The sequence below is a fragment of the Bemisia tabaci genome, unplaced genomic scaffold (assembly GCF_918797505.1).
Source record: "Bemisia tabaci unplaced genomic scaffold, PGI_BMITA_v3".
NCBI lineage: Eukaryota > Metazoa > Arthropoda > Insecta > Hemiptera > Aleyrodidae > Bemisia > Bemisia tabaci.
In genome coordinates this window covers 68,992-928,413 of record NW_027311734.1, presented here as the reverse complement: position 1 = coordinate 928,413, position 859,422 = coordinate 68,992, and the positions used below count along the sequence as shown (strand labels likewise).

The following is an 859,422-nucleotide window of genomic DNA, read 5'->3' as shown; positions in this document are numbered from 1 at the left end:
GCCGTGGAAAAACAAGGCACCTCCGCTTTTTATGAAAATTCTGTTGTCGTTCAGCAGACTATCTAAAAGGTTCTTTGAAATTTTCATGTTGGGCACTTGATGGACAGTAGCTGTGTGTCAAAACTTACCACAAAATTAAACAAAATGATATCTGCTAGATTAAACATTTAATTTTTTTTTGTTTTTTGAGGAGAGTTTAGATTTTTTAAATCTTACTTTCGTCAGATAATAGCTTTCACTCCCTTAAAAATGTTTTACAAACCATTGCCGAAGATCTCAGGCATGGTGCTGAAAACCAGGGGCTTGTTTTAGCCAGGGCGGGTTTCAGACTTCGATGGGGTCGGGTGTCAGACACAGACGGATTGGGTAATGAGGAAACTCAGTTTCGATAAATATGAATAAGACAACCCCCCCCCCCCCCCCCCAAAAAAAAAAAAAAATTGGTGCCCGACATTCCTCTTGTATAAAAAATGAATGTTGAAATGAGAAAAAAACAGTCATTAACATGCCTCTTAAACGTTATCGCTTAGCAATAGAAAAAGTGTTGCAACCCAGAGAGCAAATCCAAAGTTAATGTTAGTGTCTGGCTTCTTTTTAATTTTTTAACTTTTCTCAGCTTTCCTGGTATTAATTTAATGCTTCTCACGTCGTCGTTTCCCACACGATAAAACGTAACTACATTTCAATGATTCAATGTTACCAAACTTCTTCTCAGAAATCGTATTCTTACCGGGAGAATCTGTAGTTCTTTCTAATTGACAACTCCCCCGATTTTTCCTCTCATCTCATGCTCTCATGTCTCTCTCGGACAAATATTGCACAAACATTACACAAGTACATTCTTGTAAATAATTAATTGTTTGAGTCGATTTTCCAACCTTCGAATGGAGTTACGTTCTTTCGTACGAGTGACCGCGGCATGAAGTTGCGTAGAATAACGGAAGTTACCCAGCTTATTCTTACGTAAGAACTGCTTTGATTGCTCTTCTTTGTAGAGCCTTTAAAACAAAGAAACGTTTGTGCAATGGAAAAATGAAATTAAGTTAGGTATGTTTGCACCTATTTGTAGAACCATATATTTTCCTGGTATGATTTTATAACCTTATGATCGGTACCTACCTAATTTAAAGAGATTTCGTTCCGACTTAGTTTTGTTCCAATCGAACGATCCAGATCTTGCACAAGTATTCAGAAGTGTCTGCCTCCGTTCAAACTACTTAAGTGCGAGGCAGCACTGAATAATTCCTTAAACCTCGGAACACGTTTTACAACTCATGTTACAACAAGAATGTTTAATTCAGTTTCATATCCTGGCGCTAGTTGATATTTCCGGTGTGCTCAAACTTTACCGCCCCTTAGGGACAAATAATTTTAATTTTTTTCAGCACTCAATCCATCGGTTGAGCAACATACCGGAATGAGCAAAAGAAACGCTCGGCACGCCTTAGCTTTTTCAACTACAAAGTTAAAATGTTCCGGTTTCGACTGCTGCCAATGCTGACCCAATCATCGAGGAGGATAACTTTTTGGAGGCTCACGACCCACCAACCCTCCCCCCCCCCCCCCTCCAGGGCACTATGGTCTGAGAGTGCTAAATTAAAGCTAAAAACCGGAATTAATTAAAATATCATGAAATTTTGGTTACCTATTTATTTGGGTCGGAGAATTTTAATTTAACCCTAGTGTTACAAAATTCTAAAATCTCAGATAGCGACAGACCTTTAGAACCTAAAAGTTGAACTATAATTCCGATACTGTATTGAATGACAGTTCAATGTTATGAAATTCGCCTAGCCATAGTTTTGAGTCAGCTTCGCAAAAATTACGAGTCTGCCAGGGTAAAAGCATCATAATTGCATACTTATCCCAAAAATAGTGAAGAAATCATTGAAATTGAACAAAGTTAGCACCTTATTTTCTAGTCCATTGGCCTTGACTGGAGCATAATTTCAAAAGGACCGCATACTGAATATGGTGGCAATGTTGCGAAAGTAATACAGGGTGATCCAAAAGTCCCTTCCACCCCCTCTAACTTTTTACCTAATTGAGGTAAAGATTTGAAACTTGGGGGATATTCCAAGGTCAAAGGGAGCTACTTTTTGGCCCCCCTAAAATTTTCAGGGGGGTCCCCTTGGGGGGGGGGGGGCAACGGCCCCCAACTTTTAATTTTCAAATGGGAAGACCCCCTTTGTGATAGCTCGTTCGAAAGAGCATAAAAAAAGAAAACTTTTCGCGCAAACCCGAAGTCAACAGCTCAAAACGTTTCAAAATGGCGGCCGGTCAAAGTTCAAAATGGCCGAAAATTCACACCGGTTATTTGTCGATGGATTTGCGCGAAAATCGGTATGTAGGGGTATTTTGACACGAGAAAAACGAATTTGACGTTAGATTTTCAAAAAAACCGAAAGTTCCAAAATGGCCGCCGGTTAAAGTTCAAAATGACCAAAAATTGATTTTTTCAGAAATCTAAGTTCAAATTTGTTTATCTTATGCCAAAATACTCTCAAATTCCATGTTTTAGGCAAATCCATCAGAAAAAAAAACCGAGGTGAAAATTTTCGGCCATTTTAAACTTTAACCGGCGGCCACTTTGGAACTTTCGGTTTTTTTGAAAATTTAACGTCAAATTCGTTTTTCTCGTGTCAAAATACCCGTACACACCGATTTTCGCGCAAATCCATCGACAAATAACCGGTGTGAATTTTCGGCCATTTTGAACTTTGACCGGCCGCCATTTTGAAACGTTTTGAGCTATTGACTTCGGGTTTGCGCAAAAAGTTTTCTTTTTTTATGCTCTTTCGAACGAGCTATCACAAAGGGGGTCTTCCCATTTGAAAATTAAAAGTTGGGGGCCGTTGCCCCCCCCCAAGGGGACCCCCCTGAAAATTTTAGGGGGGCCAAAAAGTAGCTCCCTTTGACCTTGGAATATCCCCCAAGTTTCAAATCTTTACCTCAATTAGGTAAAAAGTTAGAGGGGGTGGAAGGGACTTTTGGATCACCCTGTATAAAGAAAGACAAGGAAAAGGGGAAGGAGGAGTATGAGGCCTGTAGATTGTCCCCTCCGTAACAAAAATTTTCATTCCCAGTGATTTTTTTTTCATAATGTACTCTTTGATTGCCTGATCCTGCTACGAAACGCTTCGGGGTTCATACTATATGCTGTTGTTAAAAATAACCTCCACATTCTTGTACTCCTTGAAAGCAGTCAGCCATTTTGCGCTATTTTTTATCGTAACAAGTATTACGAAGATTTTAGGTGGAATGATAAACGTAAACTATTCCATGAAATAAAAGCAAGGCAACGGAATTTTACACCTTTAGTAGTCTTCTTAGCTTCCACATTACCACGCGCCCGGACAAAATTTCCCCTCCATTTCAAAAGCGATTTTTTTTTCATGGCAAATAACGAAATAAAGAGTTTTAGTGCGTATTGTAATTGAATTGATCCAAACGCAAATGAAACCTGCGTCTCACGATGCACCTGTGTTTGGAAAGCGGTTGCAGCTCTCGAAATGCTGTCCTCCCAGCATAGGAATGCTACCTTAGGTTAATTTTATCTTATCAGTTGCATTCATTCAAAGAGCTCACAGGGTATCACTTTAAACTTATTTTACTATCAGCGTAGTACGAGATAATAGTTTCGATCATGTGGAATGGTTGCAAACGTCTGAAAAGGCTTCAAACGTGTGGAAAAGTCTAAATAGTAGAAATTCTCCGAAATTGTGAAATAAAATAGAAATCGGCTAAGGTCATGAAAACGTGGAGGGGCCCTAGAATGGAGAAAAGACCAGAAAATGTGGAAAAGTCAAAAAAATGTGGCAAAACTATGAGGTTGAGAGAAAAAATAGAAAATACCTGAAGAAGACCAAATTCTGAAAATGAGTTGAAAACGTCATAATTTTCAACGGTATCCTTCAACGTCAGTAGCCAGTAGCCTCTTCTCTCAACTATCGATGTTTTTCGGTCAGTGAGAAAATTATGGAAAGGTTTTTACAATTTCAAGCTGAAATCTGTATTAATTTAGATGCGAATTTTCTACGGATTTCACCGTTTTTTGCCCTTTTCATTCAGTGCAGGTCAGCCAACTGGATGGAACTCACGGCTTTTAGTTGTAACTACAGTTTAACTTGTAGTGCGAAATTCGATCTGCAGTGTTCGTGACACGTCTCTCCTGAGCAAAGCTTGATCAACAACAGTGTGAGTGGCAGTGATTCTTCCGAAAACTCGCGAGTGGTCTCCTCTGGATTATTTTGCAGCACCAGTGGATTTTACTTCTCATGGCTTCTTCAATGAAATGGATTATACTGACAGGTCTGAATGGATGTGCACTCATCATCAGATCATCAAATAACGGGATAAGTTTCTATCTTTCTTTCCAACTCCCCCCCCCCTACCAAATATAAAGAAGAACAAAATCATCACTGATCTTTGAAATGCCTTTGAAATTGAAGGCATGAAATTGGGGTATTTTTGAGTAAAAGAGGGAGGAAAACGAGTGAGTGAGAGACATGTAACTTCACGAGTAGTACAGGAATGAGCAGATAAACTTGATATGCATCCGAGTGACACGAGAGAGTTTAATGAAAACAAGGTAGATCCCTGTGCAAAGCAAATTAGTCATAGAGAGGAGAGTGACTGTAAAGTTAAATTGAGAAAATTGAGAGGAGTTACTGATGGAGTCGTAGGGGCCTTTCCAATTCAGGTCTCCCCAGAGAACCTTGAAAGATTTCTGAAACTGTTAAAGCCTAGAGTTGGATAAGATTCCGTAGTAGGCAGGTGGGCAAGGAGATATTTGCAGTGTTGCCTGATGAATATTTCCTCTATTTTCTTTTGTTCCAAAATTGAATCGACTTCTGTGTGAGTAAAGTTGGAAGGAAGTTAGTACCTGCAAGAATGAATTTGGTCACAAATATCAGAGATCAAGTCGTGTGTGCATTGTGCCTTGTTGAGAAGAAAGGGGAGTTGTGCAACGAATTCAATCTTTAGATTGACCACGAGTATTTCGCATACATTTATGAATAGTCCGTATTACCAAACATTAATTAATAGTGTTTATTACCAAGTTGGGAAGTGACCCTCTATGATCTACATATTTGATTAATTTAGATGCCAATTTTCTACGGATTTCACCGCTTTTTGCCCTTTTCTTTCTGTGCAGGTCAGCTAACTGGATGGAGCTCACGGCGTTTAGTGGTAGTCATAGTTTATTTTGTAGTGCGAAATGCGATCTGCAGTGTTCGTGACGCGTCTCTCCTATTTTGTTAGTTGCTTAAGAGCAAAGCTCGTTCAACCACAGTGTGAGTGGTAGTGATTCTTCCGGAAACTCGCGAGTGGTCTCTCCTGGATTATTTAGCAGCACCGATGGATTAATCTTCTCATGGCTTCCTCGAGGAATTGGATTATACTGGCAGGGCTGAATGGATGTGCACTCATCATCAGATCATCAAATAATTGGATACGTTTCTGTCTGAGGTAGCAAGTGGTCTCTCGCAAGTGGTCTCTTCTGGATTATTTTGCAGCACCCGTGGATTAAATATCTCATGGCTTCCTAAACGAATTGGATTATACTGGCAGGGCTGAATGGATGTGCACTCATCATCGGATCATCAAATAATGGGATAAGTTTCTTTTTTATTTCCAACTCCCTTCCCCCCCCCCCCCCGTCATCAAACAAAAAAAGGGATAAAATTATCACTGATCTTGGAAATGCCTTTGAAATTGAAGGCATGAAATTGGGGTATTTTCGAGTCAAAGAGGGAGGAAACGAGTGAGTGAGAGACATGTAACTTCACGAGTAGTACAGGAATGAGCAGATAAACTTGATATGCATCCGAGTGACACGAGAGAGTTTAATGAAAACAAGGTAGATCCCTGTGCAAAGCAAATTAGTCATAGAGAGGAGAGTGACTGTAAAGTTAAATTGAGAAAATTGAGAGGAGTTACTGATGGAGTCGTAGGGGCCTTTTAAATTCAGGTCTCCCCAGAGAACCTTGAAAGATTTCTGAAACTGTTAAAGCCTAGAGTTGGATAAGATTCCGTAGTAGGCAGGTGGGCAAGGAGATATTTGCAGTGTTGCCTGATTAATATTTCCTCTATTTTCTTTTGTTCCAAAATTGAATCGACTTCTGTGTGAGTAAAGTTGGAAGAAAGTTAGTACCTGCAAGAATGAATTTGGTCACAAATATCAGAGATCAAGTCGTGTGTGCATTGTGCCTTGTTGAGAAGAAAGGGGAGTTGTGCAACGAATTCAATCTTTAGATTGACCACGAGTATTTTGCATACATTTATTAATAGTCCGTATTACCAAACATTAATTAATAGTGTTTATTACCAAGTTGGGAAGTGACCCTCTATGATCTACATATTTGATTAATTTAGATGCCAATTTTCTACGGATTTCACCGCTTTTTTGCCCTTTTCTTTCTGTGCAGGTCAGCTAACTGGATGGAGCTCACGGCTTTTAGTGGTAGTCATAGTTTGATTTGTAGTGCGAAATGCGATCTGCAGTGTTCGTGACGCGTCTCTCCTATTTTGTTAGTTGCTTAAGAGCAAAGCTCGTTCAACCACAGTGCGAGTGGTAGTGATTCTTCCGAAAACTCGCGAGTGGTCTCTCCTGGATTATTTAGCAGCACCGATGGATTAATCTTCTCATGGCTTCCTCGAGGAATTGGATTATACTGGCAGGGCTGAATGGATGTGCACTCATCATCAGATCATCAAATAATTGGATACGTTTCTGTCTGAGGTAGCAAGTGGTCTCTCGCAAGTGGTCTCTTCTGGATTATTTTGCAGCACCCGTGGATTAAATATCTCATGGCTTCCTAAACGAATTGGATTATACTGGCAGGGCTGAATGGATGTGCACTCATCATCGGATCATCAAATAATGGGATAAGTTTCTGTCTTTATTTCCAACTCCCTTCCCCCCCCCCCCCCCCCGTCATCAAACAAAAAAAGGGATAAAGTCATCACTGATCTTGGAAATGCCTTTGAAATTGAAGGCATGAAATTGGGGTATTTTCGAGTAAGAGAGGGAGGAAACGAGTGAGTGAGAGACATGTAACGTCACGAGTAGTACAGGAATGAGCAGATAAACTTGATATGCATCCGAGTGACACGAGAGAGTTTAATGAAAACAAGGTAGATCCCTGTGCAAAGCAAATTAGTCATAGAGAGCAGAGTGACTGTAAAGTTAAATTGAGAAAATTGAGAGGAGTTACTGATGGAGTCGTAGGGGCCTTTTAAATTCAGGTCTCCCCAGAGAACCTTGAAAGATTTCTGAAACTGTTAAAGCCTAGAGTTGGATAAGATTCCGTAGTAGGCAGGTGGGCAAGGAGATATTTGCAGTGTTGCCTGATGAATATTTCCTCTATTTTCTTTTGTTCCAAAATTGAATCGACTTCTGTGTGAGTAAAGTTGGAAGAAAGTTAGTACCTGCAAGAATGAATTTGGTCACAAATATCAGAGATCAAGTCGTGTGTGCATTGTGCCTTGTTGAGAAGAAAGGGGAGTTGTGCAACGAATCCAATCTTTAGATTGACCACGAGTATTTCGCATACATTTATTAATAGTCCGTATTACCAAACATTAATTAATAGTGTTTATTACCAAGTTGGGAAGTGACCCTCTATGATCTACATATTTGATTATTTTAGATGCCAATTTTCTACGGATTTCACCGCTTTTTGCCCTTTTCTTTCTGTGCAGGTCAGCTAACTGGATGGAGCTCACGGCTTTTAGTGGTAGTCATAGTTTGATTTGTAGTGCGAAATGCGATCTGCAGTGTTCGTGACGCGTCTCTCCTATTTTGTTAGTTGCTTAAGAGCAAAGCTCGTTCAACCACAGTGCGAGTGGTAGTGATTCTTCCGAAAACTCGCGAGTGGTCTCTCCTGGATTATTTAGCAGCACCGATGGATTAATCTTCTCATGGCTTCCTCGAGGAATTGGATTATACTGGCAGGGCTGAATGGATGTGCACTCATCATCAGATCATCAAATAATTGGATACGTTTCTGTCTGAGGTAGCAAGTGGTCTCTCGCAAGTGGTCTCTTCTGGATTATTTTGCAGCACCCGTGGATTAAATATCTCATGGCTTCCTAAACGAATTGGATTATACTGGCAGGGCTGAATGGATGTGCACTCATCATCGGATCATCAAATAATGGGATAAGTTTCTGTCTTTATTTCCAACTCCTTCCCCCCCCCCCCCCCCCGTCATCAAACAAAAAAAGGGATAAAGTCATCACTGATCTTGGAAATGCCTTTGAAATTGAAGGCATGAAATTGGGGTATTTTTGAGTCAAAGAGGGAGGAAACGAGTGAGTGAGAGACATGTAACTTCACGAGTAGTACAGGAATGAGCAGATAAACTTGATATGCATCCGAGTGACACGAGAGAGTTTAATGAAAACAAGGTAGATCCCTGTGCAAAGCAAATTAGTCATAGAGAGCAGAGTGACTGTAAAGTTAAATTGAGAAAATTGAGAGGAGTTACTGATGGAGTCGTAGGGGCCTTTTAAATTCAGGTCTCCCCAGAGAACCTTGAAAGATTTCTGAAACTGTTAAAGCCTAGAGTTGGATAAGATTCCGTAGTAGGCAGGTGGGCAAGGAGATATTTGCAGTGTTGCCTGATTAATATTTCCTCTATTTTCTTTTGTTCCAAAATTGAATCGACTTCTGTGTGAGTAAAGTTGGAAGAAAGTTAGTACCTGCAAGAATGAATTTGGTCACAAATATCAGAGATCAAGTCGTGTGTGCATTGTGCCTTGTTGAGAAGAAAGGGGAGTTGTGCAACGAATCCAATCTTTAGATTGACCACGAGTATTTCGCATACATTTATTAATAGTCCGTATTACCAAACATTAATTAATAGTGTTTATTACCAAGTTGGGAAGTGACCCTCTATGATCTACATATTTGATTATTTTAGATGCCAATTTTCTACGGATTTCACCGCTTTTTGCCCTTTTCTTTCTGTGCAGGTCAGCTAACTGGATGGAGCTCACGGCTTTTAGTGGTAGTCATAGTTTGATTTGTAGTGCGAAATGCGATCTGCAGTGTTCGTGACGCGTCTCTCCTATTTTGTTAGTTGCTTAAGAGCAAAGCTCGTTCAACCACAGTGCGAGTGGTAGTGATTCTTCCGAAAACTCGCGAGTGGTCTCTCCTGGATTATTTAGCAGCACCGATGGATTAATCTTCTCATGGCTTCCTCGAGGAATTGGATTATACTGGCAGGGCTGAATGGATGTGCACTCATCATCAGATCATCAAATAATTGGATACGTTTCTGTCTGAGGTAGCAAGTGGTCTCTCGCAAGTGGTCTCTTCTGGATTATTTTGCAGCACCCGTGGATTAAATATCTCATGGCTTCCTAAACGAATTGGATTATACTGGCAGGGCTGAATGGATGTGCACTCATCATCGGATCATCAAATAATGGGATAAGTTTCTGTCTTTATTTCCAACTCCTCTCCCCCCCCCCCCCCCCGTCATCAAACAAAAAAAGGGATAAAGTCATCACTGATCTTGGAAATGCCTTTGAAATTGAAGGCATGAAATTGGGGTATTTTTGAGTCAAAGAGGGAGGAAACGAGTGAGTGAGAGACATGTAACTTCACGAGTAGTACAGGAATGAGCAGATAAACTTGATATGCATCCGAGTGACACGAGAGAGTTTAATGAAAACAAGGTAGATCCCTGTGCAAAGCAAATTAGTCATAGAGAGCAGAGTGACTGTAAAGTTAAATTGAGAAAATTGAGAGGAGTTACTGATGGAGTCGTAGGGGCCTTTTAAATTCAGGTCTCCCCAGAGAACCTTGAAAGATTTCTGAAACTGTTAAAGCCTAGAGTTGGATAAGATTCCGTAGTAGGCAGGTGGGCAAGGAGATATTTGCAGTGTTGCCTGATTAATATTTCCTCTATTTTCTTTTGTTCTAAAATTGAATCGACTTCTGTGTGAGTAAAGTTGGAAGAAAATTAGTACTTGCAAGAATGAATTTGGTCACAAATATCAGAGATCAAGCCGTGTGTGCATTGTGCCTTGTTGAGAAGAAAGGGGAGTTGTGCAACGAATCCAATCTTTAGATTGACCACGAGTATTTTGCATACATTTATTAATAGTCCGTATTACCAAACATTATTTTATAGTGTTTATTACCAAGTTGGGAAGTGACCCTCTATGATCTGCATACTTGATTAATTTAGATACCAATTTTCTACGGATTTCACCCCTTTTTGCCCTTTTTTTCTGTGCAGGTCAGCTAACTCGATGGAGCTCACGGCTTTCAGTGGTAGTCATAGTTTAACTTGTAGTACGAAATTCGATCTGCAGTGTTCGTGACGCGTCTCTCCTATTTTGTGAGTTGCTTAAGAGCAAAGCTCGTTCAACAACAGTGTGAGTGGTAGTGATTCTTCCGAAAACTCGCGAGTGGTCTCTCCTGGATTATTTAGCAGCACCGATGGATTAATCTTCTCATGGCTTCCTCGAGGAATTGGATTATACTGGCAGGGCTGAATGGATGTGCACTCATCATCAGATCATCAAAGAATTGGATACGTTTGTGTCTGAGGTAGCAAGTGGTCTCTCGCAAGTGGTCTCTTCTGGATTATTTTGCAGCACCAGTGGATTAAATTTCTAATGGCTTCCTAAACGAATTGGATTATACTGGCAGGGCTGAATGGATGTGCACTCGTCATCGGATCATCAAATAATGGGATAAGTTTCTGTCTTTATTTCCAACTCCTCCCCCCCCCCCCCCCCCCGGTCATCAAACAAAAAAAGGGATAAAATTGTCACCGATCTTGGAAATGCCTTTGAAATTGAAGGCATGAAATTGGGGTATTTTTGAGTAAAAGAGGGAGGAAACGAGTGAGTGAGAGACATGTAACTTCACGAGTAGTACAGGAATGAGCAGATAAACTTGATATGCCTCCGAGTGACACGAGAGAGTTTAATGAAAACAAGGTAGATCCCTGTGCAAAGCAAATTAGTCATAGAGAGCAGAGTGACTGTAAAGTTAAATTGAGAAAATTGAGAGGAGTTACTGATGGAGTCGTAGGGGCCTTTTAAATTCATGTCTCCCCAGAGAACCTTGAAAGATTTCTGAAACTGTTGAAGCCTAGAGTTGGATAAGATTCCGTAGTAGGCAGGTGGGCAAGGAGATATTTGCAGTGTTGCCTGATTAACATTTCCTCCATTTTCTTTTGTTCCAAAATTGAATCGACTTCTGTGTGAGTAAAGTTGGAAGAAAATTAGTACCTGCAAGAATGAATTTGGTCACAAATATCAGGGATCAAGTCGTGTGTGCATTGTGCCTTGTTGAGAAGAAAGGGGAGTTGTGCAACGAAGTCAAACTTTCGATTGACCATGAATATTTTGCATACATTTATTAATTAGTCCGTATTACCAAACATTAATTATGAGTGTTTATTACCAAGTTGGGAAGTGACCCTTTATGATCTACATATTTGATTAATTTAGATGCCAATTTTCTCCTGCTTTCATCGTTTTTTGCCCTTTTTTTCTGTGCAGGTCAGCTAACTTGATGGAGCTCACGGCTTTTAGTGGTAGTCATAGTTTATTTTGTAGTGCGAAATTCGATCTGCAGTGTTCGTGACGCGTCTCTCCTATTTTGTTAGTTGCTTAAGAGCAAAGCTCGTTCAACCACAGTGTGAGTGGTAGTGATTCTTCCGAAAACTCGCGAGTGGTCTCTCCTGGATTATTTAGCAGCACCAGTGGATTAATCTTCTCATGGCTTCCTCGAGGAATTGGATTATACTGGCAGGGCTGAATGGATGTGCACTCATCATCAGATCATCAAAGAATTGGATACGTTTGTGTCTGAGGTAGCAAGTGGTCTCTCGCAAGTGGTCTCTTCTGGATTATTTTGCAGCACCAGTGGATTAAATTTCTAATGGCTTCCTAAACGAATTGGATTATACTGGCAGGGCTGAATGGATGTGCACTCGTCATCGGATCATCAAATAATGGGATAAGTTTCCGTCTTTATTTCCAACTCCTTCCCCCCCCCCCACCCCCCCGGTCATCAAACAAAAAAAGGGATAAAATTGTCACCGATCTTGGAAATGCCTTTGAAATTGAAGGCATGAAATTGGGGTATTTTTGAGTAAAAGAGGGAGGAAACGAGTGAGTGAGAGACATGTAACTTCACGAGTAGTACAGGAATGAGCAGATAAACTTGATATGCCTCCGAGTGACACGAGAGAGTTTAATGGAAACAAGGTAGATCCCTGTGCAAAGCAAATTAGTCATAGAGAGCAGAGTGACTGTAAAGTTAAATTGAGAAAATTGAGAGGAGTTACTGATGGAGTCGTAGGGGCCTTTTAAATTCATGTCTCCCCAGAGAACCTTGAAAGATTTCTGAAACTGTTGAAGCCTAGAGTTGGATAAGATTCCGTAGTAGGCAGGTGGGCAAGGAGATATTTGCAGTGTTGCCTGATTAACATTTCCTCTATTTTCTTTCGTTCCAAAATTGAATCGACTTCTGTGTGAGTAAAGTTGAAAGAAAATTAGTACCTGCAAGAATGAATTTGGTCACAAATATCAGAGATCAAGTCGTGTGTGCATTGTGCCTTGTTGAGAAGAAAGGGGAGTTGTGCAACGAAGTCAAACTTTCGATTGACCATGAATATTTTGCATACATTTATTAATTAGTCCGTATTACCAAACATTAATTATGAGTGTACATTTCCAAGTTGGGAAGTGACCCTTTATGATCTACATATTTGATTAATTTAGATGCCAATTTTCTCCTGCTTTCATCGTTTTTTGCCCTTTTTTTCTGTGCAGGTCAGCTAACTTGATGGAGCTCACGGCTTTTAGTGGTAGTCATAGTTTATTTTGTAGTGCGAAATTCGATCTGCAGTGTTCGTGACGCGTCTCTCCTATTTTGTTAGTTGCTTAAGAGCAAAGCTCGTTCAACCACAGTGTGAGTGGTAGTGATTCTTCCGAAAACTCGCGAGTGGTCTCTCCTGGATTATTTAGCAGCACCAGTGGATTAATCTTCTCATGGCTTCCTCGAGGAATTGGATTATACTGGCAGGGCTGAATGGATGTGCACTCATCATCAGATCATCAAAGAATTGGATACGTTTGTGTCTGAGGTAGCAAGTGGTCTCTCGCAAGTGGTCTCTTCTGGATTATTTTGCAGCACCAGTGGATTAAATTTCTAATGGCTTCCTAAACGAATTGGATTATACTGGCAGGGCTGAATGGATGTGCACTCGTCATCGGATCATCAAATAATGGGATAAGTTTCCGTCTTTATTTCCAACTCCTCCCCCCCCCCCACCCCCCGGTCATCAAACAAAAAAAGGGATAAAATTGTCACCGATCTTGGAAATGCCTTTGAAATTGAAGGCATGAAATTGGGGTATTTTTGAGTAAAAGAGGGAGGAAACGAGTGAGTGAGAGACATGTAACTTCACGAGTAGTACAGGAATGAGCAGATAAACTTGATATGCCTCCGAGTGACACGAGAGAGTTTAATGGAAACAAGGTAGATCCCTGTGCAAAGCAAATTAGTCATAGAGAGCAGAGTGACTGTGAAGTTAAAGTGAGAAAATTGAGAGGAGTTACTGATGGAGTCGTAGGGGCCTTTTAAATTCATGTCTTCCCAGAGAACCTCGAAAGATTTCTGAAACTGTTAAAGCCTAGAGTTGGATAAGATTCCGCAGTAGAAAATGTGACCTGATACTTTTTGATTGTCAGTTGTCGTTAACTCCTTTGCAGGTGGGCAAGGAGATACTTGCAGTGTTGCTTGATTAATATTTCCTCTATTTTCTTTTGTTCCAAAATGGAATCGACTACTGGTTGGGAAGAAAGTTGGGAGAAAGTTAGTACTTGCAAGAATGAATTTGTTTACAAATATCAGAGATCAAGTCGTGTGTGCATTGTGCATTGTTGAGAAGAAAGGGGAGTTGTGCAAGGAATTTAAACTTTAGATTGACCATGAATATTTTGCATACATTTATTAGTAGTATCTATTACCAAACATTAATTAATGGTCTTTATACCAAGTTGGGAAGTGACCCTCAATGATCTACATATTTGATATTTTTAGATGCCAATTTTCTCCGGATTACATCGTTTTTGCCCTTTTTTATTGAGCACTGATTTTGCATTTTTTAAAAGCTACATACAGTATTATCTTGTTATAAAGACAGGGTTGTTTGGTTCCCTCTCAAAAGACAGGGAACCAAAAGTAGAATGTTGTTTCGGAGAAAGTGGTATCTCAAGCAAATCTTTAATGAACAATGGCCGTCAGGGAGTTGAAAAAAATGAAAGTTATTTTCGGGAGAATGTAATTTTGCGGAAGATTTTAAGGAGGTATGACTGTAAATACAAAAATCAGAATTTAACTCAAAAATTCTGTGACAAACACCTGTCAGCACTAATTGTCAGTGTTTATTACAATCTTTAACCAGTCAAATCTGTTGAACATAAACGGATCTTTGGCCAATGCAATTTAAAAAAAAAAAGTGGTAACCGACTCCAAATTATTCTATAGTCATTTTTAACTCCGGTGATTCCGGTAGCATTCTATGTCTGAGCAAAGTTTGATTCTTGTTCTTTAAGTACTTCATTGTTTCTACTCCACCATCACCGTTTCAAAATCATAGGTATTAAATCTTTCAAAAATTAAAATTTCAATCTATGGAAATGGTGTTCTAGGTTGGAACGTGAGACCGACTTTATTTCTATTTTCACTACTCTTTTTTTCATGCTCTCTCTTAACAGCATATCACTTGATGGTGGTCATGAACCAGGAAAGAGGGTGATAAAAGAAAGTGAAAATTACATTTTTACGATCAGGGTTCCTTTCTATTCATCACTGATTTAAGATGATGATTGGAACTCATTAAACGAACTAGATTCACTGCACAGGTTTGACTGGTCACCATTTAAGACGAATGTCTAGAACTAAGCTAAAATTCGGGCTCATATGTAATATGTAAGTTAATTACATAGTTTTATTCTTTTCAATGATATATTGCAAAGAGAGGTCGCCATTTACTGGGGCCTAATCAAGTTGCATGGAAGAGTCCTTAAAACTTGAACTTCGTGTGAAACAAAAATTCTCATTTCAAAGAGAATAAAATCCTTATGAGCAAAGTTTTCCCTCTTAAAAATATACTGTCAGATGTACGTATCACCACAGTCTACTAAGAAGACATTCTGCAGATGTGTCTCATTGGAAGGGTATTAAGTAATAGCGGAAACTTCAATTTTTAAGGCCTCTAAAATTTGTTCGTAAAATATATGTTTTTAGAACTATTAAAGGTCCTCGATGTTGATTTTAGAAAGCCACCGTAATATTTGAATGAATCTCTGCTCCATGTTACTTAAAACATGAGGGTAGGTTTTAGGAAGTTGAAAGAAAGTAACCCTGCAATACTTACTAAGTAGTCATCAATAACAGTAAGTATTATTTGTTTTTCGAAATGCATAACTTCTGGAGGGCAACCAGGCTTACTTTTCTCGTAAACTTCCGTAGCACGAATGTTCCAGTTTCAGCTAAAATTCTCGAGAAAAATTAAAAAAACGCGCGTTTTAGATTTTCCCGAACAGCCTTGCAATGGCAAAACAACAGTGCTCTTTGCGTGAAGATTTTAAGTGTATCATCCCCACGACATTAAGTCCGTGGCCTCAATTCATTGGGCTAATGAAAAAAAGACGTAAAAATTAGAGGTCTACTGTATAATTTGAATCCTCGGAACTCTAGATTTTTCCGATGAAACAGTGAGGAAACGAAAACTATGGTTTCAGAAAAAATTTGGCATCTCTGCCGTAAGTTTGTTTACTTTCCGCCCGTTTCCGCTGTCGCCGAGTCTGATTGTTTCCGTTTCCGGCTCGCACCGGAAATGGCATTAACCTGAAAAGAGAAGTCTTCAAAACGGAGGTAACTTGCGTGTTCAGCGTAGCGTGTTGATCTTGAGTGCTTATCACTTTCACTCACATGAGAAGAAGTAAGAACTCTTTTATCAAAAGCGATCGTGCATCATCTGGTTCCTACACCCAACAGCTCTTTTAACTTTTCGGCAGTACCAGGTGTTAAGGACTATTAGAATAGTCCAACATTATAATAGTACAACATTATAATGTTGAACTGTAGTTATCGATCAATAATCATCAATTTAAATTAATAAATCCCTAAATCAACTCACAGCCTGCGATTCTCCCACGAGCCGTCATGTTTAAAAGTGCCATTTTGTTCACATTTTTGGCAAACAAGGGGCTTGGAATGGCTTATTTCAGTGATTAACTTCATTGGCGCTCTAGTACTTTGAGTCTCTAGTATTGTACCCACTTTACGGTTAATTTAGGCAATCATGACTTCAGCTCCCTCATTTCTAAGATTCTATGTGCTGTACCTACTTACCTATTATGTCGGACGAATGGTTGAGCTTTTGAAACATAATGATCACTCAGTGACTTTAGAGTATTCAGAAGTAAATATTCATCACATTGAATTATAATCCTACCAGATATCAGATCGCTATTCAAGCATACCTATATCAATCCAGCAATCAATACTCATTGAAAACACATCGGAAATCCCCATATTGACTGTGTAAGTTGGCAATCGCGTAACTCGATTTGCGACGTCGCAGACTCCCTGTCATACCTACTTTTTTTTTTAAACGGAAAACCACTCAAAGGCACTTCTTTAAAACTGCCATGATTTTTCTTCTCTGTGCGAAGAAAATTCTGCAAGAACTTCAAGGAATGATGTCAATTTGTTCGCCTTAAAAAAATAACATACCCTAGTAGCAATGGCTCTTAAAACAAATTCTACCTAAAGATGTCGAAAAAAAATGTAAAAAACTTGTAAATTTCAAGAGTTCGTAAATTTTAAGTAAGAAAAACTCTTAAATTACTCGTTTTAGGAAATCCTTTTGGGGAATTTTTTCCCCCTCGTTTTTGCACGCAGGAAGTTCATTAAAGAAAAAAACTACGTAAATTTTGCTTAACATTTATGTAAGAAAAATTACTTAAAATTTTTCTTCAATTATAAGTAAAAAAAGTCCCTGAAAGGGTTTCCTGATACGAATATTTCAAGAGTTCTTTTACGTAATTTTCAAGTGGTTTTGAAGTAAATTTCAAGTTCTCCAAAAATTTACAAGTTTTTTACAACTTTTCTCAATATCCACTGCTATTAGGGTAGAGGCAGAGATTTTCAGACACTGCAAACGAGATCTGTGATCGTGGACTCATGCCGTCGATATGTATTTTAAAATCTTAAGCTTTAATTACTGCTACATAGAGTCGTAATGTCAATGGGAGAGCTAGCGCCATGTTCTACTCGACGAGTTCCGAGCCCGGTGTGCGCCGAGTTCGGGTCACTTTTTCGATACATGTTCGATCCAAAATGGCGGTGCGGAATACGTGGTGATCCCTATCTTCTTTGTTTACATCGGATGGCCGGGTACCCGTGTATCGCAAGCAATCGATTATGTATCGAAAAAGTGACCCGGCGTCACACAGGAATCTCGGAATTCAGGACCTGGAAAATGCTTATAAGTGGCGCCAGCTCACCCACTTAAATTACGACTCTATGTACTCTATGGCGAAAATTTAAAATAGGGGACATTTCAGGGAGTAACAAGTAAAAAAATCAAGTTCATCGTTTCCTGTGGAAGTTGTGTTTTCTCAATTTTGGACAGTATCTGGGATCTAAATACGTATTTTATGGTCCCAATTTTTTCGGAATTTTTTTTTTTTTTTACTCAGTTTTCCCAATTCAAATTTCAGCTATTGGTGACGGTCGTGAGTTTCGAAACAAAAACGCAACACCTGCCACCATCTTTGGAAAACGGAGCTTAGCTATCTAGCTTGACTAACATCCTTTAACGAATGCCATGCATGATTTCAACATACCTAAATCTTTTCAAAATAAAAAAGAACGAGCATGACGGTCGTAAGCTCCCAAGTGAACAGAATTATTACTTAGCAATAGCCGACGTGTTGTCGCGCTTCACCAAAAACTTCAATCTGGTAAAGATAAATACTACCTCCCACTTCAAGGCATCCTCGGGCATCATCGACGCCGACCAAATTACGTTTGCGCTACTTATACGCTTTTAAGTATGAGTATTCATCTCCAGAATCTAGCTGTGACGGTCGTGAGAATACTTTTTCGAACCCTCTTATCCGCTTGTGCAGGGCCGGATTTAGGGGGTGGCCACATGGGCCACGGCCCATGGCGGCAAATTTAGGGGGCAGCAAATGTTGTACCTATTTCTTTCAAATGCAGGTGTCAAGAAAAAAAATCTGATGCAGAAAAAAAATGACAAATGAGAAAAAGCGAAAAAATCTCTCATTTCTTGTGCGTTAAAGTATATTGTAATTTCTAATTTGTTCGTCTTTCGGTGATACAAGAGACAGCGCCTTTCATTAGTCTAACTGAGAAAGAAACCAAACACGCAATTTGGCTTGGAGTGGCGCGGCGCAGAGAGCAATGATGACGAGAACTTGAGATGGAAAGGAGAAGCCCTATCGGCGCACCGGTCAGCAGTATTTGGCGCACATATTAGCGCCTACAAGACTCCATGAATACTTTACGCATTGCATCAAACGTAGTGCGAGCAGCAGCGGTTGGCGTGAAACTCATAGTGCTTACAAGACTGCATGAATACTTCACGCATTGCGTCAAAAACAGTGCGGTCACTCGGTCAACAGCGGTCAGCGTGAAACGCACAGCGCCTACAAGACTGTGCCACTACTTTACGCATTGCGCCAAACACAGTGCGGTTGGCGCGGTGGCGGAAATTAAGATCATTAGATCACATTTCATGTTTATTCTTATTCATAATTTTTTCGTTAATGAAATGTATCGTCCACACAGAGATAGGTCTACGGAATTTAATTTTTGCGCAAAGTTCCGTGAAATTTTGCTTGTGTTTACAGGGCTTTCACAAAAAATGTGCCCAATGCGAGTAAACGCGTCTCATGTACCCCTCCTCCTCCGGCACGTTCACTTGATGGTTTGTATGGCTGTTTCAAAACGAATGAGAAGGGGCGGCAAAGGCAAATCCTGCCCTGCGCTTGTGAACGAATTATAATGTGGAATTTTTATCCTCTATTTATTGTTTTACAATGGAGGAACATATTTAAATATTTAATGATGTGTAAGTTCTTGAGGAACGTTTTACGCTTTGAGTTGTATCATCGCAAACTAGGAACATGGTGTAGGAACGCGTGACGGTTGCGTGAGTTCGGCACTATTCAAAGGATACGTTTTTTCTTTTTTTTCTTTTTTAATGTATTTTCCGAAGGAAATGCACTATTTTTCATCTTTTTCTTCCTTTTTTTTAACTATATATTTATTATTTATATTTTATTAGGATATTAGGCAATTTTTTAATGTCATGTTTTAGAAAAACAAATTTTCCTCGGATTTAGGCCAAAAAATTAGAAGTAGAACAAATTTATATGCTAATAAAATACCAGGGACAAGAATGTCCGCTTTTCAAATTTTTGCTCACGTATTATTTTTAAAAAATTAAAACTGACACTTAATTATTAATAATAATTATTCAGGAGTCACGCATGGCTGGAGAAAATTAGTAGTCAACTTGCGGAAGTGTTAGTTTTTAGGAAAAGTTAAAGTTCTTTAAAAAGTAAATAATTAAATAAATAAAATATGAGCGAGGACCGACAACGTCGCAATCGAAGTTCGTGTTGATATCGACTAGTTCGATACGATAGGAACCGATTGGGACGATTGTATTGGATTCGATCCGACTATCAGCTGTAAATAAATCGATCCATCGATTTGACATCGATTTCTTATCAATACTGTTTTCGTCTACCTCCACCCTCATGGTGAAGTTCTCGTTATGGTGATAAAGTATTGGATTCCTCAGTGATTGTCCATTAAGTATTGTTTCAATCATTCTTGTGCTTTTATCTTTCGATTTTTAGAGTCTTAATCCGCCCATGTTTCAAGATTATGTTCAACCGCCTCTTTTTGAGTCAATTGTGCAATTTAAGGTTATGTTTACAAACGAACAGAAGCAAAGTTTCACTTCAAAATATCACTCCTCTCCTTCTAAATCGTTCTCTCCAAACCTCTGCTATTTCACTCCATGGAGAATATGAATATGAAGACCCTAAATCCGAAGAAGACGTTGTAAACATTACATATATTACCAAGGATGGTAACAGAGTTAAAGTTCGGGGCAAAGTTGGTGACAACGTCCTCTATCTAGCACATCGCTATGGCGTTGAAATGGAAGGTGCCTGCGAAGCATCTCTAGCTTGCACTACCTGTCATTGCTATGTGATTGGAGACTATCTGGCTAAGCTACCGGAGGCAACCGAAAAAGAAGAGGATTTACTTGATTTAGCTCCTTTTTTGAAAGAAAATTCAAGGTTAGGTTGTCAAATCATCCTTACCAAGGACTTGGAAGGGATAGAACTCCAATTACCATCTGTTACTCGAAACTTTTACGTTGATGGTCACAAGCCCAAGCCTCATTAAGTAAGCACTGGCTGTAGAGACTTCCGTCCGATATTTATAGATTCTAAAACTTCAGCGCTTAAAATATTCATAGTGCGAATTTGACAGCATGTAAATCTTCTTTTGCAAGTCTAAGCTGTGATCCACAAAGCCAACCTTTTTGTTAGTAATCTCAAGTTGTAAGAGCTCCAATCTAAAAATGAGCTTAATCGAAAATGCTGTTGCTGCCTCTACAAAGGCTGTGGAATGTGATCGCTTAGGAAACACGGAAGGTGCGTGCTATTATTATCGGGAAGCAGCTCGGCTGTTGATGCTTGCAAGTCAAGAAAATGCTGGAAATGAGGCAGCTGCTGGATGGAAAGTGAAGGCACTGGAGTATGCTGAGAGAGCTGAAAGTCTTCGTTTAAAAAGTAATTTTCTTTTCCTTGCCTTAGATTTTCATGAGCAACCTTTGCTCCCTTCAGATACCGATTTTGCTGACCGCTGTTCATGAGAAAGGAGTGCAAACGATTTTTTTCCTTTTTAATTCTGTTTCATTCTAAGATAACTTACCTACTATTTTTTCAAATCTGATAAGTTTTTACAATAAAAATAAATATAACTATTATCAGAAAAAAAACACTGTAATGTGTGGCCCAAACTACTTTTAACAAGGTGGTAAAACAGTGCTGGGTCCACACTATTTTGCGGGAAAAGCTAGGCCAGAAAGTTCAACAATTTTTGAACTTTCTAGTTTTGAGATAGAACATTCCATAAAACGAAAGCTGAACAAATACATTGTTTCTACCTTCAAGAAATGTACTTATCTTAAGGACAGTTCGCAAAATCTTAATTTGATTTCTGGGGTGTTTACCCAGCACACCAATCTACTACCCTTTAAACCATAGGATTCATTCAATGCAACAGAAGAAAAATGTTAAAGACATGAAGTCTTCAAGGGAGGTTGATGGTATATTGAGCTAGTTTCAGCCTGACTCATCCATAAATGCTCATTTTGATTTTTATAACATCAAAATAGGTTTGCTTCAACGAATCAAATGACTTTCATCAGATGAATACCTATAGTTACATCACCACGTTTCTTTCATTTCAGATTTAAATGAAAAAGGCAATCTCCGTCCCAACCGCAATAAAGGATCTCTGGACGTGGAACGTTGTCATTTTCTTATCAGCCAAGCATTGGATGCAGATGAGGCTGGTGCGAAAGACGTCGCTGTTAGCCTTTATACGCAGGCAGTCGAGCTTGGTTTATCAGCTGTAAGAATTGACGTATACCACTGAATTTATTTAGAAAAAAGATAAAAATTTCATTTTTAAGTAAGGAAGAAAAAAGTACCCTTTACTTAAGTGAATGTATGTAAAATTAATGTGTCCAAATGACAGCAAAGGAAACAAGTATCAATCCGGAGCAAGAGAAGATTTTTTTGTATATATATTTTCAATGATATCTAGAATTTTGGTGTGAGTAAATGATGATTCTATCCTCTGAACATGAACAGTGAAACATCGCTGATTTTATTTTGAACTATGACTTTTAATTTTTATAAATAAAGTTAAGATGTCTTGATGGCAGAGCAACAAAATGTGTCTCAAAACAGAATCCCACTCTACCCGCGATCATTGAATGCAGGACTATATTCAAACTCTTTATTTGTATATGATAAAAAAAAACTGCTTGTCCAATTAAATGAAACATAAGGAACAAAGTAGTTGGGATGTTCAGAATGGAAATAAAATGTTAAAAATGCTGATGAGTCAGGAAAAAGTTACTTTATGTTCAAATATTTTTCGGAGCGATTTTCCGCTCAAGTATTGAAAGTGAAAGGATTTTGACGAAGGCCTTAGAAGAAATAAGGTAGCTAATAAGTATGGTACTTACCAAAATTAACTAACAGTAAGTCCAAAGCTTTTGTGCTGTTGCACATCATCAGGGAAAGGACTTAGTTAATTTTGGTATGTACCATGGTTATTAACTACCTTATCTCTCCTGAGGCCTTGGTCAAAATCCTTCCAATTTCATTTAAAATGGCCTTATCAAACATAAATCTTAACAATCAAGTATTGAGTTTAAACATTACAAAAAAGGCTAAAATTCACTTGTGAGGATAATTTAACTTTCAATTGCCCACGCATTTTTGGCTGGTGACCCATCAATGGTGCAACTGCTAGCCGAAAACTTTCACTTAATTTTTTCTTTCAGTGTCATAAATAATCCAACCTATGCAACTTTTTCAGAAAAAAGGAATCTTAGATCAAGATACTATCAACAAGCTCACTTCTTTAGCACGGCAAGCTCTGGAGAGAGCAGAGGAGCTCAAAGGCATTTCAAATCTACCTGTTGTCAAGGAGACACCTAACGCCACCACCAGTTCTTCTCAGCCTCCAAAAGGTTCTCAACTTAAATTTGATCATGCATTTGAGGTCGATGGGTCAGTTGTGGTAGTCAGAGTATAGTCTTTTGATGACTTGTAGCTATGGAATAGTGAAGTAAAGATTCATTCAAATGCCATGTTTTGGCGATAAATAAGATGCAACCTGTTGGAAGCAAGATATTGGCGGTGTAAGTCAGCAATCACATAACTCGGTTTGCAACGTCGCAGACTTGCTATCATACTTAATTTTTTAAACGGGATACGACTCAACAGCAATTCTTTAAAACTGCTGTGATTTTTCCTCTCTGTACGAAGAAAATTCTTCAAAAACTTCAAGGAATGATGTCAGTTTGTTTTCCTTTAAAAAAATAACATCGGAGTCGGAGATTTTCAGACACTGCTAACAGGACATGTGATTGCCGACTTACACCGTTGATATGGGGACTTCTACAGATTGGTAAAACAAGTTAAGATGCTTCCAGAAGCCTAGTTTTTCCAAGTAGATATTAATGGAGGTATCGCTTTACTTAATGTATTGATGAAGCAGGTTGTTTTCAGAGTAAGCTCCACGTGTTGCTTCTCTATGTTAATGTCTACCATAGTTTTTTCTTCATTTTAATGTAATAATGTTAGGTGCAATAAGGTTGCTCAGACGGAGTTTTCATGAAAGCAACCAAATTGATTTTCCAAAAAATTTTTAGAATACTTTTAATCAAATTTTAACACCCTTCAAAATCTCTACGTGCACTTTCCCTTTATTTAATCTTTACTTTGCATTGTTTTCAGTTGTGAATAATAAACCAGAACTCCACCGAGGCAGTAGTGGTCATCTGAAAGTTGTAGGTTCTGACGCTTACACAGAGGAAGAGAAAAAGGTACTTCTGGCCACATCTTTTATCAATCGAAATGAGTTTGTGCCTTTCATGAAAGCTGACCTCGGTGAAAGGTTTGTTCATTTTTTTTTTTTTTAAATGCAATAAGCTTGCTCAGTAATTTTTCAATCCTTGGATTTTTGAAAAGTAGTGCACTTACTTCACACGCATCCGATATCAGTGCAGGGTTGCTTAGACGGTCAATTGCAGCAGAAGGCTTGTGCTGTTGAAAGTGTGCCTGCCGTAGGAGGGATGTTATTAATTGGCATCCTAGTTCTCTGGGCAACATGCATTTAAACTGGAGTTACAAATGACCAGCTTTGAACTGATTTTTCATGGGCTAATATTGCTCATAAAAATTAAAATCGTCATTATATGCACTAAATGCACTCTCTCTGTCTCAAAAATACAAAAGTTACAAATTACTAGGAAAGTTCATTTTTTAGTCTGTCTCATTCTCTATGAGGATTTTATGTGTGCCACAAAGAACACTGGACTTTTTCACAGCTAACAGTTTGCAAAGTTTCCACCCCTCCATAAGACTCAGTGTGATGAACTGAGTTAAACGACAATTCACTTTTTTGAAATATTCTTTTTGGACTTTGAATGTTTGAGTTTATTTACCACTAGTTACATTCAAAACAATTCTTAATCAGGTAATTTGTCTCCAAAATGCAACTTAGGCGTTTCTATTAAACTCAGTATTTTTAAAATGAAGGCATCATTTTGTAAAGTCTAGGGATTTCTGAACTGCTGTGTTCAATATTTTGGATTTACCACCGGGAAAACATTTTATCAATTTTGATTTTTTGAAAGTAGCGTTGATAATTTCTTCAACCTGTTAAACGCACGCTGCTCTAACAACTATGCTTGACTTTCTCTTAGATTCCAGTACGCCATTCCATTCACAGACAAAGATGGTTTACTTGAATTGTCACCAAAACAGAAAAGAGATTTTGATCGCTGGGCTCGACCTAATGAGTTCTGTTCTGATCCCAAGATGGTAAGCGGTTCGCAAGTGGACTGCTTTAGTATCAAGCAAACTGTAAGTGAAAATATCTCATCAGTCAATTAGCACATTCGAAGGAAACTGAGATGAACTAAGTGATGTTTTTTTCTGAGTATATTGTATTTGAAGGAGACGGTTTATTGTGCCAAGTGCCTTAGAGTGTTCTTCGTTCTTTCAAATGTAGCAAGAATATTTATATAGCAGCTATGGAATGAAATAAGCTCTCAGTCTTTCTCTCCTATGACCATACTAGCTTGAATTGGCAAATTCTCACCGTCAAACAGGATGTGAAGTTGATGGTGTTGCGAAACTATTTCGCATATCCTTCACAAATTACTATCAGCAGGAGTCTGTTATTTACAAAAGTTATTTTTACGTCAATTTTTTCAAAGAAAATAATCCAACTAAGCCTCAGAATGGCCTGTAAAAGATATTTTCTTTCACACAATTGTTAATTAAGGTAGTTGCTTACTTCATTGGACCTTAAAATATGTATTGAAATAGTCCATATGGTTTATATTTTATTAAAAGTTTACACAAAAATCATTTATGCTCTCAATGCCTTTTTTTCTCTAGGTTGTGTCTGACTGTTCTTTTGTTGCTTCACTTGCTGTCAGTGCTTTGTATGAAACTAAGTTTGGCAGACGGTTGATCACTTCCATCATTTATCCAAGGAACCGAAACAAAGAGCCCATGTATAATCCTTTCGGTGAGTATTTTAGTCGTTGAATTTGAAATAAATTGTATAATGTTAATATTTTGTAATAGTTTGAGTTTTAAAACATCTGAAAATTTTCTGTGAAACATTTTCTGCACATATTAAATCTTCAAGTAAATCTTCATGAAATTTTTAAAAATATCCTTGCAAAAGTAGCGCTGGAAACAATGAAAAATTGCGCAAGACACATACTCAGCAAACAGGGAGATTTGTAATTCTCCAAGTTTAGTCATTATGTACTACATTTCAGTGTATCAGTAAATTGCATAATTTCCTTGATTCAATTTTTTTCTAGTCCTTCAAAAGTTTGCGAGTCAAAACTGGAAGAATAATCACATTTCACAGTGCTGTATTCTTTCCCCCTCACTATCAGGCTTATCTCAGCATTTAATTTAATGCATTTTCTTTTTCATCAATAGGCAAATACATGGTGAAGCTTCACATTAATGGCATTCCACGAAAAGTCATCATTGATGATATGTTACCTGTTGGCAGACACCATGAAATGCTATGCTCCTACTCCACAAAACGTGATGAGCTTTGGATTTCTTTATTAGAGAAAGCGTATATGAAAGTCATGGGTGGATATGATTTTCCGGGTTCAAATAGTGTAAGTAGAAATATCAATCTGCTCAGGCTTGTACTTTTTATGCCAAAACATCACTATTTGTCTTTCTTCTTGTCTGAATTATTTTTACTCATCATAACATTTGCCTACCACTTCTTGCTCAGACAAACCTTGAACAATCATTGTCTTGTTTAATTTTTCAGTTGTGGGCACAAAAAAGATTTAAAACAGATTGTATTCTATACATCAAGTGGGTGAGATTGTATCGATATCGATTGGTTCAAAACATAAACATAGCCTCAAACGTCAATTGAGTAATCTGACGGAACGGGATTTTTGTGATAGATTTTTGATTTGTATGAGTACTTATTGGCCAAGAGTAATACAATTGCTTCGAAATTTCTCATTTTCAGCTTTTCTGACAAATATTCTACAATTTTGGTTTGAGGTTATGTTTTATTGTTTTGAACCAAATGATACATCAAATCACTATTGAATATGATCCTCAGATCCACAGTTTTTTGTTTTGTTTTGGTACTTACACTCTTTCGGAAGTTTGACATCCAAAAAAAAAATAAGAACTTCATTTTTGGCTCTTTTTGTGCAAAATATAGCGATATCATAGATTTTCCTCTACATCTTTTGGGTGCAAGTTTGCAAAATTGTCATGCAACAAAACAAAAGTTAGGGAATGAAGGTTTTTGAAAAACCACCAAGTTTGAAATTTTAGATATTTTCACAGTTTCCTTGAAGAAAAAAATCCTGCTTCTCTTTATTTTCTTTAAAATATTTAGTTTCTTTAATTAGGCGTTCATATTTTGCAGAACATAGATTTGCACGCCCTGACAGGCTGGATCCCTGAAAGAGCTGCAATTCGTCCTAACGAGCAAGACTTTAATGCTGATGCTCTCTTTAACACCCTCCTCACTCGGTTACACAAAGGAGATGTGCTTGTCACTGTTGCCACAGGAGAGCTATCACCAGCAGAGGAAGAAAGGACGGGACTTGTATCCACCCACGCTTATGCTGTTCTTGATGTTAGGAAAATAAAAGTATGTATTGTGAGCTATCTAGTGAATTTAAACCTGTCTCTAGCAAGTTGCAAAATGTAGTTGGTCCATTGTTTCTTCCTCTTTTTCTTTTGACTAAGGCATGATCCCTGTTCGGCTAGCCGTTTCGTTTGTGGTATCAGGCAAATATAAAAGGAAGGACATAGATAAGAATTCATAAAACTGACAAAAGTTGATACTAATTTATGTATATATAGCAACAGACAGTCGTCAAAACTTTTAAAAAAAAAAATACCTATAATCATCATTGCACCATTGCAGTATTTGTAGCCTCAAGTCTTCAAATATTTCAAAAGGAACTCAAAGTTTCTTTTCTGTCTTGTATTTTTGTAAAGTTTATACCATTCAAAGATCTGTGTGCCTCTCGACAATGATATTCTTGCATTTTCCATACTTATTGCCAAGGTCGTACTTAGTTGTACCAAGCCAAAATCACATTTTGGCAATACATACACAGTGTTCAAGGTCATTTCCTTATGTATCGTATGGAGACACGAAAATACGCAAGTTACTCAGGCAAAAGTGGAACATATTCTGTTTCTAATTGCATCATTGAATTAGGGAAGAAATAGGCGTAACAATAAACAACATCCAATGAACAATTATCAATTTGGTACCCCATTTCATTACGCGGCAAAGTTGTCATAAAACTTTGATGAGACCACTTTTAAAAAACATGGAATTCAAAATGGATAATGTAAATCTTGGTTTGGTCTGTAATTTTCAGAATGTACGACTACTTCAGTTGAAAAATCCATGGTCTCATGTTCGATGGCGAGGAAATTATTCAGAATTGGACGTGATTCACTGGGAGCCACTCAAAGATGTCCTAGGATTTGATCCCACCAGTGCAGCAATGTATGACAATGGCGTATTTTGGATTGACTATGAAAGCATTCTCAAGTTCTTTGATGTGTTTTACATGAACTGGAATCCGCAAATTTTCCAGTATACGTTCTGCATTCATCAGTAAGTAAAACAGTACTACCTTACTAAGATGAAAGGGAAAACGAAGGTTCAAAAAAAGAAAAATCTTCTTGAATATGTCAATACCTAATTTCTTTTCACTAATTTTGAAACTTTCGAGTCTTTGAAAGTACCCAATTTTTAGTCGTTCGAAATTCTATTTTAACCTTAAGCCTAGACGTATCTCGTTGTATTCGGAAAATTTGAAGGCATTCTTATGTCGACATTTTTTGTGCAGATCGTGGTCTGCTGGAGTTGGTCCCATCAAAGATGCATATAATATAGGAGAAAATCCTCAGTTCTGCCTTGAAATTAACGAGCCTGGTAGTGGTGCAATTTGGATGCTGTTAACGAGACATATAACGGAGCTAGAGGATTTTAGGGAGAACCAAGAATTCATCACTCTCTTAGTCTATAAGAATGATGGCAAGAGAGTCTATTATCCAAGTAAGTATTACCAATCATTTCATAGTCAGGATGCTGAACTAACGTACAGGGTACAAAAATTCGAAACTGCAGAACAAGTGATTACCCTTATTTCATAAACGTTCGAATATTTAAATTGCTTGTGACTCAGATTTAAATTTTCCAAACCCAAATCGTTGTAATGATTTAAGAGTGAAACAAAATGGTCCTAGTAATTTCGACCTCATCATGTTCAATAATCATCTCTGATAGTTTTTAGGCATTCTTAGAGAGAGTAAGAACATTTTCTAAAAAGTTGAGGTCTTAGTGATCTAAAAAAAAAACAAAAAACAAACTTGATGTTAAGTAAATTTTGCAGCAAAGTAGAAATAAAACTGCAATTTTATGCTCTGCATTATTATTCCAAACTATTTTAAGCTGTAAGATAATCAATTTAGCCATTGTCTCCAGGGTCATTCCATTGTAACGGGTGTGACAACAATTTAACTTTAAACAAGAATTTGAACTCTTTCTTGGGGTTTAATTAAAAAATTATTTGCAGTAGCAGAAAGAACTTTTTTTATAGATCATTTTAGTTTATCAGAAATTGTTTTTACTTTGTTCCATTCCTCAGGAAAAAATTAAAAGTCTGCGTAACTGGCGTGACCGATTTTGGAAGTGAGTTTTTCCTCAGTGAGTGTAAAGTGGAAACTCAGCGAATTTTATGAATTTAAAAATCTGATTAAATTATATGATGAAGCCAAGGGTTTTTGCTTCATCTACCGATGATCCGTTTTCGATTATCTTTTTTTCTTTCCTTGAAAAATGGGAGAGTTTGCGTAACGGGTGTGACGTAACGGGTGTGACAGATTGTCTCTCTGAGGTCCATCATTTCTGAGAGAGTTTAAAAGTTAAAAAACTTACTTTTCTTCTCATACTCTTATTGCAGGCAATCCTAAGCAGTAAATCAATCAGCAATTTGACGCATTTTAATGTAGAACATGCCAAAACTACATTTTTCTACAAGGTGGCCCAGACCTACCGTTTGCGTTACGGGTGTGACGTAACGGGTGTGACAGATTGTCTCTCTGAGGTCCATCATTTCTGAGAGAAATTAAAAGTTAAAAAACTTACTTTTCTTTTCATACTCTTATTGCAGGCAATCCTAAGCAGTAAATCAATCAGCAATTTGACGCATTTTAATGTAGAACATGCCAAAACTACATTTTTCTACAGGGTGGCCCAGACCTACCGTCCCAGGGCTTTTCTTCGGGTAGCCCAGGATTCCCCTTTCGTCCCCGCGGTCCTGGACCTCGCATGATCCAAATTAACCAAAAAAAAATCCTGGTACGGTAGGTCTAGGCCTATAGTAAAGTGAACATGTTTCAATCCAATCGGAGAGAGTTCAACGAGTTCTATTTGAAGTCCTTTTGAGATAGGTGTATTCACTTTAAATACTGAAATATGGCAAAAAAGTTGGCTATCTCTCTCTTATTAGATGTATACATACCTCTAATTGTGCATATGAGTGTATTTCTTGTGATAACCATAGAAAAAATGGTGAGAAAGTGAGGCAACATCTGCATAATTGAAGCCTCTTCTCATTGGTCACACCCGTAACGTGTCACACCCGTTACGCAGTTTTGCCTATCAATTGTTGAAATAAAAATTTGGAAAAAATACTCCAAAGCTGTACTTGACGACGTACGGAAAAAATTAGCATCTCAAAATAACATGAATTAAAATAGCTACATTAAAAAACCCATGTTTTGCGTAACGGGTGTGACAGTCAGTACACTAAGTTTTAAAAGTTACATATAATACACAGTTATTACTTTTAAAAATTGAAACTTTGCAGGAGCACATTGAATCAGTTTCTTGACAACTGCAAACATAAACTGAAACTTGGTTTTGGCGGGAACATCAGAAAATATTGCTACCAAACTGTCACTCTTTTTACAGTAGGATGAAGCTAACCAATGGGGTTACAAAACACGTGAAAATTGCGAGAAAAAAAACAAAATGGATGTAAACCCCTTATACTTCCAAAAACTAGGAGTATTAAGGAGTCCAAAAATAAATATTGTTGGGTCATTTGGAGGGGGGAAAAAAAATACCCCCCGGACTACCTAGGCATGGAATGACCCTCCAGCAATTTATTTTTTTTTACTCAACGAATCTATTTGATCATATGCATTTGTATTGATGTGACTATCTCAGAGGGAAAAGGATCTCATTACAAGTCACAATGTGCTGGGTTACATTTGCTTGGAAGAACCCATTAAGGCTTTAAACAGTGCATCCATGATTCAGAATTTTTGCATAATTTTCATATAGACCATGGAAGTCTCTCGAATGAGCGTTTCCTTTGAAAAACCATTTTTTTATTAATTGCATACATCACATTTAGAAGTAACTGTTTCATGTATGCTTTGTGTTCAAAAGCAAGTTGACAAAGCATTCGCAGAAAAAGAATTAATCACATCTGGCGCTCCAGGATACTTTTTATCCATCACCAAGCTGGTCTTACAATTAGCTTATTAAATGTGATGCTTATATCTATTTTTCTATTTTTTCAGATGATCCTCCACCCTACATTGATGGAGTGCGCATCAACAGTCCACATTATCTTTGCAAAATAATACTCACAGATTCCAGTCCCAAACGGTTCACTCTTGCAGTTTCTCAGTATAAGAAAATGAATACCATTTACTACACTCTAAGAGCATATGGCACACGACCTTTCTCCCTTAACAAACTTCAAAATGTATACAAAGTCGTTCAGGAGGTAAGAATTTTTTTCTCAATCACTGCCTTTACACCTTGTGCGTGTTTTATTGAAATTTGATACTTGGTGCTCAACTCAGATCAATCGACTCTATAGAAAGTGCGACTAATTCTGTTAGCAGATGCTAGCAGTGCTACTAGAGCAAGGCCATGGAAAACTACTCATTTTCCTTGGATAAATTGCTTTGCATGCTGTTCCCGGAAAAATTGGCCGTAGTAATCATTGATTTGTTTATACATTCCGTCACTAAAAAGAAATTACCCCAAATGTTGAGTATTTAATGTTTAATACATTTTTCTCCTTAGGTTACCGATCAGTGGAAAGGTGATTCTGCTGGTGGCTGCCGTAATCATCCGTCAACATACCCAAATAACCCTTGTTACCAATTAACAGTGGAATCAATTCACAATAATAACTCCCTCGGGATTGAAGTCAAAGGCCCTAAGCAATACCAAATGGGCATTGAAATCCTAACAGTTAAACTGGAGGATCCCAGCGCAACTGCTCATTTTATTTCAAAATCCTCTGGACCTTACAGGTGAGGCAGATTCATGATGCTACACTCTATATCTGAAGCTTTGATCTAAAATATTGTTACAAAATTGTCATTGGTAAGGATACCAGGGGTAAATTACGTGGCAATCTTATACCTCGTTCCTAATGTACTCCCCAATTTCCGGAATCTTGCAGCTCTAGTCATATCTAACGGCTCACAATTTTTTCCTAAATTTTCACAGAATCCATACAAGGCTTATCTAGAAGGCTGATAGTTCTAGTTTTTACAAAAAATATTTTCTGAACAAAGATTAAGAATTAAACATTTAATGATTTCCTGGCTTGGTTCTTTGGCGGTAAAACGTGTCATATTTGGCTTTTTGGGTATGGCAGGGATGAATCCTAGTTGTACCAGTGTAGTGAAATTCTGCTCCTAGTTTTCTTACTCATTTTTACCCCATAGAAGTAACGTAACAAGTTTTTCTCAAGAGACTGAGAAATCAAGAATTTTTGCCTCTCATCGATGCCATTTAAAGCTTAATTTTCGAAAAGTAAAGACTTTTACTTTAAAAAGCTACAGTTTGTAAAGGCATCTATCAAATATAAACTGCTCTCTTGCTCTATTTTTTTTTATAAATATGAGGTGTGAACAATTCAAGTTTCAGCTGCAATTCAATTTTATTTCATTTTGTTATCTTTTTCAGATCTGGTTTTGTTGTGTTAGAACTAGAAGATTTGCAACCAGGCACTTACAATATAATAGCTTCAACTTATCTTCCAAATCAGGAAGGGCCCTTCTTTTTGAAAGTGAAATCTTCATGTTCCATAGCATTAAAAAAAATTAAGTAAGTAGTGATCTAAATGTTTACTAATAGTGTTAAGAAAAAAGCTCGCCTCTCTCTAATCATTGTTATAAGAAGTTACATTTATTTTTACCTTTGTTACTAATAAAGCACCACAAATTGTTACGTCTTCTTTTGCTGATTTCTCCCACCAAGAGTTCATTGGAACCAGTGACTAAAAGGGTTTAAACATAGGTGACAGCCATGGAAAAAAGGACTGTAGTACCACAAAACTCGAAATTAAATCATAAGCACTTTTAAAATAAAGATCATTTTTCAAACGTACTGTCACAGAAAACTTCAAAAAGCACTGAACCAAACAGGATTTTTTAAGGCATAGAAATAAAAGCAACGATAACATTGCATTAAAATTTATTTGTTTCCTTACTCTGTTTGCACAGTATCTAAAGGAGGATAAGGGTCTAAAAAAAAAAAATTAAAAATCAATTTATGAAAATAAATATTTAATTTTGGCATATTTTTCTAATCACAATGCATTCCATCGTCACCGGATGAGTAGGAAAAAAGAAGATGATTTTGCATTTTCTTTTAAATCCATCAAGTATTTTGTATAAAAGAAACATTAAAGTTATCGTATGCTCTCTAAATTCATAATTATAAGAATCACAGTCAACCTTGGTCAAGTATTTACCTACAGAAATGTTTACACAATATCTAATAAACTGTTTAAGTGCGGTCACACTGGCCTCACAAGAAAGCTTAACTTCTATCTAATAGTCTCATTGGTCCACGGAAAATAAATTCTGTAAGACACAAATATTTCATAAACCCTTTTAACGGAATGCATTAAATGAACTGCTCCGAACTTAATGGAGCAAAAAAATAAAAAAGGAAAGAAATATTAAATCAATAACATAATGACGCTAGATTTCCTTAGCTCATCCTTTGTGATGAACCCTTCTCTTTACTAATGTATTCATCAATTATTCACTACCTTGTCCTAGAACTAGGATTTTACTAAATTTACAACTGCAATGCAATCATCCAAACGCCATATCTTAACCTATCAGCAGTTAATACTTTTGGTTCAATGAAATCTGGAATGAAGTCAAAGGAATGTATTTAAAGTGTCTTTAAAAATTTTTCGCAGCAATGGTCTGCAAAGCAGGAATTGGTGATATTTAACCCTTGAATTTGTGTCAGTAGATAGGAAAATGGCCTACAAGTGCAGCTTTTCCATTGTTTAGCTTAATTTACACATATCAGAAAGGGCTCTTATAGTTTCACCAACAATGCATATTATCCACATTATTAGTGGGGGATAGTGTAAGGTACAAAAATTTTAGGTGGAAGTGGTGCCTAGCTGAGTTTCTGGTCCTCTTTCAGGAGGTCCCTTGAATTTTTTACTATTTGTTATAGGTGAAAATGAAAAAGCTATTGAGGCCTTCATTTCGAAAAAAGTAAAGATTGCCCCTTTTGTTGTCCTCTTGTTGGTCGGTGGTTAGAACATTTATTGTGTTCTCACATTGGGACATCATTAAGTAAGACAGATGTAACTACAAAGTGAATGTTAAAGAAATGCATACCTATTAAACTTATATGACAAGCTATACATCTTTTTCAAAATAACCTTTGTAAGTAGATCCTCTCTGCTTAATGACGTCTGTTTATGATCATCACCTCAATCATACCAAGGGAGCACAGGTAGAGAAACACAGGTCTGTACGAGTATGCTCTGTTTTCTAAGAAATAATACCACTTTCGTTCAATTTCAAAACTCTCCAAATGTAGTTGAATAATAGTATATCACTACTATCTTCTCTTAGTATGAAGCCAATGGATGATAAATCTTTTGGTCCATAACTTGAGCGTCATCCCATGGAATTTCATTTTAGGAATACAGTAGAGGTGTTCTCTTTATCTATCTGAAACCTAATTGTCGCCAAGTCTTATGTGCTTAAAATACTATGCAGCTGGAATTGTTTCCCAGGCTACAATTTGTAACTTTGACCGTAATAAACGCTCAGCATTTTAAAACCAAGGAGCTAATTTTGTCAGTGGTCAAGAGTGATTGCTAAGCTATCAGTTGAGTAAAAAAATTAAAATTTGAGAGTATGAATTGCAGAACGGTATTCATCGGGATATTTGTACTTATTCAGGAGTTGACTCAGGTTGAGTTCCTCTTTTGCACTATCATTTTATTAAGTTCTTAAAAACAGCTTGAAGGTGAGTGTATCGTAAAAACGTAATAGCACACAGAAGAACATAAAGTAACAACAACGTAAAACAACGGCTGAGTTTCCTTTACACTGAGCGTGAGCAGATGACCGACCTGCTTACATGTATTTGAGTAAAAATTTGACTACCCAATGATACCCATCTGTAAAGTCTAACAAGTCTATTTAATCGGTATATTTTCTTTCGCCTTATTGCTGTTGTTATCCTCGTTCTCCTCTGCTTCCTCTGGCAAGGACTTGATCACTATCTGTGGCTGAATCTTGCACTCTATTAAAGTAGATAGCTCTTTTATGTTGTCGTGAATGTGATCATCTCTATAATCCATTTGACTTCCAGGATCCAGTCGTGGTTTGAAGGAGTTTGCTAGTTTCTGCAACATTGAAAAAATGTCAAAACTCATCCTTACTGTGAAAGTCAAAGTTAGCGTATTCTTCACAGAATAATGTGTTTGTAGTTTTTGTGATGGAACAATTTTCTACATCATGAAGGGAGTGGGGGTTGAGGATATGTTCAATAAAAAATGAGGAATAGGGTGTCCTCTCCTCAAAAGTTGACTGCAAGTAACATTTACCAAATGCATCCGTAATGAAGTCCATTTCTTCTTTCTCTCCTTTCTGTTACTCTCAATTCTTTCTTCATTGTATTATTATTTTCTTATCAGGGTGTGTACTTTACATTTCAAGCCACAAAATTGTTCATGTTTGGTGAATGAGAGATCTTAAAACTGTGAGCCGATTGTTGAAACTACTTTTCGCCATGTCGAGAGAGTAAGACAGGACAAAGCCATATCTGTACCATTTATTAATCAATTGTCAATATCTTGTGCTGACATGAGGTTCAACAATGAACCCAATATGGTAGGTGTCATGATGAAATTCTAATACTTACTTCTCTCCAAGAAGCACCTTCCATTTTGATGACTGTATAAATGGCTATGATGGGGACGCATGATAAAGGAATAAAAGCAATGAGCCATCCAAGGTATTCAGCCCAGAATGGATAGCGATAAGTTGCATTATTGTATGAGGGACTCTCATAGTCCAAGAAACTGAAGGTCCATACACCCTGAAAAATACAGAAGTTAAATGAAATTTAAATTGAAAATCAGTAGTAATAAAATTGCAGACTCTCCTAAAGATTATTTGAAGTTTAAATTTCACCTCCAGCAAAAAATAAAATTTCTTCCTGTCCAACCAACCATCTTCACAAGACTTATGCTAAGCCTGCCTATCAAATCGCATTTTGTATTTGCATTCTTGATAGACTTAAAAGTTATTTCTGTTGAAGACTGAATTCATGATAGCAGTCTCCTATAAACCCTTGCTTGAAAAGGTACGATTGCAGTGTGGAAAGTGCAAATTACTGAGAAAGTAATAGGATTCATAATGTGAAAGGGAAAGGAAGTGTTTCACTCACCAGCAAGAAAACAGGCGTGACAAGCCACCAGCATGTAGTAAAAAAGTTTCCTGGTCGCTTTCCTGTCATGTGGACGATGTCCCTAGCAAGGCGATTGGCACCGTAGAACCAAGACACTGCAACTAGCTCTATCAAAGCAATGCTCAACACTGTCACAGATGCTGCAAAGTGATCCATCAGTTGAAGGAAATACATTCCACCCTGCAACATCACCAAAACACAATATTGATTTCTGACTTCTCATAATATGAGGAAAAATTAACACAATGTTCCAAACATTTTTTATCTTGGTTTCCCTGCCATTCTCAGATGTTCTGTTTTTTATATAAAAAAAAATTAAATTTCATTACCTGAGTCACATAAATCAGACCAAATGCAAAGGAACTTGTACAGACAACAAGGGCCAAAATCTCATGACAGACTAATTTTCTCTTGATCCAGTTAGGGAAGCCATCCTGCACTGAAGTCACAACAACCTCCACAATGGCAAACTGTAAAAAATAGAAATTAAGTAAATTAAATGGTGGCAGTAAAAAGATAATGTCTGGACGTTTTTGAATGATTATGGCATTGTTAAATTTTTTAGCACCTTTCTCGTTTCGAGTCAAAGTGTTCTTTAAACAACACGAATGAGATAAATAAGGAGGCAGTCAAACACTCCCATGCCACTATTCCCAAATATCTGTTTTAAAACAATAGAATCTACCTGAATAACCTCATGGTTATTACGGAAATGTTTCTCTTCCAAAGAAACATGTCCTTTGATGATGATTTTTCTTAAAAACTGTGCTTTCACAGATAAGGAAAGACGGAGAAATCTTGAACAATCTTCAATTTATTGTGAGGAAGGTTTATCAGAATACTTCGTCATTTTCGTAATTTTCGCCAAGGTTGTAATTGATGTCTAAAATGTTGATTTTTACTGCTCTGAGTTGCCTTCGGTTTTGGTTATCAGTCAGTCATTCATCATGATAACAAGGTGTACTTACTTGACTATTAAGGCCTATACACAGGAGAGTGAAGAAAAATAGTACCGCCCAGAAGTTGGAGTAAGGCATTTTGGACAGTGCTTGTGGATATACGACAAATATTAATCCAGGATCTGAAATAGAAAGAATGAGTAAGATTCATGCAAGAAATATATTTTACTCTTAACTAAAGTAATGGAATTTACATCTCACCGTCAGATTTGCCCATTCTTATTCGAAGTTATTCTTGGGTTTTTTTTAATCTTTACCATCTTTGCTTATTTTTCAGTTAGCAACAACCTTTTTTTTTGTAATTATGAGGGTATTAAATGAACTATTAGTCTGAAAATTTCTTTCCACGGGTTTTTTTTTTTTTTTTTTTTTTTTTTTTTTTACCTAACAGGAAGGGTGAAATTGTAAGATGAAATACTTTAATTTTAAACCTACTTTTGATGTCAATAAGAACATGCTCTGCCAAGTATGAATGAGTGTGGATGTCACTCAATAAAAATTAAATTTTTCTCGGAAGCGCAGCTTTTTGAGTGATTTACTTAAACAATCAACTTTTGCAGGCTGTAAACTACTTTTGTAAGCTTTAAACACAGTCATTAGCTTTTTTTGAATCATGAATTGAAAGTAGAAGCACAGTCTCACCATCTGCAATAACATCATCGATCGAGGTGTTTTGTTCAGCAGCAATGTTACCAATAGTGACAAAGGCAAAAGCACCAACAAGGATACTGGCCAGAGTGTTGATCACAGAGACGGTGATTGTGTCACGGAAGATCTGGTTTCCATAGCGGTTATAACTCGCCAACGATATTACAGACCCGAAAGCTATTCCAATGGAATTGAAAGTTTGTGCTGCTGCATAGATCCACACCTATATCAATGAACAAAAGAAACTTCGATTCAAAATTTCTAATATATTATGAGACCAAGTACAGACAAAGACATTGTACTAAAGTTGGCGTATGAAAATTGTTAGTCAAGAGAAAAGGCAAACACGTCAGGAAGCGTTTTTCAAAAAAAAAATCTCACTAAAAAATCAATTTTTGAAGAATTCGACATCAAGATTTTAAATTGAACTATTGTTGTGAAGTAATTTAAATCACTGGAGTGTTCATGAAAATTGTTCACTCAGTAGCACTATTTTTTCTTTCTTTTTTACTAGGACGACCAATAATGAAAACTTTCGTTTCCTATTTCCGTTAGTCTAACTTGCTCGTGACATATATTAAATGAATAATTATTAAAGTAACTAAAAACACGACAGTTCTTTTGAAGCAGCCCCCAGTTTCTTATTTAATTTTTCATGTAGTTCGAATCTTCGACTCTAATGTGGGATTTTAGACTGACAGCTATGCGGGCCGATTAATGAAATTGATAGACAAAGCTATAGACATAGGAGACAAGAGGGCTAGGAAGGGATCCTATTGGTAGAAGCGGGTGCTTGGAATGGACGAAGAAGGTAAATAATAGACTCTTTACCGGCAACCCACGAGAGACACCGTATATAGTTAGTCTCTCATTTCCTCCCTTAGTCCATAGCAACCACCTACTTCAACCAAGAGAATCGCTCTATACTCCTTTGTCTATGTCTCTTTGTCTATCACTTCGTCTATCAATTTCAATGAGCAACTCGGTGATCAAATAATTTGACAAGTGGAAAATTTAATTGGCCAGACCTTGGCATCGGCGAGGAGCTCCCACTGGGGGAGGAAGAGGTAGTTGAGCCCGAGGTCAGCGCCCTTCAGGGTGAGGGAGTATCCGAAGAAGATGGCGATGAGGAGGTAGGGGAGGGTGGCCGTGATGTAGCGGACTCGGCCGGAAGAGCGGACACTTTTCCAGACGGCGAAGTAGACGAGGATCCAGGCGGCCAGCAGACACGCCACCAGCTCCCACCGCAGCACCCCCACCGCCTCGATACCCGAACTCAGCTGGAGCACCTTGTTGCTGCAATCGAGACAAATGATTCCTTGGTTAATATTCTATCTCTAAGAAGGGACTTTCAATCGGATCCCGTTTAACAGAAAGGAGCCAAGCCACATCAGCTACTGTCACTTTTAATAGGGCATTTTCATTTTTCACATGAAAACAGTTTTGTGAATTTTCGTGGAAAATTCAGTTAATTGTCTTCATAGTACGGCGCAAGTTCCTTAAAATTTCCTTAAAATAAATTTTCAGGTTTAAAATTTCCTAAAAAATACAGAACACAAAAGTTCTCTCGTAATATCTTAAATTTCCCAGTTAAATTTGGCAATAGCTGATGTGGCTTGGTTCGTTTCCGTTATACGCGGTCCAATTGAGGTGGATCAACATCCATTTCCATTCAGTGTGCGCAAAGATTCAATCATAGTACAGGTTGTTTTTATTGTTTCATCTTAAATTTTTTCCTTGCGATAGGGCTTTGGCCTTAGAGCATCAGCTCAAACAACCAAGCAAAATGAGAACTGCTCAACTCCGCCCGTTTGAATAATAGTGCCGAACACATGCGATGCGGTCAGCGTTAGCGCATATTAGCGCCTACAAGACTGTGGGAATACTTCACGCATTGCGCCAAACAGCGCGGTCGGCTCGATCCACCTGAGAGACCTATTAGTGCCTACAAGACCGCGTGAATACTTCACGCATTGCGCCTGATACAGCACGATTGGCTCGGTCGGCTTGAGACGCATATCAGCGCCCACAAGACTGTAGGAATACTTCACGCATTGCGTGAAACGGTGCGGTCGGCGTGGAACGCATATTAGCACCTACAAGTCTGTATACGAACTTTACGCATAGCGCCTGCACCAAGGTGCGCGCTTTATCGTTGAATGTTCGTAATTTATCGGTGTTAGACCTACCGCACGCGGTGTGCACTATTTTTGACCAGTGTACAAACTAATAAAATTTAAAAAAATGAATATTTAGTGTTAAAAATAGTGGCGTTTCTTCTCCTGCAAATAAGGGAACCTCGTCTTCATATCTATCACCAGCATAGCTTTACTCTTTGCTGTTCAATTTGAGGTGAGTGCGTAAAAATCTAACTATCTGCTATGACAACTATCGGCTACAACGACAGAAAAAGGTCAGCCCCTTCAAGGTCGTTATATTCGATTTCCACTGTAAATCACTTGAGGCCTCCGCGAGAAAATAAGCTGATCAAGAGACGGCCGTATAAGGACGGCGCCAATGGACCACTAGACAAGGTACGAATTTAAGGACTCTGATACATGTTTCTTAACCAGAATGTCACTCAGAACAGAACACGATTCTTGCATCGAAAATTACCGAAATAATTTCCTATCCAAGATATTAACGTTTTTATTTTATATTCGTTACAGGAAATTCGAATTGTCCGATCACACGAAACTCGATTAGTCGACGTGAGTCCAATCTCGACTACAACGGTTTCGGCAGGCTTCTCAATCCAGCTCTATTCATTTCCCTTCCCGTGTTGTTCAGACTATAAAAAAACTTGCTACAGCTGAGCCAAAGCGTCAAAATTGAGGTCGCCAGATTTTTATATCGCTGAGAGTGCGGTTATGTTTTGTGTGCAATTTGACTCACCATTGAGTTTTCATGAGTGGGAGGTTTGAATTCACGCGTGAAGAAACATTAAACAAATTGGTTAGAAGTTAATTTCAGCAATTTTCGTTGCGCGAATCGTGTTTTACGTAAAATTTTGGTTGAGAAAAATGTATTGAGTGTTTAACTTAGCACCTTGTCTAGTGTTCCATTCCCACTTAAAGGAAATTTCCTAAAGGTATGTAGAGTACTGTTTCCGTGGTTTTCGAGGATGGCTAGCTTTTACGGGGAAGGGTGACGTCGATGACGTGGGCAAAAGTCACCGGGGACATGCCGTGACGCGGTGACATGTGGGCCTGAATCAGAGTATGACTCTAAATATGCGAGGTGGCGTATGCAAGATGCATAATGAGGGGTTTTCACACATCGCACCTAGTCCCATAAATAATTCCCGCGGTATCAGCGGCACCGGCTGGATGTTAATTATTAATCTTCCGTCGCGTAATTTATGTAACCGCGGATGAAGGGCAAAAATGCGAGCATGATCCCGATAGGAGGGGCGGCCGCGGGACGGATCCGTACCAGGAAATACGAGAGCTCCTTGCCGTGACCACCTCTGGAGGCACGTCTATGGATTTTGCAAGGGGTCTTCCTGCCGAAAGGTCTTAAAGGATTTTCTCCTGCTCAGTTGCTGAAATATCGGATTTCTAGCGTGTGGCACGATACGGATCGAGCTGCTGTACGATAAAGGTCAATCTTATTATGAGACATCTTTCGGCGGAAAAGGTCGGGAGTCACCGTAATGGGGGTGGCAAAGCAATGAAAACAATAGGCAGAGGTCCTCATGGTACTTTTAAATCGCCGCAGCCACATTTTAGAAGGGCGATAACGTTGAAATACATTTGGACAGTCAAAGGATACTTCGGATAATTGACTATGTTACGAAGACAGAAATCAGCAGTTTATTACAGTGGTGCAATGGGCGACGCTGGAATTAAGTTGAGGTGTATGAGAAATAAGCGAAGCACCCGCAGTTTGTATCGCATGCAACGAACACGAAGTGAATTTCAGTATAACGCTTGAATGCAACTATTCGAGCTCCTTGGATGCCCGTGTTGCTTGCGCACGGATTGAAGGCGTTTTGACACTCCAGGCACTGAAACTGCTTCACTCATAGCGGCAGTGAGCTGTAAATGCGATGATCTAAAATGACGGAGTGCCCTGAATTCTTTTGTTCGTATCACGAAGACATCTCCTAGAAGGGACAAATACATTTGTGGCTGCCCACAGATATGGGACATAAGTATCCGTGGCGCTTTAGTATTGATATCGTGATATGCTGGGCATCATTTATAGATCCACTATCCGTGCGTAAGAGATGTGTTTGTAGTACAAACGAATTTCGACGGTGTAAGTCGGCAATCACATAACTCGGTTTGCGACGTCGCAGACCTCCTGTCATACTTTATTTTTTAAACGGAAAACTGCTCGACTCCGCCCGTATGAATACTACTGCCAAACATATGCAATGCGGTCGGCGTAAAACGCATCTTAGCGCCTACAAGACTGTGGGAATACTTCACGCATTGCGCCAAAGAGCACGGTCGGCTCGATCCGCTTAAGATACCAATCAGCGCCTACAAGACCGCGTGAATACTTCACGCGTTGCGCCTAATAGGTACAGTACGATCGGCAGCGAAGATATTTCTGCAAAAACTTCAAGGAATAATGTCAATTCGTTCTCCTTAAAAAAAAAAGAAAGAGGCGGAGATTTTCAGACACCGCAAACGAGTTATGTGATTGCCGGCTTACACCGTCGATTTGTAGTATATAAACGGAGAATATCGGTCCCTGTCAACTCTCTAGTTTGTGAAACTGGTGTAAGCCGAATTTCATATTTAAGAAACTGCACTATATGCGGTCGCAAAAATGGAGATGTTGCATGCGTGAGGAATTTGCGATTTGACTGTTGATTCTTATGTAAAAGTTCGCGAGAAACACGATGGTGCCACTGGTTTTCTCTGAAATTAACTCCCAAGCTCAAAAAAAGCTCTCAAGTTGAGGCCAAAATGGAGGGGATATCCCACGCTATCCTGAGAGTCCACCTCTACATCAAAACAAACTCTCCATACATAGATAGGGAGCAAATACATTAGCAGGGTCACCACTTTATTTGGGGACTCCAAAACTGAAAACACGGCAACCCTGCTAATGTATTTGCTCCCTATCTTCGCATGGAGAGTTTGTTTTGATGTAGAGGTGGACTCTCAGGGTAGGGCGGGATATCCCCTCCATTTTGGCCTCACTTTGAGAGCTTTTTTTGAGCTTGGGAGAAGATTTCAGAGAAAACCAATGGCACCATCGTGTTTCTCGCAAACTTTTACGTAAGAATCAACAATCAAATTGCAAATTCCTCACACATGCAACATCTCCATTGGTGTGAGCCGAATTTCATTTTTAAGAAACTGCACTATATGCGGTCGCAAAAATTCCCCTATTACACAAGGACAATGTCCAATCCTTGCGGGACAAATGTCTCCCCTCCCCGCGTCCCCCGGCGCGTGGCCACCGGTTTCAATGTCACGGGAAGGCGCGGTGCGGGCGCGATCCTATCGATTCGTCGTGTCACCTGTTGCGTGCGCTTGTCATCAGCTTTGTTGCAACTGGTGCTTTTGTGGCCGGCGTTATTGCAATTACACGATCGGTGTATCGATCACTCGAGCATTTGTCGCGGGCCGATTGAGCTATTGTCACACTCGATCGGCATTGTGTCCGCTGCCGCTGACCAGGAGAGTAGGAAATGGACGCGAAGAAAAGATCGTTTTAGCATTTGACACGCTCTCAACGGTCCGGCTATCTCACATGTCTGAGATTATTTCGCGCTGAGGAGGAACGTCTTAGTAGAGATTGAATGTTGTCCACATTCCCCGATGATTTATTTAGTTTAGAGACAACTTTGTAAGTAATTCTCCTCGATGATTTCCGGTCTATAGATCGTATTCGATACATCAAACGGGTGAGACTGTATCGATATCGATTGGTTCAAAACATAAACATAGCCTCAAAAGTAAATTCAGAAATCTGAGGGAACGGGTCTTCTGTAACAGATTTTTTATTCTTCTGAGTATCAAATGCCAATGTAATGTGAAATTGTTAGGAATTTTCTCATGCACCTTTTCCAACTCAAATCCTTTTAGTTTGGTTTGAGGTTATGTTCTATTGTTTTGAACCAAACGATACATCGAACCGGTATCGAATACGGTCTATGATAGACAGTCACAAATCGTCACCTCCCGGCCGAAGTATCACAAGCGCCATGCGACGTTTCAAAATTTCTGCCACCATTTGATTTTTTTACAGGTTGTTTTGGTTGTATTTGTTTGAAAATTTCACTGAATTTTTTCGGCAGCACAAAGAAAATTTAGTGAACTTTTCGGACAGCTTCGGCCAACAATTTCTCTGTATTAAATGAAATGGCGGCGGACATTTTGAAACGTCGCATGACGCTTGTGATACTTCAGCCGGAAGGTGAAAAAATTACTTTCGTCGAGAATCTCCGAAAAGAAAATTTAGCAACGTGTACACATGGTTGTTTTTTCTCAGCACTTGTACCTATATAAATGGGTTCCTCCGTGCGAAGAAAAAGTTTTGCTTTCTTTCTATATTGATAAAGATAAAAGAGGGTGCTCCAGTTCCAGTTGTGTAAAGACACAAACGGGGGAAAAATCGCTGAAAATTTTTTATAACGGAGTTCATGGATAATTATTTTAGTTGAAAATTAAGCCATGAGTTATAACATCAAATTTTCATAGTGACCGATTGAGATGCAAGCATGTAGAATAAAGCCATCGAATTATTATTTCGTTTCATCCTTCCTGCGTGTTAGGATAATTTTGCCCACCTTTGCTCTGAAATTGAGGGAAGGTTCACCTTCTTTGCTTCCTTCCGCAGGCAACCTCTTGTCTCAACATGAGAAAAGAGTTTTATTCGACAGTTCATCCATTTATTAGAGAACGGTTGCGATTTTCAAGAATATTTAATTGGAATTTGAAGAATGATTTAAACTTTTTCGATGTGAAACGAGCAGTCGTTGATTTAAAAAAGAGAGTTGTTATAGATGAAATTTTGAAACTTCGCAATGCAGTTGTCAAACCCTCTAGCTCTAGGCTCTGATCCCTTCAAATCTCTCTAGGTCCACGAGAGAAATAAATGAGAACCTTTAATGATTTTTCTTTCTTTCATTCATAGCTTTCAGAAACATTATGATTGGCAACTGAAGTTGAACCCCGCAGTCATAACTCTGAGCTTATGTCTCATAATTACCAATAACAATCACTAGTAATAAACACATAAATCAAGAATTGTAATTAAATCCACATTCGCGGTGTCATCATAAACCGCGCGTGCACCCATCGGCGAATGTGGGCCGTTTATTTATGGGTCTTCCTACTGATCGCATTTATGTTAGAAACAACGCACATGGATGAGATCGAGAGGAACTATGAAGCACGCGATCCTATGCGCATAGTTTATTCTTTTGATTTAATGCGTTTTCACGTAATGCCTTTCAGCATAAATACGTCCTACAGATCCGTTTGCAAAGGATTCCGCGGCGAGTTTCCACACCTTTCCGCATTTGAATATCGTCCAAGCCGCAATTCCACGAAGGGATCCACAAATCAGGGAGTGTGGAATGGTGCCACAGTCGCCGACTGCCCCCAAGTACCACTCGATACCACACGCAGCGTCCTGGTTTATCAACTTCCTGGTTCTCATCTACAGGGTGTCTACAAGTCCGGAAATAGTACCGATTTTTTAAGTGCGGTCCGGAAGTACTGAAAAAGTGCGGAAATTCCGCAAAAAGGTCCGGAAATTTTTTTAATTTGTTGTCATTTTTGTCGCAATTTCAAATTTTTGAAATGTTTTTAATTTCGTCAAATGGAGGTACTGAAAAAGTACGGAATTTTTCTGTTGGAGGAGGCACTGAATTTCTTGAGAATGTACTGAAAAAGTACTGTAAAAGTACTTATTTTTGACCTGCCTGTTTTAGTAGACACCCTGTTGCTGGAGAGGAGCCTTGTGTGACCATAATGACTCGAGTGTCGAAAATGATGGAACGACGCGAATAAGTAAAAAGCGGTCAACGAATTTTTCTGACCGAGAATTTTTCACCCGGAATCGAAACGATTTGAGGCTCATATGAGGGGCTTGGAAGACAAGGGGCACAAGTGCAGATTTTGAAAAAATTGAGGTAGGTATTTATGATTTCAAGTAACTACTCTTGTTGAAACTTCTGATGAAAATTCGCTCCCGAATTCCAATTTTTAAGCTTCAAAATGTCAGTTTGGACTCTCTTTTCGCCATGAGGATCCTTTGTAATTTTGAAACTTCAAAGACGTACTATTTCTCGAAACGGCAAAAACTGCACTTAGGTATGCGCCTTGATCTCCAAGCTCCTCATATCGTCGTTCCTCTGACGCAAGGGCGTATCTCGATTTCCACGTGAGCCCTGGAGAGCATGGAGTTATATGGAAAACAGGGCTCACGTAGGAATTGAGATACGCCCTTACGTCAGAGGAACGACGATATAATCATTTAAATGCGCTCTAGGGAGAAATCCTGAGCGTATCTAACTCCTAGATTATGAAAAGTGTATTTGATTTGAGATTTACAGAAATTAGCTTGAAAATCAGTCGTTTCCCCTAAAAAATAATTAAAAAAGTTAGGCGTTGGTTACTTCGTCAGAAATGCTCGTCAAACTGCGTGTCTCATCTGACAAACAGACGACCATTACCACGTCATTCATTAGTCGTCGGTCAGCATTGGGTGCAGATTAGTGCTGCTCCCTGAAAGTATCTTTTAGACGGCGTGAATCTGCCTCCAGAAGTGGATCCAGCAAAGTGGCAACACCGTATTTCCTCCATTTAAACCTATGTTAAATGATCGATTCTTGTCGGAGCACCCGCCCCCTCCAAGAATCGATACATTTTCATAGGTTTAAACGGAGGAACCCCGGTGTTGCCAATTTGCTAGATCTGCCGATGTCTGCCTCTGGGCATACTCCAGAGTAAAATTAGGTAACTTACTTGAAGAACTCTTCACCGGGGGACTGTGAGAATTTTGGCTGAGGATTCGAGCCATTGTTGAGCTTCATGAGATCCGGCGACCAGCAGTTAGGGGTGTTCCACTTGTTGCCGCAGTGACTCCACGGTGGTAGACTACGGAACGCCGTGAAGAAGTAGTAGATGGAGTAAGCTATGATGACACTGTAGTACGAGGACATGAAGAATGACAATATTACACTCGAGAGACCAGCTCCTGCAAATAATAAAATTGAAAAATATGAAAATCAATCTCAAAATAAAATTGATCAATATTTGTTGATTTCTTCGTGCCAAGAAGAATTATAGTTCTTTAGAGGAAAAGTGATACAATCAGGTGCACAGCCATGACATCCCTGCTTGTGATGGTGGCCCAGTTGAAATTTCTCTTTTTTCTAATTTCTCCTTCCCCTACACCTGTCTCTCCTCTTTTACCCTTCTTGAGAATTTGAGGATTATATGCGGAAAAGTGAGGTAAGACCAAGTACCGTTACCGTACAGGGTGATCCCAAAAGTCTCGCACCCGTCTGTAGCCCCTAAGGTTCTCGCCCCTTTTCAGAGTGATCCCCTTAGAATTTTGGAGGTGCCTAAAGTAGTTTCTTTTCATCTAGGAGCACTCACAAAATTTCCCGTGTCAACCTTAATTCGTTCAAAAGTTACAGGAGTGATGCTTGGTGCTGGTGGAGCCGGACTTTTAGCTCACCCTGTACGTTTGCCCAATCTGGACTGAGCAAAGTAAATAGAGTCTTGGTAAAGTTTACCATATTGGATGGTGAGTTTTAATTTTCATTTTGGTAAATCCTCCCGGTATTTCGAGTGCCCTACTGCCCTCGTCCAGAAGTCCTCTACTGTTCAAAATCAAGTAAACTTATGGCGAAACCTGTTACACTTTTCTCAGTCTGATTCTGATTTGGGGACTGATATGAGAAAAAGAAGGGTCACCCATGAACATACCCTTCATCCCAAGTAGCAGAGGTTGCAACAACTTGCAACAAAATCGTTTGATTCTTGCAACTAATAGATTGATGTGCAGATTGCCTACTCTATCCCCCGAAGGAGCTATCATTGTCGGAACTAGTTGCAATTAAGTTGAAACGTGTTTCAACTTGAAAGTATTGCTGGTTGCCTATCTTTAGATTTTAAACAACTTTGGTGCAGCAATTTTGCAATCTCAGCGGGTTGCAACTTTGTCTTCCGATCAGATCGTCGAAAATCTGCACTTATCGACCAAAAGTTGACCGAAAGTTGCGACTTTGTTGCAACTAATACCAACATTGTTTCAACATATTGCAACTTTTACATTGAAAAATGCTACTTGGGATAGAATCTGACACAACATCAGAGCGGAAGACATCGTAATCTGAGCGGGCGCGGGGCGCAAGTCAATTGACTCTGAGACGCGCTCATATACGAATCAAACACGCGGTGAATTTTAAAAGGTGCTAATAGGTATGCTCCAGACGTCCATTTATATTGTCGTCGCTAATGAGAGTGAGTTCTCGTCACGAAGGATCTGTATCTGTATCGGATATTGTGCTGGACGTGACCTGACGCGACGCGACGTGGCCGGCTATTTGCATGGCAATCTAATCAGGAGCATCCGACCAGTGTTTTAATTAGCGCTTGCTCGCTCTATTTGTTCGCGCTTTTGCATGGGCGTTTCCGAAAATGATTTGCAGGGCTCTGCAAAACCTTCTGCAATTATTTCCATGACGATTAGCAGATTCGACTAGAGTCCCTTTATACCCAGAGTTACGACAACTCACTTTTGGTTGGGCCAGGGTTGGGCTGAAAGTGGCCTAAAAAAAAATCCAATTCTGATTGGTTCTCGCTCATGGAGGCCGAAACGAATGCACCAAGATGGCGGTACCTCGTATGTGAACAAGAATAATGAAAATATTACCTAATTGTGGTTTATCAAGAGTAAATTGTTATTCCCATCGGTCCAAAATGAAAATAGATTAAGAAATTATTCACAAACCAATCTCATTTTCTTTTTAATTGATCAATTTGTTGATGTTGTTGTTTCTGTGTGACAGACATCGCAGGATTCCTGATCCTTATCCCCCAATATCGTTCGTTTGGGTGCACTCGTTTCGGCCTCCATGGCCAGCCAAGGCCGGCTGTCAGTCAGCTGATAATCGAGTTGTCGTAACTCTGGGTATAAAGGGACTCTAGATTCGACCTAAGCAGGGAAACTCTGTACATACAAAGCTGCGGAAAACAGTTCTGTAGGACATTCTCAGTCATCGACCCTCTCTTCTTGAGATGTTGGCGTAAGATATTTGATAGTGCATAACAGCCCATACATTTTTTCTAATTTTGCTAAATTCGTTTCGCTCCTTCAATTTTTTATTTTTTCCGCCTTTGCTGCTCTGACATAGTTTGGGATGCAGGGAAAAACTTACAAAGAAACCTCATACAAGGTGTCTGAGGGCGACGGGTGTGTTACTGGGTGCTCAATGTTTGTTTTTATATCAGCAAGAGAAAATAGATCCTTAAAAATTCGATGATCAAGGCTTTACAAGAATGACTTGAAATTGAAGTTTTTTGCGCATTTATCAACAAAATTACGAAAGCGCTGACGAGTTTTTATTTTCGCTTATTCTGTGACATCCACGTGAAGCTTCTTACCTTTGAAAAATGGACATAGTTTTGACAAGGCTCCAATAGGACCCCTTTTGGTGAACTGGCCAATGGCTAGTTCCATGTACATTAATGGCACTCCACACAAAAGCTGCATGATGAAGTATGGAACTAAAAACACTCCTGAAACATACAGAAACAAAAATCACAAATTAATTTCACGACTTTCATTCACTTGAGCTTTACACTTGAGATTTACTTTCAAGCTGAGAGAGGATTTCTTCATCCCAAATTAATGGGAAAATCCTTATACTTAAAACAAGACCAAAAAGCAGTTCTTTAATACCTCTTTATTCAGAGAAATTTAAGGCAACTTCCAATTTTGGGACCATGTCAGGTGAATTGAACGGCAGACTGTTTTAGGTCGTTTCAAGACGCTCCTACCTTCAAACTTCCCTCAGTTGAAATCGCCGCCAAACGAGTAGGGATTTTAATGCATGCATTGTTGTAGGTATAAGCACGCTGCATGAGAGTGGACGCAATATAAGTTTAAAAGTAAAAATCATCCAAGTATTACAAAGTGCACTTTGTTCATACCTTTTTAATCTCATCTTTTGATTTATTGAATCCTGAACTAGGTATAAGGCGTTAAGCTATAACTTTTCGGTCAATCCCATAGTTACTTTCTCGCTCACTTCACCGTAGTCTTAAATCCTGACGGCGGAGGAAAGCGGGGGAGGGCGTTAATTTTTGATCATCCGAGGTTTGTTCAATAAGTGGTTGGGAGTTAGGAACTATAGGGAGATTCAATTGCCACAACACTCGAGTGTCTTCATTCGCAATTCGCGACACCCAGCGAAGGTCATAGGTCTCAAGTTGACGCAAAGGTCAGAGCATTCTGTGCTCCGCTCTGGGCCATGCACACACACACGCACAACGTTGCCGGCTGGAAACCATAACTTACCACTCTCAAGCTTGCTAGAAAGGCGTTAATTAATTCCTTTAATAGCATGGCGTGAGAGGAGTATATAACACTGGAGAAAAAAACACATTAGATCTAGAGTCCAGACTCTTAAAAACATCGACAAGAAAAAATACTCTTGATTCAATCGGATTTTTGCTTAAATCAAGAACCAAGCTCTAATTGAGCGGATTTCCTTTTGATTTAAGCAAAAATCTGATTGAATCAAGAGTATTTTTTCTTGTCGATGTTTTCAAGAGTCTGGACTCTAGATCCAATGAGTTTTTTTTTTTTTTTGCCAGTGTATAAGTAGATACACTTCACTCTCGACCATTCTGTCGTCTCGAGTGTCGTTTTAGCTAAAAAATGAAAGCCAAAAATACATATTTTGCAAGATACTGATACTGCACTTCAGACCTAACTCGATTTGCGATTTTTTCGCCCGAGTTAAAAGGCGTAAACTCCGTCAAGTTTCGATAGGTTGCACAGGGGCTAGACGCTTCCCACCCCGCCCGCCCGCCGTGTCTGGTAGTCGGTAATGCTCAGAAAAAACGTCGTATGAACATGCGAGCGTAGGCAAATAGTTCCTCATTACATAAGGTTTTTTTCGAATCACTCAAGACTTTCCACCGAGTATATTTTCGGAAATTTTTTCGCGACGTTTAATCCAGGCTACTTGAAAATTTCAACGAAATATAATGCAAAAAATCCTCAGAAATCGGTTATGACACCGAGGTGAATTTAGCAACTTTCAAGTGCTCATACGTTGTTTCTCCTTAGCGTCGCAGAGGATGCAAGCCATTAGTAGACCGCGAAACCGTATTGTCTCCTGCACTGCACGGATGGCGCGACGCGACGGGTCCCTCGTGTTACACCCCCTCCCCCCTCCACCTCGCCGTTCCTACAATCCTAATCGCCCCACTTGCATTACGTGCAATCAGTCTAATAGCTACTTCGTGCCTTTTTATTATACCCTGCGCAGCTAATTTCAACGACTTGGCGTCTTTTCCTCTTTTGCCACTCGTTCCGTCGCCTCACTTATAAAATAGCGTAAGTGAGTTTTTAAATAACCCGCAAACCGCAAGGAAAGACGTGTAATGAGGCTCTATTAGCAGTATTGTTACGAGTTTTTTATAAGGAGAGCGATGATGTGCAACACTCTCCGATTTTAAGCACCTTTAAACTCGTTCTCGCTGCTTTACCTGGGAAGCGTGAACTTTTACACCTGTGACGTCACTTTGGGGAAAGGAGGGGAGGCCTCCTCTTTTTTCAATTGGCAATTTTCAGTAAGATCCACAACTGGTTCGTATCTTAACCTCTAATCCTAGCGGTAAATTGCGTGTGCGTCGCAATCAGTATAATAGGAATATTAACGCTTAAAGGATATTGCCCTCTGTCAGGGGTATCTGGTTGATAAATTGGGGAATTCAGTCGGTAAATTGAGGATTCTAATCACATTCATAAGCATGTCAAAATAGATAGACGCGTCTCGTGTAATTATAACTATATCGCTAAAGGGGTCATTCTTAAATTACGCAACGCCAGATATATCGGAGGAGTACTTGATGCCTCCGTGCCCTCTTAACAATCCGTAATACTGCTCTGATGAGCCCTCACATTGAAAACTAAAATAAACCGTTTATTTTCAAAATCACGTAAGCGCCAAAATTGGTACCTCACGCATTCCGGGGAGTTCAAATAGTTGTATCATTGCGCCGTAAGAATGTGATGGAAGATTACAATTGCAATAGCCTCCATGCACGCTGGGCTTGTCGATTTCCTTTGATATTTTTGCAGTGGTGAATGCATATAGCTGAAGTGCGCCTCAGCTAGAATTGTATATAGCAAATGGGTAATTTTTATAGGAGGATTATAAATAAACAAGTGGTTAAAAATGAAAACAAAATAATATGAACAATGCAAAACGATATTCCGGATATCGGAACTTTGGCTGTTTTGAAAACGCCTTCAAATGCGGCGTGATACCTCACGCATTCCGGGGAGTTCAAATAGTTGTATCATTGCGCCGTAAGAATATGACAGATGATTAAAATGGAAATAGCCTTCATACACGCTGGGCTTGTCCGTAAAGGGAATAGATTCCGCTTTGCATTCATATCCCTCGGGATTCTCGGATGCTATATGAAGTTCGTCACAGAATTTCACTCCAAATTTTTTAATTTACAGTGTAATTTATGAGAGCAAATCGATGCGTCCTCGACTGACATTTGCTGGAGCCGTAAGACCCGAGTCTGTTAGAGTAGGTCTAAAAGGAAATTTCTTCGATACCTTGACCGTTTTACTCAGCAAATTTTTGAGGAATTAGCAAGAGAAAAAGAAGGGAAAAACTCCTAATTAACTGGACTGCCCCTGCGGAAACCAATTGTACCTATTTTTACCCGAAACAATGAAGATGTTGCATGTGTGAGGAATTCACGATTTGACTGTTGATTCTTATGTAAAAGTTCGCGAGAAACACGATGGTGCCACTGGTTTTCTCTGAATCCACTCCCAAGCTCAAAAAAAGCTCTCAAGTTGAGGCCAAAATGGAGGGGATATCCCACGCTACCCTGAGAGTCCACCTCTACATCAAAACAAAATCTCCATGCAAAGATAGGGAGCAAATACATTAGCAGTGATGCCGTGTTCTCAGTTTTAGAGTCTCCAAATAAAGAGGCAGCCTTGTCAATGTATTTGCTCCCTATTTTTGCATGGAGAGTTTGTTTTGATGTAGAGGTGGACTCTCAGGATAGCGTGGGATATTCCCTCATTTTGGCCTCAACTTGAGAGCTTTTTTTGAGCTTGGGAGTCGATTTCAGAGAAAACTAGTGGCACCATAGTGTTCCTCGCGAACTTTTACATAAGAATTAATAGTCAAATCTCAAATACCTCACACATGCAACATCTCCATTTCACTCCAATTTTTTTAAATTACGGTGTAATTTATGAGAGCAAATCAATGCGTCCTCGACTGACATTTGCTGGAGCCGTAAGACCCGAGTCTGTTAGAGTAGGTCTAAGTGGAAATTTCTTCGATACCTTGACCGTTTCACTCGGCAAATTTTTGAAGAATTCGCAAGAGAAAAAGAAGGGAAAAACTCCCAATTAACTGGACTGCCCCCGCGGAAACCAATTGCACCTATTTTTACCCGAAACAATGAAGGCGAGCCCGGAGTTTGCATATCCTCCGGTGAGTTTGCAACGGATTAATTGGGTAAAACTGGCGGAGGAAGGGCTGGAAGAAGGGAGCACTTAACCTCCATGATTTCTGCATGTAGCCTGTGGATAATTGACCGGGATTACTTTGCAGGGTCGAAACGCTCATGCTGCAACTATTTCAATGACTCAATTTAGGTTTCCCTTGAATATAAATCCCAAGGTCAGGGGGAACCCGGTGGCACACGGCTCAGCTCTGGCGAGGAAATTGAAAATGACACCAGAGAGGACAAAAGAATATCAAAAAGGCAATTTTTCCATCACACGATGCCTTTTTTTTTTTTTTTTTTTTTTTTTTTTTTAATTTTGAATGATTCTCTTCTCTTTTTGAATATTGATGGGACTTTTTTGCCGCTCACTGTGCGGTATGCTTGTGGCTTGAAGAATCTCTTGGGGTGATCTTAACTATCTACACTGGGAAAAAAACACATAGGATCTAGAATCCAGACTCTTGAAAACATAGAAAAGAAAAAATACTCTTGATTCGATCGGATTTTTGCTTGAATCAAAACGAAATCCGCTTTAATTAAGAGGCTTGATTTTTATTTAAGCTAGATTCTGATTGAATCAAGAGTACTTTTTTTTGTCGATGTTTTTAAGAGTCTGGACTCTAGATCCAATGTGTTTTTTTTTTTTTCTTTTTTTTTTCCAGTGTAATACTCAACCAGAACCATTTCTGACACACGTTTCCTGAGTTTGAGAGAAAAAGTCATTCGCAGAACCAGAATGCTGTTCTTATTTCGCATTCAAGTTTCTCCAGTTAACCCGATCGTCAATTCCTATGGAGCCAACCGTCATTATTTTTGTTTTTTATAAGACAACCGTCAACAAGTCTAACTGGACAAAAAGTCAGCGTACGCCGTACGGGGAAGTCAACCACGGTTCAGAGTTTCTCGCGAGCCGATCTCTTTTCTCAGATCTCCATAAGGTACGTTTTAAACTGTGCATTTTTAGGAGGCAAATCTGGTATCGCATTTAAACATTGAGCCCACGCTGTATAATTTTACGCGCCTTTTAAGAGACAGAAGATTTGTCATGTCGATTCTTGTGCATACTTTCAATACTAAACCGATGACAGCTAATCCTCGGTCGCGCTCTAAAAGCTCGTAAACTTATTTGGCGTTGATTCTAATAGGTATTTAATGGATTGGGAGATAGGATTAGAAAATAAGCACCAAAATAACCGATCCTTCCTGGAACACGGTGAACACGTGTTGAATTCAGAAAATTAACTCATTAGTGAGAAATTCACGATGTTTGTGTCTATCGATTCAAACTTGCCCAAAAATTAAAATTTCAACTTGATGTTCGCTTTTCCGCGGGTAAGAATTTTGCGTTTGCCGATTCTAAAAGGTGCTGCGAACGCTTGTGTCTCGCTTTGGAGTGAATTATCGTAATTTCCTATTGAATGGAATCCCAGATAAAAACCAATAAGTGAAAGAAGGCCGTATGAGCCTCCAGGCGTTGTCAAACAGGGCCGGATTTACCTACTTGCCGCCCATGGGCCGCTTATATTTTGCCGCCCCCTTCTCATTCGTTTTTAAACATCAATAAAAACCATCAAAGGAACGTGCCGAAGGCGGAGGGGTGCTTAAGACGCGTTTACTCTTGTTGGGCGAATTTTTTGCGAAAGCCTTGTCAACACTACTAGCAAAAGTTCACGGAACTTTGCTCTATAGTTAAGCTCCGTAAACCTATCTCTGTGTGGACAAGGCCTTCCATTTATAAGAAATGAACGAAAAATTATGAAAGAACAAACATAAATGAGGTTTAATGATTTTAAATTCCGCCGCCGCGCCGCGCTGACCGCACTATATTTAGCGCGATGCGTGACGTATTCCTGCAGTCTTGTAGGCGCTACGCGTTTTACGCCGCGCCGACCGCTGCTGAACGCACTGTGTTTGACGCAATGCGCGAAGTATTCATTCAGTCTTGTAGGCGCTAATATGTGTTACATGCCGACCGCGCGCCGAGGGCTTCTCCTTTTCATCTCAAGTCCTCGTCATTGCTCTCTGCGCCGCGCCGCTCCAGGACGAATTGCGTGTTTGACTTCTCTCTCATAACTTGACTAATTAAAGGTGATGTCTCTTGTATCACCGAAAGAAGACAAAATTAGAAATTACTATACTCTCAAGAAATGAGCGATTTTGTCGCCTTTTCTCGCTTGTAATTTTTATTCTGAATCCGATTCTTGTTTTTATACCTACATTTGAAAAAATTGCAAAATTTGCCGCCATGGGCCGCGGCCCATGTGGCCACCCCCTAAATCCGGTCCTGTTGTCAAATTTCCTTTGATACAACAAGAGTTTCCTGGTAAACTTATGAATATTTTCTTTCCAAATTTTCAGATACTTTTGCTCGCAATTTCACCTAAAGTTCCTGAAAATTTCAAGGAAATATATTCATAACTTTCCTCAAAAATGGACATTTTATCGAAGGAAATTTGGCAACTCTCGAATGTTCATACGGCGTTCTTCCTTAACACGGCAGTATACAGGTAATAGGTGCATAGTAATGCCATTTTAGTGGACCATTGACAAGAGTTAAAACTTTTTTTCGTTCGTAGCTTGAAAATTCACGATCCTCAGAAATCCTTCACTGAGAAGGTACCAAACCGGCGGGCGTTTATAACCTGGAGAAAGACAGTAAATTTCAAAGCGAGCTCATGCATTCGGCGAGCCTCAACCTGACTTTGTAGTCACAAGTCGGTACTCCCATCTCGACGCTTGAGACGTTAGATTTATCGAAGTCATGTCCATTCAGCTGTCTAGGCTCCGAGCTGTTCGACGTTGCCGGATGGAGGACAAAATCACTGTAGGATTCTAGAGTTTTTCATTCGTCTACGCCAAGATTTTTGGGGAGAATGCGATCTGACATCCATGCCTTTAAGATTAAGGGAGAAAGTCCCCGCAATAAAACCGTGCGAAAGTTTCCCTTTTTAAGGTATTAGATTCAAAGAAGTGCCTACGACCACGAAACAGGCGAGCTTTTTAAGAGTTATAAGATACCTAACTAGCATCCGAATTTCAAGGATGAAGAGTTCGAATGTCAAAATGGAATTGGATCGTCACTAAACAGGGTACGGAATTATGCACTGCGACATAGATTTTCTCATCCTCGTGGAATACGGTGGGCACATTACGAATTTTCAAAATTAACTCATAAAAATAAGAGAAAAGTATTTCGTGTACATCAGTTTGAACTTCCCTTTCACAACAAAAGTCTACTCTTGTGAAAATCGAGCGCTGAGCTGCTGTCAGTGAATTTTGAGATGGAAGCATTCTTTCAGCGAGCTGAATTTTTCTTGACGAATCGCAAATGCTCTAAAATAAAGGAGAGAAGCATTTTTTAATTTTTTTGGGATAGGAAGACTTCGTCCATTCGTAGGCTCTACGACCCCCCCCCCCCCCCAAAAAAAAGAGAAAAACCTTAACAACAGAACCACCGCATTACACAACAAAGGGAGATAGGCTCAATAGTATCTTGGCAGATAATCGCTATTTGGCAGTAGAGAAGGCGCTTGGATGCAACTATTCGTGATCAAGGGTTATGAGTGTTGCGCGTTTAAAAATATGAAGGCGCTCTGCCTTTTTCTGCCGGAGTTTGGAGCGCCGCGTCAAGCGTCACTGATACTACGCGGTGATGATATCGCTATGACGTGTAAAGAACATTTTGACACATTGAATTGTTGTACCATAAGAGAGGAACGCCGTAGTGGTGTGAGTATTCAAATGTTGCCAAATTTTCTCTGATACCAATACGTCTTCAAGAAAATCATAAATTTTCCAGAAAAATCGTGTTTTATCAGAAAAAAGGCTAAGTCCGAGGTTCATGTGGCGTTTTTCCCAGCACAGTACCGAGCGTCACCGACCCAGTGGAAAACCACTGAGGCACCTAATAAAAATTCTATGCCTACATCATGAATCTTTGCTCCAAATTATTCATAAAATGTGAAGAAAGTAATCGTAATTTAAATTAATAGAAACCAAGTTTATAACTTGATACTTCTGCACTCTCACTATCCTCTCTCTGAGTTCACTTCGAAAAGGCATGAGTCAAACATCCTTTGCGGTTAGAATATTTCATGCTCTCGTTGCTGTATTTGGCAACGCCGTGGAATCTACCTAGTTGGAGCATGATGAGGCTGATTTACGAGATGAAAAGGTTTCGTTGGTCGCGCGAAGCGCAATGACCCATGTGAGACGCATCTCCGCTTAATAAAAATGTTTTCACTGTGTAGGGCTTGACAGTACAATTTTATGGGTTCACGAAAAGGCCCATGACCCTTTCGATGTCCCTCCCTCAAATGAAATTTCTTTCGTGCATAGCTAAGTTTATTTGTCAGCCACGTTCGTCGGAGATAGCCAGAATGGTGTACGAGAGTGGTATAAGATGGAAATTTTTTTTCCAGGGAAGGGGAATTTCAATGCAAAAATACACGAATCGAGAATTTTTGCCAATTTTTGGCTGAAAAAAGTTATGACTTTGGGGCAAAGAAGTTGGGTGAGGAGGACATCACGCTCTCATTATTACAGTACCCATTTAGGGAGAGTTCGCGGACGTGTCAAAATAAGCCCCAAAAGGCAGCCAGCTTTCTGACACAAAAAATGTCACTGCCGATCTTCAGATTCCATTATCAAACCAAGATAACCAATTATCGAGATGTGTGTGATCCTGTGATCTCCGTGTACGTACGGGTACTCTAGCTCTGATATACGAGACCAAAGATTGGTCTCTTATCCCTAAAAGTAGAGGACGCTTCTCTGTTCGGGTATTTTCTCCTCGGGACAACATTTTGGAAATATGCTCTTGCAGGTTTGACTGATTGCAGACTGATTTAGTGGCAACATCATTCGATATAATGTCGAACCCTTAGTTCAAATGTAAACAAACATAGATCCCTGTTTCTGATTCGCGCCCTTTGCGCCATGGTGGTAAAGTTTGGGCAAAGTGCGTCCAAGTGTTTCTTACAATCGAAATTTCTCGAATTTGATAAGTATTACCGGTCAATGACTTCAATGTAATACATTAATAAATTAACTCACGAAGAATTCGTACATGAGGTTATGTTAGTTTATTTTGGTTTGAACCAAGAGTTCGATATTATATCGAATGACGTGGCCACTAAGTCAGTCCATTTGATGAGATGGTTATGGAAAAGTGGAGCTAGACTCACCGCCGCCGCTCTTGTAGCAGAGATAGGGGAACCTCCAGAGGCTGCCGAGACCGACGGAGTAGCCGACGCATGCCAGAATAAATTGGAGTTTGGTGGCCCAGTGCTCCCTCTTACGGGGCCGCGGCTTGTAGTGCATCCCTGAGTCGGAACAGGAGCGCGAGTAGCTCGAGGACGAAGAGTACTCATCTTCGCTCAGGAACCTGCAATCAAACACGCAAAAAAAAAAATTATTCTCGGACATTTTTATAGACACCTCGAATGACCTGGCTACACGCTCTTTCCGTCCAATTCCGATCAAAATGATGACCAAGATGGCGGTCGAGAGTTATCTAGGTTGATGAGTAAAATTAATGAAAACAGCGTGTTGATTGAAATAAGCATGAAATAAGCACGGTTGTGTGGAAATCAGATGAAGGATGAGCTTTACAGTTCAATCATCTACCATCAAAGTTTTGCAGGCCGCAGAAATTTGATGGTAGATGGTGCGCACCAGTCACCATTTGATCGGAAATTGATGGAAATTTGATCGTGTAACCAGCACATTACTCTCATTCTAATCGATCAGTGTTGCTTTGGTCTCAGAATTGAGTTGTGATGCTTGCTTCTTGCATCGGCTAAAAATAACAAGATCCATGATCCATCCGAACAGCGACTTTCTAAGTTCAGTATTGACCGCAGTATCGCGCCTTAAAAAAATCATCTCATGACGTCATCCATCACGACAATCACACACTTCATTTCCTCCACATTGGTTTCATCAGTCAGAGAGGCACACGTTGGCACTGGTTACCCAACGTGAAACTCGGATGATAGGAGGGTAGAGGAAACCAAAGGTAAGATTGTCGTGGTGAATAACGTCATGAATATTTTTCAAAATGCGATGCCTCGGTTAATATTGAACGTGGAAAGTTGCTCTTTGGACATATCTTATTATATTTCATGAATCTACAAAGATCAAACGTCAAAACACGATTCCATGACCAGCGAAAACAACCCATTCATAAACCGAAGCCGTCAAATTTTCTATAAAACGTGTTTTATTCATAAACTTGAAAATTTGTGATTCTTCTAATCAATTGTATTACTCTTTTACTATTGAGCACCATGCGAGTCTTGACTGATTTGTCGGAATAAATCTGTGGGTCATGTTTAATCGAATGGTGAGACTGTGCACGCAAGATTATAATTAGTCGAAACGCATTGGCACTTAAGGCGACGCAGCGCCATAGCGGTAAAAGGAACAATCGCTCATGTTCTTGCGCGGCGTGGCAGAACGAAAGAGTTCACAGTGATAAAATCGCACTTTTACTTTAAACGAGTACCCAATGTTTCTAATGCCTTCACATTTTCAAGGTATCCGCGCCGCGCTGACTCGCCTGGCCTTACGGACGATGCGGACCAACAATGGTTGCTCTCAAACGGCTCGCCATGGCCGTTGAAATGTTTGCCCCCGATAAATATTAACCGAGAGTTAATCTAGGGCTTATAGCTAATCGAGAATAAAAAGTACGCTTTCGTTATCCCGTGCCGTGCGATAGCCTTTGAAGTATCCAAAATGAAAACTTTTAACTCCTCGAATTTTGATTTCATTAACTTCCGAACCAATGATTTACCCAATTTTGAAGTTGAATTCACGGCTAGAAAGTATAAATTCATGTTTATTTTATTTTTATTCGATGGGATCCAACCTTAAATTAAAATTTGCTGGCACGCGCAGCTGACCGGTATCGGCTAATACTTATCTATTTGGAATAATTAAGAAAAGTGATTTTATCTTAATTGGATGCGAGTAAGCATCAAACTGAGCATATCCAATCAAAACTCTTAGGAAAGAGACCCTTGGACAATGGATTGGCTGGCATTGAGGGCACCCTATCAGCCCACGACTGACTGCAGACGATGACTTGGTGGTGATGTTTCCTGACTAAAAAAGGAAACCATTGACAAAAGAAGAGGGTATTAAAACAAACAAAAAAAAACCCATTTTCTCCGACTTATTCTAAAAAGAACAAGGAATAGAATAAGAAAATAAATAATAACAACATGAGATTACAAACATAACTATTGTGCCCTTCATTTTAGTGGTGGGCCAGAACACATCCAGGCCTTTTACAATCCACCAATATTTTTTTTCGGTGATTTCCTCAGAGTAAAAGCCAAGTGATTTCTGATTTTGTCGTCTTTCGGTGATACGAGAGACAACACCTTTAATTAGTCGAGTTAAGAGAGAAACCAAACACGCAATTTGACCTGGAACGGAGCGGCGCAGCGGTCGGCATGAAACGTATAGCGCCTACAAGACTGCATGAATACTTCACGCGTTGCGTCAAACACACTGCGGTCGGCTTGAAACGCATAGCGCCTACAAGACTGCATGAATACTTCACGCATTGCGCCAAACAGTGTGGTCAGCAGCGGTCGGCGTGAAACGCATAGCGCCTACAAGACCTCATGAATACTTCACGCATTGCTCCAACACAGTGCGGTTGGTGCGGCGGCGGCGGAAGGTAAAATTATTAACCACATTTATGTTTGTTCTTTCATACTTTGTTCGTTGGTTTTTTTTTGTTTTTTTTTTTAAATGGAGGGCCTTGTCCAAAGAGGGATGGTTTTACGGAACTGAACTTTTGTCAGTGTTGACAGGGCTTTCACAAAAAATGTGCCCAACACAAGTAAACGCGTCTCGTACACCCCCACCCCCCCCCCCCACCGGCACGTTCACTTGATGGTTTTCGTAGATCGTGTTTGACAGATCACACAGGTGAGATTATATTGATATCGATTGATTCAATATGGAACCACAGCCTCAAAAGTCAATTTAGGAATCTGAGGTAGCGGATCTTATGTGATCGAATTATTATTCTCTCGAGTACCAAGGGGCAATGAAAAGTGAAATTGTGAGGAATTTTCTCATTTTCAGCTTTTCCAAATTAAATCCTAAAATTTTTGTTTGAGGTTATAACCGAAAAAAGAGTGATGACTGTTACTCCCTCATACAAATTGTCCATAAGGAAGTGTTAATCCCCGAGAGTAAAAGCTCCCACCTGTCGCCAAGAGGCCAGTGGAAGATCTCTTGTCTCTGTTCGTAACCCCGCGTTTTTTTCTGCGAGTGACTTACAACTACAATAAACTTAAGAATAACGTGGACGCTTTGCAGGACTCACGCCTCAGCTGATGCATCAACTATCTACAAAACGAGTCACTTCACTGGTGCCCCTCCCCCTCCTCCACCGTAGCAATGTGACGCGAGGCCTTAACATTAAGCCATTACACCGGTGAATCCGCCAACATGAGCACGGCTTGACTTGCATTTTAACTCGGGCAAGTTAAGTCGACGTGATATTTAGTCACCACGCCGACCGCTCGTCTCATCCTCAATGGAACTTGTGTTGAGGTGCAACGTGAACGAGATGCTACCGCACTGGAAAAAAAAATACATTGGATCTAGAGTCTAGACTCTTAAAAACATCGACAAGAAAAAGTACTCTTGATTCAATCAGAATCTAGCTTAAATCAAGAACCGAGCCTCTTAATTTAAGCGGATTTCGTTTTGATTCAATCAAAAATCCGATTGAATCAAGAGTATTTTTTCTTGTCAATGTTTTCAAGAGTCTGGACTCTAGATCCAATGTGTTTTTCTTTCCAGTGCGCTTCCTTCCCGTTTTAAAATTTTTCGACGGCGGAGGTCACTGGGCAAGTAAGTCCGAGGATGATTTCAGTATGATAGGTGAGTTTTTACTTTAAAATCTCCATGGGAACACATTTTTCTTGTAGACTCTGATGGGATTCTGGTTGTTTTGATAAGAAGCCCTTTGGGGCTGTGGAAATTCCTGTTGACTCGAACAAAAATCCAACGAGGAAAATATCAACGAGACGTCCTGTAGGAACTCGGGGAAATTTTTCTCCGCGTTCAAGCAGATTTTGATTTCAGGGCTGACGGAAAGTTCAAATTTACGAGCATGAAATGTACAGATTTCTCATTCACGAGTTGGAATTAGAAATTGTTGATAGATACGCCGTGATCTACGGGAGTATCAATGAAAATATGTGTGCTCTATTTCTTCGTCTGGTTTTCCATAGTAAGTAATGTCTGCATGCTATGACATGGACAGGGTGGTTTATCGCCTTCAAATCATGAGATAGGCAAATACGGCATCACAGGAGTTAAAATAGTGGTATCGGTTATGCGAATGTCTCAGGATCAAGGCCGGATTTCCTAAAAAGCATACAGTCTACAGCAGTAAAATTTTGAAAAGACTGTTTTGTTTTTAAGGAAACTTTTGAGTCCCCTCAAATTCACCTGCTTGTAATTAAAATAAGGACTGAATTACGGATTGTAAAAAAATCGATTACAGGCGGCAAATACGGAATCTGGCCCTGATCACATTAAAGAGTCACCAGGGAATTTTAAAACTTTCATGATCCCAAATTTTGCGAATTGGCTGGTTTTGCTAAAAAGAAGGAATATTCGCAAAATTTTGCTGAGACATGCTCGATTTAGGACCCAACATACGAGACCATTGATTGCCGTTTCCATGTGTTAAGTGACTTCAGGAGGCTGCGGTGCGAAAGGCGAAAGGTAGTGAGAATGATTCCCATTGGGTCCTCGAGAAAGAAGGTACCCTGACAGGTTCAGGTATGACGTCATCGCGGGGACCACCGCGGCTTCGGAGAAGGATGGATGGGAACTTGTTGGATTAGGCCGGCGTTTAATGAAATACGACGCAGTAAACGGGAAGAATCGATGATTTCTCGTGGTCCATAGATGGAGAACATCCTCGATCTCCTATAACCCCCCCCCCCCCTCTATGCTCCCCGTCCCCGTCTTCCTATTCGCACACTCATCGCACAGACGACAGGACCCTTTAAAACTGGAATCTGAGGAGCAAGAAGTTCGTCGTGAGGTTTTCTCCATATCCGGATCAGTAAACATTACGATTCACTGTGTGGCGTGATGCAATACCACTGTGATGAGTTAAAACCGCAGATTCGCACGAGGGACCTATTAGAGATATGTGGTTCTTTGTTACGAGGGCAGTATACTGAATTTGTTTGCAAACGAGTGAAATCTGCAGGCGCCGATGAAAGTTTAAGTTCTGAGAAACGGTTTGCGGTTGGTGGCGTTACAAAGTAATTTACGACTCATGGAATCTCCCAAAAAAGCTGCATCTAAGGCCATCTCATGTGGTGTGCGAGACTCCCCTCACATAGACCGTCACACGCGTGTTCTTATACCTATGCACTCACGGATAAAATATTGACTATGTGTTAAATATGTATTTTACAGCGCAATAATTCCCATAATTCTTGGTGATTTTTAGGCAGTACCAATTAAATTTTAAGCCCCATTCACACGGTTCAACTGTTCATATTATGATACTGTTACTTAAATGTAATTCACAAAAATAGGACCGAGAATATGTTAAGTTTGCGATGAAAAGTACTTTCTTTGGAGCATGCCTACATGCAACTTTAAAGATAACAAATCTAATTCCAAAGGTTGATACTTCTCACGAAACACGTGCTCTATTTTTGAATTGAAACTTCACACAAATGAGCGGCCAAGATAAATTCGTTTGAACTTTTCGAGTGCACGGAAGTACCTCTGAAAATAGGCGATGAGCAAAAATTCAAGCATATTTCAAGCACCTTGCCGAAAACCATCGTATCTCAAGGCTTTGTATCAAAACTTTAGAATCAAGTACTCCCAAACACATTTTCAAGGCCGCATGAACAAATAAAGTTCAAAGTTTTCATATTATTCAGAGATGGAAGTCACATAAATCTCAATCACATTGCAGGCCATGGAGGGCTTAGCTCCTTCTGACTCAGGTTGTACCAGGGTTTAACAACCAGGTTGACCCAGTGGCAGACGACTCTCTGAGTATTAAATTTTCGGCAACCAATCCTAGCGAAGTTGACGCCATAGGAAGTCCAAACAGATACTCTTTGTAAGAATACTTTTTCTTTCACTACTCTCCAGCAAGTTCTGAATTCTTTTTTTAAATTAGAGAAATGTTCATTTAAATAAAAAATAATGTTTAAGCATAAGCATTCAATTTAAATCAATCTTTTTAAATACTTTTAAAAAATCAATTTTTTTAAATATTTTTAACAAATCAACTTTTCAATATTTTTAAAAAATAAAGGTTCTCAATATTCTTAAAAATAAAGGTTCTCAATATTCTTTAAAAAAGGTTTTCAATATTTTTAAAAAATCAAGTTTTTCCATATTTTTGAAAAAATGAGTTTCTCTTTAATTTTCTTGGGTCTATACTTCGAAGATAACTGACTACCCCTGTCGTACTGAAATCCCTGCCTGGTCGACTGTGCGGCGAGAACTGAATTGCTTTATACTTTTTTTGGGTCTATACTTTGCAGACAAATAACAACCCCTGTCACACTGAAATCCTTGCCTGGTCGATTGTGCGGCGGGAAGTTGGGTTAGCTGGAAGTGGGCAAGCATAACGAGGAACGATAAGTCGCGAATTTTCAGCTTCTTTTAATTAGCTCGTAATCGGCATTACATGCGCCGCTCGCTCGTCGAGCTCGAGAAAGTGCAGGGAGAGGATTTCAATAAAATTGCTGCCTGCACTTCTCGGATAATTTACCCACTCGAAACCTGTTCGCTCTATTTAGAGCAAGATCATAGTCATACGAGCAATTATCATGATTGACGCCTGGTCTTCCGTCAATCAATTTCATTATTTCGCGAATGGAATGTTCCTGGATTCATCCTCTGGCGGAAACCTAAAAAGCTCCTGGAGTGGTTTTGGTGAAACAAAGTCTTAGAACATATGAATGACTTGGAGGACAAGGCGCATAAGTGCAGTTTTTGCTATTTCGAGAAATACGTGTTTGACGTTTCGAAATTACATCGATCCTTGTGGTGGAAAGAAAGTTCAAACTGACTTTTTGATGCTCAAAATTTGGAATTTGGAAGCGAATTTTTCACAGAATATGCATTAAGACTAGTTTGCCTTGAAATAATAATATCTCAATTTTTTCAGAAACGGCACTTTTGTGCCTTGTCTTCCAAGCCCCTCATATGGTCTACAGATTGACAATGGAAAACTTGTATACGCTATTTCTCTGTAGATATGTTCTTTTGATTAAAATGTATACTCAGGCGCATACCGATAGCCAACAGTGGCGTGGCGTGCTTTGCGATATATCGATTGTTATGCCATTTAAACCTATGGAAAAGGATCGATAAACAGGATGTTCGCAGCGTACACCTTAATAATCGATTCTTTACCATAGGTTTGAATGGCATAACAATCGATTTATCGCAAAGCTCGCCACGCCACCGATAGCTGAAGTCCGGAACCACGTATCTCCATTGTGATTTTTCAATATTAATGCTCCTATTTTATTTTTCCCAGGAAAAACAAGCTATCCATTTCTTTAGCCTGAAATTAATACCCAATATTCTGCTACTGGAGAAAAAAATTCAGGAAATTTTCAAGAAAATACGGCGACTTGTTTTAAAAAAAATAAAAAAAATAAAATAAACATGAATAAATAAATTATGACAGGAAGTTTGCTACGTTACAAACGGAGATACGTGGTCTCGCATTCATTGGCGGATCCAGCAAATTGGCAACACTGTTTTTCTCCATTTAAACCTATTTAAATGTATCGATTCTTGGAGGGGTCAGTTGTCCCGACAAGAATCGATTATTTAACATAGGTTTAAATGGAGGTGATCCGTTGTTCCCAAATTGCCGGATCCGCCCCTGCTCGCATCTTGGCCATCGATTTGTTTCTTTTGAGGGATGTTCTGAGGTATCACGTCAGACACTTCTCCCGTATACCTTCCTGCTTTCAATGTGTAGAACGCGCTTGTAAGGCAAGTTTAAACTTTCGCTTTTTAGTTAATGTCGTAACGCTACACTGGGCAGAGCCCCCTTTTGAATATCGGTCTCTTTTCTTTTGTCCAGTGATATCACCTAAAATTGTGTGCTTCTAATTGTAGCGCTCCCCGCCACAATCCAAGAGAAATGATAAAATAAATTCGATTGTTATGTAAATCATAGCCTCTATTTCCTTTCCTAAATGTCTAACGCAAAATCCAACGTCCTGCCTTTTGATTGAATACCATACTTATTATTGATACTTGAAAATTGCCAACAAAAAAAATGTTCCGGCTATTAAAATCTTGTGTATATGAATCCATGATAATTTGGTTTTACTAGTTGTACGATGAGGCTCTTTGAAAAATGTTTACTTGACCACTGACAAGAATGCGTTCGGACTTACGTGCATGTCGTGTGATACATTGTCCTTTCAACGTGTTGTCGATAAAAGGCTGCTAAAAATTACTGTTTGTGCAACGTATCGAAGTGGGCGGGACAGCGAAGTGACACATCAGCTCCAGCTTCCACGCGATTAATCACTATTATTAATTAATTAATTCCAATTTATGTTTTCTTGTAATTATCATAATCTTGTCTTCACCTCCCTTCTTTTGATGAGGAATGTGAAATACATAAACTTCTGCCTGTTGACATTAGGTGTAAGATATGAAGGTTGAGGTAAAAACTAACGCAAACACTGATGAATTGATGAATCTAGTGCATACAATAATAGAACATGGGAAAATATATTGTCATTCGGCAGTCTGGGTCTGGTATTTGAGAAACAACTTTGCGGGAGCTCTGTATTGTCGTTTTTTATGTCACTCCACAAAAGAATTAGAAATTATCTCTCCATTGGAATTAACTTTCAAATTTTAAAAGTTTAAGAGATACATCGACATCCACAGAAAACGTCTATCGAAAGTCCATTTTAATGAATTGATGGAATCTTTTTATTTACAAAATAAATCGAGAATATGATTAGAAAGCGATTATTTTTGTTGAAAAAAAATTCCATTCAAACAGATGAAAACAATCATTTCGCAAAAAGAAAAAAATGTGAAACATATTCTAGGAGAACCAACAAAAAACCTCCTAAAATTACAACTAGAAACATGAACTAAACCTTGAGTTGCGACTAATGCCGACACAAACTAAATTTTTCATTCATTTTCTCTAGCTTTAGAAAATTTAAGACTTGGAAAAACATTTTTGTGCAGTTTTTAAGAATACGTTCTGCATATATGTATGCTTGAAACAAGGTCAAAACATACCATGGCTAAGTGTCAGTAGAATGTATCTTCCCATAAACATTTGAAAATGACATTTTTAATTCAATTTCTACCTTTATGAATATTTTTAACGACGCCATTGGTTCTTGATATGTTTTAAACACATATAATTTTACTATATACTGAAAAAAAGTGCTGCCCTACTCATTAATAGAGGAGGAGGAACAATAATAATATTTTACCTAGGTATAGTTTTCAATACTTGCATTATTACTTGTCGCGAATGAAATTATTTTCTGAGTATACGATGATGATACTGTCATAACTGCACGCGAACCGATCAAATTGCATATCGTGTTAAATGAAGGGACTCCTTCGACCTTGAATGGGCAGCTCGGAAAGTTGTGCAGCTGTCACCTCATTTTCATAAGCACATTTTATCCACTCATCAAAATTTGTGTGTAAAACAGGAAGTCCAGAAGAAAAACTTTAACTTTCTCTCAACTGCTCTGTTGAATCTTAGGACCTACAACATGAATGATTCAACAATTCTTTCAAGATCAAAAAATTGGCGACAGAACACATCCTCAGGTCAATGACATCGTACACGTGACCTCAGGTGGGAAGGTACGTTGGTCAGTATGTGGCGACATTTTCGCGCCATGGCGTTAAAAGACTGGACACATGCGGGTGATTATCACGTCTTTTTATTGCATGAATCCCTGTGCCGCTCACACTGGATCGAAAGCACGTATTGGCCATGACTCTTTGAAAATTTAATGCCCTTTTGACGCTCATGATTGTAAATAAAACGTTAACGACACACATGAAGGCGTTAAGCACCAATTTTATGCGTCTTTCCCGGGCTTGAGGTAAATGTGAAAGGTGAGTGCGTTTTCCTTTTAGAACGTTCATTCTTGCTAATTATCAATTAAAAAGGATGAGCTATAGAACTACGAAGTAGCTGGCGCTATGCTTGTATAGGGGACATGAAGGAATTTGCCCTAAGTTCTTTTGCAAGTCTTTGGGATAATATGAGTGCAAGGCCCTCTGAAAACACCTTTTACTTTTCCAGCATTAAGCATCCTGAGCCCTCTGATAGCGTCAAGAACGTTGTAAAAATGTTGGAACAAACAATAGAGGATGACAAAACTTGTGAGTAGGTATAAAGAATGTAATTTAACTGCAGTTTACTTCATAATGCGATGCTAGTCGGCATGTTTCAAAACTGAAAAGGCAGAACTTTTCTGAGAGACGCTTATCATCCATACAGCACTAATTGGAATATGTGTAAAAAATTAATTTGCATAATCGACACTACAATCACTTTAGCAATTATTCGCGGGGCGGCATGTTCCTCTTCATAGAACTGATAAAAAAGTAACAGTTTTCGGAAGAATCACCAGGTTATCATGTTGCATAAAAAAAACCATTTGCTTCTGCAGAAGTGAGATTGGCTGAAATCTCATGCAATATTAATTACCTATTGTACCACATTATTTTGTTTTATCCTATCCCCTACTTCATCGTTAAAGTGATAGTTTTACTTAAGCAACGGGCACATTTTTTTTTCATATTTATTTGCTTTGAGAGAGAACAAAATTTCATTTGCTCTTAAATTGACCTAAATGGGCAAAAAAGTCAATTTCAACATGCAAAAGGCTTGGAGTAAATTGATTCTCACAGCTTTTCTCAAATAACGCTTCTGTGGTAGTCATGTAGTAGCTGTTACCCCTGAGTCATAAGTCATGTAATAATGGGTATTTTAGGAAAAATAAAACAACGACTTGCAGTTTAAGTATCTTATTTCATTATTTTCTTTTAGCAACCTTGGTAAAACTCGAGGTAAGAGGATCCGCGCGCCAACGGTTCTTTCCAAAGTTGCCAACTTTCGGCAGCGCATGGAAATTTATCGGCAGAATAAAATATAAAACGAGAATATCTGGCAAACTGTGACAACCTCGTATCCCACCAAAAAGCACGAAGCTTGTCGGGCCAATTCAGCCCGGAAAAGATTGTAATGAGCGGAAAAATTGCTGAAACGCTACCTATTGAGTGGAGACACGGTGGGAGCGAAATTAGCCGTTTTCCCCCACTCTGACATTCTCACTGCTTCTTTAAGAGGGCCTCATTACTACGTCGTAAGTGGGATGAACTCAGTCTTCCATTCATTTTTCGCCTATTTACTTTTCCATGTTTGATATCCTACACTAAAACAAAAATTACGGGCTATGTAGACATACCGTTCGTTCCGAGCTCAGAAGCTGAAAGTACCGGATGCTGGAGGCGAAGCTTCGATTGCTCCGAGTGCTAGCCCGAAACTTTCGGCTTCTGAGCCCGGAACGGACGGTATGTCTATATATAGTCCATAAGGACGGCTTCCACGGCCGGAGTTCTTTTTTTCAGCGCAGTTTGTTACAGCAAGACCAAAAACTTAGTTCGAAATCACTCTGACACTCTTGTTCTCAAAGTTTTAAAGATAATGAAAGGCTTCCCTATAATTTTCTCCTGAATTTCGTCCGAGATTTCTGATGTATAACTGATTTTTGAACTCCAGATATTTTTAGAGATGTCTCCTCATGTTCCAGGTCTAATTCAAGCGAGTTCCCAGGCCTTTCCATGCTTTCTAAGTTTTCTAGGTATGCCTGTAGGGAATTTTTCATAATGATGAAAATCACTCCAACTTCTCACCGTTTGAAGTATCAAGGGGTTAAATTAAATCAGCTTTTTAACAGCTTAATCCGACGAACGGAAGTAGGAGTACCGTAAAGGGTAAAACTTGGCCCCATTCTAGGGTCAAAATCCTAGATACCTGAGACGCTATGGAATACCTCCCAGTTCACAGGTCCGGGGGCATCCCCAGGAAACTGTTCAAATTTTAAATCTATTTGGGCACATTTCGAGGCTTCCGTGAAGGAGATTTTTGATCAATTTCTGCAGAACAATTACGCTTTTTTTACTTTCAGCTCAAAATACTTTCGAATTGTTGCATTGAAAACATCTGGAAATTTGTTGAAATTTTAACTCTATTTGGACGCATTTTGAGGCTTCCGTGATGAAAATTTTAGAAAATACTAACCGAATGGAGACGGTGTTTTCGTTTAAGACTCTAAATTAAAGAGATAATCATCCTAGATGAAGGTTTTTTCCCATCATCTGGAACTGGTGAGGGAGTCAGATGAAACTATTTTCAATTCTAAGGGGGCCAGGCCCCCTGCCCCCTCCTGCTTCGTTCGCCCATCATGAGTAACGGCATTCCTCTATTCAGAAAAATTCTAATATCTACACAGGAATATGGCAAAGCGTTGGGTCTCAATCAAAAGGTCTTGATTTCTCATGAAGAGGTCCGTTGTTTTCTCTGGAAACTTGGCTGCCGAGCGCCTCATTTCGGCCGTGATCGAGAAAATTGGTCGTTGAGATTCACTTGAAAAGAACTCGGACGAAGCGAATCGGTTACGTTCGGTTACATCACTGCGCATGCGCGAGAGAACTGCGCTCAGGAAATGCGAGAATAACACTCATATTAAAGTTTCTTCTCGCTCTTCATCTGAGTTATTGATCACTTGAAATGAAATACATACAGCAAGTGCTAAAAATCCTATCTGTGCTGTGTGAAGTTCTCTTGTCGAGGGTCCTAAGAGTATGATTTGTGGAATCAAAAAATCATATCACTCAGTACCTACTTAATCAACGTTTTTTCAAAATAACTCGATTTATCAGATGTAAAATATTACGTGTGGACGGTGAAACAACCAGCGCACGTATCTCGTTTGCGGTGGTCAAAAATCTCCGCTCACATTTTATTCATTTGAGGGGAACACATCAATATCAACCCTTGAAATTTTCACGGGGTTTTCTTCACACAAAGAGGAAAAATCGTAGAAGTTTTGAAGAAATGAGGTTGATTAGTTTTCCATTTAAAAAATAGAACAACGACAACGTCGCAAACCCAGATACGTTGTTTAGTAGTTTCACTGTCGAGGTGTAGTTAATTCGCTTGTAGTTTGAAGTTATAGTCCCAGTAATTTTGTTAAAACTGTGGAAAAGTTGTTGTAAACATGTTCTTTGTTTGCATGTTTGAAAAGAAAAACAATTTTCTTTAAACATTTGTCTGTCTGCGTATGCATTTAAAACATACATTTAACACAATTTCTTGCGACCTGTGTTGTGCGTCGCTTCGAGGATTTTATTCAGACACATTCCTGTTTTCTTGAATTAGGGTTCCACTAATGTCCTAGGTTTAATAATAATAACAGCAAAATAAAAAAAAAAAAAAAAAAAAAAAAAAAAAACGAAATAACAAGAACTGAACTTTTAAATATTTGCAGTCACAACATTTAAAACTTTGCTCTCGAGCAAGAAAGTTTATTTATCTAAGTTTATTTATTTTTAATTTACTTTTAAACAAGTTTTTCGTAAATGTGATCAAAATTGTATTTAATTCGAAAAGGTGAATTCGAACCATTCTAATGCACATTTCATCTTCCATTTAAAACGTATTTAGATCAGTTGGGAACTTAAATGCACTTAAGAGCGGACCTGTAGCTTTAAATATGCAACTGCACTGAAAGCTGAATCTGTAGCTCAACTCAGCGCACTTACATACCTCGCATCGTAAAGTCGACCGCCTTTTCGACCCAATTCCATGTGGCTGTTTTATCAGTGAGCCACTTAATAAAGTCGGGTTGACGTCAAGGAAATGCACTAAACGTGCCGTTACTGTATAAATGACCTACGTTTTCGAGTTAGGAGCCAAAGTTTATCGTACCCCAGCGGCGAAAATACGTGGAGTCTGTAGAATTTTGGGCGCAATCGGACCACGTGCACGTGTTTAGGGAAATAGAGAAAGAAGAAAGGAAAAGAACAAGGAAAAATGAATACAATGGATTAGTCGACTCTACCTCTAATCACGCAGTGTAATTTGACGCTCTTTTTACGGAATGACATGCAGCTAATAATAAGAGAGTTATGGCTCTGTATTCAACGCGTAGATGCAACTATTCGTGCTCATGGATCGCGTGTATTGCATACGGAAACAATTGAAGGCGCACTAGTTTCCCTTTCGTCCTCGCTATGAGCACATAATTTGGAAATGCACTTTTTGTTCACCGTTTTTAATTGTTGCGAATGGTTTGCAATGGCCTATTGAGATTTCTTTTTAGCCCCTCAAAAAATGTTTCAATAATTTAAAAAAAAAGAGTTTACTTTTTCTCGGTATCGGAGGTAAATAAGGCTGCTACACGGAGGGAATCGGAAACGACAAATATCCTATGCTTAAAAGAGTGAGTTCCCTATTGAAACTATTCGAAGGAAGCTATGGGCAGATTTCAAAGAAAAACTCTAGCACTATGAAAATAAGAAAAATGAATATGAATATAATACACAAATTGTGACCAGCTTATGCTGTCAATGACTCATCTATGTTTGTTAGCCTTGGTTATCAGTTTTCTTGTGTGTTTTTAGTTGACTAATCTGGAGTGATAACGGTCTTATTAATTTAAGCTCCGGAAAAATATTCTAGTAAATTATTCAAGAAAACCTACTGTGTTTCAAAAGTTTCGATTTGCGTTACGCTAAACTCTATAGAACTGTTACTTCCTCCTATGTTAAACAAGATAATTAGTTTGATTTTATATTATTAAAAAAATGATTGACTGAGAGCAAATTGTTTACTTGATCGATAAACAATTATCAGACATTGATTTCTGTTGAATAAACATTATCTCATTCGCTTATCATGAATTGTATACTTTCTGGCCTTGTAACTCTTGACCTGAGAATCAATAGACCTGCGCAGCCACTGATCATTATTTTCACTATCTAATTAATGGATCAGCACTCAAGTTCAGAAAAAGCAAAAACAGTTGAGTACATCAACAATTAATTTTGCAATTTCATCACTTTCATCAAAAATATGAGAGTGGGTATATTTCACAATGATAGGCGAATCTCACGATTGTTACTTCACGAAGTTTGCCGGATTTGCCATTGGGCTACTACACAAGCAGTAATCTGAGGGCGCAACATTCTAAGGGGCGCAAAATGAAATTATTCATAGTCACCTCCTTTTTTTATTAGTCAGGAAGTAAAGCTACGCGGGAAGTGTTTAGACGTAAAACTTCGATCGTTCACTGAATTCAGAGATGGGCCCATTGACATTTTTCAAATTGGCCTAGTTTAGGACTAACGTCAATGCTTACGAATATTAAGGCCAGAGTTTTGACAGGTTAAATTGTAGACAAACGCCTCCCCTCCTATCTCTTTCTAACGTCCACCAGTCGCAGTCCCCTGGTCGGAAATGAGTGAATTGCGATTAAAATAATTTGAAGCGTCATCACGGAACTAAACTTGCGTACGCATTTTTATATTACGCATTGCGTTATTGAACGCACCACTCATTGTGCTCGTTTAAATAACAACGTTGAAAGAGGAACACCATTTCAGTTTACTGAATCTGAAATCATCTTTCATACTGTCAGAACATTATTGTCGGGCCTCTCGTGATTGAACTCGCCATTCAACGTCAGATTTATCAGTCCTTTGTGATGTTTGATGGAAGAGGTTAGAAACTTTTGGATTTATAGCTTTGTTGGTCGAGAGCCTTGTTGAAGTAAACCGACAAATCGGTAATCGACTAGTGTTAAAAGTGCAATAGCTTAAAAAGAGTTCGAGACAACTTCACTCTCAAAATTTCGTACATTCGAGTCTAGAGTAAAGTTTGAACATTGATCTTGTGAAAGCGACAAGCAAGGGTCAACAAAAAAGGCCATAATTCAAGTATTAATAGTCTTCTTTTTGAAAAAAAATGGGGAAAAAGTTAAAAAATGGACCAACTTAAGAGGGGGTACGGACCACCCATGCTCTTCAACGTGTGCGATACGACAAAAGTGTCAAAGTAAACACTCCACCAATGCTGTCCTATCTCAATACAATGACACTTATTTAAATAACACTCATTTAGCCACCCATAGCGTTGTCATATTCATACTCGCACGGAAGAAAAACGCGGAATATTGTAGATCCGTGTTAGAAGAACCTCATCATTCCGACTTTAAACTGTATTCTACTCCGGGCGGAATGCGCAAAGTGGCGTTTTTAGGTTTGTGAGTTACCACCTTAACTTTTTCTTTATATCGTTTACAATTTTTTTGGTAGTAAGATCACCTGTGTTACAGAGGTCATATCTTGACAGTTGAATCCTATAATTGACAAAAAAAAGTTATGTTGCATCCAAGCGACAATTCGATTTAGTCCATACTCGCGAGATCGCACCGTTGTAACGACAGATCGCTCTCCGCTCGCGCTATTCTTAGGGTGTCAGACACGTATCCTAGACCCCTTCCTCTAAGTGGCTGACCTCGAATACGGACCTGAAGCGTTTTGTGGGTTTCACAACATCGAATCGTCGTTCTTATTCTTATGGATGTATGAATACGTACATTACTGACTAAGTTTACCAATACTATTTTTTAAAACTGCCTGCGGAGAAGTTCCGAAAATTTCTTGAAAGGTGGCACCTCTGTCTGGACCAAATTTCGGTGACAGGAACTGCGCCACACGTCTGCGTCCGGAAGCAAAGTTTTCGAACGCTGTGCCGCATCCGGACTTCGAATAATTTGCCGCTGATGCTGGAAAAGCATAATACCACATTTGCTTATGCACTTCAGAATGCTCTGGCATTAACGTCATGCAGAGCTCACGAAATTGTTGCTCTAGCGACTAGATAGAGAGATCCACGACTGATTCTATCAAATCTGACAATCCCGCCAAACTGCCAGAGGCGTTCAGCTAAGGGGCTCTCGCTACCCACAAGTTCAGTCGGCGGCTGGAGCTAGCTCCTCACTGACCGATTTACATTGGACCAATTTTAAAATTAAGCACGTGCGCTCCAATTCAACGACAATAGAGTGCATCTGTGTTCAAGCAGCCTAGTTCCAGGAATTTATTTTTACAGGGTTTTTAAACGAATTGAATTGCACTGCGAACGAACAGTGGTCAAAAGTTCTTCAGAGGGGCGGTACTAGTTTTATACTGCAGAAACTGGCGGTGAAAATAAAAGAAAATTTTAAAAATAGCTACGTTTTGAGTACAAAAAAAAAACTGCAATTAAGTGACCGTGTACGAGAAATAATGAGCTTTTGTAGACTGGCGGGTTCATCCCTAAAAGACCCCGTGTTGACAATTTTTCTGCGAGTGAACGTACCTATTTCTGAAATTTTTGGAGATGGGACATCGTCGTATTGAATACGGTTCAATTTCACAGCTCTGGAGCCGAATTTTGTCGGCACTTTCATACGGAGATGCAACACCGTCGATGAAGTCCAAACCGTACCGACGAGACAGCCGATCAGAGTGCTAAGCCGGAGTTAGGCGCAGTCTAGACTCATCCTAAGTATATTAATACGGCGGTGGAAGGACTGACAAAATTCGACTCCTGGGCCCAATTTTGTTGGTTTGCGGTTTGGACTTCATCTAAGGAATTGAATCTCCGTGTAAAAGGGCCGAAAAATTCGGCCCCTGAGCTGTGAAATTGAATTGCTCAATACGACAATGACCCAAGACTCATCTCCGAAAATTTCAAAAATACGTTCAATCGCAGAGAAATTGCTAACACTGGGTCTTCACAGGTTGAACCCGTCGGACTCCGAGAGCTTTTTTCGTGTAAGTTTTTGAATGAAGAGTCAATTCAGGTCAGGATTCTATTTTAAAGCTCAGGGACCGAAGTTGTCGACACTTCTACCTGCGGGCCGATTATTGAAATTGATAGACAAGGCGATAGACAAAGAAGACATAAGGAGTATGGAGCTATCCTATTGGTTGAAATGGGTGGTTCCTATAGACAAAGGGGTAAAATGATGGACTAACTATCGGGGTTATCGTGGGATGTCGTTACATTAGTCTATTACCTACCTCCTTTGCCCATTGCAACCACCCGCTTCCACCAATAGGATCCCTCCATACCTCTTTTGTCTTCTTTGTCTATAGCTTTGTCTATCAATTTTAATAATCGTCCCGCTGGGGATGCAACATTGTAAATTGAGTCCAAACCGCACCAACGGGGCCGATCAGAGGCGCTAAGCCGGAATTGGGCGCAGTCTAGACTCGTCCTAAGCGTATGTAAGTACCGGTGGAAGGACCGACAAAATTTGGTCCCTGTACGTCCCGGCGGGACGCGACGTGATGACGTGAACCTAAACCCGACGAAGTCGACGCGACGGGCGATGGCGATTGAGGCGGCTGGATTTGATAAAGTACTTGGCGGTTTTCAACGCTCCCAAGTCCATTAGAGAGTGGCCCGGGCGGCGGGTGTCCGTCGGGCGGTTAAACGGTTTCACCTCTGCTCCGGCCAGTGTCACCGGGCATCAATCTTGGGACCCCCCGCGACAAATTTTATTACACGTGACAAATAAGTCACCAGTGGAAGGGTAGGTGCGCAACATACGGTATCTCTAGACTCTGCATGTTGGGCCAGCGTAGAGTTTGAAAACTTTGGAAGGTGTCATCATGACGGAACATAAAATCAGTTGTCTCTGAGGGCTACCGTCTATTCTAAATTGATTCTAAACCGTACATGCGTAGAGTCGATCGATAATCTTCATTTTAGATGCGCAGAAACCAGGCTGCGTTTTGTCAGGAGATTAGCGGTGGATTATTCTAGATCTTCTATTTATTATGACGTCATGTGGTCGAACGATCCTCACAAATGTCCCACAAAATGTCATGTTACCGAGGAAGTGTTACCAGCTTGGAGAATCGGCGATAGATAAACGCTCTAACGCCGAACCAATTAAGCATGAAATTACAAACCGGCTACTGACAAACTTTTGACAGGTGATATTTCTGACCTCCGCGTATTAAAACTATACTTGAATGACTTCATCTACCTTGATTCTTAAAATTAAAAAAAACTTAATTTTTGTCGTTTGAACCAGTAGAGGTGGGGGAGGGGACATCTGCCATAAAATTTGGAGCCATCTACCTTTTAGTTTTCGCAAAATTTTGACAACACCCTGCTGTGACTTACACCCTTCTTAAAGCGTCCAGCCCACCAACAAACTGGGGCCTTAAAATTGGCACTAATACTTTAATTTCTCGGCCATTTCTGCGCAAAATTCATTGATAATTTCAAAATCTGATCTTTAATATGTCTCAAACGCATCGTTTACCTTACCTCCAAATATCTTCGGGCCGACGATCTTTGAAAGGCAACAGTCAACAATCCCATCAATGAGCCTCTTTGAAGTTCATAGTTTGTCGGTGGGCTGGATGCTTATGTCGTACTCTTTACATTTTTTTACCGTAAGAAGAAGGAAGAAACAAGAAAGAGAGAAAGAAAGACAGAGAAAAAAGTAACCAAGAAAGTAAAGATTTTCGGTGCAAATCTGACAGAAATCACACAGCTGGTTTCAGTTTTTTTGAACGGTGTTTTTAAGCTCGTCACTCGTGTTTTTGAGCCTTGGGCATAGTGGCGAAAAAAATTCGCGGGAAACCCAAGCAGAGAGGATTAACGGCGATCGGCTCTAAATTTGTGGGGCAGCGGGGGACGCGGGGTGGAACGGGGTAATAAAATGACACTTAGTCGACGATCGGTGATATTATGGACCGGTCGCGCCTCGCGAAATCCCCGCGGAGTGCACTCACCGATCAACACTCACCTCTCACCATCGGCATCAGCTCATTCAGCGCAGCAATAACGGTTTTACCGTCGTCGATGGGATTTTTATCGCGATTGCACTGCGGGACGATGATGAAAAACACCGCCAAGTTGCTGAGTGTCGGAAAAAATGTTTCCGTTTCAAAAAATGTGTTCCGGAAAAAAGACTTCGTAATTCTGAGGGAAATATCCGGAATGGAGTTCTTGCATGAGTCAAGGGTTTGCGGTTCAAGTATTTCTTCACAAAAAAAAACTCCGGCCGTGGAAGCCGTGCTAACGGGCTGCATAGACATACCGTCCGCGTTCCGGACTCGGAGGCCGAAAGTTCCGGGTGTAGCACCCGGAGCAGTTGATGGTACGGCTCTAATGGTCGGAAAAAATGTTTCCGTTTCAAAAAATGTGTTCCTGAAAAAAGACTTAGTAATTCCAAGGGAAAGATCCGGTATGGAGTTCGTGCATGAGTCAAGGATTTGCGGTTCAAGTATTTCTTCACTGAAAGAAAAACTCCGGTCGTGGAAGCCGTACTAAAGGGCTGCATAGACATACCGTCCGCGTTCCAGACTCGGAGGCCGAAAGTTCCGGGTGTAGCATCCGGAGCAGTTGAGGTACGGCTCTAGCACCCGGAGCTTTTGGCCTCTGAGCCCGGAACGGACGGTATGTCTATATAGCCCGTGCTTTTTTTGAGCTTTCATATGTAAAATTTTGCGAGAAGCACGGTGGTGCCACCGACTTTTTCTGAAATCGACTCCCAAGCTTGAAATAAGAATTACCGTGGCTCCAACTTTGGAGTCCCTAAACAAATTGGCAACCCTGCTAATCTATTTGCTCCCCATCTGTTCATGGAGAGTTTGACTAGATATACATGGAGGTGGACTCTCAACTTGGCGTGGGATATTCCCTTCTGGCCTGAACTTTGAGAGCTTTTTTTGAGCTTGGAATTTGATTTTAGAGAAAACCCATGGAACCACCAAGTTTCTTGCGAAATTTTTCATTAAAAGAAGAACTTACATCGAAAAACTCGTAACACATGTAAGAACCCCATTGACGACAGAAGTAGACTGACCTCTGAATCAACCGTGTAATAATCAACGAAGATTAAAGCAGCTGGCAGGATTATAGCCAGGGCTTATGGTAAAAGGGATTTTCGATTATCCTAGGTATCCCTTCCTTTGAACGGACAGTTCCAAAATATTCATCTCTCGCTTAAAAAAAGTGATGATGTCCCGAAAAATTTACCTCTTAAAAAGAGAATGGTATGACTCTCATTGCAGTGCACCTATCCTCTTAATGGTTACAAGTACAACCCAAAAAGTTCTCAACATGATTGGGAGATGGCAACGTCGAATGCGTGATTCTGAGAACCGCACAGTGCCTTTAATGCAGACCATAGGCTGAAGCATATTCGCTAATCGGCTGTCTTGTATGAGTATCATAAAAAATGGAGAGAAAAGAAAGCTATTCAACGAAAAAAGAGGAGGGGATCGATTCGATCTGAGCGCGAAAAAAAAATTAAAATGTACAGTATCGATTGAGGCTGAGCAAGCGGTTGTAAATAGACGTATTAATGGAGTCCGCTTTTAAAAGCGCAAAAATGCTCCAGGTTTTATCGGCCGCTTCTCTCTTTGGCACTGCTCTCAAATTGCACGAAATACCAAACATTTTTAGCGTAAGGTTCGCGCACGCAAAATATGATGCGTTTAAAAATTTGGCGACTCCGAGGCCAATCCTCCCGCCAATACTGGCCTCTTTGTCAGGACCAGTGCATGCCGAGGGCCTAATTGAAGTGGGAGTGGTGGTGGGAAGGTATAGATTCTGCAATTTAACTGCAGACGATGGGTGAGATGATGGGGCTCAGCGAGGTTGCCAGAAACAAAAGTGTGTGGCAAAATTTGAAAATTGCATTTTTTCTGATATGCACAGGCCTGCTGCTCCTAATAGACACTTAGATAGACTTTTTGAAGGAAAAGACGCCCAAAAATGAAGATGAGCACGGCAAAATAAGTTCTGGAACCCATTCTTTAGCAGAGCTGGCCTTACCGCTCATACAGGTGCACCAGACGCGCGTTTAGGGGCTGGCATCACAAGGGTTTTCTCCCTTCCCCTCCGTACAAACTCTTTAATTTTCTTTCGACCATGGGAGTTCCTCTTGTTCCTCATAGTTGAGGCTTATAATTGAGTCTGTATTAGGCCCTGCCCCATTCTTCCCCCTGTAATATTGCCAAGAAAACTCGTCAGATTGCGTTTACGAGAGGTTGAAATTTCGAACTCTATCGAAGCAGACCACGATTTTTTTTAACTTTTCCACAATTTTATCAAACCCAGCAATTTAGGAATACCAATTTTTCCACAGTGCAATTTCAGAGCGATAAGCTGGAAAATATCCCGCAAAGAGTATAAAATACGAAAAGAAATCACCACTCCCCTCTGAACGTACAGCTTGGACGTTTGGTAAATTTTCCTGCTTTTTCCTTTACCAATCGTGACATCTAGAAGTGATACCACTAGGTATTCGGCCACGGGATGGCTCGGGTTGCCTACATGAAAATTGAAGGAAATACGACAGAGGGATAGTCGACGCTCTGGAAACAGCGCTTTTCTGCTTTCATCCTCGAGCGATCGTGATATTTGAGAGTGATACCACTATTCGATCACACGGGAGCTCGGGTTGCCTACACTCAAAACTGAAGGCAAACTGACTGTGAGGTGCGCTCTGTCCGTCGCGGTACGTTTATACACTGAGGTTACGTTTTTTTATAACTCTCTCTGGACACATCTAATTGCTGATTGCTGAACTTATTTCCCGGGTTATTCGGTCTTTTTCTCAAAATGCATGCATCTATATTTTGTAAAGAGGAGGATTGGTGCGTCTTACCAGCAAGCTGAGAAAAGTAAAAAACGAGGGAGCCTTGACAGTTCACTTACCTGCAACAAAATAAGAAAATAGATAAACACCCAAAAAAACAAGCAAACAGAAGATATCGTATAGAACCAAAATGAAATCAACATACCTGCTTACCTACGTATTAATAATCAAACGCGCAGTCACAATTTGTAGCGAGAATGATTAGAGCACATTTTACTGTTTAAAGGCAATGGTTCTCCAAAAAGATGAGAGTCAATCATTTAGGATGGGAAAACCGATACTTTGAGCTTAATTTTCTTTTTTCTTTTTAACAATTCAAAAATTCACTTGAAAGTGAATATTTTGTTGCCCAAGTTTTGTTTTTAACATGCGATGAAAAATCTTAAATTACTTTCCAATCTTAAATTAAGGCTCCCCACGGCACGTTCAGAAAACACCTCTCTTTGAACTCTACTGTCGTCAAAAATGACGAGAGGATAATGAAGAGACGCCTTGATGGAAAATTCTGCCATGCTAAAGAAAAAAACGTCTTATGCAAAGTTAAACTTTGCCAAATCATCTCCCGATAAAATATTTATTTATGGACTGAAGTTATGAATATTTGGTCCTGAAAATTTTCAGATACCATAGATTTAATTACGAATACAAATATTTGAAAACTGCGGGAAACTATTCAGGAGTTTCCTAAAAAAATTGTAGTTTATCAAAGAGAATTTCGCGACATCTGAAAGCTCATACGGAATCCTTCCTCAAAGCACGGGTGAATTAAGGCACTGTTAGCTCGGATTCCACCGGTTGCGTCACTGACTGGAGCCAATTGACGATAAGGCGAATCCCTCGTAAATATTGTGCCAAGCCACATTTGCATACTCATGAGCCCAATTAGCGCCCTGACGTGACGAAAATCCGCATCCTCATCGTTTCCTCTCGATTCGCCGGATTCCCGCCTTGCTAATCGCCTCTCCCGTCGGATTTCGGCGACTCCGAACAGGCGATACTCGATGGCTTTGCGATATATTGATTGATCTGCCATTTAAACGTATGAAAAAGGATCGATAAACAGCGAACTCCTTAAAAATCGATTCTTTACCATAGATTCAAATGGGGCGATATCGATTATCGATCGTTCACGCCTCACCACTGGCTTTGAGTCCCCTTGACGAGAAGAGCTCGTTCAGCTCGTGCATGGCTTGCTCTAGGAATGTCGATAATAACTCAGCAGGAAATTAGATTCAACGAAAAGACTAGACTGGAGATTAATTCACCGAATAGGTCAAAACTAGGAGACTTGATAGACACATTCGCGAGTAAATGCTTTGGAGACACCTCATCCCCGGAAGATGATTGAATGTGTTTTATGTTTAAGCCTTTGGCGACTGTCTGTTAAAATACGGATTAATTTTATTTTATCAAGTTTAATACGGGTGTGGGTTTGGTAAGGTGATGGAGGCTTAAAAAAGGTTTATGCCTTCGTCATTGATAGAAGAAGAGGGGAAGAAAAATTAATAAAACGAGAAAGAAGAGGAAGAAGAAGATAATGATAAAACTTCTGTCACAATGGACTGCGTTACGGTGTTCAATATTGGCGGTGCTCTTAGGTTCATGTGACCACAAATTCAGGTTTGATAATGGTCCCCTCGGTTTATGCATCCGAAATGTTTCTGCGATTTGGTTGGTGTAGCCAAAATTTCATACGGAATGCGGTTGCATGAACCGAACTGTAGAGATACCTCGGGTGCGTAAATTGAGGATACGGTTACATTCGAACTATTTTTGAAAAGTTGCGACCAAAATTTTAGACCATTTTTTTTTCAAAAACTTTCTAAAAAATTGATGTGCAGGAGCTTGATGACAATTTTTAGGGTACTTCATCACATTTTGAGGAGCTCGAGTAGGTATGAACCAGTACGTAAAAATTCCACTATTCAACGAATGATTTCAGTGCATTAAGGTATACTTCCGAGGAGCTTTTGGCTACACAAGAAAGTAGTCCAACTTTAAAATTTGAAGTACTCATATACAGCAAGGGTGCACTTTTCACCCAAAAACGAAAAAATGTTTGGATCCAGTAAAGTCACAAAAAAGTGAATAGTCGATTCGGCTCTGGCTGCCTGACACCCTGGACTACCTTGACTTTGGAGCCTCGAATGTTTCGAAGTGCGGCACTGGCTCCCGCAGCAAAATGACGTTAAAAAGAGTAATGGTGACCTGTTGTCATATTTCATGACTTGTCTGATCTGTTGGGAGACTTTTGGTCAGTTTGACGACGCCGCCGTCTTATCAACGGTCCGGCAACGTCACAACCTTCGGTCGAAATAAATTCAACGTCCGTGTCGGAGTGCTCCGTGTGTCGTTCAACTTCCGTCCTTCCGGCACTACCGCCCGCGCCCGCCCGTGGTCCGATAAAAATTTCTTCTCTCACTCGCGAACAGCATTTATCGAAAGGGAACTGAGAACGTGGACTAATTTCGTCGTTTCTCTCACGAAAAAAACGTAACTAAATTTCAATGTTGCCAAGTTTTCGCCCACAAATTGCATTTTTAAGGAGAGAATCTTGGGCATATTAAACTGAAAATTTCGTTGATTTTTCCGCCGATCTCATGCGGAAGTCACAAACATTTTGGACAATAATGGCACAGGTACATTCTTGTGAATAATTGAATTGGTTGGGTGAAGTTTGTCGTTTCTCTCAAGAAAGAACGTAACTGCTTTTCAATGTTGCCTTAAGTTTTCTCCCAAAAATTGGATTTTTACCCAGAGAATCTTGGTCCTTTAAAACTGAAATTTCGCCGATTTTTCCTCCGATCTCACACGAAGGTCAACAAAAATTTTGGATAAAAACGGCATAGATTCATTCTTTTAAAAAATTGAATTGTTTGAGTCGATTTTGCAACCTTGGAATAAAATTACGTTCCTTCGCCCAAGGAACGACGATTTGTGACCACTCACTCTCACGAGAAAAAAGAAACTTAGCACACAATAAATTACAATTGAAGTTTTATATAAAATATAAATATAAATAAAAATATAAAAAGTAAATATCAATTTAGATGTGATTTCCTCTCATCATATTCCAATAATTTAAGCTCAGGACCAAATAATTGAAAGGCATCCTAAAAAAAAAACTGAAAAAGATGTCATATTACGTTGAACTTATTGTCGTACAATATTTTTCATAAAAAAAAATTGAGCACTAGAATGAATTTTCACTTTATTATTCAATATCACGTGATGAAGTTTTTTTTCTTAGACTTACAAAAATGTGTTTAACCACGTCCATTCATGATTCCTTTCAATTCAATGGCAGTTCACAAAATTGGAACATGGTTGGAGGGATCGTGCTATTGAAATACGTCGTGAATAGAGCCTTATTATTTTATTTATTTATTTTTTTTTTTTGAATCAACATTACCATTGATGAGCGGTTTTCCTCGAAGCGTGCAACAGTGTTTCAGCTTGATGTGAAAAATTAGATCAAGTAAGAGGAGTGAAAAACTGAAATTCAAAGGCATGAATACAGATATTTATATTCTAATTCAAATGAGCTTACCTAGAGTTAAATGCTATCGTTATGATCAAGGTCAAAATAGTGCGTGACGCAATTGAATTGGTGGAGGTTAAAACCCATCTTGTCCCTTATCTACTGGGATCTAGAATGAAGGCATTATTGTGAAGTTCAGGGCTCATCTATAATCGAACATATTTGGTTTCAAGATCCACCTATTCAATTGGATCGTTTACCGTGAGAGCCTTCACTACACGAATGCATTTATCGGTTTATGAATGAAAAATGAGGATAACCTTTGCCTTTTCTTTTTATAGTTCGACTTCTCTTACGTCTCTAACTTTTTTGTATGGTACACACCGATGTGCGTTTCAGCACGAGCATTCGTCCATATTTTCAACTCCTTATCTTTTAAAAACTACGTGAGGTCTATAATTTGTAGCTTTTTCTCGCTCTCTTCTCCTCGTTTGTTTGTTTTTTGTTCAGGAAGTTGCTCAAAGCACGTTTAAAAATAAAACTGAAAGTATACTGATAGTCAGGTTGGAGGCATGTAAAATGATAAAATGATACGTAGTGATAAAAAAAAAAAATCAAGGAAAAGCAGAGAAAAGTAAAAATGTGATTTAGAAGCCTCTGACGTGAAGTAAATTTATCAAGTCCGGGAAGCCCTCATCAATTATGACACAAACTACGCAGAAAATAATTTTGAGTACTTATGTACGAAAAATATTTTCTAAAGGCAAATAGTAACAATCAAATGGTGAGCGTGAGAAATTCAGCCTAAATTCATGTCGAAAAAATTGTTCAAAAAGGGCTTGAATCGTCCTTCGGGAATCGAATATTTACAGGCAAGAAACAACTCAAATGAATATTACAATACTTTGTCGATTTAAAGCAGCACAAATATGATAATGAATGTCACTTCGGAATTTTAAGTTAAGTTGACATCTTTTTTAAAATGTCTATTACAACTGCAGAGGCGATTGAAAAGCATCAATGACTTTCCATTACCCCCAAAAATTCACATTCTTTCCACCTACAACCAGCATTATTTCCGCATGTCAATGCTACATTCACTAGCTACCTGCGATTTGAATCCTTTTTTGATGGCTCACATGATTTCATCCCTGGATACTGCGATTGAACAATCCTTCTTCTGCTACTTGGTCTATTGGTGTCTCCACTTTCACAGCGATATGCAAATCGGTGCTTTGAAAGTGAAGCAAATTTTGAGAATTATTCAAGAAATTTTAAACAGCAAGAGTTTATTGAGCGGCAACTAGGAAACATCCTTCCATTGCGCACAGGTCTATTGTTTTCCGCATTGAGTAAACAATACTGGTGCCAGGTAGGTCAGGCAAAGAAGGCCAAACCACCGACGATTGCAGCCGTGCGAAGAGGTATGAGTCTAATCACGTGCTGACTTCTTCCGAAAAAAAAGTTCTAGTCGGAACGAAATACCAAAATTTTTCCGGGTAGCTGGAATGCAATATAGATCACGAGATGGTCCATGCGCAATATTAAATAAAGAACCATTCTTGAAACCGCATTACGGACGGAGGAAAGAAGAAGGCAAGCCGCTTGCACTTGGCGATTATTCATGACGAAATTGACTTAAACTACATACAAAATGCTTTAAAAACTCTGGGGAGGGCCCCCGGACCCCTCTTACGCCTCTTGTCGTTCGAGGTGTCCGTATCCGTCTATGCAGTGACACAAAGAGAGGAAGTATAAAGTAAGACAGAAGAAATCCTTGTAAATTTAGATTTATACGAGATAATTTGGATTTTAATATGTAATTTTTGAGAGGGGAGAATTACCTCACATAATTGTATTCAAATACGAAGACTAAAAATTAATGCTTTGCCATTATCAGCTTCTTCAATGAAGGAAAAAACTCATCCCTCAAAAAGATCATCACACCGCTCTCTGACATGTTGATACTATAAAGAGGATAAATAAAATAATGAGACAGACGGTTTGATAAACGTATCATTATCAACAAAATGAGCCACGAGCCAACATACTCGGTGACACCTTTCTATACATGAACAACTTTTCATGTTTGAAATACGGTTCGTTGTTTCTGTCTCGCGCTAAATTTCCTTTTTTTTTTTTTTTTTTTTTTTTTTTTTTTGATTAATGCACTACCTACATGACCATATTATGAAAATAATATCTATATAATATATAATAAATAATATATATAAATAATATAATATTTGGTAGATTACACTATATTGGAAGTTTGATTCAAACCTAGACAACCGATGGCTGAAATCGGCTTAATACAGTAATTCCAACGTGCATATCAATTACACAATTGAATAAGGCGTGAAAGTTATGATAGAACAATAATAAATCGTTCCCGTAAAATCTAATCCACTTCAGGTAAATGCAAAAATTACATTTTTTTAAATGCGATTACGAATGAAAAAGATTCAACATTAAAGCTGTTCCCTAATAAATGAAGGGGTGTTTGATATTCTTGTTGCGTAGACAAATTATCAAACATCAATTATAATACAAGTTCTATAAATTTGAATTGCATTCAAAATTTAGCGGGCGTCTAGTATCTTCTTCGCGGAAGAAACGAGATTTTTCGAAGCAACGTAAACAAAACAGGTGTGCAAATCCATAAGTAATTTAAAATCCTAGGCGGGAAGTAGTTGGTTTAATGACCAGCTTTGTGTGTATTATCGTGGCATTATTGATGAGTTGCAGCCCGTGCTACCGTACCAGGTGAAAACGCCGTGCAAATATTCGGACGTTGCAAGATTACTCCTAATAAAAACAAACTTTCTTCATAATTTATGATTTTTTTTCAATTTTCCTCAGAATTTGAACCAACAATTGATTAAATATGTGGTAAATACAAAAAAAAAATTATTTTAAGTGCCTCCGACAATAATTATGATTTTTCAAAGGAGATTTGGCAACGATCAAATGTTCAAACGTTGTTTTCACTTAACACGACACAGCAGAGTACCTGAGCCGAGCATCTATCGAGTGTCCATGGCTGAGAAAATCTCACGGAAATCTGCACCATGGCGTTGAGACGCAAAAAATCGCGCAGCAGTCGCATTCCTTTCACCAGTTCCCGTTTGGATGAGATAACAGCAAGCGACACGCCTTCATTTTTCCGGATAGGCCAAATACGTTCCCACGCGTTCAAATAGTTGTATTTCCGCTGACAATGATACATTTATGATGATCGAGGGGAATCTTCTCTGACTAAAGTATTTCATTGCTACCTTCATTTGTTTTAAGAAATCACTATTTCTGGCTAACTCATTAAAGCATATGAAAACGAATTGCACAAACTTTGACTAAAAATGAGCCTGGAATCGTGGTTTCTTACAGGAAGATGTAGTCCGATGCAACACAACTTTCAACCCACATAAGCTCTAAAAAAGTCCAATTACTAACTCTAAAACCTTCAAAATGGTTGAGACGCTGATATTTTTGGTCTACTTTCACTGACTCTTTCTTAGGGAAAAAAACACAGAAAAATACGGATGGTTGAAGCTTAGATTGGCAAAACCGCAAAAAATAATATCTGTCCAACCCCCTACTTCCTACATCCAATATCATCCTCGATATCGCTCCTCGTAAAACCGCGGTAGCACAAAACACGGTTTCATCCACTTTGGATTAATCAATTAGTGATGTACACATTGCTCGACTGAAAACACCGATGAAACCAAAGTGGAAAAAACCAGGATATACCACAGCGCAGTTGATGACGTCATACACCGTGTTTTTTAAGCAGGGCCATATCTCCACTAATATCGGACGCGGAAACTTTCCGTTGGGACGGACTTAATTATTTTTTGCCGATATATAACCTTAAAATAATCAAAACATGATTCTATGACCAGCGCAACTGTTGCGCTGGTCACAGAATTCTGTTTTGATCATTCGAACGTATTTCTGCCAAACGGAACTATGTGCATTAAGACATGAGCCCTGAGACCCATGAAAATATAAACATGACAGGGCTTACGTCATAATGCACATAATTCCGTTTGGCAGAAATTCGTCCATTTCAGGTGCGCAACACTGACCCATTTTACAAATCTAAAGCCTCCGCTTCATCCCGGCGGGAATTTGTTTTTTATTCGAAAAAGTTGGGATGACGTCATTTACACTGCGGAACGATGGGAGAGCAGAAGCGCAGAAGGAGTGTGTCGGAGGGCCTAAAATGCGAATCCGAGTGTAATTATTTGCACTGCTATTATACGGAGACGCGGCCTTGGCAATGCCATTATCTTGCTCTGATTACACGCTGCGCCACCACACGCGGATCACACTTTAAATGTCATGGCGTGCGCCGGACCACGCCGCCCCGGACAGGGACTCCCCGTGATGGACAGGGGCCACGCACTTCCAGGGTCCCCGGGCCCCACGCCCCCCGGGCTACCCGTAACTACCTGTTTCCCCGATCCTGCGTAGTGCTCTGATACCATGTCCAGGAAGAACGGTCTATGGGTGCTTGAGCATTGACATATTTGAATCAGTGAGAACGGAAACACACCAACTCGGAAAAATGAAAATTATCAAGTCACACACAAAACTGCACAGCGGACCGATTATTGAAAATTTAAAGCAGCCCGATAAGACATCGAATTTTGATATATTGCATGGTTAAGATAGGGCTTTGTCTTGTCGTGTCAAGCCGACATTGTTTCAATAATCGGGCCGCTGGAGGTGAAGAAGTTAGTTTAAAAAGAAGATTTTTGCTGCCGAATGACAAGCACTTATGGACACTTTAAAGGTCCAAGTTGGAACAGATGCGCTAACTGCAATGATCTTCATGTAAATTAACTGTCTTTAATGGAAATTGAGCATTTTCGAGTTACCGAGTTGGTGTGCTTTCGTTCTCACTGATTCATTTACTAGGGGAGAAAATGTATTTTTCAGAAAAGTTGGATAATTTCCCTCAAAATTTTCTACTCGATTAAATTGGGCGTATTTATGCTAAAAGGGAGGAGAGAATAGTGAAAAAGAAGGGGTATGCACGTTAGTTGAGGGCCGTAAGAATGAATGGGAATTATGGAGTACCAGTGACGTCAGTGTTATCGACGGGGACGACAAGATTGCCGGTGGGGCACTTTAACTCATGGAACCTGTCCACAACGTTCTTGTCACATGCCCACGGTTCATGAGTTAGCATTTTTCCCGCATCGTTCCATTTGATTTAATGTAAATTCCCACTTTTCCATTTTGCCAAAAGGAATCATGCCCACCTTTACATCGTCTGTTACGCAGCTCAAACGAGCATATCCTATCTTGCCTATCCGTCTTTTGTTCCTTCTAGCATAAATACGTCCAATTGTGAGTGAAATCCTTGGAAAATTCGAAGAAAAATAAAATTAAATTCCACAGAAAATTCAAATTTTATCAGAAGAAATTGGGCAACTTCTGAGTGTTCATACTGCATTTTTCCGACGGATAGCAATATTGCAATCAATTCGGACTATACATGCTACCGGAAACACGAATGTGCGGAGCGTGATTTCTCGGGGAGGTTGAATGGAGTGTTCATTTCCGTGTTTTGCAGGCTGTAAGCTTTTGCTGCCGACGAAGCGCATGTAGGTATCTTTGCAAAATCTTGCCCACGAAAAGAGAAACGGAGTCGAAGTGTTATTTTTTTACTAATTAATAAGCTTCAAGCATCAGAACTTTATCTAATTAGTGGAACCGACCTATTCATTTTTAAGGCGAGATGAGAGATAACATTACACCCGTCAGAGTCTTGAAGGAAATGGATTGATTTAGCCTTTAATCCTTTGATTCCTGTGGAGCTTACAGCCATTGCATAAGGGCAGGGGGTAGAAGGTAGATATAGCCATGCTCCAAGCCACCAAATGTTTATGGATTTAGTAAAAGAGTTCAAACAGTTTCGGCGAGCCATATGGTCAGTTGCAAAACAATGCTTTGAATCTGGAACCTATTATTGACCTACTGTCCATCGCGGCGAGTACGGACAAATTTTGATACAATACTCAGACCTGTTGGCTGAAAAAAGGGCAGACTGAAGTTGTGATAGAATTCATTTTGCTATAGCCTTTACCGTTTAAAAGAAAAGAAGACTGTAAAATCGCATGAAAGGTAATTACATCAGTCACTAAACCGGAAATGGATGCCAACACCTTTTTTTCCCATAATTTTTTTATGGTGCTTAGCATTCAGACTGAGATGTTGACCATTTGTTAGACCCTTTTCAATGACATCACGAACAGTGAGTTAAAATACCCTAGTATTTTATCCTCAGCGCGACTGAGCATGACGTAATGGTCATACTTTCGCTTGATCGGCGCTGGTATTCCCAAGCACTAATCTGTGCATTGCGGACTTCTCTCCTCCGATATAATTTTTTCATATAGTTTTTGTCACGGACAGAAAGCTCCAGTGAGTATGACTGTAGTAGTGAAAATGGCGCAGAGCAGAGTTCTGAATTTTTAACTTTTCTTTGCATTCATAGGTCGGATTTGGCATTGTGTTACATAGGCTATAGCCTGGGAGGGCCGCAATATTCTGAGGGGCGGAAATTTTTGGAGAGTTCTAGTAAGTACCTACACATCGAAGCCCTACTGGTCGAAGAAGGGGGAGGACTGTTCCCCAAACATCTCCCTCACACGACGGCACCTACTTTTAGGAGCGCCATACAAATTTCAGCCTAGGGATGCTAAAATGTAAATCCGGCCCTTTTTGAATTTCAAATTTCGCTTGGGAAAGTGTCCCCGTTGTTTTTGAATGAGAATATATAATTGGATTGCATTTTGCAAAAAGGAACCACTAGTATTGCAATGATGCTAAGATTGTGCAATTTCATCCTCTGCAATAAAATTGCGGAAATTGTGAAAAACTATGTAATTTAGATGATAATTTTTGTCTTAAGTTTACAGTTTTTAGCGAGTAAAATAGAAACTATTAAGGGATAATCGGGTTTTTCCTCCAAGACAAAAGAAGTTGCACAATCTTAGCAACATTGCAATGCTAGTGGTTCCTTTTTGTAAAATGCAACCCAATTGGCGTTCGAGCAGATTTTTCTCATCTTCCTGACCTAGTCATAACTTTTAGGTGGTCAGAGGCGAAGTATTTTAAGGACCTCGCGACTTATGCTCTTTATGATGACCTCTTTAGGTCAGCCTCTTCATTGATGATCATAAATGAGGAGCTTGCAGGACAAGGCGCATAAGTGCATTTTTCCAAAAAATTGAGATATTAATGATTTTAAGTGAAACTTGTCTTAATACACATTTTGTGAAAAATTCGCTCCCAAATTCCAATTTTTAAGCGGCATCAAGTCAGTTTAACTTTCTTTCCGTCATAAGTATCAAAGTAATTTCGAAAATTCAAACACGTATTTCTCGAAATAGCAAAAACTGCACTTATGCGCCTTGTCCTCCAAGCCCCTTAAATGATGTTACACTTTTACTTTTACCAGGAAGGCTTGAAGAAATATTTCGTCTTTGGCCATCGCCTATCCTTGTCTCTGAGCGCAGAAATGATCCAGAGGAAAGAAAAAGTGAGTTGGAGGGAAGATCATTGACAGTGACACGCCGGTAAAGAGCTGGAAAAACTTTCTCGGCACTTGCGTGGTGCATTCCTGTCATGCCGCTCATGCCTGCGTGACAGGACAGGGCGGTCTCCTCTCTATTGGGCTTTCCTTTTCGCCGAGTGAGTTGAGTTATACACCATCACTTTTAATTTTCACGATACATTAGAAAAATGTCGGCGTCGGAATAACTGGGTTGGATTAACTGCGGATCAGGCTGCATTAATCACTGCACAGCTGTGCTTGGCATTCCCAGACGACAGCCGATGAGGTGGTTCCTCCCCTGCCAAGTTGTCGTCTAGCCTTCCACCTCCATCATCATATCCCATCTAATTTTTTTCCAACATATTTTTCCCTACACAGAAAGTAAACTCAACACAAAAGTTTGGAACAAGGTGGAGAAATGGTGCTGGGTCCACACCATTTCATGGGGAAACCAAGCTAAGTTTCGCACTGGTGCGCATTAGAGTTAAAAAAAAAGAAGAAATTTGACTCTAATTATAATTTGTGGAACTTCTTGGCTTTGTTTTCCCCGCGAAATGGTGTGGACCCAGCACCATTTCTCCACCTTGTCACATACAGTTCGGGCCACTTCTTAGTGTTTTTTTTTTCACACAAAAGTTTGGTTATCACGGGAAGGTAAACACAAAATAACCCGAGCCTTAGGTTGCCCTGGGGTTTCCTAGTCTCTCGGTTTTTTCCTGGCTTGGATTCATCGCAGACCGCACCAGAATCGACACAAAATTTGAGTTGGTTTGTGTTTCACTTCCTATATTAATCAAAAGTAAAGCAAAAACAAAACTACTTTTTTTAGTGTAACCTGCTACTATGAGGTTCTCAGAGTATACATTTTTTGTATTTTGAGTATGAATCAATATTGAAATAATTCTCAGTTCTATATTTTTCACGTTCTTAGTTTTGGGGAAATTCAACAGATATTGAAATTTAGATACATTTTTGACAATTTCCTGAGGACTCAGGTTTACACTTTTTCTACATACTAGCAACGAAATTCAGTAAGCCTTCCTCCCACCCCGAAATGCTTCACAAAGTTCCTGCTCGCGGTGGCACACAGGCATAGCCAAGAGAGTTTAGAGGGTCTGACTGCATCTTGACGAGAAACAGCTTCCAAATATGTTTCATTTTTCATGATTCATTTACCTTTGAAATACCCTAAAGAAACATTTTCGACCACAGGCCCCCTGAAATAATATTTTTGAACAGAAAACCCCCATGAAATATCTCGACCACAAATCCCCCAGCATTTTAAAATTTCTGACTTCGTCATTGGTGGAAGACTCCCTGTAAAAAGGAACAAGGCTCGTTCATAATTAGATCCTAATTTGACCATACCCTAGGGTAATCAGAGTTCAATCATAAACGAACTTCAGCTCAATTTAACGAAATAAGTTTACAGAATGCGTTAACCACATGCCACATAAATTAAATTATCGAAAATTTTAAGCATCCATAGCCGTCTTTTAGCGTGTAGGACAGGAGGTCGAAAATCGATTAAGCGGTGCAGCGGAAAGAAAAACACATTGGATCTAGAGTCCAGACTATTGAAAACATTGACAAGAAAAAATACTCTTGATTCAATCGGATTTTTGCTTGAAACAAAACGAAATCCGCTTAAATTAAGAGGCTTGGTTCTTGATTTCAGCTAGATTCTGATTGAATCAAGAGTACTTTTTCTTCTCGATGTTTTTAAGAGTCTGGACTCTAGATCCAATGTGTTTTTTTTCCAGTGTGTGGTAATGACGGTTAATACGGCAACGTTGTGTTCTAGAGTACGGGCGTAATTTGCGTTCGCTGATCGCGGTGCAGTGCACTCGGTTTGGCGCGTGGCGCGCCGTGCCGGGCGCGGGCAAAGCTACTCACTCACTTCCCAGGAAAGTTGCCCCCTCTCATTCCTCCGGTAACCTTAAAGGTAGCGTATCTTTATAGATTGAGTATAGACATCTTGCCTCAAGCGAGAAAAAAACACTGAGAAACGTGGCCCGAACTGTATGAAACAAGATGGTAAAACAGTGCTAGGTCCACGTTATTTTGCGGGGAAAACGAGGCTAAAAAGTTCAAACATTTCAATTTGAGTCAAAAATTTAGGCTGAAATGAGTACCAGCACAAGACTGAGGGAGGAGAGTGTTCGGCAACATTTTGACTCTAATTGACATTTTGGAACTTTTTGGCCTTGTTTTCCTCGTAAAATAGTTTGAACCCAGCGTTATTTTACCATCTTGTTACATTTTGCCTCATATATCAGACTTTTAGCCTGAAAAAAAAATAAGTTACTGGCTTTATAGACATACCGTCCGCTCCGGACTGTATAGACACACCTTCCGTTCCGGGCTGTATAGACACACCTTCCGTTCCGGGCTGTATAGACACACCGTCCGTTCGGGCTGTATATAGACATACCGTCCGTTCCGGCTGTATAGACACACCGTCCGTTCCGGGCTCAGAGACCGAAACTTCCGGGTGCTGGAGCCGTAGCTTCGATTGCTCCGGGTGCCTCGCCAGGCATGTGGACGGTATGTCCATATAGCCCGTGAGTACGGCTTCTATGTCCGGGGTTTTTTTTTTCAGTGTATAAGATCCAAACAAATGGCGACAACTTTGGATGGGAGGGAGCTCGTTGTCATCTTTTGACGGTTATCGGGGAGCTTGTTTTCATCTTTTGACGGTTATCACCTGCCGCACTTGTTGTCGACCTTGCCATTTCCCTAAAAAAGTTTCTCGGATATTATGCATACTGTTGTTTTCTAAACTGAGTAAATGTGACCAATTACATAACGTTTTTGGATCCGGACTAAAAGATTCAAAATATTCGAGCTGATACTCGTATCACATTTCAAGCAAAATCTTGATGCTTCAGAACTCAAGGTTACAATGTAAGTCTAACGGCATAAAATGAGTTATTTCGGGTATCGGAAGAGTAGTTGTTTTACTCGTAACTCCTCCACGAGTTGCTGCGAGAGACTAAAAAAAACTGTACCTACTTCCTAATATACAAAAATACACGTCTTGCACAACAGGTTTTGTCTTTTTGTGACGCGCGGAGGATCCTGACCTGGAGGTCATCCGGATGACCCGTTGGCGATTGACCTCTCGTGCTCGCGACGCGGCGATAGGCTATCAGGCCATTGTTTTTGTTTTGAAAGAAGAAAAGGAAAGGAAAAAGGCCGGAATACCATATCGTGCACTGGGCTATTGAAACATTTCTTCTGGCTGCGGCGAATATTTTAAGAGTTCCCCTTGTTTCACTATGCCAGCTAAATAATAACTCGACAAAGCACATGTCACTGGCATTTAACAATTTTAGGCGAATAGCCATGTGCCTAGGCAAATAGCTAATAGCAATCATGCCAATTTGCCCAGGCAGATGACTATTTGCCTAGGCAGTTTGCTGTTTGCCTAGGCAACTTGCTATTTGCCTAGGCGGCTTGCTATTTGCCTACGCTGCCACAAGGACGCCGCTTTTTGCTTCTTATTCGCCTAAAATTGTTAAATGCCTGCGACATACACACTGAACTATAATCATCATCAATGGGCCATTACATAATTTTTATGAGACTAATTATCCATCAGCTGTCACTTTCAGAAGCAATTCACTACAACATAATTACATAAAAAATGACTATTTATACTTCATGTGCTAATGAATAAAATGAGAATGCCAGTAAGAGGAGACAACCCGGGTGTAATTTTCGAAACGCTCAGGATTCAGAGAGCAAAAAAAGTATGTTTTTTCTGAAATTCTTGGGAAATCAACCGTTGGTTGGCAATGGTCTCATGTGGACTTGTGGAAGTGGAAACCACGATAAAGACGGAAAAAATTAAATTTATAACCCGACCAGAGTTTACCGGGGCCTTGAAAACACTCCAAAGTGCCAGCAAACTGTTTGTATCGACGCTTTATCTCGTGAAACATTTAATCCGTGAAAAAACAAGGCTTCATACGACTAGGCGTTACTGTCAGAAATGTACGATAGATTATGCTACTTGCTAACGCTTGTAAGTACACAAATGCATTAGAACTTCCCACCTATATTTGTTTTAGACACTGCTGTGTGCTCGTATTAGCTTCCGTTTATCGCCGATTACGATAAGTTCCAAACGAGCTTCTTTCGGTCCAATTCCGAAACTTGGTACCTAAATTGAGAGGTAATACCGGTGGTTCTTCTCATTTTCTGAATGATCAGATCTGAGTGTCCAATGTGGGTTTGTTTCAAAATTATATTATGTTTGTGACGGTAATAAGATCGGATACTAAGTCGTCACAGACACCCGAAGTGTACCTAGATTTTGAATCCAGAAAGAGAGAACAAAATGTAAGACGTGATAAAACTTTTTTTATTTAGGTGTAACTGTATTCTATGATTCTAGTGGATTTTTCGGGGATTTCTCTTGTGCAATTTTTGTAGATTGATCTTTGAGAGCAAACTATCGGGGCGTAATGTAACAGGCAAGATTTTAGCTCCGGCTTGATTATATGAAGAAAAAAGCCATAAATCCACCCAAGATAATCATGAAGAGAAAAACCAACGAAGAACTTCTCCTCGAAAACTGTACAGGTGGATACAAGAAACAAATGGATCAGTTGCGCTGGTCACATAATCGTGTTTTGATACTTGACTCTCGTGGATTAGCTAAAAATAATAAGCTTTGCCCTAACAGCAACTCTCTACGTTCAACATTAACCAAGATATCGCGCCTTAAAAAATTCGTCTAATGACATCATCCAACGCGGTAGTAGACCCTTGGTTTCTTCCACCTTGCTTTCAACAGTCAACGTAACACAACTTTTCACTGGTTGCTGAACGCGAAACTTGGATAAAAGGTGGAGGAAACCCATCACTACCGCGGTGGATGACGTCATAAACCGAATATTTCAAATCGCGATATCTCCGTCAAGATTGAACGTGAAAAATTTCTGTTTGGACAGATCTTGTTACTTTTAGCTGATCTACAAGAATCAGACATCAAAACACGATTATGTGACCAACGCATCCGACCCATTAAAGTTCTTCCCCTGTAAATAAAAGGAAGAGGAGAGAAAAAATTTGGGCTCTGTATCCGAAGTGCATCAGGACAGATCGCCTTCTTCATCATCGGACATCGAACGGGAGATTCACTTTCCTTTTTCCAGACGAAAATAGTTTGCACAATATCGCGGAAAATTGAGTAAAACACTTGAGACCTTTATAATTATTAGCAGAAATGACTCACCCAAATCATATTAATGGAAGCGAAATAGATCCATCGTGTAGTTTCAAAGGGATTCATTATCACGCGAAAGGTCACTACACTTTATTCCCGTAAGAGGGTCACTCGCATTTTGATACCAGAGCAAGGCGGAAATGTCACCTCACTGTGTCACAACTAATCTAAATTTATTCAAAAACAAAAAATGTGTCGATTTTACGGTTACGGCGCGCACTGAAAGCGATGAACCTGGCTCTACGACCGGGTTTAGCGGGGGTTTGCGGTCTTACGCAAGATTCGAGGTGAGTAAAATTGCGAAAAATTTCAGGCGGGGGACGACACGGGAGCAAGACACGGCAGCTTTGGGAGGAGACCGTTTCAGAAATGAAATACGACCCACTTGAAAACGAAAACATGACTTGTGCTTCAGAGATTTCTCAAACGCTCGGAATCTTTTATCGGTAAGTAAGTACAGCTTATCCGACCGACCTCGATCATGGTACTGGTGAGCATCGATGTGTTGGTGAGAGTCGATGGGCGCCCCTCAGACTGAGCGAGTGTGTGCATGGTGATAAAATACAGAGGCACTTACAGCTAAAAGGATATTTTAATTGTAGCAATGATGGCGATTCTTGGGCTGAAAATCTACTCTCTATAATCGATTAAATTTAAGGATGGTGCACGGTACCGCCGAATAATCACTTCGTAGATTTAAAGATCAGGTCCATCGATCTTCAAGTAGATCAAACCAACGATTCTGATCTTCCTCGCTGATATAGTTCAAAATTAGCCAACAAGAGTATGCCTAAATTGTTATGTGGTGATTCTGAATAACTGATTCGAGATCGTCACGTGACTATCTAGAAAAACTCATTTACTGGCTTGAATTGGACCGATTTTTGACCATTTTCAATTGCTCTCTCACTAAGTGGCAAAAAAAAGTAGACTTTATCCTAAATGAAATGATACCATTCAAAATTTCCCTCGTGAGGATAAATTGTATTTCTGCTAACCATTTTTTACGAGCAGAATTCTTCCCTTACTTAAACCTGGTTCTTTCCCGCTGATTTCAACCCGAACTCAATTTCACGAGCTATGAAATTGTATTTTTTCACTGTTACATGCGTTGTGGAACGGATTCTGTAAGTCCTGTCCAGATATATCGACCCAGTTTGGAGCATCCGCAGAAACGACAAGAAAAAAACCCGAATTCGACGCCAGCTCATCGTTTTACGGTGGAAATTTTTCCTAGCGCAGCCTCCGGCCGCATTGGGGGAAAATGTGCGAGTCAGAGGAACTTGATTCTCAGAATCGTGGCCTGCAATTAATGAAATTTGACCACGAACACCTCTCTAATCTTCGTAGTTGGCCTGCCGTTGCCATCGAATCGCGGCTGAATTGTATACAACGCGTTGCCGTACGGAACAATCCACTTAGATTTTGAGTATTTTAACTTCGCACTTAAATTGCGTGTCAATGGTGTGCGAAACCACGTATCTCCTTTTGCGAAGTTGCAAACTTCTCATCATAATTTACGTTCTCTTTGGGAAGCTGGTAAACTTGATTTTTTGAGAACTCCTTTGATTTTTCTTCTCTGTTAGCAGAATAATTTGTGGAAATTTCAAGGTATAAAGTTGGCTTGCTTCTCTTCGAAAAAATTAAATAGGAGAGGACATATTGAAACACCGCAATTGAGATACGTGGTTCCGCACTTTGCCCGTCGATATCGATGGGAAAGTCATAAAACATGCGACTCGACTGCGACGTAAATAATCAACGCGTGAACATTTGCCGGAACGAGACGAAAGTGACGAAGGGGCTGCGCGCAACTATTCGTGTTCCCAAGCCGCTCATATTGCCAACACGGTTATTGAAGGCGAACTCGACTGGATAAGAGACACACTGTGAGGAGAGTAATCAATGTATGTTCCTTGTGTTTCTCTTCTGACGTCTTTCCATTGTGTCTTATTTTTACCATTTACAATGACCCTCGGGATTTTATATTTTTTGCATTTCTGTACACTTTGATGTTTTCACAACAGAAAAATAAGGTTAAAGTAGACAGAGTATAGTGGAAGGTTATGGGGCACGATTGTTTACCTAGCCACTCACGATCAGCTACAAAACTTTATGGCAGATGCTTAAAGTTGCGGATGAAAAAGGCTTACATGCTCGCCCAGTGGTTACTTAATTAGATAGACAGATTTTGATACGAAAGAATACAAATTTGGTTAATGCTCGAGTGCGAGATTAGAGAGCAATGCGCAATGTAGTCTTTTTTTTGAAATGGTGGAGAAAGTGGCGGTATGTGGGCAGAGAAAGGTTAGCGAGCGCTTCAAGTCAGATACAGGGCATTTTTATTGACCGGTTCACCTATTAGCTCGATTCAGAAGACGAATATTTCGGCCAAGGCGCAGGTATTAAAAATATTTTGCGCAGCAAAATGTATACCACTTATTTAAAAAAATATCACTTTCGGTGTATGTACGAGTTAGATCTGTGTGTCCAGTAGCGGTAAAATAGGACGTTTCAATTTGAGAAAGACTTCCCCCCTCCCCCCACCACTCTTACATGGAGAAAATTTCTATATGTGCGATAGACGCGAGTCGCTATTGCAAATTCTAGCAAAGAATGTGGTGAACATGTAACATGCTGGAAGCTAACAGACTTTTCTAAGAAGAGCTAAGTTTCCGAGAAGTAATGCTAATTGGTTACTTCGACAACGACTCTACTTTGAAGAGTCAATCGCCCATATTTACTTCATAAAAACAGCAAAGACTTTCATCTCTTGACGAGTTTTCGTGTCCTTCTTTACTTTTTTTCCTCGCAGAGTGAAAGAAAAACATGGTTATGCTACAGTTACACGGTCGTACTGTCACATCGGGATCTACGGCAGTAGAATCGTACATTTTGGTGACTGCAATGATGAGACAGAGAAAATCATGTCCACCGCGATGTTACTGTGAGTGCAGTAAAACCGCCACTGTCCCCTATTGAACCATACCAACAAATGGGGAATCGAGTACCTTAACATTTCTGCATAGCTTCAATTCTATCTCTCCACCCTGTCACCCTTCTTCAGCAACCAATCAACTTAACAAAATTCACGTGGATTCCCTGTAACATTACGACCGTGAAACCGTGCAATAACCATGCTCTTTAGTCTTCATGGAAAGTTGGGTCATTTCTGGACCGCGAGTTTCCTTTAAATGACATAGGCGGAGGCGGATCCACACATCTCAAACGGAAAAGGGGGGTGAGAGGGCCTTTCCCGGAATATTGTTGAATTTTTGAAGCCTCTAATACGCAGTTTCAGTCAATATCGTCATAAATTTTAACAAATATATAAGCGTTTTTCTTTTTCTTTCCTCTGTTTCTCCCTTCTTTCTCCCTCCTCTTCTCATGCTTCATTTTTTCGGGTGAAGGGGGGCAGCGTACGCCCCATACGCCCCCCTCTTTGGATCCGTCTTTTTAACATGACAACCGTTTCATATCCCTCCCAAAGTATCTTCGACCGCACTGAAAAAAAAGTTGCGAGCTATTCGGACATACCGTTCGTTCCGGGCTCAGCGGCCGAAACTTCTAGGGGCAGGAGCCGTAGGTGCTTCGATCGCTGCAGGTCTACGCCAGGAACTTTCGGCCTCTGAACGCGGACGGTATGTCTGTATAGCCCTTGATAGAGTCCCTTTATAGAGAGAGTTGAGACAACGCAGCTTATGGATGTCACAAGCGGGAATTAAGATGACACAAATCGGACGTTTTTTGTAATCTTTGATCAACCCATTCCCGAATTCCCATTTCCGTTCCCTCTCTCATTCCATTTGTTCCTTGCCGTACGCCCAATTCCCGGTCCATTCCAGTTTATAATCTTTGCAGTTGGTGAAAATTTAATCTCTTTCCCGTTTGTGACACTGTGAAGGCGTAAAATACGAGAACCAATCAGAGAAGGATTCGCATTGTCTGTACTCTCAGTCAGTATAAAGGGACTCTAGCCCGTGAGTACGGCTTCCACAACCGGAGTTTTGTTTTCAATCATAGAGTACATAGAGTCGTAATGTAAATGGGAGAGCTGGCGCCATGTTCTGCTCAACGAGACTCGAGCCCGGTGTGCGCCGAGTTCGGGTCACTTTTTTGATACATGTTCGATCCAAAATGGCGGTTTGGAATACGTGGTGATTCCTATCTTCTTTGTTTACATCGGATGGCCGGGTACCCGTGTATCGCAAACAATCGATTATGTATCGAAAAAGTGACCCGGCGTCACACAGGAGTCTCGGAATTCGGGACTTGGAAAATGCTTAAAAGTGGCGCCAGCTCACCCGCTTACATCACCACTCTATGTACTCTATGTTCTCAATGCATAGAAACTGAGGAGTACTTACATGCTTGGGTCTGCGATGTTGAGGAGCTCCGAGGGGGAGGTGGGGACCTTGCGGATGGTCATCTTCTTGCCGTCGGTGGAGCCCATGCCGATGGAGGCCAGGGACCGCACCGAGACGACCTGCGAGAGGGGTCGCAGGAGGTTCGAGTTGGGCGAGTCCCCGAAAGCGAACGACGCCAGACTCGGCGACGTCGGGATGACCAGGTGCTGCTCCTCGCTGACCGGCACCCTCAGCGACCGCAGACTCGCCGCCCCGGACGCCGCCCGCGGCACCACCAGACTGTCCAGCGACGGCTTCCATGTCCCGCTCCCGCTTCCACTGCTACCCGTACTTCCGGCACCCTTCTCGCTCTTCCGCTTCCTATGGTGCTGGTGGTGGTGGTGATGGTGGTGATGCTCCTTGTCCAGAGGCACGATGATGATCTTCTGCTGCTGGCTCCCGGGCTTGGAGTTGTTCCCGTTGAGGAGGAGTTTCCGGGTCTCCTCCTGGACGCGCTCGTTTTCCAGAACGCGCTGAGCCATTCTGGCCCGGCTGCCGGGGCTCGAACCCGAGACCTCTGTAATGTGCACCGGGTGGTTGATCTTGTTCTCCGCCAACTTCTGGCTCACGATCCGCGGTACCGGCCCCCCGCTGGGCAGCAGCTTGGCCTTCACGCTGCTGATGTTGTTGTTGTTATTATATTTATGAGAGACATGGCAACGTCTAGATATTCGACGGAGACATTATTGCGCGGAAGTTCGATTTGAGCGGGGTGTCGGCGACTTTGTGAGTGTTGCTTTTGAGAGGGGCAATGAAACTACCGAGTATTTACGAATCTCACGATAATAACAATCGAGGATAAGGTGGCTGAAACGCGTCAATCGTTGAACCTTATCACCCTGGAGACCGGTTTAAGCTCAATTTTGTTGAGTATTTTACGGTTGATCGTTTTTTAATCGGCGGACTTTCCGCTCGAAAGTGCAGACCGGATGATTTATAATTTTAAAAGATAATGGAATGCAAGGGAATTAAGAGGCTCGAGTGTCTATAAATTATTTTCGCCGACCAAAGGAAGTTATTTACGCGGTTGGAGATGATTGCCTTCCGTCTGCCTGCAGACCTTGCACTGTAATGGAGTTCCTAGCGATACCGGAACCAACTTGAGCATTTGAAGATATAGGATCAAAATGCGAGGAGAGGGGCCAAGAATCCAAGATAGGAAGTCTCAAAAGATTACCTGCTGTCAATTAATTTTGCTAAAAAAAAGAGGGGGAACCGTTGTCGAAAGGATAGAATGACTAAAAAACACACTACTGACCGAAAGAGAGTAACAGTCCTGGTTCAAAACACACAAAAAACGAGGACACGGAATGGATAATAGTGGACACAATTTAACGCTACGCTATCGAACCTAAAATTTAGATATCACAGTCGAAGTACAGCCTTGGATTTCCTTCTCCTCACACCGAGAAAAATGACTTTTGAGGATCGAATCACCGGGATCGTTCCGAGTTGGGCAACCTGTTGCCGTTGGGATGATGAGTCGGGCAACCAGTTGCTGTTGGGTTAGGAAGTCGAGCAACTAATCGTTGCGGGCCGGTAGTATCAAACGAGTTGTCTTCCTTTTCAATTACTGTCACAATCCGAACCGGAGTCAGCACGCTCGCACACAACACAAACAACAGACGCGAACACCATTTCCCGCACCGAAAAATCTAGAAAACAATCGGGGAATTCAGCTAAAAAACGACGATTAAGCGAAACACCGTCGGGCGCCGGTCGTCAAAAGTCCTTTTGGAACTTGTACTCGATTTTCGAGATCTTGGTGGACGAGAGCCGGTGGCGGTGATGGACAAACACCATGATGCAGGAGACTACACCTCGCGCGTTTCGAATACGACTAGCGACTAAGCCAGCCGAGAAAAAATACTCAAGTTGTACGTTGTAGCATGTGTTAGCTCATCCGCGGGGCAGAGGGCCCCCCCTCCGTGGGGCAGCCCCCCCCCTCCCTCCACGGCGGCGCGACGCGACGAGGCCCGACTCCCACTCTGCCTGCCAGTAAATGGTACATGCAAATAGCGTCTCGCTGCCGCGCGCCGCGCGCCCGGCCGAGCCGCGCGTCATACCTGCGCGCCGCGCGTTAGGCTGATTGCTACCGCTACCGTCGTGCCCCCGACCAGCCCCCTCCCCCCCGCCCCACGCGACGCTTACCCGTATCAATGTTTTGTGATATTCGATACTCTCTTTTCAATGCTCGACAGGTCTTTTACGGTAGGCCTCGGTCTTGGTGTTTTTCAGCCTCTAGCGGGTTTTTTTTTCTTTCTTTTTTTTCGTTTTTGATTTACGGGTGGGGGTGGGGGGTTGGGGAGCCCCTCGACGCGGGAAACAATGGGCTGTGAAATGAGCTACACTCCTACGTCGCTGTTGCCTCGAGGGCGCCGAAAAAGTTAGAATCGTGAGATATAGATCGATGGAGAAATCGCCGCTCGACTCGGGAGAGTGGCCGTGCAGGGCGGTGGCGCGGTGTTCGAAAATATCAAGCGTAATTGGAGGTAACTGTACCGAAAGGGCGCGGTAGCGGTTAATTGTTTTCAGCGAGTTTAAAAGCGCGAAATACGCCGAAAAAAATCTGCCTGCGAATTCTGCTGGTTTGGCCAAACGTAACTCCGAAAAATTTGAAAAATTTGATTACTGTTGCATCCTTGTTATTCGCAGATGACTTCCTGCACCATCAAAACTCTTGCAGCCCCTGAAAAACTGAATCTGATGCTTAAAAACTAGGCTTTCTGGGTATATGACTCGTAATATTTCGAGGAAAAATCAGAATGTTCATATGTATTTATCAATCAAGATGAACACACACATTATACTCGTCACTCCACGTAGCAAATTTGACAATCCTCTATGCTCTTACGACGTTCTGCCTTAGCGCCTCGCTGTAAGCGCTGAGAGAAGCCGAATGGTTTAGCACGAGCTCAGTTTCCACCGTGCTGAATAAGAACGCCCTATGAACATTCTGTCATTGCCAAATCTCCTCTGATGAAACATGCGTTTTCTGTATAACTTCTAGATCTTTCTATTGGATTTCTATAGAGGGGTTCACAGGCAATTTGATCTGGTATGCTCTTAAAAAGTTCCAAAAAGAAATACTCATAATTATTCACAAAAGTGAATATGTTATCGAGGGAAATTTTGATATCGTTTTATTGCTCTCAGGACTTTCTTCGTTACCACGACAGCCTGTGCATGCGAAATGCCAGTGGATGACTGAATGACAAGCCTGGCTTTTGAGTGGAGGTGCGAATACACCGTGTTGCAGAAAAGAGCAGTAACTCCATTCGGACGTGAGCCACAGTTAGCATGACCTATTATACGCTTCGAGGTTCACGCCCAAATGGAGGTACAGCACTCTTTCTTAACAAGGCGAAATACACCAACCTCTCCGTTAATGACCTACGATACATCAGCCGGTGTGGTGTGCTGCCGCTCTAAGGAAAAACGCCGTATGAGCATTCGAGAGTTGCCAAATTGCCCCGGATAAAATATGTGTTCTTGGGACCAATTAGACGTATTTTGACTTGAAATTTTCAGACATTTTAGACGAAATTGTGAACAAAATTGTCTGGGAAAATTTAAGAAAAAAATTCACGATTTTCCCAGTAAATTAAGGTTTTATTGAAGGAAATTTGGCAGCGTCTGAAGGTTCATATGGCGTTCTTCCTTAGCACGGCGTGTGGTGATGCCTCAGAGCAGCGGCAGAACAAAGAAGCAACGGAATCGGGACTTAGAGAGCCGGCCAAATTGATTCCTCACACCTCATCAACCCAAAAAGGAGCCGGGAGTGGCACACCTCCCCCCCCCCCTCGCACCAATCGGGGCTCAGGCTCAGCGCAGCAGTGCGGGCGCTTTTGAGATGGGATGCTTAGACTGGAGGTGGTGGGGGGGGGGGCTGGAGCACCTTCGTCGGGATAGAACAGCTCTGCCGCGGTAAGAAAGAACGCCGTACATGTAAACATCGAATTTTGCCAAATTAACCCTTAGAAAATATTAATTGTTGAGAGGAGTTAGGATTTTTTTCCCTCAAATGTTCCGACGCTTCAGATCAATTACGCACAAAATTCTTTGAAACTGTGGAAAGAAAATACCAACTTTTCCGAAAATTCATTATTCGTGAGAGGAAGTTTAGCAACGTCTTGGGGCTGATACGACGTTTTTCCTTGACACGGCAGATTAGCTAAGGAGGAGCGCTGTTAGACCCTTCGAACGTTGCCAAAATTTCTGTTTCATCGTCGAAAAATTTTGCTTCGCGGCGAATAATTGGGACTTGATCGGTTCTTGGTTGATTTCTGAAGAGAGATTCAAAATGCGCTCGACCGTTTTCTTGTCAGAGCAAAAAAGCTGGTCTTTGGGTTCCCACTTAGATAGTGTTGGGCCGAAGGATTTAGCGGAAAAAAATTTGCCTCGCCAAAATAAGAAGCGTTTAATTTCTTTTTTCCCTACACATATACCTAGAGTCGCTTTATACCCAGAGTTACGACATCTCACTATTGGTTGGGCTGAAAGTGGCCTAAAAAAATCCAATTCTGATTTGTTCTCGCTCATGGAGTCACAAATGAGTGCACCAAGATGGCGGTACCTCGAATGTGCGAACAAAAGTAATGAAAATATAATTAAATTGTGGTTTATCAAGAGTAAATTGTTATTTCCATCGCACCAAAATGAAAATAGATTATGAAATTATCCACTAATCAATCTAATTTTATTTTGTTGCAATTTCTTTGGTTAGATTTTGACCAGTTTTGTTGATGTTGTTGTTTTTGGATGACAGACATCGCAGGATCCCTTATCCTTATCCTTCAATATCGTTCGTCTGGGTGCGCACTTTTGTGACACCATGGCCAGCCCAGGCCAGCTGATAATCGAGATGATTTAACTCTGGGTATAAAGGGACTCTATATATACCCGAAGAGAAAAACAAAATCCGTTCAGTCTGCGTGCCCCACTCTTAATTGAGCATGGAAAATTACTGGGGTATAGGTGAAACAGTTGGGTGATAATATCAAAACATGGAAATATTTTTGGGAATTCTTCGCGATCTGTAACTACATAGAAAATTGCAACTTTAACTAATGCAATTACTTTTCATTTGCTCTCTTCATCATAGAAAAGAAGCATACAAAATGTATAAGGAAACAGAATGTCTGATGCTAAGACGGAGACGGAGACTTTTCTGTCATTTCAGTGGTTGTTACACCTCACTAAACAAACACAACCTCTGTCACAAGAAGCCTTATTGATGTCGTTACTTCCTTTCGAAAGTATATGGTAGTTACGTAGCTTTAATGGAAATCAATCCCAAGACGAATAATACATTTATAGTGATATCCCTCAGTCTGTTGAAAAAAATCTACTTCGTACCCGTACGGTATTTTAATGCGCAGTGCCGAATTTTGGAATATTTTACCCTGATGCGAGATAGACTCAAGGACCGCGTAAGGGGAGGTTTGAGGGACACCCTAAAGCTAATACTAAGTCAAACAATGTTTTTAAAAATTTAGGGCCCCTCTCTTGGCATTAGTAAATGTAGTACTTCTCATCACTTTTTTCGGTAGAGAGAAAATGGAAAATTGAAAGAAAGAAAAATTTACAAAATCTCTCGTACTTTTCTGCCAGCAGTGATTCTTCCTACATCCTTACATTTCAATGGTCGAATTTGAGAGAATTTAAAATAATTATCACCTCTATGTTTCTAAAATTGCATCCACCATGTTGCCTACTAACGACTGAGTCAACTAGCTCATCAGAATAAATGTCTCCAATACTAAAAATTAGAACGAAGTGAGAATTACCGACTCAACTGTAAAGATTCGTACTTACGCAAAAGGATACTTTTCAGATTGCGACTATGAAATATGACCAATAAATTTCGAACGTTACCTCAACTTATGATGCTAGAGAAAAATCAAATGGATTACATTTTGCAATAAGGAACCACTATTTCTGGCTCTTCTATAAAAGCACATATCTGCATAGGGAAACCGATGGCATGTATGTTGTTTTTAAAATGGGCCAAAAATAGTGGTTCCTTTTTGCAAAATGTAATCCAAATGAGGCCCGACATTGAGGTTGATATCTGCCTAAGGTCTATCGAATAGATAACTATTCGCGCTCCGAGGTAGGTTTGTTGCCTATGCAACAAAATTGAAGGCGTACTTTAAATGGAAGAAACCTACCAATGCGTTTATCGGAGCAATCAAATTGCCTCCATTTAAACCTATGCTAGATAATCAACTCTTGTCATCTTGTCGGAGCACCTGGCCCCTCCAAGAATCGATACATTTCCATATAGCACTGGGGGGAAAAAAACACATTAGATCTAGAGTTCAGACTCTTGAAAACATTGACAAGAAAAAATACTCTTGATTCAATTAGATTTTGGCTTAGATCAAAAGGAAATCCGCTCAAATTAAGAGGCTTGGTTCTTAATTTAAGCAAAAATCCGATTGAATCAAGAGTATTTTTTCTTGTCGATGTTTCTAAAATTCCGGACTCTGGATTCAATGTGTTTTTTGTTCCAGTGAGGTTTAAATGGAGAAAAGACAATGTTAGCGATTCGTTGGATCCGCCAATGCAGACCTCCACGATTAGGTTTTGTAAAAAGGATTGAAATTATGTTTCCTTATTTACACTTCGACCAGAAATATCCATGCGTCTTGTTTTGTAATTTTTCTCGCGATGCACAACTATTTTGACTCAAGTAAATGGCCTCCGCTCACATCTGCGATGCTTCACCTTGCCGAGATATTCGGTGGAGCTAACCTAATTTTAATGGTATGTGCAAGGTGGCGTTGAGAAGTGTCATTTTCATCGCACGAAGTTCAATGCAAAGACAATCGGAATTAAGGTTATGGATGTCAGGAACAGTTACTTCGTCGCCTACCTGACATGAGGGCGTAACTACACTCTGCGATGAACCCTGTCCTCCATACTACTCAATGCTTTTCCGGGCTCATCTCATTGTGCAGTTACGCTCTTATGTCAGCCAAGCGACGACTTGTCGCGGAGACTTTGCATTGATCGCGATTTCGGCGGCTTAATCCGACAGTCGTGTTTCATTTACGGGCATCTAATCCGCCAAGTCACCGTTGCAAAATTTTAGCGTGAATATGCAATGCACTGCTCTCGGTGAAAACCAGGACGGAATCACTTACATGCATCATTTCTCCCGAACGGAACCTTCGATCTGTCTCAGGGTTACGAATTTGTGGGGCATGGAAGTTGAGTCCTTTGCAACTTGACGTCTTATGTAACCGTAGGGGTAGATTTTTAAGTACGTCTACACGGAGATTAAAATGGACTACGTTTTGCAATTTGGAACTATAATTTCTAGCTCCGTTAAAAAACAACGTGCGTGTCATTAGTTTCCCTATGCACAAAAGTGTTTTTCCAGAAGAGCCAGAATTTATAGTTCCAAATTACAAACTGCAGTCCAAATAAGGGTCTCCTACGGTGCTTTACACAGAAATCTATGCACGCCGTAGAATCGTGAATTCAGTAAGTATACTGTTGAGCATAGAATCATTGCCACATTCATGCAGTATCATTACAGTGGATGTGATGATATATTACTGTACTCATCATTAAAAGTACCGAAATCCGCAATGCTAGTACCATGAATTCCCAAGCGACCGTGTAATTAGGATAACCGTACTTTTTTCCTCCTGTATCTTTTCTTTCGTGGAAATTATCAAAGCAGGAAAAAATAGAACTGAGCGTTGATTCGGAGTCGTATAGAGGGGTTTTGTTATCATGACGTGTACATTTTTGAAACTTCATTTTTAAACCGTCCACATTAAATAATTACAAACATAAAAATATTAATAATTAAAGCCAATTCGTTAACTCTTCGTCAAAAGTCATAATATGGTATCAGCAGTAAAAATTACAATCAGTTTTATATTTCACCATCTTCTTTTTTGTGTATGTATGAGAAAGTGCGATGAAGACTCAAAATTGTAGATTTCTGAAAGATTTTCTGAAAAGATTTCCTAAAAGACGTCTCAGTATTCCATGCCGGTTTGAATTGGAGTGAGGAGCAACCTGACCGGCCAGCCAGCTCACGCTCTGAGAACAGTTAGCCTGCAAATCCTCAATATGCAACTTATTGTGCACAGAAAACGTACATAAATACCTTCAGTGTCTACTGTCTCCACCGTATTTTGCACCTCTCATCTTTTGGAAAGAAGAAGATCAATAGTCCTTCTTTGGTGATGACTTAAAAAATGCATACTGATTGGTTTGCCCGACAAGAAAGACCTACATTGACTAACTTCGTGGCTAAATTTATGAGCAAGTACTCAATACAACCAAATATAGAAAATATCAGGGTAGATACATTAAAGAATCCAAAATCGTCGTGTTCCCTAATTTCACAGACGTTTTAAATGTACATACACTGAAAAAAAAAAAACACATTGGATCTAGAGTCCAGACTCTTAGAAACATTGACAAGAAAAAATACTCTTAATTCGATCAGATTTAAGCTTAAATCAAGAACCAAGCCTCTTAATTTAAGCGGATTTCCTTTTGACTCAAGCTTAAATCTGATTGAATCAAGAGTCCTTTTTCTTGTCAATGTTTTCAAGAGTCTGGACTCTAGATCCAATGTGTTTTTTTCCAGTGTACGCAGTAATATTTGTATTCGATAAGTTCGTCTCAAAGAAACTTTCTCTCTCCAAAAATGAAAAAGGCTTAAGGGAAAGTTTTGTAACATGGAGGTATACGTGATTTTGCAGATCGATGGTGAAACTGCCGAAATACGTGGCGTTAAAGATTGCAGACTTCCTTTCTTTACATTACTTTATACTTTATATTTTCTACAAGGAAAACTAATGAACGTCATATTCAGAAAATTCCAGTGATTTTTGTTCTCTTTATAAGGAATAGTCTGTGAAAATGTAAAGCCATATTAGTTTCGCCAACCCTCAAAAAATTAAATAGAAGCGGAAATTTCGAAACATCGCAAATGAGATGTTTCACCGTCGAATATAGTTTTACCACCATTGTACACGTAGAGACTCTATACTTACTCTACCGCACGAGGAAGGCTATTTCCATTTAAATCTTCCGTCACATTCTTACGGCGCAATGATAGAACTATTTGAACTCTCCGGAATGCGTGAGGTATCACGCCGCATTTGAAGGCGTTTTCAAAACAGCCAAGTTCCGTTATTGGAATAATCGTTTTGCATACTTCATATTATGTTGTTTCCATTTCTAACCACTTGTTTAATTATAATCCTCCTTTGAAAACCACCCATTTGCTAAATACAATTCTAGCTGGAGTGCACTTCAGCTATGCATTCACCACCGCAAAAATTTCAGAGGAAATCGACAAGCCCAGCGTGCATGAAGGCAGGCCCGCCACAAGGGGAGGATACTGGGCCCCTGGTACCGGGGTCCTGGCCCCGGAGGGGGCCCGTGTTACCCGTGAGAAACCACTGCGAATTCACATGCAACCCTTGTTTCGTAAGACAAAGTGAAAAATTTACCCTAAAAATTTGCAAAAGGTGAATAGATTTTCAGAAACACGCTGGGGCACTGTAGAATTCTTCTTAAATTTTCAAAGAAGAGTACTTCTTGGAAAATTTCTATCTATTTTCATGATTTTCAGTACAGAGGGATATTTTTAGTAACTGCGTTTCATTTTCTTCCGTCTCAGATGCTTAGAGTCTCCAGTCTGGGCATCCTCGACTTCAATGGCTCATGGCTCAACTCCCTTGCCATAGACAAACGAAGGGGGAGTCCTGGGGGGCCTGCCCTCTTAGAACTGAAAATAGTATCGTATGCCCCCCCCCCCCATAAAAAAATAAAACTTTTCCAGATGTTTTGAATGCAACAATTCGCAAGTACTTTGTGCTGAAAGTAGAAAAAAGAAACATAATTATTCCGCAGAAATTGATGGAAAAATTCTATATGGAAGCTTCAAAATGCGTCCGAGTAGTCGTATAAATTCTAAAATTTCTCGGTGGATGCCACTCGGACCGACATAAGCAGCGCGACCTAATGCCCTCCCTGTTATCCGGGTAAGCTCTGGTCATCTATTTCAGCTAACAGTCTGCTCTGGAAAACCGGCTTCCATCGCCTCTCACTGCATTGGCCGAAGACACACACCTCTTGGCGTCCAATTGGAGCTGACCCGATCGCATCTGGCTGACATTTTTTTGCGGACTCTCTGAATGTCTGTTAACTAACTAAAAAATTCAGGTTTCAGACTCTTCTCCTATTTGAAAAATAACCCATTAGCGAATTCAGTTAGAAAACTCGTATGAAATTGTACCTTAGTTGCCGACATTTTTACGTACTTCCGCACTATGCAGGTGTACATCCGTCACCCTATATATTTTTTCACGAGGAATCTATTTTTAATATCAAAATTTCGATTTGTCTAAGGCTGTATCGATAAATCAAAATTTCTTGGGATATACATTCAAAAATCGCTTCTTTGGACAAAATATCGCAAAAATCGATCTTAGAATTCGATATATCGCTTTTTTGACCCTAAAAATCGATTCTCCGACTCAAATTACCTGTACTAACGTATATGGTACGTATCAGTTCTGTCTTTTCAGTCGCTCAGAAGTTATCCTGGAAAAAAAAAAACACGGTAAAATCGAGAATTTGAGATTTTGAAAATTCGAGCCCCATCTTTTCGATGAAAGCGTTGTCCTATTGAGCCGGGATTTTTTCCTCGGCCATTTGATGCCAAAAGGCACCTTTTTTTCACTAGGCGTCATCGAATTTCGAAAAAAATGTTTTTTCGAAATTTTTTCGCTCCACCCTAAGCCCCCTCCCGCCCCCAAAAAAATTTGGGACTCAATTTCCTTCAAAGATCTTTCAGAGAAAATTTTGTATCTCTATATCCGTGATCCAAAATTAATTCATGCAAAAGAGGGTTAAGCTTGAAAGCAAGCGGGCTGCAGATGAGTCCCCGTCCAATCCACGTCCGTACCTATTCCACTATAGGGACGACGCATACCAAAAGATGAGCAGAGTCTACCCGGATAACAGAGGTCGCATTCGGTCGCGCCGCTTTTTCGCGAGCCGCGGCTCTCGTTTACAACAACCGCGTAAGTCCATACGGTATGCACGAGGGATAGACCTTCAACGGCGCGCTCGTTTCCTATCACGCGAAGTTTTTCTTCGACCATACATGCCGTGAAAACAGAGACTGGAATGAGAGGTATGCGGCTGTGTTCAACCGGTGACGTCACAGCACATCTGAGCCTGGTTGCCATGCAGTCACTCAAATGCAAAGTTGGTAATCTCCATTGCAATTTTTGCCATTTAAAAGTAGGGACTGATTGATATTTTTGGCTCAGCTGAGAAAGAACGTAGATGCCATTAGTCTCCTTATGCACATAAGAGTTTTTACGGATGATCCAGAAATACCATCTCTGTCGGTAGCCGTTGAAGTCATTCAGGTCACGTGGAAAGACGGAGGGAGGGTGGATGGGGCTTTGAAACTTGCACGAAGTTTCAGTACAGAAACACATAAAAGAGCCGTGGGGTTGAACAAAAAGACCACAGACCACATAATGAAGAGGGTTCGGCCAGATAAATTCGCTGATTTTTTCAGGGATGACAGAGGACGGACAGAGAGTTCAGCGTCACGGGCAATTATTTTTTATGGAGCGGGGGAGGGTTTGCACTCTAAATGGCGGAGAAACCCCGTTTTGATAATGCCAAAATGCACTGGTAAAAAAAAAAACTCTTGGTTTAAGAGTGCAATTTCTTGTCGCCGGATTTAAGAGTCTGGACTCTTGTTTCAAGCGGATTTTGAATTGACTCAATGCAAAATCCGCTTGAAACAAGAGTTCAAGATTCTTAAATCCGGCGACAAGAAACTGCACTCTTAAGTCAATGCACCGCGGCATTGGTCCAAGAGGTTTTTTTACCAGTGTGGCATCAGTTTGAATGATATTTTTGACGGGCTCTGTAATGACGTATCCAAGCGGGGGAAACGGCGTTCTCTGATTGGCTTTAGGTTTTGCCTTGCTACGCTCAACTGTCGGTTTTTGATTGGTCAGATTTTGAGCAGCTTTTTCTTCCCTCTGAAGTGCGCTTCTGAACTTTTTGGTTTTTTTCATAGAATTTTACCAAGGAACATCTGCATTATAACCCCGTAAAACTTCCTTGCCAAAACTCCATTCCCATTTTTATTCCTGAATCTTGACTTTACCCAAAAAACATCTAGTCTCTAAATTAAACTGGCCCTTCGGTTTTTGCCTAATGCATCATGGGTATGGTCGATTTATTTCAAATGTTAACAATTTGGTAGATTATGTTGGGAAAATCGAAATTCCGGTCAGTCAATAGGTCAGTAGATTAATCTACAGGCTGATCTACCAGTCTGCAAATCATTGAAGAATGCTCGTGCCAAAAATCATCTTCCAAAAACTAAAATCGAAGAAAAAGTACTATTTCCAATTAACCATCTGTATTGATCGATACATTTTGAAATTGTTTGAAAAATGAAAACAGTTCTTTTGACTTTTGTTTCAAGTCTTTGGAATATGATTTTCGGCACGAAAATTATTCAATGATACTGAAATTTCGATTTTCCCAAATAATTCACTGAAAAGTTAAAATTCAATGTATCTACCGTGCCCATAATGCATCGCAGAAAAGCTGTAGATCCACTTTAATCTCGGCAACCGGGTGCTGAGATCATGAGTCAGCTCGCGAGGCGACCTGCTGCGTATCCGTGCACTCCTGGGACCCGCGGTCTCCCAACTGAGTCCGTGACCGTCGGGGAAGCCGGCACTTTCGGAGACCATCAGAGCCCACCGCAACTTTCTTGACGAGCGCCGTGTTTTTTGTATCGCTCCCCCTTCCCTCCTCCCCCTTGCGGACTCCGGATCCACCGGCAGTTCCGGAGAAGGACGGAATTTCCATCCGCCGCTTCTATCCTGGCTCTGTCTTACCATCAACCGAGCACACGGGAACGAATTTACGAGATTGCTCCCAACGGAACATCACCATCATCCAGATTTTCAACTAATTTTTGATCAATTAATTAATTAGCTGCATTAAGGTAAGACCATTGATTTTAGGTCAGCAAATTAGGGGGGAGCGACGACGTCATTGGCTAATGATGAGCTATAAAGGGACTGGACTAAATATTTAACCAAAGAAGTCTGAACATTCATAAACATTTGATACGATGAACATGCGAAAAGGGAAAACTATGCTTGATGCAGAGTAGGAGAAAACTGGGTCAAGCGCGGGGGCAGGGGATCAGGGCAGCCGAGAAGTGGGGACCATGGGGGGGGGGGGGCATGAGGGAGGGGCAATGAGGGAGGAGGCTGCATCGTAAGTAGAGGACCCCCTCCTTAAAATCTGGAATTTTCCTCCGTTTAAAGGAATTTTCTTCGTTTTCAAAGTGTGTCTTACCTTTGAACGCCCCCCCTCCCCATCCTACCACCCTTTCCGCATGCACTATCCAAAATTGTATGCTTCGTCGCTAGTGACACTAGTTCCAAGACTTGAGGAGGTACCGATGAGTAGGTAGCAAATATATGTCTTAGCACACCTGCATCTTGCACTTTGTGCTTATCTTGAGCACAAATTGCATCTTGCACTTTGTGCTTATCTTGAGCACAAAGTGCAAGATGCAGGTGTGCTAAGACATATATTTGGTACCTACTCCGATGATGGAAGTTGAAAATCTAAGGGGGTGATTTTTTTGGAGGGATCGAGGTCTCGTCGTCAATTTCGATATCTGAGGACCACGTTTGAAATCACAGAAACAACGGAGCTACCTCGAGTAATCTTTGGAGTGACTTCGTAGTAATTTTATTATGATGAGGAGGCGGCATCAAGCATGATAGCATGTAACAAGCCGATGATGAAAGGCAATGATCACTGATCAGTCAAGATTCTTCAATAATATCTGTAGAATTCAACATTGCCCACTAACTAACTATCTTTACAGAGTCTACGGCGGCGGATAACTCGTGCTACCATCCCGAGACTAGTAATTACACTTATGGTCCAGTAATGAATGTGATGATTTTTTTCCCCGCTTTGTTGAGGGTCTAATAAATATGTAGAGTGTAACATAATGAGACGATAAAATGAAAGTCTCTTTCCGTGTGTACGATATTGCGGAAGGTGGACCGTAAGAACTGCACTAATTAAATTTTGCGTAACAGAATATCGGTCACGTGTGAAATGCATCAATTTCGAAGCCTTCGATTCGCCTTCAAACAGTGCCATTACAAGAATGGAGGACAGGTATGTATTGGAAATTGTATCTGTGGTGGTATGAAGGCGCACTATAGCTCAATCAGGAGCGTACCGGACTACCGCGGCCGAACTGCAAAACGTTAAACTTCCTCCATAATGCCCATAGTGGTTAAGAATCTACTGACTTTGAGAGTGAATCTCTTAGCTATCCCTCAAGCTCCAGCTGATCAGTTTTGGTAAATTTAATTATACGCTTGGGAAAAAGAAAATAGAGGAGAAAAACGAAGGAAAGATAGAAAAAACAAAAATATTCTCGATTATCGTCTGTGATTAAGACCAAGTGATGACCAGCAAATGTCGAGAGTAATCGAAACTCAGCGATACTGTAAACTTTTGCGCCTTGAAAAATAAGTAAAGTACCATGATAAAAATTTAAAAAATGACTGTATGAAAGACTGTATTTTTTTTTTAAAAAAAAAGGAAAAAAAAAACAGAATCAGGCACCACTAAGTATTTGAGAGGAATCAAAATACATTTCAAGGGATAGTGCCATGTTTCTGGACTTCTGGAGGAGCCAATTTGATCCACGAATGAGCCAACTGAAGATCAGTTAGACTTAACTAGAATAATATTAGTAAACACAAAAAAGAGACTTGGCCTTGTCCCGTCTATCATTACATTAAAAAAAAAAAAAAAAAAAAAAAAAAAAAAAACTTTACTCCTTGAGGCCTATCCTGAGCGTAATGAAAAAAAGCAATGACTTCCTCCGGGAGAAAATCGCAATTAAAAAATAGAAATAAAAAGTGGTCGTGCCATGTGCTAACTCGCGGGGTAAAATCGCCGAGACGTTTTTGTCTTCAAATCTCGTTCTTTTTTTCTGCATGTTGTTAGTGCTGAAGGAACGTCTCGAGAGATCCCTTTTCTTTTTGGTACCAGGTTTTTCCGCGCTTCCAAGAGGCGGAAGTCAAGCGCCCCGCTACGCACAGTGGATCAATTCAATAGGAGAGGTCGGCCAAATTTGGAAAATTTAAAGCTTATAACTCCGTTCATACAAAACTTTGAGGGTTTAAAAGTGGTTCCATTGGTTTCCTCGTAAAATTTTCTTTCAGAAACACCCTTTAAAATTTTGTGACGAAAGAAACATCAAAATTTGCAATTTAAGTTAAAAATTTCATGTCCGACCTCTCCAAGTGACTCGATCCACTATGCGACGCTGAAAATCGAAGGCCGTGAACTCGTCCACCAAAATTGATAGAGGTGGCGTCGCATCGTGAACACCGAATGGACCTTGAGGATGGCAGCTTGAGATCTATCAGATGGTAGCAGCGTTGCCATAATCCTTGTCAAAACATTGCAACCACATGATTATACTAGTACTTATTGTTATAAAATATAGACGTTTTGGCAACTTGGAGCATCGCAGCACGTTCTAAATTCCCTGCATTGTGCCGCTCGCGGCTATCTTAGAGGCTATGAAAAGTACAAATAGACCGCGCGCGGAGGAAAAGAGGTGTCGGTATAAAATCAATAAAATGGTATAAAAAAATTTTTATACACCGGGAGTGAGGGAAGGGGGGTTATAAATCATTACTGAGGAGGTATGAGGGATAAAATCTTATTTACAGCCCCCCCCCCCTCATTCGAGCATGGATTACCCATTTGAGTATGAGTCCGGAGTCCCCCTTCAATGACCATTTTCCTCTAAGCATTGCGGCAATGGAGTGTATGCGATTGTAAATGTAAATAGTAATAAATTAATAGAGGTATAAAGATGCTTCCTTAATTCCTTCCGCGCCACAATCGCGATGGTATAGTATTTAGCATCACCAGCGATATAAAAACCACCATGGTCGGACGGTGTGACCTACTTTCTGAATAGGAATTAATGTTGACGAGATGCGTGAGGAAAAAACAAAATCATGATCTAATAAATATTTTAGAAAAAGATTGGAGTCCATTCTGCTTTTCAAACCGCAAATTAACTTTTAATATATTTTTGCAATACATTTTTCGTCTTTGTTAAAAATTAAATTGAAATGAATTTTTCCACAGATGAAATTATTCCCATAACTATATGTGTGTGTGAGGACTGTTCAGCAAAACAGAAGAAACATTTGAGAAAGTAAAAAAAAAGTTATATGAAGAAGAAAGAAAATAATTAGCAGACATAATAGCTCCTTGATAAGAAAGGCTGTCTAACGGTTTGAATGTCATTCCACTTCCTGACTTGGGTAACGTATCGGTGAACTTGAAAATTTAAGATATGAAATAAAAGCGGAAATAAGAATAAGTTACGAAACAAGGTGTGATGCGAGAAGGATCAGGAGACACTATACATGAATATTTTTTCTAATTTCTAAGTACAGAAGGTGAATGATTAAAAAAAAAAAATAAATAAATAAAATAAATGAATGAAGCGCCAATGCGCCATGCGGCACGCGCTTAACGGCAAACAGCAGCTCCTTCCCCCGTTAATATAAAATCAATTCATCATCTCAAGCGGCAAAACAAGAGAGCCGCAGTGACGAATCAAGGTACAGCATCGCTATGAGAGGAAGAAAGATGGCGCGAGGGAATTTCGTGTTGAAGAGAAAGAGAAGAACGTAGCGACGGCAGCCAATCGCGGTACAAGAGAGCGAGCACCAATGAACGAAGCTGCGGATGGAGTGAGAGAGAGTCCTGGAGGAACATCGCCGTGAGAGGAAGGAAGATGGCGCGAGGGCATTTTATGTCGAAGAAAAAGAGATAAATGTAGATACGGCAGCCAATTGCAAAGTACGAGAGAGCGAGCACCAATGAGCAAAGCTGCGGATAGAGTGAGAAAGAGTCCCGGAGAAACATCACCTTAGAGGAAGGAAGATAGCGCGAGGGCATTTTATGTTGAAGAGAAAGAGATAAACGTAGATACGGCAGCCAATCGCAAAGTACGAGAGAGCGAACACCAATGAGCAAAGCTGCGGATGGAGTGAGAAAGAGTCCCGGAGGATGAGAGGGGGAGACTTAGAGCGGGAAGCCGGGAGGGTACCTGGCGTTGAGCGCTACTCGGGCGAGCGACCTGCTGCCCGTTCCTGATATCCTAATACGAAGACCGCCAAATAATGTAAGAGAAAGCGCAGTCGGCCATGAGAGTTCAACGTCGCCGTTGCCCCGTTCGCCTCTCGGCCACGGTCGCCCGACTCGTTTCCATTAGCCGTCTATGACTGTCTCCGGTGGTTTATGGGCTCGTGGAGCCGGCCACTCGGAATTTCGGTTTTTTTAGCGGTGCGGCGAGCCCCAGGGCGATCCTGATTGTGGCCGCGACGGCCATGACCGTGTCGGCTTGTTTGCTATCCGAATCTGATAATCCTCGACCGATCGCCGAATGATTTCATAGTATAGTGGGTATTGCGTTGTATTTGTGGAATTTGCTTTTTCGGAACTGATATTTTTTTCACCGACGGAGGGGTGGGGGGGGGGGGGGGGGGAGGCCTTTGCCTTGAATATCCGCTTAATTCACAGGTGTAGGAATAAGTTGACGGGAATAGTGTTTTGAACCGGCTCAGAAAAGGTTTGAGATGACTAAATGAATTCGGTTCGGTTTGTGTTCAAATTCATGACCGATTTTGGTTTTCGGTTTGATTCCGGTTGGCTAGCGGTTTTTTAGTTTTTCGTAAAATTCAGGTTCAAACAGATAAGAGGCAAAATTTTGCACTGATATTGAATTTTGAAAACAGAAATTATGCTTTCTTGTCTTCAGATTTAATTCATATGATAAAATTAAAAATGAAAAAATTGATAAAATGTTTTTATTTTTATTTTATTTTTTTTTTTGTTGGTAATGAAGGTCAAAAATAATACAAGACATGTCCAGGCACTTTGTGCGGTACGGACATGTGCTAAGAATTTCGGAGGTAAGGTTGCCCATACAAGTTTTGGATTGGCTAGTCCGTCGAATAGGGGCAAAGGGGACGTCCAATGAAAAGTTGACAGCTTGGTGATTGGGCCGTAGGGCGTCGACGACGGGATAATACGATGTCAGTTGCCCAATAACCTTTGGCTAGAAAGAAACAAGTGGCGTTTGGTTGTCGCAGAGCGCCAAAGTGCGCTATGGGAGCGATATGTATACGTATGCATTTTCTTTTGCTATTTTTTTTACGAGGCAGACAAAAAAACCACACTGACCTCCGACGCCAACGATCGGTTAAACGGTTTAGTGTAAAACCAAAATATAAATCGTAATCGTAAGAAAATGTATCTACGCACAAAAATTCAGCGATCTAGTGGAAGGAGGGGAGGAGGGACTGAAATTATTATGTAGATAGAGACCTTTATCTTTAACGGATCTGAAAAGCGAATGCGGCGCCAGTCCCTCCGGCCGGGCCTCCTTGTTTGTCCGGAAAATTGAAAAAGGCTCAAAGCGTCTGGATCCACCCTTGACCTTCATTTTATCCCCTCTCGCTGCTTTATTCAAGGTCTCCGGCATAAAATCATCAAAGGATATTACGGATAGGAAGAATGAACTGTGCGAGCTTTTCAGTCTGCGTAGTAACCTCGGAATGGTTGAAGCTTTACGTAGCTAATACATCAATACGTAAAAATAATATATTAAAAAAAAAATTGAGAAAATTACCAGTGATTAAAAATTTCCACGATTATGTTGAAAAAATATGTAGGTAAAGATTTTTAGATATATCTAATGTTTGAACAGTTGCCTTTTTAACTCGTATCAAGGCCTCTCTCATGGGATTTGGACATAGAAAGTTGAAAATTGTCCTCTTTTTACGTGAATATCAATTAATAAAAAACAATCTTTTCTCAAAACGAACGTGAAAAAAATCATACCTTTTCATTGCTCATTTTGACGAGGAGAAAATCAAATTATCTGACACTCGTTGTATAAAAGTTACCATTTGTTTAATGATTCAAAATTTCTAGTCATCTAAGTGCTGGCCCAGGTTGCTATTATTAGTTAAAAAATGGATTTAAATATAGTTTTCTAACTTTAAAGGTCATGACAATGGCAATAGTACCGAAAAGCCTCGACCAAAAATTATAATAAAACCGTAAGTTACTTCTTGCACATTTTTTAGCACCATGGCTGCATACCTACCTGTAAAGAGTCAAAATTAATCAGATTTGTCAGGTTTTAAAGACTTTTGAAAGTGCATGAAGTATTCAAAAAACTTGCATCCATTACACCCAGAGACACATTGCTGCCGTCTCCTCTCAAAAAAATCTATACTGTAAAGCCTAATGTGGGATTTTTCAGATCAATTTAGTGGTTGATTTTAGCATTTTGCACTTGGATTTATGTTCGGCTTTGGTTTTTGGGGATTTAAAGAATAATATTGGACGTATTTCATCTGCTGAACGGAACCAGAGGCAGGTGGCAAAGAAGGGTTATGCTCGTTAGTCGAGGACCGTAAGAATGTATGGGAATTATGATGCGCATGTGACGTCAGCTGTGACGACGCCCAGCATCGCGGTCTTTTACTCATGAACCCTGTCCACAACACTTTTAATCCCATCCCACGGCTCATGAGTGCCGCATGCAGTTGGCGCTTAGTTCCGTTTGATTAATAATGTAAGATCCCGCTTTTCCATTTCCCCAAAGGGCATCACGCCCACTTTTACATTGTTTCTTATCCAGCTTTTTAGAGCACACCCCATTTTTCCCATTCGTTCATAGTTCCGTTAATCAAAAAATACGTTCATTTTTGGGAAGAAACAACTGAACTTCATTTTGCAATTTGGAACTACAATTATTGGGTTAGTTTAGTAACAACTTATGTCCCATTAGTTTCCGCATGTACATGTGTGTTTTTACAGATGAGTCAGAAATTCTCGTTCCGAATTGCAAAATGTATCGTCCATTTGAAATGTGCATGTCTTCAAGCGTAACGGATCCGTTTCACCCCCAAATTCTGAGGAAAACTTGTGTTTTTTATGAGATTTGTTCAACATCTCAATGTCTGATCACTGCATGTATACATTCACTTAAAAAAAATATTATATAAATAAATTGCCTCTGACATAAGAAAGCCATCCGAGCACCTTGTTCGAATGGCTGGACTGCAAAAACCTCTGAACGAAGGAAACCCCTCAGTGACCTTAGCCCAGTTACGTGATCTCAGGATGTTCGCAGAAAGTTTTTGCCCACCTCGCTGCTCCATGCCGTCATAAGTTACATCAGCCTGCGCATATGCGTTTAGTGCTTTTTCTTCCGACCCAGGGGCATACCTTCGTGCTAATAAAGAACACCGTATATGCCTTCAGCCGTTGCCCAGTTTTGTTCAATAAAATACTAATTTTCTGGCAAACTTATATATATTTCCCACGAATTTTTAATAGAATTTTATGAGCAATTTAATCTAGTACATCTGCAAAGTTGAAGGGAAAATATGTATAAGTCTAATCATAAATAAATGTTTTATGGGGGAAAATTTGGCAGCATTCGAATGTTCATGGGCGTTTTCCGTCGGAATTTTACAGCACAATTTTTTACCGTCATTTATTATGTCCTCTTTTTCTCATTTGCCTTCATCTCTGATCAGCGAGAAGAGAAGTTCATTGACAAAGTTGCTGGAACCGAGTTATGCCGAGTTTTAAATTCCTCTTTCCGCAACTTCGTGACGAAAAGGCGTAACTGCAGCTTCCTAACAGCTCAGGAAAACATATTGAATTGAACGGACAAAACAGCCCGTCTCTTTACGTCCTTTTGCGTCCTCCGTCAGCGGAGCGATGAAGAGTCTTCGTCAAGTCCTCAATGAACACCGAAAAAAACGGACTCACGTAATAATCAGTCTGCCTTTAACTGAGCCGCCCCTACCACGTAACGATGACGGCACCGTTAGACTTTGACGTCATACAATAAAAGAGAGAGAGAGAAAAAAACTTCTCCCGCCTTTTGTTTTTGTCGCAGGATTCTTACGCAACGGCCGAAAGAGACGTGCTCGTTTTCCTGCGGGGGATAGATTGTTTTGATACGGTGTTTGTCGAAGTTTTATTTCAATTTGGTGACTGGTTTTTTTTCTGATTCTATACATAGTCCGTGTTTTTTTTTTGTGACGGATAGCTCCAGGCCTTTAGACGTAAGTTTCGTCTGAGCTATACAGTTCTGGAAGCCGTTACGATTCTCCTGGTCCAATTTGTAAACTTTTCGCGAATGCGCCGTGTGGATCTTTTTTATCGAAGTATGTCAACGAGGTTTCTAGATTTTGAGATCTGAAGCTACGAGACACCGCATCTCGATTGCGGTGTTGAAAATTTTCGGTCTTTCTCTGTTTTTATTAATAGGAAAATAATAAATTCTAAACATTTAATGAATATTTGTGAAAAGAAGAAGAAGAAAAACAATCATGGTGAGCTGTCCTCCTCCTCCTTTGCCCTATCTTCGACGTCATCCTCTACTTCCTCTTCTTTTTCTCCAAGAAAAGACGAATTATATTTCTCAAGTCTGGAGGGACATGTAAAGGACATCACCTTTGATTTTAGGTAGACCCTGCCTGGATAAGCGCATAGTTTCTCTAGGGCTGGTATTTATCTATTCAAAATCTAGGTGATATCATCCAAGGACCCTGCTCCAGGTCTTTTTTTCTGTATTCCTCTTCAGGTTTGACTGGACACTATAATCTGGTACCTGTGTGGTTTTGAAGAAAGCAGGGCCAGATCAAGGGGGTGCCCACATGGGCCGCGGCCCATGGCGGCAAAATGTAGGGGGCGGCAAATTTTGCAATCTTTTTGAATGTAGGTATCAAAAAGAAGAGAGAAAAAAATCGGATGCAGAAAATAAATTACAAACGAGAAAAGACGACAAAATCTCTCATATCCTCAGAGTAACAGTATAGTAATTTCTAATTTTGTCGTCTCTCGGTGATACATGAGACAACACCTTCAATTAGTCGAGTTAAGAGAGAAACCAAACACGCAATTTGACCTGGAACGGAGCGAGCGGCGCGGCGCGGCGGTCAGCATGAAACGCATAGCGCCTGCAAGACTGCATGAATACTTCACGCATTGCGTCAAACACACTGCGGTTAGCAGCAGTCGGCTGGAAACGCATAGCGCCTGCGAGACTGCATGAATACTTCACGCATTGCGCCAAACAGTGTGGTCAGCAGCGGTCGGCGTGAAACGCATAGCGCCTACAAGACTGCATGAATACTTCAGGCATTGCGCCAACACAGTGCGGTCGGCGCGGCGGTGGAAGTTAAAATTTTTAACCACATTTATGTTCGGTCTTTCATAATTTTTTCGTTTGTTTTTTATAAATGGAAGGCCTTGTCCAAACAGGGATGGGTATACGGAACTGAACTTTTGTTAGTGTTGACAGGGCATTCACAAAAAAATTACCCAACACGAGTAAACGCGTCTCATACACCCCTTCCCCACCGGCACATTCACTTGATGGTTTTCATAGATCGTATTCGACAGATCACACAGTTGAGATTATATTGATATCGATTGGTTCAATATGTAACCACAGCCTCAAAAGTCAATTTAGAAATCTGAGGTAACGGGTATTATGTGATTAAATTTTTACTCTCTGGCAATGAAAAGTGAAATTGTTAGGAATTTTCTCATTTTCAGCTTTTCCAAATTAAATCATAGAATTTTTATTCGAGGTTATGTTCCATTGTTTTGAACCAAACGATACATCGAACCACTGTCGAATACAATCTATTGATGTTTCAAAACAAATGAGAAGGGGGCGGACAAATACGGGCGGCCCATGGGCGGCAAGTGAGTAAATCCGGCCCTGACTGAAAGAGGGTAGTTTAACTGGAAAGTAAAAAAAGACGGGAAAACTACGACGTCAGGATAGGTCTGTAGAAATTGGAGAATGATAGTATACCAATGGGCGACATCATGTGGTCATAAGTATATCGGCTGACGTCTTAAGGGTACACGGAAAAAGCAACTTAGTGCTGAGCTCTAACTGTTAAGATCAAATGGAGCCAGCTAATATGGCAGTAGTGCTGAGCCCCACAACTTAAGGGTCCAGCCCCACAGCCTGAAGGTCTCAGCACCACTACATTGAATGGCTCCACGTGACTTAATCAGTGAGGGCTCAGCACTAAACTAAGCTATTTCCCCGTATACTTTCCTTTAAACATGAGAAACCGACTCCAAAAGAGGGCCGAGAACATTACGGCCCGATTTTAAGATTCAATCTCGCGAATCCGTAACTTACGGTATTCATACGGAAAATACGGTATCATCAAGACATTATAAAGGTTTGTCACGGACTCTAGTCTAGAGTACCTTTATAGACAGAGTATGGCCATTTCTGTGCCGGTTTCTCATTGGTCGCGTGAAAATAGGCTGACACGATGTTCCTACGGTCGTAAATAAACAAACAAGCAAGTTTGAGGATGTGCACATCTCACATCCTCCTGTGATAAAGGCGAAGGCCATTTTACCGTGTTTTCATGTGTGAATCGTAGATATGCTAGTTTAAATTGTTAGTGTCGTATAATTGACATTTTATCAAATTTTAGCTTCTAATCAGCGTAACGGTGAGTCGCCATCTTGTTTGTTTATTTACGGCCGTAAGGGCCAGGGACGAGTTCTATAGGACGCCGTTCTGTTGTGAGCGGGTGATTGCAGCGCATTCTCGCGTAGGACCCTAGTCAACTCAGAGGATCCTTCCCTCCGAACCTCGACTCATCCATCGCCCGCTCCAAAAGTGAGGTTAAGCCGAAGATTGAAAAATAACACATAAGGCGGCTGAATTCTTGAAAAATAAGTATATTTTTGGCGTTTTTCGACCCCTTTCGACACGGAAGGGTCCGCCGCAGTATTATGTAGGGCGAAAAATTCGATTTTTTGCAGTTATACGCGATCCTACGGATTTTAATGAAGTCCAACAACTGATAACAGCAGTGAGTTGCGAGGGTCCTACGCGAGATAGCAGCACTAGTACCTGCTCACGAATTTTTACATTGGCTCTTACGGGAGTCCAGGGTCCTATAGAACTGGTCCCTGTAAGGGCGTAAGAGCATCATGAAGCCTAAAAAATCGTTGACCAATCAAAAAGCGGCACAGTTATCCTGTAGTAGAAAGATACATATGGCCATGCTCTGTCTAAGAAGGAACACTAACGGACTCTGGCCATTCAACTTTTTAAACTTCTTAATTAGCTTTGTTTTTCCCGCGAAAAGGTGTGGACCCAGCACCATTTCTCCACCTTGTTACATACAGTTCGGGCCACCTCTTAATGTTTTTTACACTAAGTCATAAACCGTAATCTCCACGTAAAAGAACTCAATTCGCAAGTTCGCGAAGCTGCGAGGGCGCTGAATCCGGCAAATTGCGAATGCGTCAGCGATGACGGATGGCGGCGCGCTCTGGCGCAGAGCGGGTTGAGTGACAGCGCATCCCCTCTACCTGGCGCTTGAGACTTGAACTATATCGACAGGGGCAGGGGCATCGGGCAGGACCGGGGGGGGGGGGGGGGAGCGGCGGCGGGGCGCAACCGTTATCTAATGTATATTTTTTTAAGCGGGTCAAGTGCTCGCCGCTGCCGATTCAGGTTCACTTGAAGTTCGCGCGCCAAGCTCGAGCCATCGTCCGGCTCTGCGCATGAGCCACATGCTCGCTCGAATTCGCGACGACCGCATGTATGTGACAGCCGTGTGACAGCCCGCCAGTGTAGACATACCCATGTGACAGTCGTCGATTTTTGTGCCCCGAGTGTGGAAAGCACTGTATACGTAGTTGTTTTTGCGCTGGATTTTTTTTATGGTGTTTTGTGCGCGATTTTTTTGAACTTTCAGCCGAGCTGAAATTTTTAGTCTCCCCCTTTCCCTCGCCTGCACCGCGGTGAGGTGAGTCGGGCGAAGAGAGTGCGTTCAGTGTTGGTTTCAAGTGCTGTGTGTGTTGTTCTCGACGAAGGAGTTAAAATTAGACAGCAAGCTGATTTCGTCACAGGAATATCCGACTCCCGGCACCGTAAGTTTCTCCTCACTGATGTGTTTATGTGAAAGTAGTTTTTTTGGCGCCTGCATGCGAGCGCTGCATTTTCAGCCGGGAGCGCTAATTTTGGAAAAATTTACTCGCGCTTTGCTAGGAAAAGAGCGTGATTTTATTTTCATGTGGACTGTCAACGGAATGAGGATATGCATATGACAGCCCACATTTCAAGAGTCATGTAAAACCTTTTGTTGGCAGATCTACCATACTCGCTGTGGGCTTCAACTGCTTTTACCACCTCAAGCCAAACATCATCTTGTCAAAACAAAATTGTATGCGTTATTTTTGGAGATTTTAGAGCTTCTTTCGAAAACTTTGATGGCACGAATAAAGTCTTCGATTTTAATGGGACATTTTGTTACGAAAATTTTTAAATTCTGGTCAAAATTTCACAAGTACTCAGAGTGTCTGTCAAAATTTGGGTGGACCGCAAGGAGGCGTGATAGAACAGGGCTTTATTCCTTCCGATTGATCAAAGTTGATCTCTTTTTCTTTCTTTTTTGAACCTGGGATACTGCACATAGGGGAACTAGATTCAAATCCTCGCTGTTTTGATGTAAAGTCTAACATTTTTACTTTTTCGCCATCGAGCTTTTGAACTTGAAAGGTTCGACTTTGCATTTCGTTAATTGTATACCGCATTAGATACACGTACGAGACTCGCATTATTTGACTTCTTGAAAATAACTCATTATCTAGCATCTCGGTGTCTGAAACATAGTTATAAGCTGGTTCACGGTGGCCCGCAAATAATCATTCCATACATATTGACCTTTATGTTAAGGAAAATTCGGTAGAACCAAAATTACGTGTCATTTTAAGAGAAATGAAGACATTATGCCATTTCAACTTCCAAATCAGTGATTTTCCCTGTTGATTTGCTGAAGAGTCCGCATTGCGTCAGTCGCTGCTTTTCCTGTGAAGTAAAAATGCTCTGCCGGCCTGAAACCATAATTCAATGTCGATGTTTTGAAGTGCCTAAGTGCTAATTTAAAAACTAAAAGCACGCATAATCAAGTAAGTATAGTGTGTTTTGCAACTTAATCACTGCTGTAAGTGATTAACGTGCCTTAATACTTTCGGGCATATTTTTAAAAGCCATACTTAAAGGTTGATGCTAATTTTAGCATTACAAAGATTTTTAGTAACTACTTACGTCTTCTAGCATCTTCCGTATTTATTGAAAAAATATAAAATCTTGAAATGGTGCTGTTGGCTTACGTCGATTTATAGTGGCCCGAGCATTAATCATCTGTTTTTGTCGCTCAATATCAACATAGTGGTGTGGCGTGCTTTGCCATGTATCAACTGATCTTCCTTCAAACCTATGGAAAAAGATCGATTAACAGGGTGTTTACACGTGGGTGTGTGAACACATTAATTGTCGATTCTTTACCATAGCTTCCATTACATGGGGAAATATCGATATTCGATCATTCACGCCTCGCCACTGAATATCAAACATATGGACCCAGTGTTGCAATATCGATCCATCGTAACCACTTTTGTAAAAGAGCCAACTTGTGTAGAAATATCAATCAAAGATATGTCGTTCCTAAAGTAAATCATGTAGATTCATTTCTGTTGAATTTGGTTCGTATTATGATGCACTTCATTCGATTATGCAATATAATGATACTCACACCACTAACGAACGTGACGGTGAACACAGACGACAGATTTGGATGTCGTCCGTATGCTATAATGGAGGCAGCTGCTCTAGAGTGCACCCACACTCCCACACAGGGATGAAGAAACTCGGGGTCATTCAACCATCCGCCCTCACCCTCTCCAGGGGTCGTTGTTTCATGCACTTCGTGATGCGCCTCCAATCTCCACCAGTCACAACTTTAGCGATTTGATTAGGTCATGCAACCGTTGGATTGAGACGTGACGTCACTGTGCGATTCCGTGTCGGAGCTGCGGGCTGATTATCGAAATTGATAGACAAAGCCATAAACAAAGAAGAATAAGGGAAAATGGAGCTACATTTTGGTTAAAACGGGTGGCCGTTAAAATTAAGGGGGAAAAGATGTAGGTACTAACTTTAAGGGTCTTTCATGGGTTGCCGTTATTTAGTCCATCACTGAAAACTCCTCTATGTATTATTGCAACCACCTGCTTCTACCAATAGGATCGCTCTATTTCCCCTTCGTCGATCGCTTTGTCTATCGCTTTCAATAATCAGCCTGCTGACATTGCCTTCAGCAAATCGGATCCGAACAGTATAACACAACGAAGGCTACAGTCGAGGAATGTGAATCTCCATTCGCACCGTTTGAAAATCTCTGATTATAGTTTATTTTTACACAAGGGAACTAACTGCGTTGGCAGTCAAGCCAGCCTCTCAAAATGAGCGGACGCAATCACCGGATATCCAAGATGCTATTTTACCATTTTATTTTTTCGGTGTTATGGCCCAGAACCATAAAGGCAAAGGTGCGGAGAGGCCACCAGGAAAGCTTAAACTACACGATCGATCAAAAGAGCGGCGCACACTTTTCCTATGCTGCCGCGCAGCCACATGTTGCACAATTTAAAATTTAATTGTTGCAAAATTGTTGCATTCGAATGTTGCAAAATTTACTCTCAGAAAATATGTATTTTTGAAGAAAGTTAAGAATATTTTTCCTTCAAATTTTCAGACTTCGTGGATCAAATCACGAACGAAATCCCCTGAAAAATCGGAAGAGATATATTAACAAATCTCTCTAAAAATTTCGATTTGTCGGTGGGAATTTGGCAACGCCTGATGGTCCATATGGCGTTCTTCCTTAGCACTACATTTTAGTTAAAGGTTTACGGTGGCAAACTCTCTCTGTGAAGGCGCACCAGCAAAATTTGAGCCGGTGCTGGACGCGGCCAAGCGGCGCATGTTTCACGATACATCAGTGGCGTGGCGTGACTTGCGATGTATCGATTGGTGTGCCATTTAAACCTATGGTAAAGAATCGATTATTAAAGTGTTCGCAGCGAACACCCTGTTGATCGATTCTTTTCCATAGGTTCAAATGGCATAACAATCGATAAATCGAAAAGCACGCCACGCCACTGCGATACATTGTGAACCACGCGCCAAGCGTGGATATTCATAGAAGCGTCTCGGAGTAAATCACAAGTCCACGAGTCATGCTCCCTCGGAGCAGTCATGCGGGCCTCGCTATTTATTGCAAGCTCGTTTGTTGACAAACAGACTCCTCGTGACATTTAATTGAAGCTTCGGGGAGATGTTTCACCAATAAAGAGACATGCCTTTCCATGTAGATCGAACTTAATGAAATGCGACGGGCTTGACTAGGGCGGGCGGTCCCTAACTCGACGGTTTTTAAGCGCAACATCGCTGCATGAGTCGATACGATAGAGAGTAGTTTGGGTCAAAAATAAGGTTAATTTTAATGCAATTTTAGCAGAAAAGTAGAATCTCTGAGAAAGGGAGCAACAATTTGCGAAGTTGCGTTTCAGCGAGGTACAGTTTTCAAAAAATGTCTGAAATTGTACTTGAGGGGCTTGAAGGAAAAGGTGCTTAAGTGTAGTTTTTGCTGCTTCGAGAAAAACGCTTTTGAAATTTATAAAATTCTAAATTATTTGAAGCCTCATGGCAGAGAGAAAGATGAAACTCACATTTTGATGCTTAAAACTAGAATTTTACCAGTGAATTTTTCACAGACTTTATTTCAAACCATAGATTTAGTTGAAATCGCACTAATATCTCAATTTCTTCGAAAACTGCTCTTATTTGCATTGTCCTTCAAGCCCCTTTGCAAAACCTGAGCGAAACTTTCTATCGCATGATCGCTTTCTACTGATATCTGTATCCATGGTGTCTATAGGATACTTTCTTTTACTGAGCAAGGACTGCTGGCTTGAGTTCAACAATTTCTGTGAAACAGGTTCAAATATTAAATATTCAAAAATAATGCGAAAGTTAATAATTTTCTAAACTTCAGGTAAATGGTAGGCTGCAGACCTTCCAAATCTCTCCTAAATTATACCTGTTTCTCTTTTACTACTCCATTGCGACGGCCTCAGGTAAAAATAATGACTTTCTAAAATTTTATGGCAATTAATGCTCCACTAAAAGAACTCCGCTATGGAATCAAAGTGATAAGAATCAGTTAAAGGGCTATCACAAAAATTGAGCTAAGCGCGATGAAGATGATCGTCTTAAAAATTGAATCTTGAGACAAGACTGTCACAGAAATTGACTTTTGCCAATACTTGAAAGATGGAGAAAGGCTAAAAATATAAATTCTTCAACCCTTTTCCCTTAAAATGGTATAGTTCACCTTCCACCCTCCACAATCATTGAACCCTGATAGGCTAATCATAATTTTTTTTCCACACGGGGGAAATCAATCAAAATCACCCATTTTCCTATCGGCAACGATGGCTACACTGCCATGCTAAGAAAGAACGCCGTATGAACATTCGAGAGTTGCCAAACTTCCTTCGATAAAACGTTTATTTTTGAGGAAAGTTATTAATATTTTTCCTTGGAATTTTCAGAGACTTTGGGTGAAATTGCGAACAAAATTAGCTGAAAAATTGGAAGGAAAATATTCAAAAGTTCACCAGGAAATTTGTGTTTTATCATAGGTAATTTGGCAACGCGTGAAGGTTCATACGGCGTTTTTCCTTAGCACGGCAGTACAGTAATGGGCTGGTTGCTGTCATTTTGTTAAGTGCAAGGATCGCGGAATACGGTTCCCATCGAAATGCGAGCGATGACAAATGATGAGAGTGGCTGTGCTGTGCAGTGAATAACTGAATAAATTCAACGCTCAATGCAACCACTGGCGGCACGAGTTGTTTCTCTCCTCGTTCAGCAGATTTATGCGCTGGCTCAGCAAAATGTTCCGCTCGGACTGAATTTCCCTCCAAGTACGAAAAATGAATACGTGCTCAACGAGAGGCTTAAAACATGCCACCAGTGAAGAAATCCTCGAGCAAAAATCTCAAAATTAATGTTGCGAAAATTCTTCGAGTTTTCCGAGGAAATAGCGTGATTTTCTGGGTTCCTTTCGATTTCCTAAGGGAATTTTCGGAGGGGAGGGAAATTAAAACGATTAGAGTCAGAGGTGCGTAATTATACAGCACAGTGTTGCAAAATTCCGCCAGCCAATTTATTTTCCCGAGAGCAAATGTGAATTATCTACAAAAGTGGATGATTAAGCCATTAGTATATGTAGATTTCCTTAAAACATTCCTTAAAACATCCTTAAAACAATAATTATTCCAATACAGTGGCGTGGCGTGAATTGCGATGTAGGATCGATACACAGGGTGTTCGTAGCGAACACCTTAATAATCGATTCTTTATCATAGGTTTAAATGGTATAACAATCGATACATCGCAATTCACGCCACGCCACTGCAATATAAATAGCAATCCGCATCTACCCACTTAGTCGTTCAGCTTATTAAATAGTGCAAAAGATGCAACTTGCGATCCTCCGAAAATGTATCTCGGACTGAATTTTAACATTTTTTCCTTAGAATTTTCCTAATGATATCAGGTGAATTCCACAACATTTTCAATATGAAACATGCAAGCGCTGCCACGGACGAAGAAATGATTTGGCAAGTAAAACTTTGAAACGGTGCAGTGCAGTTAAGACCCTCTGGTCCCTTCATTTAGGCTCATTAATGATTTCAAGTAAAACTAGTCTTAATGTATATTCTGTGAAAAATTCGCTCCCAAATTTCATTTGTAGGCATCAACAAGTCAGTTCGAACTTTCTTTCCGCCGTACGAATCCATAATTTCGAAACTTTAAACACATTTTTCTCGAAATAGAAAAAACTTCATTTATGCGCCTTGTCCTCCAAGCCCTTCATTTATTCTTAATTGTTAAGGCACCAAAGGTCGCGATGTATGAGAGGGTCAGAAATTATTATACGCTCCGAAAAGTTCCTTTTTTTGTTGGTAGTGTTGTACAGCATGTTCTTTTTATGTACTCTTGACAAGAGATGAGCTTTTAGCGCGTTCATCTGAAAATATCTCACGATTGATTCTTCAAATCAACGAACGTATGTTTCAGATATCCAAATATATGCAGCCTGATGGTGCTACATTGATTAGGTGGCACGGAATATATGTCAAATACAAACGAGAAGTTCCTCGTGCTCTTTTCATATTGACGTGAAGGCAAACACTAAGATGATGCGCAAATTAAGGCACTTAAACAAAACTTTTGTTAAAGTAACGAAATTATGAACCATCAAGGTCATTCCGTCTGATTAATTCAATCCAAAACGTGTGAACCAGGTTTGAAAAACCGTAGAGGTACGCAGTATTTTAAAAGATCGAGAGGTCTATTTGAGACTTTGAGACTGGATGAAATTTCTCGAATGAGAAGTGGATGGAGAAGCTCAAACTACTCATCACTGACTAGAATACTTTAAAGTATGCTGCGGCTGTAGCAAAATTAAAATGTCGGAGGCATTGCGTCTTAAAAATGGAACAATAATTTTTACAGGCTCCTGCCGCTAGAAATTAATTAAGTAGGTATACGTGCTGCGAAACTCGTTTAGCCAAAGTATGTGAGCGTCCATTGTCTCGGAATCGACAGAGGTGCGAAAAACTGCGCTCAAATTTTTGCAGCCAGACCAGCTCAAATTAGAAGCAATCGGTGTATTTTCTAGTGCGTGAGAATATTTTGCCATTTCTGCCTAGAGTGAACTGAACAAAAGATAGTTTGGTCTGCGTATTAATACACGTCAGCTAATTTGAGTCATTTTTGCACCGTTTCGCAGAATCACTACCGCGGAGGTATATCTGTTGAAGCAAGCTCATGAATTTCAGATTTTTGCAATCTCTTTTTTTCCGGGTCCGTCTCAGAAAACTGCACACTGGGAAAGAAAATCATCTCCGAATATTAACTTTTTCCGGAAAAAGTCACGTATGGTGTAAATATTTCCATTTTTATTAAAAAAAAAGAAAAGAAAAACCGGTTTTCCAAGCGAAAGCTGAAAAGTTCGCTCCTGGTTTTCGTTGGTACCAGTATTCAAATGAGACCGCCTGACTTTATTGTTTAAAACGGTCTGAAATTTCCCCGTCTATGTACAAAAATAGTATTTTAGGGAACTCAAATGCCAATGACCTCCTTCAGTATAATTTGTTTTCACCTGACCTGATGGTAGCGTATAATCCATGAACCAGAAAAGAACTGGCTCAGTCAAACAAAATGCATCAATCGATACAAGCTCAGACTGCAGTTTTATTGCCGTATCCCTCTGACCTTTAGCTATATATCACAACAAACTTGGCCGAATTAATCTTACGTGCAAAAAGTTGGCGACCAGTGGCATGACGTTCTTTGCGATGTATAGATTGATCTGTCATTTAAACCTATGGGAAAGGATCGATAAACAGGGTGTTCGCAACACACTCCTTAATAATCGATTCTTTACCGTAGCTTCAAATGGGAAAATATCGATAATCGATCATTCACGTTTCCTTACTGTTGGCGATAATGCTTGTGTTTCCCTCTTCTCAAGTGCATTAAAAACTCGTTTGGTTTAAATAGTACATTCATGAAGATCGCATAAATTTAACAATTACGGTCTGACCGGACTAGATTTTGTTCTTGTTCCGATATCCGCTTGAATTCCCCAAATAAACTCATACCTAAGTGCAAAAAAAATTCAACTCGTGTTGGTACAAAGGCTGTGAGAGATTCCATCGCTGCCAATTTGTTGCCAAGAATTGATTATTTAGCATAGGTTTAAATGGAGGAAATCCGGTGTTTCCATATTGCTGGATCCGCCTTTGTCCTTCTTCCTTCTGCTTCTCCTTCTTTCTCGTCTCATTTTCCTCAACATTCCTCCTTTTTCATCATCATTATTATTATTATCCCCCTTTCTTATCGTCCGACTTGAGCTTAGCCGTGTCTGCATAGTACAGCTAGTCCTTGTTATGGTAACCCCTCTTTCCTATCGGAAGCTATGCCGAAAATTCCCAATTATAGGGATGCAATATAATAATTTAATCACAGCGGAAGCTTTTCGGAGCCGAGAGCAGGTTAACAGCAGCTTTGACTTTCCGCCATCCATACCGACGCGCGGGATTCAAATGAGCTTAATTGTTTTTCCACTCCACCGAGCAAAATGACAATTTAAATTATGATTCATTGGCCGAATGAAGCGTTGATCCACAGCGTTGGCGTCGAAGTCCGACGAAACAGAGTCGCGAGGAATCGAACGGGACGTGGCAGGGATATTGCGCTCATTGTAGCAAGTGAGCCTCCTCACCCTGACAACTAATTTTTCATACAGATGGACGTGCCTTCAATCTATCAACTCGGTTATGAAGGATCCCAGGTGCACGCGCCGATAAAATGAAGAGGAAGAATAAAAAAGAGGATAAGAACAAGGAGAGACAGGAAAGAGAGGTAAACAAGCACGAGACTGAGAGGAAAATTTGTTCAGTCGATATACCTCTAGGCTTTAACAAGCTAGAATGATTAGGACCTTTAAAACACTTCATTGACGCAACTATTCGCGCTCTGGGGTTGCGCGTGTTGCGCACTGAAAAAATCAAGGCGCTCCAGTTTTCCATTCCTCTTCGCTATGCTTGCAGCCTCTTTTATCCGTTAAGCAGCTTGTATAATGGCGCTCTGAAGACACTTTTTAGATATTACCCGATAATTTTCCAGAGTAGAATATACCAAATGGAATGAAATTCTACTTTTGAAAATGAAAAAAAAAATTAAATTATGTTTTATTACTGAAACGCATAATTGTACTGCATTTTGCAATTTGGAGCTATAAATTCTGGCTCATCTGAAAAAACACTTATGTGCGGAGGGAAACTAATGGGACATGCGTTGTTTTTAAACCGGGCCGGAATTCATAGTTCCTAATTGCAAAATGTAGTCCAATTGTCTTCTATTCGATGCATTTATTTCTTCACAAAGACTCGTAAAACATTTTCTATATCAAAGTTAAGTGTCAGCTAATCGCTAAATCAGTCTTCGAAAACACTTTCCGAGGAGCAGGCTCCCAGTCAGGGGCACCTTGAAACCGTTTTATCGACGTTTCTCTATTCGAGTTTTAAGTGTTGCATATACTCGAGCATGCTTGAGTTTTTTCTAGTTTATTGACGGAGAAAGTTGTGGAAAGTTTGCATGTATGCCTAACTTCCTTAGTTTCTTGATAGAGCGGCTATCTTCCTGCTTCTCTGAAGGGCCTACTCAAAGGGTGAACACTTCATGTTATATACCGACCTCAACATTTGCAGAGCTCATGAGATCAAGTTCGTGTAAACAAACCTCTCAGAGAAAGGTTTTTATTCTACTTCTGTCGGGTGCTTTCATACACGTGCGACGCATATAATTAACTCAATTTATTTAATTTTATTTTAACTATCTTTCCGCATAAATATAGATCGCATAATACTAAATCAATACTAACCTTTAAAGAACGGAAAAGCATACGGCCACTAGAGAAAAATGAATGAATAATAATAAAATGGGGAAAAAATTAGGCGGAATGCCGGACCTGGAGATTGGCACCTTTCGGCCAAAGTATCACAAGCGCCATGCGACGTTTATAAATGTCCGCCGCCATTTTATTTTTTTACAGAGAAATTGTTCAACGAAGCTGTCCAAAAATTTCACTGAGTTTTCTTTGTGCTGCCGATAAAATTCAGTGAAATTTTCACAAAGATTCAACCAACAATTTCTTTAAAAGAAAATAAAATGGTGGCGGAAATTTTCAAACGTCCCAGCGCTTGTGATACTTCGGCCGGAGGTTGACGAGATGTTACTCTGAGGAGGCTTCTATCGTTAATATATTTAAACATTTTAATGATGTGAATGAAATTGCGTTGCTAAATGTTGGTAAAAATGTTGTTGATTCTATTGACACCCCGCGAAAATGTCGTTGTCGGGTGAATAGAAAGTTCATAATATGCAGCGTTAGCGATTTCCTAGCACTTTGATCCACCACTCCGGCTTATCGCCGTTATCAGAGTGACCTCGCTAACTTCGCTTTTTCGCTATTTTGTCACTCTCAGCATAGTATTGTTTAACAAAAATAAAGATATAGGACAAAAATAAAACAACCAATGGCGCAATTTTCAAACTAGTATTATTATATCCGAGGCGGTGGCATTTTTATCGTTCAGAAATAACTTCGCTTTGACGTACGAAAGTGCTGAACAAAAGACGCAGTTTAGCAATTAGTTAGTTTGTGCTCCGCGGGCTTGGTGTTTTAGCTGACTTAGTGCTGTGTTTATCCGTATTCTGTGCGCTGAGAGGGTATCACTATTTTAGTGCTAAAAGAATTGTATTGTTAAGTTATAACGCATTTACATTGAGTAACAAATACCGAAGTCATCACAGGTAGGCATGAGTAAACTTTCCTTTGCAAAATCAGCCTGCTCGATCTCAAAAAGAATTCTTCGTTTTGAATGAAGTCTAATGCGTAGTTTTTGGATATACATATAGACTATAATCTAAGGAGGCAATTTTTTCTTTTCTTTCCCTTCACTTTTCAGCTCGCGGAGTTCTCTCGTTTACTCTACATATTCTGAAACGATTTTGTTTGGTTATTATTACTATTTGAGCATCTCGGAATTGAGCCTCTGCTATGTAAACATTCTTGGATGTGAACTGTATTTTCTCTGAAAAAATCTAACCTGTTCTCGATATTCCTCAGCTCTAAAATTTCCTACTTTTTAAAGCCAGGTGTAGTCGTTAGAAGTGAATATTGGTTTTGCCTCCGAGCATTCGTAGTGTTTGATAACACTGATGTTATCTTTCGTTCGTTATGATAAAGAGTAATCATAGGGCTTAACCGATTAGTATAATGTCGAATGTGTGAGAATTCTCTTGATTTCCCTTGTTGTGCCTTTCGGTGCGACCATAAGCCATTATTTTTCCATTAAAAAACAATTTAAATCAATCCATTTGAATGAGTTACATCACTCCCTTACTCATGTAGCTGAAGACGATTATGTCTTTCAGAACGTTGACTTCGCCAAGCAATTTTGAAGTAGTTCGATTTCTTTCCAGCAGTTTCGATCTATCTTTCATTGACAACAGAAGCTACATAGTTGTTTCAAGTAGGTATCCATTGAGACAATTTCAAACGCATTGCGGTTTCTTATATTTTGAGTGTTGATAAACAATTTATCGATGCTTTTTTTTTTTCAAAACAAAAACAGTGAACTTCAAAAATAAAATGGGAGCATGTCTTGCGTTAGTTTAAGTAGATGCGTCGTGGTTATGAATAGGTATAGTTCCCTTTTTCGCCTCATCAAGCGTAGGGTGCTCCCTGATGATAAAAACTATGAGTATGGCCACAAACTATGATTTTTAAAATTTTTATCAAACACGCATTCTATTTTACTGTCACAATACTGCTAAAAATACAATTAAAATATAAATAGCACTACTTAGTACTTAATTTTGGGAAAAGGACGTATCCGCCAAAATTTTAAAATATTTTGTTTCTTGCTCGATTTTTCTTGGCCTGTTCGTGTGGTCGTGATCTTTACATGGATGGTTGTAGAACATTAGCTAATTTTTCCGCACACAATCATGAAGAAACGTCGGAGAAATCAAGTTTTTCTCGAAACTTGACTTTCGGCGGTCACGCCCCTCTTCAAATTGACAGCATTTTGCAATTGGAAACCACAATATCTGGCTCAGTTTAGAAACGACACAATTTCCATTAGATTTCCTATCCTAATGGATATGAGTGTTTCACGGATGGATGGGCTGGAAATTATAGCTCCTAATTCCAAAATCTAGTTCAAATAACCCGTTCAATTGCAACTACTATCGTCTTCCCATTCACACCGGTCACACGAAATTCCCCTATATTTTCAACTTTCATCGCTCCCAAGTTGAGTGGGAGGACTGACGACACACATGCACAGACGTGAAGAATCTGAGATGCTACTGTTCTCACATCCTCATTAGCATCACTCCAGAGTCTAGAGGAGGACGAGGCGATCCAAGTAGACGTAGACAGTGAGCAGACGAGCAGTTCGTTGTCGGTTTGCGTTCTGAGATCTGCCAAGCTTGAAGGCCGATCAGGAGATACTCGAGAAAGATCTGATTGTATCACTGATTAGGCTAATTGCATCCACTCTTTCGCGAGCTTTTCATTCCGTTGCTCTTCAGGATACCAAGGAAGGTGAGGTCCTGAGGATATAGCTTCTAGATGGTGAACTGAGAAAGGAAAATCGTTTGCTCGTTTATTGATAAATTAATACGCTCAGAAAAATTACCATGGCAGGGGTGTTATATATGAACTCATAATTAATGGTCGTCATAACCAATCATATTGGTATTTTTATAAAGGCGCTTCCATGGGCGGATCCGAAAACTTCGCACGGAAGGGGGGGGGGAGGTGGTCTGGGGTCTCGGAAATTTTTCAAAATTTTAAAGCATCAAACGTGCAATTTAAGTCAATTTTGTTAGGAATAATTACCGTTAAGCGTGTTTCTTTCTTCTTTCCTCCGTTCTAATTCCCTCTTTATTTCCTCCCCTTTTTCTCTCCTTTTTCTGAGCGTACACCCCCTACCTATGCCCTCCCTCCCTGAAGCCGTCTATGGACGCCTGTAATTATAGGTGTCGTAGCTTTCACGCTGCAGCGCTGCACCAACGATTGCAAATAAAATATCGGTAAAAGGGTTATGAATTCAAATTTCCAAAATTGGTAGAGAGCTGCTTCCTTATTTACTGTGAGTATGAGTTATTTAAGTCACTCATTTCAATGATCGTAATTTATGTGCAGTCTTTCACTTTTTATAGCTAACCAGAAATGCTCACGAGGTGGAGAAATTAAAAGAAATACTTATATAATTATCTTTTTATAATCACGATCCTCATAATTTATTCAAAATTTGTCTTGTGCGGTTATTTTCAAAATATAGAGCTTTATTTATATGTCTCAGCGTTGAGTATTTTCATATTATCTTGATGATCTACACACAATTGGAAAAAAAAGAATGTAACGGAATTTGCATGAAGTATGTCACGAAATTTACGTGAGAATTGTTTCGAATTTCTCAGAAGTAAATATGATTATATTTGAATAGATATGAGCCGGGGAAAAGTGCCTATAAGTGTCAGTTTCTAAAGCATATAAATATCTGTAGAGTGGCCACTTGGTGGTCATTTGAAAGAACGGAAGAATTCCTATACTCGACGGCCAATGCTGTCCTAGTTGCCGAAATATTTTAAAATAAAATATGCCGAGGCTCAGCGAAATTTTTATTATTGTCTTTTGTCGTGGAAAAAAGATAAGATAAGATGAACCTACTTTACTCAGAAAAAATTTCCGGGCCACTAGACTAACGTGCCATGGAAAAAAGCCGTAAGAGCATTTGAAAGTTGCCACATTATTAGGATGAAGTCCAAATTTTCTAGAAAAAAATCTGTGAGTATAGGTACATCTGCATTGATTCCTTAAAGAAAAAAAATACTCATTCATCCTCAAAAATAAATATTTAATCGGGGTGAATTTGGCAACATCCGTATTACCATACGGCGTTCTTCCTTAGCACGACAGTAGAACACTCATTGTCAGTGTCACCCTTGTGATGTCTTTATAACTCGAGGAAAACCTTGTGGTTTCCGCTTACCGTTTGAATTTTTATCCGCAGACCACGAAGTTTTTGGTTACCCGGACTATAAATAAAATCGAATAGCAAAACATAGTTGTTGACACCGTGTCCTCGAAATCCAGTTCTCATTTTCGGCCAGGCAAGGTCTGCTGTATCGCATTTCTGAAGTGTTTGCAGGCTCCGCGTTGAAGCTATGTGTGAATAACAGGCTCGAATGATTTAAATCTTATTGCGGCCGGCTGATTTTGTCATTGACCATTTAAGGAAACTCCACTTGCGCCTTTTAAAAAGAGGGTCTCAGGTGTAAAACCGTACCGTAAGATCCACGTTTTGTTGAAGCACAAAGATACTTGCTCTCCGTGAGCACTGTTATGGCGATCCGTCGAGGTTGTGGTTTTCTGACGTGTCTTTGTCTTTAAGACCAACAAATGAAAGCAGCACGGAGGGGCACACCTCATGGAAACTCCAATCTGTGGTTTAATTAAAATTGTTTGGAAGGAAGTTACCGGAAAAATAGTCACTCGCCTGATTTCTGGTCCTCAAGCGTCACGGTCTGATAATCAGGCTGAACTACTGTACGAGCGTGGTTCGATTTCCCAAATGCGATTAGAATTTAGTCGACTAGAATCGATTTTTTTTTTTTGTTTTTTTTTTCCAACAAATGGAAAGAAATTCGACCAATAGTGGAAGGAAAACAAAAATTATTGATAATTAATCATATAATTACCGTAAATATCGATGGCCAAAGTGCAAAACCGCGTGTCCCTGTTTGCGACGTCGCATACGTCCTGTCATAATTTATTTCTTCTTTGGAAAATTGGTCAACTTAAATTCTTGAAAATTTCTTTGATTTTTCTTTTCTATTAGTAGAATATTTCGTATACATTTCCAGCTATATGTATAGTTTGCCTTCTCTGTTTTCTTCTGTTGTTTTAAAAAATTAAATATGAACAAGGAAAAAATAGGAATAAAATTGAATAGGATAAATTAAATAAAAAGATAAATAGTACAAAATAAATTAAATAGGAGATGGATTTCTGGAGAAGGTCAGCAGGAATTTCTAGGAGAGATCGGGTCCGTAATGATAGAGTGCGTCAGATAATGGAAGTCGAAAATGACATCGTGTTCGACGTCATGACCAAACAACTTGTTTGGTATGGTCATGTCAATAGGATGACGGAAGAGAGGCTGCCAAAAAAGATGCTTGATTGGGTTCCTCCTGAGGAACCCAATCAAGCCTCCCAGGGGAGGAGGCGCAGGGGACGCCCAGTGAGAGGTTGGCGACAGGGGGTGCTAAATGAGATGAGAGATTGTCAACTCCCTGATGACCTGTGGGAAGACCGAGCTTTGTGGCGATTAGGCGTCGTAAAGCACCAAAGAGCGCTGTGAAAGCGACTCATGTATGTACAGGGTGTACCAAAAGTCCGTCCCACCCCTGCTAACTTTTGAACGAATTGAGCTAGGGTAATGAAATTTTGGGAATGTTCCTATCTCAAAGGGGGCCATCTTTTCGGGCGGTCAAAATTTTGGTTCCCCCTCAGGGGGGGCGCGGGGGGCCCCCAACTTTTTTTTTTCAAATAGCAACCCCTATCTTGTGATACATCTTTCAAAAGAGCATAAAAAACTAAGAATTTTGGCGCAAACCGCAGATCAATATCTTAATTTTTGACCGAGTTATGATAGGTCAAAGGTCAAATTTGACCTATTTTCAAAAACTCATAACTCCGGTTCAAATTATCGTAAAGAAAAAAATAAAACGGGAAAATCTACCAAATTGTGTCCGCTTTTAAGTAAAAATTGCAGAAATCACATCGCTGTAATTTTAAGGGGGGGCTCGGACCCCCAAATACGTCAAATCAAAGGTCATTCAATTTTCCCGCGAAAAAAGGCAATTTCCCCTAGATTTGCCTCCACATTATCTCAGTAAGGTCAAAATTAGTTCAACATTACGTTGGCAAGTCCCCAAATTTCGGGAAAAGTTAAAAAAAAACGAAATTTAAACGGTCAAATTTAATCACCTTAAATTTCGTTTTTTTTAACTTTTCCCGAAATTTGGGGACTTGCCAACGTAATGTTGAACTAATTTTGACCTTACTGAGATAATGTGGAGGCAAATCTAGGGGAAATTGCCTTTTTTCGCGGGAAAATTGAATGACCTTTGATTTGACGTATTTGGGGGTCCGAGCCCCCCCTTAAAATTACAGCGATGTGATTTCTGCAATTTTTACTTAAAAGCGGACACAATTTGGTAGATTTTCCCGTTTTATTTTTTTCTTTACGATAATTTGAACCGGAGTTATGAGTTTTTGAAAATAGGTCAAATTTGACCTTTGACCTATCATAACTCGGTCAAAAATTAAGATATTGATCTGCGGTTTGCGCCAAAATTCTTAGTTTTTTATGCTCTTTTGAAAGATATATCACAAGATAGGGGTTGCTATTTGAAAAAAAAAAGTTGGGGGCCCCCCGCGCCCCCCCTGAGGAGGAACCAAAATTTTGACCGCCCGAAAAGATGGCCCCCTTTGAGATAGGAACATTCCCAAAATTTCATTACCCTAGCTCAATTCGTTCAAAAGTTAGCAGGGGTGGGACGGACTTTTGGTACACCCTGTATGTAAATAGGAACAGAGATTTTGAAACACCGCAATGAAGATACGTGGTTTTGCCTTTTAGCTATCGATATGCTGCGCTAAAATGATCAATTTTGCTCTTCGAACACGCGAGGAAAAAAATAATGATAAGTTTAGTTTTATTCTATTCTATTAATACAATGTTTGGTGTGGAAAAGGAAAAGGAGGGCCAAGTAGACACATCTCGAAATATGAATTCACCCAAACATACAGGATGGTCCAAAAGGCCCGCACGACTTCTAAATAGGGATTGCATGCAAGCCTTCTCAGGCGGTGGTTCCTAAAACCTTTTGGGAGTTCCCAAAAGTAACTATAGTTTTCTTTGACCTTCAAGCGCTCACACAATTTCAAGTCTCCATCTCCATTTCCTTAAAAATTACAGGGGTAGTGCATAGTGCTGAGTGCTGATGGTGCCAGACTTTTGGATCACCCTATATAAATATGTGACTGCCACGGGAGTAAAAGCCTTAGTCCAAGGCGACAAAATCGTCAACATACAGTGCGATTTTTGCTGAATCGAATCGAGAAACTGGATTTTAAATTTCCGATGTAAAACTCTATTGTGTCCTGAAGAATGACTTATTGCGAACGGTTCAATATATTTTTATGCCAAACAGAGGGCGCAAAGTAGCATTTTAATCCAGCAGCAGAATCCGGCAAGTAGAATTTTAAATAGATTTTCCTCGAAATTCCGTCCTGAGAACAGTGAGCTCTAGAATAACCGTGATTTGATTTGACATTTTAGGTGTTTTTTATTCCATGATGTTTGTAGAACAACAGTCCATTCTCTGGTTCAATAGCACTCTTGAGAATTTGTTCAATGGACTGAAGTCCCTTTTCCTCGTCACGTATGAATAATTCTGAATATTATATAAAAAGCTGAATAAATTAGACTCAGGCTTAGCTCTATTTTAGCAGGTCTAGTTTGTATTCGAACGGTACAAAAGTCGGAAATGTCAAAGACCGTCTGAGACAGGCGCCGCGCCATGACGTCATACTGTGCTGGATTCAAAAGTGCGGCTTCTGACTCCTAGACCTGCGTAGCCGTGAAAAGATGCTTTTGTGTAACCCGATAACGTTGACTGTACCTACAAGGTGATAATATAGGCGCGGAAAATTAGGATTTTGATGACCAACAGACAACGTTCTGGTCGCTTACCTTCAAACCCCAACTCTTGACCATAACCGCAAAGCATCTCGCAGTGCCAGTGCGGCAAATCCTACGGTGTTGTGACATGCCGTCCTCTCCAGGATGAAGGAACGTAACTTCATTTCGAATTGTAAAATGAACCTAAACAATGCAATTTTTTACAAGAAAATAACTGTGCAATTACCGTCTAAAAATTTGCTGATTTTTTAATGTGGTCAGCTTAAAAATCAGTGAACTTTTCTGTTCGAATCGCCCGGCAGGTTCCTGTTAAATATTAAATTTACAAGTGGAAAGGTTGCTAAGTTCAAATGTAGTTAAGCTCTTTTGTCTGCAAAACAAGAATGTGTGAAGCGTTTTGCGGTTTCTCGCGTGAGATTTAGAAGTCGTTTTATCGGGACCAGAGATATCTTTCACCTTTCGTCGTTTTTCCATTATTTTAGTGAAAAATGTATAATTTATTTCTATAACGCCAGTTTAGTTTCTAAAATACGTGGAGGCTACGTTGAGGAATATTTGATAAAAGTTGTAGATAATTTTTTGCAGCCGATTCACACGCTCCAGGCATCGTCAATTTTTCACCGATCGTACTCCAAATAACCGGCAGGTGGTTTGAGAAATACTCCACGTTCGATGCGTACATTACAGGACTGTTGTGTAAACTTTCGATGTAACGAAACGAGTAAGATGAATGAATACGTAATCAGCAGGACTGCAAAAAGTGACCTTGCGTAGCTTATAAAATCGCAAACACGCACTGATGACCGTTGACTCAGATTCCTCCTACTAGCTCCTTCTAGTCCATTGATCGTGAGCCAGAGTCGCGTGTATCTCGATTCCCGTTGCGATGTCAGGACGTTTTCACACGATCAAAACGGGAGCTGAACATGACGCAATGCCTTTTCTGGTCATTTCATTGGCCAAAAGTGCAAGTTCGCATGATCGATTACCCATTTCGAAGATATTAGTCCTGGTTACACTCTCAATATTTCTGTCAGTATCTCAATTCTCAATCGTCATCACGCAGTTAACGTAACCCGGAAGTGACGTGACCTTTGGGCGCCACCAGAAAAGTTGAGACCGTGCGTGGTCGCTCAATACCAATTGACCCTCCCTCCCTCCCCGGATAAATGGACCCATGTCCCCCTCCTCCTGAAATTTTTCCAGCCACGATTACGGTACACCTGACTATCTCTGTCAATATATTTAGCGGGCCACGAGAATAATGATAATTAGTAGAATTTCTTCTCTACCGAACAGAATATATACCGTATTTTACCTCTTTAAGGGAACGAATCAACAATATAATTCCCAATTGATGTTATACTCGCAACAAGAATCTATTTTCTCACCAAAATTAGACAGAACTAAACACTGACAAAAGTCTTTATCGTGTATTTCATGCAATTAGCCATGACAGTTACTCGGAGAATAATGTCAATCGGTGCGTTTGAAATCTTATCTCTTCAATTACATTTTGCAAGCTTTTTGAATAACCGTTAACTTGGAAGGGAAAACCAAAATTGAAAAAGATATCATCAAAACTTCGGTGAGTTTATTCTTAAAGAATTCATTCATATGCAACACAATATTCAAGTCATGCGCACCCTGGTGATTACAAAATGCATGCGAATAAACTTGTTTTAATGAGTAATGTTAAACACCGCACGGTTTAAATTTAACCGCGGTCATGATAAGTCTCTGAACGGAATCTAGTGATTCCGTTTAGCAATTAAATGAAGCACTTGAAACGGCAATATTAAAAATACCGTATTTATAAAAAAAATTGTTTGACTGTTGCACGTCCTCTTGATCAATTCAGTCACTGTAGGTGGGTTTTAATACTCTTCAGAATCAATATCATCGAGGAGACTTAATTAAGGACATTCAACCAAACCTCGGTGGAAATAGCATTTAAAGCTTAATAAAGATCATGCGGAGTCGAATGCGTGGTAACTCTGTCACTAATTATACGAATATTGAAAGGATCTGAAATTACGCTGGAGGGAGGGTATTACTTTTCTCCCGGTTACACTTCAAGATTTTCCTTCAAATTGAGAATTATGCAATTTATACGGCTTCAGAGGCAAAATAGTTGCATGTTCGGATCTTACAGAGATTATACGAGCGGCATGAAGTAGAAAGGGTGCATAAGGTATTCTTTATGGGACTGTTGTACATACGCGTTTTTGCGAGACTCTCTCTGGTGATAGATCTAAATATTTGTCTCTGTGACGTTCAAATATTTCATACACTGCACTTTTTTTTTTTGTTTCAAAGGTTTTTGAGTGAATCAATATTCCATAGACACATTAAACAAAGTCAATATTTAGCGCGCGGTGTTTTGCGCCCTCAAGAGTGACTTAAAAATAATCCAACCGTTACCAAATAACCCAACTGTTACCCAAACTAAAGTTCATAGTTTTTACGACCAAAAACTTTGGTTACCTGGACCAAAAGTTTTCCACATGAACCGAAATTATTTCTTTTTTACACTGGGCTGATTTTCATAAGTTTCTGGCCCCCAGTAAGGCAATCTGTAAAATATCCATGTAATCTATTAGCTATCAGCAAAGTCTCAAATTATCGCTCAGATTTAGAGTTTGGGCCGCTTGACGAGGGAGGTTCCCCAATTCCAATAACTCAGGAATCATAACTCCAGAATAATTACGGTCCAAGGTCGGGCGATAAAGCGTCATCGCTCTCTTTCCAGTCGATGAGCGGATTTGCCATGGCAGAAATTATTGTATTACGTCCTTTTTACGTAAGCGCCGTAATAGCGCGTTGAGAACTGATTCGGTAGTAGCGGCTCGCGCGCGGTCGGAGACTCGAGAAGGAAACGAAGAGGAAATCAGGAGCGTGATGCTCCGCGACGTGAGGTCTCTTGCTCTTCAATCATCTATCTTCGTCTTCGGATACTGGTCACTCGCCACTCGCGACCTTTCAATCAGATCATAACAGCCGGTTGCCGAATGGACCTCCAAACATCGAGACATGTTTTATCACCAAAAATGCACTTAGAATATGTTAAACACACAAAATGTACTCGAAATCAATACATCAGAGAGAAATGAGCCTTTATTGTTCCCAATCGATTGTATCAAATTGGAACCAAACATAAAACTTATTTTCATGCTTTCAATGAAAATTGGACGTATCTCTGCCAAACGGAACTATGTGCATTAAGGCATGAGCCCTGAGACCCATAAGAATATGTGCATAACAGGGCTCACGTCATAATGCACATAGTTCCGTTTGATAGAAATACGTCCAATTAGTCGATACCTGTCGAAGAGGTGATAGCAAACTGTGTTCAGTGACGGATCCGGAGGTAGCTTGAAGGGGGAAGGGGGCATTGGGCAATGCAAGGGTAGGTCTGACTCAAGAGGAATTTCGTCCTTAAGAAGGGGGGTTTGCTGGGCCTGGCCGCCTGAAAATCATGAAAAAAGGATTCCTCTCAGTCGACTTTAGAGAAGATTTAGCTTATTTTTGACAAATTTGAGTGTTCAAAACTGATAAACTCAAATTCCGTTAGGTCTGAAATCATAAACGTGAATTTTAATGGGAAAAAAAAAAAAAAAAAAAAAATCACTAAATGGAGCCCGAATTTTTGTGGCCCGTAAATTTTTAGCAATGCAACTTTTACTCTCCCTTTCTCAATTTTATTCATCTTTTTCCCTATCTTATGTTTTCCTTCTATTTTCGGCCGGTGGAACCCGCGGCCCGCTACTGACCATGTTACGCAAGACAATCAGCTGCAGCTAAAAAACTGTTCGAACGTAAATTGCCTCCGGATCCGCCGTAAAACGCATACAAATGTACCTACTCAAAACGAGAACCTTCTCCTTGCTTACGGAAAAACGTCCCCACCTTACGATTCCGTAACCGTAACAATCAGGTGTCACCAGGAGGTTTCGCTCTCGACGCCCTCGATCATAACTGCGATGACGTCAAACTGGAACGTGGTACTTGGACGTGGGCGCGGCAACGGCGGCGTCGCGTCGTCCGCACGCGTCTCGGCTTCCATTCACCGGGCGTCGTCGTCGGTCGTCGTTCATTCATTATGCACCCGTTCATTCATCGGGGTTCACTCTTGTTTTGCATCCATTTAACCTCCATCTCGGGTGCCCTCCGCCCCAAGATGGAGACGCCGCATGACGTGACGTGACGCCGCCTCAGATTAAAAACCGATTCCGCACATTCAAATTCAATTCCCGGTCCCCGCCGCACAGTGGATCGAGTCAATAGGAGAGGTCGGACAAAATTTGGAAACTTTAAACGCTTATAACTCCTTTTGTACAGAATTTTGAGGTTCTAAAATTGGCTCCTTTGGTTTCCTCATAAAATTTTCTTCAAGAGGCACCCCTTAAAATTTAAAATGTGATGAAATAAACATGAAAATTTGCAGTTTTAGTCAACATTTTCATGTCCGACGTCTCTAATTGACTCGATCCACTGTGCGCCGATGCGGTGCTCTGATGACATGGATCGGCGCGTCCTTCGCCGCGCTTCCCGCTGTCGATGCCGGCCCATCTCCATTCCACCGTCAACAACCATCTGTGGATCTGTTTTTTTAAAATCGAGGTCCCTGGAGCCGAATTTTATTGGTCCTTCCATCGTACTCAAATATACTTTTGCCGACTTCACACGCTGAAAATGGAGATCACCGATGCACCGTTGAGTGGTGCCCTGAAAAGTGGGCCACAACATGCAATTTTCAGCGATCAACGAGATCGGGACTAATCAGCCATCATTTCACTTCTGTCCATAAAATGACGGCCTGAGTTTTCATTTAGATTTATGTAAACAATCGATTTTTGATGAGACAGCTTGCCTCACCTAAAAAGGCCTGGATACACGCTAAAATTTCCATCAATTTCCGATCAAATGGCAACTGGTGCGCACCATCTACCATCAAATTTTTGCGGCCTGCAAAAATTAGATGGTAGATAAAGGAACTGTGGGTCTCATCCTTCGTCTTATTTCCACGCAACCCTGCTTACTTCATGCTTATTTCAATTAACACACTGTTTTAATTAATTTTATTTCTAACTCCCGACCGCCATTTTTGTCATCATTTCGATCGGAAATTGACGGAAATTCGAGCGTGTATCCAGGCCTTTAGTGGATTTAAATAGAGGATTAACAGTGTTGCCAACTGCTTTCAAGACTTGACACTGCCCCTGGATCATAATCAGAGAAGAGATAGAAAAGTACATTTGCTGCAGGGATGATTTTTAAGAGAATTGAGATTAATCGTGGCTCTTTTTCTTCTTTTTTCTTCGAATCCAGTGTTAGAATTTCTATAGTGAGAAAAATAAAAGAAACCCGAGAAATTTTGAAGCCCCGCGCGAGTGCGTACTTTTTGTGCCCCTCACGACGACGGTTCTATTACGGGTGTGTGTGTGTGTGTTCATTGATGATTCCACACGAGGGGAAAAAACATTTTTTTGGGGGTGTGTCCTTGGCCGTTTGATAGCCGCAAGCTCTGATAGGGGCACCGGCACCCTCCCTCAAAGCTCGGCGGCCGTATTTCGGGCCATTGTCCACGGCGATTAGCGGTCGGGAAATGTCTGCATTGTTTAAACTCACTGGCTTGCGCTTCGGTTCAAATTGATTCCGCGTCACTGTTCTCCGGAGTGGCGCCGATTCCCCATCCCGAGGGATCCTCCTTCCGAATCATTTCGCATGACGACCGCTCGACTTCTGAAAGTTGGCAACGTAGTATTTCCTCCTCGGTGAGCTTTTGGGAAACATAAATTGACATTTTCACCGCAAACTGACCGTGCTCTCCTGTCCTCTTCACGGTTCCCTCCTTCACGCGACCCTGCCTTTTTTCTGCCTTCGGCACTACTTCAGAGGTGATAGGTCAAAATGTCCAAAAAAAAAAAATATCCAAAAGTCAAAATGTCCAAACCCTGAATGCTCAAAAATCTAAAATAGGCCAAATGTCCAGTTATCAGTAATGCCCAGCAGACAAATAAGTCCAAAAGTAGGCAAATGTCCAAATGTGAGATTAGGCATTGGTTGAGTTGTCATTGGAGTTTCGGGTGCAGGTTTGCAAGCTGTTTGTGAATGCAGCCATAGAAACAGATGCGTCGGATAATGGAGAGATGCAGGTTAGGGAAAAATGGTGAGAAAATTTTTCATGAGAGCAGGCAAATTCTTACTTTTAAAAATGCATTAATGATTTATTTTCCAAATTTTAAGTAATATTGACAAACATAACAAACATGGCTAATATTACCCCGCTTCATAAAAAGCAAAAAAAAGAGAAGTTATTCTTGTCCATAACAACAAACAGTTAGTACCTATATAATTACTCTTTCCATATTTGGACATTCGCCTACTTTTGGACTTATTTGTCTGCTGGACATTACTGATATTTGGCCTTTTTAAATTTTTAGGCATTCAGGGTTTGGGCATTTTGACTTTTGGACATTTTTTCTTGGACATTTTGACCTATTACCCGCCAATTCTCCATCCCGAGGGATCTTCCTTCCGAATCATTTCGTATGACGAGCGCTCGACTTCTGAGAGTTGGCAACGTGGTATTTCCTCTTCGGTGAGCTTTTGGGAAACATAACAGTGGCGTGGCGTGAATTGCGATGTATCGATTGTCATGCCATTTGAACCTATGGTAAAGAATCGATTATTAAGGTGTTCGCCGCGAACACCCTGTTTCATCGATCTTTTTCCATAGGTTTAAATGTTACAACAATCGATATATCGCAAAGCACGCCACACCACTGAAACATAAATTGAAATTTTCACCGCAAACTGACCGTGCTCTCCTGTCCTCTTCACGGTTCCCTCCTACCCACGACCCTGCCTTTTTTCTGCCCTCGGGACTCGCGGTGTTTGTATCTTTACCGAGCTTGTCATTTGGAGAGAACGTTTCTGTCACTATGTTGTCTCCAAATTCTAGGTGGCGGTAGCCACCCAGGCCCAATCCTAAAAAACTCCCCCTAAAAATTTAAAAAAAAAAAAAAAAAAAAAAAAAAAAAATCTGACAACGACGGGTGGCTGCTGCCTAACTAGATATACAGGAAACATCTCAATCGGGCTTTTCTGCGCGGTTTGCGGCCCATTTAGCTCTCCTGCTAATTATGTCGTAAAGTAAAGCCCAAAAACCCTATAATATTTGGGTAGAGTATGCTCAGCTCTACATGTAATGCCCACCCTTTTTAAATTTAGTTAAATATTAAAAAAGTTATTAAGCTTTAACGACAAATTTTGGACTCACAAAACCGGCTATGAAAAAGACCGCGAAACGCTCGCCCGCCCGGGATTTAGTTTAACGACCTACAGGTATAACCGTAGAAAAAAACCCTATACAACTATAGATATTCTGAATCAGCGTTTAATGAACTACAAATGCATTTTTTTATGTTTGATATTGTGGAGATATAAGCTAGAACGACCTATAATTAGGTCATTTATTGATGTTTTCAAATCGATCTGTCGTCACGGCTGCGGAGGTAAGGGCGGCATAAAACCCATTAAACTAGGTATAATTTTAATCTGTAGACTCCGAGGATTCCACTTCCGAAAAGTTTGCAGACTTATATTGTCGTAGAAAAGAGAATTAATCGAAAGAAGTAGGGTCCCTAATTCTTCAAAAAAATTTGAATTTGAAAACAACTCGTAGAACCGCGCGATGGATGGTGAGCGCCGACTCCAGAAGCTAAATTTCAGGTTACATTTCTGCTGTTATGACTTAAAATATTTTAAATTTTAACATTAAGAATAAGATAGATTAATCGATGCGTGTTTCTATTTTATCAAAGCCGAAGATAACTGGATCCATTTCTATATAATCCTTTTATGATTCCCGCACCCTTGATAAATTTAGTTGCCACAGTAAGTACTCGGATCAACCTGCCATTTCTTCCCAGCGGCCCTGATCTAGTGATCTTTTCAAGTAATTGTTCATGAATGATTGATGATATCCCACTACAGTGAGTCCGAGATACTATTTCTCGTTAATAAGATTCAGCAACTTTTCACCAGAAAATCATCCTTTCCCTCAATACGATGATGTGTGTCTGGGATCTCAATCGGTGGGAATGAATCTGCGTTTCCACTTTCTACTAAAATTTTGCTAGCAGCCAGGCAGCCTACCTCCTCCGGAGTTGATGTGTGTTTTCTCAGTGTATCATGCAACTGGTGCCTAAAGCCTGTATGTTTTCATAGACTTGTGATGCTTTATATTGGAAAATTGGTTAACGCATTCACCGCCAGTCTTGGTTATGTGTCTACTTAAAGAAGCTACGCAGCACTGAATGAAACCGCTTCAATGAAATCAACTCAATGTCACAACATCCAAGATACTTGACTTCAAGCATTAGCTGTTAATTTGATTATTATCAAGTCTCCTTGATTCTGGGTCAGAAGTTGATTGAATCATCAAAGCCTGTGTTCGGATAAAATTCTTCAAATCAAGGTCTTTCATATTGACCTGCACAGAAGGTATGTATCTATATGCTACTATTTCATTGGTTTGATAAAATTGAAATGCTATAACTAATGCAGGATATCCTTGATGATAACCTCTCTATACATCGGCTAAAATTTGCAGTACCTGGAGACGTAAACTTGCCGTCACTGCTTACCACATATAGGAGATAATACAGAGCAGCTGTTCGATATAATACATCAGTGCCGCCTGACCTCTAGATTATCTGAGTCCTCGCCTGACAAATTTACCCACTATGAGAGTGCGACAGAAAATTAGCTGGTTCATTTAGCACGGAAAATGGATACAGGAATTAATTCTCTGGCACACCCTGAAAGTGAGTTAAAACTCATTAGATGTGGACTTTGGGTAGCCAGAACTGGCAGAATAATGAAAGCTATCGATTGAGACTGAGGCGACTAAAAATATTAGTTGTGATAAATATTTTGGGCTGCAACAGTATATCAACAGAGCATCTTCTTTGACGGAAAGTGGGCATTGAATGCCCGAGTTGAGAAATCTCTCATAAATACCTGCTTACTTTACCTGCCACTGTATTGATGTGAGAGTTACCTTAATCGGATGGTTGCAGAATCTCCCTGGCAATTCCCAGCATAGATATGATGGTGCTCCACATAATTAACTTACCGGCAGAATCATTCGCTCGATAGAATCGTATGAGAGGGATCACATAGCATAGGATATAAAATTAAGCCTTGAATATAGGTGATGTTTATACTTTAACCTCTGGTTCTCGGTCTACGGTACGAAAGGGACGGACTAATACAGAAGAACCATACATGACAAGTGGCTCCTAAGTTGTCATTTATTTGAGTCCTTAGCTGAAAAGTTCATGCCTGAAGGTGTGACAGAAAATGGACTGTTTTTTTCCATCCTTGAAAGTAAAACAAAGAATCAAAATTGTACTCTCCGTTTTACCCTTATAGTGCGTTGAAACTCAATCGCAGCCGACTCTGCATGACCAGAATTGGCAGATACAGACTCATAAAAATGAAATGTTATTGAAAGGAAAACCAAAAATTAAAGTGGTATTCTCTGTTGTACCCTGATAACGCACTGAAACTCAATCGCTGTTGACTCTGTATGACCAGCATTGGCAGATAAAGGCTCCTGAAAATGAAATGTTATCAAACTGTTTCATTACAGTTCAGAAGATTCATGCTATTGAGATCGAAATTTCAGTTGTGGTAACTGTAATTTTTGCTTGCGGAAGCATCAACTTTTACTGTTTATCTTTTCCAATGACGAGTGAACTGGTCACATTTCTCAAGATACAGAATGCCATAGCTTTAGAGACATCTCTCATAAAACTAAAAATATTGATAAATACTTACTTTGCTTACTGTCTTTATGAGACGGTATCACGCGTTTGCAATGTTATTACTGATGATGAAATTGGAGCTCGGAGAAATTGCGATTCGAATGGTCAAAGGACCTGGCAGGCATAACTAGGTATAAGCAGCGTAAATGATAGAGGTCCTGCACTGAGCTGCAGAATTTAGCTTGCATTCTATCATTAGTTCCAAGAATCCAAAAAAAAAATGTTGGATAATGTAAGACATAAAAGGTATCCCTTAACACAGGTGATGCCTCTAATGTAAATCCTGGTTTTGTGCCTACTGTACACAGGAGATGGAACATTACATAGAAGTCCTATATTAAGAGCAGCTCTGAAGTTGTTGATTATCAGGGTTCTTGCCTGACACATTCACCCACTTTGAAGGTGTGACAGTAAATAGACTGGTTAATTTTATCATTGAAAATAAACCCATTATTAGTTAAACTGGCACTCTCCCTTTCACCCTGTTGCGCGTTTAAAGTCAATGTGTCTTTGTGGACTCTAGTTGACCAGAATGGCCAAATGGAGAATCATAATGATGAAAGCTATAAAAGGATTTCATTGCAGCAGGCCGATTATTGAAAGTTTGAAGCAGTCTGATAAGAGATCGAAATGCGATATATTGCACGGTTAAGATAGGGCTGTCTTGCCTTGTCGTACTGACATAGTTTCAATAATCAGCATGCAGTTGAGAAAATTTATGTCATCACAACTAAAGTTTATTGTATACCATCTCCTTATGAACGGAAAGATTTAACGCAAGTACCAAGATGATTTCATATGATGTCTGGATAGGAATGCACATAGTAAACAAGTAAGTAGCAACTTTTCGTTTCAGGCACATTGTGCCCAAGCATTGTGCCCTCAGTAATCAGAGAATCATAAAAGAAAACTCACTCACAACGAAAAAGGTACCTAGAGAGAGAAGGAATCATGCAAAATCAAGAATGGTCACATTTGGAAGTATTATTCCTCGGGGCAGCATAAAATTGAAAATGTTTCGTGCGTACAATGAGAAAACCATTCAAGAAGTTATATTGTTATTAATTTCAGAAATAATATGACATAGAAAAAGAGACAGGAGCCAGGAGAAATTGAAATTGCAATGCTATTTTGCTCAAACCCGATTCAAAATTTCCAAACGAAACAATAACATAATTATCATAACCTCTCTATGCACTATCTATGGCTTAGACTGCGCATTAGGAAATTTCGGCGAGACTAGAGTCCCTTCAGGCGGGACGATAGGCAACTCAGCAACACCCAGCAAGTCCGAGACCGAGACAATGGAAATGCCTGTCATGCCAGTGCCGTTGCCTGATACGGGTACTTTTCGTTCGTATATCCGGATGTATCCACTAAGCGGAAGGCGCGTCTTTACCCTGATTTACCCCGCTAGCTGTCTTACCTACCGCGCGACCTAGATTGCGTTATAAGTCAATGCGCTTTACTGTAGTTTCTATCGTTCGTAGCCAATGAGAATTAGGCATTACGTCAAGTGACCCAACTTTGTCACGATTTCAATACTGACCTGCGGTTTTTTTTCTGTGACGTACAGGGTGTGCCAAAAATATGGATCCTTCCTTACTGATGTCTCGAGAACGATTACAGATTATTGACATGCGGTTTGAACGAAATTCCTTAAAAAAAGGTGGGCCGCTTTCGAGGGGGGGGGGGGGGGGGGGTCGTTTCCTCTCTGCCTCGCGCCCGCGGGAACAACTTTTAAATTTAAAATGGGAACTCTCTTTGCCTGATACTTCGTAGAAGTCATACCAAAAATACGTGATATCCTTCCAAAAAAACAAAAATATGATTTTTGTACAAAATTTCGGCCCAATCCAAAAAATGTCACTAATTACCAAAAACAAAAAAAAAAACAAAAAAAAACCAGGCACCCAAAAAATATGATGGCAGTACCGTTTGGATTCATCATATAAAAGGAAATGATATCAAAACGGCCCAATTTTCTCTTTCATGCCCATGCAATATACCAAACACCCCAACTTTTTTCACAAAAAAAAAAAAAAAATAAATAAATAAATACCTATAAGGTATGATGACCTGAACACGTTTATTGGATCCATCGCTTTAAAGGAGTATGATATCAAATCGGCCCAACTTCTCTGAAATATGCCCATCTCGGATCAATAATTTTTTTGAGACCTTCCGACTCATCGCTGAGGAGACACTGATCATTACTTGACCCTTAGTATATGTCCTTGTTTAGATGTCAAAGAGTTCCTTATGAGAACTGTAATGAATTTTTTTTCTTTGAAGAGATAAAATCAAAAAATCGTCATAAAATTGAAAAAAAAATTCGAAGAAAAAAAAAGGAATGGGCCGGCCGGCACGTACAAAAAAAAGGGGGGAAATGTAGATACATTGGTATGCCCCAACATTTTGGCATGGGTGACCGACCCGGTCTTGCCAACATCCATGAAGTTGCTAAGAAAGAAGCATTGTAAGTAGGAGGCACATAATATTCGCAATAATACGCCAAGGTTCAGTAGTTTGTAAGGCCTTCTATCAGAAACAAACAAAGAATATGGCATTGCTTGAAAGTTGTTAAGTTGTTCACTCATGTGTGAATATCTTTCAGTCTATCTTTCAATGACGATTTCAAGAAGGACTGATCCTCCTTTTGACGATGATACTTGTTCATGTATATGTGAAAGAGAGACGATAATCACCCTATATTATCTACCACTTGTATGTACGGCCGGCCGGCCCATTCCTTTTTTTTTCTTCGAATTTTTTTTTCAATTTTATGACGATTTTTTGATTTTATCTCTTCAAAGAAAAAAAATTCATTACAGTTCTCATAAGGAACTCTTTGACATCTAAACAAGGACATATACTAAGGGTCAAGTAATGATCAGTGTCTCCTCAGCGATGAGTCGGAAGGTCTCAAAAAAATTATTGATCCGAGATGGGCATATTTCAGAGAAGTTGGGCCGATTTGATATCATACTCCTTTAAAGCGATGGATCCAATAAACGTGTTCAGGTCATCATACCTTATAGGTATTTATTTATTTATTTTTTTTTTTTTTGTGAAAAAAGTTGGGGTGTTTGGTATATTGCATGGGCATGAAAGAGAAAATTGGGCCGTTTTGATATCATTTCCTTTTATATGATGAATCCAAACGGTACTGCCATCATATTTTTTGGGTGCCTGGTTTTTTTTTTGTTTTTTTTTTGTTTTTGGTAATTAGTGACATTTTTTGGATTGGGCCGAAATTTTGTACAAAAATCATATTTTTGTTTTTTTATTGTTTCTTTCAACCACCCCTTCTTCATCTTTTTCTTTCCTTCACGAGTCACGAGCCTCCTTTAATCCTAGAAATAAAAAAAAAATCTTAAGAAGGCTGCTCCTAGCATCATGCATATAAGCTCTCTACCTCTCCAATTTTTCCTTTTTTCAGAATTCTTCTGAAGTTTACTTGATCTAATTCCGTGAGTTTTGCGGATATCGACGCGAAATAACCCCTAGATCAGCCGTCTTCTCCGAGTTTTGAATTAACATTTAGGTTTTCACTACAGGTGATGAAACCGTGAGTTCTTCCTGTTGGCACTTAAAATTTACATTGTTTTCAATAGTTCGCTCAGACGATCTACTGAGCTAATTTGAGAATTTTTATGGCTATTAGAGAGTAAAAACCTCTAGACGAGCCCGCTTTCTTTAAATTTCTGGAATATGATCGAAAATGCTTCTTCCGGGGGATGGGCTGCGTAGCGACCAGAGAGCGTACACAAGCAATGATCGCAAGCACGTTTCCCAGAAGCTTTACGGAACATTACTCCACGTCAGGGAGCGGAGAGAAGCAAATGAAGGGATTGTATCCAATAATGTAGATTCGCTGCTATTTTTGTCGTTCACTGCCCTCGGAAATGCGAAGACGACCCCAGAATATTCGCGTGCGAGACAGACTGCAGACTGTTGAGAGGGTATTCCTGCTCTCTGAGGGGGGAGGGGGGGGGGGGGTTGTGGGGCTCTGACTCGAGGACGATCTATTTGCACCGAGGACTGCATCGCTCAAGTCGCGAGCGAGGCTCGAGACGACGGCGACGCGACGCCGAGCGAAGGGGAGGGTCAGTGACATCGCTTCTGGTGAGGTGGCTGCGATGGAATGGAAGTACGACTTAGCGCACTGTAAGTGTATTCGTCGTTGCCGACGTATGCTGCGTAGAAAAAATTAAAAAAAATTGAAAAAAATAATGATACAGTAACAGCTTTGGGAACTGTTCGCGAGTCACCTGAAATAACCCTCTCCGACACTCCACCCTGGTAGCAATTTCTGCTAGAACTTTAAACAGACAACTCTTAAAAAAGTATATCAATACTCGTACTTATGCTTTAGAGATTTTTTAATATGTTTTAAAGTGAAATTTAACTTTAAAAAAGTTGAAAAACTCTTAAATATCTACTGAAGTTTCCTAACATTTTCAAATGCTGTAAAACACCTAATGATAATTTGTTCAAAGACTTTTTGAGAGGAGTTTACTAGGCAAATGTGGGAAAAAAAGTTTACGCCTTCAACAGTTCTGTTAAAAGTTTTTGATATGCTCTTCATGGCGGGCTCATTGTTACTAGAGTAAAGTTTCGTTTTTCACTCTACAATACAGGTTTACCTGGTCAAATTCCATGTTTTTTGGCCATTGAACAAGAATAATCTCATATTAAAAGCCATCTGTCCTTAAATTTTCGAATTTCAACCCAGCTTTGCTATTGCCACGATTCACTGAAGACGCGTAGTGCCCATTAGGGGTTGAACTTCGTAACGGTCAGGGGAGGTTCCTTGTAGCTCCTCGCTCTTCTCATGCAGCTTTTAAAGCCTCAGATCTCATCAAAGAGACCTAAAATAGGCTGGAAATTTCCCACTGTAATGCGCATTTTGGGTAAATATGAGCACGAAATCCTTATTACTTAATCTTGTAATGAAATATACAATTTTTGGATTGATTTCAACCTTAAAAAATCTCCCACACCTCTTGTTGGCAACAAGGCTACGCGAAACGGATGCGACGCTGCGCGTACAGTAGCTGCGTTCTCTAGCGTTTCATTGTCAGTGTGAAATTGAGTAATCTGAACTGGGATGAGTTCTATCAGGACACCATTGCCGACTCTTTAAAAAAATCTACCAGAATTCATTTTAAAGCTAGGACCACACATCCCCCAGTTTGCAACGCTGTTCAGAACTGGGAGCATCACAAATGTTAAGAGCCTCAGAGTTATGATTGCCTTCAGAATAGTTAAGCAGCGCGTCAAACCGCGCACGATCCCCCTCCGGTCCTAAATGGAAGACAATCCTTCGTTCCTCTCACGAAAGAACGTAAGTACATTTCCATGTTGCCAGATTTTTCCGCGCAAAGTGCGTTGAATTTGAATCGGTGGAGAATTTCGACAGTTTTTCACTGAAATTTTCACTAATTTTTCCTCTGATCTTACGCAAAAATTAAACACATTTTCGACGAGCATTATGTGGTTTTATTCTCGTAGAAAATTGAATTTTTGGTGTCAATTTTGCAACCTTGGAATGGAGTTACGTTCCTTCGTGCGGGAAACGACGAATCGTTTATCACGTCGACGAGACAACGCTGGATTTGATTAGATTCAGCAGGGCCCGAAACGAATGGGAAAATTCGAATTGAAATTTGCGCGGGCCTGATAAGGGGGGGGGGGGGGCTCCTGATTTAGTGCTCGTCATGGAGGGCTAATGGCGCCCGACGAATAGGAATAATGCACCCTTGGAAATGAGTCGAGCAAGTCAATCAAACACAGCGGGATACGAGGCATCCAATTTGAGCGGTTTTTTGACCGCTTTAAGGGCCCCTTCGTTTTCGGACACACGCGCGCGCAGCTTTCGTAGACCGGGCTGGACTAGCTGTAAATTAAAGTTGTCTCAGCGGGAGTTGCATTCTGTTTTTTTTTTACAGTTTCCATCCGCGATGTCACTGTCGTTTCTGAAGTTTTTTGAGCCTCCAGTGTTGGTAATGGGTGGCATGGCCCTTCGGGACTAGCTCATTGGACGAAAAGCTTTAGTTTTACCACTTTCATAGGTTTTATAGTTTCTGATTAAGGTTACGAATTGATTTATTCAGAGGCCAGGAAGAGCAAGCAATCATTTTTCTAAATTTTTTTCAGCATCGTGGGAAATGAGTTTTGACTGTAGATACTGCCCAATGACCCATAAAACCCAAATCCCCTCTCATCCTCCTCTCTCGTTCTCTTAGAATTTTAGCTATAAATTCTTTAATTTAAACACGGAAACATTTTGGGTCTCTTGTTTATTACCTTCTCCATGTTTACGAACTATTTTTTCAAAATGTTCTCTTTAGATCGCCTGTATTTTTGTGTGCACGTATCGCTAAAATTCTCAGCTGAAAAGGTCGTCATGACATGCAATGGGTTAGCATCGCGAATGATGCAATGAATGAAGAATGATATGATACTGAATGATGATATGATGTCCGTGTCTAAGAAGTGCCAGACTCATAATCCCTTTTACCTGGTGCAAAATCGATTTTGGCGTTTCGTGAGAGAGATTTAAGGGGCACCCTAAAGCTGATAGAGGGACCCGGAGGCGGATCCACACAATTGTTTATACGTGTTAGCATTAGTTACTTTAGTTCTTACTTTCTCTCCTTATATTTACTAAAAATTAAAATAATATTGAAGGAAGAGTAACCACCTACGGTTCATTAAAAACACCCAAGGGGCTATGGAGCAGGGCCGGATTTACCTACTTGCCACCCATGGGCCGCCTCTATTTTGCCGCCCCCTTCTAATTCGTTTTGAAACATCAATAAAAACCATTGAACGTGGAGGGAGCGTGCTGTTTACTCGTGTTGGACACATTTTTTGCGAAAGCCCTGTCAACACTACTAGCAAAATTTAAGTTCCGTAAACTTATCCCTGTGTGAACAAGGCCTTCCATTTATAGGAAATGAACGTAAAAACTATACAAGAACAAACATAAATATGGTTTAATATTTTTAACTTTCGCCGCCGCCGCGCTGACCGCGACGTGATTAGCGCAATGCGAGAGGTATTCCTTCAGTCTTGTAGGCGCTATGCGTTTCACGCTGACCGCACTGTTTTTGACGCAATGCGTGAAGTATTCATGCAGCCTTGTAGGCGCTATGCGTTTCACGTCGACCGCTGCTGACCGTACTGTGTTTGACGCAATGCGTGAAGTATCCATGCGGTCTTGTAGGTGCTAATATGTGTTACAAGCCGATCGCCGCGCTGAGGGCTTCCTCCTTTTCATCTCAAGTCCTCGTCATCATTGCTCTCTGCGCCCCGCCACTCCATGCCAAGTTGCGTGTTTGGTTTCTCTCTTAACCCGACTAATTAAAGGTGCTGTCCCTTGCATCACCGAAAGACGACAAAATTAGAAATTACTATGCTCTCATGAAATGAGAGCTTTTGCCGCCTTTTCTCATTTGTAATTTTTTCTCTGAATCCGATTTTCTTTTTATATCTACATTAAAAAAATTGCAAAATTTGCCGCAATGGGCCCATGTGGGCCCCTCCTTAAATCCGGCCCTGCTATGGAGTGAGGCTTGGGCGGTTGAGTGTTCTTGGTTTTACGTTTACGCTGTCCCATCTCCTTGTCCCAATTTTGTATGTGTTCTTATCGAACATATTTTTATCAACCCCACACTTCATACCGCAAATGGGCCTCTTTTCAAAAGCCTTAATGTAGAGCCACACAATTGGTTAGTGCTTAACTGCAAGATGCAATTGTTACTCATTCATCAATACTGTTCTCAAAGTGCGTTTAAAGAAGGGGTAGTTAAATAGTCCAACCCCTACAAACTACCAAATTCGGAGCCAATGTCGCGACGCCAAGCTCGGAGCCCTCAAAACAGCCCCTATCTACCCATGACCGGCCGACAAAAAAGGGTCGGTTTTTTGCCCGAAACTGACCCATTTAACAGGCGATCGGCCGGGGCAACGGGGGGGATGGCCGGGTCAGGTCGGGGCCGGGGGCACGGCGTGCCCTGCGCGACGCAGCGTTTCGGCGGCGGTGCGCAGGCGCGGCGGCGCGCGTCGCGACGCCGAGAAGAGGACACTTCAGTGTTCCTGCCTCGTCTCGCGGCTCCTCGACGCGTCCTGCTCTGTGTCCTGTGTCCGTGTCCGTGTTTGTGGGGTGTCCGTCATGTGCTCGGGTGCGGGGGTTGAGTTGTCCTGTTGAGTGATGCCGCTCCGGGGGTGCCTTCTCCGATCCAAGCGTTGACGGCGGGGCCTAGGCACGTGCTGCTTGGCGTCGTCAGGGCTCCAGACAGACAGGTGAGTTCCGCTAATAGAAGAGGAGGAAGCAAGTGAGAGAAATTTTTTTTTAAAACAAGTGTTTTACCTACTTTTGGACTGAGTTTATCAGAGAGGAACCGACCCATATTTTCGAAAAAATTGAGTTGAGAATCTTTTAAGTTCCACTAGCCGTAAATTTTCTCCTGCAAAAAAACTGAAAGTCTAACAACGAAAATTCTTTTGTGAAAAGAATGGTTTATTTTTTACATAACTTACTGTGGGTTGGGTCCTTTCTGATGAACCCTGTCCATTTTTAACGAGACAATAGGCAAATATCTGCGATCGAATATGATAGATGAAACGGAGATAGCTTTGATTTAATCCCTTGACAGCCAGTTCGTATCCATCTCCAATCTGTCCATAGACTTCTCGCCGTAAATTCAGCAATGACTCGTTTATACTGAAACAGAAATTATACATTTTGATGCAGTGATATGCTTGTGGTTGCGACGATATCCTCCCAATAGCAAAAACTGGAATCCTTGCGGCTTTTACCGTGGTTAAGGTGAAGGCTACCATGCGTCTGTTTATCTTCACGCAGTAGTATCTTTTTCAAAAATGATATGACATTTTGTGGAATTTACCACGTTTTTTTTTGGGGGGGGGAGGGGGTGGAGAGTTCCCATATTTTTTCCGGTTTTGCAACCGTTGCCTAAAAAGCAAGGAACAACAATTATCTGACATCGATCAATGTCAGCTGTTCCGTTTGCTAAGTTGATATATTTATATGTGTTGACGACATCTCATTTAAAAAAGCATATGATATCCGATCTCGAAATTTCGTCTTTTGGATGGAGAGAAATTGTTTGGAGTCAGGAAAAGGACGGGGACCCTGAAGTAGAAACTTGAATTGTTCTGTGCAGCTAAGAAATTGATCGGGGATCAGAAAAATCTATCTTAGTTTCAGATACAAAACACTCTCGTATCCATATCTCAAAAGCAGCGGGTTAAAATTTGAAGCATTGATTTTCCTCATCTATGATTTTATAAGCTTTTTTTTTTTAAAGGAAGAAACCCTTTTCAAAGACTGGCCCCAGTGCCGTCGATCGACAATTTGCATTTATCCGCGAATCCCCAGTTTTTTTTCTCTTGAACTTTGAATCGGCCCGAAGTAGTAAATACTTGAAATTTTTTAATGTTCTTTGTGCTATAAATGATGCAAGATTAGTCCTCTTCTTGGGAGGCATAGTCACCATATTTTTCCCCCCTTCTTAGGAGCCTTTTTGCCTAACTCTCACCAGAAATTATGTATTAAACCTCAATTTTCGCTGTCGTAACAACAATTTGATTTTTTCTTGGGTCGTAAAGCCCTCGTGTATTATGCTCAACTTATCAGTTCATGTGGGTATCACAAGAAAGCTCATGTCCATGAACTCGACTCCTCAATATCGCACTCGCGAGTAATGACAGCAGTATACTCCTAAAACACCTATCTCTATGAGAATATCAATAGCAGATAGATCATTTCATGAACAAACCAAAAAAAGTGCATCCTCTCAACTGAACTCGGTTCAACTGAGAGGATCCGTGAGAAACACGTAAGAAAAATCACGCGCGAGAAGAACTTTGCCCCTCCCCCTCTGCTTTCCACTCCCGTGGTACTCAACAGCTGTTTTTCGAGCTTGAAAACGAGCTTGAGTTTACTTCAATACGAGTCAATAATCCCTGGCTGTCTGGGTTTGAGGCGCAAGAAGAATGCAAACTTCTTCAAGTTACTTTGAAACTCCAAGTTCTAATCCGATCAGTTCCCTGCGAGAGCTTCTGCTCGAACAGATTAGTTCTTGAATCAATTATCTCAGGTAATCCAGAGGGAAATAATCAAGAGTGAATGAAAATCAATCTTCAACTTATTGCAACGTCCGACAAGAATTCTGAAAAATTAGTTAGAGACTTTTCCCTTTAATCAACGGATTTCGATTAAGGGCACGATGCTCTGTTCCGGCATAGTTTTTCAATGACGTCTCGTTACCGACTTCTGTACTAAATAAATTATATCGAAGCGATTTTCGAATTTCGAGGTATGAGCCTGTGGTAGAGTTTCGTCCAAATTAGAGATCCACGTTATTCGGGGAAAGGTAAGGCTCTCAACGAGGTCAGGATTCCGAAAACTGCACGGAGAAATTCTAGAAATGATATTAAAAGACTAATTCGTGACACAGTTGACCAGTTGCGTATCTGCAAATGATGCACGAAGTTGATTAATCTTTACCGTGTCGCAAAATCTTCATTCAGCTTTTTGCATGATCCTTATTGGCAACTCGTCTAATCACGCGTGTGCTGTGGCTTCAATCCGGGAAAATTCGTTGCTGGAAAATGAAGAACGAGAGGGTGGGGAAGGGTCGCATTCCTCGGTAAAAAAATCGCTCGATAAGTGGACGCCGTGCGATGCGAAAGCGAAAATGTGAGAAAACTCAGCGAAAGCGGCTGGCAAACGTGACATGCATCCAACCAGATAAAACTATGCACGTAAATTAGAAACTACATTGCGAATTTCCGATCATCCACTTTAATATATAGGAAATACCATTCAATATTATTTTTCTGACATAAAAAAAGACCAAACAGAAAAAGTAGGTAAGTAAATAAAAAAAACTCAGGTCAACTCAGTCATTGTAAACAAGTTCAACACAAAACGAGAGATTTACCTTACGAAATCTCTTCTGTTCCGTTTTTATTCCTTACTCCTATTTTCGAGAAAAATCTACGCAGCTTTAAATATTATTTTATCGAAAAGTACACCGTTTGTCTCGCGACCGCACTGTTAGAAATAATGTTTTGTTCCCATATCGAATAGGAGGTTGCTTCAACTTTGACTCTACTCCCAAATCAAAGACCTCATCTCAATTTATTTAAATATAATTTACTTTACATGACTCAAATTGGCTCTATTTTCCATTTATTCCCCATAATTTGGCGTCTCACTTGACTCGATTTATTTTCAATATGGGAACATAACATTATTATTTTTTACACGCTCAAGTTGAAATCGGTTTTTTGTTAGAGCGGGAAATACAAATTGTCATAACTAAACGCTCTCATCGCACTGATGAATTGAAGTTGAAGATTTTCAGTGTGTCAATTTTAATGAAATTACATGCATCGTGGTGTTCGATTTTTTACCTCGTCCGTTGTTCTATCAACACCCCGTTCACTGTTCAGTGATCCATTCCGCTGCAATGCAAATGACACCCACGATTCAGCACATCGAGGGATGCGCGATAGGAAACTGGGTTTAGTGCATACCTCGGCTGACCGCTGCGGTCATCAAAATGGAAAAGAGCACGGCCTCATTATCTCTCCACTGAAATACGAACATAACACCATTTCACGTGAACCCCGTAAAGTATAGAGTTTTACTAAAGACAGGGCTCGAATCGGAAGAGTAGGTACGCTTTTATATCAGATAGCCCCGGATAAAATTGCGCCCTTTTTTATGCCTCGCAGTCACAAACTTCCCGTAAGCCTCGGGGGCTTTCATTCGATGATAACCGAAGCTCCCCGGCTTCAAGTACCTCGTAAAGGGATGACATTTTAAGTTGGTCGCAAACTCGACGGGTGGGGAGCGCCCGGTTGTGTGAGGACATTTAATCACGCAGTATTAATCTCGCCCTGACATAAACCCGCGCCGATAAGGAGCCTTGTTTCTCGACGGCTTCGAAGCGACCGTTCGAGATTCATCTCAAAGGCCAGCATCCGTGCACCTTGTCACGGCAACATCTCCCGAGATCAAAAGAACGCCCCATTTGCGAGGGAGCCTTAATTCAGGAGAATGGGGGATCTTCTCCGTGCTGATCTCCCTCCGGAGGAAAACCCTAATAGCAGAGCCAAGTTTTATACCTCTACCAATAACGAGGCGTGGATTATCGACCATCGATATTACACCATTTAAATCTTTGAGAAAGGATCGATTGTTAGGGCGTCCAATGCGAACACCCTGATAATCGATCCTCTCGCATACACAGAGAGAAAAATCAACACAAAAGTTTGGTTAATGTCAGAAGTAAAACACAAAATAACACGAGCCTTCGGTTGACTCAGGGGTTTCCCAGTCTCACCATTGTTTTCTGCGCTAAAATCATTGCAAATTGTACCAAAATCAACGAAAATTTGGATTGATTTGTGTTTCACTTCCCAATCAAAAGTAACACAAGAATACATATCTTTCTATCAGTGTCGGTTCAAAGAGCAGAATAATGGATATATCGCAAAGCACGCCACGCCACTGACCTTTACAAAACGTAAAAATTATATATTTTTCGTGTAAATGACGTTTCGTGTAGTAGCATTTACTTTTAACACTTATGCATAGGAATTATGTACGAAGCTTATGGGTATTTTGTATGAAAATGAAAATGAGATTCATGCTTCATTGCTGCCATATTTGTCAGAAAATGTAAAAATTATACGAACATGACTATTTAGAATAAAATCAAAATCTCTTACCCATAAGATACTATAATTCTAAATATAATTTGTAGGTATATGGATCTCGCATTTTTATTACAGTGGCCCGTGCACGATCCCTGGTAGTCTCAGTTTTTCCTGCGTGGTCCTAAGTTTAAATGAATTTGCTAAACGGTTGTTGAACCAAACACGCGTTTCCCGCCTCTTTTCCGTAAAATAAATTTTTCCGAGGAGGATGGAATCGTTAGCATCGAAGTTCTACTCTGCAAAGATATTTTACAGGTCACCGCGCCGCAGATCTCCGACAAAGAACTCCCAACAACGTCAACAATCGCGGGGACATGGTCCCCCAGTTCGCGGCATCATTCTAGGGGCACCTTTCCAATCGTGATTTCACCGATTTCCTTTTCTCCACGACTTGGATGCTGCGAACGCAATTTCCTCTCCTCATTTCCTCCCCCTTCTCCCTCTCGTCTTCTCTAGATGAGAGCGGGAATCGATGCGATAATTAACTAGTTCTCACCTCCTTGATTCATCCCTCGATCTCCGATTGAAATATCGATCGATCGATCGCTGGAGCCTGCACGAAGAAAAAATCGACCCAGATACCTCGGCAATGGTTCTTGGTCGATGAGATATCTTCAATGGTTGATACTCATCACGATTCCAATCTGCTGATCCAGTGATCTCGAAAATAGATAGATATCTGGGGACTTTGCGGCGCCGCTTATTTTAGGTTGATGCTCTGATTCCGCTGCATCAGTTATCGACGGATCTTAATTCTCTCATTGCGACGTTGGTTGGCGTTAGAATAGAGAAATACCACTCGAAAGTACATCATCATTAGTGTTGGGGATTTCATCGAAAAATCAATTAATTTTTATCAATCCGATTTTCTTCGAGGATCCGATTTCAGCGATTTAAATCTTAAAAAAAAGGATTTGATAAATTAGAAATTACAAAGGCTCAAAATTCGTTCTCAACAAAAATCCAAATGCAATCCGCTAAGTCCGCTGAATTTTTGGTCCAAAAATCGGCTCATGTGCCGATTGGATACAAACCACTCGTGAAAATCGGGATTTTCGACTTTTAGGAAAAAATCAATTTACACGATTAATGGAACCCGATGAAATCGATACAATTTAATCGATTTTTTCGGTTGAAAATCCCCGATTGATTTACACGATTAATCGAACCCAATAAAATTGATCCGATTAAATCGATCTTTCCTAAAAATCTTAAATTTCCTAAATCCTAATCCTACTCCTAATCTTAAAAATCCTAAATTTCGATTTTTGCGTAAAAATCGCCAACCCTGTCAACACCGCAAGACAAACCATCTCTCCAGCCGCGCGTCAGTTGCACGCCGTGTCGCATCTCGGAGTTTCCTTCCAACCGCCCCCCCCCCCCCCACCAACCACCACAACCATCGCACCGAGGAAACAGTCCGAATTCGTCGTCGCCGGAATCGCGGATCGGCTTTTTAATTAAAACAAAACCGGGCGAATCTGGGATGAGGGCTGGATCGGACCCGGGGAGGGGGGAGGGGGTGAGAAAGGGGGCGGACACGGAAAAGCAGGTCCCGAACGATTTATGCAAGGCGGCCGGGACGGGTCGCTGCGACTTTCCCGCGGACGCCATGCGCGTTCGCGCGTTTTCGCGGATGCAGATGAAGATCCTGACACTCGGCCAAGTCCTAAATTCACACTACTCAGCCCCGTTCTTTTCTTGCCTTGCACTTCGTTTCTAGAAGGAAGCCGGAGCGATAAGTTGATTAAGACTAAGAGTCGCTTCGCGTTCAAAGTCGTTCAAAAATCAAGATGGGCACATCGGGAAAGTCTGAAATTTACTCCAAGCTTCACAATCTTATTAAGAAATTTGCTTATTGCATAGCCTCTCTATTCAACACTGAAAGAAAACTCCGGCCGTGGAAGTCGTTCTTACGGGAAATATAGACATACCGTCCGCGTTCCGGGCTCAGACGCCGAAAGTACACTGAAAAAAAATCTCTGTGTATTTACTAAGAAAAGGGTAAAATTACCAAGAATTCAGGTTCTATTTGATCCACTGTTTTTTTCAGGTAAGAATTACCACTTTTCAATTGGTAATTCAGAATTCTCGGTAATTTTGCCATTTTATCTCGGTAATTCTACCACAGTCGATAAAAAATATTGGTGTTTTTACAAAGCTCCAGTAAAATTACCGAGGAAGTTCAATAATTTTACCGAGATTTCTCGGTAGTAACTTACCAATTCCATAAATGGTAATTTTACCAAGAAAAAACTGGGATCGAAATGACGAACCCTCGAAAACCGAGATTTTTTTCAGGTAAGTTGATTAGACTAGAGTCGCTTCGGTCAAGTCGTTCAAAATCAGATGGGCATCGGAAAGTCTGAAACACTCAAGCTCAAATCTTTTAGAATTTGCTCATTGCATAGCCTACGTATTCAACACTGAAAGGAAACTCCGGCCGTGGAAGCCGTTATTACGGGAAATATAGACATACCGTCCGCGTTCCGGGCTCAGAGGCCGAAAGTAGCACTTGGAGCAGTCGAAGCTACGGCTCCAGCACCCGGAACTTTCGGCCTATGAGTCCGGAACGGACGGTATGTCTATATAGCCCGTAATTTTTTTTGATGAAAAAATATATCTTTCTCCCACTTTCTGTCTCTTCAAAAAGTATATTACAGCAATGACATAACTCAATATAAGATAAGTGAAACTCGAAACGGCGTAAAATTTTCGCGCAAATAATGAAATAAGAGGTGAAGTCTTATATTTTTCCAATGCGCTCATCGTGATTTGTAATCCAGTCCCCATCACGTCACTTTTTGCACTTAAAAGGTTAGAAAAGACCCATTTTTGAGGTATCGATGAAGGAACGAAGCCGGGTGTCGCTAAGCAAATGAGATCTTTCCTTTAAAGGGAGTCCAGCAAAATAAGCTTTGTGAAATTGTCTCCTGCGTCACTGTTAGCAAGAGCGTCAGGGTCTAATTCCCTCGAGATGGAAGTTGGCTTCTGGCTAGAAAACCGGATCATGGAACATAGGAGTCACCCACCCTGTCTGGGAAATGTCACATTGTTACTGGCACTACCAGTTTGAAAATCCAGCTGCTTTTTAAGAGCAAAACAAGGTCACCGCCCCGCGCGCCGTGCACTGTGCCTGCACGCACTGCTCACTGCATCGTCTGGGTAAAGCTCAACCCCATCGTTGTCTTTTCCTCTAAAATTGTACCAAAGGAATGTCTGCTTGAGTTACAACGAATGAGGCAAAAATAAAAACTACTGCACTCATACAGGATTAACTTCGGGTTACTGGCTGTTTTGGAGACAGTAATTCTTTGAATACACAACATTTAAATAGGATCTAGCCAAAAATGAAGCTATTTGCGATGATCAGTTGAAAAATAAAATCAAAGTCTTTCATTTCTTCATTTCTTTAAAAGTTCATACCTTTTATCACCTACACAGTTGATGCGATCCATGAAAAATGAAATTTGAACTGAATATCGTAAAAGCGTATATGTATTTTCCGTGCAATGAGTATTTTTAATCGTGAAATTTGAGTTGTAATACAAAGTTTCAAGAAAAAAATATATATTACACAGTCCTCGCTCTACACGACCATCACTTGAGCCTGACAGCTGTCCAAGAGTTTAACGACATTTTGCAATTAGGAACTACAATTTCTAGCCCATGCGTAAAAACACGTACGTGCATAAGGAAACCAATGGTCATGGCTCCTAATTGCAAAATATAATCCAGGTATTAATCAGTGCGGACTCGATAAAATCTCAAGCTCATCGATGAAATCGATGCATTTTGTTCAATCAAAATTTAAAGCGTGGGTTTTAATCTAGTAAAAAGGCCTTACGAGGCGAGTAAAGGTGCGGCGTAAATTACCCACACCCGGAAATTCGATGGACGTCAACCCCGGACTAATTCAGGCACTTAAAAAAGAGGGTGAGTCGGGGGAAAAATCACATAAATTTTCCCGCGGGTCGCAAATTGCAGCTTTCCGCCTCTCACACGGTCAATTATTCACCGTATGTACTTTATGATTCGTCGAACGGCTCGGCGGGTCCTCAACCTGTGACATTGGGACTTTTTCATCATGAATTTTCCACAACCTGCCGGCCGCCGGGAATTTCCTCGTATGAGTTAAAAATGAAACTTACCATCAATTCATGTCTGTCAGTCGCACTGCGTTGCGACCATGCCGTGCCACACCATCGTCAGGGGCTAATTGAGCCGTTTATTTCCTAAAAAAGCCCAAACAAGAAAAGTTTTCAAGCCCTGGTTTTCCGTGCTTATCACAAGTTTTAGAGCTCATGAGTTTTCCGTAGGCGGACCTTTTCGAATATAAGCGGTTGAATTGACGTTCGTGCCGATTTGTGGACTTGATCGATGGTTAAAATTGGACAGCGTTCGTCGGAATAGGACTATCCAATTTTGGACATGAGCTTCAGCATTGCTGTTATTTAATGCGTTGGAGGGTCAATACAAATATATAGACGTCCCCCTTTTGAATAACGCTATCGAAATTAGTCACCAAGTGCTCGCATTTTCCGCTTCTTCCGTGATGTGAGAATGTCGTGTCCGTAAAAGCTCTGCTAGCGCCAGTTTGGTGAGCAAAATAAAATACCTGGAATACTTAAAGGAGAAAAATGGTATTAATATCTAAATATGAACGCTGGAACGTATAAATGTTGGTGTCCTATTGATGACCGTTCATGTTGAGGTGAACTTTAGTTAAAGACTAAATACGCTTGTGAGGACCTTTCCGACCAAACAGCTTATACCCAAGTCAACGTTGCTACGATTGTGCAACTTTTCATTTCTTTTACAAGTATCCGAAATCACCAACATTGTCAATTCCTCTGCTGCCAAATTTTTTATTTGCATTTTTTATTCCATTTGTCTCATTCTTTTGTATTTTTTCTGTTGCAGGTAAGTTTTCTATATCGCTGCTATAGTATCAAAATCCAGATCACTGCGTTGCTGCGCTGTGTTTTGATGTCATAAACTATTCTTGAAAAACAAACAAACGTGAGTACGCAAAAAATGTGAAGAAAACAAAACTCACGTGGGGCGTTGAAGAGGTATCAAATTGTTAAATTATATAAAACTTCGTTGTTCTTTGTTTTCTTCATGCGATAGATTTTAAAATTAAATTTGTGCGCAGTTGCTCACTCAATTTTTTTTAAATTATTTATAAACGGCTTACCAGGTTTTTTAGTCGTCCTAGGAAATTTTTTTGTCCAGTTTTTCTGCTGGATTAGTATTGTCAGAATTTGTCTGATTAATTTGATTTGAGCGTAAACTTAAATTTACCTGACCGTTGATCTGTTTACTTCATTCACCTCATTGTGCGCACACTGGAAAAAAAAATACATTGGATCTAAATTCCAGACTCTTGAAAACATTGACAAGAAAAAATACTCTTGATTCAATCAGATTTTTGCTTGAATCAAAACAAAAACTGCTTAAATTAAGAGGCTTGGTTCTTGATTTAAGCTAGATTCTGATTGAATCAAGAGTACTTTTTCTTGTCGTTGTTTTAAGAGTGTAGACTCTAGATCCAACGTGTTTTTTTTTTTTCCTAGTGCATCTCCGCCGGGAATCATGTTAGCGGTGCAGCGGTCACAGAACTAGCGGCTTAAGTCGAAATTGTTCATGTTAAGTGCGGAGAATCGGATATGACGAATTGCCGCTTCAAGTCGAATTTTTTTCGGTCCCTACGAAATTTAACTTAGCGAGCTTTTTCTGCATCAAAGAGCCCTTGAAATGACCAACCTCTAGTGTGGATCCAGTGCTCAATGTCCGGCCTTCGGTGTACCGTTCCTGGTCGCCTCCTTCAATTCGTGACATGGCGTGCCCCTGCGAATCGAATGTCCAGTCATTGTCCGATCGTAGAACTGGACACGCTAAAATAATGGAAATTGGCCTCTCGCCGGGTCCAGCCCCCGGGCGAACGCTGGCCCCGTGGCCGAATCAATCGAGTCGATTCCGCTGAGTTGTGGGTCCATCACATTGTGTGGTCGAGTTTGAATATCCTTGAATGGCGCTCGTAACATTTCGGTTAACTTGTTCGTGGCTTAATTGTGATTGACACGTTGGCAGCTTTGATAATTGCCAATGTTGGCTTAAATTCCACTGTGGGAGGGCTTTGAAATTTGAGCGAATTCGTTTGCGAAAAATTGCTTTTACCCATTGGACGTTTTTAAACATCGATGGGAAATTTTCATCGGCACCGCTGTAATGTAAAATTCCTCCGAAACTCTCAAATTTTCAATCGAGAAATTTACTCGGTCAACTTGACAAAATTATTATTCTCATTATATTTATTTTTCTCATCAGTCAGTTCCCGTTCCCAATAATTTCCGTATAAATCTACTTTCTTGGAAAGCTCTGACCGAGAAACTTACGCACGTACAACTTGTATGTATATTCCAGGAGAATCACAATTGACACACTCCCAGACGAAATAGAGAGCAAGATGCTGCTCTTTTAATTCGGAATTTTACCACCCGCACTCCCGCAAACTTCCGTCTACGATGTCGGATGTCATGTTTGTTTTATCCGAAATCCAAGCATAGTGCTACACTGAAAAGACGTACATTAACTAAAATTTAATAATTCCAAGCAATAAATAAACTACAGATCGCCTTGACATTACGTTGCAGCATTGGAATTAATATCAATCAGGTGCCGCATAATCCGCAGAATACACGCAAAAAAATAGTCGTTGCTGATGACAGAGCCTTCTGTTCACAGGGCTTCTGCACTTTCTTCGTCATATTTACAGAACTTTTCTGTTGTGAGAACAGACCATCGGTCGTGAGAACAGAGTACTTTATCGTCATAACAGAAACTTCTGTAGCTGTAAAACAGAAAGTTCAGGAACCCTATAAACAGAAATATTTTATTCAGTGATAGTGTGTAAAACCTTCAAATTCTACGCACTTTGCAGGCCTCTCCACAATTCCACAGCCGAGTGAAGGTGTACGTCTTGGGTGCAACTTTCTTGAGGACCCGTCACAATGGTTTGCCAGGAGGAAGGAGGAGGAAGATGGTGGGTGGGAGGGGTAGGGGGGTGTTTGGGAAGCTGGATATCGGGGACCGGTCGGGAGTTGAGTGAACGAGCGCCCAGGAGCACGTGCGTGAGTGGTGCATACACGTGTGGCGCGCACTTGGAGGGCCTCGCCCGGTTCCCGATCCCGGATTCCCGTTTGCGTCTCGGTGACAAAGCCCGGATTCGCTTTCAAGACGAGGACTTTGAACTTTCGGAGGGCACCCTCTCCCGTTCTCTCTCTCGCGGAGTTGTCGTTTACACGAGCGGGGTTCATCCCTTCCTGGAATGGACCGCGCTCAGCTGAGCAGCACCAAGATCGGACCGGGAAAATGTGGCTTGAAATTCGTCATTTTCCGCATGAAAGAACGTAACCAAAATTCAATATTGCCAAATTTCCCCTCGAAAATTGCATTTTTGCCGGGAGAATCTTGGACTTTTCTAACTGAAAATGTCTCTGATTTTTCTTCTAATTTTATACAAAAATAAAAAAAATATACATACATTTCAATATTGCCAAATTTCCGCTCGCGAATTGCGTTTTTACCGGGAGAATCTTGGACTTTTCTAATTGAAAATGTCTCTGATTTTTGTTTTAATCTCATATGAGAATAAAATAAAAGGAAAATAAAATAAAATATAGTAATACAAAAATTGACGAAAAGCACATAGGTACATTCTTGTAAAAAAAGACTTTGTCGAAGTCAACTTTGCAATCTTGGAATGAAGTTGCGTTCCTTTGTACGAAAAACCACGAATTTTAATCCTCTATAAGTTAAAGACTTTAGGACTATTGTCATATCAAAAATATTCTCTATCTCTATCTCGAATTTGGGACGTGAGATTAATTTTCAAATTTTCCCATCAACTTTGAATGATTGCAAAATTAGGAACGGTCTTTGACAAGAACGGAAAATGACTTGTCAACCATTTAGCACTTTCTCGGTGATTCTTTAACTCTTCCTTGTTGATCGGAAATGAGTCTTGATTAATTGCCTATTGTTAGAGAGGTTATGTTGGATCTGGCCTTGCACATAAATCTCACACACACTCACGTGAAGTGTAAGCGTTTTGTGCTAGGAGCTTGAGAATAACTCGAGAGTTAAATTAACTGTCATATCATTGTTACCAGATGCTGGAATTTCCACTCAATTTTAAGGTATGACGTGTCTGACAGCTCACAAGGCTCTATTTGGGTGCGTCTTCAAAATACAGGTTTTCTCATAGATCCGGGCCCATCCTATGCTTTTTCAGGAGGCAAAGAGGAATCACCAATCGCAATTAGTTAGTGGATTTGTAGTTGAGTGTGGAATCAACTTCAAGAGATCCAACATTTTGAGTCACAAATTGTTTGGGAAAAGCACTAGACCTAAAATTTAGAGAGTTTTACCAAAATTGCTGCTTGCATTTATCAAATTCGAAGAATAAGCCTAACGAAGTGCACTGTTTCTGCTTTCAATTATTTCAAACTGCAATTTTGACAAAACTCAAATTTCAAATGAAACACCCCTTGTGAGCCCTCACCAAGGATACCAAGGGTTTTTAGATGATAAAACCGGGATTCCGGGAAGTCGATTACTCTCTAATCCCCCCCCCCCTTCTGGAGAGCCATATTTTGAAAAATGTGCAATTTTGGGTGTATGCTATCGAATCAAATCATTTACCATACATTCTATTTTTTACGGGGAAAATATCCGATAAATTCGACGGGAAATCTTGATTTTAGGCGCCTTCTATGCAGCCGCCGAAAAGGGACCTCGGGATAAACTAACACTCTAAAATGTATATTCTGTGAAGTTAATTATCCAACCATCCTCCAAGTTCTCGATTTTATGTGTAAACATAAACCGAGAAAAGAGGCCCGGCCGTAAATATTTCAATAAAGCACCGAGTTGCAAAGTTTCAAACCCGTTTGATGTCGAACTCGCGGGGTTTCTCGGTGGATTTTAAGGAAGCGCACGCCCTGGACCTCTCCCTGTGTTCCACCACCCTTATTCCGCTCGAGTTGCGGGAACTTGCATAACTATAATTGCACTCTTTGTCGCGCTCTTGAGTCCGGGGCGTGCCGTTATTATGCAAAGCTTGAACTTAACAGATTCAATCTGCATACAATGCAGGATCCGAATAGGATTGTCGCATCAAACTCCTCGGCTGCATCAGGTGGAGCCGTTCATACACCCACAGACCGGTCGTTACGTTGATTGCCAGTGGCGTGGCGTGCTTTGCGATATATCGATTGATCTTCCATTTAAACCCATGGAAAAGTATCGATAAACAGGGTGTTCGCAGCGAACACCTTAATAATCGATTATTTACCACAGCTTCAAATGGGGAAATATCGATACATCGAAAAGCACGCCACGCCACTGTTGATTGCGCCTCTCATATCGGAAAAGGCGATCGAGATCTTGAACGGATTTCGATCGCTGAAAAGTGCCTGACTTGCACGGCTTCGATGCATCATCCAAAATTATCTATTTAGGAAAAGTTTTGCAAGCTCTACTCTTGCTTTTCCCAGAATTAAACTCACCTGAAGTGCACTCTCATATGTATCGAATCCCACGGGAAGGGGAAAAAATCAACCTAAATATGAAAAAAATGAGTAAAATAATAATAATTATAATAATTTTTTTATGAAAAGTATCGTTAATTTAAAAGCAAGTTTATACGAATTATAAATATTGGAAAAATTTATAAAAAATAGAAAAAATTAAAAAAAAATTCATGAAGTGAAGTCAGGAAAACGAACTTTCAATCATGCTTTAAATATTAAAAAAATATTTGTGCACGTTAATTTTTGCGCAAAGAAAAGTAAGATACTGGTCAAGTTCATAATCACTCACAACATATTTATTTTTGAAAAAAAAACGTGCACATGTGACACCTCAAGACGCGGTTTTACGATCAAAATTTTGGAATCAAAGTTTTGGCATATTCACGCAGACGGAATTTTGGCGGTTAAAATGAGCATAAGGTTAGGGGGGGATCCTAATTTTAACAAAATTATGGCGTTCTTCAAATCTTTTATTTAAGATCTTCCAAAACGAAAATTTTGAGATAGGGCCATGTCAAAACTTTTCATCTGGAAAAGAATAGATTGAACGATAAGTGTTCGATGCCTGCATCGAAAAATATATACCTATTCCATTCGTATACTATAGAAAACGTAAATAGCCTAGATGCTGATCGTCGTTAACTAAAACTAACTAACTAACTAAAATGGAAGCAACAGAATCGTGCAACTTTGAACTTTAACTACCAAGCTATGACGTAAGCAGACTGTCTGAAAACGCACTCTCTTTTTTAGAAATAGTTCAGGGCCTCCTTTTTTATGCTTTTTTGAACTCAATATAGAACACGTCAATCATGACGTCAGATCTCCATTTTTAATCAGACAGGTAAGTAAAGATATTTCAGCAAGTGCCGAACTCGTTCAGTCCCTTCAAGAGGCCAATCGAAAGGGCAAGCTTCTCAACGGTCTGATACGAAAATAAAGCTACGAGCCGTCGAGAAAACAGCTCTATTCAAACACGAAAATAACGCGGGATCCCCTTTGTGTGAAACGGCGCACAGTGGATGAAATCAATCAGAGATTTCGGACCTGAAATGTTTAACTAAAACCGCAAATTTTTATGTTTAATTCGTCACATTTTAAATTTTAAGGGATGCATCTAGAAGAAAATTTCACGAGGAGAGCAATGGAACCACTTTTAAAACCTTACAAATTTGTATGAGCGGAGTTATGAGCTTTTAAAGTTTCCAAATTTTGTCCGACCTCCATGATTGATTCGATCCATTGTGCGGCGAGTGATTTCCAGCCCCCACACGCAGTGGCGGATAATTGCTCCCCGCGGTAAGAAAGTTAAGCCGTCCGCGTCCCCGGCAGGCACTTCAAGGATAATGTGGGCTGAATTTAAGGCCGCCGAAAAAGTCGATGATTGGCACACGGCACACGCTGCGATGATGCGGCCCCTGCGCGTGGAATCCTTCCACGTCCAATTCCAAGCGACAAAGCTGAGGCCCCCGACCTTTGGCAAGGTCGCTCCCAATTTTGGACCCCCCCCCTCCACCCTCCCCCCCCTCGTCGGAGGCCACCCAAAAGTTCATTGTCCGACTCAGCTTTTGAAATGGTGGTAGTCAACGCCATGGAACATTGACCGCGGAGCAGATTGATTTGGTTATAGAATGGGGACACTTTGTATGCAAAAGAACATTGCCGATGCTCACAAATTGGCAGCACTATTATTCCCTTTTAAATTCGTATGATTCGTACTCGATGGGCGAAGAAAGCACCTCTCAAAAATTAAATAAAGAAATAGTCACGAGTACGCTGAGTACGTACTTTTTGTGTTTCTCGCGACGGGTCTAAACTATATTTGTATCACTTTTCTAGAATGGTCCAAATGCGGTCCTCAGAAAAGAAATTGTGCGATTTAAAAGTATTTTGATATTTCGTTTTATTTCCACAAAAAGTTGTTGGGCCTCACTTAAAAAACGTATTTACCGTCCAAAGATTATACCTTTCAATCAATTATACGTCATGCGATGCATACAATACACTCGTTTCAAGCAAAAAGAAATGGATTAGAGAGGATTCAGCACGTCTCATTTTAGGGCATGCAATGATACAATAACATTATGCCCTTTCTGAGCATTTTGACCGACGCGATAATATTCAGGAGACCTGAATGCAACTATTTGTACTCAGTGCTTTGTTGCCTGTGTTGCGCACAGGAAAAATGAAGGCGCCCCAATTTTAGTTGTCCTCTCAAGTATTTGCGCGGTATCCTATCTGACAACTCCCTTCGATGATATCGCTAATGATTTTAACATCCTCATCGGTACTCTTTGTTTTATCGAATTGAGCCTAAAAATTATAACAATGAAGTATTACATTGTGTTCCATCGAGGTGTTTCTATCAAATTTCCGTGATTCTCGAGGCGAACTCACGCACATATGCCGATGCGAGTGGAGGTATGTTTATAATAAAGCGGGCGGTGGCCATGACGACGACACCGATGACCGAGGATCGATTCCCTGTGCCGGCATGCACCCGCACCCATCTTTAATTTCCGGGGTGGGAGGAGGGTGCCTCGCGGTTGCATGCGAAAAAACAAGCCAACAGGGGCCTCGGGTTTGAAGCAAGGATTGCGTGAGCGCTTTTGGGTGGCGTTTACACGTTCCCTAGAGCCAAGTTCCACCGTCGATTACCAAGAATGGTATAGAATTTCTCATTTTGTTCAAGAGAGCTCTAAGAAAAAATTATGTTTCTCCACTATTCTGCCATAAAATACGTGAACGAATGACAGTTTTTTTTACATTTAACGATTTTTTACATTCGGCGAATTTTCACTGCAGCTGCACATGGCTCCGTTTTCTATTTATCGCTAACCTTCATTACAAAAACACGAAATTTCCTTGAGCTGCGTTACGGTCACAATATCCGATTTTCCATGTTGGTAATGATGCTGATCAAGCATATGGACAACTAACTGTGCGCCTTTCTTGTCCTGCTGAGATCGACATTTTCAGGCGTTTTTACCCCGAAAAATGTGTGGAACTTGAATGTCCTGATATCAGTAACTCAATTTCAAGTATTGGGTTCGCGGAAGGTCAAATATTACATATGCAGATCCATTGGGGGCATGGGATCGCAGGGGGCCAGCCCCCCCCCCCCCCCGTTTGCCTGGAAAAGGGGAGGAAGGAACGGAGGGAATATAATGGAAGGACGTTTATATTCGGTAATTTTTGCATCACAAAATTGACTCAAACCGTAAATTAGATGCTTTAAAATTTGCAACATTTGCCGCGGGAGGCCTCCTGGACTTCCTTCTCGCCGCCTCCCCTAGGGCTGGATCCTTTTATGACATATGATCTCAAAAAGTTGAAGGAAGGAAAACAGCTAATTATCTTTAAGGGGGCTTAATGCCCACGCCCAGTGGCGTGGCGTGAATTGCGATGTATCGATTGTTCTGCCATTTCAACCTATGGAAAAGAATCGATTATGAAGGTGTTCGCTGCGAACACCCTTCCCATAGGTTTAAATGACAGATCAATCGATATATCGCAAAGCACGCCACGCCACTGCTAATGCCCACGCCCACACTACTAAGGTCCTTCGTTGAAAATAAATAAATCTTCAAAAATTCGGAGCGGAATTAAGTTGTTTCCTCAATGAGAAGATCGCAGCTGCACATCCGAAAACGACGAAAGAGAGCGAACTAGTTCCTGAGTGGGTGATGAACGCGATCAGTTTATCAGCCGGCCCGGGCGGTGGTGGTTAGCGCCTGGATCGGGAACGATTTGCGGTGGCTGATCGTCATTAAAAAGCGCACTTATGCGACAACATGATCACGGCTTCGAAACTCGATGATCTTGACCCACTCCACGGCGTCGCCGCCGCCGCACCGCCATTGTTGCCTCTCTCACAATCAGTTCGAATTCTCATACACGAAAAAAAAAAAATCTCGGCTCATGTGGAACATAGAAATTTTTAGGCTTGGAAACCGAATTTTAGTTCAGGTTATCGCAATTCTCTCTGGTCACACTGAGGACTGTGTTCATGGTTTCGAACAGCGCTCCTTCCGCAAGAACAGCGAAATGGGCGACTCATTTTTTCACCTTTTTTTGTCTGGTTGAAAATGAATTTGTCATATATTTCGGGACGTTCCGGGTTTTTTATTTATCTTTCGTGTTATTGGCTAGCCGTTTCCCACATTTAGCTGTTATTTTATTATGTGCTTTGGCTGATGAAAATGCTCTTCATCCTTTCCTTAAGGAGGCCCTATATAGTTTAAATTGTGATTCAGAGAGGCTAAAAAAATTCTATAACGTTGCTATCATAATAATATGAGTAATTTTCATTAACTTCGAGTTTTCAACATCATTAAGGCCTAGCAAATATACCCTTACCAGGGAACCAGGGACCGAATTGATTTTTCACCACAAAATGTACAGAAAACAAAGGTAAAAATTGTATTATTTAATATCAGCAAAGAGGACGTGGACCGGACCTTCCTCAAAATTTGCCAGACCCGCAATACTACCCCTGCATTTTGTGTTTTTTGCATAAAGTATCATTGCAATTCCCAGTTAGTATCAATTTTTGAATTCAACTCGAAGTTGGTACAATCTGTCTTTTTTTGATGCGTTTATTCATTGTTGAGGGCTTCCTTAATCATAATAAATAAACCAAATAGAGTCTCTTTAAGGAAAGAAGCTGTTAAAGGAACGACTATGAATACAATTGAATACAGCCTCATGCAAGACTTGTATTCTTCACCGAGGACTTCAAGAACCTAGAGACACCGTTAGTTTATGGTTTAGAGCAGCACAGCGGAAAGCTGGCATGGTTAAAAGCCGCTGCCGCCGTTTAGTGCCCTATGCCCTAGTAAGCTCGAGATCTCGGAGATCTGTCTGTGTAGACTTAGGTTGGTGCTGGGATGGCTAATTCCATTAAAACCAGCTGATCGAAGAGTTAGTCCACGTGTGATGGATTTATTGCCGCAAGTGACAACAATGCCCTCGACACAGCTTTTAACTGCTTCTGATTACTCACTGATCTTGAGACAACCAGACGTGATAATCGTATCGTAAGGTTGCATTTAAAATTAATTCTGTTTGAATACAAAATGCGGCATGTAAACAGCAAAATTTACAACACGCACGCGCAGTTTTAGAATTCGGCGTGCGAGTGCCCCTCTGTTATAATCAGTCGTAGTTGCATTATTATAACCAGTTATTATCTCCGGAAGTGTGCTTCGCACAAGGGCGTTGTGGGATTAAAGAAGTTGTGATGGTAGAAATCTCCAATTTAAGTAAACATAGAGAGGTTTTTATTTCTTCATGTATCTATTAAGTGCGCGTGTTAAAAGGTGCGCTATTTTTGTATTTGTTTGGTATTCTGAATGAGGCTTATCGTCAACGGAAGAATATTTTAACCCCTATCGACTTTAATGTCTTTATAGAGACAAGACAAAAGAGATTTACTTACTTTTACAGCGGTTCATGTTTATACAGAAAGTAAAAATTTCAAGGTCTTTGCAAGATAAAGAAAATAGAAAATAAAGGCAATTTTCAGAATATTCAAAATGGATAAATATCGAAATTTGTTTTAAAAAATAGTGGCATGGCGTAGTAATCGAAAGTCTGAAATTTTTCAACAATTTAAATCCATACACTTTTTTTCATTTATTGTTTTGTTTTGTTTTGTTTTTTTAAATTTGACCAATTGGGTCTGCAAAATTACTGAGAAAGCGACCTATCCCAAAGTGAAGCCTCCGTGGGTCATATTTCAAAAATTTAAAGAGAACTTGCATTTAGAGGTCCTTTCGATGAAGAAAAAAATATAGGAATCGGTCGAGTAAATCTCTAGAACGAACTCTGACAGACAGTACTGCATCACGTGACATTACTAAAATCTGAGGCATATTCTAAAAGTTTAAAGAAAGAGGACTGACATAGAGGTAGCCTTCAGCTAGCGAGGAAGGTCATGGGAATCGACACAGTAGATCACTAGAACGAACTAAGTTCGAAACAAATAACAAAAAGACCTGAACTTATGCAACTTTTCAGAATTTGACAATTAAAAAGGTGAACGAATCATGGAAGTATTGAATCACCTCATGTTGCGTAAATTCTAAAAAATTCTAACACTAACCGACAAGAGGTTTGTGCGCAACCTTCAGGTTACGCACACACTACACTCAAGTTCAGTTAGATCGTGTTTAATAATCAAAATCGTCAATATGTTTACGATCCCTGATCCGGTCGGATTTCGCTTTTGCCCCACGGCTACTGCGTGACTATGGATAGTTACGTATTTTAATCCTTTTATTTTCGATTCCTAACGAGGCGCGCCATCGTTCTTCATCGCGATACGTCACGACGCGAGCGACGTTCTCTTAAGCTAAGTTTTTACGGTTTTGTTTTCTTTCGCGTGAATTTATTTCTTTATTTACTCTCGATTTTCCGGCAGCGAATCGATGGCGCATCTGGAGCAGGAACGAAATCCAGACTCGGGCTTGCGTAACGTGCTCGTCCCCGTGGAAGGAAACCTGGTCGGGTTTTGCGCAACGGCGCGCAAGTGCGTTGCTGAACTTTAGCCGTGGCCTTCAGGGACGTGAACGGATTAAGAGGGGCAGGTTATGGCTCCGCGTCACGTTTCTGCCAAGATCGATAAACAAGCGTGTGACTTTAAAAGCTGCCCATTAAAGGAACCATCCCTTTTCCCGAAGCTTTTAAGCGGCCTATTCAGGGTCGTCGATTCCACAAAAAATTGTTAATCGCAGCATCTGAAGCTACCCGCAAGTAGCAGCGATCGCGATAAGTTGAGATTTGATCGGAGAATACATCGCGATTTTATCGACATCGATTTATTGCAATATTATCGAACAAAAAATCGTGATAAATTGAGGTCGAATTTCGATTTTGCGAACGCGATTTTGTAGAGATAAAATTGAGACAAGATTGAGAATAATCGCTCAGATTTTGATGATCCTAGCGAATGTATTACCAAAAAATCTTTAAAAAATCTTAAATTAATTTCAAAATGCGATTTTTCTGTTAAAAAATGCTATTTGGGATTAAGAAGGTGCCGTCTATGAATAATGGGACGGCATTACTCACAGATGGAGGTAAAATGTGAAAGCGCGTTGTTTCCGAAGGGAAATCAATAGCAAGTATCTATGACCAAAGAGCGAAACCACGAATCTCCGCCTGCGACTTTGCAGACTTCCCGCATCAATCTCTCTTTTTTCAGAAAATTTGTCAACGAAATTTCTTAAAAAGTCCATGATGTTTCCCCTCTCAGTTCGTTGAATATTCCCTGTACATTTTAAGCTGTAAAGTTGACTTGTTTCTCTTCCAAAAAATAAACTTTTTCTATAATGATGGGGAAACCATAGTTCCTTATTGCATGATTTCGTCCGATTTCGACCTCCATTCTTGTTAACCAAATTTTCCGAGAAATTCACGGGGTAAATTTCCCCCCAAGCATTTTAAAGCGAAATTATTTGGTTTACACGCATTAAGAAGTAGGTCGCGCGATGTGCGCATTACCAAACAACCCATGACATTTTGAATCCTCCCTCAACACTTTCTCGCTGATTCGCAACGCAAATGTCCCAGAAAGTCTGACATCGCTGGCCGATAAGCACCTAAAAGGAAACGCGGAGAGTTTATCCTTGGCAGCGAACGGAACCCGGAGGTCACGGCCAAGGCGAAAAAGTCCCTTGTTTTACTCTTCGTTGCGCCGCTCGAAAAAGATTTACTTATCGGGTGTCGGAATAACGCGATCGATGCGTATAAAGTCGTCGTTAGGATTTCCCAAAGGCGGGACCCATAAGTTATTTACATTATTATCTGGCAGAGCGCGCGTCCCCGAGGAGGGATATTTGAATATATTGTTGTTTGTCGTTCCTTATACATATTGATTCGTTATTGCCTCGCGTTTGCGTCTTTGTCTTACGCCTCGCGCGACGCTTACGGAGAGTGGATTGATGAATACTTCCCTTTTGAACGTTTCAAAGCTTATTTCCCTGGTATGTTACACCTAATTTGTATAAAGCTTTGGAGGTTCGTGTTATGGTAATCGATAATCTGGATAGCAAGTATCGCAGATTCTTGTTCTAATACTTCTAATCAGAATGGACCACTAGACAAGGTACGAATTTAAGCAATCTGATACATGTATCTTAACCAGAATTTCACGTAGAACACGATTCGTACAACGAAAATTACTGAAACCAACTCCTAACGAGGATATGAACGATTTTATTTCACATTGGTTACGAGGAATTTGAACTGCCCGCTCACAAGAAACTCAAAGCTCTAAGTGAGTCAAATCGCGCACTACAAAGGTTTCAGCAAGCTCCTCAATCGAACAATGTTCATTTCCCACCATGTGTTGTTCAAACTATAAGCTATTTGTAATAGCTGAGCCAAAGCGTCTAGATTGAGGTTGCCAGATTTTTATATCGCAGAAACTGTCATGATAACGTTTAGTGCGCGATGTGAGTCACGTAGAGCATTGAGTTTTCATGAGCGGGTAGTTTGAATTGACGCATCAAGAATCATTAAATATCTTCGCAAGGAGTTGATATCGGTAACTTTCGTTGTGATCATCGTGTTTTACATGAAATTTTGGTTAAGAAACATGTGTCAGAATGTTGAAATTCGTACCTGTCTAGTGGTCCATTAGAACAATACTTCCGGAAGAACGAAGTTTTGGAGGAATCTGTGTTTTCCAAAGATCACACCTATAGGAAATAAATATTAATCCATTATATGTACCACGTGCAGCAGATAGGAACTTGGTCACATCGGCTATTGTCAAATTCAACTGGGCATTTCAATTTTTTACAAGAGAAAATTTTTGCGGATTTCATTAAAATTTTCAAGGAATTCGCTTCGTACAATGCAAAAAATCCACTGAAATTTGGACAAAAATCCACACGACCGAATTCATGTAGAAAATCAAATTTAGTTAATTTTAAGTTTAATATTTCTAGCACTCGGCTACCAACCCAAACTCATACCAATTTTTTTATACCCACATTTAAAAACATCGCAAAATTTGCCTCCCCCTAAATTTGCCGCCATGGACCGCGGCCCATGTGGCCACCCCCTTAGTCCGGTCCTGTAAATGGGTTCGTCAGACAGTCTCAAACCCTCCTCTATCCAAGCACCTGACGTAATTTACGGACGGCCGCTGAATGTACCGGGAGACTAACTGTACGGAACGTGGGAGGTTATTTAGAACGAGGTTCATGACAAGTGAGCTTTCAGGCACGGAGGGAGAGAGCCATTCAGATCCTCCTTTGGAGATGCAAAGACCCGAAACCAGTGACAGCCGGTCAAAGATGCTTCTCGTGGATTGCATTGCATTCCATCTCCAAGTATTTCCAACTCCTGTAGAGATCCCGTGTGCGCTTACCGTCTTGAATTTGGGCGAAGGGGTGGACGAGGGACCAGGGACCTACTTCCCGGAGAACCAATTTGACGTGAACGGCTCCGCATGGAGCAGGGGAGAAGATTCGCATTTAATGGAGGCAGCTCACGCTAAGTGAATAATTAATTAGGACTCCAGAGTGACGGTTGAGTGTTGAGCGGTAAGCCAGTTACCGATGCTAACTATGTCCGCAACAGCATTGCCGCTGATTCTGGAATATTTGAATTATGTCCCTTAAGTCATCGCCACTGGGTTGTTCAGAAATTTACATTTTGCCTTGAGTACAATGCCGAGAAAATTTCAAAAACCGAAAAAAACTCGTAAAATAATTGAAGTCATGAAGTAGGACAACTGTATAGTCCGGGTCATTGCAATCAACGTTAAGAGCGCGTTAAGGGCGTCAACACGACCATCGGATCCAGGTGCTGCCTCAAGTGTTTCGGCTATGAAAATCAGTCTAAAAAGAGGGATTTGAATCGAATTCAATCTGACTGACTTAATGGTAATAGATGGATGGCATCGTGATAAGCCTATCTTAATATTCTTGAAATTTTGTTTTGGGTTTGCAGCTTATTTTTCTCCTGGTTTACCAATTTCCCATTGTATCGATATTTCACCCGGGATAATACACGTATGATGGTATTCGTGTCCATAGTTTGCTCTAAAAAGTAAAAATTGATTCTTTTAACCAATATAGTTTTGAGTTTCTCTTCAAATTCCCCATTAACGCAGTTGAGGTTCTTGTCGATTTTTTCCAAATGACTGCTTTAGCGGCGGAAAATATCTTTACACGTGCAAAATTCGGATTTAGCATCCAAAAATACACTCAACAGGAAGTTTTACCGAAAATTTCCCCCAAGAAATGCTCTATTGCCTGGACTAATTCTTTTATCCCCAATTTTGATTTTCTTATCTCATTTAAGTTGCAAATTTTTTTTTTTTTTTTTTTTTTTTTTTTTTTTTTTTTTTTATATATATATACATATATTTATTCTTGTTTCTTGTTTAGAAAAATTCGACGCATTTGTAGAAGCCATGTGCAAGCCAAAAAACAAATAAAGATATATTATTATTATTATTATCTGCAGGAACCAATATCCGTTATCAACGTAATTCTGATATCCCTGCCATCCATACACGGAATTATTAATTTCCCTGGTATGCGCTATTAATTAAAGAAATCGCGTTCATTTCGCGGTCGATCCGGCAAGGGTGGACGTCAGCATCCGTCGCAGCGTAAGAAGAACCGTAACGTCAGCGGAGCGGCGGTGGCCGGGCCGGAGGAAATTAGAACGGCATTTCCACATCCACGTCCACTTCCACGACCGCAACCGCATTTCCGCCGCCGCGCCGTGAATATGCACGGCAAATGTCGACGTTGAGTCCACGTCCGTCCCCGTCGAGGAATGACCGACGCCGACAGGTCTGACAGACCGAGCGTCTCGCCGCCAGACTTGAGTCATTCCGTCTGACAATGGATTCCGTGCCGACTCACTCGCGAAAAATCCAAGTCCCTCGTGTGAACTAGAGTATCTTCATGGAGGTCACGGGAGGACCCAATTCTGATTGTCTTAGCAATCTCAGGCTTCATGGAGCTCTTAGGAAATAAGACAAATGACCTGCGGGCTGATTATTGAAATTGATAGACAAAGCTATAGATAAAGGAGACAAAGGCGATATGAAGAGATCCTATTGGTGGATGCGGGTGGTTGCAATGGACAAAAGAGGTAGGTAATAGACTAACTAACGGCAATCCGCGAGAGAACCGACAGTTAGTCTATAATTTTCTCCCTTTGTCTATCGGAACCACCCATTTCAACCAATGGGATGGCTCCATACTCCCTATGTCTTCTTTGTCTATTGCTTTGTCCATCAATTTCAATAATCAGTCCGCAGGGGCGGATCCAGCAATTTGGCAACACCGGATTTCCTCCATTTAAACACAGGCTGAAAAATCGATTCTTGTCGGAGCAACTGCCACCCCCCCCCCCCAAGAATCGATTCATTTCCATAGGTTTAAATGGAAAAAAGACAATGTTGTAAATCTGCTGGATCCGCCAATACAAATGACAGAAGTTGTATGCAGACTATTAAGGAGGAAACAGAGCATAAGGTTTTATTTGCTTTTGTCACCGCGACCTTTTCTCAAATTAATTTCCAACTCCGACTTTTCATTAAGATTGGCAACAAGCTCAGTTGGTGATGGCCTTCGACGCGGGACAAAAAATCCAAATCTTAAAACCTGGAAATTTTGATGGTAACCCAGAACTCCTAAAAGAGTTTATTTTTGAGGGCTCAGCTTCACCCTTTCGATGAAGCGCGAAATCTCTTCTAGACGTTCCATATTTGCTCATTTGGACCGCTCATTTCTTCCGGAGAAGCTGTTCGTGAATTTCCTCACTGCATGCATAACATTCAACTTATCGGTACTTCGAAATTTGAGTATTAAACTCACCCTCCACCTCTATAAATATTTTGAAAAATAGCAAAAACAAGTGATGGTAGACTTGATATTCATGAGAGAGATAGCTTGTAAAATCCTCACAAAAATCTCCACAAGACGCGACATAGTTTTGGATTCACCGAATCAAACTTGTATTGCTCGAGCATGTCGCAATCCTAAGAAGATTCTGATTCAAGGATATTGCAAAAGCGGGGCATTTTGTTGACGAACAAAATAGTGACAAAACCGTGAATGCAAAATTTCAGTTGCATCCGTCGTGAGGAGAAATTATCATATTTGAACGGAGCGTTAGTCATATCCTCCGCAAACGGGGCCAGGTGAGATGCAAGGGGGAAAAAGTCAATGTCGCCAAATCGCTCTAATTTAAACTGAGGCAAATCGATGACTCATTCAAAACCATTCATGAACTGCTGTTACCAGTGAAGTTGCCTTTGGATGACTGATAAAACCACTATTTCACCTCCTATGCGCCCGCTCTTGCCTACCTTAAGAATTGAAGGCGAATCCATCGTAAACAGTCTGAGTGAACTTCCCCGCTGTGCCTATAGCTACGACAAGTGCTCTAATAACCTCTTCGTCTGAACGTATTTCTTCATGCCCTTCTTCTTTGCGAGATTAAAGTTAAAATCGAAAGGCAGGTAGAATTCACTGATTAGGCTTATCATTAATATTTTACTTCGAAAAAGTTGGAAGACATAAATTCTTTGAAAACTCCAAAAGTTTAGGGATTTAGTCAGCTCCATGTTAAAATGATGCCTTCAATAGGGTTAAAAAGGCGTGGAGAATATTTGATGATTAGGGACCATTATTTTTATGTAAGAATATGGCGGAAGGTATATACCTTTTTAATCAACAATTCAAACTGACGATTTTTTCAACCAATCCCCAAGGAGCTGTGATCGCGATAAATAGCGATTTTATCGGTTGGTTATCGCGATTATATCGGAGGCAATAAAATGAGATATTATTGCATTAAAAATTACGATATATGGCAACTACGTAAATCGCTGCACATCGCAATTTTCGGTTCGATTAAATCGCGATCCATTTTCGTCGATAAAATCGAGATCAAATCTCGTCATTCATCGCGATTTTTATTTCGAAAATATCACGATAAACTGTCGGGTGATAAAATCGCGATTTTATCCCGATAAGATCGAGGATAATCGCTCAGATGTTGACGATCCTAGTGATTTTATTGCTGATAAAACTGCAATATATCCCGATTTTTCTGTTGAAAAATGCTACTAGGGTCGTTTTACGCGATTGCTTGACAACTTTCCGCGGTAAAAAATGCATCGTTCCTCCCTCAATCTGACAATCCCGAAAAGGATTAGTTCGTCTCGGACTTAATCTTAAGTCGGGCATTATCCGCGCATGCGTCAAACTTCCGTATCCTGTCCCTTGTGACGCAGGCCTTGTTGCCACTCCGCGGGGAATTCCCTTATTTCATCATTCCGAGCGGATGCGGATCCTGGAATCGGAATCCAACCTGACATCGATGAGCTGGAGCCGGATTCAGCGCTCGTCAAGCTAGAAAGTTTCCCGAGTTTTTGTCCGGCCTTAACACCTATCGCGTTCGCTAACGGGAATGCGTGGTTCAGTTTGTGTATCGGACGTGTGGAGGAGGTGTCGGAGTGTTAAATGTGCGTGTGGCCTGGAAAAAGTTTCGTCGGTAAAAGAGTGAGTGGTGTACCAGCACTGAGGTGGATTTTTATTCGACCTCGCTACGAATAGTGAACAATTACCAATTAATGAGGATCGATACCGATAGTAAACAAGCATTGCTATATTGATCTTATTTTGCTGAAATGTTGATCTCGCGCTTTTAATTTTACTCCATAAATGAACCGGTTTTGATACATTCAGCCGGCTATTTTTTAAAAATATTTTTTAGAAACCCTAGCTATTTAGCTTCAGCCTTAATTGAAAATCAAAGCTGAGAATTTCTGTATGCGAAAATTCAGCCTTAGATTTGACAAATGATATGCAATGTTTCGCGTTCGGATGATTTCGGCCTGAAATAAGGGTATCCGATAGAGATTTTTCGGAAATGACTAACTAGAATGTAAAATGATTAATGAAGTATCATAGATGTTCTGACAATATGTGTGGCAAGTTATATTGTGCATCCATGCCAAGTGAACTGGGAACAAATTCACATCAGCTGAGCCCTCCAGTTTGAACCACTTTGAAATCCAGCAGGTATGATATTTCAACTGAGAATTTTGTTTGATACAACCTAGTTTTTTACTGTTTAACCCCTTCCATCAAAATTATTTGTGGTTACGAGCATAATTTTCCTCAGTTGTGGCTAGCAGCCGCCCGCCAATCTGAGATCGCACTTGAAACTTCATGTTAAAATTCACGTAAATTTCATGAAAAATAGTCTGAAATTTAACCGTGAAATTTCAAAATCCTATTTTTCATGAAAATTTCCATCTCAGCCGCCAATAATGTGATCGGTCCCTAAAAATGAGCTGAATCAGCCAATCAGAAAGCTTAATTGAAGAGATATATTATTCGCAACTTATTTAAAGCCGGATGACAAAGTTTTTGACGCCCCCTTCTCTAGAATGAACATAGATGCTTGATGGCATCATGCAATTTTCACAAACCTCGAAAAAATTTGCAACTCTTACGGTTGGCTTGAAAGGTAAGAAAAGAGGCTTGGCGCAGAGGAGTTGAGAGCTATTCATGATTATAATTAACTGGTTTTCCTCAGAATTTGATGTTAAAAAGTGCTTTTGTTCTCTCAGTCAATGAGTGATACATTTCGCCTCAACAATTGGGTCAACCTCAGTCTTTTCTTTCAACTGCAACCTTTATAATTGCATTCTCCCCCAATTTAGATAATATGAACGAGCGTAATAAAAACTCGAAGTATCACACGGTTAATTGGGAATTATAATTACCTCATTTTTTACGAACGTTTCAATTATCAAGAGGGGTACCGGGACAAGAATCTCCTGACCTTTCGCTCATTAATTCTGAAGTTCAACAATGAGTTAGGTTCTTTCAACCTCATTTACTGGATTGTTGATACAATTAATTAGCTAACCATCCAATGGTCTAAAATTCAAATCCCCTCCAGGTGATTTTAAAGGAATTGTAATCTCGGGTTGGCTTCGTACATCGATTGATAAACTCGAAGTCGCGATCTTTATTGCAATATTACACGATATCTGTCCTTATTTTTTTCTCTTTCATTGAAGCGCCTAGACGGCTTTAAAAGTTCATAAAATAGTCTTCAAGCAGCGCAAAAAAAAAATCACAGAAATCAAGGAATTAAGTCAATCAGCTTTCCAAGGAATAAATAAAGATACGATAATAATACACAAATTAACTCAATACAATTTTACCGAATCTAACTCCTCTCTAAAAATGGGTTACCAAGGCTAAATGAACACACTGCCAGTTATAGTCCGTCCTTTCGGCCCCACTGTCAACCAAGACTTAAAAAGGGGGGGGGGGGGCGCAGTTGTGACCTAGGTTAGGGGCGTTTGCTTTTAAAGGTATCAGCAATAATTCGAATTCTGTTTGAGCCGTTGACATATTGTATCTTTACCATTCCCGCTGGTCAATATCAGGTATTACCCGGCGAGAATTTAAATAATTCGCATGAACAAGGATAAAAAAATATAATTGAAGCTGCGTTGCTTAAGCATGGACGAAGCTCACATGTGGCTACGCATCATTGAGCTCGCGAGTAGCCTGCCTCGGTGCACACGTGCAATTTCATAAAACGTGACATCTTCTTGGCTTCGCGCCAAATTTATCTTTAACTCTCGCTTTTTACGCGATCTACGGAGCTCTGTAAATCTGCTAATTATGGCCCATTTCACCACTAACATTTCTAAGAAAGCCGAGCTATTTTGTTTTTCACATAGAAAAGCTTTAGATGTACTTAGAATATTTTTTTTTAAAAAAAATACAAAAGTGCTACCATATAATATGTTCTTTTATTGCATTTGCTGATTATTTCAATTATCTAGTTCAAACTAGATAAATTTTCGCATTTTCGCAAACGCATTTTCGCAGATCAGGCGTTTCTCCGCCCATTTAAACCAATGTAATTTTGCCCCTTAGTTTTGATCCCTTTGAGCATCAGCTAAAAAAGCTGCAAATTGGCTAAAATTTAATACAGCCTATTATTTTCATAGATATCATCGATTGCAACCCGGACCTCGTCGAACCCCGGACCGACATGACGAAATTAAGCCGCACCCTAGGAACGGCCCCTCCCGTAATTATTGAAACAAGTAAACATCTTTGACACTATTCGGCATTTGGGACCAAAAACCCAACGAAATCGAACGAATCTAAAGAAATCTAATACATTTGAAGTAACTACACTTTACATTTTCGCGGCAGTTTGGCATTGGAGTCTCCTTCTCACGTGAAACAACCACGTTGGCGACCGTGCTCTGGGCGTGCGTAACGCTGTGTCTCAGCGGGAAAATCAGCCAAGTACCAACACTGCGGCACAGTGCGTCAAAAGCCTCATTAGACTCATTTTGATCTCACTTCATAATTGCGAATGCCTCACAATTAGTCGGATCAGAAGTGCAAATGAGCAGTTGGATTTACCGTAAGGAGGAAACCTGAATCTTATCGCTTTAAAGCAAAAGAGGTAAATTAAAATCTAATGAAAGGGAGATCCTTACTGTCCTACTCTGCCACGGAAGAATCGTATTTGGAAGTTGCCTAGGATCTCTCAATAGAGTACGATTTTCAGAAAAATTCGTGATTTATTGTCTTTCAACTTCTCTGAGAATTTTATTCGCGATTAAATCCAGTGCACCTGAATATTTCAAAGAAATCTATTTTGAATGAACTTTTGAATGCTCATATTCATATTGCATTCTTAAGATAAAAATACTTGCTGGGGTCCTAAAATTTAGGTTGCGAACGGCTCTAGTAAATTTTGCACTATAGAAAGCGTGAAGGTGCAACATTATCTTCCTATTCTGTAATTTCGTTCCTAGTTTTTTTGAAGGGGAGGGAAGGTGGAGGAATAACGATGCCCCTGATCAAAATAAGAACGCGTACTTTGGTATGCTAAACACAACAGAATCAATAAACAGTGTTTACTCCATACAACATTTTTTAATCGATAAACTTAAAAATACCACAAATCCGGTTTGATTTGACATTTTCGGGTGCTTCTCAGTCTCGGGATGTTTATAGAAGACTTAACTCTGATCCGTTATTAGCGGCTTAATTTTAAGTTTTCCGGCATCAAAAGCATCTTTTTCCGTGGATGGTCAAATCAAAATTTTTCATTCCCAGTCTCTCTGACGCAGAATACATTTAAATGAAGTGCACTTTCCTGTTTAATAGGCTGTTGGATGCGACCTTATTTCCATTCATAAAATCGAAAGTCAAACGCGATCAATTTTTCCACGCACGAATACCCTCCTTCACACACGCGGAGGAAGAGTAAACGAGGCCGCGGAGCAGTGTTGAAGAAAAACGTCGTATGAGGACTCGGGCGTTGAAAAATTTCCTCGAATATAATATGCTTTTTCTGGAAAACTTACGCGCTTTATTCTTCAAATTTCACAGAATATTTAAACCAAATTTGAACGTAGCGTTCCTGCGTAAATTTTCAAGAAAAAATATTAATTTTTTCCCTCGAAAATAAATGTTTTATCGGGGGCGATTGGGAAACATCCCATTTCTTCATAGGGCGTTTTTACTCAGTGTGGCGGAGTGGTAAAAGCTGATCACTTCGGGTTTTACGCACGTGGGAAAACCGAATAGAACGGAGAAGCGATGGAAGTGGGGTCGGTGTGTACATCATGCATCACATTGATTGACACGTCCGTAAACACGTAAAAAAGTGAGTCACTCGCGAAATGGGCCACCAGCTCGAATCACGCCCGCCCAGAAAAGGCGTTTATCTCCAGTTTTTTCTTTTTTTTATAAAAAAGTGCATGTGTCGTTATTATCGATTCGTCACTAATCCTTAGGGATCATGGATTGGTCGCCAGATTTCGAGCAGTGCGGATTTAGCACTTTTGAGTTTGAAGTTGAGAAAAAGTAGGGGGTTTCCTGGCACGAGCTGGCAAATCAGCACTCAATTGCAGTTTATGTTACTGACTTTAGTGATAATACTGAAATTTGCCTCTAAGAGGGAACATATTAGGCTCGTACGTTTTTTAAAGTGGCAACCCTGATTTTGAACATTTTGATAAATGATTCTATAGGGCTCTTAAGCGAAAAAGAAGTGTAAAAATACAGTAATTTGACGACTCTCGCAAATTAGCCACACTGTTTTTTCTCCATTTACATTCATTATAAATGATCGATTCTTGATTAGATTGCTAGCTTAGCCTAAAATCGATGGGTATCAATTGTTTTTCATACGTTTAAAAGGACGAAGCTCAGTGTGGCCATTCTTCAAGAATCGCCACCAAATTGTTACTGAGGGGCTGTAAATTTTAGTTTTTTGGATATGAATTCTGAGCTCAAATCGAAGAATCGGGGTGGGGGGGGGAGAGCTTTGATTTAAGTTTAATAATAGGACTGAGTCCTGCACACTACGTTTCATAGGGAGAAATGGTGAAAGGATGTAATCAAAAATATTTAGACAGAGGCAGAACGGACAATAAAAATGAAAACAATCGCAGTCCATCGTCTATCACAGGTGCGAGATATCTCAGCAAAGTTGTTATTTATTTTCGCAAATGTGAATTTATTTAAGAAGCGCTTATCGATAAAACCATTATAGGTTGAAACGAAGGAACGAAAATAAAACGATAAAATAGATCATGATGGTCAGAAAAAAATTACTCGTCGATGATTTTCACTCGTCCGCGGCTAGAAATAGGAAATATCTCTGAGAGTGGCATCATCGTGGGCGATGTTTTTATGTCTATTCCTCGGCGGGCTCTCTTGCTGAGCCTAATTTAAATACTTCTGGGCAGTTTCGCTATGCCCGAGAGCTTCAAAGAATTTTGTGGAAAATCCTGACAGCATGAAGAATGTGCGCAGGAATATAGCAGCCGCAATGACGAGAGGGGTGGGGAAGAGGGAGGTTGTTTGCGGTGAACTTCATTAGCGCGAGATTGTGCAGTATTTTTCAAATAAGTCGGCATTGTTTTTAAACATTTTTAGATTTACCGTGATTTCGAATTGAATCAACTTACTTTTGCAGCGTTCGACGTCATTTCTGACTTAAAAGCCTCAAGCTTTTTACTTGAAAGGGCCATACTGCGCGATTCCTCCCATCATAAGACTTAATGAGTGATGAATAGCTATTTCTTGTCTTTTTTAAATTAAAAGAGGTGACCTCTCCTGTGGGAGGTGATTAAAAGTTTTATTTAAAATATTGAACAGAAAGCTGTTCTTGTTATATCCTACTTTAAGAGAAGGAACACGTGCATTACGTGTATTCAGCTTTAATCTATCGGTGCGTTAACGTTAAAGGGAAATGAACTTAGAGTCACAGAATCGTGTTTTGTTGGCTGAAAATGCAGAGAGAATAATAATAACGTGAACCTAAGTTGTTTCAAAAGCACTGATCACTAATTTCTTTAGAGGTCGAACCAAAGCATGTAATTAAAATTCTGTTTTTGGGACGCTAAGTGCGTGCATGCTAACTTTTGCACTGCGAAGCCTAGGATTTTCGTCATTTCTTCATAGAGAAAATTCTCAGAAAATCACGAGTTCCAGAGAGTACTTACTGCTAATACTTCTCTCGGATTTTGAGCCCTTTTTCGGTATAGAAAGAATTTCAGAGAATCGCAAGCTCCATTGAGAAAAGTGACTGTTAATAATGAGTGTTATCGATATGCGTTGATTTTTCGAGAACTTTGTACCAAGAAGCGGCGAGGCATATGGTTACCCCTCAACCACGTCCGTCCTCCAAATTGCCAATTACACTCAAGATTTCACAGAAAAAAATAGGATTGTATATCTCCTGTACCTTACTTTTACTCCAAATCTCACACTTCGCCGCTAATTTTAGAACTTTAAAGAGGCTCAAAGGCTAATCGTTTCAATGCGGTCTAAAGGAGTTAAGAAAGGGGAAATCTATAAGTGAACCCATATGTTTACGAAGGAATCATGTCAACAAATTTTTTAAAAAAAAATGTCGAGAATTGTCATTCTAATATATGCGACTTTTTTAAAATAAAATTTTAGCTGTCATTGCTACTAGGACCCCTTGAGACTTAACGTGGTGAGCGGATGACTACTTTGACACCGAATACGTGTTGGATTTTCTGGAGACATTGAAAGACTTGTACCCTAATTCACCGAGCAGATGAGTGATGAGAATAAGTATTACGCATAAGTCGTTGACTCGGGTCCGAATTTCCGCCTGGTCGCCGCCGCGTGAGAAGCCTCATTAGCACGAACTTGACATGACTATGTCACCTTGAGTGCCTACTTAGGATGCTGAGATGCCGCGGGTAGTGAAATGACAGAACTGTCATTCGAAAAGAGTTTCGAATTTAGAACAAAAGTGACACCGACGGCGTTTGGGATGATTCATAACTGGAACGACATAAGTTAGGAAGGACGTGAACGTAATATTTATCTCATAGCAATTACGAGCTTCTTTGATAAGCTGTTTGAACGTGGCCATGCCTGTTAGAAGTACAACTTACATTTAGATGAACCAATTGAGTATACGAAGCGGCATTAATAAAATAAAGATTTCGATCTCATATGAAATATGAGCAATTGTAGTTTCCAGATCTCGATCGGGACCTCATGACAAACTTTCCATTGCGTACATTCTCTCCCCTTTTTTAAAAAAAAAATTTTAACGAAAACAACCGGCAACGGATTCAAAATCATTGCTTTTCTATGGGGAAGTGGTTAACCCTGCTATCAACTCTTGGAAGCGAATGTTTTTAAATGCGATTTTTGTCAAGGTGGGTTGGAAAATTTGTTTTTTTGTGCTGCGTTATTGCAGTTTTACGTCAAGTTGCAGCATACCGTCTAAAGCAAGAAAATCATAATTTCACTTCAAATCTACATTAGTCTCCCATACACATACTGCTCCTATACACAAAACTTTGATCCATGCCATGCTTTTTCCTTAGCTTGAATTTACGATAGTATGTCACAGGTCACTTTGAAAACTTAAATTATTAATGCTCATTGGTTCTCTTTTAACAGAACGTTTTTGGGGGAGAAACTCTAGGATATGTAGACTTTAGGGTGGAATTGTGGCGTTTTTGCTTTGATGGCACCGTTGCAATCCGACGATTTGAACCCAGAACTTTGTAGAAGAATACTTTAAATGACCTATCTTTCCATTCTTTAAACTGCTAACTTCAAAGCATTTTAAGTACACGATTCGGTGGGAAATTTTTGGATTTTACCGTGCCGAACCTCTGTTAAATATACCAACAGTGGCAAGAACCAGTCAATTTTTAGTTTTTTGACACTGTGGCCCTTGCCCCCTCGTGGTTGCATCCGTTGGTCCATGGAGAATATTTTGAGGCCGAACCCAGGAAAATTTAAATATGATCGATGAATTTTGATCCAACTCAAAGATTTATGGCGTCACGCTCTAATGAACAGGCGGTTTCCAAGTCCACATGCCAGTGGAAATGAAATGCTTTATTTAATTTAGTTATTAATTATCTCCGAAAAGTTGACTAGTTCTAGGATTGACCTGACCCGACGCTTGGAGCGTTCGTGGAAAAGACCGAAGCCGCAAACAAGTCTAGTGGGACCTTGGCGGGCCGAAAGGAAATTAAAAGCAGGAAACCTTCCTTAATTACGCGGTATTGGACTCGCAAAGTTTAATCCCAGACCACCGTGGACCGCGCAAGTTTGGGGAGGGGGGTTGGGAGGCGGTGGCTGCCAATGCCCCTCATGGACCGAATGAAATGTACAGCGTCTGATAGCTACTAACTACCAGTAATGCAATTAAAACCTGAGTCGTTAATTTCGGACGGACTTGAGACACGGATATCTTGTCTTTCTCAATCCGCTTTATCTTACTTTAGTGAGGAAACTTCGTCAATGGTCTTAAAATGCGAGAGAATTTACGTTCACAGAATATATGATATCGAATATCTTCTAAAAAAAAGAGGCGTTTGACCTACACACTTTGGGTCCCACACCTCTGTGAGGTACTAACTTGATTGGTTCTGAAATTATAGTTGAACTTCATTCCTTCAGCCAAGAGAATTAGTCATGGATCTCTAACCCATTGACTACTTTCTGACTACGCCACCCTCGGAATATTTGTGGATATTTATTCATATTAAGAATCTAACATTAGCAGGTAAAAATTACCGGTATCGCTGTAAAAACTAAAATTTCAAAAATGTCAAAACAAATAGCTTATTCTGCACACTTTTCGGTGTCATGTATGGTCCAGAGTAGTGAGTTATAGTAATCGAGGACAAAAAATTCAAGGGCAAAAAAGTTTACGTCTAAAAATAGGGGTGGTTGCCCCATGCGTTTTAGATCTCTCTTTCAATATTCATTTTGATCATTTTTAAAGCTTTTTTTTTGACAAATGTAATACATTTTTGAGACCTTGGAAAATTTACCCTCCTGCTAAGAAATTTTGTCTCCTCCTCCTAAAAATTCGCTTAAAAAAGATATAATTTCAAGCAGGGATGGTCATGCTCGATTATGAAATTGTATGATGATTTTCGATATTACGATTATCTCAGTTAGCATGCCCTTTAGATATTCGTGATCTTCGTGTGTCCAGGACGGGTTCAAACTAGAAAAGCTCTCTTTTGGCAAACGCTAGAGCACCAGGTCGCGTAGCACGGACACCGTGAGCCTCTCCTGAAACGCAGTCTGGCCCACGCTCAGGACCGTAATGTCTTCCTTAGCTGACTAATAAGGTCGTTAACTCCAATTGATTTACAAGCGTTATTTGAACAACCGCCTCCTCTGGCCCCGAGCCCCCCGACCCCGCGGGCCTTTCAGGGCATCTCTTTTATAAATACACCGTTTTTAATGAACTCGAGCAGCGCTCTCCTAGAGGGCCGGTGACTCCTCAAGTTCGTTTCCGTAATGGTGTCAGCGCCGCCGCGCCGCATCGAACATTAACCTGATTCCTTCTCGGCCTTTTTTCATTTGGTTATTTGGGTTGTTGACATGCGTCAGTTCAACTCGGTGATTTGTCAAACGTATTGATTACCTCGATTATCGTGTTCTCGAGGAAGGAACGGTGGCTCACAGTGTCACTTTAGACGCCACAGCCATCGTCTGTATTTTTCTTCGCTCTACAAAGCAACAAGCGTCTCTGTGGGGTCAAATGTTCAGGATGATCCATCAAGCTGTGGAAAAACGCCGAATGAGAAAATAAATTTTTTCAAATTCTCACTCGTAAACTATTAATTTTTGAGAAAAGTTTTGAATATTTTTCCATTTAACTTTCACAGAAACTAGATTCAACTGCGACAGAAATTCTCTGAATTTTTTTAATTATGATGTTGAATGGACCGCGTTACTCAGAAATGAACTAAACCACATCAGCCATTGCCGAATTTAATGAGCAATTGTATATTTTATATATGAAAATTGCTCTACAAATTTTTGTGCAAATTTCAGTGAATTTTCTGCATAGTACGAAGCAAATTCCTTAAAATTTTCAAAGGAATCCCCAAACGCTCTCTTGTAAAAAAAATTAAATTGCCCACTCAAATTTGGCAATAGCTGATGTGGCTTGGTTCCTTTTTGCTAAACGCGGTCCAAATAAGATTTTAAAGTCTGAAAAGTTCGAAGTAAGCTCTCCGAGCCCTTCTTTGACAAGTCTGAATGAAAGATTATATTAAAATGAGAATGCAATGAATAAGGAGCTATGAAGAAAATGAGAAATGATGTTAGCAAGACAAAGCCGTAATAAGTAAAAAATTGTTGATCAAGATTCTTACCTTCCCCGGCAGAAACTTCAAAGCTATACTTAAAGTTTCATTTTATCCATATTTAATAAAAAAAAAGGTTCCGTAATTTTCACCAGTGAAGTTCACGGGCAAAGCAAACCCTATGAACATTTTGAAACATTACCTTCCGAATGACCCGTCAAGTGCGGTTGCGCCACCCAGAATTCATTATCATCTATTTCAGTTTGCAGTATTGCGCAACAATCAACGGTTACAGTTATTTGCTTCGTAAGGTGCGCTGAATGAAAGCCCGACTGAAACGTTTGGATTATGCATGTATCGAAGTGTGCATAAACTCAGTTGATTATTGTTACACTTGAAGATTATAGCATCCACTTTAAGGAAGAACTTTAGTTTTGTGTTGTTTTTTCTGCTCTCCTAACCCTTGAGTCGTTATCTGTGCAGACCAAGTTCTCTGGATTTGACAACTCAGTGTTCGTTGCTCGTTGCCAATGTTTGGACGGTACCCGAGTCGCTAATTATCAAAGCAGATTTTGCTAACGTGTATTGTCTTCGCAAAATTACCTTGTTTGTAGTTTCGTTTAAAATCCCCCTGAAACTATAAATAGCTTGAGATAGCCCGTTAAGTTTAAAATTGAACCACATCAATTGGAAATTCCGATTTATCTCGACAGTTGAAAGTGCTTTGTCTTGGAAATGGTGGCTGTTAACAACTTTTTTAGTTTCTACGACACCAGTGTTAGTATTTGATTCCGTCTTGGTTTTTACATTTTTTTTTTACCAATTTGTAATTGCCTCTGTTCGTTAGAAGTAAATTCAAGCTTCATCGTTTGATCAAATGAAATTCACTGTCAAAAGCGCGGGGAGATTGTATGATGAGCGGTATGTTTTAAACTCGTAAAGTTTGTTTTTGCCTAAAGAAACTGTCAACATAATCTGTTTGATACGTTCGGTAAGGGTCGATTGACCGTTTTATAAGTGAGATCTGCAAGGCAGACAAGAATAAATCAAGATTTCCAATTCCATCGATCAAGTTCAACAGCTCTTCGAACCTATTTTTCACCTTTTCAAGCAAAGTTTGGCAATGTATTCATAGTCGTATTCCTTGGGTAGCTCATCCCTTAGGTGGGCCTCATAAGGTTTACATCGTGATTATGAAAGGTTAAAGAGGTCCTTCATAAAAAAGATAAGCACGAGCTTGAAATTCAACACAGCAGTCAGCACCCTTAGAAGTAAATTCTCTCAAGAAGCTACGACATTATGACACTTCTAATACGACCGAAGCATGGAGCAAGATGGTTGTATGTTTCTCGAACAGACAACTATTCGCGCTCCACTGTGAGCGTGTTGCCTATCCAGATAATTTGAAGGCGAACTTCAAGTGAACAATATCATCTTAATGTTTCGCTCATGGTGTCCTTCATCAAACCATGTACTTTATGTTTCTCAAATAGATAATTATTCGTGGTCTCCGTAAGTTTGTTGCGTATTCGGAAATATGACTATGAGTACGGCCCTGGAGTAGATTTCCTGCCTCGCCCTCAGGGATCCTTCATTTGATCGAATAATGAATTCAGAGTCTATAAAAAGAAAGGAAGTGAGACGTCACAACGTTAATCACCAAGGTGTAAATGTCTACGTCATTTTCAATCTCACCGATGACAGTTTCGTAACAAGCACTTCAGCCGGAGAGGGTGGGCCACCTCGAGCCGTTCGCTCGGCCTCGCAGAATGAACACTTCTCTCAACGGACTGACGGTGCATCTTGGATTTTGCGGGGAAAGTTCGATTTTTTATTATTTATTGATATATTTTGCTAACTCTTATCGTGTGCAACATTGGTGCAAGTTCTGATTAAAATCTTGAGTGCAACGACTTAGTTGAGGAGGGCTCCTCTGAAATTCTCCGGACCGAAGCGTTTGAGTTGAATTATTGTTGCTGACGGTCTTTTCGGACGTTCAGCGAAGACTATCTGACTATTGATAGTTGGGAGTATCTCTGTGTGCGTGAAGTTTCGATTTTGTCAAAACTGTACTCTTGGTATAGGAGAGCTATCCGCTGTTCGAGATAAATGTCGTTGAACCCCCCAGAGACTTCTACAGAAGATAGCTTTGAGTTCTCAGTGGTAATGAATCTTTGTAATGCTTTAATCTTTATGAAGCTTTTTAACGTTTAACGTTTGTCTGAGCGATCTAGCTATCTCATTGAAACATTTTATATTCTTGTACAAAGTTTACTGAAAATATCAACACCCACAGTATTTCAATTTTCCTCTTCTTCCCCTTCCTTTTCCTCTTTATCTCATTCTTCTTCTTCACTTTTTTCTTCATCATCTTTTTCATCTCCTTCATCATCTTTGCTTCACTTCATTCCTCTTATTTTGTGTCTCCTCCTTTTCAATTTTATTTGTCTTCTCTCTCCTCTCCTTTCTCATTCTCCTTCAATTCCCTCTCTTCCCTCATCTTGTTCCTTGCTTTATCCTTATTCTACTTATTCTTCTTTCCCTCTCTTTTGATTTTTATTCCTCTACCTATCAGCACTTTCCACCATTTTTCCTATTCTCTCACATTACCTCCCACGCTTCTTTCTCTTGTTATTCTTCGTTCTTATCTGAATGTTTGAGAGAGACACGTTTTTACCACTTTAACGTATGCGATATAATCCTCGTGCCGAAAATGTGTTTGCTTCGCTTGTCTGAAATCGCTCTACAGTTAAGATACAAGGTGCTTGAATAAGAAAGTTTAGCACAACTACTTGGCTAACAATTATCTAAAACATTAAGTATCTACGTGAAAAATTGCAAGCCTCAAGCACCCGTATCGTGAGTGATTTGATATAGACGGTCGGCGCCATTCGTTGGCATTCTACAAAAATATTGATATTTTATTCCAGAACCATGAATTAATTCCATCCAATACATTCAAGCACTCTTTGGATTATCTGGTGATTGTCACTAGGAGACAAAATTTGTCATTTAACATCGACAACAAAATTAAGTGTGCCAAACACGACCGAAATCATACGGGCGCACTATTACTGTTCTCTAATCTGCGAAACCATAACCTTCTGGAAACCTCGCACTTGTGCATTTCGGATTGTGTTCCATCCTTTTACTCTTTTGTCGGTTTTTTTTTTTATACATCTTCTGCTAAACGGAACCAAATTCAGCAGTTTTTTTGACAACCTGTCATCTGCCGCACTCTGTGCATGAATATCCTGCACATAAGATGCTCCGTCATATCATGAACGATATGGTCTGTTGGGCATCCATGATCTCCCCATTCCCCATTCTGAGCGCGATCCCGCCCAATTTTAAATTGCTCCAAATGCTGCCGCTAAATGAATCGATTCTTCTGAAACAGACACAACGTAATGACTGGTTTGGTTAACGCTATTCGATTGAACATGTTCAGGGAAGTGCCCAAGTCTAAAAATAAAATGCAGAAAACGAAAAATCGAACTCAGCCGAAAATTTTTCATTGAATGGAAAAAATTTTTAGCACATGCCATTCAATTACCAAGCAGAGTCCTGGTATCCAAAAATACGAAAATCTCGGGTCCTTTAATAGTGCACTATCAGCGCATTTCAAACGTGAAGTCGGACACTTTCCGGAACAAGAATTTGTGCCCGCATAATATTTTAAGAGTAACTAGCAATGCACAACGCCTGAGGCGTGAGGCACTTCAGGGGGTTGGACCGCAAAGCGGTCAGACGGCGCAGCCTACCAGCCAATGTAAAGCGAAGACGGAGTATAAAAAAAATGAAAAATAATAAAAGATGCGTATGGTCCTATGTCTGGAGTAAAATGGAATTTTCTTTTTTTCCGAGTTGCGAACTTACCGAAGCATATGTAGGATATTCAACTGTCTCTGATTATGTCGTTAACTCTGTGTTCCTGCTTGGTTGAGGTTAACTAATTGTTTTTTGTTTTTGTTGACAGATGGTGCTGGTGGAGCAGTCGCAGCGTCCGTACCGGTTCGGGATGACCCTACTGTGCGTGGGCGCCCTGTTTAACTGGCTGGGGGTGGCCGACTCATACTCGGACCCCGTGCCGGCCATCAGGTACATCGGCGTCGGGCTCATCGCAGCCGGGGCCATCCTCATCTGCCTGGCCATGTGCTTCTGGATGAAGAGCGTTCGTCCTGCCACCGTCAATATCGATAGTGTAAGTCAAATCTACTTCAAAGCCCAGGTACACCTGTAAGTTACAAGCACTTCTTGAAAGTGAAACACCAATAGGCAAGGAGGATTTCGATAACTCGATGTTGAGCGATCGAAATCCTGGTCCCTTATTGGTGTTTCACTTTCAAGAAGCGCTTGTGACTCACACGTGTATCAGATACCCACGATAATTTAATAAGTTGAGGTTTTAGCACTCTGAAGAGGGATTTGAGAATCGATCAATCAATTGATTATTTCTAGATTTTCGGACATTTCTCAAGAGTTTTTGAGTATCAAATCACGCTGTGGGCCCTGTGTCGTAAGGGCGAATCTCAGTTTCTACGTGGGCTCTGCTCTCCATATAGCTCAATCGGCTCGCATGGAAATAGAGTTACGCCCTTACGTTAGAGGTACGACGATTTGTGCACACACTTTGACCGAAGAGACATTTTGAGGTTGCTTTGAAAATACATTCCGAGTGAACATCGCAAAAAGACAAAACGATATTTACTCAGGATGTATTCTCGGGGCTATTTCAAAAATTTCTTTGGTGAATTTTTTTTGATGTGCAAATACCTGATGGGACTATCGCGCGATATGATGCGTGGGGAAAAACAATTTCTTTTAAGAAATGTCTAAAAATCTGAGGAATAATATATTGATAGATCGACTATTGGATCGTTAATCGTTCTCTAAAGTGTTAGATAACCAACCCTAAAAATACCTTACTTGAAAAGAACAGAGACATGTGTAATCTCAGAAGGGGGAAAAGCTCCTATAGGGCGTGGGAACTCAAATTGCTCAGTGCCGCGAAAAAGCCGGTTTGCGGTGAAAAATGTCGATTTTCAGTTTTCGATTCTAAACTTCTTTTCTACTTCTAATTTTTTCTAATTCTGAACACCGCACAGAGAAATTGATGACTAAAGTGGAAAACTACGTATCTTAATTGCGGTGTTTCAAAATCTCTCCTCTCGTTTTATTTTTTCAAAGAAAAACAAGTCAACCATATTCTTGGAAATTTTTACGAAGTATTCTGCGAATAAACAAGAAAAAGCAGGTAGTTTGTTTAGAAATTAAGTTGACTAGCTTTTCAATAAAGAATGGAATTTGATAGAAATTCTGCAACGTTGCAAACGGTGATACGTGGTTTCGCATTTTGGTCATCAAAATGTAACCAGGTGAGACAAAAGTTAAGTTGAGAGATTAATGCTGTTTTTCGCAAAATGATGATTGATGAACAACGTGTTGAGCATGGTCTCCTCAAATCCTAAGAGTAAAGTGGATTCTCAATAGTAATTTGTTAAAGTATGAGATGCTTGCCCATCACGGGGAACAAGAATGGAAATCTTTTAATAATGCCGTACAGATATACATCACGGGTATTTAGATATTTTTCCTGTTCATGAACTTCAAAGCTCTGAGAACCTTGATTATTATCTCCGCTCACATAAATTATCTCGCAGCAGTGTCACTGCACTTCAACGAGGAAAATAAACCCGTGCGCTGCAGTTTATTTTCGCATTTTCCTGCAAAAATAATCATAATAATTTACTTTCATCATACACGAGTGAGAGTTAAAAAAACGTACAAATAGTGGCACCTTTTCCCCTATTTTTACTCTATCGCTGATATAACGTATGAAAAGTCCGGACGCGGAATCTTATTTCCAGGTCCCGATTACGTCGTATCAATGATCGAATATAGGAAATAGGGAAAGCCATGCCATGACCTTAAGGCTCAAGCTGAAAGCGAGGTGGGCAAATTAGCAACCGGAAGAAATCCTCTTCTTCCGTCATAGAAATTCCGAATAAACTTCCATGAACTTTCAAGATTAATACAAATATTTGATCAAAGTTAACGGTAACAAAATCGAGAGTGAATGATGAGTGTGTTTTGGATAAGCGCAAGACCAATCCGTAACAGTTGAATAACTCTTCCATTGAATTTAATGCGATTTAAAAGTAAAAATACATGGTTTTTCCGCGTGAAATATCGGTCCGTAACATACAGGTCCACTTCCCTATTGTTCTCTGCTCTTTAATTAGCTCTATTGTCTCATAATTCCACGGGCCTCCATTGAAGATTTTTTACTCTACATATAACGTGAGTTGAGAAAAAAGTGATAGGCGGTTTGAAAATACTCCTGCGTATTATACAAATATAGATTTAAGTTGCAAAATAGCTTCTTTTTTACGTTAATATTGGGTATCTAAATTTAAAATTGAATGTATACCCCAAAAAGATTATGTACGTATCTCCGTGCGTCATTTTTGCGTTCCTTAAAGCCACAATGTTTTGGAAGCGACACACTTTTATGAAGTACTGTGATTCTTTTAATTATATACCGGAACATCTGCCATCTCTATCATTCAGTGCTGGTTGAATAACTGAGGATAGTAAAAATTCTCTGATGGTATGTTTAGTTCAATGTCCGTTATATGTGTAAATTCTCCCCCCCCCCCCTCTCCCGTGTAGAAAAAACGTACGTCCGTAACTAGCTTTCAGAGCTATTTTTTATCCATTTCATTCCTTTCCCAGTGTTAAATAAACTAGTTAACTTCGCAGATTTTTTTGCGATGGTGAGTAAGTCGTTCTTTTCAAGCAGCATTGCAATTTATTTAGGCACTTGTTTTCATTTCGCTAAATTCGGTCCGTACATGTTTCCAATGCAAAACGAAGGTGAAAGTTGCGTAAGTTCAAAAATACGATTGTGAATGGACCATTTTAGATTAATAGTTTTTAGGAATATTGAACGACTTGTGTATCGGTGCCTCTTTTAAAGCCATTTAATGGTTCGCAAAAATCGCCCACACATTAATCAAGGCGCACCAATAAAGTTGGTCCAAGGGCAAATCCATTCAATCAAGTTATGTCTATTTTATGGCACGTAATGACAAAATGATTAAAATCCTGCACCCTGAGGTAAATGAATTTTATGACACCAGTACATTTAACGGAAAGGCACTAAACCGTTACACCGTATAAGGCACTAAAATTTGGCAGCTCCACTTGCGACAAACGTCTTAAATCGGGCTTAGTTCTGAGGTAGATCGCAAATAGGCAACCAATTAAACTTTTTAAGAGAGTGGCGAGGCGATCTTGTAACGATCACAAAGTAGACAATTTCAAGTTACTATGCAGTGACAGTTTGAGAGCCGCACTAAAAACTGTGTGGTTGTACGGGGCACCATATAAAAAGGGCGCTAAAAATGGCCTATCGCCATCCGCTCAGGCGAGACAGTTCATTTATCCAACATTGTCACAATATTGCCAATTGGTTCATGTATGTCGTATGACATTTTTGCTAAATAAAAAAATGTATATAAATATTCTTTGATGAAGTATTGTTTAATATTTAGATATATTCTCAACATTAGTTTAATATTTAAAAAAAATATTTTCATCTAAATCTTGAATGAACATTAAAATAATGTTTCTTAAAATATCAAATAATACTCGTAAAATATTGAACAAATATTACTGACGATATACTAAATAAAAGTTTAAAAAATACTGAAAACCTACTCAATAAAAACCATCCCAATGAATCAATGTAATACCTTTCAGTAAGCCAGTAAAGTCAAGACTCTTAGGCTAAAGTTATCCTGAAATTGCTCGCGAGTAATTTCTTTTTCACGGGAATCGCTCATTGTACTTTCTCCTTTCTGCTCATCAAAACACAGTGAGCTTTATTCGCGACTTGCACTATATTGCTGCGCGCACTAATCGCGCCACGCATTGAGCGCGGGTGCATGGGAAGCCAAAACGCCTTCATTTCGTTCAATATGCAACACGGACATCCATCGAGCACGAATAGTTGTATCCAGGGGCTACTTACGATGCTGCGTCGCATCGCTGCGTCCGCTCGCAAAGACATAATTGTGGTGGATTAAACACAGAGTCCTGTCTAGTTTCATGAATGATAGAAAGTGAACTTCTTTTTCTTCTTTACTTTAAATGCGGAAACTTGGTCCCGCGGTATTTTTTCAGCGTAACAGCAATTAATTTTTATCAATTAGTTTTAAAATTCTCAATACAAAAAAAAAAAAAAAACCGTAAATAATCAACAAATTTTACTTTGACTATGAAAAAGGGACGTTTTCATTTCATGTTGGGCAAGACAATCGTGTGTGTCATCTTCTGCATGCATTGCTTAGTCACGTTTTCAACAAATACCAAAAAATAATGTAAGTTATACGGCAGAGAATGGCACCATTTTGCTCGAGACGCCGGTTAGTACAGATCTCTCGCGAGATATTGTGGACTTACTGCTGTTTTGTTGAAAATGATGTCAATGTTTGCACACCAGTGGCAATTTTTGAGCGTTGAAAACACGGTTTTTCCTCCATTTACATGTGTATGAAACATTCCATTCTCGGTGAGGCTGCTTGCCTCACCTAAAATCCATATTTTTGTTGGATTTAAATGGAGGAAAAATCGTGTTGCCAACGTGTAAAATTGCCACTGTTGCACACTCAAAGCTCTTCCCACAAGCTTCGAAAGGCGAAAATTGCTGTTTAAAAGGAGGCATTCAGTTCATTTATAGGTTGGGTTTTACAGATAACTCGATTTTAAATATTTGGTCTTTACTGCTCTTTACAAGAGTTCAGAGGCCCATCCTTTAGCAGCTATACTGATCAACCCCCGTCCCGCTCCTGGTGTGATGGGACAAGGGGCATTCAAATCAAGTTCTCTCATTGCCAAATTTTGTTCCTGTGGGAATGAACAAACACTAATCCGAATATTCATTTTGTTACAGGAGGCGGGTATGCACGTAGAGTCGCTCGAAGGTCCAGACCTCTCGCTCGAGAAGCCGCCAGATTACGCCACGGTCGTGGACGTTCCCCCGTGCTACGAGGACGCCATCAAGCTGAACCCTGCGGCCCTCCTTCCCCTGCAGAACTACACGTTCATCGACAAGTGCGTGAGCTCCAAGGAGGACACCGCGCGGGTCAACATCGCCGACCCGAGCCACGACCCGAAGAAGACCGGCGACAAACCCAGCGAAGACACCGTCGCTCCGAACAACAGCAACAACAACACGCTGAGCAGGGTGCTCCGCAAGAGCATCCGCGGGATCCGGAAGCAACTCGGTTCGGCGCCAGAGTGCAGCAGCGTCGAGGCGCCCACCACGAGCCGCTCCTACAACGTCGTCGCCGTCGTCCCTTCGAAACTCGCCCCCGTCCACAAGACCACTGCCACGGACGTCCACCAGGGCCCGATGGGCGACCCCCCGGCCTACGAGGAGACGGTCGCCATCAGCAACTGCCAGAAGGACGCCGCGCCAACCTTGGAGGCCTCGACCTCCGTAGACATCAGCTCGTCGTCGACCTCCGTAGACGTTAGTTCCAAACCCTGCCGCGTGTCGGAAGACGGCGCTGCGGTCGGGGGAGTGGAGCTTCCTGAATCGCCGACCCCCGAGATCGGGGTGATCAGTAATAAGGTCAATGACATTATCTCCAGCGCCCAGTGTGAGGCCCAGAGGAACTCTAGTTTAGCCTACGTGGATCCGTCGAGGAATCGTTAACTCCCGGGTTTCGCCGAGTGGGAAACTCGGGTTGTTGGAGGTCCTCGTTCGGACGCGGATGCTTAGCTCCTGAATCGCCGTTTTATGGTGAAATTCGATCAAGTTCCTGGATTTATTAAGTCAAGTTGGCACCGGTTCATCGGTATGGTCAACCGTGCTCGGTTCTCAGAGAGCCGGGTTGAATCCACAGAGCATAGTCAGCTCTTGAAATAATTTATCGTGGGGTTGCGTCGCCGTTAGGGGGTGTACACCCTATTTTTCGATGCGAACAACTTCATGCTGGGCGGATATTTTTTCCTCTTTTCGCTGAAGTTATTTGGAAGAGAAAAGGGAAGATGTAGTTGTCACCTCCTTCCCAGCTTCCGCCTGTAAAGAAATGCACAAATGGAGGAAATCTTAAAAGGAGACAAAAATGCATAATGTCTTGCAGAATGTTTCGTTCTCTGTTTTCCTATGTTTCACGCCAGAAAGTGAAACTTCGTTGGATTTTATGATGCATTTATCAAGTGGTGTCAAATAGGTAAGCCACTGCACAAAATTTTATTCGTTTACCGCCATGAATCGTTGAATCTATGTATGTTCCGATCTCTAAAAACATTTGCTCGTGACGTATAGGAGAATTTTGTTTAATAAATGTGATAGTATGGAGAAATGTTATACTTCTTTGGGAAAGGGAGGCTGCAAACTTCGATGTGTTTGTAAAACTAAAATTTTAGATTTAAATATTTTAAAAACCTGAGCCTCCCATGCACCAGCCCCACTCGACATAATACTGAGTGCACCACTACCAGATGAGATCGTAGAGAATCGAGAGGAAACATTCACATAACATGCCAAGAAATGTCACATTCTGCATTTTCCACTATCTTCTGTGTATTTTCATTTTTTGACGCTCACCAGATATGATTCTAAGTAACATTCAAATTGGATAAGCTGTCATTGTTCAATTGAGATTATCACACAAAATATTTGAAGTATTGCCTTTATTGTTTATTTTCTATTGTAATTTATTCTGCATTTATAATCTTCCAACTAGGAGCAAACAAGCAGTGCTCAAATATACTTTTTCCAGCTATCGCCTCAAGAATACTGAACATATGATTTTTGCTCTACTCAGTGGGAAACCACCATAATTTAATTCCATTAATGTAAAATGGCTTTTCTGTCATTATTTGCCTGATACTACTTTATTGTCAATTTCCAGCAAAAATGCATTTTAAAAAGAGAAGCTATTCAAAAAGATACAGAAATTTAAAAAGGATAATCTAGGAAGTATTGCACTACCCTAATTAAAACACTTCTTTCCGTGCATATTTTTTAACTTATTAGATTGTGTTTAAAGCTGAAAATTCTCAGTTGTATTCTTTACATAATTAGGTAACTTTAAAGAAGATAATTCGATTTAAGACTCATCGATAACCGAGAGAAATTTTGATAATTTGTACGTCATACTAATCTTGTAATGCTCTTCCTTGTCATTCAGTTGTTGTATATGTTGCTGATTTGTTTAATTTATTAATTAATCAATCAATTGATTATTTAATTAAGTACGAATTAATTAGCATTTTTATCGTTCTGTTAAAACTTTGAGACTCCTCAAGACTTGCGTGCAAGAGTGTCATTAGTTGCAAGTCTCATTTCATGTGTGAGCTCACTTTTAACCAGTGGCGTGGCGTGCTTTGCGATATATCGATTGATCGGCCATTTAAACCTATGGAAAAGTATCGATAAACAGGGTGTTCGCAGCGAACATCTTAAAAATCGATTATTTACCACAGCTTCAAATGGGGAAATATCGATAGATCGCAAAGCACGCCACGCCACTGCTTTTAACATGCTTCATCAAGCAGGAAAGTATTCGCAATTTTCATCTCAGGGTAATCAATTCCGCGCTAATTAGTAACATTGCCACTCCAAGTGACTTACAATCGAATGTTGTAAAATTCTAGTTTATAAAACATCTAGTCTCGTGTTTTGATTTGAAAATTCAGATTATAGGTGTATAATTTAGTTTACGTTACGTTTAAAAAAACCAACAAACTTTATGATGCCATCGTACCATGTTTCTATTACTCTAGCAAGCTCATGCGCTAGAGATAAATGAGCACTTCTCCGGTTAGAAACTACACTAATTGTACAGTCAATATCAGTATTTTTGTAAAAGACAGTTGTCGATCAGTGGCGAGGCGGAAATGATCGATTATCGATATGCCCGTATTGAAGCTATGGTAAAGAATCGATTATTAAGGTGTTCGCTGCAAACACCCTATTTATCGATCCTTTTACATAGGTTTAAATGGCAGATCAATCGATATATCGTAAAGCACGCCACGCCACTGTCATCGATGACGTGAAAAACTTTTTATTCGCGCCACGCAGAGAGGATTTTATTCGTTTCGACTATATTAATCGCCAATCTCGTTACATATCACTATTTTTTTAGCGTTTGAAGCACAAATAGCTTTTTCAATCCGTCGATTGCACATTGAGTCAAATCGTGGATATTCGGACGACAACATCTGTTATCAAATTCAATTATCCTTCACCCCTCGAGCCAGAGACTGCAGTGCAAAATGAATCGGTCGCTTCGGTCAATGCCAGGCGAAGCGTCCAAACCTCGTAGCTAAATCTATTATCCACGCTGCTGATCCACTTAATGAGCCTAACGCTATTTCTCACTACGCGGCAACGTAACGTCAACCGCGCTACGTTACGCCATCTGCTGTACCGCGGCTTCTCTCAGGATCCGAACACAACCGGAGGCTCCTTAAAGCGGTCGTCAGAAACCATCCACCCTCGCGGATCTAATTAGATAACTCTATCCTAAGCAACAACGCCGTATGAACATCCGTGCGTTGCCAAATTTTTTCCGATAAAATGGGAATTGTCTCGAAGACTTTAAAATTTTTTCCTCTAAATTTTCAAGGAATTTTACTCTTAAGTAATTTGTTTCATTGTTCCTAAAATTCTAAAGGAAAAAAATTCTTAGCTTTTCTCTGAAATACATACTTTATCTGGGTAAATTAGGCAACATCCGAAAGTCCATACGGCGTTGTTTCTCGGCGCGGCAGCCCTGTCGATTATTCGCAATGCCCAATTAAGTATAAATAATTTAAACGACTACCCCTAAGATATTTTGTTGAGTGTTTGGGTACGATTGGATATACGCTCAGGAAACGTGACGAGTTCGGCTTCCTTATTTGGGACCATTATATAATTTTCCATCAATGTGTCGTTTAATTTCATCTCGGCTCGTGTATGGAACTCCTCTCGTTTAATTTGCAGGAAATTCAAAGTACACCCTCGGTAAACCATCACCCTTTGTCAAGCGGTTTTACCTCTTAAAAATGTTTCCTTTTAAATCTCCAAATGCCGATGCAGATTATTTTACGTGATTATATTGTCTTTAATCGCTGTTTTATCTCTACGAAAGAGTATGTTTTGAATTAAATGAACTTAATCGAAACAAAATCTCCGGGGGCAGGCTGATGCTTGAGCTGCACTGGAAAAAAAGTCCCTTGGATCTAGAGTCCAGACTCTTAAAAACATTGACAAGAAAAAAAACTCTTGATTCAATCGGAATTTTTGCTTGAATCAAAAGGAGATCTGCCTGAATCAAGAGGCTCGGCTCTTCGATGCAAGAAAACATCGGATCGAACCAAGAGTATTTTCTCTTGTTAATATATTATTAAGAGATCCAAGCTACTTTTTTTTTCCAGTGCGCGTAAAACTATTTTTAATGGCCAGAAATACAGACAAATAAATAATAAACGTGACTTACAGCCATCAGCATAGTTCTAGACTCCTTCTAAGACGCGTGAAAAACTTGTTAACTTAAAAGAATTATCCTTTAACAGGATTTAAGCCCTCACACTGCATTTATTACACCTCGAGATCAAGGACCGTTGATCATACTTGATATTATCTAAAAATCGCATATGGGATTTAAATTTGCGTTGGAGCAGCACGCACCTTTCCCCTCATCCAAATGGTTGTATTTATGGTAAAAGGAACTATGTTCTGCGCAAACCCTGTACACATAGTCCCTTTTAGCACAAATAACATCCAAATTCATTGCAGCTAGTAAACGATCCATCTCGTTAGAGGTAATTACGTGGAATATTTCTCGGCTATGCTTGAGAGTTAACGTCTGAAGTCGATTTGGATGGCAAAAACGTTGCCATATTTCAAATGAAAGTAAATTTAACTGCACGATGTAAAACTGAACCATGTGTTAAACGGCAACGAGGGTTGGCAAAGTTTTCCGACACCCGCGTGTCACATCCTCCAGAAATCCAACTTTGATTAAATTTAATTTAAGTTTCCGCAATATTCGCCGATTTCGGCTCAGACCGGCAAGCGCTTCAATTTCTGGCGTTAATCGCCCGATTAATCTACTTTGTCGGGTTAAACCGCGTAAGTCTAACTAAAACCCAACACGAATACGTGGTTTTTGCCTAGCAAGTACTTTTTTGATGCGTAATCGCGTTCGAAAGTTTATCTTCATAAAAACTAACATTCCATGTTATACAAATAGGTACACACGGCGTTCACTTTTTATCCAACCGGTTGCTCACTCTCTGAGGGGAAAAAACTCGAATTAGGTCATCGCACTCGAAAAATTACCTGCTACTGTGAGAAATATTGCCTAAGTTTTACACAGAAAAAGTTTAATAGCAAAAACAAACGATTTTAAAGCACAACCAGAAAAATTATATCACGACAACTATACATATCGTGGTTACAGTTAACATTTTCTACGGCATTGCGTATAGATCACCTCCATATTTCAACAAGAGTGTCTCTCAGCGCGCCAAGAAACTTTGGAAGTTACCGTTTTTCTTGCGACACTGAATCTAATTTCTTTAACGCATTTCTCAATTGTTTTTTTCCGGTTCGTGCAAAAATAATTATTGCTGCCCGTTTACATTGAGCTTCATTGGTTTAACTTTTGAAAAACGACTACGAATAAGACAAAATTACTGTTAAATTTTCACATACAGAATATCTACTTTTGAAAATACAAAATTTCGTAGGTATTTAACCCGAACTCGGATAGGTCTAATTTCTCTCTCACGCTGCGCGAAAAAATAAACGGAAGAGAAAAACCTCAAGTGAATAATCTCCCGATTATATGGACCGCGTTTAACAGAAAGGAACCAAGCCACATCGGCTGTTGCCACATTTAACTGAAGTATTTAATCTTCTACAAGAGAACATTTGTGCGAATTTTTTTGAAAATTTTAGGGGATTTGCCTAGTAACATGCAGAAAATTCACTGAAATTTTTAAACAAATCCGCTTCACCGTTATCATGTAATAAATTAAATTGCCCAGCTAAATTTGGCAATAGCTGATGTGGCTTGGTGCCTTTCTGCTTAACGCGGTCCATATGTAACTCGGTCAAAAAAATCCGGCCGCAAACCAAAATATGAACCACTAGTTTCGTTGCAATGTTCAATTTCGTAAATTGGGCTCTGGAAAAGAGGGGTACACATCGACTCTTGTTGCAATTAAACTCAGCATTTCAAAACACCACTCACGACATCCACTAACTGCTCGCCGAGGTTCTCGCGTGTGCGCCAAATATATAGACCGCGCTTACTTCGATGCTTAATTAACACGCTAGGAATGCTCACGAACGAAGAGGAAATTTCTTAAGATTAAAGTAAACACAGGAACTATCCAACTAAAAAAGGCAAAAATTCAGCTCATTTTTTTTTTACCTCAATTTAAACCGTGGATATTTATTATGCGATAATTGTTCATATTTCATTGTAAATCAGAGGAAATACGAGGGCTATTATATACAAGGGCGCCAAAAAATTATACTGTACCATATCGACAGTGCAACTGGAGAAACATTATTGACATGTCCATATTTCAAAATCTCCACTCATACCTCATTTTTCCGAGAGAATTATTGCTTACTATTTTTTCGTACAATTTTCAGAGAATATTTTTGACAAAGCGGAGAAATGTCATGCGGAATCTCGCGCTATAATGATTTTCGGTTTTCCCTGAGAATTTTTTATGGATGATAGTTCCGCGACTTTGCAAACGGCGATGTATGTTTTCCCGTTTTACCATCGATTCGATACATGGCTCGCTTATCTTATGAAAAGTGTCCTGCGTCATTGTCGACGCGTCTCGCTCTCTTATGATTCGCAACAAGCAGTTGTAAACAAAGCTTTTCAAAGTTTTGCTCCCAATGTATTTGTCATCTAGGAACTTAAGTTTCAACCTACAAGATCTCAACATAAAAATTCCAAGTGCTCGATTACTCGTTATACGCAGGGTTTTCTCAAGCACTTCATCGTGTCGATTCCGAATAGGTGCAAAGCCACTCTGATAAAATCTGCTCAGAAAACACTGCATGTCCAGGCCGTAATAGAAAGTTCTCATACTCTATCTGAAGTCTACCTTAGTAATAGTTATAATCATGACCCTCTTCTGGTCAAATTTTCTTAAAGTTCATTTGGTAATTAAACGCAAATAAATTAAATCGCTCCTTTCGACAGAGTAACTCCTACAAGAAAAACAATCTCAAATGCACGTCCTTTTTGTGTCATCACCTGCTGGTTCAGGAAAAACATATTGCGTCCAATTGAAATCTTAAGCTACATGAAATATTCTTGGATATGCTCCATTTTTCCTCACTGTGAATTTTGAACGAAATATTCATGTAAGAATAACTGTATGATTATTTTCACAAAATTAAAGAATGAAAATTTTGTTCCCTAAACCAAAACGATAAAATTACCAAAAAAGGAAAAAAATGAAATTTTCTGACTGTGCGTAATATTCCACCGAGAGTTTTTGTATTTGCAAAACTTATTGTCAGGATCAATTATTGAATTTGTCTTTTTTTCTTTAATGATGGCTGGTCCTGTCAATTTATTACGTGAGTCCCATCTCCAAAATTTTCGGTTTGTAGTTTATGAAAATAAAGCCGTCCACGGAAAGGTCAACCAAATACATGTAAATAGACATGGCCTGACTGTGAACGATACAAGACTGATAATCGTAATACTTACCGCACTAAAGATTATGTATATAGTCATTAATGTACATAAGTTTAACCGTGTTATGTTTTAAGGTTGTATTATTTTGTAAAAAAAAAGTCCTGAATAAATTGAGTGAATTGTGTTCCGTTTAAGTTTGCCTTATTTTCTAAGTATGACTGTGTAATCCCTTTATCTGTGCAACATAAAAAGCATCTTAAATGCATGATGAACACCTCAACGAGGCCAAATTTGCCGCACAACATGATGTACCCTGGTAAAAATTGGCGATAAGAGCTGCGTTTCAAAATACCATAGGAATTCTTATAGCCGGCTAAAGAAGGCTACAGAAAATCATATAGCTGGCTGTAGAATGCGGAGAAAATCATACGGCCGGGCTATACGAAGCGATAAAAAATTAAGCAGCCGGGCTATAGTTCCAATAGCCGGGCTTTACACTTTATCGCCTGGCTGTTGCTTTTTCGCCATCGATTATAAAAGGCTATAAGAAATCGTGTAGAAATTCGTGTGCTTTGGAAATCATTAAGTTTGATACGGAACCACCTTAATATTTACAAAACACACGTTGTATTTTCCTTTAATACATATTTTTTTTTCATCAATTAAAACGAGAATAATCCATACAGGATGTGCAAAAATTTCAAAATCATGAGTTGAATAACGCTGGCTCCGCCAGATTAAATATTAGAGCCTAACACAAAGCGGAGCAGCGGCGACGCACTGGCGCCTACAAACCTAACGGGGATACTTCACGCATTGCGCAACGCGTGAAGTATCCCTGTTAGGTTTGTAGGCGCCAATGCGCGTTTCGCGCTGGCTGCCCGAGTGGCGAGTGCCCGCCTGCCGCACCGCAGCGTGCCACGGCGCTTGAAGCAACTATTTCACACCAGAGGTATTGCACAGTATCATGCGAGACTGACGGCGCTCTAATATATGAGGAATGGCAGGCATCCACGCATCCATCAAAAGTACGGAGCTTTCCTCGCTAAATAAATCAAGATACTACGGCCCAAAAAGAGAGCAGTGGTCCAAAAACTCACAAAGTCCTAACATCCGTAATTAGTGACGTTTAGCATACACTTTATCGCCTGACTGTGAGTTGCTTAGTTCGACTATAAAAGGCTATAAGAAATTGTGTAGCCAGCTATAGAAGCTATTGGAAATCTTACAGCCGGCCGTAGGTCTATGATATTTTGGAACACAGATTCTACTGCCAATTTTTACCAGGGTACAAAAAAGACTGATTTCAAGAACCGAGACGCATAATAGGCACAATTCTTCGGGAGAAGTCAAATTATTACAATTACTGTATTACGCCCCCCTTTCTCCCCCCAAAAATCTGAATGTTTTCTGCTAATGCAAAGAGGCACACAGGAACCCTTTTTTGGTCCATATCACCGTTTAGAGTAAGGTCAAACATCCCATGGAGCCCTTGAACTTTTGAGCTTAATTTTTATAATTTCGACTTTAGCTATTACTATAATTTATTAACCACACCAAAAAAGCATATTATATTTTGCCGCAGGCATTGATCATAATTTTTCTCTGATCCAATAAATATTTGTTAAATATTTAAGTATAAAAAAATTTAGAGAAAAGCGACTTTAAAATAATGATCCTTGATTGAGGAAATATAACTAAACGACACCTCTTAAGTATCAATTTTGTGCAGACGTACTTTCCACCAGACAGCTTGTGGGATGCCAGGTACCTTCATGTCAAAGTAAATTTCCTCATCATACCAGAACCGAAAATGACCCAAGTAAAATAGCAACTTTTAAAGGAAGGAGTCAAAATTGAAAGTTTCATAAAGACTAATGATCATATAATTTTATGGTTACTTGAATCCGGTAGAATCAGAAATTGATATTAGCTGTAAAGTGGACACCAATATTTTTTTGAATAAAAGATTATAAAAAGCACCAAAGCACTTATCTGCATTGGAAAACTAATTTCACGTGCTTTGTTTGTAAAATGAACCAAGGATATGTAGTTCTTTCTTGCATAGAAGAGAACCTAACAGACAACAAACAGCGAGAGGGGCTTAACAGCATCGTTACTTATTCTTACTACATTTTGACAACTTTTTTTTTATTCCTAAGTATAGGTGTATGTTCAAAATCGAACATGTTCTAAAAAAATTTCTTTAGAATTTACGACCGTCCAAAGGTCGAAATGAACAAATTGTCAAATAAAATTTTGCGACGCAGTTAAGCCACCCTCTCCGCACTTTACCCTTCTGTATAGCAACTGTCCAGTCTCTAGTCAGTCACATATGACTCAAAACCTCACTCATTTACTTACAAAGTAACTCTAGGAAGTTAGTAATGACAATCATTCAGCTGTGCAGTGTAATATCAATGTTTTACGTTTATCAATGTCATTAAAATAGAAATTGATAATGGAAAAACAAAATTGGAAGCTTGACGTTCTTGCACACCCGAGAAAACGATCAAAATGATTAACAAGTGACGAGGTTCGATGGTGCTATCTGACAATGAGTCGTGCTACTTTTATATGCATTGTCTATATACACTTTTTACGTACATATACGACCGTTAAAAATCTTAAGAGTTGAGACTCAGGAGAGAATGTAGAAAAAGGTTCGTATATTTTCGAGTATAGTGATAGGTTCTTTTTCGGTCGGATGATACACCAACTTACCTCCCCCCTCTTCTTAAACGTGTTGCGGTTTTCGGTTGTTTCAAGTGTCTTGATCAAATGTGAATGTGAATAAGTTCTCTAATATTGCATCGTCTAAAGAAGTGAGGCTAGTTGGGTCTGAACATTTGATCCCGCATACAATGAAAAATTGGCCCCTAAGCAGCTTTGTCATTTTTCGTCAAGTTTCAGCATGGTGAGAAGGGTGCGACCTACATTTGAAATATCCTCCTATGAGGATCCTATTTGATCACAGATCCTCTCTGATGACACTACTGCAGATGATAATGGATCGAGAAATACAATTTCGTATCGGCCTTCTTGATTATGCTATGCGGATGTAACATTTGGCTTTTTCTATAAAGTTGATTGTGATGTAATCAACAAAACGTACCTGCCAACAGATTTTGTGTTAGCTGTTTGCACCCCCTATTTTACAGTTCTCCGCAAAATAATTCCCTTGTTTAACCAAATAAATATTTCTAGTTATGATTCAGAGGACGTTTCAAAGCATATGCTTGATTTCCTGCATATGCTTATTGTCTCAGACGTTTAGTATTATTTTTGCCAAAAAGGCACAGAAAAAAATGACCCTATTATCAGAGGAACCAGAACTCCGCAGTGAATTCTCTAAATTTGCTCATGACCATCCATTTGAGGTTTGTAAATGCATTTCATCAGATAAGTATTTTTTTCAACTGCTGAGTGTGCAGATTCTATTTGCAAACGATGTATAATCGATAATCCTCACGTAGCAATTAGTTCGATTAGTTTATATGATTGAATGGGATTACACCAGTCTCAGCGCAGTGTATATAAAATTTTTGGGGTGTAAGAACCCCTGAGAGATTTGAGGTAGCTATTCCAACGATAAAATATGCGCAATTGCCTACTTGACGTTTTGAAGGAGAATTAAACCTGCGTGTATTTCGTGCGCATGTCTACAAACAGCTACAGTTTTTAGCCTGCACTCCTGCAGTCTCAGACATGAAGACGTAATGGTTTCACCCCAGTCTGCATCTTTGAAAACGTATGGAAGAATAATAGGTACCTAAAGCAGGGACTAAATTGCAATTTTAAAAGGCTCATCCCAATGGCTTTCACCAAACTCTTATCAGATTTTACTTTTACAAAAAGAGCAAGTATTTTTCAATTTTCTAACCAAATCGTTTCTCATTTCTCCTCTTTCTTGCTTTATTCGGTGAATAGATCAAACATGGCAATAATGGATTAAAATTTTCGAACAACTTTGCGTCTGATAGCAAAATTAAAATACCAAATGTTCCTAGGAAAACTGAAAATCCATCACTCATACCGCCAGGTAAGTACTTACTTTTATCTTTATCTCGCATCACACCTCTATTGTAAATACTAAAAAGGAGAGGGGGGTAAAAATTAACTGAAAATGTACATATGAGTACTTGGCAAAATAAATTTTGGTGAGTTCTATTGTATTTCAGCTGATAGCTACATAGATTATAGTCAGCCAATCACGAATAGTCTTGTTGTCCCACTATCAGTGACGTCGGCAAGGCTATACAGGGTGATCCAGGGTTGAACGGCCAGACTGCAGGAGAAGAAACATCCCCAAACCCCTTTTTTAAATTGAGATTTCGATATGTTTTATTAATTTATGAATTCAGGGCATAAAAATGAGATTAGGCTCCAAACCGTTGCCAAAATTCAGGAAAAACGATTTATTTTCCGATTTTTTTTTTGGGGGGGGGGGGCTAGCTCCAACATGGGACACTTTCAGAAAAAACTTTATACGACAAAAAAGCCTTATTTTGACCCATAAATCACGCTCCTGCAGTCTGGCCGTTTAACCCTGGATCACCCAGTATAAGCATGTGCTGCCTATTTTTCGAGGTCTTTTTTGGATCTCAGACCTGTGACTCACGTTACTCTCATTTTGGTCTTCTTCACCCCAGACCCGTGTTCCCTCTCAAAAATCTGACAATTGTGCAACTCTTTATGATATTCTGTGGTCTGTGCTCTCTTACTTCAATATACATTCTCCGTTTCCAAATCTTTTTACTTACTTATCTACTCGCTCTCCCACAACTCAGCTCTCCCGTTCAAATTCTTTCATTCTTTATCTATTTCTATTAATTTCCATACTTAACTACTGACAGGATACCTTATAATGCGCGAATGGTAAAGTATCTCTTTGTGACACGTCATTATTTAAATATTCTTGTCCTTTACGTTCATTTACAGACGTATGGTCCAGCATAGTATCCTCGCGAGATGATTTGAGAAAAGATGTCATAACCTTCCCTGAAGAACACCCTTATGAGCCGTGGTACTTGCTGCAGGAGGAGCCTGAAGCACCGCGGAAATCACGCCGTCAAAGAGCTCGAGAGCGGGATGGGCTCCGACGACACCCACCACCGCGAACGAAGGACTCGGGACGACGCAGAAAACCGAGGGGAAGACCTGGAAAACGAGCACGGCAGCGTGGAGAATTTGGGAACGATGACTTGCGACGATCTCGGAACCAGAAGGAGGTACCACGGGGGCCTTGGGAACGTGGAAGGGATGGACGAGGATCACGAAGCCGAGAAGACGATCCACGGCGATCGTGGAGCCAGAGGGACGAACCACGGCAACCATGGAGCAGGAGAGATGAACCACGGCAACCATGGAGTCCGAGGGATGAACCACAGCAACCGTGGGACCGCAGGGATGAACCACGGCAACCATGGAGCCAGAGAGACGAACCACGGCAACCATGGAACCGGAGGGACGAACCACGGCAACCATGGAGCAGTAGAGATGAACCACGGCAACCATGGAGCAGGAGGGATGAACCACAGCAACCATGGAACCGGAGGAACGAACCGCGACAACCATGGAGCGGGAGGGATGAACCACAACGACCGTGGGACCACAGGGATGAACCACAACGAATGCCGGGTCGAACGGGACAAGCACAACGATCATGGGGCCGGCGAGAAGAACCACGGCAACCATGGAGCAGAGAGGATGAACCACAGCGACCGAGGAGCCAGAGGGATAGACCAGAGCGGCCGTGGGACCGGGGGAACGAAGAACAACGATCATGGGACCGCAGGAGATACGTACAGCGACCATGGGATCAAAAAGACATTAAGAGAGCACGAAAACTGGCGAAGAGGAGAATCAGAAATGGGTTGCGACAAAGATTGGCTCAGGAGAGGAGAGCAGAGAAACTGAAGAAGGAGGGGGTTAGCGAGGCAAGCCCTTCGCGGAAAAGCGAGGGCCAGGAACCTAAGTCCACGCTGGCGTGGAGGACCACGAACCGAGAGACGCGGGTGGAGAGGAAGACGACGCGGGTGGAGAGGGCGACGACGCGGGTGGAGAGGACGACGACGCAGTATCCACGAACCCGTAAAGATGACATATCACAGCGGCCGATGGAATGGCGGGAACAAGGACCGTGGACACCGGAGGCATGGACGCGCAACACTTGGCCCTGGGATGGCTGGACGAAAAAACCAAAACGTACCATCATGACGCGCGCCTCTACACCTCATCTGAATACGGCCGCGTCCCAGCCCTGAATCACCATTCTTCCCTTAGGTATACTAAAGATTGGGATTAATGTCTCGACTGTGAGAAAGTTTAGAGCGGAAATTGTATCCGCGAAAGTTTGCGTAGTCGCATCGCTCCGTGAGCGGGGAACATTAAGAACGCCTCCATTTTTGCGTCTGCAGCACGCATGGCTACTGAGCAGGTTTAGTTGCAGCAAGGCGTTTCGATTTTTTCGATCAACAATGATGGGGTTTCACACCTGCTGGCTGATAGTGAGATAAATATAATAGCTACCAATAAATCATTAGATGTCGTTACATCGTTATTATCGTTATCGTTAGTTGAATAACGCTTTGATGACCTCCTAGGCACATTAAAATTAGGACGAGAGGAAGAAAGTGTTCTTTTCCTTTGACGTCTGTCAGGGCCGGATTTGGCGGATTTACCTACTTGCCGCCCATGAGCCGCCTATATTTTGCCGCCCCCTTCTCATTCGTTTGGAAACATCAATAAAAACCACCAAGTGAACGTGCCAGCGGAGGTGGGGTGCATAAGACGCGTTTACTCGTGTTGGACACATTTTTTGGGAAAGCCCTGTCAACACTACTAGCAAGAATTCACCGAACTTTGCGCGAACGTTAAGTTTCGTAAACCTATCTCTGCGTGGACAAGGCCTTCCATTCATAAGAAATGAACGAAAAAATTATGAAAGAACAAACATAAATGTGGTTTAATGATTTTAACTTCCGCCGCCGCGCCGCGCAAACCGCACCGTGTTTGACGCAATGCGTGAAGTATTCACGCAGTCTTGTAGGCGCTATGCGTTTCACGCTGACCGCACTGTGTTTGACGCAATGCGTGAAGTTCTCACGCAGTCCTGTAGGCGCTATGCGTTTCACGCTGACCGCACTGTGTTAGGCGCAATGCGTGAAGTATTCGTGCATTCTTGTAGGCATGTAGGCGCTAATATGTGTTACATGCCAACCGCCGCGCCGAGGGCTTCTCGCTTCTCCTTTTCATCTCAAGTCCTCGTCATCATTTCTCTCTCAGTCGCTCCGTTCCTTGCCGAATTGCGTATTTGGTCTCTCTCTTAACTCGACTAATTAAAGGTGCTGTCTCTTGTATCACCGAAAGACGACAAAATTACAAATTACTATACTCTCAGGAAATGAGAGATTTTGTTTGTAATTTTTTTCTAAATCCGATTTTTTTTTATACCTACATTTAAAAAAATTGCAAAATTTTCCGCCTCCTAGATTTGCCGCCATGGGCCGCGGCCCATGTGGCCACCCCCTTAATCCGGCCCTGACGTCTGTTTCTCTCCTCATAAGAGACGGATCATTGCTCTTCATTTTTAACAGGTCGCAAGGAAGTGCGGAATGAAACGATGTTCAATTGGACGGCATTTTACAATTAGGAGCTACAATTTCTGACATATGTTAGAAACAGGATTTGTACCATAAGTTTCCCTTTGCAGGCTGGTGTTTTAATGGATGAGCCTGAAATTGTAGTCCCTAATTGTAAAATGTTGTCCAATTACACATGTACATTATTTAGCTCACAATTAACGAGCGGGCATCAAACGAGAAACGACATTGATGGTCAAAGTAATCATAACGTTTTGATGTAACTAAATCGTCACCTTCCAGGCAAAGTATCACAAGCGCCATGCGACGTTTAAAAATTTCCGCCGCCATTTTATTTTTTTACAGAAAAATTGTTCAACGAAGCTGTCCGAAAATTTCACTGAATTTTCTTTGTGCTGCGGATAAAATTTAGTGAAATTTCCAAACAGATTCAACCAACAATTTCTCAGTAAAGAAATAAAATGGCGGCGGAAATTTTTAAACGTCGCATGGCGCTTGTGATACTTTGCCTGGAAGGTGACGAAATCTGCCCAGAAGTTGTGTGTGTGGCGGATGCAAAAATGAAAGCGTTGTGTCTAAACTGAGCCAGAAACTTTATTTCCTAATGTAAAATGTAGTTCAAATATTATATATATAACAAGGCTGTGATATTTCCTGGGAATCTCTTTTCAGGCAACTTTAATAATTATTATGTTATAATGATTCTAGATATTTTTGTCATTAAATCAGTATGTTTGATTAAAACTAACACCACACATCTGTAGATAGGTAGCATTCCCGAATTAATATTTTTCAGAATGTAAGAAAAGAGAGAGAGAGTAAATATAGAGGAATTAAAACTTATGGTAGAGTGACTGTTCATTGTTCATTTCCTAATCTTCCGTCTTTTCTTAATTTTCATTGATTTTAGAGCTTTCTTCATGACTTTATGATAGCACTGAACCGTCTATCAAGAGGCAAAGTAAAGTACACAGTCCTGTTAAACTCTATTTTGAGTCTTTATTTAGTTAAAATCGGCAAAAAATAAGTTTGAGACATAGTAATTAACAACCACGTATTTTTTAATTAAGTGTTGGACCAGGACCATAGTTCTATAAGTCAAGTTCTAATCAGTTATAGCAGGTAGAAATTTTAATTCAAAAAACGTAAATACCTCCGTTATGCTTACCACCCTCATGATTTTAACTCCAATTGATCCAGATTTGTTGATTATTTAAATCTAAATAGTTCCTCGGTCCCCGGTTTCTCGGTCATCTCTCCTAACGGACGAGAATATTATTCAAAATGATAGTCTTAAACAACATACTATCCTTGATATCTTAAAGAAATAGTTTCCCTTCTACCTTCCAAAGATGAGGAATGAAAATAGTTTTTTCGCTCTCTTGAAAAATCGCAACGATACCTCATTGGCAACCCACAGAGGGGATCATTGCGAGTTCACGCGTCGCGCCATCGCGCCTTCAACTTTGCAGACGCAACACGGACATCCGTCAAGCACGAATAGTTGTATCTCTGCGCCGGCATCAGCGCTCGCCCTTTCCGTTGCTCTATTTCCATGTTTTGTGAGTTCCGTTTGTCTTATTAAAATTGTAATGGCGCTTCAAACGATTACGTATAAGCAATACAGCATACAGATAGGAGAGGCATAATTTGGCCTTGTTTTTTAGTTTTTCTTCCGAATCAGAGCGACACCTACATTACTAGCAGCACATGATCGAGCATCGCGAGTTTATGCCTCGAACCTTGCGCCTTCAATTTTGAAGATGCAACACGGCCATCCATCATCAAGTACGAATAATTAGTTTTATCTCCCCGCTGTCATCAATACGCGTTGAAGTGTCTTCAATTTTTGAAATTTAAGAAATGTTAAGGTAAGTTTGCCAATAATGAAAGAAACAAATATTGAGCTTTTAGCCGATTTTCCCTTTAATAATATGCAAATTCGGGCCATGCTTCGCAAACAAAGTGCAAGAGAATGTTTATTTAAAAATTACCTTAACGTGGTAAAATTTGGTTAATTTTTAAATGAATATTCTCTTGTACACGGTTTTTTTTTTTTAAGTATGGCAGCCTGAGTTTACATATTATTCAGGACAAAATCGGCTAAGAGCTCAATATTTGTTTCTTTCAATATAAGTAACCGAAAACCCAATAATTTTGTTTGCTCATAATATGCTATGCTGTATTCAAATCAATATCACTTGAAGAGGAAGAAGAAGAAGAAGAAGAAGAAGAAGAAGAAGAAGAAGAAGAAGAAGAAGAAGAAGAAGAAGAAGAAGAGAAGAAGAAGAAGAAGAAGAAGAAGAAGAAGAGTACCTGATGAAGGAACCAAAATTTTCAAAGGTCCCTCTAACGCCCTGCAAGGCGCTCAACTAAGAGTTGGTATTTTGGCGAGAATAATGTCATATCAGGGAATTTCCTTTTTTACGACTACCCCTAGCATCTCTCAGGTAGTCGGGTCAAATTGAACCGAATCTCATCTGGGGAAGCTGCATAATATCACATAATATGACACGTAAGAGAGGTGAATGCACTAGGCCATTACCAAAAAAGGGGACGATTTCATAAAAAGTATTTCCTACTCTCAACGCAGAAATGAAATGGATAATACTTCAAATTGAGGGTTAATTCGACCCGACTTGGGACTTCGCGTGTGAAAGAAAGTCTTGGGCTTCTAAGGGTTAAAACATTTTTGTTATGGCGAGATAAGCTTTGTCGCAAATGCACAAATATCCGATCACTGCAATTTAGGAAATTTTATCGAGGATTAGCATTTACCAATTGACAGAACACTATGACTTTACATTTTAATCATTTCCGGTGAAAAGTCTCTCTGATAGACCTACAATCAAATTCCTCTCCCGCAAAATTATATTTGGCGCCATGAAAAATTAGGTAGGTATACGAACGGTAATGCCAACAATGGCAGCACGGCAACTACATTCATTTTTCTTTTTAGACCTCATTTATTGACAAATAAAAATCACATAATCAGTTTTCCGCAAAAAAAATAATGAAAGCAATACTTTAGTCTAAAGATTCAAGGCTTCACGCGAAGAACCTCAAAAAAAGAAATTGTGGTCACCTGAAAAATTGCAGTCTTGTTAAGATGGTACAGCTGATGAATTATTCAACATAACCTGTTAAGTCACTATTATTGTTTTGGGTTTTTTCGTCCTCGTCTCATGTTGTTTTGAGATCTAAAGACTTCAAAAACTCCTCAATATTTCTCAGTTTTAATCAAATTTCTCGTACTTAAGATTGTTAAATAGTCAATGCTTTAATATTTTGTTCATATGTTTTTTGTGAGTCCTCTGTGGGAGTTTCACAACTTGTGATCTCCAGCATGGCAACTTGATCTCTTCTCATCTTTCACTAGTCAGTGCATCTGTTTTTTGAGTAGGTAATCAACAATCTAACTTTATTTGCGTACTATAAAGTCCTCCATTTTTCTTTAATTTTGCAGCAAGTAACTGATATAGTCAATTCGTCCCACATGCCCGTCTTGTAGTTTGTCTTGCAACCTTGATCAATGAAAGAGGAGCATGGTTACGACCTCGCAAGCTGTTACCTAATAGAGCGTTAATTTAAATTAACCCATCAACCACTTCTTTACCAGGGAAAATGAGAATCCTACTATTTGAATGACTTATTTGTGTCCAGCAAATCGTAACTCTACGGAAGGATTTCAAAAGTTATTTTAGTCGCATGAATCATCGATTGCCACGAATCATCAGTTCTGTTGGTGCACACTTGAAGTCAGCAGAATCATTCATTTTCCAACACTAGAAATTTGTAAAAGATCAGTTTTTCTAATATTAAATGTATTTGGTCTTTATGTTGGGCATTTAAAAAGTTATGCTTTAGTGGAATTACTTAATATCTCATACTTTCTGTTAAGAAAGTTAAGATCTACATTCTCCATCATCAAATCAATTTCAATGCCACACAACTCTATCAGCATTAAGCAGTACTCAATTTCTGTAGTGTTGACTAGCTGCGTTGTCAAAGTAGACTGTTTGGAAAATTGGAAACAGAATTACCCGATTCCGTAAGGTCAATTTTGTTGGACTCCGTCAGAGTTACCTGATGGCTTGTTTGTCTACGCACCAAAGCCTAAAGTTTCTACCAAACCCTCAACAAACTCAGGGGGTCAATGGGACTGTTGGGTTGTGTTTGGAAACTGAAGAATCGAACGGAATCGGACAAGTTTACTTCCACAACGCACTGTAAGTCTACTGTCCCAAGGAAAACACTTATTGGGCTCTAATTTCAACTTCAGAATCGTTTCAACATCAAGTACATACATTAAAGGAAGGATGTCATGCCCTTTGTTAAGAAAAGTGTGCCATCAACCTGCACTCTGACTTAAAACTGTGCATTTTAAGGTTTCAGAATGACACAACTATGACGGTCGCTAAGTCAAGATAATTTGAACTGATTGGCTGAGAAGTTTAGGGAGAAAGAGTTTTGTAACTAGTCCCATTTTTAACCGCCAGGGGCTGGTGTTGCTTTCATGCATTCACCAGTCCTGGCAATCCCTAATAGTTAAATTAAACCAGCAAATTCATTTTCAGCCTGAATTCAGTTTTGTTTCCTAGAATCAAATTATTTTCCCCCTGTCAGTGTTGGGTGCGATCATCAATTTTCATGAAACCTATCAACACTTAATTCCCTTAAACCATGTATTCGTTTTTCAGTCTTCAACTTAAGCAGTTCTTCCCGTTTTTCAGATGAAGTAAAATGGATGTTTTGAATAAATTTTGCTCAACGGTCAGCAGCACTGTTTCTCAGTTATCAGCGGCTTTACCTGGGAATCCAGTCACTAGAGAATTTGAAGCCACAGAGCATATTGCCAGTGTTGGTCAAGGTAATTGCTTCTTGCTATATTTTCAAATCATTTTGTTTTTATTTACACTTCCACTCACTCTTGTTAAATTTTTTTTTTTGAAGATAGATGCACCAATGTTTTCCATTTTATTAGAGGAGAAAGAATTTTTTTTTTTCAAAGCCTGAAGAGATTTCAAAGAGAGGAATAATTTTTCGCAAAGTCCTCTAAGAAATAAAATGAGAATATTTTTTGAAAACCAATGGAAACTCTTATCCAATCAAATGCATCATTATTTGAAATAAAAACTGAAAATTCTCAATCATCAACCTTTTGAGTGGGATGCAGACAAATCTGAGTTTTTAACTAACAATTGTAGTGTTTATTCCAGCAATATTTGAACTCAAAACTATTTGTTTTAGCAAATTGCAGGTAAGTAACCAAAAGAACAAGATTTAGTTTTGGAGAAACTGCCTCCTCTAACCATTTTGTGGTTTTCAAAATCCACTAAGAGTGGAAAACTGTATTCGTTCGAGACCTTGAATAGACTGTTAGGACTTCATTATAACTTAAGTACAACAGAATTCTTCTTATCAATTCAAATTGAAGTTAACTGTTTTTTAACTGTTTTTACGTCGTAAGGGATCAACTATAGGAAAACCAGTTTGTCAATGCCTCTCGAGGTTTAATCTCGCAGTATCCAGAATTTTTTGCAATTTCTCTTACGTTAGCACAAGATCAATTCTGTTAATTTGCTCCCATGTTCTGTATCATGCAATTTCACTTACCTATCAACTAAACTTATTTTCTTTTTTTTGAAGGTCTCCTGTGGAAAGTTTACAGTGGCTACAAGAAATCTACCAGGCAGGAAGTTTCAATTCTAGTTTTGGAAAAGAAGCAGCTAGAAAGATGGCAGCGAAACGAGAGAGAAATTATTTTAGAAACTCTGAGAAGAGGCATTGCACAACTAACGCGGTTGAGGCATCCTCAAGTTTTGGTTGTATGTCATGCTCTTGAAGAGTCTCGGTAAGATGGTTTTTCTGTATGATTGCAGTGGTATTTTTAGGTGTTGAGGTTAAAGCATTAAAAATGTACATTACAAAGTGTTGCCTTCAATGGATGAATATCAGACCTCTAAATTCTATGTTTGATACTACTTACCTATACTTATTTTTATTTCCATGCAAGCCCTTGATTTTGAAATTATAAAATACCTTAACAATGAATCAACTTGCAGTAGCCCAAAAAGTTTGCACTGGTTTGTATTTTGTGCCAGGTGAAATAAGATAACTCTGCATGATATTTTGGGAAACTCAGTCCTCATGAGTAATTGTATTGTGTTCCTATCAATGATGGAAGAAGAAAAATTATTTATATTAATTGTGGCTTAGTAAAATTTTGGCATACAATGCATAGATTTTTCTTTAGATTAAAGAAGGTAGATTATGCAGAATTTGTCAGATCAAACATGATTCTCCTGCATTAGTTTTAAATTTGGTAAGAGTTTGGAACACTATCAACCAAGTTACGTTTTTCTCTTGTTTCACGGTTTTTATTCCTAAATAAATTATTTACCGCAGGTACATTTATTTTCATGAAAATGATGCACCTTCAAGAGTTTTTCGCCGGCACAAATTCAACTTGAAATCACTCTTTCATCAATTTTAATTATGAGCCAATCTAAATTGCAGTTTTACCCCTTTAGAAAATATCTGATTACTCACCTAGGAAACACTGTATTACTAACAATTTCGTATTTTTTGTCCAGGGACAGTTTAGCTTTTGCCACCGAACCCATTCTTGCCAGTTTAGCAAATGTGTTGGGTGTCCATGAAAATATGCCAACACCACTACCAGCGCAGTTGAAAAATTATAAGTTACTGGAAATTGAGGTCAAATATGGTTTACTACAGGTACGACCCTCCTTTATTCTTAGCAGTCATTGCTGTGCTTTGAAGCTCAATGTTTACTGTTGAATCATGAGCTTCATCCATGTTTTGAATTAGCCTCTCTTTAAGCATGAATTATGTGGATTCTACTGAAATCAGCTTGACTGCTCTTAATAATGCATTATTCTCTCTCGTTTCATTTTATTTAAATGGAAAACTAATCTACTCAAAACCCTTAAGTATCCTGTGAAATTGCGCTGAATCATGAAGAATATCTTCGCAAAATTCCAAGTTTCAGTGTTGCTTACTTTTCTGCTCCAAAAATAAAACATCAGAGAATTTTTTTATTTATATACCACTGCTCACAGAAAATAGACCTTGGTTTGTGAAGATAAACTTTTTAAGAGAGCGATGATTGTCCAATAGGATTGAATTTTGATCTTTCAACAGAATAAAATCTCTTGTGTCCTGAGAATAAGTCGCGGGTGGCCTAATTCTTTTTTTTTTGCCTCTGAAGTATATAAATGCTTCTATTAGTATCTATTCAGTGCCTTGAGCGTGGAAAATTAGCTTCAATAGCTTTTTCTTAAAACTACATTTTTTTAATCGATAACTTCAAATTGCCAGTTTGTGGACCAAGGTCTATCTCCTTGAAGACAGTCACATCCTTTTTAAATTGCCTGAAATTTGCTATCAAACTACAGGCAAATTAACTGATTAAATGATTTTTCAACCTTGTCCAAAACATGTCGTCCCTTTCTAAAATATAAATCAGAGTAGGGAATACAACATACAGTAGTCATTTTAATGCCAATGTGGCTGGATTTCATCGAACATGATAAAATTGTTGAAAAAATAATTTAGCTACAAGCCAAAAATAAATTAAACAAATAATATTTCAAACTACATAGAGATGAGAAATAATAAAAAACTTTTGTTGTAATTAAAAACGTTGTGTTTCCTGTAAGTTTTTTATTATTTCTCATCTCTATGTAGTTTGAAATATTATTTGTTTAATTTATTTTTGGCTTGTAGCTCAATTATTATTTCAATAATTTCATCATACAGAAGTCATTGTAAAGGAGATTTCAATAAATTTCAGGATGTACATATGTAAATAAAAAGTTTGTTTTTAACTTAATTTTTAAGTTTAGTAAGTTAGAGAAGTAATATCAACCTCTCTTGTATTGTCTTTTAAATATCAATTTTCAATAATTATTTTTTGATGTTCCAGATTGGAGAAGGACTTGCCTTCCTACATAATGATGCTAAATTACTGCACCGCAATATATGCCCAGAAAATATCATAATTAATCAACAAGGAGCTTGGAAATTATTTGGTTTTGAATTTTGTGCTCCTAACTCTAGTGACAAGCATGTAAGTACATTCTGTTTCTCAGCATCGATTTCATTCTGCAGTAAAAAATTATTTTTGTCATTGCAAATGAGACTCCATTGCCTTATTTCAACTTCAGTATATTTCTCATTATTAATTTCTATCCTTTTGAAAAATTGTTTCCTTCAATGTTTTTTTTTGTTTTCATTTGTAGGATATGGCGTGTGCCTTTCGCAGTGATTTACCACCAATTGCCTCACCCAACATTGATTACATTGCGCCAGAGTGTGTGACATCAGAGACGCAATCATCCGCCAGCGATGTTTTTTCTTTGGGTATTCTAACGTATGCAGTACACAATGATGGCCGCCCCCTATTTTCACCATCTGACATTCATGGCTATCGAAGAAACATGTCTGAGGTGATTTTAGTTCAATCATTGAATTAACAAATTCTGTCTCATCTTTACTTAAGTAAAAAATGAAACCAAGCATGGATGAGCAAAATTTTGTAAAATAAAAAAATTTGATCGGAAGAGCTGCAAGTTTCAATCCTACTATTCCAGTGTCCAAAGCTCTGAGTTTTGTTTAAGAAAAGATGCTCTAATTTTAAAACCAAGCAACCCATTCAGATAATTTTGGTCCCATGTTGCAAAAAAATTGCGTATGATGCATGTTTCTTTTTTCTTTGCAGAAATCAATGTAAAACCTGTACAGCTATGAATATAGCAAGGTCAAAAACCTCCTTTTAACCCTCAGTGCCTGTTCCCCCCCCCCCCCCCCTCAATCACAAATAATATTTAGTTGTTGACAATAAAAATATAGGTAAACTTACTTTTCATCAGTTTAAACTTATTTCACTGATCGATACTAACAATTTTATTTTCAGCTCAAGAGCCTGCCATCATCCAAACTCATCAATATACCCCCAGGTCTCCGAGATGTGGTCAAATTGATGCTTAGCACAACACCAGAGTTGCGACCTGAAATTCATGACTTTATCAAAGTAAGAAATATTCGAATACCATAACAGTTAACGTATAATGACGTAATGGTTTATTTAAAAGCAAATTACTTAATTGATGATCTGCTAATTGAAGCCTCTTGATTCTCTGATAATTCTGATACATGGCTCATGGCTAAATTTCTCCAGGGCATCAAGTTATGGTCAATGTTTCGAAGCCGCATCTTTGTGAGAAAAAAATCACTCATAAATTCAGCAGATACTAGGTCGCTTACCAGCACAATATCTGGAAAAATGATCGTTGATCCGTATGATCCTCTTGCATCCCTGAATATTATAAGCTCTGAAAGTCACAGCATTACAACCATACAGTATTATTTCAGCATTACTTTTCTCATTGGCATCCCTTATTTTCCTAGTATCTGCCATGACTTCTTTTCTGTACAGGTTGACTTTTTTGAAGACGTTGGTGTGAAAACTCTGAATTATTTGGACTCACTTTTCCAATGGGACAATCTTCAAAAATCTCAGTTTTATAAAGGTCTTCCGCAAGTTATTGAAAAATTACCTCACAGAGTGTGTATTTACAGGTCAGTAAGAATGAACCAAACTGTCTTTAGAACCTCATCCTAAAAAATTTATTTTTGTTAACTGTCAAAAGACCTAATATTTATCTTTTAGATTTTAAACTATTACCGAGGACAATAATAAAATAAATGAATAAAATCCTCTTCTAAAGGATTGATACACAGCCTTTAGCTTACTAGATGAGAATCATGTCCGCTGCACCAAGAGGTAGCTAAGGCAAGTGAAAAAAATTGATGCAGTATAAACAAAGCGTAAAGGTGCTGTGCAATTCCTAAGCTTAATATTTGGCATGCCCTGAAGCGATGACTCAAGTCTTCCAAGTATACTCATTAAGGTGTAAGGAATCATGGTTTTTCAGGGGTCTAGAAATTTCTTTGTTTTCACATAAATAAAGTTTACTTTAATAAAAATACCCTGTTAGTGAAAAGGTATAGTGCGTTAGAAAGACCCGACTTTGCCAAAAAAGCAATGTGTTCATTGCGTGGTTTCTTCACTGTCACTAACATGCAAGTCAGTCTCTTTCACTAAAATCAAAGGTGCCTCCTGCTAGCAGAGAACTGAAAATAAAATTTTAAAAATGATTGAAAAAAAAAGAAAGAAACCTTGACTGCTTTTACTAAACATTTCTTGTTCTATACTGGTTTCATAAAAAAGCATGGGATCACGATCCTGCAATCTAGAATTTTCTGGACTCTTAGAAGTATTTACTACAAAAGTAGACTACATCATCTGTGTTTTCGGCAATGGTCATGAGATTTTAAAATTCTCCCTCTGAGTAAATCTATTTGTTTTACTGATCTATATCAGTCAACAGAACACTATTTTTTCTTATTCCATGCAGCTGATCTGACCGATTATCAAGGTCTACTTGTGAGACTTCATTTCACACAAATGAATCCTGATCAATGCAAGACTTTCAGTCATTTTAATGATATTTTATAAGATTCTTGTTTGATTTTGGAACAGTACTCTCATTCTTTCTTTTTTTAACTCTTTTCTTTTTTTTCTCCCTTTGTATAATCATTTACAGAATAGTGCCCTGTCTAGTTAAAGAATTTGTTAACCCTACAATGGTTCCATTTGTTCTACCCAATGTCCTATCAATCGCAGAATCAAGTACAAAGGAAGAATTTGTCCACCATATCCTCCCGCACTTGAAACCAGTCATGAAATTGCAGGAACCAATTCAAGTAAGAAACTTTCTCATATAACGCACCTTCAATAGAAAGTATGAATATGTTGCTACTCAATAATAACTCTATGGATTTACCCTTTGTGCCCAGTGTTGGTGCCAGCGCAACATTGTAATGATGATTTCAAACTGAAATAGTGATAAGAATCTTTAGTAGCAGCTTTTTCCCATAATAACACTAATTTAATTTAAAGTAAAAGGAGCAATGAAAGGAGGAGGATGAGCTGGCGAGTACAAAGGCTCAAAGTTTACAATAGCGGCTGGTGAGTATTTTTACTGAGTAGGCACTCCTAGAAGGGGCCTGGACTGAAGTTCCTTGGGGAGGGGGGGGGTCCTGTTACGGTCAAATCCAGGGGAAGAGGTAAGATGTAGGTGGAGAATGAAACGGCCGAAAATCCAAGTTCCACATGTCGATGTAAGAGTAAGTGCAGTGGATGAGCAAAAGGAGGTGGCTGGACACCTCAGGCTTGTTCCATGTGTTAGTAGATGGACTGCTGTATCAGAGTTCTCCTCTCTCCTGTCTTGTGCGTCGTCTTTCTATTGCCAAGTCCTACAGAACAAAGGCTCCAAAGCAAAGCTTCAAGCTCAAGACAAAGTTGCTTCATTCCTTTCTACTCATGCCGAAGCAATGCAAGCTTCACGCTGCACCGCAAATTTTTTTGACTTCTTCTCCTCGTGCTTTTGCTATTAATTGCAGCTATCTATGAACTATTATTAATTAATTTTATCTTTTGTTATTATTGTGATGTTCCAATATTTATTTTATTAATGATTTATTTGTCCTTTGTCTCCTTGTAAGGCACTGCCCATGTCCACTCAAAAGGCTCTGCCTTTCATGTCTTTGAGCCCTTCCTCCATCGAACCGCACCTGAAAGTTTACAGGGGAAGACAATGATGATGATGAGGGGTCATAAAAAAGCAAAGGTCCTCTTTTATTCGTCACTCCCATTTTCCCCCTAGGGGCTCCTTCTTTTTAAATATTTAAATTTTGGTTACCATTTTTTTTGTTTCTTTTCTTTTCAGACACTATTGATTTTCATGCAGAAAATGGAATTGCTTTTGAATTTGACACCAGCAGATGAAATTAAGTCAGATGTGTTACCAATGCTTTATCGAGCTTTAGAGTCGGATGTACAGCAGATACAAGAGCTGTGTCTTGCAGCCCTACCGACTTTTGCTAGTCTCATCGATTATCCTTCAATGAAAAATGCCCTTTTACCTAGAATTAAAAGGCTGTGTGTGTCTACATCGTATATTTCCGTAAGTAATTTTTTGTGACGAACATCAGAATTTTTTTCTCTTTTGATTATTGAGCTCCTCCTCTCCAGTGTGACATATGGTAGAAAAGAGGAAGGATAAGTAAGTCATTTTAGGTAGGGATACCATCAGTTTTGATTCAATTTTTGTCTTAACATAATTTTGTCAATTAATTTGAAGAACTCTCGAAAATCAAAGACAAAGAGAATGTTAATCTCTGTGGAGGAATAGTGTACCTTCTTTTTACTACCTTGTATCATTCCATCAACATAGTAAAACTTTGACAAAAAGCATGGAAGCACAGCAGTAACAAACAAGTACACTCAACACGTCAACATAAACAAAAACATAAGTATACTTGTGGCACATGAAGTGCGCAGACTGGTGGACACTTTACTCAGTCATGGTATTGAAAGGGTTAGCATCCAAACAGAAACTTCTCTCCATTATTTTTTTCATTTCTGCAGTCGGCAATTTAAGTTTTCAAATTTCTCTGTTTGTTTCTCAGGTTCGCGTCAACTGTCTTGTCTGTCTTGGAAAACTGTTAGAGTTCCTAGACAAATGGCTCGTTCTTGACGAAGTACTTCCTTTCCTACCACAGATTCCATCTCGAGAACCAGCAGTTCTTATGGGCATTTTAGGTAAGTCATTCACCTTTTCCTGAACTGCTTCTTTTGTTTGGGCCCCGTTCACGTATTTGCTCCCTATCTGTGCACGGAGAGTTTGACTGGATTGGTGGCACTGTAGAAGCAGGCTCAGACTGTAATATAGGCAATCCCTTCCTTTAGGCCTTCAACTTTGAGAGTTTTTTTGAGCTTGGGTGTTTGTCTCATAAGAAACCAGTGGTATCATCTTTCTCGCAAAACTTTAATTGAGAAAAAGTACTTAAATAGCAAATCTTCTTGGCATGCAAGATTTCCTCTCCATCAATTGTAACCATCCAAGGAAAAGAGAACCTATTGTCAGAAAACTCCAAATAGAGGTATGACACTCCTGCATACATGATTAACAAAACTTTTGACATAAACTACTTGCAAAAATCTCATACCATCGACATAAACTTAGCCAGATCGCTCACAACTTACTGAAAGAGATACCATTGAGTGTTCCCATCAGAAAGACTAATTCCAAATTTCTAACCTAGGTTGAAAACAAATTGCTGTCTCTGAAAATTTGCCTTCATATCTCAAGGTACCTTTTTTTAACGGGCAGTCACACTTGATAACAAATTTTATCCTCTGATCCTAATTGGTTGAAAGATATCACTCGCACCTTGTGTAACTGCACTGTTTTTTTACCCTGCTGTATCAATGCACTTCTTATTGCTGTGCGTGCTGCTTGTTGCTTGCTACCTTGCGTGCTACTATTCTTACATTTGGCTCAGCTTTTTTTAATTCAGTTTCTTCCGCTGTGGTTACTTTTGTGGTCCTACTACCCTAGTGTTTTTCGCTGTATTGTCGCTGTACATAGACCTTACTTGCAGTTCATAAGTATGCTTGTATTGTGCTGAAGTGTTGTAATTTTTGAGAGAATCGCCAATGAACAAGCACTTGACACAACTTTCAACCCTTTGGCAATGCCTGCTCACTTAATCCATCAGCATATTCCCACTAATTTTTTGCACCTTGACCAGGTAAGCTATGTTTTTTCTTGTAAATTTTGAAGCTTTGAACTTAGTATTATCATTTTGTCATCAGTGGCATGGCGGACTGTGCAATGTATTGATTGATCTGCCATTCAAACCTATAGAAAAGGATCAATAAACAGGGTGTACGCAATGAACACCTTAATAATCGATTCTTTACCATAGCTCTAAATGAGGAAATATCAATAATCGATCATTTACGCTTCGCCACTGGTTGTTGTTCACTCTGTTTTTTTCATTTTTTTGCTTGCTTTTCTTTCTGGATATTTCTAGCTCTTCCATTAAGTGCTAGCATTTATACACGCATTTATACAAGCATTTATACACGCATTTATTTAAAAATATTTTATAGAATGTTGAAAAATCAGAAATTATGATTTGTGTAGTATCAAAAATTTAGTCGTTAATGGGTTCTTTCAGAATGTTAATCTATTTAACCCCTGATTTTTGGTAGAGGCTTAAATAAGAGCCTTCAGAATTCTCCATTGATATTGAAGTTTTTTAGTAATTCCTTAACGCTACAAAAAATAATTGTTTGCTACAAATGGAAATAATCAAACAATTTTTGTGGTGCAAGTAATATTTCTCTCTTTTTCTTTTCTTTCTAGGTATCTACAAACTAGTTCTAAATCACAAAAAAATGACAGTTTCTAAGGAAGTAATGGCAACAAAAATCATTCCCTTTTTAATGCCCCTCAGTATTGAGAATTCCTTGACCTTAAATCAATTTAACGCTTTAATCTCTATCATAAAAGAGATGGTAAATAGGGTGGAAGCCGAGCACCGTGTGAAATTAGAACAGTTGAATTCAATCCAAAGCCAGCAGTCGTAAGTATCTCGATTTATTTTAATCAATACTTTCAAAGAAGATAAAGTTTCTTTTGGGTGTAAAGTTTTTGCCGAGGCAAGAAAAACTCATACATAATTACGGTCCGTAACAATAAAATTGCCAGCAGAAAAGATGGCATTTTCTCAATATATTTTATAAATGGACAAAGGCGGTGCCAATGTTTGCTCTATAATCCTAAATTGTTTTCACAATTGAGTAAATTATACAATTAAACATGTTGAATTTTGTTTGTTTTAAGAATTAACTAGGTAAACTGTACAGCAAAGAAAAAGACAAACATATAGCTTTTAAGTAAGAAATACCACTGTCTTTTTGTTGTCCATGTCTACTCAATGTTCGGTTTCCTCATCATTGAAAAGTACATCATTATTCTAATGATTATGATATTTCAATGTATGTATTTTACAATATTGCAGTGAAATGAATCCACTATTTTCACTTTAGTCTATGTGGTAACTTATTCTTCATATCTCTCTTGTTTCAGAGCAATGAATCCCTCCTCCAAAGCATCACAGAATGTCTCATCTGCTGAGCCTTTTTCCCTGGAACAAATTTTAGGAATGAATGGAAATCAACAAAAATCCGATGACAATAAATTTAAAAGTAACACCAGTGAAACCCTAACGTTTCAAGATAAACAAAGGTAAATGAAGGTTTTCTCTTCGTTTTTAACGATTTCATTAGGTTTCTGTTTTATTATGATGAATAATATGGAAGTTTTTTCAGCACTAAATCATCATGCTCCCTCATTCTTAGAATCTTCATGATGTTGTCATCACAACTTGTCATCACAACATGTCAACTTTATCTTATGTAATGCTGTGTGTTGTTGATCTATATTATAACAAACTTTCAAAATCTCCTCTCAAAACTACCCTGGAGCTAATCTATAGCATTTCTCAAAAATGTCCAATTTTTCTTTTGAAAATTTCTGAAAAACTTTGCAGGAGATGGCAAGTGAATTAAGTCCTGAAGAATAAATTACTTCAACCTGAAGAGGAAAATTCCTTCCACCTATGAAGTCATCTTCCCACAGCAAGCTCCTATTTCTCATATCCACAAAGTTAATTAACATTGCTCTTGATTTTTCTATTTCAGACTCGTGCAACAGCAGGATGTTCAGAAGAGGTTACAAAGTGAACCGGTTCTAAGCCCGACTCCAGCACCACAGAAAGCACCCCCTCAAGTCAGAGATTTGACTGCTAGTTTAATAGAAAACAATTTATCCCAAATGTCTTTTTCTCAACATTCCAACCCTCCCCAATCCAATTTTCCCTCAAATCAAAGTACAATGAATCTGGGTTCAACAGGCTTTAGTTCTTTCTCTCAGACACCGGCGTTGCTTCCTGCAACACAACCAGCATTCATGTCTTCGCAAATGAGACCACAAGCTACCACCTCTCAGTTCCCATCCTTACCAAATCTACCCCAAAACAACCTTAGTCAACCTGGCTTTAATTTCATGTCCATGAATGCAACGGCCCAGTCTCCCCTAAATTCTTCAATGATTTCACCCATGAATACATTCCCATCCATTAAGTCAACTCCATCTATGTCTATGAATAATGCTTTCCTAAATAACTCCATGAATTCGCAGCCTACTAAACCATTGTCCTCCTCTGAAATTGACGATTTTTTGAGTTAACCATCACTTGATCTATTTATTTCTAGTTGATTTGCACAGCTTTTGCTTATTTTTTTTTTTAGTATTGTATTATTCTCAGACTAATGTTCATGAAGCTTGTCAGTTTTTGTTTTTTTTTTCAATGTTTTTGTGATCTTTTCTAATTTTGCTGTGAATCTGTCAGCAAACTCATCAGTTTTAAGTGGACATGCATTTTTAACAAATCATTGTGTTCTTCCTTGTATGCTCGGATACAGACTATGCCATCACGACTATCCTTGCAAAATTCAAGAGAGCATGTGTTATGAGCTCTTTAGTAAAATTGTATAAAGTTCAAAACTGTCTGTATTTTCTCCCATGTGGCTGTGTTGAGGTCATGTACGTAAACAAAACTGAAAAAAGTTTGAAGTAACACAAGATATCACATTCATTTTATGTACTTAAAAACATTTTCAGGTCTTCAGCTTGCAAACATAGAAGGTTAATTTTTTTCATAGAAAAAAGAGACTTCACTAACAGAAGTGAGAGCTTTATGAGGACCTATACCCAAGTTGTTCCTTTTGAGATTGGCTATTTTTACACCCCTTTTTTCCAAATCCATGACTTTTTAACTAATTTAAAATTTGAGGGCTGAGTTATGTCAATGTGATTTTCATTACAATGTAAATGGTAGAACCTAAATTAGTAGCTCTATGTAGAGAAGTAAACTCCGTTTTAGTTAAACAAATTTATTTTTTAACAATCGAGCTCCCCAAAATATCAACCATCTGCAGACATAAACAGTTTTTTTTTTTTTTTTTTTTTTTTTTTTTTTTTTTTTTTTTTTTTTTTTTTTTTTTTTTTTTTTTTTTTACCCATATTTGCTTCAATGAAACAGACATAGCCAGAGGTTGCATTTCTGTTGGTGTGGTCTATTTATTCAATATTTTTTTACTATTCAAAAGCAGTCCTTATTACAAATTTGTTTCAGCCTGAAAGATAATATCATAGCAACTGCTTAGTTCCTCTAGAGCATATCTCGAGTTTTATGTCTAAAGAATATTCTCAGGATCTGGAAATTCCTCTGTTCGTGGTCAGAATTCTTGCATAAGCTGTAATTTTAAGCTTTCCTAAAATTGTCTGCTTTTTCGTCAGTATACGTTTCCTTTTTGCCAAAAGGCAATTAACATCCTAAAAGATTTCTAATCATCGGGACCCTTTTAATTTATCTCTGATGGCTTTTGTACTTTTTTTTTTATTTATTTATTCAATTTATCTTAAGTGTCTTTGTAATTTTACAATCCTGTTATTCCAATCACTGAATACCATTCCAATAAATAACCACTGTTATCCATGTCAAGCCTTTTTTATGATAGTGTAAGTTCCTTCCTCTCCGTAAGTGGGGTCTGTTAGTAGCACAGTGAATACATGTTGACCCTCACCTTTTTCAGAACTTATTAAAAACCTGATTCTCACCTAGGCCCTTTTTTAATTACAACTTCCATGCTCAATTAAAATTTTCTCGGTTTACAACACATACGCGGAATATCCGTAGGCATGAGGAAACAGCCCTGAGAGATCTTCTTTCACAGAACACCGCTGGAGAAACCGCATATCTGCCGCGATATTGAGATGATGAAAGCTTAAAGGTACGGCAATTAAGGCGCGGAATGCCGCCGCGGAATCGTACGCGGCGGACGGAAGGGAAATCTGTTACACGCGTTTCAATGGGAGCGGCAACTAAGGAGCGGAGCGACGCCGCGGCGTCCGCGGCGTCACGGCGCTCCGATCTGTCGAGAACAGATCGGAGCGGAATCCCTCGGAGATTCCGCCTCGTCCGCCGAGGTTTTCGATGATTTTTCATGTCTATGTGCCGAAACGTGGATCGCGGTGGAGAAACCAATGGAAAATTGCGGGCCATCATGACTTATTGGATTCATGAAAGAAAACATTTTTTTAGCACGATATCAACGCATGGCAATCCTACCTCGTACCAGGTGCAAATAATACCACACAATTGGTAAAAGAAACATGACACCTTTTTTCCAGGAAATAAATCTATAAAAACAAAACGGAATAACTATTTTATGGCTTTTTGGCATCTGAAAAATTTATTTATACGTTGCTATATATCTATAGAGAAACCTCTTTTTTTGAACATCATGGCTGAAAGTAAAAAAATTGGTGTCTTTGCTTGCAATGTTGCAACTCTCTGCTCAAGCTTCATTCGTTAATTTGAAACTATTGATAGGGAGCTTATCTTGAACTTTTTGTAAACATTTTATTGCTGTATGTTGGAGTTTTTTGCCAACGTGCGTCAAAAATTGTTTTGCTCATTCAAAAATACTTTTAGAAATTTTGCAAAGGGATATTTTGACTGGTTTTCTCGTAAAAAATATTAGAGCTTTTGAAACGTGGTGAATGTTCATTGTAGCAAGGCACAACACACCTACAGTCGTGAGTTATCATCGGATACTGAGGACGAGACTGCCGACGGACGCGGCGGAATTTTGGAGGCGATTCCGCTGCTTAGTTGCCGGGCACGGCGGAGCGGAAACAAACTCGACGCCTCGCTCGCTCGGGTCGTCCGCCGCGTCAGATCCCGCGGCGGCATTCCGCGTCAGATCCCGCGGCGGCATTCCGCGTCTTAATTGCCGTACCTTAATATCCCACTTTTTTACAAAACCACTGGAAAAATCGCGTATTTGCCGCGATACTGAGATGAAAATCATGAATAATTTCTTCATTTTTTACAAAACCACAGGATGAATCGCGGTCTTTTTTAATGTTCAAAGAAATTTGCATACTCATGTTCTATGAATCAACACTGGTCAAAGCGGACACCAAACGCGCAACTATTCGAACTCCGGAGTAGTCATGTGGTATCATGCGAAATTGAAGGAAAATCGTAGCTTTCCGCCTGCCTCAAATTACTAATGTTCGTGAACGTGGGTATTATGCTCGCATCATTGAATGTGGAAATCAAGCGCGCAGCTATTCAAAGCCCAGAGTAGTCATGTGGTATCACGCGCAATTGAAAGAAAATCATAGCTTTTCGCCTGCCTCAAATTACTGAAGTTCATGAATCTTGGTATTATGCTACCGTTGTCAGATGTGGAAATCAAACGCGCAACTTTTTGAATTCGGAGTAAATATGTGTTATCACGCGAGAGTAAAGGCAAATCTTGCCTTTTCGCCTGTTTCAAATCAATGACGTTACTGAATGCCACGGCATTCATGGAAAAATGCTCGATGACTTAGGTTTTCACAAAACCGCTGGAAAATCGCGTATTCCCCGCGGCGTTGCGATAAATATCGCATGTAATTTCTTATTTTCTTACAATACACTGGAAAAAAAACACATTGGATCTAGAGTCCAGACTCTTGAAAACATGGACAAGAAAAAATACTCCTGATTCAATCAGATTTATGCTTAAATCAAAAGGAAATCCGCTCAAATTAAGAGGTTTGGTTCTTGATTTAAGCAAAAATACAATTGAATAATCAAGAGTATTTTTTCTTGTCGATGTTTTTAAGAGTCTGGATTCTAGATCCAATGTGTGTTTTTTTTTCCAGTGTACCACTGAAATAATTGCGAATTTCTTAATGTCCACGGAAAGTTGCATAAAAAAGTCAACGAATCAACCCTGATCCAAGCGGACACCAAGAGCGGAACTATTCGAACTCCAGAGTAGTCATACATTATCACGGTTGAGCATAGGATAGAATTTCAAAAGCCGCCGCCCACCCGCGGCGCGCTATGGTCCAAAACTCAAGAATTGGAAGAAATAAGTTGGACAATGACTGAAAGATCACGAAAGTTGCGTATCTGATGTTTTTTGAGTCGCTAATTTCGAATTTGATGTCAAATTGCCCACATTTTAACACCCTGACCTGTTAATTGTTGGCAAGTTCATGGCACGCTGCGGCGCGGCGCGACGTACTGCCAGCTCAAAACGTGCACTGACGCCTACAAACCTAAGGGAATACTCCAAGCATTGCGTAATGTGTGAAGTAGCCCCTTAGGTTTGTAGGCGTCAGAGCGCGTTTCGCGCTGACAGCATGCCGCGGCGCCCCCGACGACGCGACGGGCGTGTGGTGAACGATTTCTTGCGGGAAGAGCTCCCTGGCGGAGAAACGCGTCCATCGTGTAGTTTTTTTTCTTCTTCTTTTTTAATTGTCGACTTTTAAAATTACACACTGGTCGTGTTAAGTGAACTCTCAACGTCAGACGAAGTGGAATAATGAAAAGCAGGTCGTCCGCCATGCGCGCTGCGGACGGCGCAGGGCGGCTCATGAAATTCTTCTCTGTGCTCTGTCGATAGTATCACGCAAAATTGAAGGAAAATCATAACTTTTCGCCTGCCTCAAATTACTGACGTACATCCACGTAGATACCCAGGGAGAATTTCAACACAAAAGTTTTGTCAATACGGGATTTAAAACACAGAATAACCCTGGACTTCGGTTGATAATTTCAAGAGAAAATGCCAACTAGTTTTCTTAAAGAGATTTATAGGAATACCAAAGTCGGAATCGGAGGAATGCACTTCCCCAGTCTCTTTATCGTTTTCTGCGATGTATTCGCCGCAAACTGTACCAAAATCAACACAAAAGTTGTGGTGGTTTCTGTTTTACTTCCTACAGTAACCAAAAGTAACACGAGTATATTATTGAGGTGACGCTATTACTTTTTAACGACTCAACGCTAGGACGCTGTGTTTTACGCGATTTTGAAGCTACCTGGGTTGTGCGGTTCTTGCGATATTTTGTGTGACTTTCGAACGACTCAACGCTAGAACGCTGTGTTTTACGCGATTTTGAAGCTACCTGGGTTGTACGGTTCTTGTGATATTTTGTGTGACTTTCTAACAACTCAACTCTAGGACGCTGTGTTTTACTCGATTTTGAAGCTTCCCGGGTGGTGCGAAGACGGTAATCCCGTTGTGCGGTTCGCGCGATATTTTGTGTGACTCCTGAACGACTCGCGATTCATAACTAAAGTGAATAACTATATTCGTATATATATTCGTTACATATATAATAACGTTATTCAACAACGCGTATTCATAACTTTCCTCAAAAATGAATATTTTATCGAAGGAAATTTGGCAACTATCGAATGTTCATACGGCGTTTTTCCTTAGCACGGCAGCATGGCCGACCAATCACGCTCCGCTTTTTAACCTGTGTTATCTATGTCAACCCGACCAGGTGTAGCGCTTGTTGAGCGAGACGAATCGGAAGGCGCAACATACATCGGGATCTCGGATGCGCGCACCTCTGGTCAGGAGCGGGCCCCATTTGACCGCGAGTCGCGACAGGACTGAGCGGGGCGCCGCGCCGCGGCCGCGTCGCGCCGGGGGTGTCACTAAACTCGTGGGATCACGCAGCTCGCGGCCCAAGTTCGCCTCAGTCTCACCGCGCTCGGCACCTCGGCACACCGTTCGCTCCCTCGTCTTTTCCGTCTACGAAAATATCGCGCCTCCCTCGCCGAAACCGCGTGTCGGCTCCCGCCAGTAGTTTTTATACGTTTTTCCGCGGAATTTATAAAAATTTTCATTTTGGATTGTGAGTCATTGAATATTCTCTGGTTTTTAATTTTTTTCGAAAATTTGTGTACTTACGTCGGTGTTATTTGTAAATGTTCTACCGAAACTACCTTTTCGCAATTTTGTGTGACAGTTCAGTGTTTTATTAAGTGGTGAATTAGGTGTACTTCGTATTAAGTACAAGAGACCATCGAAGTGGATGGAGATAGTTTCTTTTTTGTGCAATTTATTGGTCGTTTACATAATAGTTTATAAATAGTGTTAGTGCTGGAAATTCTTTACTCAGCTAGAGAGCTTTTGGTGTACAGTTTTAGTCCATGGAAGTACAGTTCATCGCAAGGATTTAACTGGTAGGCTAATTTCTACTCCTTACTCACGAATTGTCTTCGGGAAGGGGGGGGGGGGGGTGTCGCACGAAAATTTGCGAGTTCTTTAAAAGTTTAGATGCTTACACTATGATATGACGCTGTAACAACCACAAGTCAAGGCGTTTGATTAGAAAAACTGCATTTTTTGTCGATTATTTTGTGCAAAAACTAATCTTTAGTGTACAATGTAATAAAATTGAATACTTAATTAACTTTATTCTTTCGCATTCATCCTCAAGTCGATGTATTGGTACGTCATTAGGATCCCTTTAAATTTTCAAGTTTGAACGTCTCAAAATCACAAGAATGTAACTTCACTCTCCCATATCAATTTGTAATACCTCTCAATGGACCACTGAGCAGTAAGAAGACAGTAGAGTGTCCCATGCACTTTAGAGGATTTTTTGCTTTATTCGAAGAGACGTACTCAAAAGTTTCCATTTGTTTAGAAAAAAATCACAAAAAAGAGTCAGGGCTGTAGCTCAACTGAAAGTGTCACTGCCCAAAGGCACTAGTAAATAAGTATTTACACATTTTACATTACACATTTTCCCAAAAATAATTTTAGAAATCATGTCGCTTCAATGCGTTTTACGTGGGTTTTTCCATAGTATTGCCAAGTACAACTGCGCAATCTGTACTTCAACCTAGTCGTTTATTCGACCCCCCGATAATTTTTACTCCCTGTGAGAAACCACCTTAGCACCTCGTAAAACACCTCCCCAGAACCACTAACTCCGCCCTCCAGTCGCTTCGCATGATTCATAATCCTGAAGGATCAATGAACTGTTACGATGGGACCCCCAATTCTATTTATCTTTTTATCGTTACCGCTGGCCTGGCGCCTCGCCCCCCTCCTTGGACTCGAGAGAGGGTGTCAAGAGTTTCCGAATAGATCCCAATTACTGGATTCGAGATTAAAAATAGCTGGCCGGAGCACATCATGATACATCTCCGTCCATTTTTGGAATTAATGTAGGCATGACAAGATGTCGAAACGCGATATGGGCCGCGTTACCTTAAGCAGAAAGGAATCAAGCCACATCAGCTATTGCCAACTTTAATTGGGCAATTCAATTTTTTACACGAAAACAATTGTGCGGATTTTTGTGCAAATTTCAGTCAATTTTCTGCATAGTACGAAGGAAATTCCTCAAAATTGTCAAGGAAATCCGCCCAAACGTTGTCTCATGTAAAAAATTAAATTGCCCAGTTAAATCTGACAATTGCTGATGTATCTTAGTTCCTTCCTGCTAAACGCGGTCCATATATGGTTAGTATAGAGTTCTATATTGTCTCGTCATATTGACATAATTTCAATAATTAGCCCTCATTGCTGGCAGTAGTTGGGCAATTCCATTTTCCTTCTTTTTATCGTACAATAAATGCATTTTACATCAAGCTCCGGAATTCTCTGGAGGTTTCGTCTTGGTTTGTTTCATCTGTCATCAATTCAGGCCGTGTAATTCATGAAATTTGATCATCTTCGCAGTACAGACCTGTTTTAGAAATGTACATGGGGCTCAAAAGTATTTCTCTCGGAACGTGAAACGATGCGACGAGTAATCGAAGTGAAGGTTCGGAACTCGAAGAAAACACGCAACTAGGAGATTCGGGCGTGAAAACTCAATTCAAACCTCGATTTCAAATTCACTGAAGCCGTTAGTCATCGCTAAAAACGGTGTCAAATGAGTGAACTCATCGATGTATCAATTTATGGATGATTTCATACCGAATTTTCCGCTGCTATGCCTGATGATCTTGTAAGATCAACGGACTGTTACGAATACGATGGAACCCTCAATGGAGTAATTCGACCCTCCTCGGCAAAAAGAAACCAAGTATTTTGGAAAACGAAAGGTGTGCTTTTTAGTTGCTGGTATGGATTCAGGATGCATCACTATGCAATTGCCATTTTGTTGTTGGTTCCTTTCTCTAAATTAATTTTACCGATTTTGGAAATCTGCGCTCTGTGTAAAACTGCACAATTGGACTGCGTAAGTGGCCCGCGTTTAGCAGAGAGGAAGTAAGCCACATCAGCTATTGGCAAATTGAACTGGACAGTTTGATTTTTTACAAGAGAACGATGGTGTGGATTCCTTTGAAAATTTTAAGGGACTTGCCTCGCACTATGCAGAAAATTCACTGAAATTTGCACAAAAATCCGCACAACCGTTCTTATGGAAACAAATTGATTTCCCAATTAAATGGCAATGGCTGATGTGGCTTGGTTCCTTTCTGCTTAACGCGGTCCAGTTAGTTCTTTTCTCTGTATTGATTACAGCAATCAACAACGACCAAAAAAATTGCAACATTTCTGATTCTCTTGGACAGAAATATACGAACAAAGCTGCACAGTTTAAAATTAAAGCATTAAATTAAGAGGTTTATTGAAATTTATAGGTTTATTGAATGTCCAGAGAATGGCAGGAGACAGGTTGCCGAAGAAGGTCCTTGATTGGGTTCCTCCTGGGAGAAGACGCAGAGGGCGCCCAATGAAAGGTTGGAGGGAGGGGATTGAAGCGGATATGTTAAGGTGCTCATTGCCCCAAGATTCATGGTTTGAAAGAAAGCAGTGGAGGTTAGGAGTCGTAGAGCGCGAGGGAGTGCTGTAAAGCGACTTATATGTATGTATGTATGTATGTATGTTGAAATTAAAATTTTAAGGGGGGAGGGAGGACTGTGATTGTGAAAAATAAAAAAGCACCTATCTCTAAAGCGAACAGACCCCATGCCTCCTTCAAAATTTGTTCCTCTCTACTTCTCTGTATCCAATACTATTTATCATGCAATCGTTACCGCTGGCGCCGGGCCGCGCTCGGACTCGCGAGATGGCGTCGGGGTTTCCGAAAGGATCCCAATTACCGGATTTCGGATTCGAGGTTAAAATTAGTCGTCGGCGGCCGGTGAAACGCACGCGAGAGGAGTGAGCGAAACTCCACCATGCATCGCACCACCGTCATCGCCGGCACAGGCGTGGACGCCACGTGGAGTTAAAAATAAGCTCGCGGCTCGCCTAGACTCCCGTCCTAAGGAAAAACATCCTATGAACTTTTGAGAGTTGCCAAATTCCCTTTGATGAATTATGAATTTCTAGGGAAATCTAGAGTCCCTTTATACTGAGAGTCAAGACAACACCCCCTCATGGAGTCACAAACGGGAATAAAGATTACAGAAATTGAACGTTTTTCGTAATCTTTGATCGACCCATTCTCAAATTCCTTTCTCCGTCCCTTCTCTCATTTCGTTTGAACCTTGCCGAACCCTTAATTCCTTGGTCCGTTCCAGATTATAATCTTTGCAATCGGTGAAAATGTAATCTTTATTCCCGTTTGTGACACTGTGAAGGCCTAAAATACGGGAACCAATCAGAAATGGATTCACATTGTCTTGACTCTCAGTATAAAGGGACTCTAGGGAAATCCTTCGGTAATTTTTTTTTAAATTTTCCGAGAATTTTATCCCTAGTCAGATGTAAACAATCTGAAAATGTCTAGAGAAAATATCCATAACTCTTCTTAAATAAACATTTCATTGGAGGAAATTTGACAACTCTCGACTGTCTGTACGACGTTTTTCCGTAGCACGGCAGTTGACGTCCGTCGGCCGATCGGCGTCGGGTCCTTCCCACCGCATCGCCGCAATACCATGGTCGTTGATGATTTTCTAGTCTAAGGTGAGGGACATGTGATTGTCCACAAGAAGAGGAGTATGGGAGATCGGGGAAATGTCCCTGGGAAGAGGAGGAGTTTCGATGGGAAATCAGGGAATTTACAGTGATCGCGGCTTCCTCCTTCCGATGAGCCGGAAAAAAATTCAAGATTTGAACCGATACGTTGTTTCTTCGAAAGCTGTGCGATTTCCTCTTCGAAAAGTCATCAATCGAAAAAGAATGGAACCTCCGTTTCAACAAGCCGCAAGCCGTGATGTAAATAACGATGCTGAGAGGCAACTATTCGTGCTCAGCGGATGTCCGTATTGCATAGGCAAAAAATTGAAGGCGCTTGTTCACGTTCACAGGGATATGCGCTGTCCGGTGTTTGTTACTTCAAATCGCTATACCCAGTTGATCGAAACGCCCGATGAAACTGTTCGCGCTTGTGAAAAAAAAGAACTAATACGACCAAAAAGTATAAAACTAAAAATATCTCAATAGTGACTGCTTTCGTTCTGAGGCACTTGTTTTCTGTTTTCTCATCAAAGATCGTATACTTTTTCATAGTTCATGAAATTGGAGTATATTATTGTGTTTTCCCCAAGAGGCATGTGAGTTTTCTCGCTTTATTCCTACACTGAATTTATAGCAAAAATCCCTTTCCTGAAAAAGTTTACTCCGGGAATGATGGAATTATTTCCTGCGGAACATCAAAAATGTAAAGAACAAGCCTCGAACAGCTTTTTCCGCGGAACAAAATAGACGGATTGAAAGCCGCGGAAAGAATTGATACGGAACGCAAGGGCTGAGCAACGCGAGGAGGGCGCGAACAGAAAACAGAACGCAGGGAGAACAACCGAGTCGAGTCGGCGAACTCCAATTTTAAACTGGCGCTTAAAGTTAACGGCGGTTTACAGGGTATTCACTCGCAATCGTTGCGTCGTTTGCTTAACTCCACGCCGCAGGGCCCGAGCTTCGTACCCCTTCACCCCCCTACGGAAAAGAACCCGGGGGGGGGGGGGGTGCTGGGATCGGGGACTCAACAACTTGACTTCTCTCGACTTTAGAACCCTATCAACCGGGACCGTCGAGGCAGACGGCCCGTGTTCGCTTGTGGTGCGTGTTTTCTGATGAAATGTCGCTCCTCTGACGCATGGGCGTATCTCGATTTACGCATGAGCCCCGGAGAGCATTGAGCTATACGGAGAACAGGGCTCATGAGGAAATCGAGATGTGTTCTTAAGTCAGAGGAGCGACGAAAAGTGAGCCGAGGCTGTATAATGTTTTTTATTCATTTTTCTCTCATTCGGAGGTGCGCATACTTCTCGAAAAATAGCCAAAATCAACAAAGGCGTATATCCGTTAGTGGCGTCGTATTTTTCGCTCAATATTTTTTTTTTTTTTTTTTTGAAGGACCGACCTATTATTTTTCCTGTATAGTTTTTTTTTTTTTTTTTAATTAGCACAAGTTAATTAACAATGTACTATTAAAACACTTATAGACATATTAAATGTCTTTAAAAGCCTATATAAACTGCAAGTGGAACTTAGCTATAATACACAATTTTCAACATTAAAAAAATCATACTACCTCTGCTTCCTGTATCGATGTTATTTTATGGGATTTTTTTTACGTACGACAAGTTAACAGCGAAAATCGCGAGTTGAAATTTTGTTGAAGGAAAAATTGAAGGAAATTTTGTAACACAACACTGGAGTCTTTTGACTCACTTCTGGTCACTTTTTGACTTCAAGCCATCAAAATTTACAACGCAGAGTGATCTGAAAAGAGCAGAAAAAGTATGATGCATTCTCTCGAATGAAAGAAAATGAGTTTTGTCAACCTTTGCCGGGGAAAACAGTTTCCAACTCATCCGCCAAGATGGACCAACGACCTCACAAAGCAAGTGCCTATCCATAGGCCGAGGAGGCGCAGAAAAGTAACGGATCAATGTAATACAGCGTCAATTGGCTGCTTGGGAGCGCATATTAGGAGAACAATAATTTTATTCAGCTCCAAGACACTGCAGCGGGATTTCGCACTCGGTTGCCAATCGCCCTCGAAACTTAATTTCGTCTTGAGTTCCTTCATATTGGCGTCGGAGTGCCCGGAAGTTTGGCATCAACGCAAGGCGGTCGAAGACTCGACTTATCCAGAATGTTATTGTATTCGGTGAATCGGAAAAGTGCTATGATAGTGCCGCCGAGCCGGGAGATGCCTTGCTTGTTCAGCTTTGAACTTCTCGCGCAGCAAAAGCTCCACCACCATCGCCGATGCCATGTATTGTGCGATTTATCTCAGTGGTGCTGTTTTCCGATATTTGCCGTCTTTTTGACCCGTCCAGACGGTCCAACATCGTCGTCATGGTTTGTTGAACTATGCTATTCTTAGACCTTTTTTGTCTGTTTGTAGTATTAGCACTGTCGTGCTGAAGAAAAGCGTCTAATGAACTTTCGCACGTTGCCAAATTCCTCCTGATTACAGATTTATTTTTGATGAAAGCTATGAATTTTTTGCGTTGATATTTTCAGACACTCCAGATTAAAGTCGGAAATGTTGGGGTTTGTGTATTTTTTTCGTTCAATTTTCAAATACCTACTTACTGTCGCAACTTAATCTAAAGTTTTGAAAATTTCAAGGAAAAATATCCATAACTTTCCGCAAAAATAAATGTTCCGACCAAATCCTCTGCTGCGACTTACTGTCGCGTCGTCACTGAGAGTGCATGAATAGAGTCAGCGCCTTCATTTTTTAGCGTATACTCGACGCATTGCATCAAAGCTCGAATAGTTGCATCCAAATGTTGTTAAATCTATAACGAATTGACGCATATAGCAACACGGCAGAGCTCATCCCGTACATGCGCACATCACGTATATGGACCAGGGCCGGATTTAGGGGGTGGCCACATAGGCCGCGGCCCATGGCGGCAACTTTAGGGGGCGGCAAATGTTGCAATTTTTTCAAACGTAGGTATCAAAAACAAAAATGGATTCAGAAAAAAAATTACAAACGTGGAAAGCTACAAAATCTCTCATTTTCTGAAAGTATAGTAATTTCTAATTTGTTCGTCTTTCGGGGATGCAATAAGGGATAGAGCCTTTAGTCTAGTTTAGTCTAGTTGAGAGAGGAACCAAACACGCAAATTGACCTGGAGCGGCGCGGCACAGAGAGAAATGATGACGAGGACTTGAGATGAAAAGAAGAAGCCCTCGGCGCGTCGGTCAGCATGAAACACATATTAGCGCCTACAAAACTCCACGAATACTTCACGCATTGCGTCAAACGGAGTGAGGCAAGTGCGATCAGCAGCGTTTGGCGTGAAACTTATGGTGCCTACAAGACTGTATGAATACTTCACACATTGCGCCAAATACAATGCGGTTTGCGCGGTGGCAGAAATTAAAATTATTTAACCACATTCATGTTTTTTCGTTCATTTCTAATAAATGAAAGGCCTTGTCCCACAGAAATAGGTTTACGGAACTTACTTTTCGCGCAAAGTTCCGTGAAGTTCTGCTAGTGTTGACACGGCTTTCACAAAAAATGTGCCCAACACAAGTAAACGCGTCTTATACACTTCTCCGCCTCCGGCCTATTTAGTCCAGGCGCCTGGTAAGTCTACCTGGAATTTCGGGTACACAGCGATTTTTTTGGCCTACTTTATGTTTTTTGGGTCGCTGAATCCGAATCTGAAGTTTCCGCACGCGTATCTGGTGAGCATTTTCCGCTATTTTGAAAAAATGGCCTAAAAAGGCCTTTTTTTGCGGTTTTTTTGATATAGCGGCTACGGATGAGGAAAAGTCCCGGATTTAGCTAATGTTTTGAATAGCTGACATAATTTGGAAGAAAATGGTGTATACATATGTTAGGTTTGCTTAAAAATTGAGGAAGATACAGCATCGTGAACATCGCGCCTATTCACGTTTTCGCGGCGCACCCGTCAACGCGCGATCCGGCTCGCCGCGGTCAGCCAAGTTCCGAAGCGTTCTAAAGTTCCGAAATCCGAGGTTCCTCAATTTTTGAGCAAACCTAGCATATTCATATACCATTTTCTTCCAAATTTTGTCAGCTATTCAAAACATTAGCTAAATCCGGGACTTTTCCTCATCCGTAGCCGCTATATCAAAAAAACCGCAAAAAAAGGCCTTTTTAGGCCATTTTTTCAAAATAGCGGAAAATGCTCACCAGATACGCGTGCGGAAACTTCAGATTCGGATTCAGCGACCCAAAAAACATAGAGTAAGCCAAAAAAATCGCTGTGTACCCAAAATTCCAGGTAGCCTCATTTTTAGCTACCAGGCGCCTGGACTAATTCACTTTCTGGTTGTATCGATGTTTTAAAACGAATGAGAAGGGGCGGCAAAATATAGGCGGCCCATGGGCGGCAAGTAGGTAAATTTGGCCCTGATGAGTACGGATAGTTTTTTTTGCCCTCAATATTTTACTTAGGCAGTACGAACATCCATTGAGCGTGAATATTGGCATTCAGGCATTACTATTTATACTTCGTGGTTTGAGGCATGTTGAAACCGAAATTTCATTGACTGAGATTAATCGAAAAAGCCTTGATGCCACGGACGTCTTAACAATGCAGAGCACCTGTGTTTTCCTCTCGTTTAAGCCTTACGGTGGTAATGTTAAAACACGACTCAATTGATTTCTTTTTCAAGAAAAAAATCGCGCAGATTTGGAAATTCAACGCATCTGTTAAAATTGTGAATTTTTCCGTACTACCAGGATTTGTCTCGTCATATCGTTCAAGTTATAGGCGGATCCGGGAGGGCATGAAGGGGGGGGGGTCGCCCTCCCCGTTCGCCCGAAAAAAAGAGAAAGAAAAAGACAATAAGGAAGGAAGGAACGGAGGAAATAAGAAGGAAAGTCGCTTACATTGGGTAATTATTCATAATAAAATTGACTCAATTCAAAATTTTTCTATGAGAGCCCCGGATCCCCTTATGCCCCCCCCCCTTCGAGGTGTCTGGATCCGCCTATAGTTCGGTATCCATTGATATGGAGCCCTAGGCTGAAATAAACAAACAGAATAAGCCTCTATCGCACTCCCTAAAATTTACCGTGAAAGTGAATTTCATTTGAGACGTATGCTATCACCGTCACGGTCGGGAAGTGAAACTACTGCATTTCCTGGATGGCAAGAAGTTAATAATAGGAGGGTGCGGGGCGACAGTCGCTTTAATAGTGTCATAAACGCGCACCCCGTTCCGGGTAACGCATGCCAATCACATATCAGCAAGGGGTAGATAATTTCCCAAGATAAGGTTTCCCTTGCTCCGTGATTCCATTTGGCGACAGTGGCGCCCCATTTGTTAAATGGCTCCTTTTCCGGCTGTTTTCTCCGGTTGGGAGGGCAAGGTCTAAACTGGTCCTTCTTATTACCCGGTGTTTCCACTCTTTATAACCCACGTTTTCACCTATTTACCGGGGTTGTTCCTATCACTGTCAACATTGAAACGCCACTTTATATGGGAGCGTTCATAAACTGCGTCACGCATATTCCCTTCGGTGACATTTTTTGGCGCTTGCGTCGGAATGTGTCCGTGTTGGCGTGTAACTTATAGAGCTCCTCCCCTCCCCCCTCCAAAAAAAAGAGAAAAAATTGGTCGCACAGGGTAGGAAGACACACCAAATGTAGTCTATTGCAATCTTACATTAGAAGTTCAGGCATGCGTGACGGTACGTGACAGCCAAGCCACAGAGCGCCTAAGTTTGCAAATTTTAGCTTAACTCAATTAGCTCAATTTGATAAGACATTTCCTGTCGTCATCTTTATCAGGATGGGCGGGTTAGGCCGATTGCAGTCTGCAGTGTAGGCTAATTACGTCTTTCCGCCGGAAAAGAAAAGGCCTCCCTCAGGAAAAGTCACACCATTGAATTTCCTTTTATTTAATACATCACAAAAAAGCAGGCCTCCGCACAGTGGATCGAGTGAATTAGAAAGGTCGCACTTGAAATTTTTGACTAAAACTGTAAACTTTGATGTTTATTTCGTCACATTCTAAATTTCAACGGGTGATTATAGAAGAAAATTTCACTAGGAAACCAATGGAACCACTTATTAGAACCTCAAAGTTTTGTATAAACGGAGTTATAAGCTAGTCCAAATTTTGTTTGATCTCTCTTATTGACTCGATCCCTGTGCTCCGCTCCCCCGAACGAAAAATCCTCGCATATCGGACCCTCTAATATTTATGAAGGCGACTCAAGAGTCTGCGAGAAAGTAGAGTGAATAGTATTTTGAATGAAACGTCAGGTAGAGAAAGTGTCCCCGACTTCCTCAGCTGAAAAGATCAGAGCTCGGCGAAAAAAAGGGGAAGATGTGATATCCTGAGTCCTGGACCGAAGTCGCGACGCGTCGCGTTGACTCGCAATCTCAAGTGTGGCATTAAGTTGGCTTTGTAATGCCATCATTCATCACCGTGTGTTGTGCTTTCCATGAACCGAAAACCTAGGCAACGTTGTCACGTATTTAAAGTTCGATCCGGAAACCGAAAACTTCTCAAGGAATAAAAAGAGTCAGGAGTTATTAAGTCTCAACTGTTAGATGATTTGGAAATTTCCAATTGATTGTGGTATAGTGCCCCAATAAATTAGGTTACTAACCAAAATGTTACTGTGCTGCCCTAAATTGAGTTGCGATACTACCACAATTAATTGGAAATGTCCATCCAACAAATTGGGGGTACCACAATTTTGAGGGATACCCCCTAACTCTTTTTTTCCGTGCTAGAAGCCGGGTTCTATCGACTAATTCCACATAGTGACTTTCGGAGAAAAACATTGATGATTTATTACAATGATATAATCGACAAGTAGTCTTATCGAGAGTCTGTTTTGCAGACGAGGTCCATTGAAAAGTTTTTCAACCGCTCAATGGATCATTATCAGTCAAAATATAAAAATTAACCTTACCTTATGCAGTGATACCATTAGACAATTTTTGACATCAAATATCATACCTACACTTTTTTCAATGAAACTCAGCTCGTATATCAAATTTTTAAACAGAACAACCCATAAAGATCGAGGAAAGATATCTGATATTCGCGTGTTTCGGTCAACGATTGTAACAGTTAAGTTTTGGACTAGCCTCAAGAGATCAATTCAAAAATCGAGAGTATAATGGGAACCTCTGCCATTGCAATAAATTAAAACTGCTGGACGCATTTTCGTTTCATTATGTACATCATGTTCAATCGCATTCGCCGTATCTAACACGCCTCCATACTTTTAAATAGGCAACTTCATGACCTCAGAGTTTAAATAGTTGCATACATGGAATGCAACCTGGTTTGCAATTGCAATTGACGTACATTTTTTTGAACAGCTGATGAAACTTTAATACGACTCGATCAATGCACCTTATTTTTTAGAAACTTGGATTGACTTTTCAATAAAAAAAAAAGAAATGTAAGGATTACCTCTAGCACCTTAATTTCCTGCCCTATGATCTATGGTAAAACCGTATGAGATGAAACATTCTCAATGTTTCGACCATTACGCATCGTCCAACGGGCGTAATTAATTTTTCACAAGCCTCGGAAGGTGACATTTTCAATATTCATGAGCAAATAAAGTGAAATTTAAATATTGTAATTGCACTGACCGTCGGCGACTTGCTCACCTTCATTTTCGTGTCGCTGGCTCTGGCTGCACCTCTCTAAAATTTCCCAAGTTAAGGGGCAACTTGGCGGCTTGGTGTATGACTTCCAAGTGACGCACGATGATGGAGGCAAACAAATCATGCGGGTGGTTCACTTGATGAACTTCCAGCTCCAGCGCTCCTGGCTCAAATTTTCCTCCCCCTTTGCTGCAGGGGATTTTTGTCCTTTTTCTCAGTGTTTGTCCTCATAAAAGTTTGAGGTGTATGAGAAAGCTTCGCCGGAGGCAGCTTGTATTCACAGACGCAACATCACCGAAAAAACTTCATTCTAACTTTTAGCAGTTTTGTGCATTTCCTCTTACTTCGGTCCCGCAATTTAATAGGTACTATACGGTTAATCCATCTTAGTTAATTTTGAAAAAATAGATAAAAGGAGGAAATTCTTGCAACAGGGGAAAATTGTGATTCAACTAATTATTTTAAAGGTAAATTTTGTAAGAAACCTGATCCGAGAGGAAAATTTGCTCTGACTCCAGCCATTGGTCAAATGTTTGCCTAATTTGACGTACGAATCGTTGATATTGAATTATCAGTCCCCTTCTTGGAGAGACCTTACTAGTCACTACCCACAAATGTTGTAAAATACGATACGGGTAAAAATAAATCATGCTATTTCTGTCAGGTTTTTTTCGGCAAGTTGTCTGTAATTTTAAAATTTAATTCGTTTTTTCCTACGAATGAGATCTGAAAAATGAGCTATTAGCGTTGCCATGCTTATTTCTGGGACGCTGTTACGATAAAATATTTAGTGATCGCCGTAAAAAATGAAAAATTTGGGATTATTAGAGTAACGTTGATTCAAGGACGGCGTCGTGTTTTTTTATTCATCCATGTTTTTATGTTTCTCCCTCGTGGTTTATGTCCACCTCGCACTTTAATGAGAGCTACCGAAATAATTCAATGCTTTCTGAGATGTTAGATTTCATTCGTCGTAGGTAATAAAAATGTCGGCAACCATTGACAGATGGGATGCATCTTCATTTTTATTATGATCAGGGAGTCTAAAAAATTAGATGCATGTGTCCCTTGGGACTTTTTTACTGGATGCTCATAAGAGCAGGCGCACAGTCGGACGTTGTTCGGCGGTTGGTATGTGTATCTTAAGAGGCAAGAGCTTAATTGAAATTTCAGTAATCAGAAATTCCTGAATTTCTCCTCGTTTAGCCATTTATTTTCTGTTTTTAGCCCTTTTATTTGCAATTTAAAAATAACTCCTGTGGTGAAATGACATATTTTCCGTTTCAATCTATCCAAAATACGTTCCTGTGGCAGTAAACTGATTGATCGCGGTCTGTTCTACTGCCATGCTGAGAGAAAACGCAGCTCTAACATTTGAACTTTGCCATTTCCGACGATAAATAATTCAATGTAGAGGAAAGTTACGGAAATTTTTCCCCAAGGAGCCACTCAGGAGAATTGGCCAAACATGCAATTTCGTAAGAGACCAATGCTAGAAGCACACAAGCTGAATGCATTTTATTGAACTAAATCAGGAAGAAAAATTTATGAATACTCAATCTAAAATTGTTCGCAAAGTGTACTAAGAAAATTCGTGTTTAGTTCGTGGAATTTTGGCGAGGTCTAAATTTTCATATGGCGTTTTTCCCAATACTCGCACAGTTATAGGTGTAGTCAAGATAATAATATTATCACACTGTTTGCTTTTCCCGCATAAAGTGCAGTAGCGATAATGAATTCAGTATCATGTCAAAACTATAATTTGGGAAATTCTGCTTGAGGCTCCTGTTTATATTTGTGAGGAGTTGCAAGAAAGAGTGCACACAGTTATCGGCTAGTGTTTAATCACTCCCAGCGTGAAAATACTTTGATCCGGAATAGAAAAAAAGTTTACACAGTGTGTTAAATCTGTTTACTTTCCTCTTGAATTTATTATTCATGCTCTCGTACTACTTGTTTATCCAAGCCACGGTGGTGTGTTTTCACTTCTTCTGGGGGTACCGTGTTCCTTACTTGGGCACGGTCAAAACTGCTTCGTCATGAGTACCCGTGGCAATCTTGGCTGATCAGTGCTTCCTTATACTTTAAATATTATTTCATGGAAAGCTTTCTCACGCCATGCGCCATACCATGCTCTAGCCACTTATTTCCATCTTTAGCATACGCATATTCATCACTTTTATTATTTTCCTCAAAGTCTTAAAGGTGCAAAAATAATTAGCCAGAAAAACTGGACTGTGCGGTGTTTTTATTTTAAACCCTCTCTTGTGATACTTTAGTTTTGCTTAATCATGTCCGTATGCACCATTGTTTATTTTATCACCAATAGAAAATACTCGTATGAACTTCAACGTTCCCTCATGTTAGCTTCATGGTCGGTCATAGCAGTCATCATGAGTCTCGCACTCGGATGATGGTACTAATTGAGAGGCTTCCTCCCTTCGGATAACACGAGGCCAACATTTTCGTACGTCGATAAGCGGGGGCAAATGGCGTATGATTGGATTACCGGCAGAAAATTCGAAAGCACCGCTCGGCCTCGCCGGATGAGGATTGAGGGTGTATCGTAATTTGCGTAACTCGCGTCCTTCTTTGACCTGGTTGCCAATTCCCGGCAAAAATTACGTCCTTCACGCATGCGACCGGGATAATCGATTTCGCCAAGTATATTTCTCAATGCAAAGTTTTGCGAATAACGTACGATTTTTCTAAAAAAAAATCAATTCCCAAGCTCAAAAAAACTGCTTCATTACTTTACTGCTAGGTAATAACACAGCACACCAAAAAGTGTTGAGCATTATTAAGTGATTCTTGTATCCTTTTTAGTTCTGAGTTTATAAATCATCGTTCCTCTGACGTAAAGGCGGATCCCAATTTTCACATGAGCTTTGTTTTCCGTAGAACTCTATGCTTTCGCAGCTCATGTAAAAATAAAGGTACGCCCTTATGTCATGAAAGTGACGATATGATCGTGGTTCTCTCCTACTTTCAACAGTTTTCCTCCAAGAGGGGTTTTGTAAGAAAAACAATGGATTTTTCAGAAAATCCGCGCAGGCGGCAGAGTATAAACAAGGATAATAGGTATGCCATGTACAGATTTTGGTTTAATGCTAGATTTGACCCTCGTTGATCTAGGTCTCTAAGTGAAAGTGAAATTTGAACAATGGGGGGGGGGGGGGGTACTTTTTTATGAATTGAATTAGGAAATTTTTTGACGTGTTCAACGTACTTTAACAGGAGAATACGTAAATTTCAGTCCTTGTTCTTGAAACCTGTCCAGCGATCGATCAAATCAAATCCATAGCGACCCTAGCTCTTAAAAACTTGGCAAGTGAGGGCGGGAGTTTCCATTTTCCACGCGTGGTTTGGCACGGTGGACTGACGGCAGCGCGGCGTGCGGTCGGGATTACGGCAATACGGCAAGGATGGTGGCCCGGACAGTCCAAAATCCTATTCGAAAACGACCCCCCCCCCCCCCACCACCACCACCACCACCACCACCACCATTACCCATACGAAGATTCCAGAAGTCTATCGATCCTGATTCCAATACAATTAAATCGGTCGATTTGTTTGTAACCAACCCACCAAGCCCATTTTCTGATGACCTTTGAAGCCCATTAAAATACTCACGTGCCAGAGACCATAAGAAAATAGCCACGTTCGTTTTCAATATCGATCTGTGCCATCGTTTTCCCGGACACTTGGAGCGAGGAATACATGCCGAAAGTGTTGAGTGTCGTTCGCAGAATCCGCCAACTTTGACGGAGCTCCGTCCATCGCTGATTGCTGGAATTCGGCGGTCACCTTTCGATCACCGCATTGCATTCGCAGAAGGAATATTTTTTTAAAAAAAATCACTGTACTCATGTCTTGTGTATAATGTTCGCTCGACCGTGAGATGCATTTAATCGGAAACTCTCTCACACACGGTGCTTCCTTGAAAACGTGGGTATTTTTTGCTGGAATAAGGAGCGTCGCTAAAAAATCTTCAATCTTCATTCCGCTGTTTCAAGATTTAGTGAATATTTTAAAATGGCTTTGCCCAGGAAAATTGATGGAACTTGAAAGTAATTTTTGTAGAAATTATCTACAGCGTTTTTTGGTGAATTTATGATAAGCCACCCGCAAGAAAGCGCACTCATGCAGAAGTTTATGCAAGAGGTACATGACTCGGAGAAAACTAACAAAACACGTACTTCGATCGTAGTTTTTCAAAATTTCTTCGAATACTCAAAGCTCTTACCGGGTGACAAGCCGTAACAGTTATACGAACTTGCCCGGTAGATCTTTTTAACGAGCACTGGAAAAAAAAGTCTCTTGGGTCTAGAGTCTAGACTCTTCAAAATTTTGACAAGAAAAAATATTCTTTATTCAATCGGATTTTTGCTTGAATCGCATCGTAGTTTAAGCAGATTTCCTTTTGATTCAAGCAAAAATTCAATTGAATCAAGAGTGTTATTTTTTGTCAAAGTTTTTAAGAGTGTGGCCTCTGGATCTAAGAGAATACCTTTTCCAGTGACGGCAAAAAATGAAAGTATGGAAAGTTAGAGAGTTTATACATCTGATTACGTGATATTTTTGCATGAAAGTGATTATTATTATTATTAAAAAAAAAGAAAAAAAAAAAAAAAAAGATACAACGAAATTTCACACAACAATGGTTACTACCCCCATTCAGCGGCAGTAAAATATGACACAAACCCCACAACCTTGAAACGGAGAAAATAATGGACATTATCATGGCCTTACCGCAGCTCTCGACTCCTCAACAACTTGGGGCAGCCATGAAGAGGAGAAGACACGTTTCCGAAGTGGCCAATTCAATTACACTTGCACAAATAATGCACATTGTGCATCTGAACGGAAGCGCCTCTCCGGCCACCGCAACTTTCGGGTCGCGCAGGGGGGGGGGGGGGGGGGTTACAGAAGTCCCAAGTAGGCTCGCCTAACCACCCAAACTAACCCCACCCTCTCAACCATCCCGCGGGCCTGGGCGTCTCGCCGCGGCTATAGGCGCACCCTTCACCCTGCGCCAGGGTTGCCGGACGTATTAAAAATAAATCCCATCATCATGAATATGTATATTCGGGTTGACTCGAGGGCGGCAACGCACAGCTCCTTGAATTCTCATTCCTCATTCCACCATCCTCCCACATATTGCCCACCGCCGCGACGTAATACATGTTTTATGGGCGCCGCGACCTCCGCCACCCCTCCGCCACGCGCCTCCCCTTTTCGCCACCGCGGAGAGGGGGTGGGCCCCTCCCGCACCCGAGGTATGCGTCATGATTCCAATTGTTCTTGTTGATTGCGATTATCTGTGCCGTGTTTTTATGTGTCACTACGCGATCTCACTTTGATTAAAAAGATAACTCAACCGGAGCATATTTATGCATAAATTTCGGAACGGAGGGGTTGGAAGTGCTGCCCGCGGTTAAGGGAGAAACGGCGTATGGACATTTGAATGCTGCCAAATTTCTCCCAGTAAAACCTTGATTTCAGAGAATACTCTTGTATACTTAGCGTATATGTGTAAACTGTTTTTTTACATTGCATCATTTATTTTTTTTTAACATTCTTTTAAATATTTTTTCTTTCAAAAATGAAGATTTTTGCCTTGTAGAGCGTTAAAACTCTTTGTGTTTTCCCTTGCATTGATTATAATATACTCTCAAAATATGAATCGTAATTTTGCGTGGTTTGGGTATGGTAAACATAAGAAAAAACTGGGAGGTTCTGCTCAACATAAAAATTCTTCATCTGGTCAAATCCAGGCCAGATATAATTATCAAAATTACCCTAGCTACATTTAATGTTACCGAATTTCCTGCCTTTTTTATTTTTTACAAAAAGAGAAATGACACACTGCTCTGAATGTTTGTCAAAATTTTTTGTACGTACGGAAAATTCACAGAAAGATGCATGGCATTTCTTTGCCCAGTTTTCCTGTAAAAAATAAAGAAAATTGAGAAAATTAGGCAATATTTGATGCAATTAGGCTTATTTTCATGAATATCATCAAATATTTGAAAAATATCCAGAAAATCCCATATTATTTCAAAGGAAATTTGGCAACGCCAGAATGTTCTTACGTCGTTCTTCCCGAGCACGGAAGAGTGGGTCCATCCCCTCTGGTATGAATTAAGGGCGCGGGAAGGGCTGCGCGGCGGCGCGGATGACTTTATAACCTTTAAACGAAGGGGGAGGGGGATTACACTTGTTGTATCAACGTTGACGTGAGTAAATTCCGAGGGTAGCACCCCCGAGTCGCTAGTATTTATCGGCCATAAAGGCGGTCCCCGGGGACTCCGCAATTTTCGATGGTAATTCAGCGCGCCGGCCTCCTCCACGCGTCGTTGCTCTCCCAGGCAATCAGTGAATGAACTTAAGAAAAAAATAATTATAAAGAAATGTTCGACGCGGGAAAGAAAACTAATTAAAGTCGGTCACCGCTCCGGAAGATGTTTCGTCCTACCATTGATCTCCTTCGATGCTGCGTGGGTGAATGCGAAACAGGTAGTCGTATAGTGTTCGAGATATCGCAAGCACGCACGCCTGGGTGATGGCGTGTGTTTGATCGATCATCTCAACGAACTGGGTACGATTAGAGTCCCTCTATACTGAGAGTAAAGACAATACGAATCCATTTCTGATTGGTTCCCGTATTTTAGGCCTCCATAGTGTCACAAACGGGATTACAGATTATATGTTCACCAATTGCAAAGATTATAAACTGGAATGGACTAGGGAATTCGGGTCGTGGCAATTTGTTAAGTAAATTTAGTCTCGTGACACCAGAAATTCGGACTCAAAATTCGATAAAAATGACAATTAGCATGAGAAAATGGAAATAATCGATGGGACATGTCGTTCATGACACAAAATATGGCGTCAATTTGTGTCCATCGGATCACCTTAACCCTTCGAATAGGTAACTACTGCTGCACGGACTTTTTTTTTTTTTTTTTTTTTTTTGCCAACTTCGAAAATTGAAGGCAAAATAGGTATGCGTGCCACCACCGAATCCTTTTTGGGTTAATCTTGCTTCCATTTTTTCCAGTCAAAGAACGTCATTAATCGAGTAAATGTGTGAAATGACACTGAAGCAACTTTCGCGCTTATGTCGCAGGGCAAATACATGAACCCAGGCACTAATGAAAGAAATGAGCAATATTGCAGCCCAGCACGACAGGCCTTGCTTAAAGACATCATTAAAGCCGACTTGATCTGCTGAAAGATAGTTAGCCGTCAATCTTATAATCATTTGGAAGCGATGGGGGGTGCGATTAACGAAATCCTCCCTTGTGCTCCCAGCTCTGTTATTTTTAGAAAGGGCTCTAGAATAGAATTCTCTGTGGAACTTTACGAGAACGGCTAAGGCAACAGATTTACGCATCCCACGATCCCGATAAAATGAGCCCTCAATGTGGATACGATAACCGACGAAATAGTTTTAGGGTCCTAATTAAAGAGTAGTCGAAAATAAAATTGAAGTAAACCTTTATCCTTTCATTCTCCTTCAATAGAGAAGAGTGACTACATCGAAGCAGAATTATTCTTTAAATTTCTACCAAGAGAAAATTTTTCTTGAAGTAAGTAGGAAAGATGCTATTATCAAGAAAAAAGTAGCTCATATCATGGAGAGATTTTCCTAATTCAATAGGCAATTATATTCTTATTCAAAAAGAAATCTTGACAGCAAATGCAAACAATTTTCTCGTATTATGACATCTCAAATTTTCATCTATTTTTGGAGTTATTCTTTGGCGATCAACTGGCACAATTTTTGTCAGTTACACGCAATCTATATAATTTTTTTTTCTCGCAGGCTGGTCACCCTTAATTTTACTATTTTCTCAATGCTTTTCTTGACGATACAAGGAAAATTTTTCCTTTAGAATTCAGTAAATTTTCCGCTCTGACTCGCAAGCAAATGTAAAAATCCATCCGGTTGATTATAATTATTTTGGCGCGAGGAGTATACTGATGTATGGTCTGTTCACAACTTCTATCGAACAATTTCCACGCTTTTGCATCGTAAACTTTAGATTTGGTGCTTTAGAGGTTAAACTAAGAACATTTCATTTGTAACTAAAATTGCATGGGCAACTCCTGTGTCTGTGCTTCAACTGATGAAGGAAGTGCACGTTTCAATAAACGTAACTTGAACCATTTTCTAATAAATCCTTGATGATTGACAGCAGAGGACCGACTTTTCATGAACTACGCTAAGTTCAAGTAATGCATCCGAAAAAGTTTTGTGGACCCTCGCAACTGTATTTTCCAAGTTTCCATACTGCACAATTCGATATGCAATACTTTTTAAGGGCAGTGAACTCTTAGTTCGAAACAAGTCCCATCGTGGAGCTTAATAATATTAGCCCGCGGCAAAGAAAAAAACATGAATGAAGATAATGGAAATACTATGGAAAATACAATTAAAAAATAAAGAAAGGAATTATTCCCCGCTCCTACCGGTTTATTTCTCAGAGAGACAGTGGAAACAGGAGGAGAGAATGATCCAGGCTTTAGCGCCGAGAGTATCAGAAACTGGGAGGAGAGGAGGGGGGAGGAAAATAAGAGAGGAGAGAAAGTAAATTTCAATTAGAAATTACGGTGGGTCTAGCCGAGTTGTATTACATGCACATTTTTCAGGCCGCAATGAATTATTTCCCGACGAGAGAGGGGCTATAATTCATAGCGCCGGAAAAGGGATGCGGGACCCCGGTTGCCACCCTTAGGAGAGCGTTCGCCATTCAGGATCTGGATTTAGATTATCCCGGGATGATAGTCGGGAGAGGGATGGAGTTGTCGATACGAAATCTAGGGAGGAGATAAGATGGATATTTTTTATCTCGCACAATTCGGGAAAGTTTTAATGTTTCCCAAAAGAACGTGCAGCTTTTTTTATTTAGGTATATGATCATTATTTTAGTTTTTAAATGTATCTATATTTGCCCTTTGAATCCCTCGATATCAATTTCAATAATTCCTTTTTTTTCAGGCACGTAAATTGTACTCAGTATAATTTACCTACTGTGTAAAAATAAACTGTACTCTGTACTCGATGTGTGTATTTTCCGAAGGAAATACAATATTTTTTCATTTATATCATCATTATTTTTATTTTTGAAATTTACCCAGACTTACCGCTCAATCCCTTATTATCAACTTTAATGCAGTTGTTTCTTTCGTTTTTTTCCAGGTACGTAAACTTTACTTTGTCCAGCATGACTTTAAGGGATTTTCCGGCCCTGAATCCTGAATGTAAAGCTTCGTGAGTATTATTCAGTTTCCGCAGATTTGTGCACTTTTCTTTATTATAACCTTATTCTGAAAAGTTCAGCGATAAATCTTCACCATGATGACAGTATTTTCGTATGGAAAAATGGCGATTATGTAGTCTTCGCTTGTGTGCGCAAAGAATATTGAGTCGGTGTGGAGATGACGGATGTGAGAAAAACATGGGCCCCGAAAGTTTAGCCGAAAGAATAGCCCAGACTGGATTCAATTTAATTTCTTGGGCAAGCACCTTGAGCCGCCATCTTTTTTTCCGCCTCCACGATTGAGGTTGCCAAGAGTTTTAATGTAAAACTAATTTTAATATTGTGTGTACCACAATTACTGATTAAGTCTCTGACATAAGCTTATGCTGGGCCTAAATTATCTCCACCTAAAAATTGACCATTTCAACCGTGCATATTTTTTGATGGACATCATGACTAGCAAAGAATATGGCTCAATATTTGGTTCTCATTTTTTTCCCGCGTCCCTTTCTATTTCCTCGCTTTTCACCCTCGCCATATTCTCTCTTCAGTTCTACCCCAATCTTGTCGATGTCTCCTTTTTTTATTTTTCAATTTCGCGGAGCCGTATTACTTTCACGTTATCTAGGAAAAACAACGCCTCCTTACGCGCCCTCCGAACGGCGTGTGCCTGCATAATCCAGTTACCGTCCAGGTTCCGCCCCCGAGGCCTTTTCTTTTCACCCCTAATTTTAATTTGCCATCATTTAGCGACGAAGTGTGTTGCGTTTCCGCCCCCGATAGCGTCTCATATTCCTGGTTTTTAATTTGACCCGAGGCACAGGTATTATGCCGGTGGAGCGAAGGGGTGTATTTATTCCGCGGCAAAGTCCGTCCGTAGGGAGATGATGTAGTAGCGTTGCCAATGATTTGCAGCCGGGTAAAATACCGCGTTTTGCCGCCAGACTGAGGCATTGTTGCCACACGCGGAGAGGCAAAACTAACACGAGAAAAATTAAATACCTTTTTCCCGGAGAGAACATACCGAAATATCAGTCCATCAAACAATTTTATCATTGCAAAAGTAATGCTATAATTTTATAATTGCCTCGTGTAATAAGTTGCTTCCTTGACGAATAAATTAATTCACTTAAAGAAACGAGAAAATACAAAAACATCTGTTTCCGTGCAATCTTGATTTCGATTTCTCTGTGTGCATACTTGCTCAGAAATCTGGATCGATCTCCATCCATCAAATAAGTTTAAAACACTAACATTCTGCGATAAATATCTGATTCAGGGCACTTTTACTCATCGCATCGATTCAAATATTATTCGTGAGAAAATAACCGCTTTAAAGCACTAAAAGCACCGGCAAGTTATCTAAACTGTAAATACAGATGTCATGATTTTATAAAGATTCACTATGTAGTAACTAGTAAGTATTTTAAAGTGTATATTTGAGTGTATGTGATCTCATCATTGTGGCAGTATTCTTGTAAGACCTTCATCAGATAGGGTAGATCACTCACCGATCATTGGTTTTAGTCCAAAAAGGTCTGCGGCTGCCGGCTAAAAACTGCTCACTCCTTCATATCGAAGGTTATGCAATTTTACCCCCTCTGGAGTTGAAATATTTGTATCATGCGCCAGGTCAACGGGCGAAGCGTTTGACGAGAGTAGATTAAGCACGGTGTTAGCAATGCCATCATCTATTTCTAAACCGTGCACGTGCTTTCATATTTTCAATACCAGTCACAGAACATTAGATTTTCAGTTACCTTTTGGGGTTTCTTTTTTCAACTGAACACATACTTTTTTTTTAGAAGACCTGCAAGACTATTTCCTAAATCGTGCCAATTTTTAAGCGTTGTTTCTAATTAAAAGTCTACATGATTGTCATTACAAGAATCCCTTCAGAAAAACAGGAATTCCGATTATCGAAAACAAATCCGACAAGGAATTTTAAACAAAATTATTTGTCTTCTTTCAGCGAAACACGATGGGAATTACTTAAAGTTAATTCTTGATCACCTCTAAGGAGAATGTTAGATCGCCATTTTGCGTCGCGCCTGTTCGCCATGGACGTGAAAATTCTTGAGGTCGTGATCGCTGTTAATTTGAAAACCAGAACTCCGAAAGGGTCCGGGAATTTGAAGAAGCCCGGTCGGGCGGTCCCTCACCACACACAGCTCACGGTTACATTCTGCCGTGCTAAGGAGAAACGTCGTATGAGCTTTTAGGCGTAGCCAAATTTCCTTTGACAAATCACGAATTTTCGGAACAATTTGTGAATATTTTTCTTCCGATTTTTCCGAGAATTTTGTTCGTAATTTGATCTAAAATTTGTGAAAATTTCAAGGAAACATATTCATAAGTTTCTTCAAAAATAGATATTTTCCAAGAGGAAATTTGGCAACGTCCGAATGATCATACGGCGTTCTTCCTCAGCGCGGCAGTACATTAGCGAGGATCCTAATTCTCCTCGCAATCATTCAAACTGTCGCAATAACGCGTGTGCGAGGACAACGTCGCAAAGCTCGAAAAGCCGACAGCTTTTGCGCCTCTTGTTTAGTCGGCAGCCTTTACTCGGCGCACAGTGGAACAAGTCAATAGGAGAGGTCGATCAAAATTTGGGAATTCTAAACGCTTATAACTCGGTCTCTACAAACTTTAATGTTCCAAAAGTGGTTCCATTGCGGTTTTCGCGTGAAATTTGCTTGCAGAAACACCCCTCAAAATTTAAAATGTGACGAATCAAACATCAAAATTTGTAGTTTTCGTCAAAAATGGAGATATTGCATGTGAGAGGAATTTGCGATTTGACTGTTGATTCATCTGTAAAAGTTCGCGAGAAACACGATGGTGCCACTGGTTTTCTCGGAAATCAACTCCCAAGCTCAAAAAAAGCTTTCAAGTTGAGGCCAAAATGGAGGGAATATCCCACCCTACCCTGAGAGTCCACATCTACATCAAGACAAACTCTCCATGCACAGATAGGGAGCAAATACATTGACAGGGCTGCCACTTTATTTGGGGACTCCAAAACTGAAAACACGGCATCACTGCTAATGTATTTGCTCCCTATCTTTGCATGGAGAGTTTGTTTTGATGTAGAGGTGGACTCTCAGGGTAGGGTGGGATATCCCCTCCATTTTGGCCTCAACTTGAGAGCTTTTTTTGAGCTTGGGAGTTGATTTTAGAGAAAACCAGGGGCACCATCGTGTTTCTCGCGAACTTTTACGTAAGAATCATTAGTCAAATCGCAAATTCCTCACACATGCAACATCTTAATTGTATGCCCGATCTCTATGATTGACGCGATCCCTTGTGCGGCGAGAGGGGCGTTCATCAGGACGCTTCTCTCGTTTAGTCCGACTCGGACTACGTGACTCGCCTATGCGATCCCTAGGGACTCGTTCCCCCCGATTTCCCCCCTCTGTCCGCCGCGGTGTTTTTCGGCCGCTCTTCCTTCTGTGATTTCGGTCGCAGGCGCCAATGAGCAGGTATTTGATTTGAAGTCGGGTCCCTCGGGACGAGGAAGTGGAGTTTTCGGGAAGCTCGCGGCTAGTTCGGGTGCGGCGCTCGTTATACAGACCCCGTTTTCGATTCGGTGAAATTTTAACCGATCCGGAGAGTTAATTTTTCAGTGTTGACTTTTCAGTTGTGTAACAAAGAAAATTGGACGTATTTCTATCAAACGGACCTAAGCGCCATAGGGTGAGGAAGGTAGAGGGGGGCTTGGATTGGCGGCGAAATCGGGCGTCCGGCTGATTCCGTCCTATACTCGCAATGCTTTTTATCGATGCGATTAATCGATATACCGCAAAGCATGCCTCGCCACTGGCTCGCATGCTTTTTGAGGCAACTAGGTGCCCAGAAAAAATATGAGATCTTAAATTAGAATTATCTTCTAAGGGAGTTACTAATTTCTTTGAATTTCCACCAAATTTCTTGTGCTTATTCCTCTACCCGTACAGGAGCACTGTATGACAATTTTACGCAATAATGTTGGATGACACCATGGAAATAGTAAAACATGATCGAAAGTTTATAATGAGATATATGTTTTTCTGGATGCGTCATGCTATATTTTACCCTAGCGCAACTTAAAAGCCTCTGAATCGCAAAAATATGATCGGCAACTTTGACGTGCGTCTAAGTTCTGATCCGTACTTATTTTAGTCTTCAATGACGCAAGTTATGTACGTGCCAGTAGGTAATTACATTTTTTGAAGCAAAAATATTGAAGTGCCAATTTTTTCCACAGCCTGCGGTCGCGGTCGCCTGATCTCGGGGTTTTTCAGCCTCACCGACCGACGATAGCTTTTTCGTGTTTTTAACGATTACATCATGGCGCGAATGAACCTTATTCGCCGCAAATCTATTTCGCACGCTACATTTGTTGCGGCCTAACCAGCGCAAAATTGACTTCGAAGTAAAGCTTTGCCTGTGCACCTCGTCGTCGAATCGAACATGACAATATGATTTTGCAGGGCATTGCCAATGAAAAATCAATTTTAGTGGCCAAATATGGCAATTCCTCGCTCCTCTGAGCGTGTGATCTTGGTTTTTCTCGGGAACGGGAGACCGGGATCGGGAGCATGCCGCGATTGAGACTCTCTTTGCCAAATTGTGCTTAAAAATAGGAATTTTTTGCACTTTTAACGTCTTTGGGAAGGGGCGCCTTCCGAAGTTAAACGTCAAACTACTTAAGGAGAGCGCTCATTGCGTCAGGGTGTAGAATTTGCCAAAGAAGGAAACGGTTTTTCTTAATTTTTTTTCTTCTTCTTTTTCTCTTCCTATTTTTTTTCCTCCTCTACTAGGATTAAATGGCCTCTTATGTTGAGGCACTTACTACCTACCTTTCCTTCTCCCTTTCTTCTTTTTTTCAGTAGGTAGTTTCAACGAAAAATGAGATTTTGACCTACGTGCGAAGTGAGGAAATGTTCCCAAGTTGAGTAGACTTTGCACTGGAAAAAAAAAAAAAAAAAACACATTGGATCTAGAGTCCAGACTCTTAAAAACATCGACAAGAAAAAGTACTCTTGATTCAATCAGAATCTACCTTAAATCAAGAACCAAGCCTCTTAATTTAAGCTGATTTCGTTTTGATTCAAGCAAAAATCCGATTGAATCAAGAGTATTTTTTTTCTTGTCAATATTTTAAAGAGTCTGGACTCTAGATCCAATGTGTTTTTTTTCCCAGTGTAAGGCTTGAGATTGCGACTGAGTTTTATTCCGAAAGGCTTTGTGCATCCTTGTATTGCGTAATGGTCTAATGGAGGTGAGCATAGACTACGTTTGCAATACGGCACATAATGAAAAGGAAATAGTGAGGGCCAGACATTTATCAATTCGAATGATAAAATGACATAATTTTTCGGGAAAACAAATCTTAGGCCCCATTACGTTACAAACTCCACACATTTTGGGAATAAGAGGCCCTCGCGGCGTCGCTTAATCCCTAAAGGGATCCAAGATTTGATCATAAATCCAATGCAGGAGAGATGGGCATTTTGGACAGGCTCGCTGTCTTCAAAGTTTCGGATCATGAGGTAGGTTTTTATCCCAGCCAATAGCAACTTCGCAGTTCAAACAATAGTAACACCGTCGAGTAGTTATTATGATAATGAAGGACTTAATGCAGAGAGGGCCTTTATTGGTTGCGGTGCCTCAGACTCAGGGCCAACGTTTCATTCATTATAATTAGTTCTACTGTATGGAATTAGTTGCAACTGTTATTAAATTTTCATGATTTTTACAGTCCTAAAAACGATAACTTTCTAATAATTCACCCCACAGTATCCTCTCCGAATTATCAATTACACTGAAAAAAAAGTTACTGCTTATATAGACGTACCGTCCGCTCCGGGCTCAGAGGCCGAAAGTTCCGGGTGCTGGAGCCGTACCTTCGATTGCTTCGGGTGCTACACGCCCGGAACTTTGGTCTCTGGGCCCGGACCCGGAACGCAGACGGTACGTCTATATAGCCCGTAAGTACGCTGGAGTTTTTTTTTTTTTTTTTTTTTTTCAGTGTACACAGTACACTGGGAAAAAAAAACACATTGGATCTAGAGTCCAGACTCTTGAAAACATTGACAAGAAAAAGTACTCTTGATTCAATCAGAATCTAGCTTAAATCAAGAACCAAGCCTCTTAATTTGAGCGGATTTCCTTTTGATTTAAGCTTAAATCTGATTGAATCAAGAGTCCTTTTTCTTGTCAATGTTTTCAAGAGCGTGGACTCTAGATCCAATGTGTTTTTTTTTTTTTTTTTTTTTTTTTTTTTTTTTTTTTTTTTTTTTCCAGTGTAGCAGTAGAGATTTTGGAACACCTCAAGGAAGATATGCCTTTTCTGCACCCAACGCCTCGATGGCACCCTTCTAAATTTGAGTCTTCGAGTGTAATTGCAACGCTGGTGGGACGACGGGATCTGCGGGTTCGGCGGCTAATTTTGCCCGCTTTCAAATCGGATTAGGCCCTGCATTCCCTGCAACGCTACGGAGCCGATGCCGGGGATAGCTGTGTAATGAGGAAAGGCCCCCGAGGGCGAAGGGAGGGCGGGTGCGAACCCAGGACCGGGAGAGTCGCGGGGTCTCATCGAAACGTGCTGTCGCGAGCCCGGATCGAATTGATCAAGTGATTCGCTTTTTCAGCGCTGCCATTCAATCCGAATTCATTTTAATCAAAGATTTTGACCCTTCCTTAGTTCATTCAAAACCTCAAACTTAGAATTTATAACGTCCTTTTTTTTTTTGTTCACTAGAAAAAAAACACGTTGGATCTAGAGTCCAGACTCTTGAAAACATTGACAAGAAAAAATACTCTTGATTCAATAAGATTTTTGCTTAAATAAAGAAAAAATCGGCTCAAATTAAGAGGCTTGGTTCTTGATTTAAGCAAAAATCCGATTGAATCAAGAGTATTTTTTCTTGTCGATGTTTTTAAGAGTCTGGACTCCAGATCCAATGTGTTTTTTTTCCCAGTGTTTTTATTTTTAAGCGAGGAAAAAAAACACCCAGAAACGCGGTTCTGTAACAAAGTGGTAAAATAATGCTAGGCCTACACTACTTTGAGCGGCAAACAAGGCTAAAAAGTTCGAAAATTTCAATTAGAGTCAAAAAATTATATTTGAGTAATTTATTAAACCACTTATTTTTATCCCTCCTCCTTATCAGACCTCTCTCTTCCTCTCCTCCCTTCCACAATGACAGCGTATTGAAATCAAATACCCATCCTGCCATGAACACTGAGATCCCTTAGAATATACATGACATGTCTCATGTCATAATGGATACAGCACCTTTGATCTAAATTCGTCAAATTTATACCATTCTCGGATATTTTCATCAGTTTTTTCTGCCTCCTTCTGGCTGATGACGTCATTGTGACACTATCGGGGATGTCGGCGAGCAGCTCTTTGATGACGTCAGTGTGGCACCTCCTTTATTTTTATCATAAAAATAAAGGATCCTTTTAGAATCTGTAGTTATACAGATTCTTCAAATAGGATCAAATGTATTTTCTCCTGGGAGAACATGCTCAATGTACAGATATAGGGAAAACTCTACAACCTAATTGAAGCGAAAAAGATTCGAACATGCAGGGTAAATATTGCAACCATCTTAAGTAGACTTATCCCTCCGTACTAAAAAGCTCAGCGCAATGAAGCTAATTGGTAATCTGTAAACTCTTCCAAACTGATGTTAGGATTTTCACGTACTCAAATAAGTAAAAAACAGCCACACGGAAAAGGACTTAGAATTTTAACTTAATATATTAAAATTGCATTTGAACCTATGATTCATTTTCTAGACAGGTGAAAGTCTATGCGAGGAAAAAATGGGCGCAGTTAGCGAATGACTTTAATTTCGACCGCATTGCTTAAAAAACAATTAACTTTTTTATTTGAATATGAAAAACTTCATCGTTTGAGAAAATAGAGACTTGCGTGCGTTGTAAGTTTGCTTTTCTCTCGTAATACAGTCCATTTCATGCAGCAGAAATCTAGTTCAACGCGCAGGAAAAGGCAGCAGTTTTAAATAAAGGCCGCGCTTCAAAAACCCCTCCGCATATGTTTCCATTCGTAATAACATTTCGCGCGTTGAAATATTCACCGTTCGTTCCTTGATTTCGCCAATTGATGCCGGCAGATGAAAGGGCAAAACACCTGAAACGGACTTTGTTATACGCCAGCGCAGCTTTAAAAGGCCTCACAATCATTTTGTAATCACTCCGTCGGCGGAGGGTCTCTGTGCCCCGAGGTGGGGGGAGGGCAAAAAGACGGGGGGGGGGGGCTCGGGTCGGAGGGGGCTCTGCAGAAACTCGGCGGGATAAAGGGATAATTATATTACACAAACGCGGGCTAATTAAAAGGGCTTGAGCTCTCGCAAACCTGTGAGTGAGACTCGGGATGAAGGGGGGGGGGGGATTATGATGGGTGCTCTGAAGTCGGGGGCGTAGGGGGGTCGTCGGGTGAAATGTGTGCGGTTTCTGAGGCCGCGGAAATTGCTGAACAAAACGAATGGATTGCGTCAAATGAACACCGTGTCCTCGAGAATCCCTTCTCTCTCACTCGTTTTTCTCCTCAAGTTCGTTTTCTTCCATGTCCACAACTGATTTTGTTCCTTCTTAGATTTTATTTAATTTTCCGTCTCTACATAGAATTTTCATTTTTGCGAGTAAAATCTGGTGTTTCGAGAGGTGGTGACTGCTCATCATCCACGATCACGTGTCAGGCTGCGAGACAATTCAGCAGAATTGAATGGAAATTTAGTAAAAATTTGATGAAGATTTTATCGAGAGTTAACAATTTCATCAAAAGTTGAAAAAAATGAAGCAACATTTAACTGTAATTTGAGCAACATACAACACAAATTTGATTACAATTTGACCAAAATTCAAGTAAAATTTAACTGAAATATACATCAAAATTTTACCAGAACTCAGTCGTAATGAAGCAAAAATTTGATTTATCTAATTCGGTTGGATTTCACGTGAATCATCGTGAAATGATAAAAAACAAAAATATCACAAGACAAAAGTTTAAACACAGCACGACTGGCAGTTCATCAAACTTTAAAAAAGCTATCAATTTCAGCATTACGAGACAAATTTTGTTAAAAATAAAATAAAATTTAGAAATGAAAAAAAGACAAAATTTAATACAAAAATTTGAAGCGATCAAACAAATTGAAAATGAAATCGGAGTTGCTCGGCCGAGGAGGATTTTATCATAAAATTTCGAGCTGTCCAGAATCTTAAGCGGTTGCACAACTATATTTCCAACCCACTCTTCATTAACTGGAAAGGAAGGAGCGGCGTTCCAGTGGCGTTGCGTGCTTTGCGATATATCGATTGATCTGCCGTTTAAACCAATGGAAAAGAATCGATAAACAGGGTGTTCGTAACGAACACCTTGATAATCGATTCTTTACTATAGCTTCAAATGGGGAAATATCGATAATCGATTGTTCACGCCACGCCACTGCGGCGTTCAGCTCACCCAGGATCATCTCCCTGAGCGTGAGCGCGCCCTGAATGTCTCTCGAGTCAGGAAACCCGTTCTCCCGGAGCCCTACTTTAGACTCGAGACATTAAGCCGTGTGTAAACAATGCCCCCCAAGAAATTATACTAACAAAAAAAGAGTATTGTTCTAATCAAGCTCGGCTGTGAAAAAATTGAATCCATGAGTCACGCGAGAGACACACACCCACGTAATTGTATTCATCCGCGGCCTCTCACATGCAAGTGAGTACTCACTCATTGTGAGCCGTTCATTCACGTGGACATGAGAATGAGAAGCGATGATGATTAAGCCTACCCCCCGACGCCCCCCGGCGGCGCCCCTTTCGCGACCGCATGGTGCGAGACGCGAGATGATCAGAAGTCTAGTTCGGTGCTGGGCACCCATCGACCGTGACATTGGCCGGCTGGCCCGAACTGATTCTGATTCATAAAGAGCGGATATGCCACGTTGAAGCGATATTTTAGATTGTCCAGAGCTCTCGTAGCCTTCATTCGGTTGACAATCGCCGCGCATCGTGCCGTACGCGCAATGCTTGAAGTATTCCCACAGTCTTGTAGGCGCCAAGTGATCCCTGCCGACCGCACTGTGTTTGGCGCAATGCGTGAAGTATTCCTCCAGCCTGGTAGGCGCTAATATGTGTTCCATGTCTTAAGATATCTCTCGACGGTCTGAATTAAACACAGCCGCAATAGGTCAAATCGTCACCTTCCGGCTAAAGTATCAGCAGCGCCATGCGACGTTTCAAAATTTTCTCTGCCATTTTATTTGTTTTACAGAGATTGTTGGTTGGATCTGTTTGAAAATTTCACTGAATTTTATCGGCAGCACAAAGAAAATTCAGTGAAATTTTCAAACAGATCCAACCAAAAATTCTCTGTAAAAAAAAAAAATAAAATGGTGGCGGACATTTTGAAACGTCGCATAGCGCTTGTGATACTTTGGCAGGAAGGTGACGAAATATTGATCATGTTTCACGAAAGTATTTTTTGATTGGCTAATTTCAAACTGAGAAAATGGGTTTGATCATGTGAACTGTAATAATTAAATTGTTGAATATTGGCTACTGTAGTAGATTTTTTGGTATACTTAGTCGTACACAGTCGGTTCTGATGACGGCACTTTTGGTTGTGGTAATCGCTCTTTCGGTCTTGGTAAAAGCGACGTTTTATGCAAATGTATATAGTCCAATTCATGTTGAAGAAAAGTGTCTGTGTTATACTTTGCTCCGCTTCTGTCACTGATGAAGTCAAGGCGGACTAAACCACGGTAAGCACTGACACGGCTGATACGGTGGATGACGTGATCTTCCGTACTTTTCAAATTGTGATAACTCTTTACACTTTGGAGAAAGAACTTGAAACTGACAGATCTCACCTCTGTTTGCTTCTCATAATATTTAACGTCAAACACGATTCTGTATCTTATTGGCAACTGAACTAGTTTGAAAAGCAAAGAACGGTGTTGAAATGTATTTTTTTTCATGCAGCTTATGACAATGATCGGATTAGAAAGGAAAATATGTAAATTTAGGAAATACGTCTTTCGGATGAAATCCCCGACTTGAAAACGATTCGCAATTTGGCAAATATGCCATAAGCGTTTTGCAGTCGGTTGGCCCGTCAGTTTTGATGCCCGCTTCTTCTCTCGCGCGGTACGTCAGGTATGACTATTTAGTTAAAACCTTGAAACCTTGTGCGTTTCTAAAATTATAATCCACGTATGTGCACGGGATTTTTTTTGTCTGTGGTCACAAGAGTAAAAAAAAGTAATAAAAACGTCAAATGTATCGACGCCGAGTTTGGAGAGCCCGCGAATTTCATCACGGTCCTTCTCTCCATGAAAAATTATTTACGCTCAAAGTAGCTCGTAATGTGACGTGAAAATGTTTACGATGACAGCTGAAGTGTATTAGCTTGGGAGGCAACTAATAATTCTGTGGGGATGAGTCTCGCCTCCTTGTTATTATCGAGAAGAGCTGTGTAATGGCTGAAAATCCGTTGCGATGTTGTCAACTTTTGGTGAACTATCTGCCGTATAGCGGGAAAATGCACATCAAGCCACGGAAAATCTGTCCTTCATCAACCTATCTGCTTGAGGTGTACACTATGGAAAAACTTCGCTGGAAAATTGTATCCACTCCTCGGAGTATAACTTGTGACAGTTGTCCGAAGATTAGCGTTGCAAAACATGTACCTCAATTTGTTGCGTTGCAGATTTCTTTATTTATATTTATTCGTAAAAAATGAAACGAAAATTATTTTTTTGAATTTTTACCGTTTTTTCTTCATTCTGTGCCGAATTTCTGTTTGAATTCGAACAAAAATGTGTATTCGATCCTGTTTTTGAAAAAAAATGAAGCAACAGTAAAAATGTTGAAACTTTGCAATTATTGAGGAACATATTTTGGAACTTTCTCCATCGAATAAATAGTTCCATATTTGTTGGTTACGCTTATCGGAAAACTTTTGTAGTTAAACACTCAAATTATTCGCGGAAAAAAAAATCATCGACGTCACGAAATTAAAAATTACTGAAACCCAAAAAATGTAACTCCTTGAGGAGAGATGGACATTTGGAGACACGTTCCTGTTCCAATAGGACAGCATGAATGTTTTTTTGTGATGCATAGTCGTAAGTTAGGGTATATCCCTAGTCATATTCTTAAATTTCCTGTAAGCGAGAAAATACTTCCTGATAGCATATTTGTACACGGGGGTTAATGCCTAGTCTGTTTGGCAAACATGGTCACATTTCGTGCCTTCCCGTTTTAATATTGACGCCGGACACGAACAAAATAGCGTGTTTGGTGGCACTTATGGTCCTGAGGAATCCGATTCAACAGGTTGTTCTTCTGGTATTCAAGAGCTTTTTATCAGGTGAGCAAAGGTTGTGGTTGATACCTACCATTCTCATGTTACCCAGTCGTTTTGTTTTCAGTTTTTGTGAAAACCGCAGCTACTGTCCTTCGTTGTTCGTGGTCTCAATTTTTATGCCAAGGTCCAGCCTTACCGCAACTTCCGCGCGAATTGTGATCTTCCTGCAGGAAGAAGAATTAACATCGGAAGTTCCACTCTCTTGTTTTTCGCAAACACAAAGAGAAAACTCAACGCAAAAGATTTGTCACTGCGGGAAGGAAAACACAACTTAACCCTTACTTAACAACCCCCACCCCCCCCCCAACCCAACTTAAACAAGAGAGCAACCAGAGGCTATAGCCTCTGGCCTCTCTCTTGTTTTCTGCGCTAAACTCACCGCAAACTGTCCCAAAATCAACACAATATTTGGGCTGTTTTGTGTTTCACTTCCTGTATCAACCAGAAGTAACACAAGGACACAAATATTTTTCTCAGTGTATTTTTCATGTATTAATGTACAAGGATTTCAGTCTATCTTTCTTTCCTCTATTCTCGTTTGTGTCGGTATCATCCAATGCCTTCTAAAATAAACATAATATAGTTTGGAATAGGTGTAGGTCTATTTAGCTTGTGCCAGGGTTGCAATTTTTCATGAAAAGTAAAATCTTCAAATTTCAGAAAAAATTGACGATTTTTTCCGAAATTAAATGAAAGGCGACTGGTCTATGCTTTTCGGTGTTCGTTAGTGCGTGCTGCATACTCACACGGAGAAAAAAAACCTCGTGCGTGGGACCCGAAGTTTAGGACATATGGATCTCTGAAGTTTTTGGATTGAGCATCTGAACTCTTTAGGTCTAGCTGTCGAGGTTCGGATCACACATCTGAAACTTCAGTTCTTACATCTGAAGTACTTCGATGTGAGAACCGAAGTTTTTCGGATATGAGAACCGAAGTTTTTCGGATGTGAAAACCGAAGTACTTCAGATGTAAGAACTGAAGTTTCAGATATGTGATCCTAACCTCAGCAGCTGGACCTAAAGAGTTCAGATGCTCAATCCGAAAACTTCAGAGATCCTATATGACCTAAACTTCGGGTCCCACGCACGAAGTTTTTTTCTCCGTGCACTACTCAGCCCTGAAACGTGTTTCATATTTCTCACAACTTTGTGAAATTCCATGAAATATCTCACGGAAATTTTCAATATTTCGTTTTTTTTTCTTCATTTCACCCGTGCAACCCTGCTCGTGGCTGCTAGGTAGGTTCGCACACTGTCATTCCTCAGGACTAGGAACTGGTGTGCATAACCTAACTGGATGCAGATTTGATGCTGGATGGGTTTTCTATGGAGGATCTGCCGCATGCGGAGAGGTTCCCGTGTGCGTTGAACCGGTTTAATCATCGATCCGCGGTCCCGCTATTCGATCCTGGTCGCAGGGCCCCGGCACCGGCCCCGGCCACAACCGCGACTCCTCCCCCGCGAGGTCCCTGTCCGCGGATCCCTCTCAGCCGTGTACAGGAATCAGCTGACCGAACCCAACTCACACCGGCTATTAACTCGCGCCAACCCCGTAATTATCACCGACCAAGTTGCCGAATCAGCCTCTTGTGTTCAACCAGATGAACATGGGAAAAAAGTTTCAGAGGTTATCCCCTGAAATTGTGGTACCACCCCACAATGGAAAAAAAACACATTGGATCTAGAAAGCCATTGAGTGCAGTTGATCATTTGCCATTTGTGTGCCATCTGTTAAATTTTATTCAACAATATTTATTTATCGCTGTTAAATATAAATTCAAAAATAGTATTTGAAATTTGTTTAAACTCATAATATCAAGTCAACACATAATTTTTTAAAATGAAGTGGATTACATTTAAATTAATTTAATAGAGTAACTCAGTAAACAAAGTTTAAAAAAGAATTTAGAAGATTGACTCTTGAAAACATTGACAAGAAAAAATACTCTTGATTCAATCGGAGTTTTGCTTGAACCAAAACGAAATCCGCTTCAATTAAGAGGCTTGGTTCTTGATTTAAGCTAGATTCTGATTGAATCAAGAGTACTTTTTCTTGTCGATGTTTTTAAGAGTCTGGACTCTAGATCCAATGTGTTTTTTTTTCCAGTGCAATTCGTTGGATGGTATGGACATTTCCAATTAATTGTGATAGTACCGTAACTCAAGTAGGCGCCAAGTTGTTATAGAACCTTTTGATAAATATGACCGATAAAGTTAATAAAATAAGTGATACCAATTAGGAGTGGTACCACAATATTTAAGTCAGCAACTTAATTCATTGGGGTACCACTAAAATTAATTGGGGGCAATACCGCATTTCTCGCAATTAAGCGAATAGCGCAATTGAAGGCGCAAGAAGAATGTGCAAACCTTCCATACCCTTCGCTTGTCAACTTTGCTTCCTCTAAATTTTCCGTCAGATAAAGATGCGGATTCGAACGCTGCCTTTTCTTTTTCACTGGGACATGAAACATAGAAATGAAGTGACCGTGAAAAAATTTCAATTCTGGTCATCGATGGTCGTCGACAGAGACAATAAATAGAAACCTTCTCACGGCGACAATGGACCACTTCTCTCATCATCGAACCCTTGAGGTTATACCTCCTTTTTTGCCATTAGAGCGACGCTCCTAAACTCTTTAAAGAAAGAAAATATGAATAATTGAGACTCGAGGAACTACCGACTGGTCGGGTATTTTTGTCGATTTTTGTCAGGAAACTCGGCAACTCTGAAGCACATTTTTGTCTATAAATATTCTGTTCGTATCCTGACAATGAGTACCCGGGTATCAGACTGTGCAAAATTTATTATATTCACCTTCCAAAACTGTATCTTTCGATGAGCTGTACACTTTACCAAGAATTTGAATCCTTGAATTTACAAGTGATTGTAATAAATTAATCCTCAAATTAATGTGTTTGGAGCATTGGAGGAACACAATACAGCATGAAGGTTTTTTTTCGGCATGGTTGCCTTTTTACTTTTTTTGGTTTCTTTGTCTGTTGTTCACTCTTTGATTATTGATATGAAACCTAATTAATAGCACAAAAATCGAGATTCCTTCAAGTTCTGAGAGTCCACGTCAAATAAGTGTACGCTCTTTCAGACCGAAACAGAGGATCCGCCATCTTGATTCTTGCATTTACTTCACACGTAAAAGTTAGAGTACCTATATTGAGAGAGTATGGCCACTGGGCCCCATGGAGAGGCTTAGGACCCAAAAAATGGCGGTGCTTTGTTTTGGTTTTTGTGGATGAGAGGGGGGTCATTGCCAACTTTTGACCGTTATCACCAACCGCACTTGCTGCCAACCTCATTACATCTAAGATAATTTTTCTCAAGAATTGCACACGATTAGCCTTAAAAATATGTAAAGAAGTCGCAATAGTGCATTTGGGTAAATTTCTCGTTACGATAAGCAAAGAGAACTAAATTTTGAGTCATTTTGCATTACATTAATTTATGGCGTCCACCATTTTTGGGTCCTAAGGGCTCCATTCAGCCTAAGATGGCTGAGCCAATCAGAGGTGGTAACACCAGTGGCCATACTCTCTCAATATAGGTACTCTACGTAAGAACATCGTGTCAGCCTATTTTCTCGCGACCAATGAAAAACCAGCAGAGAAATGGCCATACTCGGTCTATAAAGGTACTGTAGTTTAGTCTTGCTTTTGACTTGATTTCGATACCATCAAATGGAATTAATGCCTAGATTCACCTCAAGTGTGTTAGCGCACTGCAGATATTTATGTTTACCTCTCAGTCGTTTGCTTATGCTTGCCATTTCCCGGGTGGCGGGTGGTGTGACTGTGACATACTGCACCCCGTCTGGCTTTTGTGCGAGCGCGGCAGGTTTATCCCCTTTGCTGACAGCAAGCACCCGCACCGCGGTTTTACGGTCCATGCGCTGCATTCTTAAAATGCTCACTCCTTCAAATGGAACTTGATCCCGGAATATTCCAAGGATTTCTTTCTTTATTTATTCCTGGATGGCTCTCGCATCAGCTGTTATGCAGTCCGAGTTCCCTTACTCCATTTAAAGATCCGTACTATTGTACCTGCACGTAGAGGGTGGTTTTTCCCCGCTTACCCCAGATGGATAAAGAATTCAGATTTTACTGTAATGAATCCCGAACTTGTTCGAATATATAACGGGTTTTCATCACTTTATCTACATGAGTGGAGAACCGATGTCGAATCCGGAATTTTATCGAATGTTCGAATGTCTGGTCAGTTGGTTGGCTTACACATGTTTAAGTAGATGCATCGTCCTTTTTCTCACGATAGAACGTAACTCCATTTCAATGTTGCCAAATTTCCCCGCGCAAATTGCCTTTTAACCAGGAGAGGTTTGGGAATTTCTAGTTGGAAATCCACTGATTTCGTGCAAAAATCAGACAAATTTTCAACAAAAACTGCGTAGGTGCACTTTTGGGGGAAAAAACCCTGAATTTGCAACCTTTGAATAAAGTTACGTTCCTTCGTCCGGAGACGAATATGCGAAGCTTTTGAAGTTAAAATAATTAAAACTAAAAGCCATCACGCAGAGATAAGGGAAAAGGAGCGTTCCTACTCGACTGGTGGTGTGTTTTGGTTATTTTTGCCGTGTGTGATTATATCCTCACTTTCTTAATCGAAAATTTGAAAATTTCTTTGAAAAAAGAGAAAAAGAAGAAATTGCCCTTTATCTTTCAACCTTTGCTTGACTAAAACGCCTGACTCGTTCCTTTTCGACGAAATCGGCAATTTCGAACAACAGCTAAAACGATTGGCGAGATGCAAGAAGGTCATAAAAATTGAGTGGCTGGTACACGTCTAGCATTTGCAAGCTGGCCTTGAGTCGCTGTAGGTACTGCTCCATTATTATTATTTTCAGTCAATCCGTGTATGCAGATTCCATTGCCCGAGGGGGCTGTTCCTAAATCGATTCGTCTTCTCCGAGACTGGTAACATGCGGGTATTTGTTCTAAATGCTCATACTTTTTCTTCTTTTTCCCTCGGTCTGACGATCTTTTTTTAAATAATTTCATACTGCTGCAAGAGGTATTTAGATTTATTGAACTTGATTAGTGTCAGAAGAGAGATATTCTAAGAAGTGCTACGGAACACGTAGACAAATTTTGACGGAGCGATTCCTTCCCTCTTCTTATTCTCCCCCCCCCCTTCTGTTCCTCCTCCTCCTTCGTTGGTGGCCATTCTCCTCGTCGAATCAATACAAAACCGCAGCATTTTAATAGTTTTTGCTCTTTATCAATAACGATACCATCAATTAAAATCCTCTCCGAGCTGGAAAAATTCATTTCAAGTTCCATTTTTTCTTTCATCATCATGTTTCCTTTTGTTGGGGATAGCTATGCGCGACAACCTTTGCAAGACCTTCGAAATTTTTGAGTAAACAGGTGGTTTTAACATGTATGTGAAGCTTAATATTTCATACTACGACTACAGTTTCTCTCCTGTATAAATATTTACCACTATGTGGACAGATATGCCAGGTGCCTTGGCTCTCAGAGGGCGCCGCGCCGTCTTAATTGGTCAGCCCTTACTTACTTACTTACTTACTTATTTACTTACTTATTCACTTACCTACTTACTGGTTTAATTTTCCATCATGTATCCATTATCTGCATTTTAAAAAGCAAAGGAAATTTTATTCGTGAAAAAGTTTTGGAGAGCAGGTGTTTTAAAGTTCTAATTCCAGCGGGGCCTTGTTCATATTTGCACTTGCAACAAAAATGCCTGATCAACCAGTTATTTCTGGCTTAGAAGTCAGAGAGTTCCACAGTACAACACGTTCTTAACACGCCAATTTTAACTCAACTATGAGGTGATACAGAAATGTTTGTATAAGTCAGGAAATTTTAAAATTTAAGGAAATTTGTCGCCACCTCGTTTCAGCATTAAAGGAATCACCATGCAGGCCTGTAACCCTGGATAAAAAGTGGAATCCTCCGTTAATTTTAGACCTGTTTGCAAGTAATTCACATCCTGAGACGTGGAGATCGTGTTAATCTTGTCTCGGTGGGGCAGTGGCTGTGTAACATATAACACATGCAGATGTATGTTCGCAAATGTGACGTTACGATAATGAGCCTATGGAGCTGTAATTGCTCTGCTGCAAGAACATTTACGCTGTCACCGGTGTAAATGGAGGCTAATAGGCTCTTATTATTATGTGAGCGCCTATTCATGTGTTATACTGGCTGATGAAGTCCTAGCTTAATTTCAGTTTTCTTCTATTTTTGTCATCTCCTGGCTCGAGTAGCCTGTCAAACGTCATTTTAAAAGAAAAACAGAAAAGGGAACAGAACAGAAAACAAATCCATGTTCCATTAAAAATTGGGATTCCTAATTGCCGTGCATTCGTCATGATACCATTTGGGTATCAGCAGCATTTATAATCAGTAGTAATCAAATCAGCTTCGTGAAAACTGGGTTGTCGGTCGAGCAACACGTCATTAACCTTAATTTAATTGACTCAGAAACTGTTTCGCGCTCTTTGCTAGCGTGATTGAAACAATCATCGAAAAGGGAATTCTCGAATCGACGGGCTCACCGCGATTACCTAACCTCAACTAGATTATGAGTCCGTCATAAACTCATTGGCGACCTCCAAGTCAGCTGTTGATGAAATATGCGCACTTTCTTCTCCCTCGTGCAATATTTCACTCCGCAAAAGGACATGACAAAAGCTCACTGCAACTGGGACTCCATTCCGAGATGCCAATTTTTCTGTGTCTGCTGGCATCTATTAGTTCGTCCATTACCATGTCCGGAGCGGTATTCTCAAAATTTTATTTACCATGACTTGTTTTATTGGGACACAAAAAGATCCGAATGCGGCTAGCGAGATTGGGGTCGAGTCAATTGGCAATATTTAACGCGAATTGAATGATGACCTTCGAATAGTCAAGCATCATCAGTCGTAACCATCTATTTACACGTAATGAACAATTCCTTTGCATTTGAGCCGCTTTGTTTGAAAACGACTCAACTCCAAAAAAGGGGGGGGGGGTCGAGTACATAAAGTGAGAAAAACTGATTTGATGTGATTCTTATCAATTAAATGTCAATAACTTCTTGTTATTGTTTAGCTGTCCCAATGAAACCAACAGGCACATGTTCGGAGGTTTTCACTTTCTTTGGTCTTGAGAATTTAAGTGATTGAAAACTTTACTGCCGTGTTATGGAAGAACGCCGTAAGAGCATTCGGACGTCGCCAAATTTTCCCCGACAAAATATCTATTTTCAAAGAAAGTCACGAATATTTTTCTTTGAAATTTTTGGATAATTCAGCTTTAATTGCGGATGAACTTCCGTCCAAATTTGAAACATAAATATTCGCAAACTTCTCTAAAAATGTGTGCTCTATTCGAGAAAATTCTTTAACCGCTGCAGGAGGCTCATATACGGCGATCTTCCTCAGCAGCGTAGTACAGACATAGAGGGTCGCTTCCAAATAGGACAAAATTTGCTAACGATAAATTTTCAGGAAATCCAAAACATTTAAAAAAAAAATGAAAGATGAGTTAAGTCTGCTAAACATTTTTCTGCAATGAATAACAATTCTGAAATTTTTGGAGTTAGTTCGTTTTTTGCCTAAGAGATTCAATTATATTTAATTGTTGTATGGTCCATCGTGGAAAAGTGACAACGTGATATCCGAAGCACTTTTGCTTTCGGGTTTTTGTCGTCTCGCGCGGTCTTGTGTTTCAAGCTTAACTCACTGTGACAGAATGAAACGTTTACCGCAGTCTAGCGCGGGTTATGTTTTCATTATGCGTTCGTTCTCCCCGCTTTTTTTCTTGAGGACGGTCGGGGAAGCAGGTATTAAATTTCAACAACCTTTGCTTTTCCCCCGCACTTTTTATTCATTTCTTTACCAGCTCTTTTCTTTTATTCTCGCCGATAGAGAAAGTACTGTGTAGGTCTCGCAGCTCAGAGTTTATATTGTCCCCCGAGGTATGTGTATTTCACATGACTGATTTGTTGCCCCTTAAAATGAAGCTCGCCATCCAATGAATTTTCTATATCTTGCCGCAATTGATTTTTAGTTAAATTTTAATGGCAGAGTTTGGAATAAACTACGCATTTCAATAGCAGTGTTTTAAATTGAATTTCCTGCAAAAGAAACTCGGTAACTTCTCATTTGAAATTTCTATAAATTAAAATAACTCAATGACATTTGCGAGCAATTTTGCCGATAAGCTCATGAACTTGAATTTTGATTTTTAAGGAGTTTACACTTTTGTGCATTGACCTAAGGAAAAATCTATTTGTGCAGCTTTCATTTTGCAATAATCTGTGAGGAGCCACCATTTTTTGCTCTCCGTTAAAAACTTCTCCCTTCTTAAGGAAACAAATGGCGCATGCGTTGTTCCTTAGATGAGTCCGAACAAGTGGCTCATTCTTAAGTTTTTCTAGTGTTTGTATAGGGAAAACCATCAGGAGTGACATTGCTACTCAGATTTTGACCCCGTTCTCTGAATCTTATCAGCTTTGAAAATTTACTGGTCAAAATAAACGATTTTCATTTGTATATTTGTACTTTCAGGTATCTTGAATTCAATTATTTGCTACGATCACGAAAGAAAACATGAAAAACACATATTATATGTGCGGGTGCACAAAGTTGCGGCAATCTTCACTCGTATCACATCTGAACTTTATCCGCACGAGGTCAAGGAAGCGAAGTGTTTATTCGGCGCAGCGCGGGAACATGAAAGAAAATGCAGATGATTCGAAATAAAAACGCCATCATTTCTAATCTTAGATCAGTGATTAATGATAAAGATGGCGCAGGCCGAGGGTTCGAAGATTGGCCAAGCGTTGCCAAATCCATCCCAAAGACTTCACAACCGTCGTAGAAATTTGTAAAATTATGAATCCCTCTGGCAACATTGAAAACCTCACATTGCTGTACCGAGAGGAATGCCCTCGGAAAAACGTACAAGTGTCGAAAAATGGATTAATGGATTAGGGCGGGGGAGCGGAACAGGGGTGGAACATGTGGACATCCGATCGGGCATACCGGTAGAGGAAATGAGCAAAAATGGGGGTGGAGGGGAATAACTTAGGGGTGCGCCCCTTCGCCCCCTGTTGCACTCAGCGCGTGATTAATTAATGCATAGCATACGACCCCACGTTGCCAAATTTACATGCGAATCGGTACGAGTAAAAAACGGATTAGTTAGCCGAATTATTGGTCGATTTGACTATTGTACGGGCGGCATGCGGGCTTCGGGGTGTCGAAACATCGTGTAAACAAAAAGGGTGTTGATAACTTTTGTAACAGATACGCTAATTAAATCGGTGGTGAGCGTCTTGCGTAAAAAATAGCAAACAAACCTTTCGACTCATGCAGCCACTGTATTTACATTACACAGGGTGCCCGGAAGATTGATTTGTATTTCGAACGAGTGTTTGAACTTTCTCTGCAACATTTATCGAACGTACACTGTACAGCTAAACTTATTGAAGTGGAATGACGTCATCGGCTTTTTACAACTGATTTTAGAATATGTGGACTTGTTCAAATTATCTTTAATTCCACATCTTAATATTTTTATTAAACTATATTTAAATTTGAATGATAATCATTTTTGGGTTAATTAAGGAACGCATACAGAAGCTGAATTATATTTACCGAAAGCGTCTTATGTCTAATGAATGCAGCAAGAAGTCAGAGAGAAAAAAACTCCTTCTCAAACTTTCAAGGCAGCACTCTTCTTAGTTCTGGATTTGACAGAGAATTTTAACATCAATTTTTTGAAGAAAGTTCATTAATGAAAAACGAGGGAAACGTTGCACTTTTTCCACGCTGTTATATAGATGCAATGCCCTTTCTTATTTGGGTGTCAAAGAGCAAAACAACTTAAAGACTCATCGTCTCTCTGAAAATTTCATTTTCAAAGTATTCTATTTTTGGGATGCGGTATCGGGAATATGAACGAATATCGCAGCGCTATTTTGTATCAAAATTTTTGATAGGGTTAGGTCTTGAAGATATACACAGAGAGACAAATTAACTCAAAAGTTTGGTAAATACGGGAAGTAAAACACGAAATAACCCTAGCCTTCATTTGGTTGACAATCGCCGCGCATCGTGCCGTACGCGCAATGCTTGAAGTATTCACACAGTCTTGTAGGCGCCAAGTGATCCCTGCCGACCGCACTGTGTTTGGCGCAATGCGTGAAGTATTCCTACTGTCTTGTAGGCGCTAATACGCCTTTCAAGCTGATTGCACTGTGCTTAGAGTGATTGTTCAAACTCAGGGAATCTAAGCTGCGTAGTCGAGTGAGACATAAGTTCAATTTGGAGGTCAACGCTATTTTTCGCCTAATGTTGGTTATTGAGCAAAGAATAAAATAAAATTCGCACAGTGAAATCCGATGAATGTCTGAGGGGAGGGGGGCACTTTCTGGCGAGTTTTTGCAATTAAGTCTAGGATTGCTAATCCAATCGCTCAACTCTTCAGTCATCAGTCATCATCAGGCGAACATGAGCGTTGAATGTCGGTTCTACATTATTGACTGTGCGGGGTCTGCAAAATTTATTCTCTCTGCCCGGTCTCATCGAAATTTGCCTCATTTACGTCGCAATCGGAGGAATGGATTTTCTCAGTCCCTCCATCGTTTTCTGCGCTAAATTCACCGCAAACTGTACCAAAATCAACACAAAATGTATGTCGGTTTGTGTTTCCTATCCTATAAAGTAACACAGGAACACAAATATTTTTATCAATGTAATTTTCTTTTTCATGGCGGACGATTGCGGTAATAGTCCCTAAACCTCAGCATTCGCAACTTGAATATTGGTTGCCCAAGAATGAGAATATTTTATTACACTCTGAATAGGATTCTTTTATCTGCGACAAGAAAGCCGAGCACAGCTTTTGCCATTTGAAGAACACCCTGTGACCTGCTGATCCAAAAGGTAGCAAAGGAGTTGGGCAGCGACTACTGATTGAGCGCGAACACGTGTAATGGTGCCTCGTCTGGGCCAGACCATGCACAATAATTTTTATTGCCTTGACGTATCTCGTATCACGGAGAGCTTTCCGCACCCTCCCCTCCCCCTCCTCCGGCCATTTTTAAACATGCAAGTTTACGACCCTGTGTACGGAGAACAAACACCGCTGCAACGTGCACCGCTCCAGCATCGTCGTAAATTCGTCCGTGTGTAATCCGGAAATAGGTACTTCCACCTTTCATGGATCCTGGAAACCCAGAGACAGAAACGGATTCCCCCTTGAAGCGAATTTTGTTTTGAAGCTCCGGACTTAGGGGTTCTGCGCCGCTTTGTCTCATCGATTATCCAGCCAGATTCAATATTTAGTCGGAATATTGATGAAATTGAATGGTCATAGAACTTGGTATAAAATTGAGGAATGTAATAGCACGAACTAAAAGTTTGGTTCGGCGAACTTTTGAGCAGTGTTCTCCGACGAGCTGTGTTTGACAGGTTTCTCCCAACGGAGCGGAAAAGCCTTAATGCCCTCTCAGCTTGTTATTTTGGTGGAGCAAGTTAAGCAACACATTGCTCAGGTATATTTAATGTTGTGGAGTCGGTGCACAGGGCGATTTGCTCTTGCTTTGCAGCCCTTCATAGCTTTATCTTTCATGGGAAGCAGTTGTTGATTTTCTCAATTTATTTCAGTTCAGATATCACTTAGCTGCGATAACATCAGAACTAAATTGAATTATATTTTGGTTTTTCTATTCGTTTCTTACAGATTAAGCACTTAATCGTCGTGATCAATCAACTGAATTTGCATTGTACCTAAATAACATCAGGGTATAGTTCTGCGCGCAAGGAGAGTGTTTCCGGCGATCAGTTGATGTAAAGGGAAACGCTGTACACTTTCACGCTAAATCATAGAACGTTTTCGGCGATCAGCCGCTGTAACCGAAAAAGCTGAAGGGTGCCGGTAAAAGTCTCTTCACTTTTGATCGTGCATCTTTCTTCCTTCAAACATTTGCGTAAAAATGTCTCCCTAACGTTTTTAGTTCAACATTCCAAGCTTTATCGAGTTGGCAAGTGGCAACGTTTGTGAGAGGCGAGACAGTGGACGTGACGTTTTTGGGATTGACTACTCGATATACTCACTTAGTTGCTCCAGTTTTGTCTCCTCTTTATCTGCCTCTCTTTCTTTGTTTTATTTCCTTAATTGTTTTTCCCAGACTTTGTTTTAAGTCTCAGTTTTAGACTTCCGTCCCGGCCAACGGCGGCGTCTTTTCCGTCAAACTTGTTTTGTTCAATGCAGCGTCGCCATGAACATTTTCCGGCGGAACCTCACTTTAATTAAGCTTCCATTTTACTGTTCGTTTTCGAGGGATAATACGATTGAATAAGCGCGAGACAAGCTGCCAATTTGTCCGCATTTATTCGTATCTATCTTGTATTTGGACGCGTCTGTTGGATTTATAAAAAATGAGTCTACACAAATTAAATTGTAAGACATTAAGAAGAATGCATAATTTGCAGTACTTTAAGACTAGCAAAATAAAATTGTATACAGTGTATGCCTTTTTATAGGTAGAAAACAGTTTTTTTATGGGGGAGTTTTGAACATTTTTCTCCCTATGTTTCCAATAAAGGATTCACTCACAAATGTATCTGAATTATCTCAAAATTTCAAGGGAAAATATTTAGTTATCATTACTTTTCCTCAAAAACAAATATTTTATCCGAAAAAATGTGTCAGCATTTGAATGTTCATTCGGTGTTCCCTCAGCATGACAGAATATGTGTCAATCCTATAAGAAGTGCGCGATGGATGTGGATGTGCGACATGGCGTAAGTCATCGTTGCGAGCGAAAAAATAACCTGTGCGCCTTCACTATTTCGTATATGCAACACAGACATCCGCGGAGCAGCAATAGTTGCTGCACGGAGGTGTTGTCATTCATGTCGCAGCCCCATTTTTCGTAAATGCCATCTGTCCAATCTTAATTTTAATATGAAAATAGTGGAGTTCGTAGCTTGCATACCCTCTTTCGTGTCGATCTCTTTCTCCTTCTTTCCTAAATTTCAGGCAGAAAACATCGCACGCATTCACCTGAGTACCCATTGAGATGGGCGCCAGAGCCAGACCAACACAACGTTTTCTTCCCTATATCGCGGTATCCCTTAGACTCCCTCCTTTTCCCGGCTGTGGTAACCCCGGCAACGATGCAACGAGATTAAAGTCTGGACGCAGTGGGAAACTGGCGGTAGCTCGGCGACAGGCGTCTTGCAGTTTTCGCGATGCTGCAACATCTACAACTCATTCGATGCTTAAGCCCCGGTCTTCCGTCTTCCGTGCTTCAAAGCTCCCCGCCGAATGCGTCTTGTGAGGTCTTGTCCGCCACGCGACTCGACGCGACGTCCGTCCGTCTTGTACCGCGCCTCCCTGTCACGTCATACAGTGGCTCACATTTCTACAAATCTAGCCAGCGGATCTGTAAATAGGCTCACATCAAGGGGTATATCAATCAATGGCCGAGGTGGGAAACCACGAATTTCCGTTTGCGACGTTGTAGACTGCCACGTCAAGTTTTATTTTTTCTACAGGAAACTAATCAACTTGTTCTCTTAAAAACTTTCTTGATTTTTCTTCTCTGTTAGCAGAATATTCCGCGGAAATTTCAAGCTGTGTAGTTGATTTGTTTCTCTACGCAAAAATAAAATAGGATCAGAGATTTTAAAACATGGCCATGGAAATACGTGGTTTTCCACTTTCGCCTCGATATTCACTGAAAAAAAAGTTACGGGCTATACAGACGTACCGTCCGTTCCGGGCTCAGAGATCGAAAGTTCCGGATGCTGGAGCAGTATAACTTCAACTTTTCTAGGTACTGCACCGGGAAATTTCGGCTTCTCAGCTCGGAACGCAGGCGGTCTGTCCATATAGCCCGTAAGTACGGCTTCCACCGTTCCACGGCCGGAGTTTTTTTTTTTTCTTTCTTTCTTTTTTTTTCTTTTTGCGTGTACGATAGGAGTGGACGACGGCTACAGAGGTTTAAGGTGATTCGATGGACGCCATATTTTGTGTCAGAACGGCATGCGATATATCGCATCAATTTGTTCCATATTTTCAGCTACTCGTCATTTTTCTCCTATTTTGAGATCGCACTTCTGTTGTCAGGAGTCTAAAGCACTCACTTACCAATTTTAACAAAGAAATTCAACTTAATAAAGGCGTGGTTTTTTCAGAGAGAAAACATCGCATTCGATACTGATATCGAAACTGCACTCGAATGCGATATTTTCTCTCTGAAAAAACCACGCCTTTATTACGTTGAATTTCTTTGTTAAAATTGGTAAGTGAGTGCTTTAGACTCCTGACAACAAAATTGCGATCTCAAAATAGGAGAAAAATGACGAGTAGCTGAAAATATGGAACCAATTGATGCGATATATCGCATGCCGTTCTGACACAAAATATGGCGTCATCGAATCACCTTAAGGGCGACCTTTCTCCAATAAGTATCTTTCTGCATCGGGCTCCAACAAACAAACAAAAAAAACAAAACAAAACAAAAAAATCCGGAAAAGGCGTTGGTAAAGGCTAAGTTTTTAAAATGGCCGCGTAGATTGCCTCCTGAAAAGGTTGAAGAAAAGGCGTGAGGAAGAGAAGAAAAGGAAGTGAAATATGAAGGAAAAACTCGAAAGAAAAAGACGAGGCAAAAGAAGCCTTTCCTCTTCGTTCTCTTCCTTTTTTTTTATATTTCTCTTTATTCTCTTCTCTTTCTTTATCCGAGTCGATCAGATTAGAGTCAATAACTTACGCTTGTGCCCACCGTGCGTCAAGCTAACAAGCTCATTAAAAGTCGAATCATCTCTTCAAGGGACACGAACTCATTTATCGATACTTGCGAACATCTAATTAACTTCTCACGAGTTACGAGATTTTTATTGCCACTTGTTCGATTGAGCACTCGTGTTTTAATTATAATTCTTTGACCGGTTAGCTCATGCACGCCCACGCTCCGTCTGTTTACCTTTGGTAGCAATGTACACTCACTCTTTATGTCTGAGCTTTAATAAGGTTCTCAGATGTGTAACAAATGACCAATAAAGCTGATCTTTAGATCGGCAGCCAGTGGATTTTTGTGGCATAGTTGCGTAATTTGATAGTTGGAGTTTATGAATGAGCACCCAAGCATAGAAGATCCATCCAGATGTGAAGTGTTGACAAAAGTACACCCTTTATATCAGTGTTGAATCAGTGTTGATGCGTAAAAAATCAGGACATAATATGTTTTTTTATCGTATCATCGATTAGAAAAACCTTAATATGGCAAAAATTAAGCGGTAATCTTGAAATTCGGACATAGACATGGGGGCCATCCATCGATTTTTCCAAATTGCAATATATCTCTTATAATATTGGACGTAGTTACTTGTAAACTTGCAACCCTATGACAAGAAAAAAAAACCCACTTAAACCTGATCCTGGACATTGTAACTAATATTTCTGTTCATTTTTGTGTTTCAGGTATGTTGACTCAAGTCTTTTTCAAAGTTCCTAATCGAATCCTGAAGTAAGTGTCTTCATACTTTCAAAATTATTAAAAGAGCTTTCCCTTATTATACTTTTCTTCGGAAAACAACATGAAAAACGGGAATGGGAAATGAAATTCGCCTTAAACCTACTGAAATCCTTTGAAATGGAAAATCTACTTTTGATTTACTTATGCAGCTATTCTTTTGCAAATTTTGATGGCTGCATGAAGTAAAAAAAATGCGTACCTTAATGTTTCAAAATCTTTGATCGTGTTCTATTCTTATAAAGAAGACTAACACTGTTAGAAAACTAAGCACAATATATTCGTAAAATTTCTAGTAAATTCACCCGAGTAATTGAAGAAAATCTAACGTCGTTATCTAAGATCTGCATTTTTCGACCTCAGACATCAATGTATCCCAGTGGCGTGGCGTGCTTTGGGATCTATCTATATTTCCCCATGAAACTGTGATAAATAATCGATTATTAAGGCGATAACCCTTTTGCTGAATGCGCTTCATTTTGAAAACATTTATATTTTTAAAACGTGACAAATATTTGTAAAACCTTTTCCAAGCGACATTAATCTCAATGAGCCGCAGTTGTGCCGATAGAAACTGCAAAAATGAAGTGAAAGAGGGGAAAAAACCAAGAGGAACGCAATCTTTAGTTTTAACCCATTTGTACATCGATCTTTTAGAGTGAAATACGTCAGATTTTGAGCGTATGGTTGCGCGTACACCTCGCTGCAGCACAATAAAAGCACAAAATGTAAAAGAAAAAATTAAAGTGCTTTGAAAATAATTAAACTTGACACGGAACCACCAATATTTAAAAAAACACACATTTTACTATTATTCTCCTTTGATAAATTGATACATATGTTTTTCCCATCAATTTAAATGAGAATAATAAATGCAGAGTGTGCAAACATTTCAAAATCATAAGTTCAAAAACACCTGACTTTGCGAGTGTAAAAACTAAAGCCTAACAGAGCGGAGCGGCGTGCTGCCAGCGCGAGAGGCTCACTGGCGCTTACAAACCTAAATGGATACTTCACGCATCGCACAATGCTTGAAGTATCCACTTAGGTTTGTAGGCGCCAATGCGCGTTTCGCGCTGGCCGCCCGCCCGCCGTGCGGCGGCGCACGGTGGAGCGAAGCATAGGAATGGCCGGTCATCGCCTTGCTCCCCAACTTGTTTCGACTATTCCACTCGTTCCAAGGGTCATTTCGTGATGAAACTTTGGCATCTAATGGTATTTCGATCGCAGAATCATTTTTGACCTTACTTTACTTGATTTATTGACGGAAATACATAATTTTGGGGGTTCTTTCTAACTTTCAGTAGAAACGTGAAAAGATAAGTTACTCAAAGATAAATTTTACTCGTTCCTGTGGGCATATCGTGTTGAAACTTCACAGGCTTGTGGCATTTTGATCGTAGAATTCATTTCTGACCTTACTTTTCTTGATATGTTAACGCACATGCACGATTTTTGGGGGTTTTTAAACTTTCGGCGGAAACATAAAAAGATAATTTGCTCAAAGATAAATTTTACTCATTCTTGTCGGAATTTCGTGTTGAAACTTGTTGCAATCATGGTATTTTGAACGTAGAATTCATTTTTGACATTAGAATTGCTTGTGTGTCGACGTAATTACACTACTTTGGTTTTTTTTTAAACTTCTGGTAGAAAAGAAAAGTTACTCGAAGGTAGAATTAACTCGTTCTGGTAAAAAATACGTGTTGAATCGTTGATGCACGATCATACTTTCATCTTAGAACCAATTTTTGAGCTTACTTTTGTTGTATTTTCACATGCATACGTGCTTTTGAAGGATTTTATTCAAAAATCGATCGTAATACACAAAGAAAATTTACGCAGAGATTTTATCTGTTCCGATTGACATTTCATGTTGCACCTATTGATTTCCTGTGATATTTTCATTGAGGAATAAAAATTTGATGTGACTTATATTTCAATTGCTCGATCGAAAGACAAAAGGAAGCTATTTTTATCGATACTATGTGATCTCTCAATGTAATGAATGCTCATATTTCTATATCCATTATGAAAAAAAATATCGTATTACCGTTATCCTCTGAGACCAATGAAAAATTCTTGTTTTATACGATTCCAAGAAACAATTTTGAACCTATGATCTAAAATATTTATAGAAAGATATCAATGTACAAGGGGTTTTTTTTTTTTTTTTGTTCTTTGTTTTGCTGAAGACTTTATATACAAATTTAAGTTTATACATAGCCATTGCAGGGCACAAAACCTATAAACGAAACTTAAAATTAAACGATCAACACTGTCAACGAGATTAAATTGCACGGTAAATCGGTCCATCTCATATCACGAATCACGATATCTCAGAATCAGTCGGGACACTTCCAACGCTTCGTATAGGTTTTTATCTATACCACGCCTGAAGCGCCAAGCGCTTCGGGAGGTTAGGCTGCGAAGTGGTCAGGGGGTGTAACCCTTACTATGATGAATAATTAATTCAAAGGTATTGATAGAACATTCAACATTTTTATTTTCTCCTTAAAATGCCAAACAATCATATAAGATAAAAACAAAAACAGCTCTGTTTCCCCGCCTCGATCGCGAGTTCCCGAACCTCTCAAATGATGAATTTTGGCCCAAAAATGGGCAAAAGTAAGGTCAAAATTGAATTCTACGATGAAAATACTGTAAGTATATCAAGTTTTAAAATGAAAATCCGACTAAGTGCATTAAGACGCCAAGATAATCCAGCAAGATGTAGAGAAACAGCGAATTCCGTCCTCACTTTTTCGGACAAAAATCGATGTAACTCTCAAAGTGGCAGCTGGTGGCAGCCAAATACGACGGATTCCTCATCCTGAGGGATCACTGGAACACGCCTTATGCATGATTGGACGGCGAAATGCGGCGAAATTTTTATAAGTCTATTCAAACTTTTATTTTCTTATTTTCGGAGGGGTCATCTTTGATCAGACATTACAACGTATAGAATTGAGTAAATTTAACTTTTTAATAGTGAAATATGTTCTTCATACACTCTAGAATAAGATCCAAGCATTCATATTTGTGTCAATTGTTGCCACTCGAAGAGGCAGGTATGGAAACCGACCTTAGAAAACAGAGCGAAATCGGCCGTTACAGAAAATGTCAACTTCGGGAGTCCAGGGGGCAAAAGCATTTGACAAAATCATCAAACCAACACTAGATTCATATAATATGGATCCTTAGGAACACATTCCATCACATCTTTATGCAAAACATGAGAACACCCCATGTCCGAGGTTTTACCCATTTCGTCCCACTGTGCGCGCCTGAAGCAACTATTTTACAACAGAGGTGTTGCACAGTATTAAACGAAATTGAACGTATCAAGAATGACGGGCATCCTTTAATAAAGTACAGATCTTTCCTCGCAAAATAAATCAAGATTCACCCATCGATACTTTTCCGTAGGTTTAAATGACCGATCAAATGACCAATCGATAGATCGAAAAGCACGCCACGGCATTAATGTATCCCCGTTCTTTTAGGTCCTTCCCAATAAGTTTAGCCCACCGACGATTTTTCCCTGCTCCTGCGTTCATTTCCGCAGTCAGAATCCGCCCACCTGACGAGGAGACTTAGGTATCGCTTTAAAAATTGAAAACTCAGTCAAGGAAGCGAGCTCGAGTTAATGTGCAGGCTCATTCGAGAAAAGCGTCTGCATTTCAAATCAACATCCAAACACACATCGCGTCGCACCGCGCCGCTTGCCAGCAAAACGATCTTTACCCCGCCAAGCGAAACCACTCAACTCCAACGAAAGCCTCGCACAGTTACGTGGTTGTTTCTCGCGTCGTTTGCCAGCGAAACGATCTTTACCACGCTAAGTAAAACCACTCAACTCTAACGAAAGCCCCGCACAATGGAGATGTTGCATGTGTGAGGAATTTGCAATTTGACAAATGATTCTTATGTAAAAGTTTGCGAGAAACACGATGGTGCTACTGGTTTTCTCTGAAATCAACTCCCAAGCTCAAAAAAAGCTCTCAAGTTGAGACCAAAATGGAGGAGATATCCCACGCCATCCTGAGAGTCCACCTCTACATCAAGACAAACTCTCCATGCAAAGATAGGGAGCAAATACTTTAGCAGTGATGCCGTGTTTTCAGTTTTGGAGTCCCTAAATAAAGTGGCAGCCCTGTCAATGTATTTGCTCCCTATCTTTGCATGGAGAGTTTGTCTTGATGTAGAGGTGGACTCTCAGGATAGCGTGGGATATCCCCTCCATTTTGGCCTCAACTTGAGAGCTTTTTTTGAGCTTGGGAGTTGATTTCAGAGAAAACCAGTGGCACCATCGTGTTTCTCGCGAACTTTTACGCAAGAATCAACAGTCAAATCGCAAATTCCTCACACATGCAACATCTCCATTACGTGGTTTTTTCTCGCGTCGTTCGCCAGCAAAACGGTCTTTACCCTGCTTAGTAAAACCACTCAACTCCAACGAAATGCTCGTGCACTTAGGTGGTTGTTTCTCGGGAGGACGGATCCGTAAATAGACCTCCCGAGGGCCCCGAGTAACGGTCGAAGGAGGAAATCCAAGGTGGATCCGGAGCCGAAGCGGTTAATCTATTAAACATGAATCAAGATGCGTCAAAAGTTTGAGCGAGCGTATTTTCGGAACAGCGGGACGGCATGGCATCGCGATCTCCAGCTTGTCAAAGTCGATAATTAAGCACTCAAGGGGCAAGATAAATAAGGAGGGAAACGCCGAGTGCTCCGAAGCTGCCAGCTCAGCCGGCTCTTAAATTTCCCTACCAGGCACTTGGGTAACTGCTGCTTAAGTTAATTGACGTAATTAAAGCCTGGACATACCCTAAATTTATCCAGCAATGGACGTCGTGATGGTAATTATCAAGGCATACTTGCTGGGTACAAATAGTGAAGAAAATGACTCGGAAAAAATTAAATTACTGATTTAACAATTCCTTTGGAAAAAAAAGTGACTGCAACCTTTCAACGTAGATTTTACAACAAAAAAATGCTACTTTAACCACTAGTGTAAGCTAAATTAACCACGGGGGTGATAAAAGTAGCATTTTTGTGTTGTAAAATCTACATTGAAACATTGCAGTCACTTTTTTCAGCAATTGAGTTGTTAAATCATCAATTACATTTTTTTCATATACCTAGGTGTACAAAATAAGCAAGAAAATAACGCTCAGCTTTATTAGTTTACTTTAACATAAACAATGATTAAGTGATTTGATGTTGCATCTGAGCTGCTTGGACCTTTCTGCATTTATCACGTGCATGTCTTCACTAGTTCACTGGTTATGTGATAAAGCCCTGTATAATAAGGATATCAAAGTTTTACACTCTTTTTTTAATATGCTGTGAGTAACACAATTTAAACACTGAATCTCAGCTGAAGGTATCGGTCGTTAGCCAATTTTGAAAATACGAGTTCTTGCTAATGGAAAATGACTCAGAAGTAATTGTGGTAAAATCGTGATTCACAAATTTTTTGCGTCAGAAACTTACGTATCATCAAACTTCTGTTTCAATAAGTACAGTATGGTAGAAGCTCATTTGATACAAAGTGTCATTCCAGTTATTCCATACAACTCCACGAAAAACTTAAATTGAACAATGATGTAAATTACAATAAAGATTTTCACCAGTTTTCGCATCTTGCACCATCATTGCGCGGTCACTCTGAAAAGTCATTGTATGGCGCTGATTTTTTTCCCGCGTGGAAATTTTGAATTGATCCAGAAAACTTTTCACGAAGCAGTATAATATATTGCCCTGCGTGAAATTCAACGGTGCCACTTACAATACAGCACTTAATCCGCCGGTTCGTATTTTAGTGCATTGAATCGCTTATATACGTTTGATCGGTGAAAACACCGTGAACAATATGAACAGGGAGTATCACCAGTTCAATAACACATTTTTTAGCATGTCGCCATGCCGCCGTGTTTTACGGGCGGGCTCGTTTTATTTTTCAATAAGCTCACTTTGATTTATGGGCGCCCCGACGCGCGCCAGTTGATAAATTATGCAACCCCTGGGTACAAATAGTGAAGAAAATGACTCGGAAAAAATTAAATTACTGATTTAACAATTCCTTTGGAAAAAAAAGTGACTGCAACCTTTCAACGTAGATTTTACAACAAAAAAATGCTACTTTAACCACTAGTGTAAGCTAAATTAACCACGGGGGTGATAAAAGTAGCATTTTTGTGTTGTAAAATCTACATTGAAACATTGCAGTCACTTTTTTCAGCAATTGAGTTGTTAAATCAACAATTACATTTTTTTCATATACCTAGGTGTACAAAATAAGCAAGAAAATAACGCTCAGCTTTATTAGTTTACTTTAACATAAACAATGATTAAGTGATTTGATGTTGCATCTGAGCTGCTTGGACCTTTCTGCATTTATCACGTGCATGTCTTCACTAGTTCACTGGTTATGTGATAAAGCCCTGTATAATAAGGATATCAAAGTTTTACACTCTTTTTTTAATATGCTGTGAGTAACACAATTTAACACTGAATCTCAGCTGAAGGTATCGGTCGTTAGCCAATTTTGAAAATACGAGTTCTTGCTAATGGAAAATGACTCAGAAGTAATTGTGGTAAAATCGTGATTCACAAATTTTTTGCGTCAGAAACTTACGTATCATCAAACTTCTGTTTCAATAAGTACAGTATGGTAGAAGCTCATTTGATACAAAGTGTCATTCCAGTTATTCCATACAACTCCACGAAAAACTTAAATTGAACAATGATGTAAATTACAATAAAGATTTTCACCAGTTTTCGCATCTTGCACCATCATTGCGCGGTCACTCTGAAAAGTCATTGTATGGCGCTGATTTTTTTCCCGCGTGGAAATTTTGAATTGATCCAGAAAACTTTTCACGAAGCAGTATAATATATTGCCCTGCGTGAAATTCAACGGTGCCACTTACAATACAGCACTTAATCCGCCGGTTCGTATTTTAGTGCATTGAATCGCTTATATACGTTTGATCGGTGAAAACACCGTGAACAATATGAACAGGGAGTACTATCACCAGTTCAATAACACATTTTTTAGCATGTCGCCATGCCGCCGTGTTTTACGGGCGGGCTCGTTTTATTTTTCAATAAGCTCACTTTGATTTATGGGCGCCCCGACGCGCGCCAGTTGATAAATTATGCAACCCGCGACGCAAGTGCAAGCCGGTGTTGTCAAACCTACCGCTAATTCGATTCATCCACGGCTTTTCATTGAGGCTTTATTGTCGGCAGTTAAAGACTAAAAAAGGGTGAATTATCGTCTTCTTCTTTTCTTCTTCTTCCTTCCTTCTTCCTCCTCTTCCTCTTCCTCCTTCTTTGTCCTGTTCTTTTTCTTCTGAAAATGTACATATATTTAGAAGTAATCAATATATGTACATATCAATGTTAAAATTAATATAAAAATTATACTTAAACACATAATATATGTTTGTGCAATTTACAGTTACAGTAACTGTGCAGATTAGGGAATAAACTTGTAATACTAAAAATGGATTAAAATACTTTTCCCCGAATAAAGCATTATGTTCGAATAATTTACAATAAAATCTCGCCTAACTGTTTTAAAGAACAAAACGGAAATTTTTATTTGCGAAAATGTAAGTCCGTTTCATTGTTTCAATATTGCCGCAGACATCTCATTTATTTCAGAACAGGACCAGAGACAAACTTCTCTGAAAATTGGACTGAATTTAGTTGATCGCAAGGAACATAATTTTCCATTTCTCCCCAAGGAATGTGTCAGTTGCTCTTCCGCTCCAAGACGTACTGAACAGATTTACCCAACAACAGTCTATCTTCACCAGAAATTGCCTAATTTCCTTCAATATTTTTTCTTGAAACATAAAAAACTACGCAAATTCTGCCTTTGTTTCTGTGTAAATCCCCAGTACTCTAGAAAAATTCAGAGCTTAAGCGCAAGTATTAGTTTTAAAGTGTAACTCTGCTCTGTTTTTCCACGAAAAAATAAAAAATGGAACAACATTCGGCAACGAGAAATGCAGTTAGGGTGAAAGTAGTTAAATTTTCTTGGAACCCTAAAATTTTGCAATGGATTTACGTCCAAGTGCATAAAAATCAATGTTTAAATCCTATGCGAAAATTTTTTAACCAGGGTTACATGTAATAAGTATAATTAAGGGATAAACTTTTCGTCGCTGGAAAGTAGGCAATTAACTCAGCCCAAGGAGTTAGCCGACCTCTTGCCCTCTTGTTTAAATGTATTTTCCGTTTTTTATTTGGAGGACAATGCCCGTCTATACAGTAAGGTAAATCTGACAACCTTGAGATACTCTTACTTTTTTTCCAACTCAACGCTATGACTGCTGAACTCATGCACATGACCGTGTAATTTATGTTTCAAATCTCTGTCGATACGTTTTGATTCTAAGCGCGAGCACTAGGTTTTTGTGCTCGCCATGCAAACGATCGGATAAAAAGACTTGGTTCCACGAAACATAAATCAAAGGTCTCGTCGCTCAAGTCAATCAGAATCGGGTTTTTTCTCGCTCGTTGTTCTTGTGATTGATTTATTTATCCATAACTATGTAGTAATGTGCTAATGGGCTTCATTACGCCCACTGTGAACTTCGAAGTCGGAATGAAAATTAATTATAAAAAATAAATAGAATGCATCGTTGATTGCATTAACTCAAATGCAAGGTGAAAACAATTTTGTCCATAATAAGCAAGTCAGTACATTAGATTAGCGTGAGAAAGCTTTAGCGTTGTATACTCGCGTCGAGAAATGTTAATAATACCAATCATATACCCACGTAGGAAACACTCTTTAATACCTGTATTAGTAATTTTAATCGTTTGCTTTTATCCATTAAACATGTATACAAGATGCACGTTTGCGTCTTTCAAGTAGAAAGGAAGTGTATGAATTTTTCAAGCTACAATTTCAGGGAATTTGAGATACTTTTTGAATCTTTGAGTATATGAGACCCGTCTTAAATCAAAATTCGTAAAATATTAGAAGAACCTGATTTTGGGTCTCTCAACTCGAAAATCATTTCATGAGCCAACATGTCATGGTGTCGTTATTTTTTAACCTCAAATCCTTTGTTTCTCAAAATCATAAAATATTTTCAACATAACGCTCTATATACATTACGCGGTCACTCTAGAAATAGGGTTACATTTTTGTAGGCATACAGTGAGAAATGAAACAAAACTGTACCAATCTTTATCTTATTTTATTTTGTTATAGTTGCATAAAGTAATGAGAGATATTTTGTGTGATAAATCTTTGCGCTTTCAAAAGAATTTATCGTTCCAATATGTTTAGTTTTCTTCTTTGAAAAAATGAAAGCAAAACCGGAAATTTTAAAACTTTCCTATTAAAATACTTCTTCTCTTTTTTCACCATCGATATGGCCTTTTTACATCTTTCGCACCGTTTCTAGCTTATACAAGTATTTTGATTCAAGCTCAGCTTTTCGCTCAATTCGAGCATTTTCCCGTCATTTCGCTTTAATATTCAGCAATCTCTCACATTTATCGTCTGGCTGATGTTTGTAATGATAGTGTGATGCTCTGATGCCTAATTTTTCATAATTTTAATTTTTGTCCTTCGTCGAAATCCTTCATGATGAAGTAAACAAACATTTAAAATAAATTCTATGCTTATTGCATGTTCAGTAATATATTTCTAACTTTTATGTTTTAAAACTTTCTCACGTGGGGCTCACCGATTTTGATTAATTGGTCAGAGAATGTAAGAACAACCAATAAAAAAAGATAAATTTTCCAAAAAGTAAGTTTGTATAATCCAACATTACCCTAGTTTTATATACTTCACTATAAAATGAAGAAAAAGTTGATCATTCCGGTGCCCAGGAAAATAAATATGCTCTACATACAGCCTACATGGATTGCATTTTGCAAAAAGGAACCAGGAGCATTGCGATGCTGCTAAGGTTGTGCAATTTCACCCATTGCAATATAACGATTTATATCCTGAAATAATGTGAAATTTACATGGTAATTTTTGTCTTTTTACGATTTTTAGCGAGTTAAATAGAAACTGTTTAGAGATATTCAGGTATAGTCCAGGCGCCTGGTAAGTCTACCTGGAATTTCGGGTACACAGCGATTTTTTTGGCCTACTTTATGTTTTTTGGGTCGCTGAATCCGAATCTGAAGTTTCCGCACGCATATCTGGTGAGCATTTTCCGCTATTTTAAACAAATGGCCTAAAAAGGCCTTTTTTTGCGGTTTTTTTTTATATAGCGGCTACGGATGAGGAAAAGTCCCGGATTTAGCTAATGTTTTGAATAGCTGACATAATTTGGAAGAAAATGGTGTATACATATGTTAGGTTTGCTTAAAAATTGAGGAAGATACAGCATCGTGAACATCGCGCCTATTCACGTTTTCGCGGCGCACCCGTCAACGCGCGATCCGGCTCGCCGCGGTCAGCCAAGTTCCGAAGCGTTCTAAAGTTCCGAAATCCGAGGTTCCTCAATTTTTGAGCAAACCTAGCATATTCATATACCATTTTCTTCCAAATTTTGTCAGCTATTCAAAACATTAGCTAAATCCGGGACTTTTCCTCATCCGTAGCCGCTATATCAAAAAAACCGCAAAAAAAGGCCTTTTTAGGCCATTTTTTCAAAATAGCGGAAAATGCTCACCAGATACGCGTGCGGAAACTTCAGATTCGGATTCAGCGACCCAAAAAACATAGAGTAAGCCAAAAAAATCGCTGTGTACCCAAAATTCCAGGTAGCCTCATTTTTAGCTACCAGGCGCCTGGACTAGTATTCCTTCCAAGACAAAAGAAGCTGCACAATCTTAGCAATATTGTAATCCTGGTTCCTTTTTGCAAAATGCAATCCACATACGGCAGGCTACCCCACTGCAAAGTAACCATTCTTTTTGAACTTTAAAAAGGAAGTGAACATAGCCACTCCCTCAGAAAAAAAAACCCACGGCAAGACTGCAACCACTTGCCAAATGGTGCTCGTAAATCACGAATTCATCACCGTCTGGAAAAATGAACTTTCCGGTCCGTCCACCTGGCAATAATGGAAAGCTCGCACGGGTGAGTGGTTAAAGTTTCAAGTGTCACGCTGCAGCGACCGAGTATTGGATGACTCAGAGTCACACACTCACGGGGAACGGGGTCTCGAGTCTGAGGGGGCGGGGGAGGACCGAGGCAAAGCCAAGAAAGTAATTAAAGTGCCAAGAACTTTGAGCGTTTAATTCATTTACATGTTAAAGTGAAAAATGGCGGAGCCCGCTTTGATCCCGTTCGAGAGGTGGTGTGAAAAAATTACGCCGCAGGGATAATTACTTTCGACTCGCGGTGCGAGGGACTCGTACGAGGGTTTTCCATCCCTTGCCATGATTTTCGAGGAAAATCTGAGTTTTTGGATTGTCGTCCCCCTATAAGGATCATTCTCATAATGCTGTTTTCCTTTTTTGTTGTTGTTTTTTTTTTCTTTCTTTCTTTTTCGTTCACTGAAAGTTCATCATAACTGCTGATAAAATTTGATGGGTTTTGACAGTATATGAACAACACCATATTAATCATGAAACTAGAAAATGTTCACGAGTTTTGGATCCTAACCTTTCGCCAAAATTCAGAAAAGCCGATGATTTTCCCAAAGAGGGATTGTACACCTGTACAGTCTCGTCAAAAAGTTCGTCCCAAAACCAAGTTTTTCCATCTTAAAATCCTAGATCCTAGAAACCGCCTGAAATCCCCCTTTAACTTGAACTTCTGTCATTTTTAAGGCCACATATGCATGAATGAAACGCTAAGAATAATGGAGAGCAGAAAGTTTGCGCAAATTTCGGATTTCAACCTTTTCGCCAAAATTCAGAAAAACCATGATTTTCACATAAATCTGCGTGAGATTGTGTAACTCCAACCCAGGGGCACCCCTGAAAAAACTTTGTAGAGGAAAAAAGTCTATTTTGTCCTAGAGAAATCCATCTTTCCACCAAACCATCCATACATTTAGTGCTAACCCATATTTCTGACAATTTAACCCTAGGACACCCTGAATTGATTCTCGGGTGAAAACGGCTTTCACTTTCTTCATGAGTCACAATGTGAGGGAAACCTGCTCACAAACCCTTCCCCTAAACCAGAGTCTTATTAAGAGCGACCATTGTCTCGCGATGAACTTTCCCTCCCCCTCAGTCGCTTGGACACGCCTAAGCAGGGACGGGGAGCAGAAGCCAATGCTAATCTAGATCTCGGTAACGGCAAGGCCAGATCTTTTAATTGGAAGAAATAGAGCTGTCAGACGATTCAGGAGTCAATGACGGGGAAGCTCCAAGCCCGAAAGCCGTCGACGTCTGTCCGTTTCAATCCGCGCGCGCATTATCCTGCGGCGACCCCTGCATCGGGAAGATCCCTTAAGCCACGTTAAGGCGTCGTCGACGAGCGAATTTCACAGTGTGAAGATCCCCAAGAAACCCCGGAGGATAGGAATAAGAGCCTCGCTGTCGGATTGTGAAAATTGATCATGAATTTCCCAGTGATCGATCACCTTTTTGATTGCTGTCACGGCACCCTTCTCGACATATTTACTCGAAGTATTGGAGATACGAATAAAAGTACAGGAGAGATATTAAGTGGGAAACAAGGCTGAAAATGAAAAAGTAAAGCACCTGGAACGGATCGACTGACCATTAGGCCATTATCAGTCACCAATTGGACAAAGAAACAAACGGTTTTAAAATATTAATATCAAAAATTCTTTTCTCTGATCACTGGTCGCACAGACTTTGCATTAATTTTTAAAAAAAAAAATTCTATGTATCTAATTAAGAGTGGCTGAGAGTGTCCCGAGATCGACAGAAAAATTTCGGTCGCGATAATTTGTATCTTTAGTGCTGTTTTTAAAATTACTTTATCTTCCGATTTGCAACAGTCCTTCGGGACTTACTGTTGGAGTTATTTCAAAGTATACTTTCGGTCAAATCTTGTAACACCTGACGCATATTAGTTTGATGTGCATATCCGGAATTTTTCAAGAAATGGGTCGCAAAATACAGAAAAAAATTATTTAATCGGTCTAGTATCAAGTCAAACCAGAAACTGTCTTAGAACCACCTTAAACTCCCTGAAAAAGAGATCCTCAACCGAAACAGCTCAACTTTCAAATAATTTAGGAAATAAATACCAAAAATCCATTTTTCTTGAGCTCCTTCCCCCAAGTCCAATTTTTACATGACCTTGAAAATCTGGTGTTTCGAAACTTCCTCCTTTCCCTTCGTGTAAAAAAAGGGGCTAAATAATTCTTCCCACTTTTTCTACTGATTTGACAACAGTGTGGCATACCAATGAGACGTGCGCGACCCCGTACGCGAACGACGCGGGTGCCGGCTAAAGAGGCTAGTTGTAAGCGCCACCTCGAGCCTCCACCCCAGCCCCAGGGCCATCCCCTCAACTCGGCCGCACCCCACGCTCCACGCCGACACCTTGGCACTCAGCATCTTCGGAAGCCCCCGTCGGTGAATCACTGAGCCACCCCCACCCCACCCTCGCAGCACCGCGTAATTGAACCAATAACTCGGATATTTACACAAGGGATGAAGGAATCGGCCAGGGGTGACGGCGACGGAATGGGCCAGGGGTGACGGAATGAGGCCGCCAAGGATAGGGGCGGGCCTCCGGGCCGAGAGGGTTGTTTGCTGCATTCATTATCGGCGCGTCGATACGCCCCGAAATTGCGTCCTCCTCGAGGAGCCCTCGAAAAATTATCATATCAAAAAGTAAATATTTACATCTTAATGAAAATCTAGGAGGTGCTCCTTTGTGCAAAGGAAAAAACGCCGTATGAGTCTCCGGTCGTTGCCAAATTTCATTCAAAAAAATTCGAAATTCCTGAAAAATTATGAATGTTTTTCTTCCAATTTTTCAGAGAATTTCATTCGCACTTTGATCCAAAGTATCTGAAAATTTCAAAGGAAAATATTCTTGACTTTACTGAAAAATACAAGTGTATAGGGGGAAATTTGGCAACATTTGAATATTCTTACGACGTTTATCCTTAGCATGGGAGCACGCCTGTTGCCTCCGCGAGATGGGATTTTTGATACCGGCCGCGACACCTATTAATATTTTCATTAGAACAATTTAAAGAAGCCTCTTATGTCTTCTGAACGCCCTTCTTCCCACTCACCGACACCCTCTGTCTATCTGTCTTTTTTCGACCCTTTTTTTTGAGCCCTCTTCGTTGTGGCGCGCCAGTGGGTGGAGTGCGTGAATGTGTTAGGTAGCATGAAAAAAATCTGAAGCGTGCTTCGAGTCTTTCGGTGTCATCCTCCTTCCCCCATTTGACTTTTTTTTACATTCAAGTGACAATTATTCACAGACGAGCCTCCTATGCCCATATGTCTATCATTGCAGCATGCGTTCGAGTTGCAGTTAACTTCATAACATCTGATAATAAGGGGCAGATAATGGGAACCCTTCTATGGATAAGTAATAATTGCCTCATCGTATTTTACTATTTTAACAAAGGACGCACTAAAAATCTCCCCTCAAAATGTCCGCTAACAATAACTATATTTTATTTAGTGCCAATAGATAGGAAGTTTGAAACGTTGCAAACCGAGATACCTTTTTTCATTCTAGTTTCAAAAATTGATGTTTTTCTACTTCAAATATATCGGTTTACATGATTAAAGTTTTGTTTCTTTTTTTTTTACAGATGCTGCTGAAAAACGTTGATCAGAGGTAAGATTTTTAACCTGATTGATAAGAACACTTACTTATGATTTCTTTTAAAAATATTTTTAAGTGGGTTCCTAAGGAAGTAACATTTTTAAAAGAAAAATAACGTTTAAACGAGACACGGCATCGATCCTCTGGCGTAGGAACGTAACTGTATTTTCAAGCAAGCCACGAGAAGCGTGGAGTTATACTTTACTCTAAACACAGTGTTAGCCATTGGCCAGTAAAAAAAATGGGTGGTCCATAGTTATAAAATTACATTTTTTGAAAAAATTCATATTCATGGTCATGTGTAATTTTCTCTCCTTGTTTGCACGAAATAAACTTTTTTAATATTGTACAGACCCCTAGTATAAACTTAATTATAAGCTAGGGCGCTGTGCAAAAGTCTGAAATTGGTGTTTAGTAAGTTTGCTTTGTAAATCGCTACAAAATCTCATGTAAAGCAGCTTAATAATCTGTAGATAGTTGATTTACAAAGAAAAAAAAGCCTATCTACTTTTTTTCTTTGTATGCGAGAGCATGCGATCCTTGAGTGTGCTCAATTGACCGTGATTGGACAAAAAATTCATTAGACTAATCCGTTTGTTTTTGCATTGATCTCAGACGAAGCTTTCTAATGACTCTTTTGCCGGGGCAAAAGCACCACTTGCTTTCAGCTTAATTTCCAAGTGCTTTCACGCTCTTTTCTCCCCGAGGTAGAAGTAATTGAGGGGTCGAGCCGCTAATTTTAGACTTGAAAGAAGCGTCCAAATGCGGAACTGCGTTTGTTTATCCGCAATGAATGGTGCGTGGTGTCTGTACCTTGACTGCTGCATCGCAAATGGTTTTGCGGCCTGGAGAAGCGGAAGTTGCTAGCATAGGTGCAAGAAGGAGAGATTTTCTGTGTTTTCATCTCTGAGTAAATAGCGCAATTAAAGATCTTCTTTTATGTCTCGGCCGTGCTAATTTGGAATTCGTCATCCTGTGTCGCGGAAGTCATTACACGAGTCGAATACTGCCGTGCTAAGGAAAAACGCCGTATGAACCTTCAGGCGTTGCCACTTTTCTTTGGTTAATCACGAATTCTCGGGAAAATTTTTAAATATTTTTCTTCCTATTATTCATATAATTTTGTTCGCAATTTCACCTGAAGTCTTTGAAACTTCCAATAAAAAATATTCATAGCTTTCCTTAAAAATGAACATTTTATCGAAGGAAATTTGGCAACACTCGCATGTTCATACGGCGTTTTTCCTTCATGCGGCAGAATACCCCGGAGCTCTTTGTTCACGCGCTTGCAGTCGGTCTATTTTACAAGCAAATCGGTCGAAATTGAGACCGAACAAGTCCATTTTTCTGGAAAACTGAACTCTCCAGGAATGCTCATGCTCTGGAGCTCATCAGATGCTTGACATGTGCGGTTTTATACGTTTGCCAATTTGAGTAAGGAGAGATTTGTCGGTGACACACGGCAGCGCAGGCAGCGTTCGGTCGTCTGAGAAAAGTCATGAAGATTGAAACTCGAGAATTTTATTTTTCGTCAGTGAAAATGTGCCGCACCAGTCATTCAATGCCTCTGAGGCTGCAGTATAGTTTACGCTTAAACAACAGTTTCTGGTCAAAATTAAAAGGGTATCTGAAAAAATGGAGAATATTCCAGGATTCTATAATTTATAAATTTCAATCATGAATGAAAAATTATAGACACCCAATGTCGCAATCCGTAGTGAAAACTTTGAACTTTCATAAAGTGATTCGTTTAACCGAGATTAGTTTTATAACACTTTCCTTTGACATCAGCGGCATGTACCTATCCTATGCGCTGCCTCTCTGTCGCTTTTTTGAAAATCGAAGTTCCGTTCTTTCTTCCTCAGAGTGACGAAAAGAATCGGCTCGAATGATCAAAACTGGTTTGAGAACCCGGGGAGCTTTTATACTTATGCTTAATGTAAATTGTATATTGTCCATTTTACTCGTGTATTAGCTTTCATGCATGCCATCAAACTTAAGTACACGGGAGTGGAGCAGCTGTCTGCGGATGTGTTTCCAAAAATTAATTATTGCTCATTAATCAATGTATCATTACCGGCGCGCAAAAACCCCGGCTCATTTTTCCCGACTCGGAACATGCCCCTCACCTACGTTTCAAAACGGCTTTATGCATGTCTAGTCCGGCTATTTTTAAGCGCGCCGCCGCCGCCGCCGCCACTACGCGCAGACAGTTGCAGATCTTACTTTGTCGGCCAGAAGTCAGTGAACTACCCCTGGAGCCCCTAAACCGAATGAAACCTATTATGTAAAAATGACGGGTCTGCATCATATTTTAAATAGAACGTTTGTCATTTTCACTCGGAAGGCTTCAAAATACATGGATAAGAAGGAATGGTGGTGGGGTTTGGACTGTCTGTAGCTACATATCCTCGCTAGGAAATCTAGTAGAAATAAGAATAGAGATAGTCTAGTAGTAAGTATTATTGAAATTGATAGACAAAGAGATCGGCAATGAAGATAATCTGAAAGTAAAGCGATCCTACCGGTAGAAGCGGGTGGTTGCAATGGACAGACGTCTTTAAATCAAAAGGAACTATATACATCGTGACATGAGCCTTATCATGCACGTATTCTTATGTGTATTAGGGATCATGTCAGAATGGATTTAGTTCCTCTTGATTTAAATACGTCCAAATGATGGTCTCGGATTCTGAGCTGTATTTTCACCCACATCGCAACAGTGCTGACATAGTGCATTGATTTTTACTCTTTACAGACCGAAATAACCAATTTACACACCAAACAATTTCTTTCAATATAATTAAAGGCATCTCTGATTTTTGTATGATGAGAGAGGCATAATGACCAACATTCTGCGGTAAAGTCATAAAAAGAGTCTAAATAACTCCTTTGTTTCACAGAACTAATGTGGAGACGGAGATATGTCCTGTCGTCCGATGAGCAAAATCCGTCCAGCCAGCAAATGAGAGAGAAAGTTTAAATCTATTTTTAATTGCGTCTCCTTTCATTAGGCAAATTGAAGCGCCTACGCCACAGTGGGAAAAAACAGCCAATCCAGCGCAGAAAAGTCTTGACGCTCGGAGTGTTCACTTTCCCATTGGATTTTCACACTTAGTTGGTCCTATATATCATACCTAAGCATCAAAGAAAGCATAATGCGCGATTTTTCGTAAATTTCAGAGGTATCGAGCTAAATTTAGTCGGCAAATTAGCTGTAATTCACATTCCTAGAGACTGTGCTTTGGTTTGTGGTTCCTGATCGGTCAGTGGAGTTAAAATAAAATATTTCTTGCTTTTTATGTTGTTCCTGGTTACTTCCTACACTATGAAGTATACTAGTCGTATTCCCCCCCTTTTTTTGGGAATGGTTTGCGTGCTCAATAATTTTCCATAACTTTTCAGCTCCTCAAAATTTGAAAAATATGAAGTATTGTACATGCGCATTTTGTTAATAAATATAGTACGAGAGAAACAACTAAAAAGTAAAAATTTGCACGGATAAAATATAAAACATCGATACTGGCGAGGATCGAACCCGGACTAGAAAGATTATCAACGAAGCACGCTGTCCACTAGGCTATCGCTGATAGGTTAGTTAGGAGCAGAAATAGCTGTAATATAAAAGTGCGTTGGGGGAGTTGCGCGCGCAGCGCTCTGCGCACGCACTCTCCCTACGCTACGCAGCGATTCAACGCTAGGCTGCTAGTCAAAACGACAGTTACAATCAATCTGAGCACACGTTTCGACTCAGTTTTGATCAAATATCTCTGAAAGGCTGGGAAAGGCTGGTTTCAACCAAAGATTTTTGTGATCTTGATAGTATAACGAGTAACTGGATATAAATATCTCCTTGGATATCCTTGGATATTGTAAGATGCAGTCTTTAGAAGTTTGAATTTCTGACTATTTCAGAGGCTAACTTTCAAAAATTGCTGTAAGTCATAGAAGTATGTAAAAAAGAAAAAAATGGTATCCTTACGTTTAGGTGAGCAAGCCTTTGTTGAAAAAAATTTAAAAGTCATTAATGACACACTTAGAAGAACACACGAGGCTACTGAATGTAACCACTCTGAGGCGGTCCTCAACCAGCTCCGCGCTAACCGGTGCATTTCTTATTATTATCGCAGATAAGATCGATCTTATGAAGTATAACTTGGCTGATTCTTGATCAGTAGATCCTAGGGAACACATACATACCAATTTTTGCCATTTTCATTGATGCTGATTTTCCGACTTTTTCGGCGCTAGATCGGCTGTTTTTCCCACTGTGACGCCCCCTTGTTTGAAAATAACTGTTCCCGGAACAACTGATCGACATCGAGAGAGGGCAGGAGAGGTTATTAATTCAAACGAAAGTTTGTCCGTTTGTTTGTCTCTTTGACTCTATAATGATCGCAGGAATGAGCGTTTTTCTATAGGTCTACTGTGGGTGGTGTTTTACACTATAGGACCGGGTTTTACTTTTTTTTATGAACTCTGCCGTTCGAGAAGTCTTACGAGTCTCAAAGCTCAAGGGAGAAAAAACATTCACCCTTTTGGAAGTTTATTAGTCCAATTCATCGCTTTCATATCTTTGTCGCGGTTTATTTAAACAGTCGTAAAATAAAAAAATGACAGACTGACCCGTGTAGAATTGAGTTCCTAGCGATGCCACAATCGAACCAAATTTTTCCCAAGGGAACTACTATCTTTGGCTAATTTTGGAAACAACGTATTTGTGTCATTAGTTTTCCTAATTAGATGGTTGCTTTTACCTATGAGCTAGAAATTTTAGTTCCGAATTGCACACTGTAACCCGAGTATAGGTTTCGTCCGAATATTTTGGCCTCTAAAATTGCACCAGCACGCAGGACTTTTCAGAGCACATTCATGTGCTGGCGGAATCAGCTAGTTGATCTCAGGTCGAATGCATCCATCCAAATTACTTGCATAAATCAAAAATGTATGTATGTATGAGCCGCTTTTACGGCGCGCTAGGGCGCTCTGCGACGCCTATTCTCCACAGGAATCTGTCATGGTAGAGATCCTCCGGAAGCTGGCATCTCTCCATCTCTTCATGGATGCCCTCTACCCACCGTTTGGCTGGACGCCCTCTCCGTCGCCTACCTGGGGGGACCCACTCCAACACCTTCTTCGGCAACCTGGAATCAAAAATAAAAAGTAAAAATAGTTTAAAACAGTAAGGAAAATCCATAAAACATGTTCTGGTTCGCTCAACGGTTAGGAGACGATAGAATGGCGAGAAATAATCCGAAGAAAATAAAGACAGAGAAAAAATGGGAGACAAATTTCAGTTTTTCACGCTTCGACAAATCTGTTCACCAGTGCGGTACACATGCATCGCATGGTCGGACGGCACTTTTTAGGCCATTCAAGTGGCGTCGTCGTGCCGTGCTGGCCACGAACGTGAGGTCCCCAACGCCTCCGAACGCCTTTCGTTTTCTTACCGCGGCGCCTCTATTCGACCCTTGTATACCACCTCCACCCCACCCATGTTAATATTACAGCCGCGACTCCGTGCAGAGTCACCCCCTCCCCACCGCGGGCTCAAAAAAATTACACGAGCTACTGCTACCGCGTGTGCGGGCGGGCGCAGTTGCCCTGACACCAGATGTAACCGATTATGAACATAATCTGTACGTGCTCCAAGAACTAATGAATTCATGGCCCACGCGTTTTGATGGTTGTGGTTACGCCTTATTTTATTTTACAATTGTTTTTGGTTATGTTACGGTAACATGAGAAAGATGCAGTACCATTTTTGCGTGTCAAACCTTACGAGCTCCCGAATGTAAAGTCGTGCAATTTACAGATGGTGCACTGGAAAAAAAAGAATCTTAAATTTGCCGCCAAGAAGTATTTCTTCTTAAATGAAGAATTTTGCTGGTTAATATAAGCTACTTTTTTGCTTAACCCAAGCATTATTTTTCTTGAATCAAGAAAAAGTCAGCTTAAAGCAAAACAAAGAAAATTCTTGGCGGCAAATTCAAGAATTATCATGCTTGATCCAAGCTACTTTTTTTCAGTGTGTGGTTTTATTGTTGGAAATGAGTAGGTGTGGGTTGGAGACCGAAAAAAAGACTAAAAAAATTTATTTTCACTCGTCCTGCAGGGCGCGCATTTACTCTGCGTTGATTTATACCGACTTGAATGATGGAACGACGAAAGCACAAAGCGTGATACAACTAAAACAACTTCTGCGTAGCTCAAATTACATAACCACCAAATTGAAGGAGCATAGCAAGTAATCTGCGTTACCACAATATTACTCTCGTCGTTACCTCTACCGCAGTTGACAAAATCTGAATTCCGCTACTCAAGTTTTGCACGGCCACTGATCATCCTTCAGTTTCTGATAGGTTCGTGTATATTTAAATTTCTCTGTTCAAAAAGGACCCAACGCGGGTTTTTTCGAGTTCTTTTTTTGCGTGGAAACTCTCACTTCTGGCCGTCACGCAATTTCGTCTCTTGCAATTTTTTCCCCGAGATTGGTCGTTTTCGAACCGAGAAATTCCATTTTGGTCGTAATTTGTCTCTATGCTACTCCACTCGAATGCATCACGTCTCATAGTCAGGGTAAGTTTTTTCCCATTCGTCCAAATTTTTTGAGGATTTCTGCAAAGAGGACAAACCATGCTTTCCTATTTCCTTCACTATTACGAAATCTTCGCTGTAAAGAATAAAATGAAGATTTCCCCCCGATCAGTGGAATGCATTTTTTTGTTGAATCGTCGCATTCTGTATAAACAATTCCACCCCAATGCACATTTACTTCGATGTTCTCTTGCGAGTCGAAATATTGTTGAAATAATGATATCGGTGTATAAACAAAAAAGTGGGTTCGAGTTAGTTCCGGAGCTGTAACACGCGAGGCATGAGCGCAAGTTTTGTTTCGAATGGGGTAACAAGAGTCACGTAAAATCAAAGGCTTAAGCCGTCACGGGTGGAGCTGCAGGGGAAACCGCCCTCACCTCTTAACCTCCGCTAAGCCGGCCTGGTGGACACACGGTTATATACCCCGAAGATCTCGTGCTTTCATTTTCATTTCAAGGAAGCCGAGTCGGGAGTCAGTTTTATGCGCGTGTTCACGCATCAAATTACCCCGTAATTGCTCATTTCTTCGCCTTCTGCAGCGCTGGCCTTTTTTTTCTGCGCGCACACCGCGCCGCACAGTGGGAACTGGATCAATTGCCCTGGAAAAAATAGAATTAAATGTAGCTTGTAGCATTCCATTTACTCTGAGACTTCAGTTTTAACGTCTGAACCTCTCAGTAAGGAATACTAAAGCTTTTGGGGGTCATAGTTCTCAAAGTTTGGAGGAGTTGCTGGAGAATTCCTTTCCATGTAGGTGATAATCTATGACCGGACGTGCTTCAGTTTTTTACCAACAGCCGAAAAAAATCTCCTGGATCTAGAGTCTAAACTCTTAAAAAATTTGACACGATTAAACACTTTTGATTCACTCGGATTTTCGCTTGAATCGAGAGCCAAGCCTCTTAATTTACGCAGATTTACTTTTCATTCAAGCAAAAATTCGATTGAATCAAGAGTATTTTTTCTTGTCAAATCCTCTAAAGTCTGGATTCAAGAGAATTTTTTTCTAGTGTATAGCTAGCCTTCATTGCAACAAGACGGTATACTTTGTCTGGTCACGATGCGGCTGTTACGTTCGATTTTCCATGTTGACCAGCATTAATGACCGGACCACCTACCGAGGTAGTCTCAAAAGTGCATGAGGTTAGAAATTGACAAAAATCGATTCCATTTCATCGAAGAACGCAGGAAGTACAGCTTTGCGGAATTACGTGGACCTATTGCTGTTTTTTCGGAAAGGACGTTCATTTTCGAATACTCACTGCTTTCTCATAGCCTTCGTTTATTTTCGCAAATAAGGCTAATTTTGCGAAACATAACTACGCAAGCATGTAGAACATAGCGCGTACTGAGGTCTTGCTGAACATAAGTAGGCCCTTTTTGACATTGTTAAAGTTCAAATTCGTCGACTTCCAATGATCCGAACTGTTTTTATGAGACTGCTAAATGTTAATTAACAATTTTACATATGTAGAAGAGAGGATTTGACTGATAAAATTTCCAACTCGAACGCTAGATAGGTTCATTTTCTCAAGACTATATATTTTTGCATTTATCGCTTTCTTCGGTAACAAGGCGGCATGGATGGTTGGAAAACGCCGGCAGCGGTTCCATTTTGCGGCGCTAGTCGTGCGTAACAGGGGTTTTACCTTTTCCGACCTGTCAGTTGCATCACTTCTCCGTTTTCTGCCTTCGAGCTTTCGACCGTATAGTTACCCCGTTTACCTTTCCTGTCCTGTGCTCCCGTGATAAGGGAAAATGTCGTATGAGCTTCCAGACTTCGCCTAATTTACTCTGATAAAACACGGATTTAAAAGAAAAACATACGATTATTTTTCCTCGAATTTTTCAGACAATACCTCCCTAAATCAATCCTATCATACCTGAAAATTTGGAAGAATAATATTCCTACACTTCTTCGAAAATAAATATTTTATCGGAAGAAATTTGACAACGTTTGAATGTTCACACGGTGTTTTTCCTTACCGTGGCAGTATACACGGTGCTTTCATAACCGAGGGTGGAAAATTATAAACGGTGTATTTTAGTTTTTCCTAACTTTCAGGGCCTTTTCAATGGCGGTTTTGCATTTCGTGTCCTACGAAGTTCAACGGAACTCGCAGCAAGTGACATTGGCATTGAATTAATGAACTTTCAAGTCTCGCGGAAACTTTTATCCACGCTCAAAAGTTTTACCATACGCTGCGCTTTTTCGATTGATATCGTTGAAACAAGTTACATAAGTCTCGATTACAGTCTGTTTATTATTTGTAAGGAGGCGTTTAAAGTTAGAAGTGTGACACTCAGAATTATTTAGAGTTGCAAATGCTGAATTCGTAGCGTTTGATTTAATCTAATAGGAATTTATAAATTTCACTCCGTTATTTTAGAGTTTCTCTACTATGCGTATTATTATTTCAACCATATGCAATGAATGTTGTGAAAGTATATAATTAACTTTTTACAAAAATCGGGACCATGGCAAATGAATAGAGCTGTGCGTTAATTTGTCACCGTCTGTAGAATATATTTTCATCATTTATGCATCCTCGCCAAAATTACGTATACATCTACCTCGGTACATTTTGAATTTACAATCAACGAAAATCAATCATAGCTACCATATTGAAGGTCATGAAGTATCGTTGGAGTTTTCAAATCTCATGCAGGTGGACTTCTTTTGCGCGGTGATGTAGTTTTCATTATTCAATCATTCGAAAAGTCTATTTGAGCCAAGACTTTAGGAACAACCCCTCCATTCGATCAAGGCTGAGTCATTTCTTTTCAATATATAGTCCTCCATGTATGATACCTCTTAAACGAAAAAATCCCCCGAATTACCGTCTTAACTCTAATCTTAAAAAGAGATCAGTGCTCGAAATAGAGAGCTCATTCTCAAAGCTTCCGATTTGAATTGTTTCCCTTAAAGTATAAAAATCTCATCCGCCAGGCGCAAAAACTTGGGGTTATAAGGTCCACCAGAGCTTTCAGTCCAGGCAATTGAACTTTTTGGTCGTAGAGACCGAACTTCAATGCAGATAGTCTAAGTTCCTGCAGGTTGCAAAAGTCTCCGATCTCTTTGTAAAGTCTTCCTTCTTTTTGAATGGTACACTGGAAAAAAACACATAGAGTCCAGATTCTTAAAAACATCGAAAAGAACAAGTACTCTTAATTCAATCAGATTTAAGCTTAAACCAAGAACCAAGCCTCCTAATTTAAGCGGATTTCGTTTTGATTCAAGCAAAAATCCGATCGAATCAAGAGTATTTTTTCTTGTCCATGTTTTCAAGAGTCTGGACTCCAGATCCAATATGGTTTTTTTTTTCCAGTGTACAGGATGAGAAGACGTTTAACGTTGTAGCAGGTTATTCTCGTTTTTCTTCGTAATCCCGGCAACGGGGGTTGATAATGAGGTGAGGAGAAACCGGGGGAGGTCTAATCGGAACGGAAAGGAAAAGAAGCTACACTCTCGGAAGGGATATCTCTCGCGGAGTCTGGGACAGGGATATGCTGCGGGTGGTGGGCCCGCGGAAGGAAGGCGTGCGTGCGAGTTGCGGGACCCTCCTCGGTGCATCGAGCCCTGCGCCCTGCGATATTAGGCGTGCAATCAAAAGAACTAGGAAACTAGATTAGGTACATCCAGAGGAACAGTCGGATCCTCCCCCCGACCCCCGGGTCCGGGTTCCCCGACGCGACTTCCCGTGCGGCAATTGAATTGCGGCCGCGAACCCGCCTTGTTGCCGCTTTTGCATACCCCACCAAATCAAGGCGAATTTGCTTTCTTTAAGATTAGAGCCCCTTTATACGAAGAGTAATGGCCATTCGAATCCATTTCTGAATGGTTCGATTTTGGTAAAAATTCGATCACATAAGACCCGTTACCTCAGATTTCTAAACTGACTTTAGAGGCTTTGGTTACATATTGAACCAATCGATATCAATATAATCTCACCTGTGTGATCTGTCGAATACGATCTATGAAAACCATCAAGTGAATGTAACGGTGGGGGAGGGGTGTATAAGACGCGTTTACTCGTGTTGGGCACATTTTTTTGAAAAAGCCCTGTCAACACTAACAAAAGTTCAGTTCCGTAAACCTATCCCTGTTTGGACAAGGCCTTCCATTTGTAAAAAAGAACGAAAAAATTATGAATGAACAAACATAAATGTGGTTAAAAATTTTAACTTCCATCACCGCGCCGACCGCACTGTTGGAGTAATGCGTGAAGTATTCATGCAGTCTAGTAGGCGCTATGCGTTTCACGCCGACCGCTGCTGAACACACTGTTTGGCGCAATGCGTCAATGCGTGAAGTATTCATGTAGTCTTGTAGGCGCTGTGCGTTTCAAGCCGACTGCGCTGCTGGCTGCAGTGTGTTTGACGCAATGCGTGAAGTATTAATGCAGTCTTGTAGGCGCTATGCGTTTCATGCCGACCGCCGCGCCGTCGCGCCGCTCCGTTCCAGGTCAAATTGCGTGTTTGGGTTCTCTCTTAACTCGACTAATTAAAGGTGTTGTCTCTTGTATCACCAAAAGACGACAAAGTTAGAAATCACTTTACTTTCACTCTCAGGATATGAGAGATTTTGTCGCCTTTTCTCGTTTGTAATTTATTTTCTGAAACCGATTGTTTTCTCTCATTTTTTGATACCTACACTCAAAAAGATTGCAAAATTTGCCACCCTCTAAATTTTGCCGCCATGGGCCGGGGCCCATGTGGCCACCCCCTGAATCCGGCCCTGGCTTGTCCTATTTTTTGCCATCTAAGTATAATCCTGCAAGTAAGATCATAGCTGATCCATTTGGCCATTTTAGAGATTAACATTTCTTCACAAACACGTAAATTCATCAAACGACAGTGCAGGAAGTAAATAACGGTAAGAAGTGCTCGCTTATCAAAATTACAGCAGCAAATTATCAGTCCTTGCTTTTAGGGATCAACATTGAATTTTTCTCTCCAAAGTCACTTTAGGAGCATGATGCAATATACATAGGTGAAATTCTTTGTAGACCAAATTTCATCATCATTGAACTTAAGGAGCACTCAATCTCGCTTCTTGCACTTCAGTCCCTGGAAAATTGAGTGTATATTTGTATTTACTTATTGTACGAACTTGAGTTCTACAAGTGTCAATCATAGATCCCCGAGGATCAAGGAATCAGTGATTCGCAGCCCCCCCCCCCCCCGAGCATTCGATTACGTAAGAGTGTAAATAGATTGTAATTAGAGTGTAATTAGATTTGGATTACTAAGATTTTTATTTCTAATATCTTATTTTATTCTATTTATTTTTTATTAAAATTTTAAGTTAAGTTAAACTAATAATTTTCAAAATTATAATTAAACCTACTAGTTTAAATTTTAATAAAGAAGTACAAACTTATAATTAAATTTACAATTTAACCCTTTTATCAGGCACTTTATTTTAATCCGCTTGTCGCAGCTTATTCTCACTCATACATTTTATTTCAAGCCTATTGCGATGTTTCAACACATGCAGTTCAGGGAACATATGAATTTTTTATTAGCCTTTTTCTTGCACAAGCCGGCAACAGTGGCGGGGTTTCCCTTTCGTCGGTATGCGCCCGCCAACGCTCGGAAAAATCCTAGCCCGGAGGCAAAAACGCGCGATGACTCACTATCACGTCGTCCCCATGGCAACGCAACACATTAAGGGAGGTTCGTCAGGGGGTGGTTGAACTTTCACTATTCCTCCCGCGCCGTCCACCAACCCCCGTCCCGCCCCGCGCGCGTGTAACGGACTTTCCATTTCTTTTCTCTTTTTATTTCGTCTCCTCTTTTTACCCTGCGACCCCATCCCCACTCGGCACTACACATTTTGTTTTTGTTACGCTATCGAAAGCACTTAAGTAAGTACCTGTTGCTTTTATTACGTAACGTGGGTGATGATGGCTCGGTGCAGAGGGTTGCGATCCGTGGGGTAGATAACGCCGAATTAGTCACTCTTTTCTTCCTTCCGCAGTGACCCCCTTCGCGGAGTGTCATAACAGTAACACCATCATAAATCGCTTGCCGACACCCTGGAAACACGTGCCAACCCTAGGGTTGTCGACGGAACGTCTTGTATTTAACCGAATGTTTTGTATCAGCTGTTTGTTTCCGGAGGGGCCTCGGCCTAGGTTTTTCATCCCCTACGCTTTTTACCATAAATTGGATTGCATTCGGCAATGAGGAACTGCAATTTCTGGCTCACAATAAAAACACCTAACTGCGTAGGGAAATTAACGGCACATACTTTGTTCATTAAGTGAGCCAGAAATTGTAGTTCCTGATTGCAAAATAGGGGTTCATTAAGGGGGCAAAATAGGGGTGGTCGAGCGCGTCGCGGCAGATTCTGTATCTTATCTGCCGCACCTTAAGTAAAGCCACACAAAATTTTCAATCATTTTCACAGAGTCAAATATTGGATCTTGATAAAAGAGCAAATGTAAAATTTTCCCGCTCAATTTCACTTATAAAAAAAAATTAAAAAACGACCATGTAGCAAAAATGAAACGTTTGCAATGTTGTATCACTTACAATTTCAATCAAGTGAATTATTCAAGGGGCTGTTCCACGCTTCTATAGTGTGATACGTAGTCTTGGACATACTTTAACCTTTTTCAAATTTCGAATTCTTTTTATTCGTCGCCCTAAGCTCTTTTAAGATGATTATTACTAACAGTGAAACTGCAGAAATTCATAATTATCTTGGTTTGCGACGCTACAGAATTCTTGCGATAGTTAATTTTTTAGATGAAAAAAACTTAACGTTATTTATTGAAGACTTCCTTGGTTTTACTCGCCAAGTAAAGAGCATTCCGTGAAAATTTCGCGCAGTAATGTTGGTTGGTCCTGCTTCGATACAATGAAACGAGAGCAGAGATTTGGAAACATCGCAAGTACGAGGTATCCGTTTTTACAGTCTACCGTCGATATTCAAAATGAATAAACAGCCCTAAAAAAAACCCTAGAAACATCCAACGTCCCTCTATAAATCTTATTCTTCTCCGAAAATATGCGACGTAACTACCCGAGATTTGTGCAGGGCGCGTTTCCGTAATGCAAACTGGATTTGAAAAAAGTTCATTTCATGCGTGTGATACGCTCAGAGGTCTGCTCTCTTCAACGTCAGTCTATGCATGAATGAACTCACGATATTCTGAGGGCAAGGGCACTCGCTCAGCCATCGTAACTTCAACACTGTTAAATTGAATGGGGCCGCGTGCCCCCGAGATCAATCGTTTGATATTGAATTGAACGGATTTATTGCTCATGCTTGGTTGTCTTTTGATAAATTATTTCTGTTATCTCGCATGATAACATTTTTTCTTCCGTTCTCTCGCATAAGCCGTTGATCTCCTCTTCCTTCTCAATCTCGGATAGAAAGCAATTACTTTTGTACTTTTACTTTTGCCTTTACTTTTACTACTTGTGTAGTACTTTTTGTGATTTTGAAATTCTTCAATGGCAGCATGTTTAACAATGAGCACCCTACAGCCTTCTATGCTCTACTTGCGAGTTTATCGAGCTCCACTATCAGTCTAGGCGGCGCGGGCCTTTTGTTGGACTACAAAGAATGGACCTGTTCAAAGTTCCTTCATTTCGGAGGGTATGCAATTTGATCTCCGGAGAGTTAAAATAGTTGCTCAAGATAAAATCGGTCATCTTATGATCGAACTTTTTGCCCCTGTAACACGGTAGTATACTGCCGTTCTGAGGGAAAATGTATGAACATTTAAGAATTGCCAAAATTCCTCCGATAAAATGGCTATATTTAAGGCAATTTATAAATATTTTTCCTTGATTTTTCGGAACTTTAGGTAAAATCGCTTATGAAATTATCCGAAAAATTGAAAGGAAAATGTTCGCAAATTCACAATTATTTCGTGTTTTATCAAAGAAAATTTGGAAACGCCTGGAGGTTCATACGGCATTTTCCTCTAGTACGGCAGTATACGTCACAATCAATGGCTCCTCCGAAAAAGATAATCCTCACTAAAAAGAGCTCATCGGCTCATACTTTTAACACCTGTTAAAATATCAGAGGATTAGACCCAGCTCTACCAGGCTAATGGAAAACGCCGTATGAATATTCGAGAGTTGCCACATTTCCCGGATAAAACACGTATTTTTGAGGTATGTTACGCTCATTTTTCCTTGAAATTTTTGGACATTTTAAATTAAATTGTGTATACATACTTGTCTTAAAATTTTAAAGCAAAATATCCAACAGTTTCCTAGAAAATTCGTATTCTATCGGAGTAAATTTGGCAACGCCTGAAGGCTCATACGACGTTTTTCCTTAGCACGGCAGACTTGGCCCAGACTAATCCCGAACCCAAACACCTAATTCCTCATGCGGGCTTCTGGCGGTAAGCGGTCCACCTGATCTCGGTAATTTCGTGGCAGCAAACAAGGGTGAGAAGCGGGAATTAATTGGGTTCGGAGTCCCGGGCCGGCTGAAAGAAGTGTAATGCACCGTGCACGAGGCGACACACAGTGGATCGAGTCAATTAGAGAGGTCGGACATGAAATTTTTGACTAAAATTGCAAATTTTTATGTTTATATCGCCACATTTGAAACTCTAAGGGGTGCTTTTTGAGGAAAATTTCACGAGAAAACTAATAGAATCACTTTCAGTACTTTAAAGTTTTGTATAAATGGAGTTAAAAGCGTTTAAAATTTCCAAATTATGTCCGACCTCTCCTAATGGCTCGATCCATTGTGCGACGGCGACTGGAGTGAGAACTTGAAATCAGGCGTGAAAAGAAAGAGGGAAGGAAGTGGCAGTCGCGGCGACCGGCGACGGCGGCAACCTGTCTTAAGTCCTTTCAGCTTTCAGTCCTTCGGCAGGGACCCCGTCAGGACCCTGTCAGGGCGGGGCTCCGGTCCCACCTTAACGAGCCGGGACGCGAGGGAGGGTCGAGGGTGCATTCTCAATGATCCTTCACACTTTCACCGTCGGGGACCTCACCGCCTCCTCCCGGGACATAATCACATCTTAATGAGATCTGATTCATTCTTTATTATGTTTGAATATTCAACGTGATTTATTGGGCGAGCTCTTGTTAAAACCGATCTCCGCCCGCCCTCGGGAGTTTTGATCCGCTCGCCCCCGAAAAAGTGAACGGGGAGTTTTTCAAAATTCTGAATAATTTATAGAAGGAAGGGTTTAGTTTTGCCCGTGTTTGAAAGCACCTGACGTTTCCTTTGCCACCAAATGGCTGAAGGGGCAGGTGGACTAGTCTGAGTCAGATAAGCAACAGATGAGCAACTACACTCGGTGATAAGAGGATTGCCTATTATTTTGCGATCAAGTGGACTACATTTTGCTATTAAGAACTACAATATCTGGCTCATACGTAAAAACACTTGTATGCAGAAAGAAACTAATAGTTCATACGTTTTTCTAAACTGAACCGGGAATCGTAGTTCCTAATTGCAGAATGTAGTCCAAATAAACCCATTACTACCAACTAAAAGCAAATCATGTTTGCAGTCTCCAGCAAACTGTTCAAAACTCCTTCATCTTCACCATGCAAGGTGTGACTAGAGAAGATTTCAGTGTTGTGATCGGTTGAAACTGTTGTCACTCAGGAATTGTTGTCAGTCCAGGACGGAGGAGGAGGGGGGGGGGCGTGTGTAGGGAGCGAGACTTCTATCGTATGTAGCCACTCAATATACCATTAGACCCCCGTAATAGGTAAATGGATTTTTGGCCTTTGGCCTGCTCATTGTGAGCTTTTTTAAGTGTCAAGTAGAAAGTACACCAAAACACGCATGCGAGATTGTGAAATTTTCTCGGCTACGCTTATGCAACTGGCAGCTTGAAGAGGTTACACCACGCTTTAAAACCAAAATTGATGAATCAATACTTCCTTCATCGGCGAGTGCTCATCGTGACGTCACGATTGCAACAATCCCTAGCATTATATCGGAGGCCGTAAGGGAGCCCGATGATTAGCGGGGTCCAGGCCCGCCGGGACCCGGGAACCGCGGAAGAGTTTATGGCGGATCGTGTGGTGGCCGGGAAGTAATAAATCCCTTGTTCCGAACGTATAATCCTCATAACTCGCCCCGCTCCTCCGTTTCCAAATCGCGCCAAAAATCGCCTCCTCCCGTGATTTCTCGCGGGAAAACTCGGATTTCAACGCACGATCTTGGGACCCGCCGCCGTGGAGATTATGTTTCCATCCCGTCAAACTTGTTTGCCCTATCATCGCGCTACACTTGTTGGCGCGGGTTTAATTTGTTCCGCTTTGCCGCCGTTTTCAACGCCGGTTGCCTACCCAACTTTGATTCCTACCGGAAAATCCGGGAAATTTAATCCAATCGGGTCACCACGTGCGTGTGGCCCGCTTGACTGCTGTTGCCGCGGAGTGCCTGTTGAAGCAAAGTTCGGTCGTATCGTCGCTCCTCTGGCGCAAGGGCGTCATTCGATTGCCGGATGAGCCCTAGAAAGCATAGATTTATACTAGGGGGCTACGCCCCCTGGCCGCTACGCGGCCCAACCCCCTGAAGGCGCTCCGCGCCATCAAGGCGCTTCGCGGCCCTATTTTTACCCTCCTATCAGTGTTAGTTTTATTTTTCCCCTAAACAATTACGATATGAGGTATACTTTAATTTTAAACTTTACTTAAAATTACTTTAAAATTAAAAGGACGCGTTTTGGAATGACTGATTGATGAAATATTGCAGTAAAACAATGAACAATGATAGTCAGGTAATAATTAAAGTTTCATGAGTCGGGGATCGAACCTACACCGAATTCAAAGTGGACGCATTCGACGTCTTAGACGACTCGGTCACCGCTCGACGTGAGGGTTTGGATGCGAATCTTGTGTAGATAAGTGTAGAGCTGATGCGCAGGCTACACAGCTACTGCGCAACCTCCTCGACCACTGCGCATCCTCCCGCGCATAGCGGTAGCAGTACCGGAGCATTCTATAAACTCACTCACTTTTATAACGTGATTTTAAAAAAAACCTGGGTCCTTTTTCCAAAATCTGATTACAGCGGGCTCATCTAGGGCCTATTACCTGTCGATTTACGCAAAAATCATGGAAATCGGCCCGGTAGAACGCTCAAACGAACTATGACAAAAAGTATAAATTTACATTGTTTAAATGGGAGAATTCGCAACTTTACCACGTAATATAAAAAAACCTGGGCCATATTTTGAAAATCTGAAAAAAGTTGGCTTATTTAGAGACAATTGCCCGTCGATAACCGCAAAAATCATGAAAATCGGCCCGGTAGAACGCTGGAACTAAGCGTTACCAGTTTCGCAAAATTAGGAGGTCTTGGAGCTTATAGTATAGATATAGTATAGATGTAGAATAGGGCTCACGTGGAAATTGAGATACGCTTTTACGTCAGAGGGGCGACGATATTAATCATATGCCGTGTTGCATATTCCAACATTTCCAACTTCCAGGTCTCGTAACATGATTTGCACCCTTAACCGAACTGTGAAAAGATGTAAGTTTGATGGAAGCACCGTTACTAAAAGAAAACGGAAATCCGGGTACATGACCCGAAAGTATGATTTGGACAGCATTTTGCAATTTCGAACTGTAAATTCTGGCCCTTCTGGAAAAACACTTTTGTGCATAGGGAAATTAATGGCACATACGTTGTTTTTAAACCGGGCTAGAATTGATAGTTCCAAATTGCAGAACGTAGTCCATTTAAAAAGTCGGTCATCACAGCCGATGTAAAGCACCGTTGTACACGATTCTTAAGACGAGCTTTGTTCCGGGTTTGTTTTGCACGATTCAAAGGATTTCCAGAGCTTTAAAAGTGTAGAAGATTATTATTCATGAACGGAAAAAACGAAGAAAATTAAGGGAGCGTTCATGGAAGTTGTCCCGTTTTCAAGCTGAAAGTCAGCTACTCTAATCAAAATTTTCCTTAAAAATACCGCTAAAACTAAGAGTGACGCAATTTTGCGTGTATTTTACGTTGCTTTGGTGTGTTGTATCCTTAACGTAGGAGCATTAAATTGTATCTATAATATCTGACATCTGACCTGTCACGTGTAAGGAAGGAAAATTCAGTACGCGCAAACATTTTCATAGGAAAGCATCCCGACCTTGTCGACAATTTCAAATTTTTTGTGTTCTACTTGTGTACTTTAGTCAACAAATAGAATACAATATAATATCATTGAGGACAATTTTCTATACTGTCTAAACAAATTTGGAACCATATAATGCAGTCATTTGAGGTGAAATCAAGTTCAATTCCTCTTTTGAGGTGTATTCCTCTCAATTCGACTTTGAATATGTCCTTTTTCTTAGCTCGTACGTCGCATCTGACAGTTATTGTAAGGCCAAATGCGTAGCAAATAAGCATTTGGCTAGCTTATTTTATTGTCCGGCCGTGAGTCCTGTAATATTATTCTCCCCGCAGAAAGCCATCCGTTACTCCTAACAAGAACGAGGGTTCAGCACGCAAAGAGTGCGAGCTTTCCAGGATAAAACGGACCGAGTTTTGCAGTAAGAAACCAAATATATTCTTGCATGAGCCCTCAAAACGATGTAGTCTTTTGCTGCGCAAGGTTTACGAGATACTTCACCTGGTCCGTCATTGAAAACACCGTCCAAATGATATTAGGTCAACGAGTCGTGTGCTGCATCCAACAGTGATGCCGTTACCTATCCTCTCTCGCTGAGCTGTCGGTTTGAATGGGAAGAGATGAAGATGGGTCAACTATAAGTGTCATAAAACTGTTTTCTGATGGTTGGATCTTACATCGACTCTTGAAGACAAAAACCCTTTTAAAATGTCCACTTGTTAACTGCAATCAAATCAGTGTTTTTTTTCTTGCGGTGGATGACGTCAATCATTAATTTTAGTTCAAAACTTATTTTTTTTATTTTTTTATTTTTTCTTTATGATAGATGGTTCTAGCTAAAAATCCCTGTGCATTAAATCAGTATCAACTTTTCGTCCAATGCAGATGAAATCCTCACTAGATTTTGATCAAAGTCACAGTTGTTTCTCACTAAAAACAATCAACATCACAAACGCTGCTCAGCCGACATCTTTCTCTCCCATCCTCTCATTCAGTTAAGTTGAATAAATGGAAGTTTACTGTTTGCTGAGTAAGGAACTTTGTCACATGACAGTGGGTGTGTTAAATTATACTCGAAGAGTTGTGAAACCAAGGTGATTCATTCGTATCGAATTAGGTCTTTTTCGCAGTGTACTTTTTGAAGCGAGAGGTTCAAAAGTGCAAACTTCTTACGCGACTTGTGAAGCTTTGGTTCGATTGCAAACCATTCGCTCATCGCAATTTGTGAGGTATTTTCTGAAAAAACAAAAACAATATTTTTTCCGCTTCAGCTCAAGTTGACTGCAGACTCATTTGCCTACGGTCAATTTGAACCAATGGACAACAGCGCCTCGTATGCCGGCCGGTCTAACCGTAAAATCACATCTGCGAACCGGCCAAGTGTGCAGTCAAGTCGACGCGACGGTTGAGGGCGGGCAAGAGCCCGTAGAGTGAATAACAATGGGGGGCAACATTTCTCCGATCTTGAAATGACGCAATAATTTCATAAATGCAACAATAGTCGCGGCGCATGCATTAGAGCTGCACCTACTCCGAACAGTACGAGCTGTCTGTCTGGACAGTCATAGTTCTTGCGGTAAAGATTTCGCTGGACTTAAGTACATCTTGTCTGTATTCGCTTGTCTTGAAGCCGTGCGCTTGAGGGCTTGTCGACCCTGTCGTATTTCGGGTACTTCCATTGTTGCTGTGCGTATGAATTTCAGTGTATTTGCATTGATAAAAGAATCATACAATTCTCATCCTGTGAGAATATAAGGCAGAGAAATCGTGCGTTATTCCCATCATTATTGGCGTGTAACGCAATCGATGTTGGGTCGATATCCTGGGAGATCGAGTGTGAGAACTAGCACAGCAGTCAATCTTATACCTGCATCCACGAAATGGGCTGAACTTTTCCGAGAAGATACCCAACAATTGCAGTATTTTTTTGAGGAAGTAGCCAGTGGTTTCTTAAGCATGGAATTTTTTTTTACCATGCGGGCGAGAAACACATTTGAGAAGAGTTGGGTTTGGGCGAAGAAACCACTGGCTGATTCCTCAAAAAAACACTGCAATTATTGTAATTGATAGCCAAAAAATCTTCGAATATACCCAGCTGTGTACAAAATGATGTGCATATAAGGAATTTTTGAAACTTCAACAATGGGCCTGTTGCAAACTTTTGCTAGAGCAAAAATAAGAGTTGTTTCTTATAGATAATGCCTCGAAAATCACGATGAGCGCATCAGCAAAGTCTGAAATGCACTCATAACTTCACAGTCTGCGTAAGAAATTTGCGGTTTTTTGAGCTTCCCGCTTCAAAAACGATACTACGGCACAGGTGAACATTTTGTAAGAGGAGTCGTTCCATCGTCGGCAATAATCATCATGGCCGACGCCAATCCGCCAAAACACGTTTGATGGGACGAGATAACACCTGAACTGGATTAGACCAGATAACAATCGGTGTGTTAACGTTCATATTTTCCACGCCCGAATTGATTGACCTTGAACTCTCCTCGAATTACGCGCGGAACTGCGCGCAAGCGTCGGCCATGATGAATATCGCCGACGATGGAGCGACTCCTCTAACAAAATGTTCACCTGTGCCGTAGTATCGTTTTTGAAGCGGGAAGCTTAAAAAAACGCAAATTTCTTACGCAGATTGTGAAGTTATGAGTGCATTTCAGACTTTGCCGATGCGCTCATCGTGATTTTTGAGGCATTATCTACAAGAAACAACTCTTATTTTTGCTCTAGCAAAAGTTTGCAACAGGTCCATTATCAACCCGTCGTTAAAATTGACTTTTTGTACCAGTTTTAAAAATCCATTTGAAGTTTAAGATTGGGTGAAGAGCTACAGATTGTTTCAATACTGGTATTCAGACCTTTTTTAACAATTTTTAAGACTTCTTTGATTTAGAAATTCGATCAGACTCCATATCTTTCCACTAACATATCAATTCATTATATGATCAGAGAATATTCTTAGGACCTCTAACCTGAGGTCCCGAATATCAACCATGATGGATCACACTTCGAGGCCTATATGATTTTGACTTCGATGAACCTCACTCACGGGTGTACCCAGCATTATGTGATGTCGCAGGTCACACCCGATCAGCCCGTGCGCGAGTGACAGTCGTAACCGGTGACAGGTGACAGGAGATAAGGGACCCTCTCAACCCCTAGATTTCCTCGACACGACACAAAGTAAGAACCTCTTTGACGAGGTGATCGTAGTTCATCCCTAAGGTTACTCTCAATTCTCCTGTCGCCATTGAGACTCAGCCAGACGCGTGGAGACTTAGTTCAAAAAATACGAATTATTTAAATAAAGCTTCAAGAAAATTATGGAAATAGTTACTACGTCGATTTTTTAAAAAATCTGGTTCGGCTTGACTGTATTTTGCGCCGCAGAATTGCCGCTAAGTTTTTATTTTTCTTCAAACAGAATATTAAGTACAATTTGGCATTAAAATTTTGTAAGTATATATTCCCTATTGTCTTGAAAATTTTTGCAGATATCTTCAACACAACATGTCGATTTCTTAATAGTCATATTTATATTATACAAAATCGTGAAATATTGTGAACGGCAGGGAATTTTTGACAAACCTTTTATAATTATCAGTGATTTGTACATGCTTGGTACTTGAGATTTGACAAACAGGGCTGTGCCCTAGCTGTTAAAAGGAAGAGAATCTGATAGAAGAAGACGCAAAGTTATAGACGAAGGTACAATAAAAAAAAAAATTCTGAACAATTTGGCAACGTCGTTTTCTCCTCTTCGCGCCTTGAACCTTCGTCGTCTTGTCGTCTACGTGTCTCACCGAGACTGATGTATGCGCCGCGCCGCAGGTCCTGAGATCGAATATTTTAGATTATCATAACAATACTCAATTAATAATTCATAGAACCGATACAGATTCGATTTTTGACCCATAAATCACACTTACTTTAATCTCCCTGTAGCTGCCTTCCGGAACTCCTGGAAACCCCGGTCCAGGTCCACCCCCAACGACGCTTGCAGTGCCTTGTTATGTACATTAATCGGGAGCTTAAGCACTTGACCTGCCCTCGATTTACGATGAATTGGCCGTCGTAGCCGCGGATTGAGGGGAAAAACAGCGCTAGATTTGAAATTCGGAAAAGTTCACGGGCAATGTCCTGTGGATATAAGTGGACTACACTTAATTGCAATTAGGAACCATAGTTCCAGGCTCAGTATAAAAACAACTTTTGTACCATTAGTTTTTCTATGCACGTGAGTGTTTTTACGGATGAGCTAGACATTGTAGTTCCTAATAATTGCAAAATGTAGTCCTAATGATCAGACTGCTGGTGCGTGTTCTAAGGGTCAAAATAGAAAATAATGTAAGCGTATCAATTCGCCTTGTCGGCCATTCGGCCTTGTTTTCTATGTGCTGCTTTTTAAGTATTCCAGGGCTTATGACGCTCATAAAGTCTACATTCCGATTAGTAATGAATTGAGGCTCGTACACGCAGCATACCACCGAATGCAGTCGTTACAATGTTGACCAATTTAATATATCATGTTTTCCAGACTTCCTGGAACCTCTTTTTGATGTTAAATGAATTACATTTCGCGATTAGGAACTAAAATTTCTGTCTCTTTTTAGAAGCAATGGATATGCCAATAGTTTCCATATACAAATAAGTGCTTTTATTGACAAACTAGATATTTTAGTCCCGTATTGCAAAATGTTGTTTAAGTAGCTCTTGCCTCGACAAGAGTGATCACCTTGTAATATTTTAAAGATAGCGCAACTTTGTCACTTTTTTAAAGTAAGAAAGGATAAAAAATAAGTCTGTTTTCCCATTATAAATTCTAAGAAATAAAGCGAGGTTGGAGATTAAATTTTTTAAATAAAATACGCATTCCACTTTTCGTGAAAAGTGGAAAAAGTTACACGATTGCACTGCTAATAGATGTAGCTGCCTCTCTTTTCGACCGAACAACACCACGCTCTGAATTAATTAGCAGGTACCCGGGTACCCCGATGTCGACGCATGTATTAATTCGTCTCACGGCCTTGTTCTCTACGTGCCGCTCCTGAAGTATTCCAGAGCCCGTGACGTCATAAAGTCTAAATTCTGATCGGTAGCTGAAAGCGAGAGCGAAGTAACAATTTTTCGAGTCCAGGTGGGGGCACGGAGACTGAATATTTGATGGCCTTGCGCTTCCGTGGGCGGCTATTCAAAAGTAATTGAATTCAAAATGTACCGGCCTAACCAACTAACGTGCAAGTCTCGTCGTTTGGGGTTGCTGCTCCGAGCTTTTCTTTCCTCTCCATCCTCCTTACTTCGTTTCCTCTTTCTTGCCTCTTTTTATTCTCGGGCCATTGTCGCATGGGACATTTCGAGTTGTCCTTTGTGAGTGTTTAATAATGTATTGTCCTGAACTTCTGATCATGCTCGGAATATCAAGTCATTTATTGGAGAGGGTTGCACGTCCTCGGCTTGTACCGAATTTTTAGTTTCCGATCTTTTTGTTCAAGTTCAGTTTGCGGTGCGTTCCTTCACGCTTAGGGTGTCCAGGCTTGGGACCGTCAAAAATTGTCAAGGCGTTAAATCGCCAAATCTTCAGGCGTGAGATTATGAGAAAGTCGAATAGCTCTGTTCGGCCAAAGATCGATTTGACTATTATTGTCAAATGTTACGACAAGGAAAGATTGGACTATACATGTTGCAATTAGGAACTAAGATTTATGGCTCACAAAAATAAAGCGTATGGGAGGCAATTAAACGGTAATATACAACTCGACAAAATGGTTTTTTTTTTCTCAGTGTGTAGGAAACTTTTGGGATTTATCCTTACAAATTAAATCAGTCGCAGAAATGCGGATGTAAGTTGCATTATTAGAATGCGTCTGTCTTATCTCACACAGGTATTTTAAGGTTTTTGATAAGTTTACATACCAAAAGTGGGAAACCTTTTTTTAAAATTTGAATGCCAACGAGGATCATGAATTCAGACGAAAATACGTGACCGACAAATCTAATGCCTCGATACGTCTATGAAATAAACATAAAATTGAATCACAGTATAGAATTTTAAGTTTGCAATGTCTGCATGAAAAGTGCCTAAAGCGAAGTTTTCATATTATAAATGGGTCTTCTGGTGCATGACATTATGTCCTCTACAAATGACGCAACGGGAGCTTCCACAGCAGTCCCTGAAATGGCTCAATCAAATCCTAACATTCTGTGACGTCATTATCAGTTGAAATGGATTGGAAATTCTGAATAACTAAATTTTAAATGCACCCCGGAAGGGAGCTTTAGGAACTGCAGACACTCTAGTTAGGGTGCTTCGTCCTGAGTAAAAAGCTTTGTCATGTTTTTAATTTTGCCGCCGGAAAGGTCTAATGCTCCCTTCCTGAAGAAGAGTCAAGGCGGGGCTCGGACAGAATAATAATGAGCTTTGTTTTAACACACGTAAAGTTTTCAAGAGGCTTGATTGCCTTTGATTCGCATTTTCTCTTGTACAAGTCGAAGCATTGTTGATGAAGATACAAAACTGCAGAACTTCAGCAAAATCATGAGGAATTTTTGACATCACATTGAAGTTTCTATTCGAACAAGCAATTTTGTCGATTACATAGTAATATTTTGGAAACCACAAATTATTTTGAAGGAAATTTTCCTCTTGAAGTTGAGAATCGAGTAAAAAAAAATAAGCATTATTGCCTCAATTTGCAACGTTGCAATAAGTGACTCTCCGTATCATTTTTTCATGTGGACAACTAATCATTATCCATTATCGTTTCTCGAAACTTCCTGATATTATTTTGCATCCTCTCAAGAATTGTGTGCCATTCCGCGCACTCAGTCGGTTTTTCGTCACAATAAAATTTCTCCTCGCAAGTGCAACAATAAACTCTTCAGGAAATCGTTTGTTCTCTTCCTTGTTGCAAAATCAAATGTGAAAAAAAATGTCAAAATTGTAATCAAATTTTATAAACAATGCAAATTCATCCTTGAACTTTACGCAAAAGCAAAGAGTTGAAACCTTTCAATTGTTATCTTGACAATGGTGGAAGCTTTTACTTTCAGGACCTCAACATTCAACCGTCGGCTTATCATATAGGTGGGTGCTTAACAAAGTGTTGAGTATTTCATTCAGTGAGCAAATCAAAGTTTGGTGAACTTGTTTGGCTCATTATGTCATCCGAAGCTCATCACCCACCAGTAGATGGGATGAATGTTGCAGCCGTATAATTGGACTACATTTTTCAATCAGGAACTACAATTTCTGGCTCATTCGTAAAAACATGAATGTGCCTTGAGGAACTAATGATACATACGCTACTCATAAACCGAGCCAGAAAGTGTACTTCCTAATTGCAAAATGTATCTCAATAGTCCATAAGGCAATGTTGAATCCCCGAGAGTAAAATTTTCCACCTGTCGCAAGAGGTTAGTGTAGAGCCTCTTTGTCCTAGACTCAACGTTACAGTTTCAAGAGGATGATGTTCCTCATATGATGCGGGCATTTGGCGTAGCCGCCGGGATATCACGATCCAACCTCGATGTTCTTGAATTCCTCCGTATTTAAAGGGAGGCTGGGTTATTTGCCCATCTTTTCCGACCTGGACCGAGGGCGGAGCACATTACCACACGAGGGAGGGGGGGGGGGGGGATCAACCGCCGTGGCTGTGCCGGAGGAAAAAAGGATGAGTTACAACTGACGCCAGAGAACATGAACTTGCGACTCGATGTGCTAATCTGCAGCAATTACCGACCACTGGAACGCTCCCGGTAAATTGCACGTATTACAATGCACGTTGCCGCGTTTAGGGTCGGGAAAAATCCGAGTATGGAAAAATCACCGGAGGATTCCAATATTCTATCGCGCGCAGGTTTAATGGAGATGTTGCATGTGTGAGGGATTTGCGATTTGACTGTTGTTTCTTATGTAAAAGTTCGCGAGAAACACGATGGTGCCACTGGTTTTCTCTGAAATCATCTCCCAAGCTCAAAAAAAGCTATCAAAGTGAGGCCAAAATGGAGGATATATCCTGCCCTACCCTGAGAGTCCACGTCTACATCAAGACGAACTCTCCATGCAAAGATAGGGAGCAAATACATCGACAGGGCTGCCACTTCATTTGGGGACTCCAAAACTGAAAACACGGCATCACTGCTAATGTATTTGCACCCTATCTTTGCATGGAGAGTTTGTTTTGATGTAGAGGTGGACTCTCAGGGTAGGGTGGGATATCCCCTCCATTTTGGCCTCACTTTGAGAGCTTTTTTTGAGCTTGGGAGATGATTTCAGAGAAAACCAGTGGCACCATCGTGTTTCTCGCGAACTTTTACATAAGAATTAACAGTCAAATCGCATATCCCTCACACATGTAACATCTCCATTACCATCGAAAGGAAATTTTTCTTTGTCGCAAAAGGATAGAAAAAATAAAATGTTCAAGATATTTTCTAATTCATTTTACAGCTTTTGGCTGTGGCAGTGGAAATGTTATATTTTTCGGTTTTTACAAAGATGGAAGAAATCACAGGATCTCAGAAGCATTTACGTGGTCTTGGTCTCTTTTTCTGTTATTTCTCTTCTTTTCATATCTTTATCATCCTTTAACATAATGGTGTGCGCTATTTCTGCGCTTGATAATTTTTTTAGTTCACAGTTCCATAATCGGTATCAACAATTATTTGGGATACAAAATCATAATAAATCAAAGGAAAAACAAAATCAAGGTGTCTGCACGGAAAAAAAGTGATAGGGGTTATTCTCTAAATTTATGGTACTGCTCCAATTTTTTGGATGATATGGGCAGGGCATTTCTAATTAACTGTGGTATTACCGCAACTCAATTGAACTAGTATACCGCAACATTTGGGCTAATAACTTATTTTATTTGGGTACCACCACAATTAATTAGAAATGCCCCCGTCATCTAACAACCCCCACCTCTTGTTTTCCGTGTGTCCACGTCTCTAGCTCAGAGGGTTTGATTTTTGGACGCAACGGACAAAAGAGAAATATTGGATCTCCGGAATTGAGAGGCAGTTTTTTGTAGCTACATTGCTACCTTCGAGACAGCCGGTATGTAAGTCTACCAAAGCTTTATTTTCTAGCGTTTTTCGCGGAAAAATCGGTATCGAGACAGCAGCCACTTGAGAACTTTTTCCTCGTCGTCATTACGTCTGCGTCAGGCGTACGTCACGTTAAGCCCAGTCGGAATCTCGTCAAAATGGACGGCTAGCGTCGTGCGTGGGACTCAACGGATCGTAAATCAACGAGACTCATCACCGATGCTAAGTAAGAACCGCATAAGTAATGTGGAATCCTTTGTAAACATACGCGGCACTCGCGGAACATGTCGCAAGTGGCCGGTGGCATGCGGGTTGTCGCGTGGTTTATCGCACTCCGGATGACAACGCTCGTTGAACAACGTGACGAAGACGATTGGAAGAGGACAGCATTCCCAGAAGCGGCGAAGATGCACGTCGACGTGTCCTTTGGAGTTATCCCGCGAAGAACTGTCACCGAAGCCCAGATGAGAGAACTTATCTTATTTTGATTCCCCGAGACAAATAGTCTGAACGCAAACTTTAGACATGGGAATAAAGTAAGCACACAATTTCTACAACACGTGTTTCCTCTACAAATTATCATGCATACACGGTGGATTTTCAAATTTTACGCATGAAAGCCAAAAATCAGTGCTTCCTGTATTCGTTGATTAGAATCATTCGCTTTGCCAAAAAACGAGGTCCTCTTGCATCAAATTGGTACCTGAGCTTACTAATGGTTATCTTAACGATGCATTATTTTCGGGCTGTGCTACATTTTTTTCTTGACAACTTAAAAAATCCAGTATTTCAAAGTAGGAAAGAATTTTGTGTAAAATTCAGCATCACTGATTTGTTAAATATATATTTCGGCGGATAAATAACAAATAAAGTATCGTGTGTCGTGCGATCACTCATAACCAGTTTAATTTGTTGAAAAAGTTCAAATTTAATTAATAAGTGCGTGAAACACCTGTTTGTATTTACGTACTATCAGAAAAATCAAAATTTCATCCACGAGAACACCAGAATAAACGTAGGTTAATTGGAAGCAAATTCATCACGACGAGGCAATTTGATGAAGAAACATCGTAAATACTTCAGCTATCCCCAGTCAAAACTAATTGTCCTCATAGGACGAATTTTGTGTCCTCGAATCGTACTCAAGGACGAAATATTCGCCGAAGGAACAAAAATCGTCTCTCCGAGGATAATTTATTTTCACGAGGGTATGCTCTGTTTCTATTCGCTTACCGAATGACACTTAGCATTTCCAACTTGGTATTAACTCACTTCAAACCAGCATGTTAGTGAGGGAAATCTGTTTTAGAGTGTAAGTTGACCTTACCGCCCCCCCTCGCCGTGAGGGTGAATGTCCGTAGCCAACATCCAGTCCACGTATCCCTTGCACTTTTTGTCGGAGAGGAGGAGAAAATACAGCCGAGAATTTTCCCGACGCCCGATTTACATTTGCGTGTCGGAGAAAGTGAACCCTTATCACTTGCTAATTATACCGTTAGATTTTCCCCTCGATATATCCGCTCGCTGGTGTCGCGCTGGTCCTGATGTTTCACTTGCAGGGACATATTAATCCCCCGGGACGCCGGGCATGGAGCAGTTAATTGTTGTGACAAGTCGAGAGAATAACACAAATAAATTCACTTACTCTCAACTGATCCGCCGGTTGCCAAATCTTTTATTCAAATAAATAAAGGGTTGAACACGCAAAAAAGTGGTCGGTGCCGATGACAGAACCTTCAGTTCACAGGGCTCCTGCACTTTCTGCGCTTTACTCATTGAACTTTTCTTTTGTGAAAACAGAGCTTCGGTTCTTATCATAGAGTGCTCTGTCCTCCAAACGGGATCTTCCCCGAACATTCCGTAGCTGTGACAAAGTAAGTGCAGGAGTCATATGAACAGAACTATTTTTTCAGTGATGATGTAGGCTCTTTTAACGGCTTTTCCGAAAAAAGGAACAGTATATGCAATGAATAAGCCTTTCAGCCTTTTGGTTTGAGAGAACCTTATCACGGACAAAAGAATCGCTGCTCTTACCATGCTTATGGTAGATTCCAGGTCCCACCTATTTTTCTGGTCACTGGTACATAATGTTACCCTCGTTGGACCATCCTCGATGTCGGTAACAGTATAGCATTGTTACAGGGACCAACTCATTATTACCACAAAAGTAGCATGGTAAGTACGCTAGGAAGGAAAGTGGGCCCTGAAATCTACCACGAGCATCGTAAGGGCAACGATATTTTTCTTCTCCATGATGTGCACATTATTTTTGACGACAGAGTCGTTTTCTCGTTAATCGTTAAAATGTATAGCGTATCATAAAAAAAAAGCAATTCCATAATATTCGCGTGTCCAATAATATCGGGAAAAAATCTCTATTTTGGGTCTAGCCTCTCTTTCAACTATAAAATTCCTATTAGGTCAACATACGAAATTTTTTTATCGTTTAAAGCACTACTTAACTTTGAAATATTAAATTGCTTGTGATTTTAAGACAAAGGGTACAAGGATTTATTGCTTTAAATTGACATTTCATATTTTTATTACTCTCTGAATATCCATTCCAGGAACTTCATTTACAAATCAAAAGCTATTTCGGTCCGTATTATATATGGGTGGAATTAGCGTTCCTTAGTGTTTTTAAATCGCAAAGTTGGTCATTCTGAGCAATAAAGTCACGAAAAAACGGGACATTTAAACAGCGGTATATCGTTCGATGTGGAAACCCAGCGTTACAACCCTTTTTTCCGCAATCTCCCTTTTTGTCCGTGTCGTTTTTCTCTTACCACTGCAGCGCCACACCATCGTCCCCCGTGGGAATTTCCCATTCACTGATGAGGCATTAAGCGACAAATCTACGTAATTAACGAATGCCGCGTTGATTGTGGTAAAAACTGATTTGAGGGGCTTGCGGAAATGGCGTTTAAATTATGACGATTGTCGAGTGTACGGTCAGAGAAAAATCCTCCCAACATCGAAATTAATTGAAACTGTGGAGAAGTCTCACTCGCAAATTTTCGAATCAAAATTGACTTCGATCTGTCATTTCATCGTCTTGAATTGGAGATGATGACAACCCTGGAAGTGATTGATTTTTTATCGTTCTTCAAAACAAAATGATGATCCAATTTCAGGGGAAAGCTCCTAATCTTCATAATGAAAAATTTGAAAACCTCTTGGGATGTAAAGTCAACAACAGATTAAGTTGAATCAGCATTGCGGATCTTAACATTTTTACCTCCGGTAATTATGATGATCAGCACTAGGATGTTAAGTCACCAACTTCATTTTTCTTTTATTTAATGAAAGAGCCATTTTTTGTGAGGAAAAACAGGTACTTTTCAATGAAACAGTCGCCAATTTTCATGAAAATTTCCTTACCATGGTATTTTTTCTTTTTTTATATAATAATAAATTAATCACTGATCCCCTCTTTGCCGTAATTTCATACTTTTCATCTCGCATAGTATGTAAGTTTATGCAGAAAAGAATCTAAGGCCTATTGATCGCCCTGAAAAATTGATTAAGGACTGTCGTCACGCACATTGAAAAATCCCCGCACAAGACCTAATTTGATTCAAAATATCAACTCCCTATACGAAAAATTGTGTCGCTGAAACAAATCAAATCCCCCTAAACTCCCTGAAGGATCTCCATTCTGACTAATGATGTAAAATCCAAATCTAAGATGACAGATTTTCATTTATATTTTGTTTCCCCCCACCCCCCCCCCCCCATCTTATATACAATTTACTATAATGAGTATATATGTTAACCTTCATGAATTTTTTGCCTTTATCTCCGAGAAAAAGTAACCGCAATCTGGCTTTATACATTCAAAAAAAAACCGAGTCTTTCGACCTGGCGACGATATGAAAATCGGGGGGAAATAGGAATAGTTTGATTAAAGCGTCTAAAAAAGCAGCAAAATGTCAGAAACATTTTCTTTCAAACCACCGGCACTTATTATTCGTTTGACTTTTACAATGAGATGATCTACAAAGCTTATACAAATCGAAAGCACGCGATTATTGCCTCCCTCGACTCTTTCACCAGGCATCTCTTGGAAATCTTCAACTTAATCTTTAAACATTTCCTCATCGGTCCTAGCCACGGCTCGGCGTAAACCGGCCGTTTTTAAGTTACTCCGGCGTTGAATAATTGAAGCAATCATAAGTCTGTTAATCCTCCGGCCGCAAGAGGGCCGGCTTTTAATTTTACATGCAGGGTTTCCCGGCTGTGTTTTTTACAGCTGTTTTTTTAATTCACAGATCCTGAAGGGAACATTAAGCCGGCCGGGGACAACCGCCAATGGGTTTTTTAAACGGCCAATTCGTGCTGGTGTACCTATCCCATACAAACATAATTATGATTTTCCCAACGAATAATGAACAGCCAAAATATACCGTCGCATCCCCTTCCTGCTGTTAAAACTTTCTTTCCGGAAAGTGCGGGAGGAAAGGATGCATGTCTTGCACCCCTCCTTGATTGTTCCGAGTAAAAATCTCGGACCAGCCTCCACGACTTTTTTGTTTCCCTTACCAATCGTGGGGGATTTTTCCGCCCCATTGAGCACGTTTTAAATTGGGAAGGAAGTATACCATTCTCCTCATGTTTGGCACCTGTAAAGGTCGAAATTTTAAAGAGCTTTACGTAGGTTAACCTTTTCCCAAAATATTATGAATTAATTAACCGCTATGGCCTCCCAAAATTAAAGACATTTATAATTTCATAACTTAAGATTTTAGGTTAAGACAACCATTGTGAGAGGACGAATTTAAGAATAATTAGGAATTCAACCGCGACTATGCTACGAAAAATTCCGGTCAATCTAACGATCAACCTGTTGTGTATCGGGTTGCAACACGAAACCACCCTGGCTATGCAAAAAAATATAAATACAATTATGTAATTGATGAATACCGTATGACGCTTTGATAAAGTGAGTCACATCCTCAACCCATTCATCCTTCATGTAGTCCAAGCAGGACATACATGCGCACCCTATTGAGTTTAAATTGTAGGTACTCACCCACCATTAGACCCAAAATTTCGATGTGATCGCTTATCAATGAATCGTCATTTGTCACTCTCTAGCCAAATCATCCTCCTCTATTTGAACATAGGATTTTTTGCCACTTACGTGTTAAGGCAAATTTATTATAGTAGATGTATCTGACATGTGTACTACCCAAATATTGTAATTTTATGCGTTTTTTTAAGCGTCATAGTCCCGTTATATGTTCAATTCCTGCAATAAATTATTATAATGGCCATGGGTTCATTTCTTTTTTATCCAGGAGTTCCTGTTCGACGCCCAACAAAAGCTGTGGAAAACCGGAAGATGTCGCCCGACTTCCTATATTACTTATCAAATTAACAATAATGAAATCATTTATCTACCGTCACAAGGTGCACGGATGCACGTGGCAATTAATAATGTGTTGTTTTCAAGCGTTTTATTCATTTTATAGTCCCAAATAGAACCAGCATCCAGAGCTACCTCCTCATATTCTAAATTCATACCTTTTGGTTGGAAAGTTTAATTTTGGACACAAGTGCAATTAAATTTTTTACTTTTATAACTCAATAATATAATAATCATAGATATATTCTATCCGCAACGCGTGCCGACCTGAAATATCAGTAATCCGAAAGCAAATTTTGACGCATTGACGTTGCTCAAGGTTTTGCGAACCAATGGTCTGCCTGTAAAAGAGGGACCAAGGACTTTGGCAAACAGCTCTGAAACTCAACCATAAACACTAACCTCAGCCAGTAACTACAAGGCATTTATCAAGGTAAGGTTTCATATTTTTGTAATAATAAATTTATATTTTATAGTGCAGGAAGAATTTTTTTTTTTCGGGTAATAAATTGCCTTACGCGACATCATAATCAATTACAATTTCATACCAATCTGCCGTCACAGTTCTTCGTCCCCCGGCACGTAGAAACTTAACTCACATCCACCCAAGGTTGCCAAAATTGATCCCAGCAATGGAAAAATTAATTTTACAAAAAATGTACGGTTTAATTTTTGTCCAAAAATCTTCGTACTGAATTTTTAAATGGAAATCATGAAGATAAATCAGTGAAATTATTGCGTTACAATACTCAAAGATTTATCCTGGATAGTATAAAAATATACAAGGAAGCAAAACTGGCCCCATTGAAATGGAGTTTACGTTCTTATCTTTAGGGAAACGACGACGGAATTGTGTGGTTTTAAAAAACGATAATTGCCTAAAAAACATCCCAGCAAATACGATGTAATTACCTTGTAAGAACCTAGAAAATGAACAGTTTTCTTGCTCCTCATCAAGAAAAGAGAAGTTGGAAGAGATACTCATGCCACACTCTCCTCAAGAAGAACTTTCGAGATTAAAAGTTCGGCGAAGACTCAAGTACGCAGCACCCACTATGAGTGAGATACTCAGATGACGTTTGAGGTGCGAATGAAAGAGATATTCCTGGTCAGTCCTGACAGATATTCATTTCCGTAATGACCGTCTTGACATAATCAGTGAAGAACTCATGCTTGCCAGTTGCCACAATCATGTGTATAGACAGCTGAACGGACCGATTTAATGGGTCGTCGAGTTCCTAGTACTCCACGTCATTACGCTGATTAATCGGGGGAGCTTTTAGTCTTCGAGTCTCAATGTCCAAGTATTTAATACTTATAGAATGAAATGCATCATGAGCGCACGGATAGATTATGGACAATCTAACTAGCAAACCATGCCACTGGCCATCGTTACTTATTTCCCACTGGTTAAGTTACTTCGCCTTTTGAAATAAACGCAAAAGTGTTAATGATAATTGGGAGGGGGAGTTCTGCGATGGGAGCACCTGAAATGAAAGGGGGAACCCAGATGATGGGGAAAAACCTGGTCAGCCATAGAATTAATAGGTTATATCGGGCATCTATAATTTACTACTTAAAATCTACAAATAGTTCAGTAAATTAAAGTCTCTCGATCATTTCTACAGAGGAATTTGTTAAAATTAAGGTGCGCATTCATATTTGCAGCAGTATGGAGGACCTTCGGCGTGTAATCACGTAGAAAAAAAAGGTTCTATACTAACGGAGTACAAAACTGCAGAATGGAAACTTTGAATGGAAAAAAATGTTAATCACTCACCGTCCAAAAAGCTTAAAAAATAATATAGGCTCATCCCGACATGTAAGGGCAATGTATTACATTCATATTTCGGACTTTCAATATTCAACACGACTTTTCTAACTTCATCCAGACAATACACTCCCCTTTAGTTCCATTTTTTTCTTCTTCAAACGTTAATTACATATGAAAATGATGATGATGGCACGATGACAGTTCCCCAGTCTCAATATCACTTCTCTCTATTTGACCAAGAAATCATAATATTTTAATGCACGATCATTTCTCGTAAAGTAGACAACCTGGGCGGCGGAAAGCAATTGCCATTCATCGGCAATACGGCTACTGGACGGTGGATCCCGTAACAGCACCCAGATATCCTGTCATTCAGAGAGCGAGGTTAGCGTCGGGAGGAAGACAGAATCTAAAACGAGGAGTAAAAAATGCCATGAAAAACCCGGGTTTATAAAGTCTCAACGACGACGTCTCCGAAGGTGTTCCCGTGCCCATAAACCAGTTCCGATCATAACTCACCGAGTTTACCGGTGGCTTATTCGTGGCACCGGGACTAGCGAGAACCGAGATCGACTCATCGAGAGAGAGGTCCAAGCCTCTAATAAACATTTGGAGATCGGACTCGGCATTGTAGCCTCACTGATAACAAATTTGAATGTCATTATCACACACAGTAAAACAGACGTTCTTCACTGTGGATATTTTCAGTGTGCGAAGAAAATCAATGTTTGCTTTCTTTGGCCCGGGGGGACATATTGCTACAAATAGGTTTATGAGGCAGAAAAGGGGGAACTCTCCCTCATTTGGGTGGGAATTTTATAGGAGCCAGTGCTTTATCTTGAAGCTGTCGACTAGGAGAACAAGATTTACATATGTTATACCTTGATATATGAAGTAAAATTCAAACGGCGAGAATTTTTAAAATCAATCAGGTGCCCATGAGCGACATGATTTATAACTCTAAAAAAAAAATCAAGGACAGACAGAAACCAAGGAAACCTATACTCATTACATAGTTTGTAAGCGGCGTTTGCGCCAATGACCGAAGGAAGGAAATATTATTTACACACATGGAGCACGGAGAAAAAAATAGGTCAGTCGACACAACAACCATCAGCGGCTGGTTTATTGTCGGACTACCCTCATATTTGTCCGGTGAAAGGTGGGATTTTTTAAACCATTTCCTATATAAGATGAAGTAAGAAATCTTATGGCGTGATAATTACCATCTTTGGGCACTAAAATCCTCAGAAGAACAAGGAGACCCTCGGGCACTCCTAGAAACCTGTTTCCTGTACTCCCGCGAGAGCCGGGTTTCATTCTGAGTAGCGACGAAAAAATAGAGAACATTTCGACCAGGAGTTTAAGGCCTTGAAAAACTGTCAATAGCCATACAATACCTTCTCGACAATAGAATAATACATAGATAGGAATTCTAATCGATAAGAGTTAAATAATAAATTCAATTTTGCTTGTATTTTATCCAGAAAGTTAGAAAAAATTAGAATGACCAATAGAATTACATTTAGATTCCATTCAAAGCTCGAGACGTCACAATCAATGTGTCGTTAATACAGACGTCACAAACTAGACAAACTACGTCAGAGTAACTATAGATTCCCGAGTTACCAGATATAAGCCCCCAATTAAAATTATTATATTATGAGTCGAAATATGTTAAAAAAGGCACCATCATACTCATTAACAATCTCAATGCCAGATTGCCCGAGTGTGTCCGATGGCACTCGTTACTATCATAGTAGGACAAGATGCTGTTGTTCCAATCTGCTGTAGCTAACGGACCTGGAAAGACCGCGTCGGTTTGAAAGTTCGAGAGTTGCCCACATTCCCTCCCAAATAAATACATGAACATATCGTTGAGGCATAGTCTTTGAATAGTTTATCCGTTGAAAATATTCAAAATATTGTAGATTAAAGTGTCGAAACAAAATTGATCGAGAAAGTGTTTTGGAAAAGACAATATTCCCCAATAAATCTAGGTATAAATCAATGACATATTTCTATGTAAGGCAAATATGGCGATCATCATAAGGCACTATACGACGTTTTTCCTAGCAAGGCAAAAATTGCGGAGGGAGGCCAGCCTCACGGACCGGACCTTAAGAAGTACGGACCCACAAATTAATTAGTCACATAAAACGAATGAGAGATAGTAAACTGTTATAAGCAGATCCTCCCTAAAAAATCAGGGAGGCCAAGGCAGACGGAATCTATCGAAGCAGATTAAAACGAGATGTAGGGGTTTGATGAGAAAACAACTTGTTGTTCAACTGGTCACAGCTCGTACCAGGGCGACTCAGACGAGTTATTGGCCCGCGGATATATAAACCCCGTGAGGGACAAACGCCTTTCCGACCACTTATTGGAGCTCGTTAAGATTTTTATGAGACTACTAATGGGATTTGATTTGTCACACGGCCCAGGTGCGCGGAGAGTCACATTTTCCCAAATCGCCCGCGGAAAATGTGACGACGTTTAATTTTCTTACACTTAACTCAATAGGGATATGACCTTAGATTTATTTTGCAATAAATAATCAGTCCAATTGATACGGGAAGCTACAATACAGAAATTCCTGGAGTTTTATTTGTCGTCATGTTTTCCGCAACTGGGCGAGGCTTGGAATTATCGATTATCGATATTTCCCCATTTGAAGGCTGTAGAGATGAACGAGTCGAGTTTAAAAGGTGTCCGTCTGCGACACACACCCTGTTTATTGATCCTTATCCCCATAGGTGTAAATAGAGATCGAATCGATTAAATCGCAAAGCACGCCTCTGGTTTTCCCACTCACACCCGCGGCGTGTCTCTCAAATCCCAATCGCTAATACGAGTGGACAAATATCTACACAAGCTATAATTGGCGATTTATATGTGATCCTGCAGTCGTATGAGGTTCATACCTCGGTATAACGTTACAACCTTTATCCTTGCTGAAATTATAATCTCTGCTTGCCTTCTTTGGTCAAATTTAAGTGTAAAATCCCCAGCCACTCTAAGTTGACCACCAAAAGTTTATAGGTAAGAGGCTACGTCCTCATAACCACTTCCGGTGGGCGTGGCGTTGGCTACGATATATATATCGAAATTTACCCCATTATGAAGCTATGGAAAAGAACATCGATTACTAAAGAGATGTTCGCTGCGAACACCCCTGATAATCTGATCCTTATACACAAGCTATTAAAGGGGGGGAATCAATCCGACTTATATCGCAAAGCATAGCCCACGCCACTCGGTATTATACTGCGATGGTTGCAAATCACGGCACACAAACAGGACTGTGGGGGACCAGGCCTTTCCATTGCCAAGAAATTTACACGGAAAATATGCAAGAATTAAACATAAATGTGGTTTTAATAATATTTTAACATCTGCCGCCAGCGCGCGCGCCGCGCCTGCGCTGACCCGCAACTGCGTGTTAGGCGCAATGCCGTGAAGGTACTTCCTACAGTCTCGGAGGCGCTATGCGTTTCACGCCGACTGTTTGTTCGGACGCGACAGTGTTTCGACGCACATGTGTTGAAGTATTCATAAAGTCTTGAAGGCGCTATGCGTATACACGCCGACCGGTTGCTGCACTCGCACTGGTGTTAGGACACATTGCGTGACAGTATTCATGCAGTCTTGTGGGCGCTCGGTTGTTCCCTGCCTGACCGCCGCGCCGAGGGGCTTCTCCTATTCAATCTCAAGTCCTCGTCATCATTGCGCCCACTGCCGCCGCGACCGCTATAGGCCAAATTGCGGTGTTTGGTTACTCCTCTTTGTATCACCGAAAGACAACAAAATAGAAAATTACTATACTCTCAAGGAAATTGAGAGATTTTGGTCGCCATTTCTCGTTTATGTAATATTTTTTTATCGGGAACATCCCGATTCATTTATTTATATCTACCATTTAAAAAAGCTTGCAGAAAATTTGCAAACCTGGGCCGCGGCCCATTGTGGCCACGCAACCCCTAAATCCGTCCTGGTTCTTTACTACCCGTGGAATCCCGTGTGTAGAGTCCCTTTATACCCAGAGTTAAGACATCTCGATTATCAGCTGACTGGCAAGCCGGCCTAGGCTGGCCATGGAGGCCCGACGAAACGCGTGCACCTAAACGAAACGATATTGAGGTGATAAGGATCAGCGAATCCTGCGATGTCTGTCACACCAAAAACAAAACATCAACCAAATTGATCAATTTTTAAAACGGAAAAAATTAGATTGGTTTGTGAATAATTTCTTAATCTATATTCATTTTAGACCGATGGAAATAACAAATTTACTCGTGATAAACCACAATCAATGTAATAATTTTCATTATTCTTGTTCACACTTCGAGGGTACCGCCTTTGGTGCACTCGTTTCGGCCTCATGAGCGAGAGAACCAATCCAGAATTGGATTTTTTTTTAGGCCACTTTCAGCGAACCAAAGTGAGTCTGTCATAACTCTGGGTAATAAAGGGACTCTACCGTGTGATATTACAACGCGATAATCGTATTAGATTACTAAGTCTTTTTTCTGATAGTTACCAACATTACGGATCCAAAGTCCCAATCGAAAGTTGAAAGGGAAACTGATGTAGGGAACTGAATCCTGATAATGCACTTCTCTAGCTCCTATGGTCCAACATTTGATCCAAGCAACCAAGCTTTAGGAAAAAATCGTGTAACTACCTGATAAATCATGTTTTCTCACCACACCCCGGTCGTGGAAAATCCTTTTCAATTGTTTTATTTCCTGTATCGGCTAATACGTTATCATATCTTTTGCACTTTTCAATAATTTCAAACCTGACCGCAAAAATATTATCCCCTCGCAGTTATTGTAATGCTAACCATGTGTTAATTAAATTGCGGTGGACTCCCCGATTGTTATGAAGTTCGACGGAATAGTTCACGGGCGTGTATTGCAGGGACACCAACAACAAACACTCTCCCCCCTTTGACCCCCCATTAATCGAAGGAGGACTTGCAAGGATCAAGGGGTCATTTGCGGGCGACCAAAAGTGGCGTAGGCTTCAAAACAGCACGTACGACGTAATTATGCTCGAAGGGGGGTTGAGAGGGGACCGCAGTTTTGAGATTTCAGAGCAGTCCATGGAATTTATCCCTCTCCCGCTTGCAAGCACAGTCGAGCAGCGGGCCACAAAAGGCCCTCGCACCTGTGTTGGAATATTTCCTGTCGCTGGGGGGGGCGATTTTAGGAAGACAAATGATTTATTTATACAACTGGTGGCCCTGTACGAAAGCTAGATTTGCGCAGGAGGGTGCAAGCACTTCAACCTTATTTGCCGCCGATAGGTGTCATTGAAATGCTATAACAATGATACGTTATTTATTCAATTCTTATATTATTTTTACCTTAATCCGTATAATTCAATCTGAAATTTACCAAAAATTGCGATTTAAAAAAATGACTTACAAATATGAATACACTTTTAATTATGGGGCCGCCATAGAATCCAAAAAACTTTAGTACAGGTTTTCATATGGAAAAATGTCTGAGGAATTGATGGATTGTAAAGCTCAAAAAAGTTAGATGATGGAAGTTTTGTTTTCCCAACGATCCTCACCATCGGTACTGTCTACGGCATCACTCTACCTCAAAAGAGCATTAATAAAAAAATTTGCTGTTGGTTTACAAGAATTATGTTTTTCTGATTTCTCCACAACACTTTTTTACAGAGTAGAATTACAAAAATCTTGATTGATAAGTTGAAAAAAATTCGATTTCATTGCTTTCACAAATTGTTACCGTCTCAAAGATGCATAAAATTGACCATCAGTGAAATGGTAACAAAGAATTCAAAAGCTGGATACAAAACCATGATGGAGGCTTTTACCATTGATCCACAAAAAATCTTTGAATGTTTTAATGCTAGTATGAATATCATTTCTTTGGTTGAATTTCGATTGAAAAGCAAGTTGAAATCGGGAGGATTCTAGCAACGAGAAAAATGTGTACCTTTTTACCTTATCGATATATTTTCATATAGTCATTTTTGATGTCATATTCTAATACGATTATAAAATTAAAAAAAACAAGCTTATCTTTTTCCAGAACATTATATTACGATAATTCGAAATAAGATTTTTAATTTAACGGGAGTATGGCTTGATTTTTGCCTCTATGACGTCTTACGTGCTTTTACACCAAGTGGTGTTTTTTTGTTGCAATGTTAACTCCCCTCTGTAAAGACAGAGGGAAAATTTAATAAGCTAAATCCAACAACATATACAGTAATGTTTCGATTTCCCCGCAGAAGAGGAGTAGTTTCAAACTTCGATAAGAGTAATGCGTTTTCTTCCATAAGAAGTAGCCGAAAAATAGAGATTCAGAAATAGTTTCCCCAAAAATTTCCCAAGCGGCGCGTGATTGACAAAGAATCCAAAGGTAGGGGGGGTCAGCGTGAAATAAACCCCCCGAAAGTGACGGAGCGAGTGGACAGAGAGAAAACGGAAGACACCTGACGTACTAATCAATCCCTATTTTTCTCGGGCAACACTCAGAATGTGCATCCAGGGCACGCATCGACAATTAAAGCGAGCCCTTTGAACTTTGCACAATCCCCGGGAGTTAATCCACACTAATGTGAATAGATTGTTGGCCGCAGAAACTATCTCGAATTTAATCTAATTTACCCCGCCTTTTCCTTAACTGGAGCGCGCCGCGGCAGGCAGGGAGGAGGGGGGCGGGGGCGGCACCACGAATGTGTGATGGCTAACATGCGCTCTCCAAAACAGCTTCTGCAACGCGCACGCTGAAACCGCCCTCTTTAAATATTTACTAATTCACTACAGCTCCGACCTTGAGCAGCGTTGTCCTTCTGTGCAACAGCGGTCAACAAAGACGCTAAGAACGGATTCATTCATAAAAAATTAGAAAAAAAACGCGGAACTACACATCAGATGCTAGGCGTGAATGATCGATTATGGATATTGTCCTCCCATTGAAGCTGTGGTATAGACGTCGATTATTAAGGTGCTCGTTGCGAACACCCTGTCTGTCGATTCTTTTATATACGTTTTAAATGGCAAAACAATCGATGTAATAGCAAGCACGTCAACGCCACTGCTGATCAGGGGTAGATTCTGAACAAATAGCGATGCTACATAAGCCAATAAAGCCGCTTTTATAAGCGCAGACCTCGACGCTCTGCGACCCCAATCGCCATGTGCTCACCTATTATCCTCCTAAAGATCATCTTGGCAATTGGCCACCTTCTGATCTCCTCCTTCCACCCCTTGTCGACCGACCACAGGACGACTACGCCGTCGTCTTCCGGGAACCATAACTTCCGGGGATTCAACTATGGCGATGATTCCCGAGCATGACCCTAGTTATATTTTCTCTATCATTTCGGTTACACCCGAGAAAGCTCAGAAATTTCCGGGCCACAGTAGAATAGGTTTCGCTTATATGTCGTATATAAAAGGCGGATACGGCGTTACACCGAAAAAAATCTCCGGAAAAACTCCCATATTCAGAGATCATCAAGAAAAATCCTCAAGCATTATCCATGGTTCTAAAGTTTACTGAAGTCGGAAGCATGGGCTCCCGATTTTCTTCATCAAGCTTGCACAAAAAATCCGGAAAATTGAGACCAGAACATTCCAAGCTCTAAAAAAAAATCGATTATTCCGGCAAAGTCTACTTACGAATCGAGAAAAACACAGTAAAGTTTATTAGAATCAATGCTATAAAACTTCCGGCGGGCTGAATAATTGAAACGATAGACAAAGCAATGACCAAAGAAGATGGAAGGTAAAATAAAGCGAATCCCACAGGTTGAGAAGGCGGGTGGTTGTCATTGTTTTAAGGACTAAGGACGAAAATGATGGACTAACTAATATACACGGGGAAACAAAACACTATTCTGGATCTAGAGTCCAGACTCTATAAAAACATCAACCAGTAAAAAAGTACACTTGATTCAATCCGAAACTACTTAAATCAAGAACCAACCCTCTTACTTTCAAGCGGATTTCGTTTGATATTCAAGTAGCAAAAATCCGATTGAAATCAAGAGAATTTTTTCTTGTCAATGTTATCGAGAGACTGGACTCAAGTTCCAAAGTGTTTTTTTCCTTCAATGTGTAATGGTAGTCTCGTGGGTTGCCGTTAGTTTTGTCTATCTTAATCTTCCCCCTCCTTTGATCCATTGCAACAACCCACTTCCACCCAGTATGGCTCGTCAACCCGTTTCCTCTTTGTCATTTTTGTCTATCGCTTTGTCAATTAGTAATCAGTCCCCAGGAATGAACGCTCATATATATTAGAGGCCAACACCGCTCCTGTTGACCAGTATAACCATAGCTCACTGTCCTATATTATCACATGAATTTGGCAGGAGTGCACTCCAGCCAGCGAGAAACAGACTTGTTCAAACGGCGGAGCAGAACTGAGTTAAAATTTAATAAAGGCGGAGGAGCCATTAGAGTGCTAGATTCAGGAGGGCTCACCTGGCTCGCTATCTCTTAAAATGAGTGCATGAGGTATTCCCCGGCGAGAACATACCCGGCCGGAAAGTTTCGACCGCGCGAATTTCCCTCGCGGAACGAACCCGGTGCCGAATCAAGGTAACGACGCGCTGCTATGAGTGTGTCGATGCGGAGACCCCCAATCACACCGCGCCAAACCCGGTGATGACGTTTCTTGAGCTGATATTTGATTCTCCAAGAGAGCCAAGAACAGAAGAAAAACAAGGTGGTGGGGGAGGACGGGAACAAGGCTAAAATACGCAATTAAAAAAACCCGAGACATTTCGACTCAAAACTGAGTCATTTTTCAGTCGGTAAACACATAAAAAATTTTTTAAAAAAAAGAAGATGAAAACCTGAGCCCTACATGGTGGGTTAGGTGGTGCCGGATCTAAGAAACATGATAACCACTGAGCGATGTAATTAAATCACCGTGATTGGTTATCATTTTTTTCTCGAGATCCCGGCACCACCATGTAGGGCATCAGGTGTTTTTACATCGTTTTTGAGTAAATTTTTATTGTAACATTTCCGACTGAGAAAATGACTCCAGTTTTGAGTCGAACGTCTCGGTTTTTATAAATTATGTATTTTTAGCCTTGTTTTACCTCCCGTATCTCGCCCTTTGTTTTTTCTTACTGTTATATAGCCATAGTCTCGGGCTGCTCTATAAAAATTGGAAATCCTAGAAATCGATTCGAATCAACCAGTGATAATGAAAGAATCGAGCTCTTATTCAATCGTACAAAACGATTCCCACCTTTTTCGATTCTTTTCAATCTTGATTTCCCAAGGCTAAGGGATCGATACTGGGCAAAAGGATTCGACTTGCGATCTAGTTGTGTGGCTTAAATGTGGAAGTCATCGGCCCAATGCCTGAATTTTGCGCGTGTCGCACAAAATTCAGCAACGATTCTCAGCGACCATCGGATAATGTCGTATTTGTCTAAACTATTCGAATATATTTGATACCCATTTGGATGAAAGTAACTCGAATTTGTGAAATTTCAGCTGTTGAGCGATGACTATTAACTTCCAAATTCAGCGTGTGATTGCGGCATCAGAATCCCTTTCATCTCTACCACGCAAGGTGCGACTAGAAAAGATTTCAGTACTATAATTGGTTGAAACGGTTGTCACTCCTCACAATCAGGAATTGTTGTCAGCCGAGGGGGGGGGGGGGTGTCTAGGGAGCCCCTGAGAAGCCTGTATCGTATGTAGCCACTCAATACCATTATACTCCCGTAAAAGGCAAATCTTTGGCCTTTGGCCTGCTCATTGTGAACTTTTTGAAGAGTTAAGCAGAAAGTACACCATAACACGCATGCCAAATTGTGAAATTTCCCGGCTACGCTTATGCAAGTGGCAGTTTGAAGAGGTCACACCACGGTTTAAAAGCCAAAATTGATAAATCAATACTTCCTTCATCGGCGAGTGCTCATCGTGACGTCACGATTGCAACAATCTCTAGCATTATATCGGAGGCCGTAAGGGAGCCCGATGATTAGCGGGGTCCAGGCCCGCCGGGACCCGGGAACCGCGGAAGAGTTTATGGCGGATCGTGTGGTGGCCGGGAAGTAATAAATCCCTTGTTCCGAACGTATAATCCTCATAACTCGCCCGCTCCTCCGTTACCAAATCGCGCCAAAAATCGCCTCCTCCCGTGATTTCTCACGGGAAAACTCGGATTTCCGCGCACGATCTTGGGACCCGCCGCCGTGGAGATTATGTTTCCATCCCGTCAAACTTGTTTGCCCTATCATCGCGCTACACTTGTTGGCGCGGCTTTAATTTGTTCCGCTTTGCCGCCGTTTTCAACGCCGGTTGCCTACCCAACTTTGATTCCTACCGGAAAATCCGGGAAATTTAATCCATTCGGGTCACCACGTGCGTGTGGCCCGCTTGACTGCTGTTGCCGTAGAGTGCCTGTTGAAGCAAAGTTCGGTCGTATCGTCGCTCCTCTGGCGCAAGGGCGTAATTCGATTGCCGTGTGAGCCCCAGAAAGTATAGATTTATATGTAGAATAGGGCTCACGTGGAAATTGAGATACGCTTTTACGTCAGAGGGGCGACGATATTAACCATATGCCGTGTTGCATATTCCAACATTTCCAACTTCCAGATCTCGAAACATGATTTGCACCCTTAACCGAACTGTGAAAAGATGTAAGTTTGATGGAAGCACCGTCACTCAAAGAAAACGGAAATCCGGGTACATGACCCGAAAGTATGATCTGGACAGCATTTTGCAATTTGGAACTATAAATTCCGGTTCTTCTGGAAAAACACTTATGTGCATAGGGAAATTAATGGCACATACGTTGTTTTTAAACCGGGCTAGAATTTATAGTTCCAAATTGCAAAAGGTAGTCCATTTAATAAGTCGGCTATCGCAGCCGATGTAAAGCACCGTTGTACACGATTCTTAAGACGAGCTTTGTTCCGGGTTTGTTTTGCACGATTCAAAGGATTTCCAGAGCTTTGAAAGTGTAGAAGATTATTATTCATGAACGGAAAAAACGAAGAAAATTAAGGGAGCGTTCATGGAAGTTGTCCCTTTTTCAAGCTGAAAGTCAGCCACTCTATTCAAAAGTTCCCTTAAAAATAACGCTAAAACTAAGAGTGACGCAATTAGTATGCATTTTACGTTGCTTTGGTGTATTGTATCTTTAACGTAGGAGCATTCAACTGTATCCAATATCTAACCAAATCACGTGTAAGGAAGGGGAATTAAGTACGCGCGAACATTTTCGTAGGAAAGCATCCCGACCTTGTCGACAATTTCAAATTTTTTGTGCTCTACTTGTGTACTTTAGTCAACAAATAGAACACAAGATAGATATCATCGAGGACAATTTTCTATAGTACCCAAGAAATTTGAACCTTAATGCCATCATTGGAGGTCAAATTAAGTTCAATTCCTCTTTCGAGGTGTATTCCTCTCAATACGACTTCGAATGTCCTTTTTTTAGCTCGTATGTAGCATCTGACAGTTATTGTTAACCCAAATGCGTAGCAAATGAGCATTTGGCTAGCTTATTTTATTGTCCGACCGTGAGTCCTGTAATATTATTCTCCCTGCAAAAAGCCATCCGTTACTCCTAACAAGAACGAGGGTTCAGCACGCAAAGAGTGCGAGCTTTCCAGGATAAAACGGACCGAGTTTTGCAGTAAGAAACCAAATATATTCTTGCATGAGCCCTCAAAACGATGTAGTCTTTTGCTGCGCAAGGTTTACGAGATACTTCACCTGGTCCGTCATTGAAAACACCGTCCAAATGATATTAGGTCAACGAGTCGTGTGCTGCATCCAGCAGTGATGCCGTTACCTATCTTCTCTCGCTGAGCTGTCGGTTTGAATGGGAAGAGATGAAGATGGGTCAACTATAAGTGTCATAAAACTGTTTTCTGATGGTTGGATCTTACATCGACTCTTGAAGACAAAAACCCTTTTAAAATGTCTACTTGTTATCTGCAATCAAATCAGTGTTTTTTTTCTTGCGGTGGATGACGTCAATCATTAATTTTAGTTTAAAACTTATTTTTTTTCTTTTTTTATTCTTTTATTTTTTCTTTATGATAGATGGTTCTAGCTAAAAATCCCTGTGCATTAAATCAGTATCAACTTTTCGTCCAATGCAGATGAAATCCTCACTAGATTTTGATCAAAGTCACAGTTGTTTCTCACTAAAAACAATCAACATCACAAACGCTGCTCAGCCGACATCTTTCTCTCCCATCTTCTCATTCAGTTAAGTTGAATAAATGGATGTTTATTGTTTGCTGAGTAAGGAACTTTGTCACATGACAGTGGGTGTATTAAATTATACTCGAAGAGTTGTGAAACCAAGGTGATTCATTCGTATCGAATTAGGTCTTTTTCGCAGTGTACTTTTTGAAGCGAGAGGTTCAAAAGTGCAAACTTCTTACGCTGCTTGTGAAGCTTTGGTTCGATTGCAAACCATTCGCTCATCGCAATTTGTGAGGTATTTTCTGAAATAAACAAAAACAATATTTTTTCCGCTTCAGCTCAAGTTGACTGCAGACTCATTTGCCTACGGTCAATTTGAACCAATGGACAACAGCGCCTCGTATGCCGGCCGGTCTAACCGTAAAATCACATCTGCGAACCGGCCAAGTGTGCAGTCAAGTCGACGCGACGGTTGAGGGCGGGCAAGAGTCCGTAGAGCGAATAACAATGGGGGGCAACATTTCTCCGATCTTGAAATGACGCAATAATTTCATAGATGCAACAATAGTCGCGGCGCATGCATTAGAGCTGCACCTACTCCGAACAGTACGAGCTGTCTGTCTGGACAGTCATAGTTCTTGCGGTAAAGATTTCGCTGGACTTAAGTACATCTTGTCTGTATTCGCTTGTCTTGAAGCAGTGTGCTTGAGGGCCTGTCGTATTTAGGGTGTTTCCATTGTTGCTGTGCGTATGGATTTCAGTGTATTTTCTTGGATATAAGAATTATACATTTCTCATCCGGTGGGAATATAATTCAGAGAAACTGTGTTATTCCCATCATTATTGGCATGTAATGTAATCGATGTTGGGTCGATGTCTTGGGAGATTAAGTGTGCGAACTAGTACGGCAGTTCATCTTATATTTGCATGGATCACATTTTTCCAAGAACATATCCAACTTTGTCTGAGATTATGCGCATTCCAAGACTTTTTGAAATTTCAAATTTTATCAACCAGTCGTAAAAATCGACTCGTTCGTAGTTCAATAAATCCCTTGGAAAAAAAATTTAGGGGGTAAGTCCAAACTTTGATATTTCCGATTAATCGTGGTAGTACCCCAATAAAGTAGGTTACTAACCCATATGTTAAGGTACTACCCAATCTTGAGTTGCAGGATTTTCAACCTTAAAAGGAAATACCCATATCATTCAACAAATTGGGTTATTACCACCAGTTGAGGGGTAACCCCTAACTTTTTTTTTCTGACGCCACTTGAAGTTTAAAGATTGGGCCATAGGGGGCTACAGTCGGTTTCAATACTGGTATTCCGACCGAAATTCCTAAACAATTTTTGACACTTCCTTGATTTAGAAGCTGGATCAGACTCCATATCTTTCCATTAACATATCAATTCATTATATGATCAGAGAATATTCTTAGGACCTCTAACCTGAGGTCCCGAATAGCAACCATGATGGATCGCACTTCGAAGCTTATACATGATTTTGACTTCGATGAACCTCGCTCACTGGTGTACCCAGCATTATGTGATGTCGCAGGTCACACCCGATCAGCCCGTGCGCGAGTGACAGTCGTAACCGGTGACAGGTGACAGGAGATAAGGGACCCTCCCAACCCCTTGATTTCCTCGACACGACACAAAGTAAGAACCTCTTTGACGAGGTGATTGTAGTTCATCCCTAAGGTTACTCTCAATTCTCCTGTCGCCATTGACATTCAGCCAGACGCGTGGAGACTTAGTTCAGAAAATACGAATTATTTAAATCAAGCTTCAAGAAAGTTATGGAAATAGTCACCACGTCGATTTTTTTCAAAATCTGAATCGGCTTGACTGTATTTTGCGCCGCAGATTTGCCGCTAATTTTTGATTTTTCTTCAAACAGAATACTAAGTACAATTTGGCATTAAAATGTTGTAAGTATATTCCCTATTGTCTTGAAAAATTTTGCAGAAATCTTCAACACAACATGTCGATTTCTTAATAGTCATATTTATATTAGACAAAATCGTAAAATATTGTGAACGGCAGGGAATTTTTGATAAACCTTTTATAATTATCAGTGATTTGTACATGCTTGGTACTTGAGATGTGACAAACAGGGCTGTGCCCTAGCTGTTAAAACGAGGATAATCTGATAGAAGAAGACGCAAAGTTATAGACGTAGGTACAATCAAAAAACAAAATTCTGAACAATTTGGCAACGTCGTTTCTCCTCTTCGCGCCTTGAACCTTCGTCGTTTTGTCGTCTACGTGTCTCACCGAGACTGATGTATGCGCCGCGCCGCAGGTCCTGAGATCGAATATTTTAGATTATCATAACAATACTCAATTAATAATTCATAGAACCGATACAGATTCGATTTTTGACCCATAAATCACACTAACTTTAATCTCCCCGTAGCTGCCTTCCGGAACTCCTGGAAACCCCGGTCCAGGTCCACCCCCAACGACGCTTGCAGTGCCTTGTCATGTACATTAATCGGGAGCTTAAGCACTTGACCTGCCCTCGATTTACGATGAATTGGCCGTCGTAGCCGCGGATTGAGGGGAAAAACAGCGCTCGATTTGAAATTCGGAAAAGTTCACTGGCAATGTCCTGTGGATATAAGTGGACTACACTTAATTGCAATTAGGAACCATAGTTCCAGGCTCAGTATAAAAACAACTTTTGTACCATTAGTTTTTCTATGCACGTAAGTGTTTTTACGCATGAGCTAGAAATTGTAGTTCCTAATAATTGCAAAGTGTAGTCCTAATGATCAGACTGCTGGTGCGTGTTCTAAGGGTCAAAATAGAAAATAATATAAGCGTATCAATTCGCCTTGTCGGCCAATCGGCCTTGTTTTCTGTGTGCTGCTTTCTAAGTATTCCAGGGCTTATGCGCCACCGCCCAAAAGCGCAACCGCGTCGACTAAAAGCGCAAACGGGAAGTTGAGGGAGTCACCCCAAATGCGCAAATACTCAAATTAAGGACGGAACGGAAAAAATAAGTGATTAATAATAAGTTTGGCAACGTCTCACCTTAAAGATTGGTTAATGGACAGCCAAAAATTTGCATCCAGCTTCTCTGGTTTCGGGTGTGATAAACACTGGAGTTCCATGCAACGTTGTCACATTGCAATCATTTGCATTTGCAGATTTCTAGCATTGATTAATTCGCTTTGAAGAGCACCTACTTGCGCAAACGACTCCCGACTTCCACCACCCCAAAAGCGCAAAAGGAAAATTTGCGCTTTTGGAAACTTACCGGCTTATGACGCTCATAAAGTCTATATCGACGGTGAAACTACCAAACCACGTATCTCGGTTTGCGACGTCGCAGACTTCCTGTCATACTTTATTTTTTAAATGAAAAACTACTTAACATCCAGTCTTGAAAATTTCTGTGATTTTTCCTCTTTGTGCGGAGAAAATTCCGTGAAAATTTCAAAGAATGCTATTTATTTGGTCTATTTCAAAAAAATAAAATGTGAGCGTAGATTTTTAAACACCGCAAACGAGATACGTGGTTTGGTAGTTTCACCGTCGATATTCCGATTAGTAATGAATTGAGGCTCGTACACGCAGTATACCACCGAATGCAGTCGTTACAATGTTGACCAATTTAGTATATCATGTTTTCCAGACTTCCTTGAACCTCTTTTTGATGTTAAATGAATTACATTTCGCGATAAGGAACTACAATTTCTGTCTCTTTTTAGAAGCAATGCATATGCCAATAGTTTCCATATGCAAATAAGTGCTTTTATCGGCAAACTACATATTTTAGTACCGTATTGCAAAATGTTGTTCAAGTAGTTCTTGCTTCGACAAGAGTGATCACTTTATAATATTTTAAAGATAGCGCAACTTTGTCCCTTTTTTAAAGTAAGAAAGGATAAAAAATAAGTCCGTTTTCCCATTATAAACTCTAAGAAATAAAGCGAGGTTGGAGTTTAAATTGTTTAAATAAAATACGCATTCCACTTTTCGTGAAAAGTGGAAAAAAGTTACATGATTGCACTGCTAATAGATGTAGCTGCCTCTCTTTTCGACCGAACAACACCACGCTCTGAATTAATTAGCAGGTACCCGAGCACCCCGATGTCGACGCATGTATTAATTCGTCTCACGGCCTTGTTCTCTACGTGCCGCTCCTGAAGTATTCCAGAGCCCGTGACGTCATAAAGTCTAAATTCTGATCGGTAGCTGAAAGCGAGAGCGACGTAACAATTTTTCGAGTCCAGGTGGGGGCACGGAGACTGAATATTTGATGGCCTTGCGTTCCGTGGGCGGCTATTCAAAAGTAATTGAATTCAAAATGTACCGGCCTAACCAACTAACGTGCAAGTCTCGTCGTTTGGGGTTGCTGCTCGGAGCTTTTCTTTCCTCTCCATCCTCCTCACTTCGTTTCCTCTTTCTTGCCTCTTTTTATTCTTGGGCCATTGTCGCATGGGACATTTCGAGTTGTCCTTTGTGAGTGTTTAATAATGTATTGTCCTGAACTTCTGATCATGCTCGGAATATCAAGTCATTTATTGGAGAGGGTTGCACGTCTTCGGCTCGTACCGAATTTTTAGTTCCCGATCTTTTTGTTCAAGTTCGGTTTGCGGTGCGTTCCTTCACGCTTGGAGTGTCCAGCGGGCTGATTATTGAAATCGATAGACAAAGCGATAGACAAAGAGAACATAGGGAGTATGTAGCGATCCTATTGGTTGAGATGGGTGGTTCTTAGAGACTAAGGGAGAAAATGATGGACTGACTAAAGGGTCTCTCGTCGGTTGCCGTTAGTCAGCCTATTAACTACCTCCTTCGTCCATCGCAGTCACCCGATTCCACCAATAGGACACTTCCATATCCCTTTTGTCTTCTTTGTCTATAGCTTTGTCTATCAATTTCAATAATCAGCCCGCAGGCTTGAGATCGTCAAACTTTGTCAAGGCGTCAAATCGCTAAATCTGCAGGCGTGAGATTGTGAGAAAGTCGCAGTAGCTCTGTTCGGCCAAAAGTTGATTTGACTTTTACGCGCAACTGTCATGATAAGGAAAATCGCACTTGTCGCAAAAAAAGCGTGGTAGGAAATTAAACGGTTACAAGACAACTGAAAATATTTCATGATCACAAGTTATTTCAACTGAAATGTTACCCGGCATTCCGTAGTTTCTTTAACACGAAACGGTTTTTTCTCAGTCCAAGTAGATATTACTAAGAAAACGGCGTCCCTGTCATATTGAAACGTTTTTTTTTTCTCAGTGTTAAGAAACTTTTGGTATTCACCCTTGCGAATTAAAGCAGTCGCAGCAATGCAGGTTTAAGTTTCTCACACAAGTTTACCAACGTTTTCGATAAGTTTACGCACTTAAAGTGGCAAACCTTTCCAAAATTCGAATTTAAACGTTAGTCAAAAGGGTCATGAATTCAAACAGAAATACGCGACTGACAAATCTAATTCCTTAACACGTCCGTGAAGTACGCATAATATTTTATCACAGTATAGAATTCCAAGTTTGCAATGTCTTCATGAAAAGTGTCTGAAGCGAAGTTGTATTATAAATGGGTCCTCTGGTGCATAAAATGATGCCCTCGTCCCTTACAAATGACGCAACGGGAGCTTCCATAGCTTTCCCTGAAATGGCTCAATCAAATACGAACATTCTGTGACGTCATTATCAGTTGAAATGGATTGGAAATTCTGAATAACTAAATTTTAAATGCACCTCGGATGGGAGCTTTAGGAACTGCAGACACTCTAGTTAGGGTGCGTCATCCTGAGTAAAAAGCTTTGTCATGTTTTTAATTTTGCCGCCGGAAAGGTTTAATGCTCCCTTCCTGAAGAAGAGTCAAGGCGGGGCTCGGACAGAATAATAATGAGATTTGTTTTAACACACGTAAAGTTTTCAAGAGGCTTGATTGCCTTTGATTCGCATTTTCTCTTGTACAAGTCGAAGCATTGTTGATGAAGATACAAAACTGCAGAACTTCAGCAAAATCATGAGGAACTTTTGACATCACATTGAAAGTTTCTATTTGAACAAGCAATTTTGTCGGTTACATAGTAATATTTTGGAAACCACAAATGATTTTGAAGGAAATTTTCCTCTTGAAGCTAAGAATCGAGTAAAAAAAATAAGCATTATATCTTCAATTTGCAACGTTGCAATAAGTGACTTTCCATATCATTTTTTCATGTGGGACAACTAATCATCATCCATTATCGTTTCTCGAAACTTCCTGACATTATTTTGCATCCTCTCAAGAATTGTGTGCTATTCCGCGCACTCAGTCGGTTTTTCGTCACAAACAAATCTCTCCTCGTTAATGCAACAATAAACTGCTCAGGAAATCGTTTGTTTCCTTCCTTGTTGCAAAATCAAATTTAAAAAAAAGTGTCAAAATTTTAATCAAATTTTATAAGCAATGAAATTCCATCCTTGAACTTTACGCAAAGGCAAAGAGATGAAACCTTTCAATTGTTATCTTGACAATGGTGGAAGCTTTTACTTTCAGGACCTCAACATTCAACCGTCGGCTTATCATAAAGGTGGGTGTTTAACAAATTGTTGAGTATTTCATTCACTGAGCGAATCAAAGTTTAGTGAACTTGTTTGGCTCATTATGTCATCCGAAGCTCATCACCCCCAGTAGATAGGATGAATGTTGCAGCCGTATAATTGGACTACATTTTGCCATCAGGAACTACAATTTCTGGCTCATTCGTGAAAACGTAAATGTGCCTTGAGGAACTAATGATACATACGCTACTCGTAAACCGAGCCAGAAAGTGTACTTCCTTGCAAAATGTATCTCAATAGTCTATAAGGCAATGTTGAATGTTTAATATAAAATGGTAATGTAAATGGTAAATTTTTCCACCTGTCGCTAGAGGTTAGTGTAGAGCCTCTTTGTCCTAGACTCAACGTTAGAGTTTCAAGAGGATGAAGTTCCTCATATGATGCGGGCATTTGGCGTAGCCGCCGGGATATCACGATCAAACCTCGATGTTCTTGAATTCCTCCGTATTTAAAGGGAGGCTGGGTTATTTGCCCATCTTTTCCGACCTGGACCGAGGGCGGAGCACATTACCACACGAGGGGGGGGGGGGATCAACCGCCGTGGCTGTGCCGGAGGAAAAAAGGATGAGTTACAACTGACGCCAGAGAACATGAACTTGCGACTCGATGTGCTAATCTGCAGCAATTACCGACCACTGGAACGCTCCCGGTAAATTGCACGTATTACAATGCGCGTTGCCGCGTTTAGGGTTGGGAAAAATCCGAGTATGGAAAAATCACCGGAGGATTCTAATATTCTATCGCACGCAGGGAATTTAATTACCATACATACATACGCTTGACAGCACTCCCTCGCGCTCTACGACTCCTAACCCCCACTGCTCTCTTTCAAACCACAAATCTTGGTGCATTGAACACCTTAACATCTTCGCTTCAATCTCCTCCCTCCAACCTTTCATTGGGCGCCCTCTGCGTCTTCTCCCTGGGTTCCTCCTGGGAGGGGAGGGGGGAGAAATTTAATTACCATCGAAAGGAAATTTGTCTTTGTCGCAAAAGGATAGAAAAAGTAAAATGTTCGAGATATTTTCTAATTCATTTTACAGCTTTTGACTGTGGCAGTGGAAATTTCATATTTTTCGGTTTTTACAAAGATGGAAGAAATCACAGGATCTCAGAAGCATTTACGTGATCTTGGTCTCTTTTGCGGTTATTTCTCTTCATTTCATATCTTTATCATCCTTCAACATAATGGTGTGCGCTTACTCTGCGCTTGATAATTTTTTTAGTTCACAGTTCCATCATCCGTATCAAAAATTATTTAGGAATACAAAGTACATGTTAATCTGTCAATACAAAATCATTATTTTAAAAAAAAGGAAGAAAAAATTATGGTATCTGCACGGTAAATTTGTTTAACGTTTACCCGCTAAAATTGTGGTACTACCCCAATTTTTTGAATGATATGAGCGGGGATTTCTAATTAATTGTGGTAGTACCGCAACATATGGGCTAGTAACTTATTTCATCGGGGTACTACCGCAATTAATTCGAACTGCCCATATCATCCAACAACCCCCATCTCTTGTTTTCCGTGTGTCCACGTCTCTAGCTCAGAGGGTTTGCTTTTTGGACGCAACGGACAAAAAAGAAATATTGGATCCCTGGAATTGAGAGGCAATTTTTTGACGCTACCTTCGAGACAGCCGGTATGTAAGTCTAACAAAGCTTTATTTTCTAGCGTTTTTCGCGGAAAAATCGGTATCGAGACAGCAGCCACTTGAGAACTTTTTCATCGTCGTCGTTACGTCTGCGTCAGGCGTACGTCACGTTAAGCCCAGTCGGAATCTCGTCAAAATGGACGGCTAGCGTCGTGCGTGGGACTCAACGGATCGTAAATCAACGAGACTCATCACCGATGCTTAACAAGAACCGCATAAGTGATGTGGAATCCTTTGTAAACATACGCGGTACTCGCGGAACATGTCGCGAGTGGCCGGTGGCATGCGGGTTGTCACGTGGTTTATCGCACTCCGGATGACAACGCTCGTTGAACAACGTGACGAAGACGATTGGAAGAGGACAGCATTCCCAGAAGCGGCGAAGATGCACGTCGACGTGTCCTTTGGAGTTATCCCGCGAAGAACTGTCACCGAAGCCCAGATGAGAGAACTTATCTTATTTTGATACCTCGAGACAAATAGACTGAACACAAACTTTAGACATGAGAATAAAGTAAGCGCACAATTTCTACAACACGTGTTTCCTCTACAAATTTTTATGCATACAACGGTGGATTTTCAAATTTTACTCATGAAAGCCAAAAATCAGTGCTTCCTGTATTCGTTGATTTGAATCTTTCGTTTGCCAAAAAACCGAGGTCTTCTTGCATCAAATTGGTACCCGAGCTTACTAATGGTTATCTTAACGATGCATCATTTTTGGGCTGTGCTAAATTTTTTTCTTGACAACTTAAAAAATCCAGTATTTCAAAGTAGGAAAGAATTTTGTGTAAAATTCAGCATCACTTATTTGTTAAATGATATATTTTGGCGGATACATTACAAATAAGTATCGTGTGTCATGTGATCACGCATAACCAGTTCAATTTGTTGAAAAAGTTGTAATTTAATTAATGAGTGTGAAACACCTGTTTGTATTTACACACTATCAGAAAAATCAAAATGTCATCCATGAGAACACCAGAATAAACGTATAGGTCAATTGGAAGCAAATTCATCACGACGAGGCAATTTGATGAAGAAACATCGTAAATACTTCAGCTATCCCCAGTCAAAACTAATTGTCCTCATAGGACGAATTTTGTGTCCTCGAATCGTACTCAAGGACGAAATATTCGCCGAAGAACAAAAATCTCTCTCCGAGGATAATTTATTTTCACGAGGGTATGCTCTGTTTCTATTCGCGTACCCAATGACACTTAGCATTTCCAACTTGGTATTAACTCACTTCAAACCAGCATGTTAGTGAGGGAAATCTGTTTTAGAGTGTATGTTGACCTTACCGCCCCCCCTCGCCGTGAGGGTGAATGTCCGTAGCCAACATCCAGTCCACGTATCCCTTGCACTTTTTGTCGGAGAGGAGGAGAAAATACAGCCGAGAATTTTCCCGACGCCCGATTTACATTTGCGTGTCGGAGAAAGTGAACCCTTATCACTTGCTAATTATACCGTTAGATTTTCCCCTCGATATATCCGCTCGCTGGTGTCGCGCTGGTCCTGATGTTTCACTTGCAGGGACATATTAATCCCCCGGGACGCCGGGCATGGAGCAGTTAATTGTTGTGACAAGTCGAGAGAATAACACAAATAAATTCACTTACTCTCAACTGATCCGCCGGTTGCCAAATCTTTTATTCAAATAAAACAAAGGGTTGAACACGCAAAAAAGTGGTCGGTGCCGATGACAGAACCTTCAGTTCACAGGGCTCCTGCACTTTCTTCGCTTTACTCATTGAACTTTTCTTTTGTGAAAACAGAGCTTCGGTTCTTATCATAGAGTGCTCTGTCCTCCAAACGGGATCTTCCCCGAAGATTCCGTTGCTGTGACAAAGTAAGTGCAGGAGTCATATGAACAGAACTATTTTTTCAGTGATGATGTAGGCTCTTTTAACGGCTTTTCCGAAAAAAGGAACAGTATATGCAATGAATAAGCCTTTCAGCCTTTTGGTTTGAGAGAATCTTATCACGGACAAAAGAATCGCTGCTCTTACCATGCTTATGGTAGATTCCAGGTCCCACCTATTTTTCTGGTCACTGGTACATAATGTTACCTTCGTTGGACCATCCTCGGTGTCGGTAACAGTATAGCATTGTTACAGGGACCAACTCATTATTACCACAAAAGTAGCATGGTAAGTACGCTAGGAAGGAAAGTGGGCCCTGAAATCTACCACGAGCATCGTAAGGGCAACGATATTTTTCTTCTCCATGATGTGCACATTATTTTTGACGACAGAGTCGTTTTCTCGTTAATCGTTAAAATGTATAGCGTATCATAAAAAAAAGCAATTCCATAATATTCGCGTGTCCAATAATATCGGGAAAAATCTCTATTTTGGGTCTAGCCTCTCTTTCAACTATAAAATTCCTATTAGGTCAACATACGAAATTTTTTTATCGTTTAAAGCACTACTTAACTTTGAAATATTAAATTGCTTGTGATTTTAAGACAAAGGGTACAAGGATTTATTGCTTTAAATTGACATTTCATATTTTTATTACTCTCTGAATATCCATTCCAGGAACTTCATTTACAAATCAAAAGCTATTTCGGTCGTATTATATATGGGTGGAATTAGCGTTCCTTAGTGTTTTTAAATCGCAAAGTTGGTCATTCTGAGCAATAAAGTCACGAAAAACGGGACATTTAAACAGCGGTATATCGTTCGATGTGGAAACCCAGCGTTACAACCCTTTTTTCCGCAATCTCCCTTTTTGTCCGTGTCGTTTTTCTCTTACCACTGCAGCGCCACACCATCGTCCCCCGTGGAATTTCCATGCATTTATCTTGCCTCCTCATTTTTCTCACTGATGAGGCATTAAGCGACAAATCTACGTAATTAACGAATGCCGCGTTGATTGTGGTAAAAACTGATTTGAGGGGCTTGCGGAAATGGCGTTTAAATTATGACGATTGTCGAGTGTACGGTCAGAGAAAAATCCTCCCAACATCGAAATTAATTGAAACTGTGGAGAAGTCTCACTCGCAAATTTTCGAATCAAAATTGACTTCGATCTGTCATTTCATCGTCTTGAATTGGAGGTGATGACAACCCTGGAAGTGATTGATTTTTTATCGTTCTTCAACAAAATTGATGATCCAATTTCAGGGGAAAGCTCCTATCTTCATAATGAAAAATTTGAAAACCTCTTGGGATGTAAAGTCAACAACAGATTAAGTTGAATCAGCATTTGCGGATCTTAACATTTTTACCTCCGGTATTATGATGATCAGCACTAGGATGTTAAGTCACCAACTTCATTTTTCTTTTTATTTAATGAAAGAGCCATTTTTTTGTGAGGAAAAACAGGTCTTTTCAATGAAACAGTCGCCAATTTTCATGAAAATTTCCTTACCATGGTATTTTTTCTTTATTTATATAATAATAAATTAATCACTGATCCCCCTCTTTGCCGTAATTTCATACTTTTCATCTCGCATAGTATGTAAGTTTATGCAGAAAAGAACTAAGGCCCTATTGATCGCCCTGAAAAATTGATTAAGGACTGTCGTCAAGCACATTGAAAATTCCCCGCACAAGTCCAATTTGATCAAATTCACTCCTATACGAATAATTTTGTCGCTGAAACAATCAAACCCTAAACTCCCTGAAGATTCCTTTCTGTCTATGATGTAAAATCCAAATCTAGATGCAGTTTTCATTTATATTTTGTCCCCCCCCCCCATCTATATACATTTTACATAATGAGTATTTATGTTAACCTCATGAATTTTTTGCTTTATCTCCGAGAAAAGTAACCGCAATCTGGCTTTATACTTCAAACCGAGTCTTTCGTCTGCGCGATATGAAATCGGGGGAAATAATTTGTTTTAAAAGTTAAAAAGCCGCATGCAGAAACATTTTCTTTCAAACAACAGCACTTATTATTCGTTTGACTTTTAAATGAGATGATCTCAAAGCTTATAAAAATCGAAGCACGCGATTATTTCCTCCCTCGACTCTTTTCACCAGCATCTTTGAAATCTTCATCTTATTCTTTAAACATTTCCCATCGGTCCTAGCCACGGCTCGGCGTAAACAGGCGTTTTTAAGTTAATACGGGTGAATAATGAAGCATAATAAGCTGTTATCCTCGGCGCAAGAGGGCCCGCTTTTATTTTACTGCAGGGTTTCCCGGCTGTTTTTTTACGCTGTTTTTAATTCACTCTGAGGGTACATTAACCGCCGGGGACACCGCAATGGTTTTTAAACGGCCAATTTCGTGTACCTCCCATCAACTTAATTATGATTTTACCAACGTTAATGAACGCCAAAATTACCTCGCTCCCCTTCCTGCTGTTAAAACTTTCTTCCGGAAAGTGCGGGAGAAAGGAGCTTTCTTGCACCCCTCTTGATTGTTCCGAGTAAAAATCTCGGACCGCCTCCACGACTTTTTTGTTCCCTTTCCAATCGTGGGGGATTTTTCCGCCCCATTGAGACGTTTAAATTGGGAAGTATACCATTCTCCTCATGTTTGCACCTGTAAAGGTCGAAATTTTAAAGAGCTTTACGTAGGTAACCTTTTCCCAAAATTATTATGAATTATTAACCGCTATGGCCTCCAAAATTAAGACATTTGAATTTCATAACTTAAGATTTTTGTTAAGACAACATTTGAGGACGAATTTAAGAATAATTAGAATTCATCCGAACTACGAAAAATTCCGGTCATTCTAACGATCATCCTGTTGTGTATCGGTGCAACACGAATCCACCCTGGCTATGCAAAAAAATATAAATAAAATTATGTAATTGATGAACCGTTGCGCTTTGATAAAGTGAGTCACATCCTAAACCCATTCATCCTTCATGTAGTCAAGCAGGCAACATGCGCACCTATGAGTTTAAATTGTGGTATCACCACCATTAGACCAAAATTCGTTGATCGCTTATCAATGATCGTCATTGTCTCTCTACCAAATCATCCTCCTCTATTTGAACATAGGATTTTTTGCCACTTACGTGTTAGCAATTTTTATATGATGTATCTGACTGTGTACTACCCAAATATGTAATTTTATGCGTTTTTTATGCGTCATAGTCCCGTTTAGTTCAATCCTGCAATAAATTTTAATGCCTTGGGTTCATTTCTTTTTTTCCAGGAGTTCCTGTTCGACGCCAAAAGCTGTGGAAACCGGAGTTGCCCGTCTTCCTTTTTACTTCAAATTAAAAATAATAAATCATTTATCTACCTCACAAGGTGCTCGGATGCACGTGCAATTATAATGTGTTGTTCAAGTGTTTTTTTCATTTTAGTCAATTAAACAAGCATCCAGAGCTACCTCTCATATTCTAAATTCATACCTTTTGGTGGAAGTTAATTTTGTAACAAGTGCAATTATATTTTTACTTTTTTAACTCAATAAAAATAATCATAGATATATTCTTCCGCATCGCGTGCCGACTGAAATATCAGTAATCCGATAGCAAATTTTGACATGAGTGCTCAAGTTTGAACCATGGCTGCCTGTATAAGAGGACCAAGGACTTTGGCAAACAGCTCTGAACTCAACCATAAAACTAACTCAGCCAGTAACTACAAAGCATTTATCAAGGTAAGGTTTCATATTTTTGTATTTAAATTTATATTTATAGCTGTAGAATTTTTTTTTTCGGGTAATAATTGCCTTCGCGACATCATAATCAATACATTCATACAATCTGCCGTCACAGTTCTTCGTCCCCCGGACGTAAGAACTTAACTCCACTCCAAGGTTGCCAAATTGATCCCAGCAATGGAATTATTTTACAAAAATGTACCGGTTTAATTTTTGTCCAAAATTTTCTGATTTTTTAATGAAATCTGAAGATAAATCAGTGAAATTTTTAGTTCAATACTCAAAATTTTCCTGGTTAGTATAAAATATACAAGGAGCAATCTGGCACCATTGAAATTGAGTTACGTTCTTTCTTTAGGGAAACGACGAATTGTGTGGTTTAAACGATAATTGCTAAAAAAATCCCAGCAAATTGATGTAATTACCTTGTAAGAACCTAGAAATGACAGTTTTCTTGCTCTCATCAAGAAAGAGAAGTTGGAAGAGATACTCATCCACACTCTTCTCAAGAGAACTTTCGAGATTAAAAGTTCGCGAGACTCAAGTACGAGCACTCACTTTGAGTGAATTACTCTGATGACGTTGTGGTGCGAATGAAAGAGATATTCCTGGTCAGTCCTGACAGATATTCATTTCCGTAATGACCGTCTTGACTAATAGTGAAGAACTCTGCTTGCCAGTTGCCACAATCATGTGTATAGACAGCTGAAGGACGATTTTATTGTCGTCGTTCAGTATCACGTCATTTCGCTGATTAATCGGGGGCTTTTAGTCTTCGAGTCTCAATGTCCAAGTTTTATACTTATAGAATGATTGCATCATGAGCGCACGGATGATTTGAAATCTGCAATCCATGCACTGGCATAGTTACTTATTTCCACTGGTTATTACTTCGCTTTTTGAAATAACGCATAGTGTTATGATAATTGGGAGGGGAGTCTGAGTGGGGAGCACCTGAATGAAAGGGGAACCAGATGATGGGAAAAACTGGTCAGCAAGAATTATAGGTATTTCGGCATATTTTTTACTTAAAATCTTCAAATAGTTAGTAATTAAAATCTCTCGATCATTTCTACAGAGAATTTGTAAAATTAAGGTGCGCATTAATATTTGCTGCAGTATGAGACTTCGGCGTGTAATAACGTAGAAAAAAAGGTTCTATAAGGAGACATAACTGCAGATGGACTTTGAAAAAATGTTAATACTCACGTCCAAAATGCTTAAAAATAATATAGGCTCATCCCGACATGTAAGGGAAATGATTACATTTTTTGGACTTCAATATCAACGACTTTTCTAACTTCATCCAGAAATTCTCTCCCCTTAGTTCCATTTTTTTCTTCTTCAATCGTTTATTACATATGAAAGTATGATGGCACGATGACTGTTCCCCAGTTTCAATATCACTTCTCTCTTTTGACCAAGAATTCATAATATTTTAATGCACGATCTTTTCTCGTAAATTAGACAACCTGGCGCGGAAAGCAATTTCCTTTCATCGATACGGCACGGACGTGGATCCGTAAAGCACCAGATATCCTGTCATCAGAGAGCGAGTTAGCGTCGGAGAGACAGATCTAAACGAGGAGTAAAAATGCCATGAAAAACCCGGTTTAAAGTCTCAACGCGACGTCTCCGAAGGTGTCCCGTGCCCATTAACCAGTTCCGATCATAACTCACCGTTCCGGTGGCTTTTCGTGGCACCGGGACTAGGAGAACCGAGTTCGACTCATCGAGAGAGGTCAAGCCTCTAATAAAATTTGGATCGACTCGCATTGTTGCCTCACTGAAAAAATTTGATTCATTATACAACAGTAAAAACAGTTTTCTCTGTGATTTTTCAGTGTGCGGAAGAAATCAATTGTTGCTTCTTTGGCGGTACTTATTGCACTAATAGGTTATGAGTCAGAAAGGGGGAACTCTCCCTCTTTGGTGGGAATTTTGGAGCCAGTGATTTTCTTGAAGCTGTCGACTAGTAGAACAAGATTTCATTTGTTTACCTTGATATTTGAAGTAAAATTCAAACGCGAGAATTTTAAAATCATCTGGTGCCCATGTGGACATGATTTATAACTTAAAAAGCAAGACAGAAAACAAAGAAACTATACCATTACATAGTTGTGGGCGTTTGCCATGACGAAGGAAGGAATTTTTTACACAAGGAGCACGGAAAAAAATATGGTAGTCGACACAACCATCAGCGGCTGGTTTTGTCGACTACCCTATTTTTTCCGTGAAGGGGGATTTTAAACCATTTCCTATTAAGATGAGTAAGAATTGCGTGATAATTACCATTTTTGGCAATAAATCTCAGAACATGGAGACCCTCGGCCTCCTGAAACCTGTTCCTGTACTCCCGGAGAGCAGGGTTTCTTCTGAGAGCGACGAAAAATAGAGAAATTTCGACGAGTTTAAGGCCTTGAAAAACTGTCAATAGCCATAAAATCCTTCTCACAATAGATATAATAGATAGAATTCTATCGATAAGAGTTAAAATAAATTCTATTTTGCTTGTTTTTATTCCAAAAGTAGAAAAATTAGAATGACAATGATTTATTTGATCCTTTCAAGCTCGAGAAGTCAAATCATTGTGTTGTAATAAGACGTCACAAATAGACAACTAGTCAGTAACTTAGTTCCGTGATAAGATATTATCCACCTTTTAAATTTTTATGAGCCTTTGTTAAAAATGCAAAATCATATCATTAAAATCTCATGCCAGATGCCAGAGTGTGTCCGATGGCACTGTTAATATAATTGTTGGACTAGATGCTGTGTTCCATTCTGCTGTACTAAACGGAAGAACGCCGTTTGAAAGTTCGAGAGTTGCCACATTTCCTCAAATAAATAATGTATTCGTGAGGAAAGCTTTGAATAGTTTTCCTTGAAATTTTCAAATATTGTAGATTAAATTGTGAACAAAATTGTCTGAAAGTTTTGGAAAGAAATATTCCCAATTATCTAGGTATAAATCTGACTTTTATGTAGGAAATATGGCGACATCATAAGGCTCTTACGACGTTTTTCCTTAGCAAGGCAAAATTGCGGAGGAGGCAGCCTCAAGGAACGTCTTAAAGTTCGGACCCAAATTAGTCAATAAAACGAATGAAGATAGTAAACTGTTATAGCAGATCCTCCCTAATACAGGGAGGCCAAGGCAGACGAATCTATCGAAGCAGTTAAACGAAGTAGGGTTTGATGACATCTTGTTGTTCAACTTCACAGCTCGACCGGGCGACAACGAGTTATTGGCCGCGATATAAACCCCTGATGGGAAATCGCTTTCCGACCACTTATTGGAGCTCGTAAGATTTTTATGAGACTCTAATGGGATTTGATTTGTCACACGGCCTAGGTGCGGGAGAGTCTCATTTTCATCGCCCGCGGAAAATGTGACGACGTTAATTTTCTTACACTTAACTCATAGGGAATGACTTGATTTATTTTGCATAAATAATCAGTCCATTTGACGGGAAGCTACAATCAGAAATTCATGGAGTTTTATTTGTCGTCAGTTTTCCGCACTGGCGAGGCTTGAATTATCGATTATCGATATTTCCCCATTTGAAGCTGTAGTGAAGAATCGAGTTTAAAGGTGTCCGTTGCGAACACCCTGTTTATTGATCCTTTCCCATAGGTGTAAATAGGAGATCAATCGATAAATCGCAAAGCACGCCTCTGGTTTTCCACCACTCCGCGGCGTCTCTCAAATCCCAATCGCTAATACGAGTGGAAATATCTCACAAGCTATAATTGGCGATTTATATGTGATCCTGCAGTCGTATGAGGTTCATACCTCGGTTATTCGTTACACCTTTTCTTGCTGAAATTATTATTCTGCTGCCTTCTTTGTCAATTTAAGTGTAAAATCACCGCCATCAATTTGACCACCAAAAGTTTATAGGTAAGAGGCTACGTCCTCTTAACCACTTCCGGTGGCGTGGCGTGCTTCGATATATATCGATATTTACCCATTTGAAGCTATGGTAAAGAATCGATTACTAAGGTGTTCGCTGCGAACACCCTGATAATCGATCCTTATACACAGCTTTAAATGGGAGATCAATCGATATATCGCAAAGCATGCCACGCCACTGGTATTATATGCGTTGTGCAAACACGAGCACACAAACAGACTGTGGGGACAAGGCCTTCCATTGCCAAGAAATTAACGGAAAATTATGAAAGAATTAACATAAATGTGGTTTTATAATTTTAACTTCTGCCGCCGCGCCGCGCCGCGCCGCGCTGACCGCACTGTGTTTAGCGCAATGCGTGAAGTATTCCTACAGTCTCGGAGGCGCTATGCGTTTCACGCCGACTGTTGTTGGACGCACTGTGTTTGACGCAATGTGTGAAGTATTCATAAAGTCTTGAAGGCGCTATGCGTTTCACGCCGACCGTTGCTGACCGCACTGTGTTAGACACATTGCGTGAAGTATTCATGCAGTCTTGTGGGCGCTCGGTGTTCCATGCCGACCGCCGCGCCGAGGGCTTCTCCTTTTCATCTCAAGTCCTCGTCATCATTGCGCACTGCGCCGCGCCGCTATAGGCCAAATTGCGTGTTTGGTTTCTCTCTTTGTATCACCGAAAGACAACAAATTAGAAATTACTATACTCTCAGGAAATGAGAGATTTTGTCGCCTTTTCTCGTTTGTAATTTTTTTTCGGAATCCGATTCTTTTTTATATCTACATTTAAAAAGATTGCAAAATTTGCAAACCTGGGCCGCGGCCCATGTGGCCACCGCAACCCCCTAAATCCGTCCCTGGTTCTACTACCGTGGAATCCCGTGTGATATTACAACCGCGTAATCGTAGAATAACTAAGCTTTTTTCTGATGTTACAACATTACGGATCCAGTCCCATCGAAAGTTGAAGGGAACTGAATCCTGATAATGCACTTCTCTAGCTCCATGTCAACATTTGATCCAAGCACCAAGCTTTAGGAAAAATTGTGTACTACTGATAATTGTTTTCTCACCCCGCGTGAAAATCATTTTCAATTGTTTTATTTCCTGTATGGCTAATTCGTTTCATATCTTTGAACTTTTCAATAATTTCAAACCTGACCGCAAAAATATTATCCCTCGCAGTTTTGTATGCTAACCATGTTAATTAAATTGCGGTGGACCCCGATTGTTATGAAGTTCGACGGAATGTTCACGGCGTGTATTGCAGGGACACAACAACAATACTCTCCCCTTTTCCCCCAATTAATCGAGGGGCTTGCAAGGATCAAGGGGTCATTTGCGCGACCAAAAGTGCGTGGCTTCAAACAGCTCGTCGACGTAATTGCTCGAAGGGGTGAGAGGGACGCAGTTTTGATTTCTGCAGTCCTGGAATTTCTCCCTCTCTCGCTGCAGCAAGTCGAGGCGGCCACAAAAGGCCTCCACCTGTTTGAATATTTAATGTCGCTGGGGGCGATTTAGGAGAAATTGTTATTTTAAACTGGTGGCCCTGTTCGAAGCTATTTTGCGAGGAGGGTGCAAGCACTTCAACCTATTTGCCGCCATGGTGTCATTGAAATGTATAACAATGATACGTTATTTTCAATTCTTATATATTTTTACTTAATCGTATAATTCAATCTGATATTTACCAAAAATTGGATTTAAAAAAATGACTTACAAATATGAATACACTTTTATTATGGGGCCCCATAGAATCCAAAAACTTAGTACAGTTTTATTGAAAAATGTCTGAGAATTGATGGATGTAAAGCTCAAAAAAGTTAGATGATGAAGTTTTGTTTCCAAACATCCTCACCATCGGACTGTCTAAGGGCATCACTCTACCTCAAAAGAGCATTATTAAAAAAATTTGCTGTTGTTTACAAGAATTATGTTTTTCTGATTTCTCACAACACTTTTTACAGAGAGATTACAAAAATCTTGATTGATAAGTTGAAAAATTCGATTTCTTGCTTTCACAAATGTTACCTTCAAAGATGCATAAAATTGACCATCAGGAAATGGTATCAAGAATTCAAAAGCTGGATACAAACATGTTGGAGGCTTTTACCATTGTTCCTAAAAATCTTTGAATGTTTTAATGCTAGTATGAATTCATTTCTTTTGTTGATTTCGATTGATATGCAAGTTGAAATCGGGAGATTCTAGCAAGAGAAAATGTGTACCTTTTACCTTTCGATTTTTTTTGTCATTTTTGAGTCATATTCTATTACGATTATAAAATTAAAAATAACAAGCTTCTTTTTCAGACATATATACGATAATTCGAAATAAGATTTAACGGAGTTGGCTTGATTTTTGCCTCTATGACGTCTTACGTGCTTTTACTTCAAGTGGTGTTTTTTTGTTGCATGTAACTCCCATCTGTATGACAGAGGGAAAATTAATAAGCTAAATCCACAACTATACAGTAATGTTCGATTTCCCCGCAGAAGAGGAGTAGTTCAATCTTCTTAGAGAGCGTTTTCTTCCATAAGAAGTAGCCGAAAAATAGAGATTCAGAATAGTTTCCCAAAATTTCCCAAGCGGCGGTGACAAAGAATCCAAAGGTAGGGGGCAGCGGAAATAAACCCCCCGAAAGTACGGAGCGAGTGACAGAGAGAAAACGGAAGACACATGACGTACTAATCAATCCCTTTTTTCTCGCAACCTCGAATGGCTCCAGGGCACGCATCGTCAATTAAAGCGAGCCCTTTGAACTTTGCACTATCCCCGGGAGTTAATCACACTAATGTGAATAGATTGTTGGCCGCAGAAACTATCTCGAATTTATCTAATTTACCCGCCTTTTCCTAATGGGGCGCGCCTCGGCGGGCGAGGGTGGAGGGGGGCGGGGGCGGGCACCACATGTGTGAGGGCTAAATGCGCTCTCAAAACCGCTTTGCAACGCGCACGCGAAACCGCCCTCTTTAAATATTTACTAATCAACTACAGCTCCGACTTGAGCAGCGTTGTCCTTCTGTGCAATAGCGGTCAACAAAGAAGCTTAAGAATGGATTCATACATAAAAAATTTGAAAAAAAAGGAACCGCTCATCAGTGGTGAGGCGTGAATGATCGATTATCGATATTTCCCCCATTTGAGGCTGTGGTTAAGAATTGATTATTAAGGTGTTCGTTGCGAACACTCTGGCCATCGATTCTTTTACGTAGGTTTAAATGGCAGATCAATCGATATAAAGCAAAGCACGCCACGCCACTGCTGATCATGGGTAGATATAACTATAGTGATCAGGGTGTCTACAAGTCCGGAAGTACTGAAAAAGTGCGCAAATTCCGCAAAAGGTCCGGAATTTTTTTCATTTTTTGGTCATTTTTTGTTTTAATTTGAGCAAAAAATTGAAATTTTTCGAATTCTGTCAACTGGCGGTACTAAAAAAGCACTGAATTTTTTTCTATTGAAGAAGTTTTGCATTTTTTGGGAATGTACTAAAAAAGTCGCTAGGAGTCGTAGAGCGCGAGGAAGTGCTGTAAAGCGACTTATATGTATGTACTAAAAAAGTACTTTAAAAGTACTGATTTTTGGCCCGCCTGTTTTATTAGACACCCTAATCGATTCCGAACATGAACCTTGTTTTTCTCGATCTGTTTGGTTTCACTGAGAAAATTCAGAATTTTTCTGGCGCAGTAGAATAAGTTACGCTTTGTCGTATATACATAGGTGGACTAGGCCGCTTCACCAGAAAAATACCTCCAGAAAAACTCCTACATTCAGTATCAGCAGGAAAAATCTCAAGCATTCCATGGGTCCATAGTTACTGAATTGGAGCGTGGCTCCTGATTCTCCACCAACATTTCTGGAAAATTGGCCAGAAAATTCCAAGCTCTGAAAAAATTCAGATTATTCCGGGCAAAGTCTTACGGGTCGAGAAAAACAAAAGTAGATATTAAAATCAATGCTATATAACTTCCCGGCGGGTTGATTATTGAAACTGATAGACAAAGCGATGGACAACGAAGATGAAAGGAAAATAAAGCGATCCTATACAGATTAAAGCGGGTGGTTGTTATAGACTAAGGGTGAAAATGATGGACTAACTACATAAAGGTATCTCGAGGGTTGTCGTTAGTTTGTCTATCACTCGCCTCCTTTGTCCATTGCAACAACTCACTTCCACCAGTATGATCGCTCCGTTTCCTCTTTGTCATTTTTGTCTATAGCTTTGTATATCAATAATCAGTCCCCAGAATGAACGCTCTATTTTTGGAGCAGACCGGCTCCTGTTGACCAGTGTAACCATCGCTCATGTCCTATATTTCACATGAGATTTGGCAGGAGTGCACTCCAGCCAGCGAGAAAAGAGCTTGTTCAAACGGCGGAGCAGAATCTGAGTTTAAATTTAATAAGCGGAGGAGCCATTAGAGGCTAGATTAAGGAGGGCTCCTGGCTCGCTTCTCTGAAATGAGTGCATGGAGGTTTCCCCGGCGAGAAAACCCGGCCGGAAAGTTTCCCGGCGCGAATTTCCCTCGGCTAACGAACCCGGTGCCGAATCAAGGAACGACCGCTGCCTCGTGTCGATGCGGAGACCACCAATCGCCGCGTCACTGGTGATGGCGTTTCTTGAGCTGATATTTGATTCTCTAGAAATCCTATAATCGATTCGAATTGACCAGTGATAATAAAGAATAGATCACTTGATTGATCGCGTAACGATTCCCATCTTTCCCACCGAACTTAAACCAAGAAATTAGCGAACACTGGGAAAAAAACACATTGGATCTAGAGTCCAAACTCTTAAAAACATCGACAAGCAAAAATACTCTAGATTTAACCAGATTTAAGCTTAAATCAAGAACCAAGCCTCTTAATTTGAGCGGATTTCCTTTTGATTTAAGCTTAAATCTGATTGAATCAAGAGTATTTTTTCTTGTCATGTTTTCAAGAGTCTGGACTCTAGATCCAATGTGGTTTTTTTTCCAGTGAACCGTATGTGCCCAAATTCTTATACGACGATCCGATCCACTCTTCGACGTCGAGAAGAAATGGGACGAGATCAGATCTTTCATATGAGCAAAATTTAAAATTCAAATGTAAAAATGGGACAGTCGTGCTGTTCACTGAATTGTGTTTTGATGCTTGATTCTTATATGTAGATTAGCTAAAAATATTAAGATCGTCCAAATCGCAACGTTCCACGTTCAATACTAACCGAGATATCGCCCTTTGTAAATTTGGGTTTTTGACGTCATCCACCGCGGTAGTGACACCCTTGGTTTCTTCCACTTTGCTTTCATCCGCGTTTCACGTAGAGTAACCAGTGCTAATGTAAGTGTCTCCCTGACTGATAAACCAAGGTGGAAGAAACCAAGGGTGTCACTACCGCGGTGGATGACGTCAAAAACCCGACTTTTCAAAGGGCGATATCTCGTTTAATATTGAACGTAGAAAGTTGCGGTTTGGACAGATCTTAATATTTTCAGCTAATCTACTAGAATCAAGCATTAAAACACAATTCTGTGACCAGCACAACTGGCCCATTGGGGTGATACGGAGCCAATTCTTTTCGACCTGACTCTGAGCAATAAGAATCGATCCAGTTAAAAGATCGACTTGCGATCTAATTGATCGTTTGACTAAAAGAATCGCCACCACAACCCCTGAGGTACCTGGTGCCTCGCACGCGGTTTTTTTATTGTGTCGTAAATTCTTAAATAATTTGAGGTTATAAAGCTCCGAGTTACTCGTAAAACAAAGGTAAATAGGGAAGAGGAGTTAAAAGAGCTGACACGTCTGATTTAATGTTTTCATACCCGGCCGGCCGGCGTGAGCACGGTAATATTTAACTCGATCGGAATTAGCAGCGGGAAGAAATCAATTCATACCACCACCGTTGTCGAATTTTCACGCCTCCTCTGTTTTATTCCAAGCTGGGAATTTTTTCTTAGTAGAGAATAGGTGACCCTCAGCGTCTTTTTTATTCCTGAAATCGATCAAAAAATTTAAATTCGCTAAGTTTACAAGTGCAAAATTTTACTTTTTAATGTGCACAATTACGTAAAGACGCTGGCTCGGTTTTAAAGTGTTACAAATGGACTATATTTTGCAATTAGGAACTACAAATTGTGGCTTGGAGGAACAGCATATGTACCACTAGTTTCCCTATGTGCATAAGTGTTTTTACGGACGAACAAGACATTACATTACTTTTACTGCGCAGGAAAATTAGCATGCAGTCCTTGCAAGACATTTTTTTGAGATTTTGCACTGGCTGGTTTTCTTGTTGGAGAGTGAAATATGCAAATAGAATTTGGCAACCACTAATAAGGGAGTTCTGTTTCGTCTGACGAACTGTATTTGGACGTATTTATGCTAAAAGGAACTATGTGAATAGGGTTTGTGTGTAACATAGTTCCTTTTATCATGATTATGTCCATTTTTGATGTCGGAGAGGGCTGACCTCAGCGACGATTTATGTATAACCTTTGGGATTATGAAAGAGTACCTGAGCGGTAGGGCGGTTCGTAAAATTTTTAGGACACAGGTTTGGAGATTATCGAAGAACGTATGACTGATTTGTTAAGAAATGGAGCATTTCTGAGGGCTAAAAGAATACGCATAATTAAATGACGTAATTGCGTTATAAAAGAGTTGGAATACGTTCAGATGATCTATGGAGATTACATATTTGCACATGGGTTACTGATCTTTACATCTAAGATAAATATATTGTGTCAAAGTTCCCGGGGAAAAACAGCCTTGGACCTCACCAGCAGAAATTTCAGTTATTAAGTCGAGCGATGTTTTTGAGTTGGGTCGAGAGGACAGAGTTTGAGATTTAGACGGCAAAGCTCTTGCTACTGCCTTGACTGTAATGTTGCGACCAGTTCAGTTCATTGGCGAGCCAAAATCGGGGTCAATTTGCATCACACTCGAGCAATTTCGTGCCTTGAGCATGGCCAATTCGAATTTTTTTAGTTTTTCTTGGATCTACATGTTTTTACTGCAAACTTCAAACCACCATAACTCCTGTCAGGTTGGGCATGTTTCAGCGTTTTTTATGTCACAAAATATTCTTAGAGCTCATCTCTATGCTTATGTACCAAAATCTTCATATTCATTTAGTTTATATACCGCCAAGGCTCCGTTTTCTGTGGATGATTACACATGTGCAAGGGATATCCCTTAAGTTTCATCAGATGTAATGTGCAAGATCTAAGATGTTGCGTTAAATAGTAATAATTTTTCAAAATAATCTCCTCCCTAGAACATTCAGACTAAGGAATGTCCAAAGAATCCAAAATAATTCCTTTCGTCCAAAGAATTTATGTACTAAAAAATCATTCAGGCCCTTTACCTGGTTAATTATTTGATGCATAATAACAAAAACCAAGAAACACAGTTTCTGGTGACCTATGATCATTACAAAATTTTGTCTACTCTATTTGTCAAATTAATTTTTACGGAATAAACGTTTTTCATTGTGATAAAAGTTTCGGACATTTTTAATACTCGATCAGAAAATTCGCTACTTTCTGCAGCAGTCAGTCAACCGTGAAAAAACGCTCCACCTAAACGGTCAGAGTGTAACTATAGGTACCACAAAACCCTCTTAGCAACCCGCAAAGCTTCTTTGCCAGCCCATTCGCAGCCCACCAAGCTCCAATACCCTTTTCCTTTCGATAATCCGCTTACATGGTCTGTGGAATTGGTCAGACAGTGGTGGCTCTTTCGTCCGTCCGGCCGGACCACGAGATCCCTTGAAATGGACCTTGATTGATGCTGGAAATTAATTCTATGCACTCATGCTTGAAATGTAAAATCTTCGCAGGAAGGTGCTTGTTGTTCTTGAATGAAAATAGAGTCAGGGATCCATCACTCGGTTTACATACATCCATAAAAGCCGCTTTCATAGCACTCTCTAGCGCTCTGCGAGATCTATCCGCCAAAAGCCCTTTATCTCCCCAACGCCCTTTAGGGAGTTTGCACTCCCTCATTTGCTCTAAAACCCCCTGTCACCCTTATTTTACTGGGCGTCCCCTTCGTTTCCCCTGAGGAGGAACTCAATCAAGCATCTTCCTTCTTGGCAGCCTTTCTCTCATCATCCTGTACCAGACAATCTGTTTGGTTATGACGTCCAATACGACTGCAGACGGCAAATTGTATCAAGATACTTCCCCCGCTCCCCATACTAAAATAATATTTATCGAGCAATTACTTATTTTCATAAGTTTAGAGTTGGCATCAAAAATCACCAAAAAATATTGAAATTCCCGACAATTTGTCCACAGGGAGACTCAAAATCTTTGAGCTCCTGTTTTGCTCAGCACAACATGACGAAAACTAAGGAGATTTAACTGACCATGAACTTATAACGAAAGTAAACAATTTACTCACTCCAAAAGTATGAAAGTGACAAAGGAAAAATTGAAAACATGTGTATCTAGACAAGGCTAAAAGAAAAACTCTTATGTAAAAATGCAGCTACGCTTTGCGCCCGTCACAGGCTAATTTTCAGCTTAAGGAATTGATAAAAAATTATATGGCGATCTGATTCTACCGGATGTGTATTTGAAATTTTAACCTTATTTACCCATGTTTCTATTATTTTCCTTTCATCGAAATTTTACCTTTCCAGTTACACAAGAATGTGTCAAAATTTTTAGTGATCATTTAAGGATAATATTCTAAACCATTTTTGTGCTTCTAAGCCGTGGTTTTACTTCCAATAGCTGCGTTATGGCCCACGGTAACGCTCCAAAAATAAAAAAATATCCCTCCTTATTTAAAACAAATCGTAGACAGCTCCGTAAAATCGGGGACAAGAAAAGTGGCGACCAGGTTGCGTTTCGTCGAGAGTTATAAGCTCACCAAGTCGCCATCCATCATCCATGCACTATTGAGCTTTAGCCCAATATGTCGCCACCCCACCCGATAAGCAGCCAGACTTGGGGTCACTCCTCTCTTTGCCGTGTGTTGTAGAAACGCAGGATGAGCCTCCAAATGTTGCCAAATTTCCGTTGTTTGAACACGAATTTCCAAGGAAACTTTTGGATTTTTCCCCCCAATTTTCTATATAATTTTGGATGTGATTTGATCTAAAGCTTTTAAAAGTTTCAAAGGGAAAAAGTCGTAAATTTTCTCAAAAATAAATATTTTTCGGGTGAAATTTTGCAACATCCGAATGCTCTTACGGTGTTCCTCCTTTCCAAGGCAGTCTTCGTCGCGCAGTGAAGCTCGAGATTTTCGCGCGACAATATCGGAAAAGAAAGTAACTTTACAACCTTTCGACCCTCCCATCCGATGCGAGAACTTCCAACCGAGCACCTTCCCGCCCTCTCTATTTTCTCCTTCTCCCTCTTCTTCCAATCTCTCTGGCTTATTCGTCGTTTTTTACGTTTTTTGGACCTCTTGGCGCTCTCCGTTATTCTAGGATTGTGAGAAGTTCAGACTCGATGATCTCCTCCACATTTGTAAAACTTTTTATGTGTTTTTCCTCCACGGTTTAGGATTAACCCTCTGCTTTTCTATTGTTCGAAGATTTATGCACTTCCGTGTTCTGAGTTTACGAATCTCGAGGTTTGCTAAATATTTGTTCTTGAAAAAGAGGCTGTATACACAATAAAAAATTCTACTCGTCACAGCGAAAAGGTTGATTCCGTGGTAGTCTTTTGTTGCGTCGAGTAAGGAGGCACCAAGGTATCGAACTAATTGTTTTTTTAGGGAAAAACCCAAATGTGTCGGGGAAGAAAACGGGTTCACCTAAATTGAATGTCTAAAACCACAATGTGATTGGTGTTTTTCAAAAACCTCCTTAGGAAAATCCAAAATAAGAAGGTGGAAGCGTCCGAAAGCAAAAATTCACCGTTTGACTGAGATAGTCGAATCCCATGTTTCGCTTTGTGTGGTGTTCGGTTTCTTTTCTGCTTAAATTTAAGAGTCACCCGAAATGTGCCGCAGCTAAAATCGTTCTAATATGTGCTTCTCGATTATCCGTACCATTCTTTAGCTAAAATACGTATAAAATGATACCAGTGCTACAGAAATATTTGTTCGAAATCTGGATGTTACTTGCCTCTGCTGTACATCCATTTGAATAAACAGGTGCTGCGTTATTTCCACTCAAATTGAACTCAAGATCTTCGGGGCACTGACAAATAATCGAATTAGCGGGCGCCGTGAATCGTTGAATCGTTGAATCGTTATCCACTGATCCTGGGCCTCGATCGTTGAATCGTTATCGAATGAGTCTGATCGATAACTTCCTATTTTCACATGCTATATATCGATCGAGATCATTTGATAACGATTTAACAATCGAATCGCTGGTTGATACATCCCTAGCTATCTTAACAGTGTTATTTATCGATGAAGGTCGTTGGATAGCGATTCAACAATCCAGGTGCTGGAATTATATCACTCAAACGCCAGACAGTGTTGAGGTACGCCGCGAATTGGACTCAAATCAGTGTCGCGAACAAGTCGATACACTCAGGCCCAACCTCACGCGCGCGTAAAAAAAGAGGGAGGCGCTAGTAATGACGTAAGCACAACCCAACATTTGCTCAAGGAGTATGTCGCATGAATTTTAAGAGCAGTAAAAAAAGCCAGCTCAAATCCGTGATCGTTTGGAGCCGAGCCAAGAGCGCCCGTCGGAACTTTCCGAAAGCTCGGAGGAGGGAATAAAACGTGTAGGACAGGTGTGCTTCGGATAAATCGGAGGGTTGTTTTCAAATAAAATCCCCGGTGAAGTGGCGGCGGGGAAAAGGGGGGGGGGGTCCGTTTACTCTAAGTTCGAACAAACAAGACTCAGCCGCATGAGACTGTAATCAAGATCCCCCGCCCCCCGTTTCCTCCTAAAGCTCGTCCCCCCCTCCACCCCCGCTTCCGCGGTGTCAATCCTGACCGAGACGGCGCACAGTGGATCGAGTCAATTAGAGATGTCGGACATGAAATTTTTTACTAAAAATGCAAATTTTTATGTTTATTTCGTCACTTTTTAAACTTTAAGGGGTGGTTCTTAAAGAAAATTTCACGAAGGAACGAATGGTTCCACTTTTAGAACTTCAAAGTTTTATATAAACGGAGTTATAAGCGTTTAAAGTTTCCAAATTTTGTCGGACGTCTCCTATTGACTCGACCCCGTGTGCGGCGGCGTCTTCGGCACCCGACTTCCGTCCGGAAACGTCGTGAAAGGAGCCCGGGGAGACGCGCTTTCAACCTGTCGCGAAACACCTCGGAACCGAGCTTGCGGCTTTTGTGAGGACGGCGCATCGATTGCACCGGGACACGTGTGCACTTCCCCCGACTGACGTTGAGAGCTGTCGCCGAAATGGAGGGAAAAGAATTCTGTTGTTAAAGGATATTTTCCGCGGTTTCCGTCGAAAAATGTCACCGAGGTTTTTCGATGGGTATCTTGTGGAATACACTGTCGGACTGAGGTCAGTCCCATTTTTCCGGTGTAAAATGGTCCGATGGTGATGTAAGTGATGATGGTTTTTGCGCTGCTTTGCCACAAACAGGAGTATATCCGTCGCAGGCAACTAGTCAAATCAGGCATTTTACAAAATGCGTGGCCAGATAGTCAAAAGCTAACGGTTTACGAAATTTTGTAAATTTATGGCGAAGAGCTCACGAGCTTTCAATATTTTGGAAAAAATTGCTCATCAAATCTACGAACTTTCCTTGTACCTAAAATTGTGTTACTCTTCAAATGCTCCTCAAATGTTTAAATGTTACAATTTTGAAAAGTCTGTGTTTTATGGCATGCTGGAAAGTTAAGATAGATGTTCGTTCAGAAATTGAACCTCGTTTAAAATAGTATGCTATCATGCCTATGTTTACAGAGATTTCTCTCCTACATGATTGATGAATTAATTTTTCTACGAGCCTTATATGAACACTGACTGCCCTCTAAGAAGAGCATTTACCACTTTCTTGTGAGGTGACTTCAAAAGGTTGAATAGAACTATGATTTCCGTCAAGAAAACAATATGAAACGGGAAAAAATACTAGTTTTGTTCTTATTAATTTTGAATCGCTTTTCAAAAGCTTCCTGTCTTGAAGCTCTTCTTCCCTGATCCCTGATCAGGTCTGTATTAGAAACTTTACTGGTTTAAAATGATTATCTCTTTCAAACGTGTCACGGGGAAAATTATTATATTTTGTCTCAAATTTTATGTCACCTCCTACCAATGTTGGAAGAAAAACAAGATCACACGCATCAGAAACCACGGAGCTCGGGAGCTCAAGCGGGAGGGAGCAAGCGTCAGATACCGGCCGGCCGGAGCGAACGAGTACTTCGGGAGTTTAAAACGCCTTCAATTCGGAGGTTATACTTTCTAGCCTACACCGGAGTGTGTTTAGTTGCATGTTCATCCGTGTTACCTATCTACTTTCGGATCGGTGCGGTGCCGTAAAGTGATAGCGCAAAACACCGTCAAATTTATTTTGATTATGCCCATTTTTTTTATTATACTTCGTTAATGTAACGTGCCCAAATACTTACCGATATTTTCAGGAACATCAGCTACTATATACTGCTATCTTTAAGTTCTCGTTTATTTCCTTTTCATGATGAAAAATAAACAGACATCATCAAGAATCAATTTTCACAAAAAGATTAGCATTCAAGGGAAAATTAAATAAAGTTCATAAAAAATCATTATTAAGTCTGAAAACCTCAGTTGAACCTGAAACTTCTAGATCCTTCTTCAGAAGTTCAGTTTTTAACAAGCATAAAACCAAATATCATCGACCAGGGCCGTCTTGTAAGCGGTTGCAGTCAGTGATGCGTCGAACGATTTCAACCTTTCGAAAGTCCTTTCGTCGGAGCAATCAGCCACCTTGAACTTTCATCGCCTTCGAGATAAAGAACTTGAACTTTCCTTTTCAACGAAAGCTCTTTTTTGCGCTACACAGTGAGCGCGACGAATAGAAAAAGTCGTTTAACTGAAAGGTCTCCTGAATAAATTGTGAAACTTTTAAGACGCGTTCCACGGGCGCGGAAAAGTTACGTTGTAAATTTTCCGTCGCGAGCAGATTACCTCACCGTAGCGAATGGTGACATGATGAGGGGCGGGCGGGGAAAGGGGCAGAGGGAAGGAACAGTTGTTTCCCAGACAAAAGAACGTAACTGCAGCCCAACATTGCCAAATTTCCCTTTGCAAAATGATGTTTTTACCGCGAAATTATCAGGCGTTCCTAACTGAAAATTTATCCGAATGTTCCTCTGATTATAATCAGAAATCAGTTGAGGTTTAAACAGAGATCGCACAGTTATACTACCGTAGAAAATTTGTTTTTTGGGGCAATTTTGCAACCTGGAAATGGAGTTACGTCCTTTCGACGGGGGAACGAATTACCTTCGGTAAGGTGAGAGCGAGTAAGGCGGTGCGAGCCGAAAATAATCATATTCAGTTCGTTCGCGTAAAGCGTGTCTCGCAATAAAAAATACCTGATCTTTAAAGTTGCCGACTTGGGAAAACTAATGTACAACTTTGAGTATTTCGGTTTCACGCTCCTGTATTTTTCGGATTCCGTTTCGGGGAGCCGAGCCGGCCGCTCACCTTTCGCGTAATCCTTTTTTCCGCCCGCCTGCTCGCGCTTGTAATAAACCTTTACTCGCGATTCGCCGCGCGTTGCTCGCGCGTCAATTTCACTCGTTATGGGGTGAATAATGCACAGAGTGATTCAATTTTAGCTTTTCTCATTGCTGGAAATCTCAATTTAATGTATCTTCCCTCGTCTGAATATTACATCTCTATGGCTAAGATCGAAAAATGAGTACTTTTGTCGCGGCGTTTTAAAATCTCCAATTATGTGTGTATTTTCTAGAAAACAAGAGGGAAATGAAGAATCACCTTGAAATTTTTTTGTCGTTGCTTTTGAATGTGAATGAAGAAAATTTACAAATAACTTCCAAGAAAACTTTTGGTTACCTACTTCTGTGTTAAAAAAAAAGTGAAAATGTATAATATTTCAAAGGTACGCAGTACGCACGTACTTTTAGACTTCGGCTGTATATTAAGTCAACATTGGAGATCAACTATTTTTAAAGCCATTCGAGAAATGTAAAATACTATCATACCTGTATATAATGTTACATTCCCTAATAGCACGGCAACGCATAAAGAATGTTTTTTTTTTTTTTAATTATCTCTAAAAACAGTAAAACTTTTAAGATATTTAGACATCCTTATGTTTTATAAAAAAAATATCAAAACAGAATGAAAGAAAAAAACATCCTCAATACATACACATTTGTGATCGGAACTCTTTGTCAAGCTATCCGACAAGTGCAGTGAAAATTCTATCGTATCTGTCATATTCCCTAATATAGCACAATGAAGCATAAAATATGTCCTTCAAATGTGTACCTATGAAAATATTCTGAGAATTTTGCATACATATATTTTATTTTCCTTTTTTTTTAAAGAAGTAAAAAATACCCTGTATACGTACATGCGTGCGAAAACATATAAGTCTTTAACTCGATAAATTGCTTCCTTGCCGGCTTCCTCATCCTCCGCGCCACTTTGGGTAGTATTATGGGGAAGCTTTAGCGTTTAGTTATAATTTATTTTATTCATTAATTATTCTTAGTTCTAAACTCCTGGAAAAGGCAGACGGCTCTTTTCGCGAATCCCATCTCTCGAGAGTCGTTCGCTCTCCTTGCCTCTCTGGCAACTGTTAATAAATTGGATGTAATTAAAATCAATAAAGCAAACCCTCCAGATACACCGTCTTTTAACTCTCGCTTTCTTTCGCTTTTTAATGATCCACTACTGGAGGCGGCTCGACTTTTGCAATTAATCTGTGTCTTTTTTTTCGCAAGAACTCAGCTCGCTCTGTTCAAGTGCGCCGTAGTTAATACTCTTATGACTCCTTCCACCCACGATATTTTTATACCTCCTACTTTTATATTTGGACGTGTTTCTACCAAACGGAACTGTGTGCATTAAGACATGAGCCATGAGACTCTTAAGAATATATGCATAACAGGGCTCACGTCATAGTGCACATAGTTCCCTATTGAAATACGTCCATTTAATGTATTTACCCATTATTTTGTTGTAATTACAAAATTCATTATCTAATCTTTAAATTTCTTGTTTATTTTGGTTCTAGACTTACTCAAAATGGGTGAACCATTATTTGGAAAAAGCACGAAGCAAAAAATTAATACAAGACCTCCAGGCCGATCTCACAGATGGGGTTTTATTAGCTGATGTCATCGAGGCAGTCAGTAAGTATCTTTCTTTTATTGTTCTTTACAAATAATTTTAATCATACTTTACTGATTCCGAGTAATCGGGGTAACATTTATTTGAGCACCTGATTTTTTTTTCAAATATCTTTGAAAATTGTGCTTTTAAGTAAAGGGAAACCTTTTCGTTCCGGTCGGCGTTCCGCACTGAAAAAAAAATCTCGGTGTATTTACTAAGAAAAGGGTAAAATTACCAAGAATTCAGGGTTCTATTTGATCCCAGTTTTTTCTTGGTAAAATTAACATTTATGGAATTGATAATTTTACCGAGAAATCTCGATAAAATTATTGACTTTCTCGGTGATTTTACTGGACCCTGGTAAAAACGCCAATATTTTTTATCGACTGTGGTAGAATTACCGAGATAAAGTGGCAAAGTTACCGGGAATTGATTACCAATAAAAGTGGTATTCTTACCTGAAAAAAAAACCGTAAAAATACCGGTTTTTAGGTAAGCTTACTGGTAAAAGTACCAATAATTGGTAAAAAAAAGTGGGATGGTAAAGGTACCAACGGACCTCGGTAAAAACGCCGAGAATTTTTTTTCAGTGCGATTGATAGTTTTAGACTTTTTCACGTTCCTCTTCAATATTTGCTAAAAACGCGCATAGAAGTCGAGCCGGAATAATTTCATGATAGTATGAGCAAATTTTTTCAAACACCAGCATTTACCAACCAACCCTTGAGATCCATGGTTTGGTAGTTTTTCACCATCGATATGCAATCTGTCTTCATTTTTTTGGCAAATCTAGGAAAAAACGTGTTTATCTCATTTAAATTGTTTCACAATGCATATGCATGTTCCTGCCTACTCTTTCAACTCGGTTTTTTTTGGTATTCTCATTCATGTTTTACCAACAAATATCTCTACATAAAATGTGTAGACACATTTTTGATAGATAGTTTGAGAAAATTGATGCATTAAGCATATAGTTGATTTCCTGCCATTGAAGTAAAACATAATGCACATTTGCAACGTCGAAACCGTCGAGTTAGGTATTTTTTCTACCTCCAACTACTAAACCCATTAACTAAACGTGCCGGACTGTAAGTTGCGATTAGCTTTCGTTCCTGTTTGCAGTATAGGTTTGGATGGCCTGAAAAGCTCCAACCGGCGCACAGTGGATCGAGTCGATCAGAGAGACCGGACTTGAAATGTTTGACTAAAACTGCAAATTTTGATGTTTATTTCGTCATATTTTAAATTTTGGGGAGTACTCCTAGCAGAACATTTCTCGAGGAAACCAATGGAGCCATTTTTAAAATCACAAAATTTTGATTTAAGGGAGTTATACGCTTTTAAAATTTCCAAATGTTGTCCGAATTCTCCCGTTGACTCGATCCAATGCGCGACGGGGCACATCGGTCTAGAATAGCGTTATCTGAGGAATAATTCATTTTTCAGTGGAATAAAAAGGGATCGACCGTCGGAAATTTAATGGACACAATTCCTACGAAATGCTTTATTGGTGGGTTCCTTATCCCATCGTACAAACAGTGAACAGAAGGGATACCTGTAAAATATATTGGCACAACCAGCTTGGCACAGTGGCGTGCGGTGGGTTTAGTGACAGGGCAAGCTCTAGCGTTCGCCATCCGGGGGGGGGGGGGGGGTGGTTAACGTAGTCTCTTTCCCCTCCTCAGGGAGCCCCCCTAGAAAATTGTTAAAATTTTACGGTATTTGCTCTATTTTTCGGATGAAATCTGATGGAATGTCTTGAAAAACTGTGGTTTTATTACTTTCTCTCTTACTTATGATTTCGTTTACTCAACTTGTTTCGATTGTTATTGAGCATTAGAGGTCGGCTCCATGCTCTTAACTCCTAATTTTGCCACTTATTTGAGGTATTGTAGTCTTTATTCTACATTATTTAGAATTTTTTGAGTTTAAAATTGGAAATTAGAAAAATAAGTTAGAAAATTAGAATTTTCTGCGTTTAAAACAAGATTGAGAATTTTCTAATTTATCACTAATCAGATCAAGTGAGCGAAATTTTATAGAATTTAAGGGCATTTGCTTCGAAGGAGCAATTACAACCGCGACGGAAAGAGGGAGCAAGATAGCGCATCGCGCATCGGAGGCAGAAGCAGCGCGCTGCGGTGACGGGCCAAGAGATGGCCAAGAGAAGCGAGCTGCGATCGCGCAGCGAAGGGCTCGGACTCGGAACGTACCGCTCTACCCGCCCGCCTTGATTCCGCCGCCGAGCAGGGGCTCTCCGCTCAGCTGATCGCAAGCGATTCTCCAGCGCATGAGTCGGCCCCTGTTCCGGCCGCGCAGCGCGCTGCGCCAGCGCCACCTCCATCCGCTCTCTATACGTATTTCTGTCTCTCTCTCTTTCTGTTTTCAATGCAATTTACATACTGAACACCTTTTATAAATTAGATTTACTAAAATGTAAAACATGGATGTAATAGGTGTAATTTTCTTCTTTCTTTTGAAATCTTTGGGCAAGCAGTGCTTGCCTTGCTTATCCGCACCGCACGCCACTGGCTTGGCAGCAATTTTGTCAGGTAATTTATAATCGTGCAGGCCTTCTCGAGGGGATATTTAGAGCCGAACTTCCGTTCTCTACGTGTCGGGAGATGGCCAGACGTTCTGTTGCCATCCTGGAAGAGGGTATTTCTAGTCCAATAAATATATACACCCTTTGGATTTTACTCACTATTTTATAAATTAAACGCACTACAAAAAATAATTGGCCTGTTGCACACGACAGATAAAGGCATGATTTTTTGAAGGTATAACCACCGCAGAATTACGATAAGAAATTCAGTAAAATATGTGATTGAAATCAATTCATTTTGCCTCACGTCATATAGCTTTGTCATGATAATGTCATAAATTCATGCTCATAACGTTCAAAATCACCATTAAGATTTTTTTGGCGTAAAGTATCCTGTATCGTAAAATTCAGTCATGTAAGACAAGAACTAACAATTGGACGCATTTGTACATTGAAGTACATCCGCATCCGGAGTTCTAAATAAGGACATAATTCCATAAGTGTAGATTTCTGAATGCTAACAAATGTTAGGTAGGAACGCATATACGGGATTGGAGAGTGCAAGGAACGTGAAGCAAATTAGGAACAGTCTCAAAAATGACTTAATACTCTGTTAAAAGCCCTCTTTTGTCAAATTTTCTTAATTTTCTTAAATCTTCATTAGAGAAGATCTCATTCTACAAATCTCAATACATGAGAGCTTGGGGGAAACTCTTTTTCTCCTTCAGGCTGAGTCATGTTTTTGTACATCGATGACCAAAGTGCAAAACCGCGTATCTTCTTTGTGGTGTTTTCAGTTCTCCGCTCCTATTTCTATTTTTGTAGAGACAAGCCAATATTATAACTCGGAATTTATACGGAATATTTCTCTAACAGAGAAAAAAATCAAAGGCGGACATTTCAAGGAACTACGTCAAATACTTTTCCAAAGAACAAATGAAGTAAGACAGGAAGTCTGCAGCGTCGCGAACGAGGATATGTGGTTTCCACTGGAAAAAAAAAACACATTGGATCTAGAGTCCAGACTCTTAAAAACATCGACAAGAAATAGTTCTCTTGATTCAATCAGAATCTAGCTCAAATCAAGAACCAAGCCTCTTAATTTAAACGGATTTCGTTTTGATTCAAGCAAAAATTCGATTGAATCAAGAGTATTTTTTCTCGTCAATGTTTTCAAGAGTCTGGACTCTAGATTCAATGTGTTTTTTTCCAGTGTCGCGTTTTGGCCACCGATTTACAGCTGCGTCCTTCGTTCATAGTACCTAGGCATTGCTTAAGGACAAATGGTCTGCTAAGACAAATTTTGTCCGAACTGGAACTAGTCCTCAAATTTTCCAACGTAGATAGCATTATTTTAAGTAAATGCGCCCTTTTTTAATTTGTTGGTCTTTTTATTTATTTTTTTCCGCGGTGCAATTCCTAAAAAATGCGGCAGCCGCGCGGAAACGGTGTCGTAAAGCACGTGGAGTCGGTTCACTGACACCTCTATAGACTTAGAGTCCATATTTCACGGTGGAACTTTAAGGAACTGGATAATGATATCATTTTATCAAGGGAGGAAGTCGGGGATCGGGGCGCTACCCTCGCCTCGGACGGAGGGGGTGGAACGCGCGGAATGCGCGCTTGCACGTCCCACTTGCCGAGCGACTGAAATTAGCGATCGCTCAGCGTGGGTGGTCATAATTTTAAGAAAAAACCGACGGAAAACGTTATGTATCGTGTAATTTGTGAATGCAACGATGAATGTATCGATTTTGAAAGTAGGAGAAAGCACGTGCCTCTATTTGCGACTTTTGCAACACTGAAAAAAAGTTACGGGTTGTATAGACGTCATGGCCGGATTAAAGGGGTGGCCACATGGGCCACGGACCATGGCGGCAAATCTAAGGGGCGGCAAAAATTTGCAATTTTTTAAAGTGTAGGACTGTAGGTATATAAAAAAAAAAAAAAAAATAAAAAATAAAAAAAAAAAAAAATCGGATTTATGAAAACGAGATAAACGAGAAAAGGCGTCAAAATCTCTCTTTTCCTGAGAGTATAGTAATTTATAATTTTGTCGTCTCTTAGTGATACAAGAGACAGCACCCTCAATAAGTCGAGTTACGAGAGAAACCAAACGTGCAATGTGGCCTAGAACGGCGCGACTTGTAGAGAAATGATAACGAGGACTTGAGATGAAAAGGAGAAGCCCTCGGTGCGGCGATCGGCATGTAACACATATTAGCGCATACAAGACTGCACGAATACTTCCCGTATTGCATCAAACGCAGTGCGGTCATTGCGGTCAGCGTGAAACGGATAGCGCCTACAAGAATGCGTGAATACTTCACGCATTGCGCCAAACACAGTGTGGTCAGCAAGAAACGCATTGCGCCAAACACAATGTGGTCAGCAAGAAACGCATAGCGCCTACAAGACTGCGTGAATACTTCACGCATTGCGTCCAACACAGTGCGGTCTGCGCGGCGCGGCGGCGAAAGTTAAAATCATACGATATGTTACATTGTAAGAAAAAAATTGTCACTCGTCTTCGCTTAAGTGGGTGTTTTTGTCGTTGTGCTAACGAATTTATTTTTTCATCCTATGATATGCAGGCTGATCATTTTCGTTTATCATTCAATGAAGTGATAAAGTTGCATGCCGATAACCTCGCCCTGGTCAAAAGTATATACTGATGCAATTAAAAATTCGAAACAAATAATTTAATTTATGCATAAATTACATTTAAATCAAACAAGTCTGCTCTCTTATTGTTTATATCGCACAAACTATTCTGTGATGTCAGGGAAAATATTTAAATGTTTGTATTGTTCCGTCTTTTTATTTTACCTCGAAGCCTGGAGATCCTTCCGAACTTAAATCCAAGTTTGGCATCCTTCTCTTGCCGCAGATTGGGTCCTCGAATAATTTTCTTTTGTCGCCAATTCGTAACTGTCATCAAATGACATGCAAAGCGAATGACGAGAAGCGTGCCGATCACGTAGTTTGTCCCGTTAAGGAGGAAGCGCTGCTTCGCCACCGGATATGGTAACAGAAACAATCAGTTGAAGGTGTGAATAATTTTTATTAGTCATCATTGTGTGGTCACATACGTCTCATTGCCAATTTCTGAGCAAGAAACAAAAGTATATCTTGACCTTTACTTACTTGCATTTTTTCTGTTTTCTTTTTTACAGCCAGCCATAAGGTCCCAAACATCAATAGAAAACCCAAGACAGCAACTCAAATGGTGAGTTTTGATGTTTATCATAATTTATTTACAGCCAGTCAAAAGATTATGGCTCTAAATTTTGAAAAAAACAAGTTTTCAATATTTTGCAGCATATGAAGAAAGGCTTTTTGCGGAAAAATGTGCTACATTTAAGTTGCCTTCAGCAGTAGATACGAGATTAGTAATACATATTTTTTGCGGCAAAGCACCTGAATTTTAAATGACAACAACACGCGCTAGTGTGGCCCATCTGTAACAATTTCATCCATTAAATGAGAGGTAGTTTCTTCTTTACACTGAGAGCAACTATTCTAACGTTCCGGGCGTGCAAATTGCATACGTTCAAAGACGAAGGCATTTTGACGGTATTGCCGTTTGAAAACAAAAACAAACAAACAGTGGATGACGTTATCGAGCACAGTAGCGGGAATTCCGTCACTTAGACTATGTAAATTATACACTTCCAACAATAAGCTTAAAAATGCTCAATTAATTTCCGGATGAAAATAATCATGAAAAAGGTATTAAGATAGGCTTAATTTTACAAGGTTGAAAAAATCCATCATCATCATTTTTAGGTCAATTGTACCTAGATATAAAATTTTGGCCAATTTTCTAGCTAAATTTTTCTTGTTTATAGTCAAGCTTGATAGAATAAAACATTTTTGATTTTTGGAAATTTTGCAACGCCGCTTGTGGTCGGTCTGCTTTTGATTAAAACCATCCAATTAGCCCAGGTAAGCGAGGATTTTTCCTCCTGGGTGCAGTGAGATTCTACCCGGTCGGCAACGACTCTTCCCACGTTTAAACGGGCTTGGCTCCAGATGAACACGGCGCAGCGCGCGGCGTCTCGAATTGGGGAGCGGGTCATCAAACTTTAAATTTTGCATTTTTATGACCTATGTACCTATTCCCCGTCGCTTCGTACTTCCGGCTTCGTCGCGTCGCAGTCGCGTCGGGCGAGGTGAGATGAGGCACATGCCGCCGTGTTGAGGAAAAAGGCCGTATGAACCTTCGTCCGTTGCCACATTTTCTTTGATTCAAAACGAATCTTAAGAAAAACTCGTGAAAATTTTCCGTACAATTTTTTGGAGAATTTTCTTCGTAATTAAATCTAAATTGTCTGAGATTTTCAAGAGAAAATATTCATAACTAGGGTGCACTGGAAAAAAAAAACACATCGGATCTAGAGTCCAGACTCTTAAAAACATTGACAAGAAAAAATACTCTGGATTCAATCAGATTTAAGCTTAAAGCAAGAACCAAGCCTCTTAATTTGAGCGGATTTCCTTTTGATTTAAGCTTAAATCTGATTGAATCAAAAGTTCTTTTTCTTGTCAATGTTTTCAAAAGTCTGGACTCTAGATCCATTGTTTTTTTTTTTTTTTTTTTTTTTTTTTTTTTTTTTTTTTCCCAGTATGTCTACCGGTCCCCGAAAGTCACCAATGTTCCCGATTATCCCCGAGTTTGGAAGGGTGTTCCCGATATCTCCGAAAGTCCCCAATTTTCTTGTTCAGGTTCCCAAAGAATGACAAACATCGTCCTAAACACCGGCATTTTCAAATTCTCCCACCAGCCGCGGCGCTCAGCGGCGCGGTATGACCAGGAATAATGTAGTATTTCTTGGTTTTTCGTATGTTTTCATCGGTTCAACATGACCTGTAAAATTAGTCGTATAAAATACGCATTTTAAAGCTCTGACTAGCTCCCTTTCTCTTACTATTTCGGGACAAAAGTCCCCGATTTTCTTGAAAATACACCCCTAAAAGTCCGCAATTTTGGTTTTTTATAACTGGTAGACACCCTAATAACTCTCCTCAAATATGAGTATTTCATCGGAGGAAATTTGGCAACTCTCGAATGTACATACGGAGTTTTTCCGTAGCACAACAGCATGCTGCCCGGATACGTGAGCGACTCCCGTGCTTCCACGTTGTCGCGACCGGGAGAAACAACTCGGTCGTTAAGGTTTGCCGCGCTGAGGAAGAACGTCGTATAAGCCTTCAAAAGTTGCCATATTTCCTTTAACGAATAAAGGAATTTTCTGGGAAAATTTTAAATGTTTCTCTTCAAATTCTTTAAAAATTTTGTTCGCAATTTAGCCTAGAACATCTGAAAATTTCAAGGAAAAACATGCATGACGTTCTTAAAAAATACGTGTTTCATACGGGGAAATTTGGCAACTCTCGAGTGTTCATACGGCGTTCTTTCTCACTACGGCAGAGTTACGCCCCGTCCAGCGGGACTTCCGGCGGATTTTCCTCCGAGTGTGACAACGTCTGGTTAAATTTATTTTCAGCACGTTTCCGACTGCGATTTAAACGAATTTTTATTTTTCGGGCTCAAATGAATTTCCCTCGCCCCCTCTCCAGGCTGATAGTCATTCTTCCGTAGCAGAGGAATGACTGAATTAAATTGTTGCACTTTTTTATCCCCATAAACGTCTCTCTGTGCACGGGCTTATGATTTCAGACGGCTTTGGGTTTTAACAAGCCTAGCATATCGTATTCAAATCCTAAAGGATGAAATCCATGTCGATGGTAAAATCGCAGAAATGCGTATCTCGTTTTGCGGCGTTGCAAACTTCCTGTCATGTAAAAATAAAAAAATAAAAAAAATAAAAAAAAAAAAAATAAATAAATATTTTACATCGGAAACGTCATTCCTTAAAAACTTGTGATTTTCCTTCGCTACAAGGGAATATTCAATGAAAATTTAAAGCCATGATGTTAGTCCGGTCCATTGGCGGATCCAGCCAATTGGCAACATTGTCCTTTTTCCATTTAAACCTATAGAAATGTATCGATTCTTGAAGAGGCCAGGTCCTCCGACAAGAATCGAGTATTTAGCATAGGTTTAAATGGACGAAATCCGGTGTTGCCAAATTGCTGGATCCGCCTCTGGCCCGGTCTTCTTTTAAAAAAATAAAATGGGAGCGGAGATTTTGAAACACTGCAACCGAGATGCGCATTTTTGCAGTTTCACCGTTGATTTGTGATTCTGTTGGTCGTCTATAAGGAAAAAAATATGACGAATCCCACGGCGGGCTGATTATTGAAATTGATAGACAAAACGGTAGACGAAGAACACATAGGGAGTATGAAGCGATCCTATTGATTGAAAAGGGTGATTCCCATAGACTAAGGGAGAAAATGTTGGACTTATAGGGTCCCTCGTGGGTTGCCGTTAGTTAGTCTTTTACATGCCTCCTTTGTTCATTGCAACTACCCGCTGCCACCAATAGGGTCCCTCCACATCCCTCTTGTCATCTTTGTCTATATCTTTGTCTATCAATTTTAATTATCGGCCCGGAGGATCGGAAGATTGTTCCGTGTGAAAGCCACTTAGGAGTGACCATTATACTTCATTGGTGGGCAAGATCAACGACCAGTGCCATTATATTTCACCCTGTCCACTAAAAAGATCCCACCTGCAGATGACACTACAAAATCGTAATTTTTGACTCCTGAACTCATCATGAGCATCAAATAATGTTCTTACGTTTCCATTGTGGGCGGATGAAACTCTGATAGATTGTACTTTCCATCGTTTTATGGACGATACATATTATGTCCCCACAAATCGATTCGAAGCAATGCTTCGTTCCGATCGATGTCGCCTAGCCTGAAGCGCCGGCTAGACCGCAATGATATCGAGATCAAAACATATCGTCTGGAGGCGCCGCCGTGTATTTGTGGCAGCATCAAATGCGAGGTTGCTAAATTTCTCAATTTCCCATTAAAAATCACAAATTGAAGGTTTGAAAATCTAAGTACCGAAAAATTTTGAACCCAAGCGCCCAAATACTTTTAAAGACCCTAAGGCCCAATAGTTGGCACCGCTTGTATATTACTGTTCTCCTCACTTCAATTTCAACTATCCATCAATTATTAAACTGATAAGTCTGGCAACGCTGCCCAAATGAAATTAATCTGCCTCCGAGCGCAGGCATTGCACCACGCGTTGCTGCGACTGTTTATTCTAGCTTTGGTCCTGTGCTGCAAGATTTTAAGGAAATCAGAAATTCTCCCCCAACCACCCTCCGCGAATGCACTACCCGGTTCTGTTACGATATGTTGATATTTGAGGCTCTTTGCAACCGCGCGTAACATCTAAACTTGTGGGGTTTTATCCACCATGACCAAAACCCATGGGTATCGGGCACTGCCCCCTCATCTCGGCTCAATGTTGACAATTTTACTAATATAACAAAATATTTAATATAGTATTAGTTTTTATTTTTTCGTCTAGAAAATGACATACGAACATACAAAATTGGCATATAACCTTTTTTTCAAAAATCAACTTACATCATTACACGTCTATACGATAGTTAAATTAACCAGCAGTCTAGGAAACTCCAAACTGGAAAATAAGTCGGAGCACCTCAAGATATTACGTCGGTAGAAACTACCAAATATTCTTTTGATTTCGAGAAAAATAATCTTGAACTTTTTTTTAGCAATTTTTATGGAAGCCTCAGACTTGAAACAATGAATGTCAAGCTTTATACTATTAAATGACAAAATTAACTGTAATGTTAAATTTTCCCATAAAGTATCCACTGAAGTGAGTCTTACTCGTATAATGATCAGTTTCTCCGTGTTGAAAGAAACATCTCGCTCAACTGTTTGTCAGTAATACCTTTCATTTTCCGGAAAAAGGCATTTTTACGAAATTTTGTATGTAGTGCTACTTTAAGTAAAATAATCATCGTCGCGATGAAGAGGTAGTGTTCAAATCTTGTTAGGTATGTTCCCGCTTCCCTCCAACGAGAAGAGTATCAGGTGTTGATAAAACGAACGTGACGGAAAAGATTATTCTTGTCAAGGAAAAATTGAACTTCATTCAGAACTTTTCTTAAATCCAATTTTATGTACCTTCAAACACGGATCATTGAATATTAAGTCAATTTGTCTTCTTGGAAGTTCTCATGCAGCATGTACCTTCTGGGAGTAGAGGGTACGGCGAGTTATAAAACTCTCGAGTGGGAATAACAGTAAGTTGATTCGTTCCTCATGAGCTCTCTTGAGAATTGAACCGTGCAGGGGTTACAATTTACTTCTCGCTGAAAAATAGCTTTTTCTAAAAAAATGGACACGCAACCGCTTTATTTGAACTGAACATCGGTATCATAACAAGGATCGAGAATACGTCTGACTGACAACTTTAACCATATCAAATGGACTCTATTTGCAGAGGCTGCTTTTATTGCCAGAACTGCCACTGTGCTCCAAAGTATTGAACCTGAAATACAAGGAGCATAAAATTTCCAAAATTGGTCTGAAAAATAATAATTTAAATCGAACTTAATAAAACGAATTAATTCGCAAAAGCCACACTAAATAAAAGCTAAGATAAAAAACTCTCTCTTAAATGCTAGAGGAGCTCAATCAATTCAAAGAAACGGACCCTTTATAGTGCATAGGTGGTTTTCTTTCAGATGTCCAATTGGTAAAATCTATTCAGAGAAAAAGTAACTGCATAGTGATATGCATAGTCCAAGCCAATAACAAGTGCACCTCTTGTTTGTCACAAAACTTAGTTCCCTTTTATTAAACTCAATCCACATGTATGTATAACTAGCTCGGGTTGTCCGCTTTCTGGACCCAAGTTCAGCCGGAGTTCGAGGCAGTAGTTCACCACGCCTCCTAAATTGGAAACCTTTGACACTTCGGTCTCAAATGATAATCATGCCTTTGACGATTAGTAGAGCTAATTACATCCCTGAAATTTTGGATTTGAAATTGAAATGGATTTTGAGAATTTTTGATCGTCGCAATACAGCTCGCAGCGCCGTGGCTGAAGCGGTGCGGTGAGTGCCTGGAGGGTCAAAACGCCTTCACTTACGTGCGTATGCAACATGAACATCCACAGAGCCCGAATAGTTGTATCTAGGCGTTGGAGTAAAATACGTTTAGTTTCATCTTATTTGACATTAGCTAAAGACGTTTTGCTTGTTTTTCTGACAACCCAACTTAATTCCAGCTATGCTTATTGTGCTGATGGAGTAATCTGTCACTCATGTTTCTCACGGCATCGTCAATTTGTGGAAAATTGACTCGGTATTTTGAATTATTACGACTTTGCCCTCATAAAATGTGGGCTGCGGCCCTCACACTCGCTGACCTATGATCGAACGACGAGTGTAGAAGAGTTTTTTCATGTACGCTTAGGAAAAATTTTTCAAGCGCGCATCCCAACTTTGTTTTGGGTTTAAAAAGAGGCCAGTCAGAAATGCACATCAACCTACTCCCAGTACAAAAGCAATCCATGAAACCTAAGAGACCTGAATCAATCAGAAAAGGATCCTCAAGGGTCGATAATCTTACTATAAGGGCACTCTTGTATCAGTGGGAATAGTAACATGAGCGTTCCATGCCAAGTCAGTTCCAAGTTATAATCCGTATGAATGTTACTGGCAAACCCCGATTTTCAGGCAAAACTAGTTTTACCCTGGTAATTCCAGGTTCGCCAAAGAGGTCATCGGGCAAACCTAGGATTGCCCGAAAATTTTAGGCAAACCTACGTTTGCCAAGGTAAAACCCGGTTTGTCTGAAAATCGGGATTTACCGGTAACATGAACATTTATTCTGTACTCAACAATGAGGTTAGCTTTTTAGCGGTGGAAGTTATAGGTCATAATCGCGATTTTTCCATGTGCAATAACTCGAAGACTGTATCGAGTTCAGGGGAAACGATCAACTGCTTGTCCCCTAGAATTTGGCTGATACAAGTTTCGCTCCTGTCCGGTAATGTACCGCTGTGAGGAATAACGTCGTATGTACATTCAGAGGTTCCCAAAATTCTTAATTTTTTTAAAAAAAAAAGTAGGGATATTTTTATTAAATTTTCTGGCATTTGGATCAAACTATGTATGGGCCTGTAGAAAATTAAAAGAGAACAATTTATAAATTATCGAGAACATTTGAAATTTATTAGAGTAAATGTGGCAACGTCTCAAGGTTCATACATCGTTTTTTCCTAGCACAGTAGCGTAGCAGGGCCGTGTGAATGAACTGCTCCTCATATAAAAATGGATAGCGGTACGGAAGGATGAATGAGCTTTTCCCACATGATGGTCACGGATAAGCACAACATACTTCTCCGCCTGGGGATACATTTGTTTACGTGAGCTTCGATAAAGTTTTAGATTCCATGCGTTACTCTTGTTTACTAATCGGCTCCGTGCTGATGCACAATGTGCTGCGGACTGTTTTTTGTAGAACTTGGTTAAACTTCCGGTTCTAATGATGATCGCTTGTGGATCAGCTGTCAAAAATGTTTCACGGCCTAAAATGCATTCATCTTGAAATGCTATTGGTTATGATTCACAGGATCAAATTTACTTTCAAGTTTAGGGTTACTTGCTGCCCTCTGGAAATCTATGTCAAAATCTGGCAATCCTGGAACCTGCGTCGAAAACACGCAAAACCAGGTTGATCTTCAAAATTTCACTGTCTGCCCTAGAATTTGACAAACTGTCTGATTTGACCATTAACATGTGACATATGTGGATTGCATTTTGCAAAAAGGAACCACTAGCATTCCAGTATTGCAAGGATTTTGCAGCTTACATTCTCTGCAAATAAATACTGAAATAATGCGAACATTTACAATTAAAAATTTAATTTTCGTCTTAATTCATAGTAAATTGGGAGTAAAGATTAAACTTGTTTCGATTATCAGTTTATATATTTCCAAGGTAAACAAAGTTGCACAATCTTAGCAACATTGGAATGCTAGTGGTTCCTTTTTGCAAAATGCAATCCATGTATCTTGCTCCTTAAAACCTCTCATCGCGCATCATTACTGACTCCTAGTTTTTGCTAATTTTGCATCAGTTGATTTTGTCCGTACGACGTGCGTAATGAACCCTCGCACTCTCAAACGCACGGCAACGTCGGGAAATCGTCGCCGGCGAAGTGGCGTCACGTCAATGACGTTGACGTTGATTTCGAGAAATCCAGGCGGCGCTAACCGCCCGGGAACGCGAACGGGGATGAAGCGAAATCGACTGAGTGACACGCTAACAAGTTCCTCCTGTATTCCGCATTATCCTTCATGTCGAAACACACCAGAAATAATTAAAACAGACAGCTCCCGTTACCCCCCTCCTCCTCCCCCTCGCAACCTCCCGCGGGCCCCCTCCGATTTCGAAGAAAACTGTCGCGTCGTGAAAAATGATGATCGAGTCCGATAAACGGGACGCTCTCCTCGTTCCGCGAAAGAAAGTTTCTTCAGATTTCGGAGGTTTGAGCCACCGTCAGATGCCGGCGCCATTTGTTTAGCATTAATTTTTTAAGAAATTTCAATTTCCTTCGCTCTGTCCGCTGTTTTCGCCTCCGCTCCCCTCTTGCCACCCCTTTTCTTTCTTCAGCTCCCCTTCACCCCCGACTCATAAAACTGCCGGGTTTTTCTGGAATTTTTCCAAATTTTTAAAAGCTTACTGGAATTTTTGACAATTCTAAAAATTTGTGCGGTATTTGCGGATGTTTCCAAAAAAATTTCGGATTATCATATTTACCTTCTATACTTGTAAAATGGACCAGTCTCTTTGGAAATACACTGTGTATTATTCTACGAGAATCGATCGCAGGAAAGGAAAATACGCTGAGTTGTGTTTATTGTGTTTGCATTAAGAACTAACATTTTTTAACGGTGTGGATTTTCGTGATTTAATCATGTTCACCGTCATATTTTACAAGGATAGCAAACAATGTTCTTTCATTAAATTTTCAAATAGAAAAAAATGAAAGCATCATTACCACGGTCATCACTCATTGGTATCTAGATTAGATTGAATAGCTCCTCTGTCAATGATTTTGAAGTTTGAATTTGTGTAGCCAAACGCATAGCCAACCCTACCTTCGTATGTTCGGTTTGTATGGTGAATAGATTAGATGTGGATGGAGTTGTCGACACAGTGTGCTTATTTTCCCGTGCGGAGCAGTAGAATTCTCAAAATTTTGAAAAGGCTGAAAAGGCCGAAAAAGCATCCTATGCGGAAGAGGAAGAAGGAGGGATTAGTCTGTAATACAAAAATGTGACATACCCACCGTTAGTTGTGGACGCGCCGGGAAGTTGTTAGCTCTTGGTCCTGTTGCCAAATGGAATTGCTCGAGGTAAATTTTCAAAATGCTCCTTGGCAGCTCCTGTAAAAAAGTCATCCTAATGTTTCCGAGTTTCTCCGCTGGTAGGTCTATTAAACGTGATAGAAAGAACTAAGAGATCAAGAAGGTGGCATGTCAAGTACCAACATCATTGCACAGCCTCTTCTGAGATACAATCAGGGATGCCCCTCTATATTTGAAGCAGTTTCAAGAAAAATTGGTTTACACTTCAGTTTCTACGCTTCATAATGATGAAAACATCGCCTTTAAAATGAAAAAGGTGGATTAATGTCAGCACCGACGCCAGTTCCTTCCATCATACTCTCATCAATCACTATGAATACTTACGATTTCCACTTTTTTCTTCACGTGCATTATCGTTGAGATGAAGTCGGCTAAACCCATATTATGTATATCAGTTATCGAAGATAATACCGCCAACCATATGTTTCAAAAAGTTACTAATTATTCGATAATATTGGTTGTATCAACTTCGCTATCATCATGTCATATAGTGCTTAAAGATCTCCGAATTCCGAAGTATTCGCACTCTTAGTCGCGAAGATCAACTGCACCAAATTTCATAGATTATTAGCGTGGAATAATCCTTAGATGAGCCCCCGAAATTTAAATTTCCGAAGTATGACTCAGGTTTTTTTTTTCATCGCAGTGCGATCCTCTAAGAGCACGAAGCGCACTGGGGGGCTGGGTCCCTAAGCGGTGAAGGAGCGACATCTCTAAATTGACTTATCTTTGAACAAAAGATTTATCGAAATTTGATTAGCCATGTCTCCACAGGATGTTTCATGGGTTTTGTCCCAAGTTCGAATTGCAGGAATGAAACTTTTAGGCTTTTTCCCCGCTAAACAAACCAACCAAATTTCTTCCTTTCATCTCTAAATCGCTCTTTGGACTCATCAAGAACCCCCTTTGGTGTTGTTATTAGTATTGACGAACTCAATATTTTTCCCAACTTCTCAAGTGAGATTTTTCGACTCCGGGACGGGACTTATGAAACGTCCCGTGGAGACAAGGCCTTTATAGATGTATTTAACTCAAAAGGAACTATGCCCATTTTGACATGATACCTGGGATTCATAAGAATACCTCCATGGCAGGCCTTCTGTCACAAAAAGTTCTTTTTGATTTAAATGCGTCCATATATGACCTGACTGACTGGTCAACTCGATAGTATTACTTTGAGCGACAAAATCATTTGAGAATATAGTTATTGTATTCTAGAAATTAGGGGTACTTCCCACCGAAAGAAAAACACCTGAAAAGTTGATTCACGAGGTGAAGTAATTTCTCTTGGCAGTCCGACAACGGCGAAGTTTTGTATTCCCAATCCGTCGCGTAGTCTGCCTCAATCATTCTACCCCCGAGTCTCCGGAAAGCTCCCCATCAGGTGGGGTAAATCGAGGGGTGGGTTGGATGGGGGGCGCATAGGCAGCGGTCTTGCACTAAAATTTATGGGACGTCTTATTTCAACCGCAGAGAGAAGCCTCCTCCCGGCTCGGCCTCTCTCCTCTCGTCCCTGCGATTAATAAAAGATGAGTAAAAAACGGAGGAGAAGAGAAAGACGGAGACAGAGAGAAACGCGGATACGAAGGAGGGAGGCTTTTCCGAACCGAGAGGGCTTTTTGTCGAACCCCCCGATCGTGATCATTGGCGACTTTTACAAGTTATTCTTGGTCCTTTTCATACTCTTGAGCTTTATTTTGTTCGGCGCGCCTCGGTGCTCCGGAGCTTTCGTCTGGAATTTATTGCTTGTCGCCGAAGTTGTCGCTAATTTCGCGGTGTAATACCTGTTGGCGTGCAGCTTTTTCATCCGAGCTCCGCTGGCTTTGGAAGAGGGGAGGTAAATGAACGGGGTCCTTTTAGAGGGAAACGAAGGCTTAGAATTGAATGAGAGACATCATTCAATGATAGAGGGGGTTGACAATCATGTTGCGTTAAACTTTGAAGGTTATTTTTGGTAAACTTTCAGCTGAAAGAGCCTTGCACAAAAAGGGCTAAAATTCGCCCGTTTTCGGGCCCTCGAAATTGGGGTCGGTGTGAGGTATTTTTTCATCTATAGGGTGACCCTTTACACATAGTAAAATTTCAGATTGAGTATACGCACCGTTTTTGAAATATGGGGGGGCAAAGTCCCCGATTTTTACTCATATTTGCAGGTATTTTATAGTCGAACTTCGGCTGCTACAAGGTACCGGACGTAGATATTGAAGCGCGGTTTGCGGTGATTTGTCAAGCTATTTCTGGATTATTTTTTCACATCTTTTACAAACCCGCAAATGGTTTTTCGGGGGGGGGGGGGGGGAGCTTTATTCATATTATCATGACCGTTCGTATACGTCTTACTGGCATTAATTGCTTCGTTCTCGACTCCTCTCCACGCCGTAATCATGATGGTATTTTCTGTTAGGAATCTTTCTTCTTCTTTATATTTGACCAATTCTAATGTTGTCTCCCCCTTTTTCCCTTTTTAAACCCCCCCCCCCCCCAATTCTAAACACTCCCTCTCAAGTGTATATTCCTGTGCGGCAGATATGAAGGTGTTATTTGTGGGGAATTATTTTCTGTCTTTATGGTTGATAAACTTTGACCCCACCTATTTCCTCCTTCCCCCCTTTACCCCTGTTTCACCCCCCCCCCATTTCCACCGTACCTTACTCGAAGTTGTCTGCTCCCTCTGCAGCAGAAATGAGGATGTTTCCGGTAACTATTACACTATCCGATAACTATTATACTCTCACAAAAAAAAGTATTCAAGCATGTAAAAAAGAGAAAAGAGGGGGGGGGCAGTGGAAAGAGGGAATAAGGTAGGAAATATGAACTAGTGAGGGGGGATGGGAAAGAGAAAAAAGGGTGGGGGGTGTCTCCCTTGTATTGAGTTTAAAAAAGTAAAAAATTCTTCGCTGGAAACATCCTCATTTCTGCTGCGGAGGGAGCAGACAACTTCGAGTAAGGTACGGTGGAAATTGGGGGGGGGGTGAAACAGGGGTAAAGGGGGGAAGGAGGAAATAGGTGGGGTCAAAGTTTATGAACCATAAAGACAGAAAAATAATTCCCCACAAATAACACCTTCATATCTGCCGCACAGGAATATACACTTGAGAGGGAGTGTTTAGAATTGGGGGGGGGGGGGAGGTTAAAAAGGGAGAAAGGGGGAGACAACATTAGAATTGGTCAAATATAAAGAAGAAGAAAGATTCCTAACAGAAAATACCATCATGATTACGGCGTGGAGAGGAGTCGAGAACGAAGCAATTAATGCCAGTAAGACGTATACGAACGGTCATGATAATATGAATAAAGCTCCCCCCCCCCCCCCCCCCGAAAAACCATTTGCGGGTTTGTAAAAGATGTGAAAAAATAATCCAGAAATAGCTTGACAAATCACCGCAAACCGCGCTTCAATATCTACATCCGGTACCTTGTAGCAGCCGAAGTTCGACTATAAAATACCTGCAAATATGAGTAAAAATCGGGGACTTTGCCCCCCCATATCTCAAAAACGGTGCGTATACTCAATCTGAAATTTTATTATGTGTAAAGGGTCACCCTATAGATGAAAAAAAACCTCACACCGACCCCAATTTCGAGGGCCCAAAAACGGGCGAATTTGTGCATGGCTCTTTCCTATTGTGGCATCGACAAACTTTCATAGCATGTGAGGAGTGAGGTCCTATACACGCTCCAAGAAGAAAATTCTTTTTTTCATAATTTAATTTTTAACCTTTTCGACTACTGGTTTCAAAAACGATACTATAGCAAAGGTGATCATTTCGTAAGAGGTTCGTTCCATCCAACCCTTACGCACTAGGATGCCACACAATATTCACATAGCTGGCACTTCCGCGCGCAAATCGCGAGGACTATGATATTTATCAACGTAAGGAAAATGTAAATATGAACATGTTGGATGATAAAATTCCGTCTCCTCACTCGTGTTTCGGCGAATTGGCGTCGGCCATGTTGAATATTGCGCAACATTCTAGTGCGCAAGGGTTGGATGGAACAACCCCTCATACGAAACGTTCACCTAAAAGCGGGAAGCTTAAGAAAATGCATATTTTTCACGCATATTGTAATGTTAGAAATGTATTTTAGACTTTCTCGATGCGCTCATCGTGATTTTTGAGCAATTTTTTACAATAACACTGAAAAAAAATTCTCGGCGTTTTTACCAGGGTCCGTTGGTACCTTTACCATCTCACTTTTTTTACCAATTATTGGTAATTTTACCAAGACAGACAGGTAAGCTTACCTAAAAACCGGTATTTTTACTGTTTTTTTCAGGTAAGAATACCACTTTTATTGGTAATCAATTCCCGGTAACTTTGCCATTTTATCTCGGTAAGTCTACCACAGTCGATTAAAAAATATTGACGTTTTTACCAAGGTCCAGTAAAATTACCGAGAAAGCTCAATAATTTTACCAAGATTTCTCGGTAAAATTACCAATTCCATAAATGGTAATTTTACCAAGAAAAAACTGGGATCAAATAGAACCCTGAATTATTGGTAATGCCCTTTTCTTAGTAAATACACCGAGATTTCTTTTTCAGTGGACCAGTTCTTCGTTTCGCTCTAATTGAAGTTTGCAACTGGCCCATTACGCCCACGCCCATGCCGGTGTGCTGAGTTTCCTCAATAAAAGAATCGACTTAGAGTCATTTCGCCTCCAAGGAAGAGGTGACAAAACGTATGAAAAGACCAATGCTCCGATTGGAGCGAAGGACCGCGTTACGCGCTGGGCGCTGTGTGGGGGCACGAAGACCGGTGGGCGCCCGGGCCCCGGAGGAGCGCTTTAATTTTCATTGATCCGCTCGGGAATGCAGTTATGGTCCCCATTCATGGACACATCGGTGTCGTGAGATTCGCGGTCGTCATCTCGACGCTTCCCGGAACGCATACAAAGAGTGTAATCAGGTCGGACTATTACTTTTCCCCGAGATATGTCTCACTCACAATGGTCGCTCAAGCTCGCATTGTGCAGACTAAAGTGCATACTTCACGCACGATGCGACGATATTTTGTGACTCCAGGCGCCGGTCCTCGTCATCTTCGCTGGTTTATTTCTTTTGAGGATGCTTCAGGAGCGCTAAATAGTGCCGGGCTCTTGCATTGTAGTTGTGGTGGACCGATTAAGCAGCGCGTCAACGAGGTTATTAGAAAGGGAACGTAGGAGTTGAAACCTTGCCCCCGCATGGAGGGTCCGATTTTATCGAGAGAGCTAACCTCAATACAAAATATTAACGAAAATTCCTCTGAGGACCAGACTCCTGTGTTACCGAAGATATATAGGAACGGAGGCAATTATGATTTATACTCATCAATCAGGAACTACAATTCTTGGTCCAGTATAGAAACGGAGAGTGTGGATTCGATCGACATGAATCGATCGAAAAATAAAAACGTGAATCGATTGACGTGAACCAATCGACACCGATTCGAACGACAACTCCGCGATTCGATCGACAAAGCCGTGAATTGATCGTCAAAAACAACCCGTGAATCTATCAAATTTTGTCGATCGAATCAACACCGGTTTTTTAATGATTTGTGGATCGAATCGGTGTCGATCGATTCCATGTCCTTCTTCAGAAACAACGTATGCACCAGTAGGATCTTTATGCAGATAGATATCTTATGCAGATACTTATAGTTCCTAATTGCAAAATGTAGCCCAAATGAAGTTTTGAGGAAATGGACCAGGTAGCGATCAAGCGTATTTTATCGAACGAATCCTCCGTTCTACGTAAAATTGTTATTCTCGTCGAAAAGGCTCAAATGATGATAAGTAAAAACTTTTAGGTACTATATTACCACCCGGTTATAAGAATTTGATGAGCGAGGTTTTCTTCTGCAATTGTCTCTGTACAAAACTTTAATTGTGAGATTCCCCAAATAAGTGAAGTTGCTTTCTTCACGATGCTGGCCGAGATACCATTGTCGCTCGGAATTCTGAACGGCAACTTGTCTTTTTGTCTTTAGCCAAGTTTTGCAGTATAGCGCACTCATAAAGCAGCCAAATCTCTTTCCTTCTTTTGTACCGCACCGATTTTGAGTTTTCTCCTCTTGAGTTCAAATACCCGCCTTTGTTTTGCCTGAATCATAAATCTTCTAAGCAAAATCTAATTGTCCTCTTTATTTTGCCGCATAACTTTATTTGCATTCTTTTCTTCTCCGATTAAATCTTTACCGTAAACATCGTAAAGCACTATTACTGTATTCATTGTCTAATGATATTATACGCGTTGACAGATGCTCCTTCTTCACTAAATGCAATTTTTGAGCAGGACGCCGCAGTTTCTCTGAAGTATTATACGGCCATGCTAAGGAAAAACGTCGCATAAACTTTCGAGAGGCGCCAAATTTCCTTCGATAAAATATTTATTTTTGAGGAAAGTTATGAAAAATATTCCTTGAAATTTCCAGGAACTTCAGGTGAACTTACGTACAAAATTATCTGAAAAATTATAAGAAAAATATTTACAAATTTTCTCGGAAATTTTTGATTTACCAGAGGAAATTTGGCAAGGCCTGAAGGTTCATACGGATTTTTTCATTAGCACGGCAGCATAGGTAGACCTCATTACTGATTTTTTCTGTAGACTGGTAGTTACTCATAGTACATCAAAGAAATTGTTCCTTTAAAATCTTGACTACCCCGCACATTCGTCACAATGAAAATTGGACCGTTTGGAGGGATGAACATTTTTCAGTGGTAACAGAGCAATAAGACTGGGTGCTCATGCCATTAATCTGAAAAGAAGAACGTGAGAGAGGCTTTATTCAAATATTCGGATGTAAGGAGGAGATTTTCTTAATGCCTCCGATGTTAAGGAGAAGGGTTTCAGGAACACTCGGCTGATAAGAACCCACGATTTGCGGAAGTATAATAGAGGGGAACCACGATTCTAACAGAAGATTAATGCATTTTCATCGCCCTGGGGGCGTTTAAAAATATGGAACTTTTTATTGGGTACTAAACGTCCAATTTTTAAATCATCAGACCCTTATTTTTTCAATTACTTTCATTATTATTCGTTTTATACGCACAGAGGAAATGATTTTATGAATGGAATGAGGGACTGTGATAATTTCTAAAAAAAAGTTTTGTTAGAGTTTTCTTTTTCTTTTGGCTGCTCATCTCAGTTTTGAAGAAACATATTTTACATGGTCAGATTCCATCAAATAATGTACCAAAAAATGAGATTGTTCTTCCCAAAGAAAAACAATGCTCATGATCTTGTAAAGTTCATGGATAAAATATCTAGCAATCGACTAGAAATCTCAAACTGCGAAGTAGCCTACGGGTTAAATCTCGTCGTTTCAAAATACGTCCTCTTAAGATTTATTTTAATAAAAAAATGTGCGACATATTGGGGTTACCCACACACTGCTGATATTGCAGTAGAATTTATCTTTAGACCCGCATTTTGCAGTTACAGGAAATACAATTTCTGACTCACCCGTATAAACGTTTATGTGCATACGTAAAATAATGATAATCAGGGCTGGATTAAGGGGGTGCAAATTTTGCGATTTTTTTAAGTAAAGGTATAAAGCAAATCGGATTCAGAAAAAAATACAAACAAGAAAAGCCGACAAAATCTTTCATTTCCTGAGAGTACAGTAATTTCGCATTGCGTCAAACACAGTGCGTTCAGCACCGCTCGACGTGATACGCAATGCGCCTACAAGACTGCAGGAATACTTCACGCATTTCGTCAAAAACAGTGCGGTCAGCAGCGGTCGACGCGAAACGCATAGCGCCTACAAGACTGTAGAAATACTTCACGCATTGCGCAAAACGCAGTTAAAATTATTAAACCATATTTATGTTAGTTCTTTCATAATTTTTTCGTTCATTTCTTATAGATGGAGGGCCTTGTCCACACAGAGATAGGTTTACGGAATTTAACTTTCGCGCAAAGTTCCGTGAAATTTTGCTGGTAGTGTTGACATAGGGCTTTCGCAAAAAATGTATTCAACACGAGTAAACGCGTCTTATGCACCCTTCCCCCGCTGGCACGTTCAATTGATGGTTTTTATTGATGTCTCAAAAGGAATGAGAAGGGGGCGGCAAAATACAGGCGGCCCATGGGTGGCAAGTAGGTGAATCCGGCTCTGATGATAATACGTAATACGGTTTAATTCATGTGTTTTTTTTAGCCTTGACCCTGTACTTTGTGTTCATTGTACGTAGATAATGATAAATACGTAGTTTCTAAACCGAACTAGAAATTTTAGTTCCTATTCAAAACGTAGTTCAATTGGAAATGGCATCATAATTGTTTTGCGCACTCACTGATTTTTCGCACCTCTAGTTTTTTCCCGGAAGTGTGAATTTCGCTTTTTGAACGGAACCATTCTGTCCATTTAAATTAAAGAGGTTTTTTTCCTTTTTTTCTTCTTCTTCTTCTTTTCGCTTTCAATCTCGACGGCTCTCTTTGGTAAATACGGCCGTGCAGTCGAGAAGTCCGTTAGCGTGAGAGTTTTCGCAAAAACGCTAACGCAACGAGCTCTTCACTGGCCGCTCGTCGATAAACAAGCGCGCGTAAGCGAAGAAATACGGCCGCGTTTATTAATGAACCACCGCGGGAACCTTCGACAAACACAAAAAGTACATTACGAGTAACAAAATGCTCGCGAGTTATATCAAAGGGAAAAGGCTGCGGGAGCGGCGAGCCCCACGCAATAATCAAGATGTATGTGCAGCACGTTTTTCTGCCTCTGCCGTTGAACGACCGACCGCCATCGAGCCCGCTGCACTCAGCGATAAGTTCGCAAAAGTTCCCTGTTAGCTCGGAGTAAACTCAAATAAATACCAACGGATGAAGGAATAAATGCGGCTCGTCGACTCTATAACGCGGTGAAAAACTCTGGGATTATTACTGATGAAGAGTGTAAGAGGGTGCCGTTCATAAATACGTAACGCTAAATTTCGGATTTCCGATATCCCTTCCCCCTCCCTCCTCATCGAAAAGCTTTTGTGACGTAGGTCTGTAACACGTTATCGTTTATCCTTTAACATGTAAAAGCAAAACGCCGTAACGCTGTCCTCGATCCCTCTCCCCCCTATCTAGATTTTTATGTATTTTATAAAAATTCCGCATTATGCATCTGGAGGCCCAATTCATAATCGGCCCTTGAGATGAAACTACCCTTATGTATACCTTTACAATGTGAATCAATAGGAAGTATTTGAATCAGTAAAATTACAGGGTAATTTTCTAATCGATTTTGTATTTTTTTAGTGCAAAAGTAAAAACTGTTTCCATTCAATTTGTATTGTTAGTGAACTATAACTGATGGATAGGAATCTTCAACTTTGACAGAATCTGAAGGTAGATTCGGGTAAAAATAAGGAAAACAGTCGGTAATTTTACAATGTTCTCGGTAGTTTTACAAGCCTTCTCCACCAAATGCATGCAGCAAAATTTAAGAGGATGCGATGAATTTAGCGACACGTGTTGATTCCGGGAATGTTCAGTGCGATAGGTTACTACCAGAAACATTAAGTCATTTTGCCTCTTTTTTCTAAGTAAATGAGATTACCTCCCGCAACCCCCTTGCCCTTGGGGGGCGTAAGGAGGGCCCGGGCCCTACACTCCCCTCCTGGATCCCCCTATGTCTATCGTGCGACGCGTTTTTGGCAAACATTCGAATGTATAGTTTCAATTTGCTTGAAAGTCTATTGTTTCTACTCACTAACAGCTATTATTTATTATTTATTAATGAGCTTAATACCTCGTACGGTTTCACCTAAAGTGTGCCAAATTATGTAAAAGTCTAAACGAACTTGAGAGCTCATATGCACGCCGTACGAAAGCTCGACAGTTTGAACGGTAGCTCCCCCAAAGTTTTCTCCATTCTTCATTGAGGTGTCAGGTGGGGTCCCCGGAGAGAATAATAATACAGCAAATTGCGTGAATAATTCACAGCCGTATATTAAATTATGGACTCCGCTTTACTCCCTTCGATATCGCACCCCCCTCTTTACCCCCTTTTGATGTCTTGCTTCCACCTAGAGCTGGATATGTGTTGCGAGCTTTTAACACGCATTTGACGAACCTCATAGTTTCCAATTTCTTGAGTGCCTTTACCTTGAAAGTTTTGAAATTCTGCAGGGCTGAGTAGAATATACTTATGTTTGCTTGAAGTTTTGGACAATTTTGATGCACGCCGGTCGGATAATGAGCTTTCAATTAAAGTTGATCAAATTTTTTATCCGACTGAAATCCTTTTAAAAGTTATTCGAGACAAACATGTACTGATTGTTTTTTAATTTAAATAATTCATTTTCATTGAAACTCTCGCAGTAATTGTTGAATTTTAATTATTTTCGAATGTAGATAGTTTTTGTCTCTAATGTACCTATAGTTTTAACATTTTTTATACTTCGTGATTCACGGACGGAATCATATGGTACTAGTGATCATTAACTTCAATTCGGTTGACTTTTTTGCAAGTGTCAATGTTCATCGAGAAAAGACGCCAGTCTACGAACACTTAAAATCGAGTTACTGACACCAGAGCTTACAAAGTATATTGTTGTGCAAACACTTGCCTCGGCGTGGCTTTGCATTTCCACCAACCTTTTAAACATAATTGTAGCTCTTTTTTCACGTGAAAAGATTGCTAGTCGATTCAAAACCAATAAAACTATGTATATGAGGACTTATATGTAACAATGGCGGATATGAAATTTACCTTTTTGAAACACGCTCAAAAAACTGTTTCGGCATCGAGAAAATCTTGAGAAAATACTTGTGATGTTATCTTCGGGATCTGTACATTACGCTAGAGGCAAACATATTAAATTTTTGTGTGACCAAAACAGTTTTTCAAGCGTGTTTCGAAAAGGTAATTTTTTACATCCGCTATTGTTACAGATAAGGCCTCATATGGAGACTGAGGTTTTCCTTACAGTTCGTAACATACTCAGTGAAAAAAGAGGTGCGATCTACTTTTGCATGCTGATAAATAAATCTGAAATTGAAGTTTAAAATCAAATTCAACGTTTATCTGATTGGTCAATTTGCTTTTTATGTTGACAGTGTGAAAACATCCAGGCGTGCCTGTGCTTCCTGGAGCAGCTTGGGATAGCGCTGGATGGCATCAACGTTCGGGAGGTGCGAGAGGGAAACCTTAAAGCTATTCTGGGCCTCATTTTCGGTCTGTCCGTTCACAAGCAGCGTCAGAAGCAACAGCAGCAGCAACAGTCGCCACAGCACCAACAAACTCCACCGCCGGTCCAGCATGTCGCCGTCGAGAGGGACAAAGCCCAAAGGCACTCCGCATCTGGTCAAGAATCCGGTCTCACAAAGTGAGTCTATTATCAGATCTGGGATTTTAAGGGTCAGACAATCAAACTTTTAAAAAACTTTGAAAATGAAAAAGTTTGATGACTAAAGCTCGCCAACTACTGACGAAACTCGGGCAGGCCGCTGATATTTTTAGGTTCCGGAGGGTTGTGACTCGAAGTATTGTCAATGATCATCTTTCTGACTTTATGGGAGCGCGACATCTTTAAAATCAACGATTTTTGTAATCTGCCACCACTCAATTTCCTCTCAGTTTGCTCACAGTTTGATCGTCGGACCGAACTTTTATATGTACATTCACGCCTCTAACTATTCGGCGAAAAAACACCCAAGTTTCCAGGATTGATCAAGTAATAATGGGTATGTGTACAATTTATGGTTTATACTACAAAAAATTGCGGTGGAACTACGAATTTTTACTAGTGGCGTCACCTTCCTGCCCTTTTTTTTATCTTTTTGCAAGAAAATCGGTCGTAAAATTGTGTACGATTTTGCTCAGACCACCACAGAATATTCCCGGAAAATCTATTAGTTAGTAAGCTTTCGAAAATGTAAAGTGAAATTGGACACTCTGGAACATCGCATATATGATTTATGTGCGTACATTTTCATTTTATTAATTTATCGATAAAATTACTATAAATATTTAGAGGGATGAAAGTAGTTTGATCAACCTAACCCGTCTAAAAGTTGTATAAATCAACGGAGAACTACTAAAATAATAACATTTCGACCCCCAACGGAAAAGTTCAAATAATTTTGGCCTTTCCATTCTAATTAAACTCTCGTTAAAACGCTATATGTGCCGGTTGTTAATACTTAGCTGTCATAACCGCCCCTCTTACAACTGCTTGAGCGTCATCGTGACGATTGAATTATCGATCAGGATCCGCCCTAATTGATACACGGCACACGAGTCGAACCGGGGAGGAAGTTGACACTTCCCCGTTTCGGCCAACACTTTCGAAATTAAGGCTCAATGAAAACCAAATTAAAGTGCGTCGGGGAAGGAGGCTCGGGCCGCGACACGGATCAATTTTCAGAGGGCGGTGGTGTCGTCATCGGTGCATCTCTGGTGTAATATGAGAACGAGAGTCTCCTTGGCGATGCGTGCACTGGTGCGCGATCGACTTAAAAATTGGTCATTTCCTCGAACGGAGCGATGGTCGAGAGAAAAGATTTTTCTGGAATTTTGCAACGAAGAATTTTCGAGGTCTGAGAAAAAAATATCAGTCGCGTGTGATTCATGAGCTGTCGCATGAATCAGAAATTGGTTTTCATCGATAACGTGTTCAGTAATGAACTCTCGTGTATACACAAAAAAATTGCAGGATTCGAGTCATTGGAGCATGACCTAAAGACATATGTCCGTTGGATTTTTAAGGCCACCTCCTCCTGTCGTGGCCCTCTAGTTTCACTGTTTTTCATGACTACGACGAAGTGGGCGGTGGGATAAATGGGTTGGAGCGCGGGGGGGGGGGGGGGGGGGGTTCCAGCGCGCTTAACAGTTTCTTTCACATTTTTTAGCGCACTTGAACAGTCTCCCTCACATTTTTCAGCGCGTTTGAACAGTTTTCCTCATATTTCGTCGCTCCTCTGATGCAAGGGCGTATCTCGATTTCCACATGTACCTCGGAAAGCATAGACTTATATGAAAAACAGACCCCACGTAGAAATTGAAGTACGTCCCTGCGTCAGAGGAGCGGGGATTTTTCAGCGCGCTTGAACAGTTTCCTTCATACTTTTCGGCAGGCTTGAAATTTCTTTGCAAATTAAGCAGTACGCTCAACATTTTCCTTCACTGAAAGTAAGGCGCACTCAAAAATCATAAATTGTACCAAATAATGTTACAAATTACCGAAATATTAATGTAGTTATAACAAACCAAACAAACCCCTCCTTGTGGCCTTCAAAGTTTAAAAAAGAAACCTTTTTCGCGGCCTTTTCATTTTAAAAACCCCATTTTCGTGGCCCTCACATTTTAAAGACCCGGCCTTCACACTTAACCACCCTCTTTAGCAGCCTCCGCATTTCACAAATTCCTTTTCGGCTGCCCCTCATATTTTTATCGCTACCGACTGCGAAAAGAATGGTCGTTCGATGGCGGGAACTTTCGAAAAAACCCTCAATACTCGGGACGGCGACGCAACAGAGGCGCGGGCAGAGCTCTGGCTGCGTGCTCTATGAAAAGCGGAGGCATGCTTAATAGAGCTCTAAGTGTAGTGACCCTCATATTATGTAGATGGAGACGCTCAGCTGTTTTATATCCGAGAGGGGAGAGGGTCCAGATAGGGTTGCGTCGCCTTGGCGAGGGGAAGCTCTCGAGAAGGGAAGCAGCGTACTCTCCTCCAGGCTCTGTACTTACGCCTCTTTCATGCTCGCCGACCTCCAGTCAGTCATGTTTTGCCATGGGCAATTCCAGCAGTTCTCGTCCGAAAAAAAGTAAAAGTTATCCCAATACCCCCGAAGCTCGGAGGTGAGATTTTGTCTATCGTATCTTGTACTTGTCTATAATTGCCTCGACCTTTGCACCTCGTAGAAAACGTCCAAATAAGCTCAAGTTTTAAGAAAAATCTGCTTTGTTGACATTTTATTGCGGGCTTTGTTCAGTGAAAAGTTCCTGTTTATATGTGGTGGAGAGTGTCCGGAACGAGCTTTTAAGCTTTTTTATTGCTCTGATTTTGTGATCCGGTTATTGTCTGTGTTTTTTTTGCTGTTGTCGTTCGTTTTTATTCGTATTTGTGATAATCTGTGGCTTTGTTATGATTGTATTGTGTATATATCAATTTTAGATAATGGTGTCCATTGAATCTGGCCCGTGGTCTATGGTCAACCAGTAATAGAATCACTGAAGTCGCCGTTTAGGATCTGAAAGCTAGTTTGTTTACGGCGAAAGCTCTTTCTTACACGTGTAGTAGTTTGTTATGATGCACGTTGGTAATTGAAGAGGCGCACGTAGAGCAGAGGTGTGTCGGAGTGTGCCCTCTCTAACTGATCAATTTGCATGTGTTTATTTGTTCATCGTATTTTCGGTATGTGTCCGAGAAAGTTGCATGTCATAAGGTTCTAAAAAATTAATACCCTTAGGTCCATTAATACCTTGCGATGCGCCTTGACTGTTCATAATAGGCAAAGCTTTATGTGGTAACTAAATGGAGTTATAGGTTATGTTTTCACGGAACCCACACTGTGCATGAAATCTACTAGAATTTCAGCTCATGAGCGTTTCACTAAAGGTTGAATTTTTTACTCAAGTTTTTGATCAAAGTAAGATACTCTGAATGCATTCATTTTCCGAGTAAATCCTTGAATTCCATTATCGGAATTAATTAGATGTAATTCGTGAAGATATTGCGCGGATGACAATTAATTATTACTCAAGACTCATCATGGGAAATATTTTCCTTCTCAGAGCATGTCTCCTTCAAAAATATGTTACAATTAACTTAATAAGACGTGCAAAAATTTAAATTCGATCCAGTTTGGCATGTACCTAATTCATAAAATCGGCGTGGATACCTGTTATTAAAAGTGATTCCAATCTTAACTTACCATGCATTTTTAGGTATACCACACACCACGGTTGCAAGTAAGAAGGTAACCAGTAAATCTATAGAATAAAAGTAGTGAAAGGCCGTTCATTAATTATGTTGGTTACTTTGAGAACTGTCAGACGTTAGTCTCGAATCCCAAAGCGCCGCCTAGAAAAGAATGTCCTACAGGTTAAGGAACCCGAGTTTTTCGAAAAACCATGAGGGAAGTGTACATTTTACTTCCTTGTTCCTTCCTCTCTTTTGCTCCTTAAATTTCAGAACCGTAAGCGTTTTCGTTTCCAGCCTCGCGAAAAGCTCGGTATAACCGCTTCTGTTTTCTTTAAACACTTGCTAAGTAACTTTAGGCCCCCTTTTTTAAAGCACCTAATGTTCAAAAACTCATACATGTAATAATGTACAATGAGGCTAAAAACGACGTTGTCCCAGAGTCTGATGAAGGATCAAAACGTTGAACCTCTTTTGCTCGATGCGAATATAAACCATCAGACTTTGTCATGTTTCCGCTGATACAGTACGAATTTCAGGGGAAAAGGAATTTTTTTTTCTGTCAATTTCTTAAAGAAAATATCCAACTTGATCGGAAGTATCTGAAAAGATATTTGATTGGGTTCTTCCTGGGAGGAGATGAAGGGGTTGCTCAGTGAAAGGGTGGCAACAGGGGGTTTTAAACGAAATAAGGGAGTGCCAACTCCCTGACGAGTTGTGGGAGGACCGAGTTTTGTTAGGCATCGCAGAGCGCCAGACAACGCTATGAAAGCGACTCACACGTAGGTATCTGAATGAAGGTGTTGCATGTGTGAGGGATTTGCGATTTGACAGTTGATTCTAATGTAAAAGTTCGCGAGAAACACGATGGTGCCTCCGGTTTTCTCTAAAATTAACTCCCAAGCTCAAAAAAAGCTCTCAAGTTGAGGTCAAAATGGAGGGGATATCCCACGCTATCCTGAGAGTCCACCTCTACATCAAGACAAACTCTCCATGCAAAGATAGGGAGCAAATACATTAACAGGGCTGCCTATTTATTTGGGGACTCTAAAACTGAGAACACACCACTGCTAATGTATTTGCTCCCTATCTTTGCATGGAGAGTTCGCCTTGATGTAAAGGTGGACTCTCAGGATAGCGTGGGACATCCCCTCCATTTTGGCCTCTAATTGAGAGTTTTTTTTGAGCTTGGGAGTTGATTTCAGAGAAAACCAGTGGCACCATCGTGTTTCTCGCGAACTTTTACGTAAGAATCTACAGTCAAATCGCAAATTCCGCACACATGCAACAACTCCATTGAAAGGTAAAATGCTTTTAATTTCCCCCAAAAATAGATTTTTGTAACGCGGGAACTTTGTCAACGTTTAAATTCCCATACAGTACTCTTCCCCAGCATGGTGGTGTGAGCTTGTTTCTTTTCGCGTAGCTCGATTCAATTATACCGGCGTGTCAGATTGCGTGACGATGGCTAATAAAGTGCGTTCGTGCGTTCCCTTCCTCCGCGATGCATTCCTTCTCAAAAGCCGAGCCGCAACCAACGTGCGAAGAGCATCCAGAGAACAGAAAGCTTTGTAGAAAATTGCGCTTTCTACTTTGATCCGACGGGTGCGACGTCGACGTCCCCTCGTTTGGAAGTGCCGTTTACGCTGAGCAGAATTTATCGTTCGCGCGTAGTCATTACGTTCGATAGGGGTTTCAACCCTGAACTTTCCCAGGGACCCGAAACAAAGGCAAGAAATAAAGAAACTGTACGGTGCGGTTTGGGAGAGGAAAAACGCAGTCTTGTTCGTGATTCTCCGACCGTAACCCCATATAGGGTGTGATTCTCGATTTAAGAGAAATTCTCGCGACGTAGACCTAAAAACGTAACTTTTTTTTTAGATGAGCATCAGCTCCCATTTAACTTAATGTTTTTCAGAGTTCACGTTGGGGTGAAGCTGCGTTATTTTGTTAGTCGAAACGGGGAATTGGGGGCTTCTGAGTCGCGCGTGCCTCCTCGTGTCTCGACACGGGCTATCTTTTCACTCAAGGCGGTTAAGCCTCCAGAGACTCACATGTTATTTCGAGATTACTTCTCATCTTGCCACGAAGGAGCGTCTCTCCTCCACGCGCGAGAGATCGTAAATTTTGGTTCCGTCGCGAAGGAAACTATCAAGTTAACAGAAAGTACGCTCATCTTTGTCGTGTTAAGGAGGAAGCGAACTGGTGTGACTACAAGGTTAGAATTTGAATTTTGGCATCCTGCCTCACAGGAGAACGTTTCGGTACAAAAAACGCCCACAGCTATAAACTGCATCTGTGATATGATGATTTAAAGTAATATATTTAGAGAGATACCAAACATCAAGTATAGAACTAGAGAAAAACCTCTATGCATCAATAGTTTGCTGCGTCCGGAGACTGCGTCTCAAACCATCAACAAATCTTTATCGGTAGAAGAAGAGTTCTTCCTGCATTCAGAATAAAATCGCTTGAATCAACCGCGTTTCTGGTAAATTTAAGCGATCTCTCATAGATTCAGGCATCTTTTCCTCTTAACTTATCACTGATAAAAAAAGTAGCTCGGATCAAGCATGATGATTCTTGAATTTGCCGCCAAGAATTTGTTTTATCTTGCTTTAAGCTGACTTTTTCTTGATACAAGAAAAATAATGTTTGGGTTAAGCAAAAAAGTAGCTTATATTAACCAGAAAAATTCTTGATTTAAGAAGAAATACTTGTTGGCGGCAAATTTAAGATTCTTTTTTTTTCAGTGATTGGTGACAAATTCAAGAATTTTTCTGCTGAAGCAAAGGTCTCTTTCTTTGCTGGTAGTGCCTTGCAATCACCTAATTACTTCAAACTCCATCCTGACAGTGGTATAACACCTCCAATTTTTCTATTAAAGTGTCAATAATTCATCGTAACTACATTTCAATGTTGCCAAATTTCCCCCAGCATGTTTCATTTTTACCAGGAGAATCTTGTGTATTCCTAACTGAAAATTTCTCTGATTTTCTTCAGATCTCATGCAAAAATCAGAAAAATTTTGAACAAGACTTGCGCAGGTATATTGTTGTAAAAAATTGAATAATTGTTTAAGACAATTTTGCAACCTTGGAGTAGGGTTACGTTACTTCGTTCCGAGAACGACGAATGGACAGTGAAGGAGTAACATGAAAATCACACTCACTCCCAGATTTTTCGGGGACAGCAGTTGTCTCTATTATGAATTCAGAGAGCGGCATTGGAATTTGAAGTGGTGGATGTAAGCAAGCTTAAACGACACTGGAAAAAAAAACACATTGGATCTAGAGTCCAGACTCTTGAAAAACATCGACAAGAAAAAGTACTCTTGATTCAATCAGATTCTAGCTTAAATCAAAAACCAAGCCGCTCAAATTAAGCGGATTTCGTTTTGATTCAAGCAAAAATCCGATTGAATCAAGAGTATTTTTTCGTGTCGATGTTTTCAAGAGTCTGGACTCTAGATCCAATGTGTTTTTTTTCGAGTGGACATGTTTTTTACCACAAAACAATCCCAGAAATTAAAACTACACATACAGCATAAGTCGCTCTAAAGCGCACTCTGCGTTCGGGACACCCAAACGCCACGTAAGCCTATCTTCCCAGAGGTTAGCAGGCAACTAACACCGCAACATCTCTTCGTCATTAAAAACTTTAAAGTTTAAGTCATGAATTTCATTTTCTTTCAGGCTTCCAAGTCCGTTCTACAACCACACGAACGACCCTGGATCGGGTTCCGGGAGTGGGATCCCTACCCCGGCGAGCACTGGCGCCAGGCCGAGCGCCATCGAACGCTTCAACGGACTCAACACCGGTGAGTAGAGAGCTTTTCATTGGCTTAATCGAATTAACTCCACTATTGTTTAGTAACGCGGGTCATGCTAATCGCCCCTCGCCATCGCTTTGGCTCAAAAGCTCGGCTAATAGCTCCACTCACCAAGCAATAAATATGCACCCCGGTAGTCTATGTCATCGGAGTATCGATAACGATAATTCAGAGCTTTGTGTCCGAAGGTAATATATTCCACAGACTGTGCACTAACAATCAAAGCAGATTAATCCTGTAATCGCGGGTGAGACAAAGGTTAAGTTCGGGGATCAACGCTACTTTTTGCTTGATGATGATGATGAGAGCAACTTGTTGGAAGTGTAATTCAGGTAATACCGATGACTCATGAAACATGAACGTCGAGGAAAATACTTTGCTTGACGAGTTTCTACCACTATACCACTACTACAACTACTACCACTACTACAACAACTACTACAACAACTACTACTACTACTACTACTACTACTACTGCTACTACTACTGCTACAACCACTGCTACTGCTACTACGACTACTACTACTGACTACTACTACTACTACTACTACTACTACTACTACTACTAACTACTACTACTACTACTACCACTACTACATACCACCACTACTACTACCACTATCACTACTAATACCTCCACTACTACTACTACTACTACCACTACTAATACTACTACTACCACTATCACTACCACTGCCACTACCAATACCACCACCAATACGAGTAATGGTCTATTTGCTGAGTTTCCAAATTACATTAATTTTCCCGATCTGCATATTAAAGTCGCGCGAAAATTTCGTAACGTCGCGATTATTGAGGAACATGCATGCTTCGGAATTCAGCGGGCTGAAAATTGAAATTGATAGACAAAGCTATAGACACAGAAGACATAAGGAACTTGGAGTGATCTTATCGACTGAAACGAGTAGTTGTCATAGACTAAGGGGGGAAATGATGAACTCACTAGAGTCTCGGCTCTCGTGGGTTGCCGTTCTTAGTCTATTATTTACCCCTCGTCCATTGCAACTACCCACCCGCTTCCCCCAATAGGATCACTTTAGTTCCAGTAGCGTCTTCTTTGTCTACAGCTTTGTCTATCAATTTCAATAATCAGCCCGCCGTCATTAAAGAGTCGTTACGTTACGCGCGATTGTGTCGGCGCGAAGATCTCCGCAGGATCGTCGGGAGAGCTCCGATAATTTATAGTCGCCAACATTGCACGTTGTTCGTCTTCGAGCGGAATGTTAAAAATGAAGAGAGGAAAACTCGTAAAAAAGCGGAATGAAAATATTATACCGTCTTCATGTACGCAAAGACCCCTCTGCAGCTCAAGAAAGCGGCTGCATCGCTCAAAATGAAAACGAGTAATTTATGATTTAATGTTGCACGATAGAATTGCAAGCGCCTCGGAGTAGGGATAAGAAAAGACGAGGTTGACAGGTGGACGATGACTGTGTATTATCGTGAAATTATAATTGAAGAATTGATTGAATGAACAAACTAGGAGCACAATGGTATATGACTCGTTTTTATACCTAATTGATCACTCAACTGAATCAGAAAAATTGCTTACATTTTGTCGGATAATAATTCTTACACAGGCGAGTTTTACCAACTTGAAAATTGAAAGCATCATGAAACACACAAGAAACGATTTACAGATTAACCTTCCTCCCGAATCTGAGCGGCACTACATTGGCAGCACACGCCTCATCGGAGCATTGCGAGTTCACGCCTCGCGCCATCGCGCCTTCAATTTTGCAGACGCAAGACGGACATCCGTCAAGCACGAATAGTTGTATCTCTGCGCCGTCGTCAACGCACGTTCTTTCCCTTGCTCTATTTCCAACGGAGCCAGTCGATTCTTCGCACACCGACCAACTTGGTATGCGACATCAACTGTATGGGTGTTTCATACAAACTAGAGATGGATTACATCCATTTTACAATACAGTACTATAATTTTAGGCTCATTTTTGAGACAACATATGTGCCCGTACCGTCTCTATGCAGATGTGTAATGATATGGAATGAGCTAGAAATATAAATTCCCTATTGCAAAATTTAGCTCAGTTGTTATGTGGGTTGGTGAATAGAAACTTGTCAGTGTAAAAAAATCAATTTTATTAATATAGAGAACCAAACAGGGGTGCGTAAGAAAACGACCTATGCGCTAAGTAAATTTTAAACCGTGGCGAAGAGAGTTTCCTCATTACAGCGTAATTTTTCTGGTTGGCGCAGCTAAAACAAAACAAAAAGTTGCAATGAGGAAACATTTTTGTTTGAAATATAATTATGTATGAGCGATATGATATTCTATACAGACCTGTATTTGCACATCGCCGTATTTACCGACACATTTAAGTGTTTTTGTTACCACCATTAAGCCACTGTTTTGCCATAAACGATAGACACAGTGGCTCACTTGGCGAATGAAGCTCCGTGAAATTTCGGACCCGTGTTGAGGGATCAGAAAACCCCATAAGTGATGAAGAAACCAGGTCTGTCGAACCATTTCACGTCACAAGTATGGCGAACCCGTTACCGCGTGAAAACGACCGTTTTGAATGGGTCGGTTCCAAAAACAGCTTTTTCTGAGTGTGAGAGGTCATTTCAAGGTTTTTTAGTAGCGCCATCGTTCTTTTCGTGAAATTTGCCATAAGAATCAGGCAGCAATTCGCAAATCCCCGCACCTTGCAACAGGCCCATTACATGCAAATGTATGGACTTTTTTATTTCTGGAAGCTGGAAATGAGATTAACTGGCTTGGATAGATCAAAAAAATAGATGACAGGGAATGCCGACACCCCAGCGGGCTGATTGTTGAAATTGATAGACAAAGGGATAGACAAAGACGACATGAGGAGTATGGAGCGATCATATTGGTTAAAATGGTTGGTTCCTATGGACTTAGGGAGAAAAGGTGGTCTAATTATAGGATCTCTCGTGGGTTGTCGTTAGTCAGTATATTATCTACCTTATTTGTCCATTGCAACCACCAATAGGATCCCGCCATATCCCTTTTGTCTATAGCTTTGTCTATAAATTTCAACAATCAGCCCGCTACTAAGACCTCTCTACAGTATTTAAAAAACATATACGGCCCTCTTCTGAAGTACCCATAAAGGAGACCATAGAAATATCCCGTGAAAAATATCATGAAATGGGAAATCATGCGGCCTCATTGCGTTCATGCAGCGATGCTGCCACTGTGTAATGAGGGAACCGCAAGCGGCGCAAGTGGCGCGATCTGTCGACCGCCGCGAAATTACATTCGCACCTCGACAAGTCGTCGTCTGGTCCTTCTTTTTAAACGAGGTGAAAGCTCTTGCTCTTAATGAACTCGGAAAATTCGCAAAACTCGTGGGTTAATTGTTTGAGAGAGCGTTTCTCTCACCAGTTTGGTTTTTTGTCGAGTACAGGGCTGAGGCAGTGTCCTTGGAAAAGCCGTTCGCGGAGAACAATTTTTTTCGGGCAAAAATCACTTATATACCCGATCATGCTCCGTTGTTTGTGGGTTGCAGTGGCTGCGAATCCAAAGGTACTCAGCAGAACCGTCAGTGATCGAACTAACCGCCTCCCCCCCCTAGACGGACGATACGCTTGACTTGTTGAGCACCAAAGGGCAGTCGCTGTTTCCCATTTTGGTAAGGATTTTGGTAAAGATGGATGTTACTTTTTTTTTTTTTTTTTTTTTCTTTTTTTTTCCAGCAACACGAGTATTTTTAAGCTTGATGAAAAATTGTCCAAGATACGGTTTCCTTGGTTAAGATAAATCCATTTGTGCGGGGTATCAAATAGATTGTTTAATCCAGACCGAAAATACGAGCCACTGAAAATTGCTGAAACACGCATTTCCAAAAGCTGCGGAGAGAGTAAATTTTAACTACAGTCTTAAAGAATTTTGAAACGCCCGAGTATACGAAAAGCCGCCCAACAGCATCCTTCAACACGATCCGAGCGCTCGGCTTACAACGCTTTAAGACACGCTTCTCGTGGAAAATGAGCCGTAACATTACTCACACGTGTTACGAGGCGGTAAATAAATCAATGAGATTGCCTTATGGTGGATTAATAAAGTTTTAGTATTTGTTATCATCAAATGTAGAACTTAGCTCGAGGTGTGGCAACGAGTTTCCTCCTTTTTTTCTGCTGCTTTTCTTTTAACGTCTTCGGGAGATGTGGGTTACAGCACGGCTGTTTTCCCTCTATCTGCTTTACAAGGGAAATTTGCATGAATTAGGTTTAAAAAAGGGAGCTGTAAATCTACTCGTACCTTCAGAGGAGTCGGTAGAGAGAGACAGGGATCTAATTCTGGCATCGTTTCTCTCTCTTCCTCTCACCGGTTTTGTTTCATTCCATGCATTATCCACTCGCCAGAGCGCGGTTGGATTTAAATAAAATATGTCTAGTCGACCGGAGAAACGATAAACAAAATGAAAATGAAATCGCCTCCGTTTTTATGTAAATTGATTGTTGTCGGTGTTCTCGCGCGCATTTTGCACCGGTAACGATTCGAATCTGGTTAATCCTGATCTTCTGACACCTACTTACTTTTGACGGCTCTATTTTAAAGCGTATGTTGCGCTCATCTTTGTTTGCTTAAGATGTAAGAATCTGCGGCATCAAAGCGAAAATATAAAGTCCCACCCCCCTCGTATTCACTAAACACTAGAAGGGGGGAAAAAAAAATGGATCTAGGTCCAGACTCTTAAAAACATCGACAAGAAAAAATGAACCGAGCCTCTTAATTTGAGCGGGTTTTCTTTTGATTTAAGCTTAAATCTGCTTGAATCAAGAGTCCTTTTTCTTGTCAATGTTTTCAAGAATCTGGACTCTAGATCCACTGTGTTTTTTTTCCAGTGAACAGGAAGCGCAAATAGATTTTATCTCCTATTAACTGTCAATATTCAGTAAAAAAAATAATCAGAAGCCATTTATTCAAATAGAATATCCAGATTTTGATAAAGAAGCTTATAAAACATAGAAACTTAGAACCCAGCCTTTTTCTGCCCATCTTCACATCATAATTCACGCAAGAAGTATAGGTAAATACTCACAGAAGGCACTTGAGTCAAAACTCAAAGATATGATGACGAGGGTTAAGCGCGTATTTAATTATTAGTGTTTCATTGCCTCTTCGAATCGAAATATTTTTTTTTCAAGTAATGTAAAATCTTTACGAGGCTATGAGAGGGTGATACTAAATAGGTTTGAAAAATATCCTGATTTTTTTTCCATTTAATATTTCAAGCCGAATAATTGAATGTTTATATACATAGTTATAAAAGAACTTTTAAGAGCAGGTCCCGCTGTGGAGAGACTTCAACGCTTGTCGAGCAACAGTACCGTACTCCTTCATTATTTAGGTACACGGAGAAAATTATTTGTGTTCTTGTGTTACTTTTGGTTACCATAGGAATCGAAACACAAACCAACACAATTTTTTTTTTTGATTTTGATACAGTTTGCGATTAATTTAGCGCGGAAAACAATGGAGAGACTGGGCTCGTATCCTCGTTGATACAAAACGTAAAAGTTTAAATAAAATAAAAAAAAGCTCCTTTGGTTTTTGTAAAATTTCTTCCGAGATGCACCCCTTCCTTAAAATTTAATGTATAACGAAATAAATTTCAAAATTTGCGGTTTTAGCAAAAATTTCTTGTTCGACCTTTCCCAATGGCTCGTGCTTTGGTGCATCGTCTTACCGCAGCGGGGCCATCTTGACTATTTTCGCGACGCGGAAAACAATGGAAAGACAGGGCTTATATCTTCGTTGATACAAAACGTAAAAGTTTAAAAAAAAGCTCCATTGTTTTTTGAAAATTTCTTCCAAGATGCACCCCTTCTTTAAAACTCAATATAAAATAAATAAATTTCAAAATTTGCGGTTTCAGCAAAAATTTAATGTTCGACCTTTCCCAATGGCTCGTTCTTTGGTGCATCGTCTTACCGCAGCGGGGCAATCTCGACTGTTTTCTCGCGGTTATACTGCCATGCTAAGGAAGAACGCCGTATGAACATTCGAGAGTTGCCAAATTTCCCTTGATAAATCGTATATGTTTGACGCATTTTAAGCATATTTTCCCTTGACATTTTCAGATATTTTAGATTAAATTGCGTACAAAATTGTCTGAAAATTTTGATTAAAAGTAGTCACAATTTTTCCTGTTAATTCTGTTTTTATCGACGGAAACTTGACAACGTTCGAAGGCTCATACGGCGTTTTTCCTTAGCACGGGAGTATAGGTGGCTGCGAGGCGAGTGAGGCTCATTGTCACACACGCCTCGACTCCGGAGAAGCGACGCGACGCGACGATATTTATGCTAACGACTTTGTGAGCCTCCGTAACCGCAGACGACGCTACCCGCAACGGCGACCGGCGACCGTGGCGTTGTCCTGCAAACTGGAAACATCTCGCGCCTCCCGATCGATTTTATGCAAATTCCCAATTACTCAAACACTCGCAGCACCTATGCTCCTCTAACCTCCGGCCCACCCAAAACTAGGCACCATTTTTCTTCGCGCTCAATGGCTCTCCCACCGTTGCCATGTATTCCTAGAAATGAACATGGATACACTGGAAAAAAAACACATTGGATCTAGAGTCCAGACTCTTGAAAACATCGACAAGAAAAAATACTCTTGATTCAATCGGATTTTTGCTTGAATCGAAACGAAATCCGCTTAAAATAGGAGGCTTGGTTCTTGATTTAAGCTAGATTCTGATTGAATCAAGAGTACTTTTTCTTGTCGATGTTTTTAAGAGTCTGGACTCTAGATTCAATGTGTTTTTTTTTCCAGTGTACAAATTTTTACGAAGCAGCCCGAGACGATGGTAATAGGAGGAAAAACAAGGGGGAAAAACAGGAAAGAAGACTAAAATACAACGCTGAAAACCCGAGACGTTCCGACTCAAAACGAGTCCTTTTCAGTCGGAAAATAAATTAAAAATTTAAAAATATCGAAGAAAAAATCTGAGACCTACATGTAGGTGGCCAAGATCCGAGAAAAAAACCTAAACAGAGAAACCTACCTTAGAACCTAACTTAAACCTAAACCTAAAAAATAAGTATATTGATCAGTATCCTAACCAGATACAAAATTGACTGCGTTCAGCAAATATAGGATCTAACATTTTTTGTCCTTCTTAAAATCGCACTAACTTGTTTGAAAGTTAATAATATATTTGTTGTTTTTGAGGCAAGAAAATGAAAAATTTCTCTTCGCGTGTCTCGCGTAAAATGCTGTCCAAATATCTTGAGCCGGCGCAGCTAGAAGGCATTGGTGTAAATAAAAAGGTTGGGGGGCCTCCCCCCCCCCCCCCCCGAAATTTCCTCAACCGCTCCCAAGAGATGTGAGGGATCCGAAGAAATTCTGTAGACTGGCAGGATAGTAACTAATTCTGCTCAGCCCACAAGCACCGCAGATTTTAAGGATTATCATTCATCATAATCTATGACACAAAAAATCCACTGAGGCAAATGTCAACATAAAATATTTAAAATAGAAAAGCTGATCAGGACCAATTTTGACTGAATTCCAGTTTTTAATTTTTCCCCAAAAAATCTTTGTAAGAGCGTAGGTATTCCAGAAGGTCAGTATCGTCGTCTTCTTTACGGTTGAATCGATGCCCTCTCTAGTCCGTTTGAAATTTTACCGTGGATTATTTTTAAATTTAACTTTCAATTTCAATACCTGCCAGTGAATTCAAAAACTAACTTTGCCAGGAAATAGGAGATTCAAAAAAAAAAAAAAAAAAAAAAAAAAAAAAGGACAATGTCCCTACCTACACAATACCCCGCATACAACGATGTGTGTCCAACAAGTGCAGCGTAGATAAATTTAACAGAAGTTTGGCAACCGCAATTAAATCTTGTCAAGTATGTTGCGAATTGCAAAGACACTCGTTGAATGCATATTTTATGTGGTTTCTAAGAAGATGCTTCGACGAGCCGTGCAGTGTGCATGCAGCTAATGAAAAATCAACACGTACAGCTTCATTAGAAGAGGTGACGGAGGGCGTATTTTTTCACAATCGTTTACGGGTTTATTTTATGGGTGGGGGTAAGAGAGGAATAAATACAATATTTTTATTTTTTTCCAAAGGGGGAAAAATGTAGTTGTATCGTGTTTGTATGCAGTCTCCTGGCATTATCCATAAGTTTTATTGGCTCAGCAGAATTGCGTAAATTTTAATGTCGGATAATAATTATTCAGGCTAGTTTCACCCAATTGATAATTGAATGCATCATGAAACTCACGAGGAGGGATTTGGTTTTCAACGTTTTTGTACATTTACACGCACACATAAACGACTCGTTGAAGAAGATGATATTCGTATGAGACATTTTGCCTTTTATCTGAGAAAACTCATCAATAATGAAAGGACCCACTTGCGCATTCCGGTCTTAAAGCGCTCGTCCGAATAGATAATAGATCCACCTTCCTTTCAAGCTCATGACATTACGCGAAGATTCATACACTGTAATCGTACAATGTTTGGAAGCAAACAATTTCGCAAACTGACTAACTCTCCTCCCGAATTCGAGCGACATTTCATTGGCGGCATAGAGCGGTAATCATTGCGAGTTCACGCCTCGCGCCATCGCGCCTTCAATTCTGCAGACGCAACACGGACATCCATCAAGCTCGAATAGTTGTATCTCTGCGCCGTCATCAACTCGCAGTCTTTTCCTTACTCCATTTCATCGGGTGTTGGTGCCGTTCGTCTTATTTTTAGTGGTGCTCAAAGGGCTACTTGAGCAACACAGCCGAGAGGGTAGGATAGACGTGATCGGGCCTCGTTTTTTTACCTTTTCTCCCAAATTTGAGCGACACGTCATTGACAGCGTAGAGCAAAGCATTGCGGGTTCACGCTTCGCGCCATCGCGCCTGCAATTCTGCAGACGCAACACGGACATCCATCAAACACGAATAGTTGTATCTCTGCGCCGTCATTCACGCGCGTTCTTTCTCATGCTCTACAGTGGCGTAACGGGCGCCCCCGCAGACCCTGCTATGCAGGGGGGCCCTGGCGCCTAGGGGGCCCTCGGCCGCCGTAATTTTTTCTCTCTCTCTCTTTGATGCTCAGCTTTGGTGTCAAACTTTGGGCCTTTACTTATCGAGATGGGGTTTCTTCCTTTGATTTTTATTGTTAGCTCGGGGTTTTTCATACTTTTCTTGGACTGTTCCTAACTTTTTGTTTGCTGGAGGGCCCCTGCCTTCCCATGTCCACTCAATGATTCCTAAATAATTTTCTCTTCTTTCGTCAATTTTCGTATTTCGGGTTTTGGGAGGCCCAAGAATCTAAAAACCTTGGGGGCCCTTTGATTCATGGGCCTGGGCCTGGGCTGAGCCCCCGCCTTCCTTTAGATCATTGATCCTTTAGGGGCTCCATTTAATCGGGTACTTTTACGTTTTTATTTTTTTTTAAACTTTATTTATTTGCGCAAACATGCAAGTGAATCAAATTCCACCTCAGAACATAACGTAAAAGTAGGCTAAATCCTGCACATACCATACCTAAAGGTAAAAAGATATAAGCTACTGCCATTTTGATTTTTTGGTGGTTAAGGCTGATTTTCTCAAAAATTTTCGTGCTGCGGGCCTAGACCATACGAGAAAAAACAGGAAGGGGTGAGGAAGGGAGAGGGGGGATACTTTTGGAATTTTATCGACATGGGAGGCTCCTAGAAAAAATTTTGCAGGGGGGCCCAGCGGAAGTCCGTTACGCCACTGATGCTCTATTTCAATGTTGCGTTGATTCCGTTTGTCTTATTTTTAGTGGTGCTTCAAAGACTGCGTGAGCAACACAGCCGATAATATGAGAGACGTAATCGGACCTTATTTTTTAATTTTATTAAATTAACTTTTACAGCTCCGAAGTGCTCGGAAGTGATTCATAACTAGACAAGTTCTGAAAAATGTTTCTTGGGTGTCCCGTGGCAAAGAGAGCATAGTTCCCTCACTTAAAAAAAGTCTCCATGAATCAAGAGCCCAGACTTTTGAAAAATTTGACAAGAAAAAATATTCTTGATTCGATCGGATTTTTGCTTGAATCAAGAGTCATGCCTCTTAATTCAAGCAGATTTCCTTTTGATTCCAACGAAAATCCAATCGAATGAAAAGTATTTTTCCGTGTCACATTTTCTAAGAGTCTGGACTTTAGATCCAAGAGACTTTTTGTTCCCGTGTCCTTTATGGAAGATTCCGCCAGCCAATGAGAAAGCTCAAATTTCAGCTCATTGGCGATTATGAAACGACGCAACAGAGATACGCGCTTTTTGACTCCAGCTGTCGCTTTAAAATTGGCACTGAACTTTACCTAGTAATCGCAAAAATCCTTAGATTTTTCGTTTGAACTGACCTATCCCTTTCTCAGCCGTAAACGCCTAACCTACTATTTTAAATTATAATGAATTATATTCTCGTGATTCAGTGACCTCTGTGAAACTCCCACAAGTTGATCTGTAACGTTCACACAGTAAACGTGAGACGGAGAAGTTCTCTGCTAAACGTGCGCCACCGCACTCTGTTCCCCCTCCCCCCCCCCTTTACCTCACAATTTCCTGAATGAACTTTCATACCTGGCTTGGACGCATTGCTATGCCATGTGCAGTCGTAATGTGCGTGACGCTTCTGCTCACCCAGTGCCTGTGAACTTGGGAGGCAGTCTCAGTTCAAATCAGGAAACCGGTTCGCGGCATAAAAATCACAAAGCCGTTATCGAAGAATCGACCAATAGGAAACGAGAGCCCCCCACTTTTTTCCCGCTCCCGACAACGGCCCAACGAACGAGCGAGGGGCTCGCATTCCTGAATTCGTCGGTTTGTTTACAACTTGTGCCTTCTCTTATCAGGAGTTGGAGACATATTTTAGTGTTCCTTATCGTGTTTCTTATGGTTTTTGACAGTGCAATACTTCATGTTGCTTCCGCAATTTTTATGTTATACTTGTTTTTTATTCGTGTTGACTATCGGTGACGTTAATTATTGCAGAATTGTGGCTGGAATATCATGACCGGCAACACCCGGAGAGGTTAAAGTTCTTGTTATTTTATTTGAATACAATTTGAATTAGCATCCCATAATCTGTCCTGTACAATTTTGATAACAATCGTCTTAGCGTAAAGTGGAATTTAACATGTAAGGTTCATTCTGAGGTTTGCCTGATATCCTCAGACATAAGTTTGCATGAGGATGTTTCAAACTACCAGCCAAAATTGAGGGGCTGAACTTTTGGGCTTTAGGGAATGAGTTTAATGTCAATACTGTTAGCAGCCTGTGAATTACAGTACTGATTGCGTTACAGGATATTGGCAATAGTCAGTGGCTGAGACAATAAATTAAATAAATGGATTCTTCATGGGAATGGACCTGAAATCTCTAACACTGCTTTCTTGATTTTAGTTTTATCAAATTGTTTTCAGAGCGTACTCTTGATGTACTATATTACTCTTTATCTCTAATTCTAAAGACCCAGAGATTGTTGAAGTAATTAGTATTCTTTCTGTGTGCCTGGTTCTAGAATAAATGAGGTACAACTGTCTGAAATAGCATTAAAAGTCCGCTAGCTATCGATACATTACTAGCTGAGGTCAATAATCATGTATCTTGGTGCGGGATATGACAGACATCTTGTCTCACTTCATTTCCTAATTTGAAAACTTATTGACGAAGAAACACCTTAAAATGTTTGTACGTAACCGTTCTTTTCTGTTTGAAAACAATTTATTTAGTAAAGATTTCAAGCATCATGGATAGCATGCTTTTCCTTGAAGTAATAATTTAAGGGTAATAGTTTTGGAACTCCAAATTCAAGTTTCAGGGTCCGAATTTTATGGTCATCAATGGCTCTACCATAACCATTGCACATAGGTCTGCATGGTCAAAGGATCTTGCTGCGGCTTGTTGACAAATAAGCCGATTTTCTTCGGAGTATACCAATCTATTCTTTTCAATATTCAGATGTATGCACTCTGAAAAAATCATGCTGATTTTCTTTCAAATTGTCTCAACCATTGTATCAATCTAATGTGGTGATTTTGTCTGTTGCAGCTGTGACTCCATTGAAGTCTGCATCAACTAATAGCTCTCGATCGACGAGCCCTTCTCACTCCTTTATTCCAGCACCGAGAGTCTCTGCTCGCAGTTCTCTGAATGAAAAGCAACTCACTGGGTAAATTTTTAGAATTTATATTTTGCAGCAATCCAAATGTACGTGTTACCTACATAAATATTACTGACGTGTTACTCAAGTCATCGAGATGAATCGTTAGCAATTCCGTAGAAAAGTGTTTACACCTAGCAATGAATTAGAGTAAAATGTATAGCGAGCCCTACAGCTCAATTTTTGGAGAAAATTACACCTCAAACATCTTACTGGCATATTCAAACTAAACAGTAATAATTATCATTCGTTATTTTACCTTGGTGTAGCTCATCATCATTATGAGAGCAATATATTTAATGATAATCCTTCATCACAAAAGGGGCCAGATTGATTGGTACACTATTAACAAATATGTCGAAGTGAGTATTCATTGATTTTAGGGAGGGAGAAGGATTTAAATTTTTTATTGAAATGAATAACTTCAGAAGAGTTCATAATCACCAATTTCTGAACAGAACTCATGTCAAATTAGTACTTATTCCTAAGTAAAAAAATAAATTAGGATCAGAAAGCCCATTGTAATAAAATTGTATCTGTATAGAGAACTTGCAGGAATCAGCCTGTTTTCACTCAAAGAAGTTTATTTATCATCCCAATTTTAAAAGATGAAAACTCTAAATGAACAGCATAAATTATTAAGAAAGCAGCTCAGTCAAATTTTCATTATTTTGAGGAAAATAAGTTGAAAGTCAGTAAATTCCATGGGTGCTCGTATTCAAATAAACTAAAAACTGGAATATTGAAAGGGGGAAAAAAGAAAGAAAAAAAAAAAACACGAGGTAGAATTCTACCTTTTAATTAGGTATACCTCAAGGTGAGTTTTAATGTAAATAACACATATCTATCTCCTTTTTTTCTAAAAATGTCTCCTCCATCCGGGATAACCATAAATTAATCAATTCGTCCCGTAATAATAGTAGCCAAGCTTGAATATAAACTTATTCACCTGCATGACCTGACAGAATTGTAGTCAAAGATTTTAATTATTTTTTAGATGCTAGTACTGTTCTCTAGGGGAAGTGTTTCACTGCAGCTCTTTCTTACAAAATCTATATGTATTTTTGTTAATTATTGAGTGTTTAGCTGTACCCCTTAGGTTGTATGAGTAATAAATTTTCTTCTCAGTGGAACAGGAAAGAGAATTTTAGTCATTGGATTTATAAAGTTGCATGAACATTTAAATGCAGTATCTGCTGCAGAACTGTAGCATTAGAAATTTTTCAGCACTTAGTTTAAAGGATTTAAAAAAAAATTTATCCGGTACCTTTTTCTGAGAGAAAAGACAAATGAAGACTTCATTCTTGATCATTAGATCCATACAGAGCAAGTGTCAATACCTGAAGTGGGTAGACCTTAACAGAAATGCACTAAGTCGCATTTTAGAAAAGAGAGTTTGAAGTAGTTTTGAATTCAATTAGTTGTACTTTGTGTCCTATTAAAAACTCGAAGTCAAGAAAAATGATTTTCAACATGAAAACATTCATTGAACTTAGTCTTGAAGATCAAGTCTTATGGAGGAATGAAACTTCAACCTCTTTTTCTAGCTTCAAACTTGATTGATTTGATGCACTTCTGCTATTCTCAGCCCAACTATCCTCTAAATGTTTCCTTATATTTTAGTCCAAAATATAGGTACTTCTGTTTATGTAGCATTTTTCTCCTTCACAGTGGTCATTGTTATTTTTTCATTTTTTAGGAATGTTTTTTCTCATTTTATTTTTTGTTAAATTTTAATTTATTATGTCCTGGCAGTAGTGGAGTTCCTCGGAGCAGTAATGTTCCCACACGTGTTAGTTTGGCAAGCCCCTATAATCCTGCAAATACCAAATCATCCATCATCTTTACACCCAAAGAGAAACCAAAATCAAGTGAGTCTTGGTACACATTTTTAATATGTTGCTTTTACGATTTTTGTTGAGCGTAAGTTTAAATGAGCACAGGAAGCTTAAGTATTTCAAATTAATTCCCGTTTTACCTGTTAACTGTTTTTGAGCAAACTATAATTGCATGGGATAAAGCACAGCATAAGCAAATCTTTCAGGGTCCCCAACATCAGATTATAGGTCGCATCTGTTCTTAGCTTCGTCAGAAAATTATTTGGCAGCATTATTTTTATTACCATTGAGCCAAGTTTGATCATGTAATTAATACCTCTAGTGTCATGTATACTTAATAGTTTTGTTTAATTGTTATTGTAGCTTGGTAATGCCATCCTACTCTTTTAGGCAAGTGCACCATGCTGATCTAGCAACCACTGGCTCAAAGCCAAAATATTCTGAGAGCTACGGGAATTTTTAAGATTAACCATTCAAATAAATTTCCTGTGCATGGGCATGGCACTTGCTAATGATTTAGAATTCATAATTCATTTTATAATATTTCATGCTCCATCTTTATTCATGATAGTTCATAGCTGGCATAATGATTCAACCTGTTAGTCCAATTTATTTTTGAAATTAGTCCATTTTTTTTTTTTTTGATTATCAAATGTTTATAGTTTGACAGTTTTCTTTGGCTTGAAAATATCTAAGAGCTTAGTTGCCCTAATCACAGAAGTGTTTGTAGATAGTTAAAAGTTTTTGAATAGCCAAAAAAACGATAAGATTTGCTCAATGACCTCACACAAACGTATTCTTATTGACCAAAATATTGCTCGGAAGGGAACACTGTAATGATAGTTATACGCTGTAGCAATGCAGACCATATTTCTTCCATCTTGGATTGGTACATTAGTGATGTCCAAAATTGGCATCGGTTGAAACACACCACTGATTTAATTAAGGTACTCAGAAGAAAGCATGGTACCTATGCATTATCACTGCTGATGAAGTCAATTTTGATGGGTTCTTTTGGAGGGCCATTTTTCCATTAATATTGAACCTAAAAAACTAGGTTGGATTTTATTATATTTTTGTAAATCTTTAAATTTTGATCATGACCAGCTGACACATGATAAAAATATGAAAGCCTAAATTATTAGCCCTGAGTTTGGCATGTTAGTCTAAACTTTTTAATTTTTTGCAACAAAGTGTAATGAGAAGGAGACTCTCTACCTTGTTGAAGCCTTTTTTAAAGAATGAATGTTAGATATAAAGTTATATTACTCTCAGTTTTCTCTTGAATAATATTTTTTATTTTTCTCCTTGTTTCAGGTATCGGTAGTACCAAAAGAACATCTAGTTCGAGTGGATTCAGTTCAGCCAGATCGGAAAGAAGTGATTCCTCAAATAGCCTGTATAATGATCCTAAGCAAACGTTAGTATTTGTAACTGTCAAATTCTCATTTAAAGAACGCCAAAGTAATCCTGCTCAGTTCCAGTAAAAAATTTGCAGCAAGCTTAGCATTTGAACTTGTGTGACCATTATTGCATTGTTAAAAGCAAAGTCTTCGTAGCAATGTCTTCAAAGGGTCTTCTGAGCTCGAGAGGGTTTGCCCTGTAAATAGCTGAGTTCCAAAGTTTTTGGTACCAACATATCGATGTGCACGATAAAATCTCCCAAAAAATTTTATCTGCTGAGAATTAAAGCTCCATTTTCTGGAGCCTTCCCAAATATGTCTGAACCATTTTGTTACCGGCCACCTAAAAGCTATTAAGCTTTACTTCAGCTTATAAAAAGTCTGCAATGTTTATGGCTGGTTTGTAAAAGTCTGTAAAGTCCAGACATGGGGGTGTAATTTTCTACATCCTGGCAGTTGAAAATTGCAATGTTTTGTCATTATCTAATAAGCCTATAAAGAACGAAAAATAACTGTCCGTTCAGTCAATTTCTTGAGAGTTTTATCTCCATAGGAATTACTAATAGGTACATTGACCACAATATGGCTTGGCAATAGTTCATAAGCTTTTAATTTTATGTCAAAATGGAGTAGACACCCTGGGTAAATGTGTTACCAAGTCCAAAGCAATTCAATTCATTATTTTGTTAAAAGTGAGAGCATGCAGTATACAAATCATTAAAATTTAAATGCAGGTTGAATGCAACTGTTTGTAGTAACAGCAAGGGTTTAGCATCTCAGGATAATGTGTCCATAGTTGGCGGGCAAGCTTTCTTGCGTGCCATAGCAGTGTTCCCAGTCCTGGTATGATTTCTGTAATCTCTCTAAAGCTTAAGAGCAGAAAATTAATCTGTTCTGTGCTGAGATTTGGAATAATGAGTCACACAACTTGTCCACAGTTGTCTTCCTAATTGGTTGTAACTATTGTTGCATCAAACAGGATATCTCTATAAATAAAAATTGAGATCGAATCAGCATTTCTCCCCTTGCGTATAAAATCCAAAGTTTATGCTTAATTTAAGGCACATTGACAGAATTACTAGCAATATCATAAATGACTCACTCTGGAGTCTCAGAAATTTCACGTTCAGTCAGTTTGTTTTAATGCATCATTCAAGTGTATTGGATGAACAGAATCTAGGATTATTATCCTTATTTGTTGTGATGATAACCTGTGGCAGAAAATTTAATGCTAAAGTGCAAAACATCAAGGCAGTTGCAAAAGAAGTACAAGTTTTGCACTTGTAGTGCTGACAAGTTATGTCATGTAAATGGCAGCAAAAGCTGTAGGGCAGGAATTTTCAGCAGCATTGCAGTGTGTTGATAAGCAGCATGAGATTTAAGGTAAAGTTTTAACACAGTGTCGCTGCCACCATCTTACCTTATTGAATTTGCGTTTTGTAAACCTCTCCAAGCATTTCGGTCACAAAGCATCTTGGACGCCAGCACAAAAACAACCTTATTTTTCCACAAGGACGATTTTTAAAATATTTCAGCTGATTCATCATTTTCCTCTCGTCAAAATATATTGGAAATAACTGATATGAAGCCCACGACTCGTGAGCTTAAAGGGCTCACTAATTGGTTTACTTTTCAACATTTTGGTACGTTCTTGGGAGGGATCTACTCCAAGAAACGCTTTGTAAATTTTATTGAAAGTTTTGACCAAGAAGTCCTATCAGTTCATTCTGCCGGACATTGATATTGAAATTTGGTAACTACACTTAGAAACAATATTTCAATAGATTACTTAATTTTTTTCAGGACTCTTGAGAAGAAAATTCCATCCTCAACAGATTCAGCACTGCGGAAAAAGCTTATCAAGACTGGTGAATCTAAAATAGCAACAAAAGCTAATTGTAAAGTTCAACAAATTAGACCTTTAAGCAAAGCTGCCTTAGATAAACAAAACGAGCTTACAAACTCCATAACTTCTGAGGTAACATATTGTTTTCTTCTATGAACTTCTTTTATCGTTTTTTTAATGGTCTGAGATTCTTTACAGGAAACCTTTACGTATTTTCAGAACGGGATAATTAGATTGTTCTACCTCAAAAATGTATGATTCAACTCAAAGCATCATTGTTAATCATGGCATTATGTGAAGTATCATTCAAATTGAGTGTGGTTGCGTGTCTTCTCCCAAGACATGGCTATGCCACTATAAAACGTTTATGGAACAGATCGTACAGGCACACAGTAGTGGTACTATTTTTCTAGTCAGTTTGGTACTGAATCTCTGTTTATTCTCAGCAGATGAAGCTATGTATCAGTCAGGTTACTTGATAATCAAAGCTACCAATCTTTAACAAATGAAGATTTTATTATGTTCTCACTAGGGGTCCGCGAAGCTTCGCTTCGCTTAGCAATTTCCGAAGCAACTGCGAAGTGAAGCAAACAAAAAAAAACCCCTTCAAATACGCTGGATGCAACCCGCGGAATTTCGTTGCGGTTACTCCAGCGAGTCTCGACTCAGCGTGGGGCGGTGGTAAACTTCATTGAACACTGGAAATAAGTGGAGAATACATTCATTAAATATTCCCCTCTTCCCTTAAATTTTAAGAATGAATTTTTATTGAGATGCCATATTTTTTTTTTTATGATTGTTTGGCAAAAAAGGGAAAAAAAATTATCAGCATCATGATGTTTATAAGGTGACTTACAATTTGTTGTGATGAAGTGATTAAAGAACAATATAATCAATTGTAAAAAAAAGACCTCCAGAACAAGGATCGAACTTTAAACCTCCGGTATCGAAGGCGAGTGCGCTACCGCTAGGCCAGCCAGCTCATGTGTTTGGAGTGGCACTTGGATCATATTGAAAGGTGTGCGCACAGTAGGCTCAACATTAGCGCGTTGCTGACACGAAAAAACGGCAACTTCCAAAATTCATAACTCAAAAATTGCTGGTCATTGGCGCAAAAAAAAAAAAAAAAAAAATACGGGTTCTTATATTTCCCTATTCTATCTCTCTGCCAAATATGAACCTGATCTGAGGGGGACAATCGTTAGCCTCCCCCTGTAAGAAGCAATGGAGTCATGCAATTGGTCAGATCAGTCAGTCATCTTCTTTGTTTCGCCCATGTTCAATGAAATCGATGACAAGCTATCGGCATCTCAAGAGGTGACTTTAGATTTTTGTCGATTCCTCTCAACATAGGTATGATAAAGAGAACAACCAACGAACTTCAGCAATCATATAACTCCATCCAACTGTAGTCTTTTTTAGTTCAGTCTAAAGACAGCCTGCCGCTCATATTGTTGAAATCAATTCTTCTCTCTGGACAGTTGTTTTTTTATTACTTGCACTACTACCTTATCGTTAGAGAACGTTAAAAATCCATCAAAATATTATTTGTAGTACTCTTATGAGCTATTCTTGAACTCATCATAAAGAACTTATTACCATTTATAAGATGAAGAAGTTTTATCATCATTTTGACTTAAATTCTGGATCAGTCAGAAGCCTGTTAGAAATCACGATAGGCTGTTTCAAATACCTAAGTTTATTCCTTTCATCTGCCTGTGCAGATACTGTAACTGCTGTATGCGCAAGCAGATGGGAAGGGTAAACTTATTTGAAGTAGAGCCTGCATTAGTCATTTCCTTTCCATATAATATTGACCAGCTGAAAAATTAGGAGATCCACCATTTTTCCCACTTTTTTCTTAATTCAGGTTTCTTAAGAAATGTTGATCACAAATCCGTTTCTTGGGCAATGATTCTACCAAACAAGAAACAATACTTGACCAAGTTTCAGATACCTTTAGTGAGTAAAGTGCCGATTTTCGAAAATTGTGCTCTGGCGGGCTGCGCCATGTACGAATCAATCACATATTTTAGAGAGGAATGATGGCTCAGATATAATCATCGAAATGACCGAGGCTACCAATTATTAAATGAATTGAGATGGGAAAGGAGCCAATTGGCATTTTAAATAAAATTAATCTATTAATATCACAGTATAGCCATTTTTTGCCTCATTCAGTGTAACATTCTGTTATGTCTGTTTCTATCATGGAAATGTCAGTTCAGCATGCAGTTCTCACTATTTCTTTAAATGCTCCCTAAAGACGCTGAGTGGCAACTCTAAGTGATTTATGCTATTTATGATTATTGAAGAACAAAATATAAATATACACTTTTAAATTTATCTGTTTGGACTTGTTTCTCGAACTCAAGCCACTGTCAATTTGTCCATCTGTGTCTTGGCGCCAAAAAATTTAGTATATATATCTTTGAAGTAATTTTTTGTCACTTTTCTTCTCTTTGAAAGGTTTTTAAAAAATCTCACTATCTCATTCCACTGCTCTTATTTTTGCAGACAAGTGATGAGTCAAGACTTAGCATTGGCGGTGGCAGCAGCATACCAAAACCACTAGCAGCAGTTAAAGGAACAAGCAAGCCGACTCATTGTGTGTCCCCCATGCCTGTTCTAGAGCAAACCACTATCGTCATTGAAAATGATGAAAGCATCAAGAAAAAAGAAGATGACGATGAAAAGAAAGCGAAAGAAGAAATAAAAGAAACTGAGAAGGTAATATTTGGTGTGGGATGTCCATTTGATAGTGTAAAGTATAAAAGATCCAAAATAAAACAGAAAAATACTGGAGTTGGGTAGGGTATCCAGCGATGATGCGGATTGCCGGATACAATTTTCTACGGGTATCCGTATCTGGCCAGATAATCACCAAAAGCACCAAAAATTTCGAGAGATTTTTTCATTTCTCGGCGCACTTTGAGTAGTCAGTGTAATTGTTAAACTTGTTATCCCCAGAATTAAGGACATTTCCTGCACATTTACACGATTGCAATGTGATCTTAATTTGAAAGTCCGTGTGTTCCACTTTCAAAGACGAAGATTTAGGTGGAAGAGAAAAAAAAACAATGCCACCAACATGTGCTTAAGTTCCCTGTTGGTAACGTTTTTACTCTGAGTATAACTCCGCAATTATTAGAATGTCGCAGTACGCAGCTTCTTACTGCAGCATCAAAACGCTGTTTTCCACTATTGTCTTGTTTAGGCACACTTCTAATAATATCTCTCTTTCTGCACAGCAGATTCATCTGGCCCATCACACCATGGAGCCAATGAAAGCCATGCTGCTTATCTGCCAGGTCTTTTTTTTTATAGTATTAGTTTTAGCGGGCCGACTCATAGCATATCATTGAAAAATATGGAGGTTGCCGTTGCGAAGGCATATACTTCGTAGGTGACGGTCTTGATGGTGCAATACACAGTGTGCCTCTTGTCCCCAGCGCAAAATTAGGAGATTTTTTTCAAGTGAAAAAGCACTATCCGGATCCAGTATTATCTGGTTCTGGCCGGATACCTTGGCGAATTATCCGGTATCCGGCTCTGGCCGGATAAAAAAAATTTATATCCGAATCCAGTACGTGGAAAATCCATTTTGGCCCAACTCTAGAAAATATTTTGAAAAAACTGTTATCAATTGTAAATTTGCTATGCCCCCAATTTTGATGATTTTGATTGTAAGCTTGTGTAAAACATAAAGGAAAATTAACCGGAAAAATTCATTATTTTAAGAAATATGACAAACATGGTGACACGGTGGAATCTTGATATGTTGGGCAAGCTTAGGACAGGCACTTTTGTTCGACTTGAGCAAAGTTCCAAATTATGCTGACTTTGGCACTCGTTGGACCTTTTTCAAAAGAAAAATTTGTCCAAAGCTGAAACATGGGAAATACATCCTGAATTATGTATTTGAGCTGTAATTCTGTGATCTTTATTGATCGCACTAATCAGTGAGTTTTCTCGGAAATTTTGGAGCCAAATCATCCACTTGTAGAAGCTGTAAAGAAAGGCCGTCATTTTGGTAACAGTGCATTTTATTTTTAGTGATAATGATGCCAGACACCCAGGAAATGAACTCAGAGTACAAGCCTGCTGAATCAATCTTTGTTAAAGAAAAACTGGCAAAAAAATGGAGAATTTCCTAAATTTGATTATAAGCCTGACTTCATTGATACATTGGCTTGGTTACAAAAATACGTTACCAGAATGAAAGAAAGCAAAGTCTAGATCAGCAATCTGTACGCTGCAATAGGGTCTTTAGTGGCAGTCACATGCAGAGAGTGTTATATGTCCATGATCATTGTGCGCGCAAGCATGGAAAAATTGCACCAAAGGAAAGAGCAAAACTGGGTTAGGCCACTGGAGAAATACCCCTCTTTTGTTGGAGTGCAACTGGCAATATTGCACCTGAAAGTTAGGAAACCAATCAAACCAAGCTTTTTTTGCTGAGCTGACATGCAATCTGTAGTAATAGGTGCAAAAATCTACTTTTTTGCTTTTGAAGGGCAGTTAAAACTCCAAGGCTTGCTCTAAGTGATTCGCACAAAATACATCGCTGCAAAGCAAATGAATGAAATCGGTTCGCTGTATGAAAGCAGCCAATCTAGAGTAATTTCTATGATAATTTACTTTTTCTTTCAGATTGTACCACCAACTGTAAACAACCACACTAAACAAGTTTCTGTGGATGAGGAAGACTGTTTATCAAACATCAAGCCAATGCAACCAATGAGAGGCTATCCCAAGCAAAACGGCATGTTGCAGCGGGCTCACTTATCCACAGAACAACTAGGTAAATTATAAATTATTTTATGCGGCTATGTGAACAGATTATTTTCAAGTAATGAACCTGCCTCATGAGATGATTCTCTTCAACTCAAGGAAACACCTCCTACAAGCACTTGCTTTGAGTGGTAAAAAAAAACTAAAAAGTTTACTCGAGTCAAATCGTGCTCATAAGCTTTATGATGAATTTTTAAAACTTCTGATGCATCAAATTAATTTAAGATTGAGCTTCTAGCAAGCTCACTTTTTGAATTACAGAACTAGTTCAAGTACTTTTTGGACACCCAATGTATATTTGGCGCTGCACACATTTTTACTCCACAGGGTGGTTCATTCAATGCACCCTACACGGTAGTGGTAGTAGAAGTGGTTCCAAACACATATATATGATTCCAGAGTCGGAGCCTTTCTCCTGAGGGAGAAGCTTTTACCTGCGAGAGATGATTCTATGTTAGACTGCACTTTTTAAGACCTCTTTGTGTTGCACCTCTTGCATTAATTTTGTCATCGGACGACTCAACAGCCGTCTGTCAAGCCATCAGTAGCTTGAATCAATGATTGTGGTAGATGCTGCTGAAGGCATGAATGTCAGAGCATTGTCATGCCATCCATAGAGTTAGATTCTTGTTGTTACAATCTCCCAGGAATAGGTGATGTTGGCAGTCGCGCATACTATGCGTGACCCAAGATTTAATCACATACTCAGTTAATATATTGTAGACTGACTACTACTGGATAGACATGTTGCCTGGTCCTTGCCCCTCCCTGGTGCTGTAGAGGAACAGGTAGGCTATTTGAGTGACATGGTCACCTTGAACCCCTATAACAGAATTGGAAGTGTCTCTAAAAATCCGGGGCCTCAGTGATGGCCCTATGCTGCCTTGACCACGATACCAACAAAACTAACATGACTGACAAAATTAACTTAAAGAACAACTTTAGAATATGGTTGCCTTTTTCCGTCTGAAGATTAGAGAAGGATTCATATTAATAGTTCAGGTACTTCTTTGGTTGAGTATAAAAGTTAGTTGCAATTTGAAAACTAAAGTAAACATCTAAGCTGAAACACTTCACCCAGAGATTCAGTCTGGAACAAACCAACATCTTAAATCTACAAATATGTATGTCTTTACAAATAAACAAATGTATAGATTGCTCTTTTAAAATTCTTCTTTGTGCAAGTAATACTGAAGAATCCATACAAAATTTTAAAGCAGGTACTAGAGTGACGCACACGGTGATTGAAATTTCTCGGTATGAATGAGTAAGAAAACTTTACTCGTACCTAACGTTCACACAACTACTAATACAAAACACTATCAATAGATCAAACAAAAATATAAGAAGAAACTAGTTATTAATACAGTTAAATTTTTACTAAGCAAAAAACCTAAAAATTCTGTTGTATGCAATGTAGAAACCCATCAGAACAAAAAATAACAACTGTAACCAATGAGCAAAAATGACTTTACAGAATATGATCATCAATTGAGCTATCAAAATGCTTGCTTGATCCCTGCAAGTAGAACCATTAATTTTTGTAGGTTGTGGGTGCTGCCATGTCCTGATTTGAATCTCTCATTAAAGTATTTTGGCTGCAAGACCTTGTGTTTCTCCTTTATTTTCAGCGGCAAAAAGATAAACAAATGTAAAGTGACTTCAAATTAAAGAGCAAAATATTGAATTACTGTATGCATATTCATTTTCATTTTCAGCAATGCATCATCAGTCAATGGGGATGCAGTCTCAAAACTACATGAGGCACCTAGAAAACAGCAGGACAAGGTTGAACTCTGACCACTCGGGTATGAATGGTAAGCTAAGCCAACATGACTGTTTTTTTGCTCGATTGTGTTGCTCAACTTTCAGCTCTGCGGCTGATTATTGAAATTGATAGACAAAGCTATAGACAAAGAAGACATAGGGAGTATGGAGCGATCCTATTGGTTGAAACGGGTGGTTCCTATAGACAAAGGGAGAAAATGATAGACTAACTGTCGGGTCTCTCGTGGGTTGCCGTTAGTTAGTCGATTACCTACCTCCTTTGTCCATTGCAACCACCCGCTTCCACCATTAGGATCTCTCCATATCTCTTTTGTCTCCTTTGTCTATGGCTTTGTCTATCAATTCCAATAATCGGCCCGCTGTTCTTGCAACTTCCCTCTACTTATTACTCCTCTTACCACTTATCCATTTAAGGCTAGAACTCCGTAACTTTTTCCTACATTTTCAATTTTTCCTCTCATAAATGTTCCTAACTTACAGGAAAATCAACAAGTATTCATCCTCTTTTTTCAAAATTACCGTGCGGCATTTTTAGAATTTAAATGGAAAGAAATGAAGCTTGAATATTCGTAGATTTTCCTGTAATCCTCAGAGCATTTTTTTCGGAAAAAGAGTTTAGAAAAAAGTGCTTTAAATTCATATCACAACTTCCTCGCTTTAGATAGCAGAATTGTTTTGAATTAAACATAGAATTCAGGGTTCTAGATTACAATAAATCAGTAAATCATTAGATAATTATCCTAATTATAAATATTTGATTATCATTAGATATTATTGCTCTCTTAATTTTTTCAAAAAGGTTTAAAAGCAAACAGTCAGAACGGATTTAGTTTAAACAAATTTTATTTTTGAAAATCAAAGGCTTTAAGACCTTTAAAGGTCTTCAATCAAGTATAACTGGAAATCTGCAATGTCGCAAACAGAGACACATAGTTTCCTGCTGCGACCAACACCATACTGGGCAAATGATAATGGTCCACCATACAAGGTACGAATGTAAGTATTATGATACATGTTTCTAAACCAGAATTTTACGTATAACAAGATTTTAGTATTGAAAATTACTAAAATCAACTCATAACTAAGATATTAATGTTTTTATTTTATATCGGTCATGGGAAATTTGAATCGCCCGGTCACAAGAAACACAATACTTTACGTGAGTTAAATTGCGCACCTCAACAACAGTGGCAGGCTTTTTAATCAAATAATGTTCCTTTTCCATGTTGTGTCGTGCAAAGTGTCAACAACATTCAACAGTTAAGCCAAAGCACTGAAATTGAGGTTGCCATCTTTTCATACCAAGGAGACTTTTGCGGCAACGTCTCATCGCATGATTTGACTTGCGTAGACCCTTGTGTTTTCATGAGTGGGAGGTTCAAATTTACAATTCAAGAAACATTAAATATCTTGGTTAGGAGTATATTTCAATCATTTCCATTGCACGAATAGTGCTTTACATGAAATTTCGTTTAGGATACATGCATCAGAATGCTTAACTTCGAACCTTCTCTATTGATCCATTGGAAAACAAATTTTGTTATATAGAGCTGTCTGTTGTTTAGTCCTTCTGAGCTAGACAGCTTAAATTTTTTTTCAATTTTCTAGGAGTAATAAATTCAGCAGCGTTACTGGTGCATACCAAATATTAATTCCACCAATAACTTTGTCTCTTTATTCATATTTAATCAGCTTGATCTAAGTCAGCCTTTATATCTGTTCCAAGGTTACCTCTCTGACGGTGAAATCCTTCAAAACGGGTCAAGTTCAAGATCAGTGTCAGATTTCTGTGATGGCTATATGTCAGAGGGAACAGCAATTTATGGTTCTTCTCCCAATCACCAAAGGTAAGGAGAACTTCTCATTTTACACTGTCATTGTAGTTTGGTTTTCTCTGCACATATTTACAGTCAAAACCCTGAAAGGAAAAATGATCCTCTGAAAAACTTTTGATGATTAAAAAAGAATGAACATATTCAAGGAATTTTCCTGTTAGTATGAATATGACTCTCATTTGCATTATATTTAAGTTTGGTAATTTTTTTCCCTCTTTATCATCTTTGATTTGCTTGTTGGTTTAATGGAAATTTGTGAAATCCATCATACCATCAAATGGAAATTTTGATTTCTTTTTTGAAACTGAAGGTGAACTCCATATTAAATCGGTTCAATCAGTGGCAACGAAATTAATCAATGCTTTGCTGTGTCTAAATTACTGCTTATACAAAAATATCGTTATTGGATCCGTATAAATGATGAAAAACTGAAGTTCTCTGTGCACTTATAGACTAAACGTAATTCTGTATTCTTACTGTGTAGGGATCACCTGACTTTTTCTAGTTACTGGTTTAATGATAGCCATCATCATATAACAACCTGGCACCATTAGCAACATCTAGCAACATTAAATTTAATATTGACAATGCACTTTTTCCCCCTAAAAATGCATTAGAAGAAAGATTTTGACCAACAATGAAGAAAAACTTCATCAAAAACTCCTAGGTGGCTACATTTCACCTTCATGGCCTTGACCTGGTCAAATTTTAAGCAGATGATATGATCATGGTCTCAATGGATAGCTTAGAATTTGGTCTTCAAAATTAAACATGAAACTAAGATTATGTCGCTAAAATTATTAGTTTTGAAATGGCAGCGTCAGTCTCAGTTTCTTAGGAGTTGATTGTTGACAAGACCTGAGGCTCTGTAGTGTTTCTTGCTCCCATTCATGAAGGAACAGTAGGTTGAATCGCAAATCGCCCGTTTTTGTAGAGACTCTATTGTAAATTGACAATTTTAGTGATATGAAAGGGACCAATAATCCTGTAGAAAATTTTCCAGGAAAAAGGATTGGGTGATATCTGTCAGAAAATTAGGTGGAGTTTTGATTTGTTGTGGTTGAATTGCTTGCAACAGCTTAGCAGGGATGTCCATTGATCTTCTACATTATTTTTCACATATTTTCTTGAATTATCCAAAAAATATAGTTTCTCTTCAACTTGCTCTGAAAGGTACTGAAGTCAGGGGGAAAAAATCCTGAACTTTCCGTAAGTTTCCTCAGTGACAACAAATTATTGAATTTTTTCCTCAACAATTCACAAAAAAAGTAATTTCTACAGATTCTTTTATCTTCAAATTCATGCAGTAGAACTCAGGTTATCTGCGATAAGGGGCCGGAGGCGCCACAAGTTATGAATCGCTGAGTGTATGTCATTGCTCCGCCAGTAGTACAGTAGTTAGCACCTTTGACCGTGTGACCTGAGTTTAGACTGCTTGGCAAATTGAGAGAACCAGCTGCTGGAAGATGAAGACGGAATGACTTTTTATGACTGTCATCATTCATTTGACCACCTCTTTCACTCTTTTCCATCCATGAAAACAAAATATCAGTGCTCCAGACAACCGCGGATAATGTAACCATAGATAACCAGGGTTCTACCGTCATACCTTTGAAAAATTAAAAGCTTCTAAAATCCTCGTTCTGGAAACTTAATGAGGATAGAAAACTCTATCATGAAGAAAAGTGCAGTCAATGCTATTACTTCTCTTGATGTTTCTCCTCAACAAAGACTTTTCCAAGTTTCCTCTAACATTCTCCTGTTTTCCTAACTTTTCCGTTCGTCTCTTATCTAGTTCTTTGTTTTTCTGGACTTTTTCCAGTCTCTTGGATTTTCCTTTGTTCTATTTTTTCAATTCATTTTTATCGAAACACTGATAAATTAATTCGGATAACTGGAATTGGATTTGGATAAGCGGGAATTTTGAAACGTAGGATGTGTAAAGTTGTAGAAATTAGTGATACTCGATGAAAAATGAATAAACTGAGCATATAGGCTGTCTGCCAGGCTGAGAAACTGAAAAGTTGTCGAAGAAAACTGAGAGATGTCAGATTAGCCTGGTGAAACCAAAGTAAATAAGGGTGAACAGGGAAATTTCAGAGAATTAATTTCAGAGAATTTTCCAAGACAGACCAGAATTTTTTCCTCATAGTAAAATCTCTACTCTGAGTTTATGGACATTGGAACAAAGACTCCTAGAAAATTCTAACTTTTCAGAACAAAAGTAAGAACTTGGAGATATAATGAATGGAGGAAATCGTCAGAAATCTTCACCAATCTAGATTGTTGATGAGTGAAATCACCATTGAGTACCGATTTACACGCAGTTTCGTCTCCAAATGTTGCCTTGATGCTAAGAAATCTCTGTATTTTCTCCAACTGTGGGGATTGTTACCCTGAGAATGAGCTATCTTGGTAAATTCTTTGGAAGGCTAAACCGTCTATTGTGCCCCAAAAAATTTCTGCTCAATCCTGTATGACCGCGTATAGTGTCAGCGGCATAGGCGATAAGCTCACAAGTATACCCTATCGAATTGCCTCAACATCATCGAACTTGTCAAGATTAGCACTGCAAAAAAGTGGTTGCATGGATAACGGCATCATACTTTTCTCAAACTTTTTGGGCCTGGAATGTTGAGGCTGAGCTGTCCTGCAAAAATATGGTACACCATTAAGAAGCCCTATTTTGCCCCAAAGAATATCTACATAATCATGTATGACCTGTAAGCTTTACCCTCCACCCTCCCCAATATAGCTTTTTCATTCCATGTTACCGCAACCAGGACCGGATTAAGGGGGTGGCCACATGGGCCGCGGCCCATGGCAGCAAATCTAGGGGCTGCAAATTTTGCAATTTTTTTAAATGTAGGTATAAAAAAAATCGGATTTCGAAAAAAAAAATTACAAACGAGAAAAGACTACAAAATCTCTCATTTCCTGAGAGTAAAGTAATTTCTAATTTTGTCGTCTTTCAGTGATACAAGAGACAGCACCTTTAATTAGTCGAGTTAAGAGAGAAACCAAACACACAATTTGGCCTGGAATGGCGCGACTTAAGGAGAAATGATGACGAGGACTTGAGACGAAAAGGAGAAGCCCTCGGCGCGGCAATCGGCATGTAACACACATTAGCGCCTACAAGACTGCACGAATACTTCACGCATTGCATCAAACAGTGCGGATATTGTGGTCAGCGTGAAACGGATAGCGCCTACAAGAATGCATGAATACTTCACGCATTGCGCCAAACACAGTGCGAGTGTCAGCGTGAAACGGATAGCGCCTACAAGATTGCGTGAATACTTCACGCATTGCGCCAAACACAGTGCGGTTATTGTGGTCAGCGTGAAACGGATAGCGCCTACAAGATTGCAATACTTCACGCATTGCGCCAAACACGGTGCGGTCGGCGCGGCGGCGAAAGTTAAAATCATTAAACCAAATTTTGTGTTTGTTCTTTCATAATTTTTTCGATCATCTCTTATGAATGGAAGGCCTTGTCCATTAGAGATAGGTTTACGAAACTTGACTTTCGCGCAAAGTTCCGTGACCTTTTGCTAGTAGTGTTGACAGGGCTTTCTCAAAAATTGTGTTCAACACGAGTAAACGCGTCTTATGCACCCCTCCCCCGCTGGCACGTTCACGTGATGGTTTTTATTGATGTCTCAAAACGAATGAGAAGGGGGCGGCAAAATACAGGCGGCCCATGGGCGGCAAGTAGGAAAATCTGGCCCTGACCCCAACATGTTGCTATGACATCCTCGACATTGTCTGTATCAGAACTACATGAGAGAGTTGTTTTGTAGATGACATCATCGTACTTCTCTTAAACTTTGGGGGTCTGTAGCTCTGAGGCCAAGCTGTCCTGGAGAACAATTTTGGACAGGTTCTTTACCCAGAGAATTTCTACTCAATTTTGTATGATCTTGTATGAGCGCCCCCCCCCCCCCTACTCACCCCAATACTACTTATTGTTAGTCGCCCTATATTACTGCCGTGCTAAGGACGAACGCCGTAGGAGCCATCAGGCGTTGCAAATTTCCCTCGAAATGTCACACATTTTCAGGAAATTTTATAAATATCTCTATTCCGATTTTTCAGAAGATCTCATTCGTAATTTGACTTAAAAAGTCTAAAAATTGAAAGGAAAAATAAATTTCATTTTGCAAAAAGGAACCAGGAGCATTGCAATGTTGCAAAGATTGTGCAACTTCATCCTTTGCAATAAAAGCACCGAAATCGTGCAAAAATATGAAACTAATATGGTTACTGTTGTCTTAAATTTCTAGTTTTTGGGGTGTAAAATAGAAACTGTTTACTGAATATCAGGTTTTTCCTCCAAGACGAAAGAAGTTGCACAATCTTAGCGACATTGCAATGCTCTTGGTTCCTTTTTGCAAAATGCAATCCAAATATTCCTATCTCTCCTCGAAAATAAATATATTCTGAGAGAAAATATGGCAACGTTCGAATGCTCATGCGGCGTTTTTACTTAGCACGGCGGACTACCCCACCATTTTGCTCTGTCATCATCGAGGCTGTCAAAATCAGAACTGTAAGTTAGAGTCGTGGCGCGGATGACGTCATCGTGAAAACAAACGATGACGCAGAGGGTTGAATGATCGCGGGTGCAGAAGTGGTGTTTCGCTTCCGGGTGTGGGTCGGTCGCGGCGCGTGGAACCGGAGAGGGATCCCTCGACTTATTGTCAAAGCCCGTCGCTTACGTCGCTATCCTCTCTACTCCGGTTCGTGAGGGTCGCCGCCCCGGCCGGGAATCCAAAGCGGGGTCCCGAAGCGAGCTCGCGCGCCAGTTTTCCCGGCGAAATTTCAGCGTCGCGAAAGTACCTCTCAAGTCCCAAGATGTCTAGTTTTGTATAAAATCGTGTGAAATTCCGCACAAAATCGTTGAAACAGAGGCACTGGGCTCTTTTTCAATTTCTATGTACCATTTTGCAACGAAATGGAGATGTTGCATGTGTGAGGAATTTGCGATTTGACTGTTGATTCTTATGTAAAAGTTGGCGAGAAACACGATGGTGCCACTGGTTTTCTCTGAAATCAACTCTCAAGTTAAAAAAAAGCTCTCAAGTTGAGGCCAAAATGGAGGGGATATTCCACGCTATCCTGAGAGTCCACCTCTACATCAAGACGAACTCTCCATGCGAAGATAGGGAGCAAATACATTGACAGGGCTGCCACTTTATTTGGGGATTCTAAGACTGAAAACACGGCATCACTGCTAATGTATTTGCTCCCTATCTTTGCATGGAGAGTTCGTCTTGATGTAGAGGTGGACTCTTAGGATAGCGTAGGATATCCCCTCCATTTTGGCTTCAACTTGAGAGCTTTTTGAGCTTGGGAGTTGATTTCAGAGAAAACCAGTGGCACTATCGTGTATCTCGCGAACTATCACATAAGAATCAACAGTCAAATCGCAAATTCCTCACACATGCAACATCTCCATTCATATTACGCGCTCGTTTTGTCCTATGGTGTGACAGCGGCTTAAAAATGCTTCCTCGCCTTACCTGGATTTATGATTTTCTATTCTACCTAATTTTTCTAACTAGGTGGTCCTTAGGTAGTTAAAGGAATTGTATTTCAACCTTGTGTTTTAAAATGTCACTGCGCAAGGGAATTAGCGATTCTTCTAAGGTGCTGGTGCAACATCCCTCTCAGCTGTTGCTGAATCTCGGGAGCGTTTCGGTTCGTGTTTTTACTGCAAATTAAGGTCAATAAGGCATTAGGTCGATCGGGGTGCGGAAGGTGAGAGCTGTCAGTCGGCGCGGCGGTTAATGAGGGTTGCTGCAAGGGCTGCTTGCACTTGAGAGCAGTCGTGCAGAAGGAGGTCCCCCAGGGAGGGGGGCGGGGGTGAGGGGTTTGTTCTGCAGAACTGGAATGCATCTCGAATGAAGTGTGGGTGGGTGGTTGTCTCGCAGCATTGCTTCGTCGTCGGAGAAACTTGAGATTTCGACACGTGTGAGGGATGGACGGCACGAGAAACGGCGGCCCTGCTCTTCTCAGGGACGAGGATTAATTAGGCACGAGGAAAGCTGTGTTTTTTTCGCTCGTGACGAAAAATAACGACGCGTCGACAGCCGGGAAAACAGTTGTCGAGCTGAAGATCCTACTGTTTTTTTTTTTAATTGGCCGAAATAATTGTGGAACTCCTTCGTTGTTTTTTATTTTGACCGTTGGAAAGACCTGTTCAGCTATTGGTTGCCATGGGTGAGTTGCGCTGGTCACAGAATTGAGTTTCAATGCTTGATTCTTGCAGATTAGCTAAAAATAATAAGATCTGTCCAAACAGAAACTCTCTACGTTCAATATGAATGGAGATATCACGCTTTGAGAAATTCGGTTTTTGACGTCATCCACCTCGGTAGTAACACCCTTTGGTTTCTTTCACCTTGGTTTCATCAATCAGTGTGACGCACATTTCCACTGGTTACTTGGTTACTCAACGTGAAACTCGGATAACGTTTTAGCTGACGTTACAGGCGGGTACAATTTCATTCCTGAACGGCATTGTACAGAACTTTCTGCATTTCCCATTGCGATTTTCTAACAGGAGGATTTCGTCCAGTGCGGTATTGGTCGCGTTTCTGAATGGGGACTTAGTAGTTTTCATATCCAATGGAGAGAAATCACACACAAAATTCAGTGAAAATTAAATTGATGAGCAGCAGCACAACAATTTAGTATAAAATATTTCTTGCAGATAATCTGGATAGCCAATTGACGTCCATGCAGTCGAGACAAGTCCTTTTTTCTGAGTTCCATGTTCGACATTTAACAAATGATTCCCAGTTTTCGATACTGGAGAAATGTAGCCGGAGTCTGTCTCTCCCCTCGCCTCGTTGGGTGCGATTTGCTCATCCCAGACATTTGGTCTGGTTTCTGTCAAGTCAGAAGATGAAAGACTTCGCCTCTTCAAAACTATTCCTGCGAAACATTCCTGGTAGACCAACTCACGAATCCCTCTTTTACCTCGAGATAACTTATTCTCCACTCCAGATGTTCAGAATAAAAGCTTCCTCGTTAAAATATTGCAACCCTCCCAGTCTCCTTGGTTTGTTATTGACTCTTTTCATTGATTAAGGGCCGACGTCAGCAACGTCATTCTTTTGGCTTTCGATTTTTCGATGTTCCATGATGAACATAAGCGTAAACCATACGTCCAAATTTTATTTTGAATATTCATGAATTTACGTATTTTATTAAGAATTTTCCCCTTCTAAATCAGTCATCAATTGAGGGGCTCGGAGGACAAGGTGCATAAGTGCAGTTTTTGCTATTTCGAGAAATACGCGTTTGAAGTTTCGAAATTACATGGATCCTTAAGGGCGGAAAGAAAGTTCAAACTGACCTTTTGATGCAAAACTGAGAGCGAATTGTTCACAGGGAATGCATTAAGACTAGTTTTACTTGAAATCATTAATACCTCAATTTTTTTCAAAAACTGCACTTATGCGCCTTGTCCTCCAAGCCCCTCAATTCATGATGTATTAAACGAACACTGGAAAAAAAAAAGAAACACATTGGATCTTGAGTCCAAACTCTTATGAACACGACAAGAAAAAATACTCTTGATTCAATCAGAATCTAGCTTGGATCAAGAACCAAGCCTCTTAATTTAAGCGGATTTCGTTTTGATTCAAGCAAAAATCCGATTGAATCAAGAGTGTTTTTTCTTGTCAATGTTTCAAGAGTCTGGACTTTAGATCCAAAATGTTTTTTTTCCAGTGTAACAAATACCAATTGCGAGTAATGTATTAGATTACCCTGGCCTCAATACGATGAGGTCATGTTTTCTTCTGATGAGGCCATCTTGAGTGCATGAAAAGCGGGATACTATCTCGATTTTTATTATGAAATTAGGCAACTTTGCCGCGAGGGCGGTCGTTAAATGAAAGGGGTCGCGATGAGTAACCCCGCATGGTCGCAGGTGAACCGTTAATTAAGACGAATGACTTCCGCGGGTGGCGAACCCTGTACCCTCTTGTTCATTCTTCGGCGGTCAACCCTTCTTTTTGGCCCTTGTCATCACACGGCGTGACTTGATGCAGTTACGTGTTAATTTCGTGAAATGTGCGGAATCCCAGTTGGGAGAACTCCTAATCAGCTCCTGTCGCGTGATTGAGACGTAAGCGACGTACACGGAAAAAAAAAGAATTGCTGATTCAGCAATTCAATTGCTAAAAACAGTGAGTGCAATGTTTCAACGCAGATTTTACAACAAAAAAATGCTACTTTAACCACCCCCGTGGTTAAATTAGTTTACAATGTGGTTAAAGTAGCAGTTTTTTGTTGTAAAATGCGTTGAAGCATTGCACTCACTGTTTTTAGCAATTGAATTGCTGAATCAGCAATTCTTTTTTTTCCGTGTATTTTGCCGTACTCAGGAGAAACGCCTTATCAGTGGCTAAGGATCAAAACTTCCAAAGTGACTATTTTGGCGAAAATGAGTTAGCGCCATTTTTGTATTCCAAACTGTAAACTATGCAAGCTGATGGTTTTAGTTTTTTTCCAATGACTCATGAAAGCCCTGAATAACGTCCCGATGTATTAAAAAAATTGCAAACCTAAATTCACACTTACAAAAATGGCGAAGTTCTTTCTTCGTCTTGTAAACTTGTCCGTTGTGAGACAAGCAGTATTGTTCCATAGACAGCTTTATGAACATTTGAGTGCTGCTCCTCAAATAAAATATTTATTTTTAAGTTCGATGAGGAATGTTTTTCTTTGAAATTTTCGGATACTTTACATCAAACTGCGTATAAAATTCACTGAAAAATCGAAAGAAAAATATTTACAAGTTTCCCAAAAAATTCGTGTCTTATCAAACAAAATTTGACAACTTTCGAAGGTTCACACGCCTGACTTCCTGTAGTGGCACAGCAACCCGCGATAAAGTCGTGGCAATTGGGGGCTATAACATGTTGATTTGTAAAAATTGTGAATAGTTATATTTTAGGGCGATTTTTAAACACTTTGACGGTGACAGTGTAATTCCAACTTTGCACTTTGGTAAAATTGTTCCCTGCGAAGTTGCCAATTACGCCAAAAATGGTAAAAAATTTCCGCTACTGTAAATTGCAATACCTTTTTCCAGTAAAGCGCTCGGTACGTTTCGGATTTCCTTCCCACTCGACAAACGAGGAAAAAACGAAGCAATCCGACAACCCTGCCGGTCGAAAATTTTCAAATATCACCCGAAAATTCACTTTAAAGAAGGCGACGACGAGACATATTTTTTTTAACGCATATAATATGCGGTTAGTCTCAGATCGGACGTAATAACATTGTTGGGAGCTTTGACACCAAATTCAATTTCGGCGTACGAAAGGGGATGAATTAGTACCCCCGGGCGGTTTCCAATTCGATTCCAACATCAGCTCCGGTCGCAAATCGAAGGGCGCAGGGGAGGCAAAGCTTTTGATCTCGCTCCCTCCCGACCGTTCGTCTCGCCGAGATTCGGACGAAAAGGAATCAAGTGCATGGAAATGTCTATAAAATCACTTAGTTGTATATGGAAATCAACGGAAGATATATTGTTACCGAATTAAACCCAAGAAGTTGCTTCCTTTCTGTTAAACTCAGTTCGTGGACCCGGGTGCACAGGTGACGGGCCCGGGGAGCAAGGTGACGGAGGGTGCAGGATAAAGAGCTCGACGTTTACGCCTTTTCGAAGAGCCGTTTATTTCAAAAAGGACCGAAGTGCCAAAAATTCTTGGTCTCCGGAAATCGAGGGCGTTTCAGGATGACAAAGTTCGGTGTGTGGGCTCTTTTAAAAATAAACGGTTCCATTGTGATGTTGATATTGTTGCTACGGGATCGCGGGGGATGAAAGGGTGAAAGATTGGAGCCCCGCGGGCCGTGTCTTGACTTGACCTTGCTTTGTAAGGGTTGGGAATTTAACACGATTCAAATCTATTTGAAAGAGATCGAGGAATCTGACCGCTTCGCGTTTCACCCCTTGACTGGCGTTCTTAGGTTTGAAAAGACAGTTTTGTGACAATAATAGGTCAAAATTATTAATTAAAACTTAGGAGATATTGGGTTTATCTTGAGATTATCATAAGACCTGCCGATGGTCCAAAAATCGTGGAAATCGATGTGATGAGCCATTAATTACCGGTGATGGATAATGTAAAATTGACTATCTGGAGAGATTAAAATAACGATAAATAAACACGAATTACGCATCTGGCACAGATAATTCGTGAAAATACCATTTTTCTCTCAATCCCTTGCTATTTTTAAAAATATTTATTCTGAAAATCGACAAAATTGCTCTGAATGAATGAAAATAAAATATCAGGAATCCTACACACAAACGTTGTCGATGAAATTTGAAAATTTGAAAATTTTTAAAATTGCTCAGTAGTAATTCCTAGGAACACCCACCTATCAAAACGTATGAATATCTGGTGATCAGCTCAACCTCTGACCCTCGGGTTAGTGTACAAAGATCCAACAAATGTTGAAACGTAACTGAAAATTGAAGGTATATATTTCCGACAGGTAACGATGTATTAATGAAAAAATTTGATTTTTTCCTCATCAAATTTGTGATGAAACGCTTTTTCGTCTTTAGTATTTTGACAAAATCCATCGAAAATAATTAATCAATTTTACGACTTAAATTTTGATCACTCAAAAGTTTCGCTCGTCCACGCAGTGATGAAAACTTAATTTATATAACCAATGAACTATGAAAATTTCGTAATCCTTTCGCAAAATCTGATGCTGTTACCCACAAAGCTTTTGAAACTCTCGAACAGACCAGGGCGTTGATTTGATTTACACCCTGAGGCCGCTGCGTCAAAATTAATCCTATTTAATGAATTCAGTGTAGTCAGTCGTCACAAAACTCTTGTCTGGGAGCTTTCCAATAGGTTCGAAGCAACCCTCTGTTTTCCTTACTTCTGGTTGTAAATTAGGATTCAATTAGATTATTGTTCGGTTAAGAGTTGAATCCGACGTAGGCAGGTATCTAATATTCATGGCGTTTTCGGTTAAATGAATTCAAATGAGTTTCTGCGTTCGAAGCTTTTATTTACTCTGGGCTCGAATACAAAGCTTTGGGATCGGCCTAGGTCTGTTTCTGCCCCGAATTTCAATCGAGCCTCCTGTCTTCAATCGATGGTTGTTGCGCCTTTACAACATCCTTTTTGAAGCTGTGCTTTTTAGGCAAATGATGATGTAATAGGCGTGGAAGATAGCAGAAATCATCGCAAATTATATTCGTTTTTAAACGGTCGACCACGTGGAAATCCAAGATTCTGTCAATATTATACAATATTCTCTTTCTCTTTCAACTGAAATTTATCGTTCCGGGCTCAACGGCCGAAAGGTTCGGATGCTGAAGCCGTAGCTTCGACTGCTCCGAGGTTCAGTGACCGGAGCAACAGGTGCTACACCCGGAACTTTCGGCCTCTGAGCCCGAAACGGACAGTATGTCTATACAAGTCAGCCTGTAAGTACAAGTTTCACACCCGGAGTTTTTCCTTCTTTTTTTTTCAGTGTAGAATAGAGGTACGTATAGTTTTGTCCCTCTGATAACAGTCTGCGAAACCATTTTTTCGTCCCATCGATCCGGTTAACTCTTGAGAGTTTAGTTTTCACGGATCGTCAAATTCTTCTTTGTTCTGTTCATTTTTCTCTGTGCTTCCGCGGACCAATTGCGGGTAATCCCTTCAGTTCCGCCGCAAACTTCACTTACAGGCAAAAGATGGCGCTCGAGAAGGTGGGCTCAAGACAGATTAGCGCTAATTCGATGTTGGAAAGCCGCGGCATCGCGCTCGCATGATGCCCCCGCCGCAAGGGATGAAGGGCGGAAGTCCCCCGGGGTTTGGCAAGATGCGGTTTCCCTGTCTGAAAGGAGCGAGCCAGGGAGCCGCCCATTCCACGCGTCACATCTTATTCACAATCGGGAACCCCGTTGTTTGCGACGAGATTGCAATTAAATAAAGCCACGAGATAAACCATTTTACCTGAAGGAGTCCATGTCATTTTTTTGATTCGCTGGCTCCTTGTGTTTGTCCAAGGCCAATTTTGACGGATCAGGCATTTTGGCAGATTTCTTGGCGAATCGTCAATTATCTTGTTTGAATTTGAAATTCCTGAAGGTGGTACAAGCATTGTCTGTGGAGTTCTGAAATTCTACCGCTTGAATAAACATTAATCTCAACATTTTGCAATTTTTCACAAATTACATGGTATTTTGCTTTTAGCCAAATTTTTCACCAATAAGCTTCGGCATAATACCGTAATTTACGGTAGAATGTCCATAAAACCCACAACATCAAAATCTTCTGATGAGCTTGGAAATGGATTTTTGAGTCTGAATGGACTGAATTCTTTGCCGTTTGGACGCCCTTATTCTCATAGAGCAAAATTATCTATTTTTTGTGGAGTTAATCCCTATTCATCACTCATCTTAATCAGACTAAAATAGGCTCCGAAGTGAAATGTACTTTAGATTTCTTATCTAGATCGCATATTTTGTCTCTTCCTCTTCTTCTTTTCCTCTTGTTTTAAAGAATGTTCAAATTCCCAGTATCCATTTTAGTTCTCTTTCATGCACTGAGAAAGATCTCCCATCGGATCATTATGGTTTCTGTTAAACGTGCCGCAACAGGAATTTTTCTTTGTTATAACAGAAAAGTTCCTCGTCTTTGACGGTATTCTTTTTACCTCAAAATGAAGTCCTGTCGCAGTAAATAATTTTCCAGTCCATTCAACGAGAATTCCCGACGCGGCATATTTAACAAGAACATTTTACTCAGTGCAGGTTTATAGTGCGCTCGGAAAATTTGATGAGTCAGTATTACGCTCAACACAAGAGTTAAGTTAAAAAGCTTGTTCCATCTGGAGGATAATATAGGGGCTGGGGAGGGGGCGCTGGAGTCTTGTTTATTCTCGGCGTGTCTTTTCTGCGGGCGGGCAACGGCACCCTCGCGAGCGCGTAAACTAATTTGCAGGCGCAGGAACTTGATAAATCCTCTTGTGTCTGGCCATTCATAAATCCCGCTTCCGGGCCCGCCGAGCCGCGAACAAGATGACTAATGAAGTCAGAAAATCAATTCAATCGACTCACTCGCGGCCCTCGCAGTAGCGACTCGCGATTCGCGAATGTGTCCAAGCATCACCAAGTCGACGCGACGTCACGGCAGGAGTTAGTGACTCGTCCGACGTTACGCTGCCGTGCCGAGGAAAAACGACGTATGACGTCAGGTCTTACCAATTTTCCTGAGGTGAGAATATTTATTTTTGAGAAAAACTATGATTATTTTCTCTTGAACTTTTTAGATAAAGTAGGCAATTTGTTTTAATTGTGAATACCTACAATTTATCGAAAACTTCACAAAAGTTGTTGCAAGTTTACCAGAAAATCCGTATATGATGGTGATCGTCATCACCAGATGTGATCTCTGATGTGTCCCGAACAATCGGTTACCTTGCTGGAGAGGCTAACAGTCAATATTTTGATCGTGTGATACGGCGTGGGCTGAAAAATGGAGGGAACAAGAAACTAAACAGAATTCTGCCAAAAAAAACTCTACCAAAAATCAAAATTATTTAATTTGACAGGAAAATAACGATTCCGGAATTTGCAATCGTGACATGACCACGCCTAAATGAAGCGCAGAACGGAATCATTTTAATTCCTTTTTTTTTACTTTAAACTGACAGGAACCAAGTATTATGTGTAATCGCCTTTATGGGGAATTGTCAGTCACACTTGTCATAAAATAGTATTTTCATAGTTAAAACTTCCGCTGAATGCTGCCCAAAGTATGGTTTGGTAACCTGGGCGTTTGAAGCAAAGGAGGTTGGCACCAAACGAGTCCAGTTGATATTATTCTACTTTCATGCTTCGTTGATGAGCACCCCTAGATAGTCACTAAAGCTCGTCAGCCATGCACAGTAATCTCAAGAGACTGCAAGGTGTGTTTAAAAATGCACCTGGAATCACCTGGGATCTACCGGTCATAATGCGAAACCGCAGAACAGGTGTTCCTTTTACCCCCACGCTACCCTGCACCGGTGCTGAACAGGGTGCTCTGGAAGCATACTGACCAACTGGAGCCCAGCAACCGTTACTCACGCCTTGATTTCCTACACCGCAAATTCTCGTGTTTTTTTTGTTTTTTTCCCCAATTTTTTCTCTACCAAAACTATTATCTGTTTCTATAACTGTGGACTTCTTGAAAAAGGGCAGCATCTGATACCGTTAAAAACTCATTGTAGCGGTGTTTTGACTTTCAGAAAACATTTGCGGAAAATCTTAAGACAAAGTTGCTGTCGATCTGGAAATCCTGGTAATCAGCATTGTAAGGAATTTCTTGAAAACTTGAAGAAATGAGGAAAAATAATGCCAAGTTTTAAGGAATTCTAGGTGTAGGTTTTTCTTTTAGCTCAAGCAACAAAAAAAATTAATTAATTTACTTTTTTTTGCTTCGGACAGTCAGAAACTCATAAACTGTAGTTTTTTTTTTATATATTTTGTAAATACAACAGAACTACAAAAGTATTAACCGTTTTTACGTTATTGATAAAATTAAGAGAAATTAAAATATGAGCTGGTGAGTCGGTTTACTCTAAACTGTAGTAACGTATGTTTATTTTAGGAAGATATATCCAAACACATTAGCCATTTACCAAAGTTTAGCAAGTTGTCCAAGTTGTAGTAGCAGTTCACTATCATCTTCAAGAAATACCTTAACATAGCAGGCCATTTATGCCTTTGGTCAAAATTAACAGTTTGAGAGACGATAAATTCGATAAGTACAGTACGAACATTAGGAATCGTTCAAAATTACATGAAAAAATCTTATGTTTTCTCTAAACTGGTGTAATGACGATTTCCAAACCGAATTCCATGTTATTTTCAGAAATTTCATAAGTATGTTTGAAGCGAAAAATTTAACGAGGTTTCAGCTGAAATCTGTCGCCAAATTATGAGATTTTCATCCCACCCGTTCTCTTAGGGGCAGTCAGAAAGTTAGAAAACGGTAAGGTGTTTACTGTCAGCTACCAGGTAACCCCAGGGGGGCACCTTTCGGGGTCACCCTGTCGCCCGGGCTCGAAATCCCTGGGGCGCGCGCATTGTGCTCTCGTTTTTTAATCACCTCGACGGCCGGCCGCCGATCCGCAGCCCGACCACTCCATATGCTCTAGTCGTGAATAGCGAATCGCATACCTTCGCAGTCAGTAGCCGAACCGCAAAAACCGCCTAACTACCCATAGCTCCAATTTCAAGTTGCGAGGTTTAAGCTTACGGGGTCACGAGTGTGTGTGGGTGCGTGGCTGTGAGCGAGTGCGAGTCAGAGTCCCGTGCACCCTCCAGACATCAGATCGATTCATTGCGCGCGTCGAAGGGAGGGATGAAGGGGAGGCCCGCCCCCTCCCCTCCCGCGCCGCCCGCCCGCGTCGGCGGTCCTACCCCTACACGAGTCGGTAGTATCAGATGATTCCTCGACAAATCAACCGACGTTTTTCTTCCTTTTTTTAACGCGCTTTTGTTTGTTTTGCCCCCCGTTTTTGCAGCGCTGAAAGTTCACCGCGGATTTGGATATAGGGTGTTTTAGTCGGATCCGCGGCTGTTTTATGGTATCGGAAGTGTGGTTTAGTAGTTTAACCTCATTGTCGTTTGGACGTCGTGCTTAACGGAGTTATCAGTTGGTGCAATTTTAAGTCCGGTCGAAGCGTTTTTATGTGGTCGCAGCTATTGTCAGAAAAGTGACAACTTTGAAGTGTGCCGATAAAGTTTGTGGTTAACCTCAATTATCTCGGTATCTTCGGTCATCACCCTCGGACAGTTTTAAGGTCTCCTCATATCCTTCCATTCCGTAAGTCTGTTTTCATTTGTAAAAACTTTAAAAAAAATATGAAAAAAAATAATGATAATTCGGTCCTCACTGCATTCTTATGCACTCTAAGTCCTCTCCTATTTCTCTCCAACTAAGTAACTCTACATTGGTCTGCTCCCCCTATTTATTGTAGGAAATGAAACCCAGTAACTGGTTTTGGTGACTATTCTAAACTTTGCAAGCGTGTGTATTTTCGAGGTTCCCTCCCTCACTTTTTCTATGGAACCTGTTCTAACATGAGGCACAGATCCATTGGCATCTGTACGCAGTAACCAGAGTACGTACCGTAAACAAATCAGGACATGACCCGTTCAAGTATATAGTCTGCAAAAATGAAAAATATCAGCCAAAATTATTGAAGTTTTAGGATATTTCACTACAGTTTATCAATGAATCATTTGGGTCAGTTTTTGAAACTCACTGGAATTCTGAATTATGTCAGAATCTTCCATTCGCAAGGGTAGGTCCACTCTGCAACGCTAACCCCCACCCCCTCCTCCAAAAAGCTCGTGGATTTCGAGACGAACGCGATCAAACATATGTAAGAAGGTAATATATTCATTTTGCATGACATGTCTCAGAAATATGAGGAAGTTCTAGTTACCTTTCAACCAATGTCAAAGTGGGTTTGTGAAAATTTGCTTTCAAAAAATGGCTCAGGCCACACGAAGCACGAGTTGAAGCTCTTCCATTCATTTTGGTTTAGAAGCTTAAGCAAAGAGGCCAGGGGGTCTGGACCCCCTTTTCCTCGCATGATTGAAACTTGTTCCCAGAAAGAGGTCATTTCCACCCATTTTAAGAATTTCAGACCTCTAAGCGACCAACCGTAAATTTTTGGCCATGCCTCCCACTAAGTACAAATTCTCAGCCTCTGAACCCGAAAATGGAATATTCAGATGCTTCTTGTATTTTGGCTGTGTTTTTATAAAGATTAAAGCTGACTGTGGAATGATGTGCGCACAAGTCCAAAAGATTCGATTTTGATTTTAAAGAAGATGATCGAAATTGAATTGTTCCTTTTTCCAATCAATTTATTTCATACAATCAATAAGAATAGGCAGTTAATTTTACTCTTCGTCAGTCCACTTTGAGCAATAAAATTGGGTCATAAAATTACTCTGGATCTAAGTCGTTTCGACAAAAAAAAATTACTTCAATTTTAGTCAATACTTGGCCCTACTCGTTAGAATTTACTCTCAGAAAATTTTGGTGGTAGCGTTGGTACATAATCGCAATCTAACGTAAATTTTCACCGAGTTGTTGCTGCGGAATAACACAGCAAGCTTTTGTTGCTAACTAAATCAATACAAACCAACACAGATTAATAGAGAGCACACTGATGTAGCTATTTCTGTCATCAATTCTTCGAGTTTTAACAGAATTCGGTCGTCCTCCGGGAAAAATTGTGTTAATCTTAGAACTCAAATGGCATATGAACACATGTTTCGTACTTTTATAAAATTTGGATTCCTGAGAGCGCCTTTTGCGTATAGTCCTGCAGTATTCTCCGTTTTCCTTTTCACCATCATTACACATTTTCAGCGGTGACAACTGAAACGATACGCAATTCACGAAACGAGAAACTGATTCACGCCGCTTCGGTGGATTTATCTCCGTTGGACTAATAAGAACGTTTAATAAATGGACGTATCTCTGCCAAACAGAACTAAGTGCATTGAGACATGAGCCCTGAGACCCGTAAGAATATATGCATAACAGGGTTCACATCATCATGCACATAGTTCCGTTTGGCAGGAATACGTCAAAATATTCGTTGCACCGGAATTCTCGAAGGGACGATTGGAATTCTCGCTGTTCCAAAGGAATTCTTGATGTCTCAAAGAAATTCTCGTCGTCGTGGAGAGAATTCCGTTTTTCTCAAAGGGGATCTCGCTGTTTTCTCTAAGAGAATTTCAGCGCGGAAAGTATGCATCGAACATTCCTATCAATCTAAACAAAAATGCTCCTCCTTGCTCATGAAACTTTTTTCAACATTGACCTCGATAAAAATAAATTTCGGTCATTGTTTGTTGGGATGCCAGGCCATCTTGTTCGTTTCACGGTTCAGAAAAGTGGTTCAAACTCACGGATTGTCGAATCAGAAGTGTGCGAATTCATGGCAATAATGGTTTAACAACCGTGTGCGACTTCATAGACTTTATTCTTCGTCTTCTGCCTCTTCTTTTTCTCCCTCTTCCGATTTCCACTTCACCCATGTCGCACTTATATGATATCATAATAATCAAATATACCCATAGATAGAACAAGAAGAGGAAGGAGAAATGGAGGAAGGGAGAGGAAGAAACAGAATGAAGAAAAATGATTTTTTCTTTTTCCGTTCTCTTCTTTCTCTTTCTTCTACCTTTTCTTGCTTTTCATTTCCTCCATTCCTTCTTTCTTTGTTCTTTATCTTCTTCGCCTTCTGCCTCTTCTTTTCCCCTCTTCCGATTTCCACCTCACCCATGTCGCAGGAGTTCTAGCAGGGTGTCTTCCGTCAGGAAAAAAACCCGGAAAATATTAAGAAATTCGAAGATTTCAGGAAAGATCAGGAGAATATCAGAAATTTGGGTCATTGATCAGGAAATTATGAGTGCCTCAAGCAGTTTTCGAGCATTTTTCCAACTTTTGATTCATTTCATTAATCATGTTGATTTTGTAAATCAAACGAGTGTCAATTTATTCGCGCATAAAATCAGGAAATCTCGTCTAAAGTATCAAGAAAAAAACCACAACTAAATTTCAGTAGAGAACCTGTCTACGATCTGAGTCCATCAGACTCTGAAACTATCCATCGCCGCAGATTCACAAACCGGCAGCCTCAGCCACAAACATCCACAAAGATCAGGGAGCACCTGGCTGAGTTACCTCGGGGGAAAGTTAGCCGAATTAGGGATTCAATTTGCGTTGCGCGGCAAGTTAAATAAGAGGGAAGGAAAAAGTTGGGCAGAAGTACGGAAGTTTCGCTGGAAGTGCCCATCTTCCGCGTGCGCGTCTCGCTCCCGTCCCGTCCGGGTGACGTGCTGCTCTCTTCGTCGTCGCCGTCGGGTCTCCCTTCAAAACTGAATTATAGTTGTTAGTGTTGTCGTCAACACCTTCTCTCGACTCTTCACCGAGCCCCCGGGTCTCACGCAGGTTTGCCAACCGCACCGATGAATTTCCCAGTGGGTTTACTGCGAAACTAAAGACAGAGTGATGGGACAAAAGTAGTTGAAACAAGACGACAGTTCCAACGTCTTAACGTTGGAGAGCGTTCACCGTAGCACCTCGTCAATATAGACGCTATTAGTGGCGACGTCATCATAGGGATCTCCATTATATCGAATTGGATCCAAACAATAACATTGGCATAACCTCTTTCAATGCTACCATGCGAAAAATCGATATATATCGCTTTTCTGTGACGTTGCACAATAGCGTCTATGTAGAAGTGGTTTTGCGCGGACGGAGAGAGCGCTGCAAGACGCTGTTGAACTAAACGTGGAGCGTAGCCTAGGAAACATACATATATACAAGAATCATAGAGTAAAATATAGGGGTCATTAGTAAAATGGTACTTTGTACCCAAAAATTTTTCTAGAACTACCTACCACGACAAAAAATTTGAACGATTCTTCAATCAACTCAGCTGGATTGTTGCGCGGAAGCTGACGTCAAGGGGCGATCTTAGGGAAGCGCAGCTTTCTAGTGCATTTGGCGCGTGGCGCCCGGTGAAGTTTGTCCACTGGATGCGAAGTGGGAGAAACTTCAACACTCCCATACGAGGAATCTTAATTGTATTACTCCACCGGGAAGTTAATGAAAACGTTCCCGGGGCCCAAACAAAGGCTTGGTTGTGCGGCCAGTCGTAGCGCAGGATCCTTGTCAAAACATCTCGCCGAGGGAACGAAACAATTCCGCGCGGAACACTTAATCTCGGCGAATTCCGCAACAACAACTCGCGCGCGCACTCGTGTGGAGGGCCCTGTAGTTTGCGCTCGTCTTGAAAATGTTTTTGATGATAATGAGGCGAGATGCCGGCCCGCGCCCGCCTGGAGAGCGCTTCTGTGTGAACGGTGCGTTGCACTTGTTGCGGGTACCGTAAGCGCTCTCCTATCGCCCCCATCCCTTGCTCCAGTGCTGCTGCACAACGAGATAAACGTTGTGTGAGCGGGGTGTCTACAAGTCCGGAATTTCTGGAAAGTCCGGAAATAGTACTGATTTTTTAAGGGCGGTCCGGAAGTACTGAAAAAGTGCGGAAATTCCGCAAAAAGGTCCGGAATTTTTTTATTTTTTGTCATTTTTGTCGCAGTTTCTAATTTTTGAAATTTTTCGAATTTCGTCAAATGGAGGTACTGAAAAAGTACGGAATTTTTCTGTTGGAGGAGGTACTGAATTTCTTGATAAGGTACTGAAAAAGTACTTATTTTCGATCGGCCTGTTTTAGTAGACACCCTGGTGAGCATTCAAACGTCGTCGTATACTCCCGATAGAGAATCTATTCTCGAGGAGAATTATGAATGTTCGCCAAAAATAACCGGGTGAAATCCGGAGTCAACAGGTGGTTGCCTCCTTTAAGGGCTGGAGGAGGAGGCGAGGCGGAGGTAGGGATGAAAAAAGTGATTAGATATAGAAATCAAATTTTCCTGAAAATGATGAAATTCTACAATAACCTTTTTTTGCGGATTTTCTGTAGGGAGAAAAAGAGGTACATACCTAATTCGAATACGGTTCACGAATATTTGTGTACTCTCTATCAATTAGTTTTAACTCCAATTTCTCATTCCGTAAACTGTATAATACATAAAAAAAACTTTTTTGCGGAGTTTCTGTGGGGAAATAAAGAAGGGACATACCTAATTCAAATACGGTTCACGAATATTTTTAGTTTTAACTCCAATTTTTATTTCGATAAATTGTATAATTAATAATGTGCTGAGACTTTAATATCTGTAAAAAACGGTCGTAAGCCGCTTGGAGCTGCTAGTCCACAATGCAAAGTGATCAGAAATAGGACCAAGTTTAGCAGCTAGGGACCCAGCCAGATTAAGTCAGAATTGAGCAGAAGAGGTTAGAAGTTTATCCGACGAAGTATGAAGACTTATAATATGAAACGTAAAGTTTGACGTCTATGTTCACCTTAAAAATATTTTTGGCGAAAAGCTACGAACAATAAATCTCCAAACTACTCTCAACATCTCACCTCTGCCCTCACCCTTTTCCCTTGATTCTTTTTGCGGATTTTGGTGAAATTACAGTTAATATATCGCTATTCTGTGGAAAATGGGGATTAAAATTTGAAAATTCTGTCTACAGCTGGACTAATGACTAAATTTGGCATTGATTTCTATACTGTCGAGTAATTTCTACGGTCTGATCGTAGATTTGAATAAAATGCTAGCTCAGAATCAAGGGTCGCCTTTTGTCGAGAGAAAAATTCTCCGGAGATACTGCAATCTCAACTCAAGTTAATCAGTTTCCTCTCATCGTACAGTTTAATTTAAACGGTTGTTCTCGACGTTTTAATCTCGCCGAATATTTCCCCTTCCTTCTCCGATTCCTTCCGTCGGGCAGTTTTTCTCGCGTCAGAAGTCGTGGCGTGGCGTGCTTTGCGATTTATCGATTGATCTGCTATTTAAACCCACGGAAAAGAATCGATAAACAGGGTGTTCGGGTCGAACATCGTAATAATCGATTCTTTACCATAGCTTCAAATGGAAAAGTATCGATAATCGATCATTCACGCCCCGCCACTGGTCCGAAGGAGAAAAATCCGAGCTTCTCCGCTTGAATATTCGGCCCAGTAAGTTTTTCATTTTCCGGACGTCAAGGAGATCGAAGTTTCATCGCCAGCTCATTTATCCCTCCCCCCGCTAGGGCACTCAACTGCTGGATGGAGAAATTCCCTGCTAAACTTTAAATGGAATACTTGTCGGGCGGGTTGCAGGATCGCGGCGTGAAGGGGCTCCAACGCATCTCCAAGACGTCACGTCGGGATCAAACTATTAACCTGAAAGCTCCCATATGGCGCCCCCGTTCCAGGGTCGTCAAGTCTCTGGTGCGACTTGAATAGGTTGCGCAAGAGATCGGAGTGAACGAAATGAACAACGAACTATGTCGCTTGGGTAACGACAACCCGTAAGAAAATGACAACCCTTAAAACTGGATGTAAACGGAAGTACAAGTTTTCCTCCTGTTTTGGCAGTTTTCCTCCTCACAAATAATTAAACCTCGGCGCATATGGAACATCAAGGACTTCGATCCAGGTATAATCGAAGTTGTCGATCATAGAAACCGGACTTCGATCCAGGTATAATTGAAGTTGTCGATCTTATAAACCGAACTTCGATCCAGGTAATTGAAGTTAGCGAACACAGAAACCGAACTTCGGTCCAGGTAATTGATGTTTGCGAACATAGAAACCGAACTTCGGTCCACGTAACTGAAATGTTTCGTAGCCCGCAGACTTGGGTTACCAGAATCGAAGTTTTGAATCTATGAATGAAATCTTCGATTGCCTTGGGCGAGAATGGAGCTCTTGCTTATGCGGGAGTTTGCGATTTAATTAAGTTCTTTTTCACTAGTAAAATTTGCAAGAAACACGATGGTGCCACTGTTTTCTCCGAAACGAACTCCAAAGCTCAGAAAAAGCTCGAAAAGTTAAGGTCGTAATGGAGAGGATACCCCTTGCTATCCTAAGAGTCCACCTCTATATCTATACTCAAACTCTCTGTGCAACGATAGGGAGCGTTTCGGACAACAAATTTTGTCTGAAAACTTTTTCCTATAACATTGTCTTTTTAAAAATCTGGCATTTGTTCAATTCTCAGGGAAGTCCGCCAAAATATGTCATGGAAATGTCAGGAAATTTAATTTTCCAAATTCTGCGGCAACCCTATCGTGTTTCTCGCAACATTTTACGTAGGCATTAGAACTTAAATCGCAAATTCCTGACACATGCAAGAGCTCCTTTCCAGTTTTCCACACGAACTGAAGTTCTTTCCGCTGTGCACCAGTTTTCCACCGCTGAGTCCAAGCCGCAAAACGGGAAACCTTGGCTCTCGCGTCCCGGCCGCGTAAGGGCTCTAACACTTCTGATCCCTCGAGAAAGTTGGGAGACTTGGGAGAGGGCTCGAATCGTTTTCGTTGTCTACCCTCGGAACCCCTGTTCCGAGCCCCACGCTCTCTCTGCGCGTCTTGAGATCGGCATCCTACGCCCTGTTTAGCTAAAACCACGTATCTTCGTTGTATTTCCATTGTAGTTCAGTGGTTCTTACTGGTTACTACTCTGACATAAGGGCGTATCTTAATCTCCACGTGAGCCCTATTCTTCGTATAACTCCATGCTTTTTAGGGCTTATGTGGAAATCGAGATGCGCCCTTACGTCAGAGGAGCGAAAACGAGGCATCGTCGGACGAGCCGTTGAATAGCACGTTGCGTCGAGCCCTATCATTCAGGTTGCAGTCGAGGTTTGAAATTGTAAGGTGGGAAATCTTCATTAAACCGGAAAAAATAGGATATTTAAGATAAAGAGATTAGGCAGGCTGCCTCACCTAGAATCAATGTTTATAATGGATTTAAATAAAGGACAAAGAATGTTCGTATGTGAACAACTCACAATCAGTTTCTATAAGGTTGGAAAAACCCTTTGAAGTCAAGAAGTTTCACCGAACCCTTAAATGTGAAGGGAAAGGGGGTAACCTCATTGAGAAACTTCGAAATCTTAACCTTAAATTCCGTTTACCACGCAATTCTCCGAAATCAACATTTTATTAATTAATGTCAAGTATTTTATGATCAAAGCATGTAAATAAATTAAAAAATAATAGGGAAAAAGAGTGAAAAATGTATTTCTGCAAATGTCCGTCCATTCTAAGAGTTATGAATACGACCATAAAGAGAAGCCTCTTCCCTGAGGCTCTCAAATTTCGCATTTTCTCAATCGTAGTTTTCGTTGGAACTTCAGGATTACTAAAGAGCAAATAATTAGACACTTTAATCATACTTTAAAGCATATTTTTACTCGAAGTTACTCATTAAAATCGGTAAGCACCGTCACAATATTAAGCGGTCTAATGTGGTTCCCTTAATCCGTAAAAAAATCGAGAAAGAACTTTTTTCACGTGTTTTATACGTCCTATTATAACAAAAGTGGTTCACGACTTGAAAATTGATCTCGTACAAGTCTTACCGCATCACTGACCATAATTCGTGCGCTCAGAGAGCCAAAGATCCTGGGGTAAGTGCAAGTACAAATAATGGGTGGGGAGGGGGCGGTAGGCGAGACACAACGCGACGCTGGACCTGCAATTGCAGATATTAAATGGTGCATTCGGACACTAACACCACACTGCAGATTCACAGACCCGTGCAGCTCGGGCTGTGTAAAAGCGCTTTCATCTGCAAATTGGCGATGATATTACGTTCACCGTAATACTGTTATCGCGTCGCCGTCCATCCTTTTTTAGTCGAGTTTTGTTTCTCAACTCTGACTCACTCAAAATAGTGGAAATGATGGAGTATATTGTCATGTACACCGACCAACAAGTTTTAGAAGTTCGGGAAAACCTGGAAATGTAAAAACAATTACTCAAACGTGAAAGTAAAAAAAAGTTAAGAAATTTGGTCGAATAATTAAAATCAAACAGATAGCTCCAATCATAATAATGCGATCGATTGCCTTAGCTGATAAATTAGCTAAGCAATAAATCTGTTTCGTATCTTGAAGTTCTTTCATATTTAACACCCTTAGCAATTTAGGGAACAGTCATAAAATATTTTGTTCAAAAATCTTGAACTGTCAGGAAATGAAATGTAAGGAAACATGTCTCCTGACACATGAGTTCTGCGGTCACAACAGTCTAAATGGTCAGATTGGTCATACCTTAACATTTCTACTATGTTACGTAATATTAAGCTGGAACTCTAAGGAAAGGAGGTGGCAAAGAACCCCTAATAATGCCTCAAATAACCCCCACAAAAAATTAAAAATACTTAAAAATGATTTCTAACTGCCAAGCCCGCCGAGGCCATTGAGACAATGTTGAGTCCCGAAAACCAGTTTCTCCTCACGTGTGATGGCAAGACAGAAGCCCTCTTTTTACATTTTCATCACGAGCATGTATGCATAGAACTGGAATAGTTGCGTCCTTGCAAAGAGTCTCCGTCAATGGGGGCGATTTTGCACGGTATGCCGCGGCGCTTTTCATTATGAGCATGCGGAAATGTAGTGCGCCTTCAACTTTTCGCGTATGCAACGAGGACATCCGTAACGCTCGAATAGTTGTATCCAATCGTTATCGTTGACGCGCGGAAGGCGCTTTGAATTTTCAATGTGCGGAAACTTGCCGTGCTATCGAAGAGAGCAAAACAACCAAAAACGAATTTCCTACAAAATTTGACTCTTCTTATGCAATTTAAAAAAAAAATTACCGGATAAAAAAGAAAAATGTATAGAGGCAAGAAAGCAGTGAGTGCGCGAACATTGGCTCAATTAAATTAACCTAACGAAATCTCTTACTTACTGCTGTTTTGAGTAAAATGATACCCTTTTCGACCAAGTTCTAATCTTAAAATTTTATCACTGTTTGTTTAAAGCGTAATGTTCCGAGCATACAGATGGTACCTTATATTGCCGTCTTCCCTAACATGAAATTAATATTAACGCTCTCATGTAGCTGGAGGCAAAATTTGTCGTTTTCTTAGTGATCCCAACAGTTTTAGGAGTCTTTTGGATCTTTATTGACAATATCTAAAAAAACTGAGTATTCGCTAACGAATCTCGCTGTCTTTTAGTTTCAATCGAAAGTATAATTCAAAGATTGGCAAGACTCAACGTATGATCGAGGGTGAATTCGCCAAGATCAATGGAACAGAAAGTCAACAGAATAAAATCATCCGCTCAGTTTACTCGAACAAAAAGCAAACAGAACATTCGGAAAAGGGGGCAGCAAAGTAAACACACCGTTCCTTTTCCCCGTTTCACAGACTTTGTGAGGCATTTCCTTATCATCAGCTATTAATTCGTGTTATTCCGCTCCTGGGGTATAAAAACTGTGTGCGGGGCTTTGAGGGAATGAAGATTTTAGACATTAGAGGGTGCTCCAAAAAAATTTTACTTCATTTGAGGCTGCACCACGTTTGCGTTCTCTCCATAGTGCATCCTCGACACAGGGAAAACTATTACCATTACGAAATCTAACCAGTGGGTTGATTATTGAATTTCGTAGACAAAGCGATAGACAAAGGAGACATAGGGAGTATGGAGAATTTCCATTGACTAAAACTTATGGTTCTTACAGACCAAGGGGGAAAATGATGGACTAACCAAAGGGTCTCTTGTCGTTTGCTGTTAGTCTATTACGTACCACCTTTGTCTATTTCAACCACCCGCGTCCACCAATAGGGTCCCTCCAAATACCTTTTGTCTTCTTTATCTATAGCTTTGTCTATAGATTTCAATGATCAGCCGCAGGTGGGAAATGCCATAACGAACACATGCACAAATCAAGGCTACCACAGTCAGGAAATACCGGAAAATTTCAAGGAATTCTAAATAGTCAGGGAAAACCTGGAAATGTCAGAGTAAATACGAAAATGTCAGGGAAAAATCGTTGAACTACCTTTCTTTGCTTTCTCGAGTAGGTTTGACGTTTCGAACATCAAATTTTGCCTGAAAACTGTTTCTAACTATGTCTTTTTAACAATCTCGCATTTGTTCAGTCGTCAGGGAAATTCACCAAAATATATCAAGGAAATCAGGGAAATGTCAGGGAATATAATTTTCTAAATTCTGCGGCAACCCTGACAAATGCGATCTCCGCTTTGCACGTTAAAACGACAAACCTGTAGGAATAATGGCGACCCTAAAGACGACGAAAATGAAGGTGCAAGTTTTCCTCCCGATTCGGTCGTTTTCCCCCCAGTTTTCCGTCGCTCCAACCGAGCCGTGAAACGGGAGACTCTGGCTCCCGGCAGCGCGAGGGCTCTAATATTTATGATCTTCCGAGAAACTCGGAGAGAGGGTTCGAATCGTTTTCGTTTTCTTCCCTCGAAATCTTCGCCCCGAACCCTGCGTTCACTGCATCTCCAGATCGCCACCCGCCCTGCCGTCTCAGCAGAAAGCTCGTATCTACGCTGGGTTCTCCGGCGGACTCACGTGGTTCTTGCTTAGCAGGCAGCGCCGGGGGAGCGTTTGAGCAGCGTGTTGCGTCGAATTCGACTCTCGCAAACTCCGGTTATCGGCCATTGGCGGATCCAGCAATTTGGCAACATTGTATTTGCTCCATTTAAACCTATGGAAATGTATCGATTCTTGGAGGGGCCAGGTGCTCTGACAAGATTCGATCTTTTAGCATAGCTTTAAATGGAGAAAATCCGGTGTTGCCAATTTGCTGGATCCGCCTGTTACCGGCCTCTATCCGGTCAAGGTTTTAAATTGAGATTTTTTGTGCAGAACCCGCGTTTGAGTTTTTTAGCACCGTCTTTCAAACTGTGCAATTTTTTAATTGTATATTGTATTGTTTCGAGTTCGGGGCCAAGATTGTCGGATTGAACTGAAATTTACGCCCTCAGTTGCGGCAAATAAGTTAAACAAGTTCGGTGGTAACTTTCACTGCATACACCAATGAATAAAGAAACTCAGATTCTAATTTTTTGACGTGTGGAGGGTAGTATAGTTATAAGAACAGATAGGGAGGGATTTAAAACATGGGTAAACAAAGGCTAAAACGTTAAAAACACACTAAAAGGTAGGTCTTTTCGAGCTGTTTCCAGCCTATTTTCAGTTGCAAAAAACACGAAAAATGGAAAAAAAATTGAGTGGCGACCTGACCCTAGCCGTTATCGCGCGAGCACTCAACTCAAGCACGTCGCCACTCATTTTTTTTTTTTCATTTGTTGTGTTTTTTGCAGTCGAAAATGAGCTTGGTAACAGCTGAAAACGTCCTGCCTTTTAGTGTTTTTTAATGTTCTAGCCTTGTTTACCCATGTTTTAAATCCCTTCCTATTTGTTCGTATATTCAGGCTATGTTTCCTTGTGCTTTACAGTTATAAGTAGATCTCAAAATTTAAAGTATATTTGGCTGATTTCATTTATCCTTATCTCAATGTCAGAGTGTAATATTCGCTCGCAACGGTATACTGTGAATCAGAGGCGGATTCAGCAATTTGGCAACACCGGATTCCCTTCATTTAAACCTATATTAAATAATCGATTCTTGTTGGAGCACCTGGCCCCTTCAAGAATCGATATATTTCCATAGGTTTAGATGGAGAAAAAACAATGTTGCCAGATTGCTTGATCCGCCTAATGTATGAAGATCCGCGGTTTGGCAACCGTGTAACGCATGTGTTCATCCTCGTTTTGTTCTTGCCTGGCAGCTGACAATTTGTAGATAGGGACCGGTCGTGTCTATTAATCGTGTGTACTTCTCCAGGGGCGTTTAAACGCATAATCACTCCTTTTCACCCTTTTTATGACTCACGTGCTTATCGTGCTGCAGATGAGGGTGTGTGTGCCAGCCATGCTCAGAACGCAACGTAACGCACCCACCCTCCTCCGCGTGAGAGTTATGAATGAAATTTGACTCATTTTGTCCTCGATTAAGAGACGTGAAAGTTATTAAGGATGCACTTATGGTTTATCCTCAGATCCGTTTTATCTGTGGAAACGGCTTATTTTTGCTATTCTCGCCGCATTCAGGGTTGCCGGAATGCGGTTGCCTAGAAAACCGGGAAAATCAGGGAAAGTCAGGGAATTTGTGGGAAAAGTCAGGGAGTTTGTGGGAAAAGTCAGGGGATTTGTGGAAAAAGTCAGGGGATATGTGGGAAAAGTCAGAGGATTTGTGGAAAAAGTCAGGGAACTTCTAACGCACCTACTTATCACTGATCTTCCAACGGTTCAGCTCTCTGATACTTTTGACGGCTTGTCATCTTTCAACCAGCCACTGAATGCCTTTTTCCACAATCCGACCTCTGAACAAGGTTTTGTTCAAAGTTTAGCGAAATTCAGCGTGTATAAAAGCAAAAAAAAAAAAAAATAGGTGGAAATTTTGTTTGAAGTAAGGGAAAGTTAGGGAATTTGGATTTGAAGAAATTATGGCAACCCCACACATTATGCAAAAATTATCATCGTCGACCGCCGAAAGCGCTTTAAAATGTTTAAATTTTGGACTCTATTTCTTGTAGAGGCTTTGTCTGTTTTTTTTAATAGGAAGAAATAATGCATAAGCACGGAAATTTTTATATCGAATTTAAGACAAGTGTTTTTCTACTTTCACCACCATATGATTTTCATTCCTATAAAATTTGCACCATTAGTATTAGTATTGTTGAACTCGAAGATTTTCACTTAATCAAACCTAATATGTGATTTTTTTTATGTTCTCAGAAACGGGGCTTACAGTCAACCTGGAAAAGACAGTAAACCTCAACCAGTGCAACGGATATTGGTCAAACCAAAGTCCAAAAAATTGTAAGTTTCATCAGCATTTTACCCGTTTTAAAATAATCTTTCTCAAACAGGTTTTCAAGAATACCAATTCATTTGATCAGAATAGAGTAGTAAAGGTACTATGCAAGGAGAATCTTCTCGAGAATCAGAACAAGAAGATGAAAAGGGAAACTATAAATATTAAAATCCTCTGCTTACTTTTTTTCCCCCTGCATCAGCTATCAAAGCTTTTTTTAGGTAAATCATGACTAGGAATTCCTTAGGCAGTGTCCTCTAAAAAAAGTGGGTACCAAGAAGAGAATGTTCAACTTCCATATTATGAGCGGATTATCTGCATTTTAGGGGAAAGAAAAACTTTGATTAAATGCTCTGAGAAAGATTGAAAAGTGAAGTTTATCAGTCAAGTTAAAGGAAAGAAAAAAAAACAGAGGAAAAAATTCTTCCAAGTAATACCGTCGGGAAAAGAGGAAAATAAAATCCGAGGACAAAGAAATGAATTCCTCCTTTTTGTGATGAGGTACTTTCATCTATTCGCTCTGTCTTTGATGCTTTAACTCTTTAAGGGAAACTTTTTGTATGGAATTCTTCTCAAATTATCTCTTAATTGTCTTCATTTTTCCCTGCCGTGAGTCTCCTCATTGTTTTTTCCCCCTTCTGCGTTTTTTTTTTTTTTTGAAGCACTCACCTTTATTCTAATCTTTGCCGGAATCATTTTTGATTAGTAATTGGTAACTATTGTGGCCAAGGTTGGGGTGATTTTTTTCCTGTCATGAAAATTCTTCTATCAAAATTCGGAAATTACACTAACGATGCATTTGAAGGGATAGAACTGCAAAGTCACAAGTTAAGACGTGTTTTTATTTCATGAGATAAGATTGATGCTCCGCAGCCAGTGACAAGATACACAATAATGAAGCAAATTACACAGCGGGTAATAAGGCTAATTTTCAAGTAAATATCACCAAAACGTCTCGGCTGAAAATTCAACCCTCCTCAGTTGGATAAAACTGTAAAAAATTATAAAACTCAATAAACGTAGTACTTGGCTGTACTTTTCAAAGCGAGATTTTCAAGCGTTTCGATAACAACATTGTTCTCGCTTTGGAAGGTACAGCCAAGCACTACATTTTTAGAGTTTTACAATTTTTCACTATTTTATCCAAGTGAGGAAGGCTGATTGTGAGTTTTCAGCTTTAACGTTATGGTGATATTTACTCGAGAATTCGCCTTGTTACCTGCTGTGTGATTTGTTTTATTATTTTCATTTAATTTTGATCACGTACATGAACACAGCTTTGTTTGAAGTATATCTTTTTTTGGCCTCTTCCACACGAGCGAAGTTTGGGGGAAGTAGTTCCACAAAGGGGGAAGAGGGGTTTGTGGAACAAGTTTTAGGCAAGGTATAACAAGTGCTCGGGACAAACTTGCCCAAAATTCCTCGAAAAGCGCTTGTGTGGACAAGGCCTCAGGTCTCTGTTCAAGTTAAGGGTTTGTGTTATGGCCTTGCATTTTTTTCATTTTTTCAATGTATTTTCTGTTCTCAGGAATGACGACCAATCTAAAAATGGAGAGAGTAGGTCTTCTCCATCCACACTCAATACCAAAGAAAATCATGTTAAGGTATGATTTCGTCCTCCTTAATCACCTCTTTTTTCTCCCCTTTCTCCAACTCCCCCCCCCCCCATCCTCTTCAGTCTCTTTTTCTCTCATTAGCTCCTATGTTAAATAATTACCTATGGACTACAATTTTCAAGGAGGAACTGCAAATTGTGGCTTAGTTGAGAAACACCGTATGTATCATTAGTTTTCCCATGCACATAACTGTTTTTTATGGATGAGCTAAATATTGTAGTTCTTTATTGCAAAATGCGGTCCATATGTACCTATTAGGTATAAACTTTTCACTTATCTAGAATTTAGATTTGAAACGGAAGACCGTTAAGTCAGAATATTCAAGGCATTTATCGGTTCTAAAGAGTTGAACATTTTCTTGGCTTTTATTGCTCAACGATGTTCAGTGCTGTAACAGCAGTTTTTCTAAGTCAAAATTTTACCTTTGAGGTGTAGATGCACCTAGATAAGTAATTTCCCGAGAAAAATGAAGCAGTTGTTTTGAAAGATCCTAAAGGGTCTTGGGTCTCATAAAGTAGTGTATACAACTGGCTATAGCCAGTTAAAGTTATAGTCTAGTCATATAAAGTTTCAACTCCGACCAGTGTCAAGTTTTTTGCTGGATCTTGAATTTAAAATGAAGTATACAGATATGTATAATGTATATGTATATTTAAAGTGAAATATACAGATATGTAAATCAAATTTTTTTGTAAATATTTCTCAGATATTAGTCGGAGAGCAAGTAATCTCATCAATGGATTATCGAGGAACTAATGGTGGAGAGCCTTCACCCGCTATAATCTATCGCTCTGGGAGGAGTCATGTTAAAAAATCGGATAGCAGCCAACAAACTGAAACGAGCGCATTCCCTGCCAAGCAGTGGAATTCAGATTCTTCCAGGACACCAGAAAAGCGAATCGTATCCCAGAGAAAGTTAGATAAAAAGTCATCAGGTATGTTTTTGATTCAATGCAAAACTTGAATTCAAGTAGGAAACCATTTGGACCAAGTTTAATAGAAACGTAACAAGTCGCATCAAGTTTGAACCATTTACAAAGATTGTTCTTACAGTGATCAAATCTAATGAAAGACTTCCTATGAGATTATGAAAACAGTCCTCTCTTTTACAATTTGGGTTGCATTATTGTCTTCAAATAGTAATTTCTATAATTTCTTTTCCAAAGACCAAAAATCCCTGCAAATTTTGATCGTATTCCTCAAAATGCAAATGAAAGATTCAGTTCGAGAGAACATGAATTAATCCTTTTTCGAGAATTTTTAGAAAGAAAACTTGCAAAGTGTGTTTGAAATCAATCAAAGTGCACATGCTAAGTTTTAGGACCTTAAAATATTGGCTTTTCATTCAGGGGGAAAAAAATTGGCATCCATAACTGGGTGATTAAAAACTTCGTTGAAAATTTTTGGATGTGGCGTGGAAAATCTTGACTTATCCGTGTGTATATTAGTAACTATGGGGTTTAATGTTTGCAATTCAACAAATGTCATTTTGAAAAAAGCTGTTCGAAGTTCAATCTGCCGCCTGACAGCGGCTTGTTTTCTATTGAAAACTCAAACCCTGATTTTTTTACCTAATATAAGAATAACTAAAAATATTTCTTCCATACACTAAGACTCTTTTTCCAAAGGAGGCTTTCAGAAAAAGGAATTTATTCGACAAGGATTTTAAAGAGGGAGATGTTTGGAGTTAATTTGGTGATAGGAATAAAATCTTCCAAAATTGATCTCCATCATGAATCAAAAGATTTGAGAGTCATACTCATAGTCCAGTAGCCTCAAAGCCAAGATGCAAGAGAGTCATGGATGAGAAGCATAGGTCCCGTACACTTTGTAAAATCAAGTTTATTCAGTTGCTTGTCATGAATGTGTATTTTTTTCTTTCAGATTCTCATTCAAGAGAAGAATTAACGTGTATAGAATATTGTAATGGTGATAGAAAATTAAATCTAAGGGACAGTAAGAACAAAGTACGCGGAGTGCCTCCCAGTTTTGGCTATACAAAACGACCAACAAATGGTGATGGAGGTAAAGGTGAAACTCGAACAGCACAAGTCTCCGCAGTGCCTCGCACCAAGGTATACTACTTCACGCTAAATTCTACCATGCTTTTTAAAATGTTTGAAGTCTCAGCCGTATTTGTCAGAATTAATTATGACCAGCAAGTAACCAATATGAATACTTTATTACATCAGCTTTTCTTTGAGTGGAAAATATTACGCTCCAGCAGCCCATAAGTTTAGTCCCTAACTAAAAGGAATGTGGCTTGTTCAATTAATAAAATAAACTTATTTGCACCACTTGTTTCTTGAACAAGAGAAAACTTGTCATTACAGGTAATTTTTAAAGATTAAATTGTTTCATTAACTCATCCTCTTTTTTTTTTTTTTTTTTTTTTTTTTTTTTTTTTTAGAAATTGATGCAAACTTAATCAAAAGGATATTTAAACTTTGCACAATCGATTGTTGAATCGGTGACACTCATTTTTTTACATACCTAATTTTGACTTTCTCATAACTGATCTTGTTGCTAAATGACTTTCTAGGTTAAAGTCTCAGGTGGCACACAGACGGAATCCATCAACAACTCTCAGAATGTTCGAGATAGAATTAGCACTTTTCCTCGCACCAGTTATTCATCCCATGTTCCTGGTAAGAATAATTCTCTTATTTTTTTTTTCAAGATATAATTTGCAAGTGGGAAAATGGAGAAAGCTGTGGAAAGTTGAGGAGATGAAATTGGCCAAAGAGAAGTTAGGGAGAGGAAACTTTTATCGGAGAGTAGAGGGTTGCAAAATTCTGCGTATTTTTTGCGTAACTTTAAGGTGCTTTGATACTGATTACAGCAGTAATCTTTCCTGGTCTATAGTAAATTTCTTTGTCAGAAATTCGAACCCCCATTGATTCATACCAGTACTTGGCACTGAGCTGTGTTTATTTTTCAAAAAGGGCAGGAAGAATCTGGAAAAGTCAGAGGGACGAAAAATTCAAGGTCAGGGAAAACCTAGAAAATTAGGGAGAAGAGGAAGAAAATGTTGTTAGACACCCTGTGATTTTCTTTGAAGATTATGGTAAAGTATCAGGTTTGAAATATCAGTTACTTTTTTTTCTTGCAAAACTTTTAAACATGTTTTTGTTTTGTGCAACATTTTGCATCCTAAGAGGGTAAAATATAGCGAAAATTTGTATCCATCCAATATGCTGTTGTGTATTATTTATGGAGTCTGTGAGATTACATTAGATTTCAAATCAGGGAGACAAACGCCTAGAACTGGGAAAATTTACGGAGTCTACTAGGACTGGTTTTTTAAGCTTATTCAGCAAAATCTGTTCTTCCTCTGAATGTTTTATACATCCCATCAATTTGTGTTCAAAGAGGAAAATAATTTATTTCAGTCAGTTGTGCCCAGTTCATCCTGCCTTTGGTATCTGAACGATTCACATTGAATTACAAAACTAGTGACTTATTCATAAGCTGTATCAAAACGTCTCTAATGGATGCTCAATTTTCCAACGCAGAACTTCCTGTCCGCTTTTTGAATAAAGTTTCAAAGGCTAAGGCTGTCTGTCTTGTTTGAAATCAATTTATAGCTCCTCCCTTTAAGAAAAATCTGAAGAGAGAAATTAATCAAGAGTAGATTCCCAAAGAGTAGAGCCTCCTCAGAATGTTTCTCTCATTATTATATCAAGAGATATTTGTTTTCATCCTAAATTTCAGTCTTTGTTACTTAAATATCTCAATAGATATGTTTGTTCTTTTAAATAACATTTATTTATTGTTTCAGGTGACCTAAGCGAAGCAGAATCCTTACCTGCCTCTCAATCACATCATAGAGTTAGTTTAGCCAGACTGAGTAGAAGCAATAGTATAAGGTATGCATTTTACTATCAAGTATTTTAAATTTTGGAATCTTTGATTAATGTTTTTCTCCCATGGGATTCAAAAAGTATTGGTTAAAAATCAGCATCAAGTGGATGAATATGCCAAACTGTTCCTACTGGTGTTCAGGTCCACCTTCGTTGTTGCAAAACTATTCCTCTCATATTTTCCATATTGCCTCCAGGTATTCAAAAATAATGTTAATATCATCAAATCAATCACCCTTCAAATTTCAATAGGTCGAAGTAAACTATCTCATCAATCATGGTTTATATGCAGTGATCGAAACTCACAGGCGCCAACGCGCCAAATGCACCCAACAAATTGGCCATGGCGCCTAAGAAATGAAGGCTCTGCGCCAATGTGGCCCCTAAAAATCTGGATTATCACAGGAAGTCACAAAAAGAAAGAAAAACAATTATATTTGAATTGAAAAAAACTCAGAATTTTCAGCACTACAAGTGAGAGCTTGCTTTTTCTATTCTTGACGATTTCATTCTTAGTGCGCTTTTGTCTTCCCCAAGTGACAGCTACTCACTAGTTCTGTTACGAAAACATCTTGCGTCTAACTTTCCACTAAACGCGCCGTAATATATAGGCAGAAAGTCAATTTGGCCCCCAAGAAATCTTCAATGGCACCTAAAAATTGGGCCTGATGCGCCACTTGGCTCCTAAAACTCTAAGGTGGGTTTCGAACACTGTACATGTGCCAAAATAAAAACACGGCAGATTAAAAGATTTTATGTACATCCAATTTTCTGTCTTAATAAAAAGTAAAGCAAAGTTGTGAAAGCAAGTTTCATGGAGCATTGTTGTTACCTCATTTGTCATCATCATCATCATCGTCCTGGCCTGCCAGATAGTCCACGGACATCTCAGATGCCTTTGCTAACAGCCTAAAAATTCAAATATCACTTCACAATGTCAAGTTAAAATTTTTTGCCAATGAACTTGTAAAGCTTTAATCAGCAAACCGTACACAACTAAGAAAAGCAAAATTAATGTCTAGGGTCTGATGTTGTAGGAGCTAATGAATCACAAGTGAGCAATAAACTTAAGTGATTCGGTCATTCTACCTATTCCTATGAATTCAGCAAGGAGTCAGATAAATCTGTGAATAGAATGAATTAAAAATGTGTGAAGCTTAAAGCATCTCAAAAAGCAAGTATGAAAAAGAGAAAAAATAAGCTCACAGACACAACGTCTCTTATTTTTCTTATTTTACAAACTACATAGTTTTTGGTTTGCCTTTCTGCATCTTGGTATTAGCACGAGGTTTCTCTGACAATTTTCTGAATTAACCTGAGATTGATATGTCTTATTGCATTCTCAGGTCTTTTATCTCTTCATTTGCATCCGTCTCATTCTATCTGCATTATGTGGATTTTGAGTTGTATGCAATGATGACACCCTTTGAGACATGAAAATATGTACCTTTCTTAAAAATTGGGGAAAAAACAGGAACTTTATTTTAAATAAAAGAACAGGAATGTCACAGCATCTAAAATACGCCGTAATTACAAATTCGTAGTTTGACTCTCATCATTGTTTATTTTAGCTACCTACGAGACCGGACTTTCCCCAGGTATATTTTCCAGAAACTACCAAAATATTCGTATTACTGCTGATTATCATTTGGATGGTTTCATTGCATATTTTTTTTTGCATTTTAACCTTGTGCTTCCCTTCACCCATCACCAAAAGCAAGCAAGAATATATTTTTTTTTTTTTTACATATTTCTTAAATAATCACCATGCTTCAATCATTTACTTTTGATGTCTTTTTATTTTGCAGCAATAGCAGCTTTTTTAGCTTTTCAGAAAATTATGTACGCCAATTTTTGTTGATTATTACAATTAATTAATTTTTCAGATCACAGCTCCTGAATTTCAGTTCATTTGGTTTTTTTTAATCTTGTATTTTAGCCTCTTGCTTTTCAAATTTTGCTTCGTCACTGATTGTCTGACGAGCTTTCTTCACGTTTTTCTGTCCTATTATTTTATAATTTCTCAGTCATCAACGTAGGATACTTGTTCACACCATCACGTCTAAACCTTTGATTATATGCATAGCTCATTCTCATTGTTCAGTAAAGTATTTGTCATGCTTGGCGATAGTAAAATTTGTAAATAATTTATAAGCGGTATACTAATTTAAATCTTTACTGTTGGTGATATTTTTTGAGAATTGCATAAACATATAGGTTTTGACTTGACTAAAATTGTGTCATGTTATAACGACCAGGGACAGATTGGCCCAGGGGGCAGGGGGCGTTTGCTCCTTTAACTTTGGCAATAATAAGGGCCACAGGCCCCTTTTGCCAGATTTTTTAGCTCTGTTTGGCACATTTTAAATTGTCTCGCAGAGCCTCCAGGATCTCTTGAACCTTCCCTCCTTCTATTTATTTTGTCCATAATCCTCTGTTTGGCAAGCCTCACTCCTTAGAAAACTTGGAGCCATCCGCCTATGACCCGGAAACCCCCTCTCTGAAGTCGGATGAATAACTCAGAATGACATCGTTTTACTGGCTGTAGTATGGCACTAAAAGTTTTTCTTCATAATTAAAAAGCATTAAAATTTCATTCGACTTTTTTCACCCACAAATATGTAGAAAGTCTAGTGAGTGCTGTAATATCAAACATTCAACATGTTAAAAAATTATTTTGGTCATTTGACCATGATCTTTCGCATTCATCATTAGTCCTCCCAATCTTGAGATATGACTCTTGAGTATATCTGTCATAGAAATCTATTCTCGGAAAAAGCTTGCTATTCGCCATTTACCTATGTAAGAGTAAAGACCTCATAGGGGTCCAATGCAACTTGGATATTTTTTTTGAGACCGACTCAATTCTTTTCAGTAGACTCTTTCACAAATTTATTTGAACCTTAAGCTGGGTGTGCTTATATTTCGGGGATGATATGATATACTCGTGGCTTGCCTCATAATTTTTCAAGGAAATCTTAATCACCTTTCCTTCCGGTTGCAGTCGTCTTGGTGCAGTAAGAAATTCCATTAGATGTAAGAAATTTGAGGACACTATGCTCGTTGAAAGATTTTTCACTTGTCGATAGTTGGAAAATCATTGAAATCAGCATGGAAAATTTGTAGACAAAAGAAAATTTGAGGAATTAAAGAGGTTATAAAAGTGAAGCAGGATTTCAGCTTGTTCATGTAGTTTATAGATGAGCAAGAAGACAATTCGGAAGGCCTATATAGTTTAACATTTTTTTATTGCATTGTATTGTTTCAGATCAACAAAATCAGAAAAAGTCTATCCGTCAATGCTTCAGCGTTCTGAGGAGTTAGAATCTTATTACAACATCCCCTATAACTTAAACCACTCATCACAGCCGACAAGTCCAACACCTAGTCAAATGTCCCAAGGAACGATTTCAAGAATGTACTATCAAATGTGGCCAGGAGGAGGGGGATCTATGTGGAGCGCCCGCAACATGGGCCTCCTGTCCAAAGTTGGAAGCAAAGAAGATGACGTTCACGGATCAGCGGTCAGTCTTTATAGTACGCCCAGAAGAGAAACAAGGACTTGAAGTTAGGAAACTCCGGAGGCAGCTAGCAGATGCTCATGACAAAGTACACACGCTAACCACCCAACTTTCTACAAATGTGAGTTTTTCTTTCATTCCATCTGCATGCATATATTGTTTTTTCCTCAGGCAAAATTTACTTTCCTTTATGATGTGGATTTTGTGTCGGATGTTCGGTATTATTTAGCAGCAGATGATATGCGTATGACAATTTACTTATTCTGATGAAACTGTTCAAATACTTAAATCAGAGACAGCAAGTATAACGCTTTCTGCAACTGAAGTATCAGTTGAGAACCTGCGACCAATGCAAGCTCATGTCTCTAATGGGTCACCATTTCACCAGCAGTCAATTTTTTTTTTTTCATCCCCCAAAAACATTTTAAAAAGGATGCATAAAAAGTGTTGGTATCTCTGTTCTAACAAAAAGGCTAAGACTGAAATTGAACGAAAGACTGGGTTTTATTTTATTTTCAAATTATTGCTTTCAGGTTGTGAACAAAAAGAGCGTGCTTTTTGCTATCGGCTTGCCATATAAGACGGATATTGCCCGTCTGTAGATCCCTGCAGCTCTAAGAAATTATCTTTTCAGTGCTGATTTTCTTGAAATTGGCACTTGGAAAGTTCAGGCTTTTAAGTCCATTGTGCTCTGAAAGTCGTAAAGAAAGTTAAATAAATAATAATCAAATTCAATCACAGCCCAATTTCATCATGATCAGCGTATACTTCTCACTTTTGTTTGTCTCTGTGTGTGGTGAATGTTCTTAGAAAATGTGAGGCAATGAAATTATGTAACTCATTTGCCTCCAAAAAAATGAAGAAGGGTTAGGTAAAGGGTTTTGATAAATCTCACATGGACCGTGTTTAGCAGAAAAGAACCAAGCTGCATCAGCTTTTGCCAAATTTAACCTGGCAATTTAACTTTTTACAAGAGAACGTTTGTGCGGATTTCTTTGAAAATTTTAAGGAACTTGCTTTGTGTGCGGTAAGAAATCCACTGAAATCAGCAAAAAAATTGGCATGACCGTTTTCATGTAAAAAATCAAATTGCTCAATTAAATCCAACGAAAGCTGAATTGCTTGGTTCCTTTCGTCTTAGCGACGTATATATGTGCATCTGTAGTTTCATCATTGATTTATCCTTGTCTCCAATAAATTAAAGTGTTTACCCCACACTCTTCAACTCCAAAAACTACTAGAAAGTATAAATGCTTCTTTGAGGAAGTGGAAGGAGAGCTAAGTAAGAAAATTGAAAGATTCCATAAAGAGATTTTACCCTGACTCTTTAAAACTTGCTAAGTTTCGGTGGCATAGGGTCCCTCGAAGTCGAAGTTCAATTTTCGAGCGTGGCATTGAGCGGACGGACACTCGGTTACGAACGCGACAATTCAAATTCCTTAAAGTTTCGCGGCTTCGCTACTGATTTTTTATTGGCTCTTGAATTTGTTGAGCGCTCGTCTTCTTGTGTTGGTCGGTGCTTTTCGGCAGCGGCTACGGTAATTTTGAGGTTATGTTGATGTTGACTCTCGAGCCGAGCCAATTCTAGTCAATTCTATCGATTTTACGGAAATTTTCTTTAATAAATTTAGTATAATTGCTGCAGTTATTCAGTTAGTGTAGTGGTTCGATCCTTTCACGGCAATATCTGCCGTTGTAATAAATCGGTTGTTTCGGTGATTACGAAGTGCCTCACGGAATTTGAGTGAACAGATCTTGATTGAGACACTGACTTCATTGATAAGAAGTTTCGGACTCATTTTTCCATTCCTGTCCGACAGTGTTATACTTACGATCTTACGTCACTAGGAGTTTTGTGACTGTGCATCAATTGGAGAAACATTCAAATTTCAAAGTCAACGTTTCATTAGTGACGGACTGGATGCTATGAATTCATGCTTAAAGTATGTCATCTTTGTCTCCCTAGTCCCCCTTCAAATGTGATACATTTATATTACCGTCTCCCTTCTGTCAAAAAATTACTGCACACAAGTTTATCTATTTGCTCTTTTTTCGATCCAACCATGGGAGACGAAAAATTTTCACGCCTGAAAACCCCCAGAAAATCTCCACAGGATACGAAGGAGTATTCAGCTATTCAGTTACCGAATGGACTAACAGCTTTAATTGTGAGTGATGTGAAAAATCTCATATCATTGGATGATGCTCAGAAGATCTCGGAAAATGAATCCAAAGACCACTCAGTCTGTTCCTCCGTTAGTGGCGATGAGGAAGAAGAGGAAGAAGATGATGCTGTAGAGGGCAAGTCTGGTGAACGCTTTGCAGCTGTCGCTCTAACTATTGGTGTCGGAAGTTTCAGTGACCCTCCTGATATTCCTGGTTTAGCTCATTTTCTGGAACATATGATCTTTATGGGGACGGAGAAGTACCCTGGAGAAAATGAATTTGATTCTTTCCTACATACCAAAGGTGGATACAGTAATGCGTCAACAGATTGTGAAGAAACAACCTTTTATTTTGAATGCCAAGAGATCTACCTAGAAAAAGCTTTAGATTATTTTTCAAACTATTTTGTTTGTCCGCTTTTAAAACAAGAGGCCATGACTCGTGAGCGGGAAGCTGTTGATTCTGAATTCCAGATCACTGTTTCTGAAGATCATTCCCGTTTTCAACAAGTTTTTGGTAGTTTGGCTGCTCCAGACAATCCAGCGGGGAAATTTATGTGGGGAAATCAGAAAACTCTGAAAGATGATGTGTCAGATGATGATCTTCATGCAGCAACTGTGGAATTTTATAAACGACATTACTCAGCACATCGCATGAAGTTAGCTATACAAGCTCGTTTGCCATCCAGCTTACTGGAGTCATGGGTTGTTCAGTTTTTTTCTGCCGTTCCAACAAACAACCTCCCTGCAGACTCATTTCCAATGAAGGGCCTTCCTTTTGAACATGATAAATTTCACAAAGTTTACACAGTTCAATCTACAAAGGATGTAACATTATTGCAAGTCGGATGGATTTTACCTCCTGATATGAATTATTACAAAGAAAAGCCTCTAGCGTATCTGTCATGGATTATTGGGCACGAAGGAGTTAACAGTCTAATGGCTTTCTTAAGATCCAAAAACTGGGCCCTGGCCTTGTGCGCTGGTGTTGAAAATGATCAATTCAACGATAATTCTCTTTTCACGTATTTTGAAATAACTGTTAAATTGTCAGAGCAAGGTGTTTCTGCCATGAAAGACGTTTTAGGTGCCATTTTTAGCCATGTCAGATCCCTCCAAGAGCTAGGTCCATGCAATAGAATATACGATGAAATCAAAGCCTTAGCAGATATTGATTTTCGGTTTCAAGAGGAAGATGATGTAGCAAGTTATGTTGAATCTTTATCTCAAGATATGTTGCTATACCCTCCCGAGGACTTCATCAGTGGACCAGACTTATATGAGAAGTATGATCCTGATTTAATTAAATCTTATTTGGATCAAATGATACCGGAAAATGCAATTATTTTTATAAGGTCAAAGGATGAAGTGAAACCTCTAGATCTAGAAGAATTCTGGTTCAAAACTAAATATCGAGTTGATGATTTTAGCTCTGAATTATTGGAGCATGTGAAGAGTTTCAAGTTGCCAAAATCTGTAACCATCCCTCCTCCTAACAACTTTATTCCTTCCAACTTTGACCTCTTGCCATCCCCTAAGAGTGCTAACCCTTTCCCTGTGAAAATTGACAGCCCTTCAGATCATTTTGAAATCTGGTACAAGCAAGATGTTGAATTCAAAATGCCAACTACCATTATCTGTATTCATTTCCTATCAAATTTTGTAACTGCCTCTCCCAGAAACGAAACAATGTGGGATGTGTTCTTGAATGTTTTTGAACAAATTTTGACCCCGCATGTGTATCCAGCCAAAATGTGTAGCACAGGACACCGAATTTACAAAACTGAAAGAGGTTTCGCCCTTGAACTAGAAGGCTACCATGACAAAATTCATTTAGTTCTCGAATTAATTTTAGATCAAATGAAAAACTCCCATGATCACATTGCTCTTGATTTATTTGAAAATATTAAAAAAGAGGTCGGCAAGGGGTACAGAAACAAACTGAAAAGCTCAAAAACAGTAGAAAAAGCATTACGATTCTCAGCACTCTGGAGAGATTCCTCTTTTGATGTAGATAGAATTGCAGAGTTGTCGAACATTAGTTACAATGATTTATTAAACTTTTCCAGAACACTCTTGCAAGAATTGAAAGCACAGTGCCTGTTTCAAGGAAATATTTCAGAAATCCAAGCTAGAGATACGTGTGTGAAAATCCAATCCATTTTTCAGTTTGATGAATTGCCCAAAGAGAAAATTCCATCCTTAACTCTCTGTGAGCTGCCTGTCGGTCAAAATATGTGCAGTGTCCAGTCTTTTGATAAAAATGATGTCAATTGTCTAACCTCTGAATATTTTCAATGTGGAGTATTTGATCTGAAATCATCATGTATAATTCAGTTCTTTGATATGATTTTTGAAGAGCCACTCTTTGATACTTTGAGGACTAAAGAACAATTAGGGTATGATATTTCATGCTGCTACAAGGATACCCTTGGTGTCCTGGGATTCTCAGTTACTCTTATCTCTGCATTAGATAAATTTGAGCCTCATTTTGTTGAAAGTAAGCTGAGCTCATTCATTGAAAATTTTGGCGAGGAGTTGAAATCTATCTCAGAAGAGGCATTTCAGGAATCGCAAGATTCCTTAATTAAGGACAAAATGCGAGTATTCAATTGTCTAAGAGATGAAGTGAAGTTTCATTTTGATGAAATCAAAAGCCAAGACTTTTTTTTCAAACGGCACCTAAAAGAGGCAAAGCAAATAAAGGAATTAAAATTGAGCGATCTCACAGAATGGTATGAAAAATATATCCAAGCAGATACTAATATGCTGCGGAAACTTGTCATTCAGGTTGTTGGGCACAAGCCAGACTCGAATCGACCATCTAGTCCAATTAATAATACAGCCCCTTTAAATTATTTGTACATTGTTAATCCTAGTGCCACGTGTAATTATAAAATCATTAATGATATCAAAGAATTCAATAGATCTTTGGCATTTTTAAGGAAGGCGTAGGAAAAGTACTAATCCCAGATTTTTTTTTGCAGTGGTGTGAAATTATGTTATTTCTTCTAGTGAATCTATGCATTTAATTCATATGAGAAAGACCCCATCCTCAGCTGAAACTGCTGTCTATTTTGTATCTAAATAGCACTCTTTTTATTTTTCTGAAAACGCTCGAAAAAAATTATCTAACTGGAATGAAATCAGTATTGTGACCAAATAAAAAGTTGTTTCAATTAGCAGTATAAACAAAAGCAGCTGATTTTTACAAGTAGGTATGCCATAGCAGTCACCCCATCATCACAGGTGAAAATTACATGAAAAAGTGATCTCTCGCTTTTTTTACGCACATATATCTAGTCATCAAGTTTGATTGCTGGTCAGAACTTTTTCCAATGCTCAAAACCTAGTGCACTGCAAAGGATTCAGTTATGTTTTAATTTTTTTTTTCTTCAAATGTCGAAATCTAATAGCATCTTATGTTTACCATTTCAAATTTTGATCGTTCAAGAATTTGATTGTTATTTTTACTCGATTCTGTTCCTCTTGCCCATTCATAAAAAAGCTCTTTTTCACCTCATAAACATTTTTTAAAAATCCAAGTACTTTTTTTGTTATTATTCCAACTGTGTTCATTAAATTTGAATATGTAAAGTATATTGGGCTTGGAACTATTTTAATGCTTATTGAAAACAAAATAGCCTACAGTGGTTAGTTGAGAAAATTGTCATAGACTCCTCCCCTTCCCTCCCATATTTCAATTCAGACATTTGAATCGCCATGTTGCGATAACCCCTCCTGCCCTCCCCCCCCCCCTCTCCAATGAATTTTTATGGGAAGCCTATAAATCCAAAGCTATCTCTTATTTTGATTCAAAGGTGCTTCAGATATGATGCGAAAATCGTATAAATGATCTCAGTTTTTTCATTAAAAACGTTTCGTTTTTTGAGTCATGGTGTCCTGAAAAAACCCGGAATTCATTAGTGAATGAAAATTTTCAGGGAAGATCAGAGATAAGCTACAGATTCTATTACAAAAACTATCTTCTTCTACCTACCGCTTGGATATCATTTTAAGGTATATGTATGTGGATTGCATTTTGCGGAAAGGAACCAAGAGCATTCCAGTGTTGCTAGGATTGTGCAATTTACATTCTTTGCAATAAGATCACTGAAATCATACAACAAATTAAAGTTACCAAGGTAGTTTTCCTCTTGAATTTATATTTCATTGGGAGTATAGACGCAACTTGTTTCGAGGATCAGTTTTCAATTGCAAAGTAGAAAAAGTTGCACAATCTTAGCAACATTTGTTAATGCTCTTGGTTCCCGTTTGCAAAATGCAATCCACGTTATCTTACGCATTTTGTTGTTCAGCCGCCATTATTAATCCCTTGAGTCATCAAATCGTCCGAATAATAGAGATGGACGCAGCTCACATTTCAGGAGGGGAAGGGAGAACATAATATAATTTTGACTAATATATTTAAGTACCAGACTTAATTGTACTAGTTCCGCAATCGCACCTATAGGAAATTATTTACGTGTATTTAGGCTTGTGATACTACAGATTTCCTGTCGCATTTCATTTTTTTGAAAGACCAATGGTTATCGTTTTTGTTCTGAAGTCCGTGCGATTCATTAGGATTGTTCTTGGAATCTTTTGCGCTTAAATACCAACATTAGTAATCCCAAAAGAAAACAACAAAAATACAAGAAAAATCCACCCTGGTAAAAATGACGAGTAGGCTATTCAGAATTCGCCAACTCACCTGAGTAGAAATCCTACTCATATCACTAGAATATTCTGCGCATAAGAGTAGAAAAGTTCAACTCATATGAATTCAATTTTTTTCATCTTTCAGAAGTGCTGTTTCTGACCAGGAGCACCGGCATAGAATGTAAATTTGAAAAATAAAAACAATTTGTTCTTATAATTTTTTGATGCGGTGACTAGTTTCTGAGATATCGAACATGGTAGATTCAACGCCGAACTCATGTCAGTTGAAACCTCTAGTCTTATGAGTTGGAATCTCTAGTCATATGAGTCGGCGAAAACTGAATAGAGAAATTCTGCTCATATGAGTTAACTTCTATTCATATAAGTTGAAAATCTATTCACATGAGTTGAAATTCTATTCATATGAATTGAAATTCTATTCATATGAATTGAAAGTCTATCCATATGACTTTGATTTTCTACTCATTTGTACTCACCATTTTTAGCAGGGCAAAATTAAGGATAACTCATTAAAGTAGGTTGAAAACTCTACATATCATGCTCAAATACGTAATTTTTTTGCGATTTCGAGGGCCTATACAACGTCGTAATACATTTAAACCATGCATTTCTCGGAAAATTGACAATGGCGCAATAAAAATCCGTAATGACTTTACTTTATCGGCACAAGAGGCAACACTAAGTTAAGGTTTAAGTGTAACAATCAAAACGTCAGTTAGTGTCACATATCGACGGTGAAAGTACCAAACCACGTATCTCGTTTGCGGTGTTTAAAAATCTACGCTCACATTTTATTTTTTTGAAGTAGACCAAATCAATATCGTTCCTTGAAATTTTCACAGAATTTTCTCCGCACAAAGAGGAAAAATCACAGAAATTTTCAAGACTGGACGTTAAGTAGTTTTTCATTTAAAAAATAAAGTATGACAGGAAGTCTGCGACGTCGCAAACCGAGATACGTGGTTTGGTAGTTTCACCGTCGATATGCGGCAGACACTGAACGAATTTCATTATAACCCCTTCATGCAACCTTTTGGGCTCCATGCACGTCCATGTTGCATAACGCACCTAAGTGAAGAAGTTTAGACTTCTCTAACCGCTTTTTATATCGGCGCTCAGTGGAACGAGCCAATGAGAGGAGCCGAACAAAAGGTGGGAACATTGAAAGCTGCTCCTATCGATATCAATACGGAACGTAGGGGTTTTAGAAGTGGCCTCGTTGGTTTTCACGTAAAAGTACCTGCTAGAAGCACCGCATATAATTTATAATGTGAAGGAAGTGGCATCAAAATTTGCAGGTTTAGTCGAAAATTTCATGCCCAAACTCTCTGAAAGGCTCGCTCCACGGTGCGGCGGGCTTCACCGGGAGGATCTAAAATGACACAGCTCCAGTGGCGTGGCGTGAAGGATCGATTATCGATATATCGCCATTTGAAGCTTTAGTAAAGAATCGATTACTAAGGTGTTCGCTGCGAACGCCCTGATAATCGATCTTTTTCCATAGGTTTAAATGGCATAACAATCGATATATGCAATTCACGCCACGCCACTGCACAGCTCCTTCGATTCCGCATTTATACTTCGGCGACATCTCTTTAGGAAGGCATGAATTGCTAAGCGCATCGCGATATCAAAACTGAAGTACACAAGATACCTCTGACGCCCGTATGCAATGGACCACTAGACAAGGTACGAATTTAAGCAATCTGATACATGTTTCTTAACCAGAATTTCACGTAGAACACGATATACACAACGAAAATTACTGAAACAACTCCTAACCAAGATATTAACGTTTTTATTTCACATTGGTTACGAAGAATTTGAACTGCCCGCTCACAAGAAACTCAAAGCTCTACGTGAGTCAAATTGGGCACTACAACGGATTCAGCAAGCTTCTCAATCGAGCAATGTTCATTTTCCACCATGTGTTGTTCAAACTATTGGTAATTTGCTATAGCTGAGCCAAAGTGTCAAGATTGAAGTTGAAGATTTTTACATCGCAGAGACTGTCATGATAAACATTTAGCGCGTGATGTGAATCACGTAGAGCATTGAGTTTTCATGAGCGGGTGGTTTGAATTCACGCATCAAGAATCATTAAATATCTTCGTCAGGAGTTGATTTTGGTAATTTTTGTTGTGTGTATCGTGTTCTACGTGAAATTTTGGTTGAGAAACATGTATCAGAATGCTGAAATTCGTACCTTGTCTAGTGGTCCATTATTCATATCATGTCTAGGAGATAATTTTGCGGTCCCTATAAATGAAGAATGGAAAGCGTTCTGTCATTTTGGATACTCGCAGTAAAGCCCGGCGCTGCGAGCCGCGGCGTGGGTGAGATGGTGAGTGCCTGGACAGTCAAAACGCCTTCAATTTCGTGGGTATGCATCACGGACATTCACGGAGCCCGAATAGTTGCATCCAGGAGTTATAATGAAATCCGTACAGTGTTCGTTGCTTTCAACGCTAACTGAGGATTGAGGAAGCTTTGCATGTTTCTCTGGCACCGTAACTTCATTCCAACGTTGCCTGTTGTACCGACGAAGTTAACCATAACTGATTTTTATTGTGACACCGCCAATTTTCCGAATAATGCCCTGAGGGGTTCTTATCTTCTTACTAGTCAAAAATCCCGGCGCGAAATTCACGCTCACTCAGTTGCTATTATGACCACCTGTTACTCTGAGTAGAGTCCCTTTATACTGAGAGTCAAGACAATTTGAATCCATTTCTGATTGGTTCCCGTATTTTAGGCCTCCACAGTGTCACAAACGGGAATAAAGATTACATTTTCACCAATTGCAAAGATTATAATCTGGAATGGACTAGGGAATTACGGGTTCGGCAAGGAACAAACGGAATGAGAAGAGGAACGGAGAAAGGCATTTGAGAATGGGCCGATCAAAGATTACGAAAAACGTTCAATTTCTGTAATCTTTATTCCCGTTTGTGACATCCATGAGCCGAATTGTCTTGACTCTCAGTATAAAGGGACTCTAACTCTGAGTGCATGGACCCGGCGCGAAATAAGCTCGGCGCGAATTTTGCGCTCTGGCAGGATTGATAATCTGACAGGCAAACGTAAAACGGAACTGCCGCAGCATGGATTCGAACACTAGTCGCGTCGATGAGAGACGAGCGCGTTACTACTACTTTGCCATTCGGCGCTCATCTAGGCAACTCTGAATTCACGCTACTTGAGGTACCTCAACTAATTCGTCCGTCGTTGGTGATATTTACGCTCTGATCTATTCGCTCGAAGTACGGCGCGAAATTCGCGCTGGATTTTTTTTCACGCCGGCTATTCACTCAGAGTAAATCATTGATTTTTAACAGTGCATATACCGATTGACTAAAATTTTGTGTAGCCAAGCCTGAGGAATCCTCCGCTGGAAAATAGGACCGGTCGAAAAAGTGATTTGACTATATTTAGATGAATTACTACGCAGAAGAGAAAGATCTGATGGCTGACCAGGTTGGCCTTGTAGTCAGCGCGTCTGACTCTAGGTCAATAGCCCCGGGTTCGAATCCCGGTAGTGATGTCAAATTTTCATGGAACCGACGAGTAGATCTGCTGAAACAGGTCCTACTCGGCCTTTATCCCTGAACATTTGAAGAACCTGGAGCCTGGATGTATACTAACCATGTACGGTGGCTGTTTGTCCAGCGACTAAGGCCGAAGTTAACCCAACCTAGAGATGGGTCTAAGCTCTTGATTAAAAAAAAAAAAAAAAAAAAAAAAAAAAAAAAAAAAAAAAAAAAAAGATCCAATGGTTTATACAATTTTATTATCCTCATGAAAGTATACAAATTGGTCATTAATTTGCCACAAAAACTAGTTGCACTATTTTCTAGAGGGAACTTCATCCACCGTAAGAAGAACCATGGTCAGCTTTTGCGCGCTTTGACTTTGACCCCAATTTCGGTAACGAGAGAGCTTTCCCTAGGCCTTTGAAGAAATTGGTGGATGATCGCTTGAGAATACTCATGGTCTTTTGTTTGGCGAATTTGTTGCGTACCATGTCGATGTAACCCGCCGCCCTTTTATCCACATTAGTCTCAGCCCTGGCGTACTGACGGTCGTCACTGTGTCTGTAGTCGATGTCGACATTATGCTCATCGTGAAAATGGTGGATAAAGTCATCCGCTTGGCTATCTATATTACTGTCGCCAGAGGTCACGCGACGCTCGGGTCTCGGTCTGTCTTTCGGCGGGCTCCACCTCGGCGCACCGTTGGTCTGGGGATGAGGGTGCATTTTGATATACTCGGTCGCTTGTGCATCTATGTTATCTTCGCCCGTGGTCGGAATACGATCAGGTTGCTGTCTTGTTGGGCTCCTTCTTCTGTTGCGCCGAGGGGGGGAACCCGTGCCCCGAGGGGGGGAACCCGTACCCCGAGGGGGGGAACTCGTGCCCCGAGGGGGGGAACTCGTGCCCCGAGGGGGCGAACCTGAACCCCCGTTCGAGAAGGACGAGGAGCGGGAAACCCCCCACTCTTTGGCCGATTCGTCTAATGATGGTGGATCCTCGCCGATATAGGGAACGAGTTCGGCCAGCGGTATAGGTGTTTGGATTAACGGGGGGCAGAAACCTCCACAACAGCCAGGCTCTTGTTTGTCGATGGGTAGGTCGCACTTGACAGTGCAGACGTTTGAATTGTTAACTAATTGGCAACTCGCGTCCCCAGGGTTCGCGCATCCCTCTTTATCTTTCGGCGGGAGGCTCTTAAAGGCGGCGACGGCATCCTTACAGCCCTGGCGGGCCGCTCCTTTCTGCGCGCCCCAAGGATAGTAGTCATCGACGCATGGGTCCTTCCCCACCGTGGCTCTCACTATTCGACGGTTGTCCCTTACGCTCAATTGATATCTGATGTATTCTCTCATCTGCGCCTCGTATTGCTTTCGCTCCAGGCTTGAGGACCTGGACAGGGATCTCTGCTCATCTCGCATCTAGAGAGGGAGAGAGAAAAAAACGAACACGAATATTATACTGCCATGCTAAGGAAAAACGCGGTATGAACCTTCAGGCGTCGCCAAGTTTCCTCCGCACGGAAAAAATGAGATTAGGGCTGGGCCCTAGAATTGCTTCACAGAAGCATTGCGACAGGGGCAGGCCCTGCGCGGGTAGGGCCCAGCCCTTACCAAGTAGGGAAGCAGGTAGGTTTGGGCTCTACCCGCGCCGGGCCTGCCCCTATGGGGTATGAGGTGAAGCAATTTTACCTACCTGGTTAGGGCTGGGACTTTCCGCGCAGGTACCAGCCCTAAACTCGTTTTTCCCGTGCGATAAAATACAAATTTATCGGGGTGATTGTAAGTATTTTCCTTCCAATTTTTCAGACTATTTTGTTCGCAATTTAATCTAAAATGTCTGCAAATTTCAAGGAAAAATATGCATGGATTTCGTCATAAATACATGTTTTATCCGGGAAGATTTGGCAACTCTCGAATGTTCATCCGGCGTTCTTCCTTAGCACAGTTCCTTCGCATAGCGTAGTTAGTCGCGGATAACATAGAATGGACCATTGGACATTCTGTTCAAAATGTGGGAGTTCATTTCACTTCCACTTCAAGTTTGTGTATACTATTAGGTAAACATGGAATTAAATGCGACCTACATTTTGCAGGGGGTAAGGGTCGGAGCAAAACCGAAAATGCTCGTTTTTCCGCGGAAGAATCCACTCTCAAGAACGGAGGGCGATGAAAAAAAATCGAGGTCATTTTCGCATTCGCCGCCTCAGAATACTGAAGGATTACCTTATCTCGTCTCGGAGACATTTTTGTCTTTTTTTGTTGTTGCAAAATCCATGTCCAAAACTAAAACCGCGCGATTGACAAAATCGAAACTTCCGAGGTCCGCCGCGCCGTTAAGTTCAAGTCGCAGCATTATACATCCTAGTATCGTGGGTTTCTAATAATGATATATAATAATTCTACTAGGGGGCTACGCGGCCCAACCCCCTGAAGGCGCTCCGCGCCATCAATGGGCCGCTTCGCGGCCCTATTTTTACCCTCCTATCAGTGTTAGTTTTATTTTTCCCCTAAAAAAATACGATATGAGGTATACTTTAATTTTAAACTTTACTTAAAATTACTTAAAAATTAAAAGGACGCGTTTTGGAATGACTGCTTGATGAAATATTGCAGTAAAACTATGAATAGTGATAGTCAGGTAACAATAAGATTCATGAGTCGGGGATCGAACCCACCTGTAATCTTAGCGTACGCATTTTCGTAAGTGCGAATCTTGTGTACATAAGTGTAGAGCTGATGCGCAGGCTACCCAGCTACTGCGCAACCTCCTCGACCATTGCGCATCCTCCCGCGCATAGCGGTAGCAGTACATCGGAGCATTCTGTAAACTCACTCACTTTTATAACGTGATTTTAAAAAAACCTGGGTCCTTTTTCCAAAATCTGATTGCAGCGGGCTCATCTAGGGCCTATTACCTGTCGATTTACGCAAAAATCATGGAAATCGGCCCGGTAGAACGCTCAAACGAACTATGACAAAAAGTATAAATTTACATTGTTTAAATGGGAGAATTCGCAACTTTACCACGTAATATAAAAAAACCTGGGCCATATTTTGAAAATCTGAAAAGAGTTGGCTTATCTAGAGGCAATTGCCCGTCGATAGCCGCAAAAAATCATGAAAATCGGCCCGGTAGAACGCTGGAACTAAGCGTTACCAGTTTCGCAAAATTAGGAGGTCTTGGAGCTTATAGTATAGAAGATGCTACAAAATTTTTTAATCCTCTTTTGCCGTGGACAAAACACTTTTGTAAGTTTTGTAATCTCTCCTCAAGATCATGGAATCTATCCGAAAACTCCAAGGTATGATTTTAAACTCACAATCGCCATTTTTAGAAATAACTGCTGCCGGGGAGGAGGTAAAACCCCTTAAAACTCCCCATCAATCTTTCGACCAAATACTGTATCGAATAAAAATATTTAATCAAATTGTAAACCATTTTTTTTCTATTTAAATAAAATTTTATTGCCGACATCGGTTGGTCCAGTGGTTAGCGCAACTGATCACAGACCTAGATGTCCCGGGTTCGAATCCCGGCCACGGTGGCAAGATTTGATGGTCTCAGATCTTGTCACCGTGGAGTGGCATGGATGTTTCTTCTCTTCGTTTCTCTTCTTCCTTCGTTTCTTCCTTTGTACTTCCGTTTCTACTGTTGTTGTAATCTTCCATCATTTAGCGGTGGCTGTTTGTCTACAGGACTAAGGCCAATGAACTATACCTAGAGTGCGCAAGCTCTCAAAAAAAAAAAAAAAAAAAAAAAAATTATTTTTTCCTAAACCCCTTTTTTGCTACTGACATTGGAAGTGGCCAAAGTTCATGGCTACCGAGTGAGTACAATTTTAAAACACGCATACGCACGCAAAGGGGGGAAAAGGATGCAGAAAAAGAAAAATGAAAATGCTTTAGAAATTTTCTGTGCTGCAGGAAAAACCCCTGCCGTTGAGCCAATCTTTAAGTGCCAGACATTCCCGGACGATTTCAATTTCTTTTTTGGGACTCACGAAGACCCATCATTAACTTTTTGCTAGAAAAAAAAAAAATGTTCGTGAAGAATCGCACAGATGGGAGGCACGAAAAACTCTTTACCAGCCGGGCCTTATTGTTTGTGAACGCGTGTGAGTGAATTTTCGGTGCGTGTTGGCGCGTATTTTCGCGAACAAAAAATAACCGGGGGGGGGGGGGGGGTAAAGAAAAAACATCTACGACAAAAAAGAGCATTTTTATTCAACTGCACTGGATAGAATCCGAGCCTACATACAGTTTTTTATGTATTTACGATGCGAGATGTTGGACGATACGCCATGTTACAACAGGGTATAAGCTTAATTCTTGAAAAACTTTCGAGAGTTTTTTTTTTTTTTTTTCACTCGGAAGTAGAATTTCTCCCGAATATTTGGCTGATCGTATCGTATATTATTCTGGGCCGGTTATCCTATACCCAATAATTAATAAATCAATCCATGAACCATAATGCAACGCACAAATTTTGTTGACGTCACGGTGCTGAACCATATCTTAGAATTTAATTATCTTTTGGGCGCGTATGATTATATTTTGGGCGCGTATGATTATATGCATGTAGTTTCGTGGAAGTGTTATTTTTTTTTCTTTTTTTTTACTTGGGACGTTTTATACTGTTTTGCATGTTCAATTCCCTCGAAGCGGGTACAAAATGTCTGAGTCTGTTAACTTATAATTATGAATAAAAGTAATGATGACTTACTGAATTAACTATTTTCACGTGTAAGGTGCTCATGAGAAGGATAACAGCGAACGGTGCTTGATTCACGACAACCATCGTGGACTGCTTCAACGTGCCACCGAAGATCCCAAAAATCCTGATCTTCTCCGATCACTAGTCCTTGCACTGATTTCTATTATTTAAAGTTCGCGTGTAATTGAAAGTACTTGAAAACCACATTTGGAAAGTAAATAAAATACCTTGGAATGAACACAATGTCAGTTTTTCAAAATCCTTTCAGGATTGATTTTGTATGGTGCGTTTTCCGAGTTATATCCCGATATTTATAGCTGCATTTTTTCTTTCTCAAATCGTTGAATGTATTCTGATGACGCTCAAAGGCTCTTTATGACGTTAACTACGCGCGAATTGGGCGCCACTGCACCTTGCTCGACTTAAATTTGCGTAGGTACTAAAAGAGACAGTCGCCATGAAAATGAGGCGGCGGCAGAGTGAGCGCCTGCGCGAATGGGAAAATGAAAAGTGACTCTCAAACCACCAATGGGTGAGTTTTGAAATGTCTCTTGCGTCATTTCATAATGCGATGTTTTTTTACATTAGTGTCGAAGAAAGAAAGAGGAAAATCGTCCCGGGCTTTGCATCCTTTCTAGCAACAGGATTCTATTAATAGCCCCCACAGATAGGGAGGCCCCATGAACTTGGCGTGTTATATTTTAGCAATCCACTGTTTTTCATGGCTGCTCCTAGCTTCAATTAAAAATTAAAACCGAGAACTGAGTTTACGTTCATTTCTTTGGCGCGTTACAGTTCAGAGAGGGGAGGTATAGAAGGGTAAAAAAAAGCATCGAAAGTGTAAAGTGTGTGTGAGGCAATACTTGAATTTTTCTTGTGCCACGTAGTCGAGGATTTCTTGCAGTATCCATCCAAGTACCCGAGGAAGACAGTGGATTCTTGAATTCCAAAACAGCGTGCATAACTTAATCGCAATATGTCAAAATTTAATGAATGGAAGACTAGACAGAGTATATAAGAATTAAACTTCCATCAGATATTTTTCCTAGTCAAACTTCTACGCAGAACACGTTGACCACATTGACACTTTCAATATTAATGCAAAAGATAGTGCTCCGTGTGTTGGAAATGGTCGATCTAAACTTCCTTCTCGCGAAAAACCCAAAATCAAAGCCGTGATAACGACCTCACCTTAGGGTGTTTCTTATTTTTAAATTTTCGAAATCGAAGGAGGTCCTGGTCTTAAAAGTTGATGTGTGGATAGATTAGAAGCCCTGTGCAAGGAAAAAATTTTAAAACAATTTTTACCCGGTGCTCAAACGACTTAAGTGACACAGGTTGAAATTTGAGGTTTTTAGACAAAATAACACTGTTTCCTAGTGGAAAACGCCGAGTTACGGCCCTAAAGGGCGAAAATTTCGTCCGTTTGGTCGTATCTGCAACACAAAAGCCGCAAAACACCCGAGAAAGGCGCGCGCAAGGAAAGACACTTGGGGCAAAATGGACGCGCCGCAGCGCAACGCGCGCGCGCGTCCTCTGCACTGCCCAAGCGACATGCCGCATGCCGCACACACGCACTAAGCTTACGCTGGCCCGAAAGTTCCCGTACGTTGCAATGTATCATTATGAATTGACCTAGATACACACTAACATTAAAAAAAAGGTTGAAACGTATAAATACATCTAAAAAACACATTCTCTTAATATGATATTGGCTATAATGTAGGAAAATCAATTTCAACAAATTAAACAATTCAAAGTTAATCAACTAAATCAAATAATCGACAGTTTACTTAAAGGCTAAGAGTCTTCAAATGTTTATCCGACTATTTTTATTATATTTGGATGGTTTTTTGTGACTTTGGCTGTGACTTATAAGAGATCATGAAAAGAAGCTCTTGTTCGTATCAGGAGTTGGCAATTCAAGTACTGACTCCTTTGTAAATAAACTTCGCGTGAAACAAGATGGATTCAGTATGATTTTCTCTGAAACAAACCCCAAAACTTTAAAAAAACTCCCTCAGTTAAGGCCGTATTTAAGGAGATATCCCCGCTTTCCCGTGAGTCCTTCGTATTAAGCCAAACTTTCTATGCAAGGATAAGGAGCAAATCGACGGCGTAAGTTCGCAATCACGTATCTCGTTTGCGGTGTCTGTAAATCTTCGTCTTTATGTTATTTTTTAAAGGAGAACAAACTGATACCATTCCTTGAAGTTTATGCAGAACTTTGTTTGCACAGAGATGAAAAATCACGGTAGTTTAAAGAATTGCTGTTGAGTAGTTTTCCGTTTAAAAAGTATAGTAGGTATGACAGGAAGTCTGCGACGTCACAAACCGAGTTGTGTGGTTGCTGACTTACAACGTTGAAATGAATCAGCAGGATTGCCATGTTTTCAGTTTTGGAAACCCCAAACAAAGTGGCTGCCCTGTCAATGTATTATTTGCTCTTTGCGTGGAGAGTTTGACTTGATACAGTGGCGGACTCTCAGGATGGGATGGGACATTCCCTCCATTACAGCATCAACTTTAAGAGTTTTTTTTTCAGTTTTGGAGTTTGGCTCGGAGGAGACCGGTGAAACCATCGTGTTTCTCGCGAAATTGTACATATGAATCAGTACACAAATCGCTAATTCCTGACATATGCAAGATCTCCATCACCTTCCGATGTTACCTATCCTCCTGTTGTGCGCGGGCATCTCTTTAATTTTGCGTGCAGCATGATCATTAACAACTTTTATGACTTAACTACAGTAAAAGCTCGTTAAGACGAAAAATGAATTTTTTTTACATCGACAATTATGGAAGTATCAAGGGACCGAAAAAATTTCGTTCTTAAGCGGATTTGCGTCTTAACCGTATTTCGTCTTAACGAGCTTTTATTGTACTTTTTTTTAACCTCTAAATATTCGGAAGTAAATAGCCATGGGGCTGGGTAAGAGTCCAGAAATGAAAATGGCAAATTCATGATATTGAAAAAAGGCTCTAGTGTTGGTTGTGAAGAGGACTGGCATTACCGGGCATTCTTCAGAGTAGGTACACATTGAGGCGGACATCTGCCATATTGGAAAAATTAAAAATGACCCCGAAAAATGACCTGGAGGTCATCGCAGACCTCAAGAAGTTTCGCAGCTTTAATGAGAGTACCTACAGCAGCTAGTGTTGCGTTCCGTAATTTATCCGGCCACGTACGTTACCAATGTAAGTAAAAGTTTGGTTCCCTTGGCATAATTGATGAGAGATTGTCATCGGACACCAAAAGAGTCTTTGTTCACAACATGAAACACAATTTAGGGTTTCCTAATCCGCCTATCCGCCAGAACGTACAATTTAACTGATGTCTAGGGTCACATTTGAAGACAATTATTTTCATGATCTCTTATAAGTCACAGCCAAAGTCACAAAAAACCATCCAAATATAATAAAAATAGTCGGATAAACATTTGAAGACTCTTAGCCTTTAAGTAAACTGTCGATTATTTGATTTAGTTGATTAACTTTGAATTGTTTAATTTGTTGAAATTGATTTTCCTACATTATAGCCAATATCATATTAAGAGAATGTGTTTTTTAGATGTATTTATACGTTTCAACCTTGTTTTTAATGTTAGTGTGTATCTAGGTCAATTCATAATGATACATTGCAACGTACGGGAACTTTCGGGCCAGCGTAAGCTTAGTGCGTGTGTGCGGCATGCGGCATGTCGCTTGGGCAGTGCAGAGGACGCGCGCGCGCGTTGCGCTGCGGCGCGTCCATTTTGCCCCAAGTGTCTTTCCTTGCGCGCGCCTTTCTCGGGTGTTTTGCGGCTTTTGTGTTGCAGATACGACCAAACGGACGAAATTTTCGCCCTTTAGGGCCGTAACTCGGCGTTTTCCACTAGGAAACAGTGTTATTTTGTCTAAAAACCTCAAATTTCAACCTGTGTCACTTAAGTCGTTTGAGCACCGGGTAAAAATTGTTTTAAAATTTTTTCCTTGCACAGGGCTTCTAATCTATCCACACATCAACTTTTAAGACCAGGACCTCCTTCGATTTCGAAAATTTAAAAAATAAGAAACACCATACCTCACCTGTCCTGGCGTATTATCTATACTTAGGTGATAACAATTTTCACCCTCCTCCGATTAACGGAACTCGTAAACTTCACATTAAAAAAAGTGCGGACGACAAGAAATGTCATCGTTGCGCCTATTGAAATTAGTTAGGTTTATAGACTTCGGTGTTTTGTGAGCGTGATTTTGAACTGATGATGAATGTGCTTTGGCAATTCTATGTGAACTGTCCAATCGGTGCCGTGCGTGTGGGGGGATTTGCAATTTCAGTACTTTTTCCTGCGTTTTCGCAAGAAACACGATGATGAAGCTGGTTTTCTCTGAAACGAACTCCAAAGCTCAAAAAAAAGCTCTCAAAGTTGAAGCCCTAATGGAGAGGATCAGTGGCGTGGCGTGAATTGCGATATATCGATTGTTCTGCCATTTAAACCTATGGAAAAGGATCGATGAACAGGGTGTTCGCAGCGAACGCCTTAATAATCGATTCTTTACCATAGGTTTAAATGGCAAATCAATCGATATATCGCAAAGCACGCCACGCCACTGGAGAGGATATTCCACGCTATCCCGAGAAATCACCTCAATATCAAGTCAAACTCTCTAAGCAATGACAGGGAGCAAATACATTGACACGGTTGCCGTGTTTTCAGTTTTAAGAGTCCCCCAAACAATGTGGCAGCCCTGTTAATGTATTTCCTCCCCATATCTTTGCATGGACAGTTTTTCTGGGAGTTCTCTGTCTCGTATTAACACAAAATGTTGGTTACTTTTTGCTCCTGTTTACCTCGCAATATTATCGCGAATGCCCATAAAATTGTGGGAAAAAAATCATAGCAAATTTCGAATTTCACCGTCAATTCTCTTTCAACGTGGAACATGCGCAGTTTTCAAATGCTACAATGCAATGAACCTGCAGCCAACTTTAGACTAAAAGAGACGATAGTCAGGGCCGGGTTTACCTACTTGCCGCCCATGGACCGCCTGTATTTTGCCGCCCTCTTCTCATTCGTTTTGAAATATCAATAAAAACCATCAAGTGAACGTGCCAGCGGGGGAGGGGTGCATAAGACGCGTTTACTCGCGTTGGACACATTTTTTGGGAAAGCCCTGCTAACACCACTAGCAAAAGTTCACGGAACTTTGCGCGAAAGTTAAGTTCCGTAACCCTATCTCTGTGTGGACAAGGCCTTCCACTCATAAGAAATGAACGAACAAATCATAAAAGAACAAACATAAATGTAGTTTAATGATTTTAACTTCCACCGCCGGGCCGCGCAGACTGCACTATGTTTGGCGCAATGCGTGAAGTATTCACGCAGTCCTGTAGGCGCTAAGCGTTTCACGCTGACCGCACTGTCATTGGCGCAATGCGTGAAGTATTCATGCATTTTTGTAGGCGCTAGCCGTTTCACGCTGATCGCAGTGACCGCACTGTGTTTGATGCAATGCGTGAAGTATTCGTGCAGTCTTATAGGCGCTAACATGTATTACACGCCGACCGCCGCGCCGAGGGCTTCTCCTTTTCATCTCAAGTCCTCGTCATCTTTTCTCTCTAAGTTGCGCGTCGTTCCTGGCCAAATTGCGTGTTTGGTTTCTCCCTTAACTCGACTAATTAAAGGTGCTATCTCTTGTATCACTGGAAGACGACAAAATTAGAAATTACTATATTCTCAGGAAATGAGAGATTTTGTCGCCTATTCTCGTTTGTAATTTTTTGTCAAAATCCGATTTTTTTTAAAAAAAAAAGTGCAAAATTTGCCGCCCCCTTGACTTGCCGCCATGGGCCGCGGCCCATGTGGCCACCCCCTTAATCCGGCCCTGTGGATAGTGGAAAAAAAGGGGGGAAAATTTAGATTTGCGCTGTTCAGAAATGTAGGTATCGATCCCGGTCCGAAGACATACTTCACGTTCCTTATTGAAATGGACTTCACGATTCACGAAGTTCGCAGCGGCCACGCCGTCGTCCGCTCTGGAAGTTCAGAAGCGAACGAAGTTTGCCCTAATAACTACGTGTTTTTTCGACACAACTCCAACTTCTAATGAGCTCTATTGATGGCTTCTTCGGTCCTCGGCTCCTCTCTGAGCCGTTTTCTGTAACTCAAGCTGAGCTGTCGATTCGTTCTCTTGATGTTTCCTCCTCTACGTTGAATCAAATTGGGAACGCCAAGGGGAAGTTCCTGGTACAATACCGCAATTGATCGGGCTTATTTGGTCGGAACATCACATTGACCGAACTGTAGACTATAACTATGAATATTGTATCGCAACCCGATGAATGAGATCTCATTTCCACTCGTGTTCCAGCGGCCTGTGTGATTGACAGGGTGAGCGGTTTCGAATACCATTCTCATTACCGTCGTTTGTGATGAGGAATCTTAGTGTTTAAAAATCCTAGTATTTTGGGTCCAAGCCTAGGCTTGCTGGAATCGGATGGTAAATTTTAATCTCGAGGTTTATACCTACAAGGGAGTTATAAAAGAGCACGTATATGCAGAACAGCTTAGGACTGGTATCATGACAGAGAGAGACGAATTTGGAATCAGAAGAAAGAGAGATGATAAGGAAAAATGAAAGGGGGATAAGGAGATGGTGATGAACAGGAATTGGGAGAAAAGTGAGAGGAAGATTAATGAAGAACGAAAGTAGAGGAAGCAGATGTAGGGGAAGAAGGACGGAGAGAAAAACAAGAGTAAAAATAAACAAGAGGGAAAATAATCAGGAGAAAAGAAAGAAAAAGAAAATTATTTTCCTTTCTTTTTCTTCCTCCTCTCTACCTTCCTCTTTTTTTAAATATTTGTGATATTCTACTTCCACTTCACATTTTTCTTCTACCAATACCTGAGTTTTGCAGACCATTAGGCAAACCATAGTTCTTGACACCCTTGGTAGGATTCGAATCCGTTCGGTGTTTTTCGCTTCTTTTCCTCTTTTTTCGGGTTTTCAAGTCCTTGAATATCCATTATTTTTTTTTTTTTTAATTCTGTCCAAATTGACTTGAAAGTCAATGCGAGAAATATAAACAATCAGTGTTGCATCGTCAAAACACGCATCTCAGCTTTTTAATGCGCTACTCACCTCTAATGTAGGCTCTGCTGGAGTCTGGAGGTGTGGATTTTTCTGAACCCACCTGTTTTGCTCGGCTTTTTAATTATGATTAAAAATTTCGTGTTTGAAACAATCACAAACTCATTTTAAAAGTGAGGAAAAAGTAAGAAAAATCCTGCTGCCATTCCATTTTTATGGAAGTTCCATATGTCGCACACACTTTCCCACATCTGTAGATCGTACTTGCCTGCACACGACCATACGAAGAACAACCTCCGTCCCTGGATTTTCGCATTTTGATTACTTTCATTTTTCCCCTCTCAACTTCAGTGGTATTAGCGTCACACATTTCTCGTGAAAATTACTTGAATGCTTCATCATAACCTTGGAAAATCAAGTGGATAACATTCATAAATTTTTATTTTGCAAACATCTTGATGATAGGGAAAAACTCAACCAATTTTATGCTGCAAAACCTTCAAATTGAAAATTAAAACAGAAGTAATACCTTATTCTAACCTTTTGACGATTAGAAATGGCGTGATTATACGCCAGGGTTGATCATTGATTAATGATACTCCAGTCTTTCTTCTAAAGAACAGCATATAGAATTTCGATGCGTTTCTTCTCAATATACAGACTGTTATCCTTTCCAAAAATTATAATGGAAGTAGAAAACTGAAATGCCACAATAAAGCTGAGCAGCTTTTGCATACTTATGTCATTCAATTTTGATCGTCTGCGTAGTTTTCATTGGGTTTATGAGCAGAATCAATCTTTAACATGTAGATTTTTACCTGTATGGAATGAGTAAAAAAAGGTGATTTTTGTTGCTAATACACATTTAATTTTCGTAGTTTTTGTGTAGTTTTTGCTTAGACGATTCTAATCCTCTCAAAGAAAAGTACCTATTGAAAAAAGGTGTCTTGAATTTGCCGTCAAGAAGATTTCTTGTTGGATTAAAAATTAAATCATTCAAATCATTTATATTTTTCTTGATGTACGCGACTTCTTGCTTAATGTGAACATTTAATTTCTTGATTCAAGAAAAAGTCCTTATTGACGGCTAACTGAAGAACTGTTTAAATTAAATCTCTTTTTCCCAATGAGTTGTATTGGGTAAAAACCTCATTTCCGAAATGTGGAAGTGTCAGGTTTTAACATCAACTATTTTCATTATGATCTGTTTTGACGTAGCAATTTCAAATCCGTACTCCGCAAACTACCTCGCAGGCACGAATAAAGTAATAGGGAAGCGAGAAAAAACACTAAAAATGGCCCGAAACTGTATGTACAAAGGTGGAGAAATAGTGCTAGGTCCACACCATTTCGCGGGAAAATCAAAGCCGAGAAATTCCAAAAATTACAATCATAGTCAAACTGCTGAACACTCCCCCCCCCCCCCCCCTCAGTTTTGTACTAGTACTCATTAGAGTTAAAGTTTTTTTGACTCTAATTGTAATGGAAATGTTTCATGTGTGAGGAATTTTCGAATTGACTATCAATTCTTGTGTGAAAGTTCGCGAGAAACACGATTCTCCCCCTGATTTTCTCTGAAATCAACTCCCAAGCTCAAAAAACGCTCTCAAATTTGAGGCTGTGATGGAGGGGATATCCCACGCTATCCTGAGAGTCCACCTCTACATCAAGACAAACTCTCCTTGCAAAGATAAAGGAGCAAATACATTAACAGGGTTGCCATGTTTTCAGTTTTAGAGTCCCCAAATAAAGTGGCAGCCCTGTCAATGTATTTGCTCCCTATCTTTGCATGGAGAGTTTGTCTTGATGTAGTGGTGGACTCTCAGGATAGCGTGGGATATCCCCTCCATTTTGGCCTCAACTTGAGAGCTTTTTTTGAGTTTGGGAGCTGATTTCAGAGAGAACCAGTGGCACCATCGTGTTTTCTCGCAAACTTTTACATAAGAATCAACAGTCAAATCGCAAATTCCTCACACATGCAACATCTAAATTAGAGTCAAACGGCTGAACACCCCCCTCCCCTCAGTTAAATACTGGTACTCACTAGAGTTAAAATTTTTTGACTCTAATTGAATCGGGACGTGCGAAAACCGCGAATGTCCATTTTTTCAGTTTTAAGTTTTTTTGAGTTCATAATACTTTTCGAAGTTGGTTGCAACCACGAAAGTGGCGCTAAAACTCGTCTTCAGGTTTTCTAAATCCTAGAAAGAGTCCTTTCATCGCTTCTAAGGTTTTATCAACGCTTTAAAAGTATTATAAACTCAAAAAAACTTGAGACTGGAAAAATGGACATTAGTGGTTTTGATTCAATTAAGGACACCGTACCAAGAACAGCCTATAGGCGTATAGGTCGTTATTACGCCCATCTGCTTTTCGGATTCTACGTACCCTGGACTATGCTGTGATAGCAATAGAATATAGACAGGTAACGGCTCGAGGTCGAAAAACCTTTTTTTTCCGAGTTAAGTCAGGCCTCTGGATCGATGGGTGCAAGAACGACCTATAAACGGGCCTATAAAGTTAAGGGCCTATAAGGTGCTAGTTACTTTTTTCTTTACTCACTATCGATATTCTTTCATTTTGCGTTAATCATGCGTGATTAAAATGATTTATACTTCATATTGCCACCAAAATGACTGTTGGGCGTAATAATGGCCTATAACCCGCTTTTTTAAATCAAACATATTAGAGTGTAAACCCATAATGTATCGCAAAATCTACCCGGCATCCTACAATAGGAGGGTTAGGTCACCCAAAAACAGCAAAACAGGAAACAGGGTACCTGCATAGAAAAGTCTGCGCAGTACATCAAAAACAAAGCTTTAAAAAACGCGGTTTCCAGTTATAGGCTGTTCTTGGTGCGGTGTCCTCAATTGTAGTTTTTGGAATTTCTCGGCTTTGATTTCCCCGCGAAATTGTGTGGACCCAGCACCATTTCTCCACCTTGTTGCAATAGGGGAGTTAATATCAATATTTTTTAATCGACGTCCCGCTCAGCCATAACGTCTTGTCTCCCTTATTTTATTAGCGAGACGCATGCATCTGGAGCGCATCACGCAGAGCCCGCGCCGCCAGACCGGTGTAATCAGGGGAAATGGGACCGTTGCCACACCCATGCGTCATGTTTCTCACACCCCCGTCTTTCATCCCTTCAACCCTCGTTGTACCGAGACTCGATTTTTGACACGCAAACTGAATCCGCAGCTTTCCGCAACGCCGTCGCCCGGACGCTGGCTTACAGTATCGACTGCAAAAAGTGCAGTTCCTCTCGCTTAACATGAAAGTTTGAGACGAACTCTTTTTTTTCGACGATTGTCCGTACGCTGCCGTGATACCAAGGAGGGCAGTAACGCCCTACATTTCGGAATTGCGTTTCTTTTAAAATTTGACTAATTCAGTGCAAACGAACTGCCGGATTCAGATCAAATAAAGAGAGGCGTCTCTTTCGTAAAAAGGAAAACTAGAGTTATAAGAATGCAGCAAATGTGAAAAAATTAACGTAATTTCAGACAAAACATGCAACAGTGAGCCCTCGTCATTCCGCGAAGGATCTGTACTTATTACTGCTGTCTCGAGTGAAACGGTATAAACTTTTCTGCCGATTTTCAAGCTTCACATTTGCGTCTTGTGTGTTCAAAACGTATATCCCGAAGGATGTAGAGCAATACAATGTACCAATACACAATGTCTGTGTGCCTAACATGAAATGGGAAATTCCCTCTTGAATTTCTCAAAGGTATATAATACGTCAACTTTTAATAATTTAAAGAATTTCCAAGAGACTTTTCAATGATTTTTGACAAATTTACGAAGAACGAATGATTTTTGGTTCTCTCCGAATCAAGAACGAATGAATTCGTCTAAAAAAAACTTTCTTCTCGGACACTGCCAGGTTCAGTTTCTCGAAATTCGTTTTCGCTTTTATGGCTCTCTTCCATAACATGATAACACGTCTTACTACTTTTTTTATCGTTTAAAACAAGACTTGCTGCAACATTGCAGTCAACCAATAAATAAATGATGAGAAAAAAAAAGTATTCCAACATTCACTAATAATGATGTAGAACTTTTTTAATCCCCGAAAGACACAAATTTGTTAGTCGTTATAGATGTTATTTAACAATTACATAACTTAATTATTGAAAAAAGGAGGATTGTGAGTTTTCTTTGAACGACTGAAGCATGGAGCTTATTGAAAAACCAATAAGCAACCCTCGAAAAACGAGCAATTTTGAGTAAAACTACAAGTGCAGGCGAGTACCTGATCTCCTGATCAATTTGTTTCGTGAACCAAATACAAAATTGTAAATAAATAATGAAACAAATAGAACTAGTGTACTCTTCACAATTTTATTCTCGGGAATTTTTTTATCAAAGCTCATATAATGGAAAAAAATGTAATTATGAAAGAAGAATATTCTTACATTCCCTTCATCCACAGAACCATTAAAAGTGTCAGCCTTTGTGTTCACAATGTCTGTCTGAACACCATTAAAACACGCACTAGACGGTTTTTTTTTTTTTTTTTTTCATCAACTAATGCACACTGCAAAAACTATTACCGTGGTAATGACAATACTAAGCTTTTTTCCCTATTTTCGAGTCCACTAAAAAGCGAATCAAGATCTTGTTGCGTTTTCCTTTAAATGCCACCTCGATAAAACGATCTAAGAAATCCAATGCTCGTTTTGAAAATGAACGGTTCAAATACCAGTTCAATGGTCAAAAGTTCTGAAGTTTCAAATCGCTTCAAAAACGTAATTTACATTCTGGAGGAGAGAAGAGAAAGAAAGGGCGTGTTTAGAGCATGCTGCGTGTTCTTCACGTACGTATCTCGATCATTGAATGAAAACAGCGCGACATTTTAGTGATTATTCAGGTATCGTGCTCCTTTAACTTTCCTGACTGACATCATCACTGGGTTCAAGCCCCACGGAGGCACTTCGTGGGTGTTCTGCGACTGAGATGTGTCTTTTGGCGGGAGGTGGAGAGATTAGGTCGTTTCAAAGCTTTATGTAAGGTTCAGTTGAGATTTATAGAACTCAAAGTCGCTTTTCGCGTCGCTCAGTGTGCGCATATTTAACTCGCAGCGGCTCAAAGGCTCAAACTCTGCAACGCGCCTCTAACCGGATGGGCAATTCTGCGAAAAGTGTCTAATTTCAGTGATGATCTTTTTATTTGTAAAACGTGTGATAAAAAATATCATATTTTACCTGATATCGAGGAAAAGTTTCCAATGACTTCTGATAATTAAAAGTGTCTAAGTCAATGTATTGAGCTTCAAGTAAGCTATGCTTAAAATATCACGACCCTCGCTGTCATGATTGTTAGGTTTGGACCACTAGTCAAGGTACGAATTTTAGCATTCTGATACATGTTTCTTAACCAAAATTTCACGTAGAACACGATGCGCACAACGAAAATGGACCACTAGACAAGGTACGAATTTAAGCGATCTGATACATGTTTCTTAACCAGAATTTCACGTGGAAAACGATTCACACAACGAAAATTACGGAAACCAACTCCTAACGAAGATATTAATGTTTTTATTTCACATTGGTTACGAGGAATTTGAACTGCCCGCTCACAAGAAACTCAAAACTCTACGTGAGTCAAATCGCCCACTACAACGGTTTCAGCAAGCTTCTCAATCGAGCAATGTTCATTTCCCATCATGTGTTGTTCAAACTATTAGCAATTTGCTATAACTGAGCCAAAGCGTCAAGATTAAGGTTGCCAGATTTTTACATCGCAGAGACTGTCATGATAACGTCTAGCGCGCGATGTGAATCACGTAGAGCATTGTGTTTTCATGAGCGGGTGGTTTGAATTCACGCATTAAGAATCATTAAATATCTTCGTAAGGAGTTAATTTCGGTAATTTTCGTTGTGTGCATCGTGTTTTACGTAAAATTTTGGTTAAGAAACATGTATCAGAATGCTGAAATTCGTACCTTATCTAGTGGTCCATTACCGAAATCAATTTCTTAAGAAGATATTTAATGATTCTTAGTGCGTGAATTCAAACCATCCGCTCATGAAAACTCAATGCTCTACGTGAATCACATCGCGCGCTAAACGTTATCATGACAGTCTCTGCGATGTAAAAATCTGGCGACTTCAATCTTGACGTTTTGGCTCAGCTATAACAAATTGCTTATAGTTTGAACGACACATGATGAGAAATGAACATTGCTCGATTGAGAAGCTTGCTGAAACCGTTGTAGTACGCGATTTGACTCACGTAGAGCTTTGAGTTCCTTGTGAGCGGGCAGTTCAAATTCCTCGTGACCAATGTGAAATAAAAACGTTAATATCTTCGTTAAAAGTTGGTTTCAGTAATTTTTCTTGCGCGAATCGTGTTCTACGTAAAATTTTGGTTAAGAAACATGTATCAGAATGCTTAAATTCGTACCTTGTCTAGTGGTCCATTTATCAGAAAAATTGTTCGGATTTTTATACTAATTTCATCAGAGATCCGTGCAGTTGAATTAACAATATTTGGTTTTAAAAAAAAACGTGTTTTCCATCCGAAGCAATGCAGAAAATAGAATGCACGACAAAGGGGTAGGGTTCTAGGTTTGGTTTGAGTTTTTCGGTTCCCCTTCATCTTGTGTCGTGCTTTGTTGCATATTTGAAATAATTGCAGCTTTGCCGTCGGCTTCAGATTTTGCTGCGGCTGATGCGCTTGCATTGCTGCCGTAATGATGCATTCGTGTGCGTTTTCAAGGCGCTTCTTCTGGGAGTTGTAGATCGCAATGTTGCCAAATTTTCAGAAACTATCAGAAACAACTCGAATATATCTTCCAGGTTGTGGCGCGGATCGGGGTATCAAACCTGTTTCGTCAGTAAACACTGGTTCTGGCTTCAATTCTTAACTAAAAAAAAAAAATAAAGAAATAAATGAAAAGATATTCCTCCTATTCCTCTTTTTCTTCCTATTTTTCTTCCTCCTATCCTTCCTTTTCCTCTTCCTACTCTTCCTCTTCTTCTTCCTCTTTCTCTTCTGCTCCTTCCTCTTCTCCTCTCCCTCTTCTTTTTCTTCTTTTCTTCTTCTTCTTATTTATTTCTTCTTCTTTTCTTTCTTTTTCTTTTTCTTCTTATTTTTCTTCTTATTTTTCTTCTTCTTTTCTTCAACTATTTCTTTCTTCTTCTTCTTCTTCTTCTCCTTCTTCTCCTTCTTCTTCTTTTCTTCAACTATTTCTTTTTCCTTTTTCTTCTTCTTCTTCTTCTTCTTCTCCTCCTCCTTCTTCTTCTTCTTCTTTGCCTTTTCCTCTTTTTCTTCTTCTTTTTCTTTTTCTTTTTCTTCTTTTCTTCTTCTTCGTTTCTTTTTCTTCTTTTCTTCTTCTTCTTTTCTTTTTCTTCTTTTCTTTTTCTTCTTTTCTTCTTCTTCTTTTCTTTTTCTTCTTTTCTTCTTCTTTTTTCTTTTTCTTCTTCTTGTTTTTCTTCTTCTTCCTCCTCCTCTTCTTCCCCTTCCTCCTCCTCTTTTTCTTCCTCCTCTTTTTCTTCCTCCACCTCTTTTTCGTCTTCCTCCTCTTTTTCTTCCTCCTCTTCCTCCTCTTCTTCTTCTCCTTCTTCTTCATCTTCTTCTGGTTCACCCTCCTCCTAGTTTTGTGATGTGGCAACGAAGCAGATCAACGTTAATTCATCGTGCACGACTCGACGTCCCATCTCAAACATAAAATTAGCGACGGAGGACGGACATAATCTCCGTGAGTCAATACAGTCATCGACGGTTCCCCCAGGCGTAAGCTGCTCAGAATTTATAATATTTCGATAAATTCAGACGCATACTCGCTAAATCACTGGTCCAGCAGTGCCGTATCGTGTCATCTCAATTATGGACTCAACATGCGTCTTTACGTAATTTGATTGTTACCGCTCAGGAGAAGTGAGAGAGGATAGGTTGACGAAAAACTAAGAGAGTGTGCCGTTAATGATAAGCAAACATTTTACTTTAACACCCACTACATCTAGTGAAAATGTTATTTCGGGTTGCTCTTTTTCTATGGATGATTGAACACGGAGGCAGGTCTTTCAAACTTGTACGACTCATATCATCAAAGAATTATCTGAAGTAACCGTGTTACTCGCTCATTTACTACACCGTTGATGGGTTTTTTTCATGATACAACTATTTGACCCCCGCGGTCATGCTAGGAAGTATCTTTTCATCATGAAGGCGTTTTTAATGCGTCGTCACTCAATATATCTCAAGCATTCGTATTTACTACATTGTTGGTTGGGTTTCTAAATGATGCAACTATTCGGCTTCTAAGACCGCGGTCCTTCGAACTTGTGCGACTTAAATCATCAAAGCATTATGAAGCAGCCGTGTTACTCGCTCATTTACAACACTGATGATTGGGTTCTTTCATGATACAATTATTCGACCTCCACGGTCATGCTAGGAAGTATCTTTTCACAATGAAGGCGTTTCTCCTTACCGAACGTCGTTATTCCGCACCGAAAAATTATCGAAAGCAATCGCACTCACTCATCAACTCAGCCACATTGGATTTGGTTTTCAAATGATGCAACTATTCGGGCTAAATCTATTCGGTCTACCTTCGGTGCTATTTATACCAAATAAATACATCACTTAAAAACCAAAATAAATAATAATAAAAACCATGAATATTTGTTTAAGCTAATTTCAAAACCTAGTTATTGTGGCTTAAATCCAATCGATCCTTCACGGATCTTGAATAAATGAGCGGAAAACACAACGATTTTGTTTGATTCATCAGACGAAAATCGTTTTGAAAAAATTCATTTAGCCACCAACTCTCTCTCTCTCTCTCCCCCTCTCCCTCCCCCTCTCTCCCTCTCTCCCTCCCTCTCCCTCTCTCTCTCTCTCTCCCTCCTCTCTTCTCCGCATCGATGCATTTTGTTTTATATGTTATCCACTTCTTTCTTACTTTTGGAACAACTCTCTCCATTTTAAATTTAGACCAATGTTGGGCTTTCTGACGAGTAATTCCTAGCGTATTTTTAGAGTAATTTTGGGGTAACAACATTTTTCTCGCTTTAAAATGTACAGCCGAGTGCTACTCTCTTAGATTTTTACGATTTTTTACTGTTTTTATCCAACTGAGGAAGGCTGAGTTTTCAGCCGAAACATATTGGCGGTATTAATGTGAAAATTAGGCTTGTTGCTCGCCGATTAAATTATTTTTATTGTAATTCGTAGCCCCTCCCGCTTTTGAACTCGGTAAGTCCGTTAGTCGTTCGAATGTAGAGCAGTCTAGCTGTGTTTGATATATTCTTTAAGCTGCCAATTATTTTCGCAGGCGTACGTAAGTTCCATTCAGGCATCGAAAAATGCCCCGCCAAGCCAATACTTTCTTGTCTTTTCTTCCGCGCTCTTTCGGCCTCGCGGCGGTCAGCCATCCCTCGCGCGCACCGCCTGGCGTTCAAGTCAGGGGCTCCTAAACTTTCCATCCCAATCGTTAGTTCGGCCCTGCAATAAGTTTCCGACGTTCTATCATGCAATTTAATTAGGGTGGTAACGCCTGCTCATTTATCATTTCGGTCTAGATCGATGACGTGATTTTGCTTTTAGGTTTTTACCACATCCAACGTCTCACTTATGTCTCTCCTTTAATTACAATTGTGCGCTATTTCAAGCAAAGTCTGCAGCCTGATTGTTGAAATTTTGTGTTTGTCGGGTAGACATAGATGACATAGGTCAAAAGGCGGAGCGTGATTGGTCGGCTATGTCTTATCTGCTTTGTCGTGCCTACCTGACAAAGGTACGATATAACAGCGAAGACATAGCCGACCAATCACGCTCAACATATGTCATCTATGTCTACTCGACAAACACAAAATATCAACAATCAGGCTGTAGGGCTAGAAAAAGTCATCTCTTGTCTCTCTGCAAAATCTTACGCAAAAGCCGATTCATACAAGAGTAAGTTCGGAAATTACTTCCTTGAACGAGATTCTTACAAGTATTATATTAACACAAATCAAATGGAAGTTACGAGCAGATTGTACGGATGAAGTCATTTGTATTTTGCCATGTAACCGGTATTTACTGTAAATTTTTGTTCTGGAGTTAATTTCCGGGCCTTTCGTAATGTGATTCGTTTTCTTTGTGAAAATCGAGGGAGAAATCGTGTTGCGTTGTGTTTTGATTCATACCTACCTACCTTTTCTAGAGGTTCATTATTTAACAAAATGCACAGGCTCGCATGTGCCCTTTTTCTGTTAATCAAACTTTAACTGTGAAAAAGACCTACAAAGTTGCAGAAAATTTGAATTAAAATAGCCTGTCTCAGAATCATCGTTTACTTCGAGGTTTAGTCGTTTACATTATATACCATTAGTAAAAGCCAAGAATCGGAAGTGATCCAAATTATCATCAAAAAGTTAGTGGGTTTTCGCATCGTCCAACTTAAAATGCGTTGTGCGAAAATATCAACTAAAATAAGTCAATGTGAGTGTATTCAATGGATAGTCAGGTGGTTTTTGAAAGCATGCACTTGCGAATTTCGATGAAACTTTTTTACATTACAATCATAAAAACAGCCTGGATCACTATCCTGTTGTTGTTTTTAGGTTTACGATTTGTGATGAAAACATCGGCAAAAAAGAGTGCTATTCATGGTGATATTTTGACGCATTTCCTTGTTCTACTGCGTTGATTGGTTTTTTTAGACGTGTCATCCACAGCAACTGGGCAGTTTCAAATGAAGGAAAACATTCAAAATAGGGAGCAAAGGTCCCTAGCCACAAAAAGTCGTGTCAATAGGTCATAATCACAGAGGCAGCTACACTAGAACAATCAGGGCACACTCAAATCTTCCCTGGAAAGGTAACTGTTCAGTGGCGAGGCGTGAATGATCGATAATCGATATTTCCAAGCTGCGTGGCGAAGAATTGATTCTAAAGGTGTTTATCGCGAACACCCTGTTTATCGATCCTTTTCCATAGGTTTAAATGGCAGATCAATCGATGTATTGCAAAGCACGCCAAGCCGCACTGAAGCGTTGCTATAGAAAACTCGGAACTTTCGAAAAGTTTTCCCCGAGTCATAACTACATTAATTACTTGAGAATAATTTTTGTCAAGAGAATTTTCTACATTTTCTTATAATATGAGGCTCATCTGTTGGTGGCTTCTCTGAGAATCATTGGCGCGTGCCTAATAGCGCGCACGTTCCTGGTCGAACCGACATCTGAAAGCACCGTAATTATTCCAGGTTGAGAACGCTTCCAGGCGGAATATCTGTCAAAGATCATAATAACACCTATATTCTTGTGTTATGAACGTTTTCTTGTGGATTAACAAAAGGGGAGAGGGACTCACCTCGCCATGCATAGCATCATCTTTTGCAACGCCTAAATGTCTTACTCTTTCTTGCATCTCATTCTGATCGCTTGAACTTTGTCGCTTATTGATTTTCGATGGTAATAAATTCCGATGTAATTGTCACTTGGCCTAGGGAATGAAAAATCGGCTATTGGCTAGGATATGCATTAAGAGAGAAGTACCTTTCGAGTACCTAACCTAGAGTACCTATATTGAGAGAGTATGGCCACTGGGGTTACCACCTCTGATTGGCTCAGCCATCTTAGGCTAAATGGAGCCCTTAGGACCCAAAAATGGCGGACGCCATAAATTAATGTAATGCAAAATGACTCAAAATGTAGTTTTCTTCGCTTATCGTAACGAGAAATTTACTCAAATGCACTATTGCGACATCTTTACATATTTTTAAGGCTAATCGTGTGCAATTTTTGAGAAAAATTATCTTAGATGTAGTAAGGTTGGCAGCAAGTGCGGTTGGTGATAACCGTCAAAAGTTGGCAATGACCCCCCTCCCATCCACAAAAACCAAAACAAAACACCGCCATTTTTGGGTCCTAAGCCTCTTCATGGGGCCCAGTGGCCATACTCTCTCAATATAGGTACTCTAACCTAACCGTTCTAAGATGATGGTGGCCTCAAACACAATAAATAGAGACACCGCAGTAGTGGGAGATGTGGTTATAAACCTAGTTATAAAATCTGCTTCAAAGTTTGCTTCACTTTTAAGTTCGGCTTCGGCACGTTTTTAGCGTGTAACGTAGCGTGTTTAAACACTAACTAGCAACTGTACATCTACCTAGTATTGAAAGCAGCAGTGCTCTCTCATTTACAGACTCCGCAAGCGAAGCTCACAATCAATTTTTTAAAAATTCGTTTCGTGACTCCCCTCACATCGTACTGCAAAAAATCAACTTCGAACCCTTTTAAAAGAATAAAACCCGTCGCAGTTTTTTGACGTGTGGAGGAAAAAACGCGTCGCGTCCATGCAAAAAACTTACCACGTCAAGTAAAATGTTAGCACTGGTATCGAAAGCTTTCTTGTTACAATGAGTGTGATGGGATCGTTTCGTTTCACGTTATGAGTTTTCTTCGAGGTCGAGGCACAGACAAGGTTTCCTCATCATAGCATTTTATTTTCTGAGTGCTGTGTCTTCACCCTACATTGTACGTATCATGTCCTTGTCCTTAGTCCTGGTGAAATTTTTCAAGGGAAAAAATACAGCGCCTACTTTACACTTTAATCCCGATTCTTCCGCTTAGCCAACCTGGATTTGGTAGTAAAAGCCTCGGTGTATTCTGCCATGCTAAGGAAAAACGCCGTATGAATATTCAAGAGTTGCCAAATTTCATTTGATAAAACATGTATTATTGACAACATTCACGCATATTTTTCCTTGGATTTTTTAGATATTTTAGATTAATTTGCCGAGAAAATTGGGTGAAAATTTTGGAAAATAATGCTCACAATTTTCCCTGTAAATTAGGTGTTTATCGGAAGAAACTTGGCAACGTCTGAAGGCTCATACGACGTTCTTCCTTAGTACGGCCATATTATTCCTGCCCCTCATTTCTGTTAGTTTTTCCCCGAGAGACATCCATGTAAATTAATCGGAACTAGAGATTCCCGTCAGTTTGTGGTTAGTATTTGCATAGTCTATGAGCATGAGCTTGAGGGACGGTCATCCTGAGACGCTTACAAGCAGCATCCCAACAGATTTAGCCCAACTCCTTTTCCCCCCGTTTTTTCCTCTGTCATGTCTCTGATCATGTTAAAAAATGCACGTCCTGCTCTGCCTTGCTAAGGAAAAACGTCAAATGAGCCTCCAGACGTTGCCAAGTTTCTTCCGATAAAAACCGAATTTACTTGGGCAATTTTTAATATTATTTTCCATAATTTTCAGGCAATTCTGTACACTGGAAAAAAAAAAAAAAAACACATTGGATCTAGAGTCCAGACTCTTGAAAACATTGACAAGAAAAAGGACTCTCGATTCAATCAGATTTAAGCTTAAATCAAAAGGAAATCCGCTCAAATTAAGAGGCTTGGTTCTCGATTTAAGCTTAAATCTGATTGAATCAAGAGTATTTATTCTTGTCGATGTTTTTAAGAGTCTGGACTCTAGATCCAATGCGTTTTTCTTCCAGTGTACGCAATTTAATCTAAAATATCTGAAAATTTCAAGGGAAAATATACATGAATTTTGTCAAAAATACATGTTTTATTAAGGGAAGTTTGGCAACTTTCGAGTCTTCATACGGCGTTCTTCCTTAGCACGGCTGTGCTTTAGTCCCGACATTAACGCCAATTTTATTTTCGTTCAGTCGTGTTTTCGTTGTAGCCCGTCGAAAGCTCGGGTCATCTGTGATGCCTGAAGGACTTTGTTCAGAAACTGTTGAACTGAATCGGTGTGAACTCTGAGAGGTCCACAACCTGGTTCTTTGGTTTTAACGCATGAACGGGTTTGGTGTTTTATGAGTCGGGGCAGTCGTTCTGTCACGTGACAGGATTTAAGTCACATGATCTTGATACGAATATTATGATTATTTAGGATCGGTAGTTCTTAGAACCGTTGGTTTTGAGAATAAAATAAAGTCGTCATTTTGATGTTCCAGTTCTATGAAGATAAATTGATTTCATATGGTCAGTTGTATGTAACCTTTCTCGACAGATGGTATAATTAATATACCGCCTGGCGATATGTAACCGTAATAGTTTGGTTTGTATAAGCTCTTTGCAATTGCAAGAAAAATTATAAAAATTAAGAGTGACATTTATGCATTTGTATCTCTTTGTGTTATCATTCATTCACTAAACTTTGTTTTTTTTTCTCTTTTGTTGCAGGTAAGTTTCAATTATCCCCCTATATTTGTATCATCCAAACTGTGGTAAGCTTTGAAAGATTTTATCATCTCTGTATTGTATTGTATTGGAGCAACAGATTTACTGTAGCTATATTTTAAATGAATTCATTTTTTTTTTTTTTTTTTTTTTTTTTTTTTTTTTTTTTTTTTTTTTTTTTTTTTTTTCTTAAATTCTAGATTCAGCTTCATATCCAAGTAAAATTTAGCCCCAATAAAGATTGTCCTCAGCTATGGACGTAACAGTGCTTATCATTCTGCAAACGCTACTTGTAGTGTTTTCTTTTAGGAGAAAACATTTTTGGATGTACAAAAAATGAATGGTTTTTCCTCCTCCATTAATTCCTATTTTACCACCAAATGAGTTAAGTCTAGAATTTGAGAACATCGTTTAGATGTTTGTATCTTCTAGCCAAGGATTCACCCGTTAGGACTCTTTTTTTATAGCGAAGATCCTTTTTTCTGCGTGTATTGTGAAGAGGCACTGGTCTCTAAACGAAATGCACAGGATTGAAAACTCACTTGAAAAATCATATCGATGGTTCTCCATTTAAAATATTAGGCATTTACGATGACGGCAACTGATTGAAGCCAGACAGAGCTCTCTGTCAGGTGAAAAATGTAGACGTCAACGCCTTCATTTTTTAAAGTAGGTAACTATTGCAGCACGTAGGATTTTTTCTAGCCTACCTGGCAACAAGAAGGCGAACCCGACATTCGAGATTAATTATTAAAGTCGAAATAAAATATTTTGAACATTAAAACCGTCGTTAAACAAGTTTTGGATTGGGTACCACCTGGGAAGAGGCGACGGGGACGTCCCGTAAAGGGTTGGCGGCAGGGCGTTGACGAAGAGATGTTGCGGTGTCAGTTGCCCGAGAACCTCTGAGAAGACAGGCATATGTGGCGTTTGGGTGTCGTAGAACGCCAGAGTGCGTTGTAAAGCGACTTTATATATATAAAACCGTCGTTAAACTGTATAACCAGGACTAGATTAGCGAACTTTTGGGTACAAGGTGCCGATCATTAGGGGTCCCAAATTCTAAATTTTAGGGGCCCCATGACACTCAAAATCCCAGTCCCAGGCCCTATCTAAACCCGTGTTTAAGACTTAAAGGAGAGTATCTAGAATCAAAAAAAGAAATTGCCCGAAGGGCCGTTTCGCTGGGGGACCGGAATGCTACAGCAGCATCCTGGCTAAGCCGGCCCTGTCTATAACATTCGAGTATTACACCTTGTCTCCACGGGTTGTTTCACGGGATTTTTCCCAAGTTCGAATCGCAGGAATGAAACTTCTGGGCTTTTTCCCCGTTACAAAACACAAACGAATTTCTTCTTCTTTTTTTGAAGTCGTTCCTAGGACTCCACAAGGACTCTTATTTGGTACTGTGATTAGAATTGACTAACTCAATGTTTTTCCCAACTTTGCAAGTGATATTTTTCCCTGGGACAAATCCCATGAGACGTCCCGTGGAGACAAGACCTCATGGAGGTATGAACTTCAAACCTTTTTCTCTCGGTTCAAACTTAACGCGACTTCGGCTCAAATCCCGGAACAGCGGAAGCGGAACCCAAATCAAAAGGCACTTCGGGTTGTATCATCTGATTCCGATGTATAACCCGGTAAAAGAGGGAATCCAGGTTCCGGAGTTGATGTACTCGTCCAGAAAACGGTAGCGATGATCTTACCTCCCCCCTGCTCCCTCTTCCGCTGAGGCCGCGCTGATGGTCCCCCATTTTGGCGCTGCAGGCTGCACTAGCGCCGGCCCCGCATCGGTTCTCCCTCCCGATCGGTGTTGTGCATCGCGCTCTGGCCCCGGCGCTCGGCAAGACAGTTGTTTACGTTTCGAGCGCCAAGTCGGTCGTCGTCCCCCACGATCCCGACGCCCCGTCCGAGTTCGGAATTTTCGGAGGTCGGTTCCCTCCTTTTTTCTCCAGTTTGTGATGTGGATTTCCGCGATTCAACGTTCTCGTATTCCAGTTATCAGTAAAATCGGGTAATATTCCAGGTCCGGTTACTTCCCTCAGGTCCAGCTCGTGTTTTAGATTTCTGTGATTTGACTCGTTCAAAATTTGGTGATTTTTGAATTTGGGATTTTTCCCGGCTAGGTTCCCTCCTTTTTTCTCCAGTTTGTGATGTGGATTTCCGCGATCTAACGTTCTCGTACTTCAGTTATCAGTGTAATTGGGTAATTTTCCAGGTCCGGTTACTTCTCTTAGGTCCAGCCCGTGTTTTAGATTTCTGTGATTTAACACGTTCAAAATTTGGTGATTTTTGAATTTGGGATTTTGGTTCCCTCTTTTTTTCTCCAGCTCGTGATGTGGATTTCTTTGATTTGACGTACTCCTACTGTGGTGGTTTTTGAAATTCAAGAATTCTCTAGTATAGGTCCGATTTCCTCTTTTGCTCTCCAGATCGTGTCGTGGATTACTATGATTTACCATACTCAGCCTTTGGTGATGTTTTTCCAAGTCCGGTCCCCTCTTATATGTTCAGCTCGTGATTTGAATTTCTATAACTCACCGTTCTCATACTTCGGTCATTTCCGGAATTTTGGATTTTTCCGGGTCCGATTCCGCTTTTCTCTCCAACTCGTGTTGAAGATTTCTGTAATTCAACACGTTCAAACTTTTGGAGATTTTCGAAATTTTGGAATTTTCCAGGTCCGATTTAATCTATCTTCCCAGCTTGAGTCGTGGATCTCTAATTTTTAACACACTCATATTTAGGTGATAATCCAATGGAAAATACGAAGCAACTGTTCCTGGATCGTTTAATTTCTTTGAATCACATGTCGTCATTAGTGATGTTTTTCGGGTTTTCTTAGGGCGTAGATAAAGGAAATGAAGGTGTAGATCGACGTCTGCAGGAAGTGGCGAATTATTATTATTGTTGTATTTTTCTGTTTTTAAACTATCTACTTCTTAGTGTAGTCATAATTTTCCTTTCTCAAGGATTTTTTTTTTAAAAAGGCCTCAGGATTCGTAAGAAAGGGAGAATTGAATCAAGATGTCATCTTCTGTTCTGAGGAATCTGTGCCAAAGAGATACAAAACTTACAAAAGAGGATCATTTTTAAGGAAATACAATTGAAGCTTCATGCATGTTATCCGAATATTACACTCGGCTCATTAAGTAAAACGCCAGAAAATCAGTGACGTAACTATCGTTCTTGCCGCCCCCGCCAAGCAGAGTGGCGCAGTGTCGCAAGGGGCACACAAATTGCAGGGGAAAAAAGTGTGTTGCTCAGTATTTTTCTAATAATGCATCGAAGGGCGCAGCGCCATAGCTTGGCGGGGGCGTAAAAATTCCTAGTTACGCTATTGCAGTAAATGAAATTATGGAGATAACCAAAAAATCAGAAAAAGAATAGGTTCAGTCAACTAATTATTTTCCCTTCGATGTAATTGTCAATCTATCAAAACGTATACAATCTCGCTCCTTTGAGATGGATCTTCCCTAGCATTTATCAGTATCCATCCTCTTAACCTCTGACCCCACTGAACGGTCTTATTTATTGTTAGATGTGTGATAATGCCTCTTCTAAAATCGTCTCGGAAGCTCTGAGGATGGAAAGATACAACCTGCCACAAGTTTTCGTCTAATTTTTCTTCGCAAAGAGCAGACGTGCGTAAAATTTTCCCATGCACAGGAAGTGTGCTCAGGCGTCAGTTTTCTGTCTAGCAGAAGAAGAGAATTCTGCAAAATTTCAGTAACTGAAAGAGACATCTCATATTCAAAGTAACCGGATACCGTTGATTTTCAGCTCTTTTTTCCTCCGTTCGGTTCGGTCCTCTTCTCATCTGCTAACGATCTGTAAGTCCCACGCAGTGCTGCCATTTCCCAGAATCAATTCCGAAGTTCGAAACTTTTTAAATAATTGGAATTTTTTCCGGAATCTTCTGGATCCCCGGAATTTTTAGATATTTTCGGAATTTCCTCGAAATGTGCAGTTTTTCGTCACTTCGACCATTTATTTGATCAAGTTTAGGGACTTTTTGATCAAATTTGACGATCTTCGGAACTAAATTCCGGCGTATTTCAAAATTTTCCCCGGAATTTTTCTCGGAACTCTGGCAAATTGGAGTGTGTTTCCGGAAATCGGAATTATCTCGGAATCTTTTGATAAAATAAAATGGCAGCGCTGCACTCCCACGTCATTGATCATCGCAACTAGATGCGACTCTAACGGAGTGAAACTCAGACGTACTAAACAAAAACGCCGTATGATCAGTTGGTGCCCGTAAGCATCCCTAAATGGACAAAATCAACGTAAGGACTCCAGTTGGACTTCATTTTGTACTTAGGAACTACAATTTCTAGCTCATCCGTAAACCACATTCGCACATCGAGAAACTGATCGTACATACGTTGTTTCTAAACTGAGCCAGAAATTTTAGTTACTAATCGCAAAATGTAATCCAGTTGTAAACTCCAACTCTCTTTTTACCTCATCATTTTCTGTAAGTTTAATGTCCTAGGTCCTCAGAGAAAGAGCTGCTCTGTGACCTGTAGAATAAAATAAAAATGAAGATAAAAAACGAGGAATCTTCGTCAAATAATGGGATTTTTCGTCTCTGAGAGACACCTGCCGCATAAAGTGTTCTAAACCGTCGAGGCGATACATATGGATGCTCAAAGTTAAAACAGTCGTGTGGAACCAAAGTCTGAGGAAATACCTGCACGTAACCGAAGCCGTGATCCACCCTCGTCTCGACTCGACCGCAGCCCCATCCCCGATCACGACTCGCGAGGGGTTGATGATAAATCGAGGGAGGGAGAAAGCGCCCTGTGCAGGTAACCCTTTTCCCAATTAGGGATGAGCTCGGTGTAGTGCGTGGCGTGGGTAGCAGGGGTCGGCCCCAACTCCGGATATTCGGGCAGAAAACACGAGAAGCCGTAGAGTCTATGCGTCGACACTTCTACTCTGCTGAGTAAAAACGTCATAAGTCCAGTTTAACTCAAATGCAGATACGTGGTTGTTGCTGAGGAGTCGAGGCCCTCCCAAATCACCGATCGCCGGTTTGGTATTGTTCGACCGTGAAAAAATAATAGGTAGGTGAGGCGCCTGGATGTGTAGGCCCCTGTGTTTTAGCGTTGGTCCCATTGTTGGCACCGTGCCTTTTGTGATTTAAATTTCGACTTTGGATTACCTGATCAGCACTCGTTAGTGGTTGAGCTTAGAAACATACTGCTCTGCTGTGGAAGCGCATAGTATGTCACGGGAATAGGTAGGTATTTACCGTATGTCGTTAAATTTTAAAATCTTATTCTACACGTTAGGAGAGACCAGGAGAGACGTAATAACGCGAGATAATAACGGTCAATGTAATATTAACGTGTGAGAAACTAGGATATTTATGAGATCTTTCCGCAAGACGCCAAAGCAACGTTAAAGTTTCCGTAACGTAACGATTATCGCTGAAATCCTGTGGCCGTTTCATGAGAACTCTTGCTCTCAGCAGGGTAGCGCAGTGACTGGTTGTTCGTGCCTATAAATGTTTATTTTCGTGTGTCAATTTCTCGGTACATAGAATCATGTTTTGACGAGGAAGAGCTTTTTTTAAGAGGGTAAGCCTTTTGGACAGTCGAAGGCCTTGTGTCCTTGGGACGTTTCAAGGGATTTGTCGCGGGAAACAATCTGACTTGCTAAGTTGGGAAAAATATTTAGTTACACAATGCTAATTACAATACCAAGTTGAGTCCTTGTGGAGTCCCAAGAGCAACTCACAATCAGAAAAGGAGAAGAAATTTTATTGTCCAGTTTAGCGAATAAAAAGCCTATAGAAGTACCGTTCCTGCGATTCGGACTTGGGCCAATTCTCATGAAATGTCTTCTAGAGACAAAGCCGTAGATTCGAAAAGCCAATTTATTTGAGGACACTTTTAGAATATTCTATAACCCTTTGGAAAACGTGGATGACTTCATCCCTGTACTTACTAGTGCATAAAATGCCTCTTCCTACCCGGAGGCTGATTACTGAGACTTCATAATTCCCCCCCTTCTTATTTTTCCTTTGATTTTGAAGCCGCCCCCCCCCCCTTTATCACCTTCTATTCTCACTGTGTGAAAAAAATAGTGGATTCCAGTTAGTACCCATTAGGATGAGAGCTCAATACCAGTAAACGAACAGGCTTGAAAAACCGATACGTGCACGGAGGAGGCGTGCCGTAATTAACGCAGCTCGGATTTGCTTTTGGCACGTTTAGTTCCACGTCCAAGGTCGGCGCTCCGCAAAAGTCGAACTCCCCGCGGCGATTTTTCGGAACCCAGTAGTACAGCATTCCACTGGGTTTTTATTCCGATTTTTTTGACTCCCGAGCGGCAAAAGCTCCTCGCTTGCAGTCAGTCGGGTCATTAGCCGCGCGAACAGCGAACGGTGGCGCGGTACGGTGCTCACCGAGACGAGATTTTCGTCAACGACGACGGTTTCTCCTAGGCCGGGCCCGGGCCGAGTGGACCGCGGAAAACGAGCCATTCATGACGTTTTGAAACGGGAAAGTGATCGAGCGTCGTTTCACCATCAAACGAGTGCAATAATCGTAAACTGACAGCTTGCGCCTCGTGTCCCACAGTTGCCAATTTCGTTAAATTATTTCGCGATTTTTTGAGGAATTGCCATGAACCTTATTAGACCACCGTCTAGTTGTAGGCCGGTCGCCGGTCGTAAAGAAACTGAACCCGACTCTAATAACAGAAATTTTTGTTAAAAAATACCAGGTTTAGTATGGGCAGTAAAAAGTTATGTTACGGAAAAATCGACCACGTAAGGACATTGAATATATATTTAAACATGAAATGAAATAATTAAAATATGAAATGAAATAATTGAAATTTGATAATGCAAATATTGAATCTGAAATCCATGAAAATTTGGAAGCTTAGAGCATGAGTGTATCAATTCCGCGATGATGTCTACGGACACTAAATAGAATCTCCAGACAAATGTAGATTCCGAATCGGGACCTCTTTTCAAAATAAGCCAACAAATTAGCATTCGGCTTCAAACCGAAACGCTCCTCGTTCGAGAGGAAAAATCTTTTCATGAGTTGCTACTGGGGTTGAAAAGTCGTTTTCCTTCTTTGAGAATTTCTTGGTTAAAATGTTTGATGAAACTCCCTACCGTAAAATTATTTCCTATCGCAACCAATGTGAGCCTCCGTGAGTCAAATCGATACTTTAAAAATGTTAGACGAAGAAAATTGCGAAGGTGCACCAACTGGAAGGTTTCGTAATCCTCTCGGCTAGTCTGTTCGTGAATTTAGACGGTATTTTAGACGATGTGGCAATATCGAATAGCGTGCAACAACTAGACTGTTTCTACAGTGATTCGACGAGATTTCTAATTGGTCCAATCACTTTTTTGGGAGGAAAAGCGTCTAATTTGGTCTGTCAGTATTGTCGGTTACGTAGTTTCACGAACTCGTCGAAGACTTTCAATCAACGCATCCTGAACATCTCCCGTGCGTCATCTCTCAGTTTGGCAGGTCGTTTCGAGGAGTCGTACATTTTTGGATCGTTTCGAGCAGTTGTTCGTTTTCAGATTATTTCGCTTCCTTAGAAGTGGTGTCAAGTTTCTCAGTCGATTTTTTGGGGGAGTGAAAGATCCTTTGTCAATAAGTTGGTTACCCGTATTTGAAATCCAAAAATAAGGGAGAATGCTTACTTTCACTTCCTAAAAATCGGCAGAACAATTTGACGCGCATTCTATCCCATATCCTAACCTAACCTTTGATCTTTACAGATATTTATAATTTGATTTGAGCTGGAAGGAGTACCGATTACGGTTATTGTTTACGAAAACTTTAGGACTTATGAGGACCTAAATCCAAGGATTAACGTGAAAAGTGTGGAGGTTTCAAGCTGTGTTTTGAATCACGATTATTTCGCCTATTTTCAATGGACATTCAATAGTGTTTTCCGTGTGCACATCTTCGTGCAAAGTGAAAAAAGTGCCAACCCTACCCTCACAGACCCTCATCCATTTGATAATCCAGATTTTTTATCATAATTTTCGGTTATCTGTGCAAGTTTGAACCGACCGCCGCGCCAGCCGCATCAGCACGGACATACTCAACAACTTTATAGTCAGTGTTTTTCCAAGTGTCAGTTGTCATTGCCCGTAGAAAATATTTTTAGCCCTATTTCAGCGCTATTAAGTGTTGGCGTTGTATCGCAAAGATCTAAAAGTGCGAAAATTGAGCAAGTTCAAACTCAGCAATCTTAACCTTTTCTAAGAATCCAAATCTTACGGATCAACACGGACCAACCTTTGTGATGAAGGTTTCGTAGTCTGCTCAGCAACTTTACAGTGCTTTTCTGAGTGTCAGGTGTCATTGCCCGCAGCAAATATTTTAGCCCTATTTTGGCGCTATCAAGTGTTGGCGTTGTATCGCAAGGAGCTAAAAGTGCGAAAATTGTGCAAGCTCGAACTGAGCGTGAATCGTAACCTTTTCTAAGAATCCAAATCCTACGGATATTTCGGGCTCTTACGAGCGGGAATTCGAGCGTAAGATGGCGAAAAATGTGTCAACGGAAGTGCGGTGGTGCGGGGCGGGATAAGTGTCGAACACTGGGTCACTGAACACTGACCGCAGCGCGTATCTGATCGGAGAGTGTGCGGTTTGGAGCGAGGATGCCGCAGATGAGCAGCGGGGTCCACGACGGGTACGCGACGATCCGGACCGGGCGCGCGGCCCGTCACTCCATCTCCTACCTGGAGCCCGTCTCGGAGGAGCCGCAAATCAAATTCCGCCTCCACCCGGACATCCCGTGGTGGGAAGTCGCCACCAGGCGCTCCAGACCCAAGAGTCTCTCAGTTATCGAGGTACCTAACCGCTGATTTTCAGTTTTTTACCTTTTTCCGCGATTTCCAGGGCGTCATTTCGTCGTTACTCGAGCGGAAGAACGTAACTATACCAGCGGGGTGATTATTGAAATTGATAGACAAAGCAATAGACAAAGATGACATAGGGGGTATAAAGCAATTCTATTGGTTGAAATGGGTGGTTCTCATCGACTAAGGGGGAAAATGATAGACTAACTGTCGGGTTTCTCGTGGGTTGCCGTTACTCAGTCGATTACCTACCTCCTTTGTCCATTGCAACAACCCGTTTCCACCAATAGGATCCCTCCAAATCCCTTTTGTCGTCTTTGTCTATCGCTTTATCTATCAGTTTCAATAATCGGTCCGCTGCGGGGTGATTATTGAAATTGATAGACAAAGCAATAGACAAAGGAGACAAAAGAGATATCGAGGGATTCTATTGGTGGAAGCGGGTGGTTTTAATGGACATAGGACTAGGCAATAGACTAACTAACGGCAACCCACGAGAGACCCGATAGTTAGTCCATCATTTTCTCCCTTAGTCGATACGAACTACCCATTTCAACCAATAGGATAGCTTTATACCCCTTATGTCCTCTTAGTCTATTGCTTTGTCTATCAATTTCAATAATCGGCCCGCTGTGGCGTGGCGTGAATTGCGATATATCGATTGTTATGCCATTTGAACCCATGTTGAAGAATCGATTATCAAGGTGTTTGCTGCGAACACCCAGTTTATCGATCCTTTGTCGTACGTTTAAATGGCATAACAATCGATACATCGCAAAGCACGCCACGCCACTGCAGACTTAATTTTGCAATTAGGAAATGAAATTTCTGGCTCATCTGTGAAAACGCTACTGGAAACTAATAGTACACGGAGACAAAAACTTCGTGCATGGGACCCGAAGTTGAGGTCATATGGATCTCTGAAGTTTTCTGATCACGCATCCGGAAACTTGAGGTCGAGATGTCGAAGTTCGGGTCAGACATCGAGGCACTTCGGTATGTACCGGAGTACTTCAGATGTATGACCCGAACCCTTCGGTATACATCGAAGTACTTAAGATGTTTGACCCGAACTTCGGCAGCTCGACCTCAAGTTTTAGATACGTGAGCCGAAACCTTCAGAGATCCATATGATCTCAACTTTGGGTCCGACGCACGAAGTTTTTTTCTCCGTGTACACATGCTATTTTTAAACTAGACCAGAAATTGTAGTTCCAAATTGCATAATAAACACTTCAGTACCGCAAAATTTTATTTGAAATTCATTGCAGTTTTACCTGGAAACTGTTTGGCTTTTCTAACTAAAAATTTCAACGAGTTTTCTCCGGAATAAACGAGTATATTGGAAAATTATAGTCAAAATAGGTCCTGTGAAAAATTGAACTGTCCAAGGCAATTTTGTAGCGGAATTTTGTTGCGGAACTTTAAATAGAATCTTGTTCTTTTTGAAACGAAGATTTTAACAAAATGTTAGGAGGAAGAGTGAAATAAAATGTATTTGAACGAGGCAAACTGAGCACGCAAACTCATAAAATTTCAAGAAATAATGTTGCTTACTTTTCTTGTAAGAAAATAATGCATGAGAGGAAATTAGGCAACGTTTGGTGAAGTTCGGCTCATTTCTGTTAGTGCCGTTCATATCATAAGTCAAAAAGGTACGATGGAAAGCTCAACAGGAACGCAAGAGTTTTAAATCAGTTTTTAAATATATTTTTCAGCGCGCGGGCAAGACTCGCCTTAAAATCTGTGGATATGCAACACCACGACACCCGTGTTCGAATAGTTATCGTTTGCGCCTAACTCACTGGTATGGAGTATTTGCTTAAATCTCTCTCTCTAAAGCGATGAATACTCAAACACTGGCGTCATGGGGTTGCATAGTAATCAATTTGAAGGCGCTTTTCGCCCACGTTTATGAAAATGAATTTTAAAGCTTTCTCAATGACTATGAAATTATGCGCCAAACGAAAACATGCACTTGAGGACAAATCAACAAAAATGTAAGGACTTCGCCGTCTTTGGTTTTTCAATCCAACATTCAATCTCTAACCGTGGGAAACGGTCCCAATTCTTAATTGGACTGCGTTTTCCAATTCGGAGCTACACCTTCTGGCTGAGTTTAAAACACCGTATGTACCATTAGTTTCCCTATGCATATAAGTGTTTTCATAGATGTGCAGTCCCGAGTTGCAAAACGAAGTCCAATTCATGGTTGATGAAGGGAATGCAAATAAACTTCCTTTGCCCCTCCGTTTCTGAGTTGGACGTATTTCTGCCAAACGAAACTATGTGCATTATGACGTGAGCCTTGTTATGCATGTATTCTTATGGATCCCAGGGCTTATGTCTTAGTGCACTTAGTTCCATTTGGCAAGATTCGTCCAGTTTCCAATCTGACGCCCTCAGTCGGCTTTCTCCGGTGGTTCTGACGGACTGCCTTGTCAAAAATCGGATTTCGCACTCAGGTTGCGGACGCGGATCGCGGATCGGATCTTGGCGGGAAGGAAGGGAAAGGGCAAGGGCGGACGTTTGGAATTGACAAGTTGCAATTACATCGAACACGGTGATCCGGCGAAAAAAGAACCGACGAAAAAGAAAATCGGCGGATGTGAGCGCCTGCCACACGAACTCGCCGCGTAGTGAGCGGAACTTCTGACTTCTTTGGCTAAAATCTTTGGTTTCTCGAACTGATTACGACCGAAAAACAAATCAGTAATTGAATCAGTGAGATCGGAAATACATCAACTCGGAAAAATGAAAATGATCAAGACACACAAAAAACTGCACAGTAGGCGTAGAAGTTAGTCTAGGAAAAGTTTTCTGGGTAACGAAAGACAAGTATTTAAGAACACTTTAAAGGTCCAAGTTGGAACAAATGCGCTAACTTAGATGACCTTTATGAAAATTGACTTTCTTTAATGACCATTGAGAGTTTTCCAGTTTTCGAGTTGGTGTGTTTTCGTTCTCACTGATTCAATTCAGCATATTGGAATTTTTCAAGCCAAAGTGTGTTAAAAATCATCTTAAAGCTGGAAATCTCAATACAGAGGGGAAAAGCTCATACGAGTACGATTTTCCCTCAAAGAGATACGCTGTTTGGTGCGACACCAGCAGTTTGTGTAAATCAATAATTGACCAAAAAGCCTGGACCTTTTAATGATACTCTTTTAGATTGTCTTGAGCACAGCTGGAATATAGTGTTCCTCAGGAGCACTCAAGCTTTAAATTCGAGATTGGTACAAAAGCGCCCCAAAGTTCAGATCGTAGAAACCAAAGTTTTCTTCTTTATGCCACCCCCTCCCCATTCAATCGTATTCGTTACATTTTAATCTGCATGTGTTTTAAGCAGGCATGCTTGTGAATGACTCAAATCATTTTTTAAATCTTCTTCGGGGCTTATCATCTCTGTTGAATTTTGGAGGGAGCTAAATTCGTTTTAAGAGGCTGGGAAAAAAGTGTATGAAAGCAAAAAGGGTTGGTTTCGGCGAATTCCTAACACATAACATAAAAATAAATAAATAAACTAACAAAAGTTTGTCTGATGAGGTCTTTTCCAAGGTCATGGAGGCATGCATCCCTCACCATTTGTAAGGTGTACGTCGCAACTTTCTTAAACGCTTAACGATTCAAAATGAGGTGTACACACTTCCTTATCCTTTTCTTACGAAAATCACGCCGATGTGTGCAGACCTTCGATTTTCTGTCAGTTTTTCTGCAAAGTTATACGACAACGGTATTACAGCAACAATGTGTCCTCATACTCGTGAGTTTTTTGCTTCCTGTACTTTTTCCGCCATTTTTAACGACTCGAGATTACGGCCTCAGGAATTTGAACTTCTCCAACTGTGCGACGTTCATTAATGCGCCGAGTGTGCTGGCCCCGGCTGGTGGGCCCTCGGCCCGCACGCCTGGGCCTCAACGCAGTTGCCATCATTTTCTTTCAAAACATCAGGACATAATCCTTTCCGGGAGAACCAACTCCTCGGGCGAGATTTTGAGATCTTCTCTCCCTTCGCTCTGCTAGCATTGAAAATGGTCCTATTTTGACTTGTAGCCTCACATTAAACTACAGACAACTTCTCATCCATCTCGTGGCCGTTGAGTGGAAGCAAGTGGATTAAAAATTGTAACGTTGCGATATTTTGGCATAAGATGTGGCTTATAAATGTGCCCAAGGGTCAATTAGAGTGCTGTCAAATACTGAACGGTTAACTTCTCCTCCGGGATTTTATATTTCGATAAGAATGAATAGCTCACATAGCAATTTGACGATAGAGGGTATCTTTTATTGATTTTGATCGTAGCACATGTAGTGCCCATCTTTACCTAATCTGTAAGTACATACAATTATTTTCTCTCATCGGAGCCAATTTCTTTTTTCTGGCGCTGCGTAAGTTACGGCCGACTCAAGCCACCGAAAAACTCTCAAAGTTGAGACCGCAACGGAAGGGATTCTTTACTTTATGAGAGAGTCCAGTTCCATCCAGTCAAACTCTCCAACTGACCGGTCATGACATACGAGTGTTGCACCAAACAGCTCTCTTGAGAACAACTTCGTGCTCGAATAGGACTTTTCGGTCTGTGATGAGACCTCTGTCTTGGACTGATTTTTGAGCGCACGCATGCAAAATCACCAAACTCTCCATGTATCATGGCCAACTCCCAGACTCAGATAGGATGCAAACATGATACTCAGTGGTAGCCCTGCTTACCACTGAGCTCCATGTGCAGCAGGGTTTTTGTGTGTGATGTTTTACCGGATAAGGGTGGACTCTCATAACGCAGGGGAGTCCTTCCATCACAGCCTCAACTTTGAGAGCTTTTTTTGAGTTTTTGAGTTCATTCGAGAGGAAACCAATGGCACGATCGTGTTGCTCGCTAAATTTCACTAAGGATATCGTACTTGAATCGTAAATCCCCTCGGCATCCCAGAGCTCCATTCAACCGTGCATTGAGACCGAGGCCGTAAGGCAGGCATCTTATTAGCTCGCCGGGCGGCAACCGCGTTCCCGAAATCATCGCCCCACTGACATAAGGGCGTACCTCAATTTCAGTGTGAACCCCGTTCTCCATATGACTCTATGCGTTTCGGAGCTCATGTGAAAATAGAGATACGCCCTTACGTCAGAGGAACGATGAAATGTGCGTTGCTCGGCGTCGTGAGACCGGTAATACGCGCTAACGGTAACCATTTTTCACCGAGTCCATCGCACCTCGTGCAATGCACTCCCGGGCCCCCACCGCTATCGATTCCCGCAAGTTTGTTACATTCCATTAAAAACGTTATGTATGATCGATTCCAAGTCAGTCGATCTATCGATTTTTTACTTGTATTTAAACGGACAGTGTTACCAATTCCCGCAGGCTCGGGCAGGTTGCTCCGGGCTGCGGTATGACAATGGGGCATAATTTTCGTTATTGTCGCGCGCCTATCTATTTTCTATCTGGTCGTTATGCAATATCCCGGTGTTCGCCTTCGATTGTCCGCTTCTTTATTTACTGGCGCCGGGCTATCGAGCGTAAGCGAGGGTGCAGACGTAGTGATATTGCTACACGCCGAGTATTGGATAGGTCAGAAATGACCGTTTCTACTTTATGCTAAATTATATGGGAGTGGTGCCGAGAAGTATGTTTGAGATTAACCCCGCAGTTCAACGTGTCATTAAAAGTGAGCAAATTATTAAAGAAATGAGAAATTGTAACCGAATCGTGCGTTTTTACGGTTGAAAACGTAACGTCGCTGCTAGTGTAGTGTCCAATAAATTTTGTATCTAATTTTTATAAAATTTTGGTGAAATTTTCAAAAATTATCGATCAAATAAATATGGTAGCAAAACGGCATCGATATGGTCCAAATAACCAATGTGTCGCCGTTTTGGTCACATCGCACTAACATACACTGACTTCAACATATATTACCGCATTGGTTAATTGTTTGCAGCATGTTAGCGCCAATATGGTATACCTTGAGTCTCTCACTAATATGGTCGTTTTTGGAATTCTGGCTTGGAATCGGAACTTCTGCTTTGGTAAATCTGATGAAAAAAAGAGAAAGACGGAGGGGGGGGGGGGGCGGCTTGCTCCATTGAAGTCTTTATGTCGATGTTAGTCTTCATTTTAGACTGCTCTTCGGCAATTCACTCTTTTAGATGTCCAATATTGTCCTAGTGCCCTATGTTGTGAAGGTGCATGGACAGCTTCCATTCTTTTCAAGCTCTCAGCCCCTTCTAATAATACAGCTCAATCTTGAGAAACACCACGAATTCTAATTTTCCACCATTCGCAGATAGTGTCGTGCTGTCAGCGGAGTAGGACTCCACGGCATACCTGTTGGAATCGAATGTGACAGGATGCAGGCGCTCTGTTGCCGAAACTGACCACGCTGACCGGAACCTCATCCTTGCAAAAGTCCGGGTTCTCCGTCCGAATTGGCCGGGTCGCGCGCCGGGCAGGTGATTTTTGAGTCAGTTCGAGTGTTGTTATTGTCACGATCGCCTGCCCGCGGTTCCGTGTCTATTCTCGCAGTTCGCGAAGAAGAAGGAAAATAAAAGAACGGGGAAAGGAAATAACAATGACTTCTGTCGCTTCTGGTCTCTTTTTTTTCCTGAAGAGCTGGGCGCGGAAAACGTGGAAACAATTAATTTTATGCGATACTAGAAACCCAGATCGAGTAGAAGTGGAACGTATTGATTTCCGATCAGGCGCACTAAAGATGGAATGACAACTTTGTTTGGAGTACCCCTGCCCCGGTACTACAACTTTCATGAAAAATAGTGCTAACTTTCAAGAAAACTAATTCATTAAATCAAGAAAAAAGTCCAAAGCATGTAATAATTTTGCTTTCGAATTTTGAAGGCTATTAGTGGTTTTGTGATTTTTATAGGTTAGATTTGCCTTGTTAAAGCATTTGGATAATTGAATATATTTTTTCTATTTCTTTCAATACTTAACAAGTTCACAAGAATTTGCGCTGCAAAACATCAGTAAATTTTGAATATTTTTGCACACGATCGCTTGGCTGCCAAGCAAAGCACAAAATTTCCTCATGCATATATGGATGAAAAAAATCTTGAAGGAACTCAAATGCATGAGATGCAAGTACTTATTTCCATTCGAGAAAGTTAATGCATTTTTTCATTTTTGAATTCGCTCCACGTGTTTTTAAAATAACATTAATTTCATGTATTTCCCTCTCCTCTCTTTTTTTTAAAAACTCTCATATTCATCGGAAAGGTGTTATTCAGTTAGATTTGAAAATGACAGTCCCCTTCCCCTCAAAAATGTTTTCCGTTTTTCCATACATAATTGTTTTCCGGCGTTTTTAACTTTATTCCTGCTGCATGCTTCAAAAGTCCGGAACGAATGTGAAATCAGAATCCGCAGGTTTTAGGGTTTTATCCATGGATCAATGAATCGGGGCTGAATTCGTGAGTTAACAGCGATCAAATCCGGTTTTCCTCTCCCAACAAGGCAAATGTTCCTCTTAACTCAACATTGTTGAGCTTTTAGTGGATCAACTTCGCAACTTTGACATTTATTATTCCCATTACTCGATAAAACCACTTTACTACGTTTTAAGTGCGGCCGTGGCGTGATAGCGATCCACTAACATAAATTAGTCGAGTGTTTCAGGGTCTCTTCAACCGTATATAGGTACTCGATCTTCCATACATTGAAATAATTGTAGATGTATCGTGCACCGAGACGATAGAAGGAAGGCTACCTGTGTGCGTAATAAATGGGAAATCCAATTTGCTGCCCCACTCATTCCATTAATTCCTTATCATCACGCTGTCATGAAGTAATCAAATGATTCGCTTTCTACACTAATTTTCAGCAGTGATTTTTCTCTAAGTAGGTAGTTTCAGTATCTGATATTAGTTTATTCTATTATGGAGAGTCGGACTTTATTTAAAAATTCTCTCGTTCAAAACAACGCAGACAAAAACGGGAAAATCATGTGAACTAATATAATTGTTTTAGTATTTTTTGTATGCAATCTTTGACTTCATTTTTTCCTATGCACGATTTGCTCTTTTTTTCTTCTTACACATGAGGTCGATATTTTATTCTGTTCAGCAGTGTGTTTACTCGGTAAAAACCGGAAAATATCAGGAAATTCGATTTTATGAGGAAAGTGTCAGGAAAATCTGCCATGGATCAGGAAAATCTGAGTGCTTAGTTCAAGCATTTTTCAAACATCTGCTTCAATTCATCAAACGTGCTTATTCTTTAAATCTAACAAGTTTCAATTTATTTGCGCGGAAAATCAGGAAATCTCGTCTAAAATGTCACGAAAAATCAAGAAAATATCAGGAAAATCCAAAATTAAAGTTTAGCAGACATCCTGTCGAAGTATTTTCAGCAAGCAGATTTTTTCCAGGTTTAGTGTTTGGTCTCTAACAAATTTTACCGAATCTTATTCGTGTCAGTTGAAAATGAGCGATCGAAAATAAGACGAAACTCTTCCTTGAATAACCTTTATTGACAATCATCGATAAAACGATGAGAGCCCCGCCACATGTGAGCCTTCCCTCCCCCCTCCCACACCCTCAAGTAGCGGGCCGGTTCATCTACGTAAAATGCATCTGGACGTGGAATACCATTCCTATTGACCATTAAAGTAATGACCTTGACTTCTTGACTTCACGATCGGATCTCAGCTGCCGGCGCGTCGTCGACCATCGTCATGAACCGCCGCAGGGTGCAAGCTGGCCCGAAGTCGCTAGAATGTCGCAGGAATTAATTCACCCGTTTTTTTCAAGTATTCATGCCATTATCTCAGTTTCGTCGCAAAGAAGCCCTCGTGCTTTTTTGATCCTTTATGCTTCAATATACAATCCGTAAGTTCGCACCAGAAGCTCGGGGCACAACGGGAATATTCAACGAGGTCTACGCCGCGGCTAAGGAAAAACGCCGTACGAACATCCGAGAGTTGCCAAATTTCTCCTCTTAAAAAATCAATTGTTAAAGCAAATAATAAATATTTTTACCTGAAATTCACTGATAATTTAGATCACATTGCAAAGACAGGGTTGCCACAGGTAGGGAAAACCGGGATATGTCAGGGAATTTTAAAAAGTCAGAGAAAACCGGGAAATGTCAAGGAAAAATGTAGAAAATTACAAAATTTCAGGGAAAGTTTGTTAAATCACCTTCATTTGCTTTCTAGAATGGGTTTGAGATTTTGAACAAGAAATTTTGCCTGAAAACCATTTTCAATTATGCCTTCTTAACCATCCGTCAGATCTTCAATTGGACGTATTGCTGCCCAACGGAACTATGTGCATTAAGACATGAGCCCTGAGACCCATAAGAATATGTGCATAACAGGGCTCACGTCATAATGCACATAGTTCCGTTTGATAGAGATACGTCCAATTGACAGGAAATTTCACCAAAATTTGTCAGGGAAATCAGGGAAATGTCAGGGAATTTCATTTTCCAAATTCTGTTGCAACCTGCGAAGAAAATTCCTTGAGAAAATTGAACCAAAAATTTTCACAAGTTTAGCTGACAATTCGTATTTTACCGAAAGAAATTTGGCAACGCACGAAGGTTCATACGGCGTTCTTTCTTAGCGCGGCAGTACGGAGCCGAAATTATTCATAAAAAGGCGGCCGAGTCCCGGCGAAGCTGTAAAATAGAGGAATGCGAGCTCGGCATTAAATATTGAGTTCATTTTTCCCGGATCGTTGCTGAATTATGAGTTCGGAACGAAAGCTGAGGCTTTCCCGAGGACACGAGACAGGCGAACTGGAAAAACGCAATTTCTTACTTAGACCCCGGGCGAAAGCTCGGCCGCAAAAGGCGAGATTAGGGGGTAAAAGGCAATAAATTTCCCGCCGCTTTATGCGTGTCTGGCACGCTAAACCGCGCTTCATTTTTCTCTTTCTCTTGCGCGAAACGAAACGCCACTCGCATTTTCATGCTGCGCCCGCATAATCTTCCGTGGAACCAGACGACGGCACGGAAGAGGGAAAGTGATAAACAATGACGAAAGAGACAATTACGTACCGTTCGCACAAATGTTTTTCGTGGCGTGGTCCTAGATCTAAAAGGCCATCAATCTCAATTTTTTTGGTGCAAATTACTCGAAGGAAATTTATAAATGAACGTTATTCGATACTGTAATGACGAAAAACGTGAGAAAGGAAACAAAGATATTGTTACGTGGGGATCATGTATTAAACATCATGTTTGGAATTCGATAGCTAAGGTCTTGCGTTTCGACTGATTTTGGGCTGATTCGGTCAAATTGACACGTGGTTTGGTGTCAGATAGCCATTCCTCGTTATTCGGTCAAAATGTAAACAGAGGCACGATTATTCCAGAGTGTAAAAAAAAATGCGAATTTAAAGACTTCCTGACTCAATTGTGGCAGAAATGTTTCAACAAACACACTGAGAAAGAAACTCTTAATGTACGTGTGATTCTTCTCTGTCAACATCAGAAAAATGAGGGATTTTCATGAGATATAGACGATTATACTTGTAGATCAGATCCTAACATGTAAGTTTAAGAAGAGGAACATTTTCTCACGGTATTGGGAAAAATGTTGCAGCACGATTCTAAGAACGGTGGCGTGCTTGCGATGTATCGATTGATTTGCCATTTAAACCTATGGAAAAAGATCGATTATCAGGGCGTTCGCAGCGAACACCTTAGTAATCGATTCCTTACCATAGCTTCAAATGGCGATATATCGATAATCGATCCTTCACGCCACGCCGCTGATAGCAACCATGTTTTTCAGCTGATCTCAGAAACGACTTATCTGCTACGTGCCTGGATAGGCGGTTTTGTAAATATCATCAAGCAGTGGGCTCCTTCAGGATTAACACTATCCAGCTATTTTAGCGATGGTTTCTCTCAGCCGCTACGCGGCCCGATCCCCAATATGCGATCTGCGCTCTCAGAAGCACGACCCACGGGCAACAAAAGATATGGGTAATAATAATCATTCGGCACTTTAAATTATCTGAAAACTATAATACCCGCCGACAGCCACGACATTTACAGAAATCAGTATAGGGTAAATCTCTAGATCTTTCTGCAACGAAAAATGAAAATTTGGGGAGTCAGAGAACGTAATATCAGTACAATATTTCCAAAATCGCGAAACAGCAACATCCGCTTCGAAGACTTTACGAAACCCCATCTGACACCAATCTTCGCTTGTGGAAACAATCAGAACCAACTGTGCAACATAATTCGACCTCGGGGCAATGACAGAGGGCTATGAAAGGAGTGCCCAGTGATGACTGTACCTCTCATTATCATCGGGCACCGGAGAATAAGCCCGACCTTTGAGTGTACGATCGAGAATCCTTGAACTTACACGCAGGTTATGACTGACGTATGCACGTCTTGACGGGAGACCATCGGCTTAAGTCGCGCAGGAATTTCAATCGGGATTGGAACTCGGGGTCCATATTCCGTTGCAAGCCCGAGAAAAGACTTAACTTCATTTCAGCCCAAGCCCCGAACAGTATGAATGTTCCATGGGCGACAATGCGCATCTCGATGTGTAGTTACGCTCTTTTGTGCCCGATTTGCAGGGCTGGTCGGGAGCCACGCGCACTGACCGATAGATTAATGAGGCTGTCTTGTGATAGGATTTTTGACAATGGACAGATACGTGGCTGACGACATTAACGCTGTCAGCCATCAGGACCAACAACCTGCCAGATTTCCCGAACAGTCTTCGAGGACCGAATCCTGAAGCCGCGTATCTGGATTTCGGCGTTGCAGAATTCCCTTGGTCATGGAATATTTTAACAGCGTTCAAATTACTTTCTTAGAAATCCAATCTTCATATGTACCTAAACACAAACCTTATGAACCTTTGTGAACAAACCCCATAATCAAATGCGTGGTGCGGAAAAATGTCACTGTCGGTGTGCTTTGTGTTACTCCGTGTTGATTTTGGCATCAACACAAGCTTTGGCTATTTCAGCAAAAACTTCGTCTTGAAAATTTTCGTCAGCTTGCAAGAGTGTACTTCAAGTGGCTTTTTAGTTATAGTATGACGCGAGTATGAGAACAAATATGACGCGAAATCTGCCGTGTTGCAGACGAAGGTATGGTTCTGCTAGAAGAAATTACTGATGCTTTTTGAAGATTTATGCTCAAGATTACGAAATTAAGCTATTTTGTTCTACTTTTTACAGACTTCAGGTTTCATCTTAGTCAGAGAATTTGGTGAAAGAGAAAACTCATCTGCTTATAAGTAATTTCAGCGGAAAATTCGAGACTTAGTCTCGACAAATGTAAAACAACCCGTCCTCACTTAATAGTTCACTGGAAAAAAAATTCTCTTGGATCCAGAATCCAGACTCTTGAAATTTGACGAAAAAAATACTCCTGAATCAATCGGATTTTTGCTTGAATCGCTTAAATTCGCTCTAATGGAGAGGCTCAGCTCGCGAGTCAAGCAAAAATCCGATTGTTTTACGTTTTTTTTCTCATCAAAAGAAGATTCCAGATCCAAGAAACTTTTTTCTCCAATGTAGGTCTTGAATATAGTTGCAAAGTCTGTTAATTCACCTATAAAGATCATAATTCGCCTAATGTGCATTGGTCATTGAAGACCCTATTCGCCAAAAGATTAAGTCTACCTGCTTAACATTGCTTATTGCAGTGCTCAGAAAGTTCGATCGAAAAAAAACAAAATCATACCCTAACATTATTTCCAGTGAAGGAAATTGGAGGGATTTTCGGCAAGACGACAACGCTTGTTGAAAAACGCTTTCAAGAGTCGGTGCGTCTGGCATTCATAAGTCATCCACCCGTATCGATATGCCCTCATCTGCATTTCAAATCTATCGCGGTCGATTGACCCCGGCTTAAAATTAATAACTACAAGATGCAGTTAACGGGACGATGTATACAAACAAACTGACGCATCATTCATAATGAGGATCTTGGAGAGACATGCTGTGGAGCGGAAAATAGGATGTCTCGTTTGGGCATCGGGATTGACCGGACCATCAACCCGGCCACGCACCTCGGTCGTAACGGCACGCGTGTCAACTCCCGAGTCCTTGGAGGTTTTTCCATCAAGAACGCTTGATCTTAAAGAGTTAAAAAAACATTATAAATCAGGAATATGAGGAGGCTCCGTGCACTGAAAACAAATTCTCGGCGTTTTTACCAAGGTCCGTCGGTACCTTTACCATCTCACTTTTTTTACCAATTATTGGTATTTTTACCAATACAGACTGGTAAGCTTACCTAAAAATCGGTATTTTTACTGTTTTTTTCAGGTAAGAATACCACTTTTATTGGTAATCAATTCCCGGTGACTTTGCCATTTTATCCCGGTAATTTTACCACAGTCGATAAAAAATATTGGCATTTTTACCAAGGTCCAGAACAATTACCGAGAAAGTTCAACAATTTTACCGAGATTTCTTGGTAAAATTACCAATTCCATAAATGGTAATTTTACCAAGAAAAAACTGGGATCAAAAAGAACCCTGAATTCTTGGTAATTTTACCCTTTTCTTAGTAAATACAAGGAGATTTTTTTTTTCAGTTTGAAGGGGTGCAAAAAATCTCCCCGATTATGCTCTCCGCGGTTCACGAGGGGAAAACCCGTGGGGAGAAAATTTCAAGGAATAGTGAGGAAATTTTTGTCTAAAACGGCTCCAGATAAATAATACATATATTCGAGTCGCTTTACAGCGCGCCCGGGCGCTCTGCGACACCTAATCGCCATCCTTGCCTATCGATCCAGAGGTCATCTGGTAAATGGCATCTTGTGATTTCATCTTGAATGGCACCTATCCACGATTTTGCTGGACGTCCCCTTCGTCTTCTCCCAGGAGGAACCCAATTAAATAATGAAGAGATAAATAATAATAAAAAAAACTTCAGGAAAATTCCGACTTTTTATTAATCTTTTCGACGAAAGCTTAGTGTGAACACATCTCGAATCGTGTATAGTGTGACGAATTTTTCAAAAAAAAAAAAAAAAAAAAACCTGTAAAAAGTACAGAAAAGTGAGGAAATTTGATTACGGTGTGATTCCTCCACGGTGCATGGACTCCACGGACTCACCCCCTTCCAAAACTGGTGCATCGGATCCACAGGTCGTGGAGCCCACGCACCAAATTAGAGAGAGACAGAAAAAAAGTGGTGCGTGGAGCCCACGCCCTGTGGATCGATTGCACCTGTGCATCGGCTCCACAGTGCATTCCCTCCACAGGCCCCTAGTAGCGCCCAGGGTAAAGCGGGTCGCCTTTTATTACGTTATTGCAAAACATTCAACGGCGAAACCTTCCGAAGACTGAAAAATAAGTATTATTCATCGCGGAGGAAGAAAAAAACCGAATGATAACAGTGAAGCCTCATATTTTTGTAGGATGGGAAGTTGATCAATGGCCGCATTTCATAGTCATCTAATCATCTCGCTTTCCAGCAATTTTACGTGTTATAGTCGATATTAGGGTGGCCCTTAATTTTGAGTTTTTGGAAGTTTAAATTGCGGAACCTTCAAAAATCCTTCCATTTAAAGAGAAAATAGCGCGAAAAAAAATACAAATACATTAGAAAACGCACCCGTAAGAGCCAAAAGTTGCTAGCGTTGCGCGCTAAAACGCGTTTTTCCGCCTTTTCGCGGATTTTTTCCGTCATTTCGCGGATTTTTCCTTCGCATTTCAAATGTTGCTACGACTTTGGGGGTAACACTTTTTTAGAGTATTTTACAAAAAAAAAAAAATAACCCAATTTACCTCGCCCATTTTAAAATGTCCTTTTCTCTCCCTCAAAGTGGCCACATCGTGCGATTTTTCGTAATTATCTCCCCGCAAGGTGTGTCTTTTTTCTACCTTTAAAATGTTGATGAGGCTTTGAAATTTTCTGAAATAGCGCACTTTTTGAAGTACTATATGAGAAAATTAACAAAATGTACCTCGCCACTCTTAAGATGCCCCCTCCCCTCTTCAAAGTGGCCACATCGTGCGATTTCGCCGATTGTTCGTATCATTCTACCGGTACGGTTTGCCCGAACGAGTTTAAATTTTTTGACGCGTCACAAGTAGAAACTCTTCAGATTCTAGAAGTAGAGTGTCTACCAAGTCATTTAAGCTAAAAAGAAAGCAATTTTGTCAAACTGCTCGAAAACAGAGTCGATTTAAATGTATTTCAGGGCTAAAATAGGCACATTTGAAATTACCGGTATAAAGTTCCGTTAGGTATATTATCCGTTATATTATCCGTTATATTGAAAAAAAAAATTCCTAGATGGTTATAATGCCTAAGTTTCTTGAATATGGTTGTTTAAAGTGATCGAACACTAATGGTAATATCACCGATTTTAGGCATTTGATATATTTTTGCGACCTAAAACTACCAATCAGAGCTGAAAATTGCTCAAATTTTCCGTGGATTTTTCCAAAAAAGACCGGCTTTTTAGGCAGTCGATTCGTCGGTCGAACGGAAATTGAAATGGAAGCTTATAATGACCTAAAGCTCAGAGAAAAATTTCCAGATGAGCGTAGGAACGGTTTCCGAGTTACCGCAGGGAGGAGGGGGGGCCGAAATTCCATGTAATATTTGCCGTTTTCATGTTGCCACGGGCTCCTGGGTCCTTTTGCAAATTATGTTCAGCATATCGATACTTCAATATTTTGAGGGGACTCGCGTCGAGGAGTCAATGTATCGAGTCGTTATATCGATTTTACACTGAACATCGGTGGTATCTCGGGATTAAAATTCGCTAACACGGATTCACGTAAGATTTAATAATCTGAGTGAGATCGGGAAAAATCAATAAAACGAATCGATACATCGACTCTCCGACGTATTTCAATGTTACTTCGCTATTTTCTCCCTTTAAAAGGACTTTCTTCATCAAATAGTTTCTTCATCTGTACCTATTTCTCTAAGTAGAGAATTTCCAGCACACCGCCCCCTACTCCATTTTGCCCATGTTAGTCGCTTCTCGTTCGTTCATGCAACGGTTTATAGTTGATTTGTATCTCCGGGAAAGCAATATATTCCAGGGTAAAAGTGAAATAACGGCAACACTGACGGCCAGTGAATAGACAAGTCCTGGAGGGAGCTCCAGCAGCTCATTGTTTCTCGCTGGCTATCGTCGGCAATTTACAACCCCCGAACCTTTTCAACTCTCAGGCAACCGTTTCGCTGGTGCGCTATGAATTTTTTTCCGATCTTAAATTTTAAATTGAAGTAGGCATTTTTGAACTCTCCGTAAAATTTGCAGAAAATCCATGTCAACTAAAACCCAAAAAAAGTTATTTGCACATGGTAGCAGGTTTTATATACTTAGTCTACTTACGGAAAACTGTATTTTCTTTTGCGTACACGGAAGATGTTGCATTAATTTTTATTTTCATTCTTTGAGATAATTTTGGATCTGAAGGGAAAAATAAGTAATTTTCAGGATTTGAAAGTGTCAATTTTTTCCTGACGATGCTCGAGCCCAAATGAGTCACAGACTGAAAGGATTAGCAAAAAATCCGTGAAGTTGATCAACATTCAGAACAAATTTTAATATTATGTCAAATACCTATGCAGTGGTTCATTGCTGAGAATTTTTGGTTCATGGATTGGTTTTATTTTTAGCGCTATTTGGTTGTTTTTGGCACTGAAATTAAAACGAAGGGCTGAATCATTGTCGAATATCGCGAAACAACCAAGAGACGAGATAATTTCACGCTACTGAGCTAATTGCTTTGTTTAAGCACGACGATGCTTTGGAAATAATTGGGTCGCGTGGCAAAATATTTAGTCCTTCAATTTTGTCGTCCCATCATATAAAAAAAAAACTGAACACCGCTCACTTTTCAGCCGCCCAGCGCTGTAAAATTATAGGGGCGAGATAATTTCAAGCTGCGGAGCTAAGTTTTTGTTTAAAGAAAAAGATGCTGTTGAAAAATTGAGCTGCTCGACCAATATTTAATGTTTCATTGTGCCATCCATTCACACCAAAAAAGAAACTGATCACTTTTCTGCCTGGCAGCATTACTGATTTATCCCCACCTAATACATGAAAGAACACGTCAATTCCTCAATTTACGACCCAAGAAATTGTGCCGTTTGGTAAATATTAATTCATTGTTTCGATAATGGCGTCCATTTGTACTGAAAAAAAAAACCGAAATCCAATCATCTTATAGACACCTTGCGCTGAAAAACTGATTTCCTTGTTTCCTTGTACTAGTCGGAAATAAAAGCGGTTCGGGGTTTGCATTTGCTTTATGTCATGTACTTACACCTCTATCAGTTTGTGGTTCACGTGGATGAAGTCATAATGTTTCAGTTAGCATTTCGATGAAATCTAAGCCTTATTTTTGGACATCAAAGATAATGGAACACTCATTCAATCAAAAAAATGCGAAGAACGTTGAGATATTATACGAAGTTGGGTCGAACCCAAAATGCAACTATTTTAACTCCGCGGTGGTCCGGGATAGGTACATATTCTGGATTTTATGGGCGAAATGTGATCTGTTTACGGCCTACGCGCGCTCGCGAATCGCGATAGGGTAAGTGAGTACAGGTGCGATCAGTCCTCGAGCGTTTGCAACCCTGACCACTGCGGAGTTAGTTGTTCCGCTTCACTTTGATATGACGAGAGCCCACACTGGTTCCTTATCGAAAAATAAAATCCATTTGTTCAATCCCTTCTCATAACCATGAGATTGTGCTTTCAATATTTTTGCAGCACTGCGTTTCTTCAAAATTCCTTGATAACTCTCATGAGGATAGCAGTGACACAAATCTTAAGGGGTTGGACTGCGGATTGGCCAGGGGGCCGACCTCTTAATTATACTTCTAATTTTACCATCCATTTAAAGTAGGAAATCTCATTTGAGAAATAAGCTACCTAAGGGACAAAAAGCTCATGTAAGTAATATAATTCACGCCCGGACGTCCGGAATCTGCGAGCTCTCTACGTTTTCTCTTATACATTAATTGTAAACTGGAATTGAGACACCACTATGCCTCTTTAATGAGCTACACATACGCGGTAGTCCGCAAATCAATAGCAGTACCTATAGCAATGCTATTCTTCAAAAAGGTTCGTCAATGACGGAGGTGGATTTTTCAATATCCCGCGCAAACATTCCGGATCTCTAATGACCCTGTTGCCGCAACGCCCTCAACCTTCCGCCGGTTTTCAATGAGTAGTAATCTAAGCAGGAGAAAGTGCGGCCACGCTGCTGAGGATGAGAGGGTTCCGGCTACCTGTGACTCCGGAAGATTTGAGTTCTAAGCGCGCGTTAATTTGATTTTCTCCCCCGGATTTCACCTCATAATTACATAATGCTTCACATCATTTTCTTTTTCACGAATGACTCTTTTTTCAAGAAGCACTTTTATTTAAAGAACAGAATTCCCAATTTACATATAAATACAGGATAACATCGTATACAGTAAATTGGACTGCATTTTGCAATTTGGAACTATAAATTCTGGCCCGGTTTAAAAATAACGTATGTGCCATTAGTTTCCCCATGTAGATAAGTGTTTCTCAGATGAGCCAGAATTTATAGTTCCAAATTGCAAAATGCAGTCCAATTCAAATACCGTGTATCTCAAGACCAAATATACAGTAATATTAATGGAATCAATTTTGGAGGTAATGAAAGATCGATTTTTTTCTTTCTCTTTTGCATTAACTATGTATATGCGATGAATGATTATTTTTGGTTATCAAACAAAACCTGTTAACAAATCATGTTAAGGGGCGATTAAAATGTATGTATAATCATCTGATTCTTTAAGCCCTGAAAAAATGATCGCTACTCGTCAGTTATATATTAGAAAAATGTTTGGGATCAATCGGGTCATACCTGTACTTTGTGTAGAGGAATTTATTTATCCTTTATTTGAATAGCTCCGTGGGCAGGAAGGTAGTGTTTGACAAAATACCCCGCGAAAAATTGTCCACTCGATGATTTCCGGACGAAAATTCTTGTTAAGTCAACTGATAATCTGTTTAAAGTGACAGAACGCTCTTTGAATAATAACAGAAACACACGGATCGCAACAAGGATACTTCTTTTTGACTCAGATGATTCCGAATCCTCGTCCGGGTATTAATAATGGGAATTCTGATGACCGGACAGTCAATTTTTTTCAGTGCAGGGGTGAAAAAAATACCCCTCTCCAACTCATTTGAGATCACAGGGTTGGCGTAATTTGCTGATACACACTTTATTACGAGGAAATGCATAAAAAATGATAAGCGCGAGTGGTGACTGATAAGTAATAAATTGCAACAACTGCAGTGAGAGGTCATGCATATTTTTTTAAAGAATGCTGTGTGAAAGGCAATACCTATAGAAACGTGTAAGGAAAACCCAGAGCATATTTTAAAAAAAAAAAAAAAATTCTCAGCGCCAGCGAGCTCATATTTTTGAGATTTTTGCAAAAACCCATTTCATACCCTACGATTTTAGAAAGAGGACGGCATTAAACGTTTTACAAGCGTAATTTGTGCTCCAGGTTATGGTGAATATCTCTTTTAAAATTGCTGCTGCCTTAAGACTACTTACACGTGAGATTATCCGGACGTAAAATGTGGCCGTATGCAATTAGCTTAAAGACGCACTTTCTACAAATAATCTTTGAAAGGCATACTGAACTTTTTCTTTCTTATCATCCCATCATGGACTGTAAGGTTCACATGCTTGAGAATTATGTTCCGTCAGGTGAGGTCAGGTGGTATACTATAAAATAAATGCTGTTCTCAATATTACAATATTGGCCCTCTGAGCCCTTGCTAATATCGTCTTGCTGAATATTTGAAAGACTAAAATTTGCGGTACCAGTCTGGTGGTACCTATTTAAACCAATAACATTTCAAAAATAGGTATGAAAAACATTTAGAAAAAATCACACCAAGAAATTGCGAAACTGTCTATTTGAATACAGGTAAGTTTTGTGAAGCTATCCACTTCCCTTCTAGTTCATTCTCGCCCTACGATTATTCTAGAGCGGGCCTCTGAGGAAATGGCAGCAGCAATTTGAGGCATTGGACTCTTTGCAATGAGCCACTAACCTACATGAAATCACGCATGAATATAAAAAGACGGAAATCACATAATACTCAGCATAATTGGATCCACTATTACGTGACATCACTAAATTTGTAATTGCTTTAATGTTGAAATAAATAACTTAGTTTTGAATTCGATTTTACATGAGCCTCCTGCAAATTTTGTAGAGATTCAAGAATGCAAGATTATACATCCCAAAACGACTGAGATCAAATCTGTACATAATTCGGAAACCATGATCGATGTCAAAATGCGGTTTGTATGGGGCTGTAGTTCATACTAGTAGCCATTAAACCTCAAAATTTGAGCTTATTCGGGTGAAAACTCACTGAGTTATTGCAATTTTTCGGTGACTTGTTGCACGAGCAAATAACCGTAGGTACAGGATTTTCGAGTAATTAATTTCGAGTAATCTGCAGCGCGGCTCAGGAATAGTTCGTGAAATGAAAAATTATAGATGCTCGAAAATCCTGTATGGCTATTTGCTCGTGCAACTTGTCACCAAAATTGCAATAACTCGGTGAGTTTTCAACCGAATGAGCTCAAATTTTGAGGTTTGATGGTTCATAGTATGAACTACAACCTCTAACAAACTGCATTTAATACCTTTCTTAGTTTCCGAATTACAAACTTGGTCTCAGTTATTTTTGGACACCGTTTGTAGACAGGAATAAAATTCATGTCACCGCCGCGCCGCAGCGGTTATACCTGAAACAAAAAAGATTCCGCGGCGCGGAGGAGTTGTAATTTGTCGCGAACGACAGCTAGCCAAGAACAATAAACAGTTCGGACCCTTTTTCGTCCATTCAGTTCAAACCCTTACAGTGTTGCCATTCGTGTTTTTCACCCTTGAATATTTCTTTATTTTCCAATATATAGTATGAGAGCTCGATTCAGTTACTTTTTTCAGTGATCAGGCTAATGCAAAGATGCCGCATACCGCCTCGCAATTGGCAGCGGTTTCGAAATATGCCACCCTTCAATTTACACATAGTAAGTTAAAGACACGAGTTGACCACTGACTTGACCTCGCCCCACACCCATATTCCCGCGCACTTCCTTTCACCCTCATGCCATCTTTAAAGCGCCACTTCAGGGTCACAAGTTTCCTGCAAATATTAAAGCAATGTTCAAGAGAGTTTTATTTCATAATTTTCTCATCTATTGAAATCAGAGGGTACACCCACTGACCGCTTTGAGGTCCAACCCTTTGAGGCGCTTCGCGCATCGGGTGTACTTAATGCGTTACACGTTAATCTTAGAGTTAGATCAGTAACGACGATGTAAAATTGCAATACTCAATCAACATTTTCCAAATGTCCGCGCTATGAAAAGTATTGAAGGGATGAAGGGCAGTGCCTGCCCTTGCGATCCATTTGATCACCGTGTTGGAACATTCATACGCCTTTGTCTCCACGGGACGTTTCACGGGTTTTGTCCCAAGTTCGAATCGTAGGAATGAAACTTCTGGGCTTTTTTTCTCGTTAAACAACACAACATAAACTTCTTCTTTTTTAAAGTCGTTCTTGGGACTCCACAATGACTCTTAGGTGGAACTGTGATTCGTATTGACTAACTTCATATTTTTCCCTACTTCGGAAGTGAGATTTTTCCCTGAGACAAATCCCATGAAACGTACCGTGGAGACAAGGTCATGCGTAATGGACCCCCCCCCCCCCCCCCCCAAATACAAAAGAATTCGCATACCTAAGGCCCAAGTAGCATTTCTCAACGGAAAAATTGCTACATATTGCGGTTTCATCGGCGATAAAATCGACAGGATCATCAACATCTGAAGGATTATCCTTGATCTTATCGCGATAAAATCGCGGTATTTTCGAAATAAAAATCGCAATAAATGGCAATTTAATCTCGATTTAATCGAACCCAAAATTGCAATTTGTAGCGATTTAATCGCCATATATCGCAATTTTTAATGCGATAATATCTCGATATACTGTCACCGATATAATCGCGATAACCAACTGATAAAATCGCTATTTATCGCGATCACTGCTACTTGGGGAAGGGACTTTTGCCAAAAACCTTGTAACTTTCCTGGGGTGAGAAAGGCGATAAAACCTTTCTTCGGCAATATGATGAGGTCACCACTAAAAATACTGCATTACTGTATTCCAGACAGTTCAAATCAAGGTGGAAAATCGTCCGAGGGCGCGCTGCGAAAAATTTGAGAATTACCGGGTCCAGTTTTTTCGGGAACGGGCCTGTGGAGGGAATGCACCGTGGAGCCGATGCACAGGTGCAATCGATCCACAGGGCGTGGGCTCCACACACCACTTCTCTCTGATTTGGTGCGTGGGCTCCACGACCCGTGGATCCGATGCATCGGTTTTGGAAGGGGGTGAGTGCGTGGAGTCCACGCACCGTGGAGCGATCGCACCGTTACCGGAAATTTTCCGTACCTACAGTGAGTTAAGATTTTTTTTTTTTTTTTTTTAAATAACCAAGGAGAATTTTTTAAAGGGGATAAGAGGGAATGCAGCCGAAAAAAAATATTGACAATATTGTGAACCTCTCTCAATTTTCCTCGAGAGTTGCGACATCATTTTCTTACTAGAGTTTTCCAGATTTTCAATTCCAGTTGCCGTCATCAATCGTTTCCCATCAAAATACGCCAAAATCTCAAATGCTCAGGCTCCATTAAAATGTTAACAAATTGACTCGTTACGAAGCCATGCCCTGCAGCTACCGAATCGGTTTATTTTGAGATCCTAATAGTATTAGAACCACTTCAGACAGAGCCTTGGAATCTACCAGTTGCGCAAGAACTAATGCGCGTTCGCGTTCCGTAATCGTATAACGTATGGCCCATTCAAAATATCCTCCAGATTCCGCTATGCGTAGCCTTATAACAGCACACATACATATTGTGAGGATAATGGTGTCTGCTGGCTTGATGTTTCCAAGTTGCTACAAACAGCGGTAGTCCAATACAGCGAAAATTTAGATGAGTTTTACCGTGAGAATATAAACTGTCGTTCAATAAGCTCACCCGTTTCCGTCGGAAATAAATTAAAGTAGAGAGAAAATCACCTAAACTCGCGAAAAATTCCAGAGTCGTCGCAAATTAAATTCCAGACAGCAGAAGATGAAATCGTGAAAAAAGAACTGTATGCAAGGAGGAGTAGAGATATCATGACAAACTTAGAACTCATTTGAGCAGAGACGGCGCAAACGGCAGTTACTTGACTAACTGCGCGAGAGACAATGATCTCAATTCTTCAATGAATGATTCTTCATTCAGCCTCGCAGTTTCCCTTTCAGCAATAACCAACTTAACGTCACAATTCAAAGGCAGTGTTGTCGTTTCATCAACTTTTATATCATTTTTTTCTACTCAGTTTCATAAATTTCCCAGGATTCAGTAAAATCGAAGGAGCCCGAAAGATGCAATGATGACAGGTCAGAAACGTACTCTGTTCGGGGTCAAAACGAAAGTGTAGATCAGAGGGTGTGAACTTTTATTGACCTTAGAATCAGACGAGAAAGAATGCGCTAAAATCTGCTAGAGTGGCAACCCAGAGCCTTCAAATAGAGCAAAAAGTTGATCCTTCGTTGGGCCTGTTAATATGCAATACTGAGAACAGATTCATCCACTTTACAGTCGGTCATTCTAATTTGCGCAAGGTCTTACTCGCTACATGGTAATGGAATGGCAGCAAGTTACTCAACAATGACCGAAGGAGTTGAAGAGGCAACTATTGGGAACAAGGGTTTAGCATTAGCAACAGTTAGCGTAGAAAAGTTACACAGAGGATTATGAACTTCGATGTAATCGCAGAGTTTATGTAGCAGAACCGTACGGAGCTAGGAAATATGAATAGTAATAACTGACGGCTATACCTTCTGTGGTTCGTCTGTAAAAACAACAACCAGCATATCGGTAAAGTAATGGCACACTCGGAAAGTGGGTTGGAAATATTACTTCCTTAGCGTAAGGGGATTTAGATACCCCGAATCGGGGAGAGTAAGGGAGGTCCGGGGGGCTTCTCTTAGAATTTTTTTGAAATTTTAAAGAATCTAATTTGCAGTTTGAGTCAATTTCATTATGAATAATTACCAAATATGAGCGTTTTTTCTTCTTCTTTCCTTCGCTTCTTACCTCTTTTTTCTGTCCTCTTTTTCAACCTTTCTTGGCAAACGAAAGGGGCTTACATACCCCTCGGTTCGCCCGAAAAAAGGAGGAAGAAAAAGAGAAGAAAGGGAGAAGGAAGGAACGGAGGAAAGACGTTTACATTCGGCAATTATTCATAACTAAAGTGACTGAAACTGCATATTAGACGCTTTAAAAATTTTCTGGAGGAGGCCCCAAACCCCCCCTAACGCCCCCTTTTTTGTGAAGTGTTTGGATTTGCCTATGGTTCCTTAATACGCAGTTTGATAGGTGCACAAAGATCCTCAGAACTCTCAGAGGTGTTACCTTAGACGCAGCGTGCTCCGTGCTGCGAAGGTAGCAAACAGCGGCTCCAATCCAGCGCAGCCCATAATTTTCAAATTGCACAATTTCTGTTTATTCCCGACGCGTTAATTCTTCGTCTGGACCCACACTATGATTTTCAGCTCATCAAAATACGATTATATGTTGTGACACGTGCGACTGACCGACGTCTTGCATCACGTCATCCTCGGGTTTAACTCGTGCGTAATTTCGTCAGCGGAAGGACCATTATACGGCACAGAGGCGGGCGGAAAACCATTTTCGGCGCTGGCTCGGAGGTGCGATTTAATGGAGCACTAAAGGAAGGAGAAAGTGGCGAGATGGCGAGGTTGTCTCACTGCGGGGGGAATAGCTGGCTTTCCTCCGTGGGGCTTTAGAAAGTTCCGTGGTTTTCAACGGGACGAAGCGACGCGACCAAGCAGGAGTGGGAGGACCAGGAACGCTGGGGCAAAGTCAACGCGACGGTTCCAGGTTCGGCTTCGTTTAACGACACGAATTACGTCCGTCGAAATGGGGGGCGTCTGCTCCCTCGTGTCATCACAGCTTCGTGATCTATTGGCTGTTGTTAGATTCGGCTCAGGAACAGAGGCGGATCCAGCGATTTGGTAACACCGGATTTCCTCCATTTAAACCTATGCTAAATCGTCGATTCCTGTCGAAGCACCTGGCCTCTCAAAGAATCGATACATTTCCATAGGTTTAAACGGAGAAAAGACAATGTTGCCAATTTGCTGGATCCGCTGATACTCAGGGGCCGATAAAGCTCCGCCTCCTAGGCGAAAGGGCTTAACTACATTTCAACTTTGCAGAATTTCCTCTCGCAAATTGTATTTTCTTTAGGAGACTGTCGGGCGTATCTAACAGTTTCGTGGATTTATCTCCTGATAACTTAAAAAAATCAGCGACATTTTGGACACGAATTGCACGGTCTTATTCTCGTTAGCACGAAAACGGTTGGAGTCAATTTTGCAATCTTGGAATGTTGTTACGTTCCTTCGTCTGAAAAGCGACGAGGAAATCTCTTTAATGCCTTGTTATTGAAGAGTCAATGTGAATACACGTAAAATATGCTGCGCAGCTACCACTTCCTACGAGTTTCCCTTTCCGATACGTCTGGGCGGAAAATCGGCGTAAAAAATCCTACTTTTTTCGTGAAACTGTCAAAAAATCCTCGCGTTTTTCAATCACTTCAAAACCACCATAATGCGTCATCGATGAAAGTCCCAGTTCAAATCATGATTCAATGCTTAGGGGTCAACGATAATTTTCGCTGAACGATAAGCAACTTGTCAAGCATGTTATCCACCCAATGAAGACTGATGAATGTTTAGACGAGCTCTTTCAAATTAGGTTTTAGGTCGGCGCAACTCTTTGGTCAACCGTCTTCAATGCACTGGTCACTTCGCAAAACGAGAAAATTCCGCGCCGCACTTGTATCAGTCAGGTTTCCCGGGAGCCAAATTGGCGCTGGAGTGAAATCCACTCCGGATTTCACTTCGAGATTTTTAACATCGTATTGTTTCCAACCACGTACGTGTCATCGGTGTTTCTAAGTTGTCCAGAAAAATTCGCCTTCTTTACATACATCGTCGTTCTTCTGACGCCAAGGCGTAAGTCAATTTCCACGTGAGCCCTATTCTTCGTACAACTCTACGTTTTCCAGAGCTCTGGGGGAAAATTGACTTACGCGCTTACGTCAGAGGAGCGAGGATATGGATACGGAAAGCCTCCGCCCCCGCATGATCGGCAACGACGTGGCGGCGCGCTCGTTGCTCGTCCTCGCGAGACGTTCGGATGTAAACATGCAATTTGACGTTTCCCATCGTGGCCGTCCCCACCTTGATCGCCGCGGGGTCGGAGCACGACCAGAAATAGACGAAAAGCAACCAGGATCCGGACGGGGGCGGCAAGTGGGAAGTGGGGCGGATGCTGCAGGAGCACGTTAAGTGACTCATTCGTTTATGACGGAGACATTCGTCGATGCGATGCGATGGCGATGGTCCTGCCAGTGCGAGGTTTAAGTGAAGACGTTGTAATTCAATTGAGCCCGTCGGCCCGGACCCCGGACCCCCGAGCAGGGAGCAGGGGCGCCACGCTAAAAATATCCACGCGGCCCATCGCCCATCCGAGGATCCGCATGGTTTTTTTGTTGTGTCGTGGCGCATGTTCGACACCTTTGTGCGAGGGTGTGCTCGTTAGCGCCTGCTCACGCCTCGTTTCCCAATCTGCCGCGTTAAGGAAGAACGCCGTATGATCCATTCGGCGTTGCCAAATTTCCTTCGAAAAACAACTAATTTCCAGCACTGGAAAAAAAACCACATCGGATCTAGAGTCCAGACACTTGAAAACATTGACAAGAAAAAATACTCTTGATTCAATCGGATTTTTGCTTGAATCAAAACGAAATCCGCTTAAATTAAGAGGCTTGGTTCTTGATTTAAGCTTAAATCTGATTGAATCAAGAGTACTTTTTCTTGTCGATGTTTTAAGAGTCTGGACTCCAGATCCAATGTGTTTTTTTTTTCCAGTGAGGAATATTTGTGAGTATTTCTCCTCCGATTTTTCGGGGGATTTTGGTCGAAGTTGCATCTAAAAGTCTGAAAATTTCAAGGAAAAATCTGTATGACTGCTGTCAGAAATACATGTTTTATCAAAGGAAATTTGGCAACTCTTGAATGTCCGTACGGCGTTCTTCCTTAGCACGGCAGCAATGCCGTAAGGGATTCGTTTTGGGATCGGCTCCGTTCCGGGTGCGCTGCAGGTGCAGGTTCACCTAGAGACAACATGGACGTATTTCTGGCAAACGGAACTATGTGCAATAAGACATGAGCCCTGAGACCCATAAGAATATATGCGTAACAGGGCTCACGTCATACATAGTACCGTTACGCAGAAATGCGTCCGTATGTCGACGGCCAAAGTGTGAAACCACGTATATTCGTTCGTGACCTTGCGGACTTCCTGTCATACTTTATTTTTCCTCGGATAACTAGTGAACGTATTTTCACGTAAACTATCTTTATTTTTATTCTATTATTCTACGAATTCAATATTTCTTATTATTCTTAAATTTCTCCATTGAATTGGGCAATAGCTGGTGTGGTTTGGATCATTTCCGCCAGATACGGTCCAGTTTTAACTGTACACAAATCTACTGGAATCGTAGACCGTCATAATACGAATCAAATCAAGTAACATAATATTGCCAGTTCATCAGACAAAGTGCCTTTGGTTCATTTTCAAGCTGATGACTCATGAGATTGTGATCAAAAGTCTCACAATAATTAGGCCTGAAAGTCAACGTTGATCATAGGCAGCCTGAAAATCACTAGATGCATGTCAGGAATTGACCTTGCATGTGTTTTCGTGTCGTTTAGGTTGCGCAGTCGAGATTTAGTAGATGGTCGTACTCATTGTGAAAATAAATGCTAAGTCGACAAAATGCGCTTACGATCTCCGATGAAGTGTTGACTATTTCAGTTTCTCCTTTCAGGGCTTAGAACGCGGGTCTTGAAATCAAATAGTCTCATTGTGTATTAGAAGCCTCGTTTAATCGTACACGACGCTGCGAGATTAGGTTTCCAGAATGGAAGGAATGGGCCTAAAAATTGTATCGAGTCCTGCCGGGCCTCTATGCAATCCAACCGCAGACAAGTGCTCTACATGCAGTGTTCGGATTAGCAGTTGAAGAAAAAAATGGATTACCACGAAACGGGGATTCAGGCTCTGCACTGTGGTATTTTTCCTTCAATTTTGGAGGTATAGGCCAGAGAACATCCTCCGTGCGGCCATATACCCCGGTAAAAATTGGCGATAAGAGCTGCGTTTCAAAATACCATAGGAATCCTTATGGCCGGCTAAAGAAGGCTACAGAAAATCATATAGCTGGCTGTAGAATGCGGAGAAAATCATACGGCCGGGCTATACGAAGCGATAAAAATTATGCAGCCGGGCTAAAGTTCCTATCGCCGGGCTTTACACTTTCTCGCCATCGATTATAAAAGGCTATACGAAATTGTGTAGAAATTCGTGTGCTTTGGAAATCATTAAGTTTGATATGGAACCACCTTAATATTTACAAAACACACATTATATTTTCCTTTAATACATATTTGTTTTCATCAAATAAAATGAGAATAATCCATACAGGATGTGCAAACATTTCAAAATCATGAGTTGAATAACGTTGGCTCCGCCAGACTAAATATTAGAGCCTAACACAAAGCGGAACGGCGGCGACGCACTGGCGCCTACAAACCTAAGAAGGATACTTCACGCATTGCGCAACGCGTGAAGTATCCCTGTTAGGTTTGTAGGCGCCAATGCGTATTTCGCGCTGGCTGCCCGCCTGCCACGGCGCTTCCTAATTATAAATTATCAGAAAATTGGATAATGGCGGAGATAATAATCCGGAGAGTGACGATCAACGAATGCTATTTTTAAAGTTTTAGAACGCCAACTCTGATACTTGAAGAAGGGAAGTGTAGAAAGAAAAAAAAACCGAAGTGCCAGTAGACGTCGCTGATATTGCGAGTGCAAGTGCTCTCTCCCTCAAAAAGAATCTTTCAGCTCAAGAATAACAATCCTTGTCCTGAAAATGAGGTCAAAATTCAGAAAAAAAATTCAATAAAAAATCAAATCAAGGAATTTAGATTATTTTACAGAGGGAAATAACATGCTCAGTCTCTGCAACGGCCGAAGTCGCTTAAGTTATTTTGAATCACCACTTCTGACTCGGGCATCAATCAACTTTTATAGCCGAATGATGGATGGTCGTCTCGCAATTAACCACCTATTCGACTCGTGTCGCAAAATCAATCACACGCATACCGAAGTCGGACCCGCGCTGCCGTCCTGAGGAAGAACGTCGTACGAACCATCAGACGTTGCCAAGTTTCCTCCGATACAAACCGAATTAACCGGAAGAATTGCGATTATTATTTTCCCAAACTTTTCAGACTATTTTGTGCGCAATTTAATCTAAACTATCCACAAATTCCAGGGAAAAATATGTATGAATATTGTCAAAAATAAATGTTTTATCAAGGGAAATTTGGCAACTCTCGAATGTTCGTACGGCGTTCTTCCTTAGCACGGCATCGGGCATCATGTGCCTGGAAATCAACCAATCGTTTTTTATCGCGGCTCTTCGGGACATTGTTAGCAGCCCGGCCCGGCTGCATTGCGAAGACAATGCTTCAATTAAAGGCAATGATTCCTCAGAACGAGATCCTAGCGCCGCTCAGTGGATCGAGCCAATTAGAGAGGTCGGACATGAAATTTTTGACTGATATTGCAACTTTTGATATTTATTTCGTCATATTTAATTTTCAAGGGGTGCTTTTTGAAGAAAATTTCGCTAGAAAACCAATGGAACCACTTTTAAACCTGAAAGTTTTTTATTAACGGAGTTATAAGTATTTAAAGTTTCCAAATTTTGTCCGAGCTCTCCTATTGACTGGATCCTGTGTGCGCCGATGCCGATTCCATCGCGGCCGCGTTTGAATCGAATTCTGCCGTGTTTAGGAAGAACGCTGTGCTGTATGAGCCTTCAGGCGTTGCCAAATTTCCCCTCAGAAAATATCTATTTTCGAAGGAAGATATGAATATTCCTCCTGAAAATTTTCACAACTTTTAGATCAAATTACGAACAAAGTTCTCTGAATAATCGGGAGAAAAATATGCACAAATTTGTCCAAAAAGTCGTGATTTGTCAAAGGACATTTTGCAACGTCTGAAGGGTCGCACGGCGTTTTTCTTTTGAACGGCAGAAGTGAATCGCGCACGCAGTGCAAGCTCAGGTTGATGACATTGTGACCGCCGGCCGCGGTGCGTTACGTCAACGTGACGTCGATCGCTTGACGTCATCCATAGATCTCCATCAATTAATTGAGGTTTTTTTTTTGAAAATTATATAATTTTTCAGCAATCAGTGCTTGCTTGTGCAGTGCGTGTTTAGAGTTAATTGAAAGCCTCTAGTTCGTTTGAATCCTTCAACGTTTAAGAGGATTTTGACACGCTAACTGATTTTTTTTTTTTTTTTTTTTTTTTTTTTTTTTTTTTTTTTTTTTTTTTTTTACAATGAAGCTGACGTAGACAGTTATCTCTAATCAAAGAGTAGGTCAGTCCTTGGAAATCCTTTTTTTTCATCGCTAGCCCTGGATACATGTTAAATGCCGTGTTCTGAGTACTTTGCTTTACTCCTCTACCTAGCCTTGAGTAGTTGAGGAAAAATGTTTGCCCACAGAGCCTGATTTCCGATTCAATTTGCCATTATCGGTTTTTTATCAAACACTTTGATAGGATGCAAATGTCCAGAATCTTCCTCGTGCTGTGTAAAGCCACTTTATGATTTGAGCAAATAATACACGTATACATACTGTGTGCCTCAGCATCTGTGCTAAAGTACCCTCTTTAAAGAGACCAAAACTCAGTATATCTGAAACGAATATCGATCGGGCGCGTTAGTTCGAGCCAAACCGCCAAGAAAAACAAGTATCAAATAAAGAGCTTCGATCGTTTCAATAAGCCCATGCAAGCGTGTCTTTCACAAAACCTCGGTAATCCGGGGTGATCGCCTTAGCTGCCGATCCATTTTAGCAAAAACGACGAATCTACATACTATGTCGATGGGGGCGATACGCGATTCTTGCAGAGGAGGGTAGATTCCGGGGACATGGAATCCCCTCCTTCTCGTCCACTCACTCAGTTCGGATCCTTATTATGATCTTCACAGAGGATATTTTCACATCGGTTTGCTCCCGAGGCCCGAGGCGGGGACCCGCGGAGAGGTATAGTGCAGGACTGCAGGCCCGGTCTTTGAATCACCGATTGATGCATTGTAGCACTGTCCGTCTGTCTTATCTTACTCCAATCATCACCCTCTTTTTTGAGGGGCTCAAAATATGGTGCCGTGCTTCCTGGACGATTTCAATGTGCTCCACTTGACTAGTCGCGCCCGATACGTACAGCCTAGACCAGGAGACAGGGTTAGGAGCACAGCACATCAATATTTCATGTCGGACCGGTTGGAAAATTTCCAATACTATCTCTCATGTGAGAGAATACATCACTAAGACGCAGCTTAGATGAGTCATTCAGAAATTTTCTTCAGTGTTATATAATTTCAAGAAAAACTTATTTTACGGACATTTCTATCGCACTCGTTTATTACTACTTATTTTTGTCAATTATTGGACACTTTCAGATGAAGTTTTTCAAAAATTTCTTGAATAGGCAAAGAAAAATGACGCTAAATTGTACGCGCTTCAGATGATAATTAATTAATTTAATTAGTCATCATAAAAAATCTCCGAAATCAAGTGTTATTCCTTTGACAAATCTAATTTAAGCAATGATAATGTTAAAGAAAATCAACTCATAAACAAGGAATATCAAACTAAATTTCGATATTAAGCCGCCCGATTTTCAGGTGAATGAATCGGTATATTAGGTAGGAATAAGGCCAAAGAATTCATGCGTTTTCGAAAATCGCGCGATTTAATATTTAGCTAATTGAAGTAAACTGGAAGACAGCTAAAATAGCAAAGATCCAATTTGCAAGAATATCTCTCCTCAGTAACACAACAGTCCAGAATAAAACTTTCGACAACAAATTCCATGACCAGCTCAGTTGATCCATTCTTACCCCGTTGTTTGGTCCATTGCGTGTAGGTACCAGGAACATGTTACCGATAGGTAAAAACACGTTTCTTTAATGTTATACTCGCTACGCGGGCTCAGTCCATTTGTAAAGAGTATCCCGTTGACCGGGCATGAGAATGGGAAAATCTTCCTGTGCGGTGTCCGGTGCGTGCGCAGTAGTCGCGGAACATAACCATAACATACGGTGCAAATCGTCGCTCCTCTGACGTTAAGTCTTATCTCTATCTCCACATGAACCCTGGAAAGCGTATAGTCATATAGGAGACAGGGCTCACGTGCAAATCGAGATACGTCCTTACGTCGGAGCAACGACGGAATGACGTGTCGGCGACGGTAAGCGCATCTCCGGCCGCCAACTGCAACTGCAACGACGACTAATGCAGGCGGATCTACCGTGTTACGGATACGGATGATAGCGAGTCTAGAAGAGCCAAGAGGTGAATGAGGACACGTGCTGTTCGTGGTTCAAGATGAGATGCACATACTGCGGTCTTCCCTTGCACTCCGTTGCGTTGCGTCCCTCTTCCTGCGGCTGATTTATAGTGCAAGGTCAACGGTCCTACTCCTTGCCGACGGATTGTTCTCCGGACTAGTCCGACCGGAAACGCAGGGGAAAACGGCTTCGACGATGAAATGCCCGCATTTTTTAGCCCGCCGCTCGCTGCGGGTTGAGTCTATCCGACTGGCGTTCGGCGTAATACGGTTAGGAATATCCGTGTCGGAATTAAATGTTAATTAAACGATTTGGAAAATGTGAAAATCTTAGGGCTTGGGTATGAACTGGGGTAAGTTGGGAGGGATCTCAGTTTCATACTGAAGTTTAATGCACTATACAAATGGCAAAATTAATATCTTTATGTACGTCAAACCGCAATCTTTTCAGAGGAGAGACCAGCACGTGTCTCAAAAATTGCTCAAAATCCCATAAGAAATTACGCTTAACGTCGGCAAAATTAATATCTCTAAAGTCTCATAGTGACAAGTTACGGAGGAATTTTCGGTTTTCCTTTTACCTCCTTTTCTTCATCTTTTGTCTTACAACTTGTGCGTGCTTGTGTTAAATTTTGGAAATGAACTTTATTAAAAGAAAATTTAGAAAACCTGGACAAGTTGAAGCTTGTGTACTTGTGTAGTGGCAACTATTCGAACGCAGCTGTTGGGGTGTTGCATATCTACAGTTTTGAAGGCGATTTTCTGCACTCACGTTCCAAATGATATAAAACTCTCGTATTTCTACGACGCTTTTCGTCACGCCCTCTTGGATGTTTTATATTGCTGATTCATAGTTCTAAAAATCATGAAATCCCTTGTCTGGCGTTTCAAGTTTCAATCTCTGAGTTACCAGTGGCGCCATGCCCATTATGTACTGTTCATAAAATCGAGGGAAGAATACGCGAACAAGGTGACAAGTTTTTGCAAAGTCAAAGCAACCTGGATAAATACAGAAATGTTGTCCAGTACTGAATAGTCGGGGAATATCGCTGCGGAGCCTAAATTCCTTAATATTCTTTCCTCCCATCCAAAAAACATTTAAATCTCCAAAAAAGTCGTATAAGAGCTACGGAATTTGGAATCTAAAAAAAGTTTCACCCTGGGGAAGGAAAAACATAAAATTCAGATTATTTATATTGAGAAGTCTTTTGATCATCGTCAAGAACACGATTGCTGATGACATGTACACATGTAGATTTTCTGTATTATAAAATGTACAGACCCTTCTGCTTTGAGTACGTGGAACTTAGAACATGCGGTATCGTTTTTTATTGCGAAACAGTTTTTTTCTCATCAACTGTGAACCACAGCATAATCCAGCTGGGTGCTGAAGCGTTCGTGAAACTATTAAGTGTGCAAAAAATGATTTTCCTAAAAATCCCACGCTTAATGAGGTTGTTTTCAGGAAAAAGAGGAAAATTCCTCGATAATCGAGGACCCTCTTCGAAAATGGTAAAGCGAAACAGAAAAAAAAGGTCATCATCAGTTCAAACTCTTCGGAAATCGAGTGAGAGAGGAACCTCTAGATCGCGTGAAATGTTCCGCAATGTCGGAACTCCTAATGACCTGCCATGCATGCAAAATCTCAATTGCGTAGCCCAACTCTACCCTGCAAAATGCGTCAATTTTGCTCTAAAATTCGGCATCGCAAAATTGGTGCTGCTTGGTTTTTTGTCGCGTCCTTGCTCCTCGCCAAATTTCCTGTTGTATTATCTCATTAAAAAACATTTTTTGGCTTTCAAAACTGTCCAATAACTCAAGAACAAGGGCGTATTTCAGACAAACTTAGAGATACGTTCATAAAATCTCAAAAAGTTACCTTCAATTTTTCGAAATTGCCATCATGAAAGGAAATTGCCGATGTGCGTCTGAAGGGAGTGCAATTTCTCCCCTCCTATCCTCCCCTAAATCTTAATTTTCTTGACGAAAGAACGTAACCACATGCATCTTAACATCGCATTTTTTTTTGTTTTTGTTTTTGTTTTTTTAAAGCTAACTTTGGCTTTTTAATTATTTTCTCGCACGGAAAAACATGAATGATAAAAATGAGGAAAAAGATGCCTCAGAAGAATTTGTGCAGCATTTCGATAGTCCACGATTTTAGCTCTGTTATGTGTTTCATACATTTCTGAAACTTCTTGAAATATTTCACGATTTCATTTTTTATTAAAATTTTGCCATACTGGTCAAAACACTGGTTTTACTCATTTAGGGTGTGGCCCCTCGCACCTTTTCGATGGAACGTCACCAATTCCAAGTGATTCATAACCAATGCTACGCCAAAGACTCTACGACCCTCTCCAGACAGGGACTTAGCGGCGCGTCCAGTAACCTCGTCTCGGCTGACAAAAGGGCGTAACTGCACTTTGAGATGAGTCCGGGAAATCATTGGACTTTATGGACCGCAGGGTTCACCGCGAAGTGTAGCTACGTCTTTATGCCGGAAGGGCGACGCCTTGTCTCGGATCGAGCGAGGATGATGTATTGCTGTACGGCATGCGCGGTGACGCCGGTCGCCGAGCGCGTGTCGTGAATGCATCATGCGACTGGAACTCGGGATGATATGACGGAATCCCGGTTCTCGTATGTCCTTCCCAAGGACTCGCTCCTTGCCCCGGCTCGGATTCTCCCGTGCTGAGGAAGAACGCCGTATAAGCCTTTAGACGTTGCCAAATTTACTTCATTAAAAACCGAATTTTCTTGGAACATTGCGAACATTTTCCCTCAAAGATTCCAGATAATTTTGTTCGACTTTTGATTTAAAACATCTGAAAATTTCAAGAAGAAATGGATTGCATTTTGCAAAAAGGAACCACTAGCATTGCAATGATACTAAGATTGTGCAACTTCATCTTCTGCAATAAAATTGCGGAAATCGTGAAAAATTATGAAATTTAGATGGTAATTTTTGTCTTAAATTTACAGTTTTTAGCGAGTAAAATAGAAACTATTAATGGATAATCGGGTTTTTCCCCCAAGATAAAAGAAGTTGCACAATCTTAGCAACATTGCAATGCTAGTGGTTTCTTTTTGCAAAATGCAATCCAAATATGAATGACTTTTCTTAAAAATACATGTTTTATCTGGAGAAATTTGGCAACTCTTGAATGTTCATACGGCGTTCTTCCCTAGCACGGCAGATATAGCGATTCCTGCGGCTGACTCCTTCGTCGCTGCGGTCAGGTAGCCGGTTGGTAGCTCTTATTGTAATTCCTTGCAGGAACGCCGGGGCGATAATTTACCGTTCGGTACAACGTGTCCGTTGTTGGAAGCCGTCGATAGAACCGAAAATACATGACGAATGTATGTTCGGACGGTGTGTGACGTCATGTACGAAGCACTCTGAAAAGCAGAGGAGTCAATGACCCCATCTGGTAAATGTTGCCGTGTCGGAGAAATTGAATTTTTATCAATTTTCTTTTCTTGTTTTGGTACATCTATACCTCTGAACAATGATGACTGTGTGAGTAAGTTTTAAATGAAATTTCTTTTTGGTTTGTTTCAGGCTCATGTGGTATCCGCCTTCGAGCAGTCTCTGTCGAACATGACGCAAAGGCTTCAGCAGTTGACAGCAACAACCGAGAAAAAGGTAGGATGTTGTTTGCCTAGATCTATGGTTTTTTTTTTTTTTTTTTTTTTTTTTTTCAATTTCATGCTCATTTTAACGCCTTCGAAAGGAGCCAGAGAAATACGTCTGAAACTTTGTACAAGTAATATATTAAGTCAAAAACATCATTACCTGGAAACATGACAATAGTGGACAGTGTCAGTGTTACTCATTTAACGCACGTCTAGGTCAGCATCGGATGATACGATCATTTTAATTCTTACCATGAGCAGTTTTTGCCTAACCCTTCAAAATGAAGGAGACCCACGTACTTTACTCAAACAATGATTTATGATACCGGTAGTTTTCGCCTTCTTTTCGAATGAGTAGGCAATCATTTCGAAGCGAATGAGATATTTTTAGCTTACCTGTCAAAATGAAGGCGGACCGTGTAATGTAAAATCATGCTTTATACAACCAACAGTTATTTTTTGCCTTCATCAGGCGACTATTTTAACATGCTGGAGCCGTTATTGCGTTAACACTCGAAAAGAAACTTCGAAACTTGACGTTACGAAGTGTTACTCTTACTGAGTGACGTCAAAGGGAAAATTCATTCTTTATGATATAAATCCGTTTCTCCCTCACGAAATTTGCGCTTCCATATGCCTGCGACCTATTGTTGAAATTTATGTCGACACGACAAGACATAAAAAATTGATGGATTATACAGCTTAGATAAGGCTGTTTCAGGTATTATCTTGCCGACAGCCAAAATAGTTTCAACCATCAGTTTGCAGCTCAAAATAGTAACGTCTCGTAGGTAATTATTTGAGTAAAAATTGTATAAATAGTGATAGAAGAGCGAGATCCTTCGCAGAATTACGAAGATTCTGCTATACTACCAGGGCCGAATTAAGGGGGTGGCCACTTGGGCCGCGGCCCATGGCGGCAAATCCAGGGGGCAGCAAATTTTGCAATTTTTTTAAATGTATAGGTATAAAAAAAATCACAAACGAGAAAAGGCTACAAAATCTCTCATTTCCTGAGAGTACAGTAATTTCTAATTTTGTCGTCTTTCAGTGCTACAAGAGACAGCACCTTTAGTTAGTCGAGTTAAGAGAGAAACCAAACACACAATTTGACCTGGAACGGCGCGACTTAGGGAGAAATGATGACGAGGACTTGAGATGAAAAGGAGAAGCCCTCGGCGCGGCAATCAGCATGTAACACATATTAGCGCCTACAAGACTACACGAATACTTCACACATTGCATCAAACACGGCGCGGTCATTGTGGTCAGCGTGAAACGGATAGCGCCTACAAGAATGCATGAATACTCCACGCATTGCGCCAAACACAGTGCGGTCAGCGTGAAACGCATAGCGCCTACGAGACTGCGTGAATACTTCACGCATTGCGCTAAACACGGCGCGGCGGCGGAAGTTTGGCGCTAAGTTCCGTGACCTTTTGCCAGTAGTGTTGACAGGGCTTTCCCATAAAATGGGTTCAACACGAGTAAACGCGTCTTATGCACCCTTCCCCCCTGGAACGTTCTCTTGATGGTTTTTATTGATGCTTCAAAACGAATGAAAAGGGGGCGGCAAATTACAGGCGGCCCATGGGCGGCAAGTAGGAAAATCCGGCCCTGGCTACTACTTAAATTAAACAGACAGTGTTGGTTTTAAAATGTATCGTTGGCTTTTATGTCACTCATGAATCCAAATTAAATGTTTTTTTTTTTTTTTTTACAGGATTCAGAATTACACGAGCTAAGGCAAACCATCGAACGCCTCAGCAAGCAAGGTCATACTAATGGAATTACTCCAGGTAGTATGTCTCCTTCTCTTGCACGGAGACACACCATCAATACAACAGGTTCGATTTTCTTACTCTCGGTATATCATGTTATTCAGTTCAAATAACAATCAGCTTAAAATCAACCTTGTTCACAAATGAGGGATGTGAGAGTGAATTTGAATACCCTTTAAAAATTTATTCAATTTCAGGCACACCTAGAAAATCAACATTAAAATTTATTTTTCATTTTAGTGAAAAACTCTAAACTTTTCACAAGATGGTCAATATTCTCAATTTTCCTCGTTCCTACATTTTTTTATTTTCTTTACAGTTTTCACTACTGATCACTCAATTGCCAGAAAAGGTTTTGGTTGATAAAGTAGTGCTTCTTTATGTTTCTTTTAATTTAAATCCAATGCTTTTTTTATTCCTTACAGCTGGCTCTACCATCAGTCGGCAGTTATCCACGGATTCCGTTTCTAGTCTCAACTCCCTCTCTTCAGCAAATTCCACGCAGCAGTCAGATTCAGAAAAGAAGAAAAAACGAGGATGGGTAATTTTCTTTTTTGTTACTTACTTACTTACAATATTTTATGCTGGTAGTTACCATCTGTGCCAATGATACAAAAAATTTATTTTTTGTTGCTTTTTGAAACTCCGTTGCCGTTTCCTCCTAGCAAATAGATCAGAATTTGAATTTCCCAGAAGGGCAGAAGGGGAGTTATTTAATAATAGGATTGCTTCTGAAAATTAATATTTCTATTTTCAAGAAAATAAATGCTGCTATTTTTTCACACCTTATAAACTTTCTTGTTCGATATTTAACACTTGTCATTTCCAATTTTTCATTTTCAGCTGAGAAGTTCTTTCAGCAAAGCATTCACAAGACCAAAGAAAACCCGTAGCGGATCTACATCTGACGCTGAAGCAAATGATACCTCTGTTCCCTCATCACCACTCCTCAACACACCACATATGATGAATGGTGATCTATGTCAGCAGAATGTCAAGCTCAGCCATTCCTCATCTGCGTAAGCATCTACCATTGCTGTCATTTTAATTTTTTTTTTTTTTTTTAAAAAAATTAATGTATATCAAATTGTATAGCAATAAAATTTTAAAAAAATTCCTCAAAGACCAGTGTATGAAATGCATATCTCTAAAATTGTTTTAAAATTCTGTTTTTTTTTTTCTCTAAAAAAAAATTGTTTTAAAAAAATTACTTGTTTCTTTTAATTAAAACTAGCTCAAAGATCAAAAAAGACGATTTTCTCTCATTTTTACATGGTATTTTTTGTTTGTTCAGACTTTGTGATCGAAACACTCAAGACATTGTAGATGAACTGAGACGTCAATTGAGGGAAAAGGACCTAGTTCTTACTGACATTCGACTTGAAGCTCTCAGTTCTGCCCACCAGTTGGAGTCCCTGAAAGACACTGTCATCAATATGAGAGTAAGTTGATACACTTTAAGATCATAGTTTCAAACTGCTTTAATCGTCCTATTGGCCTCTATCATGGAGGGCAAAAGCTTTTAAATAATTTAGGTACATGCTATCATAAGTCCCTATTGTGTGACTATTCCAAGATTGCATGTCTGAAATATACATTTTACCCAGCTGTATGTGTAGGTGTTGGATTTAAAAATGCATTAATTTTTCCTGCAGAGTATATTGATGGTGGAACAACAGAAATGAGTTTCTAGATTTGCGATGTTGCAGACTTTCAGTAATATTTCATTCTCTCCAAGAAAAAGTACTTAACGTGTTTTCTTGATAACTTTATGTGAAAATTTCAAGCCATGTTTTTGGTTCATCCTCTTTTAAGAAAATGAAATAGCAGAAGATACTTTGTCACACAGCAACCGAGATAAGCATTTTTGCAGTTTTATCATTGATATGCTCATTCATAGTAAAGTGTAGCAAGTCTACTCAATTTCCTGGGATACAATCCAGTCATTAATGATTCTAAAAATGAGAGGTACAGAGATTATTATTTTTTATTCTCTTATAAATCCATATTTTCCCTCAAAATGACCAGAATATTTAGTAATTGTGATACATTGCATTATTTCCAGAATGAAATGTTGAATTTAAAACAAGATAATGAAAGATTACAGAGGATAGTAGCCAGCAAATCACTTGCTTCATCCCAAAGTTCTCTCCCTCTCAGCGATCTTACAGATGCTCCTCTAACAGGTTTGTATTTTTATCCAATTCATAGTAATATTTTCTCTGATGCGACAGGGCTCGTATTACTAAAAATTTGAACTCTCACAATGGCCAAAGTATAACTCTTCAGATTTATTCATTAATTGGTACTTTTTTCAGATTTCTCAGAACTTTTTGGACCTTTTTTTCCTTGTAAAACTCATGTGGTTTAGTTCAAAGTGTTCTGAATGTCTCAGCAGATTTATCTTGTTTTCATGTATTAAATGAAATGAAAATTCATGTGTTTAGAAAAAAAATTAGAGAATCTTCCAGTTAGGAGGATATGAATTGGGTGGTATTCATCTCCAAAATTGCATCTAGTTTGTACGTAAAGGTTGAGAAGATTTTGTTCCTGTTCTATAGAATCATTTAGTCGGTTCACTGCAGGAAACACTTATTGTTTAACTTTCAAACTTTAAAGTACTTAATAATAAGATCCCTTTGTGTTAGTCTAATAATTCTACAGATATACTATACTAAACGGCAACCAATTAGAGCGGATCACTAGCTTCCCTAGAAAAAAGTATTATCCCGAATACAATTCCTGTGATTATTTCAGTGAAACTGAAATTCATTTCTCAAAAATTGTTTTGTTTATGATTCTGTTTCTCATGTTTTTACTGAATCATTTTCATGTAATACAACACACCACCAATGAAGGTTTCCTTATTTTTCAGATACTTTAGTTGATCCGATACTGTGTGAAAACGAGGGGAAGAAGATTATGGTTACTGTATATTTAGGTGCTCATGGTAGTTATAATAAATATGTCGAAGAAGGCTGTGATATATCAATTGGGTTCATAACAGTTGGTAGCAAAACGAAATGGGATACACTTGATTCCTCGATCAAACGCTGTTTCAAGGTACAGTATTATCTTTTTTGCCTTGTAGTCTCTGTAGTTAGAGAATAAAGAGCCTCATCGCAGGATTTTTAAGGTATTTTTTAAGGCGCTCCACTTCCAATGAATAGCACACTGCTAGAAAAAACAAGAATTATTTTTCTCAAAATTTAAGTGCCTCTGCCAATGACAAGCACCAGTCTATTAACAGTGATGAACTATTCTGAAGTTGCACAGTAACTCTAATTTTACTCTAATCTCAGGTATAATGCATGTACAGCTGTTTTTTATTTCTTAGCTGTCTCATTTTCTTAGCCCTATCAGTAATGGTGGAAATGTTTGCAATTAAAAATGACAAGTGTCCCAACTTTTATCAAATTTGATCTTTATCTAAAATGAACCTCAATCAAGATTTTTTTTTAAATGAGTTTAATCTGCCCTGATTTCATATTTTTGCTTGAAATTTATCCTCCAGGAAAGTTTAAATTATTTATCAGATAAAGGCTGGAGCTGTCTTCTTACTCTATTTTGTTGCTGATGTCTACTGCTACCTCTTCTTTCAGGATTATCTCGAGAAACTAGACCCAGGTAGCTGTTTGGGACTCGGCATTGATTCTGTTTGGAGTTACCATGTGGGAGAAATAACCCGCTACAAAGAGAGCCCTGTACCTGATTTACTCCCTTGCGGCTATTTAGTTGGGGATACAACTTCCATACCTCTCTGTCTCAAGGGTTCTCTTCACAATAGTGCTATCGATGCTCTAGCGTTCCAAACTCTCATACCCAAACCTATCATTCAAAGGTACATTTATTAACTTATTCCATCTTCTTGATTAAATTTATGCACTTAATTGCTCCCAAATTGAAGGAAAATTTCGTTTGATGTGTCCAAACTTTTGGTTAGTGCGCTGGTATAAAAAATTTAATCAAAAGGTTTGAACCTTACAATTTTTGTATGCAATGTGAAAGATTTCAAGCTATTTCCTGGTTCAGAGATTAGGTCTGTACAAATCAAAATGTACCATGAATGATTTTTTCTTTATTACTACTTTGTTTCATTCGCATTTTGATTTTTTTTTTTCTTTTCTCAACATTTCCAGATGACGAGAGAAAGAAGGAAAAGACATTTTAAAATAATAATGACTTTCTGAAAAAATTTATTTTGCAACATTGCTTGTTAATTTTCTGTGTGCACTCATGCCCAAAAATGCTCAACTCCAGTAACCTCTTTCATTTTCCACAGGTATGTTACATTATTGACAGAACATCGGCGCATCATTCTTTGTGGTCCGAGTGGAACTGGCAAATCATATTTAGCCAGTAAATTAGCAGACTTCCTAGTTTTACGGCTCGGCAAAGACTCCAGTACAGGTGCTGTTGCCACTGTAAAGTAAGTATCATTTCTGTATTATAGTAATTAACCTTTCCATTACTGGGCTAGATGTTGCGCTCAGCAGTTAAAGGAAACTCTTTTGAAAATTCAGTATTGCTATATTTCGTGCTCTTGCTGACAAATAGTTTAAGCTTCATGCTTAATTTCATTGAAGCTAGGGCAACCTGTAGCAAATGTAGGTCCTGCGGATTGAGAAAACTGAGACAGTTGAGAGCGCAGTAAGTCTCAAATTTTTTTAAAGAAAGATCCCTCGATTCTAGTTCATTGTCGTTTCTCCTCATCAATTTACAAGAGTGTCTTTGAATTTTAGGTGACTTCTGGCTATGACCCCTCCTTATTTTTTCTGTTTTGCTTATTTTTTCCAGCGTCGAACACAAAAGTAACAAAGAACTGAAACAATGGTTGTGCAATATCGCGGAAACCTGTGAAACAGAAATGCTTCCGTCAGTCATAGTATTAGATAATTTACATCACGCTGCCGATAGTTTGTCTGAACTTTTCAATGGTTTTACCACGGCCAAGTACCCTTACATCATTGGAACCATCAGTCAAGCCACGACATCTACCACTGATCTGCAGCTGCACCACAATTTCAGGTAAAAAAACTTCCCGGAAGAGGGTTAGGATCTCATAGGCTGTTGCACATGATTTTGATGTGATCATAAACGGATCTTTGAGGGCAGTGCCGGTATCATATAGACATAGTTCTAAATTCGCTGAAAAAAATTCAGTGGCAGTGACCAGTGACTCAATGTACAATAACATGCCACATGACAACCATTTCCACTACCAATTACGGCAGTGGAAATGGCTGTCACTAACTGAACCTTTGAATGCATTTTGAAAATGCACCTAACATTCATGATAAAAGGTCAGCTGCATTGAAAAAAAGTACTCAACTTTTCCATGGTCATTCCTTTTCATCAAACATATTGATGGCTTTGAAATTCTGGTTTGTGAAACCAAAATTGTCTCTGCTAATTTAGAAAGCATCTCTATTTAGTCCCTAGAAAAATGGTAGTTTTCTGGAGGGATCTGATGCATGAATAAACTCTAATTTATCTACAATATTGTGTTTATGTATAAACTTCAGTAGTAGTGTATGCACTAGGGACCCCAGTGTGGGTAGACCGTACCATATACACCTCTACCATACCTTTGTAAAAAAGTTTGCTGCTAGGCTTTTAATTTCTCTATTTTTTGTGTACATGCAGATGGATATTGTGCGTCAATCACATGGAACCTGTAAAAGGTCTACTGGGACGAATCTTGCGTAGAAAATTGGTAGATATTGAAACTCGTTCTGGGCGGCGTAACACTGAACTGTCAAGAGTTGTGGAGTGGCTACCGCGAGTTTGGCATCATTTGAATCAATTTTTAGAAACTCATTGCTCATCAGATGTTACCATTGGTATGTCATCTCAGTCTAAATGGTTCTCATAAACTCTTTTTAAAAGTTTTAATGTTACTTTTCAATTTTTCCTTGTGATTTAAAATAAATTTAAATTAAAGACAATATTTCCACTGTTCTACATGAAGATGTTTTTCCTTGGGGTCAAGTTGTGATTCAAAATTGAGTTTGATTTTCAAAGTCTCAATGAAGTCTTAAATCTACGTAAAATTGATTTTTTTCTCCCTGAAATATTAGTCGTAGCCCTTGTTCCTGAATGTCCTATTTTAACCCAAATAATGAGAAATCGTTTTACAAACCACCTGTAATTGTATCTCTTTACAAATCATTGAAAATATTCATTGGAAGAAATCTGCATAAAGAGATTTACGTTTAACATCTCCATAGTATCAACAAATCACAACCGTTCTTCTCATTATTTCTTCGTCTTTTTTCTGCTGTAGGTCCGAGAGTGTTTGTTGGCTGTCCTCTTGAATCAGGCAGTGCCCAAGCATGGTTTACAGATGTCTGGAATTACTCTGTGATCCCGTATCTACAGGATATGGTGCGTGAAGGGCTACAGCTGTATGGAAAACGTGCACCATGGCATGATCCAGCCTCTTTTGTTGTCCACACATATCCCTGGCCGGGTGATCCTTCCAATCTTCAGAGGTATTACTAATCTTGTTCTCTCAATGGTCTTACTAATAAATGTGATCCAGCCATTAGAATGTTCTCCGAAAATTTTGTATTTGATTTTAAACTGTAATAAATGAATATTAACAAATTTCTTTTGTATCTACTGTTCACCTTTGAAATTTTTAACATTCAAAGGAAAGCTCTGGCCTATTTATTTTCTATTGCCTCATTCTATGATTCTGGCTGTCATACAAAATTGGTGAGCCTGCCTGACCCCATTTTAAAGCAAGGAAGGCCAATTCTTGCGGAGTCAACCTCACGTCATTTTTTTCCAAACCACCTATACTACTGAACTTGCAACGTGAAGTCAATCACGTTTTACTCATGTTTTGATATCTCCAAACCGAATATTTAATTTAATTATTTTGTTTGTTCTCTCCAGACTCTCTCCAGAAGACGTGGGTTATGATGCTCAGAATGGGACCAATAGTAAATCAGTAAACTCTGATTCGGATGCTGATCCCCTTGTGAGTAATAGAATAAAATTCTTCTTTTGGTGATCTGTTAAATTTGGTTTTATTTATTTTGTCCCTCTGTATGTTTATTTTTATATTTTAATGTTCAAGGAAGCAATGCTTAATAATAGCCAACCCTCAAAAATACTGAATAGTCTTTCAAGTATACTACAAAGGACTTTACTTTCTTTGTACAAAACAAAATTCGCTTATTCTGCAATGAAAATGTTGAGAGATGGTCCAAACTTGCAAAGGAGACGGATTATTGCTCGAAAAGTCGCCGAATTTCCAAGAATGTTTAGATATTGTGATCAGGGCAAATGATGAATCTCACTGTTCTGAAAAATTATCTTGACCTCTGATATTAAATGTCTTCGAGTTATAGGCCTAAAGAAGGTAGCAAAATTTGGTGCGACTGTGATTTGACTCAGTTTTGCGTTTCAAATCAATGGCTCTTCAAATTTTTTTTTTGTAAAGTTTTGGCCCTATTTTTTAAACACAACTTTTTCCTATGATCTAAAATTTGAAATTCATCCTTCCATCTGAATCAAATCATTTCTCTTTTTGTTCACAGTTAAATATGCTCATGCGTCTTCAAGAAGCTGCCAATTACTCCAGTCCACTGAGTAATGACTCGGACACAAATACACATTCAGGGTTAGAATCCACGCTGTGATTTTTCTACTGGCCAGCTGTGACTGCCGTTTGCCCTCTTGTTTTTTCACTTTTTCATGTATTCCTTTGTATTTTTTATCATGACAAAAGACTACTCTCTCTTGTACAAGAATGTCTTGCTCTTAAAGTTGTACCTCAATTGGTCCCAAAATTGAACCGTTAAGGCCACATTTCCATTGTAGCAGGGCAAGTGGTGCAGATGAGAACTATCGCCATTAAAAAATTTTCAAATTTTGTACCACCTCAACTCATACTCTGTACTATCTAAACTCATTCTAATTTTAAGTTTCCGATGAATTTACGATTTGTGCAGCAATGTCAAGAACCATTTTCAAGGATCCCCGGTGTTAATGCTTTTACTTTTAATCGTGAAGACATATCTAGTAGCTTTCATCAATTGAAGAGGACATCTTTAGGGTACCATCTAAATTTTTTCATGGTCTACGTTGAAAGTATATCAGAAGATTTTATGCCTTAATTTCAACAACTTCTCATTGTTTACATTAAAGGTTCCACCTTTAGCAAAAATAATTACGTCATCAAGTAGAACAATCTGTCTCTAAAATCATTATTAGTTTCAAACGAAGCTGTTTAAAAAAAAAAATTCCTGGAATTAAGAGCCTCTCCTTCTTTTCTCTTTATGAATTTCTTTACAGTGAATTTTGTTTCTTATTCCCACAAAATGTTCACTTGTCCTCTTTTGTTGATCATAAGTTCCTATTATTATTTATTTATTTTTTATTTTTTTAAAAAAATTTTCCCTGCCCCCTCTTATTATTTAAAAATAATAAAAATGCAAGACTTCTCAAGGTCAAGTCTGAGATCTTTGCTGTAAAACTATCGTATTTTTATTCAAATAAAGAAGAGAAGCAAAAAAAAATAAGTCTCATGCCTCCATGTTAGTAGCTAAGAGCGTTTGTTTTTAAATCCAACAAAGCTGGAGCACAATGTCTGCAACTTTCATGAATTTAAAAAATATATACATATCCTTCTTGATTTTATAAGCGGATGTATCAAGTGTATAATCTGTTTTTATCTACTATAAGAGATAATCTAAAATGTTCTATCATAGGTTGGGTCTTTTTATTTTGTCATCAAACTATTTTGGTCCCTCCTGGAATGAATACTTTGAAGTAATCTTTGAAGCCCCACACAATTTTTAATAAAAAAAAGAAAGAAAATATTGATCAGTTCTGATGCTACCATGTAAATGGCAGCAAAAATTTCAGAATTTGGAAGGAGGTTTGGAAAATGGCCAAAACTCCAGAGGAAAATCCCAGACAAAATTGTCTGCTTTCTTCTCTGTTGACAAAATATATTTTTTAATTGAGCCAAGTCTTTTTCATTAATTATAGCTTTTCAATTTTTGAAAGATCTCATTTTTACAAAAAAATTTGTCCTCTACTTTGTATTTATTTACTTTTTTCCGGCCATTTTAGCCTGTGTCAGTATTTCATGAATGCTTACCTATTCAGCCTTTTGAATGCTTCTGTGTCTTTGTACTTCTGTTGGCTTGATTTCAGTGTGTGTAAATGCTTTGTGATAGAATAGATTGACTGGAACCGTAAAATTCAACTTTTGATGAAAAATAAGACAATAAAATTCAGGGGTTGATTTGTTAAGGTATTTTCATATTGCAGAAATAATTTCTTACATACTTTTATACTCTTAGAGAACTTAGTTTTACTACTCAGTCTTCGTCCATTTTTAAAAGAAAATCGAACTTCCAGCTTAAATTGGACTGAATGTAATTTTTGTGTTGAAATTAGTCGAACAAGGACTGAATCTTTTGTCTCCTTGGTTTCAACATTTACATTTCGATTACCTGGATGCAAAAGCATGAATTTTCATTTGCCACATTAGAACATCTCCTCACTTATTTTTTTATGCAGCAAGATAAACACTGTTACCAAAAGTTCATTGTGATTTTCCATCTCGTTGAAAAAAAAAATCCTGTTGGAAAATTACAAGCAAGAAAGTTGTTTTTTTTTCTCTCCAAAAAGTGAAAGCACATGTAGGACAAAATGTTGAAACTTTGTAATCAAAGATCATGCTTTAGTATTCAAGCATTCGATTTTGTGTATATTTATTGCTTCTCCCAAAGATCAATGAAGGCTACCTGACCCTTCGTGACTACTCATTTTTATTTTTTAATTTTATGTTTTAATATTTCACCTCTAATCGCAACTGAAATAATACATCAGGATTGTATATGACCATTATTTTTGAAGTCAGTTTTTATAAGTCAAATGTTTTATTTTCATCTTTTCACACAAGAGCCATTTACCTATTTGTTTATACTGTGGGGGCCTGCCGAGTTGCTTATAAATAATCCCTCAGTTTTGAAACACAGTTACATCTATTGTAAATATACATCAGTGACACGTATGCAGTAACATATATGAAACTAAACACATGTTAACACGCTCACTATAGTAATCAATCTTGAAATTTTCAGAATCAGTGATCACAGTCAAGCTGGACGTTAAATACATTTATATAGTCTTCGCAAACCGAGATACTAGTTTCACCGTCGATATATGCCAACTATCTGTCTGGTTAAAACTATCCCAGTCACTCAGATTCTCTATCCAAGATTTGTAAGTTAGAAAACATCTATCTCTGAAACTTCTGTTAAGAAGGAATTCTGTAGTCTTAAAATTTTTCCTATTAAAAACTTTCTATGATAAACTCTCTGTTTTGGAAGTATCTTACCAGAAGATCGTTTTCAACATATCCTTCCTTATCTTTCAGGGAAATATAATCTACTATCTCTCGTTCCTTTCCCAAGGCCCCAATATTTTAAAGCCGTGTATATTCTAAATTTACCTGTTCTTTATCTCAAGTTTCTTCTCTTCAAGTTTTTATCGGAATTTTTATCACGTTAGCTATCAACTTGCAAACTTTAAAAATTGTATCCTTAATTTTTACAAAAAATTTCTTAACCTTAATCAGTATGAAAGAGAGAAATTCAGGTCCACATTAATTAGTTGTACTTCTTTTTTTTGAAAAAAAAATAAAGAAAGAGAATTAACATTCATACTGATGTATACACTCTTTGAGACAATGTGATCAGGACTAGACCAGACTACATTTCAGCTCTCTGAGCTTGCATCTTACCAACTCATTATTTTGGTTGGTTTCATCCTATATTACCTGTTCAAGAGGCTTACTACTTCAAGGCTTTAGGAAATCGAATCTTTTCCCTTCGGTCTATTTATGACCCATCAATTACTTCATTTAATGTAAAATGTACAGATTACAATGTATGAATGAAAGCATATTTTATTTAGAGTTTGTTTTATGAACTTTGTTGCCTGTTTCTTACGCTTTTACCTGATTGTTAAATGTTGCCTATCTGACTGTATATATACATTATTTTATATAAATTCATTTTTTAAAACCATTCCGGATTGTATTTATTTGTTTTCATTTCATCCCAGACTGGAGTCCTTTTGTCTCGGTGCCTTTATCCTGGCGAGCTTTCATTCTATAATTTTTGAAGAAAGTATCCGGAAATAAAATACAGGTAGAATGTCTCCTTAGATATAGTGACTAAAACCTCAACCAACCAATATTTACGTTGAAAGGAAATATGTGCATAGGTTTTGCGTTCAACATTAGTAGTTCCTTTTAGCCTAAATGTGTCCAATCATAACTTTGAGTATGAAGTTGAGTTTTTGTCTATGCTACAAGTATTAGTTTATCAGATGCTACAATAGCTGCTACAACTATTTGTGCTGCTGGTTCTATTTGTTTAACCTCTGGTATTTTCAGAAGGGAGGATATATTCTAAAAAAAATGTTTCGTATAAAGAATTTTATTTTGTAAAAGTCAGGTAAATACATCAATAAGATAATATTGCACATATTTTACATTTTAAGTTTTTTAAGAGTATTTTACACAACTATTGATGATTAAAAAGTAGAGAGATTAAGAATTGTGGTGTTGCAGAATTTGATCAGAAGAGACACTTTTGCCTTGAGGAAATTACTACTGATTCAATCATTTTCTAGAAAATGTTTTAGGAGATTTGATCATAATACATAGTTCAAAATTGCATCAAACAAAAAGTAATGAAACCTCTCCAAGGTATCCTAGTATTGAGGTATACATAAGTATTAATGGAGATGATGGTAAAGGCTTTTAAACCGGTTAGTAATGTCTTAAGGACATAACATACGAGTAATTCAGGACTTCTTTTTTCATTCACTTTTTTGGAGCAAACATACAGAAGGGTACGTTTTTCCTTGGAATTAGCGATCAGTAGTGAAGATGAAGTTTTTTCATCGGAAGTTAAAGACTATTTATCTTGTGCATAAATTTACTCTTACTTTTGCTTCGTTAGTATTCGTTTTTGTGAATACTTTGTTGACAGAATCTCGTGTGTACCAATAACTGATACAATGAAAGATACTCACTTGTCACAGACTGAGGGGACTATTTTTGGTGGTTTATGATATTTTATTCTGCTTATTCAAGGAAAAAGTTACTGTTTGTTCTGCAGCTCCCTTAATAAGAGTAAGAAGTCCTTTTCAATTGAGTTTTGAAAACTCTATGGCACAATCTTTGAAAGTTCAGGCAAGATGAAAAGTGGAGCTACTTCCTCCAAAAAAAAAAAAAAAAAAAACATCAATACAAAAAATTATGTAAAAGCGAGAGTTCAATTTTTTACTGTCAAATGTTTTGACATTTTAAAATGAATCAACTCTGATCAAGCTTCATAACTCATAACTTGATAGACGCAAGAATATTGCAAAACAAGATTTCACTGGTGATTCTCAGTAGGTAGAAATATTTGCCGGTTGAGAAAGTAAGCAGATAAAACAACAAAAATTGCTTTTCCTGTGTCTGGCGATATAAATTTTATAAATAATGGAATGGGTTGTGGTCTTAGATTTGGCTAAGCTTAAATTAGAGATTTTAAATTTAAATGTTTTAGGTTGGGACTTAAGGTAATATGGGGCAAAATTAAATTACAGCTAAAGAATAAGAATCAGGATTTTCTTGAAGAGATACAGAATTTACAGAGGCTGACCATTAGCAACATTGATACAATGAAATTTATTGTTCCTGCCTACTTACTAATACACATTGAGATAAGCTATGCACTACAACGTTTATTCTCACTATTAGAGAGCTCGAAATAAAATAAACTTGTAAGTGATAGCAAAATCTCGGTGCATCAAGTATGAAAAGAATGAGCTCTACATTCAATTGAACTCTTTATTTTCTTTATGATTAAAGAAAAAAAAATCAATACAAAATTACAAGTTACTGGTAGGATTGACCAGAATCAACCTAACAGCATTTCACGTTCCCTAATTTCTTATGTTTTATTTCTTTGATGGAGAACATAACTACTTAGCCTCTTCGACCTCTCTGTGAAATTTATCCAGATCATGAAGAAAATATTTATAAAATTTCAAGAATCAGCGTTGCTTACTTTTCTATTTAAAGAATACGACATTAGCGAAAATTAACCAACATCTAATGTGGTTAGCCGATTTTGGTCAAATTTGTCCAATTATTATGCTTACACTTTGAGATCCCCCCCCCATCTCCTTACTTACACCAGACCTTGAGAATTACGCAATTGAGTAGATCTGCATAATCAGTACAGAGGGACTAAAGTTAGTTTTGCGAATACTTAACTGCATAAATAAGTTAACAACAGAAATGTAAGAACAAAAATATGAATTACTTGGTATTGGTACAGGCAGAAATGAGTTGAGCGACTAATTACGCTTGGTTAATTATGCCCCTATTAGTTAGTTGTAAGCGGTTGAAATTACAAACAGAGATTTTTATACCTTGTAGACAGTATTTTTTATGGATCAGAAACCTATCTTACCGACGAACTGATCAGGGCATCAGACAGGTTTCTTATCAATTTTGGTTGCACTGTCAAAAATTGTAAAATATTCGAATTTTCCCTAGTAAGAGTGATTCGCGAGTTATGGAGCCAACAGTGCTCCACCTTTCTTATTTCCGTTTAGGCCTGGAGCTTGACGTTGGTGTCTAAAAATGAGAGCCTGGATCTTAAGGATGTGGCTCAATACCCAGTTTGAAATAATGTGGTATAAGTGATATTGTTAAACAGCTGCACACTTTAATACGTCTACAACAAAGCAAAAACCTTCAGGCTTTATGAGCATTGATTAAGTAAGAAGAAAGATAAACTGGCTTAAAATTGTAGAAGAAAAAGAAATTCAAGTGAGCACAGAATCTGAGGGCTGATGCTGAACTTTTACTTCTCACATACATTTATTATTATACATTATACAAAGTAAAAGATTCTTAAATTTCTCCTCCTAAAATGACAGTAAAAAAAGGATGTTAGGCTTTTAAAAGTATTACAACACACAGGTCACAATAATTGATTAGCAGCACTTATCATCAATCCAAGTGACACTTGGTAAATTACAGTAAAGGAACAGAAGAAGGTGCAAAAGCTGTGCATTTCTAAGCCTTGCAGAAAAAATTGTTTTTATTTTTCAACATAATTTCAACTTATTGTGATCTTGGATCAAACTTTCCAAAAATTAAATCAGTCTTGAATTATACAATTTAAGTATTCTTAATTAATTTACCAACAATTCATTCAGTAAAGCAGGTATGAGTATTTTGTCACTAGTTATTTCCTGATTTTTATTAAGTTGGAATTAAAATAGGAACTACAGAATTCTGCAAAACAGAAAAATGTTTACCAATTAAATTTGTCGTAAAAGAAACTTAAAAATTTCAACAATAGCGCACACTAGCTGATCAACAAACAGAGGCGCTATGATGCAGTACTTAAAACAAGTAAAAAAGAGGCATTATGATATGCAATTAATCTTTTAAAATTATTAATTTACAAAATTATATTTACAATTTACAAACATTTGCTAAAAGGAAAGGTGGTGTCTACGCTAGCGTAACCATTTAATTCCACTTGAGGGCAATCCTACAGAATTGGAGGGCCCCCGAGGTGAAAGTCACAAATCAATATTTCTAACAACAACAAAGTTCAAGGGTTTTAACAATCATTAACGTTTTTGTATTTTCCCTCTCTCCTTTATCTGTTTACTTGCGATTATGGAGAAATCAAAGTAACCAAAGCATCGTTTGAAAAAAATAGTAAGAATTAGAGAGATATCAGACTGATGATATTCCAACTTGCAAAACTGTTCGGCAAACTAATAAACCAGAAAAAAATAGTCTCACAAGTTACTAGGTGTTTTATTCTTTCTCCTGAGGAGGTTTTCAGACTTTTGACACAATATTGTATTCAAAATAAAAGTCTGGTTGCTTAATACATACATGTCAAATGTAAAAAGCAACATCTCATAAAAGTTGGAGTAAGGAAATTATATATTTCTTTTTTTCATGGTTCTCTTATGTACTGACCTTACAAAGAAAGGAAGCACAAAGAAACAACAATCACTTCTGCTAATTATGGCAAGCCTTGTGGAATTTAAATTTTAGCCTAATTATACCATTCAATCAAAATTATTTAAATTAGTAATAGCTCATCACCGCTATTAAAAGTAACCTGTTAAATATAATTTGTTGTTCATTTGCAAGAGAATATCTTACGCGCTTAACTTAATTTCAGCTTAAATTTTAAAAAGGCAATATCTTCTGTTTTAATCAGCGATCTGATGCTATTTCAGACTTAGGCATGCCTGTACCTACTAAGAGCGGCGAATTCAAAAAATAAAATAAAAAAAATAATAAATAAATAAATAAAAAATATTGAATAAACACAGAAAGAGAGAGAGAAAATAGAAAAATTCCCTTATAAGTTAAATTAATAAATAATAAATAATTTATGACATTTCAACAGTTATTTTTCATGTACACATAAAAATACTGTACATTTTCTACAACAATCTTAAATTTGAGAAGAAAAAATTTATAGCAAGGGTAAAACAGGAGAGGGACCGAAACACAAAAAACATATTATCAGGTGTACCTCATACTCAGCTGTTCGCCTTATTCTGAATCAATCTTCAGCATATACACTTTACATTGGTACTGTGTGCCTTCACACTTGATAAAATCAAAGTAAGTTTTTGCGGTTCATACGCGGTTCTCTAATAGGTAAGACTTTTTAAGATATTGTAGGAATCTACATGCCCTTTTTATGGAAGTCTTTTGGTAATTAAACAGGAGTCAATTGTTGAGAATGAACCATATCTCCAAAATAACAAGGAAATACACCAAATTACCTGATCACATTCAAGCAAGATATTCTTTATAATTGCAGAACATTAATAAAATTTTATCGGTGTTCTATAGGAAAATTTACACTTTTACTCACGATTACTGCACTACATATTTAGGTATACGTCAGAAAATCTCATAGAGCAAATCATCAAAACATTAAAGGGAGTTCATCATGAAAAATGGTCCACTTCCATCAAAAAACACCAAGTGAGTACGAATTACAAAATAGTTTGAAAGGATTTAAACTGAAAAAGCATTTGACCTACATTCGACAGTAAATAAATCCCATGAAAGTAACAGAAATAACTTAATCAAGGATTTCGATTATATGGTCACAAAAACACTCTTCAGTAAACAGAGTACCTTTTGAATTTTTATGTGGGACTGAAAAAAACCAGGGGGAGGGAGAGGGGCTCAGAATAAAGAGCAAGTGAACGAGTAATTAGTTGGGGAAAAAGAAACGAAGGAAGGGCTCAAGATGAAAAAAAAAATTAAATTGAACCGACTCTTCACCACAAAAGGATGAAAAAATAAAATGACCTCAAATGAAACATGAATAAAAATGCGTCTATACGACAGAAAGGTAGACAAATCTGCCTCCTACAAATTTTTAGAAATCTTGTGGAATGCTCCAAAGGATGTGATGTCCTGAGACTCATTTTTTAAGGCTTACTTTAATTCATGAAGATTCTTCAGGTGTCCTTTTGCTCCATTGAAGTAGCTAAATTCTCATACAAACCATGCAAAATCGGTTCCATCAGAATACAATTGACTCCAAATTTAGGGGGCTGGATTGAATCCTCCATAAATTGTTAAAAAAAAAAATTTTCCAAGAGAGCAAAACTTTTTTACTTAATTTCATCAATTTTCTAAACGTTCATAGAAATTTTTTACAGTTATTTTTTAATTGTTTGCAACTATATGCTTCAAAAATTCTAAAAAAGAGAGAAATGGAAAATGGTGACAGAATACCCAACTGGCTTCACAACAAAAGGCAAAAAGGGTATTTCAACTCATTTAAAGTTTCATTCTCTTGGTTTGCTTTATTTAAATTTCTTGAATTTGAGCTTCTACAAAAATGCCTTCTGATAAAAAAAAATCAATTAGTCTATAAAAAAGAGAGGGAAAAAGAGATTTGAAAAATGGAACTTTAAAAATTGACTTTGCACATTTTAAACATTAATTCAGTGTAAAAGTAAAATTTGTTTAAAAGAGAGAAGCATAGTTGGAATTCTATTTCCTAAATCAACATGACCTTCAACAGATCTTTCATCCATAATAAAAAACGGTAAAAAGATCAAAAGCAAATGATCATAATGTACAAAAAGCAAGTTATGGAACAAATACATTAAAATAAATATAAGCACAAAAGTAAATGAGTGGGGCTGTGTAGCGACTAGTTCGTGAAGAATTAAAATAGTAAAAACTGACAACAAGGAAAAACTCTACAACTAAATGCCTTGGTAAAGCTAAATGAGTACCGGAAAACTGTATTGCATGAGTGCAAAATATACACTTGGTCAGAGTATGAATGTTAAATAATAAACAATAGTCAGATTGTTACAGACAAAAAATAGACTACTAATAATTAGAGAGGCAAAAATAGCAGGTGATTTTTAGAGATGAACCGGTGAGACACGCTTGATCTTTTCTTTGAAATAAAACCATAGGAAATGTCAAACTTTAAAAAAAAATTAACAGATCTTTTTAAAAAATGGGTAAAGACACTCATGATAATTCTAATTTATGGAGAAAGCAAGGTAAGAGTCATCTCTTTCATACATGTGAACCATAGTCCACAGAGCTGAGATTACGTCACAGCAATAATTAAGATCTCGATAGAAAATTAGAAAAAATCGACGAGACAATAAAAAATTGACGCAGGATTTCTCTTGCTTGTGTTTGGAGAAATGTTCATTTTTACTGCAACACTATCTTCAGACTTTCTGATAGTTACAAAAAAAAACTCAACTAGGCTACAGTTTTTATAAACCAGGATATTTGTAGTTATCACATAAATCTCAGCCTAAAAATGATACTCACCAATTGGTGCAATTTTTAACCAATCGGGGCTCAAATAATGATGTGAAAGAAAATGCCTAGCGTCTGATGAAGATTACAAGTCAAGACTTTCATTATTTAAAAGACTGGCCATCAATTTAAATGACACAGGAACTCAACGACAGACACATTTTACTGCAGACTTGGCACTCTAATCACCTAAAATTTTTGTGCAATTGAAAAGGCAAGAACGATTCGAGAGAAGCAACACAGAGCCTTTCTTAGGTTAAAGTGGTTTGAAATTAATTATTTGCTGGATTCTTCAATAGTTATTGTCTCATACTTAAATATTAGAAATTTGAGATGTGTAAAAGAGACAACAGAGACTCATCAATGTTGAGTCACATTTCTAAGCCTTGCTGACTGTTACAGGGAAGCACTTAAACATTTATCTACTTATTCTCATCAGAGAAATTGAAAGAATTAAAATCCTGTGTCCATTTAAAGGAGACTGCACTTTTGTCTCCTTCAGCTTTGTCTATCGGCTCTTCTTCATGAATGGTGGCATGCGCTTTCTCAGCATTGAAAAAATCATCATCATCAAAGGGATCATTACTACGAGCAAAAATATTGATCGAATCGGATTTTTTAAGACTAGACATTGATTCATTTTGATTCCGAAGTTGAGAGATTCGAGATTTTAACTCGATACTACTTTGCCTACCCAATCGTTTTTTCCTCAAATCCTCTGACTGAATTTCAGAGCTTTCACGGAGTTTGCTCCCTATTTTCTCTGTTTTCTCACAGGCACGCTTCGGATCACTAAATTTACTTTTTGAGCTGTTGGTCTGAACGTTAGCTTCACCAGCCGACAAAAAGACATCATCTCCATTTTTCAAATCTTCATCACGACTCACATCGCTCGAGACACTTCTCCCACTGCACCTTCGGGTGTCAGGAGGCGTGAAATTGTCTTCAAAGGGTGATTGCCGTTGACTTGGGTGTCTTTGTAATTTTCCTTGGTTCAGCTCCTCTGACTCATCCGATAATTTGTCTGCCTTGTGATACGGCACAGAGAGTCGATCTTCCTTCCATTTAAAAGCACTCATTTCACTTGATGTAGAATTGAAATCTTGCCTGGGTGACAGTTTGTTTTCTGACTGGTCCGAGCCAATGTTTGGACTCCTGCATGAAGCTGGATATGAAAATGACTGGGGGCTAAATTCGTCCTCAAAAGGTGAATTTTGATTGCGTCTTCGACTCTTACTCACCCTTTTTAGTTGTAAAGTTTGAAACTTTCTACTCTGCTGTGAGAATTCCGATTCTGATTCACTTTGTTCATCATGGCTATAAGGCTTTCTTGGTCTCCGAACATAATCTTCATCTGGTTCTGGATAGTAATGTCTCCCTGACCTCCAATTTGGTTTACGACCTGAGCTCCGTGGCAATTCATCATCTCCAGGTTCACTAAACTCATCATCCCATAAAGACTCTTGTGACCTATCTCTATCTCTATCTCTTTCTCTGTAGTAATGACCTTTTCGATCACTTCTTGGATAGTTGTGTTCTTCCCACCTCTTCCTCCTCCTATCACCAAAACTTTTCTTCGGATATCGGTCATCATCATGATTCAAGGATTCTCTGCTACTTCGTTTGTCCGACTTGGAGCTCCATGGAGAACTCCGCTTTTTCCAGTATTCATACTCTGCTTTCCTACGATCATCTTCCCGAGAGGAGCTGCGATACTTGGGTCTGGATTGATAAATTTCTTCTGGGTACTCTCTGGTATCATCCCACGGTTCTTTAGAGGGCATTCTCCGTGGATAATTTCGTCTTCTCTTATCTTTTCTAGGATATCTGTCTTGATGATATGATGGAGTTTCATCCCCATTACTCCATCCATTTTCCCGCCATGGTGACTCCTCACGTGAACTGCTTCCTCTATCAACAACATCTGATTCATCATCTTCCTGCCAATTTTTTGGAGTTTTGTGTCTTTTGTTCTTCCAATGTTTGGAACTCACATCTCCTTTCCACGATGGACTTTGTGACCGTTTACTACCATCATCAGTATCAACAGACCATGGAGACGTGCTCTTGTTTACAGAGCCGGAATCATTGAATTCTGGCTCTTTTGAGTTGAATTTCTCCCATGCCTTCTCGAAAATGTTATCCTCCTTGTTTATTTTCAAATCTTCCAATGACTTTCTAAAGTTGTCATCAGAAAATGAGATGGATTTATCACTTTTTGTTGATTTTAAGTTTGATGGTGACAATATTGGCTTCATCGGTTTGTCAAGCGGTTCTTTTAACTCAACTTTTCGCTCTAATATTGCTTCTTCTTCTTCATCGACATCATCATTTTCATCGTCAATTATATCTTCCTCCATTATGGTTGTTTCCATGATAGATTGAGGTTCTCGGATTGTAGCACTAGGCGATTCAGTACTTTCACTCTGTTGTCTTGAAAGAGTTAGCAAATCCATGTGCTCCTCACCTTGACCATTATTTTGATCAGATAGACTTTCATCTTTATCACTACACTCCTGCCTGTCTTCAGCTTCCTCCAGAAAAATATCTCTCAGAGCTGCGTACCTATCTTCCGACTGTGGTTCACTAATTTTAGCTTTGAATGTCGTTACATCACTTTTTGGCGGTGCGCTGCTTTTTTCAGGGATAGGACACTCAGATTGGACATCTACCTTCTTATCAACATTGTTGACCTCTTGTTTGGTTTTTTCTTGTTCTAGTAATTCTCTAAACACAGCATATTTGTCAAAGAGGGTATCATCTTGAAAAGGATCTTCTGGTTTTGAAATATTGTTGAATTTACTATCAAAATCAGCAACGAATGGAGGGGGCTGTGGGGTTGAATTTATCCCTGCGGATGTAGACACATTGGTTTTTGTTTGGCTTTCTGAAGCCGAAGTCTTCTTTTCTCTGTGCACAGTTGTATTTGATTTGGCATCAACATTTACAGTAGAGCCATTCACAACATCGTTTGACTGGCTTTGATTCATGCTCGATAAAAGAGTAAATAATTCTTGCATTGTCATTTTGGATAAAGCAACTGGAGACATGTTCAGCCACTCAGCCAATTCACTGAACCCTGTAGTTGTTAACTGACTCAAAGTGATATCTAATGATTTTGGCGCTGAAGAGGTAGTATTCGTTTTTGCAGGTTTCTTCAGCGGAGGAGGCAAGAGATGAAATGGTGTTAAATAATAATCTGAATCTACGTTGCCACTTTGTTGCTTTTTTGGCCTCTCAGGAGCATTATTAGTCGGAGCTCCGAACCGTGGACGCCGAGCGGGTACAGGAACAGGAGGACTTTTCTCATCTGCAGTTGGTTGAGGAGCTATAGAAGTTCCATAATTTTCAATATAATCATAATGAGATAAATCACTGTATGGAGGCCGTGGCGGTGGTTTCATTATAGACATGTTCTGCTGCTTTTTCGGAGGCAAAGGTGGAGGTTTTATGAATGTAAGATTTGCTGTTGGTCTAGGTGGTGGTTCTGGTGCAGTTTCATTACTTTTCTCATCAATTTCTTCAGCTTGAGCAGTAAAACTAGTGGGAGATGGTGTGCCTAGGCTTCGGTTCTTTGATACTTCTCCTAATTTCTCAGTTTTGGTTCTGTCCACCGTTGATTCAACTGTAACCTGCTTTGATAGACGGGATCTAGGTTTTTGTTTCGGACTGGGAATTTTGACTAAGCCACCAGAGTACGGTTGCCTGCTCAAACTAGATTGACGACTCCGAACGCTGCTTTGAGATTCACTAGATTGTTTTTCCGGAGGTAGGGTAACTCTAAGAGGACCAGTCTGAGATTCATTGCTGTAGAATGATTGATTTGGTTTCTGTGGAACTGAGTCTGGGGTGTCATTGAATGATGAGAAATCAGCAAAATTATCAAATGGATCGCATGTTTCTGATGAAAACGAAGCAAAGCCAGATGATTTTGAAAAACTATCTTCAAATGGATCAGATTTGTTAAATGGATCTTCAAAGAACACATTGCCCTGAAAATTAGAGGTACTACCTTTGCTTGAGGGTGTATTTGAGGCCGGCCCTTTATTTTCACTAATTGTGGCAGAGAGAGGAGCGTCTGAATTTTTCTCAAATTGCTTTATTAAATCGGCAGAAAGCTCTGGTACTAGGTCTTTGAGAACTTTCTTGGGGGGATTTTTTAAGTCTTGGAAAAAGTCTTTTTTGTCTACGTACGGTTTACTCCTTCCAGTGCCTAGAGGATCTAGCTCAGTGAAGACATCTATCAGCCTGCTGCTTTTTGGAGGGCTTCTGCTGACACTGACAGGCTCATCCTGAAAAAGAGAGATACAATGAAGCATAAAAATATTGAAAAACTTTACTGGAATATGAAAATAAAAAAGTTTACCCTAATATTTTGATGACTCATCTACTCATGATAAAATTTCCACTAAATAAGGAGAAGTAAGAAGAGCAAGAAAATACGGGAGCTTATTTTTGACTTGAGAAGCAAAAATTCGGCAGGAATAATTCCATTGTGCATCGAAAAAAATTTGTTGTCCCTTTCTTTCTGACCCAAAACAATTGGATGAGCTTTGAATGATGGTAAATGGGCAAAAAGGGGCATCTGACCGGGAAAATCTCCATATTATGAACGAAGGGGAAAACTTGATAGGCATACAATACATGATTTATAATGTTTTTTAAAGGCTGTAGAATACAGAGATGACCTTGGTTTTCCTCTGTCCTGCACAAAATTGAATTTTCTCTAGGAAAGATTGATAGTTCAGGAATAAACCGATTTATACAGGGAAAACCGACATGTTTCAAACTAATTTGATACCAGAGAGGTTGATAAGTAGAAGAGCCAACATACCAAAGATTCTTCTTTTGCTATGGGAGCAGAGGCGGTGCTGGTTGGAGCTGTACTGGAGTTGTTAGAAGTGGTGCTGGGAAAGTCCGTTGATTCGAAAATATCTTCAGTTTCTTTGTCAAACCAGTGTTTGTCAGGCTGCATTTTAGAGATGGACGATTTGTGAGAGGAGTCCGACGACCTGATCGAATCTGATTTGTCTAATTTTGATGGAGGTGGGGGAAGTTTGTTCGGTTGCGGTGAAGTGACGGGAGGTGGAGAAAATGAGTCTCCGAAGGGATCTTCTCGTCCTGCAGCAGAAGGCCCGAATGGGTCAGAAGGCGTTAGTTTCTCCATCTGACTGATTCCTTGCTGGATACTGCTCAGTTCTATTTCTAGATCAAGCAAGTCTGCAATGGCATCAGATGTTGCGATTGACTTACTATTGCTTGCTATTGGTTCACTCTTTTTGCTTGAGTCGCTCTCTCGAATGGTTTTCATTCGGCTGACATCTGTACTTGAGCTCTGCATTGGGGAAAGAAAATAAGTGTTAGACACAAACTGATTAAACAATAATCTCTCTGCATAAAACATTTGGACGTTTAAAATACAAAATAAGAGAATGCCAAATAATGAAGAGTCTTCGTAAAAACAGACACTCATTCAAGTCATTGTAGATTTGAACCGAATGTGATCTAAAACAAAGCATAATGATGACAATACACTCTATTTTGTTCCGTTCAATTTATACATTCTGAAACTCAGATGAGTAGGATCATGTCATAACCAGAAAAAAGTCATACTTGCACCAAACTGGCAACTCTGATGTGTGCCATTATACATAAGATTTGACTTTACTCCAGATATACCGTATTCTATCTCTACGGCTAAAATTCAGAGTAGAATCAATAATATTTTTCCATGTGATTTGTAAAACTTTTTGTGATTACAGCTGAGACCTGTAACTTTATTTCTCTTGTAGTCATTCTCTTAAAAAGTACCCTCAAATTTTAATCTTGGATCTCAGCTTACTCATGAGGATAGAGCACCTTGCTCATTACTTTAGGGTAGAAAAAAAAAAAAAAAACACGCACCTTACTACCACTGGAAGAGTCCAATAATGGGTACGAAACTAATTTGATTTGGTGCTGCTCCAAGTGCTGCTTTGCCATTTCAACTTCTTTCTTCTTTAATTCAAAAACAACTTGAAATAAATCTCTCATAGTGATAACAACCTAGAAAAAAAGATTAACGATGTGAGATTGACAAGTAACGTTTGACAGAGAAGAAACACCAGTGGAAAATGACACTCTTTGACATTCTTGACAACTTTTAAAAAATTTAGTTGTGCTTGAAGATAATCTGCAGAGCACAGATACCAGGTAAATTTACTGTTGCAGCAGATAACTGGCAAACTTTAGCAATCCTCGACAAAATAACTACTCTCCGACAAAATATCAAACAAAATAGATCTGACAAGTTTTCTCTACTTATTAAACTTGTTGAGAGAAAAAAGTAAGGAGTTGTACTTTAGAGTACATTCTTTCATTATCTGACAAAGAGAAAATATCAGTGGAAAATGACACTCTGCAATCAAATAAAAATACAAATGAATATACCTGACTGGCCGCTTTGTCTGTTTTGATTCCAAAGAATCTGTGACCAGTATCAGGGGACCCAAAGATGTATCCAAAAGCTCTTGAATCTGTGATATCTTGTGCAATGAAAGAGATTTTATGGACTGGATGATGATAGAGGCATTCCTTGAAAAAATTGAAAAACAAAATATGAGATGAGTCTTGCTTAAGTAGCATCTACAAAAAGATCTGAACTGGAGCAAAATTATTAATTATCTTGTACGTTACATATTGGTGTTTTCAATACCACTTAAAACTGAAATCTTAATCAGTTTAGACAGAAATACTATTTGAGATGCAGCGAACAAAAAAGTAATAAAATATGTGTTGCTCTCATTCAAGAGAATTATGTATTCTTCATCTTAAACTACATAATTGTAAGATTTTAATAGTAATCAGCATTGAAAAATGTAAAGGAAAACTTAGCCTCTAAACCTGTAAGAGGGAGGTGAGTGTGGGTAGAATAATAAGCTTAAATAAGACCTTACCTAAGGTGGTGTTTCGTTCTTTACATTTTAAGTGCGAGTAGTTTCTTAAATTAGAAATGAAAATCATACCATTTCTTTACAGAAATTTTTCATTTTATGAGAAGACTGCCTGGGTTGTATTGTCTTTTCATAGACACTTTCCTCATTTTTATCACATCCTGCCAGATTGTCGCACAGAAATTATTCTCACCTATGTGTTTACATGCTGCTGGGTTTGGAATCCACGTCAAATAAGTTCACACACTCTTTGAGTGAGACAGAGGATCCGCCATCTTCATACCTGTATTTACTTACAGTGCTAAACTGAAGACAGGTGATCTTCTGTTACACTCAATAAGCGCGTAAACTCATTTGGCATGGAGTGACCTTAACTTTATAAGATTGAATAAATACTTACTCCATTTTTTTCATCCCTCAAACGAAGTCCATCTATTGCTATATTAATTGTAATTCTCTGCTTGTGTTCTCCGGCTGCACGAATGGCCATTTTTAGATCAGCGAGAGCCTCTTGACACATTCTATCCCCCCTCGCCTCTCCAACCTCTAGAATTCCTATGAGCTTTGCCTTGTAGCTCACCCCTTCTCCCAAGAATCTGGAAGGCTCATTTTTGTCTGAGAAAAAAAAACCGAAAAAGTACTCTGATTAGGTTAACATTTTAAAAGCAATGTAAAAGTCTACAAATTTTGAAAGAACTGAAAAGAATTAAAGCCAAAACTTTCATGACCTAACATCGTTCTGAGCAAGGTCTGATCTGTTGGTCTTCTTGTCGATTTTAAATTTATCAACAACGATATAAGGATGTGAAAGCCTCACTGCCTTGCATTTTTGTACATATTCTACAATAATCAGAGTTTCATAAATCAGTAATGGGTACTTTAATCCAATATGATACTTCTAATTTTTAAGTTTACAAAATGCGGCAAGGGCAGCAGCTACCAGTAACGTAAAAGTACGAATTGAACAAAGGTATTAAAAAATTATTCATTCATATACTGTCAAATCAAAATGATAAAAAATAAAATATATACATTATACCTACAAAAGTTCTCTTCAGAATCAGCCAAATAATTTCACTGATTAAAAATTGACTTACAGCGTATGCTTCGAGATAATTGAGAAAAATTTATAGCCGTTATAAATTAAATTCACAGCTAAAAACTAAAGAGCCAAATAGTAGAAGTGTCGGTGTGATCGTGACACAATCAACGCAATTTTGTGTTGTGAAAAAAGGAAACCTTAAAGGGGAGAGAGGCAGGCAAAAAAGAAGAAAACTGAGCTAGCATGGCTGCTAAGAAACAAATATGCTTTTCAGCAAAATCACACACTGACTGATAGCATAAAGAGCTATGGTATGATGTCCGATAGCTCAATTCAGCATAAATACACAAAAGACACATTCAAATAGAGAAAATTCTAATAAGTTAAGAGGAGAAGAGAGAGAGAGAGAAATCCCACAAAGACACTTACATTTACAAGGACTAGTCTTTTTTCGTAACGTCTGCATGAGCTTTTTTTGTACGTGAAAGATAATTTTTAATCAAAGGTTTGGCAACCGAAAAAAGTGAGTAATAACAGCCTCTGATTGCTGTGAGCAAAGAGAGACAGCAGCAAAAAATGGAAATAGAAAAATGACAACCTCACTGGATTTCAGAGGAAACCAACAAAAATTCAACAGAATATAATAATTAAAAATTGATCAACAGCTCGAAGGAGAAAAACAAATATTCTGATGGTTACAATGACGATAATATGAAAACTATCGTTGAACTTCTTGAGAGACACTTTAAAGCTATAGTAGACAGTGTCACCAGAGAGGTGTAGAGGTTACAGTATTTCCACAGGATCAAAAACTTTAGAGGAAGAGGGAAGGATGAATGGAGGGTGGCACTGTGGAGGGGAGGGGTGGAGCAGTCAAGAGAGGGGTAGGGGTAGGGTTGAAGGGAGTCAGGAATATTGATCAATACACTCTCAGTCTCAGTTGCTTTGAGCTTTGAGTGGGAATCCAGATAAGCTCAAAGTTGTTACTCAGGAGTCAGTGCTCAGTGCATCTTTTTAATGTCTATTACAGTTCAATCAACTTTGGTAGTTGGTTTTTATTGATTGTGAATCACTTACTCCTTGTCGTACAGAATATTTTTCAATTATAACTTGCAAAAGCCTGTGAAAAGCCATTCTCTACACAGGGCATTGATTTGCTTGTGATGTATTTCTTAATTACCTATCAAATTTGAGCAATTAGGGTGGTGAATTTAACTGGATAGAGAAATAGTTTTGTTGAGGCTACAGTCACATGTTGACTTAGTGGTTCAACTTTTAAAGTTCATGACATCTTCAACTGATTTGGTTTTGAGAAATTCCATTGACTTCTCGAGATTTACAGAAACTTCCGCAAACACGAAAGAAAATAGTAAAAGCGACAAAGAAATTGGTTTTCATTTGGTATTTTGAAGAATACCTACGTTTAAATCAACTTCAAAAATTCAAATAATTGCAAGGTTATATGTGTCAGACACTACATTTGCATGCTTGCTACATCATTCAAAGTGATTTCCATAGTTCCAAAAGATAGTTTAAATTTTCCATGAACATTTTATCTGCTCTTACATCTGTTAATTACTACATTACTACTTAAACTATATTATAGAAGCTCAGCACTACAATAGATACTAATATTTTTGAAGAATTCTTAAGACTGAAACTATGATATTATGATACCAGCAAAGTATGTAGTTACGAAATCAAGAGAGCTGAAGACTCACCTTTTTCGATAGGACGTCTTGGAGTTGATGAGAGAGTTCGAAAGGAGTTTTTCAACTGAACAAGTCCTTTCCTTGGTCCCTCTTTGAGTGCATCGATTAAATGATTAGTATTTTCAATTTCCGGTGCGCTATTTTTTTTGGAGATGCTCTCATGTTTCCTCTCGATCGAAACCGTTTGTTTCACTGAATGGTCTGCTTCAGTTACTGCTGCCATGTTTTTAGCGTCATTATAAAGGATGAGTATTTTTTTCTGAAAATCAAGAAGAAGGAAGATAGATAAAAGAGCGCTTGATGTCAGGATAAAAAAAAAAAAATGAAGAAGATAAGTTTTAATTTTTGAAAAATGTTAGATCTAAATGATTCATTGGATTTCCCTATCTATTTTGAATATTAACCAGTATTATGAGGCTTTAAGTAAATAATAAACCCTTAATTTTAAAAACATAATCCTATAATTTGCATGAATCCACCTGGCTTTTTTAATTCTTGAAATTTGAAGGCTAGAGATGGCCCGTTTTAGATTGCAACCTTTGAATAGATCATTACAATTTTGATAGGTACTGTAAATTGATTTTCAAACTAGCCTTTGTTAGTATCGTCACTCTGAGTAGCGTAAATAAGGTCAACAATCAACTTTAATAAGTGCTTGCAGGGCGGAGCCAGTTACTATTCACAAGCTACTCCAAAAGAGCTTCTCAAGCAATGCTTCATTATGTTACCTATAAAAACTGAAAACCTATATGCTTAAAGGAACTTCTTCTTCAGGAAAAAATACATTCTGCAGCTATAATATCCTTTAATTACTCAATCCAAATTTTTTTTTAAAAAAAACCAAAAGATCATGTATTAGATTTCATGACATAAGGCTGAAACACTGAACTTTTGGTTTAGGAAACATTTAAGTAACCAGATTAGTTGGTTACATTAGTACAAGGAGGAGTGCATTTACTGAATTTTAATAAAATCCAATGATTACGATGAAAGAGAGTATTGAAGATATGCCAATGAAGCAACTTGTAGTTCAAATACTTTAGCCTGCTTTAAATTGTGGTTGGCCCCTGCTATAACAACCAGTATATGCGTTAGCAAGATTATGGCCCAATTAGATGCGTTAGCGTCTTACGGAACGTTCATTGCAAATCAAACATTTTAAAAATGACGCTCCCTAAAAGTTTTGCATTGCCTTTATCTCTGCATGAGTACACCTAATCTTGAGAGACAAATAGATTATCAGTAGGTTGATAAAATTATTTGTAAAGTAAAAATAATCATGAAAACTTGTTGATTTAGCTTCCATCAGCAAGTAACAACTTGCGCACACTAGAAATATAGAATGCAGCATTACTTAAAACAGAATCTCAGCGTTACTTACCAATTTTTAGTGAGATAATTTTAAGGAAAAATAGAGGGTTTACATAATGTAAAAGCATGAGAAAAAGTCGAAATATGTAATGCTAATGAAGTTTCTACTTTATAGTGCAGGAATAAACAAACTAAAGTGAGATAAATTTAGACAAAAGCTCTTAGAGTAAGCAGCAATGAAATCAAAATCGTTGCATAGCTAGATGGTGCCAAATAATGATGCATACTTACTGAAACAACAGTGCTTGGAATAAAACTAATAAAACACCGAAAACACCTTAGCGGAACAAGGATCGTGTCCTAAAGGATAAAAAGATCGAATTAATTAATTGATAAAAATTTCTCAGAACATAACCTAAAGATTGAATTCGCGTGTACTCTATGTGTGGAGGCGACGTAATTTACGAGTGAGATTGAATAATCAGCAAGAACTAAGCAAACGATCCAAAATCTAACGTACTAATAACTGGGACTGATAATGCAGTGGTCACTGATAAAAATAAAGGGCAACAATACTAATGTAATAGACATTCCGGGCGAGTATAAAAAAATGTTCTTTTGTTTATTATTTTTTAATTCCTGAAATCAACCATTCATGACGTAGCGGAAGGCAGTGATGTCAAGTTCCTCTGGAATTCGTTTGACAGCCCACACCCAGAATATCCAATCAGAAAAATAGGAATACATTGCAATCGCGCGGCATTGATCCGCCTATTAGAGGCGCGAAATTCCTCACAACTTGATGAGACTAATGAAAATTAATTTACAAAAATTGATGTTGTTATCAACGAATAAAGTGTGAACCGAACTTGTGTTGAGAGGATTTTAAAGTACAAGGGTTTATAAAAAACAACAGTCTGATTTTCCCCACATCCTGGTTGAATATTTGAAAAATGCGTGTCTTCAATGCTGCGTTCAGAAATCTACGATTCTTATGTGCGAATTTACCACATTAAGATTTTTTTCCGATTTATTTCTTTTTTAAAAAAGAAAGCAGTATGCTAAAATCTTCAAATGTTCCTCAAAAATGTTTAAAGTAACGGAGAAAATTAACGAAAAATGTCATGGAAAACAATGGTGGTTAGTTTTCTTACTATACTTAGTAAAAATCTTTTAAAAAATGACTAAGTACAAGCGGAAACTTTGGAACCACGCAATCGTAGATACCCAACTTTTTACTTTATTCGTTCAGTCATTCTTGAAGCAGGGGCGTCATTAGGGGGGGGGGGGGGGACCGCTCGACCACCTATGAAAAGGAAAAAAAGGCGGGAAAATCGTCGGAAGGAGTTCGGAGAACGGGCGTTTGCTGTTTCCCAGGTAAGTACTAGAGTACCTGTATAGCGAGAGTATGGACAGATGTGAAACTCCGAAAATCCATCAGGCCTTCACCGATGCTTCTGCGAATAAAGTTAGGGCCCAGAAATGCAGCCAACCTATGAATTTCAATTATCCAGAACGATTTACGAATACTATTGTTACGAACCGTCGTTTATTAAGCACGTGTTTGACTCAGTTTTTGCATAAAACTCAATTTCGCGGAAGAACGCTCATTTCTGTACATTCTTTGCCATCATGGTTAGAATTGGAATCTGCAGACTGGCAGTGAAATTTTGTGCGTTAGAACTTGGTTAGAAGGGTGGCTGCACTTTTGGGCCCTAAGCCCTCCATGAAGCGATCTGTCCATACTCTCGCTATACAGGTACTCTAGTAAGTACCTGAAAGAAAACCAAACAAAAAATAACAAGTAAGTACCAAAAACACACAAGGAACAAAAAAATCCAAGCTGGCAGGACACAATTGACATCTCCCTATCCTGTAAGCGAAGGCGCGGCGTGGCAATGCCGGGCTGTACAGAGAGGATCCAAAATGACAGAGCACCCTCAATCTTCGTTCATTCTACAAAGACATCTCGATAAGCAAGAATAATGCACAATGGTGGGATGCAGTTATTTGTAGAGCAACTATGCAAGCCTAAGAGTTGTCTTTGTAGTATACATATAGGCGCTCTGTTTTTTTGGATCTTCGCAGTACTGCGCGTCCGCACTGCCGAGCAACAAGTGAGACGCTACACGGTAAGTGCCTGCAAAGTCAAAACGCCTTCATTTCCGAGCGTATGCAACACAGACATCCATGGAGCCCGAATAGTTGCATCCAGGCGTTATGATAGAATTCTGTTAGTTTTCGTCGCCCATGGAGCAGGTCATTTCATGGACAGATTTTCACTACCTAAGCCTCGTCTCTATTCTTCGGCTAGAGTTCATTTGCCGAGACGAAAATCTTGTATGTATGAAACATATCAACGGTGAATAACAGACCACGTACCTAGGTTTGCGACGTTGCAGACTTCCGGTCATACTTCATTTTTGAAATGGGAAACTGCTCAACGTCAATAATACTTGAAAACTTCCATGTTTTTTCCTTTCTGAGGGAAGAAAACTCTGTGAAAATTTCAAGAGATGATATTGATTTGTTCCTTTTTAATAAAATAAAATGGGAGTGGAGATACGTGGTCTGGTAATTTCACTGTCGATATTTAAACTAATGCCCAAACCAGGTCAAATTGACCCGAGGTTTGATAAAAACACGCTCCCCGCGGATTATACGGGGCCGGTACATAATAGAGTCAGATATGTCTTAAAATGCATCCTCAAAATAGAATCAGACATCAAATTGCAAACAAATTGGGTGTCAACACAGTCGAAGATAGGAGGGACGTTATCAGGTCTCGATTTTTAGCTTTTCTACCGAATCGAGTGACGCCTCATTCGCAGTAGTGAGAAAGGCATTGCGTTGCGAGTTCACGCCTAGCACCATCGCGCCTTCAATTTTGAAGATGCAACACGGACATCCATCAAGCACGAATAGTTGTATCCCTGCGCCGTCATTAAGGCGCGCCCTCTCCTCCGCTCTGTTACCACATTGTGTTTGTTTCCGTTTGTCTTATTTGTAGTGGTGCTTCAAAGGCTATGTGCTCAACCCTCGGCCGATGGTAAGAGAGACTTAATCGGGCCTCGTTTTTCAAATTTTCTCGCAAATATGGGTGATACCCCATCATTAGCAATACAGAGCGAAGCATTTCGATTTCAGTTGAAGAGGGAGTTGAACTGTATTTTTCAATTTCGAGAAAACCTCATTTAAAGTCGGCAAATGACCCAAGAGCTTTTGACACAGGTGGACCCGGGTGAGCGGACCGATGTACATTGCGAGGTGGGGGGGGGAGGGAGAGAGGGGGAGAGAGGGAGGGAGAGGGGGGGAGAGAGAGAGAGAGAGTTAGGAGAAGTTAAAAGCGCAAGTAGTCGAACATTTTCTCGTGTCAAAAATCTATTGTTCAGTTAAATTAAAAATTAAATCCACCATATTGTGTCGATTATAGACGAGACAAGCTGCCCCGCCTAGATGATTATTCCACCGTACATTTAAGAGTTACAGAATCGATTGTTTTGTGTACTTTTAAATGGAGGAAAAATAGCGTTGCCAACAAGCAAGAATCTCTACTGACGTTGACCATGACCCGAAAATAATGAATGAATTAGTACGATCGGGTATGGTTGCAATTCCCCAGGGAAGGGGCTGGAGTGGGAAAGTGTGGGTGTACGCAATTCTGCCAACTCGCCAAGAATGCCTCTCAGAATACATTGCAGGGCCAGAAAAGAATTTTGGTCATTCTTTTTCAAAACCACTTAACGATCTATTATTCCATTGTTTTCTTTTAAAATCTAAGGAATTTTCCAAAAACCTGTGAAAGTCACGTCTGGCTGTAGTGCGTCAGATATTAATATTCAAAATTTGATCGGGAGATATGGCGCTATGACTCCCGAGTAAATATCGCAAGTTGTTCGGTCTTTCAATTTGCGATATTTATCAGGATATATTTATAATTTATTTCCAATCAAATTTTGGATAGGAATACCTAAACCTTACCCACTATGGCAAAATGTATGCCATTTAGGGGTTTTTGAAAAATGCATTTAATCTAGTCTGTGGCAATTCTTGAGAGTTGGCGACGCTGTTTTTCCTCAGTTTAAATCCATTAAAAATATCGATTTTAAGTGAGGCAAGCTGCCTCACCAAGAATCGATTATTTTCTATACATTTAAATGGAAGAAAAACAGTGTTGCCAACTCTCGTGAACTGCTTCGGAATTTAGAAATTATCAATGGATCGACTGACTATCGAATCGTTCTCGAATGTGCTATAGTGCCACCATGTCGAATTTTCTTCCAGAAATTTAGCAACACTTGTACTACGTTGCCAAAATGACTGTAATGAATCCCGATTTTCCACATTACGAGTGCAAATTAGGTGCATTTTCTTACCAAAAACGGCAACACTAGGTTGGTGTGCGCGAAGAGTCGCTTTCTGAGGCTGAATTTTGACAGCGGGACTTTCATTTTTATTCGAAATCGCATGGGATAGGTGCGTTGCTCATTGGCTCCAGTTCAGGTCCCGAATCTAAATTTAGCCGGACGACTGTCCCGAGTCAGTCAACTTGCATGGCGTCGTGACGAAATGTGGTGCTTTCCTGCTCAATTACGCTTTCTTTTCCATTTCCTCGTGATTATTCTGAACTTGGGATCCATTCATGGGAAATACACCGCCAAAATTGTGGAGGACCCACCTCCACGCGAGATTGGGATCGGTGAGAACTTGATTTTTTCTTTGTGTGCCGCCTTGACAATTTTTTTTCGTGACTCCCTGCCTGTGCGTAATTGGAGGGGTCTTGATAAAATTTCTTCTCTCCTACGAGAAATGAAAGGCTCCGTACGTTGAATCTGCCGTGCCAAGGAAGAACGCCGTATGAGCCCTCAGACGTTGCCATATTTCCTTCAATAAAAACCGAATTTACCAGACAAACTGTGCATATTTTTCTTCAAAAATTTCGAACGATTTTATTCGATATTTATTCTAAAATGTGTGAAAATTTCAAGGAAAATTTGGCATAATTGTCCTCGGAAATACATGTTTTATTCCTGGAAATTTGGCAACCCTTGAATGCTCATACGGCGTTCTTCCTTAGCACGGTAGTAATCATGTACCGCTCTCCGAAAGCATATACTCGTCATTCCCCAGATGAAAGAACGTAACTTAATTCCAAGGCTGCAAAATTTACCTCTATGCTTGTTTTTTTCAGCGGAAAGATCACGCCAGTTCTGTCTCGAATTTCGTTGAAATATTTTCGTAATCTGTAGAAAAATAAAAGATCATCTAAATTAGAGTACCTGTATAGCGAGAGTATGGACAGATGTGAAACTCCGAAAATCCATCAGGCCTTCACCGATGCTTCTGCGAATAAAGTTAAGGCCCAGAAATGCAGCCAACCTATGAATTTCAATTATCCAGAACGATTTACTAATACTATTGTTACGAACCGTCGTTTATTAAGCACGTGTTTGACTCAGTTTTTGCATAAATGTACTCAATTTCGCGAAGAACGCTCATTTCTGTACATTCTTGGCCATCATGGTTAGAATTGGAATCTGCAGACTGGCAGTGAAATTTTGTGCGTTAGAAGTTGGTTAGAAGGGTGGCTGCACTTTTGGGCCCTAAGCCCTTCATGAAGCGATCTGTCCATACTCTCGCTATACAGGTACTCTAATCTGAATAAAAAGTGGGCCAGATGCGCTGGTAACAGAATCGTGATTTAATGCTTGATTCTTGTAGATTAGCTAAAAATAAGAAGATCTGTCCAAACAGCAACTCTCTACGTTGAATATCGACCGAGATATCGTCTTTTGAAAAGTCGAGTTTTTGACGTCATCCACCGCGGTAGTGCAGAACAATGCAGAATGTACTGACGCGATGGATGACGTCATGAATCGAGTTTTCCAAGGTGTGGTATCTCGGTTGATATCAAACGTAGAAAGTTGCTGTTTTGACAGATCTTTTTATTTTTAGTTGATCTGCAAGAATAAAGCATCAAAACACATTTCTGTGACCAGTGCAACTGACCCATTGCCAACAGTTTTCCAGAAAAATACAAACGACAAGGGTATACAACTTTGGAAATTTGGAATGCAGCTACGTTCTTTCGTCCAGGAAATGATATATCGTAATTCATTGAAGGATGTCGTCAAGTATTCAAAAATGCTGGGATCTCAAATTTTAAACATATTGATTTCATGAGATATTTTATTTATAATTTTATTCTTGAAATTTACCCCGATTTACATCACCTTCTAATTTTTATTGAGGGCTTCACTGGGCTTGGTGGACCTTCACTGGACTGATTCGAATGAACCAGAGGCAGCGAGGACTTCAGAACTGCCTCTCCCATGACAAATTGTAATTCCTTGCATTCTGATTCATTTCCCGTGTGGTAATTAGTCATTTAGGACATTTCCACAACGGCGCACAATGAGCCGCGTCAGTGGGAGAGGTCGGACAAAATCTGAAAACTTTAAAAGCTTATATTTTCAAAAATATGAAACGATAAAGCTTAAAAGCGATTTCATTGGTTTATCCTTGAAAATTCCTTTCAGAAACACTCCTTGAAATTGGATTTGTGACGAAATAAACGATAAAATTTGAAATTTTAGCTAAAAATTTAATGTCCGACGTCTTCTATTAGTTCGTTCCACTGTGCGGCGTGCATGCTTGCGCCCAAACAGCTTCCGTTCGCGGAGTCTAATCTGTAGTTCCGGGGAATCTTCCAGTTCACTGATGACTGTGACATGTGACCTACCTACGTCATGTCACAGAAAATCATCCTCCTTGCAAATAGTATCGATGCATGTCATGAGAAAGAATCAGAGCTAGCCTCAGAGTTCAATATTTAATACAGAAAAGTTAACTTAATACAATTATATTTATCCAAATCTTCATCTTTTGGGAGCATTGAAAGAGGCTACATAATTGTTTTTGCTTGGGTGTAATATTATGTAATCGATGTAATGGAGATTTCCATTCAAATAGCACAGTATAAAAAAAAAAATATTGAAATAAACACTGCAATTTTGGTCGTAGGTAAAATTGCAATATTTTTACATCATTCGGCCAATAAATGCCTTTCCGCCAGAAAATGTTCCGATGCCTCTTCCTTTAAATGTCATAAACTGTAGGCACCGATAGTGAAATGGTGTCGTCTGAAAATGCTGTGATTGCTGAAGAATCATTTTTGCATGGGAGAAGCTCTTAAAAATTGCTCACTCTCTACAAAATTGACCGAGACTGACTTATGAATTGAGTAGTGATGGTAACAGTCGAAAAACTGCGTAAATGTTGAACATTTCTTGTCCTTTAAAAAGGAACATTAATGACATCGTGTCTCGGAATTTTTATGGTTATTTTTTCCTTTCATGAAAAAAGCTATATTTCTAAAAATATCGATATCAACTCGGCCGAAGAGGAAAACCCAGGTTCAGGTATACATGGTGGCGTCCGCCGCTATTTGAAGACACTGGTGTATGTCTGTTTATACGGTATGAGCATGAGTCATTGTGAAGTGATAAGTTTCCTCAACGGACCTCTGACATGAATTACGCTCATAAACATTTCCTCTTTCCTCCTTTACCTAGCCACAAGGTACAGGCCCCTAGCGGCTAGGTGAGAGGTCCTCGCGGTTAGGCTGAGTCCTTACCGCAAGGTGTCATGCCCTAGCGGTGAGCATCCTTCCTCGCGGTTGGGATCCAAGCCTATAAGCCATTATAGCCAACATCCTCGCCGCAAGCATGTGGTATCATGGTCATTCCTTAACTGCAAGGATTTCCCTAGCGACGAGGTCAAAAATATGTGGCGAGGGGTCTGCAAGCTAACCGAAAGAAAAATTCATGCTAGGATCAAACTAATGTGCTTCATTGTTAGGCAAAAAATACGGATGCAATAATCGCGTGGGTTCAAATTGAATTATAGGACTTCTCAGTTAGTAATGTGGTTTATTGTTTGGCAATTCTTGTGATGACGTCATATCAGAATAATGAGCGATTTCCATCAATACGCGAATTACAATGTCACGAATTATAATTTATAGTTACAATTTACATTTTATTTACAATTTTTTCTGTGCATTTTTCAGCGGGGTTGTTCGGGCCGGAGGACTCAATCGAGGAACGCTCGTTCCGGATGGCCATCGATCGGATCAACCTCAACAAAAATATTCTTCCCGACGTAAAACTCGTCCCGAAAATCGGAATAATTTCCGAAACGGACAGTTTCAACACCAGTCGAACAGGTAAGCACACATTTCCTCGGTTTCCAAATGAGGGAATATAATTTTATTCCCAGTCTGCAAAATTGGCTCAAATTAACACTGTTGAAAATCAAGCAGGAGTGAAATTTCGTTGCTGGAGTCTACGCAGGGTGATCCAGGGTTACAAGATTCAAGATATTTATTGTATCGAATAAAACATATAGAATCTTGTGATAAAATTACAATGTTTTAAGATTAAAAATATAAATAGTCACAAAAGCATATAAACTTAGTGTAAAGAAACATGAGATAAAGAAAAAAAAAAAAAAAAAAAAAAAAAAAAAAAAAATTGTAGAAACTACAGACTTAGGTAACTTGCTAGACTGCTAGACTGCAGGAGAATGTTCTATGGGTCAAAATAATATTTTCTTGTTGTATATAGTTTTTTTTCCTAACGTGCTCCCAGTCGGAGCTACGCCCCCCCCCCCCCCCCCAATTTCGGAAAGTAAATCGTTTTTCCTGAATTTTGGCAACGGTTGTGAACCAAATCTCATGGAAATGTGTAATCTCCTGAACTTTTATGCCCTGCGAATCCATAATGGGATCTAAAAAAAAATCGAAATCTCACTTTACAATAAAACAGTCTTACTTTGACCCATAGAACACGCTCCTGCTGTCTGGCCGTTTAACACTGGATCACTCTGTATAGCGCCCAAGAATCCCAAGTGATATGAGTGCAAAGTGAAATTGGCGAAAAAATGGAGTCACTCAACGTAATTATTGCAACAATGAGTCCAAACCAAGCACAGCTGAGTAAATGAAAGAAAAAGTGTAAGTCCAGGGGGATTTAAGGACGTGTTTTGATCTTTTTTCCAGTTTGTAATCTGGCCGCTGAGGGAATTGCAGCCGTTTTCGGTCCAAATACGGATGAAGTGACTGGAATTGTTCACTCCGTGTGTGATACTCTGGATTTGCCGCACATTAAAACACACTGGGACATTTCAAACGAGCCCTTAAAAGGCATAAACATCCATCCAAATGCTGATCTTTTGGCTCAGGTAATGTTCTTAAAGTCTCTTGTCTTCTAGAATGGAAGTTCAGCATTGTCAAGTTTTATTTACAGGAAAATGAGAAATGATCTTGACGTGAAAAATGAAGAACGCACTAGTTTCATTGCGTAAAACCATTTGTAAATGAGTAAATTCTTATGTATGTGTGCGCTTTGGCCTATCCTCCTATTTGAAGGCAAATGTCCCCCACCTCATTTCCGTGCGTTTTTTCTTGACTGTGCCTTGTTTTAATGTTTAGACATATTAAAGGATACAAAACTTCGCTCAATCAGGTGCTGCAAAATGAATCACTAATTTAAGATGTAGGGCTCCGCCAAAGATAGCCTCACCTGATGCCCATGCCTTTCGGTCTTGAACATGTATAAAACTGTTTGCAGTGTACACGTCACAGCGTTTTCGGTTCCTCGAAATTATTCGAGACCAATGTACGGTCTTACAGTAGTAATCATATGATGTTTGAGTTACCTACTAAATTTTGCCAATTCGAGCTTTCTGCTTGTAAAAAAACCGAAATTAGCACCTGTCAACATTGGTCATTAATTTGAAAACACATACAACCTCTGAAAAATATCCGAGTCTGGTTTTCCAAAATTACTTTGATACATTGTTATAATAAAATTGTTTAATTTCCAGGCTTTAATTGATACCATTGAGGACATGGATTGGAATACATTCACAATAGTTTACGAGAATACTGAGGGGCTGATTCGTCTTCAAGAGGTCCTCAAAAAACATCAACGTGTCATCAACGTTCATGGGCATGCTCCTGTCACTATCAAACAACTTCCTGAGGATGCGGACTACAGGTATGGAGAAGAGGACTAGATCCCTTCATTGACCCGAAAATTTCCCGGCAACAAGGGGTTGTTCCATGGAGATAGTCTAACGATTTTTATTGTAAACACTCCCTTCAATCCTCCATCTGAGAAACTGCCATCGCCTTGTTTGTATTAACTGACAAAACGTGGAGATAAAATGCGCGTAAAACGTCCAGAGATAGTTTGGACTACATTTTGCAATTCGAAACTACAATTTCTGACTCAGTTTATAGAAACAACGTATGGACCACTATTTTCCCTATGAACATACGTGTCTTTAAGGATGAGCCAGGAATTGTAGTTCCTAATTACAAAATAAAGGCATTTTAACATCCAGATGTTCCCACAAAGACTATGTTGGGATGTCATTACGATTTCATCGAAATTTTATGAACGAAGGCTACAAAACGGCATACGGAATTCTAAACGTGAATATACTCTGATTCTCTTTTCTATTTTCTAAACTTTTTTCAGGCCTCTTTTCAAGGAGATTTTACAATCATCAGAGAATCATATTGTCTTGGACTGTCGAACTGACTTAATTCTGGATGTGCTGCGCCAGGCGAAAGAAGTTAAGATGATGGGCGATTACCAGAGTTACATCCTCACCTCACTTGTAAGTTACCAAGAGAAGAAAAACCAACCCCAAAAAATGAATAGAAAAAACACAAATATCTAGATATTTTGCAGACTTTAAAATTTTTTATAGATGCATAGGTGCACAATATTTATTTCTCGAGTATCTAATGTTATGTGACACACCAAAAGAAGGGAACGTTTATTACCTAACTTGTATTCGCACTCATCGCAATTATTGAGATTTTTAATAGATTAACGTAAGTTTCGTTTGCTCTTCTTTTAAAGAAAAAACCTCGAAAACAAAACGTAGTATTTCATGTACGGGGTAAAAAATTGGTATGATCACAAAATATGAGATCAAAAGTTTTCTGTAGAGTGCTTATCAGCGCAAAGGAATTAATCTCAATGGGTTGGTCCACGGGAATATGGACCACAAAAAATAAAAATTCAGTCATTGATATCGGACACAGAGATCTACCAAGATCTTGAGACGAGAACTGCCCCTTAAATGTTAGACTAAAAAATTGGATTTATGACACGGCGGATTAAAAATCGCAGTTTCAAAAGCGAGGTTTCGAGGAAAAGCTAATCTAACCTGGTAGAAAACTGCCTGGGAACTTTATGTGATACTGGAGAGAGTTATGTGTCAAAATCTCAAAATCCTATTTATTGCCCAAAATCGAATAAAATCCCTCCTCTGAAAGTGTTGCCGCTGCAACTGCAATAGAGTCCCTCTTCCTGTGTCATGAAATATAAGGGAATCCTATCTTTTTTATTCCTGTGATTTGCCAAAATTTAGGTTCAAATGCTCATAACGCCACATCGTGCGTGTTTCATTGATACAAAGGTTCAATATAAAACCAATAATTGACGTTTAAATGTTTTTAAGGACGCCCATACATTGGACTACAGCGAATTCACATCGACAAGGACAAATATCACCTCTCTGAGACTCGTGAACCCCAACAGCACGGTCGTGCAGTACGCTTTACAAGACTGGGCTAGTGAGGAACAACGCCTGGGAATCAGATCACACCTTACTGCTGACAGCATTACGGTAGGTCGAGAACGGTCGCCTACGATAGCTAAATTCTGGAAAAACCTGACTCAATTTTCTTATATTCTTTTTTTTAAGAAAAACCAAAGAATATAATATGGCTTGTACTTTTCACTTACTGGGTTAAAAATGAAGAATACGGCAAAGTCGTTTCATGGACACTTCAGGTAAAAATTTTCGAGAAAGAATATACCTGTGCAACTTTGTCTATTTGTCTGATTTTTGCATGAGATCAGAAGAATAATTAGTAAAATATTCGGTAGGAATATCCAAGATTTTTCTGGTAAAAATGCAATTTGCGAGGGAAAATTTGGCAACATTGAAATGTGGTTACATTCTTTCATGAGGTAAAGACGAATTATGACGAGATTTTGAAGGGAAGGCGAGGGTTTTAATAGTCTCCATCGAGACTAGTCCTGTTCTCTCATAATGTTTAAGGATAATTTTTTCACCCACTTTGCATATCTTAACAAGCGATGTTACTGATTTTTTTATCAATTCTTAACGTTACAGGTGGAGGCAGCACTGATCCACGATGCTGTTTATTTGTTTGCTGAAGCGTTGCATATGATCCTAGGAACAGAAAAAGATCTTGATACCCAGTCTCTCCAATGTGGCACGTTATCTGGAGATGCTCAGTGGTCCGGTGAAAAGTGGCTCCACGGATTTAAACTCTCCAATTTCATGAAACTCGTGAGTGTTAAAATTAATTTGAAAGTCTCTCAAAAAGGTCATAAAGTTGGTTCTTTGCGCAATACTCAGAAAAAAGGCACAAAAATTGAACAAAAGAAAGCTGTAGTCGACATAGCAATCTGTAGTCGGAGAATTTAACGAAAGATTGAAGTCTCAAAATCAAACGCCGAAAGATTATAAAAGAACAGTCATTGGATTTATATTCTTAAAATGATAAAAATAGATCTGCGGCGTATTTCTTCCATTGCAGCGATCGATGAGTCGATGAGTAAATGAATAATGGTTGCTTAATAACTTGAGGAATTGCGAGAATAATCAGGGGCTGCGATACCACTATTACGGCTCTTTGGAGCGCATCTTGCCTACTTCCCCAAATGAAGGCGGTTCTACTTTCAGCCGCTCCGTATTTCGGGAGGAAACGTTCGATACTTCACAGTTAATTTTTCAATTTTAAGAACATATGAAGGAAACATGATTTCCTATGGATTTTCTGTCTCATTTTACTTTCAACTACTTAACTTTTTTGTCAAGCTTTTTCCCTCTTTTTTCACTCGATTCGGACAGTTTAAAAAAAGGTAGTTTTCTCTTATTTTTTTTAGTCCATCCAAGGAATCTTTATTGTATACAAATATAAACAAACCTAAAAGACTCGATAAGGGTGCTAGATTTATGAAACTAAAATTATAATCAAGGCTTGAGTCTGAAAAAGATGCTTTACATTCATATTTATTGTATTAGCTGGTGACTTCGACTCAAAATCCGCAATTTTGGGAAGAATTCATCAAACTAATTCATATCAGTAGCGACCCGATATAATATGTGTTCGAACTTTCTTTCATTACAGTTGGACATAGAGGGTATGACCGGTCCAATGAGATTTAATAGCACCACCGGTTCTCGGACTTACTTCGAACTGGAAATATCTGAGATTTTGCCGCATTTGAAAAAAATCGGATCTTGGGACCCTCTCAACAAAATCAAATACACACGAACGCGCAGTGAAATGTACGAGGATATTGTTCAAGCCATCAGCAATAAAACATTTATCGTCACTTCTCGCTTGGTTAGTTCACTTACTGATTATTATAAATTTTCACTGAAATTACTATTTTAACTTATGACAAAGTCTGGCAAAGTCTCTTTGTTAAGATCTGCGGAAGAAAACCCGGTTTGGGTGAAGAATATAGATATTTAGTTTCCGATGCTGAATAGTTTTTAATACTCTCAAGAGCGTGGGTTAAAGTTTCAAGCTATGATTTATTGCAAATGCATGCGCATTGTGGTGTTAAATCGGTTTAGGAAAACTGTTCGTAAGACTTGTAACAGAGCTGATAAACTGTATAAATTGCAGTTTTCTTGTGTTCTCTATTTTTCGTCCTCAATCTTTGAATCTCTATTGAAGGATCAATTTTTGGAATTAGTGGGTGTTATTTTCAGGGCCTTTAGGGGTTGGCCACATGGGCCCCGCGGCCCATGGCGGCAAATTTAGGGGAGCGACAAATACAATTTTTTTAAATGTAGATGTAAAAAAAAATCGGATTCAGAGAATAAAATAACAAACGAGAAAAGACGACAAAATCTCTCATTTCCTGAGAGTATAGTAATGACTAATTTTTCCGTCTTTCGGTGATACAAGAGGCAGCACCTTTGATTAGTCGTGTTAAGAGAGAAACTAAACACCCAAATTGGCCTGGAACGACGCGGCGCAGAGAGCAATGGTGACGAGGACTTGAGATGAAACATAGAAACCCTCGGCGCAGCGGTCAGCGAGTAACACATATTAGCGCCTACAAGACTGCATGAATACTTCGCGCATTGCGTCAAACACTGTGCGGTCAGCAGCGAGCAGCGGTCGGTGGGAAATGCATAGCGCCTACAAGACTGAAGGAATACTTCACGCAGTGCGCCAAATACAGTGCGGTCAGCGCGGCGCGGCGGCGGAAGTTAAAATTATTAAACCACATTTATGTTTGTTCTTTCATACTTTTTTCGCTCAATACTTAAATATGGAAGGCCTAGTCCACACAGAGATAGGTTTACGGAACTTAACTTTCGCGCTTAAGTTCCATGAGCTTTTGTTAGTAGTGTTGACAGGGCTTTTGAAAAAAATGGGTCCAACATGAGTAAACGTATCTTATGCACCCCTCCTCCTCCGGCACGCTCACTTGATGATTTTTTATTGAAGTTTCAGAACGAATGAGAAGGGGCTGGCAAAATACAGGCGGCCCAGGCTGCCATGCTAAAGAAGAACGCCGTATGAACATTCGAGAGTTGCCAAATTTCATTCGATAAAGTGTTTATTTTTGAGGGAAATTATGAATATTTTTCCTTGAAATTTTCAGACGTTTTAGATCAAATTACAAACAAAATTAACTGAGAAATTTGTAGACGTACGTTCAAAAATTCTCTTGAAAATGAGTGATTTGCCAGAGGAAATTTGGCAACGCCTTATGGCTTATACGGCGTTTTACCTTAACACGGCAGCATGGGCGGCAAGTAGGTAAATCTGGCCGTGGTTTTTTCGCAAATAATGCAGAATTCAACCCTTAAGATGTGGTATTTTTATCCTTTTCCTCCCTGCCCCTGCTACCATGGGATACATTTTGACAGACTCCGCCACATTCGTTAAGAAATAGGTGTAGCTTTACATAATGGAAACTGGTGATACAAATAATAAAACTAAATGATCACTTATTGCATGGAAGAGATTTTTTTACCCACTCTCAGAATCGACGCTATAATTTCTTGGTGTTTCACATATTTTCCCGCTCACTGACTTTTTTCTTAATTTTCTCTCATCCTCTCAGTTTTCAGGATATACTGACGGTGTTAGTTCGCAATCACGTATCTCGGTTTGTGACGTCGCAGACTTCCTGTCATACTTCATTTTTTAAATGGAAAATCACTCAATGGCAATGGAGATGTTGCATGTGTGAGGAATTTGCGATTTGACTGTTGATTCTTATGTAAAAGTTCGCTAGAAATACGACGGTGCCACTGGTTTTCTCTGAAATCAACTCCCAAGCTCAGAAAAAGCTCTCAAGTTGAGGCCAAAATGGAGAGGATATCCACCCTACTTTGAGAGTCCACCTCTACATCAAGACAAACTCTCCATGCAAAGATAGGGAGCAAATACATTGACAGGGCTGCCACTTCATTTGGAGACTCTAAAACTGAAAACACGGCAACCACGCTAATGTATTTGTTCCCTATCTTTGCATGGAGAATTCGTCTTGATGTAGAGGTGGACTTTCAGGGTAGGGTGGCATATCTCCTCCATTTTGGCCTCAACTCGAGGGCTTGGGAGTTGAGTTCAGAGAAAACCAGTGTCACCATCGTGTTTCTCGCGAACTTTTACAGAAGAATCAACAGTCTAATTGCAAGTTCCTCACACATGCAACATCTCCATTCTTGAAATCTGCTGTGATTTTTCCTCTCTTTGCAAAGAAAATTCTGCAAAAAATTCAAAGAATGATGTTGATTTGTTCACATTTAAACAAATAAAATGGGAGCGGAGATTTCCTAACACCGCAAACGAGAAACGTGGTTACGGACGTTTATGTATGATGCAGTTTATCTGTAGCCTCGGAACATCTTCTGAATAAAAACTGATTCAGTAGAAATTGTACTCTATTTTTCCAAATATTTTCAACGTAGGCACTGATACATATTTTTTCCCCGTCTAGGGTGAGCCTTACTTGATGCTGAGAGAAGAGGATGGCTTGGAGGGTAACGATCGGTTCAGAGGATACTCGATTGATCTAATAGATGCAATCTCGAAAGACCTTGGGTTCAAGTACAGATTTGAGTTGGTACCTGATGGTAACTACGGGTCTCTCAACAAACAAACCAAGAAGTGGAATGGTCTCATTAAGGAACTTCAAGACATGGTAAGCACTTCGTTGGGAGAACCAAATTAAAAAAAATGTGTGAAGTAAATCTCAGGCATTAAATGCAAGATGTTTGACATTGACGTAAGTTTTATATTGTTGTTTAGCGCGACAAGTCAATTTTGAAAAGAGTGAATGACATTAATGTGAAAAAATGATGCAATTCTCTCCCCCCCCCCCCACACACACACACACACAAAAACAAAAAAAATTCAGATTGTAACGCACATTGCCTCTAAGTCGTGAAAGTCGAAAAGTTAGAAGTGGAGCTGTGGAAAGGGTGTTTGGGTTGTATTTACTTTAATTGAGGTCATAGTGGGTCCGTCTCTGAATACATGTAAGAAAAAACACTTGCTTGATGAATATAGCTGTCTACTTCCTCATTTATCGTTTGTCAGAAGTAGAGTTACGAGCCGCTTAAAAATCTGAAATAACAAAATAACTGAATGCCTTCATTTAGGAATATAGGCAAACATACTTCCACAGAATCGAAATAGTTCCATCATCATCATCACCAAGGCGGAAATATTGCGCGATTCATCAGAAATCCCTCCGATATTCATTTCTGATTACTGGTTGTTTCAGAGAGCTGATTTAGCCATTTGCGATCTTACTATCACCTATGAGAGGAGGACAGCAGTGGACTTCACAATGCCGTTCATGACATTAGGTAAGTAGAGTAGCGTAATTTAATTTTATTAATTATTCGACAGCAGGAATTACAGACATCATGCAATCATTTATTTGCTTTATTGTCTTTCAGGTATAAGTATTCTGTACAGTAAACCAGAAAAACAAGAACCAGACCTGTTCTCGTTTCTCTCACCCTTGTCCCTGGAGGTATGGATATTCATGGCGACGGCATACTTGGGTGTATCTATTCTTTTATTCATTCTAGCAAGGTACGTATCCGCCAAAAGTTGATCCTCCTTCACAACTTTAACATGACATTATTAATTTTAGCCGAAGATCATTGTGATGGGTTGAGGTAATATGGCTCATAATCGAGGGCAAAAATAAAGTGAGATAGTGGTACCATAGCTTACAGGGTTTGGTCTTGCTTCATTCGGCTTGAAGGACGTGAAAAATGTTAAATAATGATCCTTTAAGAGCAAGTCAAAGTTGAAGAACAAAAAATCCGGAATTTGAGAAAAACGCAGACATTAGCCTGTGCTGTTACCGACTTTCATCGTACGTTTCATGAAACGTCATGGCATCATTGATGATGCAAATTTTGTTTGAAATTTTGACTCCGTGTTCTCGAGAGTATCAGAAAGCGATCAGAGTTAAAAATTGAAAATCAATTTCAATCTATTTCATCTACATCCGATTTTTTTGCTCTGCTGAACTTATTGAGTCTCGCCTTAAGGCCCCTTTTGCTTAACTTAATCACAATTGTCCAATCATCACAAATATCCATACTTCTGTATTGACGGATAAAATTGAAAATTGCGTTCCGCCATCGCAACGTTTTAAAATCTCAGTTTCTGATGTGTATTTTTTCGCATTTCTGTGAAAATTTCCGGATGTATGCAGAGGATTTGTAGAAAATTTCCAAGAAAATTGTTGGTCATTTCTCTCTGGGGCAACAAAAGAAAAAAAAAAAAACAAAACATGAGGGGAAATTTGCAACGTTGCGACCGGAGACGCACATTTTCGATTTCAGCCGGTTAAGTTAAGTAAAAAATTTCCAATTCAATTTAATTACAGGGAAGAGAACAATTAAGATCATCGGTCAGAAGTATATTAGGTAGAGCTGAAAATTTTTCTCTCAATTGTTCTACTATGCACAGCGATTGAACTGAAATTATAACCTTGAAAAATATCTAAAACATTTTTTTTGTAACCCTCAAAGGGTTATGAAAGGAATAATACGTCATTAAGGAACTATGAGAGCGTAGATGAAATTGATACTCAAGTTTTTTCAATCGAATACATTTATAGATTTTAAACGAAATATTAAGGGTTGGTAATGTTTTCTTACGTTTCAACTTTAAGTACCTAAGACTTCTAGGCATGCAAGATATTGGACGAATCGATTTTGAAAATTCAAGCGCAAAACTCAGAACCAAACCACAAACAGACAAAAGAGTACCTATATTAATTTAGTAAGCAATTTAGTGTCAAAAACACGCGAAAGTAAGTATTTGGAGTAATGGAACAGTTCATCTCGACTAACATAACCTTTCGAGTTGAGATTTACTTGGTTAAAACTTTTTAACACGTAGCTTATGATTTTTTTCTGTTTCATTTTGATCTTAACGGTGTATTTTTTAATTGATTCGTTGCAGTTGGTCTCTAATAGAATTTTTCTTAAGATAGTATTTAACTGATACGACTTGATTTTTGAAAAGTCAAGTTGTGTTTCTTACTATTTATTGGTTTTTTCGCGAGGTTTTTCTTCATCTCAAAGGAAAAGGAGATTTAAAAAAAAGTTAAACCTGCCTAAAATATCTTAAAAGGATATACATATTTGCTTTCCTTTTAACACCCCAAATATTTCTATTTGAAAATCAATGACTCTGACATTTTGAAGTGACTCTTAAAACATCGTGTCTTAGAGACGTATATCAAAGTACTTTAAGTAACTGAGTAACTAAGGTTGAGACCATTTTCAGTGAGAAAGAGCTCAAGAATATTTAAGTCGTAAGTAAATGTTAAGATATTGTTTTTTTTTTTTTTTTTTTTTTTTTTTTTCAAGGAATAAGGTTCTCAACAATAACAGAAGGCCAAAATAGTTTAAATTTAACGTTTGTTCTGTTCGCGTGACACTCTAAACTATCCATATAACTTGTAGTCTTTTGTAAATACACACAACTAGTTTAATTTTCAGTAGATTTCATAGGCGTAGCTGGAAAATAAATCTTAGGGGAAGGGGGTAACTGCTTTTTTTTTAAATGGGGACTCGAGAAATTCCTCAAGAATAAAGGGGCTACTTTTAGAGATTTTCTGGGAAATGCCATAAAATTTAGAAATGATTAAATTGAACAATTGAGCATTGAACTGTTCTCGAATTTGCTGTAAAACTACTTTCAAGAGATCTACCATCTACACGGAAAAAAGAAATAGTGATAAAGGGCACTCAGCAAATCACCACTCAGTTCAATTATATTGCAATAAAGTTCTGTATGAGGAGCAACGGGGCCCTTCCAATTAGTAGACTAACAGACATAACGCTGCAAAGCAGAGGCAATAATTGTACATACCTTGAGATCGTCATTGGCTGCCTGTGCTTCTTGTGTACATTCCTACGCAAAGAAGTAGAGGGTGCGATAAATTGCGATTTCATGGTAATATTATTGCTCCCGCATCTCGGTGTTGTGCATGTTGCCTACCTGCTGATTGAAGGGGTACATCTTCTGGCACTTATTCTGCCGTGATAAGGACAAACGCCGTATGAACCTTCAGGCGTTGCCAAATTTTCTTCGATAAAACACGAATTCCCCGGTAAACATATGCATATTCTCCTTCCACTTTTGCAGATAATTTTCATTGTCATTTCACCTAAGCGCCTGAAAATTTCAAGGAAGAATATCCATAACTTTCCTCAAAAATAAAGTTTTTATCGATGAAAATCTGGCAACTCTCGAATGTGCATACGGCGTTTTTCTTTAGTATTTACCACCTTTCTTTTTTTATCCACGTAGGTGGAAAGCCCTGACCAGCAGCTACGCCTATGGTAGATTTGTTTTGTCGCTATATTGACGTGGTGTTCTTTTCTCTCGTTCTCATCCTCTCTCTCTGTCTCTGGGATGTTTATTTGAATTAATGAGTGTTCTTTTTCTCACTGACATTCTCATTTGTCCTCTTTTGGGATGCTCGACCTAACGACTTGTCTGCAGATGCACCCCGAACGAATGGGAGAATCCCCACCCGTGCGAGGCTGAGCCGGAGGAGCTAGAGAACGCTCTGAATCTCAACAATTGTCTGTGGTTCTCTCTCGGATCGGTTTTGGCCCAAGGATGTGACATTTTGCCCAAGTAAGACTCTGAAACGATAAGCTACCCCGCCAACCGCAAATTGCACGTGCACGGCTCCCGCCATGTCATCGCCGCTCAGGAGCCTCCATCGCGCTGTTGCCATGTTGCTCATGCTCCATTGCTCGCTCCTCTTCATTCCTTTATCATCACCATCACTCTCCCAAAAAAAAAAAAAAAAAAAAAAAAAAAAAAAAAAAAAAACAATGCTACCACCCGAAACGGTGCGGTGCAAGAAAAGTGCTCCCGTCTTTGACTCCGAAGGCTCGAACGACGTGAAATATAACCGCGAATCCGATTTCAAATGAAGGTAAAACTCAGTTGAATTGGTGGGAAGTATGGCTAAATATTTTAAGAATACTAAATGCGAGACATTAAGCGGGTCTCTGCAGTTGAAAGAGAAAATTCGTGTATTTTTGGGGGCATTAAAATTACAGTGGTTAAGAGCCGTAGCGATGATTCATTGCTACGGCTCTTAATCACTGTAATTTTGCCACTGTAATTTTGCCACTGTAATCATTGCCAATGAAGACGCTGAGGGGAGTTGAGTCCACTCTCACCCCCAAATCCTACATCTTTGTTGAAAGATTAAAAAAAAAAAAAAAAAAAAAAAAAAAGTTATTTTTTAGAGGTAGAGAAATTTTCACCAGTAAAAATGACAATACTTCCTCTACCCTAGGGGTACGAGAAAGTAAAAACCAACGTATATTAGTGACTTAATTTATCATTATTTTCTGCGACGAAAGGCTGCACTAGTCCGTTCAGCTTGCAGTTCTCCTATTTTGAAATTGAGATATTACTATTATAAATGTAAAATTATTTTTTTTTCTTGATCTTACTTATTTTTTTGAAAAACAAAACTTGCTGGAAACACCCTGCCTTAGTATTCTTAAAATGTTTACCCTCTTCTGAAAGTTTCACTTGTTTTTCTGCTTTCATTTGCCTTATTAAAGCTAATAAGGCAAAACAGCTCGAACTCATTCATTTTCACAGAAAGAAACCACGTGATTTTGTTTTAATTTTTACATGATTCAACAGATTTAAACAAAATCGCGCATAGGTAATTCATTACTTTAAAATATTGAAATTCGGGCAAAATTAGGCCCCTTCTCTAAAAATCTATAATTTCCTTCTTTGTACCCTCTGCCTCGTGTTTACATCCCTTTAATCGAATGAACAGACACTATAGATTCCAATTTAAACTCACTGTTAAAAACGATTTTTGTCTTTTTCCCCATCCGAAGAGAAATGGCACAACGGTAGATCCAAATTTCTCATCAATAGCGTGTAGTTATGGAAATCAGCCTCCATTGCATGTTATACAACGCTACGTCTTCAAGAGGACTCCTTATCAAAAGGGTCAAACAACGCTTGGGTCATTCCTTGTATGGTGGTTACCTAAAATCTTACCCCGTTGGTAATTCCAGAATCAATGTTCATTTTGCATGCGCTTGTTACAGATTTTCCTGTCAATATAACTTTTTTCAATAGTCGACGCTGAAATGTGCTTTAAAATGTTCTCCTAACTGCATGTTCATTTTCTGATGTTGACCACATGCGTGCAACCACGAAAACCTGTCTCAAAACTGTGAATTCCTGTTGAATGTCAATGCTTTTCCTAAAAGATGCCTAAACCCAAACTGATTACAGGATTACACCCTCAGAATGGAATGCCCCTCACCCTTGCAGCCCAGATCCGGAAGAGCTGGAAAACAAACTGAATTTTAACAATTTAGTGTGGCACAACTGTGGATCTCTTATGCAACAAGGTTCCGATATTGCCCCTCAGTAAGCGGTCATAAATTTAGTAGTGCAGTGATTTCACTCCTTCTCCTGGTCGCACATTGATTAATGATTCTTTACTTTATCAGCATATCGACAGTAAAACTATAAAAAACACGTATCTCTGTTGCGATGCCTCTTTTTTGAAATTAATGTGCTACCAGGGTTGAACACACGACGCGTATTTTATCTGATGAAATGAAGAATCGTTCTTATTTGATTTGTGAAAATTAATGTATTCTAGGAAATAAAGCAAGTTTAGAATAAAAGCTATTCTATACAAGTACTACTTGTAACGTGTTCAACAACTATACCGGTTTAGTATTGAGGCCAGAACCTGGGTAGGTTCTGATCCTGAACCGGTAATTGTGAAACGCAGGAAAGATTATGTAGCGTCTTTGCAATCTCCTATAGAGAGTGTTTTACGTGCAAAAAATTCCGTTATGTAAGATACACTTGAAGATATTTAAAGTTACAAATTTTCAAAGGGCCTGTAAAAATTCAGGCCTAAAGAATATTAAGTTAAAATATTGTATCACTGTCATTGTAACTTCTTGCTCCACTTTTCTATTCTGCGTTAAAGTCGCTACAAAAAGTGCGGAGTTTCCGACTCAAGGGGCTATTCAAATATTACGTAAGGTATATATTCACCAACTTTAAGACCCCTTTGTAAGGTATCTGTTAGACAAACTCTTATCCCCTTTTTTAATTACGTGGGATTGTCCTGCTTACCCCCCCCCCTTCTTTTTCAGAAAATAACGGCAGGAGCCGAAAAATGGAAAATGGAGGAGGTGGAAAATTTTAATTCAGATTTATTATTTTATTTTAAGAAAGGAGGGGGGGGGTGTCTTTGAATGGTTTAAACTCCCCCCTCTCTCCTCTACGGTCCTCTTAAGGCCAGCTGAGACACCTATCGCCTGTAAGTTGCCTAAGTAATATTTGAACGGCCTCTCAAAGAGGAGACTAGAGAAAAACTGAAAAGTAAGACTTATAAATTACGCAATTAACTCAATATCAGCGGCGACCCCTAACAATTCACTTTTTTCACTACTTAAACTACTACTAAGAGATACGGAGATACCTACATGCATTAGCTCTAATACACAAACTGCAAATGCTTCTACGTTTGTACTACATTGGTCATCTATTAACTCAAGTTTTTCCACCCCGCGACAATCAGGAAAAAAGTTATCCAAATTGATGAGCACTTATTCCCATTTAATCATGTAAAGATGAAATAATGACAGTTTTGATTACGACAGCTTCAATTTCATCCCCATAACACGAGGGCACTAAGCCGCAGGTAGTATTTAAATTTCGTAAGAATAGTGCTTTTCATTCAAGGTGCTCTTGATTTTTAAAACTATACATTCACAAGTCAAATGAATGATCCAAGGGCTCCCTTAAAATTAACGAGGTATATCAAATCAATTCCAAATATCATGGTGCTGAAAGGATGAGAAATAAATTTTACGCAAAACTTTTGATACGAGGATCTATGAAATAAATACTCTCTCTTCAAAATCTACGCTTTATATTTTGTGTACTGAGGTATGTATTACCCTACCTGGAGTCTCACCGGCATTTTATAATCCTTAAGTCAAGATCATAAGTGACTAAACTCAAACGGCTTCTTATGCAATGCTTAATATCTTATTCGGCCAAGAGACTCTGAATGGTTATACGCTGCTTACATGAAAAGGTAGTCATTCCGAATATTTTTTTGGTAAAAAGAAATTATCTGAAATGAATTTTATTTAAAAGAAGAAGAAGAAAAAAAGGAATGCTTGCATGAAAAAGAAATCAAGACAACCTCAAGAACCAGGTAGTGGTTTCTTGTGCACAATACATTTATATATATTTGTGTTTTGTATTCCTGATACGGCACTCTAAGTACCCTCTGTATAAATAAACCACAACAATGGAACTATGTATACCTACATTCCTTACTTGTATGCAAGCTAGTGCATGCTCCTGCAACCAAGCATTCGTTTACCTCTGATTGTGATATTCTACACCATGCATACTTGCAGCTTAATTGTTATTTTTTTTCGACATCGAAGGTTAGGCATTTTCAAATTTTTTGTTGTTTATTATTTTTTTTTAAAGAGGAGAGGGGGGACACGAGTCAGATTTTGGCTCAACATTAAAAAATACCTATCCTTTTTTCCTTATGCAAAAATAACGAATGATGATAATAATTTCCTGGGAAGGGGCAGCTTGTTTTGCATTTTATAAATTACAATGTGACATTGAAGGAGGAATGAAATAAATGACGGGTCATATTTGACTGTTTCATGTTACGGTTATGTAAATCATACTTCCCCTGATGAGGGGTGATCATTTATCATACATACACTTAAATATCTAACTTTTTTTTATAAAATTTTTTATAGAAAAACTTATATTTTATGATGATGTTATGATTGAAAAGTAGCTAATTGGCTCAGTTGAAATAGTTTTTCGAAAGGGCAGTAAGAACAGTAATTCAAGCGAACAAATTAAATTTCCAGAAGATAATATTCATATCAGGAACACCTTTCATGAAATTTAATTTTTATTGCTGAACGAAATATTTTCTTCTTTCAACAGGGCCGTTTCAACGAGATTAGTGGCCGGAATGTGGTGGTTCTTTACCCTCATCATGATTTCTTCGTACACTGCCAATCTAGCTGCGTTTTTGACCAAAACTGGAATGGAGACAACAATCAGTAGTGTCGAAGATCTGGCCAAACAATCGAAAGTAAAATACGGATGCTTACTTGGAGGTTCAACCGGTGCTTTCTTCTCGGTTAGCACACAAATTTCTGATAATTTTCTTCCTTCTGTACAGATCTTGAGACTGCAATCTCGGTAACAACAAAAATTTTTCCAAAAAGGTTCAGGTAGCGGTAATTTTTTTTTTTTTTTTCCGTTAACGTTTTAAAAACTTTTCACACCTCACCATGCGGTAGAGGAAGAAAACTTACTTCCGCCTCCAAAATATGTACTTCAGACTGATTTTGAAATGTTACCGTTTTATGAGCTAATTTGACTTGATTATATTTTTAAATTTTTCGAGTCTCTATTTGGCTTTGAATTTCCGCGCTCATCAGAGACAACTAGGTAAATTGCGCAAGCAACTGATTTTAGTCGTCAAACACCGCAATTCCCTGCGCTGAAAATTTCAGGAGTTTAGAAAACGATCTCTTTGACTGAACTTATTTTTTTTTCAATAAATTAAGTGCTTTTTGTTTTTTTTGCTAACGAGAAATCTGAACTCTACTTGAAACTGTGAAAGCTTCTCATTTCAAGTAAATGTTGAATCATTAAAAATATTCCCAATTTTCTGCATGAAATTTCGCTGAGAAGTAATACCGTTTGGTGCTTTCATTTTAAATACCTCTCTCCCTCTGGTATAGTGGTTCATGCAATATTTTGAATTTAGAATCCCCAATTTTTTTTTTTAAAAAAAAACCCTCCTTCCTAGCCCCCGCCCTAATGGCAAATTGATGTTTAAAAACTGTTTTTAAAATACCTTTAAAAACAAAAAAGATATTCCGAAGATATTTTTCAAAAATAAAATAAAAATTTGAAACGTTTTAAAAACATCTGTAAAATGTTTTTGGACCCACTGATGACAACCGACCATTTCTAATTTTGATTTTTTCTCGAATGAAGAGTTCGAACGACAGCCTGTACCAAAAGATGTGGAGCGTGATGGAGTCGACGAGGCCGTCCGTCTTCGTGAAAACCAACGCCGAGGGCGTTGACCGCGTCATGAAGGGCAAAGGCAGCTACGCTTTCTTTATGGAGTCCACCTCGATCGAGTACCAAGTCGAGCGCAACTGCGAGAACCTCATGCAAGTTGGTGGTCTTCTCGATTCCAAAGGATACGGAATCGCCATGCCATTCAGTACGTAACTGAGCGTTATAAGTTTTATGAAAAATTGTAGAGAGAAAACTTTTTGCGCACCCTACGTCCTACGCCTGGTTGTAGGAGTGAAAGAGGTCGGTGCAGAATACTGCCGTGCTAAGGAGGAACGCCGTATGAACATCTGGGAGTTGCCAAATTTCCTTCGGTAAAATTTGTATTTTTAAGGAAAGCTATGAATATTTTTCCTTGGAATTTTCATGAATTTCAGGTGAAATTTTGAACAAAATTATTTGAAACATATTTTCGAATTAAAAATGTATTAAAAAATATTATTTGAAGGCAAATATTCATAAGTTCACCAGGGAATTCGTGTTTTATCAAAAGAAACTTGGCAACGCCTAAAGGTTCATACGGCAGAAAACGTCCATAGAGAATTTGCACGAAAAATTGTATTGTTGCATTTGAGAGTACTTAGCGAGCTCCGTAGTATTTTTCATACTTTTTTCCGGTGGGAGAAATTGTTGAAAAATAGATTTTAAAGTGAGAAAATTAGTGACAATCACAAGATTTTAAATGAGAAAAACGTTATTAAGACTGCTTTAGCTATGAATACAGCCATCGAATTATTTTTGTAAAATGAGAAGAAGTCACCATAAATTGCGGACTCTCTGTTCTCCCCTCGGGTGAGCTGCGCACATTGACTTTTCATCTACTTCTCCTTCAATAAAGCAGATACGACTATTGCGGTTCTCGAGGACCCGCAATTGCCTACCTTGCCAATTGAAGGCAAATTTAGAAGCTTCCAAAAAAAACTGTAGGAATAGGCAGTTGCTCAATCGTTTTTCCATCACTTACTTTGATTTGACCGGGGGAGGGGGGGGGGGGGCACGCTGGCACGCTTAATGTAGACCCTTGAAGTTGCACTGAATTTAATTTCAGATGCATGGAGTCATTGGTAAGTTTCCTTTTGAATTTAAATTTTCTCTAATATTTGACGACAATCCCTTGAGATATTCAGTGCAATATGTGCACCAATTGAGTAACAAATCAATGTATAAATCATTTGTATACGGTGGAAATTCGATACGGTGCAATGCAATCAAATTCCTTTGCTTCTGACCCTGAAACTTTGTAATTAAAGATTCTTTCATTGCAGGCTGTATCTACTTTAAGTTCCTACTATCTGATTTCCCCTCATTGATTTCAGATTCACCTTACAGAACAGCTATTAGTGGATCAGTTTTAAAATTGCAAGAGTCTGGCGGCCTCCGGGAGCTTAAGGATAAATGGTGGAAAGTGCAAGGACAAGAGGAATGCGTGGTAATGTGACACTCGGTTTTAGCAATATTTCGCATGGAATTTGGTTCATTTCGATGTGGATTACCTACATAAAAAGGTTCTAAATAAGGAGTAAATACCACATATGTGTGAATGGGAGTACACAATGACACTGCATATCATAAAATGCATAGTATGATTGTGGACAAAGTGTTGGCGGAATGCTGCGGAAGAGAGAAGGGGAAGGTTATACCACACACCCAGCCAGCCAGCCTCCCATTACCTAGACAAATATACGTAATTTGTCTTTGCCAATTTTGTTAAAAACTCGGTATTTCACGGTATACGTGTTTTTTTGTCAAACTGTATAGTACATTGACCGTGAAATTCCCAAACCACGTAGGCCAAATTGTCGAAGGCAAATAGTGAAATCAGGCATTTTGTCAAATGCCTATGCGGATAGTTAAATTTGGAATTTATGGCGAGGAACTCGTGAGTTTTCAATATTTTTTGGAAAAATAACTCATCAAACCTACGAACTCCTCTTGTCTCCTCCTCTTTATTTGCCTCTCATATTTTAAACGATGAAATTCTGTATTTTATAACATGCTGAAAATTTCCAGATAAGTGTCTGTGCAGGAGCTAAAAATGGTTTAAGTAAAATACTATTGTGCGATGCAAATTTTCATTGAGAATTTTTTCTTACAGGAAAAATTAATTATATTTTGTCAAAAATTAGGAAAAGGAGCAGAATTTAAATCTAGTTAGAATATTTGATTTTTTGCCTAGGCATTTGACAAAATGCCTAATTTTACTATTTGCCTGCGACATATAGATTGCGGTGTTTGGAAATTTCTTTCCTCCCCCCCTCCTCCCCTTGGCACCAAGTTTTACAAAAATCCGACGAGCAGGAACCGAGATAGCGTTTTAGGCCACGCCCGCCACCTTGTTTTTATCGAATTTTCGAAATTGGACTAAAAATTCGAATTTAATCGATGGAATGGGAACCGATGCGTATCAATTGAGGCTACGTCCGCCGTTTTAAATTTTCAAATTCAGAAAATTCAACTTAAAACGCATCATATCCAAAATCTAAGCTCAGATTCGGCTTTCTCGTGAAAAAACGATGCGATTTCATGTATCACATGTTACCATAGCATGAAGGAAAGAGAGTAAACGTAGGCGTAAAGATTCTATCAAATCCGGCCGGAATGCGGAAGTAGGCACAGAATTCAAACGTTTGAGCTAGGCCGCCAGACGCCGGCGTCAACCATTTGGTTCGTCCGTTTCCGAGAAAACAAACTTCTTCTTACTCATCAGCTGACCCACTCCGAATCACCCATGTTGCCACGTCGGACTGATATGTTAGAATCTACACGCCTACGTTAATCTCTTTCCTTCATGAAATGGTGACATATGATACATGAAATTGCATCGATTTTTCACGAGGAAGCCGAATCTGAACTTAGATTTTGGATTTCATGCGTTTTAAGTCAGATTTTCAATATTCGAAAATTTAAGACGGCGGACGTTGCTTAAATTGATAAATCGGCTCCTGCTCCACCGATTTTAGTGAAACTCGATATCCAGAGGTACTTTTTGACGGGAAACTCGAATTTCTTGTGAAATTACCAAAATTCGAAAAACCAAGATGTCGGACGTGGCCTAAAATTCTATCTTGGCTCCTGTTTGATCGATTTTTGCGAAACTTTGTATTCGCGGGTATTTGTTGACGAGAAACTCCAATTTTCAGTCTTTCCAAAATCCCAAAATCGAAAATGACGGACGTGGCCTAAAATGGCTGCGAAGTTTTTTTTAAATCTACTTTAATTACGATCTATATTTTCAATTTTTTTTTCCACAGGAAGGAGAGCAAGAGGATTCCCAAGAGTTGGGCATAGCAAATGTTGGTGGTGTGTTCGTTGTCTTGATTCTAGGCTGCAGTTTTGCATTCTTCTTTGCACTTCTGGAGTTTCTTTGGAATGTGCGAAAAGTTGCTGTGGAAGAAAAGGTACGCATTAGAGAGTTGAGTCAGTTCGTAAACAATGAATAGAACATTGAATTAACCCCCATACCTATGGGCGTAGCTAGGGGGGGGGGGGGGGGGCTGCCCCCCCAGAAATCTCGTGCCCCCCCAGAAAAACGGAATCCTCCATTCCTCACCCCCTCCGCTCTCTTCACCACAAGAGGTGGTCCCATGCCCCCCCCCCCCCCCGGGAAATTTCCTAGCTACGCCCCTGCCCATACCTAAGCCCTTCTAAATTATATAGATTACCTACTGTTTCAAAATCTTAGCCAATCAATGAGCCAAATCATTTCGGTCGGGTGCAGAGAAGAAAATATACCATTGATCAGGTATCCATGATACACCCAAGCTCAAAATTTGAGCTTTGGAGTATTTAATTACACTTCAGTGTACCTAGATATATTTAAAGGGGGGGGGGGGGAACATCAGTTTTGTTGTGCAATTTTTCAGTATTACAGCCAGTAAAACTGAATCCCTTGAATGTTTGCTCGTTCTCACCATTCAAATTACAAAATTATCTTGTGTTATATTTTCAGCTAACACTCATGGAGGCATTTATGGTTGAGGTGAAATTTGTACTGAGCTGCAGCGAGAACAAACCAGTTCGAAGACGACCAGAATCAGAAATGTCTAATGAAATGGACACTTCCTTCATGCAGCTCAATGCCAAGCAATAAATTTAACTGCTGAGTTTGATGAATTTTTAGTCTTGAATGTTGTAACAGATCTAGGGACTAAATTCAAGTGCAGTTTAGCTTCGATTTCTTCCAGAGAACTTAATATTACTTAATTTGGTGAGCTGCATACCATCCGTATTGAACTAGGACTATTGAGTATGCTTCACAGCAGGATCTGATGGAATTGACTGGTTATTACCTAGGTATTCCGAGTAATTAATGTGTCTATGTTGAGATTCATGGATATATTCATAGATTTTCTGGAGATTGATGTATCAACCAACCTTCTTTTTTACTTTTATATTTAAAATAAAGCTTTTCGCTGAATACACACAAGAGCTTAAATATACGAGCACAAGAAAAGCCTTTTAAATCTGTGAAGGAGGAACATCATATTGAAACAGATGTGCCTTGCGGACAATAAAACTCTAGATCTATACTGTATGTGATCAGTAAAAAGGGAGTGCCTTAGTTTCAAATAACGGGTATTTCTAATTTTCAAAATTTTCTATTGTCCAGGGAAGGAAGTTTGAACTACCATGATCAAAGAGAAATTAAGCATTTGCTTGCTCTTAGATAAGCAATATTTTTCTTTCTGTTAATTCCAGCCACTCATGAGAAAAAGCAATATGATTTAATTTTACATTCCGATTAATGTATAAAGTATTTTAACGACTAAGTTCACCTATTCCAGTGTTATTAACTTGGATGTTACTTAGGAGGAAAAAACTTCTGCATTAAACTTTTCAGAGATAAGTATATATATTGTTTGATCATTTCATCTGGTTTCATTTTCGTCCTCATTCCCATATAAATGATGTCACATTGGTTTATGGAAGTCAACGCAAAGTTTGTGGATTGACGGGTAAATAAAAGATAAATTCATAAGACGAATGATTTGCAGTAACGTTTTATTCATCAACCTTTCAGCCAAGATGACTGGACGACATAGTAATTGAATAATTCATGCTTTTTTTATTTCATGCACATCATTGGTGTAATTATAACAATTTATAAATCAAGATAAACATGGTTTCAAGAATATGTATGCCAAGAATTATAATAATAGGTTTGGAAAAATAAGAAATCTGCACTCAAACAATCAATTGAACTTTTGAATAAATATAGGATGGATCTGTAAGCTGGCTTTTCAACTGAAGCTAACAACGAGAAAATCAGGTAGTTGCCATCACCACAATAATTGAAAAGCACTAAGCTTTGGTAGCCTGATACACAAACAGCTTTGGAAAAAGTAATTATGACATTAAAATTAAAAAAATATACGTACGCACAGGCACGCTTGTTGACTAATAAAAAAGAACACACAACATTATAGATAAAATAAATGAACTTAATAAAAGAAGGAATAGCAATATGGGAATGGACCACACTTGGATACTTCATACTGAAAGTTTTGGCCGGAAAACTGTAAGTTCCAACTATTCCAAAGGAGATGCTTATTGGATAGACAAAACAACATGTTTTAATTCAAAAGCATGTTTCAAACCTCGCCTTGGAAGAAAAATTATCAAGAAAATAGACCTGGTGATCATAATAAGAGATTCATAGATCCAACTTCTAGTGTGTAAGGAAGTCTGTATTGCTCTCAGTTAAGTAAAGTAAAAGGTCTTTGGGTTTTGCTAATTTCAGTTTATTTGGACTTTGAAACAATAAGATTGGTGGTTCATTAAGTTTCTGTTTTACTGATTGTGAAGTTTCTACGTAAAAAATGCTGTGCTTGCTTTTTCATGGTACGGTTGTGCATAATTTTCATTATAGCAGGGGTGAGGTCCTCTTGCAAAGGAGTTAAACTTTCTGCATTAGGACCATGACTTCTGGTTTCAGGAAAGCAGAACCGGCATCACTTGCAGGGGCAGAGCCCTTCCAAGCAAAAACTATCACAGTCGCAGGAACTAAATGCAACTCAATCAGAGTTTTTTCGTTGTCTTCTTGAGTGAATGTTTGGCCTGTCAGCATTTGCAATGAGAACAGAGCGTCTTCTGAGATTAAATTATCACGTACAAACTCAACAACTTGCCCAAATTTTTCATACACACCAAAAGTGCCCTGTAAACAAAAACAGCTGTCACAAATCAAAATTTCAAAAGCTCTACCTACTCATTATTTTATTAGAAAACAAGAGAGCAGAAAGTTTGAAGATGCCACTCACTACGATGCAGAACTTTTTCCTCACAGCTGAATCTCTCAATTGTCCATATGTATTCGCTAACATTCCAAAATCTTTAAAATTTCCAGTGAACTCTCTAAGTTTTCTGAAATAAAATGGCCATTACTTTCAGATTATTTTCTCAAACTGTTCACTAGGTTACATAAAATTTGCTTCAATTCACAGATAATGAAAGTAGGCATTTTCAGCATCCCTGCTTGAAGGTTTCAACGGCAGAGAAAAGGTGCTTTTGGCTCCTGACTATAAAATAGAATGCCAGAGAAAAATCATGTGAATGATATTTATTGAAGTTATGAGTAATATTTTATTTAAAAGCTCAAATTCTAAGGAGCATAAATTTGAACCTAAGCATTTTTGATTCATTTTTACAGACACTCACCAAAAATGCATCACCATTACAGTTGTTGGGATGATTGAGACTCCAAAGTTTTAAAATTACTTTTAAAACTTAAGCACAAAAATTTGAGTAGGATTTTTGGTCATTTGATTCACATGAGTTGAACATAGATTGATTAGAGTAACACATAAAAATTTTGGTCTTTGGGCATTAAACGAATAAATTACAACAGTAGTAGTAATAATAGTAGCCCAAATTAAAATCATTTTTGAGCTGGAGCCTCCCTTTTTACCGAGAGATATTTACCTGCAAAAGGTAATTCACCAGTGCACCATTCCCCTTAACTTTTCTTTAACAAGCATAAACTGTTACTTCTGCCGCAAGGCTTGGCCGTTTTTTGATGAGCCAACAGTGAGGGGTGCTACATGGCGCAGAATGTTGGAGCATGGTCATGCCCCTAAGAAGTTGGACTTTATCTCCCACTGAAAGGTGATGCTGACGGTCGCTCACACCAGGTGTGATCTACTTTATAATCACAAAACAGCCAAACAGAGCAGACTGACTGCTACAGGATCGCCATTGTTCTCCCCCACCCTATCACCTCAAAAAAAAGATAGGGTATTGGAGTGGCATAGTCAGTTAGGAAGTTAATGACGACTTTTAAGTGTCCTTAAAAACCTCTCACCACAAGACATCAAACTCAGGACCTTGGTGCTGACAGCAAACTTTCTAACCACGACACCACCCAGGCTAGCTATTAGGATACAGGTATTATTAATTTCTACATTAATTACCAGTCTTACCTGCAACAAAACGCCATCAGGAAATCGAACTCTGATGAGACAGAACTTATATTTGCGCATTTCTCGAAGTTCATCCTTCTCGCGCATGGCTTTGGTCCTTAATGAAGTTTGTAACTCTGCTAACTCTTGTCTGAAACCAATGCAGACAGTTTGTGACACTGATTCTTTAGATAAGATTTAAAAGATAATTTTAAAAAATTTAATTTCTGAACTTATTCGAATTTTGCCACTCATTTTTATTAAATGTATTTTATAGCAAAGCAATCATAGAAAAAATCTGCTTCTGAGGGGTTGCATTTTCACATAAAGGAGGTAGTTAAAAGGGAAATAGTTCTCCTGAATTTCTTATGTTGCGCCACAGTGAAAGGGTAAAATGGACCACTGGACAAGGTGCAAATTCAAGTATTACGATTTATGATTACTCAACAAAATTTCACCACCCAGATAAGACCACCTAGCCCAGTGACAATGAGCTAAGCCTTGTCAGCGTCGGAGTCGGAGCCTCCGGTATGGGTGGCGGGGAAGCGGAGAGCAGCCGGAGTAGACTGGAAGAGAGGGGCACAATTGTCTTGCCAGTGAAACCTCAATTAACGCATGTAAAACAGCAGTGCCTCAAAAACCGCTCATGGGATCTCTTTCGGCCCCCGAGAGCTTTTGATCAGAATGACTAGCTGAGCAACATATCCAAGTTTTATCAGATTTGACAGAGAACTATTTCCCATAAGGATCGTCCAGGGTTTCTTGAACCTTGCCTAGTGATCCATTCTCAATTACTGTTATCAAGGCTGATGGATGGAAAAAGTAAGTTACTCAGCAGTGAATGATATATTTTATTTCCGTTTTGACAATGAACTTACTTTGCCTGCTGTTCACGCTTCAATTCCTCAGGGGATAGAGAAAAGAAAGAGGCAGGTAACTCGTGTCTCCTTGCTGCTTGTGATGGTAGTAGGACTTGCAAGTTTCGATCAAGCTCTAAACCAATGGGTTCTGCACTCTGCAATGCATCAATTAAGACCTGGAAAAACAATTAACCCACATTTATTTAGATTCCAGATCCAAAAAATTTATTTGCATGACTTTGTGGTGGAAACATTGACTCTTTAATCTATTGAGTCAGGGTTAATTTTTGTTGTCATAATGTCAACCACACCACATATGGCCAGAATAACCGTCAACTGAATTCAAAATATTCTAAGAGTGCAGAATACACTTCATTTCTCTATTTTTACTGTTTTATTTTTGATAACTAAAAAGGTTAAAAGTACATGCTTTAGATACATGGTCATTGGGTAGTTCTTTAGGTACAGGTTACACGTCAACGATGAAACTACAAAAATGTGTATCTGAGTTGCAGAGTTAGAAATCTCCTCTACTACTTTATTTTTTGAAATGAGACCAAACTACTATCACCGCTTGAAATTTTTACAGAAAATTCTTCTCATAGAACAGAAAAATCATTTAGTTCGCAAGGAATGATGGTCAGTGGTTTGCCCCGTGGAAAATAAAGCACACTATGAAGTCTGCAACGTCACTAACCAATACATGCATATCTGTAGTTTCATCATCAATATGATTAATGAAAATAGCACTTCTTCTATGAGTTGACTAATTCTCCAAATATTCTTAGCTTTTATCTGGTGCAAACGTCTAAAATGAACATCTCATGCATAAAACAAAAGCTTTAAAGTTTCACAGGCTGCTCTAAAAACAAGAAGGTGAGCAAGAACTTACTTGCAATGATTCAAGATCTTCCAGCTTGCTTTCACTCATGACTAAAAATGGTTCTTCTTTATCCTGGAAAGGCAATAACTGTTCCTGGAATCCAGCGGCTGCTAAAAACTCCTTCGTTCCTTCCAGATTGACTACTTTTTCTTGGAAGATTTTGTTGGACATCCTAATTTTTCGATACTTTTCCTCAGTTGGATTTTTTACCACATTTTCTAAGTATTTACATAAAATTTCTACACAGCTTGCCACCTAGTAGTCAAATAAAAACCAAGATTACATTAGATAATATTTGGAGGAAATAATTTGTCGTTCTTCACCGACTCTATTTAAGGTGTTTTTGGGGCATGTTTTCAAGGAATGGAAAAGAAAGAATGCTGAAATGGGCGTTTCATACCTACATTGATGGATTTAAGGCATAAAATCTTCAGATGAAATGGATACAGATCGAATGATGGGCAATTTGGTGGAATAAAATAGAAAATTGCATTACAATCAATATAAATTGTACCAAATTAAAAGAGTTAGAAGAGGTTATGTATTTGTTTAGATCCAATGAAACAAAATTTTGACAGTAGTTTAATTTGTATCAAATAGAATCAAAACGGACACAAAACCACCTTCGTTGCTTTCAATGAGAATAAATTGACAAATATTTGATACCCAATGTGACATAAGGCTGCCCTGCTGAGGAAAAACCGCAGAGCTTCACCAGATTCTAAGAGGGTTTTTTTTTGGACAGGATGTTTTATAAAAAGAAAACCTAGGCACTAAATTTTTATTCTTCCATGAAGCATACTTTAAACCCTATAGTATGTAACCTGAAAAATCAATTTATGTAGGTAAAAATTTGCAAATTCTGTCTGAATGAAGAGCCACTGTTCTCGTTTGTCATGGAAGAGTGCATAATACATAGGGTGTCCCAAAAGTACTGCCCCTTTTTCCGCAGAGGGCGAAAGAATGCAGATATCAAAATGCGGTTTGTGTGAGGTTATAGTCCTAGTAATTACCTATAAAACAAGACCAAGTTGAGCTCTGTAGCTTAAAATTTGACCGAGATACAGCATTTTGAAAGTGACGTGTCAAGGTGCCGTCTACGAGATTTTCAACATTTTTTACGAAAGAAAAAACCAAGTTTAAGAATGAAACGGTTTTAAAAAGAAGAAGAAGCGGCCAGAAACATATGGCAACACTGTGTTTTAGGCGGCATTTGGCAACGTGTAAGCGCCCCTATGCAGACCAACGACAGGATTGAAAGTGTCCGCTAGTGCCATCCAAGTTGGTCAAGCTTTCCCGGCACGTCAATCTGAGTTCATCCCTCTGTCGTTTTGGAAGTTTCTTTCGCGATGAGTACCGAATTAAGAAAAGAACAACACCACGTTATTCGTTATTGTTTTCGTCGAGGAATTTCAGTAAAAAACACTTTTAATGAAATGAAAGGCGTGTATAAAGACGACTGTTTGGACAGAAGTAGCATTGGTCGTTGGTTTAAATCTTTTTCTGGCGGCCGCGAATCGACGGAAAGTCCCGCGAAACCGGGCCGACCGTCTACCTCCACCACAGACGAATTAATCGGTACCGTTGCTGCTGTTGTTCGAGGAGACCGTCATTTATCCTTGCGTAAGTTTCAGGTGTTGCTTGACATCTCAAAAAATTCATTGCACCGGATCTTAAAGGACCACCTGCAGATGCGTCGTGTCTGTTCGTCCTAGGGTTCGTCCGTAAAAAAATGTTGAAAATCTCGTAGGCGGCACCTTGACACGTCACTTTCAAAATGCTGTATCTCGGTCAAATTTTAAGCTACAGAGCTCAACTTGGTCTTGTTTTATAGGTAATTACTAGGACTATAACCTCACACAAACCGCATTTTGATATCTGCATTCTTTCGCCCTCTGCGGAAAAAGGGGCAGTACTTTTGGGACACCCTATGTAATATAAAATACAAATGATGTTTTGCAGCTACACTCATCCAGCTGATGAGGTGAACCATTTTTGCAAAAACTAGTAACTATTACTAAGGTAACACATTGATTGGTAAAATAGTTCAACATACTGGGCAAATGTAAAAGATTTTTGACGAATACCTTTTCCTTGTTACGGTTCAGTGTGTGGATCATAAGGCATGCAATAAGGCCTGGTTCATTTTCTAACTCTTCATGCAGGAAATCTCTAATTCTCTTCATCCATTCTTCTTTGGTGAAAGTTCCTCCTCCTATAAATTCAAATGGTAATATTTAGTGTACACGAACAGAGATGGTTTACTCCAAAAGCTGGTAGTATGAAACTAGCTGGCTCTTGAATGTAAGCACAAGAATCAAGTTTTTTCGTCCTTGGAAAATGGAATGTTCATTTGTTTCTTCTAGCATTGCTTTTGAGGATTCTAATATTTTTTATATTTTTCTTACACAGGCCACCTCTCAGTTATTCTTTGATAGCCTTAGTGCATAGATTCGGCAAATGTTTAACTAATCCAGTGACAGTGAGAATAATTCAGAACTGATTCTACAACAATTTCTTTACTGGAAACAATGAAGTTATTAAGGATTAAGAGTAAAGAAGTGCAAATATGGGTTGAATTTCTAGTTAAAGATACCTCACCATGCTTCGAAAAATTGAAATTTGAAAACAACAAATTCTTTTTCATGTATGACAAGAGATAGATATTGAAAAAGCATATGTGCTTAAATGGAAACACTCACCAACAATGGGACAGGTGAAATAGACGCCTGTAACTGCTAAATGCGGAGATGCTTCCATTTCTTGAACTTCAACTTTCGGTTTATGAGACACTTCGACAGTTGCATTTGCTTTTTTTTCAGCTTCAAGTTCTCTCTTGACCTGCGCTTGAATTGCTGCAAGGGATCTGAAAAGAAGAATTACTTCTTCATGACGACCAACAACTTTTTCAGCATTCAGATTTGTGATACTCAAAGTATCATGAAAGATCTTTGTTTGGTTAAACTGAATAAAAAGTTGTACATCAGGTTTGATTGAGCTTTAGTTTGAGGCTTTTAAAATATGATTACCTATATAGAGATAGGAAGCAAAATTAATAACCATCCGTCAGCAATCTGTTTCTGCCTGAAAATTCATGATTAAAACTCAAATTGGAGTACCTAAGTAAAGCAACTTTAGTAGAGTGACTAGATAACTGGGGATAGATAAGGAGAGAATTAAACATGGGTAAACAAGGCTAAAACATTAAAAAAAACTATAAGGCAGGACGTTTTGAGCTGCGACTATCTGTTTGTATTTTGCAGGCAGATGTGTAGGAGCAGGGGTTGCCTACCCACCTTCCCCATTGGTTGGTGTGTAGGCGGCCACTATGTCTGCCTCGGATGTTCCGTACTGAATTTCAGTGGTTGCGTGATAACGGCTGGGGTCAGGTCCCCACTCAATTTTTTATTTGTTTTTTTGTGTTTTTATGCAGCTAACAACTCGGAACGTCCTGCCTTTTAGTGTTTTTAATGTTTTAGCCTTTTACCCATGGTTGATTCTCTCCTTATTTATTCATATATTCGGGCTATGTTCTCGTCCTTTATCGATGACTGGGGATTGTACATTCTTAAGAATTTGATAATAAAAATGCTTACATGCAAATTTATTAAAATGAAGACTTACGTATTAAAGCCTGCTGTTCTAGCGGGAGGATTAAGACGTGCCAAGGCAGCAGCTGCTGCTTGTTTAGCTTCTTGGGATGGCTCCACTCTTTCTTTTGGATATGAAGCTGTTTCTTTTTGTGATTTTGCACTACTTGCTGAACTAGTGGAAGATGTTTCTCGCAGTGAGTGGCCTGGTCCAGCATTTTTGAATTTGTCTTTCCTCTTTGCAAATAACTTCTTCAGTCTTTCAGCCATTTTACAGATGTGATGTTTAGAACCTGGGTGAATGTTCTTTGGGTAGTTTTAATTTAGATACGCTTTCTCTCAGGTCTTCAATTACCTTTGATGAAGCTAAAGGGGAGAAAAGGAAGAGAGATTAATTTGACTTACATACTTGATAACACTTTTGATGACGTTTTTGTAAGATCTATATAGTTTTGCTGCTTCAATGCAAGGAATTCTCATGAGTTGAACATGATGATTAATACTCAATGAAATGAGTTTCTTGATTTCGTTCATCCCCTTTGCCAAAAATTAATTATTCCTTGTGATTGATTACTTTGCAACTAACATTGCTTCCCTCAACTTTCTTCTTGTGTATGGGAAATTTTTGGAGGAAGAAAGCAGAAAACGTGTTGGAAAAATAGGACATGACACTGAACAGATGGACATGCCATCGTACACTACCACGTTTTTCTTGGCTTGGTCATGTCTTCAACTTATTAAAATTACGTACGGCTTGTTTTCATCATAGAACTAGTGAATTTCTAATGCAGAAGAACAAATGCCAAGTTATATGGAGAAAAAATAATTAAGTGCGTTAATACATAAGCTTCAAATATTAAATGATGTGAGTAGGTAAGTTTTAACACCATGAGGGAAGGACCGAACTCCTTCCACACCGATCCAAACTTATCTCATTATCTGACAACAGTGCTGAACTTATTATATGTTGAGAAATGAAAAAAGAAAAAGAAAAAAAATTGTACTGTAATACTTAATGGCAAATCGCTATAGAAGTGTTCGAGATCAAGTTTGGTCTTGATTAAATGTTTAATAATGATATGAGGAACCTCCAAAACCACAGGAAAAGAAGGAATTCAAGGCAGTGATATAAAAATTTAAAAAAATGATTCTTTGAAAAAAATTAAGAAGAATCTGATGAATTGGCGATCAGAGCATTTGCAACAGTATGTGCAATTGCACAACCTTGAAATTGAGAACAAAAGCCCGCATACATAGAGAACCAAGAATGAAACTCACCAGGTTTCATAAACCGATCATGAATTCTTTCTCCATATATATTCCAAAATAGGACGATGCCACAGATGTTAATACATAATACAGTGGTGAAATACTTTAGAAGAGTTCTTTGAAATTCATCAAAATAGAACCATGCGTAAACATTGAAAATCAGCTGCTTAAAGTCTGGAAAAATGGAAATATCTCTGACAAGATTTTCACTGGATTTAAAACCGATTGCATTGAAAAGAACAGCCCACAAATGAACGAGATAGGTTCCGACAGATTCAAAGAGGGTGCAATTATTCGTGTTGACAACTTCAGAAGATGACATTACAATAAGCAAGCACTTTCACGGGTGAAAAGAGCAGGGAAAAACGACATCACTCAGAAACGAATTTGTGAATAGTTTGTGCACTGTCACAGCTTGGGAAAAAATCCACAGGTCCTTCACTTTTGAACTGACATACTTTTTCCAGAATTATTTTTAGACACTTTCCAAAAAATTTTCTCCTGTAACACATCCATAACCTATAAGAAAATTTCACCCGAATAGTCAACACAAACCTCTGATATTCGAATCGATGATTTTTTGGGACGCAACAGTCGACAATGTTTACAAGCAACGTCAGTCAAAAATAAGGTTAAGTGTGTTAGTGTCATTTGACGGATGTGTTTGAATTTTTTTTTTTGTGGATAATTCAAGTAAAAATCCAAAATATCATCCTGTAAACCAAAGGCTAGATGAAGAATGAAGTTTCTTTCATTATTTAGAGCTGTATTTCAAAGTTCTAAGAACAGAATATTACTATTAAGTGCTCAATGTTTCATTTTGTAATCGTCGCAAAGTACAATTTTGAAATTAGCATCTATCAGCCACATATCACATGTCTTAAAATTTATAAAATTTTTTGAAAGTTTATAGTGTAATATCAAGAGAAATATGCCGACTCCTCCAACAGAAAAAATTCTGTATGAGCTGTTGGTCTACGCAGAATGGAAACTAGAACCAGAGTTTTCGGTAAGCCTTTGCCAATGTTTGCCAGTTGAAGCTGGACTTCTATCTAGCAGGGAAACTACTTATCTTGAACTTTCTTGATTGGTTTGAAATATTAATGCCAAGGAGTAGTTGTCAGATGCAATAAAATTTGAAATAAGTGAAGCATGAACTTTTTGAGAAATTTCGTTTGAAATTCTCTGAAAATAGTCTTGACAAGGCAGTTAAAAAAAAAGAAAGAAAAAAAACCTGCAGGAAACATTGTTTGATAATGGCAAGCAGTCATCTATTGAAAAGAAAACTGCAGCAGGTAGTCTGCTATGTTGTAAATAACTATACAGGTTTTACAAGTAAGTATTTTCTGATTGCTTCGTTGTAATTTACAGAAACTATCAAGTAGGTGAATTTTATTTGTACGTTTGGTACTACTTTTATGCCCAAACCTCGGAGCTGTCATTTTATTTTGAGTTTGGATCTCTCGATTTGGTGACTAATGAATCGCCATGTTGGTGCGTGATTTTGGTACCACCTGGCGAGGTGGTTCTAAAAAAGGTTTGACCTATCGAAAGATAACGGACCTGATTGATCGAATCTGTCAACAATGGTGTCCATTGGTATTGGTGATTGATGAGACAAACTGGAACAGAACTTCCGAAGGAGGTTCGGAACTTTAAATAAAATCCGCTGACAGTAAACATGAGCGCACATTTACATATGTATCTAATCATCACAATAACATTTCTAGGTTATCATTTCTTAGCAGTCCGCTCTAATTTGGAGAAGAAAATCAATTTTTAAATTTTGTAAATTAAATCCACAATTATATTTTATTTGTTGTTCTAGCGGCTTAGTAAAGCAGTTTCTCCCAGTGTTCAGTCTTTACCGTTCCTTTTGACGAGACTCTCAAGTATTTTGAAACGGAAGGAGGCCAGTCCGATCATCAAGTAAGCACTTGTCCTATCATATGTTTCCTGGAGGGTTTGAAAAGAACAAGAGTGAGACAAATCCCAAGTTCTCACATTTTTTTAAACATGATTTGCAGTTATCAGTGTTGCCGATGTGTCACAAATCATTTTCATGGACTAAAAAACTCCTGAGTTTGCTGTAATGATAAGTCCGTACTTAAGTTGCGTTCGTCACTGAATTGTGTTTTGACAGTTTAAGCATATAGATTTGCAAAAATTAACAAGATCTGTCTAAACATCTAATTTCTACGTCTATTATAAATGTAGATATCACCGTTAAAAAAATACAGCACACGATATCATTCACCGCAATGATGCATACTATGGCTTTTTCCACTTTGGTCTCATCTGTAGGTGTTCTATGTTTAGCAACTAGTGCAAATTTATGTACCCATCACTGATTCAAGGTAGGAGAAACTACAGTATGCACAATTGTGGTACATGACACCATAAGCTGTGTCTCTTGGTGAGCGATCACAGAAACTTGACCTTTCAATAGATCTTGTTTTTCATAAATCAACAAGCTCAAAATATCCAAATCTAGTTCTGCACCCAGCACAACTTACCCGTTCATAGCTAAACAAGCTCTAATGATGTCTGAACTATTAAACTTTGAAAAAATAACAACACCTCTAACAGTTTTTTTTATAGCTCTTCACTTATTACTTACTCCCCTGGAGCCCCAATCCTCAATTTGTGGGTTCTATGCTTTTGGTTTCTCTTTAGATAAAGTGGATCCAGCAGCATTTTAACACCCTGGTCACAGCAATATTTTTACACAGATTTCCTGATATTTATCTTGTTACTGAATTTGTATCTAGGAGTTTGATCACACTTTTAAGTATATAGTAATTTTAAAATTTCTAGTTCAGTCAATTCCCAAGTTCCGTGGAAGCTAGCAACTGGCGGAGATGGTCAAGTAGTAGCAATTCTTCAAGACTCAATTCTGGAGATACGAACTGCACGTGATGAGTACACATCTGTTGTTGGCAAAGCAACTGGTGAGTATCTTTTATTTTACTGTCCCAAATTTTCCTAACGTTCAATGATGACTCCATTAATTGATTCCCCATAGATGGTGAAATTAAGCACATATTTTTCTTAGATATTACCAACTTCTTATCCTACTGTACTTGATTATTTATTTAAATAATATTTTGATGGCCAAAAAGTGCTTCAAAATTTCTTTGAAATTGAGGGGTTTTAATCATTTATGTCATCACGAAACAGGTCACTGTGCATCTGCCTGAAACGCACGAGAAATGATTTATAATAATAAAAATAAAATATTTATCTATTGGGTTAATGTGTAAATAAAAATCTCCGTACAGACTCATTCACAATTTACCCCTGAGAAAGTGCATTGAACAGTATTTTATTGCAAAAATCCTCCTTGCATTTACCTATCATAAAAAGAATCAAGGGAGTTAAATTACAACAATAAAATAATAAAGAGAGATCAGTTGCAAATCGGCTCGATAGAAATGCTACAATGCTCTTTTGACTCTGCTGCTACTGCGGATAACACCTACATATCTGCAAATCGAATGTGGCACAAAAACAAGGTAAAACAGGTTTCTTAAAATCTATTGACTTTTCTCTAATAATTCACAGTGTGTTGTTCAACATTATGAAAGAGGTGAACAGTATTCTTAAAGAATACTTCTACTATATAATGTGGCCAGTTTTGGATCCTGTAAATCAGAATAGTAAGGAATAAAAGTTTTTTATATATATATATGAGTCGCTTTTATAGCGCTCTTTGGCGCTGTGCGACGCCTAATCGTTGTTAGGTCGTTTAACAGTAAAACCTTTTACAAGTACCGGGGAGTTAGCCCGATGACTCAACCCCCAACCTGGAGGACCAGGGTTTGATTTCGGAGTTGCCTCTCCTAGACAGGTTGCTTTCACTTCAGCTCAGAGCCCTGTCTGCCCTTAATAAAAGTTTTTTATAACTCCTAAAAAGGAGGCATTTTGGAGAATCGTGAAGTCACACTTTGATCATCAATTTAACATCATTTTTTAACAACATCTATAATTATTTTACCCCAGGTAAAAAATGAATTTTGATATCATAAGCAACAAAGTAAGTTTTATCTTATTCAAAATGTAGAACAGGACTAGAAATTTTCTAATTTTTTCAACAAAAGTATGAGTGTTTTTCTAGTTTTACCATGGGTGTATTTTGAATTTTGCATACCTAGAGTAAAGTTCTGTTGAAGATGAGAAATCATACGTACCATCATTTAATATAAATTTATCTATGATTACAGTTCAAAAGGATGCGTGGCCTCACCTACGCAAATTGGAATGGAGCCCTGACTGTAGCATGGTTGCACTAGCAAACAGCAATGGAACAATCTCAGCTTTTGACCTCCTCGGCAGTAACCTATTTGTTATACCATCAGAGAACACTGAAACTTTTGGAGAGTCAGTTCAGGCGTTGGCGGCTTTGATATTCATTGATATTCGCTTTAAAAGTACCAAGTGGTCACATGAGCTTATCTCAATAGATTACAATGGCATTCTGAATAGTTATCTGGTGTCTTCGTCCGGTGGATATCAGAACTATCACAAATGGAGTTTTTCGCCTCTTAAATTTTGGAAAGGAATATCCTGTGTGACCTACCATCAAAAAAACCACATGCTCATCGTTGGCTCACCAGTAATTGTTAACAGTAAAGCAAAGGTAAAGGAAAATTTATCGGATGTATATTTTCTAGAGGAGTAGAACAAAGAGGAAACAAGAGGAACTTACAGGATACTTTGGGGTCAAGTTTGTTACTGCCTATCTACTTTGTTTGTGGTCAAAGAAGAAGGCATGCTAAAGCGATGATATTGGCAAGCTGTAAAAATGGTCAAAAGCATGTGTGATTGCAGAGTCCGCCTTTCTGCTCCGAAATTTTTGTCCAATTGGCTCCAATTTTTCCCCCTCTTTGGCCTATGAAAGGGTCCATATTGGCATCAAATTAGAGTACATACTGGAAGTATTGTAAAGTAAGTGATAAATATACCTGAGGGTTCAATATGCCCACGCCCACGTATAAAAATGGGCACAGTATAACTTATACTTATCATCATAATGATGCAAATAATGTAGATTTGCTACATTTGTTTGAAACTACAGAGAAAAAAATATTATCATTCAGACTCTGCAAGTTCGAATTTTCCAGAAAAAATAGTAACACAAAATCCACCACCGCAATTTTTTCTTCCAAAATTTGTCTAATTTGTCTGTTTCCTGTAGCAAAATGTAACTCCTCCATAACTTGGACAACACCATGTATGATTAATCATGTACAAATATAAACCTAGATTAATCCTATTACGCATTTATATAAAATTATTACTTATTTATCTTATCTAGCAAATTGTTGTTTTTCATTTGTAGGAAAATTGGCAGTGGGGTCTCAGCTCATGGCGGTTAATCAACGATGTCCCATACTATAGAGCCACAAATTCAGACTCAGATGACAGATCCTACTTTAATTTGAAATATAGTATGTTATCATGGATTCCCGTCTTCAGCAACAGTTTAATCAATCAGTTTGTCAAACAGGTAATATTATTATGTAGTATGAAAAGTGGGTGCCGTGTAAGCATTTGTGGCGTGGAGTAAAACTTTCGATTCAAAGATCATTCCGAAGGGAGTCTTTTAATTTCGCCCCCTCTTTGAAAAAAATCACTTATGAGTGGACACTCATAGTTTTTATGTTGATGCAAAGTGCCAACATTCAGATAGTATTCTTCTTTTAAAACAGGGCTCTTTCGAAAATCGACTCTACTCCTGTGGAGTGATGTACTTCATCACATGATGTCATAATAAAACGGATGAACATGGACTGAATTATTGACTTTATTTTTTCTTTCAGAGTGCTGTTTTTAGAATGCAGATATCACCAGAGGGTCAGCAAGTTGCATGTCTTCACAGTTGTGGAACCATTTCAATTTGGCATCTTCCTAGCCTGAGGTATAATCAGATAAATTTAGTAGTAGTGTGTCCTCATTACCTTATAATAGACTAAATTTTGAAACTTTGTGAACCCAGTTCACCACCCGTGTTCTTACATACTTTTGACAAGTGCATCAGATGTCATGGTTTCATTTATTTAGTTTTTTACAGTGAAACTTAACATTGTCAGCCTGAACATTAGGAGACTGCTTCTTTAAATTTATTTACAGCATTATTATCATAAATTAATCAAAATTTAATCTTATCAGTGATTTTAATATGCAGCCAAACACAGGAAAAGGGACCTAATTACACCAAGAAAAATTTTTCTATAGAGTGATTCTTATCAAATTGAGGCCTAATATTGGATTCTTGAATTTTGATGGAAAACGGTCCAAGGAATGAGTTACATCATTTTTTAGGTCCCTAGAGGATGCAAGTAAGTAAGGGCCGGGCTTACGGGCGTGGCGTCCTCAAGAGGCCAAGGCAACTGGCTACTGCCATCGTTCACCCCAAAGTTGGACCGTGCTCCTTAACTTCGTACTATTGACACATTCCATATTCCAGCAAGGCTCTGCGGCTGTCTGATGAACCAATCAAATGTATCAACAACGTTGGCAGACGCCATAGAGCGTGGACTTTTGGAGCACGGCCATGCCTCCACCGAGTTGGATCGTCAATCGTCAATCGTTTGCTTCAATCTCTACTGATAGGTAACGCTGGCAGTTGCTCACACCTTAGAAGGTATCCGCATTATAAATCCGGTAATTTCAAAATCACTCCTAATATTGCCCTAAAACGCATCATTTCATTTCTTTATTTTTCCCTCCCTATGTAGACTGAATAAGTTATGGACACTAGAGGAGCAACCCAATTTCAACCTTGAAAATAAAATGTATAAGCGAAAAAGTGGAGCCGATCAATTGAAGAATAGCACTGAATTTCATCCTGTTGATATAAACTGGTGGTCTGAAAAAGTAAGTTGCCCATATTCATTCCAGCTTTTTTACTAAGCCATTTTTCAGCTTATTTTTTGTTCAAATGTTTTAATCGAACTTAAAGGTTTTTTTATGCATTGAGAATGTTTTGAGTCAGTTTTGGAGACTAAGATACATTTTTTATAATTTAGATTTAAACAGTAAAAAGAAATTATCCTCTTCAAAATTAGCAAAAATCCTACGTATTTCTCTAATGTTTAGCTTCATGAAAGTTTTAACCAAACGTTCTAATTAGTGCAGATACCCTTTGAATTTTTTTTGAGTCTGCGCATTTTAGTCAAGACTGATTTCTTTTGTAGGTATCAGAAATAGGAGTTGATCTTCCTAACTGTTTGCGAACGTTTACTTTCAACTTCAATATGAGGAAATTTGCTGAAAAAGTCAATAAGTTTAAGGGTTTTGCCACTTTATTCCATTATGACTTGTTTAAAGCTGAATAATTGAAAAATTCCATATTTCCCCTACAAAATGGAAAGGAAAATATTCAAACAGAAGTAAAAATTGTAATACCGATAAGAATTGATGTGCTCTGTAAAGTTGCCTCGCTTGCAAAAATGGACAGTGACAAAAGGAGTAACAAAATTTTGTAGGAGCATAGTTAATTCATTTTCCTCTCTTTTATTATGAAAAGTACTCATCTGTATGTATCACATCTGCACACATCTGTATGTATCACATCTGCATACATCTTTGATATGGTGTAATTATTATCAAAAAAGTTACTAGAACTTATAAATTTTATCTAAATATTTTTTGAATATTGTTGCTGGCGATTTTATTTACTCAATTAAGTTGACTTAATTTGGTTTATTTTCCTATTTTTGTTACAATCTTTAAAATTGAGTATTATGAATTTACGACGCGCTAGGGCGCTCTGCGACGCCTATCTACCACAGGAATCCGTCATGGTAGAGATCCTCCGGAAGCTAGCATCTCTCCATTTCTTGACGGACACATCTATCTCTGTAATTTTGGTATGAAATTTGAAGATCTTGCGGGTGTAAAAATTGGATGAAGGAAAATATGTTGCCTAAATTTTCAGAGTTTGACAGTGGCACGAAATAATGGAGCAGTAACGGTTTGCTGCGTGGACACATTGGAAAATCTGTTGGGAGAATCACCAGAATTTCTGTCTCGTCAACCGCAATTATCCTCCACCAGTGGTGAAAATGGGATTCTTGCATTAGAGTGTCAGATACACCCATTGAAAACTAAACTGAGCAATGATAATGAGGAAGAAGTTAGTATTGTTTTTTCATTTTTTACCCTTGTATGGTCAAGTTTTATTTGCAAACATGAGCAGCATACCTCACAAGTTATCAATTGTGAATTCTCTCAGAGGGACCTATAAAACTCAGATTTGGTCGGATTATAAGCTGGTCGCATTGCTGATTGGTTGCATTTATGTTATGAATGAGTTTTTCTTATATTATTGTTTTCAAAGTTTTCAACCCAGGTAATTTTTTATTTTTGATAAAACTGAATGAAAAAAATACCGATAAAATACAAAAAATTCTTAAGTGCATGTAAAACAACACTTGGAATTTTTTTCCCCCCTGCACAGAATGTAATTAGGAAGGGTGTCATTAAACACCTAAATGCTCCCTAATCTAAATGTCTGTAACTTTGGCAGATTATGACAGTAGAAACATGATTAGTGTTAGCTGGTTATGGAATCCCCTCCGTGAGATCAGATAAGAATACTTCCTATAAACGTGGATCTGAAAACCAAAAACGGACATTTATCATAGTTTGCCAAATTTTTTTGCCTTTTCAGTTTTATTGATTTTTCGTTTTCAATTTGTCCCCTAGGCAAGTAGCAGCGACGATGAGGAGAAATCCACCCTTTGGAGTAGAGGCTCCGACATGATTCGGTCAACATGCTTCTTTTTCACGGATCTAGAGAGATTTAAGCCAAAAAGGAAGAGACCAAAATTAGTTTACAAAATTTATCAGATGTTGGCTATCATCAGCCGCACTCCAGAGGAACTCTTCACTAGGATGGTAACCATTTTCTCTCTTTTATTGACTTCAGTTTTTATAATTTCTGCCTCATGAAACAAAGTCCCACTCTTACAGTTTATTAAACACAAACTGCGTCAAAATACTGCAAATTTTGATGATGCAAGGAAACAACTGACTTTTCACAGAACGCAATTGGAGATGCAAGCAAAGGGGTCTGAGAATTAATTTCCTATATTCATCCAACCAGCTTTAAGAAACATCATGGAAATGTTTTTCTCTCCGTTCACTCATGGGACCTTGTGGGCTCGATTTTGTGTTATCTTATTTGAGTATGATTTATTTCTATTTTTTTTGCTCACCTTACTTTTCTAATTTCATACTCAGCTGTTTTCTAGAGAGTGCTCAAAAAAAAAGTATTCATCATAAACACGACAGATTAATAAATGAAAAAATGCTTAAAACAATGTAAAATCAGTAAAATACTTGAAAGGCAAGATGTTTTGCGCCACAGGCTCATCTACAGCAGCAAAAGCAATTAAATTTAATAATATGTCAAGCTGTAACCTGATCCTAATTTTTTGGTTGCAAGATGACAACTGGGATCAGTTCGCCCCTCAATTTTTTTTTTATTAATTTTGATTTTTTTTGCAACTGAAAATGACCCTGTAACTGCTCGAAGTGTCATCTCTTTTTAGTGTTTTAATATTTTAGCCTTGCTTTACCCATTTTCTCAGTTTTCATTCTGTTGTGCTCACATTTTTGGGCTGTGAAATTTGTGTATTATCATACGTATCATATTAATGTTCAATTCTCTTTCAAAATCTGAACACAAAGGGACAATCTAAAAGATCATGTAACTTATTAATGAGTCCTAATTAAACGGTTGCCAAAGGATAGAGTTAATTTACTGTTCCAAGTTTTACCTCTTCATTATCAACTTCTTGAACGAAGAAGAGGACTCCAAAATTTCATCTTTTTGTTTATAGATCGAGAGTGAAAGCTACGAAGAGGCTCTCTCTTTGGCTGAAGTTTACAATTTGGATGCGGATCGTGTGTATCAAAGTCAGTGGCGCAAGACACCTGTTTCTGTCTCATCAATCCACAATTTTCTAAGTAAGATCCACTCCAAAACATGGGTTCTGTACGAATGTTGTGAAAGAGTTCCCGAAACTCTGTCAGCAGTCAAGGAGCTCATCAGTTTTGGATTGAAGTACACAGATCGCTTGGCCGTTCTCAAGGATGAAGAAAATCCAAAGTCTACAAATGGCTCGATCGATGGTTCCTTATCTACTTTTGATGTTAGCAAATTGAGTGAAGAAGCCAAGCAGATGATTACTTTTAGAAAGAAACTTCTGAGACTCTCTGATAGACTTTTTACTTACCAATCAATCCTCGAATCCACAGCTGAAGAACCAAATTTAGTCGAATCACTATATGATCATGAGACGTACGATAAATTTCAGAAACTGTCTATTATAGAGTCAGCTATTCAGTACGCAAGGAAGAGTGACGTAAATGCCGTGTATGCCTTATTGACATATCATGGAGATGAAACCATTCCGTTTTGGCTCAATATTCTTGACAATATACCAGAAACACTTAGGGCAACTAATTATCGGTCTTTGTTACCAGAGTGCAAAGACGGCAAGCTGATTGATTGGAAAAGGAAAAAAATAAGAGACAAAGACTGGTGTGAGTTGGAGCCATTCGCATCCATTGGTGAGATTGATGTACTTTCTGCTGAAAACTCGGAACACCCATCAGATCTAACGGTTGAAGCTGTTTACCAGTGGTATCGCAGACGGATCTGTTCGATAGAGAAGAATACAAATTTAGTTGATAGAGCATTAGTCTTGTTGAGGATTGCCAAAGAAAAACAAGTCAAAGATCTTGATAACCTTGAATTTGAGCTTGAGATTCTTGACGTTTTGGTACACGAGGTGTACATTGAAGATATCACTCTTGAGTCTCTGCAGAAAAAAACGATGCAGGAAAAATTGAAACTGTTGATGAGTACAACAACACCAGATACCTTCATAGCCAATTTAAAACAGCTTTTAATTCCTTTCTTGGACCGCTGTGAGGTGCATCAGTCAGGCTCAAAAATGAAATTAATATCATCGTATCTCCTTGATCTAAGTGTGAAAAATCTGGAATACATAGTAAAATTCGTTCAGTTTATAATGATGTTTGATTTATTTGAGGACAAGACATCAATATTCTCGTCACTTGAAGCTTTTGTGTCTTTAATAATAGAGTGCATTTACAATTGCCAGAACACAGATGAAATCGACAGAGTTTCATTCATCGTTTCCCTTCTGCCACAACACGATTTAAACAAATCTGTAGAAGCTAGCAGAAATATTTGGAATTCTATCAAGACTCTAGAAGCTGAGATTATGTGTTTGAAGATTTTGCTTCAACATCATATCAAGATGTCTTTGCAACACATTCATAAGATCAAAGATGATCATGAAGCTGTCTTTTCCTTATTATCAGGAGTTGGAAAAGGGAAGAACTTAAGTGGGAAAAATCTCTCTCCCTCTGAGTGGAATCAGCTCCTTCTTGATTTACTGCAGCTTCATTCACATTTATTTTCTTGCTTATCAGAACAGAATTGCTATGAAATTTATGCTTCCATATTACTTAATAATGAACACAGTAGTAGTATAATGTTTGCTGCCAATGTTTTGTGTTGTAACCCATCAGACGAGCATAAGCGGAAAATCACTTTTGCCTCCAGTCTTGATCTGGTTTTGAAAGCCGCGCGTAGTTACTTTAATAACTCAGCAACGGTCTCAGATAACTCCATGGTTTTAGCAAAAGTATGCCTCAGATTAATGCCAGAGGAAAACAAAGAAATTTGTGATGAGCTAGATTTAATTGCAGCTGTTCATTTACTGAGTGAGTTCAAGGTAGTTCTATTGCCAATGCAGGTGCGTCAGTGCGCTGACCGGATGAAAATGATTGATTTATGTTTAAAAAGTCGTCCTGACAATTATTGTAAGACAGACAAATTATTCAAACTAGCAAAACTCCTCAGGATACACGAAACTGATTCAAGACTGAGGGAAGCAACAATTCTGTTGAAATGTCTTGAAGTCTCATTTGAGGCCAAAAATTATTCTTTTTGTGGTCAAAAGTGTCTGAGTTTTATAAGAGAAGAGCAACCATTAGGGTGGGAAATCTGCAGGAATGTGGCAAACTGTGAGGAGTACAAGGATCTTGAGACTCGGAAGAAGCTAGCAGTTTTTTCATTAGCCTATTGTCCTCCGAATTTTATTGAGGAAATCATTCAAATCAAGCATCGGCTTGAGTATAAAATTCTGCGATCTTCAATTCAAGATCAAATGACAGAAGCAGTTGCTGAAAGTGGTAATGAAATCTCCCACTCTGAGACCAAATTTCTGCAAAGTATTGTCACGGATAAAGTTTTAAATTTGACATCAACTCTGTTCAATAATAAACTGAGTAAAGTTTTTTGGGACTACACCTCAAGCAAAGATATTTCGCAAGTTGTAGAGGAAGAAAACAATGATGATATGAAACGGCAAGGCATTCCAGACTTTTACGAAACAGTGCACACCAAGTGTGACTGTGTTCCTATTTCCAAGACTAATAATTCGACCCTTGATATGAATTTGGCATTACTGACACAATGCCTATTTGAACTCAAAACAAGCACTCTTGACATTTCAATGGAAAACAGTTTCAACAAACTTCTAGCGAATTGTGCAGAGCTGTCTGTTGCGGATGATCTCCCTCTTAGTCTTTTCTTTTTACTCTCCATGAGAGGCGTGGATGAAATCGTTAACATACTTGACAGTCTACCCAAAACTATGTGCACACTTCAATTTGCAGTCCTAATTTTTGCATTTCGTATTTGCTCACTATTACCAGACTTCAAGTTGCCCACTACACCCAAGAACATCGTCTACTTAGCAGAAAAAAATCACCTCCAAGATCCTGAGTGCTACAAGTTGATGCTCAAGTACAAAAAGGCTCTAGATAATTTGAAAGAGTCTGAAAAATTAGAAGTGTTGGAGTGTGGCATTAACACAGCAAGATTTGCCACTGATGAAACTTACAAACTAGACTCTATCTTGGGACTTGCCATGAGCCAAGATTCTAATCAGTTCTATCTAGCGATACAGCTAGGAGCAACTCATGGTGTCTCTTTAACGGAGATCGTTGTTAGTCATGTAACTTCCCTTTTATTCAGTTGCGTTCCTAACTTAGTCGAGAAAATCTCTGGAAATGATCTGCTTCTAAAACTGTTAAAAGACGATTGCTCCAGTGTATTAAGTCAATTAGAAGAAAGGTACTACAAACCTACAGATGGAACAAATCATAATGGGTTAGTAGCTTATTTCTCTGTGTTAAATTTGTTTGCTGAGGATGTCAAGTTTTACAATCTTCCAGCCAAGGAACATGTTAAATTAATAAAGAAAGTCAAAGCTACCTCCCCTTTAATTGACTATAAGAACTTGATAGAAAAGCCTGAATCCATTGTAAGCGTTTTTGAACCTGCCTTAAGTGAAAAGACGGTAAATAGTTTACTGAAATTAATTAAAGTTTTACCAAGTTTCCTCAAAGATAGTGTATCATTTCCTTTACTATATTCATGTTTAATTAATAAGATTTACCATACCGAGGATGGTTCCAGTGAAGTTGATAGAGTGGCAAAGTGTGTTGACTACATCGGGAAGATATCGCCTGAAGATGTCCTTAAGTTTGTGCAGACTTCATTGCTTTCTGAAAAGTGTGTGAGAAACAAGAATATTTCTGAAAGGTTGAGCTTGCTAGAGAGTATAATTTCAGTCTGTCAAAAAAGAAGTGATTTTGATTTCTCTGCAACGTTAAATTACTTGGAAGCGAGTTATTCTAGTTTGCAGGTCATTGAAAATTTGTTAGAAGAGTGTTTGGAGAGTGAAGCTGATACTCCAGACCACTTAGTATTCTTTCAAAGTCTAGATTTGCATCATACAGATCCAACTGGCTTACGAAATGCATTTTTCTCAGCTCTGGTCTCATTGACTTCTGTTCCGGTAGTTGAACTTATAAAAGCGTGTGAGAATTTAAACTGCGGTTTTTCATTAAAATCAGTCTTGAGTGAGGTAATACTCTCTGCAAAAGATAATATTGAAAGTATCTCTGCAATTTTATTACGAGTCAATGAGTGTATTGATAAAAATTTTGTCGAAAAAGAATGGATACCTCAGTTGGAATCTCTATTATCTTGTCACTCTCTACCCCCAAAGCAGAAAATTCAATTAAACCACACTTTAAATAAATTACAATTAAGTTGAAAATTACAATTTTTTTTCTTTACTTTGTATCAGCATGAGGGACTGAGGATAATTTAAGTTATCATCTAAATTTTTTCTTGAGTTATGAAGCTTATTATATTCGTCAGCATTAATCCAAGATGAATAGGTATAACCATGCTATTTTTTTAATCAGTATCTGTAAAATTTTAGATTACGTTATTTATTTTTGTTATAAAGAAACAAGATGAGTTGGTCTGTAATTGATAAGACTGAAATAGGTCTAATAATTCTAAAAATTAGAAAGCTTTCTTTGTTCACATTTACATTAAAAAAAAGCTATAGTGTGCTTCTTTTAGAAAATACACAAATTAGATGGTAGCGTCATATTTTAAGCTCGTGAAAATAAGAAAGCACCAGAGTGTTTCTTTGTCTTAAGCTGTGATTGATTAATTTAATAACGGGCCTCAAAGGTACTCTTGCATGCACAATTTGTTTGAATATGAAAGCTTTGTATTCAATTTATGACTTGATAGCAATAATTGTTCTTGCATCGAGTGAAACTTTTGTAAGTCAATATTACTGTAAATTTTCTTTTCCTTGTTTCTTGTTATATGTATATAAATTATTTTTTACTGATTTTAATACGGTTGGAATAAACTTTGTTCATTTAATTTTTCTCGTGTGTACTCGCTGTCATTCTTCACTAACCTTACCACAAATTCCAAAAAATTGTTCTTCATCAGTGTTAAGGTGTAGGTAAGTGTATGAAATTATTAATTTAGACATAACTAAAAGTTATAAATTAAACTAAAACTAAAGTTCACTAAAAGTTAATGTTAGGTACTTTGTTGAGTCATGGGAGACTAATACCATCGCACCTCTTGAACTGAAAAAAAGAGAGTGGTTCTGGAAAGAGAATTAAAATGAGGAGAGGTTGCTTCTCTTAATTATCCCAACTTTAACATTCTAAAGAACAAAAACACTTAAAGATAGAAGGGAATTATCAGTATTTCTTGAAAGTTTCTCAGATTCAAAGTCATTGTAAGTGAAGGAATAAATTTAAGTAAAAAATCATCTACCTACTGCCAATTAAAGTCATATAAATGTCAAACTTTTAGCTTAAACCGATCAATAGGTAATGGAAAAATGCCGCAGAAAGTTCTTTAATAGGTGCTTCCTCCCGTCCTCTGATTTGAGGAACAATATTAGGATCAAGTCGATACTCTTTGTAAATTCAAAAACAGAGGAATAATGATTTAAAGGAGGATCTTGTGATGAAAAAAAGAGATATACCTATGACAGAAAGGCTTGTCTACCTTGAAACCTTCGACTATTTTATATTTAGGATGAGGATTATCAACATAAAATTAAAAAAACACCACCTGTTGTAAGCTCCATTTCTCTAAAAAAAATTGAGTGAGAGTTTGCTGTGCGGAGATGCATTCCTCGTTGTTTTCTTGAGTTAGCGTTGTTGCATACCCTAAACATTGCAGGCGTTTTTTCATCATCGCTGCAATCACTTCTTAGCGCAAAGCAGAGCGCGAGTTCATTGCAAGCACGGTGTAAGTAGGTAATCGTCGCACTGAGTGCGCATCTTTCAAAATAAATAGTGAATTACCCGTCTCTCTTTTCTTCGTCTTCATCTCTTTGCTTTCACGCGAGCACAGAAACTGTGCCCGATCTACAGAGAGCTGTAAAACTTCAGATATTTTGAAAAAATGTTTAGCATCAATCCACTGATATTGCTTCTGTAATATTTCTTTGTGAATCGTATAGGTACCCAAGTAGCAAAATAGAATTTTTCTCTAGAAAAAAAATATTAAGAAAATTTCTAGAAAAAACAAAGAAGATGAGAGCTATCCAGAAAATAGAAAGAAAAAACATTGCGAGTCAAAAGTCTGACCAAAGAAAATAGATCTATTTCATAGTTCTACTTTCTGTCAACTTCCCATTTGAAAAACAGATAGAAAATTTATTGAAAGTAGAATTATTTTCTAACTAATTTCTTAATGTTTTCTTTTAAGAAAATGCAAGGAAAAAATGTATTTTCTTTCTATTTCCTTGTGTCAATTTTCTAGATCTACTTTATACCTATTTTCTTTCAAGAAAATGGTTCTATCTAGAAAGTAGGCATTTTCTTGATGAGCGCCACCTAGAAAGTAGATGATAATGCAACTTGGGATTCGTAAAAGAGATACTTCTGGTATCAGTGAAACTTTGCACCCTTAATTCAGTGGTAAACTCGGAGAAAAAGCAAGAGCCGCATTACGAATTGCGGACCGAGCGGCACCCCCTATACTTTCACGAGTCGTCTCTGATTGGCTGATTATGCAATCCGACCGATGCTCACTTGCGGGGGCCCTATGGAAATTAACACGGGGTTCATTTTGCATTGAAAATATTTCGAAAACAAAGAAAAACGTATGCTCCGGAGATAGATTTCGAAAATCAATTCTCCAGATTTTTTTTTAGGAGATTCATGGGTAATACATGATATTTTTTTCTCAAAAACACCAAACAGCTCAACCTGAGATTTTTTTTCATGACGCCAAATGCCATTTTAAGTTGAAAAATGACATCAAGTGTCATATTTCAAGTTGAAAGAAAGAAAAAAAAATCCAGATCGAGGTGCTTGACGTGTTCTAGAAAAAAGTGTCATGTATTAGGCATTACCTCTCAATCTCTCCAGAAAAATTCGGAGAAATGATTTCTGAAATCTCCCTCCGACGCAAACCTTTTTTCTTGTTTTTGAGATGTGTTCAGTAAAAATTTTTCCATTGGGGCCTTGCAAGTGCCTGGGTAATCGCTACAGTTATGAATAAACCGAGTGATAGTGGCCGACAGTGGCGTGGCGTGAATTGCGATATATCGATTTTTATGCATTTAAACCTATGGAAAAGAATCGATAGACAGGGTGTTCGCAGCGAACACCTTAATAATCGATTCTTTACCATAAGTTTAAATGGCATAACAATCGATACATCGCATTTCACGCTACGCCACTGTGGCCGAAATGCGATGAGCCACTCACATTGCCTATATCGCGATATTGAAGGGGAACTGGTCGGAACGAGTCAGAAACAATGTGAATAGAGTATTTAGCCACTAATGCCACGAACGACGAACGATGTAGGACTCGCTAATTTGAAAGTTTGGTCCCTAAGGACTAACAATTAGAACATTTAACGAAGAAATGGTGCTGGGTCCACACCATTTTGCAAACAAAGCCAAGAAGTTCCAAAAATTATAGGTAATTAGAGTCAAAAATAACTTTTATGAACTCTATTAAAGAACATTTAGTTGTGGTAAGTATTAACTAAAATTTTCGATGTAAGACATGCAACCGTTAATGAATAAAAATTGAAGCTTTCTGGTGAGACTTTGAAACATTGCAATGCAGTGAAGCTCCTCTGATTTTCACCTCTCCAATTATATATATTTTCCAACCTCGCCCTCAGGTAAGCGACGGTACACGCATCAACTGCAAACTTGTCAATAAACCGTCATACATGTTCACAAATTGAAAATTCCGGGAATATACCATTAAAATTTTCCAACTCAATTTCCCCAAGTAAGTGTCGTTGGCGGAGAGGTGGGGATTTTTCTACATGTTCTTTCTTTTTTTTTTTTTTTTTTTTATTAATTCAACTGCACTAAAATCGTCGACTGGCTGTAGAAGCCTATTGAAAATCAATTGTGAAATTCATGTTCACATGTTCGATAGGGTTTCTTCCATGACATCACATGAATTTCCGAAAACATGCATGAGTATGTTTTTTGTTACTTACTTCCTCTCCTCCTTTCAGAACATGCAAAAAAGGACAATGAAATCTCTAAGCTTCATTTTTTCTCAGCAGGGTTTCACAACGCACTGGTTCGGTGACGTACAAAGCATGACATGCGGTAGGGTACCTACACATACGCACGGATCAATTTTTGTTTCATCTATAATTCAATTACATTTTTTGCGCAATAGTTTGCCCTATGACCTTGATGTTATCAGTTGCGCTTTTCCTGTTTGGAATTAACGCTCTGCACTCCGATCCTACAGCCCCCCTTCCCTTCTCTTTCCCCCCTAACGTATACAATTCTCTGTCCCCCCAACGTGTAAAATTCTCTGAAATATTGGAAAAAATATTCACGAGTTCTCTAGACATTTCATTTTCATCTTGGGATGTTGTGTGTAAGTATTAGTGACATCCTAAATCTCATACGGTGCTCTTCTTTAGCATAGTAGCGTAGGTCACTAATATCCTGGTACGGGTGTCAGCAGACGTAGAATTCATAACTAACAGTTTTTAATTGGTGTTTTTTCAAATTATGTAGGAATTTCAAACAGGCATAAGCGAATTCTATTTAGAGGTTCGGTGCCCACTACTTCTGTGCCCGAACCTCCGAGCTGCTATTGGAGTTCGGAACGTCCGATTCGGTGATTAACGAATTGCAACGTTAGTGCGTGATTTTAGTGCCACTTCGCGAGGTGGTACTATAAAAAAGGTTTGACCTATCGAAAACCAACGGATCTGATTGGTCAAATCTGGTAACGACGGTTTCCTTTAGTGTTGGTGATTGGTGAGACCAACCGGGAGAGAACTTCCCAAAGAGGTTTGGAACTTTGAATAAAATTCGCTTCATGAGGCAAATTTTCGCGAGTGGATTTGGTCGGAGTTTTCAACATACTGCCAACCTCCGTTACAACAGAGCGAAATTCCCTCCGGGCGACGCACAGTGGATCGAGTCAATAGGAGAGGACGGACACAATTTGGAAACTTTAAACGCTTATAACTCCGTTTGTACAAAACTGTGAGGTTCTGTAAGTGGCTTCATTGGTTTTCTCGTAAAATTTGCTTCTAGAAGCACCCCTTACAGTTTAAAATGTGACGGAATAAACATCAAAATTCGCAATTTTAGTAAAAAATTTCATGTCCGACCTTTCTAATTGACTCGATCCACTGTGTGATGGTGCGCTTACGACATTTCGACGGTGAAACTACCAAACCACGTATCTCGTTTGCGGTGTTTAAAAATCTACGCTCACATTTTATTTTTTTTGACGTAGACCAAATCAATATCATTCCTTGAAATTTTCACGGAATTTTCTCCGCACAAAGAGGAAAAATCACAGAAATTTTCAAGACTGGATGTTAAGAAGTTTTTTATTTAAAAAATAAAGTATGACAGGAAGTCTGCGACGTCGCAAACAGAGATACGTGGTTTGGTAGTTTCACCGTCGATTTGGTTTTCATGCCAGCAGCAACGACATACCACATCCAAAATTCCCACATGAAAAGTGGATGGATGCAAACGTTGGCCAAAATTCATCAAGCAGCTGAGTTTAGTTCTTGACAGCATCAGAGTGTTTTTCTCCTTTGGTATGCAATCCTGCCGATCTGGTCGAAAAAATCGACCAAATCCACTCACGAAAATTTACCTACATGCAGTTCCAATTAGCATCAATTGAAACGTATGCTATAAACTACGTAACGTGATTTCTCTGATTTTTTGGCACCCTCTCTCCCCTTGTAATGCAATTGTAAAGCTGCTGGAGAAATCCCCAAAATAATTATGTAACCTTTGTCCCCTGGTAAAAATTGGGGATAAGAGCTGCGTTTCAAAACACAATAGGAATTCTTATAGCTGGCTAAAGAAGGCTACAGAAAATCACATAGCTGGCTGTAGAATGCGGAGGAAATCATACGGCCGGGCTATACGAAGCGATAAAAAATTATGCAGACGGGCTAAAGTTCCTATCGACGGGCTTTACACTTTCTCGCCTGGCATGTAGCTTTTTCGCCATCGATTATAAAAGGGTAAAAGAAATTGTGTAGAAATTCGTGTGCTTTGGAAACCATTAAGTTTGATACGGAACCACCTTAATATTTACAAAACACAAATTATATTTTCCTTTAATACATATTTGTTTTCATCAATTAAAATGAGAATAATCCATACAGGATGTGCAAACATTTCAAAATCATGAGTTGAATAACGCTGGCTCCGCCAGACTAAATATTAAACGCAAAGCGGAGCGGCGACGCACTGGCCTACAAACCTACAAACCTAACAGGGATACTTCACGCATTGCGCAACGCGTGAAGTATCCCTGTTAGGTTTGTAGGCGCCAATGCGCGTTTCGAGCTGGCTGCCCGCCTGCCGCGCCGCAACGTGCCACGGCGCTTGAAGCAACTATTTCACACCAGAGGTGTTGCACAGTATCACGCGAAACTGAAGGCGCTCTAATATATTAAGAATGGCAGGCATTCGTCAAAAGTACGGAGCTTTCCTCGGAAAATAAATCGAGATACTACGGCCCAAGAAGAGAGCAGTAGTCCAGAAACTCACGAAGTCCTAGCATCCGTAATTAGTAACGTTTAGCATACACTTTATCGCCTCGCTGTTGCTTAGTCGCCATCGGCTATAAAAAGCTATAAGAAATTGTGTAGCCGGCTATAGAAGCTATTGGAAATCTTTCAGCCGGCTGTAGGTCTATGGTATTTTGGACCACAGATTCTACTGCCAATTTTCACCAGGGTCACAATACCCCCTTCTCCTTCGAAAAAACCTTACGTTTGTATGGCCTCCATAAATTGGCAATGCTACCAAATTAAATTCAAACCGGTATTCAAAGATTCGATTTCGGTGCAGGAAAAACAAGCTCTCCCGTGTGGCCTTTTGCGCCATGAGTTTCTATTATTTCACATTTTTTTCAATTATTCTTCCCTTACATAATTCTTATTTCATTGCTTCAAATATTCATTTTTACAATAATATGTATTTGAATTACACTTTACAGCCTTGCGAATTTATGGAGGTCATATAAACGTAAGCATACAACCCACCTTCCGTGGCGATACAACTATTCGACCACGTGGGAGCTCGTGTTGCCGATACTAAAAATTGAAGGCGATCTGACACGGCGTTTGAATCACCTCTCCACATTTGGTAAAAGGAAACTTTTTCTGTTCTGAATAAGCGTGGCACTTATGTGAATACCACTTTGACCACGTTGAAGCTCGTGTTGCCTACACTTTAAGTTGAAGGCGAACTGACATAGCGTTAAAGTCACCTCCTCCCGTCCGTTAAAAAGCTATTTTTGATGTGTATTTTTTGAGTGCTTTCACGATGATACCACTTTTTTACTGACTCGATATTCCTCGTTACTCATCAATTTTTCCCTCGTTTTCTTTGTTTCCTCCCATTTTAGAGTCCTGATTGTGATAGCGATTAATGCAGCCGTTTCTCATGCGCCACCCTTAAAACGTTAACAGCGTCATTCTCAAATCCTCCATTTTCATCCTCAAACTTTAAATTGCTAACATAGGTTCAATTTATAGAATGTTCGTCTAACGCCAATTGATACACTTTGTTTTCTTCCAAGCTATGGAGTACTTATATACCTCAAAGCACGCTCTGCCTGGCTTTATCACATACTGTCGTTTCCTGAGCGAAGGAACTTAATCCCACATTCTAAGGTTACAAAATTGACTCTAACAATCAAATGCCATACAGGATGATGACCGTGTAGTTTCAATCTGAAATTTCAATGATTTTTGCAGGTAAACAAAAATAAATTAAATGACGTTTTCAGTCAGAGACACCCGACGATTTTTCCCCCTCATGTAAAAAAACAGTAAGCGAGTGGAAATTTTCGGACGTGGCCTTTGTCTGAGAAACGACATTTTATGGAACATTTTCTCGTCCAAAATCAGGGAAATTCCAGAATTTAAATCTGAGCTAGAGTAATTGAATATCTACCTAAGCACTTGACGAAATGCCTGATTTGACCACCAGCCTGCGATAGATTTATTAACCATTTGCAGATCTACTTGCGTTTCTGTTCATTAAAAAGTCGGCAATTCTTCAGACGGCATATCCGGAATTGAGAATGGGGCTACAGCGCACAATGATTCGAGTCAACAGGAGTGGTCGGACAAACTTTGGAAACTTTAAACGCTTATAACTACGTTTATACAAAACTTTGAGTTTCTAAAAGTGGTTCCATTGGTTTCCTTGTGACATTTTTTCCAGAGGCTCCCTTTGAAATTTAAAATTTCCCAAAATAAACATAAAAATTTACAGTTTTAGTAAAAAATGTCATGTCCGACATCTCTAATCGACTCGATCCACCGTGCGGCGAGGCGGTGGTCTGCAATTTTCTCCTCTCGTCCTTGTATTCAGAGGAGCGGACGAACATATCCAGTCTAATGACGGTGCATTTGTCTTAATTAATTACCTTCAGCGATTGCACATGGCGGCGTGTCTTTTTATCCCGGCAGCCGCGATGCTGAAGCCTCGAAAAATGTATGGGGATGAATCAACACAGTGTTTAGATTAGACTTGTTTGCCGCTCGGAATTTATTCGAATCACGGACCTCCAGTGGACGCGCCAACCCAAGACGCCCCCTACCCGCAATTCAGGTAAAAAAATGGTACTTAAGTTCTCGGTGGAAATTGTTTTCCAGCAGGTGTAACCGTGAGAATAACCGCGAGTGGTTTAGTTTACTTTTGTGCCCGAGAAGTATAAAATTGAGTTTTAATTTAAGGCATGAGCTACGAGCATCAGGGTATATTAAAACTTTAAAGAGCCATGCACAAAGTGGCCCATTTTTGGGCCCTCGAAATTGGGGTCGGAGTGAGGTTTTTTTTCATCCTTAGGGTGACCCTTTACACATACTAAAATTTCAGATTGAGTATACGCACCGTTTCCGAGTTATGGGGGGGGCAAAGTCCCCGATTTTCACCCATTTTTGCAGGTGTTTTAATGTCGAACTCCGGCTGTTACGAGGTACCAGATCTAGATATTGAAGCGCGGTTTGCGGTGATTTGTTAAGCCATTCTTGTAGTATTTTTCCACATCTTTCACAAAGCCCCAAATGGTTTTTCGGGGAGGGGGGGGGGGGACTTCATTCATACTATCACGACCGTTAGCGCATTTTACTGACTTTACTTTGATCTCTTCTCTCCACGCCGCGGTCATGATGGTATTTTCTGTTGGGGATTTTTCTTCTTCTTTACATTTTCCCAATTTTAATGTCCCCCCCCCCCCCGTTTCCCCTTTTTACCCCCCTCCCCGCAATCCAAACACTTCATCTCAAGTGCTTCTTCCTGTAAGGCAGATATGACGATGCTTTCTGTGAATTATTTTTTCTTATTCATATTTTTCAAGTTTCTGTTTCCACTTCTATGTTTGATTTATTCTGTCCTAGGTACATTCTCTTCCGCTTTCTTCCAATTTGTAAGCACTAAAACTTACTTTTTCAACAGCAATTGACGCCTCACCAAAAATTTTTTAGGTAGATGAAAAATTAATAGTAAATAGATTAGATTTATTTACAGCATTCATAATACCGATCGCAAATGAATGGTGTGTGAGCCTCAGTAGAAGTATTTCAGTACCTAAACATAAGTAAAAAATTATTTGCCAGAAACATCGTCATTTCTGCTGCGGAGGGAGCAAAATACTTCAAGTAAAGTGGAGCGGGCCAGGGGGGGGATAATACAGGGGTAAGGGGGGCCCTTATCCCTGTAAGGGAGAAGTAAGTTGGGTCAAAGTTTATCAATCGTAAAGAAAGAAAAATAATCCCCCCACATCTGACCCCGTCATATCTGACTTACAGGAAGAAGCACTTGAGATGAAGTGTTTGGATTGCGGAGGAGGGGGTAAAAAGGGGAAACGGGGGGGGGACATTAAAATTGGGAAAATGTAAAGAAGAAGAAAAATCCCCAACAGAAAATACCATCATGACCGCGGCGTGGAGAGAAGAGATCAAAGTAAAGTCAGTAAAATGCGCTAACGTCGTGATAGTATGAATGAAGTCCCCCCCCCCCCCCCGAAAAACCATTTGGGGCTTTGTGAAAGATGTGGAAAAATACTACAAGAATAGCTTAACAAATCACCGCAAACCGCGCTTCAATATCTAGATCTGGTACCTCGTAACAGCCGGAGTTCGACATTAAAACACCTGCAAAAATGGGTGAAAATCGGGGACTTTGCCCCCCCCAAAACTCGGAAACGGTGCGTATACTCAATCTGAAATTTTAGTATGTGTAAAGGGTCATCCTAAGGATGAAAAAAAACCTCACTCCGACCCCAATTTCGAGGGCCCAAAAATGGGCCGTTTTTGGCCCTTTTTGTGCATGGCTCTTTCTTTCAGAGCAATTATTCGTGATAGGTTTAAAATATATTTTCAATTGAAACATTAATAAATTGTTTTGTAACCTAGGTTTTCACCATTATCGAGCTGGAAAACCTGATTTTTGACGACTGAGAAATAAGCCTGCGGACACAAATGTTTGCTGCAAGGTACGCCGAAATGTGTTCAAGCAATGGATCAATGGCAAGAAAATGATAGTACTTAACACTAGCTTTGAAAGTTCCTGCATTGACCCTGTATCGCACACACAGTAGTACAATCACCAAATATTTCTGGGAATGTGATGTGGACAACGCAAATGTGAGTTAAGGAGTGGATTTCAAATATTATGCCCTTGTTATAATTTTTGTGCAACATTACCAATGAAAAGGCCACACATTAGCACCTGTTGTTCACAACAAACGTATTTTATTATTTTTCAGTTGTTTATACTCTCGAAAACACTGTCGATCCTAAACTGGCGGCACTGCTATTTTTGCGATTGTGAAATGGATCGAGTGTTACAGAAACTCACCATGTCACATTAAGTTTGGACGGAAAAAAGTAGGTTTAAAGTTTTTCACCTCCATAAGACTCTCATTTATGGATAGAATTTAACGACTATTTTCACGCTCAAAATATTTCATCTGATTTCGAATTTTTGACAGGAGAAAATTTAAAAACTCTTGAAATCACGACTCTTTTTTTTTAAAAAAAAAAAAAAAAAACAAAAGTGCGACTTGGTGGTCTCTGTTAAATCTGGCCCAAATCATCCTTGACCATACGAAAAGCCAGGGAAGTGGAGAGAAAAGAAAGTCCGTTTGAGGGCGCGGCGTGTTTGGAGATATGAAATTTGACGACTATTCTCACGCTTAAAATATCATATCTGGACTTTGAATTTTTGACAGGAGAAAATTTAAAAACTCCTGGAATCACAGCATTTCCTAATTCATTTTTTTGAAAAAAATGTGACTTGATTGTTCTCTGTTAAACTTGGCCCAAATCATCCTTGACCACGCGAAAAGTCAGGGAAGCGAAGAGAAAAGAAAGTCCTTTTGGGGGGGGGGGGGGGGGGCGCGGCATATCGCTAGAGTCGGACGACAATATTGGAATCGGGACTTTCCCGGGGCGTTCGGGAGCGTATTTTTTCCCGCAGCGGCCGGAAACAGCGGGCGGATTTCCGATTCTGGTTTAGTATGTCATCAATTTCGAGTGTATCCCATGGAAAGCCCCCCGCAGGACTTTCTTTCTCTTCGCTTCCCTGACTTTTCCCATGGTCAAGGATGATTCGGGCAAAGCACTGGAAAAAAAAACACTTTGGATCTAGAGTCCAAACTCTTGAAAACATTGACAAGAAAAAATACTCTTGATTCAATCGGATTTTTGCTTGAATCAAAACGAAATCCGCTTAAAATAAAGAGGCTTGGTTCTTGATTTAAGCTAGATTCTGATTGAATCAAGAATACTTTTTCTTGTCGATGTTTTTAAGAGTCTGGACTCTAGATTCAATGTGTTTTTTTTCCAGTGCTCGGCCCGAATTATCCTTGACCATGCGAAAAATCAGAGAAACGAAGAGAAAAGAAAGTCCGTTCGGGGGGCGCGGCATGTCGCTGGAGTCGGACGACAATATTCGAATCGGGACATTCCCGGGCGTTCGGGAGCGTATTTTTTCCCGCAGCGGCCGGAAACAGCGGGCGGATTTCCGATTCTGGTTTAGTATGTCATCAATTTCGAGTGTATCCCACGGAAAGCCGCGTCGAGCCGTAAAGATGGGAGTGTAATGGACCGCTAAGAGAAAATAGTTTTTTTCCACTTTCCCCCGAGTCCCGGGCCGGGGTGGGGCGCGAGCGAAGGAGGGGCGCCGCTAATGGATATCGATCCGGGCGCAACGCCACACCCCCGCGGCTCCGCGGGGCTGCGCCGAGGATTACACTTGCTCCGTATTTTCATTGGCGGTTTTTCCCGCTGCCTCCGGGGCGCTTCGCCGCTTTTTTTAGTCGCTTAATTGATGGCCCGATCTTCGCGGTGCCCGCGGGCCCCCGGCTATCAAATCCGCGCTCCATCGCCGCCGAGGCCCCCCGGCGGCCAGCGAATCGGGTTTTGATCTCCTCGCTCCCGGTTTCATTTATAACGATGTGCTTTTATTCCGTCGGCAACTCTTTCGTCTTTCGCACTCCCGTTCCCGCCGCCGGCCTTCTCGCTTTTCCGCGCCGCTCTCCGCGAAATCCTATCCGCCGGTATCCACTCAATTTCGCGGGGATATTAGCCCTGTGCTAACAGCATAGATACTAGTAGTCTTGCTTCTCACTTTTTTTATATATATCGGTTAATTAAGACTTTGCACCAGCAGATCCTTGCTGAAAACGATCATGTTGGTCGTTGGTGAATGGAGGAGGGCACTATCTTGACGCCAATATGGTAGCAACGTATTAAGTTGGTGCTAACTTGGTATCAGTTTGGTAGCCAGGGCCGGATTTACCTACTTGCCGCTCATGGGCCTCCTTTATTTTGCCGCCCCTTCTCATTCGTTTTGAAACACCGATACAAACCATCAAGTGAACGTGCCGGAGGAGGAGGGGTGCATAAGAAGCGTTTACTGGCATTGGGCACATTTTTGGTAGAAGCCCTGTCAACACTAGCAAAAGTTCACGGAACTTTGCGCGAAGATTAAGTCCCGTAAACCTACCTCTGTGTGGACGAGGCCTTTCATTTACAAGAAAAGAATGAAAAAATTATGAAAGAATAAACATGAATGTGGTTTAATATTTTTGATTTCCCCCGCCGCGCTAACCGCACGGTGTTTGGCTCAATGCGTGAAGTATCTCTACAGTCTTGTAGGCGCTATGCGTTTCACGCGCCGATCGCTGCTGACCGCACTACGTTTGACGCAATGCGTGAGGTATTCATGGAGTCTTGTAGGCGCTAAAGTCCCCGTGTAGTCTCTCGGCTATAGTCCTTTCCACGCCACAAATAAAAGCTAAAATCATAATTTCATAGGTTGAAAACTTTTTGACCATTTTCTACCCTGCGAAAAAAAGTACGGACATAATATGAGCTGTTGCACTACGCTCTCATTCGAAATATGCAGCTGCCCTACAGAATATTAACCTTTCAAGGAAACTGCGAGTCGAGTTTTATTGTTCTAATGATCAAAATGTTCCTCAAAGCGAGCTTTAGAATTGAATCTTTCTCGAGAAAGACTAATTTGGAGCCACAGCAGAGGTCACAAGAGCGAGGTTTAAGTAATTTTTGAAACCAACACGTTCGAAGTCGGGACCAAACTGAGACCTCAGAGCTGTCTGCTAGAAGCTAATCAAAACGCACTGACCTAGTACGAGTTGAAAACTTGGGGATACTTCCCTCACCAGTGAAAGCTCTTAAGCTTTTACCTCTCGATCGGTGAGCTCGAGTTGGGAGAACTTGAGCAGGTGAACTTGGACGGAGAAAAGTCAAGAGCGGGGAGCGGAAAGAAGTGAAAAAGGAGGAGGAATGGGTGGTTGGTGGAGGCTGCGGTCAAAAGCTCACTGCATGGGAAAAGAGACCGCAGCGGCTGACGAAATTGAATCAGGGCTCCCTCGGAGTTGCTTAGTTTTCCTTTAACTCGATTTTCATTACCTACGTCTGACTCGATAACTCGATGCGCGTCAACCCGGAGGCCAATTCCGGCTTCCCCCATCGTCCTGGTCTCGGTGGCTTACTATGCTGCCGTGCTAAGGATAAACGCCGTATGAGCCATCAGGCGTTGCCAAATTTCCTCCGATAGAATACGAATTCTCAAAGAAACTGTTGGATATTCCTCTTCAATTTTTTTAGACAATTTTGCACACAATTTGGATTACATTTTGCAAAAAGGAACCACTATCTTTGGCTCTCCCATTAAAGCACTTATCTGCATATGGAAAACCAATGGCATATATGTCGTTTCTAAATTGGCCAGAAATAGTGGTTCCTTATTGCAAAATGTAATCCATTTATTGTACACTACCCGAAAATTTCGAGGAATAATATGCAAAACATACCTCAAAGATATATGTTATATCCGGGGAGAATTGGCAACTCTTGAATGTTCATACGTTGTTTTTCCTTAGCATGACAGTATAGTCAATGGAGAGGAGACACTGATTTCGGCGCAATTTTTGCACCCTCTTCTTTTTCATCTTCTCCTCTCCATTTATTCATTGTTGTACTAATAAAGCGCTCTTGGTAGAAAACAAGACCGGATTACACGAAGTGCCAGGGTGTTGTAGCACCCCGAGCCCCCGGCTTCGTGGCGATTTTTTTTTTGAAAATTCCGATCCTCAAGAGCCTTGGAGTCTAAAAGACAGATTAGGAGAGGTCCTCGGCCTGGAATTTTGGGAGTCATCGGGCTCCTTATGACCAGCGGTCCGAGTCCCTGAGTGCTAATCCGGCCCTGGTAGAAAATATGCAGAACGCAGCAAATTCCTAATATACATATTTGAAAAGATATTGCGTCAAGGCAAATGACAATTTACCCCTGAGAGATAAACAAACCGGTTTTTTTACAAAAGGATCCAAGCACCGAAACCTCGTGATTTTTGGCTAACCGCTTTCAAAGCTCATGAGATTTTGACACTTGAGCCCTCTCGTGAAAAATCGGTTCACGTAACCTCTCAGGGAACGTTAGATCTAAAATGCACCAAAAAATTTCCGTTTACCTCCGACTAACCCTCATACCACGGTCCGCCTAACTGAAGTATATCGAAAGTTTCGAAAGTCCAAGTTCTCAAGTTTATCTGGGTCTGCGACCGTGGTGTCCACCTGTCCACACTTCATCCTCCGACCTTGAAATATCGCTATAGTTCAACCACAATGGGATCCGTGCTTCGATTGATGTCGATAGACCTCGGTCAATATCGGGGAGGGGGAGGAGGGGGAGAGAGAGGGGCGGGGAGCGATTGAGGTTAGATGTTGGAAGCTCGGAAGTTGGGCCGCGACTCCGAGAGTGGGACTGGAGAGGCGCAGACGAGTGATTGATTCGCCCGACGGAAAGCTTTTAGCCCGCGATGACAGAGGAGCCCCGCTATATAATCAACGTTAAAAGCACCCCCCGCCCGCCCCCACCCCGAAAACCCGCGCCCCCACCTCGCGACGCCTCTTCTTCCGCGTTGCCGCCGTTGTCAGACTTATCCCCATTTTCTCTAACAATAAGTTACATTGTGCCTTTATGCAAAATGTGCATATGGCCTAAACCCATATATGCCCAAAACTATTTTTTTTAAATTGATTTTTTATTTACTTATTGTTTTTCACATTATGTAGACAGGGTAAACACGTGTTGAGGCAGAACAAAAATAAGGTAGGCTTGCCTATATCCCGGACATGGATTTTCCTGTGTTGAACACATAAAATTTCCTAATTGACACTAACACTCAAAGTTAAAAACTGCGATGGGTCGTTAACGACCCAATGGGCATATATGGGCCTAAAGGGCCATCCTTAAATTACGTAACAATTTTTTTCGGCATTTTTGACCCCCCCCCCCTCCCCCTATGCAACGCTTTTGTAACGTAGGTCCCTATCCTTTGACACGTAAAAACAAAATGGTGTAACGCTTTCCTCGACCTCCCTCCCACTAGTGCGTTACGTGATTCAGGGACGACCCCTTAAGGACTAAAGACAAAAAAATATCAGTGCGATGTTTACTCTCTCGGAAGCAGTCAAATTATTTTGGAAAATCTTCTGCTGAATACATTTCTTTGTTATTTTACAGCAATGCAATATTTGTATTTTCAAATGTGACCCTCCGCAGTTCTTTTTTTTTTTTTTTAGTAAGAAAATTCCCTGAATCCCATGCATCTGCCGATACTTTCTTAGGGATAGTGAAATTGAGCTCAATTCTGAAACATCGCAAGGAAGGAATGCGTTCGCCCCATTGCAGTTCGAAATCTGACTTAAAAATTTCAGATGCAGAAAAATGACTCTATCCTCTCATATTCTCGTCATGTTTAGACACCTCAAGGTCCTCTCTCCAAGTCTGTACTGTCGCGTCTCCTATGAGATTTTTTGCAGGTCCGCACTCGCCAAAAAACTGTAAAAGCTCACAACAACGCATTGCACGTCGTGGATCGCAGTGCGCCTTCATTTAATGCAAGTGCAACACGGGCATCCATCGATCACGAATAGTTGCATCTAGATGTTGACATTAAGACAGCCGCGGAGCGCCTGCAATTATTTGTATATGCAACACGGACATCCTTTGAGCACGATTAGTTGTATCCAGGCGTTGTAATTGAGAAAGCCAAGGAGCGCTTGCAATTTTTCGTGCTGCAACACGGACAGCCCTTGAACACGAATAGTTGCATCCAAGGGTTGTCATTGATGTCTCGCCAGCGAAGCCCTCTTTTCTACATCTACACTTGGGGTCGGAGCTGGACGATTAGTATTTGTATTCCACGGAGCAGTTTACGCCCACTTCGCAAAGATTTATTGTAGGGAATTTTATTTTAATTTATCATTATGTTATTCGTCGCCCAGTGGACGAGGAAGCCCAGCCAATTTCGAAATAAACCTTGGATCATACACGAATACTCATTCGTAATAGGGCTCAGCTACATTTCCTCGTAGTGTGCCGTAGCATATTCAAATCGTGCCTGAAAAATAACATCACTGAAAAGCAGTATGGTTCATGATGATGTTAAGTAGAATTATCGTGATTTAAAAAAAAAAGATCAATATTTTGATATTTTAAAATTGTGATACTCCTCTTCTTCTCCCGTGTTTTATTTCCCAAAAATCAAATTTAAATATTTTTAAAAATATGATGTTATACATATCTATGCCTAAGGAACAATACCGTCTACCTGCAAACTGACGATTTTGCAGAACGAAGAGAAACCTTCGCAATTATTGGAATTTTAGATTTCCAATTTTTTCATACACTATAGCGTCATTACAGCACTCCCCCATAGAATTGGAAAAAACTAAAATCATCAGCTTGCGCACATTTTATACCGTACACTGAAAAAAAAAATATCGGTGTATTTACTAAGAAAAGGGTAAAATTACCAAGAATGCAGGGTTCTATTTGATCCCAGTTTTTTCTTACCATTTATGGAATTGTAATTTTACCGAGAAATCTCTGTAAAATTATTGAACTTTCTCGGTAATTTTACTGGCCCTTGGTAAAAACGCCAATATTTTTTATCGACTGTGGTAGAATTACCGAGATAAAATGGCAAAGTTACCGGGAATTGATTACCGATAAAAGTGGTATTCTTACCTGAAAAAAAAACCAGTAAAAGTACCGGTTTTTAGGTAAGCTTACCAGTCTGTCTCGGTGAAATTACCAATAATTGGTAAAAAAAAGTGAGATGGTAAAGGTACCAAAGGACCTTGGTAAAAACGCCGATAATCTTTCTTCAGTGTAAAATGCGGCGAAGTCGATTACTCTTTTCCGCCAAAATTGTCAGTTAGGTGGTATTGTCCTTTAGCCCTGGATATGACGTTTCCGTGACGTCACGCGGAAGGAGGCAACGCTGGAGTCGGGAACCCCGGTTCCTTCCTTCCAGTTTGGCGCGCTCGAGCCGGCGTGCATTAGTTGCCGCTTGGCGCGGTCTCGGCTATAATTTAATAACACCTTAGCCCACCCCCTCCCTTGTTTTTGGTCCTGGCCCTCCCCCGCGACGGAAGCCCGCTCACCCCGCGCGTATCCTGTAATTAATATGCGAATACTTGATCATATTAAGCTCACCCCCCCTCCGCTCCCCGCTCCTCCCTCCCGCGCACCTAATTCTTATTTTCTGAATAAATTCACCCGACGGATCCCCTGCTTTCTTTCGCCGTCGAGAGACCCCCTCGTCAACCCCTGATTATCCTCTCGCCAACCGTGTTTTTTTATGTTTACAGATTTCTCTGGTCCTCGCTGACATTGTTGACGTTGTTCATGGCTGTGTAGCTTCTAATTTGTTTGATTTTTAATGAGAGGGTTGAAAGTCATGAATTAAACTAGGGAGGGAGGGCCTTCCTCTCTCCCCCCCCCCCGAAATCTACTTGGCCTCCCCAAAAAATTAGAGGAATTTGGCTTTTAATTTGGCTTTGGAGAGGGACATCGTGCACGATATCAGGTCCAAACAGTTGGTCTGGTATGGACATGTGTGAAGGATGGCAGACGATCGGTTGCCCAAGCAGGTCTTCGATTGGGTTCCTTCCGGAAGGCGACGGCGTGGACGTCCTGTGAAAGGTTGGCGACATGGGGTGGAGGAGGAGATCAGAAGGTGCCAATGGACCACTAGACAAGGTACGAATTTAAGCAATCTGATACATGTTTCTTAGTCAGAATTTCACGTAGAACACGATTAGCGCAACGAATATTACTGAAACTAACTCCTAACGAAGATATCAACGTTTTTATTTCACATTTGTTACGAGGAATTTGAACTGCCCGCTCACAAAAAACTCAAAGCTCTACGAGAGTCAAATCGCGCACTACAACGGTTTCAGCAAGCTTCTCAATCGAGCAATGTTCATTTCCCACCATATGTTGTTCAAACTATAAGCAATTTGCTACAGCTGAGCCAAAGCGTCAAAATTGAGGTTGCCAGATTTTTAAATCGCAGATACTGTCATGATAAACGTTTAGCGCCCGATGTGAATCACGTAGAGCATTGAGTTTTCATGAGCGGGTGGTTTGAATTTACGCATAAAGAATCATTAAATCTCTTCGTAAGGAGTTCATTTCGGTAATTTTCGTTGTCCGCATCGTGTTCTACGTGAAATTTTGGTTAAGAAACATGTATCAGAATGCTGAAATTTGTACCTTGTCTAATGGTCCATTGCCTTATGATCTCTGGGAGGATAGGGGGCAATGGCGATTGCGCGTCGCGGAGCGCGAGGTTGTGCTATCAAAGCGGCTTTATGTATGTATTTGGCTTTTATCTATGAACGTGTACTAGAATCAATTTTTTGGCAAGAACAGCTCAAAATTGCTTCTAAAACGACTCAATTTTCAAAATTTTCTAAGGTGGTTCGCTTGGCGACCCGACCTCCTTTGTAGCTGTAAAAGTCTTTGAAACCCCCCTTTGTAATGCTAGGGGAGGCCTTAGACTTCCTTTGGTGAAGTGCTCTCTAGAGTTCTGTCCCTTCTCCCAAAGAAATCTTAATTTCGCACAGATTAAAGGTCTAAAAATAAGCAACAAGTTGGCAGTGGAATTTTAAACCAAACCGGAGGTAATGACGGTATGAAGTTTGTATAGTTAAAAAATCGTAGTTCAATGAAAATCTCTTTTTAATTTTTACCTGTAATGTTCAGATCATGAAAATTATGAAAGGAGGCGTTACGCTCTTAATTGGCAAAAAAATGAACCCTGCTTCTGGTGACTTATTTTTTAGGATACTAGGAGTAGTGAATAATCGGAAACGTAAGATCGGATTTTTCGCCCAAACTTTCCAAAAACGCATCTTTGAAAATTTCTCCTGAGCTGTTTTCAATAGCCACTAGCAGGTGTTTCATAGGAAATATAAATTATAAAGAAATGGCTGTGCGGCTGATTCTAAACTAACATAATGAGGCTGATGAAGCGGCCCTAGCTCATGAAGGTGAGAGGACCAAAAGACGTATCACGATTGCGTTGTCTCAAAAACTCTGCTTTTTTTTTTCGTTTGATAAGAAAAACTTGCCAGAAATATCAGAGACTTTCTGAGGTATATTTTTGAGAGGGCGAAGAAAACTCGCACATGATTTTAGATGGTGTAACGAATATAAAGGATCCTTACAATGAAATAAATTGTGGAAATATGTTCATCTGTAACGTTGCCAACGAAGATACACTGATTTGTAGTGTCACCACCGGAAGTCTATGAGCTGTGTAAGAATAGGTAATTATGATAATTGGGGTGATTGATACTGTTCAAAACATGTTGACATTCACTTTTTTTACATTAGTATTTTTCAAAGCTTGTGTAAATATTGGGCTAAATACAACTCAGCGATGATTCAAAACCTTCAACTTACTGAGAAATAATAAAAAAATTAGAGGATTTTTCCAATTTACTTCTCCAGTTTGTGAGGGTTTTTTTCGTCTCCGCATTATATGCCACGTTGTTGCACTCCATCATTAACCCTATTATGACTTTAAATTCTATTTTCCGAGAACAGATTCAATTCCAAGAAAACCGCACCACCTTCCGACTCCATTTTTCAATTCTAAGCTCCCGATGGTATAACGCTACGTTCATTCCAACAGCGCAAGTGATGAAAGTTCGTTTGCTTTTGTGCAATATGTGGATTATTCTATTGAAGAAAGTATGGAAAATCCAGAAAAAAGTGACGAGTCTTTTTCACGGAGCATCAGCACGTGCATGAAAATTCTTTGGGCGAGGTTGGGAAATAATTTTGAAAAAGCCGTTGAAATGTCGATACAAACATGTTGCAGGACTGTGAACTGTTAAATGTTCAACAGTGTTTCAGCAAAACCCGCGTAATATGAATTCGAAGTAAAATGCACCTCGGGTTTCACTCCGATATTTCTTACAGCACAGTGTAGCCGTCAACTCACAATTCACTTACCTTCGATCCGTGGATCCCAGGTACCCTGCGGAAGGGGGGGGGGGGTCGCGACCCCCCAGCGGCCGCGAAACAAGCTCCCTCGTTTTAATGATTGCAAATTAGGGCAGAGTTAGGTTTCATGTCGACCGGCTCCCGGGTGGAAGCGTTCTGAAGCGGGGGCGCCAGGAAGAGCTTCGGGACAAGGAAGAAGGAAAGATGGGGGGTTGCGGAATTGGGGGTAGTGTAACAGCGGGTGGGGAGGGGGAGAAGAGGAAGTCTTAGTGAGCAGCGTGCTTGCGGGTGCTCTTGCTTATCTCCATCTCGGATTTGGTTTTTGTTCCCCGAATTAACAGATTTCAAGCCGCGGGCAGGTGGAGTATCTGGATGAGTGAATAACCACAATCATGCTACCAACTTAAAAAAGTTACGAAGTTTCCGTCCTCGAGTCGGTGCCAGATTTATACGAATTCTGGCAGCTTCTCCCGTGGAAAAAATTTCCGATTAAATTGAGAGTGTAAAGAAGGCGTTGCGTGCATTTCAAACCATGCTGTATGATGCAAGTCGCAAAAATAAACCTTGAATATTGCTTCAAATATGTTTGAGAGAGCCAAAGCTTTTATCGTAGGATTTCCTCATTTCTTTATTCTAATTATCTTTTTTTTCTTTTCATTATTTTTTTCTCCTTTTACATTCTTATTTTCTCTTCCTCTTTTCACTCTTCATTTATGACCCTCTCGTGTAGGAACCTAAAAAAGAAATTCTGAAGAATCAATGAGACGGATGAGACTTCAAAATTAATCTGGTTACTCTTCATGATAATTTTAAAAACATCATAATTTGATCAAAATGGAGTCTTTTTCGAATCAATCATTCAACCTCCGCTGCACAAAAAGATAAAAACTCGATTTTAAACAATTTGATTTAAAGTCTCTTACCACTGCCCAAGGATTCCTGAGACTTTGAAAGGGCGCTCGAGTAGCGCCCATTTTAGGTAGTTGTCTTGTTCCCTCAAAGCCCGAACTTTGCAGAAAAGTCATCTATCACATTTTACATAGAAAGAACACTCCTTCTTCAATTCGTCGATAAATGGTTAAGACGTCTCGTCTCGTCAAAGAATCACTCTTTGATCAAGCGTTTTCAGCCGTTTGTATGATTTCCCCGTTACCCATATCAAGGGCAGAAGCTTTTAAAATACTTATCAAAGCTTGAATTCGACATGACCGTTTGCTGTCAAAAAGAGTTTTTGAGTGTATAATTTATGATGTTCAGCGTGCACCAACAGTCGATTCACTGTAAGGAGAAAATTTTCCGCAGAACTTATTTGACCATCATTGAGATGGCAAAAATTCAATCGCTCCCAGTCCCCATGTAGCAGAAGTTCAAGATTGATAGTGACAAATAAGTCATATCAGGTCAATTTATTATTGTTATGAAACTTTATAATGACATTTTTAATCTATATAAGAAATACAAACTCGCTTTAAGTAGTCATGTTCGATTTTTGAATACAAAATAGCTATTTAATTGCAATTTTTCACTATGAGATCGCTGTGTTTGACAACTATATTTTTGACTAATTTCATCACCCAATTTTTGAAGTTGTCATAGCTACTTAATTGCCACTAATCACAATCAAATTTCTATTTTTAAATCTCTGCTGCATGGGAGGATACCCTCCTTGGTTATTTTTTACGTAAAATTTACGTAACAGCATTTTAAAAAAAAAATTATCAAAATTGTCTTCAAATATTTTAAACGTCAAAAACGAACCGGGGAATATTTTAAGTGTTTTAGCATTACTTTTAATTAGACTGCTACCTCTCACAAATTTTTATTCATAAGTACCCAAATAAAAGTTCATAAAACATACATTTCAAGAATTTTTTTAAAGTTGTGTTTTTAAATGTACGCATACTCAAGTTTATTTAACCTCGTTACCATGTTACTACGTTACCACGCCACTACATTACCACGTCACTACGTTACCACGTTACTACGACCACTTACCACGTTACCACGTTACTACGTTACCACGTTACCACGTTACTACGTTACCACGTTACCACGTTACTACGTTACTACGTTACTACGCTACTACGTTACCACACGTTCCAACGTTACAACGTTACTATGTTTCCACGTTAAAATCAAATTTAAAAACTCACTAGTCAGAGAAAATTCATAACAATCCGACGCGTGTTTCGACCCGTTGGATCATCATCAGGGGCGCGACTCTACGTTACTACGTTACTACGTTACTAACATTATTACTAGAAATGTCGACGGTGAATAATAATTATTCTCGGCTTTTGCATGGGTGACCCGTGGCCGTGGCAACGTAGTTGGCGTCCGGATTAGCGGCAATAAGCCGGGTTCCCGGTGCTGGCTACTGTCTCCTCCGGAGCTTTTACAACTTAATTACACGGAGCCGGGCTCCAATAAAACCCTGGCCGCTCCTCCAAGTCCACGTTCAGCACCCGCCACGGGGAGGTCTTCTTCAGTCCACTGCTTCTCACTTCTCCTCAGCCACAGCTCCACTCGTCACTACGATTCCCGACAAATTTACGTCTTCCACATCAACACCGATGCCGAGTCCGACGTCAAATTTCAGGGCTTCCTCTCTGACGTCAGATGAGTGACGTCAGATTCACGGCCGACAGGAGGGTTCCAACAGATGATTGCCATTCAACTGAAAATAGTGTTTCACAATAGATACTGTTATGGCACCCCGTAAAAATCGAACTTGGGTGAAGTTTGCAAACATTAGGTTGAGGAGGTCAACAAACTCCAGAAATCACACAAATAAAGGATTGTTGGATAAGTAATTTCTGGAGTACTGGACTGCCTGCTGTGCCTTTACGGCAAATCCTGAAAATCCTAATTTTCAGAAATTCTAAAGGAGCGTACGCTCCTTACCCCCCCCCCCCACTAGTCTTGAAAAAAGGAGGAAGAAAAAGGGAAGAGAGAAAGAAGGAAGAAATGGAGGAATGAAGAAGGAAGGACGCTTACATGTGGTAATAATTATTCACGATGAAATTGACTCAAACTGCATGAAAATTTAAAATTTTGAAAATTTCTGGGGATTCCACCGGGACAGCCCCACCCTCCACCCTCCCGTTTGAAGTGTCTGGACCCGTCTATGTCTAGTAGTTCCTAGTGCCATATTCGTGGTAGTTTAACTTTACGTCAATAGGAGCCATGACCAGACATCAGCCACTCATTACTAACCAAAACCATGTATGCAATGAAATCTAGTGATCACAAACTATTTTTTCCTCTCCTTGCAGTTTTTAACTATCAAAAATGGACCGCGTTAAAAAGAAAGGAACCAAGCCACATCAGCTATTGCCAAATTTAATTGGGCAATTTAATGTTTTACATTAAAACGGTTTTGCGGATTTTCGTGCAAATTTCAGTGGATTTTCTCCGCAGTACGAAGCAAATTCCTTTAAATTTTCAAAGGAATCCACACAAACGCTCACTCGTAAAAAATTAAATTGCCCACTTAAATTTGGCAATAGCTGGCGTGGCTTGGTTCCTTTCTGTTAAACGCGGTCCAAACAAAAAAAGAAGAAAAACGGAATATAATCTTTCTGCTTTAAAACTGGCAACATTGAACGCCGTAGATGTGAAGCTGTGCCATGCTCTGGAGCAATTTTACGAGGAATAATTCCGAATAGAGCTTGTCTATTCGTGCACCTCATCTGTGTGAGCCTCCACGTCAAATTTATAGTGTGTTCCACAAGCCGCAAAGCACAACTGTTAGAGTCCAATGAAAATATTTAACACCATTTCTTACTATAAGATAATATACATATATGATATTCATATGCCATACTGTGCGTGCAGTTTCTGTTACGTTTCAGTAGACATCAATTTTGGGACTAGAACGCCGACCTCGGTCCCTAAAGTTGTTGACTTTATATTTTATACAAGAAAACATAACAATTTTACTTCTCGAATCAGGGTCGGATTCACCTACTTGCCGCCCATGGGCCGCCTGTATTTTGCCGCCCCCTCCGCATTCGTTTTGAAACTCGATAAAAACCATCAAGTGAACGTGCCAGCGGGGGAGAGGTGCATAAGACGCACTTACTCGTGTTGAACTCATTGTTTGGGAAAGCCCTGTCAACACTACTAGCAAAAGTTCATGGAACTTTGCGCGAAAGTTAAGTTTCGTAAACCAATCTCTGTGTGGACAAGGCCTTCCATTCATGAGAAATGAACGAAAAAATTATGAAAGAACAAACATAAATGTGGTTCAATGATTTTAACTTCCGCCACCGCGCCGTGCAGACCGCAACGTGTTGGACGCAATGCGTGAAGTATTCACGCAGTCTTGTAGGCGCAATGCGTTTCACGCTGACCGCACTGTGTTTGGCGCAATGCGTGAAGTGTTCATGCATTCTTGTAGGCGCTATCCGTTTCTCGCTGACCGCAATGACCGCACTGTGTTTGATGCAATGCGAGAAGCATTCGTGCAGTCTTGTAGGCGCTAATATGTGTTATATGCCGATCGCCGCGCCGAGGGCTTCTCCTTTTCATCTCAAGTCCTCGTTATCATTTCTCTCTGAGTCGCGCCGTTCCAGACCGAATTGCGTGTTAGGTTTCTCTCTTAACTCGACTAGTTGAAGGTACTGTCTCTTGTATCACTAAGAGACGACAAAATCAGAAATTACTATACTCTCAGTAAATGAGAGAGTTCGTCGCCTTTTCTCGTTTATAATCTTTTTTTTCTAAATCCGATTTTTTTTATACCTACACCTAAAAAAGTTGCAATTTTTGCCGCCCCTTAGATTTGCCGCCATGGGCCGCGGCCCATGTGGCCACCCCCTTAATCCGGCACTGTCTCGTACACTACACGGAGAAAAAAAACTCGTGCGTGGGACCCGAAGTTCAGGTCATATGGATCTCTGAAGTTTTCAGATTGAGCATCTGAACACTTTAGGTCTAGCTACCGAAGTTCGGATCATACATCTGAAACTTCAGTTTTCACATCTGAAGTACTTCAGATGTGAGAACCGAAGTACTTCGGATGTGAGAACCGAAGTACTTCGGACGTGAGAACCGAAGTACTTCAGATGCAAGAGCTGAAGTTTCAGATGTGTGATCCGAACTTCGGCAGCTAGACCTAAAGTGTTCAGATGCTCAATCTGAAAACTTCAGAGATCCATATGACCTAAACTTCGGGTCCCACGCACGAGTTTTTTTTCTCCGTGTATAAATACTTCAATGAAATGCCATGAGAGCAAAAATTCTGCAGCAGTGCAAATGAAGTATGCATTTTTTTGGTTTCATTATGGATAAGTGGATTTGATATTGAGAAGAGAAGCTAGTATATTTGAAAGGCCTCTATTCTGCGAGAAAACCTGAAAATATTGATAGTTTTTAAATGTATATCAGGAAAAAAAAATGTGGCTAAATTATATTGCAATATTTAAAACGCTCATATTTTGGTCTACTTTCTGTCACATATACTGTGAGAAAAATAATGAGAAGAAAACAGAGGTTGATCATTCTTAGTAACCTTGCAATGCGGTTATAGCTCCATTTTGCAAAATCATTGTATTTACCATAGTACTTTACAGTATTTAGTGGTGTATCTTGAAGAGTAAAGTTCTCTCAAGTTACAACAGATCGTCATTCCTCAGGCGAAAGAATGTAACTCAGTTCCTTTCCTTTAGTAACTCATGCGATTCCCTTTTTTAGGTCTTCTTTTTTTTTTTTTTTTTTTTTTTTTTTTTTTTTTTTTACAAAAATATGACACTGTAATTTTTCAAACGTTCGCTGAACTATGCACACGTGATGAGAAGAAATATGGGTGAAATTTTCAGTTTGAGACTTTCATTAGTTTCCCGAGTGCTATTTGCGGGTGAAAATTTTGCAACGTCGAAATTTACGCTCGATCTTTTGTCCAGGAAACAACGAGGTGCGAGCCACGTTATTTTTGAGTCACCCTGTGCCTGGATTACTTTACTATGAATGCGAAGGCACCCACCGTGTGTTTACACCGCACAGCGGCTTCGCCAACAACGCCTCAACACAATCACAGATATCACGCACTTGTAAAGAAATTCACTACTGTTTCGTTTTATTGGTCGCGACAGGGCCAGGAGCATCAACAGCCTCAAATCCGATTTTACAATATACACTAAACTTTGCGGGTGAAGCGGTAGTTACGCTGAGTTTCCGTTAGCAATTTAATATTAAGGAATGGCCAATAAGCAAGCGAGGATTTCGATTGCCGCGGTATAGCCATTGAGAACAGCGAATGCTCATTGGCTGCCGGAGGTCATATGTGTTGTCCGTGATTGGTCATCACTGTAAGAGGGGTCATAAGGCCGCTACTGCTCTGACAGCGTCCTCAGAGATAATTGAATCAGCGAGAACGAAAACACACCAACTCGGTAACTCGAAAATGTTCTTTTTTCATTAAAGACAGTCAATTTTTATAAAGGGCATTGTAATTACCGCATCTGTTCCAACTTGGACATTTAAAGTGACCTTAAGTGCTTGCCTTAAGGCACCACACATCTTTTTCTTAGACTGATTTCTTCACCTACTGTGCTGTTTTGTATGTATCTTGATTATTTTCATTTTTTCGAGTTGGTGTGTTTTTGTTCTCACTGATTCAATTGCGTTCATGAGAGAGGGAAATAAGCAGTTTTCCTTACCCTCTACAACTAAATCCTGGCATATCCAACTGTTGCTAGCTCAATGGTGTATACTAACTTGGATTGCAGTGTCTATTTTTTATTTTAAAATTATATTACCTGCATTACATACACATACAATATTTATGTTAGATTTAACATGTTGAGCAGTTTGTCCGGCAGGTCCACCGTTGTTTGGCGAGCTTACTGATTGGGAGCAACTCAACGCACAACTCAACAGTCAACAAAGAAGTAAGTTGAGCGGTGTCACCGATCGGAAAATGCTGAGTCCCCGAAAGCTTTTAAAAGCATGAAGTACAAGCTTTTGACATTGCTCGGATGCAGTGGAGAGGATCTGTGTGTTTCTGCTTCTTTTTTTTTAAGTGGTGTATTTATTCATGAAAATACAAAAATTTGATGACAGATTTTTTATTCATTTGACATAGACAACACGATACATCGTTGCCAAGGCTTCGATACTTCTCAAATTTCTCTAACAACAATAATAAAGCAAAAAAGTGTTTCGATGCAAAATTTGAACTGACCGGGGAAAATGAAAAATAATCTTGGTGCGTGTTTTGCGTCGTTTTCGACAGCTTACTTCAACTCTGCGGAAACAAAAAAATAGGCGGAAATGTCAGCTATATATGATATGAGGTCCACGATTTTCCTATCTTTATCACGAGGTAACTAGACTCGTTATAACAGGTTTGATTTGAAAGGTACCTCAAACGAAGGAGTAGAGTGATATTTATTTTTTAAAACCAAAATCAAAATTTGCTTCTCGTCATTTCGGGTAAAATTTGTCAGAGGGTGTAGTTCGTGATAAAATTGAACACTGGAGACAATTTCTTTCGCACCAAAACCCGAGTTTGAAGTTTATTTGCACCTTAGCTCTCATGCAATCTATTATTACGTGTTTTCAAATAAAAGAAAAAATGGGAGGAAAAAAATACACTCCTTCATACACGATACCTCTCGACTGCCAAGACTGTTTTGTCACGAAAAAACGTCGCACGAACAGTCATACGTTACCAAACCTTTTCTGAGAAATTTGAGAGTATTCTCGGAAAATTTTTGCATTTTTTATTCAAAGTTTTGAGAGAATTGTATGCACAGTTAAATTTAGCGTAACTTGAACTTTCAAGGACAAACTTTCACGACCTGTCTCAAAGATAATATTTTTCCGGAAAATTGCGGCAAAATCTAAATTCTCACACGACACTTCTCCTTGGTGAAAACCTCGAGTCTGTCAAAGTTGGAGATTCATGAAACACTTGCAGGATAAACGGCGCAAAATTTGAGGCTTTGACGTGCACAGACTCAGCGAATTTTTTTCTTCTCTGCGGACTGAAACAAAGAAAAAAAGAGGATAAAAAAAGCATTGCGCCTTTCGAGACCGGGCTTTAGGTCTAACTCGGCCTTTAGGAGGGCTCAACCCCCCTTGGAACAAATTCTTTCACTAGCAAATGCCGTATGCGTTCGCGTCGCGTTCCTGTCATATTTAATTAGAAGGCCTACTCGTAAAACTTACCCTCCAGTCGTTGGTAGGGAGCTTAAAATGTATTCAAATCTGGTTTTAAAAAGGGGCGCTGGAAGCCGAGATTATCGGATAGCGAATTCGCGAGCTCGAGGGAGGGGGTTGGAGGGCTTTGGGCTCCCCGAACGTCACTGCAGCGGGGTTGCGGGGTTGCGGGTCGCCAGGAGGGAAGAAATATGCAGATTTGCTCCAAATCCCCGTGCCCCCGCGTCATTGGTGTTTTTTCACCAGCGAGCGCCGCCTACTTACAACCTACGCACAATAGTAAGACTCGATGGGAGAAATCGGACAAAATTTTGAAACTTTAAAAGCTCAAAACTCTACAATTACAAAACGTAGAGGTCCTCAAAGCGGTACCGTTGGTTTTTACGTTAAATTTGCTTGAGAAAGCACCCCTTGAACTTTAAAATCTCACGAGATAAACATCGATATTTGCAGTTTTAGTAAAAAAATTAATGTCCGACCTCTCCCATTGACTCGATCCACTGTGCGACGGGGCGAGGGGTGAATAATGTTTATCAGTTTAGTGACTTGTCTCTCTTTGTGTGTAGTGCATCTTCTTATTCTTCCGCCTCCCTCCTCCACCTCTCTACTCCTCTTTCGCTCAGTGATTTTTTCTTCTTTTTTTCAGTACACTCTTTCAATGAGGATTCTCTCTTCGTGTCTCGGAAGTTTATGTCTGCAACCATCCCCCTCCTTTGTCTTGTCTCCTTTAGGAGACGCTAAGCCTCTTTTTAGCGCAAAAAATGTCATATTTACAAGTATAAACGGATGAGGGCTCTCCCTCAAAAAATGATGCTACCCCTAAGATGGATGAATTTATTTCTCATTGAGGGTGACAAGATGTCATAGCGTTTCAAACAGTGAACTTTCTCGTGAAATTTACTGTGATAGAGATTAATTATTGAAAAATAAATCGATGAAATATGTGCTCAAGAGAAACGGCATATGAGCCTACAAACGTTGCCCAATTTCATTTAATGAAATACCATTTTCCCTGGACAAGTATGTATATTTCTCCTTCAACTTTTTAGATAATTTATTTCGTAATTAAGTGTAAAATATCTGAAATTCAATGGAGAAATATTTATAAATTTTCTCTCCGATACGTTTTTTTACCATGATCAATTTAGGAACATTTTAATGCCTATACGGTGTTCTTTCTCATCAAGGCAATGCTGGTATGTCTGTAGCACAGATGACTCATGCTCTACATGCGTTGGTTACGGCGGTATGTGGGGTAGGAGCGTAGATTGGCAGCTACCGGTCAATGTGGGTCGGAGACAGCCCTTACGGAATGTAAAATGAGGCAAAGACAACGAGTGATGTAACGCAAGGGGGGAGGGGGGGGGCAAAAATTAACATGGTAATTCTTCGCAAAAACGACATCGGACGGACGTCTTAAGGCTAATCGCCACCAAGCATGTGTTTAAGTTGCCAAATGTCTGATGGAATTTACACCTAAATTTTACACCACACGATGTCCTGCGATTTTTTTAGGATTCATGGTCGGAGGAGCCATACTATTTTCTTTATGGTGTAAAAGCTCCTACGGAAGATAACGCTCAGATTCGAGCAATAATGACTTGCTACCAAGAGTTGGTTTAGGATACCTAACCCACTTTGCAAAAACCAGCCTGCATGGCAAAGTGCTCATCCCGACGACTTCATAAATCATACCAGTGGCGTGGCGTGCTTTGCGATTTATCGATTGATCTGTCATTTAAACCTATAGAAAAGGATCGATAAACAGGGTGTTCGCACCGAACACCTTAATAATCGATCTTTTACCATAGCTTCAAATGGGAAAATATCGATAATCGATCATCCACGCCTCGCCACTGAATCATACCGGAACATTTTGTTGAGAAAAGAAGTATACCTCTTAAAGCAGTAAAACACTACTCTGGAGCAGTATGGTGACGGTATATTTCAATTTTGATTTTTTCAGAACTTAGGTTCCTTTTCTCATCGTGCATGTAAAGTATCATTACTCATAAAGAGATACATGCACGGACATACTTGGTTTCGTGAACACCCTTGGGAACAAAAAAAAAAAAAAAACAAAAAAAATCGTCGTAGTCGAGGACTAGCTTGAACATATTTTTTCGAGAATAATGCTCAACTTTTTTTTCGAACTGAGTAAATGCGCCTTGCTATGGGATTGAAGTAAAGTTCATTTCGATAAAAACGAAGAATGTCTGATTTTTTGTAATTTTTAGTCGCGTGAATGTAAAATTTGCCATTTCATTGGTTTCGAAAGTGTTCCACGAAGTCAATGATTGCTAAGCCAGACAGAACTGGATCCTTTGGCAACCTTATTCTCCCTTTTACTTGAAAGGTATTCTAAACATAAATGGTCATATTTTCCCTAATTTTCACCGGATTCTCTGTAAATTTTCGGTACAATCTGGCTGCTTTAATTTTAGACATCTGAATAAAAAATTTGTCATTCCATTCGGTTCCTAAAGTATTCCATGAGGCCAATGATTGCTAAGCCAATCAGAATGTGGATCCTTCGGTGACTACACTTTAGAGGTGCTCTGCTCTATATGAATGGGCATATTTTCCGTATTTTTTACCAAATTCTCAGTAAATTTTCGGTGCAACCTGGCTGTTGTAATTTTTAGTCATCTGAATGTAAAATTTGCCATTTTATTGGTTCCTAAAGAAGTGCTCCACGAAGCAAATAATTGCTAAACCAGTCAGAAGTGAATCTTTACGTGACCATATTCTCCTTCAAAGGTACTCTACATAAATGGACATATTTTCCTCATTTTCACCATATTCTTAGTACATTTTTGGTGCAATCTGGCTACCAGACATCGATGAGGGAGTTGCTGAGCGGATGAATAAGGTGTTGTAGGAGGATTTTATGCTCGGACCGCTTGTCAAACTAGGTGCCAGATTAGCGGCACCACCACAACGGCTCCTGCTCGGAATCTTCACCTCTCCGCTCAAACACATACACAAAAAAAGAAGAAAAAAAGATGGATGTAAAGGAAGAAAACCTACCAAATACCCTACCAACTTGTATCGGGTCTAACTGTGATCCTATGCTGGGCGATGCCACGTGTTGTTGCAATGTGAGTATATTCGGGGTTCGGAGTATTATTTAACTCGATCATTCAAGAAATTTAAAGATTGATAACCTATATTGATCCTTACGTTCCACACCGAAACATGATTTGAACAAATTCAATGAATTAACTTGATTTTGGGACATTTTCTTTAAATTTTGGTCCAAATGCAATGATTGGAACCATTGCCACTCTACCACGTACCACTATATTCCCGCGAAATGAGAGGAAGAGAGGAATGATCATTGATCAATGGAACATTTGTAACATTTATGATGGTTTAAATTTTCTCGCATTATGTTCTGTTGGTAAATTGCCTGGACTTGCTAAGCCATTGTTTTGAAAATGCATAGGTGATTCGTCCGAGAAGACTTTATGGGATGACACATTAAGACCACTTTTCTTTCTATTTTTATCTATAAATTAAGCCCAATATAGTCAGATATAAGTTATTTTGCAGATCTTCGACTAATAGTTTACCTTCAAAACAGGAAGTTTTGACAATTTATCTTTCAAAATCTGAACTTGTAAAATTGGTTGGTGAAAATTTGAAAGGTACTCCCAAAAAAATTCTTTGCTTTTGAGTGGCGAAAATTATATTTACAGCTAAAGGTGGTGGAAAGAAAAAGAAATTTTTATCCATGCCTCGTTTCTGAGAAGGTTAAATTTGTTAAATAGTTCTTCTTTTCATAGTAGATAATGGAGATGACAATTTTAAAGAATTTCAAAATTTAAAGCGATCACCTCCTAATTCTAAATCGACTACTAAAACACAAACTGATTGCGGTAGACGCACAGGTCGTAAGACAACAGTAAGTTGAAATTTTTCAGCCAACGTGCGTTTAAAATATGCTGTGCTCATGTGAACTTTTCTATCCGTATTGAGATTTTCTGCTTTATGCTGATTTTTAACGCACGATGGCTAAAAAACTCCAACATACTGTTGTCTGACTACAAAAACAGTAAAAATGCACAAATATTCATTCTAAATGATACAAAGATACTTTGATGACAGAAGAAGCTTGACGTGCAGTCATTTTAGAGTTTTTTATTTATTTATTTTTTTTTTTGTATTGTTTCAGTCGGCATCACTGGTGAGATGAGACGCGGGACCTACCGCACTGCCGCGCCACGGGTTTCTAATCGGTGGAAACATTTTTAGTTTTTTATAACCACCGTTTTGATTTGAACGATGCTCAATATGCTCGGGAAGGGCGGGGAGGGGTTTGAGAAAGACACGTGCCCCCATAACATGAGGGAATTACTCTAAAGTGTCGACCGTGCGCAGCGGAGGAAGATAGGCGCTACTAAGCTGGATACCAATTACCCTCAGGGCTTTTCTGATCATTGAATCGCACTCGTTGAGTACTCTCCCTTGTGATCAAATGTTACCCTCAGGCAAAGTAAAAATGTTGAAGCAAGGTCGCAGAAATAAAGAATTTATGAAACCGCGCATTTTGCGGTTTGCATTATTGTTAAGATCTTCTGCTCTCTCATACCTATTATTGAAAAATGTCCTTTGGAAGATCACTTATCACCGTCTCTGCATATTTCGTGTGATTTGTCTTTGCTCTTTTAAGAACACTGGAGAAAAAGTCGCTTGAATCTAGAGTCCAAATTCTTAAAAACATTCACAAGAAAAAATACTCTTGATTCAATTCGACTTTTTGCTTGAATCAAGAGGAAATTCGCTTAGATCAAGAGGCTCGATCGATTCAAGAAAAAATCGTATTATTGAATCAAGAGTATTTTTTCCTGTCGATATTATTAAGAGTTTGGACTCTAGATCCAAGCGGCTTTTTTTCCAGTGAATGTCCTCTGAAAAATTCGTGCAAGGGTGTAACATGATATTCCTATAAATTTAAACAATAGCATTCGAGATGCGTATTTTCGTAGTTTCACTGCCGTCAAAAGCTTGCTAATCCTTTGACACATGCGGTCGTGGATTGTTAAGTATATAAAGGTAGATGACTAAAAATTGTTTTTAATTTTTCTCATAGGATGCATAAGTATCCAAGAATAGCCTTCCTATTGAACTGTACAGTAACACAGTCAATCGTTTTTAGTAATTGGAATTAAACTTTTCTACTTCAGCTTGTCTGACCCTACGCGGAACTCGTGTTACCAATACGATTTGTCGATTTGATGAAGCAGTATCGTCAATTTAACAGAGTTGGCAGAGATAAGCGACAAAAACTAGATATCGAGTTAGAAAGTTACAGAATCAAGCTGCTACGTTATTGATTAAAACACGGTTGGTAAATACAATGTTTGCTGTCCAGAAAAAAATCCTGTCATTATTCTAAAAATTTCTATCTAAAAAAGTTCTTTCTTTTCAGACTTTTTGCAAACTTTGGTGTTGAATGATGGCGAAGAGTAAAAAAGGAACTCAAGAGAGAATTTTGATTCAATTTAATTTAATTATGAAATTTGATTTTTTTCCTTAAAATTAGGTAGCAACTTTTTATGTACAATAATTAATTAAAACAAACATTTACAAGTTTTAATCGATTTCTATCACATATTTTGTTTAAAGAACTCATCTATGTTATTCGGAGAAGGGCTCAAATAAATTGATTTACAAATAATAAATAAATTATATGTACGTATGACAATAGATATTTACAAAAACAACCGAAAACAAGAAAATAAGTAATTCATTTAAGAGAAACTATCTATATCAACTGGAAATGAGGGTAGCTATATTCAATCAATAATATTCAGCGATTTTCCTCTCGCGCTAACAATGGTCCAACTCAGACTGGGTGTTATATTTGACTGCTTGCCTAAAATTTTTAGTGAGCTGTTGTACAATTTTGAGAATGAGATAAATAATCTCTCGATGGAAAGTGAGCTACTTTTACAACTCAATTTCAGGCCTAGCAGTCGCTGTTTTAGGTTTCAGGAGGTTCGGATGGTGGCGTTGTCTGAAATATGCTGAACGGGCCAGTATAATGTCCTGAAAACAAAAATGAAAAAAATATTTAGTTATCAATATGGGACATTCTTCAAGGCTGTAGCCAGCTTGACCTATCATCTCACTGAACTTAAAAAGTTGCTATTTTTACCAAAGCAGCATTTCTACTGTGAATAGTGTAGTAGGGACATTGGAATCTGTTATGCGAGCCCTGAAAATTACACCGATCAAGGATTTAAACGCAAATAAACGGGTCGATTGTTAAATCGTTGTCGAATGATTCCGATCGACAAATCCCTATCTTAGTGATGCTCTATATCGATCAAGGTCGTTCGATATCGACTCAACATTCGAACCGCAGGTCTAATGTGATATGATGTTGACAGTTACTTCTTAAATGCTGGTAACGCATTTTCATTTTGATGGATTAGGTTGAAGACGGAAGTGGCTCAACATTTTTGCGGAAACATAACTTAATTCCTGTTCCTTTCTCCCTCCCCCCCCCCCATTCTATAGAGATGATTTTGCAACAAATTTTATAATAGATAACGAACAAACACAGAAAAAGAGGAGAAAAAATTAAAATCTTTATAGTCGGCAGATGTACTGAAACTGGAATGCTGGACAAATAGGTTCGGACCTTGGCAAACTTTTCTAAAAAATTGTTTGACTCTTGCCCCCTTATTTTTAGTCAATTGATGAAATGGAACTGAATTTTTAAGCGAAAATTTTTAGAATTTTGTAATCATTACTGAAAATCCAGGATTCGTCCCCCACCCCCATCCATGTTCTCTGTTTCAAATGAATTTTCGATTGTTCGATTTACTTACCGTTATGGACTGGGCGCATCGTGATGAAGACTGTCGTCGCTTTCCAAATATGTGACGTAGGAATCGGTGGAGTCCGGGTGGGCCATGTCCCCCGGGGGCGGCCCCAGGTCCAAAAGCGAGGGGGGCGCTGGCGGGCCTCCGTGGTGAGCATCATAACCATGCATCTGTAACAAAAATAAATTTCGTTTATTAATTTATAAGTCTATCATTGAATAAATTAAACGAGTGTGAAATTAGGAAAAATAGTAGATTCACATTTCCGTTGCTTAAGAACTGAAATTCTAGTTCCAAATTTTTTCACGTTCCATCAGATTTAGTAAAATTTTAATCCTTTCCCCGCTGCCTCTGACCATCAGTAGGTATATCAGATTAAATCCATCGATTAAATTTACTAAAATAATTTCGACCGAGCATGAACTCTTGTTCTTTTTAAAATTCGAACACCCATTTCCTGGGCCTACGGTTATTTTAAACAACCAGTTGTAAAACACAGATCCACAGATTGATTGCATACTCATACATTTGAGCAATTTCATCAAAAACTTTGATCACACTGTTTTATTCACCACGCGCTAGCACCGATCAGTAGCGTTTTCTTACTGAAAATTTAGAGAAAGCTAAAGTGACGGGAAAGGGGTATGAAAGTTACGCACACTGACATTTCGCCTTCAATTTTCGAGGTAGGCAAGAAAACATCATCCGCGCAGGAATACCTATTTGAAGACCCGTGTCTGCGAATCTCGCCTTTCTGCACTTAATTTTCCAACATCCAACATGACGTTTTTGATACTCTCAGTTTTTCTTTTCAAGTTTTTATGATCAATAACAACTAAATATTAATTCACCTCCGAATATCTCTGATTACGCACTGTGCGCATGCAGAAAACACAACTATTCAACGACGTACAATTTTAATCGTTCATACGAGTGCGAACAAAGGAAGACGCAGTTGTAAACGCGAAGGGGATTTTCACGGAAAACCAACTTAAGGTTTACAACTGGGGGATTAACGGGTACGGAAAGGGGATTAATACATGTTCGGATTATAAGATCGAGACAGTGACCAGGTGGGGGGGGGGGGGGGCTGCTGTTTTCGAGACCAGGGGCTCAGGCGCAAGCACATCGTTGTCGGAGGAGGGAAAATTGAGAGTGAGTTCTCGCTTAAATTAACGTAAAATTGTTGCATTCGGAGACGGACGGACATCGAGGGAGGAATTTCCAAGTCAGGAGCTCTGTCACGCTAAGGAAAAACGCCGCATGAAAATTCCATAGTTGCCAAATTCCCCCGGATGAAACATGTATTTTTGAGGTAAGTTATGCATATTTTTCCTTAAAATTTTCAGATGTATTGTATTAAATTGAGTACGAAATTTTCTGAAAAATTTAAAGGAAAATATCCAACAGTTTCCTTGAAAATTCGTATTTTATCGAAGGAAATTTGGCAACGCCTAAAGGTTCATATGGCGTATTCTCTTAGCACGGCAGAGCTGGACTCGACTCAGACGCGGCGCGCGCTGCTAATCCGCACAAATTACGCGCTGATGCTCTGATTGGAACCAAAGCTCCGGAAAAAATATACATTTTTTATACCTAATTATTGTATAGCTCGAACTTGCGCGGCGAATAATCGAGCAAAGAAAGTCTGCGACTCGGAATTTTTTCCGCGTTTTCCTCGTTTTTTTTCTTTCTTTATAATTCGACACGAGTTACCCCTACGCAACACGGTATAGAAAGTGGATGATGTGAAAAATGCGATCCCTCTCTTTAGGAATTGGACTGATCAAAATAGAGGATGAATTATAATGAATATCGAGGGCCCAGATGCGAAATCACGTGTCTCCATTGTGATGTCTCAATGTTTTTGCTCCTATGACATTTTTTTCAATGAGAAAAATGCTAACTTCATAGCTTGAAATTTAAGTATAATATTTTGCTAACAGAGAGAACGAATCTAAAATGTTTTCAATTGAAGGGTGACTAGTCTTCTAAAGGAATATAATAAAGTGAGACAGGAAGTCTAAAACGTTCACAAACGGAAATACACAGCTCCGTTCTTTGACCATCGATATGTGATTCTCAAGAGGAAACACAAGAAGAAAGAAAGGAAAAGTCGTAATTTAGTTAAATTCTACTATTCAGTTCCTTATTTTATTAGAACAGTTAAGTCAAACCGTTACTAATTATGCTCTCCGCTGTGTCGATTGCTAAAAATTGCGCGTAGTTTTGAAAATTTCAGACGACTACCAATGATCGCAACAATTACTCCCATTTTCAGCGTGTGATCCAGGTTCTGTACTCAACGGTCTTGGTGCTTTCTGTGAGCATGATCGGCACCGACCTTACAATCACGGGTGAGTCGTTCTTCTCGATTTATGGGCAGATCCGGGGGGAGGGGGCGTAGGAGGTGTCCGCTCCCCTCCGTTCGCCGGAATAAAGGAGGAAGAAAAAGGGAACAAAGAAAGAGAAAGGAAGGACGCTTCGATTTAGTAATTATGCATGACGAAATTGACTCAAACTGCAATAAGGTGCTTCAAAATTTTGCAAATTTCTAAGCGAAAGCCCCCACACCCCCTCAACGTTCCCTTCCTGTTTGAAGTGTCTAGATCCGCCTACGACTTGATTGACCAATATTTTGACCACCTCAAGGAAACGAGGAAAAATCTGGAGCAGCTGAAATCGGAAGAGGTCAAAAGCCGGAGAGACATGTCACCCCCCCCCCCCCTCGGAACCCCGAAAAAATGTGAAATCGAAAAATGACATGAATGCGCGGCGCGAGGGAAACGCCGGCGGGAGGAAGGGACGGACGCTCCGGCTCGGCGGCGGCGGGCGGCGGCGGCGCTAGGCGACCGTGGCGCTGATAAACCGGTTAATTAGTCTTCGGTGTCTGTTGGGAGATTATCGGCGAAGCTGTCATCCCGGTGGCGTCGACGGCTCCAGGTAGGTGGCGCCCCGGCCCCGGGTTTATTGCCCATCCCGCGTTTCCCATTCAGAGCCGGCGAACTTGGCGCCCCCCCCCCCCCCGACCGCCCTCCCCCGCCCCCGCGGTTTTTTAAGGCGGCCGTCCACGTCTCCGTCTGCGGAAAGGGTGAAATTCGGGACCGGCTCGCACCTTATTGTTTTGTTTGTTTTTCCCTGCATTCCGGGTGTATCACGTGGCTAGGCGCGCCTCCGTCCGTTTTTGGGCCTCTGCAACACTTGGTCAATGCTGCCGCACCAAGGAAGAACGCCGTATGAACATTCGGGAGTTGCCAAATTTCCTTCAATAAAATGTTTATTTTGGAAGAAAATTGTGAATATTTTTTCTTGAAATTTTCAGAAACTTTAGATCAAATTACAAACAAAATTATCTGAGAAATTGGCAGGATATTAATAAAAAAAATTGTCTGAAAATTAGTAATTTGCCAGAGGAAATTTGGCAACGCCTGAAGGTTCATACGGCGTTCTTCCTCAGCACGGCAGAATGGGACCGGTGGCATTCCTTTTGTAGACGCTACGGAAGCATTGCTTCCTCAAATAGGGGAAATTCGTTTTTTTAAGGTTAATTGCCGATAAGTGTAGTTCCTTGCCGTATAGGCCTCCCCTCTTCCACAATTTGAAATAGTATATTTAAGGGGGAGGGGGGGTCAGGGTCTGGAGGGGGTAGTATTTTTTAGGGGCAGGACAGATGCTCTTCCCTATAAATATGCATTGAAAAGTACCTAGAACGAGTACATTTTCTCCGTTCATTGAATGATACGATAGGAAAAAGAGGAACCTTGAGATGATTTTCGAGTAATAGGGTAGAGGTGAACCTTGAATTACTCGTGGAATGCGGTCAAATTCTAGACCATAGTAGCCTTTAAATGTATATGCGAACAGTCTATCCCGACTTTTTTGGATAGAGACCTCACGAAACTACTTTTTGGGCTGGGAATCCCCCAAATCCTTCTGAAATAGTTCGGGGGCGCAAACTTAACTTTGCGCTTAGTTATTTGTTAAATTTCAATGGAGATGTTGCATTTGTGAGGAATTTGCGATTTGACTGTTGATACTTTTGTAAAAATTCGTGAGAAACAAGATGGTGCCACTGGTTTTCTCTGAAATCAACTCCCAAGCTCAAAAGAAGCTCTCAAGTTGAAGCCAAAATGGTGGGGATATCCCACGCTATCCTGAGAGTCCTCCTCTACATCAAAACAAACTCTCCATGCAAAGATAGGGTGAAAATACATTGACAGAGCTGCCACTTTAATTGGGGACTCTAAAACTGAAAACACGGCATCACTGCTAATGTATTTGCTCCCTATCTTTGCATGGGGAGTTCGTTTTGATGTAGAGGTGGACTCTCAGGATAGCATGGGATATCCATTCCATTTTGGCCTTAACTTGAGAGTTTTTTTAAGCTTGGAGTTGATTTCAGAGAAAATCAGAGGCACCATCGTGTTTCTCGCAAACTTTTACCTAAGAATCAATAGTCTAATCGCAAATCCCTTACACATGCAATATCTCCATTGTAGTGCATTTATCGATTGAAAAATGAGCAAAATTCTAGGTTTAAGGTTAATCTGAGATGATAAGGCGGGTCATCCAATCGGGTAGAATTCTTGAAATCGATTAAACTTACTGATTTGAAATCAATTTATCAAAGCGGTGAAAAACTTAAAAAATCGTATGTCTTCATTAAATTTAAGGGATTTAGGGCACGGGGGTTCCATTTTGAGGTGGAACGAGATTGGATGGGACTATACGCGACGTAAAATAATTTACTAGCTGTCTAAATCTCGGAATCGAGTTCTGACATTTCAATTTACACATTTTATACTTGAGGACGAGTTCAAATCAAAATGATTAAACTTTCAATTTTACTGGAAATGACACACATTGTACCTTCAGGCTTCAAGGTCTGGTGATTTTAATGTTGGTGCATCAGATCCATCTAAAATTATTACTGGAGTGCTACTTTTTTGTTACTTTTCGCAGAATTTCGACCCGATTGGACGCTCCGCAGGTTCAATGTATGAAATGAGCTTGATGACAGTGTTAAAGGGCTTACCTGGCTTACCAAGTGCTGGAAGGGTGGAGCGGAGGGGTCTAGTCGATCTAAGTCTGTATGCAAGGCGAAATCTGATAAGGCTTTCCATGGTGGTTGATAAGATTGCACTTCGATTGGGTTCATCCCGATGGGGCTCTCGTGCCGCACCGGACTTGACGCCACCATCGGTATCCCTTGCATGCTCCCGTAACCCATCTTCCTTCCGTCCTGTGAACAATCAAAGGAAAAGAGCGTTAATTTAGAGTTAAAATATAACGTCAATTCTAAAACATTAAAGAGGCATTTTCAAAGGCAAACAAAACAAGCATCAGTTCTATCGCGCCGCGTTGCTTTGGATTTGGAACGATTCGAAAAGTGTACAGTAGGGGCAAGAGAATAGGTGACATGATCAGCTAGAGTCCACCTCTGAACCCTTGAAAACACAGTTTTGGTGACTATTGAGCAACGTGTAGAGCAGTTTGATCATGAATCAAGCCGATAGTCGATTTTGTTGAGCGTACTTAGAGACAGAAGACCTTCCTCTTGGAGACACGTGGAAATTTTTAATTTCGGGGATTCAACACTTCCTTATAGACAATTATAAGGGAGCAACAGTCATCTTACCTACTAGGTGACTGATGAGCTTTGAGTGACGTGATGGTCCAAACAAGTTTGCCAAACTTCGGTAGGTATGTTAGCGAGACGAAATTCCTAACACGTTGTTCAACATCAACCTGGTAGGTAGGACAACAATTGAATTTTGAAGTTCTGGAAGTATAAAAGCTTCCACTATTGCCAAGATATGAGTGAAGGGTCTCTTTTTTCTGTTCATTAGTCAAGCCGAAAGTTGGTAAACTTGTTGGGGGCGCAACTTGACTCAAAGCTCAAAAGTCAACAGAGGGGGCAGACGACAATGAGTTTATTTAGTGATATTTAATTCTTCTTTTTTCAAAAATTAAAGAGTGCACTTAGTTCGCGGGAATTTGCTCTTCGAAACGTTTTTCTTGAATGTTTCCAAAAAATTTGAGGGTATGAGACTCAAATTTATTGATTCTTGAATGAAAAAAGTGAGATTAGCCATATCGTGACCGTCTTCTGCCATTAAATGAAATGGGATGGATTCCCTTTTCATGACTTTTTCATCTGAATAATGTTTTTGTAACTTTTAAATGTTTCGTTTTGTGACACTTTGTTGAAGTTTGATACGATGAAAGGGTGTATTTCTGCATATATTTTTTATGATTTTTTTTCAAATTTACAATTTTTTCAGTCAAGGTCGACACCAAAAAAAGAAACAGAATGAAAAACCGTTGAACTGATCACCTGTACAGTAGTTAGATACCACAAAAATTGGACACATTTCCAAGATAGTTTTTTCACCCCCGTGACATTTGCCAATGACGTCAAAGAACTATGACGCAAAACGCTGTGAATGTCTTTTTTGCGCGAATTTTTTCTCTTCGTAGGGGTGTTTTTTCTTCTGCACATAAGCTCCATATACCTACTGCTTTTAGACTACAAAAAGCTGGTTTTTTGGGGAAAGGTAGGAAACTTTACGAGTTGAGCTTCACCGCGGATGAATGGCACGAGTTCTAATTCTACTACTTTTTGTTCGTAGTTGTTGGGAAGGGGGGAGGGGGACAACTCCTTTGTTTTCTGATGGAATAAATTACACGATGGATGATATCTTTTACGGGGGGAATTTTCCCCTAGAAATATGGACTGGCATAACCAATGGACGAGCTCTCAGTGTGGTAAGTATTTATCAGTCTCCTTTGCGTTTAGATACAATTTCAGTCTCGTTTCTCGGTAACTCGAATTTCAGCGACATGGCAATAGAGCATATCGACGGTGAAACTACCAAACCACGTATCTCGTTTGCGGTGTTTAAAAATCTACGCTCGCATTTTATTTTTTTGAGGTAGACCAAATCAATATCATTCCTTGAAATTTTCACAGAATTTTCTCCGCACGAAGAGGAAAAATCACAGAAATTTTCAAGACTGGACGTTGAGTAGTTTTTCATTTAAAAAATAAAGTATGACAGGAAGTCTGCGATGTCGCAAACCGAGATACGTGGTTTGGTAGTTTCACCGTCGATATTCATCTAAGCCACCGCCACGCAATAGATCGATTCAATCAGGGAGGTCGGGCACGCAATTTTTAACTTAAATGGCAAATTTTGATGTTTATTTCGTCACATTTTAATTTTTATGGAGTGCTTCTAAAAGAGAATTTCAAGAGGAACCCATGGAGCCAAATTATGAATTTTTATGAGGCGCTTCTAAAAGAGAATTTTAAAAGGAAAGCCACGGAGCCACTTTAAAACCTAAAGTTCGTTTAAACGGAGTAATACGCTTTTAATGTCTCCTTTTCTTTGACCTCTCCCATTGCCTTGATCCAATGTGTCCCACCAGTTTTGCTCAGATCTGCAGAGGAAACATATGTGACAGTGACACGAGCAAAGTTTGATAATTTTTATGGACATTTTTTGAGGAGAGTGCCGGGCCTATTGTTAGGTGTAGGACTCCGGGAAAAAAAAAAAAAAAAAAAAAACTGCGGCATTGGAGTATGCGTATGCCCTATTTGCCAGCCTCTGCATATCAGTGCAGTGCCGCTCGCTCTGCCACGGTTAGTTTCATCGTGCGTCACGCTTCACTCATTTTGATCGCTCGTTCGGCTCATGCACCTATAATGCTCTGGTGCCAAAATGCTCGGATGTGGCCAAAATTGATCCAAGCAGTCAGAATTCAACGTCTCTTCAAGAAACTCGAAGATTTCACCACAGCAAATCCCATGCGGTAGAGTGATTAAAATTAGGAATTTAATTAAAATTAAATTTTCAATAACTTTTGTCGCAAAAATATTTAGGAATTAATTCCAGAAATTGAGATTTTAGAATCATGAGTGGATTCCACTTTGCAATAAGGAGCCAAGATCATTGCAATGTTGTAAGGATTGTGCAACTTGCATTATTTGCAATAAAATTGCTGAGATTATGCACAAAATTAAATTTACAAAGGTAATTTTCGTCTTGAGACTATATGTTATTGGGAGTAAAGATAAAGCTTATGTTTAGACGATCAGTTTATATTTACAAGGTAAAGAAAGTTGCACAATCATAGCGACACTGGAATGCTCTTGGTTCCTTTTTGCAAAATGCAGTCCAATTACAAGAGTAGAGCTTTTAAATTTGAACACTGGACTATAGATCATGTATGTTCGCGGTCGAAAATTTCTATTAAAAAAAAAAAAAAAAAAAAAAAAAAAAAAAAAAAAAAAAAAAAAAAAAATTGCAACTGTCCGTAAAAGTTTCATGGTCATAAATAGACTTGGATACCAAGACGTTGTATTCGGAATCGTGTAAACACACAATTTTCGAGAAATCTTTAGTTGGGTATACTTTTTTAAAATTAAGAAAGGACGCAAGCCTCTTGCTGTGTTCGTGAAAAGTGTGTGCACTAATTTTTTCCTGCCAGGATCATTTTATAACAACCATAAATTCAAAATTGACTTGCAGCAAACATATTTTAAACTGAGGCAACAGAGCCTCACTTATTCCATCGTCAGCTATTTTAGCCGATGAACCGAATAAACCGGGTGCCGAGGCGGGAAAGGGCGGGCGGAGCGCGGTCGATTCGAGAACCGACTTTGTTTGAAATATGAATCAAGGATTAAACAGTGAAAACATCGAAGCTTGACGACTAGCGGATAAATATTATTTTTAAAGCCGCCCTCTCCCCTCCCCTCCTCCCTCGCTTGGTTCCTCTTCTTATTAATTCCCTCGCTATGTTCTTATTCCTCGCAACAGTCGATGACACGCGTATGTTTTGATGGTGTGTGTGGCCCCGGGCGGCAGTCGCGGCTCGAGGTGTCAAGCCCCTGCAAACGGGGTTGCGGCCACCCGCAATACGTCCCACCACGGATCTGGCGGTGCTGCCGCACTGCGTAGCGTGCCACTGGCAAGGAAGCCATAACCAAAGAAACCGTGTTAAAGAAGAGAGCAATTAGTTCAAAAATGAAGTATTGAGAAAATGGACCTGGACCTAGCACTGTTCAGAGGGTTAATGAGCGAGTCTTCCGTTTTCCTTATAGCATCCGAAAGACCATTCATAATCGTTTGAGTGGTAAATAATCGACGAATTTAACTTTTGACTGTAAAAAAGGGACCTGAAAAATTATAGGCAAGAGAGCTGTATCCACCCTGGAGACAAAAAATTAGCGGGGAAACTCAAAATTGAGAAATTGATACTACAATTCGATAAGCCTTTTACGAACATTTTAATACGAAAAAAGCTCAAAAATGTGAAACATAACCGGAGATGTGACTGTTTATAAAAATGTTTTTTTCGGACTTTATTTGATGGTCTACCATATTTAGAAAAGTAAATATGAGATTTGCTGCCAAGAAATATTTTTTCTTCAATCAAAATGTAAGATACTTTTTTGCTTATACTAAGCATTTTTTCTGGATCCTCGGGTAATTTAGCTTGAAACAAGATGAGAAAAAACTCTTTGCGGCAAATGCAAGAATCATCATGCTTGAACCTGAATACTAAGCATAATGAATTCTACATTATACAGGTTTGTTTAATGACTCTAAGAGTTTTCTTTTCACAATGTAGCCTGAATTACCTCTTTAAAAAAACACGCACTCAGCAATATGTTTCTCGACTGCAACAAAGGTGAACTAAATTAGCAATATTTTGTTAATGAAGGTGACACATCGCGCTTGCTAATTAAACTCATCTCTCTGATTTTGACGGCAGAGGCTTAAAACTTTGTATTCTAAAAATCGTCGTCTATGAGGGGCTCAAAAAATGTTCTGTGCCAATTGGCAACAACTGGGGCTCGATCGGGGAGGTGCCAGGTTTTTCACTAGGTGCTTGTGCGCCTGGGTGGCCCCGTCTAGAGCCGAGTTGTGAGCTTCAACTTTTGTTTTAACTAATGTTTAACGCGAAACAGTCTTGTAGTCTGGTTGAGAAGTTCATTTTTGACTACGATGATTAACTTTCGATTTTGAATTTTCCGCTAACAAGGTTCCTTTTCGCACTGCGATCAAAGAATCCGGTAAGACTTGGATTCTACCTAATGTCGTATAACCTCAGTCTAACATGCTCAGATTGTATCTAGGACTCCTAGCATTCGTTATACGTTTTTTTTCGTTTAGAAATCCGAAGAAAGAGGGAAAAAAGGAGGAGGACGGAGGAGAATAATACAAAAGAAGAGGAAGAATGAGAGGACGGAAAGAAGAAGGAGATGAAGAGGAATAGGAAAAAGATGGAGAGGAGGAAATAGAGGGAGAACAAAAGAATTAAAAAGAGTAGATAGAAAATAATGGATGAGGAAGAAAATAATTAAGAAGCCACCTCTCGTTCTTTTCATTCCTATACCCTTTCTTCTTCACGCCCAATCCCCTTCCTTTCGACCGTCTTTTCCTTTTTCCCTATTGTCCTTCTATTCCTTTTCCTTTCCTTTCTCCTTTCTTTTCGTATTCATATTTCCGATGCAGCTTCATTTAACAAATGTAAAGAGTCTTTAGTCGATTGTGTTTTTTCCCTTATTCTTTTCCAAAGTCTCGGGTTAAACTATAAGGCTAAATCGTTGCTCTAAAATTTAATCGTATGCTTTTGCACATGGAAAAAACTCATTTAGCAACGGTTTCCATGCAAGAAATAAATCAAGGGAGGAAATTAAAATCGATGGCAGGTCCTTGGAAAGGACGGCGCGTCACCGAATTTTCCATCGAAGAGGACGGAGCCAAGAGCGGACTGTCAGAAGTGAAAAATGAGCGAAAACCTGAGACGGATGAGGGAGCAACGGCGAAGGAGGGAAAGTTACGATCCCTGGCGCGGACGAGGGACGACAGGGATGAAGAGGACAAAAAAGCAAAGCGGGAGTCGCGGGGAAAAGTTCAGAAAGAATGCCCAATCAGTGTCCCATAACTCGGGAAAATGAGCCCGGTTGGCTTGTTTATAAGATGGCTTTTCGGCCAAGATGCTGACCGCCCCTCGGATTTATTGAGTCCGCAAACACATTTATGGCCGACCGGGCTGGCCCTCCCCGCATCCCTCTAAATCATCCCCGAGATATTATACTCCCTTTTTCCACCGCTTTACCGCGCTCGGATTTTCACGAGCCGCTTTCCGCCGCGTCTAACGAGATTTTCGGCTCAAGAGGATTCCGCAGCTCAAAGGAGCCTCTTGCTTTCTTCATGCTTCACGTCCTACCTTGCCTCGGAAAAACGCCGTATCAAAGCTCGGCCGCTGCCGAATTGTCCTTGATTTAACGCAAATATTCTTAAGAAAACCCGTGAAATGTTTTTGGTTGAATTTCCCGGAGAATTTTTTGCAAACTTGAATTGGATGCTACCGAAAATGTCTTAAAACTACATATTTTGTCGGTAAAAATTGACAATATTCGAATGTTCTTAGTGGTTTTTCTTCAACACGACTTGGTCTTTTGATGGAAAGGTCAGGAGCGTTTTGCGTTTTCCTCGGAGACTAACCTGACCTATCTTCTCATAAGCTTTGGTGTGAAGGACGAAATATGTTTAGCGTATTTCATTATTTCATGCGCCCGTTAGTTTAGTTTTTCACACTGGGTAATCTACATTTAAAAAGGAAAAAAAATGAAGAGGATAACAGATATGGGTGATTACTATTATAATTCTGGTAATTTTATCACGAATTTGATGTTTGTACTGCGTTTGGTATGAAAAAAAAAAAAAAAAACAGGGAACTTATCGAAAGTTCCCGATAAGTACTGTTGACAAGGAGTGGTGGCAAATTATTGACTTGCTTCGGTAAATTTTAGTGGAGAGAAGAAAGAATTTGTTTTTCCGAAATTTCACTTTCACGATCTTTTACGCATCGAGAAAACATGGAAAAAACTGAAAAAAGAATGTGAGGGAAAACTCCTTTGTCTCGTTTCGTATTAAAGTTCGTCATTTTGGTTTTTTGGTTCCAGACATCTAACATATGTTTGTGATCTACTGAGGCTAATTTGTCTACATATTTTTTTTTTAAATTATAGAAACGTACTACAGACAGACGTAATGTTCCGAGATAAGAAGGGAAAAATGGGAACAGCCTTCATTTGATTTTTTAAATTGACACAATCATCGTGTTCTAATTACACATCATTTTTAATTAAAAAATTTAGCGAGAGTGAAAAAACAGCGGAATGTACATACAAAATTCCCGTCTTGCTTGTAAAATTTTGCCCGCGCTCAAAATTTTCCCAGTCTACGCCTAGATATTCCATTTGAAAATCATATCAGTTCTATAATTATCAGATCGCGGAATATTACGACTCAGCTTCAATCAAGCCTATGAAACGGCAAATTGAATGTTCAGGTTTAATTAATATCATGGGACGATTGATATGCACTGAAAAAAAAATATCGGTGTATTTACTAAGAAAAGGGTAAAATTACGAAGAATTCAGGGTTCTAATTGATCTCAGTTTTTTCTTGGTAAAATTATCATTTATGGAATTAATAATTTTACCGGGAAATCTCAGTAAAATTATTGAACTTTCTCGGTAATTTTACTGGACCTTGGTAAAAACTCCAATATTTTTTATCGACTATGGTAGAATTACCGAGATAAAATGGCAAAGTTACCGGGAATTGATTACCAATAAAAGTGGTATTCTTACCTGAAAAAAACAGTAAAATTACCGGTTTTTAGGTACGTTTACCGCAGTCTGTCTTGGTAAAATTACCAATAATTGGTAAAAAAAGTGAGATGGTAAAGGTACCAACGGACCTTGGTAAAAACGAGAATTTTTTTTCAGTGTGCTGGGTGCGTAACGGGTATATTACTTTTTTTCCTAGAGAGAGAGATTTTAAAAAACTTACTGGTAATTCTGCAAAATTTTTCAAGACCCTATCGAGCATTCACGAAGATCCTAACTCAGTCCCACCTAGCTCCGTGCGCCTGACCCACAATAGCCATAACAGCGCATGCCAGTCAAAAAACCTCAAAGCTCCGCGCTCTCAGAAGTGCAGCATGCACCCAAGATGGCGGCCAAAGGCAGGGGACGGGGACATTCCGCCCCCCCTCCCCCTCGGCCCTGATCCCTCCCGCCCCGCCGCCATTTTTATCAGGTGGTATTCCGTTCGCGGCCCCCATCTCGCGTCGAGGTCCACTCGTGCACCCCCCCCCCCCCCCCTCGCGGACCGCGAAGCTGGGACGACGACGCGGACGGCGTGATGCGACGCGGCGGCGGCGTCTCGAAGGAGATTTATGCAGACGCCACTCGGTGCGGCGCTCTTTGAGAATTTTTTTTTCTTTTTTTTGCCGCCGATGTTTATTTTTTGTCCTGCCACCGCCCCCCCCCCCCCCCGGGGGGGGGGGGGGGCTCTGAATTATTCCGCGGAGCCTGGCGCACCGCGGACCAGTCCGGGGCGGAATGGTGGGTTCGTGACGACCGGTCGGAAGGGTTATCTCCCGTCATAGTGAAAAACGTCGTATGAACATTTCAATATTGTCAAATTTCCCCTGATAATAGATTCGTTTTAGAGGGAGTAACGAACGTTTTTTTCTGTGGGATTTTCAGATTCGGAAGATTAACATTACGAACACAATTTTCCGGGGAAAAATTAACGAAAAAAGTCAACGAATGCTTCCAGAAATTCGTTTTTTCAGAACTAAAATTGGGCAACGTCGGAAGGCTTATACGGTGTTTTTCCTCAGCATAGCGGCATCTCCTGTGGAGCGCCTATTTTTAAGTTGGTGCGGGGAGGGGGCCGCGATACGGGGAAAATCCAGGCATGGACGGTTTCGAAAGTCGGCTCTGATTGGCTGCTAAAATTGGTGCATATCGAGCGTTTACAGGGTTTTGTGAGTGTGTGTATGACGGGCCTCGTGGGTGTATTGGTGAATGACCATGATTGGCTATTGAGACTTCTTGCTTTCATTGTTGCAATTGAAGCTGGTGCCTGTTACGACCTCATACTACAGGGTTCTGATTGGGTGTGCTTTGGTGTAGTTTCCTGAAGAAGGTCTGATCATCGTTTTTGCCAAAAATTTGTTTTATTTTCTTTTAATATTTCAATAACATTCTCTGAAAAGTTCGCGCTAAAGTTTGGAAAGGAAGAAACTGGAAAAAATTGTCTAGACTCGTAAAAATACGTGTTTTTTTCTCTTAAAAATTACAAAAAGCGTATCGGCAATAATAATCTGAACCTCTTAATGCATTAAGGTGGCTTCCAGCATAATAAATAATATAATTTAAATTATTTTCTTTAACACCAAATAAGGAGTCATTCGTATGCATCGTAACTTCCTGTGCAGCCCGAAGTAGCCCTCATCATACGAGTTCTCCAAATTAAGAGTGCAAAGGTAAAAAAAATGAATTACATAAATCGCATACTTTCATAAGGGAGATGCTGAAAAATGCGCACATTTTCTGCACACAGTGAGGAGTAAATTTAAGACCTCGTCTGAGAAATTCATCATAATTATGCAGCAATTTAAAATGAACAGTTATTGTCGTAGCACCGAATGAAATACGCAAAACTGCATTGGCAAGACATCTCACTGAAACGGAATGATTTTAGTTGGGATTTTTAGGATTCTTTGTCTCTACATGCGTCGTACCATGAGGAAAGAATCAGAAAAAATGGGAGGAGGGTGCAAAATTTATTAGATCGGCTTCCTGCCCGGGCAGCATGCACTAAACACAAAATGAACGTTCAGTTCCGGCCATTTTACGTTTCTTTGTTTTATTTTTAGCCATCCGAGTCATGGTGTAGTGATCAAGCTATTGGGAAATATCAAGGAGCCGGCTCGTATATCCTAACAGAAAGCTCCGCCAATATCGGCCTATCTGTAAGAGCGGTTTTCTAAACATAGACGGAGCTATTTCATGATGGCCGCCGACATTTGGACGAGGTATTTGAGGCCTGCGGTATTCAAATGGTTGTTTTGAATCTTGTCCAAACCCGCGGAGCTGCGAGGAATCAAAGTGCAGTCAGTCACCATTAAGGCTGCTGCGCCAGGAATGCAGGGCTAGAAAGTACAAAATCAGACTCCGGACGAGATTGGACTCATGGATTTGTGTTAAAGCCTAGGATTGGGTGACGTCGAAAGTTGAAAATATGCGGCAAATCTTTACTCGGAAACTAGTCTAATGCAAACCTGGTTGTAGGAACTCATCAGAGGCCGGTGATAAGTACCAAGTAAGGATTTCCCTTGCGCATTTTTCCGTGGAAATTTTATTTTTCACGCGCTAGAAAGACGAATTCACCTCCATACAGTGACGGTCAAATGATGGAGGAAACACAGGTCTTGCTACTCAAAATGGTTGAATTTAATTGATTTTTAGAAAAATACGTGAAAGGAGTTTTTCAGGAAATACTGATGAATGTGTTTTGTGTGAATAAAAAGTATGTTTCCAGGTACATTAAGAGCATGTTTTTTGAGCTTTCATGTAATTAAACCATTGAGGAAACAAGCATGGTCTGATCCATTGTAAGAGGTCCATTCCCAGGATGTACTTGAAAATGATAATTGTCAAGTAGTCATTATGTAATTCGCAGTAAATATAAGCAGATGTTTTTCGAGGTACTCGCATACATGCTTTCGTGTCTCTGATGAATGAAAATTTCACATGAATCAATGGTGAAAAGCGCTATTCGAGGCCTGACTCGTGCGTTAAGGGGGTGAAAAATTACAGTCGCCTGGCATGAATCGGATGGAAAAAGTTTTTTTTTTCATGAGCTTATTGTATAAGAAAAGAAAATTAAGGAAGAAGAAATAACCAACCGAAATTATTGTACGGAGCTACCCACGAATCGTTTAATTTCAATTGGCATCCTTTCAACTAAATTTTTATCACCATTTTCGGACTTACATTAAAGTAAGTTTTATTATGGTCTCTTTACTTTTCATTTTAATGTAGCTTGGTGGCTGAGCATCTATATAGCATCTGTTCGCATAAAGCGGAAGCAGTTTACGTGTTTTCCCAATACCTAATTAAATTAAACCTCCACCTAATTAAGGTCAGAATGACGTTAATCAATTAATCCTCTCAAGAATCGTAACTTTTTTAATAAAGCCGTTTAACACCTTTCAGGGGTAGATCAATATATTAAAATGATCATTGGGCTCAATAATTAGAAGATAATAAACAAACACAGCTACGGAGATACAGAGTGTTCTTAAAATCACCAATGTCCTACGAGAAAAGGAGTGCTAGGAGGAAGTGGAAAGATAGAGACTATTGTGAAACTCAAGTTATAAAAATTACAGAGAACTTTAAAAGGAAGTGTTACCTAAATTTCTTTTAAAAATCCTCGAATCCTCAAAAAAAATTAACGGTAGATCTTTTAAGATTTTGAAACATTTTTTAAAGTAAATAATCTTTCGTCGTTCCTCTAACGAGATGGCATACCTTGATTTTCGCATGAGCCTCAGAAAGCACGTATGTACTTGTAAAGCAGGGCTCACGCGGAAATAGAAATACGCACTCTTACGTCCGAGAGAAGAGAATTTGTTACTTAAAGAAAATACCCATAAATAGGGTTTCCTAAAACATTAAAAATTGTTTACGTTTTTTGAAGAGCTGTCTTTTTAACAGTTACGAGTTTTTGAATCGTCGCTAATATGGAGGGCAACATGAGAAGAGAGTACTCACGACTGCAGCTATGCATTTCTACGTCAGAGATGCGACGATTTGTTACTTAAAAGGAAAACGACTGGGTTTCCTAAAATATTAATTTTACTTTTTTATTTTTGAAGAGCTGTCTTTTTAAAAGTTACGAATCTTTTAATAGTCGCTACTACTAAGGAACATTTGGTGTCCATTTCAGAAAGTTTTAGAGTTTTCGACGCTTGATTCAATCGGATTTTAGAGACAATAAGAGCGGAGAGCACTGATTGCAAGACCGCAAGAGCTGGATAGCATTTTTCCAGTGCAGGTTCCTTTGGGGTGACTTATTTAAGTTTGACCCTATATATTTTGGATGTGGAAATTTGGTTACCTTTTCCTGCTGCATCTGCTGCTTCATTGCGATGGCCCGTTTTTTGTCCTTGCACCTTTTGTTCTGGAACCAGACTCTGATGACCCTCGGGTTGAGGCCGGTCATCTCGACCAACTGCTCCTTCATGAGGGCGTCGGGCCTCGGGTTGGCCGAGTAGCAGGTCCGCAGCGTGTGCAGTTGCTTCTCGTTCAGCACCGTCCGCACCCGCGTCGGCTTCCCGTCCGACGACACCTTCGTCGACCCCCCACTCCGCCCCAGGCAGTCCCGCCCTTTGCTCGACCCGCTCTCCGAACAATCTGCAAAAGCACAAAATACACTTACATTAGTAAAAAACCATGAAAATTCTTCAATACATTACAGTTATTTATTAGATAATTAAAAATCGCGGATAATATAAAAGCGCGGATAATCAATAATCGTGGAGAGTGGAAAAGCGCGGATAATCAATAAGCGCAGGAAATCAATAATCGCGGATAATCAATAATCGTGGATAATCAATAATCGTGGATAATCAATAATCGCTGGTAATCAATAATCGCGGATAATCAATAATCGCGGATAATCAATAATCGCGAATGATCCGAAACTAAGCTATTTGGTCTGGAAAGTATGATCAAGCAGATTGCGTCATACGAGTAAAAGGCTCTTTTGAAACACTTGTCAATAGTTGAAGAGAAATTTAATTGTTGGTTCAAAATGAACATTTCGTTGTTTTCAACAGGAAGATAACTCAATTCCAAGGTTACAAAATTCACTCAAACCGATGCAATTTTTGTGTAAAATTTTCTTGATTTTTGCGTGAGATTAAAAGAAAAATTAATTAGATTCTCGTTAAACAGTGCCCAAGATTTTAGCATGAAAACGTCCAATTATTCACGGATCCGATAATTATGCTGAATTACATCCACGTTAATTCGAATGAGCAATCTGGCAATGCGTCACATTTAACGAGAGAAGATTGATTCGTCGCTCTCGGGATCTCGGGTGCCAACAGTCACCCACTTGTCAGCTCAAACCCCCAGACCCCGACACCAGGATCCGTCAGGGCAGCGGAAAAGAGGGAGGCGAGGGTGAGAAACCGAAAAGTGGCAGTATGAGAACCGAGCCATGTGCTTTGCGCTCTGATTTTGATTCCGGTGATCCAAAGCCCCCTCTTCCCTTGCCCGACGGCTCTCTCCCGCACTCCTCTGATTCGGCCCCGAGCAACTTTTAAGCTGCTGCCTTAGGCTGGATCTCACTGAAGTTTCAACGTGTCGCCAGGGATGTTACTACGGATTTAAGCTGTGGCAAATCAAAATTTCCTTCGAAAAGAGAAAGAGAGAAGCTCAATTTGTTGGTGAATGACGTCTCTCTTTTTAATGATTTTGTATTTTATTTTATTTTGTATTTTTAGGTATTTGTAAACTTCACATAATCCTCTCTCTTCGTGAAACACCTGCAATATGGAACCAACCATTTGTGGTGAATTATATGGAGCAGTGAAAATAAACTCCGGCTGTGGATACATAGGACTGCATAGACATACCGACCGCGTTCCGGGCTCAGAGGCCAAAAGTTCCGTGCGGGGCAACCGAAGTAGTCGCAGCTACGGCTCTAGCACCCGAAACTTTCGGCCTCTGAGCCCGCGGAACGGACGATAAGTCTATATAGCCCGTAACTTTTCTTTTAGTGAACATTCAGGTAAATAACCTTCCTATTTTTTCGAGGGTGTTTGAACCATAAAAATTTCGGCGTGAATATTTTAAAAAAATCGTGATATTTTGAAATTGGATTATTTCATAACCAGAGTTTGTACATACGAGTAAGTTCCTCGAGACGATCTGAATGTGCAGCACGAGCCTAGAATATGCACGTTAATTAAGTTCTTTCTTGTATTCACCGATAAAAAATACATTTTGTCTCGGCTGAAAACTTCCGACGACTGCATCAGCCTTTTAAAATATTCTATCCTGAGGAAGAAAAAGTGCTCTAATTTTGTCTACCTACGCATCCGATTTTTTGCCTCTTTTTTTCTGTTTTCCTTCTTTTGGAGACAGATTTTCCACACGCATAGTCGAAAAACCGGTTACTTTTTACAGGATTTTTTTGCTCAAAATGTGACGCACTTGCATACTTTGAATGTTTGATTAATTTTTTTTTGAAATATTCGAAATTAGAAGTGCCATTTTACGCATAAAAAATGAAAATACTTTCGCCCGCGTGTTAAGATTTGGATATGTTTGAGAACGGGACAGCCTATTCCCCAATTCCGTGCAAGGAGCGAGGTTCTTCTAGGAAAAAACGGCAAGATGAGATCGTGGGTTGCACCGAATTTAAGAGGCGTATTTTTTATTTTCTAAATCGACAAGGCGTTGCTGCTACGACCTTTAAAAATGTGAATGGACGATGATGAGACCATTTTTTCCGACAGCTCGCTGCAGAAAATGAATCCGAATCATTACGGAATGAATCTCGCCTTAATCACTTTAAACGATAAAAACCGAAAATTTCGATTTCGAAGTTGCGAGAGCGTAGCTAGACCCCGCATGTTTCTCACAATCAGTCCTCATGCAATTCTAGATATAAAATTGAAAATCGGAAAAAAATCGATTAAGTCGCGGTGAGTACTGAAAGGATGCAAGATTCGTGTGCACACGCAAACGCCAAAATTTATGCGGACCGCATGCATGTGTGGCTCAAATTGGAACTTCTTGTTTCCAAGTATGCAAAACTTTCCTTGGATACGTGGCTAGAACGCTTGTAAGTTAAAGAGGATCCTTCAGTTTCATGAAACTTCGCATAATATTACAAACTTATTTGTTGAAAAAATTATCAGCCGACGAGGTGACTCAACGTATCCAAAATACGGCGTTCCAAAAGTTTTACATTGTATCTTTTCACATAAAAATCTATCAATTTACTTTTAATCTTTTCAACAATGGTTCGCGCTACTTAAATCAACAATTTGAGTACACCTAATGCTGAAAAATACTGTTATTCGGTTCTCTTCTTGGAAAATGAATGGGGGTGGAACCTTATGGACGTCAAAATTCTGACGGACTTTTACAGTACAGTTTGTTGGTTCCGATTTTGATAGAGGTTATTGACGAGCTTAATGTTTTAAAAGAAATTAAAATCCGGCCAAATATTTTTGAATTTTACACTCCTTGAAGAGGACGATGGGGGATGCCCTATGAAGGGATGAAGACAGGGTGTCAACGAAGAGATGTTGCGTTGTTGGTCGCCCAACTACCTTTAAGAAGATAGGCACATATGGCGTTGGAGTGTCGCAGAGCGTCTGAGTGCGCTGTAAGAGTGACGTATAGAATGTATTTGCTACAAAATTAGCTCATTTTTTGGTAAAGTTCTATTTGTTCCACAGAGTTCTACTTCAGACTAGAAGCTTTCGCGCAAAGCTGATTCCGCTACACCAACTTGCGCGGCTTACGAAAATCACGTGCCGTCAGGTAAGAGGGGCGCAGAGACAGGCTCTGGGTTGGCTGGAGCCAAAGAGCGCCAGGGGCCGGGTGAACGAACGGAATTAACATTGACAATTATGTTGTAAAACAAAATGATAATCCGGATGACGGTGGCCCCTCGCTCGGCCCCCAAACTGTGCGGAAATCTCCACGCGGGTAAACTCGAAAAGTACACTTTTTATTTCGATTTGGCAAACGCGCTACGAAGTGCCGTCTTGGGCGCGTGAGCCGAGCTTAGGTGAACCGTAAAGATTTTTTTTTCTCTTGTCTTTTTTTTAATTAACGTAAGCTCTCGGATTTGATGAGCCTCGGAAGTTGTGGATAGCTTCGAGATCCACGGCTCGTGGGGTCTTCGGCGCTGACGCAAAATGAAAAGTGGGCGGCTGGGCTGAGGAAAGTATGAAAATGAGTCGTGCTGAAAAAGAGTGGCAATTCTTAAAAGTTGGTATCACTGTTGGACTGGATTAAACAGAGAGTAACCACGTCACATACTGAAAAAATGAGTTCAGAAATTTAGCGTAGTTTTGAGCTTAACCGCACATTGAAAATGAAAAGCCGAGATGAAACATTTTGTAAGTGATGTAGGCGTTGAATTTTGACCATGAAATTTAATCTTGCGAGCAAATCTTGCGAATAAATAGAAAAATCAAATTTCTTTTTCTTGGTTCGATCTAAATATGACTTGACTTAGTTCCTTTCTGGCTATATTTTTCCTCCATTTAATTCAACCATTTTCGATTCTGGTTGAAATGTCAAGCCTCAAGTGCGACAAATTTCGATTATTTGACATACCTTTAAATGGACGATGTTCAGTGTTACCAACTTACAATAATTCACTGCAAGGGTGGGAGGCATCGCGTGAATATGAAACTGCGCTCATTGGAAAAAATAAACGAAGAAAAATGAATGTAAAATCAATTCTACACTTGTCGAATCACTCAAACATTAACTAACCAGCTTGAAAATATAGATAAAGAAGAAGAGGAAAGGGAAGATAAAGAATATTCTCAGAGAACAGAAAGAAGCTGAAAATTCACTAACGAGTAAAAAACTCGGTTTAATCCAGGATTAAGGGTAATAATAGAAGAACGCTTCGAGGAAAATTCAGACAAAAATTGGCATTAGGTAATGAATATAGGCCTGCAAAAAAATGTCAAAAAAGACGACTAAGTATGTTTTTTCTATTTATACTTTGATTTAAAATGCGACTGAGGAAGGGCGGCTGAAAATCTCCTGCATTAAAATCTTAGATTTTTTTAGAAGATAGGCAAATTCTTTGTAGGTTTTTGACCCTTATTCCGATTAGTCGATTCGAAGAATAGCAAGTTACTTCTACGCCACCGATTTAAATTTCTGGGTAATTGATTTTCATGGAGGTTACTTTTTTTTTTTTTTTCTTTTTTTTTTCTTTTTTTTTCAAAAAAGCTGAGAGATGACTGTCTTGTTTTGAGGCTGTTTGCTCCTGCCCGTCGAAAACCCAATTCTCCCTTCCCATACACTTGTGAAACTTTGCATTAACGCAAAAAATAAATCTTCTCTCCATTTTAAAGTTAATTTCAGGAATTACATAAAGGATTTAATCAGAATTTCCTTCCGATTTTTTTTATGAGGGCAATATAGCCTAGAAATTGAGTACCTTAAGCCTGAGGTAATACTTTCCAGGTAACTTAATGGATCGATGATCCATTAAGCAGCGCTCCTAATGCACACTATCTGGTATCTTTTTTTGTCCTAGATTTCTCAAAAGTTTCAAGGCATTCAGGTGGTTGAAGAGGATGCCCTTGAAAATAAAAAAAAAATGAGACGAATTTCAGTGAAAACAGGAGGATAGAAAAAATAAAAACCCAAAACATATTAGAGGATTAGAGCTTTAAATCAAAAGAGGAAACAAAAATTTCCCGATACAAATGAAGTGTCAAGCTGCTGTCTGTGAGAGAACTCAAAATCTGGTTGGCAATTCATAAGACGATCCAAAACAAAATGCATGTAAAGAGTTAAGGATCTTTCGGACCGAACAATAAAATTTCGAAGTTACAATAGTTTTGCTACATTATCAACCCATTAATTTTTCATTTGCAGGAATATATGCCCTAGAGTAATGTTTAAAAGAGTGTTTACCTCTTTGCGAGTTCACTGATTGACAGGTCGTACTTTTCATGTAAAAAAAAAGGTTGACATACGCATATGTATGCTATTCATTTGATTCGCATTTGAATGCGAGATCTGGTCGCATCGCCTACGGACGGACTGGGGTTGACCCTCTGATTTTAAGACTCTCCGTCGAGTTTACAGTTTACCGCCTGTTTTAATCGTCCGCCTGCTGGCGATTAAATAATTTTGTCGCCGTACGTTCCAAAAGAAATCATCAACAGCTTGCGACAATAAATCGCGCTGGAGTCCAGTTTATACCGCAGTAAACGGGCGTGATAGATTTTTATGGACCAGACCTGTAGATTGCTCTGGATCAGCTGATTGAGAGGTCGTTGCAAAGTGCAAGTCTAGATTGGACATTGACCGCAATGAGTAACGGAGATCTAATCACATTAAATTTCCAGTTCGGAACAGATTGGTCTAGCAAAGAAAGAGAGTGAGAAAATTAAAGATACACGTAAAATTTTTGGCATCTGTGTCCAAGAACTAGATCGAGAGTAGTCGTATTAAGTGACCTTCCTGCTTAGCCCTTACATTCTCTGAGAATTGCCCGAAAAGAGAGCTCCAGATACACCACACGGAGTTTGAACCCCCCCCCCCTCCCCCAAAAAATCAAATGTTAAAATTCGATTATTCAATCCGTCTATCCTTGGATTCATACAATAAGGAAAGATCTGAATGACTGTGCACGAGGGGCAACCGCGAAATGAAGTTTTTACAGAAGCATAAGATCAGATAGCGCCTCGCCGCGACCCCCCTTCTTGCCGCGGGGGGGGGGGGGTTGGCAGGAGGGGGGCTTGCGCCCGCTGCGCCGCGGAGCCAGTACGTGTGTTCATAAGATCAGATATGGCGATCAGGCGTCCGACAACTCGTATTACAATGTGTTGCTATGTTTTTTATGTTCTCCAATGTTAATCTTTCTCCTCTCTTGCTGCCTCCCCCCTCCTCTCGAGGCCCCCTTATTTTCTTCTCGCACTCCCGACTCGGGCGCCCATCGCCATCTTCATTCCCGAACTTGCATGCAACACGCTCTTATTGTAAAATCGTTGTTGCCCGGACGAAAAATCGTAACTGTATCTCAAGGTTGCAAAATTGACTCGAAATGCTCAATTTTTATTATAATACTGGGGGGTACGCCCCTGGGTCGCTACCCGGTCCAACCTCCAAAGAGCACCCCCAAGGCCCCCTTAGCAGACTCTCGTGAGTTACCTACTGTACTTAGAGCGAGCTCATTTAGGAACTGTCTGCTATCGATAGCCGCAAAAAGAGCGAAAATTGACCGGGTAGATCTTCAGAACGAGCTATTTGAAACGCTCTACATCTACATACGCGGTTTAACCATCGATATTTGTCAGGCGCATCCATATACATGATGTCACAAGAAGAGGTAGGGGAGAACGATAATCGAAAATTGAGCAATTATTACACATTCTCATTTTGTGAGTCTCCACGACCGACCACCAACAATCCCTTGTCCGTCAGTGTGAGTGCACACGCAACCAATAAGGATACTTAAAGCCCAAGAGGAAAGGGTGGTGGCAAGTTCGTGAGAAAAAACTTAACACTTTGACTGATTCGCCTGTTGTCGAATCTTTTGAATAATTAGAGACCTTAAAGTGCTTGAAAGCAGAAGAATCTAAAATTTGGCATCGCGCTGTATCGGTCACGTGGCAGTAATTCTAATTGAGTCCCAATGCGCGTTACGGCCAATCGGCCAGCCCCTTCGTTCCGCGATGAAAAATCAAACCAGCGGGGGTTAAACTAACGCACAGGGAGGATAAAAAGTGATTTATAGACTGCAAAATATCTCGAATCCTTCTTCGTGAAAATGCTGAGTTTTCATCGTCGAAGGGTGCACGCAGTAGTCGTTTCTTGGTGGTTTTCTTTCACCCCACTTCATCTTGTTATAGCTAGCTTTTGACTAAAAAAAGTGTCATGGATAAAAAGAAAAAGTAGATTTTTCTTATAATGAATATTCTCCTACGATGGAGGAAAATAATCCAAAATAAATTCGACAGCCTCTACGTAAAAGAACTGAGTGGTATTGACTTGGAACGAAGAAAAGTATGTTTGAAGATTTACAAATATGAACTTTTTCCAAGATCTATCCCAAATTTTTTCTTATGCTATCTAACTGACTGGCAAAACATTATCTACGAATGTTGTGGGTATATCCTTGATATTTTGAACCCATCTCTCCCTCGATAAAAAATTAAGTCCGACTTTCAAACACTCGATATAATTTGCGGACGTAACGAGTTTTAAAAGAGAGAAAATATTTTTAAAAGAGCTTAAAACTATTTTAATTTTTTTTTAAAAAAATGTGATCTATTCTTTTTTTTTTCTCTCTAAACGCTAGAACATTGCTGCAATAATCCGTCGCTAAATCCAGAGCATGCAGAACTTCGTCCACTGTAACTAAAGCGCGAGGGCGAGAGGGAGGACATAGGTTTAAATAGGGAGTGTGCGGGGTTGTTTTGGGCTCGGAAACTGCTTAATTTAATTTGGATCGCGGGTGAGTGCTACTGATTGTTTCGTTATTTTAACGTAATAAGGGCCGTAGAAACTGTCATTGGTCTTGGGTCGCGAGCATTAACAATAGCAAGACTTCCATCGTTGCCAATATCACACCGAGAATAAACCGACTTCGTACTGTAACTAAGAAAAAATGGTGATTTTTAATTATGTGTGGCAACGGCGCAGTCGGCGGGGTGTTGTAGGGCGCTGGCGCAAGGGTGTTCTGCACCGCTGCACTCAAGAGAGCGCTTTTTCGCGTCAACTCGGGTGACTTTTCAGCCCCCTCCCTCCCCTCTCCCCTGGTAATCGCTAAATCGGCCTGTAAAATACTTCCGGGGTCGTAAATAAAAAACAAATCCAGAACAACCAAAATGATGATGACGTTGGAGGGCGCGACCATCCCCTTCATCAAAATAGAAACGGGTTGATCTTTTTTTTTTTTTTTTTTTTTCGAACATCTGGCTTTTGGAGTTTTTTTAGAGCTCCAAATTCTGATAATTTAGATGCGAATAATTTTGCAGAGGTTCTGAGGCACTGGGCGGTACACCCCCCGACTGCCTTGCGGTTCCATCCCTGAAGCGTTGTGCGTTACTGTTATGTATGATTGTTTATAATAATTTTGACAGTATGATTTGAACATTTTTGTGTATAGATAAAAAAAATTTACCGACTCGCGAAAGAAGAAGGCCGTTTAATCATGTAGATGCTGCAAAATCTCCTCGGATAAAATCTTTACTTTTAAGATAAGTCATGAATATTTTTCCCTGAATTTCTCGGATAAGGTAAAACTAGTTCTTTGTAAATTCACAGGATAAATATTCTTAGATTTCAACGAAAATTCGCATTTTATCTGAGGAAATTTGGCAATGTCTCCATGTATGATCATTCTGCTCACGCGTTTTCCTTAGCGTGGCAGTCTACCTGTATTTTCACAGTAGGAAAATGCTCAAATCTTATTTCGTCACGAAAGTCTCGGCAATTCAGCGCTTTCGATTCTCAGATTATGCGTAATCTCTGTAGCGTGAAGAGAAATTACTGAAATTTTTTAACGTAATGTCACCGTGGCAAACTCCGATTTCCGGCAAACCTAGTTTCATGAAGGCAAAAAAAAGTTCCTAGTAAAACTACTTCGGAGTTGGAGAACTTTTCGAGTTAAAGCCGTGAAAAAAGTTTTCCGGTATCACGCAGTAATACACGAGCGCAGTAGATGTAAAACCGAAAGACACGTTCGGCAAACCTGCTTCTGCTGGTAATATAACAATCATCAATAAAAGTTTGCTGTTTGGTTATCGGGAGTTTCAATCAAACTTTGGGTTTTAGACATAAAAAGAATAATGTGATATCCTTCCAACCGAAACTTTCATAGAAAATCTCAGACGTGTTATGTATCTATTCGTTGAAGGATGATGCCAATCGAAATAAATTTATCTGAAAAATAAAACTGAAATGCACTGATATTTTTGAGTTTGTTTTTCAAGACCAAATTTTGCCTTAAGATCACCCTGTCCTTCGCAAGGGGCCGTCTCTAAACTACATAACGTACTTTTTTGGCATTTTTAACCCGCTCTTGTGACGTAGGTCCTTATCTTTTCAGACACAAAAACAAAATGGCGTAACGCTCTCCACGACACCCCCTCCTCCCAGAGCGTTACGTTAGTTAGGGATAGCCCTTTAGTTCCTTCTAACATCAAATTCCTGAAAGTATTTCATCCTCTACCTTCTCCGTTCGAAGTTTAGTGCAACTTGCTCACGCTAGACAGAAAAATCCCTCCTAGAGTTGATAAATTACGCGATAAAATTGGCATGCCTTGTTTGCTGAGTTATTCACTGAAAAAAAATTCTCGGCGTTTTTACCACGGTCCGTTACCTTTACCATCTCACTTTTTTTTTACCAATTATTGGTAATTTTACAAAGACAGATTGGTAAGCTTACCTAAAAACCGGTATTTTTTTTTTTTTTTTTTTTTTTCAGGTAAGAATACCACTTTTATTGGTAATCAATTCCCGGTAACTTTGCCATTTTATTTCGGTAATTCTACCACAGTCGATAAAAAATATTGGCGTTTTTACCAAGAAAAAACTGGGATCAAATAGAACCCTGAATTCTTGGTAATTTTACCCTTTTCTTAGTAAATACACCGAGATTTTTATTTCAGTGTTTGCTGAAAATTGCTAACTTATCATACAATACGGCAACAATGGTATATCCTCGGAAAATTGAGTACCGGGAACAATAACGAGAATTCCCGGGAAAGTTCCCGCGGTTGCTCTTCATAGTGAAAGTAATCCCTGTCCGTGTGTGTGTGAAGCTGTTTGTGTATGTGTGAATAGATATACTGCGTGTTCGTATCTGCCGTGGTAGCGAAAAGAGCCGTAAGTGCATTTCTGTATGAGCCATAGCTAGTGCAATCTCTTATGTGTATCGAGGCTCATTACAGACTCCACTCACGCGCGGCTCTATTCCGTAACACGGCAGGTATGCTCCGTATAAAAGTTTTCGGGAGGAGTTAATTGAAACCAGGAATTTGCGCCCCCCCCCTCCCCCCTCCGCTGTCCCGTAACGGACCTAATTCCCGCGGGAGGCTGAGGAGGAATGATAAAATTTTCCATCGTACTCAGTTCCTCACTTGCGATTGGCGGAATTTCAGTATCACGACCTTCCCGGCGAGTCAATAAACCCGAATTCAAGCAAAAACTGCAAGTTTCGTTCACGTAAGGACGTAAGGACGTAACTACATCTTGAGATGAGTCCCTCGGTCCGTATGAATTGAAGCTAAACGGAGCTCACGTTAACAGGAGGTTTTTCCCTTACGTGAACCCAGAGTCGTTTTTGTAGAGGAGCTTGGTGTGACGCACAAAATGACGTTAAACAGCACCGCACACGGGTATCCGCCATAGGTTAATCTCAATCAGGGAGCACGGATCCGTTTTCAAGGGTATTTTTTCCGGTGAGGGGGGACTTTGAACTTTTTCCAGATGTTCTATTTTCGTGTCGTTAATTTTCTTCATTGCAAATATAGATTATAAGTTTTTTAATCGAAATGTACGCACAATGCGGTTGGGCGTTGAGCCTTTTTGATCGCGAACGCGCTTTAAAGAACGGAAAAACACGCTTGAAACTGTACGCGGTGAAAAATTTCCGCTTTGATCAATAGGAACTCTAATGAGCACTGGAACATAGGAACGGAACACAAGCGGTTGCACTAAAATTCTCACTGGGACGACCAAAATATTTGGTACGACAACCATAATTCCTGTGAAACAATGAGAATGACCGAAAGCGGACTCGAGAAGGGAAAAATCCATCGGGCGTTTTCATCTTTCGACTGGAAATTTCCCTCCATGGGCAGCGATGTCATTGGAACTATATTTTTCAATGAGGAACTACTTGAACTACATGATCATGTACCCTATAGTGTGTTGTTGCTTAACATACTCATATGACTGTATCAAAACCAGTTCTTTTCCCTTCATGCAAGAAGGCCTTGACAGTTCACCCCTGTTGAGTTGCTGACAGTTCGCGAAACCAATATAGAAAAAAAGGTGAAATTCCACATAATGTCAAAATAGATCAAACATAATGTCACACTTGATTTTATAGGTGAAATAGTGTTTCTCTTGCCTGAAATTCCGAGAAGTATTATTGGAAAGGGTACGGGGGTACCTATCAAATAATGCACTGTATAGTGATACATGGCTTCGTGGAATCAGAGCGTCAATGCGATTAGTCACTATTGCTATAATTTCTAAAAAACTGTACAATTCTATTTTCCATCCCCCTTATTTACGTTGTCCTATTCTACATAGAGCATTACTTTCAGAATGAATACTTCATTCAATCTGACGCACTTTCATGCAGACTTAATCCGAAAATTTCTAGTTGCATTTGACGAACTTAAAATTCCTGTGCTTTGGTTGGAAAATGAAACCTTTACCGTATCAAATCGTAAATAGCACCAAACTCCCACATTTTTAGGGTCGAAGCATCGAATACATTAATCTTTGCTTCTTTCCTCAAAACTTCACTACTGCATTAACCTAAATAATTCGTGGCAAAACCATTCAAAACATGCAGTCAGAAGCTTACCATATAGTTAAGCTGCATATATTGAGGAATGAAGAAGGAGACGCGATAGAAAAAGGACCGTGAGAAAAGGAGGAAGAAGAGGGAGCTAAAAAGAAATAAACATAGCAGGAGGAATAAAAAGAGGTAGGAGAAGAAGGAGAAGAAGGAGAAGAGGAAGAAGGAGAGGAAATGAGGAAGGAAAATTAGAGGAAGAGAGGGTAGTAATAGGTAAAACAATTAAGATGAGGGAGAAGAGGTTGAAAAGAAAGGACACTTTAAGGTGAAGAAGAAGCAAAGAAATGAAAGAAAAAAGAGGAAGAGGAAGAAAAAAAAGTTGAAATACAAGGCAATGATGACGATAAGAGAAGGAGAAGGAAGAAGAAGATAAAAAATGAGGAAAATTAGGATGAAGAAAAGGAGAAGGAGGAATTTCTCTTCTTCATCTTTTCGTTTTATTTTCCTTCTTCTTCCTCCTCCTCTTTTTTCTTTATTTCTTCCTCTTGTATTAATCTTTCTTCTTTACCATCTTTCTCTCCTTATTTCTCTCTCTCTTTGTCTTTTTCCTTCTATCTGCTTGTTTATCTTCTTCTTTTCCTCCTTCTCCGTTTCCTTCTCCCCCCTCACTGGAAAAAAACGACATTGGATCTAGAGTCCAGACTCTTAAAAACATCGACAAGAAAAACTACTCTTGATTAAATCAGAATTTAGCTTAAATCAAGAACCAAGCCTCTTAATTTAAGCGGATTTCGTTTTGATTCAAACAAACATCCGATTGAATCAAGAGTATTTTTTCTTGTCAATGTTTTCAAGAGTCTGGACTCTAGATCCAATGTGTTTTTTTTCCAGTGCCCTCTTCAGCTTTTTTCTACTTTTTCTACTTCTTAATCTTCTTCTTCTTCTTCTTCTTCTTCTTCTTCTTCTTCTTCCTTTTCGTCGTTTTCGTGCTCCGTTACGGAAGACGAAGACTCGAGTAACCGCCAGCGTTGACGTTGAATCGGAGCTGAGAGCGCGGTTTCCCAGCTTTGCTGCGAGCGCAATGCGGCGCGGTGCAGCGTGCAGCAAAGCGAGGAGAAGCCGCTGCATCCGACTCCGAGTAGCGCATGCAGCGGACGCCACTTGGAGGGGGCCAAGCTCCAGCTCCGCGCCGAACCGCGCCACAGCCGCGGCCGGGCATCGCATCGCGGAGGGCGGAGCCGCGGAATCCTCAAGTAGGACAAGAAAATGGACCGCGCTGCATCGCGACGAGCCCGGCCCGGGCGGCGCGGCGCGGCGAGCGGCTACAGAGGAAACAATACGCGAATTACAAGCGCGAGCAGTGAGCGCATTCTCCCGATAATACGCGTACATGCCGCCACGCATTATCGTAATGAACCCCGCATCCCTCCTCCCGACCCTTCCCCGCCGCCCCCGCCCCCGCCCGAGGGGGATTTTCTGTGTCGACGCTGGAAACAATAGCTACATAAATTATTGCATAATGGCTTCCGATCTTTTGACCTCCCCGGGCATCCCCCGGACCCCGCCGGCCTCGAGATTATCGACAATTAGCCCGATATGCAAACGAGGGTCTCGTCGTCCCGTCCCGTCGTGTCATCCGGATGAGCCGTCAAAGACCCTTCGTCCGTCCAGGGACCCAAGGAGACACGTCTCTCTCATTCGAGATGCTGGCTACGGGCCCTTTACAGAGAGGGCCGAGAAGTATCCAGAATCAGTTTCGGATCCATTGCCATGAGGCCAAAAATCGTCCGGGCGATTTTTAAATCCATCCGAACACACTATGTGGTTGTGGAAGTTTCTCGGACTATAAGGGCGTATTTGATGGTAAGAGATGTTGCTGTGTCAGTTGCCCAATAAACTCTGGGAGGATAGGCATAGGCGCGGCGGTTGGGTGTCGCAGAACGCCAGAGTGCGTTGTAGGAGCGACTTTATAGCATTATATTTATAAGATTATGCGGAAAAGAACTATCTTGCACAGAGATTCTATGCGCATAGTTCCTTTTGATTTAATTCATTATCATGCAGTTTATACTAGCATAAGTGCGCTCATAGGTCAGGGAAAAATCTCGCGAGATAAATAAGAGAATGTGGGCATCCACGAGAAAAGGTACCTTAGTGCACAAAAACTCATGATCAAGATATTGATGTCTATTATCAATTCATAGAGGAGATTTCTAGGGGCATTTAGAGGAAAAAACATCCAAGATGTATAAGATTTTCAGTAGAAATATTGCAATGATTCGTTGACGTTTCATATCGGGGGAAAAACCGCCCACTCAGGTGGTAAGCCAACTGTCAAGCGGCAGATCCACCTGCGAGTTACAAGCGCTCGTTGAAAGTGAAACACCAATGGGAAACCAGAATTTCAATAGCTCGCCAAGAAAAATCCTCCCTTCCTATTGGTGTCCCACTTCCAACAAGCGCTTGTATCTCGCAGGTGTATTTGGGGCTTTAGATGTTGCAGTCCTGAAATTACTCGTAAAAGCTTCCACCATTGTCATGATACCAATGGAGGGTCTTTTGTGTCTAGATGTATCCAACCTGAATATAATGGCCTTTATTTCATTCTGCGTCGTCAAAAAAATCAGGCATTTCCTTGAAGAATCCTTGGAGGAAGGCGTTGATGTCACGTTCCCGCATGACGTGAACTCGCGGGTGGGATGGTGGACACGCGGGAATCTAACACCTCCGACGCCGCGTATTTGCACTTCAAAGTAAACGATTCCGCATCACCGCCTCTGAGCCGATGCGATGGTTGCGTTCGCACTGACGCATAGATATAATTTATGGAGCGGTGACCGAATCTCAGCTCGGCCGGCATTACACCTATCATTTGGATGTCGCTCTCGGATACCAAGGCGATGTTTCGTTGGATTTCCGTCTTATTTGGACTGGATTTCGTGAGTGATTTATCACCTGACCCCGCTCAGCGTGTTGGCGGCGCCGCCACCAGATCGCGCTGTCACCTGCCGCGTCCCCCCGAACGTCAAAAACACACTGACGTAATGCCATACCGACATCATGACGAAAGGAAAGAAATCGAGGCCAAAATGAATTCTAGGCTCATAGAAGATCACCTAAAATGGTGCTGAAGACACACCTAGATTCCCCTATTAATACGTAGAAGAAATTTTTGAGGACTACTACTAATTGGAGGATTCTTGTGATGGGAAGAATGCATGATAAATGTTACAAGTGGGGTCCTATCCTCAGCTGGGTTGACCCTCGATTTTTTCTTCTCTCTTTTCAACGTGATGAACCGCCATAATTTACTCCCCCAGAAGAGAAAATAGGGTCCACTTGACGCGGCTTGGGACCTCTAGGGGTGGTCGTCAAAAAACTTTCCTGACACAACAGCTTATTTCTTACTGCCGAAATATCAACTTTTAGACAAGCGCCCTTGAGGGCGCTTTAGAGGCCTCTAAGCGATTGTTTTATTTTAAAATGATCACTGGTTTGGACAAATCATAGCATATTTTAAGCAAACTTAACCCTCTCAAATTTTAGGAATGAGAGACAATTTAACACGCGTTGATTACGGCGCAGAGATACAACTATTCGTACTTAATGGATGTCCGTGTTGCGTCTGAAAAATTGAAGGCGCGATGGCGCGAGGCGTGAACTCGCAAAGCTCCGCTCAAAGCTATTAATGAGGTGTCACTCGGTTCTGAGAGAAAAATGATAAAAAAGAGGTCCAAATATACATCTCTCTTACAATCGGTTGTGTCGTTCACGTAGCCCTTGAAGCACAATTACAAATAAGAAAGGCGGAATGAAGCGCGATATGGAAATAGAGCAGGGGAAAGGATGCGCGTTGACAACGGCGCAGAGATACAACTATTCGTACTTGATGGATGTCCGTGTTGCGTCTGAAAAATTGAAGGCGCGATGGCGCGATGGCGCGAGGCGTTTACTCGCAATGCTCTGTTTTATGCTGTTGCAAAGGAGGTGTTGCTCTGATTCGGGAGAGAAGTTTAAACAAGCAGACCTGAATACGTCTGCTAGGTTTCACTGCTCTTTTTCTTCCTCTTTCTTCGTACACATTTTTTTTTCCTCCTGATATCTGGAGTTTCAGCAGCTAATCCTCCGCTAATCACTAGGGTCGGGTTCTCCCACCGAGTCCAAGCAAGTCTTGATATTGGGCCTTCTGATGAGGAAAACCACCTCTTTAACTACGCAAAACTTCAGGAACAGCACCTCCGCAGGTACAACTTTTCCTTTATTTCGAGTCAAGAATACATTTCTACCACTAATATTTGTCTGGGATTATTAATTGATATGTGACATTTTCAGCGAACCAATGTTCGACAAACTAAGTTTAATTTAAGGAAAATTTTGGAGCGATGGCTTATTAGGATTGATGGTGAGGCTCTTAAAAATATTCAAAAGAAAATTTTAAATCTCCAAAGGTCACTTTCTTCTCGCCTGTTGAAATTCCTGTAGAAGAGAATGCAGAGTCCCTAGGATTCGTGGTTGACCAAGAGAATAAAATTATGGACTGCATCCAATTTAGTGAGAGGAAATTGGTTTTTGACATAAGTCACGGACTTTAGGTGAAATAGCGAAGAAAATTATATGAAAAATCTGAAAAAAAAATTATATTTTTACCAGGAAATTTGTGTTTTATCAAAGGATATTTAGCGACGCCTGAAGGCTCAAAGGGCGTTCTTCCTTGGCACGGCAGTATACCCGAATTTGTTGAATGATATGGACATTTCCAATTAGCTGTCGTAGTATCGCAACTCGAGTTAGGGTGGCACCGCAACATTAAGCTACTAATTTATTGGGATGCCACTACAATAATTGGAGTACCATGACAATTAAATTGGGCACTACCGCAATTAAATGGATACATCTATATCATCCAACAACCTCGTGCTCTCATTTTTTCCGTGTCCGAAGGTCAGTCAAGGGGGTATTGGTCCGAAGCGAACTGGCAACATTCGACGGCGCTCTTATTAGCACGGCGGCCGGTACACACGACTCAGCCGTGGCTGGAAAACCTGGCGCATGATATTGGGGTGTGCCACGAAATATGTTCCGGCGAATTAGGCGAGAAGTCGCGAAAAGAATCCCGCGCCGCCGTCGTCGGAGCCCCTTTCACCTTTACTATCGCGGTACGGCGCGCGTCTAATATTTTTACAGCCCTAGAAAGTATATTGCACCTCGGCGGCATTTCCACTGTCAATGCCGTTGCCGTCCTTTTACAACCGGGAGAATAGGTCCCGGCCGAAAGTATGAATGAAAGGACCTCAAGGTCGTGGGAACGCAACGCGGGATTGTTTTCTTGAATTCGGTCACGCCGCAGGTAAACCACCCAATTGCCGATTGACGCCACCTTCCCTTGTCCGACAACATTTACAGGCGACAATTTATCGCCCTATTCATCAACCAGTGGTTGCCGAATGGTCGCTTTAATGCACTAATTTTACGGTTTGGAATCGGGATTTCTAAGGCAAGATTTTGAAAGGGTGTTTCTTAGTCCTCTGGGTCGGTGGCGGCGTCTGGACTGCGTTTTCCGAGGTTGTGTAAACTATTCATCAGGACTCAACCCTGAAAAAGGTGACCCAGAATCAGGAATCAGGCAGGTCGGGAGAGAGGAAGGAAGCAAACTACAACCAGCGCCGTGTTTTTTTTTTTCGTGCTGTTTTTGTGCGCCCTGCCGTGTCCAGGTTTCCCGATTGGTTCCGGGGTCGGGTCCTGACGACCAGCCCTTCACAAGAATGTGCAGATAGTTCGTCTTCAACCGCATGCGGTTATTTGTTTGTTTCTCTTCTTATTCTTCCTCTTTTTCTTCTTTCAAGACCTGATATCGTGGCACTGGGTTCAATCACTGAACTCCGAATGGAGCAAGATTTCAGTCCAGTTAAAGCATGTCTCTTCATGAAGTCAGATAATCTAATAAAAAAATCTTATACCTACAGGTTGAAAAAGTCGAGCGATTCGACCGACCAATGACACCAACTCGGAGTAGTAATTTTTCGGGTGCTAACCTCGATGAAACGAGTGAACGAGTGGAGTGAAAATAGAATTCCTACATAATACCCGGGCATTTAGCTCTTTATGACAGGAGGGTAAGCACAGACCGACCGACCAATAAAGTCGGCAAGTTAACCAGCAGTGAAAGGGTTGCGCCTGGATTAACGGTCACAATACCCCCGGCGAGGGGCGGAGGGGAGATGAAAGGAAGCTTTTGTGACGTCGGCAGGAAAATTTCGGGCGGGGAGGCGTTATTGTTGGCGTATTAAACGGAGGCTTAAAAGACAGGAAAACAGGATATTTTGAGGAAGTGGGAAAGCGGAAAGGGACTCCGCCGACAGGGGCGAGGGAAAAACGAAAACGGCAGGTATTGATTATTCGTCATAGGCTTAACGTGGCGCTAGGGTTTTAATCTCGCTAAAAGCATTCATGGTTTACTCTGCTGACCCCACCTGCATTGGGCAGACGCCCGCGCGCCTCCCGGGCCGATGCCATGCCATGCCCTCCCGCCAACACTGAGTCGCTGAGCAGAAACAACGCATCTTCCCATCATTTCCGAGCGGAGATACGGTGTTCTCTCCTCGTGGGATAAAACAGTAGTTTGGCTAATGCTCTTCCTCCCGAAAGCTTAGGGCCACGACAGGAATACCGACATCGTGCATAGCGGATAAAGAAAAAACCTCCGGTGTTGCCTTTACTCACTTTCCATTCTCAACTTTACGGTCGGATTACATTTTGCGATACTGCCGTGCTAAGGAAGAACGCCGTATGAACATTCGAGAGTTGCCACATTTCCTTCGATAAAATGTTCATTTTTGAGGACAGTTGTGAATCCTTTCCCTTGAAATGTTACGGAGCTTTAGGTGAAATAGCGTACAAGATTATCTGAAAAATTGAAAGGAAAATATACATAAATGTACCAGGAAAGTCCTGTTTTATCAAAGGAAATTTGGCAACGCCTGGAGGCTCATACGGCGTTTTTCCTTAGCACGGTAGAATAAGGAACCGAAATTTTTGACGACTTTTAGAAACGATGTACGTGTCATTAGTTTCCCTGTCGCCAGGTGCTTTTATGTACGGAGCAGAAATAGGGGTCTTTTATTGCAAAATGAAGCCCAGTTGATGGTTTCAATTTTTATAAAAAATATTTGAAATTTAAGAATTTTCAATTATTGTCAGTGGCGAGACCCAGAACTAAACTGCTGTGCATCTATTCCAAATTGAGAAAATTGATCTAATCAAAAGCTCGTGAAGGGAAAAAACCACATATAATGTCAAAGTAAAACCCTTGCCCCTTGAAATTTCCTAAATTTGTTCTTTCAGCTCAGCTTATACAAATGAAATTAACTGTTTGGGTGATGATGACACAGCTTACAATGTAAATTATATTCCTTTATAAAAACTATGACCTTAAACAATTGTGTCAAGCTGTTTTATCTAAACATGTGTGTTCCACTTATTTCACCGGGTTTTGTGCTTCCCTCACATTTTATGACTGTATTACATTTTCCACTGAAGCATTAGAATACAATGAGGATTTAAAGTGTCATCGATGCAATCAAAGTCGCCAGAAAGCACTCTCTGATACAATCGGATCAAGTGTATCTTGCACATACTGCGTAGGCATATAACTTTTGAACAGAAACAATAACAGGTCCTATTCTATGATTTTCGAGAAACTTTGGCTTTCAATCCCCCTTTTTCCGATGGAAAATGTTCGAAAATTGACAACATGCAACAGCTAGGCCGATGACTTTTTGGCGCCACCGGCCGTTTTAAATGTATATGAACGAGTTAAAAAGTTTTTCGCTAATTCCTCGAAATGAGAAAAAAAATTGAGTCACGACTGTGTTCTCAACAGCACTATTGGAAATCTGATTTCCCCGTGCCATAGCGAAAGTGTCATTTACTATCTACGATTATCTTATGCCGCAATTTTTTTCCTTCTCCCGTATTTTTTCAGGGTTTTGAAAACTAGAATGATATGGATAGCTCCCTGCAGGTAAGTATTGCCGCGTACATGCTGATATAATGTTAATTCCTGATAAAATTCAGTAAATAACAAGGAAAAGGAAGGAGGAAAACAGCAAAAAAATATGGGGCGAAAGGTGTATTAAAATAACACGTTATTCCTATCGCACTGAATTTTAAAACGCATAATAAAGATTCGTTCCGTTAGCGAATTAAGCATTCAGTTCTCATAGATATCTTTTATGTTCCCTTCAGAATGCGTTATTGACCAAGATATTTCAATGACTCGTGGCTAGATAACACGTGTTCACGCGATAACGGCTCAAAATTCTCGAGAAAAATGGACCCATGGCAAACTGTTCGAATTTTAAGACAAACATTTCTTGCGCAACAAAGATTTCGTTCATTAAAAGATTCTGATATAATATTTAGACTTTTAGAGTTTTTGCAAATGAGGTGAACTTAAATATTGAGCATTGAATTATGAGGATACAATTTCCGTTTTGGATCATCCAATTCTTCCTCTGGCGGAAAATTTAAAATAATTTTAAAAAACGATACATTTGAATAGAACCCCCTCTTACTCATGTCGTAATGTTTAGTATACGATTGTAGATACTAGAATTCTTTGACATTGAGTCCTGCGGTTGGTATCGAAGGAACTTTCCCTTGGTGATTTTCCATGGTATTTAAATGTACGAGGAAAAGCAGCATTGGAAACTGATAATGATTATTTCCAGGAATTTGGTCTACGTTTGCTCTGATAAAGATACACTCACTAGGTGGGCGTGGGACAGTGCGCCACTTTCTCACCTACAGCTGGGTGACTGTTTGCTAGATATAAATATGTGTTTGAGGTGCGGCAGAAGATTGCACTGTAAGCTCGACAAAATATTGGTCATAATATGAAATTGGACATATTTCTCGTCGATTGTTTTTTCATCATTTAGCGATTACTTTTTTAAAAGTTTTCAATATTGCACAGTATGACTTTTCTCATTCATTTTAAGAAATAAACCATCCTTTTTGAAAATTTAATAATTACTCATTTTTTTAATCTTTTACTCTATTTGCTTTCAATTTTTTTTTCTTCCTTGTTTCTGCATTTATTTTTTGTACTCTTGTTCTTAAGAGCGAACACGAAAATTTCGGAAAACTAACCGTAAGCTCTGAAACCTGAAAATTAAAATAGCACATAGTGTTGCTTATTGAGAAAGTAGTGGGAAGTATCAAGCAACTGAAATTTTGCGTTATAAGTCAGATCCTTCGTGTTGAATGCAGTTAAGCTTTGATCACCAAAAATTGTTTTAAACTCCAGAAATATTGGCTTAAATCAGTTTATTCCTCATTCTGAAAAATTTCGTTTTACGACTACAGGTGAATTTTCTTTTTCAATAAAAATGTGTGTTTCCTGGGGAGTCAGGGAGGTTTTCCAAAGTTCTTTAAACTCGTAAAAATAATATACCCAATATGAAATGACCGTTTCTCACTCATTATAAAATGATTGAAAGTATACCGAGATATACTTTAGGTCCACCCTCTTTTCACCTCTCTTCGGCGAGAAATTAAAGATTGCAATAGACTGGAATTTTTTAACTGGAGGTTTAGGCACTAGAGCATGAAGGGTCGAGAAACTGGAATTTTTTAAGTGGAGTTAAGGCACTGGAGCATGAAGAAAACAATATCGTTACATTTGCGAGTGACGCGTAAATGCGGGTTCGCCAGATTTTGGGAAATGTTTATCCAACTTAGTGGGCTTGAATTATACAAAGAAAAGTATTAGTTCTACAGGATTTCAATGCAGTTCACGCTTTTTTTGGAATAATCCATTCACACTGTTCTAAGACATAGAGCTGAATTATCTGAGAATTCTCTGTGATTTAGCAACGTTTCCGTTTGATATCGAAGTTAAGTTCGGTTCGATCAAAAACGTTCTAACTCTATGATGCAACATTTTGTTTGAGTACACGGATTTTGACTTAAGATGTTTGACATGCCGCGGCCGCCTCAAGCTCGGGCTAATCGCGGATCAATATTGCAGCATTGTCAGCTTACACTAGAAAAAATATTTTCAAAGCATGCAATCAATTGCGCTTCATTATGTGATTAACGCTAAGAGAATGGAGCGAAATTTATCCGGAGAGCTTCCCAGACAATTTTATTGAGCGATGCAATTTTACCGATCATACCTATTTTCGGAAATCTGTCAGGGCCCGAAAGAAAATGCTTAATTCTCGAGAGTAACGCTTGCCTAATCCACGAGGAATGCTAGTTTTCGTATCTGAAGAGGACATATAGATAACTATTCAAACCCTGAAGTCGCGAAATTGCCTGATCAACAATTTGAAGGCGAACTGAAAAAACGCTTGGCACGGTACTTGACAGTTTCTCATGGGTCCAGGTTGATTTGGCTGCCATGGTCGATGTTACTAAAATTGGTTTTTGCACAGTATACTCGCGTTAGCGGAACTAATTATTTCTCAACACTCAAGGCGAATTTGAGCGTTCACTTTCAAACATAACTTTTAAACGATAGGGGGAAAAAGGTGAGTGGGGTGAACTTCGGCCCCTGATGCTCCCTACAAAGAGACTCCAGCTGGCTGTTTATTGATATTGATAGACAAAACGATAGGCAAAGAAGAAAAAGGGAGTATTGAGCGATCCTATCGGTTGAAACGGGTGGTTCCTACAAAGTAAGGGAGAAAATGATGGACTAATTGTATGGTCTCTGGTGGATTGTCGTCAGTTAGTCCATTACCTCTTTTGTCCATTAAACCACCCGCTTCCATCAATAGGATCCCTCCATAAACTTTTTTTCTGCTTTGTCTATAGCTTTGTCTATCAATTCCAATAATCGGCCCGTAGAGAAATCTAGTATGCGAGGTCCTTCCTTTTGATATCCTTTCTATGGCAGGAGCTCCGCGGCACCTGTTACCCTACTGACGCAACACAAAAGCGTAACTATTTTTAGCAATAAGCGGTATCGTCCGTAAAGCTTAATGCTCAGTACTGCCGTGCTAAGGAAGAACGCCGTAAGGACATTCGAGAGTTGCCAAATTTCCTTTGATAAAAAGTTCGTTTTTAAGGAAAGTAATGAAAATTTTTCCTTGAGTTTTTCAGGACCTTCAGGTGATTGCGAACAAAATTATCTGCAGAATTGGGAGGAAAATATTCATAGAGTTACCAGGAAATTCGCGTCTTATCAAAGGAAACTTGGTAACGCCTGAAGGTTCATACGGCGTTTTTCCTTAACAGGGCTCATGCGGAACCGGAGTTGCTGGAAACCGGAGAACCGTTCTTAAAATCAAACATTTTATCTCCCGAAAAAACCGTAAAGGATTATCCCCTTAAATTGTGGTGCTATACTGCTATGCTAAGGAAGAACGCCGTATGAAAATTCGAGAGTTGCCAAATTTCTTTCGATAAAACGTTTAATCTCGAGGCAAGTTTTGAGTATTTTTCCTTGAACTTTTCAGGAACTTTAGGTGAAATTGCGAAGAAAATTATATGAAAAATATGAAAATAAATATTCATATTTTCACCAGGAAATTTGTGTTTTATCAAAGGATATTGGGCAACGCCTGGGGGTTCATACGGCGTTTTTCCTTAACAGGGCTCATGCGGAACTGCGGTTACGTCTTTTCGACAGGAACGGAAGAAATCAAGAACAGATGCGAATTCTCGGAGGTTGAGCTCTGGCGCGCGGCGACCGCGGCCGTTCGCGTTTCCTCGGCGAGCCCCGAGTCGGTCGCAGTTGGGCCGCTCTCTGTTATCTCAGAGTCAATATTATGATTGGAACTGCTCAAACAAGAGCCGAGACTCCGGCTCTTTGATTGACTCAAGAGCCGCCACTCCACCTCACTTTTTGTCCTCCCCTGTCGCCCGCCTCCCCAACCCCTCTCCCACCCTCGCGCCCCCTCGAGGGTGACCCCCTTGGCCGGCCCTCTGTCCGTCCGGGCCATAAAAAGAGAGGGAGAAATTGCACTTTTTCTCGCTCTTCGAGTACTCCGACATCTGACATTTGCAGCAATGTTTATCTCTAGTTTTTTTCCTGTCTCGTTCCTTCCACAACTTCACTCATGACCGACAACTTGTTTCGAGTATTCGACCGCTCTGTCTCGTGTATTTTTAGGTTGTGATGAAATGGAGAAAATAGTCGAAGTCACCGGTGAATGAGAGAGAAAGTGACGTTTTCGAGAAATAATTAAGAGTTTGAATGATGCATTTATTTTTGCTTCGCAGGAAATAACTTGATGGGTTCACAGTAATTTTTTCGATTTTTCTCTGACATGAAAAATTTGATAAAAATAGATTTAAAAGTGAGAAATCTACTGTCTTGTGAAATGACGTGGCGGCATTTCCCATTTAATCTAACATTTAGAAAAGCAGATCATTCTGTTATCACTGCCTTAATAATTGCTCAGTTCTTAACCAAAGCAATTTTCATGCTCAGTTTACTGGGAAGTCTCCCTATAGATATAAATGAAATTTATCAACTTTTAGACTTTTATAAACACTGTATAGAGATATCTGCAATTTCGAACACAACTAATTTCAAAGTAAACTTCGTATTTAAACAAATTTACCCTCAATTCACAAACTTTCAGCTTTATAACAACACTGTAAGCCATGATAGTAATCTTAATACCATGCATGATTTAAAGTTACCACACGGTTTTTCAGCATCGCAAATATGTCAGTTACCTTTCTCATTCAACGGAGTTTTATCCAAGTGGTCAATCTGTGCGTTAAATAGCGCTGGATCAAAATCAGGCAAAATGGGCTTTGATGGGAAGTACATGATGTATAGAAATAAGGAAAGTGATGAATTATGTATTTTGCCTAATTTACTTTCTGGAGTCAACTTAGTTTTGTGCATTGGTACACTAAGTGCTTAGATTGAGTATGCGCACTTTAAAAAATAGGTCAAGATCCCTCACGAACTAATTTCCTCCTGCAATTCTTAGAACTGGACAATGTTGCGGGTAAAATAGTAGCGATAGCCCTAGATTCACACGCCTCAAAAAGATACGAATATTGTTCTGCATTGAGATTACCAATTCAGAGCCAACAAAGCTCTAAAATCTAGTAGTTCCAGAAATCTAAAAGAATAATACCCACGACTTTTTTTTGTAAAAAAAAAAAAATTACTGGGGGGCTTTTAACAACATTTTAATATCCCTCCTATGCGCGGTGGATTCAAGGTTTCTCATTGAAAAATGTAGGGGATGGTACTTTTTAGAAGTGTGTTGTGTGTAAGGAACAATATTGCAGTATTTCCGCACAATACTCAAATGAAGAAGATCCGAGAAATATAATGTTTTGGGAATCTTTACGGAAGGAAGAGCCCTTTAAAAAATAATGGACCTCGTTAAGCAGAAAGGAACCAAGGCAAATCAGCTATTGTCAAATTTAATTGTAACATTCAATTTTTTTACATGAAAACTGTCGTGCGGATTTTTGTGCAAATTACACTGAATTTTCTACAGAGTACGAAGCAAATTCCTTAACATTTTCAAAGGAATCCACTCAAACGTTCTATTATGAAAAATGAAACTGCCCAGTTACATTTTGCAATACCTGATGTGATTTTGTTCTTTGTTGCTAAACGCGGTCCAAATTAAGGACAGAAACAAGGAGATGTAATGATGTTAGAGTGACTCACCAGAATTGGATCCTTCGTTGTTATGTAAACTGTTATTATTAATATTCGTGCTATTATTATTGTTTTCACCGTTGGTAGCTTTTTCGAGCACTTCGTGGTCTTCTTTACAAAACAGTCCATCCTCTCTTAACGCGAACTCATCACCCGGCGTTAAATGCCGTTCACACGCACTACACCTAAAGCAGTCTATATGATAAATTTTCGATTTGGCTCTCATCACGAAATCCGTTTTACTAAAACATAAATTGCACCTATCACATTTTGTACCGAATAACCTGAAACACACAGAAAGAAACACCAACTGAAGTCACTTTTGTCGGATAAAAATGGCGTACATGAGCGGTGACATGCAAAAAATTCAAAAGTTAAGAAAACTGTCCAATGAGGGAAAGAGTTTAGGTATATAATTAGCTAGAAATCATGCAGAATCGAAAATCTTGGACAAATTTTATGATTGGCTTCATCGGGCCGAATAGGTTTTTTTTACTATATACCGTTATCTGTATTTCGAAAGTACAGCGCGTGGATACACTGGACAAAAAAAACACATTGGATCTAGAGTCCAGACTCTTAAAAACATAGACAAGAAAAAGTACTCTTGATTCAATCAGAATCTAGCTTAAATCAAGAACCAAGCCTCTAAATTTAAGCGGATTTCGTTTTGATTCGAGCAAAAATCCGATTGAATCAAGAGTACTTTTTCTTGCCAATGTTTTCAAGAGTCTGGACTCTAGATCCAATGTGTTTTTTTTCCAGTGTTGAATGTAGGTGAAATGCAAAAGTTCAAACTTTTCAACCGAATGCTGAGCAGTAGCACAGAGTTTCTCAATGCAGTCAATGTCAAATCATTCATATGTACATTGTAAAATCAAATTATTTAAACAGAGGTGTACGCTTCGTGTTCGCATAAGTGTTTGCTGTCATCCTAGCATAACACCCCTCAGGAGAATGATGCTCTTTGGCACGAAACTAGTCAAGGAAGAAATTGCGGCGTGTGCGGTCCAGGCAGAGTCGAGCTGTTTCTCAACAACGACGCCAGATCGCGCGGAAGTAGAAAGGAATCGCCAACCTTAAGCACCAGAAAAAAACGTGCGTTTTAATGCGCAGTTAAGTCTGACTGCGTTGGTTTACGCGTCGCTAGGCTGCTGTGTGTGACAAAACGCAGCTTCTCATCTTGTGTCAGAGTTAGTACCGTTATGCCGTCTTCCACCCTGTCTTGTGCATGTTTGCAAAGTTTCCTGTTTCATAGGGCGCAATACACCACCGCGGGGGAGTTAACTACCCCTAGCCCACCCTGACGTCAATGTTAAAACCCATCCTGCACGATTGCTTGTTTCTATCAATCTGGTTCCTAGGGCGGTTGTGAGGGTCTAAACTGCCACTCAGAGCGAAGATATTTGTTAAGAAGCCATGAAGTTCAGAGAGGGCGTGCATGGTTAAGTTTATGGACATAATTTGGTCATATGTCCATATCAAAGACTCGGGAAAATATTTTTGATCGATGAGTGAACATGAACTATACGGAAGTTCCTGAGTGGGAAGGCGACGCATAATACAAGGAAAAAATAGGGTAGTCGACACAACCAGCGGCTAGTTACATCAACAACCATAGATGTTGATGTAACTACCGGATTAGTTGTGACCTCCACCGCGGTAGTTATCGTAACTACCGCACGGTATCTGGCGCATTTTTAACTAGCCGCTGGTTGTGCGACCCCTATTTTTTTCCGTGTACTCTGTGTTTAATGACCTAGTAGTCGTGACCTATTCATTCTTGCAGCAAATCTTATGACAGTGTATATTTTCTCTGGAAACTGCATTTGTCCCCAAACTCAAGTTTAAAGAGTTCAATGTCTCTTGCAGGATGGCTGTTCCAAATTGTAGTTATTTTCTTCATCATGAGTGCAATTTGGCAACAAAGATAAACGGATTTGTCTACTCTCAAAAAACAATGCAAACTGCCAAAGGGGAAGATGCACATCTCATTCAGGTCAGAGTTCTTCCACAACCCTTTCCTCATTTCCGGTTGTGGCGCCAACCAATATGGAACTAATCAGGCACACCAGACATATTTCACGTTCGTGATAGAAAGGGTACAAAAGTAACGTAGATATAAATAATTGCGTCATTGCAAAAAAGAACGGTTGACATTTTTGATACGTTTTAAAACGCTCTAAAAATTATTCTGAAAACATATCCAATACAACCTTGTATTTATGGAACTTGATACACCAAGATCGAGTTCCGAGCCACTGAAATGGTAGGATACGAAAAGGTAAAAAACAGTCCATTATATATGCGAATGGAAATGAAGACATGAAAAACTTGGCCTTGTATGAAAAAAAATCAAAAGAAAATTAAATAGATGCAACGAAGAATACGTACCTAACATAATCTCTTTTACAATAAGTCTTGCCTTCTCGAACGAAGCAGGTACAGTTTTCGTCTAGATATTGTTGACACTCCACACATTTCAGGCACTTAGCGTGCCATTCCATATCTGGAGCTACCCTTAAAATATATTGGTCATAAATTTGATCTCCGCACCCCATACATCGACTCGGCCTTTTATTCCCTGCAACAAACAAGAAAATAAAATGAGTATAAAATTATACAATAGTCTTAATCATATAAAAACAGGACAAATTAAATTAAATGTGCAATAGAATGACAAAAGTTTAAGTATCTTCAATTAGTCTGACATGAAAATAATTTTTTGTTCATATAATCCCATATATGCAACTATTTTAACTCCGAAGTCGTGAATTTGCCTACTCAATATATTGAAGGCGAACTTGGAGACCGATTGGAGTAGTGTTTTCAGTTAAAAACTCCGCTTCTTTGACCGGACTTAACATGAATCGTTCTCCTGAAAGATTTTCGTTCAAATTCTGTTCATTCAAATGGATTTTTTATTCTTGAAAGGAAGAACTCGATTTTAGTACGATCATACGTTTAAAAAAAGTACTCAACTTGTAGTGCCTCTTTCGTGCGAAAGACACATTAGATTAGTCGAATTTTAAAGAGAGCTACACTGGGGAGAAAAGACCCATTGGATCTAGAGTCCAGACTCTTGAGAACATTGACAAGAAAAAATACGCTTGATTCAATCGGATTTTTGCTTGAATCAAAACGAAATCCGCTTAAATTAAGAGGCTTGGATCTTGATGTAAGCTAGATTCTGATTGAATCAAGAGTACTTTTTCTTGTCGATGTTTTTAAGAGTCTGAACTCTAGATCCAATGTGTTTTTTTCCCAGTGTGGATGTTTAAAATTTGGACGCAACTGCTGTCTTCAATAACGATAACAATGAAGTGTGTGTGGGGGTGGAAAAATCAGCCGTTCGCATTGTCAGGAACTCGGCCTGGGGGCCGAAGACGGCGTTGATTCCGATTCCACGGAGGAAATCGATACGGAAGGGTTGGCCGCGGTGGCGCCCTCTGGAACCAGGTGATGGCAACGGAAGCGAGAGTGAAACTGTATAGGTAAATATGTAAATGGGGAGGGCGCCCCGACCGGAGCGGGGCCGGCGAAAGGGATTTGAATGGGAATGAAAATGGAGCCGCGTGGAAACGCGAGACGGCGAAAGGGGTTGAAGTTTCCGAGCGCGGGGCACGGGACGGTGCGCGGCGTGGGGCGGGAGGATCTGGGGACCGGCGCCCTCCTCCCGGTGGAGTCCATTGGGCCGCCGTCCTCCGGGAGGCGGGGGTGGCGGGGGAGGGGGGGTGGCGGGGGAGGGGGGGTGGCGAGGGAACCCCCGTCCGGGCATGCGCCCGCAATTGCAGATCGCCTTCCCGATCCCGATCCTCGACTCCCGCAGCTCGGCTTGCAACTCCGCGCTGCGGCCGTGACTGGTAACTTTGAAACTTTCAAGAGCGCCAGCCGCTCGTGGAGGATTAAAAGTGGGCAGTGCTCACCGAAAACTTTTTCTTGCTACGCTGACGCAGTGGCCAAGCCAGACACTGGAAAAAAAAACACATTGGATCTAGAGTCCAGACTCTTGAAAACATTGACAAGAAAAAATACTCTTGATTCAATCAGATTTTGGCTTTAATCAAAAGGAAATCCGCTCAAATTAAGAGGCTTGGTTCTTGATTTAAGCAAAAATCCGATTAAATCAAGAGTATTTTTTCTTGTCAATGTTTTTAAGAGTCTGGACTCTAGATCCAATGTGTTTTTTTTTCCAGTGTAGTGGGATGGTCCAAAGAGAAAGAGAAGGGAAAGGAGGAATCAGGAAAAATCGTAGAACAGCAAAAGAGAGAAAGTAAAATAATAAGCATAGCTTCTATGAAAAACTAAAAGCTTACTGAAATAGTTTTACGGTGAGACTGAAAAAAAACCAGAAAATGGCCATCAAATTTTTTGTTACTTTGTTTTTAGGTAAAAAAAACCTTTTAATGAATCTTATTGTCTTATATTCACGTTTTTTTGCCGTTTTTGCTGCTAAAATGCGTATTTCGGTCAAAGTTTACTCATGCGGTTTTAGGTATACAGACTGAAATTTTCAACAAATGTACTATAAAAAGGCTTGTCCCTCAAAATTTCGGGGGCATTCCAAACTCATCCTCTACCCAAGAGAGTCCCAAATGACCCACTTTTCAGCTTCTCTCTAGATTTACCTCTGACGGAGGGAAAGTATTGAGGTTCACCCAATATTCTTTCCACAACGCCTTCAATTTTTGTTCGTTCAGCGCTTTGCTTTGCTTTTTCCGCCAAACGCCATTACCGCCTGCGAATCTGCATAAATACGCGGCAGCGATTCCGAAGCAAAAGAATGACCACTTCGGGATCAAAGAGGGCTATTGGGCGCCAGCGGAGCTAAGAATCAGTGGAGATGACACCAGTTGACTTCGAATTGCTGTCATTAAATAGTCATTGGCATAAATACGTGGAATAAATCGGCGGTTCCTGGAGACACGGCACACAGTGGTTATCCAACTCAAAGTGTTTCAGCGATGAATGATGTCAACCACCATGTTTCTCTCCAAGACAAGTTTCCGTCATTTTTGGACGCATTGAAACTTGACACTCGGAAAAATCCAAGTGATATTACAATTACACTCTCAATTAGTATTGTTTGCTATTCTTCAGAATGAAACCATCAAACTACGATTCTGTGAGCAACGCAGCTAACCCTTCTGTACCCTCTACTGTAATGGAGCTTATCAGTAGGTTGTTACCGATTGGATTTAGCGGCCACTGTACGCATCATTTGCTGATGGCTGTGGAGACGACGGATGAACTTTCGAATTTTCAGGATAACAGTAAAAGTAACAGTAAAACGAAAAATAGATCCAAATTTCAAGCCACAAAGCTTAAAAATTTGGATAGTTGCGTGTTAAAGAATGAAGTTAGAGGTTGGCACTCGTCTTCTTCATTAATTTTTGGGGTTTTTTTTTTTTGCAGCTGTAAATGAGACTGAAAGTTGGGAACGCCCTGTCTGATTGGCGCTTCAAAATGTCAGCCTTGATTACGAAATTTGTAGTTCATTCTTACTCGTTCCTGCTGTTTTCTTACTTTGTGATAGATTCTAGGTCCCAGCTTTTCTAGTCGAAATCATAATGCCACTTTTGTGCTGACCCATACTTCAACCCCTTATTGTTGCTTGTTTGCCCAGGCTTGTTCGGCCGTGGCCACTGTGCGATCTGCGCAAAGCACGGGCCGTCCGGACGACTGACCGCGAGTCGGCGAAGAGATAAGGTTGGCGCCGCGGTCGGAAGGTGGACCCCTGGAACCAGTCCGGGAGGGCAGGCCGGTGAGTGAGTGCCCGCGGGGACCAGTTTCCTGCGGCCGGAGCTGGAGCCGCGATTTTCCCCTTTGAGCCTCGGCTCCGTCGACACCGATTTTATGGGGCTCAGTGCTAATTTTCCGCGCGACACGATTTTAGCATTAATAAAGCGGCAAGAAGTGGAAGTCTCTTTTTTGCCGTCTCCATGTTAATTAGTCGTCGCCGGCCCCGGCCGTCCGTATCGGCTAAGTGCCGCGCGGCCCGGGAAACCTCCCGATAAATCCCGCGCGCCGCGACCCACCGCCAGAAATACTAATTAACCCCTTATCACCGGCCGAGGCCCTCCGTTTTCCACGCTCGCGATTTTAATCGATCCGAACGCTTAATTTCCCGCCGTTAACGACCTCGTACAGATTTCCTTCGCGGATGTTGCGGGACCCTCTTGTGGAGCTTTTGCTACCGTGCTGCCGTGTCAGGAAAAAACGCCGTATGGACATAGTACGAGAGTTGTCAAATTGTCCCGGATAAAACGTGTATTTACTGGGGAAAATTATTCGTATTTTTCCTTGAAATTTTCAGACGATTTAGATAAAATTGCGAACACAATTACGTGAAAAATTAAAGAAAAATATTCACGATTTTCTTAGTAAATTAAGTTTTTATTGAAAGAAATTTGGCTACATCTGAGGAGTCGTGCGGCGTTCTGTACATAGAACGTGCGTTACATAGTGCGGCAGTGCTGTGATCCTGTGTGAGGGAAAACGCCGATCAACAGGCGATCATTGCCAAAATTCTGTCTGATAATATATGGATAGCTTGCAAAGTTTTCCCTTCGAATTTTTAAACAAATTTTCTCTTCAATATATATTTTTGTCAATTTGAAAACGAGGGAAAATTGGCGAATTTCAAAATCCGCGTAAGTGCGTTTCATACTTCGTGATACCCGCGTAATTTTTTTTTCTTTTTTTCTTTCTTTTACAAAAATAAAACTTATTACATAATGCACTGAAATGATTTTAAGATTCCCTCTAAATTCTGAAAAACACTCACAAAATTACAAAGCAGAACCTTCGGCCTCCATGTGGATATAGTGGAAGAAGACAAGCAAAAAGACAAGGTGTGATGTAGTTAGGCTAATTCTGATTCAATTTGTCCAAATACGCATGACTTCTAGAAATAACTTTTATCCGAAAACAATCTGACATCATTTCAACACTTATTGGGCATCTTTTTCAGCGCAGCAGTTTTATCTGAGAATTTGTAATTTAACTAATTATTCCAACGATAAATTTCACGTAAAACACGATAGTGCCAATGGTTTTATCTAAAATAAATTTCTACGCCAATAAAAAATTCTCAAAGTTGAGGCTGTGTAATGGCGACACAAAGATAAGGTAATGTGATGTAGTCCACCCCCATTCCCATATTCAGCCACCTCTCTCTGCAGGGATAAGGTCACGCAAGGTATCCACTTGAATACGCTGATCAGCTTCTTTTTAGCTGCACGTCAAATTGGCGAATCTGCGTTTGGACGGATCTTTTACAATTTGTCGTCCCCCGACGGCAAGTAGCCTCATTTCAATGTTGCCGAATTTTCCCTCGCAAAATAAATTTTCACCGGAGAATCCGGGGCATTTCTAACTGAAAATTTCACTGATTCTCTTCTGATCTCATGCAAAAATGAGAAAAATAATACAAAAATTGAGCTGGTACTTATTCTTGTTAAAACTTGAATAATTCGAGTCGATTTTGCAACCTCCGAATGGAGTTACGTTCCTTCGTCCGGGGAACGACGAACTTTTTAATATTAGAATGGGATGGGCTCAATAATAAATACAGGGTGATCCCTAGTTAAACGGCCAGCCTGCAGAAGCCGAAACACCCCCAAATCCCCTATTTAAATTGAGATTTCGATTTTTTCAGATCATTTATGAATGCAGGGCACAAAAGTGCAGGAGAATACAAATTTTCATAAGATTTGGTTCCCAGATGTTGCCAAAATTCAGGAAAAACGATTTAATTTACGAAATTTTGGGGGGTCGTAGCTCCAACTGGGAGCACTTTTGGAAAGAAACTTTATGCAACAAAAAAGTCTTATTTTGACCCATGAACACGCTCCTGCAGTCTGGCCGATTAACCCTGGATCACCCTGTATACAGTCTTGTGACACGCACAACTGACCCAAAACTTTCTCGAATTGTCCGATGAAATCGTAGACGGATTGTCGTCCCCACCCGAGTCTGTCTTGCTATGACTTTTTTTAAGGGGAGGGGCGAGAAATGGGGAGGGGGGGGGTATTTTTGATACGAACCGCGGGACAGCGGGGCCTTTCCGACTTTGATAACTCCGCGGTTGATTAATGTGGTGATCGAGCGCGGTGATGTTGATTCGAAGCATGTTCCGAGAGGAGGGAAAAAGAAAACATTCGAGTCCGAGCTGGACACCACCTCGAGTCCTCGCTCGACCCACGTAAGCACGTAACCCCACTCCGAAATGAGCCCTTTCGCCCGTAAGTCCCCGTGCTTTCCGGGGCACGCTTGAAAATGAACTTACGCTTTTATGTCAACGAGGTGAAGAAGTTATAGCTGGAGCCGGCTTCAGGAGGAACGCGGCGGCGACCGTAAAGAGTGGACCATTCCGCCGCGCCGAGGAGGAACACCCTTTGAAAATTCGGACGTTGCCAATTTTCCTTTCGTAAAACACAAATTTTCCCCGGAATTTGTGAATGATTTTCTTCCAATTTTTCAGGCCTTTGTATTCGCCATTAGATCTGAAAAATCCAATGATTTTAACAAGAAATATTGGTACATTTCCACCAAAATAGATTTTTTGATCATTGAGAAATTTGGCAACATTCAAAAGTTCATACGGCGTTTTCCCTTGTAATATGACAGCAGTGGACAAAGTCCCGGCGTGCGTGTAAGGTTGACGGATTAAAGCAAGCGAAGGATCATATGTTTTGAGAATCTCGTGGGTGGAGGAAGGAATGGAGGAGAAGTTAAAAATGTGTATGGATCTAATTCAAAAGCCGGTATTATTGCATTTTTTTTTTTTTTTTTTGGCCCGTGAGCATTTGTGGAAGGAAGGAGAGCACCAGTGTCAGGAAACTATAGGTCCGGAATTTTTTCTTTGATAATGGTATTATCAGTGATTTTCTATTCGTAATTGTCACACATGGACACAATTTAGAACATTATTTGAGCATCATACTCCTCGCGGAGAGAGGGAACTAGCATAGGAACTAAGAGGCACGCAGCTAAGACTGGTGTATGATGAAAATGGTTGCAATATAAGAAAGAAAAAAGGGAAAAAAATGAGAAATTAGTGAAACACAATTTACGAAAAGAAGTAAGTAGTGGCAGAAGTAGAGGCTATTAAAGAGGAGAAAGTATGAAGGCAATGATGGAAAAAGTTTCCGAGTACTTTAATTTACATGAGGATTTCCAAGTTTGCACAATAGAAAGAAAATTGCAGAATACTGCAAAACCGGAGGAAAACATGTGAAAAACTATTTGAAAATTTTGAGCGCGAAGTACCTAAGGGCAACAAGGTCAACGGAAACTTCCAAGTGTCGAGACAGTATCAGCCACCATAACACGAATGGTACAAATAACTAAAGCCGTAGTTCAAAGTACTCCTCTAGTGACGCAAAGTTAGGCGAGTATTTTTTTTTTTTTTTTTTTTTAAAAAAAGAAAATCGGAAAAGGTCACTCCGTCAGTAATACAGTTTCCTCACCTAGAATATATAAAATACAGAATTTGGTGAAGGAATTTTCCAAAAGTCTGGTATCTATAGATGCTCATTATGGGCTATTTTTTGCCCATTTAGCAAGATTACCTCTCTGTTATATCCATTAGAGATGCATTCAAAATTCAGAGCGCTCGTTAGTCGTTGACAATTTACCCTCTTTAAAAAAAAAAAAAAAAAAAAAAAAAAAAAAAAAAAAAAAAAAAAATTGAAGGTTCATTAGTCGCTGAAATTAATTTTAGAGGTATACAACTTGCAAGCTTTACAATAAGCGGTATTTATTATACGTGTATGTACGTGTACGTGTATTAATACACGTACGCAATCAACGTTTCAAAATTATCTGTAAAGACGTTAATAGCCTGAGACGCTGAATGTCTTAAAATTATACTAACTAACTAACTAATTTTGTGTTTATAATATGAACACATTGCGTTGCTGCTATAGATGTAAAACTATTTAAAAGATGCCTATAAGAAATTCAAGCAGTTATACATTTTATCTATAAATGTTACAAAAGAAGATACTTTATTTTCAAGATCTGTTCATAGTTACCACATTACCCAACTTTAAGTGAGAACTGTCACGAATTGATATATTTTTGGGAGGTTTTAGTAGTGAAGTTTAGATGAAGATACCCACCGCAAATAGTCAGTAATTTCATTTTTAACAAAAGCTAAGCTCTTCAATTCATTTGAATTTCATGTTTGATATCTCGGGATGAAAGTGAGAGGAGGTTAAAACGCAGAAAACCCTTTGAGCTTGGAATCCAAGGTTTTTCAAAACTTTTCCCTTAATTAGATTTGTGTGCCTCTTTGTGATCCTCGGACATGTCATGAGTCACTAGGTTTTTGGACGGATAGCCCGTCGCTATCCAAATAAAACAAAAGACATTCTTATTGGTAATAATAATGTTTTTATTTTATACACTCCTGATAATATTAAGGTAGTAACTAAGTTAAAAACAAAACAATTTAGTATAAGATAGATACGTGCAAATAAAATAAAAAAAAAAAAAAAATGTTTGATATCTCAGTATGGTAGATTTTTTTCTTCTTTTTTAACAAGCATGGAGTCTGTACGCTCAATGCTTTCTATGCTTTCATGATTACTACAGATTCAGCACATGGACCCTTAAATACCTGCTCTACATTAATTTCTATTCAATTTAACGAAGCTAGGCATCTCATTAAGAAATTGTGTCATTATATCAACCCCAGAAACTAAAAAGAAAATGCAAAATGCAATGGACGAGGGTGAATTAAAAACACAATTTTTTACTCTTGCTGAGTGCGATGTAATTGTCTGCGACGGTTAATTTAAATTCACTTAACCCACAGAGTGTGCTGAAACAGTTTTTTTGCAGGTGAAATTCGCATTCTATGACTGCGCAACAGTAACTACAAAATATGAGCGACGTTATAAGTCTTGTCGATGCAACTGCAAAAAATCGGATCTCGGTTTGCGATGCTGTAGACTTCCTGTCATAATTTATTTTCTAAGAGGAAAAGTACGCAGCGTCGTTTTTCGCAAACTTATCTAGTTGAGTTCTCCGCGTAGAGAACGTTCTAGGCTGTGAAAATTTCAAGGAATCGTTCAGCTCGTTTTCCTTGTGTAAAATGAAATATGAGCGCAAATTTTGAAACACCGCAAATGACATTTCCGTTTTTTGCAGTTTCACTGGCGGTATGTCAGAAAAGGGTTTTAATGAGCTAGGATTGGCTCATACCTTACGAGCATTGAGTGTGTTCCGAATACCAAGCAAGGAATCCTGGTAGTAGTAGTGTTTGTAAAGCACCAGAGATCAAGGTTTCCTATATTCAAGGTTGTATTCAAGATTTCAAGGTTTCAAGGTTAGATGGGTGTATGGATTTTGAGAGTAAAAAGAAACGGATGGAAATTTATACTAAGTATCAAATTTACGTCTAAAAAATGTTAAACCCTGAGTAAGGAAAATCGAACTGAGGCAACACTACAGAAACTGTGCGAACATTATAAACAATCTCAGAATTGCTTATGTTTTAAGATGCGGTATAACGCTATGAGTATGAGGTACTCAATATATGAGGGAGTGACACTCGAGAGTGGTTTGATCTGAACTGGAGTAGTTCTTTTTTACTTCACGCCAGTTTTCCTTCAATATTTGGTGTAGGCAACACAAGCTCCCGCGTGGTCGAATAGTGGTATCGTTGCAAAATAACACGCTTACACTCTGGACGGGCACATTAAGATCGTACCGTATCGTCAAGACAGTTAAATTTGAGCTGATCGACATTCATTCGATCGAGATATAATGAAAAACCAATTCGTTTTTATTATTCGATCAAATCGAGATATGTTGCCCTGGTAAGTTCCAGATAATTACTCGATTGAAACATTCACGAATTTACCCTAGGATTAAAAGAAAATTATTTTCAGCGGATCTGCCTTGATAAGTTTTATTTGAAGGAAAACAAATTTAAGTCAATTTGACAACTTTGGAATGGAGTTACGTTCTATATATTGTCTGAGAAAGAGGGAAATAGGCGAGCTTTCATATCAGCTTGACGATGAGTATGTCATATTTCGGAGCGTGCAGTGAAGCAGGTACTTTTACAGTCTTATAAGTTCGAGCTGTAAAATTGCTCCGTGAAAATTTTTTGAACTGCGTGTGGTATTGTTCTATTAATAGATCGTATTCGATACATCAAACGGCTGAGATTGTATCGATATCGATTGGTTCAAAATATAAACATAGCCTCAAAAGTAAATTCAGAAATCTGAGAGAACGGGTCTTTTGTAACAGATTTTTTATTCTTTTGCGTACCTAATGCCAATTTAAAGTGAAATTGTTAGGAATTTTCTCATTTTCAGCTTTTCCAACTTAAATCCTTACAGGTTGGTTTGAGGTTATGTGCTATTGTTTTGAACCAAACGATACATCGAACCGTTATCGAATACGGTCTATGGCAACATTGATGGCATGGTAAACACGGTTGCCATTCCCCTCAAATAACTAACAATTCACATCAAAATTGACGAGTAAACGGCTCAATAGGCAATTGAAGCGGGTTCGTAGCATTGGGAGTACTTTTACAGCCTTATAAGTTCGAGCTGTAAAATTGCTCCGTGAAAATTTTTTCGAACTGCGTGTGGTATTGTTCTATTAATGGCAACATTGATGGCACGGTAAACATGGTTGCCATTCCTCTCGAATAACTAAAAATTCACATCAAAATCGACGAGAAAACGGCTCAATTAGGCAACAGAAGCGGGCTCGTAGCATTGGGAAGTTAATTTATGCTCACGCGAGGTGTTCAGCTGTTAGTCGCCATCGGAGGTTAAGCTCTCTCACTGGTCAGCGAGGGGCGCGGCGCACCGGGAGGAGGGGAGGGGAAGGGAAATAGAGAGAAAGAGAGAAGAAAAACAGTGAAAGACAACAGAGGGAGGAAGAAAACACCGGGGGGCGGGGGGAGGGTGGTGTTTGTGAATGAGCAGAACACGGCAAGGCGCCAGCCGCGGTGTTCCGAGCCCGTTTGAGTTTTGCCGCCCCACCCGAAATCTCCCCCGCCCCTCCCCGCCGGCCCCCGGGATCATATTCTTTCCTGCTTTTCCACGTTTTTTCACCCAACTTCCACTAATTTATTATTATCATTTCACGCGACACTCTCATGCCCGACGCCGTTGCGAAATGGCACCGGAAAATCCAGGCTCCGAAGACGCGATCTCGCGAATTTTTCGCACGCGCCGGCAATTTTGGTGCGACGCCGATTTTATTCCTCTCGTTTAACACTGCGCGCATCCGCGGCCCCGCGCGATGCGATTCGAGTTTCGTCGAGGCATCGCCGGCCTAATGAAGGGAAAGTCTCGAGGATCGATATATCGATAGTCGATCAATCGAAAAAAGAGCTTTGTGTTTCCTACATCGTAGATACAGTGAGGCCGCGATTTTGTCTTTGTACTGTCCGAACACATGGTTGCAGTGTGGCCGGACAGTTCAAATGCCGCCTGGTTCTGGTTCTTTATTTCTCTGCGACGACGCTGCCACTACAAAGGCGTGGTGTCTCTTCAGCTTGAGGATGATTTTTAATTTCAATTACGTTTGTTTGCGGACTAGAGCGTATTAGAAAATTGACTGATTCGCATCAATTTTTTTTTTAAATTCTTTAATTACTCGGTTACCTTCTCATGAATGGATCTAACAGAAAGGAATATCCAGGGCACAGTTGGCTCCTCATAGATTTTATTTTGGTGAAATCGATTCGAGGAGAACAACTGGACTACATTTTGCAGTTTGGACCTATAAATTCCTGCCCGGTTTAAAAACAACGTATGTGCCATTAGAGACCCTATGCACATAAGTGTTTTTTCAGATGAGCCAGAAATTATAGGTCCAAATTGCAAAATGCAGTCCAACTCACATTGATGCGCTCAGAGGTTCCTCTAAGCGGCTAACGAGCACCCTGTGATTCACTGAGAAATGCCAAAGCTAGGGTAGTGGTTAAAGCAAAACTTACGATTAAGAAACTACTACAGGTATTGGTTAAAGCTACTATGAATGGAAAATTCTTATAAAAAATCATTAATTTTCTGAGTTTACTTATACTTTCATCTGAGCTAAACAAAAAACTTGGTCTCTCACAGTTAAACTCGATCCTAATGATCGCCGAAGGAAAGGTACCATTCGCTCTCTGAGGGTCTCTATTTGATGTAATGCGTCGTAATTTAGTAATTTTTGGTATCCTTTCGGATACAATACTGGCCGAGAACAAGGGTCTAAAGGCCAATTCTGGCAAAAAATACGGGTTGTGCGGGGTTCAGATGGAATGTCAAAAAATCCGCATTTTTCGCCAAAACCAACCCTCAGACCCATATCCGGGGCAGTAATAGACCCGAAAAGAGAACAAATCATAACGCAGTCTCACAGGGAGGGAGGACAGTGCTTATACTATCTATACTATAAGCTCCGAGACCTCCTAATTTTGCGAAACTGGTAACGCTTAGTTCCAGCGTTCTACCGGGCCGATTTTCATGATTTTTGCTGCTACCGACGGGCAATTGTCTCTAGATAAGCCAACTCTTTTCAGATTTTCAAAATATGGCCCAGGTTTTTTTATATTACGTGATAAAGTTGCGAATTCTCCCATTTAAACAATGTAAATTTATACTTTTTGTCATAGTTCGTTTGAGCGTTCTACTGGGCCGATTTCCGTGATTTTTGCGTAAATCGACAGGTAATAACCCCTAGATGAGCCCGCTGCAATCAGATTTTGGAAAAAGGACCCAGGTTCTTTTAAAATCACGTTATAAAAGTGAGTGAGTTTACAGAATGCTCCGGTACTGCTACCGCTATGCGCGGGAGGATGCGCAGTGGTCGAGGAGGTTGCGCAGTAGCTGTGTAGCCTGCCCATCAGCTCTACACTTATCTACACAAGATTCGCACCGAAGATTTCACGTCGAGCGGTGGCCGAGTCGTCTCGGACGTCAAATGCGTCCATTTAGAACTCGGTGTGGGTTCGAGTCCCGACTCATAAATTCTTAGTTATTACCTGACCACCACTGTTCATTGTTTTACTGCAATATTTCATCAAGCATAGTCATTCCAAAACGCGTCCTTTTAATTTTAAAGTAATTTTAAGTAAAGTTTAAAATTAAAGTATACCTCATATCGTAATTTTTTACGGGAAAAAACGAAACTAACACTGATAGGAGGGTAAAAATAGGGCCGCGAAGCGGCCCATTGATGGTGCGGAGCGCCTTCAGGGGGTTGGGCCGCGTAGCGGCCAGGGGGCGTAGCCCCCTAGTAATAAAATACCCTTTCTAGGGGTTGCCCTATGCAATGAGAATATCAAAAACTTACACCTTTTTTTCAAACAAAATAAAAGATTAAAAGTGCTAAATCAGGTAAGCCAAAATACAATGGTACAAAAATAATATGAGCGAATAAAAATATAGCAAAAATAATATGGTTCCGAAGAGCGAAAAATCGTAAAGTTGAGGAAATTCAGCTTGGTTATGCTGAGAAACTGTCCTTATTGATACCTCTCCTTTTCAGACGCATCATTCGAGATCAACAGTTTTGACAAGTGAAGTGATACCTTTCTTCTGTTCGGGTGCAGCAAAGAATACAGGGAAGGGGGGGGGGGGGGTCCGGGGAACTGTCACTGAGATGCCGAGTCACGACACCGACCGGGGATAACGGGCGTCCGACCCGGAGGCGCGTCGTTTGACACTCGCCAAATCGTCATCGTTTCCTGAACGGGTTCGTGCCGTCGGTGCATCGTGCCTCGTAATCGAACCCACTCAACTTTGCCGAAACCGGCCTTCATGAACCGGACACACACAGGGTGATCCCGCAAACCGGTTCATGGTCTTATTCTGATGCGAGGTGCTTTCATCGATACTTTAAATTTAGCGCTCGATACATAGTTGAATCACTGGAAGCATGTAGGATCTGCACTGTGCACATTCTTTAAGGTTCTGGCAAACCGCACAAGAAAGGTTAATTTTGACTAAAATAGGAGGATTTGTTTATGAATTTTGCAGTTTGGAATGGTAGCTCTCCAGTTAGGCACTTAAAAATTTAAGAATTAGCATATGGGATTTTGATTCCAACTTATTTCACAGCTATAAATCTCACTTGGACAAATTCGCTTTAAGCCTACCATATGACAGATCTAATTTGTAAAAAAAATGGAGGACATGGACTGACATATTCTAAAAACAACCATAAACAATTAAACATGAGGAGATATGATTTGTGTGCTCCATAGTTCCTTATAATATGATTCATTTGTGCACAGTTCCTTTTAGCATGAGTACGCCAAGCTCATGTCAAAAGAGCCACATTTTCAATTGTTCATGAGTACTTTTAAACATGCTCATATTTGTCATTTGTAGACAAATATTTGAAAAATTTCCAAATTCCAGCTGCGAATGCTTCCTCCAGACCTCCGAAAGTATTTGTTGGTCCACATTTTAAAAATATTAATTCCATTTCGACGGGTACGCTTCATAGAATAGAAAAATGCAGGAAAGATCACTCTGTACTCCAAAAAAATGCCTCTCCCAATTTTTGCATTTATAATCACAGTGCTCGTGGGTGCAGAATTTCCAGAAACGTAGAGTTTTTGACATAATTTGCAGGATCTCTGAGGATTTCAGTAAATGTGTCGACTGTCTAAAAAGAGTGACTTGAGCGTGACTTGAATCTGAGCCGAGCGTCAGGCAATTCTCAGAGACCAACCGAAAATTTGGCGAAAAAAGTTGAAATCGTGAGTATGATGACGCGACAGGACTTTCACCTCGAACTTTCAACTCGAGGAGCTCATACCGAGATGCGCTTTTATACCTTTCATTTTTGGAGAGTCATATCTCACGAAATAATGCAGTATCTAGCGTTCAATTAAAAGAAAGCAGACGTTAGAATAATAGTATGAACGAATTGCGATGCGTTTTTCTACCTATCTCCTGAGTTCATCTCACTGGACGAATAGTTTGTAAAGTCACAACACATGAGCCTTATACGAGGATCTAGCACTAAACGAACTGGTAACAGGCACTGATGACTTCAAAAATATTGCAAAACCGTTCCTTTGATATTTGCAAATTCGCACTATTTTTGATATTTCAATTAAGAAGTTTGAATGTTAAGTTTTGATTTTAAAAACTAATTTTAATAAGCTATAATTTTTAGGCTCAAGTAATTCGCAAAAGTTTATCTCTATTAAAGGTGAACCCAATCTGGGTTAATATTGAGTTTAAACTGAATTTATTACAATTGTAAATTTAGCTATTTTTATGTCCAAAATAGTTATTTAGCTTCGATAGGCAGAGAAAAAAAAACCAAGTAAAATTTTTAGAAGGTAGGGTTTTCGAACATTTGAAAATCAAAGACGTCACTCTCAAATTTTCAGAATAAATATTTTTCCCCAAAAAATCCGCCGTATCGAGTAAAAAAGCCAATAAATCTTCTGAACACATTCTAACCTCAATATTTGTCTAAACGGTGGTGCTGCGGTGTAGCCGAAATGGACACCTTCAGGGCGGACCTGTTTTGAGGTTAACCTGACAGGACGTGCCAAACAAGGCGGGAAGCCGCCGTCTTGTCTGACTTCAAAGGAGGAGGATAAAGAATAACAAACAAAGTTGTCAGGAGGAAAGGAATCTGATCGAGGAGCCGGGGCACACGTCAAGGAGCAAACCTATCGACCGAAGGGGCAGACTGGGATAACAAACCGTTTGAAAAGGACGCTCAGCCGGCAAAAGGACGTAACAACCAGCCCTGTCGTGGATTCAACGCTACGTTTCCTGGGGCTCACGAGAGGGTGGATTTAGGCTATTTTGACGGAAAGGAGGCCGGATCAAGGGCGACACGGCTCCTGTGCGCTTATAATTCATCGCCGGATTACCGAGGAATAAGGATGAAGGATGAAGGATGAAGGAGCGACCTGAGCGCCAGCTCCGTCGCGAGATTGACGGTCGGCGGGGGTGGATTATTTTCTTAAATTGGTCCTTAACAGGCCCTAATTTGGGGGCGTGTCCGTTGCACCCCCTCGGCTTAAGCCCTGTTGACATGATATTTTGAGGAGACCCAGAAGTGTGCGCGGTCGCCTCTTCGACCACGGGTGATAATGGTATGGTTTACCCGAGGATTCGGACCCAATTTCTCGGATTAAATCCCGAACGAACGGTGAACGGTAGCACTGCGCCTCTGTCAAATATGACGCATTGGGTCTTTAAATGTGTCTTCGATTAAGTTTATCAAATCCGACCGGTGTAGTTGGGTGATTTTTTTATTCGAATACGAGATGGGAATTGACACTTTTTTTAATTGGTTCTTTTTTGTTTAACTTCATTGGAAGTAGTGGCGATTCTTTATCGCACTGCATTATTATATGGAGTGGCGTCATTTGGTGGGGCATTTGAGGCAAGGAGGGGAAGTCCCCATCCCCTCCTGCGTTTCAGGAAGCCTAAATGAACTGAATAAATCGGTCGAATTGCTGAAAACTTGATTTTTTTCCTTTACACGTAGGTATCATGGTAAGAGTCATGTCAGGTCACTTGTCTCCCCCGTCCCCCTAAAATTTTGGCGAAATGACGTTACTAAATCACAAGAGGCAGTCAGAGCCACCGAGACGTATTTTGCAGAGCGCCAAAGTTATATATGTGACAAGTGCCGTTAATTTTGAATTTGCGGATGTTTTAAATTGAGAATTTCAGGGAACTTTGGTCAAAATACAAATACAATTTGCACCCAATAAAAGCGCAAAAGCGTGAAGCGTGAGAAAGATTTGATTTTGGAATTTCCTTCAAGTGACGTCACGTTTCGAATGACGTCCGTCCGTCTGAATATGCAGTTGCAGATTTTGTTAATTTCACTAAACTAGAACTCGATTGAATGACTCACTGCAAGAAGCCTAGCATTTATTCTTTTTGAGGCTTTGTGTGGCCGATGAAAAAAAGTAAAAATACGAATACTCTGTTTGAATGTAGCGTGAAACTCATCCATTTCTATGTGACGCAAGCGGAAGCGAAGAGAGTTAGGTGCTTGCGTCAAGCGGGGAGTGTTTACTTTTTTCTCCTCGTAATGCATTACTTACATTTTTGCACGATCCTTTTATTTTTAGGTAAAATTTTAAACCAAAGGAGTCGGATTCGTCACAGATAGTACGTCATATCGCGCGCAAATTACGGACCAGACTTTCCTCGCGATTAAAATTAGATCATGCTTGTAATCATATCTCACGGTTTTTCTCGCACAGTATTACTGACCTATATTTTTTATCGGTGCTGTATTCACTGGAGCAAGAATGAATGACGAACCTATGTGTCATTAGTTCTTCATTGAAAATAAGAGGTTTCATGGATAAGCCAGAACTGTACTTCCTCATTGCAAAATGCAGCCCATTTGATTCACCATTGGTTTTTGATTCACCCATTTGATTTGAGGCTCTGGGACTGTCTTGTTACAAGAACACGAGTCGTATTGTAATTAAAAGTCTCCATCTCCCTGGAGAAATACTCTTGTTTTCGTGACAAAACAGTGTGCAGTAATATTAACAAGGAGTTTTACAGATAGGTGTTTAATAAAATGTAATTTTGGATTTTCCTGATATTTTAGACAAGATTTCATGATTTTATGTGCAACTACATTGACACTCGTTTCATTTAAAAAATCAACATACTCTCAACTGAATAATTCAGATGTTGGAAAAATGCTTGAAAACTGCTTGAAGCACTCAGAATTTTCTATTCCATTACCAATTTTTCTGATGTTTCCCAAATATTTCCTGATAACATCGAATTTCCTGATATTTTCCAGTTTTCACAGACGGTTAACATACTCGTGTGATTTAAAAAATTGACATTTTCAACAAAATGAATCAAATGTTGGGAAAATGCTTAAAAACACGCAAAATTTCCTGATCCATGGCCTATATCTCTGATATTTTCGCAGTGACATCGAATTTCCTTATATATACCAGGTTTTTCGACTTTCACTGACGGTATCTTCCCTTTATATTGTAAAAAGTACGACGCGACGCGAGTCTTGCAAACGGTAATAAAGTCCCAATGCAAATACCCCTTTTCCCACCCTTCCGAAGCTGAATTTGGCCAATTTCCCAGACAGTTGGCAACTGTGCGTGTGAGTAATTAATTAGGTGTTGCTCGAGCTCGGTTGTCTGGAGCAGAAGGAGGTTCCGGGGGAGGGGGGCGGGGGGTGTTGGCTGGGTAGACCAGGTAGCCGGCGCGCGACGCCCGGCGCTGGCGGCCGCCGGCACCGGACTCGACGGTGAAAAAAATAGATCCGACATCCAACTGTCAGATATAGAACCCTCTATGCGAAAACCACGTATCTAGATCGGACTTTCAATCCAGTTACGTGGTTCCACGAGGGGAACAGGGCCTGTGGGCCCCAGGGCCCACGGAACCGCGACCAATGCCCCCCTCCTCTTCCTACGTCGTTGGAGCCGCCTCATTAACACTCTAGCGACTAATTGTCGCCTCTACAGTCGCCAACCCGATCCCCCCCCCCTCCACAATCCGGTCAGTGTCTTATCACTGGCCTCGTTTCGTCGAAATCTCCAGCGATCTTGTCATTCTGGACTCAGCTGGGCCACAATCACCTCTCTCGCCTGTCCGGTTTTTGGTCACTTTCCGTCTTTATTGTGTCAACGTGTTATCTCTCTTCAGAGTGAGGAAGTTGGATGCGCCACTAGCAATGGACCCGAAAATTTTTTAAAGGGGAAAAGTTTTTCTTCGTAAAGTATTCATAAAATTGGAGGAAAATACCTTCGCTCAACCTCGAGCCTTTCTCCAAATTTTTTTTTCAAGCTCGTACTATTCGTTGGAACGATCAGGAATTCTTCAAACTGTAAGTCTCTGAACAGGCTAATTAAAAATGTTGAACAGTGCAACAGTGCAGTATGAACAGTGCAAGATGAAAATTCCTTCCGTTTTTCCTACATTCCTTTTATTTTTAGCTAAAATAAATAGAAGAATTAACCGAAAAAATGAATTGTTTTGTTTATTGTAAAAAAATCTTTATCCCTTTCTCGGATTGGCTTGCCCTCTTCTAATTTTTCACCTTTCCAGACGAATATTTTTGAATAATTATATATCAAAACAATAGAGTCCGCCAATTTACCGTCACCATCGATCACAATTTTTTGTGTGCTCCGATTGTGCTTGAACTTAATAAAAGTTAGGGGCACTTTTCTCAAAATTTTCCAGGAAAGGTCATTTACAAACACCAGTTTCCTCAAGACGATATCACCCAACCCTTTAGTCAATTTTATGCAAAGACCCGCCCCCCAGCTTTGCACTGGACCTGCCACCGCGTTTCGCAAACAAAAGCCAGATTAACAATCAATATCCAAACGTAACCTCAGAGACTTGAACGCACGGGTAGAAAAAACAACGATTCGCGGAGCCGACCATCGGAGCGGCTGGGAGGCTGCACGGCGATCCTGGGGCGAGGGCGGGCGGGGGCAGAGGCGAGGGCACGGCTACGAAATGGCGGCAAAAGAGTAATTGAATGGAGAATGGAACAAGCTAGGGAACAAAGCGAAGCTATGGACCAGAAGCCGGTCGTGGATGTTGCGGCGCGTTTGAGCCGACCGTCCCGCGAGCCGCGAGCATGTCCGCGCGGTCTTGGATGCCCAAGGACTCCGGCACCCCCTCCCATAAGCCCCCCCACGCCCCCCTCTACCAGTGGAGCCGCGGTTAAAGCTCTGTCTAGTCCTGGAACATGTCCCAATGCGCGGTGCCCATGCGCAGGTGAATCCTGAAAATCCCTTCGCGACAAATGCATCACCATTCCGATTTATTATGGTTTCAGAGGGATGTCACAGACAGCAGTGACTGTTTCTGCACAAACATCAAGGTATTTCTGTTTATTAGACATATTTAATCAGTGCTGACTCGATCGCATTTCAAGCTGTGTATGTTTTCCCTCATGTTTTCTTTATTTATTTTTGTGGAAAACGAAACACAAAACCGCCAGGAAATGTTCCCTGATTTTAAAAGTAAGAATGTTGCTATTTGCTCTCTGTTGAAATGATAAAATATTAAAAGAGATTAGGCAATGTCAAATCAAAATCAAGTGAAGCGGGACTTGATTGGCGTTTCTTTCGAAGAAACATATCGTCACGAACAGGTGTAGTGTAGGTATCATCAAATTTGACTAAAAAAATTAATTAAAATTCATGGATCGTTAGTAAAGAATGTAATTAGTTGATCAGTTGGCCTCACCGCGGAAAAAATTAGGCTGGCTAATAGATTCAAATTTTAGAACACCATAAAATATTCAAGAGAATATGGGTGGAAATGTTGAGATCTTGTTCGTGGCTTCAGTTTCTAAAAAAAAGAGGTTTTGATTTCTTTATTTGCCTTTCGTGAAAATATGTCTAATATCTAAATTAGATACAACGAATAGATGAAGGTATGTTTTTTCCAGAGGTGATAAGTGTGAACTGACCCGGATTCAGCTTTTCAGAAGCTTGAAGCGGCATAAACTTCACTGCTTTAAACACGCGAGGAATGACGGTGCTACACACTGCCGTGCGAAGGAAGAACGCCGTATGAACATTCGAGAGTTGCCAAATTTCCCTTGATAAAACATGTATTTTTGAAAACATTCATGCATATTTTTCCTTGAAATTTTCAGATATTTTAGGTTAAAAAGCGTGCAAAATTGTCTGAAAATTTTGAACAATAATTTTCAGAATTATCGCAGTAAATTTGGTTTTATCGGAGGAAACTTGGCAATGTCTGAAGGCTCATACGCCGCTTTTCCTTAGCACGACAACACGCTTGGGCGTCTCGCTGCCACCGCCAAAGCGAAGCGCTAAAACCTGGAGGCCCGGCTACGGGCGCTATGCCGTTGCGCCGGGCGTCATGTCAGGAGCAGTTTGGACTCGGCACTTGTCAATTGCAATTTTATGGCGGCAAAACGGTGCCGGGAATGGGCCCATAAAACGTCTCGCCGCGGAAAACGCTCGGAAACCGGAGGCAGATGCAGGAGACGCGCCGCGGACCGGACGGGGTGTTCATTCATAAAACGAGGATCAGATAAAAAGGAGTTTTCAGAGTTGGACGATTATTGGCGACGGATTCATGGTACCCATGCCCGGGGTAGCCAGATCTATCTTCACTCCAATCAAGATATCCAATTGGTTCATTGTGACATGGCAAACTTCTTTGAATTGGACGTATTCACTGAAAAAAAATTCTCGGCATTTTTACCAAGGTCCGTTGGTACCTTTACCATCTCACTTTTTTTACCAATTAATGGTAATTTTACCAAGACAGACTGGTAAGCTTACCTAAAAACCGGTATTTTTACTGTTTTTTCAGGTAAGAATACCACTTTTATTGGTAATCAATTCCCGGTAACTTTGCCATTTTATCTCGGTAACTCTACCACAGTCGATAAAAATATTGGCGTTTATACCGGGGTCCAGTAAAATTACCGAGAAAGTCAATAATTTTACCAAGATTTCTCGGTAAAATTACCAATTCCATAAATGGTAATTTTACCAAGAAAAACTGGGATCAAATAGGACCCTGAATTCTTGGTAATTTTACCCTTTTCTTAGTAAATACACCGAGATTTTTTTTTCAGTGTTTATGCTAAAAGGAACTATGTGCATAGGGCTTGGGTGCGACATAGTTCTTTTAAGCATAAATACGTCCAATTATTCCAAGAAATATAAATATTTGGCCAGTTTTGATTCATCATCAAAGGTCAGGTCAGGTTTGAATGACCTTGATTGTGCATCGGATTTTGTTTTGCATTATGGAATTACTAATCCTGACTCATCTGTTAAAGCGTTTATCTGCACATGGGAACTAATGGCACGTCCGTTTTTTTCTAAAATGAGTTGAAAATAATAGTCCCTGATGGCGAAATGTGCGTAAATTAGTTAATTATTGATTGACTTGGTTCAGTTGTGGCTTGCGACTTTTTCTTTTATGTTTTATTTTTTAATGAATGGTCCACCTTGTTCAGAAATGATAGAGAATTTGTTTTCTGCTCTGCAAACAGAGTTCACGGGAAAGCTATGTTTAATTTCCTGTAATTTATTTGTTAAAAATTATTTAAAGGGAAAGTTTTATCTTAAATAACGTCCATGTCTTCAAATATGAACCATGATTGATTTTCATTTTGTTCCGGCAATCATTATCATAAACACGTCTCTTTGATGTCTCTCTAAGTCCATGAATTTACTTATATTGTAATTCTTTCCCAACGATTTGGCCTACTTCACATTAAGTGTGGCAAAAGCTCGCCATGCAGGTGACCTGCAATTTGGCACCCATGTCCGGAGGACGCCGCAAGATTCGGGATTTCAGGTGATTCACAGCGGCGAAGACAGCGCCACCATGAGGTCAGCGTGGACCTTTTCGCTTAATTAGCAGCTCGTCATCTGCCCTGCTTCACTCGTAAATTATTCAAGGCAAACAGAAAAAAAATGATCGGAGTTGAGCAGTTCGACACTTCCGTCCCTACATTCTCTCAACCCTCGATGACCCGGTCTCGCTTTGTTTTATTTTTCGAATCCTGAATCGTGCGCATGTTCGAATGATCGTAATTCCCTCAATTACCGCCAACATGGATGTCTGTCGACTCGTTATTTTGTTCATTAATCCAGCCCTACAGATGCCGCAGCATCATCGCCGCCATTTGAAACTGCAGCTTTTGCTTTATTTTTGTATACAGTGTGTTTCAGCAAACGTGTTAAAAATAGCAATCAAGATTTTGACAGAGTCCAATTATGCTCCGAGATCGCCAAGACAGACACCGGTGATCGGAGGAAAACCTTAACGGAAAGCAGCGCGCATGGAATACGGCCCTGCACTGTATATGTGATTCAATGCCCTTTGGCATACATTGTTTTTTTTTTTCATATACACGTCAAGATAAAGGCGCGTGAAACTAGTTAGCTCTGAGACATCCACGTTCTTGACGCGGGGCTCACAGGCAGCTGAAGCAAGATTAATGATTGCCGGTTGTTTTAACGACTTAATATGTGTCGTAGAGAGCGAGGAATTTCTGTTAAATTCATATTTTATCATATTTTTTTCATCGAGAAAAAAGTAGTATTTTTTTGCATTCTTGTTGAAAGTAAAAATTTTAAGGACAGAATCATCTCTCAATCTTTCAAAGGCACGAGGGGAGATGATAAAACATATCCAGTAGTCGATCAATGCGCGACCAAGGCTGTTTCACATCGTGAGAGGAAAACGTCTTGAGCAGCGCAGCGCAACTCCCCAAATTCTCCTTCAGTTGAGAGGATAGGCAATTAGCACGATCAGGATGCTCGATAAGTGGTATCCAAATTCATATATCCGAACAAGAGCGTCCTTCTATTTTGAACGTGGTTCAATCTACCAAATTTTAGTTTTCCTTCAATTTAAAGATATGCAATTAGCGCACCTAAAGTGCTCGATAAGTGGTATCTTTTTCAGGGAGGTTGTAAAAGCTCTCAACAATGACGATTACGAAAAGCCGTTTTGCGGACATTAAAAAACCTGCGCCATGATTTGAAAATTTGAAAATGCGAGTATAGCTAGCTCATCTGAGAGATTATTACATGCTAATAGTCGAACAATTAGAGAGGAGCAGCCTGAGATTTTAAAGCAGGTTTTTTTTAAGGGGGTTCATTATACTCAGCGTGGGTGACATCAACTCCAAAAGGATTCCGGAAATAGAGGAAGATATCGATCGGTGGAATGTTACGAGTCGGATAAGATAAAGCTGGAACATTTCTGCCGCGGCATGCGACTAGAGCCTCAGACGGATGGGCAATACCCAATACGAGACGAGGAGAAGATACCGGGGGAACAGATTGGAATTTATCTACACGGTACTTGAGGCGCGGTCTCTTTGAACATTCACGCAGTTCGAGTGGGGATCATCGCGGGTGAAAAATAGAGCGCACTCCTCACCTGTATTAAGTTTCGAGAGGATATGCACGGAGATGAGAAGGGAAATAGACTCTCTATTTCTGGGCGACGAAAGTACACAGAGTTTGGCCCACAACACGCGTTGACCAAGCTGATGTTTCCTAAATACCCATCAGCATGATTCATAAGTACTCGGGCTACGTAAAGTTGGGGCACTGAATCTGGCACCCAAATATTTGTTGCCAAGGCCGGAAATGGATTAAAAGTGGAGTCTTACGGACCTAAATTTGAACCAAGGTATATTGCTTCGAGAATTTTTCAGAAGAACGAATTGGGTTTGTATTTGCGATGAGGATTTTCGATTTAACCATAAAAGCTCACACTGAAAAAAAAAAAGTCTCGTGGATCCAGAGTTCAGACTCATAAACAATTTGACAAGAAAAAATTCTCTTAATTCAATCGGATTTTTGCTTAAATCAAAAGGCAGTCCGCTTAAATTAAGAGGCTTGACTCTCGATTCAAGCAAAAATCCGATTGAATCAAGTGTATTTTTTCGAGTCGAATTTTTTATGAGTCTTGACTCTGGATATAAGAGACTATTTCTTCCAGTGCACGTAAAATTTCATGAAAAAAACTGAACTGGTATTTACAGTATGGTTTTGCTTTAACTTAACTCCAATACTAAAAAAGGTGCAAGAATGCAACATTTTCCCCCTGACTTGCCTGAGAGAGTGAAAAAGAAAAAGAAATCATGGAAGAGGAAAGCATAGGGACAGCCGGACCCCAATACATCATGAGAGGAGAAGGAGAGGGGGAGGGGGGTTACAAGTAGCGTAAAATTCCACGATGAAATAAATCGGCCCGAGCAATTTTTATTCCTTCCCTCCCCCGTTTTTGTGCCACGGAGAGACCACACTGAGCAATTCCGAACAGTGGCAGTCGTCGAGAAACGAATGTGGACAAATTTTGTCGCTTTGGAACTGCTTATTTATTTCCCGGCGCTCTGAATCAACTTGTAAAATAATGGACGACGCGGGCTTGTCGGCTTGTAGTTGTGGAACCGCTTCTGACCTTGAATTACGTACAGCCCCTCGTCCGTTTCGATCACTCCTTATGCAAATGAAATTTCGAACCCCCCCCCCCTCCCCCCATGCTCGCTACGAATCTATTGGTTGCATCATTCCTGTTTTGTTGCCAAGCGCTGAAAAAAAAGGGACGACTAACCTCACAAAGTTTTATTGCGATGAGTGTACGCTTTGTTTAAATCTTGAACGAAATGCAAATGCTCATTAATTTAAAAAAAAATTTCTGCACATCTATAAATATTCGTTGTTGTGATGAGCAATAAAAATAGGGATAATGAAGACCCTACTCGAAAAGGAAGGACTGCATATACTTGTATCTAAAACAGCTTCTGAAAGACTTCAGACTATTATTTACATTTTTTATTCAATCGATATTTTTACGCACCTTGGCACCGCCCTTCGTCAATCATGAGGGAACATCGCTGAGGTGCCAATACTAATGGAGGCACTGAAATACATTACTTTCTCCTGTGCAACGTCTAAGACAAAGAACGCATTTTGTTTGCAGTCAGTCGTCATCAGCTTCATCACATACGCGCAAAAAATGAATACGATGGTATGAGAGGGTATTTCGATTTTAGTGCTAGGCCTTCATAGGATTTATTTATTCAATTTTTTTTTTTTTTTTTTATTGAAAATGAATTAAAGCTTTTCAGTGGACTTCTGTGCTAAGAAGAAACACCGTGTTAACATTCGCGATGTGCCAAGACTTCTTTTTCAAAACATTAGCAGGCACACCCTGGCATTTGCAGGTGTAATTTTTCACACTTTTTATTTTCCTTTTTTTCGGTGATACCTCTTGCGTGCACATGCACCCATTACAGTTTGAGGATAGAGGCTGAAAAAGTATGACCTCCAAAGGTAAAGGTCGGGAGGATGTTTGGGTTGAGGTTCGTCCCAAAGCTGGCCAAGAGAAAAATAAAAAGCGTGACCAGTCCACGCGTGTGCTTGAGCGGTGTCACACACACGGTGCACAAATATACACACACACAAACCACCCTTGCCAAATGGAAATTAAAATCAGACGTTTTAATTCAATGGAGCCACCTCGAGCTTATGGTGCAGTACGATTTTTTCTTGATGGACGGAAAAGGAGTTTCACTGCATAATGACGTCAAAGCAATGCATTTTATGCACTAGACTACAGTGTTACCTACTTTTCTCATTATTACAGTTGTATAAGCTGTAGAGTGAAAATTTGAGCGCATGAACAGCTTAGAATCAGTAGACAACGAAACAATAGAGTCATAAAAGTAATAGAATAGGGTAAGATCGTCGAGGCAGTGATAAAGAGAAAGAGATATCGGAAAAAACGATGTTTGCACCGAGTGAATTGAAGTAAGAACTAATCGCTACTGCTCTAGCAATAAAAGTCAGTCTAGGATGCTGTTTTTTATATATTCCCATTTTTTACATTACCTACATTGACGTGGATACATTTTGTAAAGTTAAATGCAGCAGAACTTTCCATTGCGTGAATCGTTTTTTTTACTCAAAAGTTTGAATAGAAAACTGAAACATATCGAGGAGGCGTCAGTGAAACTGCCAAAACGTATAGCGCGTTTGCGGTGTTTCTAAATCTCCGCTCCAATTCTATTTCATGAAAGGACAATATTTTTACACTATTGCTGAAAATATTTACAGTATTACCTTCCTACAGAGAAGAGAGACCAGGGTCGCTTTTGAATGATACCGTTGAATATGTTTCAAATAAGAAAATGAATGATGACAGGAAGTCAACAGATCCAGTTCCGGGGTCGATATAACGAGGACTTTCAATTGGACCGCATTTTGCAATGAGGAATTACAATTTCTAGCTCTTGTTAGAAACAGCATACGTGCCATAAGTTTTCCTTTCCAGCCAGGTGCTTTTATGGATGAGCCTAAAACTTTCGTTCCAAATTGCAAAGTACAGTCCAATTCATGCTTATTGTTTGTGGCACATTCTCGTCCACAAAGGACGCATTCATACTGATAGGACCTAGGTAACACGTAAACCCCATGCGCATAGGTATACATACATTCAAGTTGCTTTTACAGCGCGCTCGGGCGCTCTGCGACACCTAATCGCCACTCTTGTCTATCGACCCAGAGGTCATCTGGTGAATGGCATCTTGTAATTTCATCTTGAATGCCACCTATCCACGATTTTGCTGGACCAATGTAAAACGACCTAATTTATGCCTCGGTGAACAACAGACACTTTGGATACTGCGCAAAGGTCCTTTTAGCATGAATACGTTCAAATATTGCAAGATCGGGCGGTAAAACTGCACGGGCTCGGGCTCAACGGGCTGAGATTATTGGCAACGCTAGGAAGTTGATAGCTGTATGGCGGACAGCCGTCTGTGAGCTTACAAACACGCTTGTTGACACTCCACTCGAAGCGAGTCTGTCATCTTTCGAGGGGCATCAAACACCGAAACCGAGCACCGTGCACCGGGCATCGCTCATCGCGCGCCGTCCACTGCACACCACACACCAAGAGTGCGTCACGCTGGCTTCAGATCCGGGGCCGCACTCCGCGGCCTATGTTTGCGCCAGTGTGTGTGTGTTCGCGTTTATATATATGGGAGAGGGTGCGTGTGCGTGTGTTTGATCCTCAGGACTCACAACTCGAGCCTCTACAAATAAATTTAACCCTGACGGCTTGAGATGAGACCCAGGCAAGAGGGTATCACTCGCGGTGAAAACGTGACATCACCATCGTGTTTTGGGTTTAGATTTTTTTTTTTTTTTTTTTTTTTTTTTTTTTTTTTTTTTTTTTTTTTTTTTTTTTTTTTTTCAACTCTGGGTGCTTCCAAGACGACGATCTTAGCGAGGGAAAATAAAAACACGTAATTTTATATTCCAACTCTATGTATAAAATTGAGGTTGAATTTTCATCATTTAATTAATTTTAATATAAAATATATGAAAGGGATTATATTTTTTGGCAGGGGGGGTATATCCTTGTTTCAAAGCAAGGATCATTGTGAAATGAGGATAGTTTTCACGCGAAACTTTAGATGACGATATGGCGTTAATATTTAAATTGATATGAAATAATTGATATTTTTTTAATAGTTGATCAAATATTGATTATTTATCATGTTGTTTCGAAGTCTAAAAATACTTTGACGGTTTTCAAATCTCTAACTCTTGCTTGCGGTTTCTGCGATTAGTATTTTTGAGTTTGGCAAACCTACTAATTACAGAAATGGAGGAAGGAATCGTTCTTCTTGGTTCGTAGTAATTCAGCTCATCATGGAATGATTTTCTGTTTTTTTTCTCTAATTTATTCATTTGCTTATCCACGTGCATTCATGTAGCATCTGGACACTCCAAAATTGCTGTTGCCATCTCTATTCTTTTCTCACTTAATGGAAAAGCGAGTGGTTAGAAATTCACCCGTTACCTTGCATAGTCAATGTTTTATTTCTCATGGAAAGTTTTGCTCTTCATTGCAGTTTCATGAACTGAACATTCATCATTTATGGATTGCAACATCAAAAGAATCAATCAATCCAACGAAACGCTACTAAATATTAGGGTGAAACATCAAAAGAAATCGATCAATCGAACGAAACGCTACTGAATATGGGTAAGAGAATACTCTATACTTTATTTTAGAACGATAAGATATTAAGAGATATCACTGACCGATCGGTAGAAAATCGGTCGGGCATCACTTCAAGCTCGAAACAAAAGGAACAGGACGCAGCCAAAAAGCAGCATCTCATGCCCACTGCTCCAAACGCGGGGGAAAAAGGGGTTGCGGAAAGGAGATCGTGGGGCTGGCGTCCGGGAAAGAAACGCGCTCGCGCTGAAAACCCCCAAGACGGAAAGCTTCGAGGGGTGGAAGTGAGGGGTGGTTAGGGAGGAGGAGCAGCCGCAAGAGTTCGTTTCATTGACACTTCGTGTACAACTTTCCAAGTTCGTTCTGCGATTTCGCCCTCTCGAGCTTTACCTCGAGTTCCCAACGTCCCCGGTAGAGCAGCGTTCCGAGCCGAGACGTTCTCATCCCCTCTGCTTTAGGAGTTCTGTATTTGGCGTTTCTTCTTGAAACCGATTTAAAATGGCGGCTAACGAAAGAAATTCTCTTCGGCTAAAGAGTATATTTTAAGAGTGCACTCGACTTTCTCCATGTCGTCATTTTTAATTAAACTTATTTATTTTATTATTTAAAAGAATTTGCCATCCGGTTGACAAAAAATAAGGAAAACCAATTCTTAAATTTATTCCCTTATTTGTAAATGTGTAACATAAAGACAATGCGTATGCCTCTAAGAGCTTTTATATGAAATAATTCATTTCATACTATTATAGTCCAATTCTTCGGACACATTTTATTTCATTATTGCTTTAACTTCTCTCCACCGTGCATTGAATGAGGTACCTTTCCTCTGGCCGTATTCGGAGGTAAAATATCTGATTTGAGAGGACAGACTTGATACTCTTAGCATGAGCAGAACTTTGAAAAAGATTCGAAAAGAAATCTCACATTTTTCATCGTTTATGAGAAAAGTTAAGACAAATATTCCAAACACTGGGCCATGGCACATGATTCAGTGGCTCTCTGAAGAAAGGTATGACATTGAAACCTTCTTTAATTTGCTTTATTTTAAACTGCACTATCATAGTAGTTGATAAGGTGAAGCGAGGAAAAATTATACAGGTATGAATGTCACTGCAGTCCGCGATTCAGGACCACACTTTCTGGCTCATCTAAATCCGATAGAGAACCAACTACCAAAATAAATCAAACATTCAGTAAAGTTTACCGGTTATTGTTTTCAAGCGTGGGCGTCGGTCTGTTCGACATTCGACAACGTTGAGTTTCAGGGGCGGACAGTGGCATGACACCTAGGTGCTAACTCCGCGAGTAAATTCAAAATATTTGAGCGAGACATTAGGGAGATGAGTCGGAGCTACTCGGTCCAGAAATGAGGCCGCGCGTGAAAATCAGTGGCGTGGCGTGAATTGCGATACATCGATTGTTATGCCATTTAAACCTATGGTAAAGAATCGATTATTATGGTGTTCGCTGCGAACACCCTGTTCATCGATCCTATTCTACAGGTTTAAATGGCATAACAATCGATGTATCGCAAAGCACGCCACGCCACTGTTGAGCATGGCGAGGAAAACCCAGAGACTTGCCGCTAGCTTCTGGTGTCATAACGCCCTCGCAATCAACATTTGATCAGAACATCCGACTGCTTTAGAATCTGAGGAATTTATGAATAGTACATACGATGAGTTGCGCCCCTTGGTCGCTACACGGCTCAACTTCTGGAGGACATACTTCGTACCTTCAAAAGACCCCTCTCTGTGTCTCAAATTTTGGAAATTTAAAGATAGCGGGCTTATCTGCAAGTTATTGCAAGCCGATAGCTCCTAAAATCATAAAACTTGGGGCAGAGGGTCTCTAGAACAAAATTTGACAAAGAACGAAAATTCGCGTGATTTTTAAATGAGAATATTAACAATTTCATCCCGTAATATTAAAAAAATCTATGCAACGCTGCTATATAAGGAGAAAAAACAGTACGCGGTTGTTGGATGATATGGACATTTCCAATTAATTGTACTATAGTATCATCATCAATTAGGCTGCTAACCCAAATGTTGCGGTATTGCCCCAACTTGAGTCGCGTTACTACAACGATTAATTGGAAATATCCAAATCATCCAACAAGTTAGGGTAGTCTCACAATTAAAACGGATAACATCTAACACTTTTCCCCGTGTATTTTGTCTTAGCTGCGAGAAAAACTGAACAAATATACAAAATTCAGCAAGAGGGAGGGAAGCGAAATTCCCATCATCTTGACGATTATCGACGATGAAATTGAATAAGACGCAAGCGGGATATTTTAGGAAAGAACATTTGGACCTATTTATGCTAAAAAGAACTATGATGCACGCAAACCCCATGCACATAGTTGATTTTAGCATGGATAAGTCCATTTGCTCTACTAATCCGGCGTGGGTCGCCGGAATCGGAGCAAACAAAGGGAGGCTGCGTTGGAGCAAGGCCTCGTGTTCCAATGCCGAATTCGAATCCGAATTGGAATCGAACTCCTGTTGATCTAACGACTAAATGTTAATTGGACGTTTAAATAATTCCGGCGTTTGTTTATAGGATGTAAAATGTAAATGGACCACTACAATGCCCCATGCCCGCTGTCCGGTAAGGATCTTCGGCGTTTTATGGGACCGTTTGGGAGTTGTGACTCGTGAACAGAACACCTCCGAGCGGCGCGGCGCGGCGGTCAGTGCATGCGGTATGACGACGCTGCTCCGCCGGCCTTAGTGCCCGCCCGCGCGTCCTCCAGCCCAGCCAGATTGTGATTTTCGGCTCTTAATTTTCATTATGATTTTTAAATTATTTTTCCATCTTTTTAAAATTTATTTCTAAGTTATTTAAAATTTTTATAATTCAAAAATTCTGTTCATTTTGTAAAAGAAAATATTTGTTTTTAATTTTTTTAAAAAATATTTATTTTCTATTTGAACTGCGTTTTGTAATTTGGAACTATAAATTCTGGCCCGATTTAAAAACAACGTATGTGTCATTAGTTTCCCTATGCGCATAAATATTTTTACAGATGAGCCAGAATTTATAGTTCCAAATTGCAAAATGCAGTCTTTTTTTTTTTTTTTTAAATGTTATTCTCCTTTTTTTATAACTGTCTTCAAATTGTTGGTTATGTCGTCATTTTCTAGACGAGAAAACTAAACTAAATTTCATCGTTGCATACTTTCTCCTCGCAAATTGCACTTTCATCAGGGTACTGTTTGAAATTCGTAACTGAAAATTCCAATAATTTGTTTCCTGCTTGCGAGAGAATCAGATACATATTAGACGGAAATTGTACAGTCTTATTGTTGTAAAAAAATTAATTTGTTTGAATTTCTGACAATTTTGTAACCTTTGTATAGAATTGCGTTTCTTCACACAGGTTGTCCGGTTTAGAAAAATGTTATTACATTGTGAAAATTATATTATACATAATATTGTAAAAATATCCAGGAACCTCTGCTTCCTTCTAGAAATTTGAGATTGAGGTATCTTCATATAATTTATTTATCAACTATACCTAGAGACTTCAATGAGAGAACAAAAATATAGAGTCAAAATTATTAGGTTTAAATATGACATAATTTATCGAGGGATAAAATTCGAAAAAAGAGATCTATAGCTACTCGGTGGACGTTTCCTGGTCTATGTCAAACATTGAAACTATGTCATAACATATTTGCATAAATTTCAAACTCCCCTAATTTTGTCAATTCTATTTCCTGCAAAATTTCAGTCAAAATAGGCCACTGGTTAAATGCGTACCTCCGCACAAAAATCGTCATTGTCATGTTTTGATTTCTGTAGTTACATACAAATAACTACTGAAAAGAAACTTATCGCTGTACATCGATGATGAAAGTCCCAAACCACGTATCTCGGTTTGCAAAGTTGCTTACTCCCTCTCATACTTTATTGTTTACATGAAGAACAACTGAACGTCATAACTCGTGAAAATTTCCGTGATTTTTCTTCTCAGTGCAAAGCAAATTCCAAGAGAACGTCGAGGAATGATGTTAGTTTGTTCTCCAGTTGAGAAATAAATGAGAAGCGGAGATTTTTAAACGATGCAAACGAGATACGTGGTTCGAAAGTTTGACCGTAGATATATTTATCGCTTTTGCATGCACTGCTCAAATGAGGTTTCTCTAATTTTTGGTAGAATTTTACAAAAAAAAAACCTTAAAACGTTGTCATCACAATACCTTGTAATTATGCTGCTACACGCTATGAACTGTTTTTCGATACATTTTAAATACATTCTAGTTTTTTAAAGATACCGGATGCGCATCGTAGTGTCTGGCGGCTTTCGTTCATTTAGATAACATGAAATCACCTCTAGGGAAGTTCATTTTATCACAATGAAAATAAATTTGACAACCCTGGGTGCAGTAGTGGCGGTGAGGGTACAAGCGGCAAACGACACCGCAAAGCAATCTTACCTTGTGGCCCAGATTTTTGACTTCAGTTTACATCCGATTCATTTTAATTAACGATCTGGGACCCCCTCGTTAAACAGTTCAAGAGTCTAGGAAAAAAACATTTCCTACCTCTCTCTGTCACCGCATGCAAAGAGTTTTATTTTCAACAGAATACAAGCGACATTTCATTTAAAAAATAGAAAGTCTTCAAATTCATCGTTTAAACTGCAAACACTGGTAGCGAATTGTATTATTTTAGTTTTTTCCTATCTCTTTCAAACGCGAGGACGGGGAAAGGGAGAGAGGCTACGTCTCGAAAGAGTCAATATCATTCCTCAATAGTTTTTATTCCGTTTCAATAGGATGCATTTCAGTTTTTGCTGGGATTAATTTAAAGATCATGGCGGGAAATATATATATTTCGCGGTGCCACGTGGAAGAGTTTAAGCGGAGCCTGCAGTGGCGTGGCGAGATTTACGATAAATCGCTTGATCTGTCATTTAAACCTACCGAAAACAATCGATAGACAGGGTGTTCGCAACGAACACCTTAATAATCGATTCTTAACCACAGCTTCAAATAGGGAAAAATCGATAATCGATCATTGAAGCGCATCACTGAAGCGGAGCAAGGCTGAAACCAACAAGTGTGTGATGGTAAAAAATGAGGTCTCGCGGAATTTCAATTTGAGCTAGATCTCTAGGAAACTGATGCTGGTTCATGATTGAAAAACACGTGTGAAGTCCGCGGTCCTCAGAAAAATCGCGCAAAAAGTTGGAAACAAATATGAAACTGTCATGACACCCAGCAGAGTATGAGGAAAGCACAGTTGTAGTGCTCCGATTTTTACAGAACAAACCCGGATTTGCAGTCGCTTTGAACAAGCATGTAGGACTGAAGAGGGTCATACGGTATTCGAAACGGTACAGTGACAATTTTGACGTTTCGAGGAAACGATTTTATATTTTAAAAATTACCTGGAAGTTCATGACACAAATGAACGTTTAACTCGAAATATTTCGCTAAAAACGAGCTTTTAAATTTTTTTTCTGAAAGGAAAGATAATAAAAAACCTCGAGGCATGTTTCAGATTAGTTTGTGTTTCTTTTCTTCTTTTTCAAAAATGTAATACCGTTTTTTGTACGCATGACAACCTTCTACCATAAAATGAGGAAATCATTAGTATATTTCGAAAAGCAGTAAATTCTCTGAATTAAGTTGCCATTAGGTTATTCTCAGGAAAGGAAAGGGGATTACAAATTTGAAAAAAACTCCAATGTGCTTTGCTTCTATCCGAGTAATACTAAAACCTTACTTTAATTTTTCTCAACGCATTGCAAGTTTTTACGCATTTAAAATTCAGCCTCACGTTTCAGACCATTAAGAAATACATTTCTTATTATAAACAAAATTACAAAGAAAAAAAAAAAACCTGAAAAACTGATCTGATGATCAAAAATGAGTAGAACTACTTGTTAACGGTAGGGCTGTCTAATTTTCTGAACATCAAAATTTTAAAATCTACCACGTAATCCTTATTTCGACTTTAAAATAGCTCGCACGAAAGATCTCGCACATTGCTGTTTCTTAGACGAGGGTCACAAATTTCACCTTTTTTCAATTAGCCGGTTTTCTAAAATATGCAACTTTCAAAATTAGGGTGTACAAGTTACATTGTGACAATATAATTATGACTTAAAAATTGGCTCCTAAAGGTAACCATTTTTTATTGTCATTGATATATATCAAGAGGGTTATTCCCGATTCATGTCCACTTACGCGTATGCAAGTTTCATGGGTTCCTTGTCAAATTACAATACTGAGTCGGAAAATACTTCTCATTGTGCAATTTAATTAGACGTATACTACTGCCTTTGAAGTAATTCGAAATTGGATGTAATTATTTTCACTACCCATTATCACTAAGAGGTGGAAATACTTTCATAATATTTTTGAAACTCAAAAAAATTACATAAATTTTAAATTTTACTCTTTAAGAAAGTTTTATTTTGTTTATAAATCCAAAACATGCATGCATATGCATATTGGAGATAAGTATGATGTCAATAAGACCCTGAATCGATTTTCTACTGCATTATTGTATCCTTAAAAAAACAGTTAAAAAACATAATAAGAAACAAAGTCATTCCCCTCCCTCTCTTTACACGAGTGAGTTAGTACAGGTATTTTTAGGAAACACGCGATTTCATAGGAATTTTTCAAACCGAACAATAACTTCAGAAACAGTCTCAGCTACCTAGCATTAGAATAATAATAATAAAATAAAAATCTATACGAGTGAAATTCAATGTATGCCGATAATCCTCCGCAATTTACTTTGATAATGGAAAACAAAGTATGTTGCGTAATTATTTTGTATACATAAGGACGTAAGTACGTGTAAATTTATTTGTTTTTGAATTTTCTCTTAATGGAAGTGAGTAGAGTTTTCCCGCAAGTTTCCTTTTATAGATGGGTTAATGAGAAGAAATTGATAAATTTCTTGACGGAATTACTTTTGAATGCGGTACCATTTTAATCTGAGACTCTAAAATTACCCAGAGTATTCGGTAAGGATGAATTACGTCATGAAGGTAATGATAAAAATAATCACAAACGGATTAGACGGTCGCGCTAGACGAATTGCACCAATTTTTCTTGCATAAAAATGAGAGAGAGAAAAAAAAATCCCAAAATTCAAGGTGAGAGCGCGGATATTTCTAGTTTTAGCTAGAAGTAAGTACAGCAAAATGATATCATGGCATGTAATCACTTCATTTCTATTCAAAATTTATCAAAATTATTTCATACGTGTTACATCATCTTGCAAAGCCGATAAATATTTAGTGGAATAAGTGCGAAAGTCTCTCTGGAAGGTAATTTTTTTATTTGTCTTTCTCGTATTGTATTGTGTTTTTTCTTTGTGATTTCTATTATTGAAATTATTTTTTATCTGTTTTTAATTAGGTTGTTTTCTGTTCCCGACTCTGTTTCTTCCTTCATCAATGATCTTTACGGAATGCTTATAATGATCGTGTTTAAATATCTACACATTATTTTTGTATCGATTGAAAATTCATATTTTTCTGAGCGTTTTTTTAGACCTAATTTACTATGCAATTTCACATATTATTTTAGAAGATACCTTTATGGTATATATCTCCCTCATTTTATTTATTTTTTCCTCTCTTCCTGTTTAATTGTGGATTCCTTTAAGCTGTAAGTTGCAATTAAGTTATTTATGTTCTAAAAACCGTCATATTTGAGGTAGTAAAACGGTCGCAGTGGTTTTTTTTTTTTTTTTTTTTTTTTTTTTTTTTTTTTTTTTTTATCTTATCTAACCTTCTATACATCTATGACAATGAATTTCCGATATTTTTTTTTTTTTTTTTTTTTTTTTTTATCTTATCTAACCTTCTATACATCTATGACAATGAATTTCCGATATATTGTCACGAATAACAATTAAAAATTCTTTCAAATGCTCACTTCGTTAATCTCAAACTGATAAACTACCTCGTTTTGAACTCCATTTCAATAATCCCGATCAAAATTTAGTATGGTCCGACAATTTTCTTCTGTCTTTTCTCTATCTGTCACTGTCAGCTTGCCACTTTAAAAAGAATTCCAGGTAACCGTCTAACAGGTGAAGATGCTCATTGCTGACATTGAAGAGTTGATATGAAATGAAATTGATATCCTATTCGATCATGTTCCAGGAAATTGGGAATTAATTGTGTTTTGCTATGGTAGTTTTTAGATAAATTCGTATGGATTTTGATAAAAAATGACGAATATAATCGAAAGATCAATAGAAAAAAATTTAAACAGTTAAATGGCCGAATAAATGAATGAAATATGGCAGGAACACCTATAAAGAAAATTGCAAGTTTACACGCGGGCGCGTTGATTTAAAAGTTTGTTTTAGTTTACCTACATTCATTGTAGTACACTTTCTATTTGGATTGGATCAACGAGAGTTTTCTTTTGTGATGTTGTTAAAATAAGATGCGTGATCTTTGTATCAAGTTATGGCTACAGATAGTGATCAGTCATGAAAAATATACCTATGCAATAATCGCAGATACGAAATTTTTTGGATTAGGTTTTTTTTCAACATTTTTAGACATTTTATAAAAACTGTGACTAGTATCTTTTTAAAATTAGATGCACAATGGCGGCAGATAACACCTCCACAGAATCACTTGAGGTGATTTTTCTGTTATCAAAACCTTCGAAATCCACTCGTGCCTTTAGACTCGGTGCAAACGGTTTATTTTGTAAACGAAGGACGATTAACGAATGGGGATGCTCCTATTGATCGGAACAAAAATATTATCCTGCTTGGAAAGACTGCGGATCTAATAGCTAGGTGATATGAAGAAAGGTGCGGTTTCAGGATTACACAGATTACACTCTCAGAAATTTTTGGGAGTTGAGCTGTGTTGTTTCTATTCGTGTGGTGATTGACGTGTATTTTTCGATACGAAGCCAATGTTGGGGCTACAAATTCTTAAAGCCACTCTAGATAAAAATGTAAATATTATGAATATTTTTGAACCAGTTTTTCGAGCATCTTTGAGGGCGTGTCATTCCACCAAAAAAAGTTCTCTTAACACCCTAAAAACACTTACCCGAGGGGTACACTTACACTCATACAGGTACCTAAATGGCGTTACCTAGATTTTGGGTAGTCATGCAGCAACCCCGGCTGGATTGATGCCTAGTCTGCGAGGGTAGAGCTGATCCCTACCCAAGATCTAGGTACTGCCATCCAAGACTCAACCCTTGAGTTGCTTTTTTCTCCATGTGACTACGTTGAAAAATCTCTGAGAGTGGAGGAAGAAAAGTAAGTACCCGTAAGAAGTCCTTACCGAGCAAATTTCGCATGGTGGCCGTGGAATAAGAGCGCGTCAACACAGAAAAGGTGGCAAAAGAACTACACCACAGTGTGCCGAGACACAAACAAGATCAGTGACGGTCCCCGTTTTCTCGTGCTGAGCGACTTGGCCGAAACGAACTGAGAGTTGAGAGTGTAGGGAGCAAAAACACGGGGGAGGTGAAAGAAGTGGGACAGAACTAGAAGTCGAATAGAAATGCAATGGTGAGTTAGTTCTTACTTTGTGACAGCTCCGTCATAGTCATATCCTCGTGAACATGTTCCGTTTTAATCGGCGAGATTTTAATGGTCCGCGGTTGGGGCACGAAGGAAGGGATCACCCTGGGGCGGTGGTGGACCTGGGCGGCGGCCAGGGTGGCGGCTGGGCTCTCGCTGGGCAAACTCGCGGCTCGCGGCGCCGCGGCTCGGGGCGAACGGGTCACGTTCGGGGGATTCGGCTTCGGGTTGGACTGGGGGCTTCCGGCCCAGAGGACTCGCTCCTGCTCCACCATACAAAAACACTCGACGCACCAAAACGACCGGGGCCCGCACTCACCAACACCGCGCAAGGCTGCGGATCACAGGCAACTGCCGCGCACGGCCGGGCCGCAGCCGCGCCAGCCCTCCTCGCGCCCGCAGACCACTCCCACGGCGCCTCCCCATTGGCCCCGCCGAATAAAATGGCCGGCGCCCCGATCGATACCTCCCCCCCCCCCGCCGCCGCCCCACCCCCTCCAGGAGCTTTACGCACGGATCCGATCCTCCGCCGAAGCCGCAGCGTCTGCCTCCGCACGCTCGATCAGCGCTCTCTTTTTTTGTCATTTTCCACCGGCACCCCCCCCCCCCCTGTCCTTCCTCCTCACCCCCGACGGCTGCGGTATTTGAATATTCATCGCTTATATTCATAATTCAAGTCTTTGATAAACAGGACCTTTTTACTTTTCAGTTTTCAGTTGCGCGTCGCCTCTCCGGCGCGGTTTTCTCTCCCCCCCCCCCCCCCCCCCTCGCTTCGGGCCGCGGGCGGCGCATATTTATTTTTCATCCTGTCACTCGCCCGACGCTGTGACACTCGTTGACTGCTGCCATTATGAGCCTGCATGCGCGGCCAAGGAGCGCAAGTGCATTCCTGGCCGAGCCCCGGCATGTGAGGATACCTGCGGAGCTTGGCAGGTATCGAAGGGGCGACTTGAGCTTTTTTGTCGGGGGAGCGCGAGATGCTGTCGTCTTGCTTCGCGAATGCCACTCATGTGTCCGGCCTATCCGTCATGCTAATCTGTGACCGCTGTCATGCCGCGGGATGCGCGCCGCAGGTGGGGTGGGGGGGGGGTAGAGGGGGGATGAAAGATTTCCCTGTCAGGTGCCGTCGCTGGTGCCTTTGCACTCCGCCGAGGGCCTGATTGTTGGTCCCCCGTTTGCGTCTTGTTTTACATTTGCGAGCGTTGTAACCGGGCTCTTTTCGGACGGGGTGTGGGGCGCGGGTCGGGTGTCTTTCTTTGTGTCTTGGACTGGAATTTTTTTCAAGGACGAGATCGAAATTTATTATGCTCGAGGCCGCTGTTCCGGTCGCTAGCTTTGCCTCTTCTCCTCTTTTTCTACCAGGATTTTGTTCTGCTTCTTCAATTAGTTTTATCGATTTTTTTAATAATTGTTCTAATTATACTTATACCGTTATCGTAACGTAGTTTTTTTAATGTTTCCATTTTTTCATTTTTTCAAAAAATTTCTCAATTTCTATTTTTTTGTTTGTTTTTTGTTTTTGTTTATTTATTACGATTTGGCTTCTTTCGGTTGCATGTGGTAGAAGTGCCGTATAGCTATGCAGGTGTTTTGCCAAAAGTAGTACTTCATTAATCTCTTTTTTTGAGCCGAATGTTATGACAAATGAAGAAAAAAAGAAAATAAGAAGAAGAAGAACAAGCCAAAATCATTCAAAATATTTCTCGCGTGCTTTCCTAACAAGAGGCGAAAGAAGGTATATTTGAGACTGAAAAGAACGCGAGAGAAAATTTTTAGGACGTGTTGGTAAGCTAAAAAAAAACCTTTGTGGATCTGATTGACATGAACACAGACCACACAAAAAATGTTAGTCGTCCGTGAATCCAGATGTATATACCAGAATTGTCGAGTTTAAACCGTCCGAATCTGGAGTAAAAAAGTCTTATCTCTGCGTGGCTCGTAATTACGACTTTAAAGTTTCAAAGCATATGCGTGAGCAGAAGAGAATCTCAGGTATATCACATTCATAAGCGCCAACCTACATTAATCATTATAACGCTCTGTGTAAATTAGAGAGGTGTAGACGTGTGTAGACTATCTTTACGTAGCGTTAAAGGGGTTGAAGCTCTAAGGCAAATTGGTACGGAACGACTTTTGAATTCAACCCTCAAACAAATGATCAAAGGAATTAATACATTTTCAGTTTTGTTACTCAAAACGGGACATTTACATCATTCATTCTTCAAAACACAGCAACGCTAAATGACTAATCAGAGGAATTTTAGCATTGAGGAGGAGGAAAGGAATTGTCATCAGTATTGCGTGATTTCTAGTGGGAAATCCGTAAAAATAATGAGAGGGCCCCGCACTCCGTATTTTCATCATAAAACCTCCTCATGAGTTTTGAAACCTTTAATAGATTGCAGGTCCTAAACACGGTTATAATTTTTTTTTTTTTTTTTTTTTTTTTTTTTATTTTAAGAAAACGTTCGAGAAATTTTCCTCTGACGGTGCACGAGATTCAACAATGAATTTCACATTATTTACTGGTAAACCTCATGCAACAGAAGTCACAAGGTGCATTATTGAAGAAAGAAAAAGAAAGATAGAGAGCGCGAATCGGTTAGTTCATTATCGCACGCTTAATAGTTGCTCAGTAAGCGGTGCCACAACAATGATTCGCCTTCAATCAAATGTGTATGCAAAATGGCTACGCCCATGCTCGAATAGTTGCGTGACCCAACTAAACCCAACCGTTGATGTGTGTGTGCTCTCCATTCATTTGATTTTCAAGACTTCAAAAATTAGTTTGTCGATAAAGGAGCAAATTTATCCTCTTCAAAACATGCAACGTATTCAGAGCGCCATATTTATGTATGGAATATTGACTTTGGTCTTGTAACACCGATTTCAGCTGCAATATATTTTGTCTCATGTATTGGATCAGAGATTCAAAACTTTAAGTTCTCTTTTTCTTTCCGTATTCAAACAAAGTTAGATCATCCTCTTTTATTAGTCCCTCTAAGTTTTGGAGAAACGATTTCAAAGATTACAGGAGTGATACTTTGCCATTCACAGGCAAATTTATGAACTAATGGTTTAAAAAACTATACAGTGGATGTTTGTTACTAATTTTGAGTTCATGTTCTGAAGACCAAGGCTAAATATTAGAGCCATATTTTTTAAAATAGTATTAGAATAGTGAGGTTGAATGATAATTGAAACAACTTTATAAATGAAGTGGCTGTGTCATTCATGGCGATAATGTTACCTTCATGACTGGCATTCTTCATACTTTAGCGATTTTAGCCGCACGTTGTGATTTTTACGTAGCGCGGAATAAAGGAGATGCAAGGAGTTGGAAGCCGAGAGATAATACGATGTAACAGGATGGGTCAGATGGGTCTGAAGCAATACAAAAATTTGTGAGGATTTCTTAACCCTGCTCATCTTTTGGAATTAGTAGTTTTTCGGACGAGAGAACAGGATTCTCTTCAAAGGGTGCAAAATTGACTCAAACAACTCATTTTTTCACGAGAATGTACCGATGAAATTCATGGGAAAAACTTTCCTGATTTAAACCATGATCGCAGAAGAAAAATTGGTGCATTTTTCAGTTAGAAATATTCAAGTCTCTCTTGGTAAAAATTGAATTTACAAGAGGAAATTCGGTAACGTTGAAATGTAGTTACATCCTTTCCAGTGGCGTGGCGTCCTTTGCGATATATCGATTGTTATGCCGTTTAAAACTATGGAAAAAGATCGATAAACAGGGTGTTCGCAGCGAAACACCTTAATAATCGATACTTTCCCATAGGTTTAAATGGCCGCAATTCACGCCACGCCACTGAATTCCTTTCGGGAGGGAAACGACGAATTGTACGATTAAGTAAGAACAGCATATCTACATCAGGTTCCCCTTGATGTTACGCGGGTTTTACCATGGCGCGGCAGCAATGAAGCCCTCTTGCGGTCCTGAAATAGAAGGATATTAATAAAAAAAAAGAAAGATAGATACAAGGAGAAAAAAAGGATAAGTGGCGCGGCGGCACCTCAGGGAGGCCACAAGGAGGGACAGCGTGAGGAGTCCCCTCCTCTGCATCGGCCCCCCCTCATGCGGGGCCGGTGCCCTGCAGACTCCGCCCAAAGGCCGTAACAGAGCAGGAGTATTTTGGAACGAGTTTATTGAATACATTCTCTGTGCTCGCATAGTCCGCATCCCAACAATCAGATGCGGTCGCCACAGATGAAACATTACGTGGGCTACTTCAAAAATAGTAGAGCGCATAGCGTTAAAAATAACCACTGTCGTGCTCTGGAAAAATGCCGTATGAGTCTTCGAATGTTGCCAAATTTCCTCTTAGGACATATTTATTATCGAAAAAAGTTATGAATGTTTTTTTTGAAACTTTCAGACACTTTTGATCAAATTACGAACAAAATTCTCAGACGAACTGAAAGAAAATTGGCGAATACTTACCAATTTTCCCGAAAATTCGTGATTTGCCATGGGAAATTCAGCAAAATCTGAAGGCTCGTGCGATTTTTTCCTCAGAACAAGACAAAGGGTTGTCACCCTCACGTTAGTCGCTACACGACCCAACTCCCCGATTTACGTTTTTCACCCTCGAGGAGACCTACGAAAATTTGGGCTACTCAGTATATTTTTCCATCGATGGCCGCAATCATCATGAAAACAGAATCGACAGATCTCAGAATGTAAGTAGGACAGGAAATGCAACTTTGGAAACTTAAATGGCTCAGAGTAATGAATCGAACTGATCGCTTGTCGACGAAAGGCGTGGTCAGCAAATTTTTGACGGTGGTGAGTTACTTATCAAAATGTTTTCGAGACTTAAAGGAGAAATTTGCCCAAAAATTATACGTAGAAAATTATTTTAGAGGAAAAATTAAAGAGAAGGGAGGGTAGAGCGGGGTAAATATTTTCATTTGATCCAATGGTCATACTTGCCCTTCATTTTGCCGGAAAATTATTGGGCCAAAGGGGGTTGAAACCGCCCCAAGCATTGTTAAAACTGTCGATTATTTTTTTTAAAAAAACATCATGGAGAAAAATTGCGCGCGGTTATGTTTAAGAGCATTTGCCTCCTAAATCACAATCGTAGGGAGAGAGAAATTACTCAATGATAATTCTCTTCTGTAATGGTTTACCCAATCTTCCAAATCTGATTTGAATATAGTTATATGTTATACTTATTACTTTTTACTTTTCCTTAATACTCCTCTCTCCGGTTACAGGTTAAAAATACCAAACTCAGACGAACATTTCTCTCTTGTAAAAAAAAACTTACATTTACGTTCATGGAATAGTAAAATTTCAAAGGTAGAAGTAAAGAAATTGTTAGAGTAAGGCAATTACTTTAGAGTTTTAGAATGTTGACTTTCAGGGTTTGGTAAAAAATATAAAATCCATTTGAAAAAAAATCGATTCTGAAAGAAATAGGCTGCTTCAAAATTTCCGATTATTTTTCATACATTCAAACGAGTAAAATGGCAACGTTGCCAACTTTTGGAAAAAGCCACTCGCCAAAGCAAAACTCAGTTTATTTCATGATGAATGAAACTTGACCAAAGTCTCAACCCTCCTTTCTTGAGGCCGCATGCCACGATGGTGAAGCGTGAGTGATCGATCTATCGACATTTTCCCATTTGAAACTGTCGTAAAGAATCGATTACTACAGTGTCCACCCCCTAACACCCTGTCTATCGATCCTTTTCTTTGGGTTTAAATGGGCGATCAATCGATATATTTCAAAAGTACCTCACGCTGCGCCCCACTGGCATGCCACGGACAAATACTGCCGTGCTGAGGAAGAACGCCGTATGAGCCTTCAGATATTGCCAAATTTCCTTCGATAAAACCCGAATTTACTGAGAAAATTGTGAATATTTTTTTTCAAAAATTTCAGACAATTTGTGACGCAATTTAATTTTAAATATCTGATAATTTTAGGGGGAAATGTGCATGAATTCCGTCAAAAATACATGTTTTAACAAGGGAAATTTGGCAACTGTCGAATTCTCATACGGCGTTCTTCCTTAGCGCGGCAGAATAGGGAGTTCCACGCACTCGACAGGGCTCACACACACGAGCGCCAGACTCAGGACCCAGGAGACACAGGCGCCCCGAACGTTGTAAAACAAGAGGTTTCTTCCGGTTATCTAAACAAGAGTCTGGAACCTCCGTCTGTTCCGAGTTGGGACTTGGACAGCGCGTCTCCCTGGTGATTTGGCCTTGTTTGCCGTCGCCCTTTGTCCTTTGCCCAGGCCCTGGCACCAACCCCCGACCGGCCCGACCCCCAAAGTCAAAACAACCACGAGGAGAAGCCTCCGCGGTCGCCGGGAAAGATATATAGTGCGCCAGATCCGGAAGTGCGTTTACTGACCTACTTGGAAAGAAATATAAAATATGGGATATAGTTAGGCAAAGAACCCTGGAGGTGGAAAAAGTAACGAGTAGGACGAGCAGAACACAGGTTGGACGGGTTAATTTGGTGCAAGATTACTGGAAAAAAAAAAAAACACATTGGATGTAGGGTCCAGACTCTTGAAAACATTGACAAGAAAAAATACTCTTAATTTAATCAGATTTCAGCTTAAATCAAAAGGAAATCCGCTCAAATTAAGAGGCTTGGTTCTTGGTTTAAGCTTAAATCCGATTGAATCAAGAGTACTTTCTCTTGTCGATGTTTTTAAGAGTCTGGACTCTAGATCCAACCAATGTGTTTTTTTTCCAGTGATCACCCACCAATTTCCGAGTATCGACTCTTCGGGTTGAAGCGAAGTTTGAAGCGAAGAAATGGAGAATTCGAGAAAAGATTTATTTAAGATTGCAGGCCCTGTTTTTAGCAATGGGAACGATTCAATTCAAAAGTTTATAATATTGGTTTACCCTCTAATATAAAATCATAAGAGTAACGTGTTATGGCATCCTATAAATACATACATAAAGCCGCTTTTAGTGCAGCTTCGCGCTCTGAAACGCCCAATTGCCATTGCCCCCTATCCTCCCAGAGATCATCAGGCAATTGGCACCTTCTGATCTCTTCCTCCACCCCCTATAAATAAATGTATAAAACAACAACATAACGTCTGAAGCGCAAAGCGCATTGGGGGTTGGACCGTGAAGAGGTCATGCAGGGGGCAGCCCCCCGATTGAAATTAAAAATTATGGCTCAAAATTTTGACCCAGTATCCTTGAAACTATTTGAAAACTGAAAATGTTTTGTCGCCAAAAGGTCGTATTTAATACGACTCCTTTTATACTACTAGACACGAGTTTTTGCAGCTTGAATAAAACCTTGAAAATTCGACAGTTTCTCGGCCAAAAAAAAAAGTTTGTGCAAAGTTTTTTTCATTAGTTAAAAGTAATTCGGCGCATTGTGAATCCCAGACATTTTACTTACTTGGAGCTTTTACTGCGTCCTCCGATAGTTTTTATCTAAAGCTGCGCGTCATTGGTGACGTGCGAGTATAAGTCAAAAAATTAAAAAAGGGCTGAGAAAATTAAAGGAGAAAAAAGATTTCTGAGGAGGAAGATGTTTTTCTTTGCTTCAATTTTTTGCGTAAAATGCCCTCGAGTCTGCAGGTCTGGGTCCATTTTTAAATTCCATCGAATTTTAGGAAACCTCGGGTCAAAAAACAGGAATCGGCCAGACCAGTATCAAAAAGTCAGAGCCTAGTATCATAAAAAAGCTAAAATTCCCACACCACTGACTTCACCTTTGAATGTCATTTTCACTCACAGAAAAAAAGAAAAAAAAGAAAAAAGAGTAAAAGAGAAAAAAAAGTGATTTCGAGTTAAGGACCCACATCCACTGACGTCACTAGACAGACACACGAGAATCAGCTTAAATGTTATACACAGTCATTTTTTGCGATAGTTGTCAGTGAATTAGTTTAAATTTTAGGCATTCTTTTCAAAAGGTGATTCGCCGTTGCTGAGATTTTTTTGCGTTTAAAGATGTACCCAATAATTTCACATAGCTAAAAAAGCTACAACTCCCTATCAGTCCTTATCTCCATGATACATTTCATGGGATTTGCTCCAAGTTCGCACATCTGGGCTTCTCTCCCGTTAAAAAAAAAAAAAAAAATAAATAAATAAAAATTGTCTTATTCTTCGCTCTGAGTTGCTCCTAAGACTCCGCAACTGCCGTGCTAAGGAAAAAAGCCGTATGAACATTTGAGAGTTTCGAAATTTCCTTCAATAAAATGTTTATTCTTGAGGAAAGTTATGAATATGTTTCCTTGAAATTTTCAGGAATTTTAGGTGAAATTGCAAACAAATTTATCTGGAAATTGGAAGAAAAATATTCAAAAGTTTACCAAGAAAGCAAGAGGGACAAGGACTCTGCTTGGTACTATAATTAGTGTCGACTAACTCAATTTTTATTCCGACTTTGCAAGTGAGATTTTTCCTTGGCGCAAATCCCGCAAAACGTCTCGTAGACTGCCGTGCTAGGGAAGACGCCGTATGAACATTCGGGAGTGCCAAATTTCCTTTAATAAAATGCTTATTTTTGAGGAAAGTTATGAATATTTTTCTTTGAAATTTTCAGCAACTTTAGATGAAATTGCAAACAAAATCATCTGAAAAAATGGGAGAAAAATCTTCATAAGTTCACCAGGAAATTTGCGTTTTATCGGAAGAAATTTGGCAACGCCTGTAGGTTCATACGGCGTTCTTCTTTAGCACGGCAGTGGAGACCTCACCTTTTCTTCTTCCTCTATAATTCTGACTCATTTTTAGAAAGAAGACTCCGGATTTTCTGCTTAATTACTAACACGCGGAAAGTGAGAGCGGCGAAGGTGCTGCGGAAACACTTTCTGCCTTTTTCCTGGGTTGGGCGACCGTGAAATCTGCGGAATTGCGGACAGATGACCCGAGCGGAGGGTGTAGGAACTGCCCGAGGCCCGGAGATCGTCAATAAAAATAGGACGGAAGTTGGCATGGCGCTGATGCCTGGCGCCTGGGCCCAGGAAGGGTGATATTTTGGTCACATTCCCGCACGGATACGCTTGAAAATTAGCAGGACACCTTGACTGGATGCCCCGTCCACGGCCCTAGTTCCATTCATAGATCACAATCTCAGGCTGTCCGGATTTTTCGAAGGATTCGTCTGAAATTTACGGGATTTTTGTCAACGGGCTGGCTGCCGAGTCTTGTTTTTTCGGTTTGTTCGATGAGGAGACAGAGTGATTTAAAGACCCCGAGGCGACAGTTTGCGTGGTGTAAAAAGAACGGTCGAAAGTTGCACTCCGCGAAAAAAAAGTGTTAGAGATCATACCTTAAATAAAGATGTTGCATGTGTGAGGAATTTGCGATTTGACTATTGATTCTAATGTACAAGTTTGCGAAAAACACGATGGTGCCACTGGTTTTCTCTGAAATCAACTCCCAAGCTTAAAAAAAGCTCTCAAGTTGAGGCCAAAATAGAGGGGATATCCCACGCTATCCTTTGAGTTCACGTCTACATCAAGACAAACTCTCCATGCGAAGATAGGGAGCAAATACATTAGCAGGGTTGCCGTGTTTTCAGTTTTGGAGTCCCCAATTAAAATGGCAGCCCTGAAAAATATTCTGAAACCTAAAATTAGATGGTAGATGAGACAGTCTAGGGTTTGATAGGTGAAATATTAAATATGAATCTTACGGTATTCATCTTTCATTCCTCCTTTATGCTGAGTGAACATTCATTGCGTACGTGACAACGTTGGATTTTTTGTGTGCATAATCTGTATAATTTTGATACAAATGGCTGTTTTTTGTGATACATCACAGATCACTAGATACCCGAAAATTGAAGAGTAATAATTCAAGGCCAATTATTCTTACTTACTTGCCTCCAAAAAGTGAGCCTGGTAAAGTAAAGAGAAGATTTTCATCTGATCTATAAATGAGAAGGTTGTTTAAAGGAGCTTTCATCACCAACAAAAATGTCGTGGCTAAATATGCCCAAGAATTTAGCCCACCTCATCATTATTGACACTCCTTTTTTATAGTATCTTGCGTCCTTGGGAGTTTACGATCCTCAAAATATAGTTTTGATTTCGCCGCCATCCCTTTTTCGGAGGAGCGTAAAATATTTTCTGAATAATTGTTTTAAAAAACGCCGAGAAGAGGCGGTGGAAATAAAATGAAAACGACTGTCAGCCGGCTTAGAGTCTCGGATTCGAGGCATTCACCTACCGGGACATTTACTTCCCCGTCCTGTATTTTGTTTATTTTTATTTACTCATTTATCTCCACGCGGAGAATCGTAAATCTAGGTTTATTGAACCATGAACTTGCCACGACCGCGGGAACACGAATCAAAACATAAAGAAGGCTCACAAAATAAAATCAGCCATTAAAACAGCTTGAGTGATAGTAAAAAGAAGCTCTCTCTGGCGTGAGGACAAAAAAATGTAAAAGAGAAGGAGGTGAAGAAGAAACTTAGCTAGGAAAAATACCGGAGGAAAGATAGAAGCGTGAAAAAGAAACGAAATTTAGGGGGCTGTGACGGACGAATGCACGCTTCACAAAATATCATTCCCAAAGAAAAACATCTTAAACTGAATATTTTAAGATTTTTACAATTACATTACTGCCTTGACATTATCGATGATTTGATGTTGTACGAGTTTTTTGATGTTGTGTTTCTCAAGAAAGTGAATCTCTTTCTCTCTCTCTATCTTACCGAATGTAGCTCTTACACGTAAAAGTTGTGAAAAGTTCACTGGAGGTTTTCAAAAAAAGTATATATACACATGAAGTAAAGAGGCTGGATTTCTTAAATTGACTTAGTTAGCAGATGATAAATTATGACCCAGTGACAAATGAATTGGTTAATGCACACACATACAGCGAGTTAATTCTTTTTTTCTTTGAAAAGTTAAAAAAAAAAAACATTTTTCGCAAATTGATACTATTTCCTTGGTTAGCATTGCTTTTTCGTTACTAATCTATGAAATTAAAAAAAAAAAAAAAAAAAAAAAAAAAAAAAAAAAAAAAAAAAATCACCCTGTAATACGAGCAACCTATCTATTCTCAAAAGGTAAGTGTCGTCTTCAGTGACTCAAACGCCTGGTAAGATGTTATATCGAGCTTTGTCCATGATCATTGAACAGGTTGGCTTTTCAAGTATAGTAATGCTCAAAACACTCAAGAAAATGTCTCATTTGAAAGCGCTCAATAAACCAAGTTTACATTGTACAAGTTATAACATTTCTCACAATGATTTGTTCTAATAAAGGAAATTGGAGAAAAACAGCTTTAAAAATGAGATTTACCACTGTCAGATGTCATGGAGCTGAATTTCCATTTTAACTACATTTCTTATAGTAGATCGGATTACTTCGTCATTATTCCTCTCACGATTGCTTAATATATAAATAGAGGATATCCTCGCATGTTCGCGGCGGACTCATTAGTTTCCATACATAATGAAATTTCATCAAATTTCAGACACCCGCAAGTTCCTCATTCCAATTTGACCTGGAGTTTTATAATAGGCCCGGGCAAATCGTAATTTTACCTAGGTTTACGGTTTTCTCCGCACGCATAGAGATCGGAGGTGGAAAAAATAGTGGAAGATAAAAATTTCTAGGCTTAAATTCGGAAAAAAGGCAAACATTCCTATCGCGCATCTATGCAACATCCTAAGTGTCATCCACGCGCTGAGGAGATGAAAAGTTCCTAAATTCAAATATGGATAAGATGCAAAAATTTTCGAGGCGAGACATACACGGAGAAAAAAACTTCGTGCAAGGGGTCCAAAGTTAAGGTCATATGGACCTTTAAAGTTTTCGTATTGCGCATCCGAAAACTTGAGGTTCGGCTGCGGAAGTATAGTCAGTCAGACATCTGTAGTGCTTCGGTAGGTATAATAATGGTTTATTCCAAAGTACTATAGCTGCGTGAACCGAAACTTTTGGTTTATATTGCAGCACTTCAGATGTTTGACTCGAACTTCGGCAGCTGAACCTCAAGTTTTCGAATGCGCGACCCGAAAACATCAAAGATCCATATGACCTCAACTTCAAGTCCCACGCACAACGTTTAATTCTCTGTGTATGTCTACATAATCGATACACTGAAAAAAAAATCTCGGTGTATTTACTAAGAAAAGGGTAAAATTACCAAGAATTCAGGGTTCTATTTGATCCCAGTTTTTTCTTGGTGAAATTACCATGTATGGAATTGATAATTTCACCGAGAAATCTCGGTAAAATTATTGAACTTTCTCGGTAATTTTACTGGACCCTGGTAAAAACGCCAATATTTTTTATCGACTGTGGGAGAATTACCGAGATAAAATGGTAAAGTTACTGGGAATTGATTACCAATAAAGTGGTATTCGTACCTGAAAAAAATAGTAAAAATACCGGTTTATAGGTAAGCTTACCAGTCTGTCTTGGTAAAATTACCAATAATTGGTAAAAAAGTGAGATGGTAAAGGTACCAACGGACCTTGGTAAAAACGCCGAGAATTTTTTTTCAGTGTATCGTCAACTTTCGGCCAAAGTATATTACAAGCGCCATGCAGCGTTTAAACATTTTCACCGCTGTTTGATTTTTTTGCAGATAAATTGTCGATTGAATCTATTTGAAAATTTCTCTGAATTTTACCGGCAGCACTGAGAAACTTCAGTGAAATTTTCGGACAGCTTCGTTGAACAATTTCTTGAAAAAAAAAAATGAAATGGCAGCGGGAATTTTTAAACGTCGCATGGCGCTGTGATACTTTGGCCGGAAGGTGACGATATGTTGTTCAATTTGAAGTTGAAGCTGTTTTCATTGGGATGCATTGTAGCAGATAATTTTAGCTTTGTTTTTCCCCCGATCACGTTGATTTTAGATTTTGACGATAGCTATTTCGCTCTGGTCGAGCTCATCAGGTCACATGGTAAACACTAATATTAAGTTTTAATATTAGTGGTTACCATGTAACCTGACGATGATCTCGTCCAGATCGAAACAGCTATCGTCAAGATCGTCAAAATCTATAATCAACGTGATCGGGGGGAAAACAAAGGTAAAATTATGGGATATCGATGGTGAAACTACCAAACCACGTATCTCGTTTGCGGTGTTTAAAAATCTACGCTCACATTTTATTTTTTGGAAGTAGACCAAATCAATATCATTCCTTGGAATTTTCACGGAATTTACTCCGCACGAAGAGGAAAAATCACAGAAATTTTCAAGACTGGACGTTAAGTAGTTTTTCATTTAAAAAATAAAGTATGACAGGAAGTCTGCGACGTCGCAAACCGAGATACGTGGTTTGGTAGTTTCACCGTCGATATGTTGTTCATCAACGGACAAAGTATATCGAAAGCACGTCGCTCTCTTGACAAACGAAGTCGAGAGACCTATGTGGCGGTTCGTATGTTGGAAAAAAAGGCCCAAAATGGCGGAGAAGGTAAAGGCGGAGGTGCGGTAAAAAGGCACAAAAACATCCATTTACGTATCGACAGGAATTTACGCAACTCGAGGAGTCGTGAAAAGGGACCGGGGGCTTTGAGCGGGCCGCCTCTCGCCGTTCGTTGCGCGGGGCTCCAGTTGAGTGTAAAACTGTCGTCAAGTATCATTTCAAGTCAATCACTTCTCTTCGCGGCCCTTCAGAGCACTTGGTCCTGGCTATTATGTCATCGTCGACACTCACGAGCCGGGTCCCCCGCGCAAAAATCGCCCGGCTACCCCTCGCACCTCGCTCGGTATGCTAAAAGGAACTATGTGCATAGGGTATACGTGCAACATAGTTCATTTTAGCATGAATACATCCGGTTGCACCTCGGGGAAGATGTGGGATATGGGATCACGCCCAGGCCCAGGCGGTACCTATCGGGATGGCGCCGGGTGCCTTCTATTATTCCTCGCGAGATCGCTGCTCTCGGTCCATCTTTGATTGGAGCTTCTCGCGCGGCGACGACCGCATTGGCTCTTCCCAGCCGCGAGGCCATTAGCTCAAGCCGCTTTTTGTACTTTTATAAAGGAGCCTATGATGCTATATACAGGGTGCTCTGCTGTTCGAGGGTTGAATCGCCAGGCTATATGAGGACTTATCTGTAACAATAGCGGATGTGAAAAATCACCTTTTCGAAACACATTAAAAAAACTGTTTTGGCATCAAGAAAATGTTGAGAAAATACTTGAGATGTGATCTTCGAGATTTGTACATTACGCCAGAGCCAAACATATTAAATTTTTGTGTGAACAAAACAGTTTTTTAAGCGTGTTTCTAAAAGGTAATTGTTCACATCCGCCATTGTTACATATAAGGCCTCATATGGGATCGTGTTTTAAACATCGAGGAATATAGTTCATTTCAAATTGAACACCGAATTTTTAGGCTCAGGTAACCGCATTTATCAGTCAGAGAAATGGAAGTTTGATTAAACTCAGCGTTATATGGTTCTTACGACCAAAAGCTTTAGTTTCCTGGACCAAAAAAGTTCGTGTTGAATATGTACCGAAGTTCAGTTTCCGCAACTGAAATTTTCTCTCACTGTGGGTAAAAATAAGACTTATTTTCTGCGTTAAGTTCCTGCCACAAAGTCACCCGAAGGTTGTTGCAGTCTTCAAATTTTTGGGATCATCATCGTTTTATCTAAATTTTATTTTCACGAAGATGAAACGAACCCTTTTTCAGTTCTTGAAACCATGATTTTTCTGCGCTGCCCATTTAAAATATTCCCCAAAAGTTTTAAGCACCAACATATTTCAAATGATACGATTTTATACGCTACTCGCAAATCCCAATCAGAAATTCGGCATATTAAAAAACAAAATAAGGATTATAAAATTCATAATGATCATAAAGAGGAAAATGATTTCCTATCATAGGCATAAGGTTTTCTCTTTTTTCTCTTTTTTGTGATTTTAGGGAGCTCTGGATTCTGTGCGTTGCAAAAAAGGCATAAAGATCTCCAATCCTGGTGCCAGTATATCCTGTATTTATGGCCACCGGGGCTTCGGACACAGGTCTTTATTAGCACGTTTTTTCACATTTCGCCAGTTCCTTACCTACCTGGCTCGGGTCTATGACTCACACGCCAATTGGTTTGACTTTGACGGAAACGAGTTCAACGCCAAACTCACAACATCAAAACTAGATTAAACAGCGCAAGATCTCCCCCATTTTTGTTCTTCTTCCTCCCTTTTCGGGCTTCAGAGCCGCCGTCCTCTTTCGGACGCACGTAACCGGGCATAAAATGCAAATCAAGGGCGGAAAATGACGCGGCAAGGCCACTAAAAAACAAGACGCCGCCGCGATCCTGCACGAGTCGCATCCCCCCTCTCTTCCCCTCCACACCTGAAGAGAGAAAAAATGACTCACCGGCGAAGAAAGAAAGAGCCGAGGATCAAAGCGACCGAAAGGTGATAAGGTGGGAACGCGTAAAAAAGAGGCCGCACGAAAAAAAAAAAAAAAATAAAAAATCAAGGAACATTAATTAGTTCGCACAATTACGTGGCCGGGGATTTGTCGCGAAGAGCAAAAGGTTGTCCGGGGCGCGCCGGGGCCGCGCCGGCGCCGTCTGCCCGGCGCCCGGCGCACCTCTTATCACGGGGCGTCTCCGTCGGGGAAATTCGTAAGTCGAGCTCCATAAAACTAAGTGTAAATTCAAGTAGGCGCTCGCAAGCCTTGGGCCCCGATTTGGGTGTTCCGGTAGGGATTGAATCGTCCCGATCCTCGGTTATAAATCTCACCCGAAACGAGCCGAGGAAAAAAAACCAGTGGTCGATAGCGCACGCGGCGGTGGGGATCCCGATCCGAGTATTAAGACATCCGAGATGGGAGATTGACCGGGTTAAGCCGAGCGGCTTGTTTGGGCCCCCGGTTCGGGACACGTGTTGGGACAAGTTATCGGGAGTGGGTGGCCCCCCCGCCCCGAGGCCCCCGCGGGGGAGACCATCGTTTTCAATTACTACATAATTAACCTTTTACCCGGAGCTTACTACCCCTTCGGAGACTCCCCGATAAGGCTTAATCCGGGACACGACTCGGCTTTTTGGTGCGCGTGGTTTATTGTCGCCCTATTATCATAACGCTGATTTGTCTTCCTCCGGGGCCTCCATTAGTAGCCCGTGTAAACTTTAATTGTGGGAAATCGGGCGGCTAATGATCCGCGCGTTACCCCCCGATTAACTCGGCTCAACTTTCGGGGGTGTCTCACCGGTGTCTAGACTCGAAAAAACGGTGTCCGGTGGCGGTGGCCCCAGACGTCCTTCCGCCACTCAACTCGAGTACTTAGCGTAATACACGAGCGCTGTTTGTCTGCGCCCGGCGTCTAATGGGCCCGAACGGATTTCGGTTTTTATTTCGGCCGTTCCCGATCGGGCCTTATCTCGCGACGCCGCTCTCCACTCTCGGCCCGGCCGAAATAGGACGGGAAACACTCAGGTCGTTTGAAGAATCACGGGGCCCGGATGACCACGGCTCGCGGAAGTGATGCGTGGACAAACAAAAGGCATTAGAGCGAGAGATCAAGCGTCGGAGGCGCCGTCTTTTAGTTTTGGGAAAAGATCGCCCGGCAAGCTCTCACAAAGAATCACGGGAAAGTTTATCTACGCTCGGCTAGAAGGGTTTATGTCCTATTTCCATACCGGGCTCACTTAATGGCGCCGCATCAATATATAATTAAATTTACTAATTAAACTTTAAGTGACAGTCCATCTACGTACACTCTTTTCCCATTTTTAGGATGATTTCGGGGATGGACGTGGGACCTTTTAGCCGTGAGAGCACTCTCGCTTAAAAAGGGAGGTTTTTGACGAGGAATGATTGAAACTGATGGAAATCTGTGGTTTTTCTTCATTCTGATTTACTGCACTCACTTAAATAGCCCAAAAGACGTGTAATGGAAAAAGTTTGAAGATCTAGAATGGTGTGGACACCAACGTCATATAGGGAAGAGGTGAGATGTGCTGTGAAGATGGAGCTGAGGTTCCTTCTATTTCCTGTCTGAATGGAAACAGTATTTGGGTATGCTTTTGACATGTGATTAATCGAATTTTCTAAAGATTCTATAAGGACACTCCAGTTTTACTGATGTATAAGTAGAAACATTTGTCGAAAAAAATAAGAAGCAGATGAAGAAGTAGGGGAAAGAAATAATATGAACTTGTCACCAACTTATGATCGTCTAATAGTTGTTATGATCTTTAATACCTTAGCGAAAATGAACCCAATAAAGCTTACAAAAAGTTTGTGACTGGGATAATTTGTTTGTTATTAATTGATCATTTAAAATTTTCATGAAATAACATAATTTCAATAAAATAAATACACGATGGTTGATATCTTAAATAATTTGTGCCAACCTCGCATCTTAAATTGATAATTTTTCTTAGGACGTGTCTGAAATTAAATTTCCATAAGATTTCTTTGGGAGCTTAGGTCAAGCTCTTTTTGATATTGAAAAAATATCCATAAATTTTCGCAAAAAAACTCGAATCGATCGATTTAGCGAGGGTCCTCGCAAAAAGCTTTTGGGTGAAATGGGTGGAAAAGCCTCAGAGGGAAATATTTCTCGAAGCTTTTATCTACGAAACTATCAATGCGAAACCCAGATATTTCCTCAACATTGAGAAAAGCTTGCAAATTCCAAGCCATCCAAACAGGATCTTGCTATTATACAGAAGGAACACAAGGCAACAAAAATTAAGTGACAAGTACGAGTGACAATACATATTATTAACTACATACTTATACATATGAGGCCTTATCTGTAACAATGGCGGATGTAAAAAATTACCTTTTCGAAACACGCTTAAAAAACTGTTTTGGTCACACAAAAATTTAATATGTTTGCCTCTGACGTAATGTACAGATCTCGATGATCACATCACAAGTATTTTCTCAAAATTTTCTTGGTGCCAAAACAGCTTTTTGAACGTGTTTCAAAAAGGTAATTTTTCACATCCGCTATTGTTACATGTAAGTCCTCATATACGAAATTGACTTGAGAAGTTTCAAAAAAATAATAAAAATACAAAAAATTCCTCAGAAAAATGTTATCGAACCGCATGAATAATGAGTATTTTATCCAATCAGTTCTTTTAAATTCTCAAGCAAATAGAGGATACTTGTTGCCTGCCCAGTTTCGCGATACTCCTCGGCGATCAATGTCAGATTAGTTCCTCCTCGTCGAACCAGAGCTATGTGCAAAGTTGATCGTACATCCAGTTCAAACCTATTGTCCGTCAAGCTATTTGCAACCGTGCCTGATTTCTCAAAAAAAGGTACCCTTACACTCACATCCCAACCCCGAACCCCAAGAAAAGGCAACGTCGCGGATCAATAGATCAATCGATCGATCCCGATCAGATGGATTCCACGCGAATGTGAGCCAGGAGGCGCCGCGCATGCGTGAAGCGGTAGTGTTTTTTTGCCGAGTGGCGGGTTTTTTGAAACCCGATAGGATGCGCAATATCCCCAATCCGATCGCGGCGATCAGAAGTGTAGTTTTGATTTCCACATGAGGAAATCAGTTCGTGCCAAATGATGCGCGTAGCTTTGTCCCTAATAGTCCTTGTCCAACTCGTGTTAGGTGTGTTAAACATGCAGTCGGCGAATCGTGTGGCTTTTAAGAGCTCGGTGCTCTCAAGATCTCTTAACCTTTCTTTTCAATTTCAATTTTTTTTTCTTTGTAGGGTTTCTTTCTCTCGCGACAGTGCGCTGCGGGTGCTGGCGCCGCCAGAAGGTCTCTGGCCCCTTGTTTGTTTACACGCGGAAAGTGGTCGTTCATGGTCAACCTATATCGAAGATCACTTGCGATCCGTTGCACTTCTTCGGATAGCGCTTTAGCACTTTAGCGCTCGCTTTAGATGAGTTTCTAGGACTCTAATATGCAAAATGATGTGCGGTGGAGGCATATAATTGCTTTTCGATGACTGTGGTCTCGAGAATTGACTAAATAAAATATCGATTTTATGCGAGACAGATGATCAGCTCTATTGGATTTGATTACAAATCCTGCTCAGTCAGATAATGGCTTTCGTTCCAAAAATGGTGGGAGCCTTGCGCATGATGTCGTGTAATTTAAATGAAGCTTATGTTGGCGTTTCTGTGTATTAATTTTTCGTTTGGATTTTTTCTCATCTGCATTACATTGCGCAAGGTAGTTTTAACCATCTATATACGAAATACTTTAATTTTCAAATCTTTAAAATTTTACATTTACGGTGATTATACTGTATGATCAAATAATGTTAGGTAGGTAAAAATCCAAAATTTTGAGTATCACGCTGTTTATGAAAGAGGTTTCATTTTTAATTTTTGCCAGTAGTCATTATTACCACAAATAAAAAAATAGGAAAATTTAACTGAGCCTATAGGTTATCAGACGCTCAGTGCCCCAGGGGTTGTGATTCGACAGAGAGCAGTGGAGGTTAGGGGTCGTAGAGCGCAAAGGAGTGCGCTATCATTAGGCTAATTATTGAGATCGATAGACAGAGCCTTGGACTAAGGAGACAATGTAGAAATCAAGCGATCCTATTGATGAGAGCAGGTGGTTGCAATGGAAAGAGGAGGTAAATGATGGAATAACTAACGACAACTCACGAGGGATTCTTAAGTTAGTCGATCATTTTGTCCAATACAACCTCCCGTTTTTTTTCAGTGAGATAGCTCTTTTTTCCCCTTGTCATCTTCATCTATAGCTGTGTCGATCAAATTTGACAATCGGCTCGCAGGGATTTTTCTCTTTTGTGATGGGAGTGGGAGTGTCAAAAAGACTTTAGGGCGTAAAAAACCGCGTTACAAGTGCGTAATACGAGTAGAGGCGAGTTATAAATCAAAAGTTGCGAATTTAAAAAGGACCCTTTGTGCATCATCATCGCGTTTCAAGTTTTTTTTTTTTTTTTTGCATGTCTCTGCGCGTAAGTCGAAACACGGTCGAGCGGTACAGCGGGCGGCCACCCAGTGAAATATCGTTACACGCTGTTTTCGGGAGTCGGAGCAAAGCGATGCGCATTTATTCCTGTCTGTTTACCCGGACTAAAAGCTAGTTTGATCCCCTCACGACGACGGACCATCAGTCTGCCTCGCGAAGGGAAAACGCCGTATGAACATTCGAACGTTGCCAAATTCCTTCGGATAAAAAATTAATATCTATGAAAATTTGAGGATATTTTCCTTATTAAATTTTCAGGTGCTCTGGATAAAATTGAGAATAAAATTCTGAGTAAAATTCGAAGTCAAGAGTGAACAATTAATGCGGGAAATTTGGGATTCATGGGAGGCAATTTGGCAACTTTGGAGTGTGCATATGGGGTTTTTCCTTCGCATGACAGGAGTGGAGGCTGCGGGGGCGAGCGAACGAATAATTAGCGTGGAATCGATGAATCTGTTTATGAGCGCGCTCGGTTATCGGGGAGGATCTAGTCGAACATGAAAACTACATTTCCCCCGTCCGTCGTCAGCCGGGGCTGCCGGGCGAGGGGACCGGGGAGTTCGGGAGGGGGGCCCGGGGGGTTCGGGGGTGGGAGCGGGACCCGCCGCGAGGCACGCGCGACTCGGCGCCTCGCGCTGTTTTATGCACCGCGAAATTCCTCGGCCTCCATAAAACGTCAAAGACCCGGCCGAGGACTCCCCCGACGCGGCGATACGATAGACACGAGCCGGCCGTAAAATTGGCCGCCTTTCATCCGCCGAACCGATGCGATCTGGCCTCCCGAGCCCGACTTTTCCCCGACCGATTAGCGCCTGCCAGGCTCGTTGGGATGCTTTTCAGATGGCGTCGCGTTAGATTGGTATTTTATGTGACACTTTAAGGTGTTGCCGTTGGATGATCCTATACACTGAAAAAACAGTGTTAGGGGTTGTCCTCTAAAATTGTGGTGCAACCCCAATTTGTTAGATGATATGGACATTCCCAATTATTCTGGTAGTACCGCAACATTTGGGTGAGTAACCTACACTGGAAAAAATAACACATTGGATCTAGAGTCCAGACTCTTGAAAACATTGACAAGAAAAAATACTCTTGATTCAATCGGATTTTTGCTTGAATCAAAACGAAATCCGCTTAAATTAAGAGGTTTGGTTCTTGATTTAAGCTTAGATTCTAATTGAATCAAGAGTACTTTTTCTTGTCGGTGTTTTTAAGAGTCTGGACTCTAGATCCAATCTGTTTTTTCCCCCAGTGTAATTTATTGGGGCACTACCGCAATTAATTGGAAAGGCCCATATCATCCAACAACTCCTACTTCATTTCCTCCGTAATAACTTGACGAACATTGGATGTATCTACAGGAAAGCGGGAAGTTCCATATCATCGACCGAATCTCAAGATCTATCGTCTTTACCTTCTTCAACTTCGTTCAACTTCTACGAGGAAACGAGCGAGAAAAGGTGAAACGAAAATTGAAAATTATTCCACTTTTTCTGTGCATATCATTTCATTTTGGTATAAGTCTAGTCCAGGGCCGGATTAAGGGGGTATATGGGCCGCGGCCCATGGCGGCAAAATGTAGGGGTCGGCAAATTTTGCAATCTTTTTGAATGTAGGTATCAAAAAAAGAGAGAAAAAAATCGGATTCAGAAAATAAATTACAAACGAGAAAAGACGACAAAATCTCTCATTTCCTCAGAGTAAAAGTATAGTAATTTTTAATTTTGTCGTCTCTCGGTGATACATGAGACAACCCCTTCAATTAGTCGAGTTAAGAGAGAGACCAAACACACAATTTGACCTGGAACGGAGCGAGCAGCGCGGCGGTCAGCGAGAAACGCATAGCGCCTGCAAGACTACATGAATACTTCACGCATTGCGCCAAACAGTGTGGTCAGCAGCGGTCGGCGTGAAACGCATAGCGCCTACAAGACTGCATGAATACTTCACGCATTGCGCCTACACGATGCGGTCGGCGCGGCGGTGGAAGTTAAAATTTTTAACCACATTTATGTTTGTTCTTTCAAACATTTTTCGTTTGTTTTTTATAAATGGAAGGCCTTGTCCAAACAGGGGTAGGTTTACGGAACTGAACTTATGTTAGTGTTGACGGGGCTTTTACAAAAAATGTACCCAACACGAGTAAACGTGTTTCATACAACCCTTCCCCACCGGCATGTTCACTTGATGGTTTTTATAGATCATAATCGACGGATCACAAGGGTGAGATTATATTGATATCGATTGGTTCAATATGTAACCACAGCCTCAAAAGTCAATTTACAAATCTGAGGTAATGGGTCTTATGTGATTAAATCTTTACTCTCTGGAAATGAAAAGTGAAATTGTTCGGAATTTTCTCATTTTCAGGTTTTCCAAATTAAATCCTAAAATTTTTGTTCGAGGTTATGTTCTAGTGTTTTGAACCAAATGATACATCGAACCACTGTCGAATACGATTTATTTTTGTTTCAAAACAAATGAGAAGGGGGCGGAAAAATACGGGCGGCCCATGCATGGGCGGCAAGTAGGTAAATCCGGCCCTGGTCTAGTCGCAAATAAGATCGAATCAGCAACAAGTATACTGCTTCTAGTGGTGATATCGTTATTTTCTCTTTATCCAAAAATACTGGATAACGGAGAAAACTTCGGATCCTATTACTATTCTTTGACCCGCAGAAATAGATTGAAATATCAAAGAAACCAAAGACATATTACAGTATCGGGAAAAAGCAGATACTTAACGAGAGTCCTTTGTTAAATTAATATATTAATTGTTTAGAGTAGCAAGATCATGCAAAAATAACTGAAAAATTAAGTAAGCTAGCTCGTAAAAACGAGTATGAATGTGGAACCGGTCTATACGATGCCGTGTGATCCAGCTAATATTGAAGTCAAATTTCCCTGAAAAAAAAAAAAATAAAAAAAAGGAAACACTTTTCTACTTTGATACTGTGCTTTCCCGTAAAAGATAAGTACTCAGTGCGAGGGTATATGAAAGCCAGAAATTGTTAGGTGTCATGCCAACTGTTCAAGGTACCTGCTCACCAACAAAAGCTTGAGTTCCCATCATGACACGTAAAGTTACCAACATGGTTGCTGTTTCACCGACCGAAAATCGTCCGCTCACCGCGCGCCGTCCCTCTCCACATCGGACAGCGCCTAACTTTCCTCCTGTTCAGACCATCGACGAAACTCGGCCAACCATAGCGAAGAGTTTCAGCCCATCCCCGACCAGATAGGTAGTTGTGAATCGTAGCGTACGAAGATCGCACTGTGAAACGATAATCGGGCGTTTGTAAAAACGCAACCGCAAAACCAACGCATTAGCGGATTACGGGAATGTTTGCTTTATATACCCGCGCCCCCCTCTCCGGCAGGCAACCGTGATGCAGTGCCCCCGGATTACGCTAACTGTGAGCGACAGCGAAAACCATCCTCTGTGGTATCACTCAGCCGTGCAATATTTGGCTTCGACAGAAACGCGCATCTATTATCGATTCCTATTGGAGTTATGAGGTTTTTACTCGTCAGGCGTAGGTTATTGCGAGTGGAACGGGGGCTTGGCTCCTCCCAGCACCCTTCTGAGCGCTTCAAGCCCGAGGCCTTTGGATGGATTATCTACAGATTACTACCATCGCAGGTTCAAGATGTAAACGGATTAATGAATTAAACAGAAGCAGGCAGTCATATTTATAATCGCTCGTGTCTCCTATCTATGAAGAATATGCTTCGAACAAAAATCACCTTTAGGGGGCATTTAAGTATTGCGTAACGCATTTTATCATTTTTTTTACCTCACTTCCTGGTGTAACGCATCCCTTAACGCAAATGGAACCCTGAACCACACCCTGAACGCTCTCGGCTCTCAGGTCTTGTCGATCCGAGTTTTCGTTTTCTAATGAAGAACAGAGGAAGATGAAGGAGAGGAAAAGGAAAAAGATAGGAAAAAACAAAGAATATACGAAAAAAGGAAAAAGACGAAGATTAAGAGACTCTTTTTTCCCCTTTCTTTATCCTCCTCTTCTACTCATTCTTCATCCTTTTTTTCTTCCTCTTTCTGTTTCTCTTACGCTATACCTCTACCATTTCTTTTTTTCAGTTTTTCCTCTTCTTCTTCCTTTCCCCTGCCTTTTCTTCATCTATCCTAATCTTCTGCTCTTTTTGTCCTCTGGTTATTTGTCCTCTTTGTTCTTCTTCTTCCCTTTTTCCTAGTTATTCTTCTCTGCTTCTTTTCCTTCACCCTTTCCATTTTGTTCTTTTCTCCCTCTCTTCACTTTACTTCTTTTCCTTTGCATCCTTTCTTCTTCTCTTCCTTCTCTTTTTCTGCCTCTCCTTCTTCCTCTACCTGTTCCTTATCTCCTTGAATTACTTAACATTAGGCTGACTTTCTATATCCTCCAACACCTAACATTTTTCTCGCAAAACAAGTATGAGATTCTTCAACTTTCTGTCGTTTCGTAACACCCAGTCTTATGATGAACGAGTGGATTCTCACCAAGTTCCTTCAGTTCATTGGGTATGCAATTCCATCCCCAGGAAATTAAAATAGTTACTAGAGGTCAATTTATGCTGCGACACCGACGAGCAGTGCTGTCTTTTAAAACGTTGAGCTGCGGACCATTGGATTCTTTTCAAGTTCCTTCATTTCGTTGGGTATACAATTTGATCTCTGGAGAGTTAAAATAGTTGCCAAAATTTAAGGTGAACTGCAGCATTAACACGCGATGCTGTATAACTAGGCTTTTGTAGGCCTCCATTTTAAGAGTTAATTTTAGAAATAAAGTTTGAAGCCTATTTCACATTAAAAATATACTTTCTCGATTTTGAATTTCTGACAGAGGATTATTCGGCTCATTCTAAGTTCTGACTCACTTTTCCCGGAAAGGGACGTGCTTTCTTCTTTTTTAATCCAGTCGAAGCTTATTAACCTATACGAAGTCCTCTCAAATAAGGTTCATTACATTGGTCCTTTAAACCCCTCGGAAAGGTTTAAAACCAATTCAACGAATCAAAAACCGAAACCGACAAAGCCATACTGTGTCCTTAGTCAAAACGATAGAGTCAAGTCATCCAATCCATTTGCTACGAATTTTTGGTTCCTATTATTATCTCGCGTTGAAGGAATCGCTGCAAGAGATTAGCGTACATTAATATTTTTAAATCAATCGGAGGGTTCTCCGTCAATTTTTACCGGCGGTCAAACCGCATTGAAATATAATTTGAGAGAATATTCTGTCAGCACTTTTCGATTAAACCCAACGAACCGGGTGGAAAAGTTAATGGATACGCCTGCGCCAAGCCACAAGTTGTCGCTCCTCCGACGCAAGAGCGTACTTCGATTTCAGAATGAGCCCCAGAAAGCATCGGCTCATATGTAAATCAGGGCTCACGTTAAAATCGAGTTACGCCCTTACATCAGAGTCGCGACGAAGTGAGACGTGGTTGTCGCGAGATAAAAGGGGATCCGTTGGACATCGGCATTAACACCCCGAAAATTATATCAGGCGCATCCCCCGCCCCCGGTGCATTAGAGGTAAAACAATGGAGGGCTTCGCCGCGAGGCAGGATCTAATGCATTCCGAAAAGCGTCGGGATCAAAAAAGACTAAATTGCGACGCGCGGGTCGACTCCTGAAAAGGGGATGAAGGGGGCGGGTACCCTGAAAAATTCAAAATCAAAATCTAGCGCCGATTGAGACTAATGGATATTCAGATGCGAGCGGCGCGGCGCGGCGCGGCGGGACGCTTAGGTGTTGCGCTCACACCCCGACCGGCCTTTGTGGTGGTTTGATTGTCGGCCAGGATGCCAGTTTGTCGTTATAAAAGCTTTTTTTGTCGATGATATGTGCATGTCGTGGGGTGATAGTAAAATTAAATATTTTTTCAAAATAAAAAGCAGCTATACGTAAAAAGTCTCTTGGATCCTGAGTCCAGACTCTTAAAAAAGTTGAAAAGAAAAAAACTCTTTCAATCGGGTTATTACTCGAAGTAAAAAGAAATCCGCTTGAATTCAGAGGTTTGGCTCTCGATTCAAGAAGAAATCCGTTTGAGAGAGTATTTTTTCTTGTCAATTTTTTTAAGAGTCTGGATTCAAGATCCATGAAACTTTTTTCTAGTGAAGTAGGTCAAAATTCTGAGATTTTACTAATTTTTGACGAGAGATTGATCCACGTGCCAATATGATGGTGAAGGTCACTTGTTTAGTTAATGATCAATTCAGCGTTGTATTCAGATTTTTACCGACAAAATCACATTTTTCTCTTCGTTATTTTTGATGCTTTGTGAAATACAACTTACCTATTTGAAAATCTCCGCCTGGTCGGATGAGGCAAATATTTTTATTTTATAAAATAAATAACCTTTACTGCGTTATGTTATGAAAAAAATGCACGAGAAACTGAATCGTGGGCCAATTTTATTTTGTTCGTATTACGAATTTGAGTTAATTTCACCGTGTAGAAGAACAACTCAAAATCATAAAAAAATCGATATTTTTACAAGGTATGTGCTAACCTCAATATGACGAAAAATTTTCTCGCCCGAAAAAATGCTTAGAACTAGCTAGATTTGTCAACTTAGCCTCTGAGTATCTTTGCATCTCCATTCCGAAAATCGGAATGACTTCAGGTTTTTGCGACAACTTTATCAGGGATAAATCGATCCGGTTGTAAGATGCATGACTGTCAACGGAGCGTCCTTCCCTGACGCCTAGATGCTATCATCCGATGACTTCTCCTCCCCAACGTGCCCTACATTTCCAAGCAATAATGACGCAAAATTTCTGACTCTTCCCTGGAATTATGACTCGAGGGTCAGCAGCACCTACGTCCCATTTAAATCATCACCTCGAGCCATCACCATTGCATTAAGGTTAATTATAATTTGTCCGCTGTCAAACGCCAAACGCGCAGAGGTATGTTTTATCTGCCGATCTGGAGATCGGTTAAGAGCGTGGGTGACTGGCAAAAGTCAAACCGCTTTATCAAATTATTTTGCGGGGATCTTCTATGAATACATAGGTTTCATTTAAAAGTAAGAGGTGTGTGAGGGGGGGGGGGTGATCCTCGCTGTACCAAAGTCTTAACATTTAAGCGAGCATTTTATACAAAAACTGATAGATGTGTCTGTGAAATAGTGCGGTCACAGCACTATTTTACCACCTTGTTATAATCACAAGTTTTCATCCAAATTTTGGACTCGTGAAGGTGATAAAAATCCTGTCAGAACTCAACATACCGTGGCGAGTATTACATGCAAGAGCATTGACAGGAGACAGTGAAATTACTGAAAATTCGCTGTAATTACCGGTAAATTTTGGCAGTTCTTGATCACAAGGGAAACCGGCGATTTCACCACCATCCTTATCTTGCTTATTTTTCTTCTTCAGTAAAATCTTCAGCGTCTTAATAGATCTTAGTGGAACCATTAGTTATATTTGATTTTTTCATGTTAAAAACAAATTTGTAAAGACTAAAGCAGTCTAGCAATGTGAGTGTAAATTTTTTCAATTGTTAATTTACAATTAAAAAAAAAAAATTCTTCTCTTTTTGCTCATCTGCTCCCTCTGCTTCACCTCGCGCTTCTCCTCTATCGTCTTTTTCTACTTCCTCTCCTCATTTTTCTCCTTCTCTTCCTTTTTTTTCTAAATTTATACGATTACATTGATAGATCGACTACTCGATGAGCGGATAAAAAATTGAAAGTTTAGCTCCGAGAAGGACCAATAAGATGACTTGGTGATGTCATTTTAAAACCCTGGTATTACGAGCACCTGTTGTTCGTGGATATCTGGTACGAGATTAAGGAGAGGTCGTTATAATTCCGGTGACACGACTCGGAGAATCTCCTTGAAAATATTATTATATTCCTCGTGAGGTCTCATCGGCGTTAATCCCGTGACTTCATTTTTTGGAACGGCCGGGGATCAAACGCACGATACAAACGTGATCTTGCTGCGAGGTTGATTTATATTTTAAGCCGGCTATCGCGATTCGAGAAGTGAGTAAGTGAATTTGCAGCTCCGCCGAGGCTTCGGAAGATTACGAGGGGACTTTTCATTATTTTTTGTCATCCCGGGATCACAGTCAATTAATGTGACGATGCCTCTGTGTGTATATTTTACAACAAAATCTCATTATTTATCGGGTGTACTTCTCGGTAGAATCAAAGTTGCTCGATTGGATTTCAGCGTATAAAACGATGGTTTTTATTTTATGTTTACGTTTTCTACTAATCTCATTTTTCATTACTCTGGAGTAAATTGCACGACCTTGTCAGTGATTAAGCTGCGGGTTCATGTTGTGCAATCTATGGGTGTGTACATGCGGATCTGACGAGTACTTAGTTTTCTTTTCCGGGAAAAAATCAATAAGCTCCATCACCGTTACGAAAATATTTTGCATTTTGATGGCTAATTTTCCTTCCAATTACACTGAATTTGATCAAAAGAATTTTAAAAGGGTCAATTTTAGTAGCGTTATTTGCATGTGCGCATGCTAGGAAACCAGCACTCTAAAAAATTAATTTGCGGTGAAACTTCCAAGCCTCGTATCTCCGTTTGCGACATACTTCCTGGCACACTTCATTTTTTCTTTGGATAACTAATCAACGTAATTTCTTGAAAATTTCCTTGATTTTTCCTCCCTGCCAGCAGAATATTCTTTGCGAATCTCAAGCTGTAAAGTTGGCTTGTTCCTCTTTGAAAAAATAAAATAGGAGCGGAAATTATGGAGGTACGTGGTTTTGCACGAAAGCCATCAACGTGCATGTATCATTTTAGATCTGGGTCCAGGTCGCGATGAGGATGGTGTTTTTTGGATTTAGGTACGTCCAATCGGACGGAACTTTCTGCCAAACAGAACGATGTGTATTATGACGTGAGCCCCGTTCCCCATGGATCTCAGGGCTCATGTCTTAGTGCACAAAGTTCTGTTTAGCTGAAATACGTTCAATTTAAGATGAGATCATTATACACTAAAAAAAACTCTCGGTGTATTTACTAAGAAAAGGGTAAAATTACCAAGAATTCAGGGTTCTATTTGATCCCACTTTTTTTTTCCGTGAAATTACCATTTATGGAATTGGTAATTTTACCAAGAAATCTCGGTAAAATTATTGAACTTTCTCGGTAATTTTACTGGATCTTGAAAAAAACGCCAACATTTTTTATCGACTATAGTAGAATTATACCGAGATAAAGTGACAAAGTTACCGGGAATTGATTACCAATAAAAGAGGTATTCTTACCTGAAAAAAACAGTAAAAATACCGGTTTTTAGGTAAGTTTACCAGCCTGTCTTGGTAAAATTACCAATAATTGGTAAAAAATGTGAGATCGTAAAGGTACCAACGGACCTTGGTAAAAACGCCGAGAATTTTTTTCAGTGATTATAGCAAGATTCAATGGTAAGCGTTACAACCTTGGTGCCTTTCTTTTGAGAACAACATATTGGCGTCAGGAGTTCAAAGACAGTGTCACGAACAAGATCAGCAACTTGAGATGGTGATATCTCGGCGAAAACGGGCCGAGCCCGAAGGGGTGATCGGATTTGTCCAGGTCTCACCGTCGGGTTAAGATCCGCGGTGGTGCTGAGACCGAGGGCGCGGGGTTAAGTATGTTATTTTAAGAGCCGCCTTGACAAGCGACGGGGCTGTTGACAACCAGCTGTTGGTGCTTTATTATTCCAAACTGTGGTCAAATAGATAGAAACAGAGCAAATAGAGCGTGAGCGGCGACAAAGGTACCGCATCGGTCGCATCAGTCGCATCACAAAGACACCCCCCGCCCTCCCCTCTATATTTAGGTTTTCGGGGCTGTTACCCGATCCTGCGCATTGCGGGCAAGATACCTCGCCGTTTGAAACAATACTCTCACCTGGGCCTGCGCGACTTCAAGGAGCGTCCCGTTGATTTCACCAAGAAACTGATCCTTGCTCCAATTCAAAAAATAACTTTTTTAAGACAAAAAAGAACCCAAAAAAGCTGGAAAGCTCGATCCATGTTACTTTGGTACCATGGCAAATGGTTCATATAAATTTCAATGCTGCGTGGGACCCGAAGTGAGGGTCCTATGGATCTCTAAAGTTTACGTATCGCACAACCGAAAAACCAGAGGTCCAACTGCCGAAATTCGGGTCAAACATCTGAAGTGCTGCGGTATATACCGGAGGGTTTGGGTCACACATCTGAAGTACATCGGTATTCCGAAGTACCTCAGATTTTTGACCCGAATTTCCGTTGGTGGACTTCAAGGTTTTGGATGTACGATCCGAAAACTTCAGAGATCCATATGACCTCCACTTCAAGTCCCACGCACGAGGTTTTTTCTCTCCACAGCACAATCTTAGCAGCATTGGAATCCATATTAGCCATTTATCATGGTACCAGAGTAACATGGTACCAATAGTTTTCTGCTTTTGGCAGGTAAAAATGGATCAATAGGCAAAGGTGCCAATTTAAACTTTATGATATATGTTTTTTCATCAAAATGTCATGTAGATCACAGGCTATACAATAAAAATTACTGACAATAACTCCTAACCAAGATAGGTAACAACGTTTTCCGGTGCATTTCTCAATATTACAACTTTTGTAGAAAAAACAATAATCTAAACTTGAGTTAAGCCGCACACTAAATGTTACTGCGACAGTATCCGCGGTATGAAAATATGACAGCTTCAATCTCAGTGCTCCGGCTCAGCGAAAGCACGTTGTTTACACTTTGATCATCCCACGGTGGAAGAGGAACATTGCTCGATTGAGTAGGCTGCCAAACCGTTGTAAAGCGCAATTTGATTTAAGTAGACTCTTGTTACTCTTGAGGTCGAAAAATTCAATTTTTCCGGAACCAATGCGAGATAATATCGATGCTATCTTGGTTTGGTTCTGATATCGGTTATTTTCGTTGCGCAAATAGTGTTCCACGTGAAATTTTTAGAGCAGAGAGAGATCAGATGCTGCATGCAGAATGCTTAAATTGTACCTTGTCTCATGGTCCATTGGTATAGATGATCCTGCTGTTTGCAAATGTTTTGGTTTTGATACAGGATTTTTTAAAATTCCACGAAGCGGCCGCCTTAGAGCGCGTAGCGCAGTGGCGTGGCGTGAATTGCGATATCGATTGTTATGCCATTTAAACCTATGGATGGTAAAGAATCGATTATTAAGGTGTTCGCTGCAAACATCCTGTTTATCGATCCTTTTTCATAGGTTTAAATGGCCGATCAATCAATATATCGCAAAGCACGCCACACCACTGGCGGAGCGCCCATGGCTTGTGAATGCTATGGGCCGTATGGTGGCTTTGAAGGGCCATCTAGTTTGTTTCACCTAATAAATCCACTCAAAAAGGGAAAAATAAAAAGCCCGAGAATATTACAGCTCTTAACTTTAAAAAGTTGGCGTAAGCAACAGAGCGTTCCCACGAATTCTCAACACGCAATCGCAAACAGCGGTGAGACGAGGCTTATGTGGGCTCCGCCCCTCCCGTTAAACAAACAGATTGGTGAAAGATCACAAACATCACAAACTCCGATGCACTGAGTACATAGAATCCTCGGCACCAAAACTGTAGGAACAATAAGTATGTGAGTTGACGCGAACGGCTAATTGATTCTCGGTTTGGAGAGATGCAGCACTGATTAGATAGTTTCGAAATTCTGGCGAATCAGGCCTCGGGGGAACAAGGAAGTTGCCCTATCTCTTCTCGTTAAGGTGATTCGATGGACGCCATATTTTGTGTCAGAACGGCACGCGATATATCGTATCGATTGACTCTATTTTTTCAGCTACTAATCATTTTTCTCGAATTTTGAGATCGCAATTCTGTTGTCAGGAGACTAAAGCACTCACTTACCAATTTTAACAAATAAATTCAACGTACGGAAGGCGTTTTTTTTTTTAGAGAGAAAACATCGCATTCGATACTGATATCGAAACTGCACTCGAATGCGATGTTTTCTCTCTGAAAAAACCACGCCGTTATTACGTTGAATTTCTTTGTTAAAATTGGTTAGTGAGTGCTTTAGTCTCCTGACAACAGAATTGCGATCTCAAAATTGGAGAAAAATGAGTAGTTGAAAAAATGGAACCAATTGATGCGATATATCGCATGCCGTTCTGATACAAAATATAGCGTCCATCGAATCACCTTAAGGGCGCGGCGTCTCTCCATTTCCAATTGAGCTCCGTAGAGTATGGAGATTAACAAACAACAGAACTCATCGTAAATACAGTTACGTCTTTGCATCAGAGGAACGAATCAAGTGCACCATAACTTTTTTTTTTGCCTAACTTTCACGGCCCTCTCATCCTCCATATGGAATTCTTCTAAATCAAGTGAAACGTAATTTACTGATTTTCATAGAATAAAAAAAAAGTATACTTTTTTTTTAAATTTTCACCCTGTAGACATAGTTAGAGTTCAAGTTTCAGAGTACATTTTCGCTGCACGAAAGTTCCCATGGAATATGGTGAACGCATTCAAAATTTCCAATTTCAACTCAAAGGTCAGAAACGTGGGTTTTTTGCAGCTACCAATTGGATTTCATTTTGATATGAGGAACCACTTTTCCTGGCTCATCCTTGTCCACACGAGCGCGTTCGGGTAAATTAGTTCCACGAATTGGGGGGTTCGCGGAATAAGTTATAGGTAAGTAATTAAAAGTTCCAGGAGCAAGTTTGCCCGAAGTTCCGCGAACCACGCTTGCATGGACAGGGCCTAAAAGCACTCAGAGAAACAGATGATACATGTATGCTGTCCCCAAAATGAGCAAATGAAGCAATTTTTGTGAAATTAAACTCTAGTTTCTGTTCTTAGAATTGAAAAATTGCTTTGAATAATTGATCTGAACACTGATTTTAGCAATTTTACCCCGACGCACACGAAGGCTTGTTAATCTGGGCGTTTATGTGCTGAATTTGCTTATCCGACAAAGTTTGCGTCAGTAAATTGAAAGTTTAAACATTGAGAAAGTTCCAAAATGAATTATTGGAAAGATTGATAGATTAGTGTTTTTGAATAGTATGTAAAGAAATAGCAACATAAATTTATACTTGATCAAAATCTACACACACATACTTTTATTTTTTTAATCGAATCCACGAGAGCATTTAAAAACCTTGTGTCCCACCATTCCAACCCTTGATAGGGAAAATGTTAGATTAGGTATAGTTAAGATCAAACCTTATGACCTCTATTTAAACGAGAGATGAAATACGTGAACTTTTAGCCCTTTTCATTATAATCCGTTCGCAATTTTTCCGACCACCCGTATAGGTGTAAAACGCCAACCAATGGGCTCTATTCCAAAACCTGAGCAAAGAAACGGCACTTCAACTTCGCAGAATAACGCTAACCCGCTGTTGTTGTTGTGATCTAGAGGGATTTATGATCCGTCCCAGGGGATTGGTACACGGCTACCAGTGTACAGACCTCTTGCATCCGGATCAAAGCATTGAGCAGTCCGTCGAGGATGGTTATATCCTTCAAGGTCGCCATAAATACATTCTCGTGATCTCTGAAGGAGGGCCAACAACCGATCCAAGAGGGCATAGGGATAAGGAGCACATGGGTCTGGGGGCCTATCGACAAATGAGGGCATTAAGAAGCTAGTAGATTAATCCATTGAGACCTGGGATGCCAGATTTGACGCAAGGGAAAAATTAAAGTTTTCAAATTAAAGTTAATTATCACATCGGTAGTTTCATCCGTCCCTAAATTACGCAACGCACTTTTTCGAAGTTTTTATCGTCCCCCCTCCTACTCTCTTGTAAAGCTTTTGCGACGTAAGTCCCTATCCTTTGACGCGTAAAAGCAAAATGACGCAAGGCTCCTCTCGACCCCGACCCAGTGGCGTGGCGTGCTTTGCGATACATCGATTGATCGGCCATTTAAACCTATGGAAACTATCGATAATTAGGGTGTTCGCAGCTAACACCTTATTAATCGATTATTTACCACACCTTCAAATGGGGAAATACCGATAGATCGCAAAGTACGCCACGCCACTGCCCCGACCCACTTCGCCCCTAAAGCGTTACGAAATTTAGGGACAGCCACTGTCTGTAATTTGATGGAAGTGAAAAGGAAAGAGAAAAAAAGAAAAGAAATCGAACTTATTTTTTCAAACGGAGTCTATCAACGTAATTTTTGGAGAAAATAAGTACAGTACTTAGTTTAAGGCTGTTAGGTTATACAAGATAAGCACAAATACGCAGAACATAGGCTTGGATGCCGGCCACTAAATAATGAGGAGCATGAGAAAAACACACAAGACTCTGTTGGAAGTCAGAACCAGGTGGGAAATTTTAAACCTCCTGCACAGGGAAAAGAAAACTTCGTGCATGGGACCCGAAGTTGAGGTCATATGGATCTCTGAAGTTTTCGGATCACGTATCCAAAAACTTGAGGTTCAACTGCTGAAGTTCGGGTCAGACATCCAAATTACTTCGGTAAGTACCGGAGTACTCAGATGTGTGACCCGAACCCTTCGGTATGTACCTAGGTAATTCAAATGTCTGACCCGAACTTCGTCAGCTAGACCTCAAGTTTAGATATCCATATGACCTCAACTTCGGGTCCCATGCACGAAGTTTTTTTCTCCGTGCAGGTGAGCATCTTTAAGATGATTGAATTCCCACTTGAACTTCATTTTTGATCACTGAGAAAATTCACCGAAAATTTTCTACCGAATGGTTCTCACTCCAGGATAGCGTCACCGGGAGGCCAGCCTGAAATCCCGAACACCAGGGGGGCCGTGGCAGTCAGATAGCCGCAGGAAAAATGGACATTGGAAAAATAGAACATTGTATCCATCTACATGAGAGCTCCAGGAGAAACTTTCTATCTACGCCAAGCTGGGTCCAGCTTTTTTGTTCAGTTCTATTTATGACATTCTGATCTAATGATCGGCATGCCATGATCCAATAAATTCTCCAATAATTTCCCAATTAATGAATAAATTCTCCATTCATTTAATTGTCATTTTTTTGTCAAGCAAGCGCACTGGAAAAAAAACACATTGGATCTAGAGTCCAGACTCTTAAAAACATGGACAAGAAAAAGTACTCTTGATTCAATCGGATTTTTGCTTAAATCAAGAACCAAGCCTCTTCATTTGAGAAGTTTTCCTTTTGATCCAAGCAAAAATCTGATCGAATCAAGAGTACCTTTTCTTGTCGATGTTCTCAAGAGTCTGGACTCAAGATCCAATGTGTTTTTTTTTTTTTTCAGTGCGGGGATTTGGGATTTCTCTCGGAAAGTAGAGTATAAAGTTGAAATGTTTTCAAGAGTAGCCCGGCAACAATGGGCCTCATATAAATTTCTACGCCGAGTTAAAAGGCTGGCAGAGCTACTGTGTATCATACCAGCGCCAGTTGAATACAGTAATTATTTTGAGAAGGCCCGCCTCGGTCTCCCTAAATGGCTGCATCCTCTCAAGTCGGAGTGGTTGCGCTCCGCTTTGCCAGCCCGAGAGTGACCCGCCATGGCCGTAATTACACGGCAGCCGAGTAATTTTTTTCCCCTCTCCCTTTTTTGCCAAACAGAAAATGAAACGTAAAAGAGCAAAGATATGGTAGCCAAAGTTGCTACTTGCGGAGAAATGAGATTTACGACCAAAACACCTATATCGGGGTTTTTTTTGCTTCAAGTTGCTTCATGGTGCGAAAAAATCCGCATTGCTTCCAGGGATGTAATGTTTCATGGATTTTTTTAAATATCCTTAGAATTGTTGATTATTTTTTGTAATTTACTGATTTGACAAGCACCTGAGCACTTAAAAATTGTGTTCTTGTGTTGATTTTGGTTAATATAGAAAGTGGAACACAAAGCAACACACATTTTATGTTGATTATGGTACAGTTTGAGGTGAATTTAGCGCAGAAAACAATTAAATGGAGAAACTGCGAAAACCCAGAGTATACACCGGAGGATTGGGTTATTTTGTGTTTTACTTTCCATATGAACAAAAAAATGTTGGTTACTTTATTTTTACTGTGTATGGGTTTAGGTAGCAGCCTTAACGTTCCCAAATGCAGGGAAAAGCCTGAGAATTCCCAGCTATAAGACATTTTTCCGAAAAACTTCGGCAAAAACCACTCATACTTTATACAGCCACGAGGAAAATTCCGGGAAATTCACCGTTTCCATTCCTCGCAATTAATTTTCCTGGGAGAGAACATCCTCTATCCTCTACTTTTATGACTAATTCATGGTATTGACTGCTTTAAAAGAAAGGTCAATTGAGAGCAATCGGACTGATTACACAGAAAGAAGCTCAGTCATAATTTCAATGAAATCACACACGCATTTTTGAGAGTGATCTAAAGCTAATCAAGCAGACAAGTGCGTCACGTACTCCTGCTAAAAAAATGAAAGCTTACAAATAATATGTATCAGTGCTCCAAAAATAGGTTCAACTTGTATTATAATGTATAGGGTATGAAAGAGGAAAGCCAAGAACGTTCACATTCGGTTGGAACACTTGGTTGGTCAGTTCACATTTCTTGAGATCCGCTGTACCGCCCGACCGTTGCCGAAATGACGTAAAATGTTCCATCTCAGAATGATCCCTTAGTGCATTGCCTTTAAACCATCCCGTCGTTGCTGCAGAGTAGTGTCTCAAAATTCAATATACCAAAAGGGAATGATTGAATTGGTCTTAAAAAAGTAAAAATCTCATTTTCTCTGTTTATTCCTTCATTTGATTTGAATTCTGACAATTAAATGTGACCTACTCTGTGGAAAGAGAACTCATCTTCTGGGGGAGAAAATGACTTAAATTCATTCAAAAGCTTGAGTCTCGTATTTTTGCAGCCTCAGAATTTTTATCTTGGAGCCTCCGGACTCACATCCCCTTCAATTTTTGAGCTTTCAGAGGTAAACTTGCGTGGAAATTTCCAGGAACCTACTTCAATGCCGTTGTAAAAATTTTAGGAAAATTCTTTTACCAGAGATAAGGTCTCCCTTTCCACAGATCCGGTGAGAAATTCAGATTTTTTTCGAGAGGTTAGGTCATCCTGAGCCTGGATTGTCGATTCGTTATCGGACGACCTTCATCGATAAAAATCATTGCCAAGATAGGGATGTATCGACCGATCAATCGATAACGATCCAACAATCGGACAGCTCGCTTTTGTCATACATAGATTCATCTCACGCGTCCCGTCCATCCAACCGCCAATCGTCGTGCGGACGGCTGTCGTGACGTCATCAACGTACTCCCGGAGTCACGGACCGAGGGGTACGTTGGGAGGGGGGGGGGGGGGGGGCTGTGATGGTATCTGAGCCGGGTCCGAAGATGACGCTGCGTTTCGCGGGGCGGCGAGCTCGGATTGGCCGGATGGTTATCACGGAGTGACGGGCCGAGCGCTGCCGTGATAGCGAAGACAGCAGTAAGTCCACGTTGGGATGAGCCCCGAGACGCGTAAAGCATGCGCTAACCGTGGCTCATATAGAATTCCATTTACAGCTCTCTTCGCTATGACGGCAGAGCGTCCGTCGAGGCTCCTTAAAAGCTTCAACCGGGAGTGGAGTTTGACAGGGGTGTAATTTGTGATCGCGGCCGCCGCGCCGTGGTCGTAGTCGCTGCCCCGTTCCGTGGAAACTGAGTGACCGCGATATAGATACGTCTTCGCCTGGCTCACGAAAGGACGTATCTTCATTTACGTGTGAGCCCTAGGAAACGTTGAGTGGTATGGACGTTGGGGTTCAGCTCGATTTGTAGTTAGGTTCTTACGTCGATGGAGCGACGACGTGGCCGCGGGGTCACGACTCAAGAGTCCGCCATCGCTCCGGTCACCTGGGTCCAGGATCGTGTCTGACGGCGGCCCTGCTGGACACAGGGTGACGGCGAATAGAGGAGCGTTCCGGGAAAGGAGACTGACTTTCATGGTGGAGAAAGGCTAATTATTGGAACGGAATTTAAAAGGGGGAATTAGGAGCAATGTACCGTCACTAAGATTGCACTTATAGAAATTTTCGGTGGTTGCATATATCGTCACCCTCTGGCCAAAGTATCACAAGCGCCATGCGACGTTGAAAAATTTCCGCCACCATTTTATTTTTTTACGGAGATTGTTGGTTGAACCTGTTTGAAAATTGCACTGAATTTTATCGGCAACACAAGGCGCATGCAGTGAAATTTTCGAACAGCTTCGTTGAACAGTTTTTTTGTAAAACCATAAGATGGTGGTAAATTTCGCATAACGCTTGTGATACTTTGGTCAAAGATGACGATATATAGATGGCTAAAGTGCAAAACCACGTATATCCATTGCTGTGTTTCGAAATGTCCGCCCCCATTTTATTTTTTCGAGGAGAAAAAAGCGAACTTTATAGCTTGAAATTTCAAAGGAATATTCTGCTTAGGAAGAAGAGAAATCAAGGAAGTTTTTGATGAATTACGCTAAGACTTGTTTTTCAAGTAAAACAATGAAGTGTGATAGAAAGTCTGCAACGTCGCAAACGGAGATACGTGGTTTTTGCACTTTGGTCATCGATATTGCTGTTCACCTTGTTCCAGCTTTACAATGTAACCTTAATTTTTGACGTAGTGTTGATCAGGGCCGGATTTTCCTACTTGCCGCCCCTTCTCATTCGTTTTGAAACATCAATAAAAACCATCAAGTGAACGTGGCAGCGGAGGAGGGGTGCGTAAGACGCGTTTACTCGTGTTGAACACATTTTTTGGGAAAGCCCTGTCAACACTACTAGCAAAAGGTCACGGATCTTTGCGCGGAAGTCGAGTTTCATTAACCTATCTCTATTGGACAAGGCCTTCCATTCATAAGAAATTAACGAACAAATTATGAAAGAACAAACACAAAATTTGGTTTAATGATTTTAACTTCCGCCGCCGCGCCGCGCCGACTGCACTGTGTTTGGCGCAACGCGTGAAGTATTCACGCAGTCTTGTAGGCGCTATGCGTTTCACGCTGACCGCACTGTGTTTGGTGCAATGCGTGAAGTATTAGTGCAGTCTTGCAGGCGCTATCCGTTTCACGCTGACCACAATAACCACACTGTGTTTGATGCAATGCGTCAAGTATTCGTGCAGTCTTGTAGGCGCTATTATGTGTTACATGCCAACTGCCGCGCCGAGGGCTTCTCTTTTTCATCTCAAGTCCTCGTCATCATTTCTCCCTATGTCGTGCCGTTCCAGGTCAAATTGCGTGTTTGGTTTCTCTCTTGACTCGACTAATTAAAGGTGCTGTCTCTTGTATCACTGAAAGACGACAAAATTAGAAATTACTATACTCTCAGGAAATGAGAGATTTTGTATTCTTTTCTAGTTTATAATTTTTGTTTTCTAAATCCGATATTTTTTATACCTACATTTGAAAAAATTGCAAAATTTGCCGCCCCCTAGATTTGCCGCCATGGGCCGCGGCCCATGTGGCCACCCTCTTAATCCGGCCCTGGTGTTGATGCGGAAGTGTTAAATGCTTTGTTGCTGAACAAGTCAACACAAGAAAACTCACACCATACCGATAGGGTTTCCTCCATCAAGCCTTTTGATTTTTAACACAATCCTGTGGATAGTCCTACCGAAAAGATTGTGTTGATCTTATAGGACTCCAATGTCTTATAAACATAAGGTTTTTGTTTATACATGTAGGCGTCAATTCGTGCAAAGAAGAATAATATGTATTAATACAAATAAGTAAAAGCAAAAGTAACTATGAGGTGTAGTATGAAGTTCGTATAACGTTTAGATTATTGAGATTATGTGTGACGTTATAATTTCAGCATTAAAATAACTGGAGGCATACTGAAAAATGAATCGTACATGGCTAGCTGCCAATGGATTTCTATAGACAAGATACAGAATAGAACACCATGCAAGCACGGCATGTTTTCTTGTTGCAGTTGTACGTAAGAAACGATAGGTATACAATAGAACATTCCAAATTTATCTAGAATTTAGAAAATTGTATATTTTGTGTTTGTCAATTGAAAACTATACTCAATCACGAAAACACCACACTGCAGTCATATTGAGCACCAAGTAAAATCATTCAATCTTTTTTTAAAATGGATGATTTTTTTCTGTTTTCACTCGACCGAAATTCCTGATTTGTCTTTGTTCGTAAAATTTTCGATTAAGTTTTTGGACACCCTATGCCAGCACGCAGCTGTGTCGTGAATACATAATAAAATGTGCTGGCGTCGATATGGAGCTTCAAAAACCAGGCTCTTGACGACTGAGGAGCCGCCTGTCCATCTTCGCGCCACGGCCGGAATAGAATGTCGGATTGTCGGCCCTGGTCCCTTTCTTCAAATGATGGCCGTCCATGAGTTTCGACTCTGTTTTTCTGGACGATCGTCCACTGCATCAAAGACTTTGCACTTTATTGCCGCTCATTTATCAGTTAGAAACATCCTTTATTCTCCACATTAGAAGCAATAATTCTTAGGCTTTTCAACTGCGAGAAGAAAAATCGCTTTGGTCACTGTGGTCATTAAAAGCAAACTAATCTTTCGGCAAGAAGAAAATTTTGTGCAGAAATCCGTTTTAAAAAGTTTCATTTTTGTAGATGCAACATTCATGGGCATACAGCAACATTAATCTTTGGGCATTATCTCTCTCTTGACTGATGCTAGACTCGCCGATACTTCGTCAGACGAACCATCTCACATGCACAGCAGTGGAAACATGAAATATAATAGAAATACAACAGTATAGCAAGCGTATACTATAGTAGATTTAATTAGGAGATACATTCACAAGAACGATTACAGGAGTAATTGCCTTCATCTTTCAGCGATACTTTACGCTTCGCATTGAAGGTAGTTTAGTTGCTTGGCTGAGCCTAACATCGTCCCCAGATCACCAAAGAAAGGTCGTATCCTTCGGGAAGAACAATTTCAGTTCGAAAGACAGCTGTTTCCACTTCATACTCACGCCACATTCACAGTTTGCAATTAGTCCTCGCATAGCTTAAAACATTTTTTACGGAATAAAGCTACTTTCGAGTTTTAATGAAAGCTACAGGGGGAGCAGAATGTTTAAATGAAGCCGTTAGGTTTAAGTTACAAAAACATTCTCCATACAAAACAAGACCTGTGGGCACCACTTAACCGTTTAGGCAGATTTGTTTTTCTTTTTACTTTAATATCCTTGAAAAGTCGAAAAATTGAAAATTATATGCATTACCGTGGCTCGCGCATACTTTAACAAATCACAAGGCAACAGGAAAGCTGCGAAAAAATCTCAAACCCAATTACGTGGTTTGGTTGTTTCATCTATACCTCAACTCTCTCCATTAAAGGACTTAGATTTGACCAAATGAACGCACGGCTTTAATCAAGGTGCAGGACGCGTGGATGTTAATGATCACCACGGAAAAGTAGTGGAAAAATCCTACGATAATTAGTACACTGAAACAAAAAATGGTTAATGGACTTGGGTAAACTTTTTTGGTGAGGAGTATCTAAATCCTGGTGGCATTATTGCATAATTATGACCATGTTTTGGTAAATTTGGTGCGGTGGCGTTTGCGGACGTGGCGTTTGCGGATTCTAAGAATCGGGTGGCGTTTGCGGATTCTCATATTTTGACGGTGGCGATTGCGGACAGGCGGAACAGGGCCGGTGGACTTTGCGGATCATAGAATTTCGGCGGTGGCGATTGCGGACGGAGGAGTAGGCACCTACATATGCTACCCCCCACCCTGCGCTGTATATTAAAGAGAAAAATTACCGGAGAGGCTCTGGATTCCTTTTCGTGGATGTAGAATGAAAAAAATATTAGTATTAAACATTAGTATTATATTAGTATAAAAACATATGAGCAGTGAACATACAGTAAATTGAGAACTGTAAAAAGAAACTGAAAAATCGTCAGTTTCAGACCATTTTTAGGATGAAAAACATGTTGTAAATTCTAGTCCAAAATTACTGGAAGTCAAAAAATTACATACGAAAAATGAAAACACATTTTAATTGTTTGACTTTCAGTAATTTTGGACTAGAATTTACAACATGTTTTTCATCCTAAAAATGGACTGAAACTGACGATTTTTCAGTTTCTTGCGATTTCTGATATGCCTTTTTTAAAAATGTACTGTATGTTCACTGCTCATATGTTTTCATACTAAAATAATACTAATGTTTAATATTAATATTTTTTTTCATTCTACATCCACGAAAAGGAATCCAGATCCTCTCCGGTAATTTTTCTTTTAGCGGCTCTGGTGCTTGCACTAGAGCTGCTATTCCGGACGGTCCCAGCTGGGGAGTATCAATGCAGCATGTTACATTGTAGAGACCGCGCGTTGGTTGATGGGAATCGGCGCCATTTTCGGCTATGTTCCTTGTCATGACTTTATTTTATTGCATACTGTTTTATTGTTAGTCAATGCTATGTTGTGTATTGTATTTTTGGAATCATGGTGATACAGTCAACAATTCAAAACTTGTTTGTGCTTTTATCTCGTGATGGAAAAAATGTACTTTACGTTCAAAATTTGAAAATTTGAATTTTAAAGTTTTCGCGGTTAAGGAAGCTTTAACCACTGGGTTGGAGCTTCCTAGTCATATTACTTGATATCAGCTGATAGCAAACAAAGGTTGCCAGGGAAACCGTGAACGTCTAACAACTATCGTGGCCATTGGGGCGATTATTGAAATGATATCGATTGTATGTCGCCGCTTACGACAGGACATAGCCCTATCTTAACTGTGTAATATATCGCAATTCGATATTGTTTTGATTTTTAAAAGGAGCAATTCATTCATACAGTTCCGATTAGTTTTGGCGAACGGGCCCTTAACCTACGGCACTCGGCTCATGGGAATTTTTTAACTTGTCCTGGACGGACTCGTCTGTAGCGCCTCGTTCTTCGTTGTGTGTGTGATTTCGTGAAGAAGTTTCTATGGCAATTTGCTTTTATTTGTGAGCTGTTTTTTCACGGGATTTTTGAATGTTCTGTACGAATAAATTCGGTGAGTACCTCATTTATCCCTCCTTCCAGTAAAATTATTTCAACTTTTCCTTCTCCCTCATTCTGGACCCACTCATGGGCTGATTATTTTCTCATTCTTGAAACTTTAGACTGGCAATTTCTATGCACAATCTATAGCTCATTAACCTATAGTTCAAGAGTTCCTCACTGGTGTCTTGCTCTTCTTTTTTATTTTTAAAGCCTCAATGTATTTATAGAATTTCAAAAATTTAGTTTTTGAGTTGACTTAAAAAATGTAGAAAATATGATGCTGTTTTAATTTTCATTTCAGGTAATGAGTCGACGCAGTCAAAGAATAATTCAGAGGTAAGAAATCTGCTTTTACTCAATATGTAAGTGTTAGTTGATATGCAAAATTGAGGAATGTTTTGGACATCTATACGTTTGATAAGACCATTTTAGGAGTTAATACTTTGAATACCTAATATTTAGTGGTGGCTTAATTTGTTAGTAACCAGAAGTTGTGTGGTCTTCTTGAACTGTAATTTGTTTTTCAATGTCCTTGGAAGTAACTGGATGATAATGTATCATTTTACTATCAGAAAATTTGTTTGCCAACTCTTAATGCGATGATAATAAGTAACAAGTTTGCAATGCTTTGCATTTATTATTTCAGTTCATGGCTATTGTTGTTTCACCTTATAACCAATTGTTTAATTTTCTTGTCATAATATTGCAACCAAAAAAAAAATTTTAGCAGAAGCTTTATTAATCTACCTAAGAAACTCTCCATTTTTTGCTTGTTTCAGAGATACAGCTATAACCAAATGCAGAAACATTCCTGGTTTTGATGAATCCACCCCGATCCAAAACAATACTATATGCATTGAAACATCTGCACAATCGTATGACGCCGAGCCAAAGAAGGAAAAGAAAATAGAATCGAGTGAAACCTATGCACTGTAAGTAAAAATGTCAGTTAATTCTATTCTAGTTGCAACCTTGCGTTGTTATCAAGTTTATTGTGTGACTTTAGATGTTCCTCAGAAGGTGGTTTGATCATCTTAATTGCCCATTGGCGGCTTTCCAACTGGCAATACTGCAAATTAACAAAATTTCACCACTTAAAATGTTGTAGTTTGAGCATTAGTCTTGTGAAACAAAATTACACTTTCCAAAATCTCATTATGCATATTTGTTTTTTTACAGACGTGAGTATTATTAAGTTTACTATTATGTTTACTATGCGGCTGTAGGTGCCCCTTAAATTGTGGTTTAAGCATCTTAATTATCTATTGGCTGCTTTCCAACTGTTAATACTGCAAATTGACAAAGGAGGGGTATCGTTAAGGGCCTTTTTTGGGCCTACCCTGAAATTCCTCAACTCTGCGTTTTTTTGGTCATTGAAGGTCTATATTTTACGGAATGCATAATGGTTTGGTCATTTCCGATCTATTTTGGGGTCTACCACTGGCCTAAACATGGGTCTGAAGGCCAATTTTGGCGAAAAATGCGGGTTTTTCAGCATTCAACGCGCTATTGTAACCGATCCTTTCGGAGGACAAAAAATTCCTTCAAGTATGTTCATTAGGGATGTAAGAGTGTCACTTTGGCCAATTTTCGTCGATGTCAAACTTTGCGCTCATAGTTAAAAAAAAAACTTTTTAGAATTTTGTTCAACCCAAGTGGCATACATGTAGTAGAATTCCAATTTATTTTTAAAACAACCGATCTTATATTTTCCTCTACACAGGGTGAACGTTGCAAATGATATATCGAACAATGATTCTGATATTACGCATCTAGTAAATGAAGCAGAAAATTCATTCATCGAAAATCTTGAAACACATCAGTCGAACTCAAAGCCTAAAAAGAAGATAAAATCAAAGTCACGTGACTTATCGTAAGTACAAACCTGCAACTTTGTTTTTTATAAAAATAGGAATAATTTTAAATTAACTGTAAAGCTTGGAATAAGTATGCAATTTTTCCCTGCCAGGAAATGTGATAGTTTCAAGAATATACAATTTTTTTTCTCTTTTTTTTTATTTCAACAATGGGCAACCTTGACTTTTTGCCGATGGATTCGTTGGAACTCGGTTTCGGGTGTATCTGAATAGGAGGAAAACGATAAGCTGATAAAAAATACATAAAAGAACAGAAAATACATTCGGAATGCTGTAACCTTTGAGACAGGTACACACCTACATTAAATTGTGCCATGTCGAGGAATTATTTCTACCGGTTTTTGAAAAGAGTTGATCCGTTTTCAGCATTTGCGAACTGAATTAGTTAGTGCTACGGAGAAAACTATTTTCTCTTCGCTGCTACGACTCATTGCTCCGGAGAGAAATTTTTTCTTTTCGGAGCAATTATAGTCTTAGCAGTGGAGAGAAAATATTTTTCTCTTTGGCACTAACTAATTGCCATGGAAAGGAAACTTTCCTCTCCGGAGCAATTAGTCTGTGGCATTACGCAGCAATTAGGCATACGCATTTCGGAGCTTAGCGAGATTCGCAGGTGAGGAATACGTCTCTACCCTTAACTCAATATAAATATACAAATTGATAAGTGAGTGCTTTAGTCTCCTGAAAACAGAATTGCGAAACTTAAAATTGGAGAAAAATGATGAGTAAATGAAAAAATGGAACCAATTGATGGGATATGTCGCATGCCATTCTGACACAAAATATGGCGTCTATCGAATCACCTTAACTAAATAAAATAACCAAATTTTCAACTCTCAAACTATCAACTATCAACTATCAAATTTCAAACTATCAAAATTTCCAACAATGACAAAAATGATTGTAATATACCTATAATGTAATGAAATATACACGCTCTAATCATTTAATTTGTATTACCTTTATGTTATGTACCTACATGTTATACTATTTTTATAATAAATTTTGCCAACGTGCTTTTCAATTCAGTCTACAACATTTCATTCCGACGTGGCAATAATGATTTATAATGCCCCTAATCCATTAAAATGAATTACAATAGTAATGCCGCATTATAATGTCGTATTATACATCGCAACGATTCATGTCCTACTGATTATTGATTATTGTAAGATGAATTCTGTTTTCTATGATTGTATGTTTCATACGTGCGAAGCAAGTACGGGTCACTAGAAACGTGGTTCGTACGGGTGGCTGATGAAATTGATCTTCGAATACCTTTTGATGAGCTAGGGAAATGGAACCATCTGCATCTCATGGACAATAAATAGTTGCCGTAATTAAGGTCATCCCGTGATTAAGGTGCCGTGATTTAAGTCATAAATTCTTCATCTAATTCTTGATTCATCTCCAAAATGTCTGCTAAAGCTTTCATGCGCTTCTCCTTGTATGCACGAATGAGCAAATTGGGTATCGAACAAGCGGACACTTTTTGAAAATTTAGATGATTCTGGACAATATCGTACACAAGTACACGAGCTGCAGATAGAACCATTACCTCTAGCTCATCAAAAGTTATTCGAAGATCATTCAACAACCTCTTTGACAAGTTGCAAAAACTTTTCGTTAACAATAGTGTCACACGGTACTAGGAATATTTACTATTTAACGAACCTTATATTTCCCTGACTCAGTCCTAAATTATAGAAGTATGCGTTACTTTTCCAGCAATCCAAAAAAACAATTATACCAAAAACCAATACCTACACTTTCAGATATAAAAATGCAAATTTTTTGCAGCCTCGCTAAACGACTTATCAACCAGAGATTTTTTAGGAAGCGGACCTCCAAAGAGCTTTCAAAATTAAAAGTATACAACAAGTGATAATGCCATGTATTCGCCATATCAAAGCCCAATACACATTTATACACCGGCTACGTAAATCTGCTAAGTTACAAAACATGAATCGACAGTTGTCGGATTGTACATCAATGACAAAATGTGTCTAGGCCCTCATTCTTGACTACAACTACTGCCCCCAGAGCCGCTCTCCGACGCCAATGCGTTGGAGCTTCCTGCTTGTTTAATATACAGCGCAGGGGTGGGGGGCAGCATAAGTAGGTGCCTACCCCTCCGTCCGCAATCGCCACCGCCGAAATTCTATGATCCGCAAAGTCCACCGGCCCTGTTCCGCCTGTCCGCAATCGCCACCGTCAAAATATGAGAATCCGCAAACGCCACCCGATTCTTAGAATCCGCAAACGCCACGTCCGCAAACGCCACGTCCGCAAACGCCACGTCCGCAAACGCCACCGCACCGGTAAATTTGACCAGAACTTTCATCACAATCGCCCGATTCATCGTCTTTCTGACGTGAAGGCGTATCTTCATTTCCGAGTGAGCCCTGTTCTCTGCATAACTCTATGCTTTTCAGGGCTCATATGAAAATAGAGATACGCCCTTAATTCAGAGGAGCGACGAATCGTTTACTAATCTAAAAATTGGTTGACTTCTAGTTACATTAACCAGACTGAAGTTATGCTTACTTATGTGATTTTCTATTCAGGCGCACTCCACACATCGCAAGACTGTCACGTCATAAAAAAAGAAACAGTGACAAGAAAGTTACTGAAATTGAAATTCTTTAGAATATTAGCATTTTAATTTTTAATTAAAATAATCATACCTCTACAGTGGCAAAATTTGACTCACTTGCAAAATTCAGAGGTTGTTAATGAGTAGACAGTGAGCCGATATTGACGTCATTTCCTACAAAAAGCAGTAATTCCAAATTATCCTGCAAGAGTCGTTAGTGCAGGGTTTCTAAAAAACCACCTTTGTCTCCAGATCCACCCTTGTTCAGAATGTAAAATTGCAAATGTTCAAATTTTTTTTAAATCTCATATGTGAGTAGACACTACTGAGTGAGCCGAACATGAGGCTATCCTTAATCTCTAAAATAAACAATTATCAGAGGAGGTATGACAAAATTCTCAATATACATGTACATAATTTTTTTAGAAAATGTTAACTTTTCTCCTGATTTTTCCTTTAGACGGTTGCCATTTCGGGAGAATCTCCCATCTTCAGGTCTTTGATCCCCCCTATGCAAGGCTTCCTACTTAGGAGTGATCAAAGACCTGAAGATGGGCAACTTTCCCAAGGCCATCGTCTAAAGAAAAAACAAAAAACTAGGAGATCACGAGAAAAGGTAACATTTTCTAAAAAAATTGTAAGTACGAATCCTGATTAAAATAAAACAAATAAAAAAATATAAAATACATATTAAACGGGAAATGCCGCCTGACAAATTAAAAGACAGCAGATTTTCTCACTTTCAAATCTATTTTTCTACACCGTAGCCGTACTTACGGGTTATAATGACATTCCCTCCGCGATCGGGCTCAGCGGCCGAGAGTTCCGGGCGTGCTACCCGGAGCAGTAGAAGATACGGCTCTAGAACCCGGAACCTTCAGCCGCTGAGCCCGGAACGGACGATATACTGTCCACATAGCCCGTAACCTTTCTCTCTCAGTGTACAATTTCCTAGCATATCGGAAATCAACATAAAAAATACTGCACGGAGAAAAAAACCTCGTGCGTGGGACCTGAAGTTTAGGTCATATGGATCTCTGAAGTTTTCGGATTGAGCATCTGAATACTTTAAGTCTAGCTGTCGAGGTTCGGATCACACATCTGAAACTTCAGTTCTTTCATCTGAAGTACTTCAGATGTGAGAACCGAAGTTTTTCGGATGTGAAAACCGAAGTACTTCAGACGTAAGAACTGAAGTTTCAGATGTGTGATCCAAACCACAGCAACTGAACCTTAAGTGTTCGGATGCTCGATCCGAAAACTTCAGAGATGCATATGACCTAAACTTCGGGTCCCACGCACGAAGTTTTTTTCTCCGTGGCACATAGCCCGTAACCTTTTTCTCTTAGTGTACAATTTCCCATATCGGAAAACAACATAAAAAATACTATGCGAACGCAGCTCCTTACGCATTCTTGAATGCAAGGCTAGACATTTTTCTTGCAAATTCTCCATCCAGGAAATCCAGGAGCCCTCACCCCTGTCTGGATCGGTGGGAAGTCTTGGGCGGTCGTTTCTCAGAGGATATCGGTGACGTGAGGAACGGCGAGTATGACGGATGATGACGCGGCGCCGGAGCCGAAGACGGCGAAGGGCGCGGCCGGCGGGAGCCGGATTGGTGGCGGTCCCCAGGGACGGACGCGGTCCGGGTCGCGTGCCGCACCCCTCCACCCCTCCCCCGCCCGCGCCCGCCTCGCGTCATAATTACGCGATCGACGCTCCGGCGCTGCGCCGACGGAAAACAATTATCATCCACTTAGATGATCAATTTTCCGTGGGTAATGCACCGCAGTGCGGCGGCTATGCCCGAAATTCACTTGTTCGCTCCCGGTGCGCGCCCAAGTCCCCGTGGACGCTCCGCCGAGCGCCCCAATTCATTGCCGGACTGAGCATAAAATCAAATAAAATAAAGAAAAAATAATAAAAAATGAAGGAAGAAGGAGGAATAAAGCTGAATTGAATGAAGCACTGGAAAGAAGTCTCTGGGATTCAGAGTCAAGACTCTTGAAACATTGGAGAAGATAAAAAACTAATGCCTATATCATGTCTGGTATGGGCATGTGCGAAGGATGGCAGATGATCGGTTGCCCAAGAGGGTTTTCGATTGGGTTCCTCCCGGAAGGCGACAGCGTGGACGTCCTGTGAAAGGTTGGCGACAAGGGGTGGAGGAGGAGATTAGAAGGTGCCAACTGCCTGATGGTCGCTGGGAAGACAGGGAACAATGGCGACTGGACGTCGCAGAGCGCGAGGCTACGCTGTAAATGAGGCTTAATGTATGTGTAAAAAACTCTTGATTCAATCGCACACAAAAAAAAAAGTTACGAGTTATATGGACATTATTGGAGCCCGTTCCGGGCTCAGAGGCTGAAAGCTCCGGGTGTTGGAGCCGTAGCTTCGACTGCTCCGGGTGTCACACTCGGAACTTTTTAACTATGAGCCAGGAACGTGGACGATAAGTATATATAGCCCGTAACTACGGCTTCCACGGCCGGAGTTATTTTTTGCAGTTTGAATCAAGAGGAAAATCCCTTAAATTAAGAGGCTTGGCTCTTGATTCAAGCGAAAATCTGATTAAGTACATTGAAAGTATTGATTTTTGTCAAATTTTTTGAGAGTCTGGACTCTGGATCCAAGCGACTTCTACTTTCCAGCGAGGAAAAGGAAGAGAAAGGAATGAATTGTAAAAGGGATAAACAAGGGAAGAAAAATGTAAGAAGTCTAAAAAAAGAGTCCATGATAAAAGAAAAACGAAAATTTTTGAAGTCAATATTTGGTTAAAGCTGACGACTCTTTAAACCCAAATTTTGAAAAATGACGACAAATTTCTCATGTCTCGGTCGTTGGCGACGGCCTATCGAAGATAGATCGATATAATCGATTCCGCCCTATCGATGATCGATGTACTCATCGAATAGCGTGTTACTTGTTCGCCAAAAAAAGCCGATATAAGGAGTCCGTGGTATGTGCGTCGCAAAATCCCTGGAAAGAGATGATTCGCTAGTCCGACGTGCCATCACTGTCACCCTTGTCATCCCTGTCATGAAATCGTCTAGTAGATGACAAGTGACAATGGACAAGTGTCAGTGACAAGAGGGCGTATTGAAATCAAAATTATCTATATCCATTCTGACATGAACTGCGAGATCCATAAGATTACATTCATAATAGGGCTCATGTCAAAATGGATATAGTTCCTTTTGACTTAAATACATACCGTTGTCAAGTAAATTTTCACTTGTGCATCCAAAATTTTCACCTAGTCTCTCTAGTCTCACGATAGATCATACAAAAAAAAACCCAAATTCCTGGCAAGCTGACTTTTGAACAACTTTCCTTATTTTACATCATTTTTCCTCGTCGGTTTCAACTGAAATTTGAAAAAAATCATGGAATTTTTATATTTAAAAGCATTTCAACTGAACGTTTAGGCTCCATTTTCATGGTCTCCACTGATGACCTTTCATGTCGTGCACGTCATACCATGGACCACTTGAAATTCGTCAAAACGTGAATGACAACACCCATCATGGGAGACATTTTTAATTTCTGTACTGTTGAAGGAAAACACCGAGAGGAACATCGACGAGGAAAAATGATATATAACGGGGGAAAATGAGGCGATCTTCAGGAACATACCTTTGCAAATTATATTTTTAAAAATCATGAACTTTTCATTTGATCGTAATCAATACTTTGCAAAACCTCGGGTTTTTATAGCACTGAAAAAAAAGCTCCGGCAGTGGAAGCCGTACTTAGGGGCTATACAGACTTATATGCCGTCTTCGTTTCGGGCTCGATAGCCGAAGTTCCGGCCCGGAACTTTCAGCCTCTGAGCCCGGAACGCGGACGGTATGTCTATACTGCCGTGCTAAGGAAGAACGCCGTATGAGCCTTCAGACATCGCCAAGTTTCCTTAAATAAAAACCGAATTTACCGGGACAGTTGTGCATATTATTTTCCAAAATTTTCAGACAATTTTGTGCGCAATTTCATCAAAAAAATTGAAAATTTCAAGGAAAAATATGCATGAATCTTGTCAAAAATACAGTTTTATCAAGGGAAATTTGGCAACCCTTGAATGTTCATACGGCAATCCTCCTTAGCACGGCAGTATATAGCCCGTGACTTTTTCTTCAGTGCGGGAGAGCTTCTTTCTATTCCCTCGTTTTCCCAGTCTAAATTTTCATATTTTCTCATCCTTTTTTTTCTTTTTTTTCTTATTTTTCTTTTTTTTCTTTTTTTTCTCTTTTTCTTTTTTTTCTTTTTTTTTTCTTTCGTATCACTACGAATGATGGAGAATCGTCATACTCGTATTTGCGTACAATTTGACAATGGTGGCGAAAGTTTCAATGAATACCGGATTCAAGCCTCTGAAAAATGTTACGCTACTGTTTTCACAGCCTCATCCCGCACCCCTCCGTCCTCTCGAAAAGGGTGATAGGGATTGCGTGAAGCGTCATTTTCATTAGCGGTCGTCTGCCGCACCCTGCATCGCGGCTCGAGGTGGAGGTCCAGGCGACTGTCCGTGCTCGACCCCCTCCGCATTCCATTCCACCTATGTCCGCGAACACAAAACAAGGCCTGTTTGGTTTTATTTTTATTTTTTCGTCCTCTTTTTTTCTCTTCTTTTTTCCAAAATCAAAAATACATTGAAGCACTACATGTATCAGTCACGTAACTCTTAAAGTATTGTTTTGAATAATTCCACCAGTTATGCGTGATCCTACCTTCCCCTTATCAAAGAAAAGCATTTGATACGGAAATAGAAAAAAAATCGAGGCATAACTAATCCGATTTTAACCAGCTAAAATCGTATTTTTTAATTTTAAAAAAAGTCTGTTTCACTCTAATCATACTCGTTTTTTGATTTTTTACTACACTTCGGGTTAAAAATGTTGACTTTGGCAGCCGAATTCCACTATATTGAAATTTTAAATGAGTGATGTAATGTAAAATGACCCGGATATAGTAGTTACTTCCTGAAAAATGTGATTCTTTTCAATTTTGTTTTCAAATTTTTCAAAATCACAAAAAAATGCACAAATTGCCATGCAGGCTCTCGGCTCTCACCTGCCGTTAATTGCAGGTACGATTATTTTGCGCAGGCACGTAGCAAGGGACCGTCCCTAAATTACATAACGCACTTTTTCGGCATTTTTGACCCTCTTGTAACGTTTTTGTGACGTAGGTCCGTACTCTTTGATTCATAAAAACGAAACGGCGTAACGCTCACCTCGCCCCCCCCCCCTCTGGAGTGTTACTTAATTTAGGGACGGCCCTTAAGTATATGGTCATTTCTTCCGAGTGAACATAGGTCCGCATAATTTGCTGGGTGATAAAAAAAAGTGCTAAATGCAACGGATTCGAAACACCTTGTCAAAGACTCCCCTTTGATTTTGATTTTCTACGGGCTCTCTCAAAGGGATTCGAGGTGATCGGAGGAGTGTCAAGTTCCTGAGACTGCAACAGATGGCACCATCATCGCGGCTCACTGGCTCGTGGGCGCTGGCGCCTCCTCGCCCGCCCTCCCCCTTTTAATCAGCATTCATGCGACCTGCGACTCCAATCACCCGAAAAAACAACAATAATAATATTTAGTCGCCTTTTTACCCGTCTTCCAATCGACTGCCGAAATCAAAACAATTATTGCCTCAACTGGAGCGTGCTGTTGCGCCGACAATTACCCAGAATTCCGGCCCCTCACGATAACGGGACAAAGATGACGCGAGGCCGGGATACTCGGTCTGCGTCCCAGTGGCGTGGCGTGCTTCGATATATATCGATATTTCCCCATTTGAAGCTACAGTAAAGAATCGATCATTGAGGTGTTCGTTGCAAACACCCTGATAATCGATCCTTTTCCACAGGTTTAAATGGCAGATCGATCGATATATCGCAAAGCACGCCACGCTGCTGCTGCGTCCCTGTTGAGCTTGGAGGTTCCTGTAATCTTTGCGCGATAGGATGACCCTAATTCGCTATGACTTGCAAGTCGGGTCCCCGATTTTATCTGATCCGGTCCAATTTGACTCTGTCGCCCCCGAGATCGGAGACCGCCGAATGTCAGATCGCGCTTTGTCACATCTGTTGCTAATGATGACCGGAATTATTGCTGATCAGTCCGCCTGATCGGCAAGCGCTGATTGCACAGATGCTGTTCTGGGAACTCTGATAGGGTTGTTTAGACAACTGATCAAGAGATCTTGGTGGAGTTATGCATATTCTGTGGGAAAATTGCACTGGTGCTTGAAAAAATAAAGAAAAGAAACTACTCACACACACAAGCTATTTCGCAACACAAGCCTACACAACGGTAAAATTTTTCTTAGGATACTCTACGTTGGAGGAATACTTTAAGTACCTATTCAGTTAGTTACTCGAACTTTGTAGATTTACAAAATGTTACATGTTTAAAGCTAAGATTGATTGAACTGCACCGAGAAAAATGTTTAAACATTCTTGTTTTACTTTTGGTTAAAATAGGAGGTGGAACGCAAATCAATCCAAATTTTGGTACCTTTTGAGTTTTTACGTATTTAATAGACCATACAAAAAAGAAAAAAACATTCGAACAATCTGCAAGGTGAAGAATAACTTGAACTTTAATTTCACATCTGTATAACTGCGCATTTTGGTCACTGCAACATTATTGATACCTGAGTGAAAATTTAAAATGAATTTACAACAAGCTCTAAATCCGGTGGTTAGTTCGCAACGATATTTCGCAGAATGTTTTGTTTACCTGCTCAGATGGGATCAAAAAATAAATCCTGCCGCAAGGTTTATCCAAGGTTCGTGTAAAGTTCTTTTTGGTGCGAACATCATTATTGAAAATATTGCAGTAAAACTCCTCAACTACGTGCTTTTGTTTTTTTATGGTCTCTTTTATTATAGGCAATCGAACAATCTCATGCCATTACTTTGACTTCATATTTTTTCGGGCTAAACTCAATTCGACTATACCCACGCCACGTCTTGAACGCACCATTTCCGAAGGTGCCGAAATTAATCTCCCGGGTGAATAACATGGAACCTAAAAAATATACCCACCCATGCCCATCACACGGATGACCATTATTTTCCCTCGAACGTGCCCAGTTGATTTCAAAACCTGGAAAACACCTTTATACCTGCTGAATGTGACTTCTCAGAATCGCCAACATGAAATTAGTCGCGTCCTTCGAAGGTCGTCCAAGTTTTATTCGCTCCGGTGTCTCCTGCCATCTCATAAAATTTGTCGCGATGGGTTTAATCGTTGAAAGACGAAGCGATGCTTTAGACAGCATCATTACATTATACTTGTTTTAATCGATTTTGATCAAACCTCGAACCTCTTCTCCTGCGCGAGTTTTTGGCACGTGCTAATAATGACACGAATCGCATTCGAAAGAAGAAAGGGGAACGATGTAAGAGAAAAAGCACGGAGAGACACTGTCCACCAATCCTAAGATTTTATCTCCTCCCGATGCAATCACCGTGCCAACAAAATATTAGAATTGATGACATGTTGGTTGCAAGTCACATTATGCGGTCTTTCCTCCTTCTCGTTTTGCTTCTACGTGTTGTATTTGTCGTTATTTTTGTAAAGATCGCCTACTTATAATTTGCTAAAAAATTTCAACTGCTCCTGGTGGTGCAAACTTGTGCTCGTCGGAGAAATCATTGTCAGAACTGTTCAAGTTTGAATCTGTGAAGCTTGTATACTTGAAAATTAATTTTCATATTATACGTTTAAGTAGATGTTATTTTTTTCCTATCACCATTGGACACTCTCTAAATCAAAATAACGGGAGGAAAAAAGGAACTCTTTTTGAGCATTATTTTTAATATTCTACAAGACTATGTGTCCAGCAAAAGTGTTTTTTCTTCCTTTCTTTCTTTCTTTCTCAAAGCACACCGCTTTAAAATAAACTTATATTACTACTACTACTACTTTCATTTTTTCATCGAGAGAAAATCCGCTATCCTAATTATGCTTTCTTCTTAATCCTTGATTCCTCTTGATGACTTTTTTTAAACTCTACTATGCTGCTCTATCAAAAACAAGAGGGGGAAGGGGCTCCCTTAGTCTTAAAGGTGGGTTTTGGTTCTGCAGCGCCACCCAGCAAACCGTCCCTCTTATTCTCAAACAGCGCCTTCATTTCTTCCATACAAACGTTTTTTCCATCCGTATTGCAGCAGTTCAGTGGTTTTAAATGGTGTTCTGTGATTATAGAAACTTTGAAAACTTTTAGAAAAATGTCCAGCTTTTTTTCCGACACATATGATAGGCTAGGGAGGAGTAGAGCTAGATAGTTTAGCACCACCCCTCTCCCTTCCCATTACGCAGACGTAACCTGAGGGTTCTGAAATAAGATGGTGGATTAGTTTATTTGAAAGCAAGCATCATCGTTCTGATATGTAACCGAAGAGAACAGTGGCTTCAAAGTTGAAGTTTTGGTAAGATAGAAAATAGAACTCAATTATCTGAGCCAGAAATTTTCCCGAAAAATCCTATGTCCTTCGTAAAATTGTCAACATTTATCCAAAGCACTTTTTGAAATCATTCGATTAATGGAAATTGACGAATTTTCCCCTCAACTAAACAAAGAGGAACTAATTCATTTCATGTTAGACATTAAGAAAATAGCAGGCATGTGCTGTATTCTGCATGCTTGCATTAGTCCAGGCAATAGAGCTCAAAATAGGAGGTTTGAGGGAAAGTTTAGTCGAACTAGCAATTATGGGCTAACTTTATGTTTTTTGGGTTGTAGAATCCGAATTTCGACTTGCCTGACAGATCCGACCCTCCCCCGGCCGCCATTTTGAAAAAACGACTAAAATTTACGGTTTTTCCCCATTTTTCGCTCATAACTTTTTTTCTGTTCAAAATATCGAAAATCCCGCCACTTCTGTCGAAAGACGATTAAATTTGCAAGAGATTGGTATATACATATGTACACTTAACGTGAAAATCGCGAGAATGGGAGCGCGAAGAAGGCAGCGGGAGATATCGATCTTGCGCCATTCGATACTTAACACCCCGCATCCCTACAACCCTTTACGTATCAGTCATATTAAACAAGCAGTTATTTCAATGTATTATTTTATTAATCCCTTAACATAAATGACTGATTACGGATTCAGACAAAATCAAAAATATTTTCAAAATGTGGACATGTTTGATAAGTAAGTGAGTTAGTCCAATCGTGGGCGTTTAGCAGCTCGGTGCATCGAAGTTCTAACTTTTGGTGACGGACAGGTGGATGAGCCTGGTTCCCGTCCATAGACATCACAGCCGGCATTGATCTCCGACTCTAACACAGTATCCAGAATATGAAGCTAGAAGTCTGACGAAAAAAAAAAAGAAAAAGAAAGGAAACGAAAGAAAAGAAAAGGGAAGGAAAGAAAAGGGGGGAAAAAAGGAACCTAAATTGAAGGAAGATTAAAATTTTTGCATTACCAATCCCAAATAGAAAAAGCATTCTGGTTTACTGTATCAAGCAGTCTGGTGTTCATATATGGTGTGTATTTCTGATAATCCTGCAAGTGCAAAACGAGTTGTCCAGGGGTGTGCGGTTGCAGGAAAGGTGGGCTGCATTGTGCATCAACTGCAGTGATACATGCGAAAATATGCCTGAAATTGCTTTAGCGGACTCTGAGGAAGAGGATGATGTTGAAGCTTATGACTTTTTCGACGGGCAAAGTACAGAAGAAGATTTTGAAGCTGTCATGACTGAAGTTCAAGACCTTCCAGAAAGCCCACACCCAGAAATAAACAATGAACCTAAAGGTTTGTTATTTCTTTTACACTGCTCGCTTGTTATCAAAAACTTCTTGCATAGAAAAAATACCATGACAGGCTTTATTAAACAATCAGGTGTTCGTTAGTGACATGTATTCCTGATAATCATTACCAGAAATTTCGGTAAGGATTATCAGAAATACACACCATATATGAACACCAGACTGCTAGATACAGGAAACCAGAATGCTTTTCTATTTGGGATTAGTGATGCGAAAATTTTAATCTTCCATCAGTTTAGGTTCCTTTTTTTCCTCTTTTCTTTTCTTTCCTTTTCTTTTTTTTTCGTCTGACTTCTAGCTTCATATTCTGGATACTGTGTTAGAGTCGGAGATCAACGCCGGCCGTGATGTCTATGGAGGAGAACCAGGCCCATCCACCTGTCCGTCATCAAAAGTTAGAACTTCGTTGCACCGAGCTACCAAACGCCCACGATTGGACTAACTACCAATCAAACATATCCACATTATGAAAATATTTTTGATTTTGTCTAAATCCGTAACCAGTCATTTATGTAATGGGATTAAAAAAATAATATATTGAAATAACTGCTTGTTTAATATGACTTACACGTAAAGGGTTGCAGGGATAAAGGATGTAACGTACGAGGGTCATCCAAACTGTAAGGTTCCCTACCTTGTATCTTCCGAGCAAAACGAGACAAATCAAATCGGTAAAAAAGCACATATTAGGCATACTCTAAGCTTTAAAACAAGCTCAAAAGTTTGAAAATCGGTCAAAGGATTCGCGAGTAAACTTAATTTTACAGAGACAACCTCCTATCGCCGCGTGCCCACCTCCGGGGTCAGGATGCGCGGAGAGTCGATTATTGAAGACTCGGGTTATCGCCTCTATACATCAGATCAACAAGGAATTTTAAAGTTTTCATTGAGTAGGCCTTACCTTACTTTTTGACGTAGTCTCCACATCTTTTTTTGACATTTCTGGTATTATTACAGCATCTTCTTGATGCCCTCCGCGTATAGGAGCTTTCGCCTTGACTCTGAAACCAGTCATTGACATCCTCCAGTCCATAGAGTATCTGTACCTCTGAATCAGTTGAAAATCGCTTCCATTGTAGAAGTTTTTCCGCTCGGGAACAAATAAAAGTCACATGAAGCTAAAGTAAGAGAGTTTCAAGGATTGGGGGAAAATTTCCCTACGCAAAGCAACTGATTCGGAAGTGCAGATCGCTGTCAATGACTGGTTTTGGAGTCAAGGCGAAAGCTTCTACGCGGAAGGCATCAAGAAGCTGCTGTAATGATACCAGAAATGTCAAAAAAGATGTGGAGACTACGTCAAAAAGTAAGGTAAGACCTACTAAATGAACACTTTAAAATTCCTTGTTGATCTGATGTATAGAGGCGATAACCCGAGTCTTCAATAATCGACTCTCCGCGCATCCTGACCCCGGAGGTGGGCACGCGGCGATAGGAGGTTGTCTCTGTAAAATAAAGTTTACTCGCGAATCCTTTGACCAATTTTCAAACACTTGAGCTTGTTTTAAAGCTTAGAGTATGCCTAATATGTGCTTTTTTACCGATTTGATTTATCTCTTTCCGCTCGGAAGATACAAGGTAGGAAACCTTACTTTTTGGATGACCCTCGTATCTAATGGCGCAAGATCGATATCTCCCGCTGCCTTCGTCGCGTTCCCATTCTCGCGATTTTCACGTTAAGTGTACATATGTGTATACCAATCTCTTGCAAATTTAATCGTCTTTCGACAAAAGTGGCGGGATTTCCGATATTTTGAACAGAAAAAAAGTTGTGAGCGAAAAATGGGGAAAAACCTAAATTTTAGTCGTTTTTTCAAAATGGCGGCCGGGGGGAGGGTCGGATCTGTCAGGCAAGTCGAAATTCGGATTCTACGACCCAAAAAACATAAAATTAGCCCATAATTGCTAGTTCGACTAAACTTTCCCTCAAAAATCCTCTATTGCCTGGACTACATGCATAGTTAAATTTTTAGCCTACACTGGAAAAAAAAAAAAAAAAAAAAAAAAAAAAAACACATTGCATCTGGAGTCCAGACTCTTGAAAACATTGACAAGAAAAAATACTCTTGATTCAATCGGATTTTTGCTTGAATCAGAACGAAATCCGCTTAAATTAAGAGGCTTGGTTCTTGACTTAAGCTAGATTCTGATTGAATCAAGAGTACTTTTTCTTAACGATGTTTTTAAGAGTCTGGACTTAAGATCCAATGTGTGTTTTCTTCCAGTGTACAACAAACAAATTTTAAGTTTTAGCATTGAAATGGAAATTTTAATTAGATGGCAAGGTAAACTGCGCTTTCACAATATGAAGTTGACTAGCTACTGTTTTGTCTACACTGACGTCAACTTGTGCGTGCTTTTGTTTTCTCATAACTCTTATTGCGCCCCAAAAGGGACAAACGCCTTTGGTATAACCAAAGCAATGCTGAGGAGATGAGCTTATCATATAGAGCACAAGGCTTCTATCTAGTGTTTACAAGCTCAGAGGCAGGCAGGCTGCGGGCCTCAGCCTCATCTGCCCCACTCGTGGGGGCCCGGCTCGCATGGACCAATGGGCGGCCGGCGTGGAACTGGATCCAGCCAATCAGAGCGCGGGGGGCCGAGCGGCGCTGGAATCCGCGGCTACATTCCTCCAATCTCGGGGTCCCGACTCGCGGCGCGGCGTCGCGGCCAGGGGTCGTCGAACAGAGAAAAATATTCAAAAAAGAAGATCCGACGCAATTTGTCCCTGAAACCGGTTGGAACACCCGTGCGTCTCGGATTTAATCGTGCCCGTAAAATAGGAGGAAAACTTACAGCTCCGGTCAAGGACCGAACTGGAGCGACTATTAAAATCAGTGGAAGAGGGAGCGTTGAAGATTTATTTTGTTGGTAAACGGCGTTTTCGACCTTGGCCTTTCCGAGTTCTTGAAATTCGAGTTTTCCCTTCTTCACGGCGAACGTTTGAATCACTAGCGTTATGGCGCCAGGATACAAATTTTTGTCGTTAAATTTGACGGCGGCATGGATTTCTAAATGACACTAAATGACGAGGAGTAATAAGGAAAAAATTGTGATGTGATGAAGTTTTATAGGATTGACATAGTTACATACAAATCGTCGAATTAGCTACTGGGTTTCTCTAATTAGGTTCTGCCAAATCAATCGCTTTCAACATTTTTGATGGAGGAAACATTAAGGATGATTTTAGCTCGATTTACAAATTGTGTAACAGTTAATGAGACTTTTGAGGAACCTCTTTGTCGGGCTAACACTGACTGATGGTGAAGAAAGCTCATTTTAATCGGGCACTTTTGAGTCCTAAGCATAGCAGATGTAATTTCCGTATTTTTCTCCTTAAAAGCATGTTTCTGCAACATTAAACTATCAACGACGGTTTGGTTTGACTGACTTTTTTGAGCCGAAATATTTTTCAAATGCGCCTCCAAGCGGTGGAACCATCGTCTCAGTTTTACTTTTTTTTTGGGTCTTTATGTGCATGAATGGTGGTGTAATATTTTTTGGACCATTGAAGGCCAGGGCATCCGTAATTTTTAGCCTTCAATGATTATAGTATACTTCTCAGAACTGAAGGGGAAAGGTCTGGGATATATACATTTTGCAGTCAGAAACCATTATTTCTGGCTTATTTTAGGAACAACGTACATACAGATAGATAATTTTCACGGTTGAACCAGAAACAGAGGACTCCTCCGTAATTGCAACGTCCAATCCAGTGTAGGACCTGGAACTTTTTACAAAGTATAATGTATTTTTTACGAAGTATATGAATGGATAATTTTGGTGAAGTTGCTATGCACTCGTATCACTTGACCTCAGCCCATGTCATATTATTATTAGGTAAAACCTGATCTCGAACAGATTTTACGGCAAGTACCTGTCCTGAAAGAACATAAAATGGTCACAAAATGCATGTTTGCAAAGTTGTAATCATGCGTCAGGGAAAAAAAACGGAGAAAAAGAAATTTAAAAAACCTCCCGCACAAATCAAAGAGATTAATTAATGTCGATTTTATGTCGAGGCCGGATCGACGGTGGGGCAGATTGGAAAGTGAAGGCGTGCACACGGGTAAATCCGATCGAAAATTAATGAAATATAAACAATGTGTCTTTTCCTTATTTGAATAATGGAAATGTCATTTAAAAAAGGGCAAACAGAGCCGAATACTTCGAGCGCTATGGTAGAGTCAATTTTTGTTTTTACCGGGAGCTTTGTCCCTCCAATCGCTGCTTTGCTGATGTAAAGGGGTAACTCTACCGTAAGATGAGTCCTGCTGTCTCTATGGATATGTGCTTTCTAAAGCTCAATGTGGAAATGTATTCATCCCCTTTAGTTAACCGAGCAACGTAATGAGTAAAAACTGGGTGCAGTGCAGCTTCCCTCTATTGACATTTCATCGTTAGCGGTTGGCCGGGCATCTCTGTTTCATATATTCACGCAAACCTCGTATAAGTGTCAGATTGAACAGAGGGGAGAGCTTCGTGAGCAGAGCTGTAAGTTACACAGTACGTTACCATTCATCCGAAAAAGAAACGTCAGTGCCAGGGAAAACTCAAAATAAAGAGTTATTATGATCGCTGATCAAACGATCGAATGTTTCACAAATATTCGCAAATAAAAAGTAGAAAAATTAGTAAATAAAACCAGATGAATATCAGTGAAAATTGTCAATTAAAAAAAAACTTAGTTTTGATACAAAGCTCCCGTAAAATTTCACGCGGAACAAATACAAATTTTCTCGTTGAATTAAATTTGGAACAGATATTTTTTTTGGAAAAAACACATCATTTTAAATTATTTTGTTAGTTTCAAGTGAGAATTTTTCGTTGAAAACGCAACAGTTGAATTTTAACTCATATTGATCCTATAATTCGGAAAAATTGTTCCGGTAAAACAATGTACCCAAAGGTCTCTTTATCAATGTCTGGAACTGGAAATAACTGACCTCCATTGCAAACTTTTAAAGTTTCCTATCAACGGAAAAGCCCCCTGGAAATTTTCTGGGGTGTTTTTTAATGAGTGAGGAAAACTCATGGAGGATTTTTAAACCAGCAACATGGTGTTAGGAGGGTGTGAAGGTCTCTTCGATAAGTGAGCCGAAAGTTCATTCGTGTGATGAGCTTTCTTGTAATTTTTCAACTTACAAAAATGCCAATTGGACTACATTTTGCAATTCGGAGCTATAAATTCTAGCCCGGTTCAAAAACAACGTATGTGCCATTAGTTTCCCTATGCACATAAGTGTTTTTCCGGAAGAGCCAGAACTTATAGTTCCAAATTGCAAAATGCAGTCCAATTAATCTCTTTATAATTCTTATAATTTTGTTTTTTCACAGAAACTTGCTCTGAAGTTTGTTAGGCCAACTCTCTTCGGTTGTAAGAAACAAGACAAGTTAACAATCGTGTTACTAGTGCAATTCTAGAGGCAATTTTTTCGAAATTTGAGATTTTTTTAAAGCTAGATGACTAGGCCCAAGCACACTTGAAGGCTTCAACGTTTCAGGAAATTGACTAGCAATTAAATAATTCAAGAAAACATACTCGATACCGCATGCGGTTTGCCGTAGGAAATTTTTTTCCGGTAAAATTTGGGCTCTATACCCATGCATCCTCTAGTTACAGTTCCCATCCTCCCAACCCATCATTATCAGGGTTTCAGTGGCGTGGCGTGCTTTGCGATATATCGATTGTTATGCGATATAAACCTATGGAAAAGGGTCGAATAACAGGGTGTTCGCAGCGAACGCCTTAATAATCGATTCTTTACTACGCTTTCAAATGGGGAAAAATCGATGATCGATCATTCACGCCACGCCACTGCAGGGTTTTCGAATTTTTTGCGACCGCTCTTTAAAAGAGACAGTTTCGGACGCAACGCACGTGCATTCGGTGAAATCTCATGAAGTGACTGGCAATGTGCCCCAAAGACCACGACGACCACCCACGCTGTCGCAACACGGACCATTGCACCGCGTTACCTCCCGAAGAAACACCCGGTTTTTTCGTCGTCGTGCGATTTTTTTTTCGGGACACAAGACACAACCGTCCTAATTCTCGCCGCGTCGTTTTCCTGACAATACGACGGTGGAAACAGGATGTCGGGAAACTTAACATAGACCGTTAGCTCCTAGAGAGATGTAAGGAGACTCCCGCATTGCCAAGTGAGTCACAACAGCGCAGATCCGAGGACATTGGTCGGAGGGAAATGTGACAAGTTCCCTGGAAGGAGGCTTGGGAAAAACAAAGACCGGGTTACTCAAGCGGTGTACTCGCACTATACGAACGCGGATGTCCTGCTTGTTTCTGTGAAAGCTGAGCGGAACTGGTCGCGGGCAGTGCGAGACCGCGGAACCTGCGTCTAGTTTTCTCACGCTTCAATACACCCCGTCTTCGTACAGGTGTCACCACGGTCTTGGAGTCTCGGGCCGTCACCTGCAGCGTGTGAGGTCATGACTGATCTGTGGGTACCCTCAGCGGATTTGAGGCACGCCGGAATTTCTCGCACTGTTTTTGCTTGATTAATGCCTGCTTCCGGATCAGGTGTTAGTCCTCTTTCGGAGGAGAGGAGGGTGGGAACGTAAAACGTCGAATCATTTCTTACAACCCCACTTCTGCGTATTTTGATTAGTTCGTTTCACTGTAAATGCTTTTTTAAAGCTACGTAGTGACCAAAATTTTGATCACTGTGTAGATTTCCTGGCGCTCATATAAGATCAGGAATTTATAGTAGCTACATACTGAAGCAATGTTAATCCGTATAATTTTACTCATTTTCAAGGCGATGCCCTCTTCTTTGAAGATCTCTTTTTCCGTTTTTCTAGTGTCTCAACTTCACTGTATCTCTTCACCTTTCTCTAGAGATTTCATACCAAGAATCTCCGGGAATTCGCGGGAAAATTTTGGGCGGATTTCCCACAAGGCAGACCTAGGCAGCTGCATAGGGGCGCGAAGTTTTGCATGCTTTTTTAAGGGTTGTAGAATTGAAATCGGTAAAAAAATTTAAGGACGAATTTAAGGCGCGCGAAAAGAAGAATATCTGTGAATCTGTCCTTGTCTACTGATAAGGTCCGTGCCTCTCCTGCATTGCGTGTCTCGTCTCGATGTCGCGCCTTTGTTTTTTACTTTTTTCAACTTTTTGTCGCCTTTGTTTAATTTTGCTATGTTTTAATTCCCTATACCTTTTGATAAGTATGATATCACAAGAGGCTTTTGAGCCACTAAATTTTTCTCTGAAATAACCAAAAAGTAGCTTTAAATTGCGTTAATTAAATACCCGATTTTAAAAATTTTCCGGGGGAGGACCCCCGGCCCCTCTTTTGGCTGGGGGATGCCCCCCGACCCCCCACGCGGTCCTCCGTTCTGCAAGGAGCGCGACTGTGAGATTTCCCTGGGAGCGCTAAAAAGGTAAATCCGTCCCTGATTACAGTATAAGAACTGCTGTCCTGTAGACTGATTACTCCAATTTATAGACAAAGCAATAGACAAAGAAGACAAAGAGAAAACGAGGCGATCCTATTGGTTGAGACGGGTGGTTGATATAACCTAAGACAGTATGTTCCTCGTGGGTTGCCGTTCGTCCATTGCAACCACCTGGCTTTACCAATAGGATCGCTCCATTTTTTGTTTGTATTTTTTGTCTATCGCTTTCGTAGTAGATCCAGACATTTCGAACGGGAACGGAGGTAGAGGGAGGATTCAAAGGCATCTTCCAGAAAATTTTCAAAATTTTACAGCATCTTTTATGCACTTGGAGTCAATTTCGTTATGAATAAGTACCAAATTTCTGATCATAATTCTTCCCCTTTTTCTTACTCTTTTTTTTACGGTTGAACAGGGGTGGGGGGGGGCGCACTCTCTCTACGCCTCCCCCTTGGATCCGCCAATGATTGCTTCGTCTATCAATTTCAGTAATCAGCCCGCTTATGGAGCGCTATGTATGACGACAGGAGATGAAGACCTGAGTTTTCAGGCAGGTGAACGAGGGTGGAACATAGGGGGTGGGCGGGAGAGATGGGTCGAGGGGCGTTTTGCGGGCAAGAAGTCACGCGGTGGAGCGTTTATCCGCGCATTAGCCGCGACGTCAGTGGCTGAGCGTCGCGCCGGCGTCACGCACGCCGGGGATCGCGGACGCGGGCGGGCCACGAATCACGCTCACGCACCGCTGGTGCTGCCATGTGAGCACTGAGCATGTGACTCATTTGCCTTCGATCTCGCATGCACCGCTCCGCAAATAGCCACCCGCGCTCGGCCCTCGGCCCTTGGCTCATCCCTACCGCGATGCCAAACGTTGGCTCCGATGGACAGGAAAAAATTGTCGATGGGTCAAAACGAGTGGTGAACGGAGATGAATTACCGGAGGAATTTCTAGAGGGAATCGAGTCCGGCAAATCTTGGAGGTTGAAAATTACACCATGTTCGACATCATGACCATAACCCAGCTAGTATGGTATGGACATGATTCTTAGTCGTATCACGGCGGAAAGGATGCCAAAAAATATGCGTGATTGGGTTTCTCCTGGGAGGGACAAAGGGGACGACTTGTAAAATGATATGGAAGAGAGTGCTACAATATGAGTGGCGAAATTTTTTTGCGCGTCGCCACAAGCGGCTAAATGAGCAGATATCCTACACTCGCAGTTCATTTTTACTCCAAAATTTGACTTACATTCTCTAAAAATCGATAAATTTGGGGCAAGAATACTGTTACCCAGGATAAAAGTATCCACGTTGTTGCGAAATATAAACAAGACCAAGAAAGAACCAAAATTCCAAATGAGCGCTCCAAAATTAAACACCCTTAATTATTACTGCAATGTGCATGTAGGCTACCTATTGAAGTTTCATTTTGCAATTCTATAATTTTCAATTCCGCACTTTCTTGCGCTTCTTTTCTCTCTAGAATAGGGTAAACCTAACGCATCTCTGACAATCTCAAATATTTTTTGTCTGGTCAATTCGGATCATTTAGTCTCAAATGACATCTGAAAAATGTTTAGTGCTTGGCACCAACGCAATGGACTACCGGCGATAGCCACATGCACATGGACACGTCAATGCGATGCGTCCGCCGATGGTTACGGAGTCATTAACGCCGCGCTCTGCCGTGCTAAGAAAAAACCGCGTACTTACATAAGGTTCTCACGAGAGTTAAGTGGCTTTTGCTTAGAAGGGAAGCGCTGATCGCGTGACGCCCTCAATCAACCCCCTTGCCCCATCCTCTCCCCCCCGCGGTCACATGATACCATTTTACCACCGCGGTTTGTGTACTGATATGTTTACAGCTTTTTAATCTTAAACCATCCCTTTTAACAGTTGCCTGCTGTCTCAATTCAACCGTGAACTATCTCCTCGTTGATTCGCGTTTTGCGTGTCGTTTTGAAATTGGTCCCATACACAAAAATCGACCTGAACTGTTGAAGGAATGGAGCAATGAGCTATTCAAAATTAGCCTCATTATTAGAGATACCTCGCTGTTAGTATATCATTGAAGGAAAAGTAGAAAAGAAGGGGGAGGGGATTGAGACGTAGAAATCAAGAATGGTGAATGACAGCAACGGTCCAGTTCGCCTTCAAATGATAGCATAGGCCAAAACACACTATCATGTGCGAATAGTTGCCTAACTAGAGCGCCTTAAAGTAATGTTAGATCACAAGTTCTTCGTTACTAAAAGTGATCGCAATTCGACTTTGCTTACACTAAAAGAAAAAATAAACTGCAGCTTTGCCGCAGTAACTGTGGGCTGTACAAAAGTCAGATCGTTCGTTTCGGGTTCAGAAGCCAGAAACGCTGGCTCGGGAGACGTTGTTTTAGCCCCTGAACCCAAAGTGGTCAAAAAATCGGTGCCTAAAGCCGGAACTTTTAGCCTCTGAACCCGGGACGGGCGGTATGTCTATTGTATAGCCCAAAATTATGGCGTTTAGAACTGGGGATTTTTTGTCTTATTACTTGCAACCCTAACAACTATTGAAAAATAAAATATAAAAAATTATGTGTTATAGTTAAAGTTCTATTTCAATATTGGTCTCTTTAGTGACGTAACATACAGGTTACGGATTTCAAAAACTGCGGGTAGCCTTCAATGCACTTCAAATATATTTCAGTTTAAATCAGACAATGAATGGACAGAGTTTGTCAGAAAGGAACCGACCCACATGAAGTTGAAACTGAGAAAAAGAGTTTTGAAGTTTCATTTCTTCATGAGACTCAATGTAAAAAATAAACTTTAATCCCTCTTTTCACAAACTATTTTCTTTTTATGACCTTGAGTTTTTGGCTGGAGCAAATGTACGCGACTAGTGGAACTCAGGAACATTCTCAACTCTATGTTTTCGAAAATGTGGGTTAGTTCATTCTTATAAACTCGGTCCAAATATGAACCCGAGGTGATAAAAACCGAGCATTGTCAGTATTCCAACCTGCTATTCTCAAAAAGTTGGAGCAAAAATAAGACACATTTAGGACAAGTAGAATTGGTTACATCTTTTTTTATATATTTTTTTTCTCAGAAAATAAAACACACAACAACATTTAATCGGGTCGAAAACGTAACTTCCGACGCGGGCTATCGATATTTCGGCCAGTCGCCCCTCCCCTCGCTCTGCCCATCAAAATCGACAAGTGTCTGATCAAAGAGCAGATCTCTCCCGCGACACGAAATTAAAACAGAGGCTCTACACGGCGAGGGTAGGTCCACCCTTGCCGAATCTCCACCCGAAACGCCTTAAATGCCCCGTACCACGCCTGAAATACCACCCGCATGGCAAACGAGAGAGTCGAGGCGGTTGCATTAATATTTATGCAACTGTTGGAGAGTTATCAACGCCGTGTTTGCTTACGAGGACACTAATCTGACGTAACGGAGGTACGCGGGAGGGAGGGTGCGCCGAGGGGGGGGGGGAGGGGTGAGGGCCGGGCGCCGCAAATGATATGATTGATAAACTCACCCTAATCATGGTTGTACATCAGCTGACTGCTCATGTGAGACACTCCACCAACTGTCCATCTAAGTGAATCCTCCGCGATCCGAATCCCTTGGCGGGGCCGTCCCTTCCGTCAACATGACTCGAAAATCAAGGGTGGGATCGCCTCACACCGTTGGTGCTCCGTTCGAGTGCCGGATTCGCCAAATTAATTACGCAGAATTTCGGGAACGGGGCAAATGTTGAAAAAAATGAACTAAACTGTTAGAGAATTTTTGATGTGATGATGAACTAAAGTATCGTCGCGTTGTATTTCAGTACAGCAGAGCCCATTTTTATACCTCTGAAAACAACTTTAAATACAAAATACTTTTTTTACCTTTCAAACTTTTAGGAATTCTGTGTATACATTATTAGCCTTAGTAACTAAAAGACAATAAACAATAAAACGAACCTACTATGTGAAAATGATCAATCTTTGCAATATATCGTATAAAAAAAAAAAAAAAAAAAAAAAAAAAAAAAAAAAAAAAAAAGGGTAAACATGCATTTTGTATGTATGTATAAGCCGTTTTTACGGTGCGCTAGGGCGCTCTGCGACGCCTACTCTCCACAGGAACCTGTCATTTGTTCCTGCATTTTGTTTTTTTATATAATTAAAGAGTCCGCACCGTGTCCGCTACGTGACTAAAGTTTGTTCCCGGAGAAGGGGGCTGCGTAGAAAGAGGTTTCTCTATCTCTGGAGTTGTCATGTCCAGGTCTCTTTATTTTTGGTTTTTTATCGGGTGTTGCATGAATTCTGCACGGGTTACTCTACAATCTGCATGGATACTTGATGAGACAAAGATGATGAGAACATGACATTTTACAGTACATGTACCTCAAACGGAGATATCTCTGTGAATATTTTACGTGAGAACTTGGCGCTTCAGCTGTTATCATTAGTTTTTTTTGGACGAATTTAATCTGAAATCTGAATTTAACATTTCATTAACATAACAATTTGATCTGAATTTAACAATCAAAATACGATTCTGCTATACACGCGAGTGACTCACCTGACGATCTCAATTGCAAAAATTGGCTTTTGCTGCGCAAAAGTAATCCGTTATCAAGTCAGAATCCCCTCCTTCGGCCTCTGAGAGCTTTCGAGAGCTTGAAAGCTTTTAGTACCCTCTCCAAGATGAAAGCTAGTTACATTTTTTCGAGAGCAACAATAATCATCGATAAGGAAGAGACTTTTTCTCATCAGTTTGCTGCGATATTTGGCAACGAAGCGCGGCGCACGCTCTTGGCAACTCTTTAGGGGATTGGCGTGCCTCTCCTGGCCTGTTTTTGTTTTGGTCGAGTACCAATTTTTCGCATTCTCTTTTTTATCCCCTACGCCTCCTCTATTTATTTATGGTCTCCCTTTTTATTGGGAAAGTCGGGAGGGAAGTGAGAAGAAGCGCTGAGGAGCAGCCAGATGCGATTTCGTCAATAGGCACTCGCCGGAGCATTGTGGGGGAGGAAATATAAAAATTTCACCGGATCCTGGGTTTATGTCTTATTAAAATACTTTCAAAGATATATACTTACTTTTTTCTTCAATCTAAGAACGGGACTTCTAAGGACTCTAAGGATTTGCCCTAAAAAACGTGTTTTCACAAGAAAATGTTGAAGTCAAAATAGTAAAACTCTTTATAAAAGTGACTTTATTAAGCGAACACTGGAAAAAAGACACATTGGATCTAGAGTCCAGACTCTTTAAAACATCGACGAGAAAAAGTACTCTTGATTCAATCAGAATCTAGCTTAAATCAAGAACCAAGCCTCTTAATTTAAGCGGATTTCGTTTTGACTCAAGCAAAAATCCGATTGAATCAAGAGTATTTTTTCTTGTCAATGTTTTCAAGAGTCTGGAAGTCTGGAGTCTTGGTCTTATCCATTGTGTTTTTTTCCAGTGCCTCTAAGGACTCTCAGGATTTGCCCTAAAAAACGTGTTTTCACAAGAAAATGTCGAAGTCAAAATGGTAAAACTCTTTATGAAAGGGACTTAATCAAGCGAAGATGTTTGCTTTATAGTTTTCTTTGATTTGTTTTATTACATGTGACAGATTCAGGGAAAATTCAATTAATGGTGCAAAATCAAATCGATTAGCAGTTTGGAAAGGTGGAAAAACCAATTTGGATGAAAAAGAGACCCCAACTTCTAGTTGTTAGTGGTAATGACTTTTTTACTACTTCCAAGAATCTTTAGCCTGAGGCTAATTTTCTTTAAAAATAATCCTCTAATATTTTTAAATCAACCCTCCTTAAAAAGGGCAACAACGCCGACAAACTTAAAACTTTCACAGCGTTTCCGTCGAATGCTAGATTTATTTTCCTAACTTTGAAAAGTTCGCAAAAGGTCAATTTTTGGAATTAATTGGTGTTTATGGATGTGTCGTGCCAAATTTTATAGAATTATCTTTTTTAAGTTGACGCGGTATAGTCATCTATATCTATCGTTTATTTATTTGTCACCTTTATAGTATCTTTGTCCAACTTGATCACACATACTCAACATTTTTCAAAGCTTTTGAGATTTTTCGCCGTATTTTCTAGGGACCAATCTTTTAAACAGTATACCATTAAAGCACCAATGACTATTCTTCCAATAATGTGAGTAGTCATTTTTTTTTTTTTTTTTTTGCTCTCGAGCACTGATCAGATTTCAGATCTTTGATTTGAAAACCCATTTTATCATTCAAAACTGAACGATAAATTCGTGAGCTTGCATACCACTGTGCACTGTGTTTATCAATCGATAATACTGAAATAAATATCTAAACGTGTGGGCGGCTCTGACCTATATATTCACATAATACAGAGCGACATGGCTATCAAGACGATATCGCAAACCATCACGGGTTTAATTAGAAGAATTTTCCTGATCATCACTTTACCTTCGTCACCCTCCCAATGAAAGTTGTGCACAAAAAGACCACATCATCGTCATTCGACGTTGCCAGTTCAAAGAATAGATCGACGTCCAAATACGATCCCGCATTCCCGCAAGCTCCGAGGATTTGCCATGCACTTTCAACGGTGACGCTTCTTCCAGTGCAACACCTGATTTCTTCCATTCAAATGTGCATAAAATGATCGATATAGGCAGACTTTCTTTAGACCTAAGATTGATTGTTTATCATGGATTTTAACCGAGAAAAATACAGTGTTGCTATACTTGCGAGAGTAGCTACTGACCATCATTCTAATAGTGGATTTAAATCGAGAAAAATACAGTGTTGTTGCACTTGCGAGAGTAGCCACTGACCATCATTCTAATAAGCAGTTACCCAGAATTTTATTCTCACACTGGGGAAAAAAACACATTGGATCTAGAGTCCAGACTCTTGAAAACATTGACAAGAAGAATACTCTTGATTCGATCGGATTTTTGCTTAAATCAAAACGAAATCCGCTTATATTAAGAGGCTTGGTTCTTGATTTAAGCTAGATTCTGATTGAATCAAGAATACTTTTTCTTGTCGATGTTTTTAAGAGTCTGGACTCTAGATCCAATGTGTTTTTTTTCCAGTGCACGTGTAAAATTTTACTAAAAAAGGACCCCTCCACATATTTAATACGGAAATAACCTGAAACTTTAATAATGGCTTTCAAAATTGAAACCACACTTCCTCAGATTTCTACATTTTTGTAGTAAGGTCATGTGGATGATTACAATCATGCCAGTCCATCAATTTCTTTACCGCGATACGTATGCATTTTTTAATCACACCGTTCCTATTCTTCCTCCCGCGCCCGCCAACACCTCCACCCCACTTAGGTACAACCTGGAAAACGTGAACAGCGGCTGTCCGTATTATAACTGCGGTCAGTCGTGCGGCGGGAAGAGGGTGACGAGGAGGTACATGGGGGGGGAGGTTAGGGGGCGGAAGGAAGGGGCGAAAGCCAAAGCCAAAAGCGCGAAGGTGTTTATTAATAATCACGTGACCGAGCGTCGGCGACGAGTCATCACCTTGATTACTTTCCGATTGTTGACAGCCCGCTCACAAAAACGCCCGCCCCCGCCCCTCCGCCGGTCGTCCCTGATTTCCATGTATATTGCACGGGACCGCCCCCGACTTTTTACGCCGAACCCAAGGTTTTCACACAATTTTCCGCCGGATTTTATTTACTGTCCGCGTGCGCTCCGGTAGTTTGCTCTTTCACGCTCGTTTGGCTTTCGTTCCCGATCGGGATTTCGGGGGGGGGGGGGGGGGTCATTTGGGGACGGATATCAGTGAGCAGCGGCGAACATGCGATCACCCGAACGTTGGATCGGCTATCATTATTTTCGACCCTTTGTCGTCGACTTTTCGGAAAGTGTTTCGTTCGCTGTCCTTGTCCTAGTTTGTGCATCAATATTAATCTTCACGGAAGAAACAATTTAGTGCTGAGTACTAACTGTTTAGATCAAATGGAACCTGCGGGCCGATCATTGAAATTGATAGACAAAGCTAAAGACAAATAATACAAAAGAGATTTGGAGCGATCCTATTGGTGAAAGCGGGTGGCTCCAATGGACAAAGGAGGTAGGCAATAGACTAACTAACGGCAACCCACGAGGGACCCGATAGTTTGTCCATCATATTCTCCCTTAGTCTATAGGACTCACCCATTTCAACCAATAGGATCGCTCCATACTCCCTATGTCTTCTTTGTCTATAATTTTGTCCATCAATTTCAATAATCAGTCCGCAGCTGATATGACAGTGGTGCTGAGCCCTGAAACTTTAGGGTCCAGCCGCACAGACTGTAGATCTCAGCAGTACTGCCATATCAGCTAACTTCATTTGATCTAAACAGTTAGGGCTCAGCACCACATCGTTTTTTCCATGTTGGGTGACACGTCCAGATTTTGAGAATCGTCCCCGTGTGTGTGTATTCCAGGCTACTAGTCAAATTCGACATTTTGTAAAATTTTCAGGCTGGTGGTAAATTTAGGAGACCTCGTCATAAATGCACTTCGCACATCTTTAGGAACCTTTCATAGCTTACCTCAGGAACTTTTCTATATATTTTAAGATCTTTCTCCCCTCATAAGGCACCCCTTGATCTTGAACCTCTAAAAAGTTACGCCCGCTCATATAAGGGGAAAAGTAAGAAGATAGCAGGACAAAAGGCGAACACTGTTTCTACTATTCCCCCCCCCCATTTTTTTTACGTACGTTTGGACACTTTTCAGGAGAAATTCATTTCCTCTCACTGGCAAACAGTGATTCACAGACTGACTCTGGGTACAGTAAAATCTTTAAAAGTTCAATATAACCAACCACAAGTGAACCTCAGTATTTACGAAATAGGAAATAAGAAATCATGCATTTGCGTATCTTATCTGACGATAGCGCTCTCTGACGATGCCATAGTAAATTTCTTTCCCCTCACCTCCTTGCACTTTTCATTGAATACCCATCGTGCGTCACCTGTCACCAGTCTGTCTGGTGTTACCTCCCAATTCTTTTGTGCCAAGCCGCCACCGCTGAAGACGTTGATTTGGTTTTCGAGTTTTGACGTCTCCGTTATCTGTTTTTTCCGCTTCTGACCCACTTTTTCAAGTGCATAGAGTGACCACCTACCCCAAACTTGCAGAACCAGTGGGCATGCGCCCCCTAGTGCACCTCCGATGTTTGATGCATGGATTAGCGGTGGTTTTCGACGAGGAACTCGAATCAGTAATCAGATTTTGGCCACCACGCATTAAGATATTTTCAGGGTGCGAAAAAGAGGCATAAATAAGCATTATATTTAAACATAAAAAAAGTTGTAAGGATCTGCGTTTTCTCCTTCCCGCATTAAAGTAGAAGTCCCGCAGGAAGTAAACTTCAAAACTTGTCCGAGTATCTTCATGTAGTGTAATTGCATTATTTATGTCGCTGGTCCGAACGTCCGATCTTGCGCCGGAGAGCGAGGCACCCCGCCGCACAACCATGCACGCCTGTTAATCTTGTTATCAGTGACGAAAAACATCTGCCGGGAAACTTGGAGAGGCTGTTCAAAAAGTAGACTAGACTGCACAGGCCACAAGCAGACGGACGATGCATTAGCAGCGACGAATGGTCTCCAGCTCCCCCCCCCCCCCCCATTCCCCGGTCTCGACTGAACCACGTGTCATAATGCAGCGATTGGAAACCAGGTGGAATTAGTATCTAATAAATGGGGACTGTCAATCAAACTCTCAACGAAGATAACACTGTTAGGCAGCGAAGATGGTTGTTCCCGACTCGTTTAGAAGGAGTTACACGAACGCTACAAACAGAGAAGAGGAAAGAGAGAGGGAGAGAAGGAGTGAAAGAGAGGAAGAGAAAAGAGAGGAAGAGAAAAGAGAGGAAGAGAAAAAGAGAGGAAGAGATGAAGAGGAAAGAGAAAAGACAAGAGTAGGAGCCAAGATACAGCGATGGGTACAACCATACTAAATTAGAGGCCCAGTGACCGGCACATGATCTACAGTTCTCACAATCAGTTCCTGAGTCGAATCCTAGTTAAGGTGACTACTTGGGAAAGATGCAAATGTAAATAGAGGTGGAAATTGGCGAAATCGGCGTTAGAAAATGCCTGTCTTTGTTGACTTCCATCTTATAAAATAATTGTTGCACTTAAAGGCTGTTGATGTCCTACTTTTTCCTACTTTCATTGGACATTAGAAGGTCCATGTTGTATACGGATAAACCCTGTAAATGGTGACATTTACCGCGAATATGCATACTGTAGTTCCTCGCATTGATCCCATTTATCATGGTCATCTACATTATGGCAAGAGTTAGTGAAACAGGTCCCATAATACAAAAGACTCGGACTTGACTATACTCACGGCTAATTTATAACAGCGAATTTTATTTCACAATCCATTTTACAATCGATGCAGGTGTGCGTCATAGTTCTTGGCAACACCGAGCTCCAAAATTCGGTGAGGGAGAGAGCGAGTCGAGGTGAAGGGAGAAAAAGCGGACATCCTGTGCGTGGCGGGCGGCCGCAGCGTCACGGCGCTTGCAGACACCCGACCTCATAAAGGGCCCCGAACGTGGACGATTCTCCCCTCTCGGCGGAAATCAAAACCCAACTTTTCTCAATGACTCTGCAAATTTTCACTCGGGCTGGAATGAACTTTCACACAGGTCGATCACACTGGAAGTGCCGACTGCACGTGTGAAAAGAAAAAACTGCCATGGATCTCTTTTTAAGGAAACACAAATCTCCCAGCTGCCTGAATATCACTATTGCGACTCGTAGGTACCTCAAGCTTCGTTAATGGAGGACGAACGTTAGGTATTTTGTTCAGCTCGTAACATGCACGGTTCTAATGTAGTTGAATCACGTTAGGGTTGGATTTTCATCCCTTAGATGCCCGAGTCGGGTCAAATTGACCCGAGGCTTGCTAAGAATTCGTGCCCCGCCGGTTGTACGGGGCCGGTACATACGAGCTGCAGATATAGCTCTACAATTCCAACTATAAAAAGAATCAGACATCAAAATGCAAAAGAACGGAGAATTTGCAAGTGTCAAACATTTTATGAATTTCGCGTTTTAGTGGAAACCACCGAGATAACTGAACACAAGGATAGGCTTGGCTCATAAATTGAACAATTATAGGAAGAGATGTGACAAAATTATCTGATCCACTAAAATACCAAATGGGAAGTGCCGCCAGGTGATGTCCCTAGGCTGTGCATTTTTTCGTTTTTAAATATATTTTCATACTGCATATATTTCCCATACCAGAGCAAAATTGAAAAAATACTGCGAAATCAAAAATAGGTACTCTCAGATGAAGCAATAAAAAATTTGCGTGCGAATTCTCCATCGAGTATGAATACAGCAGAAGATAGGAGAAACTTGTTTTTTAACTGTTCTTCCGAATTTGAGCATCACCTCATTCGAAGTAGCAAACAGAGCATTGCGTTGCGAGTTCACGCCTCGCGCCACCGCGCATTCAATTTTGCAGACGCAACATGGACATCCATCAAGTACGTATAGTTGTATCACTGCGCCGTCATCAACGCGCTTCCTTTCCTGTGCTCTATTTCCATGTTGTGTTGGCTCCGTTTGCCGTGGTGCTTCATGGGTTCTATGAACAACACAGCCAAAGATATGAGAGACATAATCAGTCCTCGTTTTTTAAACTCTCTCCAGAATCTGAGCTACGCGACGCCTCATTCGCATTATAATAGTGAGCGGAACATTGCGTTGCGAGTATCATGCCTCGCGCCACAGCGCCTTCAATTTTGTAGATGCATCACGGACATCCATCAAGTATGTATAGTTGTATCCCTGCGCCGCGAGCCGTCATCAATGTCCGTCCTTTCCCTTGATCTGCTTCTATATTGCGTTGGATTTTTTTGCCTTATTGGTGGTGGTGCTTCAAGGTCCACGTGAGAAATAGAGCCACAGGCAAATCAAGCCTCATTTTTTCCATTTTTCCCCGAGTCTAAGCGACACCTCATTGACAGCATACAGCGGTACATTACGAGTTCACGCCCTACATCATAGCGGCTTCAATTTATATTGTCATGAGAAGTTTCGAAAAATAGCCACTTAAAACTTTAGTCTGCCACGTTCGGGGCGTATAACTACAGGGCTATAAACTCTTTGGGGGTATACGATTGAATTAAACTGTTTGGGACTATTTTTTTAGGATGCACTAGCAAGAGTCTTCTATCGGAATTTCAAGATCCGATGAGTTTTCTCAAAAGTTGTTAACTTAAAGATTTTGTCATTGTGAACGGTCACTCGTTAATTAAATTCTCAATTGGCTTATTTTTCAAATTTATGATCGTCTTACAGTATAAAGTTGGAAATAAGAGAGAGAAAACAAGGACACAGCGGAAACAAGGCTAAAATACATAAAAATATACGGGACGTCTCAGTGTCTCACGACTTTATTATTAACCGCTGGAAGAGTACAAAAACAAAGAAGAAATTAAAATCAAAAGAAACCAGCACGGCGTTACATGGTGATGGTATATACTTATTGCTGGTTTTTTTGGTTTTAATTTCCTTTTTATGTCCGTACTTTTTTTAGCGGTTGATAATAGTGTCGTGAGATGTGAGAAACCTAAACGTCCCGTGTATTTTTGGCTGCCTGTGTACTATGTCTTTGTTGGTAATAAGCATAGAAACTCAGAATCGACAATTGTGATTTCGCGGAAAAGTTACATTTGATCCCATTATTAATTTCGGCCAGTGCGGGTCACCCGTATTGCATACTTTATTAATTGAAGGCGAATGGTATGAGTGAATGAAAAAACCCCTTTCCCTACCTCTCTGCTTGTGCCGCAACCGATTGAAAAGACCGACGAATTCCTGGTGAATTTATGGTGTGTTGAAAATCGGATCAAATGAGGCGTTAAAATATTGAATAACACTTTTTTTCGTCCTCAAAAGCCCAAGCCGAACACACTCGAGTAGCACTTAAGGTTGGCGGGAAGACAGGGCATGATGAAAGGAGATAATAGGCGTCAAATTCGGGGGCCACCGTCGGTGCCGGAATCCACCGCTCAACTATAATAACTTTCATTCAAATAGCGGTGCCACCCTCCCCAAACTTCCCTATTTTACTTTGCTTTTCAATGAAATTTTACGGGGATCCTGTGAAGTCTGACAACGTCGCAGTGAGCGGAATCGCTACACGGAAGCAGGAAGGACAGCGGAGGAAGAGCCTATCAACAGTGTCGCGAGATTTGCCGGGTGTGACGTAAGTTTCCCGCGGACCCCGGGGGTAAATCGCGAGCACCCCTGCGCTTCGGCGTCGCGGGCTGCGTGGAGGGAGATTGAAAAAGATCGTAATTACGAGGAAAGCGCTTAACCTTGACAGGGACCGAGAAAATACACCGTGGAACACCCGTCATCTACTCACGGAGACTCGGTGAACCGCAGTTGCCGAAATATACGATATTCCACTGGGCTTTTGGCTTATTTCTTTGTTTTTTAAATGGCTTAAAACTTAGACGTTCGGATGTATATCCGTAATATATCACCGCTAACAGAGTTTAGGATAGTGTAAATACCCTTTGTATAAGTTTTACATCTTCTTTATTAAAATGTAAATTGTCAAATCGGTTTATAATATTGAAAATTATTAGTTTGTCCTAATTTAAAACTTTAACAAGATTTTTCGGTTTTCGGCTATTCATAATGTGAAAACAAAAGTTGAGCTGTCAGCGGATTTTACAAAAATAAATAATAATAAAAAAATTGTAAAATTGGCTAATTGCTTAACTTCTGTTTTAACATTTTAGTTAACAAAAACTTAATTTAAACATTTTTAAGGCTTTCTGAGCTGAATTTAGGTATTTTGCGGAAGTGGTACAGCGGATTAAAGTGAATATTTTTGGAGGTTTTTTTAGGGAAAACTTGTGGTATCTCCTGTCATTTTTCTTTTACGCTAATGCTGGCACTCCTCCATTTTTACAATGACAATTGAAACTTTTTTCAAGTAAAAAACACATTAATTTATCTATTTCGTGAGGGGGGGGAGAGGTGTGATTGAAAGCGAATTTTTCCTTCTTAATGATTGCACTCAAGACTAATGTGTGTACCACCTCAAAAAATTGTTTGATACAGGCTGAAAACTAAATTTAAAAAAAAAAAGATATCAATCTGTATGCTAATCGATCATCAGCTCAAAATGCATTAGGCATTTTAGTGACGGAAAAATTTTAACGCATTTCCATTTTTTTCGTTAGTCATCACTGCCGCTCTTCTAAACGTACGTAAAAACTTGCGCTATTCCAACTGTGTTAGTGGATCTATACATTAAATCTGGCAACGGTGGAGTGAGAGGGACCGGGGCTCCGCGCACCGATTTAGTGTAATCTTTTAGCCCGACTTGGGTGTAATTTGAGGGAAGAAAAATGCGCGACGCCAAGGAGACAGGGGCGCGGGAGGGAGAAGAAAATAAAGTCAGTGGCGCGAATATTTTTCAATCTGGTGATTACAATTTGCGTATTCTGTATTGTCACCCTCAGACCAGCGCCCCCCTCTCCGCGCGGGCTGCGATCCCCGCAATATCCCCTCCGAAATGATAATCATCACATTCAACAATTGAACTTGGAGAAAATAAAAACAACTTCACGTGCTCCGCGTCTTTTCACCCTCGCTCTCCAGCATCCCCAATCCAAACAGTGTTGCCGAAATGTACAAACTTCTTGTTTTCGTGTTAAAACTATGAAAGTGAGGTTTTCGACGCTTGTGGTGAATATATTCGCCAAAAGCTTTTTAAGCTTTATGAATGTACACTTTATACTTATAACACAACACAATCTTATTACACATCTAGACAATGGTACGCACCAACGTGTTCACTGAAAGTATCCGATGCCGCATGCCTGCAACAACGTTTGCTGAATCGGTTCAAACGTAGCGTCTAAATCCTCGTGCACAAAAAGTTGTTCATTGTGCGGAGTAAAAATTGAAACCAATTTTGACACGAATCATCTTAATTTTGAGAACCGGGCCACAGTAACTGACTCCTGATGTAGGTCGGTCGGATTGTAAAGTTAACTGTAACTTAAGTTAATTTTGGACACAAGTCACTCATTGGGAGTAGTCAAAGTCGAATACTCTTTACGTTACACCAGTTTTGCACACGTCCTGCACAGAAAATTCTGTGAATACTCTGTCCGATGTTTGTCTGGCACTTTTGAGAAGCTACACTTCAAATGAGAAAATCCCAGTATTTACGGTTAAAAGGTTCTGCAAACCGCACGTATGAAGTTTTCAAAACTTTCGGAGAATACTTTCGGCAAACGCCATCACATGCACGTGACAAACATGTCCAGGAGTATTTTTTTTTTCCATATTACTGTTCTTTAAGAGAAAATCCGACTATTTTTTTTAAAATGGCAACGCTGTCCGAACCCACTCACGAGATTCGAGGAGAGCCCGTGCCGAAACGTACTTGCCGTTTTCTGTCGCGAAACAATAACTGTCCCCGCATCCCTCGTTGTCAGCTTAAAAAAAGAATTCGCCTGAAATCCACTGGTTTCCCCGCCGTTCTTGCACGATTTGGTGGTGGTGCGAAAGTGTGCGCTGAACTTGGTGCATTCACCCTTGGTGAGGGTAGGGATGGAAGAGCTCCTTGGAATACTTATTCGTTTCAATTGACCCTCGATAAGAAGAGGTAAACTAGCGCGGGTGATAATGGAGATCCTAGGGGACGATTTTTCTTGGCCACTGGAGCGATTGATGCTCGTGATGATTATGCATACCTCGACTAGATGGTGACGCACCGAGGACATTATTTGTTTCCTCTGCTCTTTAGAACTGCTTGTAATTAACGGCCTCCGATCGTTGTTTCAGAGATGTGGAGACTTGGATTGTTTTTTTTTTTCCTCTTTTAATTAAAAGAAGGATAGGAATCGGACTATATTTTGCAAAAAATCCAATTACCTTACCAACTTCGGACTGTTGATAGAACGTGCAACCTCTACGTTTATAATGAAGAAATTGGAAACGCATCAATTTTGTAACTTATTTATCAATTAATTAATATATTTTTGGCGTAGAGACAAAGATAAAGGGCGTTTCACAATTTAAGTACCATTGCAATGCTGATAGTTTATTAATGCAAAATACAGTCAAATTTAACCTTATTTTGTTAAAATGAGTAAAACTACTCTGGCTCAATCATAAAATCACCTGTCTGTATGATTAGGAAATTAATATCTTTCCTATACTCAAATGTTGCCTCTACGATGAGCTGCAATATTGGTACCTTATTGCAAAATGCAGTCCATACGGAGTTCATATTGCCAATAGAAACCACTGTTTTTGACACTATATGGTTGGAGCAAAAACCAGCCATAATGGGAAATCGATGGTGTAAGTCCGCAATCACATATCGCCGGTGAAATTCCCAAACCACGTATCTCGGTTTGCAACGTTGCAGACTTACTGTCATAATTTAATTTTTGAAAGAAAAACCACTCAACGTACATTCCCTAAAATATCTGTGATTTTTCTGCTCTGTGCGAAGAAAATTCTGTGAAAACTACACGGAAAGATGTTGATTCGCTTCCAGAAAAAAATTAATAATAGGAGCGGAGATTTTTAAACACCGCAAACGAGATACGTGGTTTGGGAGTTTTACCGTCGATATCTCGTTTGCTATGTCTGAAAATCTCCGCCTGTATGTTATTTTTTTAAAGGAGAACAAATTGACATCATTCCTTGAAGTTTTTGCAGAATTTTTTTCGTACGGAGAAGGAAAATCACGGCAGTTTTAAAGAATTGCCGTTGAGTAGTTTTCCGTTTAAAAAATGAAGTATGACAGGAAATCTGCGACGTCGCAAACCGAGTTATGTGATTGCCAACTTAAACCGTCGAAATATTATGAAATCCAAGAGGAGGAAAAGTTTGTACGATTGGCAGAGGTATACACAAAGATTGGCTGTTTCACAATAGTTTTTTCGACTAACACAATCATTATCTAACATTAATCTGAATAATGGTAATATTGTAACAGGACTATCCGGTGATCGATAGCAACCGCAAAATTTGGTTTCGCCGATGTATACTTCTCTTTACCCCGCATGTGCGTTTAACTTTTGCAGAGTCTCCAAAATTCATCTTCTCCATGAACAAGGCTCTTAACATGTCTTGGTAACACCGAGATCAGTTTAGTTGTTGCATCAGTCGAAACATGATACCCTAAAAAAGCGAACAAAAGTAAGTAATCGTTTTTTAGGAGAAAAACGCTGTTTCCCATGCGGTGGGGGATGCAGGTTTAATCATTTGTCATGAATACGCGAGGAGCACAATGCCGGCACACATGACAATGAAGATCTCGATCGGAAAATTTCATCTGCACTGCGAGTCATAATAATCCATTACCGATTGGCGGACGAGAAAGAAGCGCGGAGGGGAGGACCATCAAACAAAATTACCAATAATGCATGTAAAATTATTACCGAGGAGCGATCGCATGAATGATGACGCGAGCGGAGGTTGATTATAAATCACCAGTTTATATCTGGAGGGATGTTTGCGCTTCCCTTTACAACCCTCGTAAAAGTGCGCGCTCGAAAAGTACTGATTCAGGCGAAAAACGAGCTTTGCCCCTCTTCCGACTTGGGGCTTGCTCTCCTCCGTGAGCGTATGCAGGTGCAATGAATAGGCGGATCTCCAGGGGCGAGTTTAGAAGGTTGGCAACATTGCTTTCTCTCCATTTAATCCTATGGAAATGAATCGATTTTCGAAAGGGCCAGGTGCTCCGACAAGAATCGATTATTCAGCACAAGTTCAAATGGAGGAATTCCTTTGTTGGCAACCTGCTGGATCCACCTCTGCGCTGATTTTAGCAGACGGAGTTGCCGAAACCTTTTGTCCTCTGTCTCACATGGAACTTATTTTATAATTATGTAAGTTGGAAATTAAAAATAGTTTATCACGTCTGGTGCTCTGTCACCCTGAGGGCTTCATGAGTTCCTATAACACTTGCAGATGAATTGTGGCCAACGTTTGCATCCATCCTCTCTTACACAAACTGATTGCAGTTGCAACAAACAGCGTAGTTCTTAGGGGGTAAATTGTGATTGTGTGTGAGCATTTTCTCTCTGGGTTGAGATATCAGCATTATGCTGAATTTTTAACGCACGTTGGCTAAAAAAGTCCAACATACTGCAATCCACTTTTCGACCCATCTCCTGAGGGGGGTCGGGAGAATTTTGGATGTGGTTGTCTTTGCTGGCAGCATGAAAACTAAATGTTGCAGACGCACCATCACACGGAGGGCATTTCGTTTCGTTTTGCTGTACACGCAAAATAGTAATCGGTGCCGATGACAGAACCCTCTGTTCACAGGGCTCCTAAATTTTCGTTGTTATACTCACAGAAATTTTCTGTTGTGAGAATAGAACTTCGGTAGTGGGCACAAAGTACTCTATCCTCATCCAAACGGAAACTTCTGTAGCTGTAACAAAGAAAGTGCTCTCTTTGTGTTTTTTTTCAGTGTGTCGGAGGTTAGCAGCAGGTTGAAAACTTTAATCAAATCCGCTCGCGAAAATTCGGCTAATTCGATAGGTTCTCTCCCTTGCTCAACTAACCCGTTCCGAAAACCGGATGAAAATCGGTACTTCACCGCTCGGTCGTCCTTCACCGTTCACCGTTCACCGACGCCTGGGGTATTCGAAAACGCGATTAGAAGCGTGGAGAATGAGAGGGGGCATCGTTAATAAGCGGAGGTAATGATGTTGGAGCTTTTATTGTCCGTCAGATCGCGGACGGCGGTTGTCAGGGCGCGGTGGTCCCTGATTCTGTGGGCGCGGAGCGGCGCTGGGGGTCACGAGATCATTCTGGCCCGGGGTGATGGATGATGCACCCCGAATGCAGGTGGCAGCGATGATTCACCGTTGGAGATTCACACCCCGCGTGGAGGTGTGAACTTGCCTCCATTGCTGCCGGATTTGAACTCAACTCAGCTTCCATGTGATTCCAACTTGAATCGAATTGGTAATTTTGAAAATCGGCCAACTCGAAATAAATGGAAATACATTCCATTGCTGAAAAGTGGTCCCTAATCCCATTTTTTCATACAAAATTTAGCGTTGAAAATTACCCTGGGAAAAATATTAGTGTCTTTTGTGTTACTGCTGATTTTTGCAGGAAGTGAAAAATCCAAATTTTGTGTTGATTTTGATAAAATTTTCGTTCAATTCAGTAAGACAGTAATAAAAACGCGGAATACCTCAAAATCAACCAAGGCTCCGGTTACTTTGTGTTCCACTTCCCGCACATTCACCAAGTTTTTGTGTTATTTTTTCTCTTAGTATGACCGTAATTATTTAAAGCTTTTAAGCTTGAGGGATAAATAAGAATTTCAGTGGCTATTAGATTCCTGGTTATGTATAATCCCCAAAGAAACTAGTAACCAGTACTACGTTTCCTCCAAAGTTCAATGCTGATCTTGCATTTGGTTATTTTAACCGGTCGCGTCATAAGCACTTTCAGAAATGCGGCACTGGCTGCTAGATTTTCTGGGGATCATACATAATCAGGAATCTCGTGACCACTGACATTCTTGTGTATCTGTTCAGATCAAAGCTTTTTTATTTAAATCCGTGTTTCATCAATTAGAAAATCGCATCTCATATGGTAATATAGCATTTAAATAAAGAAGTAAAAAACAAACCCGAACACGCATCCTTAAAAAGTGGTTGAAGTTTATTTTCTTAATATATACCTTTCAAAAGATTCCATCATCATAGGGTAAACTATAATAAAATACACTTCAAACTAATAGCAAAACTTAATAATGGTTCTGATTTGCTTTTTACTTCTTTATTTAAATGTTATACTACTTGAAAACAGAATCGTGCGCACGCGCCTGTGGCGAAAACAACCCAAAGAGTCAACCGAACCCTCATTCGCGCAACCCTACTTCATCGCCGATTCGTCAAGTGGCCCTCACAATACCGCAAGAGTAGGGCTCCGCAATGCTCATAACCACTTACGAATGTTTTCAGAGGGTTCTGATACAATTATTGTTTTCAAAATCGGAAGCCGTTCCATTATCCGGACCACCGAGCTGGTGAGCGACCACTTTGGTGTTGGCGCGAGGCAGGAATCGAACCTTTGAACGGGGAAAAACGGCGTACTTTCAATGTGTTTTGAATGGGAGATACGTTATTCTTACAAAACTGCCCGCGATTGCGTTATTTACGCTACTACCGGAACCACAATGCGCGAGCAAGTTGTGAACGAGGAATATGTGAATGCAATGAGCGCCGTGAAGGAACTTGAGAGAGGACCATTGTTTTATGCTCAAAGAGTACGAAACAATGCTACAATAGGCTGGAAAAGTTTCAGCAGTAGGGGAGGGTTGGAGCAAAACCGAATCGTCTCGCGTTGGTAGCTTTTTCGCTCGTTTTAACCGCGAAAAAATGACGCATTTGCACAAGTGCGCGGAACAAATTTGCTTTGCGAAATAATGAGTTTCCATATTCCGCTAATTGATCGGTGAAGTGCGGAATTTTTAACTGGGGTGCTGATGGAATCGTTTTCCTCATGCGTCAAAGCTAGCATGCGCTTCTACTATTGCTATTAACATAATATATGCTTCAGGAGCACGCAAGCTTGATGTAAGCTTGTTAAAGTTACGTCAAACTGGATTACCGGAATAATTCGACGGTACGTTTACAGCAAACATGTTACAGTCTTCGATGAATCAGCTAAAGGTTCAAGGTTCCTGTAAGGTAACACAAACCGTTTGCGGTGAACGCACAGGTCGTAAGACGGGATGTTGGAGTTTTTTTCAGCCAACGTGCGTAAAAAGTTCAACTTAAAGCTGAAATCTCATTAGAGAGGGATAAAGCTCACACACGAGCACAATTTTCCCTCAAAGAGATATGCTGTTTGGAGCAACACTAGTTCACACACACTAGTTCCTGTATAACCTGAAGTTTACTTTAATGGACGTGAAAAACGTCAATCGAAGGGGGAACCACGAGATACGTATTTGGTTGCAATGTTTCAAAATTTTCATCTGCTCAAATAGAGTATCAAGCAAATCGTATCATCCCTGAAAAAAACAGGTATGGGTTAAGACCCAACTTGGGGATTTCCAATTAATTATGGTGGTGCCCCAATAAATTAAATTTGTAACCCAAATGTTGCGGTGCAACCCCCAACTTGAGTTGGAGTACAACCACAATTAATTAGAAATGCCCATATCATCAAAAAAGTTAAGGTACCACAATGTTAGGGGATGACCCCAGAACATTTTTTCTGTGATCATAAGAAATTTGGGCTTTATTCAAGCTTATGTGTGCTCGACATCCCGATATAATTCTGAGGAGTTTGCTTATTTTTAGGTTTAATATTTTTTCAACCCTTTGAGGTCGTAAATTATCTTCGGAGGAGGGGGCCGGGGGCGGGCGAGGGCGAGAGGGGCGGGGGCGGGGGGAGGTTGGTGGTCATAGGTGTTAGCCTTTTAGGGCAGTATCAGTCCTAAAATACCGATATTGACATTTCAAGCTTTGCTACAAGAGGATTTTGACAGGAGGTGGTGGTGGTGGAGACGGACCATTGCTGCTAATTCTGTTTAGCAGTCCGCGCCGCGGCAAAGACACTTCCGCAGCTGGAACCGCCCTTCCCCTCACGCCTTCGAATTTCTGGCGCAGATTAGATCAGACCGCGATTGAGTCGCGAGTCCACCTCGAGCCAAACACATAAGCGGCGCGGGCGCGTCTCAATATAATCACATTATAAGCGAATTAAAACGTTATTTACGATCAGCTGTACTGCGCAATTACCATCCCTCGGCCATCCCCGGCTGCGACACGGCCTAACCGGAGTATAAGGACAGCTGGACCGCGGCGGGGTGGGGAGGGGAGGGGGTGGTGATTATTGTTTTTGTGGCTAATCACGAGAGCTATTATCACTCCCGAGCCGCGGGACGACCCCCCGGGAGCCTGGGCCCGCGAGGGGTGGCAGCCGTGGGGTAGTCGCGCCGCGGGAGGGGAGGGGAGGGGGCGTCGCTTAGTCCTATGATGGACGAGCCGGGAGACCTAAGCACGACCATAAGTTGTGTCAATTTACTAAATGATATTTATTACCGCCTTCCAGCTCCACTTGCTGTAACTGTAACCCATCCCCGAGGTTGCCGCCAGCTCGGAAACTTACGATATTTATGTAAATCCGAGTTGAGATGTTACAGTTTGGATTCTGGTAGTCTTGGAATGCTGAATTTAATTTTTCAATTTGTAAGCTTACACTCTACTGGAGATTAAATTTTTTCTGTAGACCTCGCACTATTAGCCTTGTGCCATTACACTCCGTAAAAATTTGAATTCTCCCTAAAGGTGCACTGATAAAAAGTATGAAAATCTCAACTATGCGCTGGTTGATTTGGGGTTTGATTTGAGCATGGTTTATCCGACCACACTTTTGGTTGATCCAACCATACCTCTGGCTGGTGTAACTACTTTTATATCTGGCGCCAAAATCAGCCAGAAATACAGTGGCGATTGTGATATTTTTTTCCCTGTGTGTAATGATATCATTCAAAGTTTGAAAATTCAACATATCCTGAGCGTAATTATCGGAATAGCTGAATGATTTTTCTGATTGTTGCTCTCAGTCGTAGGAAATCTAGTGGTCCGAGAATAATTATTCTGATCCTAAAATAAAGACGTTTGAGAGTAAGTTTCACATTCAAAAGTTTCTAAAACAAAGAGATTCCGGTTATTTTGAGGTAGTAACGAAACGCACAATCTTAACAATACCTGAAGCGATTTAGATGGTTTGAATTTCAATTCTTCATTTAAAAGTTAATTTTGAAAAATAGTACGAAAATCCAAAATTTTGATCTCAACAAATGGCATTTTCAATTAAAATTATCGAATTAAA

The 859,422-nt window shown here is 40.0% G+C and overlaps 15 protein-coding genes and 2 long non-coding RNA genes across 30 annotated transcripts; 12 read left to right on the top strand and 5 right to left on the bottom strand.

Moving 5' to 3' along the window:
• The first annotated feature begins 19,791 nt into the window (after window positions 1-19,791).
• On the top strand, window positions 19,792-20,734 carry Fdx1 (Adrenodoxin-like protein 1, mitochondrial Ferredoxin 1). Its single transcript, XM_019060042.2, has one exon. The coding sequence runs from the start codon at window positions 19,976-19,978 to the stop codon at window positions 20,504-20,506; it is 531 nt and encodes a 176-aa protein (XP_018915587.1). The 5' UTR covers window positions 19,792-19,975; the 3' UTR covers window positions 20,507-20,734.
• Window positions 20,685-32,716, top strand: LOC109043021 (calpain-7). Its single transcript, XM_019060040.2, has 13 exons — window positions 20,685-20,895; window positions 21,579-21,742; window positions 22,721-22,874; window positions 23,644-23,803; window positions 24,615-24,774; window positions 25,315-25,447; window positions 25,876-26,066; window positions 26,849-27,076; window positions 27,822-28,063; window positions 28,299-28,507; window positions 31,045-31,253; window positions 31,559-31,791; window positions 32,453-32,716. The coding sequence occupies exons 1-13, from the start codon at window positions 20,685-20,687 to the stop codon at window positions 32,595-32,597; spliced, it is 2,439 nt and encodes an 812-aa protein (XP_018915585.2). The 3' UTR covers window positions 32,598-32,716.
• Window positions 32,717-33,037: 321 nt separating this feature from the next.
• Window positions 33,038-103,902, bottom strand: ine (solute carrier family 6 member inebriated). Its single transcript, XM_019060039.2, has 11 exons — window positions 101,992-103,902; window positions 58,727-58,926; window positions 49,422-49,556; window positions 46,773-47,004; window positions 38,862-39,129; window positions 37,828-38,056; window positions 37,195-37,307; window positions 36,556-36,696; window positions 36,206-36,406; window positions 35,678-35,854; window positions 33,038-35,159 (listed from the first exon to the last, which is right to left on the bottom strand). The coding sequence occupies exons 1-11, from the start codon at window positions 102,510-102,512 to the stop codon at window positions 34,950-34,952; spliced, it is 2,427 nt and encodes an 808-aa protein (XP_018915584.2). The 5' UTR covers window positions 102,513-103,902; the 3' UTR covers window positions 33,038-34,949.
• Window positions 103,903-126,707: 22,805 nt separating this feature from the next.
• On the top strand, window positions 126,708-217,239 carry LOC109043025 (uncharacterized). 5 transcript variants are annotated; one of them, XM_072305637.1, is made up of 4 exons: window positions 200,715-201,131; window positions 201,848-202,517; window positions 204,334-204,558; window positions 209,314-217,239. In XM_072305637.1, the coding sequence occupies exons 2-4, from the start codon at window positions 202,464-202,466 to the stop codon at window positions 210,079-210,081; spliced, it is 1,047 nt and encodes a 348-aa protein (XP_072161738.1). In that variant the 5' UTR covers window positions 200,715-201,131; window positions 201,848-202,463; the 3' UTR covers window positions 210,082-217,239. The 5 variants fall into 5 exon arrangements, with proteins under 5 accessions (XP_018915591.2, XP_018915594.2, XP_018915592.2 ...); XM_019060046.2 differs by lacking the exons at window positions 200,715-201,131; window positions 201,848-202,517 and adding an exon at window positions 126,708-127,152; XM_019060049.2 differs by lacking the exons at window positions 200,715-201,131; window positions 201,848-202,517 and adding an exon at window positions 136,950-137,518.
• A 1,539-nt stretch (window positions 217,240-218,778) lies between these two features.
• On the top strand, window positions 218,779-225,638 carry LOC109043038 (uncharacterized). Of its 2 annotated transcripts, none has more exons than XM_072305633.1 (3): window positions 218,779-219,962; window positions 220,976-221,087; window positions 221,987-225,638. In XM_072305633.1, the coding sequence occupies exons 1-3, from the start codon at window positions 219,960-219,962 to the stop codon at window positions 223,309-223,311; spliced, it is 1,440 nt and encodes a 479-aa protein (XP_072161734.1). In that variant the 5' UTR covers window positions 218,779-219,959; the 3' UTR covers window positions 223,312-225,638. The 2 variants fall into 2 exon arrangements, with proteins under 2 accessions (XP_072161734.1, XP_018915611.2); XM_019060066.2 differs by having other exon boundaries at window positions 218,784-220,425.
• Window positions 225,639-227,780: 2,142 nt separating this feature from the next.
• Window positions 227,781-242,154, top strand: LOC109043026 (SCY1-like protein 2). Of its 4 annotated transcripts, none has more exons than XM_019060051.2 (14): window positions 227,781-228,048; window positions 229,383-229,519; window positions 230,299-230,503; window positions 231,246-231,390; window positions 232,601-232,744; window positions 232,917-233,123; window positions 233,591-233,707; window positions 234,113-234,255; window positions 235,284-235,443; window positions 236,469-236,705; window positions 237,211-237,343; window positions 238,956-239,175; window positions 239,682-239,840; window positions 240,296-242,154. In XM_019060051.2, exons 2-14 carry the CDS (start codon window positions 229,393-229,395, stop codon window positions 240,840-240,842), a joined length of 2,544 nt encoding a protein of 847 aa, XP_018915596.2. In that variant the 5' UTR covers window positions 227,781-228,048; window positions 229,383-229,392; the 3' UTR covers window positions 240,843-242,154. The 4 variants fall into 4 exon arrangements, with proteins under 4 accessions (XP_018915596.2, XP_018915599.2, XP_018915597.2 ...); XM_019060054.2 differs by having other exon boundaries at window positions 229,366-229,519; XM_019060052.2 differs by having other exon boundaries at window positions 227,781-228,052.
• Window positions 242,155-246,201: 4,047 nt separating this feature from the next.
• On the top strand, window positions 246,202-579,547 carry sick (sickie). Its single transcript, XM_072305631.1, is given in 37 exon segments — window positions 246,202-246,702; window positions 309,909-309,934; window positions 370,339-370,791; window positions 389,835-389,952; window positions 395,654-395,706; window positions 415,877-416,145; window positions 423,378-423,502; window positions 435,575-435,695; window positions 437,442-437,557; window positions 438,842-438,944; window positions 440,731-440,905; window positions 443,291-443,503; window positions 445,427-445,577; window positions 447,286-447,384; window positions 449,082-449,202; window positions 478,439-478,522; window positions 480,046-480,121; window positions 480,840-481,068; window positions 482,018-482,208; window positions 482,676-482,781; window positions 483,915-484,002; window positions 487,265-487,537; window positions 487,539-487,638; window positions 568,861-568,944; window positions 570,658-570,781; window positions 571,141-571,256; window positions 571,559-571,734; window positions 572,010-572,157; window positions 572,781-572,901; window positions 573,591-573,778; window positions 574,318-574,556; window positions 574,998-575,144; window positions 575,513-575,743; window positions 576,362-576,558; window positions 577,002-577,209; window positions 577,619-577,703; window positions 578,266-579,547. Coding segments are annotated over 35 exon segments (5,073 nt in total). The 5' UTR covers window positions 246,202-246,702; window positions 309,909-309,934; window positions 370,339-370,695; the 3' UTR covers window positions 578,368-579,547.
• LOC109043031 (nardilysin-like) lies at window positions 489,055-493,227 on the top strand. The gene has a single exon (XM_019060060.2). It carries the CDS (start codon window positions 489,452-489,454, stop codon window positions 492,635-492,637), a length of 3,186 nt encoding a protein of 1,061 aa, XP_018915605.2. The 5' UTR covers window positions 489,055-489,451; the 3' UTR covers window positions 492,638-493,227.
• Window positions 497,560-507,036, bottom strand: LOC140225743 (uncharacterized). The gene is made up of 3 exons (XM_072305634.1): window positions 506,680-507,036; window positions 502,621-503,802; window positions 497,560-499,316 (listed from the first exon to the last, which is right to left on the bottom strand). The coding sequence occupies exons 2-3, from the start codon at window positions 502,693-502,695 to the stop codon at window positions 498,231-498,233; spliced, it is 1,161 nt and encodes a 386-aa protein (XP_072161735.1). The 5' UTR covers window positions 502,696-503,802; window positions 506,680-507,036; the 3' UTR covers window positions 497,560-498,230.
• Window positions 524,103-526,829, top strand: LOC140225741 (uncharacterized). The gene is made up of 2 exons (XR_011900722.1): window positions 524,103-525,783; window positions 525,976-526,829. It is a non-coding gene; the product is annotated as an uncharacterized lncRNA (long non-coding RNA).
• Window positions 579,548-582,170: 2,623 nt separating the features above from the next.
• Window positions 582,171-600,273, bottom strand: Dab (DAB adaptor protein). Its single transcript, XM_019052017.2, has 7 exons — window positions 599,900-600,273; window positions 598,307-598,556; window positions 595,944-596,158; window positions 595,041-595,184; window positions 594,516-594,656; window positions 593,446-593,946; window positions 582,171-592,903 (listed from the first exon to the last, which is right to left on the bottom strand). The coding sequence occupies exons 2-7, from the start codon at window positions 598,518-598,520 to the stop codon at window positions 589,034-589,036; spliced, it is 5,085 nt and encodes a 1,694-aa protein (XP_018907562.2). The 5' UTR covers window positions 598,521-598,556; window positions 599,900-600,273; the 3' UTR covers window positions 582,171-589,033.
• A 3,822-nt stretch (window positions 600,274-604,095) lies between these two features.
• On the top strand, window positions 604,096-630,272 carry LOC109037455 (glutamate receptor ionotropic, kainate 2). 3 transcript variants are annotated; one of them, XM_019052131.2, is made up of 18 exons: window positions 604,096-604,307; window positions 607,680-607,835; window positions 608,670-608,851; window positions 609,497-609,669; window positions 610,156-610,297; window positions 611,150-611,317; window positions 611,831-612,010; window positions 612,855-613,073; window positions 615,697-615,900; window positions 616,486-616,570; window positions 616,664-616,802; window positions 619,743-619,880; window positions 621,528-621,665; window positions 624,252-624,450; window positions 625,320-625,554; window positions 626,723-626,835; window positions 628,658-628,804; window positions 629,356-630,272. In XM_019052131.2, the coding sequence occupies exons 1-18, from the start codon at window positions 604,178-604,180 to the stop codon at window positions 629,494-629,496; spliced, it is 2,889 nt and encodes a 962-aa protein (XP_018907676.2). In that variant the 5' UTR covers window positions 604,096-604,177; the 3' UTR covers window positions 629,497-630,272. The 3 variants fall into 3 exon arrangements, with proteins under 3 accessions (XP_018907676.2, XP_018907678.2, XP_018907677.2); XM_019052133.2 differs by lacking the exon at window positions 619,743-619,880; XM_019052132.2 differs by lacking the exon at window positions 621,528-621,665 and having other exon boundaries at window positions 604,099-604,307.
• A 116-nt stretch (window positions 630,273-630,388) lies between these two features.
• On the bottom strand, window positions 630,389-639,916 carry Gint3 (GDI interacting protein 3). The gene is made up of 8 exons (XM_019052134.2): window positions 639,415-639,916; window positions 638,171-638,502; window positions 637,249-637,412; window positions 636,634-636,761; window positions 634,556-634,801; window positions 633,682-633,839; window positions 632,825-632,954; window positions 630,389-631,563 (listed from the first exon to the last, which is right to left on the bottom strand). The coding sequence occupies exons 2-8, from the start codon at window positions 638,404-638,406 to the stop codon at window positions 631,303-631,305; spliced, it is 1,323 nt and encodes a 440-aa protein (XP_018907679.2). The 5' UTR covers window positions 638,407-638,502; window positions 639,415-639,916; the 3' UTR covers window positions 630,389-631,302.
• Window positions 639,917-640,057: 141 nt separating this feature from the next.
• LOC109037484 (NBAS subunit of NRZ tethering complex) lies at window positions 640,058-654,216 on the top strand. Its single transcript, XM_019052190.2, has 10 exons — window positions 640,058-640,414; window positions 641,234-641,334; window positions 642,223-642,356; window positions 643,629-644,044; window positions 644,747-644,914; window positions 645,228-645,325; window positions 646,146-646,284; window positions 647,348-647,545; window positions 648,118-648,309; window positions 649,257-654,216. Exons 1-10 carry the CDS (start codon window positions 640,337-640,339, stop codon window positions 653,577-653,579), a joined length of 5,847 nt encoding a protein of 1,948 aa, XP_018907735.2. The 5' UTR covers window positions 640,058-640,336; the 3' UTR covers window positions 653,580-654,216.
• Window positions 654,217-657,193: 2,977 nt separating this feature from the next.
• On the top strand, window positions 657,194-682,553 carry LOC140225742 (uncharacterized). Of its 2 annotated transcripts, none has more exons than XR_011900723.1 (3): window positions 657,194-658,145; window positions 663,764-663,994; window positions 681,014-682,553. It is a non-coding gene; the product is annotated as an uncharacterized lncRNA (long non-coding RNA). The 2 variants fall into 2 exon arrangements; XR_011900724.1 differs by having other exon boundaries at window positions 681,002-682,553.
• Window positions 682,554-687,845: 5,292 nt separating this feature from the next.
• Window positions 687,846-772,417, bottom strand: tup (LIM1_Isl and LIM2_Isl domain-containing protein tup). Of its 3 annotated transcripts, none has more exons than XM_019052230.2 (7): window positions 772,058-772,417; window positions 734,384-734,573; window positions 731,999-732,273; window positions 706,198-706,493; window positions 694,227-694,433; window positions 689,198-689,361; window positions 687,846-688,409 (listed from the first exon to the last, which is right to left on the bottom strand). In XM_019052230.2, the coding sequence occupies exons 1-6, from the start codon at window positions 772,326-772,328 to the stop codon at window positions 689,200-689,202; spliced, it is 1,401 nt and encodes a 466-aa protein (XP_018907775.2). In that variant the 5' UTR covers window positions 772,329-772,417; the 3' UTR covers window positions 687,846-688,409; window positions 689,198-689,199. The 3 variants fall into 3 exon arrangements, with proteins under 3 accessions (XP_018907775.2, XP_018907778.2, XP_018907779.1); XM_019052233.2 differs by having other exon boundaries at window positions 694,236-694,433; XM_019052234.2 differs by having other exon boundaries at window positions 771,812-772,298.
• Window positions 772,418-814,122: 41,705 nt separating this feature from the next.
• LOC140225744 (uncharacterized) lies at window positions 814,123-818,839 on the top strand. The gene is made up of 4 exons (XM_072305636.1): window positions 814,123-814,887; window positions 815,179-815,213; window positions 815,657-815,809; window positions 816,601-818,839. The coding sequence occupies exons 2-4, from the start codon at window positions 815,182-815,184 to the stop codon at window positions 816,752-816,754; spliced, it is 339 nt and encodes a 112-aa protein (XP_072161737.1). The 5' UTR covers window positions 814,123-814,887; window positions 815,179-815,181; the 3' UTR covers window positions 816,755-818,839.
• The last annotated feature ends 40,583 nt before the right edge of the window (window positions 818,840-859,422 follow it).

What these genes read in the sequence shown, in the direction of transcription:
- LOC109043025 (XM_072305637.1), top strand. Translation starts at nt 202,464, where the DNA reads ATGTCGTTGAACCCCCCAGAGACTTCTACAGAAGATAGCTTTGAGTTC. An exon ending in ATAGCTTTGAGTTCTCAGTG is followed by an intron (nt 202,518 to 204,333) that starts GTAATGAATCTT and finishes TTTTGTTGACAG; the next exon opens with ATGGTGCTGGTGGAGCAGTC. An exon ending in CCACCGTCAATATCGATAGT is followed by an intron (nt 204,559 to 209,313) that starts GTAAGTCAAATC and finishes ATTTTGTTACAG; the next exon opens with GAGGCGGGTATGCACGTAGA.
- Fdx1 (XM_019060042.2), top strand. Translation starts at nt 19,976, where the DNA reads ATGTTCAACCGCCTCTTTTTGAGTCAATTGTGCAATTTAAGGTTATGT.
- LOC109037484 (XM_019052190.2), top strand. Translation starts at nt 640,337, where the DNA reads ATGCCGACTCCTCCAACAGAAAAAATTCTGTATGAGCTGTTGGTCTAC. An exon ending in TTGTTAACAGTAAAGCAAAG is followed by an intron (nt 644,045 to 644,746) that starts GTAAAGGAAAAT and finishes TTTCATTTGTAG; the next exon opens with GAAAATTGGCAGTGGGGTCT. An exon ending in TGGCATCTTCCTAGCCTGAG is followed by an intron (nt 645,326 to 646,145) that starts GTATAATCAGAT and finishes CTCCCTATGTAG; the next exon opens with ACTGAATAAGTTATGGACAC.
- Dab (XM_019052017.2), bottom strand. Translation starts at nt 598,520, where the DNA reads ATGGCAGCAGTAACTGAAGCAGACCATTCAGTGAAACAAACGGTTTCG. An exon ending in CAGACAAAGCGGCCAGTCAG is followed by an intron (nt 594,657 to 595,040) that starts GTATATTCATTT and finishes CTTTTTTTCTAG; the next exon opens with GTTGTTATCACTATGAGAGA. An exon ending in TAGCAAAAGAAGAATCTTTG is followed by an intron (nt 592,904 to 593,445) that starts GTATGTTGGCTC and finishes TCTCTTTTTCAG; the next exon opens with GATGAGCCTGTCAGTGTCAG.
- LOC109043021 (XM_019060040.2), top strand. Translation starts at nt 20,685, where the DNA reads ATGAGCTTAATCGAAAATGCTGTTGCTGCCTCTACAAAGGCTGTGGAA. An exon ending in GCCCATGTATAATCCTTTCG is followed by an intron (nt 25,448 to 25,875) that starts GTGAGTATTTTA and finishes TTTCATCAATAG; the next exon opens with GCAAATACATGGTGAAGCTT. An exon ending in ATTTTCCGGGTTCAAATAGT is followed by an intron (nt 26,067 to 26,848) that starts GTAAGTAGAAAT and finishes CATATTTTGCAG; the next exon opens with AACATAGATTTGCACGCCCT.
- LOC109037455 (XM_019052131.2), top strand. Translation starts at nt 604,178, where the DNA reads ATGTGGTGCTTTCCTGCTCAATTACGCTTTCTTTTCCATTTCCTCGTG. An exon ending in TTACTGCTGACAGCATTACG is followed by an intron (nt 611,318 to 611,830) that starts GTAGGTCGAGAA and finishes TTAACGTTACAG; the next exon opens with GTGGAGGCAGCACTGATCCA. An exon ending in TTATCGTCACTTCTCGCTTG is followed by an intron (nt 613,074 to 615,696) that starts GTTAGTTCACTT and finishes TTCCCCGTCTAG; the next exon opens with GGTGAGCCTTACTTGATGCT.
- ine (XM_019060039.2), bottom strand. Translation starts at nt 102,512, where the DNA reads ATGGCTCAGCGCGTTCTGGAAAACGAGCGCGTCCAGGAGGAGACCCGG. An exon ending in AACATCGCAGACCCAAGCAT is followed by an intron (nt 58,927 to 101,991) that starts GTAAGTACTCCT and finishes GTTTGATTGCAG; the next exon opens with GTTCCTGAGCGAAGATGAGT. An exon ending in CTGCTACAAGAGCGGCGGCG is followed by an intron (nt 49,557 to 58,726) that starts GTGAGTCTAGCT and finishes TGTATGTTTCAG; the next exon opens with GAGTGTTTTTAGTTCCATAC.
- LOC109043026 (XM_019060051.2), top strand. Translation starts at nt 229,393, where the DNA reads ATGGATGTTTTGAATAAATTTTGCTCAACGGTCAGCAGCACTGTTTCT. An exon ending in TATTGCCAGTGTTGGTCAAG is followed by an intron (nt 229,520 to 230,298) that starts GTAATTGCTTCT and finishes TTTTTTTTGAAG; the next exon opens with GTCTCCTGTGGAAAGTTTAC. An exon ending in AATTGCAGGAACCAATTCAA is followed by an intron (nt 235,444 to 236,468) that starts GTAAGAAACTTT and finishes TTTTCTTTTCAG; the next exon opens with ACACTATTGATTTTCATGCA.
- tup (XM_019052230.2), bottom strand. Translation starts at nt 772,328, where the DNA reads ATGGTGGAGCAGGAGCGAGTCCTCTGGGCCGGAAGCCCCCAGTCCAAC. An exon ending in AGCAGATGCAGCAGGAAAAG is followed by an intron (nt 694,434 to 706,197) that starts GTAACCAAATTT and finishes GATTGTTCACAG; the next exon opens with GACGGAAGGAAGATGGGTTA. An exon ending in TCCAGCACTTGGTAAGCCAG is followed by an intron (nt 689,362 to 694,226) that starts GTAAGCCCTTTA and finishes TTTTTGTTACAG; the next exon opens with ATGCATGGTTATGATGCTCA.
- LOC140225743 (XM_072305634.1), bottom strand. Translation starts at nt 502,695, where the DNA reads ATGGTTGTCGTGAATCAAGCACCGTTCGCTGTTATCCTTCTCATGAGC. An exon ending in ACGTGAAAATAGTTAATTCA is followed by an intron (nt 499,317 to 502,620) that starts GTAAGTCATCAT and finishes CTCCCTCTCTAG; the next exon opens with ATGCGAGATGAGCAGAGATC.
- Gint3 (XM_019052134.2), bottom strand. Translation starts at nt 638,406, where the DNA reads ATGGCTGAAAGACTGAAGAAGTTATTTGCAAAGAGGAAAGACAAATTC. An exon ending in AGAACAGCAGGCTTTAATAC is followed by an intron (nt 637,413 to 638,170) that starts GTAAGTCTTCAT and finishes TCTTCTTTTCAG; the next exon opens with ATCCCTTGCAGCAATTCAAG. An exon ending in AAGATCTTGAATCATTGCAA is followed by an intron (nt 633,840 to 634,555) that starts GTAAGTTCTTGC and finishes TTGTTTTTCCAG; the next exon opens with GTCTTAATTGATGCATTGCA.
- LOC109043038 (XM_019060066.2), top strand. Translation starts at nt 220,255, where the DNA reads ATGATTCAGAGGACGTTTCAAAGCATATGCTTGATTTCCTGCATATGC. An exon ending in CTCATGACCATCCATTTGAG is followed by an intron (nt 220,426 to 220,975) that starts GTTTGTAAATGC and finishes TTCGGTGAATAG; the next exon opens with ATCAAACATGGCAATAATGG. An exon ending in TCCATCACTCATACCGCCAG is followed by an intron (nt 221,088 to 221,986) that starts GTAAGTACTTAC and finishes GTTCATTTACAG; the next exon opens with ACGTATGGTCCAGCATAGTA.
- LOC140225744 (XM_072305636.1), top strand. Translation starts at nt 815,182, where the DNA reads ATGAGTCGACGCAGTCAAAGAATAATTCAGAG. An exon ending in AGTCAAAGAATAATTCAGAG is followed by an intron (nt 815,214 to 815,656) that starts GTAAGAAATCTG and finishes TGCTTGTTTCAG; the next exon opens with AGATACAGCTATAACCAAAT. An exon ending in TCGAGTGAAACCTATGCACT is followed by an intron (nt 815,810 to 816,600) that starts GTAAGTAAAAAT and finishes TCCTCTACACAG; the next exon opens with GGTGAACGTTGCAAATGATA.
- LOC109043031 (XM_019060060.2), top strand. Translation starts at nt 489,452, where the DNA reads ATGCTTAAAGTATGTCATCTTTGTCTCCCTAGTCCCCCTTCAAATGTG.